The 1,153,433-nt window shown below is 45.4% G+C and overlaps 1 protein-coding gene and 1 pseudogene across 11 annotated transcripts; both read left to right on the top strand.

The window, feature by feature from the left end:
• The first annotated feature begins 336,973 nt into the window (after positions 1-336,973).
• SMOC1 (SPARC related modular calcium binding 1) lies at positions 336,974-1,135,882 on the top strand. 11 transcript variants are annotated; one of them, XM_086937169.1, is made up of 15 exons: positions 337,032-337,268; positions 441,801-441,972; positions 516,893-517,005; positions 641,438-641,537; positions 666,029-666,076; positions 715,933-716,022; positions 761,050-761,130; positions 765,548-765,607; positions 864,248-864,440; positions 902,657-902,739; positions 926,295-926,400; positions 952,168-952,415; positions 995,226-995,279; positions 1,132,219-1,132,284; positions 1,135,663-1,135,882. In XM_086937169.1, exons 1-15 carry the CDS (start codon positions 337,167-337,169, stop codon positions 1,135,680-1,135,682), a joined length of 1,536 nt encoding a protein of 511 aa, XP_086793295.1. In that variant the 5' UTR covers positions 337,032-337,166; the 3' UTR covers positions 1,135,683-1,135,882. The 11 variants fall into 11 exon arrangements, with proteins under 11 accessions (XP_086793304.1, XP_086793302.1, XP_086793300.1 ...); XM_086937168.1 differs by lacking the exon at positions 1,132,219-1,132,284 and adding an exon at positions 1,109,669-1,109,846 and having other exon boundaries at positions 715,966-716,022; positions 1,135,663-1,135,777; XM_086937167.1 differs by lacking the exon at positions 1,132,219-1,132,284 and adding an exon at positions 1,109,669-1,109,846 and having other exon boundaries at positions 1,135,663-1,135,777.
• On the top strand, positions 1,069,096-1,070,240 carry LOC147689706 (transmembrane protein 276 pseudogene; annotated as a pseudogene).
• Positions 1,135,883-1,153,433: the final 17,551 nt, after the last annotated feature.

Genomic DNA, 1,153,433 nt, shown 5'->3' with positions numbered 1-1,153,433 from the left:
GGATTGTCATCAGGAAGTAAACAGAATAGTGAGGCTGGAAATTGTGCGTATAATCATGAAGTGTTTTAAATGGTTAAGAGCGGCGTTTAAAAGAGAGAGGCGGAGATCTTATGAAGGGGAAGAAGCCCCGCCGGAGGGTACGGCGGCTTATTATATGGCGGCAAATGTTGGGCTCCATACAATAATGTGGATATCAGAGTGGAGTAAGATTACAGAGGGAAATGAGGAACTGACGTTTCCAAAGTATGGGACGTTCAGATTAGAGGTGCTACACAGATTGAAAGCAGTCATGACCTCAATGAGACCTATGCCTAGACCGACCCAGTTCGAAGCTCTCAATGCATGGATTAGGGCAGCGCACGAGAGGAACCTGAATAGACGACAGGAAAGGGTGAAACGATCGGTAAGAGCAGTGCAGGATGCCAAATGGGATGCGGATGCTAAAAGATGGAGAGTGCATAACATTGAAGTAAATAAACTGTACCCAGTGTTAGAAATGCCAGGGAACAAAAGTCCATTAGAAGAAGATGAAGAGAGCGAGACAGAGGACAGCCTGATAAATAGGTTACTGACAGATAGGCCACCCCCGTATCACAAAGAAACAGGAAAAGACGAGACAGAAAAGGGGGGGGGGCAGCATAGGGGAGAATGGACCACTTCCCATTAATGATTGGGATCCCACTGCAAAGAAGGACCTGCCCCAACCTAGTCCGGTGCAGCAGGTGGTCGGAAGGTTTGTGGTACAACGGGTGCCGGAAACGGAGTGTGCCACATCTTACGCACTACCAGATGCCCTGCAAGTACCTGTTACTATAGGCCCTATAGTATCGATCTATGACCCAGAAAGAGCTAGAGGGGAGGAACAGGTACGGAGGGACAGGGAAAGAGCAGGGATGGCAAGGAGGAACGATACAATCAACTCCCCAAGTCAGTTGCCAAGACCGAGAGAGTGGAGCACCCCAGTAAATACAGCAGTAGATCAGATAGGGGATCCGGGGGGCCCTAGATGGCCGGAGGATCTGAGGGGATCAGGACGAAAATCCTTCCAGGAGCTAAGTGAGTACATGAGGAAGTGGAACGAAGCCGTAGAGGCTCACAAGAGCATCATAACAGCGGAAGCTGGTAGGGAAAGCCAGGATAGCAGGACCCGGACTCACTGTGGGGCTGGTGAAAGCAGTCCAGAGTGGGACGGGAAGGAACAGGACAGGAGAGGGGACACTTGCCCTATCAGAAGGAGAGGGAGGTCAGACCTGGAAAACAGGGGCCCCGAGTGTGGGGGGGTGTCTCGCGCAATACACAGTGAAGGAGACCGGAGGACGCAGGAGTATAGAAACAGTTTCAAGTGCACCCACTATGTGTCTGGGAATAGTGGACAGAACGGGAGTTGCGAGAGGTCTCGCCAAGACCCCTGTGATTACGGACAGGAACGCAGTCCAGGGGATATGGGGAACCGGGAAGGATCTTACCGGATACTGAGTGACACTAGACTACGAGAGAATGAGGGCAGGGTAGAGAACCACGGTGAACCTTGCCATGAAGGAAGGGGAGCCAAAGAGAATGGACAAAATGGGATAGGGGGAAACAGGCCTGTGTTTCATCACCTCCCCAGGCAGGATGGCCGAGCGTGGGATTTAGAGAGATGGGAGGAAGGTAGGGCTCTCTTTAACTCTCCGGAGCCCAAGCGTAGGGCTCGGAGTTGGGATGGCAGAGAGGCCAGTGAACCCCCTTCGAAAGACATACTGCGAACAGAGATAAAAGCCAAGAGACTCGATGTCGCCAGCTTAAAGTCAGATCTGGATGACATGGTAGATGGTACCTTGCCTCTAGAAAGAATGGAGATGTACGAGCAGGATGAAATACTGTTCATGGCAAAGGATATCACCCGGAAGGCGAGAACAATCCATGAGAAATTAGTTGAACTAGCAGGCAAATATATGGTGGACCTGTCACGGACTAAAGCGTTACAGGGAAACCACAGGCTACATTACTCAGATCGAGACTTAGATGAGAGAAGAACAATAGGATTGAAAACGCACATAAGGGAACTGATCACGGGAATAAGGACGTGGAGGGCACTGGATAAGTGGGAGGAAAGGTGGTCCAAGAAGGGGACCGTCAGGAGAAGCATGCTTGGTATGACACCAGGAGGATTACAAAGAGTAGAGGCATACCCTTTGCGTGAGGTTGCAAATGGGAACTATGTGCATGTGCCATGGAGTAGGGGGGACATAGCAGCCTTTACTAACTCTTTCCCAAAATTAAGGGAGAACCCCGTCGAGTGGTATAAGCAAGTGGAGAGGTTCGTGAAAATCTCCAAGGTACTGTGGATAGATTTGAATACACTATTTGATATAGTGGTACCAGGAGACCTGTGGACCGCATGTAAGGTTATCGCCGAGCGGCCCACAGCAGAACCAGAAAGGGATGCAAGGACTAATGGGCCGTCCGAGACAGTAATGGTAAAATACGAGAGAGTGATGACTTGGCTGAAGGACAAGGTGCCAATGCAGGACATAGATTGGGTCAAAATAGATCGAACTAGACAAGAACCCAAGGAGACTGTTCATGAATATTATGAGAGATTGCTGAAAGCGTTTAAACAATATAGCGGGTTGGATGTAATGGACCCGAAAGACATTGGGCAGTTCGTGTCTAAGTTTGTCCTGGGTCTAAGACCGGATATTAGCTTAATGATTCAGCAACACTTAATTTGTTGGCAAAGTAAACCTTTACATGAAATCCTGAGATATGCCAGGTACTGCTGTGATGAGATAGACTCCAAGGCAAAGAAGTTAAAAGAAAAACTGATGGTGGTGCAGATGCAGGCAGCTGGTAAGGGTGGACAGCAGCAACAGCAGCAGGGAACAGGAACTGGGGGTAAGAAACAGTATGGCCAGAGCAAGGGCAATGAGGAGAACTCCACCTTTAGACCAAGGGTGGATATAGCCGCATTGAAGAAAACGACTCGATGCCACCAGTGTAACGAGGTGGGGCATTGGAAACGCGAGTGTCCCTACAACGTTGAAATTGGAGAACAGGAGGTAGAGGAGGAAGAGGTTCAGAGGACTCCGGCGAGAGGGGTTATACCCTACCAAGGGAAGGTGCTCAAAGGGGGGACCCCACCCCCACGAGCCCAGTTCCCCCAGCCACCCAGAGTAGGGACCATGGGTAAGACATATAGACAGATGCCTCTGTTTGTAGGAGGGGAAGAATGCTATTACATTGATCCACTAACAGGACAGAGAGTAGAAAGAGAAGATTGTACCCTCGGGGCGGCCTTAGATGTGGACCAAAGGGGACCCTACGTAGAGGCCGAAGTGGCAGGGTGCCCCACGACCTTCCTAGTGGACACAGGAGCCACCCGATCCACGATAAGATCAGCCGCAGTTCCAGGCCTGCCCATGTCTGGAGAGACTATACAAGTGGTGGGGGTCGCAAACAGGAGAATGACTAGCCAATTGACAGAACCAGTGCAGGTGAAAATAGGGAAATACAGCGATGAGCATCAGTTTGTGGTTTGCGATTCTGGTCCTGTATGTCTGTTAGGAAGAGACCTTTTGTGCAAATTAAATTGTACAATATATTGTACACCTCAAGGGGTGGAGGTGTTGACCAATGATGACGATGCGGACTTCAAAGTCGCAAATTCAAGAATATGCGTGGAGTTGTACCCCACTTTGACCGTGGATGAGCTCCCATGGGATCTGAGAGAGACCGTAGCACCAGAAGTGTGGGATTTCACTGGGGAAGAGATCGGACTGGTCAAGGGAGTGGACCCAGTGAAAATAGTAGTGAAACCGCACGCCGAGTTTCCAAGAACACCCCAATATAAATTGACTCCAGAAACGATTGCAGGCATAAAACCAGTGATCGAGTCCATGATTAAGCAGGGAATACTGAAGGAAATCGTGGGTAGTCCATGTAACTCCCCGATCATGGGTTTGCAGAAACCAAATGGGAAATTTAGGATAGTGCAGGACCTCCGAAAGATTAATAACATAGTTGTCTCATGTTGTCCAGTGGTACCGAATCCATCCGTGATATTGTTTCAGATACCGTTCCAAGCTGAATGGTTCACTGTGATTGATCTTTGCCAGGCTTTCTTTTCGATCCCATTGGATGAGGATAGCCATTTCCTTTTCGCTTTTAAGCTGGAAAATTGCGTATTAACATGGTGTCGTATCCCCCAGGGGTATACAGAAAGCCCATCGATCTTTAACCAGCTATTGAAGAAGAATCTTGAAAGTCTGGTACTGCCCCAGAAGTCAGTTCTGGTCCAGTACATAGACGATCTCCTTGTGGCGTCAGAGACAGAGGAAGCTTGCAGGGAGGATTCCATTGCTTTGCTAAATCACCTAGCTCTAAATGGGCACAAGGTGTCCCCGGGAAAATTGCAGTACTGCTTGACAGAAGTGCAGTACTTGGGGCACAGAATAGAGAAGGGTAAATGAAAAGTGTCACCAGACAGAATAGAGGCGATCATGAAAATGAATGCGCCAAAGACACAGAGAGAAGTCAGGATGTTTCTAGGGATGGTGGGTTATTGCCGACAGTGGATCGCAAACTTTTCACTGAAAGCAAAACCCTTGCAAAAACTGACGCACAAGGAGGTGAGTGATCCGGTACCATGGGACAAAGACTGTTTGATGGCGTTCCTGCAGCTGAGAGAGGACCTGTGTCGTGCTCCTGCTCTGGGAATGCCTGATTACGATAAACCATTCTTGCTTTACTGTTGTGAGAGAGAGGGTTGTGCGTTATCTGTGTTGGTCCAAATTCATGGGAATGCCCGTAGACCAGTTGCCTATTTCTCGGCTACGTTAGACCCAGTAGCCGCAGCGTTGCCCGGATGTCTTAAATCCGTTGCTGCAACAGGTGTCAGTATCGAGCGTTGCGAGAACATCGTGATGGGGCACCCGTTAGAGGTGTACGTGCCCCACTCGGTTGAACTGTTGATGACCAGGACCAAAACACAGCATCTGACCAACAGCAGGCTCACGCGCTATGAGCAAGTCATTCTTGCTGCAGAGAACGTGACCCTCAAGAGATGCTCTGTTTTGAACCCTGCTACCTTGATGCCTCTCCCAAGTGATATCGATGATGATGAATGTACAGACCATGATTGCCTCGATGTGACTGAACTATGCACCAAACCGAGACCCGACATCGTGGATGAGCCACTGACTGACCCCGATGAAATTTTCTTTGTTGATGGCTCATGTGTAAGAGACGAAGTTGGGCAGTTGAGAGCAGCTTACGCTGTTTGTACAATTTCTGGAATTGTGGAAGCTGGATGCCTGGAAGGAGTACACTCCGCTCAGGTAGCCGAGATTATTGCATTAACGCGTGCCTGCCTGGCAAGCAACCAAATTCGAGTCACCATATACACCGACAGCCAATACGGTTACGGGGTAGTTCATGATTACGGGCAGTTATGGTCTCAGAGAGGTTACATGACGTCTTCAGGCTCTCCCATTCGAAATGGAGAGTTTGTGCGTCTACTGTTAGAAGCTTTGCAATGTCCAGCAGGGATTGCGGTTGTAAAATGTACCGCTCATACTCGAAATATGGACTTCGTGTCACAAGGCAATAGATATGCCGACGAAGTTGCGAGGTACTGCGCGGAGCTAGGGTACTCTTTCACAGAGGTGGAAGTGGGTGGAATAAATGTAAGAACTGAATTAGCCATGATATTGGAAACTGTCGACACTTGGGATGAGCTGAAGTGCATGCAAGATAACGCGCCCGATTTTGAAAAGCAAACATGGGAAAAGGCAGGATGTGTGGTGGGTGAGGCTCACTTCTGGGTCTCGGCAGACGGAAGGGCAGTGTTACCCAATGAGCTGGTGAGCCCAATGGCTAGACAGATCCATGGTCCAGTACACTTAGGGAGAGACGCTATGATGAGAGTATTCAGACAAACGTGGTACAACCCTAAATTCAGAGTAGCAGCTGAAGCGGTGTGCCAACGTTGTGTGACCTGTCAGCAGCTGAATGTAGGAAAAAGAACACCAGTCGCACTGAGCCACATAGGGAGGTCTGGAGGTCCATTCAATCGGATGCAGTTAGATTTCATTGAAATGCCAAGGTGCAACCGCCTCCGTTATGTTTTGGTGGTGGTTTGCGTATTTTCCAGATGGGTCGAGGCATACCCTACACGCAGGTGTGACACCCTCACAGTAGCTAAGTTACTGCTTAGGGAACTCATCCCTAGATTCGGGGTGCCGGCCTCTTTGGAATCAGATAGGGGAACTCATTTCAACAGCGAGCTTGTGAAGATGATTTGTGCGGCCCTAAACATAGATCAGAAATTGCATTGTAGTTACCGACCAGAAGCATCAGGGATCGTGGAGCAGATAAATAGCACTATTAAAGCTCGAATTGCTAAGATGTGTTCATCAACGTCCCTGAGTTGGCCTGATGCTCTGCCATTGGTCCTTATGAGCCTCCGTAGTACCCCAGACAGAAGAACGGGATTGTCGCCTCACGAGGTGTTAATGGGGAGAGCAATGAGGCTGCCATCTGTACCAACTGCTGCATTGTTAAACATCACAGATGATATGATCCTGGACTATTGTAAGGGGCTGTCTGACGCCATTCATTCTGTGTCCCTTCAGGTGCAGGCTGCCGAAGTTCCGTCGTGCCAGGATCCGTGCCATGACCTGTACCCTGGTGATTGGGTACTTGTGCGAAAGCACGTGAGAAGAAGCTGCCTGGATGTTCGCTGGCGAGGACCCTACCAGATCATCCTGATCACGAACACCGCAGTGAAGGTGGGAGGCCTGCCCAATTGGATCCACGCGTCGCATACGCGGAGGGTTCCAGCACCTCTGGAAGAAACAGCTCCTCTCTCGGATGGAAGTCCAGCTGTGGACCGAGAAGCCATAGAGGGGGCTAGCCAAGCTGTAGAGGTGCCAGAAGAAGCAGGGAACGAGTCTGATCAGCCCGAGGACGGTCAGTACAACAGCGAAACAGACGACGCTACTGAAGGAGAAAGTAGCTGGGAGTACGAATCAGATACTGACCCGGCTGAAAGAGAGCGAGAACAAAGCAGGAGGACAAGGAGCAGGAGGGTAAGACGTGGAGAAGCCAGCTGGCCTCAAAGAAGGAGTTCAAGCCTGAGGTCGACTCCAGAGAGAACCCTCCCTCCAATATCCGAAGATTCAGACCAGGAAGAAGGTGCTCAGGGCTCTGAAGCACTGGATCTAAGAAGATCAAGAAGAGTATGTGTGCCCAGCAGAAGATACGCCACTCCTGAGTGGACATATCTGGCGACAAATGTCTTTGGAGCGGGAGACAGGGAGGATACGAGCGGTGGTGGTGTCCAGCTCTGAGCCCATCATCACGGTGGAAGTACAGCTGTTAGTACCCGGAGTCGAAGCAGAAGGGTCACTAACTTTCACACTCCCCAGCCCTCCCCGCCTCAGCAAGTTAAAGCACATGTTTTTCACAGAATTGCAATTCCCTGACTTTGGAACAAAGATAACAAGCCATGAAGAGCACACTCTTCGCCTGGAAATACTGAACTATGCCGTCCAAGCCGCAGGCCCAAGCCTGATTGTGGATGCTTAAAGACTTTTGTAAATAATTAAGAAGAAGAAGATTACCTAGCGCCTAGGAAGCAGAAATTCTTAGGGACCTTCCCATAAGTTGACGGAGAAGGGCTAGGGTTGTCTGTGTTGAAGCTTTAAAAAGACTTTTGCAAAGGAGTTGCCAGCTTACAGTTGTGGGGTTCTAAAGACTGAAGGAACAAAAGAGACTGTAAAGGGACGAGAAGAAAAGAGCTTTGTGCTGAAATAAGGAAAAAAATCCTACAGTCTGACTAAATGGAGGCAGGCACCCCGAGTCATAGGGCCAAATGTATAATAGGCACACTAATAGTAGGAGTGATACTTCTGATAGCTTTAGTCGTCACAGTTTCATATGTAGTGGGACATGAGGGGGAGGCAAGGGTACCAGATGAGAAGTCTGTAGTGACACCAAAACCCACTGTTGCTGGTGAGAAAGGAGAAAATATACAGGAAAAGGCGTTATTAGCAGCAGAAGCCCGCAGATTACATATGGATGAGTCCCAAGGTGACTTTAGGTCAAACGCTTATGCTAAACTTCTGTATGAATACGTGGATGCCATGGAGGTTAAGGACTGCTATGTTTGCATGCAGTTGCCGGCGTCTGTAGATGAAGGCATTAGATACCATCACCTCCCGCTGACATATGGCATTACATGTAGCTTATTGCTTAGTATATTTTATGGGAGAGATAGTTTTGAATACTATTTCTCCAATTATGATTCAGTGTTACCGGAAGTCCCAAATTACAAACAAATGAATAAATGGGACTACTGGAAGAGTGAAGACAGATTGGCCAAGTTCTTCATTCCTTGGATTACCTTAGATACTTCACATGCCCGCAGAAATAATTTGACATGCAAGGTGTCAGAGGTCGAGAAGAAGTTTATAGGGCAGGTGGATGATCGATACAGAAGGCAGAAGATTTTGAAAAAATCAGGACAATGGAAAACAGATTGGACCGAGGAAGAGAAGGCACACAAGAGAAAGGGTAGTAGTGGTCCAATAGCTTTGGATAAGGCGCAGAGAGGAAAGTTATGTCTTCACAGAGCCAAAACGTATTATGAAAATGTATACGTAGGAGAAGTCAGTTGTGAACATGCTTTCAATTTAGAATATTATACAAAAGATTTCTTGAAAGGAATGCAAGTGATTCCAAATGTATATTTTGTGTGTGGAAGGAATGCTTACGTGAGACTGCCTGACAACTGGTATGGCTCATGTTATTTAGCAATTATCTTCCCCAAAATATATCATGCTCAAGACTTAGAGATCATCGGGTGCAAGGCTTCAGTAAGGGGGAGAAGAGACCTGGGAGATGCAGAAATGGTTGGAGATGTATTCGGAGCCGTATTTCCTCTCTTAGGACTGATCCTCAATGATGTCAAAATTAGACGACTGGCAACAGTCGTAGACAGGTTGTCTGCTAGCACTGCAAGGTCCTTAATGCTGGTGGAAGGAGAGATGCAATCGATAAGGGCCATGGTACTCCAAAACCGTCTTGCATTAGACGTCCTGCTAGCAAAGGAGGGCGGAGTCTGTAAGGCTTTGAAGGTCCAGGAATGTTGTACTTACATTCCAGACAATTCAAAGCCCCTGGAGAAAGTTATCATGAATATAACTAATATCCACAAGGAGATCGAAGACCTGAGTAGAGAAAATGTTTGGGAAAAGGTGGGCCATGGAATGGGTGACGTTGGAGGTTGGTTCGCCAACTTGGGAAAGAGCTTCGTATGGTATGTGCTGAAACCTATCATCATAATATTGATCTGTGTGATCATGTTGTGGGGATTGGTGAGGGCATACAAATGGTATAGATCAAAGAGATTGGAGAGAGCCCAGAGAGAGCAGCTACAGAGATTAGCTGCAATACAAGACAATCAGTGTAGGAGCCTGAGGGCTCTGGAAACACAGAAGCGAGGAACACTGGCAATTAGTTCAGTTTAAATGTTGGTGATGACCCCTATAGGTCATCAAAGGGGGGAACTGAGAGAGCGCAAACTGAACTAATTGTAGCAGTGCATCACACTTACACGTAGTACGCACAATCATGAAGAGAAATGCCATGAGTGCTAACATTATATTCACTTATATTCAGACATGTGTAGTTAATCTGGAAATTTATGTAGAAGTGGAACTAATGCAGAAATGTGTGAACATGTATAACCTTATTAGACGTGATTAATCCTGAATCCATGTCGTGTAGCTGCTAAAATGAAAGAATGACATGCTGTAAGCACAGAACGGAGTAGGTCTCAGGGCCAGAGCTGAAAGGGGTTGGGAAAGGTATTCATTTGCACGACGTGGATTGCACTAAATGATATTTAGTAGTTAGGTATGCAATAGGTTTATATTATATAGAGGTGTTATATAATCCTAAAGTAGAGTATGAACATGAGATATTGATTAATGGAAGAAGTCGAAGAATATAATCATTAAGAGAAATGTTGTAGGCCTGAAATGTTTAGCCATGCTTGATTTACACGTATTAGTATGAGCCAAGTGCGCCGAGACGGAATGTTGCAAACTTCTGTTAGAAGTTTATGAGAATTGGGATCCTGGCTGCAGATGTCTGTCTACAAATGGGAAGGGGGATCCAATTATACGCGGAATGAATAGAAGGTTGTTCAGGGAAATGAACCAGACATGGAGGAGGGTTTAGGAATGTTTGAGGGGTATCAGCGGGCCGGAGAAGAGTCTGAGAAGCAAGGTCAACTCTAACGCACGAGGCCCCAATGAAGAAAACCATGGAAAAAGCCAGAAGCGACATCACGTGAGGGGCGTCTCTCGAGGGGGTCTCAAATGAGATTGTGTTTTTGTATTAGGGACAGCACCCCTGGGTGGAGTTAGAGCAGACGCCTGAGGACTCTTTAGAGAGCGGATGGGTAGGCAGAGAGGGGTCATGACCGGCAATTATGGGTTTCATCTAGAGACTAAGAGTGGGTGATCTCCCTAGGGAGTCATTCACCGCTGACACCTTTTGGTAGGTTGGGATTCTGTTAAGTAGGGATACCATCCAGAGCAGGGTAGGGACAGCCTAACCTGACCCTTTTACTCCGCCTGTAAATGATTGAGAGATCACAATATGTGTCTATGCTTGCAGCTCTATTAATATTGGAGCTAGTTTTGGTAGTTTTGTTTGCTCGCCTGAGGGTTTTCAGAGAGCACATGTATGTAATCGTACCCATGTATCTGGTGAATATTATGCTGAGATGCTTGTACTTACAACTCACCCTAACTTTATAATAAATCCTTGAAAGCTAGAAGTTGTTTGTGGTTCTTCCGAGCGAAGTCCATTATTGATTGAACTAACCTGGTAAGGGATGCACCTTCTTTCCTCAAAGACAGGCAACAAAGGTTCAGTCGACCAGAACGGGGTTTAGATCAAAGGTGATAAGATAGCGATCAAAATCCCTCCCTCGCAATGGCACAATCCCCGTGAAGTGCCCGCTCCCACCCCCCACCCCCCACCCCCCTCCCTACTTCCCCCCCCCTCCCGCAATGCCAAAACACTTCGCACTTAAGGCAGCACCAGTCTCACCTTAAATTACAGGAACAGGTCTGTTTCTGGCCAGTCCCGGTTTCTCTGGCCGCTTGGAAACACCCTCTTCACCGTGTTCTCACTGCACTCCCTGCTCAGCACATCTAACTCTCCCCTTAGGCCACAGAGCAGCCGGTTTAAAGGGGGGCTGCTTTTTCACAGAAAATGCGTGCACTTTGCCCCGGAATACGACTTGACAGCAAGAGTGTGTAAAACAACTCCTTAGGGCAGGCAGTGTGAACGCAAAATAAAACAAGCCTGTAAATCTGGTCTTTGTTACTTTCCAGCACTTGTTCATTGGGCTGCACAGTAAATGCCCTCAAAGCAACAACCATTGCCTCTGTGGGCTGGAATTTGCTTTTTTGAATATGTATGCCATACGGCAACTGGGTTCTCAACATGTTCGGCATGTAAACGTGTTTTGTTTTTTAGATCACAATAAAATAAATGCAAGTCCAGTTTGGTCACTAGATAAAGCTCTCTACCAGGCTTTATTGATGTAGCCCTTTCCATGGATTGTTCATGAGGGCCATTTCCATTAAATGTTAAGTTTTTCCCTATTTTCAGCTGCAAGAACTTCCCTGAAACGTGAGCCTAAACGCCTGGCTGTTGCATGTGGGCACTGACCAGGCTGATAAGTGATGGCAATAAAGAAGGCCTGTGCGCATTCCTCAGCCTTCACTGATTGTAAAAGGATAAGCACATTATATGCTGCTTCTCCCCATTACTTTTGAAAAATGTTCCATGTGTTAAGATGTCTGAAATGACTGCAAAGGAGCTCTACAAATCTGTTTTCCGGAGTATCTCTAATGTTATTTGTTAACAAAATAAATACATACACATTTGTGCAACACCAAATCCGATATCTAAGAAAGTAGCGTTCCGAAATCAAGACAAGAGTCCCATTGTTCTCTTGAACCCTCTTTCTGACACATCTGAAACACCATCCATAGCACATGGGCCACACAGTCACTGCACCTCATGCTGAATCCTACACCTGCATATGTAATATGCATTTGCAAGTCATTCATACACTAAGCGCCGGGACACACTTCGGAGTAGCTGCGCGCTATAAAAATCCCCCAATAACATAACATAACTAGTTCTATTAAGCAGCGGCTGAAGTCCATTAAAAAGAATGCACCGAGGGCTGAGGCACGGGCGTCCCTGCTTGGTAGTGTCTCCGGGCTTTCATGCTTCCAACCAGCCTGTGTGCCTATCTCAATTCTACAGACATGTAGCCAGAGAACACCGGCATCTTGCAAGGTATTGCTTTGTTTTGGCTTGTACATAGTAGTGTTTTCATTCAGTAACTCGGTGTTGCCCCTCTGTCCTGGATTCACTTTCCCGAGCTTGTGTGATCCGCTACTTCAGAACTGCTGTTTATCCAGTGGCTGCAATCAATACTGTATTTTCCAAAGCGAGGTGAGGGGTCGCAGAACCATCTATGGCTTTGGTGTCGGAGTGTCCCCATCTTAAATGACAAATAAGAAACAAATGATTTCTTATGAGGTTGAACCTGAAATGATGCCCTTGGGTGAATGGGTTAGGTTGTACTACAGTGGAATAACGAAAGGGCATCTTGATGTACAGTTGCTGGAGGTTTGGCTGAACTGTTGTAGTATGGCACAGAATAGTTAGTTTTAATAGCTGGTGCTGTTTATTATAACTTTTTTGGTGTGGCACAACACAACGGCATCTTGGATTATAGCTCCTACGGTTGGATTGGTTTAGCTATTTGCAGGGCCACTGGAATTATGCGATTGTGCGGCCCCTGATTTTTGCATAATTATTGATTTGCCAGGCAATCCGCCATCTGCTGCTTAATCTACAGTTTTTAACAAAAAAAATGTCTAGCTCAAACGGGTCAAAAAATGCAGCGACGCGTGTTGCTGCGCAGTGGAAGGCCCTTTGCAAAGCTGGACTGCTCACCTTTCTGTTGTTTATTTCTATATCTGGGTGATAAACTGTTACTAATAAGGTGCAACCAATGCCCAGACAGTGTTACTTGTACAGGGTGGAGAGATTTGGGGGTGATAGTACTACAATTAGTAGATTTAGATACTGTACCAGTAAGTCACCAAATCGACTAGTTCTTTTTTTATACTAGCACAATTTTTGGTGGTACAAATGGAGAAACTATTGAATCCGTTCACACCACCATATACTTCTTTTCTCTGGCTATTTTTGTTGTTGTTGTAAAAGGCCCTACTGGTCCCAGTGTGCTATGTGTTGTTGGAGTGGGTGATCATGTGAGTGGCGATGATGGCTAAACACATAAGGTCCCAAAGGTGAGACCTATTGGCTATGCCAATGCTTGTTTCATAAGTAGTTGATGGTAAACTAGATGTGTGCACAAGCTATCCCATTGACCATTTACCTGTTAATGTCATGCTATTCAGATACGTTACATATCTTAAGTTTACATTGACTACAGCTGACTTCATCTGTACCCGCCTTTCCTCTGTTGCTATCCTGTTCCTGGGTTGAAGAGAAAGAGCCCAAGGAGTTAGTTGTCCCCCCAGGTAAGGGCAGGGTGACCCCTTTGGGTTTTCCAGTGTCTCTGCTCTAGTCTAATCCGTTCAGTGCCTCGTAGTCACATAGACTGGATTGCCTTCCGACTTGCCAGGCTTTGTCTCCTTCCGTACTACCGGGCAGTTTCTGGAAAAAATAGAAAAACGTTAAAGCAGCACAGGAGCGTCCTGGAGGGGGGTGTTTAAATTTGTATTTGTATGTCCCTGGGAACAGACCATACTTAACAGAGTTGTAGGTGATCCATGCTGTTGGTATGCAGGTGCTAAGCTCCGTGCCTACAGCAGGTCCGAAGTGCAAATGTATTCCCAGAAGAGGTGGTATTGTATTGTAATTGCATTTATATAGCGCTTACTACCCCTGACGAGGAGTTGAAGTGCTTTTTCGCGGGTAGCACACTACTCCGGGACCCATAGAGGATTAGTGTTGAACTAGAATAGTGAAACATGCAAGCTCATTTTGAGTGGTGGATAGGTTAGTCAGTCATTTGGATTTGGTATGATAGAGGAGGAGAAAAAAGTTTTGTATTTATATATATCGCTTGTTACCCCCTGATAGGGTGTTGAAACATGCTATTCAGGAAGCCCATAAAGGATTAGTGGTGAATTAATATGGTGAAATATGAAAGTAATTTAAGTGGTGGATATTAGTTATTTGGAGTTAGAAGGATAGCGGAGGGATGAAAAGGGGAAGAAAGGTTTGCTTTCATATAGCACTTTGTAGAAATCAAGAAGGTCTGGTAGACAGCTCTTGAAGTTGTAGTTTATTCTTCAAGTTACATCTTGGTAAATTCCAATGTAAGTCTTAATATAAGCCCCACCAGGAGCAGCCTCCTGGCTGCTCAGCCCATCTTCTCCAACAGCTCCACCTTAAAGTACAAACATCCATAACATTCCAAATAACATCATATAGCTAGAGCATCAGGCAGAGAACCAGGGCCAGGGAGATGCATTACATAAGAAGCAGATTACTACACATCTTCCCCTTTATAATATTTAACAAAATGAAATAGTATACACATATATAAACATAGGAAGAGAAGATAAACATTCCAGAAGTAAAAGTAAAAACGCCATGAGCCAAACGTTCCTTATGTAATGTAAAAGCAATGCAATAATGAGAAAATAGTAATGTAAGTAATAAAATAGCCTTCACTATGTAATAACGATGCAATAGTAATAATAGCATTAAACAGTAAGACAGCTGTCTCTATGTAATAATGACAATAATGACATAGTAAATGTAGTAATATAAGTAATAAAGTAGTAATATAGAAATCGTAAACTTAAACAAATGGCAGGACCAGGGAATACCATACGCCCTCTTCTGCACACACTATAATATACCGTCTAGTTACCAAGAACACCCTCTACTGCATACTATTTATTGCAGGACCAGGGAAATTTACATATCCTCTAATTCACATACTATAATGTTCAGTCTGCATACTAGTGCAGGACCACACACATTAATACACAGTAACCTCCCAATAAGAGAACACATACCTCTTTGTAAAGGGGGAATCCACCTCCCTATAAACCACCACACACAGTAACCCAAGGGGGAATCCACCTCCCTATAAACCTCCACACTCAGTAACCTCAAATAATTGTGAAGGAGAATCCACACACTCGCAGTAACCTCCCAAATAATTGTAAAGGGGGAATTCACCTCCCTATAAACCACCACACAGTAACCCAAGGGGGAATCCACCTCCCTATAAACCACCACACACAGTAACCTCAAATAATTGTAAAGGAGAATCCACACACTCGCAGTAACCTCCCAAATAATTGTAAAGGGGGGAAATCCACCTCCCTATAAACCACACACTGGCAGTAACCTCCCAAATAGTTGTAAAGGGGGGAAATCCACCTCCCTATAAACCACACACTGGCAGTAACCTCACAATTATCCAGTATTATGGGTGTCTCATAGATTCACATGCCTGAATCATTCCCCGTCGTCTGAATGGGAGTCCCCGGTACATAATTAAAGTAATGTCCTATAGACATATAGAGGAATAAGCCTATAGGCCTCACATTAGTAACATCTGAGTCCTTTTGTAAAAAGGACCAAACTCTAGAAAAGAGCCAATCAGCTATCACCTCCCTCTAGAACCCTCCTGGAAGGAGCCTCGGTCCCTCAGATTTTCTACCGCACGTTGTGCTCAGGGAGTCTCCTCTGAGCTCCGCTCATGTTTGTTTCTCACAACTGGTTTCCAGTATTTTTGGGTATTTTCTCTTCAGTGACTACTTGATTATGGCTGAAACACCAAAGGAGGGTATTTTTAGATACTGTGGGTCTTGTGGAAAGAAAAGGCTACATATTGATGACCAGCATAAGGACTGCCTGTACCCAGACCATTCGGCTAAGGACTGCAAGGTATGTCGTACCTTTTCTACTAAAACCCTCAAGGACCCTGAAGGACGTCTTAATATGGCTCCATAGGCTAAAGGACAGGGACCACCTTGATTCCTCTGAAGAGAGTGAGGGCTCTTCAGTTTCTTCAAAATTATCTCTGAAGAGACCAAGGGTGGCTTCCCCCAGCCCTACGGCTCATCTTCAAAAGAAGACATCAAAAAAGTCTTCAGAGGTTCTGGCTAAAACAACTTCTGTGAAGGAAGATCACACCTTCAAGAAGCTGGTTTCGACATCGTCGACGACGGAATCTTCATCGTCTAAGAAAGCTGTAGCTGCAGTTACTTATGTTTCTCTGACGACCGTCTCTACATCCTCGTCATCATTGTCGATGACTACGACCCCATTGTCGACGGCAGGTAAGACTTTGTCGTCGACAATAGCCATTAAGAGGGCGCCGTCGACGTCGAAGACCTCGTCAACGCTGACCTTGCCGACGACAACCTCGGCGACAAAGCTAATACCGTCGACGTTGACTCCTCCATCGAAAGCACCGTCGACTTAGGGTTCATCGACGTAAACAGTTGACGAAGGGCTCGTCTACGGCAGGATTATCTTTGCTGTCAACGATGACTCCACCGACTGTCAACTGTTGACGCTCCACCGTCGACTATCATACCGTCGACGGGTTTGTCGACGGTGATAGATTCTGGCCTACAAGCAACATGTGTACGCCTTAAAATCACAAAAAAGGCACGGACGCCGGCGTTAACATCTCCAAGCCGGGTTCAACCAATTCCTCCAGCATGTTTCCTAAAGGAGGAAGACTCAGACGATGGTGACATGTTCCAAATGGCGACAAGTCCTTCGGAACTCCATGTGAAGTGTCAAAGTTCAGATGAGGAGGAGGTTCAGGAGGAGGTATGATAAGCGTGGCTCAAATCCACTGGAGTGACTTACCGCACTCACCTATAGTTACCATATAGGAAGTCAGCCGGACAGTGGAGAAGAATAAACAAAAGTCTTTATTAGGCCAAACAACACTCATATGAGAGGGCCCTGTCCGACCTCACTCCTAGGAGTGCGAACGAGAGGACTGACTCTCTGCATCACAGCAATACATTATAATGCAATACAGTAACGAGGGGTACGCCCCTTGTGGAAAGTTACCGAGCCTCAGACCAGTGGACAATGCCCTCATACAGCAGGCATCTGCACCTGCAAGGGATACATTATTATCTCTGCTCAAGGCCATGGAGCTAGGCTTCGACGTCTCTGGGCATGAGAACATTACTGATAACGAGACGTGTTAGTTTCGGCCACAGTGAGCCGAGAAACGAAAACTGCTGTCTTAGTATATTTCTGTATTCCTGCGGGAGGGGCATGAGCGAGCAGAGCCCGCAGGCACAGAGAATTACACAAAATGGTGGCACACAGGCTAAGCTAAGAAACATAATATGGTCACACATACATTTGAATATAAGCAATGAGTGAGAATATAAATTCAGCATAAGTGCATATACGAACTGCATTAGTTAGTCATATGATGCTAACTCGCACATCATCATAGGGTAATTAGGGCATCGAAAAGTGAATTCTATCAGACTCTCCTTTTAGCATCATTGGCTAACTATAGCCTCATTTATTTGCAAAAGGTAGTGCCGACATCCATTCTAGGGGCAGGACTGTATTTCTTCAGTCTAGAACATCTTCTGCAATAAACATCAACCAACTTGCATCAGCAGGAATTTCAGTAATCATAGAAGTGGCATATTGACCATGTAACTTCTTTTTCGGACGTATATTTGCAGCACACATTGAACAACATGGAGGGAGGCAATATATGCAAAGGCAGCAAGACAGAATTACACTCACCACTCCAACCAAACCCATCAATATTTTCCAACCCCAGGAAGAAAAGGCACCCCAGAGCCACCCTTGTAGAGACCATGTCCCATTATCTTGGTGTAGTTCAGTCGCTAATCTATGCAATTTTTGTACTGCCAAGTTAACAGTCGGGGCGGAGTCAGGGATATAAACACAGCAAGAGGTCCCGATGACGCGACAGGCCCCGCCCCTATCAGCTAGTATGACGTCAAGGACCATCCTGTTCTGGATCGTGAATAATCTCATAGCCTGAATCTCAACAGATATGTTAGTCGTAATGTCAGCCTCAGTCAGAACCACCTTTTCCATTACCCTAGACAGTCGTCTAATAGCTCTACTGTTGAATATAGGGCCCCAGAAAGGAAGCAAACCCTTCGAAAAATCAGTCCATTGTTGGTATGAGGTGTCCGTTTGATCCACGTCATCTACCTGTAGTTCCCTCCTTTTACGCTGCTCTAGCGGCTGTTCCTGAGGACTGGGGAAATCGTCGATGAGTTCTGTGGTAATCAGAGGGAGCCACATACACAGGAGGAATCATATAGGCCAGGTAGCACACCCCACCCCAACCCTCGGGCAACCATAAGTATCCATTTTCACCGCAAACAAAATAGACACTGGGTGGGGCAATCAAAGAGGGGCTAACGAGCAGGCGTATTGAAGCAGTCACATTACAAGAGCTATTATCAACTTTTATGGGACCCCTTCCCTCTATACAGAAGAATGGAGAAGGACCCACCACTGCCAGGGGTATCAAAGACTTGGAGCTGTCGTTACTCTTTGGGGGATGCCTATAAGACAAAGTGGCGTTCAATTTCATGAAACTATCTCTAAGTCGGTCAGTATCATTAGGTGTCAAGAATCGACCCAACTTTTTCTCACATGTCTCTATAAAAGTCTGGTCAAAACGTCCGTCAGTATATATTCGTCCAAGGGAAGCTGAAGGCAAAGGCCGCACTCGCATTGTCATTGTCCACCCCCTATTCTGCAGGCGTGGAGTCAGAGAATCTGGCTGCTGGAAATATTTAACAAGACCTATAAGAGTATACCACCCCACACAACTATTCACTGGCGTTAAAGGGAGAGCGAGGAACCTATCTTTTTTATAGGCAGCAGAAGGTAAAAGCCCGCAAACCCAACAGTCTGTCAAGTTGGTAGTGGCGTGTGCATGGTGCAAAGTCTTAATGAAAACATTGTCCTTATAATTCTTTCTCATCATTCTCTCACCATAATCAACAGTGACCATATTATGTTCTGGAACAGCGGTGGGTGTGGGTGCAAAAACATGTACGGGATAATGTTTATCTAGAAAAAACAGTATTCCAAGAGTCACTAGAAAGGCAATCAAAATGACAATTATAACCACTATTTTTCCCTTTCGGGGAAGGGCCAACCAGGGGGAATCAGGCTCAGGTCTCGGGGGAGCTGCAAAGGGCTGCTCCTCATCAGGAATGGGACGCCCAAAGGGATACATTTCGAATAATCGTTCAAAAATATCAAAAATCAAAAAAAATAAAAATCACACTATCACTAGAAAAATAGTCCCAGACAATCCTCAACCGGCCAGAGGGGTTCTTCAACCCTTTAAAAAGGGATCTTCTCCCTGTGTCCTTCAAAGCCTCACAGGCAGGCTTTTACCGTCCATACCTATTTCCATCGACGTTATTCAACAATGTAGAAACAAGGGAAGCACTTAATTCGGGCCCCGCGCCACTCTATAGTCTCAAAGAACACAATCTTCGGCTAAACACCAGGGCTCTTACAAGTCCATCCCTGCCACTAAATCTTCCTTATTCAGAATGTCCACTAAGCCCTTCTTCCAGTGTTTAGTCCATCACATTTCAGCACTATTTCTTATTTTCTTCGGGGCCTTAAATTATAGCGAGTGCTCCCTGGCACTTCGGGATCAGTAAACAAAGCAGGTGTATCAGTGGCAGATGCTGGACTTTCTGGTGTCTCTTCACTAGCAACAAGGGGAGTGGTAGAGCTCACAGTATTCTCAATTCCGCTTCGCTCTTCTCCAATCAGTGAAGCATCCGAGAAAGGAACATACCTCGGGATATGTTCATGTTCTTCATCAGCAATGCCATCCTTTACCCATTGATCATAGGGCAACGGGAGCGGGACCCTCTTCACATGTGAGGCATGGGTCCACGCCTTCCTTCCGTCGACCCGAAGTGCAGTACGTGTGGTGAGAAGCACCTGGCGCGGCTCCGACCACCTTGGTTCCAGACAAGACTTCCGCTGGTATCGTCGTACCAAAACCCAGTCCCCTGGGTGGATGGTGTGTCCAGGCCCCTCCGGCAACGGCTTCAGAGTGTCTGCTACCTGCTGATGAATAGAACGAAGATCTTTAGTCAAAGCATACAGATAATCTGTCAACAAAGGGTAAGGAATCTCTGTAAAACATTTAGGTCGGGGCACTCCCCAGATATTGGCCGGGCGGCCAAATACCACCTCGTGCGGGGAGACGCCCATTTTTGCATTTACAGTGACTCTCGTGGAGAGCAAAGCTAAGGGGAGTGCGTCTGGCCAACGGAGACCTGTACTCTCACATATTTTGGCCATTTTCAACTTGAGTGTGCCGTTAAACCGTTCCACCAGTCCTGCCGCCAGGGGATGCAAGGCTGAGTGGAACTTCTGGGTGATGTGTAGACCTTTGCATATATTTTTCACTAATTCAGCATTAAAGGATGTGCCATTATCACTCCAGATCACCCTAGGTAATCCGAAGCGGGAAAAATACTCTTTGATCAACATTTTAGCAGTAGACATTGCTGTACAATCCTTCGTAGCATATGCCTCCACCCACCTACTAAAAGCACATACGACTACAAGGACATATTTCAAATTATTGACCCTTTCCATTTCGATGTAGTCCATCTGGATCACCTCGAAAGGGAAAGAAGGGGGTGCAAAGTTTCCAGTTGGGACAGGAGTACCCTTTCCAGGATTGTGTCTCAAACACACCATACACTGACGAACCAAATTGGTGGCCATCTTAGAGATATTTTTATTGCTCCAAACCGGGTCTAACAATTTGCAAATACCCTTGGCACTCACATGGGCAGGCCCATGTGCCATCGTCACTACTGGAAGGACATACGCATTCGGTAACATCCATCGTCTCTTGTCTGTCACATCTGTCCAACATTCATCCGCATCCAGTCGTCCCTGCCCATCCTTCCATGCTCTCATTTCCTCATCCGTCGCTTTGCCTTGTATGTTCTTGACACTCTGTACCGTGTCTGCGAACATATGAACATCTGGGACCCATCTTGCTGGTCCTGCCACAAACATTCGTGGTAATTTTTCTCTAGCAGTCTCCTTTGCTGTTTCATCGGCGAAAGCGTTGCCTCGCCCTACATCGTCCACTATTGTCTTGTGTGCGCTACATTTTATCACAGCCAATCTTTTGGGTAATGTCAGGGCCGTTAACAGTCGTAATATCAGGGGGCCATGTTGGATGCGTTGTCCATGAGAGGTCAGGAATCCCCGTTCTGCCCAAAGTCGCCCATAATTATGAGCCACGCCAAAGGCGTATTGGCTGTCAGTATAAATGTTCACATCCAACCCCTCACTCAACTCACATGCTCTCAGTAAGGCAATAATCTCGGCAGCCTGGGCAGAATTGTAAGGTATTCTAGAAGTCTCTACCACCGTCTGTAATGTTGTTATTGCATATGCTGCTGTCGATGTACCGTCTGGTAACTTAAAACAGGATCCATCGACATACAATTCCCCGTCTGGTTCTTCCATGGGCCTGTCTGTCAGATCCACCCTCCCCTTTGTCTCTTCTTCGGTCCTATACAGACAGTCATGTATGTCATCATCATTTGTGTCAGTATCTGTGGGGATAGGTAACAAGGTGGCGGGGTTCAATGTGGCACACCTTTTAATTGTTACATGGGGTGCAAAAAGAGTCATCTCGTAACCCGTCAGACGAGCGCTTGTTAAATGCTGCGTCTGTGTCCTGTTCAGTAAAATGTCCACAGCATGCGGTACCATTACTGTGAGGTCTGATCCCAGCACGAGCCCTGCCGATTGTCTTATAGAGACCGCAGCAGCCGCCGTGGCTCTCAGACAGCTCGGCAGCGCTCTTGCCACATTATCGAGCATTGCAGAGAAGTACGCACACGGTCTCTGCTTCCCCCCAAAACACTGAGTTAAGACAGACAACGCGCAACCTTCCGCCTCGTGCACGTAAAGAACAAAAGGCTTCTGGTAATCAGGTGTTCCAAGAACTGGCGCAGAACACAAAGACGTTTTTAGTGACTCAAACGCTTCCTGACATGCGGGGGTCCAGGGTAGGGGTTCGCGCACTTCTTTGGTAGTCAGATACAATAGGGGTTTCGTTAGTAACGCATAGTTAGGTATCCACTGACAACAATACGATGTTATGCCTAAGAACGCGCGCACCTCTCGCTGCGTGTTAGGTACTTGCATGTTAGTGATCGCTTTTATGCGCTCCGGCGTCAATCTCCTCCCCACTTTCGAAAGGAGGTGACCGAGGTAGGTGACCTCCGTTCGACAGTATTGAAATTTCGGAAGGGACACTTTATGCCCCCTTTTAGCCAAATGGTGTAACAATTTTACAGTAGCATCCCGACAACCCTGCTCATCATCCGATGCTATTAGGATATCATCCACATATTGCAACATGACGTTGCCAGGTGGAAGTTCCAGGTCATCCAATTGTGCCTTCAGAGCCTGACTGTATATACTCGGACTCTCAGTGTACCCCTGAGGAATTCTCTTGAAGCGGAAGCTTCGGCCAGCCAATGAGAATCCGAAGAGATAACGGCTTTCCTCATGTACTGGAATACTGAAGAAAGCATTTTTCAAGTCTAGGACAGAGAAATATTTGGCCGAAGGTGGAATCATAGTCAATATTGTAGTGATGTCCGAGACCACCGGATATTGTGGCTCCACTACTCTATTTACTTGCCGCAAATCAATCACAAATCTATAAACATCAGGAGTATTATCAGTAGCATCAGGTGACCGTCTTTTAAGTATAGGCAAAATAGGACTGTTACATATATTCGAATCAGTCTCTTCCACTACTCCAGACTGTATTAAATCTTGTATTATTTGTAACAAGGCCTTCTCTCCCTCCCTAGGTATTCTGTATTGTGGAACTCTGGGCAATTTGGCTCCCACCTTCACTCTTATTGTCACCGGGGCAATATCCATTTTCCCTACATCATTATCACTGACAGCCCACAAGCTGTCGGGTATGCCTCGGAACTCGGGTGGCAACGGGTCGTCTTTTGAAAAGCACTGTAGTGGGCGGGCAACATTCGGGCCTAGAGTAAGGTACACGCCATCCGGAGAACAATAAATGGTGGCATGCAATCTCTTCAATAAATCTAAGCCCAACAACTTTTCTCCACAATTTGATGTCAATAAAAACGGTGAATCAACAGTAAAAGGACCAATCGTTAACGTGAGAGGTTTAGAAATGGGGCTAATCACCGGAGTTCCTGCGAAACCCACGGATATGTTATTCTTGCCAGACAGAGCCACCCCTGGGACCCGAGAACGAGCCACTGAACTTTTCATTGCACCCGTATCCACTAGAAATTTCTGTTGAGACCCCATTAAGTCACCTTCGACATAAGGTCCCCTCTGATCAACTTCCATAAGTACTGGTCCCATGCTCTGTCCTACGCTGTCCTAGTTGTGGGAGAACCCTGTCAAATCGTCCACCGAGTAATCATCGTTGTAATACTGGCCCCCGCTCCTCTGCGACTGTTGTCTATCTGCCCCGTTGTCAAAGTAATTGCCTCCCGGTCTCCCGCCTCCTTCTGATCGCGCAGCCTGTCTCCCAAAATCACTACTACCTCGTCCTCGTCCTCTGCCCGGACCGGTACCTGACTGGAGCAGTGGGCAATCTCGCCACCAATGCCCTTCCTGCTTACACTTGGCGCCCTGGTTCGGTCCCAGCCTTTCCCTACTTTCACCTCTCCCAAAACCACCTCCGCGACTCAGCGCCGCACCTCTCCCCCTGCCTCTTGCCACCTGCTGCAACAAAACCCTCGTCTTTAAATCCTTAGCCTTCTTTTCCTGCTTGTCCTTGTTCTCATTTTCCCTGTGTTCGTAATATTGCGCCATACATAGTATTCCCGAAGGAGAGGACGTCGTCCACGTGCTCTCCGACGCTTGCAGTCTAGCTGATATTTCAGGTAATAAATTTGTGACAAACCTGTTAACAAAGAGTCGTAACCCTCCATCCTGTGACACATCCTGTCCACTAAAATCCATGAACGTTTCCTCAAACCTCGTAAAGAAATCTGAGACCGCTTCATCCTTTTTTTGCTTACAAGCCGTTAATTTGTCCCAATCTACCTTTTTTGGGGGAATGAGAGAATGCATATACTTTATAATGCGCCCTGGCAAAGCTAATATCTCAGCCTTCGGCTTCTCCCCTGGCTTACGCTCCTTATCCCAATCCTGTAACTCCTGCCATGTACCTCCCAGTTCCTCCCTATGATCCGTACCTTTCACCTGCCGCCACACATCAACCGGGACCAAAAGCCTGAAAAACAATTCAACATCGGCTAACGTCATCACCGTAGAAGACGCCGCTTCCGTAAGCTCTTTGTAATAGGCGGTCGGATTCTTTCTGGAATCCGGCAGCTGAGCCTTCAATGACAACACCTCACTTCTCTTCCATGGCGTATACACCCATTGCTCCTGAAAATGCGCATCAATTCTGTTCCTTGTAACAGCCCTCGTGACCGGGTCTAACAACTCGGGGACCTCGGGATGAAAAATAGGGTGCACCTCTCGCATTGGGTGGAGACCTGGGAAGTGGGGTGTACCAACAGAGGGTAATTCATTCCTATATTGCAATAGCGCGCGCAGACTACTCATCACTTCCTTCACCCCCGTGTTCGTTCTGTACGCTCCAGCCTGTATATCCCGTAAAACCGCCGGAGCCACACCTCCATATCCCTGCTCCCATAGCGGTATCAATACATTAGACATGTGCCACAAAGCGTGCTGCTGCATCAAGGGCTCAAAATCTTTCATGGTGGACCAAATATCTTCGAACGAATAAATATTATTCCTGGCCCATTGGCATGCCTGATTAGCCACCATACTTTTTTCATCTAAACCAACTGTAGAGCGTGTAAGCAGCTTCCGTACCTGTGAAAACAATCCGCTACCTGCGCCGCGACTCGGTGTTAGCATCTCCTGACTGGGGGTGGTACTAGCTGAAACAGTAGGGAGTGCTAAAGAAAATGGTGAGGGGGCAGGTGAAGTGGTCTGGAGTAGAGAAACGAGGGGTGTCGAGGGCAGGGATAGTTGGGGGGCACTCGCTGAAGGACCTGGAACGGCACTACTAGGGGCCGAAAGTGGCAAGGAGGGGTACAAGGGCTGTGGGGCATAAGGGGGAGGGGGTCGGGCATTCAAAATGTCCTCCATCTCATCTGGGTCGTCCTCTCGCACTACATAACTTTTATTTTCCTTCAACCTACAAAGTCTATCTGCGCGCTCCATACGTAGTGCATTCTCATTCCCCACCTGTTCCTTCGCTTTCTGCGCCATAGTCTGGGTGGACTTTTTATACTCCTCTTTCTCCTCTCGCATCTTACGTTTCCTGGCCTCTTTCTGCCACACTCGCAAAGAGTCGAACATACTCTGGCGGCTACGCCTAGCAAACAGTTTGTCTTGCAAATAATCCAACTTAGCTTCATCAAAAGAACCCGTCAAAGGCCATTGTAAATCCACATTATCAGCAGTGTACCGATGCCACAAAGTACCAAACAAGATCGGGACCAGTCCATGTTTAACATACATATCAAAACTCGGTGTCCCTTCAGGGGGTGCAGGTTGGCTCTCGGCCAGTCTAGTATCTGAGGGTCGACAACAGCATCCAAAACATCGTAACTTACTAAAACACGGCATCTTTACTTTAATGTAAAAAAAATAGCACTTCTCCACTGACTACTTTTACCTTGAATCACAACTCGAGTTCATTCACACACAAACATATAGACGGACATCAGAGAACCACGTACACACATACAATATCTCCAAACACGTGTTACCAAATGGGACAAGGCCCGTCGACCAAGTCCTGGGGAACCTGGACTCTACCGCAGACCGAACAGTACGCTAACTGTTCTGAGGACGGGGAACAGATCCGCTACCCGTGCGGCACTATGGATCGCTGCGCACTTTACCGCGGGAAACCCGGATCACACCTCCACTGAATCACCACTCTAGGAGTTCAGGGTAAGCGCACCAGAGTCTACCCACAATGAGCCACGCCTTCACCACAGTACCATTCGGTCGGATCGCTACAAACAATTACCTCGACATACGTCCCCAACCCCGTCAAGTCTGTCAGAGCACCAACTCGTACTCTGAGTTCCCCGGAGCACACTAGCCCCAGGAGCACACCGGCTCCTCAAACCATCAGAGACACTCTAGCCTCCCAGAACACTCCCGTTCTTGCAGCAATCACAGGTGGACCACTCACCTTCCGTAGGCGGCACCGACCTCTACCGTTCTCCACCTCCGGCTGACAGGACCAACACGGTCAACTTCAAGTTCCGCCTTCTGGACCCCGGCGTAAGATCCGAACCGGGACCTCTCCCGATCAGCAGGGTGGGGCAGCGCTGCGAGAACCAAGCTCGGCATCAGATGGGATCCCGGGCCCACCGTGCCGACCAGCGGGTCCCCGGTCTTCTGCTACCCACTTACGGGTGAGAAAGATCCTTATCGCGGGGTCCCTATTCGGGCGCCATCTGATAAGCGTGGCTCAAATCCACTGGAGTGACTTACCGCACTCACCTATAGTTACCATATAGGAAGTCAGCCGGACAGTGGAGAAGAATAAACAAAAGTCTTTATTAGGCCAAACAACACTCATATGAGAGGGCCCTGTCCGACCTCACTCCTAGGAGTGCGAACGAGAGGAGCGACTCTCTGCATCACAGCAATACATTATAATGCAATACAGTAACGAGGGGTACGCCCCTTGTGGAAAGTTACCGAGCCTCAGACCAGTGGACAATGCCCTCATACAGCAGGCATCTGCACCTGCAAGGGATACATTATTATCTCTGCTCAAGGCCATGGAGCTAGGCTTCGACGTCTCTGGGCATGAGAACATTACTGATAACGAGACGTGTTAGTTTCGGCCACAGTGAGCCGAGAAACGAAAACTGCTGTCTTAGTATATTTCTGTATTCCTGCGGGAGGGGCATGAGCGAGCAGAGCCCGCAGGCACAGAGAGTTACACAAAATGGTGGCACACAGGCTAAGCTAAGAAACATAATATGGTCACACATACATTTGAATATAAGCAATGAGTGAGAATATAAATTCAGCATAAGTGCATATACGAACTGCATTAGTTAGTCATATGATGCTAACTCGCACATCATCATAGGGTAATTAGGGCATCGAAAAGTGAATTCTATCAGGTATATCATCAACCACCTACTCCTATGGTTTGTCTTCCAGCATCCTTAGTTACGGATCTGCGATACCTCATTCAGGACTACAAGCAGAGGTTTCCGGAGTCTCCGTCTCTTCCGCCTGCCACAGTAACTCCGTCTCAAAGACCACGACCTCCACCTTTAAGTATTCAACCAGAGAGAGTTGAGTTAACGCATCCTCCAACTTGTGATGAAGAAGAAGAGGAAGAATAACAAGAAGAGGGGGAGCTGCAGGATGTTCAGTCTGTACATGACGACTGGGATGACTACGTCATTCCTTGTCCCGCATCTCCAGTACCCGCGCCCGCGGATTCACCACCAGGCGACATTGGAGGGTTCCATAATGTGGTTGAGAGGGCGGCTCAACGTTTTAAGATCGCAATGGTCTCTCAAGAACAAGACTGCTTCTTGTATGACTTTAAAGAACCTCTCAGAAAAGCGGTTAGGTCAATACCTATGATCGATTATCTATGGACCCAGGGGGTAAAATCATGCAAAATCCCGCTTCTGTATCTCCAGTGATTCCTCGACTGGATAAGAAGTATAGAGCGCCTGATACTGCTCCGGCCGGCTTGACAGGGCACCCCAATCCGGATTCAGTGGTAACGCAGGTGGCCCAGAAAAACTCCAAAAATCCTTCGGCACCTCCTGATAAGGAAGGAAGAAGATTGGATAACAATAGGGAACGGTTTTCCTTAATGTCTGCAATGACAGTGAAGGCAGCAAATGCTTTAGTGCTCTTGGGGCGCTATAATAGGCAACTATGGGCAGATATAGCCCCATATCTGTCAGAGTTACCAGGTTCCTCCAAGGGGGAGGTAAAAAAGATTCTGCAAGAGGGTGAAACATTGGCATCCGAGATAATACACTGTGCAATGGACATCGCTACAACAGGGTTCCGCCAGTTGGCTGGAGCGGCAGTCTTGAGACACCAGGGATGGCTAAAAAGCAACTTTGTTCCGCCCTGAGGTGCAAACGAAGATATTGGACATGACCTATGATTGCCAGTTACTATTCGGCTCCAAGATTGATGAGGCACTTCAAAATATTAAAAAGGACACAGACACTGCGAGAGCTTTGGGCACTCTCCAGTACAAAAAACAGTCCTTTCGTGGAAATCGAGAAAGAGGTCAGTCCTATAGAGGAAATTTCCAATATAGCTCTTCATATTCGTCAAGCCAGAGCTGACCCCAATATCAACAACGCCAGCAGCAATCCTCGTATGGCAAGTCGTCCTTTCGGGGTAAAGGACAACGAAAGAACAGCTGGTGTAGACAATGACATGTTTATTCAGCCAGTCCAAACTTCATTTCACTCATCAAAAATTGGAGGAAAGATTTCCCACTTCTTACAAAATTGGAAAAGATTAATACGGACCGTTGGTTCGTCAATTAGTGCAATTCGGCCATTCAATGGAATTCATGCAAATCCCTCCCCAAGCCCCTCCCTGTCCTTTGCATCACAAAAATCTACGGCTGCTTCTGCGAGAAATCTCTATTATGCTTCAGAAAGGAGCAATAGAGAAGGTACCTCAATCTCAAAGGGGAAAGGGATCCAGAAAAACTTTCAAGTTTTCAAGTCTCTGCTGGGGATGATGTCATCGTGTAGCCTACTGATTCCTCACTGTCGTCTATGATGCAACCTCTACAAGAGGCACTATCAAAGCAGTGGGTCCAATGCACAGGGTCATTTGACAACCTTATAAAAGTGACTCCTCAGATAGTCATAGCCCCAATGGTGGATGGCATCCCCAATGGTGGATGGCATCTCGAAACCTATCTCAAGGCTTGACATTCCTACTTCCAGCTGCTTTTCATATCACAACAGATGCCTCCTTGGATGGTTGGGGAGATTTTCTGCAAGACCTGCAGATAAGCGGGAAGTGGTCTGCCTCGGAGAGAGGACTTCAGATCAATCTTCTCGAGCTGCGGGCAGTCTTCCTGGCCCTTCTGGCTTTTCTACCAAGAATCAAAAATTCTCTTGTACTCGTCCGGACAGACAACACCAAGACGATGCACTACCTCAACAAACAGGGAGGGACACGCTCACTAACACTCTCTCTCGAGAGTCGTAGAGAATTTGGAGCTGGCTAATCACAAACAAAGTATCTCTTCGGGCGGAGTATGTCCCAGGCATGGACAATGTACTTGCTGACTCATTGAGCAGACAAAAGACAACATCTCACGAGTGGGAACTGGATCAGGAGATCCTCAATCAGATCTTCTTGCGATGGGGCACTCCACAGATCGACCTATTTGCCACAAGAACCAACGTGAAATGCCCACACTTTGTAAGTTGGCATCCCCAGTCAGGGTCTCTATGGAATGCATTTCCGATCGCATGGTGCAACGTCTTTGCATATGCCTGTAGGAGAGTAGGGTCTGCAATCCTATGATCACCCAGATTTTTTGCTTTTGTTTCACTGGTTTACGACTTTCTCTGGCTGTGGGCCTGCTAATCAGACCCACAGCCTGGCTGTTCTCTTTCTAAATTACGATATGTACCCTAGGTGCATTTACCAATTGGTACTGGGCCACCTTATCAGACCCTGTAACTCAGGGCATAGGTGTACCCAGGGCCGCCAGGGACTGCAGCATGTATTATGCCACCCCTGGCTGGCCTCCTAAATTTGACACAACTGGCTGCATGACAGCTGGGGCGAAGTCGTGTAATCACCCTTTGCTTTAGATATAGTAGCCCTATACCTAACCAGACCATGGACACCCGAGTTCCTATCAGCCACTCCTATGGCAGGCCTTGACAATCCTGAAGGCAGAGTGCGTGAGCTCGTGTGAACTGTGTTCTGGCCCGAGCCGAGCCCGGTTGCAGCTTGCGGAATCAAGACCCAATGGCTGTTCCATGATAACGCGTACCATATCGGTAACTTCGGTGTCGCGTTATCAAGACATGTCGAGTAAGGTGTCATACGAATCGGGATGCTGCCCTCTCACCAACTCTGGCGACGAGGTTAGCATTCCGCCCTTCTAGAGGGACACGACATGTACGTAACTGTGAACCCCGGTTAAAGTTAACTAAAGCCTCAGCTCCACAAAATGGATGCTGCCACCACAGACACGAGTCTGACCTCCTGCTGCTGGGAGTCCTTCCAGCGAGGAGAGCTTGGACAAAGGGTTTCCTGTCGAGGGCGGTGTTCGCACCGTCCCAGACAGGGTTTGTGTATTCTGGGTAGGTAGGGCTTTTGCGAGAAGGTGACTGCGGAGTGGCACCCCGGTGCTCACTACGCATCTGCCGGTTAGAACCAGTTCCAGGGGCACCAGCCCTGGCCTGGGGAAAGTCCGGCAGGGGAGAGGGGTGTAACTACCCCCCTTCCTGGTCCCACCCTTAGGGCAGGACCTAGTCATGTACCCACCCCTTTCTTTAGGATAAAGACCGGAGCGGGGACCCTTCCAAATTAGATCATCTTTGAATCAAGAACTACTTTCTACGAAAGGACATTCGAGACTCTTCTCAAGATTTCTCCCTTGTGACTAAGGAGTAGTCACCCTGCATCAGCGGGCACCATCTAAGAACTCTGCGGTTTGCTGCAAGTCCTTCCTCAAGGATCCGACGGCCCAGCTCGACGAGAACCGGCTTCCCTGGCACCTCTGACCACTACCCACGTCATCAGCTCAGCTGTGATCTGTGGGTGCGACGAGACCTCGAGGGACCGGCCATCATCAAAACCTGCACGCTTTCTTAACCAGCACGACCATCGAAGTAATTCTCTGGTGAGTGCTCTGGGGTCCGAGAAGCCCCGACCCTGAGCCGCTCCAGCACCGAATTGCAGTCTCCCAGCATCTCCACGATCTGCGTGGGGCCCTTCTGCTCGCTGCTCAGCACGTTGTCTGGTCACTAGCCGCTGGCTTGTGCCCTTCTGTGACGACATCTGACAATCAACACTGCTGGTCTGGTTGCTCCAGACTGGCCCTTGCTTCCATCTTTGTGAGAAGCACCCCGGACCCTCCTGGTCCACTCAAGACGCCATCTTAGGCCCACCACGTGGCCCTGAGATCTGCCAAGGCTTGTTGCCCCATCCTGGTCCCAGCGACGCCGACAGCATCATCCTTCGTGGGACAGCTCGCACCTCCACCGTGGTCGCCGACAACGCCCCCTGGTCCGTGAGACTGCAGAGCCTAGCGTCGCCCACTCACCTGGTCGAGGTGACGGCCAACCGGTGCCTTCCTGGTACCCTCTGACTACTGGCTAGTAGTACGAACTTGGTCCCCTCTGCTTTCAGGTATCATCAATCTCTGATCCAGGCTTGGATCTCTACGAACTATTCATCACTGGTCGCCGGCCAGCAACTCCTTTTCTTCCGGCTCCTGGCTCGTCAGCGAAGACCCCGACGCCTGTAAGACTTGTGCAGCCGCAGCCCTCGTGGCTAGGTAACTCGGCATTTCGGTGCCTGCATAGCCTCTTTACTCTAGGGTCCCGAGTCCCTCGCTTCCGACTTGCCTTATCGGGTCCGCCCGAGACCTTAAACTTTCCGTGTCCTCGGACACTTGTTTTTATTGTGCACTTGAAGTATTTTCCTAAGAGATTTGGTTTGTGCTTAGTACCCTGTCCTCATAAAGAGTACAGGGCTGTTGTGATTCTTAATAAATATACTGTTTATTTTCATAACACTTGTGTGGTGTCCTTTCACTTGGTGTTCAAGGGGTATGTGATGGTATAACAGCTGGCTTAACACGCCCTCTCGAGTCTTTAGCCTTAGACTGCTCGTATCCACGCTACTAGGATAGCTGGTCTATAGGTTGACTTACAACCAAACACCATAAGGGTCGTTTGAACGATACATAGCGGTCGCTAGAATAGCGAACGTTGCATATCGGGCCAACTTCTCACATTGGTGGCAGCGGTGGGATTTGAGCTTGCTGTTGTTTTACCACACGTATCCTAAGAATATCTTGTGGAAAGATCACATAAGTACTGTTAGTACATATAACTAAAGCTTAGAATACTCTGAGTTCTACTGAACCAGCTGTTGCAGCTCCTCAAGGCTTAGCACACCTTGGCTGCAACTCTTAGCAAGGGAATAGTAGGTAAACACATAGTGTAGGTAGGTGCATCACTTACACCACACTAGAAACAGTATGTCGGACAAAGGAGGAAACTCTGAGTCTCCCCTTGTGTCAGTTGACCCTCCACAGGTCATCCCTTCGAGATATACTGTGCTGAGCTTCAAGGAGTTAAGACAAGTGTGTCACTCCAGGAAGATCAAGCAGGGGTCTAACCCCACAACGTCCTTTCTGATTGGTCTCTTGGAGACTTATGATGCCAGAAAAGCTGAGACCCTTCCCAGCTCTTCTAATCCAGAAAGAGACATGCCTCCCCTCGAGGGAACCAGAGACGATCCTGACCTCATCCACCTCGCAACTGAGAACGAAGATGTGGAGGATGATGAGGATGAGGATCCCTCTGGGGATGAGGCAGATAAGGGACAGGTAGAAGTCGTCAGACTAACCCGGTCCAACTTAAGCAAACATGATAGTGGTACTGGGGGACCCCCAGCGCTACTGTCAGGTCAGCTTAACATTGGGAATGGACGAGCCCGATCTCTGTTGAGAGATTCCGGCAGATCCCTTCAAACCAATGGCTCTCACAACTCTTCTCAAAGAGGGATGACGTCCCCTCAGAGGAGAGTGTACGAAGCTAATCTGAGGATTGAAAGGGAAGAACTTGCCCTGGCCAAAGAAAGGCTTGCCTTTGCTAGAGAGCAACAGTTAAGTGGGGTAGTCCCCACTGGTGGCAGCAATGTACCTAGCAATAGGGAAAGGAGTTTTGATACGAAACACCTTGGTAAGATAGTGCCTCCCTTTAAACAAGGGGACGACATCCACAAATGGATTACTGCTTTGGAGAGGGCCTGCACTGTGCAGGGTGTTCCCCAGAGTCAGTGGGCAGCTATCTTGTGGCTCTCCTTTGAAGGAAAAGGAAGAGACAAGCTCCTCACCACAAGGGTGGAGGATGCTAACGATTACCAAGTCTTGAAAAATACACTCGTTGAAGGGTTCGGCCTAACCACTGAGCAGTACAGGGTGCTGTTCAGGGATACCCAGAAAACGCAGTCTCAAGATTGGTCTGACTTTGTCGATTGTGCCACTAAGGCTTTTGAGGGCTGGTTGCTGGGCAGCAAGGTTACTGATTACAAAGGATTGTATAATTTGATGATGAGAGAACAAATTTTAAACAATTGTCAGAACCAGTTGTTGCATCAGCATCTTGTCGACTCGGATCTGACCTCTCCCCAAGAATTGGGAAAGAAGGCAGACAGATGGGTTCGAACGAGAGTTAAACAGAACCAGGGCCAGAATCAAGGTGGTCAGAAGAAAGCAGACCAGAAGGGTAAAGATTCTAAGGGGGAACAAAATGACCAGAAGTCTTCGACAGGTCCCCAACAACCCAAAGAGGGTGGGGGTCAGGCTCCCCAAAAGAAGAAAGAAGGCCAATCCAAAAGATGGTGCCAGTACTGCAAAAGTAAATCTCACTGGTTTAGTGAGTGCACCAAGAAAGGAGGAGGGCAGACTCCTGCCACTGCAGCCCCTAAGGCACCTGTGCCCCCTAGTACAGCCAGCAGTGGTAGTGCGCCTCCCAAGGGTTTAGTAGGGTTAACCCTGGGTTCTGAGGGGCGTGACAACTTAGTTGGCACACTCACTCAGGCTGTCCTTGTCAGTACAGGGGACGTGGACGTGTCCCCTGACATAAGTCCCAATACTTTGGGCAAATACAGACAGACGCCTTTCATAAATGGAAAGATGGCTCAGGCCTATAGGGACACTTGTGCCAGTGTCACCATGGTGACGCCTAATTTTGTGGACCCTGGACAGATCATGCCAGGTACAGAATTCCTGGTGACCAATGCAAGCAATGTCACTACCAATCACAGTATGGCAATTGTAGCTTTCTCCTGGGGAGGGGTAACTGGCCAAAAGAAGGTTGTAGTTAGTTCAGACCTCCCAGTGGATTGTTTGTTGGGCAATGATTTGGAGTCATCGCAATGGTCGGAAGTGGAGCACCGGACTCACATGGAAATGTTAGGTTTGCCAGCACATGTGTTCGCTGTGACCAGGTCACAGGTCAGGAAATGCCCCACTGAACAGGTGCTGGATCCTGGAACAACGGACCAGACACCTCCCAAGAAAAAGAGCAGTAGGGTTAAGGCTGCGCCTTCCCCCTTGCCCCAGGTCGTGGATCAAGTCTCAGAGGAGGCTGACCTACAAGAATTGAGGGAAACTGAGCCTAGGGAGTTCGAACTTGATCAAGTTGAATTCTTGGGTTCAGGGGGACCCTCAAGGGAAGACCTGGGGAAGGACCAGTTAGACTGCCCTTCTCTTGAACCCCTCAGACAGCAGGCTGCTGCTGAGGCTGCTGGGAACGCCACAGGTACCCACAAGGTATACTGGGAAGACGGACTCCTGTACACTGAGTCAAGAGACCCCAAGCCTGGCATGACCAGGAGGCTGGTTGTACCCTTGTCTCAGCGAGGTTTCCTACTTACCTTGGCCCACGAGATTCCCTTAGCAGGTCACTTAGGCCAGACGAAGACGTGGGACAGGCTTGTCTCACACTTTCACTGGCCTCATATGAACGAAGATACCAAGGAGTTTTGCCGCTCCTGTGTCACTTGCCAAGCCAGTGGTAAGTCAGGTGGCACGACAAAGGCCCCCCTTATACCAATGCCTGTGGTGGGGGTGCCCTTTGAACGGGTGGGGATCGACATCGTCGGTCCCATGGAACCACCAACAGCATCAGGGCACAAGTTTATACTGGTGGTAGTGGATCATGCCACCAGGTATCCTGAAGCTATTCCCCTTAGGACCACTACAGCACCTGTTGTGGCCAGAGCCCTAGTTGGAGTATTCTCCAGAGTGGGCTTCCCTAAGGAGGTCGTCTCCGACAGAGGTGCAAACTTTATGTCGAGCTACTTAACTGCTATGTGGAAGGAATGTGGTGTCAACTACAAGTTCACTACACCCTATCATCCACAATGCAATGGGCTTGTTGAGAGATTCAACAGGACCCTGAAAGGGATGATTCATGGACTACCGGAAAAGCTTCGGCGTAGATGGGACGTCCTGATCCCCTGCCTCTTGTTCGCCTACAGAGAAGTCCCACAGAAGGGGGTTGGCTACAGCCCTTTTGAACTTTTGTACGGACATCCTGTAAGAGGACCCCTGTGTTTGGTGAAGAAAGGATGGGAGAGACCTCTCAAAAAGCCTGCAGCCAACATAGTGGACTATGTGCTTGGCCTCCGCTCGCGGATGGCTGAATACATGGAGAAGGCATCTGAAAACCTTAAGGCCAGCCAAGAACTCCAAAAAGCTTGGCATGACCAAAAGGCTGTCTTGACTGTTTACCAGCCCGGACAGAAGGTGTGGGTGTTGGAGCCAGTGGCCCCAGCAGCACTCAAGGACAAATGGTCCGGGCCCTACACCATCCTGGAGAAGAAGGGAGAGGTCACCTACCTGGTCAACCTGGGAACTCCCCGGAGCCCCCACAGGGTGCTTCATGTCAACAGGCTCAAGGCATATGTCGACAGGAAGGACATGAGTTTGCTCATGGCCCTAGATGAGGGACAGGAGGAGGAGAGTGACCCTCTCCCCGACCTGCTCACTCAGAATCCTGACGATGGATCGGTAGATGGTGTTGTCTTTTGTGGCAGCCTCTCCGAACATCAACAGAAAGACTGTAAACAGGTTCTTCAGTCTTTCAGACATATGTTTTCTCTAACACCCAGTCAGACCGATTGGTGCACCCATGAGGTTGACACTGGTGACAGCTTGCCCGTCAAGAGTAAAATCTACCGGCAGCCTGATCACGTTAGAGACTGCATCAAGAGTGAAGTGCAGAAAATGTTGGAGCTGGGAGTCATTGAACCCTCGGACAGCCCTTGGGCTAGTCCCGTAGTTCTAGTGCCGAAACCTCACACCCCGGGCGGTAAGAAAGAGATGAGGTTCTGCGTGGACTACAGGGGTCTCAATGCAGTCACTAAGACTGACGCCCACCCAATACCAAGGGCAGACGAGCTTATCGATAGATTGGCTTCGGCCAACTACTTAAGTACGTTTGACCTGACAGCTGGGTATTGGCAAATCAGGTTAGCTGAGGACGCCAAGCCTAAGACCGCATTTTCAACCCCTGGTGGGCATTATCAGTTCGTGGTGATGCCCTTTGGTCTGAAAAATGCACCTGCCACCTTCCAAAGGTTGGTGAATCAAGTCCTTACTGGGCTGGATGACTTCTGTGCGGCGTATCTTGACGATATTGCTGTCTTTAGCTCCACCTGGGAGGATCACCTGGTCCACCTGCGGAAAGTGTTAGAGGCTCTGCAAGCAGCAGGCCTCACTATCAAGGCCACCAAGTGCCAGATAGGGCAGACACAGGTTGTATACCTGGGCCACCTTGTAGGTGGAGGCCAGGTTCAGCCACTGGAGAGCAAAATACAGTCAATCAGGGACTGGGCTCCTCCAACCACCCAGACTCAGGTTCGAGCTTTCTTGGGCCTGACTGGATGCTACCGAAAGTTTGTCAGGAACTATGGTTCCATCGTGACACCATTAAACGAACTGACAAGTAAGAAAATGCCAAAAAAGGTTCAGTGGACAGCGAGCTGTCAAAAAGCATTCGATGACCTAAAGCAGGCCATGTGCACGGCGCCTATCCTCAAGAGTCCAGACTACTCCAGACCATTCATTGTCCAAACAGACGCTTCTGAGTTGGGTGTGGGAGCTGTACTTTCTCAACTGAATTTTGATGGTCAAGACCAGCCCATTGCTTTTATAAGCAGAAGGCTGACCCCTAGAGAGAAGAATTGGTCAGCTATTGAGAGGGAGGCCTTTGCTGTGGTTTGGGCCCTGAAGAAGCTGAGGCCATACTTGTTTGGCACTCACTTCAAGATTCAGACCGACCATAAGCCCCTCTTGTGGCTAAATCAGATGAAGGGTGAAAACCCCAAACTGCTTAGGTGGTCCATTTCCCTACAGGGGATGGACTTTACAGTGGAACATAGACCTGGTACTGATCATGGCAATGCCGATGGGCTCTCCAGATATTTCCACTTAGAACAAGAAGACTCACCTGGTCAAGGTTAGCTTATTGTTCCGACGTTTGGGGGGGGGTCATGTAGGAGAGTAGGGTCTGCAATCCTATGATCACCCAGATTTTTTGCTTTTGTTTCACTGGTTTACGACTTTCTCTGGCTGTGGGCCTGCTAATCAGACCCACAGCCTGGCTGTTCTCTTTCTAAATTACGATATGTACCCTAGGTGCATTTACCAATTGGTACTGGGCCACCTTATCAGATCCTGTAACTCAGGGCATAGGTGTACCCAGGGCCGCCAGGGACTGCAGCATGTATTATGCCACCCCTGGCTGGCCTCCTAAATTTGACACAACTGGCTGCATGACAGCTGGGGCGAAGTCGTGTAATCACCCTTTGCTTTAGACATAGTAGCCCTATACCTAACCATACCATGGACACCCGAGTTCCTATCAGTCACTCCTATGGCAGGCCTTGACAATCCTGAAGGCAGAGTGCGTGGGCTCGTGTGAACTGTGTTCTGGCCCGAGCCGAGCCCGGTTGCAGCTTGCGGAATCAAGACCCAATGGCTGTTCCATGATAACGCGTACCATATCGGTAACTTCGGTGTCGCGTTATCAAGACATGTCGAGTAAGGTGTCATACGAATCGGGATGCTGCCCTCTCACCAACTCTGGCGACGAGGTTAGCATTCCGCCCTTCTAGAGGGACACGACATGTACGTAACTGTGAACCCCGGTTAAAGTTAACTAAAGCCTCAGCTCCACAAAATGGATGCTGCCACCACAGACACGAGTCTGACCTCCTGCTGCTGGGAGTCCTTCCAGCGAGGAGAGCTTGGACAAAGGGTTTCCTGTCGAGGGCGGTGTTCGCACCGTCCCAGACAGGGTTTGTGTATTCTGGGTAGGTAGGGCTTTTGCGAGAAGGTAACTGCGGAGTGGCACCCCGGTGCTCACTACGCATCTGCCGGTTAGAACCAGTTCCAGGGGCACCAGCCCTGGCCTGGGGAAAGTCCGGCAGGGGAGAGGGGTGTAACTACCCCCCTTCCTGGTCCCACCCTTAGGGCAGGACCTAGTCATGTACCCACCCCTTTCTTTAGGATAAAGACCGGAGCGGGGACCCTTCCAAATTAGATCATCTTTGAATCAAGAACTACTTTCTACGAAAGGACATTCGAGACTCTTCTCAAGATTTCTCCCTTGTGACTAAGGAGTAGTCACCCTGCATCAGCGGGCACCATCTAAGAACTCTGCGGTTTGCTGCAAGTCCTTCCTCAAGGATCCGACGGCCCAGCTCGACGAGAACCGGCTTCCCTGGCACCTCTGACCTCTACCCACGTCATCAGCTCAGCTGTGATCTGTGGGTGCGACGAGACCTCGAGGGACCGGCCATCATCAAAACCTGCACGCTTTCTTAACCAGCACGACCATCGAAGTAATTCTCTGGTGAGTGCTCTGGGGTCCGAGAAGCCCCGACCCTGAGTCGCTCCAGCACCGAAGTGCAGTCTCCCAGCATCTCCACGATCTGCGTGGGGCCCTTGTGCTCGCTGCTCAGCACGTTGTCTGGTCACTAGCCGCTGGCTTGTGCCCTTCTGTGACGACATCCGACAATCAACACTGCTGGTCTGGTTGCTCCAGACTGGCCCTTGCTTCCATCTTTGTGAGAAGCACCCCGGACCCTCCTGGTCCACTCAAGACGCCATCTTAGGCCCACCACGTGGCCCTGAGATCTGCCAAGGCTTGTTGCCCCATCCTGGGCCCAGCGACGCCGACAGCATCATCCTTCGTGGGACAGCTCGCACCTCCACCGTGGTCGCCGACAACGCCCCCTGGTCCGTGAGACTGCAGAGCCTAGCGTCGCCCACTCACCTGGTCGAGGTGACGGCCAACCGGTGCCTTCCTGGTACCCTCTGACTACTGGCTAGTAGTACGAACTTGGTCCCCTCTGCTTTCAGGTATCATCAATCTCTGATCCAGGCTTGGATCTCTACGAACTATTCATCACTGGTCGCCGGCCAGCAACTCCTTTTCTTCCGGCTCCTGGCTCGTCAGCGAAGACCCCGACGCCTGTAAGACTTGTGCAGCCGCAGCCCTCGTGGCTAGGTAACTCGGCATTTCGGTGCCTGCATAGCCTCTTTACTCTAGGGTCCCGAGTCCCTCGCTTCCGACTTGCCTTATCGGGTCCGCCCGAGACCTTAAACTTTCCGTGTCCTCGGACACTTGTTTTTATTGTGCACTTGAAGTATTTTCCTAAGAGATTTGGTTTGTGCTTAGTACCCTGTCCTCATAAAGAGTACAGGGCTGTTGTGATTCTTAATAAATATACTGTTTATTTTCATAACACTTGTGTGGTGTCCTTTCACTTGGTGTTCAAGGGGTATGTGATGGTATAACAGCTGGCTTAACACGCCCTCTCGAGTCTTTAGCCTTAGACTGCTCGTATCCACGCTACTAGGATAGCTGGTCTATAGGTTGACTTACAACCAAACACCATAAGGGTCGTTGGAACGATACATAGCGGTCGCTAGAATAGCGAACGTTGCATATCGGGCCAACTTCTCACAATGCCTTTCCGCCATTCCCGATGCTTCCCAGAGTCCTCAGGAAGCTGAAGACGGAGCCTTGTACTCTCATTTTAATAGCCCCAACTTGGCCACGACAACATTGGTTCACGGAGCTCCACCGCCTATCTCTGGAGCCACCGATCCGCCTGAAACAGTGTCCATCTCTGCTCATGGTAAACAACAGACAAGTCCAACACCTGAATCTGGCATCTCTCAGGTTAGCCGCCTGGCTCCTGAGTTCAGAGAGCTTAGGAATTTGAACATTCCACCTGACTGTAGAGCCATCCTAGCTCGAGCGCGAGCAGAAAGCACCAATAAAACATACTCTCTGAAATTGAAGAGGTTTTGCGTCTGGTGTAAGAATCAAGGAATACACCTTTCTCCATCTCCGGAGCAAGTTTTACCTTACCTCCTCCACTTGGCAACGTCAGGACTTGCACACTCCTCCATCAGAGTCCATTTGGCTGCAATATCCCATTACAAAAGATATTCAGCGGGTCCTTCTCTCTGGTCTCAAAGATTGGTCAAACAATTTTTTAAAGGATTATACAGGACTTTCCCTCTGGTGAAAATGTTGCCCCCTACTTGGCACCTTAATACAGTCCTTAATCAACTCATGAAACATCCCTTTGAGCCGGTACACAGGGCTGACCTCAAATATCTATCTTTGGAAGACAGCTCTCCTACTTGTGCTCACATCAGCGAGGCGGGTGAGTGAACTACAAGCTTTCTCGATTCAGGATCCTTTCCTTCAATTTAAACAAGACAGAGTGATTTTGCGAACAAATCCGAAGTTTATTCCGAAAGTCCCATCGGATTTCCATCTCAATGAGCCGGTGGTTTTGCGCTCCTTCTTTCCAAATCCAAGTACTGCAGCGGAAAGATCATTGTATTCATTGGATCTCAAGAGATGTTTGAAATTTTATATCGACAAGACAAAGACTTTCAGAAAGTCAAATCAGCTTTTTGTGGCTTACAGCTTGACCAGGAAAGGTCTTCCGCTCTCTAAACAGAGCATTTCCTGCTGGATTTCGGCAGCTATTTCCTTCTGTCATGATCAAGCAGGACATCCACTGCACTCAAAAGTGCGAGCTCATTGTACTAGAGCGATGTCCACATCCATGGCACTGTTTGCAGGTGTGCCTTTCATTGACATTTGCAGGGCGGCAACATGGAAGTCGCCACATACCTTCACTAGGCATTACTGCCTGGACACGGAACTTATGAAGGATGCTGCGGTGGGGCAAGCAGTGCTTCGGCATCTATTTCACTAGAGGTGAGCTTTCTTTCATCCTCCATCCTTTTCATGTATGCACATTTCTCTCATGTATTTTGATGGTATTTATTGTTTGCAACTATGCCTTTGCTAGTCTCTTGATATGTTATTATCTAATGACTTGTAGTTACTGTACCATCCGAAATGTGCTTTATGCATTGCTAGCTATCATACAGGTGAGAAAAAACGAGTTGGCTTCCCACTCACCGACAGAAGGGTGACGTCAGACTCCAAACGTTGTGCTCCGGAGGTGTAGCTGCCGCAGAGGTGCTGCTCCTGAGGCGAAGTTGTCGGCTCTGAAATCTCCCCTGCCGCCTCACTGATAGGGGCCGTTCTGAGACGCGACTGCTGCCCGCAATTCCGTCCTGGTGATGCTGTAAAGTCCCTGTCTCCCCACGGTGTACACGGGGCGTAATGATTGACCGGATGTTTGCGCTGCCTGGCCTCTGACCTGGTGTTCCTCGCTGGGGCGGCGTGGGACGTGATTCTGCTGCGGCGGGAGCTCCGGGATTCCTTGGAGTGCCTGGCTTCCTCCCGCCTGAGAGACTCAGCTGCACTCCCCATTTGTGTTGGTGTGGGGGTTACAATTCACCCCACGCTGTCGGAGACGAGGTACGGAGGCCGCTTGCCATATTATGCAACGAGGTGGTGACCTCGGTTAGACTGTGCTCTGCAGACCTAAGCTGGACGTGACCCGTCACTGGCAAGAAGTACCGGCCGGTGAGCCGGACTCCCCTCTCCCCCTGGGTTCATTAACTCCTGGGCTCCACATTGCGTTTTTATGGCTGGCTCCAACTCAGGTTATTGACTGCTCGCTGCCTTTGCGACACCCGTTGCTATACGTAAAGAGCCGCGGGGGTCCTGACTCTCCTCGTGGAACCAGGGGAAGGCGCTATATGCGTTGTGGCCCGCCCGGGCTCAGTGCAGACTGTGGCTGGGCGCTGTGGAGGGGTGTGGGGCCTGCTGCTTTTATGGCCCAGAGGACCGTCTGACTGCTTTGGTGATATCTAATATAACAATAGGGGAAGGAGAGAAAAGTGGATTCGTTCTCCCTTTACAGATTCAGTTTAAACAAAAAGAGGGGCTACACTATACCTGCGAGGGGCTGACACCGAGGCACTCAGTGTACCCTTACCTGCGGACTTTACTGCTGGGGCCCTGACGCTGTGGTTACCCCCGCTGCCGTGCTGATAACATCGCTTGGCCTCGGAGAGGGTAAAACCACAGCTCCCAGCTGCCTCTGGGGACTGCACTGCCCACTTCCCTTCAAGCGCGCCCGGAGGCGCTTAAAACTTCCACAACTTTCTCCGCGTCGCGGACGGCGCCGAGCAGAGCCCGGGCTGAGGGCGGGCCGTCTGTGGCCGTCTGTGGCCGTCCGGGGCCGAACGAGGCTTGGCTGGGTCACGGACTTTTGGCCTCTGTGGACTATTGCTTCCCCATATATGTGAGACTATTGATTCCATGTGTTTTTTTTTTTTGGTCTTGGGATTGTTATATCTTGATTTTAAGTCAACACATTTATATTAGCGTGAGTGTTACATGATAGCTTAGGTGCTTTTAATATACTGTTTTGTAGGTTTACCCCTGAAGTATAACTATGTCGAAACTCAGATGTTATGTTATGTTATTATAATTTATTGAGCGCGAACAGCTGCCCCAGCAACGAGGCGTCCCGGCGCCAAAACCCCTTTAGCGAACACTACTATGGACAACTATTTGGTCAAAGTGGTAAACAAAATTAACAATGACAGACGCCTTTCATTAAACAGGGTTAGCCCCCCCGGCTTCGCCTACTAATCTCTCTACCCCCATAGAAGACTATGTGCTAGATAATAGCTAGATAATAGCTGTAACGAAGGTATTCAAGCCATTACTATTAATGAAAGTTCGGCCTCCCCAGTACAAAGCCAGGTTGTGCTGGATGACCCCTCTGACTCTTTACAACAACCCTCTCCGGTACGTAGAGTAGTAAGGGCTTGCAGGAAGTTACCGAATAAGCGGGGGGGGGGGGTAACAGGAAAACCAAAAGAGTGGGCACCCCACAAAAATGCTCAGTAGGAGTTAATGAGCCTTTGAATAAGGATGGGTTGACTACCCTGAATCCCGATCAATTTGATATGTTAGTCAGCATTATTGAAGCTAAACTGGAATTTTTTTTATTTATTTTTATTTTAGCGATTTCTACAGCGCCTGGTGCCAAGGGTATCCCCGCGCTATGTAGCTTGAACCTATTGAGACGGGCGGCAGTCGAAGGGAGTTACTTGGGAAACAAATAGGTCTTAAGTTTCTTGCGGAACGCAAGGAAGTTGGATTCCAATCTGAGGGCCAGAGGGAGTGCGTTCCAGCCCTTGGCCGCCTGAACGGAGAATTGACGGCCTCCCGTGCGGATTTTTTTTAATCTGGGAATGTGGACTCGATTCTCGTTTTGCGATCGTAGCACTCTGGTTGCTGTATAGGGTGTAATCATGTTGCTGAGGATCGCTGGGCCGGAACCGTTGTAGAGCTTGTGTGTGGTACACATTGCTTTAAAGTGCACCCTTTGGCGAACAGGGAGCCAGTGCAGGGTTTTAAGGGCTGGCTTGGCAGATGTTCTGGAGGGGGTGTTGGTGATCATACGTGCTGCCGCGTTCTGTGTCCGCTGGAGTTTCGAGATTGTAGCCTCGGGGGCTCCCAGATAGACTAGATTGCTGTAGTCTAAGCGGGACAGCACTAGGCCCTGGATAAGGAGCTTTCTGGACATAGGAGGGAGTAGGGGCAGGATTTTACGAGTCTTACGCATGAGCCCAAAACATGTGCCCGAGGTTTTGGTAGCCTGGGTCTTCATCGTGAGTTGTGGCTCTAGCCACACCCCGAGTGTTTTAATTTCAGATTTGGGGGGGGGGATTTCACCGAACACATCGGGCCATATCGTGGGAGGGATAGTTGTCCATTGCTTACCGAGTAACATTACCTCTGTCTTTGTCCCATTCAATTTCAAAGATGATTCGTTCATCCAGTTGTGGATGTTCATGAGGCAGTTGGTCAGGTTATCAGGATGTTCAATCAGCTGGGACAGGGAGACGACTAGTTGGGTGTCATCGGCGTAACTCACCATTTTGATGTTAAATGGTGATACCACGTCCTCGAGGGGGGCCATATAGACATTAAAAAGCGTGGGGCTTAGGGAAGAGCCCTGGGGGACGCCGCTAGTGAGTGGGAGGGTGGATGAGAGGTGACTGTCATCCCAGACTTGAAAGGTGCGTCCTGTGAGATAGGATTCGATCCATCCGATAGCTGTCCCGGTAAGTCCTGCTTTTGCCAGTCTGCTCAGAAGGACACGGTGGTTGACCGTATCGAAGGCTGCACTTAGATCCAGGAGGATCACTGCCACTGATCCTCCTGAATCTAGTATGCCCCTTGCCTCTTCAATCACCGCAAGCAGTGCGGTGTCCGTTCCGTGGCCTGGGCGAAATCCGGTCTGGGATTGTCTGAGCAGTTTGTTTGTTTCAAGGAACTGAGATAATTGGATATTTACCAATTTCTCGGTGACTTTACTAATGCCAGGGAGTAGGGATATTGGCCTATAGTTGGTCAGGTCTGCTGGGTCCAGCTGGGGCTTTTTTATGAGTGCTTTGACCACCGCACTCTTCCAGCTGTCGGGGACGATGCCATGGGAAAACGAACAGTTGATGAGGTCCGTAATTGATGAGGTCCGTTGGTAATTAAACCTTTGGTGGCCAAATTAGATCAGGTCTCTAAAGAAGTAATTAGATTGGGTGATCTTGTGAATACCCCCATTATCCAGGTTGAAGCAAATAAAGTTAAAAAAGTAGATAACATTGTAAATAAGGCTGCAGTAACATCTCTGGGGGGAGGGGGTTAGCGCTATTCAAACAGTCCCAACTGATCAACCACCCGCAGTAATCCATATTAATCAACCTCCCAATCAATTAACTACATCAGTGGAGAATAACGAGGGATGAAAGGAAGTTGGTAGAAGACGCTCTGTTAATCTCCCCCCTGACTGCGCCCCTTACGTGGTTGTACTAACTAATGTACCCCTGGCTGACTCTCATTTTACAGAGTTTCGGCAGGAAACCCACGACTCCTTGAAAAATAAATCAGTATCATGGCTGAACAAAAATTGTGGGTTCCCAATTGCCTACTCCAATGATATTTTATCTACCAGGAGAGTTAGTGGGATTGGTAATTCTAGAACGAGGAGCAAGGGGGACTGTATTATTGTTAATTTTAAGTACACACAACATGTTGCCACAGTTTTGCTCAGAGCGGCTTCCCTACTTTTTGCTGAAAATACAGTATGCGCCCGCCCACTCTGCTTCTTCTATAGCCACCTCAGTAATATTCCACCTACACGTATAAATCAGCCCAAGGCACTCCCACCTTTTTTTAGGCCTGGTTTTAATATCCCACTGCAAAATAGTTTTCAAGCCTTAAATAGCTTGGATTCTAACGATTGACTCAGCGTGGACAGTACATCCGTCATGCTAGAGGTTATCAATTCCCCACCATTGGTGACATCAATTCCCCACCATTGGTGACATAAGAAAATCGTAGTGCTGGCGCTTGGTGGCAAGTAGGACTGCTACAAGCGCTCTTGTATTCCTATCTGTGCTTTGCTTTAGCTTATTTTAAAACTGCTTTTACTGTATTAAATTACCTGATTTGGGCGCGCTTACTCCCCGGTCCACCGCAGCAACCAGTGCTGTTTGTTGTGGAGGGAGGCAAGCGGCACCACTTCCTGGTTGCTCCTTCAGAGGCGGCCATTTTCGGTGGGTTGACGCGCTAGTCTCCCACTCCGCCCTCATTACTTAAGGGCTGGACAGTATCGCGCTCGAAATTGACATAAGAAAATCGTAGTGCTGGCGCTTGGTGGCAAGTAGGACTGCTACAAGCGCTCTTGTATTCCTATCTGTGCTTTGCTTTAGCTCATTTTAAAACTGCTTTTACTGTATTAAATTACCTGATTTGGGCGCGCTTACTCCCCGGTCCACCGCAGCAACCAGTGCTGTTTGTTGTGGAGGGAGGCAAGCGGCACCACTTCCTGGTTGCTCCTTCAGAGGCGGCCATTTTCGGTGGGTTGACGCGCTAGTCTCCCACTCCGCCCTCATTACTTAAGGGCTGGACAGTATCGCGCTCGAAATTGACATAAGAAAATCGTAGTGCTGGCGCTTGGTGGCAAGTAGGACTGCTACAAGCGCTCTTGTATTCCTATCTGTGCTTTGCTTTAGCTCATTTTAAAACTGCTTTTACTGTATTAAATTACCTGATTTGGGCGCGCTTACTCCCCGGTCCACCGCAGCAACCAGTGCTGTTTGTTGTGGAGGGAGGCAAGCGGCACCACTTCCTGGTTGCTCCTTCAGAGGCGGCCATTTTCGGTGGGTTGACGCGCTAGTCTCCCACTCCGCCCTCATTACTTAAGGGCTGGACAGTATCGCGCTCGAAATTGACATAAGAAAATCGTAGTGCTGGCGCTTGGTGGCAAGTAGGACTGCTACAAGCGCTCTTGTATTCCTATCTGTGCTTTGCTTTAGCTCATTTTAAAACTGCTTTTACTGTATTAAATTACCTGATTTGGGCGCGCTTACTCCCCGGTCCACCGCAGCAACCAGTGCTGTTTGTTGTGGAGGGAGGCAAGCGGCACCACTTCCTGGTTGCTCCTTCAGAGGCGGCCATTTTCGGTGGGTTGACGCGCTAGTCTCCAACTCCGCCTAATCCTTTTTATTACGCAGTTGCCCGCGCAGCGGGGACGCGCAGCGGTAGCGCCGTAGACGCGCCGGAGAGGCGCCAGAGAGAAGCCAGTCTGCGCCAGTCCGCGTCCAGACGCTTCCCGCTACCTGGCGCCCAGCTTCTCTCATTATGGTAGGCCCCTCGCTGTCTTACGATGCCTCATCGCTTCATGCCCTTCGTCCTCCTTACAACCCTACGTGTGTCCATACTTATCTTCCTTATCAGATTGACTATGTTTGCAAACAGTGTAACTGGCGTCCCTCCAGCCCCTCTATTCGTTCATTATCACCCACTCAGGACTGGAAAATGTTCCTCCTGAATTGTAGGTCCGTTTCTAAACACTACACTGAGCTACACTCTTTGATCGAAGACCTTAACCCCCATGCAATTTTCCTGACGGAAACGTGGCTCCATATGGACAACGATCCAGCTATTGTCTGGGCCATCCCACAAGGATTTACGCTAAAGAGACTAGATCGCCTGATTGGTAGAGGTGGAGGAGTGGCGATTGTCTATCGTGACAGCTATAAATGCCGAATTACCCCTATAACTGCGCCATCTTGTGAAAGTTTTCACTTTTCACTTGATTTTTCCCCCACCACCACTTTTTCTGGCATCTTAGCCTACCGTCCTCCTGGTGCTCTCAATAATTTTATAACTAAAATTACGGACATTACTGCAGGTATCATCTTGTCCTCACCCAACTTCACCTTGTTAGGTGATTTTAACTTGCACTTAGACGACCCCCATGATACTGCAGCTAACACCCTCTGCTCCAATCTTTCCGCGCTAGAACTACAACAAAAGGGATTTCTTCCAACCCACAATAGAGGTCACTTGCTGGACCACATTTACAGCAATATTAGCGATCTCTTGGTCGAATCCCTAGTCCCGTTACCCTGGACGGATCATTTTTTAATCCCCTTCATTTGGCGCACTAATCTTTCCCCCTCCACTTGCGGCCCCGTTAAACATCGAGGCAGGAAATGGTCCTCACTTCCTCTCTCCGCCTGGGAAACCGCTCTGGTTAAAAATTTACCCGGGAAAGTGTCGAATTCCACCATAGCAGCTAACAATTTTGATGAGTGGATTTCTACCACACTTGACACGGTCCTCCCTGTACAGGCTACCAACCTTACAAAAAGACCCAAAGCCGCCCCATGGTTTACTTCCACTCTCAAGACCATGAAATTAGCCTGTCGCAAATCTGAAAGAGCCTGGAGACAAGATTACTCCAAGTCTAGGAAGGATGATTATAGAGCCGCTATTAGGCTCTATAAACAGGAGATAAAGACGGCACAAGCCGCCTTCTACGGCAGCAAAATTAATGCAGCCGCTAACGCCCCAAGGGAGATTTTTAAGATTGTTAAGTCACTCATTTCACCCCCTGCGGAATGTCCTTCTGCTGATGGTGCCCAAAACCGTTGCAACGAACTGGCTGAGTTCTTTTCTGGGAAAATACAGAATATATATTCTTCTTTTCGGGATGCTAATAATGACCTGGACCCCCCCCTCCCCTCCACTTCTGATATCGTAGTTCCGTGCAGGCTTGACACAATTCCGCCCCTAGACTCTTCGGCTCTGGATAAGCTTATCCCCAAAGTCACTTCAGGCTCCCCCAACGATTCAGCACCCCCTCAGATTCTGATTAAGGCCATGGACATAGTTCGCCCGGTCATACTGGACCTTCTCAACACTTCCATCTCCTCTAAATCCGTACCTCCCCCCTGGAAGTGCGCGATGGTGAGGGCCCTGCTGAAGAAGCCCAGTCTCGACCAATCCAATTTGGCGAATTATCGTCCTATTTCCTTGCTCCCTTGGCTGAGCAAACTGCTGGAGAGGCATGTAAATAACACTCTGATGAACTATTTGGAGTCAAATAGTCTTCTACGTGCCTCCCAGACAGGGTTTCGCCCCCTACATGGGACCGAAACCGCCCTTCTAGCGGTAACAGAGGAAGCAAGAGCAGTGTTAGACCAGGGTGGCAAAGTTGCCATCATCTTATTAGACCTCAGCGCCGCGTTCGACACGGTTAACCATGTCACGCTATTACAACGTCTGGCGGACATGGGCGTGTCGGGCCCGGCTCTGGACTGGCTGACATCATTCCTGACCGACCGCTTCTTCCAGGTCTTCGAGGGCGAGGCAGTGTCACCTAAACATCCTCTCAGGTGTGGGGTCCCTCAGGGTTCCTCCCTGAGCCCCACCCTATTTAACACCTACATGGAACCCCTCGACAGGATTGTCCAACCCTTCGGTGTGCGTATTATCACCTACGCGGACGACACCCAACTGGTGGTCTCTTTAGACCACACGGAGGTGTCGTCCAACACTCTAGGCCCCTGTCTTGAGGCTGTTGCCAGATGGATGCAATCTTCCTGTTTAAAACTCAACGGGGAGAAGACAGATGTTATCTTATTAGGTAACCCCTCCCCCTCTGTCTTTGCTTCCATCTGGCCACCATGTTTGGGCCCGTCCCCAGCCCCCAAGGACCAAATAAAAAGCTTGGGAGTTTGGCTTGACACTGCCCTGAATTTCTCAGTTCAAGCCACAAAGACCGCAGCCACCTGTTTTGGACTGATGAGGATGCTGCGGAAGGTGCTCCCTCTGCTCCCATTTCAGGCAAGGAGGATCCTAGTCCAGGCTCTCATACTATCTCGCCTGGACTATGGGAATGTCCTCTATATGGGAGCCCCTTCCTTTGTTATCCAGAAGCTCCAAGTCACCCAAAACAGTGCAGCTCGCCTGCTCTACAACCTCCCCCGCTGGCAATCAGCAAGGAATGCCCTAAGGGAACTTCACTGGCTCCCCATAGCGGCCAGAGTGCAATTCAAGGCTATGTGCACTCTTCACAAAGCCTTTCATCACCTGGGCCCTGCAATCCTACAGCCTTTTGTCACTCCCTATGTTCCATCACGTTCCCTTCGATCTGGGACCCTCCAGCTGGCCTCCTCTACCAGAGTTAGGAGAGCCCGTTGGGGAGGCCGCTCCTTTTCACACACCGCGGCTAAGCTCTGGAACACTCTTCCGGTAACCTTGAGAGGGACCACTAATCATCTTTCCTTCAGGAAAGCCCTGAAAACTCACTTGTTTGCCAACTCCTGCTGATCTACCCGAGCCCGCGCTAACTTAGTCTTCTGTCATAAGCGCTACGAGGCCTCCGGGTAGATAGCGCTATACAAGTGAACTTTCATTCATTCACATAAGCTCTGTGGACCCTATGGCAATTAGGTTAGAGAACCCAAACTACCTAACGGATAGAGGGATGTTGCCTTCTGGGATCCCAGGGAAAAATGACAGACCAAAAGTAACCCTACAACTGGCCGGGGTTAGTTCAGAGGGAAGTGGGGTAATTATTACTAACTGGAATGTGGCAGGACTAAAATCAAAGGGGAATGTATTGGGATGGCTGGATTTTATCAATAGTTATGATATCCATTGTTTCCAGGAAACATGGTGTAGGGAAGAAGTCAACTTTGAGGGGTTCGTTTCATACAACCTGCCGGCGCAGGGCTCTGGGCCAGGCAGGGCGAAAGGCGGTCTTTTGGTTTTAATATCTATTCTCCGCCAGATTACTGTAAAAATGTATTTGACTGTGGGAGCACATGCTCAGATCCTTTGGTTAACTGAGGGGCGAGACCGAAATATCCTTTTGGTTAACTTTTATACCAACATCTTTGACATCACTAGGGCTGCAGTAGTGGATGACCTGACTAACAGTGTGGAAAATTTAACTACAAATGTTAATGTCTCTTTCAATTTTATATGGGTCGGTGATTTTAATATCCCATTATGTGAACAGACCATAGGAAAAGTGTGTGGGTTCATGGATGAGACTGGTTCGGATGGTTTACACTTTGGGCATAACCGTTATGGAGAGGCCCTAAATAATTTCCTGGGTCGGTATGATCTGGAGGTTTTGGGGTATTCAAAAGACCAAAATGGTCAAATTACCCCTACTTTTAAGAGCCGAAAAGCCAGCTCAGTTATTGACCATGTAATTGTCTCCTCTGGTATTACACCCTATTGTGCCCCCCCTAGGATTGTATTAACTACTTTAAGTTATCATAATCGTATTATTCTTGAAACATCCTTGTGGGGTAAACGTTCTGTTAATGTGGGCAACTCTGTTTCAAATGTGGAACCCCATAGACCTAATGGAGTACGTTTGAGATGGGTAGGGGATAAAGCTTCTGAACATATGGGCTTTATTGTCAGGGATTGCATGGGAAACATTACTCTCATCCTTGATAGTAGTGCTGATCATAAACGGGTTTTATTGGCTTTTAGTGATTTTAATAAAGCTATCAATGCCAAGTTTACCAAACCTAAAAGGGGGCAGCGTAGTAATGAACCGGCATGGTTTGATCACTCATGTACCAGGCTTTTAACGGAATATATAAGTAAGTAAGTAAGTAAAGTTTATTTTGTTGATTAATTAAAACCCTTACAAACAGCAAATTCAATTTACAACCTGATTTGAGAAAAGCGATATAAACACAGAACCAAATTAGCCAGCGCTCATATACATACTTAGTTCAGCTGTAGTAAGATGAACAATTTAGCAGCAAAAGTGAAATAAAGTGCAACAAGTTGACAATAAACGATTTAGCAGCAAAAGTTAAGTAAAGTGCAATGTGCGCTCTAGTAACATATCAAATACTTTAGATGCTAATCAAAAAATTCTGATAAAACCATTTTAAACTTAGATTAAAATTAATATACTATCTCCCCAACTGATTTGATGTACTTTAAGGCAACAAATTAGAAAATCATATGCTAACAGCAAATATTATCTATAAAATGAAGTAATACATTTATAAAAATTTAATTTAAAAATTTCTATAAAATTTCCTCGTGATCCCTAAAAGCATTTACTATTATAGTCTCATTGACATTTTGGATAGCATTCTTTACATTGATTTCATCGGTTGCAGTGTCTTCCTTACTTAATTTTGTTTCCACTATAAGGATATACTTAACAAACTGATGAACTAATCTAGGTGTAATACCTCTTGGACATACAATGATTGCAGTTCTGCACGTTCTTACTCCCATTTCCTTAAAAAGCGGTTTTAAAAACATCTTTCGTTCAACAAGCAATTTTGGGCGCAAAGTTACAATATGCTGTAGAGTTTCTTCGTTCTTACCACATAATCTACAGATATTAGAGGGCCAATTTTTTTTTCCCATTTTGGGATTCCATCTTTGGTTGGGTATCTCCCAAACCGTAGCAACATAAATTTATTTTTAATATAAGGTTTTAAATAAAATTTCAAGTAAGGCTGGGGATACAAATTGTTAAAAGAGTTTGCTATTGTCCAAAGATGTTTTTTCCCCTTAAATCGTCTTTTTCAGTTATACAAGACAAAAGTGCTGCTGATTGATTGATTGTTTTTTTAAAAACCATTTTACACCTTGTTTCATCCTCTAAATTCGGGAAATCAAAGGCAAGCAAACATTTGTTTAAATACGTTCGCCAGCTTCCCGGATAGGCCCCTCTTTGAATCTCAAGCCAACAGAGGTTGGCCAGCGAGCCTTCCTCTGATCTGGATAATAACAATAAAGATTTTTAAAATGTAGATTGCCTAACGAGACACTGTTTCTTCAATCTAAATTCCAGTCTGACATTCGCTCGACTGATGTTTTTTGGGATTCTAAATACCGATTTATATGATCTTATTTCAATATCATCTAAAAGTTTCGCATCTTGGCCCCGAAAAATAACTGAACCATAGTCCAATGAAGGAATTAACTTCACTTTCATGGCCTTCATCAAATGGTCATGATTTGGGCATAGTAACTTATCCCTCAATTGTCTAAAGGCAAATGTAAGAGATGAGCCTTTAGCTTCTAGGTTGTTAAAATGTTTCTTGAAAGATAAATTATGATCAAATGTAATACCCAAATATTTATAGGTTTTTACACAGTCAACAACCATACCATTGATATTCCATTCTTTAACACCTAGTTTACCTTTTCCCATGGTCATTATTTTTGTTTTTTTAATATTTATTTTTAGACCATTCCTTGCAACATAGATGTTAAAAGAGTCTATTAATCTTTTAAGGCCAATAACTGTCTGACTTAATAAAATAGTGTCGTCAGCGTATTGTAAATATTTAATCTCTTGGCCCATCACAAAAGGGGAATGAGCATTGATATCTTTAAAATGGGCGGGGAGATCAGACATAAAAAGATTAAAAAGGCAAGGGGCCAAAACACAACCTTGTTTCAAGCCGATGTTTGTTTCCAGACGTCGGGTTAAATGACTACCGTCGCCTACTTTAATCTTGACCCAAGTATCCGAATATAGCAGTTTAATCATTTTTAAAAGTGTGTCGGATATTCCCCAATCATCTAATTTTGACCATAATATGTCACGGGGCACAGAGTCGAAGGCTGCTTTTAAATCAATAAAACATATATACAGATTTTGTTTCCTCGTTTTAGCTCTTTCGTCTAATAGAGTTAATAAAACTAAATTTGAATAGGTTGATTCTCCCTTTCTGAAGCCAGTTTGTAAATTTGGTATCAGTTTTTCTTTTGAGGCCCATAATTCCAATTCCTCTAACAAGCAGGTTGCGAATATTTTAGCATCAACATCAGTTAGGGCTATTCAGCTATAATTTGCTGGATTATCCTGGGGGCTGCTTTTGTAGATTGGTTGAACGATACTACCCTGCCAAGAGTCTGGAATTTTACTGGTTCTAAGTACATCATTAAACAGCAGGGTAAGAACCTCTGGCCAATCCTTCAGGGTAGCTTTAAATATAGCATTTGGCATTCCGTTAGGCCCAGGCGCACCATTTGATCGAATCCTAAGTATCACTTTTTTTACTTTATCAACTGTCCATGGCTCAATAACCGGGATATTTATCGGGGGTTGCCCGGATATTACGGTTATCTCTGGACATTTACGCTTAAGAATAGTTTTGTCTTGAACAAACTGAGGGCCTAATTGAGCCATTTTAGAGTTATTTAGAAAAGATACCCAAGTTGGTTCATCAATATTTGCGCTGTTGCTTCTATTGTTTCCATTTTCTAAATTATTAATTAAACTCCAAAAGAGCCTAGGGTCTTTCGATTTGTAGGCGTGATGTAATTTGGACCAAATTGTTTCATAATAGGCTTGTTTGGACTTCCAAATTTCATTCCTGTAAATCTTTTTTAATTGTCTAATTTGTTGAGCGACCACAGCACAACTAGACCCTTTCGCTTTCCTATATAGTGATCTTATGATTTTATTGAGTTTTCTTTTAAGATATTTAAGATATTTTATGTGAGGGGAAAACCATCCTGGGTTCTTACCACCTGTAGATTTTAATTTAGAAAAATTTGACAAAAGTGTAGTACATAAACAAGGCCAAAGGTCTTCCGGATTTTTTCCCTCAAGTATCGCATCTTGTAAATCTGCAATTAGGCCAGCTAGAAAGTCCAAGATATCCTTTTTAATGTTATCATTCCATATGAGCCTTTTTAAATTAAAAGCGGAAGATGATGTTCTAATTGTTCTTGACTTTGGCAGATAATTGAATGCTAAAGCAAGGGTAATAACTTGTGGGTTGTGGTCACTCTCGATCCTTGGTACAACTTGATAACTTTGGACTGCCTTTACAAGATTTTCGGAAATTATGCTGTAGTCAATTATCGAAGGACTAACGCTTTTCCTAAATGTAGGAGTATTATCAGAATCTTTGAGAAGATTTAAGTTATATTTTCTGAACTCACAATTAGACCATTCTAATAGGGTGGATGATGGTGCCATTCCTTTTTTATATGAGAAAAGATGCATATTAAAATCCCCAGTTATAATGATCATCGTGTCCAAATGGTCGTAATATACCAATTTTACCATTTCCCATAATAGATCGAGTTGAGAGGACCTTATCTTTTTCTTTGAACTCAAGTAGACATTTAGGAAAATAAATGATTGTTTGGGAATAAATTTAACACAGAAGATCCATTTTACTTGGAGGTCTATCTCAGGCTTTTAACGGGATCAAAACATGCCCTTGCAAAAAAAAACAGGGACACCAACTCTGTAGTAAAACTAAGACGTGAATATAAGTGTGCCTTAAAAAAGAGAAAGAGTGAACTGCAGCAGTTGGCATGGGATTCACTCAACCAGGCTGCCGAATGCTCAAATAGTACTCTGTTTTGGCCCACTGTGAATTCTCCTTTTCTTAAGGGCGAAAATATACCTGTGTTAACTTCTAACGTCTCGAGTGATGGTTGGGTCGCCCACTTTTCAAATATTTTTGACACTAACTGTAGTTTGGACATTGATCCGAATAGGTGGGAAGTTCGGCCCCTGGATATTACAATCAGTGAGGTAGAACTACGCATACGGGCAAGCAAGGGGGGGAAAGCCCAGGGCCCCGATGGGGTGCCTATCGACGTTTATAAAGCTGCGCCGGAAATGTGGAGCCCTCTTTTGGCTATTGTTTTAATGCAGCAGTATGTACCGAGGCCCCTGAAACTTGGGGGGAATCTATTATTATCCCGATACATAAAAAGGGCAGTAGGTCAGAGGTGAAAAATTATCGCCCCATCTCTCTCCTTGACTCCTCAGTTAAGATCATGAGTAGAGTAATGTTAGTGAGGTTAGAGGAATGGGCGGAGCAAGAGGGAATCCTTGCTGATAGTCAGTACGGATTTAGAAAGGGCATGGGTACACTCGATCAGTGTTTAAACCTTGATTTACTGATCGAGAAGTACACCGAAGCAAAACCTGGCTCTATCTATCTCTGCTTCGCAGACCTAAGTAGCGCCTTTGATATGGTTGACCACTGTATCCTATGGACAACCCTGCTGCAGCTAGGAGCACCAGAGGACATAATTCATTTCCTGGCTAGGTTGTATGGGAAACTTAAAACCTGTGTCCGCTTTGGTACTAATGGTGAATGCACCCCTAAATTTGGTGTTAAAAGAGGGATTAGCCAGGGTTGTGTCCTGGCCCCCCTCCTCTTTATTTAATTTATTAACGGAATCGATGAAATTTTAAAAAAAGTTAAGGCGGATGCGCCTCGGATCAATGGAGTTTCTGTGCCGGTGTTATTGTATGCCGATGACGCTGCCCTACTTTCTAGAACCCCGCTAGGATTACAGCACCTGATTAACACATTCTCTAGTTTTATTAGTTATAGAAAATTAATAATTAATAAAGGGAAAACGTTCACTATGACTTGTGGGGCTAAAAGTAAAACTGCGAACTGTTTTTTCATTGATAAAGATAAGGTGTATCAGGTGGATACCTTTTGTTATCTTGGTATCACCTTTTCTAAAGATAGAATGTGGTCTAATGAATTTAAAAATATCAGTATTAAAATGGCAAAAAATGCCCACCGAGTTTTTCGATTCGCCAGCAAGGATGGGGATCGACTTACTTGTGACATGCTGAAGATCTACCAAGCCAGGTGTGTCTCTATCGCACTCTATGGGGCAGGTATCTGGGGACATAGATGCGACCATAAGTTGCAGCAGGAGGAAAATTCTTTTTTTAAAAAGCTCCTGTGTTTGCCAACATCTGCCTCAACTGAGTTAATCCATCGGGAATTGGACACCAACTACTTGATTGATCAGTTATCACTGAGGCCACTTATGATTTGGCGGTCAATTTGGCTTCAGGTGGAAAAATCCCTTACAAGATCCATCATTGAGGATTGCCTCTCGTTGGATAAATACTGTAACATACCCTGGTTAAAATATGTTATCAATTGTTATTCTGAGATATTCAACATTGTTATGGTTGACCCTGGCACAGCGTCTTCAATACCCAAGGCTGAAATGAAGTCTAAATTTCGAGCCTTTGCTGCGAGAAGACGAGCTGGTGCGAATGGGTCTTTATCTACTGTCACGTTTTACAATAGTTACTCTAATGTTGAAGGCTTTCCCATTTATTTAATGTGGGTGACTAGGCCTTCACATAAGTTTGTGCTAACTAGACTGAGGTTTGGTGTAGCTCACCACCTAGTTGCACTACCAACACTTAAGAAACACCCTCTGGGGCCTTGTATGTGTGATGGTATAACTAAACAAAGCACTCTGCACTTTCTCTTGATCTGTAAACTGTATATGAATTTTCGTATAACCTTTTTAAAACCTATGTTTCTTAAATATGGTGTACGTACAGTTACCCAGGCAATGAGTCTTATTTTTAATCTGCAATTTATCTATGTCTGTTTTTTTACTGCCACTTTTTTAACTAAATCTATTAAGGCCAGGAAAAGTATGTGTTTTTAAACCATCCAGTCTTTCATACTGATAGTCTTTTAACTTTAAATCACTGTATTTGTTTTATTATGTATCTATTTTGTGCTTTTATGGTCATTTTTAATGCACCGAATAAAGCTTCATGACTTGACTTGCATTGCTAGCTACTCTGATTCAGGCATGTGAATCTATGAAAGACACCCATAATACTGGATACGAAATGCGTTACTTACCTGTAACTGCAGTTATCCAGTATTGGTGTCTTCCATAGATTCACATGCAACTCTCCCGCCTCCCCTGGAGGGGCTCACCTAATTCTCTCAGTGATACGCCTACTTAGCTTTGTGCGTACGAAAATCTGAGGGACTGAGCCTCCTTCCAGGAGGGCTCTATAGGAAGGTGACAGCTGATTAGCTCTTTTCTAGAGTTTGGTCCTTTTTACAAAAGGACACAGATATGTTACTAATGTGAGGCCTATAGGGCTATTCCTCTATATGTCTATAGGACATTACTTTATTTATGTACCAGGTACTCCCATTCCGACGATGGGGAATGATTCAGGCATGTGAATCTATGAAAGACACCAATACTGGATAACTGCAGTTACAGGTAAGTAACGCATTTCATAGTTGTAAAGGGGGAATCCACCTCCCTATAAACCACCACACACAGTAACCTCCCAAGGGGGAATCCACCTCCCTTTAAACCACCACACGCAGTAACCTCCCAAATAATTGTAAAGGGGGAATCCACCTCCCTATAAACCACACACTTGCAGTAACCTCTCAAATATATGTAAAGGGGGAATCCACCTCCCTATAAACCACACACTTGCAGTAACCTCCCAAATAATTGTAAAGGGGGGATTCCACCTCCCTATAATAATACTTTAAAATAAAATACACATGGAGTATCAATTTAGAATATGACACGTTTCAAATCAAAAGCAGATGTACATTACATTGGCATATATCACCAAATTCAATGTAGTGTAACTAAGTGACTTAGCCGTCATCACATGCACCACAACAAACGAGTAAGTGACTTAATATTTAACAATATTCTCACACAGTACAGTTCTGGGTTTCCTATTTCCTTTGACCCACACTCTAACTCCTTTTAGCAATATTTCATTACTGTTCCAGTTTTGAATCCTCCTTTCTCTCAGAGTGAACAAGTTAATTTCTTTTCTTGGTGCCATTGTGCTCCATAGCCAGAAGCTGGCGCTGTTGCACTAATTCTACGTTTTCCAAAGCGACATTCTCAGTAATATGTAGTTTTCAATTAGTGTGAATGACAGTACCTGTGACGAGATTCAGGCAGCAATGCTCATGGCAACCCTCACATTAAAATCCAAAGTTTTCTCCACATTTGTTCTCTGTCACATTTTTAACAGCGGGCTTGATGATTCTTTAAAAGCATGTGATCAAAATCTGCCCCCGATTATTTTCTACCATGTGCAGCCATTTCTCATCAGGGCACACTGGAGCCTTGTCAGCATTCAAAACCGGGGCATGACTTTCCCCCCTACCGGGGCTCCAAGTGTGCCCCCGACAGCACAGTCCATTTCAACACTTTGAGGTTGATTTAGCACATACCTCTTTATTGGGCTTCACAGTTTTAAAACAGGACTGCAGATACACTTTACACTTTCATACACAGGTGGATCTGACACCTAAAATTATTTAGGGCGACTGTTGTCAGGGTCACTGGTGGGGCGGGTGCCAGAAAGCTTAAATAGTTCAATGTCTTTAGTAATATTATTACCTTAAGTTCCAGTAGCCATCAAATAGCCTTCTTTTCTCCATGCGTAAGTTCTTTTCCTATTAAATCGTCTCCAATGTAGAACTCAAAGTCTGATAGACAGCTCTTTTAGTTTATTCTTCAAGTTACATCTTGGTAAATTCCAGTGTAAGTCTTAATATAAGCCCCACCAGGAGCAGCCCATCTCCTCCAACAGCTCCACCTTCAAGTACAAACATCCATAACATTCCAAATGACATCATCTAGCTAGAGCATCAGGCAGAGAACCAGGGCCAGGGAGATGCATTACATAAGAAGCAGATTACCCTTATGGATGTTGAAGCGCTTTTCTGGCGAGTAGCACGCCACTCCGGAACTCATAATGGATTAGTGTTGAAAATTAGTATAGTAAAATATGAAGTAAATTTGAGTAGTGGATATGTTATTCAGGTATTTGGGTCGAGAAGGGTAGGTGGCGGGATAGTAAAGGGTAAGAGGTTTGTATTTATATAGCGCTTGCTACCCCTGATGGGGTTTTGAAGCGCAAGTAGCAGCATACTCTGGAACCCATCAGGATTAGTGTTGAATTAGTATGGTAAAATATGAAAGTAATTTTAGTGGTGGATATGTTAGTCAGTTATTTGGATTGAGAAGGGTTGGGGAGGGGTAGAAAAGAGGGAAGAGTTTAGGAAGGTTTGTATTCGGGGATCGGTATAGTAAAAGAGGTGTAAGATGATGCAAGGAGGGGTAGAGTAGTAGAGAGTCTAGAAAGGGTTATTTTGGGGATCATAGTAGTAGTATGGGGTTAAATGAGAGAGTGGACGTAGACGATATATTGACCTAACTATTGGCTGAGAATTAGGGAAGTGCATTGGAATGCTAATTTAGAAGAAAGTGATAAATATATAGATCCATAAGTACATTGAAAGTATATAGATGCATAATGGAGGTATGTATATTGGGCAGCATCTCTGGCCCTGGTCAGTCTCGAACAGGCTCAAACAGGCAACTGCCCTTGTCCTATCCGCCCTTAACAGGCAACTGGCCTTGTCCTCTCTGCCCTGAACAGGCTCAAACAGGCAACTGCCCTTCTCCTCTCTGCCCTCAGCATTGACACCCGGGCTGAGCTGCCCTAAGCCTGGCCTTTTATAGCCCTAGTAATCAGGTGACCCTGTCAGCCAATGGGAACCCTAGCCCTAACACTATCCAATCACAATACTAGCCCTACAAATCTAGAACCAATAGGCGACCAGGACCTTACAACTAATCTTAGCCCTAGTCCGAGCACCCAATCAGTTCAAAAACCCTAATCTCTACGTACAATAGAGGACCTAGCCCTACCAGTAGTCCGATCCCAACTCCAAGCAACCAATGGCACAGGAAGCCCTTGTCCCTACTTCCAATAGAAAGCCTAACCCTACTCTTAGTCCCACAACCAGTCCAGCAAACAATCACACCTGAAGCCCTAATCGCTACTTCCAATTAAAAGTCTAACCCTAGCCCCACCCTAGTCTCAACAACCAATAACACTGGAAACCCTAGTCCCTACTTCCAATAGAAACCCTAACCCTAGTCCCAACCCTATATTGATTGAATCACAGACCCAGAAACCAATCAGAACACTCAAATACCCAGCCAATGAGGACACTAACCCTAATCCAATAGAAACATCAGATAACACCACCAATCAGTGTACACATGTACCAAACAATATCAGACCATATAAGGTCCCAGCGACCTCAGACAAGGTTTGCTGGCCAGGGAGTTGGAAGCTGCTTTTCCTGTTCAGAATCTCCTAGGAGACAGACAGGCTCAATCCACACTTTGGACTTCTGCAGGTAAAGGCTTCACTAACTTGAAATCTAACAATGCTGTTTCAATAAAACTTTACTCCCTCTACTGGCCAAAAAAAGACGTGCACAGTCCCTAGTGAACACAGTTTAAACAGCTCACTGAAGCACCCTCTGATGTAGAATATCCCTGTTGCTGGGGGAGGCAGGGGGGATGGTTTCACTGGCTTGTGAACACAAAATGGTGGCTGTGGGTGCACTGTTTTAACATACAGGTCTTAGCACAGAGCAAAGGAGAAATTTGGCGGGGGGAAAACTGAAAGTCATCAGCAATGAGAGGGAAAAACTACAGAGTTTGAACTGCAAATCCCACAATTCATCAGGATAAATGGAAGGAATCATGGGCAGGAAAAAGCACAAGTTTAAACAGGTGATAAAATATCCAATCACAGGCAGGTTAAAACTACAATTTTTAAACTGTAACAACCACAGGCAACGACAAATCACAGAAAGGGAAAATCGTTTTTAAAAAAACACTTTTGTTTTGGGGGAAGAGACAGCACTAGTCTGCCTCCTTATCACTTCCTGGACTCTGCTCACTGCAATCTAGGGGCACAGGGAGGCTGCAACTCACAAGATGGAGGAGAGATATGTCAGTCTTAGTTGCGTGGGAAAAGCTCAGCAAACTGTGAGCAAGTGGCATAGTCATAGTACTGCCATATATATGGAGTATATAAGATGCGTGCAGTGAGCAGGCCAGATCCACCTACTCCCACAGTCTGGCTAGAGGGGGCAGAGATAGGTGCAGCCTGCTGTGCTCTGACTGCTGTTTTCAACCTCTTCAACTTGGAGGCCGCAGATCTTCTACCCACTGGGCCAGATTGCAGCAACAATGCCTGTCAGATCAATAAAGCTTTCTAACGGCTGTTGACCATTCATGTTGTTTGATCCTGGACAGACCTAGCTCCTTCAAGTTGTGGAGAGAGTTTATGGGGAGCTCTGTATTACAACAGGCGATGTTTGGCTCACTATTAACTGCTACAGCCCCGTCAGTACAGGAGTCACTTCACAATCAGGCAGAAGGCATTAAGACATGGCTTGAATCTGCTAGTGATAGTATAGCTCCTTTTAAGAAATCCAAGATCATGAGACCCCATGATGATCAACGTTGGTTCTCCGACAACTTAAAATCAAAGAAACTTGCTCTAAGGCAAGCAGAACGTAGTTGGAGACGCCACTATTCCTCAGATAAAAAGGTTATATTTTTAACCCAGCTTAAAGAATATAAATACGCTATTCTTCAAACGAAGGCGGATTACTTAAATTCGTCAAATCTTAAATTCGGCAAATAAGTCTAAGGATATTTTCACTGTAGTAGACAAGCTTGCCAAACCAGGTAGAGTCATGGCAAAACCTGTCCCCCTCACAATCCTTATGTGACTCTCTCAACTCCTATTTCATTGAGAAAATTGCCACTATTAAGGCAAGCATCCCTACCCATACCTCTTCCACATTTTCTCCGCTTATATGCAAAAACCCACTTCTACTTGATCAAATTCCTCTGATCTAAAGGGAGGTATTCTTTGATTTGCTTAAAAAAGGTTGGTTCTGGTTCTCCTACTGACAGCTGTGCCCCTCATATATTACGGGAAGAATTTCTCACTTGTCCGGACCCCCCCTTTTCACTCCGGAACAATTCTCTCACGTTGGGTATAGTCCCTAATAGATTTAAAAGTGCGGAAATTGTTCCAATCTTAAAGAAACCTAGCTCTGGTCCTCAGGAACTATTGTCCCTTCTCCTTGGTGCCCTACTTAGGTAAAATCTTATAGGCTCATGTGGCAAACTGCCTCAGCTCCTTCGTCGAACATCTCACTTTCTTGACTCATCAGGCAGGTTTTAGACCTGCACAGACAGGGCTTGTACCGTATTCATCTTGCGTACATGAAGGCTCTCACCGATAGACCTTGAATGCCATCCAGGCAATGTCCTTGTGGTTGGTTCGGTGTGTGGAGGCAGCGTTCTCCCACATGAGGTCTGGTGTGGCAGAAGGGAGGTGCCAATCAGTTTGAATATGCCCTTTGCGTTGGGTGATCTATGGAGTCTACCGGTTCTGGGGTCGGCAATTAGACTAAACCTCTTTACTAACATTTCCATTTCTTTATAGAACTATGGGTTATCCCTGTTGTAGGGGATGGCACTCACCCACTCTGTCCATCTGAGGCGCCTCCATTTTGGCAACAGGATGAAGTGGGACGCGCTATCCTGGTGAGGCGTTAGCTAGGCTTAAACTTGAATTATTTTAATGGTACTGTTGTGTTGATTTTTAAACTGCTGCATTAACCCTGACTTACCGGATATCTCTTGCTGCACTTCATACTTGCTCTATTTCCCCGCCATCTAATTTCGGTTGCAGCCCGGTCCACCACGGCTTGTGCCGGTTGAATGGAGTGCATAATTTGACCAATTACTTGACCCCACCTGCGGGTGACATACTTCCTCAAATCTCTATTTCTTCAGCATGCCGGCTCAGACATGCAGCGGGTACGCCGAAGGCGCATCTAAGGCAAGACTATGCGCCTGTATGTCGCCAGGACCCCTGGCCCCTACAGATACACACCTATTCTAGGGAGCGCCTGCTTGCCTTGTTAGGCAAATTGCTCTGTGGTAACCACAATCTGCACCCAGACACCCCACAAATTCAGTGCAATAAGTACAGGTTCAGAGCTAAGGTGGTTCCCGAGTCCCCGGAGGTAACGGGTTTTTAGGAACCCGGCGGTGCAGGGGGGGAACACCCAGAGACCTCTTGAGTTCTTCCTGTTCTGGACCACAGAAACACAGAGTCAACACAGAAACACAGGTGATGTCAAGGATCGAGTTTTATTGGCTGCAACCAAGTAACAAGCATCCTAGAAGTACAACAGCACGGTGTGTATATTCTCAGGAGACTGTTCGTTTTTACAGAGCCAGCCTTCTCTTTTTATACACGATATTACACTTCAGGCAAAATTCTTGATTTTACAATTCGACCATAAACATATTTTCACAATAAAGAAAAAGCAAAGTCATGATGGCAAGCCCACATTTTCGTATGTCCAGTTCGTGATAGATTACCCGGCCAGGCCCAGAACTTCCATCAGATATCGATGAAACCCTAATAAAATCGGGCACCTCCTCCTTGTAAAACTAGCTATAAAGAAGAAACAGGGACAGGTGTGTGTATGATAAAGCGTGGTTTGTATGCGGTGAATGGTTTATGACATGTTGTGCCTTGATGCTAATGTCGCTCGGCCTATGGGTTTGGGAACTGCCCGAACAGGTTTGGCTGGAGGCAGTGGAGTCAGCTCGCCCAGGTCACAGAGGAGTCAGCAAAGGTCTACGTGTCCTTTCAGATCGAATTCAGCCTTGATCAATTGACTATGTAAGGGCAACCACAAGATGGATGCCGCTCACAAAATGGAACCCGAGGGTTCAAGACAGAAAGTATGATTTAAGGGTGTTTTCGTCACTCAATCATGACGCAAATGCACAGGTATAATGTCCCAATCATTACCGGTCTGCCAATACCAAATTCGTCATGGTACGATGATATTTTCCGACACGAGTGTTGGGCTTCGGTACCACATTATAGCAGGGTCCATAATTTTAAGAACCACAGACCCTCCTTTTGCCCTTATATAGGCAATAACTCATGCTAATCTGAGTCCAAATCTGTATTCATGAAGTCATGGAGATGCTGCTGTAGCATCATCCTGTTGCTCAGTTCGTCCCTTGACACAGGCTTCCTCACACATGATGTAGCACAGAGGCCACATATTGCAGGAGCGCACTGCACACACAGGCAAAACATGAACAGAATGGCTAAGATCATTACAATAAATATCAGAGTTTTCCATCCCCAGGCAGATATCAGTTCCCAGAACCACCCCAGCAAGGACCAGTCCCCTTTATCCATGTGAATGGATTCAGAGATCTTATGCAGTTTGGAGATGGCCTGGTATACTGTCGGAGCATTATCTGGGATAAAAATGCAGCAACTGGATTGGATCACTTTACATACCCCACCACGGTCTGCAAGTATGACATCTAGGGCAACCCTGTTCTGAAGAGTCATAAGGCGGTCCGACTGGAGCTCCGCAGTCAGGTTACTAAGGGCACCGGCCGTTTCAATCACGGCGGATTCAACTACCCTCGTCAGTTGGCGAATGTTCCTGCTGTTCACCATAGGCCCCCAAAACGGCAGAAAACCTTTTGCGAAATCTCCAAACTCCTGTTCCGCAGTGTCGTCTTTACTCACAACACCCCTAACTGTCCTTCTCCGATGGTAATCTGCCTCGGCCGTGTAGGTGGGTGGCAGCAGGAACGAGATAAAACATGTGCCCGAAAAGTCAGGGGGCAACCATGTATATGCTCTATCATGGCAGACGAAGTAGGTACCCTTAGCTGCTAGGAAGGAAGGAGATGTCTGAGACGAGAAGACGTAAGTCTCAGTGCAGACACTCTTCCCTAACTGAGCTCTAGGGTTTCTGCCATTTCCCTGCAGACATAGGTGACCTTGGTGGGGTACTATCCAGATTGGGGAGGATTTCTTTGCTTTCTGGCTCTCAGCTTAGGAAATCCCATACTTAGTTATATTCCATCTACTGTAAGGCGTCAACTCATCTCTGGGAATTGTTCTAACTGTGTCGATATCCCTACTCATATTTCTTATTCCCGCCACTAGTGCCTTGTTGCTTGAATTTCTTCCTGTGGGACGCGGGGGATACGGTTCTATGGCAAACAGGAACATGGTTTGAAATGCCCACAGAGAACCATAGTAGCTAAATGGCAGGACAAAATACGGGATACCCTTATCTGTCATGTGTGGCATGAGTCCACACACCCAACAATTCGTTGTGTTCATTACAGACTGGTGCTGGTGTAGGAGCTGGACGAATGAGTTGTTAACAAATTCTAATCGTCTGGCAGACTCGTGTTCAGGCAGAGGGTGAAAAGAGTGCGGGGAAACAGTAGGAGGAGGTGTGGGCTGTGTAGTGTATGCAAATGAAACTCGAAAGGTGAATAAAGTATATCCCACCAAAAACATCATTATGCTACACAACATTAAAATGCATATTATTAAAAATTGTTTTCTTGCCACCACAGTGCATATTTTCTTTTCAAAGTTCGCTGATTTGGCAGGTCTCTCCATCTTAGGAAACTCCATCCTCTAAGTTGCTGCCCGCGGTGGGAGATTGATTCTGCTAAGGAGTGCTTCTGTCAGTTTTAGGGCAACTCCCTTAGACCGACCAGAACCGTCGACCTAACAGTCTCCAGCTGCACTCCAAAGACTGTGGCAACCGCGACCCTAGCAGCAGAACCGGATGGCTGTTCGAAAATCAAAAATGAGCAAGTTTCCTGGATGAGAGAGCTGCACAATCAAAAAGAAAAAACTTTTTTATTTGTCCATAGTCATAGGTCTTGGCCTCAAGTTATAGCGGTTTCGACCGGGTGCTGTGTGGTCGAGAAAAAAGAGTTCAGGCTCAGTAGTGTCCAATTGCATTGACGGTGGCACAGATCCTTGCATAAGGTTATCGCTCTCCTTTTCTGTAGTAACGCCACCAAAGGTTTGGCCAACAATGAGAAATTTGGTATCCATTGTCTGCAATATGATGTAATGCCCAAGAAAGCACGCACTTCTCTCTGTGTCCTTGGGACACTCAATTTTGCAATTGCCTTAATTCTCTCTGGGGACAACTTCCTTCCCTCCTTCGATAAGATGTGACCTAAGTAGGTCACTTCTTGTCGGCAATATTGTAACTTCGAAAGAGAGACTTTGTGCTTCATATCACATAAATGACACAACAATGACAAAGTGGCTTGTTTGCAAATCTCCTCAGTATCTGCAGCGACCAGTAAATCATCCACGTACTGAATAAGAGTCGCACCATCAGGTAGAACAATCGTGTCAAGTTGTGATTTCAGAGCCTGACTGAATATTGATGGACTTTCACAGTAGCCCTGAGGAGCGCATTTGAAACGGAAGCTTCGTCCTCCTAAATTGAAGCCAAAAATATCTCTGCTCTCCTCGGCAATCGGGATGCTGAAGAAAGCATTCTTCAAGTCAATCACCGAGAACCAAGTGGCTGACGCTGGAACCATAGTCAATAGGGCAGTGATATCAGGAACAACTGGAAGCTGTGGCACAACAATCTTGTTCACTTCTCTAAGATCAATCACAAACCTATACACAGGTGGCTGGGAAGGATCAGTACGCTTCAAAACCGGCAGAACAGGACTATTACAGACGTTGCCTGTTGTCTCTTCAATGACATCTTTCTCAATCAGATCGTAAATGATTGCTAACAACGCTTTTTCACCTTCACTAGAAATCTTGTATTGGGGAATACATGGCAACCTTACATTGGCTCGCAATGTTATGACATATGGCGCTATTTCCAAAAGACCCACATCATTGGATCCAGTGGCCCAAAGTATATCTGGAAGAGACGACAATTCTGTTGGAATATTTTCCCTTGACAAATACATTGGAGAAACCACTTTCTTACCTAGGGTAAGTTGTACTCCCGAAGGAGAACAGTACAAAGTCGCATATAGTCTCTTTAACAGATCCAATCCCAACAAGTTTTCGCTACAACCTGTTGTAAGAATGAGGTGTGCTTCTAATTCACATGGCCCAACAGAAAGGGACATAGGAGTAGAAATCGGGTTCTTAACGGGGCGCCAAAAAAACCTACTGAAACGTTCATTTCGCCAGACAAAGATGCGCCAGGAAGTTTTGAGTGCATAATAGAACTCTTTGTAGCACCAGTATCCAGCAGAAAAGGTTCTGACACACCTGATGTAATCACCTCAACATAAGGTCCATTATGATCTACTGGAACTGAAACAACTCCCTCTCTTTGTCCATGGCTGTCCTAGCAATCGTTACCCTCATTTTCGTTCTCTGCATAGTAGTCATCAGCATAGTACTGAGCTGTCCTAGAAGACGCATTATTCTGTTGGTCAAAGCTGTTAATGGAATTCTGAGGCAGAAAGGGACGAGCATTCTGGGGGACGTTTCCACGACCCCTACCTCTAGGAGCCTGTTGAACAGCTCTACCTCTTGCACCAGAAACACCATTCAGACGTCGCAACAGAGCCGGACAACTATTCTTGAAATGACCCTCTTCCTTGCAATACGCACATTGGTTGGGACCATACAGTAAACGCTGTTGAGAAGACTCATTAATTTGCGAGTTTCTCGAATACTGCTGGGGTTGCTGATAATCGTGCTGCCTAGCAGTACGAGGCAGATAAGCTTGCTGGAGAAGGACTTTAGTTTTCAATTCTTTAGTCTTTTTATCTGCCTTCTCTAGCTCATCTTTGCGTCTATTCTCGTAGTACTGGGCTGTAGCTAGTATCTGTGCTGACGTGGAAACAGCCCAAGCACTCTCTGAATCCTTCAATTTATTTATTACACAGCTCAGGAAGTAAATTATGTACAAATTTGTCAACAATCAATCTCTGGCCACCCTCGGTAGCCATATCCTGACCACTATGATTGGCGAAAGTCTCTTCAAACCTTGTGAAAAAGTCAGACACATTCTCATCTTTCTTCTGCTTGCACGCAGATAACTTGTCCCAATTTACACGCAATTCGGGCATCAAAGTCTTCATATACGTAATAATTCTACCAGGAAGCTCTGCTACCAAAGTCTCGGGCTTTGAGCCACCAACTTGTCTAGCATCAGCAGTAGCAATATTAACCCATGTATCACCTAACTCTTGGTCATGATCTGCATGACAAATCTTTCCCCATAAAGGCTGTGGAACAACATTTCCAAACAACATGTCTACATCGGCTAGATTCATGATACAGGAGCTGGCAGTCTGTGATAATTCCTTATAATATCCTGCAGGATTTTTGCGGGGATCAGGCAATGTCTGCTTTAGAGCCAAAACCTCAGATCTTTTCCAAGGGACATGTACCCATACACGCTGGAAATGCGGCGGAATGGCTGGATTCGCATTTGCATCACCTTCCCTCCAAACTGGAGGAACCTCTCTCATGGGATACTGTCGCGCCTTTTTCCTACCTGGCATGCCATACTCAGACAGTAATCGAGAATTACTTCCCTTACTCCTATAAGATAATAACATCTCAATTGCTGGTTCGACATCGGCACCCACAATCATGCCTTCTCCGAACTTGAATTGCACACAGAATAATTCTTGCATATCGTACTCTGGATCATTTCTCTTCAAATCTTCACAGAGGAAGATACACATTTGTTCAAAGACATATCTCTGCGTAGCTGCTTCCCACTGACTGAAGACTTCCATGACGGACTGAACATCATACTTTACAGTATCAGTAACCCATTTACGTGCTAACTCATTCAGCACTTCTCTTTCCTGATAATCAGGCAGTCGACTCCGCAACTGTCTACGTTCTGTTTTAGGGGTCGTATTAGGCGACCAAAGAAAGGTGAGAAAAGACCAGTGACAGTGTTCGCTACTCTCTGTCGAACAGAAGGAGAAGCTGGCGGAAAGGCAGATGCGCCAGAAAAGACAGGCTGATGTAAAGCAGAAGTCGAGGCAGTAGTAGAAAGTGTATTAGAATAAGCAGTTGGAGCAGTAGGCGAAGTCATAGAAAAAGCAGATGGAGTGTGTAGCAAAGGATGCGGCCCTTGAGAGGGCTGCGCCGGAGGAGAAGAAACCAGCTGAAGAGGAGCTGGTGCTTGTGGAAGAACTGGTGTTCGTGCGGCGGGGCGCGGTATAACAAAGCGTTGCGGGGGTACAGTAGCATTTTGTGCATAGGGGGTGGTGAACTCAGTAAATGGGACATTAAAGGATCCTTCTCAGATGTCTCTTTTGATCCCTGTCCTTCACGTGGCAACAATGGGTAGCATCTATCTACTGGTAGCTTCTTACTTCTTAGCATTTGTTCACTCTCTTGCTCTTCCTCATTATCCCTGTATGCAACAGCGGCTTGCACCATCGACATACCTCGTTTATTTTTCTTTGCTAATTTCATTTCCTTCTGTTTGGCTTCTTTGCGCCATAGGCGAAAGGAGTCAAACATCACCGGCCGGGCTTTCTTCTTGAACAGTTTCACCTCTAAATTATCTAAGATCTCTGTATCAAAGCTACCATATTGAGGCCATTTTAAGACACCATCTTTTCTGGTGTATTTTATCCACACTTCGTTATATGTGATAGGGCCCACGCCGTGCTTTACATAGAGCTCATATGTTGGAGTTCCAATCGGAGCAACCGGACACGAATCCTCTAATCGGGAGTCCCTACTACAACCAAGACAAAACAAGTTTCCAAGTCTGCTAAGACCAGGCATCTTCGCTCACTAGTCTAGCTTCAAACTTCAAAGGATTATCGAATACGATATTCTCGTGAATACACAAGTCCCTCGGCTTTGGCGCTTGCAAGTTCCAAATCAAAGCGTATCTCAAGGATACCAAAACTAAGAATCAAACTAAGGACTGGGAGACGCTCCACTTATACTTAACTGAAGTATCGATGATCGATGACGTCACTAGAAGACTCGTCTATCGTTTCGCTCTACCAAGCATCAATGGGCCCAAAACAGGGCGATAGTCAGGGCAGCAGTCCTTCGTAGCCGTCGGGACGCGGGGAACCTCGCAGCAAAGACCTTCGGAACCACGTCGACATACAGGGGTCGCTGAAGTGGCTGGCCGTCCTCTGGAATTTTCACACGAAGCTCCTCACGAACATCTGGCTTGGACCGACACCGCTTGATACCGCCCCGAGTTGGGCGCCAACTGAGGTACCGGGTTTTTAGGAATCCTCGCAGTGCCAGGGGGAACACCCAGAGACCTCTTGAGTTCTTCCTGTTCTGGACCACAGAAACACAGAGTCTTCTAGGTGATGTCAAGGATCGAGTTTTATTGGCTGCAACCAAGTAACAAGCGTCCTAGAAGTACAACAGCACAGTATGTATATTCTCAGGAGACTGTTCGTTTTTACAGAGCCAGCCTTCTCTTTTTATACACGATATTACACTTCAGGCAAAATTCTTGGTTTTACAATTCGACCATAAACATATTTTCACAATAAAGAAAAAGCAAAGTCATGATGGCAAGCCCACATTTTCGTATGTCCAGTTCGTGATAGATTGCCCGGCCAGGCCCAGAACTTCCATCAGATATCGATGAAACCCCAATAAAATCGGGCACCTCCTCCTTGTAAAACTAGCCATAAAGAAGAAACAGGGACAAGTGTGTGTATGATAAAGCGTGGTTTGTATGCGGTGAATGGTTTATGACATGTTGTGCCTTGATGCTAATCTCGCTCGGCCATTGGGTTTGGGAACTGCCCGAACAGGTTTGGCTGGAGGCAGTGGAGTCAGCTCGCCCAGGTCACAGAGGAGTCAGCAAAGGTCTACGTGTCCTTTCAGATCGAATTCAGCCTTGATCAATTGACTATGTAAGGGTAACCACAAGATGGATGCCGCTCACAAAATGGAACCCGAGGGTTCAAGACAGAAAGTATGATTTAAGGGTGTTTTTGTCACTCAATCATGACGCAAATGCACAGGTATAATGTCCCAATCATTACCGGTCTGCCAATACCAAATTCGTCATGGTACGATGATATTTTCCGACACGAGTGTTGGGCTTCGGTACCACATTATAGCAGGGTCCATAATTTTAAGAACCACAGACCCTCCTTTTGCCCTTATATAGGCAATAACTCATGCTAATCTGAGTCCAAATCTGTATTCATGAAGTCATGGAGATGCTGCTGTAGCATCATCCTGTTGCTCAGTTCGTCCCTTGACACAGGCTTCCTCACACATGATGTAGCACAGAGGCCACATATTGCAGGAGCGCACTGCACACACAGGCAAAACATGAACAGAATGGCTAAGATCATTCCAATAAATATCAGAGTTTTCCATCCCCAGGCAGATATCAGTTCCCAGAACCACCCCAGCAAGGACCAGTCCCCTTTATCCATGTGAATGGATTCAGAGATCTTATGCAGTTTGGAGATGGCCTGGTATACTGTCGGAGCATTATCTGGGATAAAAATGCAGCAACTGGATTGGATCACTTTACATACCCCACCACGGTCTGCAAGTATGACATCTAGGGCAACCCTGTTCTGAAGAGTCATAAGGCGGTCCGACTGGAGCTCCGCAGTCAGGTTACTAAGGGCACCGGCCGTTTCAATCACGGCGGATTCAACTACCCTCGTCAGTTGGCGAATGTTCCTGCTGTTCACCATAGGCCCCCAAAACGGCAGAAAACCTTTTGCGAAATCTCCAAACTCCTGTTCCGCAGTGTCGTCTTTACTCACAACACCCCTAACTGTCCTTCTCCGATGGTAATCTGCCTCGGCCGTGTAGGTGGGTGGCAGCAGGAACGAGATAAAACATGTGCCCGAAAAGTCAGGGGGCAACCATGTATATGCTCTATCATGGCAGACGAAGTAGGTACCCTTAGCTGCTAGGAATGAAGGAGATGTCTGAGACGAGAAGACGTAAGTCTCAGTGCAGACACTCTTCCCTAACTGAGCTCTAGGGTTTTTGCCATTTCCCTGCAGACATAGGTGACCTTGGTGGGGTACTATCCAGATTGGGGAGGATTTCTTTGCTTTCTGGCTCTCAGCTTAGGAAATCCCATACTTAGTTATATTCCATCTACTGTAAGGCGTCAACTCATCTCTGGGAATTGTTCTAACTGTGTCGATATCCCTACTCATATTTCTTATTCCCGCCACTAGTGCCTTGTTGCTTGAATTTCTTCCTGTGGGACGCGGGGGATATGGTTCTATGGCAAACAGGAACATGGTTTGAAATGCCCACAGAGAACCATAGTAGCTAAATGGCAGGACAAAATACGGGATACCCTTATCTGTCATGTGTGGCATGAGTCCACACACCCAACAATTCGTTGTGTTCATTACAGACTGGTGCTGGTGTAGGAGCTGGACGAATGAGTTGTTGACAAATTCTAATCGTCTGGCAGACTCGTGTTCAGGCAGAGGGTGAAAAGAGTGCGGGGAAACAGTAGGAGGAGGTGTGGGCTGTGTAGTGTATGCAAATGAAACTCGAAAGGTGAATAAAGTATATCCCACCAAAAACATCATTATGCTACACAACATTAAAATGCATATTATTAAAAATTGTTTTCTTGCCACCACAGTGCATATTTTCTTCTCAAAGTTCGCTGATTTGGCAGGTCTCTCCATCTTAGGAAACTCCATCCTCTAAGTTGCTGCCCGCGGTGGGAGATTGATTCTGCTAAGGAGTGCTTCTGTCAGTTTTAGGGCAACTCCCTTAGACCGACCAGAACCGTCGACCTAACAGTCTCCAGCTGCACTCCAAAGACTGTGGCAACCGCGACCCTAGCAGCAGAACCGGATGGCTGTTCGAAAATCAAAAATGAGCAAGTTTCCTGGATGAGAGAGCTGCACAATCAAAAAGAAAAAACTTTTTTATTTGTCCATAGTCATAGGTCTTGGCCTCAAGTTATAGCGGTTTCGACCGGGTGCTGTGTGGTCGAGAAAAAAGAGTTCAGGCTCAGTAGTGTCCAATTGCATTGACGGTGGCACAGATCCTTGCATAAGGTTATCGCTCTCCTTTTCTGTAGTAACGCCACCAAAGGTTTGGCCAACAATGAGAAATTTGGTATCCATTGTCTGCAATATGATGTAATGCCCAAGAAAGCACGCACTTCTCTCTGTGTCCTTGGGACACTCAATTTTGCAATTGCCTTAATTCTCTCTGGGGACAACTTCCTTCCCTCCTTCGATAAGATGTGACCTAAGTAGGTCACTTCTTGTCGGCAATATTGTAACTTCGAAAGAGAGACTTTGTGCTTCATATCACATAAATGACGCAACAATGACAAAGTGGCTTGTTTGCAAATCTCCTCAGTATCTGCAGCGACCAGTAAATCATCCACGTACTGAATAAGAGTCGCACCATCAGGTAGAACAATTGTGTCAAGTTGTGATTTCAGAGCCTGACTGAATATTAATGGACTTTCACAGTAGCCCTGAGGAGCGCGTTTGAAACGGAAGCTTCGTCCTCCTAAATTGAAGCCAAAAATATCTCTGCTCTCCTCGGCAATCGGGCTGCTGAAGAAAGCATTCTTCAAGTCAATCACCGAGAACCAAGTGGCTGACGCTGGAACCATAGTCAATAGGGCAGTGATATCAGGAACAACTGGAAGCTGTGGCACAACAATCTTGTTCACTTCTCTAAGATCAATCACAAACCTATACACAGGTGGCTGGGAAGGATCAGTACGCTTCAAAACCGGCAGAACAGGACTATTACAGACGTTGCCTGTTGTCTCTTCAATGACATCTTTCTCAATCAGATCGTAAATGATTGCTAACAACGCTTTTTCACCTTCACTAGAAATCTTGTATTGGGGAATACATGGCAACCTTACATTGGCTCGCAATGTTATGACATATGGCGCTATTTCCAAAAGACCCACATCATTGGATCCAGTGGCCCAAAGTATATCTGGAAGAGACGACAATTCTGTTGGAATATTTTCCCTTGACAAATACATTGGAGAAACCACTTTCTTACCTAGGGTAAGTTGTACTCCCGAAGGAGAACAGTACAAAGTCGCATATAGTCTCTTTAACAGATCCAATCCCAACAAGTTTTCGCTACAACCTGTTGTAAGAATGAGGTGTGCTTCTAATTCACATGGCCCAACAGAAAGGGACATAGGAGTAGAAATCGGGTTCTTAACGGGGCGCCAAAAAAACCTACTGAAACGTTCATTTCGCCAGACAAAGATGCGCCAGGAAGTTTTGAGTGCATAATAGAACTCTTTGTAGCACCAGTATCCAGCAGAAAAGGTTCTGACACACCTGATGTAATCACCTCAACATAAGGTCCATTATGATCTACTGGAACTGAAACAACTCCCTCTCTTTGTCCATGGCTGTCCTAGCAATCGTTACCCTCATTTTCGTTCTCTGCATAGTAGTCATCAGCATAGTACTGAGCTGTCCTAGAAGACGCATTATTCTGTTGGTCAAAGCTGTTAATGGAATTCTGAGGCAGAAAGGGACGAGCATTCTGGGGGACGTTTCCACGACCCCTACCTCTAGGAGCCTGTTGAACAGCTCTACCTCTTGCACCAGAAACACCATTCAGACGTCGCAACAGAGCCGGACAACTATTCTTGAAATGACCCTCTTCCTTGCAATACGCACATTGGTTGGGACCATACGGTAAACGCTGTTGAGAAGACTCATTAATTTGCGAGTTTCTCGAATACTGCTGGGGTTGCTGATAATCGTGCTGCCTAGCAGTACGAGGCAGATAAGCTTGCTGGAGAAGGACTTTAGTTTTCAATTATTTAGTCTTTTTATCTGCCTTCTCTAGCTCATCTTTGCGTCTATTCTCGTAGTACTGGGCTGTAGCTAGTATCTGTGCTGACGTGGAAACAGCCCAAGCACTCTCTGAATCCTTCAATTTATTTATTACACAGCTCAGGAAGTAAATTATGTACAAATTTGTCAACAATCAATCTCTGGCCACCCTCGGTAGCCATATCCTGACCACTATGATTGGCGAAAGTCTCTTCAAACCTTGTGAAAAAGTCAGACACATTCTCATCTTTCTTCTGCTTGCACGCAGATAACTTGTCCCAATTTACACGCAATTCGGGCATCAAAGTCTTCATATACGTAATAATTCTACCAGGAAGCTCTGCTACCAAAGTCTCGGGCTTTGAGCCACCAACTTGTCTAGCATCAGCAGTAGCAATATTAACCCATGTATCACCTAACTCTTGGTCATGATCTGCATGACAAATCTTTCCCCATAAAGGCTGTGGAACAACATTTCCAAACAACATGTCTACATCGGCTAGATTCATGATACAGGAGCTGGCAGTCTGTGATAATTCCTTATAATATCCTGCAGGATTTTTGCGGGGATCAGGCAATGTCTGCTTTAGAGCCAAAACCTCAGATCTTTTCCAAGGGACATGTACCCATACACGCTGGAAATGCGGCGGAATGGCTGGATTCGCATTTGCATCACCTTCCCTCCAAACTGGAGGAACCTCTCTCATGGGATACTGTCGCGCCTTTTTCCTACCTGGCATGCCATACTCAGACAGTAATCGAGAATAACTTCCCTTACTCCTATAAGATAATAACATCTCAATTGCTGGTTCGACATCGGCACCCACAATCATGCCTTCTCCGAACTTGAATCGCACACAGAATAATTCTTGCATATCGTACTCTGGATCATTTCTCTTCAAATCTTCACAGAGGAAGATACACATTTGTTCAAAGACATATCTCTGCGTAGCTGCTTCCCACTGACTGAAGACTTCCATGACGGACTGAACATCATACTTTACAGTATCAGTAACCCATTTACGTGCTAACTCATTCAGCACTTCTCTTTCCTGATAATCAGGCAGTCGACTCCGCAACTGTCTACGTTCTGTTTTAGGGGTCGTATTAGGCGACCAAAGAAAGGTGAGAAAAGACCAGTGACAGTGTTCGCTACTCTCTGTCGAACAGAAGGAGAAGCTGGCGGAAAGGCAGATGCGCCAGAAAAGACAGGCTGATGTAAAGCAGAAGTCGAGGCAGTAGTAGAAAGTGTATTAGAATAAGCAGTTGGAGCAGTAGGCGAAGTCATAGAAAAAGCAGATGGAGTGTGTAGCAAAGGATGCGGCCCTTGAGAGGGCTGCGCCGGAGGAGAAGAAACCAGCTGAAGAGGAGCTGGTGCTTGTGGAAGAACTGGTGTTCGTGCGGCGGGGCGCGGTATAACAAAGCGTTGCGGGGGTACAGTAGCATTTTGTGCATAGGGGGTGGTGAACTCAGTAAATGGGACATTAAAGGATCCTTCTCAGATGTCTCTTTTGATCCCTGTCCTTCACGTGGCAACAATGGGTAGCATCTATCTACTGCTAGCTTCTTACTTCTTAGCATTTGTTCACTCTCTTGCTCTTCCTCATTATCCCTGTATGCAACGGCGGCTTGCACCATCGACATACCTCGTTTATTTTTCTTTGCTAATTTCATTTCCTTCTGTTTGGCTTCTTTGCGCCATAGGCGAAAGGAGTCAAACATCACCGGCCGGGCTTTCTTCTTGAACAGTTTCACCTCTAAATTATCTAAGATCTCTGTATCAAAGCTACCATATTGAGGCCATTTTAAGACACCATCTTTTCTGGTGTATTTTATCCACACTTCGTTATATGTGATAGGGCCCACGCCGTGCTTTACATAGAGCTCATATGTTGGAGTTCCAATCGGAGCAACCGGACACGAATCCTCTAATCGGGAGTCCCTACTACAACCAAGACAAAACAAGTTTCCAAGTCTGCTAAGACCAGGCATCTTCGCTCACTAGTCTAGCTTCAAACTTCAAAGGATTATCGAATACGATATTCTCGTGAATACACAAGTCCCTCGGCTTTGGCGCTTGCAAGTTCCAAATCAAAGCGTATCTCAAGGATACCAAAACTAAGAATCAAACTAAGGACTGGGAGACGCTCCACTTATACTTAACTGAAGTATCGATGATCGATGACGTCACTAGAAGACTCGTCTATCGTTTCGCTCTACCAAGCATCAATGGGCCCAAAACAGGGCGATAGTCAGGGCAGCAGTCCTTCGTAGCCGTCGGGACGCGGGGAACCTCGCAGCAAAGACCTTCGGAACCACGTCGACATACAGGGGTCGCTGAAGTGGCTGGCCGTCCTCTGAAATTTTCACACGAAGCTCCTCACGAACATCTGGCTTGGACCGACACCGCTTGATACCGCCCCGAGTTGGGCGCCAACTGAGGTACCGGGTTTTTAGGAATCCTCGCAGTGCCAGGGGGAACACCCAGAGACCTCTTGAGTTCTTCCTGTTCTGGACCACAGAAACACAGAGTCTTCTAGGTGATGTCAAGGATCGAGTTTTATTGGCTGCAACCAAGTAACAAGCGTCCTAGAAGTACAACAGCACAGTATGTATATTCTCAGGAGACTGTTCGTTTTTACAGAGCCAGCCTTCTCTTTTTATACACGATATTACACTTCAGGCAAAATTCTTGGTTTTACAATTCGACCATAAACATATTTTCACAATAAAGAAAAAGCAAAGTCATGATGGCAAGCCCACATTTTCGTATGTCCAGTTCGTGATAGATTGCCCGGCCAGGCCCAGAACTTCCATCAGATATCGATGAAACCCCAATAAAATCGGGCACCTCCTCCTTGTAAAACTAGCCATAAAGAAGAAACAGGGACAAGTGTGTGTATGATAAAGCGTGGTTTGTATGCGGTGAATGGTTTATGACATGTTGTGCCTTGATGCTAATCTCGCTCGGCCATTGGGTTTGGGAACTGCCCGAACAGGTTTGGCTGGAGGCAGTGGAGTCAGCTCGCCCAGGTCACAGAGGAGTCAGCAAAGGTCTACGTGTCCTTTCAGATCGAATTCAGCCTTGATCAATTGACTATGTAAGGGTAACCACAAGATGGATGCCGCTCACAAAATGGAACCCGAGGGTTCAAGACAGAAAGTATGATTTAAGGGTGTTTTTGTCACTCAATCATGACGCAAATGCACAGGTATAATGTCCCAATCATTACCGGTCTGCCAATACCAAATTCGTCATGGTACGATGATATTTTCCGACACGAGTGTTGGGCTTCGGTACCACATTATAGCAGGGTCCATAATTTTAAGAACCACAGCCCCTCCTTTTGCCCTTATATAGGCAATAACTCATGCTAATCTGAGTCCAAATCTGTATTCATGAAGTCATGGAGATGCTGCTGTAGCATCATCCTGTTGCTCAGTTCGTCCCTTGACACAGGCTTCCTCACACATGATGTAGCACAGAGGCCACATATTGCAGGAGCGCACTGCACACACAGGCAAAACATGAACAGAATGGCTAAGATCATTCCAATAAATATCAGAGTTTTCCATCCCCAGGCAGATATCAGTTCCCAGAACCACCCCAGCAAGGACCAGTCCCCTTTATCCATGTGAATGGATTCAGAGATCTTATGCAGTTTGGAGATGGCCTGGTATACTGTCGGAGCATTATCTGGGATAAAAATGCAGCAACTGGATTGGATCACTTTACATACCCCACCACGGTCTGCAAGTATGACATCTAGGGCAACCCTGTTCTGAAGAGTCATAAGGCGGTCCGACTGGAGCTCCGCAGTCAGGTTACTAAGGGCACCGGCCGTTTCAATCACGGCGGATTCAACTACCCTCGTCAGTTGGCGAATGTTCCTGCTGTTCACCATAGGCCCCCAAAACGGCAGAAAACCTTTTGCGAAATCTCCAAACTCCTGTTCCGCAGTGTCGTCTTTACTCACAACACCCCTAACTGTCCTTCTCCGATGGTAATCTGCCTCGGCCGTGTAGGTGGGTGGCAGCAGGAACGAGATAAAACATGTGCCCGAAAAGTCAGGGGGCAACCATGTATATGCTCTATCATGGCAGACGAAGTAGGTACCCTTAGCTGCTAGGAATGAAGGAGATGTCTGAGACGAGAAGACGTAAGTCTCAGTGCAGACACTCTTCCCTAACTGAGCTCTAGGGTTTTTGCCATTTCCCTGCAGACATAGGTGACCTTGGTGGGGTACTATCCAGATTGGGGAGGATTTCTTTGCTTTCTGGCTCTCAGCTTAGGAAATCCCATACTTAGTTATATTCCATCTACTGTAAGGCGTCAACTCATCTCTGGGAATTGTTCTAACTGTGTCGATATCCCTACTCATATTTCTTATTCCCGCCACTAGTGCCTTGTTGCTTGAATTTCTTCCTGTGGGACGCGGGGGATACGGTTCTATGGCAAACAGGAACATGGTTTGAAATGCCCACAGAGAACCATAGTAGCTAAATGGCAGGACAAAATACGGGATACCCTTATCTGTCATGTGTGGCATGAGTCCACACACCCAACAATTCGTTGTGTTCATTACAGACTGGTGCTGGTGTAGGAGCTGGACGAATGAGTTGTTGACAAAATCTAATCGTCTGGCAGACTCGTGTTCAGGCAGAGGGTGAAAAGAGTGCGGGGAAACAGTAGGAGGAGGTGTGGGCTGTGTAGTGTATGCAAATGAAACTCGAAAGGTGAATAAAGTATATCCCACCAAAAACATCGGGGCATATTATCAAGGGGGTTTATCTCCGCTTTTTTGGCTTTAAAAGCCAAGAAAGCGGAGATAAAATTATCTCCCTATTACCAAGCTGTCGCTAACACCAGTTAGCGACAGCTAGTAGGAGATAGCGACCATCTTGGGCCCCACTTTGCATGTCAGTGATATTTATCACTAATGAGATGCAAAGTGGGCGTGCCAAGATGTTAGAGACTGAAAACAGTCGCTAACATCGCTATCTCCTATTACCAACTTTTGGAGATATTCACGCTAAGCGGGAATATCTCCAAAAGCTAACACCTGCCCTGAGCAGTTCTTAGCCATGTTATCCAATGGGAGGTGGATAACATGGCTAAGAGCATTTGCTCGATAATGCATGAATATCGCTGACTTTTCAGCGATATTCATGCATTTCGGCCGTTTTTTATCGCATTTGCGATAAACCTTGTTAATAGCAAGGTTTATCTGCGATAAAAATCGCCGATGTGCGGCGATAATTTTTGTCTCTAAACAAGTTAGAGACGAAAATTATCGCTAGTTGTTGGTAATATGCCCCATCATTATGCTACACAACATTAAAATGCATATTATTAAAAATTGTTTTCTTGCCACCACAGTGCATATTTTCTTTTCAAAGTTCGCTGATTTGGCAGGTCTCTCCATCTTAGGAAACTCCATCCTCTAAGTTGCTGCCCGCGGTGGGAGATTGATTCTGCTAAGGAGTGCTTCTGTCAGTTTTAGGGCAACTCCCTTAGACCGACCAGAACCGTCGACCTAACAGTCTCCAGCTGCACTCCAAAGACTGTGGCAACCGCGACCCTAGCAGCAGAACCGGATGGCTGTTCGAAAATCAAAAATGAGCAAGTTTCCTGGATGAGAGAGCTGCACAATCAAAAAGAAAAAACTTTTTTATTTGTCCATAGTCATAGGTCTTGGCCTCAAGTTATAGCGGTTTCGACCGGGTGCTGTGTGGTCGAGAAAAAAGAGTTCAGGCTCAGTAGTGTCCAATTGCATTGACGGTGGCACAGATCCTTGCATAAGGTTATCGCTCTCCTTTTCTGTAGTAACGCCACCAAAGGTTTGGCCAACAATGAGAAATTTGGTATCCATTGTCTGCAATATGATGTAATGCCCAAGAAAGCACGCACTTCTCTCTGTGTCCTTGGGACACTCAATTTTGCAATTGCCTTAATTCTCTCTGGGGACAACTTCCTTCCCTCCTTCGATAAGATGTGACCTAAGTAGGTCACTTCTTGTCGGCAATATTGTAACTTCGAAAGAGAGACTTTGTGCTTCATATCACATAAATGACGCAACAATGACAAAGTGGCTTGTTTGCAAATCTCCTCAGTATCTGCAGCGACCAGTAAATCATCCACGTACTGAATAAGAGTCGCACCATCAGGTAGAACAATCGTGTCAAGTTGTGATTTCAGAGCCTGACTGAATATTGATGGACTTTCACAGTAGCCCTGAGGAGCGCGTTTGAAACGGAAGCTTCGTCCTCCTAAATTGAAGCCAAAAATATCTCTGCTCTCCTCGGCAATCGGGATGCTGAAGAAAGCATTCTTCAAGTCAATCACCGAGAACCAAGTGGCTGACGCTGGAACCATAGTCAATAGGGCAGTGATATCAGGAACAACTGGAAGCTGTGGCACAACAATCTTGTTCACTTCTCTAAGATCAATCACAAACCTATACACAGGTGGCTGGGAAGGATCAGTACGCTTCAAAACCGGCAGAACAGGACTGTTACAGACGTTGCCTGTTGTCTCTTCAATGACATCTTTCTCAATCAGATCGTAAATGATTGCTAACAACGCTTTTTCACCTTCACTAGAAATCTTGTATTGGGGAATACATGGCAACCTTACATTGGCTCGCAATGTTATGACATATGGCGCTATTTCCAAAAGACCCACATCATTGGATCCAGTGGCCCAAAGTATATCTGGAAGAGACGACAATTCTGTTGGAATATTTTCCCTTGACAAATACATTGGAGAAACCACTTTCTTACCTAGGGTAAGTTGTACTCCCGAAGGAGAACAGTACAAAGTCGCATATAGTCTCTTTAACAGATCCAATCCCAACAAGTTTTCGCTACAACCTGTTGTAAGAATGAGGTGTGCTTCTAATTCACATGGCCCAACAGAAAGGGACATAGGAGTAGAAATCGGGTTCTTAACGGGGCGCCAAAAAAACCTACTGAAACGTTCATTTCGCCAGACAAAGATGCGCCAGGAAGTTTTGAGTGCATAATAGAACTCTTTGTAGCACCAGTATCCAGCAGAAAAGGTTCTGACACACCTGATGTAATCACCTCAACATAAGGTCCATTATGATCTACTGGAACTGAAACAACTCCCTCTCTTTGTCCATGGCTGTCCTAGCAATCGTTACCCTCATTTTCGTTCTCTGCATAGTAGTCATCAGCATAGTACTGAGCTGTCCTAGAAGACGCATTATTCTGTTGGTCAAAGCTGTTAATGGAATTCTGAGGCAGAAAGGGACGAGCATTCTGGGGGACGTTTCCACGACCCCTACCTCTAGGAGCCTGTTGAACAGCTCTACCTCTTGCACCAGAAACACCATTCAGACGTCGCAACAGAGCCGGACAACTATTCTTGAAATGACCCTCTTCCTTGCAATACGCACATTGGTTGGGACCATACGGTAAACGCTGTTGAGAAGACTCATTAATTTGCGAGTTTCTCGAATACTGCTGGGGTTGCTGATAATCGTGCTGCCTAGCAGTACGAGGCAGATAAGCTTGCTGGAGAAGGACTTTAGTTTTCAATTCTTTAGTCTTTTTATCTGCCTTCTCTAGCTCATCTTTGCGTCTATTCTCGTAGTACTGGGCTGTAGCTAGTATCTGTGCTGACGTGGAAACAGCCCAAGCACTCTCTGAATCCTTCAATTTATTTATTACACAGCTCAGGAAGTAAATTATGTACAAATTTGTCAACAATCAATCTCTGGCCACCCTCGGTAGCCATATCCTGACCACTATGATTGGCGAAAGTCTCTTCAAACCTTGTGAAAAAGTCAGACACATTCTCATCTTTCTTCTGCTTGCACGCAGATAACTTGTCCCAATTTACACGCAATTCGGGCATCAAAGTCTTCATATACGTAATAATTCTACCAGGAAGCTCTGCTACCAAAGTCTCGGGCTTTGAGCCACCAACTTGTCTAGCATCAGCAGTAGCAATATTAACCCATGTATCACCTAACTCTTGGTCATGATCTGCATGACAAATCTTTCCCCATAAAGGCTGTGGAACAACATTTCCAAACAACATGTCTACATCGGCTAGATTCATGATACAGGAGCTGGCAGTCTGTGATAATTCCTTATAATATCCTGCAGGATTTTTGCGGGGATCAGGCAATGTCTGCTTTAGAGCCAAAACCTCAGATCTTTTCCAAGGGACATGTACCCATACACGCTGGAAATGCGGCGGAATGGCTGGATTCGCATTTGCATCCCCTTCCCTCCAAACTGGAAGAACCTCTCTCATGGGATACTGTCGCGCCTTTTTCCTACCTGGCATGCCATACTCAGACAGTAATCGAGAATTACTTCCCTTACTCCTATAAGATAATAACATCTCAATTGGTGGTTCGACATCGGCACCCACAATCATGCCTTCTCCGAACTTGAATCGCACACAGAATAATTCTTGCATATCGTACTCTGGATCATTTCTCTTCAAATCTTCACAGAGGAAGATACACATTTGTTCAAAGACATATCTCTGCGTAGCTGCTTCCCACTGACTGAAGACTTCCATGACGGACTGAACATCATACTTTACAGTATCAGTAACCCATTTACGTGCTAACTCATTCAGCACTTCTCTTTCCTGATAATCAGGCAGTCGACTCCGCAACTGTCTACGTTCTGTTTTAGGGGTCGTATTAGGCGACCAAAGAAAGGTGAGAAAAGACCAGTGACAGTGTTCGCTACTCTCTGTCGAACAGAAGGAGAAGCTGGCGGAAAGGCAGATGCGCCAGAAAAGACAGGCTGATGTAAAGCAGAAGTCGAGGCAGTAGTAGAAAGTGTATTAGAATAAGTAGTTGGAGCAGTAGGCGAAGTCATAGAAAAAGCAGATGGAGTGTGTAGCAAAGGCGGCGGCCCTTGAGAGGGCTGCGCCGGAGGAGTAGAAACCAGCTGAAGAGGAGCTGGTGCTTGTGGAAGAACTGGTGTTCGTGCGGCGGGGCGCGGTATAACAAAGCGTTGCGGGGGTACAGTAGCATTTTGTGCATAGGGGGTGGTGAACTCAGTAAATGGGACATTAAAGGATCCTTCTCAGATGTCTCTTTTGATCCCTGTCCTTCACGTGGCAACAATGGGTAGCATCTATCTACTGCTAGCTTCTTACTTCTTAGCATTTGTTCACTCTCTTGCTCTTCCTCATTATCCCTGTATGCAACGGCGGCTTGCACCATCGACATACCTCGTTTATTTTTCTTTGCTAATTTCATTTCCTTCTGTTTGGCTTCTTTGCGCCATAGGCGAAAGGAGTCAAACATCACCGGCCGGGCTTTCTTCTTGAACAGTTTCACCTCTAAATTATCTAAGATCTCTGTATCAAAGCTACCATATTGAGGCCATTTTAAGACACCATCTTTTCTGGTGTATTTTATCCACACTTCGTTATATGTGATAGGGCCCACGCCGTGCTTTACATAGAGCTCATATGTTGGAGTTCCAATCGGAGCAACCGGACACAAATCCTCTAATCGGGAGTCCCTACTACAACCAAGACAAAACAAGTTTCCAAGTCTGCTAAGACCAGGCATCTTCGCTCACTAGTCTAGCTTCAAACTTCAAAGGATTATCGAATACGATATTCTCGTGAATACACAAGTCCCTCGGCTTTGGCGCTTGCAAGTTCCAAATCAAAGCGTATCTCAAGGATACCAAAACTAAGAATCAAACTAAGGACTGGGAGACGCTCCACTTATACTTAACTGAAGTATCGATGATCGATGACGTCACTAGAAGACTCGTCTATCGTTTCGCTCTACCAAGCATCAATGGGCCCAAAACAGGGCGATAGTCAGGGCAGCAGTCCTTCGTAGCCGTCGGGACGCGGGGAACCTCGCAGCAAAGACCTTCGGAACCACGTCGACATACAGGGGTCGCTGAAGTGGCTGGCCGTCCTCTGGAATTTTCACACGAAGCTCCTCACGAACATCTGGCTTGGACCGACACCGCTTGATACCGCCCCGAGTTGGGCGCCAACTGAGGTACCGGGTTTTTAGGAATCCTCGCAGTGCCAGGGGGAACACCCAGAGACCTCTTGAGTTCTTCCTGTTCTGGACCACAGAAACACAGAGTCTTCTAGGTGATGTCAAGGATCGAGTTTTATTGGCTGCAACCAAGTAACAAGCGTCCTAGAAGTACAACAGCACAGTATGTATATTCTCAGGAGACTGTTCGTTTTTACAGAGCCAGCCTTCTCTTTTTATACACGATATTACACTTCAGGCAAAATTCTTGGTTTTACAATTCGACCATAAACATATTTTCACAATAAAGAAAAAGCAAAGTCATGATGGCAAGCCCACATTTTCGTATGTCCAGTTCGTGATAGATTGCCCGGCCAGGCCCAGAACTTCCATCAGATATCGATGAAACCCCAATAAAATCGGGCACCTCCTCCTTGTAAAACTAGCCATAAAGAAGAAACAGGGACAAGTGTGTGTATGATAAAGCGTGGTTTGTATGCGGTGAATGGTTTATGACATGTTGTGCCTTGATGCTAATCTCGCTCGGCCATTGGGTTTGGGAACTGCCCGAACAGGTTTGGCTGGAGGCAGTGGAGTCAGCTCGCCCAGGTCACAGAGGAGTCAGCAAAGGTCTACGTGTCCTTTCAGATCGAATTCAGCCTTGATCAATTGACTATGTAAGGGTAACCACAAGATGGATGCCGCTCACAAAATGGAACCCGAGGGTTCAAGACAGAAAGTATGATTTAAGGGTGTTTTTGTCACTCAATCATGACGCAAATGCACAGGTATAATGTCCCAATCATTACCGGTCTGCCAATACCAAATTCGTCATGGTACGATGATATTTTCCGACACGAGTGTTGGGCTTCGGTACCACATTATAGCAGGGTCCATAATTTTAAGAACCACAGACCCTCCTTTTGCCCTTATATAGGCAATAACTCATGCTAATCTGAGTCCAAATCTGTATTCATGAAGTCATGGAGATGCTGCTGTAGCATCATCCTGTTGCTCAGTTCGTCCCTTGACACAGGCTTCCTCACACATGATGTAGCACAGAGGCCACATATTGCAGGAGCGCACTGCACACACAGGCAAAACATGAACAGAATGGCTAAGATCATTCCAATAAATATCAGAGTTTTCCATCCCCAGGCAGATATCAGTTCCCAGAACCACCCCAGCAAGGACCAGTCCCCTTTATCCATGTGAATGGATTCAGAGATCTTATGCAGTTTGGAGATGGCCTGGTATACTGTCGGAGCATTATCTGGGATAAAAATGCAGCAACTGGATTGGATCACTTTACATACCCCACCACGGTCTGCAAGTATGACATCTAGGGCAACCCTGTTCTGAAGAGTCATAAGGCGGTCCGACTGGAGCTCCGCAGTCAGGTTACTAAGGGCACCGGCCGTTTCAATCACGGCGGATTCAACTACCCTCGTCAGTTGGCGAATGTTCCTGCTGTTCACCATAGGCCCCCAAAACGGCAGAAAACCTTTTGCGAAATCTCCAAACTCCTGTTCCGCAGTGTCGTCTTTACTCACAACACCCCTAACTGTCCTTCTCCGATGGTAATCTGCCTCGGCCGTGTAGGTGGGTGGCAGCAGGAACGAGATAAAACATGTGCCCGAAAAGTCAGGGGGCAACCATGTATATGCTCTATCATGGCAGACGAAGTAGGTACCCTTAGCTGCTAGGAATGAAGGAGATGTCTGAGACGAGAAGACGTAAGTCTCAGTGCAGACACTCTTCCCTAACTGAGCTCTAGGGTTTTTGCCATTTCCCTGCAGACATAGGTGACCTTGGTGGGGTACTATCCAGATTGGGGAGGATTTCTTTGCTTTCTGGCTCTCAGCTTAGGAAATCCCATACTTAGTTATATTCCATCTACTGTAAGGCGTCAACTCATCTCTGGGAATTGTTCTAACTGTGTCGATATCCCTACTCATATTTCTTATTCCCGCCACTAGTGCCTTGTTGCTTGAATTTCTTCCTGTGGGACGCGGGGGATACGGTTCTATGGCAAACAGGAACATGGTTTGAAATGCCCACAGAGAACCATAGTAGCTAAATGGCAGGACAAAATACGGGATACCCTTATCTGTCATGTGTGGCATGAGTCCACACACCCAACAATTCGTTGTGTTCATTACAGACTGGTGCTGGTGTAGGAGCTGGACGAATGAGTTGTTGACAAATTCTAATCGTCTGGCAGACTCGTGTTCAGGCAGAGGGTGAAAAGAGTGCGGGGAAACAGTAGGAGGAGGTGTGGGCTGTGTAGTGTATGCAAATGAAACTCGAAAGGTGAATAAAGTATATCCCACCAAAAACATCATTATGCTACACAACATTAAAATGCATATTATTAAAAATTGTTTTCTTGCCACCACAGTGCATATTTTCTTTTCAAAGTTCGCTGATTTGGCAGGTCTCTCCATCTTAGGAAACTCCATCCTCTAAGTTGCTGCCCGCGGTGGGAGATTGATTCTGCTAAGGAGTGCTTCTGTCAGTTTTAGGGCAACTCCCTTAGACCGACCAGAACCGTCGACCTAACAGTCTCCAGCTGCACTCCAAAGACTGTGGCAACCGCGACCCTAGCAGCAGAACCGGATGGCTGTTCGAAAATCAAAAATGAGCAAGTTTCCTGGATGAGAGAGCTGCACAATCAAAAAGAAAAAACTTTTTTATTTGTCCATAGTCATAGGTCTTGGCCTCAAGTTATAGCGGTTTCGACCGGGTGCTGTGTGGTCGAGAAAAAAGAGTTCAGGCTCAGTAGTGTCCAATTGCATTGACGGTGGCACAGATCCTTGCATAAGGTTATCGCTCTCCTTTTCTGTAGTAACGCCACCAAAGGTTTGGCCAACAATGAGAAATTTGGTATCCATTGTCTGCAATATGATGTAATGCCCAAGAAAGCACGCACTTCTCTCTGTGTCCTTGGGACACTCAATTTTGCAATTGCCTTAATTCTCTCTGGGGACAACTTCCTTCCCTCCTTCGATAAGATGTGACCTAAGTAGGTCACTTCTTGTCGGCAATATTGTAACTTCGAAAGAGAGACTTTGTGCTTCATATCACATAAATGACGCAACAATGACAAAGTGGCTTGTTTGCAAATCTCCTCAGTATCTGCAGCGACCAGTAAATCATCCACGTACTGAATAAGAGTCGCACCATCAGGTAAAACAATCGTGTCAAGTTGTGATTTCAGAGCCTGACTGAATATTGATGGACTTTCACAGTAGCCCTGAGGAGCGCGTTTGAAACGGAAGCTTCGTCCTCCTAAATTGAAGCCAAAAATATCTCTGCTCTCCTCGGCAATCGGGATGCTGAAGAAAGCATTCTTCAAGTCAATCACCGAGAACCAAGTGGCTGACGCTGGAACCATAGTCAATAGGGCAGTGATATCAGGAACAACTGGAAGCTGTGGCACAACAATCTTGTTCACTTCTCTAAGATCAATCACAAACCTATACACAGGTGGCTGGGAAGGATCAGTACGCTTCAAAACCGACAGAACAGGACTATTACAGACGTTGCCTGTTGTCTCTTCAATGACATCTTTCTCAATCAGATCGTAAATGATTGCTAACAACGCTTTTTCACCTTCACTAGAAATCTTGTATTGGGGAATACATGGCAACCTTACATTGGCTCGCAATGTTATGACATATGGCGCTATTTCCAAAAGACCCACATCATTGGATCCAGTGGCCCAAAGTATATCTGGAAGAGACGACAATTCTGTTGGAATATTTTCCCTTGACAAATACATTGGAGAAACCACTTTCTTACCTAGGGTAAGTTGTACTCCCGAAGGAGAACAGTACAAAGTCGCATATAGTCTCTTTAACAGATCCAATCCCAACAAGTTTTCGCTACAACCTGTTGTAAGAATGAGGTGTGCTTCTAATTCACATGGCCCAACAGAAAGGGACATAGGAGTAGAAATCGGGTTCTTAACGGGGCGCCAAAAAAACCTACTGAAACGTTCATTTCGCCAGACAAAGATGCGCCAGGAAGTTTTGAGTGCATAATAGAACTCTTTGTAGCACCAGTATCCAGCAGAAAAGGTTCTGACACACCTGATGTAATCACCTCAACATAAGGTCCATTATGATCTACTGGAACTGAAACAACTCCCTCTCTTTGTCCATGGCTGTCCTAGCAATCGTTACCCTCATTTTCGTTCTCTGCATAGTAGTCATCAGCATAGTACTGAGCTGTCCTAGAAGACGCATTATTCTGTTGGTCAAAGCTGTTAATGGAATTCTGAGGCAGAAAGGGACGAGCATTCTGGGGGACGTTTCCACGACTCCTACCTCTAGGAGCCTGTTGAACAGCTCTACCTCTTGCACCAGAAACACCATTCAGACGTCGCAACAGAGCCGGACAACTATTCTTGAAATGACCCTCTTCCTTGCAATACGCACATTGGTTGGGACCATACGGTAAACGCTGTTGAGAAGACTCATTAATTTGCGAGTTTCTCGAATACTGCTGGGGTTGCTGATAATCGTGCTGCCTAGCAGTACGAGGCAGATAAGCTTGCTGGAGAAGGACTTTAGTTTTCAATTCTTTAGTCTTTTTATCTGCCTTCTCTAGCTCATCTTTGCGTCTATTCTCGTAGTACTGGGCTGTAGCTAGTATCTGTGCTGACGTGGAAACAGCCCAAGCACTCTCTGAATCCTTCAATTTATTTATTACACAGCTCAGGAAGTAAATTATGTACAAATTTGTCAACAATCAATCTCTGGCCACCCTCGGTAGCCATATCCTGACCACTATGATTGGCGAAAGTCTCTTCAAACCTTGTGAAAAAGTCAGACACATTCTCATCTTTCTTCTGCTTGCACGCAGATAACTTGTCCCAATTTACACGCAATTCGGGCATCAAAGTCTTCATATACGTAATAATTCTACCAGGAAGCTCTGCTACCAAAGTCTCGGGCTTTGAGCCACCAACTTGTCTAGCATCAGCAGTAGCAATATTAACCCATGTATCACCTAACTCTTGGTCATGATCTGCATGACAAATCTTTCCCCATAAAGGCTGTGGAACAACATTTCCAAACAACATGTCTACATCGGCTAGATTCATGATACAGGAGCTGGCAGTCTGTGATAATTCCTTATAATATCCTGCAGGATTTTTGCGGGGATCAGGCAATGTCTGCTTTAGAGCCAAAACCTCAGATCTTTTCCAAGGGACATGTACCCATACACGCTGGAAATGCGGCGGAATGGCTGGATTCGCATTTGCATCACCTTCCCTCCAAACTGGAGGAACCTCTCTCATGGGATACTGTCGCGCCTTTTTCCTACCTGGCATGCCATACTCAGACAGTAATCGAGAATTACTTCCCTTACTCCTATAAGATAATAACATCTCAATTGCTGGTTCGACATCGGCACCCACAATCATGCCTTCTCCGAACTTGAATCGCACACAGAATAATTCTTGCATATCGTACTCTGGATCATTTCTCTTCAAATCTTCACAGAGGAAGATACACATTTGTTCAAAGACATATCTCTGCGTAGCTGCTTCCCACTGACTGAAGACTTCCATGACGGACTGAACATCATACTTTACAGTATCAGTAACCCATTTACGTGCTAACTCATTCAGCACTTCTCTTTCCTGATAATCAGGCAGTCGACTCCGCAACTGTCTACGTTCTGTTTTAGGGGTCGTATTAGGCGACCAAAGAAAGGTGAGAAAAGACCAGTGACAGTGTTCGCTACTCTCTGTCGAACAGAAGGAGAAGCTGGCGGAAAGGCAGATGCACCAGAAAAGACAGGCTGATGTAAAGCAGAAGTCGAGGCAGTAGTAGAAAGTGTATTAGAATAAGCAGTTGGAGCAGTAGGCGAAGTCATAGAAAAAGCAGATGGAGTGTGTAGCAAAGGCGGCGGCCCTTGAGAGGGCTGCGCCGGAGGAGAAGAAACCAGCTGAAGAGGAGCTGGTGCTTGTGGAAGAACTGGTGTTCGTGCGGCGGGGCGCGGTATAACAAAGCGTTGCGGGGGTACAGTAGCATTTTGTGCATAGGGGGTGGTGAACTCAGTAAATGGGACATTAAAGGATCCTTCTCAGATGTCTCTTTTGATCCCTGTCCTTCACGTGGCAACAATGGGTAGCATCTATCTACTGCTAGCTTCTTACTTCTTAGCATTTGTTCACTCTCTTGCTCTTCCTCATTATCCCTGTATGCAACGTCGGCTTGCACCATCGACATACCTCGTTTATTTTTCTTTGCTAATTTCATTTCCTTCTGTTTGGCTTCTTTGCGCCATAGGCGAAAGGAGTCAAACATCACCGGCCGGGCTTTCTTCTTGAACAGTTTCACCTCTAAATTATCTAAGATCTCTGTATCAAAGCTACCATATTGAAGCCATTTTAAGACACCATCTTTTCTGGTGTATTTTATCCACACTTCGTTATATGTGATAGGGCCCACGCCGTGCTTTACATAGAGCTCATATGTTGGAGTTCCAATCGGAGCAACCGGACACGAATCCTCTAATCGGGAGTCCCTACTACAACCAAGACAAAACAAGTTTCCAAGTCTGCTAAGACCAGGCATCTTCGCTCACTAGTCTAGCTTCAAACTTCAAAGGATTATCGAATACGATATTCTCGTGAATACACAAGTCCCTCGGCTTTGGCGCTTGCAAGTTCCAAATCAAAGCGTATCTCAAGGATACCAAAACTAAGAATCAAACTAAGGACTGGGAGACGCTCCACTTATACTTAACTGAAGTATCGATGATCGATGACGTCACTAGAAGACTCGTCTATCGTTTCGCTCTACCAAGCATCAATGGGCCCAAAACAGGGCGATAGTCAGGGCAGCAGTCCTTCGTAGCCGTCGGGACGCGGGGAACCTCGCAGCAAAGACCTTCGGAACCACGTCGACATACAGGGGTCGCTGAAGTGGCTGGCCGTCCTCTGGAATTTTCACACGAAGCTCCTCACGAACATCTGGCTTGGACCGACACCGCTTGATACCGCCCCGAGTTGGGCGCCAACTGAGGTACCGGGTTTTTAGGAATCCTCGCAGTGCCAGGGGGAACACCCAGAGACCTCTTGAGTTCTTCCTGTTCTGGACCACAGAAACACAGAGTCTTCTAGGTGATGTCAAGGATCGAGTTTTATTGGCTGCAATCAAGTAACAAGCGTCCTAGAAGTACAACAGCACAGTATGTATATTCTCAGGAGACTGTTCGTTTTTACAGAGCCAGCCTTCTCTTTTTATACACGATATTACACTTCAGGCAAAATTCTTGGTTTTACAATTCGACCATAAACATATTTTCACAATAAAGAAAAAGCAAAGTCATGATGGCAAGCCCACATTTTCGTATGTCCAGTTCGTGATAGATTGCCCGGCCAGGCCCAGAACTTCCATCAGATATCGATGAAACCCCAATAAAATCGGGCACCTCCTCCTTGTAAAACTAGCCATAAAGAAGAAACAGGGACAAGTGTGTGTATGATAAAGCGTGGTTTGTATGCGGTGAATGGTTTATGACATGTTGTGCCTTGATGCTAATCTCGCTCGGCAATTGGGTTTGGGAACTGCCCGAACAGGTTTGGCTGGAGGCAGTGGAGTCAGCTCGCCCAGGTCACAGAGGAGTCAGCAAAGGTCTACGTGTCCTTTCAGATCGAATTCAGCCTTGATCAATTGACTATGTAAGGGCAACCACAAGATGGATGCCGCTCACAAAATGGAACCCGAGGGTTCAAGACAGAAAGTATGATTTAAGGGTGTTTTCGTCACTCAATCATGACGCAAATGCACAGGTATAATGTCCCAATCATTACCGGTCTGCCAATACCAAATTCGTCATGGTACGATGATATTTTCCGACACGAGTGTTGGGCTTCGGTACCACATTATAGCAGGGTCCATAATTTTCAGAACCACACCCCCCATGGGGCCCCCAGCTCCACACATATTAATATCTTCAGTTTGAACTGCAGGTCTCTAGTAAAACACCATATAGAAATATTCGACCTCCAGGACTCCACACTGGATATCATCTTCCTAATGGAAACATGGCTAACCAATGACTCGGTGGCAATTCCTGCTCTGGCCCTCCCCTCAGGTTACTCTTTGCTTGCACATAATTGGATCCTGTGGCAGGGGAGGGGGCCTAGCAGTGATATTTAAATTGGCCTTTTCCTGCACTTGCTCACCCCAAGACATCCCTGACTGTGAATGTGCACTGTTTATAATCTGTCTATCACATAATTTTACTTTCACTGGACTGCTTATTTACCGTCCTCCAGAGCCTTTCAGGAAGCTCTAGCTCTCCTCACGTCTACCTTGGCTCTAGAGGCAGCCAATTTTAGTGTCTTGGGTGACCTTAATTTACATCTGGAATGCCTGGACTCCCAGGAGATTACTAATATTTTTAACATAACATCAGCAAGCCGGCATGGTTTTCTTTGGTCCTCTGGTTGCTCTTCACGCAGTGGCACACTAAGATTCCCCTCAGGATGGGGCGATGTCTGGCACTCCCTTGTAGGGTGTGAACGTAACGTCCCTCTTCACGGTGTACATCTTGGAGTTCCGAATTAAGTAGATCATTCGTGTGGGGGCGTTTGCCATTCAAAGCGGCACTGGTCACATTTTAGCAACATAATGGAGCACTAGTAGGGTCTTGTTCCGTAGGGCCAAAGACTTCATTTCGACCGTCTGCTTCCAGAGGCTTCTGAGTCCCAACTTCTGCTTGGTCTTTCTTCCTTATGCCAGTGTCTCATACCATGTCTTCTCTGCCGGACCATACTCAAAGTATCTTCAGAAAGTCCAGCTTGATGGGGAATGGCAGTGAGACTCTACACAAGTGCTCATCCACGCAGAAGACAGACGTCCATGTAGAGGGAGCATGTCACTTCACCCATATTGGAAATGACACACCTCTGATGTTCCTGTTCTGTCTGATGTGTTCAGTGAGGGGCTCTATCACATAAATGAACAGAAGAGGTGAGAGTGAACAGCCCTGCCTAACACCCGATAGGATGGACAAGAGGTTGGTTTTCCATCCATTAACCAACGCCATGCTAGAGATAGCTCTATACGTTGTGGTCACCATGTCGTAGAAGTTTCCCAGTCTCACTGATTTGAGTGTCTGGCCCGTGAGCTCATGGGATATGTGGTAGAATGCATTTTCCAGGCTGACCAAGACAGTCTGAAAATTGCATCTCTTGTTGTACTCTATTGTGTCCCGGACAAGGGCAAAACTGTCTGCAACTTGCTGACCCGTTATTCCACAGGATTGGTCAAAGTGAACAGTCTATGCCATCACCTTCTTTATTCACTTGACTATTACCTTCACTAGGATTTTGTAGTCCACATTTTTGGAGCGAGATGGGCCTCCAGCTCTGGAGGTCCTCTTTTTCTCCCTTCTGCTTGTAACAAAGCGCAAACGTGCCTTCACGGAGGGAATGCGGTCTACTGCCTTTGCTAGCCATTTTTTTGTAGAGGTCCAGCAAGTCTGTCCAGATCATGTCCCACAGTTCAACATAAAGTTCCACTGGAAAACCATAATTTCCAGGTGTCTTGCCTCTTGGCGGTCTTGGCAGCCAAGTGCAGCTCTTCCAGGGAGAAGATTGCTTTCAGGCCACCTCTCTTCTGTACCCAGTATCTTTGAGATGCCCTCCAGGAAACTGCCTGGGATCTGTGTCTGGTGAATAAAGCTTGCCTTAAACGTCAGTCATGATTCTCATTACCTGCTCTTGTAGTGTTGTTCCTATAGTACCCTTCATGCAGGACCTGCCCTGTTTTTGGATAACCTATACTGTGGGTATGGTGGCAGACTGACTCTGTACACCCCCGCTGAGTATGTTAGCCTATTTTTGCATTAGCTAGCTCACAATGCCACTAGAATCTCCTTTTATCAGAGAGATTCGTTTTTGGCAACCTCGGAACACAAAAAACCCTGATTCCTCTAACTCTGGAAACAATATACTACTTTTCACCCAGTCACTTGTGTGTGCTCATTTTCTCTCAGAGATACACGAAAGAAACAGTTGAGTGTGCTTACAATAAGAATTTATTGTAGCATTGTTCTTCTAGTGTAAAATATATGCGCTGCTGCTACTGTTACACAGTAGCCGAGATATAAGATCAGCAGTACAGTGAATATAAAGGAATAGACTGACGAGGGTACTTGTAAAGCACACTTATGCAGAGGTGTCTTAGCGCTGGGTAGAGAAATCTGAGAGTGCACTGACTTTAGCATTGCATAAAGAGCCTGGTCTTGATAGCTTTCCTAAAAATGGTACGTGAGGGCTGTAGTCGAAGCGAGATGGGGAGAGCATTCCATAACTTCATCACCACTTCATCACCACCCCCTTTTGTACTGCTTTTGGCCACCATAAGTTTGGCAGGGTATGCTCAGACGTGAGTCCCTTGCTCACTTTGCCACTGGATTCAAGCAAGCCGTGCTGAAGACGGCTGGAATGCCAGAAACCGGTCCTCGAAAGCTTGTTTCCGGTCCAGGGAAGACATGGCTTGGCTGTTCGGGCTGGACTGTTCCCATGAGGCACAGGGTCAGACTGATTTGCATATAGTCATATCTGAACTGTGGTGGCAGAGTGGGCTAAAGAACGGTGATGGATTAAACCCAGATCTTTTGACTGGGTGTGAGTGTTTGATTGATTCAGATGCTCCGTCCATCACCACCCCCTTTTGTACCGCTTTTGGCCACCATAAGTGTGGCTGGGTATGCTCAGACGTGAGTCCCTTGCTCACTTTGCCACTGGATTCAAGCAAGCCGGGCTGAAGACAGCTGGAATGTCAGAAAGCGGCCTCAGAAGCTTGTTTTCGGTCCAGGGAAGACATGGCATGGCAGTTCGGGCTGGACTGTTCCCATGAGGCACAGGGTCAGACTGATTTGCATATAGCCATGTCTGAACTGGGGTGGCAGAGTGGGCTAAAGAACGGTGAAGGAATAAACCCAGATCTTTTGACTGGGTCTGAGTGTTTGATTGATTCAGATGCTCCGTCCATCACCACCCCCTTTTGTACCGAGATATAAGATCAGCAGTACAGTGAATAAAAATAAATAGTATAGTTCTACCATTTTGTAATAGTCATGAACAGATACATGAATAAAAATCATTTATAAAAGATAGTGCGTACTCCTAGGATGTCTGTCTAGATGCACCTAAGTGTACGTAGGTGCGAAAGAGCCAAGAATCCAGCTAGGATTTAGTCTAACCCCATTACCTGAAATAGAGTGAGGGACTTAGTCCTGGACTCGAATTGGACACCCCGCAAGGGATAGTCGGCCCACTGTCAGCTGGAGTGATTACATGTCGGAGTCGCAGCATTTCTGGTCAGTGTGTCGGCGTTAAGTCTCGGTCCCTCCTCCTTACTGATAGCAAGGGGTGCTGTATTTATACAGTCCAAGTGCGTATGTTAGCTATTGTTTAGTATGAGGATGACGTTTGGGATTAAACCTTGTGTGTGGATAGGAGAGGTGAAGTATACCCCCGGGTATCGTTCTCATAAATTATTCATATGCACTAAGGGTGACGTCTTAGCAATATCGATTGAGTAGAACCCTCCCTCAGCATGGAAGTAGTCAAGTCAAGTCAAGTCGAGATTTATATAGCGCGCTACATACCCATAGGGTCTCAAGGCGCTTGAGGAGGGGGGGGGGGGGAGTTACTTGTCGAATATCCAAGTTTTAAGTTGTTTTCTGAATGCTATGTGGTTCTGAGTAAGGCGTAGGTGAGTGGGGAGAGAGTTCCAGGTTTTAGCTGCCAGGTAGGAGAAGGATCTACCTCCCATGGTGGCTTTGTTGATGCGAGGTACAGTGGCCAGGGCTTGGTTGGAGGATCGCAGCTGACGGGAGGGGGTGTAGAAGGACAGTCGTGTGTTGAGGCATTCGGGTCCCAGTTCGTAAAGTGCTTTGTGTGCGTGGGTTAAGAGGCAGAAGGTAATCCTCTTATTTACGGGGAGCCAGTGGAGGTTTTTCAAGTGACCAGAGATGTGTTCTTTACGCGGGATGTCTAGTATGAGCCTGGCTGAAGCGTTCTGGATGCGTTGGAGTTTTTTCTGGACTTTTGCGGAGGTACCGGCGTAAAGGGTGTTTCCATAGTCCAGGCGGCTCGTGACCAGTGCGTGAGTGACCGTTTTTCTAGTTTTGGTGGGGATCCAGCGAAAAGTCTTTTTGAGCATGCGAAGAATGTTGAAGCAAGATGATGAGACGCCCAGGTTTCGTGCGTGATCCGTCGGGATGGGTGCTTTTCCAAGGGCCTCTGGCCACCAAGAGTCATCCCAGGCGGAGGGGGAGGTGCCTAAGATGAGGACTTCTGTTTTGTCCGAGTTAAGTTTCAGACGGCTGTGCTTCATCCATTCGGCTACTTCTTTCATTCCTTCGTGTAAGTTGTTTTTGGCGGTGATTGGGTCTTTGGTGAGTGAGAGGATCAGTTGAGTGTCGTCAGCGTAAGAGATGATGTTGAGGTTGTGTTGGCGCGCGATGGTTGCGAGGGGGCTCATGTATACGTTGAAGAGGGTGGGGCTGAGTGAGGATCCTTGTGGCACGCCACAGATGACTTCAGAGGCCTCTGACTTGAATGGAGGGAGCCGGACTCTCTGAGTTCTTCCGGTAAGGAATGAGGTGATCCATTCCAGTGCTTTTCCTTGGATTCCGATGTTTCTGAGGCGTTGTAATAGGGTGCTATGACAGACTGTGTCGAAGGCTGCGGAGAGGTCGAGGAGGATGAGCGCGACTGTGTGTCCGTTGTCCAGTAGAGTTCGAATGTCGTCTGTTGCTGCGATGAGTGCGGTCTCAGTGCTGTGCTTGGCACGGAATCCAAACTGAGAGGGGTCGAGGGATTTGTTGCTTTCGAGGAAGGCGGCGAGCTGGTTGTTGACAGCTTTCTCGATGACTTTGGCCGGGAAAGGAAGAAGCGAGATGGGGCGGTAGTTTTTGAGTTCGGTGGGGTCAGCTGTGGGTTTATTCAGGAGGGCGCTGAGTTCTGCGTGTTTCCAGCTTTCCGGGAAGGTGGCGGAGTTGAGGGAGCAGTTAATGACGTCTCGGAGGTGTGGAGCTATGATGGAGTCTGCTTTGTTGAAGATGTGGTGTGGGCATGGGTCAGTTGGGGATCCTGAGTGGATGGAGTTCATCGGGCGGATGGTGCCCTCAGTTGAGATTGGGTTCCAGTTGTTAAGGATGTTCAAGGGGGGTGAAGGTCCTGCAGTAGGTTGAGTGGGTTGGTCTCCGGGTCGGTTGTCGAAGCTGTTGTGAATGTCTGCGATTTTGTTGTGGAAGAAGGAAGCTAGGGAGTCGCATAGGGCTTGGGAGGAGGTGATGTCGTTGGAGTTGGCTGATGGGTTGGTAAATTCTTTGAGGATGTTGAATAATTCCTTGCTGTTGTGGGCGTTATTATCTAGTCGGTCTTTGAAAGCGGCTTTCTTGGCAGACCGGATTAGTTGGTGGTGTATGCGGGTGGCGTTTTTGAAGGCGTCCTTGGTGCTGGTGTTTGGGTCTTTTTTCCAGGCCTTCTCGAGGGAGCGACAGAGTTTCTTGGATTTCTTAAGATCATCGTTGAACCAGGAGGCGTTTTTCCTGCCTAGCTTGGTTTGACGTTTTTTCAACGGTGCTAGGATGTCGGCGCTGTTGGATAGCCATTGGGTGAAGTTAGTGGCTGCCTGGTCGGGGTTTGAAGAGTGGACCGGAGGGTTTTGAAGGAGCGATGAGGAGATCTGGTCGACGGTGAGTTTGTTCCAGTTCCTACGCAGTGTGGGTTGAGGGTGGTTATGGATTGTGGTCTTATTGTAGATAAAGTGAACGCAGCTGTGGTCAGTCCAATGAAGAGCTGTGGTGTGGCTGAAGGAGACATGTTTGCTGGAGGTGAAGATAGGGTCGAGTGTGTGACCTGCAATGTGGGTGGGGGAAGTGACAAGTTGATTGAGTCCTAGATTGGCGAGGTTGTCCAGAAGGGTGGTGGCGCTGTTGTCATTGCTCTTTTCCAGGTGAAAATTGAGGTCTCCCAATAGGATGTAGTCCTCGGAGGGGAGGGCGTGTGGGGTGATGAAGTCAGTGATGTCGTTATTGAATTGTGCACGGGGTCCCGGGGGCCGGTAGAGGAGGGTGCCTCTGAGAGTGGTCTTGGGGTAGGTGTGGATCTGGAAGTGAAGGTGCTCGGCGCTGGCAAGGTTGATGTCTGAAGTGGTTGAGATGCGGATGGAATTCTTATGGACGATGGCGATGCCTCCTCCTGTGTGCTTGACGCGGTCTTTACGGATGATTTTGTATCCTTCCGGGATGGCAATGGTGATGTCTGGGGCTGAGGAGGCGTTCATCCATGTTTCTGTTAGGAAGGCGACGTCCGGTGAGATGGTGTCTAGTAGATTCCAGAGGTCGATGGCGTGTCTGTGGACCGAGCGGGTGTTGAGCAGGATGCATTTTAGGTGGTTGGTGTCAGGTCTCTGATTGGTGTTAGTGGATGAGGAGTTGGTCATGGTGCCGTCGAACTTGCAGGAGTTGCAAGAGAAGGGTCCATGGGTGTGTCCAGGAGCGGCTTGGACGCAGTTGGGGAAACGTCCGGGGTTAAGGGCTAGGAGGGTGGTGGCATTGTAAGTGATGCGAGTGGACTGGGCATTCTGGGAACCAGGGGGTCTGGCGCTGGGCGCGGTCCAGGCGCGGACGGGCGTAGACGGGCTTACCTTTGGCGCACCTTCGGCGTGGCCGCAGCGCGTGGACGCTGCGCGTTGGGACATCAGACATAAATGGAGAGTGGAGGGGGGGCGGAGGAAGGGAGGAGCAGCTGGTGAGGCGGGTGCGGGGCGGAGAGGAGGGGCTTGCTCCAAAGCACAAACAAACAAAATGGCAGTGGAGGAAAATACGAGCTGGGCGAGCTTGGGGCCACAAAATGATTTAAGCAAAGGAGAGAAGGCACAGGTAATCGAGCAGCAGTATAAACGGTACAAGCTTAACAAAGCGAGCGCAGTGCAAGATGAAATATGCAAATGTTACCAGTAAAATGCGGGCGGTTACAATGAGGACAAGCGCTGCGATGCAGGTAAAGAATAGCAGTGCTAATGAGAAGCGCTACGGTACCAGCCAGCAGTATTCAATCAGGGAATCACTCAGAGGGTGAGGATAGCGCTGAGGGAATCGGCAGAGAGCGAGTGAGCGGCCGCCTCTTACAGCGTAAGTCCAGAGCTTTCCAAACTGTGTGTCCCGACACAGTACTGTTTTGCCTGCAAAGGGTGGGTGTTTCGCAGGATGTCACCAGTTTTAAGGGCACTTAGCACATAACTGCTGCTAATTAGGAGGCATTCTTTTGAAAGAGTGTCTCTGAGTCAGCCACAGCAGCGCGGACTCCGAGACACACTGCTCTATGGGGGCCGGGAGATTCACAACAAAGCCCCATTAACAAGTAAATGTTTTTTTTTAAACATACTTTTAATGTATAATTTATTGTGAAGGTTTAAAAAGCTGTATGCGCAATAAAGCTCTATGAACAGGACTAACCTGATGCACAAAAATACAGCCCCACAGGTAAGGCAAAATAATGTGACAATAATGAGCTTTTGTTTTCCATCAGTATAGGCAGATGTTCAGAGCAAAAGCAGTATTCATGTACTCAAACTAAACAGAATCTTAAAAGCAAAGCCCATGCCGTAGTAGTAAAACGCCAAGCACCATTAAACGAGCAGTAGAACTATTTATGATGCATTATTAAAATAATGATCATAATACTGTACAATAACTATAACAAATGCATCTGTCTCTTTAAAGTAGCAAGTTCTGCAAATTACTGTTAGGATTCACCATCTTTCTTTGTCTTTTAAAAGAACTTCAGGCGTGTTTGGCCATCACACCTCCCAGGGACCTTTGCAAATGAGTCGCCTTCTCTTGAGTTTCTGAGGAAGCTGTGAATAACGATTGCCTTCTAATACTCTGCTCTCTCTATTCTCTGACAGTGGATTGGACCTTTTCCTTTCCTTCTGGGCTTCACCTGTTTGTGCACTAGTGCTCTAAATTGCAGCAGCGTTTTGTAGCATTGCTGGCTTCTGCTTTATTGGTGAATACATGTGTTGGAGCATCTTTCCTTTGCTGCGAGTAGCTCGGCCCATATACAGCATGTCTGTAAATTCATCAGGTAGGCTCCCAAAGCCTTGCTGTGATTGAAGTTCATGAACATGTGCTAAGAAACTGTCTTTCTCGGATGGGGATCCCATAGATCGAGTGACCTCTTCTCTGGCCTTTCCGGGTCGTCTGCTGCCAGCTGAGCCTGAAAGAGAAGTGTTTTTTCATTGTTCCTGAGGCTCGAATGGGCCTACCCCGAAAATCCGATGGCTCGTAGCTGAGATGACCCATCTCTTGATCTGTCGACCATTTCCAGTCTTGTAACTCATTTTTCTGGTGCATTAAAATGTATGAAGGGATAGATTTCCTGCCACTGCTGGAGCAACTGAAAGGATGTCCAGTCTATTCACAAAGGTTGCTGTTTCTTCCCAAAGGAAATCCGCTTGGCATCAGATTGTCCAGGCTAGGAAATTGGGGTTTAGGCAAACGTTCTGTGCCCATTGTGTATAAAGACTGAAGAACGTTACCATCAACCTCAATGTCTTGCATATGATAAGTACTGCTCTGTTTACAGTAAAATGGTTTGGACGTAAATGGTCTTTTAAAGACCTGCGAAGTACTCGGTGCGGTTGTGTGTATGCTCGGGAAGCTGGGATGAGGTGACAGAGGGTGACAGACAGAGGGTGACAGGCAGAGGGAGGGAGGAAGACAGAGAGAGAGGGAGACAGAGGGAGGGAGACAGAGGGAGGGAGACAGAGGGAGGGAGACAGAGGGAGGGAGACAGAGAGAGGGAGACAAAGGGAGGGAGGGAGACGCGAGGAAGGGAGACAGAGACAGAGATAGAGATAGAGACAGGGACAGGGACAGGGACAGAGACAAATAGAGGTAGGGGCAGACAGAAAGAGATGGAGAGGAAGACAGAGGCAGGTAGACAGGAACAGATAGAGGCAGAGACAGGGACAGACAGAGGCAGAGAATGAGACAGGCAGTGAGGCAGAGGGAGACAGAGAGAGGAAGAGGGAGGGAGAGGGAGGGAGACAGAGAGAGAGGTAGACAGAGAGTGAGGGAGACAGGGAGGGAGGCAGAGGGAGGCAGGCAGAGGGAGACAGTCAGGGGGAGACAGAGGGAAGGAGAGGGAGACAGAGGGAGGGCGACAAACAGAGGGAGGGCGACAGACAGAGGGCGGGCGACAGACAGGGAGGGAGACAGACAGAGGGAGGGAGGGGGACAGACAGAGGGAAGGAGGGAGATAGACAGAGGGAGGGAGACAGACAGAGGAAGGAGCTATATTAGGGTACCCAAATGAAATATAACCTCCACTCCACCTAATACCCCACAATAATAATACACAATTTGAGATACACATTTACAACGGTGTCAGTGCAAAAGACTATCAATGAATCGTTTACAATGTTTCTAAAAACGTAAAATCATTTAAAAAGTTTTTAAAAAGGGAAAGAAAAAATGTTCTCTTGAAATGTTTTTTGTTGTTTTAAGTTCCACAAATCACAGTTCTAAATGATTTCGCAAGCGTACTTAGATGGCCATGCTTTCTGAAAGTGTCAATTTGAAAAAAGTTATTTTTATGAAATAGGGGAAAGATAAAGTTCTGAATCCGTTCCCAGCACCTGATGAGCCTGATTTAGATCAATTGTCCTGGCTGGGAAACATTACATTATCGCTGCCTGCTGCCACAGGGGACAAACACTGCAGTACCTCACGCAGCACGTCAAGGGTGCATAGATGAAACTCCTCGCTGCCAACAGCTGGTCTGGAGGCAGCCGGTGCTGAATTCGATACCTTGGTGCCAATGCTGGAGCTGAAATTCAATTCAGTTGAAAAGGGTACCTGCGGATCCACAAGGAATGCATTTGTCAAGATGGGAATATGCTGAGGACAGTCGAGCATGGGACTGCAGTGGTTCCAGCCTGGAGTCTAAGTCTGCTTTGCGTCCCCATTATTGGTGTCAGACAGATGTCCAACTCTCATTCTCCTCCACAGAACAGGCATCGAAAGACCGGTACGATACAGTCGTCAAAGACTGGTCTGAAGGATAAGAACCAAGAAGCACTTAGTCCTCGTAGGCGAGGTGCTCCCAGATGCTGTATCCTGCGCTCGCGGTAAAATCTCTCCAGGAGAGCTTTTGCAATCTCGCTCGCTGATGGTCCGTCCATTACACAGGTAGACGATAATCAGGATTCCCGCTACAGCAAGCAGGATCAGAGGTAGACCTCCAAAAATTCTTCCAAATATGGAGTGTATAAAGTTAGAAATAACTCAGAGGATTGGTTGAAAGGTGCTAGGGAATCCTGACCCTAGGGTCTTAAATAGTTGTATAATGCCGCTCGTATCTGACATATTAACGATACGACCCACCGTTCTGTGAAATGTCAGGGGCAGTTAGTATATATTCGTGCCTGTATCTCTGTCGAAGTCCTTGCATTCTCTGTCGAAGTCCTTGCATTCTCTGTCGAACTCCTTGCAACTTGAAGTTCAAAGGTTTCTCGAGCTGATATTCACTGCACAGTCTGCTGTAAAAGCATGGCTTTCATTCTGCTCAAAACATCTGCATAAAAGAAACATTCAGTGAAGGCCATAGCGGCGCCTCCCTGACTGTATTTGTCAGAGGAAACAATACTGCATACAGCAAGTAACCCTGGTGTTCAGGGTGACCAGATATGCAATGTCCGGGAGCATCCCACAACAACCTTGATCGTTCAGCAGCAAGTAACTCCCATTCAAACGTAACTCAAACGCTGGCGTGCTCACGGCAGCTGGAGTTCCTTTCATGTGGCAAAACAGATTCTCAATTGAAACATTCGAGGATCAGTGCAAAAGGATATCTTGGCACATGAGAGAACCATTTAAAGAATTCTTGCAGTTTGTACCACTAAGAAACCTTTCTCGATCCCCACTCCGGCATCAAAATTCTATATGGTAAATTTTCAGTGCTGATGTTGGTGCAACCATATAATAATATGAGACTGGATCTGTTGTGTTAAACCCTGAAAAGTATGCAAATTTCTGTGCAAACGCTTGTGAACTACTTTTTGGTGGTGTTGCGCAATGTTCCCACTGATGGCACTCAAGCCCATTCCTAGCTGAAATGGATTTGTGCAGGAAATGATGACCATAATGTTGGTAACAGTGCAATTTGTCATAGTCTGTTACTGTTATTTACTGTTTCAGTGTCCCGATCATCAGAAAATGTACTGGAGGTAATGCAATCACTTAATGAGATTTTAAATACATGGTTAATTTTTAAAAGTTCGGTCGGGCCAAATATGTTAAAATCAACCTTGTCCCATACTATACCATCCGGTATAGGAACTGCTGTAATGTTCACTGATGACAAGTCTCTTTGTTCACGATGTGATGATGTATGTGGCTTCTGTAGGATGTTGACCTTTTGGGCTGTGGAACTTTGTTGATGATAGTGTCCATTGATAACCATACTAAAAGTCAATATTAAGCCTAGCCAGAAAAGAAAAAACAACATCCCAGAAATTACACAGAGTTCAATCTAAGGTGATACGAGGTATGTCTTTTGAAGATCGAGAAGAAAGTTCTTTGCTTGTTGCTTGAATGGTGTTTTGGCCGACGTCGTTTCTGGCTCGCTTTGATCCAGAGAAAACGTATCAAAGTTAATGAAGTAGCCAGAAGCAGTTTGATCAATTGTTGAATTGCATCAGGATTAGTTGTAATGTTATTTTCCTCTCGACAAGGCATGTTGATGTAGATGTCTGTATTCGATCTAATTGCAACTTGTGAATTAATAATATTTTCATTTTGAATTTGAATGTCTGGTTCAAGTGGAACAAGTTCCATAGCATTGTTGCTTAGTCCTTCATTCCTTACAGGTGGTTCTTCAAATGTGATTAGTCTTTCTGTTTGAACTTCTTGTATTGTAGCTAGAGAAGGGCGTCTGCTACAGCGGAGTCCACTAGGCCTACTGTTTAGTATCGGCCACATTGTGTGGTTTGATTAAGTCGATTGAGACAAATCTTTTCTCCTTTTTTCCGGCAAGAGGCGAGAGCAGTACAGTTTTTGTTCCTTGTACTGCAAGGACTGGTACAGGTTTCCTGTATGAAGGTCCAAATTCCTTTTTGTCCGCAATTTTTTCTCTGACCAGATCCCTGACTTTTGGGATCCAGACAGGTCTTTCTGTGACTACCTTGACTTCCCCAGTGGTGGTCTGCTTTAGATGGACATTGCTTTGTTTTGTCCTAGATTAATTTAAATCCTGTAAAAGAGCCACCGATCATACATATGAAATGGTTTTTCATCCGCCACTGTGCCTTCACAATCAAGATCAGGTACCCACATTTGTGTCCCAAAGAAGGTCTCATATGGAGTGACACCCGCTAAAGAGTTTCTTGGCTGATTGTTTAACGTCCGCTGTACCCCATAAAGGTGTGTTACCCAACTACCGCCCTTGCCTAATACCATAGCTGTTAAAGATCGCTTTAAGTCCCGTTTTTTTCTCTCCACAACCGAATTTCCATTGGGGTGAAACAGAGTTGAGAACTGCAATGCGACGCCCAGGCCTTCCATGGCCTCTTTGTAAGCCAGAGAGCTGAACGCAGGGCCGCGGCAGGTAGGCAACCACGGGTAAGCTGGAAGACACTCACAAAACCCTATCACCTGGGAGGGTTCGCGGCTCCAGACCTGCAGTTATACTATTACTGTGCACAAGCACAACATGCACATTATTGGTTACAACCTCACGCACATGTACCCCATATGGAAACTGGCAGTGTCCATCCGAACCGTCTAACGCAATACATTGCCGACCCTGTCAGTTATTATGCCAATGACAAGATACACCCAGTTAAATGCACATCAAGGGCTTGGCACACTTTGGCATCACGAGCAGGTAAACTACCGCTCTATGCACCGGCACTTCCGCTGGTGAATCCCCCTAAACTGTCTGTCACACGGGAACTGAAAATGAGTAAGGTACTAGGAGATATGGGAGCTTGTTGTTTCCACACAATGAGTTTATCCCATCTCAAAGCCCATCCCTATGTGCCCACCAAATGCCATTAAAAATGTTTGCATATTATAGATTGCGAGCAGCGATAAAAGATTTATATGACACGTTCCCGGCTGAACCTATGACGCTGCAAGCCCTACAGATTTTGTTAACGGCGCCAACGTGCTCAAAATTAGTCACTAGACTATACACTACATCCCAAATTAAACAGAGGGAGGACTTAAATAGTTCGCTAAAGAGATAGGTGGAACAGACGGGAATGTCTATAACGGAAGAGGATTGGAGCCATAGCTGTGCGCAGTTTCGGTTACTCACACCAAATTGTAATTTACGCATTATCCATTTGAAATTTTTACATCAGACGTATTACACACAGGCCAAGCTGCACAAGTACGGCCTCAGAGCAGATGATAAATGTCAACGATGCTCCGCGCCCCGAGCTGACCTTCTGCACATGGCGTGGGCTTGCCCTGCTCTCAAAAAGTACTGGCAAGAGGTGATGATCGCACTCACACACATGTTAAATGAGTACATCCCTAATTCCCCACTGGTCTGCCTATTGGGTATTTACAAGCTCAAACAGATTAGGAGAAGGAAGCTGTTGGCGGTGGCACATTTGCTTGCGAAACAGCACATAGCCATTAAGTGGGGTAGCAAACGCCCGCCCAGATTTAAGGATTGGTTGACTGACATGCTTTATTGTAAGGAAACGCTGGGCACATTTGAGGAGGAACTACTTCAGGCCTCCAGACCAAAAGATTTCTGACAACCTCTTGTAGAATACTTACAGCAACAACAAGATGACTGGTAGTAGCAACAACAAGATGACCGGTAGTATGTACCTAGAACGTGTGCCAAGTAATGAAGAAGAATACTGCAACAGAGGGTTGGTATTGGTAAATAGCCCCACATGTTAATGTCACACTGAACTTCTGTAAAAATGTATATGTACAAATCTCAGGTGTCCAAGCCTATTAGTGTTTCTATAGAACGAACGGGTGCTATGCAAATGTCGTTTAAGGTAACTGCTTCATATTTACAGTCACCTGTAAATATGAAGCAGTAGTTCATTCTCCTGAATTAATGGAGAGAACTCCCTTAGGCATTGTGAATTGCCACTGGTGCTGCTTCCCCTTTAATGTTAGCTAGTATTATGGCTGATACCTGATTGTAGTTACTTAATAACTTCATCCCTACGTTTAGGGCAGGTTCTACTCCGTACTCATATTGTATTTGTCTTAATACATCTGGTATCACTGCTAATGAAGGAATATCATGTGTTCTTGTATATATGGCAGCAAAGACTGTACCCCAAGAGGTGCAATCCTCTACCTGTGGTGTAATCCCCATGGGCAAGCAGATTGTTAACATTCTGTGTTTTTCAATTGGTGGTGTATTTGGGAATACTGCTTCTAACTGGGTTATTTTGTGAGCTACCCAGAAAGAAATTTGTTCACGTTTCGTGGGCACTTTGCCCATTACTGCATGTAAGGTTTGTGGAGTAATTTTAGTACCTGTGCTCTGTGTAATTACTGTAGGTTGTACTGCTAGTGTCCTCAAGACGAAGTGTGTCATGTTTCTGTAAAGTTTCATCAACTCTTTGAGTTGAACAAGCAGTTCATCACGTGGCATTGTTTCAATGTCAGGATGTAGTGCATAGGTCGCTAATATCGGCCATGTTGCTTCCTGTTCTTCCTAAAGGACTATGCCTTGATCTTGTTGTAACGTGGGGTAGGGCGCCATTAAACCAGAAAACATTTTCCTGGTAGGTAAGAGGAATCTCAATCTCCGCAAACGGAGTGTAGACCGCTGGAACATCTTTATGTGTGTAATAACGAAACGTGTCTGTTACGGCATTCGATGTTGGGAATATAACCCTTGAGTAGAATACCTCTGTTTGGAAATCTTTGTGTGCCTCTATCACAAATATCACTACACCTCCTCTGGGTGGTAACCCATTTTTGAGTAGTTTAACTGTCAGAGTATGTCTTACATTAAAAGCAATCTGTATTGCATTGACCTCGTATTCTTCAGACTGATTAAGTGCCTGGTTTATTGGGTTTAAGGCTCCTCCTTCATTAGACATCGTGTTTAAGACACAGAATAACTGTCCAAGGAATTTTAAGATAATGTTTTATGCACAATTTGGGAAAATTCCTTTAAGCTTGATTAACCAACAGCCAATAAATTGGATATCTCGCCTACTCAGCTGTGGCGGAGTTTTGTTTCCCACCCACTCCAGATGTCTCTGGTTTTTGTAAGTATGGGTCTCTGAGAATAAGCATGACTGATCTACTCAGATTCTGCTGTTAATTAAGTACCAAATGTTGGTGGCGCCATGTAGTGTAGTTCCTATAGTACCCTTCATGCAGGACCTGCGCTGTTTTTGGATAACATATTGTTGTACCTTGGGTCATCTCCTTGTTAGCTGCAAAGCCAGTACGATTGTGATATCTGCGTGGAATGTTGAATGCTGGATGACAGAGTGAGTAGAATGTTAGTGTGCCTGGTGTGTGTGGGGAATGACAGTTGAAGAGAGTGGGCTGAGCAGTAACCATCCTGCTCCTGGTGGGGTTTTCTCCTGTATATCCTATTACCATCTTACTTGAATAAAGGAGCTTCAAGAAACAACTTGACTATCCATCTTTTATTCACAACACATATACTGTGGGTCTGGTGGCAGACTGACTCTGCACACCCCGCCGAGTATGTTAGCCTATTTTTACATTAGCTAGCTCACAGTGCCACTAGAATCTCCTTTTATCAGAGAGATTAGATTTTGGCAACCTCAGAACACAACAAACCCTGATTCCTCCGACTCGCTGAAACAATATACTACTTTTCACCCTGCCACTCGTGCAGGCTCATTTTCTCTCTGAGAGATACACGGAAGAAACAGTCGAGCGTGTTTACAATAAGAATTTATTGTACCGTTGTTCTTCTATTTAAAATATATGCGCTGCTACAACTGTTACACAGTAGCAGCGATATAAGATCAGCAGTACAGTGAACACTTATGCACACTTATGCAGAGGCGTCTTGGTGCTGGGTAGAGAAATCTGAGAGTGCACTGACTTTAGCATTGCATAAAGAGCCAGGTCTTGATAGCTTTCCTAAAAATGGTACGTGAGGGCTGTAGTCGAAGCGAGATGGGGAGAGCTGCCAAAAATGAGAAGCATCCCCCCCAAGTAACCCGCTTCGTCTGGAGAGGAAGAACCAACCCAGTGTCCAAAGATGTTAGGCAGCGCGATGGAATATATCGGGGGAATAATCGTTGTATGTCTTCCGCCCGCCTCCATAGAGTGCTCTGTGCACTAGGCAAAGGGCTTTAAAATCCACCCGTCGCCTCACTGGAGGCCAGTGTAGTTGTTTGATGCTGGCCGAGGTGGAGTGATGCTTAGGTAGATCATACAAAACTCTAGCTGCTGCATTTTGAAGTGACAAGTTTATTCAGCTTTTTCACTCCAGCACCCAAATAAAGGGCATTACAATAGTCTATCCTCAATAGAATAAGGGTGCCGACCACCGTTTTCCTAAGGGAAAACGGGATAAAAGGAAGTATTTTACACAATATCTTAAGTGTAAAAAACAGGCAGAGACCACTTGGTTAATCTGGGGAGCACAAGTAAGATCTTTATCAATGAGAAAACAAGGTTTCTGGCTTTACCCACCGGTGATGGACAAATGCCGGCTTCAGGGGGCCACCAGCAGTGGGTCCAGAAAGAAGGTTTTTTTGCCAAATTCCAGGATCTCATGTTTTTGGGTGTTTAGTTTTAAGAAATTTACATTCATCCAAGACATCACAGAGGAAAGACAATCACGGAACCTTTCGGCTGACATACTGTCATTTTGAGTGACTGGCACTATCAATTGTGTGTCGTGTGCATAGGACACAAGCGACAGACTGTGACTTGTAATTAATCTTGCCAATGGTATTACTTAGATGTTGAACAGGGTGGGTGAAAGTGCCGAGCCCTGAGGGACTCCACCCGGAAGGATGAACTGTTCTGATCTCAAATCCCTCCAGTATATTATTTGTTCTCCGGAGTCGAAGAAAGGAGAGAGAAGGGACAGGGCCTTACCCCTGACTCCCACGGACTGCAGCCTATTAATTAACACTGTATGGTTTACAGTGTCAAACGCTGCCGTGAGGTCTAGCAGTATTAGGGCCGTCCTACCACCCTCATCCAGCACCCTTCTGATTGCCTCTGTTGCCATGATCAGAGTGGATTCAGTAGAATGCCAAGCTCTGAAACCATGCTGGGTGGAATTAAGTATGTCATTTTCTTCAAGATAGGCAGTTAGTTTCATGTTGATGGCTTTCTCTAGAACCTTAGAGGGTAGAGGTAAACAGGAGATGGGACAGTAGTTTTTAGCCTCCAAAGGTTCAAGTGAAAGCTTTTTTTTAAATGGGCCTTATGCAGGCCATTTTCCATATTGCTGGAAAAATCCCTGTTCTAATAACTAGATTAAGTGGAGGGGTCAGCGATGCGCCAACCTCATCTGTGGCTAGATGTAAAATGTGTGGGAGACAAGGGGTCTAGTGGGGATCCTGACTTGGTTAGAGAGAGTATATCAACCACTTGCTTCTCGTCCAGACTAGTGAATTGGATTAGACTACCTTGGCCGGGATGTGTTTCCCATATCTGTGATAGATTCGTACTATTAGCCTCCACAGAGTTCAAAAGCTCCTCATAGACCATTGTGACCTTTGTCTGGAAAAGAAACGCAAGGTTATCGACGTCAGCTTTGTCAGGGGTGAAGACAGTGAATTTTGGACTGCGAGACAGAGCTGTAACTGTTTTAAACAGTTCTTTGGGGGAGTTTGTGGCCTCTAGAATTTTAGATGTAAAATAGACTGTTTTAGCTGAAATTATGGCTTCCTTGTATTCTTTTAGTGCAGAGGCGAATTCGGTCTTATGCTCTGAACTATATGAGGACCGCCAAATGCGTTCCTTAAGCTGGCATTTTATTTTTATAGTTTTTAAATCTGCTGAGTACCAAGGAGTGGATACCAGTCTTTTCTTGGCCATCTTAGTCTTAGTAACCTCCGGAGCCAGTGGATCGATTGCCTGGGTTATCCAGTTATTAAAATCCTTAGCGGCCTGATTAGGGTCGGCACTGCAGGTTAGATTCTCTTTCAGGGCCGAAATTAGCTCATGTTGAGAAACTTTCTTCCAGGCACGCACTTTGCTCAGAGGGGGTCGAATCCTACAACCCACTTTATTGTTGGAAATGTTAGTGATAAAATTAACAGTGTAGTGATTTGACCAAAGTAGGGGCAACGCACTGATCACTTCAATATGTGTACTATTTAGTAAAAATGCCATCCAAAGTATGTCCTGACTGATGTGTAGGTTCTAGCACATTTTGCTGCATTCCAAAACTGGCCATGGTAATTCGAGGTATCCAAATTATTCGTAACCTCAAGATGAAAATTAAAATCCCCCAGTAACGTGAAGGAGTCCTTATTAAAACAAGACTCCATGCGGGTTTGTGAGGTGGTAATAAAAGATGACCTTGGACCAGGAGGTCTGTAAACTAGGATTCCTTGGAAGCATTCTACATTGTTTAATTTTATACTTAAAAATATAGCCTCTGCATCCAATAGTGGCTCTGGTGACATTCTCACCTATAACAGGCTTGATAAATTAGGGCGATCCCTCCCCCCTTTTTTCCTGTCCTGTCCATTTTAGTAACAAAGTAATCAGGGGGCACAACACAGTTCCAGTCGGGATTGCTTGTGTCATTTGCCCACGTTTCTGTCAAGAAAATCAGATCTGGGTTCAGTTCAACCATTTTGCAATAGTCATGAACAGATACATGAATATAAAATGCATTTATAAAAGATAGTGTGTACTCCTACATTGCCTGTCTAGATGTACCTAGCCTGTGAGTAGGTGCAAAAGAGCCTAAGCCTAAAAGCCAAGAATCCCGCTAGGATTTAGTTGAACCCCATTCCCTGAAATAGTGAGAGTGTGGGACTTTGTACTGGACTCAAAATGGATCCCCCGCAAGGGATAGTCAGACCACTGTCAGCTGGAGCGATTGCATGTCGGAGCCGCAGCGTCTCTGGTCAGTGTGTCGGCGTGAAGTCTTGGTCCCTCCTCCTTAATAATAGCAAGAGGTGCTGTATTTATACAGTCCATGTGCGTGTGTTATCTACTGTTTATTATGAGGATGACGTTGGGGATTAAACCTTGTGCGTGGATAGGAGAGGTGAAGTATACCCCCGGGTATCGTTTTCATAAATTATTCATATGCGCTAAGGATGATGTTTTAGCAATATCGATTGGGACAAACCCTCCCTCAACATGGATGTAGGTAAACGGTTTAGTCCATAAAAGGCATCAGTCCTTATAAGGTGTTCAGTCCCTATAAGGCAGTATGAACTCATTAGGAGGTATGACCTTATAAGGCTTGTTCATATGAAATGAAGGGGAGATGATATAGGGAAGGTGTACGATGTTCCCTGGACCTATATTAGGGTACCGATATGAAGTATAACACTCTTTACCACTTTAAAGGTTGCCCTGTGAGTCCTTGAGCTCTACCAGCAGTGTGTGGGCGGAGTGAAGTTTTATGAAGGTAGAACATTTGAAATGCTTGCATTTCCTAAGGACTGAACACCTATGTATAATAGGGTTTCATCTACTATTTCCAAAACTTATTGTAAATTACAATGCTGGTTCCTCACTATGAGCCAACTTTGTTATATTTATCTTACAGAAAATTAGCACAAGTCATCAGGGTAGTGAGAGTATGCATGCATATTTCTAGGTTCAAGCCACACGTGCCTCAGGTTTGTGACTGCCATTTCAACCAGTTGTATCTGGCTTGAGAGGGACCTCCAATAACTACTTGTGCAACTCCAGGTTTCCGAAAATATTTCTCCTCGAACCACTTGTGGAACAACAACTTCATGTAAGAATATGAAGGACCCCTAGTAACTTGTTGAACTTGCAGCTTAATGCAAGAATGTCAGTTATTTTGTGCTTTATTTTTTGAGGGACACCTAGTAACTCGTGGAACTGCAGTATCTTGAGTTGATGTCTATGCTTTTGTATTTGACTTGTGACGGGCACCAGTAATAGCTAGTTGAACTGCAGCTTCATATAAGAATTTCAAGGTGTTTCAATGTGACTAGAGAGGGACACTTGGTAATGACTAGTGAAACTGCAGCTTCATGAGAATATCAATGCTTTTGCATTCGACTAAAGAGTAAGCTTTAGTAATGCCTTGAGGAATGACAAATTTCCTAGCTAACTTAACAGAAGGTTTCAATTCTTTTAAGGACTTGGAGACGAGAATTATGCCTTCTCTCTTCACTTTATTCAAGGTCAGCCAATTAACAAAGAACAAACTACTTTTCCTATGAATCCTTGGGAAAACTTTAGTACAAAGAAAATGCCCAATCAGGGAACAATTCTGTGGGCTCCAATCAGTGTCAATCCAGCTTAGCGTAGTCCCTCCTCACTGGCCCTTCATCCTCTTTCGTCACGCGATGTCAGCCGTTTGAAGACTATCATTAATCTTGTTTATTTGGATCAGATCCTACAAGGCAAATGGTCACTTATTGAATAAGTATTCGCCAAACCCTGTGGACAAATAACTGTGAGAGCAGATATTAAGCAATCCCAATGCATCACTGTCCCAACAATTCCGAAGTTAAACTGTAATACTTACTCCGATACTGGGAGGGCAATCAGCAAATGAAATGCCTAAGGTGGGATAATCCTCGCCTCCGAGTCCTAAATAGAATTGTAACATTCCGTTAACGTTAGCTAGGACATTTTTCATTCTATATCGGGACCAATGTTCCCTCTAATTTTTTTTCTGTGTGTGGCAGAGTAAGGTCTCTGTGCACTGCAGCAAAGGCTATGTGCGCCAAGAACCTGACCGCGTGTGTAGACCAGGGCTTTAAGTGGGATGAAAAAACAAGGGAGTCTCTCAAAGGGGCTTGACCAATGCAATTGAGGACATGGCTTAAAAGCAATTAAGCTAAAAATCTGTGCTTAGCATAGTGTGCCACCTGACTGATATTTTGCTTCTTCTGTTATTGCATCCAGATATATAATACAAGTAACATTACACCTGCAAGAAGCCAGGACTATTGGCTTTGTCAATGTTTTTTTGTTGCATTAAGTTGTATACAAGATTGAAAATCTTGAGGTAGAGGTTGTGGCTTAATGTTTGAGCTGCCGACTTAGGAGATGGGTTTTGATTCTCAGGTCAGCTTAACATCCTGTGATTCTGGGCAAATAAATTAATCTCCCCATGCATACCCAATTGTCTTTTTTTATAATAAATCATGTAAAGCGCTCCAATACGCTTTGCACGGCGTGATATCTGGGTCCTCTGCATTTTGCTCGGCAGAGCCTCGGTAGGCGGGCAAACAGGTGCTGCTGCCTGGCAACGGAGTGCTGGACTCGCCCCTCCCTCCCGCCTTGGTCTGACGCCGGTGATTAGCGCCGTTTGAGCAGAGGGCGTGGAGGGTCCGAGCCAGCACTTCTGGCAGGGAACAGCAGCGCTCTAGTTGTTGGGACGCTGGGGGGGATATAAGGCACTGGATTCTGGAGCCTTGTGTGGTAAGTGGACTGTGGCAGCGTCCCTACCGCTTTTTACTTAAGCGCATTTGCGTGTAGCTCGCATGCTTTGTGGCGCGTGAGCATTTTAATATTTTTAAACCTGCACAACCGTTTCTCCTCACCTGGCTTGTGAAAGCTGCTTTGCACAGCGTGATATCTGGGTCCTCCGCATTTTGCTCTGCAGAGCCTCGGTAGGCGGACAAACAGGTGCTGCTGCCTGGCAACGGAGTGCTGGACTCGCCCCTCCCTCCCGCCTCGGTCTGACGCCGGTGATTAGCTCCGTTTGAGCAGAGGGCGTGGAGGGTCCGAGCCAGGCACTTCCGGCAGGGAACAGCAGCGCTCTAGTTGTTGGGACGCTGGGGGGATATAAGGCGGATGTGCTGTCGGCAGCGCAGCGGACGAGCGCAGCGGGCGCGACGAAGGCGCGCCGGAGTTGCGCCTGAGTTAAGCCCGTCTGCGCCCATCCGCGGCCGACTGCGGCCCAGGGCCAGTCCCCCTGCCTCTTCAGTACACCAAGTCTGCTGGAGTCGAGATGATTTACTTCTCCTCCGCAGAGAGCTGCGTGGACTATGCTCTCACAGCATTGAGGTAGGAAACAACGTGGGCTGCAGCCATTGTAATTACACCTTCAACATAGGTAAGGCACAAACCGCATGCCAGCATACTTTGGTATGTGGCCTACTGAACGTACGCTCCCTACGCAAACACTCTCTTGATATCCATGACCTTCTTACTGGGAAACAATGGGATCTGTTTTTCCTTACGGAAACGTGGCTTGACCAAGACTCCATGCCGGAGATCATTGAGGCCATTCCAGAAGGTTACTGTCTGCAAAGGCTAGACAGGATACGGGGGAGAGGGGGCGGCATAGCCATAGTTGCTAGACAAGACTATCAATGTCAACTAGATCGCACTATGATTGACGACAGTGAGGCTGGTGCCTTTTCCATTTCTATTAATGGCTGTTTCACTCTGAAAGGCCTTTTAATTTACCACCCTCCGGGCTCCACTGCAGCCTTTATTGAAAAGCTAGTGGAAGGTGTCACAGAAGCCGCATTACGCTCGGACAAATACCTGGTCTTAGGGGATCTTAACCTACATTTAGATACCCCTACGGATAGGGTGGCGAGTGATCTATGTCACACGATGGCCAGCTTGCAGTTCGAACAGAAGGTATTGCATCCTACCCATAAGCTGGGTCACCTTCTGGACCCAGTTTTCGCAAACTGGAACCAAGTGGACACCCAAACCCCGATTCCCATCCCATGGTCTGACCATCTCCTTGTCCCCTTTACCATCGAAATGCAGGGACCCCGCCCCAGTGACCCCCCCGCTGATAAACACCCTAGGCGTAGATGGGCAGCGTTCTCCCAGGCCAAATTCAATCTGGCACTCACTGAGAAGGGTCATCCTGGGGGCGATGGGGTAGATGAAATTAATTCCAACTTTGACCAACGCATCTTGGAAGCCCTGAATCAGGTGGCACCATTGGGTATGGCGAAAATGGGGGGCCGAGTGCAAAGATCGGCACCTTGGTACAATGAGGATTTGCGAACGGCCAAAACAGCATGTAAACGCGCCGAAAGGCAATGGAGGATTGCCTATTCCACTCAGGCCAAAACAGCTTACATAGACTGCAGACGTGTCTATCACACGCTGATTAGGAAGGCCAAATCATTGAACTACTGCAATAAGATAGAGGAAGCAGAGCAGTCCACCAAGGAGCTTTTCTCTATCTATAAGTCTATTGCTATAGGAAAACCCGCCGCGGTGCCTAAGAAACTCTGCACCACGGAGGGCTGTAACCGAATTGCTGAGTTCTTTGCAACCAAGGTCACCAACATCTACAACTCCTTCCCCCAGAGGACAGACAGTGGCTCTGCCCCCTCGGAATCCTCCAGAATGAAAGGGGAACAACGGCTAACCACTTTTGTTACTCCCTCCACCACGGAACTTCTTCGTATCTGTGGATCTATAAAATCCGGCTCCCCCAGAGATCCGACCACTCCTAGTCGGCTAAAGGACAGCCTGCCAGTACTAGAGCCCTATGTGCGTCAGTTACTGGACACCTCCTTTGAGTCTCAGGTGGTCCCGAAGGCCTGGAAGCAGGCAGTGGTACTTCCTCTGCAAAAGAAGACCAACGTCAGCTTTGAAAAACTGGACAATCTCCGTCCCATTTCCCTCCTGCCCTACATGGCGAAGGTGGCAGAAAAAATAGCCAACATACAGCTTATGCAGTTCGTGGAGATGGCTTCGCTACTCCACGACTCGCAATTTGGCTACCGCCCCCGTCATTCGACGGAGTCTGCTCTTCTCGTGGCGGTGGAAGCACTTAGACCGGGAGTGGATGAGGGCCAAACGATGGCATTGATCCTACTTGACTTAAGCGCAGCATTCGACACTGTAGCACACTCCACCTTGCTACAGTGTCTGAATGGAGGAGGGGTGACAGGAGCTGCGCGTGGTTGGATCAAGTCCTTCCTGTCTGATAGGTGCTTTCAAATCAGATTGGGTGATTGCTACTCCAGGGAGATCGAGTTGGGCCAGGGCGTACCTCAGGGTTCGTCCCTGAGCCCAACCCTATTTAATATCTACGTCTCCCCCTGGCGGCCATCGTGGAGGGATATGGTCTTCGCCTGGTGTCTTACGCCGATGACACGCAGTTGGTCATTTCCCTATCGCGTGCGCCCGGCCTTGCAGCGGACATCTTCAGGAATTGCATGCAAGACCTCGCTGCCTGGATGTCCGCAAACTGTTTAAAGTTGAACGGTAGCAAGACCGAAGTGCTCGTGGTGGGAGGTGTACCGTCTGCGTGGTCGTCGGCGTGGTGGCCACCCTGTCTGGGGGAAGTTCCTGCTCCCTGCCGCGAGGCCAGGAACCTTGGCGTGTGGCTGGATAAGGACCTCACCTTTGGCCCACAGGTCGGTCGGGTGGCGGGGATATGCTTCAGTGTTCTGAGAGCCCTCAGGAAAGTGTTAGATCTGCTTCCCATTTCTTCTCGAAAGACGCTGGTGCATGCCCTGGTCACCTCCCGACTTGATTATGGGAACCTGCTCTATTTGGGGGCCACAGGCAGGGTTATGGGCCGCCTGCAGGTTCTTCAAAATGCGGCAGCGCGGCTGGTTCTCAGACTCCCTAGGAGGTCTTCCGCCAAAACCAGCTTTACGGGCCCTCCATTGGCTCCCCATCGAGAGGAGAGTGGAGTTTAAGGCCCTTGCCACATGTCACCGCATCCTGAGCGGCAAAGCACCTCTTCCGCTCCGGAGCCTAGTATCCCACTATAAGCCCGCACGCAGTCTTTGGTCCTCTCAGACCGGGCTGTTAAAAGTCCCTAGAATATTCAAAGCTCGCATCCTTCAGACACCTTGCTCCCAAGCGCTGGAATAATCTTCCGCTGGAACTTCGACTTGAACCTTCCGAAGTCCAGTTCAGAAAAAAACTTAAAACGCACCTTTTCAGCAGATAGCTTGTGTGGGAGGAGGGGGGACAGCCACTTCACTTGTCATAGCGCGGGGACACGCCAGTGGCGTAACCAGGCGCTTAATAAATGTCCAAATAATAATAATAATAATACTTTTGGGTTGAGTTTGCACTATTTAAAACGTGCTGCATTTCTTTTCTTAATGTGGGGCTGATGGTTTGCCTTTTGAAAGAATTTATGTAAAATGCAGACCATGACGGGCACTGTGATTAATGTCAATTCTTTCAAAAGGCCCACAATAAGCCCTGCAGCCTTGCTGCAATAAGAAAATAAATAAGAGCAAGTCCAGCACTGCCAAGTACCATACATCAGATGTTAGACAAACGTATTTTAGTGTGGTGTTCCGTATCACTGCACTGAAATGCAAAGTCACGCATTATAGTGCCGCCTCTGCTATCAAGCGAGCGCTGCTATAATATACCACAGTGAGTGAAAGCTGCGGAAGCGCCCGACTCCTTGCCGCCTAAGGGGGGTGGCTGAGCTGCTCTCCGCTTTAGCAGATACTCTGCTACAATGTAACTATGCACAGAAGTGCATGTGCACTGCTTGTCGCAGTACACTGTGGCGTGTTACGCTCTGAAATCTAGTGCATTTTAACCTGCACGGGGAGAGGGGAGTATAATGCGCTCTGGTTTGTCATGTAGCAGCACATACCTACTTTGACCCACTTTTAATACTTCCTGTGCCTCTTCCACCTCGGCCTGCTGCGTCTTTGCCCTCAGTCATGACACTCATAGTTCGTGTGCAGCTTGGCCTCTTTCAGTTACCAATGGTCAAGGGTGTGCCTGTCAAATTTGTGGTTCTGACACTGCCTTGGGCCCCCTGACAATGCCCAGCAAAGGCTGAGCTCGGGCAGGTTTCTGAGGGGACCATCTTCCTCTCCCGGACACGCCCATCGCCTCTCTCCTGCTAGTCACAGCTAAAATGGAAATGCTGTCCTGGCACCACTGGGTTCATCGCCATTGTAACCGGCTGCAAAAACCACTGAAGCGGCATAGGCCTAGGCTAGGTGCTCAGACACAAGTCCTGTGGCCGAGTATTTTCGGAGTGCAGAGTTTGTTCTACTGGTGCCTCGGAAAGCTACCTTGTTAAACTCTCTTTCAGCATATGAAACGTACCATTTAGAGTAACGGTAGTGCAAGGCCAGGGCAGACGAGGGAAGAAGTGCGAATCAGATTAACCCCGAGGTGGAAGTGCTGACTTATTAACGGATCGAAGAGAAGGGAAAAAGGGACAGGGAGAGGTCTCAGTAAACAGGATGGAGAGTATGTGGAAAGGGAACAACCAAAATAAATAATGCCACTTTTAATTATACTGCAGATCGTTGATCAAGCAATCCAGAGCAAGACTAGGAGCGAAATAAATGTTTTTTAAAAGCTATACAGACTAGTGCTGGCAATGGCAGTGCAGATGCTCGCCGCTGCTAACATCATGGTAAATGATCCTGTGACTGGATCCGACCCCACCGGCGCCGGCTGCCGAGTAAATCTGTGGATGACCGTGGTGGCCGCAGGAGTGCTCCTCAGGAGCCCAGAACACATGCAGTGGCATTGACGTCATGTGCATTTATTTGCAGAGTGAGGACAGAAGTCGACAGTTCTGTTTCTGAGTAGTGCTACAGCCTGTAGATCCTGTGCCTCTCTCGTGATACCCGCTTCTGGACAGGGCTGCTGGAGACTCGTCCTCACAGCCGGCGTCACTCTCAGGTCTGTAATGCCTTCCACCGGCTTCTTAAACATAAACTTAATTTTATGAGATCAATCTGAGCCTGTAGCTCACTACTGTTCTCAGGCTATGCTGGAGTGGTTCCATGGTGGGTTGTCTGTGACTCTAATAATGATTGATAGCAGCTGAGACCGGCCTCTCAGCCTGCTGGGTCGGCTACCATTTGGGACTGAGGACCTGGACAGACTAGGTCAGTGTCTGTGGGCTGCATAAGCAGTAAGCAAGCAATGCATTCTTTTTATCTGACAGGGTGGCCTAAGTACTGCCATCGCTCTCCGCCCGGACTAATTGCCTCCGAGGCTTGAGCGTACTGTATAGAGCTCATGCACAGATACTTGTGCTCAACACAATGTGCTGCCTCTCAGCCAGGGCAGCGAGGCACAGGCTGCTTCAGACATGTGACCTCTACTTCATTGCAAGTACATTGGAGCAAAAATTAGCACTTACTTCAAAGCTTTATATAGCACCAATAGGGGTAATTTGTGATATTTATGTTTTCCTCGTCTTTATTGCCTGATTTTGCTCGTGAAGAAAAAGTGTCAGCCATAGTTGTTGAATGGCACTCATAATTTCAATGATTGTCACACGTAAGCTATCTGAAACCTTGGCAGCTATGCAGATTGTGTGCTTTAGTTTAAGTATTCATGTTAATCACAGCTCGTGAAGGTGCTGTGATTAACATGAATACTTAAACAAAAGCACACAATCTGCCCCGCACCGCGCTTTACTAACAAAAGAGTACAGCAAGTGCCTACAGCCCTAAGCCCCAACCCCCAAGTCGAGAAAACCTTACCTGCACTCCTGACTCTTCCTCTGCCCACACCGCATCCAGGAAGTGACAGTTTTTCACGTTACTTGCTTTTTTAAAGCGGCTGCACGAACTCTCTAATGGGGTATCCTGTGTGGGTGCACGCTGCCCACACGGCAGTGCGCGCTTGCGCACCTTAAAGGGAACAGTGGTCAGGACAGAAGGCGAGAATTATGCTAATTTAAAGTTTTCTCACCACGAGGTGAGCCATGTCCAGCACTGGCTTGAATGAGAATCTTTTAAAGGTGGAGTCTGAAGACCAATCTGCCATGTTGAGGATATCCTCCAAATGGGCACTTAAGCCCAATGCTTTAAAGGCCATTGTGCCTCGTGCTGAGTGGGCTCCAAACTCCTTAAGGCTAATACCTGCCTCTTGCATAAACCACCCCACCCATCTAGCTATGGTGGGGAAGGATCCGCCCTAAAGGGCTTGCATAACGTAATAAGGAGTAGTCGCTCTCCTGGGAGACGGATCTCTTCCGTCATTTCCTCAAATGCTTTCAAGCAACGGACACCACAGAGCTTAGGGGAGTCCAGGAACTCTGGGTAAGAGATTACTCTTGTGTGACACTTCATCCTTCTGTGCAACGTAAATGTCACCCCATTAGGTGGGAATATTCTGCCCGTCATGTCTAGGGCCCTCACGTCAGAGACGCATCAGCAAGAGATGAGACAGAGTAGCATAAGCAGTTTAACTGACAGTTCTTTCGTGAAAGGAAATTATTGGGTTTTCAGGATTGAAACAGGTTAAGAACCTGATTTACGTCCCACAAGCCTGAATAACAGGGCTCCAAGGGTAGCGAAAGTCTGGTACCCCGTAAAAGTCTGCATCAAGAGGGTGCTCCCCAATCGCCATGTCGTTAAGCTGCACATGGCCCGCTGAAATGGCTGACCGAAAGGTATTTATTGACCTGTAAGGTAGGCCGCTAGAGGCCAGAAGAGCCAGGAAATTCAGTATGTGAACTACATCTGCGTCCAGGGTATTAAAACTAACCCTGGGCGTAGTGCGCGTAGTCGCGCTACGCGGAGCTACACGAAGATGTTCTTGCACTACGTGAGCTATGTAGCTCGCGAACGTGCGTAGTTGCTTGTCGCGCCCGTTCGTGATGCATTTTTCTTTTTAGGGAGTGCGTTGTGCGTGTTCGGGGCGCTATTTGCGTGCTCAGGGGATAGTAGCTTGCAAACTTACCCATGCTGTCAACTATGGGCGCGGCCATCTTGTTTTTTCAATTTTCCCGCCCACTCGCGATGCCTTATTTCCTGTTATGGGTTGCGTATAGCGTGTTCTCGATGCGCATGTCATGTTCGGGAACGCTATTTACTTGTTCGCGAAGACTAGTGCGTGCTTGCGGGAAATATTGTGTGTGCTCGTGGGAAATATCACGCAAACTTACCCATGCGGCCGCGATGGGCGCAGCAATCTCGTTTTTTCACTCTATGCTATGGTTCTGGGCCGAGTTTTCTATCCTTAATCTTTTGCAATCCTTAGTTTTTTACACTGTTTTTCTGACTTTTTTTTATTTATCATCTATCTCTCTCTGTCCCTAAGTTTATATTTTGCATTTTATTTCTACTTTTACTGTGTTTTTTTTTTTACTTTTCTACCGTTTTATTTTACTTCTTTCTTTAAGCTCCTACTTCTTCCTCCTAACTTTTTTCCTTCTTTTCTTTTCCGCCTTCATCCCGGGACCATGGCCAAGGGCAGCAGTACCGGCTCCAAGAGCAAGGCGCCTGCGCCCAAGAGTCGGCTGCCTTGCGGCAGAATGCGCTCTGCAAGGGGTGCAGGCCCGGCAGCTTTTCGGCAAGGCGGAGGTGGCTGCCCTAGTTTTTTTTATCCTGCACCACCTCCCCTTAACCTTGGCAGCAGGCGGCAGGCCAGGCTCCGGGTACCCTACACAGGAGCGTCACCACCGGTGGGCGAAGGTGCGCCGGGCAGTCTTTCGCTGCTCAGGGATCCTACGCACCCACAACCAGCTGGCCCACCGGTGGTCAGACATCCTGGACCGGGAGCAGGACCTCTTGGACCTGCTAGGTGTCGAGGTCGTGGGGCTTGGTGAGTGGCTAATATATAGTAGTATAAGTATTGTGTATAACACTATTACTGGTGCTTACATTGCAGGTAAATTACGTTTCAAAACCTTCTGTGATTGTAGGACACAGGTGCTCGGCGTGACTCTTACTTGTTTGCAACTTTGCGCTAGCTTGGGCTGATTAACGTAAGAGTTTACTTTAGAGAACTGAAGTTAGTTAATGCTATTGCTAGAGAGAGTCTAGAAATAGTGGTGGATGGATAATAGGTTTACTTAGTATTAGTTCATATTTTTTTAGCAGTCTGCGTGATCCCTCCTCTGTCACCGAGTGCTGCTTACCCCAGTCCTGCGTAGAATCTTTTGTAGTTTGTTTAGTGAGTGGTAGGCTTAGCATTGTCAGTCAGTAGCAGAACAGCATCAGATGCAACCAACCAACAATTTGGTGTATGCACCAATTTATGCATGTGTCCTCCATCTCATCTATGCATTTTTTAAGGCAAAAATAAAATGGAAATGCAGACTTTCTGAACAATTGGCCCGTCTGGAAAAGGTGGTCTAGGTCAGGTGGTACTTAGGCTTCGTTAGTATTCTGGAATCAGAATGAATATGGAACATTTGATTAGTGTTCATAAATAAGTAGACGGTCCGTGAATCCTGCAAGCCAGTAGGTGGTCTGATTAGATAGGTCAATTTTATTGCAATTGTTGTTTCCTAAAATGTTTTTTTAGCGTTTTTTCAAATGATTTATTTGTTTCACAGCACTCATTAATGTTTGTCTCTTTCTTTATAATTTCTTACATCATCAGCACCCAGGGGCAAGAAGACGGGGTCCGAGTCGGCGGGACAACCACCAGAGGACCGCTACTCTACCGAGGGCCCTGCTGCTGGCCCCAGTAAGTCCTCCAGTGGTTATATTAAAAGTTATATTTTCCTAACTTTTACTGCACCTTACTTTTTCCGAACTATTAATTACAGTTCCACTTCCTAATTCAATTTTTTACAAAAGCTTCTTTGACCTTGACTAGCTCTTTCCAAATTCTGTTTATCCCTGCCTTTAAGTTCCTCTAACTGCCTCTGCTATGACTCTCTGTACTACTACTATTAGTCTGTCTGTAGCTAAGCTTGCCCAGGTGGCCACTCTTTATTTAAGGTTTCCTTTTGAATAAAGCTCCGATAGACCAATAGCTCTAGCCACTGGGTCCACTCCTGTCCTTTGGGATGTCCTCTTTAATCTCGAGGCTTTGACAATTCCCACCAACAAAATGCGCAACCAGATGTATGACTAGTATTTTTGTTAGGATAGTAGTACATACTACTACTGTTGTGGGGATTCTGCACAGCCACATACAGAACAATGCACAAGAAAATAGGATGTTGGTGATGGGAGGTTGGACCTTACTCACACCTCAGCCAGAACTCAGAACCCACAATCCCCTGACCGACTAGCTATAGTGTCTCATTAGGTCCTGAACCCCCACGCGAACATACCTAATGATTACACAACCCAGAACATAACACCCTTTCGCTCACTCACTCCTGTAAGTCCACAACACCACACCAAATATCACAGAGTATATGTGTAAGTTCAAAAGGTTTAATTATTTTCAAATATCAAGCTTTGTACGATGTTTTATGAAATTACTACAGCCAGCTCCAACATGCAAAATGGATAAGATTAAAACAGTAAGCATTTGTTACAAGTGCATGATAGAAGACAAAGGATCTGTGTGAATTCTTGGAGACCCCTCACTGTTGAATGTAGAAATACTGGTTACATGCATCGTAAGCTCTGCAAATCTCTGATTTGTAGAAGGGAATATTCTGCCTATTAGGAGAAAAATGGTGCACGTTAGACAGTACAATGCGTTTCGCAGTCATGCCAAAAAGTGTAACATTATGGCTAAGCAATAGGGACTAACCGAACTCCATCAAAAAAAGTGGCTTGTTTTTCGACCTCTTAACTTGTACGCAACACTAATGTGGCCTCTAAGGCGTCTTACTACACAACAAGCTGCGAGGTAAAATGCGCAAAAGAGTAGACCAAAATCTAAAATGGTTGCATGGCTCAAGCTAACTTTCCAAGGAGTAGAGATGACCCTAGGGACCATTATACTACTAATGTCTGTCTACTGACTCTACTCTAGTACGCAATTTGGACTAGTGATGATGTATGTTGTACTTTAACTGTTTTTTCAATCTTCCTAGTGAAAACAAATAAAATAGGGGGCGGTGTACAGGCATCTAAAAATGTGTAATTTTTTTTCCTACCAGTTTCAGCCACCAGTGCCGGCGGGGCCAGCGGCGATGGCGATGCTGCCATTCTAGTGGGGGCAGGAGATGAGGCACCTGCAGGAGCTCCAGGGGGGGAGAGCCAGCAGCAGTGGTGGGCGGTGGTAAGTTATATTCATTACTTATTGTCATTACTACTGACTGGAAGGGGAACAGTTCACTCACTGTACTGTGAGACTTATTAATTAAGTATGAACTTGAAGTTTTACTGAACAATATACAACGGTTGAAGAAGACACCCTTTACTTAGCATTACCAATGCATTAGCAATAGCATTACCAGCGTGAGTTGAGTAACCAATGGCCTTTTCTATCTGACTCCAACTCAGCTGTTAAAGTTTTATGGAGAAGACTAAAAGTCAGATCAGATGACCTTGATGGATGTGTTGAACAAAAAGGCAAAGAAGGGTGGAAGGAGAAAGGACGGGCGAGATGTAATACAACTAGCAGAGAAGGATACTTTGGAAGCAGCATGCAGGTGGCTGATAGGAATCAGATGGGTGGGTTGTTGAAGGATTGGTGGAAGGTGAAAGAAGATGCCAGCCTGGGTGGGTGACACAGTATGGGTGGATACTGGATAGCAAGAATCATCCGCTGTGTTTGTGTCAAACTCAAAGCCAAGGCAAGGAAGGAAGGATTGGATGCATGGGTGGTTGTTGGTGAAACCACCTAAGGTTTGTTAAGCGATATATAAAAAAGAATGATAGACATTTACTTTTAATGGATGGATGCCTGGATGTATTCATCATAGACAGCATAGGTGGAGACTGTCACTGGATGCAGAGTCTTACTTTGAAGAGAATGTAAAAGAAATTGCGCCAGAGTAGCAAAGCAGAGGGTAATATATAAAAGTAGTATTTTCAGAATACAGTTGACTCAGTAGTTTGCAAGCACATCATATATATATTATCAAGCGCCTTCCTCTGACTCCGAGGACCACTTCCTACCTATGTTAATTTATTTTTGATTGTGTCTGCCAGCCTGCAAAGGGTAGCCTATTTGTTGGTTACACTATCAATGAACAAAGTACCTTATGCAGTAGCGGTCGGTGGTGGGGGTGCTGGTGGGCGGTGATATGGGGTGGGAAGGGGCAGGGTGGGGGGTAGTAAACTATGGATTATGAATGCAGTGCATACAACAAAATTTGTTTTATTCATGTATATGTTTACTTGCCAGTAATTGTCCACAATCCATAGTTTGCTACCCCCCACCCTGCCCCTCCCCACATCACCACCCGCGAGCACTCCCACCACTAACCACTACTGGACTGATACGTCGTTGTTCCATATATAAATGATCATTGGATCAGATATATAATATTAATCTGCCTTTTTGTAGTAGACAGGGCACAGTGAAAGGGAAATTGAGCAATTGCCCTTCATGTAACAGAGAGAGTATGGCCAGTGCCACCCGTAATCAAAAAATACGAGCTCTCCACCTGCAGACAGTAGTAAATAAAAGTAACGGGAGTCCGCGTATTGACTTGTAAGTTGGTCTTGGACGCAAGCTTAGCTGACTGAGCTGGCATGCCGGCTACAGCAAGGTTATGTAATTTAGCTAAACTAGAGATAAGAAAAAGACCGGTGTTCTGTGTACTGGAGTCCATAGTTCTAGGGCAAGTATAATGCCTGAAAAAATCTCCAACAAATGTTAAAGGCCGAGGAAGCGGGAGGATAGATACTTACCACAAATGTTATGTACTGCGCTTGCTAGTACTACTGTGCCACTATAAGTTGAATTAATTTTGTGTTACTGTTTTGCTAAGAGTATTGGTTACAATTCTGTTTCTTTCCTTATAGATCCTCCTTCCCATGAAAAACCAACGCGGAAGGGCCCGGCGCGGAAACTGGAGGCCACCTGCGAAGAATACCGCTGGCTGGTGGCTCAGGCAGAGGAGGAGGAGGAGGCGGCAGCCTCTTCCATTGCCCTGGGACCCAGCCAGGCCCCGCCTCCAGTGGTAGGGCGCCGCGGTCAGGCAGACGCCCACGCCACACATTTTCAACGACTGCTACCCCCCACATGGATGCAAATGCAAGTGCAGGGCATTTCGCAGCCAAATTCTCCTCCGGGTGGCACAGCAGAGGCGGCTCTAGGCTCATGGCGGGCCTGATCAGGGAGCATTAGTGGGGGCCCCGGAAGAGGGGTCCAGGCGGGGTGGAGCGCGGAGGCCAGTGAGGGGGGGGTGTTGGTCAAGGTGTTTGGGAGTGGAACAGAGTTGGAGGCTGCCAAATCCCTGCCAGGGGCCGCCACGCAAATATGTATCCATCCTTAGAGGATTATTATATTAAGGACATATATTGGCGTGGTGGCCCCTGGGGTTTGGTGACCCTGTGCAGGTGCACAGCTTGCACATGCCTAAGGCCCACCCTGGGCACAGCTAGAGGAGCAGTTAGAGGAGCGAGTAAAGATCATGGTGGGCAAACACCTAAAAGCCAGCCCAATGTAGAAGGACCCCATTAAATTACCCCTTTTTTATTACTTTTGTTGGTGGGTGGGAATTGGGTGTTGGGTTTTCTGACTTTCTGGACATTGCTTGGACTTTTTTTTGATTTGGACATTGGTTGGGGTTAGGGAGAGGGGTGGGTCAGGTGTGGGATAGTTTATTTTTGTTATGGAAATACATTTTATTTATTTATACTTACACATACAATGTTAATGTTTTGTGGGGGGGGGTTACTGTTTTACGAATGTATTTAAGTCACATGGTTTCCTTGCTGCTGCAGGGCAGCAGCCAATGTTGGATATAAATAATCTGCCGATGTTGTAACACACAAACAGATAGATGCGGTACCCCTCACTGAGTTATATTTGTCCTACTAGTACTGTTAGTCGCTCCTCCTAGTCCATTATGCCTCCCAGCAAACTTATCTTACCTGTGATCGATGATGAATACGTTCGGAACAGCAATGGCTGCATGGTTTCTCAAGAGAATGAAGAAGATGCCATGGTTGTGGTGGTAGTAGTAGACACGGGCACTAGCATTTGCAAAAAAAAAGAGACAGTCACTTGCCTGAGAAAGACTGTGGGAGTAGTAGAACAAAGTAAAGTACAGTACAGAAGAAGACTGCCAAACGAACAATATTCTAACTGCTAAAGTAAAATACAACATTAATGGTGGCGGGGATAGCCTTGTACAATAAGTTAAGATGTTAAACTGTAGTTGTGTCGAGCGAGTGACTTAGCACAATCGTAATTCGTAAACTTTACTGCTGTGTGGTAGGATGTTGAATTTGATGATGAATCCAATCAATGCCGGCAATTAATTATGATGTATTAGATGGGTCCCTTAGGAAAAAAAATTGGCTTGTACATAGACTGAGCATGGGTGGGCAAGCAGAAGAAGATCCTCGCCCTGCCTTGAAATTGAATTAGTGTTGCTTTCACCACATCTGCCCCAGCAAGCGTGTGATCAATTGTTGGTGTACATTTAATGTAGTCAGATCACATCTCAATATAAATCACACAGCACGGGGTAAGAGGGTTAGGGTTTGATGAATGAATCGGAAGGGGGGTTTGGGGAAAGGTTTGACTAAGAAAAACAGTACGCATGGACACAACAAAAGTAAAACACAATCTTTGAAGACGACGATGATCCACTATCCAATAAATCTATAAAGGGAGAAAAAGGAAATGCTTGCATGATGAAGATAACTTGATGGTTAATGAGTAGTACTTACTAACTAACTACTACTACACAATTAGACATTACAGGGCAGCAGTATTAAATGAAATTTGCCTTACCTGTATTCCCTCAGAGATACCCAAATTACCTGCTGTACTGAGCTTAAAGCTAGCAAAGAAAATTAAAAAATTGTTGTAGGGATCAATTAGCAAACAAACAACAATACAACAACACACTGTCGTAATGATTAAGGAGAAAAAAGGAATCAAATTATTTAAAAGTCGAATGATGAATATGATACAAAAGTTACTGTATTAACCAAGTCCAATTGTGGAGTTGTATCTCGTCATTCATCATGGTCCTCCCTTCCATGGACACTCTGCACATCATTCTTGGGTGCCACTGGCTGGCTGATGCTCATTGGTAAGGTAAGTGTGAGTTGTTGCTCCCAGTATAATAGCACTGGGTAAAGGCTGGCCTGTAAGTGTAGATGGAAAAACAAAAGGGATATTGAAAAATAAATGAATTAAAAAAAAGCATCAATTACGGTGTAGTGCAAAAAGACAAGACTCTAGAGCGAGAACACTTTCAGACTTAAGTGGCTTGGATACATCGTGTCTACTCTAGTATTTACACAGCATTAAGCTACAACAACAATAGGACAGGAGCCAGCATAGAACAGGCCCACGGCTCCGGCCGTGACCCAACCTCCATTTACCTTAAATGTTGACAGAGCCAGACAAAAGGCATATACAGCAACCTAGCATTTTCCAAATCAAGTGACTAAATCAATGTGCCACTGTCAATCATACCACTATTCGACTCCACCACTACACAGACATGTAGCCTAGGTCTGCTGTGGTTCTTGTTGAATTGTTGTGTTTACCTTTTATGCCAGTTAATGAAACACAGTTATTTCATCAATCATCTCCGATCCAACTGACTGACTGTATGCAAAGATAGTATGGTCATCATTATCATGGTGTGGTACGTGTACATGTTGTCCAACACCATCTCAGTCTGTTGTGAGTGAATCTGATTAAGTAAGTCCAGACTGCACCTGCAGTAGTAGGAGTACACTGAGGTTATTAAACAACAAGGAAACATTGACTGTCACTTGAGTCACTTTTACTTTGTAGATTAACTAGTATAGTTTGACTTCATGCACATTCGATCAGAGTCAGCAAGCATCCAATGCAATGCATGGCATCATACATTAATCACACCTGTCTTGCTCTTCTCTTTGGCTGTCAGATCAGATGCCGAGCCTTCTGACAGTGATGACGAGTTTACCTTTGGATGCCTGCTCAAGTTCTGATAGTGAAGAGTTGTGGATGCCTGCAGACAGAGGCGGTAACCTTAGGAAAGTGATGAGTTTCGGCTTGGAAACAAAACAGAAGATGGCTATAGTCACGTACGTTTCACTTCTTATGGAGGGACTGTTAGAGGCAACATTTATTGTATACTATTCTCCATCTCCATCCAATGTCTGGCTTGATGGAAATGTATTTAGGGCGAGTTAGGAAGGTGGATCAGGACTCTGAGGAGTGGATTGAACAGTTAAATGCACAGAGGTGCAACTCCAATAGGTAAATAAAAATAGGAGACGTGGTGATAGATTTGTTGTGATTTGATTTGAACCAGAAAGACAGATACACACACAAATAAAGGAAGGAAGAAAGCAACAATTTGAAAGCCTAGTTGTCAGGGAAGAGGAGCTCGTCCTCAAACTCTGGTGGTTCAGACAGAATTAGGTCATGTAACCCACTACTTATGTCTTCGGAGTCGCTCTCCTCTTCCTGCTGTGATTCACGTATTTTGTACTCCGGTGGTATGAAGTGCTGATTCATTTTGATCATGGTTAACCTCTCCACGCTTTTGGGCGAGAGACTGGTCCTTTTCACAGTTACAATGGCACCAGCAGCACTGAAAACACACTCAGAAGACATACTTGTGACAGGGCAAGCCAGAACTTTATCGCCAGCCTGCTGAACACTGGCCATTGGCTTCTTTTCCCAAGCCAATACACTAATGGGGTTTGCTCCATGAAGACCTCTGTTGTGTCATCCAGATAGGCTTGGACCATCCGTTCAATGTTCGGGGTTGCTCCGATTTGCTTGGCCTCTTTTGACTTTGCATCAGCAATGGACTTACCCATCCTTTTCCGTAGAAACAATCAGTTACCATTTGGTTTGATGTGTCTGATGATCCTGTTGGTGCTGTTGTTGATGTAATTATTGGTAGTGTTGGTGACTGCTGGGAGGAAAGCGCACTGCTCTCATGCTCTGAAGTAGAACTTGACTCTGGATGCCCTGTAGTACTTGCCCTGGGGTGACAGGTCTCTAATTAAGAGCTGTTCGTTTTCTAAATCAGTGGCTTCCTCAGCAATCAAAGTTTTGTACTTGGCAACATCCACTTCTGAAAAAGGAATTACTGCATTACTGTTCAGAAATAATTTGTACCGTGGATCCAAAATTGTGGCAGTTATGTAATGTCGATGTGACACAATCTTATTTTGAATCCTTGTATTTTCAGATAAGTGAACAGCTAAGGCGTTCGCCAAATAACATGCATCTACTTTGTCATCCACACCTTCGTATGTTTCAGACACCTCCTTCATCTGTTGCTCTAGCATGTACAATAATGGGATAGCTTGGCCCCTAGTACAGTCCTCCATGCTGACTGCACATGTGAAGACCTCAAAAGGAAGTAGCATCTCTGTCAGGCATTAAACGAGGTCCCATTGGCCCAGCTCAATGGTCATGGCTTTCACAGTAGGATCCCCTAATCTTCTTGTCATGACATAAGCATTAAGTGGTATGTGCTGCTCAAACAGACGATCAAGCATGTAATAAGTTGAGTTCCAACGTGTTGGCACCTCCTGGATGAGTGCTTTGACTGGCATTTTATGCTCACGTTGAATGACCCTCAGCTGCTTCCGGGCTTTAAAAGAATGGTTGAAATGAGTGCATATTCTTCTGCAGGTGGTCAGTAAGTTGCTGACTTTGCTTTCATTTTTCAGAAAGTCTTGAACAACAATGTTAATGCAGTGTGCCAAACACGGGACCCTGAAATAGCCACCATCTTTCATGGCCTTGACTACATTACTAAAATAAATAGAAAGAGAGAACACCCTGCCTCAGGATATAAAGGCCCCAGCTAGAGGGTCCAACAGATATGTATAAAGGGGTGATTAACCTAGGGGTTGACACTATCAGTACTGGCGAACATAAGGGGGCTCCCTGTGTTCAATTTATCCAATGAAACCATAGATCCCAAGGCCATCCAACTTCTATCTAGGGGCCTATCATTCGTACCATCTACCAACTTTAACAAATTTGAATTGAACAGAGACTTACAACTATTCTTTAGGAAAGTCCGTCTCCAGAAGTTTTTCCTAGAAGCACCCCCTACCAACAATGAAAACAATAAATCTGGTTGCAAACCCCCATCCTTATTTACACCATCTTTGGAAATGGTGGGACCAGAGGTCAACATATTTGAAAAAAAACGTCATGCATAAAATCAACAAGATGACCAAATATGTGCCCATACCAAAAGCTAACTTATCCATCCCAGAAAGTAAAGCCCTGAAGGAATTGGAATCAAACAAAAATATCACAATCAAACCCTGTGATAAAGGTGACGGGATCACATTACTGGATACCACTGATTATAAAAGGAGAATGAACGAATTGCTGTCTTCTTCAGGCCACTACATCCGAGTTACCAGGAACCCCGAAAATGCCCTGAAAAAACGTATATTGACAATGGTCCAAAGGGCGGTCAACCAAGATTACATCTGTGAAGCCGAGGCTGAGTATCTCACTCCATCTAACACCAAAATTCCTATCATATACGGTTTACCGAAAACTCACAAGAATAGTATAGATCCCCCCATGCGACCAATAGTTTCGACCATTGGCTCTGCCACCGAGCCATTATCAAAGTACATCGATAAATTCCTAAATCCAATGGTCACAGAACTGGAATCGTGCGTACGGGACACTGGACACTTTATTCAGCAAGTAGAAGGCATTCCATTCTACGAAAACTGTGAAATAATGGTCACACTTGATGTGAAAGCATTATACTCGAATATACCTCAAAAAGGAGCATATGAGGCCATCGAAACTGTACTTTCCAGAAATACCAACATAACCAACTCCGAATTCATCCTACAATGTCTCAAAGTAGTCCTATTTGAGAACTACTTTGAATTTGACAACACCCTATATAGACAGGCCTCCGGTGTCAGTATGGGAGCGAGCTGTGCCCCTAGCATTGCCTGCCTATATATGGGGGAATTCGAAAGGACAAATATCTTCAATGTGATGGCCCCCTTCTTCGAAAACGTCATGAACTGGAAACGGTTCATTGACGATATCTTTTTCATCTGGAGGGGGGCAGAAGATCAACTTGTTGAATTCATTGAATGGCTGAATGTGGCGGATACTAATTTGAAATTTACCAGCCACACGAGCAGGTCCAGAATTGAATTTCTAGACATCTGGATTGAACATCAGAATAACATCATCAAAGTATCCTTGTATACTAAACCGACAGCTCAAAACACCTTGCTCCAATATGCTAGCTTCCACCCACGCAGTCAGAGGGACAGTATCCCCTACAGTCAGTTCCTTCGGATCAGAAGGAACTGTACCGATCTACAAGATTATCTGACTCAGGCTGACATACTCCAAGAGAAATTACGAGTCCGGGGATACCCACCGAGACTGATCAAAGAGTCCTTCAAACGAGCCAGATATACCAACAGGGAAGCTATGTTCACGGAAAAAGAATCGGAGAAACTAAACCAACTAGTATGTGTAACTCGTCACTCCGAAATGAACCACAAGATCAGGCAGGCGATAAACTCAAGTTGGCATATCTTGAATCTGGAGAATGAGAAAACACACCTAAAGCGTCCCATCTTTGCCTTAAAAAAAAACCAGAATCTGAAAAACCATCTAGTAAAAGGAAAAATACAGGAATCCTCAATGAACAAGCAAACCACAATAACAGGATTGGATCCAATATATGGCAATCATAAATGTGGGACTTGCCATAGCTGCCCTCAGGCCATCGTGGGTGATACTGTTATCACCAACACTCGCACGATCTCAGTCAGTCGAAATGCCACCTTAACCAACTGTCGCACTAGTAACATCGTCTACCTAATATTGTGCCCGTGCAATCTCCCATATGTTGGAGAAACTGGTAGAGAATGCCGGGTACGGATAGGGGAGCATAAGTCCAACATAAGAAATCGAAAGATGGCAGCCCCTATAGTGGCTCATTGGCTAGAGAAGGACCACAAAGATGTTGAAATCCGCTGGTTCATCTTGGAAAAGATAAAAGCCTACCCTGGAACCGACCCGACATGCCTGCGAAAGAAACGGGAGGTCTTCTGGATTTTTTATCTGGATGCTGTTGAAAAAGGACTCAATGAAGAATGCCCCTGGCATCAGGCATTCTTATAACAATACTGTGGCATTTCAGTGTGTAAGGGGGAAAACCTATTAATACAAAAATTACCCCACTCATAACAACGAGGGTAGCATTACTATGGACCCCATAGCAATGGAGTAGGTTACAGCCCCATCTGATGAAATTGATTCTGGGTCTATATATAGGAGATAGATCAATGATATGCTGAACTTGGTTTATCAAAGATGGCCGCTACATTATTTCTAATACTCGATCTGAAAATGCAGCACACCAGTACCCCTATGTTCGACAAGAGATGGCAACTAAATCGAAGAAGGAAGGGACAGTCCATTACCTATATCTTCGTAATTTTACCCAACTGGCACTGTACAATAATATTGATTACAATACGACCACAATATTATTGCTTGGTAAATAACCGATTGTATACACAAGAAGCTACTAAAAGAAAAGGACAGCTGAATACCGGTTCTACTAAGATGGCCGCCTTATAACTTTAAACAATATCTCAAAGACAGCACACTAGCGCTTCCTCGGTTTACACAAGATGGCGACGAAATCCGAGGAGGAAGGGACAGTCCGTCATCTATGTCCATGTAATTACACTCAGCTGGCACTGTTATTCCGGGAGGCGCGAACACGGCGTTATTTAATCTAGACGCCGGAAGCTACAAGGGAGAATCCAGTCTCCAACAATAGGCCGGCAGACTCGGTCGGCGGAACCCCATCTTGAAGGAGACGGCCCGCGGGAATGAGGTAAGCATTAAAGATCGAGTGCTCCGGATATTAGGAAGCCTGCAATTGCTAAATATATTTAAAAGATCCTCCCTCTTCCCTTACATCTTATACCTAGGCTTGGCTTTAGTCAGCGCCCAGCAGAGGCAACCCACAGCGTAGGGAAGGTGCCGCATCGACCCGCTATCTACAGAGAAGACAGATAAAGCAAAGAAGTATCTGAACCCCCGCCTAGAACCAGGTGCCCTACTCTAGGAAGGTAAATACGGGAAAAAGAGTGTACATGACTATGCTGTTAAGGACGGGCAGATTAGCACTTACCAAATGCCGCTTCCACCCACAGGCTCGCCATACGCTTAAACAGAATTGTATACACCTGCGACCTCTGGACGTTGTGAAGAAAAACACAGCGCTAACGAGCCGGCATTCCCGGTATGTATTTATGACATCAGCAGCAGCTTAGTGTGGCGGTGTGATTCCTTAAGCAACTACCTTTAAGCACGCAGTCTTAATGGAAAGAATCGGTGACATTAGTTATGCCATTATAAGTGACCTAGCCACAGGCTCGATAGATGCCAGCTATTGTCTTGAACGTGTGTGACCTCCGGGGCATTGAAAAAAAGACAACGCTGATGTGCCGGTCATACCGGTAGGTACTTTTGACATTGGCAACGCTATATTGCACCTTGTTTATATAAAAAACCTATTTCCTCGGGCCAGTCCCTACCGAGTAGCCTCGATCGCTCTTAAAGGTATTAGAAACTTAGAAAAGGATATGTAATATTCTAAATTAACGGGGATTAGTCTAGATACCAGTATTGGTATAGGCGAATAATTGAAGTATGACCTCATTAGAGATACCTCAGCAGTTTGATGCAGGAAGATATCGTTCTGTCCCCCTTACAGGATCCGAATCAACCTAAAGTCCTGCCTATGAAAACCAGTTACAGTGGTGTTCCCGCATTTCATGATGCCATCAGATGCCTGTTATCTTTGAATAACATATTAAAATACGCATACAGGTAAAATATTAGGATAAAAGGTTCAGCAATATCAGTCAGTTATCCTCCCTATTTTTGACTAAGAATGGTGGTTTAGTCCGGAGTTAAGACCTATATCGATTAAACTATGAATAATATAACGATCTGCCTTTCCAGGACCGTGGTCTCTATCGTTTCATGGGTCAATGTGTGTGCAAGAGAGATGAGTGCTGGTATAGCTCATGTACTATGAGAACATGTACGAAGAAAAGAAGTTGATATACCTGCTTGCAAGTGGAGATTTACCGTTGTTTTAATTGTGCTCGATGGTTCATTCAGTGAAGGCTATCATTATGCCTTTCTAGATTCCACGCAATAGGGAATCTATTTCAGGGAGTGTCTCCAAAGGGGTTGACATTACATAGTGATCAACGGTCAATTGTAGGAGCATTGCTCCAATGTTTATCAAATGGACAAATTGATTTTTTCGAACCTTAGTAATTTTTATACAGATGTCTGAAATGTCAAACTGCACTCGAATCATTATGAATATATGTTGTTAGTACAGAATTGTTCTATGATCAACATATGTATGTACACAAAAGTAAAATGAATTTTGTCTTGCTCTCTATCTTTCAGATTTTTATCCTTGTGCCCCTCCCAGTATACTGCCCCTTGCCCTGACGAAGGTGCGGCCTCACTGGCCGGTCACCGAAACGCGCATCGGCTTGTGTCTCCAGGAATACGGTTATTGTCCTTACTACATCAGGACCCGTAGTTAAAACCATCTACCTGGACTAACACCCCGATCCATACAACACATTAACCACCCATGTGTTGTACTCGCCAGGATTAGAAGAATGAATGGTAGAATGAATGATGAATGATACTAAATGAGAAAGAGTGGGAAGAGATTGAAGTGAATGAGACAGTGTGTGTGAAGTGTGGCTGGTACTGGGTAGGACAATCTCCCCTGCTGTTGTTGTCCCCATATCTATGTCTGACCTATTTATGATACGAATGTACTTGTGATAAAAAAAATTCATTCTATATTTATATCCTTGTTATCTTTAAAAAATAAAAAATATATATATTTCTAACATGAACTCTACAGTCTACTTGATTTGACCATGTGATTGTTATGTCTAGTGTCAACCCCTAGGTTAATCACCCCTTTATACATATCTGTTGGACCCTCTAGCTGGGGCCTTTATATCCTGAGGCAGGGTGTTCTCTCTTTCTATTTATTTTGGTTTCTTCCCCCCTCTTCCTGCCTATATCCTAAAGCTACCCACGGGGAACCCCCTTCTTTGTCTACTTGACTACATTACTGCCATTGTACGTGGCAACAAAACCAATGTTAAGCCCTCTTGGTCGCAGCCACTCAAAGACCTTGCTGTTAAACTCATCCAAAATGTTTGTAGCAGTATGAGATTTCTCCATAGCAAACATGACTACAGTTGCATGTTTGCGAGTGTCATTAAAAATCTCAGCAGTGTCAACGCCTGCAGATCTCTTTTTATCTAACACCCGAAAAAGAGAAAAGAGACCTAGTGTGCAGTGGTGCACTTGTAATCAGTGGCTTGGCAACTGGTCCACATGTCTGTTGTCAGGTGGATACTCTGAACAGCAATCTGTTTTAAGGCTTTTCCAAGCAATTCCAGCACGTTGTGATGTAGTGCTGGAACAGTAACTCTGGCAAAATAGTAGCATCTGGGAACCTTCCATTTTGGGCAGATGGCTGTCACCAATTCCAGAAAACCCACTCCTTCAACAAAAGAAAAAGGGAGAAGGTCCAGTGGTAACATTTTAGCCAGCTTCACATTGTACAAACGTGCTATTGGGTGGTTGTGTTCATACTGTCCCTCCTGTCTAGTAAATATGCTAAGAATGGTACGCTGCATGGTATTCCTTTCTGTTCGGCTCGACGCTGCACTTTTTTTCATTACAGTACTCCTTGGTGTCTCAGGCTGACTCTTACTCTTGTGCCACTGAGATGTTGCTGATGCTGAGGATGTGGGCTGTACCATTGCAGTGCTGGGGACAGGGCTACTTTGTGTACCACTACCAGAGAGAATGTCTCCATCTTCTTCTTCATCCTGTTCCACCATGAGTGGACCTTCTACTCGTTTATCCCCACCAACAGCAATGGTTCCAGTTTTTATGTGATGAAGGTGGTCCTCCCAGTTGATTCTGTGGTGTTTTTCCGGATGGATCATTTGGCCTCCGGTACCATAGTTCGTACCAAGCTTACCACGATTAACAGAGGTATGACAAATGGAGCATATAGCACTGTTCTCCTCCTTTACGCTACCCGTAAAGAGGTCCCACACTGGGAAGCTTAACTTTTGTCTCCTGCTGGATGTACCTCTTCTAATGCCGGATGAGCTGGGGGGTATGTGTTGAATTTGACTCTGTGGCTGTGCAGTACTACTACCTACTTCTGTTGAGGTGGTGCTTGCGCTGGATGTAGGACGCTGCCGTCCCTTTGCTAATGTAAATATGGAAGCTGGAGGTAGTGTTGGTGTTACCTGTGTTGGAGGTATGCGTGCTACATCCCTACTAGTCTCAGCCATTCTGGATAGGGTAATAATGTTGGTCTCCATGTCCTCTCGGGCCGGGAGTGATCTTCGTGATGACTGGCTCATCATCATTATCCTGCTGTTCTACATCGACCTCCATAAGTCTAAGGCTTTCTTGAACCTTCCTTTTCCCTAGCCTGGTCTTGGGATGTGTCTCCCTTTAATGCTCGGATAGTTGTGGCTCCCAAGTGAGATCTAGATCATCAGAAGGGATGCTTGGCAAATAACTCGATGGACTAACCCACCTTTTCCTTGCTGGGGATTTGGAAGACAATGGATCTCCTGAATGAGTGGCTTCCTCTTCTTCTTCCTCTGCATGAGGCTCAATTTCCTGAACTGCCCCTACTTCAGGAGGAACAACAACTACTATTGTGGGCTGTGATTGCGGCTGTTGTTGTTCACCACTTTTCTGCTGTGTTCTCACCTGCGCTGATTGTGTACTACTTTTCAATAGGTCAGGCTCAGCATCACTGCTTTTTACCATTAGGTTGGCTACCTCCTCCACACTCATCTGCTTGGGCCTGGGTTGGTGTGTTGGGCCCACTGATGTGGAGGTGCTGCTCCCAGCTTGCCCCCCAGACACCGCCGCTGCAGGCGTAATTTTTGGTTTCCCAAAAAAGGTTTTGGGGTCAACACCAGACTTAAGTGTCACTTCTTTCTTCTGTTCTTCCTTCTTCTCAGCAACTTTCTTGGTCTTGGAGGACCTGGTACCAGCTTTCTTTGTGCCCATCTTCTTCAGATGTCAGCAGCACTCAGTTGCACAAGTTGCAGAGATGTTGGTCAGGTCACACCACATGTCACGTCGCGTACAACAGCAGGGTGTCTGTCTGGAAGTACAACAGGCGATAATGCCAGACACCTCCTCCTCAGTCTTTTGTGCACCTAAAAGCAAAAAAAACAGACGAACATCAGTCAAACGTGGAATTTGTTGTGCTTTAATTTTAATTACAACTAGTGTACTGTGTACACTCAGGAAGAGTAAGAATAGCAAAGAACAAAAATACAAATGTAGCGGAAGTGGAATCTGTTTGGCCTTAATTTGTGCATCATGTGGGATAGATGCAGCATCAGGGACCTGCAGGTGGCAATGGGGATGGAAACAGTAAGCCAAGTGGAACAATGGAAAGACACACAGTCCTATGTGGCAGAAACAGCAGACTACTATTACCACCACCAAATGGCCCCCAGCCACATGGTCACTCATCACAGGCACAAGGGCAAGGCCCGGAAAACAATGAACTCAAGCAGGCCTATATCCCTATATTGCCAGGAAAAGGATGCATGTTACACAACACAACTTTAATGTAAACAAGCATTTGCAATGCAATAGGTCTCGCATTCGGAAAGTTTGAGCTATTGGTCTTGTAAATGACAATTTTTTTATTTATGTGTTGGTTTTGAAAATAGCTAAATTAATAGCGTTGTCATTTACAATGCCAATAGTTATAACTTTCGCAAATGTGACACCTATAGCATTTGTAATGCAACATGTTTTGTATTTACGTGACTTAGATGTATTGACATTACAAATAACATTGGCTTTTAATTTTTTTAAATAATTAATACTTAAATAAAAGTGATTGTAATTTATAATGGCAATAGCTTAAACTTTTGTAAATAACTTGTGAAGATTATGTTCAGTGTATTTTATTGTGACGAAAATCCAAGAACAGAAGTGAAATATTTACATATTTTTGTGGCATTTGTAATAAAGCTTGAAACATTGAGAGAACATATTAGAACCAGTTGTTGAATGGCTGCACAGATTGATGCTGTGATGGCCCTGAGTGATGCTGTGGTGACGCATAATGATGCTATGGTGATGCTGAGTGATGCTGTGGTGGTGCTGAGTGGTAATGTGGTGCGGAGTGATGCTGTGGTGGTTCTGAGTGGTGCTGTGGTGGTGCTGAGTGATAAAGTGGTGATTCTGAGTGATGCTGTGGTGGTGTTGAGTGGTGCTGTTGTGGTGCTGAGTGATGTTGTGGTGTGCTGAGTGGTGCTGTGGTGGTGGTGCTGTGGTGGTCTAAGGTTAAAATATGAAACATAAAGGGCACCTATAACCTATGGCCTTTGCTTTCTGGTCCCTTCTTACTTTTTATGACAGTTGATGATTGCTAATATTAATAGAAAACCCACTATTCCCTCCAGTCATTTATTTTTTTCTCTGCAATTTATACAAGGCACATACACAATTATGCAAAAGATACGGGGTAAATGCTGAAAACAAATGATAGATATCTGTTACAGTGCAGTGCTTCATTTATGCCAGTTGCTGCAGATCCCACAGGCACTCACCTGTTGGCACCAGGTTTGCAAGCAAGACAGAACAAGCTCTTGGCATTGCTGTGGGGAGGGGGGGAAGAGAAATGCACGGCCTGGCGGCCGTGAAAGTGAAGTGAATAATTAGGGGAGGAGAAATGCCTGCCTGAGGCCGAGCGCACGCTGGGGGAAGCTTCAGATGCCAGTGGGAGGGAGGCTGGGAGGGAGGCTGATTGCTTTGATGTGGACGCACAGATGGTGCCTGTGGGGGAAAAGCGCTTGCTTGTTCACGTGAACTGTTGAAAATCCACTGCGTTGGTTTCACAATTATTTTGCCCACTAAAATTCGATCCTATCCATTCCTTGCGGAATGGTATAGGCTCGACCTAAAAAGAAAATCTGCATAGCTAAAAAGGTTGGAAAGTTACACAACAACAACACATATACATGCAACAACGGCATTTATTATACACAGACGTCCAAAAAGTTAACTACACCCCAAAAACACATTTTGGAATTCAATCCAAAGCCATCCATGCCATAAATGATATTTAAATTCAACAGACAACATAGAAACAGTTGCGTCAAGCACCCCTGATAAGTACCTCTGGGAGTCTGGGCCTACTGGCAGACTAGGCCACAAGTTTGGAGGCCTTTGGCAAAAGCACAGTGGATGGTCCAACAAAATGGCCGCCACCGCATGGCCTGGCCACCCACAACAACATGAAAAGAAACAGAAGACAGACAAAGCAGGCCTATGGCAAAAGCACAATGCTTGGCTTCACAAAATGGTCGCCACCCACATGGTCAGTCCACCCACAATAACAAGAAAGTACATACAAAGGACAGGAACAGGAAGTTGGAGTCTCTGGGGAACTTCCTTCCTCTTTTAAAAAAATTTAATAAAAGAAAAATTACTCCATGCTCCAAAAACTACAACCAAAAGACAACCTGAGGAGTTTTTTTAGCAAAATGAACAAAATCATTTTCAAGAAGGTTTTATGCAGCTCGAGTGATATTGTTCGCCAGATTGCAAATTCGGCGTGTTCGGCATCGCGAACTGTACAAAAAGGCATTATTGCGTGCGCGAACACGCAGATTGAGCGGGCGAAGAAGACAAAAACTGTACGTCTGCGTTATCACGCTGTGCAGAGTTACCAAAACTATGGGAGCCGGACTCCTAGGGTTACCTACTGGCAGAAAAGCCCTATAAAATTCAACAGATCACAAAAACAGTTGTTTAACTTTCATGCATCCATGATGACTGATGATGAGTAGTACCCCTGGGCCTACTGGCAGAGTAGGCCACAAGCTTGGAGGCCTATGGCAAAAGCACAGTGGCTGGTCCTACAAAATGGCTGCCACCACATGGCCAGGCACTGACAAAAAAAGAAAAGGAATAAAAGACAGACAATACAGGCCTATGGGAAAAGCACAATGACTGCCTTCACCAAATGGCCGCCACCCACATGGTCAGCCCACCAACAATAACAAGAAAGTACATACAATGAACTCAAGCAGGCCTATATCACCATATGGCCAGACAAAGGATGCCTGTTACACGACACAGCTTTAATGCAAAAAAGAAAATCTGCATGGCTAAAAAGGTTGGGAAGTTACACAACAACAACACATACTCATGCAACAAAGGCATTTATTAACACACATCTAAAAAGTTAACTACACCCCAAAAAACACATTTTGGAATTCAACACAATGCCATCCATACCCTAAATGATGTTTAAATTCAGCAGACAACATAGAAACAGTTAAATCAAGCACCTCTGATGGGTACCTCTGGGAGTCTGGGCCTACAGGCAGAATAGGCCACAAGTTTGGAGACCTATGGAAATAGCACAGTGGATGGTCCCACAAAATGGCCGCCACCATATGGCCTGGCCACCCACAACAACATGAAAGGAAAGAGAAGACAGACAATGCAGGCCTATGGCAAAAGCACAATGCTTGGCTTCACAAAATGGCCGCCACCCACATGGTCAACCCACCCACAATAAGAAAAAAGTACATACAAAGGACAGGAACAGGAAGTTGGAGTCTCTGGGGAACTTCCTTCCTCTTTTAATAAAAAAATGTAAAAACAGAAAAATGACTCCATGCTCCAAAAACTACAACCAAATGACAACCTGAGGAGTTTTTTTAGCAAAATGAACAAAATCATAATTTTTGAGAAGGTTTTATGCAGCTGGAGAGATATTGTTCGCCAGATTGCAAATTCAGCGTGTTCGGCATCACGAACTGTACAAAAAGTCGTTATCACGTGCGCGAACACGCAGATTGAGCACGCGAAGAAGACAAAAACTGTAAGTCCGCGTTGTTGCGCTGTGCAGAGTTACCAAAACTATGCGAATTGAACTCCTATAGTTACCTACTGGCAGAAAAGCCCTATTTATTTAACACACATCCAAAAACTGAAATTCCACCCCAAAAACACATTTTGCAATTCAATCCAAAGCCATCCATGCCATACATGATGTCAAAATTCAACACAAAAACAGTTGTTTAACTTTCATGCACCCATGATGACTGATGATGAGTAGTACCCCTGGGCCTACTGGCAGAGTAGGCCACAAGCTTGGAGGCCTATGGCAAAAGCCAGTGGCTGGTCCCACAAAATGGCCGCCACCACATGGCCAGGCCACCCACAATAACAACAAAGTACATACAATGAACTCAAGCAGGCCTATATCATTATATGAACTCCTAGGGTTACATATTGACTGAAAAGCCCTTATTTAATTAACACACACCCAAAAACTGAAATTCCACTCCAAAAACCACAGTTTGCAATTCAATCCAATGCCATCCATGATGTTTAAAACTTAAAATTCAGCAGACACCACAGAAACATGGTGGGACCCTTGGGTACCTCTGTGCCTACAGGCTAAAATTTCAAAGAAATACAACTTGGCCCCTACTGAAAGTACAGGCCACCCACAACAATAATTTTTTTAAACGATGAAAAGCGCAGAAAACAGTAGGTAAAAAAAAGCCCCAATCAAACAAACATGTACACCAATTCTCTAACTCACTTGTAAAATAAAATCTCAAATCCAAAAGTCCTCAATTAATCCAATCCAATGATATGATGCAGCAGACATGCACAAAAAGTGATCCTTCCAGCTCCAAATCCAGATGAAAGTGAACAGCACATGGACAAAGCACTGGGAGGAGCTGCTGGACAGGAACAGGAAGTTGGAGACTCAGGGGCACTTCCTTCCTCTTGAAAAAAAAGAGGACTCCTTGCACAAAAGACTACAGCCAAATCACAATCTGAGGAGTTTTTCTGAGCAAAATGATAATTTTCAAGAAGGTTTTATCGTGCTTGAGAGATATTCTTTGCCAGATTGTAGTTTCTGCGTGTTCGGGAATGCGATCTTACCAACACTGCCGGCGGAATGAAGATAGAGCATCCGAATGACGTGTTCATGTGTCCGAATGATGTGTTCGCGTTCGCTCAGTCTCACAGGATCATGCGGCTGGATTCCAAACCTCGTGGCACACGCGACCGGGATAGAAAATCGAGTCGGCGAACGCAGAATCACGTTAAGTTGTTACTGCGCATGCGAGAACACATATTGAGCGCGCAAGGAAGAAAAACGACTACGCTACGCTATAGATTGCGTAGTATTCGGTAACTTCTCGCTCTATTCGAACCGCGAAGTTACCAAAACTTTGCAAACTCTGCGAGCGGAGCACAGTTCACCGCCCAGGGTAAATTAAAACACCATTGCATACACCAACGGGACCATCTGCCCCATGCAGATCTATATCATATAACCATGCTGCCCGCCCAAGCCTTGGACATGAACGTTTCAGCCTTTTGCGAAAGGCCTGGGACCTCCCATTGTCTCCTGTAATCCCCCATGCCATGAGCCACAACGAGTTACCCTGAATCAGTGGATGGGAGCTCGATCGGGGCTCAGGAGAAGAGTCGGAAACTAGGGGGAGTAGGATTGGAGAATCCCAGACAAGTTCCAGTAGAACTGGAAACAAAATTTGCGACTCCCAAAGAGGGGTGACCATTACCACCTCCGCTCGTTGTCTCCTGACCTGTGCCGTTGCTCTTGTGATCATTGCGAAGTGGGGAAAAGCGTACCCCTTCTCCTGACTCCAGCTGAGGAGGAAGGCATCCGTGGCTACCGCCAACGGGTCCGGTCGCCAACTGAAGAAACGTGGGGGTTGGTGGTCCAATCTCGAGGCAAACATGTCCACTTAAAAGGCAACCCAGCGGTCGTTCAACGTCACAAAGACCTTTGGGTCAAGCTTCCAGAGGCTGGAGTCTCTGAAGTTGCGGGATTGGAAATCCGCAACTTGAATCTCCAGACCGGGTAGGTACTCCGCTGTGACTGACATTTGGTGGTTCAGACAGTATTGCCAAAAGTTGGTGGCCAAGTCCGAGAGGGCCTTGGATCTCGTGCCCCCCAAATGGTTGATATAACAGACCGCCGAGATGTTGTCCATCTTTAGGAGGACGGAGGACTGAATGAAGTCTCTCGTCCAACAACGGACGGCAAAAGAGCCTGCTAGGAGTTCTAAACAGTTGATATGTAATCTTTCTTCTTCTAGAGACCACAATCCTCCTGGAGAAAACTTGCCGCATCTGGCCCCCGAGCCTACTCTACTGGCGAATGATTCTCTCATCAAGTCTGGGGCCGACCAGAAGATCGTCCTGCTGTTCCAGGCTTGCATGTGCCCCAAACACCATCGGATCTCCTCTCAGTCCCCCTCGGATAAAACTACTTTGTAGGAGTAAGGGCAACCTCTGTGTAAATGTGCAGGTTTGAGGCGTTGTGGTGCTCCATAATGTAGAAGGCCTGGGAAAATGGCCTAGATCGAGGCAGAGAGGAGACCAACTATTCGGGCACCTGATGTCTTGCGAGAGAATGCCTCAATTTGCACCGAATTTTTGAGACCTTTCTTGCCGGAAGACTGAGAGTGGAGGAAGTGGAGTCTATTACGAAGCCCAGATATGTAAGGGTCTGGGAAGGCGTGAGAATCGAATTTGTCTTGTTCACTACAAACCCCAAGCCCTGAAGAAGATCCACCGCTGCTCAAAGGTAGCACAGAAGCTGGTGAGGGCATGTGTCCATCAGGAGCACATCGTCCAAGTACACAATCATTCGTATACCTCGAGCCCTCAGGAACTCCACTGCTGGTCTGAGGACCTTGGTGAAGCACCAAGGAGCTGAAGATAAACTGAAAAGAAGAGTGGAAAATTCGTATGTTTGATGCCGCCCGATGAACAAAGGAACTGCCAGTGGGGAGCTAAAAACGGAATAACCAGGTAGACATCCTTTAGATCCAGCCATACCATCCAGTCCAAAGGATGCAGGACCATCCCTGAGGAGGTGAATCCCTTCCATTTTGAAGTGGCGGTAGACCAGCCACTCATTGAATTTGCTGAGATTGATTACTGGCTGTTTGCCCCCATCTGTTTTGTGTCCCAAAAAATGTTGCTGCAGTACCCTCGAGGGTGAAGGGTTGTGGGGGCGATAGCACCTTTGGCCAGAAGGGACCCGACTTCCGAGTTCACCAGGGGAAGCTTCTTGTTGAGAGAACTGAATGGGGCGGGGTCCGTGCTCTTGAAAGTGTTCCCCTACATAATCTATGTGGAACCCTGGAACCGTCTTAAGCACCCATGAGGCCCTAGTGATGGAAGTCCAGTCCTTGAAAACATTTCCCAGGCTCCCCCCCTACCATTAAGCTTAAAGAAGGAAGAACACTCACCGGGACTGGTGGAGGAGCTGCTGCTTGATATCCTCAGCACTTGCCTCGCCAGCCTCTTGTGTGATAGAAGTTCCCGAATCCTGGTATTGACCCTGTCTGGAGACCTGTCCCCTTCGGGGAAGTTGGTTGGAATGGCGGCAGGTCGTGCGCCGCCTACCTTGACCGGCCCTGCTGAAAACCCAGGGAAATACTTTGTAAATGGATGACTGAGCTTTATCAAGGGAGGTAAAACTGTTGACACATTTACCTATCTCCTTGACAAAGGGCTCTCCAAAGAGCCCTCCTTGTGCCTCTGAATCAGCGAGGCTCCTAGAAGGGGGTCTACCTTAATGAGGAGGGAACGGTGATGCTCCATTGAGAAGGCACAGTTGGCATTGCCCAAAAATACACCAGATTCCCCGAGAGGGAATCTGGCGAAATCAGGGTTTACATTCCCTGGTATTGCGAGTCTGTGCCGGGTTGTTGCGCTGACCACCGACTGCAAGGATGTGAGGAACGATGCTGATGGACGCGGAAAGCGCTGTCTCGCGCCCTGTGGCTTCCAGCTATTAGGTCCCAGCTCCCAACTCTGCCTGAGAGGCTGTGCTGCGTCCGGGATTCGTGACGGTTTGCAGACAGAGATCGCACGGAGGCCTGATGACCCCCTGATTGGGACTGGCGTGTGGAGGAACTGTCCCAGGAGCGGTATTCGCAGAGGCCGCCGCACCCACCCGCAGGGTGGGGGAGGCTCAAAGGCCGGCGCCATAACCCACGCTGTGCCAACAGGGGGATGGAACTGGTCCTGGGCGCCCCGAAGCGGCCTGGACCAGCGGAAGCGGGGTGCGCACCAGCCACCCCGACAGGAAGTGACCTTGTGACTTTGGCGCCCACGGGGGGCGACCAATGGCCAACCTTGCTACCTTCGAACCCCCCAATCAAAGGGGGTTTCACCTGAAGCCCATAGGGGGCTCAGGGGTTGCGGAAACGGGGTGCGCACCAGCCACCCCGACAGGAAGTGACCTTGTGACCTCGGCGCCCATGGGGGGCGACCAATGGCTAAACTTGCTACCTTTGAACCCCCCAATCAATGGGGGTCTCACCTGGAGCCCATAGGGGGCTCAAGGGGATTTAAGCACCGCCGCTCTCCAGCCGAATCACAACGTCTTCGAGGGAGCTGGGAGAGCGGCGCGACAACGACATCGTTTGAAGAAGACCGACTACGACAGGAGGCGGCGAAGGACGGACGAAACAGAAGGACGACAGCACGGAGCAGCGCGCCGGTCAAGTTCTCCACCCAGCTCCCCGGGATCCGAGGCGTCGGAGAGAGAGGACGACCTCGGCGACCTTTTCCAAGCTCCAGCGCGGTAAGCATTGTCTGGCTTGAAGCGCGCATCGAGCCGCTTCTTCGGACACACGGCACGCACGTGCAAAGAAGTTCAAAGGCGGGTCCGGAATTCCTTCCGACCCAGCGGCGCAGGCTAGCCCGCTGAAACCAGATCTAGGCCTTGGGGACAGCATGGCGGAAGATCAGCCAGGAGACATGGCGGAAGTGTTGAAGAAGATCCGCGAGATATCGGCGATACACGGCGACGAATGGCTCCAGCCCCATTTGGCCAAAGGGAAGGAGAATAGGCCAGACGGCCAGGCGGAGGAGGAAGCAGGCCCGTCAGCACCCAAGAAGCCTAAGACCTCCCCGAGGAAGAAGACGGCCAAGAGGAATCCCCCAAAGAAAGTGCGCCAGAAGCTCCCGCCGCTGAAGGCAGTCGACAGCAAGAAAAAGGACACGAACGACAGAGCGGTTAATGGTGAGCATATTAGTACCATTGTGAAAGAATGCTTGAAATCGCTCGCTCCGTCGCTACTAAACAGCTCAGGGCAGGGGGCGGCGGGGCCCAGGGAACAACGCACCGACGAGTCAGGGGGCTTAACTTGGCATATGTTGGATCCAGGGTGGGCCCGACAGTCAAGGGTACAGGATCAGGTGGGCCTGTCCCCACAGGGGGATCAGGTTTCCCCATTACCCGGTTGGGGGTATAATACTGGGTCCGGGAGCCCGGGGTCGGGGGGGCTAGGCAGTGACCTGTACGCCAGACCATCCCCCGGTCCTGCCTCCTTGACGACGAAAGCCACGGGGCTCGCGTGCCTTATCCCTCTCGCAGTGAAAGAGAGGATATGGCGCAAGGAGTTTATCGATATATTCTCGCTCCTAGAAATACAGCTAGAGGGCCTCGATCTGACCACATGTGACAGGAGAGAGGACGAAAAAAGGGAGAGGCGAGGGGCTAGAAAGGAGCGGAACTTTGAGAATTGGCTAGACGCTTTTAGGATCATGGCATGTATCATAGTAGAGAGGTTCCCACATTGCGCGGCTGACCTATGGCTGTATGAGGCTAACATACATTCTGCGCAGAGGCAATTCCCCGGGGATGCATGGTTGGAATACGATAAGGGTTTTAGGTTAAAAATGCAGAGGCACCCAGAGATGGAGTGGAACGAGGAGGACGTTTCAGGTTTTATTCACAAAATGCTCGCGGCCAAAGAAGTTAGAGCCTGGACGGGGAAATACGACCAGTCCTTTCGGAGCTCGTCCCACAAGGGGAAGAACAAAAGTCACCAGAGACATTTCCCTAGGCGGTCCAACTCCCCCCCCGCGACCAAGGCCATATGCTGGCGATATGATGCGGGGGACTGTTCATGGGGCTCCTCGTGCAAATTCCAACATGCGTGCTCAAGCTGCGGAGGGAAGCACGCGGCAGCCGCATGCAAAGGCTCCAAGCGGGAAGCAAAGAGCGAAAAGAAGGAGAAGCACAAGAAGCACTAGCCCGAAGGCCAGTGGGGGCATGACACTAGTAGACATTAAGCAGTGCCAGCTGGCTAGGTCGCCCATTAATACACAACAGCTGCGCAGTTTAGCAAACAGGTATCCAAACAAAACAGACGCAAAGACGCTGGTGGAGGGTTTTGAAGAAGGCTTCATTATCCCCTTTCAAGGCTCACTGCCATTAACAGGAGCAAAAAACTTACAGTCAGCCAGGCAGCACCCCCGGGTGGTGGGCGCGAAGATAGAAAAAGAGAGGAACTTGGGCAGAATCGAGGGCCCCCTCCCTCAAGAAGTGTGCGAGGGAATAGTCATCTCCCCACTGGGGGTGGTTCCGAAGAAAGAAAAGGGCCAATTCAGGCTGATACACCACTTGTCATATCCTGAGGGGGGGTCCGTAAACGATGGCATCGACCAGGAAGCATGCTCGGTGGGTTATGCGTCAGTGGATGACGCTATCGCGCTAGTCAAAGCGTCAGGGAAAGGGGCTCTCATGGCCAAGGCGGACATCGAATCTGCCTTCCGTTTATTACCGGTACACCCGACCAGCTTTCACCTGCTGGGCTTCCAATGGGAAGGGGACACGTACGTCGACAAAGCCATGCCCATGGGGTGTGCCATATCTTGTGCCTATTTTGAACAATTCGCCACTTTCCTGGAATGGGCCCTCCACGACAGACATCAAGGGGGCGGGAAACTGCACTACCTGGACGACTTCCTGTTCACAGGGCCGGCGGGATCGCCGACGTGCGCCAGTACATTGGCGGCGTTCGAGGACCTGACCGAAACACTCGGAGTCCCCTTAGCAAAAGAGAAGACGACAGGCCCAACGACTAGATTGACGTTCTTGGGCATTGAGCTTGACTCCACAACGGGGACCGCCAGGCTCCCCCCGGAGAAGGTACAAGAGTTCAGGGAAGAAATAGCCAAACTAAGAGGCCGGCACAAAGCCACCCTCAGGGACATACAAGGGGTAATAGGCAGGCTGAACTTTGCGGCGAGGGTCATCCCGCCCGCCAGGGTCTTCTCCAGGCGCCTCACCGCGCTTACGGCTGGTGTTTCCCACAAGCACCACCACATCCGACTGAGCACGGGTGTGAGGCAGGACCTACAAGTATGGGACGAATTCCTGCAGGATTTCAATGGTGTGCTGATTTGGAAAAAGGGTTGGGTATCAGCCGAGCAGCTAGCACTATACACAGACTCAGCCGGGAGCCTGGGATTTGGGGCGGTCCTGGGGAACAAATGGTGTGCCAGCCAGTGGCCAGACAGGTGGCATGCGCAGGGGCTCACAAAAAACATCACGTTCCTCGAACTATTCCCGATAATAGTGGCTCTGACGGTATGGAGAAAAGAGATAAGGAATCTAAAGCTCACTTTGTGGTCGGATAATTTGGGGGTAGTGCAGGCCATTAACAGAGGCGCAGCAAAATGCCCGGGCATGTTGAGGCTAATGCGAGAGTTGGTTAAATTGCAGCTCGAAGGGAACCTGGAGCTGAAGGCTCGGCACGTGCCGGGGACGGAGAACACGGTCGCCGATGCGCTATCCCGGTCCCAGATGACACGGTTCAAACAACTTCTACCCGGTGCGGACGAGGTGATGACCCCCTTTCCAACATACCTGTGGGACCTGGGGGGGTTGACTTGTCCAGACTAATAGGGCACTCGCTCACCTCTGAGGCACACAAGAGATACAGGAAATACGCGGCCACAGTAATGAAAATCGGGGGCATAGTGTCGCTGGTAGACAATTCAACGGTCCGCACAGCGGCTGAGAAATTTGTGCAATGGGCATTCGACGCCAAGAAAACAAGGTCTTGGGCACAGGCGCACCTGGCCGCCATTGCATACTTTGCCAGGCTCCACACAGGCGAGGACCCCACGGCAACGGTTTACCTGAAGGCAGCCCTGAAAGGCTGGCGAAAGCTTGAGGGGACCAAAAAGGACATCAGACGCCCCATTGATTACGACAAGCTGGGTCAGTTACTTAGCGCCCTAACCAGCATCATTGCAGACAGGTATGAACGGCTACTCTTCGGGGCCGCGTTCACCACGGCCTTCTTTGGGGCTTTTCGGGTAAGCGAAATAGTAGCCCCCAACAGGTCAGGCCCGGCGCAGCGCTGCTTGCAGGCAAGGGACGTCAAGCCGATGGGAAAAACGGTGGAGCTCATGCTTAGACAATCCAAAACGGATAGGGCTCGAAAAGGGGCGACGATTCGGCTACATTGTATCCCGGAGGTGGGGCGCTGCGCAGTGTGCTGGCTGCTGCGATACATGGCGGTTCGGCCGGCGGGGGATGGCCCCCTCTTTGTGCACCGAGATGGGAGGAACTTGAGCAGGTTCCAGTTCACGGCCATAATGCGCCAAGGCCTCAGCAAGGTGGGGCTCCAGGCAACATCATTTGCCCCGCACTCCTTCAGGATCGGGGCGGCCACCTCGGCATCGCAGTATGGCATGCCAGAGGACAGGATCCAGGCCGTGGGCAGATGGCGGTCCAGGGCATACAAGTCTTACATACGGCCGCATCTCATATAAAAAAAAAAATAAAAAAAAATGGGGTAGGACGGGGGAGGGGGAGCAGCCGCCTTGGGATGCCGCACGGCAGGGTTTTATTGCCCCCCCTTTTCCTCGCCCACACCCGGTGCGCAGAAAGCCACCTTAATGGAACATTTTCTCTCGACAGGAGGACGCCCACAACTGGTATGGGTCGTGGGACACTCATTCGTGTCCAGGATGGAGTCCTGGTGGAGGCGAGTGGGGCACAACCAAAGCAGACCCAAGGCAACGTACATCCGCTGGATCGGACGGCCCGGCATGAAGTGGGAGCAGTTACTACCGACCCTGGACGGCCTCATGGCAGACTCAGCCTGGCTGCCAGATGTGCTGATCATACATCTAGGAGGGAACGACCTGACGCAGTTGGGCCGCAGAGCGGTGGGCCAAGCCATCCAGAGGGATATCGCCAAAGCGGCGGCGTGGCTGGGGACCACGACAGTGGTGTGGTCGGAAATGATCAGCAGGAGGCACTGGAGGGGTGCCGACTCAAATAAAGCGGTGGACAACGCAAGGCGCAAGCTAAATACCGCCATGCACAAGTTTTGCGCAACCAACGGCCTGGAATCAATCCGGCACGGCCTCATCCACCCAGGCCGCCCAGAGCTGTATGGACAAGATGGGGTGCATCTGTCCGATAAAGGAATGGAGGTGTTCTGGGGCAACCTGTGGGGCGCAATGACGCTCGCGGGTTGTCGTTAAAAAGGAGCAAGAAAAAGGGGTAAGTAGGTAGCCACGAACCAAGGGGCAAAGGGGGGAGCCGCAGAAAGACGTGCGCCTCCCTGCGGCGTGGCGGAAATCCTACAATCGTTGGCTAACCAAACACACCGGTGGGCGGTGTGTAGGAGGAGGGCCACTCACTTTTCAATGCCGTACGGCAGGGTGACGTGGCCGCACAAAGGAGGGGAGGAAAAAACGGAGACGGCACTCGCGGCCCAGACCCGGCCGGACGGCAGGGCTCAAATGGTAGCGAGCTGGGGACCTAACTCCAGGCAAAGAAGCTCCCCTCCATGACACCCAAAAGGGGTGTGGCCAACCAACTACCGGAACACCAAGAAACTGATTAAGAACTGGTTGTACAAAAGTGCCATTTACGAACTGATGGGTGCACGAGAGACAGACACCTGTACCACGGGAAGGTGTCGTAAACTGTAATGTGATGTGCATGATTTATGGCTAAAGTTCGCAAATGAAGATTGTACAACCAGTATGTTATTAGTATGTTATTAATATTGTTATTAATAAGCAATATTGTTATTAATAAATCTGCGGCCAACAATGACCATCAACAAGAACTGAGATTGTTGGCTGACATTATTTGCTAGGATGGTCGTGGAGATGGGGGAGGAATGCAGATGCCGACCGGCAAGTAAGTATATACGGGGACCCACTGAGTAGGCGCATGCGAGGGTTATCGCAGAGGCCGCCGCACCCACCCGCAGGGTGGGGGAGGCTCAAAGGCCGGCGCCATAACCCACGCTGTGCCAACAGGGGGATGGAACTGGTCCTGGGCGCCCCGAAGCGGCCTGGACCAGCGGAAGCGGGGTGCGCACCAGCCACCCCGACAGGAAGTGACCTTGTGACTTTGGCGCCCACGGGGGGCGACCAATGGCCAACCTTGCTACCTTCGAACCCCCCAATCAAAGGGGGTTTCACCTGAAGCCCATAGGGGGCTCAGGGGTGGCGGAAACGGGGTGCGCACCAGCCACCCCGACAGGAAGTGACCTTGTGACCTCGGCGCCCATGGGGGGCGACCAATGGCTAAACTTGCTACCTTTGAACCCCCCAATCAATGGGGGTCTCACCTGGAGCCCATAGGGGGCTCAAGGGGATTTAAGCACCGCCGCTCTCCAGCCGAATCACAACGTCTTCGAGGGAGCTGGGAGAGCGGCGCGACAACGACATCGTTTGAAGCCCACCCACCCACACCTAAGGAACAGCAGAGTCGCAGTGCTGGACAGTGGGGAAAGCGGTGGCGGAAATCCTACAATCGTTGGCTAACCAAACACACCGGTGGGCGGTGTGTAGGAGGAGGGCCACTCACTTTTCAATGCCGTACGGCAGGGTGACGTGGCCGCACAAAGGAGGGGAGGAAAAAACGGAGACGGCACTCGCGGCCCAGACCCGGCCGGACGGCAGGGCTCAAATGGTAGCGAGCTGGGGACCTAACTCCAGGCAAAGAAGCTCCCCTCCATGACACCCAAAAGGGGTGTGGCCAACCAACTACCGGAACACCAAGAAACTGATTAAGAACTGGTTGTACAAAAGTGCCATTTACGAACTGATGGGTGCACGAGAGACAGACACCTGTACCACGGGAAGGTGTCGTAAACTGTAATGTGATGTGCATGATTTATGGCTAAAGTTCGCAAATGAAGATTGTACAACCAGTATGTTATTAGTATGTTATTAATATTGTTATTAATAAGCAATATTGTTATTAATAAATCTGCGGCCAACAATGACCATCAACAAGAACTGAGATTGTTGGCTGACATTATTTGCTAGGATGGTCGTGGAGATGGGGGAGGAATGCAGATGCCGACCGACAAGTAAGTATATACGGGGACCCACTGAGTAGGCGCATGCGAGGGTTATGTGTGCAAGGCTACGACGGTGTGATGCACAAACAAAGAGACGAGTGGTGAGGACTCCTCCGGCAGCAACAGGGAGCACCAGAGAGAAACCTGAGCCGACGGCTGCACGGCTACATGGATACATGGGAGGTGAGCCCAGCCGCTCCGAAACTGGGCTAGCTCAGATACTGGGCTAGCTCAGATACTGGGCTTGCCCGGCTTCTTTCGAACGCTTAGAAGGAACGTGCGAACATCGCCCGGACAGAAGGGCCCGCAATTTGCAGGCGGGAGAGGTTGGGCTGCCTGCCTGCCAGGGGCCGCTAGGGAGCTTGCGCCTGCTACAAGCCTGGTGCTCGAGCTACAGGAGAATCCCGCCGGAGAGGCGTCAACAGCGCCATGAATGCCCTGAGTGCTACGTGCAGCAAGTGCTGCGAGCACACAGCGAAGCTGCTGCAGAGTGGGTTGTGTGCAGGACAAGGACTGGCACATTGGTAGATGCCTCCCAGGGACTGGGACAGTCCCCCTAGGTGGAAGCACTGACTGAACTCTGATTCCTGAATTGTAGGGGGGGAACACCCACCCTGCCTGAGTGTGAAAAGGGTGTGAAGGGAGCAATCCAGTAACAGTGGCATCTGGTCTGGAAGGTGCAGGTATTGAGAGCAGATCAGAGAGCAGCAACCAGTAGCAGCAGCAGCAACTGACAGCGAGCAGGCAGCTAATAGGGAGCAGCCAGCAGCCGCAGGAGTAGGGAAAAGGAAAGAGAGAGCGGTCACCCTCAGGGTTGACTGCGAAGTGCGTGCCCAGTGAGTGTGCGGAGCAGCCCTAGGTGTGGCTTGCAGCTCAGTAGCGAGCCCTGCTCTCATCCTCATTCCTCCTGCAACCCAGCCTGTTTGCATCACTTGTGTCTCCTAGGCTGCCTACACAGACAATTTCGAAGGCCTAAGATGGAGCATTTGGCTTTCTGTAATTTACCTGTACACAGCTAAGGATGCGATCAGGGAAGCAGAGTGGCATGGCCCCACAAAAGAAAAAGAAGCAGAGAGTTACGCACAAGACCTTCACTGTAGATACAGATCGGATACTTGACCTGTCGCCAAACATATCTGGAAGCACTACAGTCAACACCCTCCATCCGCTCTCACAGGAAGCTGGATCAGTTGGCTATAAATCATCTGGTATACAACCAAAAATAACGTCCAAGTTTGCCTTTCTGATAGACGCAGGGTCAGCCGTCTTCTCTAGCAATATGAGAATCAAGGGCTTACCTGTTCCTTTGAGCCCCACTGTGACCATCTGCAAGGGCAGCCCTGGTGGGAATATCAAGTTTGGCAAGTTGCAAAACAACACAGTCACAGACACCAGCAATCTTGAGGAGCCAGACACATCCCACGGGGGAGGAGACCCTAACACTACCACGTTGGGCAGTTTTGGGGTCCCACCAGCTGGCCCGGCTGAAGGGTGTATTAAAACCATGACCACATTAATTCCCCCAGAGATAATCAACAACTTTGCAGCCTCTTCCGCAGCCATTCCCCAGCTCAGACTCATGCCTGAGCTCACTGATTCATCAATAAAGCTCGGCATACAGGGCCGTATCAGTGTTATAACAGAAGGGAGAGTGGAAATTTCTGCAAACACACCGTACCGCAAGCGTATTCATCACAATGCGGGGACGGTGGGAGAGAGCTCACCCAGTGCTCACCCCAGGGGCAGGGCCAGATTATGCCTATGCCTATGCCATATGTGGAGGATGCTTGCGTCTTGGAGAGAGATCTCTCCTTTTTACAATCAAAAGAATGGGAAAACATGCTTTCATCATATGGTAAAGACGTTCCGTTCCCAATCACCCTACGCCCTCACCGGTCCCTAACGGGGGAAGGAGGAGGAATTCAAACAAGAGACGGCATGGGCCACAGCTTTAGATATTTTACAAAGGTCAAGTCAAGTCAAGTCAAGTCAATAATTTTGTATAGCGCGCTACATACCCAGAGGGTCTCAAGGCGCTTGAAGAAGGGTGGGGACTTACTTGTCAAATATCCATGTTTTAAGTTGCTTTCTGAATGCTAGGTGGTTCTGAGTAAGGCGAAGGTGAGTGGGAAGTGAGTTCCAGGTTTTAGCTGCCAGGTAGGAGAAGGATCTACATCCCATGGTTGTTTTGTTGATGCGAGGTACAGTGGCAAGGGCCTGGTTGGAGGATCGTAGCTGGCGGGGGGGGGTGTAGAAGGACAGTCGTGTGTTGAGGCATTCGGGTCCGATTTCGTAGAGTGCTTTGTGTGCGTGGGTTAGGAGCCGGAAAGTAATCCTCTTATTGACGGGGAGCCAGTGGAGGCTTTTCAGGTGACCGGAGATGTGTTCTTTGCGCGGGATGTCTAATATGAGCCTGGCTGAAGCGTTCTGGATGCGTTGGAGTTTTTTCTGGAGTTTTGCGGTGGTACCGGCGTAGAGGGTGTTTCCGTAGTCCAGTCGGCTCGTGACCAGAGCGTGGGTGACTGTTTTTCTAGTTTCGGTGGGGATCCAGGAAAATGTTTTTTTGAACATGCGAAGAATGTTGAAGCAAGATGAAGAAACGGCGTTGACTTGTCTGTTCATCGAGAGTGAGGAATCCAGGATGAAGCCCAGGTTCCGTGCGTGGTCCGTCGGGATGGGTGCTTTTCCAAGGGCCTCTGGCCACCAAGAGTCATCCCAGGCGGAGGGGGAGGTGCCTAGGATGAGGACTTCAGTTTTGTCTGAGTTCAGTTTCAAACGGCTGTGCTTCATCCATTCGGCTGCTTCTTTCCTTCCTTCATGCAGGTTGGTTTTGGCAGTGTTAGGGTCTCTGGTGAGTGATAGGATCAGTTGAGTGTCATCGGCGTAGGAGATGATGTTGAGGTTGTGTTGGCGTGCGATGACCGCGAGGGGGCTCATGTATACGTTGAAGAGGGTGGGGCTGAGCGAAGATCCTTGTGGTACGCCGCAGATGACTTCAGTGGCCTCGGACTTGAATGGTGGAAGGCGGACTCTCTGGGTTCTTCCGGTGAGGAACGAGGTGATCCATTCCAGTGCTTTTCCTTGGATTCCGACGTTTCTGAGGCGTTGTAGAAGGGAGCTATGACAGACCGTGTCAAAGGCTGCGGAGAGGTCGAGGAGGATGAGGGCGACTGTGTCTCCATTGTCCAGTAGAGTTCGAATGTCGTCTGTTGCTGCGATGAGGGCGGTTTCAGTGCTGTGCTTGGCTCGGAAGCCGGATTGTGAGGAGTCGAGGGATTTGTTGGTTTCGAGGAATGCGGCGAGCTGGTTGTTGACCGCTTTCTCGATGACTTTGGCCGGGAAAGGAAGGAGCGAGATGGGGCGGTAGTTTTTGAGTTCGGTGGGGTCCTCTGTGGGTTTTTTCAGAAGGGCGCTTAGTTCGGCGTGTTTCCAGCTTTCCGGGAAGGTTGCGGAGTTGAGGGAGCAGTTGATGACGTCTCGAAGGTGTGGCGCTATGATGGAGTCTGCTTTGTTGAAGATGTGGTGAGGGCATGGGTCTGTGGGGGATCCTGAGTGGATAGAGTTCATCAGACGGATGGTGTCCTCAGTGGAGATTGGCTTCCAGTCATTGAGGATATTCAGGGGGGGTGGGGGTCCTGCAGGGGGTTGGGTGGGTTGGTCTTTGGGTCGGTTGTCGAAGCTGTTGTGGATGTCTGCAATTTTGTTGTGGAAGAATGAGGCTAGGGAGTCGCAGAGGGCTTGAGAGGGGGTGATGTCGTTGGAGTTGGCTGAGGGGTTGGTAAATTCCTTGACGATGTTGAATAATTCCTTGCTGTTGTCGGCGTTGTTATCGAGTCGGTCCTTGAAAGCGGCTTTCTTGGCAGTCCGGATCAGTTGGTGGTGTATGCGGGTGGCGTTTTTGAAGGCGTCCTTGGTGCTGGTGGTTGGGTCTTTTTTCCAGGCCTTCTCAAGGGAGCGACAGAGTTTCTTGGATTTCTTAAGATCCTCGTTGAACCAGGAGGCCTTCTTGCTGCCTAGTTTGATTTGTCGTTTTTTCAGTGGTGCTAGGATGTCGGCGCTGTTGGATAACCATTGGGTGAGGTTGGTGGCTGCTTGGTCTGGGTTTGAGGAGTGGGCTGGGGGGTTTTGAAGAAGCGATGAGGAGATCTGGTCGATGGTGATTTTGTTCCAGTTTCTTTGCAGAGTGGGTTGGGGGTGGTTGTTGGATGTGGGCTTCTTGTAGGTAAAGTGAACGCAGCTGTGGTCAGTCCAGAGGAGAGCTGTGGTGTGGCTGAAGGAGACATGTTTGCTGGAGGTGAAGATAGGGTCGAGTGTGTGACCTGCAATGTGGAGCCAATAAAATGGATATCCAAATCAGCCTTTTGAACACACTGTCGGTGTACGTCGTTAACATAGATGACAAAAATGACAAATTTAAATAACTTGATAAGACGGGCTCAAGCGGATTCCGACCCCCCCGTGACATGGCTGCGACTTCTCACCAATAATTAGTAAACTAAGTACGCTCCCAGAGATGATGGCAAAGCTGGTGGTGGACTTAAAAGAAATTACAATTGCAAAGCCTTTCCCCTCAAATAAAAGAGATGGTGCTACAAGCCCTGCTAACAACGTCAAGGTGGCGGCTAACCCAGGGACAAGGGGGCCCGAGGCCAGGGATATGTCAGTGCCCCTGGAAACACCAGACACAAGCAGCAAAATGACCGACCAACAAAAATCCCCAGCTTCTGGTAAAGTGGTGTCAATTTCACCACCTCTATTAGATCAGGACACAGAGGATTTTAACTGCAAGGGGAAAAGGCAAAGAAAGCGAAAGGGCCGTAATAGGATCCGCCATATCATGCATGATTTGAGCCTTTACCCACTGTTTAACACCCACACGAGCAGCCTCAAATGGACATAACGATTCAAAAAGAACAGATGAGGTAGCTAAGGAATCAGAGAACCCAATAACCTCCTCTGGCAACACCAAAAAGCAGCAGATTGGCTCTCCATCCCTTAAGGAGGAGAAGGCTGCCGCCAGGGTAGACACTGAGCCCACAGGAAAAAGGGGAAAAACAGGGCCAACTGTTAACAACCAACTGACACTCCCGGACCCACGTCTTTGCCTTGGGCAGAGGCCCTAAAGCGCACCAGGCATGAGACAAAGAAACCTCACTAACTGCGATCCAGAGATCACTTACACTGCAACCAATTATGAAAGTCTTCAGACCACAAGGCCATCTCATGGAACTACAACTTTCACTCTATTCTATCCAGAGTACAAGTCTAAAGGCAGCTGTGACATACTAAATCTCGGGAACATCATGAAACTGATAAAAGGCATAGGTCTGTAAAACCAAGTCACATCACAAGACATTACTTCCATAGAATTTATTGCACCAGGCTGGGGTCAAACAAACGAACTTACCAAGGTCCACTCGCGCTCTGTGGAGGCCTCAAACAAAATCTTGAGGCACATGAAAACCTTTAAGCAGTGGGGTATCTCCAAAATCCCTGGCAGGGGACCAGGCTATCCACATGTTCTTCAGAGCATCTGGGCCGCGGAGCGCCCATGCGCTGGACCAAAACAGGTCTATTCTGTCCTGAGGGCCAGCATACACAAAACACTGGACTGGAACAGGCCTGCACATGGTCATGGTTGGCGGGGTCACTAAATTCAACCAGACTGCTACGTTGACAAAATAACAGTCAAAAGGCTCAAGAAGATAGCCCATTAAGGATTTGCTCTTGGAATATAAACGGGCTAGCAAACAAACTGGAGGACGAGGCCACAATCTCCTACCTATGGTCATTTGAGATTATTCTGTTACAAGAGACATGGCTAGTGGAGCCGTAGCACTTGGATGGGTTTAAAATGCACCATACTCCAGCAATGAAAATGAAATCACTGAGATGAGGTAGCGGATGTCTAGCCATCTACATATCAGCCAATAGCGCAATTACCTCATTGGATCTTGTAAGTTCCTCCCAGGCTCTCCAGTCAGTGGGAATTACACTCAGAACCCACAAAGGTCAGTCCAGGACCGTAATTTTATTGAACGTGTATATCCGTCCTAACTCAGCGTCCAGGCTAACCCTTTCTGACGAGGTGACAGCAACAGTATTAGAAATGAGATCTGGGATCCCGAATGCAGACATCATACTAACCCGGAACTTTAACATGTGGCTGATGTACGACTTACAAAAGAATGAGAAAACTAAATCACAGGAAAGCGACTGGGCCATACCACCGCAGGATTGTCCCGGATGGTGCAAGGAGGACCCAAAGGGCCATGCCCTCCAAGGCAACTTGGAGCATCTCGGCCTCAGAGCCCTCAACGGGCGTTTCTTTCCAGACAAGCCGTCTGGTCTCTCATTTCTTTCAAAAACTAGCACATCTCTGATCAATTACTCTTTTGTCAGCCTTTCCCTTTTGAATCATGTCTCTGGCTTTAAGTTTGGCAATAGATTAGAAAGCGACCACAGCCCTCAAGAAATACTACTCAGCATTAGGCTGGTGCATTATGTTCAGGCAGTGGCACAAGCTTTTGAAAGCTTTACGATCAACTTAAAACATATCAAGTGTTCAGTTAATAATCTCCAGCTCGTAGCAACAGAGGCAAAACACATGAAATAGAACACCAGCAGGATAACTGAAGACCCAATTGCAATCTGGACACGCTTCACAAGGAATTTGATAGCCAGGCATGCAAAACCGACAAAGTATACAAAAGTGACCGGGTCCCAACAGCTGACCCCCTGGGACCCTGTGATACGATCGCCTAAACGCAGCATGAACGAGCTATGGCGGGAACTTAAAAGGAAGCCAATGGACCCATTAATAATAACTAAACTGAGAGATTCCCGAAGTCACTTGAAGGCTGTTAAAAGGGAACATCGAAGGGCTCATTTGAATTCCTTTTGGGCCAAACTATACCATGACATAAAGTCAAACAACCCTGTGAAGTTTTTTTTGTTGTTTTTTTTTTGTTTTTAATTTTTGTCCTCATTACGCAACAGTTTAAAGTAAGGAAGTTTTCAGGGACCCTTCTCAACTTCGCGGCATCTCTGAGAGAGGGAACCCCTTACATCCGTATACTTGTAAGTAGGAGGATTCTTGTTTCGGATTGGGGTGAGCTAGCCATTATGGCTACTCTTGCAAGCCTTCCTCAATATTGTTGCGGTAGCGTAATCATTGGACATTACAGTGGAGTATAATGAGAAATCCAGGTGTATTACTACCACAATATATATACGTTATATGTACACACCACCATTTAAATCACCTCTTATGGAATTCTTCCCAAATATCCCAGAATTTGTATTTTTTAGAGACAAACTTCTTATTTTTATCTAAGTTATACACTTTCAAAACTGACGTCAGCCATTCATTATGGGTCGGAGGGACAGGGTTTATCCATTTTACACAAATCTCCTTCCTTGTCAAAAGAATCAGTATGAAAATTAAGTTCTCTTGAGCTTTAGAAAAAGGTCTTCCTACATTCATATTTGTGACCCCAAAAATAACTAAGTCCATACTTACAAAAAGTTGTCTTCCAAATACCCCTTCTAAGGTAATACCCACATCTTTCCAAAAGCCATCAAGACTGGGACATCGCCAAAACATATGTAAGTCGTCAGCCATCTGTAAACCACATTTTGGGCAGCTCTTCACTTTGGCCCCGTTCAGTTTGGATAGTCTTTTCGGAGTCCAGTTGGCTCTATGTATAGTGAGCAAATGATTTCTTTTGAGAGCAGCAGACGTTACAATCGACCAACATATGCTCATAGATACTTGCCATGAATTGTTTGTATCCACGGTCAGCAGGTCTTTTCCCGAGATACTCTCTGGAATTCGGAAGTCGTCCTCCCCAGCCGTAATTAGGGCCCAGTACCAGAGGATATTTCTTTCAAAAATGGTTTTGTCGTCTGCATCTTTATTTCCAGGGAGTTATTACCTTTTCCAGTTTCTTTGAGGGACTTACTCCAACTCAATAGTTGGTAATATTTGAATTTCGAAAGAGTGGAGTTTGTACATTGCGATAATATTTCCCATTCAAGAAGTTTATTTTGAAACAGGAGCTGTCCCCATTCTGTTATTCCAGCAGATTTTAGAGGGATCGCTAAACTGTCCCTAAGGCAGTCTGGTGTGGTCTGAGAATCCCAAATCGGGGCCTTATCGCTATAGAAGGGGATATCTACTGTAGATCTAACACAATACCACAGTCTAGCGGCTGATTTCAGGACCTTCAATTTAATTTTTTTAAAGAACTTCGGGTGACCGAATTTATACAAGAAGTGGCTGGTGTTATTTGTTAAATTTTGTAGGAATAATGGGTAGTTTTCGTAAGGGCCCAACAAAACTCTACTACTTTTAAATTGGAAAGCCCTGCAGTATTCTAGGAGGTCTGGACTAGCTATACCTCCCTGCTCTTTAGTTTATGCCATGCAATTCTTGGTTTTTTAGAAGACCATATAAAACTGGATAAATCTCCCTGCATCTTTTTTATTTTTTCTCTATTAAACTCAAGCGGGATAGCGTTAAAAATAAAGGTACATTTTGGCAAAATTGCCATTTTTATGATGTTAGATTTACCCAGGAATGTTAAAGGCAGGCCCCTCCATACTTTCAATAGCTTTTTTACCTCAATCTCTACCCTATGGAAGTTTATTTGGGTTATTCTATTCATATCCTTTACCAGATCGATACCCAGGTATCTTATTTTTTCTTTACAGAAGGGGGATAAAGCATTTTCATTCCAGCTTATAATTTCGGTTTTAGTTTGATTTATCTGGTAACCAGATATCCTCCCAAAAGTTATTAAGGTCTCTTCTGTTGTTTTAAGAGCCTCTTCTAGGTCTGAAGTGAAGATAATGAGATCGTCTGCGTAAAGAGCTACTTTCTTATGCCACCCTTCATAACAAAATGGGGAGATTGAGGGGAGAAACCTAAGGCATTCTACGATCGGCTCAATATAGAAGTTAAAAAGCAAGGGGGAGAGGGGACACCCTTGGCGTGTTCCTCTACCTATCAGGATATTATTTGTTAGGTTGCCATTAATTAGTATTTAAGCTCTAGGAGAGTTGTAGATGTTTTTTACAACTTTTATGATACTATCCCCCAACTTAAACTTCTTTAATACTTCACTTAAGTAACACCAGTTAACTCTATCAAATGCTTTGGCAGCGTCGATCGTAATTATTGATAGTGGAATTTTCTCTACAATAGCGATGTCAATTGCCCCGATCAACTCGTGTGTGAGGTCTTGAAGGTGCCTTCCTGCCACGAAGCCCTTCTGATTAGAGTTTATTAATGACCCCGCGATTTTCCCTAGTCTTTTTGCCAAAATTTGGGTGAAGATCTTGTAATCACAATTTAGGATGGATATTGGGCGATTCACACCTTTTCGGGTTTTTACCTGGTTTCAAAATGATAGAGATGGTTGCATCATTCCATGACTCTGGGATTTTATCATTATTTATAAATATCTTATTAAATAGCGCTGTTAGTTGGGGAGCCAGAGTGTCTTTTAGCCTTATATAGAATTCATTAGGGAGGGCATCAGGACCTGCTGCTTTGCCTCTCTTTAGTTTTTTTATCGCTTGGTCTACCTCCTCTGTTTTTATTTTGCTATTTAAAATTTCTTTTTCCTCGGGGGTTAGAACTGGGATGTTCTGTGCTTCTAGAAATTTGCTTATTTCCTCGATTTTTGGATTACAATCCTCCGTGTAGAGGTTGGCAAAGAAGGCTGAAAATTCTTCCTTTATTACTTGTTCTTCGGACCCATTTTGAGAGCTGTCTGTTGGATCTATACTGCTTTTTTTGTTTCTAGCTTGGTCTGTTTTAAGCTTCCACGCAAGCATTTTCCCGCAACCCTCTCCATATTCATAGTGGGCAAGTTTACTACTTTCCCACCTTTCCTTAATTTTGCCTTCTAGTAATATTGATAAGTTTTTCTTCAGTTTAAGCCTTTCCTTAATTATGTCTTGACATCTCGGAGATGATGAATCTATCAAGATCTGTCGATCCAGTGTTTTTATATTCTCTTCTATTCTCTGGATCTCTTTTTTTACCTCCCTTGATTTATATATAGTTAGGCCACAGATCTTGCCCCTTATTACTGCCTTATATGCCTCCCAGACCGTTTGGGGTGAGGCACTCCCATTATTGTCCTGGAAATATAGTTCCGTCTCCTGTATAAGTTGGTCAATTATTACAGGGTCTAGGAGAACTGAACGATCCAGTGTTCATCTCGGTATCGTTATGTCACTATTTATTTTTAACGTCATTTGGACAGCCGCATGGTCTGAGAGGTGGGCGGGAAGGTGAATCACATTATGAATGTTTTCTACTAACCCTTGATCTATTAAAAAATAATCGATTCTCGATTGTATACCAAGCTTTTTGTTATTAAAGGTAAACCTATCCTGTTTGATGCCCTTCTCTTGCCATACATCAGTAAGGCTTAAATCTCTTTTGTATATTCCCAACCATTCCCTCATTTTTGGCAGGCTATCCTGCTTTCCTCTAGGATTTCGATCTGCTTTTGGATCTAGGATGATATTAAAGTCTCCGCCCAAAATCACGGGAAAATTTACCGAAATCAATTGGGAGTATAGTGATTGTAGTGGGGTAGGATCATCTGTGTTAGGTCCATAGTACCCAGCTAAAATAAAAGTGTTATTAAGTATACTAATCTTAGCTAACGCCCATCTCCCCTTAGGGTCTGTCTCAGATGATAAGATTCTTGCATTCAAAGATTTTTTTTATGAGGATAACAACCCCTTTTATAACACACTGTTGGTCAGTGCATACATAATCATCGACCCAGTGCAGAGTTTTAATTATCTCCTCCCATTCTGTTTTAAGTAAGTGTGTCTCTTGTAAGATTAAAATTTCGATATCAATAGATTTTAGATATTCAAAGATTTTCCGTCTCCTGCTCTTAGTTCTTAACCCGTTAACATTCCAAGATATATCTCTATCTGTTAAGTAGCTGAATTCCATTATTAACCATCTGGGTCCTGATTGTCTCCTTTCCTTTAAGATGAGGACTTTTTTATATTTTTCCCTACTTTGCTCCCATCCCCCATGTGCTCCCCCCCTCCTCCCTTCTTAAGTGTGCAAAGAACCAATTGTGGTTGTGTTTACATAAAATAAACGGAAAAAAATGAAAGAAGAAGGCACGGGGAGACACACTCCCTCCCTGGGAAAGCCTCCCTTTCTTTTGGGCCTTAATTATAGCCCACTTTGAACCCCGTGCCTGTATTCATAAAAAAAAGCTATTTTGAGGGTGCTACTGCTATAGGTATAGCGTATTACAAAATTCTACAGAATTCTACTGCTTCATTTTTAAGTATATATAGTGTTATCAAGTGTATTCAGACTAGGAATGGGAATGTATTTGAATTTGATCACGCATCTGCACTAAAAGAGAATCAACTTCTAGAGGATCTTTGATGTTATACATCGTATTCCTCCACATTATCCTAAGTGAGGCTGGGAACTTCATTTGGACTGTTGCCCCAAGTGATTTTAGTTCGGGCATTTTTTGACCCAACTCCCATTGCCTGTCTTGAGTCACTTTCGCAATGTCGGATCGGATCCTAAAGTAACCAGTCATCTCTGTTATATGCCCCACTTTTTAGAGCTTCGCTCAGGATCCTCTCTTTGAGGTTGTATGATCTAAAGTTCACCAGGATCTTTCTTGGATTCTTTCTCTCTTTGGGTTTCCCAAAAGGATCACGATGTACCCGCTGAATGTCGTTTTCCAGGTCTAGGGTTTTGCTCCATGGGAAATGTTCTTCTATTAGCGATATTATACATTTCTTTATGTCCGGCCCTTCTCATCCTTCCGGAACATTAAGGAATCTCAGATTGGACCTTCTGGACTAAGGCCTCCAGCTTTTCCTCTATGCTTTTATCCTTTGCTTTCAAGTCTCTAATGTTCTGTTCTGTTACATCAACTCTCTTAGTCAGGCCTACAGCTTCTGCCTCCATTGTGGAGACTCTCTCATTTAACGCTAATAGTTTTGAGTCCACAGATTCAAATCTGTCATGTAGTTTAATTTGATTTTCCTCTGATATTTTAAATCTGGATGTCAGCTCCTCAAACATCTTTTCCATGAAGACCTCCATACTGTTTCTAGATTCACTCTGAGGTTTGTCAGATTTAGAGTTAATATTAGTTTCAGCAGTAGTATTAGAGTCAGAGATAGTTATGGCATTCTCCGAAGTTGAAGAAGAAGGCGTAGCTGGACAACTAAGGGCAGATACAGACCAGAAGAGTCCTGAGGTATGTTTAGTGCTTGACTCAAGCTCTGGCAGGGAGAAGGCCTCGGGGTTAAGCCCTGAGCTAAACCCGACGTCGGTGGCCCCTCATGCTCCTGGTTTTCTAGCTCCCTCATGGAGACCTCTTCCAGGGAGTTACTTGGGTCACTTAGGTCACCCAATAGAGCCTCAGTTAATACTGATGAGGCAGAGCTTTCCATAACGGGTTTAAATTGAGCCTTATCCTGCACTTTAAAATAGGACCTCAAAGAGGGTGTGATTTTTATTTTGGAATTTCTTTCCCTTTCGCCTACTTCCAGCTTCCCTTCTATCGGCCCCTTTTTATTTAGTGGTCTCCCTTTTTGTATTTTCAGGGCCTTCCGTGAAACTCTCTTTGTAATTCGCGGAATTACAGTCTGTTTAAGAACCGGAGGAGCTGTTTTTTAAAGAAATTGCCTGTTCCTAAGACAATAAGTGGACTTTTCCTGCTGCTCAGGTTCAGGTTCCGGTAGAAATACTTTATCTATTTTAGTATCAATTTTACCTGTTTCACAGAAGCTAGCTGAAACCTGGGTCTGCTCTAACAATTCGGGGAATTCGGGAGATGAGGAAACACTGTCTGAGCTTTCTTTCTCCCCCTCCACTTTTGCTCCACCAAGCCTCCCTGTGATAGTATATTGATACTGCAACTGTGAGTAGTGAGGTAGTGTTTTATCTTCCCAGGCTCCCACAGGGTAATTCACCAGAATAAGTTTATCGGGGTCACTTAGTTTGCTCAGGACTCTCAAAGTAGGGACGTCAGCTAAATATATTGTGTTATTAAACTGGGGCCAATATATCTTAATCAAGGACTCCAGGAAGGGTAATTGCGTCTTAAACCAATTGTTTTGCCGAACTTCAAAGCTATCGTAGCCCCCAAGAAGCCGAGCCCGACTTCTAAGCACCTCAACCCCCCTCGCCTTACCTCTAACGAAGAACGAAAACCGGCTTACTGCTCTCCTGCAGTTGTGCCGAGCCTGCGCTGCTGCCTCCCACTTCCCGGCATCTGCGCCTGTGTAGAGCGCCGATTCACCGATGAGGTGGCTCCGCTTCAGAGCACGAGAGCTCAATGCCTCTGCTTCAACAGCGGAGGCGGGAGCTTGGGTGCCGAAAGGAATCAGCATGGGGAGACCGAAGACTGAAGAAGCACCCGACCTCTTCCAGTAACCAACAAGTGGGAGATAGGTGAGTTTCTATCACACCACGGTGCTCCGCAGTGCTCCGCTCAGAAAGTCGACGATAGGTGTCTAATCGGAGAGCAGACACATCCCACTACCCTAAGAGAGACTCAGGCACATCAGGGACTAAGTCGTGTCATGACTAGCAATTCGTTGTTAATTCGTTGTTAATCGCGAATCCTGAGTAGCATCCTCTTCTTTCAGCGCCATACATAGAGCTCAGGCACGGAGCTCCCGAACGGTCTCAACAGCCGGCCGCCATCTTTCCCCCTGTGAAGTTTTGGCGCACCATAAATATCTTAGGGGCAGTGTCCCCAAAGTTGCCTCGTCAAACATACTGGAATCTGAGTTGTATCTCTTCCTGTATAGTCATTTTAACGACCGGCAAGACTATCCTTAATAAGGCTACTGGTACAGAGGGCAGCAAAGCTCCGGAAGCTCAACCTTGGACGGAGGATAACTCACTAGAACATTTCTACAAAGTACCAATATCCGAAAAGCAAATTGATAGTTACAACCGACTTAACAGCATAGAGTACAGTACAGTCCCGGAGGATCAAATCCAACAGCAGATCACAAAGGGGATCAAGATGGGGCCCCAGGACCAGGAGGCATCCCTCCAGCTCTGTTTAAGGAGGACCAGGCTTTCTGGTCTTCTAAGCTAGCTCCACTCTACTCTACGATCCTAGAAAGGAACATCATTCCATTCTCATGGCAAGGATCGATCCTCGTCCCAACTTTCAAAGGAGGAGACAAAAAATCTCCAAGAAACTATTGGTTGGTTGCCCTAATCGACAACGAAGCAAAGTATTTTGCAGGGATATTGCTCAACTCACTTCGGGCATGGGCTGAGGTACGCTCAATAATCCCACCAAACCAAACTGGATTTACTAGCAATACCGGCACTACCGTCAATCTTATGACACTTTCTTATTTAATTGACCAGGCAGAGACTAGCACCAAACCGTTTTACATGGGGCTTATCGACTACAAATCAGCTTTTGACAAGGTCAACAGGTCAAAGCTGTGGCAGAAGCTCTCTTCACTGAACATTCCAAACGGATTACTGAGAGCTTTGCAGCATTTGCATCAGGACACATGGGTCAGGATCAAGATTGTAGATGGCTCCAGACTGTCGCGATCAATTTCGACAATGCAAGGCCACAAGCAAGGATGCGTCTTGGCCCCCACACTTTTTAACTTATTGTTATCGGACCTCCTGGAAGTCCTGAATGCAGTCAACTCGCACGCACCCAAACTAGGTTGTCTCCATTTGTCAAATTTATTGCATTCTGACAATGTGGTCCTCTTAAGCCACACAAAGATAGGTCTAAAAAGGCTCCTGGATGCAACTGCCACATACTCAAATAAGAATGGGCTTCAGATAAATAAGAAAACCAAAATCCTGGGAAGGTCCAAGAAGCTGTCATGGGTCTTAAACTCGAAAGTATTGAAGAAACCAATTGCTACAAGTATTTAGGAGTCTTCTTCAATAATAACGGAAGATATAAAATCCATTTGGGATGTAAGCCAAAACGAGTTCAAGAGGCTAGCAAAAATTAGTGTGAAAAGCTCTCCTCAGCTGAATACAGGGCTAGCCTCGCAGTTAGAAGACCATGGTTGTATGACCCTCAAGACATATCATCAGCTAAAATCTCAGAGCTATTTAACTTTCTCCTTAAGTGCACGCACCAAGCTCCGATTTTTAAAATTGAGAATGGGGGTGCTCCAATTGACTTGCCATCTTCCCAAATGAAAAAGAGACCGTGCCCTGGAATCATGTGGCTTTGATGCCATCATAAGGAGGACTTAATGCATGTACGGTGCCTGTGTCCTAACTTCTTGATGAAAAGAAGGCCTCTTCTATGGAGGGTCTGGAATGATAAGGAGGTTAGATCGTGCAGAGCTGCAGTATTGGCCTGTTTTGATCCCCGGAATACCAACCTAATTTGCGTACCGCTACTTGGCCTACTGAGAGATGGGGTCAGTATATAGCACCGTTGTTATCCGGGGAATTACAAGCTGCGTATCAAGCTGCCAATCAAGCTCCCCATCAAGAAACAAAGAAAGACATTTTGGAAAGACTGGGATGTGATCATGAGTATTATAGGACCCGCTTTCGGAAGGAGAAATGGGGCACTGGAGATAATCCCTGAGCTCTTTTCAATCGAATCCGAGATTATGGAAACCAGTGGCTTCAGCAAATATTTCTAGAATACATAGAGGCCCTACCTAGCAACACAAGAGCATGGTTGAAACAGCATCCCGGACTGACAACTCAATCTGCCATCGAATTAGCCTGTGCCTATCATAGATCACCCAACTTCAAAGTGCAAACAGGGAGATCACCTGTTCTTTTCCCTAAACCTACCCCCAAAACCCCAGCAGAGGGAGGGGAAAAACAACCCTTCTCTACCCCTAGACCGGCCCCTAAACCTTTCCTGAGGTCTGTCCAACCGGCTCACATGGGACCCCAATGCTTTAGGTGTGCAGAATGGGGACACATATCGCGCAATTGCCCTTTGAACGATGATAGTTTGGAACCAACGGAGGTGGGTTGGTCCCGAGCTAGGGTGTTAGTCACTGGAGCTCCTAGACAGAGGTACAAGAAGGCCATCAGACTAAACGGTCTGCCTGTCGAGGCTCTGCTCAATACAGGATGTCACCATATGGTGTTGGCCAAGGAACTGGTTCTGTTAACCGCTGTATGTGAAGGGGAGTCAGTGCTAGTCTCCTGTGTCCATGGGGATGTTAGATCATATACCTTAGTGGAAGTGTTGATTGAAATAGATGGATATCCTCAAGTTAGAAAGGTGGGGGTAGTCCCTGAGCTCCCAGAAAACATTCTCCTAGGTGCCTATTTACCTCATTTTCATGAGTACTTGACTGAGGTGTCGAAACAAGGTCCTGAGGTGGAATGGTTACTAGAGGCGCCCTTTTCCTGTGAGAGTATAACCAGCCCTAGAGACAGGGAAAAGAAATCCAAAAATGAGAAGAGACGAGAAAAAGAGAAGTACACGTATACTTGTCAATCTATTTCCTCATGTTTGCTCTCTTCCCCAGAAAATGGAAATACTCCAGCCCAGAGCTTTCGCACGGCCCAGACAGATGACAGCACCCTTATGAATGCCTGGAATCAAGTGCAGGAAGTCGAGCCAGATATGGTAGGATCCTATTTTTTCATTAAAAACGGACTGTTGTATAGAGCAAGTGGAGGGCCGGGTAGTAAGACGGAACCATTACTAGTACCAAAATCTTTCAGAGAACAGGCATTACAGTTAGCCCACAACCAAGCGGATAGGGGTCACTATGGACAGGAACTGACATTGAAGTCCCTATTGGAAATGTTCTATTGGCCAGGGGGGTATCGAGAGACCACCAGGTTCTGTGCCACTTGACCCAAATGTCAGTTGGTCTACCCCTCACAAGATAAATAGGTACCTCTACAACCCATACCAATTATTGATATTCCATTTCGACGGGTAGGAATGGATCTCGTAGGACCATTACTACTGTCAGCCCGGGGGCATCAATACATATTGGTCATAGTGGACTATGCTACCCGATACCCCTAGTATGACCACAGTAGCAGTAGCCCAGGCAATGGTGTCTTTTTTCTCTTGGGTAGGTTTTCTGTTGGAACTCCTGACTGACCAGGTAACTCCTTTCATGGCTAAACTTATGAAGGAGATCTGTAAACTTCTAAGAGTCCACCAAATTCGGACGGCCGTGTACCACCCCTAGACAGATGGTCTGGTGGAAAGGTACAATAAGACCATTAAAACCATTCTAAAGATATTGATAGGGGAGACAGGGAAGGATTGGGACCGGGAATTGCCTCTGGTACTATTTGCCATTCGAACACATGAGCAAAAATCCACAGGGTTCTGCCCTTTTGAGCTCCTGCTCGGAAGGAAACCCCGTATCCAGTTGAAAATGGCCGCCGAACAATGGACAGAAGAGGAAGATGAGGGGAAACCGCTCCTAGGGTACATGCAGACACTAATAGAGACGTTAGCTACCCTATTGGACAATGTCCACTACAATATGGACAAAGCCCAAGCCAGACAGAAAGAGCAGTATGACTGTACTAGTCACATGAGAGAACTGGTTGTTGGGGACAAGGTTCTAATACTTCTCCCCTACTCCGACAAGAAGTTGTTGGCCACATGGCAAGGGCCATATACGATTACTCAAAAAGTGACAGCTGTCTCTTATCGCGTTGTGATCCCTCACACTAATAAAATAGGGCAAACCTATCATATCAGTCTTCTTAAGAAATGGGAAGAGCCCAACTCTCCCTCCATTAGCCAGGATATCGTCCAAACGGTAAATCATGTAACTCTTCATAAAACATTGGACATACCTATGGACCTAGACGGAGGAAGGAAGAGGGAACAACCCCAGATGGGATCCAAGCTCTCCCTAAAACAGAAGCAACAATTGAAACAACTGTTAGAGCAGTACCCAGGTCTAAGTTCAGACAGTCCTGGACGGACCTCCTTAGTAGCTCATGACATTGTTATCCCACCAGGAAAGGTGGTGAATGTGAAACCCTATCGAACACCAGAGGCTAGAAGAGAGTCGGTAGAACAGGAAATAGAGGAGATGCTCAAGGCATGAATAATTGAACCCTCCAAGAGCAATTGGCGCTCTCCCATTGTGTTGGTGCCCAAGCAAGACAGGAGCCTCCGGTTTTGCATAGAATTCCAACAGGTGAATGCCCACTCCAAATTTGACAATTACCCTATGCCCCGAAGGGACGAACTGATACAGAGACTAGGGGAGGCTCAGGTCATGGTCATGATTGACCTAACCAAAGGTTACTGGCAGATTCCGCTGACACGGTCAACACAAGAAAAGACAGCATTTTCAACGCCATCTGGGTTGTACCATTTCAAGTTGATACCATTTGGTCTCCATGGAGCTCCAGCTACTTTTCTAAGACTTATGGACACCCTACTAAGGGCACACCAAATGTATGCGGTAGCCTATTTGGATGATATCGTGGTGTATAGCCTGGACGGGAAGACCCTCTTGGAACATCTTAAGAACCTTTTTGATACATTGGCACAAGCAGGGCTGACCATGAATCCAAAGAAAACCACACTAGGCACACACCAGATAAACTATCTGGGGTACACCATAAGTGAAGGAACCATTAAACCACAACACAATAAGTTGGAGGCTATCCAAAACATTCTTCGACCTACCACTAGGAAAGAGGTGCAAGCCTTTCTGGGATTGGTGGGGTATTACCGGAGATTTATCCCTCAATTGTCGGAGGTGGCCAGCCCTCTCACCGATTTACTGAGGCACAAACCCACTAGAGCCAAGATAGACTGGAGTGTTCCACAAGAGGTGAGTTTCGGTGCACTGAAGACTTTGCTATGTCATGCCCCAGTTCTGACCTGTCCAGATTACAGACAGTCGTTTGTGTTACAAACCGACGCCTCTGATAGAGGGTTAGGAGCCGTCCTATCCAAACCTTATTCCCAGGGTTTGCTTAGGCCGGTGTTGTTCTTGAGCCGAAAGCTGTTTCCCAGAGAAACAAGTTATGCTACTATGGAAAAAGGATGCCTTGCCATAAAGTGGGCTATGGAGTCATTACAGCATTACTTACTAGGACACCCCTTTTTTTCTGTTGACGGATCATGCTCCATTGACTTGGCTAGCCACCCATAAGGACACCTAAAGTATTACGATAGTTGTTAGCCTTACAGCCTTTTTCCTTTCAGACTCTACACATGCCGGAAAAGTTGCAAGGAAACGTTAACTACCTCTCCTGATTCCCTGCATCAGAATGGCCCGATCGTCCATCCTGGGAAGAGAGGCAATGTGATATGAACTGTGGCAAGACCGGAGCAGCCAAGAAGTGCAAGATGGTGCCCGGGTGAATACCAGTTGGCACGGAGGTGAGTGGTGCAGAAAAGCCTGGTGCAGGAGAGAGGATGTCACAGAGAGAAGATGCGGAGGTAAAAGACAGCTGGCAGAGAGGAACGGGGTACGCCATTGACCACGAGGAGCAGGAGGAGGAACGGCACGAGGTAAGAAACACAGCAGGAGCTGACCGATTCAGGGAAGTAGACAGGAGGACAGTGGGAACCTGGGGAGACCTGAGGACGACGGACCAGTACTGAGGAGGGAGAATTCCCCAACAAACACTGCACATGTATCCGGCCGTCCCCAGAGGAGACAGGACGCCGCGATACCCAACGCTACGGCCCTAGAGGACCGTAGCCCAAGGTAAGTATCTTTTCATGGAAAGTTGGAGGCGGTTGGCGAAGAAAGGTTTAAAGGGTCTCTAGCACAAGTAATGCACCTAAAATTCCTGAGTTGCAACCCCCTCACAGGGTACCACCTTCTTTACTCCTTACTTTTTCCCTCCTTGTCACCATCTCACGGTGACTCAGGAATGTTGGTGATGGGGAGCAACATAGCCAGTTATAAAATACAGTCAGAACAGTGACGAAGTTTTTGTTTCTGTTTGCCTTTTGGAGACGCCGGACCTGGTTGGAAATACTGGAGGACTACTGGCCTGAGGAAGAAGGCCTTCCAAGGGATGACTGAGTTGCAGAATCTCGTTAACCCTCGTTTTGTTGGCATTGATTGTTGTGAACACGGACTGTTGGTTTTGTAATAAAGCATTACACTGTAACCTCCCAAGACCACGTGTAATATAGTCCTCTAACCTCAATAAAGGCTCTACGTTCAGGGATCCCTATCAGCTAGGAGGGGAAACCATCACAAAGCATTGTCAGTATAAAAAACAAAATATGTTTCAAAATAAGCCAGACCCACAACTTCACCTATATAAAGGGCCAACATCCTTACCATGATCCTTTGCAACTTCAACAGAACTGCCAGCACATACCACTATTACACTGCACTGATACATACACTCACAACTCACCCTCTACACAAACAGTACACTACTAGCACCTGTTAACTACTACACTCACAAACACACACACATTTACTCGTACACACTCACCCTCACCTTCACACTCACCCACACATCCATCTCCACTACCACCCATCACAATGCCCCCAAAGAAGAATCCAAAGTTCACAGAGAAGGAGTTGGAAGTCATGGTAGATGAAATTGTCAGAGTAGAGCCACAGTTATTTGGGAACTTAGTCCAACAGACCCACTGTCAAGACGTGCAAGAGGATTGTCAACAAGGTGAATGCTCAAGATATCAGCAACAGGTACTATGATGTGCGAAGGAAGGTCAAGAAGCTGATTGGAAAAGACCATGTCCTGAGCCAGAGTACTGGTGGTGGCCCTCCTGCAACACATGTGCACTTCATTTCCTCGGATGAGAAGGTGCGGGCCATCCTTCCACTGGAGAGTGTCTATGGAATATCAGGAGTACCAGAGCCTGGTGAGTACATACTCAAATAGCCAATATTGTCAGCAAATGCACAGCCACAGACATCACTGTCAAGGATACAGTGATACAAATTGTTGTTAGCAAAGCCATAACAATATCAATCAAATGAGCATATAATGCGTATGCCAGTTTGACAAACAAAATACCTGCAATCTCAGAGTAATTGTAACTATTTCATGACATGTACCAACTTACAAAACAACACAGCAAGGCTTTGTGCTCAAATGAGCAGCCACCAATGTCAGCCATCTTGCAAGCACTGTATCACTCATTCACAGGAAGCTGAGTCACAGGAAGTAAGGTTGGGATTGCTGGGAAGGTGGGTGTGGCTAAAAGTATGATCGGAGTCGTAGTCACAGCTAACACTCCTCCTCCCACATGACCCAACAAGCCTACCTTGAACTATGCTTATCTCACTGGGAGGGTAATTGTACTGGCATGATGGCTGACACTGGGGTCTGGTGTGGGAACACAAGGCCCTGATGGGAGTGGTGTGCTACACAAACACTAGGCACCACTGTCAAACATCTTGACAGTATATTTCCATTCACTGTGAGGAAAGCATAGTACCAGGTGGTCAATTTGTGCTATGTGGGAGGAGGATTATTCGCAGTGACTGCAAATACCATCATGCCCTGCCCTAAACCCACCTTCTCAGCCAGAACAAATAGCACACTTGTGACTAGGCAGTCCCTGCGAGTGAAAGGAAATGTATTGGCAAGATGGCTGACACTGGGCTCTGGTGTAGCGAGCACGAGACCCTGATGGGAGTTGTGCGCTAAACAAACACCAGGCATCACTGTCAGACATCTTGAATGTAACGTTGTACTCACTGTCATGGAAGCATGGGTCATGGTGGCCCATTTGGTCTGGGTGGGAGGAGTAGTGGTAGCCCTGACAATATCTACCAGTAGGCCCTGTCCCACACACCCTTCCCACCAACACCAACCAGCACACCTGAGACTATGCTGTCCCTGAGAGTGAATGAAAATGTACTGGCAAGATGGTTGATACTGGGCTCTGGTGTGGGGAGTACAAGGCCCTTATGGGAGTTGTGTGCTAAACAAACACTAGGCACCACTGTCAGACATCTTGAATGTAATGTAATGTAATGTAATGTAAAGGAGCATTTATAAAGCACAACTATCACTCCAAGGAGCATCTTGGCGCTGTGGACCAGAAACAGATGAAAAATACTGGTCAACTGCTCTTATTAGTAGGGTCCAACTTTCACACTAATGCTTTATACGATGTATCGGAGAGACTGTATATCCAGGTCTTAAGTAATTTTCTGAACACTATTTCAGAGGGGATGTGACGTAGGTGGGAGGAGAGTTTATTCCAGTCCTTAGATCCTATAGCTGCCAGGGATTTCCCTCCCTTTGAGATAAGCCTAAAGGTAGGGATAGTCAGCAGGTTCGCATTTGAGGATCTGATGCTACGAGATGGGCAATAGCGCGTGAAACATTTCTGAAGATACTTGGGGCCTTGTAAGTGGAAGGCCCTGAAAGTGATGACAAGTACTTTAAACAACACACGCTTGTGGATTGGTAACCAATGGAGAGCAGAGGACTTCCTAGGCCACCTCAGCACTAGCCGAGCGGCTGCATGCTGGAGCATCTGCAACTTATGTAGGACTGCTTTATTTGATCCAGCATAAAGGCTGTTGCAATATTACAATCTAGATGTCATCTGCGCAACCACCACCATTCGTCTGGCTGCTAGTGGGAGTAAATCAAAGAATGTTCTCAGGCCTTTTATGATGTTAAAGCAGGTACCTGCCACGGCCAAAGCCTGTTGTTTAAAAGATAGAGTGTTGTCAAACTTAATTCCTAGATTACGGGCAGCGTTAATTGTATTAGGGGGCACCTCTGCATACTCAGGCCACCACCGTTTCCTATTTACCTACTCTTAAATACCGAATCATACCGAATCGGTATTTAAGAGTAGGTAAATAGGAAGGGGGCAGATGTAGGTAATTCCTATTTTAGAATTACCGAATCGGTATGATTCGGTATTTACCGACTCGGTAAATACCGAATCGGTATTGCCCATTGATTCCTATGGGCCTTGAAGCCCATAGGAATCAATGGGAAATACCGATTCGGTATTTACGGAATCGGTAAATACCGAATCCTGCAAGGGTGCAGGGGCTGTCACTTTGACACCCTCTAGCACCCCAAGTACAGGCTTGTGTGACATGTGGCACACAAACATGCCCTAAGGGCATGTCTGTGTGTCACATGGCACAGGCGTACATGCACAGATGTGCATCTACACCTGAATTCGGTATTTTACCACCCAATTGTATTGGGTGGTAAAATACCGAATTCTGAAGGCCTGTAGCACTGTAAACAGTGCTACCTACATCTGGGATTTACCGAATCGGTAACATTACCGATTCTGTATTTTACAGAATCAGTAAATTTACTGATACGGTAAATTTACCGATTTTGTAAAATAATGACCCCTACATCTCAAAACCCAATTACCGGTCGGTAACGGCCGAAATCGGCCGTTACCGACCGGTAATTGGCGACCTACATCTGGCCCTAAATGATTTTGTTGTCCGAACTGCAGGATTTCTGTTTTACCCGAGTTACATTTCAGGTGGTTATTACTCATCCATTCAAATGTAGCTGAGAGGCAGTTTTTGAGATTTTCTTCTGCATCCATCATATCTTTGTCAAGGACTAGGATAAGCTGCATATCTACGCATAAGAGATGGTACTAATCATAAAGGTCGATATTCAATTGATCAGGGGGACCATATAAAGATTAAAAAGCGTTGGGCTCAAGCTAGAACCCTGAGGGACCCCTGACGTGAGGGCTTTTTCTTCTGATCAGAACTGTCCTAAAGTAGTCACTTGACGTCTGTTTTTCAGAAAATTCTTGATCCACTCCAATACGTCTCCTGCTATGCCAGATGTTGCTAGGCGGTCTATAAGGATAGCATGTGAGACCATATCAAAGGCCGCGGACAAGTCTAATTATTTCAAGACAGCCTTCTTGACCTGATCCATCGCGGAGCTTAGAGTTTCCACCGTAAACAGAAGGGCGAACTTTGTGGAGTGCTGGGCTCTAAAACCCGATTGATTGGGGTGCAAGATGTTTTTGTCCTCCAGGAAAGTATTAAGCTGCCTGTTAACAAATATTTCCGTTAGCTTACACAAGACAGGAAGAAGCGAAATAGGCCGTAAATTTGACAGTTGTAGGGTCTGCCAATTGCTTCTTCTGGAGAGGCTTTACCGCTGCGAGTTTCCATTCCGTAGGAATCTCGGCAGAGGAGAGTGAGGAGTTCATGATGCTGTTAATAATGGGGTTAACCGTATCCACGATGGCTTGTAGGAGAATGGGGGGGCAAGAATCGAAAGGAGAACCCGATTTAATAGATAATATGGCCTGGTGGGTTTCCTCCAGACTAATAGGCTGGAAAGTCCTCTTACAGGCAGTGTTAGTACCTCCCAAGGCCCCCTCATCTGAGATTGATGAAACAGGATGGGGGAAGTCTTTGATAAGGGCCTGTACCTTTTGTTCAAAAAAGTCAGCTATGGTGTTGCAGAGACTCTGAGAGAGGGGGATTTCCTGCGACAATATTTTGGGGTTTCTAAATACATTTACTATCTTAAAAATCTCCTTCTGTTTATGTTTAGTAGCTTCAATGGCTGCTGTATAAAAGTCAATTTTAGCAGGCTTAATCAAGGCATGATAGTGTCTCCTAGCAGATTTATAGCTGCTAAGGTCCTTGCTTTCATAATTTCGGCGTCACCTTCGTTCTGTAAATGTAAAGTTTAACTCACTGTCATTGAAGCATGGTTCATGGTGGCCCATTTGGTCTGGGTGGAAGGAGCACTGGTAGCCCTGACTATATCTACCAGCAGCCCCTGTCCCACACACCCCTCCTACCAACACCAAATAGCACACTTGGGACTATGCTGTCCCTGAGAGTGAATGAAAATGTACTGGCAAGATGGCTGACACTGGGCTTTGGTGTGGGGAGCACAAGACCCTGATGGGAGCTGTGTGCTAAACAAACACCAAACACCACTGTCAGACATCTTGAATGTAAAGTTTAACTCACTGTCATGGAAGCATGGTTCATGGTGGCTCATTTGGTCTGGGTGGGAGGAGCACTGGTAACCCTGACTATATCTACAAGCAGGCCCTGTCCCACACACCCTCCCCACCAACACCAAACAGCACACCTGAGACTATGCTGTCCCTGAGAGTGAATTAATGAAAATGTACTGGCAAGATGGCTGACACTGGGCTCTGGTGTGGGGAGCACAAGGCCGTGATAGGAGTTATGTGCTAAACAAACACCAGGCACCACTGTCAGACATCTTGAATGTAAAGTTTTACTCGCTGTCATGGAAGCATGGTGGCCCATTTGGTCTGGCTGGGAGGAGTAGTGGTAGCCCTGACTATATCTACCAGCATGCCCTGTCCCACACACCCCTCCCACCAACACCAAATAGCACTCTTGTGACTAGGCAGTCCCTGAGAGTGAAAGGAAATGTACTGGCAAGATGGCTGACACAGGGACCTTATGTATGATTTGGCCACAAGTCACATCCAGGCCTTGGTTTTCTCACACCAGTTCCCACTCTCAGCCATCTTCACAGTACATTTCCACTCTCTGTCAGGGAATGCTTAGTCCCAGGTGTGATCCCTTGGCTGGCTGGTAAGGTGTGGAGGACAGGGCATGGTGTGAGTTGCATTCATAGCACACATCACTACCCACACCCAAAGCAACCTCTTCATCAGTGACAATGGCTACCAGCCTTGTGCCTGACACTGTTGCATGGTTTCATGTGCACAAGGGATTGTTGGGAATTGCATTCAACTCCTACATCATGCAGCAGTGTCGGCATCGTTGCCACTACACTCCCCTCACTGTCATTGATCCTTTGTCTATGAGGAGTAAGCTGGGCTGGGTGGGAGAAGGGATACACGCTCCAGCAGCATAACACAAGCACACAAACCTCTGTACTTCACAGCTCTGAGCCAGAAAAAGCAAGAAAGCAGCCTTGATTAACTCATCTGTCCATGGATGGCAAGGACAATATACATGATATGATCATGCACAAAGCAAAGCAGTAACACTATTTGCTATTGACAGCTATTCACATGTGTGCAATGAGATGAGAACTAGGAACTAATTCATCAAAATACTATAAACAAAATGCTCACATACATTCCGGACTGTGAGGGTGTAGGTAGCCACACCAATGTGACTGAAAATGACATGCACAAAGGCCAGCACACATGTACAAATATTGTAACACATTGTAAGAGGAAGAGTATGTATGTCATTCTAAAAGCACAGATGTGGGAAATACCAACCCAACTGTGTCATGCACAGTATGTCCCTTGACAGTCAATGTCTATGTACAGCCAAAAAAACAATACATGCCCATTTATAAACAGAGCTGGACATGCTCAGCAAAACACCTCTTGTTAAAATTACAATGTTCTCCTAAAACATAGAGGAAAGCGGACTATCTAATGTACATGCACTCATCATAATGTACAATAGCAAATGTAATGTGTATGATACGATGACCTGTGCAAACACCAACAAACCTTGTGTCTCTCATCTACCCACAGGGCCTGCCGGGGACACTGCAGGAACAGAACAGGAATCCCAGTCCCAGACTCTGGTTGACCCTGAGCTCTCCAGCATCTCTCACCCCTCATCGGATGACGATGACCTACCTGGCCCCTCCGGCGTGGGTCACCATGCAGCACCAGCAGCTGTAACACCAGCACTCCCTGCAACCACTCCTGCAACATCTGTCAATACCCAGAGGACCACTACCCACACGGACACACCAAGGCAACAAAACACAGAGAGCACAGCAACACAGGGCACTATGGAGTTGGCGGACAACAACACCACTGTCAACTATGAGGGAGGCTCAGTATTGTCTCTGTCTGCAACAACAGGTCCTGCTCGTGTGGGTAGGGGTGGTGGGAGGGGGCGTGGGGAGAGGTCCTGTCATGCAGCTGGTGCTGCTGATCAAGCTGACCCACAGATGGCACGCATTCTCAATGCATATCAAGAATGTACCGGAGACTTTAGCCAGGTAGTTGGAATCCTCAAGGACATCCGACAACAGCAGTCTGCCCATTGTGCCAAAATGGACCAAGGCATGGCAAGAATGAAGTCAAACATGTCTAAAATTTCATTTTTGAAACAAGAGACATTCAATGGAATATTGATATATCATCCTCCTGGCTCCAGAAACAGCTTTTTGACCAATGTTTACCCACTATTTGAGTTAAGCCTTCAATTCAAACAAAGTTCAAACGGCTACACTCCTTTCAACAACCAAATCAGGATCCCCTGACAATCCCTGCCCCCCAGGATCCTTCAGAGCATTAGTCATATTATTAGCTCATTGCTAACTAACATGTTTAATTTGATGCTACTACAAGAGCATTTTCCATTTCAGTGGAAATAGGCCTGTATACTACCCCTCCTTAAAAAAACGAATTTGGACATAACTAATCCTACGAATTACCGCCCTATCGAAAGGCTTCCAATTCCCACTAAAATCATAGAGAAATTGTTAAATAATGATCTCTCTACTTTTATCACAGATAACAACATCTTAGACCAAAGTCAGTTTGGTTTTAGAACGGGTCATAGTACCGAGACGGCTTGTATAAAAACTACAGAGGAAATCCTTAAGGCATTAAACGGTGGAGGATCGGCTGCCCTCGTTCTGCTCGACCAGTCCGTGGTCCATATTCTTTTGTTTAAACGCCTAAAAACATTAGGGATAGGAGGAAAAGCCCTTTCCATCCTGACTTCATTCCTTTTGGATAGAACTCAAACAGTGCAACTGGGCAATTTTAAGTCAGCTCCTTTTACACTGCCCTGCGGGTGCCACAGGGTCCTCGCTAAGCCTGACGCTTTTTAATATTTATGTCTCTGAATTGGCTCCCCTTATCAGAAGTTTCAATTTAGTACCTAATTCCTACGCTGATGATACCCAGCTGGTTATCTCAGCAGTTGACAAGGATATCAATTATTCGACCAAACTTCATGACTGTATGGTCACCCTGAGCAACTGGATGGGTAGGCATTGCCTGAAGCTGAACTCAAACAAAACTGAGGTGGTGCTGTTTGGTAACGTCTCACCTCAGAGGTCGCCACTTTGGTGGCCGACACCCTAGGCCCTCCTCCCACACCAGTAGCCAAGGCAAAGAATCTGGGGGTTATTAGAGATGAAAAACTAAATCTTAAGTTCCAAGTCTCCAAGTTAGTGTCCTCTTCTTTTCTTACTATTACAATTTTACGAAAGATACTACCTTTTATTCCCTTTTATTCCCTTAAATACCAGAAAAATTGTACTGACCTCCCTGGTTTTAGCCAAATTGGATTATTGTAATGGTTGTATCTGAATTTACAATACAATTTGCTCAGAAAGTTGCAGGCAGTACAAAATGCCGCGGCTAGACTTGTCCTGGATATCCCCAAATACCGAGCAGGGCAGAGGATTCAAAAATTACATTGGCTAAGAGTAGGTCAGCGAGTCAAATTCAAGGCTCTTTGTATTGCTCATAAGGCCCTGCACAAAGAAGGACCACAATTTCTTTGTGACGTTCTTAGTTGGTATTCTCCAAATAGACAGCTTTGTTCTGCTAAAGCCCACCTGATGTCCTCCCCCAGAGTTAAAAGGACAAATTAGGGGGAAGGAATTCCAGCTACAATACAATAAAGGAATAAAACTCCCTTTCGCTCTCCCTTAGGAAGACTTCCTCCCTTCTTGAGTTCAGGAAACTGCTCAAGACATGGCTTTTTAGAAATTACTGACTCAGCATGGTAGACCGTGAGCGCCGAGACACCTGCGGGTATAGTGCGCCCTTCAAATTGTTATAACATAACATAAAATTGATCACCTGACTGCGGTGCACAGGGATATACTGACCTGCTTCCACCAGATTGCTAACAACATGACCCCACCTCCCTATGTGCCCACTACATCTGTTGCTTCTACATCAGCAAATGCCACACAGAGGGAGGAGGACTCTGGCGAAAAGATATGCATCAATAGAAGAGGTGGAGATTTGGACGTTAAAAGAAAGAAGCGAGAGCAGTGGTTCATGTGTTATCTGGGAACCATCGATAAGGGACTGAGGGCCAGATGTAGGTCGCCCAATACCGGTAGGTAACGGACAAAATTACAGAATTTCGGCCGTTACCGACCCGTATATGGCTTTTGAGATGTAGGTGCATGATTCCTGGATTCGGTATTTTACCGAATAGGTAATTTAAGGAATCAGTAAATTACCGAATTCTTAACATACCGATTCGGTAAATTACCGAATCCGTAATGTAGGGAGCACTCAAGTTAGTGCATTCCTGAGTTAAGGATTCGTTATTTACCACCAACTACAAGTTGGTGGTAAATATCGAAAACCTTTGAAAAAGCAATTATTTTGCTCTTACAACAGTGCGATGTGGCAGACATACATGCCACATGTGCACCCATGCACTATTCAGGGGTGCAACAGGGTGTCAATGTGACACCCTTGAAAATGTTCCCCCTATTACTGAATCGGTAATACTGAATGGCTTCCCATTCATTCCTATGGGCCTACAGGCCCATAGGAATGAATGGGAATTACCCAATCAGTAAATACTGATTCTTAATTACCAAATCCTACTGATTCAGTAAAATTTACTGAATAATTATCTACATCCCATTTACCCATTCTTAAATACCGAATCGGTAAAATTCGGTATTTAAGAATAGGTAAATTGAGATTACCTACATATGGCCCTGAATTCTTGTGAGGAATAGATTAAATTCATCACAGAATAATTCCTTTTTATTATATTCGAGGTAACCTGTTTAAAGGACAGGGGACAGCCTATGCATATCGCTAAATATAATGAAGAGGCTTAGGTATAATAAATAAGCGCACTGTGAGAGAGTGTTTATCCCCGAATAAAGTTAATCTGTTGTAGAGAGTGCTGGGGATATGGATATGAATTCAACCCCTTGCATGACGAGGTAAGCCCGTAAATCTTCCTTATACTAAGTTAGTGTACCTTGATTTGTAGGCTTAGGCGATGTTCTCGGAAGGTATTGCTATTTAGAAACTTCTGTGTTGTGAGGTGTTTGTCGTTGCTTAGATACAACAAAAACACGGGTACATAATACAACTAACAACTGCATTTTGTTGCTGCACGTTGTGTTTCCGGGTCATCAGAGGTAGACAAGGTTTACACAAGGAAGCCGCAGGTTGCACTTCCGGGGCGGCTGGAGCAGAGACAGTCACCCCGGTAGCTTACATGGATACAGTTTCGACTAATAATCAAATTAAGGAGGTCCAGGTGGAATCAGGGTGTGATTAATTATCAATCTAGAGCCAGCAACAGGTATTTAAAATGGATGTATGACGTTACAAGGCATACTATTACAACGTATGCTTATACAATGCATTTTTTACAACGCAAGTACCTTTACAACGCATGACTTTACAACGCATACCATTACAACGTGAAATAGTAAAAGTAATGGAAAAGTACCATTACAACGAAAACACATATAACGCATGCACTTACAACGCATAAAATAAACGAAAATATATATATATTTTTTGTAAAATAAAACCTGGCACGGGATGCAGGGAAAATAAAGGTTTTGGGTGGGGAAGTGTATTAAAATGTGGTAATAAAGTAAAGGTAAATTTTACGAAAAGCAAAGCATTTTTAATAAATTAATACTCTAGTATTAAAATTAATACTCGAGTATTAAAAAAAGGACTCACATATTCTAAAGTGTAATTTTTTTGGCAAAATAAGCGCAACTTAAAAATTACAATTTAAAAAAAAAGAACGAGAAATAAAAATAACTATCCGAAATAACCAACAGATAACAAACACATACCAGCCATTTTAAGTAGTGAAGATAAAAAAATAGTCCTACAACTCTTTTCATGAACGTAACACCAAAACACTGAAAACAAAATGGATGCCAAAACGGAATTACAAACTTAAAACAACACTTTTTAAATCGCATGTTTACACAGCAAATAAAAGGATTTTAAAAGCTTTTAATAACGCAGGTTTTCTCAAAAATTAAGAACACAGTGACACAAACCTATAAATACGAGCAAGACACCATTTTGAAAACAGTTGATTATCAACTACCAGACAGAGCAGACGCCAAAAACTGACCCTCTGACCTTTTCACACAACGACGACCCGGAGTCATTGAAAAACAGATATTTTGACACATACAAGTAAGTTTATAAAGAAATAGAAGTATAAAAAGGATTTATCCTTAACACCTTGGCTGCTATGGTTTTTCCCGTCCTGTGCTGATTATTTTTGAGACCCATTGTTCATGACGAGCTAAGCTCGTCATAAGCACAGCTCAACCGTGCCTCATGACGAGCTGAGCTCGTCATGAGCACCGAAGGGGTTAATAACTAAGTATTAATACTAAATCATATAATTAATTAAATTACAGATTTACCATAATTTGCTGATTTGAAAAAGCAATTTTTTCAAGAAAAAGCGAATTTTTACAGATATATAAGTACCTATAAATATTAATCATAAGTTTGCAAAATAAGTAAAATAGCAGCATAACTCTATTTGTTTAAATGTGGTAACATATTAAAAAAAACACAATGCTAATTAATTCAAATTAATCAAAACAAGTTTGCTAAATGTCAAGGAACAAAATGTTAAACATTTTTTCAAGTATTAGAAATGTATTTAAATAGTGTATTATTTTTTTTTTAAAAAACAGAATAAGAGATAATCGATTTACATATATTAAAAATAAGCAAATGTAAAATGTGATTTTTTGACAGCAAAATAATTAAATTTGAGAAAGCCATAAAATACATAAACACAGCGTTTTCAAAAAGGAGCCAAACTCAATATCAAAAATATCTAAAAGGTACTTATTTTCAAATATTTAAAAATATTTGTAAATTTGTAAAACGTAAAGAACCTTTTCTGATACAAAGAAAATTATTACCATGTTCACACAGATAAATAAAGAAAGAAAATAACGAGAACTTTCTTGATCGCAAATACCAAGGACGATATTTAAAAAGGTAAAAATTACAAATAAAGTATAATGGTAGCATTTACTATTCTATCTCCAGGAATGTGTAGCAGTAGAGAAAGTGTGGGATAGTGTAGGGGTACCATTAACTATTCTAACTCCAGGAAGGTGTAGCAGTAGTGAAAGTGAGGGATAGTGTAGGGATGCAATTTAGTATTCTAACTCCAGGAAGGTGCAGCAGTAGTGAAAGTGAGGGATAGTGTAGGGGTGTAATTTACTATTCTAACTCCAGGAAGGTGCAGCAGTAATGAAAGTGAGGAATAGTGTAGGGGTGCAATTTACTATTCTAACTCCAGAAAGGTGCAGCAGTAGGGAAAGTGAGGGATAGTGTAGGGGTGTAATTTACTATTCTAACTCCAGGAAGGTGCAGCAGTAATGAAAGTGAGGAATAGTGTAGGGGTGCAATTTACTATTCTAACTCCAGAAAGGTGCAGCAGTAGGGAAAGTGAGGGATAGTGTAGGGGTGTAATTTACTATTCTAACTCCAGGAAGGTGCAGCAGTAGGGAAAATGAGGGATAGTGTAGGGGTATAATTTACTATTCTAACTCCAGGAAGGTGCAGCAGTAGGGAAAGTGAGGGATAGTGTAGGGATGCAATTTACTATTCTAACTCCAGGAAAGGTGAATATGTAGAGAAAAGTATAGATAGTGCACAGGAATAACGTCATCTAATCTTTTTTTTTAAATTAAAACATGCTTTAAAATATTATTTCTTTTCAATCATTTCAGAATAACAACAACCTTCCAAAGAAAAGCAAAGGAAAACCAATACAAAAACACAGTTGGTATAATTTACTATTCTAACTCCAGGAAGGTGCAGCAGTAGTGAAAGTGAGGGTTAGTGTAGGGGTGCAATTTACTATTCTAACTCCAGGAAGGTGCAGCAGTAGGGAAAGTGAGGGATAGTGTAGGGGTGCCGTTTACTATTCTAACTCCAGGAAGGTGCAGCAGTAGTGAAAGTGAGGGATAGTATAGGGGTGCAATTTACTATTCTAACTCCAGGAAGGTGCATCAGTAGGGAAAGTGAAGGATAGTGTAGGGGTATAATTTACCATTCTAACTCCAGGAAGGTGCAGCAGTAGGGATAGTGAGGGATAGTGTAGGGGTGCAAATTACTATTCTAACTCCAGGAAAGGTGAATATGTAGAGAAAAGTATAGATAGTGCACAGGAATACAGTCATCTAATCTTTTTTTTTTAATTAAAACATGCTTTAACATATTCTTTCTTTTCAATCATTTCAGAATAACAACAACCTTTCAAAGAAAAGCAAAGGAAAACCAATACAAAAAACACAATTTCCAGAAAAAGGCAATACCCCAGACTGAAAAGGTAAAACACAGCAAAATGCACAAATATAACACTTAACATAGAGCAATATTTTAGTATTATAACTCCAGAAAGGTGCAACAGTAGGGAAAGTGAGGGATAGTGTAGTGGTGCAATTAACTATTCTAACTCCAGGAAGATGCAGCAGTAGGGAAAGTGAGGGATAGTGTAGGGGTGTAATTTACTATTCTAACTCCAGGAAGGTGCAGCAGTAGGGAAAGTGAGGGATAGTGTAGGGGTGTAATATGCTATTCTTACTCCTGTGAGTTGAATCTGTAGTGAAAGGGATAAATAGTGCAAAGGAATACAGTCATCTAAACTTTTTTGAATAATAAAAACATTCTATAACATATTCTTTCTTTACAGATTCAGAACTACCTTTCAAAGAAAAGAAAAGCAAAGCCAATACAAAGAAAACAGTTTCCAGAAAAAGCCAATACCCCAAACAAAAAAGGGAAAACAGATCAAAATGGAACAATATGAAACTAAACATAGAGCAATATTTTAGTATTGTAACTGCAGGAAGGTGCAGCAGTAGGGAAAGTGGGGGATAGTGAAGGGGTGTAATTTCCTATTCTAACTCTAGGATAGTGCAGCAGAAGGCAAAATGACAGATAGTGCACAGGAATACAGTCATCTAAACTTTTTAAAACAAATAAAACATACTATAACATATTCTTTCTTTTCAATCTTTGCAGAATCTCAACTACCTAACAAAGAAAATCAAAGCAAAGCCAATACCAAAAATAACGTTTTCAGAAAAAGGAAAAAAGACCAGACTAAAAAGGTAAAACAAATCAAAATACAACAGTATAAAAGTAAACATAGAGCAATACTTTAGTATTGTAACTCAACGAAGGTGCAGCAGTAGGTTAAGTGAGGGATAGTGTAGGGGTGTAATGTACTATTCTAACTCCATGAAGGTGTAGCAGTAGGGAAAGAGAGGGATACTGTAGGGGTGTAATTTACTATTCTAACTCCAAGAAGGCGCAGCAGCAGGAAAAGAGAGGAATAGTGTAGGGGTGTAATTTACTATTCTAACTCCAGGAAGGTGCAACAGTAAGGAAAGTGAAGGATAGTGAGGGGTGTAATGTACTATTATAACTCCAGGAAGGTGCAACAGTAGAGAAAGTGGGGGATAGTGTAAGAGTGTAGTTTACTATTCAAACTCCTGGTAGGTACAACAGTAAGGAAAGTGAGGGATAGTGTAGGGGTGTAATGTACTATTCTAACTCCATGAAGGTGTAGCAGTAGGGAAAGAGAGGGATACTGTAGGGGTGTAATTTACTATTCTAACTCCAAGAAGGCGCAGCAGCAGCAAAAGAGAGGAATAGTGTAGGGGTGTAATTTACTATTCTAACTCCAGGAAGGTGCAACAGTAGGGAAAGTGAAGGATAGTGAGGGGTGTAATGTACTATTATGACTCCAGGAAGGTGCAACAGTAGGGAAAGTGGGGGATAGTGTAAGAGTGTAGTTTACTATTCAAACTCCTGGTAGGTACAACAGTAAGGAAAGTGAGGGATAGTGTAGGGGTGTAATTTACTATTCTAACTCCAGGAAGGTGTAGCAGTAGGGAAAGTGTTGGATAGTGTAGGGGTACCAGTTACTATTCTAACTCCAGGAACGTGTAGCAGTAGGGAAAGTGTGGGATAGTGTAGGGGTACCATTTACTATTCTAACTACAACAAGAAGTAGCACTAGGGAAAGTGTGGGACAGTGTAGGGGTACCATTTACTATTTTAACTCCAGGAAGGTGCAGCAGTAGGGTAAGTGAGGGATAGTGTAGGGGTGTAATTTACTATTCTAACAACAGGAAGGTGTAGCAGTAGAAAAAGTGATGGATAGTGTAGGGGTCTAATTTACTATTCTAACTCAAAGAAGACGCAGCAACAGGGAAAGTGAGGGATAGTGTAGGGGTGTAATATACTATTCTTACTCCTGTGAGTTGAATCTGTAGTAAAAGGGATAAATAGTGCAGAGGAATACAGTCATCTAAACTTTTTTAAATAATAAAAACATTCTATAACATATTTTTTCTTTACAATCTTTACAGATTCAGAACTACCTTTCAAAGAAAAGAAAAGCAAAGCCAATACAAAGAAAACAGTTTCCAGAAAAAGCCAATACCCCAAACAAAAAAGGTAAAACAGATCAAAATGGAACAATATGAAACTAAACATAGAGCAATATTTTAGTATTGTAACTGCAGGAAGGTGCAGCAGTAGGGAAAGTGAGGGATAGTAAAGGGGTGTAATTTCCTATTCTAACTCTAGGATAGTGCAGCAGAAGGCAAAGGGACAGATAGTGCACAGGAATACAGTCATCTAAACTTTTTTAAAACAAATAAAACATACTATACCATATTCTTTCTTTTCAATCTTTGCAGAATCTCAACTACCTAACAAAGAAAATCAAAGCAAAGCCAATACCAAAAATACAGTTTACAGAAAAAGGAAAAAAGAACAGACTAAAAAGGTAAAACAAATCAAAATACAACAGTATAAAACTAAACATAGAGCAATACTTTAGTATTGTAACACAACGAAGGTGCAGCAGTAGGTTAAGTGAGGGATAGTGTAGGGGTGTAATGTACTATTCTAACTCCATGAAGGTGTAGCAGTAGGGAAAGAGAGGGATAGTGTAGGGGTGTAATTTACTATTCTAACTCTAGGAAGGTGTAGCAGTAGGGAAAGTGAGGGATAGTGTAAGGGTATAATTTAGTATTCTAACTCCAAAAAGGTGCTGCAGCAGGGAAAGTGAAGGATAGTGTAGGGGTATAATTTACTATTTTAACTCCATGAAGGTGCAGCTGTAGGGAAAGTGAGGGATAGTGTAAGGGTATAATTTAGTATTCTAACTCCAAGAAGGTGCTGCAGCAGGGAAAGTGAAGAATAGTGTAGGGGTATAATTTACTATTTTAACTCCATGAAGGTGCAGCAGTAGGGAAAGTGAGGGATAGTGTAGGGTTTTGTAATTTACTATTCTACCTCCAGAAAGGTTCAGCAGTAGGGTAAGTGTATGATATTGTAGTTTAATATTAACGTATAAAAATTCACATAATAAATTCATTTTTTTCTATTTTTTTAACAGATAATGTCAACTCAAGAAACTGCATCCTACATTAAATCTAAAAAGGGAAACCGCTTGTTAAAACATGCCGGATATATATATATTATAAAGAAAGGATAAGTGAACCACGTAGACATTGGAGGTGTGTGCAATATTACTTATCCCATTGCAGTGGCAAGGCGGTTACCCTTGGTGAAATCATTATTAAAACAACAGATCATAACCACTCTGCCTCTGCAATGGAGATTGAAGTAAGGGAAACTATAAATGAAATGAAAGAAATTGCATGCACCTCCAATGACACTACTGGATCTATTTTAAGAGAGGTTGCACAGCATGTCCCCAGTCATGTTGCTAGTAGTATGCCTATTATTCCTAATTTGCGAAGAATTATTCAAAGACAAAAGCAGGCAAGTAATACACAAACTATAACTCCTCATACCTTTTCTGACATTCAAATTCCTGATGAACTCACTATTTCTTTTTCTAATGAACCTTTCCTCCTGCATGACAACCAAATCCCTCATAAACATATTCTTATCTTTAGTACATCCCGCAACCTTGTTAAGTTAGAAAACAGTGAAATTTGGATGATGGATGGGACGTTTAAAAGGACACCCCATCCTTTCACCCAAATTTACACTATTCACACAAAAATTAACCACAATGTAATTCCCTAAGTATATATTTTGCTACCTGATAAGCAGTCTGCAACCTACACTGAGCTTTTATCAGTGATTAAAAGCAAAGCATCCAATAAAAGTCCTAGGAAGATAATTGTTGATTTTGAATTGACTATGATCAATGTGATCACTAAAACGTACACGGATACCCAAAGTCAGGGATGTTTTTTTCATTTTTCCCAGGCATTCTGGCGTAAACTACAAAAAACATCCCTGGTTGCAGATTAGATTACTCTACTGATAGCAAACTACAGTTTGAATTTAAAAAACTAACAGCTCATTGCTTTGTTCCTCCTGAAAGTGTAGACGAGTACTACACTGCAATTACAGAATCAGAATCTTTTAACGAAAATGAAGATAAATTGGCACCCTTACTAAATTATTTTGAGGACACATGGATTGGGCATCTAAGCAGATCGGGTCGCAGGAGGAAGCCACGTTTCCATGTGGAGTGGTGGAACTGCTACACAAGCTGTTTAGAAGGAGAAGCAAAAACAAACAATGCCATAGAGGGATGGCATAACTCCTTCAACCATACAATTGGCAAACCACACCCTAACTTCTATTCATTTTTGGAAACTTTGAAGAAGGAGCAAAGTTTTCAAGAAATGAGAATCTCTCAAACATTAACTGGTAGCCTAAACCCACGCATTTCCAAAAAATCTAAGGAAATGTCTGAGAGACTATTGGCTATTCTACAACACTTTACGTTGTGTGTGGCTTTAGACTACCTTGATAATGTTGCTAACATTCTAAATTTCTAAATATAATTTACACCTTACTTTCCTGCTTTTACCTAAATTATATAAACGTTCCAATTCAATTGGCATTAACATTTTTCTAAATTATTTTTAATAAATTAGCGTCGGATCAGCTTACCTGTAGTTGTCTTCTTTCTTTTTCTTCATCTTGTTTCCCCTAAATAAATCCATTTTGTGGCAAAATCCAATAACCCAATCAATCCATGGATGTTATTTTTTTTCCTTTTTTTCTTTTTTCCCATAATATCACCATTTTAAAATTTCCTTATTTTAAAATCCATTGTTTATCATTTAAAAATGCATTTATTTTCGTTTTAAAAATATCTTCTTGAATCTAATACAACATATTCCAAAGAAAGGCTTCTTTTTGAGTCCTCTCATTAATCTTTTTGTTTCACAGTCAAAAACGAAACCCATGTGTAAATCAATGTCTTCAAAGGAATTATTTTTTCACGAAAATCCATCTTCCTTTTTTCCAAATTTTTTATTCTTTAATCCAATGTACAGGAAACCCTATTACTTTCAAAGTGCATCCTAAAAGTAATCCAAAGTACACGAAATCCAAGATCTTTCCAACTCGATCCTAAAAATAATTCAAAGTCCACAAAATCCATGTTCTTTCCAAATCCATTTGGAAAGGTTTCCAAAGTCCATATGCATCCTGAAAGTAATCCAAACTCCACAAAATCCATGTTTCTTCCAAGTCCATCTGAAAAGGTTTCCAAAGTCCATGTGCATCCTGATAGTAATCCAAAGTCCACGAAATCCATAATCTTTTTTCGAAATCATTCTTGAACGGTTTTCGAATTCCATGTGCATGCTGAAATTAAAACAACGTGCACGAAATACAAAAACTTTCTAACTCCATCCTGAAAATAATACTAAGTCCTAGAAAACCATGTTCTTACTATGTCCATCTTGCAAGGTTTCAAAAGTTCCCGAAAGCCCATATTTTCAAAATTCTAAAATGTCATAAAAACCACAATTCCAGAAAACAAACTGCGTTCCAACTAGATCACCCAAATAATCCAAAATCCACAAAACCAGCTGTCTTGCAATCTCGATCTCCAAATTATTTCCAAATACATGTATTCGATTTTCTTTTAGATATTTTTTACCAATGCATTTTAAATTATAACTTTCCTTAAAGCAATTAAAAGTCAGACATCCAAAAATAACATTACCATTCATCTTTCTTTAACAAAATACATCCATAAATAACATTAACATATTATTTATAGCGACCCGACAAAGGCATACTCTACTAACATGATCGGCGACATGCTGAAATAACAACGTAAATATTACATTTATTATATGCAACCTCTCCTTATACTTTCTTTACAATTTATATACTAATTAAAATTTAAAGAGTTTCCTACCTGAGCGCAGATCAGCTTCCTGCTGCTTCCTACATCGACGCTGTTGAAAATGGCCGCTTGCATGGACGTTTACGCGTCAACGTCATCAGGAGCTACAAAGATGAAAAAAGGACTATTTCTCATTTTTTTGTAATAAACGTATTAAAACATTTATTTATAATGTTACTTTACATATAAAATTTTACAAAAATAATACAAAAATAAAAAAATATATTCATATTCTAAAATATTTTTTTAATAAAAAATCTAAAAGGAAAACTATTGTGTCTTTCTTTTTTAAAATGTAATTCTTTTAATTTACATTTATTTATTGATTTTATATTATAGTTAATAATGATAAATAGAACTTAACTCTATGCTTATTCCATTTTCATCCCAAACGTCTCCATTCTTCTTTTTAAGCAGCTTGCAAACTAGTTCCGCAAGATTCATACCTTCAACTATGGAAATAAATAAAGGACAAAACTCTCCATTGAATTCAATACAAAAGCATGGTAAAATGTCATTTTTTTATTTTAAAACAAACTTTTTATAATTTTTAAAATTTCTTGACAATGTACTTATTTTTTATTTTATTTGTTCATGTTCTAGTAATTATTTTTTTGTCAAAGTTATTTTTCAAAATAATTATATTATTTTCAATTATGTATTAATTAATCAATAATCTATTAATAATTTAAATGTAATTTGAATATTAATCTGTTAAATAAAATGATTCATTTTAAAATAGGTTTTTTAGAGACATTGCATAACCTAATTAAATATACTTCAGTATTAATTAAATGCTTAATTATGTTATACTTACAACATTTTTAGTGTAATTGGATTTAACATTTTGAACATTTTTTTAAAAAAAAAATGTCAATATATTCTATAACTTAGGGCCAGGTGTAGGATGTGGTGATTGGGATGTTGGGGGCCAGTTTTTTACCGAATCTGTAAATTTACCGATTCAATAAATCTACAGATTCGGTAAAATACCGACTCGGTATATTTACCGAATCTGTATTTCCAGATGTAGGTGGGACTCTTCTGAGTCCCAAAGGCCTTTCAGATTCGGTATTTTACCACCCAATCCAATTGTGTGGTAAAATACCGAATCCTGGTGTGCATGCACATGTGTGCATGCACACCTATGCCATGTGACACACAGACATGCCCTTAGTGCATGTCTGTGTGCCACACATGCCTGTATTTGGGGTGCTAGAGGGTGTCAAAGTGACACCCCCTGTACCCTTTGCAGGATTCGGTATTCACCGATTCGGTAAATACCGAATCAGTATTGCCCATTGATTCCTATGGGCTTCAAGGCCCATAGGAATCAATGGGCAATACTGATTCGGTATTTACCGAATCGGTAAATACCGATTCTTACTGATTCGGTAAATTGAAAAAGAAATGTACCTACATCTCACTACTTCTATTTTTACCGATTCATAAATACCGAATCGGTAAAATTCGGTATTTATGAATTGGTGAAATAGAACTACCTACATCTGGCCCTTAGTGATTAATAATAAAGTATTCATTTTTTTGCAATTTTTTATTAATAATCCAAAACATTTTTTAAAAAAATATTATATTATTAATACAGGATTATTTAAATTTATATTATACTTCTATAATTATTTTTGATATATTTTAAATATATAATTATATTAAATATATTAAAATAACTTTACTCATATAAAAAATATTTAAAATGTTACTTGAGTATTAATTGTATTGATAATATTATTTTAAATTAATCATACTAATTATTATATACCTTCAGTTATTTTTTATTACTTGAGTATTACATTTTAAATACATAAATATATTAGATCTAATCAAATACATTTACTCATATTTCATTTATTGAAAATGTTACTTGAGTATTAATTGTATTAATAACTTTTTAAATTATTTAATATATAGCTTCTTTTATGATTTATACTTAAGAATTAATTATCTATTATTATTGAAACAGATTTTCAATTTTTTTGAAATTTTTACTTTTCTTTTTTTAAAAATGTTACTTGAGTATTAATTGTATTAAAAATGTAATTGATAATTAATTGAAATATTAAATAAATTTTTTATTTAACATTAATCAAATTATTTAATATATTCCTTCAGTTATTAGTTTATACTTAATTATTAATTATCTATTAATATTGAAACACATTTTCAATTTTTTTAAATTGTTACTTTTCATTTTATAAAAATGTTACTTGAGTATTAATTGTATTAAAAATGTTATTGATAATTAATCAAAATATTAAATAAAATTTCAATGTTACTTGAGTATTAATGGGATATAAATCATTTAATAATAACAAATTAAAAAATATAAAATATTCCTTAATTATTAAAAAATAAAAAAATAAAAAGAAATATAAAAAATACATAATACTTACATTGTAAAGACTTGCGTTGTAATGACATCTGTGTTGTAATGGCATGTGTTGTAAAGTAATGCGTTGTAAAAGCACTTGCGTTGTAAAAGTTGCGTTGTAATGGTAGTGCGTTGTAAAAGTTGAGTTGTGTTTCCCGTCGGTCTGCTCTATCTGCAAACAAGAGAGCAGGTCCACAGGTTCCATGAATACGCCAGTGTGAGGTAAGAATGTGATTAGTCAGTCAGTCAAAAAGCTTTATCATCGGTTAAAAACCATAAAAGCACATATGGACACATTTAGGTAAGAACAATTTAGACAAATAATATAAAATAGACATAAAACAGCCCAAATTCGTATGATATTAAAAAAGAAGCACTATGTTAAAAAACATAACACAAATTATACAAGTTAAAAAGTTAAAAAGAGGGAAATCATACACATTACCTAGACTATGTTTTGTTTGTAATGGACAAGTGCTATATATATTGTGTTAAGTGGACACACAAGAACAAGAATTCAACAATGTTACGTTTTAAGTTTGACGTCTCTTAAGCTCCAGATAGACAGAAGGAATCTAGCTGTTGCAAACACAATCAGCGGGGTGGTGTCATATTTTAGAATTCTGAATACCTCCCTGTAATCCCTAAGACCCCTAGACTTGCAAACTTGAATGATCCATTTGGCTCTAGCCCTAGAGTAGGAGGGGCAGAAGAGCAGAACGTGCAGATCCGTACAGACCTGATATCCTGTTTCTTTCCGAAACATGGCTCTCGTCTGAATCCATGCCACACATCCTGGCTGCTCTCCCTGATAAATACTACATTCTTCAGGCAAACCGGCCAGATGGGAAGATTGTGGGGGATGGGGGGGTTGCTGCCATTATTTCTCACCCGCATATCTTCACATCTCTAACTATTCCTAACACTTCCTTGGCTGATATTTTAGCAGTCACATTACATTCTAAATGTTTTTCCCTCACATGCGTACTCTGCAACCAGCCACCTAATCCCTCAATGAACTTCATCCAGTTCTTCAGTAATTTGGCCGTAGAGCTTGTGGTCAACCATGCCAAGCTCCTCATCTTAGGAGACTTCAACTATTGGCAACATGACCCACTCGAGAACCCCTGCTCCAAACATTTCACGGACTTACTCACTGTGCTTAACTTCTCTGAACAGATCAAAGTGGCTACCCATATTAAAGGGCACACTTTGGACCAGGTCTGGAGTCTCAATCTGGATATCTTTGACCTCCAAGTCTCCCCTTGCGCCTGGTCCGACCACTACTCTGTTTCCTTCTCCATCAGCCTGCCGACTGCCACTACAGCACATGCAGATGCCCCCATTATGATCTGAACTTGGAAACACGTAGACATTCCCTCCCTTTGCACCGGCCTCACCGCCACCCTTTCCGCTTTCCCCAACCTCACTGACCCTCAATGTTCTCCTCATGGGCAGGCTGCATCCCTCACCTCCTGGCTGGCCCAAGCAAGGGATGACTTTGCTCCTTTGAAGGCCCTCAAAATGAAAAGACCCCATGATGCCCAACTTTGGTTTACAGAGCATCTTAGGAACAAGAAGCTCACTTTGCGCCAATTGGAGTGCAAGTGGAGCCTCCATTACTGCCCCCTCAAAAAAACTTTGTTCTTATTGGCCTTACAAAACTACAAAGCAGCCATCGTTGCGGATAAGTCCACATACTTCTCTACGAAAATACTTAGCTCCAGCTGCAAATCTAAAACTATCTTTTCCATTGTGGATGAACTGGTCGAACCTGATTGTGTCACCGCTAACTCCCCTCCATCGGAACTTCTTTGAGACTCCCTCAATAGCTGTTTTATTGAGAAAATCTTCATGATCAAAGCCAGCATCTCCTCTGCTGCAACTTCACTGCACTCCACAGTTGCCCCCCACACCCTGCCCACTACCTCAAATTCCCCACACTTACTGAAGAAACCTTTTTTTCTTTCCTTGGAAAAGTCAAGTCTGGTTCCCCCCAGGATAGCTGCCCTCCTCACATCAGCCGCGAGGTCTACCTTAACATCCCCATGCCCCCTCTTTCTCTCTTAAATAACTCCCTCTCTTCAGGGGTGGTTCCCCTCTCTTTTAAAACAGCCGTGGCCTCACCCATTCTTAAAAAACCTGGAGCAGACCCCGGTATTCTTTCCAACTTCCGTCCAATCTCCCTTCTCCCTTATCTGGGTAAAGTTTTGGAAGCCTTTGTGGTCAACTGTCTGAGCTCCTTCATTGAATCCACCCACTTTCTTGACCCCCATCAAGCTGGGTTCAGGTCCAGCACTCCACCGAATCCATCGCCCTGGCAGGGCATGAGGAGCTAAGAAAGGGGGCGGACCAGAACATCTCTCAGGCCCTGGTGCTCCTGGATTTGTCAGCGGCGTTCAACACTGTTGACCATACCATCTTACTCGAACGTGTCGAGAACGCCGGCATCCGGGGGCAACCACTGAAATCGGTTTCCTCCTTTCTTCAAGATCGTGTTCAGGCAGTTTCCCTCCCACCTTTTTCCTTTGTAGGAAAGTGTCTCGCTTGTGGAGTCCCGCAGGGCTCCTCGCTTTCACCACTTCTTTTTAATCTCTACATCCGTCCCCTCATCTTGGAGCTTCAACAAAAGTCTGTGACCATCTTCAACTATGCTGACGACTTGCAGCTTATTTTTAACATTGACTCCTCCCCTTCCTCTATCCATAATGTTCTCTCTGTTATGAACTTCATCAGCTCCTGGATGAACCGGAATCAGCTCAAACTCAATCCTGCTAAGACTGAGCTGGTCCTCACAGGCCCCCAGGGCAATCCCTGGAACTCCTGTTTCTGGCCACACGCACATGGCCCGCCCCCTTCCCCTATTGTCTCTGTCAAGAATTTAGGAGTTACCATCTGTAAGGATCTCTCCATGAGGGCCCAAATTAACTCAGTTATATCTGTCTGCTTTTACCACCTACGCTGCATCCGCAAAATCAGCATACTTCTCTCCCAAGAAGCCCTTGTGCAGGTCACTCTGGGACTAGTTATATCTCGCATCGACTATGCGAACTCCCTATACGTGGGCATACCAGCATATCAACTACAACGCCTCCAACTCATTCAGAATCAGGCAGCCAGGTTGATCTATGGTCTTCCAAAATTTAGCCACACCAAACCTCTCCTTAAGAACCTTCATTGGCTCCCAGTTGCCCAGCGCAGCCTCTTCAAACTTGGCTGCCTGATCCATAAAGCCCTTTCCTCTCAGGGACCCTCTTTCATCTCCTCTCTTTTACAACAACATGCTCCTCTACGTGTTCTCCGCTCCTCCAATTCCAATCTTCTTACCCCCTGCTCCTTCAGGCGTAAGAAACATGGAGGCCTGAGATTTTCCACCCAGGCTCCTCTCTTCTGGAATCCCCTCCCCCCTGTACTCCGGCTCTTCTCGTTGGCTCACAACTAGTTCACCCTGCTCTGTACCACTCAGCCCTCCCACCCTAGCGCCAAGAAACCATAGGTGTACGTGCGCTCTACAAGTTCCATTTATCATATCATATCATCCGTCTCATCGCTAGCCTCACACCCTGGGCAAGAGCTCAAAGGCTGGGGAGCGTTACACCACTTATGTGTTACAACCCTTAGGGGCAGAGTTCCATATCTAAACTGGGCATATACTTTCTTAGCCAGTGGGGGCTGGATATCGTCCAAGAACTTCTCAAAGTAGGGAATAACCTTAATATCTAGGAAGGTGTTGGTCAACCTACCCAAAGCGGGGTTTGCTAGCATGATTTCCGTTCGATGTTGCTTGAGTAACAGACTCATTGACCTCTTGGAGATCAGGGCGCAGGCTTCCTCAGGTAAAGACCACAAGTCACCTTTGCCAAGAGCGTGGCAAAGCTGTTTGATGTATTTCAGCCAGGGAATTCTTCCCACGCCTACTCTGGACAGAAGGTCCCTTAGGTCCTCCCTGTAGCTCGAAAGCTCAGGGGTTGACCACAGTCGCCTCCAGTACAGCAGGGGGCGATTAGAAACAATCTCCTGGATGGGAAGCAGACCTAGATCTAACCGTAAGGGGATCAGAGGGTAACTCTTGGGTAGTTTCAAAAGGCGCCTGTAGTGAAGGAGAAAGCAATGAGTCTTGTTCAAGTATATTTATTGTAAGCTTTACGTTAACCAGACTGCCGTCAGCTTGTCAACCTGGGAGCCCGGGTCACTGTGTCAACATTCCACAGTGAACGCCTGGCTGCCCCAGGGAATATACCAACATAGAATTAAGGCAGGGGGGAAATGCGGGGAACAAAGGAACAGGTAATCATTAACTTAGGTTACAACACATCATCCCCCTTAAGGGAACGAACCAGGGACGATCCTGTTATCTAGTCTGAGATGAAATTGTGTGGTTTGACTTTAGTGTATGTGTCTATTGCATAACGTACTGTTTGTGCCACTGGGGAGAGTTTCTGAATCTGTCACTCCTTCTGTCTACTCTGATGGTTTCACTGATGTCATTATCTCCTGCTCTTCTCCTTACTGTTCTATGTTCTTTCCCTTCTGCTGGAACCACTCGATCATGACTCCATAGTCTCCCATCTTCCACGACCACGGAGTTTCTATTTGGTCGTTGGATGGTCTTGAAGGCATAGAACTTATTGCCCCCTCTCCATAGTCTCTCGGGTTTCTTCACGTAGACTCCTTGTCCTTCCTGAAATTCTCTTTCCTTCACTCCCCACTTCTTGTCATACCATTCCTTGTATTTCTGTTGACTGTCTTCAATTCTCCTCTTGACCTCCTTGTGCTCGATCTCCATTGATTGTTTTCTTCCCATCCAACCTGGTGTGAGTTTAGTGCCCGCTTTTCTTCCCCTAAGTAACTCAAAGGGCGTGCATCCTGTGGTAGACTTAGGCGTGGTGTGGTATGCCCACAACATGTCCCTTATGGCTTCCTCTATGTTCTCCCCAGACCGGTTGGCCAACTGTATGCACTCCTTCAGCATTCGGTTGACTCTCTCCACCTTTCCGTTTGCTTTAGGACAATACAATGGTGTGCGAATGTGGGTCACTGAACAGTCTTTAAGGAAATCCTTCATCTCTTCCGAGACCAGTTGCACGCCATTGTCGGTCACCAATGTAGAGGGTATACCTTCTAGTGTGAACACCTCTTTCAGGAAATCTACTATCACCTTGGTGCCCACACTGTGGACGGTCTTGCAGGTTATCCAGCTTGAGAAGTAGTCTACTAGGACCAATAAATACCAGTCCTGGGGTCCTTTGCCATGGACGGGACCTGCTATATCAAAGCCTAACTTGCTCCACGGCTCCTCCGGTACTTCAACTGGTGACAGCGGGGCTCTTCTCGTGATCTTAGTTTTGTCACTTAGAGCGCATGCATAACAATCACGTACCTTGTCCTCCATTTCTCTGTCCATTGTAGGGAACCAGTAGTCTGCACGAAGTCTGGCTTTGCACAAACTTCTTCCTAGATGTCCTTCATGCGCCAGTTCCACTACTTTATCTCTTAGGGCCTCTGGAGGAACTAATTTCCCTGACTTTAGTATGAAACCACCTTCCACCGACAGCTCCTCTCTCACATTCCAGTATGGCTGGATCTCTGTCTCCATGTCTTTGCATTTCTTGGGCCATCCCGACAGTATGTGCCTCCTCACCTTCTTCAATACTTCGTCTTGTTTCATCTGTGTTTCCCATGACACCTTTTCCACTGCTGCTAGGCGCACCTCCAGGATTGAGCTACCCTTCATCTCCTCTTCCTCTTCTCCTTCTGCGGGCGCCCTCGATAGGAAGTCTGCAACTCTATTTTGTTGACCAGGGATGTAGGATACTCTGAAATTGTAGGCCTGTAGACCCACAGCCCATTTCGCTATCCTCGGCGTCATACTTTCCATGTCTTTCTTGGTGAACAAGGAAACCAAAGGTTTGTGGTCAGTCTGTACCTCAAACGGAATTCCCCAAATGAAGAATTTGTAGTGACAAATGGCCCAATAGACCGCTAGGGCCTCCTTCTCTATGGTCGAGTAATTTTTTTCCGACAATGTAAGTGTTCTTGATGCGAAGGCTATCACATTTATCTTGCTGCCCTCCTTCTGTGCTAGGGTTGCCCCGATGCCTCTGTTGCTTGCATCTGTGGAAATGACAGTTGCACCATTGGGATCAAACTTCCCTATGAATGGAGCCTCAATGATTGCCTTCTTTATGCACTTCATGGACATTTCTTGTTCCTTTCCCCATTCAAAAACACTGTCCTTCTTTATTAGATCTCTTAGTGGCTGCGAAACCATTGCAAAATCCTTAATGAATTTGGCCATATATTCCGCCAGACCTAGGAAAGAAAGTATGTCCTCTTTGCTTTTGGGAGCGGGTGCATCCTCCACTGCCTTCACTAAGTCATGTTTTGGCTTGATGCCATCTTCCGACAGGGTGTGTCCCAAGTAGTCCACCGAACTCACTCCTAGTTTACATTTGGAGGGTTTCGTGGTGAAGCCTACCTCTTTCAACTTCTTCAAGACCCTTCTAGCCATTTCGTTGTGTTCCTCTTCACACCCTCCAAAGATAAGTATATCATCCTGAAAACAGATGGTGTTCCTACAGTCTTTTAGCACATGTTGCATGACTCTTTGGAAGGCGGCTGCTGCCGATGCCAAGCCAAACGGCATTCTCTGGAACTTGAAATTTCCAAATGGGGTTGTGAACGCGGTCAGTAGTTGGGAATCCGGATGAAGTTGGATTTGATAATAGGCTGAAGATAGATCCAGCACACTGAAATACTTGGCCCCCCTTATGGTGCTTAGCATCTCCCCTATTCTGGGAAGAGGGAACCTGTCGACAAGTATATTCGCATTCAGGTCCCTCAGGTCCACACAAAGTCTTATGCTGTTCCCTTTATCTTTGGCCATGATGACAATTGGGGCGAGCCATGCTGAACTTTCAATTTCTGTAATAACCCCCTCCTTAACTAGTCTCTGAAGTTCCAGCTGGAGGGGCTCCCTCATGCGCAAAGGTATAGATCTAGTCTTGTGCACCACTGGTACAGCTCCCTCCTTTAACACTATCTTGTGCATGTAGTTCTTGAATACACCCAATCTATCGCTGAACACTTCTTTGAACTCTTTGGTGAGATCCTCTGATATTCCTTCTGGTTCAATTAACAACACTTGCTCTCTGTTGTTTGGGTCAAGAGTGATCCCCAACTGCTTCTGATGTTTCCAGCTCAATAGAGTTGATCCTCTCGTGGACACATACACCTTTCCTACCGTGTGTCTATCCTTAAAAGAGATTCTCATGGTCACCATGCCCTCTAGGGGAATTTTCCCTTCATTGTAACCCTTGGGACTGATGTCTGGCGGCAACAGTTTTACAGGATGGTTGGCAAACTTATCATCGAACACTTTCTTGTCTACTAAAGTGTATGGGGAGCATGAATCTGCATACATGCTAAACTTAACACCATCTAGTAAGACATCACATTTTGGGTAAACATCATCACTGTTATCTTCCTCATCCCCCACTTGAAAAACATAAGACTTTTCCCTTTCCTCTTCTTGGTGTGCCTCCTCAATAACATGTACTGCCTTTCCCGGTGCCTTACACACCTTAGAGTAATGCCCCCACCTGTTGCATTTTCTACACTGTACATTCCTCGCCGGACATTTCCAGTTATTGGCCAAGTGATTGGGACTACCGCATTTGTAGCACACAGTGGAACTTGGTTTGCTGCGATTGACCTCTTTATTCTTGTCACCTACTTTACAAACTGTTTCACTCTCTATACTAGGTTTGCCTTCAGCCCTCTCTCTGTTTGTTCCCTCTGGTGCTTTCATTTCTCTCATGCAACGTGCCGTGTGTTCTAGTCCCTTAGCTATGTTTATGGCTTCCTCAAGATTAGGATTTTTTGTAAGTAATTCCTCTTGTGTCTTTGTGTCATTAGTGCACCTCACTAGTTGGTCTCTTATTAACGAGTCTGTGAGTTGACCGAACTCACATGTTGCTGACAACCCTCTCAACACTGCTATGTAATTGCTCACTTTCTCCTCCCTCTTCTGCACTCTCTTGAAGAACTTATGCCTTTCCATCACCACATTTATTTTCTCCTTAAAGTGAGCCGCTAATTCCCTCAACGTGCTCTCATAAACATTGACCCCTTCCTCCACCACCTCCTCTTCATCCTCAATCAATCTCCCTGTAACATCTTCGTATATTTTCCTCCCATGTGTGCCTAGATTGTGTAGCAATATATGTTGTTTGCGTATGTTAGTGTAGTTGCTACCCCCTATGGCTATTAAGTAGGATTTGAATATACCTTCCCACCTTCTCCAGGGTATGACTGGTTCTCCTAACTCATTGAGGAAGGGTGGAGGTTGGCTCATTCCTGCTCCTGCCATTGCCATAAAACTCCAGAAGACCTTATTTGTAAATCAAGAAAAAAAATGATGGGTGACCCCAAGGTGTCACTCACAGCAAAATGACTAACTGCCCCCTACTTGCAGAAGTATAAGCTGAGGTATACACTTGTAAAAGCAAGAAAAACTACCCCTTCTTTCCACTTTGCCACTTAAAACTGGTGAACACAGACAAAATATTATTGACTCAGTGTTTGTGCAGTCCCCTTTCTGCCTCTACCGGTTGTAGATCATGGAGCCCAATGGATCTGCTACTTTCCCTTTAACTGGCGGGAACTTCCTGTGGTGAAACTTCCTCTCAGAGAGGTTCCAGTCAAGACAATGTCTCCTTCCTGCAAGGCCTCCGGACGTGCACTTCAAACGAAAAAACACTGCTGCATTGTTCATCAAGAGCCCCCACCGGAGCACTACAAGGACACAGACCAACGAAGACGCCGAATATCCCGTCAGGATGATTGGCGGTAAGCGCGCTGCTTCCGTGGGAGATTCTGTCAGGGCGCCGACTGTGGAGCGCTCAGGGGTAAGGCGCAGCCTCAATGTTGGAGCAGAGCGCCGGTTACTGAAGGCGCAAGAGCCACTTCAAAAAGGGTTATTTCAGCTTGACTGAAAGCGCCTCACAGCAGGGAAACTGAGGGGGAGGTGCGCTGACCGCCCTGATGATTAGCGATGTAACGCAGATTGTGCCGCCCTGATCGCGCTGACTAGGCCGCTACACATTTCACCTTCCGTTCGTGTAGTGATCAACAGACGGCTGAACTTCTTTCCTCCCCTCATTCAATTTCCCAGTCAAACAGATTACACGATGCCCGATTCGGCACCCGAGTGTGACAAACGACACGCCGACCCCTACAGCTTCCTCTCGGCACTAGCGCTGTGTCTCAGTCACCATAAATCATGCGATGCCCGACCCGGCAACCGATAGCATCTTAAGCCACCCTAGTGTGATTTTATTTTAATTTGCCGATGTCGCCGCATCCCCTTACTTGAATACTTTCTCTGTTTCCTTGTCCTCCAGCATGGTTATCCAGCTCCTGTCTGTGCTTTCCTCACAGGCTCCGTCCAATATGTTTTCCACCTCGTTGACAAGCCTTAAAGAATTCCAGGGAAACGGCAGTCACTGTCCCTGGCCCAGTTTCCTCCTCCTCGTCGCCAGGAAATGTAGTGAAGGAGAAAGCAATGAGTCTTGTTCAAGTATATTTATTGTAAGCTTTACGTTAACCAGACTGCCGTCAGCTTGTCAACCTGGGAGCCCGGGTCACTGTGTCAACATTCCACAGTGAACGCCTGGCTGCCCCAGGGAATATACCAACATAGAATTAAGGCAGGGGGGAAATGCGGGGAACAAAGGAACAGGTAATCATTAACTTAGGTTACAACAGCGCCTAATAAAGCTATTCTCAGTAAGGGATAGAGGAGTTGCGCTGTGGTGACCCCACAACTCTGCACCATATAGTGCTCCTCCTCTCGCTTGGGCTTTGTAAATCTCCACGGGCAGTCCCAACGGCTTGTAAGAACTCTCGTTATGGACCTTTAGGATACCGCCAGAGGATTGAGCCAGCTTCAGGTTCGCCTTCTCCATATGGGACCCCCAATCCATTCTATCGTTTAGAGCAGAGGTGTTCAAACTGGGGGCGGGCCCCCTAGGGGGGCCTCGAGTGATCTCAGGGGGGGCGCCAGGCTCTGGCCAAAAGAAACATTATGCTTTGTTTTCAGCCTAAAAAAGTGAGCAACAGTAAGCACGTCTGTAATGGGCCATCATTCACATCCTTTGTCATTTAAATCCTGGCTGGGAGAAGGTGTCAAAAGGGAAGGGACTTCAAATTTTCTCCAAGATCCACACTGCCATTTTGAATAACCACACTGGATCCTTTGCACATTAGTAAGGCCTGCCTCACCAGAATAGTATGCTTGGAAATCATGTATTTGTTTGCATTTCTAAAACAGTGACAGTACTTAGCTGCAATGTTTAAATAAGTCTAGACATATTTAAACATTGCCAGTTAAATAAAATAATTGTGAAATATTTTGAGGGTGGGCCCGCCGAATTGTTTTTCTACATGGGGGGGAGGGCACGGAATAAAAAAGCTGGTTTAGAGTTACCCCCAGGTAATCAAAGGTTGACACACGTTCCAACCCCGACCATCCAAATGGCGATGGGGACAGTCGGATGATCTGGCATTATAGACCATGAATTTAGTTTTGGAGAGGTTAATCTCCAGATTCCTCGTTCTACAAAAGGAGCAAAACGCCTCCAGTGTTCGCTGAATACCCGTGGAGGATTTTGATAATAAAAAGGTATCATCAGCGAACATCAGGGCTGGTATCTTACGGCCTGCTAGAGTCGGTGAGTCGAGGTCCCTCGCTCCCAATAGATGGTCGATCAGCCCATTGAGGAAGAGGGAGAAGAGCGTGGGGGCCAGCACGCACCCCTGCCTCACTCCCTTTTCTACTGGGAACGGAGCTGAGAGCTCCCCGTTCCTCCCAAACCTCACCCTAGCGTAGGTACCTTGGTGCAAGCGTTTGAATAGGTGGCACAAATAGACCGGCACGCCCATCTCTTGTAATATTACCCAGAGCTTGTCCCGCTGGACCAGGTCAAATGCGGAACGGAGGTCCACAAAAATCAAGTACAAACTACCCGCCCCAGAAAAACCATCTTCCAGTGTACCAACTGTAGTCTGAACAGTTGGTCGATGGTAGAAACCTTCGCTCTAAAGCCCACTTGCAGGGAGGTTAGGATGTGGTGCTCATCCATCCAACTCTGCAACCTTGTTAGTAAAAGGCGGGCAAATAGTTTCTGGAGGACATCAATAAGACTAATGGGGCGGTAGTTGGCCAGGTCGAGGGGGGAAGCCATTTTGTAGATGGGTATAATTTCTGCACCTAACCAGGTTTGGGGGATCTCCATACCCTGTAGAATGGCATTAAAATAAAACCAAAGATAGGGGGCCCAAACCTTCTGTCCGTTTAGATATAGGTCTCCAGGAATCCTATCTAGCCCCGGAGCTTTCCCAGTAGTTAAGCTCTTTAAGGCCACCTGGATTTCAAGCAGGGTGCAGGGTGGGCAATCAAGGCCCATTGCGACCGCTGAGGTGTATCAGGGATGTTCTTTGGTGGGGGTAGATCTTCTACTGCTGTGCTGTTAGAGCGAGAGTAGAGGGGCCTAAAGTGAATAAGCCAAACCTCTTCACTGAGGTTAGGAATTATCGCTGTTGACCCCTCTACAGAACCTGATCTAACTAGGTTCCAAAAGGCCCTGTAGCCTCTTCCGTCCAAGGCTACTTTTAGGCTTTCCCACCTTAAGGCCTCCCACTCTGCCCTAGCGTCCGTGGTCAATCTTTTGTAGTTCTGCCTAGCTGATCTAATGCTTGACAGAGACCCAGATTTTTCTTCCATTATGAGGGAATTTTTAGCCGCCCTGCAGTTTTTGTTAAACCAGTGCGCCTGGTCTTTTTACCTCAGGATTCAAGCAAGCCGGGCCGAAGACGGCTGTAATGCCAGAAACCGGTCCCCGGAAGCTTGTTTCCGTCCAGTGAAAGAATTGGCTTGGTAGTTTGGTCTGCCCTGTTCCCATGATGCACTGGGCCAGGGACAGACTAATTTGCATATAGCCAGGTTCTGAGCTGGGATGGTGCAGTGAGCTAAAAAAACGGTGTTGGATCAAGCCCTGATCTCTTGACTGGGTGAGAGTATTCTGCTTAATTCAGAAACTCTGTCCATCACCACCCCCTTTTGCTTAATTGGTCTTTTACCCGTGGCCTCAAGTTGTCAGTTTTATAGAAATAGCCCGCTAAACTGGAAAGGAGCTTATTGTGAATATATTGTAGATCCTGGAAGTAGGGTGAATCGTGGTTAGCTCCCACAAGGTCACCTACCTCTATTAAGGAACAAGCCACAAGATGATATATCTCCGCTAGTTTGTCTGGGGCTAGAGTAATCTTTGCCCACCTAATGCGTCTGCCACCCGTCGCTGTGACTAAATTCAGGTCGTTAATAGACTCCAGTACCCTCAGATCATTTTGGTGTCCCAAAGTATAGTTCAATTCGAGTGATAGGAGGTTATGATCGCTATCTACCCTTGGGGTAACAGTGAAGGATCTCAATTGGGCCCAAAAATCCACATTGACCAGAATATAGTCAATGGATGTACTTTTTCCTGGTCTATTATATGTACTTGTACCTGGTACATCGGGAGGTATCCTGCCATTACAGGCTTTAAGGGAGTAAGCAACTGTCAATTTATTAATCTCCAGGGCCAAAGGAGATAAACGCTTAGCCGGATACGTAATACACTCCGGAATATGCCAGTTGGAGTCCTCCTCCGGCGTTACAGGGGGGAACCCAGCAAACGGCTCAAAATGGGAATTGAAGTCACCCCCGATGATTTTGTGGAACGATGGAGGAAACATAAGAAAAAGTTCCTCCAGCGCCTCCAACTGGGATAAGCCCCGCTGGAGAGGAGTGGGACGTAGATATATATTGATCACTGCCCGCGTCAAACCATCCAAAAATTTAAGTAAGATACAAAGGATGTCCGGGGAGTGAGAGGCTATTAGCTTGACCGAGCACCCTCAGATGGGAGACAACCCAGGTACACAGCCCCCCGAAGGTCTTCCCCTGGGACCCTGCACTGCTGGTGTGTAGAATGTTGCGTAACCCACCCTGGCAGGGGCTGACTCTGACCAGGTCTCTTGGAACATACACAAATAATGCCTATCCACCAACTCTACCCATTCTGGATCATCCAACTTAGACCCAATCCCTGCTACATTCCACGACCCAATCAATGATCTATGGGTTCTACACGGGCTGGAATAACAAATGCCGATTGGGGGACAAAGGGAGGGGGCGATACTATGTAGGTGTGTGTGTGTCCAACTCCCTACCGGCTCCAATGGGGCTGGTACCCAAGGATGGGTGGCAACTTAGAATACCGTCCACCTTTATCCCAGTACCCATCTCAGATGACCCCGCCTCGTCACTCACACCCTCCTCCACCTTGCGCCCATCTTGGTGAATTCCCAAAACATTAGGGCCCAAGAAAGGGGATAGTCAGTCCACGTTGTTCAAGAGACTGAAACTGTTAGCTACGGGGATATTGTATTCTAGGTCCTGTCCTCCTTGGAAAAAATAAGATAGAACAGGGCCACCCTGTGCTTGAGCTCGTGAATAGAAATGCCCCAAATGAAGAGTGTTGATTGGGTCCAGATTAGATAGGCCACCATGATCCAGGATATGGTTAACCACTCCTGGATCCCTGAAGTTGACAATTAGGCAGTCCCCCATGATATCCCTAGGTATGGTCCCCAACCAACTAACTATTCGAGCGAATAGAATTTCCCCTTGGGGTCTATGTTTGTTAAGCCAGAATATAATTTTATTCTTCAGCTCAAGGAATGTTTTACCTTGCCCACCTACCAGCGGAGGCACTCTTGTCAAAACTACTACATACGGAGATGCTTCAGGAGGTAGCTGGCGGTAAAGGGGGTTTTATAGGCTCCCTTCTCAACATTTTTCTTGGTGGGATTTACTTGAGCTCTACCCGAATCTGACCGCTCTTTATCAGTAAGCTTTCGAATGGGAAAAGAATCACATGGGGTCAAGCTGGTTGTATTTAGGCACCCCTTAGATGTCATTGCTGGGCCGGACGCCAACATAGCCGGGTTACTTTTCTGCCTATTTGGGGAAACCGGATCCTGTACAGGGTTGTTCAAACGAACGCCTTTGCTTGGATTATGGCTCTTATTGGCCGTCTTGATTGTGCCCGATGCCGTTTTCGCGGCGTTGTTCCCAATTATAGTCACAGGCTGAACACCGCTTGGACATTTGTTATTTATCAAGGTAACTAGTATATCAATCCTACAAGATAAAGATTTAAAATGCGAATTGATAAACTGTTCCATTTGGGCATAAAGATAAATTAGTAGGTGGGAAGCCAAGACGGGAGGTGCCAAAGTAGAAAAGGAGGGACCTGGGGGCGGCTGAGGAGGATCAGATATATATTCAATTCTCCTAGTGACTTTTTTAGCAGGTTTCTCCTTCTTAGTTCTGGGGTGTGGTTTAGGGGCCTTTATCCCTGGCTGGGGGGCTGGGGACGTAGCAAGGTCAATAGAGACAATAGCAGCAGTAATAGAAAGTCGTCTTTCAGTATTTTCAATGGCCGATGCCACCACCCCTATTGTTTTTGTTAGCATTTTATCAATAGCTGTTAAACTCGGCAGTGGCTGACTCATTGCTGCTTTATGCCTAGTTAAGGGGCGAGAAGTTGAGAGGTTTGGTTTGCCCATGCTGATCACCAAGGATTCTTAGTAAATAGTCTTTTCCAGGGACTCAATCTAACAGTCAAAAATAGAGTTTTAAAATATTTAGTACATTTATAAAAGATAATAAGGCCCAGCAACAATAAATTTCTAGGACACAATACCAGAAACAAAATGTTGTATGGCAAAACGCATTGACTGAGCGAAATGGTTAAAAAACCACATCAAAGGGAGGATGTCCCGGACGTTCAGTTACAGGAGGGGTTGGAGGGTTGGCCCAGCCCGGCCTACTTTGGCCCCTGACGGCCACAGACTGTCCTTCCCTTGTCCTGGGCTTCACCCGGGCGAGCTCGCGCGCGTCCCGCGATGCAGGAGCCCGCGCTCGTATTAAAAGGTCCCGGGGGGCGGGGCAACTGCTACCTGCCTCTCGCGAGACCGCGCTGCCCCCCTGGATGTTGTAGGCAGGGCAGTACGCGGTTCCCGGGTCTAGCAGAGCGCGACTAGCAGGCAGGCACCCCCTCACACAAACAAGCAATCCTCCTGGGGTGGCAAGATGAAGGGCAACAGCTGGGCAGAGTGCAGGTAAGCCACAGAGTTAAAAAGCCAAACGATCCAAGTTCCGTTGTGATTAGCAATAGGAAAGACATGTAGCATTTGGTAGTTGAGATGTGTCCGTTAGCGAGCGGGTTAACTCCCTCGTTTTTGTTGTTTTTTTGTTTATTTCTGGACAGACAGCGAGACTTAACAAGCATTGGCATAGCCAATAGGTCTCACCTTTGGGACCTTATAAGTGTTTAGCCGTGCAACAGTTGATGTTGTTGCACCAAGAATATTGTGCTGCATAACTAAATACTTATGAGGTCCCAAAAGTGAGACCTATTGCCTATGCCAATGCTTGTTAATATATGCTACAGGACACTGGGATGTGAATGGAATGCCAACACAACAAGGACCCAAACGTGTACCATTGTGAACTGTAATACAAGAGTCTGTTCTAGCCCATAAGCCTCCTCACCCTCGTCATGCATCCTAGTCCTCACACCTCCCAGAGATGCATGGATGTATTTTCCTTTTCTGGGGCTCCGGGTGGGTCGGGCATTTCCGCCGAGAGTAACGCATTGTTTTCGTTGACAGCAAAGACTCTTCCCCATGATGAATGTGCTCCAAGCTGACCGAGGCAGATCATCAAAGTCCTTAAAAAGTTTGCTCTAGTGCTTAATAGCGCAAAATTGAAAACATGGAACTAGAATAGGAGCTTGAACAATAAAGAAAAAGGAAACCCATTTTCCTCTGAAACCCCAAACGCGGATGCAAAGATAAAAGCACGGAGTGGATGAGAAACTCTAGTCAGCCTGGGTGAACTTCAAATACTACCGTACTTCAAACACTATATTTAGAATGGTAAAGCTCTGGGAATGTAAACTGCTTCGGGATTGGATAGTTAACTGTCATTATTAGACAACAGTGTCTGGTAGCGTCCTCATCAGAATATAGTGAAATATTTGCACCTCAATGGCTGACTGTAGCCCCTGTATTCATTCTTCTGGTTCTGCCGCAGCCAAACATAACAAACCGTGGCCACTGGCAAATACGTGGTGCGATTTTTGCGCCAAGACTCTGCGGAATGCTGGAAAAATTAGAAGCTCCATTGACGGTGTTTCTGGGTTGTTTCTACAGCTGCTCGATAGCGCAGGCTCCAGTGACAGCCACGGGCCGCGTGCACCGCCAGCTTTGATTCCAGAACCAGCGGTCTTCGTGCTTCATAAGAGAGCGGGGGAAGGGGGCATTGCCTGCTGCTCATATGGGACTTCGCTTTTATTACCAGTCTGCACCGACTATGCAGACACCGAAGTCGGTTCTCATTACTTAGTTGACAATCCTTAAGGGAAAAAATGTGTTTGCTGTGCACTTCATTTCCCTGGGATTCCAAATATTACAGTTTATGCAAAGTGAGCAAAACCACAGGTTCTGAATTGCTGAATACAGAAACGTGTCTGTCACTTTTCAGGTCTGGCCTTGACACAATTACAGCTGTACTGCCAGACTATAGTAATAAAGCACAAGAGGGGTTTTGGTTCAACCCTCTTAATCCACAGGTCTGTTTGCAGTGGTGGCCGGTAAATTCAACTTACAGGAGAGAGGAACGGAGAGGGACACACACAAGGACACACACACACACACACATACACACCAAACAACCAATAAAAACACTTACCTGCTGCAGCTGTTGAAAATGACTGGGAATTTGTTATACCTTTAAGAGGAAGTGTTGTAGCAACTCTAACTTTATGTGCACCATGCAGTGCAACATGTTTTAAACTAACCTGGAATTCATAGCAGAATGGAAGCAAGGCTATCCCACTGTATAACCTCTATGGTATTCACGAGGCACAAAAAGAAAAATATTTCTTGTTAATTTGCCTTTAATACCCCTGGGGTTTGGTAATTGGGTTCACCTCCAAATCTGGAAATTATTTTGTGGACAGAGCAGTTGCCTATGCTCACATATAATGATCTGTCAGGAAAAAATTACCCCGGATGACGAACATGACCGCCTCGCGTCCCAGAAGAAAAAGTGAGGCTCCCTGCGAAGCTGCAGAGTTGTTTTTGAAATGCTTTTGTTTGACGGTACGATGAAAGGCACACAGGCAGGGGAGTGCTTTTCAAAAGCTTTTGTTTGATGGCACGATGAAAGGCACACTGGGAGGGGAGCAAGAGTAAAGTGGAGATTCAGTGAGTGTGTAACCGTGTTTGGAGACAGCGTCCACCGCGGTGAGGAGCTCGTGAGTGGAGTTGGAAATCACTACGTCTGCTTCTGGGGGGCGCAGATGACGCGAAGGACCCACAGTTGTAGGGGGCAGCCTGAGCTCCTATGCCTGGACATCGCCGGTGCTACTTCAGCTTCACTGCTGCCATGAAGGTGACGAGGGGGTGGGGGGTAGAGGGGAGAAGGGAGGGGGTAGTGAGAGCAGACAGCAAGGGGGTGGAGGAGCATGATTCACGTGCTGGAAGGCCGAGTGAGCCTTAACAGAAAGGCAGATGGCGGCTGAGCGCGTAACCGCAAGCTTGAGGCCAGCAAAAGCCTTTGGTGGCACTTTGAAAACCCACTTACTAAATGTCTCGGAGGCAGCGCATGCGCTGGATCAGGCGAGACCTAAATAGAAACGAGCTTTTGTATAAAACAGTTGGCTGCCATTCCTGTCTGGATGATGTATATGTCCCTTAAGTGTCAGCTAATTATAGAATACATTCTCAGGAGGTAAGGAAAGCATGTTCTTTGTAGTATATATAACACAGGGTCCTTTGTTTATACTTCTCTTTATCAGAATCAGTTATCACGAAGGGAGCTGTATACCTAGTTGTTGGACTTGGCCCTCTTTGCAGGGTCATCCCTGAACTTTTTGCCTTCCTCCTATATTTTTTCTGACCTGTTGTTGGCTATTTTATGACTCTGGGCACTTTACCACTGCTGATCAGTGCTAAAGTGCATATGCTCTCCCTATTGTAAATTGATGTATTAATTGGTAGTTCCATGATTGTATAGTTGGTTTACTTTTCAGACCCTAGTACAGTGCACTGAGTGTGCCCAGGGCGTGTAAATCCAAATGCCGCTAGTGGGCTTGCAGCACTGCTTGTGCCATCCACAGAAGCGGACTTGTAAAATGTGTCTAAGGTCTGCCATTGCAGAGCCTGCGTGCAGTCTGGTACTGTCATGCTGACACTTGCAAGTCTTTAAACCTTCCCTTGACTTCATATTAGTCACCCCTATGGTAGGCCCAAGGGCAGGGTGCATTGTAAGTATAAGGTAGGACAAGCCCTGATGTGTGTGGCATGTCCTAAATGTGAATTAAAGCCATTTTCGTTTTTCACTATTGCAAGGCTAACTGTTCTCCATAGGCCAGAATGGGCTGTTAGAATTATATACATTTTATAATCCTTACAGGCTCAAAGAACATGGTAGAAATTCGAGTTTAGTATGCATGGACTCAGAATAAAAAAATACATCTTTTAGTGAAGTTTTATTTTAATATTCTGTGTTTGCAAATACTACTTTTAGAAAGTAGGTATTTGCTTGCCTAACCTTTCAAGCCTGCTTCTGCTAGGTTGTGTATTCCTTTGTCTGGGTCTGTGAGTGACAGGGCTGGGGGATTCCAGGAGACAGGCTGGGGCAGCCCAGTGGTGAATAGAGAGATCTGCATCTAGATGGGAGGGAGGAGTTGCACCTGGGACCTGAATAGGACTGCGCCCGCCCCCCGAAGTGCTGGCTCCACCCCCTGTGGTGTGTCTGATGTCTCTGCCCTGCACACTGAAAGAAGAGAAGGAAGACTGTCAACAAAGTGCTCAAGGGCTGTACTTGCCTGTAGGAGGGTGGATACCTGACTATGGTTGCCCCCAACTTTTTGCCTGGTGTTTTGCTGGTTTTCCGACTTAGTTGACCTGGGACCCTGCTATTCAATCAATCAATCAATCAGTGACACTTATAGAGCGCGCTACATACCCGTAGGGTCTCAAGGCGCTGGGGGGGGGGGGGGGGGGGGGGGGTGCCGCTACTGCTCGAACAGCCAGGTCTTCAGCTTCTTCCTGAAGGAGAGGTGGTCTTGGGTCAGGCGCAGGTCGGTCGGGAGGGAGTTCCAGGTCTTGGCGGCCAGGTAGGAGAAGGACCTTCCTCCTGTAGTCGCTCTTCGGATGCGGGGGACGGCGGCGAGGGCGTGGTTGGCTGATCGGAGGTGGCGTTTGGGAGCGTAGAAGTTGACTCTGCTGTTGAGGTAGCTCGGGCCTTGGTCGTGTAGGGCTTTGTGTGCGTGGGTGAGGAGGCGGAAGGTGACTCTCTTGTTGACGGGGAGCCAGTGAAGGTCTCTCAGATGTCCGGAGATGTGGCTGGTTCGTGGGATGTCGAGGATGAGTCTGGCCCCAGGCCTACTGCTCTCTCTGTAAAATGGATTCCATGTACCTTAGGTACATATCTAATTGGATACTGAGTCACCTTATCAGTCCCTGTACAGTGTACCTTAGGTACCCAGGGCATAGGTGTACCCAGGGTCTACCAGGGGCTGCAGCATGTATTATGCCACCCCTGGCTGGCCATCTAAATCTGACACAACTGGCTGCACGACAGCTGGGGCAAGGTGGTGTAATCACCCTTTGCTTTAGATATAGTATACCTATATCTAACCCTAAAATGGACACATGTATTCCTATCAGTCACTCCTATGGCAGGCCTTAACGACCCTGAAGGCAGAGTGCTTGGAATCATGTGAGATGGTGCTCTGGCATGAGCTGAGCCCGTTTGCAGCTTGCGGAACCAAGTCCTAATAGCTGTTCCATGATAACGCATACCATATACTCTTAAGTGCATTATAATCCTCGCAGTTATTTGCCAACTCTGGTATCGCTTTATCAAAACATGTCGAGTAAGGTGTCATACGAATTGGAATACTAACCCCTCGCCAATTCTGGCGAAGGGGTTAGCATTCCACCCTTCTAGAGGGACACGACATGGATGTAACTGTGAACCCCGGTTAAAGTTAACTCGAGCCTCAGCATCACAAAATGGATGCTGCCACCACAGACACAAGTCTGACCTCCTGCTGCTGGGAGTCCTTCCAGCGAGGAGAGCTTGGACAAAGGGTTTCCTGTCAGGGGCGGTGCTAGCACCATCCCAGACAGGGTTTTGTGTATCCTGGGTAGGCAGGGCTGAATAGGAAGGTGACTGCAAGTGGCACCCCGGTGCTCACTGTGCATAGGCCGGCTTGAACCAGTTCCAGGGGCACACCAGCCCCTGAGCTGGGGAAAGTCCGGACAAAGGGAGAGGGGTGTAACCACCCCCCTTCCACCCATGGGCAGGACCTAGTCGCGTACCAACCCCTTTCTTTAGAATAAAGGTAGGAGCGGGGACCCTTCCAAATTAGATCATATTTGAATCCTGAAACTACTTTCTACGAAAGGAACTCAAGACTTCTTCCTAAGATTTCTCCCTTGTGACTAAGGAGTAGTCACCCTGCATCTGCGGGCACCAACTAAGTAACCTGCAGTTTGCTGCACGTCCTTCCTCCGGAACCAGACCGACCAGCACGACGAGACCCGGCTTCCCTGGCACCTCTGACCTCTACCTGCATCATCAGCCCAGCTGAGATTCGTGTGTGTGACGAGACCTCAAGGGACCGGCCATCTTCAGAACTGCACTAAGCTTATCTAGCACGACCGCCGAGGGATCCTCGAGTGAGTGCTTTGGGGTTTAAGAAGCCCTAACCCTGAGCAGCTCCAGCACCGAAGTCCAGCCCCCCAGCATCCACGAGATCTGCGTGGGGCCCTTCTGCTCTTTGCTGCTCACCGCGTTGTCCGGCCACTTGCCTGCTGGCTTGTAGCCCTCTTGACGACGAATGACGACATCTCTATCGCTGGTCTGGTTGCTCCAGACTGGCCCTTGCTCCCTCATACAGAGGAGCACCCCGGACCCTCCTGGTCCACTCCAGACGCCATTTTGAGTCCACCGCGTGGGCTTGCATTTGCCAAGAGTTGTTGCCCCAATCCTGGGTCCAGCATCGCCGACAGCAGATACCTTCGTGGGACAGCTCGCACCTCCATCCTGGTCACCGACAACGCCTCCTGGTCCGAGAGACTGCAGAGCCCAGCGTCGCCCACTCACCTGGTCGAGGTGACTTCATCCGGTGCCATCCTGGTGCCCATCTAATCACTGGCTAGTGATTCAGAACTTGGTCCCCTCTGCTTACAGGTACCATCTTCAGCTGATCCAGTCCTTGGATCGGCCCGGAACATCTTCACTGGTCGCCCGCCAGCAACTTCCACTTCAGGCTCCTGGTTCGTCAACGAAGAAACCCGACGACACTTGAACCCTATGCAGCCGCAGCCCCTGGGCTAGGTAAACGGAGTACCACGGTGCTCCAGCGTAGTCCAACTCTCTAAGTGTCTAGATCCACTTTCGTTTTTGACCTACCTAGTCGGGTTCGCCCGAGAACACTAACTTTGTCATTTCTAGCAACCATAGACTTTGTCCCGCATTACGCGTGAGAGTTTCCCCTCTGCACACGACGTCCCTAGGCCTCCTGCTTCTAATCTAAGGGTTCAGCATTGTAGGCCTAGCGTTTCTAAAGTCTCTGAGAGCAGTACTTACCTGCTAGTAATTTTGCATTCCACTTCCATAGTATATGGTTTTTCGTGCCCCTCGGGCATTTGTATAAATTGTGCGACTTTCAGTATTTCTTTAAGAGCTTTGTATTGTGTTTAGCACCCTGTCCTCATAAAGAGTCCAGGGTTGTTGTGTTCTAAATAAATATCCTTTTATTTTCATAACAACTTGTGTGGTGTCCTTTCACTTGGTGTTCAAGGGGTATATGTGATGGTATAACAGCTGGCTTAACACGCCCACTAGACTTTAGCCTAAAGACTGCTCTTGTCCATGCTACTAGGATAGCTGGTCTATAAGGTTGACTTACAACCATTCATCAATAAGGGTTGTTTGGACTGATACATAGTGATCACTAGAATAGTGAGCACTGCATATCAGGCCAACTTCTCACATTGGTGGCAGCGGTGGGATTTGAGCTTGCTGTTGTTTTACCACACGTATCCTAAGAATATCATTTGAAAGATCACATAAGTACAAAGGTACATATAACTTAGCTTAGAATACTCTGAGTTCTACTGAACCAGCTGTTGTAGTTCAACAGGGCCTAGCACACCCTGACTACAACTCTTAGCAAGTGATCAGTAGGCAAACAAATAGTGTAGGTAGGTGCATCACTTACACCACACTAGAAGCATATCAGACAAAGGAGGGAACTCAGAGGCCCCCCTTGTGTCAGTTGACCCTCCACAGGTCATATCAAGATATGCTGCTCTTAGCTTCCAGGAGATGAGACAAGTGTGTACCTCCAGGAAGCTAAAACAGGGTTCTAACCCTACCATCCCATTCCTGATTGGTCTCTTAGAGACGTATGATGCCAGAAGGACTGCTAACACAGACCCTTCTAATCCAGATGGGAACATGCACCCCTTAGAGGGAACCCTTGGGGACCCTGACCTCCATCTCAATGGAACAGTTAGTGAAGGAGAGGAGGAGGATCAGGAAGTGTCAGGGGATGAGGCAGACAAGGGTCAGGTAGAAGTCAGTAGACTCACCAGGACCAACTTAAGCAGGCATGAGAATGGATTTGGGGGACCCCCAGGCCCACTCTCAGGCAGGCTTAACATTGGGAGTGGACGAGTTAGGTCTCTATCCAGAGGCTCTAACAGATCCATTCGAACCAATGGCTCTCAGACCTCTTCTCACAGAGGGATGACATCCCCTCAGAGAAGAGAGCATGAAGCTAAGGTGAGGGAAGTCAATCTGAGGATTGAAAGGGAAGAACTTGCCCTGGCAAAAGAGAGACTTGCCTTTGCTAGAGAGCAGAAATTGAGTGGGGCAGACCCCACTGGTGGCAGCATTTTACCTAGAGAAAAGGACAGGAGTTTAGACACTAGACACCTGAGTAAGATAGTGCCCCCCTTTAAACAAGGGGATGACATCCACAAATGGATGACTGCTTTGGAGAGGGCCTGCACTGTCCAGTGCGTCCCCCAGAGTCAGTGGGCAGCTATCTTGTGGCTCTCCTTTGAAGGCAAGGGTAGAGATAAGCTCCTCACTACTAGAGCTGAGGATGCTAACAATTACCAAGTCCTGAAAAATACACTGGTTGATGGGTTTGGCTTAACAACTGAACAGTACAGGTTGATGTTCAGAGACACCCAGAAAACTCAGTCTCAGGATTGGACTGACTTTGTTGATTGTGCCACTAAGGCTTTGGAAGGCTGGCTACTGGGAAGTAAAGTTACTGATTTCAAAGGATTGTACAATCTAATTATGAGAGAGCAAGTCTTAAATAATTGTCAGAACCAGCTATTACACCAGCACCTGGTAGACTCTGATCTGACCTCTCCACAAGAATTGGGTAAGAGGGCAGACAAATGGGTCAGAACCAGGGTCAGGCCTAAGAACCAGGGTGGAGACCAAAAGAAGGAATCAACCAAGCCTCAAGAGAAGGGTGGGAATAAATCTTCTGATCAAACCCCAGGGCCCCAAAAATCCTCTGAAAAGGGTGGGTCCCAAAATCCTTCCAATGCCCAGAAGAAACCCTATTGTCATACCTGCAAACAGGTAGGCCATTACAAAACTGACAGCAGTTGCCCAAGGGCCAATGACAATAAGGAGAACATACCCCCAAGTAAAACTTCCCAGCCTCCTGTTACTACTAGTAGTAACGCCCCAGGTGGTGGGAGTGCCCCCAAGAATCTGGGTGCATTTACTTTGGGAGTTCCTGGGGACTCTGGCCTAACCAGGTCCCCAAACATAGATATTCTTGTCTGTGAGACTGGCATTGGGTTTGCCAACTTCACAACGTGTCCCAACACTTTGGGCAAGTACAGACAGGAGCCCCTCATCAATGGTACAAAAGTTGAGGCCTACAGAGACACAGGGGCTAGCATCACCATGGTGACTGAGAGCCTAGTCCCCTCAAGGCAACTTATACCTGGAGCCACATACCAGGTAACCAACATTGATGGAGTGCAGAGAGATCATCCCATAGCAGTGGTCAATCTTAGCTGGGGAGGTGTCACTGGCCGCAAGAGAGTGGCAGTGTCACCAAACTAGCCTGTAGATTGCCTACTGGGGAATGATTTAGAGATCTCAGCCTGGGCTGAGGTAGAGCAAGAAACCCATTTTAAAATGGTAAACCTCCATGGTAAGGTTAGTGGGGCAGTGATAGCCACAGCCCCAGTCCAAGATGTCCTCCCTGAACAGGTCAGGAGGGCTGTGCCAGTCACAGCCCTATCCCAGAAAGATGCCTTTCCTGAACAGGTTGGCAAGGCTGTGATGGTCACAGCCCATACCCAAACTGAGTCCCTTCCTGAAAAGGTTGGTGGAGTTGTGATGGCCACAGCTCAAACTCAGACAGATAATAGTGTTGTGAAGCCTGAAACTATGGATCACTCCACTCAGACAGAGAGCATTGAGGAGGAAGAGAAATCTCCCTCCCACCAGACTTTAGGAAAGGATCAGCCTCCTCAGGGAACTGCCCCAGAGGTAGTCATAATTATTCTGAAAAGGGGGTGGTGATGGACAGAGTATCTGAATTAAGCAGAACACTCCTACCCAGTCCAAAGATCAGGGCTTGATCCATCACCGTTTTTTAGCTCACTGCACCATCCCAGCTCAGAACCTGGCTACATGCAAATTAGTCTGTCCCTGGCCCAGTGCATCATGGGAACAGGGCAGACCAAACTACCAAGTCAATTATTTTACTGGAAAGGAAACAAGCTTCCGGGGACCGGTTTCTGGCATTACAGCCGTCTTCGGCCCGGTTTGGTTGAATCCTGATGGTGCAGTGAGCAAGGGACTCACATCTGAGTATACCCTTCCACGCTTATGGTGGACAAAACGATTCTGAAAAGGGGGTGGTGATGGACAGAGTATCTGAATTAAGCAGAACACTCCCACCCAGTCCAAAGATCAGGGCTTGATCCATCACCGTTTTTTAGCTCACTGCACCATCCCAGCTCAGAACCTGGCTACATGCAAATTAGTCTGTCCCTGGCCCAGTGCATCATGGGAACAGGGCAGACCAAACTACCAAGCCAATTCTTTTACTGGAAAGGAAACAAGCTTACGGGGACCGGTTTCTGGCATTACAGCCGTCTTCGGCCCGGCTTGCTTGAATCCTGATGGTGCAGTGAGCAAGGGACTCACATCTGAGTATACCCTTCCACGCTTATGGTGGACAAAACGATTCTGAAAAGGGGGTGGTGATGGACAGAGTATCTGAATTAAGCAGAACACTCCTACCCAGCTCCTGGGACAGCTCGCACCTCCATCCTGGTCGCCGACAACGCCTCCTGGTCCGAGAGACTGCAGAGCCCAGTGTCGCCCACTCACCTGGTCGAGGTGACTTCATCCGGTGCCATCCTGGTGCCCATCTAATCACTGGCTAGTGATTCAGAACTTGGTCCCCTCTGCTTACAGGTACCCTCTTCAACTGTTTCCACTCTGCACACGACGTCCCTAGGCCTCCTACTTCTAATCTAAGGGTTCAGCATTGTAGGCCTAGCGTTTCTAAAGTCTCTGAGAGTAGTACTTACCTGACTAGTAATTTTGCATTCCACTTCCATAGTATATGGTTTTTCGTGCCCCTCGGGCACTTGTGTAAATTGTGCGACTTTCAGTATTTCTTTAAGAGCTTTGTATTGTGCTTAGCACCCTGTCCTCATAAAGAGTCCAGGGTTGTTGTGTTCTAAATAAATATCCTTTTATTTTCATAACAACTTGTGTGGTGTCCTTTCACTTGGTGTTCAAGGGGTATATGTGATGGTATAACAGCTAGCTTAACACGCCCTCTAGAGTTTAGCCTAAAGACTGCTCTTGTCCATGCTACTAGGATAGCTGGTCTATAAGGTTGACTTACAACCAATCATCAATAAGGGTTGTTTGGACTGATACATAGTGATCACCAGAATAGTGAGCACTGCATATCAGGCCAACTTCTCACATTGCCTTCCACAATGCGGGCTCCACCTCCTGTGGGGCGTCTGATGTGCCTGCCCTGCGCTGTGAAAGGAAAGGAGAAGTCTGGTAAACAGAGTGCTTCAGAACTGGTTTGGACTAGGCACAGACCCCTCTCCCCTCAGAGAACAACAAATATTGTGGTATAAATATTGGGACCCTGATCCCAAGAAATTAGATCACTTCTGGACTTACAAGACGAAACCTCTGCTGAGGAGAGGAACCTGAAGAAATTGAGGAGAGACTATTCCTAAGCTGAAGTCCTGCTTGGGAGATTGGCCTGCAGTGGTTGCCTGACTACCAAAGAGAGGAGAAAGGACTTTGTGGACTTTACTTTCAACTTGTGAAAAGATCTCCAAGGGCTTGGAAGAGAGCTTGCCCCCTGACCGAAGTCCCAGGACCAGTGGACTTCACCAGCCTTTGTGAATTGCTGCTGGAAACAAGTGGCTACAGAGGCAGGGAGCTGTGACCGACTCTCACGACTGGCCCGGTGTCCTGTAGGCACCGAATCAAGCAACGTCCGCCTCGAACAGCGCAAGCTCTGCGCTCACCGACTCCGTCCTGATGCCGTCACCGAGCTGTAGCCTGCACCGCGACTGGAAGGACACCGCGACGTGCAACGCCTCGCCACACCAAATTGAACTGGTCTGACTGACGCGGTCACTGCTGCTGACTTCGAGTCCTGTGACTGCACCGGAGTTGGGCAACGCTTCGCACGCTTTGCGACGCACCTCCCAACTCGCTCCGCTGTCCGGACTGATCGACGCCAGCTACCGAACTCCGGCTCGTTCGCCGCACCGCAAGCTGCAAGCACCACATCGAAGCAACGTCTCGCCCTGAAACGCAAGCCTTGGATCCACCGACTGTCAACGGGCCGCTGCCTGCACCGCATCGAAGGACAACGCGTCCTGCAACGCTTCCTTTCTGCACTGCGACGATGACCGGAACCGGCTCGCACATCCATGCCGGCCGCCCCAAGTAAAAGGTACTGTGACCGAGTCTATCGACATTTGAGTGGGCCCGTACCGATGCGGCCTGCTGGATTTGCTAGACTCTGTGTTATTTTCAACAGCGCTGTAGCCGGACCAGGCTACCGACTCGCACAGAACCTTGATTTAAGCCTTTTTAACCAGAACTCTTGAAATCTAATAGTACTGTGGATTCTTTTTGTTCTTTATTGGTCTTGTGGTAACTCTATATAAAGTATACTTATTTTTTATATATAACCTTGTGTGGTGTCCATTTGTAGTGTTTCACTGGGTTACTGTATGTGGTCGCAAATGCTTACCTTACACCGCCTCTGTAATAAGCCTTGACTGCTCGCGCCACGCCTCCTAGAGGGTGATCAGGGGTTATTTAGAGAGGGTAATTCCCTTGCCCCTGACTAGAGGAGAGGTTCCCTGCTTGTCACAAGTACCCACCTGTGCCAACCAGAGACCCCCAATTCTAACCCTAGTGGTTTGACCCTTTGAGTTCAGTTATAAATTCCTCCTCCCATATTTCTAAAGAAATGACATTGGGTTGACGACCGAGTCGACTGAGTATATTTTGAGCAAAGAGAAGGTATGACGTGTTATCTTGTGATTTAGTTGCTATAGAAACTCCTTCTTCTAATAATTGAGGAGGCTCATACAGTTGTTCCTTTTCCAGATTTGATCTAAATCCGTCTGAAGACTGATAGTCTCAGTTAAATAATGAGAATTGTGAAGGGAAGATATAAAACAAAGTGCTTCAGGTAATTAATATATGAGAATGTCTGAACACTCATACTCTCCATTACTATTTACACGTGAGATCACATTCAGTGTTGAATCAAACAAAACAAAATTCTTTATAGGCAACAAGGTATGTTATGTTTTGTATGTTTGGGTATATGATGTTTTTTTCACTCTTTTCTTCTATTCCTTTTCTATTATTCTTTTTTGTACGTGTAGGATTTTAGCTATTGAGAATTGACCCTGCTGCTATCTAGCAAGCTGCTTGACATACAAGATCCGCATGACAATTCTATATAGAGATATATACTTTTCTATATAGAGATTATACTTTTCTCTGTCTAGATTTATTGTGACTTTTGGGCATGTAGACCAAGAGCATTAGCTATATTGTAGATATTATATGTAAGTCTATCCAAAAATGATTCGCATTGAGTGGATTGCAACAATGTATTGGAGACAATGTTGCCCGTGAAATTAGGTGTGTTGTGTTTTTAGGTACACAAACTGTATCTTAATTTAGCATGTATACTAAAAAGTGTTTGTTTTACACACAGGATCTATTTGTGGTGCAACTATATAAGTGCATCATAAAGAGATCTTTTATTAATTTGTCTTGATAAAGATGGGATATAAACTAACACCATCAAAACGCGTCAACGTAATATTCACACAATTCGTGAAGGCCACTGGATCTGCAGATGCTATAAGAATTTGTCTTTCATCAGATTCCAGGAAAAAAGTGTTTAAAATGAATGTGTATAATTTAATGACAAAATGTACTGTCTGTTTGTCTCTTTAATTTTAATATATTTGTTCTCCTTACTGTGTAAGGATTTCTTATGTGTATAAAGTGCTTTGGATTTACTCTGTTGCACCAATTTGAACAATTTTTGTATATGGGGATTTTTTTATTTGCAATAAATACATTGCTACTTTTATATAAATATATCTTCTTTTCTCTAAATTTGGAATATTCTTCGCTTTTATCCTCTTCTTTTGGATGTGTGGGCATTATGAAAATGTCTACCTGAGTTTCTGGTTGAATGGTGAGTTGGTTGCTGTGTTTTTGCATCTATCTTAGTAAGTAGGTACCAAGGGGAAACCCTTCCTTTTACTCTGGCATAGAGTCCCGTGCACTGCCGCAGTCTGTACCCGAGGGTCCCTCCGAAAAACGTAAGAGCGGCCATCCGAAGAGAGACAAATGAGAGGCAGATGGCTATGCATCCCCTCCAGGAAGTACTGTCTGTTTGTCTCTTTAATTTTAATATATTTGTTCTCCTTACTGTGTAAGGATTTCTTATGTGTATAAAGCACCCTTACAAGCAGACCTGGGGTCTTTCTCCCCTGACCCTCTGGTCTCCGGATTGATCTCCTCTGCCCCAGCTCCTCATGAACTCTGGACTCTAGCCCTTCCTTCCCTCCAGACCTTTGCATCCCACCCACCCCTCCTCTATGCTGGTACTCGTGTAGTGTTTGCAGCGGTCCTTTGTACTCTCTACCACCCCTATATACCCCTAGAGTGTTTCCAGTCACATCCCTCCTGTCAAGATAGAAGATAACTCTAATGACTAGTATACTATTTGATTTTTAGATTGTGTCCATGTGTATCCCCTCCCTGTGTTAGAATTATAGCTTTTACGACTAATCGCCTGTGGAACTGGTGGAATATAGCCAGGTGTACCCCTTCCCCCGTGTGAAGAGATAACCCTATCCACTAGAGCAAAAAGAAAGGTGTTCCTGAAATGTGTAACGTAACTGATTTTATGTAAAGTGCCTTGTAAAGGGGCAGCTGAAATTCCAGGAGCCTAGTCCCGACAGCTCGACGACTTCGGAGGGCTGGAAGTGGTCCCCCGCTACACGGCGGAGGAGGGCACTGGACATCGAATGCTGTCTTATGTAAAGCGCTCTGATAACCTAATCGGTTCTAGATCCTGAAATGTGCAACGTAACTGATTCTATGTAAACTGCTGTGATAACATGTAACGGAACTGGTGCTATGTAAAGCGCTCTGATAACCTAATCGGTTCAAGTTCGCGCTATAGAAAACTCTAAAAATAAATAAATAAATAAATAAAATTTACTCTGTTGCACCAATTTGAACAATTTTTGTATATGGGGATTTTTTTATTTGCAATAAATACATTGCTACTTTTATATAAATATATCTTCTTTTCTCTAAATTTGGAATATTCTTCGCTTTTATCCTCTTCTTTTGGATGTGTGGGCATTATGAAAATGTCTACCTGAGTTTCTGGTTGAATGGTGAGTTGGTTGCTGTGTTTTTGCATCTATCTTAGTAAGTAGGTACCAAGGGGAAACCCTTCCCTTTACTCTGGCAGAGAGTCCCGTGCACTGCCGCAGTCTGTACCCGAGGGTCCCTCCGAAAAACGTAAGAGCGGCCATCCGAAGAGAGACAAATGAGAGGCAGATGGCTATGCATCCCCTCCAGGAAGTGACAACCTGCTCCTGATGTCCTCCATTGTGTGCAAAGCGTTCACTTTGTTGACTGTCACTGAACTCTCCCACATTGGATGGGAAGTTGGATCAATCACTCAAATGACTGTGGACTTGGCTCTGAAAATAAATTTCATCTACTGCCACTACCAACTCCTATGTGAACTTTGGACTTAATAGGTAAGTTGTCTATGCAGACACTGCTCATACATCCCCTAATGAGGCACTCCGGGGGTGATCAATACTTTGATTCACAGTATAACCAAAAAGCTTAGTTCATTGGTTCATTAGAACCAATGAACTAAGCTTTTTGGTTATACTGTGAATCAAAGTATTGATCACCCCCGGAGTGCCTCATTAGGGGATGTATGAGCAGTGTCTGCATACACAACTTACCTATTACTCGTTGGTGTTTGGACGGATAACACCACCCTTGAGTGCACCCAGAACCCAACCCAAACGTTTTTCATAATGTCATTCAACTCAGCTGTGCACCCCCCATTTCACTCCTTTTGTCAATTTGAACCTCCGCCCCGGGCGGGTTGCACGCCTTCACAATGGAATTTGAAGACATCTGTAAAAGCACTGAAGCCAGAGCTCACATATTGGCATATGATGAATCCGAAAGAGACCGAATCTATGCGCTGATCGAGGAAGACATTAGCCCTTCCACCACCAGTCGTAACAAGGAGCAATGTATCAAGCAGTTACTATATTTATCTAAGCGTCATGTCAACCAGAAGCTCCATGCGAGCACACTACTTCGATACCACCGGACGCTCAGAATCCCACGTGGATTACGAATAGCACTGAAGCCGTCACTCTGCAAAAATTCTAAAACATTTCTTGACAAATGGAACGGAATTCTCAATAAATGCAGCCTCGATTTAATATTACTGATTGTTGAGGAATTGGCTGGAATACTTAAAGATTTGGAATCAGAGATGAATGAGATCGATAACGAATTAAAAATCTTATTAACACCTGAGGAACTAACATCCACCTTAAATGACATCAAAAACATTCTTGACAAACACCAGAAAGAAATTAACGAACGCAAAGTGAGAAAGTTCCGTCGGGACACGCTTGATTACAAGCTTGACGAAGTCTACTCCTGGGCCGACGTGTACGCCCAAAGACGGCGCAATCGCCCGTTTAATACTCAGACAGACACATCGTCCTCAGACACGGATTCAACAAGTCGATCATCAAGAAAAGCCCCAACCTCTAGACCAACTCCTAATGCTGAACAAGCTAGCACATCATCCACCAGCCAAATACAAACCACTACAAGTCATTTTTTAGAAGTAAGCCCGGATCAACTCGACGACTCAGGCGGAGCAAGACCAAAAGAAAAAGAAAAGAGTCCACCCGCCACGCGGAGTACAGTCGCCAAGAAGGATTTGAAACCGAAAAAGACCGTCTAGTTATCAACATTTCTGACACCAATATCTCTACTTACCAAATGAACTTACTAGAAAGAGGAACATCTTTCATCCCAACAACCCCTACCAATCTGCTGGAACTCGAAGTGAGTACCTTCAAGTTTACCAGGAAATTAAGACTACGTCATTTTTTCGACAATGTAATACCAGCAACCACGATGAAGAAAGAGGATGAACTTAAAGGTTTACGACCACCCAGCACTTATCAAGCACCCTTTAGCCACAAGTGTATCGACCTTTTTGAAACCTTGGTCCGTAAAGATGTCCAAAAGATCAATTTTAAACGACCGAGAAAATCGCAAAACCTTACCAACAAAGATCGGGACAATCTCAAATCTATCGCCAATAACTCACAGATCAAATGTGTTAAAGCCGACAAGGGAGGAGCTTTAGTGATTCTGAACACCAGCATCTACACCAAAAATTACATGAACACATTGAGGATACCATGACCTACATGGTACTTGAGAACAACCCTACTAGAGAATTTCAAACCATCCTCCAAGAGATCATTAACAAAGCCCACCAAACAGGCACCATTGAAGAACGTACCAAAAATTACCTACTACGTGATTATCCCAAAAGCCCGACCATACACATGTGTCCTAAGATACACAAAAACCTCACGGACCCACCTTTCAGACCGATAGTGTCCACAAAGGGATCGATACATGAAACTACCGGCAAGTTTATTGATAAGTACCTCCAACCACTTGTCACCAAATCAGCCAGCTACATCAAGGATACGACTGACTTCCTAGTGAAATTATCACAAATCCAACCAAGTGACAACAAACCTCTCATCCTCTGTACAGCTGATGTAAGTTCACTCTACACCTCGATACCCCACCTAGGGGGAATCGAAGCAATCGAACAAGCCTTGCTCAACAGTGATATTGATACATCCATGCAAACCTTTCTAATGGAACTTATGATCTTTACTCTTTATCACAGTTATTTCAAACTAGACAACCAATGGTACTTACAGCTATCCGGAATGGCGATGGGCAACTGTGCCGCCCCAACGTATGCGAATATATACATGGAGAACTTTGAAAACCACTACATTTACACCAACCCCAACTTTCAAAAAAACTCTAAAATGTACGTACGGTACATTGATGACCTATTCATCATGTGGTCCGACACTAAAGACTCACTCAATGAATTATTGACCGAGATCAACACCAAGGACCCACGGATCAACCTTTCATGGCAAATCAGCGACAGGGACATTGCCTTTTTGGATGTCCTCATTAAAGTCACACCTCAAGGTCTAGTCACCGACCTCCACAGAAAAAGTACAGACCGCAATAATACCTTGCATTTTTCGAGTTTCCATCAAGGCTCTTTGAAGAAACACCTACCATTTTCCCAGATGTTGCGAGTCAAACGTATCGTATCTAATGAAGTCACATTTGAAACACGCATCAGAGAAATGCATGACCGATTCCACAATCGGGGATACCCTGAGAGCATCCTTCGTGAAGCACAAGCTCGAGTGAACAAAATCTCTAGGAAAGAAAGCCTGTTAAAAACCAGTAAAGACACAGAACAACGCATGGTGCTTGTCTCCAAATTCTCCACAGCTAGTTCTGCATACAAAAGAATCATATGCAAACACTGGCCCATACTCCAGTTGGAACCTGACTTCCAGGGTATCTTCCAAAATCCACCTATCTTTGCTCATACTCGAAGCAGGAACATCAAAGAGATTCTATCTAAACCCACAGAAAGTCCTTCACAACACCGTGGAACCCAACCCTGCCTCAACTGTAACCATTGCAATTGCGTCATCAAAGGCAATAGTATCCAACACCCTATGAAAGGCCACAACATAAAATTACAGGTTGACGCAACATGTGACTCCATGAACTTGATTTATGCCCTAAAATGTCCTTGCGGTAAATTATACGTTGGGAAAACTGAACGCAAAATAAAGACACGCTTAAACGAGCACAAATCCAACATACGACTGAAACTTGAAAAATCCAATGTAGCCATGCATTACGTTGAATCGCGCCACACCATCGCACAACTCAAATACATAGTACTGGAAATCGTCACTAAAAAAGAAGGAATTGACAACCATAAACTACTACTGAAACGAGAACTCGAATGGATCTATCGCTTGCAGACCTTGAAACCTTACGGTCTCAACGATCGAATTGAATATAGTTGTTATCTCTGATACATCTTTGTAATATAGTCTTTCTTTGATACATTGTTGTAACTTAGCCTTTGTTTACACTGTTCCACACAGTTCACCCCTTTTTCACACTACCTTACACGTCTTATTACCCTGTTCCAACATGGCCGCTCTCGCTTTCCTTAATCTTGACTTCCTAGTCTTAGTCCTTTGTTTATCTTTGTTGAGCACGCTGCATGAATACCCTCCACCCACAAACACACCCGACAGCGATCGCATGACCAGAAGGATAGCAGGCTCCGCTACGTGCTATGCTGAAGTAAGTCCCCTACAGGCGCATTTAACTTTACGTTTGCCAACTACCCGATTCTTTTTAAACCACACGCGGTCAATTTTAAATCACACGCGGTCTATTCTCCAACACTACCCATTCCCTCACATTTAACCATCGAGCACTTGAGTATGCACTCGGGCGATTTATATATTCACACCCCTGCACCTAGCGCACCATTAAGCCCTGGCCCCTAACCACGTTTTAGCACGTGAACCTCCCCCTCACCATTCTCCGTTTGCCTTCCTCCACAGCACTCCGTGACCAAGGGCATTTCTGCCCAAAATGCATTGGAGACAGTTCACAAACGCACCTTATGGATTTACGCTGTTTTTGATATGCTGTGAATATCAAAGTAAAGAACTTGAATAAACCTTCTAATGAACCAATGAACTAAGCTTTTTGGTTATACTGTGAATCAAAGTATTGATCACCCCCGGAGTGCCTCATTAGGGGATGTATGAGCAGTGTCTGCATACACAACTTACCTATTACTCGTTGGTGTTTGGACGGATAACACCACCCTTGAGTGCACCCAGAACGCAACCCAAACGTTTTTCATAACGTCATTCAACTCAGCTGTGCACCACCCATTTCACTCCTTTTGTCAACTTTGGACTTAAAACATTTGTACAGCACTATCCCTTTCTTGTAAAATCACACATGCACTGTACTAAATTAATATTCACACAATACTTGCTTCTGTTGTGAATGAAACACTGTTTGTCAGATACAAATGATGATCAAAAAACAAGGAATGAAATGACAATGGATGCAAAACAAGTACAGGAATGTATCCTATGTCTTTTGAGTAAATGTAGCGTGACACATATGAGAGATACACACAAGGTCATCGTAACATGCATAGTGCATGGCATAGATCCTCATTGCCTCCACTGTTGTAAAATGAAACACCATTTCAATGCACAAACACTAATCATTGTCAGATAATCTAAACATCAGGGCATATATGCAGTATTTAAATGAATGTTGGATGTGTGGAAACAGATAAGGCACACCTCAATGTGGAGCACAGGTTTATTCCACTGTTGCCTTCACACCAAATGCAATCAAATCACACTGTGACAATAAGCACAAATTAACCAAGATTTAGAATAATTTCTGAAGTGAGTTTGTGGCACAGATTCCTCATCACAGGAAAACTTGATATCTGTACCTGCATTGTGGGTCTGGGAGGTCACATGTCTCCTCCATATACCAGCCAAAGGACTCTCTGAAGGAGAGAAAAAGAACAGTCTTGAATTCACTCATTATTTTCATACTTCTCCAAGACACATTTCATAATTAAATTTTTTAACATGTGAACATTAGCTAGGAGTCATGTCACCACTGTCCTGGTGACCATACTAACTTAATAGACATTAAATGACTCCAAGGATCATGTTAAGTAGCATACACTCACACGTATACAAACATATTGTACAACAGACACATATCATGCTAAGAAAGTGCTTTGTCATCTCATCTCATAGTTACACTCATGAGAAAAAGTTGTTGATGAGCTGTCTCCGAACATCCTCCTCATCACTGGCAACATGTTCCAGTCCTGGATCCTCCCCTGCTAGAGGCTGCTGGTATACAAATACTACTACATTTACATTTACATTTACTATGTTACAAGTGAAAACATATTTGAGGACACTTTCCAATGTAGTAAGGAACATGAAATTACACAGATACAACATTAAATTAATACACAATGAATTCAGATGCGTAAGGTTGAGCCTAGACACAGAGCACACCTATATGACCCTTACCAGACTTGTCATATTAATATGGTTTGGCACCAATTACAGTGCTGTACTGTGACTACTCACTGCTGTCTGTCACGGTCCATGTGATCAAACATCACATACTCAACACACACTGAACAAAGTATATTAGATAGAGGTTTGTCACAACTATCACTAGATCACTAGATACAGGCAGCGTGTCACCATGCACACCACTGTCACAGTGTGGACCCTGTCATGATGTCATGTCTGATAAACATGTACTATCACATACATCAAACTTTTAGAATGTGTGGCACAGTTATATTTGACAAGCATCCATGTGTGCCTGTGACACAAAGACAGAACAGCAACTCACATGGCAAATACAAGCTGATGTTTCAGATAAATATAATTTTTAAAGTTAACAATGAAGTGTCTGCGTTGTACAAGACTCACACTGTTGATTTACTAATAATAACTTCCCACAATGCACTTTCTAACACACAGTCCAACATCGCATTGATTATGTGTGGGCATAACCTGTGTTAACACAATGATCCCCTTGGACTGTGTCCAAGCCTAAGAGGGGGATCTGTGAAGTGGTCACTCACTGTTGTGATGTGTCTCACAAACAACGTTTTGTGTGCCCATCAAGTTTGGCTCATCATGGGAGTGTGAGCTATCAAGTACTATGTCCGATATGACATGTTAATCAATCAATGTACCCACATATGTAATGCAGAAGAACATCAATATTTGCTATACTGTCTGCCCTGCTGACCGATTAGTGTAGGGCATGTGAGCCTCACTCGAAACGTGTGGTTGCATCCTTCGGTGAAATGCTTTACTTTAATGCTGAACAATGCGGGTGAGTATTTGAATGGATGCGTGAGCCGTATCCGATCCGAACCGGACGCATCCTTTGGCTGTTTACTGTAATGCTGAATAACGCTGGTGAGTATTGAATGGACACGTAAGCAGCATCCGAACTGAGCCGGATGCATGCTTTGGCTGTTGGTCGACATGTTGAACGTCGCAGGTGAGTATTCAAAGGATGCCTTAGCCACATCCGAACCGAGCCGGACGCACACATCGGCTGTTGGTCGTCATGGTCAATGCTGCAGGTGTGTATTCAAAGGACGCGTTAGCCACATCCGAACCGAGCTGGACACACACATTGGCTGTTGGTCGCCATGGTGACAGACACATGTTTTGTTTCGTCTACGAATCTCGTGCAATCCGAATCGGTTAACTTACAACACCAATGTATCAGACTCATTAGTGTTCGGATGCATACATTTTGAACAGCAAGGTAGGCGTGTCCAAAGCGTGCAATTTATGGATTGGACAAATTCAGATAATTCAAACGGCTCGGACCTATTGCTTGGAACAGAGTCAGCCTCTGCTGCACAGATATAAGTCTGTCTGTTCCTAAGAGACTTCACTTTCCTGCACTACATGCAACTTTTCTGCACTTCAACATCTCTCTGCTGCTGTCTCTGCATCCACTGGGAGCTACCATGGCCTGTACTGTGGAGAGGGCACTGCTTTCACAGAAGAGGAGAACCAGGCCCTGCTGGACAGTCTCCTTCCACAGTACAGACAGCTGTATGGCAAACCAGAGGAGCAGGTGAGTGGTGATTACACTGCCTTGTTGTAGGCCTTGTGTAAAAACATGCACTACTAGCATTGGAATCCCCAACGGCAAGCATGGAAACAAATTTAATGTCAGTCCTACAGTGTGTAGATTTTGGTTCTGGGCAGGTACAGTGATTTAGAAGTGTGTTTGACTTTTCTGAACTGTTCTCATGTTTTTGAGGGAGAATTGCACACAGGACATCTGCCCATGATGACACTTGCCTACCCCATAGACATTATCTGCCTGTCTGACCATGACCTATATGTACAAGTGTGTGATGCATAAGCATGTAGCATATGGAGTAATGGTGTGTCACCATGTCATCCTTACAGGTCAACGCCCATCAGAAGGCTGAAATGTGGCAAACCATCATCCGGGCAGTAAGATCCTTGGAGGTATTCAGACGCTGTGTCTGCCACTGCCAGAAGAGGTGGTAGGACCTCCGTGGCTGGACACGGAGGATTGCAAGGGTCCAGCTGAAGCTGTCACCTCCTCGCAAAAGGGATGGACAATGGACCCTTACCCCCCACATGCTCCGAATACTTACGGTGGTCTTCCCTGACCTGGATGGGCAGTTAAAAGCCAGACAGCTGAAAGGTGAGTATGTGTCATGTTGCTGAACTATGTTTAACATGTATGTTGCACTCCCTAGGCCTGATACCCTTCTCACAGGTCATCTGGCAGCTAAGACAACACTTCTGTGGCAAAATGTAACTATGCCCCATTAACATCTGATAGCCAGGTGTGTCCCTTTCTGTCTGTGACATGTGTGTCAGTTAGGTCCTGTGTATTGGCTGTAGTCCAATGTGCATGTGATCAGCACTATATACAACATGTGCATGGATTTTACCATCATGAGTGATGTAATTGTCTGACATGTGTCAGCACATTGGCAGATGTATGACCTGTACTCAGTGTGGTACATACATATATGCGCAAAATGGTGCTATTGGTGCACACAGGTGTGCATAAACAATGCTATACATCCATGCTGCAGGTGAAACCAATGTGTATGCCTCAGACAAATCATATTGATAAGTGGACAAAATGCATTGTCCGATATATAGTGCTCTGTGTAATCACATGTATCACATGGACCAAGGACAGGCATGCCAACTCAGGCCATCCGACACACTGACACATCAGATTTTTGTGTGTCAGGCAACACTCACCATTGTAATGTGAAAATTCATGGGTCAGACTCGGTGACAGTGAGTACATGTGCCAAATTTTTGAAAGACACAGGCGGTCAACATAGAAAACATGTCCATAAATCGAATGTATGGCTTTTGGCTCAGATACACAAGACAAGACATGTGGGTATCATCCCTTGACTGTGCATACTGGTGGCTTGAACATCTATGTGTATGCTGCATTACTTTGTTCTTGAGAGCTGTAAAGTGTTCATGTAGACAGAAATTTTAATTCACATACTCCAATGGCTAAGTAGAACAACGTGAGCTTGTCAAAGGGATAAAATTGTGTCTAGCACGTAGGAGACATATATACTTGACACATACATATGTGGTTTGAAGCAGTAAATTAGGATTGTGACACGGTGCTGACTGTAAACTTTAGATGTACCGGTCCTGTACGAAGAGTCCGTACAGACTGTCAGCCAGACAAGCCAGTGGCAAAGTGCGGCCCATGAATGTTTGAGAGGATGCAGTATTTGTACTTGGCAGTTTTCATGCATGAAGACCATTAGAGCTTAGACTTTGAGCTAGTTGCCCATCATGATGACTGGGGATGAAAGTATGTTTAACATTTCAAATTTCAGATGTGTGCATTCCATTTGATGTGTCAGTTACAGACTCCCTTGCAGGAGATGAGACAGGTATGTAGTGACACATGACCTTCAGGAGCATTACAGACCAGACCACCTGCCAAAATAGTGTCGTAGTTAACATGGTTTTTGTGGTATTTGACATATATCTTACCGATGTCTCACATGCCAACATGTTTCTTGGAAACACAGTTTACTGGCAGACTGACATGTGCCATGTTCACTTATGTGTAATGATTCAAAACCTGCTGTAAAAATGATGCATATGCTTGTTCTGTAATGTGATGTGATGATACTCGTGTCAAGTCTATGCAGATAACTGATATGAATCTCTTTCTTATCCTTAGAAAGGGGGTTGGGAGCACACTGCCTCACAGTGTAAGCACAGATCGCCCCTTTGCATCCTGGTAAATGCAGTTCACAGTTCAAACTTACTTCAAAATTAGCTGGGGTTTTTCACCAAAGTTGGTGCAGACAATTCTGTATATCTCTGTTTCTGGGTTGACCCTAAGAGAATTCTCGGACAGATTCTTGGCAAAAGAATAATATATTTATGCTACACCTCACTTACCTCTTCCCTCGTACTAAGCTTAGGTTAGGTACATCGGGGTAGGCGTATTTTAGAACGACCAGTTGAGTACTTTTAGCCTCTGTTATTTATGTATGTATTTATCTATGGTTTAGGAACCATACAATGCTCTTAACAGTATTATTTTATTCTACTCTTTATACTGTATGCATTATATTTTACAACCAGTTTTACGGTTGTAGCAGTTCATTTCGTATGCTTGAGAAAGAAGACTGTTCAATAAAACCTTTTTATTGAAAACGCCTGTCTCTCTATTTCTCGGCACCTCTGGTGAAACGAAGCATGCACGATTGACTGAGTGAAATATCTATCTATTGTTTTCACGACTCTGATGATAAAAGTTGTCATGTTTATGCGGTTGTCAGAAACTAATCCCTTCTTATGAATTTGAGAAAGTTTATAGTGACCTCTGAGCTAGCTGGCATTCACAATTAATGTATCTGATTGAGACCTAGTAGACCTCAGTCCTACGTCTAAACTATAGGATATAATATTCCAATGTGCAGAACCTATTGGGAATATAGGAACTACACTACAACAGTACCACTCACAGGCACACAGGTGTATCTCCAAAGCTCGTCAGCTTGCTGGCTCAAGGGAGCCTTTTAAACAGAAAAGGGGTTGGGGGCACACTGCCGCACAGTCCCAGCACAGTTTGTCCCTTTGCATCCTGGTAAATGCAGTACAAAGTTCAAACTTACTTCAAAATTAGCTGGAGTTTTTCACCAAAGTTGGTGCAGACATTGCTGTATATCTCTAAGACACGTGTTTGTGGGTTGAGCCCGTCTTCAGTAGAGAGCAGCAGTATTAGAGAGCAAAGAAAAATCATCTGGGGTTGCTGGAAATGCTGCCAAGTTCCTCTCAGGTCACAGTACCACTTGAAGGCACAAAGGTGCACCTCCAAAGCTCGTCCGATTGCTGGCTCAAGGGAGCCTTTTAAACAGAAAGGGGGTTGGGAGCACACTGCCTCGCAGTCCCAGCACAGTTCGCCCCTTTGCAACCTGGTAAATGCAGTACACAGTTCAAACTTACTTCAAAATTAGCTGGAGCTTTTCACCAAAGTTTTAGCAGACATTGCTGTATATCTCCAAGACATGTGTTTCTGGGTTGAACCCGTCTTCAGTAGAGAGCAGCAGTATTAGAGAGCAATAAAAATCATCTGGGGTTGCTGGAAATGCTGCCAAGTCCCTCTCAGGTCACAGTACCACACACAGGCACACAGGTGCATCTCCAAATCTCGTCAGCTTGCTGGCTCAAGGGAGCCTTTTAAACAGAAAGGGGGTTGGGAGCACACTGCCTCACAGTCCTAGCACAGTTCGCCCCTTTGCATCCTGGTAAATGCAGTACACAGTCCAAACTTACTTCAAAATTAGCTGGAGTTTTTCACCAAAGTTGGTGCAGACATTGCTTTATATCTCTAAGACACGTGTTTCTGGGTTGAGCCCGTCTTCAGTAGAGAGCAGCAGTATTAGAGAGCAAAGAAAAATCAACTGGGGTTGATGGAAATGCTGCCAAGTTCCTCTCAGGTCAGAGTACCACTCACAGGCACACAGGTGCATCTCCAAAGCTCATCAGCTAGCTTATTTTTATTGAGTTCCAGACAATATAAATCACATCATACAATGAGAACATAGTGCAGCAATCAAGCAGAGTCTCATCTTGCCTCCCACCTGCCCTCCACGTAGCTACCTGAACCAATGGGAGATCCGTTTGTCCGTTAAATTTTGGGATTGCCGACGGAGCCACTGCATATGCTACGTTCTCCTAGCCGAAACTCACTTTTCCAATAAGAACTAAGAAAAAGGAACCCCCCCAACACCCCCCACCCCACCCAGAACCGGTGTGCCAAAGGGAGTCCCGTTGTGTGCCCATCCATGTGTAGCAAGTCTCCACCTATCCCCTCGTGTTCCCTTCCATAGAGGGAGAGGCAGAGAGCCTAAGCAAACGTAGGTATTTCGGGCATGTAACTTTGTTGAATTCTGACAACAGGAGTGCAAGCATCGGTTGCCAAGTGGTCGCAAAAGTTGACAGGGACTGGGTGACGGAAGCCTGGATACGCTCCATGCCCGCTGTGTACCAAAGTATGTGAAGCCACCCTGAGTGGGTCGGCCGTGCCTGTGTGCCCCAAAGTGATAGTATGTGCTATACTGCTGCATCCAAGACCAGGCCCATCTGTTTGCCTCGAAACGATTTCAGGGGGAAAGTCATTTTGTTGCGTAGGCCTAGGAGTGTGTACACTGGAAACCTAGAGATTGCGGTGTCAAAGTGTCTGTCAACTTCATTGAGAACCTCTTCCCAGAATCCCTCCACCTCTAGACAACGCCACAGCAGATGGGTTAGAGTGCCTTCCTCCACGCAGCCCCTCCAGCAAGCAGCGCTCTGACACGTATTACCTTTATTGAAACGGACCGGGGTCAGGTACCAGGTGGCTATTTTGACCGCCGTCTCCCTACTCGCAGTATTCCTTGCAGTGTGATTTGCTCTGTAGTATATGGCCTGCCATTCCTGATCTGAAAGAGCCCTGCCCAGTTCACCCTCCCACCGTTTCTGACCTGCGGAGCGCGATGTGGGGGTCTCAGGGTAAAGCATACGATAGAGATCCGAGATTAGTTTCCGATTGGATTCCTTAGTGATAAGCCACTTCTCGAAGGCCAACAATTTCCGACCCACCAACGGGTTTACCTCTGGATGTATCAACCAATGCCTAATTTGGAAGTACTGGTACCTGTGTGGGTTGGGAAGGTCATAGTGCCGAATAAGGTCAGAAAATTGCAAAATGCCTTAGAGATCGAAGAGGTGGCCAGCAGACCTACTTGCGGATGTGCGCCCTTGCGGGAAGACCTGATTATCCATCCCGGGCTCAAATTCCGGGTTCTCAAACAGCGGTGTCAACGGAGAGGGAAACGTAGTGAGCCCCTTCCGGGAAGCAACAGCATCCCAAACCCGCATGATTGTGCGCGTTACAGGGGATTTGTTGAGATATTTCGGCCTATCCTCGCGCCTCAAGAACGGAATCCTCCACAAAGCAGTTTGTGCCATTGCACGATCTTGAAAAAGCCACTGCTTTTCTGACTCAGGCCTGCTCCATTCCACCAAATACCGGAGTTGGGCTGCCTGAAAATACTGTAGGACAGAGTTCTTCAAACTGTGGGGCGCGCCCCCCCCAGGGGGGGTCTGACACCATCTCAGGGGGGGCGCGCACTCGGCACTAAAATCTTACTTTTGTTGTCCTCCTCGTCGCAAGTCTTCACCTATTTCAAATGGGAATTTCCTTCATTAAAGAACTGCCGGTGACAGAGGGTTGGAGGGGGGAGGGAGGGGAAATCATTGGGCACGACGCGCCCATGCTTTTGTTTGCAAAATGCTAACTGTTCACCGTCCCAGGAGGGGGTTAATAGGTAGTGCTGACATAGCTGTCAAGGTTTCAGATTGCTATGTGTGACATTCCAACTTCTATGAGTGACACTTTCTCGCGAACAAAAATCATTCATTGAACACGAAGGAAACTTCCAAATATCAGAAATTGCAGCCATTTGAACAAAAAAATCCAAAAGCTTCTTGAAGCTGCTTTAGAGCACCAGAAATGGAAGGACACTAGTGGCAAATCACACACCGGCACCCGTAGTCTAAAGAAAATACCTGAGCCTCAAGTGAAGTACCCAAGAAGGATGACGGCCTGCGAGATTACTGTCTGCAGAATTAAATGAAATCTGAGATCTCTTGCAAATGTAAACCTGAAGGATGACGAGCGGCCCTGCGCCTCCAGATTTCTGTATCTCAGTTAATTATCATCTTATCTCATCTCATCTCAATCATTTGCAATGCGTGGTGCGCTCCACGCTGTGAAATAATGATGTTACAACAAATGAGAGCGGACAGTGGTCATCTGAAGAATGATGATGATGATGTGAGCCATAACGGACCCCCTTCCTTTCCTCCCCCTCCCCCAGCCGGGCCCCAGTGCCGAGAGAGCAGGGAGAGCGTGCTGGTAAAACTGTCAACCGTAGTCTGTGAAGATAAATCTAGTTAGTCAGGGCGGCCATGATAAGGATGAGGAGACAGAGCAGCCCTGCGGCCAGGCCTGCAGATTTGAAACTAAATTGATTGTGTGAGTCAGACTAAAATAATTTACCAGAGATGTGTGTGCGTCTCGGAGGCAGCGCTAATGTCACACAAGCACTAATTAAACTGTGTACACTAAGTCTACCTGGGGCGTAAACACTTACCTAATGAACTGGAGTTGCTTCAGACTGCTACTGTCTTTGCGTTCCGGTCCCTCCGGTGGCTGCTGCGTGAACCACACAGGGACCCACGGCCGCACAGCACACTGCATCATGCACTCTTCTTCTCCCAGCAGAGTGACTCACTGACAAGTCCCCCGCCCAGCCGCACTTTGCGCCCGCGATGTCTGCAATGCCTCTGATGCGCAGCGGCAGGGCGGCCATGTGTCCTGTCAGTCATTGTAGTGTAGCGGGAGTGACTAAATCGGTCACTCACTTACTGCTCAGTCCGGCAACGCTGCTGGGTTTTATAAAATTTGCATCACAGTCAGCAGTGGCAGCGTACGGAGGACTCAAATCTCAGTTTGAGTTCCCCGCCACTACTGAACTCTCTTCCTCCGGTCCAGGACATGACGGAGATTGGGCCCCCTGGTGTGCCACAGCGTTAGCAACCATTGCTGAGCCAGCCTGGGCAGGCCTCACACCCGCTCTCGGTAATTGTCAGAGTGTGAATGTCACTCAGTGTGCCTGATGCGTCTGGGGTGTCCAAAAGCCGCGCGGCGCGGGAAATATAAATGTTGCCAGCACGAGTCAGCTGTCGGATTTAATTTGTAGCCATACATTGTAACACTCTCAGCCACTCCAGAGCTGAGAGCCGACAAAATTAACTATTAACTTACTGCCCAGTGCCTGCAGCAAGTCTGCAGGGAGCAGCTGGCAGGCGCTGACAGCGCGCTCTGGCATCCTGCTTGCCAGAGTTTCAGAGTGGCAGAAATGCGTGACAATGCATTTCAGTGCGGTGATGCGGAACACGGCACTGAAATGCGTTAGCCTCACACCCGATGCGTGATGCTTGGCAGGCCTGCGCTGAAATGCTTCAGCTGCAGTGGGAGGCAGGACGTCTCCTCAGCTGAAACCGAAAGCAAAGGAAGAGACAATTCTGTTCCTTTGCATTCGATTTCAAAGCAGAGGAGGCTCCTTGCCTCCCACTGTAGCTGAAATGAATGCTCCATAGCTGCCAAGGTTTAAGATTGCTTTGTGTGACACTTTTATAATTTCAGTGTAATTTTGAGTTAGATTTCAACCACTGAGTGACACTTTTCTTGCGAGCAAAATCAAGCAGTAATGACGAGGGAAATGTATATAAACATTAGAAATTACACACATATTCGAGCAATAATTCAATGTATTCACTTGTATAAATTCTAGACCACCTTGGCTGCAGAGTTTATGTGAGTTATCAGTTCTTTAAAAACAATTTCTCTAATATCAACATTTGCATTGTGTTGCTTGGCTTTTTATTCCATAGGATAACTCTGTTATTTAATGACAGAATCATACATTGACTTGAAAGTCATAATTGGCTGAATATATTTACGAACAAGCTACCTGAGAGCTTCAGAATATTGAATGACTTTTAAATGTAACATATTGTTTACGATTGCCATGCTGCCACCGGCTTTCCTATTTGATTATATTTTCTGAAATTCAAATGCTTTGTATGATCATGGCGGTATTTAATTCACAGTTCTTCTTACCCCCATGCACAGTCCTCCTTCATGTCACCTCACTCGGGTAAACTTCTCTGCCATCCTGCTCACTGCCACTTGGATCGCCGGTGGAAAAGGCCTAACGCCACTGTATGTCGATTGGATAGTAAAGACTGTGGGCCTTGTAAAGTTATTTTCTGCCTCGTCTCCACTGTAGCAGACGCAGTGTCTCTACCATGCCGGCGGTAGCTGGGCCACCAAATCTACAGTTGTCTTCTGTTAAACAGACACATACATACATGAGTAAAAAATACATCATGCCTGCAAGTCAGCCATGCAAGCATGGTGTTCTTGTCATCACTTGTGGCTCCTGACTGTAGGCCTCCCAAAGCAGAAGGTGGTGAGCCCATCCTAAACTAAAATCCCCCATGCTGTGGTAGTGCTCCTCCGTGGCGTGGTACTTTTCTGCCCTACTACTAGTACTACACTAACCTAGACACATAGCTAAAAAAAACTGTAACAGCAATCTATTCACGACAGCAGCGGATAAATGTTTAAAAAGATGTAATTGATAACTACAGTTTAGTTAACAGATATGGCCCGTGATATGTACGCGGCGGTCGATTATGTAGTGTACTAGATTCCAGACATTTCTGTCAGGTGGTGGGGGAGCCCAACATCGAAAATAATTCTGCTGGGGGGGGCTTAACTTATAAAAGTTTGAAGACCTCTGCTGTAGGAGGTTCGGGATACCCAGTCCTCCCTCGTCTGGAGGTCGATGGGACAAGTCCCTGCGCAACCGCGGCCTTTTCCCCGCCCATATGAACTGTTGAATGGCATCCTCTAGCTTACGAATAGCCCCCGTGGGGAGGTCAACTGGGATGGTTTGGAAAAGGTATAAGATTTTGGGCAAGATGGACATCTTTATCGCCGCATTGCGACCCAGCAGCGACAGCGAGTGTTGGTGCCACCTACGCAGATCGCCTTCAGTTTGTGAGATGAGCCGTCTATAATTCGAGGAAACTGTTTGCTCTGTGGATGGGGTCAAAGTAATTCCTAAGTAAGGGATCTCTGGGTAAACGCACAAGTCCCCAAAGTCCGAAGGGGTATGCACAGCCTCTGAGACATTGCTACCCAATGGGAGAAGCATGGATTTCCCTGTGTTAACTTTAAAACCCGACACCGCCCCGAAGGCTTCCAATTTGCGTAAAAACGTGGGCACCGACCGCTGAGGTGAATCCAGAGCTGCCAGGATATCCTCCGCGTAGAGACTGAGTGCGTGCTGCTCCCCCCCCCAAAGGATACCCCCTAGATGTCAGGGTTGTCCCGGATTCGTTGGACGAGGGGTTCCTCAGAGCGCGAACAAGAGGGGGGACAAAGGGCACCCCTGCCTCGTGCCCTGCTGGATGTCAAATGGTCGTGAAGTCGTGCCATTCACCCGGATCGATGCCCTCAGCCTATCGTAACAACTCGCGACCCAGGCCCTGTAACAATCCACAATACCAAAGTGTGCTAGCGTCTTGTCTAGGAACCCCCAGTCCACCCGATCAAATGCCTTCTCAGCATCAATCTATAGCAGCATGTCATCCGATTGATTATAATGGGTTTTATCAATGAGATGGAGGAGGTGCTTGGTATTGTTGCCACATTGGCGGTTCCAAATGAAACCAGACTGATCCGGCTCAATGAAGCCAGGGAGACGTGGACCCAACCTGGAAGCTAAGACCCCTGTGAACAATTTTAAGTCAAGGTTTAGTAAGTAGATGGGTCTATATGCCAAGCATTGAGCGGCATCCTTGCCTGGTTTAGGCAGCAAAATGATTTCCGCTTCTAACATATCCGGCGGGATAGAGCCCGGCCCCTGGAAGGAATTGAAGAGCCGGGTTAAAATTGGCGCTAGCAACGGGCAAAGGGTAGAAGCCTGCCGAGAAGCCGTCGGGCAAAGGGGATTTCAAAGGTTTGAGTCTAGAAATCGCTCCAATGATCTCCTCCAGCCGGATAGGTGCATTCAGAGCTGCCGCCCCGCAGCATTGAGGGCCGTGGTCACCGCTTGACTAAGATAGGCCTCTCCCGCCGTGTCTGCATTCTGATCCCTGCTGTACAGGGACGCGTTGTACACCCTAAAAGCCTCATCAATCTGATCGTCGGCGGTGACTGATATGCCCTTAGCATCCTGGATGGTAGTAACCTTTGTTTGTTGGGTACTGCTCTAAGTTTGCTCGCCAGAAGTCGCCCTGTTTTGTTACCCCCCCCACATAATAGGTGTGTTTAAGCTGCAAAGCCGCAAATTCAGCCCAATCTAAATCTAAACTCGCGTGCTGTACGGCTATGAACCCTCTCGAGCACTGTAACCTTGGCCATGAGGAGTCCTCTCTGTTCCACGCGCTCCCTATTTGGCCTGCAGAGAGTGCTATCAGCTCCCCCTTCACCACCGCTTTCAGTGCCCCCCCACAGTGCTGGAAGGGGTACGTCAGGCTTATCATTAAGTGAGAGATAATCGGTGATACATTTCCTAAGTTGTTGGAGCACTCCATCTCTGTGTAATAAGGATTCTCGCAACCTCCATCTGCCCTTAGGTGTATGTGTACGAGGGACTGTGAGGGAGAGTGACACGGCATCATGGTCTGAAAGTGCAGCAGGAATGATTTCAACATCATCTATTAACGGGTAAAGTTCTGAGGAACTGAGGAAATTGTCAAGCGGTGCATACGTGTGATGTACGAGTGAGTAAATAGTATATTGAGTGCTCTGGGGGTGGGCCTCCCGCCAAACATCCAAAAGCCCTCCCTGGCTCAACCAAGCCCTCCCATCCTGTGAAATCGCCCCAGTCATGCCATAGCGGTGCCCCGACCGGTCTCTGTCCCGGTTCATAACAAGGTTGAGGTCTCCCCCTATCAGAACATATTTATCTTGAGACTGTAAGACGTCCAACACTGCACCCTTAAGAAAGGATTCCTGCCCTGTGTTGGGGACATAAAGAGATCCCACTACCATAGTCATGCCTCCCACCGTGACCTTATGCGCCAACAGCTGACCCTTGACCTCTGCCACTCTCTCCCCCACCGAGCCCTGGAAGTGTTTGGCCACCAGTATGGCAACCCCGCCTTTTTGTCTGCAATGGAGGAGTAATATTAATGTGGAAAGGTGCGAGAACACATCCTGTGCCAGTCCTTCGATAGTAAGTGTGTTTCTTAAATGAGTCAAATGGAAGCCCCGGAGTTCTCCAGGTATGACAAAATGGCTCTGCGTTTGATGGGATTATTGAGACCTTTAGCATTGAGGGTCACTATCTTCATGGTGGGGCCCGACACAGTGACATGACGCGGCAACATTACAACCTCCAGGGGCACCCAGACACCATAAGCCGCCCCAAGGCAGATCCTCCCTCCTGCAGACACACCGGTTCATCCACCCCCCTGCCTCCGACCCCCGCCCCCAACTCCTCCAATCACCCCCCTCCCCCACCCTAACCCCAACTGAACGTCCCCAACAGTCAATTAGTGGCCCATGTCTACCGTCTGCCCTCGCAGACATGTGGAAAGGTATGTGTTAGCGTGTGCAATCTCAACCCCTAGCGGCTCCCTACCCCCCCCAACCCGCTATGACTTAGCGCTACTGTAGCTGCTGCTAAATGTACTTTCAGACTTCAGGTGAAGTGTCTCTGAGTATCGGCGTCACCGTTGCCTCCCGTTTTTGCGACATGGTGGCCTGGTCCGGTTTCAAGCTCGTCGTCCGTGAGGATCGCCGTCTGCGCACCGTTTGCCATACGCCGTCGCTGGGTTGCTGGGACCGGGGTGGCGAGCCCCCGGACTCCGTGTGCTCGGGACCCAAAAGGTTGCAGGTTTCCCGGAGGGACCTCATCTGATGCGGCGTGCCATTCCACTTAAAAATCAGTCTGAATGGGTGGCCCCAGGCATATGCAACTCCTTTGTCTCTGAGAAAGGATGTGACCAACTTGAACGCCTTCCTTTTCTGGAGGGTTATGGAGGAAAGATCTTGAAAGAGGGCCACCGCGGACCCCTGGTATTGTAGTGGTTGCTTCCGCCTAGCTTCATTGAGAATCTTTTCAAGGGGAAATCCGGCAGAAAAGCGAGGATATCCGGTGGGGGGCTGAGGCCCGCCATAGCTGGCCCACCCTGTGCGCCCTGTCAATCCGAATAGCCACCTCTGAACCGGGACCCAGGATGTCCCTAAAAAGGCCCTGTAGGTATGATGCCATGTCTGATCCTTCTGCAGACGATGGAACGCCCCATACTTGTATGTTGTTCCTGCGTGATTTATTCTCAAGATCCTCCGCATGGGCTTGTAGATCTACTTGTTGTTCCTTGAGACAGATCAGTTCCTGTTGGAGTTGTTCCACCTCGGCACTCCTGGCTTGGTCATTACCTTCTAATGCAGCCAATCTTTCCCCAAGGCCATCCACTTCTCGTCGTATCTCCCTCACTTCGCCTGCCACCTCTTGTTTGAGAGTCTGAAAGTCTTCTCTAAGTGAATTAAAGATCGGAATGCGTGGGTGATTGGAGCCTCCCTCGTTGCGTCCTCTGGCTGCGACTTGAATGGGGGTGTGGCCGGAGGGCCTTTATCTCCTTTGGAGGGGCCCTTGACAAGCATGTCCGTGAGGGTGCGCTCTCCTTTTTTGCTCGCTGAGGCCATGATGGTCCCCCCACCACCCGCGGCAGGAACACAAGTGTCTTGTGATTGGCCTCTTTCTGTGGGTCCCTACCTGGCAGGGACCCTAAAGGCTGCTGCCAAGTAAATCCGGTGGTGGACACTGGTGCCCAATGGCTATAGTGATTCCTCTTCAGTAGGCGATGGCCCCCCCTAAGGCGCGTGGTCCGACCTCCGCCCCCGGTCAAGGACACCTCCCTTGTGGGTCCTGCTGTTATTAATGTTAGCCGGGTGGCCGGCAGTGCGGGGGAATGGGGGCCAGCCCCCCTCTGTCTCTCCAAATGCTGGTCGTCCGTGGTACGGGGGGGGGCGAGAATCCCACGAAGAGGTGGCGAAAAGCTGAACCGGCCGCCGGACTACGGGCCCCCACGACACGGTCACCAGCACTCACCCGTCAGTCCACCGGGTGACCACCCCTGTGGGCACTCCACCAACCAAGTGCTCTCCAGCGACGTAGTGCTCCTCCACCCGGTCAGGACAATGACAATTGCTGCGGGGCAAGTCTTGCTGTCTCTGCGCAGCGGATCCACTCGCCTCTTTGGTCCGGACCCCCAGCTCCAGCCACCATCGACTCACCACCACATGGGGGTCGTTTCCTCCGCCGACCCCACTCCAACAGGCCGCTCGTCCCAGAGCCGCAGAGAATTACCCAGGCGGAGGTAAACTGCCAGGCCCCTGGAGGTGCTGCAGGGCCTCGTCACTGGGCATGGCCGCCAGACCGCTTGCGCACCCCCGGCGCCGTGCTGTAGCATAAGGATCTGGTCAAGCGGTGCCCGCCCCTCAATCGGCCGCCGTCCCAGAGTCCTAGCGTGGTGTCCGCCTTGGATAGGCTAAGGAGCCCTATGCGTCCGCTTCACGGGACCTCCCTTCCTCGAGGGCCGCGGCGCCGGGCTATGGCTGCTTGCTGTGTCCCCGGCCCTCACGGAGCGTAGCAGCGCCGCGCCGTTGTTTCAGCCCCAGGCGTAAAGGGCACCCACTCCTCATCTCAGGGTCTCGCGCAGGGGCAAGCATGGCCGGAATCCCGCAGGCCGCGCGCCAGTTACCCATAGGCTGGCCCCGCAGCCCCGGCCTTGATTTTCATGACTCCGGCGACTGGAGCCAGCAGGACATCCAGCTTCTCGTGTTGGGCGGCGGCGGGGTCAACAGCACACCCCCCGCCACCGAGTCGCCGCAGCACTCTCACTACCTCTTCCACGATGATCAGGCACCCGGAGGGAGAGAAGCCAGGCCCAGGGGAACCTCTGCAGAGCTGGAGTCCACCGCCTCACCTTTTCTAAGATGGCGGGCAGCGTGATGCACAGCGCTGACGGCCCGCAGTCGCTGTGTTGTCTTTCAGTGCCCCAGAGACAACTTCTGTAAGTAGCTCCCCCCGCCTCCACACTCAGGGGCCCAGAAAACTATACTTTTGGGGCATAAAAGCTAGAATTGGCTGGGGGAAGGAGCCTGGAGCAGGGAGCCTCACAAGAGCACGTCCGACTAGTCCGCCATCTTGGCCACCCCACCTCTTAAGGGAGCCTTTTAAACAGAAAGGGGGTTGGGAGCCCACTGCCTCACAGACCCCGCACAGTTCACCCCTTTGCATCCTGGTAAATGCAGAACACAGTTCAAACTTACTTCAAAATTAGCTGGAGTTTTTCACCAAAGTTGGTGCAGACATTGCTATATATCTCTACGACACGTGTTTCTGGGTTGAGCCTGTCTTCAGTAGAGAGCAGCAGTATTAGAGAGCAAAGAAAAATCATCTGGGGTTACTAGAAATGCTGCCAAGTGCCTCCCAGGTCACAGTACCACTCACAGGCACACAGGTGCATCTCCAAAGCTCATCAGCTTGCTGGCTCAAGGGAGCCTTTTAAACATAAAGTGGGTTGGGAGCACACTGCCTCAGAGTCCCAGCACAGTTCACCCCTTTGCATCATGGTAAATGCAGTACACAGTTCAAACTTACTTCAAAATTAGCTGGAGTTTTTCACCAAAGTTGGTGCAGACATTGCTATATATCTCTAAGTCACGTGTTTCTGGGTTGAGCCCGTCTTCAGTAGAGAGCAGCAGTATTACAGAGCAAATGGGACTGTGATGCAGTGTGCTCCCAACCCCCTTTCTGTTTAAAAGGCACCCTTGAGCCAGCAAGCTGACAAGCTGTAGAGATGCACCTGTGTGACTGAGTGGTACTGTTTTTTTATTTTTTTTATTTATCAGTTTTGTCACAGAGAATCAAGATGAACAAGTCACATATTAGTCATAATCACCATACAGGAAGTTGTAAAAATCACATAATAAGATCCAAGACACAAATCAGGAGAGGAGCACAGTACCACATAAGCATCGTTCATTCAGCATATGAAACATCAGATTCCAACAGATAAGAACGGTAGTCGTTCATTTTTAGAATTGGGACATGGTGTCAGGAGCCCGCTTGGTCAAATCTGGATTGTCACGTAAATACTCAGACAGCGGGTCCCATATGTCTGAGGGCTTAGAAGCAGTCGGCAGCTCCTCTGGATATATCAAAAAATTGTCTCTGCAGTAGGCAGCATCCACCAACCAGTCCTTAATCATTGGGGCACGTCTGCTATTCCAGTGCATAGATAGTCTGCGTTTCGCTAGTAGCAGTAATATGGACATAAGTTTCTTCCCTTTTGCCCTGAGGGGTACATCCAGGCCCAGCAGACACACTCTAGGGGTACATGGAATGTCACAGGACAGCATCTTCGCCAGATGGGCGACGACATTTACCCAGAATAGTTGCACCTGCTCACAACACCAAGCAAGGTGTGCAAAGTCCGCTTCATCTGCATTGCACCGTGTACATTTTGCATCATCTCGTAGTTTAATTTTATACAGTTTAAGGGGGGTGTGGTATACCTGGTGTATGTATTTATAATGGATAAGACACAAGTTCCCATTGGGGGTAAGAAGGGTAAGAAGGGTGGTTAGTGTGCAGGTTGCTGTCCAATTGTCCTCTGTAAGCGGGGCGTCCAACATTGCAGACCACTTATCCCTCATCAGAGCAGTGTCAGCGTCTATCTCATCCTGTATCTGCCTGTATAATATAGACACAATGTGAGCATGAGTAGGTGCAGTGATCAGTAATTGCAGAGAGTGTAATGTAGGGGGTTTGTCGGGGAAGGAGGGATATAGCTCTCGAGCAGCTGCCGGCAGTCGGTGATAGAGGAATCGGAAGAGCAATGTTTGGTTGCTGATGTATGTTAAGTCATCGTGTGTGAGGAATGAGCCACCTGGATACAGGTCACCCAGAGTCGAGATGCCAGCCTGTTCCAAGAGTGCCATGTTGTTCCTTTCCATCGTGACCGATAGGCTAGAGTGCCATGCCAGCGGGAGGTTTGGTGCATATATAGGGGATTTGTGGGCTAGGGTGCTGTGTCTTTCCCACGCACGAGTTTTGGTGCGGATTGTGTTTATTTCACGTGCTGCAAGATGTGGCCTATTGTGTGATAGAATACTTGTGAGAGGTATCGGGTGAGCGTCTCCTTCCTCGACAGCTGGGTGCGGCAAGTACTTCACCGGGTGATGCCAGTAGTATGCGAATTGGGCTTGTGCGCATAGGTAGTAGAGGTAAATGTCTGGTACCGTGAAACCGCCTGCGCTGTATGGGAGAGTGAGTGTGCCAAGACTGATCCTGGCCTGTTTTCCCACCCAGATTAGTTGCACAAACGCTGTGCTAAGCCTTGTGAAGACCGATGAAGGGGGGGTGATTTGTATGTTAACGAACAGATATAACAGTTTCGGGAGTATCACCATTTTCAGCAAGGAAATTCTGTCAGCTAGGGACAGGGGGAGTGCTATCCACCTCTGTATCTGCGTTTCTATGTGATCCACAGTCGTGCCATAGTTATGCCGAATAACTAGTTCTGTATCCCTGTGCACCCAGATACCTAAGTATTTAATGGGATCTTCCTGCCACACTAGAGGGAATTCCAATTGTGGAGGCTTGGTGCCGGTGGTCAGCGGGATCACAGCGGATTTATTCCAATTTATACGGAGACCCGACACCCTGCCAAATTTCACATATTACCGAAGAAGGGGATATATTGTCCTCCGGGTCTCGGATGTAGAGGACCATATCGTCCGCATAGAGCGAAAGACTGATAGGCCGGAGCCGAAAACCTAGCGCAATGTGGGCGTATTTTGGGGGAATCGTGCGGCTAGTGGTTCCAGCACTATTGAGAAGAGCAGGGGGGATAACGGGCATCCCTGCCTGGTGCCCCGTTGTATGGGCATTGGGTCTGATATATAGCCATTGACCTTGACGCGGGCCAGGGGGTTTGTGTATAGTAGGCTGATTCAGGTTAGCATTCGCAAGGGTAGGCCAATTTGACGTAGTACCACAAACATATACGGCCACTCTACCGAATCAAAGGCCTTGGCCGCATCTAAGAGGACCGCCACAGCACTGAGATCCGGGTCTAATCGGTGCATTAAAGCGAAAATCGTGAGCAAATTGTGTGTGGTGGACCTGTCAGGGATGAAGCCCGATTGGTCAGGTAACACAATTTACGGGCATAAGCGGCTGCAGTCTCGTGGCAATTATCTTCGCTAGTATTTTGACGTCTGTATTAATTAATGATAAGGGCCTATAGGGCTCTGCCTTAGAAGCATCCTTATCAGGTTTGAGCAGTGCCACTATAAGGGCCTCTCTTAACGTCTGCGGGCGAGTGCCATTACTATGAGCTTCATCATACATTTCAAGAAGGAATGTTATTGTTGTTGTTAGGGAGTTTTATAAAGCGCCTGGTTTACGCCCAAAGGCGTGTCCCCGCGCTATGGTAAGTAGGATAACAGTCTAAACAGCCATCACAGTAGTCTAGCGTCTGAAGAGATAAGTCTTAAGTTTCTGCCTAAACAAGGATTCTGAAGGCTCCAGACGTAATTCTGGCGGCAGGTCATTCCACCTCTTCGCGGCCAGGTATTTAAATGATCTGCCCCCCATGCGTGCTTTCTTAATTTTAGGAATTGTCAGAAGTCCTGTACAGGAGGAGCGCACGCTCCTTGTAGGCTCGTACCAGGTAGCCAGATTCTGTAACGGGCAGGGGCTTTGCCTCTCAGAATGCGATGGCATGTGGCAAGAGCCTTGAATTCTACCCTGCTCCTGACCGGAAGCCAGTGCAGAGCCTGGAGAGCTGCCCTGGAGGAAGATCTTCTAGGAAGCCTCAAGACAAGGCGAGCGGCAGCATTTTGCAGTACCTGGAGGCGATTGAGAACCTTTCCCGTGGCCCCCAGATACAACAAGTTACTGTACTGTAATCCAGGCGCGAGGTGACCAACGCATGCACCAGCGTCCGTCAAGCTGTGATAGGCAGGAGATCCAAGACCTTCCTCAGAGTTTTTAAAACTCCGAAGCATGTCCCCACCACTCGGCTGGCCTGGGAGCCAAAAGCGAGATCAACATCAAGCCATACCCCCAAGTTCCTTACCTCCTGGCAAGGAACCGGTACCTCCCCTAGACAGGATGGCCACCATGCCGACGACCAAGCAGATGGACCTCCCCCTACCACGAGCACCTCGGTCTTACTGCCATTAAGCTTCAGGCAGTTGGCGGACATCCAGGCTGCCAGTTCTTGCATGCATGCTCTGAACTTGTCCGCCATAAGACCAGGTGCACGCGAGAGGGATATTACCAGCTGTGTGTCATCGGCATAGGACACGAGACGTACTCCATAGCTTTCAACAATGGCCGCCAGTGGGGAGACATAAAGGTTAAACAGGGTCGGACTCAGGGACGAACCCTGCGGTACGCCCTGGCCCAATTCAATCTCCCTGGAATAGCAATCTCCCTGGCGGACTTGGAAGCATCGGCCTGACAGGAAGGACCGAATCCATCTAAGAGCAGGACCTGACACCCCTCCGTCATTCAGACACTGTAGCAAGGTGGAATGAGCTACAGTGTTGAATGCTGCGCTTAGGTCCAAGAGGATCAGGGCCATGGTTTGACCCTCATCCACTCCCTGCCGTATAGACTCCACTGCCATGAGCAATGCTGACTCCGTCGAATGCCGTGGACGGAAGCCAAATTGAGAGTCATGGAGCAGGGAAGCTTCCTCTACAAAGCCCATCAGCTGTAGATTAACAATTTTTTCAGCAATCTTTGCCAAGTATGGCAAGAGAGAAATAGGGCGAAGATTGTCTAATCTATTATAGCTGATATTGGGCTTTTTTTGGAGAGGAAGAACTACTGCTCGTTTCCAGGCATCTGGGACAGTATAAGTCTCAAACGAGATATCCAAGAGATGACGGATATATGGCTCTAAGACATGCAGACTACCCAACAGGCGTCTGGGTGTAGTGGGATCTCGAGGGGAACCTGATTTAATAGACCCACAAATGTGGATGAGTTTTTCAGTAGGTGGAGTTACGAATGTCGTTAGCACCCGTTGTACTCCCCTTACTTCGAGTGCCTCTACCATCTCGGGGACTATGATGGCCCGGCTGGGGAAAGCCGAATAGATGGTTGCGACCTTATTGGCAAAAAAACTCCGCTACTCGGTTACAATTGTCCACCGTGCAGAATTCCTCTGGGACTGCTGCAGGCTTCCCCACCGAAAGGGATTTGTATATTAAAAACAGTTCCTTCGAGGAGTTCTCAGCTTCCCCAATCCTGGTGTCGTAGTAGACCTTTTTGGCCTTTCTGATTAGTCTGTGGTAGTTGCGCCTACTTGAGACATACTCCATTCTGGCTTGGGTGGCGAAATCTACTCTCCAATACCTTTCTGCACGTTTACACGCGGACTTGGCCCTACACACCTCTTCATTGAACCAAGAAGCAGTTTTCAGTGCACGTCCCTCTGTTTTAATCTGGGCGAGCGGGGCTACTTGGTCCAGGGCAGCTAAGATGCGCTGGTCCAGGTTATTGTTGACTTTTTCCACATCCTCTCCCCCTGGTCCATCCCCCACCATGAGAGCCTCATTAAACCTGGCAAGGGAAAAGTTGGCCCATCTCCGTCTCGGATGATGCAATGCTACCTTTTCCGACACTCTAGCTCCAGGGACAGAAATCGAGAAGGGCACCAGATGGTGGTCCGACCAGGGGATAGGTATGGGGGTCAGGACCTCCACTTGTTTCCAATTGGCAAAAATAGGGTCCAACAAATGGCCCCGTTGATGGGTAGGAGATTCACCCATCAGCTCGAGCTGAAGCGCGCTTAGCTCTTTGCATAGGTCTCCTGCCTCCTTATTAGCAGGATCGTCCAAGTGTAGGTTGAGATCACCCAACACCAGGAACCTATCCGTGCGTAAGGCTGCCTCTGTAACACTTTCAACCAGGCTGTCTACAAATCTGGCAGATGGGCCAAGTGGCCTGTATATCAAGAGGCCCTTCACAGTGTACCCCTGTTAACTTGAATGGAGAAAGCGCCTGCCTCACTATCAGTGACCACAGTCTGCTCCAAAAGGCAGCGTAAGCCCTCCCTAGCAACAATGGCTATTCCTCCACCTCTGCCCTTGGGTCTGTCCTGTCTTACCAGGGTATATCCCTCCGGAATGGCTTCCAGGGCCTCAGGGTAGGAGTCACAGTCCAGCCATGTCTCCGTAAGAAAAACTAAGTCCCAGTGTTTTTCCCTGAGGAGATCATAAATATCAAGTCTGTGCTTGCGTAGCGACCAGACATTCAACAAGCCACAGGTCAGCTTGTAATACTCTCTTTTTGTCTTTTCAGACAGGTCAAACCTGAACTGGCAGTAAGTGCAACCAGAGTTCATTTCCGCACTCATACCGTGCAGGCACAAGTTGCTAGCACACCTATTGCGAAGAGACAGCAGATCCACTCTGCTCCAGCGTATGTGTCCTATCGGAGGGGCAGAGGGAATGGCCCTAGGCCGCAACCGGCCGCGGACGGGCGTAGACGGGCTTAACTTAGTCGCAACTTTGGCGCGCCTTCGTCGCGCCGCTGCGCTGCCGAAAATACATCCGCCTTTTATGCCCCAGAGCGAGTGCCTCAGGAGCACTAGACCGCTAACCGGTCCCCCCGCTCACCGGAAGTAGCAGTCTCGACCTTCCTCGCCCTCCGCGCAACGGTGCTAGTCACCACGTCGGACCAGGGCGGGAAGGAGGGAAGAGATCAGCCCCGGCGTCAGATCCAGCAGGTAAGTCAGCGAACTAACGTGGCACAGGAGAATTAAAAAGGGAAGCCTAAATCGCTATCCGTCATAGCCTTGTGCAAGTTGCAATGTCAAAGGAAAGTTAAAACGCTTTTTAAAAAATGCCTCAGCGCCGAGCACAGTGGCTGTAGACACTGCCACTGCCTACTCGCCACCACGCGAGCCGGCTCCTTCAGTGCCTTTTATGCCCCAGAGCGAGTGCCTCAGGAGCACTAGACCGCTAACCGGTCCCCCCGCTCACCGGAAGTAGCAGTCTCGGCCTTCCTCGCCCTCCGCGCAACGGTGCTAGTCACCGCATCGGACCAGGGCGGGAAGGAGGGAAGAGATCAGCGGCGGGAAGGAGGGAAGAGATAAGCCCCGGCGTCAGATCCAGCAGGAATGGGAGAATATCTTCGGCATACGCCTTATAGAACTCTCCCGTGAACCCGTCAGGGCCTGGCGCCTTCCCGTTTGACAAGGCCTTAATAGCTGCAAGTGTTTCCTCCTCCGTTATCGGCAATGCCAGGTACTCGCGGTGATCATCCATACCATACCAGCGCCACATCCGAAATATATTCTAAGATTTCAGGTTCTGTGGCCGTGTGCTGCGTGGTGTAGAAGTTACGGTATGTGTCAACAAACGTTTGCAGAATACTAGGGGTGTCAAAGTGTATTTGTCCCTCATCGTCCACTATCTGAGTGACCAATTGTGTCTTATGTTGCATGCGCACCTTCTGTGCCAGAATACGACCTGGGCGGCCACCCTCCCCTAGCCTGCGCGCTCTATGTCGCTTGGATGTGTATCGTATTTCTTCGTCTGCTAACTCGTTGTAACGTGTGACCTCCTCACGTATGGTCGCCAGAGTCCCTGCGTCTTGTGTGGAGTCATATTCCGCCTCTAGTCTTCGAATGTCATTCTCACAGTTTTGCAGTTGTGTTCTGATATCTTTTAGTGTCCCTACAGTGGTGCTGATACACACCCCCCGAAGAGTGGCCTTAAAGGCTTCCCAAAGGGTTCCAGCGCCATCCACAGATTTATTGTTTATAAAGAAGAAATCCTCTATGGCCTTATGTATTGTCTCTTTATACAAAGGGTCTATGAGCGCTGCTGCCTCCAGTGGTACAACACCGCGGTCAGGCAGCCGGCCACCACCGCACATTTTCATCGACTGCTACCGACCACCATGGATGCAAGTGCAGGGCATTTCGCAGCCAAATTCTCCTCCGGGTGGCACAGCTAGAGGAGTAGTTAGAGGAGCGAGTAAAGATCATGGTGGGCAAACATCTAAAAGCCAGCCCAATGTAGAAGGACTCCGTTAAATTACCCCTTTTTTATTACTTTTGTTGGTGGGTGGGAATTGAGTGTTGGGTTTTCTGACTTTCTGGACATTGCTTGGACTTTTTTTGATTTGGACATTGGTTGGGGTTAGGGAGAGGAGTGGGTCAGGTGTGGGATAGTTTATTTTTGTTAGGGAAATACATTTTATTTATTTATACTTACACACACACAATGTTAATGTTTTGTGGGGGGGTTACTGTTTTACGAATGTATTTAAGTCACATGGTTTCCTTGCTGCTGCAGGGCAGAAGCCAATGTTGGATATAAATAATCTGACAATTTTGTAACACACAAACAGATAGATGCGGTACCCCTCACTGAGTTATATTTGTCCTACTAGTACTGTCAGTCGCTCCTCCTAGTCCATTATACCTCCCAGCAAGCTTATCATACCTGTGATCGATGATGAGTAAGTTCGGAACAGCAATGGCTGCATGGTTTCCCAAGAGAATGAAGAAGATGCCATGGTTGTGGTGGTAGTAGTAGACACTGGCACTAGCATTTGCAAAAAAAAAAAAAAAAAGAGACAGTCACTTGCCCGAGAAAGACTGTGGGAGTAGTAGAACGAAGTAAAGTACAGTACAGAAGACTGCCAAACAAACAATATTGCAACTGCTAAAGTAAAATAAAACATAATGGTGGCGGGGACAGCCTAGTACAATAAGTTAAGAAGTTAAACTGTAGTTGTGTCGAGCGATTGACTTAACTCAATCGTAATTCGTAAACTTTACTGCTGTGTGGTAGGATGTTGAATTTGATGATGAATCCAATCAATGCCGGCAATTAATTATGATGTATTAGGTGGGTCCCTTTGGAAAAAAAAATTGGCTCGTATATAGACTGAGCATGGGTGGGCAAGCAGAAGAAGATCCTCGCCCTGCCTTGAAATTGAATTAGTGTTGCTTTCACCACATCTGCCCCAGCAAGCGTGTGATCAATTGTTGGTGTACATTTAATGTAGTCACATCAATATAAATCACACAACACGGGGAAGGGGGTTAGGGTTTGATGAATGAATGGGAAGGGGGGTTCGGGGAAAGGTTTGACTAAGAAAAACAGCACAACAAAAGTACTCGCGGTGATCATCCGATAGCCATACCAGCGCCACATCCGAAATATATTCTAAGATTTCAGGTTCTGTGGCGGTGTGCTGCGTGGTGTAGAAGTTGCGGTATGTGTCAACAAACGTTTGCAGAATACTAGGGGTGTCAAAGTGTATTTGTCCCTCATCGTCCACTATCTGAGTGACCAATTGTGTCTTATGTTGCATGCGCACCTTCTGTACCAGAATACGACCTGGGCGGCCACCCTCCCCTAGCCTGCGCGCTCTATGTCGCTTGGATGTGTATCGTATTTCTTCGTCTGCTAACTCGTTGTAACGTGTGACCTCCTCACGTATGGCCGCCAGAGTCCCTGCGTCTTGTGTGGAGTCATATTCCGCCTCTAGTCTTCGAATGTCATTCTCACAGTTTTGCAGTTGTGTTCTGATATCTTTTAGTGTCCCTACAGTGGTGCTGATACACACCCCCCGAAGTGCGGCCTTAAAGGCTTAACTCAATCGTAATTCGTAAACTTTACTGCTGTGTGGTAAGATGTTGAATTTGATGATGAATTCAATCAATGCCGGCAATTAATTATGATCTATTAGGTGAGTCCCTTTGGAAAAAAAATTGGCTTGTATATAGACTGAGCATGGGTGGGCAAGCAGAAGAAGATCCTCGCCCTGCCTTGAAATTGAATTAGTGTTGCTTTCACCACATCTGCCCCAGCAAGCGTGCGATCAATTGTTGGTGTACATTTAATGTAGTCACATCACACCTCAATATAAATCACACAACACGTGGAAAGAGGGTTAGGGTTTGATGAATGAATGGGAAGGGGGGTTCGGGGAAAGGTTTGACTAAGAAAAACAGCACAACAAAAGTACTCGCGGTGATCATCCGATAGCCATACCAGCGCCACATCCGAAATATATTCTAAGATTTCAGGTTCTGTGGCCGTGTGGTGCGTGGTGTAGAAGTTGCGGTATGTGTCAACAAACGTTTGTAGAATACTAGGGGTGTCAAAGTGTATTTGTCCCTCATCGTCCACTATCTGAGTGACCAATTGTGTCTTATGTTGCATGCGCACCTTCTGTGCCAGAATACGACCTGGGCGGCCACCCTCCCCTAGCCTGCGCACTCTATGTCGCTTGGCTGTGTATCGTATTTCTTCGTCTGCTAACTCGTTGTAACGTGTGACCTCCTCACGTATGGCCGCAAGAGTCCCTGCGTCTTGTGTGGAGTCATATTCCGCCTCTAGTCTTCGAATGTCATTCTCTCAGTTTTGCAGTTGTGTTCTGATATCTTTTAGTATCCCTACAGTGGTGCTGATACACACACCCCGAAGTGTGGCCTTAAAGGCTTCCCAAAGGGTTCCAGCGCCATCCACAGATTTATTGTTTATAACGAAGAAATCCTCTATGGCCTTATGTATTGTCTCTTTATACAAAGGGTCTATGAGCGCTGCTGCATTAAAGCGCCATGTGAACGGGGGTGGAATGTATGTGGGGACAGCCAATGTTAACATCACCGGTTTATGGTCCGATAGTGTCTTGGGGAGGTGCGTGACATCCGTAGCCCACGTGGAGGCCCGGTCAGTCAGGAGCCAGTAGTCGAGCCTCGACCAACTATTATGTGCTGCAGACGAGTGTGTGCTTTCCTGTAGAGTGTGATGACGTTCTCTCCAGACATCATGCAAGTGAAATTCGTCAATGCCACGGATGAGAGCATCCGCTGCGCGTCTATGGTGTTCGACAGTGTCATGGGAGCGGTCCAAAGCAGGGTCAAGGGCCACATTCAAGTCTCCACCCCAGATCCACTCCACCGGTGGGTGATCTTGCAGTTTGGTGAATAGTGACATATAAAAAGCAGGATCGTCAACATTAGGTCCATACACATTAACAACACCCACTCTTGTGCCCCGCAGTGTGCCAATAATAATAACAAATCTCCTTGTGGGTCTATGTCTGTGCATTCCAAGTGAAAGTGGGCCCCTTTGTGTATGAGGATGGTCACCCCGCGAGCATAGGAGGAGTACGTGGCCGAAACGGAGTGCTCAGCCCATCTGTACCCCAGTGTCTTAGCCTTACCAGGAAGCAGGTGTGTTTCTTGCAGAGGCGCCAGGTCTGGAGCGTGGCGATCTAGATATGCAAAGACCTGTCTAATATTCTTAGGACTGTTAAGACCCCTAACATTCCATGACAGCAATTTCAAGTGTCTACCCATTCTCTGTTAAGTATCTCCATGGGGCATACGGGTACTCTGTACTCCTCGAACCGACATTTAAGCGCTCGGATCTATGAGCAGTGTCATGACCAAAACATTCTGCGACTGTTCTAACCTTAACCATACCCCTCCCCCCACCCACCACCCACTTCGCCATCCCAAACATGACAAAGCCTATCCCCCAAACAATCTGCCCAAAACAAGGAAAATAAAAACATGTGAGCACCCAAATCAGCATAGTACAACCATGCATGGGTACCCAGACAGGGCAGTTAATGTGGAATACACAAGGGGGGCCGGTAGCAGCCCGCCATTTACCCCAGCACGGTTGTGCCGGGGGATCAAGCCACGCACGCATCAATGCGAGCCAGTGACATCAGGCATCCAGTGCACACAACAAAGGGATCAAAACAGGATATTGTGCCACCTCAGACAGTTTTTCATGTCCATCATGCAAATCACAGGTCCGCTGAGATTGTCGCTTGTTCAAATGTACATATACAGTTTAAAAAGGATATAGATCAGTGTTCAGGTGACCATTCATAGCTTCCACTCCATAACAGCTGTGTAGTGAGGACATGTAGCAGTCAGGGGAGACAATCACTCCGCATCCGAGGGGGGGTCCTGTTTGTGCTGCTGACCACGGGGTGATTTGCGTCGTAGTACATGGGGGTGATTTGCTTGCAAATACTTGGTCACTTTTCGGGGTGTGTTGCAGATCACGCTTTTCCCATCTAGAGTCAGCTTTAAGCCCACCGGGTATAGCATTGCATAGGGGATGTTGTTATCTTTCAGCTGTCGCTTAATGTCTAAAAATTGTATCCGGGCCTCTTGTACCTGAGAAGTGAAATCCGGGTATATGGAGATGTTCATACCTTCATGAGTGAGAGTCCCGATTTCACGGACCTTCCGAAGCGCAGCGTCTCTGTCCCTGTAATTCAGTAGTTTGGCAACACTAGGGCGCCGCTTAGCTCCAACCGCCGGTTTCGGCGCCAGCGTGCGGTGTGCCCGCTCCACTATGAACACCGTAGAGAAAACTTCTTTGCCCAGAATGGTGGTCAGGAGAGTTTCGACATACTCTTCCATGTTTCTTATATGAGTCGTTTCGGCCACACCCAAAATGCGTAGGTTACAGCGCCGAGACCTTGCCGCTATGCTTTGCATGAGTGTGTCCACCTTTTTATGCTTCAGTTCGAGCTGCCATGTGGCATCCTCCGCATCTGATTTGCGGCGTTCCGCCATATCCAAGCGCCCAGCTTGTTTGTCCAACCGCTCAGACATGCAGTCTACCCGATACGTTAGGGAGTCAATCTTCCCATCGATGTTGGTCAGGGTGGATTGGATGGTGGAGAACATAGCCTGGACATCCACTGGTGCCTGCGTGCTGGGGGAGGATGCGGCGTCCCGGGCCGGCGTTGGGCAGTCATTGGATGGCTAGTGTCTTCCGCTGGCTGTCGAAATGAATTTTCATTAGCATTTTCTCCGGCTTACCCATGATCACGTTCGAGAAGGCAAAGTATAGAGGCAGATAGTGTCCTTTCTCGGCGACGCGCGTTTCAGCATCTGGGCCGCGGTTCAGCAATGAAGGCAAGTCCTGTTAGCGACATGTGGTTTGGGCCTGGTGGGTAGTCGGCCTCCAGTCCAGGAGCGAGCGCGGCACAGGCCTGGACCCGGGCGTCCGCACGAGTTCCACCAATCCCTTGTGCCTCTCCGAGGTCGGCGGGGGAGTGTGGAGCCGAGGGAGAGCAGCGGCGTATGTCAGCTCGCCCGACACGGATCGTCCAGCGGGGCCGAGCAGGCAGTCAGAAGTGGCGCGATCAGGGCAAGGTTCAGCAGATGTATACATGCGGGGTTGCCTCCAGCCTCCGATGTGCTGTATTCACAGAGGGGAGATGCAGGAAAGCTGGGAGCACGGTGCGTGCAGGCCACGGGCGCCGCCCGCGCCTCGGGGAGGATGTGTTCCGTTCAGGCCCAGCAGTTGTAGCAACGCTCCCTCACCTCCGCAGTGGTAGTTCCTCCACAGCTCCACAGCTCAGCAGAATCAGCTTGAGAGAGCTGATGCGGTCCTCAGTTAGCCCCCATGTGGTGGAGATCTCGGGATCGCCGCGTCTCCCCTAGTTCTGTCACGGCCTACAGCTCGCTTGCACAGCCGCGAGCTCGCGTAGTTATCACGTGGTTACGTACAGCAGGGAAGGCGCCTCATCACTCCCGGTGGATGCCGGAGCTCCTGCTTCGAGTTCGGCCAAATTTCACTTGGATGGTGTCAGCAGGTAGCAGAGATCATCCGCTCATCGAGCAGACAGAGTTTGTCGGTTGGATATTTTGCAGGATAGTTTCTTGATCCGGAGAGCTCGCCTACGGCGCGGCCATTTCCTAGCGCGGCTAGCTCTGCCCCCAACTGAGTGGTACTGTGACCTGAGAGGAACTTGGTAGCATTTCCAGCAACACCAGATGATTTTTTCTTTGGTCTATAATACTGCTGCTCTCTACTGAAGACGATCTCAACCCAGAAACACGTGTCTAGAGATATACAGCAATGTCTGCACTAACTTTGGTGAAAAACTCCAGCTAATTTTGAGGTAATTTTGAACTGTGTACTGTTTTTACCAGGATGCAAAGGGGCAAACTGTGCTGGGACTGCGAGGCAGTGTGCTCCCAACCCCCTTTCTGTTTAAAAGGCTCCCTTGAGCCAGCAAGCTGACAAGCGTTGGAGATGCACCTATGTGCCTGTGATTGGTACTGTGACCTGAGAGGAACTTGGCAGCATTTCCAGCAACCCCAGATGATTTTTCTTTGCTCTCTAGTACTGCTGCTCTCTACTGAAGATGGGCTCAACCCAGAAACACGTGTCTAGAGATATACAGCCATGTCTTTTCCCATCTAGAGTCAGCTTTAAGCCCACCGGGTATAGCATTGCATAGGGGATGTCGTTATCTTTCAGCTGTCGCTTAATGTCTAAAAATTATATCCGGGCCTCTTGTACCTGAGAAGTGAAATCCGGGTATATGGAGATGTTCATACCTTCATGAGTGAGAGTCCCGATTTCACGGACCTTCCGAAGCGCAGCGTCTCTGTCCCTGTAATTCAGTAGTTTGGCAACAATAGGGCTCCAACCGCCGGTTTCGGCGCCAGCGTGCGGTGTGCCTGCTCCACTATGAACACCGGAGAGAAAACTTCTTTGCCCAGAATGGTGGTCAGGAGAGTTTCGACATACTCTTCCATGTTTCTTATATGAGTCGTTTCGGCCACACCCAAAATGCGTAGGTTACAGCACCGAGACCTTGCCGCTATGCTTTGCATGAGTGTGTCCACCTTTTTATGCTTCAGTTCGAGCTGCCATGTGGCATCCTCCGCATCTGATTTGCGGCGTTCCGCCATATCCAAGCGCCCAGCTTGTTTGTCCAACCGCTCCGACATGCAGTCTACCCGATACGTTAGGGAGTCAATCTTCCCATCGATGTTGGTCAGGGTGGATTGGATGGTGGAGAACATAGCCTGGACATCCACTGGTGCCTGCGTGGTGGGGAAGGGTGCGGCGTCCCGGGCCGGCGTTGGGCAGTCAGTGGATGGCGTGAGTGTCTTCCGCTGGCTGTCGAAATGAACTTTCATTTGCATTTTCTCCGGCTTACCCATGATCACGTTTGAGAAGGCAAAGTATAGAGGCAGATAGTGTCCTTTCTCGGCGACGCGCGTTTCAGCAGCTGGGCCGCGGTTCAGCAATGAAGGCAAGTCCTGTTAGCGACACGTGGTTTGGGCCTGGTGGGTAGTCGGCCTCCAGTCCAGGAGCGAGCGCGGCCCAGGCCTGGACCCGGGCGTCCGCACGAGTTCCACCAATCCCTTGTGCCTCTCCGAGGTCGGCGGGGGAGTGTGGAGCCGAGGGAGAGCAGCGGCGTATGTCAGCTCGCCCAACACGGATCGTCCAGCGGGGCCGAGCAGGCAGTCAGAAGTGGCGCGATCAGGGCAAGGTTCAGCAGATGTATACATGCGGGGTTGCCTCCAGCCTCCGATGTGCTGTATCCACAGAGGGGGGATGCAGGAAAGCTGGGAGCACAGTGCGTGCAGGCCACGGGCCTCGGGGAGGATGTGTTCCGTTCAGGCCCAGCAGTTGTAGCAACGCTCCCTCACCTCCGCAGTAGTAGTTCCTCCACAGCTCCACAGCTCAGCAGAATCAGCTTGAGAGAGCTGACGCGGTCCTCAGTTAGCCCCCATGTGGTGGAGATCTCGGGATCGCCGCATCTCCCCTAGGCCTGTCACGGCCTACAGCTCGCTTGCACAGCCGCGAGCTCGCGTAGTTATCACGTGGTTACGTACAGCAGGGAAGGCGCCTCATCACTCCCGGTGGATGCCGGAGCTCCCGCTTAGAGTTCGGCCAAATTTCACTTGGATGGTGTCAGCAGGTAGCAGAGATCATCCGCTCATTGAGCAGACAGAGTTTGTCGGTTTTTTCACTCAGAAACACAGGATATTTTGAAGGATAGTTTCTTGATCCGGAGAGCTCGCCTATGGCGCGGCCATTTCCTAGCGCGGCTAGCTCTGCCCCCAACTGAGTGGTACTGTGACCTGAGAGGAACTTGGTAGCATTTCCAGCAACACCAGATGATTTTTTCTTTGGTCTATAATACTGCTGCTCTCTACTGAAGACGAGCTCAACCCAGAAACACGTGTCTAGAGATATACAGCAATGTCTGCACTAACTTTGGTGAAAAACTCCAGCTAATTTTGAAGTAAGTTTGAACTGTGTACTGTTTTTACCAGGATGCAAAGGGGCGAACTGTGCTGGGACTGCGAGGCAGTGTGCTCCCAACCCCCTTTCTGTTTAAAAGGCTCCCTTGAGCCAGCAAGCTGACAAGCGTTGGAGATGCACCTATGTGCCTGTGAATGGTACTGTGACCTGAGAGGAACTTGGCAGCATTTCCAGCAACCCCAGATGATTTTTCTTTGCTCTCTAGTACTGCTGCTCTCTACTGAAGATGGGCTCAACCCAGAAACACGTGTCTAGAGATATACAGCCATGTCTGCACCAAGTTTGGTGAAAAATTCCAGCTATTTTTGAAGTAAGTTTGAACTGTGTACTGCATTTACCAGGATGCAAAGGGGCGAACTGTGCTGGGACTGTGAGGCAGTGTGCTCCCAACCTCCTTTCTCTTTCTCATCCTTATTCACAGCATCATCAACAGCTACTGGAGGAGAAACGTTCCACTGACCAAGGGTAAGCGGCTAGCCAGACTGGGTCTACTGTGGAGGAGGAGGAGGGACCGAGTTGCACATAGGGTGATGGGAGCCACACTGAGGGCAGGTCAGAAACATACACATCTGCCGAGGACCAATTAAACTCCAGTGATGACTCCCTTGTGGTGGTGGATATTCCCATATCAGAGCCCACATCAGAGTCTGCCCCCACCACCACCATCATCTCCATCCTCACAGCTGCTCCCATTCCAAGTGTCCTTAGTCCCTCCCGTGTTAGGGAGCAGGTCTCCTTTGGGCCAGGCACCATACCCCCTGAATCTGGCACCCCTGCTGCCCTGAGTGTGGATGCTGTGGATTTGCTAAACCATATCAATGTGGGGCAGACATCCATGATGAGTGTCCTCCATGCACAAACCAGTCTTTTCACATAATTGGTGTCATACATGGAGGGCATCTCATCAGACATGTCTGCCTACAGTGATCAAATCAGGCCATGGCATCCTCACTGATGGCAGCAGTGTTCCTCCTGCAACAGTCTCTCACCCCTCCTTCCTTTGCCCCATCCACAGTCCCCACTACCCTACCTGACCCAAGCATACTCACACAGGCACATGTACACACACCAACAGACACAAGCAGCACACAACCACCCAAAACAAAGTCTAAACACACACGCACACACACTCATGGAACGGACATCACACACACACAGTGGAGAGGGCCAAAAAAAGTCACACACCCATCAACAACCACTCCGCATTCCTCAGCTACCTCTCCCTCCAAAACTCCTACCCTTGACTCTCCTGCAACCCCCTCTTCCCAGCGTGTCTTCCTCTGTGACCTTGGCCTCTTCCCCTCTGATCCATCAGACCACACTAGTAAGGGGAAGAGGAAACCGCCCAGCACAGAGAGGAGATCCACCCCTGAACGCACACCCTACCCTAAAAGTAAGAACACAAAGCCACCCACCCGAACACCCCCCAGATCAAAGAAGTCAAAAACCCTACCATCATCCCACACTTGCCCCACAAAATCCACTTCCTACCGTTCCCAGGTCCCCTCCCAAAGATCACACCTCAGACCCCATCCCAGTTTTCCCCACCCTCCATTACACCATCCCCAAGAAGCTCAGGCACTCCCTCTCTACCATAAGCACTTCCCCTCCAAAAGCACCACCCCTTCAGTCTGTTCCAGTCCACTGCAGTGGAGCACCCACCCCCTCAATCTGACCAGTTCACTGCAGTGGAGCACCCGCCCCCTCAATCTGACCAGTCCACTGCTGTGTGCCCCTAACCTCAATCTGGACAGTCCACTGCATTGGAGCCCCACACAACACAAGATCCCATCACTCCCAAAACCCAAACCAGTCCCCCTAGTCATGTCCCTGTGGTGCCTGGCATTACCCCAAAGATGCCCCTCCAAGGGGTGATGTCCCCTTGTGGTTGCAGAGCAGGCAAGCAATGGAGGATTTATAGGCATGACCCCCTCCAATACTCTCAATGATGGACTGGCCATTGGCCTTATTGTTATTTATGTATTTTTCCATTTCATCACAATGCTGAATAAAGCAGGGTTTGTTATTTGTACAGTTGCTTTCTGTAGACCACACATTTTTAATAAGTCAACTGTCATTGATGTGCAAACCTTGCTATGGGAATACAATGATATAGTGATGTGATGGACTGCATGTGGTCCATGGTATATGTGTCCTATTACAGTATGTATCTGAGTCATCATTGTCTACATTTGCAGGTTGTCATCATCCACAACATTTTGGCCCATGAGGGTGACATGTTTTTAGCAACCGACCATCTTTGGCTTACACTTTTGCACATAGGTCGTGCTGACATTTGTAGTTATTGTACAAGTCTTTCAAAGTGCAACTGTCTAGGATGGCCATGCAGAATAGCACTGTGATGTGCAACAAGTCATCTATCTCATCAGTACAACTGGGTACACTCTAAGTTTGACTATGTGCAGATGACTTTGGACACACCCTATGACATTTTAGACCCCTGCCAAGAACAAACTTGCCACAGCTGAACTTCCACTGTAGGGAAATCGCCTCATGGCAGTGTGTTCATCTGTGACATATCCTGAGCCCATGGTGTCTGTGAGGTGAGCAGCAATCTCTGTCTTCAAAACCCCTTTCCTACAAAGACTCTAGTCCCTGCAGATGTTCCTGTTTGAGAAGCTTTATGTGGCCTGACTAGTCCAGTGCTTTATCAAGCTATTGGGAGTTGTGGCAGCCTGTTTGGACATGCTACATCATGTTGATGAAGTGTTTTGTCTGTGTGTGCTTTTGTAGTGTAGTTCCTGTTTTCCCTAAAGGCCCTGCGCATTGGAATAACATAAACAGCAGTGTAGACGTAGAAGTGCGGTCTTCCAGGTCTCTACTGACTATGCTAAACTTAATTGGGTTTGTTACCAACTAGCTCAGAGGTCACTGGAAACTTTCTTGACTGAATAGGAAGTGATCAGCTTCCCAGGCACAGACAAGAAGGGATTCAGTTTTCCAACAACCGCATAAACATGACAACTTTGCTCCTTAGAATAATAGTCAATCTCTAGAGTCGTGTGAAACAATAGACAGCTATTTCACTCAGTCAGTTGTGCAGATTACTTTCACCAAGATGCAGAGAATAGAGAGACGGGCGTTTTCAATAAAAGGTATTATTTATTGAACAGTCTTTCTTCTCATGCAAGAGAAATGAATTGCCACAATTGCAAGACTTGTTATTATAAAAAGTGCGTACAGTAAAAGGAGGATTGCGAAATAATACTGTAAAAGCATTGATATGGTTTCTTAGCCATACAATGGTTAAAATGAATAAAATATATACATTCATATATACATTTGACTAACGTTCTCAACTGATGCTTCTAACTACGCCTACCCCAGTGTACCTGACCTAAGCCTAATACTTGGGAGGGAGTAAGTAAGTAGCAGTTTAGTTAAGTTGGTTTTGCCAAGGATATGCTTCAAGAATTCTCTCTAAGGGTTTAGTCAACACCATACCTCTGGAATAGAATGTTGGAGGGCTGGTATCTCCTTTCAGGACTCGATATTCCAGTCACCCGCAAGGGTAGGCTGGAGACGCCGGAGCTGGATTTTCTCGGCAGGAGAAAAGACAGCGTCTTTCTCAGCGCATCAAGGAGGAGGAGGGGCAGCGTCCGTGGGCTTCTCACATCTGCTGGGCTCTGCAAGGGACAGCTGTTCTGCTCCTGTATTCACCACACCATCGCTCTTGCTTAAGGCAACATTGGTAATATTTATACCTGAAAGGTGCCTTGTTTGACGTACGTTTTTGGACATAAGACATCAATAAAGATGTCACAAGAACCGGTCGTTCTTACAGTGCTCATTAGAGTTCTATTACTAATCAAAACATAGCAAGCGGGGTTTTCCCAGGTTGCTGGGGGTTTTATCTTGCTGAAGAACTCGGAGTGTAATCTAGGAATCTAAGATAGTGGCTTCTGCTGTGTCATGTACTGTAATGAGATGCAGAGGCGAGTTTCTGAAATATGGCTCTGATCGTTTATGCCATTATAGGGGTATGAATGGATTATAGCCGTATAGGGGCATAAGGTCACAATATTGATCGGGGTCCTAGATTAGAACACAACACTTTGACTTCATGTTTTCACCCACACCACTCATGTAATTGGGCATAAGTATCTTGTGTGTGTTGTGATTTGAGCCTGAGCATGATGTTATCCTTTTCAGATATGCATTATGTTATACCTGGTTACACAAAGCTGTAATAGCGATGCAGGGATATATGTGGTTTGTCTGTGTGCGACATGTGTTGAGCAGAATGGGGTGCTGCTGCACAGATGTGTAGTGTGCCCATCTGTCTTGCAGACACCACTGGAGCTTGTGTCACTTCTATTCTCTTTATTGACACACAGGGGAGTGATAGTACATTTGTTTGTGCAGCCTAGCTACATGTGCGTTTACAAAGGTTGATGTTGCATGTGCTGAGGTGACACACACAAGTGTAGAGTCAATGAAGACTGATGTCTCGTAGGTATGCATGGAGTGTAGACGCATATGTGATGGCAGCAGGACTATTTGAGATGGTGTCAGGAGGTGTGGTGTATGACTTCAGTTCATTGGTTTTTGATGTGTTGTAAACATGGAGTATGCACATTGTCCCTATGTGAGGGCTTGTCATGCGGGGTGTGATTCTGAAAATGTAATCTAGATTTAGTGCCTTTATCCTAAACAATGTGTGGTACAAATGGGTCTATGTGATGGGGAAATATCCCACCAGAGAATGTTGTATTCTGGCATGTTATGAAAGATATAGTATGTTGCACTAAAGTGCAATTTGACTGTAATGGGGCAGTTCTGGATGAGTGAAGTTTGTTTATACTGTGCATGAGTCCATGTGGATATTGGTTATGGAAGCAATATGTAGATGTGACAGGGCTACATTAAGACAAGATGTGACTTATCATATGTGTCAGAGTGTATTTGTGAATGTGAAGGTATGTACACCAGTGTTGTGATAATTTGTGCTGGATGATGAAATGTGACGTGTTATCCCGTTGTAGTATGTTGAGTTTGAATATGTGTATGCATATTTCCTTAAGTGACAATCCTTTGGACTTGTGCTTTTTCGTTGAATTATGCAGTGATTTGAAAATGGCAGAGTACACAGACATTGCACTATGTATGTGTCTTGTTGTGAGATGCGGTGATGTGTGGAGTATGTTTGTCTGGGTGTGCTGTGATGCTGCACAGTGTGGCATGAGTGCAGTCCAAGGCATCACTCAGTGTGTGGATGGTAATGAGAGTGGTCCATCTGACATGTAATGTATGTCATCTGCTGATGAGGAAATGTGTACTCTACATTGTGTGCATAGCATGTATCTGAGATATGTTGTGTACATGGTGATGGAGAGTGGTGCTGCAAGTGTGGGTGTAGATGTGATGAGTGACACACAAATGTGTTTGTACATCTTGGGTTGTAATGGTATGTGTACTGTGCTGGATCTCATGAGGCATACATGCTTCAACATCTAGATGCACCACAGGTGGAATATGATATGTGTGTTTGTCAGTTATGAGAGATGGACATGTAGTGTGACACGTGTGTTTGAGGGATCATTCTTGCATGTTTTGATTTAATGAACAACTTGTGTACGTGTGTGTGCAGGGAGAATACCCATAGTTAATCTGTGTGTGCTGAAGCTTGATGTATGCCAAAGTATGTTAATGTATGCTTTTTGTGATGATCACCGTCAATACATTGATATGTGCAGTACCTAAGTGCATCTTGTGTGAGTCTTGTGTGGGCATAAATGCTAAGTAGTACTTTGTAGTCAGTGGTGGACAATGACTGTTCATCAATGTCCTGTCATGGCGGCCTTAGATGGAGGTGGTGTTTGCTTCTGATGTTAAGTAATGATACGTGAACATTGACTGTCAGCACATTGCTCAGAGGGCTATTGTCCACTCAAGTGTATATGCACTTATGTGTGTTGATATGCCACCTGTGCTCCAAATAGGCCAGATAGGCACCCCTGTACTTCCCAGTAGACACACATAGGTAATCAAGTCTTTTGGACTTTGAGTGGCCAAGGTGTTGGTGCACCAGGAGAGCGGAGTCATTATGATGACATCCCTGGTTGTGTTGAGACAAGAGCGTGCACTGTGAGCAAACTCACATGTGACACATAAATATTTCACACAGTTCCATTTGTGTTAGCATCATCAGCGTGTTTTGAATCTGTTCTCTGGTTTGGCAAGTGTGGGCCTTGTATGTGTCAAAGACTGCTCATAATCAGCACCTTCTACCCTGCCCTGTAGACTGGATGCAACATGTCTTATTTGTAGGTCTCCTTGCTATTTCAGGATTCTGAGAAAATGTAGAAGTGCCAAATGTGTCCGATGCATATTCCATTCTGCACATGTACTCCATCCTCAACTGATGTACACATTTTGCATGTGTTATGTCTAGCTATATGTATTGCGTTTGTGAGACACAGATCCCCCCCACCACCCCTGGCGTTGTCACCAGTGCAGGAAGATTAGCTTACACATTTTCTTGTGCATTGGAGCCTATTAACACAGTTCTTGTATCCTCTATCTGTTGAACCATATGTCTTCCAGGTCTTATGCAGCACACACTTGGCATTGGCAATTTGGCATTAGTGATGAGCTGCACATGATGCAGCTTTTGTAGCTAGATGCAGAGTTGGTGTGATAGACATGCAAACAAGTTGACAGTGTAAATGGTCTGATCTTGAGTTGTATGCAAAGACTCTATGCCACATATGGTGACTGTCTCATACATTGGTGTTGGTCCATGCTTTTCTACACAGCAAGTAGGAATGTGGTCTACACATAGCGTTGACAGCTGTGAAACAACCACTTCATGTTTGTTGTAGTGGCATGCTAATGATTCTATTTTGTGTGTCTGTATACTGGTGTGGTGTCATGGGCAGACTCCTCTGTGCTTCATTCTACACCAACCCATCACAATGCCATCCTTCTGTGAGTGTGTGTACTCCTGTTGCCCTGCATGGTTTGAGTATGTGTTGTGTTGGACAGATGCAGTGACTTTGTGTCCCTTACATATGTGTGTCTGGCACCTCTTCTTCTACCATCAACTGTGTGTGTCCTAGTATGTGATGTGCTGGGTTTACATACCTGAAACAGAGATTGCAACATTGGTCATACACAACAGTACATGGACCCATGGTTGTATTGTGATCACAATGATGTGTGATTAATAATGGATTATATAGCCAGTGATCCACACTGTCATGGGAGTCTGTGCAATGTCATCTGTCAAGGGAGATGTTGATGAGGCACAGTACTACTGCTCAAGGTGAGTGGTGTTTGAACTGGCCAAATGTGCTCCTGCCATGGCTCCTACCTATAATGTGGCCTCACATCACCGGCCATGACCTAGGCGTTATCTTAGGGTATGTGAGATGACAGTGGTTCGTGCAAGGCACGTGACACAGTGTGCATGAGTGAGTGTGCTCAAAAGTATGGCCCCATCCTCATTTTGCATCACAGCGGCTCAGCAGACCACAATGCTGTGGCCTTGAGGGTACTGCGGAAGACAGTCGGTTTCTTAATGTGTTTTTTGGTGTTCCACCAAGCTTGTCCACGTGTGACTCTGGTTCACCCGCTCATCAAACAATGCCTGATTGCCCTCATTCACTATCCAAGCACTATATGGAATACTTCCTGGTTGTACTCAACACGCGTATGTCTCAGTGGAGTTCAGCTCACCATTGTGTGTGTTGGCCCGATTCTAGAAACACTTTCACACTCACATACATGTTGTGTTTGTTCTGCAGCGTGTGGCTGGTAGGTTGTCTTTGTGCATCTTCCCATGTGTATTTCAACAGTCTTTGGAGGGCATAGGGTGGATGTTGTGTTTTGTTTCTTTCTCTACTGTCCCAGGGCGTCCTACATCTTCACTCTGGAACATTCCTTATGTTTTGCATTTAACCTTGCTGCCGCAGTGTGGGACTGGATATCATCAAAACTGGACTTTCTGATTGAATCATTTGTACTTGCCGCTGCTCGTACCAAAAATGTGTGTTGATGCATTTTGGATGGTCACATGTTACATTGTCCAATTGAACATTGCTGGCAGTGTTAGCCCCAAAAGCACTTATTGACTGCACATGGCTGAGGGTATGTAACACCCACAACAATGTTTGCCCTAACTGTTCTGTTGTTGTTTGGCCCACAACCACAACTTCATCACTACATTGCTGGTGGATTTTGACCTCAATAAACATAACTGCTTGACCATGCTGAGGGCTTGAGCCCCACATTCACCTTTGTGCCTATTTGTCACTACATTGATTGGGGGGCGGGGGGGGGTTATCACACCCACCCCTATATGCTTGACAATGTTGGGGGCTTGAGCCCCACATTCACCTTTTTGTCACTACATTGATGGGGGGGGGGGTTATCCCCCAAACCCCTATATGCTTGACAATGCTGGGGCTTGAGGCTCACCTTCACCTTTTTGTCACTACATTGATGGGGGGTTATCCACCCAAACCCCTATATGCCTGACAATGTTGGGGGCTTGAGCCCCACATTCACCTTTTTGTCACTACATTGATGGTGGTTATCCCCCAAATACCTATATGCTTGACAATGCTGGGGGCTTGGGCCTCACATTCACCTTTTTGTCACTACATTGATGGGGGGGTTATCCACCCAAACCCCTATATGCCTGACAATGCTGGAGGTTTGAGCTCCCATTCACCTTTTTGTCACTACAGTGATGGGGGGGGGGGGTTGTCCAGTATATCACTTTATGTGTCAAATTTGCAGGCAGTTTGCACACAAAACACAAATTTGGCATGACAACACTGGGTGAGTGTTAGTCATCCACCCCCTATTGGGTTTTCAATGGTGGGAGTGATAGACATCCACTCCCCCAATGGGATGAACACTGTGCGAGTGTTAGGCATCCACCCCCCTATGATTTGATTTTGATTTTAGGATTTATATAGCGCTCGAGTGCCCGAAGGTGTCTTGGCGCTGAGGCGGATAGAAGGTGCGAGTCCTTGACAGAGGTAATTACTAATTATTGTTGTGAGAACAGCCAGGTTTTAACTTGCTTCCGAAAACTCAGGAAGTCAGAACATTGTGTAATGCGTTCCAAAGTGTGGCTACCTTCAGAGTGAAACTTCGGCCACCCCAAGACATGAGCTTTGCTCTGAGGGTGGATATTAACCTCGCTTCTGAGGGTCTGAGCTTTCTGCTTGGAGAGTACCAGGCTAACTTACTAGGAAAATAGCTGGGTCCAGAGTTATGCAGTGCCTTAAAAGTTTGCATAATGTCTAAAACTCTAGACATTTTGCCATAGGTAGCCAGTGTAAGTTAATTAACGTTTGAGCTGCCGACTGATGTTTGGGAATTCCAGCAAGAAGTCTGGCTGCCCCGTTTTGTAATGTCTGTAATTTCTGTACAGACTCCTTGCCGATACCAATAAACAGTGCATTTCCATAGCCCAAGATAAGGGAGGTGACAACCAATCTTAGAAGTTCATTTTGGATGAAAGATCTGATTTTCTTTATCAATTTTAGTGTGTACAATACTGACTAAGATAGAGCTTTTCCTTAATAATCAAAGTGGAGCTTAACGTCAAACATGACTCCCAAGTTTCTTCCTTTTTGAGCTTGTGTAGGCAAGGTTCCCATTTTCTGGGGCCACCAGGTAGGTTACCAGACTGATCTATCGTTTCAGAAAAGTAGCACCTCTGTTTTGCCAGAGTTTTCATCCAGTGATCAACTTGCATCATACAAGAGCTGAACCTATGGCCCACCTTTGTAGAGTCTTTGAGGATAGACACCACAATTTGTGTGTCATCGGCGTAAGACACTATGAAAACCCCAAGGATGTTTTCAATGTAACCAGGGGGGCAACGTGCAAGTTGAAAAAGGTGGGGCTTAATGAGGAGGCCTGCAGCACCGCACATTGCAAACTAAATTGATCAGATGTAAAGTTGCATAATGCCACATGGTTTCTTCTGTTTGTTAAGAAGTCTTTCAGTGGGGTCAAGGCAACTCCTCTAATTCCCATATCTCTTAGACGGTTAATCAAAATTGTGTGATTACTCGTGTCAAATGCCGCAGAGAGATCAAGTAATATCAGGACAGCTTGATCACCTTTGTCCAAGGCCCATCTGATCTCTTCAGAGGTGGCAAGCAAGGCAGTTTCTGTACTATGCGCCTTTCTAAAACCGTATTGTGAAGGATTCAGCAGATTATTATTATCGATACAGGCCATCAGCTTGATGTTTAGTGTCTTTTCAAGTATTTTAACTGGGAAGGGAAGCCTGGAGTTGGGTCTATAACTACTGGATTCCAGGGGGTCCATGTTACTTTTTTTCAGTATGGTGAGAATAGATGCCATCTTCCAATCAGTAGGAATGCTTCCTGTGTTAAGCACTTTATTAAGGATTTGCGTGAATTGTTCCTCGAACATCTTAGGAGCTAAATGTATGATTTTGGGTGGACAGGGGTCTAGTGGGGATCCTGATTTACAGGCTATAATAAGTTTCATAACCTGCTCTCTGTCAAGGGGGGGAGAACCTATTGAGAATTGTGGGAGAGTTATTCACAGGGGCAGCAGGTACTTCCTTATGGTGTCGAATGAAGGAATCGAAAGCCACTGTGACTTTATCTTGAAAGAAGTTGGCGAGGGTGTCACAAAGTTTAATTCGGCGTAGTGGCCTCTTTTGTTGTCATTTTTGATAATTTTGTTATTGTCTTAAAAGGTTCTTTAGCGGAATTTTCAGCCAACAGAATATTTTCTGTGAAGTATTTGGTTTTCTCCCTGTGTATCAGATATTTATATTCAGCATTGGCTTTTTTATAGGTCACTCTGTCTCCAGAATTATATTTTGATCCCCAATTTCGATCCAAACACCTACAAGTTTGTTTCTGTGATCTTAAGGTGTCCCAGAACCAAGGTTCAGACAGGGTGCTGTGCGGTGTTTCTGCTTTTTTCTGATGCTAGGAGGTCCATGGCCTCCTTTATCCAAATCGTGTATTTACGGGCAGCTATCTCCACATCATCATCCACTATATTCATTGTGCGACGTGTGGCTAACAGGGTTCTATTGTGGTCATGTGACTTTATATTGCTCCATGATCTAAACTTGAGGATCCCTAATGCTGCCAATCTGTCCACTTTGTGTGACTGGGGGGCAAAGAGGAAAGAATATAGCCTTATGATCAGACCATTCTAGGGGAAGAATATCTGTAACTACTAAGGAGGGGCAATTCGAGAAAATCCCATCTAGTCTATGGCCCGCTGAGTGGGTGGGTGCTTTAATTCTTTGGTCAAGGCCTGGGGTCTCCATGAGTTCTGACAGATAGATAGTATCCCGGTCGTTATCATTTTCTAGGTGAAAATTGAAGTCACCTAATACTAAATAATCAGAGTTGGTGACACAGTGCTCGATTAAGATGTTCACATTAGCGAGAAATGTTTCTCTAGGACCCAGAGGTGATATAAAAGTATACCATTAAGTGAGTAGTTTTTTGTTAGTTCAAGTTGAAAAAATATATTTTCACAGTTTGCGGCATTTGTTCCTGCAGTGTACTTTATATTGATTCAGTCTTTGATAATGATAGCCTGTCCACCTCCTCTCTTTAGTTTCCTGTCCACATGCACCATTTTATATCCAGAGGGTATAGCTTCAATCAGGTCGCGGCCAGAGGCTTTGTGTGCCCATGTTTCAGTGATAAATATAATATCAGTATTTTAGGCATCAACATGGAGTGCCAATTCATGTCTGTTCTTAACAAGAGATCTTGCATTTATTGAAGAACATTTAAAAGACTTATTGTTGCGCAACTTATCTTTTTTTTAAGCTTTCTAATACCTGATAGGAGTTTTAGTATGGGATAACTTGCAGCAAAGGCAAGTCAAGAGATTCAGGTCATGATCCGGTTCTAGTAGGGAACAATTTTGGTGCTTACCTATTGACCCATATGCCCGAAGTTCATCATTAGAATAGGATATAGGGGGTATTGTACCTGGAATGAAAAGGGCAGGGGTACCGCCCTCTGCGCGACATGGGTGTGGATGGGCGCAGACGAGCTTGCCATTAGCGTGCCTGCGGCGCGCCCGGATTAGCATTGAATTAGGTAGTTTTCCCCCGCGGAAATGGGGTGGACAATGATGGGAGTGATAGGCATCCACCCCCAATTGGCATTTAAATTGCTGGTAGTGTTAGACATCCACCCCCTATGGTTTGGACAATGGTGGGAGTGATAGGCATCCACCCCCCTAGGGGGTGGACAATGATGGGAGGGAAAGGCATCCACCTCCCTAAGAGGTGCACAAAGCTGGGAGTGATAGGCATCCACCCCCTATTGGCATTTAGATTGCTGGTAGTGTTAGGCATCCACCACCTATGGGTTGGACAAGGGTGGGAGTGATAGGCATCTACCCCGCAATGGGGTGGACAATGCTGGGAGTGATAGGCATCCACCACCCTATGGGGTGGACACTCGGTGAGTGTTAGGCATCCACCCCCCTTATGGGGTGGCCAATGCTGGAATTCATAGACATCCAACCCCCCCCGTGGTGTGGGCGCTTGGTGAGTGGTAGGAGTGGACACTGGGTGAGTGTTAGGCATCCACCCCCCTATGGGGTGGCCAATGGTTGGTGTGATAGACATCCACCCCCAATGGGGTGGCTAATGGTGGAAGTGATAGGCATCCACCCCGCTATTGGGTGGACACTTGGTGAGAGTAAGGCAACCATCCCCTATGGGGTGGACAATGGTGGGAATGATAGGCATCCAACTCCCTATGGGGTGTACAATGGTGGGAGTAATAGGCATCCACCCCCCCTGTGGGGTGGACACTGGGTGAGTGTTAGGCATCCACCCTCCTATAGGTAGGACAATGGTGGGAGTGCTAGGCATCCACCTCCAAATGGGGTGTACAATGGTGGGAGTGATAGGCATCCACCACCCAATGGGGTTGACAATGCTAGAAGTTTTTGCCATCCACCATCCTCCTTGCCTCCACATTGCTGCAAGAATTCCCCCCACCCCAATGTTGACAGTGGGTTGTCACAAGCTGTGTATTCTGTTGCCTTTAGTGGTGTAGTGACGTTTTTGTGTGTGGTAGGTGTCTGACTTACCATCTGTGACGAACGAGTCGGTTAGGTTGTTGAATTGACCGTAGGCGTACAGTATAGGGAGGACATGCACGAATGGATACATGGCTGCTTCATCTCATATGCAGTGATCATGTTGTGGCGTGAATCGGAGCTGAAATACGGCTCTTCCAGGTGCTCTGTAGTGCTGGAGGTGGCGACCTGTTCGGCACGTAGGAAGTATACATCGTACTTGGCCGGTCAAAACTGCTTGGGAAATGCCTCTAGACGACTCCATTCAGCGTTTACGGAGCCTGCTCATACGGAAAATGGTGCTGGAATCGGAGCTTACAAGTCGTTTGTGAATTGGAGACATTTGCGTATTATACTTCATCGTTTGGATGGACTGGCTCCCAGAACGAGTCGGTCGGAAAGTAAGGCTACAGACGGCTCTCGGAGGGCCTTCCAGACGAGATCGGATTCGGACCCTTAGTAGAGGTACATTACTAGAATTTAGGCAGAAATATACAGTACTGAAGCCCTGATTAATGAAACCGTACCAACATCCTTTTTCCTAATATAATTGCCAGACCGCAAATTGCAGAAGTGACTCAAACAGCACTAGAGAGTGGAGACATTATTCTGAGGCATTCGCTGAAAAGAGTTGAAATAAACATAAAATATCTGCGGGTATCACATAAATAGTAAAAACGCTAAGAAATCCCTGGAACTATTGACAGTTTTGACTCAATAGGAAATCATCTAATTGATCATAACTTGTGCACAGTTACAAATATTCTGTATCATCATAGACACAACACAGCTCTTGACCAAAATGGTAGAAAGAAAGCTGTAACCCTAACACCACAGTACTTATTGAAGTACAAAACTCTTCTAACTTTGCACCCGGCAGCACACACGATCCTGGGTCAACAACCCCCTTTTTACTTGACTTTTTCTAACCTACATCACAGAAGGGCCATATGATATCCTAAATCGAGACCATATGCTTAGGAATTTATATCACTGCAAAGATTTGGAGCATATAGGCCCAAGTGATCTATTGAGCATTCGCTTTATGCTAGATAATCAATCTCAGTAGGAGTTCATTAGAGCAAGTTGTGCAATGGAAGACCAGTGTTTAAAGTTTTAAGTAAAAGTTCAATTTTATTGGACATTGGTATAGTTTTAAAACTAGTGGGAACCATGAAATATCCTAACTTTTTAACAAATGATTCAACAAATAGCCTTAGTCAAAAAAGAAAGTGAGTTCTAACCCCCGTGTTGGCTTTCAAGGGCCGTGATACTCCAAATTCTAATGAAGTTAACAACTTAACTTCCACTTTTTTAAACATCCACTGAAGTGTAAGGCTAGTAAATTCACCAGGAGGTTTAGGAAAAGCATCATCTCTGATTCTATACTCCTGATAAAGGAAGCGGCAACCAGTTGATAACATGGTATGCTTGAATGTGTGCTCCTGGAACATTGCAGGCTTGGACCTGCATTTAAAGGAAACCAAAGGCAAACTAAGAAGATTTCTTAATTCTTATCACGTCATTTGCCTAGAAAAGACATGGAAACCTTAGGATATTGTGTTATAAAGCTGTATCAACTTGGATATCTCAGCCATAAAAGGTCATAAAGGCCAGGCAGCAGTCTATGTATATTATTAAAGCCTTATGTGGGTATAAATAGCTGCAGTATTATTTTTAGATCTAAAAATCTAATTGCAGTATGAGTTAAGCTGAACACTAATTTTCATATCTCCTTAATTAGTGTTTACATTGCTCCTGCACAGGTAAAAGACAGGAAAGAAGTTATTGTAATATTACGCCAAATTGAAACCTTAATCAATTCAACTAAATACCTAACATTGTTATTAACTGGCGACTTTAATAATGTCTTATTGCAATCTGCAGATGATTAAAGAGGGAGAATTCCACTGACTGGATCACTGTAGTTCCTGAAGCGATATCTGTCAAGACGAAGAAGAACTGGTCAGGTAGATTAATCATCTCTATCTCTGTGATCTGGGTCTAGACAACCGAATGGGAAATATGTAAAAGATCATCCAGCACACACAACCTTTATGGCGAGACGGCAAATATTATTGTTGATCACACTTTTATTCATTTGATAGATTTCAGTTTAATAAAAGTGTATTAAATTATTACCAGACCAGAAAGTGACCACAATCCACAGCATATCACTTTAAGCCAAAAATATGACATGCTTGCACTGGACAGTAAGCTACACAGTGACTTCTTAATGGTAAGAGGAGGGAAAAGGATTGTGTGGCGTTTTACCTTGAATATTCAGCTACAGCATATTAGGTTAACCAGATATATAATTTTCAGCACCTACCATACCACCAACGGTATCAACCTAAATATAGACAATCATCACCTGAGTATTCCGGAGCCGCTTCAAGGAGTAACACCCAAGCCAGATCCCAGGAATCTGGAAGAAAACGCTGACGAAGTACATGCACCGGTCATCCAACCTTCAAAGTTTCAATTTTGCACCACATAAGCATGAACTTTTCTTCCTGTGCGAAAAATTAGCGAGAATTCACAACAGAAAAATAGGTTGTTGATCTAATAAATATGGTTTACACATTAGAATTCATGGCGAAACTACCAAGAACACCTCCTGAATGTAACATCTTCTTCTTCACAAATTACAAAACAAGATTCTCTCATCTATACTACTAGTATAAAGAGAGAACAGAAACCTTTTGGCAAGGTAAACTCGGGAACCACAGCACCAATCCACACACCCAATACATTGTTGGAATCCTCAGGGTGTGTAGATAGACATAGGCGACTTAAAATAAAAATAAAACGTAAATTAAAAAATTAAAATTTACAAACAAAGTAGTCCCCTAAAACTAGCGCCAGCCGCGACGTAGCGCTGACCGCGACCTACACCTGCGTGATGACGACAGGCGGGGAGGAGCGGTGACGAGCGGCGAGGAGTGGCGGTGAAGTCCGGAGCTCGGGGAGGAGCGGCGGCTCAGGTAAGGCGAGGCGGGATGCGGGATGCGGGAGGCGGTCCGGGCAATGCCGGGGCGGGCGGGGGCCTGGGAGTGGCGGTGAAGTCCGGAGCGTGGCTGAGGTAAGGCAGAGGCGGGAGGCAGGCGGGCGGGAGGCAGGCGGGCGGGCGGGCAGGGGGCGGGAGGCGGTATAGGCAATGTCGGGGCGGGCGGGCGGGGGCCCGGCCGGGACTGCACAAAAGCCCAAAATGCTGCCCCCAGCCCCCTTCTGCCCCTGGCAACGCCGGGGCGGGCTGCTAGTTGATATACAAAGAAGCAATATAAACGTCTCAAAATCCCAACAGAATTCAGGGTTTTATGCTTGACCAGATACAATTCAGAGGAATGGAGACCAATATTAGATTTGTGGCAGCTCAATGTTTTTCTGAACAAAACAAAAGTTCAAGATGGTCTCATTACATGACATTCTTCATCTCCTAAACTATTCAGAGTTTATGACCAGCCTAGAATTGCAAGTAGCATATTTTCACATCACTATCCACATCAAACATTGAAAATACCGTTGTTTTTGGTGTCCGATTGCCATTACCAAGTCTAGGTATTACCATTCGGACTGAAGTCAGGCCAAAGGATATTTCTAAATTGCATGCCCCCAGTAGTAGATCATTCTGCGCCGGGAAACTCCTTGGAGTAGCTGTGCTCAATATAAATAGCCTATCATATAATATCCTTTCATTTAAGGAAACAGGGTCATCACACGTTTCATTATTTGAATGATTGGAGGATATAAGGTCTAACAGGAGATTAAGTCACAAATTCAACTCAAGCGTGTCTCAATCTATTGAACAGATTGGGCCTCACAGTCAATACACAGAGATCTTCAACCACTCCACTAACCAAAATCCAGTTTTATGGAGCAATTAAGGGAAAAGTGTTTCCTTCCCAAGAGAAACTGCAAAAATTACAGAATTTTGCAATTCGTATTCGATCGAAGAAATGGATTACAGCACGCCAATTAAAGCACCTCCTATGTAGGATTTCCTCTTCTATCCTGATCCCATTTTAGTGACTACAAATGAGATTGCTGCAAGAGGCCATGAACTGCCAATGGGCTCAAATAGAGAGATAATTCGAAGACAGATTCAGAATAACAAGACAAATAAAGGAGGCCATACTAAGGTGGACAAACTGGGTCAACACAGCTTGCAAATCTGATAATGACAACAGATGCATCCATGGACGGATGGGGAAGCTCATCCGCAGAAAATAGCTGTCAATGGCAGACGCACTAGGGAAGAACTTCAGCTACATGTAAATCTACTAGACCTTCGAACCGTTCAATTGAGTCTCCAATTATTTCTTCTGAGAATGAAAGCATTGTCAGTGTTAGTCCGCGCAAACAACACTGCAGCAATGTTTTATATAAACAAATTGCGAAGTACTAGATCAGAATGCCAGTCGAAAGAAGCTCAGACTGTCTGGAAGTAAACAATTTAGCACAAGATATCCTTATCTGTGGAAAACCTACCAGGACAAGACAAGGACTGGGCGGACAACCTCAGCTGCAGCTTACAGGAATGTCACAAGTGGGAATTGTATCATTTCAAGGTTGACAACATCATCTGTAGGATCTGGGGCAAACCAAACATCAATCTTTTTGTAACAAACAAAAATCATAAAATGGCAAATCCACACATGCCGGCAAATGTCACCATGATAGCGTCTGGACAACGCAATATAGATCTAATTGAATGTCTATATTTATTACTTCTCTCCTATCGTCCTTGTGAGGGACCACTGTGTTTGTAACACCATGATAGTGGACAGCACCCTGTCAATAGCATTGTTAGAATTGGCTGGTCTCTAGTTGGCAGAGGTAAATACTTCTGACAAATAGGGACCCACCTCTTCTAGTCAGGGCAAGGGGATCACACACTCAGATAACCCCTGCTCACCCCCTGGTAGCTTGGCAGAGCAGACAGGCTTATCTCAGAGGCAGTGTGTTAAGCATTTATGACCACATACAGTAATAAAGTGAATACACCACAAATGGACACAACACAGAAGGTATTATAAAAATAAGGATGTTTATATAAGGCTTAGCACAAGACCAAATAACGACAAAAATATACCACAATCTCAATAAATACTCTTTGGAAGGAAAAATAATAGTTCAGGTAAAGTTTCTTCTTAATAAATAGTTCTTTAGCAACAAAGGTAACTCTTCTTCTCTAAAGCACAGTTCTTGACAACAATGTAACCCCCACTGGAGTCACACGACGTCGAGCCAAAGCTATTCCAGAGGTTCGGCGCCGACCGCGAGGAGAGCTACGTCGAGCCCGGTGTTGAAACAGACTTCACAAACACAGTACCTTTTAGAATGAAGAAAACGAAGATCCACGGCGTCAAAAAATATCGGCGTCGACGTCGATCAAGCTTCGGAGTTGGGGCGATCCGCAGCGGCGTCAGAAATGTCGGGCCGGAGCAGTGCTCACGGTGGCGAAGCAGGACACGGCGTCATCATCGATGTCGTCGTTGCAAGAGTGAGCAACGCTCACGGCGTCGAAAGGGGCTTCAATGTCGAGGCAATCTGTAGCGGCGTCGCTACTGGCGTCGATCGGGCCCGGCGGCTGGCATCGAAGGTGCGGGACACTGGAGTCGTACTCACGATGTCGAGCTGGATTCGGCGGCGTCGGGGGCGTCGTGATTGTTGTTTTTTTTAGATGTGCTGGACTCCCACGTTCAAGCAACAGGCAGATTTGGCAGATGGTGAAGTCCTTTAGCCCTGTGACTTCAACAGGAGACTGGCACTCTTCCAGCCCTTGGAGATTTTCTTGGCAAAGTTTGAGAGTACACAATCAGTTCCTCTCTCCTTGTTCCTTGGCAAAAATAAAGAAGCAACTGCTGGATTCCCCCCAGCAAACAGCACTCTGGCAGAAGAGGTAGGCAAGTCCTTGGATCAGCAGGCTTCTTGTCCTTGGTATAGGTTTCCTTGTCAGAAGTGATCTAAATCTTTGGTTCAGGGGTCCTTCTCTTATACCCCTTTTCTGCTTTGATCCCTTTGTCCATGCAGGGGAATTTCCCCCCATTCTGGGTTTGTTGTGGGTGTTGCCAGGCCGAGGCACCTGGCCTATCCACTGTGCAGGGCAGGGTCCTCAGCCGCCCAGCAGGAGGTGGAGCCAGTATTGTCACTGGCAGGGGCAGGGCCATCAGTCGCCCGGCAGGAGGTGGAGCCAGTATTGTGTCAGGCAGGGCAGGCTATCAGGAGCTACTCTTCCCCCACTCTAAACACAAATGCCTCATTCATCCCACACTAGATAGATATCCTTTATTGTTTGATGAATTAAAATCATACAATAAAACAATTCATACAGTAAACAGTTATATACAATTTGATTAGTAGCAATTCCTTAAAATTCTGTACGTCTTTTCAGTAAAATTTGTGACAGTAAAATGTAAATCAAAAAGGATAAATAAAGGGAAAAATATAGGTGTTTTTAGTTCGCCGTTTCTTGGACCTCTAATTTTTTCCAGACTTTTGTTAAAAATTTTACCAAAGCAGAATTCATAATTATATCATCTGAAGAAAGACCTAGGATCAATGCCTCTCTGCATGTTCGAACCCCTTGTTCGTTAAATAGTCTCTTTCATACAGTTGCTCTTTCATTTCTCATTTCAGAACAGAGACACAATAGATGGATAATGTTCTCCTCCCCAGATTTACACAGCCTACATACAGTGTCCTTTTCATACCTTTTCCATGGTGGTAAATGGCATAGTCCCAGCAATATACCAAATGGTGCTTTAATAAAGATTTATTTGTTGTTCAGTGACTATGGCGTATTCAAGTATTGCTGTGCTGTCTTTTTTGAGTATCCATTAATTATAGGCCAGGCATGTTTTCTTTTTGCAAACATTGATTTGTCATTTATCAACGACAAGTGATCTCTTATCTTATTAATAATTTTCTTAAATGATTCCTGAGTTATGGGAGAATCCCAAAACGACCTAGCATCAAATTCGTCTAAAGCAGCATCCAGATATTGCCAAGCTGGTGATTTGCTATTGCCATTAATTTCTTTCCAGATTAACTGGGAAATTAGATTGACTTGATCATTTTTTACTCTGTTCCAGACTTTAATTGCATGACCCTTCCGTGCGTACAGCTGGTTATTTAAACCAAATTCCAGTCTAACTTGTGTTTGTGATGCATTCATAGGTAAATGGAAGAGGATTTTAAAGAACTTTGCAGTAGCGTTGTTGATAATAATTGCATCTTTTCCATTTAAAGCCTCACTGCCGTATGTAAGAGAGAGAAGCAGTTTAGCAGAAATCACTTTTAGGAATGGACGAAAAGTTAGTTGGCTGATTGATTTTTGGATAGTCCTGAACGCGGCTGTCAAAACATTTGCCTTCCTAAGGGCCTCAAGTTTTTGCGGAAGAAAATTTCCGTTATCTTTAAATATAACACCCAAATATCTATAGGTTTAAACCTGTTCTAATTGCGAGTTCCCCAGAAACCATTTAGATTTGTATTTCCATCGTGCGTTTTTTACTACCACCATGACTTTGGATTTTGATTAATTTATTATCATCATATTTTCCTTTGAATACTCAGATATTCGTGCTATTAGGCGCTGTAGTCCCACTTTTGTATTGCTTAAAAGAACAACATCATCCGCATATAGGGGGTTTGATATATGTTTATCAGCAAGTTTAGGTGGATGGGCATTTGTATCATTCAGTGCCGCCGTTAGATCTGCTAAAAACAGGTTGAATAACAATGGGGCAAGTACGCACCCTTGCTTTAGGCCTCCTGATGTCAGTATTTCCTTAATTAATGACTGGCCGTACCCCATCCTCACTCTGACCCAAGTATGAGTGTGGAGGAGACGAATCAACTGTAGTAGTTGGGGCGGGATGCACCTGGCCTATTCACTGTGCAGGGCAGGGTCCTCAGCCGCCCAGCAGGAGGTGGAGCCAGTATTGTCACTGGCAGGGGCAGGGCCATCAGTCGCCCGGCAGGACGTGGAGCCAGTATTGTGTCAGGCAGGGCAGGCTATCAGGAGCTACTCTTCCCCCACTCTAAACGCAAATGCCTCATTCACCCCACACTGAATCATTCAGACCTCAGGAGCCACCCAGCTCCTGTCACACACACAAAAAACCAGCAGAGACCGGTAGACAGTTAGACAAAAAACTAGTCACTTTCTAAAAGTGCTAGTTTAGAACTCAGAATCTAAAAACGATCCATCCTAAAGGATGTGTTATCAAATTCTGAGTTCAGGGATACTAAACTCGACTTTCCACCATGCTCTCTGAGTCTGTTAGGATTATATAGTGTAATAATTCCAGCAGCCCAGTCTGGCCTAAGGAGAGCAGGTAGCCTTACAATAATAAAAAACGAAAATGGCTGTAATTAACTATTAGGACATGCCACACACATCAGGGCTTGTCCTACCTTATGCTTACAATGCACCCTGCCCTTGGGCCTAACATAGGGGTGACTAACATGAAGTTAAGGGAAGGTTTTAGGGACTGGCAAGTAGGTGTACTTGCGCAGTCAGCATGGCAGTACCAGACTGCACGCAGGTTCTGCAATGGCAGACCTTAGACATATTTTACTGGGCCGCTTCTGTAGGTGGCACAACCAGTGCTGCAAGCCCACCAGCAGCATTTGTATTTATAAGCCCTGGCACTCCTGTGCACTATACTAGGGACTGACAGTAAACCAAATAAGCCAAACATGGAATCCAATTAATGTACCAATTTAACATAGGGAGACTTGCACTGTGGCACTGATCAGCAGTGGCACAGTGCCCAAAGCAATATTCCAGGAAAACATCGTAAACAGAGGAGGCAAACAGACAAAAAATGGAGGAGAGACTCATGCCAATGATGCAAGGTCTAACAAGCATGTTCTGATATTTGTATTCCACCTCTTCCTCTGCTGGCACTTGTGCTGAGAAAGATACGAGAACCTTGATGAATAATTCTGATAACACGACAAGCTCAAGACAATTTTGATACATGGAATTTCTACTCTTGGAAGCCCCACAGATACCAATGATGCCACTGCAGGACTTTCTGACCAAAGCTGCCGGTCAGATTCAACATCCAAATCCAGCATTTCTGAAGTTACATGTTTATCTCCTAAACACTATACGTTTCCCTAACTAAAAATTCCAGAGAACTGCAGGCAAAGTTTAGTACTAAAACCTACTGTAGTAAATGGAAAAGATTCTGACTGTGGTGTAAATCAAAAGAATTGCATCTATATCAACAGTGCCAAATGAAATCCTTACCTATCTACTTACTCCAAATAGGGACCAGCTCACGGATCTATTAAAGTACATGTAGCAGCTATGTCCCATTTTAGGCGAGAACTAGATAAACCACTGTGATCTACCAATAAACAAATGAAGGAATTTATGAAAGGACTGTTCAGGGCTTTCCCTCCTGTAAGGAGACTGCCAATACTTGGCATCTCGATACAGTCTTGTCTCAGCTTATGGGACCACCATTTGAACTTATCCGGCAAGGCTGAACTCAACTTTCTCTCATGGAAGGAAGTGCTACTTTTAGCATTGCTTTTAGCACAGAGCACAGAGAGTCAGTGAAGTACAGGCTTTTTCATTTAAGGAACCCTGTCTCCAATTTAGAACGACAGGGTGACATTGAGAACTAACTTGGAATTGAAACCAAGGTGCCATCAGATTTTTATTTAAATGTTCCAATTGAGGGCGTGGCCAAGATGGCAGAGTGAGGAGACGCTTTCGCCCGGAGCTCCCGACCCGATCCGGGCCCTGAGCCTTCTGTATAGCTTGTTCTCCCCCCCATCGGCATAAAACCGATTGGGGACGGTGCGGGAACCGGTCGGGCTGTGATAGATCCGAAGTCCAGCTCTGGAGTGGCCGGGGGCCCGTAGTCCAGACTGCGGCACGGAGCGACGCCAAGACCGGAAGCGAGGACGGATAGCGGCCTAGCCGGGGTTGGGCTGAGCTCTGTCCCCGGAGCTTGCCGAAGTCAGTGGTGGTGCAGTGGAAGGATGTAGGGGGCACACCTGGGTGCCGCGACGGTGCTGGGAGGCCCTGAGAAGCGCCTGCTGTCCTCAGGGACGACCCGCCCCTGGTGGTCGGTCCCGTCGCAAATCGAGGCCGCGGCTGCGGCCTGGCTGATCGGAGGCTCTGCAGGCCGGAAGGGCGGTGTCGCTGGAAGCATAGGCGGACCAAGGGCCGCAACGACGAGGATTGGAACCCGCGTCTGCTCCTGGGGACGAACGGAGAGACGCCCGGAGGCTGCGCCATCACCGGAAGGGGTGCATCAACTTGCAGAGGCGTGAAGAGCCGCCATAGTTGCTTCTGGTGGTAGTGACGAAACCGGCGGACTACGGTGGTGCGTGGTGCCCTTGAGAGCTACGCCGCGGATGGTCGGCTTGCCGTAGACGACGACACCGGTCGCCGAAGGAAAAGCCAGGTGCGAGGACTTGGATTGCACAGGTCGCGGAAGGGTCCCTGCACCTACTCGCTGCGCGGCCGAGGGCGGATAGTGGTGCCCGGGCCTCAGAGGTCATTCCCAGACTCGAGGGGTTCGGGTGGAGCACCCCGCGGCGGAGGACTGAGTCATCATAGCAAGAAGAGGCAGGTGGGACTGAAGCCCGGGTGTCTGGCCGGTGCGGTGCCCGTAATCGGCGGAGCGGCCTTGAGGACAAGATGGCGAGCCAGAAGGGCAATAAACGGAACGACCGCGTGCTCCCCGAGATGCTTGGCAGGTCTCAGACCAGGGGAGACAGAAATCAACCGTAGCCGAACGCGGCGAGTGGCTCTCACACAGCAGGAGGCGGTGAACCCCCGGTCACCAGATCCTTCTTGGAGTCACTTTTTGGCACGCTGAGAGACGATTTTCAAACGCTGAAACACGAGGTGGCCGGGGAGGTCCGCGAAATCCGAAGAGAAGTGGACGGACTAGGTGAGAGGGTGGCCACGGTGGAAAGCTCCACACAGAGACAGGACGAAGAAATCACGCAGCTACAACAAGAAGTGTTGCGATTGAGGGACCAACAGATGGACCTCCAGGCCCATAATGAAGACCTAGAAAACCGCTCTCGGCGGAATAACATCAGGGTACGGGGAGTGCCAGCGACAGAAGAGGGGACAGATGTGGCGGAATACCTAAGGGAGCTCTTCAGAGACATATTGGGTGAAGCGGCGGACTTTCCGGTACGGATTGATAGAACTCATCGAGTGGGCCCTCAGAGGCGTGCAACAGCCCCTCCTCCGGACATATTGGCCTTTCTTCCTGATTTTCCACTGAAAGAACGGATCATGGCGGAGGCCCAGAAAAAACCCTCGATGACGTTTCGAGGACACCCCGTGGCCTTATATCAGGACTTGTCTGTGATCACCCTCCAAAAGCGGAAAGCGTTCAAAATCGCAACGGACTTCTTGAAACAGCATGAAACGCCTTATTCCTGGGGTCACCCTTTCCGCCTTATTGTCAGGTGGAACGGTGTGCTGCATCAATTGAGGTCCCTACAGGACACGTGCAAAGTACTGGGGATCACCGCGGAGGAGGAGGTCTCAGCCACGCCACGCAGGAGACGCGCCACAGAGGACGGTGGCGCAGAGTCTCGAGGCGCAGAACGTCAGCGGCATCCCAGCGTCCGAGCTCGCCTACCATCAGGGCTGAAATGGCGAGCGCCATCCAAGAAGCCTCCAGAGATGCCGTGGTGCACGATGGTGTCGCGCTGACAGCGTAAGACTGCTCCGGGGGGAGAACGACTTTGCATCACTGTTCTTGCTGGCTTAGGGCCATGGAGGGTGGGGAGGGAGCAGAGGGGGGAAGGGTGTGGCTGGACGTCCACTACGATACGTTACCACAGACTTGTCCGGACAGGACAGGGCTGGGACAATTTCTCAGAGGGTGTTGGGGGGAAGGGGGTTTGGGGGGGGAAAGGGGGGGTGGGGGAGTTGGGGCACCAAGGGGGGTGTGGGAGGAGGGGGAGTTGGGGAGTTGGGGGACAGGGGTGTTGGGTAGGGGAAGGGGTGGGTACAGTCCGTTCAGTGTTCTTGATGATTCCACGATGCCTCGATGGGGAGCGCTGGGCAGTTGAGGCCCACAGACCCTCCCTCACTGCGAAGGAACCAATGCATGTTTCATTCTGTTTTGACTCTCTATGGCGACCTTTAAGGTAGTGACCCTTAATGTTAAGGGGCTTAATAACCCTGTCAAGAGGAGGGCAGTCCTGTCCTTGCTAGAGAACACAAAGGCTGACATTTGTCTTCTACAGGAGACCCATTTGCTTGCGCGGGACTGCCATAGATTACGATCCCGCACATTTCCCACGCAGTTCTTTTCTTCGTCCAACACCAAGACGGCTGGGGTGGCGATATTGGTGTCTAACTCCTTGAGGGGGGAGGCACTACACAAGTTTGCAGAGCAGAAGGGGAGACTCTTAGCGTATAGATTCAAACTAGGGGCCCTGACATTTACCATCGGGAAATGTCACAAGCAGTTAAATCCCAACTGGTGGACCTGGATCTTCATGATCTCTGGCGCCACTTGCACCCCACGGATCGAGACTACTCCTTCTACTCTCACGCACACAAAACATACCCGAGGCTGGATCACCTCATGGTTACCGGCCCAGTCCGTGATCTAGCTACGACGTCGGAGGTGGGGGTCATCTCTCTATCTGATCACGCGCCGGTCTCGGGGAGTTTCTCTCTGCCGGCTGATCGGGCCCCCCGAGGGGTCTGGTGCCTCAGAGACGCTCTTTTACATAAGAAAACGGTCGTGCAAAGGGTTACGGCGGCGATCAGGGACTTCCAAACGCATAATGACAACGCAGACACCGCGGTGGCGAGGCAGTGGGCCGCACTTAAGGCGGTGGTCAGAGGGGAATTCATTGCGGTCTCCTCGGCAGAGAACAGGGAACGGAGACAGAAACGGGACGAGCTCACGCAAAAAGTCAGGGAACTGGAAGAGGTGCACCGCCGTACGGGGGCCCCTAGGATTTGGAAACAGCTGAAGGCGGCGAGGAAGCTCCTGTCATCCCTGGACATGGATAGGGCGGAATATGCAGCACTACGACTGAAACACGCTTATTACACAGGGGGGACAGGTGTGGCCGCCTCCTGGCGAACTAACTCAGGGTGGCCCACGAACGCCATCGGGTGAAGGAGATTGCGGCGGGAAATGACGGGCTGGTCGCGGAGGATGTTCAGATAGCCGAGGCCTTCCGTCGATTTTATGCGGAATTATACACTGGGGAGAGCCTGATGACGCAGGAGTCGGAGGACTACCTGGACTCAGTCACCCTTCCGTCCCTAGAAACATCTCAAACAGAATATCTCGAAAGGGAGATACGGGTCGAGGAGGTGATTGCTGCCATCTCCAGGCTTAAACATGGTAAGGCCCCTGGCCCGGACGGCTACACAGCACTCTTCTACAGGACGTTCAGCGCCACGCTGGCCCCTATACTGACTAAATTGTTTAATTCCTTCTCCAAACCAGGGGCGATCCCACCGGATCTCCTGCAGGCCACAGTTTCGGTCATACCTAAACCAGGGATGGACAGAACCCAATGCAGCTCGTACCGTCCGATCTCCCTTTTGAACGTGGATTTAAAACTTTATACGGGAATTCTGGCGGCGCGCTTAGCGCTCCATTTGCCGGGTCTGGTGGAGTCGGACCAGGCTGGTTTTGTCCCCAGGAGACAGACGGTGGATAGCACCAAGAGGGTAGTACATATTCTGGAGAAGGCTTCCCGGATTCCTAGAGAACGAATGCTCCTATCGGTTGATGCTGAAAAGGCGTTCGACCAGGTGCACTGGCCCTATCTGGAACGGGTTATGGCGAGGATGGGCATAGGTGAAAAATTTCACACCCTGGTTTTTAATTGCTACCGGTTCGCGGTGGTGCGGGTCAATGGCTGTAGCTCTCAAAGGTTTGGCATTGAACGGGGCACCAGACAGGGCTGCCCACTGTCCCCACTCCTTTTCGCTATGTACATGGAGCCCTTCGCCCAGAGAATCCGGCAGAACCCGGATGTGGTTGGAGTGAGGATGGGGGGATATACTCACACAGTCAGCCTCTATGCGGACTATGTGATTCTGACTTTAGAGGAACCGAGGCGTGCTCTGCCTACGTGCATTGGCGAATTGGAGGCTTTTTCACGGGTGGCTGGATTCAAGATGAATATGGGAAAATCAACAGCACTGGACATCTCCCTGACTCCTGCAACACGACGGGAGCTGCAGGGCCTCTTCCCCATGTATTGGTCGGCCCACCAGGTCCAGTACTTGGGTATCCTGTTGGCACCTACATTGCAGGCCATGGTGACAGCCAATTATACGGCTTTGACTGGAAGGATTAAGGAGGAACTGGGGAGGTGGAGTAAGGGCTTGTTATCGTGGCTCGGGAGAGTGCCGGCGGTTAAAATGACGGTCCTCCCGCAGATCTTATATCTATTCCAGGTCCTGCCGTTGCAGCCGCCTAAGGGCTGGCTCCAGCAGACACAGTCGGCTCTGTCTCGTTTTATTTGACAAGGCCGCAGGCCTAGGATGAGGAGGGTTCTCTCCACGTTGGCACCGGAATCGGGGGGACTGGGGGTGCCAGATTTGCGCAAATATTTTCAAGCGGCGCAGCTGAGATACCTGGTCGAATGGAGCCGATGGGAGTCGGACAAGCACTAGTTGTTCCAGGATCAGGCGGTGGCGGGCCGTCCCTTACAAGAGGTGCCCTTTCTGCGTAGGGCTCATCGCCCCCCGAATCTTTACGCGTCTTTTGTAACGCTGGTTCCGCTGAGGGTGTGGGATGCTACTAACAATGCACACGAGCTTACCACGTTCCCCTCTCTCCGTTTACACCTATTGCAGACAACCCAGACTTCACGGCGGGGATTACCCGGGGAGCTTTTGCACACTGGCGTGCCGCCGGTTGCAGGACCCTCTTTCATGTGTATGGGCCGGACGGAGTTCTCCCTTTCCAGACTCTCAAAGAGGAGTATGGTTTGGCTGAGACAGATAGGATGCGCTACTGGCAGGTGCGACACTGGGCTTTGCAGCCACAGGTGCGTGAGCTGGCAGACAGGAAATTATTGCCGTATGAGAAATGGTTAGTGACTCGAGCCTCGGATACTAAGCTCATCACGGATCTTTATAAAATGTTACAGCCTCCCCCCACACACTTTCATAACCCAGGTAGGGAACGCTGGAACAGGGATCTGGGAAGAACACTGAGCCATAAAGAGTGGGACCAGATTTCATACCGCGCACAACACTCTGCATACCATATAGGACTAACTGAAACATTCACTAAAGTGTCTACATACTGGTAATACACTCCGGAGCGGTTGCATGAGATGGATAGACATATTGATAATACCTGTTGGCGGGAGTGTGGGCACCCTGGTACACTGACACATGTCTTGTGGGAGTGCCCGTTGTTGAGCCTTTACTGGAAGGAGGTGCTAGATGAGATCGACACCCACTTTGAGATAGAGTTGCCCCGCTTCCCAGCATACGTCCTGTTGGGCTTGCCTAACGGGCTGATGTATCCACTAAAATCACGCAGGGGTAGACAAATTGCCATAGCACTGGGCTCCGCCGTTCAGAACATTCTAATACACTGGCGGACTACCACTGTTCCATCCATCACGGGTTGGCTACATAGATTATGGCATGTCCTGGGCATGGAGAAATTATCACTGATGATGGCCGGGGAAGTAGATCAATTCGAGGAGTTGTGGCAGCCCTTTCATGCACTACTGGCCACCGAGTTCAGGGAACTAACCTGTCCAAGGTACCTGAGGCTCTTGAGACTGACACCACCGCTGGACTTCACCGCTTAATAGCCTCGGGCTGGATAGGGCTAGGGGATAGGGGTGTGGGCTGAACTCAGAAGGTTTAGCTAGACAAGACACTGGACGGGGGTACTGGGAGGGGGGTAGGGGGGTAAGGGGGGGTGGGGGGGAGTTGGGGGGGAACTGTTTCTTTGAAGGAGAAAGGGTACAGAGAATTCATTTCTACCTCAGGGTGTTATTTAATGTGATGTGGATGGAAACGGAGCTCACATAGCCTCTACTGCATTTGCGGGACACATAGCATTATCTTGAAGATGGGCTCCCGGGTTACAGCACAAATGTCATTGCTTGAATGTCTTTCTTATCTGTGTACTCTTTCAATAAAATACTTTAAACATAAATGTTCCAATTATCCTAAAGATCGGGATCCATAAATATTTAAGTAAAAAGCCCTTACAGGGCATTATGGGATTATGGGGCTATCCTTCTCTGGAGTAGTAAATAGTAAATAAGAAGCTCCTGCTGCTGAATTATTACTCTCTTTTTAAATTATATTTTTGGGTACCCACGGGCCCACATGGGCCACCCTCCCCTTTTTTTAAATTTGGGGGTTGTGGGGGAGCCCCATGGCTCCTGTGACTCCTGCCAGCTCCCTAGCTTCCTCCTTGGCAGTAGCCGGCCTTTTTGTGAAGTGGGTCCCCCGGTGCCCACCCGCGGCACCCACAATGCCACTTTTATTGGGGGCTACAGGGGGAACCCGAAGACACCGCTAGGCTCCTTCCAGGTCCCCGGCCAGCACCCTATTGAGTGCTGACAGGAGCCGGCTCCATTACTATGCTCTCACTGGGACAGCTTTGTTCAATGCTTCTCCCTGGGCTACAGCAAAGTTATGTTCCCAGCCCCAGAGAGTGTGGGCATGGTATGCCCGCAATCTCGCAGGCAGGGAACTGCAGTGTCCCAGAAGTTGGGATCGCCAGGAAACTGCTGGACCAGGCTCTGGGGTATGACGTTCCCGGAGTTGGTGTATGACTTGGGGTGGGGGGGTCCAATGACCCCCAACCAATAATCTACTGACTCCAGGGCATAAGGGGTCCCCAGAGCCCTACAATGGCTTGGGAAGGGGGGGGGGCTGTTCCCCATCCCTTTTATTTTAACAATGCCTCTTGTATGGGGTCCCTGGGGCCCTACAGTGGCTTGGGTAGGTTCTGCATTTCCCATTCCCCTTTTTGACATATGACCCCAGGGATGGGCCCCGGGGCTGCTCTGAGGCTTGATAAGGGGGTTACATGCCCCTCCATTTTTATTTCACATATGCCCCTGGGGTCTCTCAAAGGCTTGGTCAGGGGGCCACACATTCCCTCCCCAAATAATACAAATGCAAAATGCCCACAGGCCCTGGCCCATGCCACATTTCTTTTTTTAATGAAAGGCAAGAGGCTGCCATTTTATTTTATCAGAGCTGTGCATCCGTACATCCTCTGCATATCCGCTGCGTCGCTAAAATGAATCCTGTCTGTTTTCTCTACCCTGTCCCCCTATAGTTTCTTTTTTTACTTTTACCAAGGACAGGGACTGAGTACATGAGTCCTAAGATGGTTGCTGCACGTCTTTGTTGCTGTGGTGGCAGCCAATCAGATCTTATCTTGAGAACTGTCGACTCTGCTTATACTCCATGATGTGAAAGATATAATGTTTTGAGGCTTAATTTCTCAAAAACTATTAGACGGATTACACCGAATCACAAAAAGAATCAAGATGTAGCTTTCCACAAAATTTGGTGTTATTGCGTTCAGCTTTTTTGCCTATAACTGTGTCGTATGTTGCTATGGAAAAATTAATAGGAAAAATATGTTTTGGGATCACCCTTTTTCCCAGTCCATGCTTGACAGATAACCCTGAATCTTTCCAGGAAGCAGCTGAAATGGATGATACTTTTTTTTAGAAAGTTTTGTAAAAATTCGTCAAACAGTGCCAAAGTTATTAGCAAACCAAAAAATACTTTACCTATGGAAACGTGTTCCTGGCTACAAATACCCAATGGCGACCGACACTGAGTAATATATGTAAATATGTATATATATGCCCACATATGCATATATATCTTTTTCCAAAATAATAACTAATTTGTCTACATTATTACCACTACATATAATCTGTTTTCCTTGTTAGTAGCACCTATAAAGTTTGAGATTTGTGGTCTTATAGACAAAGCATTTAACTTTTTCCCCGTGTCTGCATTTTTGCAAAATCTCCAGTTTAAATATTAAAACAGCAAAACTATACATGCTTGGTGAACTCTTTACTTTTTTTAAGATCATTCTATTGTGAAGTATTTTTTGTTTTGCTAATATAATCTTCCTGTGGGTACTCTTGATAAATACCCAAAAACTTAAATTCAGGTGTAGAATGTGATATTCTTTTTTTTTTTTTAATCTTTTTATTGAAACAAAACAGCTCCATCAAAAGACACATAAGGTATTAGTGAGAAAGCAGTGGTCTTCATACATTAATTGAGTAGAATACAACAGTCATTAATGGGTAGTACCACAGTCTACCCCAGGTCTTGCCCCTACAGAACATAAGCTGGTCCACTAATCTGCCCCGTCCTCTCCCTCACTCCTCCCCTCCCCGGCCAGAACCCGTCCCCCTACCTCCCTCCTCCCCCATCCCTCGATGCTGTGATCAGAGTCTACTACCAGTCGGAGCCCAGGGCCTCCCAGGGAGAGGTCGTGTCCAAGGTATGTAGTACGTGGTACTTCATGGGGGGAACTCCTAAGGTGATGCATCCGGGGTATCCATCCATTCTCCTCTATACCTCCTCCACGCCTGCCATATCTTTTCCCATTTTTTGGGGCACGCCCTGCTGTTATAGATGACTTTCTCTGCCCTCTGGCACCAATCTACATCCCGTTCCCACTCCTCAATTGTAGGAACTAAGTCACTCCCCCAGAGCCTTGCGATGTTCCTTTTGGCTACCATAATCGCAAAGGCCAACCATATCTTGTCTCCTTTGGGCCATGTAATGTCCCCTGTGACCCCCAGAACGTGCCACCTAGCTTCTAACGGAACCTCTTCCCCCACTACGTCCTCCATTATGTCTTTCAGCCTCACCCAATATGTACGGATTTTAGGGCAATCCCAGAGGATGTGAAAGAATGTTCCCTCTTCCCCACAGCCTCTCAGGCAAAAGTGTGACGCTGCGTACCCCATCTTGAGTAGTACCGTTCGTGGGGTGTAGGACCTATGGAGGATGGGCAACTGCACCAATCTGAATCTGGCTCGGATCGCTACCTCCCTAGGACACTGCAGGGCTTCATTCCAGTCGTCGTCCTCTAGCAAGCCAAGGTCGGATTCCCACTTCTTTTCGAAGAGCAATCCTTGGACATCCCCCGCCCCACAACAGGGAGCGTTGCTCCGATTCCACCGTTTTGAAGACTTGTTCCGGGATCGGGAAGGGCGAGCTCTGCAGCACATATAGCAGACGGGGCAAGGCCATCATTTTGAATAGAACAGCCCTACCCATTAGGGAGACTGGAAGGGTTCGCCAGTGCTGTACGTCGCTGTGCAGGCGATTCAGTTGTGTCTAGAAAAACTCAGTGTCGGACGGCGTGACCCAAATCCCCAGATAACGAAAAGCTGTGCGCCAAACAAGGCCCTCGCAGCCGGGCACCGCCTGTGGCTGGGGTCCCACCAAGACATAGCCTAAGGATTTGCTCCAGTTGATACTGTATCCGGAGTATTCTCCGAACGTGCGTAATATGACCATCAGTCGCCATATGGAGTCCGACGGCCGCTGGGTGTAGAGCAAAATATCGTCCGCATATAGTGATATGCGTTCCTCCCATCCACCTCCCACATCTATACCCCATACCCCCGGGTCTGTCCTCACCCAGTGCGCCAGCGGCTCCAGTGCCAGGGCAAAGAGGGTCGGGGACACGGGGCACCCCTGTCTGGTGCCGTGACCCAGTTAAAATTCCCGTGATATAGTCCCGTTGAAGAATGTGATATTCTTAATCACTGCACTCTCTACTTGGTATTTTATCTCATTTACAATATCACTTTACCTATTTAGTTCATTACTGTTCAAATTAATTCCCATATAATACACCACCATATTGATAGATAGGTTTTTGTATTTCTGCATCTAATTTGCATCCATTGGGTTGTAAAGTGCTGAAAATAAGTCTTGGTTCGAATTGTTGCACTCAACTCTTTATCTCCTCTTTCTATTTTTATGATTTCATCCAGTTCTATAAATGTAAAGAGGATAATGATTACTTTCATGGATTCCTTGAAGATGTATTGATATGGGATAATGTGGATCCTTGTTTTTTATAGCAAATATATGTTCAAATATTAATTTCTGTAATTCACATGTCATGTTCCAAATGTAGTACTTGCCAATTGAAGATATATGCCATAAGTTACATATGTGCTGTCACATGTAATTATTTTCTGTATTAAAAATACATTTACTCTTATTTCTAAACTTTTCTTTAATTTTCCATGTTTCCATGCTTTACATTTTTCCACTTATTGAAAATCCTGCTCTATAATCATTTAATCAATAATTTAATCTTTTATGTCCACAAAGAGGCTTTTGACGAATGTCTCTGATCTATTTTGCTCTGGTATATGTGATTAATGGATTTGGTTCCAAAAATGTTGTTAATGTCTTGTCACTTATCAGTATCTGCCAATAATGTTGTAGTTTTTCCAATATCATAGTGACTTGTGTTAAGTTTTGTTATAAATCTAACAATCTTTTTAATTTTGTGTTTTTCCTGCTGAATTTGAATTTAGTAGGTCTGATTGAGTTTTTAGTCTCTGCAGGATTTACAACATTCTTTATTCTTTTTTATATACTCCCTCTTGTCTGACTATTTGAACACAGCGTTTTTTGTGTTTCTGGTATTTCTCTTTGTATGAACACTATCTTTTTAGTCTTTGTAGTTCCCCCTAGGGAATGTTCCTCTTGAGAGATTGTTGATGGAATTTTCAGCATGAAGCAACATGCTTGTAGGTGTAGATGTTCTATATACTGTTTGAATGTCTCCTTTCTCAGTGTACACTTCTGTATCTAAGATTATAATTCTTGATCTATTGATCTTTCAATTGAAATGGAGAGTCAAATCATTGGTGTTTGGAATTTTGTGATAATCTTTAAAATCATGTTCAGTTCAATCCCAAACGATAAATAAGCCATCAATTAATCTTAGTCTCAAGACAACTTTCACTATCGAGTCATTACTTTGGTGAAAGTTTTAACAGAGCTCCATGAGGACGCACCAGTAACAAAGGGCTGAGCGCTATTTCTTCTGGTAACGTTTTAGGAAATAAATATATATAGATAGATAGATAGATAGATAGATAGATAGATGTATAAATGTATATCTATCTATATATATATATCTACATATATTAACTGAAAGAACTAAAGGTTACAGGAACTTTACAGTTAGAAAATGGAACAAAAAAACTATGGAAATTCACTGAAAACACCAAAGGTTACAGTGACGTTACAGGTAGGATCAGGTATCACTCGTACAAAACCAGAGAAATTCAGCTGTTAAAGTTAGTGAGCTAACTATAACTTGTGCCCCTGCAATGCACTCCTTATGACCTCACATATTACATCACTCATGACATGGTCAGTGACATCACTGATGACATCATCTGATGACTATGAGTGATTTTAAAATGTTTGAGTGTTAAATTATATATCAAGGTGTATTGGTGAATGAGTGGGTGTATAAGTGCCTGATTGGATTACTCAGTGGGTGTGTGACTAACTGTATAAGTGAGTCATTAGGTGGCTCAATGATTGTTTGGGTGAGTGACTGGTTGTGTGAATGTCCGTATCTGTCTGTCAGTTGGTGTCTAAGTGGCTGTATGGGTGTGTGAATGGGTATGTGAGTTTCTGTATGGGTAAGTGAATGGTTGTCTGAGTACCTATATGGGTGTCTGAGGGCCTGTGTGGGTGGGTGATGAGTGAGTGGGTGAGTCAGTGCCTGTATGGGATAGTGAGTAGGTGTGTGAGTACATCTATGGGTGATTGCCTCAGTGTGTGAGTGGCAGTATTGGTGTACAAGTGGATTTGTCAGTGGCTGTATTAGTGAGTGAGTGAGTGTGTGTGTGTGGGAGTGGTTGTATGGGTGAGTGAGTAGATGTGTGTATTGATCTATGAATCAGTGAGTGGCTGTGTAAGCACTAGTATATGTGTGTGAGTGGTTTGAGAATGGTAGTCTGGTAGTTGGAGTGGATGTCTGAAAGGTTATATGGGGGAGTGAGTGGCTGCATTTGAGATTCTGTGGATGATGTAATCAGTGATGTCATTTGAGATGTCATCAGTGATGTCATCAGTGTTGTCACTGACCATGACATGAGTGGTGTAATATGTTAGGTCATAAGCAGTGCATTGCGGGCGTGATTTATAGCTAGCTTACTAACTATAACAGCTGCTTTTCTCTGAGACTAACTATAATGTATTAGTAACCTTTGGTTTTTTCAGTGAATTTCTAAGTTTTTTTATTCCATTTCCTAACTGTAACATCCCTTTAACCTTAGGTTCTTTTCAGTGAATTTCTATGTTTTTTTAACTAGTAGTCATGTTTGCAGAGTGTTGGAAAAAGGGGGCTGGGTCTTTGACCATCTCTCAGAAATCCCTCTGTGTAGGACTTACAGGAGGTACCTGGAGGGCTTCTTTGCCCCCAGGCCCCTCAGGAGTGAAGTGGACTTCATTCCCCAACCAGTAATGCAGCACAAGCCGCGTTTGCAGACTACACCTCCTGTTAACTCCAGTAAGTCCTAAACAGTGGGTTTACTGAGAGGTGTTCGGTGGCTACTTCCCCTTTCTCCACCATTCTCTAAACACGCTTCCTAGCACACTATGAGTTGGGAGAAGAAGTCCCCTTGACAATTGAGGGTCCTTGAGGGTCAACTACCCCTGATGTCACCTCCAGTAAGACCCACATGGTTGGATTGCTGAGAAGTTGTCAGAGGCCACGTCCCCTTTTTCCTATAGTGACGTTGTGATGGCGATAGGGGCTGCGCCTTATGTACAAGGCAGCATAAAGCCACTCAACGTGGCTTAAACCTTAGCTGCTATGGAACGTCCAGCTCCAGTGCTGAACGTTCCATTGCGCAGGTGCAGTTGGAACGTCCAACGGCCGACGGCAGCACTCCCGAGGTAGTGGTGCCGTCGGCCGTTGGACTGGGCGCAGCACTTATGAGGTTAACACTGCCTGGTACATAAGGCCCCCTTTCACGCTATGGTTAGTAAAATGCTATTGTTTGTTTATGTGTGGGAAGGTGTCCCTTCCTGTACATAAAAAAAATGTCAATGGCATTTTGTCACTTTCATGTGTGCTCTATGAAGTAGCATGTATGAAAGTGACAGAATGGCATTTCTAGGATTGTTTAAACAATCCTCCCCTGCACGCAGACACCCTTGCACTCTGATGCAAGGGTGCCTGCATTGGTGCTAAGTTGCTAAACTTAGCGCCATTGCAGGGGGAACGCAAGGCTGCACCACATTCTTGTAAATATGGTTCAGCCTTGCATTTTAGAAGTGGAGGAGAGTGGCGTTAAGCTATGAAGGCTAAAGCCTCTCTCCTCCAACTCCTTGTACATTTTCCCAAAGTTTCAAATAATTAATGTGATGTGTGGTCTAGAAGTACGTAAGTATTTTTAACCAGAGGTGGATAACATTGGTGACACAAGAGACAGCACTTTCTTGGTTTCAAACCAAGTTATAGAAGAAATAATCGAGGTACAGTTTGAAATGGTTTTAGGAATTTTTAAGGAGATCTTCTACTTTCAGGGCGACTAGAAATCCCCATTCCTGCACCAGTTGTGAGGCAAACATTTTAAACCACTGAAAGCCAGGCCTCCACTGACTGCCAGGCCTCCACTGAATGCCAGGCCTCTGGTTCAACCCTAACTTTAAACTCTACAAGAAACGTCCGGGCCGGCTAACGCGCATTCCTGCGTCTATTTTTAGTTAAACAGATGGAGGGAAGAGAAAGCAAATTTCACAACTTAATGTAATCACAGCCTCGCGCTCAATTAACCAACCACAGCCGCTAAGAATGGGGCCCTGTGCAACCGGAGGGCACTCATTAAAGCTTCTGTGTAAATAATTAATCGTGACTGACAATTTGTAAACAGTGTGCATGAATAGGGCGTGCAGGTGTGGGCCAACAAGGACATCGCGGGGAGCTTTTCACACAAATTTCATTGCCTTTACCGATGACCTGTTCCCTCAAATGTGATTAATGCTGACGTAAGGAAAATATTGGAAGTGTTGGGGGCTCGGCCCGTGTTAATAGGCCAGCGGGGGGAACAAGGGGACGCACAGAAGGCCTGAAAGGAGAGGGGTCCTTTGAAAAGTGAAGCTTGTTAATTGGGGTGATTATCCTGGCAAAGGGTGAATTGAATTAGGGCTGCCTTTTCTGTGTCATCGTGCAGGCTGCGGGCGATGTTTTGTGAACATGAAGCATTTGGGTGCCACAATGTACCATTCCCCCCAAATCTGAGCCCCAGACCTGCCAGTTTGCATTTGTTCCAAAGAGAGACTGGTGGAGCCCTGGCAGACCGGGTCATTCTTTGCATTTTAATTTCGTAATTAAAACTGCACAGTTGCAGCCAGTGTTCCTGGATAATGCTTCTGACGGTGTTTACACATTATCTTTTAATTACTTTCAGGCTCGCTGCTGGTCAGTGCGGTCACAATTTTTGTAAAGTAGGGTGCTTTTTTCTGGGAAAATGGACATCTGTTTGCAAAAGCCAGTTCCTAAATGTAACAATTATTAGCAAGGTGCAAGCAGCGGGCCCATAACCCCCTCCCCCCACTTGTGCATCTTAAGGCAGGGGTTGGAGAAGAGGGGAGCAGAGACCGGGCTAGAACCGGTGGCCCTACGGCATTAATACGCTCAGACCACTCAGACTACAGGCACTTTCAAGTATAGAGTGAAACTTAATGAGAATATACATAATATTTGGAATTCTGCAATCCCTGTGTAAAAACCAGTCTCTAATTTATAATCAGTGCCTTGCCTATTATGAAGAAATGAGGTAACCGCTCAACAGTAATACCCTATTACAGTTGAGTTCTGACATCACAACGCCTGCTGCCAGGAGCCAGGGGAAAAGCAGGTCAGGTCATGAAACAAAAGTAAAGCAGCTGTTTAAAGCACAAAAATGAATTGTGCTTTTCTTTTGCGCTCTTTTCTTAGCTGTGCAGTGACAAGCAGAAAGGATGTATCTATGACATGTTCATTTTTTGCACTCCTTAGGTAATTATACGTACAGTTTAAGTTAGAATCTTTCTGCATGTTTCTGCACATTTTACAAAAATGTGCCTTCAAAAAAAATCTTACTTGTATTAAACCGATTCTAATATCTTTTTGCAACAAATATCTAACAGCTTTTTGATGTGTTTAACCCTTTAAGTGTGCCCGTCAGCCAACGGCCATCACAAGCACTACCTCGGTAGTGCTGCGCACGTCCGTAGTCCGACGCGGTCCCGCCCATCAATTAAACACCCCGCACCGCGGCGAAATTGCCGCCGCGGTAAATGGGTTAATTTTATACTACAGATTCTATTTTTATTCTTCATGTTTACAAACATGCTCTCTCATTCATATGAAAGAGCTACACATCAAGGATTTAAGTGGTTTTAGGAAATGGTGATGGTGTGACCATGTATATAAGGAATAAAGTACCCCTGCTGTACATGATAAGGATATTGTAAGCCACCTTGGAGCTCCATAACCTTAAAAAGGTCATGGAACTCCTTGGTGACTTGCAATATACTTTTTGAGCTGCCATGTGTGGACATAAGAACCCAATTTAAAAGCAGCTGAGTGCGTCTTACCTTTCATGTCTCTTTCTGAGGAGACTTCAACAGAGCCGGTAACATGCTTTGCGAGTTCATTCTGATAGAGACTACTAAATGCAGATTTCTCACCTTAGAATATTCACTAGGCGTCAGACTTGATCTGGAAGATTTAAAGCAGTACCCCTGCGTGCCAGCATCTCTACATTTATGTGGAACTTGTGTGTAATTTGTTTGGGGAAATATAAATAAAACGTTTGACTAATATACCAGCGACACACAAATTTACTTGAACAGTTCCTCTGCTCCAGGCATCCGATGCTTCAAACACTGTCTGCAAACCTATGTGACCAGCACCTACCTAATGAACAACTACACCAGGACAGACTTTCCACTATTTCCAAGAAAAACAAGCAACAACTAGTCCAAACCTGGTTCAATAAATGGATTTGAATTCAACTTGGAGGCACCTGTTATGCTGTCTGTTGTGCCTTTTAAGAGAACAGCAGCCAGTCGTGAACAAAGAAAAAACAAGAGTATTGAAAAGGGGTACTTTATTCCATATATATTAACTTGTATCCACTCACCACCATTCATCTAAAGAACTTTTCCAACATGTGATTTCTCATCAAACTATCTGATTCTCGCTAATACTTTCCATGCACAATAATGGCTGTGACATATGATTTATAAGATATATGATACATACATATGATATATTATTTGATATATACTATACGAGAAAGTATGTTGTTCATGCCTGCGATTAGGCTTTGTTTTTCTATTTTTGCACTTACATCTGTATCCAACATCAACAAATTTTAATAAAAATCTTTTGAACTTAAAATACGTTCAGCCCACTAATATAGTATAGACTGGGTTTCAAGGGGTCCTGGTCTTTTTATTTATCTCTTTTAAACGCACCTGACCTGCTGCATGCGACGTTAGCTCGTCGCCACCGTGTAATAGCCAGGTGGTCAACTACAAGGGTGGCAATAGGCAGTACTTTTTAATATGAAAATGTTGTTTATGGCTCCTTTGCTTTTCAGAAGAAACTCATAAATACAACCTCTTACAGTGGAATAAATTGAGTGATGGTTGGAGGGAGGAAGGAATGGAGATAAGGATGGATGGAAAGAAAGAGGAGTAGAGAGTACAGTGGGGAGAGGGTGGGTGGATGGTGGAAGGTATGAACGGATGCACAGATGGACTGATAGAGATGATAGGAAGAGAAAAATGTATAGATACACGGATAAATGGGTGAATGAATGGTTGGTTTGATTGAGAGAAAGATGGAGAGGTGCTGAGAACATTGGGTGGCTGGACAGAAAAGAATGAGTGAAGTGATGGACTTAACGAAGGAAGGAAATATGATGAATGGATGGATGACAGATGAATGAGAAAGATGGATGGATATACTGATGTTTCATGAGAAAAGTATGTATGGATGAAAAAAGGATGGGAGGAAAGTAAAATACATAGGAGGACAGGAGAAGGAAGGGTGGATGGGAAAAAGATGGATGAATGCATAATGAAGTAAGAAGTATGAACAGATGAATCGGAGACGTTTTAATGCATGGGCAAAGTGGGCTCTGGCCCAGGGCCCCATCCTTTCAGGGGGGCCCCTGACAGAGTCAGCTCAGTTCTCCAGAGTTTTGCCATTATGACCTTGAGTATTTCTTAAACAGATTGTTTTAAATACAGTCTTCCTTTAATTTTTTTTATGTACCTGATTTGTGGCAGGATACTACAGCCATTTTGCAGAGAAATGTTGTGTTTATGTTTCATGCAATATACATAAAAAAGTTTCTTTTAGTTCAAAACAAGACCTAACATAAGAAATGGGAGGACATCACAGAGATTATTTGCAGTAATATTGGTGAGCCGCTGCTATGATACAATATTGAAAACACACATAACTATCCCTGACTATTAGATGTACACACATTGAGGGCCTTATTTATGAGAAGTGATGCATCGCTGTGTGAAAACAGGGATGCTTCATTTCTTAGTGCGCCCTCCTTGCGACATGATGCATCATGTCACAAGGAGATACAGATATGTCAGTATTTCTGATGTATCTGTAGGCGCAAAAGTGATGCCTTGATGGAGTGAGTCTGAAAATACACTCAACTCCAGCAATGTGTCCTTTCACATGGATCAAGCCCCATATGAAAGAGCCTGCATCAGTATTACACCTGCTATGAGGCAGGTGTAAGATATTGACGCAATGGCGTTCTAGAAGTGGTGCACTGAGTTCTCATAGATTTCAATGTGCCACTTCTACGAGGCTCTTTGCAGGGTAACACCCACCCTGCATACTTTAGACCTGGTACAAGTATAATGTGGTGAAGGGGTTTACAAATTGACACATCAGCCTAGATGCGTCACTTTGTAAATAGGGCACAACATGGCAAATGTTTTACTCTGCCGGTGCGTCACAAAAAGTGACGCACCGGCGGCATAAAAATGAAGCAAGGCCCCATAAATAAGGCCCTTAGAATTTGGTCAAGTGTTCCTTTGCACTGTCAGGGACCTAGAAATAAAATGAAATGGAATAGTGTATTTAATAAAGTGTGCATCTACTCAGACTAGAGTGTCCAGGCACATGGCAGCAAGAGGAAAACGTGCATAAAAGACCCATAAGTTATTAAAAAGCCAGGTTTTTAAGTTCTTCCTGAAAGAGAGTAGATCTCTGGTTAGGTTCAGAGACTCAGGGAGTCTATTCCACAAATTTGCTCCTAGAAAGCTGAGGGGTCTGCCTCCGGTGCGGCCACAGCATATTTTAGGCACGATGGCCAGTTTGGCATTATAAGATCTTAGGGTCTAGATGTTGTGCAGCGATTAACGGGTTTAATTATGTAGCCGCCACTAAGCCATGGAAAGCTTTAAAGAAGATGGTCATTGCTTTGAAGTCGATCCGTGCTTTTATGCGGAGCCAATGTAGCAACTTAAGAATAGGGGTCATACTAGATCTGGGTTCAGGTCTCAGGATGGCTCTGGCCACTGCATTTTGGTACCACTTGTAGGCTCTGGATGAGGGATTTGGTAGGACCGAGATACAAGCTGTTGACATAGTCAAGCTTTGATGTCACCAGAGCATGCACCACGATCTTTATGCTCTCAAGCGGTAGCAGTGGCAGGAATTGTTTTTGTATCTGGAGTATGCCAAAGCAAGCGGCAGTTCAATTTTGGATTTGAAAGCGCATGGAGAGTCTTGTCCATGACAATTCCTAAGTTTTTGACTTTCTCCTTTTTAGCGGGCGGGGGCAGCAGATCTTTTGGCCAACAAGAGCTCCAGCCAGGCATTTCTGGATTACCATAGAAAACAACTTAAGTTTTGTTAGGATTGCACTTCTGCTGATTGACCTTAAGCCAGTTAAAACCTTTTGTGAGGCAAGACCTAATCATTGCCCGTCAAAGTTGGTTCCTTTTTCACATGTAAAAATCAGCTGAGTGTCATCAGCATAGGAAACAATTTTGGAGCCCTCTTCCTCTACCAGAAGTGCAAGGGGGGCTAGATATACATAAAAAAAGGGTAGGACTGAGAATGGAGCCCTGAGGGACACCTACATTCATGGCTGGAACCGGGGATGAAAAAGGGGGGAGCCAGATGCCCTGAGATCTATTTGCAAAGAAGGATGACATCCATGTTAAGGCAGTCCCCCCAGGCGGATGTTAGCAAGTCTCTCCAGGAGCCTCTCATGTGGGACCGTATCGAAGGCCGCCAACAGATCGAGCAGTTTCAGAACAGCCATGCCTCCCTGGTCCAGCTTACCCTTGATAAATTCAGTCATTTCCCGCAGTGCGGACTCCGTACAGTAGTGAGCCCTAAAACCAGATTGGGACTCATGAAGGAGCTTCCCATCTTCAATGTGTTTTTGGAGGGCCTTGTTTACATGTTTCTCTAATACTTTGTAGAGGGCCAGAAGAAGGGAGATTGGCCTGTAGTTGGCAGGGTCAGTCGGTTTGGTGTTAGCCGTTTTTATCAGTGGAAGAATCTTAGCATTCTTCCATAATTTCGGCTTGTTGCCTGAAGAGAGGGAAGCATTAAAGAGCTGGTTTACCGTGGGGTTTATGGTGGGAGCTAATAGGTTCAGGATATTCGCTGGACATGGGTCGGTAGGAGAGCCAGACTTAATGCTTTGGAGAAGAGTCGATGACTCTTCAAGCTGAAACTCATGGAAAGCTAGGAAAGATGGAGGATCTAAGAAGTAAAATTTGCTATTAGAACTAAGGTAAAAGGTCAGTTCTCTCTCTGACATGCTAGTGAAGGCTTGTTGGATCACAGAGATCTTTTTGTGGGAGAATTGAGCTATTTGCTTAGACCATTCTTCTGTGCATGGCCCTTCCTTTGTGCCGGCTTTCGGGGCGGTAAAGGATTTAACTATGCTAAAGATTTCCTTACTCTTATTTTGGGCATTTTCTATCTTGGTTTGAAAGAAGTTTTTCTTGTCTGCCTATCGAGCTTTTAAGGTGTCTTTATACACCTTTCTGTCCTCAGGTAGATAGGATTCACGTCATTTCCGTTCCATTTTTCTACAAATTCTTTTGCTAGATCTGAGGGAATCGTGAAACCATGGAGCTGGTGGCACTGACCTCTTTGAGGAGCGGGAAACAACCAGTACCACTGCACCAGTGTTGGTTCGGAGCCATAAATCTATTGAGAGGGCATCCGAGTCTGGAAAGCCAGACAGCTCCAGTGAGGAATGACCGAGGGCGTCTGCTAATTTTATGGAACGTCCTGTAATTAGGGACCCTCTGCCCTGCGTTAGCCCAAGGGGCTGTGGCAGAGTTGGGAATGACAAATTTTAATAGGAGGTGGTCAGACCAGGTAATGGGAAGAGGAAGGCTTACTGATAAGTCAAAGTTGTGAAAGATTTGGTCTAGGGTATGACCCTTCTCATGGGTGGCCAAAGAAATAGATGGAAACATGTTGCAGGCCTGCTGCGTCTCTAACAAGGAAATTGTTTGAGGGTCTCTTTCATTGTCAATATGTATTTTGAAATCTTCCAGAATAAGACAGTTTTTGTATTTTAAGGCCAGGGAGGTGGTGGCAGTATTAAGTGTAGTACTAAAATTTCCAATTGCACCGGGAGGTCTGTAAATCAGAAAAACAACTAAGCTATGATGGGGAGGATAAGGTACAGTGGAAGCCTAAGGACTCTGCGCCCTCAATGTCTTCCATCGGGATGGGAGAACAGTCTAGTTTTTTATTGTTAATTATGGCAACACCTCCCACTTCCCACTTGGTCGGTCCCTCCTAAGGATTTTTTTAACCCCTAGGGAAGGCCGAGGTGATAGTAGGGTTGGCGGCTTCAGACAGCCAGGTGTCAGTGAGAAATAAAAGATCAAGCTGTTTGTCTAAAAGTAGGTCATAAATGTGTGGTTCCTGCTTTTGCATAGAGCATCAATTTAAAAGGGTGGCTTTTAAGCCCTCTGTTTTCTTATTGTTTTTACACTTATTGTTGCGTGAGAGGATCTTGGGTGCGAATTTCCTGGGCTAGAGGAGAGACCAGTTGCACTTATTGCACCGAAAGTCAACCTCCAAGCTCGGATCAGCAGCTGTACACTGATATAATGGTAGCCGCCTAAGCAGTTTTTCCCTATTGTAATATAGTGGAACAAACTCACCGGAGGGGAACTGGGCAGCATGGCTGACGCCAGACGCCTCTGGGATGCTAGATGGCACACACAGGCTGGCCTTTGGTGTGCCAGCGATGCGCCCACTGCGCGTGTCTGTTTGCATCAGGAATATATAAGCTAATGCCTATGAAGCAGACTGGATCACTAACGCAGATGAGGAAGCGGAAACTGTGTAGGTGGAAGTGAGGAGCCTGATAGTAGCCCCAGCCCTCTGCACAATCGATGTATCAGCCGCGGCGGACCAGGACTGGAGGAAAAGCGAGATGTGAATCAGAGCACGTAAGGAGGTGTAGGGAAGCAGAATCAAGTAAAGTGCAAGTGTGCGTAGGTAGGAGAAAGTGTTAAAAAGCACAGAGTAATTCAGCCACACATATACAATATAAAAAGTATTAAAAACCTAGTAGCAGGGCAGGAAACACTGAATCCTACTGCTACCAGCTGCGCGCGTCCGTTTGCATCAGGAATATATAGGCTAATGCCTATGATGCAAACTGGATCACTAACGCAGCTGAGGAAACTGCGTGGGCAGAAGTGAGGAGCCCAATAGTAGCCCCAGCCCTCCGCACAATTGCGGTATCGGCGGCGGACCAGGACTGGTGGAAAAGCGAGATGCCAATTGGAGCACCTATGGAAGTGTAGGCAAGCAGAATCAAGTAAAGTGCAAGTGCACGTAGGTAGGAGACATTGTTAAAAAGCACAGAGTAATGCAGCCGCACATATACAATTTTAAAAGTATTAAAGACGTAGTAGCGGGGCAGGAAACACTATATCCTACTGCTATCAGCTGCGCAAGTCCGTTTACATTGGGAATATATAGGCTAATGCCTATAATCCAGTCTAGATTGCTAACGCAGCGGAGGAAGCGGAAACGGCATAGGAAACGGGCTCAAATCAGATCATAAATTCAAAGCTGTTCTGAACAGGGGCCCCCAAAATATGTTTGGCCCAGGGCTCCCAAAATCCTTACGATGTCCCTGGGATGAATTGAGGTACAGAAATTATGGAAAAAATGAAAGGAAGCAAGATGCAAGGAAAACGGAAATAGGGATGAATGAAGGAAGGAAGGACAACAGAAGAGTGGGGAGAAAGAAGAAAGGAAACTTCAGAATTTCGAAATTCTCTCAGGGGAGAAATGCCCTGAGTGACTGCTGTGCTTGCTTGCCTCACTTGCTCAATCAGCGCTAGCTGGGTTATGGTTCAAAGTGGGAGGTCATTTATGTGTCTAGCTACCCCCTTAGATGTAAGCAATTGTCTGACAGAAGTAAGCTTGTGTATTACTTTGATGAGGAGAGTAGGTGTTTTCAAATGTGAACTACGGTGGCAGAGCAGCATCTTAAACCACACTACCACATGGGTTCCTCTGGATCTTCCCTGTACCACCATATCAGGCTTTTTGGGGAGCTGCTTCATTAACATTGGGCCAATACCATAAAAACGCTGATGGCAGACAATCTGGGTGGCATCATCCAAGTCACAAAACAAGCTTCTTTTACGGTTATCAAGAAAAAAAGGTTACATGAATGTTGAGATTAAAAGTAATTAAGCAGCAATACGTCACTGATCTGATTACTTAGGGGTCTTATCAAAGACCTAAATGCTAAGCTGTGGTCTGTGTGCTACATTTATCAAGCCATCATTTAGGATTATCCGATGCCTCCAGGGGTCCGATTGGTTCACTCTTACTAAACTACAACTTCTATAATGTCTTACTGGTTAAATGAAAATTCAGCGATGAATAAAACACAAAAAGGTGACAAGTGATGTTAGATCTAATTTTGAATTATGCATATGTCAGTGTTTTAGCATACAAACAAAGAGTATAGGGGTGTAGTATGCAGATTTTTGCGTAACCGTTTGCATATGTTGCTTGTGATTCTGGGCAATGGGAAAACAGCCACCCACGTGGCACAACTGTAATACCAGCCTAGCAAGTGTTCTGAACCAGGTTGGACATCATTTGCAACAAAAGCATTGAAGTAGGCAATTATATGAATTTTCTAGCGCTGTCCTTGCTGCAGGAATAGAGTTTCCTCCTGAAATTTGCTGATCTTGCCTACTATGGGTAATTTATTTATTTAATTTGCTTGAAAAGTTTTTTATAGCGCAGATGTATCAAGCATTTTCCCATTCGCAAACGGGCCGATTCGCAGAATCGGCCTTTTTGCAAACGGGAAATAGCCTTTTGGGATGTATCATCCCAAAAGGCATAGGCAAAATAGGGAACTGCAATTCTTGCGATTACCTATTTTGCAAATGCATTTAGAGAAACGCACTTTGCGATTCTCTCAATGCAATGCCGGAAGCGCTTTTCAAATTGCCACCCTGCTTTAAGAAATCACAATTTACCACCTTCTATAAGTTGGTGGTAAATTGCAAATCCTTAGAAAAATGCGCATTTTTGCATTTTTCTAAATGCCATGTGGCGCACATACATACCCTCAGGGCATGTATGTGCGCCATATGTGCACACATGCATATTTCAGGGGTGCAACAGGGTGTCCTTTTGACACCCTTGAAATTGCATGCGCAATTTGCGAGTACCTATTGGTTACTCGCAAATTGCGCTGGCAATTCCCATTCATTCCTATGAGCCTCTAGGCCCTTATAAATGAATGGGATGCCATTCCTTATTTGCGACTTGCAATTTAAGGGTCGCAAATAAAGAACGTGTTGGATTCGCAATTTTATTTGCAAACCGCACGTACATTACATTTTGCAAAACCCTAATAGCGAATTGGTAAAATTAGCTATTAGGGACTCGCAAAATACAATGTTAATACATCTGGCCCATAGGCTATAGACATGCAAGTCCAGGGAAAATCATAGAGGGTGAGGTCACAAACTCAAAGATGAGACAGTATCATAAAACTAGGTTCACAGTGTTTAATTTAATTTATACATGTTTGCATTGTCTAGTGAATATAGATATCTAGGGGCATATGTATCAAATACTCTATTTGCGATTCTCAAATAGCAATTCTCAAAAAATCGCTATTTGAGAATCGCAAACGAGATGTAATTAAAAATTCGCAAACAGTTAGCGATTCCTTGGCATTCCTTAATTGCGATTAGCAAATTGCGAATCGCAATTAGGGAATACCTTCCTATTCATTCCTATGGGCCAGGAGGCCTTTAGGAATGAATGGGAAGACATTCTCAATTTGCGATTTCCAATTAGAGAATCGCAAATTGAGAATAATTTCAAGGGTGCAAGGGTGTCATAAGGACACCCTGATGCACCCCTGAAATGAGCATGTGTGCACATGTGGCGCACATACATGCCCTAAGGGCATATATGTGCGCCATGCCACATGGCACTTTGAAAAATGGCAAAAAGTGCATTTTTCAAAGAAATCGCAAATTACCACCAACTTGAAGTTGGTGGTAAATTGAAATTTCTTAAGGAGAAATTGCACAACTTGGGTGCTTGTTACATTGCATTTAAGGAATCGCAATTTGCGATTCTTTAAATGCTTTCGCAAAATAGGGAATCGCAAATTTTGCGATTCCCTATTTTGCAATTCCTTTTTGGGATGATACATCCCAAAATGCCTGTTCCCGTTCGCAAACAGGCCGATTCTCAGAATCGGCCCGTTTGCGAACGGGAAAAGGGTTGATACATATGCCCCTAACTACTTAAAGGAGTGCTCTGCAATGATAGCAGCATATTGAGATGAATCAACCATTCAGGTGGTACAGTATGGATTCCGTAAAGTTATTACACAGTCTGATGGCATGCTCGTCAGTGACATCCTATCTAGAACATTAACATGAAGGTTTCTAACATTCGCCAACAAGTCATAGGCATGTAGGATGACGTAATAGCAGCCTATTCCACTTATGCCTCATTCAAAAAACCCTCTCTCATCAGCATTGCTAGGGTCTCTGCCACGACTAATACAAACAGTAGTGAGAGAATGTCAGCACCCTGCCTGTTTCCTCTATGCAGTATGCATAAACTAAGATTGAACTCTACAGCTCATTTTAGCTGTTCCTACTCTTTAACCTGTGCAATCAACATCCACTTCGAAAAGGCAGACCCAACTTCGTGTATATTCAAGATTGCCATAATGGAGGGCGAACCACAGATTCAAAAACATTTTCACACCTGAACCCAGTACTGCAAGGTCCTATGGGTCCCTCTGCACTGCATTTAACAATTATTGAATTGTGATCGGAAACCATTGATACATGCCGTACCAACTCCCCCTAATGGAATGCCCTTTCACGCCCCTATTTAGGGTTGGGCCACTAACCTCATTTTGGGATTCAGAAAAAACATTTCCCGAATTGCGAAATGGGGTTAGTGCATAAGAAAAATAAATGTTGCGGTCTCAAACACTGTGAACATGCTAATTGCATGATTTAATTGTAAATACAGAATCCCTTAGTACATCTGGCCCACCCTCTTTAGACAGATTCCCTTGAAGAAATAAACTTTGATATTGCTCCTCGGATAAACTATCAAATGTTGCAACACTCTTGTTATTTTTTTTTAAATATATTTATTTAGTTAAAGTATGCAGTCTGACACTAAACTACATCATGGCTATAGGAAATTACACATACACCGCAATGGTAGTAACAAAGACACCATTCAACAGAACAAATATGTTGTTGGCCGTTTTCGGTAGAATGAGTAATCAGAAATGAATCCCCTTTACATTCCTTGACTTAAACATAATATCTGGCATATTCAGTAATCAATCAAGTTATATTTTCTATCTGTGCTGTGTTGTGGGCATCACTGGTATATATTGGTAATTCCTAAAATATAACGCCTATTCCTCAAATGTTGAGTCCATCACTTGAATATGATTCCCATCTCTGACATGCAGTTGCAATCCCTGGGTCATGACGGGCATCTCTTGAATCTCATGGGCATCCTTGGCATATGCCAGGGATTTGTAGCATATGGTGTCCATCAAAGGCATATAGTTGCCATCCCTAACATTTGAATGCCATGTCTGGTGTGTGGTGGGGATTCCTAGTACATGGTAGCCATCACTGACATATCATGAGATCATCCCACCTTAGCATAGCATCCTGGTCACCACTGGTGGATGATGGACACACCTAACATCCTGTCACAATCCGTACCATATAGTTGTCATCGCCAGCATATTTTCTGGCCTCAGTGGTGTCATTGCCTGGATGCGTTGAGTTAGCACCCGGAGACGATAATATTTGGAAGAAGCATGAGAAAAAGAACTGCAGCAAGAAGAAAGAAAAACTTTTGACAACCTCGAACTCTTGCCGTGGTCCACTCCAAGGAGGCTTATGGGAGACTTCTACTACAAATAATGCATTCTAATTGCAAGGTTCTGCTTTGCAGAATGACTGAAGTTTACCTGTCATGGCCTCGCTTCCTGTTCCAGGTCCCACAATTCTTCCATTTTGGATAATGATCTCTGCTACACATTCTTGCAAATTACGTACTACTCTTTAACCTTCCTAGAAAGAAATGAAAACAAGAGGTTAGCAAGAATCCAGTTCATGCACAAACACAAAAGGCAAAATCATAGCAGTATATAAGGCAGGACAAAAAGAAGGAAACGACACAGACGGTACATGCAAGCCACTAGACTCGAGCAAGCAAGGAAAGACTCAAGCAAGCAAGGGAACGCACCAACCTGGAGAATTAAGCAGCAGAAGGGAGTCCAGTAAGGACTACAAAACGGTGATGCATAACCCTGGGCATCTTGGTGGACATCACTCGAGACTTAAACAATAGAGAGGGATTTAAATCTTCACTCCATTTCGTTTGATGAGGGCTTCTTTTGTAATGGTGAAGTGTTGTCGCTGTGTATGCTAGTGAATACACTCCAGGAGCTGGAGATCTCCACTGTTCCCCTCACAAGTAATTCATTGGAAGCCATGTCTTTAAGAGGGCTGTGTAAGCATTGCGCTAGAACAGTTACACATTGTGATAAACATGATGATGCTTCCACCTTAACTTAGAGTCAGATCCAGATCATTCAAACCAGATCATGTTTCTCTGGATCCTTCTCATAGATCTGATCAAACAAGTAGTTGTACATTACAACACGTTGGGCGGTTTGGGAGAATTTAGCTGCATTTCTGCTATTTCTACATGGGCATCTGACACAATAGTTGTCATCACTACTGTGGCATCATGGCTATCTAATGATTATCCCTGGCATGTGGTGAGCATCCCTGCCATAGTGTGGGCACCCTTGGCATCAAGTAATTTATCTGACATCCATGCGGTGAGCATGTATTGGGCATACCAGATATGTTTAGTTCACTATTACATAGGGTTACTGTCCCTGGCATATTTTGATGATTACAGGCATCTGATGAACATTCTGGCATGGGTGGACACTCCTAAAATGGGTTTGGAATCCCTGAGATTAGATTACCATCTGTGCCATTTGGTGACAATCACTAGAGTTGGAAAATATTATCTTTTGCGTGGTATTCCCCAAGATTTTTGTCTCCTTTTGCTGCATCCATTTTTGTTGGCTGTATGATTCTACACACTTTACCCATGCTAACCAGTAGTAAAGTGATTGTGCTGTCTCTTTTAAACATGGTACAATTGGCATACATCTAATTGGCATACTTAATTTACTTGTGAGTCCCTAGTATATGGTACTACCTGCACCCAGGTCTGGTACATTTAATGCTACTAGTGGCCTGCAGCACTCATTGTCCTACTCACTACAGTACCTCAATCAATCGCTCAGGGATTTATATAGCATGGCAACTCATCCGTAAGGGTCTCAAGGTGCTGAGGTGGGGGTGGGGGTGGGGGGAGGCTGCTGATCCATCTGGGCGTGGAGGTTTAGTCAATGAGCCAGGTCTTGAAATCCTTCCTAAATTGGGTCAGAAAGGGTGATTGCCTGAGGTGGAGGGGTAGGGTGTTCCAGGTCTTGGCGGCAAGATAGGAGAAGGCTCTTCTTCCGGTTCTGATCTCATGGATCCGTGAGATGGGGGCCAGGCCAAGTTGGGTAGAGCGAAGCTGTCTAGCGGGTGCGTGGAAAGAGAAGCTGTGGTTCAGAGATACGCTGGTCCAATGTCGTGGAGAGCGTTGTAGGCATGTGTGAGGATCTTGAAGGTGATTCTCTTAGTGACAGAAAGCCAATATAGTTAACGGTGGTCTTGAGTGATGTGGCTGCAACCGGGGATGTCGAGGATCAGTTTGGCTGCAGCGTTTTGGACGCTCTGAAGTTTCCTGAGCTGTTTCTGGGTGATGCCAGCATAGAGTGTGTTGCCGTAGTCAAGTCTGCTGGTGATGAGTGCATGGGTGACCGTCTTTCTGGAGTTTGTGGGGATCCACCTGAATGCCTTTCGAAGTAGGCGGAGTGTGTGGAAACAGGATGAGGATTCAGCATTAACCTTTTGCTTCATTGACAGTGAGGAGTCCAGTACGATGCCGATGCTGCGCTGGTTTGGGAGGGGTTCCCAGAGTGGTAGGCCACATGAGTCTTCCCAGGCTGGGGAGGCGGTCCTGGGATGAGTACTTCAGTCATGTCCGAGTTGAGCTTTTAGGCAGCTATCCTTCATCCAGGTGGCCAAGGCCTTCATCCCACTGAGGAAGTTGGTTCTGGTGGTTGTAGGTCCATTGGTGAGGGAACGGATCAGCTAGGTGTCATCAGGGTAGGAGATGATGTTGAGTCCTTGTTTTTTGACGATGTCCGCAAAGGGCCATGTAGATGTTGGAAAGGGTGGGGCTCAGGGAAGAGCCTTCGGGCACTCTGCAGCTGATCTATGTAGGTTCTGAGAGGGATGGAGATAGTCTGACTCGCTGTGTTCGGCCGGTGAGGAATGAGTGGATCTAGTCCAAGGCCTTGTGGATGCCGCATCATATAGTCTCCTGGTTAGGGTGCGAAGGGAGATGGTATCGAAGGTGGCTGAGAAGTCCAGTAGGATGAGGGCTGCGGTTTTGCCATGGTCGAGGAGGGAGCGGATGTCGGTGTGGCGAGGAGAGCGGTTTTGGTGCTGTTTTTGCTTCCGAAGCCGGATTGAAAGTTGTCCAGGATGTGGTTTTCCTCAATGAGCTCTGAGAGCTGGGCGTTGATGACCATCTCGATGACCTTGGCTGGAAAGGGGAGGAGGGAGATGGGTCTCAAGTTTTTGAGGTCTGTTTGTTCGGCAAATGGCTTCTTCAGCAGGGGCTTGATTTGTGTGTGTTTCCATTCATCCGGAAAGGTGTCAGTTTCGAAAGAGCAGTTGATAGTCCGGCGAAGCTCCATGGCGAGGGCGGTGGCTGCTCTATGGAAGATGTGATGCTGGGAAGTGTCCGATGGGACTCTGGAGTAAATGCTCCTAATGTTCTTGAGTATGTCTTGATGACCTTAAGAAATCCAAGAAGACCTGTCGCACCCTCGAGAAAACCTTGCAAAAAAACCCAACCACTGACAACCTGATCACCTTCAAGAACGCCACCCGCAAACACCACCAACTGATCCGATCCACCAAGAAATCAGCATTCAAGGATCGACTCGACAACAACACCCACAACAGCAAGGAACTATTCAACATCGTCAAAGAGTTTACCAACCCCACCGCCGGCACCAACGACATCACTCCCTCCCAAGACCTCTGCGACTCCCTAGCCTCGTTCTTCCACAACAAAATCGCTGACATACATAACAGCTTTGGCGACCAGTCCACCCCACCCTCCTCCTATCTAAAACCCCCCTCCAACATCATTTGCGCCTAGAACCCAATCACCACTGAAGACACCATCTGCCTGATGAACTCCATCCACTCAGGATCGCCAACCGACCCATGTCCCCACCACATTTTCAACAAAGCAGACTCCATTATCGCACCCCATCTCCGAAACTTCATCAATTGCTCCCTCAACTCCGCTACCTTCCCGGAAATCTGGAAACATGCCGAACTTAGCGCCCTCCTGAAGAAACCCACAGCAGACCCCACCGAACTTAAGAACTACCGCCCCATCTCTCTCCTCCCATTCCCTGCCAAAGTCATTGAGAAAACAGTCAATAGTCAGCTCGCCGCCTTCCTCGAATCCAACAAATCACTCGACCCATCACAGTCCGGCTCTCGAGCCAAACACAGCACCGAGACCGCCCTCATCGCCGCAACAGACGACATTCGAACTCTACTGGACAACGGAGAAACAGCTGCCCTCCTCCTTCTTGACCTCTCCGCAGCCTTCGACACAGTCTGTCATAGCACCCTTATACAACGCCTCAGTAACTTCGGAATACAAGGAAAAGCATTGAACTGGATCATCTCGTTCCTCGCCGGAAGAACCCAGAGAGTCCGCCTCCCCCCTTTCAAATCGGAAGCCACTGAAGTCATCTGCGGCGTTCCACAAGGATCATCACTCAGTCCCACCCTCTTCAACGTATACATGAGTCCCCTCGCATCCATTGCGCGCCAACACAACCTCAACATCATCTCCTACGCAGACGACACCCAGCTGATCCTCTCCCTCACCAAAGACCCAAACACCGCCAAAACCAACCTACACGATGGGATGAAAGAAGTGGCCGAGTGGATGAAGAACAGCCGTTTAAAACTAAACTCGGACAAAACGGAAGTCCTCATCTTAGGATCATCCCCCACCGCCTGGGGCGACTCATGGTGGCCACCGGCCCTGGGAAACGCACCCAAACCATCGGACCACGCACGTAACCTGGGCTTCATCCTGGATTCCTCCCTCTGGATGACCAGACAAGTCAACGCCGTCTCATCATCATGCTTCAACATCCTACGTATGCTCAAAAAAATCTTCTGTTGGATCCCCACTGAAACAAGAAAGACGGTCACCCATGCACTGGTCAAAAGCCGACTGGTTACGGAAACACCCTTTATGCCGGAACCACAGCCAAACTACAGAAAAAACTCCAACGCATCCAAAACGCCTCAGCCAGACTCATCCTAGACATCCCCCGCCAAGCTCACATTTCCGGTCACCTGAAAGACCTCCACTGGCTCCCCGTCAACAAGAGAATAACGTTCTGTCTCCTCACCCACGCACACAAAGCCCTCTACGACCTAGGACCCGAATACCTCAACACACGCCTGTCCTTTTACACCCCCACCCGCCAACTACGATCATCCAACCAAGCCCTCGCCGCAATTCCACGCATCCAAAGATCAACCATGGGGGGAAGATCCTTCTCCTACCTAGCGGCCAAGACCTGGAATTCTCTCCCCACCCACCTCCGCCTTACACAGAACCACCTCTCCTTCAGAAAACAACTAAAAACCTGGATATTCGATAAGTAACGTACCCCCCTCCCTCAAGCGCCTTGAGACCCTCTGGGTGAGTAGTGCGCTATACAAATTTTAAACTTGAACTTCTGTGGTAAGCGGGATCCAGTTGAGCAGGGTCTGTTGGGGTGCAGCGTGGTTGCGTGCAGTGGTGACGGGTGTTGAGGCGTGGTCTTGAATGTCGAAGCTGTCTGATCTTGTGTTGGAAAAAGGTCCCGCGTTTGTTGCAGAGGTCTTGGGAGGGTGGGAAGTCGGTAGTCTCGCTGTTGGTCCTGACGAACTCCTTAATGATGGCAAAGAGTTCCTTGCTGTTGTGTGTGTTGGTGTTGATTCTGTCTTGGAGGGCCATTTTCTTTGTGGTTTTGAGAAGGTGATGGTGTGCGTTGATGGCAGTTTTGAAGGCTGCGTGGGTTTCTGGGTTTTTGTTGGTCCTCCATCTCTTCTCAACTCGTCTGCAGGTGCGTCTGGACTCACGGATTGTGGGAGTGAAACAACTGGCTTTCTTGAAGTGTTACATGCTTGGGGTCCTCTTGAGGGGGGCCAGAGTGTCAGTTAAGTTGGAGATCCATTGGCGGAGGTTACATGCTGAGATGTTGGTGTCTATTGATGTCTGCAGTGTGGTGAGGTGCTCATCGGTGGTCTTGTTCCAGCTGTGAAAGGGGAGGTGGTGAGGGCAGTGGTGGATGGTGGGGGTGGCGAAGGTGAAGTGCACGCAGTGGTGGTTGGTCCAGAGGTGTTCGGTGGTGTGGCTGTAGGCGATGATCTTGCAGGCGGTGAAGATAGGGTCGAGCGTGTGTCCGGCTGTGTGGGTCGAACCAGCTGCTTGAGTCCAATGTTGGCGAGGTTGGTCAGCAGGGACGTAGTGTTCTAGTGACTGGGGTTGTCCAGGTGGAAGTTGAGGTTGCCAAGTAGGATGTAGCTGGTGGGTGCGAGAGCCTGGGGCACAATGTGGTCTACGATGGCGTTGGTGAAGGGTGGGCGGGGTCCGAGTGGCCTGTAAACAAGGGTGCTACGGAGGGTGGTGTTAGTTGGCCTGGATCTGGAAATGGAGGCCACCATTAAGAAGTGCTGCTGGGGGCTTGACAGCTGGGAGGCTGGAAACGTGGAAGCGGGAAGGGTAACTGAAGGGGGCAGTGCCATGGGGGAACACAGCAACAGGGGCGAGGGCGGTGGAAGAAAAAAGAGAAGGAAAGGAAAAAAGCAGAATAAAGGCAGAAAGGCATAACACTGAAAAAGTGAGCAGAGGGTCAGCTTAGCAGCAAAGTAGTGATGCTTTACCTCTAGACCCCCAGGAATGAAGCACAGGCAGGAGCCTGCAGGTGGAGGTGGGCCTCGAACTCCTGACCATGGGTCAGCAGCAGCAACAGGGGCAGCATACCGGGAGGAGCTGCGCCGTGAAAGGAGCAAGTGTACTAGAAGGCCAGTGGACTGCACTTTCAACGCGCAGCAGGTGCCATTAAGTAGTGATGCGGGCGGTCAGCTGGGAGGTGGGAAACGCGGGAAGGGTCACAGAGTGGGGCTACAGGGGATTGCCGATGCAGGCCGAAGGCTGTGGAAGAAAAAGAGGAAGAAAAGGAAAAAAGCAGAATAAAGGCAGAAAGGCAGAAAGCAGAAAAAGAGAGACACAGGGGCAGCCCAGCAGCAGAGCAGTGATGCTTTACCACTTGACCACCAGGGATGAGACGCAGGCATGAACCTGCAGGTGGAGGAGGGCCTCAAACTCCTGAACAGAGGTCAGCAGGAACAACAGAGGCAGCAGCAGCTACCAGGCAGAGCTATGCAGTGAAAGGAGCAACTCCACTAGAAGGTCAGTATGTATCGCATATCTCCAGGACTGCAACAGCAGCCTGGGTGTACAGTTTTAAACTACTGTTTATACTTGTCAAAATCCCATTTTTGACAGGCCTAAAGCTTCCACTTTAATATCTATAAGTCATTTTTAAAGTAGGTTTTATTGCCCAATAGGGTACGGTGCTTGGTATTTAAGAGTAGAACATTTAGAAATAGTTTTTTTCATGTTCTGGCAGTGGAAAACCTCCAAAGTAGCTTTTCACTGTGGAAACGTTGACTCTCCCATGGGCTAATCCTGGTTTACGAATAGGACACGTTACAACTCACGCGTTACAACGCGTATCATTACAACACATTTTTTACAACTCAAAATCCATTACAACTCATGTCGTTACAACGCATGACATTATAATGCATAATCCATTACAACGCAATTATTCTAACTGTGCTGGGGCGTGACGTTGGGGAATGCGTTGTAATGGATTATGTGATGTAATGACATGCGTTGTAATGGATTTTGCGTTGCAAAAAATGTGTTGTAATGACACGCGTTGTAACACGTGTGTTGTAAACTATGTTTCCCCTGGTTTACACTATTAAACTTAATAAGCATTAAATTCAGTTTTAGGACAGCTAGAAAATATTTAAAGAACTTGTTTAATAGTAATTTTAAATTCTATTTAATGGTAAAGTCAGATTTTACATTACAGTTTTGGAAAAGACACTCTTAAAAAGTTGAGTTTTTCCTGCCTAAAACCAAAAGGCCTTTCTGCCAGTGTCCAACTGTCACCTACCTACTGATGGCTCCCTATTGGCGAGATGTGTATTGCTCTCAGACAGAGAACAGAGAGCCCTGGTGTGGGGAATATGTTTCCACCCTTGGCAGAATGGCCTGGGAGGCTGTGTCCCTTGAGAGTTTTGAAGAGGATAACCTTGCACTAATCATCATTTAATTTCTCCTACTAGAACCTCCACTACTCAACACTTGGGAGACAATACTAAGAAACAAATAATTGTCCTATAACACAAGATAATGGGGGCTAGAGAATTATATTAGCAAGCTGACCAAAGTCTTCAATGTCATAATAGACCACCTAACTACTCTTTTCACAATCCTAACTTTTAATCCGCAACGACCCACAGGGAACCAAAGTGGGTCAATAACTTCACTAGTTGACATTTCAACTCATGCATTGCAGCTCAGAAGGGAAATGTAATCCCACATTGTTGGCTCCACTTGGGCCACATTTCACACTATCAGAGCTACAGTAGCTGTTACTTTGGCTTCCTCAACTAGTCGAGAATTGTTGCACAAGACGTTCCCCAACCATCCCGTATTAGAACCCTCTCCCAAGGAAATGTACTCAAATTATCCATCTAGCTTGCATGCACGTGGTAGTCATGTCCCTAATTCGAATACTAGGACAGTTAAGAATAACTCTCGGCAGAGTGTTATATACATGGTCAATGTCCCACGACTTTCAGGTGGAACTATAGAAATCAGGGAATCCTTGACCAATAAGGTCATTCACTGGCTTAGCAAAACCAGTGGCTGTCTATCAATTATTACAGACAACATAATAGACGCCCAGTGTTATTCTCACAAAATAACTGCACATGATTTCATAGGCATAAGGCATGTTAACCATTAATTTGTCAATGGGCTAATTGCTCTGGAACATAAGTTTATTTATTTATTTAAAGGCTTGTATAGCACTAGAATCGACTCCCGAAGGAGTATCTCTGCGCTCAAAAGCGGATGGAGGAGGAAAGGAGATGGTACTAACAATTCACTGAGTTTGAAACAGAAAGGTTTTTAACAATTTCCTAAAAGTGAGATGTTCTGTACATGAACTAAGGGTAACTGGAAGCTCGTTCCAGAAACGAGGCCCAAGGTACGAAAGAGCTTTACCTCCCAGTCTTGCCCTCCTAATGGAGGGAACTTGGAGAAGACGTTTATTACTAGTACGGAGAGCACGTGCTGGAACATAAGGGATAAACTTCTCCGCCAGATAGGGTGGACCCATATTTTGGAGAGCTTTATGAATAACGCAGCACGTTTTAAATTTGATCCGTTGGCGGATAGGCAGCCAGTGGAGATTTTCCAAAAGAGGGCGCGATGGTGACATAGGAGGTACATTCAGGACTAGCCTTGCTGCTGTGTTTTGGACTACCTGAAGTCTGCTAAGTAAAGTGTCATTAGCAGAGATCAGTTGCCCATTACAGTAATCCAGGCAGCTAAGCACTAAAGCCTGGACCAGTGATTTTCGAGTTGAATCAGGGAGTAGTGGGAATACTCTTCGGAGCAGTCCGATCACATGAAAACAAGAGCCAGCTGTCTGATTTAATTGCTCTTTTAGCGATAGGTATTGATCTAATCGGATACCTAAATTCTTCACCACCTGCTTTGGAACGGGATTAGGGCCCAGATCTGATGGCCACCAGTCCGGCGTCCATAGCAACGCCGCCTCCCCGAAAAGCATCACCTCCATTTTTCCTACATTACACTGCAAGAAGTTGGTAGCCATCCACTGTGATACAGCCCGCATTCCATCAGAGAAGGCCTTTTGGACCGCCATGGTTAACACATTGAATGGAAAGAGGAGCTGCGTGTCGTCAGCATATGACACAGGAATAAACCTGTATGACCTCATGAGACTGGCGAGGGGGGCAACATAAATGTTGAAAAGAGTGGGGCTCAGGCAGGAGACCTGACGATCCCCCTTGGTCAGTTCCAGAGGTGCAGAACGAAACGAGCCAATGTTCACACTCTGCGTGCGGCCAGATAAAAAACTTCTCTTCCAAGACAGGGCCGCGCCCCCAAGCCCCACCTCTTCCAACCGTCTGAGCATAAAGTCATGGGAGATCGTGTCGAAGGCTGCGGATAGGTCCACCAGAATCATAGAATGCCCTTTATCCAGGGACAATCTGATGTTATCAGTCACAGAGAGAAGGACAGATACGGTGCTGTAGTTGGGCCTAAATCCTGACTGGGAATGATCTAAGCCTCCAGTTAGTTCAACGAACTTCAACAGATGGGTGTTAACATGCTTCTCCATTAGTTTGCTGAGATAGGGAAGAGGAGAGATCGGCCGGAGATTCGACAATTCTGTCCAGGGGATGTTAGAATTCTTACGGATTGGTCTAAACAACAGTTCGAATATAAGACAAGATGGTTAATCCTTTGCAATTTCTGACAGGACCTTAAAACCCAAAGCAAAGCGGGCCTGATTCTCTTTCTTGTGACTCCCTTGGCAATGTTGACCGTTCTTCTATCCTTTCAGAAGTAATTGACTACCAAGCAACTATAACATTAGCATGGAACCTCAGACAAGGGAACCATCAGGCGCACTTTACAAAATACAATCAGCATGTCCCTACGGGGGTAGGCATGGGCACTGATGGAAAGGATTGGGTCTTCAGTCACTCTATCAATAGTAGAAGAAGAGATAGCACACCTCGGTACCCTCACTGAATTCCTGCCAGAGTCAGGTACTTTAGTAGATCCCCCCATAAAGCTCTTATACTGGAACGTAGCCGGTAATAAAGCCAACTTGAATGATCGAGAATAGGGCACATTCGTTGATCAACAGCATATTGTGCTACTTCAGGAGAATTGGGCTACCGACTCAGTGTTCAGGCATGGCTAGCTCTCCATTTTAGGTCTCGCCTATGCAGTGCGCATGCGCTGCATAGGAAAAAGACCTTTAGGAATCGATTCTGTTTTGCAGGCAAAATCGTGGACGCATTACATTGCTTTGAATGGCAACGCGTGCACGTTTTTACTATTCCCTTGCGGGAGCGAGCTTTCAAACCATCGGTTTGTAATTAACAGATGGTTCCTGCTCGCTCCTGCAAGGGAAACAGGTGCAGGCCCCCTCCTCTCTCCCCTCCCCCTGCTGCCTCCTCCTCTCCTCATTTTTTTTTACTTTTAGCGCGAGGCGTGCACATTTGCTTAAAAGGCCTCTGTCATGTTTCTAGTGGAACTTTCCCAAGCTTGCAATTTGCTCACACTTCCATTGAAGGCGCTTGATAGAAACAAGAGGGAGCTTGACCCAGCGATCCCCGACCAAGATCCCGTGCTAGGCTGACACAGTGAAACGCTTACTTACTGCGACGAGAAACCTGGCTGCCCCTTCGCACACCTGAATCTTTCGGCAAACACCTCCTTGCAGCCTTGTAAATTGGTGTGTTAATCGCATGCACCATTCATTTCTTGTCAAGTGCAGCAACAAACAAAGTGGTGGGTGATGCCACTTGCCTCTCCTCACAGTCTAATCCGATCCGGAAGCAATCCATGCAAATACAGCAGGTAGCGATGGGGATGTCCTAGACTCTAGGACCTAGAGCGTGCCTACAAGCGGAGAGTGGGATTCAATCACCAGGACAGGACACTAGACTTACAGGTCCCTGTCTCTTCCCATGGCTGAAAGTGGGGAAGCAGCAGTCACACACAGCTGTTTCAGAGATTTACTTTTATACAGGTGAGGATTGTATAGCCCCTCCCCCATTATATTTTACCAAGGATATCTTCCTTTGGATCCCTTTTTTCGAATTGAAGGGGCCTATCTCAACAGTACTCAATCATCTTTTCATTATTAGGTAAAGCGAATATTCTATTGATATAAAACACCATCCTAGCTGAAGTGTTACGTCACATCTTGGAGCCATCTCTGGCATTTTTTCATTAACTCATTTAATTTACAGGGCCTCTCCAGACGTCACCTTTTATAGAATGTTGGGATACCAGTAATTGCCTACACTTTATTGAGCCCAATCTTGCTTATTTCACCCCAATTTGATGGCCGATTCAAGCTGCTCTGAAAGGAAGGTGTGCTCAGCATTGTAGGCCTGCTATATTTCAGGCCTGCCCGTTGGAGTCCCTTACATGGAAGAAGCCCCGCTGCCTTACACTTTTCACCACGTTGGAGGGCAGCCCCACAGCTGCTGCTGATATCGTTGTTATAGAGGACAACACACACTGGATCGTCTTTGCAACATTGAGCTTTTTTTCCTCTTCATTTACTACGTAAGCAGCAGTTGTCCAGTGACTTGCTTTTTTAGGTTCCGGTATTGGCAGATCGTCTGTTGTTAATACACCGCAACGCTCCAGTGAGTTTGTGCCCATCCCTTTACCCTTGATCTGTAAACTAATGCGCAGTTTTAGCGTTCGACAGGCTCTATATTATATGTAATTTCCTTGGTGTAGGTTCTGCCAGCTGTTTCCGAAAAGACAGTTGATGGTCAGCTTTGAATCATTCTTTGGTGAGTTCATGTTCCTGTCCCTAGAGACACGCCGGGCGGCACCTATCTTATTCAATGTAATTCTGTTTTCCAAAGCTGGATGCTGTGAAGGCGAGACTATTTTCGACCTATCCAGGTTTGGTTTTGGGCTATTCATTTATTTATTCCCTCCATGCCTTTGGCTCCTCCATACCCATCTTTCCCAGTGTTAAAAACATCGCATCCAGCATGGTATTTTAATCTACTTTGCCTAGGTGAAGGTGTATGGGAAATCGCACAACGCCAACGGTGCTGACTTTCTTTTTCATTCTGCTCACTCAAGCTTGTTAAGTGGGCACACACACTTTTTGTTCTGCAGCCTGGCTGCCTTTCAAGAGACTATGTCTGAAGTATTAGTGATATATTCACCGTTGCAAAGGTTAACTACCTGCCTTGTTTCCTTTGATGTGCCATCCCTGCCTGCTTTCTCTGAACTTTATCTTTAAAGTGTCCCATTCTCTTGCATGGTTGGATAACCCGATCCACACCCAATAACATTCATTTTTAAGTCTCGCCTAGGCAGCGCACATGCGCTGCAAAGGAAAAAGACCTTTAGAAATCAACGAGAAACCTGGCTGCCCCCTCGTACACCTGAATCTTTTGGCAAACACCTCAGTGCAGCCTTGTAAATTGTTGTGTTAATTGCATGCACCATTCATTTCTTGTCTAGCGCAGCAACAAACAAAGTGCTGGGTGATGCCACTTACTCCTCCTCAAGTCTAATCCGATCCGGAAGCACTCCATGCAAATACAGCAGGTAACAAGGGGGATGTCCTAGACTCTAGGACCTAGAGCGCGCCTACGAACGGATCTGTGCGCCGACCTTAAAAATAGAAGTCCCAGAAAAAGATTCCAAGTTAGGTGTGACCCTTTTTGCCTGACACGTGCCCTTCTTTGCTTTCAACAAAGGCACATGGAATTCCTGAATTTGGCTAGGCAAATTATCAATATTTAAACTGCTATTGTTAACACCAATACAGACATTGTTATCAGCCTGGACTAGGTTTAATATTGAGTCATCTGTTGCAGTAATAGAAATTATTGTAGAATCTTTAATCATTCTAGAGGGAGGGCTCAATGCGAGAAGAATCCTCGGTTTGAATGGATTTAACCAGATTAGGTGTTTTTTGCATAGTTAACATTCTTAGAAAAGACGTAAGCATTTCTACAGAGTGTTTTGGATCAACATCACCATGGCTGATATCAGAGTACAGCTATTTCAGATTGATGCACATTTACATTGGACATGGCAGGTGAACTTACATTCATGTGGATTGGAGGAGGGCATAGTTTATCAAAGTATGAATATTTCTACAATTAAAAACAGTAGAAACAAGCATTGGCATAGCCAATAGGTCTCACCTTTGGGACCTTATAAGTGTTTAGCCATGCAACGGTTCAAGTTGTTGCACCAAGGATATTGTGCAGCGTAACTAAATACTTATAAGGTCCGAAAAGCGAGACCTATTGGCTATGCCAATGCTTGTTTAACAATGCTATTCTATTGAAGGCAGGAAGAGCTTCAGGAGGCTTGTTAATTTGGGGGAAAATGAAATTGTTCAATAGGGTAAAATTATTACAGAGTGACAGTAAAGATTTGCTGGGTATTGTTGTTTCTACCAGTGGTTATACCAAATTCAGACATTTTGTAATCTGGTATATATCTCCAGCTACGAGATATCTGTATGTGTAAGTGAGTATCTTATAATAAATACATATTTTTTTTAAATACACTGTGTGTTACTTTTTCTCTTAATCTATACCAACAAGAGTATGCTCTGGTAAAGCAAGCTGCTGTACACTCCTTCTGGACTACGCCTGAAGGCTGCTCTCCACAGATTCCACTTAGTGAGCTTTTAGGGTTGTCTAAGACCACTGAAATCACCATAAGGGTTGTCTGGATAAATGCAGGGTACCCACTTACATAAGTGTGCACCATATACTAAGTCAGCTTCTCACAATGAAAGATGGTTTTCAGGAGCTGCTTTCCTAATAATGACCAGATGATGGTGAGGAGGCACTTTGAAGATCATCTGAGGAGTGTTCTACATGTTAGCGTTCCTGTAGGATGGGATTTGTTAAGCCTTAAAATATATATTATTGCAAAAGCAAGCTCCCACTCGGCCTCTATTGCTTTACCACTGACTTTCTCAAACTCAGAACCTGGGCAAATTCAAAAACTTTTCCCCACATATCAATATCTGTAGTTATTTTTTCATTCTTTATTTAGATTTTTTTTAATATTTTTTAAACTTTATATTTTTGTATAAATATTGTCAAAGACACATTTCCACAATTCTCAATTGATTTAAACAAAGCATTTCATTTTATACAATAATCACAATGTACTTTGTTATTTACTTTTCCAATTAATATTATACAGAATAATTAAGCACAGAAATCTAACAACTTCAGTCCTCTGCAATCATAACCCATTCAGAAACTCCACAATCATACACCATACGCTCACTGTCATACTACCCACGAGACCAAGACTGAATGCACAGATGAAAAAACTTAGGGATGGCCACATCCACCATCTTGAGCTGTGCTGGAGTCTGGGGTATCACACACTCCGGCTACATAAGTGTGCACCATATACTAAGTCAGCTTCTCACAATGAAAGTTGGTTTTCAGGAGCTGCTTTCCTAAAAATGACCAGCTGATGGTGAGGAGGCACTTTAGAGATCATCTTATGAGTGTTAGACATGTTAGTTATCCTGTAGGATAGGATTTGATAAGCCTTATCAATCTCAAAATCTTCCAGAAATTTTGATTCAAAATTTGCAGTTGGAGAATTTGAGCAGCAGTCCTGGCCTTTTAAAATTTTCCGACATTTGTTCAATTTTAATTTGATTGTCTTTGATTTTAACTTCATTGCCAGAAACATTTATAGAGGGGCTTTCTATGTCTTGCTGAATGTCTTTGATATCCACACTGATAACATATGTGTTATTATGACTTGCTTGAATTTCTTCTAAGAGTTTACAGAGAGGGGAGATGTCATCTGCTTTCTTTAATTAGGAGCTGTATAAGAGTACTTATTGTCAGTAGACACGGTTGACTCACTGATGAATAATAATCCTAGGGTAACATTTGGAAATTGTACTTGTCCCTAATGGAAGTCACTAATATCAATGAGCACAGATAAACAGGCAAGAGGAAAAATTAAAAACAAAAAGCAAGCCATTTCTGATGAAAATTTGTGGCTGTTGCTTTTCAAGACAGTAGAGCGGGCAAGCCTGTTCTTGTCTACACCCTTTCGTGAGAGATGATGCCGCCTCCCTGACTTGCTTCATCGGTTGAGAAAGCAGGCAGTACCAGGAGATAACCCCTGGATGTTATGGGACAGAAATTCCTCCCAAAAACATACAGGGAGCTGAACTGGGAAACCATCAGTTCTTCAAGAATCCCTACTTTGGCTTTATTTCAATTCCCTCATCGCCTTTAGAGGTTCGTCGAAGGGGCTGGTGAGCAGGAGCAACAGCGCCTCATCCATCTTGCGCTGTATGCACTGTTGGGACTGTGCTCTGGTTTAAGGAACTATTTTAGGCCAATGATACACAGATTACCATCAAACTAGATCATCTGACCCTAAATCAGTGATTTGGTTAAAAGATTTCCCTTCTGTCCTGCAACAGTGGATAAACCACCATTTTAAAAACACGTCAGCAATACAGCCCTCTTGGGGAACAATTGTGGAGCTTAATGGGACACAATGTAACCTTTGGATCTGAGCCCCTCCTCCATCTACAGCCCAAAAAGCTAAGGTGCTTGGAGTCACGACATTGATTCTATCTCAATTGGGCTACAGTAACAGCTTGTTTGTGGGTCATCGTGGATATTTGTTGCACAAACTGCAGTATATTGAGAAGCTAGTTATGCAGTCTACATGCAAGTTGCACAAATTTGATCACATTTGGCAGGCTTGGTGCTCCCACCACTGGCTACCAGGCAAGCAAAAAGTATAATTGAAAGGTATCTGCATTGCTCGTAGTATCTTCTCTAAAGATTACCTGGTACTCTGTTCTCCCAACCACCGCCTGTGATCTTCACACCTCCTACTAAACAACACGCCTTGTGTGAAGAAAGCGTGCCTTGGTAGTTGCTCCTTTTGTCACTTGACACATAAACTCTAAACCATCCTTCCCTTGCGTATCAAGCTTTTCGACAAACATTCGCCTTTTTTATTTTTCTGGATTTTTTTCTTTTATTTTCTGCAATTTTACCTGCCCATTTAGGACCAAGAAATCACTGTGGTGTCAGTGCACTCTATAAATAATATTATGATGATGACAATGATGATGATCGGGATTAATATTATCATGATGAGAATTAACCTCTCCTCACAGGGCTTTCAGCCTAGATAGCCGGGGAAATATCAGAGAGGTTAATTTAGTGTCTCCCAGTTTGTCTGTTAGAGGCGGCCTATGCCCTTGGGTCACAACTATACACTATTAGCACTTCCCAATTTCCTTAAACTTTCTCTGAACAATGTCTTTACCTTTCCAACTTTTCCTAATTTCTCCCACAGAATCATCAGTTGATGTCATCTCTCCTAGTTTCTTAATGTCACCCACATAATGGTTTGAGCAATCGCTGTCCCTGAGGTCTAGTAAGAGACATGTGCATGTGTGGTGTCTGTTCATTCCTTCGGTTGCTACTCTGCTGCACCTGGATGGACTCCTCAGATCATTTACTATGTCTGGGTGTATATTGACTGCTCCTTCACCTCTCCTGCACACCCTCCATAGAACTTAGACCATGGCTGTTCGTATAATGGCCATTGTTATAGGTGACTGTCTGCCACGGTTGGGTGGACTTCTCCTCAGCCAAACATAATTGTAAATTTGTGATATACATATAATGCGAACCTAGCTGAAAGGTAGCGGAGCGCCTTTCAAAGACAAAGTTAACATGTGATAAGGGGTAGCTGGTTTGTGAACACTTACTGCCTCATGATGTAAAGTAGGCCTGAGTGTAATTTCAGTAATTACCCATTATTCATGATGCAAAATTACCGAAACTATGCATTACTCCAGGTTGAGTAATTAAGAGTAATTTGGGAGGGAAATCCTACTATGAGTACAGGAACAATGACCTAAGAGAGAGGGAGGGGCTGCTGGCTACTGCTGTTCATGCCCTGCATCATTTAGTGCTATTTTCATAGCTCAAAATAATCCTTGGGCCCATTTTGGGTGCAAGCGTGCAGAAAAAAGAGCCAAATGATTGCTTATGCTTCTTACGTAAATTTGGATTATGAAGGATAATTTTGCAGCAATTATGAGTAATTACGCTAGAGTGAATTACGCCAGTTACACCCACCCCTAATGTAAAATTCTTTAAAGAGCAGGGTTGTGGAAATCTTGAAGAGCACAGGGATGCTGTTCCAGATCCTGGGCGCTTAAATGTACAAGGTCTGTTCCACAGTTTTTAGTTCGAGCCTAGCGCAGCGCGCATGCGCTGCTCTAAGGGAGGCTTCATGTAATCACTCTTTGTTTGGCTGGTGGCTGTGTCAATTTAAAATGGGAGGCTGGAAATGGCTAAAGGAAGGCGCATGTCCCACCTCTTTTGCAAATGCTCACTGCCTCAGCATTTTGCTTGCGGGGACGAGCAGCGGCGGGCACGGTGGCACCTGCATTCCTTACATTCCTTGCAGCGCACGCGTGCACCACTAGTGCTCTTGTTCTTCTTTTTATCATGGCGCCCAGCGCTTACTGGAGCCACCACACACAAGTGGCTCTTGTGTGAGTTTACTTTGTTACATCATGCAGTTTGTAGCTCTGTAATGTGCCTCCTGCCTGCCAACCGCATGGTGAAGCACCTTTATTTATTTAATATCACCGTCCGTCTAACACAAAACATGAATTGAAAGTTAGCTTCTGTTTATATATTGATTTTGTTTTTGTAAATGAAATGTTTAATTTGACATCTTTTGTGCCAAATGTACACGGGTGATAAGTCATGCATGACAATTGCGTTGGTTTGTGATGCTGGTGTGTTGCAGTATAAAATAGGACAGACCTGGCCTGAATGGCTTCCCACTGAGAGAAGGGTGCCTCATGTACAGTTTGCACAGCCTATCCCTTGTTAAGCGCCACTTTTCTGGTTTCTTTATCCACTGGATGGCGCCAGAGAGTAGACACTTGGCTCATGTCACTGTATATTGGTTTATACCCGCGGTGTACCTCCAAGGCGTTGTGTGAAAGCGGTCTGCACACACACAAATGCTTTCTACGGGTGTTGTGCAAATGTCATGTGACCGTTTTTTTGCACGTAGTGGATTACACCGCCCCTCGTATCTTTTAAAAAGGTTCCTCGTCTACAGTTTTCAATATTTGCAGCGATGTGCAGTTTCTTGTGGCATCTACAAAGACACACAAGTGACGTCTAGAAGTGAGGCTCTCGTTTGTTGACGCATGTGGTGTTTGCTAGGTACGGAGGCCGCTGCACGAATCCCTCACATAATATAACGTAATTCGTTGATTCTAAACTGTGCCTTCCTCACTAGAACACCTAATGTGACCCTCAGCAAATCTTTACATTTTCAGTTTCTGTGTTGTCTGTTAAAATGAGGAGTCCTTGAAGATGGCCTGATCCAAGCTTGCCTGGAGCCCTCACTTCCTTTTTCAAGCAAGCCGGGCCGAAGCGGGTGTAATGCCAGAAACCGGTCCCCGGAAGCTTGTTTCCTTTCCAGTTAAAGAATTGGCTTGGTAGTTTGGTCTGCCCTGTTCTCATGATGCACTGGGCCAGGGACAGACTAATTTGCATGTAGCCAGGTTCTGAGCTGGGATGGTGCAGTGAGCTAAAAAACGGTGATGGATCAAGCCCTGATCTGTTGACTGGGTACGAGTGTTCTGTTTAATTCAGATACTCTGTCCATCACCACCCCCTTTTCTGAATCGTTTTGTCCACCATAAGCACGGAAGGGTATACTCAGATGTGAGTCCCTTGCTCACTGCACCATCAGGATTCAAGCAAGCCGGGCCGAAGACGGCTGTAATGCCAGAAACCGGTCCCCGGAAGCTTGTTTCCTTTCCAGTAAAAGAATTGGCTTGGTAGTTTGGTCTGCCCTGTTCCCATGATGCACTGGGCCAGGGACAGACTAATTTGCATGTAGCCAGGTTCTGAGCTGGGATGGTGCAGTGAGCTAAAAAACGGTGATGGATCAAGCCCTGATCTTTTTACTGGGTACGAGTGTTCTGTTTAATTCAGATGCTCTGTCCATCACCACCCCCTTTTCTGAATCGTTTTGTCCACCATAAGCGTGGAAGGGTATGCTCAAACATGAGTCCCTTGCTCACTGCACCATCCGGATTCAAGCAAGCCGGGCCGAAGACGGCTGTAATGCCAGAAACCGGCCCCCGGAAGCTTGTTTCCTTTCCAGTAAAAGAATTGGCTTGGTAGTTTGGTCTGCCCTGTTCTCATGATGCACTGGGCCAGGGACAGACTAATTTGCATGTAGCCAGGTTCTGAGCTGGGATGGTGCAGTGAGCTAAAAAACGGTGATGGATCAAGCCCTGATCTTTTGACTGAGTACGAGTGTTCTGTTTAATTCAGATGCTCTGTCCATCACCACCCCCTTTTCTGAATCACTACGATTGGAGGCCATCAAATGTATGGGGGCCTGCTGTGACAGGCAGGCCACCATGTCTGTCATTGTCTTGCAATAAAGTTTAAATTTTTTTTTAAAGGATGCAGGACTGGGTTTAAAAAGAAAAGTCTACTTTTTTTGGTTTATTTGTTTTTGAGTTGGCAGTAGTACTGTGGACCACTGCCTTGTCTTCAAAAAACTTTTATTTTATATTTACAAAGGGGAAGGGACCCCAAAGGGGCCCTTCCCTTCTGCAACTACATTACCATATCCTTTGAAAAACAGTAAAATATCAATGTTTTAAGACCGGATTTCGGTCACAAAACATTGGTAAAATAGATAATGATTTACTGTGTGGAAGGGATTCCTTCCAGATACTGAATCGGTATCCATGTGCAATCCTGTTTTATGAGTAGGAACAACTTTTCAGACTCCTAAAAAAAAAAATTGTGCTCATGAAAAAGCATTTTAGCGGCTGCAAATGCCGAATTGGAGTGTTTGTGACTGTTAAAACACTTAGGGCCATATGTATCATAGTTCCGTTTTGCGAATTCCAAATAGCGAATTTTAAGGAATCGCTATTTGGAATTCGCAAAACGGTATGTATGTACAAAATCGCAGTCTCATAGCGATTCCTTACCATTCCTAATTTGCGATTAGCAAATAGCTAATCGCAAATTACCCATTCATTTCTATGGGCCAGGAGGCCCATAGGAATGAAGGGGGAATTTGCGATTAGCAATTTGCTAATCGCAAATTAGGAATATTTTCAAGGGTGCAGGGGTGTCTCAAGAACACCCTGCTGCACCCCTGGAAATGACATTTGGGGGCATATGGCGCACATACATGCCCTAAGGGCATGTATGAGCGTCATATGGCACCTTTGTTTTTTTAAAAAAAGCATTTTTAAAAGAATTCGCAACTTACCACCAACTAGAAGTTGGTGGTAATTTGCGAATCCTTAATGGCATTTTTGGAATATTTTTTCTTTGATACATTGCATTTAAGGAATCGCAAAATTTGCGATTCCTTAAGTGCAATCGCAAAATAAGGAATAGCTAATTTTGCGATTCCTTATTTTGCATCAAGCATTTTACATACATACCATTTAGCTAATTAGCATTCGCAAAGGCCAAAATTCGCAGAATTTCGGCCTTTGCGAATGCTAATTAGCTTGATACATGTGGCCCTTAGGGCCTAATTACGAGTTTGGCGGTCTTGGACTGGGCAGCCACGCCAGTGCCCCGCTCCGAAACCTCCAAATCTGTTGTCAGTCCGACTGCCGGATTGCGAGTTATAATCTTGGTGGGCAGTCCTGAGGCAGTGGTCCCGCTGCAGTGCCTTTCTAAGGCTCATAGGAGAGCCTCAGTAAGGCACCGCCATAGGAGCCCCACAGCCCGTTCTTGCATAGACAGAAGTGCACAATGTTGGGCATTTCTGTCCATGCAGGAACAGGGGGTGCAAAATACAGGGTGGGGGCACAACACGTGCCCCACCGCATGAACCCCCGTGCACAGAGGCAACAGAGGGCCCTTCAGGGTCTCCTTAGTTTCCTTCCCGCCACCCTTTTCATGGCGGGCTCACCGCCATGAAAAGGGTTGCAGTGAGGAAAATCATAATATGCTTGTCGGTGCTGTAGCTGCATCACCAGCATATTACAGTGGAGTGGTGTGGCTCACTGGTTAGAGGCGGCAGACCCGGGAGCAGAGGACGGCCCGGGACCAGGGTTCAATTCCCGACACGGCAGGGTCGTGGACCAGGATCAGCGGACTCGATAATTCTCGCCTCGGTGCCTACTCTAACCAGGGATCACACTCAGCAACTCTGGGCATTAGCTTGCCTCATCTCTACAACGGCCCCCCACATACGCCGGGGATGCCTGGTTTCACCTTGGAGATACCCAGTAGGGACCATCTCATAGGGAAAGCCAGGACGGGTTCCCCAGCGGTCTACAGTGCGGAGATACCCTATATTCTTAAATGCCCAAGTCCGAGTGACAAATAAGATGCAGTCAATCCAAAATGCAGCCGCACGAATGCTGGCTGGGATCCCTAAGTTCGCACCAGTTACAAACATCATTAGGGATCTCCATTGGCTCCCGATACGCAGCCGTATCAAATTCAAATCGCTGTGTATTGTTTACAAGTCACTCAATAATCAAGGTCCCCACTTTCTCAAACAGAATCTTCTCCATCATGTCCCAACCCGATCTCTTCGTTCCTCTATTCAGAACCTCTTGGCTGTGCCTCGCACTAGAACAGTCACCTGGGGCGACAGGCGTTTCCTGGTTGCCGCCCGAGACTCTGGAACACCCTTCCTGCACATATCCGAGCAAGTCCCTCCCTGTTCACATTCCGCAAACAGCTAAAGACGTGGTTATTTAACCAATAGCCTTGTATATCTTCTTTACCCCAGTTGCTGATCCATCCCTTAATTAGCGCCGAGACGCTCACGGGTATTCGCCGCGCTCTACAAATGTCAATAAATAAATAAATAAATAAATATGGGGTGATTCATGCGCTTTACAAGACATCATTACATTTTACATTACATTACATTACAGCCTCACACCTCTATGCCACCACTTCGGGATCAGGGATCCCCGACGGTTGCGGCAATCCCACCGCCGTAGTTGTAGTACTGAGGGTAGACCGCCAGTCTGGTGGCCCAGGGACCACAACCACGGGTACAGCGGTCCCATGGACTGCCAAACTCATAATTACATCTAGCCCATTGTAAAATTGTGTTGCCCACAGTTTGAGTGCTTGGTTAGGTGCTAATGTATTCTTGTCTCCTTCAGTAGTAATAATAAGATGTACAACTAAAAGGCTTCACAAGGAAAACAGCTGTGTCAGTGAATGTTTATTAAATGTAGGATTTTTACTGCAAGCATAAGGCGCCCATGTTTAAGTGATGACATATTTCATTTTCCTTTACGTGGCATACCCGTATCATAATTTTTTTTTAAAGAAAAAATTAACTTTCGCGAAAGCTTGCCAAAGCCAGGCCTATTAGCTTTGACAATATTTGCACTTCTTTGTCTCCAGTTTGATGGCTGCAGGTATTCTGAGAGCCACCGGAGATGGTGAGCTTGTCAGGTAGGTAGATGGCTTCGAAGATGATGCAGCTGGTTTTGAAGACATGTGCGTCAGTAAAGGGGGCCAGTGGAGTTCTCTAACCAATCAGGAGGTCTCTACAAAGGAACTTCTCGGCTAGTTGTATAACGCCCAGTCCGTGGTATCCGCTGCTCCTCTGCCATTGTTCTGTGGGCTTCGGAGACCATATACAATGGCGGGCTACACACGGTCACTCCTTTGTTGCGACAGGAGGCCTCCTCAGAGCAAGGACAAAGGCTGGGTCATTCACACCCATTCGTGTGGGCTGTTCCCTGCCGCACGGGTGGTCCTCACAGGAATACACGGTGGCTAGTTGCATAGCGGGTGTCCCCTCGCCACCCCACAGTGCACCCACCCGAACATACGCTATGGCTTGTGCTCTAACATGCTAAGCTTTCTACCTCTCACTCCTTTTCGCTTCAAATTCACAAATACTCTCCACGACAAAAGACAGGAGCACAACTCTGGTGCTGTAGTACTCGCTGAAGGCATGAATGAATACAGTACTCGTCGTACAAGCCAGTGACAGAGACCCTTTCATCCATAGCAGGGCATCAGGGTAGGCCGCCCGTAAAAGTGCGTGTTGCCTCAGGTCTCAAGCGCAAGATGAATGCAATACAAAACAGTTTACTTTCTTTTTTTTTACCGGATATCCTCTTTAACGGTAAACAAGGCATCATAAAAAATACGTTTTTTGATGTATATTTAGCGGACTCGGCTGCGAACTGTACTTAACAACGCTGCACAGCACAGTGATGGCCGGCAGGTGGCAGCCAAGCACATGTCATCAAGCACCGGTCCCGTACGGAGGAGGAGGACGTGTAATCAGTTCTGCTTCAATTTCCCGATTGTTCACTCACTCTTCGCCCACCCCTTTGGCTGTGCCAGGTTGGCTTTTAATAAGTGCCCAATGGAAGTGCTGAGGCATTTAACGTGCCGCTACTGGCCAGGGGAGACCTGAGACCGCACTCTCAGGTCGAGGGACGGCACTTTTACCACCTTGACTTCTCTCGTGCCGGAATTTACTCCCAGCTTGTTATCTACTTTCCCAAACTCAGCACAAGGCGAAGATGTGGCGGGGGCAGCGGCGTGTCTTTGTCGCTTTCCACTTCTCCCTGGTACTGCTGATGCACTGCCCGCAGGCGCAGAACCACAAAGCCATCGGACCCCGGGTCAGTACAAAAACGTGCATGCATTTCCGCTGGTGTTACCTTTTTATCCCAGGCCGGTTGGGCGTGTTTCGGTAGACAATGCTACCTCTGCTAAAGCTAATAAGATAACAGCAACTCGTGTTTTTTTTATCGTGTCTCATATTGCAATTCCGTCGCTTCTACGCGCTATAAAAGCAGTTGCTACTAATACTCAATACTGTAAGTTAACCATTTCCTTACTATCGTGTCAAAGAAAAAACAGCTTGGTGTTGTATGTAATGGGAATAAAGGGATATATGTATTAGTATTCCCCGCGGGCATTTCGGTGTACATGTTTTCTTAATTTTGGCTTCTCTACTTTTGAACTGAAGGGTCTGTTACTCAATTTGTTAATTCTTGTTGCATCCAACAACATGTTTGTGGATAGTTGAGGCTTTCCAAATGTGAATCATTTACTTATGTAAATCCCACTTTCAATTTGTATGATAGACATCATGTTTGTATATCACTATGAGAAACTTTTTATTTGCCTGTTTTACTAGTTATTGTGTTCCCTGGTTGAATTTTGTCTTCTTTGGGCACCTTACTCCTTACATTACTAGTCACCCGTGCAAAAGAACACAGGCTGTAGAACAGTACTTCCAGTGGGTTGATGTTTTTAACTTTTGCCACAGTCTCAGATTTTATGGAAACACCTTGCCACTTTTCAACCCCTGCTATGTCATCAGCTGTGCAAGCTTTAGATAGCATTCATGCCCACCTTTCAAATAGGTTTTTATCTTCCTTTGCTTAAAGGTAGTGGACTGAACTTGGTCAATGCAGGTGCAAGTCTCTCTTTCTCTCTTTTTACACGCTTTCTCTTTTTCTGTCTCTCTCCTTCTCTCTCCCTGAAGTGAGTTGTGAATGGTGTCAGAATAACAAAATAGGTTGGTGTGCAAATTGTGCAATTTGAAATTTTAAATAATGAATTGAATCAGGACCTGCGTACAATTCCACAAAAGATACAATTTATAGCCTCTGTCATCCAATCATAAGTAGGATTGGGATAAACTGGGTCTGGTGGCTCAGTGGACTAAAGCAGCCACTGCAGGGGCCTTTGTTCGACCTCATGGTCACAGGTTCAAATCCCGGCGGGTCCACTCAGCCTTTCATCCATTTGAGGTAGATAAAATAAGTACCATTGAGTTGGGTAACGATAAACATCTGTTATTCAGCGCCAGGACACCTCTGGGTAATTGTGCGCTTTACAAATACACCTGTTATGTTATGTCATTGGTACATTTGGATTATTGCCAGGGGAGAGGAAGGCTGGAGCGATTGGTAGTTTGAGCACCACACTCACAAATTCATCATTAGGGGATGCTCACAAACATTCTTATGGTTTAAACAAAATGAAATTGGAAAAATACACATAGTGGACAACACTTCAGGAATAAATGTCCAAATTGGTTGTGAGTTAATCCTACTATCATCTAATTTTAGTATCTTTCCTTCTGGAAACATATTTCCCAGTTGGAGAAAAAAAAGTAAATTGAGGCACACTTGCACCCTACTCTTAAATATAAATCGGCAAATGTATTGCCAGCGAACAGTCTGCAGATTTACGTAGATTTATCTATATAGCCTTTGAACTTCTGTAGATTTCCATAAAGGCAGCAATCCCATAGCAATTGTAGGTGTAAATGTTCAACTCTTAAAGTTACTACTTCCTTTGAGAATCTGATCCATAGGCCAATGGGTCTTTACGACAAAGTTTTTACAATGTTTTAGCCTATTTTACAGAATAAGGAAACCCTTATTAACTAGTCTTTATTGTTTTCTGAGCTTCAGAGCTGTCTCCCTTTATCATGACAATAAAGGCACCCTCCTCTTTCTCATACAGGGTTGTGTAAAACGGATCATTAAAATGTTTTCTATAAAACGTACAATCTAACACTACTAGTCAGAGCATCACAAGCCCGCATTACAGAAGATTACAATCAAGATCAGCTTAGTTTTAAATAATGGAAACTTGTGACTAATGAAGAAGTAAGAAACAGTAAAAGTAAGATTGACTGAACTACATCTTCTTCGTCGGCTTTCCTGATTCCTTTTTTGAACCTCAGATTTTACAGCCTTTTATGGCCATTCTCAATGCCTCTGGTTCAGACAGTTCTACCTTCTTATAAGATAACATTTGCTTGATTTAGCGCCCATTTGGTTTCCTAGACTTGCACTTGGTCTTACATCTCTCCATTGGGGTGTGCAACGATGCCCCAAGTTTGTGCCCACTCCAGGGATCCTTTCGATCATTCTCTCAACTCTTCCATTTATGCCTGAAATACTCTATCTACTATCAATTCGACTTCCCTACTCAGAGGAGTAGATGAGATGAGTAACCCCCACTCGAAGGACAGGGGCACAACATAAGAAAAAAACATATGAATGTGATGTACTACCAGTCTGGCTTTTAATTCATTTTCGCTGAATGTACGTATGGCTGCATCCAATAAAGCATATAGAAGTGTAGCAGTTGGTAACTTTACCTAATACTAGGAGATACCAAGGAAGACAGACTTGGTGATTCACCAGGGATTCAGTCGACAACATCACACATGGACAACTCAGTGACGTAACGAAATTTGAGGTGGCCCCCCTGCAAAGTACATGGAGGGGCCCCGCTGAACACACTCGGGAGCCTCCAGGCCAGGGTACTGTGCTCAGGGGGCCCCTTGGAGCTCGGGGCCTGCCCGCACTGCGGGGGCTGAGGGGGCGTTTGTTACGCCACTGGGACACCTACCACTGGTGTAACATATTGGACTATCCTACCACCAAAGCGACACTCCTCAACATATGCTAATGTTTTTTTTTAGATATAGTCCTATTCACACTAAGGACATGGTGCTACCATGTGTTATCGTCCAACCACCAGTAATATGAGCATACAGAGACAAATTTATTCTTCATGGAAATAGAAAAATAATGTTTGTTAATGCTATTTACCGACAGTCATGACCAACATATTTGTTAAGACGACAATATGCGGGATGACTTCCATTATGTAGCACTGGAGAACTAAATTATGTGGCAGTGTTGACTGCATGATGCACCAAGGAAAATCAAATTATGAGGCATGTTGCAATACAATGTTTGATAGTTTTATTTCGCAAATGTCATTTTAACACATATCAATACCGTTTGGACAAAATGTTCACCTCATTACTACTAGTTAAAAACAAGATTATAGTAAGAAAGCAGCAAGTAAAAGGTGAGCAGCTACCCTTTGAATAGGATCTATCACAGTGCAGCACCACATGTGGCACTAACTTTAGTAACTGTTGAATCGTTTGAGCTACTTAAATTTTGTTGTTGAAATCTGCAAAGTATTCAGCAGATAGGTATTTAGGTGGCAAGCATAATACATCTGTTTCTGCAGTGCTACAACATCAGGTAACTCCAGTGACCCTGAATATTGGTGAGAAGGTAGTGAAGGCTAATACTACATGGTTAACCAACCAGGTTGAATAGCAAATAATATTGCATCTATTAGATTGGAATACGGTAACAGAGAGTAAGTAGCTGGCTTGTGGCAGGTGAAGAAAAATATTCAATTCGAAATTCCATTTCTTTGGTGAGTACAACATATTTGCCAGTTATCTGCACCCTGAGAGTAGGGCCAGATAAGCGGGTGCCACTTATCTGCACCCGCTTGCTAGGCTTTACTTTCCTGCCAGGTGTCTCAGGTACTCTGGGACCTTGTTGGCTCACATTCCTAGAGTTAAGAAGGTCCGCGTTGGCGGTGCTCCTTCAGTTTCTTGCACTCAAGTTATGGAACTCTCTTCCTCTCTGCCTTAGGCAATCTGAGACAGAGACTTTGTTCCGGAAACATCTGAAAACATGGCTTTTTTAAGACAGGCTGTTGTTTCTGTTTAGTTTTCTGTAAACCTTTCTCACGAGTTTCAGAGTTTGCAGCACTGGGACACTTCTTTAAAGTTATTGTTATTGTTAACTGGGACTTATATAGCGCCAAATCAACGTCAGGTCTCTAGGCGCTCAAGACAGATGAAACAACAACAACTGAGTAGATGCCAAAAAGCAAAACATGTTTAGCAGCAGTATTTAAATTAAAGTAACTATTGCACTTTAAAAGTTCTATTATTATTATTATTTGGGGCCCATCCTGTAACTTCTGAAATGTTTGACCAGGCTGCAGATTGGTCAAGATGAGCCAAAGATATTAAGGATGCTAAAATAGGATTTCCCATGGAGTGAGGTGTCAGTTAAGCACGTAGGCGACACGCACTTTCTAAAAGTTGTAACATTTGTTCTCCTAATTAGTTCCCAGCTTTTCCTTTATTGTTAGAGGACTCGTTCAGGAATGATATTTGGCCGCAATTCTTTGGAATCTGTTTTTAATAATGTTTCTACAGTGCTGCGTTGAAAACTCGGTGATTATTGATGTTTAAAATTAAGTTACACACATAAAGATGGCACGTGCTGCACATACTATATGCACGGACCACATTAAACACCACCTACACACACTACACTCCATATACACTATAGATACACCTACTGCACACTGTGCGGATCTACTACATGTTCTCCCTGTACACATTGCTCTCTACAGAATACTTCAATGCCTCTACTGTACATTGTAGATCCTGCACCAATTGTATCGACTATAGTCATTGTAAGCAATGCACTGCCTTAAGTTCCCTCTAGACTGTGTGCAGTGCACATTGCATCCCCATACACTCCCATACATTGTAAACACTGCAAGTTGTGAACTTTATGTATTGCATTGTGTGCACCACATCCGGGTCACATATTGCAAACATTCTAGTGTACACATACACTATAAATTTCATAGTGTCCCCTCTATGCACACTAGCCCCCCTTGCACATGATTCATACATTAAAGACAGTGCACTGGTGTGACACTACAATATAATTTCTCATAGTTACACCTCTCTCAAGTGCACCATTTTGCTGCAAACTCAGGTAGGCAATTATGGTTTGCATAAAATCCATGCGTGGATGCTCAGGAAGGTCCATGCTACAACCCTGTAACATGTCCCTGATGCAAAGTAATGCAAGGCAATGCTTTCCACTGCTTTGTGTTTCTTTTTTTTCTACTAAGTAACACAAATCAGGCTTTGTGTGCCGTAGTAAATCCAGATTACTGTTACAAAAAACAAGGGAATCCAAAAGGTATAGTATAGGGACCTTGGGCAGTATCATGTTATAGAGAACATTGGTCCCTATTTTCAAAGGAAGAGTCACTTATATACATTCATCATACTCTAAATAGGTAGTATGTCTTTTGTCCAGCCGGACAAGAATTTATTTTACAAATATATATAAAATTAAATTGTTAGAAACACTCAATGACAAGTGGGCACAGCCGTGACCCACAAAACAGTGAGACAACACAACAAAGCACAGAATGGCCAAAGGGCAAATTGAAATACGTCTGTACACTCCTATTTGAAAATTTTAACAGACTAAGATCATTCTCTCATACACCATTGCACATTACAATATTGCATACTCATATTGCATATGGCGTTTTTTGGTGTCGACGACGTTTCAATGCCACTAGATACTGGGCATCATCCTCAGGACAACATAATATTTCATTGTTGTCTTTATGAATTTACAATTGCACTATGCCTAAATTGCATTACGTGTTAGTTCGGAAGTCCACTTGGAATGTCGAGATAAGGATTCCTTACAAGTGCGCAATCGCACAGTTTCAAGATCAGGAGCTCGATGGCTAGTCCTTCTTCAAGACGTAGTAAATCCAGAAACACATTTTGCTTTGGGTCTACGTCTAAAAAGTGAGGCAACCCCAACACAAAATGTTAGCAAACCTGGACTTTTGTGTCCTTAACATTTTCTCATTTGTGTTTGTAACAGAAAACCAGCTTTTTTTGTAAATGATATGTAGGATACAATAGTCATGTCACACTATAATTCTGTATACCTAATCTACCTGCACTGTGTGCATTGCATCACATATTATCAAGAAAAACATTCGGAGAGACAAACTAGAATGATTATCGATACAGTGCTATAGAATCGGCATCTCAGATTGGATTTCAATGCTGTTTATAGTGAATAATGAGGGCCAAGAAGGGACCTGTGATTGGAGCGTACCATTCCCTAATTGCAGTGGAGGGAAGGAGTGAGAGCCCAGGGAGTGACAGAAAGGTATACTGCTGGAATATGTTTGATGCAGAAATTCAGTCAGATGGCCAACATGAATAGGATGTATTAGAACTTGATATGTACTACCTGTCAGGTAGAGGTACAGGTGAAGTGCTGCTTCCCATATAAGAGAGCTTTGAAGGCACCGTAGAGAGTGTCTTAAGACACAGATACGGATGTGTTTATATCTGATAGCTGTAGTGTATATTTAGCTGTACTTTGTGTTGGTTGAGGGTGTGTTTTATGCAACAAATTGAGCTTGCCCAAGGACTGTGGTTTAAACCATGGGGAAGGTGTGATAGTAAAGGCACAAAAAGTATTACGTTTAGCAGGAAATCGTTCATTAAGGGCACTATTAGCTACCACCTGGAAACTGTGTAAGCAGTGTGACGTCAGAAACACGTGGAGAAAATACATTATTCCCTATGGCTTAAAAAGAAGCAGAAGAGGTTTAAATTATTGTCAAATACAATCTAGAAATTATCCACATGAAATGTACTGTCCTTCATTCATGTAATGTGAAGGCCTGCTTGGTCATATGGCTTCACTAGTGGAGGGTGTTGTACATCAACGCTCTCAAAATATGGTGTCACGCATTAGAATCAGGACCTAATGAAGAATAGCAAAGGATGAAGAGAGGACAAGCATTGGCAAAGCCAGGAGGACTGATTTTCATGAGCTAGCGGCTGCAAAAGCCTGCAGGCGTCAGTACATTCTTGTCTTGTGCATTCATGAGATGTCTCTCTGCAGCTTCTCCTCCCTCTGCCTCTTGAGTCTGTGCCCTGCGTTTTTTATGTCTCACTCTTCCTCTGCAGCTGTTTTCATTTCTCAAGCTTGCGGTGCATTTTCCAAGCAGTACCACAAGTTGGATAATCAAAAAGTGGTCCTCACAGAGGCACCTCATGGATGGCAAACTTGAAGCAGTGTCAAAAAGTAGAGAATTCGGGTAAATTTACAACACAATGGCTATATTTTATTCCAGTCCCTATAGGAAGTGATAAATTAATGTGACAATGATATGACACATGGTAATGAAAAGGAAAACGTCGATACATCCTGACACAGTCAACGAATGGCTCAGACAACTCCTGCATCTGGGCTGATCAATAGGTGAATGACACTAACGTCAGTGGCTGAGGGTGGCTGACCCTTTGTCCCTCTCTGCAAAACATCTGAGAGACCTCAAAAGCATCAACCAAGCCAATGCCTGTGATTGTTTGGATACCTACTACACACGTGTCGCCAACTCGCAGGACAAGTACAGTTCGGCCAGGAGCAATGCATCCTTGCTTTACAGCCAGTGCAGTTACAGCATGAGTGGCAGGAGGGAATAAAGGAATTAATGAATTAATTTTTTATTGCAAAATTACTTAAATCATTGCAAATTGCGTCACAGTATCACAGAGTAGCAATTAAAGCAGTTCTCACACTTTTTGTAAACAGGTTAAAATTACAATAAAAATTGGCCGCGCCCCTTTTATAATCAATGGCTGTGAGCAGAGTCTACCTGATACATCACGATGTGTCCTAGACCCCCATGCTCCAACATCTGGGGGGAGTGCCAGGAGTGTCAGTTTTCATTTCCACACAGAACAAGCGCAGCATAGGTGAACCCAGTGCAATGTTCCCTCACAAGGCTCCCTCAGACTCAGAGAATCCAGTGTAAGCCAGAGGCTGCTGCAGGCAAGCCTCAGACAGGTAAACAGCCATTACAACGAGGCTGTTACCACGCAAGTTGTTGCCTGCGTAACAACGCGTGCAATGTAACAATGACTACCATTACGACGAAAAACCATTATGTCGCGTGCGCTTTAAAAACGCAATCAATGTAATAGTTATCCACATTGTTGTGAGAAAACTGGGCTGTTTCGTTTCCTCACAACGACGGGCACCGGCGCTCAGCGCTCTGTCGTCGCTGGGGCCAGGAGAGAGGAACCATGAGGAGAGATAGGTAAGGGGGATTGTGCTTGAGGTGGGGGTTACCTTTTAAGGGTTTAGGGTAGTGTCAAAGTAGTGTTGTAATGTTTGTGTAGGGTTGTGTTTTAGTATTTAGTGTCATGGTGTTTGTGTAGTGTAGGGTAGTGTTTTAGGGTAGTGTTAAATGTTAAATGTTAAGAGATTTCTAGAGCGCATGGCTGCCTGTGAGCGTCCCAGCGCTGAATAAGTACAGGCGGAGTCAGAAGGGGAAGCTCATGGGAACAGCCAGGTTTTCAGAGATTTTCGGAATGCCAGAAGATTGGGCTGTGCGCGGATGTCAGGGGGGAGGGAGTTCCACAGTTTGGAGGCGTTGTAGGAGAAACGCCGACCTCTTGATAATGCTCTTTTGATCTTAGGTGGCAAAGTTAAGTGGGCGTTAGAGGATCGGAGAGGTCTGGAGGTGGTGTACGGAGTCACCAGATCTCTGAAGATGGGAGGGGTTTTCCCGTTGAGAATTTTGTGCGTTAGACAGAGCGCCTTAAACTGCACTCTTTCCACAACGGGCAGCCAGTGAAGCGCTCTAATGGCTGGCTTAGCCGAGCAACGACTCTTGGTGTTGGTAAGGATCCGTGCGGCCGCGTTCTGCACTACCTGTAGTTTAGTTGTTACTTTCCGCGGGGCGCCCATATACAGTGCGTTTCCATAATCAAGCCGTGACAGAATGAGGCCCTGGATCAGGAGTTTCCTTGATGGGAAAGGGAGCAGTGGTAGAATTTTCCGGGCGGATCGCAGGAGCCCATAGCAGACTCTGGCCGTTTTCCTTGCTTGGGTGTGCATGGTAAGATTTTGGTCCAGCCATAATCCGAGGCTTTTGATCTCGGATTTGGGGGTTGGGGTCTTACCCATACATGGGGGCCATAGAGAGTCCGGACGAAAATGAGACTGATTCCCCATCACCAGTATCTCAGTCTTGTCACTATTGAGCTTCAAGTGAGATCTGTCCATCCAGCTGACTATGTCTCTCACGCAGGAGTAAAGGTCAGTGGTAGTATTTTCCTGCTGAGAGAGAGAGACAACCAGCTGGGTGTCATCCGCATACGTTAGGAGTTTGATACCATGAGGGGTGACTATTTTTTCCAGAGGGGACATATATACGTTGAAAAGCCTGGGGCTCAAGGAGGAGCCCTGTGGCACTCCGCAACGTATAGGGGTCTCTTTAGATGTGTAACTACCCTCAATAACCTGAAATGAGCGGTCATGAAGAAACAATTTCAACCAGGACAGGGCGACATCTGTGATCCCAAGATCTCTGAGTCGCTGGACCAGGATTTGGTGGTTGACCGTATCGAAGGCCGCGCTCAGGTCCAGGAGGATCACTGCCACTGATCCTCCTGCATCCATGATCTTCCTGGCCTCCTCGACCACCGTCACCATCGCTGTTTCAGTGCCCTGGCCAGGGCGAAAACCTGTCTGTGAGGATTTGAGTAGTTCATTAGATTCAAGATAGTTTGACAGCTGGGCATTTATAAATTGTTCTGTCATCTTACTGATGCAAGGGAGGAGAGATATAGGCCTGAAGTTGGCTAGATTGAGGGGGTCTAGATTAGGTTTTTTAAGTAGGGCTCTAACCTTCGCCTTCTTCCAGCTGGGGGACACCACTCCGTCTGCTAGGGAGGCATTGATCAAATTTACCATAGGTGCAAGGATGGTGGGTGCTACCTGCTTTAAGATTTTAACTGGGGCAGGGTCAGACGGTGAGCCACTCTTAAGAGATTGGAGAATGGGGGACAAGGTATCCTTACTTATGGGAGTGAATGTCTCAAGTCTCGTGTTAAGGTCCTGGGCCAGCATTAGGGGCGTAGATGGTGGGTCCATAGGGGTGATTGGCGGGAGTTGCTGAAGGATATTTTCAATCTTAAGATCAAAATACGTGGCCAGCTTATCACAGTGGTTGTCCGAGAGGTCAATCGAGCATGTGGGCTCTGGAGTTTTCAAAAGTTGTTTTACAATTCGGTAAGTCTCCCTCGACGAGCAAGATGCAGCATTAATTTCCTCCTGGAAAAAGGCAGTTTGGGCATTTTTCAGGGCTTTTTTGTAGTTAAGAATAGCCAGCCTATAATCCTTCTTGCTATTGGGGTCGAAGTCTTTCCGCCACGCTCTTTCAGCCCTTTTACATAACTTCTTCAGAAGGCGGGTCTCCTGGGTAAACCATGGGGAGGAAGTTTTTTTGCGGGATGTCCGATACGTTTTTTTGGGGAGGATGGTGTTGAGGGAGCTTTCAATCCAGGATGAGAACTCCGCATCCGCAATTACGGGGTCAGTTGCATGGCTAGGCTTGGAGAGATCCAAGACCTGCTCCCATTTTTTGGAGTCTAGTTTGGCCCAAGGACGAGCCGGTCTACCGGGAGGTTGGATGGGAGGAGAAGTGGTTGGAATCTCCCATCTAAAGGGGATGAGCATGTGGTCTGACCAAGGCAGAGGGATCGGGGCCTTTATTTTCAGAGCATCGATGTTACAAAAGATAGGATCGAGTAAGTGTCCAAGACTGTGCGTGGGTTGGTCGCTCTGAAGATGGAGGTGATGGGTAGCGAGGTCCAGGAGCAACTCTGATGCGTTATTGTCATCCCTATTATCGAAATGGATATTAAGATCCCCTAAGATTAGCAAATTAGGCAGAGTGCTCGTCATGGCGGTGGAAAATTCCACGAAGGAGCTACAGAATTGACCCAGAGCTCCTGGTGGGCGGTAGATGAGGACTCCTGAAAGTGAGTTACATGGGGACAGTTGGATGCTAAAATGTACATTTTCACAGTCCAATAGGGGGCTGTCATGAAATCTACATGAAAATTGGTCCTTGTGGATAATAGCTATCCCTCCTCCCTTTCCCTTCACTCGATCCAAGTGTTGCACAAGGTAGCCCTGAGGTAGCGCCTGAACCACATCATAGTCTGAGTCTGGAGTGAGCCATGTCTCAGTGAGAAATAGAATCTCAAATTGCTCTTCTTCCAGAAGCATATGGATTTTGTGACTATGTTTGGGCAGAGATCTGCAGTTTAACAAGGCCATCTTAATGGTTGTCAGGGGTGCTTGACTTTTCATTGCTGGAGTGAATTTAAATGGGCAGTGAGGACAATGGGCATAAGAGCTCTCACCTTTAAGGGTATTCGTGCAAGAAGGCTGGAGGGGCTGGTTCAGTTGTAGCAGGGAGTCTCTGGAGTATGATATCGTAGGTTGGGTGGAAAGCTCCAGGGTATCTGGCTCTAGGCCCGTCCTGTCGCGGACGGGCGCAGACGGGCTTGCCTTAGGCGCGCCCGCTGAGCTCGTCCGCTGCGCTTCCGCCAAAGGCACATATTTAGTGTTGGAGGAGGGGGTTGGGGGGGGTGTGGCCTCGAAGGGGGCGTGGCCTCGGTGCACGCCGGCAATGGCGTCAGCAAGTGGTTGTTTGTTCAAGGTCCGCGACAGCGTTAAGATCCGCTGTGCGGGTTACCAGGAATTGATTTTCTGTCCCAGGTTTAGCCGAGGTAAGGTAGGTTTTAAAACACAATTTAATCACACAGTGACACTCAAATTTTAAAAACGAGTAACGCTCCCGGCTTCCGCCTCAGGAGTACAAATTCTGATGAAGCGCTAGTTCTCAGCGCCTTTTAAGCTGTGCGGGGGGGCGTGGCCTCGAAGGGGGCGTGGCCTCGCTGCACGCCGGCAATGGCGTCAGCAAGTGGTTGTTTGTTCAAGGTCCGCGACAGCGTTAAGATCCGCTGCGCGGGTTACCAGGAATTAATTTTCTGTCCCTGGAATTTAGCCGAGGTAAGGTAGGTTTTAAAACACAATTTAATCACACAGTGACACTCAAATTTTAAAAACGAGTGACGCTCCCGGCTTCCGCCTCAGGAGTACAAATTTTGATGAAGCTCTAGTTCTCAGCGCCTTTTAAGCTGGGCAGGGGGGGCGTGGCCTCGAAGGGGGCGTGGCCTCGGTGCACGCCAGCAATGGCGTCAGCAAGTGGTTGTTTGTTCAAGGTCCGCAACAGCGTTAAGATCCGCTGCGCGGGTTACCAGGAATTGATTTTCTGTCCCAGGAATTTAGCCGAGGTAAGGTAGATTTTAAAACACAATTTAATCACACAGTGACACTCAAATTTTAAAAACGAGTAACGCTCCCGGCTTCCGCCTCAGGAGTACAAATTCTGATGAAGCGCTAGTTCTCAGCGCCTTTTAAGCTGGGCGGGGGGGCGTGGCCTCGAAGGGGGCGTGGCCTCGGTGCACGCCGGCAATGGCGTCAGCAAATGGTTGTTTGTTCAAGGTCCGCGACAGCGTTAAGAACCGCTGCACGGGTTACCAGGAATTGATTTTCTGTCCCAGGAATTTAGCCGAGGTAAGGTAGGTTTTAAAACACAATTTAATCACACAGTGACACTCAAATTTTAAAAACGAGTAACGCTCCCGGCTTCCGCCTCAGGAGTACAAATTCTGATGAAGCGCTAGTTCTCAGCGCCTTTTAAGCTGGATGGGGGGGCGTGGCCTCGAAGGGGGCGTGGCCTCGGTGCACGCCGGCATTGGCGTTAGCAAGTGGTTGTTTGTTCAAGGTCTGCGACATCGTTAAGATCCGCTGCGCGGGTTACCAGGAATTGATTTTGTGTCCCAGGAATTTAGCCGAGGTAAGGTAGGTTTTAAAATACAATTTAATCACACAGTGACACTCAAATTTTTAAAAACGAGTAACGCTCCCGGCTTCCGCCTCAGGAGTACAAATTCTGATGAAGCGCTAGTTCTCAGCGCCTTTTAAGCTGGGCGGGGGGGGGCGTGGCCTCGAAGGGGGCGTGGCCTCGGTGCACGCCGGCAATGGCATCAGCAAGTGGTTGTTTGTTCAAGGTCCGCGACAGCGTTAAGATCCGCTGCGCGGGTTACCAGGAAAAGATTTTCTGTCCCAGGAATTAAGCCGAGGTAAGGTAGGTTTTAAAACACATCAGTGACATTCAAATTTTAAAAACGAGTAACGCTCCCGGCTTCCGCCTCAGGAGTACAAATTCTGGTGTTTGCGTAGTGTAGGGTAGTGTTTTAGGAGTTAATGTAGTGTAGGGGGGTCGGTCAGGGTAGTGTTAGAGTGTAGGGACAGGACTGGGGGAAGCGGGAGGGTCGCGCTGGGGTTAGAGTGTTAGGGTTTATGGTAGTGTTGTGTTGTTTGTGTTTGTGTAGGGTAGTGGTTTAGGACTCAGGGTAGTGTCTGGGGTTGTGCAGGGTAGTGTTTGAGTGTAGGAACGGACTGGGGGTAGGTGGAGGGTCGTGCGGGGGGTAGTATTTTAGGGTTTAGGGTAGTGTTCTGTTTGTGTAGTGTAGGGTTGTGTTTTAGGGTTTAGGGTAGTGTCGGGGGTTATGCAGGGTAGTGTTAGAGTGTAGGGACCGAACTGGGAGTAGGGGGAGAGTCGTGCAGGGGGTAGAGTTTTAGGGTTTAGGGTAGTGTCGGGGGTTGTGCAGGGTAGTGTTAGAGTGTAGGGACCGAACTGGCAGTAGGGGGAGAGTCGTGCAGGGGGTAGAGTTTTAGGGTTTAGGGTAGTGTTGTGTTGCTTGTGTCGTGTAGGGTAGTGGTTTAGGAATTAGTGTAGTGTCGGGGGGTTGTGCAGGGTAGTGTAGTGTTATTGTAGGGAGAGGACTGGTGGTTGGGCGAGGCTCGTACAGTGGAACTACATTAGGGATTAGAGTAGGGTAGGTTGGAGTCACTTTCCTTGCAAATGTTTACCATGAGTATACCTTTACCACGCATGCCTTTGGCATTAAAATGGCATGCGTGGTAAAGGTATAGTCGTGGTAACATTTTGCGTTGTAATGGTACTCGTTGTAATTGACATCGCGTAGTAATACCTGCGTTGTAAAGGCATGCGTGGTATTTCTTTGCGATGTAAAGAGTGCTATTCCTCAGACAGCAGCAGCATGTGTTCTTCACTGGGGCCTGAAGCCTCACATTGGCCGAAGCCAGGCTTCTCTCACACCGACTAAACTGACCAGGACCCCCTACCCCGCCCAAAGACTCGGACACAAGACTGTGCCACGCACCACAAGATTTCCTCAAAGCATTACCATGTACTGCTGCACTGTGTAAATGCAATATTTAATAAGCATTGAGGGCCATATTTATGGCTAAGTCACGCAGTGCAGCACAGCAATTCACCTTCTGTGCTGCATTGCGTGGCAGGGAAAGGACAGGAATGCGCTGTATTTAAGTCAATACAGCGCATTCCTGCCTTTTCTCTTGCTCTGGTGCCCTTTTGGCTACCTAGCGCTAACGCAGGCACCCTTGCGCCGTAGTGCAAGGGTGCCTGCTTGGTAAATAGAATTGTTTTTTATGCAGGAAGGCGCACCTTCCTGCACAAAAACAATCCAGTGAGGGTTTTTCCTTTTTAAAAAAAAATATTTTATTTATCATTTTGGCAAGGAAAGAACAAGATCATTGTACAGTCTGGTGGTGTGCAAACATTACGGTCACAGATAATGCACGAATCAGTTAACGTATCACAGGCAGGAAAATCATCAATAGTGCAAATACATCAATTGGGGTTGCATCAACACCGCCATCGCTTCTGATAGAAATAGCACAGTATCATTATCAACAAAGAGAGCACTCTCAATGTGAGCAAGATAACACACATTAAACTCTGTAGCCATCATCCTGTAATTAGATAACATCCGTCCGCGTCAACATATATGCAGTATAAGGTCCCCAGATGTCTTGTGGCCGAGACGCTGATGGTAGCTCTCGAAATAACAGGTAAGTTGGTCACGGCAATATCCCAGGTCCCTCAACCAGTGCTTCAAGTCAGATGCCCGCCTCCCTACCCAGCACATGCCAACCCTGCGTTTGGCCAGCTGCAAACAGAGCACTACCAGTTTGCGTACTCCTGCCGGTATCTTGGACATTATACCCAGCAAGAACACCTTGAGGTCGCTCTCAATCTGAACACCCATCATAGCAGACAACACCTCAGTCACTCCCGTCCAAAATGCAGATATTCGAGAACAAGCCCATGCTAGGTGCACAAAATCAGCACCCTCCGAGCCACAGCACACACAGCAATCGGAGTCTTTCAGTCCATATTTATATAGCTGTGCCGGAGTATAGTACATCTGATGGAGATATTTGTAATGTATAAGTTTGAAATTTCCATTTACAGGAAAACTTCCGGTCATCCTACAGCTTTCTTCCCATTCGTCATCTGTCAATGGTTGCGGGAGGCTCATTTACCCTTAGAGCGCGACACTGCAGCGCCCTCATCCATCTGCGACGCACTATATAGTCGGGAGACCAGTTTCGTCCGGTCCTTGGCCGCGTAAAGAAGCTGCAATGCCTCCAAAGTAACCGGTTCTTTGGGGAAGGACGGGTATAGGCTGCGCACCGCAGCCCGGAATCTAGTGTAAATGAATGTGGCCATAACTGCATTTCCCCCTTTCGCTAAGAAGTCCTGTAGCGTGAGAAACGTTCTGTTGATAAAGGCGTCTCCCATAACCTGCACCCCGGCGGCTTGTAGAACCTGCAGTGCTCCCGTTTCGCTCGTCACTGATATTTCTGCACGATGCAATAAAGGCATTGCAGGAGCATATAATGGCAGTCGCCCTGCTCGCTTTCCTAGTTCAGTCCACACTCGGGCTGTACATTGCACCGTGTCCACCTCGCCTCTATCATACACTGAGTGTGGATTCACTATCATGGCCTTAAGAGGCAATGGATGGACCGCACCAGCCTCATCCGCCACATGCGGCGTGAAGGGCGGAGCGACTGCCAGTATGAGGCAAAGTGTGCCTGCACACATAAATGATATAAGGGCATGTCCGGAATCGAGAACCCGCCCAGCTCATTTGGTTTTGTCAGTGTATCCCATCCTACGTGAGGTTTTTTACCCCCCCATGCCAGAGTGATCAGCAAAGAGCGAAGTTGTTGAAAAAATGGCCCGTCAGAGTAAGTGGGACATTAACAAATAAATATAAAAATTTAGGAAGCACCAGGATCTTAAACAGGGCGACCCTATCCACAAAGGACAGGGGTAAACGTGTCCACCGTGACACCTGATCTTCAAGTTTGGACATTGCCGTCCCGTAATTAACCCTAATAACCTCTTGCGGGTCCCCATGTACCCAGATGCCGAGGTATCGGACAGGTTCTGTTTCCCACTCCAAGGGGAAGTTTAGTTCAAACGTTACAGTACTGCGGGTGAGCGGTAATATTATTGATTTAGCCCAATTGATGGCCAGGCCTGAGAACCACTCAAAGCGGACATACTCCCGGATTACCCCTTCCAAATATCGCTCCGGCTCCCTTACATACAAGACCATGTCATCGGCATACATGGAGACCGCCAATGGCCTTTGAAAGAATCGAAGCGCCGAACTGGCATGCCTCTGCCACAATATACACGCCAGCGGTTCCAGTACAAGAGCAAATAACAAGGGTGAGAGTGGACACTCCTGTCTGGTGCCCGGCTTTATAGAAAAGGCTTCCGAGACATGACCATTAACCCGCACTCGAGCCATCGAGTCAGTATAGAGTAACTTTATCCAGTCAGTGAAAAAAAAAGGCACCCCCATGCGGTGGAGAACTGCGAACATGTATTGCCATGCAATTGAGTTGAATGCTTTGGCAGCGTCCAGTAGGACTGCTGCCGCCGATAGTTCTGGCTTGAGCAGGTGCAGGACAGCAAATAGAGCTCTCAGATTGTGAGCTGTGGAGCGCGTCGGAATGAATCCCGATTGGTCTGATAGGACCATGACATTAAGCAGCAGACGCAACCGTGTCGCCAGAACCTTGGCAATGATTTTTACATCAGTGTCCATGAGTGATAGTGGGCGGTATGACTCAAATTCATTTGGCGGCTTGCCAGGCTTTGGCAGCACCACTATAAGTGCCTCTGTAAGTGTGGCAGGTAATCGCCGCTGCTCGAACGCTTCCGCATACATGGCCGTGGGGTGGGGCAACAACTGGTCAGCATATTCTTTATAAAATTCAGAGAGAAGACCGTCAGTGCCTGCAGCCTTCCCATTCGGCAATGCGGCGATAGCCTCTTTGATCTCGTCCGCCGTCAGATGATGCATTAAAAAGTCCTGCTGCCCCTTTGAAAGCCAGACCAAAGCCACATCATCCAGATATTGTGCTATCTCTTCCTCACCTGCCGTTCTCTTATGCACATACATGTCTTTGTAGAAGTGGACAAAGTGCTCCAATTTACCAGCAGTGTCCGTCACAGACCTATCACCCTCCGTTAGTTCCTACACTCCACAGTACTTAGCCCAGGGCTCCGAGATCCTTTCAGCCAAACCCCGCCCTGGAATCCCCCCTCTCCATAGCATCTGGCTTTGCGTCGTTTCGCAAAATGCCTCACCTCTTGCTCAGCTAACTCATTGTATTCATCCACTTTGAACCGTATAGTAGCTAGAAGGGACTCTGCCGGTGCTTCCTCATACCAACGTTCAAGCCCCACCAAGTCACATTCCAATCTACCCATAGAGTCCCATATTGATTTAAGCACCCCTGCCTGTAAGCTTATGCACGTCCCCCTTATGGTCACCTTAAACGCCTCCCAGACTGTACTCATATCCTCCACCGACCCGACATTCACTGCAAAGTAATTCTCTATTGCCTCTTGTATGCCTTCACGAAACACCAAATCTAATAGAGCCGTGGCCTGCAATTTCCATGTAAATGGGGCAGGAGCATATGTTGGGAGTAACATGTCGATCATGACGGGTGCATGACCCGACAGCATGCGGGGCAAATGCATGGCTTTCGCTACCCAAGTATTGACATCCCGGGTCGCCAACTAATAGTCCAAGCGGGACCACGTGTTATGCACATATGTGTAGCATGTCCCCTCCCTCACACCAGGTAGCCGCAAGCTCCACACATCCACCAATCCCAATTCAACCACGCCATCTCGCACCGCTTGCGCTGCTTTCTTGTCATGAGCGGGGTTGCATGACTTCTTATCTATTTCCTGATCCAATACCACATTAAGATTCCCCCCGCATATAAAGGCAGATGCTGGTAAAGCATAGACCTTGTTCCATAGCGCTGTGTAAAACTCAGGGTCGTCCACATTTGGTCCATACACATTTATCATTGTGATCAAGGTTCCGCATAGTTTCCCCTGGAGTATGATGTACCTACTCTCTCTATCAATTCCTCATGTGTGCTCTCAAAAGGGACATTCTTCTTTATCAGTATCATGACCCCACTAGCATAGGACGAATAAGTGGAGGAGCGGCAAACCCCAGCCCATTGTTTTGCCACAAATGCAGCAGTATGCCTTGTGAGATGTGTCTCCTGTAGGAAAGCAACCTGTACATTATGGCGATTCAAATACGCCAGGACCTGCCTGGTATTCTTTGGGTTGTTCAATCCTCTTACATTCCATGTAGTCCAAGTGACTTTACCCACTCTATCCATTAAGAGTCATAGAGAAGTAACCTGTGACAGATATTCAAGTAGCACACCTTCAGATTCCATTGACAAAACTCATATGCACTCAGTCTGTAACTGCACTCATGAAACTTCCACACCTGCCAAGTGAAAAGTAACAAACAGACCCACTTCCCCCTGCCACATCCCACCAGCCCACCACCCACTGCAGCATCCCGAACCTGCCAAAGCCATCCCAAAATCCCCCCAACACCACCCCCCAACCAACATCATCCCAAATTTGGGGTACTCCCATATGAAGGGGCGCAGTTGCATAAGCCTCCCATACAACAGGAGGTGACCAAGCAACAATATTATATTATCCAAGACTCCAAAAGTAAACATATGCCTACTGGCAGGTCAGTGCAGCCGCTTTAGGCCATGTGCAATAGAGCTGTAGACCCTACCATCATCATGGAGAATCGTATAGGCAAAGGAGAACAAATTGATGCTGCAACCAAACATTAGCCACAATGAACAGTGCAAGAAAAGTAACATTTTCAAATCAGTTGCCAATCCCAAGTCAAAAAACCAGCAGGGTTATACCATTCCCCCCCAACCATAAAGGTAGGATACAGGTGCAACACACAATTGGTCTTCTGATGCAACAATTCAACAGGCAATGCCCCCAAACTGCCGGAGCAAACCACTTAGCTCTCCTCCACCCCCTGTTCCCCCTCCTCAGGTACTCCAGCCAAATCTCGCTTCCTGCGTTTCAGTTTTTTTGCATAATCCATTGCTGCTTTCGGGGAGGTGAAGATCTTGTTGTCCGCGGCCGCGCCAATGCGAAGCCGGGCCGGATACAGCATGGCGTAGGGGACATCTTCCTTACGTAGAAATTGCTTCACAGTGCCAAATTTCCTCCGGGCAGCCTGAACCGTAACTGTAAAGTCCGGAAAGAACGCAAGCTTGTTCCCTTGATGTTCAATTGTCCCTTTCTTCCTTGCCATGCGCAGAATGGTGCCCCTGTCTCTGTAGTTCAAAATACGAGCTATGATAGGGCGCAGAGGTGCTCCAGGCATTGGACGGGCAGCCAAAGAGCAATGGGCACGTTCAACTATAAACATGTTGGGCAACTGCTCCGCTCCAAAAATGTCCACAATATGACGCTCCATATACACCTCCATTTTACCCACATTCGTGGATTCCGGCAGACCCGTGACGCGGATGTTATTGCGTCGGGACCGCCCCTCCAAATCCTCGTACTTTGCTTGGATAATGGAGAGGACCAGTTCCATATTCAGCGCCTTATCAGAGACCGTCGATAGACCATCCTCTGTGCCCGACACCCTCTGCTCCATTTCCCCCATACGTGAATTGTCAAGCTGGCTAGACATATGGTCAAGCCTGTGATTTACCACTGACATGGCACACTCAATGGACTGCAGCGTCCTCTGCATGGCCACCACTGTGGCCTTCAAAGTGGGCCCCCCGCCACCGCTTCAGTCTCCGAGTCCGAGGCTGCCCTCTGCGAGGATTTAGGCGGCCGCCGTGACTCAAAGATAAGCTTTGGTTTAGTTCTGTCAGTCCGGCCCATGATGTGGGTCTAAGCGCGGTACAGTAACAAATGAGGGCAAGATATCAGGGTCACCTGCTGCAAATGACAGGCCAGATTCGTAAGTATTCCCCTGTTCCAATATTGCTATCTCCGGCCACTACCAGACCCCGAGTGCGTTAGCTGATAAGGGTATGGAATGCCACAAGTGTCCACTCGGCACACCGTGTCTGCAAAGCCCTGAGGCCACTGCCTATACGGCACTCCTCCGCCAAGAAACTAAAGCTCCAGCATACAGTGGCTTATGTTATACCACCAAGGTCCACACGGCCTAGTTATAGACCTCCACGTTAGAGCAAGGGGAAGGTCACCAGCCACAGCAGCAGACAGCCCGTAACGCAGCTCCTGCGGCCAGTCAGTCCCGCAGGCTCCAGCACCCGACTGCAGCTAATTGAGGCCGGGGATCTGCGGCCTACTCCCGGAGTCCAGCACAGGAGTCACCACATCTGATGGCAAGGCGCTGCCAGCGCCGTCGCCGGAGCAGCCCCCGTAATCTCCCTGATGCCGCCAACCAGCGCCGCCACCACCCGCACCCCCCCCCCCCCCCCCCCCCCCCGGCACCAACCTCAGCTCGCGGGGAGCAGCCCAGCACCAGGCCCAGCACCAGGCCCGGCACCGCCTCAGCGATCCCAGACGCCTCTAGGCCGCAACCCCACTCACCACCGCCGGCGCAGGAGAGGACGCAGGGCTCACAGTGGCATGGACAGGCAGCTCCGCAGGGGCAATCAGCAGTCCCAGATGGGCAGGCCGTCCGTCTTCCGGCTCTCTGTCCGCCTCCGCCCTCCGGCCCAGCCGCTCCACTAGATGATACAGAGCTCACGGAGCAGCCCGCACACCCACTCCGGGGGGGTTCGCACAGTACCGCTCCCCCCACAGCAGCTCACAGGTACCAAATCCACAGGGGGGTCGTACTGGCAGCAGGAACTACACCAGCTAGGCCGATACGCACAGACAGGCCCTCAGCCCCGGACAGGCCGCCATGTTGCAGTAGCCTCGCCGTCAGGGCAGCACTTCACCGCAGGCCGGTCCTCGGGGTCAGCGAACGCCGCAGACAGCATAAAACAGCTCCGTAGGTCACAGGATAGTTATTCCCACCAGTAACCAGTGAGAAAGTCCAGGGATGCAGCAGATAATTGACGGATAGTGGCTTGGTCAGGCAGAGCCTCACAGAGGTGCGGCCATCTTGTCGTGTGCACTCTAGCGCCCCCGGGTTTTTCCTTTTTCTACATGTGCTGCAGAATGCAGCACACTTAGAAAGAGGAAAAAGGAGGAGAAATAAACATATTTCTCCTCGTTACGGCTCACCTGGGGAGGCGCAGGTTTTTGGCCCATTCGAGGGTCTACCACTTCTGGTAAATCTGGGCATGCGTCAAAATCCATGGATGTTGTTTGGGAACGCCCACGCAACACCCATGGAAACACTTCCCTGGCACAGAGTTATGCAAGGCAGCAATTTCTGCTGTGTTGCATTACTCAAGAGATATTAAGTCACTCAGGGCAATGCAAGGTGGCCTTGGTGTCTTCATAAATCTCATTTTTAATTTGTGTCACTCTTGCACCGTGCTGCGTGGTGCAAGAGTAACACAAAGGGGCTTGTAAATATGCCCCTGATTTGTAAATGTAAAGACATTAGCATTTAATAAAAGTGAAAACTAGTCCGCAAATGTTATTTGGGACCCAAGGGTCATATTTATGACCTTGCTGCACTGCATGACACGGAAAGGGCAAGAATGCGCCGTATTCATGGCAATTCGTCGCATTCCTGCCTTTTCTCCTGCGCTGGCGCCCTTTCGGCTGCTTAACGCCAACACGGGCCCCCTTGCATTATAGTGCAAGAGTGACTGCATTGTAAGGGGGATTGTTTATGTGCAGGAAAGGGCAGCTTCCTGCACAAACACAATCCCCTGACGTTGCGTGGTGCAAGAGCGACGCAAACAGCTTCATAAATAGGACCCCTAGTTCATGGATGTGGCTTTGCTGTTGTTTTATTTTTAATTGTAGATTTATTTAATTGTGGCATCTTCCCTCAAAAAATCTAAGACTTGCTCTTCTAAGCTTGAAAGTAAAGTGCAGTGCACAGTATCGAGCTTTGTTAAGTAGTAAGATGATCGGGGAAGTTTAAAAAGGGCAGCATATATTTAGGCCATGACATCAGCAACAAAAGCTCCGAGTTTGCGAGATGTTGGACGGATATTTGCTACCCATGTAAGAAGCCAAATGCGCTTGGGATTTTACTAGCCACGACGCTGCCACACTTGGCCACGCATTTCCCATGCGCCCAAATTTTCCCCACGGCAGCCTGACTTCATTGCTGTAATTGTTTTCCTGATTTGTAGCTGCGCTACTCCCTGCTGACTTTACTTTCCGTCTGAAACTGCACAGGACCGTGGCGTGCTGAGCCTCACCTTTATGCTTAATGCACATGTATTTGTTTTTTTTTAAAGGTAGTCGACGATTCCTGCTTTTCGACATTTTCATGCTGTATGGACCCGAAAATCCACATTTTTGAAACCTCTCTTCAGAGTCGGCCTTGAACAGAAAAACAGGCCTGCGCAGCAGAAGTGGCCCCGCCACTAGTGAAATAGATTAAAAAGTGGACATGTTTGTAAATTGAGACCGTTTTGACCTTGTATAGACGCGCTGTATAATTGTTTTGAGAGGTATGGAAGGCCCCATGGATTTGAGCTTGCTGCAGACAATGTTTATTTTAACATCGGGGAAATCGACAGTAAAAACCGGCCCAGCAGACCTTAAGACAGGCCAAAAAACAGCCATAAAACCGTCCCACACACAAACCTGTCAGACCTGCCCATCGGGCACTGCATGGTTGCCCTTTAGGCCAGTCCACACACACAGACCTGTCAGACCTGCCCATCGGGCACTGCATGGTTGCCCTTTAGGCCAGTCTGCACACACAGACCTGTCAGACCAGCCCATCGGGCACTGCCTGGTTGCCCTTTAGGCCAGTCTGCACACACAGACCTGTCAGACCAGCCCATCGGGCACTGCCTGGTTGCCCGTTAGGCCAGTTCGACCAAGCACTTGAATTAAAGGTTTTGCAAAACAATACACACTACTCCATATTATTGTGCTGCGTGTATTCATCCTACCTGGGAGGCAACAACTCTCAGCTGTGATATCTTTATACCTGCAATGTATGGCATCGAGCCCCCCCTCCCCCCACCCCTGTGGTGCCAAAGTGAACACAAGCAAAACCGACATATTAGCATTATCCACCAGGAGACTATTGAAAAGAAGGACTCGTAGGACTTACCTTTCATTCCTATTGTCCATCGTTGTAAGGAAATGGATACACGTGATTTCGGGGAGTTAAGACATTACATGAAGGAGTTACCACCACACCTAAGCTGTCATCTTGTTCTCAGTAAAACACTACTACACTCTAAGAGCGCAAAGTGAAAATAAAACTTCTGCAGCGCACAGTGACTACAAAAGATGGTGGCCATCAGATCGCCTCTGTCTAGACACTTGTTTATGTTAATTTAATACTCATGAGTTGCTTTTACCACAGACTAGAACAGGGGCAGGAAAAAGCATCAGATCCTGAAAGCCGACAGCACCACACCACATGCAAAGAATGTGGTGCAAGTCAGAGCCAACCCTGCTTGCAACCAGGCCTCATCCCTGCTCGTGCTTCCAGGATTGCGGTGCATCGTTGTCTGTGGGTGGGACAGTTATTAAGCATGAAGTATGTTAATTAACGGAAAAACAAAAACTGAGAAACCACATTGGAGGAAACCAAATCATGGAAAAACAATTTTAAGAAAGACAATTTTAAGAAACTTACAAATAAATCGGTGGTGCTGAGTGTTGTTTGGGTTCAGGTATGGGTAGCATGTAAAGATGTTGAGGTTTTCTTAAGTTTTATGGATGGGTAGGGTTTAGGGCTGGTGATTTTTATCTTAAGGTTCAGTGATGGGTGGAGTTTTGGGGTGCAGAAGGGTTTTTAGTTCAGGAATGGGTGGAGTTTAGGGTGGGGTGGGGTTTTAAGATTTCAAGTATAGGTGGAGGTTATATGTAGAAAGGGTTTTTAGGATTCAGAAATAGGGGAGTTTAGGAGAGGTGAGGTGTTTTTAGGAGTCATGTTTTTTGAGGTGGCAAGGGTTTTTTTAGGGTTCAGGGATGAGTGGAGTTTAACGGCGGTGCTGGGTTTTAAGGGATGAGAGATGGGTGGGGTTTAGATGTAAAAAAGGGTTTTTAAGGGTTCAGGAATGGGTGGAGTTTAGGGGAATTGAGGGGATTTTCAGGTAAGAGATGGGTAGAGTTCAGGATTATAAAAGGCTTTTAGGGTTCAGGGAGTGGTTCAGTTTAGGAGTCAGGAATGGGTGTAGTATATGTAACCCGGTATTTATAAAGCGCAAACTAATCACCCCTAAGGGCCTCAAGGTGCTGGGGCTCGTCAGGGAGATTAAGTGAGCTATTGCCACAGAGTCACAAGGTGCTGGGCTGAGCTGCCACAGGCGTCAGGGATCGAACTTTGTGCCCCGTGCTCGGAGTCAGTCGCCCTGGCCACTGCGCTACACCTCTCTTTATTCATGGGGAGGTATTTTGGAGGGGCAAAGATAAATGGGAGTTTAGAGGGGATGAGGGTTCCGCGAATTAAAACCATTTAAAGTAATTGTGTGACTATGTAAAATATATCAATCCGAAATAATATCCCTTGACATAAAGGATTGAAATAAATATCTTCGACAAAAAATGTTTCTTAAAGTAAGACAACAGCCATTTCATTTACACCTTGAAAATAAGTATGCAGAAGCCAATTTCGAAAAAGAAAGCATTCTATGAATTGGTTTTTATGAAATGCTAAATGCCATTCATCCTGACAATTTCCATTAAACCATTTAGATGAAATCGTTTCTCAGTAATGGTATTGCATTAAATTGTTTGTTAAATGAAATCGCATACAAACATAAAGAATCATGCACGTTAGAATCAAACAAAAAAACAACCCACTTTGCTAAAAGGAACACGTTGCTAAAAGAAATTTCATTTTTATTGACTCTTATATGGCTGGCTCCCTTGCCATGTATAGAGTGTAGCTTAATGTGAAATATGCATCCAGTGTTATTCCAGCGAGTCCTGTGGAACCCACAGGCCTGTGGGTGATTTTTTCATTTTGTGGATCAGATGATCTGACCCCAGGACGACCACTCAAAATATTGTTAGATAGCAACGTTTTTTGCTGATCTGCAAAGGGAAAACAGATAGGGTGGTGGTCTTAAGAATAGGACTAAAACACTAATCCTGACAAAATAATTTATGAAAATGCCTGTTGCAGAGGGAAAAAAGGATTACAAATGGTTCCTTTGTATAAGCAATGCCTCTATGCGATAAAATTGAATATGGCAAAAACGTTGATGTTTCAGCATGCTTTTCAGATGTAAAATAGTTGTTTGTTCTTTGCAATAGAAGCACTTCTTCGGAGTGGAATATTACACTACTAAGCCACTAGCATGACATGAGAGAGTGCTTACCTTTGCCAGGCATTTCCTTAAAAGACATTTTATCTTCAGGATCTAATTCCACATTGAACAGTACTCTATATATCTATAAGCACATCCACTAGTACCAGTTTCATCCACTCATCATGCGCAACATTTCGGAAATATTCGGCAGTGGCTGTCTATCCACCCATATGTTCTTGTTCAGCTCCTGCAAGTCAATGTATAAATGAATCTTCCCACTATCTTTCAGAGCCACCACTAACGGAGATAACCATTCTGATGACTCAATTGGTTCTATGATTCCATCTTCCCTGCCAAGATATGTAGTAATTTACACATACACAGGTGTAAATTATAATCTTCTTTATTCAGAAAGATACGGCAAACTCCAGCCAGCTCAGAGCTCTATTAACTGCCAACCACCAGAATTCTACCTTCTCTACATTCCACATCACATCATCATTCCTACACATAGATTCAGTCACATGCATAATTCCAGCCACATCTGAAGGTGTGAGGCTTTATTAGAGTGTTTGGGGATACTCTGCTCTAGGCTTTATTGTGATTCTCACTGGTTTATCATTCTTGATCAGACCAACATCATTTTATGTAATACACAAGACTTCCTCTTTCATCTAATCTCTTAAATCTGGAGATATGTCTTCTCTTGTTAGCACTGCGAATAGCCCAACAGCTGCTTCTCGTGATTTTAATTTGAAGTCTACATCCTCATCCTCATCATGTATCTGAGGTTAAACACAATCTGGTGTGCAATAGATTCTAACAATTTATCTTGCTGAGCAAATTCCTGCCCAGCAGATTAACTGGACTTTTGTCACATATTACATACTGATGGTCTTCTTCGAGGGGCCCTATTTTTACATGGACTTCAGCTGAAACAGGGCTCATATTTTGCTTGTTGCTGATGACTATAACTTGGACTTGTTTTCTCGAGAGGGGTTGGTTTGGGACCACTAATGTCCTTAAATTCTGCTTGTAATTATAACACACCAAGTTCTCTAGGGGTTGACAGCTTTTCTTGAATTTGTGACTCTGGAAATGCCTCAGCACCAATAGCAGACACATTTATTGGGGAGGGGGGTGGTTTCCCCCTGTATGAAGACATGCCCCGGAATCTAATGGCATACCAGTATCAGTTGTACTAGGGGTTGCAGTGACATAAAATGCATCTGTAGTGGTAATGATAACAGTCATATTAGTGGCTCTTAACAGTGGATCTGGAGTGACAAAGGGTAATCTCCCTCTGGGAAACTCGGATCAACAGGCGTGCTCTCACTTCCACCCACATTTGTTCTACCAACCTATAACTCCCTTTAGGGTTTTTGGTTTCCAGCAGCCTGATGAACAACATTGTATGAAGATGGTCTGGAAGTTAGCAAATCATCCAAAAATTCATAGTCTGAATCACTGTTGATCTTATTCCCTTTCTTTTCATCCCCTCTTCCCTCTTGTGATTTCTTTCCTTTTGTCGATCCCTTTGTTATCATAGGAAACATCCTTAGAACCACAATCTCATTGTCTCTCCACCCTCCTGCTCTGCATCCCACTTTGCCTCCATCCAACTGCAAACCTTATTTCTTGCTTGGGTTTTATATTTTTCCTTCTCTTTCAAATGTGCAGCAAGTTCCCTTGCATTCAAGGCTTCCTATTCAGCAGGCCTTGATGGGGGCTTTATTTTGTATAACTCTCACCTTAGCTTCTCAATTGTTTGCAAATTGAATATGCCATGTGAGGGAAATTGCAAGCACCCTTCAATTGCCAAGATCTTACAGGTAGATTCATCAAGCATTTTTGCGAGCGCAAACGGTGCGAATTGCAAAATTCGGCCATTTGCGCCCGCAAAAATGGCATTTGAGATTCATAAAGGGATCATGAACTCGCAATTTGACAATTCGCAAATAATTGCGAATTATCAAATTGCGATCGCATTTATGGAATCTAAATTTGAGATTCCTTAAATGCTATTCATGAACCTTTTAAAATTTGCAAATTCGCAATTTCTGGCCGCTATTTACCGCGAAGTCTGACTTCGTGGTAAATAGCGAAAACTTAGAAAAATGCACTTTAGTGCATTATTCTAAGTGGTATGTTAAACACACACATGTCCTTTGGACATGTGTGAGCGCAACATCAGGCTACATTTCCATTTCAGGGGTGCTACAGAGTGCCCTTTGGACACCCCTGGCACCCTTGAAATCGCATTCTTATTTGCGATTAGCAAATTGCTAATCGCAAATAAGGATTGACTCCCCATTCATTCCTATGGGCCCATAGGAATGAATGGGGAGTTATTCCTTATTTGCGATTCGCAATTTGCTAATCGCAAATAAGGAGGCTGTAGGAATCGCAATTTATTTTGCAATTTCTACATGAATCCCGATTTGCGAGTCCTTAATAGCGATTTCTAAATAATCGCTATTAAGGACTCGCAAATCGGGACATTGATGAATCTGGCTCTGTTTGATCTAAATACAAGTGTGTAAACTAACCTTGGTAGTCATATAGTGTGCAGGTGTGCCCTCCGGAGGAGCCTCCTCACCTCACAAACATTTATTCTTACATCATTTTTCCACCATCAGCCTTATTTTCCTTAAGAATTTCATCTTTGCTCCTTACTCAACCCAATATAGAACTTGGAAACTTGAAAATAAAATAACTGGCAAATCACAGTGCAATACTCAACATTAGAAACACCCAATCCTAGTGCAGCACCACTGAAATGACAACTCACAACGCGGCACACAGTGATGCAATGACAAGTTCCAGTGCGGCACTCACACTAAACCAATCCCAGCGTGACACCTAATGACTTGCAGCACCTTTAAGCAGCTCCATTTCAATCAGCTTCTCATAAGCAAAATATCAACATAAAAAAAAGAACCAACAACCGATCTAGGGTATAGGAAGTAGCTCTCTCCTGGTACTATGAAAAATGCAAAGCTAGTCCTCAACCAACAGGAACTCATTTATTTTTAATATGTCTCTATCGTGGTGTGGCTAATAGTGCCTTACCGTCCAACACCTCAACCTTAAAAGATAAGTAAAAACCTCTTAATATAAGTCTGTAAATATCCAGAGATCTTGGAATAGGACAGTTCTGATGACCGAAATCCAACTCTTTGCAGCAAGTATCTGCGAAAATTACTTCAATTCTTAACTTCAACACAGAGCCATCCAGGACCCAATTTGACATCACAACACAAAGCACAACAAATAGGCCGATATCCCTACTGCCCCCCTTCTGTAAGGTGTTGGAAAACATGTAAACTCAGTCATCTCAGGCTACCTGGAAAGCAACAATTTGCTGCACACCAGTCAATCAGGTTTTAGAGCTAGCTGTAGCACAGAAACAGTACTGCTAGAGATCACGGAGCACATTAAAGAAAAGTTGGATCAGATGGAAGGGCCATCCTGTTTATGTTGGATCTCTCGGCAGCCTTCAATACTTTTCCTCATACTGGATTACTGAAGCGGCTCCAGAATATTGGAATTAGTGGTACTGCCCTAAAGTGGCTTGCCTCTTTTTTGGAGGATAGAAGTCAGGAAGTTTGGACCCCTCCCTATGCAGCCGCTATTTAGACTATGAATGTGGGCATCCCTCAGGACTCTGCTCTGAGCCCTACACTTTTTAATGTTTACTTGACCCCAATGGCAGCTTTGGCCGAATCTTGTGGGGCAAAATCATATGCGGATGACACCCAGCTTCTCTTCTCTTGTGAAAAACTTGCAGACTTTGAGGGTGAGAAGATCAGAATTTGCCTCTCTAAGGTGTTTAATTGTTTGGCAATTAAACAATTTAAATGTAATCCTGATAAATCGGAGATTATCTTTTTTGGTACTCCACCTTCTGAGGACTGCGGTCCTGGTGGCCCTAAGACATGCCTCCTGCAACCTCTTCTCAAAATACAGTAAAAAACCACCTGGGCATCCACATTGACAACTCTTTATTCATGAGACATCAAATCCAAGTGGTGGTAGGCACCAGTTTTTAGCTACTACGAACTTTGAGGACATTTCTACCTCTTTTGTCTACTGCCAATAGGAAAACAATGGCCCAGGCCTTAATTACCTCTAGGTTCAAGTACGGAAATGTACTATACTTGGGTTTTAAATTTCTGCATTCAACACACCACTGTTTATATGTTACTCAACTCACATAACCCAACTATCAGCTTATCAATACTCACTCACCCAATAGGAGCTTCATGTATTGGCCAATTAATCAAATGTGGAAAATGTTTATTTATTTGTACGTTCCAAGTTCATTATAACACCGTTAAAAACAAATATATCACAGCAAGATACAGACTCTAAAGTTAAAAAACAAAAGTGAGTGACAATTTGAACAATCAATATTCATGTACAGATTAAAAACTTTGTGGGACTAAATCTCACACACAATATTGTCCCCAAGGGGGCAAATTATCTTTAAAAGTGCCCAAGAAGAGACACGTTTCGGTGGTCTCACAGGTCCAAACACCTTCTTCAGGCTTTAAAAGTGACAATAATCACATCACAGCACTTTGAATATCCTAATCAGGGCTTGTGATACACATACAGGGACAAAATCTCCCTATCTACAAACTTCCTGGGTAATTTCCTTTGGAGGTTTCAGATTCCCATAAATGGTTTGAATGGTTTAGGGAAAAGAATACCGCAGTTGGAATCTACAAATTCTCAGTCAGTTAAAAGATCTAGCTTCAGGTTGATTGTTTCTTAGAATACAATGTCTAACCTCAAATTTAAAAGGGGAGCACTCAAAAGGTCTATCGTCTTTTCATAAAACTCGCAAACAACTTGGGTTAAAGAATCTCAGCGTCAGTAAGTATATCCTTTTCGTGTTTATACTTGGGTTTGCCTGAATGTCTTTTGAACCACCTGCAGGTAGTTAAAAATGCAGCAGCAAGATTAGACCTTAATCTGAACCCCAAGACTCATATGTCCCCGTATCTCAGGGCTCTACACTGGTTGTCAGTGAGAAAGAGGATCAAATTCAAGACTCTGTTCCTGTCACATAAAGCCTTGCAAGGCAATGGTGCCAGCTACACCAGGAAGAGAATACTCCCTCCCCCCAGAACTTTGAGGTCTTCATTCAAGCATCTGGCTTCCATACCTATGATCCACCTGGTCAAAACTAGATCTTTCATGTTTCTGGGTGCCCACACTTGAAACCAACTTCCTGTAGCCCTAAGAGCTACTGTGGAATTGTTCATGTTTAGGAAGCAATTAAAAAACATGGCTATTCTGAAACTAAGTGTGCTTTGGGTGATATTGGAGAGTTACCTGTTAGCGCCGGGACACTCTGCTGAGTAGTCGTTTGCTTCATAAATGCCCATTCATTCTTTCATCCAAAATATTAAAAACTACCAACACAGCTGCTCTTGACAACTCAAAATCAAAAACGCGAAACCCTGTATACACTCACACTCCTAGGATACTGCAACTGCTTTCAGGAATGCTGGAAAGCCGTCAACAATGTCAATGAGACTATGGAAAATCAGGAACCCAGATTCGATCGGAGCAAACTTCGAATTTGGGGAAGAATTTTAAATTGTGTAAGCCTCAGGGGAAACCATCCTCTGCTACCAATTTGGTTATAGTGCTTTTCTCTGCGCAAATTCGGAGCCCCGTAAACTTTATCTGATGAATCGAAATCCAGAACTGAGGCTAGGCATCAAATCAATAGATTTAAATAACATGAAGCACATTAGGCTCCACAAGGAAGACAGAGAGTGGTTACATTTTCAAACCATACAAGTTTATTAAAGGCTTAGAAGGATTATAAAAATCATCAAATTAGTATCAATCATTAATCAATAGATGAATGCATCAATCAGTATGAAGTGCAAATGAATGAAAGTCATATAAGCAAGAGGCATATTATTATACAGTTGTCTTAAAGGAATACTTAAGAAATCAGTTATCCCACAAAGAGAGAACCCTATGCTACTTGATTGGACTAAAGCATATATTCAATATGGCTGACCTGTAGTATACTCTGCGCCAGCTTAAATCACAGAAAATATAACAATAGATACACCTACATAAGGTTCCCATAAAATGCTCCAAACATGGTACAGCAGACAGAGATAGTCTCAGTTCATTATTTTCTAAAGATCGCCCACAATGAGGTTTCTATAAACATCCTTCAAATGTAGTTATCCGCAACATAATGAGATACATAGGACAGACAGCCTGTACTCTACAGGTGTACTTGTTAAAATTATTTCAACAGTTGTTACGTAAAATTCACAGAATTTACTTGAGAGCAAAAAAAGGACTCATTGCATTCGTAAGTGTGGAGTCAGCTTCTCCTAAAAATCAAGGAATACACATGATATGAAATAGGATTACAACTAGACACCAGTAATTTTAAAATACAAGCCTACATTAGCTGTGATAAGTTTAAACATGAATAATATTTGTACACATGTAAAAGGTGTTATAAATGCAAAAACATTTGATATGAAAAATAACCCCATCACAGGTAAACACTCAATACTAGACACTAGACAAGGGTTGTTGATTCTCTGGTTCAGAAAGTACTCTTTACCTTCAAGACATATCTGATATGTGATACAATAACATTAATATTGTACAACTCAGTTGGGCACCTTTTTTGGTAATATTTCTGGTGGTCACATTGAGTTTTCCGAATCCCCATGGAATTTGAAGGCCCTCCTTATTTCCAGTTGAGGATGATGCAAGCTCAGATGTTTCATTTGGAAACTGGTCTTGTGAAAGTGTAAGTAGCTTTTTAAATTGGGAATCACTTGTACTATTTCATGTATAATGAGGGATGTTTCACTCCCATTCATTAATGTCACGCCTGCCTTATCAGAAAGGCTAGATCAATAACACTGTTTGATTTGACACAGGGTATTCATTTTGAGGCAAAACCTTTTCCATTTCAAGATGTGTAGCTTCAATGACTTTCACCTGATCTGAGTAGTTGCCAAGACTTTTTGTTTTCTTAGGGATAATTATACCGGGGTTATTCCTAAACCTTAGAAACTTGGGTAGATCTTCACATTTTTCTGTGCTGTCGACATTTAAGGGGCAGAACTTTAATGTGCATGCATTTTCTAAAGACATTTGAGAGTACTTTGTAATGGGAGAAACGTTTTTGTCCCACTATCAGTTGAATTACATATATTTCTTTCAGAATTTTCCTGTGGGGTGCTTATTTAATGTCATGTTTCTGTTACCTCAAGAATTTGTGGGGTTCCCACAATCTATTGTGAAGGTCAGAACCAGCAGTGTTTCATACATGTGGTTCGTTTAAAATGAGATCACTCTGGTAATGAGCAAAGTTCTTCACTTAAATACTTGGAGCACTTTTGGAGGGTTTGTTATTGTGGATGATTCTTCGCCCCCTCCTGTTCTGGGCACTCTTTCATTAGGATTGATTTTGGTTGAGCTCAGGGAGTTCCCATAAGGAGTGCATGGACTCTAGTCAGCAGTGTATTTGGCTCAATGCATTTGAAAGTTGAAAGTTGAAAGGATTTGTAGAGTGCTCTGTTACCAAGCGGTTTCCTGGCGCTGAGGGATTGACAGGCAGGGAGAGGGAAAAGGGGAAAAAGGGAGCACCAGGAAGCTACTGTAGGCAAAAGGCTTGGGCAAACAGATGGGTTTTGAGTGCTTTACGAAAATGCTGGTAAACGGTAATAGATCTGATGGTCAAGGGGAGGCTATTCCAGAAACGGGGGGGCAAGAATGGAGAACCTGGTGCCACCCACTCTGGACTTTCGAAAGCGGGGGACACTAAGGAGCGCCTGGGTTGAAGAACGGAGCTTGCGGCAAGGAAGGTAAGGAGTAATCATGGAGTTTATGTAGGCTGGGGCCGTGCGGGCGCGGGCCATAAAGACCATGCATCCCATCTTAAAGAGAGTTCTCTGTAGGATGGGGAGCCAGTGAAGGGACTTAAGTAGAGGGGTGATATGATGGAACTTAGGGAGACGGTGGATGAGGCGGGCAGCCCGATTCTGGATGGACTGAGTTTGTAGGCAGGAATGCCCACGTACAGGCAGTTCCCGTGTCCAGTCGGGAGAGAATCATTGCCAGGACAATAAGTTTGAGGGTATCGAGGGGAAAAAAACGGGAAATATTACGAATAATTCTAAGGGACAGAAAGCAAGATGAAACAACAGAGCTAATCTCACGCATGGAAAAGTCCTGGCTGATTTTGATTCCCAAGGTCTTAACTGAAACGGAAGGAACCGGGGGAGAACCAAGGGTGGAGGGCCAAAAGGCAGTGGTCCAGGGGCTGGTAGAGCCGCCAGTCAGGACCAGCGCCGTTTTGTCCGGGGTAAGTTTAAGATGATTTGGATTCATCCAATCAGAAATAAAAATGAGAGTGGCTTGAAATTTAAGGAGGGAATCTGGGGAGAAAGAGAGGCCGAAAATCAGCTGGAGATCATCTGCATAATTAAATACGGAGACCTCCATATTAAGCAAAGAAACAATGAGGGGGTAGATGTAAAGGTTGAAAAGAAGAGGGGAGAAGGAAGAGCCTTGGGGGACCCCGCAGGGCACCAATCGGGTAGGAGCGGTAAAACCCGAGAGTTGGACCGCCTGCGTCAGGCCTTGAAGAAATGAGGCGAGCCAGGTGAGAGCAGTCCCCCGGATGCCCGCTGCTCTGACACGGTCGCGAAGAATGGAGTGGTCGACCGTGTCGAAAGCAGCAGACAGATCGAGGAGCACCAAGGTTTGGGGAGAGTTAGAATCTGCCATGCTCTTCAGCTCGTCCAGGACGGAAAGGATCACAGATTCAGTCGAGTGGGCCGGACGAAAGCCCGCTTGGTGAGAGGCCAATAGGTGGTTGTCTTCGATGTAAGCTGATAAACAAGAAGTAATATGGCTCTCCAAAATCTTGCCAAGATAAGGGAGCAAGGATATGGGCCTAAAATTGGCAGGAAGAGTGGGGTCGGTACCAGGTTTTTTTAGGATAGGGATAACTGTAGCTGATTTGAAGGAGGCCGGGACAGTGCCCTGGGAGATGGACGAATCTCTGACAAATTATCGAGACAGGATATCGACACTCAAAATATCGACGGTTGAATATCGAAGGCAAGTATATCGACACCCTATCTACAACATGGTAAGTACAAAAATATCGAAAATAAAATATCGATGTTAAAAATATCGTAAGTAAATATATCGTTTTTTTTATTATTAAAAAAAGAAATATAAAGTAAATAATACTTTTATATAATTTAAACTTATGTAAAAATATTTTAGAATGTTTAAAATGATTAAATAATACATATTTAATGTTAAACATTTAATTAAAATTAAACGTACAATATATAATATATATTTAATTAATTATATTGATTATTTTTGTAATTAATTTAAAAATATTAACAAATACTATAAATTACAAATACATCAACACTCATAAAATAATAACATAAATAATAATAACTATTTATATTTAATACATAAAAATAATGAAATATACTTTCATTATTTAAACAGAACATTATGTAAGATAATAAAAATATTATAAAATACATAAATAATTATAAATTATATTGGATAGCATAAGGCTAAAAATTGCTTTCCCGTTGGATAGCGTAAGGGTAGAAATTACTATTCCAACTCCAAAGGGTGCAACAGTAGGGAAAGCGTTCGATAGTGTAGGGGGTAAAATTAATATTCCCACTCCAGAGAGTGCAACAGTAGGGAAAGCGTTGGATAGCGGGTGGGTAAAAATTACTATTCCCACTCCAGTGAGTGCAACAGTAGGGAAAGCGTTGAATAGCGTACGGGTAAAAATTACTATTCCAACTCCAGTGAGTGCAACAGTAGGGAAAGAGTTGGATAGCTTAAGGGTAAAAATTACTATTCCAACTCCAAAGGGTGCAACAGTAGGAAAAGCGTTGGATAGCGGGTGGGTAAAAATTACTATTCCCACTCCAGTGAGTGCAACAGTAGGGAAAGCGTTGGATAGCGTACAGGTAAAAATTACTATTCCAACTCCAGTGAGTGCAACAGTAGGGAAAGCGTTGGATAGGGTAAGAGTAAAAATTACTATTCCAACTCCAAAGGCTGCAACAGTAGGGAAAGCGTTGGATAGTGTAGGGGGTAAAATTACTATTCCCACTCCAGAGAGTGCAACAGTAGGGAAAGAGTTGGATAGCGGGTGGGTAAAAATTACTATTCCCACTCCAGTGAGTGCAACAGTAAGGAAAGCATTGGATCGCGTACGGGTAAAAATTACTATTCCAACTCCAGTGAGTGCAACAGTAGGGAAAGCGCTGGATAGCGTAAGGGTAAAAATTACTATTCCAACTCCAAAGGGTGCAACAGTAGGGAAAGCGTTGGATAGCGGGTGGGTAAAAATTACTATTCCCACTCCAGTGAGTGCAACAGTAGGGAAAGCGTTGGATAGCGTACGGGTAAAAATTATTTTTCCAACTCCAGTGAGTGCAACAGTGGGAAAAGCGTTGGATAGCGTAAAGGTAACCGAGATGGACGCGTTAAGAAGGGACGGGGAGAGGGATATTCCGTTTGATATTGGCGATTTTCTCAAGGAAGAAGTCATTGAGAGAATGGCAAAGAGCTTGGGAAGGGACAGGATTGGGGTTGGCTCTGTTTGATGCAGCTAAGTTGTGGATGATGGAGAAAATCTCCTTAGATTTGTTAGCCGCTGATATGATCTTCCCAGAGAAGTATTCTGTTTTAGCTAAAAGAATAGCTCTCTTATAGTTGTTAAGAAGAGACCTATATCGAGCCCTCAGAGAGGGGCAGTAATTGCACCTCCACTGGTGCTCTGACTGTATAAGGGCCAGTTTGAGAGCTTTGAGATCACTGGAAAACCATTTGTTGGCTTCGTGGAGGCGACAAGACCTGACCCTCCTGAGGGGAGCGACCAGGTCACAAGAAGTGGACAGCCAGTTGTTAACGGTGTCCACTTGAAGGTCAAGAGAGAGGCCAGATAGGTCGGGGGAGGAGGTCGCCAAGGAAGAGCAGAGAGTATTAATGTCCACCCGATTCCAGTTCCGGGCCAAGACATTCTTGGGCAGGGGGAGCTTTTCAATAGCTCCCAGATCGACGGAGAAGGAGATAAGCGAATGGTCCGACCAGGTGCAAGGAAGGATAGTAGGAGGGAAAATGGTTCGACTAGCTGACCAGATCTGGTCAAGAGTGTGACCATGCACGTGGGTGGGGGCGTGAATATGAGAAATAAAGTTAAGACAACGGAGCGTGTCAGAAAAGTCTTTGGATGTCTGGTCTTCCCTGGGATCACCAGGCCAATAGTTGAAATCACCCAATAGAAGGACTGACGAGTTGTTAACCACAAGGGTGGCCAAAAGTTCCTGTAAGGCTGGCACGAAGGGAGACAGAGTTTGAGGGGGACGGTATAAAAGGACAACAGTAAGAGAAGCCAAGAGGTTGACAGAGCGGGCAACTATGAAGTCCACATTCGAAATGGGGGAATAGGAGAGGGGCTGGAACTGGAGATTTGATCGGATGATCATGGCCACGCCCCGCCAATTTTCCCATCAGGGCGGTCAGCATGGAGGGCAAAGTAAGAGTCAGGAAGTGTGGATAAAACATCGGGCAGTGAATCTGCAGAAAACCAAGTTTCCGTAAGAAACAAAAAATCAGGTGTCTCAGTATCCAGAAGGTTAAAGAGTTCCAGATGATGCCTAGCCGCCGAGCGGGTGTTAAGAAGGTAGGCCGAGGCCACAGCCAGTGGGCAGGATGGAGAGAGGGGAGGAGAAACTGGGGAGGCAGCCAGCTGGGGCCTGGGGAGTATAACCGCAGGGGGGGGCAGATCGGCGGCAGAAATGCCAAGGGCATGGATGCGTAGAGCGTGGAGGGGTTAAGGGCCAGTTACCTTGATAAACGAGGAGCTGTGTGGGAGAATACATCACAAAAGGAGCAGGGTCGAATTGAATTGAAATTGAATTGAAAGAAAATTTATAATGCGCGGAGAGAGAACAATAACCCGAAGGTATCAAGGCGCCTAACAAAAGATCAGAAAATGATCAGGAGAAAGACATAAGACCCTAGGCATATGCTTGCTGGAAGAGAAGGGTTTTTAAGGCAGTGCGGAAGTTCTGTAGGGACGGGAGAGATCTAAGATCCAGAGAGAGTTCGTTCCACCACTTAGGGGCAAGGGTGGAGAAGGCTCTGCCGCCCCATTTGGCTCTTCGTACACGGGGGGCTGCCAGAAGCAGTTTCCCAGAGGAGCGCAAGTTCCTTCGGGGGACATAGTGGGAGATGATGGATCCTATTCCAGTGTCGCTCTTTTTGGCGATGGCTCTGTAGGTCATACATAGGACCTTAAACCGGATACGATATTCGACCGGCAGCCAGTGCAGCGTTATCCTGGCTGCAGTGGCCGAAGAGCGTCTGGGAATATCCAGGACAAATCTGGCTATGGCGTTTTGGACTACCTGTAAGCGCTGCAGCTGTCCTTTATTAAGTCCAGCATACAGCGCGTTACAATAGTCCAGACGCGAGCCGATAAGAGCAACAGCTATTTGTTTTCTTGCCTGGAGGGAGAGATATTTCCTGACCCTTCGTAGGGTGTGAATCAGGCCCCAACAGGTGGAAACGGTTCTGCTCACCTGGCTGCCTAAGTCAAGGGCAGGGTCTATTAGCACCCCGAGATTTTTAGCAGAAGATGTGGGGGAAGGACAAGTTCCAAGAGAGTCAGGCCACCAATTGGCTGACCAGATGTTTTCTTTCCCCCCAAACACCATCACCTCCGTCTTCTCCCCATTCAGTTTCAGAGAGTTCTGGATCATCCATTTACCAACCGCCTCCATGCAGGATCTAAACTTGGAGGCGATTAGTTCATCTGAATGGGGAAGAGAGACGAGGATTTGAGTGTCGTCTGCGTACGAGACTACCTCCATCCCGGCTACCGACCGGTCACGGACGGGCGCAGACGGGCTTGGGGAGTGGCCGAGAAACTGCACCGGCAACCCCAGAGTACCCTCAAGATGGCGTCTGAACTCGCCGTCCCCGCTGCAGCAACCAGATCGGCTGTGCGGAGGAGCGCTCAGTGAGTGAAGGCAGGGCAGGAATTAAAAAACGATCAATCTCCGTTTCTGTATCCTTGTGTATATGTCACAGTCAAAGTGTGAAATCCTGCATTCTATAGAATACCTAAGTAATGTACAGAATGCTTGAAAATGCCTATAAATCGAACGTCAAAGTATGAAATGATTGATATTTTATACATTGCCTAGGCATTGTATACTTTGCCGGATTGTCTGCCGGCAAAGTATATAATACACCTAATCCGGGCTTTCTTAGTGTAACAAGTACTTCAATCTCAGTTCTGCTTTCATTGTTTACCGGTAAGAATATCCTGTGCTTTATTTCGTAGTTTTGTTTTTTTCAGTTTCAAATGCGTATTAATTAATAAGGGCTTCTCATCTTGTGCCCTTTTAACGCTTTGCGTAAATGGTACTGGTCAATCTGTATAATGCCTAGGAATTGAATAGAATGCCTAGGAAAAGCATGTAACATTTTCACAAAAAACGTATATTTCCTAGTTTGCCTCTAAACCATCAGGCATTCTATACATTGCCTAGGCTTTCTATACAATACCGGGATTTCACACTTTGCTGAATGCCTAGGAATCTCATCTTGTGGCCTTTTAACACTTTGTGTAAATGGTACTGGTCATTCTGTATAATGCCTAGGAATTGTATGGAATGCCTAGGAAAAGTATGTAACATTTTCACAAAAAACTTACATTTCATAGTTTGCCGAAAACCATCAGGCATTCTATACATTACCTAGGCATTCTATACAATACCGGGATTTCACACTTTGACTGTAACATATTAACTACATTCCAGTTTACAGTTAGCATATAATCTTCAACTCCACATTTCGAAGGTGGGGGTTTCCTTCTGCCGCCAAAGTGATGCTATGCATAATCTTGCCACAGGCACAGCTATAAATACCAAATATATTAAATGTGTACATCTCCTGGGTGGACATAACATCTTCCAGAACTCCCAAGAGCATAACTGGTGGTGTAATCATAATCTGTGCCCCTGTAACTTCCGCCAAGAAGAGCTGCATCCTGTTTATCAGGTGTCTCTGCTCTGGGCATGCGAAGAACATATGAACACTGTCAGCCTGATCCATCCCACAGCAAGTGCATTTGCCCTCATTTAAGTCACCCCATCATGCAATTCTTGAGGGAGTATGGTATAAGTTAAACCCAGTTTTATATGGTTGCGTTTTGACGCTGGAGGAAATCAAAAGTTTATCAGCCAATGCAATAGAATCTTGTAAAATATCTTCTCCCTGAGACAGTCTGGTGTTCGATTTTGAATTCTGTATCTCCAAATCATCATTTTGTAATTCAGTTAAAATTTGATATAAAATACCAATCTTTCCACGCCTCCTGACTACTTCTAACATATTAATTTTCTGAGCCAGGCACGCAACATCCCCTCTTTTTAGTAGATAGTCCCGGATCTGCAGGTATTTAAAAAAGTCGGTTTTAGGAAGGTCAAATTCAGACATCAGCGAAGAATAGGTCCTAACACCGCTGCTATCCACTCAATCTCCCAAAGTCTGAATACCCTTTCATCTCCATATGGCCTTAATGGCATCGGAGAAGATAGAGGGAAGCAATGCTGAAGAGGAGGTTGCCGTGTAAAAATTAAACTGATCAATCTGCAAGCATCTCCAAATCTGAAGCCATGCCTTATGTGCAATTTCAACCACCTTGAAACAGTTTTTTTTATAATGGCTGGGCTCAAGAATTTGAAAGAAGCTCCTCACTGCTTTGGGGCCCAATAGCATTTGAAAAATATGCGAGGATTCATCTAACATAACCTCTCCTTCCCCAACCCGTAAGCTTTGTTGAAGTAGACATGCCCAATAATAAAACTGGAAGTTAGGGACTGCCCAGCCCCCTTGAGATCGTGGAAGGGTCATCTACTTCATAGCTTGGCGAGGTTTCCCATGAGCTCACAGAAAACTACAATATATAGACTGTAGTTTCTGAAGTTGCTTCCCTGTGAGTTCCATGGGGACCACCCTAAAATAATACAGGACCTTTAGAAAAATATTAATCTTTAAGACGTTACACCTTCCCACCATTGACAGGTGTAGGCCTTCCATTCCGTCTAACTCCCTTTTAATTTCCCGCACCATGGGGTCCCAGTTGGACAATACCATCTTCCCATCTTGATACACAGTCTACAAAGAGAAGGGTACGAAGTTCCGAGGCGGTTTATTAACCACCCCTATAGGTACTAAAGGTTGTGAGGAGGTGGGGAATTCCTCCTGTTGGAACTAGGGCCTACCACTTGTTGTCCCCATGGAACTGTTACCCATAGGGAAAGAGGCAACCTATTTAGGTATTTAGTTCTGCCTCATCAGTGGCTTGGAGTGTTAAAGACACAGCATGGTATGTCTCTTCTCCTGCTCGGAGCCTGCTGGCAGACCTACCCTGCTCCGATCGGGAGCAGAGACACCACAGGCTGTGTCTTTAACACTCCGCTGCCACTGATGGTAGGTAGCTGTTCACCTTGCAACCCATGTGTAGATAGTTTTTATTATTCACTCGGTCCTGAAGAATTGCCACAGATCACTTTTGAAAACCTGAGGCGAGTAGCATGTTGACCATTTGGGAGTTGAATGCAATTTTTGTCACATTATAACAAAGTAGTCACCCCTCCCTTCCGACTTTTAAACCAGGATGGGACCCTCTCAGAATAACATTTACCATAGAGGACTCCCTTACCTGTCTTACCATTCACTTTGCACATCTACACTCACTTAGGTCCCTCACACCCACGGCACCCATATGGTGAGGAACAGAAGATCTCTGATAAAGAGCCCCTTTATGGGTGCCCGTCGGGCAGTGCAGCGCCGGCCCGACGAGGAGCAGGCCCATATGATGAAGCATGACACCTAGCTTGCTGGGTGTGTGAGGGCTCTAGTTCCGACAGGAGGAATTCCCCACCTCCTCACAACCTGTAGTACCTATAGGGGTGGTTAATATACTGCCTAGGAACTTTGTACCCTTCTCTTTCTAGACTTAGCCTAGGGCACGTACGTTGGACCTACTTAAGCCCTATCCGTCCCTCCATTTTGTTGACAGACATCTTGATACACACCCCTTAGTTTGTTGCCTCCTCCGTAACTCTAGAATCATTAAAGGGTGCTTGGTCTGTGCATATTACCTGTGTCTTGGCTAAATTTAACTTATAGACAGATCTTTTCCCAAATAGAATTGCTAATCGTTCAATCTCTGCCAGAGTCTTGGATGGATCCGGTGTAACTATTGCTATATGTGTGAGGGGGTGTTCCAGTACTGGTAGAAGGTTACTACTCTTCTGCACAACATGACAGGTCAGGATCTGCAGTGCACACCACTTGAGGGCTTATTGGGATATGTCCCTGAGATTAAGGGTGTAATGGGCAGGTTTGCAAGGGTGGCGCTGCTGCTGGCTAAAAGGCGAGTTCTTTTCATGTGGGACAGTCGCTTGAGCCCAAAAGCTGATATGTGGCTTAAAGACATTGTATATTGTCAGGAACAACTAGAATTGTATGCTGAGGAATTACTGACATCCTCCGGGCCAACGGACATCTGGGCTCCTCTGAGGGAATACTTGTTGACTCAACAAGAACAGAACCCTGACTAGGCTACCATTGGCAGGGGTCCTCCCAGAGACTTATAACACCCGGATGTTGTAATTATTGACACAAGAGCAGTAACAGTGACATGTACGAGTATGGCATATGCTGAGCAATGGAATGTACCTATTAAGTGCGGCTTTCATTTTATTTCTATTTGTTCTGGTTATGTTGGTTTTTCAAACGATGAGTGGCATTATATTGTATTCCTTGAATATGATTAAGCTGTATGATTTTGTGAAAACTCTCAATAAACACATTTTTAAAAAAACTATCGCTATATCATCTGCATATGCTGGTATATTAACCTGTTCCTGCCCAGGCCTCACTGGCCGCATATTTAAGCTATTCTCCAACAGGTTCAGGAGCGGATTAATATAAAGAGCAATAATAAAGAGGAACAAGTACAGCCTTGTCGAGTACCCCTCGATATAGGTACGAGATTAGATTCAAGCCCCGATGTGCATACTCGTGCCGCAGGAGATTTATACACGGTTCTAACTGCCTGAATGAAACCAGGCCCAAAGCCTTGCCACCGCATAGTTTCCATAAAAATTCCCAGGAGACACCGTCAAATGCCTTCTCTGCGTCAAGTAGCACAACTCCACATGGAGGTTTTTGCACATTAGCAGAGTCCAATATGGCAACTACCCGACCTATGTGATTGACGTGCCTCTCCCTGGAATAAAACCATGCTGGCGGGCAGAAACTAAGGAAGTTATCACTCGGGAGTCGTATAGCCATTATTTTTGCATACATTTTCCCATCACAGTTTAAAGTGAGATGGGTCTATACGACCGTGGTAATGTAAGCGGTTTGTCCTTTTTTAAGAAAATAACAGTGCTGGCTACATCCCACGATGCCGGGGCCTCCCCTTTCTATGCTTCCTGAAATACAGTGAGCATATCTGATTGTATCTCAGATAGAAATATTTTATAAAATCTAAAGGGGACTTCCAAAAGCTCTTCCTTAGTTATAGCTCCTCTAAATATCTCTGATCATCTACACTTAACATCCTCCTGTATGGATCTTTATAGAAACATTCAGTTCTCTCCTTACTGTTCGCATTCTCTGAGTATAGCCCCTCGTAAAAGGCTTAAAGACCTCCAGTACCTCCACCAGTGTTTCTACTATTTTACCAGTTGAATCTTCAATTGCAGTGATTGTATCTTAAACCTCCTTACACCTAATTTTCTTGGCCAAGCATCTGTCAGTTGCCTCCCCATACTCATAACACTCTCTTCTGAAAAGATGATATTTATTTGCTATATCCTTAGCCCACTCCCCATTTATCCTAGCTTTGCACCGAACCACCTCCATCTGCACCTGCGAGGTATCTGATTTCCCCTGCAGAGCATATATCAGGGCATACTCCGCTTGTTACAGGTTATCATAAAGCCCATGTAGGAACTGCCTCTGTTGTTTTTGAACATATAATCTAAAGCTCAGGATCTCCCCCCTAAGCCCTGCTTTTAATGCATCCCAAACTACACCGCATTTGGTAGAGTTGCAGTTGATAGCCAAAAATTGGTTTAACCACTGTTGTATATGACAAATGAATTGCTCATTAAGTAATAGCTTCCTATCAAAAGAGAAAGACCTGAGAGGGCGTACCAGACCATGCATTATAAGTTTTAATAACACTGGATTATGAGCCAAGGTAATTCGGGGAAAGATCTGTATACGTGCCTCAGCTAAATATGTTTTGGTGACATAAAAAGCTAGCTAACATTTGGTACGGGCAGGAATAATACTTATATCCTGGATTCGGCTGTTTTAACCTTGGCCAAGCATGGGCTAGACCATGCTCATAAAAGCCGCCCCCTTCCCAAACATGCCCCCCACACCCACCCCAACACCTCCTCTGCCAGCAGAGACCCTCCCTACCGACCCCCGCTTAGAGGCTAAAAGACCCATAGGTCTAAAGGGATGGAGAGCCCCGTAGACACACCTATCACCCCCATCTTTCCAATTCACCCAAACAGTGCAATATATGAAAAGAAACTTATATTAAAGAAAAGCGTAGCTTAGAACTGATAATCTAAGATCATATATGTACAGCTACCTTCCGCTAACACTGACAATGACAAGTGCTGACCCTTTTCCTAAGGTTTGATATCTTGTAAAAATTCCTTAGCTTTTATCTAAGATGTGAAGAATATATTCTGTTCTTATATATTATCTTAAATTTAGCTGGGTTTAAGAGGAATGCCTGAGCACCTTTGCCCTGAAAAGGATTAATTAACTGCCGAAGCTGCCATCTTTTGTCACTGTTGCATGACAGTAATCAGGACGAAAAAAACTCCAACCCATCCCCCTTTCTCTGTCTATCTGGCCTCGCCAAATCCTACAAAGCCTGCCTGGATAGATATTTTGAAAGGCAAATCAATATTGCTCTAGGTCTCGTGTAGAGTGGTTAGGTCCAGAGTAGTTGCTTTGCCGAAATGGGAACCGATGGGCACGTTGAACCTCTATGTCCCATGTCCACTGTGTTAGTTCCGGGAAAGCTTCTGAAAAAAGTTCCACCACAAACTTCGTGGATCAGAGCCTTCAACACCTTCAGGCACACCAAGAATTCTTAAATTATTACGGCGGAGACGGTTTTCCATATCCCCGAGCTTCCAAGCAATATCACTCTTCTTAAAATGTGTATAAAATATCAGTGTAATTATGACTAATATGTTTTTTAACACACTTGCACTTTATCAACAGTCTGCTTATTTACCCCGTTTGGTTTTTAACCTGAAATGTATTTCTTTTTATTGTTAAAGTTGTATATCAGTATAATTTTATGCGCCCTCTTTCTATGAAATGTTTGTTGTAATGTACTTTTTATGGTTCCTAAACAATTATGGCAACCGAATAAAAGATATACGAACACTCTTCTGCGTCCCCTATGCATCTGTGGCCGCTTTCTGTACAGTTATCTCATCCTCAAGTGTGGAGATCCTGTTCTCTGCTTCAAAGATCCTTTCTGCGAATTCTGAACAGGACTTGGCTACTCGCCGGAGTGAATTCTGAAACTTTTGACAGGCACCTGGTGTTTTTTGATTCTCCACCCAGCTTTCATCTCTATGCGACATAATTGTCTCGTAGATAACGGCCAACAACATATCACCTGAATGTTCTGGCGAGTTCCGCTGTTATTGTCTCAGTGTACCCCTGAACCTGTGCCTATTCCCTGATTAGTGAGGTTCAGTTGCTCCTGACCAGGAGAAATAACTGGTTCCACAGGTGCTCCAGGTATGGATGATAATATATTTTTCCGTACTGTCCCTGATACGATTTCCAGGGGTCGCCTATTCCTGATGAGTACTGCTGGTTTCACTCCACCTACTGTTTGGAAAGCCTGAGGGGCCGTCAGACATCTGCATTGACTCATCCCCCGATGAGTTTGAATGGTCATACAGAGAGAAAAAGTGGTTGCCTATATCTGTCTCCTATAGCTCTATAGCGTTATTCCCATCCACCATTTGCTGTTTGCCCCAGGCACTTTAATAGCCTCTATCTCTGACCTAATGAGACCAAGGTCTAGAGATGCAGCCCCCAATGTTGTCTTTGTCTGAATCTGAGATTCTTGCCCCCCAGCCCATCAGTCCCTGAGGTAAAATGTGGAGGATCGCACAGGGTAATTACCTGCCCCCCCGGGTCATTGCAGTCTCCACAGGGAGTCCAGAGACCCCTACACTCCCAGAGCTCACCTCATCAGGACACGTAGAGAGAGCAGCCTCCTCCAGCAAGCCTCCCTCCTGTCCAGTATTTTTTCCCTTCCTCGCCGCCAGGAAAATAGATGGGGTAGTTCTTTTTCCTGGACCCATCAGACCCTGAACTGCTGCCGCTATCCATGACCGCTCCACGTCCTTGCTTGGCCTGGGCAGTTTCTGTAGCTTTGAATGGGGCAGTGGATTCTCCTGCAACGCATGTCTTTCCCCTCTAGTGTTCCTTGGCGGCATCCTTAGCCAAGCTGCTCCACACCAGCTCCCGGCCAAGAGCCAATGAGGGAGACGCCACACCACTCATGCACACGGGTCCGCAGATTGAGGACCACACACCGCTGACCTATACACAATGAGTAGGTCCCACAGCATTTCTCACTGTCTATTCAGTTTTTTAAGCATTTTTCCATAAGCCATGCTGCCGTGCTTTCGTATGGGAGGTGAGGAGGTGATCCGTTACTGTGCTCACTCTGCCAGCATAGCGGCTGCCATCTTGCCTACCAAGCATTTTCTAACTGCAAACTGTGTATTTAGGAAAATCCTATTAAGTCGATGGTAACCATGTGCAAATTCTGAAAAATGCACACAAATGCATTTTTTAAAGTGCCATGAAGCGCACACATAACCTTAGTGCATGTGTGCGCTTTACATGTGCAAATTCTTTTGGGTGCTTCAGGGGGACCTTAGGCCCCCAGGAACCCTTGACTTTGCATTATCTAATTTGCAATTACCAATTAGGTAATCACAAATTAGCTAATGCAAAACCATTCGCACCTATGTGCCTTTAGGCCCATAGGAATGAATGGAGTAGTATTACCTTATAGCGATTACTTATTTACAGAATCACTATTTTTTCTAATATTAAGGAATCGCCAAATATTTGGCGATTCCTTACATACATAGCATTTTGCAATTACCAAATAGCAATTAGGCAAAAATTGCTATTTGGTAGTTGCAAAATGCCTTATTGATACATGTGGCTCATAGATTTTATTTTCTACACCTAGAGTCCTCACAGTATATTTGAGATGTGTAGTGACCAGCTGCAGTTATTTGTAAAGGTCTATCTTGTACTTTTGTTGCTTGTCCATTGGGAAGTAACATGGAATCATATTTTTTCGCAAACACTTATTGGTTCTCTATGAGCTTCTTTCATTTAGTAGATGTCAATTGCTGCATCCATCGCATTTTTAAAAAACAATATAAGTATGGACTATTACTCAGATAATTCTTCCATGTCTGATTGCTGTACTTTTCGAATTACCCTTTTGACTGCCAATGTTGTATTTCAGCAAATTGCTGTTTTAATACAACATTCAAAGTTTTCTTAAAAGAGAAGGGATTACATGCCTCAAAAGGCTGTAAGGCTATGTCTAATTTCATCAACTGCACTGGTTCCTGACATGTTTTGTACTCTTTGGTTTGGACTCCATTAATACATACCATATGCCTGTTATCCATATTCGTCTGTAGCCCAAAGGTATGGTATTTTACACTACATCCAAAGTTAAAAAGAACACTTTTCCACATAGCCCTCCTAAAATTTCTGCAGGTGATAAGAAATGGTTTGTAAATGATCCACTGTTTGATGGGGGATACAGTTTGTATAACACTTTCATTCAATGTTAAGATTTGAAAATGCTTCAGGCTCTTTGCAAAGTGCCATTGCATTTCTTGTCGGTTTGTTATTTTCTTTAATTTAGGGTAGCAGTATTCAAACAGTGTTTCAATTTCATGTTAAACTGCATTTACCTTCTGTTGATACAATTTAGTTTTACTCTTTTGTTCCATTTGTTCTGTTCGCTGTGTGCCTTAGACGTGTGAGCAATAGAAGGTTCTTCAACCAGATATACAGATATCTCTAATTATTTTTTTCATGAAGCATTTTTGTGTTTCTTTTGATTTTTTTTATTTGTAATGGTTTTGTGAGTTTGTTTGTAATAGTAGTCTATACGTTTCAGCATTCCTCAGTGTCATGTTTTTTTCCCAACAAATCATGTAAAATGTCTTCTTCAATATAGAACATGATTAAGGGTGCCACTGTTAATTGAGATTCTTACAGTAACTCTGTTACTGTTCATGCCACATGCATGTGTGCTACCTGTCTCAGATAAAATTACCAACTATTTTTTGCTGATTTGCTAGTCTGTGAAGGCCAAGAGCTGGTTAGTTAAAAGGAATTAGTGTAAAATTCTCAGTACTTTTTTGTGACAATGCAGCTATTTCTCTGATTGCTTTAATAGTAGTTTAGAAATAATTAAGATAGCTCTTCAATACTTTTTAAGTTAGCTCTTCATGTGTATGCGGTTTTAAGTTTTATTTCAAAAGGGAAAAAATACTGGATTTCACTGTTATTCATTTTTTTTTTACTGGCAAGGGGTTAGCAATATAAAACCCGTAAAACACCAGCCAGGTAGCAGTATATTCACAAGCAGGAGTTTGGTGGCAAACAGTGCACTCTCACAATTTTCCACTAGTAAATATTGGCAGGTCACGCTTGCAGGGCTGGAAAATGCTAAGACATGCACATTTAGATGAGGTAAGCATACTTAGATGTTGGTGCATGCCCCATTTTCAACTTGTAAACGGAGTAATGTATCAATCCGACAAATAATGAACCCCATGGGGTTGGTATTTATAGGAATCCATAAAATCGATCCCATATAGGGTGCACTCATAACCAGGAATTTTTCGTGGGTTTTCTGGAACACTCAATGAAGCATAGTAGTGAACGCAGTGAAGTAACATGTCCTCCTAGTTTATGTAAACAAGGTAAGCATTTTTTTGCATGTACTGTTGTCAAGACGAGCAATAGAGTGAACTTTTAATTGTGTTAGTTGCTGATTTGCCCACGCATCCATATTTTATAATAGCTTTATTTAGATTTTGGGTTTTGCAGTAGGAATCATCTTGAAAAAAGTGGTTAGTGATAAACATTCCTGTTGAACACTGCAAATAAAGCTACATGCCCAATTTTCTCTTTCTTGTGTGCTATCTTCATCACTTGGTTGTGCTTTTTTATGATTTCCTCAACCTTTTTAGGGGCATTATGTGTTCCAAAATTACTTCATAGGTTGTATCAAAAGGAAGAAACACTTTATGAGAGATTTCTTTGAAATGGCCGCTTTTGTTTCAGAGTTAATGCATTTTTTGTATGTTGTCTAAGGATTGGTTTTACATATTACCCATTATTTGCTTTTAGACTCTGTCCATTTTACTCCTGCTAACCAGTTGTTAAGTGAATACATCTTCCTTGAAAGCATAGTAAAATCGTCCTACACCTGTTTGGTGCATTTCATGTAATTGTAAACCTCTGGTAAATGGTATTACATGTACCCGGGGCCTATACACTAAATGCTACTAGTAGGTTGCAGCACTCATTGAGCCACCCAATAAATTAGCTTTGTAAAAAAAGCCTCAGGCCTGCCACTGCAGCCTATTGTGCATTGTAAGTTGCCATTTCGACCTGGCAAAATAAACCTTTTAAGGAAAATCCATGACACGAGGGTGTCCTAGAATCACCATGCACTGCAGTGCACTCAGGTTTCCTTGTACATAATTTGCTTCCCAAATGAAACTGAAGTTTATTGAGTTCCACGTAGAATAAAAGTATCAGTCGCAAATGTTTACTTAATAGCTGCTGGTAACCAAGAAGTAGCATCTTTAAAGCCAGAAAATGTCCATGTCCATCAAAGTTGCTCAAAAAAACCAATGGATTTCGGGTGAGGATCACCCTTTGTCAGGGGTAACTACAAATTAAGGAGAATGTCTGATTACAGACATGAATGCTCATGTGAGGACACATCTTAGGTTCAAGCGTAAAAGGCGTCCATGTGAAAAGTAAAGAAGGAGAAGAACCAAGCTCATAAAAGAAGACACAAGCAGTGACTGTCAACGCTCCTAATAGTTTACCAAACATGCTGCTGACTTGGCATCAATCACATGCAGCCCTTCATTCTGAACAAAGTAGCCCAATGGGCAGCAAGAGTGTAACTGCAAAGAAAAATTTGCAAATGATAAAACTCTATTCTATGATAAATTATATGGAATATACCAATAAAGTGTTGACGCAAAATATCTGGCACGTAGGATCAGCAGCCGACTAAACCAGCCAATAGTACTGCGGAAAATCAAATCAATGTATTACACAGTGCGTGCCGTTAAAAGGAAATCAGGAAGGAAGGGGGCTGTGGAAGTTAACTGCTCCGACTAACCCAAAAGTGACCAGAGCCCAAGACAGAACGCGTATACACAGCCTCGTGGTGAAAGAAAAATGGAGATCGCAGGTTATGTTATTTAAAGACGCAAGGTTACGTATTGCGTTTAATGTTTTGTATTGTTTTGGACTTTTAATTCTCATATTGTGTACAAGGAAGCCTTAGGGCACTGGAGTGCATGCTGATTCTAGAACTCCCTCGTCGCGAAGTGGATCCCCGCCTGAGCAGTGGTTACCTATGCACCTATTTGAGGTTCAGACGGCGACCTGCTCTTCGAGCCAACCAGCGACCCCACATGCCTCCTGCAAACGCGAAGCTCCAGCGACAACTGCTCCTTGCGCTGACAATTAACTACTTGCGGCCTTCACCGACAGAAAGCTCCAGCTGAGGCTCCTCGCATGGGCATGGACTCAAAGAACGTACACTTTTCACCTGGTTAAACCTGGTCCTTCAATCTGACCAACGCTTCATTGCGGTCAGCCTGAACTTGTGACTTTGACCTGGTCCAGCATGACCAACTACCAGTGTGTGGCAGTTTGTACTTTTTGGTGCAATTTTCACTTGGAACTTTCAGAAAATTCATGTCTGGTTCTGCTTATTAGATGATTCTTGTTTTGGGGTAAATGTATTTATTAAAATGTACTTTGTTGTGTTTTTACTCTACTATTATTTGACTGCTGCATACATACTTTACACATTGCAAGTTAAGATTGGCTGCTTAGAAATATAAATATAATATTTGGTCAAAAATTGCTATTTGGTAGTTGCAAAATGCTTTATTGATACATGTGGCTCATAGATTTTATTTTCTACACCTAGAGTCCTCACAGCATATTTGAGATGTGTAGTGACCAGCTGCGGTTATTTGTAAAGGTCTATCTTGTACTTTTGTTGCATGTCCATTGGGAAGTAACATGGAATCATATTTTTTCGCAAAAACCTATTGGTTCTCTATGAGCTTGTTTCATTTAGTAGATGTCAATTACTGCATCCATTGCATTTTTAAAATACAATGTAAGTATGGACTATTACTCAGACATTTCTTCCATGTCTGATTGCTGTACTTTTCGAATTACCCTTTTGACTGCCAATGTTGTATTTCAGCAAATTGCTGTTTTAATACAACATTCAAAGTTTTCTTAAAAGAGAAGGGATTACATGCCTCAAAAGGCTGTAAGGCTATGTCTAATTTCATCAACTGCACTGGTTCCTGACATGTTTTGTACTCTTTGGTTTGGACTCCATTAATACATACCATATGCCTGTTATCCATATTCGTCTGTAGCCCAAAGGTATGGTATTTTACACTACATCCAAAGTTAAAAAGAACACTTTTCCACATAGCCCTCCTAAAATTTCTGCAGGTGATAAGAAATGGTTTGTAAATGATCCACTGTTTGATGGGGGATACAGTTTGTATAACACTTTCATTCAATGTTAAGATTTGAAAATGCTTCAGGCTCTTTGCAAAGTGCCATTGCATTTCTTGTCGGTTTGTTATTTTCTTTAATTTAGGGTAGCAGTATTCAAACAGTGTTTCAATTTCATGTTAAACTGCATTTACCTTCTGTTGATACAATTTAGTTTTACTCTTTTGTTCCATTTGTTCTGTTCGCTGTGTGCCTTAGACGTGTGAGCAATAGAAGGTTCTTCAACCAGATATACAGATATCTCTAATTATTTTTTTCATGAAGCATTTTTGTGTTTCTTTTGATTTTTTTTATTTGTAATGGTTTTGTGAGTTTGTTTGTAATAGTAGTCTATACGTTTCAGCATTCCTCAGTGTCATGTTTTTTTCCCAACAAATCATGTAAAATGTCTTCTTCAATATAGAACATGATTAAGGGTGCCACTGTTAATTGAGATTCTTACAGTAACTCTGTTACTGTTCATGCCACATGCATGTGTGCTACCTGTCTCAGATAAAATTACCAACTATTTTTTGCTGATTTGCTAGTCTGTGAAGGCCAAGAGCTGGTTAGTTAAAAGGAATTAGTGTAAAATTCTCAGTACTTTTTTGTGACAATGCAGCTATTTCTCTGATTGCTTTAATAGTAGTTTAGAAATAATTAAGATAGCTCTTCAATACTTTTTAAGTTAGCTCTTCATGTGTATGCGGTTTTAAGTTTTATTTCAAAAGGGAAAAAATACTGGATTTCACTGTTATTCATTTTTTTTTTACTGGCAAGGGGTTAGCAATATAAAACCCGTAAAACACCAGCCAGGTAGCAGTATATTCACAAGCAGGAGTTTGGTGGCAAACAGTGCACTCTCACAATTTTCCACTAGTAAATATTGGCAGGTCACGCTTGCAGGGCTGGAAAATGCTAAGACATGCACATTTAGATGAGGTAAGCATACTTAGATGTTGGTGCATGCCCCATTTTCAACTTGTAAACGGAGTAATGTATCAATCCGACAAATAATGAACCCCATGGGGTTGGTATTTATAGGAATCCATAAAATCGATCCCATATAGGGTGCACTCATAACCAGGAATTTTTCGTGGGTTTTCTGGAACACTCAATGAAGCATAGTAGTGAACGCAGTGAAGTAACATGTCCTCCTAGTTTATGTAAACAAGGTAAGCATTTTTTTGCATGTACTGTTGTCAAGACGAGCAATAGAGTGAACTTTTAATTGTGTTAGTTGCTGATTTGCCCACGCATCCATATTTTATAATAGCTTTATTTAGATTTTGGGTTTTGCAGTAGGAATCATCTTGAAAAAAGTGGTTAGTGATAAACATTCCTGTTGAACACTGCAAATAAAGCTACATGCCCAATTTTCTCTTTCTTGTGTGCTATCTTCATCACTTGGTTGTGCTTTTTTATGATTTCCTCAACCTTTTTAGGGGCATTATGTGTTCCAAAATTACTTCATAGGTTGTATCAAAAGGAAGAAACACTTTATGAGAGATTTCTTTGAAATGGCCGCTTTTGTTTCAGAGTTAATGCATTTTTTGTATGTTGTCTAAGGATTGGTTTTACATATTACCCATTATTTGCTTTTAGACTCTGTCCATTTTACTCCTGCTAACCAGTTGTTAAGTGAATACATCTTCCTTGAAAGCATAGTAAAATCGTCCTACACCTGTTTGGTGCATTTCATGTAATTGTAAACCTCTGGTAAATGGTATTACATGTACCCGGGGCCTATACACTAAATGCTACTAGTAGGTTGCAGCACTCATTGAGCCACCCAATAAATTAGCTTTGTAAAAAAAGCCTCAGGCCTGCCACTGCAGCCTATTGTGCATTGTAAGTTGCCATTTCGACCTGGCAAAATAAACCTTTTAAGGAAAATCCATGACACGAGGGTGTCCTAGAATCACCATGCACTGCAGTGCACTCAGGTTTCCTTGTACATAATTTGCTTCCCAAATGAAACTGAAGTTTATTGAGTTCCACGTAGAATAAAAGTATCAGTCGCAAATGTTTACTTAATAGCTGCTGGTAACCAAGAAGTAGCATCTTTAAAGCCAGAAAATGTCCATGTCCATCAAAGTTGCTCAAAAAAACCAATGGATTTCGGGTGAGGATCACCCTTTGTCAGGGGTAACTACAAATTAAGGAGAATGTCTGATTACAGACATGAATGCTCATGTGAGGACACATCTTAGGTTCAAGCGTAAAAGGCGTCCATGTGAAAAGTAAAGAAGGAGAAGAACCAAGCTCATAAAAGAAGACACAAGCAGTGACTGTCAACGCTCCTAATAGTTTACCAAACATGCTGCTGACTTGGCATCAATCACATGCAGCCCTTCATTCTGAACAAAGTAGCCCAATGGGCAGCAAGAGTGTAACTGCAAAGAAAAATTTGCAAATGATAAAACTCTATTCTATGATAAATTATATGGAATATACCAATAAAGTGTTGACGCAAAATATCTGGCACGTAGGATCAGCAGCCGACTAAACCAGCCAATAGTACTGCGGAAAATCAAATCAATGTATTACACAGTGCGTGCCGTTAAAAGGAAATCAGGAAGGAAGGGGGCTGTGGAAGTTAACTGCTCCGACTAACCCAAAAGTGACCAGAGCCCAAGACAGAACGCGTATACACAGCCTCGTGGTGAAAGAAAAATGGAGATCGCAGGTTATGTTATTTAAAGACGCAAGGTTACGTATTGCGTTTAATGTTTTGTATTGTTTTGGACTTTTAATTCTCATATTGTGTACAAGGAAGCCTTAGGGCACTGGAGTGCATGCTGATTCTAGAACTCCCTCGTCGCGAAGTGGATCCCCGCCTGAGCAGTGGTTACCTATGCACCTATTTGAGGTTCAGACGGCGACCTGCTCTTCGAGCCAACCAGCGACCCCACATGCCTCCTGCAAACGCGAAGCTCCAGCGACAACTGCTCCTTGCGCTGACAATTAACTACTTGCGGCCTTCACCGACAGAAAGCTCCAGCTGAGGCTCCTCGCATGGGCATGGACTCAAAGAACGTACACTTTTCACCTGGTTAAACCTGGTCCTTCAATCTGACCAACGCTTCATTGCGGTCAGCCTGAACTTGTGACTTTGACCTGGTCCAGCATGACCAACTACCAGTGTGTGGCAGTTTGTACTTTTTGGTGCAATTTTCACTTGGAACTTTCAGAAAATTCATGTCTGGTTCTGCTTATTAGATGATTCTTGTTTTGGGGTAAATGTATTTATTAAAATGTACTTTGTTGTGTTTTTACTCTACTATTATTTGACTGCTGCATACATACTTTACACATTGCAAGTTAAGATTGGCTGCTTAGAAATATAAATATAATATTTGGTCAAAAATTGCTATTTGGTAGTTGCAAAATGCTTTATTGATACATGTGGCTCATAGATTTTATTTTCTACACCTAGAGTCCTCACAGCATATTTGAGATGTGTAGTGACCAGCTGCGGTTATTTGTAAAGGTCTATCTTGTACTTTTGTTGCATGTCCATTGGGAAGTAACATGGAATCATATTTTTTCGCAAAAACCTATTGGTTCTCTATGAGCTTGTTTCATTTAGTAGATGTCAATTACTGCATCCATTGCATTTTTAAAATACAATGTAAGTATGGACTATTACTCAGACATTTCTTCCATGTCTGATTGCTGTACTTTTCGAATTACCCTTTTGACTGCCAATGTTGTATTTCAGCAAATTGCTGTTTTAATACAACATTCAAAGTTTTCTTAAAAGAGAAGGGATTACATGCCTCAAAAGGCTGTAAGGCTATGTCTAATTTCATCAACTGCACTGGTTCCTGACATGTTTTGTACTCTTTGGTTTGGACTCCATTAATACATACCATATGCCTGTTATCCATATTCGTCTGTAGCCCAAAGGTATGGTATTTTACACTACATCCAAAGTTAAAAAGAACACTTTTCCACATAGCCCTCCTAAAATTTCTGCAGGTGATAAGAAATGGTTTGTAAATGATCCACTGTTTGATGGGGGATACAGTTTGTATAACACTTTCATTCAATGTTAAGATTTGAAAATGCTTCAGGCTCTTTGCAAAGTGCCATTGCATTTCTTGTCGGTTTGTTATTTTCTTTAATTTAGGGTAGCAGTATTCAAACAGTGTTTCAATTTCATGTTAAACTGCATTTACCTTCTGTTGATACAATTTAGTTTTACTCTTTTGTTCCATTTGTTCTGTTCGCTGTGTGCCTTAGACGTGTGAGCAATAGAAGGTTCTTCAACCAGATATACAGATATCTCTAATTATTTTTTTCATGAAGCATTTTTGTGTTTCTTTTGATTTTTTTTATTTGTAATGGTTTTGTGAGTTTGTTTGTAATAGTAGTCTATACGTTTCAGCATTCCTCAGTGTCATGTTTTTTTCCCAACAAATCATGTAAAATGTCTTCTTCAATATAGAACATGATTAAGGGTGCCACTGTTAATTGAGATTCTTACAGTAACTCTGTTACTGTTCATGCCACATGCATGTGTGCTACCTGTCTCAGATAAAATTACCAACTATTTTTTGCTGATTTGCTAGTCTGTGAAGGCCAAGAGCTGGTTAGTTAAAAGGAATTAGTGTAAAATTCTCAGTACTTTTTTGTGACAATGCAGCTATTTCTCTGATTGCTTTAATAGTAGTTTAGAAATAATTAAGATAGCTCTTCAATACTTTTTAAGTTAGCTCTTCATGTGTATGCGGTTTTAAGTTTTATTTCAAAAGGGAAAAAATACTGGATTTCACTGTTATTCATTTTTTTTTTACTGGCAAGGGGTTAGCAATATAAAACCCGTAAAACACCAGCCAGGTAGCAGTATATTCACAAGCAGGAGTTTGGTGGCAAACAGTGCACTCTCACAATTTTCCACTAGTAAATATTGGCAGGTCACGCTTGCAGGGCTGGAAAATGCTAAGACATGCACATTTAGATGAGGTAAGCATACTTAGATGTTGGTGCATGCCCCATTTTCAACTTGTAAACGGAGTAATGTATCAATCCGACAAATAATGAACCCCATGGGGTTGGTATTTATAGGAATCCATAAAATCGATCCCATATAGGGTGCACTCATAACCAGGAATTTTTCGTGGGTTTTCTGGAACACTCAATGAAGCATAGTAGTGAACGCAGTGAAGTAACATGTCCTCCTAGTTTATGTAAACAAGGTAAGCATTTTTTTGCATGTACTGTTGTCAAGACGAGCAATAGAGTGAACTTTTAATTGTGTTAGTTGCTGATTTGCCCACGCATCCATATTTTATAATAGCTTTATTTAGATTTTGGGTTTTGCAGTAGGAATCATCTTGAAAAAAGTGGTTAGTGATAAACATTCCTGTTGAACACTGCAAATAAAGCTACATGCCCAATTTTCTCTTTCTTGTGTGCTATCTTCATCACTTGGTTGTGCTTTTTTATGATTTCCTCAACCTTTTTAGGGGCATTATGTGTTCCAAAATTACTTCATAGGTTGTATCAAAAGGAAGAAACACTTTATGAGAGATTTCTTTGAAATGGCCGCTTTTGTTTCAGAGTTAATGCATTTTTTGTATGTTGTCTAAGGATTGGTTTTACATATTACCCATTATTTGCTTTTAGACTCTGTCCATTTTACTCCTGCTAACCAGTTGTTAAGTGAATACATCTTCCTTGAAAGCATAGTAAAATCGTCCTACACCTGTTTGGTGCATTTCATGTAATTGTAAACCTCTGGTAAATGGTATTACATGTACCCGGGGCCTATACACTAAATGCTACTAGTAGGTTGCAGCACTCATTGAGCCACCCAATAAATTAGCTTTGTAAAAAAAGCCTCAGGCCTGCCACTGCAGCCTATTGTGCATTGTAAGTTGCCATTTCGACCTGGCAAAATAAACCTTTTAAGGAAAATCCATGACACGAGGGTGTCCTAGAATCACCATGCACTGCAGTGCACTCAGGTTTCCTTGTACATAATTTGCTTCCCAAATGAAACTGAAGTTTATTGAGTTCCACGTAGAATAAAAGTATCAGTCGCAAATGTTTACTTAATAGCTGCTGGTAACCAAGAAGTAGCATCTTTAAAGCCAGAAAATGTCCATGTCCATCAAAGTTGCTCAAAAAAACCAATGGATTTCGGGTGAGGATCACCCTTTGTCAGGGGTAACTACAAATTAAGGAGAATGTCTGATTACAGACATGAATGCTCATGTGAGGACACATCTTAGGTTCAAGCGTAAAAGGCGTCCATGTGAAAAGTAAAGAAGGAGAAGAACCAAGCTCATAAAAGAAGACACAAGCAGTGACTGTCAACGCTCCTAATAGTTTACCAAACATGCTGCTGACTTGGCATCAATCACATGCAGCCCTTCATTCTGAACAAAGTAGCCCAATGGGCAGCAAGAGTGTAACTGCAAAGAAAAATTTGCAAATGATAAAACTCTATTCTATGATAAATTATATGGAATATACCAATAAAGTGTTGACGCAAAATATCTGGCACGTAGGATCAGCAGCCGACTAAACCAGCCAATAGTACTGCGGAAAATCAAATCAATGTATTACACAGTGCGTGCCGTTAAAAGGAAATCAGGAAGGAAGGGGGCTGTGGAAGTTAACTGCTCCGACTAACCCAAAAGTGACCAGAGCCCAAGACAGAACGCGTATACACAGCCTCGTGGTGAAAGAAAAATGGAGATCGCAGGTTATGTTATTTAAAGACGCAAGGTTACGTATTGCGTTTAATGTTTTGTATTGTTTTGGACTTTTAATTCTCATATTGTGTACAAGGAAGCCTTAGGGCACTGGAGTGCATGCTGATTCTAGAACTCCCTCGTCGCGAAGTGGATCCCCGCCTGAGCAGTGGTTACCTATGCACCTATTTGAGGTTCAGACGGCGACCTGCTCTTCGAGCCAACCAGCGACCCCACATGCCTCCTGCAAACGCGAAGCTCCAGCGACAACTGCTCCTTGCGCTGACAATTAACTACTTGCGGCCTTCACCGACAGAAAGCTCCAGCTGAGGCTCCTCGCATGGGCATGGACTCAAAGAACGTACACTTTTCACCTGGTTAAACCTGGTCCTTCAATCTGACCAACGCTTCATTGCGGTCAGCCTGAACTTGTGACTTTGACCTGGTCCAGCATGACCAACTACCAGTGTGTGGCAGTTTGTACTTTTTGGTGCAATTTTCATTTGGAACTTTCAGAAAATTCATGAGTCTGGTTCTGCTTATTAGATGATTCTTGTTTTGGGGTAAATGTATTTATTAAAATGAACTTTGTTGTGTTTTTACTTTACTATTATTTGACTGCTGCATAAATACTTTACACATTGCAAGTGAAGATTGACTGCTTTTGTGCAAGGGTACCAGAGGGTAAGCACAGGTTTATGTAGTGACGTTTGTGGATCCCTTTGACAAGTATTGTGTTTATTAATCGAGTGCGGTTCTAACTCATCTCTACTAAAAACCACATTTCTTTAATATCCTTTTGTAAGTTCAACCAACCATTCCACCATGCATGTACTTCTATGTGTGTAGTTTGTGGTAGCAAGTGTGATTGGATGTGTGTTCTGCAATGCTCTATCTGTAGAAAACTGCACCAGTATTCCTACACCAGGAAGTACTGATACCACAGGTATTTGTATTTACGACTGTCGGACAATTACCAGTTGTCTTCAGAGAAACCCAATAACATACAGGAATCTGTGTCTGTTTACTGACTTCTGCATGTTATTCCCCATTTGCAGGTATTTTGTAAACCAGATATGTGGGCTCTTCAGAGCAGGTGTTTTGTTTGGGTGAAACTTTGGAGCGTATTGTTTGTGTGTTGCTCAGGTGACTCTTATAACCCTGATGGGCTCTTAAATCCTGTAACTAGATCCTGTAGCATTATCGGCCCTCTTGCAATTGGGCCTTTAGCTGAAGGCAGAGCAAGTTTCTCACAGTGCCTGTCACGGGATCAAAACTTACTTTTAAATGAAAAAGAAGTGTACTTACTCACTGCTTAAGCATTCCTCTCTGTTATAGCAGTCCGATTCTGTGGCTTCCAAAGTGAACTCTACTAACCAATCCAAACGCTAAGCTCATAATATTATAATAATCATAATTAGCATGAGAGAAGAGCTAGGATTGGTTGGAGCAGGCTGGCTCCACGTTCCTTTAGGCACGGAAGGGCCTGTGCCTGCTCTCCACTCAGTTGTCTAAGACAGCTTAAGTTGGAGAGGTTTAAAATGCGCATATTGGACTGGCCGCCTCAAGACTGCTGGCCAAAGTGACATGCGCGTTTTAACCTAAAGGGTCCACCACTCCTCCCTACTGACAATCATCAGCAATGGCCTCGCCCTCAGACTCGGCTTGGATGCCAACATGCAACCTTGCCTTTATTTCTATTGACCTTTGAGCATGGGTGAACATTTTTCTTTAGTTATGTGTGGAATTAAATAAAAAATAAAAAATATATATATATCGACAAACACAAGTCCACCAGCCGTTGCTCCCCTTTGCCGCGGGTGCTCGCTCAGCGTACAGTGGAGTACGCGAACAATGCCACAACTACGATTCCTCCATACTTGGAACCGTCCTCCAAAAGAGCGCACTCTAGAGCCTTAGACGTGTCCAATTATATATTTATTAGATCGTTTTCTGCAAAAGTTATCGACAAACGTGTTTCGGAGTTTCCGCCTTTGTCAGTGTCAATAAGTTGGTGGTATGCTGTGTATAAATAAAGTTATGCTGTACAATAGTCAGTGACATAGAAAGTGCCTTCATGCTTACTAATCAAACTAAACAAATTAATTACGTGGCAGACATCTTGGACCGGACATGTTTTGCACTGTTAGCCCCACAGTTTTAATTCATGTACATGTCTTTTTTAAAGTGCTATATATACATCCACTAACATCAATATTATGTACAGATTTACATTATATCGACACATTTATTATAACTGTTATATTATACAGTGCAAACGAGATACCGCATAAATTATTTCCTCGCTACTTTTGGTGAGTTAATATGTAAATACGCTTTGATCTCTCGATTAATTTCTAGTATCACTTTCACTTTTATCCAAATAGTCACGATTCAAACATAATTGCGCCCTGCATGGGCATATTGATAGCTGCGTTCCCTCATGTTTACATATTTTGTCAATCATCTTTGTCCTTGTACTATTTACACTATATACATTATTGTTCCATCAATATTCGTGTTAAATGTGATTATGCCCTGAATGGGCTTATCCATCTGACAAGGAATACGTATGTTGTGTATTGGGCTTACTATGGGGATGGTCATGTTTTTTCACTGATATACAAGATTACAGATTAAGTTCCCTATGAGAAACCAAGGAGTAGTATGACAGTCATCAGTTAATTTAAGTAACATAAATTTTACTACTCATTCTATATGTACCCACATTTCTTCCTCATTATTCAATCCCCTCTGTGCTTTAGTCTGCATTTTAATGATATATTTCAATTCAAGGGTGCGTAATTTGTTCACTATATCTCCTCCCCTCTCAGATCTTTCCACTTGATCTAAACAAAAAAATGTCAATAGACTACTGTTACTGTTGTGTTCGATCTCAAAGTGCTGGCCAACATGATAATTATGATCCTTGTTGTTTATTGCCCTGAGATGTTCTAGGACTCCTTTTTGTTGGGATGGATCGTACTACCCACATACTCTTTTCCACAGGGGCACAGCAAACAGTAAACAGTGTAGTCTGAATTGTAGTTCAGGAATTTAGTTATTAGGGTTTTTATCTGTTTTCCTGGTATGAGGTATTCCTTCACTTTGTTGCAATTTCTGCAGGCTTTACATTTCATGCAGGGAAAGAACCCCTTAATAGGAATTAATCTTTCCTTTGGGCATATAGTGGTATCTCACTAGGTGGTCTTTTAGAGAAGTCCCCTTTCTGTATGTTACTAAGGGATTCTCTGGTATCAGTTTTCCTACCACACTATCAGATTTAAGTATTCTCCAGTTCTTCCTCAAGATTTGAAACACTTCAGATGACTTTTCAGTGTAGTTTGTGATTAGTCTTACATCCTTATCCTGACTTTTCTCTATCTCTTTGTCTATCAGGAGTTGACTCCGTTCAGTTTGATTACATCTGGATTCTGCCTTATTCAAAATGCTTCTAATGTAAATGTAAATTGATATTTGTATAGCGCACTACTCACCCGCAAGGGTCTCAAGGCGCTTGTACGAATACCGCTGTGGAACCCATCCTGGCTTTCCCTGTTAGGTGTCCACTCCTGGGCACCCCCAAGGTGAATGCCAGGCATCCTTAGCATTGTGGGGGCCGTTGTGGAGATTAACACCTTGGCTGCTAGGCGTTTTCCCCCTCCTGTGCTGAAAATTGCCATTTTGCTGTTTCCATGACGAGCTGAGCTCGTCATCAGCACACGACACCCGTGGGTGATGACGAGCTGAGCTCGTCATCAGCATCGAAAGGGTTAAGCAAGCTATTGCCCAGACTTGCAGAGTGGGACTCCATGATTGGAATAGGCACCGAGGTGAGAATTATCAGGTCCGTGGAATTTTTGAGCCCAAGACCCGCTGAGGAATTGAACCCTGGTCCCGGGCTAGACCTCTGCATCAGGGTCTGCCGCTCTAATCATTGAGCCACACTTCTCTACAGTAACCTCTCTTGAGAAATCTCTGTTTAGCTTGTGTTATAGCTTTCTGACATTCTGAGGAAGTGGAGCAATTATATTTCATCCTCAGGAACTCTCCTAATGGGATGTTATTTATCACGCTCCTGGGGTGACAACTCCCAGCATGCAGGATTGTATTTCCTGCAGTTGCTTTACGATAAAGAGCTGTTTTTAAGCTGTTATTCGCTACGTAAACTCTCAAATCCAAATAGACCACCTCTTTTTTGCTGATACAGCTGGTGAATGGCAAATTCAAATCATTTACATTCAGGGCTCTAATAAATTCCTCAGCCTCGTTCTGTGGACCCCGACAGATGATGAACAAGTCATCAATATAGCGCGTCCACAGAGCGATATTGTCCATCCACCTCTCATTTTTACCTGCCCAGGCCACGTGCTTCTCCCACCAGCCCACAAACAAGTTCGCGTAGCTGGGGGCGAAGCACGTTTCCATCACAGCACCTTGCTTTTGTAAATACAGCTGTCCTGCAAAAGTTAGGATGTTATTTTGTCAAACGGAACCAAGTTAATTCAGTTAACATTTGGTTATGTTTACGGTATTTCAATGGTCTTTTTTGTAAGAAGAAACTGATGGCTTTCAAGCCCTTTTCAGTATTGATACACGTATATAAGCTGACGATGTCCAGTGTTATTAGGAGCATATCTGGTTCCCATCGAGTACCTTCAATCATGTGTAAAAAGTCTTTTGTATCACACAGATATGAACTGAGATCTTTCACCATAGGGGAGATGAGATGGTCAATGTGTATCGAAGTGTTCTCCAGGAAGCTATTTTTTTACGATACAATCAGTCGTCTTGGAGGCCATCATTTATTTTTATGAATTTTAGGCAAATGATAGAATGTTGCCAGTTCTGGAAATTCACAATTTAGAAAAGTCCAGTCTTCTTGGTCTAATGTGCCATCCTCTCTCCATTGTGTTATCGGTTCATGGAAATCTGCTATGCTTTTTTGGTACTGTTGCCGAATGATCGGAGTGTAGTGCTCATCCTTGCTTAATTGCGATAATGCTTCATCATCATATTGTTTTCTATTGAGAATCACCACGTTTTCCCCTTTATCTGAGGGCTTGATTATGGTTATATATATATATATATATATATATATATATATATATATATATATATATATATATATATATATATATATATATATCCACACCACCTCGTACTTCCAAAGTACAGTTTGCACTCCAACAATGATCTCCGCCACACAGGTGAGTGGTTTAGGAAGTCTTTATTCCATATTCAGCCAAACTTAGGACAAAAACCCAACGCGTTTCGGCGACACACTCGCCTTGGTCACGGGTTAATTGGTTAGTTTAACAGCCGATATTTAAATAAAGAAAAAAGTGCAAAAAAGTGTTAGGAAGTGCAAACATAAACAAAGGACTGCTGTATTTACACGGCAACCTTGGCGGCCATCTTAACATGGTGAAATACTACCACATTCTGTATCATATATTACAGGTAAGTAGTACAGAAAGAAAACTGATAGCACTAACAAGTTTTCATACCGAAATTGATGGACATATTTGATAACATATGGAATCCAATTCATACCATCTTATATCCGATACTTGAAGCGGCATGCATGATATCAACTTATATCAGCTAACCAGATATATATTACGTAAGAACATCCCAAGTGGGTATAACGTCACCTATCAATAAGCACCAGGTGTATACGGTGTAAGTTTCAAGCAGAGTAGCAAATTCCCAAGTGGGTAAAGGATTTCTTGTCAAAATCCACTGTGCCAGCAATTCATACATACACAGTACAAGCCCAAGTGGGTGATAACATATCCACATCTACTGTATCCACAAAAATATATGCAACGTACATGCTCAGGCGGGTGAAGGCATGATCTACTCGGGCACATCATCTAATTTCTATACAACTAATGTATAGGACAAAAAAAGTGTCGATAGACACCAAATAATTTTCAAATAACTACTCCACAGGTGACAGTTCATCCAAGTATGGTCATCCGGGCTGATGGTCATGCATTGATAAACGCTACAACATTTCTTTCATACCTGCAAAAAAATGAAATATCTGGTGATGGCTCAATTCATAAATGTTCACATACCCAACTCAGTGATTTAAAATGTATGTTAAAAACAATGAAGGAAGTCTCAGACAAGAAAAAGCAAAGATACTCAGTTTCAGTTAAACACTTAATCGATAATGTGAAGCAACCCCAGCATTTGCAACAACAACGACTATTTGTAGAAATTTGACCAAATCATTCTCCCAGAAACCAGCTCATTTCTTCTTCGGAATTCAATCCTTCTGGGATCTTGGAATTAAGCTCTAAGATTAATCTAGATTCCATTTGTCGCAGTTTACGTATCCGGTCCCCACCCCTGTTGGATTGAGGGACTCTATCAATTACAAAGAATCTTAAAAGATTACGGTTCGCATTATGTTTCTCTTCAAAATGTCTCGCGATAGGGGACAGCTTATCTTTATTGGCGATGGCCCGCATATGTTCCAGTATTCTTTTCTTTGCGGGGAACATAGTGCTGCCCACATACTTCTTTTCACAAGGGCACAACAATATGTAAACACAGTAATCAGATAAACATGTCAGATGTTTCTCTATTTTCCTCTCAGTATCATAAAGAGGAAAGTAGACTGTTTTAACATTGCAACTATATTTGCATGCTTTGCAGTTCATGCAAACATAGAACCCTTGGATTTCCCTGGACGACATTTTACGTGAAGAGATTTCATTCTTGCTAAGCCTGTCTTTTAAGGAGTTGTTCTTCCTATACGTGATACTAGGGGATTCTTTTAATGCATCAGTCAGGGTAGATTCAGTATGCAGTATCTTCCAGTGTCTATTCAGACACTTCCGCAGATCACCAGATTTGGAGTTAAAGGTAGAAATGTATCTAATGGTGGAATCATCACAAGATTTCTCCTTAGGTGTTAATAGATATATATATATATATATATATATATATTCACAGAAAAAAACATAGGTTTCAGACATTTTATAGTGAGGAATTAGCATTTAAAAACCTTTAAATTTCACTGATAAAAACCATAGGTTTCAGACATGTTATAGTTAGGAATTAGCATTTAACAAACCTTAGAAATTCACAGAAAAAAACATAGGTTTTAGGGGTGTTATAGCTAGCTGGACATTACACTCGTACAAAACCATTGAAATTTTTCTGTTATAGTTAGTTTTACTAACTATAACTCGCGTGCCCGCAGTCCACTGCTGATGATGTCACATATTACATCATTCATGACATGGTCAGTGACATCTCTTATGACATCACTGATGTCATCTCAAATTACATCACTGATGACATTATCCACAAAACAATCTGATACATCACATCATACACTAGTATAACCATTATAAAATATGGACTACCATATTTGAGACCATTGACACACCAATACAAGTTTCTAAAACCCACTCAGTGATTCCTACATCTACACACACATCTACACATACATCTAAACACTTACCTATAGATTCACTCATACATGCTAACAAAGATCAATAGAACACTATGAAATATACTTATACACCTACATAGACATTTTAGGCAAATGATAGAATGTTGCCAGTTCTGGAAATTCACAATTTAGAAAAGTCCAGTCTTCTTGGTCTAATGTGCCATCCTCTCTCCATTGTGTTATCAGTTCATGGAAATCTGCTATGCTTTTTTGGTACTGTTGCCGAATGATCGGAGTGTAGTGCTCATCCTTGCTTAATTGTGATAATGCTTCATCATCATATTGTTTTCTATTGAGAATCACCACGTTTTCCCCTTTATCTGAGGGCTTGATTATGGTGATATATATATATTCACAGAAAAAAACATAGGTTTCAGACATTTTATAGTGAGGAATTAGCATTTAAAAACCTTTAAAATTCACTGAAAAAAACCATAGGTTTCAGACATGTTATAGTTAGGAATTAGCATTTAACAAACCTTAGAAATTCACAGAAAAAAACATAGGTTTTAGGGGTGTTATAATTAGCTGGACTTCACTCGTACAAAACCATTGAAATTTCTCTGTTATAGTTAGTTTTACTAACTATAACTCGCGTGCCCGCAGTCCACTGCTGATGATGTCACATATTACATCATTCATGACATGGTCAGTGACATCTCTTATGACATCACTGATGTCATCTCAAATTACATCACTGATGACATCATCCACAAAACAATCTGACACATCACATCATACACTAGTATAACCATTATAAAATATGGACTACCATATTTGAGACCATTGACACACCAAAACAAGTTTCTAAAACCCACTCAGTGATTCCTACATCTACACACACATCTACACACACATCTAAACACTTACCTATAGATTCACTCATACATGCTAACAAAGATCAATAGAACACTATGAAATATACTTATACACCTACATCGATATTACACACCAGCACACCTCTTATTCACTTATGCAGTCACCCTACTCACTTATGCAAACAATTGATCATACTTACATTTAGTAAGCTGCACATTTATACAAAAAACACCTTATTTATTCATATAGATAGTAACTCATACTTAGTGTGTTATAAAATCACTATTACAAGTATACAGTTTTCGATACAGTCACTGATACAATCACTGAGTCTTATGTATACTTATTTATATACAACAACTGTCAGATACACTGCCTTTTATATTTCTACTTTGTTGGACATGTCTCATTGAGAAATATATTTTCTCATTGCCACACCCATTAAGAGAGTCACTCTACAGATATTCACGCAGTTTAATCACTATCCCATATATTTAGTGAGACACTTTCAATCAGTCACTCAGACAGTCAGTCACAGTGCTACTAAATCCTCCATCCAGACACTTATACATCCACTCAGTCTTCAATGCAGATTGCTTTATATATAATACTTATTTAAATATTGAACCAAACCACATTAAGTGGATGATGTCATGATTGATGTCATTTGAGATGTCATCAGTGATGTCATCAGTGATGTCACTGACGATATCAGGAATGATGTAATATGTGACATCATCAGCAGTGGATTGCGGGCGCACGAGATATAGTGAGTACAACTAACTATATCAGAAGAATTTCAATGGTTTTGTACGAGTGAAATGTCCAGCTAACTAGAACACCCCTAAAACCTATGTTTTTTTCAGTGCATTTCCAAGGTTTTTTAAATGCCAATTCCTAACTATATCAGGCATGAAACCTATGGTTTTTTCAGTAAATTTCGAAGGTTTTGTAAATGAGAATGTTTTAATGTATGAATTGTTATATTTCTTGTTTTGATACTGATTTTCTACATGTTTTAAACTATTTATTTTTAGATATTTTTTTTAAATGACATTATAATTAAATTACACATTACATTACAAAATATACTTTAACAGAATGAATTACATTAGTTTAAATACTTTGCAAATAGGCAATAGACTTTTAAGTACAGTAGTTACAGTTGTTGCAATGGGCATCACAATTTCAAACACAATGCAACATTGACCTCAATGTGAATTTCTAGTTAAATGCAATTAGTTACTTTATGGATTGCTTTTCTAACAACGGGATTGGATCCTAGATTCCGTCCCTGGATTCCGTCCCTGGACATCTCCTGTAAACAGTTGAGTAAAAGCGTTTTGGTTACAGTAGTGATTTTTAAGTAATATTATTGTATTTATTGTATTATTGTATTTTAAAAGTTGACACTTAGAAATGTTTTCACATAGAATCACCAATGTTATCCTATGGCAGGAAATGTACTTAGCTGAGATCCTTCTCATAAAGACCAGTAAAATGTTTGACCCAGGTGGCTTCGTCTATCGCTATTTCAATACAGTCAGCTTTGCCATTGGTAAAAAAAGGGGCGTTAACCGCCTTCCAGAAACTTATATTATCTTTTTTCTGGGAGGCTTCATGTAAGGTTTCCCAGGCCTCCTGCTTTATATCCTTTTTTTCTTCTTTTTACCGCTGCATAATATACACTTCTGGCGTTTCTGATTTCTATAGTACATTTAGGTACATTTAGGTACTCTATCAAGGGCTTTTTTTAGGGCGGAGTGGGCTTTACTGTATTCTGAATCAAACCATCCCTCAGTTTTATCTTTTTGTCTTTTCCATTCTTGCCCTACCAGAGAATTATTAATCTCCTCACAACTTTTTGTAAAGGCCAATATAATGGCATCCGGCTTGCTGGTTTCGGTGAGGCAGGTCATGAATTCTTCCTGTCTGCTTTCTATTAATTTTTGGAGGAACTGGGCAGGTTTGATTTTGTTCCATTTTATTGCATAGCCGTTTCTTTTTGCTAAATTTACTTTGTGGACGTACAAATTATTTACCACTCCATGGCGATTATTTTTAAATTTCATGGGCAATAGGGAAAAACTAATTGGGTAATGGTCCCTGATTGCTATTACACCAGTTTTAAAGTCAATCAAAATGTATGCAAAACTACTCGAAGCCAGAACATAATCGGTTAGGGAGTTGCAACCCCTACCATTATATGTGTGTTTAAAACTGATCTGAGGTACACACAATTCATTCCCATATCCTAGATCCAATTCAGACATCAGGTTATTTACATAGTTCCATAAAGGTGTGTGAATAAAGTGGATACAAGGTTCACCTTTGACATCCACCAAGCCACATATGTCAGTATTGACGTTTGGGAGCAACAAACAGTTGAAGTCCCCCAGCCATAAAATGCGATTACCAGTTGGAGAATCCCTGTTTGAATTCAACATAGCTTGTAGGAGGCCCTCAAAGACACTGGACATTTCGCACTTGGGTATATTATTGTAAAAATGTATAACATTAAAAGTCTCAAACCCATCTAAATTAAGCTCCAACATCTGAAAAAACTTTGAGTCCACAGCAATATTTTTAACCCTTACTTTAGATGTGAAATCTAACAGCATAAGCCCCTCTTGTTTCTCCCCCTGACTGATGGCTCGGCGGGGATATGGAAAGAGCGATATCCATTTATGTGCACAGCCTCCCTCTCCCAAGTCTCCTGAAGACAGATTACAGAAAAATCCGTAACAAAGCTCATGAATATGCGGTCATTTAACTTGTTTGAAAGTCCCGCAATATTCCATGAGAGAAATGTTAAGAGCTGCCCCCTCTCCTCAACCTCTAGAACCGGGGGGCACAATGTTACATTGTAAGCCTCATCTTGCTCTACAGGAAGTGTAGGTTGAGGTATTTGGGAACATTGCTCTTGGTCGCTGCCTGATACCCTGAGGGTTTCTAATTGCCCTTTCCGAGGTCTCAGTAGCTTTAGAAGTGTAATTCTGTGGTAGATGGGTATTTAAAAGGCTTAGGGGCTGATTCATATCTTGGCAGTATGTTTTCTCCGTTGCAGCGGCGATGGAGTATATATACCATCAAGATAAAGGTCTACCTGCAGGGAGACCTTACATTTGGTTACAGTCGTAACTAGTCTGTCACCTCCATAGCCAAACCTCTTCGAGGGATGTCAGAGAAATGGCTATATGTCCATCTGCCTAAACATGATGGGCAGACATATAGCCACATTTTTACTGTCCATCACAGCCAGGGAAACCCTGGTGGTAAGGGACAGTAACATTTTAATAATGTCTCTCATGGCAAGGAGGTTTTTTTTTCAGTTTCTGGGTTTGCTCTTTGAAAATAAAAAAGAAACAGTTTTGAAAACAGTTTGGTGCAGCAAAAGGCATTGGCAGGAAATGCCATGACAGCTGTTCCTGCCTGTTCATTATAAATGACCGCCTGCTTGGTGGTCATTTAGAAATGTGGTGGGCAGTCCCTCCACCAGGGGAACAGAGTAATTTACTCAGTCCCCCTGGCAGAACGATGGGCTGTCTGCCCATATATAAATCACCCCCTAAGTAAGAAGGTAAAATTATTGACTAGGGTGAATCTGGATGGTTTGTCCGACCCACACCCAATCGCTGTCGGCCTCAGGTTGCACCCTGGTTCCATTCCTACTTTGTGCTTTTTGAAGCTATTTCTACTCAAAACTTTAAAAAATCTTATCTCTGGTTCCCTTCATTGTTTGTCATTTTGGTGTCATTTTGTTTATTTTGGGATTTTCATTGTTTTGCATTTTGGCATAAATACATTACACATTGTCATAAAATAAGCCTGTTTGCTCTGTGTTATAGCTACCAGGAGGTCGAGCTCAGGTTAATTTAGAGACTTTAAGAGTTCACCCTGATGAGAATTGTGCTCATTTCTTGGAATGGTCAGTCGCCATCCCCCAAAAATAATCACATTTCTTAAAGATAATATCACAGAGCTTCATTTTGTTTTAATGTGGTGTCTTAGAGAACTCCATTCCTGATTTCTATTCTCATAGTCTCATAGTCTCTGGAGAAAATCTCTTTAACTCGCTCATTAGCCTAGGGCCTTTGCTAATTTATATTTACTGATTACAATTTTTTTCTTTTGCTTTTTACAGCTAATTCATAATCGCCCATGTTTTACTAAAATGAACAACAGCTGGGTTTTAACATCCTCTTGTTCTTCGTTTGAAGATTCTATATTTTTCATTCATCATCTCAGGCTATTTCATCCGCACTCATTATAACTCTGAATCCTCTTCTCGCAGTAATCACTTCAAGACACTCTTCACCCTGATCTCGCCACTCACCACGCCTTGTGAGACAAACCAATTCTGTGCTTTTCTGCCAGAGTAGCTCAATCAATTTCTGGCAGCTGCCTTTCAGACTTACGTGTTGCCATAAGACAAAGCTCTGTTGCTAAAATGCGGAGCCCGTCACGTGCCCTGCTGGGTTTCTGCCAGCTCCATCTGCTCTGTTGCGGTCTCCTTGCTGTCGGTCAATAAACAATCATTCGAACCTGAATTGCTTATTCACAAGCTTTTTACTTCCAGCACCATTCATTTGGGCTGCTTCTTTTCATTCCACGGGGTATACTTACAAGGGTATAGTGCCACCAGAATGTCACTTTTACCGATGTTCTGGTGGCGCTATGACCTTCTCCATATTTACAAAGCGGTGGTAAGCCACTTTGAGTAGCTTAATGCTGTCTTGTAAATATGGTCCCTGTACATGCATCACTTTGTGTGAAAGGGTTGTGCAATGGATGTTGCTGTGGGCGTTCCACCCCAACACTCATTGGTTTTTTAATCTGCCCCAGATTTAGAAAGTTCTGTAAATCTGAGGCAGCGGCAAAAACTAACAACATGCAAAAACAGGTGTTAGATTGGCCGTACGAGGAAAATACTTTTAATTCTCCTCGTTTTTGCTTTTTCTATGTGGTCTGTTTTCTGCAGCACACAAAGAAGTAGCGAATCGCCATTATTTATTGTTTATGTGCAGGAAGAGACACCGCCCGGCACATAAACAATCATCTCTGCAATGCAGGCACCCTTGAATTATGGCGCAAGCGTGTCTGTGTTGGCGATAGGCAGCTATTTTTAGCGCTAGGGAGAACACAAGAGTGCACCATATTCTTGTAAATATGGCGCATTTTGGAAAAAACGGAGAGCGGCGCTTCAAAATTTGCTGTATCTCAGTGCTCTGTCACTTCCTTATAAATATACCGCCTTGAATTTTTATCATGCATCTCCATGTCACCAGTTCATTGCAAGCGCTAGATATTAAATGACCTATTTCATCATTGCAACATCAAATAAAATTCTATCTCGAGATTTCTTTCCATCTGTTTGCAACAAAGATATGATATTGACTTAATATGATACATTATTGAATTGGCTAATTTGGAGATCAAATGAAATGAGATATAATGAGGACTACATATACCCCAATCCATCTGTAGCTTAGGTTTGGGAGAAAGCCAACAGTCAGTCAATCACAGGTCTTATAGAGCGCAGAGCCACTCCAAAGAGTGTCCCGGCACTGTGGATTATTAAGAACTAGGAGACAGTTAAGGTTTCCCGAAAAGCCAGGTTTGATGTTTTTTTCTGAAGGATGACTCTGAGTGATCGGAGCTCAAATGGAATCTTGTTCCATGCATGGGCAGCTAAAATGGAGAAGAAGCGACCGCCTCTTTGGTCCTGCCATATTCCTAGGACTACGCAAAGGAGGCCCCAGCTGAGCGCAGTGTTTTGCTAGGTATACTAGGTGTTCTCTGGCTATCAGATATTGTGGCCCAGTTGAAAAAAAGTTCATGAGCCTGCATCAGGGCTTCAAAAAGGATACACTTTTTCACCTGAAATCAGTGCAAAGAACCTAAAAAAAATGTGAAACCAATTTCCAAAAAGGGAGTTTTAGAATGAGATGAGCAGCAGCATTCTGAGCTGTCTCATGTCTGTTTATCAAATATTCTGGTAATCTCAAATAAAGAACATTGACATCATCCAGCCTGGAGGGGATAACTGCATGGGTCACCCTTATTTGTATTTTGTATTTTGTATGGGGTATTTCTAAAGCGCAAACTGTCGCTCTGGAAGGAGCATCCTGGCGCTGATAGACTAGTAGGCGGGCCTGAGGTGAAAATTTAGATGGCTGCCATTACAAAGTCGCCCGGCAAACTGAAGATCCAGGTTTTTAACTGTCTCCTGAAGGCATTTTCTTGTGTGAGTAATCTGAGATTTAGGGGCATGGAGTTCCAGGCCTTAGATGCCAACACTGTAAGAGTCTTTCCTCCTTTGGTTGTGTGCTTGAATCTTGGTATTTTGATTAGGTTACCTCCCGACGACCTCAAGCATCTCAGCGGGTCATATCGAGTGAAACGTTTCCTCAGGTATTTTGGGCCTGTCCCGTTGAGGGATATGAAGGCGATTAGTAGGATTTTAAAAAGAATCATTTTGTGTAGAGGTAACCAGTGGAGGGTTCGAAGTGCAGTGGAAGCAGAGGATTTTCTAGGCAATAGGAAGAAACTGCAAGAATTTCTTCAGAGGGTGCAGTAGACCAAAACAGGTTCCTACAACTGCGGCCACTTGTTGGACGAAAGACATCTGATTATCAAATTTCACCACTGAGGGGTAAGGAGGACAGAACGCTCTATCCGGTCAACAGCTGGGCCACCAGTTGGATTGAAGAGCACCAAGTAAGAGGACCTCAGTTTTGTCCATATTGCACATCAGCTGATTCCAGTGTAGCCAGTCCAAAACAGCAGAGAGGCAGGCCTTAACAGGGGCTTCATCCGCATCCACCCTTTCCCTAAAGGAAAAAAGAAGCTGAGTATCATCAGTGTAGGATATAACTTTAGGACCAAAGGATTCCACCAAGGCTGCCAAGGGAGCTAATCCAGTCTAATGCTGGCCCTCCTACTCCAAACGAACATAGGCGCTGTAGGCCCTGGTATGTAGTATGTATCAAACGCCACAGAAAGATCTAATAATATCAGTTCCATCTTCCTACCCTGGTCCAAGGAAAGTTTGATAGTATTGGACACTTCGAGAAGGGCAGTTTCTGTGCTAAACCTATGGAAAACCAAATTGACTGGTGTTCAGCAAATTATTAGTCGCCTAATTTTTTGAACAAAGGTGACTCCTCTGCTAAGGCCGAGGAGCGTCGCCCCACTGCTTTCGGCAGTGGAAAAAAAGGAGAAAATAAAATGCTAATGACTAGTTGTTATTATCATTTTATTTGGTCCTGCTGTGGCTTGGTGGGCAGGGTGGGTCTGCTCTGCTCTCGGAGCAGGGGAGGAGTAGTGGCACCCTCCTAAGTGTGCTGTGACTGTTTGTCCGGCCCATTAGGGCCGGCCAAACTGTCATGCACACTTTGTATGTTCGCCAAGCTGGCTGCATTACAGCCTGCACCCAGGCCCCAATTCTCTGGCTGAGCGCCGAATCACGGCGCTCAGACCAATCACAACGGTAATTGGTATTGGGAGACTGGGTATTTACCAATCACAACGCTGCATTGCGGTGTTTTGATTGATCAGGGGAGCCTGGGTGTGCTTCCAGGTGCCTGCCGAGCAGAGGGACAACAACGAGGGACGATGAGGAGTGGCGAGGAGGTAAGCTAAGCTTTATTTTTTTTCTTTACTTTGCCCCCTTCCTCCTCCTCGCCCCCTCCCTCTGCCCTGCCACCCCTGACCCGTGCCAGCCGCCACTGTCTTTGAAAGCTGTTTGTTGATTAATTTCTCCAGATTCTTAGCAAATGCTGGAAGCAGAGATATAGGCCTACAATTCGGCAGGATACTAGGGTCAGCAGTGTGTTTCTTAAGGAGAGGGTCCAGTATGTAATATTTCCAGTCTGCTAGAAGTGTGGCTATAGCTAAATAAACATTTAATAAGTTGTTCAAAATGGGATTCTCCACCTTCACCTTCTTAATAAGTAGATTTGTAGAACAAGGATCACCAGGGGAACCAGACTTGAATCCACAAATAGCAGCCGTTTAGGGTGCATTTTTAAAGGATTAATGCTTCATAACAAAAAAGAGATTAAAGGCTCTATGGATGAAACTGAGAAGATTTTTAATGGAATTAGGAAAATATTACACCTCCCATAATCCAGAAGGATAATGGCAGTAAAGGATTTCTATCTCTATAATGGAAAGAGACTTAGTATTCATGATGAAGCCTTTGATGGACCGACCGGTTAGGTGTTAGTAGCTTTGCTGCTTATTATATTTTTATTCGCAATGAAGAGTAACTGGAAAAGCAGCTTTGCATGGGATGCCGCTCATGTGTTTTGACCCGGAAGTCAAATCTATGTAAAGATCATTACAGGGTTGTTTACTCTATGAGCGTGCAAGTACATGTGCAAGTCTGTACTTCTGTTGATTTCTGTGACTGTGTTCCATTATATCTGTTGGTTTGTGTGTGGGGGATTTGATTTGTATTCCATGTTTGCATAAATGCCTGTGATTCTGTTGATGTTTGAGAATCAGCAGATGGATTTTTTCAGCCTGTATTTAGTCCCATATTTACTTTCAGTTGACACAACACAATGGACCAATTTGCTGCGCTGCATAGCATGAATGGGAGGAGAGAGCTGAACAGTGCCATATTTACGAAATCTGTACTGTTCAGTTAATCACTCCCTTAACTGGTGCACTTGAGGCTGCTTAGCGCCAAGGCAGGCACCCGGGTGGTTGCATTGTGGGAAGGGTGGTGTTGTGTAGCAAGGGATAATTTCTTGCACAAAATCAATTCAATTCGTATTTGTATGTGTGCTGTAGAATGCAGCACACATGCAAAGAGGAAGTAACAAAGAGAAATAAAGATATTTATACTCGTTGTGCCAACCTCAAGTAGACACATCATTTTAGCACAAACTCATTAGCAAATGTGTCTGTACTTCTGTTGGTTTATGGTACGTGTTCCAATATATTTGTTGGTTTGTGTGTTTGGGAGATTTGATCTTTATTCCCATGTGTGCATGGATGTCTGTGTGTCTGCTGATGTTTGAGAATCGGTGGCTGTATATTTGTTAGCCTGTGTTTAAGGGCAGATTTACTAACAGTCCCCACACCGCAGCAAATTATGTGCTGCATTGGGTGAAGGAGAGGAGAGGCACTGTTCAACTCTCTCACTGCTCTGGTGCACATGAGGCTGCCCAGCACCAATGCAGGCACCCTTGCCACATGGTACAAGGGTGGCTGCATTGTGGGCAGTATAGGTTTTGTACAGGATGGAATAACTTCCTGCACAAAAACTACCCGATTCCGCTTTGCATGTGTGCTGTAAAAAGCAGCGCACATGCAAAGAAGAAGTAAGAAGGAGAAATATAGATATTTCTACTTGTTGTGCCAGCCTCGGGTAGATGCACTATTATGGCACCAACTCAAGTTTACAGACTACAGTACATCTGGGTTGGTGTCAAAATATATGGGTGGATGCCTAGGGATGCCCATGTTCCACCCATGTAGCGCATTGCTGACGCAAAGTAACACAAGCAAAACCATGCAAATTGGACTTTGTCTGGCTATGGAAATCTCAAAATACATTTTGCATCATGGCTGCACCAAAAAAGTGCGCACCCCCAATGCAAAATGTTAATACATCTGGGAGCAAGTCCTTTTGCGCTGCTTTAGGTGCAACTACACAGGTTCAAATCAGCTACCAAAGTCTTATTGTACCCAAAAGCGCACTGATACAGATGACCATCAGATCTCTGTTCTGCGGACAGCATCATCTATTCATCCAAACTCCACTCAGGTGCTGTGGAAGATACAGGTCAGGAATGTGTATCTATCCATTGTCTCTTTATGCCATACAGGTACTGATAGTACATGAAGGTGATACTTTCAAGGCCTCCTTTTTCACTGTGACTTCTCACCCTTAGCCTATCAGCTTAAGATCTGTTTAAAAGATAGACTAATTGTGTGGGTTAATTATTGTTGAATTGTGTTGATTTTGTTTGAAGTTTTCCATCACTTATGCGTTAGAAAATGTATGTGATCATTGTATTACGTGTGCAGTGTCAACCGTTGAACTAGCTGGCTGTGTATCTCGAGATGTGTGAATTGTATCTGATATTGTATGGGCTTTCCTCACACCTACCTCATTTTTGTGTTCCATATAATGTTTACAATCATTGATTTATGTGTCTACAGTTGTTATTTATTTAGTTCCCTTTTTTTTTAAAAGTGGTAGCTTGAGCCATAAGCAATGGAGGTGACTCCTCTATTGCAGGGTTTGGGGTATATCCTCAGGGCCGGACTGGCCGTTTCGGGCACTGGGCAATCCCCCGGTGCGCCGCACGAGAGGGGGCATAGCTGCAAAATCGGCCCTGTAACAAAATCGCCTGAAAACCGGCCCTGGCAAAGAGCTCGGCGGCATCCCCAACCCCTGGGGGAGGGGCGGCCGAGCACTTTGCCAGGGCCGGTTTTGGTTCCCAGTCCGGCCCTGTATATCCTTCCTGTCTTTGAGTGTGCTAGCCTCGATCTGTTCTCCCCGTAGGCCCTCTCACCTTGGCTAATATGTGCCAGCTGAATGTCTTTGACCATAACAGAGACCCTCTTGACCAGAATGGCGATCAGTTTGGTGTCTTCAAAGAGCCCAACGAGGCAGGCCTTACTGTCCTCTTGCAGGGTCATGACTGCAGAGCTCTGGAAGCACAGATCAGTCTTGAAGTACTAGATCAGTCATGAAGTATTGTGCGATCTCCCGCACCAAGCGCTGGAAGGGCAGTTTGCAGATGAGCACCTTATAAGACTTCTGGTAGAGGTGGCTTTCGCGGAGAGCGATTTCCCAGGCCAGTAGCAGTGAGGCTTTTGACTCCGCCGGTGACAGAATTGGTCTTGTGGGCAGCCTTGGTTGGCAGCTGTATTGGGAGATACTTTCCCTCTGGTGACTCGCGGGCGGTCTGCTTGGTGCGGGCCTTACCAAGAGTGTGAGTTGTCTCTGTACATCGTAGAAGATAGAATCCATGGAGGAGGGAGACAAAGGTGATTAGAAGCATATGCTGCTGTACTCCACCTGCCAGACCATACTATGGGGCCGATTAGGATTAAGGTGAATCCGCATCCTCCGGGCCAGCGGAAGCCACAACTGGCACCCGGAGGATGCGGATTCACCGCTGCGGTGCCTTCAAAGACCCCCGCCACATTAGGATGGCTGGGGGGTCTGCGGCGGACGGGAAGACCGTCCGCCGCTTTTCCGCCGCGGTCGACTTCCGACCGTGGCGGAAAAGCTATAATATGGTGGCGGTGTCTATCAGACACCGCCAGCCATATTAGGATGGGGCAGAAAACATGCCCCTATGGTAGCACCCTGCTTTGGCATGCACAGGGTGGCAGGCACCACGGGGTGCCTGCCAAGTTGGGCATGCCAAGGCTACACATGCATATTTTACATTGCGGTGCCGCAATGTAAAATATACAGGATGTGTCCGCCAGGGTGGATGTCACATCGTAATTCGCACGGAGGGAACTCCGCTGCCCCTGCGGACGGTCCCTCCAGCTCGGGGGTGGCGGACGGACGCTGGTCCGTCCGCCATCCTAATAGGCCCGTAAGATAGGTGGATTTTACCTTTGGGCCCATCAGTGCAAGGACTAGACACAATTCAACTGTGTGTGTGTGTGTGTTCTAGATAATGTTTGCATCATCAACTGATGTGTATAGTGTCACACAAGTGTTTGCAGGGTTTCCATTGGTCCTGCCAATGCATGTGTTTACTACATTGACCTTGTATCTGGCTGTTTGTGGTTTTATTGTTCTTTGTGTGTTCCTCTTTACTTGTTTGCTAATTCTGATACTGCGTATGCACATTGTTGTGCGTGTGCTTTTATATCGATGTCATACCTACCAACTGACAAATTAATGTCAACGTGTGAGGAGGGGGGAAGGGCCTTGGAGGGTCAGGGCCTCGTGGGGAGAGCTACCTAAGAGGTGCTCTGCCCCTCACCAACCCCCCCCCCACGTCTCTCCCCAAAAAATATAAACAAAGGGTCATTGAGGCTGTTGCCGATGTCATGGGGTGCTTTCCCACCTCCTAATGGACATCGGCTGGTTAGTGCCTCCGAAATGGAGCTGGAAATGCACTGTTTACAGTGGTTTTCAGCTAATTTTCCCTGCCACCATGTGGTTTCGGCTCCTCATCGGGTGATCGTGTGATGGGAGCCAGACTCGTGTGACACACGGGGGCCCGTGTGAGTTGGCAGGTCTGCGCTGTCCTTGCTTGCTGTGAGCATGAGCATGTTGGGATATTTACCCAGCTGCCACGTGCGCACTGGATATCTTGCCTTATATTTCTAAAGCAACATAAACACATTTTCACCAAAGCAAGAAACAGCACTAAAAGGTTGTCCTGCCAATAGAATTTGGTATAGTTTACGTCATTTAGAAACTTTCCTGTGGCAAAACCTATGTTATTGCTAAAGTGACATGTTTTTGGAACCAGCTTTTGATGCCTTCAAGCAATCTAATGTTGTACACTCGAAGACTGTCAACTGAACGCTATATCCCTCACGTTTGGTGTAGATTGTTCTAAGCGATACATCGCTTTTCAGGGTGCAAAAATAGTATATCCTTTGAAGTGATGTGCTATATGTACGTTTATATATAAAACTATTAAATATGAAGGGAATGCACAGTGTCTTAGTCAAAAAACTCCAATGCAAAAACAAGAACCACTAAACCAGGTACTATCATACAATGACATAGGGAGCATATTGCAATGTACTTTGATTTCTCTTGGACCCCACAAGGGGCAGATTTACTTATATTTGGTGCAACATAGCAGGAAGACGTGCTGCGTTGCGTCCAATGGAGAGGACAGGAATGCACCATATTTACTAAGATATCGCGCATTCCTGCTCTTTTTCTGTGCACGGGCACTTGAGGTTGCAAAGCGCCAATGCAGGCACCCTTGCACAGTGGCGGCTTCTCCGCTAAGGTGGAGGAGCGTCGCCTCACTACTGCTTGTCTTACTCTAGCCAGGTAGGGCGGGTCTGGATTGTCGCAGAGGGAGCAGGAGTGGTTTGCACTCTCCCCCTAAGTGCGCATGACAGCTTGACCAGCCCTCCAGGGCTGGCCAAATCGCCATTCGCACCTTGGCATGTTTTCCATTGGGCTGTGATGCACAGCCCAATGGAGAACATGCCAAGTCTCCCCAGACACTGCCTGAGCGGCTGAACAAACTGCTAAGACAGCGTCGTGATTGGCTGGGAGAGCCCGGAAGCCTGGGTCTGGGACAGAGGAGAGGCATGCGGTGGGAGAGGCGTGCGACGGTGCCGCAGAAGGTAAGTTCATTATCGGTTTTTTTTCACCCACCATTCCGGACCCCACCTCCGCACCATCAGCCCGGCCATGGTTCAAGGGTGCCTACTTTGCAATCAGGACACAAGGTGGCTGTGCGTGGCTCAGTAAATCTCACCTAAGGGCATGCGTTGCCCTTGTGTCAGCTTGCGTGAAGCAAGGGCAACGCAAGCTCCTGATAAAACCTGGCTCCAGATGTCAGCTTTGATCAGTCCGACCTTCTGTCTGTGTTGTTTGTGATTTCATTTTTGTTCTTTGTATTTTCTTCTTTCTAAATCCGCAAACTGTGATGAACTGATATAATTCACGAGGGTGCATGGGGAGGGAGTTGTGGTTGGCACAGCTAACAATAACTGCCAACTCCAGTGATTTTTCAGGGTTGTTTCTTAATAAAGTGTCACTTAAGCTGTACTTTTCTTGGAATTTCTGAGGTCTTTTTGAACATATGTCAACATCTTATGAGCATAATAAACCATGTCAACATTAATGCCTGAACCGACCAACCCTCTGAACTTCACTGCTGTAGTCTCATAACTTTTTTTGTTAAAGCAATGATTATAAGAAAAGCATGTGTTACGCACTTGGAACTAAGACGACTCATGGCGGTAACTAATAAGAGTTTACAATTACCCCTCCCAGCCGTTTTCTTCATCATGCTGACTACTCCAACCAACTAACTACTGGTCTTTGGTTTTATAAAGGTTTAAGAAAGGGTACATATTCCTGGTGCAATAATAAGGAACTTAACCCGTTCGATGCTGATGACGGAACCGCTCCGTCATCAGCTGCGGTTGGGCTGTGCTGATGACGGAGCGGTTCCGTCATGGCCCTGCCGCCACGCCTGCGCGGCGCTGCTTTCGCGCCTGCGCGGCGCGTTCTATTGAGCGGGCGGGGCCATGACGGAACCGCTCCGTCACAAGCACAGCCCAACCGTGGCTGGTGACAGAGCGGTTCTGTCACCAGCATGCGGCCACTGCGCGGCCGCTCCGCCCACTTAGCACTGCGGCGGAAGAGCTGCCGCAGCGATGTGCTTAATGGTTCCCAAAAGTCTTTCCGAAGGGCCCTAGGATGCGTATATTAGCATAAGACTCCATTAGCTCATTGCAGTACACTATGGGTACTCACAAAAAATGTTCCCAGGGACCACAAAGTATGGTCTCAGGTGTGCCCGAGGGCCTCATTGATGCCAGCAGGGGGAAAGTGGGTCTCTCCCTAGAGTGGGCATGGGGGGTGGAGGCAAGGTTAACTTTGGGGAAGCGAAGCATGTACACGGTGTAGTCAGTGTGTCATGGAACTATTTTTAGGTTTTTATTCTATTCTGGCTTCTAAATTAAGCCCTACGTCTCTAGAAAAGTCATAGATTTGACAGTACTGTGTTATGCTATATTTGAATCGCTATCTGTCTGCCGCAGTGTAGGGTAAGCCTTACCTACTTGCTATCACTACCATGCGAGACTCAAGTAACTAGTACAAGAAGTAACTTCAATATTTATTAGAATGAAATAAAATTTCACTATGTAAAACCGGCAAACTAAAATCAATCCCGGCTTACCCACCTGGCCAAATTGTGTGATCATTGGCAATTGTTTATTTTCACTTTGCCTCCTTTTTACTCATTATCACACGTAAGAGCACCTTGAAATACATGCGTTCAAGATATGCACTGTACAAAAAATCTCTAGTGTTCGATTTAAGAAACTATAATGTTGTCCATGTATAATATATTGGCATTGTTGTAGAGTGGGAGTGGGCATGAATTTTTCTTTGTTCATTTTTTAAACTATCATTTCAAAAAAGTACATCTCAATACACTGATATAATCTGATGTACTAGGATAAACACTTCTGCATGTAAAAAAAATACACTTTTTTTGCATTTTGAATAGAATTTATCATATTTTTAAACATTTGTTGCAAGATATCTTAAATAATTAATGTGTTTCTAAAGTTATGGGCAGCAGTATAACTTTATTTTCTCTTTTTCTTTTTCTTAAGTTACTTTGTAAATAAAAGATTCCCCGTTTATTTATTATAGTGCTGAATGTTAGTTCTCTCTCAAGTAAAATGCAGCTCACTGTGGTCGTTCAGCAGGGGGCCACATATGAAGGCCAGGAGGCTCGCATGCGGTCCCTGGGCCGTACCTTAAGTATCACTGCAGTTCAGCATAACACAAAACCTCATCGCCTGCCAAGGAGTCCTGGCACCCATCCAGACTGTTAACTAGTCATTTCTGCAGACCTAGGTATATTCTTAGGCATTTCCCCAGTGTCTCACAAAAGGAAAGCCTAAGCGACAGCATGAAAGTGACCCCCACCTTCTTAGACAAGGAGGTACAATTTCTTCTTCCAATATTTTAGCAGCAGTGGGCAGTGCCATGCTGCAGGAAATAAAGGGGGGAGCTTGGGACAGCTTGGGGTGGAATAATAAATAAATAAAGCTTAGCTGATGCTGCTTCTGCTGTCTCGCACTTCGGAGCTCCTCAGCATCCTGGTCCCAGTGGCCCCGGGGACAGCATCAGAGACTCCCTCTACCGTCCCCGCGCTGATCTCATGCTGCATGAGAACAGCATGGGGATTGGCCTGAGCAGGCTTGCTTAAAGCTCCCTTAGGCACAGGGAATCTGGGCTGTTTCTCCAACCCCGCTGAGTAATACAACTGGGTTGGAGAAACCTAACTGCGCATGTCTGTTTGGCCGGCCAATAATATATGCAGAGTTGGCAGTGCACCTACTACTCCGCCCCCTGCCATTGTCCAGCCCCGCCCATCCTCACACATGCCAGCTCAGCCAGTAACTAAAAACTAAAACAATATCATTTTATTTTTCAGCTGCTGGCTGAGCCACTGGGGCGACGCTCAGGAGCCGCCGCTAGTTGAAATTTAACTAATGGGATGACCTTTATCACACCCCGTAATTAGCAGGTGTGCCCCACTTATAATTGATATCTCTGTTTAAATATGTGTTGGTGTAGGGATCTCAATATAATGGGCCTCTTGTAATTAGGCCCAAAGTGTTTTCCAAAACCGATGGATGTAACTCCCTCTATGCATCGACTAGATCACTTAGTTGCAAATACGAGTATGTATCTTATTTGCTTTCAAATGTAACCTATAGGACTCTGTTACTCTATCTGCTGTGAACAGAGCCAAGTTAAAGAACCAAGTGTACACTCTGAACCTGGCAGATGGAAGCTGTTGCTTTGGATCCATGGAAGAGCAATATAATTGATCCTAATGAATTCTCTTCTGATGAGGAAGATGGAGGGTTGGAATACATAAATTGGAGTTGAACATAGAATATTTGATTACTCATCTTTGATAGTATCGTCTGGGATCCTCTCAATGACAGTGCAAAGCCTAACTAGAGATGATAACCCTGGTTTTGAGCATTTACTTACAACCCTGATGAAGTCCATTTAGGATGAAACTCGTTGGCTGGGCTGAATTCATGTTTACATCTACAAAAAGAATAGAAATAAACCAAGATTTTTTCATCAAATTCGTTGACTCCTGTATATTACTAATGTACACTCCCGTAATTATGGGTTGGATAATTTATATATTTGGTCTATATTAATTATGATGTATGGGCATCCTCAATGATAAAAATATGAATTTTCTAAAAAAGATTAATGATATTATCAATGCTAACACATGTGTAGATAAGAGACACTCCTGTCCTGTATTGCGCTAAGTAGTAGTAGTAGCAATGGAGCGGTGCACTCCCAGGGTACAGTGACGTTAATAATGAAGCTTGATCAGTTCCTTCGTAGATACCATCTTTATTTAAACACATCCAAATGGATGTACGTTGTTACAACGCATGCTTTTACCACGCATGCCTTTACAACGCAGGTTTTTCAACGCAAGTTGTTACAACGACTTGCCTTGGGGGGTGCTGGATAGTGAATAGTTTAATTTACTATTCCAACTCCAGTCCCCGTGGATAGTAGGGAAGGTGTTGGCTAGTAAATTGAACTATTACCTATCCGAGAGCGCCCCCCCAGCGCAATTCGTTGTAATGACTTGCATTGAAAAACCTGCGTTGTAAAGGTACTGAGTTGTAAAAGTTGCGTCGTAAAGGATATTTCCCCATCCAAATGCATAGAAACATACAGTAGCCAACGCGTTTCGTTCATGAAATGAACTTCGTCAGGGCAAATATCTGGGGTTAAAGCGTCACTTGTGGTAAATTATAATCCAGTGTACGTCCCTCAGTAAGGTCACCGAAGTGCAACGTAGGCCTCCATGATAACTGTGAATGGTGGACAGCCTGTAATAGAGGTCTCAGCATGTCGGCAAGTCAGGAAGTCCAAATCGAATATTAAGATGATTATAAAATCATACAGGGAGACCTCAATCCAGCCATATCTGAATAGTGCACTAAAGGAAGGTAACGCTAAAACACATTCTCTATGCGAGACTAATGGCCTTGCCAATCAAAGAGCTCCATGCAAGATGGAAGCTATGCATTGCGTCACGGCCATGCAGACTTTGTTATTTAAGGGAAGAAACACTGGAACATCTAGTATGTATCCGCCCAGCTCTACTGAATGCACGCCGCACTTTGTTAAGACAAGTCTTTTTAGCGCACGGGGTGTGCACATTTATTGAAGCCAAAGAGCTGCTCTAGGGCTTTGAGACTCCGGTAGATTTGACAAAATTTGGGAAATTTATGACAGCAACTAAGTTACTGCTGAAAGGCCTTCCTGCAGTAGCTGTAGTGGCACAGCCTTAGCACCAACGGCACTATAGCAGTAATGTCATTCCACATAATGCACTATGCAGACGTTTGTTCCCTCGCTAATCTGTAATACTGTTTCACCATTCACACTATCAGCACTTTTTTATTCTGGGGCGCGTCCCCGCAGGTAGCTCATGGGTGTACACAGGGCAAAGCAGTGCACTGCTCCCTGTCTACAGAACCACTCAGCAAAAAAAATGTTTAACGGAAAATTCTGGTCTGCATGGGGTACCAATGCTCGTTGGGCCCCCGGGCAACTGCCCGGCGTCCCCATGCGTTAAGACGACACTGGGTATAGGAAGTGCACTGAATTGACTGAAAAGACAGTGGATGTGGCGGTGACACGAAGACCAACATATGAATGGGGCCTGCACATAAACGCAGCCGCAGCCCGTGCAAGTAAGTGCGGTGGGGCTATGGGGCCGGGAGGGGGGGATTTCGACATATGACGCAGATAAATTAATTATTTATTTAATTTTCCCTCTTGGTTGCCTATCGAACCCCCCCCACCCAGCCTCACCACTCTTACCTTCACAGGCTGCGACTGCATTAACGACCGCTTGGAGATGGTGCTAAAGTCTTTGTGTATTGCATCCTGTGTGGTGTTAGGACTGCCTTGGGCATGTGGATTTTTGGGCAGAAGATTAAGCAAGTATTAAACGACTTATTTGCACCTATTTGATCAACAGGAATACGCTGCTAGTACTGAATGGCTTCTCTTATTACATTATTTTAGCACTTTTACTGTCTAAATGATAATTAATTTGTTAGACACCTAGGTCAGAAGATCATGCGCGAGCGGAACGACTTACTTGTACAATATGAATATGAATATGCTACTAGTATTGAATGGCTTCTCTTCGAATTTAATGCTAGCACGTTTACTGCCTAAATGCTGATAAATATGCTAGACGCCTATGACAGAAGATTAAGGGCGTGTAGAATGACCAATTTGCACAATATGAACATGCTGCTAGTAATGAATCGTTTTCTTTTTAAATTATTCTAGCCCTTTAATTACCTGAATGCTGATTAATTTGTTAGACGCCTATGACTTTTAAATGGGGCTTAATTATGTTGAATAGAAAACAGAATGTGGGAGCACACCCCTGACCTCTCAGGCAAGGTTTGCCCCTGGCATTCTGGTAAATGCAGTCTCTTGTAGCTCGCTCCGATATTTTCAAGTATTTCGCCAAGGTTGGCGCACATAGTGCTGATCTCTAGACACGTGTTTCTGGTTTATTAACCGTCATCAGTAGAGAATACAGTCTTTATTTTGGGGTTTGCTGAGTAGGCTGCCAAACATCATATCAGGTCCGGTACCTCTCATTGGCGCGCAGGAGCTGACGAGCTCTTGGTGATGCACCTGTGCGCCTGGGAGAGGTACAGAGACCTGAGAGGATTGAGGCAGCTTTCTCAGCAAACCCCAGAAGAATTTCGTTTTATCTCTACTGATGAAGGATAAAATCCAGAAACACATGTGTCTAGAGATTAACAGCACTAACCTGCACCAACTTTGGTGAAACACATTGCAAAATTTCAAGTAAGTATTTAAATTGAACTGCATTTGCCTGGATGCAAAGGGGCGAACTGTGCTGGGAGGTGAGGCAGTGTGCTCCCATCCCCCTTCTCTTAATTTTGTTGACTACGCCAATATATGCTCATTGTCCGTGTGTGAAGTAATTTTAATTAATTGAACAAATGAACTTATTACTTACTTACTCGACATTCCACCTTGTGTGCCTTCTATTCATTCCTGCATGATGAAATTTGCAATTTTTCATATAAAGTTCGATCGTCCCTTGGAATATGTAGACTATATTGAGCAATATCTATGTTGTAGAAGGCGTAGCTCTCCTCCCTCCTGTCATTTTTGGGTGGCTTCAACAGCGCTTTCTTGGAGTCCGTCTTGGGAGCGGCGCAGACTTGGCTGATTCAGGCATGGTCAACAATCAACACGTGCTGGCTCTGGAGTCGAGAGAAATATTGACCTCATGTGGAAGCAAACAGTAGCGGCTGGTGTCTGGGCAAAGTGGCAGGGCAGAGGGGGAGACCGGGATGGACAACAAAAAAAAAATAATAATAAAAGAACTTTAGCTGTTTGACGCTCTGACGCTCCTCTCTGGCTCGGTCACCGTGCACTGCTGGCACAGGCTCCCTAAAATCCCCTGGGTCAATCCTGGCGCTGCATGAAAGCAGCGTCAGGAAGCAAATGAAGAACGCATGAGTGATGATATATGGTTTCTTGAATCAAGGCTACATCAGTTTTGTGACGATCAAGATAAGCCAGCACTTGACTTGCCATACGGCAGCCACTGGACATCCCATAGAATATGCACCTATACAGATTAAATATGCACAATACAACCTTGTAAGCATGCAGGTCTCTCCCTATCACATAGAGTCTTCTAGCGAGTTGCAACAGATATACATGAAATCAAACTGGTCCTGAAACCCCGCAGAATGTCCCCACCCACTCCAGCCCAACTTCAGATGTTAGCGAATACCCCATAAACAATGAAAGAGCAAAAGGAAAACTCTTGAAGCAGCCGTCACTGGCTCCACACATTAGGGTGCCAAGTAGCGTATGCACGCCCAGGGCAATAAATCACCCATTATTACTGTAATGAAGATAGGCCCAACAAGCCTAACAATGCGCTGCATTGATCCTGCATTGATCCTGCAACGCTCGTAGCAGGAGACAGGATTGCTAGAGCCAGATCTTGACTCTTTCCTGGGCGTTAGATATAGATCAATAAATATCTGCTGCTTCCCGTTGCTGAAGACATGCACCTTTTGCTTATATTTGACTCTCAGTTTGGCAGGGTATAACAATGAGTATTTAAAAGATTTCCTTTGGGGCTGGGAGTGCGGTAAGGAGAGCTTTCTGTATTTTGCCTGCGGAGGGGCTGTGCAAGATGCCCGCAAAAGTAGGAGAGAGCACCAGGCACTCAGTGGTTGATGAAGTTAAAAAATGGAGGGGAGGACCAGAAGCTACTTATTGGTCCAGTGCCCGTGCTCCAAAGTAACCATGAAGTCAACAAAAGGGGGGCACTGTTCCAAAGTGAGTGAAGCAAGAGGTCAAACACTCACTCCAAGGAAGAGAGAAGGCAAGGGGAAAGGGAAAAGAAAGTACTAGATCTCAGACTCAGTGAAACGAGTGGGGAGAGGTATTGAGAAAAGACAATTCTTGTCTATTGTTGCCCTCACACACCCCGAAGGATGTAATGCTTCATCATTGGGTAGTTGCTTCTCGTCGGGCCGGCGGTGCAATGCCCTACAGGTCCCCCGATGGATCACTTTGGCGGAGATCTTTTAGAGAACTACTGTTGGGTGCATGTGGGTATGTGGAGTCCTGGGTATAGAGTGATATTGTGTGTGCAGTGAGCTTAAAACTGCGTAAGGGTTACCTGAAGAAATTTTAATAGAGAGGTACCCTTGGCAGAGTAAAAACCAGTAGGTTCAGAGTTAGCAACAAAAGCGCAATGTGCCCAGGTAACTTATAAGGTCGACATGTTTCACTCCTACATTGGTCCAAAGGATCCCTGGCGTTTCATCAGGACCAGAATTCAAGGTGGCGGTGGTGTTGTGCACAAAAGTGAAATTAATATTGGAGGGGTACCATTAGCCCTCTCAATGATCAGTGGGGGCCACTACGTTAAGAGCAATAAGTAGCAGCTGTGACTAATTAGTCAGATATGCCCATTTGATCATGACCTAGGGGAGCCCTAACAGTGCTCCATAAGCTAGAGGCGGAGGTTGCCCACACCTTGTAGGGGGTTAGAATCGGGTGTGGGTTCAAGAAACCTGCCCCGTCCTGATGCCAGCTTGAAGACCCAGTGGTTGATCCCTTGCCCCAGATCCTCTTTTGATTCCAGAACTATGTTTTATTAGAACATTGGAATGTTGGGAGCTCCATTGCAGACAATGGAGTGCTCCCTGCTTCTACGGGCCGGTAAAGGCCCGCAGAGCAACATTCCAATGTTCTACAAACGCTTCTCGAAGCTCGAGGGGATTTATATCCCCTCGAGCTTCGAGAACCCTTTGTTTAATTTGTTAGAACATTCTGCCCCCTGGTGGCAGAATGTTCTAATAGCCTTATAGCCCTTCGTAGCAGGGCTATACCGGCTATTAAAATCTCACTGTCTCGTTAAACTCCCTCACCTACGGCTCGGGCCTTTAACGATTCAGCGGGCCTTTAATAACCGGTATAGCCCGCTACGGCGGGCTATAAGGCTATATTAAAGTCACTTCAAGTCTCCTGACACCTCATAACCACAACCTTTAGAGAGGCTCTCATTGATTTCGAAGTTGTGGTAAATTTTAATTACCTATACGGAATTTATGCGGTAAAGTTCAATAAGAATAACTCAGTCAAAAATGAAGAGGCAGAGTCCGTGGCATCTATCAATCAATCAATCAGTGACACTTATAAAGCGCGCTACATACCCGTAGGGTCTCAAGGCGCTGGGGGGGGGGGGGGTGCCGCTACTGCTCGAACAGCCAGGTCTTCAGCTTCTTCCTTAAGGAGAGGTGGTCTTGGGTCAGGCGCAGGTCGGGAGGGAGGGAGTTCCAGGTCTTGGCGGCCAGGTAGGAGAAGGACCTTCCTCCTGTAGTCGCTCTTCGGATGCGGGGGACGGCGGCGAGGGCGTGGTTGGCTGATCGGAGGTGGCGTTTGGGAGCGTAGAAGTTGACTCGGCTGTTGAGGTAGCTCGGGCCTTGGTCGTGTAGGGCTTTGTGTGCGTGGGTGAGGAGGCGGAAGGTGATTCTTTTGTTGACGGGGAGCCAGTGAAGGTCTCTCAGATGTCCGGAGATGTGGCTGGTTCGTGGGATGTCGAGGATGAGTCTGGCTGAGGCGTTCTGGATCCGCTGGAGTCTCTTCTGGAGCTTGGCGGTGGTACCGGCGTAGAGGGCGTTGCCGTAGTCCAGTCGGCTGGTGACGAGGGCCTGGGTGACGGTCTTCCTGGTCTCGGTGGGGATCCACCAGAAGATCTTCCGTAGCATGCGTAGGATGTTGAAGCACGCCGAGGAGACGTTGTTGACTTGCCTGGTCATGGAGAGGGAGGAGTCCAGGATGAAGCCCAGGTTGCGTGCATGGTCTGTCGGTTTGGGTGCGGTGCCCAGGGCGGGAGGCCACCAGGAGTCGTCCCAGGCGGAGGGTGAGGAGCCCAGGATGAGGACCTCCGTCTTGTCCGAGTTCAGTTTCAGGCGGCTGGTCGTCATCCACTCGGCTACCTCTTTCATCCCTTCGTGCAGGTTGGCTCTGGCGGCGGCGGGGTCGTTGGTCAGGGAGAGGATCAGCTGGGTGTCGTCGGCGTAGGAGATTATGCTGAGGTTGTGTTTGCGTACGATGGCCGCGAGGGGGCTCATGTAGACGTTGAAGAGGGTGGAGCTCAGAGATGATCCTTGGGGGACGCCGCAGATGACTTCGGAGGCCTCTGACTTGTACGGTGGTAGGCGGACTCTCTGTGTTCTTCCGTCGAGGAAGGAGATGATCCATTCCAGCGCCTTGTCCTGGATTCCGATGTTGCTGAGTCGCCGAACTAGGGTGCGGTGGCAGACCGTGTCGAATGCCGCGGAGAGGTCTAGGAGGATGAGGGCCGCTCTTTCTCCATTGTCCATCAGGGCTCGGATGTCATCGGTGGCGGCGATGAGGGCGGTCTCGGTGCTGTGGTTGGCTCGGAAGCCGGACTGTGAGGGGTCGAGGGATCCGTTCGTCTTGAGGAAGGCGGCCATCTGCTTGTTGACGGTCTTCTCGATGACTTTGGCTGGAAACGGGAGGAGCGAGATGGGGCGGTAATTCTTGAGGTCGGTGGGGTCCGCTGTTGGTTTCTTGAGTAGAGCGCTGAGTTCGGCGTGTTTCCAGCTCTCAGGGAAGATGGTGGTGTCGAAGGATGTGTTGATGATGTCTCGCAGGTGGGGTGCGATGACAGCGTCGGCCTTGTTGAAGACGTGGTGAGGGCAGGGGTCGGTCGGTGATCCGGAGTGGAAGGAGTTCATCGTGCGGATGGTGTCTTCGGTGCTGATCGGGGTCCAGGCGTGGAGGGTGGTGGTGGGGGGTGGTTGTTCGGTCATGGTGTGCGTTGGTTGGTTGTTGAAGCTGCTGTGTATGTCCGCGATCTTGTTGTGGAAGTGTGAAGCGAGGGAGTTGCAGAGGTTTTGCGATGGGGTGATGTCGTTGTTTCCTGCGCTGGGGTTGGAAAGCTCTTTCACGATGTTGAAGAGTTCCTTGCAGTTGTGTGCGTTGTTGTCCAACCGGTCCTTGAATGCTGTTTTCTTGGCGGCGCGGATCAGCTGGTGGTGTTTCCGGGTGGCAAGTTTGAAGGAGGTCCTGTTGTCCGGTGTCGGTTCCCTTCTCCAGACTTTCTCGAGGGCTCGGCAGTTCTTCTTGGAGCTCTTGAGTTCGTCGGTGAACCATGGGGCCTTCTTGCTGCCGGGTCTGCTAGGCGGGGTCCTCAGTGGGGCGAGTTCGTCCGCGCAGTTGCTGATCCACTTCGTGAGGTTGCTGATCCACTTCGTGAGGTCTGAGGTTTAAAAGGGGTTTTATTCCTTAAAAAGGAATTGGTTCGAACCAGGTAGCATGACCCATCGCCACGAGGGTTCAGGGTGGGAATTGCAATGGACATGTACAATGATTTATTAACAGGAAATCATATATATAGTCAATCCATACAGTAATATTGAATGCAGAAGGCGTAACAGCTGAGAGAAACGAGATAAGAACAGAAATACGTAACAGAAGGCGTGCACTAGGGCGTACACGGAGGTGTGTGCTAGAAACGTCACATAAAGGTGTCATAAGTGGGTGGATCCCTAGAAGGATCCTGCAGAGTCAGCAAAAACCTGTGGCAGAGATGCGCGCGCAGCAGCATGACGTGTGATTGACGTGTAACTGGAGGGTGAAGGGGACTTGACATTTAGCCCTACATGAGGGGACAGAAGTCTGGAGTGTCAGAACAACCTAATCCCAAATCATATGTAATATCTTGTGTTTGAGGAACTGTATTATCTAGAAGGAAAGGTCTCTCGGGCAGAGGCTATTCTATACTGACTGCTAATGCGTGCATATGCGACTGCGTGTCTACGTGTAAAGCAAGGGGGCCATGGGCCTACCATGGTAACGGAAGCTATGAATTACTTGCATGGAGACAGAAAGGCCGGGCCCTTTGCTCTGCAGCTGGGAAGGATGTTTACCTAAACTACTAGACAGGAATGTATTTTTCGAGGAGCGGAGCAGATAACTTGAAGGCTGAATACAGTCTTGGCAGGCCGGCGGGCTGAGCCAGGCACCGCTAGCCGCGCAGGGAGTGAGTGAAAGGTCATGGATACAGATGCAGGTCCAGGCTGCAGCTTCCAAAGGCAGAAGGCAGGAAAAGCCTGGATGGCAGAAAACAAGGCCCAACTCACCAGGGCCAGAAAAACGTGAAAGTGCACCATGTAAAGACGTTGGCAAGGCACACTTAGGAACTGAATATCGGACCCATTCATGGTGGATCTGAAAGAGGTCATGTTAACGTTGGACGCACATGTATTTGCGTCTTCATAGCTGGTTGTGGAGGGAACTTACATGTACTAGAAGCACGTACATGGAGCCGTTGGGGTCTACGATAGGGGACACAATTGACCATAAAAATTCATATTACCTCATTCCCTCCTTGTCCCCTACGGACCCTTCATGATATATCAATCCTCATTAATCTATCAATCTGTTCATGTAACATCATTTGCTCCTCTTTCTTCTTACGACGTTTTGAAGGTGTACTTGAATGAGGAATACATGATGTGGCGCACAAGCCGCAAATCGCTGGCCCACATTGCAGACATAGGCAACAACTGAATACTATTAGAAGGGCTATACCTAGGAAGGATAGGACTTTCCATCCCCAGGCTGACAACGTGGTCCAGAACCAACCGGACCAAGTCCAGGTGCCTGGATTCTGATGTATCAGACTTGCAATCTTATGAAGACGGGTAATGGCTTTATATACTGATGGCGCGTTTTCTGGAATGAAAACACAGCAGCTCGATCCGATGACTCTACAGGCTCCGCCCCTATCGGCCAGGATGACATCAAGGACGAGACGATTTTGAAGAACAACAATCCGCATAGCAGACTGCTCCTCTGTTAAGTTACCTAGGGCGGAAGTAGTTTCATTCACTACAGCTTCAAGGGTTCTAGTTAATTTTCGTATCAGTTTACTATTAAAGACAGCACCTAAGTAGGGAAAGAAACCTTTATTGAAATCTGTGTATTGCTCCCATGCCGTTTCAGTGTAGTCGACAATCGGGAGATCTCTCTGCGGTCTATTGTGTACTAGATGAGTGTCCCTATGATAATCAGGAGGGGCTAGAAAGACAGGTGGCAGAAGGAATGCAATGTAACAGGTGCCATCCCAGTCTAGAGGTAAACGTATATATGCGGTATGACCACAAATGAAGTAGGAATGACGTGAAGCTTTGAAGGTAGACTTGCCCTTATCACTGAATTCGATCACAGTAGTACATCTACTATGACCCAGGTGTACTGAACCATTCTTTCTGACACATAATTCACCTTTAACTGGAAGTACGGACATGGCGGGCAAGACTGGTTCTGTTTCGGATTCAACACTGAGAATCATGAGGTTAAGTGTAAAGTTACCTAATCCATATACTTCATTTTCCAGATCAGTTCCTGTCCTTTTGGGGAGACCCTCCTTGTCAGGGAAACATACTTTATGCAAAACAGTGTTCAGGTTTCCCCATACCCAGTTACCCTGGTAAACTACGGAATCTGAATTCAAGGAATTAATTAAACTAAACCATGCACCACAGGATCCATTGTGTGTGAACGGGTACGGAAAAAGAGGCAGAACTCCTTTGTATTTCTGATAGGGAGGGAGTCGGCCACATATCCAACAATTAGTAGCATTGCTGGTCTGATGGGAATGATGTAACATACTAATGAATGTATTGTTGCGCAGCGCAAGTCTGTAAGATAATTCATGCGGGGGCCGTTCACTGAAAGAATGCTCGGCAGTAACATTGAAGGAAGAATTTTCACGCTTGAAAATAGGATAGTATACATGTAAAAGCACACTTGCAGCAATAATCATAAGGCTCAGAAAAAACATAATCAGTAAAGTCACAATGCAGTGGCTGCGAAGAGATTTGCAATATTCACGTTTCTTGAGCTGTTTCTGTCTATCTCTCTCTCTGTTGGGGTCTAGGGGATACATGTCAGAAAACACGTCTAACCGATTCACCTAGGGGAGGACTTAAACAATTAAACTGTCTGACTTGCTAGACCTCAATTTTTCTTTATACTCCTGCTGTGGAGTTTTCTCTATCAGGGGAAGTTTAGAGTCACTAGAATCTGGACAGTCCTTAGAGGGTGAGGGTGAGTCAGTCTCTGGCAATGCATGAAATCTCTTCACATGACTTGAGTGGAGCCATCCCTTTCGGCCCTCCACCTTTACAGCGGTCCTGGTTGTAAGAAGCACCAACTTCGGCGCTTGCCAGCGGGGCTCCAGCGGACTTTTCCTGTCGAAGTTCCTTACAAGGACGATATCACCCGGAACAACGTCATGCGGTTTCACCTCGGTGTTGTCGGGAAAGGCTGCAGCGACCTGTGAACGACATGATTGTAGTGCAGACATCAAGGAGGCAAGGTAATCTGTCAACATATTACAATCGACATCAGTAATTTTTCTAGGCAAAGGCGTCCCCCACATATTTGGTGGCCTACCGAAGACCACCTCATACGGGGATAGCCCTGTTCTGGAGTGTGCGACCATTCTCATGTAAAAAAGGGCGACTGGCAAAGCTACGATCCAGTCGACACCCTTCTCCCTACAGATTTTAGCAAGACGAATTTTCAGAGTCTGATTATGTCGCTCCACGAGACCTGCTGCCTCGGGATGCCGGACACAGTGGAACTTCCATTGGTAGCCTAGCAGGAGTGATACCTGCTTCATAAGCTCGGACGAGAATGGCTGACCGTTGTCTGAGTATACGATACGGGGCAAACCATATCGGGGGAAGAATTCACGAACCAGCTGCTTGGCAGTGGTCGGAGCAGTGTAATCTGGGACTGGATATGCTTCTGTCCAACGGGAAAGTGCACATACAACTACGAGGACATATTTGAAACCTCGACAACGTTCCATCTGAATATAATCCATCTGGAGGACTTCAAAAGGGTGATCGGGAGGATGAAATCCACCTTGCTCTTCGGGAGTGCTTTTACCTGGGTTGAACTGACAACAAATCATGCAAGTACGCACTTTCTGTTTGGCTGCTGCTCGTAAGTGTTTATTGAACCAGAGATGTTGAATACTGTCTAACATGGCTTTTTCTCCTAAATGCGCTGGACTGTGTACTGTGTTAATGATCACTTGAACCATAGAGTCGGGGAGAAACCATGTAGATTTTCCCTTCGTCATCCATCCCTGTTCTGTCTGGATCCCTCCTAGTTCAGTCCATTTCTTGATTTCGTCTGGAGTAGCATGTGTCTGTATGTCAATTACATCTAGGGCGGGATCCTTAACTGTCATGCAATGTGTCGGTGTCGCGACTATTGTCTTTGTCAGGTCAGTGGTGTGAATCTGATTCTGAGCTGTATGTTTTGCGGTTCGGTCTGCCAGGTCATTACCCTGGGATATAGTATCTGTAACCTTTGTATGTGCCTTACACTTCATGATGGATATTGCTATAGGCAGATGTATTGCATCTAACAGAGTTTGAATGAGGGGAACGTGTTTAATTTTGGCACCGTGAGAAGTCAAAAAACCTCTCTCTCGCCAGAGGACACCGAAGTCGTGTACAACTCCGAATGCATAACGTGAATCTGTGTATATGTTAACTCTCTTGTTCTTGGCTTGAACACAGGCTTGGGTCAGAGCGATGAGCTCTGCTGCTTGTGCTGACAGGGTGTCAATACAATTTGTTTCTATGACTTCAGTTTCTGTTGTGACTGCGTAGGCGGCCACTAATTCTCCTGTACTTGTTCTCATGCATGAACCATCCACATAAAGTGTCAGGTCTGGATCTGGTAATGCGGTGTCTGTCAAGTCTTGTCTGGGTTTCGTCGTGATAGTAATGACTTCAATGCAGTCATGTGCTAATGGGTCTGTTTCAGTTAATGGCAAAAGTGTAGCAGGATTCAATGTATTACAACGTCTAATTTCTATGTGTGGCTGAAATAATGTCAATTCATAACCTGTCAATCTTGCTATAGTCAAGTGTTGAGTCTGTGTTCGATTTAAAAGAACTTCCACAGAGTGTGGAACTTGTACTGTCAATGGATGTCCTAACACTATTGAATCACTTTGTCTGGTTGCTAGAGCTGTTGCTGCAACTGATTTCAAGCACGCAGGCAGAGCCTGGGCTACTGGATCCAATGTACTAGAAAAGTAAGCACACGGTTTGTGTGAACCTGCTTGATCCTGCGTGAGTACCGACAATGCAGTACCTTCACGTTCTGTGACAAAAAGTGTAAAAGGCTTATTGTAGCATGGTGTCGCTAAAACTGGTGCTTGACATAAGGCTTTCTTTAAGTCGTCAAAAGCTTGTGTATGTTCCTGAGTCCAAGGGAGGACAGTCGAAGACGCTGCCTCCTGAGTTGTTAACTGAATGAGTGGCTTTGCTAGAAATGCATACTGAGGGATCCATTGTCTGCAGTAAGAAGTGAGGCCTATAAAAGCCCGCACCTCCTTTTGTGTCCTGGGTGGTAACATGCCTGCAATTAACTGGATGTGATCAGGCGTTAGCTGTCTCCCCCATTTGGACAGCAAGTGCCCAAGGTACACCACTTGCTGAACACAGAATTGCAGCTTCGAAGGGGACACCTTGTGCCCCTTGTCAGCCAGGAAATGTAAAACCGTCAGTGAAGCCAGTTCACATTCGGGTTCACTTCGAGCGGTGATCAATAGATCATCGACATACTGGAGTAGGGCAGTGTTTTCAGGCATGTGAATACTGTCGAGTTGTCTTTTCAGTGCTTGGCTATAGATGCTGGGGCTTTCTGTGAATCCTTGAGGTGCGCGTGCAAATTTGAAGCTTCGTCCATTTAAACAGAATCCGAAAAGGTATTGGCTTTCTGGATCAATTGGGACACTAAAGAAGGCGTTCTTCAGATCAATTACAGTAAAGAACGTTGCTTCAGAATCAATAGCTGTCAATAGAGATGAGATATCTGGGACCACAGGGTACTGCGGCACGATGCATTTATTCAATTCGCGCAAATCAATAACTAATCGATAGACTGGTGGTGCATTGGGATCAGTACGTTTAAGAATTGGAATGATAGGAGAATTACATAAATTCGAGTTGGTTTCTACAACCACTCCCTGTGCAATGAGCTCGTCAATGATTTTCAGTAAAGCCACTACAGCATCGGGGGGTAACTTGTATTGTCGAATTCGTGGTAAAACAACACCTGGTTTAAGTGTGACTCGATACGGTGTATTGTGCATACAACCTACATCAGTGGGGCCTTGCGCCCATAAACGTGCAGGTACATTCTGTAATCGGGGATCAATATCTCTCAACACATAGTGACCTTTAAAGTCACGTAGAAACAAACGTACTCCTTCCGGAGAACAGCAAATAACAGCTCCTAGAGCTTTCAGAGTCTTGATACCTAACAAGTTTTCTGGACATGACTTTGTGAGCAATAAATCTGTAGTACGTGTTAACGGACCAACTGCAAGGGGAAGTGGTTGCGATACTTCATTAATAATAGGCTTGCCTGAAAAACCAAGGGAAACATTCTGTGAGCCTGAGAGGGGTGCCCCTGGGACCTCGTCATGACTTATCGTTGTTCGGCTTGCCCCTGTATCAATTAAAAACTTTCTGTCTTTCCCTAATACTTGACTGTGTACATAAGGACCCTCTTGATCTACAGGAACCTCAATAAGAGGCAAGCCAACTTCCCTCTCTAGGCTGTTTCATGTGTATCGCTGATAATCGGGATAATCAGTCTGGGCATACTGGTACATCTGCTGTGATGCATGTTGTGTTGCAGCAATCGGTTGGGGCTGTGGTACCGCTACTGTCTGTACTGTCTGTTGTGAGGCTTGCATAGGCTGGATATTCTGTGGTACTTGTTGTTGGACCTGGTCCTGTCTAGGAGGACGCGGTCTCTCTTTAGTTTTTCCAGTAAGTATATTATGTTTCAAAACTGCACAATCGTTTATATAGTGACCTGGCTGTTTACAATAGTTGCATGTCCCTTTAACAGGAGCTGCTGAAGTATTAGACTGTGTTGTGCCCTTTTTCTGACCATCAGCTGGAACTGACTGAGCAACTAACATTTTCATTTTCGTGTCTTTCATACGTCTTTGTTCGTGTTCTTGTTCTTCTCTAATTCTATTCTGGTGGTACTGTAACATTTGTAACATTTGTGAAGGCGTATTTGCTTGCCATGTGCTCTCGACTTTCTGTACATGATTTTTAACTTGGGGCAGGGAATTCTCGACTAGCTTTGTTACGAAAAGATGTGGATATGACTCGCTGCTTGCTTTCAGGCCACTATTAATACCAAAACATTTCTCAAATCGGGAATAAAAATCACTAGTGTCTTCATCGGGTTTCTGTTTACAGGCTGAGATTGCATCCCAGTCCTCCTTTTTAGTTGCTAATAAACGTGGCAATACTTGCACTAACAATCCTGGTAATGCTTTAGATTTGTCCCCAAGCCCTGTTCCTGGGGTTCGAGTATTTTCTTCGTTTTCTAATGCAGCCCAATCAATCTTTTGTTCTCCCACCTCCCAATCTTTTTCTTTGAGTTTCTCGTAAATACCGGCAGGCATTAACACTTTCAATATTTTCATAATGTCGGGATAGGTGTAATCCCCCATGAGTAACATGTCTTTGATTTCACGATGGAAACCTGCAGGGTCTTTATCGTGACTGGGCACTAACCTCTTCATTTCTAACAGTTCCATTTTAGTTATGGGCGTGTACACAAACACGCGTCTAAAAGTATTATCATCATTCTGGACTGGATGTACTTCTCGCAAGGGGTTCTGTCTGTCTATGTAATACATTTTTCTTTCTACAGGTGGAGCTGGAACAAACCGTGTATTCAGAAAGGTATTATACCTGTGTCAATGTTCTAGAATTACTTTAATTAAGTCGGTACCTAGACCTCTCCATTGGGGCGAGAGTAGTTCTATTAAAATATCAGGTAAGGGACCTGGATCAGAATGTTGGCCTTTGAATAATGTAATGAGATGCTGAGTCATATATATTCCAGCTAATTTCTGTTCGTCAGGGGAAAGGTTTAAAAAGGTCTGCGCTAAACCATCATCACTATATTTATCAGGATTTTCAGCCCATTGTACTGCTGACCTGGCCAATTCTTGTTCGTCCATGGTATTGAGAACATGGTACCAATGCGTTCTTGAAGTATTCTATCGGTAGCCTGAAATAGATGTTCGGGGGTCTTTGGATTTGACATGGCAGCTTGAAAGATTCTTTTACTTTCCGGACGTACCGGACGCATTGAATTATTATAAGGTCTTCCCTTACCTACATATGCTATCATTTCTCTAGCTGGTAATTGTAATTGTCCTGTTGCCGTGTCTGGTTGTTCCTCCTCCTCCGAAAATTCATTCTTATCTGAATCTATTTCTGGTTCAGGCTGTCTTCTTTCGTGTATCTGTTCTACTACCTTCCGGATCCTTCGATACATATTTTCTATGCAACTCTGTTTATCATGTTTTCCGTCGGCTATATTCTGACCCCATTTATTAAGTGCTTTCATTTCTTCCTGGTCTACACCAGGCCTATCCTGGTTTCTTATCAAACAGTTTATGAAGAATCGTAATATCATTTTCTGAGTGTCTACTTTCTGGTATGCCATGGCATCGCCGATACTTTCGGGACCTTCCCCCGTTTGAACAAAATGATATATTCTGTCTAGATGATTAATCATTCCTGGTAATAACATTAGATAGTTTGCAACTCGTCATAGACGTACTGATGATAGCATCATTCTGTCGTCTTTACCGGGTACTGGATCATATCTACAGTCTGTGAGAGGTTCTTTAAGTATGTCGTAATTGGCTGATTGAGGTGTACGTTGTTGCGCTAAATCCCTATAAGTCACTCGGTGTGCTGGTGGCGGTGTTTGAAAACCTCCTGTCGCACCTCCCGAGGTGCCAGGTCCAAAAGGATTTTGTGGATGAAGGATAGGAAGAATAGGTGCAGGGAGAGTTGGGAGAACAGGTGCAGGGGGTGGAACGGGAGGGGGAGTTCGTTGCGGAGGCGGGAGTAGATTATCTCGGGGTGGAGTACCATCAGCGGGTGGTGCATGAACACGTCTATTTACATATGTGGGAGCTACGTCGTCTAAATAGGAAGAAAGGAATATGTCTTTCACGGTCTTGTGATGTGCTTTAGTCGGGAGCAGTGGAGGGGGCAGATCCTTCGGTATTTCCGGAGTGGCCTTAGGTAAACCCTCAGCCAGCAGAGGATACATACCATTCATAAGAGTGTTTCTTTGTCGGTCTACTTGTTCTGCTTTTACTCGTATCCCCTCCTCAACTAATATGTTTTCTTGGGCTTTGTTTGAATCCTCTTTATGTTTTTCTGCTTTTCTGAGTGCTTTCTCTGTGCGTCTGTGCGATTCTTTACGCCATAGTTCAATGGCGTCCTTCTGTGACTGTCTGGCTTTCTTTTTCCATAATGCTTCTTCTACTCTCATGATGCACTCGGGTACGCGTAGTTGTCCGTCAGCGCTGTGGCAGGGGACCGGGCCTGCAACGCACCGCCGGCGCGTGGGGTGGGGGAGGGGTCCCTGTTCGGGCGCCAATTATGTGGTAAATTTTAATTACCTATACGGAATTTATGCGGTAAAGTTCAATAGGAATAACTCAGTCAAAAATGAAGAGGCAGAGTCCGTGGCATCTGAGGTTTAAAAGGGGTTTTATTCCTTAAAAAGGGGTTTTATTCCTTAAAAAGGAATTGGTTCGAACCAGGTAGCATGACCCATCGCCACGAGGGTTCAGGGTGGGAATTGCAATGGACATGTACAATGATTTATTAACAGGAAATCATATATATAGTCAATCCATACAGTAATATTGAATGCAGAAGGCGTAACAGCTGAGAGAAACGAGATAAGAACAGAAATACGTAACAGAAGGCGTGCACTAGGGCGTACACGGAGGTGTGTGCTAGAAACGTCACATAAAGGTGTCATAAGTGGGTGGATCCCTAGAAGGATCCTGCAGAGTCAGCAAAAACATGTGGCAGAGATGCGCGCGCAGCAGCATGACGTGTGATTGACGTGTAACTGGAGGGTGAAGGGGACTTGACATTTAGCCCTACATGAGGGGACAGAAGTCTGGAGTGTCAGAACAACCTAATCCCAAATCATATCTAATATCTTGTGTTTGAGGAACTGTATTATCTAGAAGAAAAGGTCTCTCGGGCAGAGGCTATTCTATACTGACTGCTAATGCGTGCATATGCGACTGCGTGTCTACGTGTAAAGCAAGGGGGCCATGGGCCTACCATGGTAACGGAAGCTATGAATTACTTGCATGGAGACAGAAAGGCCGGGCCCTTTGCTCTGCAGCTGGGAAGGATGTTTACCTAAACTACTAGACAGGAATGTATTTTTCGAGGAGCGGAGCAGATAACTTGAAGGCTGAATACAGTCTTGGCAGGCCGGCGGGCTGAGCCAGGCACCGCTAGCCGCGCAGGGAGTGAGTGAAAGGTCATGGATACAGATGCAGGTCCAGGCTGCAGCTTCCAAAGGCAGAAGGCAGGAAAAGCCTGGATGGCAGAAAACAAGGCCCAACTCACCAGGGCCAGAAAAACGTGAAAGTGCACCATGTAAAGACGTTGGCAAGGCACACTTAGGAACTGAATATCGGACCCATTCATGGTGGATCTGAAAGAGGACATGTTAACGTTGGACGCAAATGTATTTGCGTCTTCATAGCTGGTTGTGGAGGGAACTTACATGTACTAGAAGCACGTACATGGAGCCGTTGGGGTCTACGATAGGGGACACAATTGACCATAAAAATTCATATTACCTCAAAGTACTCCTGGAGCTGGAACCTTTTCTGTTGGGCTTCAGAGTGTGCATACCCCTGTTGGATAGTCCTATGGCTAGAGCAGCAGCTTAGTAAAAGTAGGAGAACATTTCTGGGACACATGTTATTAAATGACATGGTAATAGTTGAGAATGCAAGGTGTTTTTGTACAGTATAATGAATGCTAATGTCTTTGGGTACTACGCCCATTAGCTTAACGTATTACTTATTGGTAGTGTTATTGATAGTGTTCCCATTGATTTCAATGATGTTGCAATAGTAAAGTATAACATGTTACTGCTTTTACGTGTGTGGTATAAAGTTTTATTGACATGGTAATGGTTGTCAATGCAAGGGGTTATTTTACAGTATAATGAATGCTATTGGCTTTAGGTACTACTAACACAATGGCCTTCAGTGGAGGGCTATTTCATGTATTACATTACATATTGGTACTGTTCCTATTGGTTTTAATGATGTTGCAATGGTGAAGTATAACATGGTACTGCTTTTACAGCATGGTGACACCCTGACAAAGCCTATGGGCCTGCCTTATTGATAATGACACCCATATATTATGATATTGTGTCTGGTACCGTTAGGTGATATTGTGATTAATGGATTCAGGACTCATTAGGTGTGTATGAGGGTGTCATCAAAGGTATAGCCATCTATCTAATTATACATATTTGCATTTAAAAGCATAGTGTTTAGTAGTGTGTGTGTCTGTAAAGAAAATTACTTTTTCTTTTCAAAAGGAAAAAGCACTGAGTGGACATTAATTTATTGAGAGTTGTTTTTGCATACCAGCTATCTGAGTTTTGCCCCCACACTACCTCCCCTGAGTAGGTCTTGGAATTCTCTGCTTCACTACCCTGAGAGATCCTAGTGCTACCATGGTGTTCGTGGTTCCCAGTAAAAAGAAATGTGCAGACTTATTACTTCGATTCAGAAAAAGGGGGTGGTGATGGACAGAGTATCTGAATTAAGCAGAACACTCCTACCCAGTCAACAGATCAGGGCTTGATCCATCACCGTTTTTTAGCTCACTGCACCATCCCAGCTCAGAACCTGGCTACATGCAAATTAGTCTGTCCCTGGCCCAGTGCATCATGGGAACAGGGCAGACCAAACTACCAAGCCAATTCTTTAACTGGAAAGGAAACAAGCTTCCTGGGACCGGTTTCTGGCTTATTACTTGGTAGGAACTAACATCTTTCTCAACTAATAACACAATTTCTTACAGAAGTCTAAACGAATTTACTGTGTATCAGAGTTGGTACAGCTCTAATGAGGAACATAATTTGTAGTTAAATCAAATGTATCAACTTCAAAAGGGGAACCCTATTCTGCCCATTTGTATAATTTATTAATCAAGCATATGTTCATAAACAATGTCTAGAGATTAATTTTCAATTGGATGGCAATACAAAGTCCTCCTGTTGTAGAGCCTAAATCAGAGGGGGCTGGTAAGGTGAAGGTAAATCCTATGTTGGAGGACTTTCTTGGTGTGGAATTATCTTCAACGCAGTTCCGTGGCCATGGTAACTCCTTGGGTAGAGAATGCTCAGAGAGATATGGCAGATTTACATCTTCTACCACACTAGCAGTGTAAATCCATAACATTGTGAGTTCTCGCCAAAGGAATTAAAGAATTACCAACCAAAGTTCACTCCCACCAACATTTATTTTTCAGTTTGGGGGTGCATTGTCTCTGCTTGTAACTCCAGTCCCCCTCACATGCAGTGTTTATCAGCATGTACTCACATGGTGATCTGTCAAAGTGCTAACATGGTGGCGTATTAGCTTTTACAGATGGGCACTGATCAGCTCCCATCTTAAGTGTACCTTAGAAGAGCAATGGCAGAAACTGAGGTATCTCCCTGGGTAAATGGCCACCAAATACTGCATTTTAAACTGAAAGGCTAAGCTTTTGGTGCAGATTTTATTTTACCATATTTCTCTTAATCAGGCCCTTTGTTTGATAAAATTTGCATGTTAAAGGACAGTTTTTCTGAGCTCAATAAATTTATGTTACAGCGAGAGAAAAAATCTAGATGCCATTTGAGTTCACTTAACTAAACCTTTTCTTTAAGTAGTTGTGTTTTACTCCAATATTTAAATTACTTCTGAATTTCCATTCCTGATTCAGAAATAATTTCTGAGTGAGTAGTTATGTCTTAGCACACACTTTGCCTAATTTACTTAATAGTTTCCAGGAGTAATACCAGGATAAATCAATTTTTTCTGTAAATTTTACACCTAGAAATTTATGAGTAGTCACACCTAAGACCTGAGTAAAACATACTTCACATAGCTTAGCGAATCAAACCTGGATAGTCCTGTTTTATTTGTGTTAAGGAACGTCTCGTATGAATTAGTCCTTTAAGTAACAAAGTTTCACAACTGGAAATTGATGTGTAAATATTATCGAGGTAAATTCTTTAGCAGTTCACATCAACAATAGGAGCACAACACATCTACTCACAGCAAAAAAAATCTTTATTACTCAAGCCCTTTCTGCGGATGCCTGGTCCTCATAGATTGAAAGAAACTAAGGGCCCAATAATGAAATCAGTTGGGGTTGCCTCCGACCGACATCATTGTGGAATTGGGACCTACCGCAGAATTAAAATGCGATCAACAAATCTTTCCCTATGGGAGCTTGTGTTCATCCCTGACCACCTACATTGTAATTAGGCAGTCGGAATTGAAACCGACGACCTATGGTTTGAGGCTTTCCGACCAAGATCGCACTAGGCCCCTCAGAGCTAACTTATTAGTTCTGCAAACTTTGAAAACCATTCTCACTGCTATTGTATGGCGCTTAAAAACTTTCAATTTACTTGTGGTAATGTTAAAAATGTATTTTCTTTTCTTGTTTTTCCAGTTTTTAATAGGTGACCGCGAGAGAGACCACCAGTGCAATCCTCACTGCTCCAGATCTCAGTTGAAACCAGTTTGTGCCTCCGATGGTCGGACCTACGAATCAATATGTGACTATCAGCATGCCAAGTGCAGGGATGCAAGCCTCAATGTGATTCATCGTGGCAGCTGCAAAGGTAGGGATCATGCTGGATTTGTCTTCTGCAACACAACGTGAATTCAGACATAATAGACTGTTCTAACATGTATAGTGCACTGGTTACATGTTACTAGATCTACTTGAACTACAAAGACCTATAATATATCGATGACCACTATATTGTCAAGGTAAATTTAAAGTGTGTTTACCATTACCCCAATTGTACACCTGCCTCAACTTTCTTTATTTAAATATTTATTTAAAATTAGTTTTGTTAATTTTGTAATTTAATTGTAACACTTATTGTACATGTTGAGGATATTGATGAAAGGTATTTTAGAATACATAGTATGAGTGCAGTAGTACTCTCTTTCATACTTTTACATTCCTTTGTGAATTGCCCCCAAAATATCTACAGTCTGACTATTCAGAGAGCATTCATATATAGTTAGTACAAATAGAAATTAATTTTTGCACCTTTTTCTGTGTAGGACATTTTGGGGCGGATTCACAAAAGCATACTACAGTACTTTTGTAGTACTACTTTCCGTACTCATAAATGATTTTGTAATTTGGCTCCATCATGTTTTTTGATGTAATTATTATAAATAATTTGACTCTGATAATTACCATAATTGTTTGAATGGTGCCTACTATATCTCAGCTATTTAAAACCCAGATAACAAACTGTTAATTAATTTTAATTAAATGAATGTTAATGTTTTAGTCTTACCCTACCACAATAGTAAACCTACCCTGTAAAAATGTTAATTTACAATACTTAATGTATCATTCTTAATTTAATTCTAAAGCTAACTGAATGAATGAGGAATGAATGAATATACATTTTTTGTAGTGCATCATTAACCCCAGCAAAAGCTATCCAGGCACTTTGTATATCCTACGCTTGAGAGGAAAAGGAGACAAAGAGAAAAAACAGACATCCTTTTAATCTTTACAAACTTAGGACAAATAAGTCTTCAGCTGTCTCTTTTTGTGTATATTTCTAAGTAACTAATCCCTGTAAAAGATTTGTTAGTGTAATAACAAATCTATGGGGAGTAAATCCCCCTGAGCTTCCCTTGTTAATTTATTTTTATTTGAATTAAAAAAATGTAATCCTTTAAAATATTTTTACTTTTACCTTCACAGTTGTTTGTTCATTGTTTTACTTTATCTTAGTGATAGTAACGGTCATTGAGTTAGTGGTCTCTATGATGTACGAATATCATTTGAGTATTATAATGGGTCGATACCAGACACTCCTTGTGGTTGTGGTACAAACAGTTTCCTAGGTGAGCAGACATCTTTTGTTAATCATAACACAACAGTCTAGTTCAGCTTCAGATTATTAGTACATTGTGAGATAGTTCAGTGTCTTTACGTGCCTATTGGAGAGATCTGTGCTGAAATGAATGGTACAGGTTCAAAAATAGTTTAGTTCATTGTGTCTTCAGTTCTTTCTATTGGTGATAAAATGATTACTGTTGTTTTGGGGAATATTATAAAGTACCTGCATTAAGCACTAATACACAACGCATTTACTATAAGATTTATAATATTAGAAGTAATGGAAAATTCTGCGGGTCATGGATGATTTTTCTCCGCCATTCTAACATAGTTGTGGAAATACTTCCAAGTTATTGGGAGGGAGGTAGTACACACTTACCTACCGCCTCTGTACTGGCACATTTATCACTTCAGTAAGTGACATATGGTCAAACAAATCATACAGTTCTGATGAATCATGGTTTGCGAACTGGGACTGTAATAACCTAGAGGTATTCATAGATTCGGTACTTGGGAAACACACCAAGTTTTGTGTTTATGTAATGACATTTGTGAATGAAACCATGGATGGTTGTACTGTGCACAAGAGCAAAAGTGTAAGTCTCCCTAGCATTAAACAGAGCAGACAAAGTCAACTAGTAAAAGTAACTTGGTCACTGCTTACCTTGGTTAAGGTTGACTCATGGTTGTCGTGAAAATCATCTAGCTGGATTCTGATTTGAATGTCTAAAACCTATTACATTTCCTGAAAAACATCAGCTTAAATTATACGACAAATCTTAAACCCCTGTAATTCAATAAGTAACCTGACTTTGTGTTTCAATATAAGGTACTTTATGCTTTTAGTGGTAGGCTATTGTCACTGATTGAATCTGTTTGGCTTTTTTTCACTTATTTGGGGATAGACCGCTTGTGCCTCACTTTGATTAATCCCATTCATATATCTATTCACCCTTACCTCTACTGTTTGCCCTTCTTTTTCCATTTACTATTTTGAGTCTTTGAGCTGGTTTGCCTCAATTCTCTTATGCCCCGCAACTTTTCTCAATGCAGTGGGTTGTGGGCTTGTAATGTCTACTTTCTGTTTCTGTTTTGTTATACTAAAAAACAGACATGATATGCGCACCCTTCTCCATCAAGATGCTCACCTTGATATGTTTTTCTGTTAAACCTTTTATCTTGACTTCAAATTGGAGATTGGTATTTATGTTTCCGAACTCCTCAGTAGAAAAGGGGCAAATTAAGCAAATCTCTCACACATAGCAAGTTCTTTAACCAAGTTCTTTAACCACTTTTAGCATGTAGACTGGCACAGCACTGCCCTGAAGCATATCTATTTTTTCTATCATTTTAATTCTTGCTGACGTTGGTCTGTAGCTATGTCAGTAATATTTCATTGTGCCAGATTTCTTCATTGAACAGTTATCAGTAATATATATTCAATTCAATTCAATTCAATTCAATTAATTTATATAGCGCGCTACATACCCAGAGGGTAATACCTAGCCATTGGCATGGCTTTGCTATTAACTTTAAGATGATTCTATTGGCCATATGTAGGTGGCCCATTACCGGTCGGTAACGGCCGAAATTAACGAATTTCAGCCATTACCAACCAGTAATAGGCTTTTCTTATGTAGGGGGCCGAAATTAAGGATTCGGTAATTTACCGAATCGGTAATTTAAGGAATCTGTAAATTTCCGATTTCTTAAATACAGATTTGGTAAATTACCGAATTCCTAATGTAGAGAGCACTTAAATGAGTGCTTATCCCATGTTAGGATTCGTTATTTACCACCAACTACAAGTTGGTGGTAAATAACGAAAACCCTCCAAAAAGCAATTTAATGCAAATTGCTTCAGTGCCATGTTGCAGACATACATGCCCTTAGGGAATGTATGTCTGCAACATGTGCACCTATAAACAATTGAGGGGTGCAACAGGGTGTCAAAGTGACACCCTGCCACACTTCAATGTTTTCCCTTTTTACCTAATCGGTATTTACCAATTGGTAATTGACGTTCATTCCTATGGCCCTCCAGGCCCATAGGAATGAATGGCAATTACCGAATCGGTAAATACCGATTCGGTAAATACCGAATCATAACGATTTGGTCATTTTTACCGAATTTTTAGCTACATAGCATTTACCGATTCATAAATACCGAATCGGTAACATTTGGTATTTACGAATGGTAAATACTATTTACCTACATCTAGCCCTATATGTGGTAATAAACAATCTTTTACGATTTTAAAGCTTTGTACATTGAAAGTATGTATGACCTATATTGCACCACCTACAAACTGAATTTTACTCATCCATACTTCACTACATCATTTGAGTCATGGCCCCCATTGCCTAGCTCTATACAACAGCTTGTGCTAGCTGTAAACTACATACTTGCAATAACGGAACCCATTAATCTACTTAGTCAAAAGGATTCCCTGGTATTTAAAAGTACTGGCCTTACCCAATTGTATTCCATAAATACATTCTTGGAATGGCCATTATATGTGTCTTAGATAAACTAGGTTTTAAGTTAAGGTTTTCCATAAATGATATGTAGGAAAATTAATATTCTTGCATGATCACCCACATATTTGTTTGACTAATGCTGCTGTTATTTTGACTAACCTGGTCCCAGTGCATGTGCTCTGAACCCTAAACCATGTTGAAATGAGCTATATTCCTAATTGTCATATTTAACTTGAATATAAGTACATAGTATATGGTACAAAATGTAGTCTATCACAGTCAGATTTAGCTCACACCTGGGCCTTCCCCATCTTTTGTCTTTTCTGGGGAGCAGGGCTCCAATACAAGTAGGAGAGTGGCAGCCCGCAGAACTGATTTAAGTGGTTCCAGAGGAGGAATTGCTAATTTCTCTGGCCTCACCTATAGGATGGGCACAGTAGCTCTGCACAGGGGAAGAAGGGCAAAACCCTTCTTCCCCTGTGCCCTTCTTGTAAGAGTGGTGGGCTGGTCCTGCTTTCACTTGTACCCAGGACAAAGAAGTAGATTGCAAGTTTAATTCGGCTGTCACCAAGGGTACATCGCCAATGGGCTTGACTTTGCAACAGCAGCAAATCTGATTCAGCTGGACCAATGCCTACCGGCATTCGACAACCCTTTTATGCTACAGCCTGCCACCTTTGCCCCACTGGGAAAAACACAACTTACAGAAGGTAGACAGTTTCATTGGGCCTGATGCTGAGCAGCATCCAATAAATGTTGATGACTTCTGTGCAGGTGCTCTGGACTTTTACCGCTCTGAACTTTTCCTTCCTTTGTCAACAAATCTGTCTTCAAATCCAGCATGCAGCCTTGCCCCGCTGAGGACTCTACCTTCTCAAAAATTGAAGTGTAACTTCAATTACACTTGAAAGTAACTCTTTGACCGGGGCAATCTGACCTGTGCATCTGACCCGCGCTCCATCAAAGTTGGCCTTAAATCCTAGCCCTGCGCAGATTTACTGCAACCATTTGCCAACGATCGGTGCTTTGCGCTTTTTGGCATTTTTAAATGTTTTAAATGTAATCGATATCTCTAGCTCCCTTTTCTGGAAATGTTGGCTATTTGCTATTTTTTGTTCATTAAAATGTTCTCTATTTTTATAAATTGAAATGGGGTTGTGTTGCCGAACTTATTACTTGCTACTTTCAATACATTGGTTACAAGGGGGCCCCAGAGATCTAAATCATGTTTGAATAGATCAATAGGAATCCTGGGTGGTCCTGAGGCCATCCCAGAGGGGCATGCTTCGTAGGCTTCCACTACATCATCCAACATAAAAACAAAACTCTTGTCAAACAACATAATATAGGAATCTGAAGTCTGAATAGACATGTTATATATATATATATATATATATATATGAATAAAATGGGGTACCAAATTACAGGAAGATGTATCTACGTCTAGTTTGCCAGATGGACCATCCTCAAACACAGGGCTATTAACAACTCTCCAGAATAAACACTGTTCTTTGGAAATGCTGGCAGTGTGAAGGTGATCCCAGGCTTGGCTTGAAGTTCAGCCTTTCTACAGCAATTGATTGCTTTAAACGTGTCTAAGGATCTTGACCGCTTCTGTTATTCATGGCGATCATTCTAGCGCCAGATGTGAGTCAGACGAAGCCCTTGAGTATGTACTGTCAAACTGTATGTGTTCTTGGTAAGCAGTTGTACAGATCGTTCTGGGCATCCATAAATGATTATCACAGATAGAAATAGTGTGAAGCGCATCCAAAATACTGCCACTACTTTTTGGCTCTTCTAAAATAGTGCACAATCTTAGGAAATTTACCATTTACAATTGAATGATTTCAACAGGATTAACTGAAGTCCATTTAATATGTCTCTCTTGATCCACCACATTGACAGGAGATAAATGTGTCGCAGTATCCTGTGAACTAGGAAAGCCAAGAAGCTGTAGAATACAATGGTTATGGTCGCTTAGAGGATGGGCTTCGAATTGATGGCTAATCATGTCATTTTTTAGAATATGAAATACAAAACTGTACTGTGGCAAACCCTGGCCTCAAAGGTGGGAATGATGCCAGGGTTAGAAAAATGTAGTGAGGCATTACATAAATTGTTAGAAGCTACAATTTCCAACAACACAGCGCCGTGCTTAGATTTTATCAAGTCAAGATTGCTAGATCACCTACCATTGTCCTCAAAATTTGGTTATAAGTCAGTAATGTCCAGATTGAGGTTGCAATCATGAGCAAAAACCCAATTACCTGGAAACAAACTGTAGTGTAGTTCCTATATTCCCAATAGGCTCTGCGCATTGGAATAACATATCCAATAGATGTGACGTAGGACTTATGTCTTCTAGGTCTCTACGAGTATATTAGACTTAATTGTGAGTGCCAGCTAGCTCAGAGGTCACTAGAAACTTTCTCGAGTTCACAAGAAGGGATTTAGTTTCTGACAACCGCATAAACATGACAACTTTGTTTCCCCAAGATAAAACTGATCTTCAGAGTCGTGGAAACAATAGATAGATATTTTACCAGAGGTGCAGAGAAATAGATAGACAGGCGTTGTCAATAAAAGTATTTATTGAACAGTCTTCTTTCTCAAGCAGAAGAAATGAACTGCTACAATCGTAATACTGGTTGCAAAGTATAATGCGTACAGTAAAAAGAGTAGAATAAAATAATACTGTAAAAGCATTGTATGGCTCCTAGACCATAGATAAATACATATATAAATAACAGAGGCTAAAAAGTACTCAACTGGTGCTTCTAAAATACACCTACACCGATGTACCTAACCTAAGTCTAGTACGAGGGAAGAAGTAAGTGAGGTGTAGCATAAATTTAGTATTCTTTGCCAAGAATCTATCCAAGATTTCTCTAAGGGTCTAATCAGCTCCGTACCTTGGTTTAGAATGAAGAAGGTCAGGCTCAGGACTCGATTTCCCAACAACCCGCAAGGGTAGCTTGGAAACACTGGAGCTGGATTTCTCGGCAAGAGAAACGACAGCGTCTCTCTCTGTGTGTCTGCTGGAGGGTCGGCTTCCTTCGGCAATTGCTGTACCAGGATGCGTCGGGCAAGTAGATAGTCGAACTGCTCCAAACCACCGTGTGCCTGCTATGGCAAGTGTGGGCATATTTATACCTTGGAGGTGCCGAGTTTGACGTAAAGGTGGACATAATAACGTCATCAAAGAGTCTCAGTTCTTTGAAAACTCCATGAGTTCTTGGAAAAGACAGTATTCGAGCAAGGGGAAGTCCCTAGCTGCTGAAGCAGAGTTTTCCAAGAAATCGTTGTGGATTTTCAGAACTAGTGGAAGTGGCCCTGCCGTATTTGGACTGCATGAGCTATGTCTAAATATGGTTATGATTTCTATGCCTATATAAGGATATGGTGATTTATACCTATATAAGGGCATGATTCGGGAAAATTACAGTAGGGTCCTAAAATGCAATACAACACCCACTCCACGTTTATCATGTTCAACTAAGTTCAAGCACTAAAACATATTCTAGAGCATGTGTTTTTCAATCCCACCCCAAGATACATACAAAATGCATTTTGAAATGGTTGTACACAAAGAAAGAAAAATGAGCATTTGTACTTAACGCATTAAAAGGCAATGATGTCATCGTAAGAACATAATATCATATTGGAAATGCTAACCGAATGAATCACGAAATTACATTTATGAATGGCTCTTATTTACAGAAGAAAAGTCGAGACCATCCCATAGCAGAATAGACAAACTGTCTTGGTATGTAAATTAGGTCAATATTGTTTCTAGGAAGTATTCAACAAATTCTTGTTCTCTAAGAATAGTTCTACTTTAAGCAGATTGCTTTGTGCCAAAGTTCATTGTGTTTGGAAAAAGGCCAAAATATTTCGTTAAAAAAAAGAGTCCCAAAGTTAGAAGATTTGTTATGAAAAACTGAAGGTCGAATTTCAGAGTTGAAAGAAAGCTGTGTGCTAACTTCAAAAGTTATTCTCGGTGTCAAGAGAAAACAATTATTTGTCTAGGGTGGCAAAGAAATAGTCTACCACAGTAGATGAAAGTTGAACCACTTCATTAAGTAGATCAATCGTACACAGATGAGAAGCATCGCCGTCAGCATCAGTCGCATTAGCAATGTTCGCAGTTGATGGTACCTGTGTGCCTGGTGGTCATTGTATCACACCTAGTGATCAAAGAGGGGGAGAAGGAAAATCCGTGATCCCACCAAGTTCCTTGGCTTCAGTTACTGTTAATCAAAAAGAGGGAGGGGGGATCACTTGTCCTGTGTAACCTGGGTACAGTTCTAACTAGAATGACCCTTGTTTAAAAGACCCTCATACACGTGCAATCATGGTGGTATTGGCGGTGTATCTTGATTCTCCGCCTTCGTTCACACGTCTGTGCAGAATCACGGGGTCAGTTGGTATGCACCCTCCACCCGGAGGAGAACACCCTAGGTTAAAACAGTAGTGATCAGTGATTTTTGGTGAGGTGACAGTGCTCTACTTAAAAGCAATCCAATCTTGCCGGGAAAGAGATAATTTTATTAGTCGGGATTGAATTGGCAATAGAGGATACAGTTGAATACGTGTAAGAGGAATTATTAGGATTCATACATATTCAATCCTCCTGTGTACAAAGATGGTCGACATGCTTCAGCCTTTGTCGCCCAGAGGGTCGGTACGGCTTTCTTCAGGACCAGGTGAGTTCGGTGAAGGAGGTGGCTAAGGCCTACTCTCTATTGTCGGTCGAAAATGGACCTATAAGTAAAAAAGAAGTAGTGTTGCTAGGGTGTGGGTCATAACAATTAATGCAAAAAGAAAGATAATGTAGTGTATTTTTCTAGATAAAAACTGCGCTGTCAGACTCCCTGACTGTAGGGGACGAAAACCACCTACTATCATTGTATCACACCTACAGCTGAAATTGCCGGTGAGATCTCAATGAATGCCGTAATCAGGATTGGTAGCCTTTGTGGGCAACACAATACATGAGCCATTACCCGACCCAGTAATGCGTTGACATCCGTTGGCATATCTGATGGAAGTGTTAGACAGATATCCAACACGCATTCCTCTCCACAAAGCAGGCATCGTAGAACAGGTAAGATGCAATCTTGCCAGATTGGTCTGAATGACAGGAACCACGTGGTATTCAGATATCTCAAACGAGCCAAGCCAAGGATCTGTGTTATGCGTTCACGATACTACATTGCCAGAAGAGCATTCTCCATGATAATTTGGGTATCGCTGGTGACTGGACTTGCCATAACGGAGCAGGAGGAATAAAAATAGTATCCCTGCTACGAGTCCCAAGATGAGAGGCAGGCTGCCGAACACAGTGCACAAAGTTAGGAAAAATGCCCAGGACTGCTTCAAAAGGGTGCTAACAGTCCCGAAAAAATCGTCTTAAATACATGTACAATGCCACTGGTATCGGACATGTTTAAGATACGACGTAACATTTCTGCGAAATGTATGGGGTAGTTTGTTGATAATGCATGTATCTCCGCAGAGGACCTTGCAACTTGCAGATCATACGTCTCTCTGGATGAGGACAGTGGCACAGTTTTTTGTAATAGAATGGCTTTCATTCTGCTTAAAGTATCAATTTGTATAGAAGAGATGTTAAGTGAAGGCCATAGTGGCGACTCCCTCTCTGTCTTAGTTTTTGGAAACAGTACTTGCATACAACAAGTGACCTTGGCTGACACAGTAACGAGATAGGCTGTCCCTGGCATCATTCCACAACAGCTGTGATCATTCAGCATTATGTAGCTTTCATTGGAAAGCTGCCTAAAATTTGGATCTATCACTGCTGCCGGGGAACCCTGCAGGTGGCATTATAAGATGTTTGAAGAACCCTCACAGGCTCCATGTATATTAATGCCTTGACATAGAAGTGTTCCCCTAATGTGGTTTTGCAATTTTTACCACTAAGAAATACCTCCTTTTCCCCACTCCAACATTTGTGTGTGTATGGTAAATCCCAGGTCGACTTTATGTACTTTTTACCCAACCTTTCATACAGGCCTGCTGGTATGTGTTTTATTTGAGGTAAAGAGTAGCTACAAGGGATTTTGTTTGTTGACTAAGTACATGTAATTTAGTAAATACTACTTCTGGGGTTCATAAACCATTTTGACCCATTTGTATCCATAGGATAACTAAAACATTCTGACGTTGTTCAAAAAATGCATTCAATGAAACACAAAGAAAGGAGAAATGGAAAGAGCACACAAACAAAATCCCTTGTAGCTACTCTTTACCTCAAATATCCATTTTGCCCAAGCCTACAAGGGTTTATTGGGTTGCCCCAAATCTACTGGTATGCGTTTTAAGCAATACTGAAACTGGAAAATCTTCACTGGTATCGTGATATTGCCATGTATTATCCATTCAACGGCTGGTTTCTCAGAAACTGTCAATGGTAATCTCTCCAGTTTTTCTATGCTCAGCACCGTATAGTCTGCTCCCCTCTGTGCCAAAGAGATTTGTTTATATGTAAGGTTAAATACAGTAAACAATGACGTGGTGTTGATTAGACTCCAAGGCACATAGCCAGAACGAAGGTTTTGTAACGTCCAGCCTAGCAGCATCATAGAACATAATTGAGACTGTCAATAAACAAAAAATTGGCCTGGTCAGAAACCTGTAAGTGTGCCGCAACTGAACTAGTGCCCCAAGACCATTAGTAGCACTAGAAGTGATAACCCGGGTCTGTTAGGAAAATTCCCATCAGCCCACCCATGTGGTGGAATGTCGTCATGTGGGAGATGTCACCAATCCAATTCTCAAACAGTGCACCTAGTCATGGTGCAGAGATGGATTAATATGGTGTAAATATAGACCACTGGACTTCACTGGTGATGCTAATGGGGTGCAGTGCAAAAAATTAAAGTGAAAAACGTGAAAGTAAAATTGACTCCAAGGGCCAAAATTAATTTTAATCAGTATGGCACTCGGGTCAAGATTAAAATTTTGCCAGAATAGTTTGAAATAATAACTATATATGGGCAACGTGAGTGAAGGTCGACATGTTTCAGCTGTACTGACTGTTGGTCTTAGCTTTCTTCAGGACCATTTAGGAAACTGCGACTGCAAATCAAAATTATAAAATTTGGTGATGCACGCTAATGTACATTGGATAAATCCTACCAGTTCCTCTGAGCCCAGATGAATACTGTAGGAAGTCCAGAACTTTATGTATCTCCTAAGGAAGAAACATAAGCGTGAATCAAAAACCATGTAGTGCACAACAGATTTCGGGAAAACAAGCACAAGATGCTAAGCACACAAACAGGGCGATGGAGATAATCTCTCCCCGCTAATTATACAACTATATTTTAATCAGTGTATAAAAATCACAAAAATGGGAATGGATGTGGTAACTTACCCAGCATTATGTGGGAGTACGCCTCACCTCACCCGGAACCCACTCGGGAAAAAGGGAGGCCCCGATCTAGTTAAGGAGGGAAATGGACAGGAAAGTACCTTTGAAAAATAGCAAAGGGACTAGCAACAATAATAGCTACCATTTCCAAAATTATTCTTAACAAAACCTAGCTTTAAACAGAAAAAAGACTCAACCAAGTGTAAGAAAAATGACTATGAGACTCTGCAAAGAATAAATTAACCAAAGTTGGAGGGCAAGGCCACTCCATGGAGGACTGTGTCTAGCGATAAAAATGACTAAAAGAGGCACTGACACTATCAGTAACCCAGTATTGGGCAAATGGCTGAAGACTAAAGATAGGCAGAGCCACTCCTATAGGGACTCTTGCTAGTACTAAAATGACTCGCCCTATGGAGATATCAAAATGAAGGTTCTGGTACCCTACCTGTCCGTCGGTACCTCGATGCCGGCGTCCGAGCAGGAACGGAGGTACCGACGCACAGCGCGCATGTATTTTTATACCCTAGTTGATTGGGTAACTAGCTGCAGCTGTTTCTATTTGCCATCGCGTCCGCTTTGTTAAAAGGATGCCCGCGCTGTAATGCGCATGCGCTAGGCATCTAGTAGTGCGACGCGTGAGCAGTGAACTGTGAACGCGCATGCGCACGGCGCTTCGGCCGCAATGCGCATGCGCGGGCTCTGAGCCATGTGCATCGATACGCGCATGCGCCAGAGTGTACTGCGCATGCGCCGATGTTGAAACTAATCCGATGGCGATCATACTGCCGATGTGTACCACCACAGAGGAAAGAGGAGCGTTACTGTTGACAAACAGACAGCCGTATCAGAGGCACAAACATATAGTTAATGAAAGATGTAAGGGGATCATATGTGCTCACTTATAATCCCTATTGCCAACTGGGAAAAAGTAAGTGTTTGTGTACAGATTGGGCCATAGTGGAAGCAACTGTGCATATACCCCTAATGACTATAAGTATTGACAATTGTACTTTATGAACTGACAATAAACAACTACATGTGTGGAGTAAAGTATCAGGCGCTCATTGACTTAATGTGGTCTGAGATGGAATTTTGAATGACCTCAAAGATGGTAACAGGATGAGTCAATGTAGAAGACAGTTGCCGAAGACTCTGGACTAGTTGGATTACAGCGATGTCCACGGTATGTCATCATTTAAACCTTGCATGTGACTTTTCAAAAGAAAAATCCATTTCTGCTCCTTTCTGAAAAGAAATTTGGCCACGTCACTGATGTGAGACGGAATAAATGGCCGTTCTAGAATGACCCATTTCATTTCATCAGCAGTGTGTCCTCGCTCCAGAAAATGGGTTGTTAGTTTGGTAGCCTGTTTGCGACACCTAATGGTGCTTTTGTGCTCCCCTATTCTTATTTTAATCTTGCGGGTGGTATAGCCAACATATCTAAGGGAACAGGGACACGTTATCATGTAGATAGCGTTGTCAGTGTTACAATTGGTGTGCTTCTTGAGCAACCATGTCCTCCCAGTCCCTATGTCGACTGTAGTGGTTTTCTCAGTCTGGGGACAGACACTACAAGACCCATAGGGGTAGTGACCAGAAACTGGAGGAAGGTTCCATAGGGTTGTTGAGCCGTCAGTCTTGGTAGTCCTGGGTCTTGTATGGACAAGAGTGTCTCGAAGACTGGGTGCCCTTTTAAATGAAAACAATGGTAATGGAAGGTTTGCACCAGTACTATTCAGAATCGTCCAGTGTTTGCGAACCATTTTCTGGACAGAGTTAGACATTGTACTGAACGTACTAACAAATGTCAGGCACTCCTTACGTTTATTTTCCATAATTGAGACTGGCCATGTTGTAACATTAGCAAGTCTTGTTCCATTATGTCTATGGCAGAGGATACGATGCTGTCCAAAGAATAAATTCTGGACGACAGAGTTGTTAATCCATTGTCAACTACAGAGAGTGCTTTCTCTAAATTAATGCGATCAATTTCTCGTATTTGTTCTGCAGTTTCCATTTGTGTGACTTTTCATGCTTCATTATTAGCAGCGTAAATACCGGCGTATATGAAACGTTTATGACGTGATTTGCGAGGTCCGAGTAGGAATTCTCGTAAGTCAATGTCCTTTTTAAGTAAAGTTAAGTGTTGTTTTATTTCTGGGAGTGTGGATTTTTGTAGCCATTCAAGGCACAGTTTTCCTACGTTGTAAGTCATTATTATCCCTGGATGTTGTCTCTGGACATATATTGGATCTGGCCTAGTTATTGTTAACCCTTGTGTTTTGTTCAGGAATCTATCTTGACAGTTATTCGTGTCTGTGGGCCAGATTACACATTGTTTCCATTCAGGATTAGTTCTGTTTTGTTGTAAAATATAATTTACGTCTATCTCCTCATCTGTAGTTCTATTACTATCAGGTGTGTGCTTAGGTTTGGACGGTTTGTTTAAATCTTTTATCTTAGCCAGGCCAAACAAGATGTCTGTTGAACAGTTTCATTTAAGAACATTATTTGTTCTGGGATGATTCAGGCTCTGAACAATGCTTCTAAACCTTGTACCTGCCAGTCTTTTGTGCCCCTGACAATTTTGGTATCAATGTTATCCTTTTAAAAGTCAAACCTTAATGTGGACAATTCAGCATAAAAGGCCGCAGAATAAATTTGCTTTGTATAAGTTAACATAGTTTTCATGCCTGTCAAATTAACATTTTTAAAGTAAAAGGTTTCTGGATTTGTGACATTGAAGCCTGAGAAGTATGGAAATTTTCCATAGAATGTTCTAGAGCTACCTTTTGGTGGTGTTGGACAATGTTCCCATTGATTATAAGTTAATACATTTCTAGGATTTGCAGATTTGTGCAGATAATGATGACCAAAATTATTAAAACAATACATTTCTTCATAATTTTATGAACCTTCTAAGTATTCATGTTTTGCAAATTTTGCTGACATTTCTAAGTCTGCCATCATGTTATTAACAGTTTCAAAGTCCCAATCATCAGAAAATGTATTCGGTGAAACAAAATCGCTCAAGGAAACCTTAAATTGGTGTGGAATCTTCAGCAGCTCTACCGGGCCATACATGTCATAATCAGTTCTATCCCATGCTATTCCACCAGGTAGAGGAACGGCTGCGATGTTCACTGATGACAGGTCTCTTTGTTCACGATGAGATGAATTGTGTGGCTTCAGGAGCAAATTGATGTTCTTACCTGCTGTGTCCATTTTACTATATTTCCTATCTATCAGCTTTCCCAAACTCAAAACAAGAATGAGCCATAGTAGGATAAAAGGTACACCTAACACAATCTAAAGTTCAGCCCATGGTGATACCAGGTATGTATTTGTAAGCTGGTGAAAAAGTTCTGTTACTTGTTCCTTGAAAGTTTTGTTTGTTGGCGTTGTTTCAGGCTCACTGGGATCCTCAGAAAAGGTATCAAAGTTGATGAAATAGCCAGAGGCAGTTCTATCAATTGTTGGTATTGCATCCGGATTATTTGAAATCGCTGGAGCTGCTTGTTCCCTTGACATGTTAGTATAGTCAGATGCTACATCATTGTAGACGGGCGTTTCTTGACGAACTGTTATTTGGGTTTAAAGAGGCACTAGTTCCATGGCTTTGTTGCATAGTCCTTCATTTCTCACTGCAGATTCTGAAAAGGAATAAACACTGTTCTTTGGAAATGCTGGCAGTGTGAAGGTGATCCCAGGCTTGGCTTGAAGTTCAGCCTTTCTACAGCAATTGATTGCTTTAAACGTGTCTAAGGATCTTGACCGCTTCTGTTATTCATGGCGATCATTCTAGCGCCAGATGTGAGTCAGACGAAGCCCTTGAGTATGTACTGTCAAACTGTATGTGTTCTTGGTAAGCAGTTGTACAGATCGTTCTGGGCATCCATAAATGATTATCACAGATAGAAATAGTGTGAAGCGCATCCAAAATACTGCCACTACTTTTTGGCTCTTCTAAAATAGTGCACAATCTTAGGAAATTTACCATTTACAATTGAATGATTTCAACAGGATTAACTGAAGTCCATTTAATATGTCTCTCTTGATCCACCACATTGACAGGAGATAAATGTGTCGCAGTATCCTGTGAACTAGGAAAGCCAAGAAGCTGTAGAATACAATGGTTATGGTCGCTTAGAGGATGGGCTTCGAATTGATGGCTAATCATGTCATTTTTTAGAATATGAAATACAAAACTGTACTGTGGCAAACCCTGGCCTCAAAGGTGGGAATGATGCCAGGGTTAGAAAAATGTAGTGAGGCATTACATAAATTGTTAGAAGCTACAATTTCCAACAACACAGCGCCGTGCTTAGATTTTATCAAGTCAAGATTGCTAGATCACCTACCATTGTCCTCAAAATTTGGTTATAAGTCAGTAATGTCCAGATTGAGGTTGCAATCATGAGCAAAAACCCAATTACCTGGAAACAAACTGTAGTGTAGTTCCTATATTCCCAATAGGCTCTGCGCATTGGAATAACATATCCAATAGATGTGACGTAGGACTTATGTCTTCTAGGTCTCTATCGAGTATATTAGACTTAATTGTGAGTGCCAGCTAGCTCAGAGGTCACTAGAAACTTTCTCGAGTTCACAAGAAGGGATTTAGTTTCTGACAACCGCATAAACATGACAACTTTGTTTCCCCAAGATAAAACTGATCTTCAGAGTCGTGGAAACAATAGATAGATATTTTACCAGAGGTGCAGAGAAATAGATAGACAGGCGTTGTCAATAAAAGTATTTATTGAACAGTCTTCTTTCTCAAGCAGAAGAAATGAACTGCTACAATCGTAATACTGGTTGCAAAGTATAATGCGTACAGTAAAAAGAGTAGAATAAAATAATACTGTAAAAGCATTGTATGGCTCCTAGACCATAGATAAATACATATATAAATAACAGAGGCTAAAAAGTACTCAACTGGTGCTTCTAAAATACACCTACACCGATGTACCTAACCTAAGTCTAGTACGAGGGAAGAAGTAAGTGAGGTGTAGCATAAATTTAGTATTCTTTGCCAAGAATCTATCCAAGATTTCTCTAAGGGTCTAATCAGCTCCGTACCTTGGTTTAGAATGAAGAAGGTCAGGCTCAGGACTCGATTTCCCAACAACCCGCAAGGGTAGCTTGGAAACACTGGAGCTGGATTTCTCGGCAAGAGAAACAACAGCGTCTCTCTCTGTGTGTCTGCTGGAGGGTCGGCTTCCTTCGGCAATTGCTGTACCAGGATGCGTCGGGCAAGTAGATAGTCGAACTGCTCCAAACCACCGTGTGCCTGCTATGGCAAGTGTGGGCATATTTATACCTTGGAGGTGCCGAGTTTGACGTAAAGGTGGACATAATAACGTCATCAAAGAGTCTCAGTTCTTTGAAAACTCCATGAGTTCTTGGAAAAGTCAGTATTCGAGCAAGGGGAAGTCCCTAGCTGCTGAAGCAGAGTTTTCCAAGAAATCGTTGTGGATTTTCAGAACTAGTGGAAGTGGCCCTGCCGTATTTGGACTGCATGAGCTATGTCTAAATATGGTTATGATTTCTATGCCTATATAAGGATATGGTGATTTATACCTATATAAGGGCATGATTCGGGAAAATTACAGTAGGGTCCTAAAATGCAATACAACACCCACTCCACGTTTATCATGTTCAACTAAGTTCAAGCACTAAAACATATTCTAGAGCATGTGTTTTTCAATCCCACCCCAAGATACATACAAAATGCATTTTGAAATGGTTGTACACAAAGAAAGAAAAATGAGCATTTGTACTTAACGCATTAAAAGGCAATGATGTCATCGTAAGAACATAATATCATATTGGAAATGCTAACCGAATGAATCACGAAATTACATTTATGAATGGCTCTTATTTACAGAAGAAAAGTCGAGACCATCCCATAGCAGAATAGACAAACTGTCTTGGTATGTAAATTAGGTCAATATTGTTTCTAGGAAGTATTCAACAAATTCTTGTTCTCTAAGAATAGTTCTACTTTAAGCAGATTGCTTTGTGCCAAAGTTCATTGTGTTTGGAAAAAGGCCAAAATATTTCGTTAAAAAAAAGAGTCCCAAAGTTAGAAGATTTGTTATGAAAAACTGAAGGTCGAATTTCAGAGTTGAAAGAAAGCTGTGTGCTAACTTCAAAAGTTATTCTCGGTGTCAAGAGAAAACAATTATTTGTCTAGGGTGGCAAAGAAATAGTCTACCACAGTAGATGAAAGTTGAACCACTTCATTAAGTAGATCAATCGTACACAGATGAGAAGCATCGCCGTCAGCATCAGTCGCATTAGCAATGTTCGCAGTTGATGGTACCTGTGTGCCTGGTGGTCATTGTATCACACCTAGTGATCAAAGAGGGGGAGAAGGAAAATCCGTGATCCCACCAAGTTCCTTGGCTTCAGTTACTGTTAATCAAAAAGAGGGAGGGGGGATCACTTGTCCTGTGTAACCTGGGTACAGTTCTAACTAGAATGACCCTTGTTTAAAAGACCCTCATACACGTGCAATCATGGTGGTATTGGCGGTGTATCTTGATTCTCCGCCTTCGTTCACACGTCTGTGCAGAATCACGGGGTCAGTTGGTATGCACCCTCCACCCGGAGGAGAACACCCTAGGTTAAAACAGTAGTGATCAGTGATTTTTGGTGAGGTGACAGTGCTCTACTTAAAAGCAATCCAATATTGCCGGGAAAGAGATAATTTTATTAGTCGGGATTGAATTGGCAATAGAGGATACAGTTGAATACGTGTAAGAGGAATTATTAGGATTCATACATATTCAATCCTCCTGTGTACAAAGATGGTCGACATGCTTCAGCCTTTGTCGCCCAGAGGGTCGGTACGGCTTTCTTCAGGACCAGGTGAGTTCGGTGAAGGAGGTGGCTAAGGCCTACTCTCTATTGTCGGTCGAAAATGGACCTATAAGTAAAAAAGAAGTAGTGTTGCTAGGGTGTGGGTCATAACAATTAATGCAAAAAGAAAGATAATGTAGTGTATTTTTCTAGATAAAAACTGCGCTGTCAGACTCCCTGACTGTAGGGGACGAAAACCACCTACTATCATTGTATCACACCTACAGCTGAAATTGCCGGTGAGATCTCAATGAATGCCGTAATCAGGATTGGTAGCCTTTGTGGGCAACACAATACATGAGCCATTACCCGACCCAGTAATGCGTTGACATCCGTTGGCATATCTGATGGAAGTGTTAGACAGATATCCAACACGCATTCCTCTCCACAAAGCAGGCATCGTAGAACAGGTAAGATGCAATCTTGCCAGATTGGTCTGAATGACAGGAACCACGTGGTATTCAAATATCTCAAACGAGCCAAGCCAAGGATCTGTGTTATGCGTTCACGATACTGCATTGCCAGAAGAGCATTCTCCATGATAATTTGGGTATCGCTGGTGACTGGACTTGCCATAACGGAGCAGGAGGAATAAAAATAGTATCCCTGCTACGAGTCCCAAGATGAGAGGCAGGCTGCCGAACACAGTGCACAAAGTTAGGAAAAATGCCCAGGACTGCTTCAAAAGGGTGCTAACAGTCCCGAAAAAATCGTCTTAAATACATGTACAATGCCACTGGTATCGGACATGTTTAAGATACAACGTAACATTTCTGCGAAATGTATGGGGTAGTTTGTTGATAATGCATGTATCTCCGCAGAGGACCTTGCAACTTGCAGATCATACGTCTCTCTGGATGAGGTCAGTGGCACAGTTTTTTGTAATAGAATGGCTTTCATTCTGCTTAAAGTATCAATTTGTATAGAAGAGATGTTAAGTGAAGGCCATAGTGGCGACTCCCTCTCTGTCTTAGTTTTTGGAAACAGTACTTGCATACAACAAGTGACCTTGGCTGACACAGTAACGAGATAGGCTGTCCCTGGCATCATTCCACAACAGCTGTGATCATTCAGCATTATGTAGCTTTCATTGGAAAGCTGCCTAAAATTTGGATCTATCACTGCTGCCGGGGAACCCTGCAGGTGGCATTATAAGATGTTTGAAGAACCCTCACAGGCTCCATGTATATTAATGCCTTGACATAGAAGTGTTCCCCTAATGTGGTTTTGCAATTTTTACCACTAAGAAATACCTCCTTTTCCCCACTCCAACATTTGTGTGTGTATGGTAAATCCCAGGTCGACTTTATGTACTTTTTACCCAACCTTTCATACAGGCCTGCTGGTATGTGTTTTATTTGAGGTAAAGAGTAGCTACAAGGGATTTTGTTTGTTGACTAAGTACATGTAATTTAGTAAATACTACTTCTGGGGTTCATAAACCATTTTGACCCATTTGTATCCATAGGATAACTAAAACATTCTGACGTTGTTCAAAAAATGCATTCAATGAAACACAAAGAAAGGAGAAATGGAAAGAGCACACAAACAAAATCCCTTGTAGCTACTCTTTACCTCAAATATCCATTTTGCCCAAGCCTACAAGGGTTTATTGGGTTGCCCCAAATCTACTGGTATGCGTTTTAAGCAATACTGAAACTGGAAAATCTTCACTGGTATCGTGATATTGCCATGTATTATCCATTCAACGGCTGGTTTCTCAGAAACTGTCAATGGTAATCTCTCCAGTTTTTCTATGCTCAGCACCGTATAGTCTGCTCCCCTCTGTGCCAAAGAGATTTGTTTATATGTAAGGTTAAATACAGTAAACAATGACGTGGTGTTGATTAGACTCCAAGGCACATAGCCAGAACGAAGGTTTTGTAACGTCCAGCCTAGCAGCATCATAGAACATAATTGAGACTGTCAATAAACAAAAAAGTGGCCTGGTCAGAAACCTGTAAGTGTGCCGCAACTGAACTAGTGCCCCAAGACCATTAGTAGCACTAGAAGTGATAACCCGGGTCTGTTAGGAAAATTCCCATCAGCCCACCCATGTGGTGGAATGTCGTCATGTGGGAGATGTCACCAATCCAATTCTCAAACAGTGCACCTAGTCATGGTGCAGAGATGGATTAATATGGTGTAAATATAGACCACTGGACTTCACTGGTGATGCTAATGGGGTGCAGTGCAAAAAATTAAAGTGAAAAACGTGAAAGTAAAATTGACTCCAAGGGCCAAAATTAATTTTAATCAGTATGGCACTCGGGTCAAGATTAAAATTTTGCCAGAATAGTTTGAAATAATAACTATATATGGGCAACGTGAGTGAAGGTCGACATGTTTCAGCTGTACTGACTGTTGGTCTTAGCTTTCTTCAGGACCATTTAGGAAACTGCGACTGCAAATCAAAATTATAAAATTTGGTGATGCACGCTAATGTACATTGGATAAATCCTACCAGTTCCTCTGAGCCCAGATGAATACTGTAGGAAGTCCAGAACTTTATGTATCTCCTAAGGAAGAAACATAAGCGTGAATCAAAAACCATGTAGTGCACAACAGATTTCGGGAAAACAAGCACAAGATGCTAAGCACACAAACAGGGCGATGGAGATAATCTCTCCCCGCTAATTATACAACTATATTTTAATCAGTGTATAAAAATCACAAAAATGGGAATGGATGTGGTAACTTACCCAGCATTATGTGGGAGTATGCCTCACCTCACCCGGAACCCACTCGGGAAAAAGGGAGGCCCCGCTCTAGTTAAGGAGGGAAATGGACAGGAAAGTACCTTTGAAAAATAGCAAAGGGACTAGCAACAATAATAGCTACCATTTCCAAAATTATTCTTAACAAAACCTAGCTTTAAACAGAAAAAAGACTCAACCAAGTGTAAGAAAAATGACTATGAGACTCTGCAAAGAATAAATTAACCAAAGTTGGAGGGCAAGGCCACTCATGGAGGACTGTGTCTAGCGATAAAAATGACTAAAAGAGGCACTGACACTATCAGTAACCCAGTATTGGGCAAATGGCTGAAGACTAAAGATAGGCAGAGCCACTCCTATAGGGACTCTTGCTAGTACTAAAATGACTCGCCCTATAGAGATATCAAAATGAAGGTTCTGGTACCCTACCTGTCCGTCGGTACCTCGATGCCGGCGTCCGAGCAGGAACGGAGGTACCGACGCACAGCGCGCATGTATTTTTATACCCTAGTTGATTGGGTAACTAGCTGCAGCTGTTTCTATTTGCCATCGCGTCCGCTTTGTTAAAAGGATGCCCGCGCTGTAATGCGCATGCGCTAGGCATCTAGTAGTGCAACGCGTGAGCAGTGAACTGTGAACGCGCATGCGCACGGCGCTTCGGCCGCAATGCGCATGCGCGGGCTCTGAGCCATGTGCATCGATACGCGCATGCGCCAGAGTGTACTGCGCATGCGCCGATGTTGAAACTAATCCGATGGCGATCATACTGCCGATGTGTACCACCACAGAGGAAAGAGGAGCGTTACTGTTGACAAACAGACAGCCGTATCAGAGGCACAAACATATAGTTAATGAAAGATGTAAGGGGATCATATGTGCTCACTTATAATCCCTATTGCCAACTGGGAAAAAGTAAGTGTTTGTGTACAGATTGGGCCATAGTGGAAGCAACTGTGCATATACCCCTAATGACTATAAGTATTGACAATTGTACTTTATGAACTGACAATAAACAACTACATGTGTGGAGTAAAGTATCAGGCGCTCATTGACTTAATGTGGTCTGAGATGGAATTTTGAATGACCTCAAAGATGGTAACAGGATGAGTCAATGTAGAAGACAGTTGCCGAAGACTCTGGACTAGTTGGATTACAGCGATGTCCACGGTATGTCATCATTTAAACCTTGCATGTGACTTTTCAAAAGAAAAATCAATTTCTGCTCCTTTCTGAAAAGAAATTTGGCCACGTCACTGATGTGAGACGGAATAAATGGCCGTTCTAGAATGACCCATTTCATTTCATCAGCAGTGTGTCCTCGCTCCAGAAAATGGTTTGTTAGTTTGGTAGCCTGTTTGCGACACCTAATGGTGCTTTTGTGCTCCCCTATTCTTATTTTAATCTTGCGGGTGGTATAGCCAACATATCTAAGGGAACAGGGACACGTTATCATGTAGATAGCGTTGTCGGTGTTACAATTGGTGTGCTTCTTGAGCAACCATGTCCTCCCAGTCCCTATGTCGACTGTAGTGGTTTTCTCAGTCTGGGGACAGACACTACAAGACCCATAGGGGTAGTGACCAGAAACTGGAGGAAGGTTCCATAGGGTTGTTGAGCCGTCAGTCTTGGTAGTCCTGGGTCTTGTATGGACAAGAGTGTCTCGAAGACTGGGTGCCCTTTTAAATGAAAACAATGGTAATGGAAGGTTTGCACCAGTACTATTCAGAATCGTCCAGTGTTTGCGAACCATTTTCTGGACAGAGTTAGACATTGTACTGAACGTACTAACAAATGTCAGGCACTCCTTACGTTTATTTTCCATAATTGAGACTGGCCATGTTGTAACATTAGCAAGTCTTGTTCCATTATGTCTATGGCAGAGGATACGATGCTGTCCAAAGAATAAATTCTGGACGACAGAGTTGTTAATCCATTGTCAACTACAGAGAGTGCTTTCTCTAAATTAATGCGATCAATTTCTCGTATTTGTTCTGCAGTTTCCATTTGTGTGACTTTTCATGCTTCATTATTAGCAGCGTAAATACAGGCGTATATGAAACGTTTATGACGTGATTTGCGAGGTCCGAGTAGGAATTCTCGTAAGTCAATGTCCTTTTTAAGTAAAGTTAAGTGTTGTTTTATTTCTGGGAGTGTGGATTTTTGTAGCCATTCAAGGCACAGTTTTCCTACGTTGTAAGTCATTATTATCCCTGGATGTTGTCTCTGGACATATATTGGATCTGGCCTAGTTATTGTTAACCCTTGTGTTTTGTACAGGAATCTATCTTGACAGTTATTCGTGTCTGTGGGCCAGATTACCCATTGTTTCCATTCAGGATTAGTTCTGTTTTGTTGTAAAATATAATTTACGTCTATCTCCTCATCTGTAGTTCTATTACTATCAGGTGTGTGCTTAGGTGTGGACGGTTTATTTAAATCTTTTATCTTAGCCAGGCCAAACAAGATGTCTGTTGAACAGTTTCATTTAAGAACATTATTTGTTCTGGGATGATTCAGGCTCTGAACAATGCTTCTAAACCTTGTACCTGCCAGTCTTTTGTGCCCCTGACAATTTTGGTATCAATGTTATCCTTTTAAAAGTCAAACCTTAATGTGGACAATTCAGCATAAAAGGCCGCAGAATAAATTTGCTTTGTATAAGTTAACATAGTTTTCATGCCTGTCAAATTAACATTTTTAAAGTAAAAGGTTTCTGGATTTGTGACATTGAAGCCTGAGAAGTATGGAAATTTTCCATAGAATGTTCTAGAGCTACCTTTTGGTGGTGTTGGACAATGTTCCCATTGATTATAAGTTAATACATTTCTAGGATTTGCAGATTTGTGCAGATAATGATGACCAAAATTATTAAAACAATACATTTCTTCATAATTTTATGAACCTTCTAAGTATTCATGTTTTGCAAATTTTGCTGACATTTCTAAGTCTGCCATCATGTTATTAACAGTTTCAAAGTCCCAATCATCAGAAAATGTATTCGGTGAAACAAAATCGCTCAAGGAAACCTTAAATTGGTGTGGAATCTTCAGCAGCTCTACCGGGCCATACATGTCATAATCAGTTCTATCCCATGCTATTCCACCAGGTAGAGGAACGGCTGCGATGTTCACTGATGACAGGTCTCTTTGTTCACGATGAGATGAATTGTGTGGCTTCAGGAGCAAATTGATGTTCTTACCTGCTGTGTCCATTTTACTATATTTCCTATCTATCAGCTTTCCCAAACTCAAAACAAGAATGAGCCATAGTAGGATAAAAGGTACACCTAACACAATCTAAAGTTCAGCCCATGGTGATACCAGGTATGTATTTGTAAGCTGGTGAAAAAGTTCTGTTACTTGTTCCTTGAAAGTTTTGTTTGTTGGCGTTGTTTCAGGCTCACTGGGATCCTCAGAAAAGGTATCAAAGTTGATGAAATAGCCAGAGGCAGTTCTATCAATTGTTGGTATTGCATCCGGATTATTTGAAATCGCTGGAGCTGCTTGTTCCCTTGACATGTTAGTATAGTCAGATGCTACATCATTGTAGACGGGCGTTTCTTGACGAACTGTTATTTGGGTTTAAAGAGGCACTAGTTCCATGGCTTTGTTGCATAGTCCTTCATTTCTCACTGCAGATTCTGAAAAGGTGATGAGTCTTTCAGTTTGAACCTCTTGGATGGTAGCAAGATTTTGTCGTCTACTACATCTTTGGAGACCACTGGTTCTACTACTTATTATCAGCCACATGGTGTGGTTTTACCAGATCAATTGATACGGACCGGTTCTCCTTTCTTCCAGCAAGTAGCGGCAGTAACACTGTTCTTGATCCGTGGATTGCTAGTACAGGTACTGGTTTTCTGTAAGAAGGCCCAAATTCCTTCTTATCCGCTATTTTTCTCTGACCAGATCCCCAATCTTCGGAATCCAGACAGGTCTTGCTGGGACAGGTGGTTTTTCTTCAGTGGTTGTTGGCTTTTGTATGGTGTTGCTTAGACTTCTTGTTTTGTTTAAGTCAGGTGAAACAGCCAAATAATCTTTGATATCAAAGGGTTTTTGTTCTACAACTGAAGTATGATGATCGAGGTCTTCGACCATCATTCTAGGATTTCATATGGAGTGATCCACCCAGAGAATTTCTTGGCAGGTTATTAAGACTATGTTGGACACTTATTAGAAGTTTAACCCACCCATCACCCGAACCTAATACCCTAGCTTTTATAGATTGCTTTATGTCACGGTTTTCTCTTTCCACAACCGAATTGTCCTCAGAATGGAATGGACTTGAGTACCGCAATGCAACGCCCAAGATGGCCATGTCCTCCTTGTAAGCCCTAGAGCTAAAAGCAGGACCCTGGTCAGAATGTAGCGTGCCGATTGCGTATGTGCCGATAAAGACTCGCAAATCTTTTATAACAGTTTGGGCGTCAGCCGAGCACTGAGGCCACATCCAAATTAATCTTGAGCATGAATCCACTGCGACTGTGATGTATTTATAGTTACCATCCCTTTGTAGGGGACCACAGTGGTCCAGGTAAACACATGCTAATGGTTTATCTGAAATTAGTAGGGGCATCTGCGCCGGGCGTTCAATGTTTAAACTTTCATTTTCTGGCAGATTTCACATTCCAAAACATAGTTTCTGGTCTGTTTCCTCATGCGTGGCCACCATATCTTTGCTTTAATAATGACACTGTAGCAGAAACACCTGCGTGTGCAGAGGCGAGCCCTTAATGTGCCGCTAAGATTAGTCCTAACCTATGTTACATATTGGGGATTACTCCCCCACTCCAGGGATTCGAGCAAACGGAACATTATTTGCATCAGTTATATATGAGTACTTGAGCGGAAAGCCTTTTAGTAATGTTTTACCACTGTCTTTTATTGAAGCAGTGACATATTGCATTATTTCGCTGTCTATTTTTGTTTTTGAACGAGTGATTGCAGCTACGGAAGCCGTTTGCACAGCTGCCTACGCGGCTTCATCAGCCAATGAATTCTCTTCAACGTGAACGCCATCACGTTGATGGCTAAGTGTATGGATCATGTGAGTCTTTTGTAGTTCTTTTTGTAATTGAACTACTTGTTCCCAAAGCATTTTATGTTTGATTGTGCCACCTTTTGCGTCTTTAAAACCATTTTGAACCCAGTTCTGCAGATATTCATTGTAAGATTGAAAGCAGTAATACGAATTGCACACTATGAGTGTGGGGGATTCGCAATCGGTATTTTCCAGCGCCATTTTGAAAGCCTGTAGTTCAGCTCACTGAGCTGTACAGTCTCCTATAGATTGAGTTTTTGTGACCATAGGTCTGAATTTACCATCGCGCCAGCGACCTTTAACAATAGCGCACGCAGCACTGTAAGCTTGTTTTCCCCCAATCGCGCGTTGTGCTGATCCGTCTGTATAAATTATACATCCGTAATGTTCTAGAGGCAGAATCTCAGTGGGCAGAGGACATTCTTGTTCGTATTGGAGAAATTCTTGAGTCTTCAAGTAGGGGTCAAAAACGTATTCAACGTCTGTTGCAGCAAGAGAATTAGCCCATTGTATCCACCTTGGATGTAAAGCTTTTGCATTCAAAATGCTCGTTTTTGTCACTGCCTCTAAGGCAGGTACAAGAGTAACGACTTTTATGCGTTTACCCTGTGCGAGGGATCTCTCTTTTGCTACCGCAGTTTGAACCGCTGTCAGAATTTTTTCTGTTGAAGTGAATTTCATTTCAGCTTGTGTGTACAAGTGTGATTTGTAAGCTATTGGTACCTTTTCACCTTCATTAAAGGTTAGTTATGTGAATCCGCATCTCCCTGGAATGATTCGGATTACAAGGTTGCGTTCGTTTACGCGTGTCTGTAAATGGGTTGTTGCTAACATGTCTGTTTGCACTGAACGCAAAATTTCTGTGTGTTTTTGAGTCCAATTAGTAGGTTTGAAATCAGGTTTGATTAATTTGTAGAGAGGTTTAACCCTTTCTTCGTAATTTAGAATGTAAGTTCTTCCAAAATTCAGGAATCCCAAAACTGGCTGTATGTTTTTCAGCGTTTTTGGAGGTTGCAGCAGCGCACATTTTTCTAGAAAGTTTGCTGCCAGGCTTTTACCCTCACTTGAAAGTTCGTATCCCAAGAATAGGACGTTGAGATGGGCAATTCTTGATGTTTTAAAATTTAATTTGTACCCTTCGGAGGCGAATCCAAGTATTATGGTGTTCACCCTGTTCAAGTGTCTGTCCAAATCATCATCTGTAAGATAGATGTCATTGATATAAGATAATGCCTCATCATCGTACGTTTGTAGTAACTCTGTTACTCTAGCTGAAAATAATCCAAGACTGTTTTTGAATCCCTGGGGGAGGCGACAAAAGTGTTGTTGTGTCCCCATTATTGAGAAAGCGGTCAAGTACCTGCTTTCAGGTGCAATGTTTTGACAGAAGAAATTGTTTGAAATATCTAATGTTGTTTTGTATTTTTTACACACAATGTTATTCATCAGTGCTGCACTGTGTGCATTTTGTACTGCACAGGTTTTGCAACAGGAATTTAAATGTCTGTAGTCCAAAACTAGACAATATGTAATGTCTGGTTTGGAGACAGAAAACAAAGATTTGTTCATGGACGAGGTGCATGTTTCAATCACCCCTTGGTATTCAAGTTGATCTAGGATCTCCCTGACCTGTTTTTTAGATTCTTGTTTAACTGGATACTGCTTCTGAGCAGTTGGTTGATTTTTTAACTGGATGAGGAGAATCCTCATCCCATCCCACATGATTTTTATATAATGCTGGAGCCTGGGCCACAGCCCATTTTCAGGCATAAGTGTATTTTTTGTAAATAGGAATATGATTTGAGAAGGCTGGCATAATGATCTCTTCGCCATGTGGGCACTCCCTGACAAAATTCAGTTGGCCAGTCTTTTTCAGCCAGAAGAATGTCATAACCCTTAGATAGTTTTTCCTAAAAGAGTGCTTTTATTTTCCTAGTTATGTCCCCCTCTATTCGGAGTGTGACTTCATATAACTTATGTGGTACACTAACCCTGGTATCCACAGTTTCAACCTGAATGCATTCATTCAGGTCCACTGTCTCCAGATGATCCTTCAGGATCTTGCGAGCTATGGTAACCTCTGCTTCGCTGTCCAGCATTGTCTGGGCCCACTCCCAGTTCTTGAGTTGTGTCCTCAAGATCCTCGGCATGTCTGATTTTAAGACTTCTTACCTTCTTTTTTGTGAATTGAGTTTTCTTATTTTTCGGAACGTGTTGATCGTCTTTGGACTCCACGCGTTCTTCCTTGTGTTCTGATCGTCCTCTTCTTTCGGATTTCTGCGAGGAAGTCTGAAAGGTACGAGAGGAACGTGTATCAGTATCTTGATATCTATCAGGTTTGCTTGAATTATCCCTATTTCTGAGGTTATATCTTTTTTCAGAGGGTTCCTTTTGAGGAGACCTACCTCTGGATTGAGAACGCTTCTCTTTAGGAAGTGTCTGTCTAGTATGTTCCCCACTTCTTTTTAGGAGTAGTGAGTGTGTTTTTGATAAAAACTTTTTCAGGATTTTCTGTTAATTCGGGCTTTACTGGTTTCCCTCCCAAACTATCTCTTCCTAGTTCTTCATATGATTTTTCAAATATTCTGGCCAGTTCATATGGTTGCTCAGTTACATCAAGTTCTTTTAGTTTTTGGCGGATTGCCACGGATGCTGCTTCACCTTTAATATTAGCTAATATTATAGCTGAGACCTGTTTGAAATCTTTCAGTAATTTCATACCAAGATTTAAAGCAGGCTCTGCCCTGTATTAATTTTGAATCTGTTTCAGGACGTCTGGTATCACCGCCATAGACAGTACACCATGAGTTTTTGTGTAGATTGCAGCAAAGACTGTACCCCAAGTGTCACAGTCATCCAGGTGTGGTGCGATCCCCATTGGTAAACAGATTGTAAGAATCCTGTGTTTCTCATTAGGCGTACTATCGGGAAATTCTGCCTTGATCTGAGTAATTTTTTGAGCTAACCAGAATGGAATTTGTTCCCTTTTTGTGGGTAATTTAGCAATGACTTATTGTATAGTCTGTGGTGTAATTTTGTTTGTGTTCCCCTGATGAGGGGTGTGCTGTGGAATTCTTATAGCAGGTTGGACTGTTAGACTCCGCATGACATATTGTACCAATTGTCTATGGATTTTAATTCATTGGTTTAGCTGAGCTAATAGTTCCGGACCTGTCATTTGTTCAATGGCAGGATGTGGTGTATAGCTGACTAGTACAGGCCATATTGCTCCTGGTCTACCTAGTGGACCGAGCCTGGTAATGTGATTTTGATGTTGTAGGGCGCCTTTAAACCAGAGCTGATGCTCTTGGTAAGTTAGTGGAATTTCAATATCCTCAAAAGGAACATATTCCGCAGGATGTTCCTCTATCTTATAGAAGTGGAACACATGTGTTGTTGAATTTGTTTGTGGAAAGATAATCCATGAATAGAATACCTCTGTCTGCCGATATTCATGTGCCTGTATGACGAAAATTACCCTACCACCTCTTGCTGATAAGCCATTTTCTATGAGCTTCATAGCTTTTGTTTTCTGCACATTTTCCGGGATGTTTATAGCATCCGAATCGTCATGTCGGAAACCTGTAGTATCAAAACCTGGTTGGTTTGCATTTACTGCAGTTCCACTGCCCCCGGGATTGTCATCGTCTGACATTTTGTTAAGAAGTTTTGCAGAGCAAGTTTCAAGGAAATAAAGATAAGGTGCACAATATTTTGGAACACTGTATCCTTCAACGTTGAACAAACCAAAAGCTAATAAATAGGACTTTTCGTCCTACTCAGTTATGGCGGATATTTTATCCTTTTAACCCACTCCAGACGTCTATTGGAGTATTTTATGGGAAAAAAGGGGTCTCTGTGAAAAGCACGACTGAGTTACTCTAGTATCTAGCGTTAAATTAGTGCCTTACCAAACGTTGGGCGCCATGTAATGTAGTTCCTATATTCCCAATAGGCTCTGCGCATTTGAATAATATATCCTATAGATGTGACGTAGGACTTATGTCTACTAGGTCTCTATCGAGTATATTAGACTTAATTGTGAGTGCCAGCTAGCTCAGAGGTCACTAGAAACTTTCTCGAGTTCACATGAAGGGATTTAGTTTCTGACAACCGCATAAACATGACAACATTGTTTCCCCAAGATAAAACTGATCTTCAGAGTCGTGGAAACAATAGATAGATATTTTACTCAGTCCTTCGTGCATGCTTCGTTTCACCAGAGGTGCAGAGAAATAGATAGACTGGAGTTTTCAATAAAAGTATTTATTGAACAGTCTTCTTTCTCAAGCAGAAGAAATGAACTGCTACAATCGTAATACTGGTTGCAAAGTATAATGCGTACAGTAAAAAGAGTAGGATAAAATAATACTGTAAAAGCATTGTATGGCTCCTAGACTATAGATAAATACATATATAAGTAACAGAGGCTAAAAAGTACTCAACTGGTGCTCCTGAAATACGCCTACCCCGATGTACCTAACCTAAGTCTAGTACGAGGGAAGAAGTAAGTGAGTTGTAGCATAAATTTAGTATTCTTTGCCAAGAATCTATCCAAGATTTCTCTAAGGGTCTAATCAGCTCCGTACCTTGGTTTAGAATGAAGAAGGCCAGGCTCAGGACTCGATTTCCCAACAACCCGCAAGGGTAGCTTGGAAACACTGGAGCTGGATTTCTCGGCAAGAGAAAAGACAGCGTCTCTCTCAATGCGTCTGCTGGAGGGTCGGCTTCCTTCGGCAATTACTGTAGCAGGATGCGTCCTGCAAGTAGATAGTCGAACTGCTCCAAACCACCATGTGCTTGCTATGGCAAGTGTGGGCATATTTATACCTTGAAGGTGCCGAGTTTGACGTAAAGGTGGACATAATAACGTAATCAAAGAGTCTCAGTTCTTTTAAAACTCCATGAGTTCTTGGACAAGTCAGTATTCCAGCAAGGGGAAGTCCCTAGATGCTAAAGCCGAGTTTTCCAAGAAATCTTTGTGGATTTTCAGAACTAGTGGAAGTAGGCCTGGCGTATTTTGACTGCATGAGCTATGTCTAAATATGGTTATGATTTCTATGCCTATATAAGGATATGGTGATTTATACCTATATAAGGGCATTAATCGGAAAAATTACAGTAGGGTCCTAAATGCAATACAACAAAACAAAAAGAACACATTAGACTACCTAGGGCCATATGTAGGTAGTTTGGAATTACCGATTCCTAAATACCGAATTTTACCGATTCGGTATTTAGGAATCGGTATTTCATATGTAGGGAATAATTTGGTAAAAAATACTGAATCGTTAATATTCTTTATTACCGAATCGGTAAAATTCGGTATTTAGGAATCACCTACCCATTCATTCCTATGTGCTTGGAGGCCCATAGGAATGAATGCGAAGAAATTCGCTAATCATGGGAGGTATTTCAAGGGTGCCAGGGTGTCCAAATGACACCCTCTGGCACCCCTGAAATGTGCAACTAGGAGTTGGTGGTAAATAGCGATTCCTTAAGGCTGAGGTGCCATGTTTTAAGTGCTACCTAAATTGCATTTAAGGAATTGGTATTACCGATTCCTAAAATGCAAGGCCATAAGGAATCGGTATTAAGGAATCGGTATTTACCGATTCCTCAATACCGAATCCTCTCCACATCTCAAATGCCTAAATACCGGTCTGTAACTGTGAAATTTAACAAATTTCACCCTTACCGACTGGTATTGGGCCACCTACATATGGCCCCTAGTGTATTGTCATGGTTATAAATATAAGTTTATTCTGAATTGCTGAAACTGTCATTGTAGAAATTAAATAGAAATAACAGTACCATACTTACCAGAAGTCAAAAAGAGAACTTGAAAGTTGCCCCGACCAATATGATAAAACATTTCAATGGTGAGCTAAAGATTAATAAGCAGTCTCCTTTGCTCTACCATAAGTAGAAGGAGAGGCAGTAATGGCCTGAGAAAAGTAGTCATTGAGAAATACATTATCCATTGACCACGTTTGCTGTAAAATAATAATGGCAAATGAGTTCATGGATTGGAGCCACTCAGGGTTTTCCAGCTTGGAGGCAATCCTAGCCACAATCCATGAAATAGTTTGTGACTTATCTGAACTTTTAACCTCTAACTCATGCCCATCCTGTGTGGAACTCTTTTATTCCATAACTATACAATTAGAAACACCTGGTGACAAACTGGGTGCAAAAGGGTGCAAGACTGAACTCATAAGGGACCATCAGTCAATCATTAGTATCCAACGAACGACTGGCAAATCTGTTCTGAGTTGTCGCATTAAACTTACTCTGGCAACTGGCTTTCTCGTTAGAGAAGTGGTTCGAGAGTTGTAGCATTGTGGGTTTATAAAAGTAACAAAGAGGCTTTGCACATATGCCAGAATGTGGGGCAAACTCTGGGGCAGATTTACAAGTCCCTTGCGCCTCCTTCCGCCAGGGGCGGCCTTAGGCATGTGCAAGCTGTGCACCTGCACAGGGCCACCAAACCCCAGGGGCCACCACGCCAATATATATCCTTAATATATTAATCCTCTGAGGATGGATACATATTTGCATGGCGGTCCCTGGCAGAGATTTGGTGGCCTCCGGCTCTGTTCCACTTCCAAACACCCTGCCCCCCCCCCTCTTCACGGTCCTCCGTGCTCCGCCACGCCCGGAACCCCTCTTCCAGGGCCCCCTACCTATGCTCCCTGCCCAGGGCCACCATGAGCCTAGAGCCGCCCCTGCTTCCGCCGCCAGTGCGTCACTTTTTTTGATGCAACGGTGGCGCAAACAATGTGGCCAATTTACAGCGTGACACATCTAGGGAGATGCGTCACGTTGTAAAGCTCTACGTTGCATTATAACTGCTCCATGTATAATGTATACAGGCTAGGCGTGCCCACGGAAAAAGCCATGTAGAACTGAAGCAGTGAAATTTACATTTCACTGCGTCATTCTATGCCTTCACTGCGTCAAAATCCCTATGCCTGCGCAGACTATGCGTAAGCAATGACGCAGGGCTTTTTGTATGGGACTCACCTATCTGTTGTGGCGCATTGCTGGAGTTGCGTCACTTTCATGAGCAACTCCAGCAATGTGTCACTTTTGTGCCAACAGATGCGTCAGTATTTCTGACGCATCTGTTAATCCTTGCGCCATCGAGTACTGTATTGTCAATGCTGCGCATTCATGGTGGCGCAAGGACATTTGGCACTGGTGCAAGGAAACCTACGCATCCATGCAGATGCGTCAGTTCCTTGAAAATCTGCCCCTCTGTATTTAAACCTGAAAACAAGTCGCCTAGCAGAAATCTATTTTTTCCAAACTCTCCCTCACAAACGTTAAGAGAATTATCAATTCATCTGACTCCTCTGAACATAATGACACCATTACATGAAATACAAAGCATCTAGTACATAGACGTATTCTTTAACTGAGTGAAGCCTTCAGCCTGTGCACCAGTTGAAACAGGAAATGTTTTTAGGACCAAGACATAAAGATCTTACTGGGGAGGACGCTGAATTTAGGTAGTAACATAAGACATTAATTAGCAGAAATAGACGCTACAGAAATGCAGTCAGAGGACATTAGAAGAATTCCATCAATCGCAGCATTCAAAAAGGAAGCAAAATCGTTATATATGAAGAAATTTCTCCCCTAAATCCTTACAGCTGAACGTCTGTCTATTAACCTGTCATGTTTGTTTCAAAGTTCACGCAAGCCGCTTATTAACCATTTATGGACATATATATACGTTTTCTTGTGGTTTTATGGTTCAAGTGGCTTTATGGTAATCTATCTGTTGACTATAATATATGTTTATATGCTTTCCTGAAGTGTGAATGTCGTAAACCAGTAATGTCTTGTAATATATACGTTTTGGATCGTTGAAATGCTCCTGTAAAGTACTCTGACACTCTATGTAGGGTCATGTTCGCGCTATAGAAAACACTAAATAAATAAATAAAATAACCCAATTTTTGGCAAACAACATATTAGCAGAAGAGTGTTCCTTAAGTGTATGTGGAGTTATATACTTGGTATTTAAAATGTTTAATCATGCGAGTTAGAAAACCTGCCGTAACCCATGGAGCTCCTTAAACTGGTTGGTAGCATCGTGGAGGTTGCATTCAAACTAGGTGGTTTCAATGCATAATTCAATCGAAGTAAACCGTTTCTTAATGGGATATAAGTGAGAATGTAAAGTACATTTCCAATCACCAATCAGACCTTCCAACAGAGTTTGTTCACAGCTGGATTCTGCATTGCTTGGTATAATCAGCAAGACAGAATGTTCTGCAGGGTCAGTCTGTAGACCCTCATGGACCAGGAGCTCTGATGTAAGGCGAGCTCTCAAAGCATCAGAATGAACATTTGCTCTGACCAGGATAGGCTTCTTTGCATGATCAGAGTCAATGTTACTGAAGACCCCTGTGATGGCCGGTACAGTGTAAGAAACGGTATGCATATGCCGCGCAGCATTACCCATATCTTCGTCTAATACACCGCCAGCACGAGCAAGAAGATTGTTAAGAGTTTTAGTAGTCTGTTTTTTCTTACTGTGCTCTGTAGCTGTGGGCAGTCTATTAGCTTTCATTTTACTGTGATTTTAATGACTGTGATGAAAATGAGACCACCTAACTCAAGAGGGAGGACCCACCAAGCTTATTCCGGCCTTTGACATGCCGCAGACTGGCTCGCCCTTAGCCCAGACTTTGCCCGGGTGCAGTGGGTTGTAGATGCGTTTTAGCACTAGCTGCATTCACTACCTCTCCTCGTTCAACTGACATAGGGTCTATAGCTGTTGTAGACCAAGCAAGCACAGAGTTCAGGCTTCATAGTACCATTCAAATCAGTACATGCATTTAGGATGGTAACATAATATGGGCTAAACCCAAAATTAACAACAATAACAATGTTTTAGCTTCAGATTCACTTGAAATTTATATGCAGATATTTATTCCCTCTGCTTATTACCACTCTTTCAAATTGGCATAATTTCTAAAGGCTTGAAAGCGATTCAATTCCGCTGCTTGCAAGCCGCAGTTTTCTTGCACACTAACCACATTAACAGTTTCAATGTCAGCTGCACATTCCAAGTCTTCATGGCTCCCATCCATGCTGCAATATTCCATAATGTTACACCAAACTGTGAAAGATCAGCTTGTGCTTATTTTTGTAAAATCCTTACTTTCCAATTTTCTACTGAGATGCACAGATCTTTCATTCAAATATACTACTTCCATAATGGCCTCTGAGAACTATAATACTTGTTTCTGTGGAAAGGAGGATCTACTTACCCCATGCGACTGTGTATACGGTTTTCTTGTTCATCTATCGCTGACCTTTAATCTAACATTTGTTCGGTACACCAAACAGGTCAGACTCCTTTACCTTCGTTTGCAGCTGCGTATAAGCTGGTGATGTCTGGTGCATGAAACACACCATTGTGCCACTGCGCTTTGCACTGGTGGTCGAGTCATTAGCATGATGGCTGTGGTCAGAGGTAATTGGATTCTGATAGCCTCACAGGGGGAGGATAGAGTGTTATTCTATGCTGACAACCTTCTTTTATACTTATCATCAGTGCCGGCTCCTCAGCTAAGGCAGAGGAGAGCCGCCCCACGGACCTAATATGATAATGTTTAGTTATTATCATTTAAGTTTTCCTATTTAAGTGAGTCGCTCTGGGGGTGGGCTGAGCAGAGCCGGGAGAGGAGTGCCTTGCATTCCTTAAGTGAGCATGACTGCTTGGCCGGCCCTCCTGGGCCAGCCAAACAGTCCTTCATACTTTGCATCTTCCCCACCAGGCTTGCTTTGCTCAGCCTGGTGAGGAACATGCAGAGCCTCCCAGTCCCTGAATGAGCACCATGGTTCAGCTCTCAGACCAATCACAATGCTGAGAACTCCCAAGGGCTTAGGTAGCTCTCCCCACTTCCAGCTGCGGGAGGACACGTTTTAAACCTGGCATGCTTGGCATGGTTTCCCCAGACTTTTGGCCTTCAGACCTCCAAGTTTTTCTGACTTTGTTTTTGCTAGCTTTAGGACTTTGGGTCTCTGCTATCCAGTATTCTCTGATGTAAACATGGTAACATTGTCTTATCCACAATTGGCATATTTAACTTACTTATAAGTCCCTAGTAAAGCACACTACATGTGCTCAGGACTACTAGTGGACCTGCAGCACTGATTGTGCCACCCACTTAAGTAGCCCTTTTAAACATGTCTCAGGCCTGCCATTGCAGAACCTGCATGTGCATATTTAACCCTCTTTCCAGGCCCAAACCTTTCTTTATAATACATATGGCACCCCTAAGGTAGGCCCTGGACAGCCTAAGTGCACTGTACAATGCACTTGAAGAGTAGGACATGTACTTTTAAGTCTAGTAGTAAAAACCCTTAAATTCATTTTTTATTACTGCAAGGCCTATCTCTCCCATAGGTGAACATTGGGATTACCTTATTACATTGTATGAGTGTAATTTCAAATTGGGAAGACATAGGAACCCCACATTTGATGTCTCTGCAATCACAATTTAAAATCCCAACTCATGGTGAAGTTAGATTTTAAATTGTAATTCTGAAAATACCACTTTTAGAATGTTGGCATTTTCTTACTTTAGCCGTTTGGTGTTTTCTGCCTGTCTCTGAATACACATCTGTGGGGGTCACAGCTGGGCTTTGTGCATTTCTTCTGGACAGCCACACACACAGGGAGCCCATCAGCCATTCATATCCTGCAGAGCCATCCTGGGCAGTATGGGAGGGAGGAGCTGACATTTAGGGCTGCATACCCCCTTGTAGTGGGTCCGGAGCCAGGGCAGGAAGGGCAAGGACCCTGTGCACTTCAAAGGCCTCTCTTTGAAGTATTCCCCACTTCAAAGGCATAACTGGGTGTATGTAATGGACCTCTGACACCACCAACCTAGTACACTTCTGGACCTGTCAATACTCTGCCAGGAAGAAGGACTGTTGTGTGCTGCTGAAAGGACTGCCACTCTGCGAGACTGCTACTCTGGTGGACTCCTTCTCTGCTGTGCTAACCTGCTGGCCTCCTGCCTGGGAGTGAGAAGGACTGTGCCTGCATCTCCCCAACCCAGAACAAAGTGACTCAAAGGGCTTGTCTGGTTGCCTCATGTTTTAAAGTTTCAGGGATATCAAAGACTTCGACCTGCAGCACCTGGACTCTGCTGCCATCTGAGAGTCTTTCCCTACCAAGTGGTGACAAACCAGACCTGGACCCTTGGAAGTGGGTATAAAGTGCAGCTTCAGTGAAAATCAATGCATCGCTGTTGTTGCGCTGCTCGGAACCGGTGCATTTCCCTTGACGCCGACGTATCGCTGTGTGGACCAAAGATATCACATCGCCAACTCACAGAGTATCGCCTCCAATTCCCGATGCATCCTTGACTTGCGTGACTTGATGATAACACATCATCTACATCTTCTGCTTTGACGATGACACATCTCTGACTTGCCCAGCGCGGAACCCACTCATCAACTGCACCTAAAGGGATCGGCAATGACGCATCAGCTCCTCTGCTCCACACAGTGGGCTCTCGCCGCCAACGCCACAAGGTACTTTGCAGATGGACAAGGTTGGTCCCTGTATCCGACCCATGCCCCATCGTGGTTGGCCTGAACTTTTGAATTCAACCCGGTCTAGCACAACCAGATAGCCCTAGTTGGCACTTTATGCTTTTAAGCACCACATTTCAGTTTTTTTTGTATCTACAAATTCATAACTCTGGTTATACTTATTGTATTTGTTGTTGTTTTGGTCTTGTTTTGTTAATTAAATTAAGTTCTATTTTTCTAACCAGGTTTGGTATCTTTGTGTGTGGGGTTATCACTGTTTTACTGTTTGAAGTGTTGCACAAACACTTAACACATTGCCTCTTATGTTAAGCTGGAATGCTCTGTGCCAAGCTGCCAGAGCTTAAGCACTGGTTAATTTAGGGTGTGGATCTGACTTACCCGTACTAGGATTGTGGGTCCTGCTTGGACAGGGTGCATACCTCTGCCAACCAGAAACCCATTATTTTTACATTGTTGTTCAGGAGTGAGGATTGGACTCGTGCTTGCTCAGTGCCATGCAGTGACTTGGTGTACAATACTTTTCCACATCTAAGACCAATTTGAGTCAGTCAGTCAAATCAGTTTATTCGATCCTTGTTCATAAAGATCATTAAAGTTCAAATATACAAACAGAAAAAATTCATCATTATACAAATATGATATTAAAGTTTCCTAATAAAAACGTTAAATAAATTCAGATAAAAACTTATAATTCATTCCAAGTTAGTATAAAATCTCCAAGTCTTTAAAGAAAGACATAAAAAAGATGCAACACATTAACAAAGTGATCAGACAGCCTTCGTAAAAAGAAAATCCCTGGGCGACATTGCCTAAAGTTGGCAGTATAAATCTTTTGTGATGCGCCGAGTAAAACTTACAAAAGAAAAAAATATGCAGGTTAGATTGTGTAGACACACCATTAGATGGGCAAAGTAGGATCTCATGTAAAGAAAAAATTCCCGCAGGATGGACCAACATGCAGGGGATATGATTTAAACGGAACCTAAGTAGTATAAATCTGTGATGTTGGTTTATCACGTACTATAAGTATGAGGCTGCCCCTTTGTGGTAATCAGTCCCTCTAAATAGATTTTTACCGTATATTTTGAGCTGTTAATTTTATCTTTCCTTTGCCATTAAATTGAGAAATCGAGTTTAATCTTCTTTTTCAAGATGGTTAAACATTTACTTGGCATTTCGAAAATGTGTGCTAAACCTAGGAAAATTAGACTATTTTAACATACATGATCCAAGGGATCCTATGTTCTTGTTCCATAGAGAGACAGTCTTCAATAAACTGATGTGTAAGGTTAACAGATTCCCTTCTCTAGATGGAGTGCCATAAAAGAAGTGGGGACAATTTGAGTCAATTCTCCCTGATTTGCCTTTTTGCTTTTTCAAAATTCATTTTTTGCTCTACCTGGCTGTTGAGTCTGTGACCTCTATCTCAAAGATGGAGTTTGAGCTGGTCAACCTGAAGAGCTACATTGTGGCCCAGCTCAAGGTGTTGACTGCTAAGAGGAGCACTAAAAAAGTAAATCTACAAAAAGCCTTGACAGCATGGATAGAGACCCTTCTGATCCCAGCAGACGAGGAAGAGTTGGATGATGATGAGGAGGAGCTAGAGGATGAGGAGGAATTGGACCATGAACACAGGAGGGTCTTGTACTGCAACGTGTTGGGAAATGGGGTAACATCAGTAGCAGCCCATGGTGGGAGTGCTGCCGGGCGTTGACGTGGGGCAGGGGAGGAGTAAGGAGGGGGTAGTAAACTGCGGAATACGGCCGCACAGAGGTAAGTACACAAACAAATAAATAAAACGAATTTCGTTGCGTGCACTGCGTTGCATTTGGCGATGCAGCGCGCGCAGCCAAGTTCGTATTATTTATTTGTTTGTGTACTTACCTCTGTGCGGCTGTATTCCGCAGTTTACTACCTCCAAACCTGCCCCTCTCCCACCCCAATTCAGTGCTCGGCAGCACTCCCACCAGGGGCCCTACTGGGTAACATACTCCAGGATTGGGTATCTGTCCCAGGGCAGTGAGCAGTGTGTCCTCCAGGGTCCTGTCCCCAGAAAAGCTGTAGGACAAGCAGAAAGAAAGGAAGCTCAAGCTGGAGCTGGCCAAGTTAAAATTGGGACAGGAGAAAGCCTTAGAGCAGAAGAAATTGGCTATTGAGGAAAGGAAACGAATGTTGGCTCATGAACTTAGTCTGAAGAAGCTGCACATTGAAGCCAGGCAGGCTGAGTCCAGCAGTAATTGGTAGCAGCGTTTCTTCAGTGCCCTCTGACAGGAGGTTCCACATTCCCAAAGGCCTAAGGCCTGACTTTGTGGTGGGAGATGACTTAGACACATGGTTTTGAGGCTTATGAAACTGGGCATCCTATATCAGTAAGACAGCTGTTCCTTCATCTCTAGTTGTAACATGGTAATCAGGAGGTATTTATCAGAGCACTTACTGTTTTTTAACAGGTACTCCATTACTGCCCACCTTTAAATGATGCCCCGAAATGTAAAAATGTGACTTAAAAATTTGATTTGATGTTAAAATTCTGTATTTGCACATGTCATGTGAAAGTTAATTTCTGCCATTCCTGACTCCTTGCATATGGATTTATCTGCACTTGTAAGTTCAAGTTACCAATACAGATGCTTTGAGATCAGTCCTTCTATCTGGGAAAGTAAATCATCTTAAATTAATGACATACCTTTAGTGGAAGCCTCATATTAAGTGCTGGCCTTCCAATGTAATTTAGGTTAACCCTTTTCCAATGTGAGAAAAGTAGGTGCATCCGCTCTTAACCACAGGTTCAAAAATAACAGTTGATGGACAGAATGCAGAACAATGTCATACATTCACCCCAGTACAGATCTGGGCCTACATCCATCGTTGTTTTGCTCACCATGCTCACCATGCCATTCCAGTTTGAACCCAGCCATATGCAAATGAGTCTTGACCCTTGATTCCAATGGCATGGAGAGCACGGGGCTCACGTCTGAGCATACACGTCCCACTCAGGATGACAAATGCAAAAACAACAGTTGATGGACAGAATGCAGTACAATGTCATACATTCACCCCAGTGCAGAGATCTGGGCTTAAATCCATTGTTTCTGCTCACCATGCCATTTCAGTTTGAACCCAGCCATATGCAAATCGGTCTTGACCCTGTGCCCCATGGGAACAGTCCGGCCCAAACTGCCAAGCCAGGTCCTCCCTGGACTGGATACAAGCATCCTGGCAACTGGAATGGCATAGTGAGCAAAAAAATGATGGATTTTTGGCCCAAATCTCTGTACTGGGATGAATGTATGACATTGTTCTGCATTCTGTTCATCAACTGTTGTTTTTGCACTTAACCACAGGTTAGCACCAATTATATTCAAGCTCACATATCCCCTCCCTGAGTCCTGAGTACCCACAATCACCCAGTGGTCCAAGTGGAGCAAGCAAGGCTAATCAAATATAATACAAGGAATTGCACTGGATGCAAATTACTAGCCTTAGTGATGTTCCTCAGAGAAGGGTCACTGCAACAAAGTTTTTCAATTGTTGCCTTTTACTCAGTGATATTACTTTAGTCTACACTCACATCTTATCTTTGTTGAATGTCCTCATTTTATCATTTAGTCTTCTGGGACGAATGCCCCAGACTTTGCCAGGTTTTTCAGGGCATTAAAGCTAGAGTAAATTTAAATGGATTACAACATGACAGGTGTGGACCTTCTTGACACTCTTGTTTTCCTGGTAGGCTGGGAGCTAAAGAGTTGCTTTCAGACCAGGAATGGACTTCCATGACCCAATCATGAAAGACCACATGCCCCCATTTTAATTGCAGACTTATGTAATGGTTGCTAGGCTTAACATTTTTGACAGGGCGGATTTTGGTTTCCAGTCTGGCCCTGGCTGAAGAGGAAGGACGTAGTTATGTATATGGTTATAGATTTGGCTGAAATAAAGACGCGTGGGCACCACTTATGGTGAAAGATAAAACAGAGGGCGAGATTTATCATCACCAGTGCAAAGTCACCAACAGTGATGTAAACTGGCACCAAGTGCAAAACTTATTTTGTGCTGGAAGGTTGCCTAAAAGTAGCACAAAGTTGAGCTGTGTGCTAGTTTTTGCTTCTTTGCATCACCGTGGCGTCCCTTGAGTGGTAAATTAGTGTTTCCATGCAACCAGCCATTGTTTATTTACACCAAGCCATAGCTAACAATACTTGTAGACAAGGCTTTGCATCAAAAATTTACGCCTCCTTAAAAAAAGGAACAAAGAAACAGAATGGTTTTCTCCACAATTTTCCAATGTTGCATGTGTGCTGCATTGTACAACCACACATACAAAGTGGGAAACGTTTTAAATTAAACCTAAGCATGGTATTTTATACTGGAAAGATGACCTTCCAGTACAAAACCTATGTTACACTCACACAAACTCTGAGTGCATGGCCCTAGCTAACCAGAAAATTCACCAGCACTTGGGAAGAGAGCAGCAGCACTATTTTTTGGCAAATATGGCACTGTCCTGCTCTCTCCTTTTCACACAATAGAGTGCAGCAACTTGCAGCTCTATGTTGTACAAAAAAGAGTACATTTGCCCCAAAGTTTCAATTTCACCTTATCACTTTTATAGCTAATTGTGATTTTTGTAGACAAGCTTAGATGCAACCATTCAGAGGTGTGTTACGAGTGTTAACACAAAAATGGGAAAGGAGAGGAGAGTTTAAAAGAGCCAAATGTGGTATTCTGTCTTTACCTAATTGATAAAAATAACATAACCTGTAGCTTCAATCTCAGAAGGGATAACTTAGATATTTTCTGTGGGTCGATGGGTACGTGTGATCTCTCAACACAATAGTTAAAGCATTTTGTAAAAAATAAAATTATGTAGCCCCTCACCCCCACTAAGACATGGTTCATTCTTATCTGCACTACACTGGTGTTATACAGGGTGACCTAGAGCTCTCTAATTCTTTTATGTGTGTGCATATGAGAATTACAAGTGTCTTGGCTTTATGCAGTTAAAATTGCATTAGGGTAGGTGTATGTTAGAATTATTGATACCACTCTATGATCCTGTGCACACACAATCTGAATATAAACAATTACCGACAGATGCACCCATATCCACTCGCAGGACGCCGGGACGAGAAGCGGGACTTCATGCTAGGTCACATTCGAGACCGGAGCGCCCACTGAGGCAGCGGTTCCTGATCGTACTTACTACTGACAATTTCTATGACAATACAATTTCACCATCGGATAGACCACGGTAGCTACTCTTTTTGTTTATAACTAATTATTACCTCTCATCCAAGTCCCACCCTCATCCTTCCTGGCCCAGTACCGGCACATGAATTTATCTTGCAGTTCAACTGCACGCTACAGCGCGTCGTTATTCATCTGGCCTTTTTCTACTGACCAATCTACCGACACCCTGACTGGGTTGGAATTATCTCCAGTCATGGGGGAATACCCACCTCATCCATTAGGATTTAGCCTTGAGGATTTGGAGTGTACCCCACTCCAATGAAACATGTGTCGGCTGGCGCAATAAATACAAGTGCCAATACAGAGTGCCCTTCTTCATTGCTTCCAAGAACACTGAAAAAATATTAATTGTTTATATTCAGATTGTGTGTGCACAGGTTTTGTTTTCTCAAATTGTAATAGTATGCTTTGTGATACATTGTCGAGGGGTTTGTTAGGGTCACCCCTTTTCTAGTAGCACCACATCAAACAAACAAGTACGACGAACCTAACCAATTATATAGTGGAGCGCAAAAAAAAAAATTCCCTTAACTAAGTGCCCTGTTCATGGTTTAAAGCACTCTATGATCCTATTCAAGGTTAAAAGAAACTACTTAGTGGGAGAAAATTAGTAGTTAACACGTTACCTTCAGCAGATACCACATCTTTGACATATTACAGCTCTTTTGGTGTACAATGTCATGAGCGATGTAATATGTGAGGTCATAAGCAGTGCATTGCGGGGGATTAAGTTATAGTTAGCTCATCTAACTATAACTGCTGAATTTCTATAGTTTTGTGCATGAGAAATCTGAGCCTAACTGTAACGATCCATGTAACCTTTGATTTTTTTCACATAATTTCTAAGGTTTTTTAAATTCTATTTTCTAACTATGACATTCCTGTAACCTCTGTTTCTTTCAGGCAATTCCTATTCTTTTTAAATGTTATTTCCTAACTATAACACCCCTGTAACCTTTGTTTTTTTAGTGAATTTCAAAGTTTTTTAAATTGTATTTCCTACCTGTAACCTGGGTGTATGAGTGGCTGCTATGTCTGTGAGTGTATGTGTGAGTGGCTGTATGGGTCTGTAAGTGGGTGTGTGAGTGCTTATGTGAGTGTGTGAATGGGCGTGTGAGTGAATGCCTGTTTGGGTCTGTGAGTGGGTGTATGAGTGGTTTTGTGAGTATGTGAGTGGGTTTGTGGGTCTATAATTGGGCATGTAAGTGCCTATGTGAGTGTGCGAGTGGGTCTCTGAGTGCCTGTAAGGGCCTTTGAATGGGTGTGTGAGTGCCTGCATGGGTCTGTGCCTTGGGTGTGAGTGCCTGTGTTGGTCAGTGAAGTGGTCCGTCAGTGCCTGCGTGGGTCTGTGAGTGGCTGTGTGAGTGGCTGTGTGGTAGATGTGCAGTGGGATGGATGCCTTTTTGATTGAAATTCTTAGTCATGAAAAGGAGGTTTCAGGGGTCCACGTGCCACTAAATCTAGTAGTCTTTGTGCTGGGTGATGTCAATGAGCAAAATGCACATACTTCGAATTCACTAACAAGCAAACTTTCATGAGGCACTCATGCTAGCACAGTGCTGCAAAGCCATGGATCTGACTTTTCTGCAAGTGTGGTGGTTCACGCTCTCCTCTGTATTTGTCTTAGAAAAGTAGCCAGCTGCTGTTAAAAACCTTGCAAACATTTAAATCTAACTACATGCCCTCGTTTCCCCTTCCTGTATTGGCAAATGTTTTGTGTTGCATGGTTTCACAAACTGTGTACGTGTTGTTGATAAATCTGAAAACTAGTGAAGAAACAGTTGCCATTCACCCATTACTATCTATATGTGCATATTCGGGTAAAAGTGGTATGCACTTGCTTGGAAAAGGTACATTTAAGAACTGAAGCAGGTCAGTCCAATTGAGTTTACTGTTATTTTGAATGATTCCTCCGAAAAGTTGCCTCATTTGTTCATGAAGGTATCATGGAACTATCCTTGTTTTTCAAATATTCGCAAGGCAAATAGCAAACGTTTTGGTGCTAGTTCAACAATAGGCCAATGAAGTAAATTGGCCAGCAGACAGTTGAATAACACAGTATGACTTTGATCATGTATAGTCTTTGGGCATGCTTAGCACTTTCCAAGATTTACTTGGCTGTACAACACCTCTATCAAAATGACCAAAGTCAATACCAACACATGCTTTTAAACAACCCAAGGTTGTCAACTTGGAAAATTAGTTTTTGTGATATCTAAAAAAATGTATGACATATATTTTCTGTTTTGGGGCCGGACAATTCTAAATTTTTGCTGCTTATATGATATGATGGTGGAGGTAAATTGGGATGGATAAATCTTATAAATAAATAAATACATTTTAAAAACTGTGTGTATAATAATTTTGTCACTATTTTTGACTGCACCTCACCTCCAGGCTGATTGTTAAGCCTAGCTGACTCGCATTTTCGCCGACTCCCGCCCCGGTCCGCCACGTCCATTTCTGGGCGTTTGATGCGGAGGGTGAGGAGGAGCCTAGCACTTCCGGGCTCCGGGCTGCCAGGTCAGCGTTCTAGTTGCATTGTAGGTGTTCAGTATTTAAACCGTAGCTGAACGCAGTCGCGCTGTGGAGAAGAGTCTTGCCGGTGGCAGTGGCAGGCTCTATCCGCTTGCGCTGTGTTTTATCATATCTTCACACTGTAAGCGCTGATTTATAGCGTGTCTATTTTAATTTTAGCGAGTGAAGGCTAAATTTTAAAAACTGTGTGTATAATAATTTTGTCACTATTTTTGACTGCACCTCACCTCCAGGCTGATTGTTAAGCCTAGCTGACTCGCATTTTCGCCGACTCCCGCCCCGGTTCGCCGCGTCCATTTCTGGGCGTTTGATGCGGAGGGTGAGGAGGAGCCTAGCACTTCCGGGCTCCGGGCTGCCAGGTCAGCGTTCTAGTTGCCCCTACTGCCTATAAATGTGTGTTGGCCAGCGACCGCGCAGCGGACGCGTGCAGCGGGCGCGCCGGAAGCGCGCCGAAGTCAAGCCAAAGTCCAGCCCGTCTGCGCCCGTCCGCGGCCAGACGGGGCGCGGGGCCATACATCCTGGTCTACTGAAGCCCCCACACATACGGTATGATAAACAATCCCTGTTGAAACTCCGTCCCGCTACTACCCTACCTTGTTTACATTCTATGGAGGCACTATTGTTACACAATTGTCCAATGTGTCCTTTTACTCAAGAAGTCGGTTCAATGAAAGATCCCTCTAAAAGCCAGATAAAGGCTGCGCTGTTAAACTGCAGATCCCTCAGCAAACATTGCATCCAAATTTACCACTTACTCGAGGATGAAGCACTTGATATCTTGCTATTAACTGAGACCTGGCTAGGTGAACACTCTGATCCAGACATTGTAGCGGCGCTGCCTCCTGGCTACTCCCTCTCCAGACTTGACAGGAAGGACGGTAGGGGTGGAGGGATTGCTATCGCTATTAGAGCTCCGCTGAAATGCTCCATTTCTCCCCTGACAATTGACCATTGTGAAGCTGCTTCCTTCACTATCTTACTTGGGCCTCAACACTCCCTATCAGGTATTCTTGTATACAGACCCCCAGGCAGACTGTTTGATTTTACGGCTAGCCTAGTAGAAGCTGCAGCACACATCGCTCTGAGGAAATTCAGACTTATAGTGCTTGGAGACATGAATATTCATTTCGATGATGTCCTTGACAAAGATGCTTCTTTCATAAAATCTGAACTACTTTCCCTGCAGCTAGATCTTAAAAACCAGGACCCCACACATCGACAAGGTCACCTGCTCGACCCCGTATTTGGCAATTGGAGTGGAGTGGAAGCGCTTCCTCCAATACCAGTCCCATGGTCTGACCATTTTGTAATTCCTTTACAGATATGGGTGTCTGAGACTGAAATTAGGAAAGATAGCACGCATACCTACCGGTGTCGAAAATGGAAAATTTTTTGCTTAGATACTTTCATCGACAAACTTGAATCAGTAGGACCTCCAGGAGGGTCGGATTGCGAGACTGACTATACACGGCTACAGAACTGTGTTCTAACTGCCTTAGACAGTACTGCTCCTGTCCGAAATTCGGTAAATAACAAGAAGATGAGAAAACCCTCCCCGTGGTTTACATCGGAGCTTCAGATAGCTAAATCTGCCTGCAACAAACTGGAACGTGAATGGCGTACCAACTTTTGCCCGACAGTTAAAAATCAATATAAAAAAGCGCAAATGAACTACAACAAACTAATTTGTGCCGCTAAAGCACTTCACTATAAAAATCGCATTGTGGAGGCTGAGAACTCTTCAAAAGAGCTTTTTAAAATTTTTAAAGACATTTCTGTAGTAACCAATGATAGCATGTTCCAGAATGATTCTGTAGAAACGTGCAACAATATTGCTAAATACTTTGCCGGTAAAATCACGAATATTTACGCTAATTTCTCGAATAACTTGCCCTCAGGCTCTGACTTTGTAGAGAACGAAGAGACCATTCGTGCGGAGACATGCCTAAGTTGCTTTTCAGTCCCTTTACCTATAATACTAACAAGCATCTGTAAAGGCATCAAATCAGGCTCCTCTCGGGATCCTGCCCCCCCTAAGATATTAGCAGCTAGTCTTAAAGTCCTAGAACCTTATTTTAGACACATTCTCCAACTTTCCTTTGCCACGACTACCCTCCCCGCTGAGTGGAAGAAAGCTATTGTACTTCCGATAAAGAAGAAACCGAACGTGAGTCAGGACATCTTAGAAAACTTGCGGCCCATCTCGTTGTTGCCCTATCTGGCGAAGGTGGCTGAAAAAATAGCAAATAGCCAACTCATGGCTCATCTAGAGTCCAATAATGCCTTTCACAGTTCACAATCAGGGTTTAGGTCGGGATACTCCACTGAGACCGCCCTTCTGAGAGCGACCGAAACCTTACGGGCAGGTGCTGATGAGGGCCAGACCATGGCACTGACCATGGCACTGACCGCGTTCGACACTGTAGCACATTCCATCTTGCTGCAGTGTCTGAACAAAGCCGGGGTCACCAAGGAGGCACTGGGCTGGTTGAAAGCCTTTCTTACCGACCGATGCTTCCAGGTTCAGAGAGGCATGTACCTCTCTGACAGCATAGCCTTAGAACAGGGGGTACCTCAGGATCTGCCCTGAGTCCCACCCTGTTCAACCTTTATATGGCCCCTTTGGCAGAAGTGGTTCAATCGTTCGGCATTGAATTAGTTTCATATGCCGACGATACCCAACTGCTCATCTCCCTGTCCCAAGCCCCCTCCATAGCGGCGGACAACTTTAAAACTTGCATGCAGGCTCTTGCAGGATGGATGACCCAACACTGCCTGAAGCTAAATGGATCAAAAACTGAGGTTTTGGTAATAGGAGGCAAGGATGCGAGCTGGACCAAGGAGTGGTGGCCATCATGTCTGGGGCCGGTACCCTCTCCCTGTAAAGAAGCCAAGAACCTGGGGATCTGGGTGGATCCCAGACTTTTCTATGATAGCCACGTGCACAAAGTGGTAGGGAAGTGCTTCGGGGTTATGAAGACCCTAAACCGCACTCTAGACCTCCTCCCTCTTGAAGCCAGACGCACTATGACCCAAGCCTTAGTGACTTCACGTATAGACTATGGCAATGTGCTACTCCTCGGAACAACGCAAAAAAACATCAGGAGACTCCAAGTACTCCAAAACACGGCAGCACGCCTAGTCCTTAGACTTCCAAAAAGAGCAGCCTCTAAACCAGCCCTAGCCACTCTGCATTGGCTACCCATAAAAAAAAGAGTCCTGGGCGTGGCCAAGATGGCGGCGGAGTAGGACGCCTTTCCGTGCCGCTCCGGCGCTGATCCAACAAAGCATCTAAAAGCAAGATCTTGGGGATGCCCACGAGCCCCTACAGCGGAGGTGGCGACCGCCTAGCGGAGCGGCGGACTTTGGTGGGGTCGCCGAGGCGGTGTGACCTCGGGGGCGCCTAAGAGATCGAACGTAACCCGCGGCCTGTGAGACCCCGGGCTTTCCGGACATCGAGGCCCGGTGCGGGCGAAGGGCGGGGCCCCAGATCCGCATGCAGACACTGAAGTAGACGGACGGCCGTTCGGGACTGCGCTTGGGCGAAGGAGGTCCTGGCGACCGGACCCGGATCGCACCACACCTGGGGGAGGTGGTGCACCGGCCCCCTGGCACTGCAGTGGCGCTCGGACGACCAGCAGCACTCTACTATCTACGCCATCCAGCCCTCCCCTCGCGGCTGGCGCCAGCGGCCTGTTCGAACTTTCGAGGCCCGGGGCCTGGGTGCTGTGCAAAGCCGTGCCTGCGACGGGGCGAGGGAGCGGCTCCCCCGCTAGTTGGTGGTGCGACACGTGCTGGGCGGTGGCCCGGAGGGCCGAGGCAGAAGGACACCGGCTCTTGGGGGTCCCCGCCTTGGGTACAGGAGGTTCCCACGGATTGAGTGCGTGTGAGCGGAGGCCTGGGACCCCTTGGTGGCGACGGTGGGCGCCGAGCACTTGGTCTGCCTGCAGGCCCCACTACTCTCCATAGCCACGTGGAGCCGGCGCAGGTCTACTGTGCAGCGCAAACGGAACCAGGGGAAGGACAACGCCTCGAAGGCCTCCCAACAACCGGCCTCCCCTGGGGCGAGTGGCTCATCGAAGCACTCGGACGAAGACGCCCCGGCGACGAAGGCCTTCATGTCAGAGTTGTTTGCCTCAATCAAGGAGGACATATCCGAACTCAGAGCGCAACTCGCCTCCGACCTGCGGGAGGTGCGGAGGGACGTGGACGGCATAGGAGAGAGGGTGGCGACCCTGGAAGACAGGGATCTGAGTGTGGCCACCGATGTTCATATGCTCCAGCAAGACATAATCCGCCTCACCGAGCAGAATCTGGACCTGCAACTACATACGGAGGACCTTGAGAACCGCTCCCGTAGAAACAACATCCGAATACGGGCGGTGCCATGGGACGGTGAGGCGGGGGACCTCCGGGGGTACGTCCAGGAGCTGTTTCTCCAGGTCCTTGATGACGCAGACACGAAGGAGATACAGATGGACAGAGTGCACCGGGTGGGATTGCCACGGCGCGGGGGGGGACCCCCCCCTGACATCTTGGTGTGTGTCCACGATTTTCAACTTAAGGAGAGGATTCTTCGGAAAGCCCGGACCATCGAGTCGCTGCAATTCCGGGGTCATCGGCCACAACTGTACCAGGACTTGGCTGCATCCACCTTGCAAAAGCGGAGGGAATTCCGTCCTGTCACATAATTTCTGAGAGAGAGGGGCATCGCCTATTCCTGGGGGCACCCTTTCAGGATCATCTTCAGATGGCAAAACCGCCTGGCCCAGATCCGTACGCTTCAGGCGGCAAAAGAGCTTTTGGGACTGGAAGATGTGCCGTCCTCGCAGGCCGCGGAGGCCTCCTCGTCTCGACGGCGCCGCCGTTCGAACTCATGGCACAGGGTGGGGCGCTCCCCCGTCAGTTCCCCTGCTAGACAGCGTCCGGACCTTTCTGCCAGCCTGCAGGAACGAGGAGAAGCGGTCGCCACGGTGGCCTCGGCCACGTTGGCCGACTCACAGCATAGCTCTGGGGCGGCCTAATCCCCGAGGAATGGCGGATCGGCGCCGGAGAGGCTCGGGCCTTCTGATTGAGGGTTCTGTAAGTACTCTGGTGGGAGACGACCTCGATTGAGGCCAAGGGGAATAGTGGTTTCATTCCTCTAGCCTGTTGCTTGATTGGGGGCTTCCTACGGACTTCGGCCTTCTGATCTCGATGAGTATAGTTATTGCACTTTTTTTTCTGATTCTGTACAATGTTCTGTATTGTTTAGGGGGGGGTTTGGTTGAGGGAGCATGGGGCTGGGGGGAGGGGGGGACCCGTGACGGGTGGCCTTTGGGGATGAATGCGGAGTGTGAGTGGTGGAATACGTGCCATGCTGTAGTGGGGTTGATCCGACGACTATTCTGGAAGCGTTTGGGAGCACGTTGCCGGGGGGAGGGGTGGAATGCGATATGGGCGCCAATTGCATTACTGACAGCGGGATCCATGTTTTGTGTTTATCATGCCAATTAGTATAGGCACATGGAACGTCAAGGGCTTGAACTCCCCTCCGAAAAGGCAGAAGGTCCTGAAGTATGTTGTAGACCATCACCTAGATGTTGTGGGGCTGCAGGAAACTCATTTGGCACGGAAGGATGAACTGCGGCTCCGCCACAGGGCGTACCCCATTGTGTACAGGTCCTCAGCTATCACGAAACATCGGGGAGTGGCTTTAATGTTTAAGGCGGCGTTGCATTTTCAACCTATGGGGGTCAGCAGCGATAGGGAGGGGCGGTGGCTGATGGTCAAGGGGCACGTTCAGGGTAGGCTATGTACGTTTGTTGTGCTCTACCTACCCAATGTAGGTCAGAATAGGTACTTACAGGAGTTACTGGTGAAGGTGGGGGACTTTGCAGAAGGTCTTGTGTTCATGATGGGTGACTACAATTTGGTGTGGGATGGAGAGATGGACAGCTCGGGGGGGCGGCGGGCGGACACGGGGTCTTTTCTGGGGCTACGCAGCGAGGGATGGAGGAGATGGGTCTAGTTGATGGCTGGAGGTTTTTTCACCCTGATGTGAAGGACTATACGTTCTTCTCCCATGTGCACCGCTCCTACTCCCGTCTGGATTATGTCTTCCTTAGTCAGTCACTTAGGGGGGACGTTTTGGATGCCGCCATTCTCCCGATATCAGTGTCGGACCACAGTCTCATGGTGCTCACGCTTCGTTGGTCGCCTCCTGACACCGCAAACCGGAAGTGGTACTTCCCGGCTTCGGTGGTCAGGGACGAGGTATCCCATCAAGCCTTACGCTTGGCCATTCGGGATTTTTTTGTCTGCAACCCCCCGTCGGACACTTCCCTGATGACCACGTGGGACGCCTTCAAAGCAACGATCAGGGGGACATGCCTGGGCCTCAACTCACAATTGAACGCTTTACGTAGGAAGGAGAGGGAGGAACTAGAGGCCGAGGTGCTCACGCTTGAGAGGGAGCACAAAGCTAATCCCTCGAGACTAACTCTGCGTCCCCTGACGGCGGTGAGGGGCAAGCTGAAGGCACACTATACGAATAGGGCCGAACTCACCCTACTGCGGCTGGGACGGCACTCATACTCCAGTGGGAACAAGATTGGCAGGCACTTGGCCCGACAACTGAAGGACAAGAGGGAGCGTGAATACATAGGTGGGATTAGAGATACTGCGGGTGCGCTCCATCACTGTGATGGGGCGAAGGCGGACGTCTTTGGCCGCTTCTACGCCGCTTTATACAAGGGGGAGGAGCTAGATCCTGCTAAACAACGGGAGTTCCTGCAGCGCTTATCGATTCCGCAGGTCTCAGGGGCCTGGAACGACTTACTCGATGCCCCGATCACGAGGGAGGAGGTCCTCTCCGCCATCAAAAACTTGAAATTGCACAAAGCCCCCGGACCCGATGGGTTCACCGCAGTTTTTTATCAAACCTATGCGACTGAGGTGTGTGACTTCCTGGTCGCCCTCTTTAACGATATGGTTGGCCCTGGAGTGAATTCTGGGACTCTTGCTGAGGCAGTGATCACGGTCCTGCCGAAGCCGGGGAAGGACCCGGAGCGGTGTGCCTCGTACCGCCCCATAGCCCTACTCAATATCGATGCGAAGCTCTACTCGGCTATTCTAGCAGGTCGCCTACAGGACCTGCTGCCGACGATTATCCACGCGGACCAATCTGGCTTCATTAAGGGCCGCCAGACGCACGATAACACTAGGAGGGTAATCCACCTTATTAAGAAGGCGGACAAGTTCCACATCCCGGCGGTCTTGGTGGGGCTGGATGCAGAGAAGGCCTTCGACCGAGTGGACTGGAGCTTCTTGTTCCTCACGTTACAGGCGTTTGGTTTCTCCGATCGATTCATCGCGATGGTGAGAGCCAACTTCTGCAGCCCGCGCTCGAGGGTGGCGGTGAACGGCCACTATTCGGCCTTCTTCCGGCACTCACGAGGCACTAGGCAGGGGTGTCCCCTCTCGCCCTTGTTGTTTGCGCTCAGCATCGAGCCCCTAGCGCTGGCCGTCCGGGAGCACGAGGGGGTGAGGGGCATCCCATTCACGGGGGAACAGCACAAGATCACCCTTTTTGCGGATGATGTCCTGCTGTCAGTGGCCAACCCCGCTAACTCTCTTCCGTGTGTGAGAGATATATTGCTGGAGTTTGAAGCGGTGGCCGGCTTCAAAGTTAATTATGACAAGTCGTATGTCCTGAACCTGACCCTTTCTCCGGCCGCGGTGGCACAGGTGAAAGCGACGACGCCTCTTGCCTGGGCCTCGGGCTCCATTCTATACCTGGGGGTTCATCTCACCCCTACGGTGGGCGGCCTCTTCGCGGCCAACTTCCTGCCCCTCTCGGCCAGGTCGCGGGCGGAACTGGAGAAATGGAAACCAAAATTCCTATCCTGGCTAGGACGGGTACATGCTATCAAGATGGTCCTTCTCCCCAAGTATCTGTACTTGTTCCAGGCCCTACCGATCCCATTGCCCTCCGCTTTTTTTAGCCACCTTAAATCGATGATGTTAAAATTTGTATGGCAGGGGGGCCGGGCGCGGCTTTCGTTTTCACTCCTGCGACGCCTGCGGAATGACGGGGGGGTCGGCCTTCCGGACATTCACCTCTATTACAAAGCGGCCCAACTTAGAATTATGGTGGAGTGGTCACAGCAGTTTTCCGACAAACACTGGCTGCATATGGACCGGAGTGTGGCAGGCCGGTCCATCTGGGACCTGGCGTGGAAGCCGAAGCGGGACCGCCCAGCAAACGCGTATATTAGTACCCCTACGGGGACTACGCTGAAAGTCTGGGATACATTGGCGGGCGATGAGAGGTGGACGACCTTTCCATCCCCATTTACTCCCTTACATTTCAACCCGGAGTTCCCACCGGCGCTCCTCGAGGGCCCCTTTGACGGCTGGAGGGAGGGGGGCTGCCGGGCGCTACTTCACCTCTTCCACGGCCCCGACCCCCTGACGTTTGGGAACTGCATGCGGGACTACCAAGTGCAGCCGGGGGAGCGATACAGGCATCTACAATTGCTCCATTGGGCCACGTCGCCGGGGGTGCGGGAGGCTGCGACGAGACCTCTGTCCGACTTTGAGGCCTTTCTCCTGAAGACCTCCACCATGAAGGGGGCCATCTCCTTTCTCTACCAGCTGCTGCTCCGCTCGGCCCTTTCCCCCCGACCGCGCTACATGGAGCAATGGGAGGAGATGGTGGGGAGGGATATCACTGACGGAGAATGGTCAGCACTCTGGAAGGACATGACGCAATTTAATCACTCCATACTCCTGAGGGAGGCGCATTTCAAAACTCTTACGCAATGGTACATGGTCCCGGCTCGACTCCATCGCATCTACCCAGCGGTCACGGACAGGTGTTGGAGGGGCTGCGGCCTCCTGGGGGACTTCCGCCACATTTGGTGGGACTGCCCGATTATTAAACCCTTTTGGGCCGAGATCTTGTCCCATATTAAGGACATTCTGCGGTACCCTGTTGACGACTCCCCGGAATTCGTGCTACTGGGGTTGAGAGACCCTGGCCTTGAACACCAGACTCGAGCCGACAAAAAAATCCTTTGGCTATGTCTCGGCGCGGCCAAACTTACGTTGGCTTCGGCCTGGAAGCGCAAGGAGGCCCCGGCGATCTCCCTTTGGCATGCTAGATTGTGGAGGCTCTTGAGTCTCGAGAGAATGGCGGACATATTTTTAGGCAATTACAAAAATTTCAAACACGTGTGGGGTCCCTTGGTGTCCTTTCTCTCTGCGGGATTACCTTCAGCAGTTTGCCCGGCTTCACTGAGGAATTTACATTTATTTCAGCTCTAGAGTATGCATGTTGGATGACTGGAGAATACGAGCGGCGCCGTCACGGGTGGGGGGAGGGGGGAGTTTTGGGGGCAAGGGGTTGGGTGCTACTTTGGAACAATTATATCGATGAGAGGAGGCTCACCTGGAGAACGGAGCACTTCTGGACTACTTGTCGGCTGCACTAACTGAGCGACCCCCTGGTGGGGGATAAGTACGGGACTGCCGACGCTCACAGCAGACGACGACTTTACTCCGATGGCTTTCTTTGTTGCAACTCTACCTCCTCTTACTTTAATGCTTCCCCACTGTGTGGGACCCGCTATGCGCCATATGTGGTACCTTTTGTTTACTGTTCATTTTTCTTTGTCTGCAAAATAAAAAATTTTACAAAAAAAAAAAAAGAGTCCTATTTAAAGCACTTCTTATGTGCTACAGGATCCTCTCGCATAAAGCCCCCCCTTATATGACTGATCTGGCTATCCCCTATGAGCCTAACAGAACTCTTCGCTCTAGAGGAACAGGATTGCTTAGAGTTCCACGCATCAAAAAAGCCAGAATGGGAGGACGCTCCTTTCGTGTGATGGCTGCCAATGAATGGAACTCTCTCCCCATGAGCATCAGACTAGCGGACACAGAGACTAATTTTAGAAAACGTCTGAAAACTCACCTGTTTTCTTTATAATCTCTCTCACTTGGCCCTGACTTTTCTCCACAGCGCGGGGACACGCCGGGATGGCGTCACCATGCGCTTTATAAACCCCCTTTATTATTATTATTATTATTATTATTATGAGAAAATCCTCCATATCAAAGATTTTATACCTGGATCACTGATGGTGCTCCTATGGCTTAAAGTAGCAACCAAATTTTAAAAAGAGCTTAATAATTCTGTTGTGGGAGGAGGAGCTACGACACCAACCAAGATGGCTGCATAGTCTCCCAGCTCCGCTGACCCCCGTCCTCCGCTCGCTTATCCTCTCGAATATCCTGATCTCCTGCCCCGGATTCGTGTGGGTGAACCAGTCTGCATCCCGATGGTATGATCGCGGAATTTTTCTGATGTTCTGGTGTGAAGTAACATCGAAAATGTTTTGAGGCCTAACTCAGACTGGAAGCCGGGGTCTCGATTTCTGGTCTACCCGGGTCCAAAGTGAACAACAACAGACTGCCGAGGGTGGTTGGGTCCGGTCCCTGGAACTTTCGAAAATTTCTCTGAACTACTTTGCAACCATCTGCTGCCTGGTGCTGTACCTGAGGTGAGGCGACGGGTGGTGCGCGGTGCTGCTTCGCGGGGGGGCCCCGGCCCGGAGGCCCGGCACTAGCACCGCTGGTGCCCCGGGGTGGGGGTCCCGCCGTGCGTTGCTGCATGTTGCTGACCCGTCCCTCACGGCCTGTTTCTGCTCCGGTGTATCCTGCCCCGGAGAGAGAGTCTCTCCGTGGGGATCGTTATGCCTGCGGCCGAATGGAACCCGGCGGAGCGGACTCAATGTGGCCCTTCCTTGCGGAGGGTAATGGCGGAAGTTGCGGCGCTTCACGCGATGGTGAGGGCCCAGGTCAATCATTGGCTGTCGGCAACAGATGGAATCATAGGACCGGGAACGAGCCCTGACTTGCTCCTTGAGACCCGGCAGCCGACTTGCCCCCTGTTGGAAGCCCCACTGGTGTGTTTGGACCCGGTGCTGGAAGCTGTGCCTGCCCCCGAAGAAACGGACTTCATCGTGTGTGCTGAGATTGATGACTCCCTTAAGTTCTCGGAAACATTGGTCCTACAGTTATCGGAGCATTTCACTGCTTCCCCCATCCTGGACACTGTTGGCCCACACTTTGATCTGTGTCGGAACGAGTCGCACCCCTTCCCCAATCGGTCTCCCAATATGGCGGTTGGAACGATGCTTGGCTTCGGGGACGGGGAGGGACATTGTTGGTGCAAGCTGTGTGCGTTGGGACCTGCTATTCCTCTCCTAATTGCTGACTCAAGCTCCGGCTGCTCCTGTGTGAACTTTGGCTTTCCAGGGATGTGGCTTCTCTTTTCCGAGGGACACGACAACTTTGTTAGACGGGGCCAAGGCTGAGATTGTGGGTTGAATCGTTTACGATGGATCTATTGGTAACGGGACTGCTTCATCAACAGACGGATTCCGGGGTGGGGGGTTTGTGGTTCCCCCCGGAGTATTTTCGTATGGTGGACAACTTTACTTGTGTCGGCTTAGGGGGGCCCCTTTGATAGGGCGGGAGGGAGAGACCGGGAGCGCATAGACTATCACCCTCCTCCGCTTCCCCGTTAGGTGGGGTTTCCTTTCTTTCTCTTTTTTCTCTTCTTCTTCTATATTTCGTGTTTAGTTCTCGGGCGACAGGCACACTGCTGGGGGGGGGCCGTAGTCATCTGCAGGGGTGCAGGGAGGAGGGTTGGGGGAGGGGATCTTTCGTTTTTATTTTTTTTTGTTTCTATGGCCTTTTTTCTCTTCTCTTATCTTTCTTTGTCTTTTTCTTTTCTGGGTCAGTGCAGTGGGTTTCCTTTGGTATCAATCCCTGCTTTTTTCATCTGTGCCTCAATTTTCGTGGTGTTTTTTGGGTCTTAGGGCAGGTAGCTGCAGGCGCGAATTGACCGTAATATTCCTTCACATCCTGACCTCTTGTTTCAGCGCCATTGATTTGATAGCTTTCTGTTTATTGTCGATACGTCTACTGTTCTGCCTGCCATCTTCGCTGCTAGGAAATTGTTCGGCACCTGATCCTCCCATCTTATATTATAAAATGAAAACCTTTTATATCCTGTTTTTCTAATTGTGCTGTTCAGTGGCCAAGAGTACGCTAGCATGGAGATTCTGCTCCCCGAGGTGCTGCATGTGATTAAAATTGTTCTCTGTTAATCTAACTGCTTAGCGGCCGGCCCCGGGGTTTTAGGCCAATATTTGTATTTGGTTTAAATGTCAATAAAGGTTTTCAAAAATAAAAATAAAAAAAAATAATAATTCTGTTGTGTTCTCGGAAATTATTGCAGTCACACAAAGAAGATTTACAAAAGACCTGAAATGAAACCGCAAGCTTTCCAAAGATATTGGAGTCTAGTCTTTTATCAATCCTCTACCAAGTAGTCCATCTGTCTTGCCTTGCCCGCTCCACTTGTCAGTATCTTTTATATCTTTTGCGTATATAATAGTCTTAGCAGTGAGGAGGAGTTGCTTTCACTCAACCCCTGCATTTGCTACGCAGGAGAATAACCAATGCATCCATTCAAATTTTAGGAAGCAACTAAAGGATGATACTACTGTATCCTAGCTCCACATCTAAGTACCTTGAAGATATATATACCACTTAGGTCCTTATATGTGTAGATCGATATAGGAAATCTAGACTTTTACTTTTTTTTTGTTTAGAAAGCTTTATTGAATATAATTGACAATGTAGAACATCCGTACAAACAAAAATTGTAAAAAAAGAAAATTGTATCAAAATTAAGACCCAAACGGATATAGAGGCTAAACCAATTACAATAAGCTTTTCGAGGATTTTTTTTGTTTTTAAGAAGGAAAAGGAAAGAGAGAAAAGAAAAGAAAAAAGAGAAATGAAAGAGAGAGAGATGAAAAAGAGAGCAACATATATACATTCAACATGTAATATTTGTAAAAAAAAACCTAAGTAAAAGAAAAATTAAGTGGAGATAACTGTGAGCAAAGAAGAAAAAAAAGAAAAGCAAAAAAAAAAATTCAAACAACATGTATGGAGAGAAAATCAGTAAGTGGTAACCATAACAAATCCTTTTTGATTATTAAAGGTAAAGAGGTGGCAGAAGCACAATCAAGTCTATGATGGTGGCATAACAAATTCCACCAAGCATTATATGAGATTTTAGAAGTGTCCTTCCAGTTAGTTGTGATGATCTGAAAGGAAATAGCTATAAACAAAATCTATAAACTTTCATACATTACATGAAACATTCCAAAGAAGTGAGGGGCCACCCAAAAAAATAGGTAAAATGTCAAAAGGTATATCTGTATTTAAAATATCGTTCAGATTAGACCATATACGAGACCAAAGGGATATAACCAGGGGACAATGAAAAAACATATGAAGGAAGTCACTATTAGCATGTGGGCAGAACCAACAAGTCTTGGAATCAATTAATCTAAATTTGTGAAGATCGGAAGGGGTGAGTCTATTGTAGAAAAAATATAAAGTCTGTCTAGTGCTTGCGGAGCGAAAAGCTGTGTGTATTTTTGACCAGATAAAATCCCAAATTGGATAAGAAAATTCCTGAACTAAATCCTGTTCCCATATGAGTCCTAGTTTTGATTTGACACTGACAACCTGTGAAAGGGAAAGAATCTTATACATAGCAGCAGCTTTGAGAGGAGTAGACAAATCTGGCGAAGGGGAGAGGGTCGGACAATAATGGTCTGAGGGATGTTTTGAGAAAGTACTGAGGCTAGGGCCTTTTTTAGCAAGGGGTATTGGGAAGAATATGTATCGGAGACCTGGAAAGATTCGCGAATGTCAGAGAAATCCTTCGGTAATTTATTTTTAAGTAAGTGGTCATATGCGATGATGCCTTTATCAAACCACTCCTTCCAAAACAGCACCCTGTTATTAATTTGTAAGAATTTATTATACCAAATCGGGGTCTGGGAGTGAGAGTCAATATGTAAAGTAAAGAAGCGAGACAGTGAGAGAGCAAGCGCTTTGGAATGTTTAAAAATGGGGGTGATAAAGCGTTTTGGAGGCTGAGATAAACGAATCGCAGTAAGAAATGAAAAGGGTGAAATTTGTGTCAGTTCGATTGAACTTCAAGCAGGTCAGGTAGGGCAAGAGGAGTCTGAAAGAAAAGGCCACATCTGTTTTAATGTGAAAGCGGCGTGGTATGGGCTAATATTAGGAAAATTAATTCCACCTAGGTCTTTAGGTTGCTGAAGCCAGGACAAAGAAATCCTAGCTTTACGATTGTTCCATAAAAAGGTTATAAGGATTCGATTGATGATTTTGAAAAAAAGGAGCAGGAGAGAGATGGGGGACATGGCAAGATAGAAATTGACAATGGGAAAGAGCATCATTTTAATAGTTGAAAGTCTTCCCCACCAGTATAGGAAAAGAGGAGACCAACCTACAGTGAGATTAGATAACTTTTTCAGTGTGTCTGCATGATTGATATTAATAGATTCTCTAATAGTGTTCGCATATAGGACACCTAAACATTTGATGTTCCTCTGATTCCATTTGGAGCCAGAACCTTGAAACATGTCAGAGAGGCAGAATTTATTTAAAGGTAAAACCTCAGATTTATCGATATTTAACTTGTAACCAGAAACTAAAGAGTATTCATTTATTAAGGAGAAAAGGGAAGGCAGGGAAATAGACGGGTTAGAAATGTAAAGAAGAATATCATCAGCGTAAGCAGTATATTCAATATCAATATTCTGAAATTTGAAACCAGTATAAGACGATGAGCGCTTAATTTTTTCCAGGAAGGGTTCTAGAGCAAGAATGAAAAGAAGAGCGGAAAGGGGGCAACCTTATCTGGTACCTCTGTGGAGAGGAAAGTAGTTAGATTGAGAGCCGTTAACCCAGATGGAAGTGGAGGGGGTAGAATTTAGCAGTTGAATATGCTTAATAATATGGGGGCTAAAACCGTGCCATCTCAATGCTCCAAACATAAAGTCCCAACTCACCCTAGCAAATGCTTTCTCAGCATCTAATGTGATAGCTGCAACCGGAGAATCCATCTTTGAAGCAAGGTGAATGATGTTGAGAAAGGTTCTTGAATTGTCAGTAATTGATCTACCCTTAACAAACCCCGATTGATAAATGTTAATGAGATCTGGGATAACTTTATTGATGTGTTAGACCTGGCACCTTGGCGTGAGTTTCCCTTCCACTTTTTGCTGATGTGCCTCCGATGTTTTGCTGGTTTTCCGATACTCAGGGCACTGCACCACGGCTGACCCGTGCCGCAGTGCAAGTGCTCCCTACTGTAAATTGTACATGCGATTGGTATCCATGATTGGTTCATTGGATTTACTGTTAGTCCCTAGTAAAAGTGCACTAGGAGTGCCGGGGCTTGTAGATGCCAATACTGCTGGTGGGCCTGCAGCGCTGGTTACACCACCCACCGAAGCAGCCGTAAAGATGTGTCTGGGGACTGCGACCGCAGAACCCGCGTGCGGTCTCGTACTGTCACGCTAGCTGGGCAAGTGCACCCACTTGCCAGCCCCTGAACCTTCCCTTGACTACATATTAGTCACCCCTATGGTAGGCCTGCGGGCAGGGTGCGTTGTAGGTGTAAGGTAGGACAGGCCCTGATGTGTGTGGCATGTCCTAGTAGTGACTTACAACCAAAATCGTATTTCACTATTGAAGGCTACCTGCTTCCATTAGGCCAGACTGAGCTGCTGGAATTATTACACCCTATAATCCCAGCAGACTCAAGGAGCATGGTAGCGAGTCATGTTTAGTATGCCTGAACTCAGGATGATAAAATATTTCTTGTAGTCAAGTTTATTTTAGTATCCTGTGTTTGCAAACGCTACTTTTAGAAAGTTAGCGTTTGCTTGCCTAACCATTTCAGCCCGCCTCTGCTGGTATGTGTATCTGACTGTCTGGGATGTGTGAGTGACAGGGCTGGGGGATGACAGGTGGTGAATGCGCAGATTACACCTTAGTGGGAGGTAGGAGTGGCTCTTGACTCTGGATCTTGCTGTGCTCTGCCACCACAATGCTGGCTCCACCCTCCTGGGGAGCGACTGATGACTCAGCCGACACCTGGCCCAGGAAGGGCGAAGCCCCATCAACAAGGTACTCTGGCGGCCCCTGTCCGCACAATGCTGGCTCCACCTCCTGTGGGGCGTCTGATGCGCCTGCCCCTCACACTGAAAGCAGAAGCCGGAGTACACCCACCAGGGTACTCAAGGACTGAAAGTGGCTATGCAAAGGCCCCCCTGGCCTGGGAGAACAAAAGAAATACCGTATAAAAGAAGGAGCCCTGCTCCTTGAAAATTAGATCCGGTTTGGACTACAGAAGGAACTCTGCCCGACGAGAAGGACCGTGAAGGACAAGGAAGAGTGCTGTCTCTTGCCTGTGTCTGGTGCCTTGCTGCCGAAGGAGAGAAAAAAGGAAAGACTGCGAGAAGACTTTTACTTGACAAGACTTTGTGCCAAACTCTGCTGAAACGATCTCCAAGGGCTTGCTGCTGAACTTGCCCCCTGACCAGCGCCCCAGGACCAGTGGGCGCTACACCCTGAAGAAAGCGACTGTGTGTGCTGCTTATCGCTGCAGTACTGACAGAGGGGTCTGGGAGCGCTGGGCAAGCCTGCCACGCTCCCCGTAATCCAAGGTATCGATATCCTCCCGAACACCATGACCGGGACCCAAGGCAACAGCGAGAGCAAAGTGAGGTCCAGCCGCCGCTGGCCTGAAGACCGTGACCGCATCTGCACCGGGAACCGAGAGCAAAGCGAAGGAGGACCCGTCCGGTCCAAGCTCCCGAGCTGACTGTGCTTCGAGCCGTCAGCCCACCTGCAAAGACGGACAGCCGCCTGTGAGAACCCCCCTCTGGTCGGTATCCTGCCCGACAGCTCAGCTGTGAGCGCACAGCTGCAACCGGCCCTTGGCTGGGTACGTCCTGCACTTGGGGACCGTACTGCCACTGGCCGCCACCACAACAGCCGCCGCCTCCAGAGTCGGAGCGGACGACGAGGAAAGGACCCTGCCGCCACAGAGCACCGCTGCCCCGGTGACCCGTGACCTGCTCGGCTGAGAGCCGCAACGAACAGCGCCCCCGGGAAGGCAACGCGACGTGGGACAGCTCCCCTGGAAGCCGCCCGCTCCACAAGAACTTTGTTGAACCGGCCAGAAGGCCCTAAAGAACGCTTATTGCTAGAAAGAACTGTGGCAACTTGAACTAAGTAACTTGGAACCGCTATTTGAAAGTCTGATAACTGTATTCACCAGCCTGCTTGAAGTTTATATAAAGATATATATTTTTACAGAATACAGTTTGGTCTCATTGTGTGGTGGGTTGGTTGTGAGGGTGTAATATTGCAAGTGTTTAACCCTATGTGCCCCAAAAATTAGCCTAAGACTGCTTAAGCCACACTACCTAGAGGGTAAGCAGAGGTTGTCTGGAAGGTAACCCTCAGCCCTGACGAGGAAGAGAGAGTCCCTGCTTGTCGCTAGTGTTACACTGCGCCGACTAGAGCCTCCCCCTTCCTACATTGGACGCAGCGGTGAGGATTTTCGAATTTACACTTGCAGTATCTATACCTTAACTTCTGACCATTGCACAGTGATTACAGTCCAGTTACTTAGCCACAGACTTTGCTTTTTGCCGAAAGAAGATTCCGAGTGTGAGAACCATGCCGGGCACGAAGAGCCTGGATGGAGCGGAGTCCACGACCTCAGAGGTGTTGGAGGTCGAGTGGGACGCCGCGAAGCTGGATAAATACACCAAGGATGAGCTGAAGTTTTTTTGTAGAAAACTCAAGGTTCCGCACGCTGGTTGCAAGAATAAGCCAGAATTCTACAATGCCCTGAAAGCCTGGGTAGAGTCCAGAAAGGCCCGGGAGGATCAAGACGCCCTCGCGGAGCAAGATGCAACGGAGGAGCAGAATGCACTTGGGGATCTGGTGGATCTCGAAAGGCAAGACAGCGTGCACAGCTTTGGTAAAGGCCTGTCGCCAGAGGAGCTGGCAGACCGGAAAGAGACAAGGAATCACGAAAGAAAGCTGGCAGAATTGAAAATCCAACTGGAGCTTGAAACCAAAAGAATGGCGCTGGAAGAGCGAAAGCACCAAATGGATTACGAAGTGAAAATGAGGGAGATAAGTCTGAAGGAGAGAGGCTTGGATCATCCTCCCTCTGGTGGCAGCACATCGCCAGTGCAGGTAGAGTCAAGAGTGCACATCCCCAAAGATGTAGTTAAAGAGTTCTTTAAGGGGGATGACATAGGACAATGGTTTAGGGCATACGAAGTGGCCATGTCCTCCCACCGGGTCCCTGACAAGGATTGGGGAGCGGGGTTGTGGGGAAGGTTCCTTAGCGAAGGGCGAGATACCTTGCTAGATTTGCCCGTAGAAAATCAGAGATCCTATTCCCACATGAAAGAAGCTTTAATGAACAGGTACGGGCTTACCCCTGAAATGTATAGACAGAAGTTTAGGGGATGTACTAAGCGGCCTGGGAATACGTATGTGGAGTATGTGACTTATTTTTGCAGAGCACTGGATGGTTGGGTGAAGGGTAGCAAAGTGATTGATTTTCAAGGTCTCTTTGATTTAATTGCATGGGAGCACTTGTCTGATCACTGTTTTCCTGAGTTACGCCAACACCTGATCGATAGCAAGCTGTCCAACCCGAGGAAGCTTGCTGAGGAGGCGGACCGCTGGCTCAGCACCAGGGTCCACAAGGGTCCAGTGGGAGACTCCGCCAAGAGTGGGCAGGGTCCCCAGCAGAAGAGTGGGGGGACAAGGGGGGAAAACAGAAAGGGTTCCAAAAAGGCCCCCAAAGTAGTTCCCAGGGGAACCAGCAGCAAGGTTCTCAGCCTCCCCCACCCCCAAAGCAGAATGGGGCCCCGACAGGTAAGCCTGTTCCAAAGGGGCCCTTCAATTGTTACAAATGTGGCGAGCCTGGGCACATATCCAGTGACCCCAAGTGTCGCCTGTTTGGAAAACCCGCACCCACTGGTGCTCCGCCCCGTCAAGTGACTAGTGTTCACTTAGGAGAAGAAGTGATGGTCCCGGGGGGTGGAGATCCCGTTCACATGACCCTAGTCTCGCTAGGAGACAGCGAGATGATCCCTACGAACTACCTGCCCTCTAACACTAAGAAATATGGGCAGGTGGTGATCATCAACGGCAAGGAAGCTGAGGCTCTTCGAGACACAGGAGCCAGTGTGACTGCAGTGAGGCAGCACCTGGTGTCTCAAGAGCAGGTTGTACCCCATGCCTACTGTAGGGTTATCAACGCTGATAATTCGGAGAGTCAGTGTCCGATGGCTCAAGTTCCCTTCGAGTGGGGGGGGGTCTCTGGTACTCTGCAGGTCTGTGTAAGAAAAACCATGCCTGTTGACTGTTTGCTAGGGAATGACTTGGAGCACTCCCCTTGGGAAAAGGTGGAGAAAACGACTCACCTGCGGATGGTGGGTCTGCCTGACTGGGCGTGCGTGACCACCCGGTCGATGGCAGCCAGTAGGGGTGAGCAAGAGGTCCTGGGGCCTGAAGGAGAGGCCCAGGAACCGGCCTTAGGGAGAAGGCGCAGGGGGCGCGGGAAACCGGTCCCTGAAGTTCCCACGGTCCAGGAGGAAGCAGACCTTGAGGGGGATGCCCTGGAGCCTACAGGGGAACAGATTGCCGAGCTGGGGGACCTGCCTGAGCTGACCCATTGGCAGCAAGAAGGAGGACCCTCCAGGGAGGAATTCTGCAAGGAGCAGAAAGAATGCCCTTCTCTCGTGGGTATGCGGCAGCAGGCTGCAGACCAGGCCAATGGTGTTCAGGCCAAAACACATTATGTGTACTGGGAGAACGACCTCCTGTATTCAGAGCCTAAGGCTGCTGAACCTGGGTCAGCCCGTGTGCTGGTGGTACCCCAGAAGTTCAGAGCCTTCCTACTGGGGCTGGCTCACGATGTGCCTTTAGCAGGACATTTGGGGATGGACAAGACCTATGACAGGCTTGTCACCCACTTTTACTGGCCCCAAATGCACAAGAGCTCAGACGCTCATTGTAGAACCTGTCCGACTTGCCAGGCAAGTGGGAAGACCGGAGGGAAGAACAAGGCTCCCCTCCAACCCTTCCCTGTGGTTGGTACGCCATTCCAGAGAGTGGGTATTGACATCGTTGGGCCTCTGGACCCCAAGACAGCCATGGGCAACAGGTTCATCCTGGTCTTGGTGGATCACGCCACCCGGTACCCTGAAGCCATCCCTCTGAGGACAGTGACGGCCCCCGTGGTGGGACGTGCACTGATGGGAATTTTCTCACGAGTAGGAGTCCCTCTAGAGGTGGTGAGCGACAGGGGGACCAACTTCATATCCAAGTATATGAAGTCCCTTTGGCAAGAGTGTGGCGTAACGTACAAGTTCACCACACCTTACCATCCCCAAGGTAACGGGTTGGTTGAGAGATTCAACCGAACCCTGAAAGGCATGATCATGGGCCTAGAAGGTCCAATGAGGCGTAAGTGGGACGTCCTCTTACCATGCCTGCTCTTTGCATATCGCGAGGTACCACAGAAGTCCCTAGGGTTCAGCCCCTTTGAACTGCTGTACGGTCACCCCGTGAGAGGACCACTGAGTTTGGTAAAGGAAGGCTGGGTGCAATCTCCCAGGAAACCTCCCCAGAATGTATATAGCTACATGCTGGCCTTCAGAAACCAGACCAGACGCTTCAGACAACTTGCCGAGGCAAATCTGGAAGCGAGCCAGGAGGAGATGAAGCGGTGGTACGACCAGAATGCCACTCTGGTCGAGCTTCAGCCTGGACAAGAGGTGTATGTCCTGGCCCCAGTGGAGCCCTGTGCCCTTCAGGATAAGTGGACAGGTCCATTTGAGGTTGTGGAGCGCAAGAGCCCAGTGACATACTTGGTGGACATGAAGACGCCCAGGAACCCTTTGAGGGTCCTACATGTCAACCGCCTCAAGCCCCACTTGCGAAGGTCCGAAGTGGGCATGTTGTTGTCAACTGATGATGGAATGGAGGAGGAGTCGGAGCCTCTTCCTGACCTCTTAGTGGCCTGTGAGAAGGATGGGTCAGTGGATGGAGTTAACCTCTCACCCACCCTGACCCCCGAACAACAGGAAGACTGCCGCCAGTTGCTGGGGCAGTTTCCAGACCTGTTCTCCCTGGTTCCGAGTGTCACAGATTGGTGCGTCCATGATGTGGACACTGGAGACAGCTTACCTGTGAAGCATAAGGCTTACAGGGTGACTGACAGGGTCCGGGCCTGCATCAAGGAGGAGGTCTCCAAGATGCTTGCCCTTGGGGTGGTTGAGTCTTCCAGCAGTCCTTGGTCCAGCCCCGTGGTCTTGGTCCCGAAGGCTGCTGCGCCGGGAGCCACACCCGAACTCCGGTTCTGTGTGGACTACAGAGGACTCAATTCAGTCACGAAGACTGACGCGCACCCCATCCCCAGAGCTGATGAGCTCATTGATCGGCTGGGGGCTGCCCGGTTCCTCAGTACGTTTGATTTGACGTCTGGGTACTGGCAGATCGCCTTGACCGATGGGGCAAAGGAGAGGTCGGCATTCTCTACACCAGATGGGCATTTCCAGTTCCGGGTTATGCCATTTGGAATGAAGAATGCCCCTGCCACCTTTCAGAGATTGGTCAACCAGGTGTTGGCTGGGCTGGACGAGTTCAGTGCCGCCTACCTGGATGACATCGCGGTGTTCAGTGGCACCTGGCCAGAACACCTGCAACACCTCTGGGAAGTGTTGATGGCCCTGCGCAGAGCAGGCCTCACAATCAAGGCAAGCAAGTGCCAGATTGGGCAGGGTTCCGTGGTGTACTTGGGACACCAAGAGGGGAGTGGCAAGGTAGCACCCTTGCAACCCAAAATCGAGACCATCCTGGCTTGGGAACCCCCCAAGACCCAGACTGCAGTGAGAGCCTTCCTGGGGCTCACTGGGTATTACAGGAGGTTTGTCAAGGGCTATGGCACGATTGTGACCCCCTTGACAGAGCTGACTTCGAAGAAGCAGCCCAGGAATGTGATTTGGACTGACACCTGTCAGAAGGCTTTTGACACCCTGAAGACTGCCATGTGCACGGCGCCCATGCTCCTGGCTCCTGATTTCTCCAAGGAATTCATAGTGCAAACAGACGCTTCAGAGCATGGTGTAGGGGCTGTTCTTTCACAGATGACTGAGGAGGGCTTTGACCAACCCGTAGCCTTCATAAGTAGGAGGTTACTTCCACGGGAAAGTAGGTGGAGTGCAATAGAGCGTGAAGCATTTGCTGTGGTCTGGGTGCTGAAGAAGCTAAGACCCTACTTGTTTGGGTCTCACTTCCGAGTTCAGACGGACCACAGGCCCCTCAGATGGTTGATGCAAATGAGGGGTGAGAACCCGAAACTGTTGAGGTGGTCCATTTCTCTACAGAGTATGGACTTTACGGTGGAACACCGCCCGGGCACCGATCACGCCAACGCTGACGGTCTGTCCAGATTTTTCCGCCTTAGTGATGTGGAACTCCCTGGGGAAGGGTAGTTCCCCCCACATTTCAGCTGGAGGGGACACATGTTAGACCTGGCACCTTGGCGTGAGTTTCCCTTCCACTTTTTGCTGATGTGCCTCCGATGTTTTGCTGGTTTTCCGATACTCAGGGCACTGCGCCACGGCTGACCCGTGCCACAGTGCAAGTGCTCCCTACTGTAAATTGTACATGCGATTGGTATCCATGATTGGTTCATTGGATTTACTGTTAGTCCCTAGTAAAAGTGCACTAGGAGTGCCGGGGCTTGTAGATGCCAATACTGCTGGTGGGCCTGCAGCGCTGGTTACGCCACCCACCGAAGCAGCCGTAAAGATGTGTCTGGGGACTGCGACCGCAGAACCCGCGTGCGGTCTCGTACTGTCACGCTAGCTGGGCAAGTGCACCCACTTGCCAGCCCCTGAACCTTCCCTTGACTACATATTAGTCACCCCTATGGTAGGCCTGCGGGCAGGGTGCGTTGTAGGTGTAAGGTAGGACAGGCCCTGATGTGTGTGGCATGTCCTAGTAGTGACTTACAACCAAAATCGTATTTCACTATTGAAGGCTACCTGCTTCCATTAGGCCAGACTGAGCTGCTGGAATTATTACACCCTATAATCCCAGCAGGCTCAAGGAGCATGGTAGCGAGTCATGTTTAGTATGCCTGAACTCAGGATGATAACATATTTCTTGTAGTCAAGTTTATTTTAGTATCCTGTGTTTTCAAACGCTACTTTTAGAAAGTTAGCGTTTGCTTGCCTAACCATTTCAGCCCGCCTCTGCTGGTATGTGTATCTGACTGTCTGGGATGTGTGAGTGACAGGGCTGGGGGATGACAGGTGGTGAATGCGCAGATTACACCTTAGTGGGAGGTAGGAGTGGCTCTTGACTCTGGATCTTGCTGTGCTCTGCCACCACAATGCTGGCTCCACCCTCCTGGGGAGCGACTGATGACTCAGCCGAGACCTGGCCCAGGAAGGGCGAAGCCCCATCAACAAGGTACTCTGGCGGCCCCTGTCCGCACAATGCTGGCTCCACCTCCTGTGGGGCGTCTGATGCGCCTGCCCCTCACACTGAAAGCAGAAGCCGGAGTACACCCACCAGGGTACTCAAGGACTGAAAGTGGCTATGCAAAGGCCCCCCTGGCCTGGGAGAACAAAAGAAATACCGTATAAAAGAAGGAGCCCTGCTCCTTGAAAATTAGATCCGGTTTGGGCTACAGAAGGAACTCTGCCCGACGAGAAGGACCGTGAAGGACAAGGAAGAGTGCTGTCTCTTGCCTGTGTCTGGTGCCTTGCTGCCGAAGGAAAGAAAAAAGGAAAGACTGCGAGAAGACTTTTACTTGACAAGACTTTGTGCCAAACTCTGCTGAAACGATCTCCAAGGGCTTGCTGCTGAACTTGCCCCCTGACCAGCGCCCCAGGACCAGTGGGCGCTACACCCTGAAGAAAGCGACTGTGTGTGCTGCTTATCGCTGCAGTACTGACAGAGGGGTCTGGGAGCGCTGGGCAAGCCTGCCACGCTCCCCGTAATCCAAGGTATCGATATCCTCCCGAACACCGTGACCGGGACCCAAGGCAACAGCGAGAGCAAAGTGAGGTCCAGCCGCCGCTGGCCTGAACACCGTGACCGCATCTGCACCGGGAACCGAGAGCAAAGCGAAGGAGGACCCGTCCAGTCCAAGCTCCCGAGCTGACTGTGCTTCGAGCCGTCAGCCCACCTGCAAAGACGGACAGCCGCCCTGTGAGAACCCCCCTCTGGTCGGTATCCTGCCCGACAGCTCATCTGTGAGCGCACAGCTGCAACCGGCCCTTGGCTGGGTACGTCCTGCACTTGGGGACCGTACTGCCACTGGCCGCCACCACAACAGCCGCCGCCTCCAGAGTCGGAGCGGACGACGAGGAAAGGACCCTGCCGCCACAGAGCACCGCTGCCCCGGCTGACCCGTGACCTGCTCGGCTGAGAGCCGCAACGAACAGCGCCCCCGGGAAGGCAACGCGACGTGGGACAGCTCCCCTGGAAGCCGCCCGCTCCACAAGAACTTTGTTGAACCGGCCAGAAGGCCCTAAAGAACGCTTATTGCTAGAAAGAACTGTGGCAACTTGAACTAAGTAACTTGGAACCGCTATTTGAAAGTCTGATAACTGTATTCACCAGCCTGCTTGAAGTTTATATAAAGATATATATTTTTACAGAATACAGTTTGGTCTCATTGTGTGGTGGGTTGGTTGTGAGGGTGTAATATTGCAAGTGTTTAACCCTATGTGCCCCAAAGATTAGCCTAAGACTGCTTAAGCCACACTACCTAGAGGGTAAGCAGAGGTTGTCTGGAAGGTAACCCTCAGCCCTGACGAGGAAGAGAGAGTCCCTGCTTGTCGCTAGTGTTACACTGCGCCGACTAGAGCCTCCCCCTTCCTACATGATGCAAATGGCTAAAATTTTAGAATACATTTTACAATCAGTGTTAATTAAGGAGATAGGCCTATAATTTTTGCACATGGAAGGATCTTTGTCCTTTTTAGGGATCAAGCATAACATTGCGTGAGTGAAAGAGCCAATAGATTTACCTGTAGTTAAAAAATAATTAATCAGTTAGAGTAGATGGGGTATTAAGATTGATTTAAAGTGAAGATAAAAGTGAACAGTAAAGCCATATGGGCCTGGGTTTTATCTTTGGTCAACCGAGTAATGGCATTGACTATTTCTTTATCTGAAATAGGAGTATCTAGGGATTTGAGATCTATAGAAGTTTTGGGAGATTTAGGAATTATTTGAAAAAAGGAGTCAATTTGCGCAGAAGACGGAATGGATTCTGGAGTGTATAGGGAGGTATAATACTGAACAAAACAGTCAAGGATTTTATCGTTCGTAGAATGACAAACTCCCTGATTATCTTTAATAGCAATAATTTTGGATTTTTGCTTCTTAATTTTTAGATAGTTTGCAAGAGATTTACCCGCCTTGTTCCGTCCACCATACATCTTTGCATTAAATCTGAGAAGATTATTACTGGCAGAATCCCATGAGTGTTTATTATATTGCATTTTCACTTTAATGAGAGAAGATAGTGTGTCAGTGGAGTTTGTTTTGAAATATTGATGTTCAAGATCTTTATTCTGTTTGAGGATAAGGGAAGACAGGAAGAGAGCTCTCTTCTTCTTCTGAGATACATAAGCAACGATAAAGCCTCGTGCGGCAGCCTTGATGGCATCCCAAACAGAATGAAATTGAGGAGTAGAATAAAGATTTTTAAGGAAAAACTCGTCCATAAAGGAAGTAAATTGTTCAACAAATTGGAAGTCTAAGAGGAGAGAATTATTAAAGCGCCATCGACGAGAGGTGGGAGGGGGTGTAGGGTAATACAGATCTAGAATGATGGGGGCGTGATCTGAACTGAGGATAGAGCCTATTTCTGAATTAGTCATGAATTGCAAGGCATGTTGTGTAAGGAAAATTTAATCAATTTCTTGAATGAGATTTATGAACAGGGGAAAAGAAGGAGAATTCTAATGTGTCTGGATAGGAAATTCTCCATATGTCTATTAGACCTCTAGAGGAAATGGCTCTATAGAAGGATTTTTGCATCTTATTGGGGACATATTTGGTTTGGGATTTCCGATCCAGAAAGGGGTCCATGTGTTGGTTACAATCACCACCCACAATTAAGCTATCAGCTGCATGTGAAGACAGATTAGTGGAAAATGAATTCCAAAAAGCTAAATCAATGCCATTAGGACCATAAACATTACAAAAGGAAAATTGTGTATCATTAATAGTAGTATTCAAAAACAACCATCTACCATTGTTAACATGAAACTCATTTCGTAACTGAACATTTAACTATTTGTGAAACAAAATAACAACACCATTTTTATTATTCACTGCTGGAGAACAAAAAAAATTCTCCTACCTATTGCTTACGTAGTGAAGACAAATGTAGTTTGAGGTGTGGTTCTTGCAACAATGCAATTTGACATTTCAATCTCGCCAAATGAGATAAGACTCGATGTTTTTTAACGGGGTTGCGAATACCTTTAACATTCCAAGAGATAACGCGACAACCCTTCATGAGTACATGTTAAGTAAAGGTAAGTAGAAGAATATAGAAAGTAAGATAGGGAAGAGAATAGGGAACTAATTAGCAAGGAAAGGAGTGGAGAGACAAAGATAGCAGAGTACAATACCAGGATAGGCATTCGTAAGAAATTATCGCAGCAGGAACAAGATAAGAAAAAAGTACGAAGCCAAAGGTTGAGATGAAATTGAAAAAAAATGAGAAGAAAGTCAAAAAAGGGATAATGTTGCCAGAAAAACAATAGAGAGGAGTAAAGAAATAGTGTAGAAGAAGATAAAGAAGAAGAGATGACAGAAAGCCAAGGGCTTTAGTCATGGTAATGAAATAAAAAAGAACAAGGAACATTGTTAAGGGCAGGGGGGACGGTAAAAACCAGAACAGCCACACTATTGGGGAGGGGCTCCAAGAAACAAATATCGCTAATACAATATCAGATGAAAAGGAAAGGATAATATATTTCAATAAGGAAATCATAGCAAATGAGATAAGAAAAACGGGAGCTTACCAGAGACAGGGGAACAAGTTAACCGGATACGTCAAACAAACAGACAGACGGATGATATACGCAGGAATCTTCAACCACAGCACAAGAAAAACGGACAAAAGGAAAAATTAACAATGACAAACACCAAATGCAGAACCTAAGGATTGAAGTAGAAGACATAGTAAACATTCAATGTTTGCCAAGTTCCATGTGCTCCTCTCGATGTGTATGAATGAACTTCCGAGATCAGCTGGAGCCGCAAATGAAAAAGTTCTGTCCTTGTAAGTCACTTTAAAGAAACAGGGATGTATAAGGCCATAGCGGGCGTTCATGGATTTTAATGCTGGCCTGAGGTCCTGAAATTCTTTGTGTCTACTGGCAGTTGGTTTGGATACATCCTGACTGAAAAAAACCTTGTGACCTGACCAGTACATTTTTTGTGTTGTTTAGCAGCCTTTAGGATTTCCATAAGATCAGAGTATAACAGAAAATAGGCGAAGATACCTCTTGGTTTGCTGGCGGAGGATGCATTTTGAGGCCCTAGTCTATGTGCTCTTTAAATATTAAATTCAACTGATTTTGATAGTCCAACAATCTGCAAAACCGGAGTTTTCAAGAAGGTGATCATATCGGGCTTTCAGAACCTTCCGGAATGCCATAAATTCGAAGAATATTATGCCGGTTCCGATTTTCTAAATCCTCAGTAGATTTTTTAAGTTGATGAACTTCCTTGGTAAGGGTCTCAACTTTAGCTATGACATCCTGTGCGTCGCTCACCTTTTGTTCCACATCAGATAGTCTCATGACAAGGCCGTATCATTTTTCCTCAATTCTTTGGAGGGTGGTAGTAGTGTCCGACATGAAAGGGCGGAAGAGACGCAATTTATCCATGATGTCTTCCAATGTGATGGGAAGAGGGGACTTAGTTGGAGAGGAAGGGTCTTTTTGAGGTGTTTACTGTTGTTGGCTGTAGAGTCCTTCCGACCTCCAGAAGAAGTCCCAGCATTTCTATGCGACTTATTAGAAAGCACAAGATCCATTTTGAAGATTTGAGACAGTCCAAAAACCAGGTGAAAAGAACAGTATCAATTCAGCCAGTACAAAAAGCTGCATTAAATCAAATAAATACGCATATAAGGGGAGCTGTTTTGGGAAGCTCAGCGCGTTGTTGGTATAATGCGCTGCTTAACAGCTAAATGCAGGAAGAAGCAAGCGCCAATACCATGACTTCCACAATACTGTCAAAAGTATGACAACCACACTGCTAATAAAACTATGCAGAGTTGAATGCACAGTTAAAATTGTTTATACAGTAGCAGCAGCAGTAATATTAAATGGGATGCAGAGTCTTCTAGGTATATTCACAACAAAAGCCACGAGCTGAGTTAAAAGTAACTGTGCTTGAATGAGCTCACATGCTGTGGAGAAACGCCCCAGAAGAGTAAGTTACAAAAACTCACATGTGGTAACAGCCACCATTTATATAGAGAAATTAGGTGAATTTACTTGCATTGTGGAGGTTTTATTCTGGGCCAGACATAATGCGGGTCTGCTGAGGAGATTTGTAAAGCGCCGCTGGTAGCGGGAACAAAATAGCAGCCGCAGTATCGAGGAACAACAGGGTAATCCAAATTATGCAGAAAACGGGTCAACGCATCGTCAAAACAGGTCAGAAACTCACCTACCAGCTCCTGGCGGTTTCAGACGAAAGCGCATGTACTTGGGGGAAGATATGGCCCCGTTGAAATGTCCCTTTGTGAGGCAGTTTGTCCCGGTGCTGCAGAACCTCCTCAGGGTGCTGCCATCTTGCTGCCACCTCCGTGCACCCGGTTGTAGACTTTTACTTACCTGTAGATTTTTTTTATTTAGTACCACTGATAATATGACTTCAATATTTAGTATGCACACAAATGCATTCAATGCACAGTGACCAAGTTAATATACAGCAAGCCCTATGTTATATGCAGCATTATGCGAACACATAGACCCTCATCACGAATGATGGAATTTCACCCCGTGTAACAACTGTGGGTGGAATTCCACCATCCACAATTATGATTGTTCAAGTGTCCTTGGCCCCGAATTATCAGGTATGCAAGTTAATGGCAAGGGGCCGAAGACACTAAACACTCAGTTGAGCTGCATGAGCAAAAGCAGCAGGCTGGAGCATAGCCTAGTTCCTTCCGGGCCCCAACTGCAGCACAGTGGGACTAGACAATGCTTACCTAGGACAGATTCAATCCTGCCCGAAAGCGTCATCTGCACCCAACCATTGACCATTGCCCCACCAGCCCTTACTCTGACACTTTTCACCTGCTTTAAGCAGTTGAGAAATGTCAGAGCTCTGGTCGATGAAACAGGGAAACAGTACATGGAAAGAAGCCTGGTATTTCTGGGTCTGTCTGCTTATTCTCTATTCTTAGGACATAAGGTGTAGTTTCTGGAATTTGGTGCAGGGATACCAAACTGAATCGAAGATTTCAGTCATCTGGAATCCCTGCTGCAAAGTCACTGTAGTATTGAGGACTATTGGGTCAGTTCAACACTAGTATTAATTTCTGGCAGATGTGGCCCCTAGCCTCAACCTAATTCTCTTTTCAGCCCTCAAACGGGTTCTCAATACCAAATTTTTGGGCACATCTTTTCTACATTAAGAGGATTTTCTTCACAATAATGTTTGGGATTTGATAGAGTTGTAAGTGTGAATTGTTAAGTTACTGCAAATGACAGCAGTGTGGCATTTTTCAATTGTAGACGCTGGTCAAAGTAAATGTCAACTGGAAAGAGCACAGGCCTTGGAGCAGGCAAAAAAGCCACAGGAGGCGGTCTTTATCCCGGAATGCAACGAGAATGGCTCCTTCACTCAAGTAAGTTCTATGTCTATTGGAAAAACTTATTTCTGACTTTAAAACTGAAAAAGAGACTAGAACTTGCAACCCCCCGCGTTCTTGAGACCCTTACTGGTGAGTAGTTGCACCTAACAAACACCTGATTGATTTATTGGATGAATTATAACAATGATGGAAATATTTTTAATAAGTGGTAGAGCCAAATATGAACACATTGTGCAAGGTCTTCAACAAGATCTCCTGCTTTTACATAACCTGGCCTGCAGAGATAACATGATTTACTAGCCAACAAATCATTCTGCTTTGAGGTATTTGATAACATTGATATATCTGACCAGATTTCCCACTGACTGGAAACATGCTGAACAGGATTGTTTTGCCAAAAATAGTTGAGAAAGCTTCACATTAGGTAAAATCCAGATTGCAAATGGACTGTTCTGAAATCGGATTTGCTAAACTACCTATCTACATTATATTGTTCCTTGCACATACAGTTTCAATCATCAATTTAAACAATTATTAATTCAGCACCACATGTTCTTGAGTAAAGATGTTTGTAATGCTTCGTTTTATCCCTACAATGTTCCAGAAGCGCACCTTAGTTATTAATCTTGAAATAACGTTCACATCCCTAATCCAAGGGAATTAACCAATTTGGATTCAAAACTAATGTAAAGGTAATCTGCGTTTGGAAAGGAACAATAATCAGTACTTCTAGATTACATTTGTCTTGGTGAAATTAGACATTTGAAAACCATCAATTTTGAAAACTAATAAGACATTTTCCAATCTATCAATTCAGTGGCTGACGTGAGTGATAAAGGCTACAACAATTTAGGATATTGAATTACTAGTGACTGCTAAATTGAATTCCCTGTGATGTAGAGCTTTCCTGTGGTGGCACTGTGCAGTCTTTGTTTTCCAGGCAGTAATCGAGGTTAATGCCTTAGGCAGCTCTTATACCAGTGGCAGATCTTCCAGTGTGTTCAGGCACCTGGACTGATTAGAGGTTAAGCAAGTAAATAACTCTATTTTATTGATAACAAAATAATTCTCAATAAAATAGCCACATTAAGACAATAAAAAACTAAAACTCCCTGGGTCAGAATACAGATACTAAAAAGGATTACTTACAGCCAACATTAACACAATAAGTTAAATCATGCTATTTCGGATGTGTCACATGCTATCCTAACTCATTAAATTGCGATTACAACCAAGCTGATAAAGTTCTGTTTCGTGGCTCCCTTAAAAGTTGTCATAAAACGTATTCTGAAGATGAAGTATAGTTGGGCATAGACATATTATAGGTCTGATACACAAAGGTAAACTTACACTTTTGTGTAAGTTTACGATTTTTTGCAATTCACTAAGTACATTTACAAGTAGTATCTTTACAACTGCGTTGTCTCCGCAGTCATGCTGGAGACTCCGTGCATAAAGGTACTACTCGTAAAGTTGCTTTGTGAATTGCAAAAAATCGTAAACTTACACAAAAGTGTACGTTTATCTTTGTAAATAAGGCCCTCAATGTTTTACAGATTCTTCAACAGCGCTGTATAAGCAACACAACCTATTCCTTTTAGCAACAGTGTCCAGGTGCTGTCAGACAGATTAAAATATAAAATAATCTTATGTGTAAAAATTCTATTTTTATTCTAGAAACAAGGGAATAAATTCACAATATTTTGCCGTAGGACAGCGCAGCAAGCCTTCCAGCTGCACTGCCATATGTCAAAAGAAAAGGGCAGGAATGTACTGTATCAAAAAGATGCACAAACTGCAGCCGAGCGCCAACACAGGCACCCTTGCACCACGGTGCAAGGGTGTCTGTGTTGTTGGCATGATTCTTTTTGTGCAAGAAGGGACACCTTCCTACACAAAAGCAATCAAAGGTGGCGTTTACCGCGTTCTATGTGTGCTGCAGAATGCAGCACACGTGGAAAGAGGAAAAATTAGGAGAAATGTTAACATTTCTACTTGTTATACCTGCTTTGAGAAGGCGTCAGTTTTGGCATTGCCCCAGATTTACGCTATGTTCAAAAATCATGGATGTGGCATGGGAATGCCCACAGCAACACCCATGGAGCGCCCCTTCCACGGAAAATACGGCATTGCCGTACTCTGTATTTACAAGGTCATAAAAAAACCACGCAGGGTGGCTTTGCGTGACCTCGTAAATATGGCGTGACCTCGTAAATATGGACCAGCACACTGCGACACTGGAGCATCACAAAAGTGTCGCTCCGGCAGCGTAAAAGTGCCACAGGGGCATTGTAAATATTCCCGTAAGATTTGGATAAGGGAAAGGCTACCTCTTAACAGAATATGAACACTGAACCTAATGAGCATGTTATATGCTAAAGAGATAATCAAAAATTTGATAAGGATAGTTCGTTTTAGAGGCAATAAGTCATAAGGGACCCTGAATTCTGCATTTGATATTCTGTAGGAATCCGACATCTATGGTTTGCCAATAAAGAGTGAGAACTGTGTTTCCCAAGAAAACATTATTTGTAAATCGAAGCTTTCAAGTGATCCAGATCAGCGATAGCACACATGCAAAAATTGAAAAGCGTCTACAAGATGAAGGTTGATGGATAGAACCATGTGAATGTCCTGGTGGATGGGAGGCTGCGTGAGATAGTTAGGCGTTTTCTTGTGCATCTCTGCTGTAAAATCTGGAGAGCACTGTATAGAAGTGAGAAATTCTCATAGGTTCACCAGATGAGAACCCTACCTGAGGAAATTATTATTATTATGTTTCTTATATAGCGCCTGAATCGACCCCCGAAGGGGTATCTCCGCGCTTGCCTTGGGAACCCGTCCTGGCTTTTCCCTGTGAGATAGCCCCTACAGGGCATCCCCAAGGTGAAAGCCAGGCATCCCGCCGCGGGGGGCCGATGTGGAGATTAAGCAAGCTTAATGCCCAGAGTTGCAGAGTGTGAACCCATGATTAGGTCAGGCACCGAAGCGAGAATTATCGAGTCTATGGACATTTGAGCTCAAGACCCTACCGCGTCAGGAATTGAACCCTGGTCCCGGGTCTGACCTCTGCTTCAGGGTCTGCCTGCTCTAACCAGTGAGCCACACTTCTCCATGATCTATGATGCTGTTTCTGAAGCAGCAGTCCTAACCTTCTTTATGGCCATTAGTGTGCCTACAACGGGATTGTAAGCTTTGGCCTCACGAATTTCCCTAGCATTGTTGGTCCTGAAGTTATTACACATAGCCGATAAAATACATGCTTATGAAATGAACTGCGGTTCTAGGTTTAGTGAGGCAGAAATAAAGTGTTAAAATTAAATGATAAAAAGATGGATGGCGGGAAATAGTCATAGATCACAAGTCCAGCTTAACAACAATAAAATCACTTGAACAGAAACTGGGGGCGGGGGCTTATTTACAAGAAACTGACGCATCGCTGCGTTGAAGCAGCGATGCGCTAGTTTCCTTGCGCCTGCTTGGGAAACCCTTGCACCACCTTGGATGCGCTGTATATAAAATACAGCCCACCATGGCACAAGGATTGCCAAATAAGTCAGAAATTCTGACGTATCTCTTGGCGCAAAACCCATGCGTTGCTGGAGTTGTTTCATAAGCCTGAAGCAACTCCAGTAATGCATGGGGGGGGCTATTCTTAATGAACTGCGTCACTCCTTATGCCTGCTCCAAGCAGGTTTTAATGCAGTGGTGTCTTAGAAGTGGCGCATTTACCAGAGGGGTAATGTGTCAATTTAGGAGGAGATCTTTTAGTTGTCTCTTGAAGCTCACGAAGGAGGGGTGAGTTCTTATACTTACTGGGATAGAGTTCCAGATTTTAGGTGCATAGCCTGAAAAGGAGCAAGGGAGGTCTTTTTGTTGTTTTGGGGAGGATGAGGAGCAGTGTGTTGGAGCTTGTTAGATTTCTTGTTTGGCCTGCTTTTGTGAGTTTAGATGCGAGTTAGTCTGGTTTACCAGTGTGTAGAGCTTTATAGGTGAGACAGGCTGTTTTGAAGCAGCAGCATGCTTCGATTGGTAGCCACTTTAGGTTTTTCAATGAGGGTGAGATGTGATTGTATCTCTTTGTTTTGGTGACCATCCTTGCTGCTGCATTTAGAGTGGTTCCAGGGGGGCTAGGTGCACTTTTGGAGTGCCTGTAAGAGTGGCATTCCCGTAGTCAAGTCTGGATAAAACTAGGCTCTGTATAGGAGTTTTTAGGTCATTTGGTGGAATGAAGGGCTTAATTTTGTTGAGGGGTTTGAGGTTATAGAAAGTGCCTTTCTCTGTGGATCTTATGTGTGTCCGCATGATACCCAGAGAGTTAGCCAGAGGGTCCAGGTCGTTTAGCCATACTTGGACCTGTGGTGATGGGCGTTGTTTGACAGCACAAAAATCATCATCTTTTCTTGGTTGAGTTTGAGGTGGTTGTGCTGTAGCCAGTTTTGAACTCTTATGAGCGTGGCATTAAGCCGGTGTATGTCATTTAATGAGGATATTTCTATTTTAAGCTGGGTATTGTCTGCACAAAGGTGGTAGGCAATTTTAGGTTGTCTAAGTATTGCGGTGTGGGGCTCCATGTATATGTTGAAGAGTGTTGGTGAGAGGAGTGAGCCTTGAGGGACATTTTGTGTGATGGTGGAAATGTCAAATATTGAGTTGAAAGCGGTTATGCAGAAACGAGGTGAACCACTGCAGGACTGTCCCTTCTGCTCTGAATCATCGTTGTAGGGAGTCAAATAGTAATTTATGGTCGACTGTGTGGAAGACTGCTGCTGGGTCTAGGAGGATGAGCAGGCAACATTTGTTAGTTTCCAGGGAGTTATAAATGTCATCTGCTATATTCAGTATAGCTGTTTCTGTGCCTCAACCGTTTCCTGAATCCTGAATGGTGTGATTTGCAGAGGTTATTGGTGTTTAGTATATGGATGAATTGAGAGAGAACACATTTCTAGAGAATTTTGTTTCCGGAAAGGTTGGATATGGGCCTTAAATTGTTGAGGTCCTCCGGGTCTGCACCTGTTTTTTGAAGTGGGATGATTTGCTCATGTTTGAGGCAGTCAGGTATAATCCCATTGCTTAGGGAGCTGTTTGTTATTTTGCTCTATAGAGGGGTTAAGGTGTGGTTGTGGCTTTTTGCTAGGGAGGCTGTAGTGGTAGGAGGGCTTGGAAAAAGCTATCACCTTGGAGATGGTCTCCTTTGTGAGAGGGTCGAAGGTTTTCCTATTCTTGGATACTGCTTGGATACTGAAGAGGGCCTTGTCGAGACCGGTAGTCACACGCAGAGAGGCAACTGTTTTGGGGATCGAAGATTATATTATGCAATGGGTGATCTCTGTTGTGAGCGAAGAGTTGTTGGTGTATGTCCAAGAGTGGCAATCCAGGGAAAGTTTAATCTTCATTATTTTGTCATTGAAGAATTGGGCAAAGTTGTCACAGCATTCTTTTGAGGCAGGGGGACTTTCTTTGGTTGAATTGGAGGTTTGTTTTTTGATGATGTTAAAGAGCTCTTTGGGGCGGTTTCTTGATTTATCTAGGGCATTGTGGAATAAGGATAGCTTTTTCTTTTAGAGTGTGATTTTTGTATGTCCTGCATTCTCTGCTGAGCTCGCATAGGTAAGTTGCAGTTGGGTGAGCTCTCCATTATCTGTCAGCAGCTCTTACTTATCTTCTTTCCGCGTTGAGGTCTTTGTTGAACTAGGAGTTTGAGAGAGTGTCTCTGATCCTTTTTAGTTTTAGGGGGACTACCTGGCCCAGAGCCATTTTCATCGTCGATTTGTAGTGAGGTAAGCTCATCTGTTGTGAGGTTGTCTGTAAGAGAGTGGAGAGAGATGAATTTTCTTTTTTCATGTTAGTTAGGGGGATCCGATTGAGGTTTCTATATGATTGGAGAGTTTTTCTGGATTGATTAGGAGATGTTTTTGCTAGGTTGATGTAGAACAGAATGATGTGGTGATCTAACCAGTCAATTGGAAGTATGTTGTTTATGATTATTGCTTCATTATGAGTTATGGTTCTCTTTTACTTTCTTCCGGACTCTCACCTCTCACCCCCCCTCTTTTTAAATATCACCCTGTTTACTTTCTCCATATCCACTTTTTTTCCCACCCCCCATCTCCTACCCTTACCCAACTCCTCCTAAAATCTCTCTCAGTCGATACTACCTTCTCCCCCTCAATTTGTTCTCACCCACCTATTTTAATATAATTATTATCACCTGCTGACCTGCCCAGAATTTTTTTGGTTCCCCCTTTTACTCTATATTGATCTTTACCTGCGTTATTTGTTACCGTGTAAATGGCTTTCCTTGATTGCCTCTATAAATGTATGTAGCTCTTTTACCATTTGTTTAATGAATATGTTTCAGTCTTGCCTGTCTGAATTTTATGTTATTGAACAACTGTTTTTTCCCTATACTGTTTCTGCTTTTGTAAAACGCGCTGATATCCCTGGGTGCAGCCAGCGCTATATAAAACCTTTCAAATAAATAAATTAAAATAAATGAGCTATAATGGCATCTAAGGTTGAATCTCTTTTGTGGGTTTGCCCCTTGCAGTGTTGGGTGAGATCTTTGCTGAGAAGGAGTTAATTTAGGGATTGGATTAGTGAGTTCTCTTCATCGTTCTAGTGGAGGTTGAAGTCACCATGGATGATGTTGTGGGAGTTAGTGCGAGAGCACTGCGTTATCAGGTCTGACGGATGCTCACTGAAGGAGAGCGTGTTTCCTGGTGGGTGGTAGAGTAGGTGATATTTTGTCACTTTACAGTCTTTTAACATTACGGTTGTGCTGAGGTATTCAAATGTGGGATAGGAGTGGGAATTCGTTTCTGTCATAGAGATGCTGCTCTTGTGGATAATGGCTAAGACACCACCGTGACTGTCCTCCCTGTCCTTCCTATTGATGGAGAAGCCTGGTGGGACTAGAAGGCCAACGATCAGAAAAGAGGATTCAATAAGCCAAGTTTCTTTGACAAATGTGATGTCTATGTTGTGGTCTAAGATGGCTTCAGCCAGCTCTGTTGCATGCTTGGTTGCTGACCTACACTTTATGAGCATGCAGTTTGTAATGTTGTGGCTAGTGTGTATCTAGGAAGGGGGTGCAATAGGTATTTTGTTGAGCTGTGACGGTGATCTGGCAGCACCAGGTCTGTTAATGGCTTTGCCAATTTCGCTGATCACCTGGATGTTGGAGGTGGGGTGGTTCAGAGTTGGTGCAGGGTCATAGGTTTAACAAGCATTGGCAAAACGAACAGGTCTGGCCTATTTTGGCTACCCGCTGAGCTATTGGATTTGCCTATGCTTGTGGATGCATGGGTGGCCATGTTAGAATGATTTTGTCCATATTTTATTATTAGTTGACTGTTCCAAGATGGCTGACATGTTCAAAGCGACAAGTCTTCCACCATGGAATACTAAATCATTTATAAATGATGGCAAACCCTATTCAAAGATGGGCACCTGTGTGTGCATATGCGGCCATTTTTTATGTTTTTTGCCACATTTAATCATTTCTTTACCTTTTCAAGATGCAAACATGTTTTGAAACAACACACTGGACATCTCGGAATTGTGCTACAAACAACATAGTTTGCCAAAGCCAGGCTTGCCTATGTAACCTGCCAATATAGCCAGCACGTTGCTCTCAAGATGTCGGCAGTCTTGAAGTGGTAAACTAGTAATATTAGGGTGCAAACCATTTTAAAGTGGCTACCTGTAGAATCAATTCATGTATACAATGCCTGGGCAGCAGCCAGTACCAGTGTGTGAGGGGCTGCTGATTCCTCAAAAACTATTTTTTTTTTAACTTTGTAGAATAAATGAACAGCACTACAAAAATGGGAAATAAAAAATAGGGCATACATAGGAGACACAGAAAACGAAAAAAAAAAGTTGCACATAGACACGACACATTGGGCCCGATTCACAGAACTAACTTAAGACAAAATCCTAAACTTACTACTTTTGGTATTCACAGAAGTTAGGATTTTGTCTTAAGTTTGTCTTAAGACAAACTCATGACAGACTTAAGACAGATTTAAGTTAGGATTTTGTCTTAAATCTGTCTTAAGTTTGTCTTAAGACAAACTTAAGACAAAATCCTAACTTCTGTGAATACCAAAAGTAGTACGTTTAGGATTTTGTTTTAAGTTAGTTCTTTGAATCGGCCCCACAGACTCAGTGTGCATTTCTCAGAAAATTAAATGCAGACCTTTTGGCTTTATCAATGCTTGGTTGGGTAGTATGTACAGCTAGTTCAGTAAGTTAATTAGACAATCGCTATGGTCAACGGTGGTGATTTGCAGGTCAGAAATTGAAATTCTGCATAATCAACTCAGCCTTATTGTCTACCAGTTAGTGAACTGATTACCACAATATTGGCAAAAATAACACTTTTTAATTATTGCATCTCTTAGAAATGCCGGAATGGCAATATGAACCACTGCATAAAAATGCTATTATTCATTGTGTATGCACGTCAGGGCCAACATACCTTCCTGAGACTGTGTTAGAATAACTATGAGTGGGCCTTTGTGTTTTGAGTTCATTCTCCATGTGCTTGCCTTTGGGGCGCTGTTAACCCGAAGTCCAAAGACAGGACAATCCGGGTATTATCTGACACTCCCATTGCAAGGATAATCTTTTATGTGCGTCTCTGTGTATGTGGGTGTACTATTATGAATAAACCTGAGACAGCATGGGACCTGTGTCAAAGGAAATCAGTGTGCATGAACAAATGTGCAATGAAGTTAGAGTGAGTTTAAGTGATCACTGGGGTGTAGTACTGAGCAGACAACCGATGGTGTTTACTTAAAGTGGGTTTAGTGAGGTGCTCGAATGATTAAAGAACTGAGTGCAAATGAGGAGGTGCGGGAGTAAGTGTCGATTAGTATGGATTTTGGAAGCTATAAGCATGTGACTTAAAGAGAGCGTGAGCTTGTCTGAGTCACTGTGCTTGTGTTTTCTGTTTTGGTCCTTGTCAGCACAAGGCACTGCAATAAAAAACTCACAGACGCTAATTTACTGGGGTCGAGCGCTATACACACCACACACCCCAGCTTGGCTGTTAGTGAATAAGACCTAGCTCAGAGTTACAAACTATACTTAGGAGAGATTTTGTAACACCACCGCTGATTTTGCAAGAGGGCTCCAAGAAGGAATGCTGTAGCAGAACTACAGTGAGTGGGGCTTTACAGATGACACCGTAGCCAAATACCAGGGTCTTTGGTAGATGTCAAGAAGTTGCTGTACAAAGGCAGATGGTAGCCTCCTCAAAACCCAAATCAGATGTTTCTGCATTCCAGCAGGAGGTCACGGGCAGAGGTCAGCGCTTTACTGCAACTGTCCAGATTAGAAGCAAGCGCTTGAAGCACGAATAAGTAAAGCTCTGAGTCTGGCCCTGTGAGGGACAAACAGTGTGCGACTATTTGTTATCGCAGTGGGATGGTCTCTTCCAGGGCCGGACTGGCCATAGCGGGCATCGGGCGTTTCCCCAGGAGGCTGGAAGGGAAGGGTGAGGGCTGGTTTTGTTACTGGGGGCCGGTTTTGCAGATTGGGAAGCCAAGGCCTGGCGGCACCACAGGCGGACTGCAGGAAAGAACATCCCCGGCGCTGCTCGTGGGACCGTGATTCTACTCTGTGTGAGGAGAATGATGGAATGTCCAGGTCCCGCTACTTAATTAATACATTTGTATCTTGAACAAGAATCCGACAGTGAGTTTGGCTCATGCACAGCATCTTGCGGGACACTGGTACTGATGCTGCATATCATGACACCAAATTGTACCTAGGAGTCAAAAAGAATAAGTCATTCAACATGGATCACAAGACCAATACCATACAGATAACACCAGTGGGAACACACCATGCAAACTAATATACAATGCTGGCCAAGTCAAGGCTCAAGAGTATGTGGAGAAAGTTCCCATCAGAAGCCACACTGTACTGCCCTCTTTCTCATCATTTGGGTTCTCCTTACCCAGGAGACAAAACGGCCGGTCTGATGTTACCGTGACCGATATAGATGTGAAAAGTGTGAAAAGTAGGTAGTATATGTTATTCAAATGTTGAGGTGGCGACTGAAAAAAAGCAGTGTGTGATGATAGGGGTGAAATAGTGAGGGTTTTTTTTTTAAAATTAGGTGAACCGGGTAGAAAAACAATTTTTATTAGTATCTCCCAATCCCTAAGGTTAAAAGGCAAGTGCAAGTGCGGGTTTGAAATAATAACCGTACTTAGTAGTGGTCAACCTGTTTCTGCATTAAGAGAAGAGAGTTTCAAATGCATTCTTCAGGACCTGTTGTTTTAAAACTACTGCTTTTCGTGAATAGTAATAAAAAGATATCACCTGAGAATCCCAGGTTGTGTGCTCAACCATATACCGTATGTGGTGGTTGAGGAGCTTCACCCCACCTGGCTGCGGCTCAGGTATGAGGAGCACCGCTCTGACCGTCGGTGTCTCCTGACAGTCATCCGAACTGTCTGGGGGGGCCAGACAGTTCGGATGACAACCTGGGATTCTCAGGTGATATCTTTTTATTAAGTACGGTTATTATTTCAAACCCGCACTTGCACTTGCCTTTTAACCTTAGGGATTGGGAGATACTAATAAAAATTGTTTTTCTACCCGGTTCACCTAATTTAAAAAAAAACCCTCACTATTTCATCCCTATCATCACACACTGCTTTTTTTCAGTCGCCACCTCAACATTTGAATAACATATACTACCTACTTTTCACATCTATATCGGTCACGGTAACATCAGACCGGCCGTTTTGTCTCCTGGGTAAGGAGAACCCAAATGATGAGAAAGAGGGCAGTACAGTGTGGCTTCTGATGGGAACTTTCTCCACATACTCTTGAGCCTTGACTTGGCCAGCATTGTATATTAGTTTGCATGGTGTGTTCCCACTGGTGTTATCTGTATGGTATTGGTCTTGTGATCCATGTTGAATGACTCATTCTTTTTGACTCCTTGGTACAATTTGGTGTCATGATATTGTGTTTGGGGCGTGTACCTGGTTAGTCGTTAAATCTGCCCTTAGACCCTCCTCTCATTTTCTGTTGTGTAACTGATGCTGCATACTCATTTGCCAGCCCTGCTGTTTACGGGCTCCGAAATAGACTGAAGTTATAAGTCCTAAAGCTGCACTTCTTCCTAGTATGGAATGAAAATATCCCACTCTGGAAATGAAATGTCTTTATTTAAATAAATACATTTTATTTTGAAAGAGAACCAGAGGTGTGTCCTGTCACTGAAGGAACCTATTTTGTGTGTGGTTATGCTCCTTGTAAAAGGGCAAAACGCCATCATGAGGATAGCCAGTGGCTAAAGTGGGAGGAAGTATTGCCCCATGCTGTAGGTCTTGGAATACAAGCATTTGCAATGCAATAGGTCTCGCATTATTGAAAGTTCGAGCTATTGGCGTTGCATTATTATTTGCAAAGCCAATATCTCAAACTTTCAGTAATGTGAGACCTATTGCATTGCAAATGCTTGTTTTAAATAGTAACTTATATATAAATTCACAAAAATCACCTCGTAGGGTTTTTGGATATTTTACAAATTTGAGCACATGGTGCCTAGTCCATTTGACAAGAAATTAAGCCATAAAGCGTAGTTGCCACAAATCTTATAAACAAAGAATATTTGTTCACATTAAAGTGAGAACAAAGGATTTTTATATAGTGTTACATTGTGGCTGACTATTTCCTATGATAAGATCTTATCCTACTTATAAAAGTCAGTAAAGTCTTGACCGTAAATGGTCTGTAAACAATGTAAATTAGCCTACAATACCATATATTAAACTAACCCTGAAACAGAAAAGTTGTTTGAAACATTTAAATATAGGTGCCGAATGATTTTCTTTTAAAAAATACTGCATTTTGAAACATGATTACTATCCAAGGAACAACCACATTCATAAACATCCATGTGCATAACGTTAAAACATAGCATTTGCATTTAGAAATTGGTAAAAAGGTTTAAATGATTTAAAGCATTTTTAACACAGTCGTGTATTTTCGGGGTTATATAGTAAAAAAACACAACTGCACATTTGAAAACTAACAAAAAGCCCAGTTGTTGTGAAGCATCCCTACAATATAAACTGTGAGTAAACTGGTACGTTTGTATATTTTAGAAATGTATACTTTGGATTCTTTATACTAAGTAACTTTTAAAAAACAGGACTGTGTTTAAAATACTAATTTGAACGCGAAACCTTTCTTGCAAATGAAAAAGTTAAATCCCAGGCTGCGAAAAACAATGCCTTGACGCACTTGCCGCAACACTAAATACAACAGTCTATTAACACCATGCTCATCAACCAATTTAGTGGCAAGTAAAAAAGAAAGCAGCTGCATTCCAAGTTGGCTGCCCGCGACCTCCACTTGTCTGGTGACCAGCTGCCTAAGCTCACTCGAGCCATATCAGAGTCAGCTGAGCTGCAGTGAGGGGTCCTGGGCTGGCGTGCTCTAGGTCAGTCAACACCCAGACCACGGTACAATGGAGTGCAGCGCTTTGTTCAACCACTGCACTGCCACTTACTTTCGCTTTGTCTAGCAGAGCAATGAGGCCGGAAAGTAGCGAGCGGAGAAGTGAAGCAACAGGCAGGGCAGGAGAAAGGCGTGGGAAGGGTTGGAACTAATGGAGTGAGAGGTTTAAACAAACCTAATCCCCTTTAAAACAAAGCTCAAAACAAAACAAATATCCTACCCAAAAAAAGCCCAACGAATATTCTACCAAAAAGAAGCCCAACTGACTGTGGACATGAAAAGTGCAAAAAGGCTAAATAAATACAATTGACTGAGTGGGAGGCATGGTGCGGGAGGCAGCACTAACACAACTGTGGCATTGAGAGGAGGTTGGAGGGAGGAATGCTATACATGTAAACAGTTATGGCGCCGAAAATGAACACAGGAAAAAGTAAAAAACCAGGAAATCAAGAAAAAAATAGTCCCCCAAAAAACACATAAAGAACCACAGCGGCATGAGACAGTATGTTTTGCATGGGAGGAACAGAAGGAAAAAAGGAGGGACAAAGAGGCACAACTGACTACTAGCAAGCAAGGATTTTTAAAGGACACTAAAACAAACAAATCAAAAGCAGGGGGATGGCTTTATGCCGACAAGAGAAGTTGCAACTGGTCTTGAATGCTCAACCTAAAAAGTAAATGATACGACAACAGGCCAATGGCTGAAGAGGGCTGGCTGAAAGCCCCTTTAAGTAAATATATTATACATATAATTTTATTAAAACCAAAAGGTCTTGGCTAACGCCAGACCTAAAAATATGGAAGGGTGTGTGGCCTTCATCCCCAAGCCTCACCAAAGCCCCAGGGACCCTGTACCTGAGAGTGGATATTTAAATGAAGGGGAAGGGAACTCCTCCTAGAGTCTAAAAAGGTCATTGGGACCCTATCCCTCAGGGCAATATCAATAAACAAGGAGTGGCCTTCCTGAGCCTTAAAAGCCATGGAGCCTCCTAAGGCCCCTGAGACCCCCCTCCCTCTGGCCAGCTCAATTTCTCTGTCCCAGGGATCCCACCTTGTTAGGTCTCGCCTACGCAGCGCGCATGCACTGCATTGGAGGAGACCTTTAGGAATCAACTCACTTTTTGGGCCAGAAACGTGCACACATTGCATTGCTTTCAATGGCAACAAGTGCATGTTTAGCGATTCCCTTGCGGGAGGTAGCTTTGAAACCATCTGTTTGCAATTAACTTGCAACCAGATGGTGCCCCTGCTCGCTTCCACAAGGGAAACAGGCGCAGGCCCCCTCCTCTCTCCCCTCCCCCTGCTGCTTTTTCCTCTCCTCGTCAAACTTGTTTTAATCTCCCACTGTTCTTGTCTAAAATGTTGTCAAGTATGTTATTCTTAAATTTTGCTTATCAAGAGACAAACGTGGCTAATAAACAGTTGTTAAACTGTTTAATCCGAACTAAATCTAAAATATACCAATATCGTGTCTCTACCATATTTACACCAAATGCATGCGGTGCAGTAGTAGCATCGAACAAGCATTTAATGACATTAACGCACGTGTGCTGTGCTATAGATACAAAACAATACAAAGTTTAAAATGTAACCCAGGAACCCTATGGCCTTTGCGGGGAGCAAAGAGCGTCGGTTAACCCTCTTCCTTGCTAAATCACCCTTTCCTACAACCACCCGTCACAGGAGAGACTGGCTTTCTGCCGGGTTCTTACATTGGGTGGTGTGGAAGCCACAGCATGGCTGCTTCTCGAAGCTCTCTCCAAGTTTCTGGGCTCTCTCCTTGCTGTCGAAGATGGGGAAGGCTGTGCCATTCATCCTCCAACCCGGCACCTATTGTCAACCCTGACCAGCTGTTGAACGCAAAAGAGAGGAAGATGGGGTAGTGAAGTCTGCCAAGAAAACTTTCCCTACTCAGCAGACAGGCACGCGCACTATGTGGTTGGGAGAATGCCGGGCTCGTGCTTTTGGGTTCCCAACGGCAAATACACGTGTTTGTGAAACTAATAGTCAACTCCTTGTCAGCGTGGCGGACATCTTTTGTGGGCTAATAAAAAAAAGTGAATTGTGTCTCCTGAATGTTCTTGTATTTTGAACGTCAGCAAAAACTGAGCTAACGCGCGCTAATTTGCCAGCCTTAGTTGATACAGTATTAGAATCTTTCATATGAATTGCTGTGGGTTTGCACCATAATGAAGCGTTTACACGCATCCGCAAGAACTCCACAAGGACTTCTTTAAACGGTATACTTTGTAGTTTTTGTCGAGAACCACAATGAAGACGTGGCTAATAAAAGTTAATTGGCTGAAATGGTGTGAAGTCATTCTATATTAATACAATATGGAAGATCCGTAGAAGGAATTATTTGGAAAACTCTGTTAGAATAATGTGAAGTTAACTGTCACGTGTAGTTTTTTTCTGAACAACAACTGGGAGTTTCTAGTTCATCAGGACGTGGAAGCCACCCTGATACGTATGTCTTCACTCATTCAGGAGCATTCAGTGATAGACGCGGCATGGCATGAGATCACTTTTATCTGTGATGTTTAAGATGCTGTTGTGGACAGTCTTTTTATTTCTATTTGAAAACTCATTGTCCTTAAAGCACCGGAACCGGGCTAATAACAAAGATCTTTTTGACTGCTGCAGCTATAGTAGCCTGTCTTAGGGAGGTGTCAGTAGCCGGTTCTCTTACTTAACATGGCCGCCGGTTGTTCCAAATGTTAGTGCGTGACCTAGTGTTTTGAGAAGCGTAGCCCGCCAGAGTCGCCCGTTGCTAGTGCCTTTTGGTATCATAGGACTGGTGTTGGAAGAAAGGGCGAGTGGGCGACTCATTTTTTTCTTTTTTAATTAAAAAAATAAGGTAACTTTAAATTCCGCAGTGCAGTCTGTTAGGAACTATTGGAGAGAACATTATTTATTTTGGGAACGCAATTTTTTTGCTTTGTGTACTATTTCATCCCTATTTCAACTTCCGATAATATTCGCTCTCTAAAGATAACCTTCCAGACGACTATAGTCTTTTGTTTTTTTCCTCTAAAAAAATGGTTACAATACATACCTCTAGATGCTTTCTGTCAGCGGGCTTTGTCCATTGGTCTGTTAACGACCAAAGCATGAGGCATGGTTCTGCCGACTATACCCATTGGCTCAGACGTTAGTCATTTTAAATCTGTGTGTTTTTTTTATTATTATACTGTAAAAGTTTAACAGACTAATTTGTCTAAATAAACTATATTTTGTTAACTGAAAGATGCACCAATATCAGTTTAAATTACAAGTGAGCTAATTCGCATACAACTGCCGGGTGCCTAAATTGTGTCTGTTTATCAAGTTGGCTATGTTTCTCTCCCCGTCCTTTCATCTCCTGTACCCAGCTCTTCTCCTTCCTTACCTCTCCCCCTTCACTTCTAGTGACCTCCACCAAGTCTGTTCCCTCTCCCTGCACTCCTCTTTCTTTTCAACTTTTTCCTACCTCACTTATCATCTCGCCTTCTTCTCCTCCACTACGCTCCCCCTGCATTAGCCCGTCCCCTCGCTACCCATCGACGCTCCCTCCTTCCCCTGCTGTCCCCTTTTCAGAGAGTTCCAATTTTTTAATCTCCCCTTTCATCAACACTACCCTCAGCCCTCCTCTTCATCTCTTCCCTCTTCCTCTCCTTCTTTCCATAAGCCTCACTGACCTGCACTCTCCCTCGTCAGCAAAGTTCCCTCCTTTACTTCTCTCTGCTCGCTCTCCTCCACTCCTCCTGTGTCCTGGCTGGACCTCTCTCTCCTCCTCCGCTCCACCACTTTCGCGCCTAAACTCAGCTGCACTCCGCCCTGTCCATCAACTGAGCTTTCCACTCATTCACTTCACCCTCTCCCTCAAGCCCCTTTTTTCCGACTAGCCACCCTCTCTTCTACACCGATCTTCTCTCGTCCCTCGTCTGCTTTGCCCTCTCCCTTCCGCGATCATTCCACCTCTCCCCACCCTGTCCACCTTCCTTTCATCTTGACTCTCTCACATTTACTGTATCCAACCCCATCTTCATCTTGTCTTCTCCGCCTGCCCTCTACACCACAACCCTGCTTTCCACCCCTCCCCTATCCGCCGCTCACTCCCTCACTACTTCCCCCTTGACTTCTCTCTCCTTTTTATGTCTCCTCTTTTCTCTAACTGACTCTCGTATTCAGCCGTCCATACCGCCTTCTTCCTGTACCCACCCGACTGTTCATTTTCCTCTCTCGTTTCTAGCCCTGCCTTCCTCACTCTTCCACCCGCCCTTCATTTAACCTGTCTCCACCATCTCTCCTTCCTCCACCCCTCTACTCCTTTTCTTCTTATGTCAACCCTTTACTTTACTTCAGCAAATGGCATTGATCAGTGCCTCAAAATAAGCACTTGAAGCGCAAATACAGGTTGCAGCGCTGGCTCAACATTCTCGAACTTTGTACAGATATTTTTTTAATGCATTTTCGGGCCCGAACTTCCCACCTGACTTCAAAACAGCACACTGTACCTGGGTTTTCAGCACCACTGGCCATGATCGAAACGAGCTGCTTACTTCAAAATATATGATGTATTTCTCATAGTTTTAACAACAAGCATTGGCATAGCCAATAGGACTAGCCTTTGGGACCTTATAAGTGTTTAACCATGCAACAGTTAATGTTGTTGCACCAAGGATATTGTGCTGAATAACTAAATACTTATAAGGTCCCAGAGATGAGACCTATTGGCTATGCCAATGCTTGTTTTTAAATCTCCCGCTAGGCAAGAGCAACCATGGCTTCCCTGTCTGCCGCAGCACGGGTAGGGAAGGCATGTCTGGTCCCAGCCAGGGGGAGATTTAAATATGCTCCTGCTGGCTGGGAGTTAAATTTTATTTCCCTGCCCGCACTCCTGCATACATAGCAGCTTCCTCCAGGTGGGAGCAATACCGGCTGCTGCACCATGCGGGAAGCCGGCTGGGACTGCAAAGGCCCTCGGGTTCCTCCTTTATCCCCCAACTTGTGGTCTGTGGGTGCCCCAGGAAGCCAGCGGGGCACCCACCTCTGGCCTCAGAGATTTGGTCCCTGGGGCTGGAGAAGACTTGGGTAGGGGGCCACATGCCCCCCTTTATAATGTTGTTTATCCCTAGGGGATGGGGTCCTCGGGGCCTAATAAGGACCAGATCCATGCTACACCCTCCCCTTTTAGAATGAATTTACCCTCAGGGATGGGGTCTTTGGGGCCTAATAAGGATTGGGAAGGGGGGCTGGATAGCCCCCTCTCCTTTTTATGACATTTGGCCCCGGAGCATGGGGTCCCCGGGGCCTAATAAGGCTCAGGGAGAGGGGCTGATCCTCTCCCTATACTTTTATTAGTGTTTGGCCCTGGGGTATAGAATCCCGGGCCACTTAATGCTTGAGGAGCGGGGGCTCCTGCCTCCCTCTCTTTAATAATGAAATTCCGCCTCAGGGAATGGGTTTCCTCTGGCCTAATAAAGTTCAGGGAGGGGCTGTACGCTGCGTGGGGTTGGTTGCCTGCATGGGTTGGACACAGGGCTTGGGCCCTGAAGTCCCCTTTACCACTATTGAGTCGTCGAGGGGGGCTGTACGTGACTTGTGGTTGGCTGCCTGTGGGTGGGGGACTAGCAGCAGGGCCTGGCCTGCAGCCAAACTCCTCTGGAACACACTCTTGGTTGGTAAAATAAAGAAATGCAAGCTATTATCCATCTTGCAATGGATTGTTTTGAAGTGTCCAACCCCTGTTTATGGTGACCATAATTAGCAAATAGTTGTTTTGTTCATCTAATCTCTTTGGTGTTGTCCACATACAACTGTAGGATCCTTCTAAAATCTAGTGAGTGGAGAGCCCTTTCTACTGGTGTAGACGGATTAGGAAATAAAGTCGACAAAGTAAAGGTCTCATTTTGTGGAAATTAGAGACCACTTTGGGTAAGAGCGAAGGATGTGTTCTTAAAACAGCTTTATTGGAATGAAAAACAGTAAATTGTTCTAACGGTGATAATGCCTGGAACACACTGACTCTTCTAGCTGAAGTCACAACAATTAAAACGGCAGTTTTCCAGGAAAGATGCTGCAATGTTGCTTGTTGCTCTAAGAATTGGCTCAAATGGAGAGCTCATCACCTTTGAAAGTACGAGGTTAAGGTCCCTTGGTGGAGATGGAATTTTCAGAGGTGGATAAACTTTGTAAGTCCTTCGAGCTTCAATGTCTGTAAATTTAAAAAATGAAACTTGTTGCAGTGATATTCTATATCCATTATTGCAGCCAGGTGGACTTTTATAGAAGAGATTTGTAACTTGGATTTGGCTAGATCCAACACTAAAGGAAGGAGAACTGCTTGGTGGCATGAAATCGGATCAAACCCCTTATCATGAAACCAAATGCAGAATTGCTTCAATTTTAGCGCATAACATGATCTTGTCAATGATCTTGACAAAGGTTGTTTCTTTAAGTATGTCTGTTCATCCCTGAAGAAGATTTAGATGTCTGCACTGACTGATTTCAGGAGTCATGCATCCAGATCCAATGACTGCAGACTCTAGTGCTGGATCTCACCTTAAAGGCTGGTCAGTAGATTTGCAAGGAAGTCTCTTGTGTTGTACCTGTGACAGATCCAGAAGATCCGGGTACCACCATTGTCTTGGCGAGTCTGGGGTTATTAAGATCGTCTCGATCATGAATTTTGTGCAGTCTGACAATCACTAAATGAATGAGTGGAATTGGAGGGAAAGCGGTGGTGACCATTGTTCAAAAGATAATTGACTATTGAGTTCTGTTCAAGTGCCCTGAATGTGAAGTCTTGCCATGTCTGGTTTCTTGCTGTGACAAATAAATCTAACGTACTGATGAGAGTGCCTAGATTCCGCCCCAAGTGCAGAGATTCCGCCACGATTGCAAAGACTCCGCCATGAGTGCTGAGACTCAGCACATGTAACATTACTACATCTAAGTACTTTCGTGAACCAGGCCCTATATTTTGCAGTTCCAATAAAGGACTTTGTTGGATTAGTTGTCCCTTTTTAGGTCTCGGCCTGATCCAGCGCATGCACTGGTCTCGGCCGAGACATTTACTAGCTCTGAGAAATGCTACTTTGCCGGCGATCAGCTTGCTAGAACGCGCACAAGAGCGCGCACGCGTGCACGCTATAGCAAGCTGATCGCTGGCAAAGTAGCAATTGCGGTGACTCGCGTGCATACCACTCGCGTCATTCCTGCTATGACGTGTGCTGCTGCACGGTCATCCCTTGCTTATTTCATGGATTGTGATGTTATTTCTTTCAGTTTATATGTTGAGGTGTAGGTACTATGTAATGTTTTATTTGTAAATACGGATTCTGTAAGTTGTGAGTTTGCTGCAGGTTAGAGTATTCTTCATGAAAAAAACATGCATTAAGTAGATGCCATTGCCATCAAATAAACCATACATTTCTCATACATGTAGTGTCTTGATAGGAATGATGACAGACACTATATATCTTTATCAAGGAGCTTTATTCTCTGCTGGTTGCTTCGTCCCAGTCCCTACTCTAACTAACCCCTTGCTGTCCTCGCTCCTCCTCTTCCTCTCACCCCCTAGCTCCGCCCATGCCCAACTACTAGAATGCGCACATCATTACATCTCCCCCTTTGTTAACAAATTAAACGACTGACTTGATCAGAGTTCTTCAATCAACCACACGGGTCTGCAGACCGCCCGTTTAAGCTATGGAGACGCCTATCCAGTTCCGTGGTGTGGCTTTCTCCTGCCTTGACAAGAGTCCCTTTGACTACAGGAGTGCCTCTTTGAACTTGCGAAATGTCTCGTGTGATCTTCTTGTTCCCAGATTCATGGCGGTTTTCAATAGGCTTCTGGGTTATCCACCCATCTTCAGTCTCCGAGCCAATCATGATTGCTCCTTGTGAGGTGACTGTGAATGGCTCAGCGTGATGGCGGCAGTCTGTCTTCCTTTGTGGCTCTTGTTCGATTGACGCTCGATCTCCTTCATGTGTGGATATTGTTCTGGTTCTCTTCCGAGCACCCAAGTGTGATTTGGCGTCTCTTTGTCTTGTCCAGTCAAGGCTAACACTGTCCTCCTGTTCAAAGTCATGCATGCCAGACGGCACGTCAATGTCTGAACTAGTCATCCTCGTTTGGTTCGGGGACTCATTTGCGGCCTCTGGTTGATTTGCGGCCTCTGGCTGTCTCAGCCACTCCCACTCGCGTTTAAGACTGATGAACCCTTTGACTATCTGGGCAGGTGCATGTTCTCCTCTCATCCGATGATGATCCGTCTCTGTCAACACGTCTTGCCTTCCGTGCAGAGTGACTGGATAGTCCTTTCTCATCTGGTGTGTAATGTCCCTTATATCTGTTTTCATTCGGTATGTCCTTTGAGTCAGCCTCGCTGACCCCATCAGGGGTGACGGTATATTCCTTATGTCGTGATATACCTGCGACTGGCATGACAGGTTGTCTTGTGGGGTGATTGAGTCTTCGGAGACATTGCTGTGAGATAAGTTGCTCTTGATGGGACAAATGTCCTTTGGTTCTATGGTGTGTTCGGGTGGTTGATGCCATGGCCACTGTCGGGACCACGACTCAGTCGACTCAAAGGATTGGACAGACATGTTTTCGGAATCAGAGGAGTCTTTTGTCAACTTCCAGGATCGGATAGACATGCTTTCTGAATCGGAGGAGTCTTTTGTCGTTTTCCGTTGAGAACGTTCCTTTGAGAGTGTCTTGAATGGTAGAGTTCTGAAATGGGTAGGCCGTGACGAATTGCTCTTCAAGTTGGAGTTATCTTTGGGACGTTTCTCCGGGTACCTTTCTCGAAGTGTCTTCAGTGTCATTTCATTGGAGAGGTTGTTTGATAACCACATTTGTTTCTCGTGTTTGATGCCAGGGTATTTCATCTTTGCCTTTCTTGCATGATGGTAACGACCTCCTCTCAATTTCCTCATTATCTCGGATGTCATGGATGCGTTTGTCTTCCCTTTTTTGGTGTCTGAGTGAATCAGCCGTCTTATGCGATCTGTTTCTTCTTCTCGCTTGTTTGGTGCACTGACATCTGTGCTACGGGTGTGATATGTTCTCCTGCTTGATACTTCCTCGGACTCGTCCCCAGAATGTGACAAGCAGGGAGGTACTCGGGTGTGGTTGTGTCCCGAGTTCCAGTGTTGACATGACTGGTCTATTCTTCTATAGTTTGCTTTTCTTGCACCTTCCTCATTTGTAAATGTGTTGAAATGGCAGCATTGTACCAGACCTTGCAACTGGGTGATGAAGTTTGGCAATGGCTCGCCTGGTTCCTGCCGTGCTGTGATGAAAACGATGCGATCATGATCCACATCTGGTTGTGCGTTGAAATGGGCACGTAGCTTCTCTTGGAGTCTTTCATAGGTCTCTGTGTCTTCTTCAGAACATGTTCTGATTAAGCGTTGGCCCTTATGACCCACCAGCTGGAGGAGTAGTATCAGACTTTTTCTATCTATTTGCTCACCGGTTGCTTTCAGGTAATCATCCAGTGATTCCAGCCACCGGTTCTGTTTGGGACCCAAACTCTGAGTGTCGGTCCGTGTCGCTGGGGGCGGCACTTCACTGCCGGGATTGGACCGTTGTGTTACTTCTCCCACCGCCATGAGAGAGGAAGATTCTGATCTGTTACAGTCACAGGACTGTTCACTTTGCTTTCCGTCTTCTTTGCTGACTCTCTTCAGCCAAGATCCTCGGTCTGGTCGTTTGCTTTGAGGTTGGTAACCTTCGCAACTACCTCAACATGCGCCAGTGAGTGAAACTTGGATTTCTTGAGTTCAGACTGGCCACCACTCAACTACACTGTGCGTGACTCGTGACTCCCTTGCTTTAGAGTCGCATGCTAGCTGCAGGTGGTTGATGGCTCTTCCGCGATGATGCCTGACACATTTGACATCTTGTTCATTCATGCGTCTCCTCTGGACTAGTACGGGTCCTCCAATCACTTCGTTGATGAGAGAAGGCTTCCTCGACATTCATCTCCTCATGCTTCTGGATCATTTATTTTCTTGGCTTCTGGTACTGTCTTCTGCAGTTCTGCACTTCTGCCCTCTTCGGGGTCTTCAGCAATTCTGCCCTCTTCTGGGTCTTCTGCACTTCTGCCCTCTTCGGGGTCTTCAGCGATTCTGCCCTCTTCGGGGTCTTCTGCAGGACTGCACTCTTCTGTTTGTGCTCTTTTCATCACAATTTTTACATCAGCCAGTCCTTGTTTCTTGCATCACTTGCATTTGCATGTGCTTGTCTGTGTTGACTCTTGTGTTCGCTTGTGCTTGTTTGCTTGTTTAATTTACTTCTTGCATTTGTCAAGGCTTGTTTCCTTCACGTTTGTCAGTGTTCGCTCATTTGCCTTTGCTAGGGCTTGGTTCCGTGCACTTGCCAATGATTGTTCCTTTAGATTTGCCAACGCTTGTCCTTGCTGTTCACTTACATTTATCACTGCTTGTTTTCTTGTTCACCCTCTGCATTCACTTGTGCTTGTTTATTATTTCACTCGAGTTTGCTTGTGCTTGTTTGTTAATTCACTCTTGTGTTTGCTTGTGCTTGATTACTGATTCACAGTTGTATTTACTTGTGCTTGTTTGTGACTCCACTTGTATTAGCCAGTGCTTGTTGCATTAACCCTCTTGGCTCAATCAATGCTTGTTGAATTTAACTCTGCCTGACTCCAAGATGGCCGCTCATGGGTCACACAGGGGATGTCTCTCAAGGCTGCCTGACTCAAAGATGGCCGCTCGCCTGGAAATCTCATTCCTCTCTAGATTTCTGCCTTATTCAAACTGCAGGCTCACAGGGATTCACTCGGCACTCACCGGAAGCCGGTCGTTTGCAGGCAGCAGTGTTTCATCAACACCTCACACGCTCTTTGGTCCAAGGAGCGTCCAGGTAAGATCGGGGTAGGCTCCCGATTTCGTTACTTTGTTCGCGTGCTATTCCTCACGCATCGGGGTTGAGCTTTTGTTCGCGTGCCATTCCTCACGCATCGGGGGTGAGCTTTCACTTTTGGCGCATACCTGCGCTCTTCTTCGGGGCACTTCCACGAGGCTTTAGCCGTGCCCCATACGCTCCTCGGTCACCGGAGCAGCAGGCAGGATCGGGGTAGGCTCTAGATTTCTTCTCACTGAGCGCGTGCAGCTTTGGCACACACCGGCGTTTCACTTCAAACGCTTTCAGCGCTCGATGACTCTTCTCCCTCGAGACTCTACGCGACCAGCCTATCACGGAGCAGGGGCAAATACCGCTGGCCTCTTGGTCTAGGCGGCGGATTCAATGCAAACACACGTGTCACAGCAGCGTTTTATCCTTTTGTGCTGCACGGGACGGGACGCTTCTTCTTGGGGTTTTATGGGTGGCAGACTGCACCATCTCACCCTCGTCGCCAGCTGTAGTGTCTTGATAGGAATGATGACAGACACTATATATCTTTATCAAGGAGCTTTATTCTCTGCTGGTTGCTTCGTCCCAGTCCCTACTCTAACTAACCCCTTGCTGTCCTCGCTCCTCCTCTTCCTCTCACCCCCTAGCTCCGCCCACGCCCAACTACTAGAATGCACACATCATTACAATACACAGAGCAGAATTACTGGCAACTAGGTCTTGAGGCACGGATCTTTGGAGAAGTCAGTCTATGAAGGTGACATTCGTTGTAGTGCCCTTTTGTGTGCTCCTATTTGTATACCAGTGCTCTATCCACAGTTGTCTTGTGTGGCCACTTCATATTCTTTTCTTACTTCATTCCCTCATCTCCTAATGCTTTACATCAAACTCAGTTTTGTAAATGTATATTTTTTCTCTCCAAGGGCCAGATGTAGGTAGCCAAATACCGGTCGGTAACGGCCCAAAATCGGTAAAATCGTCCGTTACCGACCGGTATTGGGAAAAAGAGATGTAGGAGACAAACAAATACCGAATCGGAAAATATGAATCAGTAAAATACCGATTCTGTATTCTCCGAATCCATAATTATTTACTGATACCTTATTTACCGAGTCCTTATTCACCGAATCGGTAAATAAGAAATCGGAAAAAATGCCCATCGAGATGTAGGAAAGGTCAAAAATACCGAATTCCATGAAATTTGGTATTTAAGAGTCGGTATTTACCATGGACTGAAAGCAGGTGGTAACCATGTGCAAGCTATAAAAAAGGGCCCAAAATGCAACAGTGTTGCAAAAATGGCGGCACTCTATGTGATTGCGAGGAGGCGAAGGCTACAGGCTGCAGGTCTGAGGGTATGGCTAAGGGAGGAGCAGGTGTACAGGCAGAGGATCACTCTGTTCAATTGACTGAGCCTGAGATACTCCAGAGGTATAGGCTGCACACCAGAACCATCATGGACCTAATAAGGGACCTCCACCCATACCTGGACCACCCAACACCCAGGGCCCACGCCATCCCACCCCATGTCCAGGTGCTATGTAGCTTACACCTGCTGGCCTCTGGGAACTACCAGAGTGTGATAGCTGCAGTAGGAGGTGTATCCCAGAGCTGTCTGTCGCGATTTTTCAGGAAGTTCCTGGATGCCATGACGCAGAGAATGGGACATTACATCCAGTTCCCTGACACAGCTGCAGAACTTGAAAAAACAAAAACTGACTTTTATGGAATGGCACACTTCCCGCATGTGATAGGCTGCATAGATGGCACCCATGTATGTATGTATGTATAGGCATTTATATAGCGCACTACTTACCCGGAGGGTCCCAAGGCGCTTCGACCGCTGAGAAACCCTTCCTGGCTTCCCTGAGAGTTGGTCCCTTAATGGGTATCTCCAGGGTGAGACCAGGCATCCCCGGCGGTCTGGTGGGGCCGTTAGTGAAGATGAGGCAAGCTAATGCCCAGAGTTGCTGAGTGTGATCGCTGATCAGAGTGGGCACCGAGGCGAGAGAATTATCGAGTCCGCTGACCCTGGTCCAGAAACCTGCCGCGCCGGGATTCGAACCCTGGTCCCGGGCCGTCCTCTGCTCTCGGGTCTGCCGCCTCTAACCAGTGAGCCACACTACTTCACCCGCATTCCCCTATGCCCACCTGCAGCCACCGAACACATATACAGAAACCGTAAGTCTACGCACTCCAATATATGTGCAGGTAATATGCAATGCAGGCAACATCATCACCGACATTGTGGCCAAATTTCCTGGGAGCACGCACGACTCCTACATTTACCAGAACAGCGGAATATACACACGGCTAGTTGCTGGAGATTTTGTAGATGAATATCTGCTAGGTAAATAAGTGTAATACACCCTGCAATGAATGGCAGCTGCATGTGCAATGTGATTGTAACTCATGTACCTCTCATTCCCTCCCAGGTGATAGGGCATATGCACTGCATTCCTTTGTGCTCACACCGTACCTCAACCCAACCAACAGAGTCGAAAGGCGATACAATGTGGCACACAGGTCTACTCGCAACGTAGTGGAGCGAACATTTGGACTCCTCAAGAGCAGGTTCCGCTGCCTCCACAAGAGTGGAGGTGCCTGACAGTACACCCCCATCCTGTGTTGCAAGATAATAGTGACCTGTGCCATATTGCACAATCTTCCCACCAAGGAAGGCACAGAGGTGGAGGTGACACATCACGAGAACATCGATGATGACCAAGAACATGCAGAGCCACAGGCAACTGGACCAGCAGCACTAGATGGTAAATTGAGACGGACAGAAATCACACGACGATATTTCTAGGTAATGTATGACACATAGACAGGTGTAGTGTCTGACAAATGTAGTTTAATATTCACTACATCATCATTGTCACATCGGAAAAGGCTTCATACATCAAAGTCAATGTCTCTGGCTGCTCCTGCTCAGTTGCCGTCACTGTGTGCAGTTGAGTCACTCTGCAGCATAGGTCAGTACTTACGTCCACGCACTACATTGTGCGATTGTTATGCCTGACTTTCAGATTCTCTGCTGGGGCCTGACTCAGCATGGCTGCGCCTGCCGCTCCTGCGCACCTCCGGTACAGGTGTGCTGGAGCCACTCCTGCTGCTTGACCCCTCTGTCTCCTCCACACCCGTGTCACCAGCATTGCCTGTGTTAGTGTTGAGCATCAGCTCCATCGCAGAGGTCACTCTTCCCATGCCCCGTGTCAAGTCTGTGCAGCAGTGCACAATAGCATCCTGCATGGAAATAGAGCGTCGGCACAGTAGTGACGTACTTGTAGCAAATCTGTTCATTGCCTTTGATTGCTGGCGCATATACTGCCGATCCCTGCCACGCTGTAGATGATCCCCGTCCAACTTATCCGACAGTACTCACATGTATGTGGAGATGTCAGTAATCCCCTTTGATATTTGCTCCAGACTCGATGCAATGTGGCCTATGCCCTTGTCCATGTTGGACATTTTATTGTTCATGCTGTGAACCTGCCTATGCATGGCTAACAGTGCTTTGGCCTGCTGGCGCTGTACCTTTACCATTGTGCCCTCCAGGCCACAGAAGACGCTCTCCCCTTCCTGCCCCTCCCCACCCTCACGTGCCCTCCTGCCAAGGACACTGGTGCGCTCAGCGCCTGCTGTGATCTGCGGTCTAGGCCTGTCAGCCACAGGTGCATTGGTTAGAGGGACAACATCCTCATCCTCTGATTCAGAGGTTTGTAGGATCCTCTGAGGGGGCTCCTCATGCATACGTGCCCCTCCCTGCATGGACACCTTGGACATTGCAATGGGTGTGCTTGACAAATCATGAGTACCAAACAACAAAGGGGATAGTGGGACAGGTGTTGTGGGTCGGTCTGGTGATGAGGCTTCCTGGGTGGTGTCGTTGCCTCCTTCTACAGCGCTGTGACCAGATTTTCTCTTCTCTTTCTCCCCTCTCTTAGTTGCTGGTGCCCTCTCCTCCCTTGCTGGTGCTGAACTGCGTGAGCACTCTCCTGTGGAATGAAATTGACATAGGGTCAATGTTGTTGTTCATCTGTGTGTAGTTCTTAAATAAATAGTCTACACACCTTTGCCCAGTGCACATTGTGATTTTGGAGATGTGTGTGGCATGCCTTGCAGAGTCATGTGGTGTATGCTTTGCAACTATGTATTCATGACTACGTCAACCATGATGCATTGCTGCCACCAAGTATGAGCTGTTATGCAGTGTGATGATTCTACACAGTGGGGTAGGGGGTCAGGTTGATGGTTGTGGATAATGGGTACATGCCTCTTACCTTGTTTCTTTGTAGCTTTTGCTGTACTGTCCAGGTCTCCTATCCCATGGATGCATTCTGGCTCCATGGGGGTTTCCACTAGCTCCTCAATCGCTGTCAGCTTTGGTGCTTTGCTCCTGCCACCTCCAGTCACACCAGCATCCTTTTTTTGGGCTGAAATCTTTTTTTTTGTAAAGTTGCGCAGGTCATACCACCGCTTTTTTATGTCCTCAATCTCCCGGTGGGTCACACCAATGGCATTCACTTTGCCCTGTATGGAAATCCAAATGTTCCTCTTCACAGTCTCTGCAACATGCAGTGACTGTCTCCCGAAAATTTGGCTGTAGTGGCTTACAATTTCTTCAACAGCCACCTGTAGTTCTTCTGGGCTGAACTTGATCTTCCTTTTTCTCTCCCCACCATCCTTTTGGCCTTCATGTGACTCCATTCTGTCGCACTGCTTGCCTGTGGATGCTCCGCTCCTCTCACCTCTGCTAAATTATTTGTTCTCTTGGTTTGCACCTGCATGGGTGTGGCCACTCCCAGGTACTGGGGTGGGGTGCTTAATCTGATTGGTTGGAATCTCTGGTCCTTGGTTGTGGGGTGTGTAGGGTGTCCCTGATTGGTTGACAGGCTCACATGGCGTTTTTCAAACATCCGATTCGGTAATTACCGAATCGGTAATTGCCGAATCGGAAAAATCCGATTCGGATTTATCCGATTCGGTAAACCCCATTCATTCCTATGGGACAGGAGGCCCATAGGAAAGCTTGGGTTTCACAGACTCAGAATTTACCGACTCGGAATTGTCCGAATCGGTAATTACCGATTTGAGTTACCGAGTCATACCGAATCGGTAACGTTTACCGATTTTTTACCTACATACCATTTACCGATTCAGAAATACCGATTCGGTATGAGTCGGTATTTATGAATCGGTAAATGGGAATTACCTACATCTAGCCCCAAGTCTATTCACAGTTTTGCCCGGTTCGGTTAGTGAGTCCGACACTGACCAATCTTGTATTTTGATTTGTAGTTTATATATAGCGCAAATGCGACCTACAGGTTTACGATTGCTTTACATGAGCACCAGTTACATTATATAAGGACAGATTCATATTTATGTAGGGAGCTCTGACCATTCCACCACATCCTCTCCAAATTAATCTTTTTTTACCACTACTGCAATAGCATGCTACACACCTTCACTTTGGTATCTACTGCAGGTAACAGTTGGGAGGGGTCAGATTGGGCCCTTTAGAGAATTACATACCTAAAACAGTAGACTTTGTCTTCAAACAACCCGGGGCAGTTTTGAACATGTTTGAGACTGCATGCATGTATGCTTGCTGCAGCCAACGATTGTGGTAATATCAGGAAAAACAGCCTTTATAACGAAGGGTGAACAACAAGATGCCTTTACAATGAAGGCATTACGACAATGTCTTCATGATACTTGTTTTTAACATGCTTTCAGTTTAGACAGTTTCGGTACTAAAATGTACTTTCAGCTGTGTACTTCTAGCAATGACCTAGTTAATGATTTCGGACCAGTAATGTGAGTGACACATCATGTCCAAAACAAACATGCACACCCTCAGAGAATGACTGCGGCCGGTTTGGCTTGGATGGTGGGTGTAAATCAGTGTCTGCGAGCTTTAGAAACGACGGTGGCCCGGTGAGCGCGCGTCTGAGCGGCTACCCGCGCCCAGTATCCCACTCGCGTGTCCTTATTGCTGAAAGCGAGCCCCAGCATCCCCTATGCACGCAGAAGTCTGCTGCTCCATCTCCCCTCCCGCAGAGCACAGCCCGAGACTTACAAGACAAGGGAGGAACTCGCTCCAGGCAGGGACGACGCTGGCCGCTACACACCAGGGCAGCCAGAAATGCCCGAACGCTTCTCCGGGAGTCTCTTCCCCTGGGGACTGCGGGCTGGCCTCCCCCACTTCCTCCTCCTTTCTTCTTTACCCCTGCTGCTGCTCCCTGCCTACTCCTCCCTTGAACCGTGCATTCCTTATCTCATGTTTGGAAGTTGAATAAAGCTGTGCAGGCGGGGGTGGGTATTTCAGCTTTGCTTGGAGTTCAGGAGGGAACACGCATTACTGCTGGGGTCCAGATGCAAGTTAGTGACGGCTCGCAGCACGCCCTGCCCAGGTGAGTGACAGTGGCCTGTGTCTGCCACGTCCCAGCAGAGTGCAGTGCTCACCCCTGTGTTTGATGAGTGAATGGGCCCACTCTGCACAGTACTCGGTTTACTTTCACTCGCTTGCTCACTCACCTACCTACACATAGTTGTTCATGCTCACCCACTCTCAAATACGCATTCACTTTACTCATTCACTCGGTCACAAACCCACTCACAGCAGGGATCATTCGCTTCCAAGCCCAATCACTCATCCACTGTTTCACTGATTCACACGCCCAATTACTCGCTAAATCGAGAACTGGCATAAACCCATTACTCGTTCCTCACTAAGCTGAAGGGTGGCCCCAAAGTCCCCAGGTGGCCGACAGGAACCCCCTATGTGGCGCAATGGCCAGAGCTGCCCAATTTGGAACTGGAGAACCAGTTTCCAGTCTCGGTGTCGGCTCAACATCCTGTGATTGTGGGCAAATCACTTAGATCTATCTCCCTGTGCCTACAACTTCAGTACCCGGGTAGCTGAGGTGCCCAGCCCTTCCTACTTCGAACTCCTCCGACTGACCGTAACCTTGTGCAGCCTGCCCCCACACTCGGGGCACATGCCAGAGCAGCAGCGAGGTGGCAGAACTGCCACCGGCAGAGGAAGTCTGTCCACAGGATGCCTTCTGACCATCCGGAAACTGCCTGCACCACTGAGGTTAGAAAGTACAGTGCACGTGAGTGTGCAGACCGCAGTTAAGTGTGAGACGTGCATTACAGTATGATTCTGGGTTCCAAAGCTAGGACCCCGTCTCGGGTTGGGCTGCAGCTGAGAGGGGTAAGTGCAGTCCGTTGGCCACCAGCCACCCCAGCTGCACTGCTGTCCCTCCAAAGTGCAGACCTTCCTCTTATATCTGGAAAGAATTTAGAATAAACCATCCCGCTAAACCAAACGGCAACACATATCCATGGAAAAATGCATCTACATAACCACCATAGACCCCTAAACACTTGCAATACTGCTGGCACATCCTAACCTTCCTTCTCTGCCCACACCCATCACTGCCCTGTGCTTCCTCACCCCTGGAGGTCCACGGTCGCTGAGAATACTTCCGGCATCTGCACACTGGCAGAGGACTTCCACACCCCTCCCATGCACTCTCCTGTTCACTGAACACACCTCCCAGGTCGGTGTCTGCCACACATACTCCCGGTCCACTGTGCACTCGGTGCAATGGGAATGTCTCCTGCCGGCGTTCTGTCCCCGCACGCCCCGCTCCCTGCTTCCGACCCACTGCTCTCCCAGATATCACCCTCACCCCTATCACATCACGTCTATCTGCCTGCCACCACCACTTCATAAGACACATACATAGAACAAAGCGCCCACTCCATTTACCAGCTGTCTTGTGTTTAGAGAACATACAGTGTGTATTGCGGACCATACATACGCACATGGCAGGCTAGAGGGGGGCTCCTCTGCTGTCGTTGCTGCCTCCTCTTTTGGAGTGTTTGCTCTGACAGCTATTTTAAATTTCTCAGGGATCCTAGCAGTTCTAAACACTTATAAGGTCCCAAAGGCGAGACCTATTGGCTATGCCAATGCTTGTTGGTACTAGGAGATACTTTGAGTATACCTCTTTGTTTTATTGTTGTGATTGACCCTTTTGTGTCGCTCTTTTTGCCCAATAGGAGTTGAGATTCCTCTTTTAATTTAGAGAGTTGGTAATTTTATGTTGATTTTGGTGGTACAGGCAGCGGAAAGCCTTGAAAGGATGAAGTAGACTGTTCATATATTCTACAATACCCATCTGTCTGTAATGTTATACTTCCATTCTTTGAAGAAGACTTCACTGCTTCCCTTACAAGATTTGGGGCCATATGTAGGTAAATTATATTCACTGATTCCTAAATACCGAATTTTACCGATTCAGTATTCAGAAATCGGTAAATGAGATGTAGGTAAAATTTCGGTAACATTTACCAATTCCTAAAAATTCTGAATATGTGTACCGAATCGGTATTTTCCTAATCGGTATTTTCCTAATCGGTATTTACCGAATCGGTAAATACTGAATCGATAAATACCGAATCGGAGATTCAAAAAACAAGGAATTGAGGATTCAACCAATCCTGTGCATCCACCCCACCCCACAACCAGGAAGTGGCCACACCCATGCAGGTGTAGACAATCGGAACCTTCTGGAGAGCTGGGAGCAACTGAGCCACTTGCTGAACATTGCTGAGGAGAACGGCAGGATGGCATCCAATGAATCAGAGAGGGAAGGAGCAGAAAGGAAAAGGAAAATGAAGTTCAGTGCAAGTGAGCTTCAGGTCATTGTGGAGGAGGTGGTGAAAGACCACACGCAGCTTTTTGGAAAACAGTCCCTCCAGGTAGCTGAAGCTGTAAAAAGGAAGATCTGGCTGCCAATCCAGGCACAGGTCAAGGCCATTGGGGTGAGCCCACAGGACATAGATGACCTCAAGAAAAGGTGGTATGACCTTCGGATCATCACCAAGAGAAAGCTGGCTGCAAGAGGAAAGAGGCCAGTCTCACAGGGGGAGGAAGGAGCAGGGCACCTGCCCTCACTGACCTGGAGCAGCTGGTAGAGTCAACCCTGGAGCCCGAGAGTGTGTCTGGAATTGGTGATGCAGACAGCTCAGCCAGAGCTGGCACAAAACAAGGTAAGAAGCATGTACAGCAATCCTCCCCCCCTTCCCTATCCCCTTTCCCCAATGTGGCTGTGTGACTCACACTCCAGTGCAGGTTTTAGTATACACCAGCAATGCATTATGGGAGATGTAGTCAGTGAAACACCCATCATGACAGTCATCCCACTAAACAACAAGGCATGCCACACACATCAGTCAGAAGCAGCAGAGGACATTGAGAAGGTGTGATAGGAATGTAATTTAATATTGAAATGCAAGGCTGCAGGAGCACTGAGCTAATGTCCATATCTGTCCACAGGAGAGTCATCGCGCAGGACTGCGCATGAGAAGGAGGGAAGGGCACCCCATAAGGGAAGAAGGTAAGAACTGAGGATGCCAGCACTAGAGCTGGTCACAGCACTCCACCACCACCGGCACCAACACCACAGGCAACTGCACCAACAGAGCCAGCCGCAACATCAGAGCCAGCATCAGCACTGCTGATTGACTCACCACCACAGCAAGCCTCACAAGAACTCCCAGCTTCACCAGCAGCAACATCACCTGTAGTGGTAAGGCCCAGGAGGCATGCTGTTGCCACTCTCCATGTCATGGAGTCGTCCTCTGAGGAAACAAGTGGGGGTGACACACCAACTTGTCCACTGGAGGAAACAAATGCTGGGCTGCAGTCCACCTCCGAGGGTGCGCACACAGGTGCGTGAAGCCGCAGGGCCCGGGAGCACAGCACAACTCAGCAGGGAGATGGGGTCTTCGGAGGGCTGGAGGCCAGTATGGTCAAGGTGCAGCGCCTGCAGGGAAGGCGATTCAATCAGTTCAGAGACAAATGCGGCACCTAAACCAGAACATGGTTAACATTGACAGGGGCATCAGCTCTATGGCGGAGGGCATCAAGGAGATGGCTGAGGGCATGCGGGACATATCCCAGTCTGTGTTGGTGCTGTGTGACAAACTGGACGAGGACAGGGCAAGAAGGCACAGGGAGAGGCAGTATATGGAGCAGCACACCAGGGCAGTGAACCGCCTGGCAACTGCCACTTCCCTGCTCTGCAGGCGCTCCGTGGCAATGCAGGAGGGGCTTGTGCACTGCTGCACTGATGTCACCAGGGGGATGGGGAAGGTGACATCCGCACTGGAAGTGCTGCTGACCACCCAATCAGCCAACGCTGGTGCACTAGGTGAGGGGGAGAGTGATGAGACCACCAGAAGGAGCAGCATTACCCCCCTGTCCCAGACACCCAGAGGAGCAGCCGGCGGCATGCTGTGGGCCCTGGCTCAGCAGATAGTGAAGAAAGCCAGCTGCAGGCATCCAGCACTATTGTGCCTGGTCGCAGACGTTAATGCTGCCCACACATTTATGAATATATTTAGGGTGAAGTAACCCATTACTACCTATTAAGGTTGTCACCATTTGGACTGGCATGGTGTGTCATTTGTTCATTGTCGTAGTGCCCAGTTATTAAACTACGTCATGTAAATGCAACGCTTGGCTGTGTCTTCTTACTTACTTAGAAATAGTTGCGTGTGATCTCTGCCCGTCTCTGTCTCCCATCTGTTGCTGGCGCCACTCCTGCTGTGTTGGGCTCAGGCTGTGCATCTTCATCATCATTATCTTCAATATCTGTTAATTCTACTCCAGTTCCTTTCCTAGTGGCAAGGTTGTGCAGCATTGCGCAAGTTGCAATGATTTTACAGCAGATGAGGGGTGAGTACTGACGTGCGCCTCCGCTTTTGTGGAGGCAGTGGAACCTGCTTTTTAACAGCCCAAAGGTGCGCTCCACGACGTTGCGTGTAGATTTGTGTGCCACGTTGTAACGTCTCTCACTCGGGGTTGATGGGTTCAGGAAGGGAGTGAGGATGAATGAGCGGACGGCATATGCGCTGTCGCCTATGTGGAAAAGAGAGAGACATTACTCACATGCACAACAACACCTACATCTGCAATATCTATCAAGGTGTGTCACAGTGTTTTACCTAGCAGGTATCCTTCTCCGAATTCCCCCGCTGCCAGGCGTGTGTAGATCCCACTGTTCTGGCCACGATGTCTGTGATTATGTTGGCAGCATCACAGATTACCTGCACATTGATTGAGTAGGTGGACTTTCTGTTTCTGTAGATGTACTCAGTGGCTGCAAGTGGGCAGATTGGGATGTGTGTACCATCAATGCAGCCGATGACATGTGGGAACTGTGCCATTTGGTAAAAGTCAGTCTTGGTCTTCAACAGTTCCGCATGTGTGTCAGGGAAGCTGATGTAATGATGCATTCTCTGCATCATGGCCTCCAGGCACTTCCTGACGAAACGGGACAGGCAGCTCTGGGACACCCCACCTATCGCAGCTATCACCCCCTGGCAACTGCCAGATGAAAGCAGGTGTAGGCTACAGAGCACCTGCACATGTGGTGGTATGGCGTGCGCCCTTGATGTTGAGTGCTCCAGGAGTGGGTGCAGGTCCCTTATCAAGTCCAGGATGGTGTGGGGGTGTATCCTGTACCTTTCATAGATCTCTGCCTCAGTAAGTTGGAAGAGTGTGATCCGCTGTCTGTAGACTTGCTCCTCCTGTCTCCAGTTCCTCTCTCCTGCTGCCTGTAGCCGTAGCCGCCTTGCTATCACATAGAAAGCCGCCATTCTGATTACACTGTTGCATTTTGGGGCCTGTTTTATGGCCTGCTCCTGGTTACCACCTGCTTTCAATCCATGGTAATTACCGACTCATGAAATTCGGTATTTTTGAAGTTACCTACATCTCTGTTCTCATTTTTATATCACCTAAAAAGGACTTCATTCCATCCCACATCTTCTGGTGATATCTCCTGAGTAGTGCTGCTTAAGTTGAGTTGACACTGTCACACATATATTTTTTTTAGCTTTTTTTGGATTTGGTTTTTGGTTTTGGATCTGCCCTGAGCAAGTCCGGGGCATATTTCAAGGGAAGTGGCGGAGTGAGGCATTAGCCTTCCTGGTTTGATGCCTCACTCCTCCACTTCAGAAATTCAGGGCTGCACCATATTCACAAGAATATGGTGCAGCCCTGCGTTTCCCCCTGCACTGGCACTACACCTAGCAGCCTAGCACCAACACAGGCACCCTTGCACCATAATGCAAGAGTGTCTGCGTGCAGGGGAAAACTGTGTTCGAGGCATATGAGCTGCAGATCGTACACTTTTGCAATAGATCGCCACCTGGTGTTGGGCTCGGATGATTTGCAGGTTGTTGTCTTCTTGGAAGAAGTCTTTGTAGTCACGAGATAGGCGACTCCTCCCTTGGACAATACTGCGCATCGTCATCGACTCAATCCTCAGATTTTTTCCGCCACTGGGTTCGGATGAAAGTTTTCCGCTCCGGCTAGAAAATACTTTTTCAGCAACTTCGAAGCGTGAAACTTCATATAAACATTTTTGACATTGAATAGACTTTTCGACATCACCAGCTACATTCCGGTGCATTGACGCGGGCCGTTGGACCTATCGGCGCCGTACGGCCTACGCCTCATGGACAGAACTCCATTCAAGAGATGCCCGGTATGTCGAGCAAAATTCTCTAATAGCGACCATCACGAGGTCTGCAACCTCTATCTATCACCGGAACACGACGAGTCGACGTGCACAGCCTGTGCTTCCTTCCGATCGAAAAAGACCTTTCGGGATCGGAGGGCCCCTTGACACGAGATGAGGAGATCAGCGCCAGCACCGGAGTCCATCTTTGAGGAGGAGATCGTCGGAGAGGACGTCTCCAGGGACGAGGATCCACTCAAAGATGTCTCCGAGGACGAGGCTCCACTCGTCGCCGAGGAAGACTCGCCTGATCTCCAGATCACATTGGCGGCAGAGGACTCAGACGACTCGATTCCATCTCGGCAGCCTGTGAGTACTCTTGTCCCTGCACAACATACACTACCCAAGCCAAAGGCAGCGGTCGGCACTCCGCCCATGGGGCCCAGTCGAGCCTGAAATCTACCCTCAAACGCCTGCCTTCGGGCTCGGCTCCAAGGAAAAAGACTACGCCTTCCGGTGCCTCGGCACCGACGAAACCACATGTGCCAATTCCACCTCCTCCATTGGCACAAAACATCCTTCGACACTTCGAGACCGAAGCCAAGACGCCCTTCGGTGCCCAAAGACAAAGATCCTTCAGCACCGACACCAAAAGACACATCGCTGCCGAAGCCAAAAACTATACCGGATCCGAAAGCTTCGACTCCGAAACCTTCCGGTTCCAAAAATAAAGATGGAAAGCCAGAGTCCGGCGCCGCAGGGCCAACCAGACCTGTCTCCACTCCGAAATCTCCAACATCGGTATCAAAGACTCCAAGGCCTGATACAGAGACACCTAAACCTTCTAACAAGCCTACCAAGCCGAACCCACCTTCGGCACCGAAAATTTTGCCACAGGACTCGATAACTCCTCCTAAAGCAAAAAACACTAAACAACCCCTATCGGCACTGAAAAAATCGACACCAAAGAAGATTGTAGAGGAGGAAGAACTGTTTAGACCAGATCCTAAACAGAGAAAGGTCCATATCAATCCAAAAACTGGACATGTGGAAGCAATTCCTTACAAGAAGAGACCAGCAGACACACCACTTCTACCAGTGGTTCCTGCCAAAAAGAAGGATTGTGCAACTTCTCCAATGCACCCTTCCTCTCCTTCACCTTCTTCCTCTCCATCCCTCCTTATATTGAACCTATAGATTCTCCTGTTCAATCTCCTGCATCATCATACCACACTGATGAGGAGTATGATCTAGATGGGGGGAATGACGTACCAGAGCCACATGCATACCCTTCAGATGAAGATGTCAATCCAGAATATCCTAAGGATGACAACAAATATGGTTTTCCACCACACAATGTGCCAGACATTCCTGATCCTCAGTACTACCCAACAAAACCTTTCCCTCCAGAAGATAGTATTGGGTTTAATCATCTATTAAATAGAGCTGCCCTTTACCATGGGGTTCCAATGCACTCTGATGCCATTGATGAAGATTTTTTACTGGACACATTTGAGCAGTCACAAAGGTCTACGCAAATACTACCCATGATCAAACGAGTCATTAAACATGCTCCATAAATATTTAAAGACCTGGTACGATGTAGGGTGTTAAATCCAAGAATAGAAAAGAAGTATAGACCAGCACCATCTGATCCAGTCTATATTAAGGGACATCTGCCACTAGACTCTTTGGTAGTGTCTAATGCACATAAAAGAGCCAATTCCCAGACCTCTGGTGACACGCCCCCGCCTGACAAAGAATCTAAAGTTATTGATGCGTCAGGGAAACGGATTGCTGCGCAGGCAACATGGCGCATAGCAAACACACAAGCCCTGCTCTCACGCTATGACAGGGCTCACTACGACCAATTAAAAAAACTAATGGCGCACCTCCCAGATCAATACAAAGATCAGGCAGCAGAGCTCTTACAAGAAGGCAAATTAATATCCAATGCCTCAATTAAATGTGCACTAGATGGAGCTGACACAGCATCCAGAGCAGTCAATACTAGTGTTATACTCAGACGTCATGCGTGGTTACGCATTTCAGGTTTTAAACCAGAGGTACGACTACCATCTTGAACCAGCCCTTTAATCAGAACCAGTTGTTCGGGCCGGAAGTAGACAACACACTAGAAAAGATTAAGAAAGACACGGACACAGCTAAGTCTATGGGTGCATTACAATCCACATAGACTAGAAGTTCTTTTCGCCGCTCCTTTTATAGAGGAGGCTCCAAGCAGACCGGCACAGATACAACATCATCTTTTAAGACGCACACACAGACCTCTTCTAACAAAGGCTACTTTAGAGGAGGATACAGAGGCAACAATAATAAAGGAAGAGGTAGAGGTAATAACAACAACCGCTCCTCTTCCACTCCCAAACAGTGACTTCCCTCTGCCTCCCCTACAGAATTCCACTCCTGTGGGGGCAGATTATCACAGTTCCTACCTGTCTGGAATTCCATCACAACAGACAGATGGGTAAGATAAATTATCCAACATGGCTACTGTCTAGGACTCACAGCAACCCCCCCAAACATACCACCCAGACAGCGTCCAATGTCCACATAACATATAACTTTGCTTCAACAAGAGGTTATAGCACTTCTACAAAACGATGCTATTCAAGTAGTTCCTCTAGAGGAACGGGGAACAGGAGTTTACTCCCTGTACTTCCTAATTCCCAAGAAGGACTGGACACTAAGACCCATTCTCGACCTCAGGCCCCTCAACCATTACATACAATCAGATCATTTTCACATGATCACTTTACAACAAGTACTCCCACTACTACAACAGGGAGACTTTCTTTCAACACTAGACCTAAAGGACGCCTATTTTCATGTTCCTATACATCCTGCGCACAGGAAGTATCTAAGGTTTGTCATATAAAGACAGCACTATCAGTTCAAAGTCCTTCCATTCGGGGTCACAACAGCACCACAAGTGTTTACAAAGTGCTTAGCAGTAGTCGCAGCACATCTCAGAAGACAACAGATACATGTCTTGCCTTACCTCTACGATTGGCTCATAAAAGCAAAATCGTTCAACAGTGTGTCCAACACACAAAACAAACAATTCAGACATTGCACGACTTAGGGTTTACAATAAACTACACCAAGTCGCACCTAGAGCCTTCGCACGTTCATCAGTATCTAGGAGCTACCATAGACACATCTACAGCTCTAGCGTATCCTAGTCAAGCCAGGATACAGAGCATTCAGACCCTAGTCTCCCTTTTTCAACACCAGCAGTCTCTCCAAGCCAGAATGTTCATGAGACTGATAGGCATGATGGTGTCTTGCATCTTCATAGTTCCTCACGCAAGACTGCAAATGCGCCCATTACAAGAATGTCTAGCACAGCAGTGGAATAAGGCTCAAGGTCAGCTCCCAGACCTGGTGTTGGTAGACAGCCGTACATATCGCTCTCTGCAATGGTGGAACACCAAAAACTTGACAAAGGGACCGCCGTTCCTAGAACCTGTTCCACAGATAGTGCTCACGACAGATGCATCCCTCACAGGATGGGGAGCCCATCTCTTGCATTATACCACACAAGGCCAATGGAACAACCAACAAAGACAGTTCCATATCAACCATCTAGAGCTGCTTACAATTTTCCTAGCACTCAAAACGTTTCAGGTACAAGTACGAAACAAAGCTGTCCTAATCCGGACGGACAATATGACAGCCATGTATTATATACAAAAACAGGGGGGGACACACTCTCTGCAACTGTTCCAGCTTGCACAGAACATTTGGATATGGGCCATTCCTCAAAACATACACCTGACAGTAGAACCAGGAATTCACAATCAGATAGCAGATCTGTTGAGTCGTTAGTCACAACAGATTCATGAACGGGATATACACCCACAAGTTCTTCAACCATTCTTCCAAATGTGGGGCATCCACAAATAGATCTGTTTGCCACCCACAAAAATGCAAAATGCCCAACCTTCGCCGCCAGGTTTCTACACCAACGGTCGGAGGGGAATGCGATATGGATGAACTGGTCCGACAGAATTGCGTACGCTTTTCCGCCTCTCCCACTCATTCCACTAGTAGTACGCAAGCTCAGACAACAGTCTCTCAAACTAATACTAGTGGCTCCCACATGGGCACGTCAGCCGTGGTTCATCACACTACTAGATGTCTCACCGGTTCCACATCAAAAATTACAGCTCACAGAACCATGGAGAAATAAGACACCCAGAACCAAGCCAACTGAATTTGGTGATCTGGCTCCTGAAGTCTTAGAGTTTGGTTACTTAAACCTACCACCAGACTGTATGAACATAATTAAAGAAGCTAGAAGACCCACTACCAGAGCATGTTATGTCGCTAAGTGGAAAAGATTTGCAATATATTGTAACAATAATCACATTGATCCACTGGATGTTTCCATCCAAAATATTATTTGCTACCTTCTACACCTACAAAGGTCCAATTTGGCTTATTCTTCCATACGCCTGCATCTGGCAGCAATTGCAGCCTATTTACAGAATAGGCAACATCTATCTCTCTTTAGAGTACCTGCAATCAAAGCATTTATGTAAGGATTAAAACGAATAATCCCACCTAGGTTATCACCTGCTCCAGTATGGAACCTAAACGGGGTCCTTACAAGACTTATGGGACCCCCTTTCGAGCCTTTACACAAGTGTGAATTGCAATTCCTAACATGGAAAACTGCTTTCCTTGTTGCCATCACCTCTCTCAGAAGAGTTGGTGAAATACAAGCATTCACACTACAAGAACCATTCTTTCAGATACATCCTAACAAAGTGGTTCTTAAGCCCAATCCTAAATTCCTGCCAAAATGTATTACTCCTTTTCACCTTAACCAATCAGTATATAGCTACCAGTGCTTTTTCAAAAACTGGACTCTGTTGCAGAAAGGGCTTTACACACCTTAGATGTTAGAAGAGCTCTTTTATACAACACAGACAGGACTAAATCCTTCAGAAAGACAAAACAACTATTTGTATCTTTCTCTCCCCCACACAAGGGCAATCCCATCTCTAAAGGAGGAATTGCCAGATGGATTGTAAAGTGTATACAAATATGCTATCAAAAAGCTAAACGTACACTAACGGTTCCTCCTAGAGCGCACTCCTCTCGCAAACTAGGAGCCTCTATGGCTTTCTTAGGAAATATACCACTAGAGGACATATGCAAGGCAGCAACATGGTCTACAATACACACCTTCACTAAACACTATTGCTGCAGTAGGCCAAGCTGTCCTTAGAACACTATTTCAGTATGCTGCAAAGGATATAAGCGACCACCGCTAGGGGAGACACTGCTGCACAATCGTTGCACAAGTGTACAATCTGAAGCTCATATGCCTCGAACGGAAAATGCTACTTACCAGTATGCATCTGTTCTTGGCATGTAGAGCTGCAGAGTCGTACACGCCCTCCCGCCTCCCCAGGACTTGTATCCGTTCCAGTAATCATCTTACTTGGATGCACACGCATGGACATCCTTTCTTTTTACTTCTTCTAACTCCATCATTTCCCATCATGGCGAAAAGCAATCCGAGAATGGAGTCGATGACCATGCGCAGTATTGTCCAAGGGAGGAGTCACCTATCTCGTGTCTACAAAGACTTCTTCCAAGAAGACAACAACCTACAATCATCCGAGCCCAACACCAGGTGGTGATCTATTGCAAACGTGTACGACTCTGCAGCTCTACATGCCAAGACCAGATGCATACTGGTAAGTAGCATTTTCCTTATGTGCTGGAAGGCCCCCCTTCCTGCACATAAACCATCTTTAAATGCTGTTTTGTAAGTTCTATGTGTGCTGCTTAATGCAGCACACATAGAAATTGGAAAACTGCATTTTTATAAAATGATTGTTTATGTGCAGGAAGGGGGACCTTCCTGTACATAAATAATCATTGCCTTTTGATGTTTTCATGTGTGCTGCACAACACACATGAAAACAGCAAAAACGAGGAGAAATGAAATATTTCACCTCGTTGCACCAGGGTGGGACCAGGTATTCCCTGGTCTTAATTCTGGCGTTACCTCCTATTTATGCCTCCATTGTAAATAGGGGGCAGCGTCACAAACAATGGGCGTGGCGGTGAAACGCCCACATCAACACACGTTGCACTCCCTTTTCACGCTAAGCATAGCGTGAAAAGGGACCTTATTTACAAGGCAGCGTTACGCCGCGTTAAGTGGCTTAACGCTGCCTTGTAAATAAGGCAAAGCCCCTATCGCCACAGGAACGTTGTACAAAGTGACGTTCCTGTGGTAATAGGGGCTTGTAAATATGCCCCTCAGGGTCTTGTTGTGGCCGTCTACATTTTCTTTGCAGACCTGATGTTTAGGCACTTGAGAAAGTGACAAAGTAATTTGCCTCTTCAACGACCATGGTGATGTGGTCGACGGCTTGCAGCCTTTTTTCAACGGTGTCTGTGTCTTTGTAAATAGCGATCTATGTCTTTTTGACGTCGCTGTTGACGAATGATGATGACACTTTTTGACATCAACCTTGACTACTCTCTATGTCGTTGATGTGTGGACGTTGAACTTTCCTTAGATGTGCTTATGCGCTGTCAGTCTCAACAGAAATGTTGGTAATCTCAACTTCAATCTTCGGTGCTGTCAAGAGGGATGTCCTCTATTCCTATCATTTGATTTTATCTCTTTGGACCTACCTCTGTGGTGGTCTTTCCCAATTGGTGAGACACCTTATGAGACAGGTTGTGAGACTTATCGCTTTAGACTGCTTTTCTTTCTTTCTTCCTCAATCCTCATGTCTTCCAGTATGCCTCTTAACCTTTAAAAGCCTTTCCTGTCTTTTGAAGTTCTTTAAGACATATTTTTGTAAATGGCACTTCCAGACACAGATTGAGAGACAGACAGACATATACAAACATACCACCCACACCTTGTGGGCATCAGTAATAACCTTTTTTCTTCTATATGAGGGACACTTTCAGAGGAAAGATGGCATTATGACAGATTGAGAAACAATGGTTCACTCAAGAGTAACTGTTTAAAGATGTCAAATGAAGCATGTAAAATTATTTTACTGTCGGGAAAAATTCAGATATTTGAGGTAAAAAAAAAAACCTCAGCTGGTGTCCTTAGATCCTTCTCTCATGAGTCAGAAAAAAAGAACTGGGTTAGAGAAGCAGCTGGCAGTTAAATGTTTTCTGGAAGGGGTGCCCCCCAAGCTCCTAAAGGGACAGGCTCCTTCATAGATCGAGCCTAGCTGCAGCGAGCATGTGCTGCGCTCTCTGCAAGACTGCTGTACTATTTTTCTTTGTTTTGTGTCATTGTCTTTGCTAAATGTTGCCTTCGTAATTCCTTAATAGGCTTGTTAGTCCCTCCTTACTATGGCTTTGTCCTCATTTGTACCCTCCCATTGCGACTGGCCCGTTTACTTCGGTCCTTACACAGGACCTGTTATTTAGTCTGTCAGCACTATTTACTTTATTTAGTTTCTCTTACTGCAGGCCGGACATGCGCTACTTCAGCTGAAACCACTTGTGTTCTTTTAAGCAGCAGGGCCTCCCCTGTAACACGGGCACCTGCTTTCAATACTTTAACCTGGCATTATCTTGTGTCTGTTTCAACTGCCCCCCTCCCCCCAAGTAAAATGGATTTAGAAATGATTGGCAAATTAAGTCATGTGAATTCCAGGTAGCACATAATTCTGTGCTAATGGACTGAGCTGACAACAGCACATCTGTGTTACATGTCATCTGCACTAAAGCCACCTGACAGATTGTTTTCAAAAGCCTGTTTTATTAACAATACCACCACCAATACCGCCAAATAACCACCACCACCAATACTACCACCAATCCAACCACCATCAATACCACCACATCCAACAATACCACCATCAACACCACCAATACCTCTACCACCACCACCACCACCAACAATACCACCACCAATACCACCACCACCAATACTACCACCACCAATTCCACCACCAATACCAATACCACCGCCAATACCACCACAAATACCACCACCAACACCATCAACACCACTAATACCACCAACACCAATGCCACCACCAATAATACCACCACTACTAATACCATCACCAATACCACCACCATTACCACCAATACCACCACCACCAATTCCATCCCCACCACCAATATCACCAATACCACCACCACTACCACCACCAATACCACCACCAATACCACCACCACCAATACCACCACCAGTACCACAAATACCACACCACCAATACCACCACCACCACCTATACCACAATTTTCACCACCATCAATACCAGCACCACCAATGCCACCACCACCAATACCACCACCACCATCAATGACATCACCACCACCAATACCACCACCAATACCACAACCACCACCAATACCACAACCACCAATACCACCACTACCAATACCACAACCACCACCACAAATACCACCACCACCAATACCACCACCACCAATACAACCACCAGTACCGCCACCACTAGTGCCACCACCACCACCAATACCACCACCAGCACCAATACAATTATGACCACCAATACCACCACCACGACCCCATCACCACCCCACCACCACCAATAACAGTACCACCAATACCAGTACCACCACCTCCAATACCACCTCCAATACCACCACCAATACCACCACCACAATATCCACCAATTCCACCACCACCAAAACCACCACCATCAATATCACCACCACCAATACCACCACCAGTACCACCACCACCAATACTACCACCACCAATAATACCACCACCACCACCACTATCACCAATATCACAACCACCAATTCCACCACCCCCACCACCAATACAACCACCACCAACCATACCACCACCACCAATACCACCACCAGTACAAATACCACCACCAGTACCAATACCAATTCGACCCACACTACCAATACCACCTCCAATACCTCCAACAATACCACCACCACAATACCCACCAATTCCACCACCACCAAAACCACCACCATCAATATCACCACCTTCACCACCACCAATACCACCACCAGTACCACCACCACCAATACCACCACCAATACCACCACCACCCTACACCATCACTAATACCACCACCACCACCAATACCACCACCACCAATACCACCACCACCAATAATACAACCACCACCACCACCACCACCAATACCACCACCAATACCACCACCACCCTACACCATCACTAATGCCACCACCAATACCACCACCACCAATAATACAACCACCACCACTACCACCAATATCACAACCACCAATTCCACCACCCTCACCACCAATACAACCACAACCACCACCACCCATACCACCACCACCAATACCACCACCAGTACAAATACCACCACCAGTACCAATACCAATTCGACCCCCACTACCAATACCACCACCAATACCACCACCAGTACCACCAATACCACCACCAGTACCACCAATGCCACCACCACCAATACCCCACCACTAATACCTCCACCAATACCACCACCACCACCAATACCATCCCCACCAATACCGCTATCACGAATACCACCACGACCAATACCGCCACCTCCAATACCAGCACCACAAATACCACCACCACCACTACCACCACCATCAATTCCAATACCACCACCTCAGAGTCTCTCGCTTACTAGTAATTGCAGGGGCACTGTATGAGGCCAGAGCTGCAGCTCTCTTCATTCCTGCCATAAAGCACAGCCCGCCTTGCACCAGGCGGTGAAGCCAGGGCCCAGCTGAAGTGTTTTTTATTAGGCCAAAGATGGCAATCAAATCAAATCAGGAACATTTATTGAGTGCACAAATCACACGAAAGTCTCATGGCGCTGGCAGACGACTCGGAATTGTCAGTATGTACAGGGAGGAAACCGGACTAATGATTGAACAGCCGTGTTTTTAATTCCCGGAGATAGTGGTTATGGTCAGAGGTGATGCATAGGTATAAAGGCAGTTTATTCCAGAGGGTGGGCGCGAGAAAGGAAAAAGCCTGTCCCCCGTTTTTGACAGTGCGCACTCTGAGAAGAGTGAGGAGGGATCTGTTATTGGATCTTAAGGTCCTGTTAGGCTGGTACCAACTTAGTTTTTTGGTCCAGTAACTAGGACCTCTACCATACATGTTTTTATGTGATAGGCATAAGGTCTTAAAGCTGGTTCTCTTCCTCACTGGCAGCCAGTGAAGATATCTTAGGCTGGGCGCTGAGGGGGATCCAGATGGGAGATTTAGCACCAGCCTGGCTGCTGTGTTTTGCAGGACCTGAAGCCTGGAGAGGAGATCTACATTTATTGCTGTCAGCAGAGCATTGCTGTAATCCATACGGCTGATAATCAATCCCTGTACTAATGATTTCCTGACTTCTAACGGGATCCACTTAAACACAGATTGCGCATAGTGCCAATACAGGAGCCAATTATGTGGTTAACCTGTTTTTTCATTGATAATTTGTTATCAATTTGGATTCCTATATTCCTCACTATCTGCATTGGGTCTGGGCAGAAACCGAGTTTTTGGGGCCACCAGTCATCAGACCAATACTCATTGGCCATACCAAAGAGTACTAGCTCGGTTTTGCTTCCATTTAGTTGTAGGTGGTTTGTGTTCATCCACCTATTTACTTGGGCTATGCAATTCTTAAAGCGTGATTTTGTGTTCATAGGGTCAGGATCAAGTGTGATCAGAATCTGAGTGTCATCGGCATATAACACTACGTCAAAGCCGTAAGATCTGATCACTGTGGCCAGTGGGGTCATATAAAGATTAAACAACGTAGGGCTCAGAATAGAGCCCAGTGGCACTCCCATCTTGACAAGCCTGCTGCATTCATTTATTTATTTATTTATAATTACATTTATTGAGCGCGCAGCTACCCGGAGGTTTCCCGGCGCTAGGGCTAACTGAACGGTGAGAGGGAGGGAGGAGCATAAGATCATAATATTAGTTGTTAAAGAGCCACGTTTTTATTCCCTTACGGAATTTCAGAAAGCACAATTCAGTGCGCAGAGATTGAGGAAGAGAATTCCATAAGGATGGGGCCAGCAGGGAAAACGAGCGTCCTCCCATCTTGGCTCTGTTGGTGCGCGGAATCTTAAATTTATTCTGCGTCGAGGACCTGAGTGTACGGGGGGGGGATATATTGCTGCACCAGAGCAGAGAGATAGCGAGGGGCTCTACCAGTCATGATTTTGTGCATGTAGCAGAGTGCTTTAAAGTTGACTCTGCTTTCAATCCGCAACCAGTGCAGATTCCGCATATGGTGAGCGACCGAGGATCTGGCAGGAAGGTGACAGATCAGGCGGACAGCCATATTCTGTACCACCTGGTACTTCTTGATTACCTCTTTAGCGGCACCTAAGAGCAGGATGTTTCCATAGTCCAGGCGTGAGATGACAAGAGCCTGGACTACAGTCCTCAAGGTGTCCGCAGGCAGCATCCAGGTGATCTTTCTCAGCCACCTGATAATGGTAGTACAGGTGGCTGAGACTTTCACAGCGTGTTGTTTGAAAGTAAGTTGGTTGTCGAAGATCACACCAAGATTGCGGGCAAACACAGATGGAATGGGTAGAGGACCCATCTCCGGAGGCCAATGGTGTGGGCCCCAGAGAGAAGTGTCTGGGCCAAACAGGAGCAGCTCTGTTTTGTCCCCATTTAGTTTTAGTTTGTGCTTCAGCATCCAGTCCGAGATATGCTTCAGCTCAACTTGGAGAGAGGAAGAGGGGAGGTTTTTATTAGTGGAAAGAGAGTAGATGACTTGAGTGTCATCAGCGTAGGAATAAATTGTGAGGCCAGCCTGTTCCGCCAGGAAAGCAAGAGGCCTCACATACAGGTTAAAGAAAAGGGGACTAAGGATAGACCCCTGGGGAACACCGTGAGAGGAAGGGAGAATAGATGAAACAGATGTGGAAGAAAAGACTTGAAACGTGCGATCAGAAAGAAAATTAGCGATCCAGGCCAGGGCGGTACCACCGACACCGAGTGCCTCCAGGGTGGACAATAAGATGGAGTGGGAGACGGTGTCAAAAGCGGCACTCAAGTCAAGCAGAATGAGTGCCACCGTCTCACCATTATCCACTTGGCGTCTGATGGTTTCTGACACGCCAAGGAGAGTAGTTTCCGTTGAGAAGCCAGCCCTGAACCCGGATTGAGAACCATGAAGAAAATTGGTGGATTCAACAAAGGAGTTAAGCAAAGAATTAACATGTTTCTCCAGAATCTTGGAAAAGCAAGAAAGCAAAGAAATAGGGCGGAAATTGGAAGGATTATTGGGGTCTGCGTTGGCCTTTTTTAGTAATGGTACCACCATTGCGTGCTTCCATTCATTTGGGACAATCGCTTCTGTTAGGGAAGCGTTCAGGACATCCAAAATAATGTGGAGTAGGGCTAGGTCAAGGGAACTCAGAACTTGAGGGGGCAGAGGGTCGAGGGGGGAGCCAGATTTAATGTCCTGGAGATACTTTTTTAGAAGCGCGGGGGAGATAGGATCCCAAACGTGAAGTGGAGTGGTGGTAAGCAAAGAGCAGGGAGTAGTAACCGGGGGAGAGTTGCAAGGATCTTGAGCAGCATGAGTTGAGGCGGTTGGAGTAGAATTAAAGATGGCATAGATTTTGTCAATTTTTTCAAGAAAGAAGTTGGCTAGAGCGTTACACTGGGCCGTGTCTAAACAGGGATCCTTAGGGACAGACGAAGCACCTGAGAGCTCCTTGACTATTTTAAAGAGTGCCTTGGGTCTATTTTGAGCTGTAAGTATGGTGCTGTTGGCAAAGTTAGCTCTAGCGGTGTCACATGCCGCATGATAGGTTTTAAGAGCGGACCTGTATTTTGCTTTATGCTCAGGGTTGTAGTTTGAACGCCAAATCCGTTCCAATTTTTTGCAGTTGGATTTTTCAAGGCGGAGGGAGTCATTAAACCAGGGTGCCGGGGGGTGATGAACTTGAGATTTGTTTTTTTGGGTAGGGAGGCAGGAGTCCAAAGCAGTAGTCAACCATGATCTAACAGCAGGTAGCTCTTTGATAGTCATGTTGGAGATCGAAGGTTTGGAATTGGCAAGGAGAGAATTTAATTTATTTAGATCTAGACGTTTCCAGTTCCTGCTAGCTTTGTGAGGAGGGTCTGGCCTGAAGGAAACAGCTTCACACGTTTTAATCGAGAAATTGACAATAAAATGATCTGACCAGAGAACAGGGGTAGAGGATTGATAGGAGATGCCAGTCAAGTTGGAAATGATGGGATCTAGAAGATTACCGGCCTTATGAGTAGGGTCGGAATTAAGGAGATGCAAGTCTAAGGCTTCAAGATCCTGCATAAGGCGTTTAGCAATGGCACAAGAGACAGAATTAAAATGGATATTTAAATCCCCAACAATAATGAAGTTGGTAGATTGTGCTAAAAAAGGGGCGATAAGTTCTGGAAATGAAGCAGCCCAGCAACTAGCTGAGCCTGGCGGACGGTAAATCAGAGTGCCGGTTAGGGTAAACTGAGGAGAGAGAGTTAATTTAAACAAGCCTGCTTCACAGTTTGGAAAGTCTAGGTCTTCCCATTTACAAGAGAATTCTCTCTTGAAGATGATAGCAATTCCCCCGCCGTCTTTAAGTGTTCGATTTCGTCCCTCATAGGTGTAATCATTGGGAAGAGCCATGGCGATATCGGGGCCAGAGCTATCATTTAGCCAAGTTTCGGTGACAAACATGGCAGCAGGATTAGCTGTCTCCAACAGGTCGAAAATATCTCTCTTGTGTTTTGAGAGCGACCGACAGTTAATGCTAATGAAACTCAGAGCGGGTACGGAATTGTGCAAAGTGGGAGAGAAAGTGCGCATAGGGGAGGGGAAATTCCAGAACGTGGATGACAAACTGTCTGTACATGAATCGAGGGAGTCCAAGGCAAGGGAGCAATGGGAACAGGATATAGGAGCATTTTGACAGTTCAGAACGGAATGCGAGGGGCACAATGGTCCCCGCAACTGCAGTAGGGCGGAACGTGAGTAGGAGGTAGGAATATGTACAAAGGGGTTAGGCCCTGGGCCCGTGCTGGCGCGGACGGGCGCAGACGGGCAGGACTTTGGCACGACTTCGGCGCGAAGTCGGCGCTCCCGCTGCGCTCGTCCGCTGCGCTTCCGCCATTGTGGCATTAAATATACCGAGAGGGATAACCACTACACCGCTAACCTGCCAATTGGGGAGCAGGGCGGAAGTGAGGATGAGGGCGGAAGTTAGAGTGCGCTCGTGTGGCCACCGCCGCTGCAAACGGCACAAGCCGTGGCGGATCGGTGCCAGGAGCGAAGGTAAGGAGGTGGCAATCAATTACACACGTTGCGCCAGAAGCGGCGATCAAATGACAAACGTTGCGCCAGAGCGGCGATCCGAAGAGGTGCAAATGCGTTCTTAAAATCAACAAAATGCAAAGTAAAGCGAAGCGCTGAAAAGCGCTCACTCCAACATAAAGTAGTGCTTTTAAAAGTTATTAAAATAGCAAGTAATACACGAAGCCTCAGCAGCCTCACGTACCAGCAGTTAGCACCGAGCAAACATCAAGGCAGGATTTAAATAGTGCCTTCTATTCCAGCCACTACACCGCTAACCTGCCAATTGGGGAGCAGGGCGGAAGTGAGGATGAGGGCGGAAGTTAGAGTGCGCTCGTGTGGCCACCGCCGCTGCAAACGGCACAAGCCGTGGCGGATCGGTGCCAGGAGCGAAGGTAAGGAGGTGGCAATCAATTACACACGTTGCGCCAGAAGCGGCGATCAAATGACAAACGTTGCGCCAGAGCGGCGATCAGAAGAGGTGCAAATGCATTCTTAAAATCAACAAAATGCAAAGTAAAGCGAAGCGCTGAAAAGCGCTCACTCCAACATAAAGTAGTGCTTTTAAAAGTTATTAAAATAGCAAGTAATACACGAAGCCTCAGCAGCCTCACGTACCAGCAGTTAGCACCGAGCAAACATCAAGGCAGGATTTAAATAGTGCCTTCTATTCCAGCCACTACACCGCTAACCTACCAATTGGGGAGCAGGGCGGAAGTGAGGATGAGGGCGGAAGTTAGAGTGCGCTCGTGTGGCCACCGCCGCTGCAAACGGCACAAGCCGTGGCGGATCGGTGCCAGGAGCGAAGGTAAGGAGGTGGCAATCAATTACACACGTTGCGCCAGAAGCGGCGATCAAATGACAAACGTTGCGCCAGAGCGGCGATCAGAAGAGGTGCAAATGCGTTCTTAAAATCAACAAAATGCAAAGTAAAGCGAAGCGCTGAAAAGCGCTCACTCCAACATAAAGTAGTGCTTTTAAAAGTTATTAAAATACCAAGTAATACACGAAGCCTCAGCAGCCTCACGTACCAGCAGTTAGCATGAAACTAAATCGCCGATCTGTACTGCAGTAACTCGATCCATTAGATAACTATTGAGCCATTTCAGGGCCTTCCCCCTGACACCAATCTCCCAGAGCCGTTTTTCAAGGATGCTATGGGAGATGGCGTTGAAGGCAGCTGACAGATCTAGAAGGACGAGAATAGATGACTGCCCTCTATCCAATGCTAGTCTGATGTTGTCTGTGACTTCTACCAGCACTGTTTCGGTACTATGGGCAGCCCTGAAACCTGACTGTGAAGGATCCAGTAATCCATGACTCTCGAGATGGACAATGAGCTGCCGGTTGACCAGTGACTCAAGTACCATCCCAAAATAAGGGAGCAGCAAGATTGGGCAATAGGTAGAAGTTTTGGGTCTGCGGTAGATTTTTGTAGAATTGGCCTGACTCTGGCTACCTTCCATATCTTTGGCACCACTGATTGTGACAGTGACCTATTAAATAGATTGGTGAGGCTTTCAAGAATCACAGGAACAATCGTAGGCAGAAAACGTGGTAACACAGGATCTACTGGTGAGCCTGAATTAATTATTAACATGGCTCTAGTCACTTCCTCTGGGTTGTATTGGGAAAATTCCTCTAAGAGGGGGGAAAGGCCAGTAAGGGTAGTGTGGTATTTTTCCAGGGTGTTTGAATGTTCATGTGGTGGAAAGGAGCTATGGATTGTGATAATTTTATCTTCAAAGAATTTGTAGAGAGAATCAGTCCAATCCTGTGAGATAGGAACACCTGTCTGAGCAGGAGGCATCATGCATTCTTTTAAGATGGTATAAAGTGTTTCATTGGAATTTGCTGCTTTTTTGATCCGGTTTAGGAGGGAGATTGTTTTTTACTTTGTCTGATATTTTCCATAAAAGTACAATGGAATTTGTTTTAGTTCTCGTTCTATTTGGTCTTTACTTTTCCTCCATTTACGTTCCGCAGTCCTGCAGGAGGTCTTTAATATTTTTTGTTGCTCTGTAAACCAAGGAGCAGTCCTGGGTTTTATTTTGATCCTGGTGAGAGGAGCGATTTGATTCAGCGTAGTTGTTATTGCTCCCTCAAAGAGGGTGGCTGCATTATCAATGTTATCCTCTTGATACTGTGGAGGGAGGAAAAGTAACCTCAGAAGGAGGTGGAAATAACCATATAATTTCACTCCTGATCTCATTTTTGATAGTCTGAGCTGGTATTTTTTAACTTCAATAGGTCATGATCTGACCATGGTAGAGGAGACGGGGGTTCTACTATGATACCTGTGGGGTAAATCGAGCCTGTGGCCCGCATCATAGGTGGGACCTATCACCATTTGAATTAACCATAGTTAATTCATGGTAGTCAAATGATTAGTGTCTGGGTCAGATAATATCTCTCCATGATAATTAAAATCTCCTATTAAGAGGAAACTTTCAGCGGCCAGCATGTGAGAGGCAATAGCCTTGAGCAACTTATGGACAAAGTCGTTTTTCAGGCCCGGAGGTCCATATACTAGGGCTCCTCTCATGGTCCCTTGTGATATACCCTTTATTCCAAAAATGCACAGTTCTAGTTGGTCAACACTTATAGATTCCAAGGGAATAATTTCAACGCCAGAGGTAGTGGCTATGAGTAGTCCTCCACCTCTTTTCGCCTTCCTATCCACTCTTATTATACTTTATTGAGGTTGAAAGGCAATAGCTGAATCTGCATTTGAATGATCCATCCAACAACGGCGCACAGGATGTCCGGCAGGCATTAGCAGATCTTCACCTAATACTTAAATCTGACTCCCCTACCCACCAACTTGACCACTTACTGGATCCGGTTTTTGCCAACTGGGATGCCTTATATATTAAGCCCCCCACCCCGGTCCTGTGGTCTGATCATTTTATTGTCTCTTTTGAGATTATGCGGCCTCAGTCTGCCGGACTACATGAAATGGGCACCACCAAATTGATTAGGAAATGGGCTAAATTCTCAACTTCCAGCTTCAAATAGGCCCTTCAGAAGGGTGGGTCACCTGGGGCATTGATATTGTGTCGGCTTGTGATGCACTTGATAGCCGCATCCTGGAGGCACTGGATTGTACGGCCCCTTGGTCGTCAAGCACATCAGGCAGGCAGGGGAAGACCGCACCTTGGTTCAGCAATGAACTCAGAACAGCTAAACCTGCCTGTAAACGTCTAGAGAAAATCTGGAGGAGGAAGTTCGATGCGCCGTCAAAGCGTGAATATAAATTCAACTTAAGAAAGTTTCATGCTCTGATTAGGAAGGCACAGGCTATTTATTATAACAACAGGATTGTAACAGCTGAGAACTTCTCTAAAGAGCTTTTTTCTATTTTCAAAGAGATCACGTCTTTAGCTAGAGTCACTGCACCTGATGTGAGCTCAGTTGAGTCCTGTAATAGAATAGCGAATTTCTTTGCGGAAAAAGTGGGTAAGATCTATGCCACTTTTCCCACCTCAGCGCAACAGGGTTGTGACAGCAGTGAAGGGGTCTCCAGGATTCCAGAGGCGGACTGCCTCTGTGATTTTGTGGTTCCTAGCGGGGATAGACTCAAAGCAGTTGCCATCAGTATTAAGTCCGGCTCACCCAGAGCTCCGGCCCCCCAAAGATCTTGAGTGGGAGTCTCACCGTACTAGAACCTTATATTAGATATCTCCTGGAGCTCTCCTTTTCTTCGGGGGTTGTCCCGAAGAAATAGAAAGAGGCCATTGTTATTCCCCTAAAAAGAAAATCTAACATAAGCATAGGTCAGATGGATAATCTTCGCCCTATTTCTCTTCTGCCTTATTTTGCGAAGGTAGCAGAAAAGGTTGTAAATATTCAGTTGAGTGCGCATGTTAATAACCATAACCTCCTCCATCCTACCCAATCTGGCTTCTGGGCTACGTACTCTACGGAATCGGCTCTGCTTTTGTCCACTGAGCTTATCCGTAAACAAGAAAATGCAGGACAGATGGCGGCTCTAGTCCTCCTAGATCTCAGTGCCTCTTTCGACACTGTTGCCCATCACACGCTACTACGGCGCCTGTGGTGTAGATGGTAAAGCAATGGGATGGCTCCATTCCTTTTTAAGTGACCGCTGCTTTCAGGTGTCACAAAAACCTTTCCTTTCGGAAAGTGTTAAGCTGAATCATATCACCCATTTGACAGAGATAGTGGAGAAGTTTGGAGTTAGTGTGGTGTCGTATGCTGACGACACACAACTTGTGGTGACCCTGACCCAAGACTCCGTGGAGGCTGCACAGAATTTTTCATTGTGTCTTCAGGAGTTGGCGTCCTGGATGGCCTCAAACTGTTTGAGACTAAATGGTAATAAAACTGAGGTTTTAGACATAGGCAAGGCCCCCTCGATCTGGTCCTCTGCTTGGTGGCCACATGCTCTGGGCCAGATTCCTTCCCCTAGGGATCAGTTGAAGAACTTGGGGATATGGCAGGACCACAAACTATCCTTTGAGACTCACACCTGGCGAGTGATGGGAAATTGTGTGAGGGTTCTACGCATTCTCCGGAAGACCCTAGATGTACTCACAGTGTCAGCAAGAAAGTAAATGGTTCATGCGCTTGTGACATCGCGCTAAGACTGTGGGAACGTTCTGTATCTGGGTGCTAACATCAAGTGTGTTCAGAGACTTCAGCATATTCAGAACACGGCTGCACGTCTAGTCTTAATGCTCCTGAAGAGAGCCTCATCTAGTAAGGCTCTTGCTTCTCTGCACTGGCTTCCGTTGAAGAAACGTGTTTTATTTAAAGCTATGTGTATCAGTCACCGTATTCTGCAGAAGAAGGGCCCCTCCTATCTACATGATTTTCTCATCCTGTATGTTCCCACGCGAGGTCTAAGTTCTGGTGGAACGGGTCTGGTTCACACACCTATCATCAGGCGAGCCCGGATTGGTGGTCTATTTTTTTGTTTCTTAGCGGCCTCCTAGTGGAACAAACTTCCAATAGGGCTTCGGCTGGAATCATCCGAGAAGATCTTCTGGAAGGAGCTCAAGACGTGGCTCTTTCCATCTGATAACTTCATTGTCTGATTTCTCACTGTTATGTTTTTGCTTAGCCCGGGACCTTGTCACAGCGTGGGCACGCACTGGTTAGTGCAACCATGCGCTTTATAAACTTAATTTGATTGATTGAATAGCTACACCAGTGGAAGCATGGTCATGTAACCAGGATTCTGTTATGAAACAGATATCTGGTGTTTCCATGTCCAAAAGGTTCCATAGCTCCACTGCATGCTTGGTGATTGAGCGGGCATTCAGATAGATCGCCTTTAACAGTTTGGGGGTTATGAGGTCCCATTTTAGTTTGGATATACCCGATGGCGCTGGATTCTTTACACAGTGGCTTTCATGTGCACCAGTACTGCTTATTTCCCTTAATTCAACAAATTGTTTGGGATGACATTACACAATGCCACACTGCAAACCCAAATCATGGAGAGGGCAGGATATAGCCCCTGCCCACCCGCTCTTCCTCCTGAGCAGCAACATTGTAATCACAGAGCGAAAGGTGTTATAGCGCTTTGTTAGTGTTTATAGTAATGAACAAAAGGAGTAAAACCCATTGACCAGGTTGAGATCTGGGTAAGAAAGTGTAGAAACCCAACAATGTCTCAACTGGTATTATTGAGAAAGCTTAGTTAACAAGTATGTTAGTGATAGATTCCTTACCTTAGAATATCCCCTGGCGTCAGACTGGATCCGTAAAGTTTTGCTTAGCAGTACTCCTGCGCATCAGTAGGTGGCGTCCTGCGGCTCTGTGTCCGTCGCTGGCGTCGTATGCATCGAGATGACGTCACGGAGACTACTTAGGCGCCACTCATGCGAGCTGACATCAGTTCTTTCTTTTTTCCGTGCCAGAAAGCACAGATCCGGCTAGAGCATGTACCTTAGTCACTTTTTGACTACTCTTTTGAGACTTTTTTGTCTCCCCCTTGCTCTCCTGGTGCACGTAGGGATGCCTGGATTAAGTCCTGCGGGGCCTGCCGTCGCAATATGTCGGTGGCAGACCCCCACGATGTTTGCCTCTACTGATTGGAGACTGATCACAACCCCCGGGCCTGCCGGGATTGTCGAGCCATGGCCCGAGGTCCTTGACGGAGCGGCACCGGAAACTGCTGGAGTCCCGTCATTCGTCCCACCGCCGCTTCGGGTCCAGGGACCGTTCCCGGGACCGCTCGCGGGGCCGTAGTCATCACTCCTCGGGCTCCAAGTCTTTGCCCTCGGATTCAGGTAAGCGACAACATAAGAAGAAGTCGAAGAAGCGTGTTCGCTCCTTGACGTCCCCCGTCGGTCCTGGGATGTGGAAGAGGTTCTGCCACTGCGGCTCCCTTGGAGCCTTGGAGTCCCGCACAGGTGGAAGAGTTTCTTGCTGCCATGGACCGCATTTTAGGCCTCGGGCTCCCGCCAGTGCGCCTTCGGGCCCTACGGCCCGTGTCCAGATCCTGTTGGCTCGCCGGTGGCAGATCCAGCTTCTGCACACACAGGATCCTGCACCGTTGGCTCCGGCCCCGGCGCCACAAGGTCCAGCACTGTCGGCTCCGGCCCCAGCGTTGCCCTAGGCTACGCCTCCGGCACCGCAGTGGGTACCATTCATTCCACCCTTGCCCCGGTTCCAGGATCATTTTGTTCCTGCCTGGGATCCGCATTGGGACGCAGCACCGGCCCGGCGCCGACTGGGGCGGGACCGTTTCCGACGCCGTTTGTTCCCTCTGCGGCTCTTCTGCCGCGACTGGCTCCTCCTGCAGCGGAGTTGGAGGATGACTGGGAGGGGTCCGAGGCAGTGTGACTCTGAGCAGGACTGGGTGGACGATCTGGAGGACCCAGGTGACCTTGATGTCTCTTCTGACCCGGGGTTTGCCTCTCCCCCGCCTACAATGGAGGAGGGCGTTTCTTACACGATGGTGCTCCGTCGGGCTGCTGAGGCCCTCAAACTCGATCTTCCTACGGTGACACTCAAAACTAATCTTCTCAACGAGGTGCTCCAGACGGCGTCTACTTCGCTGGAGCCACTGCTTGGCTTCAATGACGCCCTCACTGACGTCCTGTTGGGCACTTGGTTGCGACCGGCCACAGGGGCCCCTGTGGATAAGAATGTTGCCAGGCGTCACCGCCCGCCGCCTGGTGACCTCGCCTTACTGACCACTCACCCTACGCCTGAGAGTCTGGTCATCCAGGCCTCGACGTCGCAGAGTGCCTTTCCCACGGCTCCAACGGATAAGGACTCTAAGAAGCTGGATCAGTTCGGTAAGTAGTTGTTCTCTTCGGCCAGCTTGGGGCTGCGGTCGGTGAACACCGCCTGCTAATTGGGCCGCTATTACCACGCTGTGTGGGATACCGTTGCTCAGGTGTTGCCTCAGTGTCCTGAGGAGGTCCAGGCTGTACTTTCCCTGGCGGTTGCTGAGGGTAAGGATGCGGCTAAGTTCGCCATTCGGTGTGGTTTGGACACCGCTGACTCATTGGGCAGGGCGATTTCTACGACTTTGGCGCTGCGTCACCAATCTTGGTTGCGTTCTACTGGGTTCTCACCTGATGTGCAGAGCTCGCTCATGGACATTCAAATAAAGAGAGTTCCCTTGAGTTCCTTGTGTCCTAATTCAGCTACAGGACTAGAAATCCTGTGGTCTATACCTACAGATCTAATTATAATATATGTGACATGCAAACATTTTTTTGAATATAACCCCTTGGATCAACACAGAAAATATAGTGGATCTGCAGGTATTATATGGTATTTCAATCTGGGGTGGTTCAGGATGTTATCTGAGTTCAATACCTTGTACAGTCAACATTTGTGCCTTCGAAGTGGGCCCTTATTCGGATAGTTCAAAGTAATTTTACAAAAGCGGAAAAAGGGAGATCTGGATCATTTGAAGTACGTCCAAACACTTTCGGGTGGTCAGCGATTTTATAACTAAATCAATCTCACTGCCAGGCGTAAAAAGATAACCAAATATAAATTACGAGGTAGCTAGCAGAGGTTCATCAATCACTCCTTAACCAGCACGAATGGAATAGAGAGTCGTCAGATTATATTAAAAAATATCTAGTCCTGATGATGGTCTTGTTGATGACAGCCCAGAAGACCGAAACGTTGACATAAGCATCATCTCCTCAGTCATTGTTACTATAGGACACCAGGATACATTTGTGAATTTGGTTTCCTTATCTACTCAATGGAGTTGATCTTACTGTTATGAATTGTCAAGCTAATATTTATATGTTGCTATTCATGATGGTTATTTTATAGTTTTGCTCAACATTTATCCCCATTAATTCATTTTGTGATTTATATCAATATAAACAATTCTTTTAGACATAACCTTCCACTGCTGTGTGCTTTTTACTTTCTTCAATAACGAATGTATTGTTTTGTTATAAAATCATTCAACTAATTTGATCAACTATCCTGAGGATGCGTTAGGTTCGATTGCTTGAACCAAAAATATGAAAAATAATTGAGTAAGATTCAAAAACAGAATCCCTTGTAGCCATCCTTTATTTTGATTATTGATTATTGTTTGCACATGAAGCAAAGAATCATTCAAGCGTTTTTAACTCTCAATGATGATCCTACGATGCAGAAGAGGTGTTACATCATCTGCGATTCACAAAGGTATATATAAATGGTTTGATACTGCACATATGGCCGCAAACCAATGATGTGTTACCACACTTGATTAAGGACATCAACGAAAGAATCTCCTTCTATGCCCCAAGAGAAACCTCTGCCTGCCAACCTCGCCCTGACTGAAATCCCTCGCATCCGGAGAGCCAGAGCGTGAGGAAGAGCCTTCTCCTACATTCTGGTCAAGACCTGGAATGAGTCCCACTTGGCATCAGACGAACACCCACACTGCAAGCATTCAGGAAGAACCTCAACACCTGGTTTTTCGGATGACTCAGAGCTGCCTGACCCTCCCCCCCAGCACTTTGAGACCCTCCTGGGAGAGTAGTGCGCTTCACAAATCCTTGATGGATGGATGATGGAAGGATGGTAATGGATTCATAAAGAAGTTATCTTTGTTAAACAGCACCCCCTTTGGGATTAATTGAGATTTGTCTCTGGGGTGCAAACCGTTTCCCAGGGAACCACTGATGGTTTTCCAGATGCCTTCTTTGAATGTTTGTTGTGTTGCCCAGTTCACACCCTGTAGATTTCCTTTCACCCCCAGGCAGTGCAAACATTCCAACTTACCATCTGGAGCGGGTAAAAATGAAAGGTGTTGCATGATTCTCTCCTAAACCTACTTGGAAAGAATCCACATTAGAACAAGACAAATCTGCCAGAGACAACAAGTATGTTTTTTTATTATTTCCTTCTTACCAAAATATATACAAGACGCCAGGGCTAGGTAATTAGAGGCTTTTATTAGAAGCCAGAGAAGTGCAGAGTTTAAACAGAATAATGGTAGCAAATAGCATAGTTACAGTTCCAATAGACAATATACAGAATGTGACTATTTTGAAAATAATAAGCCCTCATTTGAAGGGTGGGAGGTGTAATAATTTCTGATATGTGTGGTAACTCCTGTTAACGCACCCCTGGAATTATGAGTTTTGCAAATGTTATCACACCTGGTTCATAATAGACACAATTATAAAAAACATCTCCTGTTAAATTTAGCCAGGTAAAGGGAGAAAAAGATCCAGAAAATACAGAGACATGCAGAGTTGGGTGTGCAAACACCAAAATCTACTTGTAATGCCCAATCTGATTGAAAAACCTGCAAAAAGTGATATTTATTGCACCCAGTAAATAATGTACTCCACAGTATCATTATTTATTAGGTGCAAAAAATATATTGCCCATATTATCGAGCCACTCGTAATAAAGCCATAACATTGTATTTACAATAATTTCACTTCCTTCTGAATCTCTGTTCCAAATAATTCACATTTAAAAGGTTTGTGATCCTGAGAGATGGAATACATCATCACACCTGTTTGGTAAGGATGGCTGCGGTATGCCGTAGCCGACTAGTATTTTAATAACCATTAAATATTTGTAAAATTCGGCCTATGTAATAATAGGTCAGTTCTTAAAAGTAGTGGAAGGAATCTAATCTACCTCATACATCTTAATGAAGTGCTGTAGCAAATTCAGACTCACTATGATTGAAGGCCATCACAGGAATGGTGGCCTGCTTGAGTCATCAGACCGCCATGTCTGTGTTTGCTTTTTATTGAAGCGGGCTGTTTTTTTAAAATGCTTCCTGTCTGATTGAAGCGCGACTGTGTTTAAAAAGATACGTTTTTTTTCATAAGTTCCCTTTTGAAAATAGGTTACCACCTCCTCTGTGGTTTCGGGAAAAAAAAATGTTAGGGATCAGATTTGAGTAGCAAAACATTGATACACTAAATACCAATTAGGTATTTGAAAGGAACGCCTACAACACACCCATTCCAGATACTGAATTGGTATCCATTTAGAATCCCATTTTAGGACTTGGACAAACCTTTGAGACTCCAAAACTGGGATTTGTACAACAAAAAAAGCATTTTAACACTTGCAAACACCTTATTGGAGCATTTACATATGGTTAGATGCTTAGTACATCTGCCATCTACGTTTCCTAGGTTTACAGAATTAGATTTATTATGTACCATTGTGGTTCATTACTACACAAGATTGCATTTGCTAGCATCTCTTTCGATAGAATGTATGAAGTCAGAGGGCTACTTGATAGCGTATCTGTAGAGTTTTATGGTGATTTGAGGGGGCTGACTCAGTAATAGATGATGTACCTAGAATTTTAACGTTGATCCCTCTTTTTCTCAGCTCATCCAGTTGGCATCATATAAGAACACATAATGGAGGAGAAAGGTTATATTATAGAACTTTTTTTCAGATGTAACTAGTTTTACTTTGTTCAGCGTTTAATGCACCAGATGTGTACACAGCATTAACTTGTGGGGGTTTAACTGGGGGTAGTAGGTGTCAATTGTGAGACAAAGTTGAAATTACAATTGAACAACACTGCTGGGAAATGAGCTCTGTCTGACTTATCGTCTCTCTGATCTACGCCATTATTTTAGAAGAATAGATTGTGTTCGTATCTGCAGCTATAAGAATAGATCTGGATGGACAGAAAATTAATTTTGTTGCCTCTCAATTAAGTGGCTTAATTGAAGAGGGTGCAGATAATGGGTAAACTGGTATCTTTCTCTTTTTAGGTCTGGTGTTAGCCTAGACAGTTATATTTTACTGACATTATATGAATACTATACTCAAAAGGGCTTTCAGCCAGCTCTCTTCATCAATTGGTCTGTTGTTGTGCCATTTACATTTTGCTTCCTTCCACTACAGCATACAATTCAATTCAAATCTTTATTCGATCTTAAAAAAGCACAAGATCATAAAAGTACATCAATTTTCATTGGTTAAAAATGGTTCAATAAAAGAAATGATCCCAAACAATATATTGTATTGGCTATTACATCCATATATACATCACATTTGGCACCAAGTTAAAACAATTGATGAAGATAAAATTAAGTAGGCATTCCCGTCAGATAGTTACAGGTCCACTTGTCTCCTTTTGAACACGACATCATACATACAGCATGGGGCCGCTGGCTAACTTACATAAAAATCCGGTATTTGTAAAGTGTGAACTAATCACCCGTAAGGGTCTCAAGGTGCTGGAGGCCATTGGTGAGATTAAGTGTGCCCAGAGTCATATGATGCTGAGCTGATCTGCCTCCGGTGCTGGGGATCAAACCGTGAGCCCTGCGCACCAGAGTCAGCTGCCGTGGCCGCTGTGCCACACCTCTCCCAACTGCACTTTGAGTGACTTCAGTTTGCTCTTTCACAAGGAGCACATCTACATACAAGATAAGTTCCCTTTAGTGCCAGTGTTTTTGGTTTTACATTTTTTGTTATTTTAGTGTTGCCTTTGTGTTTAGACTCTGATGTGATTCATGTCGTGTTTCTTGTGAGGTCAGGGCACATTACAGCCTTTTCTGTTTCTGTCTCCTACTAATGGTTTTGTAGATTCCTTTTGGAGTGACCTTTGCTCATCTGATTGCTACTGTTTTACACCGTATCAGATTGAGTTCATTTGACACTGGTCTTCTTGAAGTTGTCATCTTTAAGCATGTGCTCAATGAAGTGTACTACAATCCTTTTAAGGGTGAACCAAAAAAGTCACAAAATTAACATGTGCTTAACCTTCTGATAGCATGGTACACTGAGGTCAGGCTTAACTTAGAAGCAAAGTGTAAAGTATTCATGGGTCACACAAACAGTAATAAAATGAAAACCCAATACAAGAATAATCGTAATGCAATTAAAATAAAGAGAACATTTTCAAAAATAACCAGAATGACTAAAGTCCAATGAGTAGTACCAGATATATGCAGTTTCAAAGTTTTAGGTTGATCTCACACCTAAAAGATCAGAGCGTAACTCAAGTTCATTTGGTCGTGCTAGACTGGGGGCATGACATAAGCTCAGCCGACCTCGTTGGAGTGTGGGCCAGATACAGGGACCAGGTTAGTCCCACTGAAAAAATTACTTTCTGAAAGTCCAGAGCGAAGATTTCAGTTTGAGGTGGAGGAAGCCACTTGGAACAGGGGGATTGTGCGGATGGCCATTGCTGTAAAGCGAAGAGATGGTCAGGCATCAAGGAAGATCATTGCTGGAGGTTTGCATTGGCTGTCCCCGTGGGCTTGCATTGCTGTAGTGTGAAATGCAGAGCTCTCGTTGCTGGTCGTAGTCAGCGGTTGCTTTAGAGTGAAGTCAGGTACAATGGTACTTTATATTGCTGGCTGTCTTAGGTGGTAGAGTCCCTGAATGAGCGGGCCTGTTCGTGGTCACGAAGAGTTCAAAACTTTAGAATTTTTCCTTTTCTTGTAGAGGAGTGCCCTCTGATGCCAGCCAAGGGTCAAGGATCTGGGGAGGCACCTCTTGGGGATTTGGAACTCACTCTAGCAAAGGCCAGCAGGGCTCAGGTGGGTCCAGTTGTAGGTCAAGGCAGATCCAGGGCAGCAGATCAGCTGGGCTGTTGCAGGGAGGCCTCTGGAGCTTGCTGTGTCCCTGTACCAAAGAACAGGAGTTCAGCCAACTGACCTTTGGATTCACTCAGGAAGACAGGTCCAGTCTTCCTTCTCAAAGATCAGGGCAGGCCTCAAGCAGCAGGGCAGTCCTCTGGTAGCAGTAGGCCATCCATATGGGGAACAAGGCAGGCCTCAAGCAGCAGAGCAGGCCTCTGGGGAACAAGGCGCTCCTTCTTCTGTAATGTCCAAAGGTTCAGGAGTGTGCTGAAGTGGTGTTCTGAGGGCCCAGTATGTATACGTGGTTCCAGCCTTTCAAGTGGAGGGACATCCTGGAGTACCCCCACATCTGGTCCTGGCATGTTCTTCCCTATCTCTGCCAAGGCTCCAAGAAGTAAGGGGTGACAAAAGGCTGGTGTCAGGTTCCTTTGTGTGTATTGGAGACAAGTCCTTTGAAGTGTAAGTGGGGGATCCAGTCCCCTTTCGTCTCATTGTCTGGCAGGAATACACCACTGAGTCATTCACAGTCATGTGACCCAGGACACTGTCAGCAGGCACCAAATGGTTAGGGTAGGAAAATGCCAACTTTCTGAACGTGGCATTTTCAGAACTGTGACTATAAATATGACTTTACCATTGAAGAGGATTTTGAATTACGATTCATTTGAATCCGTCCATAATATTTCAACTTGTTCCCAATCAAAAGTTAACACTATGAAAAATAAATGTATGTGTTTTTCACTACCAGGACATGTAAAACAAACCCATGTATCTTACTTTTTAAATACAATGCATCCAGCTATATGTGCCTTTAGGGCTACCTTAGTGGTGACTTATACGTATTAAAAGGAATGTTTAGGCTTGGCAAAATGTTTATTTTGCCAGGGTCGGAATGGCAGTTTAAAACTGCACTACAGGTTGCAGTGGCAGGCCTGAGACATGTTTTAAAGTTCTAATTTAGTGGGTGGCTCAGTGAGTGCTGCAGGCCGACTAGTAGCATTTAATTTACAGGCCCTGCCTGGGTACATGCAGTACCACTTTACTAGGGACTTAAAAGTAAATGAAATACGTCAATTGGATGTATTCCAATGTTACCATATTTAAGTGAGTGAACACAAGCACTTTAGCACTGGTTAACAGTGATAACGTGAACACAGTACTAAAGCAAACAAAAACTAATGCAGCAAACAAGAGGGGTGAAGGCAGATAGGTTGGGGGAAGACCAAACCAAGGATGTCAGGTCTAACAGATGACATTTATATTTAGGGCTTCCTGTTTTTCGTTTTTTACGATTTTTACGTATTAATACAGACAGAAAACGTTGTGTTTCCTGTCTGTATTTATTTTTGAAAGCAGAAAATTACAGATAACTTGGCTTATTTTGAGTGCCTCTCCATGCTGAGATTAATGACTTTCAGGCCAATAGCTGTACATATTGGCAGCATGTCCAATAGCTTTACATATTGGTAGCATGGGGAGTTACGAAAGCTATATGAGATTTGCTTGAATTAATACATGTATTCGTGCTATTATGATATTTTTTCATATGGGATTCTTATTTTGCTATTTTGGGCTGACATCAAAATATGAGTGCATGTCTATCTGTTAAATAAATGCAGAAATATATGAGTTATCAACTCAACTGCTCTCAAAACAAAAAATAAATATGGCTAAATACCAATAAGATGGGCAAAATAAATATGAATAAATACAGACAGAAATAAATAGCATGAAACCAGGAGCCCTATTTATAGTTTATAAACCAATGAACCAATTTAGTCTGTATGTCCTGCTTGTATTATTATCTAGTTCTAATTTGCGTTAGTGGTCTTGTATGTCGTACGGATGTATGACGTTACCACGCATACTATTACCACGCATACCATTACAACGCGGTATTTACAACGAATACCGTTACAACACATAGCGCTTTGAGGTGCTGGATAGTGGTAAGTATAATTTTATATTCTAACTCCAGTCCCCGTGGACACTAGGGAAGGTGTTGGATATAAAATTAAACTTATTCCCTATCCTAGAGCGCCCCGCAGCGCAATGCGTTGTAATGGTATGCGTTGTAATACCTGCGTTGTAAGTGTAGTGCGTGGTAAAAAATGCGTGGTAAGTTGTATACCATGTCGTACTTATACATACCTTTAACTATTACATTACTAATGTAGGCTGTGGCATTTATTCCAGTTATGTATGTATGTATGTATGTATGTATGTCTGTCTGTCTGTCTGTCCGTCCGTCCATCTGTCTACATATCCACCTGCCTATCTATCTACCTAGCTATTTATCATTCTAGCTATCTATCTTCATCTATGCCAATTTCTCTATGTATGCAAATATATCTGTCTGTCTGTTAACATGTCTATCTATCTACCTGCTATCTATCTATCTATCTAGCTATCTATCTTCATCTATGCAAATGTATCTATGTATGGAAATCTATATGTGTGTCTGTCTGTCTGCCTATATCGATCTATCTTTGCAACACTGGCTATCTATTAATACAACCCACTCTTTATATCTGTGTTTGAAAGCCTCTCTATTTATCTATATTTTCAACCTTCTCTATGTATATGTAACAAGAAATTGCAAAAATGTTGCTAAATAATAAGCATTGGCAAAAGCAGAGGGCTGGTAGCCAATGACAGACCCTTTTTTGTAGGTCTGGTGTTAACCTTAACCTTAGCGGGCCATTATTCTGTTGTTATGCCATTCACATTTTCTTACACCAACTCGTGCATCAGGGGCCAATGGATCAGCCAACGTCAGTTATTGGCTACCTTCAATATGAGTTATGGTATGCTCCCCCTTCACAAGATGCACATACACACACAATCTTGTCCCCTTCAGTGACAGGCACTATTATGGTAATGTATACTTTTTTGAGACCAAAAATATATTAGTGCAATTTAGCCAATTTTTTTTTAGACTGACGTGGGCTCGGCTGCTTCTCTAACAAAATTGCGCACAAACCACTACAGAACAAAATAACAATTGTGAAAACCTAAAGGCTGGCATCCAGCGTCAGACCTACTTGCCTTGCCAGTGCTTGTTTGTTATGTGTATATTCTTACATTTTCTCTACTTCCGTGTCCCAGAGAAGCAGACAAGAGGGCGACAATGGGCTTGTTTTAACTTAGTCATTTTTATTTTGTGTGATTTTAACATCTTTTGACCCAGAATTGATAATGGCTGAGGCACATTGGGGGATCACCTTGCCATAAGAACCTCCTTACTACAGGTTTCTTTAACGAATTTGATGAGCAAAACGTTTGCAAATCTTTGTAAATGGGTAGAAAGTCAGAAGATAAAGATATATTCAAGTCATCCACATCTTCTTCATTGAGAACAAGTAAAGTTAAAGAGTACTGTTCACACCCGTTGCTTGGGAGAGGTTTTTCTTGACTATCATACGGTTGAGTAGCTAGTCCTTGTAATATCAAAGTTAACGTGCTACCAAAATGGTCTTGTGCAAGCATTAATTTTAATGTATTGTGTGAAGATGATTACAAATCACTAAGGGAGCGTTCTTCCTCATTAGTTTGTAAATGTGAGCCAATAATTGGAGTAGATTCCAGTAAATTCATCCCCTTTAATAGACTGAGGGCCAGATGTACGACCATTCCAAATTGTGAGTCACAATTTGTAATGTACAACAGTGTCAGAGATACTGATTGCAGTTCCCAATGGGGTCAGAAAATGTGAGGCTTATGAATAATAATGAGCCACTCGCAGTTTGCAACCCCATTGGGAATGGCTAGCCCTCCCAGGGATGGTGGCCTGCTTGGCTCAGCAAACCTCCATGTCTGGGACTGCTTGTCAATAAAGCAGTTTTTTTTAAATGCAACATGTTTTCCTTAAAGGAAAACGGGATGCATTTAAAAAGAAAAAGAAACGTTTTCGTTTCATTTTTTAAGGGCAGGCAGTGGCCCTGGGACCGCTGCCTGCCCTTAAAAAATATTTTTAGAGCCAGTCACAAAGGGGAAGGGGTACCCTGGGGAACCCTTCACATTTGTGACTCCATTACCTCCCTGTTGAAGAGGGCGGTGAATTGCGAGTGTTTTGCGACTGCGATTGCAAAACATTCATACATGGCTACAGACTCGCTATTAGGAAGGGAATGCTCCTTCCTAATAGCGAGTCGCAAAACACTAATTTGCAAGTTGCAATTTTTTGCAACTCACAAGCTAGTGTTTGTACATGGCCATGTAGGTATTTGCGTGCGCAAAAGGGTTGCAAACCCGTTTGCGCATGAAAAACTGGTTGTACATCTGGCCCCTGAGGGACATAAGCATCAAGCATTTTTCCAATCGCAAATCGCCCCGGTTGCAACCCGAAAAATGTCTTTTCCGATGCATGTACCTTTTTGCATTTGCAATATAGGTGATCTCAATTGTTTGCGATTACCTAAATTGCGAATGCATTTAGATTCCCTATTTGAAATGCATGTAGCATTTTCTGAATGAAACTGTACACTTAGGAAAAGCTAATTACCATCAACTTGAAGTTGATGGTAATATGTGCATGCATTGAAAAATGCACAGGAAATGCATTTTTCAATGCGCTATGTAGCGCAAACATGCCCTTAGGGCATGTGTGCTACACATGTGCATACTTACCTTTTTGGGGGGTACCTCAAGGGCGGCCTTTGGCCCCCAGGCACCCTTGGATTTGCAATTTGGTAATCGCAAATTACGGAGGCACTTCCATTCATTCCTATGGGCCTGTAAGCCCATAATGAATGGGAATGCATTCCATAATAGCGAATAGGAATGCATTCCATAATAGCGATTTGCAAATTGCGAATCGCTATTAGGGAATGTAAGGATTTTCAAGATTATTTACTAATCCTTCATGCATAGGCATTTGTGATTACCAAATAGCGAATCCTTAAAATTTGCTATTTGTTAATCGCAAATGATTACCTTGATGCCTGTGCCCCTTAGCTCGTCGTTAGTAATTTGATTGGTTTGTAGTTGTTGAACTTTAGGAACTTGGGAGAAGATAATTTTGAAGTCGAAAACTGAGGAAAGTTATCAGGGAGGGTATTATCAAAGTTGATATGCAAGTTTTTCACAGTTTTATCATTTAGTGAGTAATCCCTGCCTATTGTTTTGCACGTCGGTGAATGTCGTCATCATATATGCAAGGCACTTGCCGCAGGCAGTTGGGAGTGGTCAGGAGTCACAGAGTTTGCACAGGAATAATTAATTCTGTGCCTGAAAAAAGTGAGTAATCAAGTTTTGCTGGGTGAATAATTTCAATCGAGGTAGAGATTTTTGACTGAGCCACGTTTACAGTCCTCGCAAGGGTTTGATATCTGCTAAGGTGGTTTTTAACATATCACTGTGTGAATTTGCAGGTATTTATCCATTAGGGGACTCACCCATATTGATGTTAAAACTAGAAGATGTTTCTCACAGCGAATTAAAACCTAGGTCCGGCCATTGCAAGAGAGATGTATGTACAATCATCTGGAATTAATCAACACTTAATACAGGTACCATCAGCCAGGAAGGATTAATCAACATAAAGGGGAGCCAAAATAAGAATCAGGTAACTGAAGACCCCTGCCAGATTGCAGAACTCTTAGATGAAGCCACTTGATGAAGACCTTACAGAACAGCAACGTTTGCATTCCAAAATCTGTTAGCATTACTTACCTCTCCTGTATTTGACGCCTCCTCCTTTGGAGGGGGCCTCCTTGTCTCCCCTGTGCCTTAAACTCCCAGCTATCTGCCACATGGACTGAGAGAACAGTTCATACCCTAACTGGCGTCTCCCAAAAAGGAACAAACATCCATTCCTGTTCCACTTTCCTTGGAGTAGACCGAAACATGATTCCACCCTTTTCTGGTTTTTGGTCTGCATTGCAAACTGCATTCTGACAAAAGACCTACAAGAATCAAGCAGCAGGCTTTGCCTTCTTGGGCAGCCTTCCTCCCCTGTCTGTCCAGCAACAGCTTATTCCCTTTTGACCATTGTATTGCCATTTATGTCAGGATAGGAAGCATCATTGAATATTCTACAAATTAAAGCATAGCATCCTTAAGATTGGGCCCTAGCTTCCTGCTACTTACCACAGTTCTCAGTATTCACTAGGCTGTACTGCTTTGGACTTTTAAAGGTGCTTAAGAGCGACTGCCTCTCCTCCCTTTTCTTTATCTTGCTAGAGTATGCTCATTCTGTGTTGGGGGACACACAGACAGACAGACAGACAGACAAACAAAAACACACGCTTGTAGCCCCTATGCAACGGCTCATACTTGATCTTCTGGTTTGCTTGTGAACAGAGTTTGGTGATATAATTAGGGCTCATTCAGACCTCACAGAATGACATGCATATAGAGAAGTTTCTGTGTAAAACATGGAAAATTAGAAAGAACTCACAATGAATGCCTGGCACAGACCCCCTTCATTTTGCATGAATAGTATTAAACTATGGAATAATCTTAAGAAGGCTAGAGAGACCGGGAAGTCTAGGGAGGCTCACAGGTGTATCTACTAAAGGCCAAGTGCTCGGGTGCCGAAGGCGTGTGCTGTCATAAAATGTTGTGTTTACCTTTATCGCAGTTTGCTTGGCTTAAGCCTTCTAAATCTCTTTCTCTACCAGATGGCCATAGTGATAAAGCACATAGGAGTAGAATCACAAATTTAAAATCCTCTTAGGCAGAAGTGGAAGCATTGATATCTCCACCACACATCAAAGGGATACAGAATGGGAGTAGTCAACACCAGCCAATAACACTACACTCCCACCCCAGGCGTCACAAGATCATCCATCATCTTCTTCTGTGTATTCAATCCTAAACATACTTGTTAGACCCGGGACCCAGCTGGCCAAGGCTCACGCCAAAGTCAGTCAGAGATCACCATGTCTAAGGTCTGGGTAAGGGAGTTACACACCAAGATAACCCCTGCTCACCCTCTAGGTAACGTGACGCGGGCAGCAAGGCTAATCTCGGAGCGGTGTGTAAAGCGTTTGGACTCACACCCAGCAACAACACCCAAGGCCCACCACAAAGGAAACTCCACACAAGGTTATATAAAAAAATAGCCTTTGTATTATAGTAAAAACACATTAGATAACACACACACTTTACAATGTGCCAACAGGCACGGGAGGAATTTACAAGGGATTATGTACAGGACAGGGCCACATGGACCACTGTCAGGGGTAGGCACTTGTAGGTATAACACTTAGCACATAAACATATAATGACCGTAGAACTAAAATAGTAAATGTAGCATACAACCAGTAATCACTGGTAAGGGTAAATACCTCCTACGCAACCCTAAACACTGTAGAAAAATCACGCAGGGAACTAGGACCTTATCATCAGGACCTATAGAAGGAAAACCATCATCTAAGAAGGTCACTTTTAGCAAAGGGAAGGAAACCTAAACAATCACCTAAGCAGGTCACATTTAGCAAAGTTAATACATAAACAATCCTCTAAGCAGGTCACTTTTAGCAAAGGGGATAAAAACATAAACAATCACCTAAGCAGGTCACTTTTAGCAAAGGTAATACATAAAACAATCCTCTAAGCAGGTCACTTTTAGCAAAGGGGATAAAACATAAACAATTGCACATGAGGCATTAAAACACATTCAGAGGTGCAGGTAGAACATTTGCGCAGGAATCAAATAAGCAAGTAAATCACAATGTGCAGGGTGCACATAGCACAACACTAGAACTGTCCCTCAGGCCAACTGGCCTCGCAAGGGCTGAAATGCCCTGAGTCCAAATGTCAGGGTAGGCTGCGCAGGCAGCACAGAACACAAAGCCTAAACGTAGCAACTGTGCACTAAGTGCTGGACAGTTGTAAATCAAAGATAGCCAACGTTGGAGCCTTGTGGGCTCAAGAACACAGGTGAGGGCAACACAGCGTGGGAGCCACGGGGCTCTAACCAACTGCCTGTGCCCCCTAAGAGCCTCTCTGGGGCTCTAAACAATGATGGGCTGGGAGCCTCGTGGGCTCGTGAACAGAAATGCCCCTGAGCCTCTCGGGCTCTCAAGAATAAGAGCTGCCCCCTCGAGCCCTCTGTGGGCTCGCAAAATCACTGTGGGCACAAGAGCCCCTCAGGGCTCGAAGAACATGAAATGGCACCCGAGCCTCGCCGGGCTCGTCAAACAACTGCGGGCTGGGGGAGCCTCTGAGCTCGAGAACGGGAATGCCCTGAGCCTCTCGGGCTCCCAATACACAATTTGCCCCCAGGAGCCTCGGGGCTCCTAAACAGAAATGCTGGGTCATTGGAGTCCCTCACGGGGGACTCAGAATCACTGCAAAATGCCCCAAGATTGTCGGAGTGGCCCGCTGCCAACCGGGGCTACTCTAAATACAAAAGACCCTGTCCCCGCACTCACCGGGTCCTCGCGGGTGCTGCGGGGGCAGGAACACTGCTGGCTCACCTCTCCGGCAGCGCGGGGCTCCTCTTCACTCGGGGAGCCTCGAGGACACGGCCAGCTGCTTCCTGCTTCTCCGGCTCGGTGGGGGCGGGACTTCCGGCCCGGCCGCGCTGGGATTGGCCGGCCGGTCAACCTCTTCCGGGTCGTCGCAGGCAGCGCGGCGGCCCGGCGGGGGCTGCACACACTCCTGGGCTGCGGCGGTGAACACACGGGGCAGTGCCGGGTGGGCACCGGCTTCTAATTTAAAATATAAAGCGAGGTGGACACTCGCTCATGGGCAAATGAAGGTGACAAATGAGCGGGGAGACACCCGCGCCGCTCGATCACCACACGGGGCGAACAGATGCCGGGTGGGCACCGGCCAAGACCAAATAAAGCACCCTCAAGCGCTAGGCAAGGAATCGCAGCACTCCCCAGCGCTGAAGGACAAGAGAACAGCGCTCTCAGTGCTATGGGCAAAAGCAAAGCTCCAGCAAGGTCTGGAGGCAGGCAGGGGGCAAGGCTGGGCCAGAGCCAGCTCACTGGGTCTCCAGGCAGGGAGACAATCCAAGTGGCGGTCCTCCTGGCCCCAGCAACAGCAGCAGCCCCCTCAGCTAGCATCCAAAAACAGAACAACTTGTATGGGGACACAGCCCCTTCTTATACTGTAAATTCCTTTGTCTGTAGGTGCAGGGTGGGGGAGAAACCAGTTGCAGCTGGTTTTGGAGTACCCTTGATAGCTCAACCACCCATTTCATTCACTAGCAGGGCTAGGGTCATCAGTCGCACCACAGGGGGTGGAGCCAGCATTGTGTGGGGAAAGTCCAGCCCCATCAGGGACCAGGTGCACTCCTCCCCAGCCATCAACATGCTAATCTCACACTCACCACCGGGCAGACCCATCCAGCCTTCCTGAAGCCAGGCTCACCAGCCAGCTCCAGCCAATCACACGCCAGGCATATTTTATACTAACATGCCAAGTCCTAGAAGTGGCACTTCCGCACAAGACACACTCATGCCACATACATCATTGCGAAGCATTCATTCCCACATACCAAATTCGAGCATGCACTCCCCACGCATCAGGAACTACCAGGGACACAGACATTCCCCATGCATTCCCATGGGAGAGCAGGCCAGCCTAACTACATGCACGCACTTTACTCTGGGACACAGGGAAAAAGTGCGCAGAGAGCAGAAATCATCAACACAGATCATATATTAAAAGCAAAAAGATTAGGGGTGAACCTGCCAGAAGGGCCAAGTCCAACAATACTCTTCTCTGTTTTGAAATTGTTTGAAAGACAAGTTGACACCAAAGATCATACACTAAACCGACTATATTTTGCAAAGGCTTTTGGTCTCTTGCAGTGATAGAAGGGAAGCACACAAATGCTTCAGAGAAGTGCCTAGCTGAATTGGTATCAAGTACCAGGGAACACAGAGTTATCCGAATAAAATGGCCTGAAAATCTAGAGACCATATGATACCACTGAAGATACTAATCTTATGTTACCCTAAATGATTCTGTCTCATGAGGCACAGAGATGTCTTTGTTCTCTAATCCTCCTTAGAACCTCTCATCGGAATAAAGAGGGGGCAATGGAGCTAAAAATGTAGCCAAATATTTAAGAATGCATTAGGAATGCCTCCCACAGAGGAGGAAAAACAAAAGGAGAAAGAGGATTTGAGATAAAAGAAAAGGCCTACCCATAAGGGTCCTCGTACAATAAAGATATAAACATTCAGCTCCAGTGTTGAGTTGATGTCACCAACTCCATCAGAAATATATACAAATCGTGCTGCTAACAAATCCCCGTTCCAGAGGAGAAGGAACAAGAAATGAGGTTAGGTCTAAAGGCTCTTCCCTATTTTCCAGATGAAATGGAGATGTTACTGCCTGCATGGCATCCATCATCAGCTGATAACTATCCTCATCAAATCCGTGAACAGGCCTCAGACTCTCTCCTGTACTTAATTGTGTTACCCCCCCCCCCCCCCCCCCCACTCCCCCAGGCGAGGGATTTGCTTTACATTTATTTTATTTTATTTAGGGTTTTTCACAAGTGCTGCTAACCACTCTAATTAGTAATCCACTAATTCTAGCAAGCTGTTTTGTGGTCTCACATGTTGTATAATATGGATGACCAAGCCTTAATAAAGAGGAAGCCTGAGGTCTGGAGTGAAGGGCCTTAGGTGTCTGACGAGAGGGTTGCATTTCAATCAGTCTCTACCCATAGATCAACAGGTCTAGCTGACTGCCTGAGTGGATAGGTGTGTCTTTATGGAATTCCTGAATTTGAAGTAGTAGTCAATTTTAAGTCTGTGGTGGTTGGGTAAGGACTTCTATTGGGCAGAGTCCTGGTGACGAAGTGACCAAACTCCATAGCTCTTATATGTTAAGTGTAGGCTATGGTTTGATTACCTGAGATTTTTGACAGGCTGGCAAGACATAAATAATTTGGAGATACATTTCAGACTACGATCATGCAGACCATTGTGAGCAATGCAGAGAGTTTGAAAGGTAGCCTTTTCAGTCACCAGGAGCAAGTGAATGTATCAAAGAGCTAGTGTATTGATGTCATGTCTCCTCATACCCTGGCCCATGCATGCAGCCTGATTCTGTATTCATTGCAAGTTAGCAAGAGATGCATTGGGGAGGCCTTTGAAGCGGCTCTCACAGTAGTCAAGTTGGGGCACAGTGACAGCCAGAATCAGTGTGAATTTCTGTGAAATATGTAGGAATGGTATAAACTCCTTAAGTTATCATAGATGGAAAAATTCTGAACCAAACACAGCCCCTAATACCGACACTTCTATTAGACAGACAGGAGCAAAACAACAGGTATCCTCTCAATCATACTTGGGCAGTTCCCCAACCCAACACCCTGTAACCATTTACCCACTTACAGCCCCCCTCAAAACACAGCAGAATGCCATTACACCATGCTCTGCCTGAATCAGAAGATAAATACCCTGACCCACAGACTGAAGCAGACAGAGGGGCAAAGGCCCACAGCGCATGCCACCCTAACAATGAAAACCTTATACTCTACTATCAGATACACATCTTCACCACAGAAAAGAACCATAGTAGCTGCATACAGTCAAAACTAACAGAGCAGTACCCCAGGCACACATCTGTCAAACACCCTCACAAAAGATTAGACCTAATTCCTGCATTAGTAGTTACAAAGCTTCACGCACAAAACAAGTCACCAGACTAAAACCTATGAAGAGACCCTACCAATACCAGGGAATGTACCTCACATAATTTGTGACTCTACCTCACTCTGGCACAACTGCCTTAATTTACCAGCTGTGGTTCCTCCGCTATGGTGAAGGGGCGTCGCCCCCCTGCCAGCAGCCAAAGAATAAAAATAAAACGATAATCAACCTGACTTTATTATCATTTTATTTTTCTCTGTAGTGTCGCCTAGGGGGTGGGGCCATGGGTATGACAGGCAGAGGCGGAGTGGTAGATGCACTAGTTGTCAGTGCGCTTGAAGGTTTGGCTGGCTGTCTCAAGCCGGCCAAACCGTCATGCGCACTGAAGCTCTTTCCAAACCCAGCTGCATTGGGGGGTTGGAGGGAGCCAGCACAGGCTCCCAGTCTACCTGGGAGCGCAAATCCACAGTGCTCAGGCCAATCCTGATGCTGCTTTCATGCAGTTTCAGATTGGCCCAGGGAATTCTGGAAGCCTGTGCCTGCAGTGCACAGTGATGGAGCTAGAGAGGAGCGTCAGAGCATCAAAAAGGTAAGTTCTTTTATTATTATAATTTTTTGGGTTGTTCGTCCCCGGTCCACCCTCTCCATCCGCCCAGCCACTTTGCCCAGGCACCAGCTGCTACTGTAATCTACTAACACACTAGATTGACCGCCTCAACAAGGACCTAAAAATCATGATAACCAATCTGAATGAAGACTTAATAACTATAAAAGAGATAAAGATTAGAACACACAAGCGGTTACCGAACAAATGTTAAGAATGCTAAAGGACAAGGAGTCATATCAAAACATTGGGTTAGAGAAACCTGGTCAATAAACATGGATGAACTAACTTCCCTCTGCCAGAGAATCCTTTCACCCCCTAGGGGAACTACAAAGGGTCCAAGATCAAAAAGAACACTACAATATCAAAATGTCAGACATTATTGAGAAAGTAGCATTTGCTTCATCTCAAAAGACAAAGAAACAAACTATTGCACACTCGGTTCAACCAAAACCTAAACTGGGAAAGGAAGAGACTCAGACTTCCTGAGAGATTATGGAGACAAGAACCCTACATTTCACATCTAAAACAGCAAAGGAAAATAAGAAGCACACGCAAAAAGGTCATATAGAATGTCAAAACGTCTTCCTTCAGGTCCCAACTAGAGAGCGCGTAAAACAGGCATGGTGGACTCTTTGATATTATTAAACAGGAAACAGGACCAAACACATCCACTGAGAAATGTGGAGCCTTCTTGACTTTCCCTAAGGAGAAAATAACGGAAATTATAAAATTAGTTGTGCCCAGCTCTGAAACAATATCTGAATACCACATCAACTCACATCACTCACTACAAGATTCTGTAACAATTGACAAAACCCAAACCTACACCCTCCCCCTACAACCAAAACGAGGCTACAAGGAGCAAATTAAGAACCCTGAATGAGTATGAGATATGTAAGGTCATAGCATCTATGAAACCAGCAATACACTTCAAGGATCCAATGCCCTCTACAATCATCAAGATATCAATCATCTAATCGCACCCATCTGATCGAAAATCGTAAATGCATCATTAACTCAAGGAACTATTTCAGAGTGTCTATTGTGGAACATCCCTTTCCCTGTGAAAATGCTGAAAGAATGTGCACACAACAAACTACGTAAACAGTACATTGAACAGTTCAATCTCCTGTAAATATTCCAATCTGTTTTCAGACCAGGCCAAAGCACAAAATTGGCCATAGTAAACCTCGCAGGCGATGCACTCAACACTCTTGACCGCAGTGACTCCTGCCTTCTTATCCTACTTGACTTGTCAACACTGTTCGACACAGTCAACCATGACCGCCCGTTAGAGTTGTTAAACACAGAATGGGTCTATCTGACAAGCTTTTCATTTGGTTAACCTCTTTATTACAAAATTGCTAGCAACAAATCAACTAAGTAATTCAATCTTTAACTCATCACCGATCAGAATTGGAGCCCTGTGAGGACCAGCCATCTCCCCCACACTCTTCAACCGATACAAAGAACCACTGATGGAGTTTTTTTAAAAGCATACCTGTCATACCACATGTATGCAGATGACACCCAACTAGACTCATAGAAATATATTACTTGACTTAATGACACATTGGTGAAAACACAATCATGGCTGACAAGAAACCACCTCAGACTAAATCCTCTGAAAACTGAATGTCTATTCTTCTGCTCTCCCCACAGTTCCTTCCCCATACATGACTTGTTCGAACACCTTGATGCCTTCAATGGTAAATAATTCACCATTGAATCAGTGGAATCCCTTGGGATCACATTGACAAGAACCTTAACATGCAAACACATAAACTCACCCAAACACAGTGCATTTCTCTAACTCAACCTCCTGAAGAAGGTGAAACCTTTCATCCCACCATCAGACTTCAAGACCACAGTTCAATCATTAGTAATATCCAAACTGGATTACGTAAGTGTGTGATTTTAATCGGTTTACCAAAATCTAGCATTACTCCAATAGAAGTAATACTTAAAGCCGCAGCGAGCTTGGTAACCACAACAAGGTGTTTAAACCACATCGCCCCCTCTCTAAAATTCCTTCAATGGTTCCCTGTAAAAGCTAGGATTCAGTTGAAGTTAGCTTTTATGACCCAAAAAGCCTTGCACCATGATGAACCTAGATTCCTCAAAAATGAAGTTAAGCTCTCAGGAGGCAGCAAAGTGCTTATTCCCTCCTGCGGAAACCCCCAAGATTCACAAAAAAGAAAACCTTTTTCAGAGAATATGAAGTATTTCCCATCGAAGGTTCAGTCCAACCCATTGAAAAGTACTTTAAAAAACGAGGTCAACAGAATCCTACAAACTAGGGGGTCGATTCACAGAACTAATCTGAGAAAAAATCCTAAACCTACTACTTTTGGTATTCACAGAAGGCTTTTAGTAGTAGTAAAGATTTTGTCTTAAGTTAGAATTTTGTCTTAAGTTAAACTCAAGTTAAACTTAAGTTTGTCCTAAGTTTTGGTCTTAAGACAAAATCCTAATTTAAGACAAAATACTAACTTTACTACTACTAAATGCCTTCTGTGAATACCAAAAGTAGTAAGTTTAGAATTTTGTCTCAAATTAGTTCGGTGAATCGCTCCTAGATTTCTAATTTAATGTTTTTGAGTTAGCCAAACTCGTAGATCACCTCAGAACCCGGCATTATCCACAGAGTTGCTGACACTACTACACAACATGGATGGCGTTCCTTTGGACAATGACATTTTTTTTCGGGTGCCCTATGATAAATGCTACTGAATGCTATTTGACATGTAACAGGATGTTTAACCCAACTATTTTCAGGTGCTTTATGACGTTATGTTATGATGACTGTAGATCATGTAACATGTTTTGTGGACTTTTCTGTGTGAATATTTTCTAGTATTACGATGTTTTGCCATTAAGCTTGTCATATAGCTATTAATCTGGATTTACAACAGTCACGTTATGATCAGGTAACCTCCTAGGTGTTGTTTAATATATGCATTCCCTCAGGTAAAAAGCTTAATAAAGAGCTGCTAAACATTTTGGTTACCAAAGCAGCAATGGGGACTTAAAGGCAAAGGATTCAAACCGAATAATTGATGTGACAAGAAGAAGACAGACTGGAATATTTCTGTAGCAGTGTTTCCCATAAATACACAGCAGACCAGGGTGGTGTACTGTTGCTGGACAAGTTGAGAGAAATGAAGTAAATGTACTCTGGAGCCTCTGAGCCTAAAATCCTAGCTCAGAGAATACTTGAAATGGTTGGCCCAGTCAACAAGTATCACTTTGGATTAACGGTGGAGTACATTACAGATATCATTAGCTCCGATTGGCTGTTTTGAATGGTACCATGAGTATTGTTTAGAGCCTCCGCACTCGTAAACGCACTATTGAAATGCAGTTTTGTGAATTTCAAAACAAACGTAAACATATCCAAAAGTGTAAGTTTACCTTTGTGAATCAGGACCTAAGAGTCTCACTTCCAAAGGTCTTTACCACTCTTTAGTCTCTTAAAGGTGTGTTATTAGATCGGGTGAGAAGAAAGTGCAAGTTTCTGGCTGATAGGGTGGTGAGAGTGGCTTTGAAGGTCACTATGAACTCTCCCACTTCATGCTTTGCACATATGCAGAGGGTTTACATTGCATTCCAGATTCCAACATTTCATGGTGGTGCTTTCAGAACTAGCTTGTTATGGTCCTGCTAGCAAAATGGTATGCACATTCTGGCTGGTTTTGTATCCTTTGCATGCTAAAAATTGTTTTTTTTGGGAAGCCTCTTATAGTCTATAGGGTGGTTATTTGTGTGTATTTGTTTCTTTGAGAATGATTTCTGTTTTACTGTATAAACGTTTTTTGAAACTTGATTCAAAGAAAGCATTGAAATTGATCCAATTCCTTGCAATGAAGCAAAATACCATACCACACTAGCAAAGCCAAACTGGAACTTGGCAAGCCAGCACACCAATGCTATGTGGAAAGGAGCATAATTGAGAAGGAATATTTTCCTAAAAAGCAGGGAGTCAGTGAAGAAAACAACCATAGTGAATACTAAAGAAGAAATCTTATTTAAACAAAGATAAACAGCAAACCAAATTAAATAAGGACCTAGGTAGAATATTAAAATATGGCAATTAAGAAAAAATAATAAAGCAGGAATACCATGTAGAAATGGACACCAATTCTGAAAACAAATATATTCTGGGGAGAACCATAGGTCAATCTGGCAGGGGTGTTATGTAGATTAATGAATCTTTGCTCACTTAGGATGAGACAGCCAAAATAGTCACAAAGTAACTCAGCCTTTTCAGATGCTGAAAAAGTTCAGGAAATAAAACCGTTGTTACAGCAGTGATAATCCTGTGTATTGAAGGCATTTGTGTGTGATATGCTTGTGGAACAATAGGATTTGCTATGTGTGCAGGGCAGGGAGGTTCAGTATCTCAAAGGGTAAACAAACAACCAACCTTGAAGTATGTTTCCTGATATACACCCCATCATGCCGGGAGACACATAGCAGCTCAGTTTCCCACAATTGTTGGCATGACTGCTAGGATAACTGCCAAACCTGGGCCACATTGGACTGGACTGTCTAATGCCCCTTCTGACCACTTTTCGTAGTGCACTTTCCTCACAGTCTGCCCATTTTTTACTCCATTGTACCATTTGAAGATACTACGGCCATTTGCGCTCTTTCAGCTAATATCTCTCTATTTTTTCGCTAGAATGAACGTCAGGTTAAACAAATCTATTTGATTCTTTATTAGCGTTGGTCCTCTGGAAAAGACCCATCAGACATGCCTCTGCAGTGTTCAGAATAACCCTATCTTAAGCATTCTTTTTTTTAAATTTATATAAACTATATTTTTATTGATTTTACAACATAGGTCATAACAATGCACAGTAGTTGTAGAGTGAAATCACATATGTGACACCAGACAGGAAAGGTGTTAAAGGCTTGCATGTCACAATCCCCATTGAGGCCTTAAAAGTCCCACCACCATCCCCATATCTTCACACACCTCCCCGGACAGAGTAGGTGGGCTTTTTGGCCTTAGCACACCAGTCTATTATGGAACGCCATTCTATATAGTTAACAATGTAGGGGACATCCGGCGGCAAGCAATGTCACGGTTAGCTACAAAAATGCAAATACCAACCAATGTATGTGTTGGATCCGGCCTCGTGGCGTGGTCACCCCTGAACCAGACAGCTTCCCAAGACCCTGAACCACCCGACCCTTCCCGCCATGATACACATCTCCGACCCCGGGCTTCCTGTCCTCGTCCCCCATTTTCCTGGCATCCGAGGCCGAGGCCCATGTCCCTGCACCTTAAATGGCCGCCCGGCCCCAGCCCGACCTCGGCCGACGGCGCCATCCCCAGCCAGGGGGTAGAGTGCTCCCTGTGAGCGAGAGAGGGAGGGGCAGCTTGGTCACACCTTCCACCTCCCCTTGAGAGATGAGTTTCGATCACCCATCCGGCCTCCCTGAGGGCTGGCTCCAGGCCTGCTGAGTGTCTGGGATCCCTCCAGACCCAACTTGAAAGGATGAAAGGAGCCGTCGAGGCGGAACCCCCAACAACCAGCCCCCAGGTGCGAAGACCTCCGCCTGCGAGGACTCCGGACATCAAAGGAAGGGAGTCCTATATCAAGGGCAGCTCTGGAGCGATCAGGCAGTTGTATCCTGGACTACGAGAGCCCTGCTGACCTGGTTGCGGCTCCTCCTTTGCAACCGAAGAGACTCCCGAGCCCTGCTGATTCATCGCGGCTCTCTTACTATCCAAAGAACTATCTGAGCCCTGCTGACGCTGTCGCGGCTCCACTGCTACCGAAGATCACCGACCCCTACTGACGCTGTCGCGGCTCATCTGTAACCGAGAAGATCACCGAGCCCTGCTGACGCTGTCGTGGCTCCCCTGCTACCATGAGAACTTGAGCCCTGCTGATTCGTTCGCGGCTCCCCGAAACCGGAAGACAACGACCTCCTTGCTCGAGCCCTGCTGATTCAATCGCGGCTCAAGAGAATACTCTGGTCCAGCTGGACCCAAGATCACTCTGTATCCCCCAGCTCGAGGATTGAGAGCTGTGCGCCGGATACCTTGAACCTTGAGACTGTCCCGCTACCCTACCAAGACTCTTCGAGCCCCGGCTCGCCTGTACTTGAGAATATGCGGATCATAAAGATCCATTTTTATTTGAAAAGATAAAGAATACGTTCTCCCAAAACCTGCAGTGTGGTGTCTCTCTGTTGAAGTGGTGCTAGCGCAGCGCGTACGAATCTAGATTCGAGATCCTCAACCTGAGGGTCTTCCGCCAGTGCTCGGCTTTATTCCTAAGAGAGGTGGGTCCCAGGGTGGTCAGGTGCGAAATCTGTCCCCTCCTGCGATCGGCCCTCTAACATTGGTGGCAAGCGACGGTATCCGAGTCCGTAAATCTAGATACCGTACAGAAAGCGGCTGACACACTAACGAACAGAGATGGCAGAGAAAAATACCAAGGGTGCCACTGAAACTGATGCACGCACCACGTTCCTTCCGGAACGGTTAGAAGATTACACGCACAGAGAACTGAAGGAATTTTGCAAGGAACGAGGAATCGCTACCACAGGCCTGAATACGAAAGAAGATATGCAGAAAGCCCTACAAACTTGGGTCCGAAGAAAACCTTCCCCCGTCGGGAGGAGGAACAGAACAGCCGATCGACCCCGAACTCAACCCAAGAGGAGGCAGCAGCACTCCGGTACGGAGCAGCATCCCGGATGGGGGCCTCTCCCCCAGGGAACTAGCAGACAGAGAAAGGACCCGCAATCATGAACTTGAATTGGCCAAACTCAAAATTGAGTGTGAACTGAAGCTAGCAGAATAGAGACTAGTGGTGGAACAACTACGAGTCCAAGGAGAGTTGGAGGAAAAGAAGCTCCAACGAGAACATGAAGACAAGAGACTCCAGCTGGAGCACGAGCGCGGCCTGAAGGAGATCGAGCTCAAGGCCCGGAGCGAAGAGAATCGCGCCTTGGGGAGCCGGGAAGCGGTTCTCCCGATAGAACCAAAGGTCCACATCCCCAAGGATGTGGTGAGAGAATACTATAAGAACGATGATATCCAGCAATGGTTTAAAGCCTACGAAGTCGCCATGACCTCCCACCAAGTTCCGCAGAAAGATTGGGGACCTGGGCTGTGGGGCCGATTCCTGAGCGAGGGGAGAGACACCCTGCTCGACCTACCATCCTCTATGCAGACTTCCTACAGCCACATGAAGGAGGCCCTCCTGACGAGATACGGCCTCACTCCAGAAATGTACCGCCAGCGGTTCCGGGACTGCAAAAAGATTCCTGGTACTACCTGGGTGGAGTACGTAAATTTCTTTAGCAGAGCATTCGACGGGTGGGTCAAGGGCAGCAAAGTGACCACCATGGAAAAGCTAACTGACCTCATGCTCTGGGAACATTTGTCCGTGAACTGTTTTGTTGAACTCTGCCAGCATCTGCTTGACAGCAAGCTTGCCGACCCGAGGAAGCTGGCCGTGGAGGCTGATCGCTGGGGGAATACTCGGGTTCCCCGGGGCCCCGTAGTAGACTCCCCCAGAAACAGTCAGGGATCTCCCCGCCAGAGGGGTGGGGGAACCAAGGTAGGCAGAGGGATTTCCAGTCAGGACCCCAGCGTAGCCCCCCCCAGAGGCCAAACCCAGACTGTACCAGCCCCCGCACCAGCCAATCCCACTTCCCCGGGCAACCCTGGGCACCGGGTCACTATTTCCTGTTACCGATGCCAACAAACCGGGCATTACGCCAGTGACCCCCTGTGTCCCATGGCCCCGCGACCCTCTGCAGCCGCTCCCCCAACCAGACAGGTAGCCAAAGTGAAGTAGTGTGGCTCACTGGTTAGAGGCGGCAGACCCGAGAGCAGAGGACGGCCCGGGACCAGGGTTCGATTCCCGACGCGGCAGGTTTCTGGACCAGGGTCAGCGGACTCGATAATTCTCTCGCCTCGGTGCCCACTCTGATCAGCGATCACACTCGGCAACTCTGGGCACTAGCTTGCCTCATCTTCACTAACGGCCCCACCAGACCGCCGGGGATGCCTGGTCTCACCCTGGAGATACCCATTAAGGGACCATCTCTCAGGGAAGCCAGGAAGGGTTTCGCAGCGGTCGAAGCGCGGAGGTACCCCTTCGGGAGTGATTCCTGCGCTATATAAGCACACAATTAATTAATTAATTAATGTAGCTCTAGGGGAGGAGATGGAGGACACCAAAGAGTGGGAACCCGCCGCCAGGGCCCTAGTCTCCCTAGGAGACCGAGAGATGATCCCCGGGGCCCCCCTACCCGATAATACCATGAAGTATCAACAACTAGTGACGGTGAACGGCCACCGGGTGAAGGCTCTTCGTGACACCGGGGCAAGTATCACAGGTATCCTCAGTCACCTAGTCAGGGAGGACCAGATCATTCCGAATGTCCTATGCCCCGTATTGTCCGCTGACAACACTGAGATTCTATGCAAGATGGCCCTTGTACCGTTCGAATGGGGGGAGTGACAGGAGAGTTACGAGTCGCTGTCAGGGCCTCCCAACCCGTAGACTGTCTCCTGGGCAACGACCTGGAAAGTTCCCCGTGGAGACAAGTAGAACGCAAGACACACCTGGGCATGATGGGCCTACCCGAGTGGGTGTGCGCCACCACCCGCTCCATGTCCGCCCGACTACCCCACATCGGGGCGGTCGACGCCGAGCCTCCCAACCACCTCCCTGTAGAAGAAGATAGGGAAGACCGAGCTGAGCCCACCGGCCTCTCCCCAGGAGGAGAGCCCGTCACCGACAACGAGACCTTGCATCCCGCGGCCGCACAGCTCCCTGAGTTAGATGATCTGCCCGAGTTGGCACAGTGGCGTCACGAGGGGGGCCCCTCCCGAGAGGAGTTCTGCTAGGAGCAAGCCACTTGCCCGTCCCTGGTCGGACTCCGGTGACAGGCCGCGGCCCAAGCTGCGGGCGACCAGGCTGGAACTCATTCCTTATACTGGGAGAATGGCCTCCTGTACAGTGAACAGAAGTCTGCGGAGCTAGGATCGGGCCGGGTGCTCGTGGTACCCTTACGCTTCCGAGACTTCCTCTTGGGTCTGGCCCACAATGTACCCCTGGCGGGACACTTGGGCCAATATAAGACCTACGATCGCCTAGTCACTCACTTTTATTGGCCCAAAATGCGAACAAATGTAGAGACCCACTGCAAGTCCTGCCCCACGTGCCAGGCTAGTGGAAAGAGTGGAGGCACGCGCAAGGCTCCCCTCCAACCCTTCTTGGTCGTCAGTACCCCCTTTGAGCGGGTCGGGATCGACATAGTAGGACCCCTGGACCCCAGAACCTCCCAAGGTCACCGATTCATCCTAGTCCTGGTGGACCATGCCACCAGGTACCACAAAGCCATTCCCCTCTGCACCGTGACGGCCCCCGTGGTGTTCCGGGCGCTGATGGGGATTTTCTCCCGAGTAGACTTCCCCCGCGAGGTCGTGAGTGATTGCGGCACAAACTTCATCTCAAAGTATATGATGTCCCTGTGGCAACAATGTGGAGTGTCCTACAAATTCACCACCCCGTATCATCCCCAGGGCAATGGCCTAGTGGAGCGGTTTAACCGAACATTGAAGGGGATGATCATGGGCCTAGAAGAACCCCTCCGGCGCAAATGGGATGTCCTCCTTCAGAAGTCCCTGGGGTTTAGCCCATTTGAGCTGCTGTACGGGCATCCCGTTCAGGGGCCCCTTAGCCTGGTCAAGGAGGAATGGGAAGCAGCCCCCCGGGAACCTCCCCCCGATGTGTTCCGCTACATTCTCACCCTCCAAAACCAGACACGGAAATTCCGAGCGCTGGCTGAAGCCAACCTCGAAGCAAGTCAGGATGAAATGAAGCCCTGGTACGACAAGAATGCCACTCTGGTCGAGTTTCAACCGGGCCAACTGGTCTGGGTGATGTCCCCGGTGAAACCCTGCGCCTTCTAAGACAATTGGACTGGCCCCTTTAAGGTTGTGGAGAGGAAGAGCCAAGTGACCTACTTGGTGGACGTCCAGTCCCCTCGGAACCCCCTTCGGGTCCTCCACGTGAACCGCCTCAAGCCTCACTTCTTGCGGACGGAGTTGAGCTTGCTCTTGGCCACCGACGACGGAGCGGAAGAGGAAACGGAGCCTCTCCCGGACCTCCTGTGTGCCAAAGAGAAAGATGGCTCCGTAGACGGAGTGAACCTCTCTTCCTCCCTCACTCAGCAGCGTGAGGACTGCCGCCAGCTCTTGGGGCAGTTCTCAGATTTGTTCTCCCTAGTCCCCAGAATCACCGACTGGTGTGTCCACGACGTGGACACCGGAGACAGCCCGCTGGTGCGACACCGAGCCTACCGAGTGCCTGACCGAGTCCGGACCTGCATCCAGGCCGAAGTCTCCTAGGAGTGGTCGAGCCCTCCGACAGCTCCTGGGCCAGCCCAGTGGTGCTGGTCCCGAAAGCCGCTGCCCCTGGAGCTGTCCCCGAACTTCGGTTCTGCGTGGACTACCGGGGGCTCAACGCAGTCACCCGAGCAGACGCCCACCCCATTCCCCGTGCGGACGAGCTCATTGACCGCCTGGGGTCTGCTCGCTACCTGAGTACCTTTGACCTGACCTGCGGCTACTGGCAAATTGCGCTCACAGAGGGAGCCAAGGAGCGGTCCGCCTTCTCCACCCCGTACGGGCACTATCGCTTCCGAGTGATGCCGTTTGGGATGAAAAACTCCCCGGCCACCTTTCAGAGACTGGTGAACCGAGTCCTGGCCGGGCTGGAAGAGTTCAGCGCCGCATATCTGGACGATATTGCGGTGTTCAGTTCCCAATGGAGTGACCACCTCCAGCACCTCCGGAGGGTGTTGCTAGCCCTGCGCCAGGCGGGCTTGACGGTGAAAGCCAGCAAGTGCCAGATTGGGCAGGGGTCAGTGACCTACCTAGGCCACCAGGTCGGAAGCGGGCAGGTCGCCCCGCTCCAACCGAAGATTGACGCCATCTTGGCCTGGGAACCACCCACCACCCAAACAGAGGTCCGAGCCTTCCTGGGCCTCACCGGCTACTACCGGAGGTTCATAAAGAACTACGGCAGCATAGTGGGTCCCCTCACAGAATTGACATCCAAGAGGCAGCCCAAGCGCGGGCACTGGACCCCCTCCTGCCAAAAGGCGTTCGACGCCTTGAAAACCGCAATGTGTACTGCCCCCATACTCCGAGCCCCGGACCACTCCAAAGAGTTTGTGGCCCAGACCGATGCCTCCGAACATGGCATTGGGGCCGTACTATCCCAGCTCAATAAGGAAGGCATAGATCAGCCCGTAGCATTCATCAGCAGAAGGCTACTGCCCCGAGAACAGAGATGGAGCACCATCGAACGAGAAGCGTTCGCAGTAGTCTGGGCCCTCAAGAAACTCCGACCCTACCTATTCGGAACCCACTTCCGAGTGCAGACAGAGGCTGGATTACGGCGGCTCATGCAGATGAGAGGGGAGAACCCCAAACTGCTGCGATGGTCGATCTCCCTCCAGGGGATGGACTTCACAGTAGAACACCGCCCTGGTACCGACCACGCCAATGCTGACGGCCTCTCCAGGTTCTTCCGCTTCAGCGAGGAGAATCCCCAAGAGGATGGGTAGTTCTCCCCGACCTTCGGCTGGAGGGGGATCCGTTTTGGACCCGGCCTCGTGGCGTGGTCACCCCTGAACCAGACAGCTTCCCAAGACCCTGAACCACCCGACCCTTCCCGCCATGATACACATCCCCGACCCTAGGCTTCCTGTCCTCGTCCCCCATTTTCCTGGCATCCGAGGCCCATGTCACTGCACCTAAAATGGCCGCCCCGGCCCCAGCCCGACATCGGCCGACGGCCACATCTCCAGCCAGGGGGTGGAGCGCTCCCTGTGAGCGAGAGAGGGAGGAGCAGCTTGGTCACACCTTCCACTTCCCCTCGAGAGAGATGAGTTTCGAACACCCATCCGGCCTCCCTGAGGGCTGGCTCCAGGCCTGCTGAGAGTCTGGGATCCCTCCAGACCCAACTTGAAAGGATGAAAGGAGGCGCCGAGGCGGAACCCCCAACAACCAGCCCCCAGGTGCGAAGACCTCCGCCTGCGAGGACTCTGGACATCAAAGGAAGGGAGTCCTATATCAAGGGCGGCTCTGGAACGATCAGGCAGTTTTATCCTGGACTACGAGAGCCCTGCTGACCTGGTCGCGGCTCCTCCTTTGCAACCGAAGAGACTCCCGAGCCCTGCTGATTCGTCGCGGCTCTCCTACTATCCAAAGAACTATCTGAGCCCTGCTGATGCTGTCGCAGCTCCACTGCTACCAAAGATCACCGAGCCCTGCTGACGCTGTCGCGGCTCATCTGTAACCGAGAAGATCACCGAGCCCTGCTGACGCTGTCGCGGCTCCCCTGCTACCTTGAGAACTTGAGCCCTGCTGATTCGTTCGCGGCTCCCCAAAACAGTAAGACAACGACCTCCTTGCTCGAGCCCTGCTGATTCGATCGCGGCTCGAGAGAATGCTCTGGTCCGGCTGGACCCAAGATCACTCCGTACCCCCAGCTCGAGGATTGAGAGCTGTGCTCCGGATACCTTGAACCTTGAGACTGTCCCGCTACCCTATCTCTACCAAGACTCTTCGAGCCTCGGCTCGCCTGTACTTGAGAATCTGCGGATCATAAAGATCCATTTTTATTTGAAAAGATAAAGAATACGTTCTCCCAAAACCTCCAGTGTGGTGTCTCTCTGTTGAAGTGGTGCTAGTGCAGCGCGTACGAATATAGATTCGAGATCCTCAACCTGAGGGTCTTCCGCCAGTGCTCGGCTGTATTCCTAAGAGAGGTGGGTCCCAGGGTGGTCAGGTGCAAAATCTGTCCCCTCCTGAGATCGGCCCTCTAACATTATGCTCGCCCCAGGTCCTCAAACATCCTCCAAATTACCAAGCAAGGACACATGAGGAAAACAGTCAATGGGTCTCCCCAGACCCTCAGTGAGAGTTGAAAGTAAGGAGGACCAGTATTTAGCAATGATTGGACCAGCCCACACCATATGGAAGAAGTCGCCATCTTTGGCTGCACACAGAGGGCAGGCAGACATAGGGAGAGCCCCCATCCTCCTTGCCGTCTTGGGGTGTAATATGCAATGTGAAGGAATTTGAGCTGAATGAGGAGTAAGCGAGAGGGGATGGCAAATTCTCTCAGGCCATCCTGGCATCTCGCCAATCACTATCATCAAGGCCGCCAATCCAGCCCTGTCACTTGGCTTGTAGGGCCCCAAAGCTTTTGGAGGAGTTCACCATTAGAGAGTGGTATATTTGCAAAATGAAGTCCCGGCCCTGCAGCAAGGAGAGTACTTGAGCTTCCAGAGGACTACACCCTAGCAGCTGACTCAACTGCGGATGATATTCTGCCAGCAAGAGATGAAGCTGCAAATACCAGTAGAATTGGGTATTATTAATAGTAAATTCCACCAGGTGGTCCCAAAAGGACTTCATATGGGAGCCCCTGCAGACGTCCCCCTGATGAGAGATGCCCATGAGGTCCTAGTGAATGTAACCGCCACTCTCACACAATCTGACAGAGGACCTGTCGGCAGCACAGGAGAGTGGTCCTCCTAGTCTCAGGCAAAGAACAAGAAGGCAGGGTAAGTATTGCAGTATACGCGGGCATCCTAAAAGCAAGCGTTCCAGATGAAATGGAGGATCATTGGGATCTCCAAACAGTCAGTCATTGATCGTAAGGAGCTGCATGGCCCAATAGTAAGCTGAACATCGGACATCCCCACACCACCGTCGTCGGGCGACTGAACCCAATTCAAAAGCGCTGTTTGTTGAGTTCAAGTAAGCTCGGACTCCAGTGCAATGGCCACCAGTAAATAAAGAAAGCTTAATCTATGGACGGAAATGCAGTCTTGCCAAACAGCTACCTCCGGGCCCTCTTGAACACAGAGTGATTCACCCCCATTAATCACCAGTCCTGAGACATCACCATAGCAAAAAGCATCTGAAGGGCCTGGGTGGATGTGAGGCTGACAGAGGAAGAGAAGAACATCATCGGCATACAATGCAATACGGTCTTCCAGGCAGTCCAGTCCCTGGTACTTGTGCATCTCAGCACACCCAGACTGCCAGTGTTTCAATAGCCAGAGCAAACAATAACTGTGAGAACGGACAGCCCTGCCTGGTGCCCTTGCGGACCTGAAAGGGAGAGGACCATTGACTCTAACTTGGGCCAGAGGATGAGCGTAGAGCACCTTAACAAAGGATTGGAAATGTTGTCCAGATCCCAGAAAGGAGAGAACCTGGGCCTGAAATTCCAAATCTAAGGAATCAAATGCTTTCTCAAACTCCAGGAGGATAAGAGCGTCTGGATCAGCGAAACATCATCAGTGCTCTAAAGCAATGTGTACCCAACGGATGAAATGTCTAGTGCCTCTGTGAAACATGAAGCCACACTGGACTGGGTGCATTAGGGAAGGCAACAATGCCAGGAGTCAGGTGGCAAGAATCTTAGCAAAGATTTAAATTTCTGCATTGATAAGAGAAATGGAATGGTATGATAAAAATGCCTCAGAGGGTTTGCCCGTCATCTGGAGGGCAACAATTGTAGAGAGGTCGAGGTCTGCGGGGAAGTGGCCATTCTCCACAACCTCCAAGTAGAAGTTGAGAAGGTGGGTGGACGGAAGCGATAGAAAATTCTTATAATATTTGTAGGAATGTGCCCCTTTGACATGGCCATCCCCACCTTTTGCCTGGTAAATTATGTGATTTGGACTGAAAGTGCACTGAGTTCCTGCTAACCAGGCCCCCAAAACTGTATAATTGTTCCAACAATTGCCCAAAAATGTAGCACCCTCTGTAAGTCCCAAGTAAATGGCCAGAGGTACAAAAGAGGGTCCCTAAGGGCTGCAGCACGAATTGTGCCACCTGAGGGGACTCCCTCACTCACCAAGCACATACGAGAATGCCATGGTAAGCTGCATGCCTTGGTGCAGACAACAGTGAAAATGCAACATGCCACACATGTGCCATGTCCCCTACCACTACATGCAACATTTGTAAGTCACCCATAAAGAATGCCTACAGCCCCAAGGCAGGGTGCTGAATATTACATGGAAGAACATACCTGCATGAGCAGATATGCCCTTGAGCTAGTACAAGTGGATATAAAAGCCATTTTAAAACTTGTGCTGGACTCTGATGAAAATGAGTTCCCCAGCTACATGATGGCGTCACTGAAAATAGGAATGCTTGGTATCAAACATCTCATATTGGTAAACCCACACTGAGGCCAGTTATGGATTTACCAATACATGTTCCTCCAGAACCGCCAAAATCTGACGCATGAAGCCACCACTGCACCCGTGGCCTCCGGCCTGAGGTGAAGTGGGCCACCAGTGTCAACAGGGTCCCCCAGCCCTCCATAGCTCGAGTCCATCGTGATTTCACTCCTCGTGGACTCACCGTCGTCAACTGCAGTCTCTGCCTGCAGGCCCCCTCGACCACAACTGCTCCTGTAAGAAAACATGACACCTAAAACACCGCTGCATCCGTCACCCCCGGAACGTGAAGAAGAGGACCCTGGGTGTCCCTACCCCCTGAGCATCGAAGTCTTGAATTCTTGGTTCACCCCGACTGGCCTTCCAGCCAGAACCTGCAGCCTCTTTTCCAAGTGACTGATCTCATAGAAACCTATTGGGCTCCTGATGCTGTTTTGTACCCAGCCGCCACATGCCGCTGGTGGAGTACTGGTAGTGCTGCGTTGAACCTTGCTCACCACTCACCTTAAGTCCTGGATATTGGTCTTGTAAGTCACTATACTATACATGTTTGCAGAACCTGTTCTTCCTTCCATAGTATAACATTGCAAGACTCAGAAATTGTCCACTTTTTAAAGTGAAAAGAAATTAAATTTAAAAATGTACTTACCTGAATGATTTTTCTCTGATGCCTAAACATGTATAAAGATACTTGCTATTTTTATAAATTGGTGAGAATCTTCTTTGTGAGTTGTGTTGTTACTTATTAATCATTGTGGGTCAGATGTACGACCCTTCCAATTTATGAGTCACAAATTGCATTGTTTTTCGACTTGCAAATTGGAATTTACGAAAATGTCTTTGACACTGTTTGCGATTTCCAATGGGTTCGCAAATTGCCTACCTCATTATTGTTCATGAGGCAGGTGCAATTCGCGACCCCATTGGGAATGGCTAACACTCCCAGAGATGGTGGCTTGCTGGGATCAGCAGACCACCATGTCAGTGACTGCTTTTTCAATAATGCAGATTTTTTTTTTAAATGCAGCCCGTTTTTCTTTAAGGAAAACAAGATACATTTAAAAAAGAAATATGAAACGTTACCGATTCGTTTTTTTAGAGCAGGCAGTGGTCACAAAGGGGAAGAGGTCCCCTTACCGTTTGCAAGTGGCTTACCACCCATTTGGAATGGGTGGTAAACTGCAAGTGTTTTGTAGCCGCAATTGAGGCCGCAAAATAATCTTACATTGAAGTGTGAGTCGCTATTAGAAAGGGACGCTGTTGGCACGCCCCTTCATAATAGAGAGTCGTAAACCCTATTTAACATACTGATTTGCAAAATAGGGTTTGCAAATAGGGCAGACCTATTTTACGGTCACAAATGGGCTGATTACCCTTTTGCGAATGCAAAAAATGGTCGTACATTTGGCCCTGTGTGTATTTGCAAATGTCTTGTACTCCTCTGTGTTATGCTTAAGGCTGCTCCTAAGTCCTAATAGAGCACTTTGGGATTGAATAGCAAGCCCCTACCCACTGGTAAGGGAATCCCTGGATTCTTTACAACTATTGATATATCACATAAAGAGCCAGCTTCTTACAATGGTGGTGCAGCGGTAGGATACAATGCTTGACATTTGCTTTACCACTCAGTTGATAAGATTTTCTTTTTTCGATTTTTGATTTTTCTAAAATTGTTTTAAAATAGCTGTAAGGCCTTGGCTAAGTCCCTCTGCAAAACTGTTTAGAATTTAAAAAGTAATGAAGTAATTAGGCCTTCAGCTGTACTTAGCATTTTTTGTAAGTTCTTAAAAAGTTCCCAACTACTTTAAAACTATATCTGAAGAAGGGCATTCCCAGGCATTCAATCTTGCACCCAGTAGTACCCCAACTTATGGAGCTCTGTAAAGCATTGAAAATGATCATGTGACCTAAAGAAGCCTTTTGATGACTGGGTGTAGGGTGCTATTGGTCCTAAATATTTTACCAAGATCCTTGTTTCCAGAAAGTGCTCACCAAAACTTTACGCTCTTCTTAAAACTGATTTTTTTTCTCTATAATCTTAGAGTTAGAAGTTGACTCAAGCAAGCAATCGACAGTGCATGTTATTTGGATAATGTGCAATAAAAAATAGCTTTTCTATGCGTTCTATACATTATATTTAACAGGTCTTAGGCCCTGCATTGGGTTATGTCAAGGTGCAGGCGGTGCTCAAACTTCCAGGGGTGGGTTGGGCATTTCTTAAAGTGCAAAGGCTCTAGAGGAAGCAAAAAAGCAAAGCGATAGGAAACCTGAGTAGTTGAAATGAAGATCAGCTGCCCTTGTATGAGCCACAGGAAGGACTGAGGCTCCGGTGTTGAAGGGGACACAGTCATACTTCAGAGGTTGTCAATTCCGGCCCTTTTTGGCACTCTGGCAAGACTTTGTACCCCAAGGCCCAGCTCGTGAAAACTTTTGACTCGCCTAATCTGGTGTTTATTGCTATCTCAGGAACAATCTGGAGGGACAGTATCCATGTAAAACAACTATCAGATGTTACAAATGCATCACCCGGTGCAACAATAGCAAAATACCACAGAGCGCTGTACTTTGTCATTTCAATCAGTGCGGCTCTTTTGTTGGGCAGGGGCCCTGGCTGTTTTCCCAAGTGCTGTTCCTCAGAACACATCTGCAGAACATAACTCTGCTGCTACTTGTAAACCAGTACACTATTTACCTTGGACTGCACCTAAGCCTGTGAAAATAATTTTATTTTTGCTTGGTTTATCCCCAAAAGAAATCTTTTTGCAGGCATGTTTATTGGTGGTACTGAAAGAGCCAGACATGAGATTGTTGGCTTTATCTGTCATCAGAATGCTAATTAGTTGTCAAAGAGGATAACTGAACTCAACTTAACATGGATATTGTATTCCGAGTCTAGTCAGTTTCTTTTTACTTTGGCAACTTTGCAGCGGGCTTGTATAATAAATAGTACATTCTCTGCTCGCCTGTATTTGTTGTGATAAGTGAAGCCCCCAGGAAAAAAACAACAGTAATATCCAAACTCCAATCATGTAGATTGCAATTCACCCTGGAAGAATTTCATATCTACAGCTTCATGTTTTTCTTGGTAAAAGTGGTTAATCCATTGTGTTGCCTTGCATCAGGAGTAGTGTTAAAAAACAATGCAACGGAATTTCAAAATCACCTGGTGCATGCATGGGGAGTTGCACGCGGGGAGTAGCACGCGGGGAGTAGCACGTGTGAAAGCAAAATAACGCTGGATGCTCTTGGGGTCTGCATTGGTGACTCCCATCTATTGTCATTTCATGTATAGATTTATGGCAACCACTATATAGACCATGATTAATACTCATACATAAACGATAGTGATCAGAAAGAACCAAAGACAACAAATAATTGATCAAAAGTACAAAAATCCACATTTATTAAGTTTTTAAACATTAAGACAAAATGTAATAATCATTCATTCACATTCATATCCATCATACAGACTCACAAACATACTGAAGACAAATTAAAAACATTGTTGGAATGGTAACATATTGTTCAAAACTGATAAATTAACACAATATATAAAGAACAATGTCAATTGAAAATTGAGTGGCACGAATTCAAATGACTGGTGGATTTTGTATCTACCGCCATGCCATGATCTGTTGAATGGATTGAGCCCCCGCAATGTAAAGCAGCTTGCACTTCTCCTAGTTTCAGAGGTCTCACTGCGGTAAGTAATAACAGTGGCGTAACATTAGCCCCGCACCCTCTCCGGTGGCGCTGTGCATGGGCGGCGGGCCTCAGGCCTGAGAGCTCCTGCCTGGATCCTGGCGCAGGGGCCCCATCCATATACTTTGCAGGGGCCCCCCCCCCTCAAGTTTTATTATGACACTGAGTAGTATCAGTGGTAAAAGTTGTGGTGGTGGTAATGATAATGGTGGTTGTAAATGGTAGTGGAGGTAATGGTTGTGGTAATGTTGGTGATGGGAGTGGTTGTATTGGGTTGATGTGGTGGTGGTGGTGATGCTGGTGGGGGGGATTGGTGATAGTAGGAATGGCGGTAGTAGTAGCAATGGGGATGGTAATAGTAATGCTGGTGTAAATACTGGTGGCAGTGGTGCTTCGAATGGTATGGTCATTATGGTGGTGTTAACAATGAACTGAAACATTGTCAAGTTCTCAAAAGGTAATTCATGCATTGGCACTGTGTAGCCTTTTGCCAAACCTTACCATGCAGGGTGGCTGCCAGGTGCAAAGCATTGAGAAATATGAGTGGTCCTGCTGTGTGGGAAGGGCAGAGCAGAAGATGAAACCACAATAAGCCACTGTAACAAGAACAGACTAGAGAAGGAGCCGGGATCGCTGGGAGCAGCAGTAACACTGACAACAAGGGCATGTAGAGTATGAGTCGGGGTGACTGTGGCAGCAGTGAAGTGCTCTCAGGGGAGGCGAGGTGAAGCATAAGTTCATAGATCGACACAAATTCTTTTGGCTGTCGGTGGTGGTCCGTTTTGAAGCAGACAGTAAACAGGCAAAATGCTCAGGCAATAATGTTGGTTGGGTGTGACAAATGTAAATATCAAGGACCCCCTGGAAAATTGATTTTCCAATTCATAGGACAGGGCAACAATGCAACAGAGTATATATATTCCTAGGCAAAAGACAATGTAGCTAGTATTGATTTAACCACATACTGAAACACCACAATTAATAAAGAATTTCCAGTGTATAGACCATGCATAACATATGTATCACATTTGTATTTATTATTTCCAATAAAACAAACGATAGCAATTTAAAATCAATTTTAAAAAGAGACGTCAAAAGGAGTTGACACCCTTATTTCTAAAAAGTGTTACTATATCAACATATATCTCATTTTACAAAATATCTTGATACATTGGTGTGTATATATAGCATACAATAAAAAGAAGACAAAAGTTGTGGCAGATTTCCCGTCAAGCAGCGTGGTGTACCCAACTAAAATAGTTCAGGATAGGGCTGTTGACTGGGTTAATGAACAGTTTTAGGAACATTATTTTTTATTTATTTAGAAAAGTAGGGTTAGTCAGCATAGAGGGCACATTGAGATAGTCTGGACCTATTGGTCTGCTCCAGTCTAGTTCCTTCACACAGCAATGTAGTTGTGGGAGGCCAAGGACAGCAGGCCTGACACCCACAGAGGCCTAACATGAGCAGTCCAGGCTTGGGGAGGGCAGTGAGAGCCGGCCTAGAAGTAGTCCAGTAAGTATTACAGATCTTCAAAAAAGAGGGGGACACATACTGGATGTTCACAGTCAAGGTCACCTGCTTAGAACCCATACCCAGATACACATCTTGGGCACCAACAGGCCACTAAATCATGCAAGTATGCCTACCGCTTCCAAGACTACCCCAGGGCATTTGCAAGTTTCTGTACCTCACATAATAGGTGCAGCATACCGTCAGTGGTGTAAACAGGTACAGCTGGGCATAAACAGTGCATGTTTCCCTCCTTCACAGAACAAGTACACCACATCAGCTTGAGTGCAAGCTTCACACTTCCACAGAAAAGGTATATCAGAATATCCACAGTTTTAGTGTCCAATCCTCACTAAATCGGTACAGCAGCAGTGCAAGCATCTGCCTCACAGAACAGGTACAGTCCACATCATCAGTGTAATCTGCTCTCACAGAACGGATACAACTGGCATCAGCAGTGCAGGCTTCTCTTTCTCATGAACAGGTGTAGCATGACAACAGCAGTACAAACACTGACAGATAGGTTCTAGCACTACATCAGCAAAACAAGCTTCCAATATATAACAGACCTCGACAGTGCAAACACCCTGGTTTATTTGATGTGTACACTTCAGTAAGGTTGTGTGGATTGGTAAGTGTATGGATGGCTGAGTGGGTAAACAGTTAAATGTGGGTGGGTAAGTCGAAGGTGAATGGCTGTATCGATATGTATGTGGATGGAGGAGTCAGTGGTAGGATGGTGGAGTGGGTTTGTGGGCAGCTGGGGTAGTCAGAAGTTAGATGGCTTATGCATTTATATTTGGATGACTTGAATTTGTGTGTGAATGGATAGACGGATGAGTAGATGTCTGTAGATGCAGAATGTATGTTAAAAGATGATGTCTGTGCATTGATGGGTATTTGTGCAAAGGAGAGTGAGTGTCAGTTTGTGTGTTTATGGGTGGATTAACGGTCACCTTGTGTATGAGGTGTTTGTGTATGTCTATTGTGTGTGGGTGTATGTATGTGTGGATAGATCATGTGAGCATGCAGATGGATCCATGCACCTTGATGATGCTGCACTTGGAACTCCTCTCCTTGGCACATGGTGAGCTGTAAACAAAAGGGCTTATGACTTTGCAGGGCAATTACATCTGCTTGCTGGGCAACAAAGCACAAGTATTCACTGTAATAGGACAGAACCTCCATCTAATGCCATAAAACTTTTCAAATAAATAAATAACGTGGGAATCCCGATACTATAAAATGACTGTGGTGCTGACTTGTGCATTTTTGTGTGTGTCAGAAGATTATGAAAGCGACACATATGATGTCTTTCATATGACGCTGTGATCCTGAAACTGCTGGCTGAAAGAGACATTACATAAAAAAATAATGACTGAAATACTAGATATTAGCCATCTCAGCATGAGGTATAACATGCAGTCGCCAAGAAACAAGGGGTGACATGAACATTCCAAGAAGTGGCCTATCTCAGAATGAGGTATAACATGTGGCAACACCAAAAGGGGTGACATGCACTTTAATGTGGTGGAACTGGTAACAAAGGGGTGACATAGGCATTCCAAGAACTAAGCCATCTCAGAATGAGGAACAACATACGGTAGCACTGAAAACAAAGAGTGTGACATATAGATTCTAAGAAGTCAGCAGTCTCCGAATGAGGTAAAACATGTGGCAGCACTGGTAACAAAGGGTTTGACACACACATTCCAAGAAGTGAGCCATCTCAGAATGAGGTAGATTGTGTGGTATCACTGGTAATAAAGTGGGCGACAATGCACATTTCATGAAGGAAGCTATCTTAGAATGAGGTCAATCATACGGTAGCACTGGTAACAAAGGGGGTGACATGCGCATTCCAAGAAGTGAGCTGTCTTGGAATGAGGTATAATGTGTTACAACACCGGTAACAAAGGGGGTGACATGCGCATTCCAAGAAGTGAGCTGTCTTGGAATAAGGTATAATGTGTTACAGCACTGGTAACAAAGGGTGTGATATGCACATTCCAAGAACCTCAGGATAAGGTATAACGTGGTAGCACTGGTAGGAAAGGGGGGATATGCACATTCCAAGTAGTGAGCCATCTCTGAATAATGTATACCATGTAGTAGCACTGAAATAAAGTGGTGACATGCAGATTCCAAGAAGTGCGTTATCCCAGAATAAGGTGCAATGTGCATTAGCCCCGGTAACAAGAGGGTGGCATGCACATTGTAACAAGTGAGCCATCTCAGAATGAGGTACAACATATTATAGCACAAGTAATAAAGGGGGTGACATGCATGTTCTAAGAACTGAGCCATCTCTGAATGAGGGCACTGAAAACAAAGGGGTTAACATGCAGATTCAAGGAAGTGAGCCATCTCAGAATGAGGTGTAACATGCAGTTCCTCTAAAGATAATGGATAAGACATGCATACTCGGATATGTGAGCCATCTTAGGATTGAGGTATAACATGTAGTGGTGGCATTGAAAATAAAGGGGTTGGCATGCACATTCCAAGCGAGCCATCTCTTAATAAATTATAGTACTGAAAATTAAAAAAAATTGACATGCACATTTCAAGAACTGAGCCATCCCAGAATGAGGTATAACATACAGTTGTACTGAAAATAAAGGGGCGACATACACATTCTAAGAAGTGAGCCATAACAGATATAGGAATAGCATGCAATGGCACTGAAATAAGGTTGTTGGCATGCACATTCCAAAATTGTGTATACGCAACTGTGGCTCTAACCAGGGTGTTAACCAAGTTCCCAGTTATCAGAATTCATTTACAGAGCTCAAGACTGTCATTTCACGAAGAGCTATAAGAGCTGATTGGCCGTATGCTAAGGAACTGTGAACACCCATGCATGTTTGCACTGCGATTCTGAGCACACTGCTGCATAGTGCACAGAATTAAAGACCAAACTTTAAATACCGGAGCATTGTGTCCCAGCACCCGAGCTCCACGGCCAAGGACTGACAGGGTGTGGAGTGATTGACAGGACGGGCCCGCTGTATCAGTTACGACAGGCTTCAAGGCCTGACTGGCACTGCCAGGACATGCATGACCCAACTTTGCAATATTGGAGACCCCTCACCCCCAAGCTACTCCCCTGAAAAGGCCATCCCTGACACTGTCTGAAGAGCCAAATGCCAAAAGGCAGTCCTGTGGGTCAGAACTCATTGTCATTTGATGGATTGTAGGGCCCTGGGAAAGGCATTTTTGGGGCACTCTTTTAGGAACACATTTGAATGTGATCCCCCTGTTACTGCTAAATCAAGCACTCATGACCCCTAACAATCTTTCAAAAATAGGGTTGAAACATGTAATCCAGGGGCCTCAGATATCCTTAAGATGTCATTGGGCAAACAGAGTCAGTCAGAAGTAGAAGTAGTTGATGCTCTGTTCTCCTAGTTTTGCCTGTGCCTCGCCACGCCGCCACGCCCACGCCAGACCGAGTGCAACGAGCACGATACTGCTCGAGCAGGAAGCGAAGCAGGAGCCGAGCCGAGCCGTGCGGGAGAACCGCGCAGAAAGTGCTGCGCCTTCTGCAGAAACCCATCGGGATAGCTACCGGACGACCGGACGACCGCTTGCAGACATCAGCGGTAAGCGGAAAGTAGCAAGGAGCGCGGGGAATCGGCGCTGGAGTTACAGCTCGGCCCGTGTGTTACGGATCCCTGTCACAGGCGGACAAGCGGGATAGCCGGCAACAGACCTCCTCCCCAGCCACGGACTGTTGCGAGGCCGGCGGGGAGGAGCTGAGTGTGACGAGGGGAGTGGAAGCAGGAGCCGTGTGGGAGCCGCGGCAAGCAGGGAAACTCGCCGTAAGAGATCCCAGCGGACAGAGTGCATCCAAGCAGCCCCTCCCGGGCAAAACGGGGACAATACGCTGTCTTAGCCGTGTCCAAAAGTCAGACCATTGCGAAGCCTAGAAGCTAAAAGCGGCAAAAAAGGAGAGTGGAATTTATGCCCCAGCCATTAAGAGAAAGTACAAACAACATCAGTAAATTTCATTAGAGTAATTTTCTCGGCAATAACATAAGCGGGGCAAGGCAACAAGGCAGAAGGCGGAAGGCAACTGAGGCAGAACAGAGGTAAGTGAATAATTTTTTATTTTTTTTCTTAGTAAAAGTAAAAATCAAAAATAATTTTTAAACATACCACCTTAGTATATCAGTCGCTGCTTAGAAATGGCACCCAAAAGAGGCCAAAAATTACCGGATGAAGATGGAAGGAGTAATTCATTGGAAGGCTCAAAATCCCTTAATGAAAGCCAGGAAAGCCTTGCGTCTTCTATGGGAAATAATAAAGGGGCACGAAAGAAAAAGAAAGTCAAAAGAGCGACGAAGACCGCCCAGAAGGGAAAAAAAGGTGGTAACCAAACAACCATCAAACAGAAAGAAAACACAGAAGCGCCAAAATCTATAAAGGAATTCGTAGGTAAACACTATAGAACTTTAAATCCAGCAATAGCGTCTGTCTTAGATGAAGAATTAGCGGAAAGTGGCGGAGAAATCGGGGAAAAATTAGACTTGCCAGATGAAAATCAGATTCGGTCAAACCAAGGAGATCCCCAGGAAGAAGCCAACCCTGACAACGAGGAAGGTGGGGTGACCCATAGATCTTTAAACCTGACACTACAGAGCCAAAATCACCAAATATCGGCCCCTCGCCTATCATCTTCACCAAAAATGTTCTCCTTGATGTCAGTAGGAACTGAAGGCTACAGGGGAAACGAGGACCAGAACCAGAGCATCATCTGGGGAGGAGCTCCGGACCAACTTCTACAACAGCAATTACGACAAAATTCCCCAACACGACAAGAGTGCTTAAGGACAAGCTATCCAGCAAACCCAAGCAGAAATATCACACATGACTCGGTGCTCTCGGAAACCCCAACATCCCCCCTGATGGAGTTAATCTTGTTAATGCAGAGAGCGCTCCAAGGAATCCTGGAAGTAACCCTATCAAATAACGGAATAATGAAGGCACAGAAACAACACTTAAAGAAAATAGAAGAAGAACTTGGAGATATAAAGTGCCAATTGCCAAGTAGGGTAATACCAACAGACACAGTCCTACCTAATAAGGAAAGTGACAGGACAGCGTCGGAAGAAGAAAGCTTGGTTCTACTCGAAAGGATGCCCAATTCTGCAGAACAATCAGCAAAGGAGGTAGTAGAACCCGTAAACAACGTGTACATATCAAGAAGACCCATGCTGATAAAAAGGCGAGGAGGGTATGTTACACTCGGGCCTAGGAACAGGAAGGAAAAAACCAGGAAAATGAACCATGCCGAAACAAGAAAAGAGATGGAATCAAGGAAAGGGAGGGTGGCCCCAGGATTAAATGCCTTAGCCCCAATATTTATAACACAAAGATCTGTACAGGTGGCGGCAAAAACTCCTATGCCCCCTAAATCTGTGAGAGTACCAAAGAAAAAACAATCACATAGGGAGGCAACAGAGATCCCCCCCTCCACCCGTACGACGAGACAAAGCGTAAGGCAACAGGTTGTTCCGGCCACAGAACAAAGGGGTATAAGACCACAGATGCATGAAGAACCCAATATAAGAATCAAAAGCCGGAGAGAAGGAAGAACACTCACCAGCCATCAGCAGAACGAATTAAGCATGATCTCATACGAGAGAGATGACAACAAATGGGTATTCCTGGACCTGTTACCTGCAGGGAGGAAAGGAAAGTCTGGAAGAAACATTAACCCCCCGAATAGGGCACAGGTTCTGTCGGCATTTGCAAAATGCGCAAGTCTGAGGGGGATCGGCACTAAAGACCTGCAGCACGTCGGATTTGTAGTAAACAAGCAAGAAAAGGAAATAACAAAAATCACATTATACTCAGACCTGGTAAAAAGGGCAATCCTGAATGCCACAAAGGAAATAACGCACCAAGGACTAAAAATTATCCCAGAGAGAGATATAAAAACTGGGAAAGACAACAATTTCTTAAATCAACACGCCGGGCTCCAGAAGAGACAAGTAATCCTATATAAAGGAACAAAATGTGATCGAAACTCTCTGAACATTATAATCGAAAACACAGGTAATGATCCCTCATGGGGGAACTGGTCGTCTAATAGTACCTACGCGGAGGAAAGTATCGAAAGGAATACAGTGGCTACAGAAGAGGAAGGAGAGCTGAGTGACGTCGAATAGGATACAGGGGGTCCGCAAGACCTAGGTCTCTTGTCCTGGAACGTAAATGGGCTAGGCAATGAACAAAAATGGGAATACATAAAGGAATCCATAAACAAAGTAGACATTGCCTGCTTGCAAGAGACCTGGTTATGCGACGATACCCCAACCTTTGACGGTTATGCCCAGATACATCATCCGGCCATAAAGAAAAATCGTGGTAGGCCCTCCGGGGGCCTCATGACTTTGGTATCAACAAGAGTAATGAGGGAAATAAAACTGTTGAACACAAAATGTAAATGGGTACAATCAAGCAGAATTGAACTCTTGACGGTGGATTTAAAATACAAAATGATGATTTTATTAAATGTATACATGCAGTGGGAAAATGGGGAGGAGTATGATAGGGAAAGGAGGTTTTTTAAGGAGGATGTAGATAGTATTCTAGAAAAATACTCCGCAGACACAATAGTGATATTGGGGGACTTCAACCATAAATTAAACCCAAGAAAAGCAGACCTTTACAATATGGAACAGCTAGAGGCATACGGTATAAATCCGGCAAGGTTCCCAGTAGGGGAAACCTCGAAACAAGACCAGGAATTAATGCATATCTTAGGAGGCAGGGGTTTTCACTGTGTTAACGGAAGAATAGAATCAGATATTCCTGCAGGAAAAACGTATATTCAAGGGCAGCAGAACTGCCCAATCGACTATATATTCCTGCAGGCCTGGAATTTTCACCAGATAAGATCCCTCAAGTTAATTCAAAATGTGATGAGCGACCACAAACTCCTCCATATAGTATTAAAGGGGGGTAGGAAACCACAGAGAGATACAGTGATAAACCAGGCGGTTGAGTATCCCAAACGAGTGACGACACGTCTAACTGAGGAATATCTGGAAAAAGTGAAGGACACCCAAATAAAAATGGCACCTGTCAATTTTGAAAACAAAAAACTGGACTGGTTCATCTTAAAACTAGATGAACTGGTTCAATGCCTCAAGATAAATCTAAAAAGAGAAGATCCCAATAGGGTAAAGCAAAGAAATTATGGTAAAGGCTTCTCAGTAGCATGCCAAAACAAGAAAAGGGAGATAAGAGCAACTCAGAGGAAACAAAAAAAGTTCTTTACACAAGAGAGACATGATCACCTGGTAAATCAGAAAAAAGAATTCAAGCAAATGGTACTCTCTACTAAAAGGATACATAAAGAAAAATGCTGGTTAGAACTTTTGGAAGCCATAGAGAATAAAAATCTAAGGAAATTCTGGCAACTAGTAAAGACAGCATCTGGCACTTCAGAGGGCGAACTAAACTGTGTGGTGAGTGAGGCAGCATGGGATACATACATAAGGGAATTGTACAGGGCAAGGACTCCCAGTCAGGAGATGGAGACTAAATCATGGCAAGATGTCTCTAAAGATCTCCTTGCCAAATTTAACGATGAACAAGTAGAGCTCACAATAAAAGAACTCAAGCTAACCCGGGCAGCAGGCCCAGACAATCTGCCTGCAATAATCCTGAAGACCGAGGTTACATGGTGGGCAAGTTTCCTGGCCAATATGTTTCAGGTAGTGCTAAAAGAAGGCGCAATGCCTCCAACCTGGAAGGGGGCCATAATCAGGCCGATACATAAGAAAGAGAGCAAAGAGGAGCCAAGAAACTATCGGCTGATTAACCTCCTAGATATTGGAGAGAAAGTGTTCTCTAAAATCGTCTTAAAACAACTGAATATATGGGTAGAAGAGTGCCAAATAATCCCCATAGAACAGGGTGGATTCAGAGCAGGCCACTCGACAATAGACCACGGGTTTGCTCTATGGGCGTTGGCGAGGAAGTCGACGGAACAGAACGGTAAACTATGTTGCTGTTTCGTCGACTTCAAAGCAGCCTTTGATTCTGTAGACCGGGCCTGCCTATGGGAGACACTAAAGAGACTAAATATCCCGACAGATCTCTTGACCATAATTAAAGAACTACACAGGGAAAACTGGGGGCAAGTAATTAAAGATACGAGAGGCTCCCTAACCCCCAAAATTCCCATAGCCAATGGGTTAAGACAGGGCTGCGTGCTGGCCCCCCAGCTTTTTTCTATCTATTTGTCAGATCTCCCGGCCTATTTAGAGGTAGAGGGCAGTGCCAGTCCAAAAATGGATGGAAACAAAATCCCATGCCTATTATACGCGGATGATCTGGTGATAGTGGATCAAACCGAGAGAGGCCTCCAAAGGAAGCTTAATGCTTTTAATACCTACTGTGCTGAAAAATTTTTGACTATCAACTTGGATAAAACAAAAACCCTATGTTTCGGGAAAAAGCTAAGTAGATTTAACTGGTACATAGGTGACCTTAAATTAGAGACAGTAAATGAGTACCGTTACTTGGGTATTTGGTTTGATAGGACTTTAAATTGGAACACCCATTTAGAAACGCAAAAAGCAAAGGCTCTCTCCTCTATTTGCGGACTTAAAAGATTTAATAGGGAATATGGTGAGATGTCACACCGGCCAATGCTCAGAGCTTTTGAGGCAATGATCCCCCCTCAAGTTCTTTACGGCGCAGAGATCCTTTATTTGAGCGGTAAGGGATCCTGGGACGTCATAGAGGGAAATTGCATAAAAAGGCTCCTATCACTTCCCAAATCTGCTATGATTCAAGCCATCAGAACAGAAATAGGCACGAAGTCCTGGGCGATATTATCCCAGATGGCTGTGATCAGATTTTGGAAGAGATTAGAAGATCCTGAAACAAAAAAAGTGGCATACTGGTGTCGCAAAGAAATCCAGAAAAGCGAGCTAAAATGGGCGAAGTCCAGTAGGGATAAAGTGAAGGGAATCTGTAACACTCTTGAGCTCGACTGGGACCTTAGATCATTGCAAATCACTAGCACCAAAGGTGAATTGAAGCAAAGAGGGAAAGAAGTCTCGAAAATGCTTGATAGAGACTATTTAAGAAAGAAAAAATCAGTGGTACATATGTTAAATGCGTGGTCCCTTGATAATTGGTTCCCCTACCTCGACAGACTACCCAATCGAGGATACAGGCAAGAGATCCTTAGAATTAGAATCGGGATCAACCCATGGTTAATATGCAGAGACCTGAATGCAAAATTGTTAGATAAGGAAGGTCACTGCAAGTGTTACTTGGGGACCAAGGGAGACCTGCTGCATATCTTGTTAGACTGTTTTTTACTCCTAGACCTTAGGAAACTTTGGTTGCGCCCTATTTTCATAAAATATGACGTAAAAACAAGAGCACAGGCAGCCAGTCTCTTAACAGAAATCCCCTACATTGATATCGCAATTGCCCTCGGGAGATTTGTAAAGATGTCTCTGATTGCACTGAGAGATACAGAATAACATGTAGTACTGTATGAGTTTTTAGCAGATTGTAATCGTACGGAGTAATAAGATAGGAATAGGTTTTATTGGACAAATTAAGTTTTAAGATAACTGTAAAATTTTAATGATTTTTTGTTTCTTGATAATGGTGTGTATGAACCTCGTATATGGACAAAGTTTTAAAAGTAATAAGTCATACTCCATTCTGTGTTATCCTAACTGTATTGTTTAAAGACTATGGTCACAATAAACACATATTTTGACTTGACTTGAAGAAGTAGTCAGTGTGAGGTTGTGATATAGGAATAGAGGTGAAATAGAAAGTGTACTTTCCCTGCATTGCACTTGGACGGTGGGACCCCTGGGTAACTGCTCATTCGGCTTATGGCATGAAGCATCTCTCCAGTGCCTAAGTGGGGGCTGACCCAGTCTCCCCCTCTCTGTATTATGACCTATTAGGCTGAGCTAAAGTGTAAATAACTCTCCAGTACGACAAGGATAAAGGAGGCTATCCCAAAGCCCCTTTCTGTATGTAGCAGTACTAAGAATATTGTGTATTAATCTTCAAGGTTAAAATGGGCGATAAAGGGTTAATGCTGCCTCTAGGCCAGGCCAAAAAATTGTCCTGATTTATGAAGGTTCCATTTGGGCTTCATACAATCTTGTAATGAAAGGTAATGAAAGGTGGATTTGTAAAGCACTTCTCGTCTCCCCTGAGGGTATCCAGGCGCCGAACCACTGTCTCTGAGTTGAAGGGCTCTGGATAACCGTTGCAAGACAGCTGGCCAAAGAGACATGCGCACTTGAAAGTGTCCAGACCATCACTCCTCTCTGCTGCTGCCCATCGGCAGTGGCCCTGCCCCTGTCATGACGGGGATTTGCAGAGTCAATGAAAAATGAAATGGTAATAATATCTATCAACATTTTATTTTTCCTCTGGGGGCATTTTAACTAGTGGGGTGACGCTCCTGTGCCCTAACAGAGGAGACGCCCCTGCGGATACTTTCATCATAATTGTGATGGTACTGCTCTAAAAGAAATAATTACATGGTTGACTTGCCTGTTTGTTTATAAAACCAACTTCACCATCTTACCATGCTTTCTGTCAAATAACTAAGGGAAATGATATAAATATGACACTGAAGGCTTTCCTATGAGTTTGCGCTGGTGGAACAACAAGCAAAACACCGATGCACTAAGGCATAGCTAACTAATGTGCAAATTATTGAAGCAAATGTACAATACAGAAAGACACCACAAAATGCTAACACAACAGTGACTGCTAAACCACTTTGCAGTTCGCTATTATTAACTTTCAAAAAGGCAAAGTTTGCGAGAGAATACAAAAACAACACAGACACAGGTGCAAACTTTGCATCAACTCAATCCAATTCCAATTAGTGAAAACTATGAAATGAGATGCACAAAGCAGTTCCATACTGCCAAGTGGCTGCACTTCACCTGAAGGTAAGACGCTGGTTCCTAATGGATGTAGAAAACAAGCACAGGAGAACAGGAGAGAAGGTTTATAGGCAAAGATTCACTTTACAGCAGCACAATGATGAAGAATCAATCTGTTGGCAATGCAGGCATCTCACAAAGGGCTCTCTTGCGCATTCAGCAGATTTCTATAGGTTATGCTCCTGGGCATAAAAGGACATATCCACTTCCCAACAGCCTTAGAGGCAGTGAAGCAAGAATATCACAACATACCACATTTCCCCAATGTAAATAGAGATATATGTGAGCATATGTTGACTTAGTCATCATCGACAAGACATCACATACACCCACAACAGCATGGGGCAACCCTCCTTGATTGTACAGGTGATTTGTGATCCGAGTTACGTCATCACTGACATAGTGGCCAAGTACAGAGGCAGCACAGAGGATGCCTCTAAGTTCATGAACAGTGCAATTTTCACAACAGATATAGAATGGTGCACATGGGATGGATGGTCTACTGGTAAGGCTGCAAGTAGGCAAAGACGGAAATGTCAGTACCATATAACTCAACATGTAAACGCAATGAATTCCACATCTACTGGAATAATGGTAGCAGAGCAGTAGTGGTAACTGTAGTAGAGCGGACAATTGCACTTCTGAGAGTAATATCAGGTGTCTCCAGAAGCCAGGAAGGGCCTTAGGGTAAGATCCAATGACATGTTTAGCGTCATTGCCTCATGTGCTGTTTTGCACTACATAGCAATGCGTAGGAGAATGAATTGAGTGTGAGATGAAAGAGGAGGATGAAGATGACTATCATCAGGTGGCACATGTGCATAAACTCTGTGGCGCCATGGGATGATGTGTCAGATGAATTAAAGTCACCCAAAATAATATTTGTTGCAGTCCAGACCTGTGTTTTTACACACCCGACTGATGATGTTTTAAAGATACATGTTAACTTTATGTTTTAACTCCAACAGAAGTAGTGAGAACAGAAAAAAACTGCTTCACAGCACGTGTGCAGCGCAAGTCACGTGAGGAACTTAGCACATCAACAAATGAAAGCATGGGTCAATCATCCTTCGTTTCCTTCGGTGGGTAAATGATAGATGTATCCATGAAAGAATGGCCATGTTCTGCCTCTGGTCTCGGGACAGTGTCCCTCTGGACTTTCCAACGATGGTGGCAAGTTTTTTTTCTGTGCACTATTTGAGCACAGCTAGTTTCTCCACTTCCTCAGGTGTGACCACCTGGATCCTAGCCCATATCATTTTGTGTTGCTCTGTAGAACCATTAATGCAGACTTTCTGAGAGGTTCGTTGTTGTTTTTGTGACCTGCTCCACCATGTTCAGTTTGACTTCAGCAAGTCTCTTTTTGCGCCTTCTGCCTGCATCTGCAGCGTCACTGGCTCCCATGGAGCAGTTTCACCAAAGACAACTGGAGAATGGTCCCAGATTACACTCTGATTTCTCTGCGCTGCGCTGTGCCTATGACATCGTCTTTAATAGATCTAAAAGGGTGCTCTCATCAGTCCCCGTAGCCGAGGCTCAGTGTCCAACCACTTTTGTGTGGAACTTTTTTATGCATTTCAAGTAATCTTCTTGTGGTTTCCGGGCACGGCTACATTCTTATTATTTCGTTTCACATAACCCCCACCCCCCCCCCCCCCCCCACCCCCTCTCCAGACTTTTATGACCCAGTCTCTCTTGTATTCAAGGCAAATGCGTGCTTTTTTTGTACCAAGAACTCCGCGGGTGCTAGGGTGTGGGCGCACTGTCTGTTCTTGGTCCGCAGCGTGAGCAGCTCCTGACGGCTCAGTTGATCTATTTTTTGAAGCTTTAATATGCGTAGCGCTTGTTTGGCTTGACATCAGTTTTACTGCGGCTCTTCTTTTGGCCACCTTTCCGCAGCCTCCACAGCAGAAAAGGAACCATAATTAGAGAAAACACGCATATAACGGAGAAGAACATTTTGTAATTTCGCCCATTCGATGAAACGATCAAATGGTATTGTCTCTGCGTGGCCAAATCTTACCGCATTTTTTTCAGAAAAAAATATCACTCTCCTTTATAGAACGTAAGAAGTAATACGTCGGACAGATTTTTAAATGCTACCAGGTCTACCTAATGAAATGACGCTGTATTGTGAAATGGCCGTTACTTGTTCGCTTTGTCTGGTCAAAGAGACTCGCCATCTTTCAGTTTCGGTGGCGCAGACTGGAGTGATGTGGAGAGATAGCAGGAGGACAGGGATGGCGACCCAGTCCTCGGTCTGTCAGCTGTGTACTCGGTGCATCTCTTTTTTTTTTTTGTCAAATCTGTTTATTGGCATTTTTCAGTTTCATTTCCACAAACGGTACAATGCACATATACATTGCCATCCAATACATTTCTGCAGTTATATTTCGATTGTCAAGTACTTGAACACCTTATGCCCCTTAGGTGCTGCAGTGTGCTTTGCAAACATTCCTATAATTAACAATTGTGTCCGAGTGTGTCCACATTCAAATAAAGTAGAGGGGCCAGCTCCTGGTACAGAGATGAGTTATATTTCCAAACAGTAAACTCTTAACTTTGCTAATGCAGCCAAGCCCAGTGCGACATGGTCTTGAGCAGACAGTCAATGTTGTCCCCCCCTTGCCTCCGGTACCCACCCCAGTCTCCCACTCCTCCCCCCTCCACCTGCTCAGTTGTCCTTCCCCCCACCCCCACATGTTCGGTGCATCTCTTGACTGTTATTCCCCAGTTGGTCTCTGTGACTGAGTCGAGCTCTTGCCAGGGCGGCTCAGAAGATCCACCAGGCCCCGGCTCAAATCTCCAAAGTATACAAATGGTAGCTTGATTATTAATGCAATTTTGAAAATTGACCTTTTGCTAAATCGTTAACTCCTGACTGCTGTTCCCACATTGGATGTGGACTGTCTTAGATCCGCAGTTCCCGCCTGTGGCGTGTTGGATAAATTGTTGTAGCCTCCAATCCCTTCCATTATCCCTTGTGATCTTGTTGCTTGTATTAGAAGGCTCAGTGATGGATGTATTTACAAGATGCTTCCAGGTGTTTCCATTTTCTACAAAGATTTACATTTTCTGTAATTTTGTTGTGTAGTGATTTCAGGCATGGGTAGCTTCTGCCTTATCTTCGAAGTTCAGTCATTTTGCATGTTTTTCCACATGTGTAAAGTCCACTCTGTGTTTACTTATTGTCACACCTTTCTTTTCAGGAAAAAATTAGAATTATGTTACTGCTTTGATGGGCAGTATATTCCGATGTGCAAGCTTGCGTTTGCTTACACGTCATTTCACTTGCCTCGTTATTGATTGTTAGGTGTATCATTCCATCTCCTGTGGAGTGCTTGCATTGTAGTGTATTAGGGAGAACTATACATTTCAAAAGAACACCGAATTATCCATACGTTTATTTTCTAATCTTATACATGCACCTTACACAGAAAGCAATGCTTGTATTGCTTGCTTGTTCACTGCTGCAAGCTTTTTAAGGTTTCGCTTGCACAGTATATTGGCTTTCTCAATAAACACGTCATAACACTTTTATGGAGTTTCTGTAATTTAACTTGCACAACTTCTCATCAAGCTATATCTTACAACAACAAAAAATGTTATTAATCAAATAGGCAAAACCGAATGCATTTACCAGTGCTTGTTTTTGGAATGTTTCCTTTCTTCAGGTCCCTGATGGTTTTTTGAATCCCATTGCTGGTTGCATAACAGGCATTGTGGAAATAAGATGTTTAGGTTAAAGACTATTTTTCATGAAAACTATTGCACCAGGGCTTAAAAAGGAGGGAAACATTGTGTAACAAATGCAAAAATATATCAGACAAGCATTGCTTAGGAATTATTTGTTTCTCGTGGAATACAGTTTCAGGGCAAAAAGCCTGATTGGTGAATATTTGGGGCCGATTATGATCGCAGACGGACTTGCGTCCGTCCGCGATCACTGAGGAGGAGGGGACGTCCGCATGGGCTGCGGAGTCCCCTCCTGTGCGATTAGGATGTGACCGCCACCCTGGCGGTCACATCCTCTATTTTTAACATTGCGGCGGGTGCGGCTTCAAGCTGCACCCGCGGCAATGTTAAAAATGCAGTCATTGCATTTGCATGCAGAAAGAGGCAGGCACCTCGCGGTGCCTGCCGCTTTCTGCATACAAATGCAGGGGGGTACCATAGGTACCCCCCCTGTGTACCCCCCAGCCCCCCTTCACCTAGGGGGCCCGCAACGGGCCCCCACAGTGAAGTTACACATGCTTTTCCACGGCGGAAAAGCCGCTGCGGAAAAGCATGTTTTACATCCCATCCTAATCTGCCTGACGGTGTCTGAGAGACACCGTCACCAGATTAGAGCTTTTCCGCCACGGTTGTAAGCCAACCGCGGCGGAAAAGCTGCGGACGGAAACCAGGACCCACCAGCCATCCTAATGTGGCGGTGGGTCTTTGGTCAGTCCGCTGCGGTTTTTCCGCATCCTCTGGGCCGGCGGTGGCTTCCGCCGGCCCGAGGATGCGGAAAAACCGCAATCCTAATGAGCCCCTAAAGAAGCCGATCTTGCACCAATTACACAGTTTTCGTAATAAGAAACGGAGCAAATTGATTTGGCCATGAACTTACCTTCCCTTTTTTTTTCCCTTTTTAAAAGTATTCCATTCCTTACCGAGTAAACACGTTGAAAACAGAACACATTCTGCTTGTTCAATTTCTTGCTGTGTTGAAATACTCTACCTATACGGTTGAATGCATAGAACCCAGTTTGATTTCCTAATATACATCCAAAACAAAAAAGAAACAAGCATTTGCAATGCAATAGGTCTCGTATTAATTAAGTTTGAGCTATTGGCATTGCTAAATATTGCAACACCAATTGCAACAAAAGTCTATAAATTGTAGGCCAAAAAAATGAGTATTCATTTTTGTAGCAAGGGTGGCATGCTGCGCTTTAGATGAATATGTTTAAAAGTAAAGTGAGCCATACTGCGATTGCTACAATAGTTAATTGTGGATGCATTAACAATTGATGTGTGCACTGATGGCTGGGGTGTGTGTGTGCCTGTAGAAATTGTGCACTGATGGTTGGTGGTGTGTGTGCCTGGTGGAAGCGTGCACTGCCGGCTGGTGGTGCGTGTGCCTGGTGGAAGCGTGCACTGCCGGCTGGTGGTGCGTGTGCCTGGTGGAAGCGTGCACTGACGGCTGATGGTGTGTGTGCCTGGTGAAAGCATGCACTGACGGCCGGTCGTGTGTGTGTACCAGGTAAAAGCGTGCACAGACGGCTGGTGGTGTGTGTGCCTGGTGAAAGCGTGCACTGACGTCTGGTGATGTGTGCCTGGTAGAAGCGTGCACTGATGGCTGGTGGTGTTTGTGCACGGTGAAAGCGTGCACTGATGGCTGGTGGTGTTTGTGCCCCATGAAAGCGTGCACTGACGACTGATGGTGTCTGTGCCTGGTGAAAGTGTGCACTGACGGTGTGGTTGTGTGTGTGGTTGTGTGTGTGGTTGTATGTGTGGTTGTATGTGTGGTTGTGTGTGTGGTTGTTGTGTGTGTCTATATGTTTGTGTGTGTGTGTGTTTGTGTGTGTGTGGTTGTGTGTTTGAGTGTGTGTGTGTGTGGTTGTGTGTGTGGTTGTGTGTGTGGTTGTGTGTGTGTGGTTGTGTGTGTTGTGGTTGTGTGTGGTTGTGTGTGTGCTTGTGGTTGTTTGTGTGTGGTTGTGTGTGTGTGGTTGTGTGTGTGGTTGTGTGAACAAAGCTCCTGCGAATGTGGGCACACTGGGAATAGGCGTGAACAAAGAACCAGCGTTTCTAAGTACACTGGGAGCATATGTAAACAATGGACCCGCGAATCTGGGAGCACTGGGAGCATGCATAAACAAATGGCCAGCGATTCCGGGCTTAACACAGCTGGATTCTTGTGGTCTTTGAGGTGCATGAGTCTTAATGCCTCCATTAATGGCCCTCATTATGTGTCGGACTTTAGTTTGAGAGGGAGGTGTAAGGCCAAAGTCTAGATACACGCTGCAGCCGCTATTTCGACAACAATGATTGGCTGCCCAGTCCCAGAGTCACTGCCCTCGGGCATCACACACCGGGCCTGGAGGGCCCTGGCCCAGCTTTGCATGGGCAGTGCGAGTTTCTGCACACACATGTTTGATTTACGGGGCACATCCCCTCACTCTGTAATACCAGAAGATATTTGGGAGGTTTTTCACACAGAAACACAGCTCCGCCAGACTCGAATAGAGGGCTTTATTCTTATTAAGTTTGAAATTACTCGATTAAATGCAAGCAGTCCATAAAAAGCAAGATAGCATGTGAACATGGGTGGAGGTTCAGTACTGGGATACAAGGCTGCCGTGGGGGGCAGGGTGGTCTGTGGGGTCGAGCAGGTGGCTTGTACACACTAAACATCTCTGGCTGAAACTACAGTCTAAACCCAAAATGCGGCGATATGGGCATCGGTGGCAGGAGAGCCGATGAGCGGGAATCGATTGGCCCACACTCGTCCCTCCCTGACAGGCCGCGGCGGGCAGTGATTAATGCCTGTCTCTGAGCACCTGTCCTCTAGGTATGAGAAGCAGTTGGTGTCTGAGTGCCCCCTCCCGCTGCAGGTGTCCTCAGCAGGTGAGGGTCTGAGGAGGGGGTGGGAGAGGCTGAAGCCAAATCCATACCTGGTTATTCAGCACCTGGGACCCGACGACAGAAGCATAAGTGTGAAAGGTCACTGAAGGTCGAGCACATCCTTCTCCAAGCAGAAGTGACAGGATGAGTCCCATTAAACTGAGCCCTTCAGACAGGGAAGGCAGTGAAAGAACGTGGGAGGAGGGGGGGGCGGAGGGGAAGGAGAACGTGTTGGAAAGAGATTCAATGGCGAAAATATGTTGTTTGGAGAAGTGGCGAAGCAACTCCTGGACTTGGGCAGCAGAGAGGGCAGACAGCGAGGTCTGGTGCTGCCACGGGGCCCAATACCAACTCTCTCCCTGTTCGAAGGCAGTGGTGCTCTGTGAACTGTAGGAAACACATCCGCGTTGAAGAAAAAAAAAACACGGCCGCAAGTGGTGCGCGCGCGCGCCACAGCAAGCCATATGTGTTTTCAATTATCGCGCCCGTGTCTGGGCACGATAATTGAAACATCATGGGCTTTGGTGCGTGTAACAGACACCAATAGGCCATGGGCGGAGCAATGCGTCCGCCTTTGGCCTATTGCGTGTTCTGTTTAAAAAAACACGCACGCAAAGCCCAATCGCGGAACCCATAAGGAAAAGTACAAGCATGTGCGATTCCAGGGTCCATTTTGAAACCCCGGACAAAAGGGCTCTCGCTCTTGTGCAAGCACTGCTGCGATTGGCAGCGCAGGGCGCGAGCCCTAAAAAAGCTTCAGCTCCATTTTTTGCGCTAGTGCACACACTATGTACATTGTTTGCTCTTTTGAACACCCTATTTAATTTCACTGGAGGTGTTTAATGTTATCACTTTGCGTCCAAACGTCATCGATTGAGTGCAGTGTACGACTGGAGTCCATGTGTGAGTTCTTGTTAATTTTTCCTTATCTGTTGTTTGTTTATTTCTTTTTTACTTAGGCTTTTAAGGGAGCACATACGTGTCTTGTATTTTGTACATGGTATAGGATTTACATACAGGCTCAAGTGCTGCATCAAATATCCACGGCTGCTATGCAGTGACTATCAAGTATATGGACGTAAATGTGTGTTTTACACATGAACATGTACATTGTATGTGATACAGAATATTTACATGCGTGCATGGTGTGAACATATGACTTTGTGCTTCGGTTTAGTCTGGAAAATAGACCCATTCCCATCAAAGCAGAGGGTCTGATAGTGTACGACATCACTTCCTGTACCAGAGTGAAACCATCAAGGCTGACTCATGCCATATGTTTTTTTCGCACTGCTTCCGGCTCTCCCCATTAAAGGAGGAGCAGCTGAGTTGTACAAAGCTGGTTGGCGGCATTATAAAAAAATATTAAATTAGTGCATTATGCTTGGTCTGGGAACACTCAGTCATTCTTGTTTCTTTTCGTAGTGGTCTGGGTACCCTGCCAACCAAGCATGACTTCTGGCTTGAGTGATCTGCTAAGGTGACCCAGGGCTGGGCCTTATTAAAACCTGGTGAAGGAAGCTCCAAACATGTGAACTTCTGTACCACCCCAACAGGGGCATAGCTTCAGGGTGGTGTTTGGGGTGTTACACCCCCAACCTACAAAAATTATTCTGTAGTAAATTTTTGGGTACTAGTGCTTTCAGTCCGGTAATGTGAAGTGTCTGCCGGATTTCACCTGAGACTTTGACATGCTCACACTGACAAAAACACACACACACACTCTCGGACATGTTTTGATTATATTGTGTACCCCTAACAATGCGCACTCCTCTCTCTTTCCACAGCCCTTTAAGCCCCCCTCAAGTCCTGCTTCTCATATAAGGTTCTTAGCAAGATGTCCCAGCGTGATTGTTGGTAAATTTGAAGCTCACCCCCCATCATACTGTCCAAGCTTCGCCTCTTCATCCCCCAACTTCACCCATCACCTTCTTCCAAGCTACCTGATCAACCTACTGTTAGAGATACAGCAAGGGTACAGCTGAAAACTTAAGGTCTGATTCACAAAGGTAAACGTTCACATTTGTGTAAGTTTACACTCTATTAGAATTCACAAAACTTCATAGTAGTTAATGAGTGCAGAGACTCCACAGTCGAATCGAAGAACTCCACACATAAAAAGATAGGCCTGTTCTATCTTTGGATGTGCAGAGTTTTTTGCTCCCACTGATGAGTCTCTGTTCTTATAAGCTTACTATTTAAATGCAGTTTTGTGAATACTGAGCAAGTGTAATCTTAGACAAGTGTGTAAGTTTACCTTTGTGAATTGTGCCGCAAATCTCGAGTTCTACAGCCAGATTCATCAAACCAGAATCGGCTCGCAAAGGGCCAGATTCTGAGAATCTGGCCCTTTGCGAGCGCTATTTTTGCATTTGGGATGCATCATCCTAAATGCAAAAATCGAAAATCTAGAAATCGCTAAATTGTGATTAATTGCATTTAAGGAATCACTATGTGAGATTCCTTAAATGCAATTCATGAACCATTTTAAAATTGCGAAATCGCAATCTGGGGCCGCTATTTACCGCGAGTCTAACTACGTGGTAAATAGCAAAAACTTAGAAAAATGCACCTTGGGACATGTGTGTGCGCAACACCAGTGGACATTACCATTTCAGGGGTGCAACAGGGTGTCCTTTGGACACCCTGGCACCCTTGGAATTGCTTCCTTATTTGCGATTCGCTAATTGCAAATCGCAAATAAGGAATGAATGGGAAAGCCATTCCTTATTTGCGATTAGCAATTAGCGAATCGCAAATAAGGAAGTTGTAGAAATCGCTAAAATTATTGCGATTTCTACATGCATCCCGTTTTGCGAGTCTTTAATAGCGAATCCTTAAAATTCGCTATTAAGGACTCGCAAAACAGGACTTTGATGAATCTGGGGGTTTAATCTACCAAGGACAAAATGTCACCTGGACGGATAAAAGGTAGATACAGTTTCCAGAAACGTATTGTAATAAAGAAAGGTATTTCCCTGCAGTCTGCCCAGGGGGTGCTTCTCCGCTAAGGCGAAGGAGAATTGCCCCTCTGGTTTTTAGCACTGTAAACAAGGAAAAATAAAATCATAATAACACACTGTTATTATCATTTTATTTTTCTGTGCTAAGGCAGTTCGGCGGGGCGGGGCTGGGCTGCTCTGCACATGAGCAGGGGGAGGAGTGGATGGGGCACTTTTTAAGTGTGCGTAACGGTTTGGCCGGCTGTCTTGGGCCAGCCAAACAGCCATGTGCCCTTAGCATGTTCTCTACTGGGCTGTAATACACAGCCTGGGTGGAGAACATGCCCAGGCTCCCAGTCCCCGTCTGAGCGCCGAACCACGGCCCTCAGACCAATCACACTGCTGCTCACATCAGCGTTGTTATTGGCTTAGGGGAGTCTGGGTGACTGAGAACTTCCGGTCAACACAGAAGCAGAGGACGGAGGAGAGGCGACAGCTGGCCAGCCGGCCGACAGGTAAGTCATCTTTTCTTTTTTTTTTTAAACCTACCCGCCCTACTACTACTGCCTGGGAGCAGCCACCACTGAGTCTGCCACTCTCGCTTAATAAAATAACCATACAATTTCCATTCATATGCCCAAAAATGCAGTTCTGCCAATTGCAGGGCTGATTCACAAGCATTTGGAAGTATAAGAAGTAATACTACTGCAGTATTCTTACATACCTTTGTGAATCGGCTCGAAACGGCCTTGTTAGTAAAGGTGGTGCAAACAGGACACCGTTCTTTATATTTTTACTCTCTGTATAAGAAAATACCCTGATGTCACTGATGTTGTGGCCAAACAAGTTGTGATGGGGCCAGATTGTCTCAACAGTGGATCCCTGATTATTGTATTGATCGACTGAAAATGGTGCAAAACGTCACTTGTAGAGGATTAGGAGTGAAATAGTCCTCAAATGTGTTTGTGAGGATCCTATTTATTCAGATTGGCAAGGAGGCTATAACAAAACCAGTGTGATGAGGTAGCCTGGAGAGTTGCTACCATGTTTCACGTGGCGTGGGAGGCACACGCCACTATTACTTCTTGGGTGTCATGTGATGCAGGCTTTGGAGCCTTAAAATGATTTCTCTTCTTTTTTGAGGATGTCATGATGTGTGGGTCAGGACAACTTGCCTTTAAGGGTTAGCCAGTTTCAGTTAGCCAGTATGAAATAGCAGTCATGCTCAGCACAACCTGCAGAGATGGTACAAAACATTGATCTCTTTGCCTACATGGAATTTTGTGGTAGGGGGGCCTGGGATCTGGATGCTTCTGTACACTCAAGGTTATCTGAGAGTGGAGAGATTTGATACTCTCTAACACACTCAAAAGGAGGGCAACATTTACTCATCGTTACAATGGGATAGCAGCACTAAGGAGGAAAATAGTGTGATACCAACAAAGCAAAAGTATATTGCAGGGACAGAAAACTTTAACTCTGGAAGTCTTCATTCCTGTACTAAAAATACCTCTTCCTTGGGGTGAAAAGATAGAATTTGACAGAAAAAAGTTATTTAGGTCTGTGGGAAAGATATTAATGTTGAGCCAGACTCTTTGTACTCTGGTACAAGGTTACTAGCAGCTGCTATTAACACCTTCGGTGATTAACCTCCATGCAGGAGCTGGACCTGAACAGGATGTCTTAGTACCACACTAGAGTTTGATTAACCCTGTACCATGCCAGACTGCCAACTCACTGTAGCTACTTCCTAGTTCTTTCTATTCAGATTGAAGTCAGACATTTCTTTTGGAATAGGCCTGCTTAAGCAATGGGAAATTCTTCAAGCACTACTTTGCAAAGGTAGGATTTAGGGAGGAAGAATGAACCAAATGTCTATTACATAGACAGGATATGAGTGAGAGCATTTGCAGCCCATTGTGGCCCACCGACTGAACATTGCACCATAAGCTGCCCAAGCCAGGAGAAGAAGATAAAAACTGCTTAATTTAAAAAAGACTAATTTAAAGGGGAGTGAAAGTGTTGCAACAACAGTCCCAACAGCCCCTGTTCACGTTTATGTTGATGCATTACAGGCAGGCAAAAAAGTAGAACTGGTGTTTCGATGTCAAACTTTCTCTATATTAATCAACTTCCTCTTCACTTACTGTCATTCCGGATCACCTGAGCATCACCACCGCCAATGCTCACAACCACCTCAGCATCACTCATAACCACCTCAGCACCAATCAGCATCACCTGAGCATCACCCCCGCCACTACTCACAACCACCTCAGCATCACTCCACACCACTTCAGCATCACCTCAATATCATTCTGGATCACCTGAGCACCACTCCACACCACCTCAGCATCACTCCACACCACTTCAGTTTGGCATACAAATTTGACATCTACTAATTCTCCACAAATAACTCCTATCTAATTAAAATACTATTATACTCATCCACCCTCCCGTTGTTTATATCCCACACCCAACAATAAAAACTATAACAAAAATGAATTACAACAGCAAGGAAAAACACATTTTTTTGTATTAATTTTGTTTTTTAGTACAATACTTCAGTTGTATATAATGTTTTTTCGGTTAGATATAAGGTGACAGAAATAGTTATAGCACTTTGTTTATTAAACATACATTTTCAACATGCTGCACAGCATTCACAATGCTCTACAACACATATATTAAAAATGTTAACAAAGCCAATAGCTCAGTCTAAACACTTATAACGCCCCAAAGGCGAGACCTATTGGCTATGCCAATGCTTGTTTAATTGAGCTGATGGACCTCCAAAAATCTCGTAGATCATAGGTTCCACAATCAAAGGGGAGATATAATAATTTCAGGCCTTCGGTCTCATAGTATGACCATTTACATAGCACAACCACTCCAGGAAGAGAATCACAGACTCACTGAATGAGATTCTTCTGTTTCTAACTAGAGAAAGTCTACTAAATCAATTTAAATGGGACGACTGGTTTTTTGCGGAAGTCTCCAATCTTGAATTTGAGGCACCACAAGGGGACAGAAACTGGGGAAGGTTTTATGTCTGTCTATCTAGTACTCACCTGCAAAAGCAAACTCAGAAAGGCAAAGAAGCAATATTTCTCTGAGCGCCTTCCGCACTCCTACAGTTGATGGAGCACAGATATCTCTGAACCTCAATCTTAAAGTGAAATCATAAAACATATTTCCCCATTTGTTTATGGACCTTTGTTATTTGACTTGAAGCATTGTAAGGGAGTGATCCAACCATTATATATGTAAACAAATTCAAGAGATGTAATAAAACAGTCTGGAGGTCGAAATGTGCCAGTAAAGTAGGTCGTAATATAACGAGATACAAAATAGTAACAGCCACAATGCAAAGGAACCAGATTGTTTCAATCAGGTGTTCCATAAAGAAACTTTCCCTGTCTAACCTAAACATAGGCTAAAGTAGGGTTTTAATGGGGCTTTCTAAAGGGAAAGCATAGAAGGTGTCAGCGTAAATCGAACTTCGGTAGAAGTTCCAGAAAATGGGAGAAGTGGTCAGCATGAAGCTTACACTCTGAAAAATCCAACAGAGAGAGAAAAATTCCCTTTCAAAGTCAGGTTTAAGTCTGCCTAACTAACTATGAAACGCCAATTAAAATGCAGTCTACAGTTGCTAGAACATCCATATCTCATTCCGATCACTGAGAGCCAAATAGATAACCACATTTGAGGGGAGTCGACATATTCCCTAAGTTTTCCATCTTCATGCAGCTATGTATACATTTTCGACCTTGGGTGTTGCAAACTCTTGGTACATCGTGAATAGGAGGCTTTCTCTCACAATCATTGCTTCCCATTCGTTGCCAACTGTCTTCTCCAAGGCCTCACTATCAATAGTCTAATACACAACAATATGCCTCTCAGTAGTTAGCACGGATCACAATAATGTTAATGTTAATGTTATGGGTGTCTTATATAGCGCTCGGCTACTCCGAGGAGTGTCCCGGCGCTTTCTGACCCACAGCAAAGCTACAGAAGGAGAAAGAAAAAGGTGAGAAAAAACAGACCGATCACTGTCCATAGAGCCACGTTTTCAGACCTTTTCTAAAGGCCAGCAGGTTCGAGGTACAGCGGAGCGACAGGGGGAGGGTATTCCATAACTGAGGAGCCAGATGTTTGAAAGAACGTCCCCCTACCCTTGCTTTCCTAACAGCAGGGACAATAGCCAAGCCAAGAGATTCCGATCTAAGGGATCTTGTAGGTTTGTAGAAAGCAAGGCGTTTCTGGATATATTCAGCTCCCACCGCATGGAGTGCCTTATGCGCCAGCGTAAGTGCTTTAAAAACAATCCGCTTCCTAACAGGGAGCCAGTGTAGGGAAGGTAACAGGTCAGAGGCTCTCGCACTGTGAGGTAGGCCAAAAATGGCCCGTGCCGCCGAGTTTTGGACCACCTGGAGTTTTTGTAGTAGGTAGTCCGGAAGACCCAAATATAAAACATTTGAGTAGTCCAGCCTGGAGCAGATAAGAGCCTGGACCGTCGTCTTCCTATGCGTCACAGGGAGCAAGGGAAGAAACTTGCGCAACATTTTAAGGAGACCATAGCAAGTGCCAGTCAGGCCCAGAATCTGGGACTTAAGAGATAGGCTGTTGTCAATTTTGACCCCAAGGTTCTTAGCCACCAGAGAAGAGGACGAGGGAGGGAACATGTTCACCGGCCACCAATCCTGCCAACTCGGGTCAGCCTGACACCCGAAGAACAGCACCTCAGATTTGTCAGGGTTGCACTTGAGGCTGTTTCGCTGAAACCAGAAAAACAGCCCCAAGGCACCCGCGGATGCTCTCTCCGTTGAACTCAGCTCCCTTACCACAATAATAATGCACCTGCAGAGAAAAAAGAAGACCGCATACTGGCCACTTTAAAGTAAACATTTCAGCTTGAGACCTAAAGTCAGGGTAAGTTAACTTGAGAATCATAATGGAGGCACATTACAGTACTGTAAATCAATGAAATAACAACCAATGTTCAATGTGATCATATAATGAGCATGGTTACATCAATTTATGAGTTTATCTAGTATAGTGATGTGTAAATCCTCAGTGATTACAGTAGTTGCACACTATTAATTCAGTTATAAATGTGAGGCACATTAATAATATTACACCACACTTTGTGTGTAAATGCCGTATACAGTTGCATAAATGTATCTACGTGATGTAGTTAAGGTGGGGCAAAAGATTACGCTGCTCCACAGTCTACAAAAACAACTGCTTCACATCATTGCCGATCTGTGAGCTCACAAAGCCAGTCAATCCACTTTTTTGCCCTTAAGATACAATAATATTTCATACTTCTTCAGAGACATTTCCCTAATCCATGCAGGCATCGTCTATGAAATTGTTCTTTTGTCAGACATCAGCATTATAGACCCCACTTCTGTTAGGTTTATATCATGTTTGGAACATTTTGAATGAGTTAGAATTTCTGACCATCATCCAAAGAAGTCCCCAGTTTTGCTCTCCCAAAGATCTTTGCCCGGTGAGAGTCATGAAACAGCTCTGTCCATTTTATAGATGTGAGCTTCTTATTCCGCTTAATGGCTCTTAGAATTAGGAGGTTGGAGGTGGTAAAGCCATTGTACAAAAAACCCTCCCTGAGAAGGGATGCTCTGTGAATCCTTCTGAAGTCCTTGCGGCTTTACCTAGGAAATGCGCTAACTACCCTTCAGCCTGCTCCAACAATTTGAAGACAAAAATTGGCTTCTTGACCCTTACAGGCTGGTGTACACCCAGTTATTAGCAACGAGGCAATGGTGCAGTTGGTAATAAATGACTTCAGTAGATTTGTGGTGGAAAGTATTTTAGATCTGTCATCTGTTTTAAAAGCCATCATCCATTAAATCCCAATAAGCACTGATCGGGAAGACGGTTTGTGGAGGCAGTATTGTAATCAGTTAAAATATTTCCTAGCTGAAAAAGAGCAAGTTGTTTTCTCCTACCTTTTGCCTTTTAGGAGCTATAAAACTGAGCTCTGGTGACCAACAAGGTTCTAGCCTACCTCCCCTTTTTTGTTTCATCTATACATGTGTCCCATTGTTAAATTACTCCATCAGCCAAGGGTGCAATTGTACATATATGCCAATGACATGCACACTTTGCCTTAACAACACTGCTCAAGCTCTGGCAACCTTAGTCAGGAGCCGGAAGGTTTGGCAAAGTTCCTGGTCTTTACCCGCTGGTGGATGGCTACCAATTTCCTCGAGCTTCACTTTACAAAAATGCATTTCCTGCTTACCTCCCTAGATGTCTCTGGTTAGAGTGGTGTCCAGTATTTGCAAGTTATGATCCCCACCTTGGACTGCCAAGTCAATCAGTGATGTTGGAATCTATTTAGAATCCACCATGGCCCAGGTTAGTTGGTGGCCAACGTTGCTAACATCTGCTTTAGAAATTAAGGTTTTTAAAGTGTTTCTTGCTTTCATCGGTGCCACTTGCATGTTCTAGTAATTCATGTGTTGATACAGTCCAGTTTGGACTAGGCACCTTTGATCTACATCCCTGTTCTTTCAAGAAAGTTCATGGTCTTCAGTTGTTAGAGAATGCTACTGCTCGGCAAATTATTTGGCTCTACAAGTCAGAACTCATTTCTCATGCGCTCATGTCGCTTCCCATTCCTAGCTTGGTCCATTTTAAAGTCATGACAATCATTCATAAGGCATAGTATCATACAACTCCTGGATTTTTAGTTTCTTTTTCAGTAGAGTCAAAGATGTTCTGCCCGTGAGTGCTCTTTAGTATAAAATGACATAACATAAATTTAGAAAAAGAGGTGTGACCAAAAATCCCACCAAGTATGGAATGGCCTATCTAAGAAGTCGCAGGCTGCAGTTCACAACAGAAAACGTGTACCAATGAGTGTGAATACCTCCACAGGGTGAAGGGGGAATTGATGATTACTGTGCTTATGGGTATGTGCAATGGTGGGAAGCACGCAACTTGGAGGACCAGCTTGAGATACAACTTCTAGTCCAACCACTAGGTGACAGGATTCCTATGAATTGGTAAAAGGAGAAAGTCGCGGCCTAGGCTTTCAGTACAAGCTACTTGGTTAACTGCAATATACCCTTATATCACAATTTTGATTTTGTGATAAATATCAGCAATGCAAACCTGCCGGTATTTATTTGGGGGAAAATACTTGGGGACAACTTTATCAAGGTTTTGTGCCGCCCTTGTGCCACGTAGGGTGACTCCAACCCAAAAATGAGATTTACCAAGCCACGCAAGTCCACTTTGTGTGGCTCTGCTTGGCTTGGTAAATCTGGATTAGTGCAAGGCTTCGCAAGCCACTGCCTTGCTTTAGTTTGCCCTGAGAAGGCGTTTCATGGGTGCAGTGTGGGTGTTCTGCAGCACACTTTGAAAGAGGAAAAGGCATGTGAGGATTGTTTTGCTGCAGGAAGGTGCCCCTTTCTGCACAAAACAAAATTGCCTACAAGGCAGGCACCCTTGCACTATGGCGTAAGGGTGCCTGCCTTGGCGACAAAGCAGCACATTGTGTGCCAGTGCAAGGAGAGGACAGGAATGTGCCATATAATGGTAAATAGAGTGCATTCCTGCCTTCCCCTTTCATGCAGTGCAGAAAGGTGTCTTGCTATGTTGTGTTCTGATAAATCCGGGCCCCGGCAGTAACCCTACCAAGCAGATTTTGGTGTAGTAAGCACCAGAATCAGCATGTTTGTGCCCAAAAATGCGTAAATTGATGGTATTTATCAGGCTTGGTGATCAGACTTGATCAGTTATGATAATTATGCCACCAATTACTGGGCCACTTGTACTGAGGGCCATAGTTGTACGATTGTCTGATATCTATTAGCAATATTGAGACTCAAAACACATTTTCCTTGCCCACATATATATATGCTGTTATTTCCCTGAATGTTGTAAATGGACTTGGTAGATATTAGTGGGGCTAGTTGCTTGTGCAAATGAACCCCACATTAATATGGCATACTGCAAGAATTTATGCATTTTCTTCATTTTACGTACTGCATAATAATGTGTTCATCGTTGTTTCCAATCCACAGGTCCAGTGCCATACCTACACAGGCTACTGCTGGTGTGTGAATCAAGATGGGAAGCCCATCAGTGGCACGTCTGCGCAGAACAAAACTCCTGTATGTTCAGGTACTGTGGCATCACACGTTTTTTCTATTGCTGTAGAAAAGACCAATAGACATCAAAATGATGAATACATGCAAATATAGGATTTATATCCACATATTACCTACTGGCGGTTGCGGGAGGGAAGTTTAGATAGGACCTAGTTTGCATAGAAAAAAAGTTTTTTGTTTTGCTAATTACTTTGGCGCCGTTTGACGAATTTTAATGAATTTTTCAAAATTAGTTTGCCATTCACTATAGCTGCAGTCTGGAATGTTTGGGGTGTTTCTTTAAGCAAGGGCCGGTAAAAAGGGGGTTTCCACACAAACGTGTTTTCCCCCCATGTAATTTCCAATAGGGATTTTAGACACAACTATAGCCTGAACCCCTCAACGGATTTACACCAAATTTAGCAGAAAGCGGGATCTTGTTTCAGAAAGAGTGCTTTTTGTAATTTGTAAAGTTCTAGACCGAAACATGTTGACTCGACCACTAGGTGTTGTGGACCAGTGACCCATCCACTAAACACAGCTTTGTTTTTAGACTTATCCCTATCCTACTATTCCCCCCCCCTCCTCCCAATAAAGATTCACCTAAAGGCTAGGACACTCATGACTGTCAACATCCAGACAGTCTCCCTCCTGGTGGAGGTTTTGATGTCACTTGACGGGACACTCAAGTGACAAGACCCGATGATGACGCTATCCACCAAACCACACTTAGCAGAGATTACATACAACACAGTCTGTGAATGTGTGATTGAGTGTCTCAGAGACAAAACATTCTGAGACTCTGGTACTCAATTCCCCCACCCCCTTTCTGATAGATAACCAGTACCTCTTGGAAGCTGAATGAACCTCTGCTTCTTCCTCCCTCCACTTTTTTGATCTGTACTATCTATATTCTTATTCATATTATCCCATTGTCATTTCTTAAAAAAAAAATGTTTTTATTGGATTTGCAGCACAATAACCGAGGGACCGAGACAATTACTATATAAATGAAACCTGGCATCTCAAAAGCATAGCCATTCGAGGAGTCTAACCCTCTTCCCACCCCATGTCTAATGTCATGACAGGTTAAATTGGGCGGCAGCTTTGTACCGCAAACCAGCCCCTTCACCACACATATAATAAACTCCTTCATTCTATTGTGAATCCACTCCCTCCACCCTACTACCTCATGCGATGGGCTCTGAACTACCCGCCCCACAATTCTTGAGGTGTCTGTCGCCCTGTCCATTGAACGTTAACTTACTGCTAACAGTAGCAAAATAATCTGCAATCCCTCTATTGGGAGCTTTGTGTGTTAGGTCTACATGTCCCTACCTTGTGGCTTCTGGCCTCCAGCTTATAACTCTTGTTCATGTCTCTGTGAGTTCTCCAACCCCAGCGCCGGAAACAACGACATCACTCCCTCGCAAGACCTCTGCAACTCACTCGCCTCGTTCTTCCACCGCAAGATCGCCGACATACACAACAGCTTCGACGCACAGACCACGCACCCTACCACCGAACCAACGCCTGCCACCACCACCTTCTGCAACTGGACCCCGATCAGCACTGAAGACACCACCCGCACGATGAACTCCATCCACTCCGGATCACCAACCGACCCGTGCCCACACCACGTCTTCAACAAAGCCGACGCCACCATCGCACCCCATCTCCGAGACACCATCAACTCCTCCTTCTACACCGCCACCTTCCCGGAGAGCTGGAAGCACGCCGAGCTGACCGCCCTCCTGAAGAAACCAACGGCGGACCCCACCGACCTCAAGAACTACCGTCCCATCTCGCTCCTTCCTTTTCCGGCCAAAGTCCTCGAGAAAACCGTCAAAAACAGCTGGCTGCCTTCCTCGAGACGAACGGATCCCTCGACCCCTCGCAGTCCGGGTTTCGGGCCAACCACAGCACCGAGACCGCCCTGATCGCAGCCACCGACGACATCAGAACCCTGATCGACAACGGGGAAACAGCGGCCCTCATCCTCCTGGACCTCTCTGCGGCATTCGACACCGTCTGCCACCGAACTCTAGTGAAGCGCCTCAGCAACATCGGAATTCGAGAAAAAGCGCTGGAATGGATCATCTCGTTCCTCACCGGAAGAACCCAGAGAGTCCGCCTCCCTCCGTTCAGATCCGAGGCCACCGAAGTCATCTGCGGCGTACCACAAGGATCTTCACTCAGCCCAACCCTCTTCAACGTCTACATGAGCCCCCTCGCAGCCATCGCACACCAGCACAACCTCAACATCATCTCCTACGCCGACGACACCCAGCTCATCCTCTCCCTCACCAGCGACCCCACCACCGCCAGAGCCAACCTACACGAAGGGATGAAAAACGTCGCCGACTGGATGAGGAACAGCCGCCTTAAACTGAACTCGGACAAGACGGAAGTCCTCCTCCTGGGATCATCACCCTCCGCCTGGGACGACTCCTGGTGGCCCCCGGCCCTGGGCACCGCTCCCAAACCGACGGACCACGCACGCAACCTGGGCTTCATCCTGGACTCCTCCCTGTCAATGACCAGACAAGTCAACGCCGTCTCATCCTCGTGCTACAACACCCTGCGCATGCTCCGCAAGATCTTCAGATGGATCCCCACGGAAATCAGGAAGACCGTCACCCAGGCACTCGTCACCAGCCGTCTGGACTACGGGAACACCCTCTACGCCGGAACCACAGCGAAACTTCAAAAAAGACTCCAACGCATCCAGAACGCCTCCGCCCGACTCATCCACGACATCCCCCGACACAGCCACATCACCGGACACCTGAGAGACCTGCACTGGCTCCCCGTCAGCAAGAGAATCACGTTCAGACTCCTCACCCACGCACACAAGGCTCTCCATGACCTGGGCTCCAAGTACCTCAACGACCGCATGACCTTCTACACGCCCACCCGCCAGCTACGATCGACCGGCCACTCACTCGCCACCGTACCACGCATCCACAGAGCCACCGCCGGAGGAAGATCCTTCTCCTACCTGGCAGCCAAGACGTGGAACTCCCTCCCCACCCACCTTCGGCGAACCCAAGTCCATCTCGCCTTCAGGAAGCAGCTCAAGACCTGGCTGTTCGAGCAGTAACTTTCCCCTCCCCCAGCGCCTTGAGACCCTTCCGGGTGAGTAGCGCGCTATACAAATGACGTGATTGATTGATTGATTGGGTATGCTTATTTACTCCAGGGCTGTCATGCCCCTGCCATCCCTCCTGTAGGCGATGGCATGTACATTTGCCCTTCTCTCATGGTGTCCAGATTCAGCAACCCCGGGGATTCCCCTCCAGCTCCACAGGCACCCCAAGCTGTCTTTTTGTCACCGGGCGCCAACACTCCAGCCAGTACCAGACCTTCAATGGGGATGTGAAGAACCAAGACTTCTGACAGGACTTTCAGTTTTGCCGGGAAGAACATCCTATACCGAAGATTCCTCTTTATGAGTTCCATTTACGCTTTATCGAATGAGCGATGCTGTGCATGCACTTCCTCTATATAGTCAGAGAAGATCAAGATATCTTGGTTTTCCAGTCTAATCAAGCCTTGCTGTCTCACTGCAACAATACATCACAATCCCTGTAGTTGAGTAGTTTCACAAGCATCAGTTGTGGCAGCATCCCTGGCCTGGGCGGAACCCCGGGCACCCAGTGGGCTCTCTCTACCACAAGCTGTGCTGTTGAGGCTGTAAGAATGTCCTTATCAGGTCTTTCACAAATTGTTCAGCATTGCCCCCTTTCAGTTTCTTTGAGATGCCCACCTGGCAGACGTAATTTCTCTGTGATCTCCCTTCTGCATCTTCAGCTCTAGAGTGTAGGGGAGTTGTGACCTACTGGAGGCGCAGCACCTCAGTCTGTAAGTGCTTGATGGCCCCTGTGTGTTCTTTCAGCTTAGTTTCTGAAGATCCCACTCTAGCCAAGATTTTATTTAGGTCGGTGTGCAATAGGTTAAGTTTGAGAGTGACTGCTGATCGTCTCACCGGTGCTCCCTACAGCCCAAAGGGGCGGCTCTGTAGGACTTACCTCGGAGCAATGAATTTGGTGCAATGTACTGAGACTGATCTTGGGGGTACAGCAATGGTCTGGGACATGAGCTGTGGGGCAGCAATGGCCCATGTCCTTGAACAATATGTGTTCTGTGCACAGGCACAGGATGCTGACCAGGAGGCCAGAAAGCAATCCCATCCTACGGCCGACCTGGAGCATTCCATGAGAGAGATACTGCAAGCTGTGCATGAAACGAAGAACAGAAAATGTAAACGGGCCCACTGCACTCTGTCCCTCCTTCATGGCAACTGCAGAGTGCCCCAGGAGTGTTACCATGAGGCAGGATTGACTTGTGTTTCACCTCAGGGCATCTCAGGGCCCAGTCCCATTCCACCAGGTAGGGGGAGTGCCTGCAAGGGTCACAGACAGACTTGGCCTTTTCAGCCGGTCGCTAGATTGTGGGGTCCTGCCTCACCAACCTCAAGCAGTAATGCTCCGGCTCGCCCGCCAGCCAGGGCCTCACTCTTGGTCCTGACCAAGCCTACTCTATGTATCTGCTCACACTGTCAGGTGGATCTTCCCGGGCGAAGCGACACTCCGCTGGTCGACAGCAGGCCGCATGAAGTAGCCTCAAGGCTAGGAGCTCTCCGCAGCTCTCTCCTCCAATGACTGCTCTGCTTTCCAGCCAAGGGGGATGATGTCAGCTTTGAGCTTCTCGGGGCAGTACGTCCGCCACCCAGGTCACTACGGTCTGTTCAGCGACAGTCATCAGCAGCTCACTCCAAAGCAGCTCTTCACACCAGAGACGCTGCACCAGCCGTCTCTCACACTGGTGCTGCCACTGGCAAGCCCTTTGGGGTGGAATTCATTAGGATTTCAGAGGTTTTTTCCCTGCCTTCAGCTAGAGCTCTCTTCTGGATCTGCACTTGACCACGCCTCCCACCCTTTCCCCCCTATTGCTATTTCTTCATTAAAAACAACCTATGTGGAGATGTCAATATGCTTACAGTCTACCACAGGAAACATCTAATTTCCGACAAGAAGCTCCCTTTGCCTAAAATATTCGGGGCCTTATTTATGAAGGTCTTGCGCCACTTTTGCGTCACTTTTAAAATGGGAAAAAGTGACGCACCGGTGGCGCAGGGCCTTCATAAATAAGGCCCTCGGTGTCTAACCAGGGATTGTCTGGCTTCCTGAGAAAACCTTTGCAGACGTTGTTCTTAAATTCTGGAGACCTTGTGCTAAATGATATCCAGTCCTCAACATTTCCACTGGGCATTTATTTCCAACACCATGCAGTCAAATTTTATTTAACTTACCATCTTACTGCAACACCCTGTGCCCTTCTATCGACCACTACCTCTTTATTACCGTCCCAGTCACAACTGCTTCTACATCATTGATTACTGGGCCAATGATAACTTTGAGTAGGATATTGTTTGCTCCAATTTCTAAAATGATAATATTATTTATTACAAGACCAGTCCCTTCAATGCACCAAAATGTATTCTATACGTGAGTTTCCTCATTGGGAAAAGTAAGTCAAATGTGGTGGGATGTCATTGCTAACCTACATGTAACACTACTAAAAGCACTTTTTATTCTTCATGGTGCTCATTGACTGTTGTACTGTTTGCTGTGTTTAGGCCTGTCTGATTACTTGATTAATAAGATGCAGGTGGTCCAAAGTTAAGCAGCCCTACTCTTCTCAGCCTTCTACTGAGAACTCATGTAGCCACACTGACTTCCTAACAGGAAAAGGATTCTTTTCAAGACCTTGCTCTTGGTGCACAGGGTGCTTCATCAGTGTGGCGCTGGGTATCTCAGGGCAAGGATTTGCTTTTATGCTCCATCCAGGCGCCTGCATTCAGCCAACCCCATTCTGGCCAAAATCCCGAGGTTTCAGCTGTCCAGAACAGGGAACAAGTCCTTTTCATTCTTAGTACTTTCAACATGGAACAAACCCCCTTTAGAATTATGGAGCATTTCAACTACCTCCTAGCTTTGGAAAATGAAAACATGGCATTGTAAGCCGGATTAGTGGTTATCTCTTTCAGTAAGTGATCACCTAAGGTGCATAGCACATAGACACTCTTTGGAGTAACAGAGAGTTCTATAGAAACTCCCTTTATATTACATTTACATTACACATTTATAAGTGCACTGTTACACCGTTTGGGTGTCCTGATGCTATAGAAACATGAAGATTTTTGAGTTTTAAGCATGAAGACGGATCACTTTAGATAGAAAATAAGTGGGTTTTTGTTTACTGTTTCTGCAAGTCCTATGGGAGGAAATCAGAACAAGGTGAAAAGTAAGCCGGTTCCAGACGTTTCAGAAGATGAGAAGTAAGCTTGTTCAGTAGTTTCAGTCAAGTCATTCTTTCCTAATGGGAGGTATGCACATCAAGTTAGCAGATGCCAAACTTCTTAAGCGTCAGGGATTGTACCTTCCGGATTTAACTGGGTCCTGCGGCTAGGGTAGACTAATAATATGGCAGGGGAAGCAGGTGGAGCTAACAGAGGGATAGGCAGGTAGGAAGACCTGAGAACAAAAGTCTATAGAATGCATGTAATTTTATTTTGGAACATAGTGTACAGGTGATCACAAAGAGCTTATGATACCTCACAAGAAGAATGACCTCCTGCTGGGACACTAACAATTTTGGGCATATTAAAAAGTTCTTTGATTTTGTTAAGGGAAGCCCTAGTACAGTTGCCATGCTCAATTTTGTTTGTAGTGTGTTTGCTCTGTTTATGTTCTCTTAATGCTTTCAAGTAAGACAATTTTACTTGTTGGAGTTATTACAATCTCCCCCCACATTCAAGATACTTACAATGTTTCTTGGCTTGCATACATTTCTGAATAAACCTGGGCACCAAGAGGCAAGTTCACAGCTGTTTGGTGTGCTTCAGCGGAATTCCAGTGTCAAGTGTATATATGATCCATTTATTAAAAGCAGGCGCATTTCTGTTCAGATCAGTGGAGTGAGAACGCTACTTTTTCTGTTGAAAATTTGGGCCTCTGTCTACTTCGGTGAGGGCCTTCGTTGTTGCAGGCCATAGTTTGAGAATGCATGTCAAGTAGAGAAAGTTGAAATGCCTAATTAACCATTAGGTTAGAGGTGTAGAGTTGCATTTTGCCATACTTTTTATTGGTGCAAAAGGCAGATTGAGTGTGTGACCTTTATCATGTTTGGGGCTGAGAGTTAATTGCTCCAAATTAAAATGAGTGAATCCTTCAATGAGCATATTAACCTCTTGGTGAATGGTAGGGTCAGCATAGAGATTAAAGTCTCCAAGGGAGAGCGGATAGGATGAAGGAATGTTGGGCTTGGGGCTGAGGTGCCGGTACACACCAAAGGACTTTTATAATAAAGTTTGGAAATAGTTTTAGTGCCACACGAAGACATTCACCCTCTTTGAAGAGTGGAAGAGTGAGAATTCTGGAATGTTTGCCTGTAAGGTGTCTTTAAAAGGGAATACAAGAACACATCCTTTATTGGACCCCGAGATCATATCTGATCTATTTGTATTGCCCATAGATAAGGCCACTAAGATATCTTGATTTGAGAATTTGTTTACGTTTCAGTAATGCAAGTCAATGTTGGTTATCCATAAAGTAATTGTTAATTAAGTACAATGTTTTACTTAGGGTCTCACATTTCTAAGAAAAAGTTCAATGATTGTTGGTGCACATTATTATTTGGTTGCACAGTCAATACTTTAGGGTATGATGCTTGAGTTGTTGGAAGGGGGTAGCAATATGAAGATGCACAGAGTTTGGCAGGGCACTCTAGAGTGTACGGAGGCTGGCACGCAATCCCTGAGTTTCTAAGTTAGGGTTGTAACAGCTTACTCTATCTTTAGTATATGTGCCTGGTGTCTAACTAGTGAGTGGACAGGCACAGACAGGCTTCCCTTTGGCCCATGAGGGGCAGGCTGCTGAGCATGTCCTCTACGTGTCTGAGTCATCAGCCAAGTTAAGTAGGGCTTTAAAAAATAAAGATGTGGGGTCGGTTCCTGATGTGCACTCAAATACAATAAAATAAATACTTTGAGCAAAAAGAAAGAAACATCAACCTGGCATGCTGTAAATATGGAGAAATAAAAATCATAACAGATTAAAACATGCAGATTAGTGTCTGAGCAATACATTAAGTAAGTAAGTAAGTATTAAACTTATACAGCGCGAACTAAGCCCAAGGGCATCAAGGCGCTAAATGCAGCTAACAGAGGTAACAGAGTAGACAGCACGCTCATACTGAATTATGTGAGAAGAGCCAGGTTTTTAAGCTCCTGCGAAAGATGGAGTGTGATGGTTGACCAGAGAGCTTTTCCGGCAGGGAGTTCCACAGTCTTGCCGCAGGCAGCGAGAAGGCTCTACCTCCCCACCTGGATTTTTTAAACTTAGGGAGCACTAACAGATTTTTATTAGAGGAGCGGAGAGACCTACTAGGAACATATCCCTGAAACATTGACTTGATGCCATCAGGACCTAAGCCATAATAGGCCCTATGAGTCAGACAGAGGGACTTGAAAAGGATCCTTTGATCTAAAGGCAACCAGTGCAGTGACCTAATTGCAGCTGTGACTGGATGAAATTTTAAACAAGAAATAAACCTAAACCAAAAACCTAATTCCTCTATCAATAACATTTAGGGAATCCCGCAGACCTAATACACATCTTTACCTCACTTACTAATTGACCATTGATACACACATGTTTAATTGAAAATCCCCCATAGCAAAATAATTCATTCTCTATCTATATTCACAAAGGAGCCACTAAGTGAATGTCTCAATAGATCTTAAAACCTCATATGACATTATCAACCAAAAGAATATTCTAGAACGCCTACTGTTGGTGATTGTTAGACATTTAGGTCTGGACCAATAACTTTTTAATTCTCTACAGAAGATGGTTCTTTAAATATTTCTATTCCTGTACTGAGAGTAAACACTAACAAACTATATAAAGAGACTGGTTATGTTTTAATTTGAGTTATTTGCTTCAATGATGTCATGTTTGTACTTTGAAGTGCTGCAGGAGTGGCACTAAAGGATGTTAATGCATACATTTGCTAGTATCCTGTCTTGTTATGACATTTTAATGTTACCTAAAACAGTGCCTCTCTGTATAATGTGATCCATGAAAATTGATCATGGATGGTAGAGGCCCTAATATCAACAAACAAACCCCACCCATAAGGAACAACAAGAACTCAAGCAGAGATTTATCTTATTAGATCCAGCATGAATTATGAATTACCAATTACATATGTATTATTAATTTCATATGCAAATCATTCTTCGTCCTCCTCTAATAGAAGCAGACCAGCCCAGACTAGCTCCCTCTGAAAGTAAACACAAGCTACCCCAAACCGGTTTAGGCCTATTGGGTCTTTTCAGAAGGGAGCAGCTTGAGTCCTATGAGCACAGGACCCACCTCTGGCCATAATTATCATTCCTAGGGTATTACATTCCGAATACAGTAACATTTCTCATGTGTGGCAACTCATCCATGCAGCTACTTCTTACATAGGATGAGAGGAGCAGGCTCCTAATTGCCTCTCCAAATTAAAGTGAGGACACTAACAACATTGTTGCAAGTGCTTTGATACATCTGAAATTGAGTGCAAAATGCGTTTGAACCCAATGTCAGATTACAAGTTGGATGCACATTACACTTGATCCCAGTATTTTGTTCACACGGATTCTTCCTCTTTTGAAAGTAGAATACCATGCACTTTTAATGTTCACAAAGACTGCTCTTCCACATTATTACCAATTTCGCCTGGGAAAACTCTGTACTGTGCAGTAAGACTATTCAGGGAAATGTTCAGGTTACATAGCTGTAATCCCATTACTCTGAATTTCCAGGCCTTACATATGGGCGGCCTGACACTCTGCTGACACCCTTAAACACTAGTTACCTTTCCCCACCCACATTACACTGTTTAAGGGCACAGAGCACATCCCACATCCTGGTACAAATGCCCAAGCATAAGGCTAAAGCTGTGCATGGGAGGGAAGTAGGAAGTAAGATCTGGGATGAGGAATAGAAAATCAGAGTAATGACAGCACTGGTGAGTAATTTGAACATTGGCTCCTCATATCTTTATGTTTGAGGACAAACCCAACCAAAGAAGCAGTTTTGGAAACAAGAACATCACAGAAGTGGAACGATGCAATGCTACATCCATGTGAAATCCTAATCAAACTTCTGAAACCTCATCCACAGAGAGTAGACAGAACCCCAGTGGCAAACGCAGAAGGAATCTGAAAATAAATATATCAAGTCTAAATGAGAGACATGTATAGGGCACTGCCCAAGTGCCCACCAAAGAGATGTCCCTGATGGAGACTGTTTACTCTGCCCGCAAAGACCCATTCCTCTGGTAGAAAGTCAATGTATGTGTTCAGGTAACTCCTTAACGTGGTAGAAGGAGCCAACCCCTGCCCAAGGGACCAAAGTTCACATGGAAGTTACTACACTGAAGTAGGGAAGCAGCCCTGTTCAAATAAATGGGGACTGCTACTTAAACAAATAGAGTGTGAAAAGGCTTTCTCTTCCAGAGAGGATGGATTAGGATAGAATACCAGAAGATTTTTTTTGCTTCCCCATAAAATCTGGACAAAATGTTTAGGATTAATCCTGGACCCCAACAAAGGAACATCCTATCAGGAAAAGACACTAAAGTAGGAACCCTTGGAAACTAAAGACTTCAAATCTCCTATCTTTCTGGTAAACTTAATTGAGAACAAAAGCTAATTTAAGGGTGAGAGATTTAAAAGAAACCTCTTCTAAGGGTTCAAAGAGCGCTCACAGAAGCTCAGAAACAACTAGAAGAAGGTCCCAGGAAGAAAAATTCTCTCTACTTGGACTAGCGTAAACCACGTAGGATGATGGAACACAAACAGCGTAAACCACCTGAAGGCTTCCCAAAACCTCTATTGGCTGCCCACTGAGCTTTGAAAATGGAACAAGACAAACTCCAGACAAACCCTTCCAGCACGTATCTCAGGATTAAGACTGGATCACATTCCCAAATAGCCCTTTCCCTGTAAACCATGCACATTTCTGAAAAGTGGCCCAATGGTGATTATAAGTTTTTATAATAGGCAGCTTCCTAGAAGACTGAACAGCTGAGCTCAAAAACCTATTCTGTGGTTCTAGAGGTTCAACCTCCACACCAACAAGCATATTCTCAGAAGGGATAACTACAACAAGGAAGGAGAGAGTGAAGAGGGGATGTACATATGGGTAGAATCCGCTCTGGATCCGGGCACTGCGGTGGAAATCCAGCTGAGGAGACTTCGGTGCCAGGATGGTACAGCAAGGATAATCCTCTGATGGCACCTCAATTGACTGGCTAGCATCTTGGATATGACTGGTAAGGGAGAGAAGGCATGTAGAAGACCTCTTGGCAGATTGGAACATTCTTCCCCAGGCATGTTCCTCCAAAAATCATGAACAGTACACTGGGTGAATAGCCTTGATCTTGGTGGTGAAGAAATCTGCCACAGGACAGCCGAATACTTTGCATTTCTTTTTAGAAATGCTATCTGAGCTAGGCTCACTTGCTAAGAAGTTGGGTACACTCACATTGTCCACCCCTGAAGTTAACAGTTGACAAAGTAAACAGATGATCCTCCGCCGACTGGAAAGTCTGGACAGCAATCTGTGCCCAACCCCTGCAGTGAGTGTCTCCTTGACGGTTCACAAAGGCCTTGGTCATTGAGTTGTCAGGTTGCAGAATCACTGACTTCCCTGGAATCTTGTTGACAGAGGTATTTATGATAAATTAGTAAAACAAATGATATAATTAATATTATTTGACCATTACATTAATTTATTATTACACATTTAAGTAATTTAATTGCATTAAATTAAATTACAATTATTTTTCTGAAGTTTAAATAAAAAATACATTCCGCCATGATGTAGACAAATTAAATTTTTTATTATGCATTAACAAATATTCAAAGTGATGTACAGAATCAATTAAAAGTAGTTTAATTATACTCTGATACAAAATAATGTTACATTATACATTTAAAAAATACTGTTAAAATATTTATTAAAATTAAATAATGATTATGATTTAGTTTTAGATTTTTTTAGTTTTAAATTACATTTATTTATGTTATGTAGATTTGTAGAGGGTGCTATCAACCAGCAGGGTATCCTGGTATTCTTTATATTCTACACTATTTTAAGTAATGTAATTTGTTTTAACAATATTTCCTATAGAGTTCTATTTCAAGTCCCTGTGTCCAATATTTTCGTTAGGGGGGGGTGTTGCAATGTAGGTGGGTGACAATTTGTGGTGCTGGACTTACTACTGTTACCTTTTGGCAGTAATAGCTAACATTTGAAAATTTGGCTCCACCCCCTTTTCCAGGTTGTGGAGACCTGTAAGTTTCCAATTTTGATTAACTTCACACTCAGATTCTGTAAATAACCAAAAGCGTTAAAGTTACTGAAACGTCTAAGTATAACTAACATAACAGTATTTCCTTAAGCAGTTTTATAATCAGGTTCTATTGTGCCATTCAGGATGAAGCCATTTACCTGTTGCCAATCTTCATAGCACCAAAGATCCCTTCCTTTGTAGCATATTCCTAGCCTGTCATCATTGGGAGCAGTACTCTTAATGGTGACATACTTTTTCTCTACATATTAACTTAGTAATTTTGAAGTTTTTCTACCTCTCGTAGATTGAAAGAAAACACTCAATAAATATTTTCAGTCCTCATTTGCAGTGTTCAAAGCTCAGGTTACTCACCTTTAGTCATAGGTAACCAGCTTTAGGGACTGCTAGCACATGGGAAGAAAGGAGAGGATGGCTTTTGTCAGGCCCTAATTTGTAACAACACTTTTGTTGGGACTTTGCTCATTTCTCCCTAATAAGTCATCATGTCCTTGTGTACTTCACTTTATTGTTCAAAAATCAGATGAATTACACAGACAGTTTTCGGCAAGGTATCAAGAAGAAACTTTCTTAATAGGAACTGCACTTTTAACCTATGCACTAATTGCAGATCAATAAAGACCTTATTAGGAGGTCCCTGGTGCTTCCAAGGGGTTGGTAACAAGAGCTATGGCCCCCATTGGTATTGAAAGGTCTGGGGTAACCCCATATACCTGTTTTTCAGCCAGAGTTTGGGGCCTTGCACCTGCTTTTCAGCAGTCTCCGGATGACACTCCATGAAGAAATGAGGACTTACCTGTGGAACTGAACTGGAATTGCTAACACTCTAGGTAATTCTTAATTTCTAAGGGTATATTGAGACCCTCATTACCCGTGGCCTGGTAGCTAAAATGATAATGATCCTACTGATGAAATCGGACTATGTGAGGGTCAGAATTTATCATGTGCGATAATTATTGCCCATTATAAGATCTTTGGGGTATAAATGCGGATTTTACTACCGACTACACCGAAAAAGGCATGCAGGGATTTAGCCAATTCTACATGTATGGGTCTGAGCACACAAACTGGGCCTGGTTAGCAGAGTCTTAAGGGAACAGAGTCAAAAACCCTGAATCTTCAGTCCAAAATAAATGGGGTTGATCCTGGAAAAAAGGCATTTTCCTACAGATAGCATTCAAATAAAAAGGCCCTGAAACTCCCTGGCATCCATGGTGTGTGTATACATATATACACAATGTACTGCCTCTAGTTCAGGATTTCCTATTCATGGATCAGATAATGTATTTATTTGATGTGTTTTCTTAGAGAAATTCATGTCGTGTTGCAGGCACTGCAGAACATTTTCTTTAACAAAATAATTGTACGTACTGAACGTTGCTACGTACGGTATGTAGTTAAGGTTATTGCAGACAGTATACACATTGTGATGACATAATTGTGGCTTCTGAATGAGAGGAGACATTTTCTGTTATTCTGAGTGGCTTAGTAGTGCTTACCACCAGTTTGTGGCATGGACTGTCATGTGTCAAGTGGACTTAGTTGTCATTTTAATGCTTATTGGCAACGTTCAGATTATAGTAGTTTATAAAAAGGTTGACAGGTTTTCCATTTACAGTCCAGAACATTAGTCGCTGCACCCACAGTGATTGTCCTCATGTCTGCAGCAAATTCATTTCACAAAGGATTTAAGTTAAGTATTATAAATAAGACACAGATTGCTATTCAGATGTCATATTCAATCATGATAATAGCTTTACAAACCACACCAGTCTCAATGGATCTTTGCTTCTATGATGTTCATGAGATACAGATGGGTCAGTGAAGGTATCAGTGACTCTGAGAGACAGATAAAGTACTACTCTATGAAAATAACATTTCTGGTGCAAAAGGACTGAAAGGAGCCGGAAAGGCACCTTACACTTGTCTAGTCAAATGTGTGCTAATGACAATTTTGCCAGGGAGTTTTCATCATTTTTAATTAGCTAGGGAGCTCTTTAGAACTGTTTCTGGCCATTGTCACGCCTTGCCACATACCTGCTGCTGCCGGAACTGCCATCGCTGCTGCCGGGGTTCTGGGGGAGCCGCCAAGAGTCTGCGGACTCCGTTGCCCAGTGTCCTTCGCGGCGCACACAACGCCGCCGCGTCAGAGATGTGCCAGGACGTCACAGGAGGCGCTCTTAAGGAAGCACGAGCCCCAGCAGGAGCGGGAGCTCTTTAGAACAGTTTTTTGCCATTGTCACGGCTTGCCACATACCTGCTGCTGCCGGAAATACCATCGCTGCCGCTGGAGGTTCTGGGGGAGCCGCCACGAGTCAGCGAACTCCATTGCCCAGTGTCCTTCTCGGCGCGCACCACGCCACCGCATCAGAGACGTGCCAGGACGCCACAGGAGGTGCGCTTAAGGAAGCGCGAGCCCTGCATCTCGGAACGCGCATGGGTGGCGCCGGGAGAAGCCCAGGACAAGGGCAGGACCGTCTTAGGCCGTCAGAGGCCGTCAGAGGCCGTCAGAGGCCGGGCCGGGCCACCCCCCTGTCCAGTACAAAGGGGGACCTGGTATTTATCTCTGACATTTTACATAGGACATCTGTAACCTGGTTTTTAAATGTTTTAGATCCTTAGTTGGTACTTGACTACATCGGTGTTTATAGGATGGCTAAGAGGAAAACTAATAAAAGGGAGATTGAAAAATCATGCACTACTATAGATACCTATCTGGTGAGAGCGATAAACGTACTCTCAGAGGAAATCGACTGTACTGAGAAACATTTATCTATAGGCCCCAGCCACCCACGGGGGTGATAAAGGGAAGAAGCATAAGGGTGTCCTTACTGCGGATGGGCAAAGAACCCCCAAGGAAAACTCTATAATAATAAATGAAGCAGGTTCTGTAACCAACAAAAGGTAATAAATGACTGTAGAGAAGAAATTAATATGTGTCTTGAAGATGACATCAATGCTAAAATGATACTGATTAACTTCTCCAAGATAAATAAGGTTGTAGATAGTTCCTTAAGCCGACCATGTAGAACTAACAAAAATTCCAACGTGCGTTGGTTTGATCAGAACTGTTCTAGAGCATTACGGGATTTGAAGAAGGCTTTGAATATTAAACCTAGACAGTCGGATAGTATTAAACAGTTACAACTTTCTTATAAGTTAGCAATTGAGGGCAGAAAGGTTGAGCTTCAAACAGAAGCTTGGGATAAATTGAGTTTAGCAGCAGACATGAATGATTGCAAACTTTTTGGGGAAACTGTGAATAGTCCCTTCCTGAAGGATGATCACATCCGGGACTGAATTCCCTAGTTAATTGTGATGCTTGCGTGGAACACTTTTCTAGCATTTTTTATAATTCCGATAGGAGTGCGTCTAATTGTAATCCATCAATTAAAAATGCTACTAATTGGTCTGTATTACCCCTGTTGATTGATATTGAGGAAGTGCATGAAGGTATAATAAATTGCAAGGGGGTCAAGGCCCCGGGCCCTGATGGGGTGCCAATTGACCTATATAAGAATGAAATGAAATTGTGGTCCCTAATTTTAACCAGAGTTTTCAATGCTGCTGTTGAGGATTCAATCCCGACGTCATGGGGTCACTCTATAATTATACCTATACACAAGAAAGGGTCTAAGTCTGAACCGAGTAACTATCGCCCTATATCCCTTTTGGACTCTTCCATTAAGATAATGAGTAGGATTTTGCTTAAACGACTTGAAAGCTGGGCGAACAAAAACATGATCCTCTCAGAAGTCCAATATGGCTTTAGGAAAGGCCTATTCACTCTGGAACAATGTGTAAATCTAGACCTATTGATTAGTAAATATACCCTAGCAAAAGAAGGTCGTTTATACCTTTGTTTTGCAGACCTCAGCAGCGCCTTTGATTTGGTCGACCATTCCATCCTGTGGCCACTTTGAATAGAAATGGGTGCCCCTAAGGAGATTGTTTTCTTTTTAGCAAGATTATATGAGAAACTCTCCAGTAAAGTGCGGTATGGACTAACAGGAGAATGCACCCCTCTTTTTAATGTTAAAAGAGGCATCCGCCAGGGATGTGTGCTGGCCCCATTATTATTTTCACTATTTATTAATAATGTAGACTCAGCACTGAGCTTAATCTCGGCAGATTCCCCTTTGATTTTTAAGAAAACCGTACCAATTCTCTTATACGCTGATGATACAGTTTTACCGCACCGTACTCCTATTGGTTTACAGCGCCTTATTAACAATTATAAATTATTTATTGATAAAAGGAAGCTCCTTATAAATAAAACAAAAACATTTATCATGGCATGTGGCAAGCACCCCAAACTGTCCAGGCCTTTTTACATTGATGATTCTAGGGTACAGGTGATCAATTCGTTCTGTTATTTGGGATTGACTTTTTCAGGGAACGGAACTTGGGTTCATGAACATGCCAATGTTAGGTCGAAAATGTCAAGGATTGTCAATTGCATATTTAGATTTGCAGCCAAATTAGGAACTTGTATACCAAAGGATATGGTGGATATTTATAAGGCCAGGTGTGTGACAGCAGCCTTATATGGGGCAGTCTCTGGGGCTACTGTACAAAAAATTCCCTATTAATTGAAGAGAACCTGTACCTTAAATGTTTATTATGTGCGTCGTCCTCTGCCTCTACAGAATTAATACAAAATGAGGTGGGTCTAGAATATATCTCCGATCTAGCGGCTATACGCCCCCTCCTCCTCTGGAAATCCATATGGAGTAAGGAAGAGACTGCGTTCACACAAACCTTAATTCGAGACTGCTTAAAGTTAGATAGTTGCACCAAAATACCATGGATTAAGTATGTTTGTTAGTGGTTTATCTGCTTATTTAATTTTGATATACGTTTGGGACCATGTCTCACAGATACTTTATCAAAATCTGAGATTAAAACAGCTTTTCTGGAGGCGAAAAATGTATCTCGTTCCTGTATAATCGAGAAACAACCAACAGTGATATTTTATTGGCAACTGCAACTTGTAAAGGGTTTCCAACCGCATCTAACTTTTGTAACTATTGCTTCCCATAGATACGTATTGACACGCCTAAGACTAGGAATAGCCCATCACTCGGTAGCTTTTCCTAAAGTTAAACAGAGTACCACCACCCCTTGCCCATGTGATGGAGCTTCCCAGCAAAGTTGCTTCCATATCTTACTTCTTTGTAAATTCTATTCGAATTTTAAGATTTTTTATTTAAAACCAATTTTTTTACAGTACAATATTAGATCCTCGTAGGATGCCATGAACCTGCTCATTAGAATGGAGGATCAGGGACTGTGTTTCCACCTAGCATCTTTTTTGCTAAAGGCCATCAATACTAGGAAATCAATTGTTATTAACTAGTGACTGTATTTTAAAGGGTATATTGGATTGTGTCCCATTTTTTATTTTGCACATTGCACTTTATGTCGTTTCATGTTGGCCTTGCCACTGGAATTCCAGTTAAACTTATGAAGGGCTATTTTCTGCTCCAACTGTATTATGAATTCGTTCCCGTTGCATTTTTGTCTCCTATATCTTGTATTTTATGATGTTTATAGCTGGATTTTGCCCCTGGAACATTTGTTAAACTCTTGAAAGGATATCTTTTTATACTTATTGTATAATGAATCTGTGTACGTCGTTTTTATGGATGTTTTGTACGGAGGTAGTTACTGAAACTGTTGACATTTTCTCCTTGTACTTTTTAACTACTGTTATGCTGCATGGCTGATATACTCAACCGAATAAAGCTTTTAAACAAATTAGTTGTTTGCTAAGGTATTCTATCTGAATAGCATATGTTAAATATCATGCTACAAAAATATCACAGTCAAAATATAATCAACCTTATTATCATGAAGATATGCATAAATCGATAAGTATACATTTGCTATTCCCTCCTCCACATATATCTACTTTGATGATACATATATCTTTAAACTATATAGATGTGAAGTTAGAAATAGTAAATCTATACTTACCTATATGTACTTACCTTTACAATATTGAGGTAGTTGATATTTGTTGATATGGCAGTTGTTAGACATGTCAGCCTTAGTGTAGTCTTCCCTTAAACATTTTGCTTCCCCCCCCCCCTTTTTGTTTTTGTTGATCTCGTTTTTGCTGGTCTTAGGACTCCGCGCACTTTGCCACTGCTAACAAGTGCTAAAGTACATGTGCTCACTCCGTAAAATGAGATAATATTGGCTTATCCACAATTGGCATATTCAGTTTACTTGTAAGTCCCTAGTAAAGAGGTACTACATCTGCTCAGGGCCTGTAAATTAATTGCTACTAGTGGGCCTGCAGCACTGACTGTGTAACACACTTAAGCATTCCTTTAAACATGCCTCACTTCTGCCATTGCAGCCTGTGTGTGCAGTTTCAAACTGCCATTTCAACCTGACAAAATAAACCTTTTGCTAGTCCCAAACCTTTCTTTTTAATACATTAAAGTCATCCCTAGTGTAGGCCCTAGACAGCCCAGAGGGCAAGGTGCAATGTATTTAAAACGTTGGACATGTACTTTTAATTTTTACATGTAATGGTAGTGAAAACAATTCAATTCATTTTTCACTACTGCAAGGCCTACCTCTCCCATAGGATAACATTGGAGTTACCCTATTACATTTAATAAGCTGTAACTTCCAAATGGGACCAGGTAACCATTTCATCTTTGGTGTCCTTGGAATTGTAATGAAAAATCCTCTTTTAGGGTGAAGTCTGGTATTGAATTTAAATTCTGAAAATGGCACTTTTGGAAAGTTGCCAATTTCCTATCTTAGCCATTTAGTGCCTACAGTCGATCTTTGGGTCACACATCTGGGTGTAGTTGACAGTTGGGGTTTGTGTACTCCTCCTAGATAGCTACACACAATAGGGGGCTTAGGTGTGCCTGGATTGCCATCACTGGCAGGATGGGACGGCGGAGATGGGCACAGCTCTTCTTACACTTGAAGAGGCTGTGTCCTGCCTCCACACAAAGGGATACAAACCAGGTAAGGCAGGAAGCCTGAGGACTTTAAAGGGAAGCCTCTACAAGCTTCTCCCACTTCAAAGTAAAGCCCAGGTTTAAATACTAGACCTCAGACACCAACCCTTCAGTACACTTTTGGACGTGTGGACACTCTACTAGGAAGAAGGACTGCTGTGCCACTGAAAGAACCTCCACTCTGCTAGACTGGTGCTAGACTGCTGCTCTATAGGACTGCTGCCCTGCTGTGCTGGACTGTTGCCTGCTGCCCTCTTGCCTCATTAGGAAGGACTGGACCTGCACCTGTTGAACCCAGTACCCCGGATTGACTCCAAGGGCTTTTTGGCCAGCCTCCTGACTAGAGCCTCAGGGACAGAAGGCTCCAATAACCTGGAACCCAGTACCTAGATGCCATTTATGAGTCCTACCCTTCCAGGTGCTGCCACCCCAGTCCTGGACACTTGGAGGTGAGCCTGAAGATGCTCTGCCAGCCTATCTATGAACCCCACCGAACAGACACATCCCCTCTGCTGCACAGCGCAATCCTGAGCAGAACGGACGCAACGCTCTGCCACCAGGTTTCTCACAGCCCACATCGGAACTGCCGCTGCCCTCACATCGCTAATCTGTAGTCGACAACAGCCTTGATGATGACGCAGGTTCTCGTATCGCAGCCTCGCAGCTTCTCAGAACCAATGTATTTCCTCATCCGCTGTCGACGATGTGTCATGCATCCTCGACACTGGACTTCACATCTCAAGCCTTTGTAGACAGAATCCTCAACAACAACACAGGACCTTGCATCGCAGCTCCTCCGTACCGAAGCATTGCCTTGGCTGCGTAATGCTTCCTCAACACAGGACCTCGCAATGCTCCACAACTAGGATTTAAGGCACTCTTGTTCAGTGGCCTAACTGGGTCCCCAAAGCTGGCTCTCGCTCCATCGTGGTTGGCCTGAATTTGTGACTTTGTCCCTGTCTGGCGCTACTAGATATCTACATCCACAGTTAGTACCTATATGCTTTTTGGTGCTATTTTCACTTACATCTTTAAAATTGCATAGCTCCTGTTCTCCTGATTGGAGATTTGTGGTTTTGGTCTTTTTTATTTATGAAAGATTCATCTATTCCTCTAAACCTGATGTGGGATCCTTTTGTGGTGTGTTTTCATTTTATTACAGTTTGAAGTGTTGCACAAATACTTTACACATTGCCTCTAAGTTAAGCCAGACTGCTCTGTGCTAAGTTACCGGGGTTAAGCACTGGTTAATTTTGGGTTTGCTTGTGACTTTACTCTGAAAAGGGTTGTGGTTACTACTTGAATGGGGTTTCGCCCCTCCCCCTCAAACAGTAGCCCAATTTCTTACAGTAGTCAGTATCATAGAGGAAATTGAAAGCTCCGAAAGGCTGGTGCCTATCATACTGGTACAAAAGGAAAAGAGATGTTTGATAAGGTGTGTAGACCTCCTCAATGTGGAGTGCTGTTAACGTTTTGTGATATTATGTTTTGAGGTGTGCATAGACACAATGGTATCTGTGATTGCACTGTGTTGTTAAACATGTCAGGATCAATGTTCACAAAGGATGCCTGGCTATATTTTTTGAGGTTTAGTTTAGGTGTCATGATGTTGAATTTTAAGTGGATAAACATATGGCCTTAACAGTCAATCAGTGCAGGAATATGAAATTCTATGTTCTGATTTTTGATGATCTTTGCTAAGATGTTTCCAGCCATACTGATTAACTTGTGCAGAACTAAGTGTGACCCTTTTTTTAGGAAATTTATGAGGTTATTGAAAGGCAGGTTCCAACTATTTTCCTGGTGAGGACTGAAATAGCTGAAAACCTAATAATAATAATAATAGTAATACAGAGTTTTATAAAGCGCGAACAGCTACCTCACGAGGAGGTGTCCCGGCGCTATAGCAACAGTGTTGTGTCCGTTTAGGTAGAAGAGCTGGAGTCTAACGTGGTGCCTAGCGTGGTTGGGCAAACAGCCAGGTTTTCAGTAATCGCTTAAAACATGCTTCGGATGGAGCCTGTTGGAGAGCAGGGGGTAGCGAATTCCATAGTACCGCCACATTGGCCGAGAAGGTGCGTCCACCTAACCTGGCTCTTTTTGCTCTAGGGGCTGTAATGCGAACACTGTTGTTGGATCTAAGGGACCGGGCGTGGGTGTATCTTGGTAGTCTAGCTTTCAGGTAATTTGGGCAGTTGCCGAACAGAGATCTAAAAGCCAGGGTGAGTGCTTTAAATTTTATTCTGCTTGCCACTGGTAACCAGTGAAGGGAAAGGAGATGCGGAGAGATAGATTGTTTGTAAGGAATCCTCATTAAAAGTCTCGCAGCCGCATTTTGGACCATTTGGAGTTGTCGTATAAGATACTTTGGTAAGCCCAGATACAAGCCATTGGCGTAATCCAGCCTTGAAGTAACTGTGGCATGGATTACAGTTTTTCGGCAGCTAGTTGGTAAAAGTCGGAGAATCTTGCGAAGATTTCTCAATTTGCTCATGCAGCAACCTGCCACTTGCTGGATGTGTCATAACATATCTACACTGTGGAACACTAAGTTAAGCTGTTATTCGGCTGATGTATTGGACAAAGGTTTTATTTCCCACAGGTGGTAGCTGTTGCATTTTAGTATGCCTGATTTTTTGGATTTGTAGTCCTAACACAGTATAAGGGTTTGAAAACTTGGTTTTTGTTTGGGAATCTTAATATATTTTGTCACATATTTCAGTTCTCATTCAAGTTACAGATTTGAATAGTCTGGAGATAGCAGGAAGTACCTAAGGCTTTGCGAGGCAGAGTTCAGTAACATATCTGTTACAATGAGACGGTCTAGCTTGCTATTGGGATGGTTGTTAACATTTGCTGATTCTTATTTATCATGTATACAGTTGAGGAAGGAAGTGGTTCCACGTGCTATAAGGTGTTTGGTAACATGTTTTTTTTGGGTTGAAGTTATGATTAGTTAACATGTTGTTTTGTACCAGATTTGTATAGAGCAGCTAGGGGGCATATGAGTGGTTTACATACATTCTGAGAGTAGGGAATGGTTCTAAATCTCCTGCATAAGTACCAATGGGGAAAGAAGTCCCAAGTTGTTGAAGATTAAGCAGGGGCGTAGGGATATTATCTTTTGAGGATGGAATGCTTCTTAAAGAGATGTGCTTGAACTCATTTCTGAAAGATGTTTGTGAAACGGTAAATCTTGTGTGAATGGATTGTTTCAGATTCTGGGAGGGTGCATAGCTTAAGTAGACCTGTCTGGGAAAGACTCTTTGTCTGGAATCGCCATAAAGTGGACTATTATTTTTAAATGATCATGAATTGCGCCTGTCCTGATTATTAATATTGAGGTTTACTGTTTAAGAATATAAAAGGTGTGGGATATAGCCATTTAATGTATTACTGGTGCTTCAATAACACATTGTACAATGCTACCACCTTTAAAGTATTAGTATAGTGACATTCATTAAGAGCCTTCCACCTAATACTGACCGTAGAATAATTGTCAATTTATGAAAATCTATTCTTAAATTGAATTTCCTAATGCCTCACTGGGTTTTCAGCCCCCAGACCTTTACAGGGCCTTGGATTTAAGGCTTAGATTCATTGACCTTTTGTGTGGCTATTTTTCCTCATGGACCTTCTACATTGCTACTTCTACTCCCAGCAAAAAAGCCCATGGTTTCTTCTGGGCAGCAGACCTAACAGTGTATTTTTTAGCAGTGGTTATGCCTAAAGGACTTGGTGTTTTGGAGACATACAGCCCTTGCTATACAAATTGCCCCATGCAGTTGTTAAGTAGGAGTTCTGCTATGTCCTTGTGAGACAAGTTCTTTATATATATATTCTACACTCCAAGAGCCCTCACAAAAGGATCAGAGATTAGAAGAAGCTTTTGTTTGCCCTGTGCGTTTCTGGTACGTGGCGCAAAGCAAAATGCTTTCCAAGCTTCCCCCATGTCATACCGCCTTCTGTTACTTGCATTATATTATCATGAACAATCCTAATCATGCCTCTTCCACTTTCCACGTAATTGCTATGAGGTGGCATTCAGTTGCACAGTCACACATCCTTCATGCTCTATCGAAAATGTACAGTGCCCAGACCGTTTGAAGGTTCAATCCTTCGCCCCTTGAGTGTTAGTTATGCTCAGCTGGGAACAGGTGCTACTGTTCACCCTCAATACTTAATAATGTTTAGACCTTTAAAGTCCTCACTATGTGCAGTCAGAAAAATTATACTTTAAAATCAAACTCATTATTTCAGATGCCAATGCAGAATTCTCACTCCTTTGCTCTGCCAGCAAATATTTTGCAGCTTGTGTGGGGAATAACATGGCATTTTGTATTACCACACTCACTACCACATAGAGTTCCATAATTCTGGGCCCTTTTCTGGACACATAAGCTCCTGCTTTGAGCAGGCAGATATGTTGGAATACCACGCCACTTTTAAAGTATTTCACCTGAAAACAGAAGTTTTGGCCAAAACATGAAATCCGTGTCACTCATAACGAGGAACTTAATGGTGCAAAAATATTTTTATAATACATAGTGGGAACCAGGCACTTACATATTGGAGCTTGCATGAGTTATTTTTCATTTGCTTTGTGAACATTTATTTTGCTAGTAGTGTATGCTTAAAATTAGCTGAAGGGTGTTTTGTGACATTATTTTTCTAGGGACTCGGACATGGTCAAAAACAAGCATTGGCAACTCCAATAAGTATATCCTTGATAAGCAGTTGTGATGGTTATTTTTTAAATTATTTTTATTGCAAGCCTATGCCACCAAGATAAAAATAAAAAAGGAACTCATGCTGCCTAAACATGGAGTTCATATACTATAACAACTTGAAGATAAAAACTGCAATAATCTCATGTCATTTTAATAGAAGAGAACGGGGTGCTCCCTAGCTGGTGGGTGTACTTAGAACAGGTAAGACTGGGTAGTAATACAGGGTTCTTACACTTTCCACTGGATAGCCCCTCCAAGTTGCGTGTAGCCTTACTGCCTCTAAAATGTGCTTTGTTGTATACCTGTTCATACTGGCTAGCTCCTATGTGATGAGAGAATGTTTGCAATATTTTGTTTTCTGTTTTTCCAATTAGGCCCTGTAGTAGAGAAGCCTTCTGGCCAGGGTAACTCGGGCAGGAAAGGTAAGATCTGTTATTCTTATTTAACTTGTGTTTCCATGGCATTCACATACAGCTAATTATTTTCCAAAAATGCGATGAATGATCTGGTGATAACACTCCACAAAAGCAATCATTTCTCTACAAAGAAACATATTCGAAAATATAGATTAGCTATAGTACTTAAAACAAAAAATATGCCGGCTGGGGAATAGGCATATTGTTTATTTGTCATGCTGATGGGGCGCATAGGTCTTAAGATTTGATGGAGAGTGCTTTTGGAGTTAGCTTCCATAATGCCGGTCTTATATTGACCTCCCTACACTGTCCCTTTCTTCTATGGAATTGCTTATGCTGCATTTGCTTCAGACGTCAATGAATGTTAGGGTTCTGTGTTTGTTTTTTCAGTGTATCGTACTTTGTATTCACAGCACACAGGCCCTTCTAAGAAAGAACAACTGGGTCAATTCACAAAAGCATTTATGAGTATGGGAATTGGTACTATAGAAGTACTCTTTTATGTACTCTTGCATGCCTTTGTGAATGGGCTGGAAACCTCTGCTGTAGCAGGAATCAATTTAAATAAAACAGTTTAACATCTCACACCAAAATAGGGTAGTTCTTCACTCTCTTACTCGTGTGAGCTTCCTCTCACTTCCCTGCGACTGACCTTTGCTTTTATGTATGAGAAGGTGAGGAGCTTTACATCACAAAATCAGCAATCACATTACTACTTCTATATCAGTCAATAAAGAGAGTTTTGATTAGTTTTTAAGGGTTATATTTTCATTAGAAGGTTTAGTAAGATTTTCTTTCTCTTTTTTATTTTTTTATTACTGAATTGATAGTAAAAATAGTGGTAAGAACAAGTCTTCAAATAAGCAATACAGCGCATTCCGTAGGGATGGGGTGAAAAGCGGGTGTTAGCAGGAAGCCATTAAGAGTTCAAGTTCAAGAGCAAGAGTGAGCATGAAGGTCAAATTCAATCAATCAATATCAGCTGACCTTCCCATAAAGAGAGGTTCACAAAAGCAAAATAGTCATGCAGTAGCTGCTGCAATCAGGAAACAGGTTAGGCAGGGTTGCAAATCAGCATTCAGCCATTAGCACAAAGCTATTAGCACTGACCTTTAATGCGGGCAAGTAGTGAAGATAAGAGCATAAAGCGTCTAGGTAGTGGGTTCTAGAAAGAGTTGCGTCAAACAGCATGAGAAATGGCATGGAGTGGGGCTGATAATGGTAACCTACTCTGGGAACACATTTTAATATAAACAGCTGAAAGCAATGTTGCAAATTGTTCTGTATCTTCTCCTTCCTTCCAACCAATGGACTTTCGAGTCTTCTTAAGAACCGTCTCATTCCATTCTTTCTCACGTTCCTTCTCGATAGGCTTACAAAGAATTACCTTGACATATGAAACACATCCTAAAATTATGGTTACATATGAGGCCTTTCGATTCATTGACCTTCTTTCCCATGGATATGAGAACATTCTAAGTTTCTAATGAAATATATTGCATGTTAGGCTATGCAATAGACTTATGTGAAAATGAAACATTTTCAAAAATGAATATTACTCAGCACCTTATTCATTCATTATAAATCGGAAAAGAAATAGATTAAACCAGTTAAGATTCTCTATTCATGCATTGCCATTAATTTGTGAAATAATATGAATCATTCTATTCAATGATAAAGTGTTTCTTACAAAACACTTCAAAACGTTATTATTAATCAAGTAACTTTTTTAATGCAATGTGGCGTGAAGCTTTCAAAAAACAAAAACATCTCAGCACATCCAGTTTTGCTGCTAACATAATGAAGCTTGCTTTAACATTTTGAGGCCTTGCACTAATAGATATAACTAGGTACTACAAATTTGCACATTTTAATGTTGTGTAAGTTCAAAATTATTTTGATTGTTAACATTGCAGACACCTCTTTAACTCTTTAATAAAATGGCTCATCAATCCCCATCTGATGGTTATTTTAACCATCACTTTTCGCATGTAACGTCCGTTCAGAGGGCACTTTCACCATCAGTTAACTCTTGTCTCTTTCTTTTCAAACATTTGAATTTCAATGATTTTCTATATTCATTATTTAGATGGTCATTTAATGCTAATTCTTTTGCTCATTTCTCTGCTCTTTCGTCTGGTAATGCAATACCTACAGCCTTTGAATAATGCAAATAGGGTAAGTAAACAAAGTCCTATAATTAGTTTGGGCAGAAAGGTAGCTTTCAAGATTCCTTCTCCTGCAGTTGCAAACCAGTTTCCAATTGTGCGTATTCCCTGTCCAAAGTTTTCTAAAATACTAGGTGTCTCTAACTCTTCTAATTCTGGTTTCAGGTCCGAAATGTTCCTTGCAAATTTTTGAATTTTCTTACTTTCATCAGGTATGTAAGAATGACAATGCTGAGTTGTCAGCATCTAGCAGACTCCGCCTTTTTCTGCAAGTAAAATGACTAATGCTAAATGATTTTGCAAAACCATAGATCTAATTGCTACAAGCTCAGTGTTTACAACTAATAAACGTCCAGAAGTGCTAGTTGCCAGCTTGTCAACAACTGTTGACAGTTTTCTAATCTTTTCATCATTAAGTATGACTTCTACAGGTGGAATGATTGCTCCAAAAATGTCTCCTACTAACTGGTTTCCATTTCTAGAGTATCAGTCGTTCTGAGTGCAGGTTTCATTATCAATGCATCTATACTATATACATTATTCATCTTTGGAAACAATATAGCTAAGTAGCAAATGCTCTTTTAATCAGCAGGTAACTGGAAACAAGCGTCTTGCCCACAAAGTATACTCCTGGAATTGCATTTTCTTCCACCTGTAAACTTTGCCATGTATCTCCCATTAATTCAAATGTATGTTCCCAGCTACTAATTCTCACATGTTCTTGTATGTGTGTTCTTCTTTTGTATACACAGATTTTCCCTTTTTGTCTTCTGTCTAACTTCAGCTTTAGGTAAACCATTTTCTTTTTAAAGTCATCCTCCTCCTTCTTCCAAATATTTTTCAAAACATAATTTCCTCTATCCTTACTTTGTGTAATGTTAATGTTTCTTTCTTTTAATGCCATTATAAAGACTTTTTCTAAGGGTCTCACTAAGCAGGTTGGGTTATGTTGATAAGCCTTCACACTATCTATAGGTATAGGCGGTCTAAAATAATAACCTGAGTCCATTTCTTTTGCTTGCGTATGTAAATTCATGCTCTGTTGTAATGATACTCTCGAAAGTATTAAATCATAATTCGAGTAAAAATATTCAAAGAGTTCTTGTCTATATACAAATAAAAGCAACACTTTACACATGATTGCATATGACAATGGAATGTGATGATATGTGACTTCTTCAGCTACAGATGGCGGTAAGTGGGTGCAGACATAACAATCTTTTGCGTCCATAGCTTGAGTGTATTCCTGTACTAACCTTAAATAAACATTTGTATTGGAATCATCCTTTTTGTATCTGGCAAGTTATGGTTTCAATTGCTCTTCATCTGTTTTGTATGTGTAAACATGGTAGTGACATTTGCATACGTAGAAATCTGGATATCTGATTTCCAGACTGCAGAATATCCAGACGGCAGCAGCTAAGTTGGCACTCTCACGAGCCCGCCGATCTTCTACAACTCAAGCGTTTGCTGACCTGCACTGGTTCCCAGTGCCTCAGAGGATCCTCTTCAAGTCCCTATGCACCGTCTTCAAAGAAGTACATGGTCGGGGCCCTAAACCACTCCAAGACAAGTTCCAGTGGTACGAGCCCATACGTGCCCTCCGCTCCTCTTCCACTAACCTTGTCAGAATACCTAGGATTAGAAAAGCGACCCGGGGTGGAATAGCCTTCTAATTGAAATCAGGAAAATCAGCGAATTACTGCTGTTCCGTAAAAAAATCAAGACCTGGCTCTTTCCAAGGGTATAACCCCCCCAGGGGTAGTAGTAACAGACCCTCATCGAGACACCCTCCTCTTGCTTTCAAGACTGACTGTTCTTCGTTGCACCTTTCTTCAGCGCCAGGATGCCCGCAGGGTTACAGCGCACTCTACAAATGATATAAATAAATAAAATAAATAAATGTATTTATTGGGTGTTAAATAGAACTCAACTAACAGTATAATAATCATTAGTACTTAAATTACGAAAATTAACACATAATGATTTTACATCTATTTCTAAGGCAAAACATTTTTTGTATGTTATCAGATTATTTCAGGCAAAGTATACAGCAGCTCAAGAGTTCATTTCAGAGATTTCTCCAAATTTGCTCCTTGCAAAGTTTTTTTTTAAACAGTCTCTTTTACAAAGTCGTTTATTCATAAATGATTGTTTAGACAATCCCGAATTCTACATTTTGTTCTTCTAAAACATTATCCCTTCTCTTCTACTGCAACCTAAGACCCAGGTAATCTTCTTAAAACAAAAAGGAAATAAATATTGCGTTTCAGTATTTTTGCACCTTTCAAGCAGTTGTCTTTTTCATTCATTTAGTTATTCTCCAAAGGTCTTTTGTCAAATGGCTTTATCCCACAATGTCTTTAGTGTTATGGCATGGAGGTTCAAGCAGCTCAGTTTTTTCATCACACAATTCATCCACTGATACATTCAGTACCTTGTTCACGTAGTACGTCCATTCGGGTATAGAATACCTTCGACATGGCACTTTTGCTCTTTTTCACCTCCCCAGCCTCTGTTAATCCTCCTCTGTGTCACTTTAACTGCTGGACTCAGTCTCCTCAGTTATGGTCAGTGGGATTTGATCAACTGACACACTTGTTCTCAATCTCCTTTGATGTTTGTTTCATGGCCATTGAACTTTACAAGTGACTCTTATTGCTTCAGTGTCTGTTTCTTCACCTGGGTCCTATATTCGTACTGATGCTGTCTTAGTAGTTCCTCCATGTTGAGGTTTAGTCTCTTCTTCTTCATCAGAGACTTCAATGCCACTTTGTGACATGACAGGCACCTGATTCTGTGCAACACTCTGCAGCACTTCACCCTTCTCTTCTTCTTGCTGTTGTTGTGATCTAGGTATCACTGCTGTTTGCACCGCTGCCAGAGTTTCAGATTTCTATGTGTGACATTGTGATAATTTTGGTGTAATTAAGTCACATTTTAAGGACTATGAGTGACACTTTTCTGCAAGCAAAATCAGACAATTAATGAAGACCTGCCCCACTGGACAAACATGCTTTTGTAAAAGTAAAGTAAATTAGGAAGAAGTCTAGTGACTTTACAACTTTGTGCAGACTGCCGAGACTATAGTGATTGCAATGCAGAGCTGCTCAACAGCTGTAACTTTACTTACAGCTCAACACCCATTAAAACAAAGCTATTAAAGTAAAATCTACACCAGGCAAACCTGGTGGCATCCAGACTGCATTACCTTTTCAGAGCAAATACAGGAGTTTGCAGGGCTCCCCCGTACACCTCCTTCCTGGCACTGCGAGGATAGTGAGTTTGCGCCATAGTGGTCACCTCCACTTAGAGCGATAAGATGTACACACTATTGAAGGTTTCTACTTTACATACTAAAAAAAGTACTACAGTCAGGCAGGACTACTCACACTACATTAGTGTTATTTAGCATCAGCATTGCTGATTGCAGATAGATGGCACCTGTGCACCCTTTGCACGGCGTATCAAGTACAAGTGCAACATTTGCACAAACTGAACAGTGCAGAAATGTATTTTGCACTGATGGTCATTCTTCTTGGACTGGTACAGCAGATAAAATCAGTTGTTTCTACAGGCTCTTGTAGAAGAGCACAAAAGCAAGACGACAGTTTGTCAATTAAATGCATACATGTGAAATCAATTAAAAACTGAGACCAGATTACAATGATGGCATCAGTACAGAGTGAAGAGCGGCCTCCACTGTCTTCATCACAACATATGCTAGTAGCCAGACCACACAAAGTGAGCAAAGATAGTGACCAAGTGAAAATAAAAGGAAGTGTTGAGTGCAGCAACTGAATGAGGATGCACTCCTGAAAAAGTAAATTAAATTTGATGAGTCAGTGACACTTACCCCAGCAATACATAGTCGATGTCACTGCCCCCCTCTTTGCACGTAACGCTCATTACTGGTGGCAGCACATTGCCGGCACAAAGGTCGACTTCCAGTGGGTGCGATGCCCCCCAGCTCTCCTCTGCAAAAGTCAACCACTTAGCAGGGTCAGCGGGCACCGATCATTCATCACCGATCATGCGGGTAGAGCTTGTCCTTAGTCCAGGAGGAGAGGACAGGCTCCACTTGTGCGGCTTAATTTATGGCTTGGCTGCACTGGATTCCAACTGAAGTGCAGGGTGGCCAGACTGTTGAAGCACCTGGCACCACTCTGCTGCTGCTGTGATCCCGGGAGTCTGTGGCCAGGCTTGCAACCTATAAGTGTTTGTGTCACACTGTCCTGGCTGTTTCGGCCGGTGCAGTTCAGATTAGGCAACTGATCATTAGTGACTCATGATATATTTTGGGTGGAACAGAACACATTGTAGCCAGCAGAGCCCAAAGAGACCTCAGCCAACCCGCACGCTTAGTTTGTTGCAAGCAGCGCGATGCGTGCTGTCAGTTTAGAGCTTTGCTCAATGTGATGCTAATTAGAAGCGCTCCGGCCGCTTGCTGAGAAGACACAATATATGCATTAAAGTGCATTTCAGTGTGACGCGGATCACCACACTGAAATGTGGTAATCTAACTCCTGATGCTTGGTACTTGGCATGGCTGTATTTGCTGAGGCTCAGTTTGTGATGGTGCAGTCACCAGTGCTCTTCCTTCAGGTTCACAAAACACAGTTTCTTCATACGTATTTCTCACTCTCCAGGTCTGAGAAGCATGCACCCAGTTTGGAACTCCAGCACATTTGACAGCAGTATTAGTGACAAAGATATTCTGGAAGGGGCCTTTCAATCTAGGTTCCAAGCAAGTTTTACAAACGTGCTTCTTGATCATGACGCAAACCAAAGGTTTGAGGTTGTGGCACTGCTTTTGATGTGGACCTTGTGGGGCAGCTGCAACCTGGAGGGAGACAGAACATACCAAATCTGCCAATCCCTTGCAGTAATCGAGAATCATATCATCTATGATTCTCACAAGTGCATTTTCAGATACAGCAGTCAGTCTCATAGCACATTCCATGAGAATTTCATGAGCGATAAACCACTTCTTTTATCTGGAATACTTTGAGTACTCATCAGCCCTAAAGGCAAAGCATCAGGCCATTTCAGTGATGTTAAAGCACAAACTTTGGCCCCAATTGAAACTTAATGGTGACATTTATCTGCCTGACAATACCATAAGCTTCAGGTTGATAGCAAAGTGCAGTTTTGCTCAATTTGAAGTGCTATACAGATCATTCTCAGGACTTCGATAATGAAGTGGGTACTTCGATCTTATTCCAGAGGAACTGGCACACCTTATCTGGAGATAAATTCTCATAACAGTTTTGCTACAGTAAGACTGTCATTACTTCTGGTTGGGTAGACTTCTATCTATCTTGAGAAGATGCACACTATGACCAGGACATCTCAACCCGTTGCAAACAGGCTTCTTAATAAAGTACATCTGCATTCTATTGAACGTGATCTCCCTATGTGACTCAGTGTAACAGGAGATCTCTTTCCTACATCCATTTGTTGACATTTTATACAAGTGTGACACAGTAGTTTGAGCTGATTTGCATATCGCCATTGTCTAACCCAGGGTGGTGTGGAGTGCAAAAAAACGATGGATTTGGGCCCAGATCTTTTGACTGGGGGAGTGTGTGACATTGATCCACATTCAGTCCATCACTTGTTGTTTTTACAGTAGTTCAGCAAGCATCCTATGTCTGGGAATGAACCAATTTTGTCTGAATAATAAGGTCAGGATATCCCTTCCTTAAGATATGTATCCATGGAAGTGTTGTGCCATTGGAAACAACAAGGTATCAGGTAACACTGGTCTACTATCAGCTGACATCCAAATGTCTTTTGCATTTTTCTCACATCCTGCTCTGATCCAACCATGTTGTTCTGCTTTTGAAACATTTTCCTGTGCTCTTTTTAATTCATATTCACATGCTAAAGTTCCATTAAATGTGCATGCCAATAGTGCACAATACCGGGCTACTTTGTCAGCATATCTGTTACTAACGGCAATGTAACCACTGCCAATCGGTGTGCTACACTTTTAACAACAGCAATCTCATCAGGTAATTGGAGGGCTTCCAAAAGGTTTCTTACATGCTCCCCATTCCTGATAGGTGTTCCAGATGAGGTCATGAAACCTCTTGTGACCACAACTGCCCAAAATCATGGACAGTGCCAAAGCCAAACTATCTTTAATATAGTCACCTGTATTTGGGCTGTCAACATGCAAGCTCCTGCAAGGGCAATTAATTCTGCAACTTGTGCTGAAGTAATACCTCGAAGCCATGAAGCTTCCACAATGTCATTGATGGTGCAGACAGCGTAAACTGCTCTCAGGATACCATCATTGTTTCTCAAACATGAGCCATCAACAAATAATATATAATCAGGCTCATTCAGGGGTTCATCTTTAATGTTGGTTCTTGGCTTTGTGCATACCTCCATGACATCTAGGTAATCATGTTCAACTTAATTACAAACATCATTATTTACTGGCAGCAAATTTGATGGATTCAGAATCTGGTAATGCTGAAAGGTAACGTATTCAGGAGCTAGAATCCGTTGTTCAGACATTCCTACCGCTGAGGCATGAAAGAGAATTTTCTCAGCTCTAGGAAAGCTTTTAAGCATTTGTTGTCCCAAGGAAGTGGATCAGGCATATCTTTGAGTGTCAGCCTCAGTAAAGTTTTAGCCACTACAGAAAAGTTTGGTATCCACTTGGTACAGTAGCCAACCATTCCTAAAAATATTCTGACTTCTTTTTGTGTTCCAGGTGGATTAATTGGAAGTCCTGCTTGTACTCTCTGGGGACACCTTTCTTGTTCCTTTCTCAGTGTTGTGTCCTAGATACTGAACATCCTTCTGACAGTACTGCAACTTCCCTGGAGACACCTTGTGTCCATTTTCAGATTGATGATTTAACAGTGAAATACTATCCTGCTTACAGGCTTGTCGTGCTCTGATGCCACAAGTAGGTTATCAATACATTGCACTAGTACTGACTTGCATGGCATTTGCAATGACTCCAGATTCTTTTGCAAGATCTGGTTAAAGTTGGAAGGACTCTCTGTATACCCTTGTGGAACACGGAACCATGCCAAAACTCTCTGCTGAAAAATGAAGGAAAATAAGTACTGGCTGTCCCCATGTAATGGCACTGAGAATAAAGCCTGGCAAAGATCAAGGACAGTAAACCATTCTGCAGTGCATGGAATCTGGAAAAGTATAGTGGCTGGATAAGGTACCATGGGACAGCATGGGATAACAATATTATTTATTTTCTGAAGTTCCTGCACTATTCTGTATTTTGCACTGGGCTTCTGTAAACCCATGATCAGAGAGTTGCCTGGAATTCCAACCAATTTTCTCAAAAGCCCCTTACTTAACTTGTTTTCAATCACTAGTGTTATTCTTGCAACTGTCGCTAGTGCCAAATTGTATAGTGGTTGTTGGAAATGGCACTTTCTGCAGGGTCACTCCCATGCTTTTTGCCTTCCTCCTCCCCTTTTTCTGATTTTGTTTTTGTTGGCTTTAGGATTCTCCATCGCGGTAGGCATGAACTCATGACTTTGTCCCAGTCCAGCATGACCTGATACCGCTTAAAAGCAATACGCGTCTAAGAGGGTTATTTCACTTATATTCTTTAAAAATTCATATCTTGACTTCTACTTATTGGATTTTTGTTGTTTTGATCTTGTTTTATTTATAAAATCATATTCTAGTTTTCTAAATTGGTGTGGAGTCTTTTTGTTGTTTTCAGTATGTAATTGTTTGAAGTGTTGGACAAATACTTTACACAATGCCTCTTACGTAGAGCCTGCCAGCTGTGTGCCAAGCTACCAGGGGGTTAGCACAGACTACTTAAGGTGTGTTGTAACTAATGTTTTTTTAATCTATTTTTTAATCTTTTTATTATTATTTCAAATGAAACCTTACCGACAGCATACATACAATACACTCCTCGAAAAAGCAGCGAAAGATCCCAGTTTCTTATCAACATACACTTGTTTTTACCCCCCTTGTCCAGTTATAGCACATCAAATCCTCAACATATTTGTACTCCTTTTATTATTTCTATTTACATTATCTAAATGTAGGATATCAGTGTATCTTGTATTTTGCTTTGGGCTTTCAGGTTTCCCAATCCGTTTCTTGACTTTTTTTTTGAAAATCTTTTTATTAGCAAAGTGTCAGAGCAACATTAGAGTATAGACATTCTTATACAACATTAATGTTTAACTTCATTGCACAAGTATGCGGTTGCTCACATCAGGTATACAGGCATGATATATTCGATTTTTCATTTTGTCGATGAATCATTACAACTAACAAACCCACTCCTTACCCAACCCCACCCCCCACCCTGTGAGTTCCCACCCTTCACTCTCTACCTAGGCATATGATCTAAATATCGTTATGTAGGACACATTTTAGTCATTTACACACAGTTAAGGTCAATACACAGTCTGTTTATGCAGTGGAATGTGATAGACGGGAATGATCAACCCGTGCAGTCCCATAGTGCACCGCAGGTACTATTCGTGGTAGTGCGTAAGATGGGTGCAACCGCACCCCAAGTGGCTATTCACTAACATCCTCATCATCACTGCCATTGCCAGCCTCAAACACCCCTAATGTGTCAAACCATTCCAGTGAGATAGGTGTCTTGCGGAGGCCCCTACTCTCTTCCCTTTGTAGTGCCTCGCCCTCAGCCTTACCCCAACGTACAACTTCCGCCCTCCACATGTCAGGGTTGGGCGGTTTCGATGACTTCCATCGTATCGTGATGGCACGCTTAGCCAACAACAGGGCCAGATCCGAGAAGCGCGCCGCCACGGTCCTGGTGCGGGTCGATGGACCTAGCCCTAGGAGCATGTGTTCAAGTGTGGGCGATCGGGTCAATGTGCCTGCCTTCTCAAGTGAGCCATGTACAGTGGTCCAGAAATACCCCAGCTTGGGGCAGTTCCACAACATGTGTACCAGAGACGCGTCGTCTGCATCACACCGGGGACAGTTGCTCTTGGATGCAGGGAACATCATACGTAAGCGGTGTGGTGTTAGGTAAGCTCTATGTAGCACCATCAGTTGGATGAACTTGTATTTAGGATTTCTAGCCACCTTTCTGGGGAATTGCAATATGCGCTCCCATTCCTTATCCCTCAATGGCCTCCCAATATCCACCTCCCAAGACGCTCTTAGTGGTGCCAGTGTAAGCGCCCTCCCCGATTTAATGCTAACAGTGAGCCACTTAGTTAGATGGCCGCCCGTCCCCATGAGGTAAAGCATAGTGACTAGAGGATTTGCAATGGGTTCCTGTCCGTCAGGTGACCAGGTGTGCGAGATATAATGTCGGAGACCGGCATGCAGGAGAAAGGAGCCGCCGGGTATGCCCTGCATGGTTTTGAAGTCTGCGAAGGACAACAAGTGCCCCCCCTCAAACAGGTCACCCACATGTGTCACACCCGCGTCATGCCAGGGCTCCAGTAGGGTGGTTGTAAGTGTGCCCGGGCCCAGTGGTATGCCCAGGAGTGGTATTGTGGGGGCGTAAGGTGTCCCTGCGGACGTGTATTTCAAAGCCCTTCGCCAGAGTGTGATCGCCAGTTTGAGTAGGGGCGCAGTGTTTCTGGGCAGATCCGAGCCAGGTAGGAGCAGGAGGTGTATTTTCCCCTTAGCAAGGTCCTCCCGGGTCAGATTAATCTCGTGTAGATTGCGGCCCGCCACCCAGTAAGCCAACCATTGTAGCTGACATGCATAATGATAAGCCCTAAAGTCCGGCAAGCCCATGCCTCCGGAGTTGGAGGGAAGTTGCAACTTAGTCAACCCTATACGCCTGCGGCCATGGCCCCACACAAGTTCTGTGAGTAGTGAGTCGAGGGTCTTGAATGTTACCGCTGGGATCTGAAACGGCAGGTTGGTGAAGTAATAGATAAGACGGGGCAACATCACCATTTTGGAAATTGCCACTCTACCGGGTATGGAGAGCGGCAATGTAAGCCAAAATTGAACTTGAGACTTCAACGCTCTAATGGCCCTCCCCAGGTTGCCATCTATCATCATGTTCGCCTCTCTATATATCTGTATTCCCAGGTAACGGAAGGTGGTGTCCGCCATCTGGAATTCATGTGGGGCAAAAGACAGGGGGGTCGAATCACCCGCATCCACAAAGGTAAATCCGTAGGACTTAGACTCGCTGATGGTGAGGCCAGATATTTCTCGAAACTCCTCAAAAACCTGGGAAATTGGGCTCAGCTCACCCCTCAAATCTCGGAGATATAAGATGATATCATCCGCGTATGCAGAAACTATGTGGTCCGTCCCATTCCGCCGTATACCGCAATTGGGGGCTAGCAGCCGAAGTCTGCAGAGCAATGGCTCGAGGGCAAGAACGAAGAGGAGGGGGGAAAGCGGGCAACCCTGCCTGGTGCCTCTGGCAATGGCCATGGGGCCCGAGATTTGGTTGGAAGTGCGTACCCTCGCCGTGGGGATTGTGTATAATAATCTGACCCAAGCGAGGAATTCCGGTGGGATCCCATATTTTAATAATGTGGCAAACATATAGTCCCATCTCAGGGAATCAAAAGCCTGTCTTAAGTCCAGGGAGATGCATCCTTCGGAGCCCACGGCCGCATCGTTCCCAAGCATGAGCTGGGCCAATCGCCGAAGGTTCATGGCCGTATTACGGCCTGTGACAAAGCCGCATTGATCCTGATGGACCAAGTGTGGCACATATTGTACAAGCCTTGACGCCAGTATCTTGCTCAAAATTTTTGAATCAGTATTAAGAAGGGACAGGGGTCTGTAATCGGCCAGCTGTAGACCTTCTTTGGCCGGTTTCAAGAGGGACGTAATCAGAGCCTGCATGGTTGATTGTGGTAGAGAGGCTGTGCGTAGAGCTTCCAGATAAACAATGTGTAGTCGCGGTGCCAGGAGGTCCGCGTAAGTGGCGTAGAAGTCGGTTGGCAGGCCATCCGTTCCAGGGGCCTTACCCTTAGGGAGGGTTTTGATTGTCTGCCTGATTTCTGCCACTGTGATGGCACGCTTCAGGTCTTTTTTCTGATCTGCAGTAAGCTGCGGGAGAACCAGTTCCGCCATGAAGGACACTAATGCGGGTTCGGACAGGGGTAGTGGGGGGCCATATAGCGCGGTATAGTAGTCTTTGAATGCTGTATTAATCCCCACTTGGGTGGTAGCCAGCTGGCCAGAGTGGTCCAAGACTCGCAGAATGGGTTGGCTGATCGGGGAGTCCCGCAGGATGCGGGCAAGTAGGGGGCCGGCTCGGTCGGCCTGTGTGTGCTGCCTGTTCGTGTACTCCCTATAGTCAATAACTCGCAGCTCTTCTAGCAGCTCTGCATGTCTAATACGTGCCTCCTGCAGTGGTGAAAAGGGAACATTGGTACCCGCTGCCTCGTTCTCTAATGAAGCAAGTGAGCCCTCCACCTCCTTAAGCTGGCTAAGTACCTCCCGTTTCCTCCCCACCCTAGTAGTCATAGCAGCCCCCCTCAGGCATACTTTGAAAGTGTCCCACTCTACCTGTCGGGAGCTAGCCGTGCCCGCATTCGTGGAGAAGTAGGTATCAATAGTGTCGGAGAGGGAGGACCGGAAGACCGAGTCCTCAAGGAGTTCAGGGTTTAGTCGCCAGGTCGGTATGGGGGCTAGCCTCCTACCCCACTGCCATGTGACCTCCACTGGGCTATGGTCCGAGAACGTTTTCCCCATGTGTTGTGTTTGGACAATCAATGCAGTAAGTGACCTTGAGCAGAACACATGATCGATTCTGGTGTGAAGCTGGTGGGGAGGGGAGAAAAAGGTGTATTCCCTGTCCGTGGGGTGAATGCTACGCCACACATCTGCCAAGTCCCATCCCTCCGCCCAACTCGCAAGCGCAGCAGCTTGTTTCCTGCTCTCAGTAGCCATTAATGGGGGGTGCGACCTATCCAGTAAGACATCGAGTACAGCATTAAAATCTCCCCCTATCACCCAGCGAAGGTCAGCCCAGTCTGCAAGCACCCCGTTGATATTGGACAGAAATCCCAACTGGTTCGTATTAGGCGAGTACATGCATCCCACAACAATTTCCTCCCCATCCAACAGACCCCTCACAAACACATAGCGGCCCTCCTTATCCACCCGTTGTTCCAACAACTGGAAAGGAAGAGACCCACGCATCCAAATTGCGGCCCCCCTTGAGAATGCGGAATATGAGGTGGCATAGAGCTGTCCTCTCCACTTCTTTCGCAGTTTCACCGCTTCAGCAGCGTTCAAATGTGTTTCCTGTAAACAGGCAATTTGTGTCCCTCTCCGGTTGAGTTGTGCAAGGATTCTATGACGTTTATGCACTGATCCCAAGCCACGAACATTCCAGGTGCACAAGTGGTAATTATTAAGAGGAACCATTCCCATCTGTGTAGTGTGTCAATGTGCAACAACTGGGTGACCCCACATATTCTGCTATGCTGAAACAGAAGAGTGACTCGCAAACAACAAACCCCCAAACAAAAAGGTCCCTGAGCCAACGTACCCAGGAGCCAAACCATGGTGTCCAACGTGGGCACAACACAGTCAAGTACGTGTGCATACCGGGGGGTGGTGGACCTCCGACGGTTGGCACTGAACTGTCTGCGTAGGCGTAAAAGCCCACAATATGGTGGATCCCTGCACACTCAACCCACCCTATATGAGGGAAGGGATTGGCATACGTTACCACGTGAAGGGAAGTAATCTTGTCGTGGCTCAGAACTCCGCCGCCATCTGTGCAGTGATCTTCGGAAAGAGTTGTAGGCTGTCAAGTGAACCAGACACTTCAGTATGAGTGTCAGTGGTAACGGTGAGTCTGCCTCCGGATGCTCCCGCGTCGTGGGCAGCCAGGGCCGCCTCAGTGAGACGCTGATGCGTGGAAGATGACGTGGGGTCCGTCGCCTGTTGTCCAAGGGTATGCGCCGCTCCCGTTGCTCCATGAGATGAGTGTCGTCCAGGGCTGTGAGCGTCGTTTCGTCGTTCTGGTGAGCCCCTCCGGGCGTTGCCTTGATGGTCTGCGAACTGGTCCTGTGATGTCGGCGGAGTCAGGGCGACCTCCATCCATTCAGACGCTTCCTCAGGCGAGTCAAAGAAGTGGGACTTGTTGTTATGCAGGATTTTTAGCCGAGCAGGGAACAGAAGGGCATATTTCATGTTCCTGTCCCGCAGCCTGCGTTTCACCCCCATGAAGGTGGACCTGGCTCGTTGTACAGTGGGGGTGAAATCAGGGTAGACCGATATGGTCTTGTCTTCGAAGCGTATCGGCGCTTCCTCCCTCGCCGCCCGAAGGATAGTGTCACGATCTTTGAAATGGAGGAGACGAGCGATCAGTGGGCGTGGAGGCGCCCCAGCTAGTGGGGGCCGTGATGGCATCCTATGCGCCCTCTCTACACTGTAGAGAGCAGTGAGATCCCTCTGGCCCACCAGCTTCCTTAGCCAATCCTCCACAAACTGTGTGGGGTCTCTCCCCTCGCTTCTCTCCGGAATGCCCAGGATGCGGACGTTGTTGCGGCGGGCCCGTCCTTCCGCCTCGTCCACTCTTCCCCACAGCTGCTTCAGTTGCTTCTCCACGTTTTCAAGTTTCGTGGAGTGTTCCGTTTGTTGCGGGATAATGTCGTCCAGCGCTATTTTTTGCTCCGCCACACGATCCGCCAATTTGTTGTGATCCGCCTTAAGTAAGGATAGGCCAGTCGCCATATTGTCTATGCGCGATTCTAGCGCCTCGCGAGTCGCGCGTAATTCAGTCAGTATCAGGTCCAGCTTGGCGTCTTGAGAGCCCTTACCGGTCGGCGGGATGACGTCCATATTGGAGGAGGCTAGTGGGTCCTCCGACCCCGTGGACTGCACCTCCATTCGGGCGCCCTGGTCCTGAGGTTTGCCCCTCGGCCTGCCCATAGATCTTGTTAGTAGGGTGTCGCTGTAGTGGAGGCAGCCGCTCACCGTGGTCCCTCTGTGTATATGGCAGCGGTTCTGGCTCGACCACTATGTGCTGTGGATAGGCAGATGCAGCGTAGATCCCAGGGCTGGCGAGGCAGTGTAGCAGACCTAGACAAGGCGTCAATGCAGGGTGGGTCGGTGCGCCACTGGTGTCCCGATGAGGTCCGCCGCAGTGGTGGGGGAGGCAATGGTGACAGGAACCAGATTGCTACAAAGCAAGGGTATCGTGGCTGCCGAGAGCGCAGTCCGGTCCGGCCTATAGCGCTGTAAGAAGGCGTCAAAGCGCGAGGCACACCACCCCTGCACAGGCCCACACGCCCGTGGGCTGTTGGGTTCCAATGTCTGTCGCCCCGTGGAACGTGGCCGGCTCTAATCCTCTCACTGGCGGAGCCGTGGGCAATGGGGGCAAGACTGCCAAGGTCCGAGGGTCTCCACTCCCCAGCGGCGACAAGATGGCGCCAGTACGCACCACAAATCCAGCCAGAGCCGCTGATGTCCTATGTGGGACAATGCTAGTCTGCGGCGCCGGCTGCGCCGCTTCCTCCGCCCGGTCTTAGTGCTTTAACCCGGTGGTGGTAACGCCGGAGCCCCGTTGAGTACCTGGCGGCTGGGGGACAGCGCGGAAGCGCTCCTGCGCCTCGGATGGGCCGCGCAGCAGCGTAGGTAGTCCGAGTTGCAGCAGCTGCGGGGGGGAGGGGGGGGCAATGGAGCCTCAGCAGGGGGTACCGCACCCCGCGGCACCGGCCAGTGAAGCGGTAGCAGTCTGATCCCGGGACCCGATCGGACCACGAAGGAGGACGGGGGCAGGCCGGTCAGGCCAGTCACTCGAGGCCGGGGCTTCACCTCGTTCTGAAGGCCGCAACAGGGTCCGTCGGCAGAGCTTCCCACAGGAGCGGGCTCGGCGGGATAACGAGGCACCGTTACACGCCGCCTCTCTCCGGAGACAACCTGGGCAGGAATCAGGTGGGTTGCAGGCAGGGGATCAAAGGATATTCAGCTAGTGTTCAGGGCACAGGACGGAGCTGGCAAACTACACGTCCACCATCGACAGCTCCAGGCCACGCCCCCTCCGTTTCTTGACTTACGATGTATATGTGAGTTTGTATGTCTAAAGATGAAAGCAGTGGAGGCGTGGCCAACAACATGGCTGGGTAGCAGCGTTCTTCGCAAGCTCTGCTGGCCCAACCAAATCCTGGCATATATCCTGATCCTCGACGCCTAAAAATCAAACTGACACTGATTGGAAGCAGCACTGCGGCAGTGGAGTGCAGATAGCACAAACAGCGGGCGCTTGACAACATAAGCTTTGGCGTGACGCAGCTCAAAATGGCGGCTTCCTGGAGCGGTCCGCTTAGACCAACTGGGCTTGCTGTCCGCCTGCACTGAGAGCTGAGGGCGGGCTGCACTGCAGGGGCAGGAGTGGAGACGTTGGCCCCTGCTGATATCGAGATTAGAAGTGGTGGGTACGCTCCCTGAATAGTGAGGAACGGGCGGGCTGAGTGTCCTTTGCCGACGGTGGTGTTTCTCCTTGCCTGCAGACGCTGCAGCCAGCTGTGGGCTCAATTGAACGCTGGATCCCAATACAGTGAAGCGCTGTGGGCGGACTAAACCTATCTCACCTGTGGTGGTGTTGCTCCATAACATCGGACTCCGCAGCCGGCTGTGGCCCTGTACGATCTCCGCTCCCTGATGCAGCGGAGCACTGAGGGCAGAGGGGGCGGACTGCGAGTATTTCGCTGGCGGTGGTGTTGCTCTCCACCTTCCAACACTGCGGCTGACTGTGGCTCTGAAGGAACGCCGCCTCCCGGTGGAGCAGTCTGAGGCGGCGAGCGGGTCCCCCACGCCTCCTCCTGCGTGGATGGGAGTAGCGGTAACAGTGGGGGTGGCGAGCATCAGCCTGTCCGAGGCAAAGCGGCCTAGAAGATGTCTTGTGAAACAATACTGGTGAGTTTGAGAGACTATCCCCAAGAGTTCGGGGTTTAATTCCATGCTGCAGGATTGACCCAAAAGGCCCAGAGGAGTGGCTAATGGAGACTGCCCCCCCACAAGGATCTTACCAGCACTGTTATGGGGTGTTGTGGGGGATGGTGGGAGAGCTGATTGGTTTCAGAGGCCCAGGTGAATGTTTCTAGAGGTGGATCTCCTCGGTACTGTGACCCCATATTGTGGATTCTTGAAAGGACATCAGGCACACAGGACTGGGGGTCGTCCCCATGCCCCTGCAGTGACTCTACAGGGACACTGGAAAGGGGATACAGTGCCACAGAGACTTTAACAGCCCAGCTCCTGTCCGTGGTGCGTCCCAGGGAATGGTCTACACGAGGTTCGGTAGGCCTGAGCCCGGAACTGGCTTCCCCTCCCCTCTGGGAGTCTCTCTATCCACTAAATGGACATCGCAGTAAGAAGTGGAGGGGTGGTTGGAAACATGGGCCTCCGCGCCCCCGCGGAAGCACAGACACGGCGAAGGGGACGCAAATATTGCTGCATTGGTCTGTGTGACACAGTGGACGCTGCCTAAGCTGCACTATGAGCCCTGATATTCCACAGGGTGTGCGCTCCCAGTAGGTCACCAACAGTGCTCAAGCGGCCACGACTGAGAAACACAATCCCTGATTATAATTTAGCAAACAACTCTACAGGATGGCAAGAGACAAGGAGCCTAAATTGTCACGGCAGTGAAAACTGGACCAGTTCGCCAAAGTGCTCCCTGCGTCGGCGGGGGTGGAGGGTGGTCATGCTCCCCTCTGGATAACGCAGCCATACTGCAGGTGATTCATGTATCAAGGGAGAGCCTAAAAGGGAAGATGGCGGAGATACGCTCGGAGGTCACATTACTACGCCATGATCTACGAAAAGTTTCTGAGAGAGTCACTGAGGCGGAACAACGTATTTCGGAACTTGAATATACTCAACATTCCACGCGGAAAGACGTGACAGATAGGGTCTATGATGCTGGAAATAGGGCCTGAAGGAACAACCTTAGATTTATTGGTTTTCCAGAAGAAGCGGAACAAACCGATCCCGGCAAGTTTCTCCTAACATTTCTAAAGGAAGCCTTTCCAGATACACAATTCTCGTTCTGTTTTGTCATAGAGCGAGCACATCGGATGCCAAATGTCTGCCCCCCGCCGGGGGCTCCCCCTCGGCCCTTGATAGCTGGTTTCTTGAACTTTCAAGACAGGGAACTAATACTTCGGGAACTGAGGAAGAAAGGGGAGAAAGGGGAGATTAAATATGAAAATACGAGAGTGATGGTATTCCCGGACTATTCCTGTGATGTAAAAAAACAGCGACTACCTTTTTGATCCTGTCAAGGTGAAACTTGGGATTGAATATATGCTATTGTTTCTAGCTAAACTTAAATTCATCTTTCAGGGCTCTACACTGTTTTTCCAGACCCTGGACGAGGCATGGTTGTGGGTCGAGGAGCGGCCCTCGCTACGACGCAAATCGCCCCAAACTCCCAGGCTGTATATCGAAAAAAGGATGGGTTCCAGACAAGAAAGACCTAAAGAAAAGCGTCGGAGATGAGTGTTGAAAGTCTGGAGTACGGCAGGGGGCACACCGGGTAGGTCTTAGAGGCCCAGAGAAACCAAGTCACAAATGTCAGACTGGGATGATGACATTATCCAGGATCGCATGGGACAGACCCTTTGGAGGTCAAGTGAGAATGTCAACACGGACATATCCGAAAGGGAAGAGTCATCGGATGCCGATAGTGAACATCCACTGCTCGAGAGCATACAGCGACTGGAAGCGCCAAACCCAATTCCGCCTGAAACAAGTGCGCCACAACTGCAGCCGCCCAGCAATGGCGAAAAGAAGTGAGAGGCAGGGGCCGGATGGCCACCAGAAGACAGTAAGATATTCCCGGGGCCTGGCAGACATTGTAGAATTTTGGGAAGTACAATTTGTGTTATTCATATACCATTGTGTAGTTAATTAAATTGGGGGGGGGGGTGGGTTACAGACCTCTTGGTGGATTATCCGTGCCAGAGTTGTCATGTTGACGAGTGGGGGCTGGTGTGGGTACCTGAAGAGCTTAAGGTGGGGGGCTTGTTGGACACTGTCAAGAGTTGTGAGTTATGCTTACTGCAAGGGAGGGGGACTGTTTCTTTCAGTTTGACCATGTGAATATCGAGATTGAGATGGAAACAAGAGATGTGAGCACTGCTCCGAGGGAGGGCGAGACTTGTGAGGACTTACTAACTGTCTGGCAACGGTTGAGGGCAGCTATACAGTAATGACATAGAATGTCAATGGGTTAGGAAACTAAATTAAACAAGGGTTAGTATCCAATTATCATAAAGGACTTAACCCTGATATACTATTATTGCAGGAGACACATCTGATGGGCTAACATTGTTCCTTCCTGGGAAGAGGGCAATATATTACCTTGGAACATGTGGGTTTCACCAAGTGTTCGAGGGGAGTGGCAATTCTCATTTAAAAAATCGCCCCCCTTTCATGTTACGCAACAATGGGTGGATCCAGATGGGACGTATGTTGCCATCCAGGGTATTTGGAATCGTAAGAGGTTCCACCCTATTAGTGCTTACGCTCCCCCATGATTACAACAACGTACACTCGATAAACTGAAGGAGCTCCTACTGTATTCCGGACCCGCCGCACAAATTATAGGTGGGGACTTTAATGATGTGCTTGACCCCGCCTTAGATCACACGCAACTACGGCCGGGACTGCATGGAAATACACCATTGGCAAAATTCCGGGATGTCCTTGGGCTGACTGACATATGGCGCCGATATCACCCAACCACACGTGCCTATTCTTATTTCTCGGGGGCTCACAGGGTATTGTAGAGACTTGACTATCTCTTTGTTCCAGCGGGGGAGATTTGGCATGTGGAATACTTAGCTAGAGGCATCTTGGACCATTCACTGCTCCTGTTAATTCTGGGGGGGAGGGCTGGCACCCGGACAGTGAACTGTAGACAGAGCTCATGGGCCTTGAAAGACAAAAGAGTGGCTAAGGAGCTCAGGGTGGATTCAGAGCTCTATTTTAAGGAAAATGTTGGATCAGTGCTGTCGGCAGTTACTTTATGGGAAGCATTTAAAATGGTGCTCAGAGACCGAGCACAAAATATAATTGCACATAAAAGGAGACGAGAAATTTAAGAGATAGAGGCCCTAGAACATAAGCTGTTGGTTGAGTCCTAAAGGAGAGGGAACCTCCACATTGAATAGTCAAACCCTTTGCCAAATTGAACTAACCAATAGGGAGCATCAAGTGCTAGTAACTCATGAGGTACAGGCCCAACAATTAGCGGTCCAACACCGGCTATATGAGACGGGAGATAGTGCGGGGAAACTACTCGCATGGCTGGGCAAGGAGAAATTAGAGTCGCAATGGGTAATGACCATACAAGAACAAGGCCATACCCACACCACACCCAAGGAAATAGCGGGGGCCTTTGCGCTTTATTACACTGAGCTATGTGCAGCTAGACCACAAACAAGTGAGGCACACATGCTCCATTACCTAGAAACAATTGAGCTTCTCTCACTTTCCCAAGAGGAAAAGAATAGGGTAGAAGAAGACCTAACTCTTGACAAGGTGGCAGAGGCCATTGGCTGGCAAAAGTGTCAAAAACCCCGGGCCCAAATGGACTCACGGGAGAATTTTTTACATTAAATAGTAATTTGCTGGCTCTACATTTGTTAAACATGTTCAAGATGTCAAAAGAGCAGGGAGTCCCCCCAAAAGATCTCCGACTGGCTACTGTAGTAGTCATTCATAAGGCAGGGAAGCTCCCAGAAGCCTGTGGGTCCTATTGACCCATGTCGCTGCTCAATATTGAAACAAAAATGTTATCTACTATTCTTGCACTGCGCCTCTTGACAGGTATTGCCCCCCTGATACATAGAGACCAATCTGGGTTCATGCCAAAATGAGCGACCCGCTTTAACTTAAGGCACCTGGCTAATTGGATGGATATGGTTGAGAGTTGAGATAGCCCCCATTTGCTCCTTTCATTAGATGCAGGGAAGATGTTCAACACCATATATTGGCCCTTTATAAGATGCACTTTGGAAAAGTTTGGATTCAGTCACATATTTCAGAAATGGTTAGCACTCCTACATAACGCCCCCAAGGCTGCTGTCCGGGTAAATGGAGTTACCTCACCGACCTGGCCGATTCAAAGAGGCACTAGACCAGGCTGCCCCCAGTCTCCTCTGTTGTTTGCCTTCATATTGAAGCCCATGGCTTGTGTGTTACGTGCCTCCCAGAGGTTGGGTGGTTTCATTGACGAGTCCGGATTTTTAAAGGAAGAACGCATATCTCTATATGCAGATGATATTTTGTAATATGTTACGGACCCAACCAAGACACTCTTAAAATTCTGTACGTTTTTGAGGAATATTGCCGCCACGCGGGATACAGGATTAACTGGAGTAAATCCACCCTGTACCCGCTGGGAGGGGTGGTGGAACCCCAGTCCTACCCCACCTGCTGCAACTCGCCACAGAGGGATTCACCTACCTTGGGCTCTATATCACCACCGAGGTAGCAACCAGTCTAGATCGTAATATTAGGTGAGTCCTTTTAAATTTTCAAGAAGATTGTAAGAGGTGGAGGAAGCTTCCTCTGACAATCATGGGGAGGGCCGCTAAGTATAAGATGATCACATTTCCCCAGCTGCTCTATGTTTTGCAAAATAGTTACTGTAAAGTTCCGGAGGCCTTGTTTACAACTCTCAACAGCGAACTACGCCTGCTTCTTTGGGATGGGGCCCATGCACAAATAGCACTGAAAATACACCAGCTGAACCCGTACAATTGGGGTTTGGCCTTACCGGACATTAGAGCATACTACAGAGCGGCCCATCTCATTGTAATTAATGAATGGAACCACGCTCCTGGGAACCACCCCACCTATATACTGGAAAGACTGCAATTCCAGAAACGTATGCAATTGCACTATGTATATGGAGGTAAAGGTAGCAGTTGGCTCCTACCAACTACTCAAAGAGTGCTAGAGGCCTGAAAAGGTGCTGAGAAACAAATGAGATGGGACATAAAACCTACCAGGAAACCATTTTATGTGAAGGAACAAGATTAGTTGAACTTGGGAAGATGAGATGCTTTAAGCAGTGGGATCTAATTGGGATCTCTAAAATAGGGGATGTCTTAGAAAAGGTGCATTGGCTCCATTCACGATAATCCAAGCTACCTATCAGCTCCATGCCACCCAATACTATGCTTATCTCAGACTGAAACAAGCCTGGCAAGCCGAGGGACTACACGTGGAGGCATTGCCCGAATATTCTCCATTGGAAGGCAGGCTCCTACAGGAAGAGATTCCTGCTCAAGCCATCTTGTTGACCTATAAAACACTAATTATCAACATGCCTGATAAACTGGGCCAGCGTTGAGCTAAATGGGAACTTACCACTGGTCCAATGGAAGATATAGATTGGGAGGCAGCCCTTATGCATCCGTGTGAAGTGGTGATTAAATTAAGATTACGTCTTATTTGATACAAAATCCTCAACAGGACTTACTTCGACAGGGCGAGGCTCCATACCATGGGGAAAGCTGACAACCCCGACTGTCTTAGATGCCACACAGAACGCAGTACATTCATACACACCCTATGGGAGTGCAACAGGATACAAACATACTGGAGTAAGGTAGTGAAGGAACTGAACAACATATTGGGAGCACAACTGGAGCTGGAAGCTCGATTTCTTCTATTGGGGATCCCCATGGACGTGGATCTGCCACGTCACAAACTTATGTTAACTAACTTGGGGCTGGTGGTAGCCAAAAGGGACATAGCTTGTTACTGGGGGGCCCACCAACTCCCAACACTTAAGGAATGGAGGACATGTTTAGATCTCTATATGGTTGCAGAAGGAGTGACGTACAAAGCTAGGGGTTGTCCCGGAAAATTCCGAAAGATATGGGTACCATGGATAACATATTATGGTTTGGAAATGGGGGAGAGGTTGAGGGAGTGGAAGTACAACCGGGAGAACCGGGGACAGAGCCTTAAAAGTTGTGATGCCTGACACATCGTCGATAACTGTAGATAATTTCCATGCAACCCTCAGTCCATGTCCATCTCTAAATCTAGAGTCTAACCTCTTGCTCTCACTGGAAGGGAGCGTTGATAGGTTTTTTGTTCTATACCGAATATCAACGCTCACCACTCAATTTGTATTGTGTATTCATGATTTCTCTGACTGTATGTTTATATTGCAAACAATAAATAAAAACATTTGTAAACATTTTTTTTTTTTAAAAGATGAAAGCAGTGTCGTCCGATTGGCCACCGGATTCCTCCTCCTGATCTTCTCCTGACCTGTTACTTCGTTAATATGTAGTGGTCAGTAGGAATGTTTTCAGTGGTTCCCAGATGTCTTTGGGCCTGTAAGTGGGTAGTGGTAGCTCTGAATATATGAGTGACTGTTCTTGGCAGAATATAAGATCCATAATCCATTCTTTAAATTTTGGTGCTATTGCCCTTCCCCATCTGCAGGAAGCAGATGGGAAGGGGAATATTATAGCTTTGCTATTAATAACCCCAATGCTGTGTACTTCCTACATGACGCTTCTACCTCACCTGTGTATCCCAATAATGCTATAACTGGTGATGTGCGCAGGGGGGATCACAACGCGCCATTGCATTGAATACCTGGTGCCAGTACCTAATAATTACTAGACATTCCCATGCTAGATATAGAAAATATGCAGCTTCTTTCCCGCATCGGTTGCAACTGTCATTATCTTGTAGTTTAAATCTACACATCTTGGCCGGAGTGTCGTGTAAAGGATGCAGGAAGTTGGGGGTGTGGCTTGCGCGCCGCTTCAGTATGGCGGGTCGCGCTTGAGCTCCGAGGCGAGTTTAGCCCGGTGAGCTATTTTCTCCGTTTCCTAGCTGCCCCGAGTGGCGGAAAAGGCAGATCACAGCGGCGGAAGATGCAGGGAACTGCTTGATGGAGGTTTCCTGCTATTTTGGGCACCGGCTGCTTCATTTATATTTCGACCTCCTGAGACGACCTTCTCTCCTCACGGACGGCCGCCATTTTACCGCTCTTGACGCTGTCACAGTTTCTCCTCAGAAGCGCAGCTGTGGCTACATTCTTACAGTTTGAAGTGGATTTCCAGGTCGTTTCGTCTATGATGCCTGCAAGTGGTAACAGTTATTACTTTTTTTTTTTTTGTTATTTTCTTGCTGCTTGGCTGGAATTAAGCTGTCCACGCGCTGTTTCTTTCAGTGCAGTTCTCTCATGTAGGTGTAGGTCTTTTTTTTCTACGATCTCATTACAGTGCTCCCCTGCTCTATTGTAGCTATTTAATATTTTGCTACATGCCTGCCCTGCATATTAGTCCGCCGATATTAATAAAGTAGCGCCCAAGGAGCTCAGTCTACTATATCTTTTTTGATACAGGCTGCGCAGCTTTCCCTCCTCTTAAGTGGTTATATACTTTCTTTTGGAGACTGTTCCTTCATGGCTGCAAATATGGGTCGCACCTTGACCAACAAAGACTCCAAAGATACTGGAACGTCGCTAAAAAGACCTAAGTCAGGGTCTCCTACACCTGAGTCTTCTCAGTCAGACACCACTTCCACATTGGACACAATTCTGGCGCGCCTCAATGAAGTGCATGATATTGCGCAGTCAACGAAAACTAACACGGATTTATTACAAGTGGAGATGTCTGCTATCAGGAGTGACTTTAAAGCCCTCTCTCTGCGTGTTTCTGCTACTGAATCACGAATCAGTGGTGCTGAAGATGGTATACAAAAACAATCCAGATCCCTCAACCACTTAGAGCGTTCAATGGCGGCTTTGCGCAGAGACCTCACTGAGCAGGAGGACCGTAATCGTAGATCTAACCTACGTATTTTTGGCCTGCCGGAAGATTCAGAGAAATCATCTTCCTCTATGATAGAGTTCCTTTCCCATTGGATTCCAGATACCTTACAAATCTCATTCACCAGAGACTTTGAGATAGAAAGAGCACACCGTGTTCCAACGTTTCGATCCAAGACGGCAACCCAGCCAAGAGCAATCATTTTTAAGCCATTGCGGCATCAACATACTGAACTGATTCTCTCTCATATGCGGAAAATTAAACAAGTCATCTGGGATGGACACCGGATCTCAATTTCTCAGGACTTTGCCAGAGACACGGTTATAAGGAGGAAAGGCTTCTTAAATCTTCGGAAACGTCTTTCTGAGATGGGTATTCCTTTTTCATTTTCTGGTCCATCGAAGTTCCGCATTACTTATAAAGGATGTTCCAGAATTTTCGATGAGCCGGCTGACCTATCTACGTTCCTGGACAACCAACTGGAGATAGAGATGGAGATTCAGAAAGCGACCTCGCAGCCCACCGGTGCTTCGGGCACTTGAACTGTCTCCTTTCCTTTATTGATATATTTTTCCGTATGCCTGGTGCTTTGTTCTCTCTTGTTCTGCTTATCGGTTGTTCTTCTCTTTCAAGTCTGTTAATGGTATTTTTCTATTCTTCATATCTTCATATTCATCTCTGTTCTAGTCGTCTTTCTTGCATTTCTATTTTTACTTGTTCGTTCTTTCTATAGTTCTCCTCCTACAGGTATTTCCAAACACATTTGTTTTTCTTTTCTCTTTTCATAGTTTCTTCTCACTCTCCTTTTTTATTCCGGTCCCTGGTTTTTTCCTTGTTTTGCTCTCTTCTTTTATTTATCATGCCTTTTTGTTTGGGTCCCTGTCTCTCATCTTCTCTGAAGTTTCTTACCCGCATTCTCGTTAATCTATTTTCTTATCTATTGTCCTTCTTTGTTCTCTCTATGTATTTCTTCAACATTTGTACTCCTCTTTATATTACTAGTCATTTTCTCTCTTTCTTTATATTCCTACTCTCCTGTTTTACTATAATTCTTCTCCCTTCCTTCTCTACTTTCTTTCTTTTGTGTCTCAGCTTCATACTTTAGCCATATACAGTTATAGCTTGTTCCTTAAGTATGTCATTCTTTTTTAGATATGCATTTCTACCTTACATTTATCTCCTGTTTCGGATTTACCTCATATAATTAGTGTATTAGTAATATTTTCTTAATAGTGTTTATTATACATATATCTCTCGCTAAGGTTTTGATATGTTCATTTGGGTGCACTAATCTCGTCATTATTGCTTTTCATATTTGATATATATGATATCTTTTCTACTTTTCTTTTTCTCTATCTATATAACTTGCTATTTTCTATCAATTCTTTTCTCATACATCACTTTTTTTTTTTTTCTTTTCTTGCTTCTGTCATTCATCCTCAGAGTATAGTCATTTACAGTTATTGCTTGTTCCTTATTATGTTGTTAGCTTTTTAAATCTGTATTGTATTCGCTTCGCAGTTATCTACTGTTTAGACTTTATCTCTCATACTCACGCGGTTTCTTATTTTTTCTACTAATGTTGCTTATTTTAGATATTTCTCTCGCTAGATTGTTTTATTCTATGCTACAGTGTAGTATTCTTTTCATTATCAGTTTTTATTATTTCCAGTATAATGATGTTCTGCGATATTATCTGTTCCTTGTTAACAGTTCCGATATTCCTGCTATCGGCCAAGGTATTTTAGTGTTGGGCTACTGTTTTTACCCACTTATGCTCCTAGTACGGGTCCTTTGCTCGCCTCTTCCACGTTCTCCCTTGCATGATGTTGGTCTTTTTTAGGCCTCCCCTCCTGCTCTCTTTCTCTCCTCTTTCTCCTCTCTTTTCATCTCTTCTTTCTCTTCCTTTCTCTTGGTCCTCCCACATGGATGCTCCCCCAGTGTTTCTTTTCCTTAATGGTTGTTCCCTTGTATTTCTGACGTTGGTTCTTTTTCTACTATCAGTCTCGTCTTCTCTTTACCCCTCTTCTTATACATGTCGGGTTTAAATGTGCTATCCCTTAATGTTAAGGGCTTGAATCACCCGGTGAAGAGGTCGAAGATTTTGGATTACTGTAAGTCTCTCTCTGCAGATTTGGTTCTTTTTCAAGAGTCCAAGGTCGCTAATAGAGAAGCGTTGTTTTTGAAGAAAGATTGGGTTTCGGATGTTTCCTGTTCTGATGCCTCTGGCAAACGGAATGGGGTTGTCACTTTAGTTTCGAGAAAATCTGGCTTATCAATACTCTCTTCCGATCATGATTCTGATGGTCGGTGGTTGTTATCTAAATTATCGGATGGTCAGCACGATTTATATGTTATGAATATCTATGCCCCGAATGTAGATGATCCGGCTTTTTGGAAATCCGTTACCAAAAAATTACATGACACTCCACACGCTGGTAATCTTATTGTTGGTGGCGATTTTAATTTACCAATGGACCCTCTCTTAGACAGAAATTCCTCGTTTCAGTTTCGCCCTCCTAAATCCCACAAACAAATGCTTAACATGTGTTCCATCTCTCATCTTCACGATATCTGGCGTCTCCATAATCCCACTGGCTGTGATTTTTCTTTCTTCTCTTCGCCTCACTCCTCCTTTTCTCGTATTGATTATCTCCTCGTTCATTCTTCTCTTGTTTCATCGTCTACCTCTCCGCTTATTCACCCTATTTTGGTCTCTGATCATGCTGCGGTCACTTTTACGCTTTCATCCTTTGCCCCTAAATCACGCGGGCGTTCATGGAGGTTGAACACTGAAGTCTTGTATGACCCTCCTCAGGTTGCTGAATTTTCTAAGGCTATAGATACTTTTTTCCGTGAAAACGAGGGATCTGTCTCTTCCCCAATCGTCTTGTGGGACTCCTTTAAATGTACTTTCCGGGGTCAGGTCATTAAATGTATGTCTAGACGTAATTCAGCTATTAAGAAGGAGCTCACAGATCTGTCAACTGAAATCAAAACTCTGGAAGCTTCCTTCAGGCATTCTAAGGATCCGATCTGCTTACAACAAATTAAACTACTAAAATACAAATACAATACCATTGTCACCAAGAGGGCTCATATTGGTATCCAAGCACAAAAGTCCAAGAAGTTGCTATTAAAGAATCGGGCTGGCAAACTTCTAGCGGCTACATTAAAATTTCAAGATTTCTCGTTTAAGTCTTCGCAGATCTCTTCTATTACGGACCACACCGGCTCTAAAGGATTCCAAACAGGGGAAATACTTGAAGTGTTTCGTGACTTTTATAATAAATTATATACCCCTTCTAACCAATCCTCTTTTGACCACTGTCGTGATTTTTTTAAAATCGGTTCCGATTCAATCGGTCTCTGAGGAGGATCGTTCCTTTCTAAATAAACCTATTTTCCCCGAAGAAATAGTGTCTGCGATTAAGGCTACTCGTTCTGGGAAGGCTCCGGGCCCTGATGGCTATCCAATATTATTTTATAAAACTTTTCTCCCTTCGCTAGTCCCTAAGTTACAATCGGTCTTTGATTCTTTTGTTAAAGATGGATCTGTCTCTGGCACGGCTGCTGAAGCCACCATAGTTGTACTCCCGAAAGAGGGAAAAGATCATTCGGACCCTAAAAACTTCCGACCTATTTCTCTCCTTAACATGGAAGCAAAGATTTTTGCTAAAATCCTGGCTAAAAGATTAGAATCCTTTATTCCCCATCTTGTACATCCCTCCCAAACAGGTTTTGTAAAAGGACGTCTTGCAAGGGACAATATACGCACATTCTGCCATATTATTGGTGCTGCCAAAAGGTCTCAGCTTCCTGCAGCGGCCTTGGCCCTTGATGCGGAAAAGGCCTTCGACAAGGTCTCTTGGCCTTTCCTTCGCGCTGTCTTATACGCGCATAACCTCGGAGACTCTTTCATTAATATGGTTATGTCTTTATATTCCCAACCTAAAGCTAACATTAGAGTCAATGGTGCTACGTCTTCGTTTTTTGATCTTCGCCAAGGCACGAGACAGGGCTGTCCCTTATCCCCACTCTTATTTCTATTATCTATTGATCCTCTTCTTCGTTTGATTGACCTACACCCTAATATTAAAGGTTTTTCTTTTGGTTCTCACTGTCTCAAAACTGCCGCATACGCGGACGATGTTCTTATTTTCTCGGATGATATCGCCTTGGCCATCCCTGCTATTTCCGACACCATTTCCTTGTTTTCAACGGTCTCGGGCTATACCCTAAATAAAGATAAGACGGAGATGTTTCCTCTGAATGCCTATTGTTTTCCTGCTCATATGGGCTCGGCTGGCTTTAAGTGGCAGTCTAATCATCTGAAGTACCTTGGAATTTATTTCTGTTCTACTCTTCATGCCACCGTCACTTATAATGAATCTCAGACTCTCCTCAAAGTGCGTCGTCTTTTGGATTCGTGGTCTCCAAAACATATTTCTTGGTGGGGTCGCTTACAAACTGATGATCACGCCGATTATTAACTTTGTTTCCTCCATGCTTCCGCTTAAATTATCTGATTCCTTTTTTCGAGAAATTGATGGTCTGACTTCTAAATTCCTGTGGAATAACAAACGAGCCCGATTAGCGTATAAATTCTTGCGTCGACCTCCTGATATGGGAGGGTGTAACTTTCCTGATTGGGAGAAATACCAAATTGCCTTCTTGGCCTCTCAGGGAGCTTTTTGGTTTTCTCCTCCAACTCGTCATGTTCCCTCTTGGCTACTCATTGAACAGGAATTGGCTTCTCCTCTACCTATTGCCTCTTTCTGTACTACATCTACGTTACATATTCTGTTTTCCCGTTCTATCATTATTGATACCATTACTGCGATCAAGAAATTAGATAGGAAGGTGGCTATTCCCCTACATAAAACTAGGTGGTCATCTATTTGGAGAAACTCCAAAATTAAGCTTAATATTTCTCCCACTCTCATGTCATACAGGGCGGAAAAGGGAATCTCTCTTGTTCAGCATCTGTACAGTGACTCCGGTGATCCATTACCTTTCTCTTCCTTGGCTCTCAAACACTCTTTAATAAATCTTGACTTTTATACCTTTCTTAAAATCAAAGTAGCTGTTTCTAAAGTCCGTCTTCACCCCTCCTCCCCCACCATCTCTCTTTTCCACATTTGGCTCAAATCTGGTCATGTTGCCTCCAAAATATATAAATTTCTGTCATCTGCCTCGCTTCCCGCACAGACGGTTGCGCAACAAAAATGGTCACGCCATTTTGATCACAACATCACGGACCAAATTTCGTCCGAAGCTTGGCAATCTATTGGTAAATTAGCTCTCCGTAATAAAATAGCTCCTTCCTTAATGCAATCTAAGTTTTTCTCGATCAATCTCCTCCATTGGACGCCTGTGCGTCTTCATTCGCTCAACCTTAAAGATGATGATCTCTGTTGGAGCTGCGGTTTGGTGGCGGGTGATTTTCCTCATATGTTTTATCATTGCTCCTTACTTAAATCTTTTTGGGACCTCATTCAGAAACACTTATCTCTTATTTTTAACATTGACCTCCAACTTTCCTTTCCTTTAATTTTACTAGGTCCCTTGGCTGCTCCTATTCCTCTCCCTTTAGACCCGTTGGAATTACAGTTACTAGATCTTCTCTTGACTGTAGCGGTAAAAATCATTCTTATGGAATGGAAATCCTTTGCGTCTGTCTCTTATCATACGTGGTGGGCGTGGGTTTCCTTTTTACGCAGTGCTCACACCTCGGTTGATCAAGCACACCTTTCGCCTTCCATTTCTAAAGGGGTCTGGACAGCCTTGTTCTACACTGGGCCAGTCCTGTGGGAATCCTTCTTCTTCTTCTTATTTCCTCTTTCCTGTCCTCTCTTCCCTTTCGTCTTTCTTTTGCTTCTTTCTCTTCTTTCCTCCTTTCTTTCTTTTCTTCTGCTACCTCCCTTGTCCCCATCCTTAAATCAGAAGGTGATACATTTGTTTAGCGAATGCTAATGGTCGAGTACATGTTTGTATTTTTCTCTTGTGTCAAAATGTATCACTTATATTGTATTTGGTTTTATTATTGATATCATTATCTCTCTTAATAAAATCTTCTTGAAATCAAAAAAAAAGGATGCAGGAAGTTGTAATGTATCATGCGGAGCCAAATATTAGCTGTAATGTTTCCTGTCCGCTCACAGCAGTATTCCAACTGTTTATCTGTTATGGTTACCCACAGTTCAGTCTCCCAGTGTGTACGTGATCTCATCTGTTGTGTCTTACGTGATGCCTGCGTTTTGCGGTAGATAAGGTCATTTACATGTTGTGGTGGGTCAGGTTGCAACATCTTGTACAATGGGGGGATGACTTGCGGCTCTTGCGGAAACGTTGAGGTAGCCGCCTTCACACTTTGCCTAAATCTGACATACATGACGTAGGGGTGGGTGTGTTCCCTCTGAAAAATTGCTCCCTCGTCCGGAATTTGCCACTTTCATACAGGTCCACCCATTGTGGGACCTTTATTTTATTCAGCATATGCCTACATGCTAGTTCATAGGTGACTTTTAGGTCCACGTGATATAGTAGGGCAGCCAGGGCGAGTATAGTATAGGTACATCCAACTTTTTGGCTAGTTTTTGCCATGCCAGTACAGTGTATGCCACTGTGGTGGGGTCAGCATTCCTGACTTTGGAGAATGTTGCAATGGCTCCCGTTGCGGTATCGGCTCATGTATCCTGATTCCACTGCAAGTTGTGGCATATATGGGGGGATGAAACCAGTATGTAGAAAAGTGTGACAGGGCACTGAAATAATAAAGTCTCAAATCAGGTATTTCGAACCCCCCTTGGGTAAAAGTCTCCCTTTTACCCTTGTAGGGTTTGAAGTACCCGATTCAGTCAGTCAGTATTTCCCATTTTATCCTAGGTTGTTTGCCGCCCCATATCATACGGATCAGCTGTGTTTTCACGGCTGCAAAGAATGTTCCGCCCAGGTTATATGGGATGTTAAGAAACAGATACAGTAGTTTGGGCAGCACCACCATTTTAATTAAGGAAGTCCTCCCCGCTCTAGATGGGGGCATTGCTATCCAGCGTGCGATAGTCAGCCAGGGTTGCCAATGTTGTCCCATAGTTGGTGCATAGTAACTCAGTCTTATCTCTGGTGATCTTAAAACCTAGGTATTTCACTTCCAAAGTACACCATTCTAGTGGGGAGTCTAGTGGAAAGGGAGTGGTCCGTAAGAGGGAATATGTGAGATTTACCCCAGTTGATGTGTATTCCGGAATGTTATCCAAATACAATAATTCACGCAGTATGGCGTTTCCTGTGGGTCCCTGAGATATAACGTGACATCATCTGCATAGAGAGATATTAATATGTGCCTGGTGGGGTATCTGAGGGCTAGTGCTTTATGATGCTGTCTCAATGTTGCTGCTAAGGGCTCAATTGATAGGACAAATAATAGCGGGGGAAGGGGACATCCTTACCTCGTGCCGCGGGTTATCAGAAAGGATGGAGAGCATGTTCCCTGGCAATACAGCAATTCAATCCAATAATAAAATCCTGGGGGCATTTCCATATGTTTTAGTATTCCCAGGAGGTAATCACATTTCACCGAGTCGAATGCTTTTGATGCATCTCAAGATACTACTGCTGCTAAATCTTTGTCTATATCATGCATAATGGAAAAAGAGTGCGGAGGTTGTGGGATGTTGAATGCCCCTGAATATATCCTGCTTGATCTGGCAGTACTAGGGCCCCCATTAATAGATTGTCTGTTGGCTCAGACTTTAGTTAAGATTTTATTATCGCAGTTGATCAGCGAGAGGGGCCGGTTCAGCTCCCACTGTTCTGCTGGTTTGCCAGGCTTATGTGGGGAGGCAATTGCTGCTTCCCTCATGGATAAGGGCAAAACTCCACCCTTGCCAGCATCCTCAAATACTTGTTTTAATATGGAGACAAGACTTTTTGTAAAATTTGATTGGGAGGCCATCCATTCCTGGGGCTCACCCCGATTTAATCTGCATAATAGCTGCCCAGATCTCGTCCTCCTCCAGTTCTGAAATGAATTCTCTTGATGCTTTACCCAGCCTTCCTAGTGCAATATTTTCTATATATGAAGAGAGTTCAAGGGGTCGTGTTCTTTGTGTGGTCTATAGAGCTGCATAATGTGCTGAGAAGCTTTGTAAGAGATCTGGAGTGTCTCTGTCCTTCGCCATAACTTTGAGCTCTATAATATTTACTCTTGAACTTACATTATCTTTCTGTTAAATTCCTGTATTCAGTAATTTTATATCTGAGGATAGCCTGGCTGTTTCCTTTAGTTGGGAACACTACCCCTTGTTTTAGATGCTTGGTGTCTTCCTCAATTGTTTTTAATGATTTCTGAATGTCTTTTAAGATGCCATTCCCTTTTGATATGCACAGCCCTTATTGTGACTTTAAATGCCTCCCATACTGTAGCCATTTGTGTTACTGATCCTATGTTGTGCTGTAATAAGTCTGGAATTTCCTGCCCTATTTCCACTCTGAATACAGTATCTAACAATGTAGTTGGATTGAGTCTCCAATTCTTGTATTGTGTCTCATTCACCAATTTGATCGGGGAGTGGTCTGATTATGTTTGGGCAAGGTGATCCACTCGATCTATCCAGTGCCCTATGCTTTTGAAAATCACCGAGTAGTCCAGTCTGGACCACGTTGAGTGGACTGATGAGTAATGTGTGCCCTCTTTAATGGAGGGATGAACATGTCTCCAGGCATCCAAGAGGTGATTATCTGGGATAATGCCCAGCATCTGGTTTTGGGCTGCAGTCTAATGGTGGGTAGTTGGTGTGATCTAGCTAGTGCGGGTACCAAAGTAGTGTTGAATTCTCCCCCCCCCAAAGCACATAGGTGGAGCCAATGCTTAACACTCTTCCCCATATAGTGTCAAAGAACTGTGAGTCATCAGCATTGGAGCCATAGTATTTAACAATAGTGATCGTACAGGAGTATAATCTTCCCCATATGAAGTTATACTGACCTGCAGAGACCCACCCACCACAAATGGGGTATTTTTTTAAATTAGAATTATGGTACCTCTAGTATGCGTGGAGTAGGAAGCAAAACATCGGTACATCGCCCCTCTCACTCCTAAAGTGGGGGTGGCCAAAGGACTTAAATGGGTCTCCTGTAATAGCGCCACTTGGACCTGATGTCTGTCGAGATATGCAAGAATATGCCTGCATTTACATGGGTTATTCAGCCCATGAACATTCCAGGTTAAGAGGTGCATTTTCAGTAGATTTTGTCAAGTCGCCAGTTTTGTATTTGGATATATCCTTTCAAGACATGTCTTGCGCCATTATGTGCATGTTTCTGTGTTTGTAGTGTACTATAGTCCCTGCATGTTATTGCATGTTCCTGCCGTTCCCTTACCAACCCCCCCACCCACACCGGCAACCCAATTTTGTCAGTCATAGTGCCCTCCCCCCATGAACTCTGAAAACTTTTAGAACACAAGAAAACCAATGGATGAAAACCCTTAATCTATCACCAAAAAATACACTAAAAGGGTTCTCCTTTTGGGGTGTATCCAATGGACCCACAGTTGACTGCCTCCCCAGTAGCTCCCAGTAGGTGAGACCCGCTGGGGGTGGAGGCAGGTGCCCAGGCCACTCGTTACTCACAGTTCCAAGATTTCTTCTTTTCTGTGGGAGCAAAGTGCTATGCCCCTGGGTCCGGATGGCCAAGATTGTTCAGTCCATGGTGTCGAAAGTTCTGCTGCAGCTCTTTCCTGCCTCAGAGAAACATTCAGCCATTTATATTGTGTGCTGTAGAACAAAAGGGAAGAGCGATGGACATTCGTTCAAGAACGTCCCCTGATATTTCTTTGTTAGTCATGTATTGACAAGAGCAATGGCGTCCGGGCGGCCGGATGGGTTGGACTCGGCTTGGACGTGCTTTGGTGGTTGCGTTAAAGGGAGTCGTCTGCTTGTTGTGGGTTAGTGAAGAACTGTTGTTTTCCTTGGTGGGTGACACTGAGGCATGCGGGATACATCATGCCATAGTCTATCTGTGCTTGCTGTAATTTCCTGTTGACAGACACATATTTTCTCCTGGTGTCCTGCACTGCCATGGTAAAGTCAGGGTAAAATGCAGACGTGACACCCTCGTATTCTATTTTCTTCTTTTCCGTGGCTAGCCGAAGAACAGTGTCTCAGTCTTGGTAACTGACAAGTCTGGCAATGATAGGCCAAGGCGCTGCACTGGCAATGATAGGCCTAGGTGGTGCGCCTGGAGGGGTCGTGGTCACAGCGATCGGTGAGCCCTCCCGATAGCCAGCTATGGAGACAAAGCCTCAGTGCCAAACATCGCTAAGAGCATGAGTTCAATGTACTCTTCGATACGGCCCATATTCGTACTCTCGGGTATCCCTAGAATGTGAATATTATTGTGCCTTGACCACGCCTCAAATCCTTCATTTGTGGCTGCAGTTATTTTCAGCAGGCGTTCCATTTGTTGCAATTGTTCCTTCCTACCTTCCTTGTGGGATCTTGCGGGCCTCAAAGGGCAGTTTAGATTGCTTCCCTTTGGTTCTGTCAATTGTCATCACGTCGACTTCCATGTGTTGCGTGAGCTACGTTTCGGGGCCATGGGCTGCTGCTTATTAGTTAAGCGCTCCTGTACAGGTGGGGGGGGGGGTGACGTCCACCAGTGCGGAGCTCCAGCCAAGGGTGAGGCATGTATCATTACTGTGTTGATGTAGTAAGTTGCTCATGCTGGGGCGCCCCAGTATATGTGTATTTGCACTCTGTCCAGTCGCCGCCACTAGTCAGACAGCGCTAAGTGGGTTGGTGTCCTATTGATGCAATTTGGGCCCCTCCTGTGTATTGCAGGTCACATTTATGTTGCTTGTCGAGAAAAATCTTTCATTCTTCAGTATTTGGGCAATAGTGGTCTCAATTTGCCCCCAAGCGGCAGCTCCACACCATCGGAAAGAGGGTGCTATCTTTTGTGTCAACCCCTCCTTATGCATGGGTGATGAACCCCCCATCCGTTTTTAGTCTGCTACGCCGTAGTCTCACGCTGGGCTGCAGGTCTTAGCTATGGCCTCTTTCTTCAGCGGTTCTGCGACTGCACGGCTGTCGCCACCAGCACCTGCACTATCCACCATGTTTCTAACCAATCGTTCTGCTATTCTTTATCTTTTCAAGCTAGGTGGATAACAAGCGCGTCCCCATCCGGCCTCCGCTATCAGGTTACGGCCCATGTGTGACTGTGCTGTGTGGCTATCCGCCTCACCTCTCTACTTCCATCCCTGCCAGGGGAGTGTCGGCGCCATCTTTGTCTTCAACGCGCCCGTGGTTGTCTCGGTTGTTTCCTTGGCCCCGGTGCCGCTACTGATTTGGTGCGGTTGTCCACCACCTGTAGCCTCATACATCAGTAACTTCTACAACTTGGATCTTCTTCCCGGGCGGGGTGGTCTGGGACTTTCACTGTTTTAACAGTGGATCTGGTATGACACCATCAAAAATAACATGGGTGGCAATTCACCTCACCTTAATGAATGGGCCACTCTGGTCTACCTCTACGGCTGCGCCTAGCACACAAACGGCCTACCCTTTCAGGGACAGTCAGCCAAAACCTTCATTGTCAAATACAGGTTCAAATTCAATGTTAGGTTTCCCATAATTTGTGGGATCATCTGGGCCTGTGGAACTCGCATCATTGGAACCTGCTCCTGCATTGGCCTCTGCATCACCTGAACTGGCATGTTTTGCATTTACATTTGGTTTCCTCCCTGCATTTTCATATTTCTGTTTATTCTTTCAGGATTAAGTCCACACTTCCTCTTCCAATGCCTGACCTTATTACAATAATGACAAGGAGTCACCTTATTTAAAGTTGCAACAGCCAAACCGGAATTTGGATCAATCAAAACATCTCTACCTCTTCCCTGTGAAACACCAAATCCTACTCGAGCACCTTGTACTACTGCTTGCATACCAACTCCTTGCATACCACCTTGATTTCCTGGAAAAGACTCATTGAGAACTTCATCTGGGCCAACATGAACTTCTCCTTAAGCTTTTTTTCCCTTTATTTCATGCTCATCACTTCATGCACCTCAGTATCTCATCACATGACTTAATCTGCCAACAGATCATACTTTGTTGTATATGCAAACTGATCTCTGGTCTTAATCCAATAACAAACTGTGATATAAAGAATCCCATATCACTATCATCGGGATATTCTCTCCAACCGGAAGTAACCTCTCATAGTAATCATGCACCAACGTCTTTGGTTCTTGTGAAGTTCTCTTAATTTTCACCCAATCTAGATCTTTTGGAGGTATCTTGTCTTTCAAGAAGGTAATCGCTGCGATGGTCTTTCAGTCTGTACTATACTCGATTCAACAAGAGCAGTAGCCACTGTAACATGTGTAGTTACATCATTGTTAGTACTAGTGGTGGTGTTCACATAAGGTGGAAGATGGGCAGCTAATATTTCTTCCGAAATATAATTTCCTGATTCACTGTTGGTTTCTACCTTTATTTCCTTTTTCCCCTTTTCTTGTGTCTTGGTCTTTTTCGATTTCTCAGATGTTTCAGTGGTAATAGCTGGATACAGTCTAGTTCCCTCAACTATTGCTTTCCTCCATCTCTGCTGTGCTTCTTTATACCATTGAGTGTCTGCATAATTACGCATTGCCTTTTAGTCTTATTCTGGTATTTCTTCCTTTCTTTATCTCAAGCTACTTTCTCCCACATATTCAAAGCTTCGTATTGTTTGGGTCTATGTGGTGGATTAGCTTTGTACAGCTTGTCCTTCAATTTTTCAATAATCCTAAACTGAAAAGTACCATACTAAGGAAAACTCAATGAATCCTCTGTCTCAGGAATCTTGCACCACTAGGGAAGTCATAAACATGTCTGTAATCTCAATTAATTTGTCATGTGATGTGCAGGTGTACCCTCGAGAGGCACCTCTTCACCTACCCATACTGGAATTTTAACATCACCTCTCACAAAATGTTTAAATTCTTTTAGGGATTTCATGATTTTTGCAAAAAATCAACAATAATCAGTTCAAACAAATGCAGTTCAATCCAGTGTTTTGATTCTGTTCATAAACATCAAATATTCTTCTCCAATCCTTCCACAATTTCTATTCTTGAAGATCTTTAGCTTCACCCTTTGTGCAATCAGGTTCTACCAACATCAATCAATATTAGTACAATCACAACAGTTTATGATTTGTGCCTATATCAGTTTGTGTACTCAACAGTACCTCGCGCCCTACATCACAAACCTTTTGCAGACTAGAAAATCCAAAAACCATTAAGTGTCTTCTACACGTATGTTTCACTTAGTGATTCTTTTCAGTCTGAGTTTTTTTCACTTCATTTACTTGGCTATGAAATTCTCTGGCTGACTCCATTAGTATTTCACTGGACAATCTATTCTTATCTTTTGTCTGGTCTTAAACACTAATCTTTTTAAAACTAATATCACCTTCCCGGGCTAAAATAGTTTTCACTCAGTTATTGTCTTGCTGCTTTTGCCTGTTATGTTGTCTTACCTAATTTTTAAATAGTGTTTTTCTTCTTCTTCCTCAAGCCTTTGTCACTTTTAGGTCTGGCGCTAGGCAAGACCATTTGGTTTTACTTACTTACTGGGGCTTTCAGACAGCCCTCTTCATCCATTGGTCTGTTGGTATTTCATTCACCTTTGTCTTCTACTCACTACAGCACACAGCATGAGTCGGTTAGTGAGCCACTCTAGCCATAGGATAACTGCCCTGTGAGTGACGGCATAATGCTGTTTTACAAGGAGCTCCTCCTCACACAAAGTAGTAATATTGGCGATGGCTAGTCAGCTCCCCCAACTAAAAGGTTTGATAAAACCATGAAAAAAAGAAAAAAGACACTAAGAAGCTTAAAGGCTGGCAGTCAGCGGCCAGTATTTTTCCAATGCCTGTTCATGATGCATTAAAGGTAGTTGTTTTTATGTCTCTCTTATATCACTCACACTCCTTCGACAATAGACTGTGTTTTTATTTCTCTTCATGTTCCTTGTTGACTTTGTCCAAATTATTCCATCATGTTCCTAAACCTTTTTCTCAAAGTCTTCCTCGCAAATATCTCATAAAAACGATTAAACATAAATATGTAAAGTGTTTGCCTTTTTTTGCTCTTGGAGAGCAGTTTGAAAATCGACTGTGTTTAGCATCATTTCGTGTAATCTGTTTACTTTTGAATTCTAAGTTGAGTTGTGCCTGTTGCGTACCTTTTCTAATCCGTCGCCTCACATGTTACTGACATTTCCAATTTCCAAATTTATTTTTGGAATGTAAGTGTTACTTCTGTTTTTCGTCTCATAAGCCTATGTTTTGTGGTGGAACCACAAACCCATGTCTCTTTCCAATGCGTATTCTCTGGCAGACCAAATGAGTCGTAGTGGAATTCAAGTTGTTAGTTGTAATTCATAGTTATTGCAATGTTGTGGTTGTACCCTTTTATGCATTCAAGGAAAGGAGCCTTTCGAGTGAAAGATAATGCCATAATGACACGAAAAGTCTTACTTTAGTAGATCCAAAAAGTGATAGACACCAGAACAAATTAGGTTTGCAGAATACAGCCTTCATGTCTTGAATAAAGTGTCTCTGTAACGAAAACAACAAACAAAGAAATGTTGAATGCAAGAATCATTAGGCAAAGTAAAAGAATTCAAAGGCAGTTTGTGGTGGGACTTTTCCTTTTACGCTAGTTGTGATGTACCCTCACAGCTTGCGTACCATTATTGTGTTTGGCTTTGCCCTTGAAAGCTATATCACTCATTTTCAAACAAGTCTGACTCCACTCCAGAACCAGCGGTCTGGACTAGACTTCTAAGTAAGGACAAGGAAAAGCGTCATACTGAATGCGAGTTCATCTGGTAGAATGAAACCTCCGGGCATCTGAATAGGTGAACAGTGGCTCGACATAGGAATGCCAAATTTGCCTAAATGTGAAGAGAGCTCCGGTGTCAAAATCTACTCATGTGCAGTTAGTGGTGGCATAAGATATGAGTAAACTGCAAAGTAACTGTTTGGAAACTGGTGAGTAGACCAAAAGGACCAGGTGCCCAACATCTTGATGACTGCAGACCATCCATGCCCTCTGCCTACCATGATCTCCTTTACGCTTACTACAAAGATTACCTGCCTTGTAGGTACATCTTTTGCATTATACCGTTTACCAAATTGTCTGTTCTCGTCTTCATCCGGGAGAAATAACAACTTCTACTGTACGTCAATTTATCCAACTTTTTCAACTTTCTGCTCTCAGACTTCAAAATAATACCTGGTTTTCTAATTATTAAAAAACTATTGATTATGTTAATATATATATATAATGCCTGGCCAGAAATCAAAGACAGAAACCCCTGGTTCTCTGATTCCCACTACCTGGAGAGGAGATTCGTAAGACAAGCTGGACGAATCTGGAGACAGCACCCCTCCGCTGAGCACCTTAAACTTCTCCGTCAGGCAAGAAATTCTTACAATAAACACATCCTGAACTCAAAAAAAGAATATTTCAGATAGGAATTGGGGAATGCCAAGAACAGACCCCGCAAGCTCTTTGAACTGGTCAAACACCAATCTAATAAACTGGCTAAATCTCAGAAAGAATCCCTTAAGTGTCTAATATCCTCTGAGGAATTCTCCTCTTTCTTTACTGATAAAACCATGGCACTAGAAATTGAACTCAATACCGCCGCTTACACTCAACCCCTTCCTGACCTCCCCCCCTTTTCTACACTACCCTCACTGGCCTCACCTAGAAACCAAGCTCTCTGGACCGACTTCGAATAATATGATGAAGACTCCATTTCCAAAATCCTCTCTACTTTGTACCCCAAAAACCGCTTCAATGACCCTCTACCATCTAACTGCCTCGCCGCTGCCACCCAAGACATTATTCCCTGCCGTACGACAATAATCAACGCCTCACTTCAGCAGGGCTCGATCCCGGACCCCTTAAAAGCCGGCCAAGTCCTTCTTATCTTCAAAAAGCCATCGCTGGACCCCTCCTCTCCCGACAATTTCAGACCTATCTCCAATATCCCTCTGTTAGCTAAAGTGTTAGAGAAGTGTGTCCAAAAGCAACTAAGTCAGCACATCAATAACTTCCACCTACTGGATAATTTTCAATCTGGTTTCAGACCGGGGCACAGCACGGAAACTACTATGCTCCACATCGTGGATGATGCCCTCCAAGCCCTTGACCAAGGCAAAACCTGCCTTCTAATACTCCTAGATCTATCCTCCACCTTCAATATGGTCAACCATGAAAAACTACTCAAACGTCTTAATCTCAGGATGGGGCTTGATGCGGTTGTCCTAGAATGGTTTAGTTCCTTCCTCCATAACCGATCTCAGAGATTCCTCATTAACGGCAACTTACCAGCTCCTACCCCAGTCACAGTTGGAGTCGCCCAAGGTTCAACCTCATCACCCACCCTCTTTAATCTTTACTTAGAGCCACTCACTGAAGTTCTTCGTACCGCCAACATCTCCTACCACATGTACGCGGACGACACCCAAATATACATCAATATTACATCACTTGAGGAGATCATCACCCTGAACGAGACCCTGAAACTAACTGTCCAATGGCTAGCCCCTAACCAACTGAAACTTAATGCAAAGAAAACTGAATGACTCCTGATCTCCCCTTCAAAAGCCAACCCGGAGATCGAGACATGGATCAAGCCATCACAGCCTTACACTGCCCGCCGACCATTGTGGACTCTGCCAAATCCTTGGCATACACCTCGACAGTAACTTGAACATGTGTGACCACATTAACTCAGTGGCTAAATCAGCCAGATTCCACCTGAGCTACCTGCGGAAGCTCAAACTCTTCATCGATGCTCCAGACTTAAAAATGGCAGTCCAAGCACTAGTCATCTCAAGACTGGAATATGGGTGTGCCACCCTCACGGGTTTACCCAAAATTTCTCTGGCTCCTCTAAAAGCCTGCCTCAATGCTGCTGCAAGATTACTCACAGGCACTAGGAAATTTGACCACATCTCTCCACATATTAAAGCACTAAACTGGCTCCCCATGGAGGCTAGAATACAGCTACAAAATTGCAAGGCCCTCTACACAAACTCCCCTGTCTATCTGGCACAGAAACTGATGATGTCTGGAGGAACTAGGAACTCCCGGTCCACTAGAAACCTCCTGCTCCAACCTGCCCTCTTTCAGAAAAAAGAACCTACAATAGGGCATTCTCCCGAGCAGCACCAAGAATTTGGAACTCTCTCCCGCCTGACATCCAAAACATCCCTTCTCTATCACGCTTCAAGAAGGAGACCAAAACTTTCCACATGGGTAAATTCCTAGGCTAATGGCATGCTCGCATCTACCACAATGTGTCTGTCAAATCCATAACTATTGCTTCTTCCGCAGATTACCAACTCACCCTGATAAGTAATTGTGGGGCTTCTGTTCTGTTTTTACTGATCCCATTATAACCGTATCCATTCATTTGTGCCCCCTTTATCTCTATGCTCCTCTGCTACCCTACCCCTCCCCAAACTTTGTATATTTCTGTACTTGAGACTGGTTTGCTTTGTTAACCGTGTAAATGTGTAAAGCGCTCTGATACCCTCCCGGGTCAAGTTCGCGCTCTATAAAACAATAAAATAAATAAATAAAAATAAAATAAAACACAAAAATGTACGCCTAGTCAAAGAGAAGATAGGAGAATGTCTATGTATATGTGAAAAATTCAGTTTTTTAGGACAAGCACCCTCACCCACCCCAAGCTGGTATACTTTATCATTGGGTTCCCTCCTCACACCAGGACCAGGGGTATCTTGTGCGCGCTACAAAGTAGAGGAGCTGAAGTGTTTTCCTTTTAGATGAAAGCCAGGTATGGGCGAGAGGCAGAGTGCTATATATTAAATGTGTAGTGGGTTAAAACTATCGCATGGTAAGCTGAATATAATTTTTATTCTGGTGTCCCCAATGTATAGAGATAACACAAGTGAGGGGGAGTTTCAAAACAATAGACCCCTATCCAGTCAACATGTTTCTGCACTATATTTGACCCGATTAAGGGTTATGGGGCATTTGTCAAGACCAGTAATTACAGTCACTCTTTGATGTGCGGAGAAAACAAACATATTCAAAACTAATATGGGATAGTGGTGGTAAGCCAACTGATACAGAAGCTGACCCACAATCTCCTGTTTGTGAGGGTACACTGTAGTACCACCTTGTAAGGAAATAAAAGTAGGACAACATTAAAACATTCAACACATACATACACCAACATCAAGCCTAATTCCAATCAATGTGAACAAACAGGGGGAATGTGCCCAGCACCAGTGTGAGAACCAGTGGTGGTGGCGTATATAAGGGGGGAATCGATCTTACACTATCTAATGGGATATTCAGCTCCCTCTCAAGCCTTAGATAGGCCACCTAGATCGCGAAGGTACATTTAGTGGGCAACAAAACCAAAAAAAAGTATCATCAATGATTAATAGTTGCATTAGCAAAACGTACAAATTATACGTCTAGAGATTTCGCTACACAATCAACATAAGCGTAATCATACAACGCTTGTTTTCGGTTCGTTCTATGCACTGCCTTTTTGTCACATGATACAGTCTCAAGTTAAAGCCGAGTCAGAGCGGCAAGGTGATAGAGGACAAAGAAGGAAAAGAAATGACATGTGTCAAGGCCTGTAGCTGAAATATCTCAAATGGTGCGCCCGGCAAGAGCAGTAAAACACGAGCTGGTATGGTGCATTTAAGGACGCGCGTAGGTGCGCAAGGATGAGCGATAGCTCCATATGGCCAGAGATACATGTGGGACACTGGAGATTATGGGTAATGTAGTTTTAGTGTCTGCTATTGGAAGATCATGCATAAAGCATGTTGATTATGTACAGAAAGACATACATAAGACTGTGGATGAATGAAATGATATTGATTCAAGTGTTGTGACAAGGAAACACCGACTGTATACATTGCGGGTTTGTTCAAACATAAAAGAAGTCTCAATAAAGGGCATTCTGGGATATGAAGTCCTACTGAGAGAGCACCCAACCAATAAAAAATGGAGAGCACTAGGAACAAAGGGTATATTGTACCAATAGCCCTCATAACCCTTATGTTCACAGTAAACCCAGACAAATTATGTTGATTATGATGTTTTCTTTGGGCCAAATTAGGTCATGTTAGTGCAGTCCACGGGATATCATCATTTAATCCTTGTGAATGACTTTTCAGTCTAAAAATCCAACACTATTCAAATATAATAAAATCAAAGAATCTATAGCATATAAAGTACATTATTTATATATATATATAGACAGCCTGAGTGCCATGGAATTTGTAGAAAAAATTAATGTAAATGACTACAATCTAATCTTTACTTCGCATCAGAGTACCAGTAAAATTGAGTTTCTTGATGTCCAGGTAATGGTAACTAATAACAAACTGGCAACAACTGCATATAGAAAACCTACAGCAGGAAATGCAATTCTCCATGCGTCTAGCGCACACCCCAAGCATCTGATAGCGAGCATACCTTATGGTGAGGTATTGCGACTTAAGTGGATTTGTAGTTCCCCCGAAGAGTATGAGAAGTGTAGAGATGAAAGCATAGAAAGACTCCGTGCCAGAGGATACACAGAAGAAACACTCAATATAGCCATTAGTAGAGCTGAATATAAATCAAGAGCAGAATTATTGCCTACACATAGAAGATCCGAGGGCGGTATAGAATCAGATAAAGACACAGATGCGCCGAGATTGATAACTACATTCAGCAGGAAAGAGCGCAAAATAAGAGCCATATTAAACAAAAATTGGCCAATTGTGCTGACAGACAGCATCCTGAAAGAAGATCTCCCTAATAAACCACAGGTGACCTTCAGGAGATGTAAGAACATGGCTGTTCAGCTGACACAACCACTAGGGGCATGGGCAGCTGCTCCCACTTGGATGCCAGTCAAACAAGGATTCTTTAAATGCTCCACATGTCGAGCATGTACCTTTGGTGTAAATACCAGCAAATACAGTACACCCTTTAGTAAGAATGAGCTAAAAAATAAAGGGGAACTATGACTGCCATACAGAATTCGCTGTGTATATTCTCAGGTGCACCTGCGGCCTCAGGTACGTAGGCAGCACCATAAAGCCGGTGCACATGAGAATATTACAACATATTAGAGCAATCATCAACAGCGACCCCACCTACCCGGTAGCTAGACACTTTAAGGCGAGACATGATAAAAACATTAAGTGTCTATCTTACTATGTTATTGATGCCGTACCAACTCCTAAAAGAGGTGGGGATAGAGAGAGCCTGTTAAGGCAGTTGGAGACTGAATACATACTTAACCTTAACAGCAAGTCTCCCAATGGATTAAACACCACCGAGGACATGCATACGTTTCTGTAGTAGATCTCGAATAAATTAGGAATCATAACTTAACCTGAAATCGTTTTAAAAAATATCGTGTAAAAAATGTCATTAATTATCCTCTAATTTCTAATTTTAAAAATTCACTTATTTTTTCATTTTGCACAGCACTATGCACTTTCTGTTGACTCAATGAGTTTTAATATCTTATGAGCTTTTAGGGGGGGTGGTTTTTGAATATCCAGGCTTGGATTTTTAATACCATGTAACCCAATTTTAGCTCATAGGGAATAATTATTACAGTTTACATTGAGAATACGGTTCTGATAAAAATGATTTGTTAGTTACTAATTTAATCAGCTGCAGCAATTGCACAGAAACATGATTTGCACTAAAAAGCGTAATTTTTGCACACATTGGTTTTATAGGCATTCATGCCGATATGTTTTAACTCCTAAATGAATATTTTTATAAAGTTTTTAATATGAGATGTTTACATAACCTATGCGTCATATTGCACATACTAATTTTAGGCATTCATGCTGTTATTATCATTATATACAAAGGAATACTGCGCTTAAATATAATGATGCAAAGATAATGAAAATGAGAATTAAGTCTCTATACATACATACATTTTTTAGTTATTTATTGCGCAATGTTGCACATTGTTATATAATGCATTTATACAGTAATATGTATACAACATCATAAATCAGAACCTATCCAATGTTTAAGCTGGTCGCTATTGATATATAAGGACATAGCGTCAACAGAAGTATTTTTTCACTGTTTGTCATCACATGACTGAAATGTTTGAAAAAATTAGTATTTAAGAATGTAACAAGCTTCAGTGTCGCTATGTGATCAAGGTTACTGGTTAACCGAAACGCGTCATGCCTGGAATACCATTTTTTGAGAGCAAATAAATCTTCCCACTGAGGACTTACCTGCTGCTTGGGGTCCTTCTTTCTGTTTGGTGTGGAATCGCACCCATCACAAAATGGTGCTTTGTCAATCACAACTGCAAACGCTGCCATCCTCTCAGTACAGCATGTAGCAGTGTCAGCCACACTTCACAGGCAGAGAGTGCTCCTCTGTGTAACTCAACCAACACTTTCTTTACTCATCCCCAAAGCAATGTAACCCTTGAAAAAAGTATCTACAAAATGATCCGGGATGGTCCAACACTCATTAAATATGCTTTTGGCTGAAGGGCCCTGACCTCAACAGGCCAATGGGTAAAGGGGGTAAGGCAGCTGATTCAAAGCACATTTCTGTATTCTGTTTGCAGCTGACGAGTACTGGCAACAGCACGCTGTCAACCCAGACTTTTAAACACAATGAGCAGGTTAAGAGGAATGGGGGATTGACTGATGAAAATGTAGTGTCAGAGTGCTCCATTGAGTTAGAAGGAAACTAAAAGAAACTAAATGAAAAGTGTTCAAAAGATTTTTGCTTTAATTCAGTAGATTACAGTCATTGTTCCTAGTTGTGGCTGGTAAGACACATAGATATTCAGTTACCTGTCAGTGCTTAATGGATCATCCGGAAAAAAGTACAACTATATAGAGGGCGTGTGAATATGTGCAGGTCACGTTATCTGAAATGTTGGGTTAAATGTGAAAAGTATTATGCAAAAACATATTCTGTAGAAACACAGGCACTGATTTTGAGTTAGGCAGACCGGATACTCAGCCACCAAAGTGCCATAGTGCCCTGTCCGCTACACTGACGATCAGCTTGCTCTATTTAGAATCCGAGTGCCATGTGTCTGCTGAAACAGCGTATATTGGTGGCTTGATGGACAAGCAGCCATCAGTGTACATACATCAGACCATCCATCCTATTTAGATTAAATAATCTGATGCAATTTTTCTTCTCTTTTGGATCGCCAGGAAAAGCCAGGTACTCCCTAAGAGGAAAAAAAGAAAAATGAACCCCAGACCCTGGTAGAAAACTCCAATTGTGTCAGGGTCATATGAATATTTGACTGAAACAAACTGCTGCTTTGAAAGTTTTAATTTTTTTAAACCAAAAATGTTTGCTGTGTGGCCACATGAAACAAGGTAGACCATCTGCAGGCATATAAAAACATTTATACATGTGCTCTTCTGATTAGGAAACAGGCAAAGCTCCCCTCTCTATACCAAGGGTTGATATGTACCATATTATCCAGATTTATGCAGTTTAAGAAAGAAAGAAAGATTACCAAAAAGGTAAAAGCGACCTGAAGCTCAGATATTTAAACGTCATGGAAAATGAAAGAGATAGGGCTGCCACCAAAAAACACAGCATTGTTTCTTACCGTGAACGCCTGTTCATGACGACCATACAGCCATATCATGTGCTGGTAAGAAACATTCAACATAGAGTTTATCTGACCAGGCTAAGGATGGGTACGTTACATCTTTTAGTAGCATTCCCAAAAATGGAAAAATGGCGTCATAAATTACCAAATATCCCGTGTGACTGGAAAACTCCTCAATTCACTCAGCATTTTATTCTGTTCTGTAGTTTTTACAGGGCTATCCGGAAACTGATCTTAAACCCCCTTTTTTCCATCAAATATGCTTTTTAATTATACTCAAGCTTTTAACTTTATTTGTAGTCTGGGAAATCCTAAAATCATAAACTTTGTAATCCGATATGTACAACTTGCAATCAGAAAGAGAAAGGAATATACATACCTGGATGTATTGCAATATGAAAATGTGGATGAAAACTGTTAGCCCCTTGCGTTTAATATCTATCCTGACAAGATAATGCACTTGCACTTTATGTAATCTCATGCATTTATGATCTTTTTTTCAAATTACCAATTTACGCCCGTTCTGTAAAAATCTGACAAGCTCTCAATCTCTCATATTGACTAGGGAAATGCATAAAGACAAGTGCAGCACCGTGCACTTTATGTATCCCTATGCACTTATACGCACAGGCACTTCAAATCAGAATGAATTATTTTCTTCTTTTATAAAGCTATTAGCGTAAAATTCGATTTGCCTTCAATCCGTGTGGTTGTCTTATAATAGTATTGTGTATTTTATGTATTGTACTTGTATTAGTATTCAGATTTGTTATTTTATATAAATTGTCATTCGTAATAAACTTATTTATGATGTATTGTAGGAATGTTTTGCCCAAATAATATGCTTTTATGGTGGTTTTTACTTGCACCGAATAAAGCTGAATTTGAATTGAATTGAGCTAAAAGGTCCTAAAATAATTTTAAAAAATTATATATATGAAATTATAAAAATTATATATATATATATATATATATATATATATATATATATATATATATATATATATATATATATATATATATATATATATATATATATATATATATATATCATTGTTATCTGCTTTAAACCAACAGATGTATATATACATATTGTGCATGCCTGCTTGTACATTTGTCTTATATCACTGTGCACTTGTTTTTGTCTTTTCATCTCCCACTTCTCTTTAAATTTGTTCTTGGCCGGGCCATGCACAAATCCCAACCATTCAACAGTTCCGTAGAGTAGATAGCATTTACCTAAATAATGGTAGTTTCTTTTCGGTTCTTTTTAACCCTCAATTCAGATGACGGCTTGAAGTCAACGCCAACAATGGAGACGCCACCCATTTTCGATGGAGACGGTAAGCACGTTTTGTTCATATTCCAACCAGCTTTCTAAAGTTAGTATTATAAGGCGGGGCAAAAAGTAAACTGCTGACACTGTAGAAATGGCCATGACAAGGATGTATGTTTGCACCCATCCCCATACTTTTGAGTCATATCACTTTGGCATTTTCTGCTTCTCAGGGTGTGTAGCATTGCATGAAATTGGTGGGCCCATTGCCACTCCACTTGCTTGAGACACTGCTTCTGGGCATTTCTGAGCCGACTGTTACATTACGCTTAGTCTCCATAGAGTAGCAGTGTTTTCTGATGTGCCATTGTCAGCACTTGAAGGTGTTTTTGTTCACTTTTTTGTTTCTGGGCTAATATATTGTATGTTCCCATTGTGGGGCACTGAAGTGCTTCCTTACATAGACAGCAAGCTACACCTTGTAGGCCGTCTAGTCGGGTATTGTCTTTTTTTATTATCCCTAGTGGGACATTTTTCCATGACATGCGAGAGGACCGCTGAGGTGCGGTTATTGTGCTATAGGACACAGCACTTAGCAGTGTGAGAAACAGATGCAAAGTTTATGCATTTCAGTAAACTGCTTTGGGCAGCTCTTCAGGACCCTTTATGGTTTATCTAATGATCATAGTCTACGTAGCTGGTGACTGCACTGGGTTGCCAGGGTTGTCTTTAAAGTTGATGGTCCTGAGCAGGTATGGTTTGAAAGAGTAGTGGTGGGAAGGACTATCTTACTATCATCCCATATCTCAATGTCATTGTGAGATGTAAAGAAGCATTCTTAGTAAGTAGCTAGTTGGGATCTGCAGTGGTGGACTAGAATAAAACCCTCTGATTGGCTAACAGCATGTATGGAATCTGGGTGCGCCAAAGTAAAGGCTGCTAATGTCTTTAAAACTACTGAACGGATTTACAACAAATCATACCACACCATAATTCCATTCAGACTTTATTCCTGTAGCGGAGAGCAAAGATTACCGTGGGAGGTAAAAGGGAAAGTGCTGCATTTAGACACCATTTTAAGTGCAATACCCCCTCCACCCCAGTTCATAGGTTTGCATGAAACTCGATATATCTCAAGTAGGCTAAACATGTCAAGTGGCTGCCGGGTGTTATGCAAAGCCATACAACTGCCACCAAAGATGTTTTGACCCTTCTTTCTCCATTTAACTTTGACCACCCCACCATCAGCCCTTTCGTGGATCTGCATGGAACCCGAAGATCCTGCACTGAATTTAATGTGCAGATTTAATACATATTAATGCAATTTAATGCAGATTCATTAAAGAGCACCAACATTATTAGCACTTGAAATTGTTTCTGCCCTCACTGTTATCTGTATCCTCCCCCGATGGATCTGCATGAAACTTGCCATACCCACAGAAGACTAAATATACTAAATTTCTTCCAGATGTTTTGTGGATTCTTCAAATCATACCATAATTATTACCAAATGAACACTTATTGAACCACCTTTGAATGTGTCCCAGTTGATGAATCTTCATAAATGTAAAACAACCAAGAGTAAGCTAAACATGCTAATTGTCTGCCAGGTTGCAAGCAAATTCATTAAGCAGCCCTAAAGTTAGGGGCACATCACAAAACACACCTCACCAACTGTCAAGACCTCTCCAAAATGTAACCCCTTCATACCCAGACCCGAACACCCCTTAGACCCCAATCTCTCAAAAAGCACAGCACAGATTGGTTGACGTTGTAACACCAGTCATGCTGGTTACCCCACTTCTCCCCTAATGCTCTGCCAAGCCTCCTTCAACACTCATGCCTGTGGCAAAATGGCATATCACCACAACAGATGTGACTATTGACATGATACTGTTAGAGAGTCCATGTTGAGTGGGAGTGACAAACTCCAGAAAATCTGGAATGGCACCAGAAAGCACTTACCACAGTTATGCCGCCATATATCTAAAGTACCAATTTAGTTAAAGGTAAATACATCCTTTGGTTGCAGGTAAAAACCGCCACTCTTTCAATGAAAGTTCACTGTGCCGCGCTACACCTACCTGCTCTATCGCGAAGGTTGCAGAAATCTCCTAAGTATATTTTATTATTAAATGTCATTCTAGATACCAGAGTCCCCATCACGGTAATACTAGTTTCAGAAGCCACCGGTGTTGACCATATAAAATTTGCTCATCATTGGGTCAGTTGGAAAAACTCTTTCAAGTGTGTTGATGGTGAAGTGAAGGGCACTGAGGCAACAGACATGAGAAAGAATAATTGGAAAAACTAATGGTGGGTTTATTAAGATCTGCTCTGGAGGTTTTTCGTCGATGTCAAAGCATCAAAAACTGGTTCAGAGCCCACACAGCGAATTAGATGCAAACCACTTTGCATCAGTGCTGAACCTCACTGGGTACACCTGACACTGAGCAGGACCTTACTTCCTGTTATCATAACGGGTAATGTTCATAGAGCAGCACTAAAATGCTGAGCAGCCTTTAATCCACCACTCTCAATGTGCAGAACACAACTCGATCTGGCAAGGGGAACCTTAAGGACCCATAGGATAGGGTACAGTCTGTACCTCAACCCGCTCTCAAGAGGCACCACTTAATGGTAAAGTGCAGCGTGACTTCAGCCTCACTTTGGATTGAGTACAGAAACCCCTGGATCCCGAAATGGTCCTTGGAATCTAAGTGACCTTTTTCAGGTCTCCTAGGAAACTCTAATTGTGCATACTGGCCAGGGCGGCTCCTCCACTAGGGGGAAGGAGCATCGCCCCACTGCTTTCTCCAGTATACGAAGCAGAAACATAAAATGGTAATAACTTTCAGTTGTTACCATTTTATTTTTGTTGTGGGTGGGCGTGGCTGCTCTACGAGCAGCCAGGGTAGGGGAGGAGTGGTGTGCCCACTACTGAGGGCGCAATGACTGTTTGGTCCGCCCTCTGGGGCCGCCCAAAACAATCATGCGCACTCTGCCCTTTCCTGCATGGAGAACATGGCTTCCCCGTAAGCCCCTGGCTGGGCGGCGTCCCCACCAATCACAACGCCGACATTGCAGAGTTGTGATTTTCTATGGAGAGGGAGCCTGGCTGCCTGCTTCCTGTTCCTGCCAGAGGCAGGAGAGCGGGAGCCAAGAAGAAGTGTGACCCAGCCGGCAGAAAGATAAGTTTGATTTAAAAAAAAAATGATTAAATGAAACCCCTCCTCCTCACGTGACCCTCCGTCCCTGCGCCCACCCCCGCGAGCCATGCCAGCCGCGACTGATAGTGGGCAAGGGCTTCTTTTGGCGCATGCATCCAAAGCTGCAATATGACACATGAACAATTCAGGCATTCCTTCTACTACCTTGTTGTTTGTTGCAGTGGAGGTATACCTCACTGACGAGGCCTGGGAGGCCAAAACCAATCTGGAATTGCTTGTTTAGCCATCTGGAGAGGGCATGGACTGACAGTTCAGCTGAAATGTTCCTACTCGAGCAGGACCACGCTGGATTTGCTTACGGCTGTTTTCTGTAAAGAGTGACATAGTAGATAAAAAACAATAGACTGGAATGTGGCTCCAAGCGTTAAACTACGGCTGAGATTAATTCAAACATTACTTCCATCTCTTATTCCATATTGTTTGTTGCAGGAGCACAAACAAAAGCATCACCTCATTTGCATGCCAAAATACCAATCTCCAAATTAGGGAATACTGCCTTTCTATGGGGGGGGGCATTATCTCAGTATCTGTGCAATAGAATCGGGACGCCATGCGCTCTAGAAATCCCCTAACATTTAACATTTAACATTTAACGTTGTGCTTACTGTTAGAAATGGGGTTTCTGGTTGGCAGAGGTATGCACCCTGTCCAAGCCGGAACCACAATCCTAGTCTGTGTAAATCAGAAACACACAATAAATTAACCTGTCCTCACCCCCTGGTAGATTGGCACAGAGCAGTGAGGTTTAACTTAAGAGGCAATGTGTAAAGTATTTGTGCAACACTTAGGTCAGTAAAACTGCGGAAATTCCAAAATATATTCCATAATCCATACCAGGGTACCAAATTTAGCTTAATTAAATGAACAAAACAAGACCAAAATGACAAAAATCCAGTAAGTGGAACCAGAGATATGAATTTCTAAAGAATATCTTGAGCTATAGTGCTTTGAAACATAAAGCGCTAACCGGGGCCATTTAGTCGCACTTGACCGGGTCAAATCTGAAAAGTTAGGCTGACCACGATGGAGTGTGGGGTCGGATACAGGAGCCACCCAGGACCCACTGAGACTGTGCCTTCATGAAGGAAGTGTTAAAACTGTACACACAGACTTTGCAATGAAAGGCCAGAGACGTGTTTTAAAGGACTATTAAAGTGGGTGACACAATCAGTGCTGCAGGCCCACTACAAGCATTTAATTTCAGGCCCTGGGCACATGTAGTGCACTTTACTAGTAACTTATTAGTAAATTAAATATACCAGTTGTGGCTAAGCCAATGTTACCTTGTTTTGTGGAAAGAGCACCTGTACTTTAGCACTGGTCAGCAATGGTAAAGTGCCCAGAATCCTAAAGCCAGCAAAAGTGAAGTCAGGAAAACAGGAGGTCAGAAAGCAGTTTATCACTTACATAATAAGAAGTGAAGACAGTAGATGTCTATTTTTTTAAGTGAAATATGGAACTATGTTTGTTGCAAACCCATGTTGTTTATTTTTTATTACATAAATAGCCAATGAATAGCCAATGCAGTGCAAGGTCAGTTTTGAAAAAAATATCCATTATTATATATTTTTTCAATAAAGGCATGGCTAAAGAGCACACAATATTCTGCAACGACTTTGTTGGTCTAAACTCGATATAAAATAACACACCTTAAATGAAAAATAAATACAATCATACTAATCAGTGGGAAATGCACTATTTAACGTTATGAAGGCTTTTGCTAGTTAGTGTGATCACTACAAATGTGTGTGTTTTTACCCAGAAAGCCACAGAACAGAATCCTGGTTGATACAGTGGGGAATAGTGAAGTGTATTTTTAGTGCTACAAGTCAGTGACAGAAAGCACTCTGAATGTGAGCCATTATTTTAGATTTGCATTTCACACTGTACAAGATATGCTGCCGAAAAGGTTCAGGTTTAGGATACAAAAAAGTGCTTTCACAATATAAATGTAAGTAATATGCAATCTGACTGCCCATACTGCAAACACTCTGCATGTGTTGCACGCACTCCACAGCTCAGCTGTTAACACCTTTACAATATCTCTCAGTAAGAATAAATCTTTGTCATCACAAGCTTCAAGTAACTCCATCAATTAAAGTGGCTTCCAAGCAGCCTTTACATTTACAGATTCCTAGTTGCACACAATTACATTTCTTCCAGGCAGCAGGCATTCTGTTCAACTGTCTCGGCTTCACAGCACAGGCGACTCCCTCCCTTCAGTTTCAGCCAAGGGATCTTAATTGTCGGGATTAACTGTCCTGGGATGGTTGTCTTTTAACAAAAGGTAGGGAAACTGTTTTCTATAATTAAAAAAGTATGGGAATGTAGTGTCCTACAGATGCTGCAAGAGCTGGAATAGCCTATTTTTTTTCATCTGGGCATTTTGGAGGCCGGTTTTAAAAGCTGAGGCCTACTACTGATGCCTCTGCCACTTTCCCCAGCTTCCCAAGACACACTACAGCATGCACATAGGGCTTCAAGAGTGAGCGCAAGAGAAAGGGGTGGGGTGGAGAGAGAGCGAGCTATCAGAGAGAAGAGATGGGGAGAGAATGGAGGGATGAATGGAGAGAGAGGTAGAGTAAATGGGGGGGGGGGGGCTGGTTTGCGCATTTCGGCCATGGCTGCTTTGTGTTCCTTGGAACCCTCCCTCTTCTACCTCCGACTAAGATAGAGAACAAGGTGGTGGGATAAGTGGCACAGAAAGTGCCAGGAAGAGAGTGTGGGATAAGTGGCACAGAAAGTGCCAGGAAGTACAAAATTGGTGAATCAGAGAATGATAATGACCCAAGGCGCGTGGTAGTACTATATGATATAATGGATAAAGTACCCCCTGCTGTACATTATAAGGTTATTGCAAGTGTCGGAGGAGTTCCATAAACATATAAAGGAATGGGTCAGAAGGCCAAGTTCCTTTATAAGGTTATAGAACTCCTGCCTTTAACCTTGGCTGCTGGTTATGGCAGCAGGCATTGTGACGTCAGAGCTCGACTGTAATAACCTTATAATAGTCTTTTAAAAAAATATATATAATTGGTGACTTGGTGCGTCATATGTCGCTGATTATAAAGAGATTAGTGACTGGAGTTTATACAGTGGTTAAAGAATCTCATGTGTTATAAATAAATTAGAGACTGCCGTCTATACAGGTTTACAGAATTACGTGTATTACAGTTATATGATACTTCCCATGCCTCTTCAGAGGCCTGAAAAGGTTAGACACCAAAATGGGGCAGATGGAGGAGTAAGAAAATTGTATGTGACCTGGCAGAATGAAAGCAGCAAAAAGGAGGTTCAGCTCTTAACAGCGGGAGCAGGGAGGTATGTCGAAAGAGATGGTTTCAGGTGACCACCTTAAAAAAAAAAACACTGTTAAGAGCCACAGAGAATGGGAGCTTGATAGTGGTATCTCTTACTGTGAAAAGGAAAATAAAGGTGAAACGTGCAAAAGCTACGTGTTCGGCCCATGCACCAATGTCAAGTTTCCCAGCTCCATGCATGATGTAGTGCTCTATTCCAGGTTTTTTAAAATCTAAATTCTGGGACTTGCAGTCCTGTTTCATAATACAATAAGCAAGACTACATGTCCCACAGTGAAAGAAAGAAACGTGGAGTGGAGCAGCACATCACACAATGACCTGGGAAAGTGGGTAGGGCTGCCCATTTGACAAACACAGGCTTTGATTCTGAGTCATTGCAAATTTACCTAGATCTAATAATGCTAGAAATTCCCTCTAATGGGCGATCAGCATTGCCGACATGCGCCCAAACGAATTGATCTTAGGCAAAACCCGACTCCAAAAAAACTCTCGGTAATTCTAGCTCTTGCGTGTACCTGCATCCCATTAATCTTGCCAAAGCGGAAATCCCAGTTTCACGGTAAGATTGGGCCCTCCAGAACTACTTTTCTTCATGCTCTGCGCTTTATTCCAGTTCTCAAACTATTTGTTTCAGATTGGTAGTTAAGAGGGAGCATTTACACCACACAGGAAGACAACATACAAAAAGCGCAGCTTTTATTTTAAAGACTGCCTTAGTTTTCAATGTATAACTCGCTGCTGCTGCTGCCTCAGGGCACTTCTGGGTGCATACAGAGTCCAAACAATTAACAAGTACTTCATACCAAGCAAACACACAAATGCCATGTTAACCGCAAAAAATACAGCATGCAAACAATGAAAGAAAGCAAAAGAAAATAACATCTCTATTTCTGAGCCATGTGGATGTAATTAACGAGATATATATTTAAGAAAAAATACAAGCCGCCTGATTTTCTAGAATTCAAATCCAGATGTTGCTTTGTGCAAAGGAGACTGCAACCACGTATGATACGAAGTTACAAGGCAGTTATATAAGTAAGCACATATTCACTTGGGTGTTGTACAGCGAAGGGCAGGACCTCACTTGTTGTTAATTACTTAAGCAAATTACATATCTTCTCTGACCCCAGTGTCGGGGACATTTTAATTTACCAATTCCCCAGTCAAGCTATACAGACCTCCAGATTTCAACTCGAGCAGTCGTCCTGCTTTACAGAAGTCACAAATATGTGATAGGGCACAACATTGCCTTACCAAACAACGCCAGGTCTACAGGCATTTATTTATTAGAGAGAGAGAACGACAGAATGAGGCCAGATTATGAGGCGCCCAAGACACGTCAAATGACACATAAAATTAACATCCACATATTCTTGTGCAGCATAATAAAATGGTACACGAATAGCCAGAGCATGAAACAAATCATTATTTCTACACTATTAGTAAATTCTTTGGATAATATTTTCAGTATTTGTTTCATATTCTGGAAATGAAAAGGATGTGATCTTCCTTTCTGCCTCGTATCAGGTGCATCACTGTGGTGTCAATACACTAAGGCTCTCATTGAAAGTTTGGTGCAAATAGCTACAGGTGTGGAGGCTGGTGCCCCCGCCCTCAGCCATAACTAGCCCACCAAATTAGGATTCCCGCAGTCGTGTTTTCTTTCCCAAAACAACTCCTGTCTTCTTGGCAAACGGTACTGAAACAAAAAGAGAGAAATGGTGTCTGGTTCGAGACAGTGGCCTCGAGGCACTGCCTGCTTCTGAACAAAGAATAACCTTATGTAACTGTTGCACTAGTAGTTTTCTCCAGCTGCAATTCCCCAACCTCTGACGCAGGGATGCAAGGCATCTGCAAATGTTTGGCATACATCCGAGTCCTTACCGGCTTACAAACTCAAAGAGCTGTACATGTCCATTGCCAACAAAGACAAAGACACATGTACATGTCCATTGCCAACAAACTAAAATCGCTGTACATGTCCATTGCCAACAAACACAAAGGCACATGTACATGTCCATTTCCAACAAACTCAAAGAGCAGTACATGTCCATTGCAAAGAAACTCAAAGAGCAGTACATGTCCATTGCAAACAAACTCAAAGAGCAGTACATGTTCATTGCCAACAAACTCAAAGAGACGTACATGTCCATTGCCAACAAACACAAAGAGACATGTACATGTCCATTGCCAACAAACTCAAAGAGCAGTACATGTCCATTGCAAAGAAACTCAAAGAGCAGTACATGTTCATTGCAAAGAAACTCAAAGAGCAGTACATGTCCACTGCCAACAAACTCAGAGACGTACATGTCCATTGCCAACAAACTCAAAGTGCTGTACATGTCCATTGCCAACAAACACAAAGAGAAATGTACATGTCCATTGCCAACAAACTCAAAGAGCAGTTCATGTCCATTGCCAACAAATTCAAAGACGTACCTGTCCATTGCCAACAAACACAACAAGACATATACATGTCCATTGCCAACAAACACAAAGAGACATGTACATGCCCATTGCAAAGAAACTCAAAAAGCAGTACATGTCCATTGCCAACAAACTCAAAGAGACATGTACATGTAAATTGCCAACAAACTAAAAGAGCTGTACATGTCCATTGCCAACAAACACAAAGAGAAATGTACATGTCCATTGCCAACAAACTCAAAGAGCAGTACATGTCCATTGCCAACAAATTCAAAGACTTACCTGTCCATTGCCAACAAACTCAAAGATATGTACATGTCCATTGGAAACAAACACAAAAAGACATGTACATGTCAATTGCCAACAAACTCAAAAATTAGTACATGTCCATTGCCAACAAACTCAAAGAGACATGTGCATGTCCATTGGCAACAAACTAAAAGAGACGTACATGTCCATTGCCAACAAACACAAAAAGACATGTGCATGTCCATTGCCAACAAACTAAAAGAGACGTACATGTCCATTGCCAACAAACACAAAAAGACATGTACATGTCCATTGCCAACAAACTAAAATAGCTGTACATGTCCATTGCCAACAAACACAAAGGGACATGTACATGTCCATTGCCAACAAACTAAAATAGCTGTACATGTCCATTGCCAACAAACACAAAGGGACATGTACATGTCCATTGGCAACAAACTCAAAGAGCAGTACATGTCCATTGCAAAGAAACTCAAAGAGCAGTACATGTCCATTGCAAAGAAACTCAAAGAGCAGTACATGTCCATTGCCAACAAACTCAGAGACGTACATGTCCATTGCCAACAAACACAAAGAGACATGTGCATGTCCATTGCCAACAAACTCAAAGAGACGTACATGTCCATTGCCAACAAACACAAAAAGACATGTACATGTCCATTGCCAACAAACTAAAAGAGCTGTACATGTCCATTGCCAACAAACTAAAATAGCTGTACATGTCCATTGCCAACAAACACAAAGGGACATGTACATGTCCATTGCCAACAAACTAAAATAGCTGTACATGTCCATTGCCAACAAACACAAAGGGACATGTACATGTCCATTGCCAACAAACTCAAAGAGCAGTACATGTCCATTGCAAAGAAACTGAAAGAGCAGTACCTGTCCATTGCAAAGAAACTCAAAGAGCAGTACATGTCAATTGCCAACAAACTAAAAGAGCTGTACATGTCCATTGCCAACAAACACAAAGAGCCATGTACATGTCCATTGCCAACAAACTCAAAGAGCAGTAGATGTCCATTGCCAACAAATTCAAAGACGTACCTGTCCATTGCCAACAAACACAACAAGACATGTACATGTCCATTGCCAACAAACACAAAGAGACATGTACATATCCATTGCAAAGAAACTCAAAGAGCAGTACATGTCCATTGCCAACAAACTCAAAGAGACATGTACATGTCAATTGCCAACAAACTAAAAGAGCTGTACATGTCCATTGCCAACAAACACAAAGAGAAATGTACATGTCCATTGCCAACAAACTCAAAGAGCAGTACATGTCCATTGCCAACAAATTCAAAGACGTACCTGTCCATTGATAACAAACACAACGAGACATGTGCATGTCCATTGCCAACAAACTCAAAGAGATGTACATGTCCATTGCAAACAAACACAAAAAGACATGTACATGTCAATTGCCAACAAACTCAAAGAGCAGTACATGTCCATTGCCAACAAACTCAGAGACATACATGTCCATTGCCAACAAACTAAAAGAGACGTACATGTCCATTACCAACAAACACAAAGAGACATGTGCATGTCCCTTGCCAACAAACTCAAAGAGACGTACATGTCCATTGCCAACAAACACAAAAAGACATGTACATGTCCATTGCCAACAAACTCAAAGAGCAGTACATGTCCATTGCCAACAAACTCAAAGATTTCAACAAAAAGGTTATGCTGTTCCTCTGGATTGAGAGACAACTCACAGGAAATTATGAACCAACCTGTCCTAGAAAGGTCAAAGTTGGGTATCCATTATATTGGATTGTAATGCCCTCACACACCCTGTTGGGTGTCATGCTTCATCATCGGGCTGCTCCTCATCGGGTCGGCGATGCAATAACCGACGGGCTCCCTATAGTAGGGGCACTTTGACATTTTACAACAGCCGTCAGGTGAAGTGCGGGTGGGGTGCCTCGTATGTGTAGATTTGAGTGAGTGATGAAAGTGAATATAAAATAGGGTTGGGAGTACCTACAAAAACAACTTTAATCAGGGGGTCTCCTACCCTAAGTAAAAACAAAACCTATAAGGCGCAAGGCTGGGATAATGTCCCAGGTTGTGGCTCTCTTATAAGTAGTGGGTCTATATGCTTCTCGGCAAAAATTAGTATTCTGCAGGGGATTCGTCAGGACCAAAAGGGTAACTATCTACAACTAAAACTCAATAGGTGTTGTGGCTACACTCTCACAACAACCATAAGACTAAATCAGCGAATACCTGGTGGTGCAGGAACTACCTGTGGAGAGAGAATGCATCACGTGGATCAATGTAGTATGGTTGTAAGTGACTTCTCATCAAATTCTCTGTGTCAAACTGTCTCTCAGAAAGTCATAGTGAGCATCAAGCAGTTAAGACAATTTAAAACCATTATATACCACGGTGCCACACTGTGAATACATAAGGTGAGCAAGCATTGAATTCCACCCAATGTGACACACATGGAGGTAACAGAACGAGCGAGAAGAAGGGTCTTACCTGATCAATTGACTAGCCAGGCTTAACAGTACCCGGTAGGTTATACACACGAGGAGTTCCTCATGTACTACAAATAAATGGGGAGGGAGGGAGAGGAGACAATGGGCATATCACCTTACAGGCACCAGTATGCACACACACATATGTTCAAAAGTGACAATCTATGCCCTGTCAACTTGGTACTGGGAAAAAATCCTCAGCTATGAATATAGTGAATAGAAGTTGGTCCCCAAACTGAAAAATCAAATCTTATAAGCACAAACCATGTAGAGTGCTGTGGTGTGCTCTGTTAAAGCAGGATGGTTTATTTTGGCACTGATGGGGAAATAATACTAACTGTGATATTGTAGTACAGTATAGTTAGATGTGGCACGCTGCGCAGTGAAGTTATAGTCCAGCAACGTTAGTATCAAAGTGGAAGTGCCTTTGAATTAGTCAAACCACTATAAAGATCAATATGTATTATTCTCATGGGGTCACAAAGATCGTATGTTAACTCAGAGTAACTCCAATCTCTTTAATTGAAGTGAGGAAGTGGCAATTTGTAAGCCAAATTGGCCGGTTAAGTTAGAGAGTAATGTGGCAAACAACTGCTGAGGTTACACTGTCACCCTGGTCTGTGTAACAACGCTGAGCCTAAATATGGTCTCTTTATCTTAACACAGTGATCATCAAATTGCAATGAAAAGGGCAGAATACTGCAAGGTGCCCGGCGCTGTCAGTAAATGCTGAAAATAATCGGCTCGAGGGTCGTGGAAAGGCACGATGGAGTGTATATCGGCCTTTCATCACTCGTATGGCTCTAAATTAAGGAATGCCCCCAATATCATGTCCATACATGTCCGTTGGCACATGTCCTGTCTTTTGAAGGCTTAGCTACATTCTGGCCACTCCTGCCTCAGTGCCATTCTCAGTCCTGGTCAGTTCCCATACACAGGCTTCACAGCTAGACATCTAATGCAATGCATGATGGGGCAACTATAATGCACTTCAATGAAAATCAAAGGCCAAATGCATTTAGGAGTATCACTGTCACCAGCCAGCAATGTTCTCAAGCAGTAAAGAGCATCACTAGATCTGGTCAGTAATTAGCATCAAGAGTGGCCCCAGGCTGGGTAATTCAAAAGCTCCAGTACAAAGATGAACCCCAGTGACCCCGAGCAGTGATGAACTTCAATGACCCAATCTGTAATCAGCCACAATCTGTAATGATCATCAATGATCCCAAAAAACAATGATCATAAGTGGCTCTAGGCAATAATAAATGTAAATGGCCTCATTAGGTTATGAATCTCAATCTCAATGGCCCCAGGGAGTAAGGAACATAAATGGCTGAAAATAGTGATAACCCCTATTGAGCTCAGGCAGTACTGATAATCAGTAGCCCCAGGTAGTAATGTATAACAATTGTCCCACGTATTAATGAGCCCCTTATGGCAAGAGCAGCACAACTCATCTGCAGATAAGAATTGCTCCATGTATATCAGAGGAGAAGGCCTTTAAATTTTCACAAACCATTCTGTCTGTGCTCTGACCAGTCCTTTTTTTCAGTCAACTGTAGACACCATGTGTTCTGTAGGCCTCCTTCTTCAAAAATACACACATGACATTACAAAGAAAAAGAGCAAACTTTTTGCTACAATTATTTTTATAGAGACTTCTAGCCAGAGACTCCTCACCTTTTGAATGCTCCCCAGGCATCAGACTGGATATGGAAACTTTTCAGGAGTACTTCTGCCAGCTGGTAGGTGGCGCAGTGTGGTTCCACACCAACGCCATTCTGCTCCGGAGATGACGTGCAGAGCCTATATAGGCATCATTCCTGCTCGCTGTCAGTTCCTTTCTGTCTGTGCCTCCAGACATGTTTCTGGAACTTCCTATCCTCTCTCAGAGACACTTTACCCCAATATTGTTTCCAAATTTCTACAGTGTGCAAGGGGTGTCTCACCCTAAGACAATAGGTTTCAACCCCAATAGGCACTGTCACAAGCAAATGTCAGTGACAGATCCCCATCAGGTGTTTCTGTGGTGTCTGGGGTTGTGCAACAGCTCCAGGGCCTGCAGTGACTGTGCGTCGAAGAACCTGAACACCACCCGGGACCATGGGGCAAAACTTTACATCACCAAGCATTAATAAACTCCTTGCTGAGACCACTCTAAGTTGTGGTCCAAGTACAAAGTTTAGTCCCAGTCAATTCAATTCATAAACTTTATTCGACAATTAAGTCATAAAAGCACATAAAATCCACAGGTTTCCAATATAAAATCCATTAAAAGCAATACAATAAATATTAAGAAAGGATTAAACTACTATGGACTGTTGCAGAATATCATTTTCCATAATTTGATAAAATCTTTAAAAAAAAGAAAATCCATCAATGTTCATACAGTCCAGGGTAATATTGCACAAAACTCATATAGATAAAGCAACCCCCATATTTTCAACTAAATGAGAGTGATAGGTACTTAATATTCAGGTCTTGGCCACAATTAATCTTGTGTGAATTACCCATGCCCTTTTCAAAAATTTGGCCAGAGCAATAGCAATTAGTGGGCTAGAGTCTGTACATAGGATTCTTAAAGCCTCTGCATATCTGCGCGTGCCAAGCAATTTACAAATTGGCTTAACCCACATTACTCTACGGGCAGTAGACAAGGGACAGAAAAAAAGGAAATGACTTATTGTCTCTTGTTCCTCCCCACACTTAGGGCATTTATCATTACTGTTTTCTCCTGCCCATTTAGCTGTAAATGACCTTAGTGGAAGGGAGCCTACTCTAAGTTGAAAATAGAGTTTGCGGTCCTGCTGTTTCTCTATGGCATCCCAATATATTTCCAGCTTCGGCTGGGCCTTAAACTCCAGAAAACGTCCTGTTAAGTGTGAGGAGAGACCCTTTGTACAAACTTCTGCATTCACCATCTCCCAATACTTTTCTTTCAAAATGTTCTTGGAGGGGAATGCAGCATTTACCGGGTCATCCCATAATTCCCTCATTCCCAATCTAGATAATAGGGTCCGAATGGCCTTCAGCCAGTGTATTTTTTGACAAACATCCTTAGCCATTATCTCTCTCAGGCCCTGTGCGTAATGCTGTAGCTCATCTGTGGTCTATAAGCAGCGCCAGTACAGCAAAGGCCGCAGAAAGGCAAGATCTTGAACCGTTTTTTTCCCAAGGTCCCACATAAGAGGTGTTAACGGGGTACTTATAGGAACGCTAGCTGCTTTTCGCAGAAATTCATTTTCTGCTAGCGTCAAGTTTCTCAAAATCTGAAAACCCCAAAGTTCCGCACCATAAAGGGCCGAACTTAACAGCCCCAGGCGGGTTGGAATTATCAACGCATACTAATAAACAGAGAACAGATCTGGAAATAGCCTTGAAAAAGTCGTGGGTTACATTCCCAAACACGACGAAACACGTGTCGGCTGTGTGGAACATTTCCAGTGAACAAGAATAAATACGAACTGATGAACCAATGACAACTACTCTCTGTGATTGTATCAGAATGTGGAAACACCTGTATATATAACATTATTGTAACATACGTGTGCTAAGGAGTGCTATAGCTGGCCGAACTTAACACCTTCATCCCATATACTTCCAGTAATGGGCTAATGGGCTTTGTTGTTGAAGAATTAAACCTTTTCAGAAGAATGCCAGCCTGCTGGCGATGCTTTAACACTGCTATGTCTATTTGGCTGGTCCACCCCAGATCTCGCTGGAGGGTAACCCGCAGGCAGGTAAAGGCATCAACCCGCTCCAACGGGGAACCATTCATATATATCATCCCCCTGAAAGGTCTAGCAGGCCCAGAAGATATACGGCCAGTAAGAACCATAAACTTTGTTTTTGCCATGTTTATTTCAAGGCCTCTCTCCAGACAAAAGTCTTCAAAACGCTTTAAGGCACGCTGGAGCCCACTTGGCGTTTTTGAATAATCAGAGAATCGCCCGCGAACATGAGGATCGAGACCCGCTCACCACACATCGCAGGGGCATCGGTCGGGACCAGGGAGAGGAACTCCGCCACTCCGTTCACAAAGAGCGAGAACAAGGTAGGCGCCATGACGCAACCTTGCCTCACTCCCCGCTCAACAGGGAAGGTTTCCGTAACCTCTCCCTGGCGACCCCACCAAACCGAGCGAACGTATCCTCATGTAGGACGGACGATTAGGCTCAACAGCTCATGTGCCATCCCTAGCCCCACAAGAACTTGCCACAGGATATTACGTGGAACAAGGTCAAAAGCCGCCCTTAGGTCGACAAAGACGGCATACAAGGTGCCTTTCTCCAGAACCACGGTACGCCAGTATAACAAAATAAACCGGAAGACCTGATCTATGGTGCTTGTTTTTGGGCAAAAGCCAGCCTGGAGGTGACTCAGAATGTTATCATCATCCATCCAGGATTGGATTTTACATAAAACAAGTCGGCCCACAATTTTTTGGATAGCGTCGATCAGACTTATTGGCCTGTAGTTACCTGCTGTCGACTTGTCCCCTTTTTGTTATACACCGGCACTATTTCAGCACCTTTCCATGATTTAGGTACTTCCATCCCTTGGGCTATGGCATTCGCCACATGCAGAATGTAAATCCGCCAGCGGCCTCTATTGCTTAGAAATAGGTCAGCGGGGACACAGTCCATGCCTGTAGCACGTCCCTCGTTGACTAAGTCTAGCTCCCTATCCACTTCTCCTACAGTGAAGGCGGCCTCATTGTAAAAAGTATGGACAAACTCCCCCTCACTATTGCCAGCTACGCTGCTAGCATATTGGGGCCTAAAATAATCGACCCATGAGTTTCGGTCAACATTGTTATGAGGGCTCTCACGGTGCCCTCCCCTGTCCCATTTAAAAATATCCCAAAATAGTTTGGGGTTTTTAGCCTTGCATGCCATTTTAAGGCCCTGCCACCTACTCTCTTCCCAATCCTTTTTTGCTATATGTTGTTTATGCCTATAGTTTGCATGGGCCAGCTTTATTTTGCTAAAATCTTTAGTGTTTAGTGCATGGCCCAACTCTCCCCTAGCTTGGCAGCAGGAGCCATCATACCAGCTCTCCGCTTTTCTGATTTGGTTTCTATTACCTAAGCTAGGTTTACAAAAATATATTTTCAGTTTGCCAAAAAGCCTATCATGAACCTCTGTCAAAAGTTTATGGGAAGGTCCATACAAAGTGGCTTCCTCCATAGCTGCTAATGCCCCTTCCAGATCTACCTCGATGTTGGAAATGATTTTCTGATGTCCCACAACTTGGCACCACTTAAGATGACACTCGTCGTTTGACAATACCAGTTCAGGGAGGCCTCATCCACTTTATGTAGTCCCAGATTAAACACCGCGGTCAGGGGATTATGGTCACTCTCAATGCGAGCTATTACCTCCATATCAAGAAGAGTAGGCCACAACTTAAGTGGGACAAGTAAATAGTCAATATTACTTGTCCTTACACCATTGTCGAAAGTTTCCTTTCCCATCTTATCTGAGAATGTGCGCCCGTTGGGAGCCCTCAACTTAGTCCCAGTCTCATTCCAGGAGTTGCTGAAGCTGTTTTCAAGGCCGTTCTTCTTCACAATCCGAATTGTCCGGTTAGTCTAAACAGAAATAAAATAAATCAAAGTGCGAATGAGCCCCCTCTTGCCACTTGCATTTGCCTGAGCAGATGCTGGGCCCCAGCCCTGGATCTAGATCTTGCTCCTGGAGTTTGCCGACTTCCGAGCCAATCCCACAAATGGTTCTGGTACAACCAGAGTTTCCAGGGCTATCTGCCACCCTGCAAACCCGCTCGTTGCCTACTCCCTCTGGCGTGCCAACTGGCCCCAGGAAGCCGAGAGACCCTCCACCTGGAGTACCACCTGCAGGTTTGGCCTCTGTGCAACCTGGACCCTCCGATACCGTTATGACACCTGTGGTCCCAGTCTGGACCCCACCTCTGGCACCACACTTCACGTCGGTCCCTGACACCTCAAAGCATATACCAACTCTATGAACACTAGACGAGGAGCTTGCCATTATACTATCACACTATGTAATTGCGCTAGTATGACCATACTCAACACCACACTCAATGACATTTGAGGTGCCACTTCCTCACCTTGCTCAACTACCACCACAAGGAAGACAATACACTCTCCATTCACTTTTTGGAATGGACTCAGACAAGGGTTATGATGCCAGTGATGAGTTTGCTCAGCCTTATCACAATGCAAATTGTTATGATGACTTGCAGGAGGCTATCAGTCACAATTCCTCCCCTAAAAAAGGACTTCGCTCACCCCTGAACGTGTTTGCTTCCTATACCATATTAATGCGTAGGGCAGCTGAAGTATTTGACCTCCAGCTCCTCACCTTGGAAGTAAAGACTAACATATTGACAAGTTCTCCAGCTGGGACAAACATCTTCTGAGATCATCCTTCTAGTTACCCAAGCCTTAACAGACACCTTATTAGGGGCATGGGTCAAACTTTACTGTGGTCCACCAACCAACTGTCAAATTGCACAACGCCATCACCCTGCCAGAGGCAACCCTCTTTTCTACCTTACACCCCTCCTTGAAAGTTTGGTGGTGCAAGCGGCCACAAGTAAGACCAATCCTAACACATTCCTGACTAGTACCCCAGGCAAAGAGTTAAAACATGTTGAAACCTTTGGCCATTCAGGATGGCCGGGATGTGGCCAAGTTCACAATTGGTTCTGGCCTGAACACCAGTGATTCCATTGGGCTGGTGGAAGTGCCTGGACCACCAATTAAATTTCTTGAACCACCTTACAAGATCTTGTATGCCTTTCTGCCGATACCATTCCTGCCTGAGTTCTTAGGAAGATCAGGAATACATGGGTCTATTGGCTCTGGATTGGGCAGGGAGAGTATTGTATCCAGTATTGTTGTAGCAACAGGACAGAGTTCTGCACCCAGGCCTTCCTAATCTCCACTTCCATGCAGGGAGATTGAGCGGCCACATCTGAAGACCTTTGACCTACATCCGGTTGTGGTTGATGTCATCTTGGCAGCCAGTAGTCCCTGCCTTAGATATTTGTCACTATCTCGCGGCAAAACGAGAAACGGACGAAAACAATTCCGGCCTCGGGACGCCAATACACGTACACGGCTGCCATTGAATGCCAGCAATCTTCCAAACTTTACACACGGCGAGAAACCTCTAAATAAGGCTATCGCTTAAAAACAAAGGATTCTTACTGCTTCCACTGCTATAAGCAAATTGTCCAACGTCGAGGTAACACAGAAAAGCTTCCTTCATTGGAGCTTCGGTCCTGAAGAGAACTTAAAATTGATCATAAGTTCAAAACGCGTAGACCATATTTGTTGAACCATAAGATTATAAATACTTTTTTTATTTGCTCCAAATTTATGTGAACCATCAGAATATTTGTCTATGGTGATTTTGTGAATAATGAAAATTTTAATGTATATGTAACATAATTTGTACAGAGGTTGTGTATGTATGTGAGTGAATGACGGATGGATGAAACAGTGATGAGTATGAGAATGTTTTGGAATGTGGATAAGGTGTAATTTCATGATTATGAAAAGAAATTTTTGTATGTGAAAATATAGGTTGAAAGATAAAGTTGGAGAAAATTAACCAAACAAAGAATATAAAATGAAGAAATAAAAAGAAAGAGATTTATTCTGTCCAACAAAGTGTGGGTGTACATGTTGTTACAATTCGCATGTTTTAACCCCTACACTGCGGCGGCTATTCCGCCGCAGTGCTAAGGGGGCGGGGCGGAAGAGCGGCGGGCGCATGCTGGTGACGGAACCGCTCCGTCACCAGCGTCGGTTGCGCTGTGCTTATGACGGAGCGGTTCCGTCATGGCCCCGCCCGCTCAATAGAACGCCCAGCGCAGGCGCGGAATTCGCGCCGCACAGGCGCATCGGACGGGCCATGAAGGAATCGCTCCGTCATCAGCACAGCGCCACCGCGGCTGATGACGGAGTGGTTCCGTCATCAGCAGGGGAGGGGTTAAAGAGTAAGAAGAGAAGTAGGGACAACAGTATTGGCTTTTGTTTTGTTCTATATTAGATATTTGTCAGTCCCACCATACTTTCATGAAGCACTGTCTAGACAGTCAGGTCCAGATTTGGTTCTACAGAATTTTCTGGTTTGAGTCCATTCACAGCCCCTGTCCAATTCAGTATTGCTTTGGTATCTATTAAACAGGTGAAGAATCTGTGGCTAGAAGTCTCTATCAGAAGAACAAATTACTTACCTTTGGTAATATTCTTTCTGGTAGAGACTTTATCTAGCCACAGATTCCTCACTGATCTTCCCATCTTCACTGTTCAGTGATTGGACCCTGGTCATTAATAAGATACCAAGTCCAGCAATCTTCAAACTGGTTGACCAATTTGCTTTTGGGGCTTTGCGTCTGGGCTGGTGACAGTCCCAAAAGCAACTACGACAGTGCGCAGGAGTGGCACACACACTTCATTTCCAGAGGGGAACGGTGTTGGTGTGAAGCCACATGATGACAACTACCGGCCCTCAGAGATAATGCTGAAACATATCTGGATCCATTCTGAAGCCTGGGAGGTATTTAAAGGGAGGTGAATCTGCAGCTAGATAGAGTCTCTGTCCTAACGAGTGCACCGAAGGGGAGCAGCTCGTTTGATTGCTGGGAAAGAGGAATATCTCTATATTTCATATGTTAAAGCTTCAATCAACCAAAGGCTAATGAATATGGGCTGATCAATATGTGACTGACACAACAACCAGTGGTTGGGAGGGGGCTGAACGTTTCCACTCTGTGCAGACTGAAATATGTTGTCATGTATGGCGCAAGCACTGTTAAGGCAAACCTAAACATGATAACCTAGGAATGTTTTTGCAAGTCAAACTTGGCTCCTGAACCCCATCAACAATGCCTTGTATTCAGAAGCCCCCACAGACCATGGTTTTCTTTTTTCTTTTTCATGCCTTGTTGGGACAGGGAGTCCCTGACAGGGTTGCACATGCTTTTGCTTTGCTTACTGTTACTTCTCCTGTTCTGTCAGGCTGCAGTGCATTATAAACACAGAATTATGTCACCCTTTAGTGTTTATTTCGCTTGTGCCTTTGCCACAAAGTCGAAGGACAGGCTTTAAATTAGAAACTGAAAGAGCACTTACGCTATAGACATATTAAAAGCTCTCCCCTGCAGGGTTTAAAAAAATAAAAAATAAAAAACCATTCGGGTGTTTGCCCTTCCTGGCAAGTCTACGTTAAGATATATAAATGCCTCTCTGCTTCACTGCACATTCATGGCAGGGGCTCACAAAATGTTTGCCAAGTTCTGCGCACTCGGAAAAAGCTGGGCATTTGGCCAACTACCGATGGGCCACTGCCCGCTGGGCTAATGCACTTGGACACTCTGTCAATGGAACATAATAAAAGTACACTTGGGATGCGTGGCCTGGCGAACGGTGAATACTGTGGTTTCTTTACACTCTGGTAGAGAGGAAGTTTGTTTCAGTTTCGAAGTGTGTTATAAGCATTTAGGGGCAGATTTACAAGCCCCTTGCGCCACTTTTGCGTCACTTTTCCATGTTAAAAATGACGCAAAAGTGGAGCATGGGTCTTGTAAATAAGCCCCATAGAATCGAATGCTTTTGCTGTGGTTGCTGTAGGTGTGGGGTTTGACGACAGGAAGCAGTTCATATCTTAAGGTTCTTTTATCACAAAGATGGGATAGCTCTTTTCAAGTTATTTAGAGAGCAAAATTGCTTAAAACAAGATACTTGAGTGGAGATAGAAATCAAGACCTATCCATGAGTAAAGCTGTTTAACAAGAGACAGATTTTAAAAGAACACCTTGCAACAAGCCATACAGCCTACTGACTGTCCTAAACCCATATTACCCCAGTGTGCACCAAGTTGTGATTTTCAATGTCCATCCATCGTCACCGCTAATAGTCCCCACTTCAACTATCCTGTTTAAAAGTTGTACTCTTTAACATCGTCACCCTGCTACCATTCCTTAAACATCTTCAATTTATTCCATCCTTCTAATCCTCCAAAGGTCCCCTGCAGTGCCCCACCTCCCCCAAGCTTGTTCGACCACTTCTTGGCTACCCGACACCTCCCCACACCACCCCCTCTAGCTTTTCTTCATTCTTCCACCCCGGAATAACAGGGAGCAGTTGTTTTTCTTCCCCACCCTGAACCTTTGCACTCCCTCTTTGTTCATCCACAGCATGTCTCTCCACGTGCAAACTATTATTTCCCTCATTTCAAAAAGATTTCAGGGATTGAACACTGACAATGTATTTTGAGAACTCTTCTAGATTGTCAGAGGAAAGGGTACCTCACCATAGGGGCTTGTGTGGCACCATGCACAACTAGGGTGACCAACTGGCATTGGTGCAAATTCAGGACGGTGAGTGTAAAAATTCAGGACAAAGGGTCAAAATTCAGGACACAAATTCAGGACACGAGGTCAAAATTCAGGACAAAACTTCTGGACAATTGGTACGTTTTACAGACACATCAGAGGTCGCGCAATAGTATATAAGTAAGCCCAGCCATTTCCAAACATATTCAACCATTTGCAAACATATCCATCATGTATCCTTCCATCTATCATTTCACTCATCCATTCCCTTCATCCATCCCCTCATCCATCCTTTCACTCATCCTCCATTATCCATCCATCCATCCACCCTTTCACCCTATCCATCTGTACACTTATCCATCCACTCTTCATACCATCCATCCATTCACTCACCCATTCAGCCATTTACCCTTTCACCAATCCAGCCATCCTTTCACTTACTAATCCTTCCACCCATCCACTCTTTTAGTCATCCATCCATCCTCCCCTTTTCTCTCCATCGACCCTTTCACTTATCCTTCCTTCCATCCATCCATCCATCCACCCACCCATCCATCCATCTACTCATCCACTCATGAATCCATCCATTGCCCCTATCACTCATCCATCTATCATTTCACTCCTTCACACATCTATTCATCCTTTTGTCCATCTACCCTCCCTTTCACTCACTCATCCATCCTTACACCCACCCTTTCACTCATAGGTCCATTCATTCACCCTTGCACTTATCAATCCATCAATCTATCCATCATTTCACTCATCCACCAACCCCCCATCATCCAGCCACCCGCCATCCACCCACCCACTCATCCATCCTTTCACCCACCCAGCATCCAATCCACTGATCCATCCTTTCACCCACCCACCATCCACCCACCCACTCATCCATCCATCCTTTCACCCACCCACTTATCATCCATCCATCCATCCTTTCACCCACCCACTCTCCATCCATCCATCCTTTCACCCACCCACCCATCATCCATCCATCCATCTGTCCTTCCCCTCATCATCCATCCATCCATCCCCTCATCATCCATCCATCCTTCCCCTTATCATCCATCCATGATTTTCCCTCATCATCCATCCATCCTTTTCCCTCATCATCCATCCATCCTTCCCCTCATCATCCATCCTTCCCCTCATCATCCATCCATCCTTTTCCCTCATCATCCATCAATCCATCCATCTGTCCTTCCCCTCATCATCCATCCATCCTTCCCCTCATCATCCATCCATCCTTTTCTCTCATCATCCATCCATCCTTTTCCCTCATCATCCATCCATCCATCCTTCCCCTCATCATCCATCCATCCTTCCCCTCATCATCCATCCATCCTTTCACCCACCCCCTCATCATCCATCTATTCCCTCATCATCCATCCATTCATCCTTTCACCCACCCCCTCATCATCCACCCATCCACCCTTCCCCTCATCATCCATCCTTTCACCCACCCCCTCATCATCCATCCATCCATCCTTCCCCTCATCATCCATCCATCCATCCTTCCCCTCATCATCCATCCTTCCCCTCATCATCCATCCATCCTTCCCCTCATCCATCCTTCCTTTCATCCATCCTTCCCCTCACCCATCCATCCCATCCATTTATCCTGCCCCTCATCCATCCATCCCCTTCCCCTCCATCCATCCATCCATCCTTCTCCTCATCCATCATCCTTCCCCTCACCCATCCATCCCATCCATTTATCCTGCCCCTCATCCATCCATCCTTCCCCTCCATCCATAATCCTTCCCCTCATCCATCCTTCCTTTCATCCATCCTTCCCCTCACCCATCCATCCATCCCATCCATTTATCCTGCCGCTCATCCATCCATCCTTCCCCTCCATCCATCCTTCCCCTCATCCATTTCTCCTTCCCCTCATCCATCCATCCTTCCCCTCCATCCATCATCCTTCCCCTCATCCATCTTTCCCCTCATCAATCATCCAGATACCCTTCCACCCATACATCCAGCTATTTACATTTTCTCTCCATCCTTCCCCTCACTCATCAATCCATCCATCCTCTCTCATTATCCATTTATTCAATCTTTCATTCATCCATTCACCCTTTCACTAATTCATCCAGCCATTCACCCATCCCTTCACTTACTTACTCGCCCACCTTTCCATATTAATTTTGAGCTGAGCCCTTTTGAGAAGAGGCCCATCAAGAACTTCACCCTCGCTGCAGGGGCCGTTCCAGGACTGGGACAGAAGCCACCCAGGGGGGAGACAGGATCCACCACAGGGGGGGGACAAGAGCCATCACAGGCGGGGGTGGACTGGAGCCACAACATGGGGGACAGGAGCCATCACAGGCGGGGGGTGGACTGAAGCCACCACATGGGGGCACAGGAGCAGGAGTCATCACAGGAGAGGGAACGTGATCCACCAGGGTGGGCACATGGGTGGGCATGCAGTATTCTAGTATGATCTTGGGCTTCTCGCCCCCTCCTGCACAAGACAAGGAGAAGACAGGTTCTCTGTCCAAAATGCCATCCCCCACTGTGATATACAGTACTTACAGGAGATACTCCGAGAGAACTGATTGAATTGATTGTCCTCCATACTTTGTTAATCAGTGTGGGTGCGATTGTGCCATTTCTTTATTTTCTTACATTATAGACTGCATGTTTGAAGAACCGAGGTTTGCTTACAAATTAGTGACAGTAATTAAGCTCGGTGAAGAGAAGCAGGTGCTGCCTCGGTGTAATCAGGGGTGTAATCTGGCCGAGTCTAGGATGTTTGGGGCCCTGGGTAGAAAGGGAATGTGTGAGCCCCCCTCTAAATAGCAGATACAAGACCCATTCAGGGCTGTTTGCATGTGAATGGATGCCCCCTGCTCCTGAACCTGCAGTCCCTCCCTCTGTCACCTTCAAGCACCTCTTAACAGCTCATCAAGGGCTGGAGGTGTGAGGGTTGCCATCCCGCTGTGCCTCTACAGTGCTGCTGGGGGTCTGAGCTTTAATACAGCATTGGAGTCAAGAAGGGAGGTGGGGGCAAGCTGTGCCCGGTTAAAATTACGGACAAATGGCGTCCGCTAAAGAATCCTTCACGGACAACGGACAGACAGCCAAAATTACGGACTGTCCGTGAAATTTACGGACGGTTGGTCACCCTATGCACAACATAATATACGGAAAAGGTGTCAAGAAAAGGTCTCCTTCAGAGGGTCAGCATAAGGAGGAGAACTCTACAAAGGGGAAGAAACTCATCTGTCAATCTTGTAAAGCTTGATTAAAGTTGAAGATCGCACCGGAGAAACCAGTAAACCATCAAACACCTCCTGGCATAGGCAAGGACAAAAAAAGAAAGCAAGTCTATGCCGTGATCACAGAAGAACAAGCATTCGCAATGCAATGGTCTCGTATTTGTTAAAGTTAGAGCTATTGGCATTGCAAATGTCATTTTTTTCATTTATTGATTTTTTTTAAACCGATAAATATATGGTATTATCATTTACAATGGCAATAGGTAAGCATTAGAGAGTAGTAGAGAGTATTAGCAGTGATTCATAGTTAGTAGAGAGTGACTAGTTGATTAATAGAGAGTATACTTGTATAGAGTAGAGTAAGAGTGAGTTGTAGGCAATAGTAGTTAGTGAGTAGTCTAGATTAGTGGAGAGTAGTATAGCGTGAGTAGTAGATAGTGTGTAGAGAGTGTGTAGGAGTTAGTGAGTAGTAAAGACAGAGTAGTAGTGAGTAATGAATAGTACTAGATAGAAATAGATGTAGTGTAGTGAGTTATAGATAGTATATGGAGTAGTATATCTATTTAGTAGAGTGAGTAGCGAATGACTTTTAAAATAGAGTACATATTAGAGAGCAGTAGTTAGTTAGTAATTTTTAGTATTAGAGTGTAGTAGAGAGTAGTAGAGAGTGAGTATACAATTGTGGATAGTGTAATTTAGTGAGTTGTGAGGAGTGTGACTTGTATGTAGTAGAGAGTAGTTAGAAGGTGGATTAGAGTGTGATTAGTTGAGTCAGTAGTAGAGTGTGAATTGAGAGTATTAGAGAGTAGTAGAGATTGAGTAAAGTGTGAGTAGCTTACAGTAGTAGTAGAGTGAGTAGTTAGTAAAGTGTAGTAGAGTATTATATAGTTATAATACAGAGTATTATAGTGAGTAGTAATGAGTAGCATTTTGTAGATATACAGCCAGATTCATGAAGCTTAATTGCGCTCGCAAAGGACCAGATTCTGAGAATCTGGCCCTTTGCGAGCACAATTTTTGCATTTGGGATTCATCATCCCAAATGCAAAAATCGGTAAATGCGATTTCGCTAAATTGCGAGGAATTACATTTAAGGAATCTCTATTTGAGATTCCTTTAATGCAATTCATCAACCATTTATAAATTGTGAATTCGCAATTTCGGGCCGCTATTTACCGCGAGGTCAAACCTCGTGGTAAATAGCGAAAACTTAGAAAAATGCTTTTAAATGCATTTCTCTAAGTTGCATGTTGCACACACACATGTCCTTTGGACATGTGTGTGCGCAACACCAATGTAGATTACATTTCAGGGGTGCTACAGGGTGTCCTTTGGACACCCCTAGCACCCTTGAAATCGCATCCTTATTTGCGATTAGCAAATTGCTAATCGCAAATAAGGAATAACTCCCTAAAGGCCCATAGGAATGAATGGGGAGTTATTCCTTATTTGCGATTAGCAATTTGCTAATCGCAAATAAGGAATGTGTAGGAATCGCATTTTATTTTGCGATTCCTACATGAATCCTGTTTTGCGAGTCTGTAATAGCGATTCCTTATGAATCGCTATTAAAGACTCGCAAAACGGGTCTTTGATGAATCTGGCAGATAGTTATTAGAATAGTTTGAGTAATATATTATATTATAAACTGAGTATTAGAGAGTTAGTAGTAGAGAGTGAGTTGTAGTGTGATTAATAGTGAGTAGTAGAACGTTTTATATAGTGTGTAGTAGAGTAGTAGTGAGTACTATAGAGTAATTGGTATTAATATTGTAGAAAGGTAGTAGTATGATTATTTTAAGTAGTAGAGAGGATTTGGCATTATTAATAGATAAATCACGGGCAGCCATAAAACGATAAAAGGCACTTAATAAAGATTGGAGACCTCTTGCAGTTCTAGCCAAGAGGATGGCGTTGTCTGCATATAATAGAACAGGCAGACCCTTGCGTCCAACATAAGGATAATCAGCTCCGGTATTTAGTAGGCACTCCTCCAAATCATTAATGTATGAATTAAAAAGAAAAGGGGCCAAAATACAACCCTGCCTAACGCCCCTATGGACACAAATCCCTTGATACCCTAAGGTCCTGCGAATACCTCACGTTAGCCTTTGTATCCCGATGCAGGTCCCTCAGAAGGTTAACCAAAGTAGGCTCCACCCCCATGTCGCTCATGGAGTCCCACAGTTTCCCCCGGTTGACACAGTCAAACGCGGCGGAAAGGTCCATGAAGGCCATGTGGATGGTGCTCTCCCGGGCCATGGTGTACTTCCCAGGGACCATATACAAATTGAGGCATTGCGCCATTGTGGAGTGGCCTGGCCGAAACCCATATTGGATTTTGGAAATGACCCTATGTTCATCGGCCCAGGCTGTCAATCTGTTCAGGATTACTCCTCCCGCTACTTTGACCACAGAGTCAATGAGTGAAATCGGCCTGTAACTGGTGGTACTATTACGGTCTCCCTTCTTAAAGACTGGCCCTATCGTAGAAGTCCCCCATGACTTTGGGCAGCCATGTTCTGCGGCTGGGTTAAGCACAGCAGTGAGAACCTGCGCCCAGAGAGACACTTTGGATTTAAATAAATCCGTGATTTATCTATTAATAATACCAAATCCTACACAATGCAGGTGGGGCAGAGTAATAAGAAACTGTACTCATTTAGGGTAAATATGGAAACGGTCCCCATGACTAGAACATTCTCTTATTTGGGAGTCTTGTTCGATGATCAGTTAAAATGTTGCCCATTACTCCAAAGGAAAAGGGGTGAAATAATTCGGGCAAACGCTGCTATATTTAATTTTGCTCGGAAAATGGGCAAACGTCCTATTGTTGCATTACTAAAGATCTACCAGGCAAAAAGTGTGGCACTAGGTAGCTATGGTAGTGAACTTTGGGGTTACATGGCAGCTGATGATATTGTGGTGGCTGAGAATTTTTTTTTGACACAGTTGTTGGGGTTTCCAAAGGGAACTTCCAACTTAATAGTGCATGAAGAAACTGGCACACCTTTTATTAGTGATACCCTAGCACTACGGCCACTAACTTTCTGGCTAAAATGCTGGCTCAACAAAGATTTGGTCCTACATCACTTGCTTTTAAAGGAAGTATTGTCCATGGATTGTATGCTCAAAATCCCTTGGTTAAAATACTTAAAAGCCTGTTTTCTTGCATTAGGGCGACTAGAACTCTTTTTTTTATCCTGATTCAATTACTTTTGCTGACGTTGAGTTTGGGAAAAAAACTTTCTCTTTATTACAACAAATGAATTGTGATGAGGTGGAACTAATTAAACCCAGTGTCTGCAAATACTCTATGTTAAAAATTGCACCTTTAATGGAGCCTTATTTTTCAAGGCCCATATCGGGCTATGAGCGGTTTTTGTTAACCAGGTTCCGATTGGATTATTATCACTTTTTATTAACTGTTCCAAGGGGCTCTCATAGAGGTCAAGTGCTACCGCCCTGCGGCTGCGACAACGAGTCTCCGCAGAATTTGGTGAACTTTTCATTTATTTGTCCCCTCTATGATGCACCCCGGAGGTTATTCCTAAAGCCCCTTTTAAAAAAACACAGAATTTCACTCAGGTCCAACCAGCCCTTTGTTACCTGCAACTGTTAAAGCCTGAAAGCACTTTATTCCTGATTGGTTTCCTAAAATCAGCCCTAAAACTTAGAAATAACAGGGAGAATTAACTGTTCATAAATGCTGCTACTATTATACCTGCTTACCAGTGATTGTTGTTAATAATATACATTTTAACTGAATTATTTTTTATGATTGTATATTAAGTTTTTATTGTGTAACATATATTAATTGTGATATTGTGCTTTTATGTTTTTTTTTTAAAAACCGAATAAAGATTGTCTGATCTGAGTAGTAGATAGTGTGTAGTGGAGAATTATTAGTGAGTAGAGTATTAGAGAGTATTAGGATTAGGGTATTATAGAGTATTTGAGTGAGTAGTATAGAGTATTTGAGGTGTGGCGAGTGATTAGTATATTGTAGATATAGTTATTAGTATAGTGTGAGTAGGGTATTATAAAGTGAGTAGTAGAGTACACTGCAACGGTCTCGCCTTTGCAAAAGTTAGAGCTATTGGCATTGTAAATGACAAAAATTTTATTTATATGTTGTTTTTGAAAACAGATTAATAAAAGGCATTGTCATTTAAAAAGCCAATTAATAGCCTAAACTTGCCTAAATGCAAGACCTATTGCATTTCAAATGCTTGTGAAACTGAGAAATTGTTTTGTCTTTGCTTCAGGGAGAAGGGAAGATAAAAACAGTGTGTGCACCAGAGAAAGACAGAGAGTGAAGTAACGTGGAGACGAAAATGAAAGAGAGGGCCAAGAAAGAGTGGCAAAGGAGAAAACAGAATAGAAAAAAAGAGGATAAGTAAGAAATAGAAGAGGCAAAGAGGAAAAAATAACAGAGAAAGTGAGATAGAACTAAAGAAGATGAGAGAGGGTTAGTAAGAAATGTGGCAAGTGTAATTGTTATGCAGCCACACACACAGAGCCACAAACACACACACAGAGATACATACACACACACACACACACACACACACACACAGCCACACACAGACACACACAGAGCCACACACACACACAGAGCCACACACACACACACACACACAGAACCACACACACACACACACACAGAGCCCCACACACAGATTCCCACACATACAGAGCCCCCCCACACACACACACAGAGCCACACACGCACACAGAGCCACACACGCACACAGAGCCCCCCGCACACACACAGAGCCCCCCACACACACAGAGCCACACACACAGAGCCACACACACACAGAGCAGGTCAAGTGACTGCTGCAGAGCTTCGTGTGCAACACTTGCAAATGTCATTTTTTTTTAAACCGATAAATATATGGTATTGTCATGTACAATGGCAATAGGTAAGCATTAGAGAGTAGTATAGAGTATTAGCAGTGATTAATAGTTAGTAGAGAGTGACTAGTTGATTAATAGAGAGTATACTTGTATAGAGTAGAGTAAGAGTGAGTTGTAGGCAATAGTAGTTAGTGAGTAGTGTAGATTAGTGGAGAGTAGTATAGAGTGAGTAGTAGATAGTGTGTAGAGAGCTTGTAGGAGTTAGTGAGTAGTAGAGACAAAGTGGCAGTGAGTAATGAAAAGTACTAGATAGAAATAGATGTAGTGCAGTGAGTTATAGATAGTATATGGAGTAGTATATCTATTTAGTAGAGTGAGTAGTGAATGACTTTTAAAATAGAGTATATATTAGAGAGCAGTAGTTAGTTGGTACTTTTTAGTATTATAGTGTAGTAGAGAGTAGTAGAGTAGTAGAGAGTGAGTATAAAATTGTGGATAGTGTAATTTAGTGAGTTGTGAGGAGTGTGACTTGTATGTAGTAGAGAGTAGTTAGAGGGTGTATTAGAGTGTAATTAGTTGAGTCAGTAGTAGAGTGTGAATTGAGAGTATTAGAGAGTAGTAGATATTGAGTAAAGTGTGAGTAGCTTACAGTAGTAGTAGAGTGAGTAGTTAGTAAAGTGTAGTAGAGTATTAGATAGTTATAATACAGAGTATTATAGTGAGTAGTAATGAGTAGCATTTTGGCGATATAGTTATTAGAATAGTTTGAGTAGGGTATTATAAACTGAGTATTAGAGAGTTAGTAGTAGAGAGTGAGTTGTAGAGTGAGCAATAGTGTGTAGTAGAAAGTTTTATATAGTGTGCAGTAGAGTAGTAGTGAGTACTATAGAGTAATAGGTATTAATATTGTAGAAAGTTAGTATAATTATTTTGAGTAGTAGAGAGTGTGTAGTAGAGAATTATTAGTGAGTAGAGTAGTAGAGAGTATTAGGATTAGGGTATTATAGAGTATTTGAGTGAGTAGTATAGAGTATGTGAGGTGTGGCGAGTGAGTAGTATATTGTAGATATTATTAGTATAGCGTGAGTAGGGTAATATAAAATTAGTAGTAGAGAACAATGCAACGGTCTCGCCTTTGCAAAAGTTAGAGCTATTGGCATTGAAAATGACAAATTCTTTATTTATATGTTGTTTTTGAAAACAGATTAATAAAAGGCATTGTCATTTAAAATGCCAGTTAATAGCCTAAACTTGCCTAAATGCAAGACCTATTGCATTGCAAATGCTTGTTAAACTGAGCAATTGTTTTGTATTTGCTTCAGGGAGAGGGGAAGATAAAAACAGTGTGTGCGCCAGAGAAAGACAGAGAGTGAAGTAACTTGGAGATGAAAATGAAAGAGAGGGCCAAGGAAGAGTGGCAAGGGAAAAAACAGAATAGAAAAAAGAGGATACGTAAGAAAGAGAAAAGGCAAAGGAAAAAAAACAGAGAAAGTGAGATAGAGAGAAAGAAAGAAGATGAGAGAGGGTTAGTAAGAAATGTGGCACGCGTAATTGGTATGCAGCCACACACACAGAGCCGCACACACAGCCACACATACACACACACACACACAGAGCCCCACACACTCACACACACACAGAGCCACACACACACACACACAGATCCACACACACACACAGAGCCACACACACACAGAGCCACACACACACACACACAGCCACACACACAGAGCCCCCCCCACACACACAGAGCCACACACACACACACCGAGCCACACCACACACAGAACCACACACACACACAGCCCCACACACACACAGAGCCACACACACACACACAGAGCCACACACACACACAGAGCCACACACACACACACACAGAGCCAAACACACACACAGTGCGGGTCAAGTGACCGCTGCAGAGCTTCGTGTGCAACACGTAGGGCTGCTCAGCTTTTCATTATTCAGAGGTTCCAAAGGTATTAAGTGACACTGAAAAAGGCCCTCTCCTTCTTCCCCCCTCTGTACCTGTCATCCAGATGACCAATGCCAGTGAACTACAAATCACTAATGCTCTATCCAGTGAGACACTAGCATTTGAAAGAAAGACAGCACCACTCACAAAGCTGGTTCCTCATTCCATCATTTTCAGACCTTCCTTCCAACTCTCCTGGGCCCCCTTTCCCCTCTCTCCTGTGTGCAAGTAATTAACATTGCGTAATGTAATATCAACATTTTATACCACAGATTTGTGTGCCCTTTTTTACACACCCTCATGCACATTTTAATATAAGCATAAAAAATACCTGTATATTGCTTCAATGACTGTGTACACTCCTCACTCATTAGTCTTACGGCAGGGACATCTGCAACGTGTTTGTGACAGAAAACCCGCCCTATCATCCTCCGCCACTCTCTCCTAGGTGACGTTATGTAGGAAGTCCCAGGTCGACTGGCTCCCACGCACCCGCACATTTACAGTCAGGCACGTGGCACGCGCAGCCGTATGATCCGAAGCGGCACGCGCGCTCCACAGTTGCCAGCGCAGAAGGCCTGCTTTGCTTTCCAGCGCATCTGCTCTGATCAGCTGCAGACGGGTTTTCCTTTTTCAGCCGTAAGCTCTGATCTCACAACCTCAGAATGTGAGCCTCTTTTCTTTCTTCGTGTTTCACTTGCATCAGGTGAATGAATTTTCCACATGGAGTTCTGTTGAAGGAGGAGGGATTTCAAGCGGGAAAATGAAGCAATCTTATGCTTTAGACTTGGGAGTCCTCCACCTGAATCAGGTCTCTGGGCAGCATGTATGTCCTATGTAATGTAACTGGTGCCCATGTTAAGCGCTCCAATACCTTGGGGTCGTGCAAGCGATACATACAAGTGCAAAGCATCCCTGCTTTCGTGGATTGTGTCAGATTCTTCCCACTGCTGCCAGGAGCCAGTTATGAGAACTACAGCCAGCTCTGCGGACGGCGGTCTGTCTGTCTGTCTGTAAGCACCTCTGTGGACGGCGGTCTGTCTGTCTGTCTGTAAGCCTCTCTGCGGATGCGGTCTGTCTGTCGGTCTGCGTGCAGGTCACACTCAGCTGCGCTATTAGCGCTGCAGCGTTGTATTGTGCGTGCACTGTCTTGCAGCGCGCGCTCCACAGTTGCCAGCGCAGAAGGCCTGCTTTGCTTTCCAGCGCATCTGCTCTGATCAGCTGCAGACGGGTTTTCCTTTTTCAGCCGTAAGCTCTGATCTCACAACCTCAGAATGTGAGCCTCTTTTCTTTCTTCGTGTTTCACTTGCATCAGGTGAATGAATTTTCCACATGGAGTTCTATTGAAGAAGGAGGGATTTCAAGCGGGAAAATGAAGCAATCTTATGCTTTAGACTTGGGAGTCCTCCACCTGAATCAGGTCTCTGGGCAGCATGTATGTCCTATGTAATGTAACTGGTGCCCATGTTAAGCGCTCCAATACCTTGGGGTCGTGCAAGCGATACATACAAGTGCAAAGCATCCCTGCTTTCGTGGATTGTCTCAGATTCTTCCCACTGCTGCCAGGAGCCAGTTATGAGAACTACAGCCAGCTCTGCGGACGGCGGTCTGTCTGTCTGTCTGTAAGCACCTCTGTGGACGGCGGTCTGTCTGTCTGTCTGTAAGCCTCTCTGCGGATGCGGTCTGTCTGTCGGTCTGCGTGCAGGCCACACTCAGCTGCGCTATTAGCGCTGCAGCGTTGTATTGTGCGTGCACTGTCTTGCAGCGCTATGGGTCTGCTGGTGCTCATGCTCGCCTTGCAGCGCTATACAATAATGAGTGCTGCTGTCCTCCACGCTCAATAACTTTCCTTCTATCGACAGACAGATATTGCGCTTGTCCACTCGGGCCGCCGCTGCAGGTGCATTGACCCGCCGATCTACCTGGCAGCACACGCCGCTCACACGTCTATGGTGGGGCGAGAGGCCACTTACCCGGTGAAGGGCCGGTCATTTGCCCCCTCATTCTGCCTCTGCCACACCCAAGGACCCCGTCAGCCCGTCCCAGCCTCGACTGCAGATCAATGCCCAGTGAGGGAGGCAGTCCTGGGGGAGGGGCAGCGACACACCCAGGGCAGCAGCAAGTACCTCTTCCTGCCCCCCGTTTCTGCCTGTGGCCCCCTCAACAACATCCGAAAAACAGAGAGTTGAAAAGATGAAAGAGAAACTCCAAGTCCTGCGAGGTGTGTGCCAGCCACAAATTGCCTTGTGCTTTGCTCTCGGTTTATCGCCAGGCACAGCAAGTGTTAGTCAGCCTCGGCAGGGGGTCTGCACTGCACAGAAACGTGGGTGGGGCTTTTGATACAAAAATGTCTTCATTTTGAGCTATAAACCTTTCTTCTTCACATCTACAAATTCACAAGACTTTTCGCAGCCCTGGGAAGCGTCAGAACCATTTCCCTTCGAGCCCCCCCACCTGTGCAATACACAGATCCCACTCTCTTGTGTTGGACAGACTCTGCACCCCAGGAACACCCCCTCTTTCCCCCCTCTGTACCTGCAGCCGGGCCTCCTCTCCCTGCAGCGCTTTCACGGTCAGAATCATCACTGAGGCCATGGGAGACAACACCGAGAACAGGGTCAGCCATAGAGAGCGCCCGGGGCAGAGAGTACACTTGAGCGATAGAGAGGAGCCGAAACCATAGACAGGAGAGCCAGAATGGGCGCTCTGACCATAGAGCTGAGGCAGGGACAGAGCGGAAACCTAGACAACACAGAGAACAGTGCCAGCCAAGCCCCGTCCTTTGCAGACTGGGGGCGTGTTTCTTTAGACTTTCTTTCTGTTGATTGACTGAAGACGTCACAGAGAGAAAGAACATGAAAAAACACGCCCCTCAATCCGAAACGGACGGGGCTTATAGTGACAGACAAAGCTCTTCTCCATTGGCTGGCCGCCGTTTAGGGAGTCAGCCAATGGAGAAGAGCTGGCTTGTTTAAGCTCTATACTAGAAGACATAAAATCTCGCCAGAGAGACTGCGCAAGCGCAGCCTATGCGAGCCGAGACCTAAAAATGATTGAACATGTTTGAAACAAAAATAAGGGCCAAAATAGTAGCATGGAGTGGAGATCACGTGGGAAAATCAGGGACTGAAATTGGTTTCAGCATATCTTTTTTTCATAAAGCCTCATTTATGTATGCCTCACAGGTAGCGACTCTGCAGCATTGCGGATTGAGGACTCAAACATCGTCCAGTAAACAGACCATCATCCTATAAAGAGCTAGTGACAAGATTCGGTCCTGCCTGTTTCCAAGATCTCATGGCATTTGTTGGACTATAAAGATCTGACTGAAAACCTTTCATCCTTTGGTCCTCTTCTGCCCATTCACCAGCACCACTAGTGTTTCATTATCCATGTAAAGTCACCTTTTTGTTTGTTAGAACATTCCTCCATAGCCTTCCATCAGCAGAATAAAACTCCATAAAGAAAGTCTCGTCCCACTGCTCAGTGTATCACCTGTCATCTCCAAACAGGCTAAACCCTTATGCCCCAGCCTCATCAGAAAACATTACACCTGCCAATCCTTTCCCTCATCCATAGACCACATACTTATGGCATTAAAATTCTTCATATAGGCTACCCACACCCATAAATCAGCAATTACCCCTACCTTCAACCGAACTCTATGATGTGGAAAAGCTGCACCTACAATGGAAAAATCTAGACTCCAACAAAACACCCAGCTAGCCCTCATCATACAGCATGAAAAATTCAAATGGCAACAAAACATGTACTCCCTCAGTTCCAATTTCTTTGCATTCACCCCTCTTCAGTCAAAACAAACATGGTTTCAAAGTTGTCCCCTTGCAACCTGGCTTCCATCCTCAAAGTATCGAGTCTATGTCTAGAAATGTCAACCTGGTCCTTGAGTCTTTTCAGATACCATTGGCACCCCAGAACCCCCCATAAAAGTCTGAAAATGCCTAAATGCCTATTTTCCAGCTACTGTTGCATGTCTAAAATGCATGCCATTCTAATTGCATAATCCACCGACACATAGTGAACACAGTGGCGTAACAAAGGCCCCCGCAGTACGAGGGGCCTGAGGTCCAGGGAGACCCCCTCAGCACAGTACCCTTGCCTGAGCGCTTCTGAGTAGGTCCGCAGGGGGGCCCCTGATGTATTTTGCAAGGGGGCCCCCTCACGTATCGTTAAGCCACGTAGTGAACAAAAGTCAGCTACTCTGAAATTAAATCGTTGACAGACCCACTCTCCAGCTATGATACTTGAGGGATCATCCTACAGTTTCCAGCTGTTCTTTGGCAAATAGACCGAACTGTGAAACAATCAAAACCTATAAAGGTCAGCTGTCGAAAGAGCCAACTGCTCTGCACTCATTAATTTCTTTACACAGCTTGTCCCTCACTACTTAGTGTTTCTGCTTTTCAGATTTCAAATTACTCACACACCTTCTCTGCATGCGCCTATTGTAACTTGACTTGAAACTCTCGTAGACGCCTGTCTCCAATACCTTGGCATTCATCTGGGCCATCCAAAAACACAAGTTCTCTATAATCATGGGACTAGATGCTTTTCCCCACACATTTTTACACTCCTTTTCCTCTCTCTGCTTGCCCCTGCCCAAAACACTGAGTACTCTCAGGTTTGGTCCCTCGCTTACCACACTAATGCTTGAACTTGTAGAAGCCCAGTGCATATTACCTCAATGAGCGCCCAGGTTTTCCCAAAACGGATCCCTGCTTTCTACATAAAGGGTGGTGCATCCCTGAATGGGGTGATACTGTACTAGCAGCCCAATTGCAGTGTGCAGGCGGACACCAGCCTGGTTGGCAACATCTACTGATACCACAGCTTACTATCCAGTTTGTTCCGCTGAAAATTCTGATGATCAGTTAACTTTGTCATAAACTCCTCACAATATTTCACCTGAAGTGTGGTCATCATGGTTTAACTTTTTAGGAAAGCGAACATTGGAAGTTAAGCCATTGAACTTATGGCCAAATAATGGAACCAATTGCACCTTCATTGAAAGAATTAGACTGATCACTTTGCCTATGGAAACGCACCCAATACTTATGTGTGTTATATTCTACATTAATACTTTTCATGTGCTTGATTCTGACTGATTGGGATTCATCTCCAAGAGGCTACATTGACAACAAATGTTTGTGCTTAATAAGACAAACATTAACATTAGTCAAATAAAAGGGGGGCGTGGCTTGGGCGCCGATGGCGATGGTCGCCTGAGAGCTCGGCTCCGGGACTGAGCCCGGAATTATCCTGAACATCGGAGGCTGAGGGGCACCCCAGACCCCGCATTCGGTTGAGCGAGGCGACGACACCCTCCCGAGGGCCCTGGTGGAGTTTGGACGGAGGTGGCTTTGAAGAAATGCCGAAGTTTGCGGAGTGGCGGAGTGCGACCCAATATGGCGCCCGGACCCCTTTGTCCCCTTGATCGAACCTACGGAGTTGAGGAGGTCCCGCGGGTGTCGCCCGGCACCCGGCTTCACCAGCCTCAGTTGTTTTAGACATTGGACATTGGCTGGTTCGGACCCTCTACAGCGGGACCATACTCGTTTGGACGACCGGGCGGGTGCCCACGCGTTAGAGGGCACCGGGCACGGGTGCACTCAGTTCTAGGCAGTGGTCGGCACCGCGACTCCGCAACTAGCTGCGAGTTCCTGGCCACCCCAACTACATGGATGGCGCGACACTCGGGCGCCACAGGACAACCGGGGGAGTTGGTGGCCCTTCCCCCGGAGCTATAGTGGGTGAACGGGCCTGCCCGACTCGGAGACGGGTGTCTCCGCCCCCTTATCGGTGCCCTCGGACGCCGTGGCGGTGGCGTGAGCCGAAACGGCGGAGTCTCCACAGGCTCTGGAGAAGGAGATCGCCCATTCCGGACTGGAGGGCGAAACCCCGGGAAAGTCGTGCTGGACACTTGCACACGGAGGCGACTACTCCGGGACCTTTGCGGAGAGCCCCTGGCAGCATGGGGAAACCTAAAGGAGCCAAGGGATCCAGCCAGGCCACCTCGGACTCTGAGGCCCAGGACAAGGAAGAACATGGAGATCCTAAAAGACCTGGTGGCGCACCACTCCAGCAACAATTCGACCGTGTACTGGAAGCCATAGAGGCAACTCGGTCGGCCCTACAACAGGACATTGCCCAGGTGGCGACTGGCCTGGGCCTCCTTAGGGCAGACCACGGTAAACTCTCGGACCGGGTCAAGGAGGTGGAGAGCACGGTGAAGACTATCGAACCGGCGCAGAGAACCCTGGCTGCGACGATAAAGGATGCCATGTCCCGAATCGAGACCCTCGAACGGAGGGCGGAGGATGCGGAAGGCCGAAACAGGAGGAATAACATTCGGGTAGTGGGCCTGCCGGAAAAGGTTGAGGAAGGCGATATGGTGCGCTACCTGGAGACCTGGCTCCGAGACACGGTGGTCCCGGAGGGCCTGTCCTCCTTTTACACTCTAGAACGGGCCCACAGAGTTCCAGCGCGGCCCCCACAGCAGGGACGAGCCCCGAGGCCGGTGGTGGCGCGGTTGCTACATTTCCGGGACAGAGACCTGATCCTAAATGCCGCCAGACACAATGGCCCGTTCCAGGTTGCAAACAGCCGGGTGAATATCTTCCCTGACTATACCTACGAGACGCAGCGCAAGCGGTTCTCCTTCCTGGCGGTTAAGCGTGAACTCAGGAGTGAGGGCATCCAATATTCACTCCTATTTCCCGCGAGGCTCCGAGTCATTGTCGACGACAAAACCCAGTTCTTCGACACCCCGGAGGAGGCCTGTGACTGGCTCGAACTGTACCGAACAGGGAAGGATGGTTACAACGCCTCGACCCATCAGGCGGAGGAGCCGGAACAAAGGAGGCGATCTAAAAGGGTCAGGAACCGCCGCGGCCGCACGGGAGGACCCTCGACAGCGGAGACATCATCTGAGCGGAGGGGAGTGCTGGAAGTTCTGTCGGAACTGTCGGGAGCAAGGGGCGAAGACGTCGCAGAGGAGGAGGAAAACCCGGGTGCTCAGGGGGCACCATCGGACTCGGAAGACTCAGTGGCAGACAGTACCCACACACCGGTGATCACACCGAAATCGGTGGAGGACCTTTTGGACGGACAAGGGTAATGGGATAGGTTGCCTTGTTTTGGGTGGGGGCCCGGCAGGGGGGAGGCGGCTGCCGTTCTTTATTGCTGACAATGGAAGAGGGAGGGTTGGGAGGCTTCTACTCTTGCCCCGAAAGATCTTGACACGGGGGGGCTTATTATAGTCCTGGTAGCCTGGGCGACGAGGGCCCACTGCCTCCGCTCAGCCCGCACCTGGCCCATAAGGCCTTCCTACGGTGGCGACCGTAGGACTAGTGGGGTTTTTGGGGTTGTTCTCCGTAGAAGTTTGGATGGGATCTAGATGGTGCAGTTTGGGTCCTGTTCTGGGGTGGTTGGGAGGGGGTTTTGTTGGTTTTTGGGGGGTTTGGTTCTGGTTGGGGAAAATGGCCGCCGACAGCGCTGGGAGGATTGATGTTTTTTCTTTGTGGGGACCCGGACGGGGAGACTGTGCAAGAACACTTTGGGACAATGGCTGATGTTGCTAACTTGAAATGTATTACTTGGAACGTGAGGGGGCTTCACACTATGTCTAGGCGTCACAAGGTCCACGCTTATTTAGTGCGTAGGGGAGTGCAAATGGCGCTGCTGCAGGAAACGCATCTGAACAAGGCGGAAGGGGCGGCGCTTCAGCGTAGGTGGCGAGGGCAGGTCTTCTCCACGGCGTACTCTGCTTATGCCAGGGGGGCGCTAATATGGATCAGGGCAGGAGTCCCATTCCAGGTCACGAGGACAGTGTTGGACCCAGAGGGGCGCTTCGTGGCCATATCAGGCACGCTAGGAGGAAGGGACTTGAATGTTTGCTGTGTGTATGCCCCTAATGTGGACCAGACTGCCTTCCTTTCCGGGTTATCGGGCTCGTTGGCCCACTTTTTCACCGGTCCCCTCCTGCTGGGGGGAGACTTTAACTCCGTGGTAGATGTAGACATAGACCGCTCGCATCCCCCGCTCCCCGACTCCCCGGTCCGGCGGACGGCTAAGGGCCGTCAAGATTGGCAGACCCGCTGGGGTTTGACGGACATATGGAGGGCGCATCACCCCGCGTCTAGAGATTATTCGTACTTTTCGAGCCTTCATGAGCTGCATGTCAGACTGGATGGCTTTCTTGGTTCGTCCGAATTAGTCTCGGCAGCGGTCCGATCGGAGTATTTATCGCGGACCATTTCGGACCATAACCCCCTCCTGCTGGACATTCGCTGGTTCCCTGGGACGCCAGCGGTACCCACCTGGAAGATGCGCCCCGAGATCCTCGAGGACAGTGTCTTCAAGGCAGACCTAGGGGAGAGAATCACGGATTATTTTGCATCCAACGGCGGTTCCGCGAGTACTAGGGCGTTCGAATGGGACGCTTTCAAGGTGGTGGTGAGGGGGTACTGTATCTCTAAGAGGGTGGGCATGCGGCGTGTTATCCTGGCTGATTTAGACGCAGCGGACCGAACGCTCCGCGCGCTCGAAATTAGCCGACCCGGACGCCCGGAATTGCAAACACAAACGGTAGAGGCGAGGGAGAAGGTGGCGGTGGAGGTCGAACGGCTCCGCTGTTTCGATTATAAGGCCTACACGGTCCGATCTATAGCGGAGGGCGACAGGTCGAGCGCGTTACTGGCGTGGTTGGCCAACCCTACGCGCCAGTCCCAAACGACGACTAGGATGCGTAGGGCGGATGGGACCGAGGTGTGCACCCAACCGGAGATTCTTACTTGCTTCCGGCATTATTACGAATGTTTATACCGCAGTCGCTCCGCGCGTGACCCAGACCGGCTCGATAACTATCTTCGCCCGCTGGAACTCCGCACAGTGGAACAGGAAGTGGCAGACACCCTGGGATCTGACATAGGCTTGGGGGAGATCCGCGGGGCCATCAAACGGATGGCGAGGAACAAGACCCCGGGCCTAGATGGCCTGCCAGTGGAGTTCTATGCAGCTTATGCTGACCTTCTGGCCCCTCGTTTACTGGTGGTTTACAGGGAGGCGAAGAGGCTGGGTCGCCTCCCCGGCTCGATGTGTGAGGCGTTGGTGGTTCCTCTCCTCAAGCCAGGCCGAGACTCGTCTGACCCGGGGTCCTACCGTCCCCTCTCAATGCTGACGGTGGACTACAAAATATTGAGCAGCATCTTGGCCTCGAGGCTGTTAGGACATATGGGCTCCCTAGTACACGAGGACCAAGCCGGTTTCATCCCACGGCGAAATACGACCATGAACATCCGAAGGTTGTTTCGCTTGCTTGGGGAACCATTCGTGGATGCCCCGTCCCCGGTAGTTTTGTCGGTGGACCTGGAGAAGGCGTTTGATAGCCTGGAGTGGGACTACTTAAGCGCGGTATTGCGGAAATTCGGCCTCGGGGAGGGATTTATCAAATGGACAGCAGTTCTTTACGCTTCCGCTTCAGCCAGGGTTAGATCGGGCCCTTTGATTTCATCGCGATATCCGGTGGAGCGTGGCACGCGCCAAGGGTGTTCCTTATCCCCGCTTCTTTTTGCACTAGCGGTGGAGCCACTAGCGATGCATCTTCGCTCAGGAGCCCACTATACGGGCTTATGGACAGCGGCGGGCCCGCATTACGTCTCGCTCTATGCGGACGACCTGTTGCTCTTCCTGGAGGACCCGGTCGACGCATTACGGGGAGCGGAATTAGCGCTAACGGAGTTCGGAGAAGTCTCAGGCCTACGAGTGAACTGGTCTAAGACCTGCCTCTTCCCGATGCGTAGGGGTGTCCCCACTCCGGCGCTAAGTAGGGAGATCAGATGGGAACCCGACTGCTTTAAATACCTTGGGGTATTTGTGTACCACGACCAGCCCGACCTCCTAGACGGAAACATTGCCCGTTGCATACGAGCACTCCGAGGCAGCATGGATTTTTGGGCCACGCTGCCGCTCTCCGTGGCAGGACGCATCGCCCTGCTCAAGATGGTGGCGCTCCCCCGACTATTGTATTACTTTCGGACTTTGCCGATCTGGGTCCCACCGGCTACGTTTCGCCGCTTGCGTTCTATGGTGGTCGGGTTCCTTTGGGGCACGGGCCGGCGGCGGGTGGCCCTCAATACCCTGATGAGGCCGAAGGACGAAGGGGGGCTCGCTGTGCCGGACTTTGAGAAGTACTACCTGGCGGCGCAGCTCCAGACATACACCCAGGAGATAGCCAGGGAGTTCAGAGGCCCGGAAGACGGTAGAGGGACGGGTATAGCCAGGCACGTCCTCTCCTTTATCGCGCTGCGACAGCGTTTAGTCCTTCGGGACCTGTCGATGGAGGAGCGGACTATCCGACTCTGTTGGAATCGGGCTCATAACAGAGGTCACCTGCGGACCCCATATGCACCTGAAATACCATTGGGGATGCTGACGGCCCTCCCCCACGGAGGAGACTGGTCGCGACTGGCGGACTGGGAGGATTCGGGTTTACAGCTCGTCGGGGACCTGTATGAGGACGGAGTGCTCCTGTCCTTTCAGGATCTCATTGACCGCTTTGGGATCCCCCGGGGCGACTTTCTGCTGCACTCGGCCATTGTGCGAGTGATCCAGGCGTACTGGCAAAACGGACTAGAGGAACCTCAGTTGTCTCAGGTGTGCCAGTATGTAATGATGTCGGCGGGCACAGTGAAGGCGGTCACTTGCCTTTACGGCAGGTTGATTACCGAGGGGTTGGTCCCTCTCACCACACTGAAGTCCCGCTGGGAAGAGGACATCGGTAGGGAGATCCCGGAGACGACCTGGTCCCAGCTGGTGAGGCGAGCATGGAAGGGTACACGTAGCGCCCGTTTCCAACTGGTCCACTACTATGTTCTCCATAGGGCGTACCTGACCCCGGTTAAGATCAGGCGTTATTTTGCCACAGCCTCGGCGGAATGCCCTAGGTGCCCGGCTCAGGAGGCGGACCTCCTACACATGCTATGGGCCTGTCCCGGATTGACGTCCTACTGGCAGGAGGTGGCGGCGACTTTAGAAGAGGTGACGGGGAGGCACTTATCGTTCGATGCGGCGGTAGGGCTACTGCACTGGTTCCCCCATACCTCCCGGAATAAAATCACCAGTAAATTTATAGACCTGGGGCTCCTACTGGCTAAGCGAGAGGTGACCAGGAACTGGAAGGCACGTGCTGGTCCTACGGGCAGCAGATGGCACGGTGAACTTTTGAAATGGGCGGCGGGTGAGAGCGCGCTGCGATATCAGTTGGCTTGGAGGCAAAGCAATGAGAAGGCGCAGGAGGCCGCGTTAGAATGGGAAACGTTGGTGCAGGCCCTCAGGGATTATTGTACCCCCAGCGACTCCGAAAGCGAAGAAGCAACTAGACCCGAGTCCCGTTAGACACTAGCATTAACAGCACTATTACCTTCCCCGAGGGTCAAGCAGTGGATCCTACAGTGATACCACTCCCTGGCGCTGATGGTGGGGGGGGGGGGGGGAGGGGGGAGTTTCACAATGACTGGTAGTTTGAGGGGGGGGTATCTTTTTGGGGGTTGGGGTTTGTTTAGAAAAGCAGATGACGGACAGTGTGTTATCCGGACCAGCTCCAGCATCCTACTGACCCCAGCTACATTTGCCGCCCAACCCCAGGAATATGGGCCGCTTGGCTGTATAGCAATGCTATGGAAGGGGGTCGGTGGGCTATATCTTGTAAGAGTTGGCTATACTATGATGCTGGTCGTTACTGTATTGTTGTACTGATTCCTGCAATAAAAATATATTTAAAAAAAAAAAAAAAAAATTAGTCAAATAAAACACAATGACAAATGATATGAAATACCTTGTTGTAACCTATCATGTACAATAAATAACTCTCCCTCACCTCACATAAATATCTCTACTGGTCCTTTGACTCTCCATAGGTCCATGAATTATATATTATTACCTATAATGTGCATTCCATTTTCACAATTGATCCCTATTGACAATTATATTCCTTATTAGTCAGTTATGTAAATTGACAAAGAAATCTAGGCTGACAAAAGCTCCATGATTTTACTTCTCAGTGCTTGGAATGTGTGCTGTAAGTACTAGAGTGAAGGCTGCCTTTGTGTGCAGGTTACAACCCTTGATATTTAAGACACACAAAAGGGGCATAAGGAGATTACATTCTGTACCTTATGTTCATTTATTTTTTATCTGTCTGAAAACAATTTGGATTACTTTCAATGTGTTTGGTAAGTTTCATTGCTGTCTATGAGACCAATTAAAGCTCTTTACATATTGAATTATGTAGAATTTGTATATCAGTGTTCAAATGTAATAAACCAAATCACAACAAGCACAACCCCAAGAGTTGTATAAGGTGTCCCATATTTGAAAGAGCGGGATATAAGCTTGAGCCCTTTGTACACCAGAGAACAAACAGAACCTTAAAGTTTCCTATATTTGTATCCGGAGGTGTAGTCCAATCTAGTCTTAAATCATATACACATTCACTATTGATATTGCCTTTGATCTGTAAATCATGAGTTTGAATCTGGTAAATGCAACACAACCTTTCAAAGCATTGTGTAATAGTGACCACTATACTTTGCAGTGCTTAAAAAATACAAAATTGAGGTTTGAAGGGCTGTATTAAAAATGTATTATTATTATTATCATTATGACTGTTGTATCATTGATTTTCATGAAAATATATATCCCTTATTTAAAACTTGAAGAGACAGACAAAATGAAGTTATAATATATGCCTTAATGGAAGTCGGAAAAGTTGGGTAAAGAGATGTAGGGAAACATTTAGATCGCCAGTAGATTTCCTAAAATTGTTTGTTCTTAGACGATGAGGAGTATTACAGATAATAATTTTATCTCAGTTGTTTAAATGTTTTGTGATTTATATTTTGTTCATTTTATCCCTTCTTCCTCTTAGAGATTACAGCTCCTACTCTTTGGATCAAGCATCTAGTTATTAAAGACTCTAAATTGAATGCATCCAGCATGAGAAACTCAGGTATGTATTTGCATTCAATAAACGTGATAAATCTCTTTTAAAAATGGTTAAGAGAGAATAGCTGGTTTGGTTTAGGTTAGTGAACTTTTCCTTTCCCAACGATGCATTTATGACATTTTTTACTGGATTACAGCCTTTTCTACCTAAGAAATGCATGTTTTCATAAACTTGATTTGCTGCTTTAATGGCATGATTTAATAGTACTTGCCATGAGTCACACTGGCATTAAATATTGTGCAAATAGTATCACAATCTGCATAGAATACTGAATAAACACTAGTGCTCTACGCTAATTGAGGTATTTGTATTTTTAAGTTTCCCATACGTATCACTTGCAGGTTTGTCTGGAAAAAGGGTCGAATTTCAAACTGTTCAGAAAAGATTCATCAAATTAATGGATTAACAACCAATATTTTCAGCTATCAGACAAAAGATAACAAAAGGTGGATAATAACCCTTTGGAACACCTTTACTCACCATATGAAAACTGGTACAGGCTCCAGCTCCATTCTATTGCAAACAAACTGATAGAAGTGTGTAGGAATAAACATCTTTTGTACAGCATGTCTTCATGTTTGTTGCAATAACTGTTTTTTCTGGCTGTAGAACTCTGTGTACTTTACCCCTACTAACCAGTGGTAAAGTGCATGACTCCTTCTTTCAACATGATGAAATCAATATACTCCTAATTGGTATATTTAACTTACATATGGGGCCCTATTATATGGCACAAAATGTACCCAAGGTCTGTATGTTTAGTGACACTAGTGGACTGCAGAACCTATTGTGTCATCCACTACAGTGACAACATAAAACACGGCTTCAAGTCTACTTTTATAGACTGACTGTAGTTTAAACACTGCAATTTGACTGGTCAAAAGAAAGCCTTTTGATAGGTCAAACCCTCCCTTTTAAATATCAATAAGACACTCCTATGTAGGCCTTGTAGTGCTCGAGGCAGGGTGCATGGTATTTAACAATAGGACATATCGAAATGTAATGTTAAGATACCATTACAGTGACTACCGCTCAAAAGTTATTTTTCACCAAAAATTCAATTCAATGGTGAAGTCGGAGTTTTGATAAATATTAAGGAGAATTATATTTTAGGTTAACGTTTCCCTGCCTGAAGTTCCTGGAGTCTAATTTGCATTTGCACTTCCATTTCTGCCAGCCAGTAATTAGTATTTGTATGTGCGAAAGGTGCTAAGTGCAATAGGCTGACATGAATTGACAAAGGTGACTTCTTTGAACCTCCCAAAATATGCAGGGTGATGGCTGTAACCATCCTTTTTTACATTGCTGGGTCATAGCCTGCTTGACATGTATCCTGGATGTTTACAAATAACAATGGGGATGCACTTGAAAGGAAGGGAAACAAGATGCCAAACAATTCCTGTGTATCCACTGTCTGGTTGATGAAGGGCCTGCTTTGTCCCACCAGACTACTTTCTGGGTTTTTACAAAATAACAATGGGGGTGCACTTGAAAGGAAGGGAAACAGGATGCCAGAACAGTTATTTTATATCTACTGTCTAGTTTCTGGAAAACTCAGATTTGTTTTCTGCCAAACGTCTACCTCTTGGCTTTTTGGGGGAAGCATGGTTTCCTCAAACTGGATTTTAGTGTTGGATGCAGGAGGACACTAGAATTACCATAGTATACTTCCCACACACCTACAGCCATCAGAGCCTAGGTTTAGTGTGGCCAAAGACATACACCATCTTAAAAATGCCCAAAGAGAGTAGGGGTGGCCCAGGAATGTTTACCACATTGGTTATGGCATACCCAGGATTCATTCCAGGCATAAATGTGGCATCCACACATTAGAACACTCCTGAACCTGAGGGAGATGGAGGAGGACTGAACCTGCTGTCTGTGACCTGAGAAAACCCCTAAAGGACAGGATCTTTCTCTTACACCCAGGACAAAAAGTGGACTCCAAGGGACATAAGGCTGATCTCCTGCACAAGCTACAGGGATAAAACATGCTACACGAGTCCTTTCTTACAACCACCCAGCTGATCAGTGGTAACTGGACCTGGTAAGGACCCTGCTGTTTTAGTTAAGGCGTACCCAGGATTCATTACCACCCAGTAGCTCATTCCAGGCATAAATATAGCATCCAGAGTTACACACATTAGAACACTCCTAAACCTGGGGAAGATGGAGGAGGACTGAACCTGCTGTCTGTGACCTGAGAAAAACCCTAAAGGACAGGACAAAAAAGTGGACTCCAAGTGTCATAAGGCTGACCTCTTGTACAAGCTACAGGGATAAAAAAAGCTCCTAGAGTCCTTTCTTATAACTACCCAACTGATCAGTGGTTGCTGGACCTGGAAGGAACCCTGCTGTTTGGCATCCGCTTGACACCCTTTGAGTCTCTGAGTGCTTCCCCTGAGGTACTGGGGGGCTTTACAAGTGCAATCCTGTGGTGAATTGGGACTTAAAGGACAAAAGTTAGAAGGTAAAATCTTTGACTAGAACGAACCGGGTTGGTGTATCTGAACACTACTCCATTGGGGCCACCCTGTTAGATAGTGGGTTGTTGTTTGGCAAGGGTAGGAACCACAACCTAGTCAGTCTAAGATGCAGGCAACCCCTAAATTAACCTGTGGTCACCTTCTGGTACTTTGGCACAAAGTGGTCAGGCTTAACTTAGAGTCAAAGTGTAAAGTATTTGTGCAACACTTCAAATAGTAAGACAGTCAAAACACCACACAAAAAGATTCCATACCAGGTTAGAAAACTAGAACTTTCTAAAAAATAAATGAAATACCAAAATAGCAAAAATCGAATAAGTAGAACTTGAGATCTTAATTTTTAAAGAATAATTTGTAAAATATTGCTTAGAAGCAATAAGCGCTTATGTGGGATATCTAGTCATGCCAAACCGGGACAAAGTCAAAAGTTCAGGCCGACCACGATGGAGCGCGGGTTGGATACAGGGACCAAGGGAGGCCAACAAAAGTAACTTGATCCTGGCAGCTGCAAAATTGAAGATGCTTCCTTCAGCCAAAGCAATATGTTGGTCCCGATCCACGCAGTGAGGGCGATGCGCCAGTCCTGATCCGCACAGTGAGGGTGATACGCTGGTCCTGATCTGTACATCAGTAATGATGCGTCGGCTCTGATGAGCAAAGAGATTCAGTGCGGAGATTCTGCATCTTCGATGGAGATGCAGAGACCTTGTGCAGAGGTGGTTCCGAAGGTGATATGTCGGAAATTATCCACACAATAGGGGCAATGCGCCTATGCCCGAGTTCAACAAAGGATGGGTGGGTTTTGCTGAAGCAAACACCACTTCCTAGGGTCCAAGACTGGGGTGGCACCACTTGGCAGGGCAGACTCACAGATGGCAGAGTCCAGGTGTAGAAGCAGGTACAGTGGAAGTCGTTTATGTCCTCGAGACGTCAGATTAGGAGGCCAGCCAGCTAACCCCTTGGAGTCACTCTGAAGTCAAGTGATGCAGGTCCAGTGCTTCTCAACCAGGCAGGGGAACAGCAGACAGCAGGGCAGCACAGCAAGGTAGGAGCCCAGCAAAGCAGCAGTCCAGCACAGAGCCTTCACAGGACCAGAAGCGTACTGAGTTGGTGGTGTCAAAGGTCCAGTACTTATACCCAGTTGTGCTTGTGAAGTGGGGGAGACTTCAAAGATATGCCTTTGAAGTGAACAGGGGTCCTCCCTTCCAGTCCTGGCTCCAGACTCACTACAGGGGTAAGTGCAGCTCTTTGTGTGGGGACAGGATACAGCTTACTCAGGTGTTAGTGAGGCTGGGTCCAGCTCCTCCTTCTCATCCTCAAAGGAATGACCATTAAGTTAAAGATAAGCTCCCATTGTGTGTGGCTGTGTGGGGAATACACAAAGCCACCCTTCCCGGACTTGTATATGAGCCAGGCAGCAGGCACCAAATAGGTAAAGTAAGAAAACGCTCACTTTCTAAAAGTTATAATGCAAAATTAAGTACCTTGCCTAGATCAATTTGAACAATCAAATGTTACCATATGATCAATAATTTAATTTGCATGATTACATTGATTTATCAACACTTGTTATTCATCATCTTATTCGTTGTTTTTTCATATGAAAAAGGATTTCCACATATCATGCACATCGGAACAAAACATAATTAGACACTGCTAGTGCACATTAGACCCATGGGATTGAAAGTTCCACAGAACCATAACAATTTTGAGAAAACATTTAGAAATTCAATAAAATCGTCTAAATCATTGCTCCATTCCAGTCAAATAATTGTCCATACTCGGTTATTACACTAAAGCCCAGGGGTTGAAAGTCTTGAAGTCTTTTTCAATATGGAGGGACCCGACTTTTCAATGGTTGACTCCTCGTACATGTAACTTTATTCAAATACCTAATGTGACGTTTTGACCTGTTTCAACCTTCTCGATTTTAGGGTCTCCCCAGAACGTTGAACTGGGAGAAGCTGCAGGAGAAATAAAACATAGAAAAGCAAGTGAGTTGTAAAAACCTGAGGTTGGTGGGAGACATAAAATATGTGTACGCCATGCTTCTAATACCAGTTCACCTTTATTTGACTTTTGTTATAAATTTTCTTTTGAGATTTTCATCTTCCCTGTTAATTGTTGGTCCTTAGGAGACCCTAAAATCAGGAGGGTCGAAATGCATAGACAACTTCACACTAGGGAGTTGAATTACTTTACATGTACAAGGAGTCAACCCTTGAAAAGTTGGGTCTCTCCCTTCAGAACAGAAATGTATCTTCCATGGTTGTAAATAACATTACGGCTCTACAGGATAAAATTAGGAGTGATTTTGTGGAATGGTACAAATTACAATTCTCTGTTTAGGGAGAGTACAGACAACTAAGATGATGACAGTGCATTGGTTCTACTAAATGTTTGGAATGCTGCCCTTTCAGAACCCACACACCTTGCTACTCAAACTTGACAAGACTGTGAAACGATATTTACAAAGCACTTGATGGCCACATCTCAATTAATCAATCAATTAGGGTTTAATAGAGTGTGACTACTCACCCATAAGGGTCTCAAGGCACTGCCGGAGGGGAGGGGAGGTGGGTCTGCTGTTCAGTTGAAAAGCCAGGTCTTGAGGTCCTTTCTGAATTGAGACAGAGATGGTGATTGCCTGAGATGCAGAGGAAGGGAGTTCCAGGTCCTTGCAGCAAGGTAGAAGAAGGATCTTTCTCCAGCAGTGGTCCAGCCAACCTGTGGCATGGTGGCCAGGGCCTGATGGGCGGAGCTGAGATGTCTGGGGTGGTGTGGAAGGAGAGGCGGTGGTTGAAGTATGTGGGTCCGGCGTTGTGGAGGGCTTTGTAGGCATGCGTGAGGAGCTTGTAGGGGATCCTTTTGTTGACCGGGAGCGACTAGAGGTCTCTCAGGTGGTCAAGGATGTGTCAGCGACGAGGGATGTTCAGGAAGAGTCTGGTGGAGACGTTTGAGATGTTTTGCAGCTTTGTTTGGAGTGTTTTCGTGGTGCCGGTGTAGAGTGTGTTGCTGTGGTCGAGTCTGCTACTGATGAGTGTGAGGGTGACTGTTTTCCTTGTCTCGGTAGAGAACCACTTGAAGATCTTTCAGAGGAGGCAGAGTGCGTGGAAGCAGGAGGACAGGACAGTGTTGATCTGGTGGTTCATTGAGAGCAAGGAGTTCAGGCTTATGCCGAGGTTTCGTGTGTGGTCTGTAGGTTTGGGGGGGTTCCAAGCGCTGCGGGCCACCAAGAGTCGACCCGGGCAGAGGGGTTGGAGCGCAGGATGAGCACATCTGGATAATTCAGGCTATATGCTGCTCAGGAGTGTAGCCTGGTCGATAAGAGTGGGGTGGGGGGTGGGGAGGTTGTGAGCTTCAAATTTCCCAACAATTATGTTGGGATATCATGTTAAAACACATTATACGTGAAGCAGGACATGAGGAGGGCTTAAGAGGTAGTGAAAAGAGAGAGGAGAGTGGATTGTTACGTGCACTTAAAACACACATTTGTTCAAACGAATCAACATTTTTTAAGGCCTTTAAAACTGAAAAAAGAAAGAGTGTGTGTGTGTTTGTCAGTGTGGATCTGTACAAATGTCAGGTAAGATACGACACTACACCATACCCTACTGAAACTACTTGTATCCAACTATTTACAACAGAATTTTGAGGAGGTGGGGAGGGGGCAAGTCCAGAATTCTTGCTGGCTGAATTTATGAACCCTTAGGCCACAAAAAGTGATGGGTGAAATGCTTGAAATAATCTTAGCCATTTAGGACGTCAATCCAGTCCATCCATTTTTTAGCTGGAGGTTATAGACAAGGACTGTTCATATGTAAGTCAGTCTTATACCAGACTGGATGATCCATTTCAAACTGTCAGACCAGGTCCCCTCTGAATGGGAACACAAGAAACCAGAATCCAGTTTCCACCTTATTGGACTTTATTAGTGATGTGCAGTTTGAGTCTTATAGCACTCTCAGCTCGGCATTGATTTCTGGGCATGCCCCTATGATTTAAGGAGACTCACTAATAGTCATTTCTCAGTGCGACTGGTATGCCAATCATTGGACTTTTGCCCACTGATCCACAATACTAATTATGCACTTCGCTAATGAGTCCCAAATTGCTGAAAATGGCCTGGTGAACCTTGCATTCATATTCAGAGGAGATCTGACCTGGCAGTATGGGCTTGACTGTTTCTAATGAAACATGACTACGTCGGATTTGCTAATGGCTGGTCCCTGTGTGGAGTAGGACTGTGGGTTCAAATAATCATAGACGGGAATGTGCTACAAAGTAAAAAGCAATGATGACAGGGATTAAGTCAAGCAATCCACATATCACGTTTTTGAATTTCACAACTAAATCAAGTTACATAACAGAAAATGAAAAAAAGGCATTTCCTGCCACTTAATTGAATAAATGTCATTACTTGGTCAGTCACAACTCCTTCCACCAACCACTCAGACACCTCTGCTCCATAGGACTCCTACTAGCACACATCTCACGCATACAAAGAACCAGATCAGGAAGACATGCATTCTCCTAAATAGCTCTTAAAGTGTGAAACATCTTCCCACTCCACAACAGTTCCTTCTTCTCTCTTCTTGAATCCCACAAGAAGCTGATGACCTGGCTTTTTAATTAACCAACCAACCATAGGCAAGGCTAGGCTCACCGCTGGGAAACGCCAGGATACCCTTGTGGGTGATGATGCGATTTACAAATACACATAACATTTTTTTTTTTTTAATTTGTTTTATTGTTGCATCAAAGTATACAGGTACAGTGTAAATGATCTGCTGACGTGGCCTCAACATTCAGCCACAAACAGCCAAGCGTGCAACTTTTTCTTGTTTTTATACTACTGGTGCAAATATACATTTCCTCGAATAATCAGTGTAGATCGTACAAATATGTCCGCAGGCCGGAAGCCAGTGAATCTGCATTGCCAATAGGGCGATGGATAATAGCAGGTATGTAGGATCCCGCCTCGAGAGCGTAGGATCGAGGTCTGTACTGTCCATATAGTGGTGGCACCAGAGAACGGGGGGGACAAAACTGTGGGAGAGAAGCGTGTGGGCGCTAGCAGGGTCTAAGCAGGGGGATACTGGTGACGGGCGTCAGGGGGGGGCCACGGAGCCAATCGGTCTGCGCTCCAAGAGAGGGGGGGGGAAGAGGAATGGGCAGGGGGTGGATAGACCCCGTGTATGCGGGTATCGAGGTGGGCGGCATGACATATGAGAGTTTGATCAGGATGTAGGGGGTACCGGGAGATGGTCCCGGGATGGTTGATACCAGGTAGAGGCTACTGGTTCTCTCGGGCGGGGTACAAATACACATAACATAATGGACAAAATCAATACTGAATCAATATATCCACATCAGTGTATAATTTGTAAATAAAGAAGTGCCAGGGCTCTGGTCAGGTGGTAACTGAAGCTTGCACCACTCATTGCTCCTGCCAGCGCTGTTAATGACCTTACCAACACAATTTTTTTAACTTTCACCTAACACTTCAAACCTCACTACTCACTGACCATTACAACAACCCACACATAGTCTGTGAAAAAGTGCTCCCGCGTAGTCGCAGGTCGTAGCACGCCGCATCCCATAGAGGGGTGTGAAGACCCCCATGATGAAGCATGACACCAAGGGTCCTTTTGGTGTGTGAGGGGTATTTTAAAAACACATAGTGCTCCCCACCACAGTAGGGACCACTTTTAACCCCCTGGTGGATTATATCTTGTTTTTGATACATTAGTTTAGGGAGAACGAATCCACTATATGTTTTTCTCTCTCTCCCCCTTGTTGTTATATGTATGTTTATTAAGTATGTCTCTATGTGTAGGTGTGTGTACTTTTATTTTTCATCTCAAATAGTGTATGTACTGTGTGTTTTTGCATTATTGTGTCAGTGCTAGTTTTTTTGTATTGTTTTACAGGTTTTCTTTCATTCCATTCACTTTCAGTTATTTTACAGCCCGCTTTTTGACTGAAGGTATTTTAAGATGGGATTTTCCAGTGGTTTTCAATGACCTCTCATACTTGTATAGTTGTTATTTACCCCGTTATTTTTTGCATGTATATACAGCAAAATAGTGCACATGGATAAAAGACATGGAGAATTTAGCACATATGATAAATATCACGTGGTTTTAAACTTGTGATCAGACGAGTCGGTAAATTCAAGCGATATTTACCCTGGAATTTGGTAATTGCCACATAATAACTCATAATCAGGACCATTTTCTTTTCTACTTTTTGTGCTGACTCCTACTGTTGCTCTTTCTAAAAACACTTCTGTCCTGCTACTGTGTCAACAAGGAGTAGTTTAAGTGAGTGCTTAAGGGAAATAATGGCACAGAGTTTACGGGGCCTATGCAACTTCACACCAACAATTCTATATTATGTAGGTGGTGTTTATGTCCTTGTAAGTTTGCACTTACCTTTGTAATAATCGTTCAGAGCACTGGTCTGTCAGTAAAAGGTCGTTTTACAAATTGGGCAAAATTACACGTGGGCAGTTTTCTAAACAGACGATTACAAGGTGGGAATTGAAGATTTAACCTTTCATAGGTAGTTTTTTCTGGAAAAAGGTATATACATATTAGAAACGATTGAAACAAAAGCATCTCCAACAGGAGAAGTTTTTAACACTCAAGGTACATCCAGCCCCTTTGAAAGCTGAAAACTGCGGTGAGATGCAGTGTAGGAATGAGATATACCAAGTATGCCTTGAGGCACTTAACAAGTTAGCATGCATGAGGTCTGAGGAGCAGTGAGCCCGCTAGGGCAATGCTTTTCCTAGAAATTCAAGTCCTGAAGCCATAATAAGTAATTTGAGACCTGTTAATTCTCTCTGTGAAAAGGTGCAAAGTAGGCGAGAGGGGGGAAAGATTTATATTAGGAGAATATTTTTACGTAACCATAGGTGCTAAAACCACATGTGGCTGTAAAAATAAATTAGGTTGCAGAAGCCGTGTCATAATTCATTGGAATGGAATTCAGTTTCACTCCATTTCCAGCCTAGAGCCAGCAAAGAGAATGTGAAAACAAATGAGCTAAGGAGTCTTAACTGCAGCCGCGCAGCCAGCAGAGAGAGAGAAAATGTCCACACTCATAGAAGCTGTAAGTCAAACAAAAAGATGTTCCGAATACCAGTACTGGGTTTTGCAATTTGAACGTAGCTTGTTTATATACATACATAACTGTTGAGACGAAATAATACACTTAGTACATCTAATTCTTCTAAACGAATCAAGAAAACGAACTAAAAAGGTACATCTTAAATGCAGTAGTCCTACAGAGATAGAAACAAAACGAGCAGAAGAGATCGCAAAGCCTTTGCAAGAATAGTGCTACTTTGCAGTGAGGTACAGACCAATGCTGCGGATGGGCTCATCATGGGGCATATCAACAACAGCCAGCGATAATTATCGCTAAGCGCACTTAGCGCGAGCATAATTATCGCCGGCTATCGCTGGTTTATATTGCAGAGATATCGTGTTATCAAGAAAGCTTATCTCCAATGCGATATAAATTCAAGCGATGGCGGCGAAATGTGAGATTATCGCTGGAAATCCAGCGATAATTGCACAGCGATAGGCAAAACCTTGTTGATAGGGCTGGGTGGTCTAGTCAGTTTAAAAGCAGGCGTAATCAAACCTGCGATAGGCGGGGTTAGCGCTACTTTTTTCGTCGCTATGCAGGTTAACGTGCAGCTTGATGATTGGAGAAATGTTAGCGACATTTCCCACGTTATTTTAGTAAGTTACGCCCACTTTGCATGTCATTACCGTTGCAAAGCTGGGCGTTGAGGAAACGGGCGCAGAGACATAGGAACACACGCTAGCGTGTCATTGCTGATAGTGCGATAAAAATATCGACGCTTTTCGCTCGAAAACGGACGTTAAAGTGGCGATATTTATCGCGGGGCCTTGATGATAAGCCCCTTTATTCCCAGCCCTCAGGGAAAGGTCACAGTTTTTAAAGGAAGCCATAGTAATCTGATTGGTTTACGTGTCTACCAATCAAAGAGATCCCCGTGCTAGGGTCATTCTAAGTGGCTATAGTCAGCGAATCAGAATAGTCGAGGATAACCTGTCTTCCTGGATCATCTTTTATGGAGGCACAATTAGGCCAAACATAGACGTTTTTCGATGTTCAGGCTGGAAACCTGGCCTTTCTTTGAGACACGCTGTGAAGTACATGTTGATAGAATTTAAAGGGACAGTCCAGTGAATAATATATCGAACAATATATATTGAATTAAAAATATTGTGGGTGACAAATATTGTAGTCAGAATAAGTGATGTGAAGAATATTGTGGGACTTAATTCATAAGGTAAAGGTATTGTGTTCTTTTTTTTTAGTTTTTTTATAAATCTTTTTATTGAACAAGTTGAAATAACACTGCACAAATCACATATCCCAATGAAGGTAAATACATCATTTGTTAATGAGGATCCCTTTAAGCAAGCATGTTAATGATAAGAATTGAATTATGTTAGTATTATGTGATACTAGTATTGTAATAATATTTGTGTTTAATGTGTTGTAGTATATTATGTATTTTTTTTACATGAAATGTAACTTTTTCAAATGTAATTGCAAATTGTTAATTTAGTAGTGGGTTGTTGCGTTTGTAGGGCCTTAGGTTAGGAATTTGTTTAATATGTAAATTATTATTATTTTTAATGTATCAAAATTTTTTATTTAATTGATAATTAATTTTAAAATTATTAAATTGTTATAATTATTTGTTGGTTTTTAATTAATCGTTAATTGGTTGATTAATCTATTTTTTATTTGTTTATTGATCAATTGTATCAGTATTAAATGTGTTATTGATTTTTTATGCAATATTAATAATGTTTCATTATATATACATACATATATATATATATATATATATATATATACACTTGTGTGTATATATATATATATATATATATATATATATTCATCCAAGACTGCCTCTAATTCAAGGACGCTACTCCATTGGAAGGAGATTTACAAAACCTTTATTTTCTAAAGCTGCAAATCACGGCTGCCTTTTAAGTTCCCCAACGCGTTTCGGAGTCTCAAACTCCTTCCTCATGGGGCAGCAGATGGCAGGAGAATTGGGACTACATCTCCCAGCATGATTCACTGGAGAAGGCATGCAGCATGGGACAATTAAAGGTGTGGCCATTTCCGTTTTTTTATATATATATATATATATATATATATATATATATATATATATATATATATATATATATATATATATATATATATATATATATATATATATATATATATATATATATATTCGATCAAAACTGCTTTGCCACCAAAGAAGTTACTCGAGCCCAGGTCCTTTTCAGCGTGCAATTTATTAAGTACACAGAGTGTCAAACAACACCCGACGCGTTTTGGTGCAGCCGCACCTTGATCACGGGTAACGGTGTTTACTCATGTCACAATTTTAAAGTAAAGAAATTATATGAACATAAACGTAGGACTACTCGTCCTCACAACAGTTTCTCTTACCACTATATGGCAGCCATATTTAAATGTGTGGTGGGTACAGTTAAAGTATACACATATATATACACAAACCTTGTTGGGAACATTTTTAAGAGATTTTCACTGAGTCTTGTAACATTTAGGTGAATAAGTTACATGTGGGTGCCCAAAAGCAAAATACAACGAAACAAAGTCACGCATTAGCGAGTTATGGCCCCAGTGGGCTAATGTATCTGTGCATTGATACATGTATCGTGACAATTCTGCCCCAGTGGGCGTATTGTTTCAATGTGCTGAATTGAGCCCCAGTGGGCATGAGTGTCTCTTTATAATGTCCTCAAAAACACAAGGTTAGTCACAATTTTTCAAGTATAGAGTCCTGTAGATCCATCCAAACAAAAAACAGCTGCAACCAGTGGTTTTACATCATCCCTGTGTGGCAACATGTGTGTCTCCTACGAACATAAAAAAATAGTGACTTTAAAACATATACAAAATATTCAAAAAACATCCAAGACAGCTTCACATTCATGTTTAAATTAATGCAGTGATTCATGTAGCTAGAGTATTATAAGTGCAGTAGGTGCATAATATCGGCTCTTAAATTAAGTGGACAGCTAGCTCCTCGTCCTTATTCAAACCCAGGGGTTGTACAGTGTCGTATTTTATTATGAACCTTGATTCAAGCTGTCGCAGTTGCCTAAGTCTATCACCTCCTCTTTCTGACGGTGAGATCCTATCCAACGCACAAAACTTGAGTTCACTTAGACTTTTATCATGAAAGTCCTTGAAATGCTTGGCTATGGGATAATTCTTGTCCTCATTAGTTATAGCCCTCATGTGTTCTAACACACGTTTTTTGCAGGGATGTTTTGTGCTCCCAATGTACGTAAGTGGACATGAACATTGGAGTGCATAAACACAAAAGTCAGACTTGCAAGTGAGATGTTTGAGAATTTTAAAGGGTGTGCTGTTTCTGGACAAAATTATTTCCTTTCTGTTGACACTATTCTTGCAGGCTTTGCAGGAACGGCAGGTAAAAAATCCTTCTATCTTTCTAGTGTCTTCCTTCTCCTTCACCATATTGCTGCAAAGCACATCTCTCAGGGCCGGACATTTCCTGTAGGTAATCAAGGGCTGATTACCAACAGCCTTTTTGAGTGTTTCATCTAACTGTAGAACATGCCAAAATTTCTTCAGACTCTTTCTGACCTGCCATGTTTGGTCTGAGTATGTCGTGATGAATCTAAGTGGTCCATCCTCACTGTTGCCTGCTGGTTTGGATACGAGGAGATCACTCCTATTTACATCCCTGACTTTGTTACAGGCTTGGTCGACCGCTTTGGCCGTATGGCCACGTTTCCTGAATCTGTCCTTCATGATGTTCATTTCCTTTTCAAAATCTGTGTTAGTTGCGCAATTCCTTTTGGCACGTAGTAGTTCACCAAAAGGTATGCTGTGGATCAGGTTCTTAGGGTGACAGCTTGACGCATGTAGTATGCTGTTGCCTGCTGTAGGCTTGCGATACAGCTTACTAATGAGTCGTCCATCCTGAACTGACACCAAGACATCCAGAAATTCTATTGATTGCTTATCAATAGTGCTGGTAAACTGTAGGTTGCAATCATTCTGATTTAGTTCATTGACAAATTGCAAAGCTTCATCCTTGCTACCCCTCCACAGACAGAACACGTCGTCTATATACCGAGCCCAGAGAACCACGTTCTGGTTAAACGCCAAGATGTTACTGGCCACCTGCTCCTCCCACCAGCCCAGGTACAACCCCGCGTAGCTGGGGGCGAAGCAGGTTCCCATCGCGGTCCCCCGGGCCTGGCAATAGACAACATGATTGAAAAGGAAAAAATTGCTAGAGAGGCAAGTACGCATCATTGACACCAGCATTTTGGTGTGCATCAGATATTTCACATCCCTCTTTTTCAAAAAGTGTTGGTTCGCCTCCACACCAAGATTGTGGGGTATACATGTATAGAGGCTGTTGACATCTAATGTCATAAGCCACATGTCATCCTCCCACCGTATGGGGTCGATAATTCGCAAAAAGTCACGTGTATCTTGCAGATACGAAGGTAATTGTTCCACGTAAGGTCTTAAAAAGTGGTCAATGTATTTGGACGTGTTCTCATAAGTACTGCCCATGGCGGAAACAATAGGTCTCCCTGGGGGTATTTCAGTGTTCTTATGTAACTTGGGTAGAAGGTACAATACTGCAAGTTTAGGGTAGTCACACTTAAGAAATTTGTATTCGTCATCAGATAAAAGTTTATCCCTCTTCCACTCATGCAACTGTTTTTGGTAATCAAGATTATTCCTTTCATAAGCAGATCTAGAGCTTATTGCATAGTTATCTTTATCATCAAGTTGTCTCTTCCCCTCGGCAAGATACATTTCAATGGGCCATACCACAACATTCCCGCCTTTGTCAGACATTTTTAGTACAATGTTGGTGTTGCTTTTCAAATCAACCATGGCCCTTCTTTGTCTTTTAGTTAAATTGTCATGTGTGGGTTTGTGTGTTTGGTTTATCTTTTTGAACTCAGTGATGACACCCTTCTCAAACACTTCAATACTGTCGCAGTGAATTTGTGGTAGGAACCTAGATTTAGCTTTGAATCCACTGCCACTTGGACAATCATACATCAGTTCCTCCCTGGATAGACATTCTAGGGTACCTGGGATTATATCAGTGTCAGTGCCTAGGCAGTTCATAGTTTTTAAAAGGCTAATATCACCAATTGCAACTCCTGTGTTCTCGTCAGAAGCTGCCACCCCCAGGGACCTCTTATTTTGAAACCACTTTCTTAATTTCAATTTACGTACAAAATGGAATAAGTCAATTCTTCCATCAACATAATTGAAATGACTGGAAGGGCAAAATGTCAAACCCAAAGATAATACGTCAATCTGATCAGAAGTTAAAATCAAGTTAGATAAATTTACCACTGTGTGGGTGTCCATCATTTCTTGGCCATCTTGCCTCTTGTTGTCACTCCCACGAAGGCATCTATCAATCCCTGTCTTTTGGCGCCTCTCTTGCTTCCTCCTTTGGCGCCTCTTCCACGACCTGGATTTGGGGACTCTACAGGTCCGGGGCCAGGGCTTGCAAGCCCTTGTCTCCCTTGGGCCAGCAAGGAGAACTCGATTAAAATATTGTTTTTTGCTCCCTCTGCGGTTGTTGATTCACCGCTTGTTGATGGAGTTGTCCCATCCACCATCAAATCAGCATCCATGTTTGCATCAGTAGTTGAGCCCAATAGGTTTCCTTGGGCTGGTTGTTGCTTGTCTGGAGTCTTTTGTAATTTCTTATTTAGTTCTCTTAGCTGGTCAAATTTTCTTCCAAAGGTAAAGATCTGGCCCCTCTCATAGTCGAGCTGGTCGCGGTGGAATTTGCTCTGTTTCTTTAACTTGATTTCTTCCTCCGCCTTTTGTAATCTTAAAGACAGTTTTTTAATTTCTGATTCAAATTCACTTTCCGTGTACTGCCCCTTTAATTCCGCTGTAATCCGCTCGATTTCCTCAGACAGTCTTAGAGTGTCCTTTTGTGCGTACTTGATGAGTAGTTTAAGCATTATTGTTGAACAATTATGATTGTTTTCTACCCACTCCTCTATTAGCTCAGGATCAGGGTCAGAGAATGTAGCACATTGAAACAATACGCCCACTGGGGCAGAATTGTCACGATACATGTATCAATGCACAGATACATTAGCCCACTGGGGCCATAACTCGCTAATGCGTGACTTTGTTTCGTTGTATTTTGCTTTTGGGCACCCACATGTAACTTATTCACCTAAATGTTACAAGACTCAGTGAAAATCTCTTAAAAATGTTCCCAACAAGGTTTGTGTATATATATGTGTATACTTTACCTGTACCCACCACACATTTAAATATGGCTGCCATATAGTGGTAAGAGAAACTGTTGTGAGGACGAGTAGTCCTACGTTTATGTTCATATAATTTCTTTACTTTAAAATTGTGACATGAGTAAACACCGTTACCCGTGATCAAGGTGCGGCTGCACCGAAACGCGTCGGGTGTTGTTTGACACTCTGTGTACTTAATAAATTGCACGCTGAAAAGGACCTGGGCTCGAGTAACTTCTTTGGTGGCAAAGCAGTTTTGATCGAATTTGTGAGGGTCGCTTCCTCACTCGAGCCCGCCGCCGTGTGAGGCTGGGAGATTGGCGAAAATTTGCTGACGATATATATATATATATATATATATATATATATATAGAGATATAGATATATATATATACCAAAACTTGCAGGAAACCCCATTTGAGGATGGCCACAGGAAGAAAATAGTCATTCAGTTCACGGGCAGCATGCCAGTGGTCGAGGCTTCAGGTGCTGATCATCAAGGAATGAGCCGCCAAACGCGTTTCGAGAGTCTTCAGCTCTCTTCATCAGTGGCGTGTTATCGAAGACAACTGAAAACGCTGATTGACTTGCGCATTTATGGTGTAAAGCCTGCTGTGGAAGGCGTGGCTCACCGCACGGCATCCTGGTCGTGGTAGTGCGCTGTGTTTTTTCCAAGTGGGCGCGCCCCATCAGTGTCAAATTAAAAAACAAGTAAATCCCAAGTAGGTCTGATGAGGGCATGTTGGAGCCGACCACCCCGCTTCTTTACTGTCCGTGAGACACAGCAGAATCCACCCTGTAGTGGCGTCTGCATACTTCCTCCTCGCACTCCAAACCCCGGACTGGTGTTTGGCGGGGACCCGCCGCCAGCGGCGGTGGGCCTTCCTCACGACCGGGACCGGCCGTTACTTATACCAAAACTTGCAGGAAACCCCATTTGAGGATGGCCACAGGAAGAAAATAGTCATTCAGTTCACGGGCAGCATGCCAGTGGTCGAGGCTTCAGGTGCTGATCATCAAGGAATGAGCCGCCAAATGCGTTTCGAGAGTCTTCAGCTCTCTTCATCAGTGGCGTGTTATCGAAGACAACTGAAAGCGATGATTGACTTGCGCATTTACGGTGTAAAGCCTGCTGTGGAAGGCGTGGCTCACCGCACGGCATCCTGGTCGTGGTAGTGCGCTGTGTTTTTTCCAAGTGGGCGCGCCCCTTCAGTGTCAAATTAAAACAAGTAAATCCCAAGTGGGTCTGATGAGGGCATGCTGGAGCCGACCACCCCGCTTCTTTACTGTCCGTGAGACACAGCAGAATCCACCCTGCAGTGGCGTCTGCATACTTCCTCCTCGCACTCCAAACCCCGGACTGGTGTTTGGCGGGGACCCGCCTCCAGCGGCGGTGGACCTTCCTCACGACCGGGACCGGCCGTTACTTATACCAAAACTTGCAGGAAACCCCATTTGAGGATGGCCACAGGAAGAAAATAGTCATTCAGTTCACGGGCAGCATGCCAGTGGTCGAGGCTTCAGGTGCTGATCATCAAGGAATGAGCCGCCAAACGCGTTTCGAGAGTCTTCAGCTCTCTTCATCAGTGGCGTGTTATCGAAGACAACTGAAAGCGATGATTGACTTGCGCATTTACGGTGTAAAGCCTGCTGTGGAAGGCGTGGCTCACCGCACGGCATCCTGGTCGTGGTAGTGCGCTGTGTTTTTTCCAAGTGGGCGCGCCCCTTCAGTGTCAAATTAAAACAAGTAAATCCCAAGTGGGTCTGATGAGGGCATGCTGGAGTCGACCACCCCGCTTCTTTACTGTCCGTGAGACACAGCAGAATCCACCCTGCAGTGGCGTCTGCATACTTCCTCCTCGCACTCCAAACCCCGGACTGGTGTTTGGCGGGGACCCGCCTCCAGCGGCGGTGGACCTTCCTCACGACCGGGACCGGCCGTTACTTATACCAAAACTTGCAGGAAACCCCATTTGAGGATGGCCACAGGAAGAAAATAGTCATTCAGCTCACGGGCAGCATGCCAGTGGTCGAGGCTTCAGGTGCTGATCATCAAGGAATGAGCCGCCAAACGCGTTTCGAGAGTCTTCAGCTCTCTTCATCAGTGGCGTGTTATCGAAGACAACTGAAAGCGCTGATTGACTTGCGCATTTACGGTGTAAAGCCTGCTGTGGAAGGCGTGGCTCACCGCACGGCATCCTGGTCGTGGTAGTGCGCTGTGTTTTTTCCAAGTGGGCGCGCCCCTTCAGTGTCAAATTAAAACAAGTAAATTCCAAGTGGGTCTGATGAGGGCATGCTGGAGTCGACCACCCTGCTTCTTTACTGTCCGTGAGACACAGCAGAATCCACCCTGCAGTGGCGTCTGCATAATTCCTCCTCGCACTCCAAACCCCGGACTGGTGTTTGGCGGGGACGGGACCTTCCTCACGACCGGGACCGGCCGTTACTTATACCAAAACTTGCAGAAAACCCCATTTGAGGATGGCCACAGGAAGAAAATAGTCATTCAGTTCACGGGCAGCATGCCAGTGGTTGAGGCTTCAGGCGCTGATCATCAAGGAATGAGCCGCCAAACGCGTTTCGAGAGTCTTCAGCTCTCTTCATCAGTGGCGTGTTTTCGAAGACAACTGAAAGCGCTGATTGACTTGCGCATTTACGGTGTAGAGCCTGCTGTGGAAGGCGTGGCTCACCGCACGGCGTCGTGGTAGTGCGCTGTTTTTTTTTCCAAGTGGGCGCGTCCCTTCAGTGTCAAATTAAAACAAGTAAATCCCAAGTGGGTCTGATGAGGGCATGCTGGAGTCGACCACCCCTCTTCTTTACTGTCCGTGAGACACAGCAGAATCCACCCTGCAGTGGCGTCTGCATACTTCCTCCTCGCACTCCAAACCCCGGACTGGTGTTTGGCGGGGACCCGCCGCCAGCGGCGGTGGACCTTCCTCACGACCGGGACCGGCCGTTTCTTATACCAAAACTTGCAGGAAACCCCATTTGAGGATGGCCACAGGAAGAAAATAGTCATTCAGTTCACGGGCAGCATGCCAGTGGTCGAGGCTTCAGGTGCTGATCATCAAGGAATGAGCCGCCAAACGCGTTTCGAGAGTCTTCAGCTCTCTTCATCAGTGGCGTGTTATCGAAGACAACTGAAAGCGCTGATTGACTTGCGCATTTACGGTGTAAAGCCTGCTGTGGAAGGTGTGGCTCACCGCACGGCATCCTGGTCGTGGTAGTGTGCTGTGTTTTTTCCAAGTGGGCGCGCCCCTTCAGTGTCAAATTAAAACAAGTAAATCCCAAGTGGGTCTGATGAGGGCATGCTGGAGTCGACCAACCACTTCTTTACTGTCCGTGAGACACAGAAGAATCCACCCTGCAGTGGCGTCTGCATACTTCCTCCTCGCACTCCAAACCCCGGACTGGTGTTTGGCGGGGACCCGCCGCCAGCGGCGGTGGACCTTCCTCACGACCGGGACTGGCCGTTACTTATACCAAAACTTGCAGGAAACCCCATTTGAGGATGGCCACAGGAAGAAAATAGTCATTCAGTTCACGGGCAGCATGCCAGTGGTCGAGGCTTCAGGTGCTGATCATCAAGGAATGAGCCGCCAAACGCGTTTCGAGAGTCTTCAGCTCTCTTCATCAGTGGCGTGTTATCGAAGACAACTGAAAGCGCTGATTGACTTGCGCATTTACGGTGTAAAGCCTGCTGTGGAAGGCGTGGCTCACCGCACGGCATCCTGGTCGTGGTAGTGCGCTGTGTTTTTTCCAAGTGGGCGCGCCCCTTCAGTGTCAAATTAAAACAAGTAAATCCCAAGTGGGTCTGATGAGGGCATGCTGGAGTCGACCACCCGCTTCTTTACTGTCCGTGAGACACAGCAGAATCCACCCTGCAGTGGCGTCTGCATACTTCCTCCTCGCACTCCAAACCCCGGACTGGTGTTTGGCGGGGACCCGCCGCCAGTGGCGGTGGACCTTCCTCACGACCGGGACCGGCCGTTACTTATACCAAAACTTGCAGGAAACCCCATTTGAGGATGGCCACAGGAAGAAAATAGTCATTCAGTTCACGGGCAGCATGCCAGTGGTCGAGGCTTCAGGTGCTGATCATCAAGGAATGAGCCGCCTAAACCTAAACTTTAGAACTACCCAGAGTTCTCTGATTCTTCTTTTGCATAATGTAAGCATCACTCTGTGCTGCTGTGTTTTGTTTTGACTTATTCTGAGTGCTCCCCTTTATCTGGACAAAGCTATACCTCTCTGAAGAGCTATAACGAGAGCGAAACATGTTTCAGATGTTGCTTTAATTTATATCAGATTGGCTTGGATGGCATTTCAGCAATACAAAGCGGTAATACTGTGCCTGGAGTGGTAAAAGGCTTTGTCCAATTTTACTTCTCAGCATGAAGAGCACAGTGCTAATCCTATGCTTAAAGACTTTGCTGTAGCAATGGCAAAAGACTTTGTCCCTTTCTATCTCGGCGTGGAAGGCACTGTGCTAATCCTACGCTTAAAGACTTTGATAGAAAAGCAGACATTTGAGGTGAGCAAATTTAGAGTGTTGCTGGTGTTGAGAGTGCTCTATACTGGAGCTGCTTTCCACCTAAACTTGAAAACTACGCAGTGTTCTATCCTTCTTCTTTTGCATAATTTATGCATCACTCTAAGCTTGAAAGGATTTTGTTTTGATATAAATATTTGTATATATGCATATACTTACATACGTACATATATGCATATATACATAAGATAGATAGATAGACGTGTTTTATTACTTTAAATTCTTTGTCCGTTTTCTTTTTTTCATTAAGGTGGGAAGTATTGTTTTGAAAATATTTGTAATTTTTTTTAATTTGTGATTTTTTATTAAGTTTAGTTTTATTTGTTTCATATTTAATGATTATGTTTATTATTTGTAAGGTTTTTTTTTTAAATGTGGTCTATATTTAAATGTTTTACTTCAGCAATCTAGAAGGAATGAGGGTACTAAATCTGAGCTCTCCAAAGTCTAGCGCCTTCCCTACTGTTGCTCAGATTGGAGAAGGAATAGTAAATCTGACACCCTAAAATTTGAATGGTAATTGTAAATCATACACCTTTAAATGGCAACACTTTCTCTACTGTTTAAAAGGCTGGAGCGTAAATCTTACCCCTCCAAGGTCCACAACTTTCTTTAAAGGTGCTAAGATTTGAGTGGGAATGATAAATCTAACCCCTCCTAAGCCCTACACTTTCCATACTTCTGATTATATTGGAGTGAGAAGAAGTAAATCTGACCCTTGCAAGGTCCACATTTTCCCCTACTATTATTTACATAGGAGTAGTAATATTTATTTGAAGTCTTCTTTTAAAAAAAACTGCAATTATTTCTAATATTAAATATTAAAAAATGCATTTCATATTCAATGTTTTACTTATTGTTTTCGTTTTTTATATTCTTTTCTGTATATTAGTGTTATATATACATGCTTATTTTTAATATTATTGTTAATCATTTATTGTAATAAATGTTTATTAATTTGTTTAAATAAACTTATTTTTTTAAGTGTACGTTTTTATGTTTCTATTTTTTGAAATAGAGTTATTTCTTTTATATTGTCTTATTATTATGATTTTTTATTATGGAAATTCAACTAAATATAATGCTATATCAATATATTTACCTGTTTTTGATGATATTCTGTTCAACAATGTTTGTGTCTCAGTACTAAACATGATATGTTGGTTCCTGATATTCTTTTCACATTTTTTGTGTATTGCAATTTTTTCGCTGTGGATATTGTGTCATACAATCATCACAATATGTCTCAGAACCAAAGTAGACATCAAATGAAGACACATTTAGGAATTACATTTGTTAGTGATGCATGCCTGTATACATGCCAACATTTAGAAACAGGAAAACATGAGATTTTGAAAATCAGGGGAACTTATTTTCTCACCAACTTATATTGAAGTAGAGACAATTTAAGGTGAGAGGCAGCTAATATTAAGTCACTTTTGACTGACAGAAATGTTGGCCTCCTGCCTGAATGTGGGTAATTGGCATGTATGGGTCTGGGTAAGGAGAATTGTTGCTTTTTTTTTCACTTGATTTCCCCTTTAACCCCTTGCATGCGCGGCACATTTTCGCACTGTGTGGGTCATTTACATAGTGGGCGTGATTCGGACCACCCCCGGCCATCGTTAGCACACCCCCACTGTGACTCATGATGGCCGGGGGCCGTCATGAACATACAAGGGGTTAAGCTGAATTTTGCTTCATGGCTGGACTAAATAAAAGAGCCAATTTCGATAGGTCCGAAATTCTGCAAAGGTATTAGCCCAAGTCTACACACCTTTCTTTAAAGGCAACATTGTTTGTTTATTAGGGAGAGAGTAAGAAAGAGATAGAGAGAGAAATATATATATATATATATAACGAATATGAAGACGATGAAGTCTCAGAAATTGCTATGCTACATGAGTTAGGATTTGATACAAAACTACATCAAAAAAGTGGCTTACGGCCAAAATCAAGATACTGTCCACAATTGTCTCCTGGGAATAAAATTGATCTATTCTCAGAAGCGGTGATAACTGAACTGGAAAAACTTGAAAAACAAAGGAATACAAGACCCGAAAACCTCTCAGTCAAGGAAAATCAAGCAATATAATCGCTGGCAAAAAAATAATAACATCATAATAAAGCCCGCTGACAAGGGTGGAAATATCGTCATCCAAAATACCAATGACTATATCAAAGAAGCCCATCGCCTATTGAATGACGAGACAAAGTACAGAAAACTGACATCAAACCCAATAAACTCAATGAAACAAGAAATCAAAGAAATGTTGGATGAGAGGCATGAACAAAAACTATTAGACACTGAGGAACTAAAATACTTATGGAAGAAAAATCCCACTATACCCTCAATCTATTTTTTGCCCAAAGTACACAAGACCTTGATTGATCCACCGGGCAGACTAATAGTGTCGTTGTGTGACTCCATATATGAAAATATTTAATCTTACGTTGACCAATACTTAGCCCCAATAGTAAAAAATCTAAATTCATATGTACAAGATACGGGCGATTTTTTACGAACACTATCTAACATCACCTGGAACTCTTCATATTTATTGGTAACAATAGATGTAGTATCCTTATATACATCAATAGAACACTCAGTGGGACTCAATGCATGTGCCTATTTTTTTAAACAAAGAAACATATCTCAATTGGAACATTCAGCTATGCTATTAACACAGATAAGTATGTGCTTAAACAACAACATATTTTTCTTCAATCACAATGTATATCAACAACTGTGTGGATGTGCCATGGGCATCTACTTCTCCCCTAACTATGCCAACCTAACCATGGGTTGGTGGGAGAAGGAGATAGCCTGGGGACCAGATAACAACGAAGAATTGGAGAAAATAATGCTTTGGTCAAGATATATTGATGACCTCTTTCTTATATGGAACGGCACTAAGAACGATTTCATGAAATATTTCTTAAAACTTAATGACAACCAAGTAGGACTGTCATTCACCTGCAACACAAGTAGAAGTAGAATCAACTATCTTGACATCACGGTACATGTGGAAAATGATCAAATCAATACCACACTCCACAGGAAAAGCACGGCTACTAACAGTATCCTACATGCGGAAAGCTTCCATCCAAAATCAGTAATAAGAAGCATTCCATTTGGAGAATTTACAAGAATGAAAAGAAACTGTTCCAAAGAAGAAGAAGCAAATAAAGAAATTTCCAAATGTGCGTCCAGACTAAAATCGAGAGGATATAAAATGAGAGACCTTAACAAAAATGTGGAAAAAATCAAGAATAAAACAAGATCGGAAATCCTAATGCAATCACCAAAAATAATACAAAACACCCATGAAGCACCGAGACTGATCCTGAACTATAGCAAGGAAGCACAAAAGATCAGAGGATGTGTACAAAAATACTGGCCATTATTACATCAGGATCCTGATCTAAAAAGAATCATAGGCAAAGAACCAAACATGACTTTCAGAAAGGTACCCTCATTAAAGGACATGCTAGTAAAAAGTCCATTTTGAAATTCCTAGTGCAACATATACCAATTGTCTAGAAGAACAAAAGATTGGCTTTAATAAATGTGGGAAATGTAAGGCCTGCAAAATAGGAAAAAACAAGAAATCTTTTAGAGATCCTGAAGGAAGGCTAATCGAAATAAAAACAAAAATAACTTGTACCACTCAATGTGTTGTGTATGCCATCCAATGCGACTGCAATCAGATGTACATAGGAAGTACAATCTGCACTCTTAACCCCTTCGCTGCGGCGGCAATTCCGCCGCAGCGCTGGGGGGGGGGGGCGAGCGGCGCTCGCATGCTCGTGACGGAGCCGCTCCGTCACGAGCCACGGTTGCGCTGTGCTCATGACGGAGCGGTTCCGTCATGGCCCCGCCTTCTCAATAGAACGCGCCGCGCAGGAGCAAAATCAGCGCCGCGCATGCACGACGGCAGGGCCATTACGGAACTGCTCCGTCATGAGCACAGCTCAGCCGATGCTCATGACGTAGAGGCTCCGTCGTGAGCATGGGAGGGGTTAAAAAGAGAATACTAGAACATATAAGAGCGGTAAAAAACAGAAACATGGCATACGCGACAGCAAAACACTTACTTGAAGGCCAAGGAGGAGATTGGAAGAAAATGTGCTTTTTCGGAATTGACAGCATCAGAGAAAATGAAAGACTGGGTGACCGCAAACTAAAAGTGAGACAACTTGAATCCAAGTATATAATCCGGATGAAAACCAAAGTCCCGAGGGGGATGAACCTCGATGAGGAACTTTTTGTACATTTGTGATGAAGATCTTACATACTAACCGATGAATAAGAATGACAGTAAAACCAGAATTGAAATCAAGATGTGAAAAAATCTCTTTACAAAACGAATTATAACTATGTGGGGGGCAGATTGGGCCCGGGAAGGAAGATGGCCACATGAGATTGTATATAAGGGAAGAAAATAGGGGTACTACACCCGAAAAACATAACATTTTATATAAAGAAATGTGGCGAATAGGCAAGCTTATCAATTGCACTTACAGAAACTCGTATATATCAACTATAATTAGGTACTATACCTATAATGCATGTGTATATAAAATATGAAACAAGTGCCATTGGTGTAAAACAATGTGTAAGCAAATTCAATCTCGATATACATAACTGTCGCAAAAGGTGTCATTTTGCTTTAAGTAAAATATTTTGACTACAAGTCCCAGAAGCCGAAGGGACGTAGGATGTGATGCAAAGCCTTTTAAGCATAAACGAAAGTAGTGCCACCCACCGTGAGAAAGGGCGCGAGCCCGAAACGTGTCGGTGTGACAGACTGTTTTGCTGTTTTGCCGGAGTTTGCTAAATAAATTAGCATTTCCAACAGTTCCTGACTGCGGCGAACAAATTTTGGTTCAAAAGATTTTATTGACTTTTGGTTGGTCCCACGCACGCACCCGCTGAAGAGCGCTCCAGTTTTAACCAACATTGCTGCAAAAAAATATATATATATATATATATATATACAGAGAGAGAGAGAGAGAGAGAGAGAGAGAGAGGGGGGAAGGAAAGAGAGAGAGAGTGTGCATGTGTGTTTATAGACGAGTCAGTGAATGATTAAGTGCTTGAATCAAAGGATGAATGAGTCAGTAGAAGAACGAAGGGTAGCTCACTGAGTATGATTGAATAGGTGGATGGATGGATGAAGGAATGTATGACTGGGGAGAGAGGGTTGATAGATGGGAGAATGGATAAATGGGTGCATTGTAAGTATGACTGAGTGAGAGTATGAGTGGGTTAGTATCTAATCTTACATTATGGGTCTAAAAAACAGAAATGTGAAAAGATTTGCACCATGCATTAGGCATATGATCTATTTAAGCAGTCTGGTCAAATAAACTGTTTATTTGATTGTCCTGTTAGTCCCTATACTTGGATCGTTAAATTTAAGTGTTACAAATAAATGCATACATAATAAATATCATATTATTGCTCAAAAATGGCTGCTCTGTATTGGCAACATTCATAGGAGGACGAGATTGTAATCTTATCTATATTTAATTGCTTTTCATTCGCTTGGATGGAGTGCAATAGGCAGACAAAGGCAGTGTAGGGACCAAAGTGCTGTAGAAGTGTGAGGAGTGTAGGAGCCATGCAAGGACCCCTAAATCCTAGATAGACCTCACTGCATCCTGGTAAAGTGCACATCCAGAAGCAGAGCACAAGGTCATGGAGTAGTAAATTAACAGCGTAGGATCAGTTCATGAATTTCAGGATCAGCTCTACAGTGATGGTCCAGCTAATACACCTGAACAGACCAATCATAATGGAGTAACTGCCGTTTGATTTGCCAGATCCAGGTAGAGAGCTGCATATGACCAATCACTTTCCTGTAATATTCCTCAACAGTTGAGCAACCATTTGAGTCCTGACTCCCAATGGAGACCGTTCCCAGGAAGGGGGGCGGGGGTGGGAGGGCACTGGGTTCCTCAAACCTTTCCAAAGAGGGTTAGACTGAAAATGTAGCACCATATAAAGACGGAATCCTTTCAGGAAGGTGCTGTTTGCTAAAGGCCACCCTGTAAACCACCAGTGAAACGACACAGAGGGCCTGAGTAAGAGTGTGGTGGTCCTCCTGTAGTACCGCCACCGCTGCACTGCCAGGAGGACCACCAAGCCCATGGTGCACCTGCCAGCCAGATTCCAATTTGAATCCAGGGCAGGGGGGCAGTGCTGCTGTGGTCTCACGGCGGCAGCTGTGTTAGGCTCATAGGAGAGACTTAAATGTAAATGTAAATGTGGTGTATTTGTATAGCGCGAACAGTAACCTGTAAGCATCCCGGCGCTTGTATTCCTACCACAAGGGAACCCCTCCTGGCTTTTCCTGTGAAGTGTCCACTCCTGGGCATCCCATGGTGAAACCAGGCATCCCTTGTGTATCGGGGGCCGTTGTGGAGACTAAGCAAGCTATTGCCCAGAGTTGCAGCGTGGGGCCCATGCTTAGATTCGGCACTGAGGCGAGAATATCCAGTCAGAGGAATTTAAGCCCGATCCCGCTGAGGCGGGAATCGAACCCTGGTCCCTGGCCAGCGCTCTGCATCAAGGTCTGCCACTCTAACCATTGAGCCACACTTCTCCACTTAAGAGCAGACCGCCGCCATGAGAGTGCCTGCAGCACTTTCCTGCATGGTGTAGCATGCACCATACCGTGCAGGAACAAGGGTGCAATTCCAGGGGGGCACAATAGGTGCCCACCTCCATGCACACCAGGTCCAGAATCGGCAACTTGAATCTTCGCTACCCTTTTCATGGTGGGCTTTTCGCCATGAAATGGGCGGTGGATTTGCTAGTTGAAATATGCTCGGCGGTGTCACATCTGCACCGCCAGCGTATTTCTGCCCCTTTCCTCACCGCCACCTGGATCCCGTTGGAGGCTGTGGTCCTGTGGCAGTCCAACTGACACACTCGAAATATGGCGGGTGGACCCACTGGGGTGGCGGTGGTCAGACCTCCACCACGAGTAAGGCAGTCCTCAAAATAAGCCCCAGAGCATTTACAAAACAGTTCTCTATGATACATTTATTCCGCTACTCGTGGGGAGCTTGTCTTCATTAATGCTCTATCTGAAGAAAGCCCTGCTCCTCCCAGCATTTCCAATCAGGGCCGGACTAGCTGCTGTGGGCATGGGGCGTTTCCCAGTGGGTCACCAGGGTGGGACTGGTTTTGGAGGGCCGTTTTTGTTATTGGGGTCCGGTTTTGCAGCATATCTGCCACCTGTAACAAAAGTATCTGCAGTGTTTTCCACGCGCACCCCCTACAACCACCCTTCGGCTGTCCGACTCAATTGCCAGAGCCGGTTCAACTTCCCAGTCCAGTACTGCTTCCTATCCAATTAATGAAACAGGAAAAGGTGTTGAGTGTTGTGGAATAGCTAGGTCCTTCGGGGTCCTAGTATCATCTGCCTCACAACATCTCTCATTCCTTAGAGAAATACTACACATCTCAGAAATGACATCTCCCTTCTTAATAAAGCAGATCAACATAATGGGCCTGATTCACAGAACTAACTTAAGACACAATCCTAAACGTACTACCATTTTGGTATTCACAGAAGGCACTTACTCATTTTGGTATTCACAGAAGGCACTTACTCATCAATGAGTAAGTTACTCAAAATGAGTAAGTTACTCAAAATGAGTAAGTAATTCAAAATGAGTAAGTTACTCATTTTGGTATTCACAGAAGTCACTTACTCATCAATGAGTAAGTGCCTTCTGTAAATACCAAAATGAGTATGGGGTTTCTGTGAATACTAAATTGAGTAAGTGCCTTCTTTGAATACCAAAATGGTAGTAAGTTTAGGATTTTGTCTTAAGTTAGTTCTGTGAATCAGGCCCAATATTCTTGCCCATCTTAAGAACAAATTCCTTCGGTACCTTTCCATGCATCTTGTCCTGTGACCTTGAAGTTAATTGAGTCCGTTGAGCTGCTTCTGTCATTGGTGATGGCTTGATGGACTTGTGAAGTTCCAGCTGACATGGCGCATTGAGAACAGTGATTGTGATGAGTCATTGACATGTGATGTGCTGTTATCAGATCACTAGAGAGTTTGATGTTCTATTTGATAGCTATCCGTAGGGATGTTATCGTGACCTTGGTTTGATGCTGTAGGAATGTTTTCTTGACCTTGTTTTTATTGGTTGTGTTGGTCCCTGTGATTGTAATGAGAGGATGCCTGCTTCTGACTTGTCTTCAGGTGGCGAGTCAGTTGATTCAACGCAACATGATAAAGTGTTTGGTCTTTTGGTGATCTTCTGGCTGTCACACCTCCATTATACATAAGCGCACTGCCATCCGGTGCAGTGTTTGGAGCTGGTGATCTGGCAGTCAGTCTCACCTTCATTCTCACCCCGATTTAACAACTGTTGCTGATGTAAGTGATGGGTGTCCTTTGCCTCATCTCTTTGGAATGTGTGCGACTTGTCTACATTTCTCTCGTGAAATTGGCTGCTCCCTGTCAGTCGTCCTCCCTTTGTGGTTTCATTCTTAGAAGTGTTTGTGCTATGATCTCTGAAGTGTGGTTGCATTACTGGATATTCTGCAACTTCTTTTTTTCTATACTCTCTGAAGCCAGCTACTGTCTGTACCTTTTTCATGGAATGTACCACTGCTTAAGCGATTTGTCAGTGAGACTGGATGCCCTAAATGGTACATGACTCCTTGGTGTTGCCATAGCTCAATGACACCAATCTGTGGATAACCAGATCTCTGGCTCACTCTCTAATCCTGGTGTGTGCATTGGACAATAACACTCTGTATGCCATGTTTTCAACTCTTATTTCTCATTGTCCAGTTTTTGCTCTCTCTTGGACAATACTTTGTTCTCGCTCCCCTTGGCTTCTCTTTAAGTCTCAAATGCCTTCCTTGAGGGTGCAGGATACAGCTGCTATTTCTTACTGTCCCTTCTTGCATTGGGGTGTATTGCTTTTTTTAGGTCGAGCCTGGGCAGCACATGCGCTGCTCTGCGAGGCATGCTGTATTTGAGTATGGAGTTAAAGCTCCGCCCACTCTACGCCCATATGTTTCATTGGCTTGTGTCATTGTCCTTTGTAAATGCTGGCTTCTGATTCGTTAATAGGCTTGTTAGTCCCTCCTTAGTACCGCCTTGTCTTCATTTGTAACCTTCCATAAGGACTGGTCCTTTTACTTCTGTTGTTACATGGTAAGTCTTATTTAGTCTATAAGCACTATTTTATTTAGTGAATTTCTCCTGCTGCAAGCACAACATGCTTTCCTGCAACATTCAGTGCGCCATGCACGCTTTCACTTTCCAAGCAGCCCGGGACAATGGTGGCCACTTCTTTGAAGTTAAATAGGTCTCACATTCACAAGACTTTCAGCTATTGGCATTGTAAATGACAATGCCTTTTCTGTGTGTGTTAATGATCAAAAAGGATAAATAAAAGGCATTGTCATTTACAATGCCAGTAGCTTAAACTCTCACAAATGCGAGACCTATTGTATTGCAAATGCTTGTCATTGGTTAGCTCACTGGCCTTGGCCATGTCAATGATTTCCTTGAAGAGTGTTGCTTTCTGTTAACTCCTTCGACGCTCATGACGAGCTCAGCTCGTCATGGTGTACATTTCCATGAACAATGGGAATCAACATAACTCAGCACAGGAGGAAAATAACACTAGCATCGATGGTGTTAAGCTTGCACTGTGTAGATGGTGACGAGCAGCCCTCAATGACCCTCTGCCAAATTACGTTGTTGTTCGTGAATGTATCAAAGGGGCAATGATTTATCAGGTTTTCTAGCCTTGCAATAAAAGCTGCTTGGGTTTCACTGTGGAGGATACAATTACATTTATAATTACAGCTCCATGACATCAGTTGATCAAAAAGTTAAATAATGGTACATGCAGAGAGGGTCGGGATGTGGTCGCAAGGGGCACTTGAGACATATAGCTTTTCTTACATGTGAGGTGTCATCGTGCAAGGATGGGCACATATGAGCCTAGAGGTAAGAGCAATGATCCCAAGAGAATTGCAGAAGTAGGTTGTGTAGGACAGACCTTTTCAGTAACTAGACCTGGTACATAGAAGAAGGGCTCATCAAATAGACTTTACTGGAATTTTCTAGTTAAGATGACACATCCACAATGTGTATTTTAACAAAAATATATGGAAAAATATGCTGTCATGCTAATGATGATATTCGTTAACCGTTGATTTTTGAACCCGTTGCAGTAATTTCTATTCCTTATTGACTGTTTTAAATCACGTGACGTCCTTTGCAACAGTATACTAATGTAATAATGTATGAACTCCTGGGACATGCCGAATGCCTAGAACTCCTCAATGTGGTTTTTATTAAGTGCTTCATATAAATACCAGTCTTTGGACATTTACTCACGAATGGATGTAGATTTATTTTTCGCCATTCATGGTGTGCTGTTATCAGTAGACTGGAGGTTCTCTAAGTCTGATGCTTTTTGGTAGTGGTCTAAAAGGGTCTTTTTTTTTTAAAATATGTTCTATTGAAACACTTGACATACAATTACAATTCTGTGAGCAATATATGTGAGGAAAACAGAGAGTCAGTCAACTCGCACAATGTCTGTGAGAACACTGATGACAGCCGAAGACCCAATAAGTACAAACATCAGCAAATTACACAAGCAACTGCAATGGGAACTGTCTCGGCGTCTACATTAAATGACACTCTTACTTTGCACAGCAGCATATATTGCGTTATACTTCCCACCAGAGTATCCGGCTCACCCCATCAAACCGGGTGTGCTTCTGGTCGACTCACCCCGCATTGCCCGCAACCCTCTGCCCGGTTGATGCAATGCGTTGTTTCCCAAAGGGTGGGTGTTCCCAATCGGGTCCGTCACTAGGTGTTGTGCGTGAGCGCCGTGGATGTTGAGTACACTCTGATTATTGTCGTGGTGCAGTAGAGGGTTGCGGCGTGGGTCGCCGTGTGGTTCATGATCATGTGCTTGCTTGTCAGGCGTGAGAGTAGTGCATAGTCAGCTGGGGGGCGACAGTGTGTCTTAACAACCTCCGAACCAAGGGAGGGAATAGAAAAGAAATTGGGGATGTAATGAACCTCAACGTGAGGAAGGGAAGGGGGTGCTGTAATGTGGTTTATGCTGTCCAGGGTCAGTGACCAGGTGGCGTAGGATGTCCTCCCAGATCTGGGCTATTGGGATGGCTCTCCGTCCCGCAGTTTCCTCCCTGCGTAATACTGTGCCCTCCGCTGTCGCCCAGTAGGTGAGTGAGGCGCACCAGCTTTTCGTTAGTGGTGGGTTCGTGTCCTTCCAGTGTCGTGTTATGAGCCGTTTGGCGGTTATCAATCCTAGATCCCAGAACCTAGTGTGAGCCTTGTTGTGTTTCGTTCTTTTGAATAGGCCTAGTACACAGGCATCCCAGTCGTGTCGTAGTTCTATGTCCGTCCCTTTTGTCAACAGCGTGGTAACATCTTGCCAGTACGTCTGTAGTCTGGGACACGCCCACAGCATATGTAGGAGGTCTGCGTTCAGTTCCGCGCATCGTGGGCAGCTAGAGGTGGCCAGCTCGAAGTAGCGATTGATCTTGTCCGGGGATAGATACGCCCTATGCATGTTGTAAAATTGTATTATTTTAAATCTCGAGTTGCGGGGTATGTGCCGTGGGCTTTCCAGAATTCTCTCCTATTCCCTATCTGACCAGTCCCTCCCTCTGTCAGCCGTCCACCTGTCTCTCAATGGCTGTAGTGAGCATGTAGTATGGGATTGCAGCGCCTGTGTCAGCCAGTGTATCACGTGCGACCCGGCCCCCATGATGTGTAGATATTGTATCAATAGGTGCGTCTGAGGTTCCTCCGATATATCGCCCCAGTGTTTCGTGAGCACCCGGACCATGGAGGCATGGAGCAAGAACTGCCCTGCCGGCAGACCGGGGTCTTCCACCAGTCTTTCGAACTGGACTAGGGTGCCGTCGTTGTACAGATCCGCCATTGAGTCAATCCCCACTCGCACCCAGCCATCCAGTTGCGTTGCGGTCACCACTCCTCCAGGCCTGGGCATGCCTTCCAGCGGGAGTGCTGGGGCGTAGGGTGCAATCCCCTTCGTTAGCTTTAATGCTCGTTTGTAGCATCTAAGTGCCACCGCAAGGTGCAGTTGCACCTCGCGAGCTGCGCCGTTGAGGGGGTGGAACAGTGCGAGAGCCCCCGCGTGGGTCAGGGCCGGGGTCATTGAGGCCGTGTCGTTTAGGTTTCTTCCCGCAAGCCAGGCCACCACCCATTGAAGTTGCGCCGCTAGATAATAGAGCTCTTGATTGGGGACCGCAAGTCCCCCCAAGGACGTCGGGGCATATAGCTTCTTTAGGGCTACCCTGGGTCTCCCCGCGTTCCACACTAGTGTACGTATCAGGGTCTCAAGGTCTTTAAATATCCTGGCAGGGACATACACCGGTATGTTCGAGCAGAAATAAAGGAGTCTAGGTAAAACTATCATTTTCGTCAGGGTGATTCTGGCCGGGACATTCAGCGGGAGCGTGTTCCAGAAAGTTATCTGGGCTCGCAGGGAGGATATAGCCCTGACCAGGTTGCCCTCCAGTACATCCGTCAGAGACCTGTATATGTGGATGCCGAGGTACTTAAAGGTGCCCGTATACCAGGCCAGCGTCGTGCCCCCTAATCGCACTGCGCATTCCTGCATGTCAGGGTGAAAGGGGTAGACTCCAGATTTCCCCCAATTGACTTTCAGTCCCGAGTGGGCAGTAAAGTCTTGTAGGGTGTTCGTGAGCCCTGGCGGTATCCGCGTGAGGTCCCTAATGTAGAGAAGCAGGTCATCAGCGTACAGCGAGAACGCGTGTGTGCCGTCTATCAGGGGGATGCCCCATTCTGCACCTTGACTCCTCAGCAACTCCGCTAGTGGCTCCATTGCTAATGAAAAGAGCAGAGGCGACAGTGGGCAGCCCTGACGGGTGCCTCGCCTTACACTTTTGATGTCCGATAGGAGGCTCCCAGTCCGGACCCGAACGCTAGGTGTTTGGTATAGGAGGCCGACCATATCTAAGTAAGCATCTCCCAGGTCGAATTTCTGCAATACCGCCCTGAGATACGGCCACTCTACTGAATCGAATGCCTTTTCCAGATCCAATACAAGACAACCCGAATGTGGCCAAGGTTCCCGTGCGTATTCCTGCACCCTAAACAACCGACGGATATTGAGCGATGTACTGCGCGTAGGCACGAAACCGTTCTGGTCTGTGTGGACCAGGGTGGGTGTGTACTGTGCTAGCCTCCGCGCCAGCGTGGATGCTAATATTTTGTAGTCGGTGTTTAGGAGGGCGAGCGGTCTATACGAGCCCAGTAGCGTCCCAATGGTCTAAAAGGGTCTTGACTTTGATTTAAATTATGACTGTGTTGAGGGACTGTAATGAGAAGCTCTTTGCTTTTTGTCTTGAGGTGGAGATTCAGTCGATTCAAGTGAACGTGGTCAAGTGTTTGTTAGGTCTTTGGGTGGGCTTCTGGCTGTCACACTTCGATTACACTTATACGCTCTTTCATCCAGTCTGGTGCTTGGAGTTGGTGGGTTTCACTCAGATCTAACAGTTTCACATTCTTTCACACTCTGATTAAACAGTTGTGGAATTGATGTCATTGATGAGTGTCCTTTGCTTATCTCGTCTCATCTGCAGGTCTCGTCCACATTTCTCTCGTGCCATTGGCCGTTGACTGCCACTCCCGCACCCTATGTGGATTGGTTCCCTGACATAATGCGCTCTGATGTCCAGAATATTATTGCATTAATGGGTTTTCTGCAGCTTCTTATTCCTTTGACCAATGAGCCATGTACCACTTTTACGGAATGTGCCACTGCTTGACCCTCAGAAGTGTCAGTGAGGCTAAATACCCTATGGGGTATGTGGTTCCTCTTTGTTTCTGCAGCTCAATGGGACCGGTCTGTTGATGACCAGATCTCTGCCTTGCTCTCAAACCCTAGGGTGTGCATAGGACAATAACAGTCTGTACCATGATTTCAACTGCAGTATCTCTCTGTGCACAAGTCTTTGCTCGCTTGAGAACCAAGGCCCAGATGTACGAAGCCATTTAGCATTTCCCAAAGGCCCTAATCACTATTTCGACCAGTTAAGAAATGCTAAATGGCCTTTTTAGATGTACAGAGGGCCAACACCAGTCGCAATTTGCGATTTCCATCTGGTAGAAATTGATCATTTGTGACTGCAATTTAAGAATCACAAATAGGAAGGGGAAATGTGGCAAAAGTGTGGTTTTCTATACACCGTCGGAGACTGGGCGTGACTCTGGCTATAATGTGTTTACAAGATCAGCAAAGTCTATTGTCACTGAAATTCTCTGCAAACTGATCAATAAAAATTGTTTAAAAAAAAAATTATCGCAAATAGGGATTACCTATTTGGATTCCTAAAAACATGTACATAGCATTTCCTAAATGCGAATCAGGCATTAAGGTAATGCTATTACCATTGACTTGAAGTCAATGGTAACCTTGAGCAAAATTAAAAAATGCATTTAAAAAAGCATTTTTTAATGTGACATGAAGTTCACATATGCCCCTAGGGCATATGTGCACTAGGAAATTCGGGGTGCCTTAAGCTTTGCATTTCTTAAACTGCAATTTCCTATTAGGAAATTTCAATTTAGTAAATGTAAAACCATTTTGTATTTTCCCATAGGCGAGGATACAATGGCATTTCCTATTTGCAATTCCCTGATAGCGATTCCCACTTTGTAGGCAGGGCCATTTCTAGGATTTGCGGGGACCAAAAGGGAATGTGCGAGGCCCCTCTAATTTACATAAGTGACACAACACAGGAAGCTCCTTTGTGTAGGCTCCTCCTGGGCCGCAGCTCCTCCTCCCAGCCTCCCACAAGCACCTCTTTTACATCTCCTATCCAGCTGATGGTATGAGAATTGCTTATGGGCTGAAAGTTAAAAATGTGAGGGCGCTAAAATGCTGGACAATGGTCTTCCCGCAGTGTCTCTAAATGGTCTCCTTGCAATTGGGACAAGACAAAGTGTCTCCCTCCCCTAGGAATCCCAACACAATCCCTCAGAGGCCTGGGGAGGGGGCCCCTCCTATGGCCACTAATTGTAAGGAGACACCTTTCTTTCATTTGGATCGGCAGGCAAACAAGAGGGTACACCAGCAGTGTGGGGTCCCATGCTGGTGGGCTGAGAGCAAGGCCCATGGCAGGCAGCTGCCCACAGTGCCCATGCCTACCACCGGCCCTGTTTGTAGGAATCGCTCTTAGACAATTGCAAATGTAGTACATATCCTTTTGCATTTCTTAAATAGCGATTCCTACAGAGTGACTATTTAACAAATGCAAACAGGAAGATTTGTACATCTTAGCCTTAGTTTGCTATTATGCCCCTTTGCTTCTCTCTCAGTCCTTTGTGTATTCCTTGGTGATGCAAGCGACATTTCCTTTAATGAGTGTGGATTTTTGTTAAGCTTGCATTTTGTAGTTTGTGACAAGCAGCCTTCAATGATCATCGGACGAATTGTGTCCTCGTTCGTGAATGTATTAAAGGTGTAATTTTGTACCAGATTTTCTGGTGTTGCCATTAACCCCTTGCATGCTTATGACGAGCTCAGCTCGTCATGAGGCACAGTGGAGCTGTGCTCATGACGAGCCGAGCTTGTCATAACTGCCGCGACCGGCCCACTCGCAGCTAATGCCCTGCCTGTGCAGGCGTTCTGTGGGTGGGTGGAGTCATGACGAGTCCAGCTCGTCATGAGCACAGCTCCACTGTGCAGCATGATGAGCTGGACACGTCATGAGTACCACAGCACCGCAAGCGCCCCCCGCACCGCGGGGGAATTAGCCCCGCGTGAAAGGTGTTAAAGCTGCTAGGGAAACACAAAGCTCCTGAGAGGAAGAGTTCAACATGTAACATTCTTGGGCTATATTTTGCTTTTGGTCAAAGTTTGCACATAGTGCTTCTTTGACTTTCCTGTGTGTCGGTCTTCCTTGTGGAGAATATTCGGATTGGGAGCTGCCAGTCGTCCCATCCACAGCTGCAATTTTGTTTATCTCGCGATTCTCCTGCTGCTTTGAGAAACAAATGTAGTCACTCCAACCACTTCTTCCACCTGACCCCAACCACCCATGGGGCCCAGACTTCTTGCATCAGATTTTCTCACTGGGGCTGGTATGTCAAGGTGAGGATTGGAACTCTCTGAGCCTTTGGCATTGGCTATGATTTCAAGGTGAAGCACTTGCTCAACCCAACATTGCACAGATTTATTTTTGGCGTGGGATTGCTTCTCTTTCGAGTGGGCTACATATGATTGTTGTGTTATCTACAATGTTGGATGACGGTTTTGCAGGGTTTGTGCTTGTATGTTTCCAAAGTCTATTTATGCATCTGTGCCACGACCGTGGGGTCTCTCGGCTGCAACAGATGTCACTTCCATTCCATTCAATGATACGCAATTTACCAATCTCACAAGTGACTTGGTGCTGTTGGGCTTCAAGCATGTGGTTTCTCGGTGTCCAGTGTCTATTTCAGGCTCTCTGACTAGACTTAGTTAATTAAATCCATCTTTAGTGGCCCTTCACTTTACTGTTTGTTTTGCAGTTGTTTATTTACACTTACATCAAAGCTATTTGTCTTTGATTTCATTCAGGATCTTTGCAAAATGGTTATTCGCCCAGCCGTGTAGTTGTCTACCCTGCTTTTGGAAAGTTGCCAAATTCTTACTTTGTACTCAATTGTAGCAAATTATTCGAGTGAGAAAAGCATCAGCTCTGTAACACCCTCTGTTCAGCTCACTTGTACTTCATTCATTCCATACATGTAAAACTCTTCTAGATTTGTTTTACCATTCTTGCTTTGCTTAACCTTTCTCCTGCTTGGAATAAGCACTACATCAAAGAGAGTTAAATAAGAAACTTGATTTGATCTCACTTTGTTTTGCACATCACGCTAGTTTTTTTCCGTTTGATGTAATTGTTTTGTTGGCGTTCAAAGACAGTCATTTATTTGTTTTCCTAAATTTTATATATAATTCAGTTACCCGATGCTTGTTTTGTCAGGATATAATTTACTTTAAAATTGGCACCTGAATCCATGCTGAATCATGCTTTATTGTTTTTTAACATGGACATGGACCCATTCCAAAATGGTCACCACACTTATACAACACTTCTAGGCCTAGGCATTGTGGTTCGTATATTTTTCTAAGATGACCTCCACCTTTTATTTTTTACTTCCTCAAAATGGCTGCAAGCGCGTTGGTTTCAGGAGCCATGTATCAGCAGCTGCTGAAACTCACTCACAAGATGGGTGTCACTCCTGAGCTCGCCCACACGAAGCAGCTCTTCCAACAGGAGTCACTACGCACAATTATTCAGAGGTGCACAAGTCGTTGCCTGGTGCAGACAGGTCCTGCTCTCAGACATTGCCATCCTCAGTCTCAGCAATCTAGTCTGTGCCTGCCTGCAGTTCTCCTTGTCCCATAAGACTGCAATTCAGGTTGATCTGGGGTATTTTTTTCACTTTGTGCCCTCCACCACAACACACTTTTATAACTCTAGTGCTCCCCTTGAGGCTCTACCACTTACATGCTGTATCAGGCATCTGACCTGCTCACCTCCACAGATGATGCCAGAGTCACTCAATAGCCATTACCGAGGACACTCTGGCCCAGATGTAGGTAAATCCCATTTACCGATTTAGAAATACCGAATTTTACCGATTCGGTATTTCAAAATCGGTAAATGGGATGTAGGTACCAACATCTGGATTAGTTACCGATTCGTTGCAAATTCGGTATTTACCGATTCGGTAAATACCGAATCGGTATTTGCTATTGAATCCTATGGGCTTTTGAAGCCCATAGGATTCAAATCAAATACCAATTCGGTATTTACCGAATCGGTAAATACCGAATCTGTCAAGGGTGCAGGGGGTGTCACTTTGACACCCTCTAGCACCCCCAAAACGGGCATGTGTGCAATGTGGCACACAGACATGCCCTAAGGGCACGTCTGTCTGTCACATGGCACATGTGTACATGCACAGATGTGCATGTACACAGGAATCGGTATTTTACCATGGATTTGTATTCCATGGTAAAATACCGATTCTGTAAGCCATGTGCTGATGGTACATTGCCTACCTACATTCCATTTTCGGTAAGTTTACCGAATCGGTAAATATTACCGAATCTGTAAAATTACCGAATCGGTAATAATACCTATTCGGTAAAATTACCGAATGTGCCCCTACATCTCCATAGCCCTTTACCGATCGGAAACGGCCGAAAATCGGTATTTTCGGCCAATTCCGATCGGTAAAGGGCTACCTACATCTGGCCCTCTGTGCCTTGAGTTGGTCATCAGCAGCCATTTTTTTTTACCTTGAATTTGTAAAGCGCACAGCTACCTCCGAAGTGGTTTCCCGGCGCTGGGGGCCCTCGGGAAGATTAAGCGAGCTATTGCCCAGAGTCACATGGTGCTGGGCTCACCTGCCGCCGGGGATTGAACCGTGAACCCTGTGGCCCGGAGTCAGGCACCCTGGCCGCTGTGCCACACCTCTTCAACCAGAGAAATTGTGCGTCACCCAATAAATGTGGATTTGTTTCTTCCGTTCACCACCAAGTGTTAGGTCCCTGATAGCTTGTGCACAGAAGTAATTGACTCAGGTTATTGTACTAACTATTCTTTGCTGTTATCATTTCTGATACATTAGTTCCTCTACCTGTGCAGGAGGGTATCTCCATCCACGCAGTCCCAGCGCTGCTCTATCCCTTGGATGTCCTGCTTTTCCCGGCACTTCCTGTCCGCTTCATGGGACCGGATGTGAGTCCCTGGTCTTGGAAGGATAAAGTTCATCAGGGTTCTGGTGCCCTCCTTATCACCAAACATCCACAAGCGTTCCACAGTTTTATATCCTCAGGAAAATGCTAAAGCTCTCTCTAACTAAATCTAAATATTAATATTCAGACTCCTATGAGGAGAGACAAAGACAAAGAGAAAGTAGAGTTAGATGCGGATGACGAACATCAGCTGCGATTAGAGTAGAACACAGAGCAAAGGCTCTCGGGTGACTTATTTGTAGTTTCAGATCCTTTTTTACCTCCATTTTTGCTACTTATTATGTATATTATTATATTCATATGATGCCATTGTGACCTCATTATCACTAGGAGTTTGTTGGATGAATGAAAGTGGTCATACTTTTAGGTTGGTGTGCCTCTTCTAATACCAGCTCTTAGAATTGATGTCACAAACCTCCAGACATAATGGTCTACTACATCGCCTACCACTGCATTGTGTGACATTGCATTCTCAGGAGGGTGGGCATCTTGCATCCCCTCTTTTTGTGAATTTTATATCATTTTTAATTGTATAAACTAAAGCTTGCCTTTAAGTATTTTTTGTAACCAGTCTTTGACCTTGTAATGTTAGGCGATGTTCCACTTTGTCGCAAGCCCTAGTGCTCAGGCAGTCTAGGTCTATTGAACACATTTGTTCACTATGCTGCCTACAATAGCAGCCCTGTGTCCAACCGCTGGACATTTGGTCATGCGGGAAGCATGCTGTCTGGAGCACCGCCGAGGGTTCACGCTGCATGCTCACGTGACGTGCGGAAACCTGTCTGAATTCATTTCATATTTGTTTACCTTACAAAACACGTTTTCTTCGGGGCATAAACGCTGTAATGTTAACACTGCTCGCCATAGCTGTCAGCTCCTCTTGTTACACGAGGCTGGCTCCTTCTGGCTCCCGCGTTGCTCCTTGTTTAACAAAGATCTGCCATTGTGCTGCTCTCCCCCTTTCCCACCCCACAAGTACATTTTTCTTGGTGTAATAAAACACTGACGAGCAGCCCCGTCCCCTGTTCCACTTTATGTATGAGCTATACACTTTTTCCACAAATAGCAAGCTGTATGACTTTATTTATAACGTACAATATTATATTTATTTAATTTCTCCTGAATGGTGAATAGACAGCAAGATAATTCGTGATAAAAATATGATAGAGGCGTTGGAATTCGTATTTTTCCAAACAGTCCAAGTTTGTTCTATGGAGTTCAATCAACTGTAAAATAATTGGCACTAACATAGGAAGCTCAAGCATGCCTATTGCTTAACGGGAGAAGAACAATCTTGGACAACCAGCTTCCAATTGACTCCCAAAACAATGGGTGTTAACTTCCCAAAATGCCAGGTTGGCGGAAGTAACAGTGCATCCCCTTGGACCTTAATACCATCACAGGAAATGACGTCATATGACCCTTTAAGGTATTTGTTTTCCAAGAAGTCATGTTACATCACCCTAATATCACAACTTACATTGCTGAAGTTCAGTAATAAATGCATGATTAGTATAATAGTGCCTATTTAAATACCACCTATACTATGGTAGTATGTTCTGTTTAAACTGCTTTGTATAGCGCATTAATCACCCAAGAGGGTATCCAGGTGCTTATGGTGCCAACTTGATCGTTGAAAGTTCTGGGGCATATTACTTGCCAGGAATTGTACTGAGTGAGCAAAGTCAGTTAGCCAGACTTCTTCTATAAAGTTTCTCCCCCCTCTGAAAAATGTGAAAAGAATAGGGTAACATAGAGCATTTTAAGCACAATTTTAACATACATTTGCTAAACTGCCATATGTGCTGAAGTAGTTAGGGTGTGTATAATCCACCTTATCTTTATTCATCAATTTTTCAAAGCACGCAAGATAGACACTTTTGTTCATATCACAAAGAAGAACAATAAGTACTGGGATTCAACAAAACAAAAATAAAGACATCATTTTAGACAATTGGAAAAAAACAAATACCTAATAATTCACAAAACACAGTTGACCAGTCCTTGAATTAGAAACAAAGAAATAGAAGTACAATCATTTGTGTTATTCACTAATAAACCCTGCCATATTCAGATCAGCAAAACTAAATATACATCCGGCTAATTGTCCTGTTTGTACATATTCTTGTTTAAAACGTTAGTGATGGTTCCTGTTGGCTGAGTGGGGTCGAGGCATTTCGGAACCCTATCTGATTTCAGGGTTCTTTCTCCTCAGGACCTGGACTTGGTCAGACACTCTTCCTTCAGAGAATTGCCATGATGCATAACTTCTTCGTGTTTCAATGTACCTTCTATCTACAGACGAAGGGGGTGACCATGGGGGCTACTTTTGCCCCAGATTTGGCCATTATTTATATGGATAATTTCGAACGAAACCATGTGCTGAATACCACCACCCTTTCAATTCCAAACTGGGCCTATGGAGGCGTTACATAGATGATATTCTAATCATTTGGACTGGTAGCACGGCTGAACTAGAAAGTTTCCATGTGTGGCTCAACCAACGCACCCCTGACATACAATTTACCATACAATCTGACTCCCAAAAAATTGACTTTTTGGATATCACCATCTATGCTGAGAATGACATACTGTACACCACACTGTACCAAAAATCTGAGGAACGGAATTCTCTTCTGCAATATACCAGCCACCACCCTCGTGGTTTAAGGGATACTCTTCGCTTCGGACAGTTTCTCCGGATCCGGAGAAACTGCTCCAGCAAAACCAACTTTATGACAGAATCCGAGGACCTCACGAAGCGTTTGATTGAACGTGGCTACCCTGTGAGATTGGTAAAGAAGGCAAGGAAACAGGCATGGTTCAACCCGTGAGACTCTATTACAACCAAAGCAACTAGACGATACTACCAAACAAAGAATGATCTGTGTCACAACTTTTTCAACCCACAGTAATGTCATAAAGAAAGTTATAAACAAACATTGGAATCTTGTGTCGGACGACATAGATCAACCAGCACCACCGATGCATTCTTTCAAGAAGGCAAAGAGTATTCGTGACCACATAGTTCGATCCTTTTTGGACACTCCTGAATCTCCCACAATACAATCCATGTGGGATCTTCCCCCGATCATGGGCCATCATCGGTCTGGCCACTGCAAAGCCTGCACTATGACCATACAAACCAAGGACTTTGAGTACAAACAGCTAAAATAAGCCTAAAAAGTTTCACGAACTGCAACACAGAAAATGTAATTTATGGGATTGTATGCCCTTGCAGTCTGATGTACATCGTCCAAACACAGCAGAAAATCAAGGCGAGGATTCTACAGCAGTGCAGTAGGATTCGTTGTGAAGTCGTGGGAGCTCCCCTTGTTGAACATTTCAAAATGATGGGACATACACCTGAATCACTTCGCTGGCTTGTACTTGAAAAAGCTACGCTGGGCCCGAGTGGTGGCGATATTCGAGTCATATTGAACGTCAGGGAATTAAAATGGATGTCCCTTTTTTACTCTGTTGAGAATGAGCTGAATGAAATGGACAGTAGTCAGGCCCAACTAGCTACAATATGCCCTTAATCACTCTTTTGCAACTTCTGTCCTCTTTCCATCTGTACTAAGGCCCTATTTTAAATATTTTGTTTTTTAATGTTGCTATTGAATTGGTGGACACTCTGCCCGTACAGACGCTTTTGCCCTCCTGCGTTGAGAGGCGCTGGCGTCTTTGCAAGGTAGTCCTATTATGTTTCATAATTTGGCTTTATAATATGATGCCTTTTGGTCCCAGCAGACGCTTATACCCTCCTACGTGAGAGGTACGCGTCATGTATACAAATGCCTTTATATACCTATGTTTTCAGTTCGGGAGGCAATTTCGATTAATATCTATACATATTTTTGCCCCTTCGCCTATCTCAACATTTGTCATGTGTTACGGTTGCTATACAGCCAAATACACAACCGTACTGGCATTTGGCCCCAGTGAAGTTCTAACAATCGCTTCCAAAAATATTATCTTGAGGACCAACTACTAAGTCCACCATCTACAGCCAAATACACGACCAAACTGGTATTTGGTTCCAATCCGGTTCTAACATTCGCTTCCTAGAACATTATCTCGAGTATCTGCCATTAAGTCCACCTCACGCGACCATTCACTGCTGGTGGGTTACCATGGTAACCACATCGATCTGATCAGTTCTCCCTTGGAGTCAGACATTACGGTCTCACGCTTTCTACTTGACGTGACGTACACTCGCTGAGCCGGTCCCGGCTGTGTTTATTTTCTGATCACTTTGAGCGTGCCACTTCCACTGGAGTGACTGAAGCTGCTGCGGTTCCTATTATTCCTATTTTTCTGGTGAGTGACTATATGAGGCTCCTATATTGTCTATACCACCGCTGTACTACACAGACTGCGAAGTACTTAGATTGCGCCTTTATTGTTTTTTTTGCAGAATGCGATGATTACCGACCGGTTGCCTGCGGCACAAGCTTAACTCATTCACTAAGCTTGTCACGTTGAGGATCCTTGTGAGTATTCCCTCTACTTTTTAATTGCTTCAATGGATGCTGTTATTTGGTTATTGTGGTTTCAAAACTAGGGCTTTTTTGAACCGGGTATTTTCATTGTGGGACCCCTCTATATCAGTCCAGACTACGAAGAGTAGGGACGGGTTGCCAGCGGCACCCGCTCCCTTTACGACTACTACTTTAACATTATCTTTGTACTTGACCCTTTTGTTGAACTGCGATCAGGTTTTCAAGTGTTGGCTCCTCTCTTTCCAGATCATGGCATTGGCCAACCGATCCCAGGCGGCACACGCACAGATTTCTGATATTGACAAGCCCAGTGGAATCCAGTGAGTAATGCTTGCCCACTGTGTCATTAAGAGTATCCACTCCCCTTTGAATTTTCCTTTCCGGTCCGATTTTTCTTTATTTTCAGAGACCCTATTGATTGATTCTTTCTCTTCTCTTGCATGGAGCTTTAGGGTCCATCATTACCATGTAGTCCTTGAAAACTGGCAATCACGGTAAATTATTTACTTGTGTTTAAGTAGTCGCCATACATTGCCGGCTCAGTCACTCAATCCGCATACTGATTTTATGCCCTCTGTTTCCCAGGTTCCTTGCCCCTCCCTCTTTGTCCTAAAGAAGACCCCGTCCTAAGGTCATACTGTCACCTAGAACGTGTGGGGTCGAAACATCGACGATCATCTTATCTGCCAACAATTGACTATAATGTTGATTTGTTTACAATGGTTGTTTTAATGATGGCAGGTGATGTAATTATTTGTACATTCATGTGAAGAGTGGGGCTATATTTTTAAGCCAACACAGTGGTAACTATTTTATGAATCAGGCCACTTTGACCAGCACTCTCTTCCTAATTTCCAGGCAAACCCGCAGATCCACCTTGCACTAAAACCCCCCCTTTCCTCCCTGGGGCACTGTTGTTTTGTCACTTGTGAATGAACAAACCTTTTCTTTGATTTAATAAATTGTGAAACATAATTTATGTTTTGATTCATTGTGATCATATAACAGTGAATCCAAATTGCATTTATTCCTCTTCAATTTTCCTATCGTTCATTTCTCTTCCTAAATGGTTCTACACTGGGACCCTCTACTCTTTTATTCCTCTCGACTTTAGTTGATGCTCTGCTCCTGAATCACGTTGTTCAACTGATGCAGGTAGATGGCAGCGGGCGTTGCAACCATTTTTACTTGATCTGGCGCTCCGCTCCTGAGTTTAGTTGTAAATCTCATAAACAGCATTCCCAATGGCGTCTTCTCGCTGGTTATGCAGAAATGCGGAAGTCTTCAGAATCAGTTTTTGGCTTTGACATCGGCCATCGCTTCAATGAGATATCGGCAACCACCGACAGGCGTGCATGGCCACACATTAGAGTGTCCGAACAAGTCCAGGTCCTGAGGAGAAAAAACCCTGAAATCAGATAGGTTTCCGAAATGCCTCGACCCCACTCATCCAACAGGAACCATCACTAACGTTTTAAACAAGAATATGTACAGACAGGACAATTAGCCGGATGTATATTTAGTTTTGCTGAGCTGAATATGGCAGGGTTTATTTTTGAATAACACAAATGATTGTACTTCCATTTCTTTGTTTCTAATTCAAGGACTGGTCAACTGTGTTTTGTGATGTTTTGTGAATTGTTAAGTATTTGTTTTTTTGTCAATTGTCTAAAATGATGTGTTTATTTTTGTTTTGTTGAATTCCAGTACTTATTGTTCTTCTTTGTGACATGAACTAAAATGTCTATCCTGCATGCTTTGAAAAAATAATGAATAAAGATAAGGTGGATTATACACACCCTAACTACTTTAGTTGCCAACGTAGTTCTTTTGAAAAGTATTAATTGTAAATGTTTGTCCAAACATTTTTCATATTTTCATTATAACTGTGGCCCAATTTGGACGTTGATATAGGCCCAACCCCTTGGTGTTTCAGAAATATGCGTTGAAAGGGCACTCATTGCATATTCAAATCCGTTTGTGGTGTGCTAAGCCAATTAAATCTGACATTCCCCTGAAGTTCGCCCATGTTTAAAAAAATGTGATATGGGTTCCCTGAAATATCAATAAATATCTCTATTGTGCCAAGGCCAGCATTTTGAAATGGGTACCCCATATTCGATGCTGTTCTTATACAATAGTTGACCCTTGTGTCAAAAATTACCTCAGTATTTTAGTGTCAGCATTTGGTTATGGTTGCCACCCTCCCAAATGTTAGGTTGTTCACCTTTATGCTAAGAATTATGTCCATTGTGCAAGAACCAGCATTTTGCCCCTGGTGTCCACATGCCAAGAATTTGCTCAAGTATGCCAGTATTTTTCCAAGGAACCCTTATGTCCTGAATTACCTTGTGTGCCAGTACCATTAGTACTAGTACCGGAAGATACTGAAAATCCCCCTGATGAAGGGCCCCCTTGATCCTGAAATGCATTGGGACTGATAAATCGGGACTCAAAATGTGTTACCAAATGAATAAATTTGTTCTCCTTGGAATTAATGTGGAGTTTGCTTTCCAACAAAACAAGAAAGAATTTATGAACGAAAAATAAATTCAATGTATGCAACCAACATGTTTAAAGTGTTTTGAGTGGAATTACTTCACTTTTCTGGATATATTGCTGTGCACTGAGGGGACGTCTCTCCTGGGGCGAAGCTTTCACAACACCATTGGCATTAGTACCATGTATGCCAAGAATTAACCTCAGTGTGCCAGTGCCAGTATTTTGTCACAGGTATCTTTCATGCTAAGGACTGTTGCAAGTATGCTAGAGCCAGTATTTTGCCCTTGCTGTCTCTATAAGAGGATCATTATGTTCAGTGTGACAGGCCCAATGGCGAACTCACAAGCTTTACATCACATTCTGGCTCACACTCTGCAGGAAAGTGAGTTTCTATTACAGTAACACCCTATATTTTGCAAGATTTCTGAGGCACTTTGACTTGCTGTGCTTTGGGTCCCTGCCAATCAGGGTCCCAGGGCCTGTGTCCTTTCCCAACACTGTACCTTTGTAACCCCAACTGGCACCTCTCTGGCTACATGCAAGTCCCTTGTAAAAGGTATCATGGGTACTAAGGCCACTGTGACCAGGGAAGGCCTCTAAGGGCTGCAGCACATATTGTGCCACCCTTAGAGGTTAAAAACATTACAATGGGGTCCCATCCTCCAAACTAAGCTCCAGGAGCTGTTGGCAGGGTATGCTAAGTACCGCCCCTCTGAGCAAGGTGAAGACCTCTCAGATGGGGAAGAAGAAGCAGGGGATGAGGATAACCTTCAACCCCCCTCTCTACTAGGGAGGACAGGGCCCTGCTGCTTTTGAGTCCATTGAAGACAGCCTCAATGAGGAGACCAGCCTTTTTTAGCAAGGTTGGCCAAAAGATTAGACCTAGAGACCAGACTCCTGGCTATAGAAAAAGAAAGAGTAGAGTTGGGCCTATCCCCCATAAACAGTGGCAGCAACTAAATTAATAGGGCCAGAGAACAATCTTATGATCCCAAAATCTCCAAAGGGATTGTCCCTAAATTTGAGGATGGTGGTGATATTACCAAGGGTCAAGACTGATTTGCATATGGCCATGTCTGAACTGGCATGGCTTGGTGAGCAAAATAACGATGGATTAAACCCAGATCTGTGACTGGGGTGAATGTGTTGCCATTGTGCAACATTCCGTCCATCATCTTGTTTGTTTTGCTGTTCACCCTATGTGGGATGGGTATACCCAGACGTGGGTCCCTGGCTCACTACGCCACTGGAGTCAAGCTATCCTGGCTGAAGGCGGCTGATAGCCAGAAAAAGGTCCTAGGATGCTTGATTCCGGTCCAGGGAAGACATGGCTTGGCAGTTCGGGCTGGACTGTTCCCTGGAGGCTCAGGGTCAAGACTGATTTGCATATGGCCATGTCTGAACTGGGATGGCTTGGTGAGCAAAATAACGATGGATTAAACCCAGATCTGTGACTGGGGGTGAATGTTTTGCCATTGTGCAACATTCCGTCCATCATCTTGTTTGGTTTGCTGTTCACCCTATGTGGGATGGGTATACCCAGACGTGGGTCCCGTGCTCACTACGCCACTGGAGTCAAGCTATCCTAGCTGAAGACGGCTGATAGCCATAAACCGGTCCCAGGATGCTAAATTTCAGTCCAGGGAAGACATGGCTTTGCAGTTCGGGCTGGACTGTTCCCTTGAGGCTCAGGGTCAAGACTGATTTGCATATGGCCATGTCTGAACTGGGGTGGCTTGGTAAGCATAATAACGATGGATTAAACCCAGATCTGTGACTGGGGGTGAATGTTTTACCATTGTGCAACATTCCGTCCATTATCTTGTTTGTATTACCAAGTGGTTCACAGCCTTTGAGAGGGCTTGTGAAGCCAGAAAAGTGAAAACATTTCACTAGAGAGCACTCCTTTGGGAATTGTTCCCTGTTCAATGTAGAGACAGACTTATGACCCTTAGTGGGGCAGAAGCAGAGTCCTATGAACTCATGAAGGGCACCCTGATTTAGGGATTTGGACTCGCTACTGAGGAGAATAGAATTAGATTTAGGGGTGCTCAGTAAACACAGTCAGCCCTGAGTATAATTTGTAGACTACTCAATGAAAACACTAGGTGGCTGGTTGACTGGAAGTAAAGTGCAAGATTATGATGGTCTTTATTATTTGTTTATGAAAGAACACATATTAATTAATTGCATTGATGAATAGTTACAACAGTATCTGGTAGACCTAGGTCAAATTTCTCCCTAAGAATTGGGAAAGAAGGTGGACCACTGGGTTAAGACAAGGGTGACCAGGACGTCTACTGGGGGTGACCAAAGGTTAGGGGTTACAAAACCTCCCCAGAGGAAAGACAGTGAGCATCCTAAAGATAAAAGTAAGGAGTCCCAGGTAGCCCCCCAAAAACCTGCCCAGGAGGGTGGGGCCAAAGACACCTAACAAACTAAAACTGGATACCAAGGTAAGAGTTGGGATCCCAACAAGGTTTGGTGTCACAACTGTCAAGACAGGACACCACACCAAGGAACCTAGCTGTCCTAAAAACAGAGCCTCTAGTGTAGCTCCAGGTGTTGCCAGTGTAGCTTTGCAGGGTGATTCTTCAGATGAGGCAGTCCTCCTAGCCTTCAACTGGAAAATGGGCCAAAAGGAGAGTTGGAGATCCCAGAGGGAAGTAGACACTTGACCCACCTACTAGTCAGTGGAATCCCAGCCACTGCCCTGAGTGATACCAGTGCCAGTCACACCATGGTACATGACAGGTTGGTACTCCCAAACCAGTATGTCCCAGGGGAGACAGAAAGAGTAGGTGCTATCCCAGGGGAGGTCACTGTTAGGCCTGGGGCTGTAGTGCATCTAGAAATAGCCGGGTCCCTTAGTTGGAGAAAGGTGGTAGTCAATAAAACCCTTCCCCTTTATTGTATCCTTGGGAATGACCACTCAGAGGTTGGTCTGAGCTAAAGTAGGGTACTGGTCCAGGGCCAGTCCCCACCCAGGGATCCTGAGAAGGCTGAACCTGCAGTTAGTACAGATAAGCCCCCAAAGAAAAAGAAGAGACAGTGTAGGGAAGGTGGATGACTGTTAGCCACAGTTCCTGTGGGCCAGGGAGATTCTATTCCAATAAGAGAGAACTCCAAAATTGGCACTGGTGAAGTCCTCCCTAGCCCACTAAAAGACCTGTCCAGTCAGGCAGCTGTACAGCTTGAGTTGGTGGCTCCTCAGATGGCAGAAAATAGGGTGGAAGAAGGGTGTTCACTACACAGTGTAGTGGCCCCCTACCCTAAAACAGCGACAGACCACCAGAACCCAAAGAAACCAGTAAGTTATCCCCTTCACCTACCAGTAAAGAGCTAAAGGTGTGGTTCTGGGCACTGACAGCTGTCAGTGGCATCTGCTGGGTGTTAGCCTTCATGGCAGCACTGTCCTTGGCATGGTGGCCTAGCCCCCTGCCAAATAGCAAGTTAGGCCTCCTGACCCTATTGGTCATGGTGGGCTTACTCAAGCTGTGGGTAACCTCTGTGGGTAAGCTCGGTTTCGCCCTAGCTAAGTTAGAATTTACAGAGGTAGGCACCTCTGAACCCAAACTAAAAAGATGAGGTAGAGACACTAAAGAGCTTGGAAAGGAGCATTGGGAATTAGAGCCTAAATTGTTGAGGAGGATGTTATGCAGAGTAGGCCCTGCAATTTTCAAACCACTTCATCTACTTTTCCTCAGCTGAAAGAATAGGAATACTCTCCCAGGTTTGGCTGATTCTCCTGGCCTTTGGGCTGTGGGAGCCAGGTGGACCGGGGCGGGGGGGGGAGGGGGGTCTTATGTAGGAAAGTGGATTTCTGTTGCAGTAACCCCCCATGTTTTGCTAGATTTCTGATGCACTTTGACTTGACTTGATGTGCCCCGGGTCCCTGCCAATCAGGTTCCCAGGGCATGTGTTCTTTCCCAAAACTGCACCTCTGCACCCCCAATTGGCACTTCTCTGGCCACATGTAAGTCCTTTGTAAAAGATACCATGGGTACCAAGGTCTGTGGGGCTGATTCACAGAACTAACTTAAGACAAAATCCTAAACTTACTACTTTTGGTATTCACAGAAGTTAGGATTTTGTCTTAAGACAGACTTAAGACAGAATCCTAACTTCTGTGAATACCAAAAGTAGTAAGTTTAGGATTTTTTTCTTAAGTTAGTTCTGTGAATCGGGCCCACTGTGACCAGGGAAGGCTCTACGGGCTGCAGCACATATTGTGCCACCCTTAGAGGTCCTGTAACTTAACACACACACACTGCCTATGCAGGATGGGTGTTTTGGTGCAGGACAAAGTGAAGAGTTGACATGGCACACATACCTGTGTGCCATGCCTGCAACTCACTGCCTATGGTATAGGAATGACACCCCTCTAGCTGGGTTCACTATACCACTGGGGAGGGTACAGTTGCATGAGCACTGTACCCCTGCAGTGTCTAAGTCCATTCTTAGACATTGTAGGTGCAGTAAACCCATAAAGTGTATATGGTCTGGGAGTTTGTCATTATGAACTCCACAGCACCATAATGGCTTTAATGAAATCTGGGAAGTTTGGTAGCAAACTTCTCAGCATAATAAACCGACACTGATGCCAGTGTGGGATTTATTATACCATGCACTCAGAGGGCGATCTTAGAGATTCCCCTGAAAAAGGACCAGCCTCTGGTGGTTTTGCGGGCTGTTACACACCAGCTTGCCACCACAAGACAAGCTTCAGTACCCCTGGGGTGGGAACCTTTGCTCCCTGAACCCAGAAACAAAGCCTTTCCTGGGCGGAGGTGGTCACACATCCCCCAGGTCAGGAAGATCCATCTGTGGAAGGGGAGCATTAAAGGCCTTCCTGTCTTTGTAACGTTCCCCCCAGCCTCTCCTGCTATCAGCAGCAGGCCCCCTTCCTGTCTCACTCCCTTTTCGGCAGGAAAACAGGCAGGACAAATTAGAGCAGCCCAGAAGGTGTGCCCACCTCTGGCAACCCCACCCCTCAGGTGGGGGAGGCGAGGTGAAACCCACTCTTCTGTGCCTACCATCTTGAAGCTGGCAGGCACTCTCCAATCAGGATTAGGGATTATGCCCACTCCCCTACGTGGGGTGAGCCCACCAAGGGTGTAGTCACCCTAAGGTCAGCAGCCGATTGGCTACTGACCTCAAGACCCACATAACGCCCCCTAAATACAGTATTTAGGAGGCGACCCTGAACCAAAAAGGTAGATTCTCGCAACTTACGAAAAAGAAGGATGAAAGAAAACGCCCAGCAGAGGAGACTGCAGAGAAGAAGTGACTTGGCCCAATCCCTACCGGCCTGTCTACAGTTTCCAGAGATCCTGTGCCTAAAGTTGCCTTCTCCTGCAGCCAGCGACCTCCAGAACCCCTGGGAGGATTGACTGCTTTCCAGAAAGACTGGATCTCCTGTGAACAGCAGCTCTGTTCAAAAGAATCTCCAAAGCAAGACTCAGAGCCTGCTGAGGACAAAGAAACCCAACGCCTGGATCCACCACTGCACCCAACGCCTACGGCTCGAGTTCGAGTAGTCCACTGGTCCCAATGAGGTCCAGCAGCGCTCCAGAGTTCGAGTCCACCGTGGGTTGACCCCTCCAGGACTCTCCGACGTTGCCTGCAGCCTCTGCATGGAGACCCCCCAATCACGAGTGGCCCGGTAAGGTGAAATCCAATCTCAAAAGACACCCCTGCATCCAGCCGCCCTGTGCCCTGGAGAAGAGAACATGCAGTGCCCCTACGTCACTGAACCCTCCAACTTAACTGCCCAGTTGTTGGTACCTCCCAGAAGTCTACTTCGACTGAGCATGCAGCCAAAATCCAAACCGGCAACTCCTGTTGAAAACAACAGGGCACCCGACACCAAATCAGCACTCTGCACCCGGTCGCCCCTGTGCCACAGTGGGTGCACTCTGTGTGCTAACTCGGATCCCCCTTTGTCATGAGCTACACCCCTATAGCTTTTCTCCCACATCCAAGTGGTGTGCCCGTGAGCAGCCCCCAACCAGAGGCCCCCGAACCCCCACTGGATAACATTTGGGCCTCAGTACTCGCACCCAGCCGCCCTAGGGCCGCTGAGAGTGCTTTGAGAGTGCTTCCTTGACCCTGGGGGAACTCTCGTTCTAACCCATCTCCCAAACCTAAGTACTTACCGTTAAACCGATAACCTGGTTTTCTCCCACAGGACTGCATTGACTGCTTTCTTGTTAAAATTGTTCAAAGAGTGTGGTTGGTTTGTTTGAAACCTCAAGAAACTGCATATGTACAAAAACTGATTTATTTACCTTTTATCTAGGAAAAGTGTGATATCTAGGCATATCGCACCAAGTACAACAAGTTACTCAAAAGAGTTATCTGAAAAGTAATTTATAAAGGAATCTCAATAGGAACTGAAAAGTAATTTTGTGAACAAGTGACTTACCTGTAACCAATCCAATTGCATTCAAATGCATTCAAATTATTCTTGCAAACTACTATCACACTTACCTGTACCAGGTCATCACTTGTTCTAGAAATAAAATACAACAAAATTATATGTTTATGCAAAACAAATTGGTCAGAGTTCAGTCTTTGAGTGTGTGATACCATTTCTTGCCTGAGTGTGTACAATAAATGCTTAACACTACCCTCTTATAAAGCTTACTGCTCACCCACACTACCACAAATAGAGAGTATGTTATTATCTACTTTTACCTCTGCCTACCTTTGGGGATCCACTGGACTCTGTGGACATTATACCTTACTTTGTTATAGTATATACAGAGCCAGCTTCCTACACACTCACTCTTTTACACCCCCTTACACTCATTCTTAGTCACTCTCACTCATGCAAAGTCACTCTTGATCTCTTTCATTGCTACTCTCTCATTCTTACCGACTGAGGCCCAGCTTTACTAGCTCTTTGCACCGGGTTTGCATTATTTTTGTGAACGAAACCCGGAGCAAAGTGTTAAGGTGGGATTTACTATTGAGAAAAAAAAGGATTTTTATTGGATGGCATCCTAAAATTACGCAAAGTGGTGCTATGAGCTGCTTTGTGTTACTTTGCGTCAATGGGCCGTTCCATGAGCGGTACATGAGCATTCTCGTGCAGCCATCCATGTGTTTTGATGCAAATCCCTATTTACAAACATTGGTAGACAGGAATTTGCACCAAAACACCTCCTTGAGTTTTCATGTTGCCTTGTTTTTCCAACGTTGCATGTATACTGCATTGTACAGCAAATATGGAAAGGGGAAAACGCCTTTAAGCATCATTTTTAGGTTGAGCATTCGAGACCTCTTGTATATTCTTCAGTATATACTTATTATATACTTATATGTGTATGTACTATGTGGGCTCTGGTCTTGTCTGCTTCAGCTTAGGGACTTTTTTTTCTGTTCAACTCCCTCTATTGAACTGTCTTGATAGAAAACGACCAGCAGCAGTCAGTAAATTGCTAAATCACTTTAGCATTCTCTAGATGTCAGTACATAGAAATTGTCTTCCACGAGCACCTGTGGACAATAATATTTTTTTCAAATCTTGTATTTTCAATGATATCACCACAGAAGGCTCTGATTTTATATTAAAATCAGAGCTTCGGACTATACCATTTCCCACTGAAAGACAATATTTCTCTCCGTATGTTCCCATAATTGGTGTGTCACGCAGTTTGGTGCTTATTTTCCCTCCATGTTAAAGAACAGTTGATGTTTCAGCAGCCAGGCTAAGTTGCTGCATAGCAAAATACATATAAGGTCCCAATGGCAAGACCGATTGCATTGCAACTGCTTGCTGTACTATAATGGACCCCTTCCCGGACAAAACCTATGCTTCAAAGAGAACACAAACCCTTGCAATATGGCATAAGGGTGTGTGCGTTGGGGCATGGCTGCCAAAAGTGCACCAGCACGCTTGGATGGGACAAAATCCACCATATCTCAATAGATATGGCAAATGTTTCTCTCCCCCTGTGACTTGAAGCAGCACAACAACTTTGTTGCAGAGTTGCCTTCTGTCAAAGAATAGTAAATCAGGGGCCTCAATCTCACTACCTACCTGTCAGTGACTCTTACTATCACACACATATGTTTACACAGAGAGACACACGTACACACACTCTCTATCGCATAAAAGTACTCTCACCCACAAGCATGCACACAACATACATTTAAAACTATTTTTACTTACTACAGCTGCTACCAAAAGTCCTGTTCCAGTAAAGTGTGCTCCATTATTTAGTACACTAATAATGAGTTTGAGAATATTATTCACTATTAGAACATTGGAATGTTGGTAGCTCCATTGAAAACAATGGAGTGCTCCGGGCTTATAATGGCTGGTATTATGCCAGGAGTCGCAAGGAACATGCCAGGGGTTGCAGCTGTGACCCCTGGCAACTCCTAAATTATATTTATGCCCAAAATCAGTGTGGCACAGCTTTTAAATAGAATGAACATTTTAACAGGGTAGGCTCGGTGAAGAGTATAAGGTAGTGCAAAGAGCGAGAGATTAAAGGAGGGGCAGTTGGGGGAATTGGAAGATAAAAAAGGGAGATGAAAAAAGTAATGATAAAAGGGGAAAATATTGAAAAAGTGAAGAAGGAACTAAAGAAAAAATTAAAGAAAGAGGGGGATTAGAGAGGGAGAAAGAAACAGGATCAGTAAAGAAGACAAAACGTCCTAAGAAATAAAACAGGAACAGAAAGCATGTCAACTGCATACAGAGATGAAAGAGATCCGGTGAAATAAGAGGCATTCTTTATAAAATCACCCTATAGGCACAGGAGGATTCGGGCGGGGTCACCCAGATGTGCGAGGGCACCTCTGCAGGGCACACAGTACTCATAGCAGCCTGAAGACCCAGAGCTGTGCGCTGCACCCAGAGCAGTGCACACCCACTGTTGCACACCTACAAGGCCTGCCCAGCTTTCGAGCTGTGCACATCCAAGATGTGTGCAGCCTAAACTCTGCCTTTTAAAACATGTGCATGTCGAAACTGTGCACCGGCTCAAGATAGTGTACCCCCAAGATATGCGCAGACTGGGCTGTGCATCATTAGACGTGTAAATCTCCACAATGTGAGCGCTGCCAAGTAGTGCACATCCAAGATCGTTGAGCCTCCAAATTACGCACCGCAAAGATCTGTGCATCCTGTCTTATTCATGCTTCGAAATGTGCAACTCCAAGTTAAGAGTCCACTCACCCCCACCTGTGTGCTTGCAGATTGTGCACCTACTCTATCAACTCGGCTTGAACTGTCCACCCTCAGAGCTGTACACCTCCAAGATCAGGGCAACCTGAAATAGTGCACTCCAAGATTTGTGTACCTGGGAATCGTGCACATCGAAGATCGGCGTGCCCACAGATTGTGCACCTCCAAGATCTGTGAACTTATACATTGGGAACCACCTAGAACAGCTCAACTCTAACTGTGCATCACACCCGAAATCTATGAACAGGTGCTTTACATCCTTGGAGCTGCAGACCTCCAAATTAATTTGTACTTGTAATGCCCACTATTACCCCAACTGGGGTGTCCTGGCGCAGTAACACATACCGCTGTGGAACCCTTCCTGGCTTTTCCCAGTGAAATGTCCACTCCTGGGCACCCCCAAGGTGAAGCCAGGCATCCCAGCGCTGTTGGGGCCGTTGTGGAGATTAAGGAAGCTATTGCCCAGATTTGCAGAGTGGGACCCATGATTAGAATAGGCACCGAGGCGAGAATTATCAGGTCCGAGGAAATTGAGCCCAAGACCCGCCGCGGCAGGGAATTGAACCCTGGTCCCGGGCTAGACCTCTGCATCAGGGTCTGCCGCTCTAACCATTGAGCCACACTTCTCCTAACCATTGAGCCACGCAGTCACCGAGGCAATGAGCACCAAAGACCCGTACAATCTAAATTGAGCATGCAGAGCTTTGCACCTCCACATCGGTGCACTGCTACTGTAATGTGCCTCCAAGATCCATACAACTTGAGCTGTGCACTCTCAAGTCTTTCCATGGTCTGTCTCCAGTACTTGCAGTCTAGCGATGCGAGCCTGCCAGATCTGTATATCCAATGCGCACGGCTTGTTTAGGTTTAATAGCTTAGCATCTTGAGCGGTGCACTTCCCAGGAATGTCTGCGTGGCAGTACTATTAGTGAGCATTATTGATCTTAAAACTAGAATTGAACTATTGCTTTATTAACCTTCCTGCTTTCTCTAATATGCTTGAAAATGCACCATTTGCCTGCTCTTTTTTTCAAAATTTTCCCGGGTCGAGAACCCCCCGGGGATCCCCCTTGTGGCTGCCAGGCTCACTCGCCACAAGCCACTCATCACAAACTTGTATGCCTCACCACTTTCAAGGCTCACCAGCCGCCACTGAAAAAAGGTAGAAAACCTCATGTGGATGCAGAGGTTGCGAAGTGTGCCCACTAACTCACTGTATAGAGTGCATGCATTGGGGGAACATATCAAGTGCTCAGTAGGGTGATCACCTGGCATGGATGCAAACTATTGGCAGGACTGTAAAAATTCAGCAAAAAGGGTCAAAACTCGGGATAAAAATCAAGGCCTAAACATCTGTGGGAAAAGTAATACCCCACTATTTTATCAGCGCATTTATTTAGTATATTTTTATTCTGTGCTATTTATTTAGCTCTGTATGTGATTGCCTCTAGGCACAATGTATATAGTAAATGGAAATCCTTGAGCATAGCTTCAAGGGCATCAAGCCTATTAGTATCTAGCCAATCTTTTTTTGAGAAAAAGTACAAGTGTCCTCTTGATTATGTTTCTAAACATATTTTAAAAGGCAAAACGTTTTAAAAAAATTAAGGTAAATGACTACTTCAACTTCTGCTGGTTAAGACGAGTTGACCTAAAACCCCTGGCTCACCTCAGCCTTCATTAGCAACACATAGCGCACACCCAACTATTTGTAAAATGACACTGGTACTCCATGATCATCATACCAGGGATGTGCCTACCAGGGCGTGACCATGTGCAGCGCAGCGCACAATTACCGACTGTGTAGCGCACACCCACCTGCGGCATAGTGCACCACTACACATAGCACAGTGCAGTCCCACCCTCAGAGCAGTCCATCGTCACCCGCAGCAAGGTGCATACCCCCCCCCCCCCCCCCCCCCCCCCCCCCGCGCAGAGTTCATTCGTGCTCTGGTGGAAACAGTGAAGTCAAGACCAGGACAAGGTTAGTTTGATAGTATTTAGTCTGCATCTCATTTCATCCCACTGGACACGGGGTCAAGCTGCAAGTATCCAGCTGTGCTCCACCTGACAAGCGGCTGAATATTTAGCCTGCATTGTCTACTACACAGATGGCCACATTTCGTGCATTTGCAGACATAACAAGCGAGAAAGAAAAACAAGCAGTGACAAAGCCAGTAGGTCGAGTGCAGATCTACAAGCTGTGATGCTTGTTGTCATTCACACTTCCTTATAACTTATTTTTTTATTTTATTTTTTCTTTACTGTTTTAATATGGCCATCAAAACGGAAAAGAGTAAAAGACAGAATGGTGGCTGGTGCATCACAACGCATGCCCACAAATAGTCCTGTTGGAATGTTGTTTTTTGCATAACCTCCCCAAATGATAAGCCACTGCCGTGATTGGTAGCTCAGCTGACTGCTGCATCCAACTCCAGGAACCTCTATTTGACCTCATGGTCATAGCTTAAAAGCTCAGCAGGTCCAATCGGCATTTCATCCTTCCGAACACGTCGTGTTATGTTACTTTATGTTGCACGGGGTAGTTTGGGGGAAGCGAATGGTAAATAAAATTAGCTACAAGCTGCTGTTACAACCCCATTTGCCCCTTATCAGAAAGTGCACCGTTCTGGTGCAATAGCCGTGGCTACCGTGGATTTGCTGGGCTCTCTCTGGACTCCAGGCACGTGCCTTTGGGCCCCTGACACCATTGCTGCGCCACTGGTTTCACTGGTTCTTAATTACGTCTGTGAAGCCGAGGTCTCCCCTGCTGGAGGCACCGCAGGTGAACGACTGGAACCTGCAGAATCACGGGAGCGCCTCGGCCTGCCCCCTGCTTTCCGATCCGAACCAGATTATATTGATAAACTGCAGAGAAAGCACTCCCGTTCCTTATAATCACTGCTTGTGGCAGCACTTATCAACTACTTGGTTATGTCATGTTCTCTTTTTAGGTCTGGCATTAGTCAAGGCCTTTTGGTATCACTTAAATTATATGTATGATAAAATTACTTAAAGGCCTTTGCCAGCCCTCTCCATCCAACTGATTTGTCGCGTTGTTGACAGTTTTCTTCCTCCCACTATGACGTGGTGCAGTGGTCAGCCCACTTCAGCCATTGGCTTACTTCACTTTGAGTGACAGTATTATTTCCTGTCAGGAGGAGCACATTCACACTCAAAGAAGTTTCCTTCAGTGCCACAGACCACAATGCCAACGTGTGTTTTTTAGACCAAAAATATATGTTTGTAGCTAATGGTTTTTTTTTTTTAGATTGATGAGGACCAGGCACATTTTCCAACAATAACATTTTACTAAAACGATGGTAAATCAAGCATTGGCAAAACCAAAAGTCGCTGTAACAGTCGACGCCAGACCTATTGGTTTCGCCAATTTGTTTTTCTTTTTGTAAATGGTAATTAACGCCGTGATACCGATGGAGATGTTTGTCTCATAAGTGGTCAGGAGATAAGGACGTGAAAGGTGCAGTTTCACTAATTATCTGTGGTTAGGGAATTGAATCCTGGATGTATATGTCCCAACTGCACAAGAAAATATGTTATCACAGTCGTTGCGTCACACCAGATAGAAGCATTTTACTTAGGTTGTCACGATGAGCTGGATTTTCAGGATTAAAGCGAATCACCGTCGTAGTGGAGAAAGGAGTAGATGCAAGAAATGTGTCCAGGCAAGCATGATTGATATCAATGAAGGAACGCAGTAAAAACCCACGAATCGCACATGAAAAACTGTGCTTGACAAGCGCGATGTTAACTCTGATTATTGCTTCCAATTCAAGCATTTTTAGCCCCTGTATTTTACCTGTACTTTGTGTTCTGTGGCAGATGCCACACTAAACAGTCGCGTTTAACTTTTTAAACCGAAGAAGATGCAACAGTGACATCGTGTGGTTATTTATGAGAACACATGCGATAGTTTGTGGGCTTGATTCAAATATATATTATTCTCTTATTCTAATTTATTAGTATAATCCTTAGAGCTCTTCAGACATCGTTGAAAAAACTTAGACATTTGTGACATAGGCAGGTCCACTAAAATAGAATAAGAGAATCACTTTGTTTTTAGCTAATATGAATGTAATAACCTGAATATTACTTTGAAACTAAAATACATACATTGGTGTCGACTAGACCATGCCCTTATTCACTGTTCTAAATTCTTCTGTGGGGTTTCAGGGCTGTGTGTTTTGTATTGGCCTCTCCCTCCTGAACCCATCCTTAAATTGCTCAACCCCACCCATTTTTAGTAATTACTCCTAATTTCCCACCATTCAACCTGGTTCCTCTCACATTTGCCAAAAAAAGTATACATACCTGTGTGGAGACCACCACCGTAGCAGAGAAGCCCATTCAGAAAAGTTAGGAAAGGCAGTTGGTTTGTGAATTGTGTTTGTGGTAACACTGTAGCACTACTTTACATACTATAATATGCATTTTGTCAATCAGGTCCCTTAACCAAAGGAAACCAAGCACCTATGTTTCAAATAAAGCAACACCCAGCTGGATGGCGGCACAGGAGAGTTAAGAACATAAAGAATAGGGCTCGGGCAGATTACATGCCAGAGCCGAGGCCGCGAGGAGAAAGATGGGATGTGTCGTCTGTGCGTGTATGAGGTGGGGCTGAATCCTGACACTGAGGGGCAGATTTACAAGCCCCTTGCTTCACTTTTGTGCGTCGTTACGTCACTTTTGTGATGCAGCGGCGGCGTAAAAGTTGCTGCTCATTTACAATGTGACGCCTCAAGGGAGATGCGTCACGTTGTAAAGCCCTGTGTAACATTATACATGCGTCTGGTATAATGTATGCAGGGTAGGCGTTCCCACGCAGGAAAGCCTCGTAAAAGTGACACAGTGAAATCTACAAGATTTCACTGCGTGACTTTTAGGATGCCACTGCGTCAAAACTTTACGCCTTCTTGAAGCAGGCGTAAGGAGTGATGCAGTGTATTGGGAATAGGCCGCCACTTGCATTACTGGAGTTGCGTCATGCTTGTGACACAAGTCCAGCAATGCCTGACTTTTCCGTCAACAGATGCGTCAGAATTTCTGTAAATATGGTGCATCCATGGTGACGCAAGGGTTTTGCATGGTGGCTCAGGGAAAGTGACGCATCTCTACAGATGCGTCACTTTGTTGTAAATCTGCCCCAGAGTGTTCTGCGCTGCAGCCAGTCTGTGTGTTATGCTATGTTTGGATTTAATAGAGAGCAACGAGTACCGCACAGAGCATCCTTCACAGTCGAACTAGCAGTCAGCAAAAAAGCATGAAAGCAAATGTAAACAAGCATTTACAATGCAATGGTCTCGGCATTATTAAAGGTAGAGCTATTGGTATTGCGCATGACCTTTTTTTTTTACATCTTAAATAAATGGCATTGTCATTTACATTGCCAATAGCTTTATCGTCAAATAAATGGCATTGTCATTTACAATGCCAATAGGTTAATCGCACGCAAATGCATTACCTATTGCATTTACACCCACACAGAGCCACCCACACACACACAGCCCCACACACACAGAGAGCCCCACACACACACACACACACACAGAGCCCCCCACACACACAGAGCCCCCCCCCACATACAACCCCTCACACACACCTAGCCCCCCACACACACACACAGCCCCCCACACACACACAGAGCCCCCCCCCACACACACAGAGCCCCACACACACACACACACAGAGCCCCCCACACACACACAGAGCCCCCCCCACACACACAGAGCCCCCCCCCCCACACACACACACAGAGCCCCCCACACACACACAGAGCCCCCCCACACACACACAGAGCCCCCCCCCACACACAGAGCCCCCCCCCACACACACAGAGCCCCCCCACACACACACAGAGCCCTCCCACACACACACAGAGCCCCCCCCACACACACAGAGCCCCCCCCACACACACACACACAGACACAGAGAACCCCACACACAGACACAGAGAGCCCCACACACAGACAGGAGTGTGAACTTAAGGAACAAGGAGACAAATATATTTAATTCATGCCACCTTAAAGCATTATTAGCGCCTTTAAACATTAATAGTGCGTTAAAACGTGTATCTGAATGTTTGTGAAATTTAGTGAAATACCGTGCCTTTTGAAATGTTGACTACGATGAAGAAACAATGAACGAAAAAATACGTATTGGTGACGTTTTGCAAGTATTCAATAAAGAGCATTTGGATTGGTCCTGTCTGGGCGGAGCACACGCTGTCTCTTCAGTGTGCTTTCTGTAGTAGTGTATTCATCCCATAGGCAGGTGTAGGTCAGCACTTGTTGGAGGCGTGGAACTGGGGCTGGTGTCCGAGGAAGTGTAAGGGGGGGGAACGGTTGTTCCAGACAATGCTCTCCACCAGTGATGCCAAAGGGTGTGAAGGATGGGGGTGGACGGGGAGCGGGGAGCGTAGGGCCAGCTCAGGATCGGAGCCGGAGTGATGCCAAAGGGTGTGAAGGATGGGGGTGGGCGGGGAGCATAGGTACAGCTCAGGATCGGGGCCGGAGTGATGCCAAAGGGTGTGAAGGATGGGGGTGGGGGGGGGAGCGTAGGTACAGCTCAGGATCAGGGCCGGAGTGATGCAAAAGTGTGTGAAGGATGGGGGTGGGCGGGGAGCGTAGGGACAGCTCAGGATCAGGGCCGGAGTGATGCCAAAGGGTGTGAAGGATGGGGGTGGGCGGGGAGCGTAGGTACAGCTCAGGATCAGGGCCGGAGTGATGCCAAAGTGTGTGAAGGATGGGGGTGGGCGGGGAGCGTAGGGACAGCTCAGGATCAGGGCCGGAGTGATGCCAAAGGGTGTGAAGGATGGGGGTGGACGGGGAGAAGTGCGCAAATGGAATACCCCTGTACACATTTTTTAAAAAAATCTGGTACAAACAGTGGGAAAAGAGTTAGTGAAACTGGGTTGGTGAAATATAGCTCCTCGGCCAATCAATGCACACCCTGCACCTATACCCTGCCTATCAGCGCTCTGAAGTGCTGTGAAGCAATTGAATTGTGGATTGTACGCTACACGAATACACATAAACATGGACAGGCTACACCCGTCTCCCCTCAGTATACTAAAAGCAAACTCAGAGTCACTGGGGCCTGAGTCACAAAGTTGGACACCTGAATACCAAGATTGGATTCACCAAGCATTTCCTGTGACTAGACATGTCTTACTCCCGCCTTGGGAGTGACTTACTCCCGTATCTGCAGGAGTAAAACATGCCCCCTGATTCACAAGGCTTTTTTTCAGTGAGAAAATGTATGTGTTCTTACACCTACGCCTGGAGAAGGGCACAACTACCTACTCAGCGAAAATTGTTTGCAAAATGGATGTTTCCTCTGAGGAGCTTACTCTTTCCGCGGTCCGTAAATGAGAGATAGCCCTGCTGCCTAAATCGCCAACTTGCCCCACCAGTACAGGCCCGTTTCTCTGGTTAGACCTACACAGAGTCTCAAGCACCTCAAATACCCAAGCAAAGGGCAAGCACTCGCCATTGCAATTTTCGAATCTCTGGACCTCAATCCTAATCCCGGCATCTCCACTTCACAATGGTGTGTGATACTGGGCAAATCACTGTATTTCCCTATCAAACGGTTGTTGTCTTATTATCTGGCCATCCCGAAGCGGCTAGAAACAGGCCACTCCCCAGTAATAAGCGTCCCCTGAACACAGACCAGCCTCGGACGGGCTCTCTCCCCGGCTCCGGCCCGCTAACACTGCTCATCATTCCACTTAAACGAGCGTGCTTTGCTTCCAGGAGGCCCGCGTGCTCCCTGGCATGGACGGAGTGGCTGCTTCCTTCCTGCTCATACAATATAGATGACATCCTACTTGTGAGAACGTCTTTCCGCGGGACCGGCGTGCCCCTTGCTTTGAAAGTAATCCCTGTGATAAGAACCTTCTGCTCTGGTTTTTATCTCGTCCCAGGGGTGGGGGGACTTTCTGTAAAAGGAGCCCATCTGACTCTTGGTGAGAAAGGCTCAATTCAAATGCTTGCCTTTCTTTTGGTGTGCAGACCCCCCTGCACCTCCCCCTTCACGTTACACCAAAGCTGCCCCCTTCTCGGCGCATTCACAGCGACCTTGTCGGAGTCTTGTTTTCATGTCTCGTTCGGTTTTGTGCTTGGAGAAATAAATCTGTGTGTGGGGTGGAAGGGGGGGTGCTCTGACACCTTCGGGTAAAGTTCACGCTACATAAAATCGCATTAAATAAAATAAAACATAAAAATAAACAAAACCCAGCAAGAAGTCAGCCATTCTGGCTGTTGCAGTTCAATAAATGAAGTCCGTAGTGGATACTTTCCAACTTCTCCTTAAAAAGGCTCTTACTCAATTGGGTTTGATTCTTACATGCCATGCAGTAACTCTGAGTGCGTGTAGTCCTCCAACCACCAAACGTTGCTCTTTCGGCACCTCTTCCGTCATCGGTGCCGTAGACTCGCACAGTCAGCCAGGGGTGGGGGCGGGGCATTTTCGCGACCTGAAGCCGGCCGCCAGATATTCTAATTTAGAAGCGCTCTACTTCAAAAATATTTCAGAAAAGGGGGTGGTGATGGACAGAGTCTCTGAATTAAGCAGAACACTCCTACCCAGTCAACAGATCAGGGCTTGATCCATCACCGTTTTTTAGCTCACTGCACCATCCCAGCTCAGAACCTGGCTACATGCAAATTAGTCTGTCCCTGACCCAGTGCATCATGGGAACAGGGCAGACCAAACTACCAAGCCAATTCTTTTACTGGGAAGGAAACAAGCTTCGGGGACCGGTTTCTGGCATTACAGCCGTCTTCGGCCCGGCTTGCTTGAATCCTGATAGTGCAATGAGCAAGGGACTCATGTCTGAGCATACCCTTCCACGCTTATGGTGGACAAAACGATTCAGAAAAGGGGGTGGTGATGGACAGAGTATCTGAATTAAGCAGAACACTCGTACCCAGTCAACAGATCAGGGCTTGATCCATCACCGTTTTTTAGCTCACTGCACCATCCCAGCTCAGAACCTGGCTACATGCAAATTAGTCTGTCCCTGACCCAGTGCATCATGGGAACAGGGCAGACCAAACTACCAAGCCAATTCTTTTAGTGGGAAGGAAACAAGCTTCCGGGGACCGGTTTCTGGCAATACAGCCGTCTTCGGCCCGGCTTGCTTGAATCCTGATGGTGCAATGAGCAAGGGACTCATGTCTAAGCATACCCTTCCACGCTTATGGTGGACAAAACGATTCAGAAAAGGGGGTGGTGATGGACAGAGTATCTGAATTAAGCAGAACACTCGTACCCAGTCAACAGATCAGGGCTTGATCCATCACCGTTTTTTAGCTCACTGCACCATCCCAGCTAGGAACCTGGCTACATGCAAATTAGTCTGTCAAGCAAGCCGGGCCGAAGACGGCTGTAATGCCAGAAAACGGTCCCCGGAAGCTTGTTTCCTTTCCAGTAAAAGAATTGGCTTGGTAGTTTGGTCTGCCCTGTTCCCATGATGCACTGGGCCAGGGACAGACTCATTTGGCTGAGGTACAGGGGGTTGTCATAATCATGTCATGAAGCCATGAGCTCTTTGACTACTCTTTTTAAAATGAATCGAGGCAAAGAAATACGCTTTCTACAAATCTTGAGCTGAGAGAAGAAGATGAAATAAAATTGATTAGTTTGTTTGGAGAAGAGAAGATGGCGTTCCACAATAAAACCGAGGTTTTCAGCTGATTTATTGGCTACCAGCATGAGACCCAATTCCAAGTACTGATAGAAGATTTTCCAAAGATTAGAGCTTCAGTTTTGTTGCATTTCAATTTGAGACAATTAGTTTAATTTTAAGTTTATTGAATAACTGCATAGTTACTTAAAGTAATCGCAATAAAATACCAAATTAAAATTAATGGTGCATCATGTTCATTAAAATCAGTTTAGACTAAGATACTCAGGGTGTTTGTGAATGCCGTATTGCAACATAAAGCATTTCAAATCCAGGATTTAAAATGTAGTGTTTAAATACGTATTCAGAATAATAATTTGTTAATAAATAAGACTTTTAAAAATACTTGTCCCACCTCTTTCTCAATATCGCCTGGTTAGTAGGCTGCACTGTTTCCTAATTAAATAAATTACAAAGTATAGATACAGAATGTGCAGCCTGAGTTATATTAGATTGTTTTTATGAGGGAAATTGGTTTGTCTGTAGTCCCTAAGTGGCAAGTTGACTCAGCAAGCCTGAAGGAGTTGTGCTGTGAAGCAATCTTTTCTCAGCCTTTAGCAAGAACTTAACAAAGCAACAGTTCAGCTGGATTTCCCTTGGGTCAAAGCAGGCCAGCTACACCTGCCCTCTTTGCCGAATTTCCCTTTGGTTGAAAGCCCTTGTCAGTAGCTGGTTCCTTTCACCCTGTACTGCTTTACAGGAGCAGACTAGATGTAGGAGATCCTCCTTTCAGGACCCACACAAACGGAGGGCATCAGGAAGACTTCCATGTAACCAGGGTGGTATAATAATCCACATTTTGGTAGGTGGTCCTTTTCAGGTAATATCCCCAGCAGATATCTTGAAAACTGAAAGTTAATGGTTGTTGAGTACCGAGTGGTAAAGTATTTTTAGGGAGCAAAAGTTTTGTAGTTGTTGAGTGTCATCAATCCATGCCCTTTGTTTGATAGCGTGGTCTGTGAGACCTATGAGGTCGAGTGAATCTTGCAAGTAAGCTCTCGCCCGCGATGTGTCGCGGTCCTGTAACTCTTTCCATAACATGTGGTTCAATGTGTTTGGTTCTGCTTTCCAAATCTTGTTCCAGCATATTCAATATGCACCTCGCCTGCTACACCACTCCTGGTCATCAGACCACCACTCCTGGTCATCAGACCGAATCCCAAGCTCATCTGTGCCGTTGAAGTGCAATGTGGCAGTCAAAAAATAATTTTATAAGCACGAACCATTAAAGTACTCGCATCCCGGTCTCTTAGAGATTCACTCCCATAGGAGATCGTCAGCAGGAGTTTTGCTCGCACTACTTCGAGAAGGGGTATCAAGGAAGGACCGGACAGTTTTTTCTTTAGACTTTTAAGTGTTACAGCCAACTCCAGCCCTTTCCTTTGAATAGCCTCCATCAGGGCCGTAAAAGTGCCCTTCTTGTCAATGATGACCCAGAGCCATTTGTACTCATCTGTGCTTTCAACCTTGGTTTCACCCCAAAAACCTGCCTGTGTTTGTGTTTTCTTAATATTGTATACCATGGTTTTTGTTTTTCCAGGGTTGATCGTAAGGCCATTGGCCAGGGAGTAGGCCTTTGTGTTTTCTAGCAGACATTGCAACCCCACCGGGTGTGCCTGACCAATACCACATCGTCGGCATAGAGAAAGATGCATATCACCTTGTCAACTAAAATCCGGTAATTCCATGCTCCATCAGGTGAGCCAAAAAGAGATTTAGTGAAATCGGTGCCAGGACACACCCCTATTGTAGGCCGCAGGTGGTTGGAATTTTCCTGGAGAGGTGCACTCTTGACCCACTCTCATGTGTAACAATGGAGAATGATGAGCAAGTTCAGCAGGCTTTGTGGTATTTTCCATCTGACTAACTTGTGCCACATTGTCCCCGGTCGACGCAGGTGTAAGCTGAAGTCCTCATATATTACAAAATGTGTGGAGTCTTCCTCTTCTGCTAGCCTCATTAGTTCTTGCACTATTTTCCTGCAGTCTTTGGACTTACTCTTGGGATGAATATAGATGCTGATAAATATGATGGCAACTGCTGCATTTTTAATTCATAAAGTGCATTTCATTGCACTCATTCATGAGGATTTAATGTCCAAGGCTGTTGCGTAGGCTATGTAGTTGGGGAAATATAGTTTGCCACGCCGCCCTCAAGATGTCCATATTTTTCCCATTTCACAGCTGGGTTTGAAAAGTTTATATTGCCTTTAATGTGAATAGGGTCAGCCAACAAGGTCTCATGCAGGAGGATGATGTGGAAAGACCTCAAGTAGTTGTGTAAATCTGGGTTGCTTAGCTTTGTTTCAAAGCCGTATATATTCCAGGAGCACATGCAGAGTAAATTGGTGTTGGCTCCGTCTTGTGTCTCCTGGACTGTACATGGTCACGCTGTTGTTGGGGATTATCTGATTGTTCTCACTATATCCCTTGCAGGCTAATAGGCAGTTCGAAAGTGGTTAGCCCTATTTCCTAGTGGTTCCGGAGTGCTGAAGTTTCTCTCGCACGGAAGTAGTTTTCTTTTGCCACTAGTCTGGCCCCATTATGTGCACTTAAGGAAGAAGGGGTGAGGGATATCCTGGATCATAGCATGTTATTACCTTAATTCCCCATCTTTTGAGGGTAGGCCCTTCTGTGAGGACTCTTTTTGCAATACCAGTTGTGCTCCATGTGATCTTGCTTGCTTTCTCACCTGGTGCTTCTTCAGAGCTTTCAAACTGGATTGTCACCAGGTCCTTAGAGCTCATATTGTGTAGCACTGGAATTTCTGTTAATAGCCAAAGAAGGTTGCCCCTGTTTAAGACACTATGACTTCTTCTGGAGACGCATTCCAGGATACAAATTGACGCTGTAGTGTTATCCCGGTGATCTTCTGCAGTTATCTGAAGAATTTCATTTTCTGGTTCTTGGAGCAATGTAGAAGTAGTTTCTTGTGAAATTTCACGAGTCACATCGGTTCCCAAGGGTCTCCTGAGTTCTTTGTTGTGATGAATACAGATGCTAGGTATCTGATCTGGACATAAGCTTGTCGGGCGAGTCAGTGTTAAGCCTGAAGTAGGCGTGCAGTTGTTCCATAGCATTATGGTATTTACGGCTCGCATGTTAGGTGAGTGTCCTCTTGTGCTAGTTTGCGTTGTCTGTTGAGGGTCTGTGGGATATTCATTGGCAGTTGGGACGGTGAAATCATCCGCCAACACCATTTGTGGATTTATTATTTGAATTTGACGTAGAAGGCAGTCCAGGATGTTTTTCCTGCCATTTTGATCAGTCAACTTTTTATGTTGGAGACAGGGTATATTCGCTCTTGGTCGACAGGTTTTTGTTCCACCCCTTTCTCCTTTTGCTCGTCTATATTTGGAACTGTTGTTAATGTTCCCCACCCCGCTTGACCCAGTTTGAGGGGCTTCAATGCCTGGCTGCCGCTTTAACATCAGTGTATCTCTGGCAATGCTTTAGGCGCTGCTATCGAATTTTGGTGGTGCCTTTATCAAAGTCCTCGTAGTTTCTGAATGTATTGATGGCGGTTGAACTAGATCTCTGCACCTGATAGTGCATTATATAATCAATGTAAGGCCTATGGGGTCCCCAGTGGCTGTTTGGCCTTAATTTTGTTGTTCCTTCCTAGGACTTGATTTAGTGGTTCCTTCTCAGTTTGTTTGTTTCCGTGTCCTTAAATGTTGTTTGAGATCGTTTAAGATTGTGATGACGGTTGACAACTTATTTGGGAGAAAGAGGTGTCGTCCTGTATGCTTTTTACCAAGGAGTTTAACTAATTTGCAGTCGATCCCGGCAATGTAGACTGCCAAAGTGTTCAGAAGTGAGAGCTGGATGTCCATCTTATTAAACTGGTACTGTAGGGTTTCTGAAGATAGCTGTGCCATATTCAGGAGGGACATTATTTGTTATTCGCAAGAGCTTGTTGTTCCGCACTTATCTTAAGTTTTATGCATCAGCCCTATGTTGAAAGCTTGGTTGATGAGGGGTCCGAGGTGGTTTCTCAGGGTCCTGTGAATAGGTTGCTAGTATTGTATTGTGTATTGTATTGTATTGTGGCATACTTGTATAGCGCGACCTGTCACCACCAAGGGCATCCTGGCACTTTGACCCATAATGCAGCGAAAACAGTAGCTCAGCCTATCCTGGGAAAAAGGTGAGTTTTCAGAGCCTTTCTAAAAGCTAGGAGGTCTTCAAGGCTTCTCAAGGATATTGGCAGAGAGTTCCAGAGTCTGGCCGCCGCTACTCTGAACGAGCGGCCGCCCATCCTCACTCTCTGGAATCGCGGGACTACCAGTAGCCTGGACGACGAGGAGCGTAGAGCTCGAGATGGATGATACCAGGCAAACATTCGCCGCAAAGGGATAGGGCCCAGGCCATGAATAGCCCTAAACACAATACACGCTGCTTTGTAGCGCACCCGCAGATGGACCGGCAGCCAATGAAGTTCTCGCAGCGCTGCCGTAGAAGAGCTATGGTAGGGGCGAGAGAGGGCGAGTTTGGCAGCAATATTTTGCACCCTTTGCAACTTGCCCAGAAGTGTTACCGGGGCCTCCAGAAGTAGTGCGTTACAATAGTCAAGTCGACTTAGGATGGTACAACGCACTACTTCTGGTCTGGCCTGCTCAGGGAGGAGAGGTAGAACCTTACGCAGCATACGGATCAACATCATACATGTAGAGGTGGTCTTATTTACATGTAGATCCAGCTGCAAGTTGGCCCCAAAAGTGACGCCTACATTGCGCGCTGATTGTGCAGCTGACACCGTCTCTGAGAAGGACGGAGGCCAGAAGTCAGCAGGGAGATCTCGAGGAACTCGATCGATGGAGCAATGCAAGACCTCTGTCTTTGTTCCGTTGAACTGTAGCGAGTTCAAACGGAGCCATTCCGCTGTCGCCTGCATGCACCGATGAAAAGTCTCCAGTGTGACTGCGTCCTGTCCCTCCAGAGAGAAGACCAGCTGGGTATCATCCGCATAATTAAATGCGGAGATACCAAAGGATTTAATGAGCTGGACTAGAGGGCGGAGGTAGATATTAAAGAGTATAGGGCTGATGGCTGACCCCTGGGGTACTCCTCGTCCCACTCTCCGCTCCTCTGAACTGAAGGGGGGTAACGAGACCCGTTGTTGACGGCAGTCCAAATAGGAGATTAGCCAGTCCCTAGCCTTGTCTTTGACCCCGCATTCCTCCAGCCTAGAGATCAAGGTGGGATGGCTGACCGTGTCGAACGCGGCCGACATGTCGAGCAGCACCAAAAATGCTGCCCGACCACTGTCGACTCGCGCCCGCAGATTGTCTAGCACGGTCAACAGCGCGGATTCCGTCCCATGCGCTGGGCGAAAGCCGAATTGCGTCTCATCCAACCAGATGTTCCCTTCTAAAAAGCCGGACAGAGCGCGGGTGACCAATTTTTCCATGATTTTTACCGGAAAAGGAAGCAGGGATATTGGCCGGTAATTAGAAAGGCATGCAGGGTCGAGCGTAGGTTTTTTTAAAAGCGGAGATACCACTGCCTTCTTCCAGCAACTTGGTACAATAGCTGTCTCAAATGACTGGCAGCAGATGGCATGCAGGGGCTGGAAGAGATCCTCTTGAAACACCTTCCATAGTTTTGGAGGAAGAGGATCCAGAGGCGAACCAGATGAAATCGTACGGGCTAAATCGCCGAACTCCTTCAGGGAGGGAAGGGGAAAACTACTCAGCTGGGGTCGACTGGCCTCGCTCGCCGGAGCTCCCAAACTGAGAGCCGGATCCAGAGAGAAGAGGGAGGAGGACTACTCTGATGGGGTCGACTGGCTGCAGTCGCCGGAGCTCCCAAACAGAGAACCTGATCCCGAATGGGGGAGGGGGAGCTACTCAGCTGGGGTCGACTGGCCTCGCTCGCCGGAGCTCCCAAACTGAAAGCTGGCTCCACAGAAGAAGGAAGAGGACTACTCTGCTGGGGTCGACTGGCCACAATCGCCGGAGCTCCCAGGCAAAGAGCCGGATCCACAGGAGGAGAAGAAGAGCTACTCAGCTGGGGTCGACTGGCTACAGTCGCCGGAGCTCCCAAGCATAGAGCCGAATCCAGGGCTGAGAGGGAAGGGCTACTCAGCTGGGGTCGACTGGCCACAGTCGCCGGAGCTCCCAAGCTGAGAGCCTGATCTGAAAGAAGGAGCAGAGAGCTACTCAGCAGGGGTCGACTGGCTTCCGCCGCCGGAGCTCCCAAGCTGGGGGGCTACTCATCTGCTCGGGGTCGACTAGAGGGCATGGCCGGAGCTTCCTGCCAGAGGTGAATAACCCTCTGCAGGGGTCGACTGGCCGCTTCCTCCGGAGCTCCCTCCTTGGTGGTGGAATTCCGTGGGTCTTGCAGACCTGTTAAGATTTTACGAATTTTTTCCTCAAAGGCGTCCGCAAGAGAATCACAGAGAGCTTGCGATGCTGGGACTGCACTAGCCACACACGTGGGGTGAGCAAGATCCTTAACGATTTTAAAGAGGGCCTGTGCCTTGTTTGGGGCCTGATTCAAAGTGCGTTCAAGAAAGGTCGCTTTCGCTATCTTGATTTGAGCTTTGTATTTATGCATAGCAGACCTAAAAGCAATTTTCTCAGAGTCTAGGTACTGTTTCCTCCAGACCCTTTCTGCGCGTTTACAGTCCAGTTTAAGCTGACGTAGTTCGCTCGTGTACCAAGGACTAGCTCGGTTCACCCTCCCTCGTGACTTCCGGAGGGGCGCCAACTTATCCAGCGAGCTCGAAATGGACTGGCAGAAGAAAGTATAACTTTCTTCGACTGTGTTGCCAAGCCTAAAGTCCTCACCTAAAATGTTCGGCAATGGAGCGATTTTAAGGATTCTGGACCAAGGTCTCTCTAACTTAGCAAGAGGTAGTCCCGCCTTTCGCGAAGTAGGGTCCTCCGAACAAAGGGAAAACCTAATCAGAGAGTGGTCCGTCCAGTATTGGCACTTGATGTCAACTAATGATACCCATTGAGGGTCCGCAAACACCAGGTCCAGAGTATGGCCTTTCCGATGCGTGGAGGCGTTCACCAGCTGTTCTAAGTTGATGTCTATACAAGCTTGGCTGAGAGAGAAAAGCGCGTTGTCCAGCGAGCTGCCTGCCCACAGATTAAAGTCTCCGAGGACCAATAGCTTGGAATGGGAGCTAGCGAGTTCATAAATCAGGTCAATAAAAAGAGGTATGGATGGTGCCGGTCCCGGGGGACGGTAGCAGAGGACACCCGAACAGCAGATCGACTCCTGCTGTTTGATTGTAAAACCCATCAGTTCAAATCCCGGTACCTCTCGAATCTTTAGTTGGGAGAGGGTAAGCGAGTCTCTATAAATGTATCCGATTCCCCCTCCTCGATTAAGTGGGCGCGGTGAATGGCTGATTTTGTATCCTGAAGGGCAGGCTAGGCCCAGCTCGACCTCACAGTCCTCCCGAGTCCACGTTTCAGTAAGAAAGAGGACATCGAGCTGTTCTGAATCGATAAGAAAGGCAATTTCCGTGTGGTGCTTGCAGAGAGATCTGACATTAAGCAAACCACAGGAAATTGGCCTAGAGGATGGAGGCTTGTCCGGGTCCTGACCAGGTCTGAGTCTAAGGAGCTCAGCCCGAGTATAAGCTATACGATTTAGACCGGAGGGGCCAGAGGTAGCGGCCCTAAGCGCGTCCGTTGCGCGAACGGGCGCAAACGGGCTTACCTCTGGCGCACCCGCACCGTCGCTGCGCACTTGTCTAGCGGCCATCTTATATGGCCGGCTGGGTGTCGCGTGGGTCCTGGCAGGGCGAGTGTCTCTCCCTCACCCAAGATGGCGCTCAGAGTGGAAGGACTTCTCCCCACTCCAAAATGGCGCTCGAAATCGGCGCGATAATACTGCAGTGCCCCCGAGTCCCTTCTGTCCCACAAATGTGGGTATGTGGCGTTTATAGTGCAAGTAAGACTCCCTTATTTCCCCCTAAGCGGTACAAATGATGATTAAAAGCGCGAAGCGCTCGGCGCAAATTACATAAAAACGAAGTATATAATCTTTAAAATTATACAAGCAGAGAGGAGCGTTATGCGCGCAGCGCTAGAGCAGCGTTTGCAGCTAAATCAAGGTATTTCATCCCATTCTGGCATTTTTAGGTACTAGAGGGCCTTGCTATCATTCTCTTCAGTTTCTTCTTGGGCTTTGGGAGGTCCTGTGGCTGACGTTCCTATGCCGCCCATTCGGGAGTTGGAGTTTGGAGTGCTGTTGAAATTTCCTCCACTGGTGGTAGCTACTGGACTACCCTTAAAGACCATGTTTGACCAGGCGGGCTTGTTTTCTGCTGCTTGCCTGAAGTTTGACTCTCCCTTCCTTGTGGAGGAGGAGGATCAACAGCCCTATCTATTTCCTGCCTCCCACATCAATATTTTGCAAACACTTTGCAAATGCACTTGGCAATTGGACGGTTGGTCGGAAGTCACGACCAAGGGAAAGAGACCCGAGTCTGTTCCGTGTTGATTACCAGAAGCAGAAGGAGAGGATATTAAAGGGGGTTGTAGTCCAGAAAGTTTTTCATTGCTTCAAAAGAGAACAGTACTGACTTCCTTTAAACATTTAATTTAGTTTACATTTTTGACTGGTTTGGGCAGACCGCGTGCTTAGTGTCAGGCAATGCACAATTTTCCAATATCCCTTGATTGCCTGTTATTTCTGCTTGATATAAGAGGGCTGTGGTTTCAATGGAGTTTGAGCTTGGTATTGGATCTCTCATTTCGTTGTCTTGGCGGGGGAGCTGTTGAGTCTATTGTCTCTGCCATGTTTCCTCTTTTTGGTGGCTGGTAGAGTCTTCCCCCTGACCTTTCCATACGTAATGCTTAGACTTCGTATCTGCCTATATCCTGGAGTTAGAGGCCCTAGACCTAGTACCCAGTAACTAGCTGTTCAGTGGATGCAGGGCCTCCTTTCTCCAAGTCAGCAACCTTTAGTTGGACCCACTATGTCAGTGTAGGGGGCAAGAGTGTGACCACTTTTCCAGGACTTTTCGTATATAGGTCAGAGACATAATTTATATTTATGGCACTGATGGGTTTCTTGAGATCTTGTCCACGAAACAAGCCTTCTTTGGTTAGTCTTTGAGTAGATTTATATCCACGCTCCTTGTGCTTTGTTTAAGAGGGGCGCTGCCTTGGCTTGCAAACTGCGCCCAACTATTGGGCCGCTTCTGCTGGTCAGGTCTAGTCGACTCTTACTGTGGTCCCTCTTGGCCTTCTGCCCTACGTCCCATGCAGGATGTCAATTCTGAAGTGCTGCCACACCCCCTCTCCGAGATCCTGTGTCAATAGTAATGGGCACTGATGGATTGAGTTTTGCCCAATGGAGGGGATTTTCCCCAAAACAGTCTTCCTTCCTGGCTGCTGTATCAGGGGGGATAGCTCTGTCACACATGGGCCTCCTGGTGTTGGTGTAGTAGCAAGGGGGGGGGGGGGGGTACAAGCACACTGGTTTTTCTACATTTGTCCTTAAACTGCTATGCTTGCAGTTTGATTTGCAATGTTGCAGTTCGCTTGCTGGCCTCCTTTCCCTCTGCCCTCCACCTCCAGAGACACCACCAAGCCGCAGACTGTCTCCGGGAAAAGGATGTAGAGGAGTGGAGTGGAATCATTGCTTCCCACTCCTTGGTTGTTTAATTGAGCAAGAATGGTAAAGATATGCATGTAAAGGTAGTTTTCTTTAGTAGTTAAAATGATGCTGGTTGTTTTGGAATAATGTGCATTGCAGGGGCGTAACTTATAGTTAGCTCAGGGAACTATAACTGCTGAATTTCACTGGCTGTGTACGAGTGAAATCTGAGCCTAAATATAGCGTCCAAGTAACCTTTGTTTTTTCCATTAATTTGTCATTTTGTTTTACCCTCTTTCCTTTCTATAAAGTCCCTGCAACCTTTGGTATTTTAAGTGAATTTGTAAGGTTTTTATATTTTTATTTCCTAACTGTAACCACTAACCTTTGATACTAAGGGCCTGATTAAGACTTCTGGCAGTGCGGGGGCAGTTGGCACTCCACCGATGCCCCCCTGCACTTCCAAGAGTCGCTGCCGCCTGCCCACTAGATTACAAGTAATTTTGTGATCTGAAGGGCAGGCGGTCCTTCTTCGGTGCTATTTAAAGGCTCATTGTGAGCCTTAAACAGCACAGCCACAAGACCGCCAGTGCATGTTCCTGAACAGGAAGGAATGCACCCTGTTGTGAATCCCTTCCCCTGCAGGAACGGTGGGTTCAAAACTACAGGAGAGCACAATACGTGCCGCCCTGCATGCACCCCCATGCACAGGGGCAAGAGGAGGCCCTGTACGGCTCCCTTTCTTTCTTCACCACCAGCAGTTACTTGGAGGAAGCACCTCCATGAAACTGCTGGCGGTGAGGAATATCTTAATATGCTTGCTGGTTCCTCAGCGCACCACAAAGTATATTACGGCTCTCAGACCGCTGCGGGACCAACAGGCAATGCAGTTCCATGGTGGTAGCGGTATTGCAATGGCTGTCGGACCACCTAAGTCCTAATAGGGCAGTCGGATAACCGGTGAGGCTGTGACTGACCACCACAGCCGCGACCTCGCAAGTTTGGCGTTCCTCGGACGGCAAAACTAGTAATCAGGCCCTAAGTGTGTGAGTGAGTGCATGATTGTTTCAGTGGGTGTGGGAGTGTTTGAGTGGGTTTGTAAGGTAGTGTGAGAGAGTATGAGTGGGGCTGTAAGTGTGTATATGAGTGTCTGAGTAGGTATGTGAGTGGGTGTGTGATTCTCTAATGGGGTGAGTAGTAAACTTTGCTCCGGCGGTGGAGTTTTAACGCTCTGCACTCCACTTGGAATGCGGAGTTTGGCAAAAACTCTGCCAACCGGCGGCAGAGCTAAACATCATACACCAACCAGTAGTGTGCCAGGTGGCCCTTTTCAAGAGTGGTTAGGAAAAGGGGCGGGCCTCCAACAAGGTCTGAGCAGACCCGATGTGGGGTACTTACCTGTGGCAACAATAGGGGTTCTTGGCCCCCAACGACCCTCAGCAGCCAAGGGGACTTCACCCCCCAACGAGTAGTGCACCAGGAGGCCCTTCTACAGAGCGGTAGAAAAAGGGGGCAAGGCCTGTGACAAGGTCAGAGTAATCCCGTTGTGGGGGACTTACTTGTGGCAACAATAGGAGTTCTTGGCCCCGACGACCCTCAGCAGCCAAGGGGACTTCATCCCCCAACCACTAGTGCACCAGGAGTCCACTTTGCAGAGTGGTTAAGAAAGGTGGTTGGACCTTTGGTGAGATCTCAGCAATCCCACTGTGGGGTACTTACTTGTGGCAACTGTAGGAAGGTACATCCTGACTATGGTTGCCCCCAACTTTTTGCCCTGTGTTTTAGCTGGTTTTGGACATAGTCGACCTGGGACCCTGCCAATCAGGACCCCAGGCCTACTGCTCTCTCTTTAAAATGGATTCCATGTACCCTAGGTACATTTCCAATTGGTACTGGGCCACCCTATCAGACCCTGTAACTCAGGGCATGGGTGTACCCAGGGCTGCCAGGGGCTGCAGCATGTATTATGCCACCCCTGGCTGGCCTCCTAAATTTGACACAACTGGCTGCATGACAGCTGGGGCAAAGTCGTGTAATCACCCTTTGCTGTAGGTATAGTAGCTCTATATCTAACCATACAATGGACACCCGAGTTCCTATCAGTCACTCCTATGGCAGGCCTTGACAATCCTGAAGGCAGAGTGCGTGGGCTCGTGTGAACTAGGTTCTGGCCCGAGCCGAGCCCGGTTACAGCGTGCGGAATCAAGACCCAATGGCTGTTCCATGATAACGCGTACCACATCGGTAACTCCGGTATCGCGTTATCAAGGCATGTCGAGTAAGGTGTCATACGAATCGGGATGCTGCCCTCTCACCAATTCTGGCGACGAGGTTAGCATTCCGCCCTTCTAGAGGGACACGACATGTACGTAACTGTGAACCCCGGTTAAAGTTAACTAAAGCCTCAGCTCCACAAAATGGATGCTGCCACCACAGACACGAGTCTGACCTCCTGCTGCTGGGAGTCCTTCCAGCGAGGGGCGCTTGGACAAAGGGTTTCCTGTCGAGGGCGGTGTTCGCACCGTCCCAGACAGGGTTTGTGTATTCTGGGTAGGTAGGGCTTCTGCGAGAAGGTGACTGCGGCGTGGCACCCCGGTGCTCACTACGCATCTGCCGGTCAGAACCAGTTCCAGGGGCGCCAGCCCTGGCCTGGGGAAAGTCCGGCAGGGGAGAGGGGTGTAACTACCCCCCTTCCTGGTCCCACCCTTAGGGCAGGACCTAGTCATGTACCCACCCCTTTCTTTAGAATAAAGGCCGGAGCGGGGACCCTTCCAAATTAGATCATCTTTGAATCAAGAACTACTTTCTACGAAAGGACATTCGAGACTCTTCTCAAGATTTCTCCCTTGTGACTAAGGAGTAGTCACCCTGCATCAGCGGGCACCATCTAAGGACTCTGCGGTTTGCTGTAAGTCCTTCCTCAAGGATCCGACGGCCCAGCTCGACGAGAACCGGCTTCCCTGGCACCTCTGACCTCTACCCACGTCATCAGCTCAGCTGTGATCTGTGGGTGCGACGAGACCTCGAGGGACCGGCCATCATCAAAACCTGCACGCTTTCTTAACCAGCACGACCATCGAAGCCATTCTCTGGTGAGTGCTCTGGGGTCCGAGAAGCCCCGACTCTGAGCCGCTCCAGCACCGAAGTGCAGTCTCCCAGCATCTCCACGATCTGCGTGGGGCCCTTCTGCTCGCTGCTCAGCACGTTGTCTGGTCACTAGCCGCTGGCTTGTGCCCTTCCTTGACGACAACCGACAAACAACGCTGCTGGTCTGGTTGCTCCAGACCGGCCCTTGCTCCCTTTTCCGAGAGGAGCACCCCGGACCCTCCTGGTCCATTCAAGACGCCATCTTAGGCCTACCACGTGGCCCTGAGATCTGCCAAGGCTTGTTGCCCCAATCCTGGGCCCAGCGACGCCGACAGCATCATCCTTCGTGGGACAGCTCGCACCTCCATCCTGGTCGCCGACAACGCCTCCTGGTCCGTGAGACTGCAGAGCCTAGCGTCGCCCACTCACCTGGTCGAGGTGACGGCCAACTGGTGCCCTCCTTGTACCCTCTGACTACTGGCTAGTAGTACGAACTTGGTCCCCTCTGCTTTCAGGTGTCATCGATCTCTGATCCAGGCTTGGATCTCTACGAGCTATTAATCACTGGTCGCCGGCCAGCAACTCCTTTTCTTCCGGCTCCTGGCTCGTCAGCGAAGACCCCCGACGCCTGTAAGACTTGTGCAGCCGCAGCCCTCGTGGCTAGGTAACTTCGGCATTTCGGTGCCTGCATAGCCTCCTTACTCTAGGGTCCTGAGTCCCTCGCTTCCGACTTGCCTTATCAGGTCCGCCCGAGACCACTAAACTTTCCGTGTCCTCGGACACTTGTTTAATTGTGCACTTGAAAGTATTTTCCTAAGAGATTTGGTTTGTGCTTAGTACCCTGTCCTCATAAAGAGTACAGGGCTGTTGTGAATCTTAATAAATATCCTGTTTATTTTCATAACACTTGTGTGGTGTCCTTTCACTGGGTGTTCAAGGGGTACATGTGTGGTAAACAGCTGGCTTAACACGCCCTCTCGAGTCTTTAGCCTTAGACTGCTCGTATCCACGCTACTAGGATAGCTGGTCTATAGGTTGACTTACAACCAGTCATCATAAGGGTCGTTGGAACGATACATAGCGGTCGCTAGAATAGCGAACGCTGCATATCGGGCCAACTTCTCACATTGGTGAGCAGCGGTTGGGATTTGAGCTTGCTGTTGTTTTACCACACGTATCCTAAGAATATCTTGTTGAAAGATCACATAAGTACTGTTAGTACATATAACTGAAGCTTAGAATACTCTGAGTTCTACTGAACCAGCTGTTGTAGCTCCTCAAGGCTTAGCACACCTTGGCTGCAACTCTTAGCAAGGGATCAGTAGGTAAACACATAGTGTAGGTAGGTGCATCACTTACACCACACTAGAAACAGTATGTCGGACAAAGGAGGAAACTCTGAGTCTCCCCTTATGTCAGTTGACCCTCCACAGGTCATCCCTTCAAGATATACTGTGCTGAGCTTCAAGGAGTTAAGACAGGTGTGTCACTCCAGGAAGATCAAGCAGGGGTCTAACCCCACAACGTCCTTTCTGATTGGTCTCTTGGAGACTTATGATGCCAGAAAAGCTGAGACCCGTCTTAGCTCTTCTAATCCAGAAGGAGACATGCCTCCCCTCGAGGGAACCAGAGACGATCCTGACCTCATCCACCTCGCAACTGAGAACGAAGATGTGGAGGATGATGAGGATGAGGATCCCTCTGGGGATGAGGCAGATAAGGGACAGGTAGAGGTCGTTAGACTAAGCAGGTCCAACTTAAGCAAACATGACAGTGGTACTGGGGGACCCCCGGGGCCGCTATCAGGTCAGCTTAACATTGGGAATGGACGAGCCAGATCTCTGTCAAGAGACTCTGGCAGATCCCTTCAAACCAATGGCTCTCACAACTCTTCTCAAAGAGGGATGACGTCCCCTCAGAGAAGAGTGTATGAAGCTAAAGAAAGGGCAGCTAATCTGAGGATTGAAAGGGAAGAACTTGCCCTGGCCAAAGAAAGGCTTGCCTTTGCTAGAGAGCAACAGTTAAGTGGGGCAGTCCCCACTGGTGGCAGCATTGTACCTAGCAATAGGGAAAGGAGTTTTGATACGAAACACCTTGGTAAGATAGTGCCCCCCTTTAAGCAAGGGGACGACATCCACAAATGGATTACTGCTTTGGAGAGGGCCTGCACTGTGCAAGGTGTTCCCCCAAGTCAGTGGGCAGCTATCTTGTGGCTCTCCTTTGAAGGAAAAGGTAGAGACAAGCTCCTCACTTCAAGAGTGGAGGATGCTAATGATTACCAAGTCTTGAAAAATGCACTGGTTGAAGGGGTTGGTCTAACCACTGAGCAGTACAGGGTGCTGTTCAGGGATACCCAGAAAACTCAGTCTCAAGATTGGTCTGACTTTGTAGATTGTGCCACTAAGGCTTTTGAAGGCTGGCTACTGGGTAGTAAGGTTACTGATTTTAAAGGATTGTATAATCTAATTATGAGGGAGCAAATCTTAAATAATTGTCAGAACCAGCTATTACATCAGCACCTGGTAGACTCTGAGTTGACCTCTCCACAGGAATTGGGTAAGAGGGCAGACAAATGGGTCAGAACCAGGGTTAGGCCTAAAAACCAGGGTGGTGACCAGAAAAAGGAATCAACCAAGCCTCAAGAGAAGGGTGGGGATAAATCCACAGAGAAGACTTCCCAAGGGCCCCAAAACTCCAACAAGGGTGGTGGGTCCCAGAACACGCCTTCAGAACAGAAGAAACCTTATTGCCATACCTGTAAACAGGTGGGCCATTACAAAAGTGATGCCAGTTGCCCTAAAAATGGCAATAAGGGAAATATACCCCCAGGTAATACTCCTAAACCTCCTGTTACCACTAGTGGTAATCCCCCAGGTGGTGGGAGTGCCCCCAAGAATGTGGTGGGCATTACTTTGGGCAATCAGGAGGACTATGGCCTAGCCAGGTTCCCTGACCACACTCTTGTCTGTGAGACTGGCATGGGGTTTGCCAACTTCACTACTGGACCCCACATTTTGGGAAAGTATAGACAAGAAGTTTTAGTGAATGGTCAGAAAGTTGAGGCATTCAGAGACACAGGAGCCAGCCTCACCATGGTGAGTGACCATCTGGTCCCCTCTGCTCAACTGACCCCTGGTTTTACTTATCAGGTGACAGCCATTCATGGAGTGAAGAGAAGGCATCCCATGGCAGTAGTCAAGCTCAGTTGGGGTAATGTCACAGGGCCCATGAGAGTGGCAGTGACAGATAACCTACCTGTAGATTGCTTACTGGGGAATGACCTGGAACTCTCAGCATGGGCTGAGGTGGAGCAAGAAACTCACTCCAGGATGATAGGCCTATCCAGACAGGGTAGTGGGGCAGTAATAGCTACAGCCCCAGTCCAAGCACCATTCCTCCCTGAAAAGGTTGGAAGGGCAGTGGTAGCCACTGCCCAGGCTCAGACAGACTTTCCAGAACAGGATAGGAGTGCTGTGACAGTCACAGCCCAAACACAAACTGAGTGCCCTCCTGAAAAGGTTGGCAAGGCTGAAATGGTCTCAGCCTCTACTCAAACAGATAGTGAGGTTGTGAAGCCTGAAACAATGGATCACTCCACTCAAACAGAGAGCATTGAGGAGGAAGAAGAGTCTTCCCCCTCCCAGACAGTAGGTGAGAGCCAGCCTCCTCAGGGAACTGACTCTACCCCTGTTGAAGGAACTGCCCCAGAGGTAGTCAGGCCTAGCCTGGCAGAGCCCCTGATGGCAGTGGACCCTTCCCAGGTGGGACCCAGTCTGGAGCAGGTAACCTGCACCTCTCTACCCTGCCTCAGTCAGCCCAGGGCTGAAGAGATCAGGGAGGCCAGTGGTGGACCCCAAAGGGCCCCCTGTCCAAAAGAACCCCTTAATCAGCAGATTAGGATCACTGAAGCTGGTAAACCTAGCCAAGTGAAAATAGAACAGACTCCTGAGGGATCCCCCTTAAAAGTAGTTAGGGAACTCCCACAGCTGGACACTGTTGGGCACAGCCAAACATGGGGCCTAAAAACCCCAGACCTGACCTGTCCCTCCAGTAAGCCAAACAGAGGGACTCGGCCTCCAGCTTTAGGTAGCCAGAGGCTGACCCTGAGAGCTCAGTGCATCTCAGCTAAAGAAAGAAAGGCACACATGATGAATGGTGATTGGAGGAAGTTGAGCCCAAAGGTAGAGGAGCCTCACTTCAGTACTCCATCCCAGCATCAGCCTTCTTCTTTCCCAAGACACACCAGAGACAGAGATTCCCTATGGTGGAGACCCTCAGATACCCTTAGGGTGAGGGGTTGCCTAGTGGACCATGACACAGGGGGAAACCAAGCCAGAGCTGGTCCTTCCTTATATGGCCACTTAGGTAATAGAGGCTTACCTGGACAAGGATAGCCTTATCTCCTTTCGTTTGGGGGGGGGGGGGGGGGGGGGGGTTGTGTAGGAAGGTACATCCTGACTATGGTTGCCCCCAACTTTTTGCCCTGTGTTTTAGCTGGTTTTGGACATAGTCGACCTGGGACCCTGCCAATCAGGACCCCAGGCCTACTGCTCTCTCTTTAAAATGGATTCCATGTACCCTAGGTACATTTCCAATTGGTACTGGGCCACCCTATCAGACCCTGTAACTCAGGGCATGGGTGTACCCAGGGCTGCCAGGGGCTGCAGCATGTATTATGCCACCCCTGGCTGGCCTCCTAAATTTGACACAACTGGCTGCATGACAGCTGGGGCAAAGTCGTGTAATCACCCTTTGCTGTAGGTATAGTAGCTCTATATCTAACCCTACAATGGACACCCGAGTTCCTATCAGTCACTCCTATGGCAGGCCTTGACAATCCTGAAGGCAGAGTGCGTGGGCTCGTGTGAACTAGGTTCTGGCCCGAGCCGAGCCCGGTTACAGCTGAGCACAGCAACAATAGGGGATCTTGACCCCCAATGACCCTCAGCAGCCAAGGGGATTTCATCTCCCAACCACTAGTGCACCATGACGCCCCTGTGCAGAGTGGTTGAGAAAGGGGGCCGGGCCTTAAACGAGGTCTCAGCAATCAAGCTGTGAGGGGCTTAATTGTGGCAACAATAGAGGTTATTGGCCCCTAACGACCCTCAGCACCCAAAGGGACTTCTTCTCCCAACCAGTATTGCACCAGGAGGCCACTGTGCAGGATGGCTGAGAAAAGGGGGCAGGGCCTCCAACGAAGTCTGAGCTCTGGGGGATTTACTTGTGGGTGTAATTTAGCCCCGGGAGATGGTGGTCCCTGGAGCTCTGGGGGGTGGGATCTGCACTGCTCCCATTCTTCTTTCTTAGCCCCAGGGAAGTAGTGGTCTCTGGGGCTCAATGCGCTTCAGGAGGGGGCCCTGAGCGTCCCTCACCTACGGGCTGTATTCAAAACTAGTGTGGGGCCCACGCTAGTTTTTAAGAAAAACTGTTGCCATGGATTTGTGGCTCTTTAGCGTTTTTGCGGCAAACTTTGTTTTTAAAAAAAGTGCTTTTAACCATGTCAGGGTCTCTCTGGGAGCCATGACAACACAGCTAATGGTCAGGGTACTCCTACCCTGCCCTGTTTTCTTTTTTTAATGTTTTTTTTCTGGTAATCGTCTGAAGCCGAGTCTCAAGATGGCTGCCATCACTTCCTACCTGAAGTGTTGACAATCAATCAGATCTCAGCACCAGATCAGGAGTGTTTGCGGAGCCTTCGCGTACCAATATTTTGAAATTTTAGTATCTTAAAAACTACTGAACGAATTTACAATAAATAACAAAAGTATCTTTCTGGACCAAGACCTACCTTTCTGCCAAATTTGGAGTAATTACATTCAGCGGTTCGGGCTATAGTCACAACTAAATCTCAATGGGAAATAACATAAGAAACACACTTTTTTTAATCCTCCCTTTTTTTTCTCGATCCCCACTTGATGGGTCGCCGTGAAACATTCCATGCGCAACAAGAATCACGGGGCACATTTTCTGGAACATTATGTGAAGATTTGTCAACCAGTGCCAAAGATATAGGCAAGTCAAAAAATGCTTTTCCTATGGGAACTAGGGGCCAGATGTACAACCCTCAGGATGTACAATAGTGTCTGAGACATGGTTTATGATTTCCCAAATGAGTCGCAAAGGACCTGCCTCATTAATATTCATGAGGCAGGTCTCATTTTGCAATCCATAAGGAATGGACAGCACTCTCAGGAATGGTGGCCCGCTGGGGTCAGCAGACCACCTTGTCTGTGGCTGCTTTTTCAATAGAGCAGTTTTTTAAGGCATTTAAAAAATAAAAATGAAGCATTTCAGTTTCATCTTTTAAGAGCAGCCTGTTTTCCGTTGGACCACTGCCTGCTCTGAATTTTTTTTTCCGCTGCCAATCACAAATGGGAAGGGGTCCCCTGGGGACCACTTCCTGTTTGTGACTGACTTACCACCATTTTGAAATTGGTGGTAAATGCAATTGTTTTGCGACCACATTTGTGGTCGCAAAACAACACTGCAACCCCTTGAGACTGGCTATTAGGGAGGGACGCCCTTGGCATGTCCCTTCCTAATAGCAACTTGCAAAACCTGTTTTGCAAGTCGGTAACAGGTTGCCGACTCACAAAATAGGTTGGGTATATGCTACAAACCATTTTAGCAATCACAAACGGGGCGATTTCCCGTTTGCGACCACTAAAAACTGTTGTACATCTGGTCCTAGGTCCTAACTAGAACTACCTACTGGAGACCGCCAGTAGGTAATATATATATATATATATATATATATATATATATATATATATATATATCCACTGAAATACCCCCTCTGTAAAGAAGACTCGTCACTTCTAGTAGTTGTGTGCTTAAATGTTTTTTTCGGCTAACGCTATCAATGTGCTTTGGACCCGGCTGAACCTTGTTCACGGTTACGGGCGTCCATTTGCCCATGATATTTAAACAGGTCACATATTTAACAGATGAACAAAATAAACAAAGGACCATAGTGTGCATTTAATACACCTTTCACACTGCAACCATCTTAAAATAGCATCTCCATGCACCATGTTAAGATGATGACTGCTTTCAAAATGTATTAGTATGCATTGGTATTGTTAGATGAATAAATAATTTAAGCACACAACAGCCGGGAGGGGCAGAGTCTTCATTACAGGGGAGGTATTTTGCTATTTCCGTGCATTAACGATGACGTTCAGGAGCGCGCCGTCATTGCCACCAAGTATCGGAACGATATATATATTACTGACAAAGAATGCGGATTGCCATTTGTACCCGTGATCAAGGTCGTAAGACAGAAACTTGTAGGGGAGGCACACGTCTTGCTTTTCTGTAGAGAAATAAAAAGAAGAATATAGCCTGTTGAGAGTGCGTCTCTTCTATCTTAGGGCTACATGAGAAGTTGTGGGATATTTAAGGTGAGACCCTAAGCCGTCTGAGACAGCACTGTCTCGTTCAAAAAAGCTCTGCTTCGCCCGCAAGGAGATTAACAAAAAAGATGAGAGTCAACTGCTATCGCAGATTTCTGTGTTACCAAGGGCCTGTTCAGCCTTTGAAAGTAGGTTCATCAACAAGACGATAGGCTTGCGCACCATGAAAATAGAGCATCATCCATGTGCAACAACCCATTGGAAAACTTGAGCAATATTGTGAAGGACTACCAGGGCCAGAATGCTCTAATAATGTTCCCTTTGGGGAGGATGTCTGGAGGGCCATAAATCCATTACAATGCAAACTTCCTGATGGCCACTGACAAGGAAAAACGGACTACCGACTGTACCATCCAGGACGTAAGACCGAAACGCGTATGGGAGGCACACACCTTAGTGATCTTTAGAACAATAAAAAGAAGAATCTAGCCTGTTGTGAGTGCTTTCTAAGGGCTACATAAGAAGTTGCAAGATATTTATAGCGAGGATCTAAGCCGTCTGAGACAGCACCACCTTGTTCAAAACAAACATTGGAAATGCAATTGGTCTTGCATTTGTTTGAGTTAGAGCTATTGGCATTGTAAGTGGCAATGTCTTTTACCTATGTGTTATGGAGTGTATGTATGTGGTGTGTAGTGGAATTATGTGGGTTGGATTGGATTAGTTGTGTAATTGTGTGGCATGGAATTGTGTGGTGTAGTGTTGATTTGTGTAGTGGAAATATGTTATGTTGTTATGTTATGTTATTGAAGTTTGTACTTCGCACAGATACTCCTAGGAGTGTCCCGGCGCGAGGCTATGAGGTGCTGAAAAGGAAGCGATTAGAACAGGAAAGTTTTAAGCTGTTTCTTAAACTGCCCCAGATCCTGGATGCTACGCAAAGAATAGGGCAAGGAATTCCAAGCCGTGGCTGCCCTAACAGCTAGGGACCTGCCCCCTTCTTTGACGGCGCGCCCGGGGAATCTGAGCAAGAAGCTGAGATTACCGACATCAGATGTCTGGCTGGCGTGTAGAAAACAAAGTGCTTACTAAGATATTCAGCCCCCCCACATGCAGAGCACGGTGTGTGATAACCAGGGCCTTGAATTTTACATGTTTCATTACAGGCAGCCAGTGCAGCATACGCAAATGTAGCTTGACACTGTTTCTAATAGGAATGTTGAATACAAGCCTAGCTGCCGCATTCTGGACCACATGCAATTTTTTGAGAGAGTGGTCTGGGAGGCCGATATATAATGCATTGGCGTAGTCGACACGGGGTAGTATCAATGCCCGGGTCACTGTTTCCTTTGCTGTCCTAGGCAGCAGCGGAAGGGATTTCTTAAGGGACTTTAAAATCCCAAACCAGCTCCCTGCCAGTTTTTTTATTTGGGTTGAGAAGGATAGCTGCTCGTCGAACCAGAGAGCCAGATTTTTCACTGGTAGGCCAGAGGAGGATGGCAGAGGTTAGTCGGACGGCCAGAGAGATTCTCTGAACCGGGGGGAAACAACTTTCCGTAAAGAAGGATGTCAGACTTATCCTCATTGCATTTGAGCTCAGCAGCACAGAAAACAGCTATCAGACACGGTAGAGAACTCCGATTTACCCCAAGTAAACAAAAGTCGGGTATCATCGGCGTCAGCAACGATCTTGGCGCCCCAATCTTCCGCTAACCGGACCAGAGGGGTGACATAGTTATTGGAAAGCACGGGACTCAAGGAGGACCCCTGCAGCACTCCTGTAGTCACAGATTGAGGTGGGGACGAGAATGTCGGGCGCCAGACCTGTTGTGAGTGTCCCTCCAGGAAGGATTTCAGCCACCTCCAGGCCAACCCTGAGATACCTATGTCCTCCAGCCGGGCCAAAAGCAGCGAATTGGTTACAGTATTGAATGCTGCCGACAGATCCAGCATTATGAGGGCCGCACGTCCACCAGAGTCCAAGCAGTCCCGAATAGCTTCAGAGACTTCGACTAAAGCAGACTTAGTGCTGTAGGCAGCTCTAAAACCCAATTGCGCTGGGTGGCATAGTGTGCTGTGGAAATATGTGCACAGTAATTATGTGGTACTGAGTGTAGTGGAAATATGTTGAGTGGGATTGTGTGTGTTATGCAGTGTAATTGTTTTGAATAGTATTTTGTGGAGTGGTATGTGGTGGAGTTTAATTATGTAATGTGCTGTTGAGTTTTGAGGCACGATGTTGAATTGTGTGATTTGGATTGAATGCATGTGGTTTGTCATTGTGTTGTTGAATTGTATTATGTGATGTGGATTGGAAATGTATGGAGTCGATTGGCGTTGTAAATGCAAAAGTGTTTTACCTATGTTTTATGGAGTGTAGTTGATGTGGTGTGTAGTGGAATTATGTTATGGCATGTGGCATGGTGTGCAGTTGAATTATGCGGATAGTAATTATGGTGTATTTGAATGTATTGGTGGTATGCTCAGTCGGATTGTTTGTTATGGGGCATAATTATGTGAAAGGTTATTTTGTGTTGTGAAGTGGAGTTTAAATATGTGGTGTTTTGTAGAATTTTGTGTAATAATGTGGTGTGTATTGGATGTATGTGGTGTGTTTTGTAATTGTGCTGTTGATTAGAATTATCTGGTTTGTTGTCAAATTATGAGGTGTGGAATGGAAATGTGTAGAGTTGATTTGTGTGGCGTGGAACTGTGTGGCATGGAGTGAAAATATTCTGATGAAATTCTGTGGCATGGTACGGAATGTTTTTATGTGGATTGTTGCTATATGGTTTTGTTTGCTTTTATGTAGTGTGTAATTATGTGGTAGTGAGTTGAGTGTTATTCGATAGTGTGGAATTATGTAGTGCTGACTGGCATTATGTTGAGTGTAAATATGCTGGGTGGTGTTGATTTGTATGTTGGCGGATCTGAGTGACATTGAGCAGTAGAATGGCATCACCAGAGCAATGGTATTTACAAAAGCACAGCAACCTGTGGTCAGACTATGCCTCTTCAAGCCTCATTTGGACTTCTTCTCTAAATAAGTGGTAATGCCCAGTATGATGCTTACAGGACCATAATAGGGTATACAGTATTATGAATATATTGGGTATTCTACACATTAATTAGGAAGAACTTAGTAAACTTTTTGCATTTTTGTTGCAGTAAGTGCAATATTTCAAGTCAGCAGAATTTGGTGCTAGAGCGGCACTCCAATTGACCCCTAGATATCCAGCATTTTTTCCAGCACTCTACATGGGGTTCTTCCCTGTCATAGCTGGTCTAGATGTATTTCTTGTCTCCACTCATGCCTGGGCAACATGCGCAAGCATGGAGAGAGATACCTGGCAGCTGAAGGCACACTTAGGGTGTACTACAGAATCCAAAAACCAAACAGCACACATTCTGAGCTGAATCCCTGAACTGAAATATTAGAACACAAATTTGATTATCAAGGATAAGTAATGCGTGGAACATGTATTTGCACTGAATATTTTTATGAGCAGTTTCTGCTCTGTGAATGCCAACCAAATCCTAAAATCCAGGGTATTGTGCTCTCTATCCATGCCTTAACCCTGCTGTAGTGACCCAACCCCTAGTGTAACCGCTCCTGAATGTACTTTCACCCTGCCCTTCAGTGACATTTTATCCTTCACTGACAAATTGTGGTACTTGCATCGGGTATCACAGACCAAGCCCCTGAGCAATGAAAGGAAAACGCACATGCCCCCGCCTTTAACCAGCACGTGTTACACCACGTATGTGCGCTGCCCATGGGTGTCGTGAGAGTCAAAGGGGCATGAACAGAGCGGCCGTAGGGAGGGAGGAGGAAATCTTAGATAAGAGGATGCTGGTGGGATTCAGAAGGAGAGAAGGACATTGAAAGGACCAGATATGAAATGAAATGAAATGAAATGAAGAAAATTCTTAATAAAGCGCACTGCGACCAAGCGGCTTCCTGGCGCTGAGGAATGAAGCTAAGAGAGGGATAACAGCTGCCAGGAGGCGATCAGCCGGAGTACGCTATGGAAAATAAGTGTGTCTTGAGGGTTTTATGAAATTGAAGAAAGGTTGAAATAGATCTGATTGACAGGGGGAGGCTGTTCCAGAATTGGGGGGCTAGTACCGAAAACCTGGTGCCTCCTGTTTTGGATTTGCGAAATCGGGGAACATTGAGAAGAAATTGGTTGGAAGAATGGAGGACACGGGTGAGAGTATAGGGGATGATGAGTGAATTTGTGAACGCTGGGGCAGTGCGAGTGCGGGCCAGAAAGGCCAAGCATCCCATTTTAAAAAGAGATCTCTGGCTAATGGGAAGCCAATGAAGAGATTTCAAGACAGGCGTAATGTGAGAGGATTTGGGCAGACGATGAACAATTCGGGCAGCCTGGTTCTGAATGGCTTGCAATCGGCGAAGTTCATAAGCCGGAATGCCCGCATAGAGACTATTCCCGTAATCAAGACGGGACAGAATCATTGCGAGCATGATCAGTTTCAGGGCTTCGGTAGAAAAAAAACGGGACACTTTCCGAATAATACGGAGGGAAAGAAAACATGAGGAAACAACAGAGCCAATCTGGGCATGCATGGTGAGGTCCCCACTAACTTTAATGCCCAAAGTCTTTGCAGAGGCCGCTGGTATGGGCGGAGGGCCAAAGGTGGAAGGCCAGAAGGCTGACGACCAAGGGGAGGTGGAATGCCCGGTCAAGACCAACTCCGTCTTGTCCAGATTGAGCTTAAGTTGGTTACGATTCATCCACTCCGAGATGAAAACAAGAGTGGAATGAAATTTGGGTAGAGAGTGCAGGGGGGACGAGAGGTCAAAAACAAGCTGGAGGTCATCCGCATAGTTATATACGGAGACCCCCATGTCAAGGAGAGAAAAAATAAGGGGACGAATATAAAGATTAAAAAGAAGAGGGGACAGGGAAGAACCTTGGGGGACCCCACAAGGGACCAGGCGGGTAGGTGCAATATGGCCAGAGAGGTGGACAACCTGAGTCCGCCCGCTTAGAAAGGAGGCAAGCCAAGAGAGAGCGGTGCCCCGAACGCCAGCCGCGCTGACACTGTCGAGAAGGATGGAGTGATCGACCGTGTGAAACGCAGCGGACAAATCAAGGAGCACCAAGGCTTGAGGCAAGTTGGAATCCGCCTTACTCTTGAGCTCGTCAAGGACGGACAGGACCACTGACTCTGTAGAGTGGGCTGGGCGGAAACCCGCTTGGTGGGAGGCCAAGAGATGGTTATCCTCAATAAAGGTGGAGAGACAAGAAGTGGTATAGCTCTCCAATACTTTTCCAAGGTAGGGGAGAAGGGAAATGGGTCTGAAATTAGAAGGAAGGGAAGAGTCTGCACCAGGCTTTTTAAGAATGGGGCGAACTATTGCAGCTTTGAAAAATTGCGGGACTAGGCCTGAGGAAATAGAAGAGTTGAGAAGAGATAGGAAAGGGTCAGGACAATGAGTAAGAAGCTCCCTTAAAATATGAGCTGGAGCATAATCCGCCGGAGAGCCTGACTTTACTTTCCGGAGAAGAGCCAGAAAGGTAGTTAGGGAAATGGGAGGGAACTGGTCAAAAAGCAAAAGGGGCAGAGACAACAGGGGAAGAGGAGAGGAGAGAGGAGGTGAAGTTGTAGGAGGAATGTTGGATTTGATCTTTGCGATCTTCTCTAGAAAGAAGTCGTTAAGAGACAAACAGAGAGCTTGAGTGGGAGCCGGGTTGAAGTTGACTCTTTCCGAAGCAACTAGGTTGCGGACTATTGAAAAGATTTCCTTGGGTTTATTTGCTGATAAGGATATTTTCTCCGAGAAGTATGTAGTTTTGGCCAAGAGAATAGCCTTCTTTTAGTTCAACAGAAGAAGCTTGTATTTGGCTCGCAAAGAAGGGCAGTAATTACGTCTCCAATGGCATTCAGATCGTCTGAGGTCCAATTTAAGAGCTTTTAAGTCATCTGTGAACCATTTTTGGGCGTCATGTGGGCGGCAGGTCTTGACTTTTCTAAGGGGGGCAACGCGATCACAGGCGGAGGACAGACACTGATTCAGTGCGTCCAATTGAAGACCAAGAGAGAGAGTCTCTTGATCAGGAATAGAAGCAGTTAGAGAAGAGCGGAGATGGTTGAGATCAACCCGGTTCCAATTGCGAGCTGTGATATTCTTGGATAAAAGGGGTTTTTTTTGGGCTCCAAGATCAATGAAAAATGAAACCAGAAAATGATCAGACCAGGTGCAGGGGACAGCTGCAGGGGAAAGAATATTGCAATTGGCTGACCATACCTGATCTAAGGTATGGCCGTGAATATGGGTGGGGGAGTGAAGGTGAGGGAGAAAGTTGAGACATTGAAGAGTAGCTGAAAGGTCCTCTTTAGGATCGCCTGGCCAATAATTGAAGTCTCCAAGAAGGAGCACTGAGGAGTTATTAACCACAAGTGTGGCCAGTAGCTCTTGTAAGATGGGCACAAAACTAGGCATATTCTGAGGTGGACGATACATTAGAACTATTGTGATGGGAGCTAGAAGGTTGACTGAACGAACAACCAAAAAGTCTATCCCAGGTATGGGAGGATGAGGGAGAAGCTGAAACTGCAAATGGGAACGGATAATCATCGCCACTCCCCCCCCGGCCTTACCAGCAGGACGGTCTGCCCTACGGGCATAATACGAATTGGGGAGGGCGGACAGCAAATCAGAGAGAGAGTCAGCGGCAAACCAGGTCTCCGTGAGAAACAAGAAGTCTGGAGCGAAGAAAGAGGTAGTAAATTAGGAAACAAGTAGGACTGCTGTAGGGGAGTGGAGCATGTCCCTGCAGCATAGGCAGGGTCGTCCACCACAACAGTGGTGAGCTCGGGCAGTGCAGGGGGCTCTAAATGGCAGACAGTACCCTACTGCAGCTAGAAGCAGAGACTAGACTCAAGGGACAATAAGTGAAATAGTAGCGCCGCAAGTGCATGGCATTGTGCTGCAGAAGTGAAAGTTAGAGAGAGAGGAAAAAGAGCAGTGCCTGCATCTTCTGTCGGTGAAAGGAAAACCAATATCAGCTGAAGTGGTTGACCCCTTGGTTTATGTGATGCTGTGGGAAACAGGAGAGCTACACTGCACAACTCTGTCTGCGCATCCCTGTCTGTGCCTCCCCGACTTCAGATGGAAGGTCAGAAATACTGCTGCTGCCCATTCGTAAAATGTAAGTCGAGCTCCTGCTTTTTGTGCTTGGCGCTCAGCTCATCCGCTCTGAGGCTCTGTAAGTCAAGCCTTGTTATACAGTCAGCTGAGGGCACGGGCGGAGCCTTGCCTCGAGTCTCCGATTTATTTATTGTTAATTAACAAAAAAAGTGAATCAAAGTAAACAAAACACAAACACTTACCAATACAGCGCTCAAAGTAAACAAGAGAGCTTAGCGGCTGTGAAGAAAGATTAAACGGGCACAAACGTTGCGCACGCAGTAAACAAAACAAGAACACATCATTACAATCCATGGGCAGAGGCAAAGAAAAACTTGAAAGTACTGAGAAAGGTGGGGTCTGACTGCACTATGTGCTGAATTTTCCTGGGATCTGGGCATAGCCTAATGTGCATGATAGAAACACGAGACCCTTAGTGATGTGGGATAACAAACAGAACTGTCGACTTAGGGTCTGGTGAACCAGGTTCGGGTCACAGGAAGGGCTCTACAAAAAATATGCCAATGGTAATAAATACATTTAAACTCATAATAAATATAATTAAACAATGGTTGAAAATGTACAAGTACATGCTTTGTGAACAAACTATGCAGGAGCAAAAGAAAACAAGCTGGAGGGAGAAGTGCATAGAACAGGCACCCTAAGAACGTGTCTGATGAGATGCAAATGACATGTGTGTTTGTTATTTCCAAAGCCAATGCAGGAGAGGAAAGTGTACGGAAGAGGCGCCTCTCGAAATCATCTGGGGGGTCCGTGGTGCATAGCTGTCATGTCTTCAACGCCAGCTGTGACGAAAAATAATTAATAAAAGAGTGAACAGAAAATGTAAATAAAACATACAGAGTAAGGTCACATGTAAAAGGTGCAGTCCTCATGGGCGGTTATAACAGTAGAAAAGGAAGGACTAGAGGTGGCGCTTGACTGCGATGGCCGCGAGTCAGTAAGGCTTCCGCCGATCCGGGCAGAAAACTAATCATCATCCCTATCCTTGTGGACAAAACTGCCCTAAAGCATTGCCACTGGCCGGCGGACTTGCTGCTGCCTTCGGCGATGCCAATTTCATGATGGAGTGGTGCGGTATGACGGACTGCTGAGCGCTTGAATCTGGGTGCGGAGGCTGGCCGGAGCTGCGCGGAGGCGGAGGAGGCGTCCAGGAAAGGCTGAGGCTGCATGAGGCCTATATCGGGTGAGCCGGATGGAAGAACGGACGAAGTGCAGCGATGCGCATCGGAAGGCCTCTTGCGCAGTGACCGTAAGGCTACAGCGTCGCAAGAATCTGGCGAGCGCTGAGTCGGTTGCCTGCCCATGTTTGGGTCCGGTGATCTCCGCCCAGCGGTGGCCGCCTGGTGATGCAGTCTCGGCCCCGACGGAACACCGCCAGAAGCACAGGTGGGCCTCGGAGCAAGTGGAGACGCGAACGTGGGTTCGTTGCCCCTGGGAAGTAGGGGGGTGCGGCCCACGCGAGCGCAGAGGACAGATTGCATGCCCCATCTGGCGTGGATTGTTCCAGGAACGCGGCGGAGCCACCATTTTGGGGGCTGCGCGGGGCGGCGGCATCTGACGGGCCCTGGGGGAAAAGGCAATATTAGGTGACGCTACACCTGGCATGCAGAAAGCCACTAGGGCCTGCACGCCACAGAAGTGAAGAACTAATTGCAACGGGGCACTGATTGAATTGCCACTTTCCTGGAATTAATATCACATGATGTGCGACAGAGATAAGCAGCACACTAAGCCGTTTCGGGGCATCTGGCAGCAGGAGATAGGGAGTGGAGCTGTTGGCAACGCGGACGACGAGTGCATGGGGCGCGCAGCGGGCCCCAGATGGCAGTCCATAGAGTCCCTCACCTTACTAGGTGGACCCACATCGCGTGTTTTGGCCAGCATAGGGATGTCGGAGGCCAAGAAGGCGAAACTGTCCTTTGACTCACGAAAGACGCCCAGCTCGGGCTCCAAGAAACGCATGGACACTGAGCCCACAGAACCACGGGATGAGGACTGGAAGGCGCTCCTTGTAGGAATGAAGCAGAGCCTCACATCCATTGATTCTATGATGGACGCCATGAATAGCAGGCTAGACACTGTGGTGGCCAAGCTGACCAGCTTGAGGAAAGGATCACGGAGGCGGAACAAAGAATATCAGGCCTGGAGGATGGTGCGGCTGCCAATAAACAATACATGCTTCAGATGGACAAGCTGTTAAAAGTAATAGCGGATAAGAATGAGGTGTTAGAGGCACGCTCCCGGAGAAATAACGTTCGAGTTTTGGGCCTGGCAGAATCGACAAATACGGGCAGAATGGAGGACTTCATGGAAAAACTGATGGGGGATCTTTTCGGCAAGGACTCCTTCTCGGCCCACATGACTGTCGATCGGGCCCACAGATCGCTGGCAGCACGCCCGCCTTCAGGGGCGCTGCCGCGCCCGCTGATCAAGAGCTTCCTTAATTATCGGGACAGGGACACGGCATTGTGTTTGGCTCAGGAGAAAGGGCAAGTGCGATATGACTCGGACAGGTGGTCGAGAGTTCTCCTACCTAGCTCCCAGATATTGGAACCAACTCCCGCAGACCCTACATGCTAATTCAAATTATGGCTCCTTCAGGAAACAGCTGAAAGCCTTTCTCTTCAGTAAATAGACTCCCCTTTTTCTCTCACTTCTAGATATAGGTGCTAGTCAGCGCCGAGATGCCCAGGGTGAGTTGTGCGCTTAATAAATCCTAACCTAACCTAACCTATAATACCACCCTGGCCTTCTACCCGGATTTTACCCAGGCCGGAGGAAGATCTGAGGGGGATGGTTTCACCCTATGTTTAAGCAAGACAAGCGAGACAAAAGCAGAAGTCAGAATGGTATAGATAGATGCAATGATTGAAGCTACAGGTAATAGGAATGATCTACACATCATTTCCTGGAACGTGAGAGGATTGAACGATCCGAGGAAAAGGAGGCAGGTGTTGGGATATCTAGATCGCCATCATGTCGATGTGGCTCTATTGCTAGAGACGCATTTTCAGCAAGGAAGCGCACCCCAATTTGCGACGAAATGGGCTTCCCATAGATGCTTTGCATCATACTCAGGCTACTCCAGGGGGGTGGCCATTCTTATTAAACGGGGAGGGAGGTTTGTGCTAGGGGGGATGGAGGTGGACCCTAATGGGAGGTATTGCCTGCTTTGGGGTAAATTGAACTCACGTGATGTCGCCATTGCGAACTACTATGGCCCGATACAGATGACGTGCACCCCCTACTCATGCTGAGAGGCAAACTCCTCATGCTTGGATCCATGTATGTTTTCTGGGGAGGGGACTTAAACACTGTGGTAGACACAAAAACGATCGCTCTCTAGCCATGGCAGCACACTACACCACTGTCCAGCGCAACCTGCATGACATACTAGACTCTGATCATTTATTGGACACATGGCGTCACAAGCATCCTTTACGGAAGGAAGGAACACACTATTCAGCTGTGCATAACACTTGGACCAGATTGAACTATGTACTGGTGAGGGTGGGCATGGCGCATTGGGTTAATGGGGCAACGCATCTGGCCCGCACATACTCGGATCACTCCCCGGTACTGGTGACGATTCAGAAACCAATAGACCAGTCCCCCTATCTTAACTGGCGGCTGAACCCCCTACATTTGCAGGATGCCATGTTTAAAGCGGAGGTGGAACAGGATATTCAGGACTTCTTCGCTAGGAATATTGACTCAGTGGCAAGTTTAACGACGGTCTGGGAGGCATTCAAAGTGACGATGCGAGGCTGGTGCATCTCCAAGGGAGGGGGATCCTAAAAGATCTACGTAGAGAGCTGCGCAAATTAGAAGGCGAGCTGAAAACACTAGGACAGGAAATAGGAGGAAGCAGAGAGACTGGACCGCTGCGGGCTAGCCTGAGAGATAAGAGGGTGTAAGTTCCGGGGCAAGCACGTTTCTCGCTGGCCACACTAATGTTACCGTATCAATTTGGAGGGTTTGACGTTCCTAATTTCGAACAGTATTATTATAGCGCACAAGCACACTTCGCGGTGTATTGGTTTCATCCACCCCCGTTCATGCCCCATCTTGCAGTGGAGGACGGGTACATTACCCCTGTTCCCCCGAAGGGATATCTGTTCACACCAACCAAAGAGAGGGAAAGGGATCCATCCACGGTTGACTGTACAGTGAAGTGTGGAACTGGTTGGCGCGTGCTAAGGGGGTGCAACTAATGTACTCCCCTAGAGTGCCGTTGCGACACTGCCCGTTGCTGCCAGTTATGACTGAAAAGATATGCCAAAACCTGCTAGATAAACTGCAGTATAGGACCTGGGGAGATCTGTATATTGGGGGAATTTTGCACGAAGGACCAGTTCTTTGGGGAGAGCGATCACTCCTTCATTGATGTGTTTCTTTACACCAGACTCAGATAGAGTATTAGAGCTAAAACCCCGGAGTTCCCGAAGGAGCCGGAGACATTCAAGTTGGTCCATCTAATGTTACAAACTGATGTTCCCAAACATGTTATCTCACTGCTATATAAGAGGGTTCAAAGTGCGCCTCCCCCTCACCCAGTTAGGGCCAGTCGGGAATGGGATGAGGATCTTGGTAGCCCCCTAACGGACGACCAGTGGGAGGCGAGCTAGCTACAAACAGACGCTGTCTCCAGCAGCAGCAGGCTGCGCTTATTGATCTATAAGTTTCTACACCGGCTTTACCATACCCCGGCGAGGTTGCTCCACCTTAGGGAAGATGACAAATGCCTGCGCTGAGGTCAGAGAGGAGCGGACTTCATGCACTAGACATGGAGGTGTCCTCGAGGGGCTACTTATTGGGAGGAGGTATTCATGGGCCTGACCCACATGATAGGTACTCAGATCGAGCCCACCCGCCTTAGAGCACTGCTGGGGCTGACTGGAGACATTAAAACACCACACCGAGGATTCCTAGCACTGGGAGTGCTTTTGGCACAAAGGCAGGTGGCCTGTAGGTGGGGTAGGGGCAGGGCGCCTAAGTTTAAGGCTTGCATCCATGACTTATCCTCTTGGCAGCAACACCTTCACGCCTATGCGGAACAATTGCCGATGAAATCGCGCCCCTGACAACTTATCCCCTGAGTCAACATACGGAGGATGAGAGTGCTGGGGTAGCTCAGGTGGACTTGGAGGGGGTGTGATGTATGCTTGGGATGGTGCAATAAAACGTTGATATATAACAAGATATTGAGGGCACGAGATATACGGGGGTCGCTGCTGGACTGACAAAATCAGCGACGGAATCTGAACACCTGCTACTTTGCAAGAGACATTGAATTGCCTGGCGAGAGGACTTTCGTCTTGTTGAAACTCTGCATATGGTTTCATTTGTCAAGCTTGGTCTTTTTGGTTGAAGTCGAGGGGGAGTTTGGGGGGGACTGAAGGGTGGGTAGTTGAGGGAGCGGGGGGAGTGGGACAGGGGAGAACGGCGAAGTACACCACTGTTATTGTATGTATGGCAATAGCTCGACCTGAAGACTGACCAATATGTGCTGTACTGTATAACATGCTACTATGTACAATAAAGGTTTTTGAAACTTAAAAAAAAAAGGAAAAGGAAGGACTAAAGAGGGAGTACAAAATAAATTAACCAAAGAAAAAGAAGCATTGCCAAAAGACAGTAAAAGAAGCCAATTAAAAACACGGGCAGAAGATGGGTGTAGCTTAAAGCTCATATTCCAAATACAGAATATCTTGAAGAGACAGCGCAAGCGCTGCTTAGGCGAGACCTAAAAAGTGCTGCACCGCCCACAAGTTTAACAAAAGAGATGGCAACGGCTGCTATCGCAGACGTCTGTGTGTCTCAACGAACAGTATGCTTGCTCACCATGAAAATAGATCATCACCGATGTGCAACAACCCATTGGAGGGCTTTAGCAACATTGTGGACGACTACCAGGACCAGAATGCCCTAATAACATTCCCATTGGGGAGGCTCACTCAAGGCCCATAAATCCCTTAAAATGCAAACTTCCTGCTGGTCACTGTCAAGGATTGTACCCATGATCAAAGTCGTAAGACCAAAATGCGTAGGGGAGGCATACACTTTGGTATTCTTTAGAGCAATAAAAAGAAGAATCTAACCTGTTGAGAGTGCTAAATGAAAAGTTGCGGGATTTATACAATGGTAAATATTTAACTAGATTATTGCTTTTACATTTAAGTGTAAATCATTACGATAATCAAATGTGTTCATATAGTGCTTTGTGAAAAACTCTTCCATATCTATGAATATGTTTGTCACATGTTATTGCACTTGCACTTTATATATTGGGAGGCACTCTTCATGTGCATCATGTGATCAAGGCCTTTGGAAGGCTGAAACGCGTTGAGGCGTTGTTGCAGGGTGTATAATGAAATCCTTTGCACAGATGAATGGGTCTACCTTCGTCTGTGTGTGTATATATATATATATATATATATATATATATATATATATATATATATATATATATATATATATTTTACGGAACAGAGATCCAGGGAACAGGAAATCAGGCAAGCCCATACGATAGATGCAGCAGGTACGTTTATTCCTGGCAGAAAAGACGATGCGTTTCAACCGGTAAACAACGTTTATAACGAAAAGTTGTCTCAGCGGGGAATCACAACGCAGTCGTTATCACGAGCGCGTTGTGATTCCGCATACCATTATACCAAATCCAACACCTTCCCCCCATAAAATGGGGAGGAGGTGTTGGATTTAAAATCCAACGCCTTCCCTAATGTCCGCATAGACTGGAGTTGGAATAGTAAATTATACTATTCCAACTTCCAGTGCCCCCCCTCCGCAAGTCGTTGTTACGACTTGCGGAGTAAAGGTATGCGGAATAATAATAATAATAATAAAGGGGTTTCTAAAGCGCCTGGTGACGCCATCACGGCGTATCCCCGCGCTGTGGAGCGAGAGTCAAGAGGGCAGAGGCATCCATCCCTAGAGGGCAAACAGATGTGTTTTTAAAAGTTTCCGGAACATAGTTTCAGTTTTGGCTAGTCTGATCACAGCAGGAAGGCTGTTCCACTGGGTGGCTGCCAGCACCCGAAAGGAGCGGCCTCCCATCCTGGCCCTTCTTACACGAGGAACTGTAAGGAGACCCATACCCACAGAGCGAAGTGCTCTTTGGGGTAGATAGGGGATAGCCAAGTCCTTCAAATACCCTGGCGCTTTTGCAGAAGTTATCCTATAACAAAAGAGGAGGGCTTTAAAGAGGATTCTTTTCTTTATAGGAAGCCAGTGAAGGGCAGCCAAAGTAGGCTTGGATGCTGTTCTTTTGGGGAGTCTGAGGACTAAACGGGCCGCCGTATTTTGCAGCACTTGCAGTCTTCTCAGGTTCTTCTCCGTAGTTCCTAATAACAGCACATTCGCGTAGTCAACACGAGAAGTGACCAGAGCTTGGATCATAATGCGTCTGGCCTCAAGTGGCAGAAGGTCCAGAGTGCGGTATAGGGTCTTCATAACCCCAAAGCTTTTCCCCACCAATTTGTCAACATGACTCTCAAAAGAGAGTTTAGGATCAACCCAGACCCCCAAGTTCTTGGCCTCACTGCACGGGATGGGCAGAGAGCCAAGGCAAGGCGGCCACCATTCCTGAGTCCAGCTCGCCCCATCTCCCCCTATCACTAGCACCTCCGTTTTAGCCCCATTGAGCTTCAGGCAGTGTTGATTCATCCAGCCAGCAAGCTCCTGCATGCAGGTTTTAAAATTGGCTGCTGCTAACTTGGGTGACTGTGACAGGGAGATGAGCAGCTGCGTGTCATCGGCATAAGATACTAAATCTATGCCGTATGACTGAACTACAGCTGCCAATGGAGCCATATACAGGTTGAACAGGGTGGGACTCAGGGCAGAGCCCTGAGGCACCCCCTGTTCTAAGGCAACGCTGTTGGAGAGGAACATACCTCTCTGAACCTGGAAACTACGGTCAGAGAGAAAGTCCTTGAGCCATCCCCATGCTGCCTTGGTAACCCCAGCGCTGCTCAGACACTGTAGCAGGGTGGAATGTGCCACAGTGTCAAATGCGGCGCTGAGGTCTAGCATGATAAGTGCCATAGTGTTACCCTCATCAGCTCCGATCCGTAAAGTTTCGGTTGCTCTCAGCAGGGCAGTCTCAGTGGAATAGTTCTTTCGAAAGCCGGACTGAGAGCTATGAAACATATTGTTTGACTCTAAGTACTCCATAAGCTGAGTGTTTACCAGTTTTTCCGTCACTTTCGCCAAGTAAGGTAAAAGGGAGATAGGACGGAGATTTTCCAGTATATCCTGGCTTACATTAGATTTCTTTTTTATCGGCAAAACTATGGCTTTCTTCCAGTCTCCTGGAAGGGTGGCCGAGGAGAAAGACAGTTGGATAACATGTCTGAACAGAGGCTCTAGCACATCCAGACTGGCATTGAGTATTTTGGGGGGGGCCGGATCACGGGGGGAGCCTGATTTAACCTTCTTGCATACAGTGACTAGTGTTTCCGCAGCAGGGACCTGAAAGCTGGGTAATTCTGAATCTAATAAACCCACCTCCCTACTACTGCCGAAATCAGGGCCATTAGTCAGATTACCCGTAAAATTGGCATAGATGTCCGTAATTTTACCTGCAAAGTATTGAGCAATGTTGTTGCAGGTTTCCACTGAATCAGCGGAAGACACACTATTGTTCGAGATTACAGATATCTCTTTGAAAATTTTAAAAAGTTCCTTCGAGGAATTTTCAGCCTCCGCAATGCGATTTTTATAGTGTGTGGCTTTGGAGATCCTTATAGCCTTATAGTACTCTTTTTGCATTTTCTTATAGTCTGTTTTAATCCCCGGGCAGAAGCTGACTCGCCACTCTCGTTCCAGCTTCTTGCAGGCAGATTTCGCAAGTTGAAGTTCCGGAGTGTACCAAGGGGTAGTTTTCCTCACATTCTTCGTGCTTCTCTCATTCCGCAAGGGGGCCGTTTTATCAAGTGCACCTAAAATGCGATTATGTAGCTCATGATGGGCCACTTCACAGTCAACTCCTCCTAATGGACCACCTACTGTAATTAGTTCACTGAAGGTAGACTGCGAAAAGCCTTTCCATTTCCGTCGCTGATACCTCTGCTCAGAATCTCTCCTAGACTCCGCCTCTGCAATCTGAATCAGGAACGGAATCACAAAGTGATCAGACCAGGGGACCGGGATCGGAGTGAGAGGTTGTACCCCAGAACGGTAACCAAAAATGGGGTCTAAAAGGTTCCCTAATCTATGCGTAGGGTCCTGATTGATAAGATCAAGCTGTAGGGAGCGAAGATTGGAGCAAATATCCTTCGCTTCCATATCCAGTGGATCGTTGAAATGAGCGTTCATGTCACCAAGCACAAAGAAACTCTTTTTCCTAATAGCTTGGTGAGCAGTGACCTCCGTGAGGCTGGAGCAACGCGGTCGTGATAACAACTGCGTTGTGATTCCCTGCAGAGAAAAAGGCTGTGGGATTAGAACATACATTTGTTTCAACCACGTCTGTGGTCTTGGTCACACACACACACACACACACAGACACACACACACACACACACACACACACACCCTTTGGTGGACCAGGAAGCGAGGTACAAGGTGCCTTGCACCACTGCACAGATATTTCTGGCACCAGCAACAACGTTGTCATCAGCCATGCAGTCTGTTGGGAAACCGGCAATATGACCGATCCCTGTGTTATGTGTCATTACTTCCAGCGGTTGGACGAGGGGTTTGACTGAGGTAACCAGCACGACATTGACTTTACACAAGTGGGAGGTGAAAGAACACCCTATTGTTTGTTGGCGCACCTCGATAAATGCCTATGTATGGAACAATATGAAAAGCCTGATTTTATGTAGTGTGCTTTCATACAGGGAAAAGTTCAGAATAACGAACTGATGGGGCGAAGCCATTGACCCCGATTCAACCAATCCCCTTCCTCCTATCACACAAAGCAACCAATGACTATCTAGGATGCAAAATGAAAGCACGGATATGCCAGTGCAGTTTTTTAATACAAAGCAAGCAGGAAGAAGGCCCATTGCCGAAACGCGTCCTTGCAGATTAAAATAAAGTTACCTGAGCGGACCCCAAGAGTGCAGCGTTTTCTTTGAAACAGGAGCGTACACACGCTCGCACACACACTCGCACACACACTCACACACACACACACACCCACACCACCACACACACCCACTGGAAAAAAACCAAGGCTAAAGTTATAGTTTAGGTGAAAATGTCAGTTTAAATATAATGTTTTAAACTTCAAAAAGCAAGGAAATTTAACAGCTATAGCTATTTCAAGTAACTATAACTGAGTTGTTGTCAATGATGTCAGTTCATTTGTCATCAGTAATGCAATCAATGATGTCACAGAACATGTGAGGTCATAAGCGGTGCTTGGTGAGGGTGCGAGTTATAGTTACTTGAAATAACTGCAACTCTGTAACTGCCTAATTTCAGTTTTTTCTCTCCTTTTTTTAGCTTGAAATGTTAAGCTTAAACTGACATTTTCACAATTTAAGAACTTCCCAATGTCAGGCTATTTGGCCTATTACTTTGAGCTAGATTTGCTTTAGTACTGTTAACCAATATAAAGTCTGCAGTAGAGTGGGAACTCCTCTCTGAACTTCCTCAATATATATATAGTGTCAAGCTATATGTGATTGTTAACAGCACAAATAAATGGATCCGTAGACCACCATTTTCACATAAAGGAATCTCCTTCCATCTTTGTTATCATGTTTTTTCAGAAAAAATGTACTCCTGTGATCAGGAAAGGCAGAGAGCCCTGGACGAGACAAAGGAAACACCGAGGGAAGGTACCGTCATCCCAGAATGTGGTCAAGGAGGTCTCTACAAACCTGTGCAATGTCACCAATCCACGGGGTATTGTTGGTGTGTCCATGTAGACACAGGACGCCCTGTGCCTGGAACCTCAACTCGGTAAGAATGTATTTAGTTGCACTTGTATGATAACTCAAACTTTCTTCTTCTGTTATGCCTTTTTCACAGAAGTTTCCCCCAACGTCACACGCCGTCACTACAAAAGAGTCAAAGTCAAAAGTGGAAATTTCTTTATTCGGTTATTTCTAGCACCATAAAAGAGTACATCAAACATACAGTTAAAACACAATAAAAAACATAACTTATCACTGTGTATAGTTAAAACGACGAAAGAAATAATTCATGATGATTTTACAAAAGAGAAGTCAATGGGTAAAGTGCTCACGTGCCAAAGTGCATACGGGTCAAATTAGTAAAAGCTTAATAAAATCCATGTTACGTGAGCAACTTACAACATATATCACTCCTGTTCAACTTATCAAATAGTGACCATAAATTAATAGACATCACTTAAGCTCATTACCACACAATTAATAACCCAGAATAGAAAAATGCATTATACATAAAAGTGTTGTTCACTTCAAAAGAACACAAACCGCGAAGACAGCCTATATTCAAATCGAGTCTGTAGTCGTGCTCAGAAGGACAAAAATTACAAACAGCAGTCCTTCTATACCTGGCCTGGGATCAAGTAGTCCAGGACCCCATTCCACAAGCCAGGAGGTCTTAGCATGCCATTTCGCTGCTTCCCACAAACATGGCCTAAAATTAGACCATTTAGAACTGATTACAAGTTCAGGACTAAGTTATAATTCCAGTGAAAACAGGAGTTTTGCACAGCCTTCAGAATTACAACTGTATGATAATTATCACATCTCCCAGTTTTCCTTTTATAGGGTTCAATTCACTAAGGAGCCTGAGGGGTACCATATAAACCAGTTCAGCCCCCCACTCACTGAAACAAAACACAATTAAGACATGGCCTAAATGCTAGAACCGATGCATGTGGACCTAATATCAGTCGATAGCTGCCACAATCTGGTGTGCTGCTTGGGCAGTGAATCCTACACTATCTATCTCTATAGGTCCCTGTTCTGTGTATAAAAATGTTCCCAGATAGTGCAACCCAGTGCTGAATGTGTTAAATACTGTTGATGCAGGTGAATACCAAACGTGCAAAAAAATGTGTGAAGGGGCATGGGGTGCCTCACGGAAGTAATACCATGGGAGTCCACGGGTTGGTTCTCACCAGTGGACTCAGGTTCTCATCATCAGCACACCCGTACCTTAAAAGAAAAAATGAAGACAAATGAGTAATAGTGATGGTGAAGTGCACATGTGCAATAGAACCAGTAAAGAATTTACTTATTACGTGTACTTGAGCGTTGCTCTAAATACTAAAAAACTGACCACATAAAGTAGATCCTAGCATATAGGGACCACTTTATGTTTTAAAAATGAGCTAAAACCAACACTAGCTAACCACCTTTATTCTGTGCTGTGGGTTTGCTCACATTAAAAGGACACTCTGCTGCCTCTTTACATCATAGAGAGCCAATATGTTTCACTGCCTGTTGATTTAACGGCAATTTCTTCAGGGCATGGGTCAGTACCACCACTCTGCTTTTCTTTCACAAATAAATGTATTCCTAGGGAACAATTTAAAATACAGACAACACATAGTTAGCCACACCCAGGCACATCTCCTGCGGAACAGTTACTTCACTGAGCCATTAGCCATTCGACCACTCCCTCCATAGTTACCGTTTAGGTGCTCAGTCTGAGCATACTGGTGACCTCCTTTCTCCTTTTTGTCACTGTGGCGGAACTAGCCCCAGCTACTGTTGTTAGCCTGCAGGGAAAGGCACATGCATCACCCTCATATATCAAAGTAAAAGTGTGGGCTTGGCTATAGCCTTGTTCAGCGTCTACATTAAAAACCTTTTGGGCACATTTTCACATTAAGCTGCTCAGACTGAAAAAACCCTTTGGGCGCATTTTCACAATAGGCTGCTCAACCTGTGTATTTCTGCTGTACCACGCTCCACTCGTGAGTGTAATTACAAGAGTCTACATAATCAGTGTTTCCCAATCGTAGCACGTACACGTACTGGCCTCCCTAATCCCATGCCCAGTCAGGGTTGCGGCATAAATGGGGAAAAGGAGGAGGGGGGGCAAACGACGGAAGAACCGTCTGTTGTCCCCAGTGAGTGTACCCGCCTCCAGCTCGAAAAACTGTAACCTCCCTTGCTCCCTGCTTCTTACCCGGGAAACGCCGGGTAAGACTATTGCTGATTTATTGCTACCCTTATGTTGGTGGGTGTTAAAAGCCGATACGATTCCACTCAATGGAATCATTGAGGCCCCGGTTGTCTGTCCCCTCTTTGTAGATCCAGCGTGCTTCTTTGTTGGACAATCTAAGTTCCATATTGAACTTGTCCCCAGTCACCTTTTCCAATATGGTCCACTTAAAACTCTTGTGGTGATTATTCTGTTGTACAAAGTGCTGGACCAATTTGGTAGTGAGTTTACTTGCTTACAGGGTGCTAAGGTGTTCCTGCATTCTGATTTTCACCTTACGTGGACGATGGCGTGGGCGAGTAATCACACGGCACCGGCGTTTCCCGGGTAAGAAGCAGGGAGCGAGGGAGGTTACCGTTTTTTGAGCTGGAGGCGGTTACACTCACTTGGGGATAACAGGCGGTTCTTCCGTAATTTGCCCCCCCTCCTTTTCCCCATTTATGCCGCAACACTGACTGGGCATGGGATTAGCGAGGCCAGTAAGTGTACGGGTTATGATTAGGAAACACTGATTATGTAGACTCTTGTAATTACACTCACGAGTGGAGCGTGGTACAGGACAAATACACAGGTTGAGCAGCCTATTGTGAAAATGCACCCAAAGGGGATTTTCAGGCTGAGCAGCCTAATGTGAAAATACGCCCAAAAGGTTTTTAATGTAGACGCTAAACAAGGCTATAGCCAAGCCCACACATTGACTTTGATATATGAGGGAAATGCATGTGCCTTTCCCCGCAGGCTAACAACAGTAGCTGGAGCTAGATTCGCCACAGTGACAAAAAGGAGAAAGGAGGTCACTGGTATGCTCAGACTGAGCAACTAAGCGGTAACTATGGGGAGAGTGGTCGAATGGCTAATGGCTCAGTGAGGTAACTGTTCCGCAGGAGATGTGCCTGGGTGTGGCTAACTATGTGTTGTCTGTATTTTTAATTGTTCTCTAGGAATACATTTATTTGTGAAAGAAAAGCAGAGTGGTGGTACTGACCCATGCCCTGAAGAAATTGCCTTTAAATCAACAGGCAATGAAACATGTTGGCTCTCTATGATGTAAAGAGGCAGCAGAGTGTCCTTTTAATGTGAGCAAACCCACAGCACAGAATAAAGATGGTTAGCTAGTGTTGTGGTTTTAGCTATTTTTAAAACATAAAGTGGTCCCTATATGCTAGGATCTACTTTATGTGGTCAGTTTTTTAGTATTTAGAGCAACGCTCAAGTACACGTAATAAGTAAATTCTTTACTGGTTCTATTGCACATGTGCACTTCACCATCACTATTACTCATTTGTCTTCATTTTTTCTTTTAAGGTACGGGTGTGCTGATGATGAGAACCTGAGTCCACTGGTGAGAACCAACCCGTGGACTCCCATGATGTTACTTCCGTGAGGCACCCCATGCCCCTTCACACATTTTGTTGCACGTTTGGTATTCACCTGCATCAACAGTATTTAACACATTCAGCACTGGGTTGCACTATCCGGGAACTTTTTTATACACAGAACAGGGACCTATAGAGATAGATAGTGTAGGATTCACTGCCCAAGCAGCACACCAGATTGTGGCAGCTATCGACTGATATTAGGTCCACATGCATCGGTTCTAGCATTTAGGCCTGGTCTTAATTGTGTTGTGTTCCCTTTATAGGGCCCAACTATGGGTACCTCAAAGTGGTAAAGGGAAATTATCACACAAGAGAAAATCCGAGATCCATGCATTCGAAATTTATCGGGTGCAATAAATTTCATCCATCATGAACTTTGAACAGAAAATGGGACATAACTTGCAGATTTTGTTGCTTAGTGCACCTAAATCTGTCTTCCCCACAATTTATGTCAAATTACGGTAGGTTTGACCTGCAGAAATGTGATAGGAGATGTGGAATTTATAGAACGTGCTGTTTACGAAGAGGAACAGGCTTCCTCGGGAGCTGAGACAAATGGAGGATCCCCTCCTTTTCAGAAAGAGATTAAAAACTTTTCTCTTTCCTAGTTCGTAACTGGTCACTCTTGCGTCTCCTAGAACACTGGTCTGATTATACACTGTTGGCTCAGCGCCCGGATGCCTGTTAGGTGATAGGGCGCTCTAGAAGTATTATAAATAAATAAACATTGCACCACCTATAATTGCGATCTCTGAATAATCAAGTTTTTTTTACAGGGATTGTTGTTGTTTTCTGGAGTATTCTTAATCAAACCTATAGCTTTCAGCAAATCATACAAAACATTTGGAATTTGGAGTGGTAAATACAGATTCTGTATTTTATGATTTATTTTCACTTCTAGAAACCACACCCGATACGAACTGCAACCTGGAATGATGGTATTTTCCAGTTAAGGTAAATACTCCACCCCATTCCACACAATTTATAATCAGAGTCCCAGTCTGGTCTACTCTATGTTTTTCCACCCCTTCCCCCATCAAAATTTGAAGCTGGTGGAGAAAGAAGCAGGACTGGATTTAGTAAAGCGTAAAGATGCATCAGACAGCCTTACCCGCTGAGGTTTCTGCCAGCATTGGGATTCCCTCCCCCCAAAAATCCTTCCTAAACGTGGCCAGCATGAGTACCGACTGCAAGTAGTCCTGCCTACCACCAGAAAGAGGGGCTGCTACTTGCATAATGAAGACCTCAATTAAAAGGCTTCATGCTTACTATCATCATCAGTTGTTCAGAAAATTGAAGGTTATCCTATGCACATTTGGTATGCACTTTCTTTGGATGCTCATCATAGGAGCTCATTAATTTTGGGGAACAAATGCACTCAGGTTTGTGGTATATGTACAATATAGGGTATTGAACTCACTAAAGTGTTGTCAAATTGGTACAGAAAATGACTGCACACTTGTTCTCACTTTTGATATACAACAATTTCTATTAATGCCCAAATAGTCTCTCTTTACTTTTCCATCCTCAAACAGTATACACATTTAGCCTCTCCTTTCTTTACTCTGGACTTTGTGCTACTGAAACTATCCATACCTCTAGTAGTAAAAGATGGTCCTTGTGTATGTTTTGATATAAACTAAGACCTTTACCACTAGTAAGACACGCTAAAATTATGGCATGGCTTAGAGCATTAATTTCTCACAGTCCAATTACAATTTTTTTTCTCCTAAAATTGTTTAGATTTGCATCCAGATTTACCATAGGTGGATTTATCACTCGGTAAATCTGGATACAAATATGCATTCAAAAATATATGCAGAAAACCCATTTCCCTGCTATTAGAAGATATACAGGGAAACCTGAAAGCAATGAAAAATACTAGCTGAAACATTTGCCTAATCGCAAAGGTGGTTACCACTGTAAAATACAAATTTAAACTTCAGACCAACAAATATCGCTCGATTGTGTGCATATGTAAGACTATTGTTCAATACATAAAGCCCTTTGGCTCCCTTTTCAGACAATCAATTTTCCAGCCTTTCATCTGTATGCTGACGACACCCAGCTGTATTTAAACACTTAGGGGCTGATTATGATGGCGGATTTCCCGCATCCACCGGGCCGGCGGAAGCCACCGCCGGCCCGGAGGATGCGGGAAATCCGCCACGGAGGCTACAAAGACCCACCGCCAAATTAGGATGGCTGGTGGGTCTGAGAATCTGTCCTCCGCTTTTCCGCCGCAGTCGCCTTCCGACCGCGGCGGAAAAGCATTAACATGGCTGGTGGTGTCTATCAGACACCGCCAGCCACATTAGGATGGAGTAAAAAGTATGCTTTACCACGGCGGCTTCTCCGCCGTGGAAAAGCATACGGACCTTCACTTCGGGGGCCCGTTGCGGGCCCCCTGGGTGAAGGAGGGGTGGTGGGGGCACATGGGGGGTACCTATGGTACCCCCCTGCATTTGCGTGGACAAAGCAGCAGGCACCGCTCGGTGCCTGCTGCTTTGTGCACGCAAATGCTGTGCATGCATTTTTAACATTGCGGCGGGTGCAGCTTGAAGCTGCACCCGCCGCAATGTTAAAGATTGAGGATGTGACCGCCACCCTGGCGGTCACATCCTAATCTGCACGGAGGGACCGCCGCAGCCCCTGCGGACGGTCCCTCCTACTCTATGGTGGCGGACGGACTCAGGTCCGTCCGCCATCATAATCGGCCCCTTAGTCTCTGGAGGACATAGCGAATCTGGCAAAAACAATGAAGGTAATGAAATTCTTGATGGCACTTCACAATCTTCAAATGAACTGCCAGCAAGCTGAATTATTTCTACTTTCCATGACACAAAACAACACCCTAGTCTGAGCTTTGCTTGATACCTCCAGTTTACTCAACTGCATGATGCATTAAGTTGGGCAAGGACATTGAAGACCTGGATACATCATCATTTGTTTTTAGGTCAGCTGATGGTGTGCTTGTTATCGGAGAGTTCCTTGGTATGCCATGGTGCTGGGAATTTTGGTTTAGAGGATTGAGTTTTCAGTAAGTTGTTGAGAGCTATGTGGTTATTCCAGTGTTGTGTTGTAGATGTTGAGGAGAGTGTTGATTTCTGATGCGGTGTGTGCGATTGGTAGAAGTTGAACCTTTGAGGGTACGGGGCCAAGAGTATTTGTGGATGATGGCTAGTCCGTCTCATACCTTTTGGGTACAGTCTATGCGTTGGATAGTGGAGGCTACAGGAATGAGGACGTATAGGATGTGGGTGAGAAAGATTGATCTTTGATAAATAATGTATCTAGGTTGTGATCATTGATGGTTATGCCCTAAGTTGACAGGGTATGCCTAGACGTGGGTCCCTTGCTCACTTTGCCACTGGATTCAAGATAGCCTGGTTAATGAGGGCTGTGAGCCCGAAACCGGTCCCAGGATGCTTGTTTCCGGTCCAGGGAAGACATGTCTTGGCAGTTCGGGCTGGATGGTTCCCATGAGGCACAGTACAGACTGATTTGCATATGGCCATGTCTGAACTGGGGTGGCGGATTGAGCTAAAGAATGATGATGGATTAAACCCAGATCAGTTAACTGGGGGTGAGTGCTTGCAATGTTCAACACTTCGTCCATCATCCCCTTTGGTTTTGCTTTGTTCGCCCTAATTTGGCAGGGTATGCCCAGACGTGGGTCCCTGGCTCACTTTGCCACTGGACTCAAGATAGCCTGGCTGATGAGGCTGTGACCCCGAAACCGGTCACAGGATGATTTTTTCCAGTCCAGGGAAGACATGGCTTGGCAGTTCGGGCTGGACTGTTCCCATGAGGCACAGGGTCAGACTGATTTGCATATAGCCATGTTTGAACATTGGTGGCGGAGTGAGCTAAAGAATAATGATGGATTAAACCCAGATCAGTTGACTGGGGGTGAGTGCTTGCAATGTTCAACACTCTGTCCATCATCCCTTTGGTTTTGCTTTGTTCGCCCTAATTTGGCAGGGTATGCCCAGACGTGGGTCCCTGGCTCACTTTGCCACTGGACTTAAGATAGCCTGGCTGATGAGGGCTGTGACCCTGAAACCGGTCCCAGGATGCTTGTTTCCGGTCCAGGGAAGACATGGCTTGACAGTTCGGCTGGACTGTTCCCATGAGGCACAGGGTCAGACTGATTTGCATTTAGCCATGTCTGAACTGGGGTGGCGGAGTGAGCTAAAGGATGATGATGGATTCAACCCAGATCAGTTGACTGGGGGTGAGTGCTTGCAATGTGTTTTTTTTTGTCCTCATTTTCGCCCTTGGTGATCAACTAGTAGCATGTGGAAACGAGCTTACTGTCTCAGATAAACTGGAAGGAGCTCCGAGGAGAGAGCAACTCTACTAGGTCCAAAGTAAGTAGTATCGTGATCCAACAAAGCCACTTTGAAATAACCATATGGGACACATGCTGCGTTCATATACCCATCGTGTTGGAATATATTGGGTATAGTCAAACGGAAAAGGAGGAGGATGCCAAGCAGCATAATCATCGGACCTTGGGGGGGGGGGGGGGGGGGGGAAACAAAAAAACGCAAGATCGTCCAAAGCTCTTTACCATTTTAACAAGCTCCAGAAGTTTCTCTTATTTTGGTTTCCTACTCTTGAAAGGTCCATATTTGATGTTTGTAGAACTGACCTTTGCCAATCCAGCAAGATTGGAGGTGTTGGATCTTTTCATTTCTTACATATTTCCCTCCTTGCCAACAAAATACAGAAGAAAATTAGGTTTTTTGCTGGACCATGGAACTCTGGAGAAATACCAAAAATAACAAGAGCCTGAGATAAAGTTAATGGGGATCCCAAAGAGGTGGATATTGAAGTCAAAACAGAGTTCCAGAATTGTATTAGCAATGGACACTCCAAGAACATATGTAGGTCCGAGGCCTCTGCCAAACCACATTTGGGACATAGAACCTGCATATTGTCTGTAAACTTTGACAGGCGTTGAGGCGAATAGTAGGCCCTATGTAATGTGAACAGATGGTTTCGGCGTAGCCAAGATGGTTTTACTATGTTCCAAATGATTTTAAAAGATTCTTGCCACATATTCTCAGCACTAATATCCGTCATATGTGTAGACCATAGCTGATCTGGTAATAAGAACTCACCATCTGCTTCATCTAATAATAGGTTATACCATACTGAGACTTCTTTCTGAAATGTGAGTCTATCCGTTAGTAGTGACACCAATGTACTATCACCTCCTAACTGAAATCTACCTTTAACAAGGGACCTTGCATTTGCCCAGCTTTGCATTTGAAGATATTTAAACCTAGACAACCTGGGCCCCACTTTTAAACTTAAAACCTCCCATGGTAGTAGACTTCCTTCAACAAATATGTCCCCCCAAATTGCCATACCTGCCTCACGTAATGGTGTTGCAAGACTATCCAAAAGCCAGCTCGGAGAGCCAGGGGAATTCCATAACGGGGCTTTAGCAGAATAGTAGTCTATTTTAATGGTACACCTAAGTTTAGTCCATGTTCTACCTGCATCTCTAAGCACTTTTAGTTTTATTTTCTTAAAAAACTTGGGGTCCCCAAATTTAAAAAAAAATTCATGATCTGCCACTTTTTCTCCTCTAAGTAGTGCAGCAAACATGTGTCCGCTCGCTAGGTTTATAGGAGATTTTAACAGCATCCTGATATGGGACATTTGAAAAGCCCACCCGTATAGTTGTATTTCCGGAGCAGCCAAACCTCCCTTCTCTCTACGACGCCTGATCTTCTTCCAGGAGATTCTTGGGTTATGGTTATTCCATATGAAAGAACGTATATCACTTTGAAGTTTGGCTATCATTTTAGCATAAAAAAAAGAGGAATAGTATTAAATAAAAATGTGATCTTCGGTAAGATCATCATTTTTACTAAGTTAGATCTACCCAACAAAGATAGCGGCAGTGTGGACCATGATCTCATTTGCCTACGACATTCTTTTGAGATAAGCAAAAAGTTTGCTGGAGCTATCTCATCTATGTTTTTATATATGTTCAAACCCAGGTATCGAAGAACTGGACTTATCTGGACTCCCACAACGGGCTCAGGGTCATTCCAGACCATAAAGTCTGTCTTGGTTGCATTAACCTCGTAGCCAGATACTGCTCCAAACTCTTTAGCCAACGTAATTAGTGTTGGAAATGCTGATCTTAACTCTGATGTGAATGCTGATCTTAACTCTGATGTGAAAATAAGAAGAACATCCGCATATAGACCGACCTTCCTCTCCCAGCCCTCATACACAAAAGACTTGATATTACTATTGTCTCGAATTTTTTGAGCAAAAGGCTCTATATAAAGATCGAATAGGAGGGGGGACAGGGGGCATCCTTGTCGGGTTCCCCGAGTAATATTAAAAGGGTCCGATAATTCACCGTTAACAAGCAAAGATGCTGATGGATTCTTATACAAGAGTTTAATAGTACGTCTAAATTTGTTGCCTAAATAAAAAATTTCCAGTAGCTCTGATAAGTAGACCCAATTGACTCTATCAAATGCCTCGACTCTATCAAATGCCTTGATGGCATCCAAGGTCAGTACAGCTAGAGGAAGTAATGTCACCGTCGCCATATCAATAGCACCTATAAGATCATATGTCAGTTCATGTAATTGACGCCCCTTTACAAATCCCTTTTGATCTGTATGTAAAATGTTTGTTGCAACTGCCCCCAACCTATTCGCAAGTACAGACGTAAAGATTTTACAGTCTGTATTTAGTATGAAAATTGGCCTATAAGACCCACAGTTTAACGCTGATTTGCCTGGTTTTAAGATCAATGTAATTGATGCATTATCCCATGATTTAGGTGGGGGCATCCCTTCAAAAAGGATCTTATTGAAGAGCTCAGTCAAAAAAGGAATAATAATTGGAGATAAAGATTTATAGATTTCAGATGGTAATCCATCTGGGCCTGAAGCTCTACCCTTTTTACTATTGGCTACAACTTTCTTGACTTCCTCTTGTGAAATCTGAGCGTCAAGTTTATTACTTTGTTCTACTGTCAGAGCGGGGAGAGAAACTTCCGCCAGCCAATCTTCCACCTGCTTTGACTCTACTTGAATATCTTCACAGTAGATGTTACTAAAAAAGTCACGGGGCATTCTCCTAATATCCACATCAGTAGAAACTGTAATGCCGTCAGTCATAATAGAGTTAATGTTATTACGGACTAACTCGTCTTTGTTTTCCATGCGAGCAATTTACTGGCACCTTCGCCATACTCAAAGTGTGCCAGTTTGCTAGCTTCCCATCTCTCTTGGACCCTAGTGTTTAATATCGAGCTTAATTCTCCTTTCAAGATAGTCATCTTATTCTGCTTTTCCTGTACCATAGGAGTGCTTGCAATGTTCAACACTCCGTCCACCATTCCCTTTGCTTTTGCCATGGTTTTAGCTTTGTCAGGAATACATATGACCATAAGTTTGATAGCATGTGCTCTTGGTGGAGAGTGTTTTTTTTTATAGTGAGTGTAATGTGGATGAGGTTTTTGGGTTTAATTGTGCACGAATAGTGCCTCTATTTGCATGGTTTGTGTGTGGTTGTCAGTTTGTGGGCTGGTGCAGTGTGTGTGAGGTTCATGTTACTGCTTGCTTTTCTGAGGAAGGAGCGAAAGATCTGTTTTAGGCACTTCCTGGACAAACAGGCCCAGCTGAGCACCTTTCCAATAATCACTGACAAATGTACCCTCTTATTTAAGTAGAGAAATCTACTGCACCATCTTATAAATGGATTGAAATCTGGTTCAGTTGGACAGGTGGCATGCCATCTGTTCCCTGACATGTATAAATGGAAATCCATCTTACGTATTTCAGTTGGAAATCTAAACTACCCATTCGCTTGAGGAGAATTTGTTGGTTGGAATTTCACTATGGTGGTAGAGTGTCAGAGGGTAGATACTTGTTGTAAATAGAAGCGACCCTCGTCGCCAAAAATGTTGTAAATAGAAGCTGGAGCCTGGTATCATGTAGGTTACTTTATTCAAGTCTTCAGGATGTTAAATCAAGTTACAGAGAAGACCCACCAGGAGTGACTAGCTTGCCACTCAGCCTGCCTGGTTCCAACTGCCAGTTGTCACCAGGTCAAGCCCCAAACACTCCATGATGTCACCCAAGGTTCTAGTGGTGACATCATGTGAGTGACCATGAAATCCCCAGAGGTAGAAAGAAGACAGGTTAAATATAACAATACTCCTCTATATTAAGAGTTTTCTCTACAAAATGCAGGATTTTCCATTATCTCCCAACTCTCAATCAAGCCCTAAGTAATAGAACAATTCATGTCTGCAACCAATGGGAATCTTGAATCTTGGATCCAGCACATTACTCTGTAGCTACCTGGCCACTGCTATTCACTAAGCTCAGTGTGTCATCATTTTAGGAGTACATTTATTGTCATAGCTAGGCTTTCAACTCATCCAAGACATTCAAAGACGGATGTCCTGCACAACCATATGTGATGATCGAAAGGAGCACCTTACATTCCAGGAGCTCACTGGAATTCTCTACTCTACTCTGGTCAGGCAGTTTAGTCACTCCACTACACGAGAAATCCAAAATAAATTTGCTAGTGCCAAATTGACAGGAGTGTTAAGACTACATCTAGGATCAATACCTCCTGGAGTCTTTCAAGTACAGGTCTCTGAAACAAGAGTTTCAAAATTATCATACGTGGAGGATATGATACACATCAAGACAGACAATGAACAATGTCAGATGTTTTGATACCTAGTTCAGTCTCAATCAGACCTATGGCACAAATTAAGATGATTTATACATTCTAAAAATGTTTCAAACAATCCAAGCACTTTCTCTCTAGACTACGGTAAATGGGCAGGTTCTAGCTCCTTTTCTGCATTAAGCCTATGGAGATTACATGAATTGTGGCATGGACACCTTACATAGAATTCAACTGTTCATTGATACTATAAAAAGGCTAAAGTATGGAAGAGCATGGAACTAATTTAGCTCATAATTGCAACACTTGTATGGCGTTAAGTGCCTGAAAGGTCTTTTAATAGGTGCACATTATCAAATGAAGAAAAGCATATTTAGCCAAGACTAGTAGACACATGCAGTCATTTCTTAACTGTTTTTGAGCCCAAAGACTTGCAACTTCATCTGCAGTGGCAGGCCCTGTCTCTATTTGTTCTCTGTCGGCTAGGCACAATATGGGCATATTGTGCCTGAGCCTAAGATGTAAGGTGGGTGTTAGTGATAAAATGAAGATATCTTTAGAAGTGAATCCAGTTCCAGTTCAAAAACCTTTATTTCGGTCATTAAGACCATAAAAGTATGTATGAAATACAATCAAAATCTTGACCATATAAAATTAAAAAGCACATCCATCGATCATGTAAAAGTCAATGTGCATCATCTTTACGTGCCAAGCAAATTTAGCTGCACTGGCCTATAGGGAGGGCCAGTAGGCTCAGAAAAGTGCAAGTGCAATATTGACTAGAAGAGAAAAGCACAACCTGGGTCCAATAAGGAACAGATCGATTGCAGGGACCAAACAGTACACAGCGGAGAACATGAAATCTATAGATCCGGTAAAATCAATACAGATAAAAGTATACATACAAAGGATTACACATATAGTGTCCAAGTTAAAAATAATCATTTTCATGAATAAAAGTCTAAAACAATAAAAAGATTAGAAAGAGTTTTTCTCTCTTCTTTATTTAAGGAGTAAAAACAGTCTATGCATTAATAGGGCTCCCGGTTTTATGGTATTTATTTTTTCTACATTTCCGTCTGTATTTATCCATATTTATTTTTTGCTAATTTTGTCAGTATTCATCCATTTCTATTTTGTGTTTTCTTTATAAATGAAGCTGCCATGGGTATTTTTCTACATTTATTGGACTGACAAATGTACATTCGCATTCGAATGCTCAAAAGGCATCAGCAGTATACAGTGCAATAATGTTATCTGAAAACACTTGCATTGCAGAATAGCATAAATAACTGTATATCTACACTTAATTAAGCTCAATTTGGAAATGTATTGTTTTTTTTCATCTCCGCTATCTCTCAATCTGTACACCTACTGACCTAGCACTCATGATTGACAGTAGAAAAAAACATCCACAGAAGACATATTTTCCGTATTTTTCTGTTTTTAAAAATAAATACAGACAGGAAAAAAAAATTCTGTCTGTATTTATCTGTAAAAATCAGTAAAAACGGAAAACTGGGAGCCCTATGCATTAACAACTGGTGAAGTTATTTTTTTTTTTTTTAGAAGAGCCCAGCGCCTGTGCCACATTGAATTAAAAAATCGGGAGACAGCAAAGACAATGGGCTTGGAGGTATCAAACTTCAGAATTCTAAGTGCCTCCTGGCAGTGCACAAACCCTACGTTCCTGCACAACTGTATAAGCCAACAAACACTGTCTTGCAGATTTATAGCCTGGACAGAAAAATAAAACGTGCAACTCCGACTCCTCCTGATGGTTACAGGCTGGACACCCACGTTGGGCAGTTCCAGACCATTTGCAAGTGAAGGCCCGCAGTGAAAAGGTACTAAATCTAAACTGGGGATATAGTTTTCTTGCTGGAAAAGGTATAATGTCTTTCAAGAAGGGTTCTAATTTATACTCATCTTTTACAGTAAGGAATTCAGCTGTCAGATGGCCTGGATCTGGATTCCCATTAATGGCTGGCAATTTATATGTTTGATAAATTCTTACCAGTTCAGCATGTAAGACTGCAGAACACGTTTCTTCAGGGCTACTCCAGAGGTTTGATTTGCCTATCCGACTGCACTCTTCCCTTAAGTGTGCAAACCAGGCAATTGTTTCTATCCCCTAGGAGACCCAGTAACTCTTTTGTTTGTTTCTGATATTCAGCTATTTCCGGGGTCACCTACAATGTACGCCAGAAAGTTAAGGGTCTTAGGCGCATCTCATCTCCAAACGGCCTTATACCTAAATCTAGCCGCAGGGGGGTTAACGGGGTGCTGGAAGGGAGACCCAAAATCTGTCTTAAGAAGCTGTTCTCAACTTTGCTTACGTAATTGCAAGAACAATGTCCCTAGAGTTCAGCCCCATACATTGTGGCACCCCTAGCGTGTGACTTGTAAATTTCAATAATAGGCCCGGTAGGTTTATAGGAGGAATCCCTCAATAATTTAGCAATCCCACCAGTAGTCTGTGCTAACTTGAGCTTGGCTTTGGCAATTTGTGGCCCCACTCCATATTTTCTGTAAGGGTGACACCCAAATAGTCAAATACAGAAACCCTTTCCAGGACAGTGTCATCTAAATGGGGATTAGGACGCGTTTTCTTGGCTGGGTTGAAGACCATAAACTTGGTCTTCTAGTTATTTATCTCCAGCCCCCTATTATTGCAGAAGATGACAAAGCTGTCCAGTATCCTCTGTATTCCTATCGGTGACTCGGACATTAAGAAGGTGTCATCCGCAAATATCAATGCTGGAACCTTTGAGTTTGCTAACTTTGGGGCATCATTATCCTTTACCTCAGTGAGTTGGGCAATCAGTGCATTGACAAAAAGACAGAACAGGGTTGGTGCAAGCAGACAACCCTGCCTCACTGCTCTGCAAAATGGGAGTCATGGGGTTAGTTATCCACCTTTCCCACATATTACTTGGGCGTAGTTGGCATCATCCAGCTTGATAAGCATGCTTAGGAGGTAGGAGGGATCCTCATATCTCTTAGTACCCCCCATAGTTTGTCTCTAGGCACCAGGTCAAAAGCTGTTTTCAAGTCCACAAAAAATAGGCAGAGGCTGCCAGCCTCCATTTCACCGTTTTCCAAAATATAAGTTGGAGTCTGTATATTTGGTCAACGGTGGATGTGTTCTTTCTGAATCCGGCTTGGTATGGGCTTAAAATGTCATTATCTTCCACCCACCCCTGAATGCGGTCTAGAAGTACCTGTGCAAACAGTTTTTGTGTGACATCGATCAAACTGACCGGTCTGTAGTTTGCAGGGAGTAGTGGAGAACACTTTTTAAAAACTGGGACAATTTCTGCCCCAGCCCAAGTGTCGGGGATCGGCATACCATTCATTATAGCATTAAATAGTACCCACAGATCGGGGCCCCATATTATTGGTTCCTCACGAAAAAGATCTCCTGGCAGCCTATCTAATCCCGGTGCTTTACCTGCGGGAAGGTTCTTAATTGCATTTGATACTTCAAGAAGGGTGATCCCAACAACAACTCCATCAGTGTACCTTGGTGAGGAAGTAGTTACTTTAGCAACCTGGCCGGTGTCTGCACACTAGACCCTTTGGGTGGCAGTGTGGCTGTCATTGTGGGGGCCAGATTCTAGCTTCATTGTGTATAGCGCCTGAAAATGGTCTGCCCACTTTTCTGCTGGTGTATTCGGCTCAATGGCTGGATTACCTTCCCTACTACCTGTTCTGACTATGGCCCAGAATTCCTTCATATCTCTATTCAGTAGGGCGGTTTTTATGTCCTCCCATTTATTAAATTACCAGGACTGCTTTGCTTGGTAAATAGCCTCTTTGTATAGAGCCCTCTTAAATTTTGTTAATACCTTGTTTTTGCTTTGATGGCTGCTATCAGGGCCCGTTTCGCCTTTCGGCAGTTATCATTAAATCACAACTGAGTAGCCGATTTTCTTCTCTTAGGGCGCATTTTCGGGTAGAATATATCGGCCAGTTTGGATGCCAAGCTTTCATGGAGTTCTCTGACTTGATTGATAGGGGCTAAGTTGTCCCCTTCAGCAGGAACAGTGGACTAGGAGTACAACTGAATAGAGTGCACTCAACTTCTTAGGTGATTGCTTTATTACCCCCCACTTTATTCCTCTTCTGTTATTGGTAAGTGTTCTCGGAGGGGGGACTACTAGCAAGGGCAATACCTGAGTCTGGCACCTTCAGTACCAGTGCCAAGGCGTTATGGTCACTATTGTGCCGCAGTACAACGGCAAAATCAAGCACCATAGGCCATGATCTAGTATCCACTAGAATGTAGTCCAAGAGAGAAGTGTGGCCGGTTCCATTAAATGTTAGTTTCCCTGGCATATCTGAGATTGTGCGGCCATTACACGCTATCAGGGAGTGGGTTAGCAAAATGGCATTAATTTGGAGTGCCAAGGGGGACCAGGCCTTGATCGGCTGAATTTGCGGGTCAGGGATTGACTATTGGGAGTCCTCTTCGTTGGAGATTGGATCGAGAATGCCAGGGAGGGGCTAGAATTGACAGTTAAAATCACCCCCAACAATCAAACTCATGACGGGGGAACAGTAGGAATTAAGGAGCTTAGTACATCAAGGGTTGGCGATTCCTTACTCAAACTTACAGGTCGGGAATAGACATTAATAAGAGCAAGCTTCAGCTTAGTTGGACAGCTAAGCATTACACATTGAGGCCAGCAATGTTCCAGGACAGGATCTTCAACTTACTACCTGTATATAGCATTTCTCCGGGCGCAGCAGGGCGGTGTGCATCAGGGCTGGAAGTACCATCTGGTTGAATCAAGATGGATCCATCAGATGTTACGATGGGTGGGTTTGCCCTAAGAGTAATAATATTGGGAGAAGCAGAAGGATTAAAAAGTATAGGTCCAGGGAGATCTCTTGGAACCTCATGCCCCTTGATTGCTGCAAGGTGGCTACGACTCAAGCCTTTGTTTCTGGCCCTACCCCTGGGTAGGAGGGCTGGCTTGGGTCCCCATGTCCAGGCGCCACTCATCCTCTATGGGGCATCAGAATGTTCTTTCCTTTGCCCAGCCCCACTTTACCTAGTTGTCAATCCACTTCTTTCAGAGCCCCATATCTGTTGCTTACAGGCAGATTATAGAATAGAGGCCTGGTGAGAGGGTACCTGTAGCCAGCGTTCTGATGTTCTATAGACTGCCTGTCATAATCAGAGATTGCATCTGCCCTACCGGAGTTGTGGCAGTGGAAATAGAAATGGTCAAGCGGAGGGACCGCCGCACTGGTTTTGAAGTGTCTCCAGGGACTAGGGGCAAAGTGCAGTTGCAAGTTTGGGCCAGGGGCCGGGTAGAATGCTGCAGGCATTCGCTTGCCGTCTCCCGCCCTGTGGGACCGCAGCGCCGATTTTGAAGTCCCTCCAGGGACTAGGGGCAAAGTGCAGGTGCAAGTTTGGGCCAGGGGCCGGGTAAAATCCTCAGGCGTCCGTTTGCGGACCCCTGCGCTGCGTGACCGCCGCGCCGGTTTTGAAGTCCCTCCAGGGACTAGGGGCAAAGTGCAGGTGCAAGTTTGGGTTAGTGGCCAGGTAGAATGCTGCAGGCGTCCGTTTGCGGTCTCCCGCCCTGCGGGACTGCCATGCTGGTTTTGAAGTCCCTCCAGGGACAAGGGGCAAAGTGCAGGTGCAAGTTTGGGCGAGGGGCTGGGTAGAATGCTGCAGGCGTCCATTTGCTTTAGAAGCAATCAACATGGCCATTTTTATTCTTTCAGCCAACTTGTGAGACACTGGATCATTTTTTCCTGTTAGTTATGAATGGGTTGCAGCATTCTGACTCTGGGCATTGTGGGTCTGCCATTCAGACCCTCAATGTGTGTGCTCTAACCTCTAAACATGAGCTAAATTGGCTAAACGTTATTGACTTACTTAAGTTTTCAGTGAGATCACAGTGAGTTGGCACAAAAAAAAAATCAGTGTCATAAAACGTAACAGGTCAACTGTAGAATAGACTTAAACTATCGCCATGTGTGACTGGAAAAAAAGGTTTCCTTCCTACCATTGTGGTCGAACTGGCTTCAGCTTAAAACACGTGCCAAATAAACCATTTTGGCATGTAGAAAAACCTACTGTTACACATAGGCTAAATCATCTCTAAGTTGGCCTTCCAGTCCACAAAGCTGGGTGCTAAGCACATAAAAAAACAGTGTCATGCTAAATATTATAATATATCCCGGTTGTGACTGGTTATTTAGGTGCACCTGCTTCATGTGTCTCATTTCTATCAAGAAGTCTGTTTGTTACAAAAAAGTAATTTTACAGAAGTTAGGTCATAAAAAATCTCAGACATAATTTCAAAGTGTACTTTTATTATTTATCAAAACATAAGGTTCAAAGGTGAGGTCAGATTGTTGCTAGATGTAGCGTTAGGGCAACTTTTTTAAACCCTGGTTTTTACTGCCGGTAAGCCTGGCAGCAGTAAATCATCCAATTCTCCCGATTTCTCTTCCCTGAAGTGGCAGTAAATTTAGACAGTCGATTTACCAGAGAGGTGCTCGGACCTTCCTCTCAACCGAGACTTGGAGCGGGTTTCGAGACTGATGCCGTAACCGCAGCAATGCCGAACTACGACTGTAACTGCAACAAATGATGAATGGAATGCCGAATGATTCAAACATTCTCCCCCAGTCAAGAGATCTGGATTAAATCCATTGTTCTTTTGCCCACTATGCCACCCCAGTTTGGAACCAGCCATTTGCAAATCAATCTTGACCCTGTGCCTCATGGAAACAGTCCAGACTAAACTGCCAAGCTTCCCTTGACCGGAAACAAGCATCCTGGGACTGATTTCAGGTTATGTCACCCTTTATCAAGTAGAAGAAAAAAGCAACCACAGAAAAGTGTAGCTATTTTAGTTTTGGGGTATATATAGACATGTTGTTTTCATCTGTTTCGATTTCGGAGGGAAAGATACTGCAATTTGTATCGGCAATTTGTTAGATTTCCAAATTGCTGTATTTCTTCTTCTGCAGCACCATTTCCTGTTGACTCCAAGCAGAGTACAATTGGAAGCCGGTGAGATGCCACTTATTTTTGCTATTTCTATTCCTCTGTTGAGTGTTTATTTGAAGAATAAGGACAATAAAAGCTAACTGAAGTGGTTAGTTTGTTGATTGCCAAATGCAATGCACCTTTATGTTTTTCACTTAACCCATGATAAAAAACAAAACCAGCTGCAGTAGTCTTGTCGGTCCAAAACAGCTATGTAACCCTCTATTGGATTGACTGACATAGGTAAGTTCTAAGAACTCACATAATTTTAGCATCCCTGCATGGTGAGCTTGTTTAGGTTGGCGTTTCCCAAATATCACCTTGAATTGTAACATGAGCATGTAATCGTTTGAGAGACACGGAGTCTGATTGCATATTACCATCTTTGGTTAACCCCTTCGCTGCTAGGCCTTTTCCCCTCCTGTGCTAAGCCTTTTTTTGGCGATTTGGGGTAGTGCGCGCTTAGGCCCTTGTAACGTTTTGACCACATAAGGTATCCACGCCAAATTTCTGTCCTTTTCTTCCAACATCATGTGGATTCTAAAGGCGCCCAGGGTTTGTGGATTCCCTTGGGGGGGGTCCCAGAAATTAACCAAAATATAGTGTTTCTTTTGTTTTTTTCAGAAAAATGGGAAAAACGGGCTGCAAATGAAAGCCTCTGGGTTTTTCCCTGAAAAAGTTATCAAAAAATGGTTTGTGGGGCTGAAATCTCCATTTTCTCAGCTTTTAGGGAATGACAGTCTTTTGTCAGAGAACCGACATTTTTCACACAGTTTTGGCATTTTTCTGGGACATAGCCTATTTTTGCTATTTTTAGAGCTTTCCACCTCCTTCCAGTTAACGGTAGAAATGAGTTTGAAAGCAATAATGGATCCTGGAAAGCTGTACATTTTCGAAACGTAGACAAAATTCTGAATTCAGAAAGGGGTCATTTGTCTAAATCCATGAAGGTTTCTTTATAGAAACTAACAGTTAAATATTGGAATATTTGAAAATTTGTTGAAAAAAACAGCCTTTTGTCTCAACGTTTTCACCTATAACTTTTTTTTAATTTTGACAGCTCTTGGAAAGCAATATACTGTTACATCGGTTAGACCTTCCTGGTTGTGGGGATATATAGGACTTGTAGTTTCACCAAGAACCAGACGAACCCAGATCCAAAAACTGAGCAGCAACTTGCAATTGTATTTTTTCATTTACTGGGTATAGAGCACTTTGTCTTGGAAAATGTATACATGGAAAAATCTGTATGAAAGACACCTATGTATTTCTGAATTGGGTACAAATTATAGATTTCAGAAACAGTATATAATTGCTAATTTTCAAACTTGAGAATACTCATACTAGCATGAGAATTATTGGTCATTTTTCAAAAATATTTTTTTTTACACAATGTCTTTCATTGAAAGGGAGAAATGCATGAAAGCTCATTTGGTAATAACAGTTGATTTACAAATCTGAATTATCCCAAGTCTCCCGATAAAAACGGTACCTCACTTGTGTGGGTCGGCCTTGTGCCTGCGACAGGAAACAGCGCAAAATGCAACATGGTCACACCTAAATTTTGCAGTTACAAATTGACCCTTTTTTGGCAAAGTGACTACCTGTAGTTTTTGCACCCTAGCTCTGCGGGCACCTAGGGAAACCTAGCAAACCTATACATTTTTGAAAAGTAGACACCCAGGGAAATTCAGGATGGGGTGACTCGACTGCCTACCACCAGGTTTTGTTACCCAGAATCCCTTGCAAAGCTAAGAAATTGACAAAAAAACACATTTTCCTCACATTTCTGTGGAGGAAAGTTCTGGAATCTGCGTGGATCAACACATTTCCACCCACCCAGTGTTCCCCCAGGTCTCCCGAAAAAAATGGCACCTCACTTGCGTGGGTAGGCATAGTGGCTGCGACACGAAACAGCGCAAAACGCAACCTGTTCGCAACTCAATTTCCCAGTGAAATCTTGCGCTCTTTGAACAAAGAGACTACCTTTTGTTTTTGAGTCCTAGCTCTGCCAGCCCCTAGGGAAACCTAGCAAATCTATAGATTCCTGAAAAGTAGACACCCAGGGGAATTCAGGATGGGGTGGCTCGACTGCCTACCACCAGGTTTTGTTACTCAGAATCCCTTGCAAAGCTAAGATTTTGACAAAAAAAAACAAATTTTCCTCACATTTCTGTGGTGGAAAGTTGTGGAATCTGCGTGGATCAACAAATTTCCATGCACCCAGCGTTCCCCCAGGTCTCCCGAAAAAAATGGTTCCTCACTTGCGTGGGTAGGCATAGTGGCTGCGACATGAAACAGCGCAAAACGCAACATGGTCGCACCTCAATTTCCCAGTGAAATCTTGCACTTTTTGGACAAAAAGACTACCTTTTGTTTTTGCGCCCTAGCTCTGCCAGCACCTAGGGAAACCTAGCAAACCTATACATTTTTGAAAACTAGACACCCAGGGGAATTCAGGATGGGGTGACTCGTCTGCCTACCCCCAGGTTTTGTTACCCAGAATCCCTTGCAAAGCTAAGATTTTGACAAAGAAAAACACATTTCCCTCACATTTCTGTGGTGGAAAGTTCTGGAATCTGCGTGGATCAACAAATTTCCATGCACCCAGCGTTTCCCCAGGTCTCCCGAAAGAAATGGTACCTCTCTTGCGTGGGTAGGCATAGTGGCTGCGACATGAAACAGCGCAAAACGCAACATGGTCGCACCTCAATTTCCCAGTGAATTCTTGCACTTTTTGGACAAAAAGACTATCTTTTGTTTTTGTGCCCTAGCTCTGCCAGCACCTAGGGAAACCTAGTAAACCTATACATTGTTGAAAAGTAGACACCCAGGGGAATTCAGGATGGGGTGACTCGCCTGCCTACCCCCAGGTTTTGTTACCCAGAATCCCTTGCAAATCTAAGATTTTGACAAAAAAAACACATTTTCCTGACATTTCTGTGGTGGAAAGTTCTGGAATCTGCGTGGATCAACAAATTTCCACGCACCCAACGTTCCCCCAGGTCTCCCGAAAAAAACGGTACCTCACTTGCGTGGGTAGGCATAGTGGCTGCGACATGAAACAGCGCAAAACGCAACATGGTCGCACCTCAATTTCCCAGTGAAATCTTGCACTTTTTGGACAAAAAGACTACCTTTTGTTTTTGCGCCCTAGCTCTGCCAGCACCTAGGGAAACCTAGCAAACCTATACATTTTTGAAAACTAGACACCCAGGGGAATTCAGGATGGGGTGACTCGTCTGCCTACCCCAAGGTTTTGTTACCCAGAATCCCTTGCAAAACTAAGATTTTGAAAAAAAACCACATTTTCATGACATTTCTGTGGTGGAAAGTTCTGGAATCTGCGTGGATCAACAAATTTCCACCCACCCAGCGTTCCCCCAGGTATCCCGAAAAAAATGGTACCTCACTTGCGTGGGTAGGCATAGTGGCTGCAACATGAAACAGCGCAAAACGCAACATGGTCGCACCTCAATTTCCCAGTGAAATCTTGCACTTTTTGGACAAAAAGACTACCTTTTGTTTTTGCGCCCTAGCTCTGCCAGCACCTAGGGAAACCTAGCAAACCTATACATTTTTGAAAACTACACACTCAGGGCAATTTAGGATGGGGTGACTCGTCTGCCTACCCCCAGGTTTTGTTACCCAGAATCCCTTGCAAAGCTAAGATTTTGACAAAAAAAAAACATTTTCCTGACATTTCTGTGGTGGAAAGTTCTGGAATCTGCGCGGATCAACAAATTTCCACCCACCCAACGTTCCCCCAGGTCTCCCAAAAAAAATGGTACCTCACTTGCGTGGGTAGGCATAGTGGCTGCGACATGAAAGAGTGCAAAACGCAACATGGTCGCACCTCAATTTCCCAGTGAAATCTTGCACTTTTTGGACAAAAAGACTACCTTTTGTTTTTGCGCCCTAGCTCTGCCAGCACCTAGGGAAACCTAGCAAACCTATACATTTTTTAAAACTAGACACCCAGGGGAATTCAGGATGGGGTGACTCATCTGCCTACCCCCAGGTTTTGTAACGCAGAATCCCTTGCAAAGCTAAAGATTTTACAAAAAAAAAAAATTTTTCTCACATTTCTGTGGTGGAAAGTTCTGGAATCTGCGTGGATCAACAAATTTCCACCCACCCAGCGTTCCCCCAGGTCTCCCGAAAACAATGGTACCTCACTTGCGTGGGTAGGCATAGTGGCTGCAACATGAAACAGCGCAAAACGCAGCATGGTCGCACCTCAATTTCGCAGTGAAATCTTGCACTTTTTGGACAAAAAGACTATCTTTTGTTTTTGCGCCCTAGCTCTGCCAGCACCTAGGGAAACCTAGTAAACCTATACATTGTTGAAAAGTAGACACCCAGGGGAATTCAGGATGGGGTGACTCGCCTGCCTACCCCCAGGTTTTGTTACCCAGAATCCCTTGCAAATCTAAGATTTTGACAAAAAAAACACATTTTCCTGACATTTCTGTGGTGGAAAGTTTTGGAATCTGCGTGGATCAACAAATTTCCACGCACCCAACGTTCCCCCAGGTCTCCCGAAAAAAACGGTACCTCACTTGCGTGGGTAGGCATAGTGGCTGCGACATGAAACAGCGCAAAACGCAACATGGTCGCACCTCAATTTCCCAGTGAAATCTTGCACTTTTTGGACAAAAAGACTACCTTTTGTTTTTGCGCCCTAGCTCTGCCAGCACCTAGGGAAACCTAGCAAACCTATACATTTTTGAAAACTAGACACCCAGGGGAATTCAGGATGGGGTGACTCGTCTGCCTACCCCAAGGTTTTGTTACCCAGAATCCCTTGCAAAACTAAGATTTTGAAAAAAAAACACATTTTCATGACATTTCTGTGGTGGAAAGTTCTGGAATCTGCGTGGATCAACAAATTTCCACCCACCCAGCGTTCCCCCAGGTATCCCGAAAAAAATGGTACCTCACTTGCGTGGGTAGGCATAGTGGCTGCAACATGAAACAGCGCAAAACGCAACATGGTCGCACCTCAATTTCCCAGTGAAATCTTGCACTTTTTGGACAAAAAGACTACCTTTTGTTTTTGCGCCCTAGCTCTGCCAGCACCTAGGGAAACCTAGCAAACCTATACATTTTTGAAAACTACACACTCAGGGCAATTTAGGATGGGGTGACTCGTCTGCCTACCCCCAGGTTTTGTTACCCAGAATCCCTTGCAAAGCTAACATTTTGACAAAAAAAAACACATTTTCCTGACATTTCTGTGGTGGAAAGTTCTGGAATCTGCGCGGATCAACAAATTTCCACCCACCCAACGTTCCCCCAGGTCTCCCAAAAAAAATGGTACCTCACTTGCGTGGGTAGGCATAGTGGCTGCGACATGAAACAGCGCAAAACGCAACATGGTCGCACCTCAATTTCCCAGTGAAATCTTGCACTTTTTGGACAAAAAGACTACCTTTTGTTTTTGCGCCCTAGCTCTGCCACCACCTAGGGAAACCTAGCAAACCTATACATTTTTGAAAACTAGACACCCAGGGGAATTCAGGATGGGGTGACTCATCTGCCTACCCCCAGGTTTTGTAACCCAGAATCCCTTGCAAAGCTAAAGATTTTACACAAAAAAACACATTTTTCTCACATTTCTGTGGTGGAAAGTTCTGGAATCTGCGTGGATCAACAAATTTCCACCCACCCAGCGTTCCCCCAGGTCTCCCGATAAAAATGGTACCTCACTTGCGTGGGTAGGCATAGTGGCTGCAACAGGAAACGGTTCAAATCGTACAGTGGTGAATTTACAACACCCAATTGCAAAACAACCTTGATTTTGGGGGGGGCACCTGAGTTTTTGGCCCGGGGCTCGGTGGTATTCTTTGGAAAGTACCAAACCGAAACAGTTCTGAAAACTAGACACCCGGGGGAGTCCAGGGAGGTATGGCATGCATAGGTCCCCCAATGTTTTCCTACCCAGAATTCTTCGCAAACCTTAAAATTAGGTAAAAATATCACTTTTCCAAACTTTTTTGCGTGGGATCTCGGTGCCGGCAAAAATGCCCTACCACCCAGCATTCACCTTGTTCTCCCGAGTAAAAGGATACCTCATACCTCACTTGTGTGGGTGGCCCAAAGCAGAATAGTCCGAAAATGAATTTTGAAAAAGTAGTATTTAAGTTTTACAAGTTAAGCCCCCCTGCCTTAGTCACAGGCCTTGGGCCCACCCACACAAGTGAGGTATCATTTTACTCGGGAGAACAAGGGGAACGGTGGGTGGTAGGACATTTGTGCCGACATGGAGATCCCACGCAAAAATGTATGGAAAACTGTTTTTTTAACCTAAATTTATGGTTTGCAGGGATTTCTGGGTAGGAAAACATTGGGGGACCCACGCATGCCATACCTCCCTGGACTCCCCCGGGTGTCTAGTTTTCAGAACTGTTTGGGTTTGGTAGTTTCCAAAGATGCCCGCCGAGCCCCGGTCCAAAAACTCAGCCCCCCCCAAAAAGAAGGTAATGTTGCTATTGGTTATTGTAATTTCTCCACCGTACGGTTTGGACCTTTTCCTGTTGCAGCCACTATGCCTACCCACGCAAGTGAGGTACCATTTTTATCGGGAGACCTGGGGGAACGCTGGGTGGGAGGAAATTTGTGTGAGCCCAGTGACGCCATGCTTTCCCACACAAAAAAAGTGTGAAAAAACTGTTTTTTTCAGCAAAAATTGATGTTTGCAAGGGATTCTGGGTAAAGGAACGTTGGAGGATCCACGCAAGCCATACCTCCTTGGAAGCCCCTGGGTGTCTACTTTTCAGAAATGTGTGGGTTTGGTAGGTTTTCTTAGATGGCCGTCTAGCACGGGGCCAAAAACCCAGGTAACCCCTCTTGCAAAAGCTGGTGGTATTGACATTCAATACAACCAGCTTTTGCAAGAGGGGTTACCTGGGTTTTGGGCCCCGTGCTAGACGGCCATCTAGGGAAACCTACCAAACCCACACATTTCTGAAAAATAGACACCCGGGGGCTTCCAAGGAGGTATGGCTTGCGTGGATCCTCCAACGTTCCTTTACCCAGAATCCCTTGCAAACATCAATTTTTGCTGGAAAAAACAGTTTTTTCACACTTTTTTTGTGTGGGAAAGCGTGGCGTCACTGGGCTCACACAAATTTCCTCCCACCCAGCATACCCCCAGGTCTCCCGATAAAAATGGTACCTCACTTGCCTGGGTAGGCATAGTGGCTGCAACAGGAAACGGTCCAAATCGTACGGTGGAGAATTAGGATTTCAATTTGAGAGCGTGTGATTCAAGGAAATTGTGACAGACAATTTCAAGTTTGCAGGAGATTCTGGATAAAAATCAACAATAGAATTCACCAGAAAGACATGACCATATACTTCCATGGTTTAACAATAATAACTAAATTTAGTAAGTTATTTATAGCTATAATGTACACCGTAACAGAGTTACTCAAAAGTCAAACATTCAAGGCACGGCTAACTATTCCTCAAAGACACACACATACAGGTTGGATTTGGCACGAGGGCGAGTGATGGTTCAGTACATAAAATTTTATTAACAAGATATTTCAAAAAATGAAATGCTCTGTCAATAAATAAATGCATAAAAACCGAACCAGTGACTCGCAACTCGTGAGCTGTAAAGCCACGACAAGGCACCAACTGTTTTACAGGCCATTCACGCACCTTTCATACCTGATACAAACCAGACCATTGACACCATCCGGAAAGAACAGCAACACATTACAACAATCACAATAAGGGACAAGGTACACCCTACTTCAGAAAGAGATAAAAGACAAACATTACTGCACAGCCATCTAATCCGCAAGCACACACACATTCTGGTTGGATTTGGCACGAGGGTGAGTGATGATTCAGTACATACAATTGTATTCGCAAGTAATTTCACAAAAATGAAATACACTGCGTATAATTGAAAGTATGATAAACTGAACCACTGACTCACAGCTCGTGAGCTGTAAAGCCATGTCAAGGCACCAACCTCTTTACAGGCCATTCATACACCTTTCGTACGTGTGACACATACAAAACATTCACACCGCCAGCCGCGAACCCATCACATTTCAACACTCACACCAGCAGACAGCGCCATTCAAGGGCCCATCACTTTCACATGCCCACATTTCTGACATTGCAACAACACAAAATGATGGACTGCGTGGAGTGTCACTCACCTAGCAGTGTGTGTAGTGACCAACAGAAAGTAACTACTCACACACCGCCAGCCGAGCGCCAGTCCACCGACACCGCCATCCAAGCACCAGACCATGCACACCACTAGCCAAACACCACTCAGCGCACACCGACAGCCAAGTACCACTCCACACACACCACCAGCCAAGCAACACTCCACGCACACTGCAAGCCAAGCGGCACTCCACACACAACGCCAGCCAAGCACCACTCCGTGCAGACAGCCAAGTATCACTCCACACACACCGCCAGCCAAGCGCCACTCCACGCGCACCACCATCCAAGCACAGGACCATGCACACCGCCAGCCAAACACCACTCAGCGCACACCGACAGCCAAGTACCACTCCACACACACCACCAGCCAAGCACCACTCCACGCACACCGCAAGCCAAGCGCCACTCCACAAACACTGCCAGGCAAGCACCACTCCGTGCACAGAGAGCCAAGTAGCACTCCACGCACACCACCAGCCAAGCGCCACTCCACAAACACCACCAGCCAAGCGCCACTCCACACACACCACCAGCCAAGCGCAACTCCACACACACCGCCAGCCAAGCACCACTTAGTGCACAGACAGCCATGTATCACTCCACGCACACCACCAGCCAAGCGCCACTCCACACACACCACCAGCCAAGCGCCACTTCACGCACACCACCAGCCAAGGACAAATCTAAACACAACACCAGGCAAGCGCACGAGCATGCACAAGGCCAACAAAACACCAGACCATGCACACCGCCAGCCAAGCACCAGTCCACAGACACCGCCAGACAAGCACCAGTCCACAGACACGGGCAGCCAAGCGCCAAACCATGCACACCGTCAGACAATGGACACTACACGCAAACCAACATCATACTTCAGTTTTTTTTTAAAATAAAAGAAAAACAAAAACAAATTGCAAATTGATACAAATCTACTAACTCAACAACTAAACTAAAAAGACTACACAAATGCAAACTTTGAAACTGAACAATAAGACCAACCAGTTCACTTTACCACTCATTGATACTCCCAAAAATTCTTTTGCGTGTGGTACAATCTAAAACAAGCAGGTACACACATCCCGGGGTTTGAAGGGCAGTCAGGGCAGTACATACGAACCTCCTTCCGCAAACCTCTTCGCCAACAGACTCTACATCTCCGACTGGGAAAGTCTTTTGAGATTGTAGGAGGAATTGTATCCGGAAAGTGGCGATCTTTCAATCTGGCAATATCCTCCACCACTCCAACTCTAGGAACACTTGCCTGTTCCACTAAAACAAGGCTGCCTATTACAGACTCCTGAAACTTTTCAAAAGTCATCTTTGACTGGGGACAAGATTTCTGGAACACAACAAAAGCATTAAAGGTTGTCAAGTGGAAAAGATGGATAGCCAACTTCTTGTACCAAATGTAAGCCTTACGAAGAGCAGCATACGGTTCCAACCTCTGATCTACTCTGTCAACACCACCCATGTACTTATTGTAGTGCATTATGCACACAGGTTTGCGCACTTCTGCAACCTGACCCCAAACAGTCACCGGTTCAGTGCTTTCATCATGTATTGTAGTCAACATGTAGACATGTCTCCTGTCTGAAAACTTCACAGCTAGAAGCTCCTCACAACGCAATGCACTGCACTGTCCCCGAGCAAGCTTCCGACAAACAAGTTCTTTTGGGAAACCTTTACGGTTTGAGCGGATTGTGCCACAAGCAACAGTGTCCACTTTGCCCAATTCCCTGAACAACCGCACACCAGTGTAGAAGTTATCGACATACAAATGATGGCCTTTGTTAAAAAATCCATGACCAAGTTCCCACACAATTTTCTCAGTCACTCCAAAAGTCGACGGACAACCAGGGGGGTTAATCCTGGATTCCTAACGAGTGTACACCCTGAAATTACAGACATATCCAGTCTCACTGTCACACAGCATATACAGTTTGATTCCATAGCGTGCCCTCTTACTAGGAATGTATTGCCGAAATACCAAGCGGCCTTTGAACAACAGCAAAGACTCATCCACTGCAATTTCTTTCCCAGGATAAAAGGTCTCAGAAAATCGATCAACGAAATGATCAATGACAGGCCGAATCTTGAAAAGACGGTCACAATCAGGGTGATCTCGTGGCAAAGCAAGACTATTGTCAACAAAATGCATCATCCGAAGCAGAAGCAAATACCTATCACGACTCATGACTGCCGGAAATATAGCTGTTGCCATCAAGGGACTAGTAGACCAATATGAAGCCATTGATGGTTTCCTAAGCAAGCCCATCAAAAAAGTTAAACCCAAAAACCTTTTCATCTCCTCCAAATTTGTGGGAGTCCACCGGGTAGCTCTAGCGTGGGGCTTAAGGCTGGCACTGTTCACCCTCAAAAAAATTTCAGCATACAAATTAGTCTGCTCTACAATCTCTGCCAAAAACACATCATCCATAAACAACTTGAAAAAATCAATAGGCAAAATGTTTACAGTGTTCACCCTACACCCTGGAACACCAGTAAATTCAGACAATGCCGGCTGCACCATGCCTGGTGCAACCCAAAGGTCAGAACTTTCAAAGTCAAGTCTTGCAGCCGCAGGCTGCCGCCCAGCTGCCTCTCGTCTCACTGCACCAACTGGAAGTCTAGCAGCCCCAGGCTGCAGCCCAGATGTCTCTTGCTGCACTATTGGCACAGGAATGTCCTCCGCAACCACAGGCACAACAATGTCCTCCGCAACCACAGACGCAGCAATGTCCTCCGCAACCACAGGCCCATCATCCACACCAAAAGTAGCTTCATCAGCACTAAGAGTGTCTTCATCATCAGATGAAGCCATGTGTAGAGAAAACTCACTACCTGAATCTTCACCTCCCACCTCTGGATCAGAATCAGAGTCAGACTCTGGACCATGGTCAGAGGAAGAATCAAAAAGCAATCCAACAACTTGCTGAGCAGTAATCCGGCGGCTAGCCATTATCATTACAAATAAAGGAGTCTGCACAAACAACTCAACAACCCCAACACTGCGCAAAGTAAGATAAAAAATGTAAGCCTTTTTAAAAAAAAACGAATTTAGAAAATATATACAATTCACTTACAAGACACAACTACACTCACCAGCACCTACTCTGCAAAGACACAGCAAAGAGGCAACGATATCCCACTAGAAAGAAGAAAAAAAACTTACATCTACAGAAGGACACATCAAAAACAAATGCAAAACATGTTTTACAGAAACCAAACATACTCGTATTACTACACACTTTGCAAAAAAATACAATTACAGTACAATTGAACAAAAAAGAGGTCTCTTACCAAACACATACAACTACAGAAACAGCAGAACAACAGAACCACCAGTAACGGAACCGCACACTGCAACACTCTAAAGAGAAAAAAAAACAATACACATTAGAAGAAACAAAAACAACACACATTACAACAGGCTATGTCACAAATGGGGTGTCTGTCCCCAAGGGGGGAAGATTATAAATCATTATAAACGTGGGCCCCCTGAAAGTAACCCTACGGAGGGCAGAGAGGCCAAATAAAGACACGGCAGAACATACTTTTGAAATGGGCACAAGGAAGAAACCCTTGGCCAAGGGGTCGCTCCCTATAAAAAAAAAAACTGGAGTCTAGTGGGCTTTTCTATCCCCCCCTGGGTCCAGAAACGGTAAAAAAAAAAGTCGAGGGGGGGCAGAACAGTCTACAATATTTATAATGCCCCTGGAAGCGACCCTTCTCCAAGGGGTCGCTTCCTTTTCAAATACAAACAAATCCCTGGTGACTAGTGGGCTTTTCTGCCCCCCCCCCCCCCCTGGGTGCAGATCGGCCAAAAAACGGCCAATCTGCCCCGGGGGGGGGGGGCAGAAAAGTCTGAAAAAATATGTTACCCCCCTAAGGAAGCGACCCTTGCCCAAGGGGTCGCTTCCTTTATAAATATAACCCAATCCCTGGTGTCTAGTGGGCTTTTCTGCCCACCCTGGGTCCAGATGCGGCCCAAAAAACGGCCGATCTGCCCCCAGGGGGGGCAGAAAAGTCTAAAAAAATATTAGGGCCACTAGGAAGCGACCCTTCCCCAAGGGGTCGCTTCCTTTTCAAATAAAAACAAATCCCTGGTGACTAGTGGGCTTTTCTGCTCCCCCTGGGTGCAGATCGGCCGAAAAAATTGCCGATCTGCCCAAGGGGGGGCAGAAAAGTCTGAAAAATATTTTATCCCCCTAAGGAAGCGACCCTTGCCCAAGGAGTCGCTTCCTTTATAAATAAAAATCAATCCCTGGTGTCTAGTGGGCTTTTCTGCCCCCCCTGGGTGCCCAAAAAACTGCCGATCTGCCCCAGGGGGGCAGAAAAGTCTGAAAATTATAATGCCTCCAAAGGAAGCGACCCTTGCCCAAGGGGTCGCTTCCTCGACAAATAAATATGCCCAAATAACAATCCCTGGTGTCTAGTGGGCTTTTCTGCCCCCCCTGGGTGCAGATCGGCCAAAAAAAAGGCCGATCTGCCCCAGGGGGAGGCAGAAAAGTCTGACAAATATTATGGCCCCAAAAGGAAGCGACCCTTGCCCAAGGGGTCGCTTCCTGCACAAATATTTATGCCAAATAACAACCCCTGGTGTCTAGTGGGGCATTCCTGGTGCATGATCGCGACGCTGTGCGCGATCGTGCACCAGGAATGCCCTGCATTGGGACATCAGGAGAGAGGAAACACAGTTTCCTCCCCCCCGATGCCTCAAGGCACCGAAAACCGCCCTACCGGAGCACCAAACACGCACCTGTATCCTGGACGCGCTGGAAACAAATGGCTTCCAGCGCGTCCAGCGCTTCCTGAGGACGTTGGCGCGCGCTGTGGTCACCAGGAAGCGTGGGGGGGCCAGGGGGTGGCAGCGAAAGTCTTCCGCTGCCACCCCTGCAAAAAAAAAAAAAAGATCACTGCACAGGGGGGGGAGGGGGGAGTGGGGGGGGGGAGCGCCAGCGCTCCCCCCCAGGGCTGTACTGATGACGGAGCGGTTCCGTCATCAGCACAGCCCAACCGATGCTGATGACGGAACCGCTCCGTCATCAGCATCGAAGGGGTTAAGTAAGATAGCCGAAATGCAACTTTATCCTGGTCAGTACACAACGCAGAATCTCCACACAGCCATATAATCAAACATTTGGATGTTCAAGACTGAATTGAATTGAATTGATAGGCGATTTATACAAGCGCTACTTTGCCCAAAGGCGTCAAGGCGCAAAAGATGGAATAAAAAAGCCAGGTACTGAAATGAAAAGGAGGAAAGAGGAAACCTAAGAGTAGGCTTCAGTAAAGAGCAGGGTTTTGAGGCCCTTTCTAAAGAGCAACAGGGAATCCTGGCCCCTGAGTTCCAGGGGGAGCTCGTTCCAAAGTCTGGGGGCTAGTGAGGAGAATGCCTTACCACCCCATCTCGCCTTGGCAACTCGGGGAATAGACAACAGATGCTGACCGGAGGAGCGTAGTGACCTGCCTGGGATATAGGTCGACACTAAGGTCCTGATGCCCTCAGCGCCAGCACCGTGAAGAGCCTTGTGGGTGATGGTCAGAATTTTAAATTTTATTCTGGCATACACCGGGAGCCAGTGAAGGTTTCTCCTGATCCTGGTCCCGGAGGAACGTCTGGGGGCATTGACAACGAATCTTGCTGCCGCGTTCTGGATGACCTGCATGCGATGGAGTAGTTTAGTGCTCATGCCAAGGTAAAGAGCATTGCAGTAATCCAGTCGCGAGGATAGTAGGGCAACTGCCACCTGTTTCCGGGCATCAGGAGAAAGGTAAAGAGTAAGTTTTCTTAGGATCCTTAAGACCCCACAGCAGGTTGCAACAGTTCTACTTACTTGCTTATCAAAAGCAAGTGAGGTGTCAAAAATGACTCCCAGGTTACGGGCAGATAAGGAAGGTTGGGGACAGGATCCAAGTGTCTGGGGCCACCAATCATCTGACCAGATCTCCTTATTTCCCCCGAAGATCAAGATCTCCGTTTTCTCCCCATTCAATTTAAGAAAATTCGAGGCCATCCAGCCTGCCACAGCTTCCATACAGTTTCGGAAATTTAGGGCCGTGGTCTCGACAGAGTGGGACAGGGAGACCATAATCTGGGTGTCGTCGGCGTATGAGAGCACTTCCAGTCCAAAAGTTCTTACAAGTCTAGCAAGTGGGGCTACGTAGATGTTGAACAATGTGGGGCTCAAAGCAGAGTCCTGTGGTACCCCACATTGCAAAGGCATGGCATTGGAAAGGAAGTCACCCAGTTTGACCCTTTGCTCCCGATGGTTAAGAAAAGAAGTGAGGAGACTTGTATTAAAGACATAGAAACAAGGCCATTCTAAAATACTGGAACACACAGAGCTTATACAAGGAAATGGATATGCAATTTTCTCCACCCTGACATATGGTCACCCTTATTCACTTTCACCACAATTCTGTTTACAACCTGAGTTTTAAAGGACACTGGTCCACTGCATATCCAAGAAATGGGGAAATGACCACTGAATCCTTCCTTAAGAGGATTGTGCCAAGGCTGAATCCTGGCCTGTTCTATTTTATCATCTATATAAATGGCCTGAGCGCCAACTCGATTTCGGCTTCTGTAGACCCTCCGGTGATTGCGCACACCCAAGTGGCGTAGTCCTAATGGCACATACTTCAACCACCCTATGGGCGTTTGTGACTGCTCTGTATCCTTTATAAATACACAACAATGGGGTGACCCAATAGCCTGTGGGACCTGAGTAGGATTTGGTACAAAGTATTGTGGTCACAACCGGAACAATTTAAAATGCAATACGTATATGTACCCAATCTTAATAATACCAGTTTAGCATCGGTTGATTTAAATTCTTTATAGAGACAAATTCATGAAACACATTAGTCAAATTCATGAAACACATTAAGTCATGTGAAGCAGTTGTTCCAAAGTGAGTAGAGAGAGTAAATAGAAGTGCTGGTGGGTAGATCATAAGGGAAAATATTCAAGTGAAATTGTATACAGTTCATATGTACAATTTTAGTATGACCTGTCTAGGATGCAATTCTCGTTACATCTTACGCGGATGACACCCAGCTACTGTTCACCTTTCGTGAGGTGTCAGTTTCCACCTTTGACCCGCTAAAAGATTGTCTTAAGCAAATCGCCGCATGGATGAACCGCAATTTTCTAAGACTTAATGCGGATAAGACCAAGGTCTTGTTTTTTCAAACAACCCTCCCCCTCCTAATGTATGGTGGCCTCCTGAACTGGGTATTGATCCCACACCTAAGGATTCGGTTAAAAACGTAGGTGTGAGATGGGACAAAGATGTGTCTCTCTCGGCACATGTCCAAACAATCTCATCAGCCTGTTTTGGCAAAAATTTAAATGAATAGGAAATTCATTCACTATCTGCCTAATGCAACCCGCAAAACCGTGGTCCATGCTTTGACAACCTCTCACCTTGATTATGCGAATGGTCTATACATGGGTCTGCCGCTCGGTCGGATCCGTAGACTGCAGATCATTCAAAACGCTGCAGCCCGCTTAGTCTGCGGTGTCCCGCTTCGACACCACATCTCCCCTTATGTTGGACAACTTCACTGGCTGCCAATAGCCAAATGGATCGAATTCAAGGCCCTGACATTCCGGGCAGATAAAGGGAGAGGTCCTGCCTATCTAAGGAGAAGACTCCGACCTTATCAACAATACAGATCTCTAGGATCTAACAATAAACACTTTCTTGTTACCCCGCGGTGTGTAAAAGCCAGAATGGGAGGCAGATCTTTTGAGGTGGGCACCAACCAATGTTGGAACAACCTACCCTACCATTTAGGCATAATACAGTCTGAACAGGAGTTCCGCAAGTCTTTGAAAACCTGGCTCTTTAGTAGGAACAACTAACTTCTGCGCGACTCCTTTCCCTGCCACCTGTCTGCCAAAACGCCGGGACACCCCGTTGGGGGTAGCTGTGCACTTAACAAATGCCTTTATTATTATCATTTATTATTATTTAGTTAGCCAGCATAAGGAGATATAACATATACATTCAGTATTATCAACGAGGTCGAAAATAAACACACTTCAGGTCAGAAGGAGAAATTGTCGACGTTTCGAACCCTACAGGGTGGGGAGGCCAATGAAACCTTGCATTGGGGTCTTCATCAGGACAGGAAGGGAGCAACCTGTGTACCACCAAATTAAAGCGTGCGGGCGAATCAAAGGGAAATGGACGTCCTCATGGCATCAAGATGCAACAGGATAAAAATTTCCCCATTGAGGTATGGAATTAGAATCCGGGGCATTGGGGTAATGAATCCGCAAAGTTTCTGTCTCGCTGATTTGTGGAGATGACAACATTTTTATTCCAAATGGATCAGAAATTGGGTCTCATTCTTCTTTGAGACGGCAACCGGAGCGTCTCACACCAACCTCTTGTTGAACAACGAGAGGTTAATGTGTGAAACAAACAGCACCCTATTCAGAACACTTCTGGACTTGTGGAAGACAGAAGAAGGACTGCACCGGCTGTTGTGAGGAAAACCCTAAGGCTGGTTCTGCTCCCACTTGTACCCAGGACAAAGAAGTGGACTCCAAGGGTCAGTTGGCTGACCTTCTGTTAAGCCATAGGGACACAAAAAGCTGCAAGAAGCCCACATTTGTCTGGTGTTGGAAGGTACCCCTGCCAAACTGCAAAAGTTGGGACTATTTGCAACATTTTCTGGTTTGTTCCACTGAAAGAGATCTGTCTTCCAGAAACATTTCTAAGTCTGAACGCATGAACATTACCGAGAGTGATACCAAGCTGAAGCCGATCAACATCAAGACCTTCCTGGGCAGAGACGCCAGACTTCGCCCGCACACAGCTTTCACACCTTTGTCAAAGACCACACAGGGACCCGCGTACTTCAGCAACCCACTTTCATCAAATTCTGACCTGGATCCAGCCTACAGCTTGTCCCGCCGCCGCCAACAACCATCCCTTCTCGAGAGAAGTTTTTAAGTCAGAAAGTAAAATTTCCACTGATACAAACCTGGTCTCTGTATCTGACTGGTAAGCCATTGCAGTCTGCCTTAACATTTGACTTTGACCAGATCTAGCTTAATTGTGCCCGAGGTTGACGCTTTGCACTTTTTGGCGCTATTTGCTTTTAATACTTAAAATAAATATCATATCTCTAGTTCCCCTAATTGGATTTTTGTTGTCTTGGTGTCATTTTTCCACTAAAATATCTTCTATGACTATATTATTACAAAATTGGAGCAAGATTCTTACTATGTTGTGTTTTCAACTTTTTAACTGTTTTGGTACTTCTAAATGCTTTATACCTTTTTCTTAAGTTAAACCTGTCTTCTCTGTGCCGTATCTGCCAGGGATGAGCTCAGGTTGAAATTACTTAAAGCTTTACAGAACTGAACATAGTAACATTATTGCTTGTGGTGGACTACTATCCACCCCAACTAATAATCCACTTTCTCATAAGTATTTTTGTTGAAAAAAAACAAGTTACTTACCTGTACACTGTGGTTCTTTAGTTCTTTTATATATTTACATGCTTGAATCTTACCTGTCTTCAGAGCAACAGTAAAAATAGCAATACTGAAACATTAGCATAGAACTCAATAGGAAAAGAAACAACAATTGTATTAAACATTCAACATCATTTTATAACATCTAAAGCTCAGCCAATCAGAGTAGCGACTTCAGAATACCTTTCCCCTACAGGGCCACCATACCTCTGGGTCGCAGACATAAGTGAATTCATCAATAGCTGTATTGGTTTAACCAATCATCCACTTCTCTGGGACAAACCAAATTGCCCGACGCGTTTCGGTCATGCAGAGACCTTGCTCACATAGAGGTATACAATGGTGAACCTAATTGGGGAGGAATGAAGGATAGCATGTGAATCTATAAAATATATCAATACTGGAGAATGTGAGTTAACTTGTGTGTTGGAGCTTCTGTTCCCTCTTGGGCCGAGGCAGATCGGATATATTGAGTGATATTTGCGTGGAGCTGAAATAATATGTTCGGCACCCCTGTGCTCTCACGAATGTGTCGTGGTTTATCAATGTACCATCCATAAAAACATGCCCACTGTGTTCACACCCGTCTCCACCCAAACAGATATATGCCGAAGTCCCATTAGGGGGATATTAGGAGCATAAGGGGTCAGTGTCTTTGTGTAACGTGATGCATTTTTCCAATACAACAATGCAATTCCTAACAGTGGAGGCACTGTTGGAGGATTTTTGCTGTTTGGTAGCAAAAGTGTATGTAGTTTCCCCCCCCTCCCAAGCATGGCAAGCCATGGCGATTTCTTGTAAATTGCAGCCTGCAATCCAATACGCCAACCACTGCAATTGGCTGAAAGTTCAAAAAAGAAATTTTAGACAAGTCAGAACAAAAACTGTCCAGTTTCATGAAACCCAGGTTTAGCATGGGCATGAAATGTGAAAGCTCAGTTTCAATAAATCCTGCTCTCTTGTGAAATGAGTGGTGAAAGTGATCTCTGGCAATAAATGTATTACTTTGCAAACAACAATATGCCTGGTATACTCTGATGCAGCGGTGCCATTTAACATTTCCAATTACTTTAACCTATGAAATTGTTATTTTGCTGATTCTAGTGTAATATGTAGTTCTAAGAATACATTAACATCTCATATAAGTCACAGCCAGATTTTTCAGGAGGCTTTAGTTAATATACTTGATACTTTATCAAGACATATCTTTTTCCTTATTGTTTTTCCCTAGCTATGAGACACCAGTTTGTGAAAGTGATGCAAGATGGAAAAGCTCAGATACAGATGATCCCTTTAGGGAAAGGGAGCTACCAGGTGAGAAACATATAGTTTGTATGAATTGTTAGATGAACAGCATGGATAGATTAAAAGCAGACACTGATACCTTATTTATGATGGAATGATTATAAAATAAAGATCTCTAGGACCTGTATATTAGTTATCTATTGATCTTGGTGGATAAAGCAGGGCTGAAAGGCATTGTGGTTGTTGCCTGGGAGGAGTTTGCAATTAGCCAGTATTTTTACATAATTTGCTAATTGGTTTTGAAAAAGGGCACAGAAGTCAATGTATCTTTCGGCTTTAACCATCTTAGATCAAAGAAAGACAACTGTACTAGCGATCAATTATGATAATCCATTATGTATTGTGTTAGTTCCATGATGAAAGTTTGTAGTCCTATTACTCTGTATACTGAGAGAGAGAATGAGAAAGTGAAAACAAGCACAATCTTGTTGGTCAAAACACAGTTTAGTAGGAAACCCTGCTTCACCCCTGGGATGTTATCGGTAGTAAGCATTGTTCAGGGAAACTGGTGTTAGGTTTAAGCACTAATGTTAAGAACACAATACATTAAAACAATCAAACCAATTTAGAAAAATGTAATACACAATATCACCCAACATTCTTAAACAGATTAAGGGGTGCAGAGGAGTGGGTTTATCAATTTTTATGGCACTAATGTCAAAAGATTCCCATAGGAACAATCAAGGTGTAAACGTCACTGTCGGACTATGTGTATTACTGAAAAATGCCAGAAGAGGCAGCTCTTGTGGTAAAAATGAAACAAAAGTAATTACCAACAAAGAGGTTTACCTCACACCAGCCAGAAGGTCAGGTGCAGAATCAGTAATTTTCCACACTTGTTCTTTCCAACAATATCAGTGTTTCTGACAGTCGTCTGTGAGATTTCATTTTAACCTCCAAGGGTGAGGCACATTTTTCTGCCACTGCATCTTTCTACAGCTCCGAATCACAATCTTTTGGAAATGCTGGTAATGCAACTCCTGTTTCCTGCTTACAAGAGTTTAGGGCCGGCTCCTAGGATCAAGGTCTATCTCCTGTCAGGACTTACACAGTGTCCAGTTCATAATGGGGCAGCTGGACTGCATTTTGTATCACCTGAAACAGAAAACAGAAGGCTAACCGGGTGACCCTTGAAGAGCAGTTCCAAGCCTTGGGTCAAAGTACAGATCATGAATCCTTCGTGCTTGTTTCAAGAGTACTGGAGACACAATTCTTCCTTTCTTCAGATGTTCTTTTAGGTCCCGAAGTGCTCCGAGGAGTTTGTGGTAAGGTGTTGTCAGATCGTGTGCATGGGGAATTCCCTATGACCAGGCTTGGCAGAATTCTCACTTAACCTCAGAGCTGCTATGGAACATCCAGCTCCAGTGCTGGACGTTCCATTGCGCAGGTGCAGTTTGAACGTTCAACGGCCGACGGCAGCACTACGGAGGTAGTGGTGCCGTCGGCCGGTGAACGTGCGCAGCACTTAAGGGGTTAAACTGAACCCACTTTTTCACTACTTCCTGACTGCAGAGTCCTTCATCCAAAATGGTGTAAGGCTTCCCTCTAGGATCCACTCTTGTGCAAATATCCCCTACCCCCATATGTGAATAGCTTCTAGACATGCTGTTGCCAGAAACAATGGGATGCCTGAACAACTCCTAAATTACTCAGCCAAGCTAAGTGATCAAACATGCTGTTGCCAGAAACAAACAGATGCCTGAAAAACTCCTAAATAACTCAGCCAAGCTAAGTGATCATTTTGCTGTACAATAGTCTTCCTGGTTATCTTTGAAGTAGCTGTCTTTTATTCTATCGGGCCAACACTTTTTACATAATTTGAATGCTATTTACAACCACCATTAAAGGTAAGACAGACACCAAAACTGGTTAGATTAGGTTGTCTTGGCTTTTAAAGTGGCTATATTGTAATTTATTGGATGACACTTTGTACCTTATTGGAATTCTATGTACAACCATTACAGGACAGGCAGACGCAAGAGCTGGTTTAATTCTGCTGGTTTTTCAGGCAACACAAAGTACACTTTTTAAAAACGACTTTTCCACTACAGCCATCAGAATTCTGCTTTAACCATTGAATTAGATTTTCGATAAAAAGTGAAAAATAACTTTCAAGCAGGTTTCCATTATTTTCTCTGGCCAAATTATGGAAATAGGGTATTATTCACAATTTGAGGATTTTAGGGCAAAATGTTCTTTTTCCCGCAAATGGCAGCTACTGTTCACTGTAGGGATACACTTTTCTTTAATATTTAGGATATCTGGCTATTATTCTTTAAGCTCACCCACTTGTAGGCTTATTTGGCACACTTGGGGGTGACATAAAAATGGATGAAAGTAGCTTTCCTGCATGGCAGGGCACTTTTCCCTGCCAGGTGTTGCTTCCTGGGTTTTAAAACTGTAGCCAGCAAGTACACTAAGGTGCTCTGTGGCTTCATACATCTTAGTCATACATGTGGGTGTTATAAATAGACATTGCTACCTATATCTGATGTTTAACTTCAATGCCACTTGTGTATTTCTTTCTCCAGCTATGATGGCCTTACTGGAAAGTGAAATAAGCAAATTAGGCATAACCAAGTTTAACCTTATGCTTTCAGCGGCAAAGCACATGCACAGTGAGACTGAAAAATAACTTCACAATGCTCGGCGTGCTAACACCAACTAGTACCTGAAAATAAACAGCCCATAAATATGCCAAGACTCAAGAGAGACCACTGAGAAAAGCTGTATGAGCAACAACCTCGTTTTGTGGTTCAGTATCCTTGAGACAAGCCACAGTGCTGCATTGGGAGGAGGTAGGTTCCTACAATGTGAATTCTGCTCATACGATCCTATCTCCCAGACAATAAATCTCTTGTATGTTTACCTTAAACTGCTATCTATAGAGTCCCTATCAAGTGCAACTCCATTTTTCCTTGGATTTCTTTGATGAATACATCCATTACTTTTCAGTGATCGGTGGGGTAGGAGGTTCTGTGCCAGATAAATATGGGGCTAACGTGGAGTTAGCAGAGAATTATTCACTTTCTAAATGTGGCATTTCTAAAATAGCAATTTTAAATCCAACGTTACCAGTAAAGAGGATTTATCCTTACCATTCCAAAGATATACAGCATGATGATGCTATTCCTTTCCAGTCAGGAATTACAGCTTAAAAGTGTACTAAGTAATATCCAGTGTTAACCCTTGAGAGGAGTAGGCCTCACAGTAGTGAAAAATGAGTTTGTGTGCCTGTCACAACCAGGCTATGCAAAACCTAACAGTACATGTCCTACCTTTTACTAACACAGCACCCTGCCCTATAGGCCACCTAGGGCCTACCTTAGGGTGACTTATGTGTAATAAAAGAGGAGTTTAAGGCTTGGCAAGCAGTTTTAAATTCCAAGTCGAAAAATACAGTGACCTGCACACACAGACCCTGCAATGGCAGGCCTGAGACAGGTTTGAAAGGCTGCTTGTGTGGGTGGCAGAATCAGTGCTGGAGGCCCACAAGTAGCATCTAGGTTACAGGCCCTAGGTATACTACTTTACAAGGGACTTATAAGTAAACAAAATATGCCAACTGTGTATACACAAATGTTCATGTTTAGGGGAGAAGCACATGCAGAAATAAAGCCTTTTTAATATTCGAAGCTCCTACTTAAAATATTTTTTGTGAAAAAGGTGCTTTGCGCCATATTTTAAAAAATAATGCTCTAAAGACGCTATACACTTAATGATTTCACAGTGCACCTCAACCCAAGAAGGCATCATCAAACAGAGGAACATTCTAGAATAGTCATTGCTGTTGACCATTAGCGAAACAGGATTCCTTTTCACAAGATGGACCCTTTAAGCTTGAGGAGAATGCTCTTGACCTGAGATCAACGCCCAATTATTGTGCCCAATAGTCTCAACAACACAGACAAACATTAATTTAAATTGTGGCCATCACCTGTGTCATGGTTTAAGTCCAGTTACCCAAAAGGATATGGGACGAAAATGGACCCAAGAAAAGTGTTCATCCTGACAAATTTGGAGTCCTTAACAGCTAACTTATTTCAAGTCTGTTTTCAAAACAAAAGTTACGCCTTGTTTGTTTCCAAAGACGTCTTCCAAGTAGTAGTCCCTATTGCCATCTTATGAATCAAATGCACATCAAGTTAAAAAAAACATGGCATTACATTAAAGAGGCACAGACATAGCACAATGACTTTAATAATCTAGCTCACGTAAAACATGACATCACAGTAAAGGAACACTGATATGATTTTACGCATACCATGATAAAAAAATGTCATAATTTAAATGTTACTAATTCATTTTCATTCACAAAGCCATATTGACACACAAACACAAAAAGTGAAATATGCACCTGTATAAAGGGTCAGTTATAGAGAGCACCAATGTAAATATTTCTGCTCTAAGAATTTTTAAACACATTCATTTAAAATATCTAAGCACACTGTAGAACTGCTCCTCGTAGCGCCATGGTCCTCAAACAGACAGTGTCTGCCTGGTTTGTCTGTGTTTACCAATGAGGTGAAGAACAGTACGACCCTTTTAGTGGGCGGGCACACAGACACAGAGGTACACACAGAAAGACACATACACCCTCTCCCATTCATCCAAATAGAAAATCCTACACAGGCGAAAGAGAATTGGAGGAACACGCACAAATCCCAATAAAGTAAGAGATAAGTATTTAAATTCAAAGTGATCCTCTTATAGGAGGTACCAGGTAAGTATTGAAAATGCTATAGGCTACCTGCCCTCACCTTCCCTAAGGAAAGAAACAGACATACTTTATTAATATCTATGATTCTTTCCAAGACTGCTCCAATAGACCTGCCACTGTTCCTACCTCCTATTTTACTAGTGTTTGCCTTGTTCATTGAGACATGATGATGTTCCTCTGTAAGGTCTCCTAAGTAAAATAATTTAATATGTTTTCCATTCCTTTTGCTCTCCTATATATATTCCATTTTAGATATGGCATGCTGTTGAACAACCACATTTCCTCATAGGTATCACACCAGAAATGTTTCACTTTGCCATACTGACTAATGCAGGTGATCCATCTGCTGTGAACTTCTTTTGCCACAATAATTGCTTTTTATGTACCTCAATCCAATGTAACCTAAGGGTTTTGGATATTTGGATATTCACTGAATCGCTAAAGCAACTGATTCAAAAAAACATTTTTGGTCACGGCTAGACAGCGTTGTCTTGAAGAAATATATTGTGTTTCATCTGTGGGCTTCAGCCCACCCACAGGCTTCCCATTTGCTCTCTGCATCATCTGTCTCACATTCCTTATCACCATTTGTTCATGGCATGCATGGTCATGCCTCTTCCTATGTTTAGCCTTCCCCCCAGAGCATAAAGCAAGTATTTGTAAACAGTGGTGGTCTGTCCATTGAGGGAGTTGGGGCATTGCCCCACTAATGCCACGGCCCCAAACTCATTCTACTTCTGATGCTAATTGCAGCAATCAGGTCTCTGAGTCCTGATTGCTGCAATTAGCGTCAGAAGTAGGACACAGACGCTGATAGGGGGCAGGGCTACGGCAGCACTCTCGTTGAGTGACAGTGCATTAGTGCGCTTGTTCATTTTTGGGCTATTTAATTTTCACGGTCAGCCCGAACATGCGCACTGAGCCTTCCCCTTAAGAGACCGAGGGTTGCCTCATGCGCAGCCCTCGGTCTTCAATGGGCAGGGAGGACACATGCCCTCAGCCAATCCTGGCGCTGTTGAGAGGAGTTGCCAGCTGGCAGCCACTCGCAGAGAACTTTGGAAGGCGTCAACGCACGGGACCCCGGCACAGGAGCAGACAGCAGAGGTGGTGCGGACCCGCCCCCCGGTCAGGTAACTAAAGCTTCATTTTTATATTATTTTTAGACCCCCCCGTGCAACCCCCCCTCTCCCCGTGAGTATTGCGAGCCACGAGCGGTGTATCTGAAAGAGACATGTTAGTGATAAATCAAATCAAATCAAATATACTTTATTCGGTTTTTGAAATACAAAACCATAAAAGTTCATAATAAATACAATTTACAATCCAGATAATAATAAAAACATTTTATGAGACCAAGATACAATAAGGTAGGGTCCCAGACGTAAAAATTATTTTCCACTCCAGAATTAAGGCAGTATCAGAGGAGTTCGCGGTTAGACGTAGGAGTTCGTGGTTGGTCATTGTTACATGTCCAGATATTCAGGGAGGGAAACACGGGATTATGGGGTAGAAGTCATGTAAGTCCCATATTGATATTGGGCCGTCTCTTACTTGAGGCGGCCAAGTTTTCAAATAAGGTACAATGTTTCGGTCTCTAAGTCTCACTAGTACCAGGTCCCCCGCGACATCTTTAGGAAGAGAGCCCAACCAACCCACCCTTCTAACGCTCCTTATTGCTCCATATAGTTTACGAGGCAGTGGCCTATTTTTTGACAGCCAAAATTTGGTTTTATTAACTAAGTCATATTGGCTCTCAGTTTTTCCAGGTGGAAGAGCAGGTACACCCGCAAGGATGCACACGTATGGGGCCGCTTCCGGGGGTACATGAATAGAATTAACTTTATTGTGACCTGCTCTAGGTGCGGTCAGCTGGGGGGGGGGGGACTTTAGCGGGGTATTTAGCTGTTTTTTGCCCTGGAGCATTAGGGCCAGCAAGTTGTGTTTGACGCCTTTTATCCTGCACAAGTAGTTTTGAGCCTAGGTGAGTAGGAGGTGACTTAGGACAATTGGAAGTGTCACTGCATTTGTCAACCAGCGAGTTTGACTTGATGGCTTTCTCTATCCCAGAAAGCCTATCCCCTAACATGTTAATTTTTTCTAGCAACGGGGCTATCATAGAGCTAACCAATTGTTCAATAAGGGGTAGTATGTGCAGGTGGGGAGGGGGTGTTATGGCCTCTGGAAGCCCAGCAATCAGTGGGATCATTGGGGAATTAGCTATGGATGGGCTTCGGCACAAATTTTGGGTTTTGGGGTTGTTTCCATCTTGATTGGCATCGTTATATTTCCTTTTCGCTGATGGGACCTGGGGGAGTTCAATACTTTGTGTATTTGGACTGCAAGATTTATTAAATAATATGGGGAGATCTAAAAGTGTAGCCTTGTCTAGGAGTGTACTAACGCTTTTGGGCGGAGGAGGAGTTTCCAATGTAGCATATTTGGTTTTGCATAGGAGGTTTAACTCATCTAACAGGGAGAACGTTTGCCCAGTGCCAGCTTTGCTGGTTGAATGGTCCCCCTTGGAGGTCATGGTGGTAAAAGGATACAGGGCCGTGGTATAGGAAAGAGTCCACAAATATGGAAACAGGTCGATTAGAGGGGGTCTTTACCTTCTTTATAGAGGGCCTGCAATATATCAGCCAAAGGGGGTGGCCCGTCCAGTCCTTATACGGCCTTTGAGGGCCGTAGAGGGCCCACCCTGTGCCCAGGCTTCGCCCCGGGCTATGTCCCGCGCGCGTCGCGGGATTAGGAGCGAGATATATACTCTGCAGGCGGGGGGGGGGGCGGGAACGCAGAGGGAAGAGGCAGCAGCTGGGGAGCAGAGAGCCTGCTGGTCCTCGCAGTCCCTCGGCATCTGGTGCAGTCTCAATCCTTTCCCCTCAAGACGCCCCACACAGAGTCACAAGCGCTAACAAAGCGCACAGGTCCCACATAGTCCTTCCCGGGCAGCAAACACCGTGAGCGGCACGTTAGTGATAGATTCCTTACCTTAGAATATCCCCAGGCATCAGACTGGATCCGGAATTTTTTTGCATAGCAGTACCTTTGTGCGTACCTTTGTGCGTCGGTAGGCGTCGTCTGCGGCTCCGCGTCTGTCGTCGGCGCCGTGATGACGTCGTCGGAGTATATAGACGCCGCCTCCGCGTGCTGACAGTTCAGTTCTTCTTTTTTCAGCGTCAGCTAGCGCAGATCTGGAAAAAAGTCTATTGCCGGGCCCTGACGTCTAAGGCTAGACGGGAGCGGTCCCGTAAGCGATTCGAGCTTCGGCAGTCTGCCCCGGGCCGCTCGAGGTCCCGGTCCGAAAGGAGGTCGAGGGACCGGTCGCGGGGCCGGAGACCCCACAGCTCCGGGAGTCATCATCGGTCTTCGGGCTCAAAGTCCTCAGGTAAGAGGCACAAGAAGTCGAAGAGGCACCATCGCTCTTCTGACTCCCCCCGACGCTCGCGTGACGCGGTCGGGGTTCGGGCGACACCGCCCATGCGGCTCTGCAGGAGCCGCAGGTGTCGCGGCCTGCCCCACACTTGCCGGTCCCTGGGCAGGACGCGACGCCGGGGGAGATTGCTGACTTCCTCATGGCCATGAGGGCGCTCGCTCCCCTGTCGAGTTCTGCGGCGCCTTCGGGCCAAGCGGTTCCGACTGGGTCCCCACGCGGGCCGGGTGCTTCGGTACCGGTGCCGTTCGGGGCTTCGGCCCCGGCGCCGTCAGCAACTTCGGTCCCGACACCGCAGGGCCCCACTGGGTCCAGTTCCGGATCCGGGTAGTCGCCGGATTGACTTAACGACCTCGCCGACGCCGGTCCCTTGGGTGTCGCCCAGGACGACGTCATCCCTGGTCCTGTCCTCGATTCGGGTCTGGCGTTGGAGCAGCGCCGCTCGGCACCGTATTCAACGCCGCTAGGAGAATTTTATTTCAGTGACCGGCCCCATCTTTTGAGCCTGAGTACCAGGCTGTGGGTGATGAGGAGGATTGGGATGGGTCCGAGGACCTTCTGGCATGGGAGTGTCAGTCTTCTGAGGACTGGACAGGAGAGCTTGGGGAGGCCAGTGGGCTGGACACTTCGCCCGACACTGGCTTTGTCTCCCCTCCTAGCGTGGCTACAGAGGAGGGGGCTGCTTATAGCGTGGTGCTGATGAGGGCGGCCAAGGCCCTGGGCCTTGAGCTCCCCGTCGCGGCCGTGAGGACTAACCTCCTCACTGAGGTCCTTAAACCGCAGTCAAGCTCGGCCGAGCCTCTACTGCCGTTTAATGAGGCCTTGTCAAACGTTCTTTTGGGCACTTGGTCCAGGCCCGCCACAGGACAGCCTGTGGATAGGAACGTGGCCAGATGCCACCGCCCGGCTCCGGGTGACCCTTGATTTCTGTCTACCCATCCCACCCCTGAGAGCCTGGTTATCCAGGCATCCAATTCCCAGACCGCATTCCCGTCGGCTCCCCCCGACCGGGAATCTAAGAGGTACGAGAATTACGGAAAAAAGATATTCTCCTCCCTAAGTTTGGGATTGCGGTCCGTTAATACTGCGTGCCTCTTAGGCCGCTACACCCACTCTCTGTGGGACACGGTCGCAGACGTGCTGCGACACTGCTCGTTGGAGGTATGGGCTAGACTCGGCCAAGCCCTGGTGGAGGGCCGGGATGCAGCACGGTATTCCATCCGGTGTGGGCTGGACACTACCAACTCTCTCGGCAGGGCGATGTCAACGACGGTGGCGATTCATCGTCATGCCTGGTTGAGGTCCGCCAATTCCTCGGCTGATGTCCAAAACACACTTATGGACATGCCGTTCGATGGCCGTCGCCTCTTTGGCGACAAGGCAGACCATGCGCTTGAGCGCTTTTACGACTCCAGGGCTACGGCCAAGTCCTTGGGCCTCTCGGCCCGCACCATCAAATGGGTGCCTTTTGCTCCTTTCGTGACGAAGGAAGGGGCGCCCCCACACGTGCCGCCAGCCAAGCGCCGCAGGCTAACATCCAGCGCGGTGGCGGACGTGGAAACCGCCGTGGCGGTTGTCGGGGTCCAAGGCGAGGCCAGTCCACACCTACCCCTGCAGCATCCGCCTCAAAACCTTCCTAGTCCGTGCTTTCAGGCCCATGTGACGCCAGTGGGGGGCAGGGTTCGCCATCACCAATCCCACTGGCGCACCGTCACATCGGACAGGTGGGTGCTGCAAATCGTCCGAAGGGGCTACTTTCTCCCCTTCGAGACGACCCCTCAAGCCATGCCACCGCAACACCACCGCGTATTGGGGGATCATTTGCGGCTTCTGCAGGAGGAAGTTTCGGCCCTCTTGGCCAAGGGGGCCATTGAGCGCGTTCCTGGGCCGGAAGTAGGGTGTGGTTGCTACTCCCACTACTTTCTGGTACCCAAGAAGGGCAAAGGGGGCCTACGCCCTATCTTGGACCTATGGAATGTCAACGGCTTCCTCCGGAAGGAGAAGTAAAAAATGCTGACTCTGGATCAGGTGTTAGCTGCCCTGGACCCAGGAGACTGGATGGTAGCGTTGAACTTGCAGGACGCTTATTTTCATATCCCCGTCCAGCCGGCCCACCGCCGCTATCTGCGGTTCACGGTAGGCCACGAGCACTTTCAGTTTACCCTGCTCCCCTTTGGCCTTACCAGCGCCCCACGGGTGTTTAAGAAAGTGATGGCGGTGGTCGCAGCTCATCTGCACAGGTTAGGGGTTTCAGTCTTCCCCTACCTCGACAACTGGTTGTTGAAGGCGGGCTCGCCCCAGACAGTCGTCAGCCACGACAGCAGACCTCTTGCACCAGCTGGGGTTCTCCATTAATGTGCCGAAGTCACACCTGTGTCCCTCCCAGAAGCTCCTTTTCATTGGAGCAGTTCTCTACTCGGCGCAGTTTCGGGTTTACCCACCCGATCAGCCTTTATCCTGAGTTTCGGTCAGGTTGACGCTGCGGCTTCTGGGGCTGATGGCTTCCTGCATCCTTCTGGTGCATCACGCCCGTTGGCGGATGCAGGCTCTGCAGTGGGACCTGAAGTTTCAGTGGGCCCAGCATCAGGGCAACCTGTCCGACCATGTCCTGATCTCGGAGGGCACTGCGAGACAGCTGCTGTGGTGGCTCACAGACCGCGATTGTGTCAGCGGCAGATCCCTCTCTCTTCCCCAACCGGAGCACGTGGTTGTGACGGACACGTCCCTCCAGGGCTGGGGAGGCCACATGGGAGAGATGGAGATCAGAGGCCTCTGGTCTACAGCGGAGTCCCGGCTCCATATCAACCTTTTGGAGCTACTGGCGATTCGTCTAGCACTGAAGGCATTCCTCCCCTCTGTCCGGGGGAGTGTAGTGCAGGTGTTGAGGGACAGCACCACCGCCATGTGGTACTGCACCAAACAGGGCGGGGTGGGGTCGTGGACCCTCTGCCAGGAGGCTCTGCGTCTCTGGCAATGGCTGGAACAGATGGTTCGGGATATACAGGCTCTGATTCCAATCTTTCAGCCTTTATCCTGAGTTTCGGTCAGGTTGACGCTGCGGCTTCTGGGGCTGATGGCTTCCTGCATCCTTCTGGTGCATCACGCCCGTTGGCGGATGCAGGCTCTGCAGTGGGACCTGAAGTTTCAGTGGGCCCAGCATCAGGGCAACCTGTCCGACCATGTCCTGATCTCAGAGGGCACTGCGAGACAGCTGCTGTGGTGGCTCACAGACCGCGATTGTGTCAGCGGCAGATCCCTCTCTCTTCCCCAACCGGAGCACGTGGTTGTGACGGACACGTCCCTCCAGGGCTGGGGAGGCCACATGGGAGAGATGGAGATCAGAGGCCTCTGGTCTCCAGCAGAGTCCCGGCTCCATATCAACCTTTTGGAGCTACTGGCAATTCGTCTAGCACTGAAGGCATTCCTCCCCTCTGTCCGGGGGAGTGTAGTGCAGGTGTTGAGGGACAGCACCACCGCCATGTGGTACTGCACCAAACAGGGCGGGGTGGGGTCATGGACCCTCTGCCAGGAGGCTCTGCGTCTCTGGCAATGGCTGGAACACCAGGGCGTGACCCTGGTGGTTCAACACCTGGCAGGTTCTCTGAATGCCAGGGTGGACGAACTCAGCCGCCGGTGCATGATGGATCACGAATGGTGTCTGAACTCGGACGTAGCTCAAGGTCTCTTTCTGCAGTGGGGAGAGCCTTGGTTAGATCTGTTCGCCACCGAAGAGAACGCGCAATGTCATCAGTTCTGCGCGTTGGAATTTCCAAGGCGGCACTCGCTCGGAGACGCTTTTCGTCGCAAGTGGAGTTGCGGTCTGTTGTACTCCTTTCCGCCTATACCACTTCTGCCCAGAGTGCTGAAGAAGATCAAGCGCGACCGGGCACAAGTCATCCTTGTGGCTCCGGACTGGGCACGAAGGTACCGGTATCCCGAGCTACTCAGTATGTCAGTCGATCCCCCGGTTCGTCTGCCTCTTCAGGAGGACCTTCTGTCGCAGCAGCAGGGGACGGTCCTCCACCCGAACCTGTCCAGTCTCCACCTCCATGCTTGGAGATTGAGCGGCGACAGTTGAGGCCATTTGACTTGCCTCCTGAATTCTGTAACATCATTCTGGCAGCCAGGCGTCCCTCCACAAGGTCGGTATACGCCTGCAGGTGGAACAGATTTGTGGCATGGTGCACAGCAAAGGCTGTGGATCCTCTCTCTGCCCCTCTTTCTGAGGTTCTCCTCTTCCTTCTTTCTCTTGCCCAGCAGGGCTCTGCTCTGGGCACTATCAAGGGCTACCTTTCTGCCCTTTCAGCCTTTCTGAGGTAGCCTGACCAGCCATCCTTGTTCAAGTCCCCTATTGTAAATTGATTTCTAAAAGGCATCATGCACACGTTTCCACCTGTTCCCTTCGTGATGCCTCAGTGGAACTTGAACCTGGTTCTTACTTTTCTGATGTGCGCTCCCTTTGAGCCACTTCATAACTGTCCTCTTCGCCTTTTTACTCTGAAGACTGCTTTCCTGGTTGCCATCACCTCTTCCAGGAGAGTGAGTGAGCTCCAGGCTTTATCCTCTAAACCTCCTTTCCTCTATGTTCACCCGGATAAGGTTGTGTTAAGGACGAGACCTTCGTTCCTGCCCAAGGTTGTCGCGGCCTTCCACATCGGGCAGTCCATTACCTTGCCCACCTTCTTTCCGCCTCCGCATCCCTCGAAGGAGGAAGAAAGGCTCCACCGTCTGGACCCAAAACATGCGCTCTCTTTCTCTCTGGATCGCACACGCCAGTTCCGGGTGGATGACCAACTCTTTGTCTGTTACGTGGGCGCTAAGAAGGAAAAGGTGGTGCACAAGCGGACCATCTCGCGGTGGATCACTTTGTGTATCCAGGCGTGTTACTCCTTGGCTAAGAAGGAACCCCCTGTTGGGCTGAGGGCTCATTCCACTCGAGCCACGGCGACTACAACTGCCTTGGGCCGAGGAGTGCCCTTGCAGGACATTTGCCAGGCAGCTACGTGGGCCTCGCTGCACATGTTTGCAAGACACTGTTGTCTGGACAGCCAAGTCGGGAGGGATGGCTTCTTTGGCCGTTCCGTCCTCCAGGACTTTCTGGTGTGATTATTGGTTCGCAGACCCACCACCGGGGATGGTATTGCTGGGGTATCTAGTCTAAGGTAAGGAATCTATCACTAACGTGTCTCTTTCAGATGCACAAGTTACTACTCGTGTAACGATATATCTGTAAGAGAAATTAGTTAGTGATAGATTCCTTACCGACCCACCCATCCTCCCCGTTCTGCGAACCGATATCTAGAGTTAAGGTCATCCCCTTTCAGGGCCCTAGTTTCATTGGCACCAGTGTTGGTTTTTAGCATGGCTCTGCGTTTCTGGCGCGGAAAAGCTGTGGCTAAGAACTGACGTCAGCACGCGGAGGCGGCGTCTTAATACTCCGACGACGTCATCACTGCGCCCACGACACCGACGACTGAAGCGGAGCCGGAGACGACGCCTACCGACGCGCAAGGGTACTGCTACGCAAAACATTTCTGGATCCAGTCTGACGCCTGGGGATATTCTAAGGTAAGGAATCTATCACTAACTAATGTCTCTTACAGATATATTGTTACACAAGTAGTAACTTGTGCTTCTTGTGGATTATGTATCATGTACATAGAGCAAGGCGGCGGTGTATGGAGAACTTAAGTCGAAGATAATTTATAATGAATGTCAACCAGTAGGGAAGCCGCCTCCGGCCACTGTCTGAGTGAGGGCTGAGGCCCGGGGTGTAGACAATGACACGCAGGCCGCAGGCGCCTCCAGGATGGAAACACTTAGATGAGATCGGTTTACTTGCATTACTGTCCACACTGCATTTTATTTTGCGCCGGCTGTTCTAATCAATTGCTGAATCGGGTGGCGTTCCTTCCCACTCTATTAACGCTAACACTCTTTGAAGTGCAGTCAGAGTGGCTGACCCTGCACTTCAAAGAGTGTTAGCAGTGTTAAGAGCGAGTACTTCAAAGCAGAGACTGGTGCAGTCTGGCCCCAGGGGCAGTACTGTCTGGCCCTGGCCCAGTTCTGGCACGTGGCATCCAGTTGGTGTGTTCATTTTGTGCTGTGTATTTACTGGGCTACTTTCACTGCCATCCCCACCACCCGTCGGCGTCGCACCGCCATAAATAAAACTGATCGGGAATGTATGTTGTCACCTGAGTGTAACCTAACCACAGGTCACCTAATAATAACGCAAGTACTTTGTTGTACATGCTTTGTTGGCACATGTAACGTGCTACATGTCTACGTGTCTGTGAATTATGTGCTAAGCGATTTGCATGTTACTTGTTTAGCCTTTGCACAAGTTCAGTTGCCCTAAGCTTCCTCCGAAAGTGAGTTGTAAATGTGTCCGCAGCAGCTTTAATTGACTGTTTTCACAGTTGTCTCCCAGTTAAGATGTCAATCCCTGCTTTATTCTGGAGCTGTGTGCCAAATTGTTTAAAATCTTTCAAAAAAAGAAATAATCACCGCCTCATTACAGAAATTACAGGAACATAAGAAGGCTGGGTTTGTGGGGCTGGGTGGGGCACACTAATCCTTCCAAAGGAATGGTTGGTAGCTGATGGGTTTTTCCTGTGTGCGCATGCAAAGTTCCCGTTTAACTTGCATACAAAGCTTCGTTATCGTGAATTATAAAAAGTTAGATCTCACCACAACACCAGGTCAAAATTACATAATAAAAATCCAATAACTAGCGCAACCCTCCTCATCTTTCCTTGGCCCACAGAATACGGTTGTTCTGTGAACAAAAAATAATGCTGACTTTCCTTTGCCAATCAGAAGTTGTAAAAGGGCAGCGCGTTGTTGTTTCCATGTTTAGGGAAGACCACAAGCAGTTGGAGCTAATGAGAAGGTGACAAATGTTCAGAGATAAAAATACCAGAAGTCAAGGGTCGAAAAACCAAAGGGCATTCTGAGTAAGCATATCAAAGTCTGAGAGATGGCAATTGCTTTATTAACCTTCTTGCTTCTCAAATTTGCTTGAAAATGCTCCATTTAACCACTCTTTTTTTCAAAGTGTTCAGGCTCGCTGGCTGCACTCGCTTGCCATGGTGCTCCCCCACAAAGTTTATGCCCACCACTTTCAAATGTCACCAGTCACCACTGCTTGTAAACATCCATTTCTCCCGATTTTATGAACATTTAGGACCAACTTTTTTTCTTTCTTTTTCAGCACTCTACACAGTGCTTGTGTTTTTACAAGTTCTGTCTCCTCCCACCCACCCTAATGTCCCATCCACACATCACCCCCTCCCCATCACTGATTTTCAAATCCTTGCTGCATTTAGTTCCCCCCACCTCCTTCATTCTGTATCTCCTTGATCCCTTGCATTTCCTCGTGCTTGCCCCATCCAAAATTCACCCTCTCCCCTGACCCAATCACTGTTTTAAACCCCATTGTAGTCTGTTTTGTTCTAGTGAGTGGTGATGTTCTGCCTTTTAAAGTCCTGTTAATGTACAGCTGAGGTGCGGATTACAGCATGTGTGCATGGCTGCTATTAGTTGGCACACATGTGGCATTATCACAGGGCATGTCAGAGCTTCTAAAGTACCTGTGTCTTCTTCTGTAATTGCTTAGCCACATTTCTCCTGTGCGAAATGATTGAACTGTTCACGTCTCACCTAGTTGCATCTTATTACATTGGGTGGGACCCTATTTCTTCAAAAGTTCTCCAGTCGGGACACTTTCTTACTTTTTTCGCATTCACTGGTGAAGTGTTTCGGTGCACCATTGATACTCAGCGTGAAATCTCTTCAAAGAAGCCAAGCGGAGTCTTGATGACATCAAGATCTGCCTGCCCCTCCGTGTCCATAATAAAAGGAGCCTTTTAATGTGGTTGCCAATGCAATGTGTTTCCTAATGTTCACTACTGAAAACCAGCCTAACACAGTTTTTTTATAGCACCAACATCACCCAAAAGTGTAGGAGAGCTTTACATTAGCACCAGTTCCTTTACACAAGGACACATTCATTTTTGTAGGCACAAGGAGATTAAATGATTTGCCCAGAATCAAGGACATTAGGCCGATGTCGAAACTCAAACCCGGGTTCCCAGCTCCATAGTCAGCAGCTGTGGCCCGTACACCACATTCTTTGCCAAGAGGATGCCACATCGTCCCCCTAGCCTCCGCCTCCGTTCCACATTTTGTGATTATAGCCAAATTACTTAGTCTCCCTTTGGCAGCCCACATTTATTGTTGGTTGCCCATTCATCACTGCTTGCCCAGATGAAATCCAAGGCACAGATCCCCTCCTCCGCTCACCCTGCTTTTCACATCTATTTTTGCGCAGTTTTATATAGCACCGACATCACCTGAAGGTGTTGAATCACTTTATATTAGCACCAGTAACTTTTTTGTACAGTTTTATATTGCGCGAACATCACCCAAAGGTATTGTAGCTCTTTACATTAACACCAGTTACGTTTCATGAGGACACTGTAAACTTAGGCAAATTACTTAATCTCCACGTGGCAACCCGCATTTGCTGTTGGTTGCCAGTCAACCTCCTGCCAGTCAATGCTTGTGCATGCTGAACTCCGGTTGCACAGATCCCCTCTTTCCCCAGATCCCTTCCTCTGCCCACTCTGCTTTTCACATTTGTATTTTAAGCAGTAAGCACCAGTTACTTTTTTTGTGCAGTGCTATTAAGCACCAACACCACCTGAAGGTAGTAGAGCGCTTTACATTAGCACCAGTTACTTTTTTGTTGTACAGTTTTATATAGTACTAATACCACCAAAGGTATTGGACCACCTGACATTAGCACCAGTTACTTTACACAAGGACACATTCATGGCGGTTAAAACTTTTCTTTTCCCCTTAGCCCCTTAGTTCTTGTTGCCGTCGTGTTGTGTTTCCCACCTCCTGTCCGGTTTTGTTCTGCACTAGCGCCAGGACGCCCCTTTGCTGGGGCAGCTGTGCGCTCAATAAATCAGGATAACATAACATAACATAACATGTGTGTAGGCAGGATGTTTGCCCTAAATCAAAGATGTTAAGCTGACGCCGAAGCTCCAACTCAGTTTACCAGCCCCATAGTCGGCAGCTCTGGCTCTTTTCACCACATTCTCTGTCAAAAGATGCCAAATCATCTCCCTAGCCTTAGCCTCACCACAAGTATTGGCAAAGCCAGTAGGGTTTGCCTGTGTGAAATCTATTGTTTGTAGGTCTCGGCTGGACAGCACATATGCTGCTCGGCTAGACAGCGCATGCGCTGTCTCGAAGAGATGTGTTATGTTTTATCTGTGGACTTACTACCCATCTCCTACATGGAATGGCATGGGGAGCAAAAAAACGATGGATTTAGGCACAGATCTCTGCACTGGGGTAAATGTATGACATTGTTCTGCATTCTGTCCATTAATTGTTCTTTTTGCATTTGTCAACCCGAGTGATACAGGTATGCCCAGGCATGGGTTCTGTGCTCTCCATGCCACTGTAGTCAAGCTATCCTGGCTGATGAGGGATGCTCGTTTCCAGTCCAGGGAGGACACATACCACTAAAATGCATGCACGTGTACATAAACCAATCCAACTCTTATAAAGTTGTTCAAACATGAACAGCACATTTTTTTTTTTTGTATGATCCGATGGTATTGGAGCGCTCGCTCCATGCTCTGTTTTGCCATAGCGCAAACATGAGCCGATGGTATTGGAGCGCTTTAAGTGCTCACCAGTTACATTCCACAACAACACATTATTTTTTATTGCTGATCCTGCTTCAATTGAGGTATTTTCCCCCTTTCAGTGTTGCTTTCTCCCACCCTTTCCCATTGTTGCCTCGACCATCTCCCCACCCCCTACTGCTTCCCTGCTTGACCCATTCGCCTGCGCTGTTTTTTTTGTCAAAACTTTTCACCTTACACCACGTTTGTGCACAACACCAGCTCCGCTGTAATCAGGTGTCGTAGCACAACCGGGAGGCACTCGGCCCCCCGGTTGGGACCCCAATGATGAAACATGACACCAACTAGGTTGGTGTGTGAGGGGTCTTTTAAGAACATCTAATGGGTCCATGTTCTTACTATTCACAGTGATTTAATTGCATACACATAGTGGGTTCGTCCACATTGTTTACATCTCATAGAGTAGAGTGGCACAGACTGAAGTGGCGCATAGTAGAGTGGCATAGAGTGAAATGGAGTAGTGTAAAGTAGAATGGCAAATCAGTGAGTGGAGTGGCATAGACTGGAGTTTCACAGAGTGGCATAGAGTGACAAGGATTCGTTTGGTATAGAGTGGAGTGGCATGAAGCGGTGCAGAGTAGAATGGCAGGGTGGGGTGGCATAGACTGGAGTAGAGTGATGTGGAGTACAGTGGCATAAATTTGAGTGGATCGGAGAGGCATAGAGTGAAGTGGTGTGGAGTGGCATGCAGTGGAGTGACATAGAGTGGAGAAAGTGGAGTGCTGTGGCGTAGAGTAGCATTGTGTGTAGTGGCATAGAGTATAATGGAGTAGAGGGGGTGGAGTGGAGCAGAGTGGCATGGAGTAGAGGGAAGTGATGGAGTGGAGTGACAGAGTAGAGTGGCGTGGAGTGGCGTACATAAGCGGATTAGAGTGACATAGCATAGAGGGGAGTGGCATAGAGTGGCATTGTGTGGAGTGGCATAGAGTAAAATGGAGTGACATGGCGTGATGTTGAGTGGCGTGGAGTAGCGTGGAGTAGAGTGGCATGGAGTGGCACAGAGTAGAGTGGTGTGGAGTGATGTATAGAAGAGTGGCATAGAGCAGACTGGGGTAGTAAAGAGTATAGTGGTGTCGAATGAGAGTGGCACAAAAACAACTAATGGTGTGATGTGGGCGCGCTGTAAGCCAATTGAATTGTATTCAATACTTCTCACAGCACAGAGCATGCACTGTATCAGCAAGACCTAATAAGGAATAATGTCACAGCAGCACCACTTGCTTGGAGAAGCTAGGAAATGAAGTAGGCTAAAATGAGTTTTGCCTTGAAAGAGACTGTTAAAAGAGGGTTCAAATAGCAAAATCAGCATTTTTAAAGGATAGGGAAGAAGTGAAATAATGCATAACATACATAATTTCACCAGTCTTGATTCACTAGGTATGATTGGTCCAGTTAGACAAATTTCACTTCATCAGAAAAAACACTCAGCCACTACTGGCAATTTTACACTGCCACCTCCATAGGGATCTCGCCATTCTATATTAACCATAGAGCAAATATCTCTGTCCACACTGATACAGATTGGATGGTAAAATTGCATTTCACTTGATGGCACAAAAGAAAATGTGGTGTATCTGTGTGTCATACCAAAGTGTGGATATTGAGCTGCGCGAAAATTCTTTGAAAAAGGCCCACTATTCTTTTCGAATTCCCAGAGAAAACAAGTGTTAGATCTTACAGAGTTAGTTAAAGAGGCTCTTTGACAACTATGGTTATGCTTAAAATAGTTAGCACAATAAATCTTGGAGACAACTCAAAGAGGAGGCCATGCCTATTTCTAGACACTAAAGTGTTGGAGTTTTTTTCTTTTGCCTTTTTTTCGCCAACCGGTCGCGCCACTCTTTGTTCAAGACTTTCTCATCAGTGTTTTTCCAACAGGAAATAGGACCTGAAATAGAATATAATTTCTCCAGGGTTTTACTCTCTTCTTTCTTTTCTGAAGGCAGAGAAGACCCAACAGAGGATAGCTCACATTGGCTACTTCTGGTGTTCGCTATCGCACTGATTGAATTTAGGAATTTCCTGTTATAAGCCTTGGGAGTTCAGTTATCAAGATCAAGAGCGTGTTTAATGCTCTAAATTTAGAACATTCAAGTCAAGATTGCATGTTTCTTAAAATATTAAAGGCCTTTTCAAATAACATCAGTTGTGGAAATCATTGAAGCAATGCGCAATTCAGCGCAGAAATAGTGAAATTGCTTCAGAACTAATAACCATATTATATATCTACCCAGCAATAAATAGATTACAAATTTTACACCTCATATAAAGCAATATTGTTCATCAGCACAAGCGTAGAACATAAATTAAACTAATTTCTTCACAAGTGAGCCAGTTTATTAATTTATTACCACATCTACAGCAATAGGATGCATCTATAAACACAGATACAAAGTCCTAGAACTGGCAGATTTTAGAGATTGTGTTAACCTTTCCTACAAGAATATCCAAAAAGTTGAACTGGCAAGGGGTTGGTCTACAACAACTGTGGTATCCTACTGACAGGCAAGACACAACTGTCAGATATGCATCAGACTTTCCCCCAAGCCCAATCCACAATCCAGAACTATAAATGAGTAATTCAGAATGATACTTTGAATAGACAATGTAATAAGATTGGTATTTAATTTTGATGACTTTTTCAAACTTGAGTTGGATGACATAGAATAATGATAAAGATCCAAGAGAAATATTTAGGCTTATCTGTAACAAGAAAGAAGACACTCAAATGTATTGAAAGAGATCCCAGGTAAACAAGGAACAAACCTGCTGAGAATTTCTAAGCCCATATATCTAGCAATTATTCTCCCATTAAGGCGATGGGCAGATTGGCCAGACATTCTAGTAATCCTTGTAAAATGATCTACAGTTATATTTAATGATCAGTCTGGGCCTTAGGTCTTAACATTTAAAGAAGCTGATGAAGTGGCCATTTCATTAGATGAGGGAACAAATCCAGGTTGCTTAGTAAAACAATCACTTGTTAGCCAAACTTTAAACAATGACTTGTTTGGGGAAGAGACTTGGATAATTAAATCTTTGCTTTTAGTGCCCAGGAGACATTTCGAATCAATCCAAAATAGATGAAATCTGGATACTGCTATCCCATGTAAATACTTTGCCCTGGGATTGTTATGGGTAACACAGCATCAAAAGGCAACAAGCATTTTCCTATAATGGCCTAAAAATTATTTCTTAAATACTATGTCTAACGTCTGCAAGAAACCTTGTGCACTGGCTCAATATTTGTTCCAAATTACAAAGGGTGCCTTAGTGGGAGATCATCAATACTTGGCACAAACCATTTGGGTCACAGAAGAACATCTTCTCCTACCAACTCTCATACAATCAAGGCAATGAAAGTTTGTTTTAAGGATCAACATGTTCAGGGCAATAAATTAGTATTGGTCAGTATATATTTATCTCCAGAATTAGCTCAACATACTGATAGAGATCAAGAGATTATTGAGGACCTTGCTTCTCATTGATAAATATCCTATTTGTGTTCTGTTGGTCACTCGCCATTTTAAGGCTCACATCCTTAGAGAAGTGAAGAGTTGATTATCCACATATGAGCAAGACAAATTACAGACCCAGCCACAAAAAGACATGAAGAGACAAAAGACAATTTATAATTTTTTGAGGAGAGGATATCAAAAGCTGGTGAGCAAATTTCTTCTTGATCATGGAGAACAGTACACCCAGGTATCACATCGGTATAGTACTGTACTCCACTACACAGTCATTTATTTCTCCAACTATAGACTTTGTACACTTCAAATCTCTTTTAGGACTGAAAGTGATCACCAACCATGACTAGATCCTTTAAAGTGTGGTGGATTTCTATATATAAGATATATATGCTCTGAAAAGGATAGGTAAGTTGGCCAACAGAAGATTGTGATGGAATGCTAACCTGTGCACTAGATTTATTTGAAGTAATGAAAAATTCAAGATTGAAGACAATTATGAGCCTTGATCTGGTTTATACTTTTTTGTTTCATTTCATTATTTCATTTGATTTGTTGGAATGGTATACTCGCTAAAGCTCCCCTATTAATGAGCTAAGGACACCTATTAGATCATCAATAATTTGATACAACATAGTACAGCTAGTTATTAAACTATTTACGTTTCGTTTATCAGGTCAAAGAAGTATCATCCAAATGCATTACTATAGACAAGTTATTCACTAGACTCTTATTAGAACAATTGGAAGAGTAGGTCCAGGAGAAACAGTAAATATATTTCATCCAGGTTGTCTTTAACCATAAGTGTTCAACTATTAATAAAATCAGGACTGTTTTGGTAATATTTCTAAAATCCACAGAGTAAACATCCAAACTATTTGTCTGCTTTATAGACTAAAGTTTCACCTTTGACAAACTAAATCAGGGGAGGGCATGGTGCATACTCCAACGTGGGTTACTGATCCATGTATTTTGTAATTGATAATATAATTATTTGAACAAACCTGGGTAAGTATTGCATTAGTCAATGTACCCTGCCCCTTAATATGGGTATAACAACCAACCACAGTCCTAAAGAACATGATGATTTGGTTTTGCTCGCTCCTACTGATCTGACTCCAGCAATCGCATAATAAGCCTTACATTTACCACAAAGAAAATTCCTTACCTATAAACTAACCCAAACAAAGATCATGGGCCCGATTCACAAAAGTAAAAGGAGACGAAAGTCTAATTTTATGACTTTCAGTATCCACAAAGGACATTTACTACTTGTAAATGGCCTTTGTGAATACTGAAAGTCGTAAAGTTAGACTTTCGTCTGATTTTACCTTTGTGAATCTGGCCCCATGCCTTTAAATAATGCTGGTCAAATTCCTTTACTATATTAATAGGACGAAGCTACAAGTAGTAAAATATTATTCTTATTAGAGTCTCTGCACTAAGCCTGGACTATCTTGAAAGAATTGTTTTCCAGTCTCCAGCAACATCAAATGGTAGCTTTAGGGGCCGCGGAATATTCAGGAGCTGCTATGGCACATTTTAATTCCTCCTGTTCTGCGGCATGTGGGACACCCACTCCAGGAAGGCGAGTAGATGTACAACGAAGGACTATTATTTTGTACCACACAGAATTATTTTCACCAATATACAGACACATTTTATCTGGGCAAAAAGATCCCAGTGGTCAATGCACTGAGTTAGATTTTTAACTTGGAAACAGAATCTTCTTTTGATGAGAATATATATTCTTCATCAAGGCTCAGTACTTCACGTTTGCCAAAGCACAGCAACCGCTTTTTAAGATGGCACAGTCTTCCTGATAATAAAGGCACCCAGCACTTGTCTCCAGAAAATAGAGCTTCCTTTCAAATAAATATACACCACCGTCACAGAGCAGGGTAGAGGGAAGCACGTAGTGCCCGGTCTGTATGTGCCATTCTAGGGAAAAAGAATCTGCATATGATTTTGCCATCAAGAATTAGATGACAACTTGCACATTGTCCCTGTGGTTGACAAACTGAGGTTGGAGACCAGAAATAGACATTTTGGGAGTTTGAAGTATGTTGAGTTATCTTATAGGTATACATTGGGAATATTTAAAAGTTTCCATATAGGAAGCATCATATTATTTACCGGGTATTCTTACTGTTAACAGAGAGCAATTATGTTCAACCCACATTGTCTCTTTTTGGTTTTAATTTTTCTTCCAGGGTGTTCAGAAGGGAAGAAAATCGAGTTCATAACAAGTTTACTGGATGCACTCACAACGGACATGGTGCATTCAATTAACTCTGCAGTGCCTGCAGGTGGTGAGAGGTAAGTCAATGACTGCATTCTGAAGAGACAAAAGCCGATGAACTAGAATGTTGAAACGCAAGCAAGAATTAGTGTTGCAAGGTAATGAATAATTGAACAAAAAGTGAAATGGTATTCAGACTACGCCTATTTAGCAGGCGACCAGCACTAGACTGAAAGAAGGGTTAGAGGTGACATTATTCCCAAGCCCCCATACTCTTTCAAGGCCCCACACTTGTGCTGCAAAATCCATTTACAGATTTTGAAGCAATGGGAAAAAGTGCTGTGCAGCAAAGTGTTTTTTCCTTTTTCTAAAATGGTATCAATAAAAGCGGGGTTTGTAGAGATCACCCTCTTCATAGCTTTAAGGAACAGGCTGACTTGGGAGAACTTTTTTTCCAACAGTTATAACTTTCTAAGTGAGAGTTGTTTTTTTCTATTTTACTTGCATTTTGTGGTTAAAACAGGTGTGAAACACAAGTGTGAACTGGAAAGCTATACAATTCTGGAAAATAGTCAAAATTCAGAATACTGCTAGGGTTCATTTGCACACATCGCTCATGGTTTTCCGAAATGAACTAATTGTTGAAATCAAAAAGTAATGAAAATAAGTAGGAAAAAAATAAAAGGAGGTGACAACAATGTCCCATTTTTCCCGGTGGGCGATTTACCACAGTAAATACCATTGCATACATCAAACTCGTCAGCTCGCAAGGATATACAGGGATTATCAGTTGTCAATAACATGTGATGCTCAGAGGTAACAACTGAGCTACCACATATAATGATTTTTCATTGTGTGATGACCATGCATCATTTTTTGTAGCAAAATCTAATGAGTGAAAAGTGGGTGTAATGGGAATCTATACATTTTTTAAATGTGCTTAAGTTAATGAGTTTAGGAATATTGATGTTTGTAAAACTCTGAACTTGGGGTTACCCAAAATATTTTATTCTGAGGACATTTTGGGAAATGTGCTCTGGCTAATATTTGGAACCAAAAATGGTTTCAAATTCAGTTCTAAATAACAAATGTTGTACTATCCAGTTCCCAAATTTCTTCCAGTAAAAACAGTACCCTGCTTGTGAGGCTACGCCTGTCATCCGCAACAGGCAAAACGTTAGAAATAAAATATCAAGATTTTGCCTTTCAAGCTTACCTGTATAACAATGCAGCTAGCTGCAGAAATGATACTGGGCTCCACTGGCACCCGGAAAAACTACCAGAGGCAGACATTACTGAGAACTACACACCCATGGGAGACAAGGGAGGTGTGACGGGCACAGATTTCACTACGGTTTGTTACCCAAAATGCCTAGCAAACCGTCACAATTTAGCTTTTTAGCTCCTCATATTTCTGTGAGGAAAAGTTCTAGAATTTACAGGGTTCCACAAAATTCTGACTATGTAATGTTGCCACACTTTTTTTCTGAAAAAACTGGTGCACCACATGCGTGGGTGGAGTTATTATACCAGTCAGGGACCGGTCAAAACTATGACCATGCGATATTCTAAACAGGCACAAACAGGTAACTTGCACATTGTCAGGCAACAAATACATGCAAATTGGTTGGTTTACCACAAGTGGCATTGGGTCTAAAATATGAACGCATGAACATTAAGTGAGCATAATGAGTTGGAAACGTTTCTAAAAGTCAGAAAGTGGATAAAACAACAACAACCACTCCACTATTGCAATAGAAGGTGGAATCTAAAATAAACTAGACGCCCATTCACACAAAAGTAAAGACTGCAGCACTAAATAGAAAAAAACAAAGCTGACTGGGTTTAAAAAATATTGATGAACTATGACATATCTCACATGAAGGAAAGGGAAGCAGGAACGGCTACTGTTTTGTATGATCTCCAAACAAAAAAGGGCAAAACACACACATAAAATTAAAGTAAATGAAAATAACTCATCACTAGGGTCAGTTTTTTTAATGGAAATATTTCATATGTTTATGACTTTAACCAGAGGGGGACAGATTTGAATCCTGGTTGGAGTACTGGGGAATAGTGTTTGGAATACTGAAGAATAGTCTTTATGTGTTAATCCTCACAAGTCCTTTAGGTGTTCCAGCATTAAATCCGAAACTAGTGATCCTTAGATGTACAAATAGACACATTTATTTTCTACAGAAGTCTCTTTGAGGAGACAGGCCGCTGAGCTAGGAATTAATTATAAACTATCCAGCACGTATATGTTGGACTTGGCCCTTTTTGCAGGGTGATCCCTGAACTTTTTGCCTTCCTCCTGTATTTTGTACGACCTGTTTTTATTGGTTTTATGACTCTGGGCCCTTTACCACTGTGATGAGTGCTAAAGTGCATATGCTCTTCCTATTATAAATTGATATATGGATTAGTGACTCCATGATTGGCTGATTTGGTTTACTTGTCAGACCCTAGTACAGTGCACTGAGTGTGCCCAGGGCTTGTAAATCCAAATGCTGCTGGTGGGCTTGCAGCACTGGTTGTGCCACCCACAGAAGCAGCCTTGTACCATATGTCTCAGGTCTGCCATTGCAGAGCCTGTGTGCCTGGTACTGCCACGCTGACGGGGCAAGTGCACCCACTTGCCTGTCCCTAAATTTTACCTTTTCTTCATATCAGACAACCCTATGGTAGGCCCAAGGACAGGGTGCATTGTAAGTATAAGGTAGGACAAGCCCTGATGTGTGTGGCATGTCCTAATAGTGAATTACAGCATTTTTGGTTTTCACTATTGCAAGGCTAACTGTTCCCCACAGGCCAAAATGGGCAGTTTGATTATTACATCTTATCATCCTAACTGACTCAGGGAACCAGGTAGAAATTCGAGTTTAGTATGCCTGAACTCAGAATGATAACATACATCTTTTAGTGAAGTTCGTTTTAACATTCTGTGTTTGAAAATACCACTTTTAGAAAGTAGGTATTTTCTTGTCTAACCATCCAAGCCTGCCTCTGCTAGGTTGTGTATTCCTTGTCTGGAGTATGAGTGACAGAGGCTAGGGGATTCCATGAGGAGACAGGGTGAGTCAGCACAGGGCTGAATAGAGAGATCTACATGTAGATGGGTGGGAGGAGTTGCACCTGGGACCTGAATAAGGCTTTGCCTTCCCTTCACAATGCTGGCTCCACTTCCTGTGGTGCGTCTGATGTCTCTGCCCTGCACTGTGAAAGGAAAAAAGGAGACAAGTAAACAGAGTGCTCCAGAACTGACCAGAATTGGTTTGGACCAGGCAAAGGCCTCTCTGCCTTCAGTGAACAAAGAGAAACTGTGTATAAAAAGAGGGACCCAGAGATTTAGAACACTTTTGGAAACAAGAAAAAACCTTTGCTGAGGAGAGGAACCAGAGACTGAGGAGAAACTATCCATGAGCTGAAATGCTGCTTTGGGGATTGGCCTGCAGTGGTTGCCTGACTACCAAAGAAAGGAGAGAAGAATTTGTGTGCTTTCATCAACTTGTAAAGAATCTACAAGGGCTTGAGAAAGAGCTTGCCTCCTGCTAAAGTCTCAGGGACAGAATAATGGAGTTTGTAATGAGCACTCCGTTGATTAACTGAATCTTGAAATTTTATTCAAATGGTGCACCGATTGTTAAGGATTGTCGGTCCTAGTTCAATGATTCGTTATGGTAGATAAGCGTATCTACCCAATCGCGCACTGTTCACTTAGTGCTGCTGCACCTTTTTATCTTTGCCAATCTGAACTCAATTTAAACCAATAATTTACCTTATTTTTTGGTTTTTATTTTTATGTTTATATTTACTTCACCATATAAACTTTAGTTATGTTATTCATCATATTCATAACATTTTTCAATGAAATCCATTATTTCAGTACATTTTATATTTCATCATATTTTCAACATTTTCAATATAAAGCATGACACATGTGATCAATATTCATTGTTGAGCCCAATGCATTTCGGCACTATGAGAGTGCCTTCATCAGGGGCAGTTCTGTAGAAAAATAAAGATAGAAAAACATGGTGTAAGTGTGTTGCCTTGTTTGATTGTGGGGGGTTCTCATGTTTTGTGATATATTAAATAGCGTACCTTAGTGTTGCTGATGTATGACGTGTAAATGCTGTGCTCCGTCTTAGACACAATGCTTCTGTATGAAACAAAATGAACTGCTCTGTCATTCACCATTTCTACTCTATGTCTGTACTTAAATAATCAACCACTTGTTACCTCACGTACCTGCTGCTATTGTGCCAAAGATGTCTGAAATAAACAGGGAATGCCTTTAAAACCTATTAATTTAGCTCTCAATAATGAATAACCAGCCTCTCAATGTCCAACATACCTTGTATCTATGTGCCACAATTTTTCTGAAACAATAAACAAAAATACCTTAGCACCTGTTTTTAACGTAATAAGTACTTCAAGCAACTATCAGCTGAAAGCCGAGTTTACCTTATCTTGCGTGTTCAACTTATTTCTGGGGAAACAAGGACAAAACCAATTATCACCAACTATCGCTTTTCCAAGCATTATATAGCCCGATACACTTTTCTCTAAAAAACGTATCATCGATATTCATACCTGTTTTAAGGATTTCAGACGTCCTCAAAGTAAACCGCAACCTCATGAGTGTTGTTTACAACACGAGACGAAAATATATGCTTTCAAAATCCCTCCGCAAGACCTCGGAACAACTCCGCGTAGTTAGTAATCAAAAACGGACTGTTAGTGTCACTATGTCCTATTCTCTCCGTGACCGCCATCTTGAAATAGTCTTGATACTATAAACTTTGATGGTACCCATACCTCCGATTAACTATGTCAACACGGAACGATTACCAACCTAATATTCATTTTGGTTATTTGGTAATTCAGTTTAGCTGTTGCTGCCTACTCAATAATATGCCATTATCGTCATTTTAAACGGATCTCACCCTCGTTACATGATATACATGTTTAGGTAGAAAAACGCTTCACAACCCTACGGAACAGGTTCGTTTAATTGGCACGCGAGCTAACTATGTTGTCATGATGTTTACTATTTAACATTGGACTCCATCTTCGAGTCATACACAACCTGTTATCTCAAGTAGAAACCTATGCTGATGCCACGCTATAATAACATATATGGTTACTCTCCTCTTTCTGTTCATAGTGATTGTGGGATATCGTATACTGATTATATCACCATATCGGTCCTTTGTATCAATTCAACTCTCGTTGTATTGTATGGAAGCCTGTGATATCCTCTCTCTTGATTGGTCATGAGTGTAATGCTGCTAGCTACGGGTTAACATGTGTGATGAGGTGAACTCTATGGGTGTTTCATGTGTGACAATATTATCCGGTTATCATGCGTTAAGTTGTACATACAGTGGAAAACGAGGATATTATAAATTTAGCTTCATCATCAAAATGACTTCCTCATGTGATTGTATATATACAGTACATAGCAAGGTATTGGTTCATTTCACATTCAAATATAATCGACATTGCCTGATTACATGTTAACCATCGTGACAACACTTTGAATTGTACAGTCCTAAGTTCAATTGCTACTCAGTTTTCCTTCTGTCCCTACAAAAAACACGCTAAATCATATTTGTCATTAAGGCCTGATGGTGTCATGGTATTTAAATATTTGATCCAAAATAGTTCACGTTGTAAAAGTTTTTGGTGGTTATTGACTCCAGGCTTTAAGGGTACATGTTCCAAAACTAAGAATCTCAGTTGGGAGATACTATGTTTCTCCTGTATCCAATGTTGTACCAATGGTGAAGTCAATGAATTGTTACGAATTCTGCTCTTATGTTCTGATATCCGCACTTTTATTTTACATTCCGTCTTTCCAATATACATCTTTCCGCACGGGCACTTAATCCCGTACACCACATTCTGTGCATTACAGTCACTGGTATGTTTTAATTGAATTTGTTTTCCTGAGGTTGGATGAGTACATGAACTTCCGGTAATCACATTATTGCAATTAATGCAGTTCTGGCAGCGTATTGTTCCTTTATTTGTAGTTGATAACGATGGCTGTTGTTTAAGTTTCAATTTTTCTTTTAGGTTCAGTCCTCTGGTATACGCATGTAGTGGGAGTTCTTTGAATAATCCATTAAAATCTGGCTCCATGGATAATAGTTCCCATCTTTTGTTAATGATGTTTCTGATTCTATGTGATTGGGTTGTGTATTTTGTGACAAATACCATTCTGTTTTGTTGATGTTTAGGTCGTGGTTTCAACAATTCAGTTCTGTTCATTAATGAAACCTTTTGTATTTGCTCCTGTAGTATGTCTTTTGGGTATCCTCTCTCCTCATATTTTTGAACTTGTCTCTCCAGTGTGTTTTCACATGTTTGTGTATTGGAACATATGCGTTTAATCCGAATGAATTGGGATAATGGTAAATTCCTTATTAAACTCCTTGGATGGAAACTCGTGTAGCTGAGCGCACTGTTGCGGTCTGTGGACTTAGTATACAATTCTGTGTCAAATCCATTGTCTGTCTTAGTTATCCTAACGTCCAAGAAATCAATCACTTCTTTACTTATCTTGTGTGTGAATTGTATTCTTGCCTCAACTTGGTTAAGATTTCTGATTAGATGTTCCAATGATTCCTGAGTGTCATCCCAAATCAAGAAGATGTCGTCGATGAATCGACAATATAGCTTTACATGTGTCCATTCTCTTAGATTCATCACGTTTTGTGACTCAAATTGAGCCATGTACGTATTAGCGTATGCTGGGGCCCCAGCAAAGCCCATAGATGTTCCATTAAGTTGAGCGTAGAATATGTTCTTCCATGAAAAATAACTGTTGTGAAGACAAAATTTCAATAGTTGTAATACAAATATTTTTTTGTCCATTGGTATTTCTTCTAGCTTAAGTAATGCCCATTCTGCGGCTTCAAGGCCTGCTGCGTGCGGTATAGAGGTGTAAAGTGCCACCACGTCTATAGTACACATAATCCAGTGCTTTTGATAACCTTCTTGGATCCATGTTAATTGATTCAGAAAATCAGTTGTGTCCTTAATATATGAGCCGCATTGTTGAACAAATTTCTGCAGGTAGTAATCGATGTATTGTCCGAGTGGGTCAAAAATTGACCCACACCCTGAAACAATTGGTCTGAATGGTGGATTGGTCGGGTGTTTATGTATTTTGGGGATCATGTATAATTGTGGACGTCTCGGGTTTTTTTCGGTTAGAAATGCCACTGTTTGGTCATTTATACATCCATTCGATTTTACTGTCTGTAGGATTCCATTCAGCATGATTTGTAGCATTGTGGTCGGATCTGAGGAAAGTTGTAAATATGTGTCCTGGTGTGACACATGTTCATCCACTTTATGTTCATAATAATGTGTGTCCATTAACACTAAAGCACCTCCCTTATCAGCTGCTTGTATGGTTAATTTTGCGTCATTGGCCAAGTTGTTTATTATATGTTGTTCTGTTTTCGACAAGTTGTTGTGTTGTAATTTCATATAGTCCAATGCTTGCAAATCTTTTTTCACCATAATTTCGAAGGTGTCTAGCATTTTGTGCGATGTTGGAGCTTGGAATACACTTTTTGGTTTGAACTGTTTGTCTGTGTTTTCAATCTGAGTATTTGTTGGTTCAATTACATTTTCAAAGTAGTGTCTGAGTTTTAATGTTCTCATGAACCTAAAAAAAGCTCCTTCTGTTTCCAGTTCATTAGTCACTGTGGTGGGTACGAATGTCAGTCCCTTGTTTAACGTCATGGTTTGTTGCCTTGTCAATGTTGTCGAAGAAATGTTAATGATTAAACTACTGTCCGTCCGCTTCTTAAGGCTTTGCCTGCCACTTTCTCGCCTTGTTTTGCGCTTAATACTGGTGTTGGCGTTTGTGATGTTGGTGGTTGACCCTGATCCTGGTCCTGTAACAAAAAAGCTGTATCTCTGCTAGTTGAACTGGAAACAGAAGGAGCTTTTTTTAGGTTCATGAGAACATTAAAACTCAGACACTACTTTGAAAATGTAATTGAACCAACAAATACTCAGATTGAAAACACAGACAAACAGTTCAAACCAAAAAGTGTATTCCAAGCTCCAACATCGCACAAAATGCTAGACACCTTCGAAATTATGGTGAAAAAAGATTTGCAAGCATTGGACTATATGAAATTACAACACAACAACTTGTCGAAAACAGAACAACATATAATAAACAACTTGGCCAATGACGCAAAATTAACCATACAAGCAGCTGATAAGGGAGGTGCTTTAGTGTTAATGGACACACATTATTATGAACATAAAGTGGATGAACATGTGTCACACCAGGACACATATTTACAACTTTCCTCAGATCCGACCACAATGCTACAAATCATGCTGAATGGAATCCTACAGACAGCAAAATTGAATGGATGTATAAATGACCAAACAGTGGCATTTCTAACCGAAAAAAACCCGAGACGTCCACAATTATACATGATCCCCAAAATACATAAACACCCGACCAATCCACCGTTCAGACCAATTGTTTCAGGGTGTGGGTCAATTTTCGACCCACTCGGACAATACATCGATTACTACCTGCAGAAATTTGTTCAACAATGGGGCTCATATATTAAGGACACAACTGATTTTCTGAATCAATTAACATGGATCCAAGAAGGTTATCAAAAGCACTGGATTATGTGTACTATAGACGTGGTGGCACTTTACACCTCTATACCGCACGCAGCAGGCCTTGAAGCCGCAGAATGGGCATTACTTAAGCTAGAAGAAATACCAATGGACAAAAAAATATTTGTATTACAACTATTGAAATTTTGTCTTCACAACAGTTATTTTTCATGGAAGAACATATTCTACGCTCAACTTAATGGAACATCTATGGGCTTTGCTGGGGTCCCAGCATACGCTAATACGTACATGGCTCAATTTGAGTCACAAAACGTGATGAATCTAAGAGAATGGACACATGTAAAGCTATATTGTCGATTCATCGACGACATCTTCTTGATTTGGGATGACACTCAGGAATCATTGGAACATCTAATCAGAAATCTTAACCAAGTTGAGGCAAGAATACAATTCACACACAAGATAAGTAAAGAAGTGATTGATTTCTTGGACGTTAGGATAACTAAGACAGACAATGGATTTGACACAGAATTGTATACTAAGTCCACAGACCGCTACAGTGCACTCAGCTACACGAGTTTCCATCCAAGGAGTTTAATAAGGAATTTACCATTATCCCAATTCATTCGGATTAAACGCATATGTTCCAATACACAAACATGTGAAAACACACTGGAGAGACAAGTTCAAAAATATGAGGAGAGAGGATACCCAAAAGACATACTACAGGAGCAAATACAAAAGGTTTCATTAATGAACAGAACTGAATTGTTGAAACCACGACCTAAACATCAACAAAACAGAATGGTATTTGTCACAAAATACACAACCCAATCACATAGAATCAGAAACATCATTAACAAAAGATGGGAACTATTATCCATGGAGCCAGATTTTAATGGATTATTCAAAGAACTCCCACTACATGCGTATACCAGAGGACTGAACCTAAAAGAAAAATTGAAACTTAAACAACAGCCATCGTTATCAACTACAAATAAAGGAACAATACGCTGCCAGAACTGCATTAATTGCAATAATGTGATTACCGGAAGTTCATGTACTCATCCAACCGCAGGAAAACTAATTCAATTAAAACATACCAGTGACTGTAATGCACAGAATGTGGTGTACGGGATTAAGTGCCCGTGCGGAAAGATGTATATTGGAAAGGCGGAACGTAAAATAAAAGTGCGGATATCAGAACATAAGAGCAGAATTCGTAACAATTCATTGACTTCACCATTGGTACAACATTGGATACAGGAGAAACATAGTATCTCCAAACTGAGATTCTTAGTTTTGGAACATGTACCCTTAAAACCTGGAGTCAATAACCTCCAAAAACTTTTACAACGTGAACTATTTTGGATCAAATATTTAAATACCATGACACCATCAGGCCTTAATGACAAATATGATTTAGCGTGTTTTTTGTAGGGACAGAAGGAAAACTGAGTAGCAATTGAACTTAGGACTGTACAATTCAAAGTGTTGTCACGATGGTTAACATGTAATCAGGCAATGTCGATTATATTTGAATGTGAAATGAACCAATACCTTGCTATGTACTGTATATATACAATCACATGAGGAAGTCATTTTGATGATGAAGCTAAATTTATAATATCCTCGTTTTCCACTGTATGTACAACTTAACGCATGATAACCAGATAATATTGTCACACATGAAACACCCATAGAGTTCACCTCATCACACATGTTAACCAGTAGCTAGCAGCATTACACTCATGACCAATCAAGAGAGAGGATATCACAGGCTTCCATACAATACAACGAGAGTTGAATTGATACAAAGGACCGATATGGTGATATAATCAGTATACGATATCCCACAATCACTATGAACAGCAAGAGGAGAGTAACCATATATGTTATTATAGCGTGGCATAAGCATAGGTTTCTACTTGAGTTAACAGGTTGTGTATGACTCGAAGATGGAGTCCAACGTTAAATAGTAAACATCATGACAACATAGTTAGCTCGCGTGCCAATTAAACGAACCTGTTCCGTAGGGTTGTGATGCGTTTTTCTACCTAAACGTTTATATCATGTAACGAGGGTGAGATCCGTTTAAAATGACGATAATGGCATATTATCGAGTAGGCAGCAACAGCTAAACTGAATTACCTAATAACCAAAATGAATATTAGGTTGGTAATCGTTCCGTGTTGACATAGTTAATCGGAGGTATGGGTACCATCAAAGTTTATAGTATCAAGACTATTTCAAGATGGCGGTCACGGAGAGAATAGGACATAGTGACACTAACAGAAAGTCCGTTTTTGATTACTAACTACGCGGAGTTGTTCCGAGGTCTTGCGGAGGGATTTTGAAAGCATATATTTTCGTCTCGTGTTGTAAACAACACTCATGAGGTTGCGGTTTACTTTGAGGACGTCTGAAATCCTTAAAACAGGTATGAATATCGATGATACGTTTTTAGAGAAAAGTGTATCGGGCTATATAATGCTTGGAAAAGCGATAGTTGGTGATAATTGGTTTTGTCCTTGTTTCCCCAGAAACAAGTTGAACACGCAAGATAAGGTAAACTCGGCTTTCAGCTGATAGTTGCTTGAAGTACTTATTAAGTTAAAAACAGGTGCTAAGGTATTTTTGTTTATTGTTTCAAAAAAATTGTGGCACATAGATACAAGGTATGTTGGACATTGAGAGGCTGGTTATTCATTATTGAGAGCTAAATTAATAGGTTTTAAAGGCATTCCCTGTTTGTTATTTCAGACATCTTTGGCACAATAGCAGCAGGTATGCGAGGTAACAAGTGGTTGATTATTTAAGTACAGACATAGAGTAGAAATGGTGAATGACAGAGCAGTTCATTTTGTTTCATACAGAAGCATTGTGTCTAAGACGGAGCACAGCATTTACACGTCATACATCAGCAACACTAAGGTACGCTATTTAATATATCACAAAACATGAGAACCCCCCACAATCAAACAAGGCAACACACTTACACCATGTTTTTCTATCTTTATTTTTCTACAGAACTGCCCCTGATGAAGGCACTCTCATAGTGCCGAAATGCATTGGGCTCAACAATGAATATTGATCACATGTGTCATGCTTTATATTGAAAATGTTGAAAATATGATGAAATATAAAATGTACTGAAATAATGGATTTCATTGAAAAATGTTATGAATATGATGAATAACATAACTAAAGTTTATATGGTGAAGTAAATATAAACATAAAAATAAAACCCAAAAAATAAGATAAATTATTGGTTTAAATTGAGTTCAGATTGGCAAAGATAAAAAGGTGCGGCAGCACTAAGTGAACAGTGCGCGATTGGGTAGATACGCTTATCTACCATAACGAAAGTCTCAGGGACAACAGATTTCAACCACCAGCTCCCCTAGAGTTCTTTGGAAGTGCCTGCAGTAGTGTTGGGCTGTCTGAGGGACTGCGTGTCGCAAGGAGCTGGAAGCACGACTCACGAAGAAGAAGCGTGTCGCCGCCGCAGCCGCTGTCCTCGCATCACCGAACGAGGGTGTCGCTGCTGTAGCTGTCGCATCGCATCGCTGAAGCGTCTTGCATCACCGTAGAAAAATTTTGCCACTGCAGCCGCTGTCGTCGCTTCACTGAACAAGGGTGTCGCCGTTGCAGTTGTCGCATCACCTCGCCGAAGCACCTTGCATCACCGGAGAAGCGTGTCGCAGGGCCTGTCGCGGCTAAGAAGAATCGTTGAGTCGCCGCAAGACCGTCGGGCGTGCACGCATCGTGTCGCAACAAGAAGATGCCATCTTTGTATCATTGCACCGGATCTTCATCGCATCTAGGTGTTGCGGGCCGCATCGCCACGGAAACGCAGTAAGAAACCGACACATCACCGTTCCTGCGTGTAAGGAACAGACGCATCACCTTCTCTGCAACAATTTCGTTGTATAGCGTTACGCATCCAAAGGTACATTGAACTCAAAGTGTCGCATTTACCATCTTAAGAGAACTAAGCTATTTCTACCAATTTTAAAGTACAGTATTGTGGATTTTTGTCGTTTGTGGTCTTGTGTTAAGTCTATATAAAAATACTTATTTTTATACTACAACTTGTGTGGTGTCCATCTGTAGTATTGTCACTGGGTTACTGTGTGTGTTCACAAATGTTTTACACACTGTCTCTGAGATCGTGCCAAGCTACCAAGGGGGTGAGCAGGGGTTATTTTTGGAGTGTACCCCCTTACTCTGACTAGACGCAGTGGTTCCTATTTGGTCAAAGTTACCTACCTCTGCCAACTAGAGACCCCAAAATCTAACAGTATACATCACAAATATTTGTTAGAGATTAGCTACTCCTCCTACTGCAATTGTGGAATAGCACTATAAATATACATGTCACTATTCCCCAGTGCACAAATCAAAATTCTAATCAGTGACCCACCTGTTGCTTAAACATACACTCAGGGGCATATTCACAAGGAGCTATTGCCGAATTAATGACACTTTATCTCATCCAAAGTCGTGATAAATTTACCACCCCATTCACAAGTTGGTGCTAACAGCCCACAGCACCAGTTTACCCGTGATAGCAGCCGCCAAAAACATTGCCACAGAGGACCTCCGCAACTATCGCTAATGAGATGCAGAGTAGGCGTTCCTATGCAAAAAGGTACGAAAACACAACATCTCAACATTCACAACGACCAGCCAGATCCGCGATAAGAACACAAAACACGCGATAAGGCGCGTTAGCAGCAGGAAATTAACACCTGCTCTGACCTGGTGTAAAGTCGGACGGCAGCTTGTACCACAAAAGGAAGCCCAGCCCAGGGCGTCATCGGAAGGGCAACAGATGCCATGGAGCCACTCATCATGCAGCCCAGACACCCAAGAGGGCCAAAACACCCACTGCCACAACCCCAGGACCCCAACCCCCACCGGAACACCCCCTCCCCCTGGCGGACCACCACAGAGGCAGCGCAGACAAAGATAGCAGCCCCCCAGGAAACAAACCTGCCTCACAGGCCCAACATCTGACAATGTCACTGTCCACTACAGGCTGAAAGGGACAACCATCCTACACATCCTGACCATTATCGCCTAACAGGCCTACGGCACCAACACAGCGGACAACCAACATACCACCCCACACCAAGCTTTTGGCTGTGCTGCACCTGTTGGCCCCTGGCACACCCCAACCAATACCCTCCAGAGTCGGTGTAGTATCACAGCCAGCCATATTCAAGTCCCCCACAACTGTCCTGGACATCACCATCACCCTGGCACCCCAGTCCCCATACGTCCAACACAATGTGCAGAAACCGCTGGAGACCAAGCAAGGACCATACGCCATAGCCGGATGCACGCACATGTTGGGGGCAATCAACTGCACACATGTCCCACCTGTGCCCCCTGGTGACACAGCACACAATCAGGGTAACAGTAAGCACATGTCACACATCAATGTGCAGGCAACATCAGAACACCTTGGGACCTTCACCAATGTCGCTTCCAAATACACAACCAGTGTGCATGATCCCTTCACCCTCCGACAGTCCATCAGCAACCAGCGTTCCCAGGATCGCACCAAGGGAAATGCACAGCCCCTTGGCAAGTGCCAAATTAACACCCCACTCACCTCAACTCTACAACCATGCAATCCACAACTCTGGCAATGCACGTCACAAACCACAACCAACATGCACAACAACATGCCCACCCACCAGACACAATAGAACAACTTACAATGGTAACATGGGCAAGCTGTGAACATGACCAATCAACGGCATGGCACCTCAGCCACACAATAGCTGAATGTGGGGAGAGGTGGCAACCAGGCATGTGTGAAGGATGCAGTAGAACTATGATTGGGAAAGTACACAATGGCAAGCGTGGCGGACAGACCACAGTATGCAGAATACACCCATATCCACGGCGACATACACCTCTGGTTTATGGAGCGTAGTGGACAGTGGACGCAACGCAATCATGTCACCCCAGCCTGTGGTGGTCCGCGCGGTAATGTTGCTTGTTATCCGCGCGGTAATGTTGCTTGTTACAACCCCCCCCCCCCCCCCCCCCGTGAGCGTGAGCAGAGTGGGATGGCCCGGCGTATGCCAGGCCAGCTTAGGGGTGTGAATAAAAAGCATGTAGCCCTGGGCGTGGTTCTCTTCTGGAAACCCCAACATCTCAGCTAGGGCAGCGCCTCCCACCCCGCCACGAGGCTGACGCCGTCCTCATTAGCCGAGTTGCCTGCGACCCTGTGCGCCTGCCATACCCTGGCCCGTTAGACCACAACCCGTCAAGCTCGACCCTGCACAGCCAGGCCACACTGATCAGCACACACCAGCGTGTGTCAAGGAGGGCCCACCACATGCCTGTGTAAGTTCCAAGCCAGAGGCCTGCGATCCCTGACAGCCTTTCAAACCATCGCTGGCCCCCTGACACTGGCCCACATTACTCTTTCCTCATTTACATATTTTATAGGCATACTCTGCGGCCCAGTAGGTCCCATATGTGAAACTGTGTCCTAGCTCCTGAATGGCAGTGACCCCAAATCCAGGGCAGCAGCCACAGCACCAGACCCCCTCGACCAGTGAGGCATAGTTCCAAATGGGCATCTTGCAACACGTGCTGCCACAAACCTTGTTCAATGCCATCTGGATACATGTGCTGCCACAAACCCTGTTCAGCGCCAGCTGGCGACATTTGGATGAGGGACCAGGACTAACCTGTGGACCAGTAGGTCTCACATCCAGCACCTATTCGCAAACCACGAATGGCAGAGTCCACACCAGTGGTCGCATGGAGAGGAGGAAGATGCGGCTCAGTCCGGACAAAAGCCGGGTCACAGTCACTGAGGTGACCGAACACGTGGTGCCACTGAACCTGAACTACGCAGGCCGGCGGGGCCACCAATCTATGCCGGCAACACTCGGTGAGTGGCCCAAATTGACCGCTGCCTCTGGCCTACACTGCTCTCGGCCTAGGTTGCGCTCGAGTAGGTCACAGATTTGGAACTGAACATCGAGTATGCAAAGGCAGATTACATATCATTGCACGCAAGGAGAGGCGAGAGAAGATGACGCCTTGCATCTTGACGGTGGGAAAAGAATCATAGTTACGGAGGTGTTCGTATACTACAGGCAACTGCCCTGTTGTCACTAGCGCTGTGCATCGCGAGCCAACAACACGTGGCTGTGGGCCAAGGCTGACAACTGCATCCGGCCTACACTGCGGTCCAGTAGGTCACAGAGTCATGATTTAGCAATGGCAGAGTTCATTTCAGTGTACCGGCATCATCGCAGACTGCATCTCCTCTCAGCCCTGGTACCACAAAGTCTGTTCCCCGACATTCATGGACGCTCTCTGGTCAAACTTTGGTGGTGTCTGAGTCTATGGACTAGGGGGCAGTTTTCATCCTCACGTAGCTGATACCGAATTGGTGGTGGTAACGAGGCTGTCACATTCTACTCCTCCATTTGCTGCTTCCGGATAAAATCAAACCTTTCGGCATCATAGCAAGGAGGACACCTTCCACTGTACCCCGCAACCCTCCGCAACATGCACCTTGGACATTGATGGTGACCCGCTCAGGTCGCATGGCCCATCTGACTGCACTGCAAGTCACCGTCCAGTGGCTCAGTGCCTGTGCCCGCGCAGTGCATCCTGGGCCACTAACTCTGTGCTGGTCAGGTCCGTGACCCCTTCTCCCGAGACATTGGATTGCCCCTGAAGCGTAGGCCTTGGGGTCATCAACGCCATGTCTCCGTGGCCTTGTGCTGTATGCGGCCTCCGGGCCCAAATGCGTCCCATCAGGGCTCCCACACGAAGCGAGGCCAGACCAGCCCAAACTTCGCATCACCGCAGGAGGCACACGCCACCACCGTGGCGTGTGCGCCACCACCATCAGCCAGAGTTGATAAGGTGGCCCTGACAGACCTACGGAGTTGATCAGACCTGTGGTGGATACCATCATCAGCCTTATACCGTGCTCTGCACTCCAGGTGCCAGTGACTCAGTGCACCCCAGGCCATTGTCCGTTGCTGATTGTGTTTTGTGCTGTGGAGCGGTTGCACAGCCGTGCAACCTCAAACAGTGTGGAGCCCCTGAGAAGTTGATGGGGAAGATGATGCAGGTCCGACACACCCCACTGCATCTGCATCAAGGTTATATCCAAGGGACACAATCCGAGACTTTTTCTTCACCTGAGTGTGCTCATCACTAGTGTCCCAACCCCAATGCACTGCAACTCACGGATACTTCTGTTTGCATGTTGGCTGTCCTCTGGACTTTCTCTGGCTCTCTCCATGTTGCTCAGCAGTTGACTCTGTTATGCATGTGTTTTCTGTTTCCGTTGCACTGGTGTCCAATGTTCAAATGGTTGCCAGCACCAGACATTCGTGCGGAATGGTTTACACTCACCCCACACACATCCGGCACAGGCGTCACTGTACATGTGGCCCTGCCAATAAAGGGGCCGGGCGCATGTGCCCGTAGCCAGTTCAACATGATATCTGCGTGTATCCCTGTGGTCTTTTTGTATGCATGAGGGCCCTAGGCCCTATGACATTACATTGTGCTGTGTACATCGGATGCAGACATGTCACCGCAGGCAGCGGGTTGGAGCTTGGACATGTAGCTTTGTTGTCACCCACTCAGTTTGTAAGGGGAGTGACCGGGGCCATCGTACGCATAGCCAACATGGGTGTGTGACTGCTATTTGAGTGCCCCTGGGCGTGGTTCTGTCCTGTGAATGTGCATCTGCATGTGTCTCTATGGCAGTGTGGGTCTACTTAGTGGGTTATGGGCGGACCCTGAAGGGTGATGGACACTTACGTATGTTTCCAGGTTCGCATTCCATAGGTTCGCCCCCCACCCACGCCTGTTGGGCCACCTTCTTTTTGCGTGCTGACACATGGCATTGGGGTGCCATGTGTGGGTGGGCGAAGTGTTGTGAGCCAGATGTGCTTGCGGGTGCTTCCTGCTGTGTGGGCTGTCGCAGGCTCGGTGTTCCCCCCCCCCCCTGAGTACCTTGGCTGGCCGGGTCCTGGTGGGGGGGTTGCGTGAGATATCCATGGGCTGTTGTAGGGTGTCGGTGTCGACGGTGTGGTGGTCCTCTCCGGCATGACTGATGTGTTGTATTCTCTGCTCTGCTGAAGGTGTTGTGTGCCCCTCTGCGATGTGATGGGGAGGTGCATGTTGACTTTGTGTTGACATGTATGATGGCGCATTGTGCTGGTTTGCACGCAGACTGTATGGCAATGCACACTGTGACTGTTTGGGGGATGCTGGATTCTTCTGCGGGACAGTGTACATTTGGCCTACATAACGGATGTGAGGTCGTACACGTACATTTCCATTGCACAGTTTCCGGATCTGTCAGATGTAGTAGGCATGTTTCTGTATATGTGCAGAGCCAGTTGTGTCCTCTGTTCTGCAGTGTCGGCAATGCGCGTTGTTCCACGTTGTTGTCAATGTGGGTGTGCGGTTCATGCTATCTGTGTGTGCTGCAGTGTGCCAAGGGGATCTGGGACATGATCCTGGGTGATGGTATGGGTGTGCTACATCTCGTTGTGCATGTATGCCATTGTGCCCATCTCCCTTGTCACCCAGTCCCTGTTCGTTGCACTCCCTGTTGAGGTTGTGTCAGGTCCTCTCGAGCTGTGTCCGTACTCCCTACTCCTTGCACCGTCTCCACACTGATGACTGTGGCCTGGGTTTCCTCCAGCTCCTCCAGTGGCGCTGGACTGCCACCTCCTGTCACTGTTGCTGCCTTCCTTTTGGCAGCAGGTTGGTGCTTGGTTTAGGTAGTCACGTCATGCTGGCACGTATTGGCCTCCTCGGCACTCTGACTTCAATTCACGTGGTCTGCTAGTGGGTCAGTTGCTGGTAGTGTTCTGTAACCTCTGTGACGCTGGTCTTGTTTTCCAGTGGTCTGCACCCCGTCTTCCTCTCCCTCTTCTCCTTGGCCTTCCCCGACCCCGTTGTTCCTTGCTGGTAGTCTGTGGGGATTGTGGGCTTCGAGTAGGCCTCTGCGCTGGGTCAGGGTGCATCTATGTTGGCTTGTTTCTGCTGTATTTTTTCTGTGGTGTTTATGGTGCTTTGTTCTGCCAGACGCGTGGGATTTGCAGGCATGTGGCTTTTTTTGCTACTTTTTTACCGCGGTTGGCCTCATCGCATGTTTTTTAACGTTCGTGTATCGCATTTTTGCGGCGTGGCGTTGATTTTCATGCAGACATTTGCCATGTTATGTGGTGTCTATCGCATGCTACCGTCGCGTTGTGAATTTCATGTTGACACAGATTATTTTCCCACAGCTACTCTTGCCGTAGTTATCACACGTTCTTGTGAATATACCCCCCCCCACCCCCCCCCCAGTGCTTAAACTGGAACTATAAAAGTGGGGATACCCACTATGTGAAGACATCTTTCATGATTGCATACAAACTGAGCTTTCCTGCCAGCACAATGCATTACACAGAGTAGACGATAGGGTGCCAACATTGCTACACTAACAGTGGCATCTCTGCAAATATCCCTGGTGTGTAGATATGTTTTGACCACCCTCGGGTCCATTTTATGCAGATATGTTTCCAGGGCAATTGAAATTTATAAAAATGCACATGATGACTGATGGGAGCTATGACCATGCTGGGGCTAGGGGGGGGCTTGTTCCACCAATCAAAACTAATCGCTGGTGGCCCACTGGGGATTCATGCACAGAAATACGATCTCCGAGTGATCACCCCAGTAGGAATCCACAATAGTGCAGCACTGAGGGACAAGATCACCACATACTTCTCCTCCGATGCCTCTTTCGGTTGTCTCTCTGTCCCGCAGCAGCTGACCATGAGGAAACAGATCTGCTTTCAGGGACAATAGCTGCCTGGATGAGATGATTTTGGCACAAGCCAGTTCAGGGATTAAAGTTTCCTGGTGAATCTGAGCAGCTTGTTCTATTTGTGTCATAGCACTGGCAGACGATACCTGTATAGATTTGCAGTCATTCAGAAAAACGTTCACACTGCAATAAAATACAATTCCAATTTGACCTTCAGAGTCGAACTCTTCAAATTGGGGGAAAGGGTCACAGTGATATCTTAATAAATAACTCCAATTATTTATGTCCAACTTCAGAAAAGTACTAGGATATTACCGGCTGCATCTTTAAAGTGCAATACTGATGAAATAAAACCAGTTGAAATCCCTCATTTATTTATGAAACTCGATTCTATATTGTGGCTAAAGGAACAAGTCAATTTATTGCTCACGTACAGCTGTGTAGAGAAGGATAACCCCTTAGCCTTAAGGTGTTAATTTGAATGATTTCTTGCAGTGTGTGCAAGGTCAGAGGATACTTCTTTGCAGAATGCTTTAAACATTGTGACATTGGACATGTTCAAAAACACAAAATTACAAACCATTGATGCAACACCATCTGGGATTCACACAGAAAGACTGAGCAAATGGAAAGGTGAAATGAAATAAGGAAGGAAGAAAGAGAGAGTATAGAAATTATCAGGGATTATGTTATGTTATGTTAAGGGGTGCTTGTAGAGCGCACTGTCACCATGGGTTTCCTGGCGCTGATTGGATGCTGAGGGGACAGAGGGAACTTCTAGCTGGGTTGTGGAAAGAGCCAGGTTTTCAATGATTTACGGAATTGGATGAGGGTATTGGCGGCCTTGACTGAGACAGGGAGGGAGTTCCAGAATTTGGGGCCAAGGTATGCAAATCTCCGACCGCCAGATCTGCAGAGTTTGATGGGGGGACAACCAGGAGGTGTAGGTGTGATGATCTGAGGTTGCGTGAGGTACAGTAGGGCGTGATGAGAGATTTCAGGAAAGCGGGGCAAGAACCAGAAATTGACTTGAAAGTGAGGCAGCCGAGCTTGAAGGCTGCCCTCAGGCTGACAGGGAGCCAGTGCAGTTTGATGAGGAGGGGTTTGGCTGACTGCCATTTCGGTATCCCGAGGGCCAGTCTCGCCGCTTGGTTTTGAATGATTTGCAGCCTAAGGATGGAAGATTTGGGCAAACCATAATAGATGGAATTCGAAAAATCCAAGCGGGAGAGGACAAGGGCCATAATAACTTGGAGCAGGGCGTCAGGAGTCAGGAGGTAAGCCACCTTCCTGATCCTGCGCAGCTGGAACATACAGGAGGAGACCACTGTCCCCACCTGGGGCCCAAGGGATAGCCCAGAGCCAATGGTGACCCCGAGACTTTTTACCGAGGCCACCAGGGTCGGGGGAAGACCGAGTTCGGCCGGCCAGAAGTGAGGACCCCAGTAGGCAGAGCTCCTGCCAGAAAGAAGGAGCTCCGTTTCTCCTGGGTTCAGTTTAAGTTGGTTCTGACACATCCACTGAAGGATATGGGACATGACTGCCTGGAAATTGGGAATAGCAGAGGGGGAGTTTAGAGGAAAGATGAGTTGCAGGTCGTCCGCGTAGTTGAAAACGGTGACGTCCCACTGCCTCAGAGAGAAAAGAAGGGGACGAAGATAGAGATTAAAGAGAAGAGGGGATAAAGAGGAGCCCTGGGGAACCCCACAAGGCGAGTGCTCCCTGGGAGCCCTGAAAGTGCCTTGGCTGAGGGTCTGGGATCTCCCGGTAAGGAAGGATTTGACCCATGCCAGCGCCGGGCCTTGGATGCCGGCCTGCTCGACACGGTGGAGAAGGATGTCCTGGTCCACTGTGTCGAAAGCGGCCGACAGATCTAATAGTACCAAGGCCTGGGGGGTACCCTTGTCAGCGCCGTCTCTCAAGGCATCCAACACGGCCAGGATCACAGTCTCCGTAGAGTGGCCAGGTCGGAAGCCGGCCTGGTTGGCCTCGAGGAATTTGGAACTCTCGATAAACTTTGAGAGGCAGGCGGTGACATGGGCTTCCAAGATTTTAGAAAAGAAGGGCAAGAGGGAGATAGGGCGATAGTTCGCCGGGATAGCGGGATCGGCCCCGGGCTTCTTCAACAGAGGCACCAAAACGGCCTCCTTGAAGGAGCAGGGTACCGTCCCGGAAGAAAGAGAGGAGTTCAGCAGAGGAAGAATACAGTCAGGTATAGAGTGGCAGATGTCCCGGAGTATGGAAGGAGGACAGCGGTCGTCAGGAGAACCAGACTTAATACGGACGGCCAGGGTTGCTAGGGATGTGGAATCTAGAGGGGGGAATTGTGTGAGGGAGAGGGCGTTGTGAGGGAAAGTAGCAGCATCAGCGCCAGATGAGGTGACCGGGATAGTGTCCTTAATCATAACAATTTTCTGTATGAAAAAAGTGCTGAGCGCGTTGCAGGATTCTTGTGTGGGGGTCTGAGTCGGGAGCGTCCTGGGGTCAGAAGTAAATTCATCAAGGACTTTGAAGATCTCCTTCGACTTGCAAGGGGCTGATAGGATTCTCTCTAAAGCATAAGCCTTTTTGGCGACAGAGATGGCTGATTTATACTTGTTGCGGACTGCCACATAGGTCTCTCTGCTAGACGGGCAGTAGTCTTTCCTCCACTTGCGTTCAGATTGACGGAGTTCTAACTGTAGTGCTTTGAGTTGGGGGGGTGAACCATTTATGAGAGTTATTATGTCGGGACCGGGGAAACTTGGTTAAGGGGGCAAAGATATCGCTGGCTGACGTGAGCCAGTCAGAGATGTGACCATCTAGCTCGTTGATGCCGATATCGTTGGGGATAGAGGGACGCGTTTGAGACAAGTGGGATAACATTTTGGAGGAGTCAACAGCCTTCCACTTACGAGCGGTGCTGCCCTCCCGCGGGGGAATCCTGATCTGGCCGCCCACCGAGAGGGTGGTATCAATTAGAAAATGATCAGACCACACACAAGGTGTGACGAGCGGGCAGGAGGACTTGACTCCGTGGACCCAAATGTGGTCAAGAATGTGGCCGCCACTCTGAGTGGGAGACTTGACTAATTGGCTGAAGTTCAAGCTCGAGAAAGCCTCGAACAGTTCGGTGGCGTGAGGGCCGGCGTCCTCATGCTGGAACCAGTAATTAAAGTCCCCAACAATGGCTATGCGGGAGGAGGAGATGGCAAGATTGGCGAGCTGTTCAATGAAGGATGAAGGGAAAGAAGGCATGGGCTGAGGGGGGCGGTAGAGTAGCATAAGGGTAACTGCACCTGCCTCGGTCCCAAGGCTAAGGACTTAGGGGAGCTTAGGTGATTATAGAGTAGGAAGGGTGCGCAAATACCCTTTTAGTAAATATCCAAAAAGATAGAGATCCATTACTATCTGCTTTTAGGGGTGACACATCATAGGATGGTATGCCCATTAGGATGGCATTACCAGTGTTGATTCTGGAAGTGATGAGTGCATGTGCGGCAGATTTCTTTTTTTCTTCAAAGTTTTTTATAAAGCAAACTTGACCCGAAATCAGGTATCAGAGCGCATTACATGAGCACCAGTTGCGTTACATGAGGACACATTCATTTTTGTTAGGCATGGGGAGCTTAGGTGATTTGCCCAGAATCCTAGGATGTTGAGCGTCCTTGCAGAAGTTCCCCAGATTTGAGGTCAACCGCCCTAGCCGTTAGGCTACATCCTCTCCCCTAGCTGATTAGAAGAGAGAAGAATATTTTCAGTTGGTGGCTTGAGCAATTTTGTTCATGTGGGGAACTAAAGAGAGAGAACTCTCAATGAAGAATCCTAGAGGTTTAAAAGTTGAAAGGGAGAAGGCAAGTTTCCGAATTCCTTGCGCTTGCTGATGATGTCTGGTCGATCCCTTAGTACGATTTGTAAAATATACATAAAAAACAGTGTTTAGGGTTTAATTTTAGGCAATGTTCAGTCATCCATGCAAATATGTGGTTCATGACACTTTAGGGTGCAGGTTGGTCTACCAATGAGGAGAGTTAAAAATAAAGGTATGGGTTATCTCTATATTGGAGTAATTTAGTGCCCTACTCTTCCAGTCAGAGCCTAAGAGTTGAAGATACAAGTTGAAAAGAACTTAAGATAAAACCGAGCCTTGCAGTACACCTCAGGAAACCTGATCAACCCTGGAACTGGAATGCAAGAGACCAGGAAAGGAAGAATCTGAACAATTAAGAATTGAGCACTTGAGGCTCATTCTGTGTTCAAGAACTTTGAAGATGGCGTGGTCAATAGTGTTGAATGCAGCAGATACATCTAAAAAGACAAGGAGGCAGGTATTTTTTTAACTTGCCATGAGACCATGTCACAGTCTTTTTCAGTATCTGATGCAATGGCCACAAATGTTAAATACAACATCCCAGCATGATTAACAATATAACCAGAAAGTCTGGTATTAATGCTAGAGACTGTGTGACTCATTTAGAATGTGGAAAGAACTGTATATCGTCCAATTTATGTGTGAAACTCTTTGGATAATACTGTGGAGGAAATTCAGCCGTGGGATTCTTATCTGTATTTAGAATTTGTTCCTGGGATTGTAGGATTTAAGTTTTTTGGTGTATAGTTTGCAGTCTAGGTTCAATAGTGATACTGGCCTGCAACTGCAAGGTTTAAGTGGGCCACCTTTTCTAAATACTTGCCCTCAACCAAAAACAATCAATATGGGAATGTGATTTAGGGAGAAAATAATAGAAGGGGAATTCCTGCTTTGTTGACTAAGGTAACTTTAGAGATCTTTCTGGTTGAGAAAAGTACCCACTGTCAAAGTTACAACTGCCCAATGGATGAGGAAAATGAAGAAACAGGCAGTAGCACAGTACCCAAAGAAGGGGTCACCAAAGTATAATCACAAGATCAATGTGATCATATAACCACGAAGAAGTGCCCAAAAAGAGTGTACCACCAGACCAGATGTGATTTGGTCATAAATCAGTAAGAGTGCCACAGACACCTAGTATACAGGAAAAATCAGTAGAAGCTACCACAATCTCCCCAGAAGCCTAAAAATATATAAACTAACATTATAATAATCAATGAGTCAAACAACCCCGCCTGCGCAATACCCATAACCCCCTACAGTTAATCCAAGTTGAAAGTACAGTTAACAGCTAAGTAAACATTTTGGTAGTTCTTAGACCGATTCATACAGGAAGGATAAGTGCTGTAAGTCACAACAAAACAAAACATGCGACAACATGAACAGTAGCGCATGCAGACAAGATCCTTGTATTAGGCACAAGATGCTACATAAAGAACTGATGTAGACATGTATAATATGTATGTAAAAATGTGATAGAAAAATACGAGCGGAATAAATGTATGAAAAGTATGAAAATTTCAATAAAAATATATTTTTTTAAAAGAGTGCCACATGAATAAAGTGGGCGGCCATCCTGTTCCTCTGATGAAACAACATTAATGTCCTTCCTCCCGCCACCACTTTCCTAGTTTAAAATATCACAATTGGTGTTTGGAGAAGGGGGACTGCAGCCCTTGCTTTATAACACTACTTATGAGCACAAAGATTAGTCAAAATCAAATACTGAGACTTCATTTTAAGGCTCCTGGCTTCTTGGGCTATTTGTATATACCAGTAATTGGCTAGATAAATACTAAACTTTAGTCTGCTGTTAATAATTCGTTTTTCAAATTTGAACATTTTGTTCCCGCATCTATACTGCTTCAAAATAATAAAGCTTTAATTTGTCAAAAGTAAAACTTAGATGTTTATGGCAATGTTACTGAAGAAGAAGCTCTTGCTACAGTGCATTAGGTTGACTATAAAGAGAAATGGAAACAATGTAGGCTCTGGGGGAAAATGTTGCTCTTTGTGCACATGAGCAAAATAGGGCTACCACTCATGTAGAGAGACAGTACATTTACGGAAGACTGGTTATTCATTTTTACTGCTCACAGTTACAGCCTGCCAAATCCGTACTCCTATTAACCTAAAGTTGTGATAGAAGGAAGCTCAAAAATGTTATAAGACAGAATCTGACTTCTGATTCTTGTTCAGTAAAGAATGAAAATCTGAGGTTTTGAAACCGAAAATGATGGTGACAATTTACAGAAAAAGCAAGACTATATTGTTGACAGAATTTGAAATGCGAATGTTTTTCATACATCTGCAAATTAATATGCATTGAAAATCAATAAAAATTGTTACTCCGAATGTTCTTATAATTCATTTTTTATAATTACCATCCATTAAACAATTAATGCAATTCATTGTTTTTATTATCTGTATTTTACTGTCTAAATTTTGTGACTAGGAAAACAGATTAGAATGTTAAGTAATGGTGTCAGATGCTAGGCACTGGTTTTATTTGAATCCTGCTTTTCTTGGTAGAGTTTCAGAACCCGACCCCAGTCACACGCTTGAAGAGCGGGTGGTCCACTGGTACTTCATACAACTGGACAGCAACCACAGTAATGACATTAACAAGCGAGAAATGAAACCCTTCAAGCGTTACGTAAAAAGGAAAGCTAAGCCTAAGAAATGCGGCCGACGCTTTACCGACTTCTGTGATCTGAACAAAGACAAGGCAATCTCGCTGCAGGAGCTGAAAGGATGCTTAGGAGTAAGCAAGTACACAGGTGAGTCCTCTTCCTTCATCTGCACACTACGTGGGCTGACCTTCCAAGGTGGGTAGGATCATCGAGTCAGTAGTCCCTGCTCCCAAAATTACTGATACCATGGGTCTTCTTAACCTACTGATGATGTGTTGTTGCAATAGTAGTACTTTGGTAATGCTTCAGTATTTTTTGTTACAGCCTGGGGGTCATCCGCTTTTAACTCCTGGAAAGTCAAAGGAGGGGATGTAGTGGGATGTGGGCCTGTCAGAGCAGCAGATCATACAATCACATCCTTTCATTCGCCCAAAGACAATGCATGTTTTCTGCCGCCTGTACTTGATTGAGGCGTGTGGGTTTCTGATGTGCGCAATGAAAGTAAACAATAAAACCTGCATTTTAAGGGGATCCTGTTAAACAAACAAAATCTTGAAATATAAAATGTGTAAAGATATTTTAACATTATTTTAAAAAGGTATTCACTGTCTGGAAGACTCGATGGATACCGATAAATATAGTCACAATTGACAATATGTGCAACCAACGTTTTGTCTCCCGAAGAAAAACCTCACAACACAAAATACAGAACTATCAGAGATAATAAGAGATCATTCGAACATTTCCAAGCAAAAGTTTGAAAATTCTGCTAATAGTCTGAAAAAAGTAGGCAGAATTTCAATTTTCTCCTTAAATGTGAATCAGAATCTGCTGATTTATTCTCAAGAGAATACACAGCTATTTAAAAACTTTCAGAAATCTTCTTAAGCGTTTTCTGAATTTCACAAATTGCCACAGGATTATAACTAGAATTTATAGGCAGGGAAATACGGTTCAAATGTTTCCCAGTATACTGAATGTTGGTTTGGCAAAAAGACAAAATATTGTGAGAAAATGTTGGTATTTTAGAGCAATCTATACCAAGAGCCTCAATAAAGCATGATGTAGCCTGCTTGGCACCTAACGCACATTTGGGTGATAAAGGGCATCCGCCAAACATTGACAGCCCAGCTTTCGGTTCTCTAGCCTAATTTAGAGATGGATGAACTGCTTTCTCCCTGCCACTGGGGCCCCGCCGGCTTTTCCGTCAGAAACAACCTCGGAGTAGATCAGCTGTCGGCATCTGAAGACCAACATGCCCTCAGAAACAACGCCCTCTGACAGTGTTGTTTCCTGATCGGGACCACACGGCTGTCCCAGGAAGAAGAAGCACCCTATAGCCCCCAGTAAATCAGAGACAACTCCTAAGGTGTCATAGACATTGGGGCGGATTCACAGAACTAACTTAAAACAAAATCTTAAACTTACTACTTTTAGTATTCACAGAAGTTAGGATATTGTCTTAAGTTTGTCTTAAGACAAACTTAAGACAGACTTAAGACAGATTTAAGACAAACTTAAGACAGACTTAAGACAGACTTAAGACAGACTTAAGACAGACTTAAGACAAAATCCTACCTTAAGTCTGTCTTGAGTTTGTATTAAGTCTGTCTTAAGTCTATCTTAAGTCTGTCTTAAGACAAAATCCTAACTTCTAAGAATACCAAAAGTAGTAAGTTGAGGATTTTGTCTTAAGTTAGTTCTGTGAATTGGACCCATTGATTTTATTTAGTTTTTAAATCTAATTTACGGACTAGTGTTTAAAAATATGTTTTTTAAAACATGTTTACCAGTCCGTCATACCTGCATCATGCACTTTCATGAAAAGCCCCAATGTGAGCAGGGACTGCTTAATGGCGTGGATGGATTATGGTAACGGCGGATTGGCACCCCAACGTCCAAAGTCGAAAACACCTAAGTGAGGAAACAAATGAAATACTAATACCTTAGAAGGAAAGAGAAAAAAAAGATGAGATTTAGTTTAATTGTTCACATTTCAGAGGACAGCTAGCTTTCATAGATCCTAGTTTCTACCTCGTGTGAGACACGAGCATAACCCCCATAGATGTGCTAAATAACAAATTACACAGCCCCAGATGTGCTGCTTAACTTTGTTCTAGTTTGGTTCTACTACGCCACAACTCCACCTGCCTGTTGACTGGGGGCAAGGTTGTGGTTTTGCTCAGGTATCCATCAGCACATCAAAAAGAGCCTCATTAAAGGGGAGAAGTCTGTCTTGGGTTAAGCACCTCAATAAGAATAATTGTTTCGAACTCTGTTGTGGTTATAGTGAGGTTCAATAATTCTGCCGCTCTCCTGATCACAGTTGTGAATGAGGCAGATTTCTCTATTGCCATTGCAGGATAAGGGGAGGGAAGACTAATATGTGGAGAAGCATTCAGACCACTGGACTCTTGTAATTCATGAAAAAGTTTTTCATCATCATACATTTCATCATGTAGGTTACTGTCATCAAATTGTTGGGATGCTTCGGGGTTCAAATGGGAGTAAAGGTGCACTGTTTTCGACCTCATGGGAGGTTGAAGATGAGTCTTGGAGTCCAGCAAACTATTGACTCCACTTCCAGTCTCGGTGCCATCACTGCTGGTGTCACTGCTTCGAAGGAGCCACCAGATGTTGTGCTGGGGCTAGAGATGATGGATCTGAGCTCGGGGAAAGGGTCCACCTCTGGTCGAATGTCACAGTCTGAATCAGGGACGGATCCGCTGGTGGTCATTCAAAAGGAGACCACCTCGAGTCTTTAGTATCTGAAGTGGCCCCAGAGGGATTTTGAGTAGCACCAAAGATGAGGCCCATGGCCAGTCTCTGCTCCTAGAGCAGTTGTGGCATTGCCAATGGCCCAGGAAAATCAGGGCACATTGGGACCAAGGTCGGAATTGGTTTCTGTTAGGCCTTTCAGCATTAGGGTGGTCTTCCCTCAACTTTTTCCCTTCCTCCTCCATTTTTCTGAGCTTTTTTTGCTGGCCTTAGGATTCCGAGTTGCTAACCAGTGCTAAAGTGCATGTGCTCTCTCCTCTAAACATGGTATTATTGGCTTATACCGAATCAGCACACTTAATTTATTAATAAGTCCCTAGTAAAGTGATACTATAAGTGCCCCAGGCCTGTAAATTAAATGCTACTAGTGGGGCTGCAGTACTGATTGTTAGACCCACTTAAGTAGCCCAGTGAACATGTCTTAGGCCTGCCATTGTAGAGCCTGTGTGTGCAGTTTGAACTGCCATTTGGACTTGACAAAATATCAGTTTGACAGGCCCAAGCCTTCCTATTTGATACATATAAGTCAGCCCTACGGTAGGCCCTGGACAGCTCAGAAGGCAGGGTACAATGTATTTAAAAAGCAGAACATGTACTTTTAAGTTTTACTTGTCCTGGTAGTGAAAAACTCTTAAATTCGTTGCTCACTACTGCAAGGCCTATGACTCCCAGAGGATGAAACTGGGATCTTGATTGTTTACTCATTGTTGTTTCACAGTGCTGACCTCTAATGTAATGAGTGTATTTATGCTTTTGCCTCTGTGTACAGCGCTCTGAAACCCGCAAGGGTCTTGTTCGCGCTTTATAAAACTTTTCAAAATAAAATAACCTTATTAAATTGTAATTTACAAATGGGAAAATATAACTGGCTCCGGTTCGGTGTCTCTGGAATCCCAATTTAAAATCCTAACTTATGGTGAAGTTTGATTTTAAACTACAATTCTGAAAATTCCACTTTTAGAAAGTTGGCATTTTCTTGCCTTAACCATTTGGTACCTGCAGCCTGTCTCTGGTCACATGAGTGGGTGTAGTTAGCAGTTGGGCTTTGTGAATTCCTCCTAGACAGCCACACACAAATGGGAGCTTAGGTGTGACTGAGTAAGCCGCCACTGGCAGGATGGGAGGGAGGAGCTGGGCCCAGCCTCACACCTGAATAGATTATGCCCTGACCACACACAAAGGAGGTGCATACCCCCTGTAGTCAGTTCGGTGCACGGGAAGGCTGGGCATCTCTGCTCGTCAAAGGCATGCATCTAGAAGCTTCTCCCGAATTCAAAGGAAAAACTGTGTATAAAAGAAGGACCCCAGACACCACCACTTCAGTACACTTCTGGACCTGTGGATACTCTGCAATGAAGGACTGCTGAGCTGCTGAAAGGACTGGCACTCTGCTGGACTGCTGTTCTGAAGGACCTGCTGCGCTGACCTGATGGCCTCTTGCCTGGATAACAAGTTCTGGACCTGCATCTCTTGAACCCAGAGTGACTCCCATGGCTAGTTGGCTGGCCTCTTGATATGAAGCCTCCATGACACAACAGAGTTCCAACCACCTTGCAACTGAACTCTCCCATCTGTGAGTCTACCCTGGCAAGTAGTACCACCCCAGTTCTGGACCTTTGCAAGCGGGCTTAAGGTGCTTGCCAGGGGAGGGGGTGCTAGAGAGTCCAGCTGCAAGATGGCCGCCAGTCTGTGAGGCTCTGCTGAACAGAATACTTGATTTATCCGCTCTTGCAGGCAGCTTTGGTGGCCGTGAGACAGTGGAGGCGGCCCCCTCAGATACTGCGAATCCAACTATGCCGGTCCAGAACCCGTGTGAGAGGGGGCACCGGAGTAACGAATCGTGGGTGTCATTACGGCTGGTGCGGCCTACTGCCTAGGCTGAACAAGATGGCGGGAAGACGCAGAGACGGGCATTATTGATGGCGGAGCCACTGCAGGTCGGGCTGCTAAAAACCAGCTGGGGGTGACTGAGTGGATGGAGCCTCCCCCTCCTACCTGAAGCGGTCCGCCCCCTTGTGAGGGGGTTGCAGGGGCCATGCGAGAGAGCTGCTGAGTTTGGCCTGTGTGGGTGGCGCTGGTTGGCTGCCCTGAAGCTTACCTAGAGACCTGCCTACCTGACAGGCCGCAAAGCTGAGGTGAAGTCTGCAGTGCCCCCGGGCCCTGAAGATCAACATTGAACAGAGTGGTTACACAACAAAGAGACTGGCGCTGCCCGGCTGGGAATAGAACATCTACTGGGACCCCGAGTGGGTGAACATTGGAAGGGGAGGATCCCCTGCAGCGGTAGGGTGCCATCCAGTTGCTGTGGAGACGGCGGCTTGGACCGCTGGAGCCCCTACGCTGAGTGCGGCTGTGTGGGGACCTCTGGTAGCTGATGTCACAACCCAATTGCCCACCCAGGAGCTGATCGTGTCCGCCCGGGGGATGGGAGACGGCAGTGGCCGTCCCTGGAGCGAGAGGAGCCCTAGAGCCCCTGGGGGAATGGACTGGAACCGGCAGAAGATCCCGGCGGCCTGCGAGGGATTCAGTGCCACCCGACAGGAGGGCGCTTAGGGCCCAAGAGCACAATTTGAGAGCCGACCCTTGTCCGAGGGCCTGCCTCCATGCCGAGGAGTAGGCCAAGCGGCCATTACCTGGGGCGGGGGTCTCTTTTTCACTTTGGACTCTTCCCTGGATGTACGCAGAGGACTGAAGCCCCTGGGAGTATAGTGACCGCCCCGTGCTTCTACCACTAGCAACTGGGCACTTCAGAGAGGTGGGGCCTGGGAGGTATTTGGACACAGGAGTAGCTGCTGACCAGAGGGGGACTATGCGGCGCCCCTTCCACACCACACCTTACATATCGTGCCTGTGTTAAATTGCTGATAGGAGGAGTTGCTTATTCTGAGAGGCTTGTGTGCACTCTGCCGCTATGGAGAAAGCTGTTGCCCATCAGCCCAAGCTGTCTTTTGACCAACGCAAGACAGCTAGTGTGGTGCTGGCTCCTGCTGGTGGCAGCCAGCAGGAATCTGAACCGGATTATGCGCTGGCCCTAGACCCTGACTTTAGGGAGATGCTCAGAGACTTAAAACAGTCACTCACTGCCACTGACAATAAAATAAACTCCCAGATTTGATCACCTAAAGGAAAAGGTATCTGACCACGAATTGGACAGTTGGAGCAGAGAACATCGGTGGTGGAAGATGAGGGGAATGCAACAAGGGAGAGGTTGCTCCTCATGGAGAAAGTGCTTGAGGTGATCCATAGCAAAAATGAAGACTTGAAAGTCAGGTCCAGGCAGACATCATTAGAATTCTTTGACTAACGGAATTCACTGTTATGAACCAGGTTGAGGACTACATAGAAGAAATACTGCATGCCCTGTTTGGGGGCTTGCTATCGAAGGTCCGCGTAGTGGAACGGGCTCTTAGATCACTGGGCCCAAGACCTCCGCAGGGAGCTCCTGCTAGGCCTATTATTGCCCACCTCTTCAACTATAGGGATGCTATGCTCAGGCTGGCAAGAGACCAGAAATCTGTGACCTACAGGGAAACACTGTCATTCAATCCGGACTTCACCTTGGCAGTGCAGGCAGCAAGGTGCGACTTCCTGTCTGTGAAGCGATCCCTAAAAAAACAACACCAAGTGCTCCCTAATCTAGCGGGCCAAGTTACACATGTTTCACGCTGGGAAAACCTCCTACTTCTCCGACCTGAAAGCCGCAGCCAGGCTTGTAAGGGGCATTCGACCATCCAAGATGGATGCTGGATTGAAACCGGACCCTAATTAACATGGCTGTACTAGTGATATTGATTGATCTCTGCTGGGTACCGATGGATGCTGGGTAGGGCTTTATATTTGTGACATTCAGATTGGACCCGTTACAATGGGGTTTTGGGGGCGATGAGCTCTTCTTAATTTGCCCCACCGCTTGCACCCATTCACTCCGGTCACTGGCTTAACTGAGCTGGGATGTGCCGGGTGCTCGGTGGTTAATCCCCCAGGGATGTTTCTTATGTTTTATTCAGATGTTAGCATTCATAGGCTTTTTTGGGATAGGGGGGCTCTATTCAGCCTGATTGGGAGGCTGTGGTGGGCGTGAGGTGGATATTTCTCAGGTTGTTGTTCTAGCGAGCATGCTCTTTTTCCTTTCCTCCCTCCTCCCCCCCCCTTCTTTTCACAACTTCTTCCTCCTATTTGATAGATCATGGGGAGTCAAAGTCTGTGAGGATAGATTGGCAAGCAAGTGCATGTATGTTTGACTGCCCAGTATTCACAACGGAAAGTGATGCCATACTGGGCAGTCAAACATACATGCACTTGCTCTTTTGAAAGTGGACTGTTCGAGGTCGGAATGATAGGCGCAAGGCGAGACTGGTGACTACGCACTTGAGCCAACATAGGGCTGATATCTTCGTCTACAGGAATAGAGTTTAGTGGAAAATGTCTGCTCGCGGCTGTGGGCGGGATGGATCGGAGAGAGGAATGTGGCGTGCTTTTCAAACTATTCACGGGGTGACTATACTCAGCAGCACTAACATGGGCATGCAACTATTGCTTGCTCAACAAAGTGGGAGAGGAGGCATTTCTGCTTACATTAGTTAAAAGAGCCTGACAGTATAGTCTAAGACAAATGCATTCTAGCAGCTACAGGCCTTTCTGAGCATGCACAGTGCTCTGGCCCAGTACTGAAAGAGTTAACTATAGTTGATGAATCAAGCAGAATAGAAAAGCAGGCACCAGTGAAGATGGAAGAAGCACATGGCTAACTAAAATGGATATGTATGAAAGTGGGAATTGGTCACTAGCACACCTACAGATTCACACTTTTCAATGTGGAGAAAACAAATGATAGGAAAATGTAATCAAACTGATGCATGCTGCATGGTATCCAAGCACTGCCAGTCCCTAGGATAATGGAATACTAATGGGTGACTCAAGGCAAAGTGTCTTGAATAAACCGGGCGCACAGCTGTAAACAATTTTTTGTCTCACTGTACAGAATTTGAAAACGTAGTTTATCAGCTTCATACAGTATAACACAAACGCAAATTAATAATCTCACAATGATTTTTCAAGAAATCATCTTTTACTTCTGCTCATGTGGAGATTTAAGAATTATTAAATCTTTCTGAATTCTTTTGTCATTGCTTCATAACTCAATTGGTAGAAACGACATGCCTTTCAATACAACATAAATCAAACATAGTCACAGTATCATCATTACAACAAAATTGGTGATGATTGGTGAACTTTGGCCCAATGCATTTCGGGACCTCCTGTTTCCTCCTCAGGGGCCACTGTAAATAAAAATAAAATCATATGACATCGAGAAATACCTTATATACAAGGCAAATATACAGCAATATGTTTTCAATATACACATATAGGATAAGCCCTCAATACCAAATGGTACCCTCAGGCGCTATGTATCCACATGGAACCTTAGAGGTAGATACCTATGCAGAGATTCAATGAGATGCGACGTGTGTGAGAATCCAATAAACGTGATAATGTGCATACCACAACGCAAAATAGTGAAGCCGAGACCTCTCCCAAAGGTTCCTGAAAATAACATAAGTGCGAGCTTGTTGAAGGTGTTACATGCATTGATCCTTGTACGCAAGGCGCAAGGTGCCAGACAGCTGAAACAAATCTTGAAGTTGAAAGCGTACAGGAGGTATATAGTGCATGCCATAACTATATAATCATAAAACTGGAACCTCTTACTGAGTTTCCTAAATGTAGCGTGTGTGAAGGCTGACAAAAAGTGCTCATAAGTGAGTACCCGGGCATGAAGCGTGGAAATAAAACACTGAGACAAACCTAGAAGTTGTAAACGTGGGTATCGATCAACAAGGGATTAATCCAGAAGACGGCAGGTGTCGTTCTAACATAGGAGTGCAAAGAAAAACCAACATTACTATCACGAAGAAAGAAAATACCGGAAGTGCACAAAGTGAACGGGGAATTATGGTACCTGAAAATACATCGAGTGGCTGTAAAGTAGAGAAGGAAATCAGTCACCTGAAATATAAGAGTGACAATAAAGATCTACACAGTAGCTAGTAAATCTAGTCATAGAGGTGACAAAACCTATCAGCACCACTAACCAGAGTTTACGCTGCTGCTTCCCAACGGACTGCTATGAACGCTACTGAGAACCATAATGAGTTTAAGCGCGAGCGTAAAGCCGGCGAGTTTAATAGAAGAAAGGACACGATCATGTGACAATAACGCGGGAGTACTGCTGAAACGCACAAATGGGGGCTATCTTGGGAGTGTGCAAGATATAAACAATCTAATACTGAATGAAGTGAAAGTGCTCAAAAGGTGTGCATGGTGAATGTAAAAGAAATAGACAATAGACGCAAATGATTCAAATGTGGCAACTTGTGTTGTAAAGGAGAAATAACATAATAAACGTCTTGTTAACAGTGAATACATCATTACTTAATAACATCCAATTCTCATGACCCAATAGTTACTAACAGAAGGTTTCTCTAGAACCCAACAATGATAATTATGGGATTCTATTTAAATGTGACATACTGGGTCAATGACCTTATTAGGATATAACAAGATGTATCTCTAGGAGATCCCTCAGGTGTAATGTGCAAAACCTCTGCAAGATAGTTAGTCAACAGAAGCCGTTAGAGAACTGGTATTCTGCATGAAGTGGATATATAAAAATACATGACACCTGGAGTGTCTATAACTGCCGAGGTCAAGTTAAAATAAGCAACTGAGGTCCAATTTATCATTCAGTCCCAGTGGTTCCATGGGTTGATATTTCTTAGTCCACATGACTTCTAGTTGGGATAAAAACTGTCTCATGTCCCTATCTTCTTTGGTTTGAATTATTTCAAGCACCAGAAATCGCACTTGGGAAATATTGTGTTGTTGTAATAACCAATTGTTGGAACTGGGGTCACCAGTCCCCTAGGGTAGCATGGCACGAGCGGGTAGGCATCAGAAAGCTTATGTGTAAAGCAACCATGCAGCACACGCAACCACTGAGTCAGAAACATGGGCACGCAATTAGGGACACCACTCCAGTGAGCTTATGTAAAAACTCAAGTTAACTTTATTAAGATAGAGCAGGATCAGGGTATTAGGAATTCATCATAAAATTAGCTTATTAGCTTTCCATTGAAATACATGTGTGAGAACACTTGGCAATAAATACTGGATGAATAAATAATAAATATTAAATATTAAATAACCACAGGCCTGACCTTGGCCTGGTTTCTCATCATCACCTGTAAGAAATACATTATAAGGTCATGAATACAACATTGCGTTAAGTAATGAGAAAACATTTCACTAAAGGTGTAATATCCTATTAACCTCAGCATTAGGCTCCTCCTCCCCTATTAGGGGTAAAACTTGTGAATGCATAAATGATGTATCATAAATAACTTTAGGCTTCAACAAATATAACACTCAAGAGGCAAAACATTTCATTATAAATAAATGACCTCTTGTGTAGGTTAAACCATTCTATGAGTTATTCCTAGTAGGAGTGAACACTTTCCTAGATTGGAGCAATGTATTTCAGTAGGTAAGGGTAAACTGTTTCTTCCCCAGGAATAAACATTTCATGAGGCTGGAGTAAACAGCTCAGTACCTGAAGTAAACCCTTCAGCCATCCCCCTGTGCAGGGTCGACCTCTCCTCAATCAAAAAGAAGAATATTTCATCATACCCCTGTAGGCACTTAGCCAACATCCTCCTATGCAAGTCTAAACATTTCCTTATGTAGAACAGTTAGTGAACCAAGGTACACCTCTCCTTAATCAGGAGTAAACACTTCAGGGGAATAGGAGCAACCCTTCCCTAATCAGGAATCAACAGGTCATTAACTTGATTAAACACTTTACATTTAGTTGTTAAACAACATTTTATCAGGTAAGTACCCCATAAAAAGGCACAACATTTCCTGAGCAAGAATAGGCATTCCCTTAGGTAAACATCCCATTGGGTTAGAGTAAAGGGAGTAATTCACCAATGCAACACATACAATAAAGGCATAGCCTTTCATTTCTTCCTAATCAGCATTTAATTTTACACTGGAAGGCAATGCATCAACATCTCTCGTGACACGGATAAAACATTTAATCTGCAGGGGATTTCCCCCTGTGAAACTCAGCCCCAGCTAAGAAGCAATCCGGCTAAAATAATCCCACAGCTAGGGACTACTCCCTCCTCAGACCAGTCACTAATTAGGAATTTGGGGGGTTCCTACCCAGCCAATAAGGCAAACATTTAATTTATCTCTTTGAGTAAGCATGGGCATTTTCGTGTAGCAGGAATGAGCCTTTCCTTGGGTGGAATAACCAGTTCTCTAATCAGGGCCTAGCAATATCTGTTAATAGCCTTTACCCCAGGTGGGGGTCAACTTTCGCGGCCCAGCAGTCCCTCGAGGGTCTTACCCCGATTCAGCTGGTCCACTTGGGGTTAATTAGGGCCCACGGGACCCACAACAGACTTGTCCCCAGGGGAAAGGTGAACTCGGGCCCTCTTCGGCCTTCCACCCTCCTCCCTGGAGTTACCTCAATCTTCGGCTCCTCGGGGAGCCCTTGCGGAGCTTGAGGCTGGGTGGAAAAAGCTCCGGCCCTCCCGGAGGCCTCACACGGCCAGAGGATCTCTTCCAGCCTCCACGGAGCTCACGGGCTCCTCCTGAGTTAGCACCGGCAGGTGGGGGGGGCTCAGACTCTCTCGGAGCCCTCCCTGATGACACAAGGCTGTTCCCGAGCCTTCCAAAGCCTCCACGGCCCGGGAACCAATTGGGACGTGACTGCAGAGGGGCTTTCTCTTGCAGCCAATGGCTGCGCGGCAATGGGTGGGGGTGCGGCCGATAACGCGGCGCACCCCCGTCACGTGAGGTGGGAGGCGAATTCACTGGGCCTAGCGCGGCCCTTACTGAAGTAGTGGCGGCCCCCTCCTGGTACTGGGGGTCGCCGAGGGGGGCACAGAAGACAGCGCTGGCCTTAGAGTAATCGCGGCGGCCTCCCCAAGGCTCCGGGGGCCGCTGCGAGGACGGCACACAATCGGGCCAGGCGCTGATCACCACGACACGGCGGCGGCCCTCTCCTGGCACCGGGGGCCGCCTGGGGCAATTACCGCGCTTCACACAACACCACAGGTGAGCGCTGGAGAGGAAATTGCGGCGCTTGCTGACACAGTGCTTCACGAAGCTCCACAGTCTCGGGCACCACAGCGCTTCAGGAGTAGGGGGGGGGCGCCAAACAGTACAGGACACAGCAGCTCGTGGCACCAGTGCCTGGGGCAGTTATAGCGCTTGTAAGGCAACTTCTTTACTAGCGCTTCCAGTCCTCCACGCCAGGGCACAAAGCAGAGCAGCACTCAGTGATTTTAGCGCTTTCCCACTTTACTTCAAAGCGCTTTCCCAGCACGGTTCACAGCAGGCATTCACCACAGCGCTAAGCAAGGAGGCTGATCACAGCAGTCCAGGCACAGGTCACAGTGCTTTATAGGGGTTCCGGCTAGGAATACAGCAGGACAGCAGTCCCAATATTAATTCAGTTCAGTGCCTGGCAGTACAGGTAGTTTAGTCAGGGAGAGCTAAACACAGCTCAGGCAGAACATGTAGTTCAGTAGAACCAACAGGACAGACCACACGTCCGTGGCAAACCAAAATGAGGGTTCCCAGATGGCGTCAGGGAGCAGAGGGAGCAACACAGCGCCAATACCTGGGTGGTTCTTCCAATGTCCTGTGGTGATTCAGTCTCTTCTTGGCGTGATGTTCCTTGCGCCTTTGTAAGTTTCTTGGTTACTGGTTCCTTGATTTCTTCTTGGCGCAGCTGTTTCTTGCGCCCTTGTAAATAGCAGTTGGTTTCTTGTTTCCTTTGGTTTCTTATTCCTTGAAGGGGGTTAAGTTGATGGCTGGTGTTAGATCTCCTCAGCCAATCCCCTCAAGTGGTCCCTGGGCTAGGTCAGTGGGGGGGAACAGGATACCTCAACACTTGTAAAGCAGCACACTAGGCCCTGTCATTCCAGCATCATAAGACCCTGCCCTGACCCCCACTGCCTATCCTCCTGCGTAGGTACTTCCCCAGGTCTTCCCCTCAGCTTCTCTCCTCAGGAAAGTTCCCTCCCTTTCCTTTTATAGTGCCAGTTGACAGTTGGTAGTGTCAGTTGGTGTCACCTCACCTGTTCCAGAAGGTTCCAGGAGGTGCTAGGTGGTTCCACCATTCTACCTATGGGCAGGCTGGCAGGCTAAGATGGATACATTGCCTGAGGGTTCCAGCCAGCCCCTGGCTACTAGAATGCGCCCGCTAAACCACGCTGCTGCAGCAGTGGTCTGTGGCAGCCATATTAGGTGTAGAAGGCACCTGCATTTTAACACTAGTTTTAAACTAAACAGGGCATTCTCCACCACCCAAGGCCTACACACTGTGGTTTCAATAGGGGCATCCTAAATTAACAGGGGATAAAAAGCGAAAATTTTTTGGGGAAAGGGCCAAGTCTCACACCAATGTACTACAACATTGGATTTGATGTTCTTAGTGCATATCATGCTTTTATGTTCCCGTATTCTGATGTTAATCTTCATTTCGGTTTTACCGATATACAAAAGTCCGCATGGACATTTGATGCTATACACGACTTGACTGGAATTACAGCCTGCACTGAAACCTAATGGTGTTTTTTCACCGGTTTTAGGGTGGGTAACAACATTTTGCAGCATCACATTGTTGCAATGTGTGCAGTTGTTGCACTTTCTCATGCCTAGATTGCGTGTGGTTTCAGTCGTTTTCTTAGATGACAACAGTTCCTTTAAATTGAGACTGCGTGTGTACGCAAACAGAGGTTGATCTCTGAAAACATTGTTAAAATTTCTCTTTTTGTAGTAGCTCCCATCTTCTCATGATGAGTTTCTTGATGCTTGCTGATCAAGTGGAAAATTTAGAGACAAAGACACTGCGATTTGTGGGGAGTTTTTTAGGTTTGCTGATTTGAAGATCCTTGCGCTGAATGAGTGCTACTCGCGCATCTGCTTTGGTGATACATTTTCGGGGTATCCTCGGTTAAAAAATGTAGTTTTTATGCGCTCACTGTAGTGGTTATAAGCTTCAGAGGTCGATGAAATCCTCTAAATACGGAGCATTTGGGAAAAGGGCAGATTTTGAAACCATTGCGGAGAATGAAAACTCTGATATAACAACGAAAATATGTTGCGTATTAAGAGGATGTATTGCAGAAGCACGAGTAGCACTTATTTAGAGCAAGGATCTTCTGATCAGCAAACCTAAAAAACTCTCCACAAATCGCAGTTTTCAGAGATCAACCTCTATTTGCGTGCACACGCAGTCTTAACTTAAAGGAAATGTTGTCATCTAAGAAAATGACTAAAACCACACACAATCTAGGCATGAGAAAGTGCAACAACTGCCAACATTGCAACAATGTGATGCAGCAAAATTTTGTTACCCACCCTAGAACAGGTGAAAAACACCATTAGGTTTCAGTGCAGACTGTAACTCCAGTCAAGTCGTGCATAGCATCAAATGTCCATGCGGACTTGTGTATATCGGTAAAACCGAAAGGAAGATTAAAATCAGAATACGGGAACATAAAAGAATGATACACACTAAGAACATCAAATCCAACCTCGTAGTACATTGGTTACATCAAAAATACAATATTTCCCAAGTGCTTGAAATAATCCAAACCAAAAAGGTAGGGACATGAGACAGTTTTTATTCCAACGAGAAGTCATGTGTGGGGGGGGTGTGGCCAGGCGCCGATGAAGATGGCCGCCTGAGAACCGAGCTCTGCCGGGACTGACACGTCCCCGCTAAGATCCGGCAAATATCCGTGCCAGGGCACACCTGCACCAACGCCCTGGAGCCCTGAAGGGGAGTGCTTGCGGCAGACACGAGAAGTGGAGCTCGCCGCCGCCCGGGAGCCGAGTCGTGGCCCCTTCGATCTTTGGCGGCTGCTGCTGCTGTCCTGCCTGGAGCCTTGGGCCGGACGCCCACGAAATCAAGGCCCCGGCTTGGGGCCTGGACTGTGTTCGGCCCGACTAGGGAGACCTGGTGGCCCGGAGGCCTGCTAATTTTCTGGCGCTTGAAGGGGTGCCTGGGGCACGATCGACTGCAGAAAGGGAAGGGGGGAGGCCGCCCAGGCTCCCCCGGAACCGCCAGAAACAGACAATAAGCGCCCAAATCAGCGCCATTTTGCGCCGGGGGAGAAACTGGAGGTGGGGAGAACACCCGTGCGTCCGCCGAGATTGGCTACACACTGCGAGCGGCCTAGTCTGAACACAGGCCTGTAACGGCACACAGAATATTGCCACGTGGGAGCTGGGGTCCGGGAACAACACGACAGCTGTGGCAGCAGAGTGCGGCCTCCGTGGAGACGCCCCGGGGGGACCCCACTCCATCGCTACTAAGCCCGCATAAAACTGACCTACGACCCGGCAACATTACCAGGAGGTGAGGCGGGAAGACTCCGGTGCGGTGCTGGACTGCGCCGAAGCCACATCCGATACCCCAGAAGCGGCGGGAGGCCAGAGGTGGCGGCGAGGGGCTGGAGGTGGCGGCACTTGCGGTCCTGAGTCGAGGTGTGATCGCAGACCCCTGGTGGGTGCCCTTAGAAACGTGAGAGCAAGGTGTGTACCTGCGGCTGACCGTGCCCTTGGTGTGACGACTGTGGAGGGCCACCCCTAACTCCTAAGTGATAGAAACGAGTGAGCAGGCGACGTGTGGTGACCCCCCGGCTGGGGACCGGGACCCAGTGAGGAGCAAGAACAGGCGGGCGCCTCTCCGGCCTTGCCCGGCCCGCAGACCCTACGGCCGGGTGGGGCGCCACAGGGGTGGTAACCCCCCTTCATCATGAGGCCTAAAGGGGGAACCAACACCCAGACCAACAAGCTGGACAAATACGCAGTCCTTCTGGGGCAGGGACAGACGGGCGCGACGGCCGAGGGACAGGCGGACCAGAAGGAACCATCCCTCATGTCCATAATGACCGCGATCCAGACTCTGGGCACGAACCTAGAGACCAAGATGGACAAAATCTCCATAGAGGTGAACCTGCTCTGAACAGATCTGGGTAAGACCACAGAGAGATTGAAGACCAACGCGACGGACATCGCAGCACTACAGGCTTCGGGTAAGAAGCTTGAGAACCGAATCAGCGACCTGGTGCACCAACCCCGCCAAATGGCCCTTCGGCTCGAGGACCAAGAAGGACGGGCCCGAAGAAGAACTACATTTGTCTAGTAGGTGTGCTGGAGGGATTGGAAGGGCGCAGTGTGGAGCTGTTCCTGGAGGACTTGATATTCAATCACCTGAAGCCGAAGATACTGTCTAAGATTTTCACGGTCGAGCGGGCTCACCGCGCACCAATTCCCAGACCTAACCCGGGGGCGCCACCCAGGACCATCACCGGGAAAATACTGAACTATAGAGACCGCGACGCCATCCTACAGGCGGCAAGGCAGACAGGAGACCTGCAGTACCAGGGTGCCACTATCCGGTTCTTTCCCGACTTCACATTGCAGGTCCAGCAGGAACGGAGATCCTTCCAGGGGGTAAAAGCGGCGCTCCGAGATAAAGGAATAAAGTACATAATGTTCTTTCCGGCCAAACTAAAGGTCATCTCGGGGGGCAAGTCCCTCTTTTTCACCACGCCGGCGGAGGTTCAGAACTGGCTGGATACAGCTGCCCCGGCCGAACAAGCACATCAGGATCAGGATACATGGAGAGACCAACGAGCCGCGTCCCCTGGGTCCGTGGCGAACAAATCTGAAGTAGACATACAGAGCCAGCGCTCGTGGCGCTCTAGATCTGCCAGTCCGAGATGGGACACCCTCCGTGGCACTGCTGTACGCTGAAGACGAAGCTAGACGACCAGACCCTGCTGAACTGTAATAAATAACATACTGGTACCAATGGGTAACATTGACTCGGCTGGAGGGGTGGCACAACCATGTGTCTTGTGACAATCTGACTCTGTTGCCATGCTTGGGTGCTCCACTACTGAGGGTACTAAATTGCAAAGGGGACGGTGCTGACGCGGCGGCTGGAGTCGGGCCCGGCACACGTTTCCCTAACAGAGTTCTTTCGGGAGGGAGGGCTTCCTCACTCACAGTTCTGGGTCAGGGTGAAAGGCGCTCTGCTAATTGGGGTTGTGGGTAGTTTGAAACCCACGGAGACGGGAGCAGGGTGGAGGGGTCTGTTGGGGGGGGGATGATGCGGGTAGTTCAAAACCTGTGGAGCAGGAGAGCAGGGATGGGGGCAGGGGGGTTGGGGAAGTGGGTGGGGAGGGGTGGGAGGCAGTCAAGGTCAGTTTTGGAGGTTTGGTAGGGTCACACCAAGGATACTATTGTCCTGTTGAAATGTATTCTACTTTGCGCAGGGCTTTACGACGGAAGTGTTGCTTCATACATTTGCTAGAGGTTTGGAAATGTAGGAAGGGTAGGTTGAGAGGTGGTACACATTGCTATTAAGTGGGATAAGAGCCTTAAGATACTTAGCTGGAATGTCAACAGGCTGGGGTAACAAGCTTTAAAGAACCATAGTGCTGTAATTCATTAAGAGACACCTTCCTGATGTGGTACTCCTGCAGGAGACGCACTTGCTGGGTAACACGTTTCACGCCCTTAACCGGGGGGGGGGGGGGGGGGGGGGGGGGGGTTGCTTCCTCACGGCACATGCCGGCTTCACCTCAGGGTCCCGGGGTGGGGGCATCTTGCTCCGTCGCAACTTCCCTTTGGTTATTGAACACACAGATACTGACCCCCTGGGACGCTTTGCTACAGTGTCGGGTACATGGGAGGGTCGCAAGATAAACTTGGTCACGGTGTATATCCCGCCAGGTCTCCAAACACAGTCATACCATGATCTGGGGAAACTGCTCCTTTCACTTCCAGAGGGGCGCCTCCTGTTGGGGGGTGACTTAAATGCTGTAGTAGCTGGTACCCTTGACAGACATCCGCCCAGAGACATCCCAGCGGGACACAGGTGGCTTACAGACTTTCTTGAGACGTTTGGTCTCATGGACTTATGGCACACCCGCCACCCTCGGGACATGCAATTCACATTCTTCTCTGGCCCACACCGGTCATTCTCTCGTATTGACTACCTTCTAGTGCCACAGTATCACAACACTACAATTCAGGAAGTTACACATCTAGCGACGGGAATTTCGGACCACTCGCCGTTATTAGCACACCTCACAGTTGGAGACAAACAGGGGGGCTGCACTGCGCTGATAAACGCTTGGTATCTGCGCTGTGAAAACATTAGAAAGAAACTCATCCTCTCGGTGGATAGATACTTTGAGGAAAACGACGGTACGTGGCCTCTTCCACGGTGCTCTGGGAGGTTTTTAAAACCGTGCTTAGAGGGGAGGCCCTCTCTGCGATTTTGGGTCGCCGTAAGGAACGAGAGGAACAAATTGCTAATATGGAAATGGACCTCCTGGAGCTGGAAACGAAGGCTCAGGCTGGGGATGAGCCAGGGGCAATCCACCTTATGGAACTCAAGGCTGCGGAATACAGGGCCCTTGCCACTGACGCGGCCAAGACCAAAGCTAGAGATAAAGAAGGTAGACTCTATGACCAAGGGGACAAGGCAGGCAAGCTCATAGCCTGGCTAGATAAAAAACAGCAGGCTCAAAGAATAGTCGCAGAGCTCAAAACTGAGTCTGGAGCCGTAATTACGGAACCCCGAGCCATAGTTAAGGAATTCGCCTCACACTACCGAAAGGTGTACAGCAGAGGTTCGGACAGGCCAGAGGAAGACTCGGTCTCCATGCTGACCGACATCTGGATGCCCACCCTCTCGGACGCGGAGCGGGACGCCCTGAAAGAGCCGCTCACAGTGGAGGAACTCACCCGGGCAATTGGGGACCTCAAGCCAGGAAAAGCGCTGGGGCCAAACGGCTTGCCAATAGAACTGTACAAACTCACACCTGGCGGGCTCAGTCCTTACCTGAAGCAGATGTTTGAGGGGAGCAAGGAAAGGGGCGTTTTACCTCGAGATCAGCGTATTGCAACAATAGTGGCCATCCAAGGGACTCTTGTGCTTCCTATAGGCACATATCCCTACTCAACGCAGAGCCCAAAATTTTAGCCAAAGTCCTCGCAAACAGGCTCAAACCTGTCCTGCCCGTCCTGGTCCACCCGGACCAATCTGGCTTCATGCCCCACCGCAACACAGCACTTAACCTCCGCAGGCTGCACGGAGTGCTGGGTAGATGCCATACCCTCCAGGAGGACGCCGTAGTAATATCTCTAGACGCGGCAATGGCGTTCGACACGCTCGAAGGGCCATACATGATGGCGGTCCTCCGCAAGCTGGGCTTCGGCCCGAGCTTTATGGGATGGGTGCGCCTCCTTTACTCAGCGCCTTTGGCTCAGGTCTCGGTAAACAACAAAATCTCTGAAGTATTTGAACTCGGACGAGGAACGCGACAGGGGTGCCCTCTGTCGCCCCTCCTCTTTGCCCTCTCTCTCGAGCCCTGGCCGCGTGGATCAGGCAGGACCTGTCCCTGAAGGGGATACGTTGGGCTGACGGGTGGGAGAACAGGATCTCGCTCTATGCGGATGACGTCCTTCTTTACCTCACGCAACCTCGTAAGTCCCTAATAGTGGCCATGGAAAAACTCAGGATACAGCATCAACTGGGGCAAGTCCATACTATATGTCCTGCAAGGCGACACTCCCATGCTCCCTCAAAACTGCCCGATCGCGGTGGCCACGGAGGGGTTCCGTTACCTTGGCATATTTATTTCCCGGGAAACGACGACCAGATACGAAAGGAACCTTCTCCCACCTTTGCAACGGTCCAAAAGGGACGCTGCCTCCTGGCGACAGCTTTCACTATCCCTCCTAGTGCGGGCGGCGCTCTTCAAAATAATGGCGTTGCCAAGGTTTTTATACACCCTACAAAACTACCCAGACCTTGTTCCGCACTCCTATTTCGCTTCCATTGAGGCCACACAGAGGGAACTGCTGTGGTCGGGAGTGCCCCGCATATCCCTTCAGAAGCTAGCTGACTCTGGGATGGTTCGACTGAGGCATAGCACTCCCGGACATCCGTAAATACTACTGGGCTGCACACCTTTCAGCCATCAACCACGGCACGTACTGTGATGGGAACGACCCAGGATACGGGATGGACCGCTGGATCCTGCCGGGCGGGAATTTTGAAGCTGCGCTCTACTCCACGCCGGGAAGATACCCACTGACTGGGCCCACGCACCACTCAGTGCAGCTGTGGCACATCGTACAACGCAAACTAGGATGGGCTGACAACCTCACGATGGCCACTCCTTTATGGGTCTTTGAGAAACTGGGCACACTCGGCCGCACCAAAGGGTTCCGAAACTGGGATCTCATAGGCATCTCTCACATTCGAGATCTGTGGGGCCCGGACGGGATGGTATCCTTAGTCTCGCTCCAGCGCACCTACGAACTGGCACACTCAGGTACCTACAAGTTAGGCACTCCCTCCAGGCAAAAATCCCCGCGGGAACGCAACCCCCTGACTCCTCCCCGCGAAAAGACAGGCTTCTAGATGGCCACCTCCCGAACATGCCATATCACTCACGTACAAAGAAATCATTAACAACTCCCCGGACCTACTGCTCCCCCTCAAAGGGAAATGGGAAGCCGACGGACTAGAAATAGACGAGGAAGAATGGAGAACTGCACTTGCCTCTACTAAGGAGGTTGCTATATCGGCAAGACTCCGGCTCATTCAGCTAAAAATACTACACCGAGCGTACCTCTCGGGGACGAGACTGCAACAAATGGGTCGGAGCGCAGATGGGCTTTGTAGGCGGGGTGCGGAGAGGTGGGGACCTACTTCCATATACTGTGGGAGTGTCCACTACTGGTTAACTATTGGGCCCTTGTGACCCGCTGTATGCAGGAGGTTTGGGGGGTGGAGCTTAGACTTGAAGCAAAGAGGTGCCTTTTAAACATATGGGAACCAACAGACCTGTCACCTCGTGGGAGGCTATGGGCGACACTGGAGTTTGCAATTGCTAAAAGAAACATCGCTAGGCTGGGGGGGGCAGTTCAGCCTCCTAAAGTTGGCTTGTGGAAAACTGACATGGATTGGTGCATGCTCCAAGAAAAAACAGAGTACATGGCACGAGCTTGCCCGAGGAAATGGATAGAAGTATGGACAAACTGGAATGAATACAGAGGTAACATCTGTGAACCCCCCCGAACTACCACGTTTGTCGAACAGCTTGTAATGTGAACGCAATGTGATGTAATACCAACTATCCCTCCAAACTGTGATCAATGTTTATGAACTGTAATCGCCTCGGCCCAAATGTAGATACTTAATACCTGAATGTGATGACCACCACCTTTTTCTTTGTTGTCAATAAAAAGAATTTAAAAAAAAAAGAAATATCAAACCATGGAACCATTGGGACTGAATGATAAATTGGACCTCAGTTGCTTTCTTTAACTTGACCACAGCAGTTACAGAAACGCCAGTTTTCATGTATTTCTATATATTCACCTCATGCAGAATGCAGAATACCAGTTCTCTAACTGCTTATGTAGGCTAACTATCTTGCAGAGGTTTTGCACATTACACCTGAGGGTAATGATACATTCTTAGAACTAACAAAATTCTTGTTATATCTTAATAAGGTCATTGACCCAGTATGTCACATTTAAATAGAATCTCATAGTTATCATTGTTGGGTTCTAGAGAACCTTCTGTTATTAACCACTGGGTCATGAGAATTGGATATTATTAAGTAATGATGTATTCACTGTTAACAAGACGTTTATTATGTTATTTCTCCTTTACAACACTAGTTGCCACTCTTGAGTCATTTGCGTCTAGCGTCTATTTCTTTTACATTCACATGAACACCTTTTGAGCACTTTCACTTCATTTGGTGTTAGATTCTTTATATCTTGCACACTCTCAAGATGGCCGCCATATGTGCGTTTCAGCAGTACTTCCCGCATTGTTGTCACGTGATCGTGTCCTTTCTTCTTTTGAACTCGCCGTCTTTATGCTCGCGCTTCAACTCATTATGGTTCGCAGTAGCATTCATGGCAGTCGGTTTGGAAGCAGCAGCGTAAACTCAGGTTAGTGGTGCTTATAGGTTTAGTCATCCCTATGACTCCCCAGGCTGGATCTGATGTCCTTACCCCTCTGGCAATGGTTTTAAGGCAGCAGATATCTGTTGGTGAACCGAACAGAAATCTTTAGATGCAACATACAAATAATCAATTAAAAGAGGATATTCTATTTCAGAAATGCCCCTATATTATTTTTCTGAAGAACCTCAAAGAAAATGAATTTTTAAAACAATTATTCTTTTTAAAAACTTGGACGTATAAGTCCTCACAATACAGCTTCGACCCTTGTGAATCTTCACTATTGTGCAAAACTGCAGACGCCTCTAAAATGATTTTCCTTGCATAAGAACAACCATGTTTTGTCCTTATGATCATGCTCTCATGTTATAGGTGTAGTGGGAAACTCTAGAATGATAAATGTAACAGAGATTCATATTACATGAATTACTGATCAATTAATCCTAACATAGTAAGTACATAAATCTTTCTAGCAGAACTTGTTTGTGGCAGATAAGAAAACAAGCAAATAACATTTTGTTCTTAAAAATGTGTGCTAGGGCATATGGGCTTCCTTTTTTAGCATTGCGACACATATGTATCATACTTTTCATGGTCTGGGCCATGTAATATCATACTCAGGGGAAAAACCTATTCGCCAGCTCTAACAAGGGTTGTCAGCTCTATTATATAGACTAACTAATGAGGGACTTGTGATGCTTCTGCGACTTATGCAGTGCTGTAATAAAATCAACAATAATGGCGTTGCCACTTGGGAATTTTAGAACAAAAACAACCCATATATAGTTCCCCTTAAAGGTCAAATAAGGGAACATCAGTCTATTCACAGCATCTTGTGAAATGAGTGACTAAAGCAAGCCCAACCAATTGTCTTTGGCTGTCCATCTGACCCCAGGTGGCAGTCTTGGTGGCCATCGGACAAGTTCCCTCCCATGGCTCTCTCCCCCAAGGCCAAGAATCTGGGAGTGCAAATCGACGATGGACTGACGCCGAAGCCTCAGATCCTGGGCCTTGTCGGCAAGTGTTTTAGCATCATAAAAATGTTTAGAAAATTCCTTTTTATGCTGTCCCTCTGCCACCGGAAAGTGACTGTTCAGGCTCTGATAGGCTCCCGCCTGGATTATTCCAATGTGCTCTACCTGGGCCTGCCAAAGTTTCTAATCTCTCGCCTGCAGGTTGTGCAAAATGCTGCTGCCAGAGCCATTTTCGGTCTTCATCGCAGAACAAGCGCGACTGCATTACCAATAAAACTTAATTGGCTCCCCATTAAAAAACATGTGGCCTTTAAGGCTCTCACTCTAGCTTTCAAGGCGCTCCATGGCACAGGAGCTAAATATATCAGAAGCCGACTGGCTTTCTATCTGCCTTCGAGAACATTAAGGTCAGCTTCTTTGGACTTGGCAATTGTTCCTCCTGCCAGACGGGCCCGGTTGGGCGGGCGTTCTTTCCGCCATCTAGCCCCCAAGCTCTGGATCTCCTTGCCTGTTTTCCTGAGATTAAATACCAGCCTCTTGAATTTCAGGAAGGAGCTAAAGTCGTGGCTTTTTGTTCAATAATTTCTGCCTTGTCTGTCCGCTCCTGGTCATCTGTTCCCAAATCTGATAAAGCGCCGGGACACTCCTTTGGAGTAGCTGAGCGCTATATAAGACCAACTTAACTTAACTAACTCATGTCTGTTCCTAGACAGCTTAGACAGGCTCAAGAGAGAAAGTGGAAACCATTATTTCTGTATGCATGGCAGAGCTATTCTCTGTACATGGCTCACAGACGCTCCTGCCCCTTGATAACGTTACTCAGTAGGATAAATCCTAACCTGCATATCTCCTACACTTGTATTATTTCTCAAGAAAACATTGATATCCCCATCTGCTCTTAACAGAATATGCAATATTTCCTTTAGCTAATGTTACCTAAAACAGATCTGTGGTGTCCAATTTAGTTCCAGTAAAGCTTAATCAAGGCCACAAGTTCATTGAAACAACTTAGTAAATTCTTCACTTTCTTAAATTTAGCTAAATTACTAATGACGATATCCTAAATATTATTAACATGAATTGAGAATTAATTCGACCCAAATTTTCCTAGGCACATTATAGCCTCAGACATCATTAGAGCAAAGTTTACATTACCTGTAGTGTTTTATCCTACAATGTTAGAATCAGGAAATGTAATTAACACAAAGGAATTAATTTGTTAAACTACACTTCAACATTACAAGCAGGTATTATATCTATGTTTTTTTATTTAGAACAAGTGGCACTAAAGTGTGTGTTTGCTGTAGACCATAAATAGAAGCAAATCTTTCTTTTATTTGTATTATTACTACAGGGCTATAGAATAAATGAACAACTTGCATTTACACAAATATATATGTACATTTCCACATCAAAAAACGCTGTGATTCTTTCACAGAAATCCCACACTGTCAGAGTGGCTAACCTCAGATTAAAAAAAAAAAGAAAAAAACTCCCTACGTGGACATTTTACTTTCAGTAGTGCTGGTCAGTTCTAAATACAGAACTTGGCCTCTGACCCTTAAACCTGCTGTCCCCTGTCTGAGCAAGACTATTCCAATGTGGCCATCACAGTTCAAAGTAACTCTCCCATGACTGAAGGCATCCCTGCTCCCTGCCTGCGTTCTGATATTTTTAAGGTAGGATGCAACTTTTGCTGTCTTATTCTTTTTTTATTCCTGTGCACTGTGCTTTTCTAGCACCTAAAGAACTTGCTCAAAATTTCAGCTTTCAAAATGCCATGATGCGCCCAGAATTCTTGTGCACAAAGGCGCGAAATGTAATTCACATGTCTCTAAAGCTACTCTTTGCATGACTTTTAATAACCTTTGTATTTGACACTGCAGCCATTAGGCCAAAATACATTTTAAGTTTGTCACTAGGAGATAGTAATATGGGTGTTATTAGATAAACCAATATACAACCTTTTAATGTGGTGCAACAACATATTTTAACCAGATGGAGATAGAAATCTTAATGTACACATTGTAATCTAAACACATACTTTGCAGAGGGTAATTTCCTACAATGTTAAATATTTTTTTTTCTGAGTACTGTTATTAGACATTATAAAGATCATAATGCAAAAACGATTTTAGTGCAATGATTTTTAATATTTTTTTTCATGTAGTCATTTTTTTTAATAATGATCACCACCCTTTTGTTATTTCTACATATGAAATGCAAGCCCTATTCCTTTCCTTCTGTCTTTGAAAGCATTTATTTATAAAACTTACAAAAATTCCTTTGAAATTGAGCTCAGAAGCTTTACTGAAACACAGAAAATGTGTTTCACTGTCTTTTAAAGGCAGTAATTATTTACCATCAGAACCACATATGAAAGAAAATCCTTACTTTTATCCTTTCTCTTTTATCCACAGTAATGAAGCTGCATTTTTAACTTTCAAAATTAGTAGTCCTTAATCCACGTGCTTTAAAACCTAGTTGCCACTGCGTCAGCTATTTTTTATGACATCTGTTCTGACAGACAGCTTCCTTTGGACAGACAACCTGAGCAGATGTTAAAAGCTCTCTTTCTGGTGCTGGGAGTGAACACGGTTCATTCTATTTAAAACCCAAGCATTCCAAGCCAGTCAAAATCTATTGTTGGTAATGTGGTAAAAGAACGCTTTTATTTTAGCAGCAACCAATTACTCATATAATGTGAATGCCTTTTAATATTTATTATAATGTATCTAAGGATAATGCTGTAACATTTTGTATTGAGCCCTGGTTGTGTAAAACACCCAAATTAGTTTTTTTTCTGGGAGGCCTACTTTTTCCTATTGAGTTTTAATTCTAATTAATTACAATTGTGGCAATATAATAAGTGAACGTTCACACATCGACACTTTGTTACTGCTTTTACTCCATAAACTAGCGTGCAGCTGTGAACATATTTTATAGAAGTCATTCTTTGAAATTTAAAGTGTAATTTTTCTAATGACATCTGCTGAACACAATGACGACAACAAACCAAATTGAGCTCATTCCAGACATTTTCAAGAAGGGGGACACACACTCATAACACACAACAAAGTTTGCAAAGACAAGCCATTCTTACACAAAGAGCACAGTCGCTACCTACTCAAACAAGCTCTTCACAAGCATCTCCACTGGTGTCAGTCAACAATCCTCAGAGACAATCAAACACAAAATCAAATCAACACCAGGACAAAAACAAGAAGCAGCCCACAGACTGTACTCTAACCAAACCAATTGTAAATCATATTTACAAACAAAAGAGCTCCAAAAAGCAATGCAGAGACAGCACCAAGACAAGTAAACAGTCCAAACACTGTTCCATGTTACAAATATCATAAGGCCTTTTTCTCGTATATTCGTTTCTCTGTGTACTATACATTATGGAAGAAATGTCGTATTTAATATACATAAACCTATTAAGTGTCCCCTCTAGGGGAGCCGGCTGACTATTTTCTAGATCCATATTGGTACCTCCAAGACAGCAACACTTTCTACGAAGTGTGCTAGGAGCAAGCAAGCCAAAAATATTATAGCAAATATAATATACCTAAAGTAGTACTTATCCCAAATATAGTACTTATCCCAAATATATCAACATTACACACAAAACATCTCCTCATTACCTGCCATTGTAAATTGCAATATACAAACAAAATCAAACCAGAATCTTGGCCAAGCAAATCCAAAACAAGAGTGTCGCTTAAGCGACCTTACCAAACCAAAGTCTCCAACCTCCACCTGTCAAGCTCTTGGTTGACCTAATGGTCACTGGAAAAAAATTACAAGGAAGATCTCAGTCGGGACCGGCCAACACCTGGAGGGTCATATCGGGAAAACCGGAAAACATGTTGGCCTGCAAAGACAAAGTGTCTCCTTGTGCTGTGTACGTCCTCAGTAGATTCCCGTCTTCTGTCAAGACCACTCCCTTGGATAGCCGCGTCTCCGATGAGCCTCAGGTTGGGCGCCAATTTGTGGAAATTTGCCTTTTTAGGGGCTCACCGGTGCAGGGGTTCACCCTTATTTGTCCACTGGTTCTTAAACCAACAAAAAAGAGATTGGCACGGAAGCTGTAATATAAAGAATCGATTTATTAACCTCTCATGAGTGGGACTACGTCAATACAGTACCCTCAGGCCACTGTAGGAGGTAGTTCATAGAATACCGAAACCAAGGGTATAATATACCCTATTTACAGCCGAGTAAGCATGAAGACTCAAAGAGGAGGTACAGGCATATGCAAGAATAGTTACTGACTAACATGGGCATACAAATATTGCTTGTACAACAAGGTGGAAGGGGAGACATTTCTGCTTACATTGGTTAAAACAGCCTGACAGTTATAGTCTAAGACAGATGCATTCTAGCAGCTACAGGTCTTTCTGAGCATGCGCAGTACTCTGGCTCAGTACTGAAAGAGTTAACTATAGTTGATGACTCAAGCAGAATAGAAAAGCAGGCAACAGTGAAGACGGAAGAAGCACATGGCTAACTAAAATGGTGCCTCAAAAAAAATGGCTTCAGCTTATGCTAACGGTCATTTCAGCGATTCCCACAAAACTGTAGTCCACAGCTTTCCAAACTTTTCATGATGGTGACACACTTTCTAGACATGCATCATTTTGCGACATGGTAAAGAAGTGTAGCAAGCAAGCGTAGGCAAATGGTGCATTTTCAAGCAAATTTTATCCGATGACAGGCAGTGCGCAGTGGGTCCTGACCATGCCCCTCTTCCTCATGCTCATGCTAGACTTTTGGCACATATTCGTGCCATCTTTCTGTTGGCATGCAGGGGCACATATAATTGCCCTCTTCCTGCTGCTAGGCGGTGAACACTTTCACTTGCCTCTCTGTTCGCAGCCAGTGGGCCCTTCACAGGCCACTCTGCCTAGTGCTACACTGTGGTTCATATGGGTGCCATCTTCTATACTAGGAAAGTGGTACAAACGCATGCCCCTTTTTCTTTTCGGAGGCCGTGGGCACATATACATGCCATTTTCTGCTCCCCAGCGATGCCACATACACAGCGTGTTTTGCTCTGCTCTCTGACGGAGGCACACACATGCCTCTCTATCTCTTTGCGGACTTTGTCACATTAACTCGACACTCTTTCTGCTGCTGGACAGTGCCACATACACATGCGTTTTTGTCAGACCGCGCGCACGTGCACAAACCCCCTTCCATTCGAACGACCTATCCTTGGGGTCTCCACAAGCCTTCCTGCTGTCACGAGACTGAGCTCTTATCACATCTCATGACTACTGCGCTTGTCGCGAGAGGCGCGGGGCCTTACTGCTGCTGGGAGGGGGGGCGGGAGGTGCCGTGTCCGAGGGACTAACAGACACTGTCACAGCCGGTAGGGGTAGGGGCAGCAGGAAGGACTGGGTGTGCTGTAGCCTGTGCATGCAGAGAACAGCCACCCAACAGGGAACAAATTCAATATTATTACCTCCTTTATCGGCTAGATCTGAGCTTTTCTAGGTGCTGTGAGAGAGCGCAAATTTGAATAGAAATTATGTATAGGCCATATTTACAAGCACATCATATAACGTAGGAATGAAATGTATATCGTAACGTGAAGTTGACGCTTATAGCATATAGATAACCGATATAATCCAAAGTAATATAGGAAATGTAACTGTATTCACTTTAGAACATGTATTAGATTTAGAAGGCCCGTATACGTAGTGGGCTGATGTAGAGATGGTGTAGAAATGCTTACGAAATGTAGAAAGTTATCAAAGTAGAATCCATGTACGTGTGTAACTTTGAACGGAGAAACGGAGAAATGTAACGTGAAGAAATACGTAGAACATGTATAACACGATATAGCGAATGAGAATTTAAAGTTATACTCTATGTAGTTTGTATTCTATGATGATGCATTCACTTATATTCTATGTAAAGGATTTGTTAAATACGAATATATAAATGTGTGTTAAAGGTTACACTGTGTAGAAGGCTTTTTTTAAGAATGTTAGAAAGGTTTAGGTCATTTGTGATTTTAACCTGACTGACCAAGGGTTCGCAGGAGTGTAGTCCGCTGTATGTAATTTAGTGGGCTCACAGGAGTCGTGAACAGCCTTGCTGTGAACATGAGAGCCAAGAAGTCTAGCACTTGTTAGATTTAAGGTGACAACGCTGGACGAGGTTTATGGCCTGAACGTGATAAGAAGCGCTTGGAATTTGAGACTTGTTTTGAATGACCATTCACAGGACCTAGAAGGGTCAAAGAATTTCAGTTGTAAGTTAAAGTCTTGTTTAAGTTCATATGACTCTTGATTTGAAAGTGTCAGTTGAAGTCGCCAATAAGAAGATGAAGATGACATCTAAAGAAGGAAGGTCAACTTAGCGGACGGCGAAAGAGATGAAGCAATGGACGAAGCTAGAAGCTGACATCATCGGGGAAAGTCCGTGGTGGGCGTCAAGGGGCGTTCCACCCACACTGGGATTGTGTATTTTAGGGACAGCACCCCGGGGAGGACGTAGCAATTGGAGATTAGGAACAGAAAGGGAATTGCTCAAGAGAGAAGGGCAAGGGTAGATGACTTGAGCAGATGCGCTGAGAAAGATCAGAGCGTAAGAGAGCAGTAGGCCGAGGACCCTTAGAGAGCGGATGGGTAGGCAGCAAGGGTACTGCTTCTTAAACTTAAGTTACCTTTAGAGGCTAAGAGGGTTTGAACTTCTTTGGGAGTCAAACTGCTGACACCTTTTTAGGTTAGGAACTTGCGAAGTAGGGATGTCACATAGCATAGAGTAGGGACAGATTTAACGTGATATTTTTCTATTTCTGTAGATGACGCCAAGGAACCACTTCACATCGAAGCTTTAAATTTACTGATTCTGGAATTGATTTTGTATTCTTTTGTATACTTTGATTCCGAGAGAATTGTAATTCGCATTTAAATTTGACTTTCATATAAAACTTTCAAACTTTATCAGTTGTAAGTGGTTCTTCCGAGTGGTGTCAATTAATGGGGTTTGTCTAACCTATGCGGGGGTTGTCTTTTACTCAATGACAGATACTAGCGGTACAAAATAGATGAATGAGATAAGTTATTAAATTGATCATAAATTGATATCAAAATCTCATTCCCCGCAGTTGGTAGCAGAGGATGGTTATCTTCTTGAGGAAGACAACCTAGGCCAGGTTTAGTTTACCCCAAGGTCCCTAGTCATCGACGACCAGAAGAAGAATCCCAGCCGAAGACGGTGCTGACGGTGTGTCGAGAGAAAAGCAGCAGAGTCGGTCGAGAGTGAGTATAAGGGTCATGCGTTGTAAGATTGCGGTATTTTATGTTGTACTTGTGTTGTAATGTCAAGCGGAGTTGAATGCCTGTAGTGTGATTGAGGGAAGGTTGTGAGCGCGCGCAACCGGATGAAATCTTAAGCTCCAGGGAAGGACTTAAGTGGTTCGGGTGTATCGAACACCCAGAGTAATTTGTCTACCATTGAAAGGGAGTCATGAGGTACCATTGATTTCCCGACAGACCGATGATAGGGGGAGCGTAAGAGTGAGTGAATGAGTAACGGACGCTGGTCGTACGTTTACTGTGTGTAAGTAACCTATCAGTTGAGGCGATCGTCTGACCGTAAGAGGGAAGACGTTTCGTCAGTTGAGGTGACAATTACAGTTAGACTGTGGCCGTACAGTCAGAGAAAAGTGATCGCTTGGACGGAAGTAGTAATTTTTCAATGTATGAATGAAAACGCATGCGAAATCGTGAGACGAATTGAGAAAGAAGGAGAATTGCTGCAAGAGGAAACGAGTGACGTCAGCATAGAACCGCGCTGAGATTGGATAGTTTGTCAGACGTCAGCGGAGAGTCGCACTGAGATAGGCCGATTAGTGAGAGCCGCGTAGGGATTGGTTGGTGGTTGTCAGTGGGACGTAAACAAGGAAGAGTAAAGGGAAAATTGTAGATTGGCGAAAATGAAGTGTTTTAAGAGTTTAAGAGCACTCTTTAGGAGAAATAGAAGAAATTTATATGCCGGAGAAGAAGCTCCACCGGAAGGCACACCAGCTTATTATATGGCAGTGAATGTAGGCTTGCACTCGATATTATGGATTTCCGAGTGGAATAAGCTAACTGAAGGGAGTAAGGAACTGACGTTTCCGAGATTTGGAACGTTTAAGCTAGATGTGTTGAACGAACTAAAAGCAGTAATGCTTGCAACAAGACCTCTACCGAGGCCAACACAGTTCGAAGCACTTAGTGTATGGGTTAGAACAGCACACGAAAAGAGCGTAAAGAGGCGTCAAGAAAGAGTGAGAAGATCGGTAAAAGCAGTGCAGGATGCTAAATGGGACGATGAAGCCAAAAAATGGAGGGTACAAAAGATAGAAGCAGACAAACTGTACCCGATGCTAGAAGTTACGGGAGAAAGGAAACCTCTAGAGGAAGATGAGGAAAGCGAGACAGAAGAGGACCTGATAGAGAGGCTATTGACGGATAGACCACCTCCGTATAGCGGAGGGGCCGCAAGTCCTATATTACCACAAGAGGACGGAGCTAGATGGGGGGAATATAAATCGATCCCAGTAACAGAGTGGGATGCCAGGAAAGAGGAGGAAATACCTCAATCTAGTTCCGAACAGAGAGTAGTGGGAAGATTCGTGGTCCAGAAAATGCCAGAAACGCAACATGCAAGGTCCTACCAAATGCCAGAGGCTCTACAAGTACCTGTTACCATAGGCCCTATCGTGTCAATCTACAACCCAGAAGGGGTCCAGCAGGAGGAACAGGCACGATGGGATAGGGAAAGGGCAGAGATGGAGAATAGGGATCCTCAGAGGCAGATACTAGCACCGAGGAGTCGGAGTACTCCATTAGATGCAGCAACAGGTCCCTGGGTAGAACAAGGGCGGCAAAGAGGGCCAATGGACTTAAGGGGACCAAAACCGAAAACCCATAAAGAATTAAGGGAATACCTGAAAGAATGGGATACTGCCGAAGAGGCTCGGAATAAAAGTTTAGAAACAGGAGCAGAGTGGAGAGATCAGGATAACCGGATCCTCTCTCATTGTGGAGCTGGCGAAAGCAGCCCGGAGTGGGAGAGAGGGAGTCAGGAAAGCAGAGGAAATAATTGTCCTACTAGCAGCGGCAATAGGCAAATGTGCGACGACAGGAGTACAGGGTGTGGCGAAGTGCCTCGCGTCACCTTTAGTGAAGGAGAACGAAGGACGCAGGAGTATCGAAATACTTTCAGATGCACTCACCATACCCCGGGTGAAACAGCGCAACACTGGAATCACGGGAACATGGAGAGTCGTGAAGGGTCTCGCCATGCATCCGGTGATCATGGGCGAAGTCATGAGAATATAGGGAGTCGCGAAACGTCTCGCCATACTTCTGGTGATCAAGAACGAGATCGCGGGAGCATGGAAGGCCATGAAGGACCTTATCGTTTATTGAGCGACACCAGACAGCAAGAGAGTTACAGTGATTTTGAACAGAACGGTGGATCCTATCTCAGATCTGGAGAAACCGAGCCAAAAAGACGGAATGTAGGGATGGGGGATGGAGTAATGTTCCACCACACCCCACGGGAAGATGGAAAGGCTTGGGATCTAGAGAGGTGGGAACAAAGGGATGGAAAGAAAACTCCTCATAACTCACCTGTGTTTAGGCGTAGGGCGCATAGTGGAGGTGAGAGGGGTATGAGCGAACCACCTAGGACTGACATACTGAGAGCTGAAATAAAAGCAAAACGGCTCGATGTAATGAGTTTGAAGTCAGACCTAGATGAAATCATTGATGGCACAGTGGCAATAGAGAGGTTAGAGCTATACGCACCAGAGGAAATACTGTTTTTATCAAAGGATGTTACTCGGAGAGCGAGGTCAGCTCATGAAAAACTATCTGAATTAGCGGAAAAGTATATGATAGACATGTCACGAACTAAAGCTTTACAGCCCAATCATAGGCTGAATTGCACAGACCTAGATTTGGATGAACGTAGAACGATTGGATTAAGAGTACACATACGGGAACTAGTCATGTGTATCAGAATATGGAGAGATCTGGATAGATGGGAGGAAAAATGGTCTAAGAAGGGATCTGTCAGAAGAAGTACAATGGTGAAGTCCCAGGACACAGACCTAATGCGAATGGAAGCTTTCCCTTTGCGAGAAATCGCGAACGGAAACTACGTTCACGTACCCTAGAGTAGGGGGGATTTGGCGGCATTTACCAATTCCTTCCCAAAGCTTAGAGAGAATCCCGTTGAGTGGTACAAGCAGGTAGAGAGGTTCGTGAAGATCTCTAAGGTGCTGTGGATCGATTTGAACACATTGTTCGATATCGTAGTACCCGGAGATTTGTGGACGGCATGCAAACTTAGCGTTGAATGGCCTACTTGCGAGCCTCCGAGAGATAACCGGACAAATGGTCCGTCAGATAGAGTCATGGAGAAATACGAAAGAGTAATAACATGGCTGAAAGAGAAGGTGCCAGTACAAGACATAGACTGGGTTAAGATAGATCGAACAACTCAGGAGCCCAAAGAGACAGTTCACGAGTTCTATGAGAGGCTACTGAAAGCATTTAAACAATATAGTGGGTTAGACGTAATGGATCCTAAGGACATAGGACAGTTTGTGTCGAAGTTTGTTTTAGGATTAAGACCAGACATAAGCCTAATGATACAACAGCATTTGATCTGTTGGCAGAACAAACCTTTAGATGAGATTCTGAGGTATGCAAGGTACTGTAGCGATGAAATAGATTCGAAGGCAAAGAAACTCAAGGAAAAGCTAATGCTGGTACAGATGCAAGCAGTTGGAAAGGGTGGACAGCGGCAACAGGGAATAGGAACGCAAGCAAAGAAACAGAATAATCAGAGCAGAGATGAGGAAGAAAGACCGAGACCGAGAATGGATATCGCGACACTGAAAAAGACGACGAGGTGTCATCAGTGTAACGAAGTGGGACATTGGAGACGCGAGTGTCCCTATAATGTCGAGACGGGGGAGTTAGAACGGGAGGAGGATGAGGTTCAACCCAGCATGGTAAAGGGAACAGCAGTCCCGAAAGGAAAGTTTATCAAAGGGGGGAATCAGACTCCTCGAGCGCCGTTCCCTCAACCGCCTCGCATTACAAATGGAGGAAAAACCTATAGACAAATGCCATTGTTCGTAGGAGGAGAAGAATGCTACTACGTTGATCCTCTTACAGGGCAACGAGTGAATAGGGAAGAGGATTGTACTCTAGGTGCAGCCCTGGAAGTAGATCAGAGAGGACCATACATAGAGGCTGAAGTAGCTGGATGTCCTACAACCTTTTTGGTAGATACGGGTGCCACTCGATCTACGCTGAGATCAGCTGTAGTCCCAGGTTTGCCAATATCGAGTGAGACGATTCAGGTGGTAGGAGTCGCAAACAAGAGGATGACGAATCCTCTGACAGAACCAGTGTCAGTGAAGATAGGGAATTACAGTGACGAACATCAGTTTGTGATCTGTGATTCTAGCCCTGTGTGTTTGTTAGGAAGAGATCTATTGTGTAAACTGAATTGCACAATACATTGCACACCTGAAGGAGTAGAAGTGCAGACCAATGATGAGGATGCTGATTTTAAAATTGTAAACTCGCAAGAGTGCGTGGAACTATATCCTACTTTAACAGTGGAGGAACTTCCACAGGATTTGAGGGAGAAAGTGTCAGCTGAGGTGTGGGATTTTACTGGAGAAGAAATAGGACTGATTAAAGGAGTAGAACCAGTAAAGATCTTGGTAAGACCCAATGCTGAATATCCAAGAACACCGCAATACAAGTTGACACCAGAGACGATTGCAGGAATAAAGCCTGTGATCGAATACATGATTAAACAGGGAATACTGAAGGAGATCGTGGGAAGTCCATGTAACTCCCCGATCATGGGTTTGCAGAAGCCTAGTGGAAAATACCGAATAGTGCAGGATCTTCGGAAGATTAATAACATAGTTGTCTCATGTTGTCCAGTGGTACCAAATCCATCAGTGATATTATTTCAGATACCGTTCCAAGCTGAATGGTTTACAGTGATAGATTTGTGCCAGGCTTTCTTTTCGATACCTTTAGATGAAGAGAGCCAGTATCTTTTCGCTTTTAAGCTGGAAGATCGCGTCTTAACATGGTGTCGTATCCCTCAGGGGTATACAGAAAGCCCATCGATCTTTAACCAGTTATTAAAAAGAAATCTTGAAAGTCTAGTACTGCCTAAGAATTCGGTTCTAGTCCAGTACATAGACGACCTCCTAGTTGCGTCAGAAACTGAGGAAGCTTGCAGAGAAGACACCATAACCTTGTTAAATCACTTGGCCGAAAACGGACACAAGGTGTCTCCAAGTAAATTGCAATATTGTATGACTGAGGTGCAATACTTGGGCCATAGGATTGAAAAGGGAAAGCGGAAGGTGTCTCCAGACAGAATAGAGGCGATCATGAAAATGAACGCGCCTACAACACAAAGAGAAGTCAGGATGTTTCTAGGTATGGTCGGTTATTGTCGGCAGTGGATAGCCAATTTCTCACTGAAGGCAAAACCTTTGTTGCAACTGACGCATAAAGGAGTAAGTGATCCGGTACCATGGGACAAAGATTGTTTGATGGCGTTTTTGCAGCTGAGGGAGGACTTATGTCGTGCCCCGGCCTTAGGAATGCCTGATTACACAAAACCATTTTTGCTTTACTGCTGCGAAAGAGAGGGATGCGCTTTAGCAGTTTTAGCTCAGATCCATGGAGATGCGCGCAGGCCAGTGGCGTATTTCTCGGCTACATTAGATCCAGTAGCCGCAGCGTTGCCCGGATGTCTAAAATCCGTAGCTGCAACGGGTGTCAGCATTGAACGTTCTGAAAGCGTAGTCATGGGTCATCAGTTAGAGGTATACGTACCGCATTCTGTAGAATTGTTAATGACCAGGACTAAGACTCAGCATCTGACAAATAGCAGGCTCACACGCTACGAGCAAGTCATACTGGCTGCCGAGAATGTGACCCTAAAAAGATGCTCCGTCTTGAATCCTGCAACTTTGATGCCACTTCCAAACGAGATTGATGACGAAGTTTGTACAGATCATGACTGCCTTGATGTGACTGAACTATGCACCAAACCGAGACCCGATATTGTGGATGAGCCATTGACTGACCCAGATGAAATTTTCTTTGTTGATGGTTCATGTGTAAGAGACAATGTCGGTCAGCTGAGAGCAGCTTATGCAGTTTGCACAATTACGAGAGTAATAGAAGCCGCTTGCCTGGAAGGAGTACACTCCGCTCAGGTAGCTGAAATTGTTGCTTTGACTCGTGCTTGCTTAGCGGGCGACAAACTTCGAGTCACCATATACACCGATAGCCAGAATGGTTTCGGGGTAGTTCACGATTACGGGCAGTTATGGTCTCAAAGAGGTTACATGACCTCCTCGGGTTCTCCCATTAGGAATGGAGAATTCGTGAGACTTTTGTTAGAGGCATTGCAAGGCCCAACAGCTATTGCAGTGGTTAAATGCGCTGCGCATACAAAAAACGTTGATTTTGTGTCACTAGGAAACCGCTATGCGGATGAAGTAGCGCGTTACTGCGCAGAACAGGGATATTCTCACACTGATGTAAAAGTGGGGGGAGTCCAAGAAAGAACTGAATTGACAATGTTGTTGGATACTGTAGATACGTGGGATGAATTAAGAAGTGTTCAGGAGAATGCACCAGATGATGAGAAAAAGAGTTGGGAAACAGCGGGTTGTTCCAGAAGCGAGATGAATTTCTGGATCTCCGCCGATGGGAGAGCAGTTTTACCAAATGAACTTGTTAGTCCAATGGCAAGAAAATTGCATGGATCAGCACACATAGGTAGAGATGCTATGGTGAGAGTATTCAGACAAACGTGGTTTAATCCCAAGTTTAGAGTAGCGGCAGAAGCAGTGTGTCAGAGATGTACGATCTGTCAGCAACTAAATGTGGGCAAGAGAACACCAGTTACACTGAGTCACATTGGGAGGTCTGGGGGGCCTTTCAATAGGATGCAGCTTGATTTCATAGAAATGCCTAAATGCAATAGACTCAGATACGTTTTAGTGATTGTTTGCATATTTTCTAGATGGGTTGAGGCTTACCCTACACGTAGGTGCGATACACTTACAGTAGCAAAATTGTTACTTAGAGAGTTAATATCGAGGTTTGGGGTGCCATCCTCTTTGGAATCGGACAGAGGAACTCATTTTAACAGCGAAATAGTGAAGATGTTATGCTCAGCTTTGAGTATCGATCAGAAACTTCATTGCAGCTATCGACCAGAAGCTTCAGGGATTGTAGAGCAAATCAACAGCACGATAAAGTCCAGACTTGCCAAAGTTTGTTCAGCAACATCCCTGAGTTGGCCAGACGCACTTCCAGTGGTTCTTATGAGCATACGTAGCACACCAGATAGAAAAACGGGTCTCTCTCCTCATGAAGTGATAATGGGGAGAGCCATGAGATTGCCATCGGTTCCGACTGCAGCTCTAGTGAACATCACAGACGATTTGATCTTGGACTACTGTAAGGGACTATCTGATGCCGTTAATTCTGTGTCCCTCCAGGTCCAGGCTGCAGAGGTTCCATCAGCACAAGATTTGTGCCATGACCTGAGTCCAGGAGACTGGGTCCTGGTGAAGAAGCATGTCAGGAAGAACTGCTCAGACGTGCGCTGGAGAGGACCGTTTCAAGTCATACTTGTGACGAATACTGCAGTAAAGTGTGGAGGTCTGCCAAACTGGATACATGCCTCACACACCCGAAGAGTGCCAACACCTCTAGAAGAAACAGCTCCTCTCTCGGATGAGAATCCAGCGGAAAGCGGAGAAGCCATAGAGGGAGAAAGCCAAGCTGTGGAGGTGATCGAAGAGGCTGAGACTGAGACGGAACAGGTCAACGAAGGTCAGGATACCAGTGGGACCGAAGTCGCCTCAGGAGAAGAGAGTAATTGGGAGACTGAATCAGACACTGAACAAGTAGAGAGTGACCAAGAGACAGGTCCAAGAACAAGGAGCAGAAGGACAAGAAGTGACAAAGCCAGTTTGCCGGAGAAAAGGAAAAGGCCAAGCTCAGAAGAAAAGCAAGGAAGAACTCTTGTTCCGATTGCAGAAGAATCAGACCAGGAGGAGGAAACTACAGACTCAGGAACTGAAAGTCCAAGGAGATCGAGAAGGGTACGTGTGCCCTGCAGAAGGTACGCCACCCCAGAGTGGACTTATTTAGCAGATGTCTTGGGGACAGAAATCTGGGAGAGTGAAGAAAGTGAAAGTAATCGATCACGATCCATTTGTGGCAGTGGAGATATGGATGTTGACGCCTGGACTCGAGACTGAGGGGTTACTGACTTTCACACTTCCCATACCCCCATATTTGAGTCAAATTCAAGATCTAGTGCTAAATAGATTACAATTTCCAACCTTTGGTCAGCAGATTCCGGAAGAAGAAGAAAAAGATATTCGTTTTGAATTATTAGAAATTGTTGTGAAAGCTGCAGGTGCGAGAATAATTGTTGATGCATAAAGACTTTTGTATATAAGCTATAAAGAAGAAGATAACCTAGCGCCGAGTGGAAAGAAGAACAAAATTAGGGATTACATTTAGAGGACGGAGAAGGGTTAGGGTTGTCTGTTGCTTAAAAGAGAAAAAGACATTGTTGCGAAAAAGAGACTTTGTTGATAAGGAGCACTTTACAGACTGAAAAAGCAAACAAAGAAACCAAAGACTGGAAAGAAAAACTTTTTCGCAAAAGAAGAGCTACGCTGTTTTGATAACATGGAGAACGGCAACCCAAACAGAAAAGCTAGATGTATAATAGGTACACTTATAACAATAGTAATATTTCTCATAATTACAGTAGTGACAATATCATACATAATAGGACATGAAAGCGATAAAGAAACAGCAGATGTAAAGCCTGTAACGACTTTGAAACCTGCTCTTGTGGGGAAGAAGGAAGAGAGCAATGTTATACGTGAAAAGACGTTACTGGCAGATGAAGCTCGTAGGTTACATGTGGACGAGTCACAGGGAAACTTTAGGTCAAACGCATATGCTAAACTGTTGTACGAGTATATCGATGCCATGGAGGCCAAAGATTGCTATGTTTGTATGCAATTGCCGGCTTCTGTAGACGAAGGCATTAGATATCATCATCTCCCATTGACTTATGGGATAACATGTAGTTTACTGCTTAGTATATTTTATGGTAGGGAAGGATTTGAGTACTACTTTTCAAATTATGATTCGGTACTGCCTGAAGTTCCGAATTATAAGCAAATGAATAAGTGGGACTATTACAAAAAGGAGGATAGATTAGCCAAATTCTTTCTTCCATGGGATACACTAGACACTTCATATGCACGCAGAAATAACCTAACTTGCAAAGTGTCAGAGGTTGAGAAAAAGTTCATAGGACAAGTAGATGATAGATACAGAAGGCAGAAGATTCTAAAAATGTCAGGACAATGGAAAACGGATTGGACCGAAGAAGAGAAGGCACATAAAAAGAAAGGTAGCAATGGTCCAATAGCGTTGGATAGAACGCAGAAAGGGAAGTTATGTTTAGCTCGAAGCAAGACATATTATGAGAGTGTATTTGTAGGTGAAGTGAATTGTGAACATGCTTTTAGATTAGAGTATTATACGAAAGATTTCATGAAAGGGATGCAAGCGATTCCGAATGTATATTTTGTATGCGGAAGAAATGCTTATGTAAAACTACCTGACAATTGGTATGGTTCATGTTACTTGGCAATTGTCTTCCCCAAAATATATCATGCAAAGGATGTAGTGATAATAGAAGGAAAGGCTTCGAGGAGAGCGAAAAGGGAAGTAGGAGATGCAGAAGTAGTAGGAGATGTATTTGGAGCAATGTTTCCTATGTTAGGTTTAATACTTAACGATGTTAAGATCAGGAGACTAGCTACAGTTGTGGATAGATTATCTGCAAGTACTGCAAGATCATTAATGTTGGTAGAAGGCGAGATGCAGTCGATTAGAGCAATGGTTCTTCAGAACCGACTTGCTTTAGATGTACTGCTAGCAAAAGAAGGCGGAGTTTGTAAGGCTTTGAAGGTTCAGGAATGTTGTACTTATATTCCTGATAATTCAAAACCACTTGAGAAAGTCATACAGAATATTACACAGATTCATCAAGAGATCGAAGATTTATCAAAAATAAATGTATGGGAAAAAGTTGGTCATGGAGTAGGAAAGGTTGGGAGTTGGTTCGCCAACTTTGGTAAAAGCATAGTGTGGTACATAATAAAGCCTGTATTGATAGTATTAATTTGTATAATCACATTGTTAGGTTTAGTAAAATTGTATAAATGGTATAGGTCGAATAGGTTACAACGAACAATGAGAGAGCAAGAGAGGAGATTAGCTGCTTTACAAGATCAACAATACAAAAGCTTAAGAGCTCTCGAAACGATGAAAAGAGGGAATATTGTAACTAGTTCTGTTTAGAGATGTTATTCAAATTGCATTTAGTGATGACTCCTAGAAGTCATCAAAGGGGGGACTGAGAGAGCGCAAATTTGAATAGAAATTATGTATAGGCCATATTTACAAGCACATCATATAACGTAGGAATGAAATGTATATCGTAACGTGAAGTTGACGCTTATAGCATATAAATAACCGATATAATCCAAAGTAATATAGGAAATGTAACTGTATTCACTTTAGAACATGTATTAGATTTAGAAGGCCCGTATACGTAGTGGGCTGATGTAGAGATGGTGTAGAAATGCTTACGAAATGTAGAAAGTTATCAAAGTAGAATCCATGTACGTGTGTAACTTTGAACGGAGAAACGGAGAAATGTAACGTGAAGAAATACGTAGAACATGTATAACACGATATAGCGAATGAGAATTTAAAGTTATACTCTATGTAGTTTGTATTCTATGATGATGCATTCACTTATATTCTATGTAAAGGATTTGTTAAATACGAATATATAAATGTGTGTTAAAGGTTACACTGTGTAGAAGGCTTTTTTTAAGAATGTTAGAAAGGTTTAGGTCATTTGTGATTTTAACCTGACTGACCAAGGGTTCGCAGGAGTGTAGTCCGCTGTATGTAATTTAGTGGGCTCACAGGAGTCGTGAATAGCCTTGCTGTGAACATGAGAGCCAAGAAGTCTAGCACTTGTTAGATTTAAGGTGACAACGCTGGACGAGGTTTATGGCCTGAACGTGATAAGAAGCGCTTGGAATTTGAGACTTGTTTTGAATGACCATTCACAGGACCTAGAAGGGTCAAAGAATTTCAGTTGTAAGTTAAAGTCTTGTTTAAGTTCATATGACTCTTGATTTGAAAGTGTCAGTTGAAGTCGCCAATAAGAAGATGAAGATGACATCTAAAGAAGGAAGGTCAACTTAGCGGACGGCGAAAGAGATGAAGCAATGGACGAAGCTAGAAGCTGACATCATCGGGGAAAGTCCGTGGTGGGCGTCAAGGGGCGTTCCACCCACACTGGGATTGTGTATTTTAGGGACAGCACCCCGGGGAGGACGTAGCAATTGGAGATTAGGAACAGAAAGGGAATTGCTCAAGAGAGAAGGGCAAGGGTAGATGACTTGAGCAGATGCGCTGAGAAAGATCAGAGCGTAAGAGAGCAGTAGGCCGAGGACCCTTAGAGAGCGGATGGGTAGGCAGCAAGGGTACTGCTTCTTAAACTTAAGTTACCTTTAGAGGCTAAGAGAGTTTGAACTTCTTTGGGAGTCAAACTGCTGACACCTTTTTAGGTTAGGAACTTGCGAAGTAGGGATGTCACATAGCATAGAGTAGGGACAGATTTAACGTGATATTTTTCTATTTCTGTAGATGACGCCAAGGAACCACTTCACATCGAAGCTTTAAATTTACTGATTCTGGAATTGATTTTGTATTCTTTTGTATACTTTGATTCCGAGAGAATTGTAATTCGCATTTAAATTTGACTTTCATATAAAACTTTCAAACTTTATCAGTTGTAAGTGGTTCTTCCGAGTGGTGTCAATTAATGGGGTTTGTCTAACCTATGCGGGGGTTGTCTTTTACTCAATGACAGATACTAGCGGTCCAAAATAGATGAATGAGATAAGTTATTAAATTGATCATAAATTGATATCAAAATCTCATTCCCCGCAGCTGCAAAATAATACATCCAACTGAGTGCCAACACTGCGTTCTCAGTGTGTAAACAACGGGCAGCGCAGACACAGTATCTCCCGAGATCCATAAGAAATTGCATCTGTGTAAAGCATTTTTTAAAGGCTTGTCGAACCAAAGAGGTAACATTGGCTTAGGGTTTACTTGGCTGAGCCTCGAGCCTGCCTTCTGGCAGAGGTGGCGAGTTTTGTGCTGGTAACTCACGCTAGGGCAGGCACACGCACTGCACGCACACAGTTATCGTGCGAAACACCCACACATGGCAGGCGACACAGTACTGTGTCCCAACACAGAGTTTGGAAAGCTCTGCTGTAGTCAATTAAGTCTCAATTAATCGTAATCAACAGGAACAAAGAAAACAGTTCAAGCATTGCGGACTGCGATAGATCTGAGGGGTTCGCCCCACTTCTTCACTCCATATGTTAAGGCATGAATTACTACATGTACTAATTCCTGCTCCTTCAAACTCTATATCAAGAAAAATCAGACCATTACTGCATAGAGTGATCTCCCTTTCTATATCTTGTAATTTAGAAAAAAGAACATGGAATAGTTTTAGCACTTCCTAAAATCTGCATGAAAGCGGTCAGATGCACACTACTACACTCTGATCCTATTGCTGCCATCCTTCCTCCAATTTAATGTACTCCACGTCATCCAACTACCTCCAACTGCAGTATACTACAGGATTCGTGCTTTCTGAACTGTGTTAATTCTGCACTGCTTGCCGTTTGTTTCCCTGTAAAGTGGACTCCACTGCTTTTTAGAGACAAAGCGATTCTATGTAGAAAAAACAAATACAATAAAATAATGGTTAATGAACACCTAACTTGTCTTGAAAACAATGTTAGAATTATTTGGGAGGAGTAGCAAAAAGTAATGATAAAATAATACCACTATTTAAGCAATTCAATTATTTATGTTTCTTTTATTTCTGGTAGGTAGCAATCCTGGCAGATTATCAAAAGGAAAGAGACATGGACCTAATCCGTTAAGTAAGCACTTCTGTTTTTTAAACCTTCGTCTGTTTCTATTGTTTTGTTGCCGATAGGATTGCATAGGTCTTTTTGATGAGCTATGAAATCATAAACATCAGGAATGCTGATAATAAAATGCAGCCAAAAGAAAAGAAACTTAGACATTTGCCCAGAGAAATCTCATGTAATATGCCACATGAAACGAAAACTAATCTGTCTGCATGTTTGCTGTAAATCCCCCTGTAACTGAAAGCAACAGTTATATAAATAATGTGTACCAGAAAGCAAAACATTTCATAAACATGGTTAACATTTAGGCGGTTCTCAAAAAGTTTGTCATTGTCGATCTTGGAAACCAGTCTGACTACTAACAAACTTTGAACCAAGGTATGGGTGGAACTGTACATCACCCTGAGAAATAATAGACACACACACACACACGCACGCACACACACAAAAATGTTTCATTTAAGTACTGGTTTGGTCTTGAACAAAATATCAAGATGTATAATCACTTTGTTGATCCAATCAAGGCTATTTATGTAATATTTTGAGTTGATTGTAAATATCACAGAATAAAAATGTTCTCGCCTATGTGGTGACATCAGAAATCGCAGTCCAGATTATCTTTCATTGAAAGTATTTGAGAGCATTTCTTTTTAAATGTTATGAAGCACTGAAGTAACACAAATACCTTAATCTGATCATTTTTAAGAATGTTGGTTGAAATTTCATTTGTAACTCCATTGTGTTCTTTTATAGCTATGGCTTGACAGTGCAGCCGTCTGCCAGTGTTTCTCTCGATTGTTAAAAAAATATGAAACGTTGCACTTCTGAAGTATAAACAACTCACCATATGCTGTATGTAGGTTGTTTAGTGTATCATTTCAGCTTCAGAGAGTGTATTCATTCAATGCACGTGGTTCATTGTTTTCAGCACATGGCAGGTAGTAATTGATAAACAGAATCTATATTGAAAATAAGGCTTTCCCCTCTGGACAAGATACATTTTACATTATAGGAAAATGCTGAATATATGCATGACGTAAAAATTAAGTATACAAATGCCCTAAAATTAGATGTCATCTGTTAATTATAGAGAACATTATTTTTTGGCTTAAAACAACTGAAATGATTACAATTATTTCCAAGTTTGCATCCTCGTTTAGATTGGATGTGCCATTGCCTCCTTCTTCTATTTCGCTGGTTCAATGTCCATTGTGGGCACTCTTCTGTGTCACTGGTTGTATGTGCCATTTTTGTACTTCTTAAATATAGTACCTATAGAGAAATAATGAATTGTGTTCAGCAATATAAACACTGCCTCTTAAATTTAAAATTTTCAAAACTATATATCACCATAACTGCGCAATAATATTATAAAACATGGGATTCTGTAATCCCTGTATGAATGGCATTAACTAATGTCGTTATAATCTACAAGTTTGTCACACACCCAGTCGCTGATTTACAAAAAAGACAGAAGAAGTCAACTATTATAAGTTATTGCAGTTGAGTTCTGATGTTCTAATTGAAGCAACTGTTTATAGAAATGAAAACGAAACATTGCTTTTCTTTCTTCTGCTATATTGTATTAGCTTTCAATGATAACCAGATAGAATAGATTTATTTTTGCACTCCTTATATACGTAAAAGCTATACTCTTTCTGCATGTTTCTATACACGAAGCTAGTGCAGCTTTTTTGGGGGGAAACTGACTTGTAATTGTAACTGGACAAATATCCAACAGGTCTTTGATGTGTTTAATTTTGCACTAGAAGTTTTATTTTTATTCTTCATGTTTGCAAACTTGCTCGCTGTTTCATATGAAAGAGGTACGCACCAAGGTTACAATTGGTCTGTGGTAAAGAAGATGGTTTAACCATGTATTAAATGGGATGAAGCACCCCTTGGCGTACATGATAAAGGTATTTCAATTGATCTTTGAGTTCCATAACCTTATAAAGGAACTTAGCCTTCAGCCATGTTCCTTTATGTGGTAATGGAAACGTTCAGTGACTTGCAATATCCTTATAATGTATGGCAGAGTGTACTTTTTCCCTTATATGCTGCTCACATCACACCACATCTGAAGAGATCCACTTGCTCCCCATACACAAATGAGCGCAATTCAAATTCCTCACCCCAACTTTTCAACCACCACATAACAGTGGCCCATTATGCATCAATGATCGCATCTGCTTTCACAAACATTCCAGACACCTCTGCTGATACGGAGTCCTACTTGCACACATCCCACACATATGGAAAACCATATGGGTCAAGCCTTCTCCTACATTGCTTCTGAAGTGTAGAAAGACCTGCCACAACACATAAAAGCCTCCTCCTCACTTCTTTAATTTTACCAGAAGCTGAAGACAATGGTATTTTGATTAGTCCCACTAGGTCCTAGGTTTGAGTAGGCTCACACCTGCTCCCGGGTTTTACAAATCTGCATAACATACCAAGTTGGGGCAGGAGAGAGGTAGTGGTAAAAAGGCAGACAGGAGTCCCGAGTTCAACTCCACATGAGAAGCATCTCAGATAAAGAGCCGTCTTGTACACTACAGCGAGCAACAATGCTGATATTGTGTATTCTCTGCAGTGGCAAAAAGATCAAGCCATTATTGGAAGACTCCCTGCACCACCTCTGGATGTAACTGTCATTTGTGATACTGTAGGTGTCAGAGTTCATCTGCCTGGGCATTTAAAGATCCTTCAAGGTGGTGTGCCACTAGGAAAATCCAGTGGCAGTCCACCCTCTTCCAGGGACGTTGCAAATCTTAACACAGTGCCCCACCAAGCCCTGCTTGTTGCATTACCATCTGGAGAAGACGTTGTCCATGAGCACCCGCAGCAGCCTCCCTCTGACAGTGGACCTGGAGGCTTTCAACACCAAGCAAATTGCTTGCAGCATCAGCAGATTACTGTGGAGCCAAGCCTCAGCGATGACCAAAGTCCTCTGATCTCCACTCTCCTAGATGCCCCAGCCCCCAATCCAGGAGCGATGAATTAGTCACCACTCTCAAGTCTGGTAGAGTAAGGGGAGGGGTCTGCCACTGAACCAATTGAATTCCAGCAGCCATGACTGCAGGTCTTTTACAGTCTCCTCTAAGATTTGGACATGACTGGACAGATCCCCTGTTGATGGGCCCACAGGGACTTCAAATCTCACTGCGTAGCTCACGTATGTCTTCTGGTGTTATACAGTTCCTATGGATCTAGGAGAACTGTGTATTAGATCAGCATAACTTCATAATACAGAGACTGAGTCTTGTTATAACATCAGTACATTTTTGTTCAGCTAGCTTTCAGTACTGCCTCTAAATTCCTAACCCTCCTGAGTTATACATGCTGTCGGCAACCTCGAACATGACCACTTTCATTCCCAAGGAATTTGTTGAAACAGATCTGACCCTTTTGTTTGTCACTTTTGCATGCCTAATGTTTCAGAAAAAGAAGAAACAATAATACCTTTTTCAAATGTTTATTGAAAAGATCTAATCCTTGTTAAAAAACATGTACTGAGAATATTAGACAGATGAAATACACCATTGTTATAAGCATTAGTAAAATGGTGAAAACCACAAACAATTTAACCACAATAATTGTCCCTAATGTTACTCCTATCTATCACTAATATCCCAACTCTAGTGAGAGCATGGTGGGAGCGCCTTCTGCCAGACCCTGTTGGAATAATCTATCCCCATACTTTGGTATAATGTCTCAGGAAGCCGGCTTCAGTGCATTTAGCAAATGCACTCCGTCTGAGTGTGCAAGTCTGCATACATCTCCAGTTGTGCAGCTATCTTCCTTCCTAGGGTGAACGCCGGGGCCTGAGAACTGCATCTCAGTCACAGCTCACAGCAGCTTCCTTTATAACTCCAGAGTGAAGTGTGTCTTATCAAATTCAAATCAAATGCTGTTTAAAAATAAAACATCAGCCTTATCTTACAGCTTTTAGTCTAGTGAAAAGAGTTGTCTTCCTTGAGCACATATTAAAGCAAAGACATCACATTCTAGTATGTGTGTTCCTTAAACTAACAATGCAGACTACATAAAGTCTACCCAAAAATAAATATGTGCATGTCTTTTTCTTGTGTTAGTGAAAAACATATTCAAACCCCCATCTAAAAAAGATAGCTGACTCAAAAAGGAAAACTAAAATGGAGATAAAATATTAATCCACATAACAGCTATACAGAAAAATAGCAATACCATTAAGTGTATGTGAGAAGCCTAGCATTTCATATTAACACTTTGAAAGCATCAGCAGACTCGGAGCTCATAAAAATGGCAATAAAAGAACGTTTACTATATAGAACAATGATAATACAGGCCAATTTAGGAGTCTAGGAGGCATCTGGAGTGAAGGAAGGAATCTCCGAAGAGTCCACTACATCCATGTTCTGAGTGTCGTTAAGGCTCAGGAGGGAACCCGCATCTGCAGACATCACATCGAAAGAGGTCAGAAGCACAAGATCTAAGTAACAAAGATAGTCATCACAAGCCCATTCAGCAGATGACAACACTGGCAGGAGTGCAGCATCAAGAGTGTCCAGATTTCAGGAAACCTGAAGTGGAAGGAGAATCTGGCATTGGCAAAGTCGACTCATAGTAGGCATCTTGTAGCAAAGAAAGCAGCATCATTTGACAACATAGCTGACGTGACTGCAAAGGACGCACAAGCCGATTTATATCTGGAGACTGCAAAAATTGTGTAGCAAGTCAAAAGTCGAGCTCACACTTGAATAAGCACGATAGACAACAAAACACAGGCCTTCTCTGAAACCATACAGGCCGGAATGATAGAGACCAGTTTTCGTTCTGTTCCTGTAAGATTAACTCCTTGAAACACTGTATCATGTTTTCATGACACAGAAGGATGTATGACAGTTTAATTTCCATTTGGCCTTATGGTGGGACATCCACTGCGGAGCAACAAAGACAGAACCAAGGTAGCAACAAGGAGCAATAAAATAATCGGAATGCCTCCAAAAATGCTTGAGAATAAGGATTGTAAAGAGGACAGAATAACTCCAAGTACAATCTGAAAAATCTTTTTGAAATGTGCCACTCCACTAGTGTTAGATGCATTCCCAATGTAGTGCACAAGCTCACTGAAATACTGAGACAATTGAGTTTGTGAAAGGGACTGCACCTCGGACGAGGAGCGTGCTACTTGGATTTCGAAAGTTTCTCGGGCAGATGTAAGAGTCACATTTTGTTGAAACAATAAGGCTTTTAGTCAGCTCAGGTGATCAAAGGGTATTTTATCTAGGGGGACCTTGAGCCACAATGTCACGTCCCTAGTGGTATGTGTAGGAGAGTATAACGCATGCGTTCAGCAAGTTACTACCCTGGAAACAGTAACCAAATAAAGGACACCTCGTTTCAACCTGCATCAATTTTGATCATTTAGAATTAAATAGCTTCTATTAAAAACCAACACAAATTTAGTTTTGATCAATTGTACGGGAACATCTTTCAAATAACATGATAAATTATCCACATATGCATTACAAACACTATGAAGTGTAATCTCTCTACAGACCAATGAGTGACCTAAGAAAGTTCCACAGTCACTTAAATTAAGAAACGCTTCTTTGTTCCCATGCATGTATCTGTACTGAAGAGGGTAGAACCAGACTTTGTGTAAAAAATGTGTACCTATCCCTTCATATCTGCCTATTTGAAAGTGGCGAAGACATGATGTGAAATCAAAAGTTGTATGATGTTACAACGCATGCTTTTACCCCGCATGCCATTGCAACATAATTTTTTACCCCGACTTGCTGTCGAGGGTGCGCTGGAGTTTGGAATAGTATAATTTACTATTCCAACTCCAGTCTGTGCAGCAGTAGGGATGGTGTTGGAGTTAAATCCAACACCTTATACCCCCTAGTGCAAGCCATTTTCATTGTAATGGTATGCGGGTTAAAAGCTTGCGTTGCAATTCATGCGTAATGGTTGTTTCCCGAAATCAAACGTGGAAATCGGAAGAGAAATTAAACAATGAATGAGCCAAATCACAGATGGCGTTTCAGCAACTAAAAAGGTCACTTTTCAAAATGCCCGATATTAAGCATAGTGTAGGTGGATTATTTTTTAGCCATGATTCTTTGCATATGAGACAAATAATAAGGTCGAAACAACTCAGTAGCATTCTAATAATTCCACGACATTCCTTCTGATTTTAAAACCTGTAAATTGCAACTCAATTGGAAAATCAATCTCAAGTGAATCCGGCCATGTTGAAGCATAGACATGCCATTTTAAATGATATCAAATTTAGACAAAACAATATTATTTAATGAATAAATATGAGTTGACAATGTGGTCATCTACTTGTGTTTGTTTTGTTCACACTAAGTTGGCAAGGTATGCCGAGACATGGGTCCCATGCTCACTTTGCCACTGGATTCAAGCTAGCCTGGCTGATGAGGGGGGTTACCCGGAACCTATCCCAGCATGTTTGTTTTCGGTCAAAGAAAGACCTGGCTTGGCAGTTTGGGCTGGACTATTCCCACAAGGAACATGGTCAAGATTGACTCCATATGGCTGGGTCGAAATCGTTGTGGCAAAGTGAGCTAGAAAAAGATAATGGATTCAAAGCAGATCTAACAGTGACTGGGGTTGAGTGCTTGACACATTTCAGTGCTCCATCCATCATCTCCTTGTGTTCGCTTTGTTCGCCCTAAGTTGGCACGGTATGCCCAGACGTAGGTCTCTTGCTCACTTTGACACTGGATTCAAGCTAGCCTGGCTGATGATGAGTGTTACCCCAAAACTGGTCCTAGGATGCTTGTTTCTGGTCCAGGGAAGACCTGGGTTGGCAGTTTGGGTCGGACTGTTCCCATGAGGAACAGGGTAAAGATTGACTTGCATATGGCTGGGTCTGAACTGGGGTTGCGAAGTGAGCTAAAGAACGATGATGTCTTAAACCCAGATCTAATAGTGACTGGGGGTGAGTGTCTGATAATATAGAGTTGGCACAATTTCCCAACATTATATGTAGTGATGACGCTAGAGTGTTTTGACAGAACACACCAGGGATCTGACCTGCTACACCTAAACCCAGTGGAAGATTTTCAAAAATGAGCATTCCATCCTGGGTATCAACCGGCTATAATAACCACCCATCTGACCTGGAAACCGAAAATTTGTAAGTTCCATTCTGCACCATTTCATTAAGCTGTTCTTCCGTGAACAAACTATTGCCAGTTATCAAATGTTGCAATAGAGGGAATGCTTGGCGTATTTAAATGTTTAACACTACCCAAACCAAGACATGTTGTCTGTTGTACCAATTTGTTTAAAAAGAACATTTACAGACAAATCAGACAAGCCCTAAATAAAGCATTGGTGCCACAAAACTGCAAGTGACATGTTCCCCAAATAGCTATGTTCTCAATATTATCTTTCTGATACTCATAACCCCATAGGGAGAGTTGTGAAATAAATGAATCAGAATAAATCAAGTTTGTTTGCCTACAAAAATATTAAACCTAGTCTGTAGGATCATGACTGGAAAAGTAATGGATTTTTTTCAAATATTTATTTGAGCTACCTACAGGTGCTGTCAAACAGTGTTCCGACGTTGTATAATTAAAACAGCACATGGAGTACTGAGTACTAGCTCTGTGCAAAAAATGATGGGCATAATACTGGTAACAAAACATTTCTCCATAATTTGCAGAATTCAGATGCAAATCCTCATTTTCAAATCCTCATTTTCAAAGTGTATGATTGCAATTCAAATATCATATTATTAATACTCATGACATCCCATTCATCTGAAATGAAACTTGTGGTAATAGCATCATCCATAGCAAATTTAAACACATATGGAATGTGCAATGTCTCTGTGGGACCACAAATATCATAGGGAACTTTATCCTATACAATACCATCATAAACATGGAACACAGTAATATACACAAGCGCCAAGTCTCTTCGGACCTTATATGAAGAAGAATGGGAAGTAAGTTCGCCAGCTACCATTTCTAGAGAATCATGATCAGGGTGATAGTGCCATTCAACAGTAGAAAAAAAGAGTGTAACAAATCCAATTCAAAGGAAGAGAAAATATAATGACAAAAAGATACAGCAAGAATGAATCAGGCAAGTCTGTTTTAGGCAAAAATAATTGTCCACACACCACACAAAGGAGGTATGTGAAGAGGTTGAAGAAAAATCATCAATAAGCACAAAATAACCAGAGGCAGTTTGAGTAAAAACAGGGACCCCATCATGCAAATGAGAGAAGGTAGGAGCCGTCACATGCAGTTGATTATACCCAACTTCAATTCAAGGAGCAGCAGCAGAAAACCGCAAACTCATATCAGAAACATACCCTGTGTTTCCATAATCAATCTGAAGGATCGAACGTTCAGCATTTGAAGACCTCAGTTGGGAACAGCAAGATTAGAACTACTTACAGTGTGTAGCGGGATATCTGGCAGGGTAAGGGGGAGATGACAAGAAACTACCTAGAAAGCCTTGTGGCCTACTTTGGAGTACTGGCCACATGGTGTAATTTGATCAAATCAATTGAAACCTGTAGTTTTTGTTTCCATCCAACAAGCAGTGGCTAAATCACAGTTTGAGTACCTTGGATGGCAAGGACAGGCACCGGTGCACGATAGGTTGGGCCGAACTCCTCTTTATCTGCAATCTTCTCTCAGACTAGATCCCCAACTTAAGGAATCCAGCCAGAAACAGTTGGTTGCATCTTCGCCCCATCAATGGCAGATTGTTTAGAACTTAAGTTCGATGTTCTTTTCGGAAGTTGTGTAATTCCTGTAAGACAGTAAAACCTTCATTGATGTCAAAGGGTGCATCTTCTGCCACTGCGCCAGAGTTATTAAGATCTGGTACTAACATTGGAACTCCAAATAATACCTCATATGCAGTATGACCATGCAACATATGTCTAGACAGATAATGTAAAGCTCTCTGTACACCAAAAAGGCGATGTATCCAACTACGAGCTGAATCTAATACTCTAGTTGTTAAGAACTGATTTAAGTCGCGGTTCTTCCAATCCACTATCAAATTTCCCTCAGGATGATAGAGGGTGGAAAAATGCACAGCAACACCCAGGGTGCCCATAGTGTCCCAGTATGCCATAGACGCAAAACCCAGGCCCTGATCCAAGTAGAATGCTGCCACTGCATATGTACCGGTAAAGGTTTGCAAATCTTTAATAACTGTTTGGGCATGAGTCTACCTCTGTGACCACACCATAGAAATCAAGAACAAGAGTCAGCTGTCAAAAATATATATTTAAAGGCACTATCTATTGAAGTGGTCTGCAGTGATCTAAAATACATATTGTTATGGCTTATTTGAAACCAAAAGTGGTGTCTGTGGTTGTATGCAACTGTGGGACTTTTGTTGACAAATGTCACAGCAAAGTACAAATTGTATGTTCTGCTGATAAAGACCCTACTACCAGTATTGTTTCTGTAATAAAGAAACTGTAGCCGCCACACCAGCCTGGGCAGACGCCAAACCCTCAAGAGCTGCTATTATTAACTCTAACCTGCGGTCCTGGTTGGGTATCACACGATCATCCACCCCAGGAATGTGGGCAAAGGGAGCATTTTGTGGACTCAATAAATAGGAGTTTTTTGATGAATAGCCTTTAGGCAAGGTCTCACCCCTTCCTGAAGCAGTGACCACAGCCAAACGTCATCATCTTCCCTTGTATGTGAACGAGTAATCTCAGCCACAAATGCAGTCTGAAAAGCTGCGTTGGCAGATTCATCAGCCAATGAATTCCCTGCAATATGTATTCTAACATATTGATAGCTCAATGTGTGTATCCCATGAACCACTTGCAATGCATTTTTTTAGAGCTGCCACTTTTCCCCAAAAAAGCTTATGCTTTACAGTATTTCCTTTAGAATCTCTGAATCCATACAAGCGCCAATAAGGTAAATTATCATTAAAGGCCCAGATGCAGTAATGATAATCACACACTATAAGTGTGGGGAATTCTGAATCGACATTCTGCAAAGCCAAAAAACAAAGCTTTTAATTCAGACAGCTGAGAAGTGCAGATGCTGAAAGGTTCTTTATATATTTATTGTGCCTGAAAAACTCCATCCTTCAAGACACCCTTAACTGCAGCACATGCAGTGGAGTACTTGTACTTTGTACCCACCGCTGGCAAGGATGAACCATCAGTATACATGGGATATTCCTGTTCCTACTGGAGATATTCCTGTGTTCTCAATGTAGGGTCAAAAAAGTAATCTACATAAGTAGCTATTAAGGAAGTGGCCCACTGTATCCATCTTGGTTGTAAGGCTTTTGCGTTAGGAAAGCCTCTAGTTCCAGAACAGGAGACATCACAATTATATGTCTCGCTTGTGCCAATGGATATTCCATCAACACAGCCGTTTGAAATGCAGTCAATATTTTTTTGTTGTTGATGCAAAACGCATTTCAGCCTTGGATATAAATGTGATTTAAAAGCAATCAGTACCGTTTCTCCTTCATTATATGTAACCACTATAACCAGCAGTTATGCGGATCACTAATTATTAAAAGTTAACACAGATATGTAAGAGTTTAGACTCAAGAATGTTTGCCTGTAAATTCTAGTCAATATCAGTATGTTCAGTAGTCTAAAGTTAATTAGAAAAATCTGAACAAATTAAATAGTACAATGGTATAAGCCACTGTGCATAATGTGGTAGGCTTTTGCCTTCATTCAATGACTCATATCCTGTGCTTTTATGACTGTTTCATACAGCAGCCGAATAAAGCTTTCTTTGACCCTTGACTCATATCCTAAAACAAGGACACTGAGAAAGGCTATTTTAGATTTCGGAAAATCTAATTTATACCTATGGTCAGCTAATCCAAGAATAATAGGATGTACTGTAGCCAAATGTAGGTTTAAATCATCATCTGTGATGTAAATGTCATCAAGGCAGGACAATGCTTAGGAGTAAATTTCTTGTAAAGTTTACATCACTCGGGAAGCAAACAGCTCTGGACTGTTTTAATGCCCTGTCAACATACCTGGGACTGTTTTCCAAACACAGAAACTGATCCAATTCGGACTTTCATGTGCTATATTTTGACAGAAACAAACATGTGGAATGACCAACATTTTTTTAACGAAATATATTATTTATTAAGCCCATGCTGTTGGAATTCTGTACAGCAAAAGTTAGTGTACAACTGTTTACATGTTGATAGTCTAAGTCTACACAAGAAGAATGATCTGGTTTAAGCACTGGAAAAGGGGCTTATTCTTAGGGGTGACTCACGGCTTAATCACACCTTGGTATTCTAATTGTGATAGAATCTCCCTAACTGCATGTTTAGCTTCATGTTTAATAGGATACTGTGCTTGAACCTGCGGGCTGGACCTTATAGGTATAACATGATAAGGTGAGTCTCTATCCTAACCCACTTGATTGCGATATAAAGCTGGAGTCTGCGTAATAGCCCATTCTGCACCATATGCTGCTTTCACCTCCTCTGAAACAAGAACAGAAAAGAAAAGAATGATTACATCCGCCCCTTGTGTAACATTTCTAACAAACTCTGGAGACCAATCAATTTCAGCCGAGAGAATATCGTATTCATTAGTCAAATTCTGCCAGAATTTTACTTTAATAGTATGCGATATGTTGCTCTCAACGTGAATGTCCAAATCATAAATTCTATCTAGAGGGCTAAGTTGCTATCAGGAGTTTCAACTTGCAAATATTCATCAGACAGTCAGGCCACCAGAAACTCTGGTAAACTATTGTGACCTCTGCTGCACTGCCGAGAAGAGTTCTCAACCATGTCTTGTTCCTAAGAAGACTTCTGAGCATTTGTGGCAGGTTTAGTGGAAATACTTGCCACTTTCTTCTTTTTAACTGTTTGTTTTGCTGTGGGAGTTTATCTTCCTTTTTAGGTCGAGTTCTCTCGACCTGTTGTCGCCCACTTGCATCTCAACGGAGTCAGAGAGGTGCACGAGCCGACCAGGGTCTGTTGACGCGCACGTCCAGTCCCGAGGCAAAAGCATGCAGTTTCACTTTCGCGTCGACACTGCACTTACACCAGGCTTTTAGTGGACACGTAAACAACACAACATTCAACATGTAAGTCTTTAAATGTACATATACCTCACTTACCAGCAATTGTGGTGACTTTGCGCTGGTCTCGTGTCTTCATCAGCATACTCCGTCTTGATCACAGGAGCCTCCTAAAGTTTGCATCGCCGCCACTGTGCACGAGCCCGCAGATCCAGGAATAGCGCATGCGCGAGCAGCGCATGTGCGAGCAGCCCTCGCGCTCCTATTCCCCGACCCCCTCTCTCTTCCCCAGCCCCGGATGTGGAGCACAGGTGCCGAGATGCATGCTCAGTCAGAAGCTCCAACGGTGCCAGTTCTGGGCGTTTCGGGTGTTGGGTTGGCAGTGGGACCAAACTTTTGTTAGGAGTACGGGGCTAGCCAAAGGCAGTCTGGGACCCGGGAGGTGTGTGCAACAGCGACAACTCGCCGCCGTCATTTGGCAAGGCATCACTTCCGGTACCTGTCAGCTGGTGGGTGCACGGAGCGGAGACAAACAAGGACGCGCTGCGTCGGCCAGTCTTTAGCTAGCTGAGGAGAGCCGCCTGCTGACCCAATGGGAGCCCCGCCGGGGGACACATGACAGCCCCGCTCTGAGGTAAACACGGGCTGCGCACGAAGGCTTCTTTAGAATGGTGTTCTAATTATACTTATATAACGCCTGCTGCCCCTTACTAGGCGCTGAAGCAGATTCTGGCAGATAGCCTGGTACTTCGTAACCCAAAGCTAGTGGTCATTACAATTCTGTGCCCCCACCCCCTCTAGCTGCATAGGAACATGGCACTGTGCGGGGAGGCGGGGTGCGGTGCGGGGCGGGGGGGGGGGGGGGGGGGTCGCGGGCCGCAGGGCACTGCTTTGGTTACTCCCCGAATAGGAGGCAGTCATTCACGGGAAAGTTACTTGAAAAGTGGATTTGCCCTCTGTTGTGGGTCATGTGCGAAGTCCTGGCTCTGACATATTTTGTACATACATTCATCCCGCCTTGGCAAAGTTGCAGAACGAAGCAACAGCTGGATGACGGTGGAGGCAGTCCGTGCATTCGCGCCTCACATCAGAATGCAGGCAGTTCTTGCATGGATTGTGAGAAGTTATTTGTAGAGGTTTCTTTTGTAGGGGGCCCCGATGAGTGCTACTGTTTGTCTTGTAATTTACTGACACTGGTGTGTGCGTGACCATTCTTATGTGACTGGTGAATCTTCATTTGCAACAGCAAGAAAAACGTGTTTTAGGTTCCCGTTTCACACCTCCCCGTGACCTGACCTGTGGACTCTGGCAGAAATATTTACATTCTCTCGATTGCTTGCAGCGGCCAGCATTGCTGCCTGCTTACTGACATGTCACAGGATGCCCCCTTCCCCCACTCCAACCACTAGATGCACATACCCTCCCCCACAAATATGGTGTGGCTGGCAGGCGTTTTACATTTACAACTGACCAACGCAAGCCTGCCTGCGCCTTGCACCCGAAATGTTGCTCGACCTGCCCTGTTTCACTTCATGGGTTGATCCACTTCAGAACAAGTATATTTATCAGTCCGAAAATCTGGTTGATTTATTTTTTCGTGTGTTCCGGGGCCGATGAAATAATGTCTGGTTAATTTGCTTTTCTGTCACTGATGAGAAACATTGTCTGTTCAGCATGGCATTTACTAAAAATGCAAACTTGTCGGCACACCCCGCATGTAGTACATTTTGCAGAATAGGGTGTAGGTTCTAGGTTACAAAGTGTCACAGAGCATCGTTACCGTTCTGGAAAGTCAAAACAATAATTGCATACAATTTCGGAGGTTATTCCACGTTTTAGAAAGAGTCTTCAATCGTCCATGCATAAACTGTAGTGAGTAAATAGCGTCATGACCATGGAAGTGAATATTTTCCAAGTGGAAATTATTAAAAAGATGAACGACACAAACTAATAAATGGAATTTTTTCATTTCTTGACTCGGATTTTTGTTTTTGTAACATGGTGCACTTTTACACACAAAAAAGCCTAAATCGACGCCTGCATGCGCTTATTGACATATGAGTGACTATTAAAGCTGGAGATAGATACTATAGCACACGTTTTGACAAATGAAACCGTTTTTCCACTTAAGGACTATCCCTCCTGTTTGAAAATTGAGACTTCATAGGCAATATCTGTGAAATGCAATAGTTCGTAATAAAACATGATTTCAAAGGTCATCTAATTGTACTTTAAGAAACAATTTTAAAGCGTGTTTCCAAGATGACCAATATTCTGATAGATTGGATAATTTTGTAAATTGGTTCTCCTTTTCTGCGGATTTGAGACTTGCATAGTTTTTTGTTGCATAGCCTCTTTACTAATGTGCACCTTTGTATAACTTGAGGCAATTGTTAGGTGCGGACATTGATGGATCTCCGACTGTGGCTCTTCATTCTGTATTGTTAAATATTCAGTGTCGATGTGCTACTTGAATCAGAAAGGTCTTTGTGTGTATATAAGAACACAAACTTGTAGACTGGCACTGTTATTTGAAAATTGTTTGGAATTGGTGGACATTTTAAGGGCCCAGTTACCAAATGGGTTTAACTCAATTCGGTTGTGATATGGGTTTTTGGATTATGGTTGAATATTACCCAATTGAGAAACAATGGGCGGTTTTATCGTTTATAATAAATTAACATCTGAAACTGACAGACACCGGTACACCATAATAAAACAATTAAGGACATTAGAAACATATTCCAAGATTGAACTGGAATTGTGGAGAGTATAACTCTTGCAAAATGTGCAGCAAGTTAATGTGGCTGGCCTCCGTTAAATGAGCGATACAAGTTTTTTTTAGAATGATAGCAGTGCAGTAAGTTAGCAGGTAGAATAAGCAGCAAAGGTCTGAAAGCCCTGGAATTCTGTTGCTTCCAGGATTTGGCATTCGCGGATCAACGAGTTTTGAGTATCTGTTTGGAGCTGCATCGATAAGCCTGCTGCATCCAACTTTGCCCAGATGTAATACAATAGAGCAAATCACAAAGCCTCACTAACTACATCCAGTACTTTTCATACAGGACACCCTTCATTACTACACCTCTCTAACCACGTATACTGGATGGAAAAGGTTGTCACGCTATTGGAAGCTGCACAGCATAAATACTAGATGACGTAACATTGTGTTTCAGCATATTTTCCTTGGGAAATACCCATAATCATTTGCGTGTTACATTCTTATGTGCCTTGTACATAATCAAGTCATTTGGGTAAAAAATAAATACCATGTATAGAAACTTGGGGCCCTATTTAAAAAAATGTTTAATTAGTAAATTCAATGAAAAGACAGCTGCCACTCAGTTGAGACAACTGATTTAGGTTGATGATGTTTATCCGGAAATGCACTATTCTAGCCGTCGTTTCCACCAGCCTTATCTCCAGTTAGCGGAAGTAGGCCTGTCCAAGGCTGACGGTGATTCTGAGGTATCTTGAACACGGAGATCAGTGAACTTAGCTGAATATTCCCCAAAAAGCTCTACCTTGAAGTCAGAATGAGAAGCTGATCACATAGGAGATCCCCCACCGTATGTCTGTGTGAAGGAAAATCTGGGTATCAATAGTGTGCCTCTTTATTAAGGGTAGATTTCCATTTGGTGAACACTTGGGTGGAAATTTCTGCAGCAGCATTGGCCAAGCCCACAAGATCTGTCATCAGGTTTGACCGTTGTCTGTATATCGGTTCACACAATAGGTCATTTTGGCTGAACATGTGTTCTATCTCTAAAGTATACAAAAGAGCGATGGATGGAATGCTTCAATTAATCTCAGCCCCTGTTAATCACTGGGCCTTCATCGCAGTCCATCTTTATTTTGCACACCATGCCACCTCATCTTTTCCCTAGTTGTAGAAAACTCCTAATTAGTCAGATTTCCACTACCACTTTGTCTGAGGTAGTACGTTTTCTGCTGTAAGAAAGAGTTTCCAAAAGCTAACGATAAATTACACCTAGGGCAATATCCATTAGTTGAACATCCAGACTTTTATAACCCCACCAAAAATATGATATCAAGCAGATTGAAGTAACTATAGAGTGATGTGTTTAAAATGGACCTTACATCAAGCATGTTGTGATTCCCCCACCCCCTTCCGCCACACTATGTACATTAACCACAGCATCCTGAAGCCCAACATGTAGAAGATAATGAATATGGGATCGAAGTCTGTATGACTTGTACAAGATAGGAGTCATCAATATGACGCGTCTATGGCCTCAGCCTGTGATACACAATCTAGGGGCTTGTTTTCTCCATAGCTTCATTAAGTAATGTTAGGTATGTGCTACAGCCAAGGTCAGGGTTTATTTACTCTAAATCGTCCTTGAGTTGCAACACTCTTCTCTTTACATAAGATCAACACTGTTGTTCCAGACGCCATAGTCTCATGTTTGCACTATTTGCTCATTTATTTATGTGTTTTATAAAATGTTACACACCACTTAGGCCACTTTTAGAGTTCAGAAACTAAAGGAAGGAACATGCAATCTTCAGTTAATGGGCTGTTGTGTGTGGGTCATGGACTGTCTTGGCAATTAAATCAATGAATGAAAATTGTTAAATTTAAAGATTTGGTGAGAAGTATTTTAACTCCTTCTGCGTTGGCCTCGTGGCTAATGATTTTGTTTCTGTATATACAGGGATAAACCCAACACTTTATTTTCTTTACTATTTTTTGTAGAGCTTGCATTTTCGTGTGTATATTTAAATAGTTTTGAGTATCTAAAGGAATTAAGTCTTTCAAGTTTAAAAGAACATGAATACATCAAAGTTTTAACATTGAGTGAGTTGGCCTAGCCTGATGCCCAGGGCGGGCAGTTCTAGATCTGTGCCGTTGTCACCTCTAAACTCTGGAACCAGTTACCCACAGAGTTAAGATTCGCCACCTCAGAACCCCTTTTCCGAAAATAATTAAAGACCTGGTTCTTCTCCCAGATCTAAACTCTCACTCCTTCCCCCTTCTGAGATAAGGTCTTCAGCGCCGGGACACCTCAGTTGGAGGTAGCTGTGCGCTCTATAAAATACTAAATACATAAATAAATCTGACTGTCAGCAGTCACTCCCAAGAGGATGATAGTCTTAATGAAGGTCTGTTTCAGTTTCAAGAATTAGATTTTCAGTAGTTTTCTGAACTTTAGATATGATAATTCTATATGGAAACCAGAGCTGAGGTTGAACTAAAGTTCTGGATCCTGAACCCCCAAGGATCTTTCAGTGCACCCATTTCTATTAAAGGAACAATTTTGTATTGTAAGCCCGTTCCCGAAGGAAGAAAGGACCTTTATCTGCACACTGTTTTTAACTTAACTTTGAATTCATGTAGAAGCCAAAATAGAGCTTGCAGGGCTGGCTTTATATTGTTCTGTTTCCATGTGTGAATTCATGTTCTAAATACCCGATTTTACAGTCTGCAGAGGTATTTTTAGGTCTTGCTCTCGAGACCTATTGTCGTGGAGTTGCCTCTCAAGGGAGGCAGACCGGGCACACGCGTCGATTTCGCATCGTGGGCGCGCACGCCCAGCCCCCCCGGAGACGTGCACATCTCCAGATTGCCAGGAAGTCAGCCATGCCTCTCTGTCGCGTAGGCACACACACACACGCGCGCGCAGGCACAATCGCGCGCGCGCACACACACACACAGCCACACTCACACACAGCCACACTCACGCACAGCCACACTCACGCATGCATGCACACTCACGCATGCACACTCACGCATGCACACTCACGCATGCACACTCACGCATGCACACACACGCATGCACACACACACACACACACACCCACCCCCCTACAACTAAGCCCCATCTGCCCCACTCCGCCCCACTCACCGGGCTACAGGCTCCGTCACGCGGGGCTTCCCTCTCTTGGATCGGCGGCCTCTGCATGCTCCTCCTACGTGTAGTCTCTTAGCATCAGTCACAGGAGGGCGGCGCTTGAGGCTGGAACTGCGCAGGTGCGTTGACGTACGGTCACGTGAGTCTCCAGTTCCGATGTCCGTGGTGCTTCCTAGTTGCTCCTCTAACCTAAATCCAAAGAGGTGCTAAGAGAGGCCTTAGGGTGGACAGCGGTGCCTGGATCAGTGGGATCGGATGCCGGCACCATGCCGCTCTTCGAATCCAACCCCTTCGATCAGGATGACGGTGAGTGGGTGCGGCGAACATTGGTCTTCCAGCCTGACTCACGCTCCGTTCACCTGACAGGGGGAGGCTGGGGATCCTAGACATGACTATCCGATGTCCACGGTTTCCCGGAAGTGACAGTCCCAAGTAGCCAGGAATTAGTAGCTCCGTGACCCACCTCGTACTAAGAAGAGCTCTGTCATTGGCTCAACAGGTCCATCCTTGTTTACAGCTGTTGTGAACTTGGGCCACTCCTTCACAAATACCCCAATGCTGGAAATGTGCATGCCCTAAGTCCCCAGTAAGTACACCGTGAAAACCCATTCACAGAACACAGTAAGAAACACAAAGTTTCGACGGTTGAGTAAAAAGAGCACTGCTGCCGAAGAGTAGTAACATGAAAGTGCCAGGAAAACAGTGAAACAGCAGCAGCGCTGGAGAATAGTACTATTGCTGCACTTCCACCAGGAAGTTTTAAAGTGACAGGTCTCAGTTGGGATCGAAAGATAGACACTCACACAAAGCTTAAAGAAGCACTTTCGTCACACCATTGTATTACAACAGCAGCAGTAATAAAGTAACAAGCAGGAGTGCTGGCAGACACACTCACTGAAACATCACTAAAACTTCCAGCTGGTGAAACTACCATAGCAGCATTGCCATAGAGAACAGCTAAAGCAGCAGTGCTGCCAGCGGGTAACTACAGCACCATCACAGTCATAAAGTATTATTACAGCTGTAATGTTAAAGTTCTAAAACAGCGGTACTGCAAGAGGATCATTGTGGCAAAAATACATCTAATTAACATAGTAAATGCAGTGGTACCTATATTTATTATTATGTGTTCTATAGTAATAGCTAAGTGACGACTCGGTATGGCAGTAATATTGAGAGGTAACCCTGCTGTCAAGTAGCGTTAGAGCTGCAGCCCTACAAACGAGTATTATTAATGTGACGCACTTTGCAGCTTCGTAGTTGTGCAGACAACCGCCAGTGCAGTCCCTCTTGTGAGCGGCACTCTGCTAATACGGATTACAACTGTAATGTTAATATGTCTGTATGAAGGTATAGCGCCTAGTGCCGTCAGCAGCATTACTTATAGCAGTCCGCTCTCCTGCTGCCCGAGGGAGAAGAGGATGGTCAGGCGCATGTGGGTGTAGATGAGACTCAACATGTTGACCTTGGCTAAACTGCTAGCTGTGTCTAACACCTTCCCCGATCTCCAGGTATCGCTCTTTCGGGCCAGCTACTGACAGTAGCCCTGTGTGTGTGTGTGTGTGTGTGTGTGAGAGAGAGAGATTGTGCGCTTGCCTATCTCTCGAGTTCCAACTACTGTTTGGTGGTCACTGGCAACTTCCCCACCACAAGATTTCTACTATAGCCCACCATGCAAACCATCCTCTCACTTCATACAGTTGTTAATCTCCACTGATTTCAACAATGCCAACATTTAAGACTAACACTCTTACCTTCGTTGGAGAATCAGCAGTTTAGTGGCTTATCCTTTTGTTTGTAGTGCATGCCCTGTGTTATGAAAGTTGATGTTTTGTTGCCTTTTCCATTGTGTCTGTAAATTAACCTCCATAATTAAACATTAATCATATCCTTCCATACTACCTTGCCCACCTAGTCCTCATGACTGTCTTCCTCCCCAGTAGCTGTTTGATGTAATCCATGTCATCCTGTTATATGATTTATACATTAATTTCCTAGTCTCTCGTCATCAACAGGCAAGCGTGGGTGTGGGATTCTGTGTGGGTGTGGGGCTCTGTGTGAGTGTGTGGGGCTCTGTGTGTGTGTGTGTGGGTGGGTCTGTGTGTGGCTCTGTGTATGTGTGTTTGGGGCTCTATGCGTGTGTGTGGGGCTCTGTGTGTGTGTGTGTGGGTGGGTCTGTATGTTTGTGTGTGGCATTTGGGAAAGATTAAGCTATTTGCATTGTAAATGACAATGCCATTTATTTATCTGTTTTCAAAACCAACACATAAATAAAAAAATTGTCATTTACAATGCCAATAGCTCTAACTTTTGCAAAGGCGAGACCGTTGCATTGTAAATGCTTGTTTATACTGACGCCAGAGGAGCGTTGTGAATCAGTCTTTGGTTTCTCAAACTCCTTGTGTCTGTGATAGATTTACCCCCCTCTCTCTGACCGCTTGTGTGGAGAGTTCTGCAAGGAACGAGAAGCATGTGTATCAAAAGTATGATACTATCAGGCTGTTTCATTTTAATACAGTCATGTAAATTATAATGTTTTTCGGAGCACTTCGGTTGTGGAGATTCAGTCCTTGCTTTAGTTCTACTCTTTTCATTATTTTTATCCCAGCACTTGGAAACAGGTGCCTGCTTGGTATTTTTGGCTTCTGACTTGCTTTTAAGTTGTGGCTTATTAGGCCTAGTTTTCAGACTATCATGACATACAGAAGTATAGGTTTCAGAAATTATTTTAGGCAGCACACACTCCTGATCTACGTAAGGAACTAAAGCGAGCTGTTGGCGTCTTGTCAAAGAAGCTGCCTCCTCTTGACTGTTACTTAAAATAACTGAGTACACTGTGGAAAATTGCTAATGAGTTTCCTCCCCAAAACCAGGGCAGAGGCCACTCCATGTTCGGTTTGAACCTGTCTTAGCACAGTCAATACAGCAATTGAAGGAGTACTATAAGTGATGGTGTAGATTGAAGCAAATGCAGAACCCACGTATTACACTTCTGAACTGGGGGAACAATACCAAGTGGAAGACACATTGTGAGAATTCAAAATTTATCTTGGGGTCCCATATGGGGAAAATCTGCCTCAAGCTAATTTGTTTTTTGTGCAATCCAAAATGCAATCTCATCACGTTTGGTTGGGATCTGGACTGGATCTGGATCAGGCATAGCTAACTGCGCCTATTCAGCTTAAGGAACCCTTGCTGGGGTAGTATTAAAGGTGCGCATTATGAACTTCATGAGAGGTCGATACAGTCTAACCAAATGGTTCGAGAGAGCAAGTGTGTCTTGCTGTGTTAAAAGATTTGCATCAGGAAAGGGTGTATAGCCTGATAAGACCGACCAGGTTGCCTAAAAAATTCTAAATATTTATAAGTTCTATATGCAGCTGGAACTGCAGCCTAATTTTGTGTTAAACATTTGTGAATCTGCATCAACTGCAGGAAAAGTAACTCAGGAATAAAAAAGACACCTTTATATGCTTTGTGTTCTTCAACCACATAGGTAACATCTCCAGCACTGCTGGCAAGCCCATATCTAATCAAATGATAAGTTACTGCTTGTCTACAATTAAGAGCAATAACCACTGCTTGCGCCATATTTGATTAATAGAATTCAAAGAAAGGAAACATTATAGGGGACTATCCTTTTAAAACATCAAGCTTGATCAACCTACAGACATAAATAGGTGCTTCCCATTAAACTGAGGAAGATAAACCATTATGAGCACAGACATCTCCGTATAAAGGCAGTAAAAGAGCATTGGGCCCACTAAAGAAATTACTTTCAAATGTTTATTGAAATGATCTATTCCTTCTAAATAAAACATGAACAGCGATTATTAGGCAGATGAAACATATTATTGTTATAAGCATTATTAGAATGGTGAAAACCACAAAAAATTCAACCATATTAATTGTTCTCAATATTACCCCTATCTTTCCCAAATACCCTGCCACTAGGAGAGCATGGTGGGAATACCCTTCTATAGCAACACAAAAAATAGGATCAACGGAATACTGAACATTGTCAAACATTCACCCCATCTATCGATTTTTAATCGCCATGCCACCCCAGCCATATGCAAATCAGTCAGGACCCTGCTCCCCATGGGAACAGTCTAGCTGGAACTGCCAGGCCAGGTCCTTCCTGGACCGGAAAACAAGTATCCTGGGACCAGTTTCGGGATATCACTCCTCATCAGCCATACTAGCTTGAATCCAGTGGCATAGGCAGCCCTGCCAAGTATGGTGCATCAGGTGTTAAACTAACGCATTTAATGTGGTGGTCTGCATCACCGCATTGAAATGCATATTTACACAATACTTGTGTGTGATCACTTGCACGCTCTGATCTTTGGTGTACCGCCTGAAATGCTGCTGCCAGCAAGAACTCTGAATGAATGCATTGACTGAGACCTGCTTGTATTAGAAGCAGCTAAGACCCCGGTGGCCTGGCTCCATGAACTTTGAGCCTGACTCCGTTAAGTAGCCATCCTGCAGAACGGAGAGAAGAAGGCACAGTTATCCGGGGTTGGCAATTGAATGTTGCTGTTTCTGTTTTGTTGCAACTCGAACCAAACCCCCCCCCCCCCCCCCCCCCCCCCCCCCCAGTCAGTGACCTCTCATTTGGCTCTCACAGGTTGGCCCCCGGGTTGTGACTGTGGCTGCATTATCTGATCACAGCTGCTGATGTGAGATTCAGCCCTGGCCAGTGTTGCACTGGCATCACGTGATAGCCGCATCAATCTGTATCTTTGCATGCCGCTGTATGTACTGCCAATTTGGTGCCTCACTGTGCCGCAAGACTCATTTGCTGCTCTCCGGTGTGTGAGTATTATACATGGCTGACATGTTCTTCTTGATTTATGTATTAATGAAGTAACCTTCATTTAGCAGGCTGAGCCTGCAAGTAGATGTCACCTGCTCACCTCAGGCTTGGTGCCGCTGCGGGCTGGGCTGAGATGACTGTTGTAAATAGAATTAAGCAGGTAGCAAGACACGTCTTCAGGTAATTAAGATATATTTACTAAGTTAGATAGAAGAACACAGCAGAGCAGTAAACCCCACAGCTGACCAGACCAACTGCCAGGGCTGGAATCCTCAACACACCAGATAGAACACACATAGGTACTATGGGAGATAGAGATGGTAGGGACACTAAGAAATGACTACAGACACCAAGTAGCCATATTGAACTAAGTAAGAATATACAACAATGACCCACTGTAATGATCAGCAGCTGAGTTGACCCCACAGTGCCACGGGGGCCGTCTGTAACGTGGCCTGTAGTTCCTTGCACAAGTAAAAAAAAAAACAATATATAGGATGGCACCTTCCCGGTTGCAGAGCGCTTTTCCAGCGACTCAGGTGCTACCACCCAGTGTCACTTCAGTGACAGCACCTTCGGACGCAGGGTTTTGGCATTCTGAATGCCGGAGAACCATTGTGAATGGGCATTAGCATGACCTGTGTGCAGTATTTCTATATTCTCCAGCGCCAGAATGAGGCCACTGGTGCCTCTCAAGTCGGTCGCCTGGACACACTCGGAGTGTCAACAGTTATTCAATGATACTGTTTTGGCAATAATGAATCAAACATAACAGATATCAGGGAGAACAGGAGAATTAAGGACGGGGAGAATTAAGACAACACTTAGCTGACCTCGACAACTTCTCCTGTCGTGGGGTCGAGTTCTGTCCAGTCACAGTGAGTCCGAGAGCAGGTGCTGTAAGAGTGTCTTTTAAAGGCACACAGCACAGCTCTCAAAACAGAAGTGCCATCACTGACTCGACTCCCTAAATAAGCAGCTCTTCAGGCTGTCCGTCGTGTGATACAGATTTCAATCTCATCTACACAACAGCAGCTCTGTCTGCAGCCAGTGAGTGTGACAGTGACTCACAGAGAATCTTCAGCAACAACACATCAGCAGAAATCCTTTTTCCCCAGCTAGGTACAGCAGTAGGTAGAATAGCTGTGACTCAGAAACTTAGGTAAGTCAAAAACTAAGGCTGCTGAAATAAAATGTTCCTGTTCAAATGTCTGAGATTTGTCTACTGGCAGTTCACTCTGCATGTTCTATGGCAGAGTCTTAATATCCCTGCTACAGAGAATGTCACTCTACTATGCAAATCGCAAAACGGTTTATGAGAATCGCTGTGAGTTAATGGATGCTATGTTAGTGCCCTTCCATTTTTAGTGCTGTGCAGCATTTCTAAAATCTTAAGAGTTTTGTGTTGCTCAAATGGATAAAATGTCTGATTTTTACGTGTTTCCCTTATCTTCATTGCTTGATTTTGATCCGGAGAAAGTGTCACTCTTAGTCATTGAAATGTAACTCATAATTACACTGACATTTCTTAAATGTCAAACATAGCAATCTGAAACCTTGGCAGCTATGCATAGGGAGCACGGGACCCATGACTGGACATACCCTTCCCCCTTAGGGTGACTATAGCAACACAAAAAGGTCATGGACGGAATACTGAACATTGGTAAACATTCACAGATCTGGGTTGAATCCATTGTTTTGTTGCTCACCACGCTACACCAGTTTGGACCCAGCCATATGCAAATCAGTCCTGACCCTGCCCCAAATGGGAACAGCCGGCCAGAACTACCAGGCCAGGTCCTACCTGAACTGGAAAACAAGCATCCTCGGACTGTTTTCGGATTCACACCCCTCATCAGCCAAGCTAGCTTGAATCCAGTGGCATAGCAAGCATGGGTTGCACATTTGGGCATACCCTTTCCACTTTGGGCGACTATAACAACAACAAAAAGATGATCGATTGAATACTGAAAATTGTCAAACACTCACCCCCTCTCACAGATCTGGGTTGAATCCATCGCTTTTTTGCTCACCACACCAGCCACGGTTGGACACAGCCATTTGCAAATCAGACTTGACCCTGCTCCCCAATGAATGCAACAATAGGGAAAGTGTTGGATAGCAGAGGGGTCAAAATTACTATTCCCACTCCAGTCAGTGCAACAGTAGGGAAAGTGTTGGATAGCAGAGGGGTCAACACTACTATTCCCACTCCAGTCAGTACAACAGTAGGAAAAGTGTTGGATAGCGGAGGGGTAAAAATTGATATTCCCACTCCAGTCAGTGCAACAGTAGGGAAAGTGTTGGATTGCAGAAGAGTAAAAATTACTAGTCCCACTCCAGCCAGTTCAAAATTAAAAACAAAAACAATATCAACAAAAAATATTTAAAAAACAAAATAGATAAAAAAATGTCTAAATATGTTAAATTATTTATAAACAAAAACTTTATTACATACATTTAGTTTATTTACTTCCTACCCTATAACACCACACAATTCACAACCCACATCTAAACTAAAAGAAAGTACTTTCATAATTAACATAATTATCAATTAAAGAAATATTATTAATTAAAAAACAACTTAAAACACAAAACAATTAATTAGCTTCCCACCCTTTACACCTATAATCCCCACAACCCACACCTAAAACTAAACTGTAAAAAAATCAATTAAACAATTAAAATGTATTTTCAATTAAATAACTAATAGTGTTCAACTAATTATAAAATAAGTAAAATTAATTTACTCCCCACCCTTAGCCCTGATACAACTAAAACCCACACATAAAATTAAACAATTACCCTAACTAATTATCAATTAATTAATATTAATTTTCAACTAATTATTAAATAAACATAAATTACTTCCCACCCTTTATCCCAATAAACCCCACCACCCACAGCTAAAAATAAATTACACAATTGCCAACATTTAAGTTTCAATTAATTAATATGAACAACTAATTAATTAATTAAAAATAAATGACTTCCCACCCTTTACCCTATACACCCCACAAACTGTATCTAAAAATTATTACACAATTACCATAAATTAATTACCAATTAATATTAATAAAAAATACATTCCTTCCCACTTTATACCCCTATAAATCCCACAACCCACACATACAATTTACACACACAAAAACACAATTAACATTACAAAAATCCTCAAATAAATATTAATAAATAAAAAATAGTCATTCATTTATTATATATATTATAAATTACTTCCCACCCAATTCCCCTATAAATGTACAACCCACAATGGAACTAAAAAACGCACAATTTAATTAAAATAAATTGATAACTACTAAAAATTCAACCGACATATTAAAAAACATTAACAATACTTATTAAAAGACATCACATACATTTAAAATATATACTAAAATACATAACACTAATTAAAAATTCGATCATTTAAACAACTATACTTTTGTAAACTAAATTAATCACTTTTATATTTTTTTAAACTAAATTTCTTACCTTAAAGTCGATATTCTTGACCACAATATTTTTGCTGACGATATTTCCAACTCAATATTTGTGTAGGTCGACATTTCCAACTCGATATTTTGTCTAATTATCGTTCCAGTGATATGAATTTTTAAGTAAATCATAAATCACATGCTTTTCACTCGAAAAGGCAAACAATCATCGGTAACCGCAAAGTTTAAACATTTTGTAAAGCTTTTAAAGAGTTGTGTTTGGCTACCGCTTTGGGTGACCAACAAGGGTCGGGGGCAATAAGGAGTAGTAGGTCAATTAACTTGTCACCAATGCAGTATCAAGCTTTAATGGCGGGTCCCTGAAGCAAGGGACACTGGATGTTAAAGATGCTGGTCTGTCGGCAAGGGGCCTTACATGGGCTACTCCTCAGTCCACCGTCTAGGTAGGGCGACTGTGGCCACAGAGTTAGATGTCCCGCGAAGTCCTCTTTGGTCCAGAACAAGTCCATTTGCCACTAGACAACTGTGCTCTTGTCACAGCAAAACCAGCAGTTCCTTTAAGTGAAGGCGTTTGTTCGTCTTTGCCAACCGAACTGCACTCAGTTGACTATCCCATATCAAGCAGATTTGAGTGCACCTTTGAGCTTCGGGATTTGGGCCGTTGTGCTGCATGTTGGCGTATGGTAGTAAAGCAATAGTGGCTGACTGGCCAGAATGGACAACTTCAGCTTTTGTGGTCCTGGTGCTGGCAATGGTTCATATGGACAATGTATAGGATACCTGATACTAACTGTGCACAATGGCAGTTGCGATTGGTATATGACTGCTGAAAAATTACAAAGGCAGTCTTTCCCTAGAACCAAAGACAAAATATCTAATCCCCGATTATGCACTAGTATTATATGGAGGAAATGAATGATCTAGGAAATTCGAAGACCTACAACTGTCCACTGGAGGTACTGGTCAGTTAAAAGTACTAAAAAATGAACTTTACCCTGTTCTTTGACAAGAGGCACAGAGACAAGCCAGCAGAATCAACACTAGACAACCTGTGGCCCTCATGCACAACAACTAACACTTTCATTACTATGAATACATTCTCTACCATCTTACTCAGACCTGCCATGAAAGAAAATGGACAAGGTCTTGACAACGCTTCAGCCTATACTAGGGGTATAAAAGCACTTTAGACATGTACAGCATAATAGAATATAAACATTTGTATCAATCAAAGTTTCTATAAGCATTTTTACTGTATATTGCTTTTCTTCAGATTAAGAAATATACGTAGGATTAAGACGTCACTTCCTTGTGTATCCGCATCCAAAGACCCCATGAATGGAAGGTAGCTGCCACTGTAGACGGTACTGGGAGCAGGCACAGGTGAATTGCTCTGGTTTTCAAAAGAATACAAAACAGGCATTGACAAATCCAATAGGTATTGCCTTTGAAAGGCATTAGCCAACATTTTGACTTTGCCAACTGTTGTTGCAGAGACTGAAAAGCATGGGTAAAACAATACAAATTGCCAATGGTGAACAGCAACTGAATGCCGCTGAGTGACATGGAGCAAGTCAGCAGTGAGGGGCGGTGGACTGGTGCAACAAAGAGGCCTTTAGAAAAAAAATTCTGCGAAGCCAAGTAGGACGGGAAAGAGCAGAGGAAGCAAGTGCCCAGCTTGGAGGGAGGGGAGCAACATTGAGAGCACAACGGTGAAGCACTACACGGGGAGAGTGAGCAAAAAATGGACTCCAATGGAGTGCGATAAGAAAAATGTGGTGCTCTACTGTCAAACGTAGAAGGATACAAGAAATCCAATCAAAAGAATGATAGAGAAGCTACACTCCAGGTGATGTACAAACTGAAGCAAAGTAACTAAACCTATCATATAAGAAACTAGCAAGTAAGAGTTACAAGTAAACAAGTAAGCCAACCAAAGACCCAAAGCCCACTCTAAATGGAGAAAGCGCACATAATACATCTTTTGATGACAGACAGTTAAAGCACCTAAAAATGATGGAAAATTGAAAAAAACTGCTGCGTCTGGCAACGAACTCTAATGAACTTCTTTTCAGGTGGCTGGGCACGTTATCAGACAAATGCTGTCAATGTAAATATATGTGTATGTATATTTTATATATCATTTTTACATTATCACATGAGGCTGGTGAAACCGCTACCTCGAGGCTAGAACTGAAAATAAAGGCTTTCATGTGATGTATAAAGTCCAAAGTAGATGTTCCTTTTATCCTGAAGTAAATATTACTGGTAATTATGATTCAAGACAATCTTCCTTGAGTAGTCTGCCTATGCTTGGAATCCGAAACCACTTAAAATAATTTTTAGATCAATGGTGGTGATAGCGCCTGTGTCTTTTGTGTGATGTTGGATTCTCCTTAAAAAGGCTTTTTTGTTTTGACTTTGTTGGTGATATGGGATGTAAGTAATCAGTTCCTCTGAGGATCCACTTTTGCACACCTCTACAGGTCCAAAATGTTAAAAATTCTCCTGTCGAACATTTCAGTGTTGTTGGTTCTCAGTACGAAAAGGATCTGACTAGGTTGCGGCAACAGCAAGAGAAAATGCTGTGGCTGCATTTACATGATATAGGGCCTCTGTCCCTGTCTCCTGAAATTAAAATAAAATAGAAAGATAGAGAGGTAGGGTGAGCATTAACAGGGAGGTCTTATAGTGACCCACCCTACTGCCATATTTGAGAAAATAAATGCCTATTTTTTGAGGAATTCGCTAATCCTCCATTAGTTCCAGCATCACACACTGGGTATGGAGGAACCATTTTTTGGTCTGTAGTACCAACAAGCTTCCCATAACAAGTGTTACGAAACCAGGGATTGATTCAATGATCTTGGCCTATTCCCTCATTGCACATGGCATCTGTGCCTAAATTATACTGGTTATGGGATTAATGGCACAGTATAATTTATTTTTTTGCAATGTGTAGGATCCACAGATCCTCCTCCGAACCACCAATGAAGCTACTGGTAAAACATGCAGTAAAGAAGGGTTTTCCTGGAAACAGTGAAGGATCCACTGCATCAAAACATTTACAAAAATGTTTTATTACAAAAACTAACTGTACTTAAAAAGAATAGGTGGCTCAGAGAAGAGCCTTTAGGTTCATGTGCACAGTTAAAGATAGACTTGGGCAAAACTGTTCAGGCTGCTAAGGAAAATGCTATTCTTTTCCGCTGTCAAATGCACTCCATCTCTTTGAAAACATCTGGGTATGTCAAACCGTATGCTATTGTATGTTTTTAAGCATGTCACCAATAGCTGCCTGTGTATAAGGATATTGCCAGGGAGGAATGTCATAATCTTGTCTCAGCTGGTCAAATGTTAGTAGACGATGGTCTTGGAATAAATTTCCTATGGTATCGGTGGACTTGTTGTGCCAAACAGTTAAGTCCTCAGCAGTGAAGGACCCGGAGAATCTCAGCAAGCCTCAAAGGAGTATTGCTGGAGCATATGGTTGGATATGACGTGTCAATTGGAAAACCCAGGTTATAAACTTGTGGGCTACCCAAATAATCAGGGACCACGAGTGTTGGTAAGAGGAGCTGGTGAAGGGTATCTAAAGGCCCTCCTCCAGTGCCGGTCACGTATAGATTACTACCAGTCAGGTAATGAGATACCCCCTGGAGATGGGCTGCAACGTAATACGATTCAAAGGAGGAAGCACCCAACCCTTCCTGCCCCACTGGCAGCTTATAGCTATGCCAGCGTATGCTTATAGCTATATGGTGCCATTTGTCATCCCAGAGCAGTTCCCCCAGCATCAGATCAAGCTCCTGAAAGAGGAGTCTATGCGGGTAGATCAGAACATTGGTGAACTAGTACAGTAAACGTGTAAGGATTACCATTTGGACAGGGTGATTTTCACAGCAGTGGCTAGGGGTAGACATTTCTAGAACCTGGTCTGGGATTTGAGAGTTATTCTGCAAGTGATGTAACTGGATTCTGAGAGAGCGAACTGTTACCTCGCCCAGGTCAGCAGATTTTGCCAAGTCGGATCTTCTGTGGCGGCTCATCATGGCAGAAGGGGAAGCACAACTTGGTCCAATTCACTCGCAGGCTCGCTGCTTCCTCAAAATCCTGGAGGGTTGCATAGATTGCTTCAGCCCCTTCACTAACATCATGGATATACAGCAGCAAGTTGTCGGCATGTAGTGACACTGTGTGGGTTGTCCTGTCAAGAGGGATCCCCCATTGCTCGCCCTCCCATTAAAGATGGATAGCGAAGGGCTCCATAGCTAAGGCATAGAGGACAGAAAACAGGAGGCAGCCCTGATGGGTGCTCCTGCCGATTTGGAATAGTACAGAAATTAGGCGACCAACTCACACCCGAGAGGACGGGTCAGTATACAGCAGTTGGATGAATGCTAAAGGATGCCACCCAATGCTGAGCTGGACCCACACCTTAAAGAAGTAGTCTCAAGACAGCTTATCCAATGCTTTCTCTAAGTCTAGTATCAGACTAAAAGCGTGAGGGAACAGCAACAACGCTTAGTCCATCACATGGAATAGCCGTCTAATGGTATTGGACATGCAGTGACCAGTTTCAAACCCATTTTTATTTGGGATGTATTATATTGGGTAGTATCTGAAGGGATCATACCCAATATTTTGTAATCAGCACCCAGTATGGCTATGGGCCAGTAAGAGGGTAATAGGGTGGGGTTTCTACCTGGCGTAAGCAGGAAGAGGAGAAAAGACTCCCAAAAAGATGTTGGGAGCTTCCCATGCCAAGTGCTTCATTATAGAAGTTGATCAGTTTAGGGCCCAGGTGGACTGAAAAGCAATTGTAGTGCTATAAAGGGAGTTTATCCAAACCTGGAGTCTTGTTTCTGGCTAAATCATGGATTGCTTTTTTCACCTATGACACTGTGATAAGGTTATAGAGTTTATTTAGCTCGATGGCTGAGATGTGGCGAAGGGGAGGCTCGTCGGGAACAATGCTGCTGCATCGGGGTGCCCGGCATAAGACGGAATAATAGCCAAATAACGCCTGTAATATGGCTTGCTCAGAAAGTAAGGGAGGGCCATGGTCTGGTTCTATCTCAATGATGACGCAATGGTCTCCTGACGCGCCAGTCATGCCAGGAGGTGGCCCGGCTTATCTCCGCTTGAGTGAAGGCAGGTAGTGTAGGCCACAAAACTGTAACAGTGCAGACGGTCCAGGAGGGCGGCATGACCGCTTTTGGCTGCCTTTAGAGCTGTGTGCATGTAGGCATCGTTGGCTCCTGATGCTCGATGTGCGCCATGGTTGCCTTGATTTTTATAAGGTCCCTGTCCAGCTCTCAGCACAGTACACTCCCACTAGGCCTTGAATGCAAATGCCCCTGGTGACCACTCTGAAGGAGTTCCACTCAACTGCTCGTGTGGAGGCTGTTGTTTGGTTTTCAGTAAAGTAACAGCCTATATGTGCGAGCAGGGTGTCACAAAAAGTTGGTTTGTCTAAGACATCTGGGGGTAAACACCAGGTGGGGGCTGGCAAGGGGGCTGTGCTCCAGTCTGTACCAATTATATGTGCTGTATGATCGGAAATGATGTGCCAGAGGTAGTCCTTATGTGTGAGTTGGGGTAGGATGGAAGCTGAGCAGAGGAATTGGTGAAGACGGATGTATAAGTCATGGGGGAATGAATAGTGTGAGTACTGCTTAAGATGCAGGTTGTGTGTCTTCCAAGCATCCAATAGTGCCCAATGTTGTGCCCAGCGGGCAAACTGTGTGGAGTGGAGGTGTGTGGGCACCTAGGGGAGAGGTGGATGCAACCGGTCTAGATGGACGTCAAGAACATTATTATAATCCCCACCCAGTATCCAGAAGTAATGTCTGCCCACTGGGCCAACACACCACAGAAGGATACCAACCAAAGATAAACAGTCCAACCATTATAACATTATTATAAGATTATACTCCTATCTAATACTACCTATACTATCCAGAACATAGTGGGAGTACCCTCTGCTAGAACCTTTGGGCAACCTAATCCCCATACCCGAGTATGATGTGCTAGGAAGCCAGTTTGGATGGAACAGGCTATCATCCTTTGTAGGATAAAGGTTAGAGTCAGCAGGGCTGCATCTCAGTCACAGAGCACAGCGTTCCAGGATAATCGCAGCAGAGGTACCGCTCTGCCAAATGTAGCACAGAGGCAGTTCATATAATGCACTGTTCCAAACGCACTGTGCCGTAGGTGCAGAGCTGATGCAATGGTTTGTCTGGAACCTTAGAGCTGTATCCAACTGGACGACCAAATGCAAGGGCATTACATTCCTTATTCCTAGCCCTTGACAGAGTGTACGAGCAACATGATAATAATGCTTACTAAGAAATGAACAGTATGCAGAATAATTTCTAAGCACATTATTATGTGAGTGCAAAGCATGTACAAAGTTACCATTAGAGTGCAAAGCATGTAAAAAGTCACTGCTAGAAAAATTTGTCAAGTTAAAAAGTTTAACTAAAATGGAGACTTAGCGCAGGCCCTGTTGTACCTTACAACTGACTGTTTTAAAGTAATTGCATTCTAATTTGCTGTTGGTCAGCAAAATAGTAGGTAACAAATGAAGGTTCAATGAAAAGTAACCCACGGAATGTGACTGTGCTTCCAGAAAAACAGAGCTCTACTTCCTCAGCTTTGCAAGAGGGCACCATGAACTGCATTTATGGTTTTAGTAGTAAATGGCTTAAACTCAATGGTGATGGCAAAAGCAATGATTTTGAGGACGGAATCTCTGAGTAGCATGCTATAATGGTTAACTTTTGATCTGACTTGAAACTGGACATACTATGATCTGGTAACCTTGTAATGTAAAAAACCTGTACAGAAAAAGGAGATTCTGTATACTTGTGTAAATGTCTTTGTTTGCAACAAATATTTCAAAACAAGCTTGCCACTTATTAGATATTACAGCCTGACCCTGGTGATTCATATGAATCCCCCCAGAGTGGGTTGGTGGTGGGGACCTGTTATGGTCTCTTACGTTCCCTGAGGAAATTCCTGGATTTCCTCCCAGTCAAAAGGCAGAGGACACTTGTCCACGCTTTAATCACTTTCATGTAGGACTATTCTAACTGTCTTTACATTGGTGTGCTGGACTATTTGACTGGAAACTGCAGATTGGAAAAAAATTCAGCCGCCAGACTAATAACAGGCTTGTCGAGAAGGGACTTTGTCTCTGCTGTGCTGTCTCCTGTATAAACTGCACTGGCTTTTTATCAAAAACGGATATTATTCAAAGCTGCAAGCTTCATGAATTGTCAGCTTCTACCGTCAAGTTCCTTCTTACTTGATTTTTTTGTTTGAATATTTTGTATTAGTTTTCAGCACTTATTTTCAGTACACAGTGATGCAATGAGCAAGAAATATCACATATAATCTAACACTTTACGAAGACAATCCAACATGATGATATTACACAATGGGATATTGAACATACATCATATCACTCTCGACCAAACGGATAATAGAAGGGGAAGGAAAAAATATAAAATAGAAAAAACAGAAAAAGAAGAGGGGAAAACCCTCCATATGTAGGGGCTCGTCAGATGAACAATATTCAACACATTTCTATGCAACAATGAGCTTGTGATGTATGGAAACAACATATGATGCAATACGGCTACGTGGTGGTCTCCGAGGTGGAAATGAAGCAAACAGCGATAGCATACATTGTGAGAAAAAGAAAAAGAAATAGAAGCGTTAGAGAGCGTGAGGTCGCATGTTGCTAATAGCAGTGCGATCTGAGGTATGGGGATGAGATGTGAGGCGGCATGCTCTTGCAGTTGCGCGCCTTCCTCAGGTCCCACTTAACAACTAGTATGAGGTGTACCATCCATTATAAGGTCGCAACAGAGGTGCTGTGTGTTTGATGGTTATTGGCAACTAATACAATAATACAATATTCATAACTTTTTAACAGTCGTGTCAAGTGGGAAACTCCCATGACACCAGAACTTAACCAACAAGGAAGAAATGAGATGGGACAAAATAAAGAGAAACAGATCTCCAACATAAGGAGATGGGGGGGAGCTGAAGAAGAAACAAAATGTGGAGTAATGGAGGAGATGAAGAGCCAATGGATTGAGAAGAGTGTCAATGTGCGTCTACTGGAGTAGGTCCCCGATTCCAGGACTAGGGGTGCGGGGCGGCAGGGGTCCAGTGGGGTGCCGGTCCCTCTCAGGGGGGTAAGAGTAGCTCGCCAGTGACTAACAAGCACTAGGGTGCCTGTATCAAGAGGGGAGGGGGTTCCAGATGGTCACTGCCCTACGATGTTGCAGCAGCACCTGACAGCGTAAGTTTAATTACGTCTTTCACATGTCCGAGATGAGGGGGTATCGAAGGGGGCATGGAGCTCCCCAACCCACCCGTCTCCCAGGCCCGGCCCAATAGGGGGGATCTCCTAAGTGATTCCCTGAGCCAAACTCGCCTGCTGGAAGGATTTCAGGGTATCATCCCAGTGCTGCGCAATGGGGAACTTCCTCAGTCCCGCCGTCTCCTCCCTGTGCAGTGTGGCGCTTTCCGCTCTCGCCCAGTTTTCAAAAGAGGCGTACCAGTGCTTGGCATGTGGGGGTTCGCCGTTTTTCCAGCACTTGGTGAGCAGTCGTTTGGCCGTGACAAGTCCTAGATCCCAGAACCTGGCTGGTACCTTGTTGAATTTAGTTCTCTTGTACAGCCCCAGGAGACAGGCCTCCCATGTGTGTGGTAGGTCTTCGCCAGTGCTCTGCTTCAGCAAGGTTGTCACCGTGTTCCAGTATGTCTGTATATAGGACAGGCCCAGAGCATATGTAGGAGGTCTGCCCCAACTAAAGAGCATCTCGGACACGCAGTTGTGGTGATTGAGAAGTACTTATTGGCCTTGTCTGGCGATAGGTATGCACGGTGCAATATATAGAATTGTATAATTTTGAAACGGGAGTTACGTGGAATATTAACGGGGCTGGCCATTACCACTGCCCATTCTTTATCCATCCATGCCCTCCCCCTATCTACAGCCCATGTGTCTCGCAACCGTTGGGTGGAGTATTGTGTGTGCATCAGGAGAGCCTGTGCTAGCCAATGGACCACGTGGGAGCCGTTACCCATGACATGTAGATATTGTATAAAGTGGTGCGTCTGCAACTCATCAGATATATCACCCCAGGCGCGCCAAAGTGCGCGTGTAATGGATGCATGAAGGTGAAACTGCCCAGCCGGAAGGCCTGTGTCCCTGACTAAAGCCTCAAAGGGAAGCAGGGCGCTGTCTGCATACAAATCGCCCACCATGTCCACTCCAGCCTGCACCCACGTCTCCAACACAGCCTCAGTCACCACTCCACAGTCCCCAAAAGCGGGAGCGTCGGGGCATAGGGTTTCACCGCTCGGTTGAGTCTCAAGCTACGTAGGAAACACCTGCGTGCCACCGCGAGGTGTAGCTGCGACGGCAGGGAGCCCTGGTCAAGGGGTGAAACAACGTGTGGATCTGCGTATGGGTCCAAATAGTGGCGTCCGTGGCAGTGTCACATAAGTTCCTTCCGCTCAGCCATCCCGTCACCCATTGCAGCTGCGCGGCCAGATAATAAAGTTGTGTTCCAGATAAGGTTCCGGAGCGAGGTTTCCAGGTCCCGAAACACCCGGGTTGGAACATACACTGGGATATTGGCATAATAATACAATAGCCTCGGTAAGACTATCAACTTCGTCAGGGTCACACGACTGGGCACATTAAGAGGAAGAGGTTTCCAAAAAGTAATCTGTGCTTGCAGTGAGGAAATAGCTCGCATTATGTTTCCCTCCAATATGTCGGGCGGGGTTCTGTAAATGTGTACTCCGAGATACCGGAACATAGTGGGGTACCAGGCAAGTCTCCCGTCATTAATGTGGATGTCGCACTCCTGCGCATCCGGGCTGAAGGAGTACACTCCAGATTTGGCCCATTTGACTGAGTCCCGACATGGCCTCAAAGGTTCGAAAAGTGTCAGATAGGGACAGCGGTAGGCAAGTCAGGTCCTTGACGTACAGGAGCAGATCATCGACATACAATGAGACCTCATGTAAGCCATCCGATAGCGGGATCCCCTACTCCTCACCCTGCGTTCTCAATAGTACTGCGAGAGGCTCCATGGCCAGCGAGAAGAGCAACGGGGACAGGAGGCAACCCTGTCTGGTTCCCCTCCTTACCCGGATGGTTTTGGATAGCAGCCTGCCAGTGCATACTCGTACTGTAGGTTTCTGGTATAATAATCCGACCATATCAATATAATCGTCTCCAAGGTCGTATTTCTCCAACATTGTCCTGAAATAGGGCCACTCCACAGAGTCAAAAGCCTTCTCGAGGTCCAGTACGAGGCACCCCGACCGAGGCCATTGTTGTGTGGCATAATGTTGCACTCTAAACAGTCTGCGGATATTGTAGGATGTGCTACATGTGGGCACAAAACCTTTCTGGTTGTGGTGCACGAGGGTTGGGACCAGGAGGGCCAGACACTGAGGCAGAGTAGAGGCAAGTATCTTGTAATCATTTTTCAACAGGGCCAGCGGTCGGTATGAGCCCAAGCATGTGCCGTCCCTGCCGGGCTTCAGGAGGGAGATGAGGGTGGCCTTGTTTAGTGTGGGGGGAGAGAGAAGTCCTCAGTGGCTGCCGCGTACATCCTCGGCAGCTCGGAGATCAAAATATCTGAGCATGCTTTGAAAAATTCAGCAGGTAGCCCGTCCAGGCTGGGGGACTTGCCATTAGATAGGGCAAAAATGGCCGTGCGTAGCTCGTCAGGTGTAAGCGGTGCTCCCAAGTCGCCCTTTTGCGCGGCAGTTAGTCTTGCCAGCTGTATGTCCGAGAGATAGTCGGTGATGTCCATCGCGGCGACCTGCAGTTGGGAGCGATATAAAGCCCGATAGTGATCTATGAAAGCCATGTGTATCCCGCTTTGTGTGTACACCACCTCGCCCTGGCCAGTGCATATCGCAGTCACAGGCGCCGTACGGTCTTCTTGTTTGATTAGCCAGGCCAACAATTTCCCAGGCTTGTCACCAAGGTGATGCGTATGCGCCGAGTGGGCCGCATAATTAATGTGACATAGCCGTTCCAGCAAACGTGTATGCTCTGTGCGTGCAGTGAGCAGAGACTCGTCCTCACCCTCTATCGCCTCCTCTTCCCTTTGGAGCAGGTCAGTTTCAATTTGTGTCAGTTCCCCCTCTAGCTGTTTCTGCAGGTGTGCCTGTGTGCCCAGGTAGTGTCCCCTGACTACAACTTTAAAGGCGTCCCACTCAATTTGGGGGGAGGGCGCGGTGCCAGTGTTGTCTTCGAAGTATTGTGCTGTTTGTGCGGAAAGGGAGTCACGAAAAGGAGCGTCAAGAAGCAGAGCTGGTTGTAGCCTCCAGGTGGGAATGGGCGGGTGTGGGCGCTCCCATGCTATTTCTAGTATGTGTGGATTATGATCGGAATGGATGCGGCCCATGTAGTATGAATCTTTGACAAGGGGGAGAGGGTCATTGGACATCATGTATCTATCCAACCGGACGTGTAATGTGTGTGCGCCCGAGTAATAGGAATATACCCTGGTGGTGGGGTTGCGAGTGCGCCAAACATCATGTAGTTCCCATTGTGCTGCCCAGGTGATGAGAGCTTTCATGGCCCCATGCGCTGGTGTGCCGGCTTGGGGTGGGAAAGAGCGGTCTAGTGCGGCATCGAGAATGCAGTTATAATCCCCTCCTAGCAACCATGGGACACCGTGCCAGGGCACCAGATTCGCAGATAGCTGCGCAAATAAACCTCCCTGGTCCGTGTTGGGGGTATATAAGGAAGCCAAAACCACCGGCTGCCCGTCCAATCTGCCGTGGACAGTTACAAATCTGCCCTCTGGGTTCCGTGTGGGAGTGTGTTGCTGTGAAGGGAGTCCCGGGCCTCACCCATAACAACTAGGGCATAGGAGCAGTATTCTGTGGCATAGAGTTGCCCGCGCCATCTACGGCGTAATGTTTGCATCTTGTGTCTCCTGTAGGAGTGCAATATGGACATGATGGCGTTTAAGGTAGGAGTATATCTGATACCTGCGTGATGGTGCATATTTTTAGCGCAGTCATTTTACCACTTTAAGTAACCCCCGCACCTGCTCGCTGCCACCTCCCCGCAACAAGAGCCCGCCCCTGTAGCCTCCACGCACCCCCACTGCAAACCATCAAAGACACCTCCATTGACATTGGGGTAAATTCTCAGAAAAACAAAGATCGTAAATTAAGGAATATAACAGACCACAAAAGTCCAAACCAATGAAAAATACCAAAAGGTATTTGGACGGCTGCTGAACATGCAGCCGTCCAAACTCTCTATTGAGATAATTAACATTTTAGTTCAGGGGGTCGCTGTATGCTAGGCACAGCTGCGGTATCACAACAGTATGTCCGTCAAAGGAGGCTTCGCCCCTCCCCAGGCCTCGTGAAATATGCATTGTCAAACAGGAAACATGGTAAACGATCACTGCATGGCTCGCTGTGCATATGTCAGCTAGAGCAAACCACAATCAGGCAGGTTAGACAGGCCCTGTCGCCACTCATGTGATCGGGTCACCAACAGCCAGGCCCCACCAAGCAGGGGCAGCAGAGGGTCATCACCAGTGTTTAGTTGTGCCAATGGTCAAGTACCGGTGGTAGTACTCACTGCGTCTCGCATCTATGGCCACGTGTCCAGATGGCCCCCCCGGACCACGATCCGGCAGGGGCATATGTAGACCTTGTGACCAGAATAGATCAGACCAGGCGCTCTCTGTCACGGTCCGTTGTTACTCTTCAATTAATCAGGTCCACCGTCTGCGGTGTGACATCCGGTGGCTCCGTGGACATCTGGGAATCAGGTAGCCCATAAATAGCCTCATCATCGCTTGGGAATGCTCAGGGGCTGGTGTCCAGAGCAGGGTCCAACGTTGGGGAGGGCATCCTGTTGCTCAAGAAGGACAAGTTCTGTAGGAGGGGTGAGGTCCACTGTCACCTGCGACTGGTGGGCCAATGGTGATTTATGCCTGCGGCGCCGCCGCGGTCCGCAAGTGCGCGGCGCTGTAGAGGACCCTGGCATCTGTCTGGGCGCCGCAGCCACGCCGCTGTCCAGCCAGGCCTCAACTTCCTCAGGGCTGGTGAAGAAATGCGTTTTATCCTGCGCCACCACCCTTAGTCTGGCAGGGAAAAGAAGGGAATATTTGAGGCCAAGGTGACGCAGCATTTGTTTCACAGAGAGGAAGGAGTGCCTCCGGCGCTGTACCTGGACTGTGTAGTTGAGGAAAAACATTATTTTGGCATTGTCGATCTGGACATCCCCGAGCCTCCTGGTTTCACGTAGGATGGAATCGCGGTCACGGTAATTCAGAATCCGGAGGAGTAGCGGTCTAGGATTAGACCCCGTGGGCAGAGGCCTCGTCGGTACTCTGTGCGCCCGCTCCACCACGAAGTGTGGCGACAGTGCGCCCTCTGGCAGCAGGGTCCTCAGCCAGTCTTCCACGCGCATCGTGGGTTCTTTTCCTTCCCATCTTTCCGGCACACCTACGAGTCTTACATTGTTTCTTCGTGCCCGCCATTCCGCATCCTCGGCGCGATCCTCCAAGAATTCAACCCTGTTCAGGAGATCCCGTACTTGCTTGTCAGTCTGGGTGACCCGAGGATCATGATCCGCCATAGTGCCTTCCAGAGACGTGGTGCATTCCACCAGTTTCTTGTGGTCGGCGCGCAGATGTGTAAGGTCAATTGCAACACTATCTATTTTGGTCTCCAGAGAGGTGCGGGTGAGCTGGAGCGATTCTTCCAGTCGTTCCATGGCAGCCAGCATGGTGTCAAGCTTCGTCGCCACGTGGTTGGCATCCGTCGGTTTCAGCAACTTGTCCATTTTCCCCTTCAGTTGTGCGCCTCCGGTGCCAGTTTGTGTCTTTACACCCCCAGACATGGGCAAAGCGACAGATGAAGGAGCCTGTGCCCTCTGCGATAACAACCAACAGCAGGAACTGCCTCAGCTGATGAACCAGGCAGCGCAGGCCCAAAGGCGCGGCAGCGCAGGAGGGTCTCGGGGGAGAGGCAGCATCCCCGATGTGGCTGCCCCACCTCCTCCCCAGCGCAGAGCAGTCGCTATCACTATGTCCAGGTCCGGCCGCGACCACTGGTGGCTCGGGGTGCCGGGTGTCGGCCGCGGCTGTTGAGGCGTGCCCACAGGCCAGAGGCAACCACTTGGCGCAGCCACAGAGTATGCGGGCGGCTATTGCGACGTGTAGGACTCCCACAGGCACACCTCAGCGCAGAGCACATCAGTCAGTAGCCCCCCCCGCTGCAGCCAGCAAAGTAGATGTCAGGGTAGTACCCTGCGTAGAGTCACAGTCCCCGCAGGCTGCCAGGCTCTCCTGGCGGGTGGGGAGGGGGCGGAGGGCGGCCCGCTCCGGGGACCAGGGCCAATGGTGGGCCGCAACTTTGCATTGGTCGCGCCTCGCGGAGGCCGCACTGCAGGTCGGGGATGTGGTCCACCACTGTCAGTGCAGGGCCTCAACTTGGCTGGCAGAGAAGGGCCGTGCTCTCCGGTGAATCATTTCTCTGCCATCAATGCCCCTCCATTGGCGTCAAGCGAAGCCCCGCGCTCCGGGGCTTTTGAGTGCCGATCAGCAAAGGGTGCAGGGTGTGTGATCGCTGGTGGGTGCCGTCAGCGGTTGGGCCCCACAAGCCGCAGGGACGTCCGTCCGAGTTTAATGCAGCGCCACCAGGCAGCCTCCGGCGCTTCGCATCTCAGGCCTGGTCGATCATACCATCTTGATCGACCGTGTCAGCAACGCCGGTGTCCGCGGCGTCGCCCTTGACTGGGTTCGATCCTTCTTGCAAGGCCGCTCTCAGGCTGTCCACCTCTCCACTTTCTTCGCCCCTTTTACCCCCCTCACCTGTGGTGTTCCCCAGGGTTCAGCTCTTTCCCCGCTTCTCTTCAACTTATATATGCAACCACTCATGGCATCCCTTCGTCACTCCCCAGCTACCATATATAACTATGCAGATGATCTGCAATTGATTTTCCCTTTGGACACTTCCCCCTCCTCTCGACTTAACATTCAAACCACAATGCTACTCATCTCCGATTGGATGGCCCATAGCCAACTCAAGTTGAATCCGTCTAAAACGGAACTTGTCCTGGTGGGCGGCCCCACCAACCCTTGGGATGACAACTTTTGGCCCTCTTCCCTTGGCGCCCCCCCTCGCCCGGTCAGCACTGTGAAAAGCCTAGGAGTGACCATCTCTGAGGATCTATCTATGAAACCTCAGATCTCTGCAGTAACATCATCCTGCTTTTTCCAGCTGCGCAGGATTCGCAAGATCTGTAGATTCTTAACCAGAGAGGCACTCATTCTAACCATCTTGGCTTTGGTCATCTCCAGGGTTGACTTCTCTAACATCCTGTATGCGGGGATTCCCGCCTACCAGCTTCAAAAACTTCAGCTAATTCAGAACCAGGCTGCTCGCCTGGTGTTTCGTCAACCCAAACACCAGCATGTCTCCCCCCTTCTGAAGAGCCTTCATTGGCTCCCTGTGGCTAAACGGTGCTCCTTCAAACTTGGTTGCACCTTATTCAAATCCCTTCACAATCACGCCCCTGAGTTCATTTCTTCTAAACTCAAGCGGTACCTCCCATCCCGCAACCTTCGATCCTCTGCCGATAATCTTCTTTGCATTCCACTGATCCGCCGTAAAAAACACGGCGGCCTTCGGTTTTCTTTTCTAGGTCCCACTTTTTGGAATTCCCTCCCTTCTTCTTTTCGCCATTGCCCCACCTACGAACTGTTCCGAAAAACCCTGAAAACTCATCTTTTTAAGTTAGCCTTCGAGTAATGCTCCCTGCCTCAGTTTGTTATGTCTGTTATGAGCGCCAAGAAACCGTCTCGGTGTACGTGCGCGGTATAAATTTTTTTAACATAACATAACATCTCCAGGCCCAGCCCCAAGCACAAGCCCCGGTCTCACGTAGTCTCCCCCGTCGGCCAGGCAGTGCGCGATGCGGCAGGGACGCCTCAGGGGAGTCCGGAGCGGCAGGAAGCGTCCGATCAGCACCAGAGTTGGTGGGGAGGTGAAGTATGGTGTGTCAGCACTCCGCCTGTAATGTGTGCCAGTTTCGGATAGTTTTGGCGGAGTATCGGCCTGGGGAAGGGGAGCTCAGCCCGGAGCTCTACCCTTGCACGTCCATCGCCATCGCGTGCCTAGCACCGCCCCAAGTTTCTTATTACTTGATAAAGCAAATCTCCCACTATACCCCTCCCAGGGTCTTGAGGTCTGCATCATCTCTACTTGTTCAGATTCCAAAAATCCCTTTGGTCAGACCTAGTGGTCGCTCCTTCTCTATTCTGACGGGCAGAACTTGGAATACATTCCTGCTATATATGCGCTCCAGGCACTGTGAGAGACATTTCAGGAGGGAATTAAAAACATATCTCAAGGTTAAACCTATAGGAATCGTATGGAACTGGGACACTCCGAGTAGCCGTGCACTTTATAAATGGCTTCCTTCATTCATTTGAAGGTAGCATTTCATATTAAAGCTTGTTACAATGGTTGAAAGGATATGTTATTGAATGTGCTTATGAAGGATTTCATATTAATATTTCCACGTCTTTCCACTAAGGATTAGAGAAACTTTGGTTTGAGAACTAATCTTATTTGCATCCAACCTCTGTTTATGGGTAACCTTTACTTTGCCCAGACTTTAGCTGTGCGTAGTAGAGAATGACTACTGATTTTGTACACTACCTGCAGTGGGCTGCGTAACCCTTGCAACACATGGCCTTTAGTCATGTGAAACAAAGTTGAATGCATATCAAGGAAAATTAACGATTCCCTTTCTTTACATATATTGAGTATAACTAAAAACGCTGGCACTTACTTTAAAGATAAACATTAAATAATATAAATTAAATGGACATATTCTGCTGTTGACAAAAGGAGAAAAAACACATAAAAAACAATTAAATTACAAGCCCTTCAATATATGTCATCAACTACAGAAATTGTGCAAAAATATGCTTATTTTATTTTTATTAAAAAATATTTTGTATTACAATAAATCCAGCAAATGTTCAGTCACAATTAAAAAATGCTAACATATGACTCTATTAGTATGCATCTAAAAACATTCCTTCATGCAAGACTACCTTTACATACTATACAGTACATTCATATCACAAAATAAAAAGTACAAACAATTGTTGACGTGGCGTTTCAGTGAACAATAAAGTATTATTTACATCCACCTTCTTCAGCACAAACACAACAAAACGATTTTTTCTATAGATAAGGAAGAACAAAAAGATACATGCCAATTACTACTCCATATAGTTAATACAGCAGTTCAAAGTTATAAAATTATATCACACATACAGTAACTCATTATTTTATTCAGGCCCATTTATTTTTTGAAAAAACTCCCCTTAACCAGGAATTATCGGACTCTGGTGTCTCACATGGGAATTGCACCACTATAGTGCAACACGCCCATTTATTTATTTTTAAAACCTTTTTAAAAAAAAAACATTTTTATAACCAAGAAATAGCAAATTAAATACCTACAATAACATATAATGGCAATTCCGTACCTTTAACAGAATTGAAACTTTCTGTTACGACAGCTAAGAAATTTAACAGCTCTGAACTTTTTTATTCTATGTCAGATCCTGAGGCAGGGATTATGCTGGTTTAAAGCTCATCCACCACTAGAGACGGAATGCCGGGGACAGGCCTTTTAAACTTTTTAAAGGTTGAGTCTGACGACCAGTCTACCGCATTGAGAATGTCTTCCAGGCGAGCTCCAAAAATAAATGGGAGGCCATAGCATCTCTGATAGAATGAGCATCCGACACCTTTGTATCAATGCCAGGCTCTTGCATGGTCTGCCTTGTGGGGCTTCCTCGTGGCAATTAAGAGTTGATGTTCTCCATAGGGACTGATATCTTCCATCAAATAGAGACTTCTAACCACAGATTCCTTACCTTAGAATATTCTTCAGGTGTCAGGCTGGATCTAAAAGTTTTTCATGAATTGTACCCCTGAGTGCTGATAGGTGGAGTTGTTCAGCTCTGTGTGGCATCATTGGCTTTGTCCACGCCATAAGTGACGTTCGCAGTGCCTATAAAGACATTACTCATACGTGCGGACGTCAGTTCTTTTCTTTCCATGCCAGCCAGAAAGAGCTATCCCTTAGTCACTTTTTGACTAGGTAATTTTGATGTTTTGTTAAAATCTTTTTTTCGGTTTAAATCCAGGTGTGGCAGGGATGTCTTTAAGGAAGGCCCGCTTGAGGCCATGTGGCACCTGTCACCGACAGATGTCGGTGACGGACCAGTATCTTGTATGCCTTTGCTGCCTCGAGCAGGACCGAGTCCCAAAGGCCTGCCCCAATTGTTGCGCCATGTACCCAATGGCCTTGAGGGAGCGATCCCTCAAGCTTGTGACTGTTCGATGTGAAAAGCGGTCGCAGAGCCGAGTTTGTAGTTGTATTGAAAGTCATCATGCCATTTAGGTAAGTCCAAGTCCCACAAAAAGAAGTTGTCGAGGTATGCTTCAACTTTATCTCGTCTGCCGGCTGACGCCTCTCGAGGCCTAGCTCTGCGGTTTAGCCAGTGTCTGGGTTAGCTCTGTGCATCTCTGAGTTTCTGGGAGCAGGAGCGACCCTGCTCAATTGCGATACTTTTATTAAGCCATGCAGCTTATTTTTGGGTACCCCGTTCCCTCCAGCATGCCTTCAGGCACCCAGGGTTCAGGAGGGGCCCATACTGGATCCACGCCAGCAGCCTCGGCGACAGTCAGGCCCTAAGGATCCACAGATGGGTCAGCGCCCGTCGTGCCACCTTGACCATCCACAAAGCCCATCCCGAGGCCGACGCTCCTGGCCCCACCACCACCCACCAGCTGCACCATCCCCTTTTTCATTCTCGATGCAGACACCGAGCCGGAGGGGTGTAATCTGCCTTCTGGTGGAGCCTGAGCCTAATTCTCAGGGGGTAGGGATTGGGGAAGATTGGGAGAGGTCACTGGACCCTGAAAAATATCAGCCTTCTTACGAAGAACAGGACTGGGCTGAGGATCTGCGTGAAGCCAATGGACTGGATACTTCACCAGATACGGGAATGATCCCCTCCCCCCTACCGTGGCAATGGAGGAGGGAGCCTTCTCTGCAATGGTGGTGTGGAGGGCAGCTGAGGTCCTGAACATTAGCTTGCCCTCCGTGTCAGTAAAGACAAATGTCTTGAAGGAAGTCCTTCAGCTGGGAGAATCCCCTTCAGAACCACTTCTCCATTTCAATGGAACACTTATCGATGTCCAGCTTGGGACTTTGTCCAAGCCAAATACAGGGGCTCCTGTGAATAGGAAGATTGCCTGCGACCACCATCCAACTCCAGGGGACTCACATTTCCTCACCCAACACCCTACCCTGGAGAGGTTGGTAGTCCAAGCATCCACACTCCATTCAAATCCTTGTGCATTCCCTACCACAGGGAATTCAATAGGCTGGACAAGAAAGATATTTTAACCTGCCAGCCTGGCATTGTGGTCTCTGAACTCTTTTGGGCCGCTATTCTCATGCGCTGTGGGATATGGTTGCGCAAGTGCTGTCAACTGTCCTGGAACAGATGGGAGAGATGCAGCGCAGTTCACCATCCGTTGTGGACGTGACCCAACTGACTCCTTAGGCAGAGTAGGTTTTGTACTTGGGCGTTTCCATGGCCCCTTGCCATCCTCAATCTGCCTTTTGCTCCTTTTATGGCCACAGAAGAGGCATACAACCGCATCTTTACCCACCCAACCATTGCAGCACGCAAACTCTCCTGCTTCTGCATGACTGCGGTTTCTACCGATCGCATGGGTCAGGTGGCCTTTGGCAAAGCCTTATCAGGTAGAGACTATCCAGCCGCATATTCATTACAAACTCACCCTTCTTCCCCTCTCTGTGAATGTATTTCTAAGGAACTGGACACCATACTGGAGGTCTCCATGTTGGGATCACACCACCAAGTTAGCCTGCTGTCTCCGAACTTGGGCAGACAGCTGTATGATCTTTGCAAATGGGGAAAATGTATACCTTGCTTCCACTTCTATAGAAAGCATCCATCGCCACTGCGCTAGGGTCTATTCTCCAACTGAAGTACCTGACTAGCTGATGGCTCAGACAAGATGAGATCCACTGTGATCTGGCCCCACCTGGTCAGAAGCGCTTGACAGGTAGATGGGTCGAGTTTCCAAAGGCTAACAAACTGCAGATACCTGGACTGTCAATCTGCTAGAGGTGCTGTGCCATCACTGAAATGTGGTTCTTGAGGCAGTAGTCCCAGAAACTTCTAGCCAAAACTGAGAGGGGTTTGGATTTCATTCCACCTAGGTGACTGATATATCGGACAGCCGATACTTTGTCCATTTCAGACAGACACAGCTGCTTTTGACTGCAAACGAGCTGCCATCAGTTCAAGGATGTTGATGTTTTGAGAGATGACCATTTTCCGCCAGTGAATTCCCCACACCATTCAGACCCAACCTGTGCTGTTGGCATTGGATTTGATAATTAGGTCCGGTTGGGATCCAAAGATTGCCCACTTGCTCCAGGCTTCTATGTGTGTGAGCCACCACCATATCTCCTCTCTGACTTTATCAGACAAGAGAACCCTCTGTGAGTAGGTGAGTCCCTGCCACAGGCTTTTAGGCGCTGCAGGGCCTGGTAATGCAGGGGACCCAGAAGGGAGGTGGATGGTTTGGCCGCCGTCCTCCGCAGCACGTATTTGATCTTATTACCTTCTGCAAAGGAAACCTCAAGGTGGCCAAACTAAGTTCACCACGAACCCCAGGAATACAATGTATTTTGTGGAGGACAGTATGGACTTTGTCCCATTACAATGAAGCCCAGTGATTCCAGAAGACTGACGGTTGTCTGTAACTGCTCACGAGGATGTCTTCTAGATACACAATGAGTCGCATGCCCCCGGGCCGAGAAGTTCCACCACTTATTTTATGACCATGGTGAAACACCAAGGTACAGAAGACAACCGAAATAGAAAGGTCGTGAACTCAAAGATCTGAAGACGCCACCGGAACTGAAGAAAGCGACAATGGGGCGGGTGGATGGGAGTGGGGCGCGCCATCCAGAAGTGGATATGGACCATTTAGAAGTGGTGAAAGACCAGACACTTGTTGAATTCTTTGAGATTCATGATCGTATGTTTCCCCCATCCCTTTTCTCGACCAAGAAGAGGTTGCAGAGGGAAACTAGAGGGGTGGGGTGACGTCAGCGCAATAGCTCCTTTGGAGAGCAGGCCCGTCACTTCCACGTCTACCAGCACGGTCCCTTATTCAGAGAGGGAAAACGGGAGGGGTGGAAATCACTGGGAGGGTGAGCGTAAAACTCTATTCGAAAACCCTGAATCGTGTGAAGGATCCAAGAGTCCGAAGTGACTGCTCCCCAGTAGTGAGTAAAGTCCCCCAGTCTGCCCCCAAGGATTTCTTAGGAATAAAGCTGTACTTTGAGCGGAACCTTGGTTATTACCATCTCTTTAAGCGCCTCTGGAGCCTCGATGGCAGGAGTAGCCTCTAGAGGGATAGAAGCTGCCGAATCTGGCGCGGTCCTGCCATTGTCCTTTTCTGGGACCATAACCTCTGGCAGGGACTTGGGACTGGGGTCGGCCAGCTGAGCACCCCCTGCCACGACCAGCCCGAGTGAAAATCCGAGGTGTAACAGTTCTCTTAATGGCTGCTTGGGCCTTGTTGCACGAATTAAAGGTGGCCACAAACTTGCCTAATTACCTAATAAAGGGGTCGCTGAAGAATCCCCCTCGTGCAATTGGCCCTGCTTCCGTGGTGGCTGAATTGCCCAACTTCAGATCTATTTTGATCTATTTGGAAGAGCAAAGACCTGCCCCTCTTAGTAGAGATTACCCAAAAAGCTAATGGCCAGCAGGATCCACCCCAATAACACTTCTAGGAAGATGAGGGAGCCGGACACTTTGGCGTCCTTCACCATGTTGAGGATCCTGCGGCAAAGAGATAGAGGAGCTTATCCCTACAGGACTGCCAGGATTGGTCTACCTTTTTATTTAGTGCCCCTAATGTACTTGGCCAGGAAGGTGGCCATACGGGCGTTCATTTCAGGTATTATCACCATTTTTCCGTCCTGGGATGGAAAAGGTCTTGAACATCTCTCTGCCATCTGCAGAAGCCTATGCTCTGTAGGCACCACCACCTCTGAGACCACTTTCTGAATGGAGGTGTCAATAACATCACAGAAGTTATCTATGGGGAGGTTGGAGATACTCCTCTCCTCCAGGTATGAATCCTCATTCTAAATAAACAGCAAAGGTGCACCACACAGTTATACAAATAACAGTATCATCATCCTCATTCTCACTCATCATGGTGGGGCAAATAAATTATTGGGGTCTTCAAGTATTGGAGCAGCCCACAGGGCTAGTCTGGGCGTCAATGCCCAAGTACACCACTCACCCACAAAATCTCAAGGGTCGAAGTGAATTAACACAGACACAGTAAAAATAAAAGCCTTGATCGGTGCCCCACAAGAAAAACAGAGCGCTGGGCTTCCATTACAGGTGAGGCTTTATTAATAGAAATGCTACCTTGGAAGGAAATGTGGACCAGAGGCACATATCTCAGGCTGCTAGAGCAGCAAAGAAAGAGGAGGCAGCAGAGTCGACAGGGAACTATGAAGAGATACCCTGGCTCCTGAATGATTGGACAGATGTTTGTCTTTTCTCCCCATTGATTCATGGGAAATTAAGTTGGCTTGGCTGCTGTTATAATAAAGTGAAGAAAGTACAGCATAATCCTCGCCTCTGGTCCTAACATTGAATCAGATGTACAACTTTCAGGAAGATAAGACTTTGGTACAATTGTTCAGGTTGTTAAGGATAACGCGATTCCTTCTGGGCCAAATGCAGTCCATCTTGTTGAAAAATTCCAAGCATGTCAAAGTTGGCGATTTTACCAACTGTTCCTAGAAGACTCTGGATTGAAATTGCTTGTTAACCCCTCAATGGTAGGAAATGTCAAGGATAAAATAGAGGATTCATTTTTAAAGTAATTTAGGGAAAACCCTACTTCATGTTGTATAGTACTCTTTTAAGGATTTCACTTGGGGTACATTTACAGAAATTGCAATATGTAAGGCGTGTGATGACAAAAGCATTAAATAGTGGAAGGAATGCAGAATTAGAGTTCTGGACAATGGACTGGTAGAATCCACTCCTTAGTTAAACAAATGAAGACCTTCACGCTGAACAGGTGTAGGATGAATACAGGAGGGAAGAACAGCGGCATTTTCTTCATTGGGGCATGGGGGTGTCCTGTTTGTATTATTTCCCCCAAATGGCTGTCGGGCCCCATATTAAATACTTACTTAACTTTACTGAGTGAATTAGTTTTGATTACATTTTTGTTTTTTACTCGCTTGTGCACAGAATGTATCGGGCAGAATTTCCTTTTATTACAGGATGGTGAGGCGGGCAATCATGATTGGAGGTGTGGAACTGGGAGCTTGATGATTGACAGGCTCCTTGGGGTGAAATGCGTATGTCGAGTTGGACAGGTGCCTTGCTCTGAACAGCCCGACATGCACACTTAAACCCTCACCTACCGCTGCAATGTAGGAGCCCAGGGGATCACCGCCATAGCCCCTAAGCAGCATTAGCACAGCCTAACCCAGCGAATCATTGTGCTGCTCGATTGCCTACTCTGGCTCCCCGTCAACAAGAGGATATCCTTCAAGCTCCTCATCCACGCACACAAGGCACTCCACAAGACCAGCCCAGCCTACCTCAACAGACGGCTCTCCTTCTACACCCCCAACCGCCAGCTACGCTCCGCCGACCTCTCACTCGCCACCATCCCGCGCATCTGAAGAACAACCACAGGCGGGAGATCCTTCTCCCACCTCGCCGCCAAGGCATGGAACAGACCCAAGACCTGCTGACCTTCAGGGGGATACTAAAGGCCTGGCTGTTCGTTCAATAGCGCCCCTCCCCCCAGCGCCTTTAGACCCTCGCGGGTATGTAGTGCGCTTAACAAATGACTGATTGATTGATTGAATGAATGCTTTTTCCTCACATAAACAGCAAGGGAGCAGCATTTCTATTGGCTCAGGAGATGTGGAGTGTGAGTGAGGGCTGCGCTGGTGTTCAGAAGCTCCATGCATGCCTTGAGGCAAAGTCACGGCAAGTGTTGTTCTCTCTGAGAAGGACCAGATGGTGAGTGAGTCACTTGTGTCGTGTAAGGTGTGCTTCGAATCATTAAATAACATTGGTATTTGTTAGACCTAGCATATCTTAGCGTGATTACCCCTGACTTTTTGCCTCTGCCTCCTTTGCAATTTAGATGCTTTGGGTACTTTGCCACTGCTGATCAGTGTCAAAGCACAGATCTTCCCTATGTAAAATGTAATGGTGATTGGTTAGCCATGATTGGTATGTTTGCCTTACTAGTAAAATCCCTAGTGATGTGCACTGTGTGTGCCAGGGCTAGTGATGCAGAGGCATGCGGAGAAGGGAACTCAGGCCAGCAGTGTAGGGCCTGCATGCAGAATGACACGTTAGCAATATTGTCCTGACAAGTGCAAAAAACGATGGATTTAGGTCCAGATCTCTGTACTGGGGTGAATGTATGACATTGTTCTGCATTCTGTCCATCAATTGTTCTTTTTGCATTTGTCACCCCGAGTGGGACAGGTATGCTCAGACAAGATTTCTGTGCTCTCCATGCCACTGGAATCAAGCTATCCTGACTGATGAGGGCCGAAAGCCCGAAACCAGTCCTAGGATGCTTGTTTCCAGTCCGGGGAGGACCTGGCCTGGCAGTTCAGGATGGACTGTTCCCATTGGGCGCAGGGTCAAGACTGATTTGCATATGGCTGGGTCCAAACTGGAATGGCATGGTGAGCAAAACAAACTATGGATTTAGGCCCAGATCTCTGTACTGGGGTGAATGTATGACATTGTTCTGCATTCTGTCCATCAAATGTTCTTTTTGCAATTGTCACCCTGAGTGGGACGGGTATGCTCAGATGAGTTTTCTGTGCTCTCCAAGCCACTGGAGTCAAGCTATCCTGGCTGATGAGGGCTTAAAGCCCGAAACCGGTCATAGGATGCTTGTTTCCAGTCCAGGGAGGACCTGGCCTGGCAGTTCGGGCGGACTGTTCCCATTGAGCGCAGGGTCAAGACTGATTTGCATATGGCTGGGTCTAAACTGGAATGGCATGGTGATCAAATAAACAATGGATTTAGGCCCAGATCTCTGTACTGGGGAGAATGTATGACATTATTCTGCATTCTGTCCATCAATTGTTCTTTTTGCATTTGCCCCCCCGAGTGGGACGGGTATGCTCAGACGTGAGTCGAGTGCTCTCCATGCCACTGGAGTCAAGCTATCCTGGCTGTTGAGGTCTGAAAGCCCGAAACCGGTCCTAGGATGCTTAGCATTGAGCGCAGGGTCAAGACTAATTTGCATATGGCTGAGTCCAAACTGGAATGGCATGGTGAGCAAAAAAACTGTGGGGCATATTACCAAGGGCATTATCGCCGCTTTAGCAGGAATTTTTCCCGCTAAAGCGGCGATAATTGTATCGCCCTATTACCTACCTGTCGCTAACACCAGTTAGCGACAGCTAGTAGGAGATAGCGGGCATTTAGGTGCCCACTTTGCATGTCAGCGATAATTATCGCTAATGACATGCAAAGTGGGCGTGCCAAGATGTTAGCGACTGGAAACAGTCGCTAACATCTCTATCTCCTATTACCAACTTTTGGAAATATTCGCGCTAAGCGCGATTATCTCCAAAAGCTAATGCCTGCCCAGAGCTGTTCTTAGCCATGTTATCCAATGGTAGGTGGATAACATGGCTAAGAGCATTTGCTAGGTAATGCATGAATATTGCTGATTTTACAGCTATATTCATGCATTTCGGCCGATTTTTATTGCTTAGGAGATAAACCTTGATAATAGCAAGGCTCCTAAGCGATAAAAATCGGCGGAGCTCGGCGATATTAATATTGCCGCTAAACCAACATAGCGATAATCATCGCTAGTTGTTGGTAATATGCCCCTATGGATTTAGGCCCAGATCTCTGTACTGGGGTGAATGTATGACATTGTTCTGCATTCTGTCCATCAATTGTTCTTTTTGCAAGTGCAACCACTTGGCAGGCCTGACTTTCCCTTTTACATACACATTGGGCACCCCCGTGGTAGGTCCCAGGTAATCCCTGGGCGGGGTGCAGTGTAGGTAAAAGGCAGGACATAAACTAAGGTGTGTTATGTTCTAACAGTGAAAAACACTCCATTTCGTTTTTCACTGCTGAAAGGCCATCCTGCCCGTAGGACAGAATGGGGGAGGCTGGGTGTTGTGTTTCTTAGCAGTTTCCTGTAAGTTTATAATGTAGAGGTGAAGTTTAGTATGCATGAACTCACAGTGTCATAACATATCTTTCTGTGATGGTGGTTTTGTCACTGTGTTCAGAAACCACTCATCTAGAAAGTGGTTTGTGTGTTGTGCTCTAAGCATTTCTGTGTGTCTCTGCTGAAATGTGGATTGTCTGTCTGGATCTGAAAGTTGAGAGGAACTGGGAGAGGTCTTGATCCAGAGAGGGGTTGAAATGGCACTAGGCTGCTCTGCATCTGGAAAGTAGGGGGAGGAGAAGCCCGAGAGGTGAAAAGGCCTGGGCTGATGCTATAAACTAATTGACCAATCTCTTGCTGAGTGATTAAGGATCCAGACCCCCAGTATCAAAGGGAGAGAGGTTACACTGGGAGGGAGACATCCAGAACTGATTTAGGGTGGGGTCAGGGACCCCAAAGCACACACGAACTTCAAAGACATTAAGGGGTTTCACTATGAGAGCTGATTACAACTTTTATCTCCGCCGGAGACCTCCTGGACTATTCACAATATAGGTTTAGAGAGGGCCACGGAACAGAGACTGCTTTGGTTATGGCAGTAGAGGAACTCAGAAGAACAATGGATTCAGGAAGGAAGGCTGCCTTGATTTTGTTAGATCCGTCGGCAGCCTTCGACACTGTCAACCATGAGATTTTAATTTGTGGACTAGCAGAGTTGGGATTCCAAGATACTGCCATTACTCCTCTGTCATCCTACCTAATGGACAGAACTTTTGTAGTAGAAGTGGATGGATCGGCATCTAAATCCTTCAAACTGCCATGTGGGGTGCCTCAGGACTCCTCCTTGAGCCCCACATTTTTGTACATTTATGTGGCCCCTTTAGCAGCGATCATCAGGCAATGTGGTTTTTCGGTGGTCTCCTATGACCGATGACACCCAGGTGGTGGTATAAGTCTCAAACAATATCGAAGAGACAGCCGATCGCTTCAACAGCTGCATGTCTCAGAAAAATACATGGATGCAGACCACCTGCCTTAAATTGAACGGCAATAAAACAGAGGTTCTGCTATTAGAGTCAAACACCTCCTTTTGGTCTCCAAGATGGTGGCCGGCTGATATGGGAGAATGCCCAAACCCAGTCCCAAAAGTTAGGAACCTAGAGGTTGTATATGATGAAAGACTGACATTTGAGTGTCAAATTAATAAGATTGCCTCCACCTTTTGGGGTATTTTAAAAATGATTAGGAAAATCAGCCCTTTTATCCCCTCGGATGCATTAAAAACGCTGGTCACAGCCTTGGCCCTTTCCAGACTGGACTACGGTAATGCCCAATATGTGGGGTTACAGTCCCAGTTCTTAGTGAAGCTTCAGCAAATGCAGAATGCAGCAGCAAGATTAATTCTGGACATCCCTAAATATGAATCAGTTTCCCATCGATTGAGAGATCTCCACTGGCTCCAGTGGAAAAAATAATTAAATTCAAGTCATAATGCCTAGCATATAAGGCATTACAGGGGAAAGGACCACGGTATTTGAGGACACACCTCAGAAGATAAAGGCCAGCCAGAAATGTAAGATCAGTTCACTCACACCTACTGTCAATTCCCAGGTACAAGCAGACTCACTGGGGGGCAAGGTTTCTTATTAGGGACAGCGAATACCTGGAGTTGTTTACTGTTCCTGATAAAGAACAGCACGTCGCTCATGTCATTTAGAAGACTGCTGAACACATGGTTATTTGTGAACTATAACGTCAGAACTACCTTGGCCTGCCAAATTTCAGCCCTCCTGCCAATTCCAGCGCCAAGATGCCCTTGGGCATACGTGCGCTTTACAAGTCTATAAATCAAATCAAATTAAATCAAATCAAGGAGGGGCAGTACTGGGACAGGAGTGGGAAGCAGTACTTTTGTGTCATCATTGATCCATAGCGGGGGCACTGTAATGGAGCACCTAAACTGTCGTATTACACTTTACATTATTGCGGCTAACGAACTATCGAACTGTCGTATGATGCCTGACCTCATTTGTGCCTGATGAAGTACATGCTTGGTGCGCTACGCACTGTGCTATTTTTCCCTTGCAGATTACCTGATTGTAACGTGAAGCATTGCATTGATTCTTCATTGCACAGTATCTGATTATAACGTGGTGGAGTGCATTATTTCTTCATTTGCACAGTACAGGATTGTAGCGTGACGCATTGCTTTGGTTCTTTCTGGTACAGGGCATGCTGGTAGTGATACGCATTGCATTATTCCTTCTATTGCAAAGTACATGACTGTGGCGCTACGTATGTCATTGTTTCTCTGTTGCACAGTACAAGAGAATATCGTTACGCATTGCAGTATTTTTTTTCTTTTGCAACGTGTGTGATTCTAGCAATACCACTGGCCTAACCTTTTGGAAACGGTTAGAAGTGAACTTAACTATTGTTTAGAAGCGGTGGCTGGGATTAGAGCCTAGTAACCCACCGGAGAGAATACTACCCATTCTTGTATGTTGATTTTGTATCATGTGGTCATATCATATAACTTCTTATATAAAGTTTATACTCATTTTATAAAAACCTGTGTGGAGTCTATTTGTGGTAACATTATTGGGTTACTGTGAGCGTGGTTGCACATACTGTACACTCTTGCCTTGGAGATAAGCCTGGCTGCTCGTGTCAAGCTACTAAGGGGGTGAGAAGGGCTATCTCAGATGGTGTCCATACTTAGCCTTATGTTGAAGCGAGTGGTCGGGGACTCGAGCATTTGGTGGCGGCGGTGCGATAAGGACCTCCACTTCCAACAGTATTGAATTAATTCAACCTGAATGTTTTGTACAGGCTCGAATGTGAGTAAGTATTTTATAAATCGCGCCATCACCAAGTTATTGTGGCGCTAGTGGAACCCTCAGAAGACAGATACCCAGGAATAATTAGAAGAGAAAAAGAGCCATGTCTTTAGTAATTTTCTAAAGAGAGAGGGACAAGATTGGGATCTTAAAAATATGGGCAGAGAGTTCCAGAGTTTGCCATCTAAGTAGTAGAATTTTCTGCCCCCCCACCCAAGGTGATATTTCTTATTTTTGAGATGATCACCAGCTTGGCTGTGGTAGATCTTAGGTCTCTCTGAGGGGAGCATCAAGTAAACACATTTTGAAGATATAAAGGGCCCAAGCAATATAAGGTTTTATGGGCCAGACAGTGCGCCTTGAATTTCAATCTGTCCACCACCGGCAGCAATTGGAAAGCCTGAATCTTTTGGAAGACAGAACTGAATTTTGGCAACTTCAAAAGTAACTGTGCTGCCGAGTTTTGCAGAGATTGTAATTTCAACTGAAGCCCTTTATTTATCCCTATATAAAGGGAATTACAATAATCTATCCTTGAGAGGATCAACCGGCCACCATGTGTTGTCCCAGCATGGGGTGCTCTTACTAAATCAAACAGGATGCCCACTGTTTTTCCTGCGTTCAGCGTTAAGCAGTTTCTTTGCATCCATGTTAAAACCTGAGACAGACACTTATTAAAATTACTAGCTGCAGTGGCTCCCTCATCTGGGATTGATACAGTAATTTGTGTATCATCGGCATATGAGACGACATTCAGGCCAAAGGATTGCATCAGTTGCACCAAGGGAGAGATGTAAATGTTAAAAAGTGTGGGGGACAAGGAATACCCCTGGGGCACCCCACAAGGCAGAGAAAAGGCAGCAGATGTAAAGCCACACAATTCAACTATTAGTTCTCTCTCTGCTAAGAAAGTACTCAGCAATGTCAAGGCAGAGCCTCCTATCCTGGATCCCCCAAGCTGGATTTGATAAGGCCCCTATGGTTCACTGTATCAAACTTGGCTGGGGGGTCTTACTGACCCTTGATTCAGACGATACTGGCCAAGATGCGATTGAGGGGGTCTTTCCTACGTAAGAACACTGCGAAGCATCAAATTCTTTAAAGACTGTCTGGTAGTGTCTGTTACAAACAATAAGCTGGACATTGAATTTGCATTTGGACTGATGCATTTGGACAGATGGTAAATCATTAAATCACAATTTGAAAACACTTGCATGTGTTTCAGATCTTAAGGTAAAAAATACATTTTATGCTAGCTTACTTTCTAAACACATTATTGCATCATACTGGCACAGAGAGGCTATTCAATGAAGGGAAAAACAACATCTCTCTTTATCCTATCCTGCATTTCTATAAATCACTAATATCACTATCAGACATTCCAGTTCAAGTCTTTCATCCAGTTAGTGTTTAGAGAATTACATGAGCTCCTGTGGATTAAACCACAAAACCTGCCTGAAGGTGTATTTGTAAATCGTACGTTCATCCAGAAGGGTACCATGGCGCTGAATAACAGATGTTTATTATACTGATCACTATAGTCAGTAAAACATTATTTTCAAGGCACTCCATTGGTTCCACGTACTTGTAGTATTGGGCCACGCAGCAACCTTATACGAAGGAGTCACACGAACACCACAGACATGGCGCATTGCACAACAAGCGTTCTCTACACCTCCTTTCCACACTTTTTTAAACCAGTTGTGAGAGTTGGATTGGGATAAAAAATAGGCCTAGGCTAATGGTCCGGCCCAGCGAGAAACTCGGACTGACACATCTGCCCCATTGGTAATTGGAGGTGAGGCTCATCTGCCTCTGGAAATGCTGCTCAGTCCCCTACTTGGCCGCTGACACCATCTGAATAGCACAGTCACAGCCCAAGGCCAAATCGGCCCCCATGCGGAGCACACATAGATATAGGTGAGTTTGCTGAACTCTTGCGCAGGAACCAGACACAAGGGCCCCAGTTTTTGTCCAAGAGTGGGAGTTTGTCATCAATGACAGCAGTCAATTTCCCCATGCCCAATAGACCCCAAAGTTTATGCGGGCTGTCTGTGTGGGTGGGGGTTTTGTCTGGTCCCACTTGGCAAGGATAACATGTTTGGCCACGTATTGTGCCAATGTAATGCCAGTGCCTTTGTTGGAGCGCAGGTCAGGCATAGGTCAGGGCATTAGGAAGACAAGACATAGCTGGGCAGATTCGGGACATTGGTTTGATATATCTCATTAATGTCCATCAACATTTCTTCCCAGTATCTTTTAAGCTTAGGACAGTGCCACAGTAGTAGGTGGGACCCTTTACAAAACAATCGGGAAACCTGGTAGACGGGTAGGACCTGGGTGAGAATTGGTACAAAACACCTTAATTAGTTTCAAGATTATTTATATGGAATGTGAAATGATCACTTTAAATGATGTGATACAGTTGCTTTAGAGGAAGTGGATAAGAGTGCTCATGAGTAGAAAGGAAGAAATTAAAAATCACAAATGAAATATTGTACTTAGTGTAAACACATACTTCAAACGAAGCCTGGCTGGAGATGCTTATTATGATTAGAATTCCCACAAGTTATTAGATACAGCATGTACATTCTGTGTTATCTAGATGCTGAAGAAATTCTCAGTCCAGGTAGATAGAGTTGGAAATGTTGACGTTTTGATCCATAAAAGGTGGGAGGGCCAATTAAACCTTGTGGGGGGCGGGGGATGGGTCTTCATCAGGACAGTAAGGGAGCAACCCTAAACACATCGTTATTTAAAGTGTGGGTAGGACTTGGAATTGGGCTGATGGCTACAATCAGGAGAAAAAAGGGGACCTCATGGTCCATGGGACCTCATCATGGTCCAGGAAGATGAAATGCCACAAGGATTTTTAAATCCAAAATGGGATGAAAATCGCTAGGCAACAATAACTTTGTACTTTAAGACCAAAATCTGAATCAATCGGTTGAATTATTCTTCGTTGAGAAAATTACAGCCAGAGCGCCTTGCATCTGTAAGTCAGCATTCCTGTGTGGCCACATCCCCGCCAGCAACCTTCATTCCCCTGCGGTCGCCACCAGACCAATCTAGCCAGGTGTAGTACCTATAATGTACTACCTTAAGCATAGTCTCTTTGGCTGCAGCACTATGGGAGGAAGAGCAGGCCCTGCTCAAGAGGACGGTCGATTCCCTGGGGGTGAAGGAGTGTTCTAGTTCAGATTCCCGTCTCTTCTGTGCAGGAGGCTTGGCAGGCTCCAGGTGAGTATTCAGAAAGGCATATCTGTCTGAAAGGATACCCTTATTGTTATAGCGCATGGTGAGCTACTTCTCAAATGGGGTATGGTGCCGTGCAGCATGAGGGCGAATTAAGGGGTGAGTGATCCAGCAGTTTAATGCCAGTGTTCGTCTCCAGGGATACCATAACTGGCCCGAATTCGGGAAAAGCCATTAGGTCTGAATGGTCAAAGAGGTTGCCCAACACGTTTGGAATTCGCCTCTTGCCATCGGAGAAATGCTGGGCAAAGCGAGGTTACCTATGATAGGGGTGTGTGGGGAAATATGTGAGGGCAGCTTCAGGGGGAGCTTGACCCTGTCCCTAGTGCACAAGGTGGCTTGGGTGATGCGCAAAATGTAGACCCCTAGAGAGCGGTGTTTCTTTTTCAGGCAAGGGATTTTCTAAATGTGGATCCCTGCTATTATTTGATCGATGAAGCACCAGTGTTTTTCCGTAAGGGGGTCTGTTCCTTAACACCATGTAATGTAGTTGGGCTGCCTGGTAATAGTGATTTCGGTGGGGGATCCCCAATCCTCTGTCCACTAATGACAAATAGGTTCTTTTCTTGGCCATAAGGGGCTTCTTGCATCACATATGTAAGTTTCTAACACGTTCTGTAGCTTCCCTAGGACCCGTGAGGGCTACTGGAGAAGAATAGTCTGCATTACGTCGAGGATCTTAGGGAGGAGGCTCATTTTAATAGCACCTATCCAGCCTAGTCATGAAATGTTCCCTCCCTTCCATGCCTGCAAGTCGGTTCAGGTGGTTGCCAGCAGATCATTGTATTTGCGCTCTGCTGTTTTACCTGTGGTGGGTCAGATTTCTAACCCGAGGTTGAGCATTCAGTGGGCTGCTGATGGGAAGGGAAAGAAGCATCCAAACAGATTCTGTCACTCTGGGGGGCAGTGAGGTTCAGGATTTGTGACATTTGCATCCAGTAGTGCATTCGGAGGTAGGCGCAAGGTGAAGGCTCGAGTGGGGGCATCTGGAATCACCAGTTCCAAAAGGCAGGGGGTGTGATCTGACAGTGAGTGGGCCAGGCCCACCACATTAACTGTCCAAGCAGCCACATCTGGGGACACTAGCCAAACGTCCAACCTGGACCAGGCTGCATGGTGGCTGGATATGCATGTTCCTTCTCTGACATTTGGGTGCCTTGTTCTCCATATATCTATCAGCGAGCCCTCCTTAATTATATCTTTTAAAGCCTGGCTTGCGCATGGGTGTAGTGGTCTAGGTGCGCCCCTACGATCTAAAGAATCGTTTAGCACCACATTGAAGTCTCCTCCCCAAATAATCGTTGAGCAGTCTATCATCGTTACCTGTGCCCAGACTCCCCTGAAAAACTCCGGATCATCTACATTTGGGCCATACATAGCCGCCAGCACAAGTGTTTTTCCCATGAGGGTCCCATGCAACACAACATATCTTCTGTCTGCATCACTAGACACCCTATGTTCTCTCCAGTCTATTCCCTTCCGTATAAGAATCTCTACCCCTCGGGCATAGTTCGAGTATATAGCTGAATATATGGATCCCCACCTGGAATGCTTGAGTTTTGGTGATGGTGTGGAGTTAATATGTGTTTCCTGTAAAAAGCATACGTCTATACTATGCCTCTGCAAGTAGCCGTGCATTAGTTTCGCCTTCCTGCTATCATTTAAACCTCGAATGTTCCATGTTAATACCTTTGTCACACCCATCTACCTCCGTCTAGTGTTTTGCAGTTGTAACCAAGTCGACCCATAACATGTCTATGTGCAATAGAAAGACAGACCCCGTTACTGCAGTACTGACAGTTCGCCAAACATCCAAGTTTCCCAAGCCACCCCCCACCCGCAGCAACCCCCAATTAGGTTGTGCCAAATCCCCCCCGAAATACGCATAGCGTAAAAACAGCTAGAACTTGTTAACATTGGTAGATATCCCTTGGAGGCGTGGTAACTCGAGCATACACCCCTGCTTTCACAGGGTGGCTGTGACGTCGCAATCTAAGACGCTGGCACATAAAAACGCAAGTAAATCAAATCAGCAAGAGCATAGGTAAGGGTACGTTGCGGTACAAATCTAGCCAATGCTAAGTGTACATTAGTCTTTACAGTGCCGGCTTGATGTTAAACACAGGATAGCACCTCAAGGTTCATATAGCAAACCCATATCAGCATAATCAAGAAAAGAACAGAACACAAGAAACACAACATAAATGGACCTTCAGGTGTCAGTCATTGTCACTCATGCGATCCTCCGCATTTCCCCCAGGCACGGTCTTCTTCTTTGACTTGGAGCCATAGATATGTTTCGCAAATTTGAGTGCGTATTTAGCGACAGTAAAATACTGTGTGGTGCCATCATGTGTGACTCTTAATTTTGCTGGGTACAAGAGGGAGTATGGAATTTCCGCCTGGAGCAATAGGCGATTGGCTGGTAAGAATTCTTTCCGTGCTGCATGTACCAAGGGCATAAAGTCTGGGTAGAATGATATAGTGTTTACTTTGTGCGTTATCTTCCCTTTTTCCCTCGCAACCCTTAGTATTAAGTCCCTGTCTTGGTTATTGAGTAACTTCGCAAGGATAGGTCTCGGCGTTGTACCCACCGGCGGCTTTTTACCCAGCGCCCTGTGTGCACGTTCGACTGTGAATACCGGTGACAGGTTCGGGTCGAACAGCTCGTGCAGCAGGTCAGTAACGAAGGCTTCCATTTTCCCTATTGCCGTAGTTTCTGGAATACCTGTAATGCGAACGTTACACCTCCGAGAGCGCGCTTCCAAATCATCTGCTTTAGCGCATAGCATTTCAATTTTATGCTCCATGCTGGTTATGTGCACTTTCGTTTCCTGTCGAAACTCGCAGCATTCCGTGCATCGATTTTCTAGGCAATCCAGCCTTGTTTCATGTGTCGTGACCTGTGATCTTACTGACTCTAGTTGGGTTGTCATGGCATCTAGTTTCGTGTCTATGCTTCTCAGGCTCGAGGGTACCTCCAAAATCAGTGCCTTAACATCAATATCTTGATTATCTCTTTGTAGTGCCGTGTCCGCAGCTTCCGGGTCTGGGTCGGTCTGTTTAGCCTGGCGCTTCTGCTCAAATGTTATCTTTGGTTGGCGAGTGTCTCCCTTACCCATCGTTGCCAAACCAGTGGGGTGCTGCCCCTGCATCGCTCCGTGTCCCGAGGATATATTGGCAATAGTCGCTGTGGCACCCCACCTGTGAGGTTGTGGTGCCTGAGGGAGGTTAAGTGATAGTATGTAGGTTCGAGTCGCCTCCTGGACTATCAAAGAAAGACTGGCACCTACAGCTTCAGCCGTGAACCGCGATGTCTGTGAGTCTTCAGGTCAGACTGGGTTTGCACGCAGATACAAAGATGAGTTCTCCTCACAAGACCAGGGACGGCGCGCCCCCCTATGCTCCGAAGAGAGCACACTCACCAATACAAGGCAGGGATATCTTCTCCTCCGGTTTCACTGATAGGACGCCATTTTAGTTCACTCAATCCGGGGCACCACGCGGCGCGCAACGGCAGTGTAGCAAACACGTGTGAGCACAGCTGTGGATTACAAACTCTTGCTATGCGTATAAGTATAAGTACGGCGTATAAGTATGGCACCTGTAGCAAGGAATTTAAACTGGTCAATGGCTCCAATAGCACAGTTTTGGGGATTTCAATTGCAGTTGTGTGCGCAGCACCAGGTTCCACACTCTATCCCAATCCAAAATGGCGGCTCGACGAAAATGTCCATTCCCAAATTTAGCGTTATTTCATGCGCATACTCCTCCACATGAAGCGCATATGGAGATATGTGACAGCGGCCGGGGTCCGACAAGACGTCCGCACCTCACCTCGTCTCGTGGTGGTCGCTGGTTACAGTATGCGGCTCCGTAACGCACCCGGGTCCGGCCTTCCCATCACCGGTCTCAATTAGGTCAAGTCGCCCAAGCAAGCCTCCGCCGCCTGCAGATTTTCCTTCAGGTGCCCCTTGGTGATTCAACTGGAGCTCATATCTCCCATTCCATACACACGTAGGCTTCCAGATTCAAGCCGCCTGTGCTTCTGCGCTCAGGATGCTGCGCTGTGCCTTGCGAATTAGGGAGGATTAATGCAGGATGATGGTTACAGCCGGCGGAGCTCGCCTATTAAGCAGCCATTTCGCTGCTCGGTCGGCCACGCCCCCAAGCTTGAATCTTTCAAAACAGTTTCCTTTTGAATTACTACCCAGTTGTGCTACATTGTTTTGCATTGTACCTATTCTGTCTGTCGTTATGGGTGACATTGACATACCGCAGCATAGTCACATTGCGGTCCGCAATCATTTGCAGGCTTATAACGTCGCCTTGGGGGGCATGGCGGTTATTTGGGTTGTGAGTGCTGAGGTAGCTTACCCGTTTGAGATTTTCTACTGATGGGTGACATTTTCCGCTGTGGATGTGGCTACTCAGGAGTTCCACACTTATACTCACACAGCCTTGCCTGTGGAATATGTTCTATATAGGACACAGGAAATTCCGATTTCTGCATGGCAGCACCGTGTTTGGTTTAATGTCGCCCTTCCCCACAGTTTAACGGCGATTAGATTAGGTCCTTTGTCCATTCCAGGCGCTTCTTGGCCTGTTTTTGCTGGATTTATCCCACATCTTCATGCGGGGCCAGTCTCCGTTGCCGAGTTGAGGCCCCTATATACCTCCGCAATTGGTGTTATTAGATCCTTGGTTCAATATATTACCCGCAATTTACAGGGTGGGGCTCCTTGTGTTGCGGCGCTCTCAGCTGGACCGAGCGGGATGAACCTTAGTCCAGTCATGGTTAATATGGTTATGGGCAAGTGTCCCTAGGATAAGGATGATATACCTTTCTGGCTTGCCGAGAAATTTGACCAGCTAGAAGCAGTTTTTCCTAATTAGAGTCCGGTAGAAAAACACAGGATTCTTACAATTAGTTTGCCCAAGGACTTGGTACCGGAGGCCGGTGACTGCGAGTCATGGGGTAGAATTTTTGTGGTAGTGTACATGAGGTGCTTCGGCACTCAGTCAATGGCTGTCCTGCCGCGGTCATTAAACGTGTTCAAGATGAACATGGACGTGAGGCTGCGGTTGAATTGGGAATGAGACTCATAGGCTCATTTGACGTAGTTTCCGATCTCGTCCTTTCTAATATCAAGGGAGATGCGGTTAACTTCCAAGTGTCTAATGCCATTCGCGAGGTCCCCGATGCCGATAAACCCCGTCAGTTACCGAGAACTATTACGGCGGCTTATAAGACCATAGGCCGTAATAGTTTAGGTTTCAAGCCCTTTTCTACCAAAGATAAAAAACAAACTCCAGATTCGAAGTCTGAGAAAGAAGATCAACCCAAAGCTCCAAAGCAAAATTGGAACAAAAACAAAAAACAGGGAAAACAACAACAGAAACAGGAGTCCTGTCCCGCGTCACCAGTGCCTGCGTCTACTGAGCGTTCTTATGACTTACGCCACCTCAGTACGATTAAGTCGCCTGATCGTTTTCAGGTTCCTGATCAACGTTCCCCTCGGTCTTTGCAGGACACATGGGCCAGCAGAATCGCGACCAGCCCCGCCCGAAAGACAGAGAAGGCAAGCAGGACGATTCTTCACAGAAAAGACCCGTTTCAGAAAAAAAGTTGCTGCTTTAACAGGGAGATATGCCACAGATAGTGAGAAATTCGGAATCAGACGTGGCACTGGCGCTGTTGGACAGCGCAGCGGAGATTACCATTGTGCGAGAGGCCCTGCATGCACTACTGAAGGTGACAGCGACCGACAAATTCGTTGTTGAGACAGCTGATACCAGAGTAGCTTCCCCTGATAGGCTTTTTGAAATCGATCTTTTAATTGAAGGTGACATACAACGTACCATAAAAGGGGTATTTTGAGAAAATCTTACAACTACGTATGACATTTGTTAGCGGAGGCTGATTGGCCCCCACCTATTGTTCTCGCAGCTCCGAGAGGGGAGGAGGTAATCCTCCCTAGTTTTGCGCACACCGTGTCAAAGGAGCATGCGCTGAATTTTGCAGAAGAGTGGGCTAAGGTCCTTGTGCCTGCTTTGTACCGTACTCACTGTGGTTGGGATAAATTCTCCCCCCAACATGAGATTCCCTTGCGGTCTATGCCACAGCCTCAACCTCAATATCCTTTGCATGAAGCAAAGGCTTTGTTTGCAGAAATCCTTGAACAATTGGAATATCAAGGTGTAATTGGAACTTGTGTGTCTCCGATGAATAGCCCTCTTTTTACTGTGACCAAGTCTGACGGTTCTTAACGTTTGGTATAGGATAACCGGCATCTAAACTCGCATTGCCGTACCTGTGCAGTACAGAATACCCACGACTCTGCCCAGGTGGATGGTCTGGTGCGTAAAAGGTTTAAAACCACACTTGACATATCCAATGGTTTATTTGCCCACAATCTTTCCAATTTAAGTAGTCAATGGACCGCTTTCACCAGTGGTGGCACACAGAACAAATTCAAACGTTTAGCAATGGGTTATAAGAATAGTCCAAGTGTGTTTGCTGCCTGTATAGTTTCTCCTTTAGAGAGAATCGACCCAGATGCGTGTTCGTATGTGGATGACATTTATCTCACAGGCGACGAGATATGGGCGCATCTGTGCCGCGTTGACCACATAATTATCAACTTTGCGGACTTTGGTTACAAATTTAACTTTGCAAAATCTCACATTGCAGAGTACACAGTGTTGTTCCTGTGCTATGAGCTCAACAATGAAGGTCGATGATTGGCTCCTCACTTCTTGGAGAAATGCGCACAACTTCGCGCTCCTACAACACTGAAAAAATTGCAATCTTTGCTGGGATTTTTGATTTTCTGGCGTACTTATATTCCCGAATATGCCCAGCGTATCAAGCCATCATATGCTTTCATATAACCGACTTTTACCAAATCGTGCTGGCTGCCTGAACATTCGGCCATTTTGCAATCCTTGCAGGCTGATCTTCTAGAATCTAAATTCCAACCTAGTGATAAGAATCGTCCCTGGGGTGTTGGGTTTCACATACCTTACTTTTAACGAAGGTGACACAGTACTTATCGCTTACAAGTCACACTTGTACACTTCAGCTGAAAAGCGGTTTTCCACTGTGGAAAAAGTTTTGACAGCAGTGCAAATGGCGATTCTGAAGGAACGCTCACTGTTGCAGGGGAAACGCATGTTGGTTGATACCCCGTATCCTGCCTTGGAGGCAGTGTACCTAATTCTAAAGCTTTGCACCCACGGTGGATACAATGGGCAACATCATTGACATCTGCGGATGACACTTTCATTTTTGACGCCTCCTTACGGTCACAGGAGTTCTTGCAGTATGAATTTGTTTATCCTGCCCCGTTGACTATGCGCTCTTTGGAGGATTTCCATTGTATCATTTACACTGATGGTTCAGCGCAAGTTGTGCATGGGTCTAAGCACGCATACGTCTCAGCGAGTGCGATTGTGGTCAGTACCATGGTGAATGGGGAATTCAAGTCCGATGTCGTACATACACAGACATTAGGGGACTGTACCGCCCAGTTAGCAGAGGTCCGTGCTCTGATGCTTGCGTTGGAGTACACAGACCCTGGTGTGACAACTCTTATTGTGAGTGACTCTTACTACTGTGTTCAGTCTTACAATGACAATCTGTTCATTTGGACTCAGAAAGACTATAGTGACTCCAAAGGTAGCACAATAAAACATAAAATGATCTGGGTTCGAGTGGCTGAACTTAAAGAGCAACTGCCACTTGTGTATGTAATTCATACTCTTGGTCATCAGCGTGTGGGAGTTCACGCTGTTGGCAATAGTTTGGCCGATTGGGCCAAAAAAACAGCAGTTCGACATATTTGGTTGCAGCAGTTACACGTTCCAAAAGTAAGATTGATGACTGATGATGACATCTTGGCAGCAATTGCCGCTACTGGGAAGGGAAGTAAATACCCTACTGGATTTCCTTCAAAGTATTCCGATCATTGAAGTCCTGATAAATTTCCCTATGTGAAACTACCAGACGTCGGTGACAGATTGATTCCCAACACGGACCGCAGGTCAGCGCTGATTACAGCTGCCCATGAGGGTGTTGCGTCCGCGCATGCGGGCTTTTCGGCTTCTGTATCTCAGCTATAACAACGTTTTTGGTGGCGGGGACTGTATAAACAAACGAGTGATTATGTCCTTCAATGTGACATTTGCCAGCAGATCCAGCCTTCGACTGCTACGCGCCTGGCTTCGACTCAGTTGTACATTTCCAATAAACCACTTGAGTGTGTTTATTTGGATCACTGCGGTCCTTTTTCTTCAGATACTGCGTATAAGTACATCTTAGTTGCAGTTGATTCTTGCACGCGTTTTGTATAGTTGTGGCCCCACCGAAGTGCTGATTCACGAACTGTCATAAGAGATTTGCGAGTCTTTGTAGGAATGTTTGCGTGTGGCACCTTCCATTCGGACCAGGGTCCAGCGTTCGCCTCTAAATTTTCGTCTCCATACCGACCTGAGGTTAATAGTGTTGTGGAGCGGATGAACCGTGACTTAAAGCAATAATTTACAGCTAGGGTTATAGGTACCGGTCGGAACTGGCTAGCCCATCTCAATGGCATACAGCGTGCACTTAATAATCTCCCTAGAAGGTCTCTGGGTGGGGGGACCCCATACGAGATGCTTTTTGGAATCAAAATGTTTGTCCTGGACCTTGAAGGTCTAGACCCGGTGACGGCAGCTGCCCCCTTTGACGTAGATGAACATTGTAATGTTTAACAGACTATACAAGAGACAGTCTTGCAGAGGAAACCTTGCCCTCCACATCTGATGCTGCAATAGCAGATTCCGGTAGTTGGCTGGCTACCCAGAGTTGGAGAACTGGTCTGAGAGAAGATCGAGAAAAAGAAAGAATTTTGTCCCTTATATCGAGCTCCAGTTCCTGTACTTGGCATGCAGGGCACAAGAACAGTCATTTTACCACAACTTCCAGGTTGTAAGGAAAAAAGGTGAATCTCCATTGACAATGTAAAATTACACAGAGTGGCCGATTCTTCTTAGTATGACACCTGCGGTCTCCTGTCCATCGATACTGAGAAATTCTGTTTTGGCTCCGGCTATTAACAACAGGCCTGATGTTGCCTACGAGATGCCTGCAATTTCAAGTCCTTTATTGAATACCCCACCTGATGCTCATCTTGATGATACTGAGTAGACTTACCCCACAGACCTATCGATGCCCGATTTGTAAACTTGATTGGCCACTGAGTCCAGATTTTTATTTGACACTAACTCTACCCTATCGAAGTCCCATTCAAAAATTTCTGGTTTTGCAACACTGGACTTACATTTGGTTGGTGCTTTTTTCAATTTTTTTGTTTATGTCAATTGGATTTGTGGTGTATTTTTTCCGTCTTGTGAATGGACATTACTTTGAAGAGAGAACTGCTATTCGACATATTAATGGATTATTGTCACCCCATTCCTCATCACACAGATTGAAGAGGGACCTGAGTTTGTAAATATTACTGCTTGGCCCGTCTTAGATGGGATTGTATGAGATGCTGTTAAATTTAAAATTCATGGTCCCGCTGAGGTTAAAAATGTCCCAAATGTACTAAGAGTTTCTATGGGGGATGTGATTAAAAAAAAATACGCGCTGATGATTGGGATGTTCAAGCCTTAGAGGCTTTGTTTTCCGATTTGAAATATTATGCTGCTTTTGATGCTGAGGATTTATATTTAGATTCGGCTAATTATGGTGATTTGTTCTGTTATCAACACTATGGCAATCACTACCTGCATAAGGCAAACACTAGGAGGAATATGGTTAATTATACGCAATGGGAACATTGCCCTTCACCTGTGGAAGGCAGCTCAAATTTTCTTTTAAAGAGATTCACTTACTTTACTGATTTCAATCAGTCAAATCCTAATGCATTTTATTTTAAGATGACCAAAAAGTCCTTTTCCAAAGTTAGACATACCCACACAAAATTGTTATATTCCAAGTCCTTTCTTGACCAATTAGCTGTTGGGGGCTATGAACTGTGGAAAGATACTATTGATCTTAAATCTGTTTGGTGTTCTAAAAGTTGGCAAGTGCAAGGCACTGAGGCTTTGCACCGTGTATGTCTCATCCCAAGCCATATGTTGTTTTTAAATTCGACTATTTCACAAACCACCTGCTTTGGATTGGCTACTGCTAAAAAATGTAATGCTCCTTCTTTTCCATAATTGGAAGAGTACCCCGGTTGGGATAATAATACCAGTAGTTCCATCAGAGATTTACAGACCCTGTTGCTGAATTCTACTTTTAACATACCCAATTTGGATCCTAAGGGTTGGTTGTTGTGGCACAGAAGTGCAGATTCCTGCCAATATCGTTTTTTGGGTTTGGCCCCTGGCTACACACAGGTTAGGGTGGATCCCCGTTTTGAGAGTGACCATTCTGTAACTACCTATTCCGTAGGCAAGCTGTGTCAGAATTGGCTCAAACACTCCAAGTTAGTGTCAGTTAAGATTAATTTGTCTAAATTGACTGACGATGTTGATCTGAATGACTTTGTCAAAGGCCCTGCTTCCGGCAGATCCAAAAGGTGGATTTACAACGAAGTTTGGAAGCTGTCCCAAATTAAGGCGGCTTCCTGCTTAAGAGCTATAGATAAAGCAAATTTAGAAAAAGTGCTCGCAGTTGTAGATAACAGCATTAACACAATTACTTCCCGCATTTACACATTAGATGATATTGTTTCGTCTGTTGTTGATATTGTGCAAGAAGATGTCTCTGTTTTGTACCATGGCCAAAATCAATTGCGTTCTATTATGCAGTTTGCCTGGACTTTACAAACGTTGAAGGCAGGGAAGGTGCCTTGGGACTACATTAACACGTCCTCATTGTTTGCCCCTTTTAATTTGACTGACAAACAGCAGTTTATGTCTATGAAAGATGCAACTTTTTCTATGTGTAGGAGAGTAGGGTCTGCTATCCTATGGTCACCCCAATTTTTGCTTTTTGCTTCACTGGTTTTCAACTTAATGTGGCTGTGGGCCTGCTAATCAGACCCACAGCCTGCTGTTCTCTCTCTAAATTCACAGACATGTACTATAGGTACGTCACCAATTTGGTACTGGACACCTTGTCAGCCCCTATCCAGTGCACCATCGGTGCCAAGGGCATAGGTGCATCCAAGGCCTACCAGGGGCTGCAGCATAGCTTTTGCCACCCCTGGCTGGTTCTTAAATTGACACAACTGGCTGAACACTCAGCTGGGGCAAGGTGGTGTAATCACCCCTTGCTTAGATATAGTATAGCTATATCTAAACCTATATTTGGACACATATAAACCTATAAGTCACTCCTATGGCAGGCCTTATCAAACCTGGAGGCAGAGTGCTTGGTTTTACGTGAGATGGTGCTCGAGCATAAGCTGAGCCTGTCTGCAGCTGTCGGGAACAACTCCCTTAGCTGTTCCGGGATATTGCCATACCATATACTCTTAAGTGCATTATAATCCACTTATACTTATACTTATAATTATGTGCTAACTTTGGTTTGGCTTTATCAAAACATGTCGTGTAAGGTGTCATACGATTTGGAATACTATCCCCTCGACAGTCCTGTTGACGGAGATAGCATCCCACCCTTCTAGAGGGAGAAGACATGTTACTTTACTAAAACGCGGTTAATCCTAACCAGAGCCTCAGCATCACAAAATGGATGCTGCTGCCACCGACACGAGTCTGACCTCCTGCTGCTGACCGAAACTTGGCAGAGGAGGCCTGGACAAAGGGTTTCCTGTCGCAGGGAGGTGCTACACCTCCCCAGACAGGAGATAGTGTATTGGGGCAGGGAGGGCTAAAAGAAACTAGACAGTGCCTGGGGCGCACAAGGCTTCCCTTTGCACAATCCGGTCAAACCGGTTCTGGGGCACACCAGCCCCAGTCCCAGCGCGACCCTGGACAAAGGGAAAGGGGTATAACCACCCCCTTCCTGGGTCCCACCCATAGGAGGGACCTAGCAGGTAATCCAGCCCCCTAGATTGGTATAAGAATGGGAGCAGTGCCAATCCCACTCAGATTATCCTGACTGAAACTTATGAAACAAAACTCTGGACCCTTCGACATCCTACTCGACGTAGAAGACTGAAGAATCTCCCTTGTGGTCAAGGAGTGACCACCCTGTGCAAACAGGCACCATCCAGCACCTCGACGTATGCTTTGTTGCAGTTCCCGCTGGAACTCGAGCGACAGAGATCAACAAGACCCACCGTGCCTGCCTTCAAACAGTCCAATCCACAGTCCCTGCAGAGCTGAGACCCGTGGAGGCGACCGGAAGCGTGGGGCCGGCCATCTTGGAAAGACCACGAGGCGCTGACCGTGCAGCTCCCGAGGCACCCTCGAAGCTGTGCATTGGGGTTTGAGAAGCCCCAGCCCTGAGCCACTCTAGCACCGAAGCTCACCCCTCTACACTCACCGAGTGCTGCGTGGGGCCCTTATGCATCTTTTGGCTCAACGCGTTGGTCCGGTCGCTTGCCCGTTGGCTAGCGGCCCCAGTACCGACGAACCTTTGAATCTAACTCGTGAGTCTGGTTGCTCCAGACTTGCCCTCGCTCCCCTGAAAAGGAGCACCCGCTCTGACCCTCCTGGTCCGAGTAAGAAGCAATCTTCGAATCCTGCGTGGGTTGCGCTTGCCAAGGGTTGTTTGCTCCGATCCGTAAGCCGACACCGCTGACAGCGAGAGCCTGCGTGGGACAGCGCGTGATCCACTCCTGGACATCCTCGGTGCCCCAGAGTCCACATGGCAGCGGAGACAAGCTTCACGACATCGACCTGATTGCGCCCGACATTGCCTGGTTCCTTCCTGGTTCCACCCTGGTCACTGCTGAGTGACCCAGACTCTGTCCCCTCTGCTTTCAGGTCATCTACATCTTCGATCCACCCTTGGATCGCACCGGACACTTCTCTTCTGGCCGCCTGCAGCATCTTTATCTCCAGGCTCCATAGATCTACACGACGAAAGCCGACACTACTTTACCATGTGCACCCGCTTCCTGTGGGAGAGGTAACTCATGAACGCCGGTGCTCCTGTACTGGTATACACCTCTAGTGTCTATGTCTAAAGTTTTGTCCTTCTAGGTCAGTCGGAAGACTCTTAAAACAGTAACTCGATAACTTTTACGCACCATTGACTTTGCATTGGTGCATGTGTGTGCTTTAAGCACTGCACCCGAATTCCGCGGGCTTTTCCCGACTTCAGCATTGCTAGTCCCGATTGCTCCCAGAGATTCCCCAGGCCCTAGGCCTGACCACTGTACGATTAGTGATACTTATACCACTATTTTAGTATATGGTTTGAGTGGCCCATGGGCCTCATCCATAATTGTGCAATTTTTATATGTTTAACTGTGCTTTTGTTTAAACGCTTGTGCTTCTAGACTCATAAAGAGTATAGAGGATTATTCTAGGAATAAATACTTATATTTTTATAATATATAACTTGTGTGGTGTCGTTCATTTGATATTACAGGATTGTGATTGGTAAAACAGCTTGTTTAACACGACCTCTTGAGTTAAGCCTTTAAGGCTGCTTAGTCCATGCTACCCTTAGGATAGCTTGTGTATAAGGTTGACTTACAACCTGACACCATAAGGGATTGTTTGGACTGATACAAGGTGCCCCCAGAATTGGAGACATCATATATCAGGCCAACTTCTCTCACTATGTTACATATTGAAAAGTTAGAACCTTTGCCGTTTTCTGTGGCCGAGACAAATTCCGCTGTGTGGCTTATCCATGGGTTAATAACATTACCTTTTCCTTTGTTCAAATTCGAAGCTTGCATGAAGTATTATGCAATTGGCAGGTATGAACCTCTGGGCACCGCTTATCTCCATGAAGCTTGGTCACTACCATTTACCTATAGGTGCCTGAGGGAGGGAAAAGAGGTTTATTTGAATGGTGTAGATTGCACAAAAACACCTGATCACTCGTTAGTGTGTAGGAATATCCAATTGCATGACTCGTGTAATCAGAATGCACCTAATTTGGCTTGTGTCTTAAAAGGTACACCAACGCCTGCTATCACACCCACATTCACATTACTAGCGAACTGTAGTTATTTACTTTTAAATAATGAAGATTGTTGTGGGATGCTGGCTGGAATTCCTTACATCGTTACGGTCTCCCAACGTGTAGTTTGTTGTATAAACGTAATGTTTCCTCCCTCAAAGTGGGAAGCTGGATGTTTGCATCTGGCTGTTGATTCCGACCTTGAAAGCAGAGTTCAACAAGATGAGTCGAATAAGAGCTCTTTTGTCCCAGAAAGAAGTCGCCCTTACATCTGCCTGTGAAACATTTGTCCTTCACGTGGCAAACACTGGTACAGAAGTGCATGCCTTATTAAATACGGATCTGCCCCCTGCATTTCGGGGAGTTAATTCACACTATCTTTAATGCTTCCTCGACCACAGGGCTGGCTCACTTTTTTAAAGTTGTTAATAGTGGCCTTGTGACTTCTTTCCAAACTATAATCGGTGTGTTCCCGGCATTTTTTCATTCGATTTTCTCCAGCCTTTTTGGTGGATTTCCCTTGATGCTCGCTCTGGTTGCCGGAGTGCTTCTACTACTTTGTTTATTTAAGAATGGATGCACAAACCCTTGCCACAAGACGATTTGCCCCGGATGTTGCTGCTCCACAACCGAATGCTTGATTTCTATGAAGCACTGCCTCTGGCTGCATTGAGTGCAGCTTATGGATTATCGTTTCGATTTTCCTTGTTCACATGCGTCCAGCCTGTCTTTCATTGCCTGAGCTTGCGATTTCGAATGGGCTCTGGATTTGCTTCTCTGCAGTACGATGTCTCCCAAAGCAGATTTTGATCAACTGATGAGCCCCATAGTTGCTCATGAATTGCTTTGTACTGGCGGTTGGATTATGGCCTTTGCAGCGATGCATTGAGTCCTGGGACGTTTGAATATTTTTGCAGCTGCGCATTAATTCCTGGCACGCAGTTATATTGAAGTAAATCCGAGTTGTCCTCTGACGGTACTAGAGGCTCCGGTTCTTGAGGAACATGTATGTTCATTCCTGTTACTAAATTGGATAGGCTGGTTGCATGCAGATCTCGCGCTAGTCCCGCAGCGCTCTGCAGCTCCCACCCTGCTCGCGTGGCCCATCCTCACCTTCGTAGTCCTGCAGACTGGTTCTGCTGACGGCCTCTGGCGCCGCCTCCTGGATGACCGCGGCCAGCTTTGTGATCCCCATCGCAGCTGTCAGGCCACCATGTCCGGCCTCCATCCCGAATGGACCACTGCTGTCACGCATGTCCTTTTGTCCACTGTGGCTGTCCACTCAGCGGTTCGCACTTTTGAGGTCAATCGAGGGGCTGCAGCAGGATTCCTCCTGCAAGCCGTCACCTCAGCCCTGGGAGCAGCTGGCTTTCTTCTCGTTCCTCTAGGACTGAACCTTGAGAGTCTTATCGAGACTGGCGCTTGGATGTATTCTGTCATCGGCCTTCCGCTCCTTGCCTTCGGATTCCACTGGTTGACTGGTGACCATTCCACTGCCAATCTCTACCTTGGAGGTGGGTTATTGTTGGCCACATTCTTCGATTACTTCACCCCAGAGAGCCGGCACATGGTGGGCCATTCCATGAGTCTGGCGGTCTCCGTTGGGATTCTGATCATACCCGTTCTTGTTGGGAACCTCTATGGGGTTTTGGGCAGTGTTACGATAAGCGTGGCTGGATTTATCTCTGCGATGGAGATAGATTGGTTGCTCTTACTACGGAAAGAGGATACTTTGAACTACATTCTGCTGGTAGGAATGCTGGCATTTCAGAAATCCTTAAGGACGCTCAACCTTGACCTGCTTTAGGTGTATAACCATTGTCATTGTCCTGAATCAAGAATAAATGGATCCTTCGTTGATTTCCAGACCATTGATGTCTTGGTTGATCAATCGTCTTCATAATCATGTCTCAACTCAGCAGTGATCATGGACCTGTGCAGCGCTTTTAAATAGAAGTATTTAAGTGTAAAGTTTATCAGTATTCCTGTGAGAATGGCTAATGTCTGAAAGGATCGAGCAGGGATAATATATGTTTTATATATGGGCATTGTGAGCAGTAATTGACCTCCGCAGCGTCCTCTATGAGCTAACTCTTTGTTTGCCTCTATCTGTATTTGCATCTTGGTCATGTGCTCTGAAGAAAGAGGCAGAGCAGAAGAGTTTAAAAGTGATGATAGGTTTTGTTGCCTGCCTGGGGCTGATAGAAAGACTTCAGGTTTGATTCATAGGAAATGGGTCCAAGAAAGTCCTGAACACCTAGAACCTAGAACAACGAAATTCCATTTTCCAGACACACGTTAGCTATTGTTTAGAGTTAGACTGAGTGTTTTGCTTCACATGAGAAGAACTTGTTTTTCTAATTTACTAGACTTGCTTCGTAAGCTTAGTCTGTACAGTGAGTGCCGAGGCCTTCAAGGTTATATCAACACTGTTGCTGTTGTTTGAACTGATCAGCGCACGTTCTAGACATAACATATATGCAGCTGTGAACAGCTCAGATACTGGTGCCTTTAATAATACACTGTGTAGGCATGATTGAACACACTTGGAGAACATTCGTATGCTGAGAGCTTGTGTAGTACTCAATGTGATTCACTCCTGCTAATCTCTGAGGTATAGGGTCGCCTATTCAAGCCTAAGAGACCTTATTTAGTTATAAAATAACCTACTAGCAAGGAAAGGTGAAATTTGGGTAAATATTTGACCTGTTTCCATTTAGCATTATAATATGCCTACTCCCTTTGTATTTGATGGAATAGTAACTATGCTGACAATCTTATTTCTTATCATATGTCTGCTTGTATTAGCTACAATGCTGCACCTGAGATCACGGCGTTAAAATAAACATTTTAAACTTGCTTGTGACTCCCTGTTCTGGACTGGTATGAGAGTATAACGAAAGAGTGCTCATGTTTCCCACTTTACCTGAGGTATCCTAAGTCGCATGCTCTGGGTTGGCTAATCATTGGTTACTTTGCTATAGGACGAAGATCAAATTAGACACTGATGCTAGTCTGGTAGGGAATTTTGGGTACTAAGGTGAGTTTTTGGCACACCCTAATTCACTGAGGTCCTGAGTCTCTGTGCACAGTTCTGTGTCTGAGCAGAATCCCTGCAACAGGGTGTTCTGATTCTCATAAAGAAGGGCATTCCTTTTGTACCCACCCACGTAGAGGAAGATGAGGGGGCGATACATAATAATGCAGGGAACACTCTATGGTACGCAGTTGATTATCGTCAATTTGTATGGTCCGAATGTTGACGACCCTGCCTTTTATGATATGCTTTGGGGCAAGCTCTACAAATTACCCTCCTCAACCCTCATTTGTGGGGGTGATTTTACTGTGGTTTGAGACCCTATATTGAATAGAGTATTTACGGTCGACCCTTCCCCCAAGAAGGCTGCTGAGTCAGTGCGCGATGGTATTGTGACGCAGGGGCTTATAGATCTTTGGTGACTGCAACACCCATGCTCTCGGGAAGGTACATGCCACTCTTATGCAGGTCAAGCTTGGTCCCATATAGCAGTGGTGTCACTAGGAGGGTGCGGGGTGCGGACCGCACCAGGTGACACCCTTGCATGGGGTGACACCATCTGGTTACGCTGTGTATGTAACACAGCTCTGCAGCCTCGCCTCTGCTCTGTCTATTTAAACTTATCCTCAGCGGCGCGCACACGAATTCAGAGGGAGAAACCATGGTGGGGGGTGGAGAAGGCGACGAGGTAAGGGTTAAAAGAGCAGCAGGTGGGGGAGGGAATGCAGGTGGAGGGAGAGGGATGATGCAGGCAGAGAGGGAGATGGTGCAGGCAGAGGGTGCGATGGTGCAGGCGGAGGGGAGATGGTGCAGGCAGAGGGATAGATGGTGCAGGCAGAGGGAGAGATGGTGCAGGCAGAGAGTGAGATGGTGCAGGCAGAGAGAGAGATGGTGCAGCGGAGGGGGTGAGATGGTGCAGCAGAGGGGAGATGGTGCAGACAGAGGAAGAGATGTTATGTTATGTTATATATTAATTGTAAAGCGCAAAACTGTCGCTCCGAAAGGAGCATCCTGGGGCTGGGAGGAGTAACATAAAACTGAGAGAGTGCGCTAAATAATAGTCAATACGTAAGTGTCTTTTAAGTTATATATCCAAGTTTTAAGCCTTTTCCTAAATGCAGCCTCCGTGGGCTGCTTTCTCAGATCCATTGGCATCAGATTCCACACCTTGGCGGCCAGGACAGCAAGTGTTTTGCCTCCTTTTGTTTTAAGGGAAAATTTTGGGATGTTCGCAAGATTATGCCCTGCTGAACTTAAGGCTCTGGTGGGATTGTAGCGGGTAAATCTATTTCTTAGATACTTTGGTCCGGTATCATTAAGCGCTCTGAAGATAGTCAATAAAATCTTAAAAATAATTCTTTTGTGGATCGGGAGCCAGTGCAGGGTTTAAAGGGCTGCAGATGCAAAGGATTTCCTGGGCAGGTTGAGCACCAGCCGGGCTGCTGCATGCTGAACATTCTGGAGTTTTTGTAAAGTTTGTTTCTTGACCCCTGCCATCAATCCGTTGCAGTAATCAAGACGAGAGAGTATAAGAGAAACTGCTACGGATTTCCGCGCTTCTATAGGAAGAAAATGAAAAAAATGTCTTCAAAGATTTAATAAGATTAAAACAGCAACCTGCCATCTATTTTACATGAAGATCAAATGAGAGAGCAGTGTCATAGAGAATACCCAGATTCGGTGCCGACTCCACCGACACAGGTGGTGGGGTGGTACCTTCAGGCCACCATTTGCTAGGGCAGAACTCAATGGTTTTCCCGATAGGTAAAAATTCCGTTTTACTGGAATTACATTTTAGGTGGTTTTTCTCCATCCACTGGAAGATCTCCGTTAAGCAGATTTGAACATTTTGTTCCGCTCTGGTAGAATTTTTATCCAGTGATACAATTAATTGTGTATCGTCAGCATATGAAGTAACACAAATACCGTGGGATTCAATGAGGGTAAGGAGGGACGCCATATATATATTAAAAAGAAGAGGGCTCAAGATTGCGCCCTGAGGGACCCCTGCCATCATTTTTTTTCCTTTGGAATAAACTTCCCTAGAGATACGGGTTGAGTTCTATCTGTGAGGAATAAACAGATCCAATCCAGCGCTCTGTCCGTTACGCCGATTCCTCTCCATCTGTCAATAAGTATATCATGGGAGATGGTATCGAACGCCGCCGATAAGTCAAGTAATATCAGGACGGCGTTCTTTCCTTCATCTTGGATTATTTTGATGGAGTCCGTTAATTCCATTAGAGCCGTTTCCGTGGAATGCTTGGGGCGAAAGCCGGATTGTTGTTGGTGAAGGATGCCATTAATTTCCACAAAATTTGAGTTCTTGGTGGACCATGGCTTCTGTTAGTTTACCAAGTATTGGTAAGAGGGAAATGGAGTGTAAGTTGGATAGCTCTGTTGGATTTGTATTCTGTTTTTTCATGAGGGGTTTCACAGTGACTTTTTTCCAGTTTTTAGGGACGATGCCTGAGCTCAATGAATCATTCAAAATTCTGTTAACGATGGGATTTATTATGTCCACAATTTGGTGGAGGATGAACGGAGGACAAGCATCTGAAGGTGATCCCGATTTACAAGATAAAATGGCATCCCTTGTAGAAACAAGAGTGGGAGGCCCAAACACTCTAAGGGGTTCATACATTAAGGCCGGAACGTCTTTCATATCATTAGGTTTACACAAAATTGTTTGTGGGAAGTCATTCTGGATGAGGCTTATTTTCTCCTCAAAGTAGTCTGCGATTTGATCGCAGAAGGCCTGAGAGGGAGGGATTTCTGTTTGCAAGGCTTTCAGATGGGTGAATGATTTCACTATGTCAAATACAGTTTTTGTTTTTGCTGCACCTCAGAAATCATTGTGGTGTAATAGATTTTTTTGGCCATTTTTACGCAGGCAAAATATTTATTCCTTTTCTTTATAAAGAGCTCCTTTGCCATAGGGTCATAATCCTTTCTCCATTTTCGTTCGCATTTCCTACACTGGAGGCGAAATTCAATGAGATACGGTGAGTACCATGGGGCACTTATCTTTTTAGGTTTGTTACTTTTCCTAAGGCATCTTGAATGAACTAAATCAGATGTAGCCGATGGTATCCAGGTGTGGAAATTTTTGGAGTCTTGCTCGACATTATCGGTCGTAATGGGGATTAGAGCTTGAACTGATTGCTTGAGCGTAATACTCTTAGCGATGGCTGTCCACTTTTGAGACGTTATGGTGGCTTGTCGGGGTGGTTTTTCCCTATTTTGGGTGGACAGAAATCCTTTATATTAAACGGAAAAACATTATGGTTAGACCAAATTTGAGGTATGAAAGGGTGGTGTTCCAATGATGAAAAATTCGAACATATACCATCTAACATATGCCCGGCTAGAGGCGTTGCAGTTACTATATTTTGTGAAAGACCGAAAATTTCAAGGGTGTGTAGGAAATGTTTTACTTGCTGCAGATGGTGCAGACAGAGGGAGAGATGGTGCAGGCGGAGGGGAGATGGTGCAGGCAGAGGGGGAGATGGTGTAGGCAGAGAGGGAGATGGTGCAGGCGGAGGGGAGATGGTGCAGGCAGAGGGGGAGATGGTGCAGGCAGAGGGGGAGATGGTGCAGGCGGAGGGGAGATGGTGCAGGCAGATAGGGAGATGGTGCAGGCAGAGGGTGAGATGGTGCAGGCAGAGAGGGAGATGGTGCAGGCAGAGGGTGAGAAGGTGTAGGCTGAGGGTGAGAAGGTGTAGGCTGAGGGGGAGATGGTGCAGGCAGAGGGAGAGATGGTGCAGGCAGAGAGAGAGAGAGAGATGGTGCAGGCGGAAGGGAGATGGTGTGGACAAAGGGAGAGATGGTGCAGGCGGAGGGGAGATGGTGCAGACAGAGGGGAGATAGTGTGGACACAGGGAGATATGGTGCAACCAGAGGGGAGATGGTGTAGGCAGAGGGGAGATGATGTAGGCAGAGGATGATATGGTGTAGGCTGAGGGAAAGATGGTGCAGGCAGGGGGTGAAATGGTGCAGGTGGAGGGGAGATGGTGCAGACAGAGGGAGAGATGGTGCAGGCAGAGGGGACATGGTGCAGGCAGAGGGTGAGTTGATCCATCCGGTAAGTTGTGAGGGAGTGACACCATGAGTTACCCGCACCGGGTGACACCAACCCTAGTGACGCCACTGCCTTATAGACTACTGGCTGGGTACGCAAGAAGTATGTACATGGTCTGGACAGATTAAACATCTACCTCGATCGCTTTCAGACCATTCCTCAGTGTTCCTCAGTATGGCACTACCATCTTACCTCCCCTCCCAATTTCAATGGACCATACCTTTTGTGAAGGCATTTGTGAAGCTATCTCCGACTATTTCTCACACAACACTGGGGCTGTTCAAACTGTGGAGACTCTCTGGGAAGCTTTTAAAGTGACCATTTGGGGGGCATGCATAGGTCTTCAGGCCGGAGTACTAAAATCATTGGTCAGCACTATGACTACACTTGAGCGAGACTTGAATGCAGATACGATGCTACAGCAGATCCTGCTACATTGGCGCTCATCAAGGCTAAGGTCACAGAATATAATGATGTGGCTGAAATCAGACATATGTCTCGCCGGAGCAAAGCGCGATACTATGGTGAAGGTGATAGGCCAGCCAGAGCACTGGCCAGCCGCATAACTGAACCCCACCATAAAACTTGTCTAATCGAAGCAGTCACTGCAGGCGACACTATGCATTACGACACACCCCGTATACTCCAAACCTTTGCAACGTACAACGCGGGGATTTATGCACATCGTCCAACTGCAGACGAGACAGAACTTGCGCAATATCTTGATGATGTTGCGCTGGTGTGGCTCTCGCGAGGACAGCAAGAGATCTTAATGCATTCTCTTACTCTAGACCAAATACTGGAAGCTATTATCGCGCTGTCTAATGGGAAGTCGGCTGGTACCGATGGATTGCCAGCAGAATTTTATAAAGAGTACATAGATCTGCTAGCCCCTTGCCTCCTCCAGTTATACGAGGAATCATACCAGACTCAGTGCTTGCCGCCAACCTTGTGCGAGGCACTGGTGATCACATTATTAAAACCTGAGAAACCACCCGATTGGTGTGATTCTTATCGACCTTTATCCTTAATAAACACAGATGTTAAAATGTTAGCAAAGGTATTGGCGAATAGATTGAAATTACACCTCCCCGTTATAGCTTTCCCTGATCAGTCTGGGTTCGTTCCCACCCGCTCTACATCTCATAATTTACGAACGCTCTTTGCTGTAATGCATGTGCTTGAACCTACCCTGTAGCAGTGCTTTTAGATGCTGCAAACGCTTTTGATTCTATTTCCTGGTCATATATGCTTGCCATTCTGCACCACATGGGTGTGCCCTTTATTTTCACCAACTGGATCAAACCGCTGTATGCCAACCTAGTGGCACGTGTAAGTATTAATGGGCAACTACCGGAAGCTTTTTGTATACAACGCGGCACACAGCAAGGGTATCCATTATCGCCCTTGTTCTTTGCACTCGTGCTCGAGCCACTGGCATGTATTCTGAGCATTATGATTTTTTCAATGCCATTTGGCCGTCTCCATGTATGCGGACGACATGGTGTTGTACGTGCAGGATCCTGCTCTGCACCTTGCTCAACTCATTAGGGAATATATCCGGTTTGAGTGGTTCTCCGGTCTGGGAATCAATTGGTCCAAATCGGTCATTCTGCCCCTCACGTATAATACACACCAATTCGACCTGAATTTTCCTTTAACTTGGTGCACTGACACTGTAAAATACTTAGGAATATGGCTACACAGGGATCCGCAAACTGTTGTACAATCTAACTATGGCACAGCTATCATGCGTCTTGAGGGACAGGTCAGCCGTTGGATCAGATTACCCTTGTCTTTCGCAGATCGTATAACATTAATGAAGATGGTAATCCATCCGCGCTTTCTGTATTTATTTTTAAATATTCCGGTACATTTAACACAACATTTTTTTGCTAAGCTCCATTCCCTCTTGATCACGTTGGCGTGGGGAAGTAAAAAACCTTGACTCAAATGGGAAACACTTACACTTCCTTATGAGCAGGGGGGGTTCACGGCACCTGACTTTCCTCTCTATTACCTCTGTGCGCTGGCCCATTACGCCAATTACTGGCAGCAGGACCCAGCTTATATTCCCCATGTAGCGGTTGAGGCAGGTGCGGTACATCCTTTACCACTTAAACCCATGTTAGTCAACAAGCATACGGTATTCGAGAAAGGAGAATTCGACACCGTGCAGACTACGTCCAAGGCCTGGCAAGAGTTGGGGAAAAGGGCTCAGAAATAACCCTTGTATGCACCCAGCATGCATTTATTATACCACTCTGAACTGTCTGTTACGGGAGAAGCTGGTACACTAAGGACCCTTCGTGACATGGCGTTGATAACAATGGAGGATGCATTTCCTGGAGGTCAATTTATAACGTCAGCAACTTTCAGTGCAGAGGGAAATGCTACCGCCATGCAGCTGTTTGTCTATACTAGGCTGCATTCTGCCATGCGAGCGCTCTATCCACAATTTCCTGTAGAACCACCGGCACTTGAAACGTGGCAACCAATATATACCACCACTTCTAGAGCCCAACTGGTCACAACACTATACCGCGCATCGCAGAGAGATGTGGTTGCAATTGATATGACTGCTTTGGCTAAGTGGAACGATGTGCTCCCCGACACGCTTTCTGAAGATGAGTGGTTTGAATGCTGCCGCTTGACTGGTCAGTTGACTGCGAATGGTAGTCAGTGATTGATGCACTTTAAATATTTGCATCAGCTGTACTACACTCCCGCTCAGCTTTGTAAGTATGGGTTGCGGGATGCTGACAATTGTATACGCCCCTGGTGCCAATTTTTATCACTTAGCTTGGGAGTGCCCAAAGGTGCAAGCATATTGGAGATCAGTCACACATACCCTGCACCTGATGGTAGAGGAACCAATAGCATGTACCCCGCAGACCTGCCTATTGGTCGCGGTAGCCAAGATTAAGGCGTCTCATAGGAGGTTTGTGGCTATAGCACTGTTGTTAGCTAAACGCATGGTCTCCATGGGCTGGGGGACAGACCTGCGCCTACCACTAAGCTATGGTTGCAAGACTTGGCATACTGTTGAGGTCAGCTTACATGTTATGTTGAGGAATTGCCTGCAACGTCGAAACCTTGTGATATTTGGGGCCCCTTATTTATTTACCGTAACTGATGTCTGATGTTCGATCTTTCTCCGAGATGGCTTTGTCATGCACCACCACACAATACACTTTAAATTACTGCCTTGTCTATGTATGTATGTAGTACTGGATTGCGAAATGTTCTGTCATGCCAAATGAGTTGTATAATATGTATATACCTTGCCAACGCTTTGATCGTTATGATTGTACTTTGCTTTTTCACTTTTGACAATGTACATATAAAATAATACAAAATTAAAATTAAAAAGTGCTCTGAGGCGTGCTAACCTGACCTCTGTGCCAGTGCTCTTTCCCCTAAAGCAAGTAAAGTCTAATCGAAACCCAATTGGCATGGACTTCAGCATCCCTGCAAGTCCCTTGTAAATGGTACCCCTGATTCCTAGGGCATGGATATTAAAGAGGTTCCCTAAGGGCCGCAGCATGTCTTATGCCGCCATAAGGGACCCCTACACAAACTGCATGCAGACTGCTGTTGCAGACTGCATGTCATGGTGCAAACCATGAGCGAACAAAACACAACATTCACTGTGTGTCATGCCAAAATCACTGCATGCAATATAAGTAAATCATCCCTACAGCAGGTCTAGTAGCCCTAAGACAGGCCTGCACTTTACATGTGAGGACATAGCTGCATGAGTACAAGTAGATGGTACAAGTGAACATGGAATCCATCGTAAGTATATGTACTGGTAATTACGAATTCCCAAGCTACATGATGGCTTCACTGAAAATATTGGTGTTTGGTATCAACCACCTTGTCTTAATAAATCTATACTGATGCCAGGATTAGATTGATTGTAACATGAACCAAAGGGCACCTTAGAGATGACCCCTAAAACCTTACTAGTCTTTTAGCGAGCTGGCTGAATGGATCCTTCCAGCCTGCCACCACAGACGTGTTTCCGACACCCCTACAGGTGAGAGCATAAGCTCTCACGAGTTAAGGAACAAAGCCTGCTCTGGCAGGAGGTGTTATCCCCTCCTCCAGCAGGAGGGCTAGTGTATCTGCAAACCAAGGCCAGAGGCTTCAAAGCCTCTGCTACCTTTGATATGCAACCCGGCTTACCCGAGACCTGCAAATGCCAACCCCCTTTCCCGATAGGCCCATCTGGCACCACAACAGGCAGGAAATTAGCTATGCAAGGAGATGTGTTGCACCTCCATGCTAGTCACATCCCTACGGTGGGCTGCCTGAAGTGAACACGAAAATTAGGATTTCACCATCTTGGTTGTGGTGAAATTAGGAACTCTAGCTACTACCCTTCGCTCCCCTTAATTCAGTATTTAGGTGGCACCCTGACACCAGGAACTCAGTTTCCCCGGACAAGAAGATGAAGGACCAAGAAGAGCCACAGAAGCGAGAACTGTGGCCTACTCGGGGATGTTGGCACCAAACCCTGCCTACTGCTCCTGTCGTAACAACCTGACTCGTCCTGCAGTTGTGCTTCCTCCAAAAGCCTTGGAGGGCCTACAGCACTTTACCAAGTCATCAACTTCCCCCTTTGAACCTGCAGGCACCAACTGCAACGTCCAGTTCATTGTTCTCCTGACCACTGGGTCCACCAACACAGCAGCCACCCAGGAGGAGGTTGCCATGCTCCAGGAGGTCAGATCTGTCTCCCCACCAAGTGTGAAGGCGCCAGGACCAACCAGATCCACCCTGCAACAATATCTGGGGTACTCGGTGCCTTGCAGCAGCCAAAGCTTGTTTGACGTCCAATCCAGACTCCAATGCCGAAACCACTGACCAGCCGATGAGGGAAGTCAGCTTTGCAGAGACCAACACAGAGAGTGGCCCAGCAGTCCTGTTTTGTCCCCCTCTGCTTGTCTAACTGAGAACCGTGAGTGTCTTTGATGCACAGGCCTAGTCAACAAAAACCTTCTGCAGCTGAGCTCCAGGGGTCCACGACAACCGACTGTGCCCCCCTGCTTTCAGGACCCTCACGAACTGAGCCCCCCATTGGGAGCTCCTGGACTTGTGCCCAAGTTCCACCTATGCAGCCTGTTTCTAGGTGCCTCCATCCCTCTTTGCCTACGATGTAGCGAGCCAGCACCTCTGCACCCGGACAATTCAGGGCAGGTAAATTTGAACTGCTGATGGTACTTGGGACCTTGGCCCCCTAGCACCTTAAGTACTAAAGGGGACCCCTAGAATACGATTCCAAGTACCTGTATGCAGTATTTGTTTCTTTCTAGGAAAGCATTATCGTGTAACAGTTACATTTTAAAAATGTATATCTCGAAAATCACCTACCCAGTTATGAAGTTATTGGTGTTAAAATGTATATAAAATACCTGCTATGTTTCTAAATTGGTCTTGAGTTTCTTCTTGAGTGTGTGTCTCTTTATTGACTCTCTGTGTACAACAAATGCTTAACACAACCCTCTTATAAGCCTAAACTGCTCGCCCACACTATCACAAAAGAGAGCATTTGGGATTATCCATTTAAGCCCTGTAAACTAACAAGGGTAGTGTTCACTTTCTACATAGTGTACCTCTTTTTGGTACAGTACACAGAAAGAGAGCTTCCTACAATAAGGCTATAGGGTGATAGGCTGCGCAGTTGGTGGGATCTTTCCCTGGTTTGGGGATCACAGAAATGACTGCCGTTTTCATAGTGGCAGTAAGTGTACATATGTAACCAAACTGGTTGTAGAGGCGGGTCAGGATAGGTGCCAGTTGGGTGGCAAACAGCTTGTAGAAAGTGGGTGTAAAGCCATCTTGCCCTGGTGCTTTTCCTGGCTGGAATTTAGCAATAACCACAGGGGCTTTGCCCTCTCTGTGTCTTTCTCTAGAAGGAGGGCGTCTCATTCTGGCAGACACACAGGAGGCGCTTTAGAGAGATAGGTCACAGCTTACAGGTCACTTAATGTCTCTGCAAAATATATGTCTGCATAGAAGAATTCAAACGCCTGTGCTATAGCCGCATTTGTGCACAGTATCTGTCCCAAGGGTTAGCATATATCCTGAATCCTGCTTCTGTGCACTTGGGCTCGCAACAAGTGCACCAGTAGCCTACCCGCTTTGTTGCCACCTCTGCTAGGTGTGGAGAAGGGCATACTTGTTAAAGTCTAGGGCTTTAAGTTGCTTCCTGGCTAGGGTGAGTTGCCTTTTCACCTTGTGAGAGCCAGGTGTTTTGTGAGAGTTCTCTAGGTCTTTCACCTGTATTTCTAGGTCATGCGTTTCTCTCTCCTGGAACGATTGAGCCTCACAGATATGGCGATCTGTGTGCCTCAGGTACAGCTTTCACAGTGTCTCTCAACAGTGCGATGGAGGTGGTCGGGTTATCATTTGTGCTTAGGAAAGTGGCAATCATTTCCCTGAGCTCTTTGACTGTAGAGGTGTACGTTAGTAGTTTGAATTCAAGCGCCATGTCCGATGTGCAACAAACCATCTGGGATGGTCAGGCCAACTGTTAGACCTGGCATCATTGGCGTGGGTCTCCCTTCCATTTTTGCTGTTGCCTCATGTATTTTTTGCTGGTGTTAGATGCTTTGGGCACTGTGCCACTGCTGTCCAGTGCCACAGTGCAAGTGCTCAATACTGTAAATTGATATGTTAATCAGTGGTTCCATGTTTGGCTATTTGGTTTACTTGTCAGACCCTAGTCTAGTGCACTGAGTGTGCCCAGGGCGTATAAATCCAAATGCTGCTGGTGGGCCTACAGCACTGGTTGTGCCACCCACAGAAGCAGCCTTGTAAAATGTGTCTAAGTTCTGCCATTGCAGAGCCTGCATGCAGTCTGGTACTGTCATGCTGACTGGGCAAGTGCACCCACTTGCCAGTCCCTAAACCTTCCCTTTGCTTCATATCAGTCACCCCTATGGTAGGCCCAAGGGCAGGGTGCACTGTAAGTATAAGGTAGGACAAGCCCTGATGTGTGTGGCATGTCCTAATAGTGAATTACTGCCAATTTCGTTTTTCACTATTGCAAGGCTACCTGTTCTCCATAGGCCAGAATGAGCTGTTAGATTATTACATGTTTATAATCCTAACTGTCTCAGAGAATATGGTAGAAATTCGAGTTTAGTATGCCTGAACTCAGAATGATAAAATACATCTTTTAGTGAAGTTGGTTTTAACATTCTGTGTCTGTAAATACCCACTTTTAGAAATTAGGTATTTGCTTGTCTAACAATCCAAAGCCTGCCTCTGCTAGGTTGTGTATTCCTTTGTCTGGTTTTGTGAGTGACAGGGCTGGGGGATTCCAAGAGACAGGATGAGTCAGCCCAGTGGTGAATAGAGAGATCTGCATCTAGATGGGAGGGAGGAGTTGCACCTGAACCTTGAATAGGGCTGTGCCTGCCTTCCACAATGCTGGCTCTACCTCCTGGGGTGCGGCTGATGTCTCTGGCCTGCACACTGAAAGAAGAAAAGGAGTCCTGTAAACAAAGTGCTCCAGGACTGTACTTGCCTTCCACAATGCTGGCTCTACCTCCTGTGGGGCGTCTGGTGTTTCTGCCCTGCACTGTGAAAGGAAAGGAGAAGTCTGGTAAACAGAGTGCTTCAGAACTGGTTTGGACTGGGCAAAGACCCTCTCTCCTCAGAGAAGAAAGGATTTTGGGGTATAAATATTGGGACCCTTATCCCAAGAAATTAGATCACTTTGGACTACAAGAAGAAACCTTTACTGAGGAGAGGAACTTGAAGAAACTGAGGAGAGACTATTCCCAAGCTGAAGTGCTGCTTGGAGGATTGGCCTGCAGTGGTTGCCTTACTGCCAAAGGGAGGAGAAAGGAACTTTGTGTACTTTGCTTTCAACTTGTGAAGGATCTCCAAGGGCTTGGAAAAGAGCTTGCCTCCTGCGGAAGTCTCTGGGACAACAGACTTCACCCCAGCTCCCCAGAGTTCTTTGGAAGTGCCTGCTGCTGCTTTTGGGCTTCTGAGAGACTGCGTGTCGCAAGGAGCTGGAAGCGCGACTCATCGAGAGAAGCATGCCGCAACGAAGAGGAAGCGTGTCACGTCGCTGCTGCTGCCGTCGCAACTCCGAAGGAGGGTGTTGCCGCTGTAGCTGTCGCATTGCACCGTATCGAGAGAAGAGTCTCGCAACAAGGTCGGTGCGTGTCGCCGTCGCTGTGCCTGCCGTCGCAACTCCGAAGGAGGGTGTCGCCGCTGGAACTGTCGCACTGCACCGCATCGAAGAAAAAGCGCCTCGCATCCCCGAGATGGGCGCAACCGTCAGAGCTGCTGACATCGCATCGTGGATGTCGCCACTGTAGTCGTCGCATCATGCAGAAGCTTCACGCATCGTGGGAGAAGACTGTCGCAAGTGGAGCTGCTACCGTCACATCGCAGAACAAGGGTTTCGCCGCTGCAGTCCACGCATCTAACGGAGAACTTCTCGCATCCCGTGAAGAGCGTGCAGCATCTGGAAGTTCTTCACGTCTTTATTTTTTTGAATTTGAACTTTGCTGCATTTCCCTCGCTACGACATTGCTTTTCGTGGAAACGCAACGCAACTTAAGGTACATTGACGCAAAGTGTCGCATCTTAAGAACTGAACTTAACTAAGCTAAATCTACCATCTTAAAGAAACAGTATTGTGTATTTTTGTTGTCTATGGTCTTGTGGTAACTCTATATAAAGTATACTTATTTTTTATATAAAACTTTTGTGTGGTGTCCATTTGTAGTGTTGTCACTGGGTTACTGTATGTGGTCACAAATGCTTTACACACTGCCTCTGAGATAAGCCTGTCTGCTCGTGCCAAGCTACCAAGGGGGTGAGCAGGGGTTATTTTAGGAGTGTAATCCTCTTATCCTGACTAGAGGTAAGGGTCCCTATTTGTCACAAGTACCTACCTGTGCCAACTAGAGACCCCCCACAGCTAACATTGGTGGTCAGCGGTGAGGATTCTGGACTTGCATTAGTGACTCTTGTACAATGACTGGTGAACACTACCTAGTGAGTGCAGACCATAACGCAACCACATACTTTTTGGTAGATTCCTTTTTGGATATTTGTTTTCTATTTTTGAAAGATGCCTGATTCAGTTATCATGGGAGATACAGAATCCGTAGCCTCTATTGATTGTGAATGGGAAGAAGAGACGCTAGAGAGCTCCAAAGTAAAACAGCTGAAGTACTTCTGCAAAAAGTTCAATGTTTCCACCTCTGGGTTCAGAGTGAAGGAAGAGTTCTACAAGGCGCTGAGGGCCTGGGTAAAAGCAAGGAAAACTCCTGAGATTGAGGAGGATGATCAGGCAGTTGTGCAACAGGAAGGGCCTTTGGGCTCAGGAGGAAGGAAGGTACCTTCCCCCGCAGGTAGCATTGGTTCTGGCAAAAGTCTGTCTCCAGAGGAGTTGGAGGACAGAGAGAGATCAAGAAGGCATGTAATGGAGATGACCAAGTTCAATGTGAATAGGCAACTGGAAATAGAAAATAGGAGGTTAGATGTAGAGGAAAAGAAAATACAGTTTGAGCATGAAAAAGTTTTGAGGAAATTGGAGTTTAAAACCAAAAGTTTGGAGGTTACTCCCTCTGGTGGCAGCGTACCGTCAGTACATGTAGAAAGTAGAGTGTATATTCCCAAAGATGTGGTGAAAGAGTTTTACAAAAATTAGGATATTGGTCAGTGGTTCAGAGCCTATGAGGTAGCCATGTCTTCCCACCGGGTCCCTGAGAGAGATTGGGGAGCGGGGTTGTGGGGAACGTTCCTTAGTGAGGGGCAGGACACACTGTTAGACTTGCCTTCTGAAGTCCACAATTCATACAGCCACATTAAAGATGCATTGATGTCTAGATATGGTTTGACACCTGAACTCTATAGACCGAGGTTCAGGTAATCCAAAAAGTTAGAAAACAGTACTTGGGTTGAATATGTCACTTTCTTTTGTAGAGCATTGGATGTTGGATGAAGGGCAGCAAGGTTAATGATTTTCAAGGTCTCTTTGATTTGATTGCATGGGATCACTTGTCTGATAATTGTTTTCCAGAGCTGCGCCAGCATCTGATAGATAGCAAGCTGACTAACTCTAGAAAGCTTGCTCAGGAGGCGACCGCTGGGTGAGCACCCAGGTCCACAAGGGTCAAGAGGGAGACTCAGCCAAAGGTGGGCAGGGTCCCCAGCAGAAGAGTGGGGGGGACAAGGGTAAACAGAATGAGTTCTGCAAAGGGCCACAAAGTAATCCCCAAGGGAGAGATTCCCAGCTTCCCTCTGAGAAGAAGCAAGGGGCCCGACAGGTAGTCCTGTTCCCCGGGGGCCCCTGAAGTGTTACAAGTGTGGCAACCTGGGTCATAAGGCGAATGATACCAGGTGCCGCCTGTTTGGTAAACCAGCAACCACTGGTCCTCTGCCCCTGCAGATGGCTAGTGTAGCCTTGGGGGAGGAGATCGATGTCCAAGGTCGGTGGGGTGCCGCACAGATGACCCTTGTCTTGTTATGTATCATTTTAGGACCCTATTGTAAGTTTCCCGATTTATGCCCTTATATAGGTATAAATCACCATATCCTTATATAGGCATAGAAATCATAACCATATTAGGCATAGCTCATGCAGTCCAAGTAAGGCAGAGCGACTTCCACTAGTTCCAAAAATCCACAACAATTTCTTGAAAAAAACCCGCCTTTCAGCAGTCAGGGACTTCCCCTTGCTCGAGTATTGATTTATCCAAGAACTCAAGACTCTTTGATGACGTTATTATGTCCAACTATACATTAAACTCGGCACCTTCAAGGTATAAATATGCCCACACTCGCCCAAGCAAACACACAGTGGTTTGGAGCAGTTCGACTATCTACTTGCCTGACGCGCCCTGCTACAGCAAGTGCCGAAGGAAGCCGACCCTCCAGCAGACGCACTGAGAGAGACGCTGTCTTTTCTCCTGCCGAGAAATCCAGCTCCAGTGTTTCCAAGCTACCCTTGCAGGTTGTTGGGAAATCGAGTCCCGATACCAGCCTTCTCCATTCTAAACTAAGGTACGAGGCTGATTAGACCATTAGAGAAATCTTGGGCACATTCTTGGCAAAAGAATACTACCTTTATGCTACACCTCATTTACTTCCTCCCTCGTACTAAGCTTAGGTTAGGTACACCGGGGTAGGCGTATTTTAGAAGCACCAGTTGAGTACTTTTTAGCCTCTGTTATTTATGTATGTATTTATATATGGTTTAGGAACCATACAATGCTCTTACAGTATTATTTTATTCTACTATTTATACTGTATGCATTATATTTTACAACCAGTGTTACGATTGTTGCAGTTCATTTCTTATGCTTGAGAAAAAAGACTGTTCAATAAATCCTTTTTTTGAAAACGCCCGTCTATCTATTTCTCTGCACCTCTGGTGAAACGAAGCATGCACGATTGCACTGAGTGAAATATCTATCTATTGTTTCCACAGCTTTGAAGATACGTTTTATCTTGGGGAAACAAAGTTGTCATGTTTATGCGGTTGTCAGAGACTAATCCCTCCTTGTGAATTTGAGAAAGTTTCTAGTGACCTCTGAGCTAGCTGGCACACACAATTAAGTCTAACATATTCGATAGAGACCTAGTCGACCTCAGTCCTACGTCTAAACTATAGGATATACTATTCCAATGCGCAGAGCCTATTGGGAATATAGGAACTACACTACATGGCGCCCAAAGTTTGGTAAGGCACTAATTTAATGCTAGATACTAGAATAACTCAGTCGTGATTTTCACCGAGACCTCTTTATCCCGTAAGAAAACTCCAATAGAAATCTGGAGTGGGTTAAAGGATAAAATATCCACCTTAAACTTAATAGGACGAAAAATCCTATCTATTAGTTTTTGGTTTTGTTAGTGTTCCAAAATATTGTGCAGCTTATCTTTATTTCCTTGAAACCTTCTCTGCAAAACTTGCAACAAAATGTAAGATAGCGATGAAGAGAGTGGTGGACCTGCAAGAACTGCAGGGCAACCGGTTTTAGATGTTACAGGTCTCCAACAAAATGACGCGGATGCTATAATCATCCCGGAAAAAGTGAGAAAAGCCATAGCTATAAAGCTTATAGAAAATGGTTATATTTGTCATAGAGGCACATGAATATCGGCAGACAGAGGTATTCTTTTCATGGATTGTCTTTCCACAGCCAAATCCAACAACACATGTGTTCCACTTCTCCAAGATGTCAGAACATCCAGCGGAATACGTTCCTTTCGAGGATGTTGAAATTCCACTAACTTACCAAGAGCATCAGCTCTGGTTTAAAGGCGCCCTACAACATCAAAATCACATTACCAGGCTCGGTCCACTAGGTAGACAATCGGTAACTTGCCCTCAAAAAGGGAACACATTCCATTCTGGTTAGCCCAGAAAATTACTCAAATAGAGGCAGTATTTCCCGATAGTACACCTCATGAGAAACACAGAATTCTAATGATCTGTTTACCAATGGGGATTGCACCACACGTAGAGGATTGTGACACTTTGGGTACAGTCTTTGCTTCAATCTACACAAAATCACATGGTGTCCAGTCTATGGCGGTAATACCAGACGTTCTGAGACAGATTCAAAATGAGTACGGTCCATAACCGGCACTGATTCTAGGTATGAAATTACTGAAAGATTTCAAACAGGTCTCAGCTATCTTATTAGCTAACATTAAAGGCGAAGCAGCATCAGTGGCAATCCGCCAGAAATTAAAAGAACTTGATATTACTGAGCAACCGTATGAACTTGCCAGAATTATTGAAAAATCCATTGAAGAACTAGGAAAATCCATTGAAGAACTAGGAAGAGATAGTTTGGGAGGGAAACCTGTAAAACCTGAACTAACAGAAAATCCTGAAAAAGTTTTTATCAAAAACGATCTAACTACTCCTAAAAAGAAATGGGAAAATAGTAGACAGTCAGTCCCTAAAGAGAAGCGCTCTCAGTCCAGAGGTAGATCTCCTCAAAAGGAGCACTATGAAAAGAGATATAACCTTAGAAATAAGGATAATTTAAGAAAACTGATAGATATCAAGATACTGATACACGATCCTCTCGTACCTTTCAGACTTCCTCACAGAAATCCGAAAAAAGAGGACGATCAGAACAAAAAGAAGAACTCGTGAAGTCCAAAGACGACCAACACGTTCCAAAAAATAAGAAAACTTAATTTTCCAAAAAGAAGGTAGCAAGTATTAAAATCAGACATGCCGAAGGATCTTGAGCACACAACTCAAGAACGGGGAGTGGGCCCAGACAATGCTGGACAGTACAGCAGAGGTCACCAAAGCTCGCAGGATCCTGAAAGATCATCTGGAGACAGTGGATCTGAATGAATGCATTCAGGTTGAAACTGCCAGTACCAGAGTTAGTGTACCCCATAAGTTGTATGAAGTAACATTCCGAATAGAGAGGGATATAACTAGGAAGATAAAAGCACTCTTTTGGGAAAAAGTATCTAAAGGTTACGACATCCTTCTAGCTGAAAAAGACTGGCCACCTGAACTTGTCAGGTAATGCCCACATGGCGAAGAGATCATTATGCCAGCCTTCTCTAATCATATTCCTATTCATAAAAAATACACCTATGCCAGAAAATGGGCTGTAGCCCAGGTTCCAGCATTATATAAAAATCATGTGGGATGGGATGAGGATTGTCCTCACCATAAAATCCAGTTAAAAAATCAACCAACTGCTCAGAGACAGTATCCAGTCAAGCAGGAAGCTAAAAAAACAAGTCAGGGAGATCTTAGATCAACTTGAATACCAAGGGGTGAGTGAAACATGCACCTCGTCAATGAACAATCCTTTCTTTCCTGTCTCCAAACCAGACGAAACATATCGTCTAGTTTTTGAATTACAGACATTTAAACTCTTGTTGCAAAACCTTTGCAGTACAAAATTCACACAGTGCACCACTAATGAATAATATCGTTCTGAAGAAATATAAAACTACTTTAGATATTTTAAACGGTTTCTTCTGTCAAAACATTGCACCATAAAGCAGGTACTTGACCGCTTTCTCAATAATGGGGACACAACAACACTTCTGTCGTCTCCCCCAGGGATTCAAGAACAGTCCTGGATTATTTTCAGCCAGAGTAACAGAGTTACTACAAATGTATGATGATGCAGCATTATCTTATGTCGATGACATCTACCTTACAGATGATGATTTGGACAGGCACTTGAACAGGGTGAACACCATAATACTTGGGTTCGCCTCAAAAGGGTATAAATTTAACTTTAAAAAAATCAAGAATTGCCCACCTCAACGTCCTATTCTTAGGATACGAATTTTCAAATGAAGGCAAAAGCCTGGCAGCAAACATTTTAGAAAAATGTGCGCTGCTCCAAACTCCAAAAACGCTGAGAAACTTAGTCAATTTTAGGATTCCTAAACTTTGGAAGAACTTACATTCTGAATTACGCAGAAAGGGTTAAACCTCTCTACGAACTAATCAAACCTGATTTCAAACCTACTAATTGCACTAAAAAACACACAGAAATTTTACGTTCAGTACACACAGACATGTTGGCAACAACACACTTACAAACACGCAACAATGTACGCAACATTGTTATCCGAATCATCCCAGGGAGATGCGGATTCACATACTTAACCTTTAATGAAGGCGAAAAGGTACCAATAGCTTACAAATCACACTTGTACTCACAAGCTGAAATGAAATTCACTTCAACAGAAAAAACTCTGACAGCAGTTCAGACTGCTGTAGTAAAGGAGAGAGCCCTAGCACAAGGTAAACGCATTAAAGTCGTTACACCTGTACCTGCCTTAGAGGCAGTTACGAAGGAAAGCATTCCAAATGCAAAAGCTCTACATCCAAGATGGATACAATGGGTTAATTCTCTTGCTGCAACAGACCTTGAATACGTTTTTGACCCTTACTTGAAGACACAAGAATTTCTCCAATTCGAACAAGAATGTCCTCTGCCTACTGAAATTCTACCTCTAGAACAGGATGGCTGTATAATATATACAGACGGATCAGCACAGACCGCAATTGGGGGTAAAGAAGCCTATAGTGCTGCATGCGCGATTGTTAAAGGTCGCTGGCATGGTGGTAAATTCAGACCTACGGTCACAAAAACTCAATCACTCGGAGACTGTACAGCTCAGCGAGCTGAACTACAGGCATTCAAGATGGCGCTTGAAAATACCGTTCGCGAATTCCCCACACTCATAGTGTGCGATTCGTAATACTGCGTCCAGTCTTACAATGAATATCTGCAGACCTGGTTTCAAAATGGTTTTAAAGACGCAAAAGATGGCACAATCAAGCATAAAATGCTTTGGGAACGAGTAGTTCTTTTGCAGAAAGAACTACAAAAGACTCATGTGATTCATACACTGAGTCATCATCGTGATGGCGTTCACGTTGAAGGGAATTCATTAGCTGATGAAGCCGCAAAGGCAGCTGTGTAAGCGGTTTCCGTTGCTGCAATCACTCGTTCAAAAACGAAAATAGACAGCGAAATAATGCAAACAGTTACTGCTTCAATAAAAGACAGTGGTAAAACACTACCGAAGGGCTTTCCACTCAAGTACTCATCTATAACTGATGCAAATAATGTTCCTTTTGCTCGAATCCCTAGAGTGGGGGATAGAGTAATCCCAAACATGGAACACAGGTTAGGACTAATCTTAGCAGCACACGAAGGTCTTGCCTCTGCACACGCAGGTGTTTCTGCCACAGTTTCATTATTATAACAGCGGTACTGGTGGCCGCGCATGAGGAAACAAACCAGAATCTTTGTTTTGGAATGTGAAATCTGCCAGAAAATGAAAGTTTCAACAGTGAAACGCCCGGAGCAGACGCCCCTTCTGATTTCAGATAAACCACTAGCGTGTGTTTACCTGGACCACTGTGGTCCCTTACAAAGGGATGGCAACTATAAATATATCATAGTCGCAGTGGATTCAAGCTCGAGATTCATTTGGATGTGGCCTCAGTGCTCAGCTGACGCCCGAACTGTTATAAAAGATTTGCGAGTCTTTATCAGCACATACGCAATCGGCATACTACATTCTGACCAGGGTCCTGCGTTTAGCTCTAAAGCTTACAAGGAGGCCATGGCCAGCTTGGGCGTTGCATCGCGATTTTTGAGTCCATTCCATCCTGAGGGAAATTCGGTCGTGGAGAGAAAAAAAAGTGACATAAAGCAATCTATAACAGCTAGGGTATTAGGTTCAGGTGATCTAATAAATGTCCAAAGTAGTCCTAATAACCTGCCAAGAAATTCTCTGGGTGGAATCACTCCATATGAAATCCTTTTTGGTACTAGAATGTTGGTTGAAGATCTCGATCGTCACACTTAAGTGGTGGAACAAAAACCCTTTGATATCAAAGATCGGTTGGCTGTTTTACAGGACTTAAATGAAACAAGAAGAAGTCTAAGCAATACCAGCGAAAAAAGCCAATGGCCACTGAAGAAAAACCACCTGTCCCAGCAAGACCTGTCTGGAATCCAAAGATTGGGGATATGGTCAGGGAGAAAATAGCAGACAAGAAGGAATTTGGGCCTTCTTACAGAAAACCAGTACCTGTACTAGCAATCCACGGATCAAGAACAGTACTACTGCCGCCCCTTGCTGGAAAAAAGAACCGGTCTGTGTTAATTGACCTGGTAAAACCACACCATGAGGCTGATAAGTAGTAGGCTCAGTGGACTCCCAAGATGTAACAGACAACCAAATCTTGCTACTATCCAAGAGGTTCAAACTGAAAGACTCATCACCTATGAAGATTCTAAAGTAAGAAAAGAAGGACTATGCAATAAAGCCATGGAACCTGTGCCTCTTGAAACCCAAATAACAGTTTGTCAAGAAACTCCTGTCTACAATGATGTAGCATCTGACTATACTAACATGTCACAGGAAAAAAACAGCTCCAGCAATTTCAAAGAATCCGGATGCAAGACCAACAATTGACAGAACTGCCTCTGGCTATTTTATCAACTTGGATAACTTTTCTGAGGATCCCAGTGAACCTGAAACTACGCCACAAAACAAATCTTTCAAGAAAAAAGTAAAGGAACTTGGTCAAGAGCTTACAAATACATATCTGGTTTCACCATGGGTTGAATTTTGGATTGTGTTAGGTGTACTTTATCTCCTGCTATGGTTCATTCTTGTGTTAAGTTTGGGAACGCTAATAGATGGAAAACACATTAAAATGTACAGAGCAAGTAAGAACATCAACTTGCTCCTGAAGCCTCACAAATTATCTCATTGTGAACAACGAGACCTGTCATCAGTGAACATCACAGCGGTTCCTCTACCTGGTGGAATAGCATGGGATACAACTGACATTTATGGCCCTGTCGAGCTGCTGAAAATTCCACACCAATTTAAAGTTTCTTTGAGTGATTTCGTTTCCCCCAGCACATTTTCAGATGATTGGGACTTTGAGACTGTTAATAACATGATGGCAGACTTAGAAATGTCAGCAACATTTACAACACATGAATACTTAGAAGGTTCAGCAAATTATGAAGAAATGTATTGTTTTAATCATTTTGGCCATAATTACTTGCATAAATCTGCAAACCCTAGAAATGTTTTAACTTATAATCAATGGGAACATTGTCCAACTTCTCCAAAAGGTAGTTCTACAACGTTTCTTAGAACATTTCCATATTTTAAAGGTTTTAATGTTACAAACTCAGAAAGTTTTTACTTTAAAAATGTGAATAAGACAGGCATGAAGAGTATGTTGACAAATACTAAACAAATTTATTCTGCTACCTTTTATGCTCAATTGTCCACCTTAGGCTTTGACATTTGGAAAGACAACATTGAGACAAAAACTGTTTGGGGCACAAAAGACTGGCAGGTACAAGGTTTACAAAGAAATGATGTTCCTAAATGACATTGTTCAACAGATATCTTGTCTTGGCATTGCTAAGATTACAGATTTAAACAAACCGTCCATACCTAAGCCCACACCTGATAGTAATTTAACTTCAGATGAGGAGGTAGACATAAATTATATTTTACAACAGAACAGAACAAATCCTGAATGGAAAAAATGGTTAATCTGGCCCACAGACACGAATAACTGTCAGGATAGATTCCTGAACAAGACACAAGGGTTCACACTAACTCTGCCAGATCCAAGATATATCCAAAGGCAACATCCAGGGATAATAACAACTTATAGTGTAGGAAAACTATGCCTTGAATGGCTACAGAAATCCACACTCCCGGAAAAAAAATAACACTTATCTTTGCTTAAAGATGGCGTTGATTTACGAGAATTCTTACTTGGACCTCGTAATCCATGTCATAAACATTTCATATATGCCGCTATATACGCTGTTTACAATGAAGCTTGGAAAGTCACGCAAATGGAAACAGCTGAAAGAATACGAGAAATTGATTGTATTAATTTAGAGAAATCACTCTCTGTAGTTGACAACGGGTTAGCAACTCTGTCATCCAGAATTTATTCTTTGGACAACATTGTTTCATCTGCCATAGACATAATGGAACAGGACTTGCTAATGTTACAACATGGCCAGTCTCAATTACGTTCTATAATGCTATTAGGCTGGACGTTTCAAAACCTTCGTTCAGGCTATGTGCCTTGGCGTTTAATCAACACTACGTCACTGTTTACTGTATTTAACATTACAGATAAACAAATCTCATTGGCACAGAGGGGAGCAGACTATTCGGTGCTGAACATTGAAAAACTGGAGAGATTACCACTGACCGTTTCTGAGAAACCATCAGTTGAATGGATAATACATGGCACCAACACAATACCAGTGACGACTTTCCAGTTTCAGTATTGCTTAAAACATATACCAGCAGGCCTGTATGAAAGGTTGGGTAAAGAATATATTAAGTCAACCTGGGATTTACCATACACACACAAATGTTGGAGTGGGGGAAAGGAAGTATTTCTTAGTGGTAAAAATTGTGAAAGCTCACTAATCGGTACACTATTGTGTCACTGTATTGATTTACACGGAGCCTGCGAAGGTTCTTCCAATAACCTTTTTTTGCCACCTGCAGGGTTCGCCCACAGCGGTGATAGATCCAATTTTCAGGCAGCTTTCCAATGGTAGCTACGTTATGTTAAATGATCAAAGCTGTTGTGGAATGATGCCAGGAATAAGCTATCTGTGTCAGCCTGGGTCACTTGCTGTATGCAAGTATGGTTTCCTAAAACCAAGACAGACGGGGAGTCGCCACTATGGCCTTCACTGAACATCTCTTCTATACGAATTGATACTTTAAGCAGAATGAAAGCCATTCTTTTGCAAAAAAACTGTGCCACTGACCTCATCCAGAGAGACGTATGATCTGCAAGTTCCAAGGTCCTCTGCAGAGATACATGCATTATTATCAACAAACTGCCCAGTACATTTCGCAGAAATGTTAGGTCGTATCTTTAACATGTCTGATACCAGCGGTATTGCACATGTATTTAAGATGATTTTTTCGGGACTGTTAACACCCTTTGAAGCAGTCCTAGGCATTTTTCCTAACTTCGTCCACTCTGTGATCGACGGCCTGCCTCTCATTTTGGGACTCGTAGCAGGGATCTTATTTTTATTCCTCCTGCTCCGTTATGGCAAATCCGCCCACCAGCAATACCCAAGTCAGCATGGAAAATGTGCTGCAGGCTATGCGTTACCGTGACAGAATAACACAGATGCTTGGTTCGTTTGAGAGATCTGAATACCACATGGTTCCTGTCATTCTGACCAATTTGGCAAGATTGCAGCTTACATGTTCTACGATGCCTGCCGTGTGGAGAGGAATGCGTGTAAGATGTCTGTCTAACACTACCATCGGTTATGCCAACGGATGCTGACCCATTACTGGGTCCGGTAACGGCTCATGTGTTGTGTTGCCCCCAATGGCTACCAATCCTGATGACAGCATTCATCGAGATCTCACCGGAAAATCCAACTGGGGTTAGATACGCGGATTAACAGGCACCCAGGTACCATCTGCTATGAACATTGCTAACACAGCAACCGACGCTGACGTCGATGCTTCACATATGTGCACAATTGACCTTCTTAATGAAGTAGTCGAACTTTCATCTACTGTGGTAGACAATTTCTTTGCCAGCCTTGATGACTTAATGTTTTCTCCTAACACCGAGAATATCTTTTGAAATTAGCACACAGCGTTCTTTCGAACTCTGAAATTCGACCTTCACTATTTAAAAAAAAAAAGCTACCAAGTTTGATACTCTATTTTAACAACAGATTTATTTGACTTTTTCCAAAAAACAAAATGAACTTTGGCACAAAAAGTAATCTGCTTAAAGTAGAACTATTCTTAGAGAACAAGAAATTCCTTGAACAATTCCTAGAAACAATATTGGCCTAATCCACAAACAAAAACAGTTTGTATATTCTGCTATGGGATGGTCTCAACCTTTTTCTTCTGTAACTAAGAGCCATTTCATAAATTTAATTTTCGTGATTCATTCTGTTAGCTTTGCTAATATATCATATGCTTACAATGAAGTCATATCCTTTAAATGTGTACTGTACAAAAATGCTAATTTTTTCGTGTGCAACAATTTCAAGTGCATTTTATATGATTTTTGGGAGTTGTAAACACATGCTCTAGATTATATGTTTTAGTATTTACTCTTAGATGAACATAATAGCGTGGAGTGGGCGTTATGTATCATTTTAGGACCCTATTGTAAATTTCCCGATCATGCCCTTATATAGGTATAAATCACCATATCCTTATATAGGCATAGAAATCATAACCATATTAGGCATAGCTCATGCAGTCCAAATACGGCAGGGCTACTTCTACTAGTTCCGACAATCCACAACGATTTCTTGGAAAAACCCGCCTTCAGCAGTCAGGGACTTCCCCTTGCTTGAGTATTGATTTATCCAAGAACTCATGGAGTTTTCAAAGAACTGAGACTCTTTGATGACGTTAATGTCCAACTGTACGTCAAACTCGGCACCTTCAAGGTATAAATATGCCCACACTCGCCCAAGCAAACACACGGTGCTTTGGAGAAGTTTGACTATCTACTTGCCCGACGCACCCTGCTACAGCAAGTGCCGAAGGAAGCCGACCCTCCAGCAGACGCACTGAGAGAGACGCTGTCTTTTCTCCTGTGGAGAAATTTCAGCTCCAGTGTTACCAAGCTACCCTTGCGGGTTGTTGGGAAATCGAGTCCCGAGACCAGCCTTCTCCATTCTAAACTAAGCTACGGAGCTGATTAGACCCTTAGAGAAATCTTGGGCAGATTCTTGGCAAAAGAATACTACCTTTATGCTACACCTCACTTACTTCCTCCCCCGTACTAAGCTTAGGTACACCGGGGTAGGCGTATTTTAGCAGCACCAGTTAAGTACTTTTTAGCCTCTGTTATTTATGTATGTATTTATATATGGTTTAGGAACCATACAATGCTCTTACAGTATTATTTTATTCTACTATTTATACTGTATGCATTATATTTTACAACCAGTGTTACGATTGTAGCAGCTCATTTCTTGTGATTGAGAAAAAAGACTGATCTATTTCTCTGCACCTCTGGTTAAACTAAGCATGCACGACTGAGTGAAATATCTATCTATTGTTTCCACGACTTTGAAGATACGTTTTATCTTGGGGAAACAAAGTTGTCATGTTTTTGCGGTTGTCAGAGACTAATCCCTTCTTGTGAATTCGAGAAAGTTTCTAGTGACCTCTGAGCTAGCTGGCACACACAATTAAGTCTAGTGTATTCGATAGAGACCTAGTCGACCTCAGTCCTACGTCTAATATATAGGATATACTATTCCAATGCGCAGAGCCTATTGGGAATATAGGAACTATACTACAGTCTCTTTAGGAGACTGTGAGATGGTCTCAGAAGCTCAGCTGCCCGGGAGCACTAAGAAATATGGGGGGGTGGGGGGGGGGGGGGGGGAGGGGGGTCTCTGGTACTCTTCAGGTAGCTGTGAGGCCTGCCATGCCTGTTGACTGTTTGTTGGGAAACGATTTCGAGAGCTCCCCTTGGGAAAAGGTGGAGATAACAACTCACTGAAAGATGGTTGAACTGCCTGACTGGGCGTGCGTGACCACCCGGTCAATGTCAGCCAGTAGGGGTTCTCAAGAGGACCTGGAGCCTGAGAGGGAGGCCCAGGAGCCTGCCTTAGTGAGAAGTGGCGGGGCGCGGGAAACCGGCCCCAGAAGTTCCCACAGCCCAGGACGAGGTAGGCCCTGAGGGGGATGCCCTAGAGCCTACTGGAGAGCAAGTAGCTAAACTGCGGGACCTGCCTGAGCTGACCCATTGGCAGCAAGGAGGCCCCTCTAGGGAAGAATTCTGCAAGGAAGAGGAAGATTGCCCTTCTCTTGACGGCTTGCGGCAACACGCTGCAAGCCAGGCAGCAGGTGATCAGTCAGTATAACATTGGATTTACTGGGAGAATGGTCACCTCTATAGTGAGCCGAAGGTTGCTGAACCTGGGTCAGCTCGTGTGCTGGTGGTACCCCAGAAGTTCAGAGCCTTCCTACTGGGGCTGGCTCATGATGTGCCGTTAGCAGGACATTTGGGTCAGAACAAGACCTTTGAGAGGCTTGTTACCCACTTCCATTGGCCCCAAATGCGCAAGAGTTGAGACACTCATTGCAGAACTTCTGAGACTTGCCAGGCAAGTGGAAAGAGTGGGAGGAAGCACAAGGCTCCTCTCCAGCCATTCCCTGTGGTCAGTACCCCCTTTGAGCGGGTGGGGATTGACATTGTGGGGCCATTAGACCCCAAGACAGCCATGGACAACAGATTCATCCTGGTCTTGGTGGACCATGCCACCCGGAAGCCATACCTTTGAGGACAGTGACAGCCCCCGTGGTGGGACGAGCACTGATGGGAATTTTCTCCCGAGTGGGATTCCCTCGCGAGGTAGTGTCTGACCGGGGAAGCAACTTAATTTCCAAGTATATGAAGTCCCTGTGGCAGTAGTGCGGTGTAACTTACATGTTCACCACTCCTTACCACCCCCAAGGAAACGGGTTGGTTGAAAGGTTCAACCGGACCCTAAAGGGCATGATAATTGGTCTTGAGGAACCCATGAGGCGTAAGTGGGACGTCCTCTTACCATGCCTACTCTTTGCATACCAGGAGGTGCCACAGAAATCTCTATGGTTCAGTCCCTTTGAGCTTCTCTATGGACACCCGGTCAGAGGACCTCTGAGTCTGGTCAAAGAAGGCCGGGAGCAATCTCCCAGGAAACCTCCCTTGGATGTATATAGCTACATGCTGGCCTTCAGGAACCAAACTAGGCGTTTCAGGCAACTCGCTGAGGCGAATCTGGAAGCCAGCCAGGAGGAGTTCCTACATGTGCCAACTAGAGACCCCCAAATCTAACACCAACCAAGACCGGGGCCCCAATCTTAACCCAAGTAAATGCAGAGGCGAGGAAATAAAAGGTTGTGCATAGGTTTGATGGGTATTTCAAATGTGGTAACTGTAAAGCATGCTCCATGACAAGAGAAACCAAAAGCTTTACACATAATAACTATACACATACACAGTTAAAGACCACACCAACTGTAATAGTATGGGTCTGGAATATGCCACAAAATGCCTGTGTGATTTCATGTATATTGGACAATCTACCCAAAAGGTAAAAACACTTATATCACAACACTGTAGTAGAATTAGATGCAAAGTCCAGGGGGTACCCCTTGTGGAACACTTCGCCGTCTTTGAACATCAGGGCAAAAGTTGGAAGTGGTGGGTCGTAGAGAAGGTCAGTATGAACCCCAAGGGTTGGAGTTCTGCTAATATTCTTAACCTTAGAGAATGTATACATATTTTTGATACTATGGCATAGGGATTAAATGAATATGAAGAAATCGCATGACAGGTCGAAACACTCAGCAATGGCTGACAGTTTTACATTCTTCAATATGACTCTGCTTGTGCGTCTGAACTCTAACTGTTGTTTTACGCAAGAAGATATTCATACATGTAATGACCTGATCTGTAATAAATGCTCATAACATAATTATTTTTTTAATATGTATATAGATATATATGTTAGCTAATAACATGTATCACACACCTTATGTTGTCTACAAGTAATATGTCGACAGCATGTTATTGTAAATATTTTATTTTTTGTCTTTATTGTATTGTGTTTTGTTTTGTGGCTGGTATTTTTAACACATCCGTCTGGTTTTGTAACATGCAGTATCTATGTCCATAAGTTCACTTGTGACAATCAGTGCCACATCGTACACTATGTTGACTTTTTGTAAAATAGATTTTACTAAAACATGCTGGGCATGGCAAAACTCCAAGGAGTCTGTTTTCCGTAGTGGTTTACTATCTCAATTCCAAGGCACTACCTTCTGTGATTTGAGCAAGTATACTTGACGTCCATGATGTGACTAGGCTACCACACGTCGGTTTCTTTCCAAGTGCACGCGATGCGTGGATGCTGAGGTTTATATCTTCTGGCATCCCCGTGCACTCGTCAGTCTCAGAGAGATGCTGTCCTGAGAAGCTCTTCTGTGACTGATGCACAGTCAACTAGTACGTTCTATCTCTTTTCTTCAGCACAAGCAAAGAGTGAATGTGTGTTCTTCCCTAGCAGGGAGGGATGCTGTGTTGGATACAGTAAGATACATTTTTTTCTGTATTCTGTTTTTTTTTAAAGAGATTCTCAGAGATTAATTTGTCTGGCTCCCGTGGGTATTATACACACAAACCCTTATGTTAATATATAATGTATGCTGATCTTCACATTGTAACGAGCAATTAAGTGACCCAAATTACTCTGCACCTCTGCGGTGATAAGTTTACTTTGTACTCACCTTTTGATTAGTTTGCTGCATTTAATGCATATAACTAGTAAATGAACTACCTACAGATCTCTCTTGCTGTATATTTATGTTGCAGATGACCCATTATTGTGAGCCGTGGTTTGACCTGGTCTTCCATTGTGGGTGCTACTTATGGTCAGTAGACCAAATAATTTTTCTGTTTTTTATAAAAGCCTGTACCCCAGGGAAGAGTACCTCTAGTTGAATATTTCACTTTATTTAGGTTGCGATATATATATATATATATATATATCTCCCATTGTCCTGAGGAAGACCCGCATGCGGAGGTCTGAATTTATCCTCTACGCCTAAGCTGGGTCGAAACGTTGACACCACTTGTTCTATGACCTGGATTATGTTGTATTAGAACCCCTTTGTTTGTTTTAGATGGGTCATTTCGAGTAGACTAGCAGCATCTCTCGAAGTGGAAGAATAAGGGAAAGCTGTTGGGAAGACAGGCCCATGCACACTGGTTTATTGTTCTTAATATTACTCTAGCCAGTGTCCATTAAGTAAAATGATGAAATTATTGTCTCCTTCTTTTCTCTGAAATTCTATTTCTCTTATTCACCTTGCACACAAGCACTTTTTCTTTGCATACCCTTTTTAGAGCAACTGTTGATTAATATATATAATTGGCATTGATATGCATTGCCTATTTGCTATTTCTCAAAATAAGTGAATATAAAGGAGATTTTCCTCTAAAACTAAGTATGTGTCTTTCACTCTGGTGTGTAGATAAGAATATTTCTCGCTCTTGTATAACAATTATTTTGTTTAAGCCACTCGGGGACTGCCCCATAATATTTGGGGGTCACAGCATTCTTGGTCCATCCAGGAAGGACCGTCAGGACCATCTTGTGTATTTATTGGGTTTGATGGGTGGCAGAGAATAAGGTGTAATCCCTGGTAGTAGGGTTGCAAGTGCACCACAAATCAGCGAGATATGCCTCCTGGAGCCAATTCAGAACCTCAGGAGTAAAGGCACCTGTCTGTCCCGTTCATTGTGCCGAGTGGTCAGCAAGGGTGTCTAGGACTAAATTGTAGTCTCCACCTGTCAGTACGTACATATCTGGAGTGTTCAGTATCTGCCCCAAATCACTGAGATTTTAATGTGTCTGATCTGTTTGTAATTTGCTTTTACCATGTGTTTTAATGTTTTTTTTGACTGAATAAAGATTGTGAGAGTGCATGGGTGTGAACGTGAGAGTAGTGAATGGGTTTCTGTGTGCATACGTGAGTGCATGGGTGTATGTATATGCGTGCCCCCCCCAGGCAAAATTACCATCCGCCACTGCGTTTGAACATTTGTTGCAGCGGCCACTGCATTTGAACATTTGTTCATGAAGCAGATATGCGCTGGCTGATCTTCGGTTTCTATTTGGAGTGAAATGGTAAGCCAGTTTATTCAAGAAGCCTAGGGTTTTGTTCCAGAAGGCTTTGTGGATAGTGAATATAGTTTTGAATTCCATCCTCGATTTTCCTGGGAGCCAGAAAATGCTTTCAGAACAGGTTTCATTTCTTATTTATATGGCATAAATTAGGTGCTTGATTTGTAGCCTTTGCGGTCTATCTTTGAGTATTTTTGGATAGGTCTGCACAGACTAAGTTATAGTGGTCCACTTGTCCCATCACTGAAGCACAACTCAGCTTGACTCAATTAGTGTTTTTGGATGAGAAGGAGGATGCTTTTCATGCTTAAAGATAATTGTTGATTGACATCCTTGACAACAGTGCTGAAATAGTGATCTACAATTACATACCTTGAAAATATATTCAAGGTACCTAATGTGTAGTTAACAATGGAAAGTAAATACTGAGGCTCACATTCTGAAAGCTTTAGAGATGGGTTAGCATTACTTTTTCAACGTTAACCCAACACTAAACCCATTTTGGGATTCACAAACCAACACACATAAATATGTGCGTTGGTTTGTACAGAAAAGCAACGCAAAGCAGCACAAAATGCTGCTTTGCATTGCTTTGTGTTAAGAGGGTTTTACATGAATGGTACACGGGCGTTCCCATGCAACCACCCATGATTTTTGACGCAATACCCAATTCACTAACATTAGTGGAAAGAGTTTAGCAGCAAAATGTAATGCTCCTGAAAAGCAGGCGTTAAACTGAGAAATGTTTACATTTCTCAGTGCCATTCCGACTTTGCATGCGTGCTGCACATTGCAGCGCACACACAAAGTAGGAAATGCTTTTGCACATGTCTAGGCATAGTATTTTGTACAGGAATGGGTATCCTTCGTCTGACTTGTAAGTATACCAAGGCTAAGAGGGGTGCAGTCCATCTGGCCTTCATGGACCTCAGCTCAGTCTTTAACCCCTTCGCTGCGGCGGCTATTCCGCCGCAGCGCTAAAGGGGCGGGGCGGCCGCGCGGCCGCCGCATGCTGGTGACAGAACCGCTCCGTCACCAGCTACAGTTGAGCTGTGCTGGTGACGGAGCGGTTCCGTCATGACCCGCCCCGCTCTTTAGAACGCCCGCGCAGGCGCGAAATCAGCGCCGCGCAGGCGCGGCGGCCGGGCCATGACGGAACCGCTCCGTCATCAGCACAGCTCAACTGTAGCTGATGACGGAGCGGTTCCGTCATCAGCATGGAAGGGGTTAATAGAGTTAAACACGCCAATCTGTGGTCCATGATGGCTCGGATGGACATAGAGCCCGCCCTAGTAAATTGTTAGCATGATTTGCACAGGGACCTAATTGGCTTCTATCAGACATTGCCCCAATGGCGAATACACACTTCAAACTAAAGCCAGGGTTGCATGCTTGCGCCAATTTGTATTTATTTTTTATATTAATCAATTAGAATCAGTTCTCAAAGCACTCAGGAGTGAATACTTTCAACATGCTCATTATCACCTTATATTGGGTACTTCATTAGCACCTTTAATTACATTGCTTATTATCACCTTTAATTGCTGTTCTTGGTGTTCCTTCGGAGTGTAGATGGCCGCTAGGGTAAAAGTGTGAGTGTGCAGTGTGAGTCATAAGGAAAGGAGCCCCCCTGTCTGCTCTGCCTGTGTTAGGAGTACGTGACCGTAAAAGGAGAATCGCTACCCCTGCCTGAGAAGTACTGGCAATCAAGCCAGCGAAGTTTTAGCCACTTCCAATCAAATTTAAGCAGATGTATTTCTTGCACCTGGCAGACATTGCACTGGGAATCTCGAAGCATGGATAGGAGTGCGAGTCATTTGCCAGGGCATTGAGGCACCGCAAGTTTAGATTCAGTATTTTAATCATGGTGTTAAGGTGTGGGTGTGTGCCTAGTGAAGGGGCTGAGAGGGATGTATGTGCATGGCCCTTGTCCAGTTTTGCATCTGTCCACCTCTATAGGTGCGTGACAGCGTAATAACTGGTCATTGAGGCACGCAGTGAGGCAGGGGTGGAGGCCCTGTTTTCCCGATGATCATTCAAAACAGAAGCGGTAGGCAGATGCGCATGTCAGGACGCTGTATATCTGTTCAGGTCTAGAAGAGGGTATCGGGGGACCCGCTGTGCCTATGGTTTGAGGCTGGTGGGGTGGGTTCGCCCGAGTGAGCGCTGATTAAGGACAGGTAATGAAGTGGCCAATTCCGTCCTCGGAACATCGTTGGACACATTGGAAAGCCTATCTAGATTGAAATATTTTCAGATAATTTCATAGACATCTTACGTACAAGTTATGACTGAGCCATCAGGTGCTGACAGCTTGAGACAGAATTTAGACTCCCAATTAGCTCAATGGAGTAAGTGAATAGAAATAGCTTTCTAGGCGAGTCAACGGAGGAAAGGAGTAGTCCTGTGGAGCAAGTGTGGATCTGTTGCATTACAACACTGGATATTAAACTGAAAGTACAATAATAAGAAAGTACTCCCTCTTAAGATTCTGTGGTTTTACCTATTAAGAAATGTGTGCCCTTTTTTTTAGTGCTCAGCGAGTACTAACAGATTAATAAAATTTTAAGTACCACTCACATTTCCCACTGTCATTATTTATTAAACAAAAACAAAAAGCCAGCTGTCAGAAACTTTCTGTACATGCACCAGGAAAGAAGATGGATGCTGTCAAACCAGTGCGGATGATCACTTGATCGTAGAAAAGTGCTTCCAACTCTAAATAAATTTGAACTTTGTCACTATGGCCCGGAGCCTTCAGGCGCCTGGTAGCACATGCCTACCTCAAAAAATATCTGTGGCAGTCTCTGAGAAAGAATTGTTACTGCTCATCAGTCTGTGACAAAATATGAAATCCATCATTTCACAGTGAAAAAGATCATTTATAAATGGAGAAAATTCAATACAGTTGCCAGTCTCCCCAGCTAGGAATTTCTCAGCAAATTCACCCCAACATCAGACTGTATAATGCACGAGATTGAAAAGAACCTCAAAGCTACCAGTGTCTGTAGTCCTCTTAACGTGGCAAACACTAGAGTTCATGATTCTAAAACGAATAAAAGACTGAACAAGTACGGCATTTGTGGAGGGTAGTCAGGAGAAAACACATTCTGAACAAAAAAGAACATTGCTGATCAGCTTAGGTTTAGAAAACCACTCCTGAGGACTGATGTACCAAAGTGGAGTCAATTGCAGTAATGCACAACAACATGTTTGGTGATAAGTAATTTGCAGCCACAGAACCTAGACTCCACACAATGATTAAGTTATCCTTCAATTCCTTTCTCTATCAGTGCATTCTAGAAGTAAATGTGAGACCATCTGTCCCACAACAAAAGCTTCCCTGAAGGTGGATCAAACAACAGAAAAATGATCCAAAACACTCCTGTAAATTTGCAACTGAATAGGTTAAAAACAAAATGAATAAGGATAATGGACCGGCCAAGTCAAATCTTCAATTCTCAGCCTCACTGAGATGCTTAGGCAGGACTCAAAGAGTACTGTACATAAATTAATGCCTTCAATCATCACTGAGCTGAAGCAGGTTTGTAAGCATGAGTGGGCCAGAATTCCTCCACAATAATGACAGACTGTCAACTCTTGCAGGAAATATTTACTCTATGTATTTTTTGCTAAAGTGGGTTACAGTTGCTACTGAATCACAGGGTGCACTTTTTCACAGAGGTCTAATTAATGTCAGCTGATATTTTTGTTATATAATGAACAGGTAACTTTCCCTTGCAACGCCATTTCTGGTAGAGACTAACAGTAGATTCCTCACCTTGTGAATCAACCCAGGTGCTAGAATGCATCCGGAAACTTTAAAGCAATTCCTTTGCATGCCAACAGTTGGTGTTGCGTGGCTCCCCGCTGAATCAGTCCACTACATATATGACGTGGGGCTTATATATGTATATATATATATATATATATATATATATATATATATATTCAAACTCCTCGCGCTGCCAGTTTCTTTCTGCTCTCCGTCCATGCCATTGGAAGCGTAGCCACTTAAATCAGATGGTGCATTGTGCAGATGTTTTAGATTGGTATCCTATTAATGGAATGTATTATTCCATTCCTCAAAACGGGGAGGAGGAAGGGCGGTGAGGAATCTGCAGTTAGAGTCTCTACCACAAAAGGTTTTGTTACAAAAAGTAACTTGATCTCTGATAAGGGACTTCTAACTGAAGAGTCCTCCCCTTTGTGAGAAGATATCAGAGCAGTACACCTACCCTGGAGGTGCGTTTGTGGAATGGCTAAGACTAGGAATTCCTGCAGGGCAGATTGAGCAAAGTGCAAACCGCCATACCTGCTGTCCAGGCTTGGTAAACAAATGCCAATGACTGGCACACCACATGCGCACAAGCCTTCTGTGTTCGGTTATTTGGCAAGCCTGTAGCTGATCTTAATTCATTACACAGGCAATCAGTAGATGGTTCTAGTTTGCACCACTATGTCTTTCGTAGCCCCTGAGAAACCAAAGAAAAGTAGGTGATCCAGTCGATAATCTCTTGTCCGATCACAAAGAAGTGGAAAGCCCTTTTTGGGTCCAGGGGATTAAGCCATTGTTCCTCCTTGAAGGGATAAGTTGGTGTGTAGAAGGCAGGAGATGGATTGCCTTATGTGTAAGGGCAGAACAACCTCAGACAGAAATGCTGCTTGCGTCCGGAGGTCCAGTTTGTCTGGGAAGAATGATGTATGTTGTGGTACCACAGACAATTCCTGGAGTTGCTCACTTGCCTGGCTGATGTTGTAGCGATGGGGAAAGCCATCTTGATGGTAGGAAGGCAGAGGACACTACTCATGGGTTCCTAGGGACTGTACATCAGGTAGAGGACCAAATTAAGGTCCCACTGTGGCATCACAAATGGAGTTGGAAGAAATGAATAAACAAGCCTTTACAAAAAATGCACAACAGGTGACTTGAAGAGGGAAGCCTTGTGAGGCCAACGTAAGAAAGTTGAAAAGGGTCGAGAGATAACTTAACTGTGGCCACATCACAGAAGGCCATTCTGGGCTACTGACAAATAAAATAGGAACACATTAAACAACTATGCATTCAAGGATTGAAAGTTTTGACAAGAACAGATTTGTCTAATGGATGGCAGACAGTTAGGATGACACTAATCACTTGAGGGGAAAGATTGAAAGGCATTAACTGTTCCGCTCAATTTCCACGCATGGAGGTGTAGTTTGTACAGGTTCGGGTGCAATACTCAGCCTTGCTGCTGCGATAGGAGGTCCTCATGAAGGGGCAGCCAGATCTCAGGACGTGCTCATGGTCCAAAGTTCCAGGTACCACTTTTCTCGTCCAGTTTGGCACCACCAGGATGACTTGAGTCAGGTCACTTGATCTCCTCAAGTACCCGGGCAGGACAGATAGGGCCAGAAAGGTGTATATGAACACAAACCCCAGTGCTGGCAGAAAACATCTGAGGGAGGACTGCCTTGGGAACTCCACTGCACAAACATTTGGGCACTGTGCTTTCTCTGCAGTGGCGAAGAGATTGAACCAAGGTTCTCTCCCTTGCTGGAAGACGCCCTCTTCCACCTCCAAATGTAACTAGGAGATGCCTGGAGCATTCATCCACTTCGAGAGGTGCATACTTTACTGGCACAGACCCATGACCCCACTCAGTGAGTGTTGTGTGGTCCTTGAGAACGTGCATACATGTAGCTAGTTTGGCCATGCCTTGGTCACAGCTATCCATGGGCATCAGAGGCCTACTGCACACAGTATTCAGCAATGTAGAGTGTGGGTGGGTTACAGGCCGGTAACCCACTCCTGCACACCTTTGGTCATGTGCAGTGAGGTATGCCGCTGGCCCAATTGCGGACGAAAACCCACTACTGAAGATCATTTGCAGTCAAATTGATGTAGTCTGATGGACTGCCTTGGTGCTGAACCGGCAGACTTCAGATCCCATTGCAGAGCATGCATGTGCCATCTGGTGTGGTCCACAAGCAGGATGCTGTAGGTCAATAGGCCCATAAGCCTCAGAACCGCTCTCACTGATAAAGTGTGGGGGGCATGTTCACAAGATAGGACAGAAAGGGTAAGGAGTAGATATACTCTATGATCTGGAGCACCCATTAGACCAACATGATGTTCCGCCAACCAGTGAGATCAAACGTGACCGTAACTCCAAACAGGTGAGTGGGTGCTGCCAAGGACAAATTGAAGCAGAACTAAACTAAACTAAACTTCTTGCAGGCCACCTTCACCCCCCAAAAGTCATCAAACAGCATGCCCATTCGGGAATGCTGGACATCTGTAGAGAAGCCTGTGGAGAGAGTTCAGCCATGACACCGAAACACCATGCTGGTACTAACTGCACTACCCAATTAGTTGTGTTCAAGCCAGAACAGAGTATATTTTTTGCAGCATTTTATCCACAAGTATGAGACATTGTAGGGTATTTCTAACATCCTTGGGGACAAGTCATCTGCCATTCTAACTCACAAGGTGTGAGAATACCTTTCCAGGAGGTACGAGGTGTTAGCTGATTGCAGGGCAAGAATGGCACTGGAAAGAATGCCTTTCATGACATTTTCAATCAATTTGGATTTCCAGTGGAATGGAGTGGTGGGAAAAGAGTTGAGGTTCTGGCTGCTGGATAATGCCTGGACCACCAAGATTACTTGGATGTGATATTGTATTAGGAATTCTGGCCCACAACAGCAGTCCTGTGCTCTCCTGCCACCTGTCTGTTGACCGTTGAGCAATATTCTGGTTTCTCCCGGGTGCCCTCAAGAAATTTTCTATGCCTTGTTGCAAGGAAGCAGTGGTTCATGAGTGGGAGCTGCTGGGCTAAGAAACTCTGTCAACATGCTGGTCTTTACCTCTTGCATTAGTAAGTTAAGCTCAAGATCTTAGGTGGCTCTCTTGATGACTGTTGCAAAGGAGGCGGATACTTCAGTGGCTATAGGTTTAACTTGATGCCAGGGGAAGTACCCAACCCACTGCCATATTGCAGATGCTCGAAAATATTTCCGCATTAATATAAACGCTCTTCACCATTCTGATCATAGAACAGTTGATCTGCATCAGAAAAATTAAAATAACACAGTGGAGATCAAGCTTCCAAATCCGATACTGTCGGATCTGGGTCAGGGGTTGGTTACGTTGGCTTTGATGCTGTAGCCTTTGGAGTCAGTGGCATTGTGCTTGAGGAAGAGTCTGACCTCGGGTGGAAGATGAGTGGCCCGGTCAAGGATGGATCCACCTGAAGGCCTCCAACAGGATGCCACCTTGAATACTAGGCAGCCAAAGGCACTCCAAAGGGATCGAGTTGGGTACCAAAGTTGATTGCTGTGGCCTCCTTCACATGATGCACCTCGTCTGCTGTGGCTGTCTGATAAAAGTGAACTAGATCGGGCAGAAGCACTTGGGCAGTCTGCTCAGCGGAGTCCTAGAGGTACCCGGGGCATTGCACAACTCCAAGTGTTGAGTGGTAGGAATGAAAGAGAACAATGCATTAGTTATTTAATGTTTTTTGTGCTTATTTGACATTCTTTAACTCTTTGCTATCAATGTGTAGTGGTCTCTGGATCGGTTCTGGGAGTAGGAATGTGACCGCCCTTGAACTCGACCGGGTCATGACCGATTTTGGGACTTCTTCTGGAGTTCGGCCATGGCGAGCTTGGCGGAGCAGCCTTGAATGGCCTTACAGTTCAATTCAGCACAACTCAAGCATGACTGTGTCATACCCAGCCCCAAGGCAGTACAGGCAGATTTCCTGTGTGTCTGTCGCTGACATCTTTCTTTGACAATCACAACATGGTTTAAACCCTATAGTTTTGAGACCCATATTGGCATACCCCAAGAACCTTACCAGAAAAAAACATGTTTTCCTGAGGGCCAAGGGTCGGCACCGCTCCGGATCTGTATCGGAAACTACAGAAAGAGAGGAACTGACAGAGCACCAAGGTGACGTTTATACAGAGGTCACAAAATAACATCCAGGACACACCAATCTAACCTGGAGCCACACAAAGCCACCTGTTAACAAGCGAGGGAATTGCTTTAAAACTTCCAGATCCAGTCTGGTACCTGGGGGAAATTCACAAGGTGAGGCATCTGCAGCTAGAGGTCTCTATCTGAAGAAGTTTGCATGCCATTTTTCACATGACAATCAGTTGCTAGGACATGGTTAGGACTAGATGATAGTCTGATTATCTCTTACTAAGCAAATCCATAGAATCTTGAGAGTGCTTTCTTTTTTCACACCAGTGTATCTATGAATATGCTTTCCAATATTGTTTCGCAGGCCACGCTTAGGAAGAATAATTTTTTACGCTCCACAGGCAACATTGGATATCTGAGAAGCTCTCCAAGTTCCAGCAAGGTAGAATGGTTTTCTGTACCAAGCGCGACCTTCCCGGAGCTGATGATGTACACTTGTTTATTTCTTGCTCAGTCCTTTATGGTTTTTGGCAGAAGTTGACTATGTTTATGTGCAGTATTCTTGGTCAAAACATCAAGGTAAGCAAATTCCTGGTGGCCTTTGGCATGTTAGTTGAAGTGACAAATACAATGTCCCTTAATCAAGAGCCTCTAATATTTTATCTTGTCCTGCTGGCAAGGCATGAGATTTGCAGAAACTGCAATTCAATGGATCCTCCTGTTTGCTTGAAGGGTAATAAGTGATGAAATACTTCTATTGATTGGAATAAAAACTGTTGGTTTCTGTAGACAATCTCTTTGGGATTGTCTACCTACCTTAGAACATCAAGCATATAAGGATATCTCAGATGGAGACAAAGGAATCTAAATGAAATAGTCAAGGCACATAACTGATAAAGTAATTTCGTATGCCTCAGGTCTCTCCTAACATCTAGAGTGTGTAGGGTAATCTTAACGGGGATCAATGTTTATGGAAGAAAGTATGCTAGGATATTATTTGATTTACGTAGAAATCCTAAATAATTTTATGTATTAAATATTTTATTGAGCATTGGCAAAAAAATGCACCTCAGTGACATCAGTAGGGGCCGGCACCACTCTAGGGAGGCCAAGGCCAGCGACCCCGCGGATACCCCACATGGGGCTAGCGGGTACGTCATCACATTAACACAGCAAGCCGCCTACAACCCAATGGGCCGGCCGCGTCTTAAGAGGTGCTACAACGGTGCAAGCTGAACAGTGCTAGTGCATTTTAAGAAAACCACGAGAAACAAAGAACTTCAAACAACCCCGCCTCCCACCCCACCCCAGCCCTCCCTTCTCCTTGTCCATGTCCGGAATTCAGCTCTGGGTTGTGAACCACCCTCAACAGTTAGTGGACGCCACGCGCGCGGGGCCTGTGTGCTTACGAGTGTGTGTTTTGGGGTCCGGGAGAGGTGTGTCCGCCAAGCGTAGCAGACGCAGGTAGCGTGGGCAGCTCACCTCCCGAAACTCCCCGGTAAGCAAGGCGAGGAATGGCCGCCAGAGTTCCGCAAAGTCCGCCCCCCTCCCTGATGCTGCCAGCGATAGTTTCTCCATGCCCAGGATCGCCCACAGTCGGTGAAGCCACCCCAGTTGGTGCGGAGCCTGCGTCGCCCTCCAGTGCGCCACGATGTTTTGGACCGCGGCCCCAAGCGCAAGCGCGATCAGGCGCCCGCGCCAGGATTTCAGAGGGTACATGAGTGCGTTTGGGAGGCCTAGTAGAATGTACGCTGGGAAGCGCGGCAGTTGTGTGTCCAGATGTGCATCTATAAGGTCCAGGATAGGATCCCAATAGGGGCGCAGCGCCTTACAGCTCCACAGCAGGTGTTCCAGTGTCCCCAGTTCCCCACATCCCCTCCAGCATCTGTCACTGATTCGGGCATCCCATTGGTGTAGTCTCTCAGGGGTGTGATACCAGTATGTTGCTACCTTAGTCAATGTCTCGGTAAGACCAGTGTGGTGCGCCGAGTGTCTGGCTCTGTGGTATACCCCCTCCCATTCCTTCCTAGTGAGCTGCCTCCCCAGATCCCTCTCCCACCGGACCTGGCCCGCATTGTATGTGTGTGCCTGCGTGAGGAGCAGCTGCTGATAGAGGTCCGATATCAACTTCCTATCCGAGGTGCGTGTCAGTAGCCATCGTTCGTAAGGCGTGAGGTGTCGTTGGGCTCCGGGCTGGATCGAGGGGTGGAGCACCCAGTGGCGCACCTGAAGGTATTGCAAGCGTTCCGATTCGGCCACGCCGTAATCCGCCTTGATCTGCTGGAACGGCAGGATGCCCTTGATATCGAACATGTGTCCCGCCGCACGACAGGGTGTCGTCCGCCACGTCGTGAACGTGCCGGTGTCCAAGCCCGGTGTGAAGTCCGGATTCTCGAAGATGGGAGTCATGGGCGAGGGGAAGGTGGTCAGCCCCTTGGCCACGGCCACTCTATCCCACACTCGCAGGGCGGTGCTGGTGATTTCAGAGGCGTACAAGTTAGGGGGACGGTGTCGGCGCGGAAGGAAGGGCACGCCTTGAAGGGTGCGGCCGGCCACAGCCTGGTCCAGGAAGAGCCAGTGCTTACCGGACTCCAGCTGGAACCATTCCACAAAGGTGCGCAGCTGTGCCGCCTGGAAGTACAGGGTAAGGTCGGGCACGCCGACCCCACCATTCGCGGGGGGTAGGGTGGCGAGAGTATGCTTGAACCTGGGTCGCCGGCCGTTCCAGATGAACCGTGACAGTTCCGATTGGGTTTGTTGAAGCCAACCCGCCGGGGGGTTCAGGGGGAGCGTCTGGAACAGGTACAGGATCTGCGGCAGCAGTGTCATTTTGACTGCGGCAATCCTGCCCAACCATGACAGCGTAAGTGGTTTCCAACGCCGTAGCTGCTCCCGGAGCTTGCGGGTGAGGGCCTCGTAATTGGCCCGCGCAGTGCCTCGGACAGTAGGAGCCAGGCGAACGCCCAGGTACGGGACGGTTGCGTCCGACCATTGGATTTGGAATTCCGATTTAATCTCGGCCACCACATCCGGGCTCAGTGAGATGTTCAAGGCCTCAGATTTGGCTTCGTTGATTTTGAAGCCCGAGGCCAAGGCGAAGGTGTGGAGCTCTACAAAGAGAGCACGCAGGGCTCGCATTGGGTCAGTGAGGGACAGTAAGACGTCGTCGGCGTATAGGCTGATCTTATGTGTGTCGGCCCCAAATTTGATGCCCGAGATGAGAGCATGTTGCCGCACCCTCTGGGCCATCGGCTCCATGTACAATGCAAATAGGAGCGGCGACAGCGGGCAGCCTTGGCGCGTGCCTCTGCCAATGTCGAACCTCGGGGAGGTATGCCCGTTCACTCTCACCGCGGCGTTGGGCCGGCGGTAGCAGTTGAAGATGCGGTGGCGGAGTTTCTCTCCAAAGCCGAAGTGACGGAGGGCCTGGTCAAGGTATGGCCAGTGTACTCTGTCGAAGGCCTTCTCCGCATCGATGGTGAGCAACATGCAACCAGGTTTAGTGCGCGATCCGGCCTCAATGAGGTGCAGCACCCGCTTGGTGTTGTCGCTGGTCTGCCGTTGGGGGATAAAACCCGCTTGGTCGGGGTCTATCAGCTGTTGCATATATGGGGCGATGCGGCTCGCTAGTATGCCAGTGTAGAGCTTCAGGTCTACGTTCAATAGCGATATGGGTCTGTAGGAGCCGCAAAATGCCGGATCACGACCCGGTTTGGGAATGACTGAGATAGACGCCTCCAGCAGGTCCGGATGTATGGCGCCGGGTGTGTCAAATGTGTTAAACAGGTCGCGCAAGAGGGGGGCAAGCTGCTGGCAGAAGGTCTTGTAAAATGCCGCAGTATAGCCGTCGGGTCCCGGGGATTTCCCGACCTTGAGGCGGGCAATGGCCGAGATGACTTCTTCCAGGCCAATGGGCCGCTCCAGAAAGTCCGCTTGAGCCTGGGTAAGGGTGGGAAGCTCCGCACCCCGCAGATAGGCAGGGCCGGCGTCAGGGTCTAGGTGATCCGCGTCGTAGAGTGCTGCATAGTAATTGCCGAATGCCGTCGCAATCGCCGCGTTCTCTGTGACCAAGTCGCCATTGGGCAACTGGAGAGAGCGCACTTGTTGCCTCTGGGTTTGCGCCCGAAGCCTGCTCGCCAGCAGTCTCCCGCAGCGGTCGCCGCCGGTATAGTAGACGTGCTTGAGGCGCATAGCGGCGTATTCCGCTACGTCTTGGTCCAAGGCCGCTAGCATTTTCCGCTCGGCGCACAGTTGACGCCATGCTCTGGCTGCCCCCGTGCGTTGGTGCATCTGTTCCAATTCCGCCACGCGTTGGGAGAGTTCGGCACGTTTCAGCTCCCTCTCCTTGTTGTTGGCCGTGGCGATGGAAATGATTTCCCCGCGCAGGACCGCTTTGAGGGCTGCCCACTGGGTAGCTTTGGTGGTGTCATCGTTGGCGTTGTGCTCCAGGAAACGGTTAATCGCTGTCGTGAGTCGGGCCCGGGTGTCAGGCAGCTGCAAGAGACCGTCCCGCAGCCTCCAGTGCCGCTGTGGAGCCGGCATGGCTCCCACCCGAACCGTCGCCACCACCGGGGAGTGATCCGAGAGCGCGGCTGGCAGTATCTCCACGCTCTCCACCTGTAACGCCAACTGCGAGGAGCCCAGAAAATAGTCTAGCCTCGCATACGTCTTATGCGCAGCCGAGTAATACGTGTAGGCAGTAGTCTGGGGGTGCATGTGCCTCCAAAGGTCGATGAGGCCCAGGTCTGTCAGGTGTGTGTGACCCGCCGCCGTGAGCGCCCCTACTTGACCGGATCTCTGACCTGAGTGATCCGCTGTGTTATGAAAGGCTATGTTGAGGTCCCCCCCCAGCAACAAGTGAGTGTGTGTGGTGGCCGTAACGGTCTCTAGAGCCGAATGCAGGAACTTTTCCTGACCCTCGTTTGGGCCATAAACAGAGCCCACAAGCAAGGTGTGGCCCGCGATTTGGAAGCTATAGAGTAGGAGCCGCCCTCTAACTTCGGCCTCTTTCTGGAGGACTTTCCCCTCAAAGGACTTAGCCACTAGGATCGCCACCCCTGCGGACTTCTTCGGGGAAGAGGAAAAGAACTGCCACGGAAACGCGCGGGATTTGAGTCTATGCTGGTCGCTGCGCACAAGGTGTGTTTCCTGGAGAAGGCAGATATCCGCCTTGGAGCGCTCGAGATAAGATAGTATCGCCCTGCGCTTGTTCGGACTGTTGAGACCCCGCACATTAAGCGTAAGCACTATGAGGTGTCGTGTCATATCTGGGATCGTACGGGTAATGCCAAGCCCGCCCGGCGGCAGTGACTGTGGGCCCGCGGGTCGCGGGGAACACCGCGCTGGGGGCCGCGTCGGGGCACCTCTCGGCTACTGAACCCCCTGGACAAGGAGAACCCCCCCGCCCCTCCCCCCTCTCTCCCCAAAACTCCCCCCCAACCCCAACTGGTGCAACTCCCCCCTCCCCACAAACATCTTGGACGCAGTGTCCGAACCTTGAGAAGGGTGCAAGCATCGATGCCATTCCATATCCCCCATCCCCCCCCCCCTCCGCCCATGTCAACTCAACCATAAAGAAGTCTGAACCATCATAGTCCCAGATCCAGGTGGATGTCCGCTGGACCTGTGGTAAGGAAATCACTTGGAGTGTAGGCGATGGCAACGGTGACGGCGGACAGTGCATGCCACCGTCCGGGTCGGCCATCAAAGGGCCGGCGAAGAAAGAACGCGGGCTAGCGAGGCTTCACCCCCGCCGCCGGCGCGGGCCGTCTCGGCCGAGCCGCAACCTCCCAGGTTCATGGGTCCCTGGCCCGGGTCAGTCGTTTTCTTGATTCACCAGGCTTTGAGCGACGGTCTCCACTGCTGCTCGTTGGCCGTCTGCGATCTCTTTAGTGGCGGGACGCCGCGGCCTATGGCGCCTCCGCTGCTGCCGCCATCCTCCTGGTGCCTCTTCTCTGGGGTTGCCCCCGGCTACCGGATTCTCCGCCTCGGTCGGCTCCTCAATGTTCAGGAGGTTGCACGCCTCCTTGAGGGAGCGGACCTGGTGCAGATTATTGCCCATCCTGAAAACGAGCCGAAAGGGGTGTCCCCAGCTGTAGGAGATGTGGCGTTTCCGCAGTTCTGCTGTGACGGGTCGGAAGATGCGCCTCTTCTCTAGGGTCAGCGCCACGAGGTCTTGATAAAGAGCAGGGGAGTGCGCACCATAGGTCACCGGCGCCATCTGGCGCGCCTTGTTGAGGATCTCCTCTTTGGTCCGATAGTCCTGCACGCACACAAGGATGTCGGCCGGGTGGGCCGTAGCCGCTCTAGGGGGGCCTGTCCTATGCACTCTGTCCAGGCCTAAGGGAGAGTCTGTCGGCCGGCCTAGGATATGGTTGAACAGGCCCTGAGTGAAGCGAAAGAGATCTTCCGTGTCCGGGGAGTGCTTCACCCCCCTGATCCTGATGTTATGCCGCCTGGAGCGGTTCTCCAAATCCTCGGCGTGCGTCTGGAGGTCCACTTGCTGGTCGTGTATGCGCGCTAGTTCCTGCCGCAGCGCTTCAATTTCCAGATCCCTTGCGTCGCTCTTCGTCTCTAGGTCCGCCACCCTCTCGCCAATGGCGTCGGTGTCCCGGCGCACCTCCCTTATCTCGTCCTGGAGCTCTTTCTTCAGCTCCTGAATATCGTCGCGCAGCCCCCTGAAGAGCGATTCCAGAAAGGAGCGCGTGACTGGGTCCTCCGGGTTCGTCTGTCCCTGGGCTGGCGAGGCCTGGCTCTTCTTCTCGGAGCCTGCGCGCTGGCTGGTAGTTGCGACATCCGTCTTTTTCCCCACTGCGCCAGGGGTGAAGAGCTCGGCAATGGAGCGGTCCTTCCTTGTCCTAGCGTTGGACATGGCTCCCACGGTGTCCCTTGCCCAGCAGCACTCCGCTACTGGCACTGCTTGCTCGGGCCGAAGATGCTGCTGCGTCCCCCGGCGTCCGGCACGCGGGCAGCGGAGAGGTGGCGCTCCCCGATCGATGGCTGTGCGTCCAGCTGGGCGTCAGCGTCGCGGTGTGGCCCTCGCAGGGGGGGCCCAAGTATGAGGGATCCGCCAGGGGCCTACTACGCAGGCAGGGGCTACGCCGAAGAACGGGACCCCCCACTCGCCGTGATGTCCAGGAGCGTCCTCTGGCCAGTGTCCGGGTAGGGGCTAGGTTCGCCGCCCAGGTCTACTGCGTGGTTGGGAGGGTAGCGCCGGGCTATTCGTCAGGCTCCTGAGGCAGGCAGGCGCTGAGTGCCGCCGGAAGGCTCCCCTCTCAGTTCGTCTCCTCGATGCAGCCCCCGTGTGGTGCCCGGGCAGGTGCGAATGCTGGTGTGCCGGGCCGCAGCGCGAGAGGGTGGGCTGGGAGGCGCCCGGTCCCTAGTGCCTCTCACGGTGTCGGGGGCCGCAGGGCTCAGGCCAGGACCACGTCGCCCTCCACCGCGGCCCCAGCGTCAGGTCGCCCAAAATGGCGGTTGTGCGAGGGAGGGGGGGGCCTGGTGTCACTGTCTCACCCCCCTCTGCGCCTCCACACCGCTGTGCTGTGCTGCTGGTCCCAGGGGCTATGCAGCGGGGCCCAGGGGCCGGGTTGCGGGTCTCAGGGGCTTGCGTGGGTCCCCCCGGCCGCCGTCCACCGCCGCCCCTGTGCCTGGTCGCCCAGAAATGGCGGGTTGCCGTTAGGAGCGGCGCCACTCGCGCCGATGTCGCCTCGGTCAGGCGCGCCGGGCCACAGGTGTCGAGCGAGGGGGGGGCGGTATCACTGTCTCACCCCCCCCTTACCTCCTCTCCGCCGAGCTGCTCCACGGGCTTCAGGGGCTGCGCCGCGGGCCTCAGGGGCTCACGCGGGTCCGTCGGCGGGAGCCAGCGGCAGTCAGACAATGCACGCGCCGATCTCCCACGGAGGCGGCAGGTCCGCAGAAGCCTCCACGCGGGATCGTGGGAGGCCTCGCACGTCCCCGTGCGGGCCGGGTCCGCCGCCTCCGCTGGTCCCCGCTGCAGGCGATCCTCGGCGGCACTGTGGCTCCGCCCCCCTCGGCCTCGCTCTCCGATGTGCTCCGGACTCTCGGGGCGCGCCAGGCCCCAACCGCCGCTGCCTCCGCGGCCGAACGCCGCAAGGGTCAGGCCGCCTTCGATCGCAGAACCGGGCCTGGAGGTCGTCGCTGGCGAGGTGCTGTTGCCAGGGGCCCCCTGGGGTCACTTTCGGCCGGATAAAGGCTATAAAAGTGCTATGTTCAGCGGCCGGCGGCGGGAGCTCAGAGAGGCACGTCCGCTCACACCGCCATCTTGGCCACGCCCCTAAATAATTTTAGATAGAAAAGACAGATGTGTTCTCATCACGGGCTTCGATTTTAGCAACTCTCTACAGATTTTATGAGAATACAGGGCCTGTAAATTAATAACCTAATAGGCCTGAGTGACTGCCACCAAAAGTGCTGCTTCTCAAGACACGTTTTGTAAAGAGGCCTTGTCGACAGATTCAAAGGGTGGACATGAAAGATCTGAAATGACTGTTCTCAACTCGTAAGCAGACTGAGTCTTGATTGTACAAACTATCATTTTAGTCTCTTCCAAAAAAAAATATTTAACCACAGGGAGTCAAAGGTTTCCAAAAGACTCTTAGAGCACATCGAAATGGCTGCTACATGTACTTTAATTGAGGAGTATTGCAACCCTTATTTAGCCAGAAAGAGCAGGTAAGGAAGGACAGGGTTTTTGGCACTGCGTTGTGTCACAATTCTTTTGTATGCATCATACCATTTTTTTTTATCGTCTTGAAGGTGTAAAATGTACAGTAGAAAGGTCTCTTGCACAATATCCTGCAGACTTGTGGCAGATTTAAATATCCATATTGAACATATTTGGGGGATAGGAGGCCAAGCTGACTGATTGGTACAGAGTCTGTCTACCTATAAAGTAGGTACAGTCCTCGCATACCTTTCTTTAGAGAGCACTACAAATGTAGAGAACCATTAAGACCGGCATGGTGACTTTAGAGCAATTAAGATCATCCGACTTTAGGGTTCATCTATTTAATAAGAATGCCAGGATCAGTGGAATTGTTTATGGTTAGGCATTTGTAAAGCGCAAGCTTGTCGAAGCATCATGTCATAGTGTTAAAGCAATGCAATTCTACAAAAGCCAGAAGAGAGACTGAGGAGTGACTTCTGGTAAACACCAGAGTGCATGATTACCATGGTTTTAAAAATAATTCTGCTTTTGATAGGTAACCAGTGTGGCAGTTACAATACTGGGGAAATATGAGAGTATTTGAAAAATGTGAACCGAGAGGCAGTTTTTTGTACCAGTTGAGGTTGGTACAGGTGAGTTGTAGGTGACATTAAAAAGCATTACTGTATTGCAATAAATGATTGAAATAAAGGTGTTGATCATGGTCACATGAAGCTGTTTATCGACTAAGTGTAATACAGTCCTTTACATTTTAAGACACCAAAACAAGATTTGGCCACTTTAAACACCTGAAACTTCAATGATTATTGAGACCAATGGGAATACCCAGATTACAAGATTGACATGCCAGTTTTAGTGCCAACAGTAGCAGGTCATATTCGAGAGCTAAAACTGAGAAACAGGGGAAAGGTTAAGAAGACACACCATTATGTGATGGCTAAGCAGTCTCTCATCAATGATTGAACCATGGCAGAGGTCACCAAGGATCTACCGGACTAGACAATAGTTATGTGTCCTATACATACATTTAGAAGGATGCTCCTAAGCAAACTTCTCAAAGTGAGCATTATATGCACACAAGAATTGGTAGGCAACTAAATGGGACCTTGAGGGACACCACCACTAAGGGCCCTAGGTGAGCTAGACACAGGAGAAGGGCTACCATCTATTGAGAAAAGTTCCAGAAATGCTATGTTCGCAAGTCCAGCCATTAGGATGGATTGGTCGATGGTACTGAAGGTGACAAAGATAGAGAAAGTTCCATAACCACTTGACCAACAGAGAATTGTATTCCCTTGTGTTCCTTGTAGTAGAATCTGGATGCACATTTAAGGTATTTGCTGTTTTTTTTACTAGCAAGCAGAACTATTTGCAGGAACCACCAGATGCAGAAGTCACTGTGTGGCACCTTGATGTTAGGTACCATTTATGGATATCTTGAAATGTACTGCAGAGAGCATGAACTTTCACAAAGTTCACTCCTCCTGTAGATTTCTGGATTACAGAAAGCGGTCCTTTCATGCTTTTACTATACTTCCACCCAACTTGTTCAACTAGCACATCAATAAGTGCATACATCCGTGGTGACCACCTTGAACAGATTTGCTTATGTTTTAAGAAAATCAAGTTAAAGGCAGCCCTGCATGAATGAGGTTTTAAGCTTGAAGAAAATCCATTCAAAGATGGCCACTGCTGTTGCACATGCACCCATCAGTGAGGGGGAAACCGGCATTGGCAAAAATAGGAGGCCTTGAAGGCTTTACACAAGCTCTGTTGATAACCAGGTGATGGCAATCTTAGTGGCAAAGTCATATGCATGATTATTGTTTGTCTTTTCTGATTCTTGTACTGAAATTATATCATCCAACATTTGACTATTCGTGGTGTCAAGGTTCCTATGGAAGATTTAATTTTTTACTCTTGACACTGCCTGATGAGCTGTGACGTTTCAGATTAGATTACTGCAGAAACAACTATATTGTAAGGGCTTTTCTGAACACCAGGTTTTTCCAGAAAATGCAGAAAGGTCGCCAACATGATTGAAGCCAATTCTATATAAGCATGACCTTTTCCTTATTCAATTTCAAATGAACAATATAAAGATGTGTGTCACGAAGTTTTAATGACCAGCAAATACTAGACAAAAACCCTTGTCAAGAGAAATTGTAGACAAATGGCTAGCATTTGTAGATTTTGGTAGATGGTGGCCTATTTGCTGTCCAATTTGTCAGGTGATAATGGCGCCCATCTCCTTGTCAGGCTCTGTTTGGTCCATATTCTTTACAGATTGAATGTTCTGTGCAATTGGACTGTGGGCTAAGCATGCTGTAAGTTTTTGAATCCTTAAATTTAATGAACGACTAATAATGTATTCATTAGTGTGTGAAATTGAGGTTATCTATGGTACATTTATTTTTAATATGTATGTAGAATTAGGTCTTTGGTTGAAGGGGATGGAAGTCCTTTTCAAGCAACCGCCACATTCCTTTTCACGGTGAACCACAAACAGTCACTAAATTAACCTGTGCTTAACCCTATGGTAGATTGCCACAAAAGCAGGCAGGCTTAACTTAGAGGCAATATGTACATTTTTTATGCAGAACGCAAACAGTAATAAAGTGAGAACACAACACAAGACAAGACAAATCACAGATCAATTTAGAAAAATAGAGTAGATTTAATAAGTTATTAGCTATCAAAAAGACAAAAATCTAATCAGTAGAATTGAAGATATGCAATTTCAGAGGTTTATTGTAAGTATAGCGCCAAGCAGCACAAAGCGCCAATTGTAGTCATCTGATCATGCTGCACCGGGACAAAGTCAAAATCTCAGGTCAACTAGAATGGAGTGCTGGCTGGATACAGCAACCAGGTTAGTCTCACTGAGGATTCTACCATATGTCCTTGAAGCGAGGCATTCCATCCCACTGTGTTGGTTCCAATGAGGAGTTGCTGGGCTGTGATGCAAGGTCCTGTGTCTTGTTGCGCTGCACTGTGTCAGTTACGATGAGCCCACCAATACAGGGACCAGCTTAGTCTTACTGTGGATTGTACCTTATGTCCTTGTTGCGGGGCTTTGCTTCGTCCTGCGTCGGTTCCGGTGGGAAGCTGGGAAGCAAGGTGCTGCGTCGATTTGTGCTGAGTTGCGTAAGTTAAGATGAAGAGCTGCTAGGCTGCGAGGCGAGGTTCTGCGCTGAGTTGCATCGATCTATGTTGGTCCCGATGAAGCGGTCGATCAGGGACTGCGTTGCGAGGTCCTGTGTCGAGTTGCGTCGCTCTGCGTTGGTTCTGAGGGAACCCACAGTTGAGCCAGGAGTACACTCTGCTGCCAGCCAAGGGACCAGGTCCTCAGGGGTACCACTTGGTGTTTTGGAGTCACTCCATCATGTGCCAGCAGCAGGGCATAGGCTGTTTAGTCTTGGCAGTTGATCAGATGTCTCCTGAGCTTTTTATGTTCCTGTAGCTCAGAACAGGAGGTCAGTCACCTAGACCTTGCAGCCAATCTGGTAGATCTGAGTTCAAGAATCAGGCCTAGTCTTCCTTCTTGTAGCAGGGCAGCCCTTACAGCAGTACAGCTGTCCTTCCAGCACCAGGGCCGCAGAACAGTACCTGGAGCTAGCTTTGAAATGGGAGAAGCTTCTGGAGATTTCCCGCAACAGAGGAATTTGGAATTTCCTGCCTCCCTGCCCTGGCCCAAGTTTGTCTAGAGTCACAATAAGCTATAGCGAAGTTCTTTGTGTGTGAGTTAAGGCAGTTTCTTTGAAGTGCAAGTGCGACAGGTGACAGCTGCGTCCCCTCATCAAGTCAGGATAGCCCATTCTGTCAACATCCAGGCCTTCTAATGTGATAGTGTCCGGGAAAAATGCACAAAGACAATTAAAAACTACATTTGGTAATTTGATCCAGGATACAGGACTCAAATGGTTAGAAGAAAATCTCGATGCATTTCCAACTTTACCATTACAGAGCATTGTACATTAAAATTCCTCAGACACCAAACATGGCATTTCTACCTGCTCCCACACCAATGGTATAACTTATTAAATGTAATAAGGTAACCCTATTTTAACCAATGGGGGAGGCAGGACGTGCAATAGTGAAAACCTAATTTGAGAGTTCTTCACCATGTTGACATATAAAACTTAAAAGTAGTACATGTCCAACTTTGAAATAAAACACACCCTGCATATGGGCTGTCAAGGGCCTACCCTAGGGGTGACATGTATCAAAAAGGAAGGTTTAAGCATGCCAGACGGTTTATTCTACCAGGTAGAAATGGCAGTTTAAAACTGCACACATAGGCTGCAATAGCAGGCTGCCACATGTTTTACAGGGCTACGTAAGTGGGAGCAAAAAGAACAAATGATGGAAAGAATGCTGAACAATGTCATACATTCCCCCCAGTACTGAGATCTGGGTCTAAATCCGTAATTTATTTTGCTCTCCATGCCATTACAGTTTAGTTCCAGCCATATGCAAATCAGTCTTGATCCTGTGCCCCATGGGAACAGTCCAACCCAAACTGCCAGGCCAGGTCCTCCCTGGACTGGAAACAAGCATCCTAGGACTGGTTTCAGGATATTACCCCCATCAGCCAGGCTAGCTTGACTCCAGTTACCCAGAAATCAGTCCCAGGAAGCTTGTTTCAGGTCCAGGGAAGACGTGGCTTGGCAGTTCGGGCTGGACTGTTCCCATAAGGAACAAGGTCAAGACTGATTTGCATATGGCTGGGTCTGAACTGGGGTGGCGAAGTGAGCTAAGAAATGATGATGGATTCAACCCAGATCTGTAATGGGGGGTTAAGTGTTTGAAAAGTTTCAGCACTCCATCCATCATCTCCTTTTGTTTGCGGAGTTCTCCCTAAGGTGGCAGGGTAGGCCCAGACTTGGGTCCCTTGCTCACTTTGCCACTGGATTCAAGCTAGACTGACTTATGAGGGGTGTAACCCCGAAACCGGTCCCAGGATGCTGCAGGACCATCAGTAGCATTTAATTTACATGCCCTGGTACATGTAGTACCACTTTACTAGTGACTTCAAAGTAAATTAAATGTGCCAATTGGGTGTAAATCAGTTCTACCACGTTTAAAGGACAGAACACAAATACTTTAGCACTGGTTAGCAGTGGCAAACAAAACACAGAGTCCCACAAGCCAACAAAAACAGGTTAAAAACTACAGGAGAGGCGCAGGGAAGAAAATTGAGGATGATGCTGTAGAGGGGGCCAGGTACAACAAGATGTTATTTTTAGTTATATCTTATGCCCTTTGTTGTATTGTAACATTATATTCACTGTTTAGATTTAGAAACCTTTGGTGAGTGTGAAGCTTAAGAACAATTAATATTCATTTTAAATGTTGTTCTTATGTAAGTGTAATTAGTTTACTGTGTGCTGCAAACACTGTATTAGAAAAACTGATGGATGCTCTGAATATCGGACTAATAATTGTATTCTGCTGTATATGTTCATTTATGGTTCATTAATCTATCATTGGAGACATAGTCAGTTCAGTTTAATGGATTTTAGATTTCCGTGTGTTTTGAAAATGCCACAATTTTAAACGTTATACTAAGACTACCAATAATCTTTTTACTGACATATTGAAAATGATTTCTCTGTTTTTAGTGAAGGGAGAATTAATAGAAAAAGGTCAACCTGTGTCATGTTAAATAAATGCAATATAATGATTTCCTTTTTGATTTTGTTAATATACAGCTGTGAATAGTTGAGTGTACGTTTATACATAAGTGTGAATGTAGAAGAGTATATTTGAAGCTGGATAATACTTTTAAAACCAAGCAGGATGTCAGCAGGCTTGCCTAGTCAGAAACCATTGTAACCTTTTCAATTATGGCCAGCAAGAATGAAGGTTTCGTGGGTTAGGCCACATATTTTCTGAATTGCATGAATCCCTCAATGAATGCTCATACTGCCACAACTACACACATCTGTGTAACGGTACAGACAGTTGCCGCATATTTTGAATTTGAGCAAAAAAAAAGTTAATATACATATGTTTGAATGTTGTACATATGCGACAAGTAAACGCTAGGAAGTTGTACATACTACAAATAGGATTTTGGCCCACGGATAAGCACTATGCTGGTGGGTTGCGGCCATTTCAAGAACGGAATGGTATGCAGAAAGTGTGAGTGTTTGGTAAGTAAAAGATAGGCATCTTACACAATTGTTTGAAGGGTGGATTGAACATGGAAGTGTGTTTCTAAGATGTTTGCTGTTGTAATGATGAAGACGCACTAGAAGTCAAATCTTGTAAAGTCTGTTGTATTCAGCGAGTGATGCCCATGCACAATGCTGCACAGATATGTTGGGTAGTGGATTCTGGTTTATCTGAGCAGTGATGCACAGTAGGGAGACTCCTCATGCGGGTTTTTGACGCACAAACTAGTGGAGCATTTAGCTTCTGCATGGATGTTCATGTATCAGGGTGTCTTACAGATTCATGTACAGTACTCAAAGAATGAGGCTCATGTGAGCAAGTCTGAATTGCCCATGGATATACATTCCTGTGACAGGACAGTGAGTCAGGGGAATGGATATGCAAAATGTCTAAACATACAAATCTGTGAACGATCCAGAGTGAGAGGTAGTGTGGGAATATTGTAGATGTACATTTAGTGTAAATAAATGAGTCAACAATGTGTTAAATTCCGAGGGCAATATAAATGTAGAAACAAACAAATGTTGGTATTTATTGTATCTGCAGATAGGAATGGCTGTGTATATTGTAGGTGTTGAAGAATGTTTTCATAGTTGCACCTGTTCAGTTTTCCAGATCTTATATAGGTTCAGTCTGCTTTCCTATAAGGTTTTCGAGCAATAAATATTGCTGCAATACAACTTTCGTAATTTTGCACACACCCAAATTATAGTAAATCCAGACCTCGATTTTTTTTTTTTTTAAACAGAGGGATGTTTTTCACAATTTTTCAAGGGCACTTGTAGCACCTGAAGGCTTGAGGTGCAAGCTAAATGGGGTAGATGTATTGCTGGCAGTTTGGACTACACGTTCTAACAAATGCAGGGGCTATGTTTGTACTACAAACGTGATTGTACAACAACTTTGAATAATACATTTTAAATCTAGAAAACCTTGGCCTATGTCTGTAAACATTCACACATCCCAACACAAGCACAGTTCTAAAGGCTATACCAAATGCAATGCACTATGATTGAAAACTGCCAACAAATTACCAAAAGTTCTTTCATAGGCTGAATGTTCAACACTAGCAACACTATAAATCTTACAGTGTGGTTGACTCAATTGCCATCCATGCTGAGCTTAAAATGTTACAAAGTCTTTTGCAAATTTCCAGCAAATCTTTAACAAAGGACTGAGGATGTATTTTACTATTACATTAATGCTTTTGATTGGTATAGTGTCATTCAAGTCATTGTCACATAAGCAAACTGGACTTTGTCTTGCTCTAACTACAACTTGTTTGATAACCACCAGCAAAAATCGAAGTTCACAATATAAAGATGTTATGTAAATTATTTTAAGTATGAAAAGTAATTCTGTTAGACCTACCAGCCTTAGGGTGACCTTCACCAAAATGTTTTACATTCCTCCTCCATTTTTTTCTGATGCCGTTTTTGCTGGCCTTAACCTCTGCGCTCTTTGCCACCGCTGAAGTGGATGTACTCACTCCTTAAAACATTGTAACATTGGATTACCCCCAAATGGCATATTCCATTTACTACTCCCCAGTAAAGTGGTACTAAATATACCCACTGCCGGTAAATTAAATGCTGCATCACTCAATGTGCCACCCACTTAAGTAGCCCCTTTAAACATGTCTAAGGCCTACTATTGCAGCCTGTGTTTGCAGTTTTAAACTTTCATGTTGACCTGGCAATAGAAACCTATTACCAGACCCAAACCTTCCTTTTTAACACATATAAGTCACCCATAGTGTAAGCCCTGGACAGCCCAGATCGCAGGGTACAGTGTATTTAAAAGGTAGGACATGTAATTTTAAGTTTTACATGTCCTGGTACTGAAAAACTCCTATATTAGTGTTTTACTACTGCAAGGCCTACCTCCTCCATAGGATAACATTGGAGTTACCTTATTGCATTTAATAAGTTGTAATTCCCAAATGGGAACAGATATCATGTGTGGTGTCTTTGGAATTGCAATGAAAAATACTCTATTATGGTAATGTCGTATTTTAAATTAAAAACTTAAAAATGCCACTTTTGTAAAGATCACAAAACTTGAACAATGGCTGTGATAAATCAAGTTGCCCCTCTAGAAAAACAATGCCAATTAATTACATTTTCTTGGCTCATGTATATATTTCACAGTCAGCTCAATCATATTTTTAATATTATGAACTTTCATTATGTCATGAAAAGGTCCACTTCTCAACGTTTTCATAACTCAAAAGTGCTACACAAAACTGAACATACACAATGCAACACAAAAGAATGAATTTGTACATCAAAACAACAATCGTCAAACTGAATAGTGATTCTTTATACAGTTACACACATTCATCAACATTTTTTTCACTAAACTGTTCAAAACCAGTCCAAAAATTCCCAACCAAAGGTGCTTATCACAATTGTTCACAGCAACGTGACCCATTTTTGACTTTTGTAAAGTTGGCATTTTCTTATCAAAGCCAATTAGTATGTCTAGCCTGACCCTGTGTCACATGACACAGGGTATAGCTGAAAGTTGGACTTCGTGTCCGACCTCCACACAAAGGGCTGTATCCCCCCTGTAGTTAGTCTGGAGCCTGGACAGAGAAGACAGGATGCACGGGGACTTCAGATACTCTAAAAGTTTCTTCTGCCTTCCAGAGGATGGGCACTAGGTATGAATAATGGACCCCAGACACCACATCTTCTGTACACTTCTTGACCTGTGGATACTCTGCCAGGAAGAAGGACTGCTGTGCCGCTGAAAGGACTGCCACTCTGCTGGACTGCTGCTCTGAAGGAACTGCTTTTCTGCTTTGCTGACATGCTGCCCTCTTGTCTAGGTCAGAAGGACTGGACCAGCATCTGTTGAAGCCAGGACCCCAAAAAGATTCCAAGGGCTAGTTGGCTGGCCTACTGACTACAGCCTTTGGAACAGAAAGCTCCAACAGTTTTGAACCCAGCACCTGGACTCTATCTGTGAGACCTAGCCAGCAAGTAGCGCCACCCCAGTCCTGGTAGCTTGGAAGTGGGTTTAATGGTGCTCTGCCAGTCCATCTGTAGATCTCACATCACAGCTCTGCTGCTCTTCAGAACAGATGTATTTCTGCGCACAGCATCCTCAGCACAGTACCTCACATGGCTCCGCAACCATGACTTATGTACTGTGTTCAATGGACCTTCCCTGTAGCAGGTCAGCGCTCTATTAGGGGTGGCCAGATATCCACAGTTGCCAGTTTGTGCATTTTGGCACTATCTTCACTGAAATCTTTTTTTTAAATGATTTATTTATTGCATTTTCCAGCAAACATACAAGCGGAAGGAAAGAACAATGTCAAGACATTGCACTAAAATACTGGGAGAAGACAGTAAGAGTCATATCATACAATCATCTGTTGGTTATACATTGACCCAGAATTTAGTATATGACACATATTGTAAAGCGTATCCATAAGTTAGCATGGATTTCTAATTGATCAAACACAATACATCATCCCTTAGAGATTATGCCTACCAATGCATGTATCCCTGAGCAGTATAGGGAGCTACACCTGCCTCTTTCCCATCCCGTCTTAAACGACAGCTCCCTCTCCAGTGTGTGTACGATCATACATAACATTAATCAGTAGTGGCTCCCAAAAGTCTCTAGGGCGGGATGATGACAGAATGAGATCAGCAGCCACAGTTGGGTTGTGCGCTCCGCTTCCCCTCGCAGCGCTGCAGCGAGACCTAGGCCAGGCAGCACCCAACAAACGCAGTACCAGGCGATAGTAGTGCATGCCGACTGCCAATAGAGCAGATCGCAGCGGCGTCACCGCCGGTCCCGGCAGACTGCACGCATCAGGTAGGGAAGGACGCGTGCACGGGTCTCCATACTCCGTATGCGTGGAACAGGCCAACATTATGACAAAATATAGAAAGACAAAATATCGACCTACAAAAATATCGGAGCAATAATATCGATGTCAACAATATCGACATCCTATCTACAAAAGGTAAGTAAAAAAATATCGGAAAAAAAATATTGATGTCAAAAATATCGTTTTTTAAAAATATCGTTTTTTTAACACCTTCGATGCTCATGACGAGCTCAGCTCGTCATGAGGCACGGTTGAGCTGTGCTGATGACGAGCTGAGCTCGTCATGAACAATGGGAATGCAGAATAAGCAGCACAGGAGGGGAATTGCTGCAGCAGTGATGGTGTTAATTTAAAAAAATAGGTAAAATAAATGAAAAAGTACTTAAAAATATAATAAACATAGTTCAAAATATATTATATTTAAAAGTAATATACATCATTTAATTAAAAAAAGTATTAAGCATATACATATAATATATATACTTAATAATTGGTTGTAATATTTATTGTAATAACTTATAAATAAGTAAAAATATTATATATTACAAATTCATCTATACACATAAAGTAATAACAAATAAAAATTAAATAATTATGCAAAACACATTTAAATAAATACATTTAGTTTTAATATTTTTTAAATCAATTATATACTACATTAACTAAAACAATACTAATATTAAGTAACAGAGGGAATCAAATACTATTCCAACTCCCAAACAAACAACAGTAAGGAAAATGTTGGATAGCGGAGGGGTAAAAATTACTATTCTCACTCCAGAGAGTGCAACAGTAGGGAAAGTGTTGGATAGCGTAAAGGTAAAAATTACTATTCCAAATCCAGAGAGTGCAACAGTAGGGAAAGTGTTGGATAGTGTAGGGGTAAAAATTACTATTCCCACTCCAGAGAGTGCAACATTAGGGACAGTGTTGGATAGCGTAAGGCTAAAAAATACAATTTTAACTCCAGAGAGTACAACAGTAGGGAAAGTGTTGGATAGCGTAGGGGTAAAAATTACTATTCCCACTCCAGAGAGTGCAACATTAGGGACAGTGTTGGATAGCGTAGGGGTAAAAATTACTATTCCAACTCCAGAGAGTGCAACAGTAGGGAAAGTGTTGGATAGCGTAGGGGTAAAAATTACTATTCCCACTCCAGAGAATGCAACAGTAGAGAAAGTGTTGGATTGCGTAGGGGTAAAAATTACTATTCCCACTCCAGAGAGTACAACAGTAGGGAAAGTGTAGGATAGCGTAGGGGTAAAAATTACTATTCCCACTCCAGAGAGTGCAACAGTAGGGAAAGTGCTGGATAGTGTAGAAGTTAAACATAACATACTTATAAATAAACTAATATTTTAAAATAATATGAATTACATTAATCCAATAAATAATTATTAAAATAATAATTAATAATCAATAAATTAATTAACAATACCCAACTATAAATGTAATACCTACTTAATTACATTTCAATTACTTAACACACTATTAACGCACAACAAACGCCAATAATAAAATAATACACTTAACATAATTATCAATTAATCAACAATAATATAATTAGCAAAAACGATTAATGAAAATAAATTATTACTTAATTACATTTAAATTACTTCCCACCCGATTCCCCTATAAACCCACAACCCGCTACAGAACATAATTATCATTAATCAATTAATTAAAATAAATTACCAATTGATAAAAATGAATTACCAATTAATTAAACTTAATTTATAATTCCTAAAAAAATTATAATTAATTTAGTATAATTAAATTACTTCCCACCCTATTCCCCTATAAAACCACAACAAAACATCATTATCAATTAATCAATTAAAATAAATGACCAATTATTAAAAATTACCAATTAATTAAAATTAATTTATAATTCCTAAAAATTTAATAATTTAGTATAATTAAATTACTTCCCACCCTACTATGCCTCTATAAACCCACAACCCGCTAAAGAACATAATTATCAAATAATCAATCAAATGAAATAAATTACTAATTAATACAAATTAATTACCAATTAAAATTAATGTATTATTCCTAAAAAATTAATAATTAATTTAGTATAATTAAATTACTTCCTACCCTATTCCCCTAAAAACCCACAACCTGCTACTGTACTAAAATACATTTACTTAAATTACATTTAAAAAAATAATACATATTAAATACATAATAATATACATAAAAATCAATATAAAAATTGATATTAGTAATATCGATATTACCAAAATCGATATTACTTACCTCCGAAATTCTGTGCCTTCGATATTAAAAAAATAGATATTTCTTACCTTCTATATTCTGTCCCTTCGATATTAAAACATCGATATTATGGTAGGTCGATGTTAAAAAAAAAATCGATATTTTGTCTGCCTACCCCTACAGCGTGTCTCAAAAAGCACAGCACCAGATGCGTATTTATTTAAGTGCCCAGAAATAGTCCGACCTCCTCCTCCTCAATAAACCAGCTGGTGGTCACAATACACAATATTTCAGGGCACCACAGCAGGCAAGATGTGCCCCCCACAGCAAGTTCTCCCAGCATAGCCTCAGCGTCAATGTTCTGTGCCTCACCTTGTTCCGGCCCTATGCCGGTACAGCAGCTCACTCCTTTGTAGTTGAGTCACTCATCATTTTTGGTATTTCAACTGGCCTCACGTGGATGCTTGGCTGAGGCCTCAGTAGTTCTACTCCGACCTCACACAGTCCTGCCCGTCCAGCAGCCACTCACCAGCCTCAGCACCACCAGTATCGCTCTGCAACCAGTGGGGGCCGCGCACCTTAATAAGGCAGCACAGGCAGGAGCAGACTGCCAAGAGCGGGCGGACGAATCCTTCGGGCCGCAGCCTCTGGGCGGTGCAGGCTTCTGACCTCCGACCGCCCAGAGTGCGTTGGGCAGTCTGATGGGGCGTCAGGTGACGAGTGGCGGGGTATCAGGCCCGCCACTTGCTACTAGCTGCGCGTCAGCAGGCTCTCTCAGCCGCCACACACCTCCCCCAGCTCCGTCGACAAGGTGCGCCTCCCTCAGCTTTACTTCAGGGGTCACACGCTGCCGCAGACCGAGGGAACAATGAAGCCTGCAGAGCTCCAGCTCCAGTGGTAACGGCTTGCGTTGTAGTAGAGTTTCTCAGGCCTCCATCTTGCGCCGCAGTTCAGGCCTCTGCAAAATGCCCACGTTTCTTCCGCCCAGTCGGCCACTCGCTCTTCTATTAAGGGCTCGTCCGAGTACCAGTTATATCTCACGGTGAAATATTCAATTGTTAGATATTTTTATTGCCTCTTAATGCAAGATCATGTCGGATGTTGCTCCCAGGCTAACAGAGCCTCCCATGGTGCGGCCATCTTGTCCACCGGCCCTCTTGCGCCCTCGTGTGTATCTTCACTGAAATCTTTAAACCTTCATATCTCCGGTTCTACCGATTGGATTTTTGTCTTTTTTGTCTTGTTTTTATTAATTAAGTACTCTTGTTTTTCTAAACTGGTGTGATATCCTTTGATGGTGTGTTTTCATTGTGGTACTGTTTGAAGTGTTTCACAAATACTTTACACATTGCCTCCAAGTTAAGCCTGATCGCTGTGCGACAAACTACCTCAGGGTTGAGGATAAATTAATTTAGAGTTGGCTTGTGACTTCACCCTGACAATGAATGTTGTTTCTGCTTGAGTAGGGTCTCACCTCACCCCCCAACCAGGAACTCAAATATCTTATTCCCATTTTTTAGATCAGGAGCAATGCCTTCTCATGTAGTGCAAAAATAAAACGAGCAACAGCCCCAATCTCAAATTAAAACATTTCTAGCAAAATGTTTGAGCAAAGGGTTAGAACAAATGAAATCCATACTGACCAACAAAAATGGAGAACCCTCTGGTATTTTTACAGCCAGCAAAATATTTAAGCATAGGATTAATCAGAGCGCGATCCACACAGTATTGCAAAATGGCAAAGAGGAAAACAAAAAAAGGTGGTAGGTGCATTGCTTGAATTAATCCCAGCCACTGGTAATACTCGGTTTGCAATCCAGTTCCACAGTTTTTTGTCCTCCATCCATTGCATACAGGAACCAAACATTAGCAATTCAGTCTTGGTCTTGCTCAATTTGGGAGCTGAGGCAAAGACATTTTCCAATCCTGGGCAATGTTATTTAGAGCTTGAGGTTGTTGTAGTACGAGTAAAGCCAACCAGCAATGATTAAAAACATGTTTTTCACTTTTATTAGACCAGGCCAGAGAACCATCGATTTCTGCCACGCTCGAAGGGGCTCTGAGCACAAGAGCAGTCACAGGTACATTTTGCAGACTGTCTTAGAGAACTATGTGAATGCATTTACATATCTTCACTAAAAACCAACAGTTGAAGGGCTATTATGTTTACAGTTCAGAACCTAAAATATTTAGCTGTAATGGTTTAGCTGCTAACTGCTACTGCCAGAGCACAAAAGACGTTGTTTTTTGTCATGTCCTGTAAACCCTAGACACAAAGAATAGCATTCCTCTCACACTGGACCCATTCCACAGGTTCTTATGAGGTCCTTGAAGCATGCACTAGATGACACGATTTTTGTGCATTTGCAATTGTCATTCAACTGTTGATTCTCAAAACAGTGTAAGCACCAAATTGACAATGTAACAATATGTTCCTGTCCTAACACTGGAAAAGAAAATGGTACTTACCTGTAATGCAAGTCCTCTAGGCATCAACATAACACTCCCACTAAATGCAGAATCTCTTAACACTCTTAAAAAAACAGGGGACTCTCCAAATAAAACAAAAAATATTTGAAAGCCAACAGGTGCTTTACATTTTAATTTTTTTTAAACCAAATATATATATTTTTTAAACATGTTTTTATTAGCATTTAAAAATTACATTGACAGAGTATGCTTGGGCATAGTACATTGTATGGTTATACTCTCCATTAGCATATGGTACGGTTATTTTCAGTCTCTGCTTAGTCCAATGTTCTGGCAACAGCGGGATGTCGCTTTGAGTGATTGCCATATAAACTGGGGTACAAAACCGGGGTTGTTCCTGAACTTCTGGGTACTGTTGTCTAGTGATGGATCGGGGCATTGTATACACAGTAGTCAGTGCAATTATATCCCACAAGGGGAGAATGGGGGATACAAAGCCTTTTTTAAAACCAAATATATAAGAAAACTATTAAAAAACTTACTTTGAAGTCATAGTGGGTCTAAAACAACAGCTGCCTAATAAAAGATTTTCTATTATCCCTCCTTTTTCAAAGTGCCTACATTGAGGGCCATATGTAGGTAAATACCATTTACCGATTCTAAAATACCCAATTTTACCGATTTGGTATTTTAGAATCGGTAAATGGTGTGTAGGTATCGATTGGGTAATTTTTACCGAATCGGTAAAATTCGGTAAATACCGAATCGGTATTTTGCGATTTGGTATTCCCCATTCATTCCTATGGGCCTGGAGGCCCATAGGAATGAATGGGAATTACCGATTCAGTAAATACTGAATCGGTATTAGGGGGAAGACTTACATGGGTGGCAGGGTGTCACATTGGCACCCCTGAAAAGTGCACGGGTGCACATGTGGCACACACACATGCCCTAAGGGCATGTATGTCTGCAACATGCCACTTTTGAAAAAAGCACAAATTTGCTTTTTCACAGGTTTTCGATTTTTACCACCAACTTTTAGTTGGTGGTAAATAACGAATCCTTAAATGACAAATGCACTCTTTTGAGGGCTCCCTACATTAGAGATTCGGTAAATTACCGAATCGGTATTTAAGAATTCGGTAATTTACCGATTCCTTAAATTACTGATTCGGTAAATTACCGAATCCTTCAATTTGGCCTCCTACATCTGAAAAGACCAATACCTGTCGGTAACGGCCGAAATTTGGTAATTTGGGCCGTTATCGACCGGTATTAGGCTACCTACATGTGGCCCTTAGAGCGATATTTTTCATAGTCTCACAGCCTCGCAGAGAAATGTGCCCATGGACCTCCACAATTCTAGTATGTAGGAAAGTGAGGTTGGTCCCTCACTTCATTTTGGTGGTCTGAAGGATATATGATGTACAAGTACATTCCAGTTTCCATTCATGTGACGGCACCTCGTAGGCGAAAGGACTGTTAATTAAATTAACAACAAACCTCTTCCCAAAGATCTGGTTGTACAGGTAAGAAACTTTTTTCTCTAGCAAGGGATGTTCATTAATAATAATAGACTGTGAAGAGACAGCAAGCTCATCCCTAACTAAAAGGTGGTGGAAAAGCGACAGAAATGAGGTAAAAACCGCAAGAGCATCTGAGATGGATGAAACATACAGCAGCTAAAACACTTTGTTGAATGATACAGTTTTACAAAAATGTAATAACTATTTAAAAAACAGTTGTGTAGCATTTGGCATTTAATATGTGTGAAGCACAGATTGTGTTTAGCAAATAGTGCCCGCTTCTGAGAACAATGTACCACATGCATAGCAACGGATGCACAAGCTAGGACGCAGAAGGATACACCCAATGATCAACAGCATGACAGAGAGAAATAATACTCTGGGCTGGTCCCCAAAAAAATTCGACAAAGTTTCAGAGCAATGGCAGGAGTGGTTAGACTCAAATCGCACTCTCTGTATATTACACAATACAATGATTGCAGATACTACTTTTTTATTATCAATATGACTCCACTGCATTTTGTCTAGATCAAGGGACTGATTACGATCTTGGCGGACAGGGTTATTCCTTCACAAACGTTACAGACATGCCGTCCGCCAAACTACAATTACATTATATCCTATGGAACTAGTAATTTGGCTGACGGGCTATCCGTCACATTTTGATGGAGTATCCCATCCGCCAAAATCGTAATCACGCCCAAAGTCACTTACCAGTAGAACATTTACATTGTGACTGGCTAGTGTCCTTTATGCACACTCGTTGGGAGTGTCTACCACATCACTCCTGCTTTTCTCACTCTTCATTTCATAAAGCGCTGTCTTTTCTCTTGGGTATTGTGTCCAACATCACTGCTGCTTTAGACACCTTTTTCACATCATGAAGCAATATCTATCCTCTTGGGTAGTGTCTACCACATCACTGCTGCTTTACACGCAGTCTTCACTTCATGAAGCAATATCTGTCCTCTTGGGTAGTGTCTACCACATCACTGCTGCTTTACACGCCGTCTTCACTTCATGAAGCACTATCTATCCTCTTGGGTAGTGTCTACCACATCACTGCTGCTTTACACGCCGTCTTCACTTCATGAAGCACTATCTATCCTCTTGGGTAGTGTCTACCACATCACTGCTGCTTTTCACAGTTTTCACTTCATGAAGCACTATTTTTCCTCTTGGGTAGAGTCTAACACATCCCTACTGCTTTTTATACTATCTTCACTTCACGAAGCACTATCTATTCTCTTGGGTAGTGTCTACCACATCGCTGCTGCTTTCACAAAGTCCACACTTCATGAAGAATTGTCAATTATAATAAGCACGTCTTGCAGTATTCATAAAGAGGTATTCTTCTAAATGTCTCACTAGTGGAGGCTACTCCATCTGTAAACAATTATTTAAAAAATACAATAATGTAATTTTAAGTCAACTGAAAATACTTTTTCCCCCCATTTTTAGCAACCACACACTTGTAATTCACTGTATTCCTTTTTTGTGCAGTTGAAGGACAGCTCGTCTAGAGGATCCTAAACATCCGGCGAGAGTGAATGAAATGACAGATTTTCTTTATTCTACAAGAGGCCAGAACAGCAACTCGGATGTCAGAAGAAACGCCCACCACAATTTTTGCACTTTTGTAATATTTTTTTGCATTTTATCAAATGATATATTATGAAGAAGAGCCAAGAAATAAAATTAAACCGTTTTATAGAACCAGCTATAGATGTGTTAATGTTCTATGTAATGCATACATAAATATGTTCTGTACTTAAATTGTATGTTTCTTCAGCACCAGCAGTAGAATTGCTTTGTTCGTTTCCTTTATTTTAACAAGTGATTAGAATTTTCAATGATTCTCTTGTGGCAGCTGTAACTTTTAAAAATAATATTTCTTTAAATTAAGAAATAAGGGTCCAACTTATACATTTATCGTGTTACCATGCAATGCCCTGGAGTTGTAAAGGCGATATGTCAGGTTTCCATGTCTACTTTTGTTCAAAGTACAATGACACTAAACAGATGGGTATTTAACCCTTTCGATGCTGATGACGAGCTCAGCTCGTCATCACCCACGGGTGTCGTGTGCTGATGACGAGCTGAGCTCGTCATGGTGCCACTAAAATGGCATTTTCCAGCACAGGGGGGAGAAAACGCCCAGCAGCCATGTGGTTAATATATGATCATAAACCCAAATGAAAATGGGTCCAAGTAAAAAATTATTTCATCTATAGAAAATATATTGGTATTCTACAAAAATATAGATACAGTACTAAACATTTGATTTTAGATACGTTTTCTAAGTAGTAGAAAGATTACAGAAGTATGAAGAGGCCTACATACTCAACAGCAACTTACGATGGAAAGAGGCTTTCTGTACACCCTTGAGTACTCGATCTCCTTGATCATCAGCCAAGAGTTCCTCTTTCCATCGTAAGCCCTGGCTCTCTGTACACCCTCCAGTACTCGAACGCCTTAATCATCAGTCAAGAGTTCCAGGGCTTACGATGGAAAGAGGCTCTCTGTACACCCTTGAGTACTCGATCTCCTTGATCATAAGTCAAGAGGTTCCAGGGCTTTGGCAGAGATGGATCATGCACCATTGGTGATGCAGAAACGTGTGTTTCTAAATTCTGTTCAATTAACAATATGCTTTAAAATGACCTACTCGGCTAAAGCACATTGCCCAAACCTCTACATAAAAATGCTCACCTAAGCACCTGACATTTTAGGCAGTGACTGCTGGTCATGTTTTAAAGTGGTGAGCGCAAAAATTGCCCCAAGTTCCAGTAAACTAGTGATGAATGCTTCCCGTCTTGTAAGAGAGTTTGGTTGGGTGTTTCTACCAGTGAGAAAGTCAAAGAGTGCTTTCTAAAACATATTTTTCACTGTAAGTTTAGGAGCACCTGATACATCCCATTACTTTTATGTTGAGCCAATGAAGCCCAAAGCAAACCATAAATTGACCCAATCTTTTAAAAAATTGTCATTGTTACCCCACCCCATAGATTACGAATTACCTTCAGTATGCCACTACCAGCAATTTTTCATGCGCGCACAGTACATGCCAGTGATACCCCCTTATGCAAAGAATTATGTACCATAGTCAAGTACAAGAATGTTACCAGTGAGGATGCCTTATGACATGGCTATGTCAAGTTATCTCAAAAGGTCAGCATTTTCTCAAGGTGTAATTCCCACCAATAGGCCATAGATAACCTCTGTGAAGCCAAGAATTATCTCCAATATTCCAGGAGCAGAATTTTACCACTGGGGCCCCATATACCAATAACGATCTCCGGTATGCCATGGCCTGTGATTTGCCTCGGTGATTCCATATGCCAATAATTACCCCTATATGCTAGAAGCGTGCATTTTACCACAGGTGCCTTCTTTATGCCAAGAATTACCTCCAATATTGCCACAATGTTGTCACGGGTGCCCCCATTAACCCAACAATAATCTTAAATAGATTAGGAATGCCATAAGTCACAAGAATACATTACATGATGCTAATATGCATCATTCAGTTCAGTTTCAGCTTTTTTTAAAAAATATCTTTATTCGGTTTTTTCATACTACAGATTTTTCTCTCCCCCAATTCCCCCACCACCCACCGATCAGACAGACATGAAAAGCGGGGAAAAAACCCCAAATATATACAAGACAGTACTTATGACATTTACAGAAAACAACTTTTACTGCATATAAACATTTTGTGTTTTAAGATACACTTTATACCGTAATTCATATATAATCATTAGTTTTTATACAATCACTAATTTTGCTGCTGGGACGATTCTATCAGGGGAGACCAGATTTTCTAGGCCTAATTTGCGTCGTCTTCTGCCCTTTCGTCTATATATAGACATCAAGGTTAGATATTGCCAGGAATCTAGAAAGCCATTGATGAAAAGAGGGGGCATCGGCATCTAGCCAAGCAGAAGCAATACATAATCTGAATGCCGCCATAGCTATAAATACAAGTTCATGTCCTACCATCATATTGCTTTATCAGGATCTGCAGCCCCCAGTAAGATGACATCACTAGACAAGCCTATCGTGTTTCCTAGATTAGTTGTTAAAAACTTCTCAATTTCTTGCTTAATAGACTTTAATCCTATACAAGTTGAAAAAATGTGCACGACATCAGCGCTGAACAGCCCGCACCTGGGACAGCATGTACTTTTGCTAAACCCCCACTTAGCTATCCTATCAGGGGTATAATACAGAAAGAAACAAGTTTTATAAAATTGAGCCTGTATTTTAGTTGATAAGAGAATTGTTTGTGACATAGCAAAAGAATAATTGAACTCAGCGTCCGATATCCCCACTCTTTCTTGCCATTTCAGAGAGGTTTTGCCCATATCATCTAGAAAATAGGTATTATTCAGTGCGTAAATCCCTCCAATCGAATATTTTTTTTTATCGTGAGTCAAGGCCTCAACAAGTTTATTGCTTTGGAGCCCCCCTCCCCCGTCCCATGTACCAGGAAATCCCTTATTTGGAGGTATTTAAAAAGTCTTGCCAAGCCAGACCAAATTTGTTTTTGACCTCTTCAAAGGACTGCCCTTCAGGAGAGACTAAACACCCAATTTGTACCACCCCAGCCTCCAACCACCTAGTCATGTAGTTGTCCTTGAAAATTTCTGGAAGGCTTACATTATTTTCTAAAGGAGTGTAAAAGGACCATCTCCCTAACCCGATCATTTTCTTTACGATTCTACAATTCTCCACACCTTAAAACTACTGAATAGTGTTTTACATTTTTCCTTCTTATGGTAGCTGTCATGTACGTGTCGCCAATAGTATCCTCTATTCTCTTGACCTATAAGTAATTGATAAATAGAAGTCGTACGAGGCTCCCTCCCCTCGGCTCCTCGGGTGTTCTGCAGCAGCTCACTACTATATAGTAGCACTGTTGCCCAGTAGTATGCTTTTAAATTAGGAAGTGCTAAACCTCCTTTATCTTTCTGTAGTGTGAGAAGTTTTGATGCCCTTCTAGGTTGCGAGTATGCCAAGACAAAATTTAAAAATAGGCGTTCTAGTGCTTTAAACCAAGAGGGTGAAAACTCTAGGCAAATAGTCCTAAAGAGATATAGAATTTTTGGAAAAAAAATTATTTTTATAACATTCACTCTTCCGATGATGCAGAGGTGCAAGTTGAACGTTGAAGATCTTTTTGCATGGATGGCAGCAAGGGTTTCAGATTTATATCCACCAATTTGTCAAGATCCGATGTAATATTAACCCCCAGATGGGTAGCTTGTTCCGTAACGTGAGAATCCCCCCATCATGCTATTTCTGTTCGGAACAATCTTGGTTTTACCCTGATTAAGGGCGTAACCGGATACCAAACCAAACTGGCCTCATCTTCAATGGCCCTGATAGTTGTATTCGGTTGTCACAATTGCAATGTCGTCCGCATATTCAAGTGTTTTGGTGATATATCCTTGAGAAATTATGGGTTTAATAAAGTTATTCTTCTCTAGTTTACGGATGAAAGGGCCTATGTATATGGCGAAAAGCAGTGGTGGACAAGGGCAGCCCTGCCGTGTTCCTCGTGAAATTGTGAATTCTTCAGTTAGGCTTCCATTTACAATAACTACCGCTCTTGGGTTCACTTTTAGTTTTTGGATTGCCTGAATATATCCTTCTTGTATACCTAGTCTAGCCATGGTAGCCCACAGAAAAGGCCAGGAGACCCTATTGAATGCTTTCTCAGCGTCAAGCAGTACCAATGCCATAGGGTCTCCTGTAACCTCCGTGGAATCAAACAAGGCGATCACCCATTAAATGTGATTGACAGTTGATCTGCCAGTAATAAAACCATGTTGGCTCTGGGCCACCACTTTATGCAGAGTAGGCGCGAGTTTATTTGCCAGAATCTGAATTGATAAGGGTGATGGGTCGATATGAGCCTAGGTGTTCTGGGGGGTTTCCCTTTTTTTGAAAAATAACAATTTTTGCCCTAGATCATGACTTTGGTGGCGCCCCCCTTCAAAGATGTGAAGAAAAAGATTAAATAAGGTGTATTTTATTTGATTAAAAAAAACAGCATAGAACTCAGATGGGATGCAATCCAACCCTGTAGCTTTCCCTTTTGGTAGTTCTCTGATAATAGACGCTAGGTCATCCAGTGTTGGGGGTTCCTCTAGAGAGTTTGCATCTATATCCTCAAATTTTTCTAAGGTAACACTCTTTAAGTATTCCTCACTGATAGCCGGATTTCCCCCCTCTGTTCCGGTGTATAAGGCTAAATAAAACTGCTAGAAAGCGGTCTAATCTGTTCTGGGTTGGATAGCCGGAGTCCCTGGGGATCAAGAATTTCCAGAATCAGATTCGAATTGGCCTGTTGCCTTGTACGCATAGCCAGTTGATGTCCGATCTGCCCCCCAGCTCATAAAATGATTCTTTTTGACAGAGCATTTTTTTGACAGCCTTATCAGTAAAAACACTCGAAATATTTGCTCTGCTGGTGCATTATCCTCTCCTTACCTACCGGTGTATGCCCCATTGTCTCTCTCACCAGCCCCTCCTTCGCATTCCTTAAGTTTTCTTGCAACTAGTACATCACTAGCTTAGCCTCCTTGTTAGCTATTAAGGAGTATTGTAGCGTCTCCCCACGCACGTATCCCTGCCTTCATTGCATCCCATACAATCTCGTCTGATGCACTCCCTAGATTGTCTACTAAAAAGTTCGGAATCCATTCCTTCATGTGGCTCCAGTAATCATCGTCTAGAAGTAAGGATTTCTCAAAAGACCAGGGGGTGGGAGTACCTCTATCGTCTTCCGTTTCTATAGAACAAATTAGTAGATTGTGATCAAAAAGAATTGGCGGGAGTTTTTCCATCTTACATTTATTTTTGATTGCATTTGACATAAAAACATAATCGAGTCTTGCGTGAGTGATATGTGGATTGGAGGAAAAAGTGAATCCGGGGTCACTGGGGTTGGTTGACTGCCAGCCATCCACAAACCCATGTACCCTAACAAAGTCCCTCAGAGCTGTAAAAACTTTGGGGTTACGGCTGGTATATTGCCATTTGTCATTTAAAGACCAATCAATCGGAAGATTAATATTAAAATCTCTGACAGACAATAAGGGGCAGAGGCCAATGCGCAAGGTCGTTTGAGACCACCTCCAATACCGCCGGGTCATCGCTGTTACAGCCATAAATAGTATGTAGCGTTAATTTTTGCCCCTTTCCATACTGGCATTCAGCAATTGCCCACCGGCCAAATTTTTCTGCTTTAGAGCGATTGAATATAAGTCCATTTCCCTTGGCGAGGATAGCCACCCCCCGGACTCTTGCACCTTGCGTGGAAGCACAGATCAGTCTATACCCAAGTGATTTCAAAAGGTGCATTTGGGACCCCTCCACATGTGTCTCTTGTGAGAATACTACATTCGTCCCCCAGGTCTGTACTCCTACAGCAACCATTTGAGTTTGAGTTTGAAATTATTTGTAAAAGCGCGCGTACACCAGCGGTTTCTTGGCGCTACAACTGACAGACCACAGAGGAGAAAAAGAAAAGAGAGAAGGGACCATTAGAAATTATTCAAAGGACTTCTTGAATAGGTGGGCCTTGAGTTGTTTCCGGAATTGTGAATACAAGGTGAGGGATCGAATTTCCAAGGGAAGAGAGTTCCACTGGGACGGGGCCAGAGTGGAAAATTTAGAGCCTCCCCACTTCTTTGTTCGAAAACGTGGAACCATAAGAAGGGCCTGGGAAGAGGAACGGAGCTCTCTACATGGAACATAAAGGGTAATCTCAGAAGAGATAAAAGCTGGGGCTAAACCTTGACGAGCAAGGAAGGCGATGGAGGCGATCTTAAATTGGACCCGAGCTCGTACAGGCAGCCAGTGTAGGGACTTCAAGAGGGGGGTAGAGTGATGAAATTTCGGGAGGTTAAAGACCAGGCGGGCCGTCTGGTTCTGTATAAGTTGGAGACGCCGTAAACTATATGCAGGAATCCCCGCATATAGGGCGTTACCATAATCCAGGCGGGACACCACCATGGCCAAAATGATAAGTTTAAGGGCAGAAAAGGAAAAGAAACGGGACACCCTGCGTATGGTACGCAGTGCAAGAAAAGAAGCAGAAACCACAGAACCAACCTGGGAGTGAAGGGACAGTTGGGAATTAATTTTTATGCCAAGGGTTTTAACTGAGGTAGCAGGAGACGGGGAGGGGCCAAGAGAAGGGGGCCAAAACATAGGAGTCCAGGGGCTGGATGAACCACCTGTCAACACCAACTCTGTCTTGTCAGGGTTGAGTTTAAGGTGGTTGTGGCTCATCCAGTCCCGGATATAAAGCATAATAGATTGAAAGTTAGAAACAGAGGAGGGAGAAGAAGACAGGTCAAAAACAAGCTGGAGATCGTCCGCGTAGTTAAACACGGCGACCTCCATTTGTTGCAGGGAAAAAATAAGAGGAGCAATATAAAGATTAAATAAAAGGGGAGAAAGAGAGGAGCGCTGAGGGACCCCGCACTGAACTCTATGAACGTCCGCTGTAAAATCACCCAGGCAAACAGCCTGGGTGCGGTCACTCAGGAAGGAGGAAAGCCAGACCAGGGCCGTCCCCCCGACCCCCGCCGCCCTGACACGGGAAAGTAAGATGGAATGATCCACCGTGTCAAAAGCGGCTGAGAGGTCAAGGAGCACCAGGGCCTGGCGCTGGTTAGTGTCCATACCCTCCCTGAGGCTGTCCAAGACCGAGATGACAACGGACTCCGTAGAGTGTGCGGGGCGAAAGCCGGCCTGACGGGGGGCGAGTGCTCCATGCATCTCCACAAAGGAGCTCAGAGCGCAGGTGACATGGCGCTCAAGCACCTTTGCCAGAAATGGCAAAAGGGAGATGGGGCGGAAATTGGCAGGGACAGATGGGTCCGAACCGGGTTTTTTCAAGATAGGTACGATGACCGCCGATTTCAACGGATCGGGTACCACACCTTGAGCAAGTGAACTGTTAAGGAGGTGAAGTGGAGGGTCAGGGCAGGAAGTGAAAATGTAACGGAGAACATGGGCGGGACCGGGATCCCGTGGAGAGCCGGACTTGACCAAGGGAACTATGGTGGACAAGGTTTCCCTAGTCAAGAGGGGAAAAGAAGTGAGTTCGCCCTTAGGAAGGGGACACAGGGGATCAACAAAGGAGGGGGAAGGGAGGGGAATATTGGCCTTGATGGTCACTATTTTATGAATAAAGTAGTCATTTAAAGAGCGACAAAGTTCATCGGACGGGGCAGGCTTAATGGTGGATCTGTCCGAGAACGCCAGGTTGTGAACAATTGCAAATATTTCTTTAGACTGGTTTTCAGCAGCCAATATTTTGGAGGAGAAATAGGTGGTTTTAGCCTCCAAGATATCTTTTTTGTACTGGGTCAAGATGGTGACATACTCCAGACGAGCAGTGGGGCTGTAGTTTCTCCTCCAGGCCCGCTCGGCGCGCCGTACCGCTAACTTGGTGGCCTTAAGCTCTTTACTGAACCAACGGTTAGCGTCTTTGTCCCGCTTGGAAGTAATACGCTTGAGCGGCGCCACAGAGTCACAACCTGAAGATAGCCACTGTTCTATGGCCATAACCTGGGAGAAGGTGGATAAACCCTGTAATGAGGGGAGGGAGGCGCTGAGCGAGGAGGAGAGATCTTGCAGGTTAGCTCGGCCCCAAGCTCGAACCCAGATGTTTTTAGGGCGGAGAGGTTTAGCAAGGGAGTGCACAGTGAGGGAGAATGAAATGATATAGTGGTCAGACCAAGTGCAAGGAGAGATTAAGAGAGATTCCACAGGACAGTTCAGTGACCAAATCTGGTCAAGTGAATGACCTTTAATGTGGGTGGGGGAATCATTATGTGAAATGAAACTGAGGGAATGTAGGGTTTCGGAAAACTCTTTAGAGGAGAGACATTCAGCGGGGTCAAAGGGCCAAAAATTAAAATCACCAAGAAGCAAAATAGACGAGTTGTTAACAGTAATGGTGGCCAATACTTCCAGGAAATCAGGAAGAAACCGTAACGGGGATTGGGGAGGGCGATAAATAAGAAAACAAGTCAGGGAAGGGGTGGTGGCAGTAGTGCGAATAACCAAGTATTCAGAGGTCGAGATGCCGGAAAAAGATAAAATTTGGAAAGGGAGGTCAATACGAGCGATGACCGCTACACCGCCCCCAGTTCTGCCCGTAGAGCGAACTGCTCGTAAGGCATAATATTGGGCAGGTAGAGTGGCTAGAAGGGCGGGGAGAGAGTCATCGCAAAACCAGGTCTCCGTTAAAAAAAGGAGATCCGGTGCATGAAGGTCCAACAGGACCGAGAGTTCATGCGCATGGGCGACAGCAGATCTAGTATTGAGATAGAGTGCCGTAAGGGCTTTGGGAGTTGCTAATGGGTTCATATCTTCAAACGCGTGTAAGGGAGCCGCTGTGGATGAGGAGATAAGAGGAGGAGAAGCTGGGGAAAGGCCAAGAAGGGAAATGCGAGAATGAGTAAGGGCTGGGATAGGCCACGGTCCCTGGAGGTGGTGGAGCTGGTCAGGGGAGTAGATGATGTGGGGGGCAGAGTGACATGCCCCTCGCCCCGGGCTGTCGCGGACGGGCGCAGACGGGCTTGCCTTTGGCGCGCCTTCGGCGCGCCATCGTCGCGCCCGTCCGCTGCGCCTCCGGCCTAAACACATAGTTTTATACAGGGATCCGAGGAAAAAAGTGGAGGAAAAGGGGTGTTGCCTGCAAGGTGGGCGGGGCTTACTCGCCCGCGATGGATGGTGGCAGCGAGGGAGGACTCCCCAAGGCAGCGCCCAAGTCGGCTGTCAGGGAGCTCCACAGAATGCAGGGGTAAATGCCAAGAAGCTGGACAAATTTAAAAGCACACAGGTACAAGAATACAATACAATTTTTAAAACGAGTGAAATCAGCGCTCCCGGCTTTCCGCCTCAGGAATTAGTCAGAAGGGCGCGCTGGTAATCAGCGCGCGCTTTTAACCGAGTGAAAGGGGGCGTGGCCTGCAAGGTGGGCAGGGCTTACTCGCCCGCGATGGATGGTGGCAGCAAAGGAGGACTCCCCAAGGCAGCGCCCAAGTCGGCTGTCAGGGAGCTCCACAGAATGCAGGGGTAAATGCCAAGAAGCTGGACAAATTTAAAAGCACACAGGTACAAGAATACAATACAATTTTTAAAACGAGTGAAATCAGCGCTCCCGGCTTTCCGCCTCAGGAGTTAGTCAGAAGGGCGCGCTGGTAATCAGCGCGCGCTTTTAAACGAGTGAAAGGGGGCGTGGCCTGCAAGGTGGGCGGGGCTTACTCGCCCGCGATGGATGGTGGCAGCGAGGGAGGACTCCCCAAGGCAGCGCCCAAGTCGGCTGTCAGGGAGCTCCACAGAATGCAGGGGTGAATGCCAAGAAGCTGGACAAATTTAAAAGCACACAGGTACAAGAATACAATACAATTTTTAAAACGAGTGAAATCAGCGCTCCCGGCTTTCCGCCTCAGGAGTTAGTCAGAAGGGCGCGCTGGTAATCAGCGCGCGCTTTTAAACGAGTGAAAGGGGGCGTGGCCTGCAAGGTGGGCGGGGCTTACTCGCCCGCGATGGATGGTGGCAGCGAGGGAGGACTCCCCAAGGCAGCGCCCAAGTCGGCTGTCAGGGAGCTCCACAGAATGCAGGGGTAAATGCCAAGAAGCTGGACAAATTTAAAAGCACACAGGTACAAGAATACAATACAATTTTTAAAACGAGTGAAATCAGCGCTCCCGGCTTTCCGCCTCACGAGTTAGTCAGAAGGGCGCGCTGGTAATCAGCGCGCGCTTTTAAACAAGTGAAAGGGGGCGTGGCCTGCACGGTGGGCGGGGCTTACTCGCCCGCGATGGATGGTGGCAGCAAAGGAGGACTCCCCAAGGCAGCGCCCAAGTCGGCTGTCAGGGAGCTCCACAGAATGCAGGGGTAAATGCCAAGAAGCTGGACAAATTTAAAAGCACACAGGTACAAGAATACAATACCATTTTTAAAACGAGTGAAATCAGCGCTCCCGGCTTTCCGCCTCAGGAGTTAGTCAGAAGGGCGCGCTGATAATCAGCGCGCGCTTTGAAACGAGTGAAAGGGGGCGTGGCCTGCAAGGTGGGCGGGGCTTACTCGCCCGCGATGGATGGTGGCAGCGAGGGAGGACTCCCCAAGGCAGCGCCCAAGTCGGCTGTCAGGGAGCTCCACAGAATGCAGGGGTAAATGCCAAGAAGCTGGACAAATTTAAAAGCACACAGGTACAAGAATACAATACAATTTTTAAAACGAGTGAAATCAGCGCTCCCGGCTTTCCGCCTCAGGAGTTAGTCAGAAGGGCGCGCTGGTAATCAGCGCGCGCTTTTAAACGAGTGAAAGGGGGCGTGGCCTGCAAGGTGGGCGGGGCTTACTCGCCCGCGATGGATGGTGGCAGCGAGGGAGAACTCCCCAAGGCAGCGCCCAAGTCGGCTGTCAGGGAGCTCCACAGAATGCAGGGGTGAATGCCAAGAAGCTGGACAAATTTAAAAGCACACAGGTACAAGAATACAATACAATTTTTAAAACGAGTGAAATCAGCGCTCCCGGCTTTCCGCCTCAGGAGTTAGTCAGAAGGGCGCGCTGGTAATCAGCGCGCGCTTTTAAACGAGTGAAAGGGGGCGTGGCCTGCAAGGTGGGCGGGGCTTACTCGCCCGCGATGGATGGTGGCAGCGAGGGAGGACTCCCCAAGGCAGCGCCCAAGTCGGCTGTCAGGGAGCTCCACAGAATGCAGGGGTAAATGCCAAGAAGCTGGACAAATTTAAAAGCACACAGGTACAAGAATACAATACAATTTTTAAAACGAGTGAAATCAGCGCTCCCGGCTTTCCGCCTCAGGAGTTAGTCAGAAGGGCGCGCTGGTAATCAGCGCGCGCTTTTAAACGAGTGAAAGGGGGCGTGGCCTGCAAGGTGGGCGGGGCTTACTCGCCCGCGATGGATGGTGGCAGCGAGGGAGGACTCCCCAACGCAGCGCCCAAGTCGGCTGTCAGGGAGCTCCACAGAATGCAGGGGTAAATGCCAAGAAGCTGGACAAATTTAAAAGCACACAGGTACAAGAATACAATACAATTTTTAAAACGAGTGAAATCAGCGCTCCCGGCTTTCCGCCTCAGGAGTTAGTCAGAAGGGCGCGCTGGTAATCAGCGCGCGCTTTTAAACGAGTGAAAGGGGGCGTGGCCTGCAAGGTGGGCGGGGCTTACTCGCCCGCGATGGATGGTGGCAGCGAGGGAGGACTCCCCAAGGCAGCGCCCAAGTCGGCTGTCAGGGAGCTCCACAGAATGCAGGGGTAAATGCCAAGAAGCTGGACAAATTTAAAAGCACACAGGTACAAGAAAACAATACAATTTTTAAAACGAGTGAAATCAGCGCTCCCGGCTTTCCGCCTCAGGAGTTAGTCAGAAGGGCGCGCTGGTAATCAGCGCGCGCTTTTAAACGAGTGAAAGGGGGCGTGGCCTGCAAGGTGGGCGGGGCTTACTCGCCCGCGATGGATGGTGGCAGCGAGGGAGGACTCCCCAAGGCAGCGCCCAAGTCGGCTGTCAGGGAGCTCCACAGAATGCAGGGGTAAATGCCAAGAAGCTGGACAAATTTAAAAGCACACAGGTACAAGAATACAATACAATTTTTAAAACGAGTGAAATCAGCGCTCCCGGCTTTCCGCCTCAGGAGTTAGTCAGAAGGGCGCGCTGGTAATCAGCGCGCGCTTTTAAACGAGTGAAAGGGGGCGTGGCCTGCAAGGTGGGCGGGGCTTACTCGCCCGCGATGGATGGTGGCAGCGAGGGAGGACTCCCCAAGGCAGCGCCCAAGTCGGCTGTCAGGTAGCTCCACAGAATGCAGGGGTAAATGCCAAGAAGCTGGACAAATTTAAAAGCACACAGGTACAAGAATACAATACAATTTTTAAAACGAGTGAAATCAGCGCTCCCGGCTTTCCGCCTCAGGAGTTAGTCAGAAGGGCGCGCTGGTAATCAGCGCGCGCTTTTAAACGAGTGAAAGGGGGCGTGGCCTGCAAGGTGGGCAGGGCTTACTCGCCCGCGATGGATGGTGGCAGCGAGGGAGGACTCCCCAAGGCAGCGCCCAAGTCGGCTGTCGGGGAGCTCCACAGAATGCAGGGGTAAATGCCAAGAAGCTGGACAAATTTAAAAGCACACAGGTACAAGAATACAATACAATTTTTAAAACGAGTGAAATCAGCGCTCCCGGCTTTCCGCCTCAGGAGTTAGTCAGAAGGGCGCGCTGGTAATCAGCGCGCGCTTTTAAACGAGTGAAAGGGGGCGTGGCCTGCAAGGTGGGCGGGGCTTACTCGCCCGCGATGGATGGTGGCAGCGAGGGAGGACTCCCCAAGGCAGCGCCCAAGTCGGCTGTCAGGGAGCTCCACAGAATGCAGGGGTAAATGCCAAGAAGCTGGACAAATTTAAAAGCACACAGGTACAAGAATACAATACAATTTTTAAAACGAGTGAAATCAGCGCTCCCGGCTTTCCGCCTCAGGAGTTAGTCAGAAGGGCGCGCTGGTAATCAGCGCGCGCTTTTAAACGAGTGAAAGGGGGCGTGGCCTGCAAGGTGGGCGGGGCTTACTCGCCCAAGTCGGCTGTCAGGGAGCTCCACAGAATGCAGGGGTAAATGCCAAGAAGCTGGACAAATTTAAAAGCACACAGGTACAAGAATACAATACAATTTTTAAAACGAGTGAAATCAGCGCTCCCGGCTTTCCGCGTCAGGAGTTAGTCTGCCTTTTCATGTCGTTTAAACCGCATATATTCATAGATAAAAAGTTTAGCCAACCCATTTCCATTTTTTCTTTGAGCCGTACTCGTATTCATACTCGTCATCTGGCTCTGTAGAGCCCCAGCATTATCATTCCACCAGATTTGACTACAACCTACTATAGAATTCTGTAACACTCTGTCTGACCTACCCCCCCCCCCTCCCCCCTCCATTACCGCCCCCACCACCCTTTGAGGCCACCTGGCCGAGCCAGGAATATGGCATCAGAATTACAGAGCCCCGCGAGCCCGCTGGGCCTCCCGCCTCCCCATGCCCCCTAAGAAGGGAAAAAAAACAAGAAATCAGGTCTGTTATATCTCACAATTCTATCTCTGGTAGCGAAGTCCCCTTACCCTCCACATCCTGTGGAGTACCTCTGTTTTAACAAAAAGGACAATTTTAATACCGGAAAACTTTCATTTGCGCCACCATGCTAATAGTGGAGTTCATGCAAAATTCCCTGAATGCTACAGATTCACTCCACAGACTGCAGGATATCCATTTTTTTTGCCAATTGCTAGACATTTGACATTTTCACATTCTCATTTATGGCTAGACAATTCCTCCAGATATTTTTGTGCTTGGATTTCTGAGATGAAGCTGCGTATTGCCCCTTTGAATACCACTTTAAGCCTGGCGGGATTTTGTAAGTAGACCTCTGCGCCCAGTTTTTGAAATGGCTCAAACAGTTGTCGGAGTCGCCATCTGCGCTCTACCGTGGCATGTGCGAAATCGGGCCTGGTGAAAAAAGACACCCCCTCAAAAGATCGCTTATTATTGGGCCTTGCAAGATCAAAAAGAATTTGGCGGAGTAGGTAATTCCTAAAAAATACCAGCATTGCAGGAGGGTGCGGAGATGCAGTTGCGCGTTTCCCAGGAAACAAAGGGAATCTGTGGGCTTGCTGGATTTCTCTATCTAAGTCCCAAGTCTGAAGTATTGAAAGAGCCTCCTTAAGTAAGGTGATCATGTATTTCCTGGGATCATCTTTCTCCGCTCCATCTGTTATGTTAAACTCTTTTACATAGCGCTCGAATCACCGTGGGGCATCTCGGCGCTTTACTTAGAGAACCCCATAAGATGGACAGCATAGAAGGAGGAAAACTTAGAACAGAAATGCCTTGAGCTGTTTTCTGAAAACCGGATATGAGGATATTTCTCATAAGGATAATGGGAGACAATTCCAATATTTGGGGGCGAGATAAGAAAAAGCCATACCCCCAGATCTCTGGAGTCTGATACGGGGCACCTGAAGCAGCTGCTGCGTGCTGGACCTCAGGGGGCGGCTTGGGACGTGTTTTTTTACTTTATTTTGAAGGTACAAAGGGCCCTGATCCTTAAGAGCACAAAAAGTGAGACAACAGATTTTGAAGAATGCTCTTTGCTTTATCGGCAACCAATGTTAATTTCTCAGCAGTGGTCGCGAGGGGGAGCCAGCCGGCATGTTCAGGACCAGCCTAGCCGCCGTATTCTGGATTACCTGTAGTTTCTTCAGAGATGTAATTCCAACTTCTGCCAGTAGGGCGTTCCCGTAGTCCATGCAGCTCATTACTAAGGCTTGGGTCAGAGTTCTACGATGCTCCATAGGGATGAAAGGTAGAATTTTTCGGAGTAGTCTGAGCCTGTAGTAGCAGGCCCCTGATACTGCAGCTACATGATCTTGCATGGATAGGGAGTCGTTTAGCTTAATGCCCAAGTTGTTAACACATTGCTTAGGCGTTGGAGATGGACCAAGTTATAACAGCCACCAATCATTAGACCAGACTGCAGCGGCTTCCCCTAGAAGCATGACTTCCGTCTTGCCCGGATTTAACTGTAAACAGTTGTTGGTCATCCAGTTTGAGATTACGGAAATTCCATTGGCAATGCGGACTCTATCTGCTTCAGGGTTTTGGCCGATGTTAAATAGCAACTGGGTATCGTCGGCGTACGAAATGGTATCCCAAGAAAGCGAAGGTTGTTGCGTCTCTGCCGATTTTCCTGTTCCTCCATCTTCCACGTTAAGTCTTTTACCGTTCCCTCGTGTTCCTCTAGTTGCGCCTGGAGGGTAACAATATCTTTTTCTAGCTGTTTTGTTCTCGCTTCCACCCATACCATTCGATCCGCAATGTCTGAGCAGGTTCTTCCAACTTTCCGGACTGCCCCTTGTAACTTTTTTGCGGCTAATCTGGATTTGCGGTTATCCATCTTTACTTCCTCTTGAAAACCTTTATTAGTTTGTAAGATATCCGCCAAAGCCGGCCCACTTGCTGAGGCGTCACCTCCTTTTGCTCCATTGGTGACCGAAACAGTATTTTCAAGTAGGTTAAGGGAGGTGCTGTTATAATGCCACTTTAGTTCCGCAATACACTCTTTCTCTGACATATCGCTTTCTCTGTGGGATCGACCTCTGCCGGATTTCTTTTTGACGGTACAAAAGGGGGTGGTAATGGACGGAGCATCTGAACCAATCAAACACTCACACCCAGTCAAAAGATCCAGGTTTAATCCATCACCGTTCTTTAGCCCACTCTGCCACCCCAGTTCAGATATGGCTATATGCAAATCAGTCTGACCTTGTGCCTCATAGGAACAGTCCAGCCCGAACTGCCAAGCCATGCCTTCCCTGGACCGGAAACAAGCTTCCGAGGACCGGTTTCTGGCATTCCAGCCGTCTTCAGCCCGGCTTGCTTGAATCCAGTGGCAAAGTGAGCAAGGGATTCACGTCTGAGCATACCCTCCACACTTACGGCGGCCAAAAGCAGTACAAAAGGGTGGTGGTAATGGACGGAGCATCTGAACCAATCAAACACTCACTCCCAGTCAAAAGATCTGGGTTTAATCCATCACTGTTCTTTAGCCCACTCTGCCACCCCAGTTCAGATATGGCTAAATGCAAATCAGTCTGACCCTGTGCCTCATGGGAACAGTCCAGCCCGAACTGCCAAGCCATGCCTTCCCTGGACCGGAAACAAGCTTCCGAGGACCGGTTTCTGGCATTCCAGGCGTCTTCAGCCCGGCTTGCTTGAATCCAGTAGCAAAGTGAGCTAGGGACTAACGTCTGAGCATACATTGCCACACTTATGGCAGCCAAAAGCGGTACAAAAGGGGGTGGTAATGGACGGAGCATCTGAACCAATCAAACACTCACACCCAGTCAAAAGATCTGGGTTTAATCCATCACCGTTCTTTAGCCCACTCTGCCAACCCAGTTCAGACATGGCTATATGTAAATCAGTCTGACCCTGTGCCTCATGGGAACAGTCCTGCCCGAACTGCCAAGCCATGCCTTCCCTGGACCGGAAACAAGCTTCCGAGGACCGGTTTCTGGCATTCCAGCCGTCTTCAGCACGGCTTGCTTGAATCCAGTGGCAAAGTGAGCAAGGGACTCACGTCTGAGGATACCCTGCCACACTTATGGCGGCCAAAAGCGGTACAAAAGGGGGTGGTAATTGACGGAGCATCTGAACCAATCAAACACTCACACCCATTCCGTCTGTTGATCAGCAAAGGTGTGATGCGAGGTCCTGCGTCGTCATTGAGAATCTCGTCGACGATGGCTTCAATGCGAAGTCCAATGTTGAGAGAATGTGTCAATTCGAGGAGCTGTGATAGTATGATGCAAGAACCTGTATCATCATCAAGGCTGCCGCTGCCGAGATTTCCTGAGTAAGGGCATGCTTCAGGAAAGGGTCAGAGGTGTTGTTTCTGATGTAGGCTGCAAGGTTGAAGCAGAGTCCTTGAGCTAGGAGAAACCTCGCAGCAGAAGGTTGCGCCGTAGAGGAGATGCATCGGTCTGCTGGATCAAGAGATGCTCTAGCACAGCACTTTCAGGCACATTTTCAGAAAGTCAGGGCAGTGTTGGCACCACTTGACTGGGTACGACTCACAGATTACAGAGTCCAGGTGCGGGGTTCAAGGTTATTGGAGCCTACTGTCCCTGAGGCTGTAGTCAGGGGGCCATCCAGTAGCTCTTGGATTCCCTCTGGGGTCCTGGAATTCAACAGATGCAGTCCTTATCATCCTGCAAGAGGGCGGCAGCGGAGCAAAGCAGGACAGCAGTGTTTCACAGCAGCAGTGGCAGCCCTTTTAGCAGCAAAGCAGTCCTTCTTCCTGGCAGAGTACTGACAGGTCCAGAAAAGTACTGAAGTGTTGGTGTCTGAGGTCTAATACTTTTACCCAGTTCTGCCTTTGAACTGGGAGAAGCTTCTAGAGGTTTCCCTTTGAAATTACTAAGCAAATTCCCTTCCCTACCCTGTCTCCAGATTAACTACAGGGCATATGCATCGGAGGCAGCAGACAGCCTATTCAAGTGCAAGTAGGCCTGTGTCTAGCCCTGCCCTCCCAATCTGCCAGGGATGGCCCATCCAGGCACACCTAAGCCTACTATAATATGTGGCTGTCATAGAAGAATGCACAAATCCCAACTGTAAGTTACACCCAGTCATGTGACACCAGAGACAGGCTGCAGGCACTTAATGGCTAACGTAAGAAAATGCCAACTTTCTAAAAG

This window comes from Lissotriton vulgaris, chromosome 9 (assembly GCF_964263255.1).
Source record: "Lissotriton vulgaris chromosome 9, aLisVul1.2, whole genome shotgun sequence".
Taxonomy (NCBI): Eukaryota; Metazoa; Chordata; class Amphibia; order Caudata; family Salamandridae; genus Lissotriton; species Lissotriton vulgaris.
The sequence above is the reverse complement of the archived record's forward strand: the minus strand, read 5'-3'. Positions and strand labels throughout refer to the sequence as shown.

Excerpts from the sequence above, each read along its gene's own strand:
- SMOC1 (XM_086937167.1), top strand. The coding sequence starts at position 337,167 with ATGTGGCGGGGGCAGCGGCGTGTCTTTGTCGCTTTCCACTTCTCCCTG. Across the intron at positions 337,269-441,800 it reads ACAAAGCCATCGGACCCCGG|TTTTTAATAGGTGACCGCGA; the intron begins GTCAGTACAAAA and ends TTGTTTTTCCAG. Across the intron at positions 517,006-641,437 it reads AGAATGGCTCCTTCACTCAA|GTCCAGTGCCATACCTACAC; the intron begins GTAAGTTCTATG and ends TCCAATCCACAG.